Source organism: Orcinus orca, chromosome 2 (genome assembly GCF_937001465.1).
Source record: "Orcinus orca chromosome 2, mOrcOrc1.1, whole genome shotgun sequence".
Lineage (NCBI taxonomy): Eukaryota > Metazoa > Chordata > Mammalia > Artiodactyla > Delphinidae > Orcinus > Orcinus orca.
Window position 1 is genome coordinate 97,314,639 of NC_064560.1, and position 1,153,433 is coordinate 98,468,071.

Sequence of the window (1,153,433 nt, forward strand, 5' to 3'; positions counted from 1 at the left end):
TTTCAGAGTAGACCATATGTTAGGCCACAAAACTAGCCTCAACAAATTTTGAAATGTTGAAATCATGCAAAGCTATATCCTCAGATCACAATGGAATGAAATTATAAATCAATTTAAAATGGAAATTTGGGGCTTCCTTGGTGGCGCAGTGGTTGGGAGTCCACCTGCCAATGTAGGGGACACGGGTTCATGCCCCAGTCCAGGAGGATCCCACATGCCGCAGAGCGGCTGGGCCTGTGAGCCATGGCCGCTGAGCCTGCGCGTCCTGAGCCTGTGCTCCACAATGGGAGAAGCCACAACAGTGAGAGGCCTGCGTACTGCAAAAAAACAAAATTAAAAAAAAAATAAAAACATAAAATGGAAATTTGGAGTCTTCAAAAATATGTGGAAATTAAACAACAGAGTTCTAAATAACCAATGGGTTAGAGAGAAGAAACTACAAGAAAAATTAGAAAATTCTTTGAGATAAATCAAAACAGAAACAGAGCATTTCAAAGCAGTGCTCAGTCAGAAATTTATAATGTAATGCCTACATTAAAATAAGAGAAATCTCAACTCAATAACCTGACTTTCCACATTAAGGAACTAGAAAAGAACAGCAAACTAAACCCAAAGCAAAAAAAAGCAATGAAATAATAGATATTAGAGTGGAGATAAACAAAATAGAGAATAGAAAAACAATTCAGGAAATCCGTAAGCCAAAAGTTGGTTCTTTGAAAAGATCAACAAAATTGGCAAACCTTTAGATAGGCTGAACAAGAAAGAAAGAAATTACTAAAATCAGAAATGAAAGAGGGGCTCTTACTACTGAATTTAAAGAAATAAAAGGATTCAAAAAATTACTATGAATAATTGTATGGCAACAAATTATATGGCAACAAAGTAGATAAATGAAATGGACAAATTCCTAGAAATACACAAACTGCCAAAACTCATTCAAGCAGAAATAGAAAACCTGAAAAGGCCAATAACAAGTAAAAGGATTGACTTAGTAATCAAAAAATTTCCAACATAGAAAAGTTATGACCAGATGATTTCACTGGTGAATTCAACCAAACATTTAAAGAAGAACTAATAGCAAGCCTTGTCAAACTCTTCTAAAAAATAGAATAGAAGAGAATACTTCCTAACTTATTCTGTGACGCCAGTACTATCCTAATACCAAAGGCAGACAAACAAAACATATAAAAGGAAAACTAAAGACCATTATCCCCTGTGAATATAGATGGAAAAATTCTCAACAAAATACCAGCAAACTGAATTCAGCAGCATATTAAAAGGATTATACACCATGACTATGTGGGATTTATCTCAGGAATGCAAGGTTGGTTCAACATACAAAATTGAATCAATGTAATACGTATTAAGAAATTAAAGAAAAAAACTGATCATCTCAATAGATTCAGAAAAAGTATTTGGGAAAATGCAACTCCCTTTCAAGATAAAAACACTAACAAACTTGGAATAGAAGGGAACTTCCTCAACCTAATGAAAGATATCTATGAAAAACCCACAGCTAACATCATATTTAGTAATGAAAGACTTAAAGATTTCCCTCTAATACCATAAACTAGTCAAGAATGTCAGCTCTTAACACTTCCATTCAAAATTATACCGGAAGTTCTAACCAAGGAAATTAGGCAAGAAAAGTATAGAAAAGGCATACCTGTTAGAAGGGAAGAAGTAAAAACAATCCCTGTTTGCAGATGGCATGGTCTTATATATAGAAAATGACAACAAATCCAGAAAAAATATATTAACACTAATAAGTTAAGCAAAGTTACAGGATACAAGATCAATGTAGAAAATCAGTTGTGTTTCTATATACTAGCAGTAAACAATTAAAAAATGAAGTCGAGGAAACAATTCAATTTATAATGCCATCAAAAAGAATAACCTACTTAGGAATAAGTTTAACCCCTACACTGAAGACTATAAAATATTACTGAAAGAAGTTATAGAAGGCCTAAATAAAAGGAACAATATCCTGTATTCATGAGTGGAAGGCATAATATTTTTAAGATGGAAATACTCCTCAAATTGACCTACAAATTCAATGCAAACCCTATCAAAATTCCAACTGCATTTTTTGCATAAATGGACGTGCCGATTTTAAAATTCATATGGAATGTAAGGAACCCCAAATAGACAAAATTATCTTGAAAAAGAGTAGCAGACTCATTGGAGGATTCACACTTCCTGATTTAAAAATTTACTTTAAAGATACAGTAATAAAGACAGTGTACTGGGACTTCCCTGGTGGCGCAGTGGTTAAGAATCCATCTGCCAACTCAGGGGACATAGGTTCAATCCCTGATCCAGGAAGATCCCATGTGCCGCGGAGCAACTAAGCCTGTGTGCCACAACTACCAAGCCTGCGCTCTAGAGCCCACAAGCCACAACTACTGAGCCTACACACTGCAACTACTGAAGCATGCCCACTCTAGGGCCTGCGTGCCGCAACTACTGAACCCATATGCCACAACTAATGAAGCCCGCGCACCTAGAGCCTGTGCTCCCTAACAAGAGAAGCCACCGGAATGAGAAGCCCACGCACCACAACAAAGAGTAGCCCCCACTGACTGCAACCAGAGAAAGACTGTGAGCAGCAACAAAAAACCCAATGCAGCCAAAAAAAAAAAAAAAAAGACAGTGTACTATTAGAAGGATAGATGTATAGACCACAGGAATAGAAGTGAGAGTCCAAAAATAAACCCAGACATCTATGGCCAATTGATTTTTGACAAGGTTGGCAAGATCATACAGTGGAAGAAAATACATACTTTTCAACAAATGGTGTTCAGGCAACTGAATATCCACGTACAAAGGATGAATTTGGATCCCAACCTCACACAATATGTAAAAATTATCTCAAAATATCAACAACCAAAACTACAAAACGCTCAAAATAAAACATGGATGTATCTCTTCATAATATTAAATTAGGCAATGATTTCTTAGGTGTGATACTAACAGCACAAACAACAAAAATAAAAATGGATAAGTTGGACTTCATCAAAATTTAAAACTTTGTGCATCAAAGGTCACTATCAAGAAAAAAAAGGCAACCTACAGGATAGGAGAAAATATTTGCAAATCATGTATCTGTTAAGGGTCTAATATCCAGAATATAAAAAGAATACTTACAACTCAACAATAAAAAGACAAACACAGTGAAAAAATGGTCTAAGAATTTGAATAAACATTTCTTCAAAGGAGGTATACAAATGGCCAATAGGTACATGAAAATATTCTCAACATCATTAGCCATTATGGAAATGCATATCAAAGCTATAATGAGATACCACTTCATGCCCACTAGAATGGCTGTAATCATAGTAATGTTTTTAATGGAAAAATAAGAAGTATCAGCAAGAATTTGTTGAAACTGGAACTTTCATACACTGCTGTTGGAAGTAGAAAATAGTATAGCCACTGGGAGAACTATTTGGTAGTTTCTCAGAGAGTTAAACTTCAAGTTTCCATATGAGGCAAGAGTTCCTCTCCTTAGTTATATATGCAAGAGAATTGAAAATATATGTTCATATTAAAACAAATGTTTATAGCACTATTATTCATAATGGCCAAACAATAGGAAAAAAACCAAATGTCTATCACTGGATGAAAGGATTAATGAAATGTGGTATATCTGTATAGTGGAATATTATCAGCCGTAAAAAAGGAATGAGGTACTAATATGAACCTGGAGAATATTATACTAATTGTACAATGTGGATGAACCTGGAGGATATTACACTAATTGAAAGAAGCCAGACACTATAAAGTCCACGTATCATAGGATTACATTTATGAAATATGCAGAATAGGGAACTCCATAGAGACAGAAACTAGATTAGTGGTTTTCAGGGAATAAGGGAGAAGGGAACAAGGAGTGACTGCTAACAGGTACAGGTTTTGTTTTGGAACGATGGAAATGCTCTGGAATTAGGTAATGGTGATTGTTGCACAACATTGCAAATCTACTTTAAAAACCCACACAATTTAAAATTGTATACTTTAAAATAATGAATTTTATGTCATGAATTTTATCTCAATACAAAAACATGTTTTGAAAAAAAAAATCAGTTGATGACATAAGTGTGGGTCTATTTCTGGGCTTTCTAATCTGTTCCATTGATCTATTTGTTCCTTATACCAACACCACCCTATCTTGATTATTGTAGCTTTATTGTAAGCTTCCAAGTCAGAGTAAGTTTTCTAACTTTACTCTTCTTTTTCAAGATGGCATTGGATAGGTTAAGCTTTTAAAAACTCAGGTGCGTGCCTTTCCCTTTCACAGCAAGCATACATCAGCGTAGGAGAACATTCTTGTATCTACTGCCCATTTCTTTGCACAGCAAATTGAAAAAAAAATGTGCTTGGTGGCTCTGATTTGCTTATATTCACAGAGGTCAATATTTCCTTCAGTATTTAATCAAGATCAAAAGGAGCATTGTTCACTCCCAATTGCCTGTTTTGAATAAATCGGTCTGTGGACTGGTGTTCATGTAAAACATCTTTGTGTGTCTGTGGAAATACATCCTGTTGCATACATGCCTGGTGTTCCATCAGTATTTTTTACAATGTACCTTTTCCAGTTTAATCTTAGTTCAGAAAATGCCATTACCTAAACGCCTGTACATGAATTTTTTAATGATTCACAAACAAAAGCTTATCAAGCACTTCTTCCTCATATGTATACCATAATATGTCAGGACCTGATTTGTATGCTACATATTGCTGTTTCTTTTCCAATTGTGCGAGAATAATTGTTCTTTTACATTGTATGCCACTGTTGTTTTGCCATGTCCATCTTTATCCTTTGATAAAGGAATTTTACCAATAGCTTGTTCTTTCTAAGTATATTTGTTATATTGGGGATTACTTTATAAGCTTTTCTTTCAAGAGTGACACTTGCTCCTTGTTATGCTATAGAGAATGTGACTTTGAAGGATGCTTCTGTAATTTTGGATTCTTCTTTGCCTTTAGCAACAGTGTACATCAGTTCTGTGTTTATTTTGTGTTTATTTTGGAAGGATTATTTTGTGTTTACTATGGAAAATCTAAATGTATTTACTAGAGAAGTCAGTGTGTTTAGAGGGATTTTTTTTATGTGGCAGTTTCATACCACTATTTGACAATTTCGTATCAGAAAAAACATTCAGAATTGAAAGTGAGTGGCTGGCTGGCTCAATAAAATCTAATTTTCAGATTCATCATAATTCTTTCTATTATCTTCTTCCTTTTTTGAATGTGTGTGAAAAATCATCACACTTGTAACTACATGTTGTCCCAGCACACAGATGCACAGCTTCTGTTTGCACTGGGGCTGTTCACTCTTCACGTTTCAGACATTATTCTGAATTGTGTTTGTTATTTTATCACCACTCGTGTGCTTCAGTCAGTGACTTCTGAATTAGTGATCATTTCAAGTTATTGGAACTATAATAATAGAGTAACAGTAATAAATGCATATTTCACAAAAATGATAACATACAAGAGACATTAAAAAAATGTTTTAGCCTGGGCTTCCCTGGTGGTGCAGTGGTTGAGAGTCTGCCTGCTGATGCAGGGGACACGGGTTCATGCCCCGGTCCAGGAAGATCCCACGTGCCGTGGAGCGGCTGGGCCCGTGAGCCATGGCCGCTGAGCCTGCGCGTCCGGAGCCTGTGCTCTGCAACGGGAGAGGCCACAACAGTGAGAGGCCCGCGTACCGCAAAAAAAAAAAAAAAAAAAAAAAAAGTTTTAGCCAATATTAACTATACAAATTACCTGAAATTAGCCAAGACAGAATAACTAATATAATTCTAGTAGTGCATAACCAACATTTAAGAATATAGTGATTCAGAGTATAACTCAATTTCTAGAAAATCTTAATTAAGCCCATATTTCAAATGTATATAAACAGAATTTTTAAAAACCTTTTCCTCTGAAACCACAAAAGACCTGGAGAACATTTGCTAGATTACCAGAGACCACCAAGATGCCCAAGACCCACCTGAAAAATACTGGTTTATAGACTTACTTCTCTATTGAGACACATCACCAGAATGTTTAAACGTGGCCACCTACCAAGCCTGTCTTCTTGAACTGCTTCACTAAGTTGTTACCCAACTTTGCTAACAGTCTGTTCCCCTTGCTTGTTGAACAAGCTAGAGTTCTTAAACACCTCCCAGGCCTCTGAGCTTCATACATTGCCAAATTCCCATCCAGAAAGCGCCTATCAACTTATATTTCCCACCAGCTGTGTGTGAGAAAGTCTGTCTCCCCAACTCTTCACCAACTCTGGGTAAAGAGAAGTTGCATTTCATATGATGCTTGTATACTTTTTTTTTTTTGCGGTATGCGGGCCTCTCACTGTTGTGGCCTCTCCCGTTGCGGAGCACAGGCTCTGGACGCTTAGGCTCAGCGGCCATGGCTCACGGGCCCAGCCACTCCGCGGCATGTGGGATCTTCCCAGACCAGGACACGAACCCGTGTCCCCTGCATCGGCAGGCAGACTCTGAACCACTGCGCCACCAGGGAAGCCCCTGATGCTTGTATTCTTAAGATAGCACTTAATACAGAAAATCAGATACAGTCCAAATGACTCTTGAAGATCCCTTACGTTGTCCATGAAGTATAGAGAGATAGGGCCAACATCTCTTGTCTCAAGTGCAATCTGGTTCATTGAGTGGAATGTGAGCCAAATAACCCCAATAGTTTTCATTGTGATTTTTCTCTCCCTTTATATCTTTTTATTTGTTTTTGACTGTATTATAATTGTTTTGTGCATTGCCTTTGTCATGTTTTAATTTGGAGCATTCATCTTTTTCTTATGTTAAGGATGTTATTATGTTTTATTATGTGTATAGTTTAAATGTTTCCTAATATGCCATCTCTGTGCATGGTATGGCATGTGTGTGTTTGTATGTATGTGTGTGTATGTTCTGTTTATGGCCTTCCCCACTACTAAATTAAGTATGTAACATCCTAAATTTAATTGTAGAATACTTCCATTTTTCATATTTGAATTTTTAATCTTTATGAAATTCCTTTTTATATCTACAGCATGAGGTAAGCATCAAAGTTTGTTTTTCCTCAAGAGCTTAAACTATTATTTCCTGGAGGGACACCCTTAAAAGTTCTCTGATATTTTTATATTTTCCTGTTGTTTTTTATATAAGACTTAATAATCTGAAAGATAGGAAAAAATCAAGACATATTTTTCCTGTAACATACTTGTGCCCAGGGCTTTTCCTTCCTCTCGGAGGAGAATGGTGCTACTTCGATGCTTTGGTTATAAATAAGACAGTGGAGAAAAGAGAGAAAGCAAGCTCTTTAATCCTGTGGCAAAAGCTGTTATTTATCCCTCAAAATCAGTTCTTGCCTTCCTTCTTAGTAACAGAACTCCCAGTTCTTAGCTAAGTACATGACCAGCCAACATGACTATATAATTACTAACTTCCTGAAAGCTGGGAAGTATCTGATTTTTATGAAATGTCTTTAAAGGTAGGGGGCATGACCTTTCTTACCTCTGTATGACCTTTCTTACCTCTGCTTCTTTATTGCTGGCTAGCATGTGGCATGATGGCCAGAGCTAAAGCAAAAATGTTGACTCTGTGGAATCATGTTAAAGAGCCCAGAGCAGTGAGACAGAAGTAGCCTGGGTCCCTGAATTTGTTGAGCTGGCATTTTAATCCTGGACTGCCTGCTCCTTCTCTTTTTGTACCCAAGAAACAAAATTAACTCCTAACTAGGGTAAAACATTGTTGTTTTGGATTAGATTTCTGTTATATGTAGCTGAACTTAATCCTGAATGATATAGAAACACAGAGAGGGCTTATGTGCTATTCAGCATTATAGTCACAGGACTTGACACTGGACCTAGAAGATAGTAAATGCTCAACAAATGTTTGTAGGAGGCACATATTTCCATTTATAGGCAAGATAGTAGTGATTCTGAGAATTTCAGGAAGGTTGATATATATACATTTCACATCTCATCTTTCATATTTGGGCCTATGACTTTGAAACTTTAAAGAAAACATTATATCCTCTCAGCCATATTTTCATAATTGTCATCTTTCACAGGCAACTCTTTAGGAGATCCTCTTTTGTTTGACTTTTGTTTCTTTTTTTATAAATTTATTTATTTATTTTTGGCTGCCTTGGGTCTTTGTTGCTGCGTGCGGGCTTTTGTTTAGTTGCGGCGAGCGGGGCTGGGGGGGGCTACTCTTCGTTGCGGTGTGCAGGCTTCTTGTTGGGTCGTTTCTCTTGTTGCAGAGCAAGGGCTCTAGGCGCGCGGGCTTCAGTAGTTGTGGCTCGCGGGCTTAGTCGCTCCGCGGCACGTGGGATCCTCCCCGAGCAGGGCTCAAACCCCTGTCCCCTGCATTGGCAGGCAGATTCCTAACCACTGCGTCACCAAAGACCTAACTTCTATTTCTTAAGAATGGGCAAATCCAGGAGTGCTAGCCACCATTTTGATACATTTTCCCTTGGAGCGTACTACGAATGGGGGATGGTGAGTTATCTAGAATAGAGCCCAACTAAGCCCTGGCACCGTGGTGACAGCTCTCTGCAAGGTTTATGCGCCTATTTAATTGCAGTTACATCCTTCTGCATTCCCTGGGGGCCCATCTTTATGGAGAAATAGGCAGTTGTCCAAGGATGTTGGAAGTGAACATTCCTTGCTAATTATTTAATTTTCGTCTGGCACAAACTAAAGCTCTCAAGTTTAGTGGGACCTGTAAGTCAATTACCTTCCTTTGCTACCTAAGTGGCTACCACTTAGAACTAAAAACAAACACAGAGCTCTATTCTTGCTCCTGTCCTCCACCTCAGCCAATGAAACTGCTGTTTTTCACCTGCTGTTCATGGAATAATGAGAGCGAGCATCTCCAGCTTTCTGCTGTAGATTTGAGGCATCAGTAAAAACGGAGGGTAGACAAAAATACTGGCATCTCACACTCCATTTTCTTGCACGTGCTCAGATCTTCCTTTATTTAATCTACAATTTATCAAGTACCGGCTTGGGATGTAACACCCAGAACAGCCCAGGGAGAAAGATGTCAGGAAAGTGGGGCTTAGAGGGGTGAAGCTACTCACCCAGGGCCACACAGCTAACAAGTGGCAAAGCAAGGGTTTGTGTCCAGCTCTGCCCTGGTTCTGATTTAGGCCCCAGACCATGGTTATGTTACCTTTACTGTTAAGAAAGTTTTTACCTTCCTTCTTTTCTTAACGAACTCCTTTTCACCTTTCAAAACACAGCACAGGTGTTGCTTTCTCAGGATGTGATCCCTAATGCCAGGACTGAGGCTCTCTCTGTGCTCCTGCAATGATCTGCATCTTTATTCCAATAAAATGTTTATTTTGAGCACTGCATTTACTATGTGTCATAAATGTTTTGCATGGATTACCTACTTCAGTTCTCACAAGCCTTCTTGGGGAGGTTACTATGATTGTTGACAATCGCTGAAGATGAAACTTGAATAAATAGAACCAGGGGTGCAAATTCAGGTCTTTTTGATTCTGGAGCCTGTGCACTTAGCCATTATGGTGTACTGTACTACAATGAATTAATTTATTCATTTGAAGATGTCCCTCATGGACTCTACGTTTCTTAAGACGAGGGACATTTTGTATTCACTCTGTACTCTCAGTAGGTAGTACAGGATGACACAGAACAAGCACTAGCTCATCTGATTTAAATCTCCCTCTCTGTCAGCCCTTGAATGGATTACCACTGTAGGAAGTAGGAATGTTAATTTGTGGGAATGGACATAGTTCCCCCAAAAGTGCACGTCCCATCCAAAATAGAGAACTGTGGTTTCATCTTCCTGTGGCATACACATACTTACAACTTGGCTGAACTTTTCTCCAGGTACTTCCAGATAACGTGAAGAAAAGTATCTTTCAAGGAAGTTCCCACACGGGAATGTCCCCTATGGTCTGGTCATCATTAGCTGATTCACCAAATATTTCCCAGGCTCCCTTCTGGGAACGTGTTGGGATTTCCCTTCCCTGCCGCCTTGAGTAAGGCGAGCCTGTGTGACTTGCTTTGGACCATGTAGTCTGGACAGGGTGCCAAGTGTTACCTCCAGGCGAAAGCTTGAAGAGCCCTTATGTGATTTCCCACTGGTCCATTGACCAGCAGTATTTGAAATAGGACTACAAAGAGCAGATCCCCACCTCTGACCTGCAGTGAACATTAGGGTGAGCAAGACACAATCGTTGGTCGTTATAAGCTATTAAGACTGGGCGGTTGATTGCATCCACCATATAACAGTCTATCCTGACTGTGGCACTCTTGAAAGTCTCCAGTGGAGTGATTCTTGGCATTTTTATTTTGCATTGAGGAATTAGAAGGAGAATCATTAAGCTGAGGCTTAACCCCAAAAGCTTTAGACCTACTGGAAGTTTAATGACAGTCATCAAGCTGCAGAAAGTTCTGATTCAGAGTGTGCTGCCGATGGAGTGTCCATCTCCACAGGAGGCTGGGAAGGTTGAAATGAGCCCCAGCTGAAGGGGTTTGAGTTAGATGAACAGAAATATTCTGAAGGTCAATGGGTGGAATAATGTTCTGGAATCTCCTTCCTGATTCTTTTGAAATCAACAAAGATGTCAACCTTGCCTGAGACTGGGTGGTGAGAGTGTGCCAGGAGGGTGGGTGAAACCGCTGTTCTTGAGGAGTGCCTTCTGGCTTTATGATTTCATATCTTCTATCTTGGCTGGTTAGAAGATTCACTTATATGGTTAACCAGATTTTTCCCAGGGTGTAAATTCCCCCCAGAGATAAATTAAACACTTTTAGGGATATAGTCAGTCTGTGAGGCCACTAGGATACCATTCAGTGCTTTGCAGCAGCAATTTACCACACGGTACCCTGGTGACTTGGTGAGTGAGTGCACATCTATAACAGGGCTTCCTTCGCATCCAGAGATGCACTCTCAGAATTCTCCCTGCAATGCATGGACAGCCTAGGGTGGAAAATGGGAAGAGCAAGGCCCCCTAGCTGCTCTTCTATTCCCATCACACTCTCACGCTGGGCTGCTGTATCAGTGGAAGATAAGCCAAGGTGAATTAGTGAAGGAGGGGACTCAGCTCCTGAGTATGTGTCATTTCCCTTCGGTTAGAGACACCTCCTCCCTGGGGCTCATCCCTCCCTGAGGGGCCTGCTGTGTTGCCCAGGATCCCAAATGTCAAGGGTTTTTCCTGGACCACAGTCCCAGGAAGATGTCCATGCTTTTGTCCTACCTTCTCTCTCTTGCCTCATAAACATATAACCCTGTTATTTTTCCTTCTTTGAGGATATTGAATTCATATATACATTCATTCAACAAACAATTACCAACTACTTAGTATATTCAGGACAAAGTCTTAGGTAATCGCACAGTTTCTGATTTAGGTGGATATGGGTTTAAATTTAGACTCCACTATGTACTGGCCTCCTGCCTCTATGCCTCACTTTACCCATCTGTAAATTAGGGTAATAAAAGTGCCTCCTTCATGGTGTTACAGTAAGGATTAAATGAATCAATGTTTCTGAAAGGTTTAATAGTGCTGAGCACAGAATAAATATTACTTATTATACTTACCATCTACTGTATGTGCCAGGCACTGAAGTACTAGAGATATAAATATAACAAGAACCTGTTTCTTACACTCAAGACGCTCATAGTGTAGAGCTACGATTCTTGAAGTGTGGTCCGGGACCAACATCAGCAGCATCACCTGGGAACTTGTTGAATAGATGAATTCTCAGACCCCACCCAGACTTACTGAATCAGAAACTCTAGAGCCCAGCAGTCTTTTTGTTTTCTTTCTTTCTTTGTTAATTTTTAAAATTTATTTTATTAACGTATAGTTGATTTAGAAAGTTGTGTTAATTTCTGCTGTACAGCAAAGTGACTCAATTACACACACATACACAGATCCAGCAGTCTTTTTAACAAGCCCTCCAGGGGACTCTGACCCTCACTCAGTTTGAGAGCCTCTGCTTTATATTAGAGGGATACTAGTATCTTATATCTGCAGAGTGCTTAAACTATAGAAAATGTTGCTACATGCTTTTAATACTGGTAACAGTTCTGGTTCTGCAAAGGAGCAATGGTTACTTTTCCTATTTCCAACTGAGGAATGGAAGGTTCTGTAGCAGAAATGGCTGGCTCACTAACAGGACTGCATTTGTGCTTGGGTATCCATCCCTCAGGGAAGGTGACCTTTCAACAATTTAGAATGAATCTCAGTTAGCCTGAGCCAATTCTGGTACTCCCAATCCCTTTTCCAGTGGTTGGCTTAGGAGTGGAGTTGTGACTCAGTCTAGCCAACAGGCATGAATGAAGATATATTGAGGAGCTCCTGGGGCCTGTTTTCTCTCTTTAAAAAAAGTACAAGGATGAGATAGCCCTCTTCTCCTGCTGGACATGATACCTGGTGCAGCAGCAGTCATACTGTCATCAAGAGGGAGGTAGCATGAGGCCCAAGCCGACATTCAGAGAATGCAAAGTTGGGAGATGGAAAAGCCCTTGTCAATATCACTGAAGGCAGAATTAGCCAACCCCAGGATCCATCCTATCATAGGACCTCTTGTATTCTGACACATTTTTATTCTTAAGACATTTTGAGTGGGTTTTCCACAACCCAGTAAAGTCCCACATGGAGAAAGACTGGCCAAGGGTAACAGAGCTAGGCATCTGGACTCATGTTCAGAGGTCTTAAACCTCTGCTCTCTCCATAACATAACTTGCTGAAGGATGGATCCTGATGGATGATGATTCCGATAGATGGCGCAAAATTAATACAGTAATTCACACACGTACCTCATACTGCATTCCATACCACTCCCACCACCCACCCCATTAGCTAGTTTCTTGAGCTGAAATTCTAGACTATCATATCTTTATCTCCAGTACCTAGCAAAATGCCAGGCCCACAATAAATGGTAACTAATATTACTTTCACAATGCCCTAAAAAATGTTTGTCAATGGAGGGAATGACCAAATAAACGCATGAGTGACTATTGAGGGGTGGATGGCATATATATATATATATATATATATATATATATATATATATATATATATATGTACATTTAAGGTACTTCCGCTCTATAAAAGTCAGTTTAATGGTAGTCTTACATGTTTAAACCCAGACAAGCTCTCACTGTAAAACATGTCAGAGTTCAGTGGAGGAAGTACTGGAGAGGAGGGAAGCTTATTCTTTTGATAGAATCACTGTCCATAAGAGCAAAAGGGGAATTTTATGGTTACGGAGACCATCATTTTAGAAATAAGGAAACTGAGGTCCAGGAGAAGCAGTGACTCACCTGAGGAAACAGAGCTGGTTGGAGCCAAACCCAAACTGAAGCCTGTTTTCTCTGTCTCCAGAACACAGGGCTTGAACTTCTGGCTCTCAAATGCCTCTCAGCGCCTTCAAAAACCAGGGCCCTTTGCTTTGAGAGGATTCTGCTGACCAAAGTGTGGAGGACTTCTCTGGGGGAAGGACCAGTGGGAGGGAGGCTGCCACCACTCTCCTGCTCTATCCTCTTCCCCTTCCTGCTCTCCCTTCTTCTCCTTCTTCTTTTCCCCCTCCTTTCCCTTCTTACTCTTGTTTCTCTGTAATCATGTGGTTTTTTTTAAGTCTTCCTGTCTTACATAGAATCAGCAGATGTTAGATTTGGAAAGGACCCTACAACTCATCTAGTCTAGCCTCCTTGTTTGATTGATGAGGAAGCAGATGTCTGGGGAGAGGAGAGGAAAGTGATTTGTCCAGGAAATCTGAACAGTTCTAGAGCCTGCATTGGGCAGTGATGGGCAGGTCTGGTGTCGTCTGAAGTTGAGAAGGGGGGCAGGGTTGTCACCCTCAGATCTGCCATCCATGAGTTGTATGATCTTGGTCGTGTTACTTCTCTCTGTGCTTCAGTTTCCTGAAATATATATAACAGGGGAACGATCGCTTTAGCTGTTTATTGTGTCACTGTCTGGGAAATATGTGTAAAGTGCAGGAAATATGTTTAAAGAACTTGAAGGCTGAGTGCTCAGTAGCTGTTAGTTGTATAATAATATCTAATATGTGCTGATGAGGAGGATGAGACAATGATCAAGACTTGGAATTTGGACCCAGCTTTCTTTTTTTTTTGCGGTACGCGGGCCTCTCACTGTTGCGGCCTCTCCCGTTGCGGAGCACAGGCTCCGGATGCGCAGGCTCAGCGGCCATGGCTCACGGGCCCAGCCGCTCCGCGGCACGTGGGATCCTCCCAGACCGGGGCACGAACCCGTGTCCCCTGAATCGGCAGGAGGACTCCCAACCACTGCGCCACCAGGGAAGCCCTGGTCCCAGGTTTCTTAATTCTTGTTTCTTTCCACTGATCCATCCATCTGCCCCCTTTTCTTCTTCATTTCCCTAGTTTGAGATTTAAACTTTAGTTTTGTTTTTCATTTTATTATTGTTTGCATTAGAAAGAAAATGTTGTCATAGAAAGAACAGGGGCACTGCAATTAAACAGACCTAGATTGAGAGCCTATATTCACTGAATATTAACTATGGAGCTCTGGTCAAACTCCCTAAGAATCTGGGCTAAGTTTCTTTGTAAAGCAGGGATTCCATCACGCAGTTCCTAGCACTGTGATAACGTAAGTAACACTCCTTGTATCATTCAAAACATGTTGACTTTTCCCTGAAGCCACAACTCAGTAAGCATGCAGGTAAGGATTCCAAGTCATAACTATATCCTCTCTGGGGCACCCCTAAAATTGAAGAGTGGAACTATTTGCCCAAATGGGCCAAGCCCAAATTAACTCGAATCCAGCCTGATCGTTTGGTTAAGGCTGAGGCCAACTGGTGACCTTGTAGAGTCATATGGTTAAGGTGTGGCTGACAATGAACGTAAACTATTGACCCCATTTGGGGTCATGTTCATGGGGATCATGTTGTCTCCTATCATAAAGGCTCTGTCTGTCCTCAAAGATCCCACTGCTCCAGTAAAACAAATGGTGCTCTCAAGTGACCTTTCTGTCAGCCAAATGAGGACAGCTGCCAGTAAAGTTTGGTTTGCTAAACTTGGGCCCATGAAGCAGCCTGGGACAGAGGGGGGAGGGGTGGTAAATGGGGAGATGGGGGTCCTGGGTCCTCCTTTCACTCGGCCACCAGCTCTGTGAGTGACTTTGGCCAAGTCCGCACTGACCTCTCTAGTTTCCTTGCTGACACTTAAGAACCCTTCCTGTTCTCTGGGTCCACAGTGTTATTTCTCCATTTGATGAACTTCCTCAGCACCAGAACATTCCATCCGTAACATCTTCCATATTGAACATCTGCTTTATTCCATCTCTTGTAACACAGCTCCCTCCAACACTGTGTCTTTTGTAGTGCCAAGAATTCTTTTGGCAATTAAATGGAATTGCAGAGGGGCCTTGGAAATCATCTGGTTCCATCAGATGAGAAAACTGAAACTCAGAGATGTTGAGCAACTTCTCCAAAGCCACACAGCCTTTTGGCAGCTGTTCTGTGACTCCTGCCTTCAGCCTCCTGCAGTGACACAGTGGTTGGTGCATGATGATGTATCCTTTTTGGTCATATCATCATGGAATAAGTACGAAGGGTAACAGCTGTGTAGACCCAAGGCTTTATTTTCTTTGTTTTGACAACATGTCCCCAGGAAGAAAATATTTGCGGATCTAACTTTTGGATGTGAAGCAAGTGTCAAACTGAAATGTTATTGACTCTTTAGTGCTTCCTACTCTGATAAATGTATCCAATATGTTCCCAGTGACTCATCTGCAGGGTGGATGTATCTTTTTTTTCTTCTCCTTTGACACTGACGTTTTTGTAGTTCTACACAGGGCTCCCCCTCCCCAAATCTGCATATGCATCCACAATTAGCCACAGCACTATGGAATTTCATCCAAAAATTAATAATTTGATTGGTTATTCAAAATCTCAAGCATCTTGACAGCCAGCAATCAATTGAGGGGGAAAATAATATGTAAACTGATGATTTATCTTCTTCTTTTTCCAACAAATGAGCCTGTCTATGAGCCAGTCTATGAGCCAGACAACATTTTGGGAAGTTATGGGAGGATGATTTGCTTGATCACTATATCTAGATGATCCCTGAAAAATATGAAGGGTTTTCTAAAACTCAAGTTGGTCCTTGAAATATTAGCTTTCTTACTGTAAAAAAAAAAAAAAAATCAGAAAGGGGAGTACAATGTAATATTTTTATTTTCACTGTGTCATAAAGAGGTTCAGAAAGATCCCAAACTGAAAACTGTGAAATAAAATTAGTGATGAAATAAATGACATGAGAGCCTTAAGACTAAATATACACTGAGACCCTTAAGTGGCAAAAACTCTGCTGGGAAGAAGCGTGGTTTACAGAAGACTAAAGCTGCTGATTTTAATTAGCCCCAGGTATCCCTTTTCCAAAATGTATGGCAGAAAACAACTCCCTTAGAACAGATCTTTATAAGATCAGTTATAAGGTCTTTTATAACTTCCACGTATTTACAGAATTTTGAATGCCAGAAGGCACAAAAAGGAAGAAAGTGAGAAAAGAAAAAAAAAAATCTTAGTGTACATACATACTGAAAATATGAAAAGATATGAAAAACAAAATAAATACATACATTATCTACACAAGCAGTCTATGCCTTGAGACTATAGATCCTAACTGCTAATAAGAGCAGGATTCTATACTCTTATACACAGGTTCTCCAGAAATATAGACATTTAGCAATTAGCACTCACACCAGTGTTTTCACTTTAACGATAGCTAAGTAACAGACTCACCAGCAATTCATTAAAATTCAACCCTAAGAAAATCTCTGATGCTACCTTTTTATGAATTTGACCTGAGGCTGCTCACTAGAGGGAACAGAAATTGCATCTGACACAATAATGTGCTCTAACTGTAAAAGGTCCTAAAAGATAGGGAGTTCCCAAAATGAATAGGAAAGGGACCTCCCCAAAGCAGTGGTCAAAGTTTTTTGGTTTCTTTTATTGATGGCATTTGGTTTAACATCAGTGGTTCTCAGATTCGGCTGAGCAGACTCGGCTGTTCATTAGTCACCCATGGAGCTTTGACCGCTTCCAGCCTGGGCTGCACCCCAAACCAATTAAACCAGAATCTCTGAAGGTGGGACCCAGGCATCAGTAGGTTTTAAAACTTTCAGGTGACTACAACGTGCAACCAAGCTTGAGAACCTCTGGTCTACAGATAAGCCATCTCTGATGATTGGATTATTGGCCGCAATTGTTCACTCCCCTGGCCTCTTGGTGGGCTGAGGGTGTTTCCCCACCCCTTGACTTTGGATTTGGCATGTGACTTGTTTTGGCCAATGGGCTGTTAGCTCATGTGATGAATGCGAAGGCTTGACCTGTGCTTGGTTGATGGGCTTGCTCTCTTGTACACTTGCCTTTGGCCATGAACAAAGCAGGCCTCAGTCAACCACTGTCCCAAGAACAATGAGAGATGCACAGAGCAGACCTAGATCCAGTCAGCCACTAGGAGCCAAGCCCAGCTGAATCCTAGCTTGCCTACAGACATAAGAATGAGAAAGAAGAGCTTATTTTTGTAAGCCACTGAGTTTGGGGATGCTTTGTTAGGCAGCATTGGTGTGTAAAGTAACTGACATATGTAAAATTTTAAAAAATTATTTAGTGAAATGGCCAACTACATTTTGGGGTCAACTACATTTCTTTGGGCATGAAAGAGAGGAGCAACTTAGAACTATTTCTAAAGGAAAGTTTGACCCATAATATCTACTATGATGTAGCTTTTTGGAACAGTGCTACTGTCTTTGTCACCCTTCTGATCTGTTAAGCAGAAAATATTTCCTGCTGATTTCTTACTCAGTTTCACACAGGCCCTCCATCTAAACATTTATCTTCACCAGGGCAGAACTGGCATTCTGAATCATCAGTGCCCCAGGCTAGTTTAACAGGTTTTTTTCTTTTGCCTTCTTTTTCTTTTTTTTAATTTTAAAATTTAAGCTCTATCCAAGTTTTTGTGGAAAAACAGGGGAAAAAAAAAAAAACGGGAAAAAACTACCACCAAAATACTGAGCCCAGTATAGACTTAGTTATGGTAAAAGTTTCCTTACAGGGACCAGGTGGGGGGGTCAGTGGTTGTGCTGCAGATGTTAAGTCCACAGAGGCATGGATCTTTTCTCTCATATAAGAGCCCTCCTTAGGATTCACAGTTGTTCATATATGTGCATTTATAATTTAGGTAGTCTTGGATTTAGGACAGTGGTCTTCAAACCTGAGTGTGCATTGGAATCACAAGGATGGCTTTTTACAACACAGATTGCTGGACCCCACCCCCAGAGTTTCTAACTCAGTAAGTCTGATGTGAGACCAGAAAAATCTGTATTTTTTTAAAATTTTATATTGGAGTGTAGTTGATTTACAATGCTGTGTTAGTTTCAGGTGTACAGCAAAGTGATTCAGTTATACATATACATGTATCTATTCTTTTTCAGATTCTTTTCCCATTTAGGTTATTACAGAATATTGAGTAGAGTCCCCTGTGCTATACAATAGGTCCTTGTCGATTATCTATTTTTTATACATAGTAGTGTGTATATGTTAATCCCAAACTGCTAATTTATCCCTCCCCCCAACCTTTCCCCTTTGGTAACCATAGTTTGTTTTCTAAGTCTGTGAGTCTGTTTCTGTTTTGTAAATAAGTTCATTTGTATCATTTTTTTAGATTCCACATATAAATGATATCATATGATATTTGTCTTTCTCTGTCTGACTTATCACTTAGTATGATAATCTCTAGGTCCATCCATACTGCTGCAAATGGCATTATTTCATTCTTTTTTATGGCTGAGTAATATTCCATTGTATATATGTACCACATCTTCTTTATCCATTCATCTGTTGATGGACATTTAGGTTGCTTCCACGTCTTGACTATTGTAAATGGTGCAGCACTGAACACTGAGATGCATGTATCTTTTCAAATTATGGTTTTCTCCAGATACATGCCCAGGAGTGGGATTGCTGGATCATAAGGTAGCTCTATTTTTAGTTTTTTAAGGGACCTCCATACTGTTCTCCTTAGTGGCTGTACCAATTTACATTCCCACCAACAGTGTAGGAGGGTTCTTTTTTCTCCACGCCCTCTCCAGCATTTATTGTTTGTAGACTTTTTGATGATGGCCATTCTGACGGTGTGAGGTGATACTTCATTGTAGTTTTGATTTGCATTTCTCTAATAATTAGTGATGTTGAACATCTTTTCATGTGCTTTTTGGCCATCTCAATGTCCTCGTTGGAGAAATGTCTATTTAGATCTTCTGCCCATTTTTTGATTGGGTTGTTTGTTTTTTTGATATTGAGCTGCATGAGCTGTTTGTATATTTTGGAGATTAATCCCTTGTCGGTCAGATCGTTTGCAAGTATTTTCTCCCATTTTGTGGGTTGTCTTTTTGTTTTGTTTATGGTTTCCTTTGCTGTGCAAAAGCTTTTAAGTTTAGAAAATTTGTATTTCTAACAAGTTCCCAGGTGACTCTGATGTTGCTGGTCTTTGGACCACCCTTTGAGAACCACTGACTGGAGTACAAAGTATGTATATTTGAGATGTATTCTCTTTGGGACATTGCCTTGCACAAGGAAGATTCTTACATATTTCCTCAGTGGAAAAATGCCTGTATATAACATTAAGAGTTGGTCCACCTGGAGAACAGAAATGGAGTCAGCAGCCTCAAATCTCTTTGCAAAAAGCTCACCTATTCCCACGACCACTTCCTAAATGTATATCTTTAGTCCTGACTCCAGGAAAAACAACTCATGAAAAGCTCTCTTTTCAAGGACGCCTTCCTTGATTTCTCCAACAGCGAACACTGGCTTTTTCTTTACAATCCTAGTACTTTATCTGAACCTCTCCCATGGCATTTAATACTACATAGCTTAGAGTACAGGTGCTGACGGACTTGACTTACCCCCTCACAGAATATGTAAATCTACCTGATTCATATCAGAATCCCTTATAGCATGTTTCCATAGCAGGTGCAAAATAAAAATGTATAGAATCTAAAACCTATTAGTGAATATCTATGTGAAGGTGGCGCAGAAGTTCAAAAGATTAAAACTTGAAATAAAAAGCCTGCACCATCCATTACAATGACCACTAGCTACATGTGGCTATTTAAGTTAATTGACGTTAAATAAAATTAAAAATCCACTTTCAAGCTAGAGTAATCAGGACAGTGTGGTATTGGTGAAAGAACAGACAAACAGACCAATGGTACATAATAGAGAGCCCAGAAATAGACCCACATAAATACAGTCAACTGATCTTTAACAAAGGAGCAAAGACAATACAATGGAGAAAATGTAGTCTTTTTAATAAATGGTGCTGAAACAATTGGACATTTACATGCAAAAAATGAACCTAGACACAGACCTTACAACTTTTCATAAATATTAACTCAAAATGAATCATATTCCTAAATGCATAACACAGAACTATAAAACTCTTAGAAGGTAACATAGGAGAAAATCTAGATGACCTTGGACACAGTGATGACTTTTTAGATACAACGTCACAGGCATGATCCATGAAAGAAAGAATTGATAAGCTGGATTTCATTAAAATTAATCATTTCTGCTCTGTGAAAGACAGTGTCAGGAGAGTGAGAAGACAAGCCATAGACCAGGAGAAAATATTTCCAAAAGACATATCTGATAAAAGAATGGTATCTAAACTAAACAAATAGCTTAAAAATCAATAATAAGACAACAAACAGCCCACTTAAAAATGGGTAAAAGATCAGAAAAGATACCTCACCAAAGAAGGTACACAGATGGCAAATAAGCATATGAAAAGATGCTCCACATCATATGTCATTAGGGAAATGTAAATTAAAACAACGAGATACCACTACAAGCCTCTTAGAATGGCCAAACTTCAGAACAACAAGAACACCAAATGCTGCAGAGGATGTAGAGAAACAGGAACTCCCATTCATTGCTGGTGGGAATGCCAAATGATAACAGAACTTTGGGACACAGTCTGGTAGTTTCTTACAAAATTCAACATACTCTTACCATATGACCCAGCAACTGGGCTCCTCGGTATTTACCCAAAGGAATTGAAAACTTATGTCCAAACGAAAACCTGCACATGGATGTTTATAGCAGCTTTATAATTTCCATAACTTGGAAGCAACCAAGATGTCCTTCAGTTGGTGAATCGAAAAATAAACTGTGGTATACCCAGGCATGGAATATTATTCGGTGCTAAAAACAAATCAGCTATTAAACCATGAAATGACATGGAGGAAACTTAGATGCATATTACTAAGTGAAAGCAGCCCATCTGAAAAGGCTACATACTGCGTGACATTCTTGAAAAGGCAAAACTATGGAGACAGTAAAAAGATCAGTGATGGCTAGGGGTTGGGAGGAGAGAGGGATGCATAGGTGGAGCACCGAGGATTTTTAGGGCAGTGGAACTACTCTGTGTGATACTATAATGGTGGATACCTATCATTATACATTTGTCAAAACCCATAGAATGTACAACACCAAGAGTGAACCCTAATGTAAACTATGGACTTTGGGTGATAATTAACGGTTCAGTGTAGGTTCATTGACTGTAACAAATGTACCACTCTGGTGGGGGATATTATTATGGGGGAGGCAGTGAGCATGTGGAGGCAGGAGGCATATGGAAATCTGTGCACTTCTTGCTTAATTTTGCTGAAACTAAAACTGCTCTAAAAAAATAGAGTCTATTTAAAAGGAAAAAATTCAGTCACATCAACCTTATCTCAAGTGCTTAATAGCCACATATGGCTAGTGGCCATCATACTGGATAACACAAATATGGTTCTATTGGAGAGACTCCTCTAAGAATTCCCAAGTCACTTTCATCTATATTATGAGACCCTCACCAACTCTGCTGTAAGTGGTTGAAAAAAAAGGTGATCAAACCCATTTTATAAATGGAAACATGGATCTTTAGAGAAGTTAAGTGAATTGCTTCATGGCAAAGTGGAGGAGCCTAATCTATAGAATAACTATGAGACATGAGAGAGTATCTAGAATCTAATAGGTATTCAATAAATTGCACTCCTTTATTTGTTGATGTATTCACAGCTTCCTTTATTTTTGTGGTGGTCTCTAGGGCAGCTGAAGCCTCATCACTGAATGGCACTTAGTTTTGGTGAACACATCTTACTTTCTCTGTAAAACACAGTAGTTTTGCTTCTCATTTCCTTAGCACCCAGCTTAATGCCCTGCAAAAAGTAGGCACGCGATTAAGATTTTGTAAAATGACAAGGTGGATGTTAACTCTTGACTCAGTGGTGCCCCCCAGCTGAAACCTAGCAATTACTCTAGTTAAATCATTAGAATACCTACTATGTACCAGACACATTCCATACCAGCCCTGACCGATAGATGTATAATGTAAAGTACACAGTAATATTATATTTTCAGTAGCCAGATTTTTGAAAGTTAAAATAGATGAAATTATTTAAATAATATATTTTATTTAACCCAATATATCCAACCTATTGTCATTTCGACATGCACTCAATATAAAATTATTAATGAGACGCTCTACATTTTTTTGTACTGTCTTCAAAATCTAATGTGGACTTTTAACATTTATCACGTATTTCAGTTTGGATCAGCCACATTTCAAGTAGTCAATAGCCACATGCAGCTAGTGGTTACTGCCTTGGACAGTACAGTTTTATACAGGATTTTATTAAAGATGCATAACAATAATAGCAAAATTTTGAGTGGCAAGCATTTTGGAAGGCTCATCTTATCTAACCCTCCTAATTACCATCATCTATAGATGAGGAAACACAGGCGTAGAAATGGTTAGTGACTCATCCTTGACCACACTGCTAGTACGTGGCAGAGTTGGATCTTGAATTCCGGTAATAGGAAGATTCCACACCCGGCCATGGATTAATTGGGTGTCTTGAGCAAGTCACTGTAGTTTCCTCTTCTACAAAATAGGAAGAGGGGTGGAGTGGATCATCCAGAGTGGACATTGCATGCCTTCATCTTCCTTTTTATTCTGAAGCATCTGGCAAGCCTGGATCTCCTGTTCCACCCATGAGGACTTCGGATTTACACCGGTCCTCCTCTGATTTGAACAAAGTGCTGTTCTTAACCTGAACTTTTCTGGTTGGGGCTGCTCTGACCATAAACCTATAAACTTTACAGCAGAATGGAGAGCCCCTCCCATGCCCAAGAGTGGTGCTGCATGTTCGTTTCAGTTTCTTCTATTTTCATCATATTGTCCAGCTGCAGTTTCTTTTCTTTTCTTTTTTTTTTTTTTTTGCGGTACGCGGGCCTCTCACTGTTGTGGCCTCTCCCGTTGCGGAGCACAGGCTCCGGACGCGCAGGCTCAGCGGCCATGGCTCACGGGCCCAGCCGTTCCGCGGCATGTGGGATCTTCCCGGACCGGGGCACGTACCCGCGTCCCCTGCATCGGCAGGCGGACTCTCAACCGCTGCGCCACCAGGGAAGCCCAGCTGCAGTTTCTTGATGCTTTTTTGAAAGAAAAGAAACTTCTTGCTTGGGCACTTGGTTTTAATTTTCTGTCTTCTTTGTTCTTAGGTATGTTGTAGAAAGCTCCCCTCTCCCAAGGAAATTCTACTATATAGTTCCATAATTTTCCTTCTCTCCCTCTCCCAGAAATGCAAAGAAAATAACTGTCAACATTTTTTTGCATACATAAATTTTAACAGCCCGTACATGTCAACTAATCTTTTATCCAGGAAGGAAAAGCTTATTTCAAGTGATTGAAAGTTGAAACACTTTGGTTTTCATTCTTGTTGTGTAATGGAATCACTGTGTGGACATGCTACTTTATGATTAGATCATCAATTCCATTCCTCAAACCCACTAACTCTAATAAGTTCCTACTGTGTGCAAGGGCAAAGCCCCTGTTTTCTAGGAATGGATCTTCCACCAGGAAGGGTAAGGCAAATGTTCAACCAACCACAAGGCAGACCAGACGCCTTAAGAGGGGTGCACAGTACTAAGACAGTTCAAATATTTGGTTTGGGGTAAACCGGGGTGGTTGTACAGAGGAGTTGCCTTTTAGAATGGACCTCTAAAGAAAGGTAGGGATTCAATTAACAGAGAAGGCAGAAAAGAAAAGGCATTTCTGAAGAGGCAGAGGCAACTGTGCCTGTATCCTGCACTACAAGCAGGAAGAGTAGAGAGCAGCACGTGGCCTGGTCTGAGGATTACACATGGATTGCAGGAATTATGTAAGGATGTCAGGCCGTTTAGCAAACTCCTGGCGCCAGTGTCCCGCTCCCAACCCTCCACCCATGGGAGACAGCATTCATCAATCACAGCCCACACCTTTCCAGACAGCCTCAGGAGTTCCTTCATGAGATGAGATCAATTTGCCATCCCTGGTGCAGGAGTGCAGGGATAAGTGAGGTAGAGCCTTGAATACCTTGTTGACTAGTTAGTAGTTAATTGGATAGGCGATAGGGAGCCATTAAAGTCTTGTAAGCAGGGAAGTGACATGGTGGGAAATGAGAACTATAGTTCAGGATAATGGACTCGGCAATGCTTTCTGGGATGGATTAGCATGGTTATAAGACCAAAGGCCAGTTATTTGGAAGGTTATGGTTTAGACGAGCAATAATGTCTGGAATTGGAGTGTTAGCTGCAGAAAGGAGGGGCAGATGTCACAGGTAGAATTGAAAGCAACTGGCGAGTCTGGCTGGCTGTGGAGAGCGAGGTGCAGGAGTGAGAGAGGGGAGTCAAAGCCAACTCTGAGCTTCCCAGTAATGACCTTGGAATAAGAAAAAAACTGGAGTCACCATCAAGAGGGGAGCCTGTGATTGAAGAGGAGGTAGGGGGGCAAGAGGAGTCTACAGAAAATGGTTTTTAGGCTTCTGTCTTCTACAAAGCATAGGTTTTTCTAAGCCATTGTCTGTCTCAGAACTCAGTACTGCAAAGTAAAATAACCATTTTTAAGCAAACACTATTGCCTTTCACAATGAACAGAGTCTAAGGAAGGCTCCCATCTTTCCAAATATTTGGAAAATTGGAAAGCCTTGTAATTAGTAATCAGGGAAGGGACATAAGGGAAGGAAAGAAATATAACCTTAATCACTGTGCTTCTCAGGTTTCAAACACTTCCCCAATCGAGGTAATTTACACTTTAGTAATAATGATTGACAGTCAAGGAATGGATCTAACTCACTTTTATTTTTCCCTTAGGGAAAGCACTTGAGTTCCCAATTGTTTTAAATTGCAGAAGCAGTAATTGTTTTAGGAAGGCAAGAGAAATGGCTTTTTGGTACCCTGACGGGAATATGGAGTCTTTCTTAACTAAGGTCACTGGGGCCATACTCAGGATGGTCTTTCCTGGATAAACAAATACCAGTTTAGTCGAAGGAAAACAGCAAAAGAACCCATAAAGGCCCAGGGGAATACATTTCACCCAAAATATTAATAAGTTGCTATTGGTACCTAAAATGAGCCAGAGATCTTTTTTGAGCTGCTTGCATCCCAAATAGAATCATTGGTGAAATTTAATATGAAAAGTTTCTTTTCTCCCAAATATTCTAAAATAAATATGGAGCAGTGGATGTATTTTGACATACTTGCTGTCCCAGAGGAACTTATTTATTAAACCATGCACTTTGATATATTTGTTTACTTAGAAAAGTCAAGTGTGACAAGCTAGGTCAATTGCATCAAGAACGTTATTAACAGGCTGACCCATTGTAAATGGCGTGAAGGCTGCTCTGGAAATCTGTGCTTTGATGTATGGGGAAACCGACACATCTGATTTGGGAGGGAGGAGACAATCATGGCATTGTTTGTAGGCGCCAACAGACAGGCAAAAGCCAGGGATCCTTGCAGAGACTGGATTAAGGTATCAGAACTGTTCACATCTCATTTGCATCACTCCGAAGAGTGGACCAGTGGATCAGTTTTGCTGATTAACACACAGACCATGGCAAATAGCATTGTGTATTTGAAATCAGACCAAGATCAGTAACAGTAACACAAACCATGTGTGAAATTTGGCATATGGAGGTTCCTCTTAAGCTATTATCTAACTAGGTTTTTTTCCTCTTATTTTTCAAAAGCATTTTTCCAAACCAGGAAGTTAGCAAAAGCAAAATGTTCCCCAATTCCCTCCCCACCCCCTAAATACTCATATTTATGCCACCTTCTGGTATATAACAATATTTTTTGTTGTCAAAATTTGCAAGGCTTCTGAAAGGAAGGTGGGTGTGTGTTAAAAATGTACTGATTTCATCAGTGTCTCGGCAGGCAAGAGGAAATGGTGGATTGAGTATTGAGGCAGGGAAATCAGGCTACTACCACCTGAATATTTTCCACTCATCCAATTTGTATTTTTCCTTCATAGTGGAGTTCCAGATCAAAGTAACACTGATGCAATTCTTCACTACCCTTGGGTTTCATTAAGCACCCGATGGGCGTGTTTCAGTGGAAGGGGGGACTGTGGAGTGATGCCTACAATGATGTAACTTATTAAAAGCTGTTAATTACCTGAATTTTATCATTCAGATGTTATTAACGCCTTTCCAGTATATCTTTTATGGATGAGACTGTACATTTTATAGCAATAGTACCAGTGGGAATTGACAATTAGCAGCCATGCATTAACTAGATGCAGTGTGGCATATTTCATCCAGTTTAGATAGTCCTCGACCAATCAAGCCAAAGTTTTCTTTAGTAGAAATTGCCCTGCCAAGTGGTTTCTGGATCCTTCTCGGAGGAAACAGCAAAGGAGCTGACAGCGACCGCTTTCAACCATACCAAAAATTGGCTATCCATGGCAATTCTAGACTCACAAATTGTGTTTTAGACACATATATCAAACCAATACTGGAAACCCACTGGACGTCCCATGGCAAAGTAAGAAGTGCCACGTCCTCCGTCCTCCCATCCTCTGCCTTCCTTGGGGTGTCAGCCCAGGTCTAATTCCTTTTTAGTTTCTCCTCAGTCCTGGTCTGGGCTGGCAGGGAGCTACCTGCGATTCCCCAACGTGGATAACCGGATTTGTCTCTTCCCAGGCTGGCTGCGGATGGGGACAAGTTCTGCTCCCGAGAGAGTCTCAGAAGTAGGTACAGAATCATTGTCGCCAATCTTAATTTCTGTCCCTGGGCTAGGGGGGCACGTGAGGCTCTCCCCTCCTCCTCCACTCTTTTCCCCACCTCCCAAAATTGGCAGCCAGTCCGTGGCTCTCGGTCTGGGGTCTGGAGGGTGGGGAATGTGGGTGTGGGGACCGGCTGGAGAAGCTCTCGCTAGCGCTGCCTGTGGCCAGACCCGCCTCCCATCCCTTCTCCGGCGCACACACACGTCCACCCAGACACACTTCGCGCGCTCCCTTGCGCTCTCGCTCGCCCGCCCGCCGCCGCCTGCTCTCTCCTTCCCCGGTCTCCTTCTCCCTTTTTTTTTTTTTTTTTTTGGTACCATAGAGTTGCTCCGAAAACAGAAGATAGAGGGAGTCTCGGAGCTCGCCATCTCCAGCGATCTCTACATTGGGAAAAAACATGGAGTCAGCTCCGGCAGCCCCCGACCCCGCCGCCAGCGAGCCGGGCAGCAGCGGCGCGGACGCGGCCGCCGGCTCCAGGGAGACCCCGCTGAACCAGGAATCCGCCCGCAAGACCGAGCCGCCCGCCCCGGTGCGCAGACAGAGCTATTCCAGCACCAGCAGAGGTAGGAGGCTGCGAGAGGGGCTGAGGAGGGGGCGGCGGGAGCCCCGGCGCGGAGCTGGGGGCGGCCGGGAGCGGGCGCCCGGGTCGCGGGGTCGGGGGCCGCGCGCGAGCCTGCGCCGGCGCCCAGAGCTCGGAGCACCCCCTTCCCCTCCCCCCTCCGCCCCCCAGAAATGTTGCAAACTTTTGCAGCCCGTTCTCGGGTTGCGGGAGGAGAGGGGGGCGGGGGACGCGGCAGGAGGGTTGACAGCCGGCGGGTTCACCCCCTGGCTTTGATTTTTCTGCAAAGAGAGGAGGGAAGCCGCGTTGCCGATATTAAATACGCTCCCCAAAATACGGAGAACCGGAGAGTGGGGGCCCGGGAAAGAAACTTTTAAAGCGGCAGTGTCCTTTAAAAAGGAAAGGAAGGGGAAAAAAAATTCTGTTTATGACCACCCTCTTCCCCCTTTACCTTTTCTCCTTTGACAGTCTCGGCCCCGGCAGCCCGAGACGGGGTGGGTTTTCGGCTCCCCGCAGAGCTGAGGGGGGCGTTAGGATTGAGTGACCAGGGCAGCCCCGGGGGTGGAGAGGGGGCGCTCCTGGACTTGGGGGGCGACGTGGGCACCTTCTCTGGAGCACGGCGGTGGGCTTGGGATTTGGAGATTGTGCTGGAGGAAGCAGGGTGCGGGCGCGCGAGGTGCTCGCCAAGTTGTCTGGCGGGCGCGGCGAGGGGAGATGCTCAAGTTTGCAGACCCGGGGCTCGCAGCCGGACGCCCAGCCTGGCGGGGGGCGTGTGCGCGTCAACTCGCCCGGGGCGGCGGTCCTGTGGGGCGCTCCACGCGCATTCGGAGTGAGCGTCTGCAAAAGCAAACAAGCAGAAAAAGAAAGATCGCCAAGGCACCCAAACTTATTTCTGACCTGGGAAATCCTTCCCTCTCCAAGCGTTTCTGCAAGAACCTGGGAATGGTCAGTGCGAGTTGAATGCTGGTTGGATAGTGCGATCGATGTTCCCCCCTCCCCGGGCGATATTTACACACTTCATTTTGTAGAATGTGTGTGCGTGTGTATGTGTTTGTTTGCGGGGGGCTCCATTGCCTCCTCCTTGCTTTTTTTTCTAGTTAAAGTGGAGTGTTGGGGAAAGCTCACCCTCTTCCTTCTTTCTTAAAGGTATCGGCACCTGATGTGGGGTTTTTCTTGGGGATGGGGGATTATTTATTTGAATGCGCCTGGAGTTTGCAAACAACAGGAGGAAGCTACGGCTTTAATTACTGTTGTTAATAATGTATAAATCATCCCTGTCACTCTAGAGGAAGCAGGCTCGCGCGAGCCGCCCAGGGCTGGGGGGCAGAGAGGATCTCCAGCCCTGGCTTGGGCACTGGCCCAGCGGGCCCCCTCCTCTTGCCACTCGGCTTCTGGCGGCGATTGAGGAGGGCGGGAGAGGCGAGTGTGGGCCCCCGGGAGCCGCTCCCTTCTTCTCGATGTTAGAGTTGGAGGTAGGAATATGGCTGATCATGTGCTAGCTGTTTTACAGTATTCCCCCCCTACACACACACCTTAGCCACACCCCCTGTCCAGGCGCTTTCCCATTCACGGAATTCGAGTACAGTAAAAGCCATCAGGATGACACACGCGAAAAACATTTAATTAAAGGCGATTTCGAAAGAGTGAACACATTGAACTGCGGTTTGAGCGGGAGGGAGGGGGCAGCGAGGGTCGGGAGTACAGGGAGGGGGATCGGGGCTGGGGGCCGGGACCTGCAGCTAGCTCGGGGAGTTTGTGTGTGGCGAGCTTTTGGCTGCACAGAGTATATTTAGACCTGAGACGGTGGATTTGGAATGCGAGCGGGTTATGTAACAGGGTTAATCAGAAACACTGGAGAAAATCCCCTTCATGTGTTTCTGAGGCTTTTTTTTTGGGAAGGGTGGGGGACATAGTATGTAGGAAGCCACAGTAATTTCTGGTTTGTGCTGCCACCCCCCTCCGTCTCAGGCATCCCCCTCCCGTGTGTTATTAGCATCTTCAGGTGTCATTCTTGCCAGAAGGTGTTCTTGCAAGAGATCGGGGTGGCAGGCTGCAGAACCGACTAGCAAATCCGTAACTGGCTGTTCTTGCAAATTATATAACGATGGGGCTTTCAGTACCACCAGCCCTCTAGGCTCAGCAACAAGGGGAGAGGGACAGCGTAGGGGTAGGATGCATCTTGCACAGCTGACCTGCTGACCCACATCCCCTTGCCCCCTAGAGGGCCACCCCCCACTCTCTCTTCTTTGAACCAACCTCTTGTCCATCCCTCCAGAGATTTAATGGGGGGAGGGAGAGGAGGTAAGGCCCAAACACTCAACTCACATCCTGCACGCAGGCACTAGGTTATATAACAGTCTGAATGGAAAAAGGAAGGTCAGAGATGGAGGCATCCTTTAGCTAACACAGCAGTAGTAATAGCTTCCAGAAATTATGTGCATTTGCAGACTTGAACCTCAGATGTACTGTCTGCTCCTCAGGGGTACCAACCTTTGAGAGTGAGAGCTAGGGAGAAAAAGAGAGAATGTGTAAGTATGCTTGGTAGATGAGAGTGATTTGAAAATGGGAAATGTTTGGGTTTTCAGATGATGTAATGGAGTTGGCAGAATATGCGAGTCGGCTCCCAGAGTGTAAGCAGCAAGAAAATTGGAGCTGGCATCCAGTATTAATGTTGCATAAATTACAATATCGGAAAGAAATTAACCTACACACTAGGTGATTATGGCTTTTTAATACTTAAAACATAAAGGCACACAACTCAAAAGGAAAAGCAAACATCATCACCTTAAAATTAGCATTTTCAACCTCAAGGAGGGTTGAGTGGAGTCCTTGGCATTGGGTGAAGTGCGATGCTTTCTGATTCGGAAGATGCTTTCCAGAGAGGTAGGTGGGTTAGCTTCCAGGCAGCCAGTGTTTGCAGTCCACAGAGATTGTGGTCAGGATTCTCGTGACATTGAGGTGACCTCATGAGACATTACCTAGGTAGACTTGAAGCTGTTGCTGGATTCTGAACACCTGGGAATCTACTGGTGAATGGGCCATGCACCATGAGTGCCTGAGCTTCCAAAGTCAGATGTGTGACTTCATAATCTGAAAGACGGCCTCCACTTCTTCTGAAAACTGGGCAGGGAATGTTAGCAGTTTTAGTGGAACTGTTCCGTTTTCTGGGTGCTATTAATGATGCCTGGTGTCGTTCAGTTCCATCTTTTCAGCCCAATGAAAGGGAAGAAAGAAGGGCAAGAGGCAACATGGCAAGTAAGAATGAAGCGGAAAAACTACAGCGAAGCTTTAATTTAACAAGGCTTTCAGGGACGTCAGGGAGCCATGAGCATTGTGACATAACTGTTGTTAAAAACCCTCTTTCAAGTAAGTCAGAAAGAGAAAAACAAATATCGTATATTAATGCGTATACGTGGACTCTAGAAAAATGGTACAGACGAACCAGTTTGCAAGGCGGAAATAGAGACACAGATGTAGAGAACAAACGTATGGACACCAAGGGGGAAAAGGAGGGGGTGGTGGGAGGAACTGGGAGATTGGGATTGACATGTATACACTAATAAGTATAAAATAGATAACTAATAAGAACCTGCTGTATAGAAAATAAATAAAATTTAAAAATTCAACCCCCCCCCCCAAAAAAAAACCCTCTTTCAGAATCTCCTTATTATGCGCATGCCAGAGCTTACGTATTCTACCTCCCTAAAGTTTACCTCACGGAGCTGTGTGTCACGCAGTCGGTCTGGAACACCAGTGCTGAAGGTGGAAGGCTTTTAGGGCAGGCTGACCTAAGGGAAAAATCGAAGCCAAAAGATGGGATTAACACTGAAAAGCTCAGTTGGGTTGAGATCGAACCCCCTGGAAGCTCGCTTAGATTGACTTAAAATCAGTTAAGAAGGCCTGTAGTTTATATGGAGCCCTGAGGACTTCTAGACCCACAGAAGTCTTTGCCTTTCAAAGTGCTGTGCCACCATTCCCCTCCTCAGTCTTGACTGATTCACTTTCTGGTCTGCTTTCTTGCCTGGCAATTTCGAGCACTTTCTAGAGATTGATTCTTGAATCAGCTTTTCTTATGTGGACCTGGCTCTCCCCAGGGAACAAATGATGCCCCATAGTTTGAAGGAGCTACTGGCTGGGATAAAATTCTTTGCCAGAGGGATGGAATAATTATTTTTTAAACTAAGGGGCTTTCATTTTCCAGTAAATTGCTCATAAAAACATTTATAATTGTACCCTTTAAAAATGTAATAGAATAATTTTAGAAAATGCATTTGATGATGATTATGAGAACCTTTTCTGTTGCTTCCTTCTTCTTTCTTAAAAAGAATTGAATTATATTAATCCAGAAGTCAAATCCTGAGTGGCTAAAAACATTTACAACAGACTCTTTTTTTATGTTAGTCACCTGCTGGAATTTTCCAAAACCTACCGGTGTTAAGAGGAGCCCTTGGCTTTAGAAAACGTCTCTGTTTCCGAAACTGAAATATGGAGCCTGCATGGACCAGACCCCTCACCAGGAGACCTTAAGCTTGTGTTTTCCAGGTAGCAGAGGTTGGGGCGGGGGGTACAAGCGCGAACTGCTGGTTCCACATCAGACTCCTAAGTGGGATGTAGGGAGGTGTAGGAATGTTAATCGCAATAGCTGTTGCCTCCGGATGCAAATGTTCTGGGGTTTTTGGTGACAGCTGAATCACTTTTGAAAGCAAACTGATCCCTGTCCAAAGCTAACCTTTGGAATGTGAGTGAGACAAGCCCAGGGGTTCTTCTCCTTGGGCCATACTCTTGTCAGTTCTGAGTTAAGATTCACGTTTTTCTCCCGATTCTCCCATTCCTGCCTTTAGGAAGTTGTGATGTGATGTTGGAAGGACAGACTGAGTTGGGTGTCACTTCGAATTCCGTTGGTGTGGTGTGGTCCCTAACAGCACGTGCCACTTTTTCTGAGGGTGTCCCCCGCCCCCCCTGCCCATCTTCCTGGTCTCCTTGATGAATGGTGCTTCTCTGCTTATCTATGTATTTCTGTGTCTGTGGAAGCAAAATACTTAACTACATTTCAGGTGTCTGGGGAAAGAGTTGTAATGTGATTGCCCCACGCACAAAATTTTTTACAGAGAATGCCGCTCTCCTCAAATGACGTATCCTGCTGCTTGCTCTCTTTGTCTTTCACGAGCCAGAGTGCTGGGACTCTGAGGTAGACATCATCCTTCCCCTCCTCAAGGAGATTCCTGACCCATTCATCCCAGACTAGTAATAGGTTCTTCCAGAGCAATAAGAGTCTGCTTTGAAAGGCCTTGAGGTGCCAGAGTGAACACCAACCTAGAATGTGCAATACCTTTCTGAAAATGAAGACTGTCTTCCTTGCTGAGAATTTAAGAACAGCCTCCTCTTTATTTCTCTCTCTGCCTCTCTGAGGTGTTCTCTCTTCCATCATTTAAAACAAAATGCTTTTTTACAAGGGTGGTTTTTTTTTTGGTATCTCATTCGGAATGGAAAGTGTTGGTTTGAAATGAGCTGTTAAAATGTTCATCCATCTTATTAAGCTGTACATTAAGAAAAATACAGTTGAATATTGTGTACTAACACCTCCCCAAAACTCTACAGGTAGACAGTGTTGGAGCATTGATTAATATACAATGAACCATGATTTTTCTATAAGAGTACCAAGGTGTCACTGATGAATTAGTTTTTCTGGCTAACAGGAGATTGAGCAGAAATATTTTTTGTCTTTTCCTTACTGAATGTGTTTTTAAAGTGTGCTGATCCCCTTTGCTGCCCTGGAAAGAACATTGAGGATGTAACTGAATCTTTCTTGGAGGTTTGAGGATCTTAGGGTACCACAGTGTCACTGTCCTGAGGATGAATTATGATTGTACATTATACAACTGTAAATGGAGACAGTATCAGAAATTGGGCTAATCTGTCCTGATCCCTGCTTGGAAATTGTTTTCTTTTTTTGGTTAAATCTTCAATATTAGTATGTTTTGTTACTTGCCTCCTTTGTTCTCTGAGTTGCAAGTTGCAGAATAGAAATTCACATCAGTTAGTTGATTCTGATTAGTTGATATTTTTACTTCAGAGGAAAATTTCAACCTGAGTCTAGACCTTAATTCTTTCTCTAGCAGTGTAGAGGATGTAAAATCATCCTTAAGAATTTAGGAAGGCTATTTTATTTACAGAAAAGTTACGTGCTGTATTACCGTAGCATTATGTAACTTCTCCCCTGTGTAGTGGTAGATAGAAATGTCAGCTATTTTTGCCTCTCCTTTAGATGAGTTGAAGGGGTTTCATCAATCCTGAAAGTTAGGAAATTCTAGGGTTAGAAGGAAGACTTTCAAGAATGTCGATAAAGAACAATTAGATTTCTCCAGAGGAGACTCTCTCTCTCCAAGCTTAGGCCCTTGTTCACTGGACCAGTGTGGAAAGCATCCCAGGTACTACAGTCAGAGACTGACTTTCTCAAGACCGTCCCACCTGATTTAATGGTAGTCTGTGGTTATCTTATATCTTTTTTTTTTTAACATCTTTATTCGAGCGTTATTGCTTTACAATGGTGTGTTAGTTTCTGCTTTATAACAAAGTGAATCAGCTATACGTATACATATATCCCCATATCTCCTCCCTCTTGCATCTCCCTCCCACCCTCCCTATCCCACCCCTCTAGGTGGTCACAAAGCACCGAGCTGATCTCCCTGTGCTATGTGGCTGCTTCCCACTAGCTATCTGTTTTACATTTGGTAGTGTACATATGTCCATGCCACTCTCTCCCTTCGTCCCAGCTTACCCTTCCCCCTCCCCATGTCCTCAAGTCTATTCTCTACGTCTGCATCTTTATTTCTGTCCTGCCCCTAGGTTCTTCAGAACCATTTTTTTTTAGACTCCATATATATGTGTTAGCATACGGTTATGTGTTTTTCTCTTTCTGACTTACTTCACTCTGTATGACAGACTCTAGGTCCATGTACCTCACTACAAATAACTGAGTTATCTTATGATATCTTTGATATCCTAGTGTTGGAAATTCAGCTTGGGAGTCTTGGTGTTCTTTTGTGACAGCCTTATTATTATTATTATCATTATTTTACTTTCGGAGTAAAGACATAAAGGAGATTGTCTAAAGAAATCCTTAGAAAAGTGGAGTAGGGCATGATGACGAATAAAGGTACCATAGCCGTGGGTTAGGCAGGCTCCATTTCGTCTCTGGCTTTTACATGCTAATGTGAAAAGGAATTACAGGTAACAATTCCCTTGTGTTGGTGGAAGAACAATCTTTTTTTTCCTAACAGATGTTTATGGTCTCCACTGACACATCATTATTAAAACTGTCTTATCCCATTACGTGCTGTGGCACGTTGACAATGGCACGGCCCTGTGGTTTTCCAGTGAGTATCTTGTCCACAGAAGGTGCCCTTCGTGGCCCTGTCTGCGGGACCCACCACAGTGGAAAGGACAGGTTTTCCCACACCCTGGAAGGTGCTGGAGGCCTCCAGGCTGTCCCAGGTAGTTTCTACACTCTTGTTGCTTTCCCTGGAGCTCAATCAGAGGCTGGAAACGGATAGGAATAATCAAGGTGTAGAGGATTTATAGTCATCCAGCCTCCAATGATCTCTAACAGCGTGGTTGGGCATTTGAGTTTTGATCATGAACTACCGTAAAGTTTTTTGAAACAATTAGGAAGTTCCTACATCTGTGAACAGACCATACTAGATAAAACTCTTCCTGGGTACCAGGAAGGGTACCACTTGGTACAGGATTCTCACGCCTGTGAAGGAGGCAGTGCACTGTTAAAAATACCTAGCTTACTTCGGGGGAGGATTTGGCTGAATACTGATGAAGTTTATGAAATATGAATGTTGTGAAGTTGCTGTACGTAAGTGGTAGGCGTGTGTGAAAGAAGTAAAAAGCAATAAAATGGTGTATAAATGACACTGAAACTTGATGGACTTGTATACGTGACAAGAATGGTGATGTCCGGGTCTGTGCCTAATGGGGGAGAATCAAGTGGCTTAAAATCTATATGTCAGACTCTGAATGTGGGACTAAAAATTACAGCGTATAGAGTCATTTGACTTATGTTATAAGGGAAGAATGCTACCAAGGATAAACAGGCAGGTTGCAAAGAAGAGAGGTGAAACAGAATGGGGGGAAAACAGGAGAGACCAACACTTGAATTTATAATGAGGTATGGTAATCACTGTTTAAAATAATCCAGACTATTAACAGCTGTGCTGCTAGATAGAGAATTCGTTATAGCCAAACAAAAGGCATCACTATGAATTTTAGGTTGGGTGGGAGAAATCCTCTTGGTCCCCAAAGCATAAAGGCATGGACTGAGAAGCAGCGCTGCACACGTAATTTTTTCTGTCTTATCCTGATTAATTGACAGCCGACTGTATGCCTGTTTCCTGAAGGTGACTTTACAATCTCCAGACACAGACATTTCTCTCAGAACTGGAGTGAAGGAAGGAGAGCCACATGCTAAAGTGTGTTTTACTGGGTGAAGTACTGGGGGGGAAGATAAGAGTGGTGGAATAGGGGAAGGGGGTCATGCATACAGAGATTAAGGATGCTGCCTGTGGGGGGCTGGGGAGCGGGGGCTGTGCGTGAAGGAAGGGAATCTCTGGAGGGAAGGAGATTCCCATGCAAAAGAGGATGAAATTAGCAGTGACTCTGAAATGGCTGGGAATGTGCCTAAGTTTAAATTATCTTTAATGAGGACGACGAACAGAGGAAAAGTTGGCACTTTGAGAAGTTATGATGAACTTGTTGAGAATGCCAACTGACAAAGGCAGGTAAGGGAATATTTGGAGAAACAGAGCAAGAACAGGTGTTAAGGGAAATGGCTGGCGTGTTTATTGACTCATCCAGTTAGTTTTAAAGAAACCCGAAGAAATGGACAAAGATGGAGAAAAGACAACCTGATATGATTCTGCCCTTCCAGAAGCAAAGAGGCCTATATAATCCCATATGATCAACGCCAGTCATGGGGAGGAGTGACTGCTTAGAAGTTAATGGATTTTCAACAGACAAATGGTGGAAGAAACGGGTACATGTTGCAATTCTCTTCAATAAACTGCATTGCTTTTCATTTTCACTGTACACTTATAAAGCCAGTGGATGGTAAAAAGGCCACGGTAACAATACAGCATGTACTCCCAGGAACGTTTGTGTGATAGGGATATTATATCTGGAAGTACAGAGCACCTGGGAGGGTGAACTGCCCATAACTCTCAATTGTGCAGGTAATGAAGCAGGGGGAAAGCAAAGGCAAATGAAATCCTTTAATAATCAAAGACGATGCTTCTTCTAGTGAGAGATTAGTTGACTGATGATGAGAAGGATGAAATTGCTGGAGCTGTATTTTACCATTTCTGGCACCGTGACCCACTTTGGATGAGCATGTTTCTACAGAAAGTGCATGAAGAGTGGTGAGCTGCTAAACTTTCTCGAGGCTCCCCAAAAGAATCAGTAGGAGAACTGAATGTACCCCTGAAAGGGCTCTAGAAAATTCAAAAGGTCGCTTTCTAATCTTGAGCTTGGGGGTGTACATTAGATATGTAGGGCTCACTCATGAGGCTGCCATGGGTCATGTTTTATTAGACTAAAGCCTGTTAGAGCCAGAAGAGGCCTTAAGAACCATCTAGCCTACACCCCACCCCCCATTTAAACTGGTACCCACAGAGATCAGAATGTGCCTGAGGTCCCATTCCTAGCAGGTAGCAAGGCTGCGACCAGAACACAGGTCTTCTCCCTCCCTAACCATGTTCTTTCCACTTGAGTGCTATGTCAGGATGCTCAGAAGTTCCAGCAAGTTCTTGTCCACCGGAAGACACCCCCACGCCCCGCCCCGAGGCTATTACGTTATGTACGCAGGTCAGCCCAGCCTTAGGTGGTAGATATGTATGAAAGTAACTTTGTTTTGGCTGTGCGTCAACAGTAGAACATTATCAGTATTATTATATTTTAATCCCACTGGGCATTTTTATTATTCATTAAAAATTAGCCAGTGAGCTTGCGGCTCTGCCAGTAAAGCCATTCGAAAGAATAGTGAAAATTGTGCCTGTGTCTCCTGCTCTGACTTGGTAGAAAGTAAAATACAGGACATAGAGTGGGGCATCCAGTACTTGGAGCCCTTATGTTTGCTGGAGCTAGAGGCAGCCAGCTCTAGCTGTGCAGTGGGGGAGGGTTACCTCTCAGCAGCTGTCCTCTTTCATCGAGGCAGAGGGTTTAAGGCTATGTCTTTTATAGGGATGCTCCTGAGCAAGTCTGTGAATGGAATAGTATGTAGCCAGTAAAAATCATGTTGTAGTGGAAGCTGCTTGGGATCTACCACTTAGTGAAAAATCATGGCTTTCATAGTAGTGTGCAGGGAATGGGATCATTTTAATAAAAACTATAGTGTGTGTGTGCACGCGTGTGTGTGTGTGTGTATATGTATGTATATATTAACATGGGCCCACGTGTACCTAAATGATGAAGTGATAAAGTGGCCAACTCTGGATGGTGGGATTATCTTTGAGTTTCTCTTTCTCTGTGCCTTTCTGTATTTTCTGAGTTTCCTGCATTATGCATGTATTATTTTTATAACTGGAAAAAATAAATCTTATTTTTTTTTCAAAAGAGATTGTGTGTTGTGAAACTGAGAGGCCACTTTGAAGGAACTGATCTGAACTTAGTATGTTACACAGAATTTCTTGATGTTTCAGGATGGGCCAAGTTTACTGGCCCGAAGAGCAGTACCTTTGACAGTCATATTTAGCCAGGAAAACAAGGGTCATTCAGCTTGGATATGAAAACAAGTGTCCTAATATTGGAATTTTTCCCTCTAGTGCAGTGTCTTTATTATGAGAAAAACATAATATATTGTAAGCCAGTGTACACACACACAGTAAACTTTTCACATAGAATATCCATTACCTGCAATGCACTGTTATTTTTGCTCTATTATTTAAAGACAAAATACAAGTCATGAGCCACCAAATTGGTTTCATGATCTATTTATGGGCCGCTCCTCGAAGTTGAAAACCACTGTCCAGGGCATGAGGTAGAAGCAGCCTTTCTGTGGGCTGTGGCCTGGAGGTGGGAGGAGAGGAGGGAGGGAGGGTTTCCACAGTAACTGAGGTCGCACTCCAGGTGTTACTCATTATAGTTTCAAGGAAGAGTTGGGGGAGGGAAAATAAGGTAAATGCTTATTATTTGTAATCATTTGCTATCTTTGTGCCACTTTTAGCACATGCTCATTAATAGCGTGTTCCGTTTAGACAGACGTGCATCTGCCTAGTTTGGCTTAGCATGTAAATTCTGGGATCCCCTTTGCTTGGAGCTGTCATCACTGTGTACAGGCACGAGGGTGGCATTGTTTCAGTCAACAAATATTTACTGAGCACCTTCTCTGTGCTGGGCACTGTGCTAGGCTCTGGGGATAAAGCAGCGGACAAGAGAAGTCAGATCCCTGCCTTCCTGGATCCTACATTCTCGTGGTGGCATCTCAGTGTAGCCCGTTGTCTGGGTCGCCTTTGACCAGACACTTTTGAGGGTTCTCCTCCACATGTTTCTTGAACTTAGCCTCTTTTTACCTCTATTCCTTGTATGGGCCCTACCCCTCCCCCTTCTCTTCTTCCCCATCCCATCTCCCATCTTATGTCCAATCTCTTTGCTTCTTGAGATCCTACAATCGTTTCAGCTTCAGATAAGACTCACCCCATCCTTCCTGCAGTTCTCAAGCCCCGTGTCTTTTACAGTGGTCAGGCACATGGGCCTTACTCATTCAATCAGCATGTGGCCTCTTCCTTCGCCAGGTTCCCTTACACTGTCTTCTAGTGTTATTTCCTGGGCAGGAGTCTAGTCCCCGCAAGAAGACGAGCTCCATGGTTTATTCTTTCACCCCTGCACAGTGCCTTGCAAAAAGTTGGTGCTTATTAACTGTGCAGATCGTCTCTCCCACGTTGCCCTGCAGAGCTGTTTGCTGCCTCAAAAGATTCAGCTCTGCACCTCCTAACTCTGCAAGTGCAGCTTCTACTTGCTTCTACTTCCAACTGGGCCTTGGGTTTGGACCCAGCCACCCTTGTTTGTCCCACTTCTGTCTCTCGTGGATCCACCAATCCTCCCCTCCGTAGCAGGTTCAGGCCTGCTCCAGTCTTGAGCAACTCAGACCAAGGCTAGACGTGTTGGGAAACAGCATATGTGGCTGGTACAAGCCTGCTGGGAGTGAGGCCCAGGTGTGCTGTGTGCTAGCTGTGTGACCTTAGGTAAGTTCATTCACCACTCAGTCTGCTTCTTATGTCACCTGAAAACCGGGGATGTGTATGATGCCGGCTTCCCACGGTACTTGAGAAGCTCACCTGTGAGGATGCCTGTGCAGCAGCTGGCGGGATGCCCAGCACACATTCAGTGTCGCTCCAGTGTTGGTGGTGATGGTAGAGCACACCCAGGAGCAGGGGACCCTCTGGCCATATCTCCTCTCTCTCTTCTTCAGGTCTGCAGCTCCCTTTGCTTCCAGCATTCCTCCTTGGTTCTGATTGGTTGCTCTGTGAAATAAGCAAGAGTCCCAGGGCATCTGAGTCTTTCCGTTTAACTACCAGTTCTCTTTCCTGAACTGGATCCTATCCCAGTCCCTCAGCTCCGCTGCCACAGGCTAGATCCTGCCAAGTGCAGGCGAATCACTTAAGTTCAACCCCATCAGCCCCTTGTTGGGCTTCCCTGAGGTTACACCCCACACCTTCAGCTGAGCCAGAAGAGGGCCTCATGTCTGCCTGCTCCCTTCCCCCGCCCTCACTATTCCTGTAGTACCGCTGGCTGCCCCCTCCAGCCATCTAGGCTGAGGGAGTGCCCTCCTTCCCACTCTGCTGGGTGCTCTCTCATGCCTCATTGCTCAGCAACCCATCTTTGCTTGCCCTCCCTCCCCCCTTAGTCACTTTCTCCTCCCTGCCAAAAAAAATCACAGTGGAGAAGCTTGTCTTCGAGGGTTCCATTCAACTTGCTCTACATTAATGCTCCACTATGGTGACCCACCGCTGAGTCTTTCACTTGTAATGTAATCTAATAATTTACATGCACTTTGCAAGCAATACTCTCAGAGACTCACAACCTGCTTGAAATCACTCTGCTGTTACAGTATTTGAGCTGATGAGAGAGCAGCACGAGAAAGAGTAGTTATTGGTACTACAATGGTATTGGGTAAATCTGGGAAAATAATGTTAGCCCAAGGTGAGGGTGTGCCGATGGATTATAATAGCCTTCCTTAGAGAATCATTTAAGCTTGCTAAGGGTCTTTGATTTTTGGCTTGTAATTGGACTAGGCTAGGTCAAAGTATTGTAGGGATAGAAGCATAGGAAGCTAGAGGAAGTGAGCTAGGCGTGGAATCCCATCTTCCTGGGATGCTGTGAAAATGTTTTCGTTTTGATATACTGTATGACTTTTACAGAATTAACTGGCACTGTGATTAGGTTGTTTTATTTCTTCACTCAAACATGTTGGAAGCCGATCCTAATATGCAGTAGTAATGAAAATAGAGTAATGCTGTAATAATAGTGCCATTGTAAAGTGAATTACACCATTAAGCATCTATTTTGTCTAACTTGTATTGTGATGGTGTGAGTGATACACACACGTGCAGACTTAGAGTAGCTGGTCTTTAAGAAACAGACTCTAGCTGAGAAGCCCCAATCCTACATAATATTGAACAGTCAGTGAATGAAAATAAACCATTGTTCAGTGAAAAAGTGAATTTTTATGTATTTAAATATAAATGTATATATGGATACACACATATATACAAGCACAAACACATAAACACACACAGGCACAAATATTGTACCAGTCAGGCAGATCAAGAAGAAGATATATGACTGGCATTAAAATGCTTGCCTGTGTTGCCTTTTTAACAAATTGGTTGGCCTGCCTGGGGACAGGTATCAGTTATGGCAGGCCAAGTCAATAATAGTATCAAGGGTAGGGTTTGAAAACAAGGCTTCGTGTATTTGTTTCAACCTTTTCATCCTTATTATGTCTGGGAGCCTCTATTAATTGACATGTTTCAAGTTGGGAAAGAAGCATTAATGGCCCAGGAACTCTGGTCATTTTATTTTGTCATTTGTCTCCCAAGGAAGGACATTGGCCAAACAACTTCTACCACAGCAGCAGGAGAGAGGCATATTTTTACGCCTTAAGTCATAAGCTAACCCTAGAGCAGAAACAGGATCTGAGAAGGCGGCATCAGATGTGGCTGCTCCCAGTGGGGCATGTGAATTAAAAAGTCCCAGGATGAATTACACTTTGCTTTGGTTCCAGTGACTTTATCCCTGAACCTTCAGGAGAATTGGCATCAGTGGGGTAGTTTGGCAGTAAATGTGCATGGGTTTCCAGCCATTTCCAGGGAGGTCCTGAAGACTTACCTGGTTAATCTGCAGGCTGGATTGCTGCCTCCAAGACCTCCTCTCCATGTTTTCGTGCAGAGGCCATCTGGAAGGGATTTTGTTGGTCATCTCCATCTCTCACCTGCCCTCACTCCAGGATCTTGCTTCTGCAGCATTGTCAGTCAGTACCACCACCTGGTAATCTGAAACCCCAGAAAGACCTCATCCAAAGAGTTGAGATTTTATGTACTTTAGAATATATCTAACTTTCATATATATATAATGCTGGCTCTGATGACCAGAATATCAAAAGCAAATTTTCTTCATAAACAACTGTGTGCTTTCTGTATCTCAGGTCAACAATGTTGATTTTTTAAACTCCGTGAGCATTTGAGGAAAGAGTACACAGCATCCATGCCTGGCATCTGGATTAAGAATATATTTAGTGGAGAAATTTTATTGCAAACCTCGATGAAAAAATATCAATATCACATTGTGCCCAATAAAACATTATAATGAAAATTACCATGGTGTTTGACAACATCCTGGTATTAATTGGTCTTGTCCATTGTTATTTCTTAGTAGCAAACACGCTCTGGTTTTATTGCTCATTAGTTACAGTCTTTATTGAAGTCACGTTTTGCTGCTTCAGCTCTGTTTATCTTCTTATTGGTCTCAGTTCCTAGAGGACAGCGTTGTAGATTGTCTTGAGTTTTCTGTCCCACATCTCTGCCTCTTACTTTGTCGTTCAGTGAATGCCCTCAGGATGCCAGTGACGGTACAGGTTAGAATCAATATGTGAAAGATGAGCCAGCTGAGGGAAAACTGGGATGAGGCAAGAAAATCTAATATTCTTCGAAAGCTTCAGTGTTTAAAGGTGATGCAATATATTGCCTTCTTTCATTGATACATCACGTATTAATTGAGCACTTACTATGTGCCACATCCCCTGTTGGTCAGTGGAGGTACAGAGTTAAATTAAGGGAAGAATCGATAGGCAGGAAAGACACATTAACAAGTAATTTCAAAAAAATATGGAGCGTGCTATAATAGAGATATTTACAAAATGTATAGTGCACAGAAGAGGGAGGAAACATTTCATGAGGAGTCAGGGAAAACTCACTGAATGGGCATCTCTGCCTAATTTTTGGAAAAATGGGGAGTGATTTGCTTAGAGGGCAGAAAGTGAGAGGGCATTCTGGGCCAGGGTTCATGAAGTGCAAGTTCATGGCACATTCAGGTAGGGTGAATGAGGTGGAGCCTGGCCTAAGCATAGACTATGTGGGCAGGACTAGGAGATGAAGCTGGAGAAAGAAGACAGGGGCCAGGCAAAGCATTTTGGACCTTTTCCTAGGACAAAATTTTGAGCAAGTGAAAAATATCTGATTTCTTTTTGGTAAAGTACTTAAGCGTAAGTATGTTGAGGTTGGGGTGGAGGATTGACGGTAATAAGGAGCCAAGTTAGGAGATCACTGTGGTGCTTCTGGAGAGACATACTGCAGGCTGGGACTGGAATGCGGTGAGGAGGTGGGCTCTGAGGGAGCATTTCCCGGGGGGTGCAATTGGAGGTGCATGGTAGACGTTCCGACAGGAGTCAGCCCCAGAGTTGGGTGGAATTATTGACTGGGACAGTTTGGGGTGTGACGTGAAGAGGGGAGACGGCAGGGTTTCCATTTTGGATGGGCTGAGTTGGAGGTGCCGGGGAAGTATCTGGAAATGTAGGTCTGGCAGGGAGCATGTGACAGTATGGCACCTTTGGGATTAGGAAAACCAGTCTTTTAGCCAGGGCCTGGAGCTCAGGCGGGACTGCCGGGCTGGAGATATTACGAAGCAGCAGTTATGACAGGGGACTGGCAGGTGAAATTTTTACACAGGACATGTTCCTGGATTTTAAAGTGAAATCAGGAGAAAATAAGCCTAAGGTCCAGGTGGGTCTGGCTAAGAAAGTTAAGAGGATGGATTGGTGCAGTGACAGAGAAAAGCATCTCGGAAAACTGGCCTTGGACCTGGATATCTTATATTTACTAGAGGCACACACACACAGAACAAACCAAGAATGTCTTTAAATTCAGAGTGAGGTTTTAATACGCTTTGCTGCTTCGGGTTGCATTTGAGTTTTATCTGCTTGGATGGTGGTCTTGTTCCCAACAAGTCTAATTGATGATTGTAGAGTTGTTGCCCTTTTTTTTTAAACTTTCTACACAGTCCAGCATTGATTTATCCTGTCTCTAAAGGGAATCTGCCTCACACTTGACAGAACCTCAGGGTTGGGAGAAGTGGAATGCATAGTAACTGTGGAGAGCCACATTGCCCTGGGAGAAAGCCTTTGTGGGAGAGAAGGTTGAAAGAGGGTCTTGAGAAAGGGTGTGAGATCTTCAAAGGATGGGTCTAGCCATGGGAAACTAAAGGGAAAAAACTTTTTTTTTAATTGACCAGGAAGAGCCAAAGAAATGCACAAGTGTTCGTTGGTGGGCTGGTGGTGATAATGTTGATAATGATTCTAGTGGGGTCGCTATTCTGCATGTTTGCAGCCCTTACTGTTTGCAAGGAGCTTTCCAGTATTCAGTAGCCTCTGGAGGTCCTGGGAAGAAGTTGATACTGTTGCAGGCCACAGAGTGACTAAAGAATAAAGAAGTGTCGTGTAATTAGGGAGACCTGTTGACTTGAAACAACTCCAGTGAGTGTGACAGGAGGGGCTTAGCCTGTTGGAAGGGCCCTCTCTTTGCCTTCTGACGTGGTGGCCGAGCTCCTATTGTTTTCAGTGAGCCCTGACGAAACACTTTCCCCGCAGCTACGCTGCTAATATGTCACATGAATTATTTGTGTTATCTCCGTACTGTGAAATTAGAGGTCTCTCCCCACAGTGCGATACGCAGATTAACACGAAAGCCTGTTTTGTGTGCTATGGGGGAAACCAGGCACATATCAGGGAACTGTTTTGTGTGTGTTTGATCTGACAGTGGAGAGGCCTTGGGACGCCAGTGTCTTCTAAGACTCGAAAGCTGAGCTCCGGCTGGAGTTTTCTCCAGAGAGGTTTAAATTTTATCCGTTGGCACTTCTGAGGAGGAGAAGGAAGGTTTGGAGTGGGTGATTCTGTGATGATTCTTTTCTTGCTGCTGTTTTCTTCTCGGTCTTTTTAACTTTGCAGAAAGCCCTTCCAGTTCTACGGTCAGACCCTGTTCAGGACGTTGGTGGCCAAACAGTCCCCTTTTGTTCAGTGAGCGTCCTATTTTTGTTGCTCTTGAAAGGTGCCCTTTGGGACAGCGGAGCCTTTCTTTGGGCTGTTTAGAATCAAGGCCTGAAGAAATCTAAACAGAAATCATTCTCAGCCCGGGCCAAGTGTCTCCTTTGCTTAGCGAGGCTAAGCTAACCCACACAAGATGAAATCTAACCAGCTGGTTACCTGAGAACCACCTTGGGGAGTTCTCCAGCCTGACTTCTTGCTTTGGCCACCATCCCAAGAGCCAGGGAAAGCTGAGGGTCATGGCCTTTCTGTGCAGAGATGCAGGAAGAGAGTTCCGGCTCCTAGTGAAGAAGCATAGGTTGGGTTATGTTTTAAAGGGTCCAGTGTCGGCTTGCAGACAGTTGAGGCTCTATAAGGATCCTGAGAGGAAATAGCTCAGAGTAGATATTTATGATCATTAGCTTAGTTGTCTTAGAGTGGAGCAGTTTTTTCCCTTTATTGCTCAAGCTTTCAGTGAGTTCATTTTATTCCATTTACTTACTTTTTTTTTCCAAACAAAAAAGTATCCATAGCTTTAGCCCACCTCACATATTTCTGTTATTTGCAGTTCTGCCTTTTTCTTTCACAAACTAAGTAAACTGAGTCATTTGAGAAAATTAGGGCATATATAGGATTTGATAGTTTAGAGGTTGTGCAGTTTGAGGTTATTTTATTTGCTTCTGTTACAACAGGTATGAGGTTAGGCTCTGTGATTTGAAACAGAATCTTTATTCCTGCCCCAAAGATCCTCTGGTTTAGGCTCACAGACCTCATTGCACAAGTACTGCCTTCAGTTTTGGAATTTTTCTTTCCACTTTAGGTATCGCATGGGTCAATCAGGTGGAATAGGGGAAGAGTTTTGGGCTTTGTTAGAGAAAGACTGGCTAGACAAGTTTGATCCCTCGGGGCAGTTTGGAACCTTCTTGAGCATGAGGTCATTGGTATATTTAAATTCTGAGCTTCCACTCGTACTGGTCAGTGAAGCTCTGTCCCTCCTCATTAACTGTATATTTTCCTCTGTGTTTCCAGAGGAGGAGACACCTGCCTGTCTGGGGAACCCCAGCATCCTGGAAGTGTCCATCCAGCTGGCCCCTGTGTATACAGACAACTGAAAAGTGAAGCGGTTTGGAGATGGGCATTGTTTTAAAGCTAAAGTCATATATTTCAGAAAGTTAAGGACTGGTTCTGTGACAGGGAAGTTGAGCTAAATATGCAGTTCTATTTTAATTTTCACTTTATGCCAAGGCGAAAGCATTGGTAGATAGGCTATAAATGTATAAGTAAGTCACTGCAAGAATAGCCCCTTGCAAAATGCAGATTTAGGAAGGCTAAATATTTTCTCACGTACTTTAATGCACATGTATAACTAACCTCTGATTGAGTTCCTGAGAAAGGGATGTTGTATAACCACTTAACCTTGATCACTGTATTGAATTGTACAGCGGTCTGCAAAACTGTAATGGAAGTATTTGGTTGTCTCAGCTTAGGCTGCAGTGACAAAATACCATAGACTGGGTGGCTTAAACCGCATTTATTTTCTCATGGTTCTGGAGCCTGGGAAGTTCAGACCCAGGTGCTGGCAGATTTGGTTCTTAACGAGGGCCCTCTTCCTGGCTTACCGATGGGCATCCTTTTACTGTATCCTCATGATGGAGAGAAGTTCTGGTGTCTCTTCCTCTTCTTATAAGGGCACTAATCCCAATGGGGACCCCACCCTCATGACCTCATCTAAACCTGTTTACCTCCCAAAGATCTCACCTCCTAATATCATTACAAGGGGCAGCGGTTATGGCTTCAACATACGAATTTGGGAGGGGGCAGGGACACATACATATAGTCTGTAATGTTGGTTGACACTTAACGCTTTCTAATAATTTTCAGAGTGGTCGATTTGTCTCCAAAAAGTTGTTTAAAATTCTTAACTTGCTCATTTGTTTGTTTAAACAGAATCCGATTTTTCTGTGTGTGTTTTATCGTAGGCATGGCTGTGTCTCATCATATTCCTGTACTGTTTGAAAGCTACAGTAGTAAAGCCCAAGGTAATTAAGGCTGTGGTATCATTGTTTTAAATTAGTGTGGGTGATTTTTTTAATGTAATTCAACGACAAATTCCTTCCTATTCTGCATAATTGGATCACATGTTAATTTTGTGGCAAATAAAGATCTATTTTACATTTCTATTAGAAAGACAAGCCCCTGTGGCTAGGTCTGAATTTGGATGTTTGCTGTTGGTGGTACTGAAGCAGTGAGCCTTTTAGAGTCGATTCAGCTTCTAAAAAAAACGCATCTGTGACTCTTTTGGGTAAGGAAAGCGTTTTCAATCTAAAGGTCATAAACAGGCATAGGTTTCACATAAAAACAAATACTGAGAGGACAAGAAAATGAAATATACAAGCACTAATGCAAGCAGAGAATAACTAATTCATAGGTTATCCAGTATGTTCTCTGTTCCCCAAAACATTGACCTTTGACTCAAGCACATCTGTTTGTGAATGGTTATCTGTATGATTAATGCCTTGGGAGTTTGCATGAAGCAAAATAATAAAGATAAGTTGTGAGTAGTGCACTAGACCAGTAATCAAGAGACCTGGGTTCTCATCCCAGCTTGACCATTAATCATGGAAGTGGCTTTGAGCAACTGGCTTTCACCACCACCACCTCCTCCCACCCTCCCCCAGCCCCCCAGCCCCACCTTCTTCAGGTGAGTCCCAGGTGTAGCTTATGGAGGCACTGAGCTACAAGTTCTGCCAGCTCTGACGTTCTATGACCTCGTGACTAAGACCCAAATTTTAAGTGCAACAATGAATATACATTCCTTATTTTTTCTCCCTTCTTTAAAAAAAAGAGGCATAATTTACATGTCATAAAATTCACCCTTCTGAAGTATACAGGTCAATGATTTTTAGTAAATTTATACAGTTGTATAACCACCACCACGATCCAGTTGTGGAACACCTTCTGTCATCCCCAAAAGATCCCTCATGCCCATTTGTTGTCACTACACCCTCCTATGGCCCAGTCTGAGAGTCATTCATCTACTTTCTGTCCCTGGAGATTTGCCTTTTCTGGATGTTTACTTAAATGTAATCATATAATATGTGGTCTTTTGTGTCTAACCTATTTTACTTAGTATCATGGTTTTGGAGTTCATCAATGTTGTAGCAGGTATTGTTATCTGGGTCCTTTTTATTGCTGAATCCTATTCCATTGTATGGACATACCACATTTGCTTTATCCATTCATTAGTTGATAGTTTCCTTTTTCTTCCTTTTTTGTCCTGTGGGGCACTTACTCTCACTGTAGCCTACTCCATATGGGGAAAGAACAGATCTCTCTTAGAGAAATGCTAATTCTTTATCTCATATCTTCTTTAGTAGAAGAGGCCAGAATTTTGTGTTTTAAACCGCTTAAAATCTTCCAAGTTAGTGGACTGAGCTGTCTGGGTCATTGAAAATGTGATCAAACAACCATGTAGTAACTATCAGTAAATGGGAAAACACTAGCTGTGGACCCTTCTCCATGATATACGGTTAATGTTAATGTGAGGTTTCCCCATAAATGAACTTGAGTCGAAAGCTTTCCCAGTGACAGCCTGCTTGTTGTTTTACACATTGGGTGATGAAATACTTGGAAGCAAGTGTTAAGGATACTGGCCATGACTCTGACATAATAATGTTACTTTTCAGCATTTTCCTCTGAAAGTCATCAGAATTATTATGAGCAACAACAAATCCAGAGAGGGAAATACTTGTAGAGAAATTCATGCTTCACTTTTCAGCTATGAATCACAGAGACCACTGAATATAACTGTGAAGAAAAGGTGGATAAAATGAGAGAAGCTTGAGTTAAGTATTCGGGCTGTTGATTTCTTGAAAGAGATGCCATAGGCTAGACTCTAGGAATTTTATTTGGTGTTCTTTTGTGTTGTGAGTGAAAATGAGATGTGTAGGCCATTTGGTAGGCTCTTAGCTAACGGAGGGTAGCAATTCAGTACTCTGGATGCTTCTCAAATGGTTCTCCAGTTTGGAGTTTACCTTTTTTTTTTTTTTTTTTTTGCGGTACGCGGGCCTCTCACTGTTGCGGCCTCTCCCGTTGCGGAGCACAGGCTCCGGACGCGCAGGCTCGGTGGTCATGTCTCACGGGCCCAGCCACTCCACGTCATGTGGGATCTTCCCGAACCGGGGCACGAACCCGCGTCCTCTGCATCAGCAGGCAGACTCTCAACCAGTGTGCCACCAGGGAAGCCCTGGAGTTTACCTTTTGAAATGTGGCTAATCTGCAATATGTTTCTATCTTCATCTATTCCCAGGTCCATTCAATTTTCTTGGCTAGTGTGTCATGGAGGATGAAAGAGAAAGGCTACTCCCTTTGTCTTTCTCACCTCCATGGGTTCATTACGTTTTGTAGCCATGCTCTAGTCTAAATCTCAGAAATTGGACCCATAAGTAGTGTGTGTGTATGTGTGTGCGTGCACATGCATGTGTGTGTATGTATGCATATATGTATATGTACACACATAGATTCACACACATGTATATTCTTCCAACTGCATACTATGTCTAGGCCTCTGTAAGCCAGCAGCTTGACTCCGTTTTATTTAGCATCCTAATTATACACAGCATCAGTAATATCTTTTGGAATTTAGATATTTACTAAATTAGTAAACAGATACTGTTTACTATTCCCAGTGGTGGAAGTGATGTTTAGAGCATCACACCCTGCCTCTTGGATCCTGGGAAAGCTTTGCCTTGGTTGAATCCATATGGTAGGTTACTGTAGAGAAAGATAAACCAGGACATTCTTTAGTAAACCTCAGACCCCCCTTTGTGCCGGGCCTGAGCTATGGTAGCTGTGGGCAGAGAAGCCTGCCCAGGGCTGGGTGCTTCCAGGCCTTCCTAAGGATGAGCAGGCTGCATCCAGGCATGATCACATTCTTGCCCTTCTCTCCCACGGCTTTAAAGAGGGAAACAATTTCCTCCTCTCACGCAGGAAGGAACCAGTTAGGAGAAAAGTGTCATGTCACTTTGTGGGTGGGGTGAGGGAGGGAAGGCCGGTGGCCTGTCTTATTTGGACCCATGTTACAGTATTATCACAGTTGATCACTACTAAAAGTATTTATATATGAGTCTCTGCCTAAATCGTGAGATCCTTGAGGATAGGGATGCAGTAGAGTTACCTCTGTGTTTTCCAGTGATCCCAACACAGGGCTTTGCATACAGCAGGCACTCAGCTATCGTTTTGTGAATAAGTAGATGATGAGTAGATACTTTCCATACAACAAACGGTATCTGTGACAATGTTAGCATTCACTGTAGGGCCTGCTACTGTTGCTGGGAGCCAAAGATAGAGAAATAAAGGACCCAGTCCCCGGCTTTCTCCCTCTCCACCTCCCTCCCTCCTCCTCTCTCCTTCCTTCCACAACCATGTATTCAGTTCTTATGCTTACCAGGCCCTGTACTAGGCATGTAGGTTATAGATATGAAATAAAATATTACCCTGTACTAGGCATTTAGGTTACAGATATGAAATAAAATATTATCTGTATCTTTAGTGAGTTTGCAAAAACAGTTACCTTGATATGTGATTTGATAAGAGTTCCTAATAGTTACGAGCTCCTACTTATTGGTCACTTACTCTGCTCCAGGCCCTGAGCACACTGAGCTCAGCTCTTAAAATTCTCTCTACCTCCCTATGAGGCAAGTATTATGATCCCCATCTTGCAGATGAGAAGACTGAGGCCTCTTGCGAGTGGCTTAGTCAGAGCCCAGGACACGGACCTCTCCTACCACAGCTCACATCCTCTTCCCCTGACTGTGATAACGGTGTCTAGACAGCAGCCCTGGGGCCCCGGGGGCCTTTTTGTCTCTGTTTATGCTCCTTTCCATCTGCAGAGGTGGGAGGTTGCAGTCTCAGCGGATGGAGCTCCCTGGAGTTGTGCAGGGTCCAGCCAAGTCAGCTGACCACAGCCTCCCCTAGAGATGGTTCTTTACTCTCTCTTGCCCTCTGGCTGTTCCTGTGGCAGCTTCTTCATCGTTCCGGTTGCAGGTTTTCCTTTCATTCCTTAGGTATCCTGTTGCCCTTCCCGGGCTGGAGGTGGTCCTGCCAGAGAACTCCTTGAGATTTAACTCTTCCTCACTGCCCTGGCCGACTTCCGGCTGAGTAGACAAAGCAAAACCCCGATCTTGCTGGAGGAATTCCTGCATGCAGTCCTTACAAGTAACTTTAACCGACTGCTCAGAGCAACCTGTGATTGCGGCTTGGCAGCTGCACGTGCCATAGACTGTGACTATTAAAGGTGCCGAGTTTACCACGTGCCAGGGCCTGGGAACATATCCTCAGAACCTCCCCCAGCTCCTTCAGCGCTTTGCAGCCCTAACAGGAGCTGCCAACAGAGAAGCTGCTGAACTTGGCATTGGCTGGGGCATGGTTTTATTCAGCCAGACTCTTGTGGGCTTGCCGCCCCTGGTATGGAAGCTGTCCATACAAGGAAAGTCATAATTATTACCATGGACCCTTCTCTGGTTCACTGCTTTTGCAAGAAGTGGGGAAACCCAGACTTCATAAAGTTAGTGAGACTTGCCTGGGCCCACATGTGACACGTTGGTATTTCGAGGCAGGGTTTGGCCCGGTGCAGGGCAAACAACATGAGAACAGCAACGGTGCCGACCAGCACACTGAAGTTTTTAGATTGAAAAGCCTGAACAGAATGTTCAGCTGGAGCTGGGGACATATTCCTTTCCTATTTTATCTCTGCCATAAGCCTCGGGGCTGATTGGAAAACACACCCGCCGCAGGATGTGGATAGCCAGGATTTTATGTTTATTTCTTAGACCTGCTCATGCACGGTCTCTCGGTCTCTCTCCTTCCCTCCCTCCCCCACCCCGCTGCCCCTCTCCCCCTGTTTCCCTCTTCTCTTTCTCTCCCTCCCTCCCATCTTCTCTCTCAAGCTCTTTTGGGTGAAATCTGAAAGCTGCTCCTCATGTTACTGGTGAGGAAGTATTCTTTCTCCTTATAGAACAGTGCTAACTTCCCTGACATTGACACTAGGACCCAAGTGATTTTTGCAAATGCAAATCTAATATACCTCTCCCTTGCTTAAAACCCTTCATTGAATTCCTATTGCTCTTAAAATAAAATCCACACCCTTTAACATAGCCTAAATTGGTCCCTATCTAGCTTTCAAGCCTCATCCTGCACCTGTCTCCTCATCACCCCATCTTCCCTGCACTCACATACATACTCTGTTCTCTAGCTGTACTGAACTTTGGTGCTCAAACATGCAATACTTTTTCGCCTTCACCTGCTTTCCCTTATACCTGTGTTCTAGCCACTCCACTGATTTGCCCGTCACTCATTCATTCAGTAAGCAATTACAGAGCACCTCCCCGGTGCCAGGTACTGTTCTGAATCCTAGAGATGCAGCAGTGCAGACAGTCTTCCCTTGCTCTCGTAGATTGAAATCTTCCCTTGCTAATCCTGTTCATCTGATGGACCTCAGCTTGGATTTGCTTGTTCCTGGAAGCTTTCCCTGACCTCTCTCCTCTGGGTTAGATATATTTCCTTGACCTTTTAGATCACCTGTATTTCTACTGTCAAAGTATCGGAATCCAGAGTTTTGAGCTCTTTGAGAGCGAGGAAGTTCCTTGACCAGGGTGGCACATAGTAGGTGCTCAGTAAAAACCTGTTGAAGAAGTGAATGAAGGATGCATTTAACATGGAAGGCTCTTAGTGAGAAAAATGTTCTCCCTGCAGTCATTTCAAGCAAAATGCATTCTCCACGTTGTCAACAAGTTGGCAGTGGCCTTTGACCTATAGGAGGAACCAATTGTGTAGATGATGTTTTGGCTGTCAGTCAAATTGTTGCTTCTTTATAGGTAATTTGTCTTCCTGGTAATTTGTCTTCCTGGTAATTTGTCTTCCTGGTTGCTCTTAACTTTTTCTCTGTCTTTGGTGTTCTGCAGGGTCGCTATGATATGTTTATTTGTGGATTTATGTGTTCATTCTGCTCAGGATTCGGTGAGCTTATTCATTCTGATGCTTTCCTTCTGGAAAATTCTCAGACCTTGTCTCTTTTCTCTCTCTTTCTGAAACTCCTTTTAGATGTATGTGAGATCTCATTTCATCTTCTGTTTCTCTTCTCTTTCATACCTTTTATCTCTGTTTCTCTCTGTTCAACATTCTGGGCAATCTCCTTGCTTTTTTCTTTGAGTTCACTAACCTTCTATGTCTAATTTGCATCTAAACTGCCCATTGAATTTTTTACATGGTTATTTAATATGCATACAAGGAAATAATCGTGGCATTACCTGTGAATACTCTTCTGTACTCGTCACCCAGATCAAGATAGAGGACATTGCCTGTTCCCAAAGCTAAATGTTCTTTCGACTTCCATTGTCGTAGATTAGTTTTGCTTGTATTGAGTTTTGTATGAGTGGAAACATACCAAACATATTCTTTGAGTGTCATGTTCTTTGAGTTTTTAATTTTAAATGACTAACATTTGTCCTTTCTAGAAATTTTTTTCAAACTTGTCTATTTTTTGCCTTAGTGTTCTGTCACTTCATTGTTTATCCTCTTTTTTTTTTAACCTCTTTAATAATTTCGGAGTAGCTTATTCTATAGAACCTACCATAATATTCTATTATGTCAAGTTCTTATGGTGCTAATTTTTTAATTTGTATCTGATGTATAACGGATCTTTTCCTTATGTAGTTTTTGATTGCAGATTCATCTTCGATCAGAATTTTTCATCAGGGAGTCCTGTATATATGGAGCTGTAGAAGTGTTCCTATCTTACAGCACAAGGGTAGTATAAATTCAGAACCTGGATACAGTTGCATATTACATTGGTTTAGGATTTCAACTTCTTATAGGAGATTTTTTTTTTATTACCTACCTGGAATTCTCAGTAGGTGGCGAGTTTCTTTTTCACTTCCTTTGGTCAGAGGTAGAGTTTTTGTAGTGTTTCTTTCATGAAGGGGGAAATTTTTCATGGATCTCTGTTTTAGTAGTGATCTCACTTCTAGCTTTTGGCCTAGCAAGGGTACAAGGTCACGTCTCCCATTGCTGTGAGGGTGTTAGGACCCCGGCCCCTATGAGCCCTCCCCAGGGTGTGTACATATAGGGATGTGTCCCCCCTGCCCCCAACCCAGGCCATCACTGCATCATGACGTCATTACTTTTCTGGCTCTAACATTTTTGCTTTGTTTCTGGCCTCTGTGTTTCATCCTAAGTTTTGCTTCCGGTAAGCTTGTATAACAGAATACATTATGGAGGCCCACCCAGATCGCCTGAATCCAGATCTTTAGAAGGAGGACGTAAAAACCCTGTGTGTTTAGGAAATGCCCCAGGTGGCTATTAAAATCAGGCAAGTGTGAGACATGTTACATGTGGTAATCTCTTAGGTTCTGTTTAGTCTGTGATGTTACGAGGACCTCATGTTTCTTTCTCTGTTTCTGTCCATCCTCCTTTATTTTACCTCTCACATCACAACCCTACAAAAGTGGGCATTGAAATGTCTAATCTGGATATTCAGGCAAAAATGAGTTGGTCTCATTCTATTTTGAGTTATATTAATCTTCCCTGGCCCATGGCTGGAGGAGGCCCTGTGAGACAGTGGTTCACTATTTTCTGTCTCTGTCTCATCAGAAATGTCATGATAACCCAGTGGTGTGCAAACTTCTGAAGAACAATAGAATTACTAAATACTTTAGTTAATTCAGAAATATTTCCTGGAAAAATTTGAGTTAATATGCAGGGTTTGAAGATACTTGTGCAGTTAAGTACCCACAGGACTGAATCTGACTAGAGGCAAATCACCCAATTACTGGCAGGGAATGAAATCATGTTTACAGAGAAACCTTCAGAATCCCACCTGCCCCTGTTTCATCTCTTAACCATTTTTTTAGGGTCACAGCATGATTGCATTGGTTTGGGGGCCTGATTCCAGATTTATTTCTTAGTGGGTTATTCTACCCGCCTCTCTTACCAGCCACCACGGCTACTGTGCGATATAAGAAACAGCCTGTAATTCTTTCCCTTTATTTTGAAGAAGCAGCAGGTTCATGGGTGTGGCAACAAATTCATAGAGACTTTGACATCCACAACATTTAATAAGGTTGGTCAACCTGGTCTGACCTTGCTTGGTACCTGGGTCTGAAAACAATAGCTACCCATCCTTTGGGTTTGTGCGTGGTACCTCCAAGAAATGCCTCAACTTCCAAAACAAAAACCCAAATGTAAATTACGAGGGTGGCATGGAAGATAATAATTGTTATGAAGATTGATTTAGAAAAATCGTTTATGGTGCTGCTCTATCGCTGTGAAAAAATATGTAGCTTCTTGCATTTGTTAAAACCAGCCGGCTTCTGCTTTCTGGTCTCAAAACACGCTTTGCATTTTTTTTTTGTTTCCCCTGGGACCGTCAATTTAATTCAGGAATGATCTAATTATGAGGAAGTAAATCCAGTCCTCTGGATCATACGTGTTGACTACCGTGGGAGAAGCCCTGGCAGATGGTTAGTTCAGAGTGAATTTACCTTGGGATCGGGGCTTTAGACTGACAGCTTTTTTCACTCAATTATGTGCAACAACTGCCAAAAGGACAGCATTGAGCTTGATGCAGATCACGACTGTTGCAGGCATTGATAAAGTTTAAGCCCGTGCCCTGAGTCAGCCACACTTGTTAGGGTGTTTCAAGGCACCACGTTGTGAATGGAAAACAAAGCCCAGTGATGCACAGAGGAATATGAGGCCCCTCCTTTAAAATGCAGGTATTTATTTCCGTTTTCAGGTCAGTTGCTTTATTTAGGGCCTCTGTTTTGGTGTCCTGTCTGTCAGTGATTCATTAGGTATCTCCTGCAGTTGGCTTTTGCTCTGGGCCCCGCGGCTCCTGCAGTGACTCTGTGTTCCCCCAAATTAATTTATTACTATTTTATTTGGGATGCACAGTGACCCCACTCTCCATGCCTTGCCTACCCTGGATGGCTCTCTAAACACCTGAGAGGCAGGGTCTCAAAAGGAGAGAGACCTTCCCAGCAGGTGGGGTGCTTTCTTACGTCGTCAAAAAGGCCCACATAGCTTTCTAGGCCATTCCTCAGCAAGTCAGCTTCGGCCAGAAACCGTGCAGAGTGATTCTTCTCCCTGACTTCTGCTGGGTGGCGCTCGGCAGTCTCCAGTCCTCACCGCGATGGACAACTTTGACTTCTTTCTGTCTCTTTCCGCTCCCCAAAGAGTCCCTTGACTTAGTGCTGTGTTTCTGTGGTGTCCAAGGTCAGGACCCGTTAAGATGTTTTTTGAGCAGGGCAACGAGAGAAATTGCTTCCTGCAAACCACGGTCTTGGAGGTGGGCCTATCAGAGGGGCTCCTTTGCCCATCCCCACCCCCAGTGCCAGGCCTTCCTCACCCTCCATCCTTCACCCCAGAGGTGCCCAGGTGCCCAGCAGTGCTGCACAGCTGGTTCAGTGTCGTTATTTCCGTTTTACAAGCCTGGGGAATCTGAGCTTGAAATTCCTCAGTCAGGTATATGCCGTTGTCAGCCCATTATCAGTTTCCTGATTTACTGTGTAAGCAGTTTTGATCATCCCTGTCATACGTGATTACATCCCCCCCCCCTTCCCATAACATCTCGGTGTAATTGGTTTGATAAACTCAACCTCAGTCCAGTAGTTTGCTTGGAATATACTTTCACCTTCTATCTGTGTGACTAAGATGGTTTTGAATCGCTCTGCTCAGGGAAAATCAGGCTTCGAGCACCAGGCCCTTAGCTGCGGAAGCAAATCACCTGGGGCAGGCGGCACAGGCCTGGGATAGCTGGGGGCTTCGGTTAAGCTTCAGGACTCGAAATGGAATTTTTCTTTCCTCCCCTGCTCGGGCCAACAGTGGTGTGTGTTTCTGTGTGTGTGTTCTTCAGCATCCAGAGAATATTCATGTTGTATCTGTATCTGGGACCACTGGACAGACCTCTTTTCCATACTTCCTCTTTCTTAGAAGTTGGATGTGTTTGGTTTTATTTTTTGTTCCAGGAGGAACAATGAGGAAAAGGAGCTTTATTTTTTCCATTTTTCTCTTTTTCTTTTCTCCCTTCCCCCGCAGTGGTGCTGCTTCTGAGAGCAAAGAAGGAGGAATCAGTATGCTTTGACAGTGGGGCATTTTTCGTCAGTTAAGTGTTTTGGTTAATTTTGGGTTAAACTGAAATACAGAAGCTACTTGGAAATCTTTCTTACTAACGTTAATTTGTCCTACAATTTAGCACCCAGAAGAGCTCTAAGGCTTCATGGAGAAGGTAGTTGTAGAATTGAGATTGGAAGAATGAATAAGATTTAGAGAAGGACTGGTGGTTGGGCAGGTGAGAGAAGGGTGTTTCTGCTTCTAGGGGGCCACACCCTCAGCAAAGGCAGGAAAGCTGGAAAGCCAGGGTGGGGAAAGGGACAGGCCTCCTGGTATGTGGGTGGAGGAAGGGGGAATAAAGGCGAGTCATAGGAATTAGCGTAGAGAGTAAGGTTCTTGATTACTTTGGGCTTTGGAGTTTGAATTTAAGTCTGTGGGCACTTGGGAGCCATGGAAGGTTTTTGAGCTAGGGGTGGCATCATCAGAATTATGTTTCCAGCAAAGTAAACATAACAGCTGCATACAGAGTTGTCTTTTCCTTTTAGAGGAAAATATAATGCAGGCCAAAGCTTTATTGATGCTTGAATAGTAATTATTTTAAAGAACTGTCATTCTAGAATAAACCTTTTTTGGAGAATATTTCCTTCCAGGACACAAACTTTCCTGGGAGTCATCCTTGAGAATTTCTGCACAGTCTGGTCTTAGCAAACAGAAGCCGGATCCCACTCATTGGCATATCCCACCAGCGTGATTCTGCAGAATAGTACTCATTCCCAAATATCCATGATCAGAATGTTTAGCAAATGCAGATGTGGATGTGACAAGGATGAAAATGTGGATCAGTCATCAGCGGTAATTTCCCCTGGTTATTTTCTTAGATCTAAATTTAAAGCGGGATGGGAAGACGTTATGATCGTTTATTTCACACAAACTAGACTTACTCTTTTAGAAGAATCTGGCTGTCTGGTCATTACTGGACTGCTCCGCTTTCTGTTCAAGATTCTGTTATTTTGTTCATCATGATTTTTTTTCATGAATGTTAACTTTTAAAGTGTTGTATTAAAATATTATTTATCTTGATCACTGAGTTTTTTGGCCCCCTTTAAATGTTGTGCCTGAGGTATCTCGCTTGCTTGCTTAGTCTGGCCCTGTTGAGTTTACAAAACAGAGTGGAAAATCTTCTCCATGCTGTGAATTTTTTTCAGCATCTCTTCCAGTCTGCTCCGTCCTTGTTAAAATATGCCCCTCACACCACACGAAACAAACAACAAATAAACCAACACAGCTCTCCAGCCTCCATGAGCTCCCTGGGGGTCTCTAGTGGTGATGGCTTCTTTCCTGGCCACCCCCACCTCCCCATCAGGTTTTGAGATATGCAGGGGAAGAACATCTTTTCAGTGGACACCTCTTTGTCGAGATTGAGTTCACCAAGGCTCTTTGGATGGGGTCCAGGACAAACCCACTTCATAATGAGTTCTGCTAGGGAGTGAAGAGGATGGGCAACATGGTCCAGTGGATTTATCTCTTTTGACATCTTGACAGTGAATGTCCTTCTCTTGGCCTCACCTGACATAACCCAGTTTAGAATGAGAGGTTCCCTGTAGAGTTATTCCTTGTCTGAAATGAACAAAGATCTGCCAATAAAACCAGAGGGAGAAATGATAAGACTTGGAAGGGCCTCCTGGAGAGTTAACCCTCGTCCTTATTTTGCAGTTGACAAACCTGAGGCACAGGGAGGTGATGGGGCTCCTCCTTAGCCCTGCGGCTGGCAGTGCAGGGCCAGGCCTAGAACCCAGGCCACAGTTCCTCCCCGGCTAGCCTTCGCCATGCTGTGGCCATGGTGGAGCCCTCGCCTGGGGATGGGGACCCACTTTGTTCTCTCTGGAAAGCAACTGGTTATTAAAGCCTCGCCCTGATTCTAGGTTTCAGTGCCTTTCCTTCTGGACTGCGTTAGGCCCCCTAAGTGCCTTTATTGCCATGTGGGGAGAGAGAAAATGCAGACAGCTTGGCAGTTGAACAACCATGCTCTTGTCAGCCCTCGGTGTCGTCCAAGCAGCTATTACAGGGGGCTAGTGCCCTAGCATGGCACAGACTGGCCGGGCTGGCCTTCTCCAGCAGCTCCTGAACCAGTGCCTGTGGTCCACGGGACAGTGTGGCTTTAAATTTTCGTTGTTTCCTAAGTTCTGCTCTGGCAAGCCAGCTCTGCCTTAAACCTGCAGAGTTAAATTTACCCCGACTGACAACTGTATATGCAGGGTTTAGTTACATAACAGCAGTTGCTGCCTTTCACATCGTGCTAATCCAAACATGGGGCTCAAAGAGACCATGAAAACGCAACCTTCCGTTTGGTGCGCTCCATGGGTGCATGGCTTGTACGTCTTTGAATTTTTTTAAACACTGTAACAATTATCCCATTATCCTGACTTGGGTGCCATTAGGTGACTTTTTAAAATATCTTAATTATTAGGTTAGCAGATGCTGTGTGCACATGTGCAATTTGTTAATTTATGCTGTTTGAAATGAAATCCAGTTGTTTGCAGCATCTTTCATAATATTATGGCTAACTGAATAGGAGTGCTGCTGGAATTGTAAAGCTCCTCGCAGGGAAAATGTGCGTGTGAGCCCCCGTGTACTCTTTGATCGTAGCCTTGTGTGCTGTTGTGTTACTTCTCTGTGGCTCTCACCTCCCCAGTTTTCCTCTGAGAAGATCATTAGATCCCTTGCAAGCTGTAGTGGACCGGTGGGCCAGACATAGTGTCTTAAGAGCTGCTGCAGCCAGAAAAGGAGGCTTTTCCATCTTGAAGCAGCCTTGGCTTGTCGGGGGACTGCTGAGCTGCTTGAGTTGTCACACAGAGACTCAGGGGGTCTGAGGACCGGTGACACATGTTACTGGTTGGTTGATGGTCTAATCTCGCCAGGTATTCAGCACAAGCTGCTCCTTAGCTATTCAAGCAAGCCCTAAATATTTATTGAGGAGGTACTGCTCGCGATGCTAAATAGACATGATCTAATGGGGCAAAAATACATGGCTTTCGGGGTCAAATCTGGCTTTGAATTCTGGCTTTTGGCTTACCTACGGTGTGGCCTTGGACAAATAATTTTATGTCCTTAAGGCTCAGTTTCTACAAAGGCAATAGAAATATCCACCTAATAGCATACCGATCAAGATTATAAAATGGCCGGCAATGTGCTTGGCGCATATGAGATGCTCACTAAATGGTCAGACCTTCCTTTTATTGCTCTTGGACACTCATGTGGAATAGAAAGACATCTGTGGCCTCAGGAGATTATGGTCTCATTGGCGAGGCAAAGCATCAATGTGTACTGAGTTAAATCAAGGTACAAAATAATCCTTTGAGATCCGTCACAAATAGTCTGGGACTCATTGGCTAGGGATTGGTATAGACCTAAAGTTCACCTAAAGGAGGGGCTAGATCACTAGGAAGTTGAAGTGCAGGTGTACCTTGATGAGTCTTTGAGGGACGAAAAGAATTTAGGTAGATGGAAAGCTCACTGGGGATTGTGTGTGTGTGTGTGTGTGTGTGTGTGTGTGTGTGTGTGTAGGGGGTTTCAGTTGCTTATCAGCGGGGGCAAATAGTGTGTGAAAATGCACAGAGATGAAGAGACCCAAGGTCGATATGGGAAACAGTAGAATATGCTTTGTCTGGGAGTGATGGTTTATATATGGTAAATAGTGGAGTAGGAGATAAGAAATGTAGACCTGAACCCCACTGTGGAGAGCTCTGAATACCAAGGAAATCATTGCATTATCTAACATGGTTTGGCTTGTTTAACCATGGAACTCAGGATAGACCAGCAGACCTCTGGGAAGCCCAACAGGGCAGTGAACCAGGGGATGGCGAGTAGACCTCTAGTGGCTGAGAGAGTTATTGCAAAGTCTAAAGAGGCGAATCTTGCTTCACGTGTAATTTTCACAAGCTTGGCTATATTGTAAATTGGAAGCAGAATGTAAATAATATCCAGGCTGACAGCAGTAATGGCTCACAGTCTGAAATCTCACAGTGTCAAAAGAACTACAGAAAGCAGAGAAAAAAATTATAAAACAGCCTGGGGTCATTTAGGGATGGCACAAACCCACCTGTATACCACTGTTGATCCTAAAGAAACCACTGCTTTACAAAAAAATAATAATTGATGACATAAAGTAACAACCTTAACAATGTTACTTATAATGACAAAAAAAGGGCTAAGTTTTTTTTTACTGGCACAGTGCTAAGCATTTTACTTACTTAATTCTCAAGGCACTTAAACGAGAATGGTCCTGTGTTACAGATGTGGAAAATGGAGCTTAGAGAGGTTAATTAACTTGCCCAAGGTCACAACAGTTGGAAAATTGTATAACAAGGATACAAACCCAGGCAGTGTGGCTCTACCTGTGCTTTTAACAAAGACTCTCTACTTCCTAATAACCTCCAAACCTTTAGTCATTTAAAAAAAAATATTCAGGAAACTCTTTTAATAGCACACTGAAATGTCCAGTGTTTCATTCAAAAATACGAACAGTGACAAACTAAACTGAGTTTCTGTTATCTATGAAATCAGTTCTGTTGCTTTCTCCAACAATATGGTCTGAGAGAGTATCACACATTTTAAGTCAAGGTAAGAACTATGTGTTGCTTTGTGCCTATTCCCCCTGCCCCCACCATGTGCATTTTCTTTTCTTCTCTGGGAACTTGGAAGGGCACAGGGTCGTACATCTCTGAAAGGCATTCAACTTACCTTCTGCTCTAGAACTTGAAGCAATTTCATTAGTGCTCTTATTGATTCATGTTGGACTTCAGTGTACTTCTCACTGGCCATTCATTATGAGTCTGGCCTGGCTGCAAGGGTGAGTGAAGGGCAGCAGGAGGTGAGCTTTGTAACAGTGCCCTCCTCGGGGCTGTAGAGAATTGCTATGGAGCCCCTTTCAACTAAGGCAGTTCTTGAAAATGGGGCCTTAGAAGACCAGTAACCCTTCCTATGCCTCAGAGCCATCCACTTAGGTTAGTGCCTCCGGTGGCTTATGGTGGTAATGGAGCATTAAGCTGGGAGTCTTGGCCTTTGATTCTGGCACTACTGTGTGATCTTGGGAAAATTATCAGACCTCTCTGGTTCTCAGCAGATCTACCACTGTAAAAGTGGAGAATTTAAAAGATATCATACATGTAAAGCAATTCACGTAATGTTTTTCACATTCAAATGGAGCTACTATTGATACTGGTAGTGGTCACAATTTTTCTGAGTTCAAATGAGAAAAATCAAACTCAGACTAGCCAAAAGAGGAAATTAATGGGCTCACGTAGCTAGAAAGTTTAAGGGGAAGGTCAGGACAGCCAAAGAGCTTCTGAGTTGGCCTTTCTCTGTTCTCAGGCATTTCTTCTCCAGTAAGAGATCCAAGGGAAAATGTACAATTGTCTTCTCCCCCTGGGGCTGTGTGAATCCTTAAAAACATACTCATTGGCTCAGGCTGGGTCATGTGACCCCACCCTGCACCCTTAACCACCTCTGGTGGGGTCTGTATGACCCTCCACGGCCATCCTGAATCTTGTGCCTGGCCTTGTGGAGAGCACAGTGGATTCTACAAATATATTATTGTTTGATGAGAGGATAGAATTTAGCTAGGCTAAGCTGAGAGAAAGACAGGAGTATTTCAGGATGATACCAACAAAAGTAAAAGGGATGGGAACTGACATCATCTGTTGCAGGATTAATCAAAAGACGTTATGTTTGGAATGGATGTTTATCCTGGAAGGGAGGGAGATGTAAGGTGGGAGAGGGAATATGGGCTGCAGTGGGTCTTGACTGCTGGGGTTTTTGTTATTCTCTTGGTGAAAGAGAGTTGCTGAAGGTTTCAACACTAAGGAGTTATAATAGTAGTAGCAACAGCTAATATTTGCAGACACTTCTTCTGCATTTACCAGTCACTGCCGTAGATACCTTGTCTGTTGGACCTCACAGCAGCCCTGGGAGGCTGTGTCTCTTTTACAGATGAGAAAGTAAGTACTCTGAGATATTAAGGGACTTGCTAGAGCTCTCTGAGAGCCAGAGGCTCGGAGCTGGGAGGTGCTCTGCTCACCAAATCACATATGCCGGGTGAGGGACACAGTGCGTTTGGATGTAAACTGGGAGCCGCATGTGCCAATCATTCATTCATTCCCTGACTCACTGTTGAGTGTGCTAAGCAAGGAAAAGCAATAGACTGACTCACTGCCCAACTGGCTTTGAGTCTTAGCGAAGTGAAGAGCCACCTTGGGTCCTGCAGGCACCTGTATTTGGGATGCTACCAGGTAGCTGAGACTGGGCCCAGCACAGAGCTGCAGATGACGCCCGGTTACTGAGCACGGTTCCCCATATTTTGTAGCACGTCTGCCTTTGCTGGTGAATGGAGTATCTGTAGGCCCCTGGCAGGAATGGTAGATCTGTCATCCTTTCCCTCCCATTTAGATTTTCTCTTGGACCGTGGGTCGAGTGGGCTGGAACCCTTGTACCCTGGTTGGGAAACCGGCAATCCAGAGTAATTTGCTTTGAAGCACAAGCCAGTACAACATGTCACTTTTGAAATAAAACACATTAATTTACAGGATGACTATTTTATGGTGAAGCGCAGCCTGCCTAAATGAGGGAAATTAAGGGCCAACGGTCAAGTCCTCTGCATTATTCACACCATCCTCCTCAATAAATCACAATGGCCGAAACCACAGGTTAGCACTTAACTTAAATAGCCATGTGTTGGTTAGGGACGACTGGTGTCGACATGACCTCTGTTTGCACACAACATGCTTTATGGAGAGCTTCCCCCCAAAAGCTGTGCATCTCCCTTGGCTGTCCACTTAAGTACCTTGTGCACCATTAAACAAGGTTGAGATTGAGCCTGGCCTGCAGTTGTCATCTTCATTCCGGGGAGCCTTTTCTGTGAGAAGTGAAGCTTGAATGGCAATAGTCGTTGGCATTCAGACCTTATAGCACTCTGCAGACCTGATTTTAAAATATTCCTGTTGCCACCAGGTTTTCAGAACAGAAGCCAGACTACAGAATGCGGGGAAGCAGAATTCACGAATGAGCCCATTAGCAGCTTGGGTCTTGCTGAAGGTGCCTTGATGGACAGAACTGTACTTGGGGTTATGAGGGTGTGTCCTTGGGTTAGTGCGTGGGTTGTGGTTGCCTGAGTGCCACTTTATTGTGTTTATTCTTTAGAGAGAGAGAGCCTAGATCAGCAGTCACTCTCTCCATTCCACTGGAAGGAAGGGTAGAAGGGGAAGATGAATATTTTAAAGCTTGACAGTGTGTTCATCTGCGAAGCTCTGGTTTTGACTAAAGTGGTTTGGACACAGCCTGAGAAACCCAGTAGCCAGCATTTTAGTGTCCTAGTGCACATCAGCATGAACTTGAACGGGGCTGGGTGGTGGTATCAATTTCCCATTTCACTTTTTACTCTCACCTGTTAGGTGTGCCCTGATCAGAGTGGATTTCCCTTTTTTTTTTCTGATGATGATATCACGAATAGCAATTTGTTAAATAATAATGTAGGTAACAGTGACAGAGTGCATACTCTCGGCCGGGAGTGGTACCAGAGGCTTCGTTTGTAGTGTTTCCATCCTGCATGATGATTGTGCAGGGGAAGGGCTGCTGTTCCTATTTTTAGATGAGGAAACAGAGGTTCAGAGCTTTGCCCAAAGCCACAGCAGTGAGGCCAGCCTTTCATCAAAGGTCTCTTCGACTCTAAAGATTATGTTCCTTCTACTACACAACACTGCTTCCCCAGTGAAAACCCAAATATACAAAATATCTCCCTGATGCATTTAGTCTTTGTTTATAGACCATTAATTTCTCAGCTGATAGGCTAGGAATCTCAAAACTATGCTGTTATGAGCTGTTGAAGATCAATTGGGTGTTTGTATTTTTAAAGGAAGCCAGTAGGAAAATAGAATTCTTATAAATAAACAAAAGTATTTATGCTTTATGTGAAAAATATATGAAATTATACGTGTATATATACACACATATACATATATGCAAGCATTCTTTAATGTATCCATTGGGTGATATATAGGTTCTTCCTTGAATTATTTATATAACGTATTTTTCATGGCTTTATTTTTTAGCAAAAGCATCTTCTGATATTTAAAGGTAGGCTTTACCTTATGTAGAAGATGTCTTTGTAAAGTTTAGTCAGTTTAATTTTCACGAGACATCATGCTTTCCATGCACCCTGTAAAATACTCAATTTTAGGGAATCTATTAGAGTCCCTTTTGTTAGTGGCCACCCTTTGTAAACTGAGGAGTTACAGCATTTTTGTGTGTGTTTCCTCATTTTAGGTCTGAGCACACTGATGTTCTTAATGCAGGACACACTGATTTTTTTTTCTGGCCAATGTACTAACTGATGGAGAAAATAACTTATTTATATACATGAGAATTTGCTTCAACAGGCTTTTGGAGTGAGGAACAGATAAACTTCAAAATGTATCATGGACTTCAAGTCAATGTATATAAATCTAATTTATTCCTTTTATTAAGAATTGCAACATTTCCCATAGTGTAGACACGTGTTAATTTATTCATCCCTGTTGATGAATATGTATATTGTTTGCAGTGGGGTTTTTTTGTTTTGGTTTTTTGGTTTTTTTTTGTTTCTCACAATGCTGGAATAAGCACAGATATTAGTTCTATCTTTAGCATCTGGGGCCCCTTTTAGGCTGTAGCTCTCCTTCTTGCTGGGACATTGATATTGTGCTGGCCTCATATGGCTCCTTCTTCTACCATTCTTTAAATCATCTACTCTGGATCTACTAGGAGCTGGGAAGCTAGGTAAGAAGGCTAGTGGATCTTTACTAAGACAAGAGGCCAAGGATGCTGAGTAGGAACCTGCAAACACAGTGCCTACATATAGATGCTGTGTATTATTTATGTCTTCATCCTTTTATGTTCTCTTTTATTAGACCATTAACCCTGGGAGGCCAAAGGGCATCTCATATTCAATTCTGAATCTTTTATAACATCAAGCATGGATGTAAAAATTCATTCATTCAAGAAACATTTACGTACTGTGTTAACACTGAAGAGTCAAAGATGAAGACTTGGTTTTTATCCTCAGTGAGTTGCTACTTATCACCCAGCCAAGTCGTCAAGAGAAGCAGGGTCTCTTTACTCTTGTTTTCTTTCCCCAGAGCTGTGTATTTTTTCATTTTCCATTGAGTTCTAGAAAATCTGGGCCTGGATTTGTAGTGCCTTTGGTTCTGACAGGCTTGTAAAATGTTTCCTTTCTCAGTGAGTCCTCCAGATATTCCTTCTTAATATTGATAATGGTGGTAAGGCTTTTTCACACTGACTTATGTTATTCATGTGTTAGGAGACTATGTCCTCCTTCATTAAAAGTGTTTTGAGCTACTTGAGGGAATCTCCTAGAGAAACATGTGGCCTTAGATGCTTTTGAGATGCCCCGTTTGTGTATAAGCAGTAGGACCACTTTATTACTTGCCCTCTTCCAATCATGGACCTCATGCTTTGAAAGATTTTGATCACCTAACTATTTAATGGTTATTTCCCAATTTTCGTTAGTCAGACAATGGGAGGCATGTATTGTCAAAGTAAGTAGCTAATACAGTTCCAGCCGGGAGATCTGGGTTAGTCTGTGCTAGTATTGCAAACGCAAATACACCTTTTCTGTCAGAATTTTGGAACTATTCCATCCAGTTTTGCATAACTCATTAGCACCTGGATCCCTGGATCGGGCACTGCTGCTCTAGAGTAAGAGCCAGACAACTTACAATCCACAGATCAAACCCGGCCCACGTACTGCTCAATTGTGCAATAAAGTTTTATTGGCACACAGCCATACCCATTTATATATGTATCATCTACATGTGCTTTCAGACTACAAGGGCAAAGTTGAGTAGTTGCCACAGATACTGTAGGGCCTGCGAAGACTGAAATATTGAAGGGGGGGAGGGATAAATTAGGAGCTTGGGATTAACATGCCCACAGTACTATATATAAGATAGATAACCAACAAGGACCTACTGTATTACACAGGGAACTCTACTCAGTATTCTGCAATAATCTATACGGGAAAAGAATCTGAAAAAGAACGAATATATGTATAACTTAATCACTTTGCTGTACACCTGAAACTAACACAACGTTGTAAATCAACTATACTCCAATAAAATTTTAAAAAGTATATCTTCCTTAAATTAAAAAAAAAAAAAGACTAAAATATTTACTATCTGGCCCTTGACAGAAAAAGTTCTCACATCTCTGGCCTGGTCTAGAGGAAGGCTACTGAGGTAGGTGGTATGTGAAACCTCTTCAAACCATAGGCAGCTCGAGGCTGGGTTAGAGGGTAGTTGGGGGGACCACAGGGAATGTACAAGATGTTAAAAGAAAAGGTGTGGCGGAGAAGGGCACCGCCTAGAGCCTGTCAGGACCCTCCCTCTCATGGGGCAAAGGAGGAAGGTCTGGAAGGCCCGAGGCAAAGAGCTCAGGGCTGTATTAAGTGAGCATCAATCACGGGAGAGGATGTTAGGGGACTGCCTTTAAATTCCTGCCTTAGGACCAGCGCAGAGGGAAGTAGAAACACTGACAAAGCGAGACACTGGGCAGTTCCGTCTTTTCCCTCACAGAGTGTTCTCCAGAGCCCCCCAGGGGGCTTCTGGGGAAGCGACCAGATAAACAGCCGCTCTTGCCAACAGTGCAGGCTTGTAAACTCTTTCTCCTTCCTTTCTATGCCTGTGGTGATAAACATATGCTTTGAAGCATGAGATTTGATTATCCTGTCTTAGCGCTTATAAATACAAATGTGATTAATGGTCATAAAAAACAGGTTGACAGTGTAAGTCTAATTCTCCACAAAGTCTCCCCGCACTGTTCTCTGGAAGTGCTCATTTCTTATAGGGGCACATTGAGCAGTGTGGATGACGCAGGCCCCCAGCCCGTCCCCACCCCATCCTCGTGTTCCTGGTTTTCCCCTCAGATGCCCCGTCCTCTCCTAGGAGGCTCTTCCTCCTTGATCGTTCAAAGTGGTGGATTTTCCCCGAGAGAGCTACCTGAGGTAAGCATCTGAGCCTCTTTGTCATGCCATTAATAGTCCGGAACTCTGCAGAAAGGCATTTGGCTGCATCCTCCATTCCCCACTTGGGCCTGGCTGGCCGCCTATACATGTTGGGGAACAACACAACCTAAATCCGGACAATTTGTATTTTAGTAGCAACGGGGATCTTCGTGCTCTCCCTCTGTCATTTTGCATTAAAGACCTGCCACTAATAAAACTAATTAATAACTGCTGGCTCAGTGTGGAAGAGTTGGACTTCTTAAACCTGGCAGGCTGCCACCGCTGCTTTTGAAAGAAGCACTTCATCTCTGTCATGGACAGGATGAATATTTCTCCACACTTCTAATTGGACAAAGTGCCTTTCAAACTCGCTGGCATTTCAGAAAGAGCAGAGAAGTAGTTTGTGTGCTCTCTAGATACAGTCACCTCTCGGCTGCCTCCGAGATGGGGAGCCAGTTCCTGAGGGAAGCTGGCACGGAGGGCCCCGAACTTTTCTCTCCTTTAGTGACTCCTTCTGACTTCACCTCTGACCTCGGACCCCAGAGGGAGGGAGTTTGAAGGGCAAGCGGGTGAGCTGAGCTCATCAAACCCACACTGTGAAAGAGTGAGTGGTTCTCATGTTTGGGGATCAGCACAGTCAACTAGCAGGGGTGGAGGACCTAGTGGAAAATACCGATTTCTAGAACCCTCCCCAGTCCTCTGAGTCAGAATCTGCAGAGGCTGTGCTAAAGCATTTGCATTTTTGACAAGCTTCCCGGCTGCTTCTGATGCACGCAGGGGCTGAGGACCACAGGTATAACCCCAGATTCTTTCATCTCCTGGTACAGGATGGTTTTTCAGTCACTCACCACCCCAACACATCTTTTTAAATGACCCACATAGGCTGAGTGCTGTGCTGGGACATATGAGGGAGGGAGGAGCTCACCGTCTAGTCAGAGACACAACACATATGCACATGAAAACATCAGTGACAAAGAGTTAAGGGATTAAATGCAACAGACAAATTGTATTCCGTAGACAATTCATAGATGTGCCATTCTGCACAGTGTGGTGGGTCCGGCCACAGAGAGAGCTGTAGTATGGAGTACTGAGTAATTCAATGTGTTTGTGTCTTCCCTGGGGCGAAGGTTAACCAGAGCACTTTAGAGCTGGGCAGCGAAGGATGTATAGGAGCTTTTTACTTAGAGAAAGAGAGTGGAGCATCCCAGGAAAGGCGAGTGGTAGCAGAGCAGGTCTCAGGCTCTGGGTGTTTCATGGAGCTTGTGTGGTAAGAGACCAGAGGGAGAAGGTGACTGCAGACCATCTTCTGGTGAGGCCACCAGAGCCATGGGAGGAGCTGAGATCTTTGTTGTGCCTAAGGTCACGGTGGTCTGTAGGGAAGCCAGTGAGGCCCTTGTACCAGACTAAGCAAGAGATGACGGAGGCTGGGATTTGACCCCTGCCTCAGGATGGAGGAGAGACTTTTTTTAACTTTTGAAATAATGTTAGATATGCAGAACTGTTGCAAAGACAGTACAAAGAACTCCTGCCCGCTTCTCAACCAGCCTACCCAAAGTTAGCGTCCTCCACAGCATCCCCATGCTGCAGTTACCAAAACTAAGAAATGAGCCTTAGCAAGATGCCACCATCTAAATTACAGACCTTGTTTGGATTTCACACTGGCTTTCCACCAGTGTCCTTTTTCTGTTCCAAAATCGAATCCAGGATCCCACATCGCAGAGTTGTCTTGTCTCCTTAGTCTCCCGCAACAAGGACAGTTCCTTGGTTTTTCCTTGTTTTTCACAATCTTGAGCCTTGTGAAGAGCTTTAGTCAGGTACCTTCTAGAATGTCCCCCAGATTGGGTGATCTGGTGTTTCCTGATGGCTAAGTGGAGGCCAAGGCTGCAGGGGAAGCCCTCAGTGGTGCAGTGCCCTTCCCAGCACATCATGTCAGGGGAAAAGGACCCCACTCTTTCCCATTTGGGGGGATGTAGACCTCCATCCATTAGTGAAGGTGGTGTGTAATAGGCTTCTCCACTGTAAAGTCACTCTTTTTCCCTTTGAAATCAACGAACACTTCAGGGAGACACTTTGAGGCTAGGCAAACAGCCCATCTTCTTAAACATACAGAAGTGTGGGCCGCTCTTCAAGCCTGGGCCTCAGCTCCCTCTCGCTGCCTCCTTGTAGGATCAGCTCTGCTGCTTCATGGTGATAGTCTGTCTTCCATCATCCCTCAGTCAGCTTGAGGTAATAAACACATGCTGTGTGTGTTCCCGGGGCAGTGGTGGCAGGTGGAAAGCATTGCTTATATTTATGTAGGGAGGAAGTGGTGCTCAGGGCTAGCGATTTGTCCAAACACACATTTCCAAACGAGTATCTGTACTTCTTTGCTTTGGTGTGATGGAAACAGCACTGTACTGCAGGAAAGGAAACTTGAGGCCCTGTCTGCTTCTGACAGTCCTTAGCTGTCTGACCCCAGGTAAGGGATTTGAGTTCTCTGGGCCTCAGTTTTCCTAAAGTGGACAGGGTTAGATTAGTCACTTCCTGGGGTGACTTTCACCTCTAACACTCTGTGGTTCTGCAATGAGATTTTCCCCTGGGCTAAGACTCTAGCTCTAACGAGGAAAACTGAGTTATAATGGAGTAAAGAAAAGAGATACGGAGCGTGTCTGGGTGTTACTTGACCTTGGAGTCTCTGATAATTGAGACATCCAGTAAGGGTGGTTTGAAATCAGACTAATGAATGAGAAATAAATTTCTATTTTCAAAGTCTTAACAAAAGGATACACATCCAATTATACAGGGTCGTTGTGAGGATGGACAAGCTCTTTTATGCTTCAAGACCTTTACTCGCTAGAGCTTTTCATAAGATTAGATGGCCTTTAGTTACCCTATCTCAAATTTCCACTTGAGTGCTACTGGTATTGCTCTCACCTTTTGGAGGCATGTGGACATCTCTTCCATATTAGATTCTGGGCAGCATCTTCATTCTTACCATATGGCCGCATTCTTAAAGGTAAACATGGAAACGACCTACTTTACCCATTTCTTTGCCAACACTAACCCTAGGCATACAAATTCTTCCTTTGCTATACTAATGAAAATGTGTGTTCTTTGCTGATGGGCATGTCACTTGAAAGGTGGCAACAAAGCCTGATTGATCTTAGAGCATGACTTTCCAGCCTTCTTTGATGTCATATAAGCATTCAGATAGTTAGATTTCCCCTCTTCTCCAGTCCTTTTCTGCTAATTGACTGTTTGTCACTTCACTACATTTTTTTGCCTTGTGAAGTTTTTACCTTGGTTTCATTTATCATTTGTAATACTTGCCTCTACCATTTGCAATTTGTATCCTTTCAGAAGGATGCAAAGCTAAAGCTTCTTCCAAGGAGATGTGTTTTTAGGAGACGGCTCTCTTTTAAGTGGGCTGCTCTTCATTCTCAAACATGGCAAGACTAACTCATCATCACTAAGACACATGTGCTAGATTTCTGGCTGGCTGGAAACAAGTAGAATTTCAAGTAGTAACTTCCTTATTATTCTTCTGCATTGTACTTAATTCTGGTAGTTGTCTTATGCGTCTGTAAGGTGACTGACTAGAGTTTGTGAGGGTTTTTAAAATGTCTACAGTGTTTTGGTGCTGATAGGTACTGGAACACAAAGGTAGGCAGTGCATGGGCCCTGCCCGCAAGTGGCTCAGGGTCTACTAAGGAGATAGTGGAAATGAAGAATTTCAATAGCATGTGCTACAATGCTGCCCCAGACATATGTACAAGGTACAGAGGTAAGTCAGAAGAAGGAATTTTTAAATTTTTTCTGGGAAAGAAGGCAAGGAAAGCGTTTTGGAGGAGGTATTGTCCAAAATGGATTTTACAAGATAAAGAAGACATTTCCAGGAAGAAAGATTGGAAGAAGCACATGAACACCATGGAACCCAAGAAAGTTAACTAATTGGTCCACACAGATGACCCCATGACTTCGTGGTCTTCTTAAGCACTTGAATCATTCAGGATGTTACATAGTTTAATTAGCCTGTGTATAAAGTCCTCATAAACCCCTTTGGAAGGACATGCTCTCTGAATTCAGAGAACATACTGTTTCTCTGAAATGAGAAATAAGTGGTGATAGGATGGATGAAGGAAATCCACTGATAATCAGAACCCATTGCCACCAGTACCTACACCCCTTTATTTGCCTTTACCTGTCTTTAGCCTGTACTTACCAGGCATCTTCTGTCTTTGTTTTGGCTCTGCACTTTTGTGTTCTTACCATCTTTTAAAAAAATCATGTGAGCAGGTACAGAGGCCTGAACACGGTCATCCCAGGGTCTTTACTGGCCATATCCATATATTGAACTCTGGAGTCTCTTGTACATTTAAAAATAATTAATGCCCTTTAATCAGTCAATTTGCCACACATTTATGTATTGAGCATTTACTGTAAGTCAAGAACTGTGCTAATAACTGGTTGTCAAACTGTTTGGTTTCAGTATCCATTTACTCTCTTAAAAATTATTGAGGACCTTCAAGAGCTTTTGTTTATGTGAATGACATTTGCCATATTAGAACTGAAAATAGAGAAAGTTTAAAAAATATATTTATTTAAAAATAGTAACAAACCCATTGCATCCTACCATAAATAACATATTATAATAAAAATAACTATTTTCCAAAACGAAAACAGAAGAATGGCATTCTTTTGTATTCTTGTAAATAATCTCTTTTATGTCTGGCTTAGCAGAAGATAGCTGGATTCTCACCTCTGCTTCTGCATTCAATCTGTTGCCATACACATCATGTAGCCTCTGGAAAACTCTACTTCTTGTGATAAGTATTATTGTGAAAACAGTTTTGACCTCATCGGTTTCCTTGAAACAGTCTTGGGGACCTACAGGGGTCCAAGGACCACATCTGTGGGAACTGCTCTGCTAAATGATGCCCTTACTCTCCCTAGAGTGGAGATGCTGAAACACTGGAGGTGGCTTGAAAGGAACCAGAGGAAGCCGACTGCAGACTGGTGGCCTTCAGCCTACACTACACATCAAAAGAGGAGTCCACGGATATTTCATGAGACTGTGTTTCTCTGGGTTTAAGTCCACAAAAGAAAGGAGACCTCCTGTATTTAGGTTTTCTTTGTGCCAAAGTATACGGATGAGGGAGGGTCATGGAAAAACATTAAATAATGGGCCAGATATACGAAAATGTTTCCATCCCATCAAAAGATATTTCAGAAGTTGCATGTATTCTATGCAGTTAGCTATTCAAGACTGTACCATTGGTGTGATGTTTCTGTTTATCAGATGTCTCTTGGCAGTTTTCTGTTTGTCAGTTATATGTGGGGTTCTTTTCCGTTTAAACTAATTCATAAAGCATTTTCTCCTGTCTGGTGGTGTGTGCGTATTGGTAAAGGGGGTATCATCATTGGTAGTTTCTTCTTAGAGAGTATCTTATATCTTTAAGGAACATTTTGGGGTGATGGTTTATTTTAGACTTAAATTAATCAAAATATCAAAAAGCTCTCCAATGCTACTGTAAAAGCATTTAAAATTTTTTTAAATTTAATTTTATTTATTTTTTTATACAACAGGTTCTTATTAGTTATACATTTTATACATATTAGTGTATACATGTCAATCCCAATCTCCCAATTCATCACACCACCACCACCCCCGCTGCCGCCACTTTCCCCCCTTGGTGTCCATATGTTTGTTCTCTACGTCTGTGTCTCTATTTCTGCCCTGCAAACCAGTTTATCTGTACCATTTTTCTAAGTTCCACATATATGCATTAATATACAATATTGTTTTTCTCTTTCTGACTTACTTCACTCTGTATGACAGACTCTAGATCCGTCCACATCTCTACAAGTGACCCAATTTCATTCCTTTTTATGGCTGAGTAATATTCCATTGTATATATGTACCACATCTTCTTTATCCATTCATCTGTCCATGGGCAGTTAGGTTGCTTCACCGTCCTGGCTATTGTAAATAGTGCTGCAGTGAATATTGGGGCGCATGTGTCTTTTTGAATTATGGTTTTCTCTGGGTATGCCCAGTAGTGGGATTGCTGGGTCATATGGTAATTCTATTTTTAGCTTTTTAAGGAACCTCCATACTGTTCTCCATAGTGGCTATATCAATTTACATTCCCACCAACAGTGCAAGAGGGTTCCCTTTTCTCCACACCCTCTCCAGCATTTGTTGTTTGTAGATTTTCTGATGATGCCCATTCTAACTGGTGTGAGGTGATATACCTCATTGTAGTTTTGATTTGTCTTTCTCTAATAATTAGTGATGTTGAGCAGCTTTTCATATGCTTCTTGGCCATCTGTATGTCTTCTTTGGAGAAATGTCTACTTAGGTCTTCTGCCTATTTTTTGATTGGGTTGTTTGTTTTTTTAATATTGAGCTGCATGAGCTGTTTATATATTTTGGAGATTAATCCTTTGTCCGTTGATTCATTTGCAAATATTTTCTCCCATTCTGAGGGTTGTCTTTTCTTCTTGTTTATGGTTTCCTTTGCTGTGCAAAAGCTTTTAAGTTTCATTAGGTGCCATTTGTTTGTTTTTATTTCCATTACTCTAGGTGGTGGATCAAAAAAGATCTTGCTGTTATTTATGTCGAAGAGTGTTCTTCCTATGTTTTCCTCTAAGAGTTTTATAGTGTCTGGTCTTACATTTAGGTCTCTAATCCATTTTGAGTTTATTTTTGTGAATAGTGTTAGGGAGTGTTCTAATTTCATTCTTTTATATGTAGCTGTCCAGTTTTCCCAGCACCACTTATTGAAGAGACTGTCTTTTCTCTATTGTGTATCCTTTCCTCCTTTGTCATAGATTAGTTGACCATAGGTGCGTGGGTTTATCTCTGGGCTTTCTATCCTGTTCCATTGACCTATATTTCTGTTTTTGTGCCAGTACCATATTGTCTTGATTACTGTAGCTTTGTAGTATAGTCTGAAGTCAGGGAGTCTGATTCCTTCAGCTCTGTTTTTATCCCTCAAGACTGCTTTGGCTATTCGGGGTCTTTTGTGTCTCCATACAAATTTTAAGATTTTTTTCTTCTAGTTCAGTAAAGAATGCCATTGGTGATTTGATAGGGATTGCATTGAATCTGTAGATTGCCTTGGGTAGTATAGTCATTTTCACAATATTGATTCTTCCAATCCAAGAACATGGTATATCTCTCCATCTGTTTGTATCATCTTTAATTTCTTTCATCAGTGTCTTATAGTTTTCTGCATAAGGTCTTTTGTCTCCCTAGGTAGGTTTATTCCTAGGTATTTGATTCTTTTTGTTGCAGTGGTAAATGGGAGTGTTTCCTTAATTTCTCTTTCAGATTTTTCATCATTAGTGTAAAGGAATGCCAGAGATTTCTGTGCATTAATTCTGTATCCTGCAACTTTACCAAATTCATTGATTAGCTCTAGTCGTTTTCTGGTGGCATCTTTAAGGAACATTTTGGGGTGATGGTTTATTTTAGAGTTAAATTAATCAAAATATCAAAAAGCTTTCCAATGCGACTGTAAAAGCATTTTTAATAGACACAGTACTTATTTTTTAGTACCTTGAAAGAAATGGGTATGCATATTCTAGGTAAAATTGATATATTTATCTGTGCTCTTCAACTCACATATGGAATTTGATCACTTTTGTATTATATTTTGAAATATTTAGGGCAGGGTATTTAAAATGTTTTAAAAGTTAACTAGGGAGAAAAGATGAAAGACTTTTTAATTTCCTTGGATATGAATAATTCAAGTTGAAAGCTTCTGTATTCAATTTTCCTTGACTTCTGTTGGTTGGTTTGGGATTTTTCTTGGCCTGGGATTGAATATTTTGTGTCACTTTAGGAAAGTCAGGATGTATCTAGCTTTTGAAGTAATAACCCAGATTTATAGTTGAATGGATTTAGAATCAAAGGATTTTGAAAAACACACATTAGGTCCATTGCTATTTTTTTTTTAATACCATTAATAGAGAATCGGAGTATTCCAACACACTGTCCGGTAGAGCTCTTGGAAGTTTTCCTTAAGGCTAAGAATAAAGAAATGGAAGGAAGACTTTTTTCCCTCCCTTGCTCTTTCCTTCCTCTTCATTTTTTTGTTTTTGTTTTTGTTGGGTTTTTTTGCGGTACGCGGGCCTCTCACTGCTGTGGCCTCTCCCGTTGCGGAGCACAGGCTCCGGACGTGCAGGCTCAGCGGCCATGGCTCACGGGCCCAGCCACTGTGCGGCATGTGGCATCTTCCCGGACCGGGGCACAAACCCGCGTCCCCTGCATTGGCAGGCGGACTCTGAACCACTGCGCCACCGGGGAAGCCCCCTCTTCATTTTTTTCTTCACTTTCTTCTTTCTTCCTCATTTTTGCTTTAAAAACATTTCTTTATTCTTTCTCCCTCAGATTTGCAACATTCAGAGGCCCATTAAATTGTAAAAAACAGTGATGTGATGGAAACTGGGCCCTGGTGCTGACAGCAGTATTTTTCACGTGGCTGTGAACATGTGTGCAACCACAAATTAGTCTTTGGTTCAATTATTTGTAGTAATAATGCAGTGATTTATAAATTTCCCCTTTCAAAACGAAATCTGGAGTGTGCAGACCACACAAATTACAAACATATTCAAAGATGTAAAATGTCCAGAGTGAAAAACCCAAGCCTATTAGTATTTTTAAAAACAGATTTCTGGAAACACAAGTCCCCACTCATCCCCTCAATCCCCATGCTCACTTGGATTCTCTAACCTTAACCCAAAGCAGCGAATCCTCTTCCTTTCTGCTAGAGGTAGCGTTATTTGTGGGTGCTGAAATGTTCTAGACTTAAACATGAGAGTTGCTTCTGTCATTTCATGGCAGGCCTGTTATACACACTGAATGGCTGTGTGGGGATTATTGGATTATCTCTTCAGTGTCTTTGAAATCTTCAACCACCAACATCCATCTGAGGCCAACCCACCCTCCTCCCTTCTTTTTCACCATCCGCTTCCCCCCACCTATGGGAACAGGCATTCCACAAACACGCGATAACATGTTAATAAGAGGTCAAGACATAGAAAGCATGAACATTCATATCATAACCTTTGTCCCTCTTTTGATCATGTGTGAATGCCTGCCTGAAGTTCAATAACAACCATAAGAGCGGTAACCATTTTTGTTAAATGCTTATTGTATGCCAGGCATCGTGTTGGACACGTTATATGTATTATCTCATTTGATTTTGAATTGCACAACTTCTTTAAGGTAAGTACTATTATTTTCCCATTTTGCAGATGGAGAAACATCGGCTCATCCAAGTTCATGCCACTTAGGAAGTAAGTTTTAAAGCAGTCAGTAAAAATATTTTATTTTCATAGACTGGTTTACTGGAAGGGCTGGCCATCAGATGTGCCAGGAAACGGAACCTCTCTGAAAACTAAGTATTCCCCTAGTCACTCCATTTAGGCAAGATTGGCCATAGCCTCCATTTAGGAGACCAGGTTTTCATTTTGATCCACATGCAACTAAATGAGTTAGAACCACCCCCCAACCCCCAACCCCATACTGGCAGGATTCATTACTTAAACAGCAGTAGGATGACCTGCAGAAGGTGCACCCCGTGATTGGACTGTCCACAAGTAAGAGGCTGTTTGAATGCACTGTACACCCTCCTCGCTGTGGAGTGATGTGCAGCACTGAGTAAGAAGGAACTAGATCTAGTTGACCTGGGAATATAGTCAACATATGTTAAGTGCTAAAGGTTCAGAAATGAATAAATGTGTGTGTGTTATATTTTTGTTAGTGTGTGAGTCTAGGAAATAGTATGACAGTGTATGACTTGTACATATCAAGCCATTGATCTCTGGAAGGTAGGAGCCTGGGGTTAGAGTGAGACAGGGGACACTTTTTTCTTCATGTCAGCTCTTCCTGTTCTGCTGCTACAGTGATCCTATTTACTTTGTGATTTAAAAAAAAAATTATGAAGGAAAATAAGGCAAGTCTGACTCACAGCAAGAAACATGGGTTAGGGCCTCAGCTTAGGGGCTTATTAGCTCTGTGACCTTGGCAAACACCTAGCTTCCCTGGGCTTCAATTTCCCATCTTCAAAATGAGAAGATGAGACTGGGGATGTCCGGAGTCTCCCTGGCCCTTCCGTTTGTGAAACTTTGTGAGACGCAGTGCTGGCGAAGCGCCAGGTCCCCTTGAGCCCAGGGTTCTCAGGACTGAAGGGCACAGCCCTTGTGGCATCTTTAGTTAGAGGTGCCCCTGGGCAGGCTCGAACCTTTGCCAGATGAGCTCTGTGCCCCTGGCCAGTGAGCTCCCGTGATGAAGCTGTGTCCTTGGCAGAGTGTTTTCCAGCCTCGATCTAGAGCCTTTTCTTCTTCCGTTGATATTTTGATGTCACTGCTTATACTCTGGAAAATCACAAGGATGTTCTTATTTAAAAATTAGCGGAGTAGTTAAGAACATGGGCTTTTCAGTCAGGCAGACTGGAGTTCAACTTCCAGCATTGCTAACTGTGCAGCTGTGGGCAAGTTATTCAACCTCCTGAGTTCAGTTTTCTCATCTAGAAAATGGTGATCCTAGTATCCCAGAGGGCTCTGGTGAGGATTAGATATCATGCATATAAATAGAGGCTTCAGTTCCTGGAACACAGTAGGTGCCCAATAAACATTGGCTGGTAATCAGTAAATTCTGTTCCCCCAGGGAACAGATGCCAAGTGAAAATGTGGAGTTGGATGGCTGAGGCTTCCTGGGGTCTGGGAAGGCGCAGTCAGGCTCAGGAGACTTTTGCTCTATTTTGGGTGTGAATGAGGTGGTTGATAGTGATGACAAATGCAAACATTAAAACTTTATGTCAATAAAATCCACCAGTTAGGTAACCTACTGAGTATGTCTACTAAAATGAAGATTTTACTTAGCTTGAGGTAGATGGTCTTTTGTATTTAGAAATAATTTGAAGCTAGAATTGTGGCACAACATGTTTTAAGATACGGCATAGTGTAATCCCCTAAGGATTTTTTCTTTCTGTTTGATCTGTTCATTAAAAACTTATACAAAAGAATAGGTAACTAAGCAATATACCACTCTATCTTTCAAATTGTATACTTATTTGGCTTCTTACAAAATCTGTCATCTATGATAAAATAGAGTTACACCCTCCTACTGAGCTAGAGCTATGATTTCTTATAGAGTATAATGAACTATTTTTTCACCTGTTATTATTATTTTAAAATAATCTATCATTTTCAAAAGTTTAGGTTTGTTTGTAAATTGTAATTAATTTGCATACCTTTTAAAATCAATAAAAACACTTCATTTCAAAACTCAAAAAAAAAAAAAACTTTATGTCAGAGTTTATTACAGGAAGTTTTGATCACAGTGAAATACTAGGTCCTGAGAACCATTTGTGCATTATTAATCCTGGATCACATTCTTAAGGGAAAAAATGAACCATCATTTTTCTTCTCTTTGTTTAATTGCTGTATGAGCCCCTCTCCCTTCCCTTCCCTTTCCCTCTCCCTCCTGTTTCTAGTACAGTAGCTACTCATGGTTTCCGGTGACAAATTAGATGTGCTAATCCTTATTAAGAACCTTCTTTGGCCGGTGCCTGTGCTAAGAGCGGGGGTGTGGGTGGTGGGTGGGTGGGGAAAGGTTAGTGAGAACCAGTCCTGTGCTTAAAGAGCTAACTGTCTACTGGGTCAGACTAGGGACAGCTCTCCATGATAGAAGGCAGAATGTAAGCAGGGTGCTATGGGGGCGGGTGGGACCTGACAACTGCTAACAGGAGACAGCAGGCAAGGTTCCCAGAGGAGGCCTGGGAGCTGGGCCTGGGAGGAGAGGGTGGGACAGGCTGGGGAATGGTCCAGAGCAAAGCACAAAGCTGAGAGAGTAGGCAGTGTGCCTATTACGTGGTGAGTTGCCCTGGGAGATTAGTTACCATGTCTGTGAAGAGTCATGGTCAGGATGGAAATGTTGCCCAATCTTACCTACCTACAAAGGTCTCCTGGGGAGGTTGCTATGGATTCTCAGTCCTCTCACCTCTTGTTCCAGACTCTGTGCATAACACAGTTCTGAAAGGTGGATTTGAAGAGATATCTGTGAGGGCCAAGTGAAGAAGAGCCTTGAATGTCATTCAGAGTTTGGACTTGATTTGACCTTAGATCCCAGGGCATCAGACAGTATTTTTAACTAGCTCTTTTTGTGCAGACCTAGAAGATGCTCATTGCAAATGATACTCCTGTAGTTCTAGGTTAGGGGTTCCTCATGGGAGATCTGGGAGAGCTAGGGCTCCACAGAGACTTCACTGGGGATCTTCAAGCTATGTTAATTGTTTCGAAAAATCTAATGCGAGTTATGTGTTCATCCTTCCTAAGTTTGTAACTAGTTTAACTAGTCCTTTCTTTGGTCTGGAAATGTATTAACATGGTGTGGCAACTTGTAAGGTAAGGCAGCACTGTATAGTGGTTAAAAGCATGGATTTTGGAGACAGGTCTGAGTTTCAGACAAGTTCCACCACCTTCCAGCAGGATCTCAAGCAAGTTACTTCACCTGTGTGACTGTAACTCCTGTATGTAAAACGGGGATAACAGTAGTACTCAGCTCAGAGAGTTGTGGAGAGGATTCCGTGAGAGAATACATGTGCAGGGCCTGACATACAGAAACGCTCAAAACCCGTTATTCATATTAACCTGTCTCATGGAAAAATAATCATGCATGACTATGTGTAATTTGTCTGGTAGCAAAACTCCAAGGAAATAAAAATAACAAAGGAGCCTTGAAGGTGAAGAGCCTGGAAAGCTTCTTAAAGGGCTTGTTTGGACACAGCCTCTAGAGCAGAGAGCAAAGACATGGCTTTTCTTAGCTCCCCGGTCTAGGATGGATGCTCCTTACAGGACCTTCACACTTAAGCTCTGCCTCTGGAATGTGATCTATCCTGGAAATGGTTCTAACGGAAAATAATAGAAAATTACTTGCCAGGAGAAGAATCAAGGGAGAGTGTGTATTTACTTTGGGCGATTTTCCCATTGCACTGGGTTAGCCTGCCAGGAAGTTAAAAATAGTGGTGATAAGCAGTCTGTGAATTGGTCCCTCTTGGGGTGGCAAGGGTCAACTGAAAGCAGAATTGTTCCTCTGGGCCCCTGAGAGCTCCACTCTATCTCCCTCTAAGTCTGTTTCAAGAACCCCTCTTGCAGCTTCTGTTGGCTGATCTCCTGCCATCTGCATACCCTGCCTGTCCTATCAATTCCTCAGACTTGTTCTCAGCAGCCTATGTTAAACTAACCCGTTTTGGATGGCCTCATGCTTTAAATACTCTATTTATAACCAGTAATTTATGTTTTCATGATACTTCATGTAGCAGCTGGTCTTTATGCCACTGTAATAAGGGAATAATGAAATACATGGTATTTATATGGATGCCTGTAGTGTTTGTCATTTTGTATATGGATTGCTGTTGTAGGAAGCATGTCAAATTGCAAAGGGTCTTTTTTTTTCTCTTAAAGATAAGCCCCAGCGTATTAAATATTCATCTGTCATGTAAGAACATTACACCATCTTTTTGTTTCCTTCATCCTTATTTTCTCATGGAAATATATTCAGATGTCTATAATATATATTGCTCTCATAAAAAGCTCCTCCTTGCAACTGGTCCCCTGAGCAAAGTGTAAAAAAAATCTTCATCAACAGTTATTCCAAAATAGGCTGATGTGCATGACCTTCAGGCTGGAGGGTCACATCTAAATACCACCACATATTTTCAAAGCAGAAATAGAGACACAGACGTAGAGAACGGGACGTATGAATACTGAGGGTGGAGGGAGTGGGATGAATTGGGAGATTGGGATTGCACATATATACACCACTATGTATAAAATAGATAACTAATGAGAACTACTGTATAGCACAGGAAACTCTACTCAGTGCTCTGTGGTGACCTAAATGGGAAGGAAATCCAAAAACGAGGGGATATATGTAGATGTATGGCTGATTCACTTTGCTGTACAGCAGAAACTAACACAACATTGTAAAGCAACTATATTCCAATAAACATTAATAAAAAATTTTAAAAATAAAATAAAAAAATACCACCACGGAGCACACAGGAAAACTTGGCTCCCGAATTCCTTGAACCCTGACTAGCTCATGACCTTGAGCTGTGGATGAGGTGTTGAGGATCCCTGGCCCCAAGAACCTTTGCCCTTTTAAAGGCATCGCGCAGCTGCCCTGCTGCCTCATTCCCAAAGGGGATGTTTGGTGTCTTACGTTGTATTTCATTGTTTGGCCCAGCTGCAGAGACTGGGAGGACCTGTGACCCAGGCCTCCTTCTGAAGATGATACAAAGCTAAGGCTTCCAATAAGGGCCACCTGGAGGAGTCGGGGTGGGGAGGCGGGGGGTGGAGTGAACAGTGTGCTGTAGGTCCCATCCCGTCTGCTGGATATATTAGTCAGGTGGCCCTAGCAGCTCTGTGGAAATCAAAAAGTGGAAAGAGTGGGTGGAGACTAGGGAGCATGGGTCCCACAGACCTGAGCCATTTATTCTCCTCTAATGAATTTATCCCCAGATCACTCCAGAACAGTGTTTCTCAAAGCGTCAGCCTGCACCACCAGCAGCATCACTTGGGTGTTTGTTTGAAATGCAAATTCAGGCCTATGGAAGTCTGGGGGTGGGGCCTATGATCTGTTTTCTCAGGCCCTGCAGGTGATTGTGATGCCTGCTCCCAGTTGAGAGTCATTTATCCATCTCATCGGAATCTGCTGCTCCTCAAAACATAACCAGGGTGTCATGGCCCACATCCCTGTGTGTCCATCGATGGGTGGAGGGCTGAGAGGACACGAGAGAAGCACAGACCTGCCTTCTGCCCTGAAGGAGTGTGCTGGCTGCCGTTCTGATGACCAGAGTGCCTGTGAGCCAGTCCTGGTGCTTGGAAAGAGAATGGGCTCTTGAGTCGAACAAAAGAGGGTTCAAATCCTGTCCTTGCCAGTCACTAGCTGAATAACCTAAACTGTGTAGCCTAAGTCTTACTATGAGTGGGAAGTAGTGGTATCTAGGGGGTGGCCAATAAACTTTTTTTTTTTTTTTTTAAATGAAGGGTGAGGCTATGAAACTAAAGGGATGTCTCTGGGCCACAATAGTACTTCCTGCGGCTCGCATTAAAATTTGACCACGTGGCCCCACTTTACCTAAGGAAGCACCAGCAACCACTTCCCTCACTCCTGTGATGCTTGTATTGCTTTATTGCTGTAACCGTGGCTGACATCCTGGGAGTCCTTTCAGGGGGCCAGGCAGTGTGCAGGGGACTAGACATGTATTTTCTTCTCACATTTAAATAATGATCCTGTAGGGAAGGGTGGGAGGCACAATGATGACCCCCTAAGGATGTTCACATCCCAGTTCCTGGAACCTGTGAGTACATTACTTCAGAGATGTGGTCAGTTAAGGACTTTGATGGGGGAATTCTCCTAGATGATGTGGGTGGGTCCAGTGTGATCACGGGGATCTTATAAGAGAGAGGCGGGAAGTCAGAGGGAGAGAAGGAGGTTGATGTTGGAAGCAGAGGGGTGGGGTGGGGTGGGGTGGGGAGAGAGAGAGAGAGCGCGCATGCTGGTACACAGGAGAGGGAGGGAGGGAGAGAAGTTGGAAGATGCTATGCTGTTGGCTTGGAAGATGGAAGGGGGGTCATGAGCCACACGCTGCAGGTGGCCTCTTAGAAGCTGGAAAGGGGAAGATAAACGAATTCTCCCCAGTGCTTCCAGAAGGAACACAGCCTGTCAACACCTTGCTTTGAGGACTTCTGATCTCCAGAACTGTAAGTAATACATTTCTGTTATTTAAGCCACTGAGTTTGTGGTAGTTTGTTCCAGCAGCCATAAGAAAATAATATAGGAAGTCTTACAACTGTCCCGATTTGACAGATGAGGAAACTGGGGATCAGAAAGACAAGGCAGTTCCCCCTGGGTCACTCAGCCGGGAAGTGGTACAACAGGGAATCATGCCCAAATCCAGCTCCAGAGCCACACTTGGAACTCTCATGATACACACTGCCTCTGCAGGAGAAGATGTCTGGCATAGTATGACTGAGTTTTAGGCCCTCTTTTCTATTTTACTTGCCTAGCAGAGTCGGCAGGAAGGTCCACAGCAGACTCAGCTCTGGGGTGAAATGAGATGAGTTTTTCTTCCCAAGGGTTTTGTACCATTAATGTGAGCCGTCTCTCTTTTCTAAGGCATTTTGTAAGGAAGGCAGTTTCTGGGGGTGGTGATGAGAGGAAAACAGGAAGTGGCTTTAGCATCCAGTGCAGCTCCGTCAGCTGATTCAAAACAGAGCCCCCCAAAGTGCTTTTTCATGAAAACGGGGGAGAACAATTCAGCAACTAAGAAACACCGAGGTGAAAGGTGTAAGGCTTGTAAGGCTGGAGAAAGTCTGCGTGGCCCAGCTCCCAGTGAAGTGTGTTGTTCATTTCCCGTGTGGAGGAGGCTTGGAGGTGAGAGGCTGCATTTCCACTCATTTAGGAAGTTTATCCTCTGGGATCAAGGAGTCTAGGATCCTGGAGACGAGGCAGCAAAACTGCCCACCTGGAGAGAACTCCAGGGGGGGAGGATGCCAAGCACAGTGACATCATCAGGACCCCCCAAGAGCCAAGCTCCAGACTGAATATTTTTAATATCAAAGTCAAGCCAGGGTCCGAAAGAAGCTCAGACTTGGTTTGAAGCTGTGTGCAGGGATGCAAGAGGGAAAGGGCCAGAATGTCCCTGGTTAACACAAAAGGAGGCCCAATGCAGTGAACACCTGGGGGCCAGCACTGTGCTGGCAGCTACAGGGGCTGGTCGGAGAAGTCAGGCCAGCTCTACCTCCAAGGGTCTTCTTAAGCCCTGGTAGGAAGAAGACAGCATTTGCACAAATTGCTCTAAGGTAAGAAACAAGAGGATAGAGCCACAGGGAAGCACAGAGAATAGTGGGTGTTGGGAGGAGAAGGAAATCAGTGCCTGAGGTAGAAAGGAGAGAAAGGACTAGTTACGGACAGTCGCTCTGAGGCAGGTTCCATGCTAGACATATTCACCTGAATCCTCTCATTTAGGCAGTCAGAGATGCTGAGGTGAACGTTACACTGTTTTGTAGAGTGAGGCTCAGAGAGGTTAAATGACTTGCCCAAACACAGCGAGTCCAGGCCAGAACCAGGAGTGAAACTTGGTTTTGGTTTCAAGCCCAGTGTATTTTCCACCACACTGTGTTGACTCCTGGGGGGAATCATAAAATGCCTCATGAGTTATTTAATAACGGGAAAGATGTTCAAGAAATACAGCTAAGTGGATAAAGCAGGTTATGTGATCCAGCTCTTATTAACACACATTTATCCTAAAAGATCAAGATGCATATATAATACACCCTAATGCCCTAATGAAATCAAGTGGTTAACTCAGAGTGTTGAAGTTGGGGGTGATTGGTTAAAATTCTTCTAGTCTATATTTTACAGATTTTCTACAGGGAACAACACTTAATATATTGATAAATACTAACAGAACTCTGGGCTTCTAAACCTATTGGGAAGAGTTTGGTCTGAGCAGAGATTTCCGAGTATTTTAGAGTTGCCTGAAAGAGTGGGTGCCGTTGGGGGATTTCTGAACATATCAGAAGAGCAAGAGCAAATGTATAGGAGCAGGAAATGTTATGACTATTTTTGCGTCACTGTGAATGTGCAGGAAACAAGGATTCAATACAAGGATTGTGTAGGACAGTAGAGGGGGTGAGTATGGGTTGTGGAGTTGTTGCCACCTTGGAGGGCCTTGAATGCCAGGTTAAGATGTGGTGCAGAGTTCAACATTTTATGAGGGACCTAATCCAGAGGTGGTGGTTGAAATGCTTTGCTAAAAGTAGCACTTAAAATGTGGCAGGGAATTGGTTGAAATGCTTTGCTAAAAGTAGCATTTAAAATGTGGCGGGGAATTAAGTGGGGGCTTTGTTTCTGAGGTTGCTTTTTTGATAGAGAAAACCCGGGGAAGGTCCCCTGATCCCAGCACTGCTGGTTTGGGTTGTGGCACACGATCACCAACTAGTGTTACACAGCCGAATTGTAGGGCTAGTGGTCTTACAGTCCTGGGTTGTAGAAAAACTGCATCAAAGACAAAAATCCTGGTCAAGGTATCTACATCTCCAAAGACTTCCAAAGGTTTATAAATATCTGTATAAGGAATGGAATATTTTAGTGTTAACCTGGGCATCTTTGGTGTGGACACTTCTTCAAGTAACTCAAAATTGTTCAAACCCAGCAGATAGAAAAAGAACATTTATATCCTCAGGAATATATGAGTATCTGGGTTCAGCTAGAAGTTGAGAGCACTCAATAGTTTTGAGACTTGTAATGAAGAAGGAAAAACTTTTAATTCCTACCAGGTTGGCATTTAAGAGACTTAACTGAGTACCAAACGAGCAGTGATTTTTATGGAAGCCCTCATTTCAGCTGATTCCACTGCCTGATTAGATGTCATTACAACAAGGACTGGATTTTGAACGGAAGAAGAGTTGAGGATGTAGCCGATTCTGTGATTTTTTTTTTTTTTTTTTTTTATCACTGCAACTGATTTGAGCCATCTTCTGGCAACCAGGACTTTTTCATTCTCTGTTGTAATTGTAAGGAGGGCTGGGCTGAAGAAGTGAGCACAGCTGGGCTCAGATAATGGTTCCTTGGTAAGGATGTTGGAAGGTGATTGGGGAGGAATAACTATGATCAAGGAGATGTAGTGAGGAGAAGTCCTTTTTTTTTTTTTATTAAACTGTGTTAGCTTTTAGCAGGCAGAGTAGCTATGGATAAACACATACAGGATCTGTCTGCTTCCCATGGAGCCCTGTGTGTGTTGGGATGAGCACTTTGCAAAGAGTCTGGAGGTCTGGGTGCTAGACCTGCCTCCACCCCTAATTTGCTCTATGACTTTGGGTAAGATGACCTGAAGCCACATGTTCCTTAGCTGTAAAGCTTGGTTTTTTATCTGCCCTTCCTACAATACAGTGGTGCTGTGAGATTCAGTCAAACAACTCTGAGTAAATATAAGGTGATATGATAGTTAATCAGTGGATGTGCAGTTTCTATGAAAAGCCCAAATGCTGTGTAAAGTTTACCTCTAATTCCCTCCCCATTCCTCCTCCTTTGTACTGTTCCTGCTCCCATCTGTGTCTGTTCTTATTCCTATCTCTGGCCATTTTCTCTAGTCAGATTCAGAAGGTGGACAGGGGAAAATTATTCTGGCATTCCAGGTTGGCTTCTCCGTCTGTCACCTGCCAGTGCTTGACCACGTGGTGGGTATCCAGTCAAAACTGGCCAGTTTAACAGGTCCTGAATACCGCCAGTATCAATCTTGTCTCTTTCCATTAGGTTCCTCAGTAACTTCTTAAGGAAACAGTTCTTTAAAAAGGTTGGTGGGCGGCAGGCCCCACTCAGCTCTAATCAGGCGGCCTGCCTTCCGTCTTTCTTACATACTGGAATGGGATTTCTTTGGGGTAAAGTTTCTTTGGAAAAAAGAGTTTGAAAATGCCTACGTTGGCCTTGGTCTAGGATAAAGACATTGGATCAAAAGAAAGAGTTAGATAAAGGAGAAGACTCCGAAGAGGTGGAACAGCTATAAAATGACAGAAATGCTTAGGGAATAAAGAGTAGACCTAGATAGATGTAGCTGCTTTTGAACTGTTGAAGATGGGGCTATCGTTCCAGTAAGAAATAACCCCAAAGGATGACAGCTGGAGTTGCACGTGCAATCAGGTTTTCAATTGATGGCCTTTTCCTAAAGCTGGCGAAGAACTGACTTCTGTCACTGGGTGCTTGGTGTGGTATTGACCTGGGGATGCTCCTCCCCAGGTTGGAGCAGCAGGAGGGTGAAAAGAATGAAACTTTGGGCACTTCCCTGGTGGCGCAGTGGTTAAGACGCCACACTCCCAATGCAGAGGGCCCTAGTTTGATCCCTGGCCAGGGAAGTAGATCTCACATGCCTGCCGCAATTAAGACCCGGCTCAACCAAATAAATAAAAATAAATTAAAAAAAAAAGAATGAAACTGCGTTCTTCCTACAAGATACAGATGCTGTGTTCACAATGATAGCAGTTGATTCTTTGGGTTTGAGAGGAGGGCCTGGGAAGAGAAACAGGATGCGTACCTCTAAGTAGGAGCTTCCAGTGGAGTAGGTAGTACTGGGTGCAGGATGACTGGGGGCAGGGCTCCTAGTCTGGCTTGGGAAAGATTGCTGTTGTAAAATACCGCTGTATTCTTTAGTATACACGGGCACTCCGAATTGAGTGGGGCTTCCTTGAAAAGCACTCTGATTACTTGCAACAGTCTTATTTTTCTGTTATGCCTCCATACCTTTTAATAATTTAAAAAATCAAATTTGCAGCTTCCAGATCTCTTGAGCCCTTACAACAGGAACCCTCTTTATAATCTGCAGATCTAGTACAGAAAAATAAGTGTTCATTTAGGCTTGATGGATTCAGAATTTGTGATCGCTGTGTCAGAGGTAGAGTAAAAGTGGGCCTAGCTCTGCTCAGGAGGAAAGGGCTGTCCAGAGCAAGTTCATGGGAACAAGGTGCTGGTAGGTATTTAAGAGAGTGCCACGTGATGTCTTAGTTACAAATCCTCCTTGCCTTTTCATTAGAGCAGACCTCTCAAAGTAAGGTTGTGTTACCTAGGCTTCTGTTGCTCTTCTTGATAAAAAGAGTGACACCTGATTGTTCAGGAAAAAGCAAACTTTTTTCCTTTAATTCTCATGATCCTCCATCCCCCCTTCTCCCTAATTAGTCTGAAAGAGAGCGGCTTTACCACATAGGAAAATTATCAGCCTGCCAGCAAGTGCTGGCCATTTTTGGGTTTGGGGACTGCATAAAGACAACAAATATGGAAAGTACATTTAAAGTGCTGATGAAACGTTATCCTCAAAGTCAGAAAAAAGCACACATTAATACATAATTAAGAATGCACTCCCCACGTTTTTTTAATTTAATTTTATTTTTTTTATTTTTATTTTTTGCGGTACGCGGGCCTCTCACTGCTGTGGCCTCTCCCGTTGCAGAGCACAGGCTCCGGACGCGCAGGCCCAGCGGCCATGGCTCATGGGCCCAGCCGCTCCGCGGCACGTGGGATCCTCCCGGACCGGGGCACGAACGAGTGTCCCCTGCATCGGCAGGTGGACCCTCAACCACTGCGCCACCAGGGGAGCCCCCCACATGTTTTTGATCTGAGAGGTCACTGAGCCACCTGGCTAACACATGCTGTTCCAGTGATAGGCGCACTCCCGCAAGAGATGAAGTCTCCAATTGTAAGAGCTGGTCTGGGTTTTCCATTGTTGTTTATTTTTCGCATACAGGTGATTAAATTATCTAGAAGTCTTTTGAGCCCAGCCTCAGTAATCTGACTAATTTAGATCAAATTAGTCTGTGTTACCTTGGGCAAGTCACGTGATTTCAGCCAAGCCTTAGCTTCTGCATGTGAATTATGGAGATAATAGCCTCTTTTTGGAAAGAAACAATGTGTAAAGAGCTCAGTGCCATCCTTTGCCTGTAAAAGGTTCTCTGGAGAATGATAGGTATGATGGTAGACAGGCTGTGCATTGATTTGAGATGAGAAGATGACACCAGATTTCCTGGGAGAACTCTGTGTAAGTCATCTTTGCTCCAGAGAAAACCCACAGTTGCGATTTCTTTTCTCCCTAACCAACTACCACTGACTTTATGGCTCACCTGTGCACCCAGATCTCCACACATCTGGTCTCAATTTTCTCACTTCCCTCCCCATCCCCCCTCCTCCAGGAGGAAGTACTGAGCATGAATTGTTCTTACTTGAAGGTTAGGCTCATGTCTGAGTGTTGGTTGCTGGTGCTTTCTTGCCTTGTCTAATCTGTCAGTTTCTAGAACCTTCTCCATGCCCTGCCCTCTGAGGTCTTTCTGGTTTTTGGAATGATAACTTGCCCATGAACAGGTAGTCATAGATGCCCTGTCCCATTATGGCACTGGTCTGTGGACTTTGACTTACCTGGGTGTGAACTGGAACACGAATGCCCTTGGTTTCTCCTCCAGGACCTAGGACCCTTGTCTGCTTAATTCCCATTTAACCTTCTGTGCTTTGGTAAACTGCCACTGAAGTAACGGATGTGTACAAACATAGACACACAAATAAATGGAGAAATAGATAACTGGAGAACAGTAAATAGAATTTGATAAACCCCCCTGGAATAGATGGGAAGAAGTCATCATGTGTAACTACGTTGGATGTGATTCCTGGGCTACCCGCAGCCATTGACATTGATTTGCTGATGCATTGACCTACCCGGCCTATATCAGGTCTGTGCACCTTATGAGCTATTCTGCTGGGTGCAGTGAGGGACACACAGATTGGGAGACCTGTTCCAACCCTATTAAATTGAGCATAAGACAATTCTACGTTCTGCCAAATTCCCCAGTGATCATGGGCTTTTGTCTGGTTTTACGTTGAAGAATTGTGATGAGCGTTGAGTAGCTGGAACCTGTCACAGAAAGCCCAGAAACCTGCTTCACAAAGTAGCTTGTATACAGCTCAAGGAGGACTGGACTGTATGTCTGGAGACCTTGTTTGTGGTCTCGGCTCTTGACTAACTGCGACTGTGGATAAAACACTTAACCTTCGTCTTGGACTTTGGCTTCTTTAGCTCTACGATGAGGCAGCTGATCTAGGTGAGCCAGCTCTTGAATTCTATTAATTTATAAAAATTAATTTGAAATGTCAGGGCTAAAAGAGCCCTGGATTGCTCTCACCTTGTCCCTTAACATTACTCAGAGTTGGTAGATTCCCTCCCCAAGACCATTGCATGTGAGCCTGGTGTGGAAGCAGAAATGCCTCCTTGGGCAGCATCTGCTTCATGAACAGTTCACAGCATGTGGCTGGTCTCCTGGGTGTGGCCTGACAGGCCTTTTGCCAAGACTGGTTTCTATAAAAATACACACTTACAAACATGTTTCTTTTTGCTTTACCGTTTTTTCACTTTATGTGATATGAAGAGCAGAATTAGCTGTTAGAAGTTATCACCATTGTAATGTGACCTAGAATCAAAGACTCCACCAGGTGGTCACTAAACACATCTTTCTCTGGGGCTGCTGATGACTCAGGGCATGTTGACATGTGTACATATGACACGGGAAAGCTACATGTATGTTTCAGAGCAAGTTCATTCAAGTTACAGAAGCCTGTTATTAAACTGGAATATTTTTGAAAGCCATCCTTAATTTCTTTCTGATTATAGGCAAAATATTTGCTTATTTTGGAATAGAAAACAATAAAATATCCCAGAAATGACCACTTTTTAGCATATTTGTGTATATATAGATACATTTCTATTTTGTATGTGTTCAGCCTCTTGTGTCAAATATTAGAGCTTATCCATTTCCTATGTGATTAAAAATAGTTCAGAAACATAATTTTCAGTGGCTGCATATAGTCCATAATGGCTGTACCATAATTCATTTAATCTTTGCCACAATGTATCAGTACTTTTTTATTTAGACCTGGTGAGGTTTTTGTTAGTTTTGAAGTGGGCTTTGTAGGGAGGAAGACAAATAGGTCTTCAGACTAACAGATTTGAAGTTTATGTTGATTGGGAGAAGAAACAACATGTAATTAACATCTTAAAATTTCTAGCCACAATGTAAGATGCTTAATGTTTAAAAATTCAAATAATACATAAGGACTTCTTCTGGAGATTCTATTTTTATACTTAGGTGTGACTAAACCCTACAGTAGAGATAAAAACAGTCAAAACAATAAAACATGAAAAAAAGATAGGAAGGGATGAAGAGTGACATTTATGGAACACAGGCCATGTGGATGCACATATATTATCTCATTATGTTCTCACGACCAGGCAGTGAGATAAATGGTACCTTATTTCCAAGAAGACAAAACTGAGCTCAGAGAGGTTTTGCACTGGCCCAGGTTTATCCCGCTGGAAAATGGCAGAACCAGCGTTTGAACCCAGGTCTGTCCAATCCAGAATCGCAAATCCTCCTATATTATACCAATCTGCCTAAATACAATTAAAGCCTGGCTTAAGGTAGTTGCTACCTGCTTCCCTGCCCCACATCACTATACATCTGTTGGAGAACCTCGGAAAGACAGCCACTGCTCTCGAGTATTCTTGGCAACTGCTCGGGCCTGGGAGGGTGGGGTTCACGCGGATCCAAGTAGATTCTCAGTTTCCAGCATCTACCCTCCTTTAACTTCAACCAGAGCAACCTAGCTTCTCCTAGTATTACAGACTGGGCTTCTGCGTGAGATGTTTCCCTCCAGTTTTGCAGCCTGCCCCTCCCCAGAGTAGCAAAATTCCTGCCCGAGTGTTGGACCGGAATGCGATTGGCTTTTCATGGGAACTTGGCTTGAAGCAGGTCTTTGCTCCCCTCAGTGCAGAGTGGGCATGTTAGAGTGGTCCATCCCCCTGAAACGTCCTCCCCAGATCTCTAATGGAACTCTTCCTTCATTGAACAGATTACTGGTTGAGACTCAGTGAAAAATTTTTTTTCTTTGTACTGACTCTGCATTTGTGACTTTTATGTCTTCATTTTTAAAGACAGTTCTCTTCATAACCCCCTAAGAGTTCCCACTCAGAGAATTGTCTGTCTTTGCTATGATCAATTATGATAGCTCTAAAATAGCATGCAGTTCTGAAATTCTTCACTGGCCACTGTTTCTTATCAGCTCTGCAGTGTATTCACTCATCCATTTATTCATCAAGCAGATACTAAAGACCAGCTGAGGACCAGGCCCGGAGCCTTACTGCCTCCTCACCACTGTCCCTTTCTTACCATTTGTAGAACGCAGTTTTTCAAGGTTTTTCTACCTTTATTGGAAGTACTAATAAGCATAAACTTACTTACTTATTAGTACTTATTTAATATAGTGACTATTAAAGCTCAATAATAAGATGCTATAGTGTGAAATGTGTTTCAACATTAAAATAACAATGCTGTGAAAATAAATTTAATGTAACATGAACTTGTAAATTACGAAAAAAAAAATTATCTTTCTCACCTCAGTTACTTTACATATGTTACCTTAGGCTAAAGACCTAGCAAATTAATGCCTATAAACAGGGAATGGTTTTTTACTAGCATCAGTAATTGGAGGCAGGTTCACGCTACTGTGCTATTGTTTGTTTGAACTTCGTCTTGTCAATTCTTGGATTAGTGATCCCTGTCAGTAACGTGAGAGCTTATGTGGTATCGTGCTTTAAGTTTGTATAACACTCTCCCATTTAAAAAATTCTTCACAACAGTCTGTGATGTATGTACATATCAGTGTTCCCACTTTATAGACAAGGAAACTGAGGTCACCTAGCTGGTGATCACAGAGAAGGGAATGGAACGAATCATTTTCCCAGATTCCACTACATCATATTTTTCAGAATTGGGTAGGAATGGTATTTTTTATCGTTTGGGTGTACTCATCCCCAGAGCCTCACAAATGAAAATGTCAGTAAACAAATACTCCTACTTAAATGAACAAATTTTTCATTCACAGTAGAAAACTGAACTTCAAGAAATGAATTTGGCAATAGCTGGTGCTTTTTATGGACAGCTGCCCAAACTAGTGAAACATACATAATATACACCTCGTTATGGTTGCCCATTCAAAATGCAGTGTGATTGATGTGAAGGTGCATTATTACCCTCAGTCAGTATGTTGCCTGAATGTATGAATGCAACATGGAGGGAGTATTTTGGAAAACGATGGGAGGTTTCCTGATTGGAAATGTTCTTGAACTAAAATATCCTCAGTGAAAAGCTTTTTTGTGGTTACAAAAAAAGAGATCAGCATCTCGCAGGTTACCCGATTTGCTAATTACTTAGAATTCAGATCAGGTATTTGTGGTGAAATTAGCATGCAAAAACCATCAGTTTTTTTACCAAATGTAAAATAGCTAGTGGGAAGCAGCCACATAGCACAGGGAGATCAGCTCGGTGCTTTGTGTCCACCTAGAGGGGTGGGATAGGGAGGGTGGGAGAGAGATATAAGAGGGAAGAGATATGGGGATATATGTTTATGTATAGCTGATTCACTTTGTTATACAGCAGAAACAAACACACCATTGTAAAGCAATTATACTCCAATAAAGATGTTAAAAAACAAACAAAAACAACAACAAAACCATCCGTTTTTGACAAGGACTTCTGATGGAAGAAAGGGATAGCTGTAGGTGATAACATGCTAAGAGAAAAATGGGGAGTAGATCTTCAGAGTGAAATTTTGTCGCCTAGGTTAGATGATGGCGTAGTGTTTTAATGATGTTTTGCCAGAGTAGATGGATACATAGGAAAGGCAAAGCCATTTCTTAATGAGAAGTGTCTCAAAGGGTGTGGCTTTTCCTTCAAAAAGGCTATTAACTGAAACTCTTTTATGTGGGCTGTTACCCCCTCGCATTCCATGTAGGAGAACTTGCCAGAGCTGGTTATTTTCTAATTAGCAAAGGGTAGGAGGTTGTTCTTAATATATTTACTCAGAGGCCCTGATTTATTTATATCTATTTATATATATATATCTCCTGTCTGTATATTTATATGCGAGTTACTCTATGCTTGCCTTTTACTGAAGTCTAGTCCTCAAATGACTGAGGCTGACTCCGAGGGAAAAGCCTACAGACATTTGGGTCATGTGTTTCCCTTTGTAGCCTCTGTCCTTGGCTACAGGTGCTGATAAAAATGTGAGTGCAATATTAACGATGTACTTTTTTCTTGTGGTCCTCCCCACTCCATCCCTGCCTCCATCCTTTAAATGCAAGAGACTTTGCTTCAGAATGACTCACCCCTAAAAAGGAATGGCGCTCTTTTATTCTCAAGTCTTTCATCAAATATTGTTTTACCCGACATGACAGCTCTTGCAACCACCCAGATGATGAGCTGTTTCTTAGCTTCTTGGGGCCTCAGTTACTACATCTGCAAACCGGGGGGAGGGGGGGGAATAATGGTACCTACCTCAAAGGACTGGATGAGAAGTGAATAAGTGGATATTTGTAAAGCACTAGAAAGGTGGTTAGTACATAGCAAGGGCTCAAAGAGTGTTGATTCAATAAAGGTAAAGACTGACTGCTACCTGGAAAGTAACGAGCTTCCTACCCTATTTAGATGTAGAGTAGGTCAAAATAATGTGCCTGTGAGCAATATTAGCTACCCTGGGGGAGGAATGGAAGGTTAATGTCGAATTCATGTTCCAGATTGCCCATCCCCCACCAGTTCTAGAAAGTTGAGAATGCAGGACTTAGAAAAACATCCTGGCTGATTTCAAGTAGAGGTGACCCCTCCAGGGAGGAGACTGTCAGACCTTCCTTTAAGCCAAGGCACATCAGCACGTATTTCCCTGTTGTCTGGAGGAATGGAAAACTCCACGCTGTCACTGCAGGCACTCTGGAGATCACATCTGTCAGGATGGAATTGCTCATCCCACACTCTGTGGATAAGGGCTTGGTCTCCAAGTCTGACATGTGATCAGCGCTCTGTTTGGGACAGTGGTCCTGCAAACTCTCTTGGAAGGAACTTTGGTGAGTTTTCCTATGCATCAGTGTGCAGCTGGGGTTGGGCTTTGGCATGTTTTCCCATGGTTTGAACTGTGGCTCTCATGCCCTCCAGGGTGTGGGATTTGGCTGCAACCAAGGAACATACACATGCCTCCGAGGCCTGATGTTGTTGCTCTTTGCAGCTCCGTGGATTATGGAATTTTACTGATGTGGGTCTGAGGCATGCGGCGGTTGCCCGGTGCTGCTTTCATTTTCATCCATTCATTCTTCCACGTGCGTGTTTATCCATCCATTTATTCAGCAGTCATGTAATAATGGCCTAGTGTGTGGCGGTCCCTAGTCTAGGGCTAGTCACTATAAACACTAGGGGGACAGATCTACGTAAAATCAATCACAAGGATTTTTATTTCATCTGCGCAGGCCAAATACTTTACATAGCGCCTGGCTCGCGGTGGTGCATGTGTCCCTTAAATCTTGGCTATTCGAGAACAGTAGGACAGGTGTTATAATGAAGCTGAATGCAAGGTGCTCTGAGAACCAAATAAATGTTATTTGTGTAGCACAAATACCTGATTTTGTCCAGTATTTAACTTTACAATTTGGTTTCATATTCACTATATCCCTTGCTTTACATAAATAACTCTTGAAAATTAAAAGGTGTTTTTCTTTCTTTGGTAGATGAAACACAGAGGAGCTAATTTAGCTCCCCAACATCGGACAGTGTTGGTTTCTGTGCCCAGCATGAACTGTGTCTGTTTGGTTTTTTTTTTTCTTTTTTTGCGGTACGCGGGCCTCTCACTGCTGTGGCCTCTCCCGTTGCGGAGCACAGGCTCCGGACGCGCAGGCTCAGTGGCCATGGCTCACGGTCCCAGCTGCTCCACGGCATGTGGGATCCTCCCGGACCGGGGCACGAACCACTGTCCCCTGCATCAGCAGGCGGACTCTCAACCACTGCGCCACCAGGAAAGCCCTGTGTCTGGTTTGAAGCCCCTTTTTGCATTCATGGCATCGCTTGTGTCATGCTAAGGGGCTATTCCCACCCCTTATCCAGAGGTGGTAAAACCTAATGCTTCCAGTGATATCATCTGCTCTCGTTTGGCCAAAGTACTTGGTTTTGGTCATCTATTAATCCCACAAACATACTGAGTACCTACCACGGGCCAGGAGCTAACTTAAGTGTTGTGTTTAAGATTTACTCCATGAACCATGTGGGGTTTTTCAGTTTTCTGAAGGTGGGACAAGAATCAATTATATTCTACCTTGAAAAAAATTTTAATTGACTTTACTGAAGTATAGTTGATTTACAATGTTGTGTTAATTTCTACTGTATTAATGTATTAATCATATTATTGCTTGGGTGATTGAGAAGGGTCTTGGGGCTCTAACAGTCCCCAGGTTCTTCAATAAGAACATCCTTCTTCCCATTCGTTATAGATGATAGATGGTGTTGAGCTGAATCTGCACAGGCTGTCGTTTACATTCTGGAAGATCCTTTTAAAAAGCAGGGCTTCCCTGGTGGCGCAGTGGTTGAGGGTCCGCCTGGCGATGCAGGGGACACGGGTTCGTGCCCCAGTCCGGGAAGATCCCACATGCCGCGGAGCGGCTGGGCCCGTGAGCCATGGCGGCTGAGCCTGCGCGTCTGGAGCCTGTGCTCCGCAACGGGAGAGGCCACAACAGTGAGAGGCCCGCATACCGCAAAAAAAAAAAAAAAAAAAATCACACTTCTATGACTTAGTAGTAGCCCCTAACGATTTTATTTTTTTGTTTGTTTGTTTTGCGGTACGCGGGCCTACTCACTGTTGTGGTCTCTCCCGTTGCGGAGCACAGGCTCCGGACGCGCAGGCTCAGCCGCCATGGCTCACGGGCCCAGCCGCTCCGCGGCATGTGGGATCTTCCCGGACCGGGGCACGAACCCGGGTCCCCTGCATCGGCAGGCGGACTCTAAACCACTGCGCCACCAGGGAAGCCCCAGAAGTGTGATCTTGAACAAGTTTTTTGACCTCTTCTCAGCTTTCACATGATCTGTAAAATGGAGGGGTCTGGAGGAGTCTCCAGTTCCAAGCGTCTGTGTAGTTCCAAGGCTTGGCTGTATTTCATGGCCCTAACCTAGAGGATGGCTTTTAGAATGCCATAGTTACCAACATTTTTCTCCTTCCCAAACTGCCTCTACCTCCTAGGGTCTCAGGCTTCCTGTTTGCTTTTCACTCCCACAGATTCCTGCTGGGCTGTTCTCTGGCGCCATCTCTTCCTGTATTTGGGGAAGATAATAGAGAGGAGCTGAGAAGACTCCTTGGGGGAGCCTCTTCCATGAGCTAATTTGTGATTCATGTGCTGTAGGGGGTGCTGGCTTGTGTGGGGAGAAGGGAAACTTCCCTTTGTTTTTTCCTTTTGCTTAAAAGAAGCAACTCAAGGAACCTCCTATCTCAGGCAGACTCCTCTTCCACGCAAGGTATTGGACCAATTATCCTAAACATGGTAACAGGAACAGCTATTTAAATATCTTTATTTAAATATTTTAATACCTCCCTTGTGACCCACTCTTTTTTTTTTAAAATCCTCTGCTTTATACTCAAAAAAAAAAAAAGGGACAAGCAACTGGCTTGTCACCCAGTAAAGAGTAGGAACAGCTCTTTGGCTTTGAGCAGCTCATGAGACTTTTTGTCTGTGAAAGTTTTAGGGAATTTCTTCCAGAAAAGTCATGTGTGAGATGGGTAAATGGTTGCAGCTGGATTAACACCCTGGCTGTTGGGTTCCGAGGCATCAGTGGCATCTTTCTCTCTATGATTGATCCCATTTTCCAAAATACAAAGCCTGGAAGGCACACTTGCCCATTCCTGCGTTGACTTGTTGAAAATGTTGGAGTCACCCTTCACCTTGAGTGTGGGGAGGAGAAAGTCACTCTTGTGGGGTGTCAGAATCTCCGGACCTGTGTCCAGTGATTCACTATACTCTGTATCTAAACACATTACCAGCCGTTGTCAGGTTTCTGCTGTGGTTGGATAATTAATGTTATTGGAGGAAACAATGAATTTTTTCCCCTCACAGCTGAAGACAGAATTTGTCAAGCATCACACACAAGTGTATTTTGCTTAATCTTTCCCATTTGAATGATGTCTGTTGCCCAATAGCCCGACGACTCCTCCAAAGTTCTTCCCATGCCTGAAGCCACCACTCCCTAAACAGCCAGGATCCATTTAAAGAGGAAAACCAAGCAACTCTTGTAGCTTTGCTCTTTAACTTCTCTTTTTTTTTGTTAGTATGGAAACACTTTTGCTGCCTTTTCTTAAGTTGAATTTGGCTGTGTTTAAGGTTTACATGCCTAAAGAAGTGGCGGTTCCAACATCTTGAACCAGGGAAGTGATAGTATCTGCATCATTGATTAGCCCAAAGATCTTGCCCAGGTTGACACCCCCTCCATAATGGAGAAAGCAGAACCATCATTTCTCACATGTTTCAGTTCACTCTTTAATGTTGAGCCAGTGAGTATTTTCTGCCATAATACATGGCAGACATAATCAATGACATAACCAATGACATTTCCATGCAGGACACCCACCCACATGGAGGCACAGATACAGTGGGAATCTTAGCTCTAACACCACTGTTTTCTTTCTCATTTGAGGAAACATACTGGAATGTAGGGCTGCAAGAGGAGCTTTATTATGTGATAACATTCAGTCCCTTTAATTTATGTAGGAAAGCTTAATTGTTTGAAAACTTGAGAAGGTGTCCTATCCTTAGCACTGACTTTTCTACCATGGCCTTTCCTGGTTTATCATTCTCTACCAGGAGATTTGGTGGTGGTGGGGCAGCAGGGAGGTAGAGTTGTTTTTGGTTTATGTATAGAGGAGAGAAGCTGTTGAGTTGCAGAAAGTGTTTGAAATAGCCCTGGAATTTTTCCCAAGCTACTATGACTGACAGCTTGATGGAGAAAGATGAACAGCTATTTTAACCAACTCTAAAGCAAACTGGGCCTTCTTTATGACAGGAATACGGCAAGTGCAAGACAACCCACCCGATAGTAGTGGACACACAAACTGGAGAGCAGCATCCTGTTTTGTTTGTTGGTTTTTGCCTTGCACCAATCATAGCACTTTGCTTACAGTAGGGTAGGAATAAACAGGTGCTGCCTTTAAAGGAAATTCTGACGAGTTTCATCATCAAAAAGGGTGTTAGAGGTCAGGTCTTTGAAACTTTCCATTTAAAAATGAACAAGATGTTACCCAGGGAAGGAGATATTCAGTTCAAGGTGTCACAGATCTATAGTGGCAAAATCAGGACTGGTATGCAGTACTTACCCTGTGGAATTTAACTTGTGGGATATTTGGATTGGCAGTCATGAGATGTATAGTAATGGGGTGCTCAGTGTTTTTGAATCCAGGAGTGGGTTGCAGTACTTTTCATTTGTCTACTAAGCTTCATTTGGTGCCCAAATATTATGACTTGTTAATGATTAGGAGCACTGTTCCATACATGTCTTCCGCAAAGAAAAGGGGAAGGAATTAAAGAACACAAGGGAGATGCTGGTGTATACACTCATCCCATTTAGTGATGGCTTATTAAGTCTACAACAGTGCCCTTGGTGTCTAGTGAAAGAGCACTGGATAAGTAGTGTAGAGTTCGGGGTGTAGTCCTGACTCAGGCTTAACTACTATGCATCTTAACTTGGAGTTTGGGGTCTTCATGTTAACATCAGACTTGTCGACATCAAGGAATGCGGAAAGCTTTCACCTCATGTGTTGTTAATTGGTATTAACTGCCTATAGTGCTGGGTTGAAAAATCTGAGGCCACATTTGGGTGTAGAGTAAATGAATGCTCTCCACGATTGGCTGGTGATATCTGCTATGGACAGTGGATAGGAAGTTACATCGTGTGTGCAACTTAATGGCTATCCTGGATCAGGTAATCTGTGAAGTTCTAACGCCTCTGCACTATTGCTCCATAAGGTTGAGTCATTGCCTTCCAAGAACTAAAATCCTCTGCAGATATGCATAGTTGTTTAGTTTAATTGAAAATGAAAGCACCAAAGGGCAACTGAAGCAATGTAATGATTACAAATCCCTATTTAAAAGTGGAGAAACGGCGGTTGTTGTTGTTGTTTTTTTTTACAAGCACATTTTTTTTTTCTTCAGACCATTGGCCTTAAACAGAACAAAAGAAAGGCATAGTTTACCCTGGCCAATCCCATTTCCATGTGTTTTGATGAAGAGTATTGAAACTATAATCCAAATGCACCAGTAGAATTCTTCCTGAGTTACTATTTATCCTAAATGAAAATTTAGTCATCTGTGCGTCATTTCAGTGAAAACCTTGAATCTTTAAATAAGTCACATGAAGTTTAAAAATATAAGCAAGAACCTTTTGTATATTTTGGTCTAGGAGACAGATTTAACTCTAATTTGAAGTTGTGTTTCATTAGGGATGTATTCTTTTGACTATGGGTTTAAATTAAGGTTGTTATACATAATAGTGTTAGCATAGGGAGGGCTGAACAAGGTCATTAAATATGGACCAAATTTGAAATGATCTGCTTGTATGTATGTACAATCTGTGTATGTTCATCTCGGCAAAGGCTCCGAAAGAATTATTTTTACATTGTACATCCCATTTAAAAGAATGGCAGTTGATGTAGATAAGCTTCAAAAGCCCAAGCAGAATCAATCAAACGAGGGTGGTAAGTGTTTCACAAGTCTTTTTCTAATAGTGTATTTCTTTTACTTCTAAGAAATACGGTAGAATGTCCCCCATCGGGTGTGGCTTATTGCTACACAGAACCATAAAGTGTGATAGGATTTCTCCAAAAACTAAACTTCAGAGTTAATTTAGGAGGAGGATTTAGTCCTGTTTTCCCATGTGTGATACTTGTAAACTCTTCAAAACCAATGACACTCATCTTAAAAAGCATGTAACGTTGGAATCGGAAGTGCCGTACTTGGTTCTTGTTTCTTGTTTTACTGGAAATGTGAGGCTGTTTGCCTAAGGACCCCTGGCTGGTTATGGCAGAGCTATAGGCATCACACGAAGGACTTGTGACTCCTAGTCCAGTGTCTGTTCTTAAATACTTAAGAAAATAAAGACAGTATAAAACAGGATGAAGTCATGTGGATGTTATAGCAGAAGAAATGGGAGTACTTAGCCAATGACTTGACCTTCCCCAGTCACTGCTTTGAAAGCTGCTCTGAAGCTTTATCCTCTGGGGTATTAGTGTGTTTTTGATCATTTCTGATGCTAAGAAATAAGCACTGTTAGGGAACAGCTGCCTTCACTTTTGTTGTGGCTCCTTGGACACCCCTGGTTAACGTTCGTGTTGAATCTCAACAATTACTGATCCTTATAAGGTTAGTATATTGAGTTCTTCCTTCTTTGGAACTGATTTTCTTTATGGCGTATCTGCCCTTTGCTGTAAGTTGCTTCAAATCCTCTCTGGGAGGAAATGAAAAACTAAAAAAGAAATAATTTAGAGAGAATGGTATCTTCTTAGCAGCTTGAATAACTTTTAGGTGTTGGTGATGGGGTTCTTTCAATGAGAAACTTGTCTGATACGCTCTCTGTAGGAGAGAAGGAAGCCTTTGGGGTACCAGGTTTAAAACGAAAGATAAGGTGCCTCTGTAGATGAAGAGGGACGAGAGGGACCATAGATGGGTAAGCACAGGGAGATGTGGAAGGGACTGTCCAGTGGGGACTCTTCCTTATGGCCCCACAGATCTTGAGTAACATGAAGCATCACGGTAGGCTGGGAATGGTTGAACTTCTCATGGAAGCTGGTAAAGGGGCTAACTTTGCTGTCGGTGATGACACACAGTCACCTGACTAGATGAAGTCCTTAAACCTGAGTTATATTTGCTTCTATAGACCTCAGCATTTGGAATCCCCAGATGTAGCTTCTGGCCATTTGTTAGAAGCATCATCAAGGGGAACAGGGCAAGTTGCCTGATGCAAAGCCCCAACAGAGCCAGCAAGGGACTCCCATCTGACAAGCAGGAGGGAAGGGATCTGAAATGGGTGCGTCTAGATTACAGTGCTTTGTATGCAGGGTTTGTGAACTTCCTTTGTTTAATCAGCTTTCAAAAAGGGTCACCTGGGAGATTTTGGGGCCCACACAGAAGATCACCCAGGCCTCCTTTCCTCTTGGACTGGTCAGACCTCATGATTCCATTATGATCTGATTTTAAAGTAACTGCTGAGGAGGTTTCTAAGGACCATGTAACAATATGGAGCATTTGATCAGGGTGTTATCTGCTCTACTTTCTGACCTGAATGAATTGGCTATGAAATTGCAAGAATGCTATAAACATATTAGGCAATTCCTCCCACTCTGCTTTTGTTCTCCTTTCTTTTGGGGGGTGGAGGGGGGTGGTTTGAATGAATTTGATCTTTTAATAATACTTCATAGCAGTAGATCAGTTGTGTTTCATGCCTTGGCTATGTTTCCGCAGGTGGGGGAGAGCTTTTTGATAGTGAGCTAGGTGACGTGGTGACCCTGGTAGCAGGTCATCTTCTCCCTGCCTTTGTAGTGCAGCGGAATGTGTAATATCTGCAGAAATGAAACTGCAGGCCGGAAGTCCAGCGCTGGCTTCTGAAACCTCCATCTGGATGTACCTTAGGCATCTGAAACTGAACAAGCGCAAAGCAGAGCTTGCCATTCCCCTCCTCCACTTCCCCCTACACCTTCCACCCCTCTTCCTCTTTCCCTCCAACCCTTAGAGACCAGCGTTACCTTCTACCTCCCTATCCTGGCCTGATGCTCTGAGCCATGATGCCTCCTCTCTAAGCCTGCACTGCTGCCCACTTCACTCTCCCCCATGGCCGCGCCCTTGCTCTACACCTGTAGTCCCCTTCTCCCTGGACTGATGAGGCAGCCTCCTGGCCGATCGCTGTATCGCCTTCACACCACTTGCCACCTTGTTGCCAGAGGGATGGCTCCAGGAAACAAATCAGACCCTGTCACTCTTGGTTTGAAATCCCCCTGGTGGCTCTCCATAACCTTCCCGATAACGTGCATATTTCTTAAGGTGTTTCTGAATGAACTGTCCTTGTTTCTGGTTCTGTTCTATTTCTCACCATTTTCTCCACGTGATACCCAGGCTGTACGCAACTTGGGTTTATACAGTGAAGCAGGGAGGTCAAAACCCTAAAATCTGGGGACACATACATACACACACTCTTGCCTACTGACTGACGGCTCCTGTGTTAGAACGGAGATCAGAGTGCCTCCACTCCGGTTACCTGGACTTAGAAACATGAAAGAAGTGTCACCTGGTTAAGAGAACCCCCCTGCTTACTCTTCTTACCCTCCTTTCTGGAAGAATAAGAAGTTACTGGTGGAAGGCTCCTTTTTCTCCTCAATTTCATCAGTTTTTCTTTGGTCTCCAACTATTCTGTCTTCTGGGAGGGCTGGAATCAGGACTTCTGAGCCAGAATCAGCTAGCATCTAGCAAGGGCTGGAAGCTTCCAAGCTTCTTCTTCAGTGTCCCGTGGCACCTGTCAGATGACCCACCTCTCGCTTCCCTGAGGGCTCAGGAGGGTGGCTGGGACTTTCTGTGCCCTAGTAACTTGACTTCATCAGGGGATGGAAGAGCGAAGCACCAGAGAAGACCAAAGTCACGGCTCCCCGGCCTGCAGCTTCCTTCAGTGCCTCTCCCCATCCTCACGGTCCCCTCAGATGGTGGAAATGTCTGTGGCTCAGGCCGTGGCTCTGTGAGTGACTCATATGAAAGTTCCGGGGGGAAAAAATAAGACAGCCTGAAAAGGGCCAGAATGCATGAGGAATCTGCCAAAGTTGGACCTGTTGTGATGCTTGGCCTACTCATTGCTCTCCAGGCACTCAGGTGTGGCAGAGGAGGTGGAATCCGTATAGTCCCCCCGTGACTGCCCCCCACCACGAATAGCCCGGAGAGGGTTTTCTTGGGAAAACATCTGCTTCAGCCTTCTGTTGCTAGCCTGTGTTTTATTGTCTCCCCCTTCTCTGGTGCTGTTTTACTGCCTCTACCCTGACAAAGCACCAGGTTTATTCTCCTGCGCCGTGTATTTGCCCACTTGGATGTCTAACCAATGTGTCAGCCTCAGCTAATACATTAGAATTGGAATAAATGTATAACAGCAGGTAGCAAGTGAGTGGTGACAGGGTGACATATTGACTTAATATCTTGTGTAGTGTGATATGAAGGATGTGCCTTTTGGTGTGTATTTTCATTTTAATTATTTTTTGTTGCTTTTCTTAGGCAGACACTTGTAGGCAGTTTTGCGTAATTGTCTGAAATCATTAACATGTTTATTAAATAAGGAAGCAGAGTGCATTATCTAGCGAATCAATTATGTAAATGCACGAAAAGCATAAGAAATTAGTCTTTAACTGTTGCTGAACTACATCCATTTTCTAAATTATAGATGAAAGTTGCTGGGTGTACGTGTGCGTGTGTTGGGAAGAGGGGGAGTATTTAAATTCACACACACACACACACACACACACACACACACACACCCCGCTGCCGCTTTCTCAGTTTGAAAACAGCGACAATTAATTTACAGTTTTCTTCGGGAGGGGGCATTTCTGAGGTACAGAAACTAGTAGGGGTTTCTGTAGATCCTTCGTGTAGATGACAACAGATGGTTGGCAGTGAGAAACACAGCAATCTCTATTGAAGGGTCTGGGCGAAATGGTAAACAGTGTCAGTGAAGCAGAAGCAATAGTATCCCTCCTCGGGATAACAATACTATCTAGGTTCAAAATCCTCAATATGTCTATTTAAACCAACCCATCATTCACTCTGATTGCTTATGATTAAAATCTTTAAAAGGTTCCTGCCATTGGTTCAAGTCTAATTTTTGGTAGCATTGGCTGTTTTCATTTGGGAAGCAGTTGTCTCAAATATTCAGGAACTCAGAGTACCCAGCATCCCCTAACTCATTAACTGATCTTACATGTAAGAGAAGCATCCTTCACTTTGTCCCCTTCTTGGTTTTTTGTCTCAGAATTTTGTAGGTCTCCTTTCTCCCCACAGATTGAAATAGTTCACCCAAATAGACATAGGTTTCCCTTGTTCAGTCTTGAGTTCAGTGACTAACAGGAAAACAATGGTGTTGGACTCCTGCCCTTTCTCTTGGCAGAACATACTTCCCTAACGCTTGGTCTGACGGCAGTCCGAACAGGAAGACGGGCAGAGATCCACCTACTGTGAATTCTCTTCTAGGGAAAGGTTTATGGGCAGGTGAAAGTGTACTTAGAGGAGACAGTAGGAAGATGAAGACTTGCATTCTAGGATGGGAAATTTTAGCACTCTCAGCTAGAGAGAGATACTTGCCTGTTACTGTTTCCCGATTTTCTTCAAAATGGAAATCATACCAACCATTTAGAATACCAATGGTTGCTTACAAAATATTTTGGGAGGCAAAAGTAAAATTCTGTGGGACACAGGAGGATGTTGTAGAAAGAGGTAAATGGCTAGATGTGAACTGGACTTGGCCACTTAGAGTTATCATTTAAACTTGTGTGCTCTGTAAATTGGTAAAGTGGGCATGATAAGACATAACTCACAGGGTTATAAGGATTAATTAGAATATATATTAGTGTCTATTAGCATAAGTTGCACATAATATTTCAGTAGCTCACTTTTGCTTTCCAAAAGTGTTAAGAAATACTAGGATTTGAGTTAAATTTACGGTATAGTTTCCTATGAGAAAGTAAATAAACCTACAGACTTTATATAGATTCCCTGCATATAAGAGTAAGTTGATGATAGTAAGTGAATCCAGGAGATAGTATTGCTGTAGTAGTAGGGAAACAAAAAGAGGGTTCTTATATTATTATTATTTTTTTTTGCGGTACGTGGGCCTCTCACTGCTGTGGCCTCTCCCGTTGTGGAGCACAGGCTCCAGACGCGCAGGCTCAGCGGCCATGGCTCACGGGCCCAGCCGCTCCGTGGCATGTGGGATCCTCCCGGACCGGGGCACGAACCCGTGTCCCCTGCATCGGCAGGCAGACTCCCAGCCACCGCGCCACCAGGGAAGCCCAAAAAAAGGGTTCTTTTAAATGGAGAAAATATCTTAATACATAGACCATAAAGATATCTCTATAGGTAGGTATTTCATTTTCATGTTCAGATTTTCTTTTTGACCATTACTTTAAAAGTAATACATATATACAGGGTGGGAAAAAAAATCAGCATAGTATCAAAAGGTGTACAATTAAACACATCTCCTATCTTTTTATTTCTGGATTGACTCCCCAGAAGTAACTAGGGTTAATAGGGTTTTTTTGCATATTTGGGATATACGTATGAATCTCTCTGTAGGAGCAATTCCTAGAAGTGGAGATGCTGGGTCAAAGAATGTGTGCATTTTGAATTTAGAAAGAAAGGCCAGGTTGTCCTCCAAAGAGGTCTTAGGGGTTCACATTCCTCTCACCAGTGTTGTAAGAGTATCAGTCCTGACCACTCTGCGTTGGCTGCCATCTTCTCTTTGCCTCTCTAATAGGACAAATGGTACTCGTTGTTTTAACCTGTGTTTTGTTAGCTGTGAATGAAGTTGCGTATCTTCTAGTATGTTTATTAGCCATGTCCTTTGCTTTTTCTATGTGCTGGCTGGTTAATAGGCACAGTGCTGTGCTGCTCAGGACAAAGCTCCTGTTCCCTCAGCTGCTGTTCCCCCAGGCTTTAGCAAAAGGAACTGCCAGCCCCCCTTTGGGGACTGCTGCAGCTGAAGAGATCCTGCTAACCCCAGATCTCTCTCCCCTGCCCTAGAATACCCATATCCAGCTCTTAGTCAGTATGGGACTGTAAAGGCCCAACCCCTTTTGCTGCCAATTTGGCATTTCCAGCCCCTGAGCTGCTCCTGGAGCCAGTGGAGTTCTTTGTTGGGATTTCATCACTGCCCAACTTCTTTTGCGTAGTCGCAGTTCCTTCCCTTCCCCAGTGGGTATTGGTCCTCAGAACACTCCCCAGTGACCCTCCTAAACCCTATTCTCCATCTCTAAATCTGCTTCCCAGAGAGCCCAACATTCAACACTAACCTTACCATTTTTATGCTGGAGACTTGGTCCTTATCTAAATGATTTGAAGACACTCTGTTTAGGAGAAATGAGCCATTTGTCTCACTTAAGAGTTATAAATATTTTTCTTCTTTGTCATTTGCTTTTCAGTTTCTTGTTGGTGCTCTTTGCCTTTCGAACGTTTCAAATGCTGATGCAAACTTACCAATTTTCTTTCCTTTTATTTTTAAACTTATGGCATTTGGTTTTTTGTCCCTTGCCTAGTAGAGCCTTCTTAGGCTAAGAATAATTTTTTTTAATGTTCTCTTTTTTTGTTCTAACAACTTTATTTTTTACATTTAAATTTTTGAGCCATCTGGGATTTATTTTGATGTAAGACGTGAGAATGGAACCAGCAAAGGTTTTCCCCCTAGTAACTGGCCACTTGTACCCAACATATTTATTGGGTAATCCATCATTTCCCACATCTGAAATGCCAACTTTATTATATAATTTCTATGTGTATTGTCTATTTCTGAACTGTTTCTGTCCCATTTTTCTGACTTTTTTTTGCTAGTAATAAATTGTTTTAATTACCTTAGCTTCATAGTATGTTTTAATATCCAGTGGGGTTAATAACTGTATATTTCCTGACAGTTCTCACAGGTTAATTTTCCATGTGCATTTTAGAATTAACTTGGCAAATTTCAAAAATAGTCTTACTGGCATTTTTACTGGGATCACATTAAATTTATAAAGTAATTTAGGGGGAAATAATACCTTCACAATCAGTTTTACATCTGTGAACACTTTGTCTTTCTATTAATTTGTCATCTTACGTCTTGCTGTAGGATTTTGATGTTTTTTTCTTATGAATTCTGTACACTTTGAAATTTCTTAATTCTATGTTCTTTTGCTCTTGTACCTAGTATCTTTATATTTAATTGACTTGTTTTTATAAGAAAAGCTATTAATTGTAATCTAGTTTAGTAATCATCTAGCTTGTCTTTTAATGTTTTTATTCATTTTCAGTTGATTCTCGTTGGTTTTCTAGATTCAGGAATGTATCATCTGCAAAAATAATAATTTTGCCTCTACCTTTCCAACTTTAAGTGTTCATGACTGTATTACTGCTTGGGCTGCCATACAAAATACCATGGACGAGGGACTTAAAAAACAAATCTGTTTCTCACAGTATTTGAGACTGGGACGTCCAAGGTGAGAAGCAAAGAGGAGCAAAAGCATGAGCTCCCAAGTACCTCTTTGTGTAAGGACTAACCCTATAGGATCAGAGCCCCACCAACAGGACCTCATTGTACCTTACTCCAAATACAGCCACCCTGGGGGGTTAGGGCTTCATATGATTTTGCAGGGTGGGGGGGCACAATCCTTCTGTCCACAACAGTGACTTTCACCTACTTGCATTGGCTGGCGCTAATTGGGAAGTATAAGATTACAGAGTATTGATAGTGGCCATTCTTGTCTTAATGAGGATGCTGTTTATGTGTCACCATTAAGCCTGGTTCTGGCTTTTAAAATATCTTTATTTCTTTTTCATATTAAGAAGTATTTATAGGGGTGGGAGGGAAAAATTAGGAGTTTGGGATTAATAGATACTCCTATATATAAAATAGATAAACAACAAGGACCTAGTGTATAGCACAGGAAAGTGTATTCAATATCTTGTAATAACCTATATTGGAAAAGAATATGAAAAAGAATAGATATATGAACATGTATAACTGAATCACTTTGCTGTACACCTGAAAGTAACACAACATTGTAAATCAACTATACTTCAATTTAAAGAAATTAAAAAAATTAAAAAGTATTTATAGATTCCTAGTTTATTAGCACATTAGTGATTGTGATTTTATCACATGCTTTTTTAGCATGTATGGAGATGATCACATAGTTTTTCTCCTTTAACTTATTAATACTGTGAATTATAGAAGTATAATTCCTGTTCTTGAAAGATCTCGGAATCCTTATAATTAGTCCTATTGGTCATGGTATGTTTGTTCTTTCATTGTGCTGGTGGATTCTATTTGCTAATATTTGAGTTAATATTTTTACATAATTATAAGTTAGATCTGAATTTTCTTTTTTGGGATATTTTGTCAGGTTTGAAATCAGTGTTTTGAAAAAGCTGTTTTGAAAAGATAAATTGGAGGTTTTCTTTCCTGAATACACATTTGAGTATTTTAAATGTAAATCAGCATGAAACAGCTTATTGTTAGTGTCTTTTTCAGTACATCCCTAAATATGTTTTTTAGAGGAAAGTATTTGACGAGTTATAGTTAATAATTTTCAAGGCTGAACCTGTCCTATTCAAGCTGAAGAAGAAAGACGGTGGGCAGACATATATTCCTCAGTTAAGGAGAGATGCCAGAGGAGCTGAGAAATGCATATGTAAGTTCTGTGAGAAGGTGGGGAGCTGTGGAAATCAACTGGAACACTCTGGAAATCCATAGAAAAATCTTGGAGATATTTAAGGTAACAACAACCAAAAACAGCCTTTGTAAATTGGTCTTTTTGGATTGGTCTGCACACTGTATTGTGTGCAGTCTGCAATCATAACTCTTTATTCACACAGTTATCCTGTAGCAAAATGTGAGAAGGGTAAGTGGTGTCAGAGTTCCTTTGTCCTCCCTTCTTTATACTCTACTTGGTAGACCCTCCGCATACCTTAGCCTCCTGCCTCTTCTTCCCCATGTAGCCCAGGACCCACCTGGCAGTACTTACTGGCCAGACACCGGGACTGTCCTTTCTCCTTCCCACCAAAGCTTACCCTTTGTGTGTAAGGAGCTGTTAGGCCAATCCAAACTCAAGTGCAAATTGGTCATGGTTTCGTTCTGTGTCTCCCAAAGGTGACCTGTGTGTATTTTGCAGGGTGCTCATAATATTTAAACCCAAGGAGCAGGCAGTGTCCTACCAGTTGGGCTTGCTGGGCCTTTTTGTGTGTATGATGGAGCTGTGTTCCCCACACCTAAGTGGCTGTTATGGGTCAATCTTGTACCTAGGAAGTCAGTTCATGGTACCATCTGATTCAGCCTCAGCAGTCTTTGCTCTGCTCCAATAGATTTCTAAAATTAAAAAACAACATTTTTTTCTGTTTCTGTTTTCCCCTCTTTCTCATGCAGGACAGTGGGATTAAACTGGATCATTTTGCTGCTTTTTTAGGTTTTTCTTTTGCTCTCTGGGTCTCTCTTTGCTAGTTCTGAGAAATTGCGTTAGACTTTATAACAGGGCAGAAGATTACTTAGTAACGTGTATTGGCTTGTGTGACCTCTTCCGGTCACACATGGTTCTGATAAATTCATTCCACATTCTACGTTAATTCCAAACTTAACTGATCATAAAAATTTACTTCTAATAGCATAAATTGAAGAACATCGTATTATAAGAGAAATCTATGAATGTGGCTTAACACCAGAAGTCAATATGTACTCCTTTCTAAAAGATATATCTGTATCCATATATCTGAAATGCAGCCTCTTGAAATGTGGACAGAACTCCTTGATCAGTTTTTGGCTTTAAAAATGAGGAGGATTTTTTTTTTAGGGTCCAATTCACACTTTTCTGTTGTAATACAGATAAGGGTACTGCAAATAGAATGGGAGTTTAGGATTTAGGGTTCTGAAAGGTTTCTTGTGTGAAAAACAGCTTTTCTTGACAAGCTGCTTGTCATCGTTTGCAGCAGCCTCTCTTTTCATTTATTTATTTGGTTTGAGGGAGTTAAGAAGGTGTTTGGTGTATTTTGTGCTGGCAGCTCACACGTCAAAAACACGAGACTAAAAATATTCCCCAAATATGAATATACAGTGGTTTCTTATTCTTCCTTTTTCTCTTCCCCCAGTGTTAAAACCCCTGACCCAGCCTGTTGAAATGCCCCTGAGATGAGCCCCTGTGCGTCTGCTCTTGATTTCCTGGGACCCCACACCTGGCCCTACATTGTTATTTTTTACAAAGATTTTGGGGTTCTCTATCTGACCAGCTCCTCCACCATGGTTTGAACAATTCCTCATCTCTTCGTCTACCATTGCAACTTAGCTTTCCTGGTTCGATTGCTTTCTGTTAAAAGATAAACTGAGGCCTATTAAATTTGAGTCCATTTGAGCAAACATTGATTTGAATCTGGTAGTGCCAAACCGGAAGTGGTTAGGAGGACGGCCTGCCTGCAGGAGCCAGGGGAAGGGGGGTGCAGAAGCCCAAAAGGGAAATGACGTGACTGGCCAGAGCGTCAAGCCTAGTGGGCTGGCTGTGATTGACTGTCCTTAGCATTTTGATTTTGTAACCTTGAGACATTTACAGGCTCAGGTTTTGGTTTGCTTATGTAGACTGCCAGGAAGTTAGAGCCACCTCAGTCTGAAGGCCTCCTTGTTTAATTAATTTAACACTATGTAAGTCAGACAAAGACAAGTATCATATGATATCGCTTATATGTGGAATCTGAAAAAGTGATAGAAATGAACTTATTTACAAGACAGAAATAGACTCACAGACATAGAAAACAAACTTACGGTTACCAAAGGGGAAAGAGGTGGAGAGGGATAAACTAGGAGTTTGGGATTAAAATACATACACTACTATGTATAAAAATAGATAACCAGCAAGGATCTACTGTATAGCACGGGGAACTATACTCAATATCTTGTAATAATCTATAATGGAAAAGAATCTAAAAAAGAAAAATATATATAAATACACATATATAACTGAATCACTTTGCTGTACATCAGAAACTAACACTACATTGTAAATCAACTCTATTTCAATAACAATTTTTTAAAAACAACACTATCAGGACTTCTCTGGTGGCACAGTGGTTAAGAATCTGCCTGCTGATGCAGGGGACATGTGTTCAATCCCTGATCTGGGAAGATCCCACGTGCCACGGAGCAACTAAGCCCATGTGCCACAACTACTGAGCCTGCTCTCTAGAGCCTGTGGGCCACAACCACTGAAGCCCGCGCGCCTAGAGCCCGTGCTCCGCAACAAGAGAAGCCACCGCAGTGAGAAGCCCGCGCACCGCAACAAAGAGTAGCCCCCGCCCGCCACAACTAGAGAAAGCCTGTGTGCAGCAACGAAGACCCAACACAGCCAAAAATAAATAAATAAAATTTATTCAAAACAAAACAAAAAAACACATCAAGGCATTGTCTGGAAGTTCTGGCAGAGGACCATTAAAGAGTGAGGGAGAGCTCGCGCCTGGGTGGGAGCATGGTAGAATGTTTGTTGAAGGACATGACATTTAACCTGGATCTTTATCATGAGTAGGATTTTGACAGCGGGTTATCAGTGAAGCACACCTGTTCGTGCTGGTCTGTTAAGTACCCCTACCAGGCAGCATAATTCCTAACTTAGTTGAAAAGCACCTAGAATGCAGAGGGCTTGAAGGAGTCACAGAAAAGCTGACAAAATTTTAGCGACTGTGCTAGGCCTTCTGCCAAAGCGAGTGAACTCAGAACCAAGTTTTCTTTGCATTTCTTTCTTCCTCTTTCTTTGCATGTTTGGAAGTGAGCAGATCCTGGTAAAATGAGGCAACTAACATGTTGAGGAGCAATTTTCTCTCTTGAAAAATAAGTTCGACATTGTGCATTCAGTGTACTGTGAATGTATATGCATACTGGTGGTTACATTTATAGCAGTACAACTGAGAATGTGCAAATGAAGTCTGGGAGGTGCCGAATGGTGGCCTCCAGCATCAAGCAGAACTCTCCTGGGATGAGAGGAACTTCCAGTCAGGTAACATTTCCTTTCATACCAATTTTTAAAGCTGTATTTTTAAAGAGAACCTGGAAGAAGGCTAGAATTTTGGGAAAACAGAAAAGCTTTTGGAGAGCAGCTTTTTTTCTTGTGTGTGTGTGTTTTATTTTTTAAGGTTCTTTCCTCCCATCAGGTCTTAAGCTCCCCCTGTCTCACCAGTCCCTGGTACCAGCCACCAAGGCAGAGCAGCACGTCAGTGCTGGCCTGTGGTCAAGTTGCTGGGTTTCATCAAACCATAGGTGAGCCAGGGGTTTACCTGAAGATCTCCCTGCAGAATCGAGCTCATAGGCTTAAGGGACCTGCTTCCCTGGGCAAGATTATAGTCCCTTAAAGCTACAGGGTTACCATCAGGCTGCTAGCTCAGGTGGTCCCTGCGTTGCCTCCATCACATTTTCTTACCTGCAAATCAAAAACCTTTCTATTAATTTATTCATAAGTTGACCTGTTAAGATCCTCTTCCTTTTTTCCCAGTCTGACTCCATGAATTGGAATACTTTGTGTTCCTTTATTTCTTTGTTGGTATGTTTTTATTTTCTAAAAAAGTAAATAAGACTTTGGGTTTTTTTCAGGCAAACTGACTAATTCTTCTCATCTATTAAGTTAAACGAGTGTTACCCAAACTGGGTTCCATGGAACACTGGTGATTGGTGAGGGTGTTAGAGTTTTTCTGTGGAAAGTATTTCCGGGGTCAGTTTAGTTTGGGGGATCGCTACCTGCCTTGTCTTGCCTTGGTTGCTTCTCATTGCACATTAGCATATTAAAGACTGAGAGGTTTGCAGGTAAAAGAAACAATTTGTAAAATTTGTTGAGTCCAGCATTTGCAGAATTTTTTTTTCCTCATAGTACCTCTTAACATCCGGGGGACACAAGGTGTTCACAGACTAGTCTGAACTGTGGGAAGTAAGATCTTCCCCACATCTTGTGAGGGCTTCTCTGTGTGGATCACCGAGTGTTTTGCTGGTATAGTAGTTTGATTTTAAGGCGTGAAGGGACTTGGATTCCTTGCAATAGAAAAGCTCACACATTTTGCGAAAGATTTCCAAAGATCTGTGCTTAAAACAGGCAGCCGCTAAAATTTGAACATTTTCAGAGTGGTCTTCTTTGCCCTAGGGAAGGAGTGACAGCCAACCCGAAGCAGTCAGTTTTCATACTGTGTAAGGTCTGCTTGCTCTCTGAATATTTTTATTCAGACATTATTCAGCATACACGGAACCATCTAGCTCCATCCCACATCTCCGTGTGAGTCACTTTTTTTTAAGTACTTCTTTTTTAAAAAGTGTCTTATGCACATAGATAGGAAAAAAAAAAAAAAAGAAAGTAAAAATAAATCATGTTGTTTAATTTAAAAACCCAAATGAAAGTTAAGCACCAAATACATATGTTTCTCACTTTCTTGGATTACCAAGAATTATCACCTGTGTTCTGGTCCTAATCCAAGCAGGTGAGTTAGCATTTTTTAACCATAAAAATGAATGCTACAGAAACAGCATGTCAAAATAGAGATGATACCGTGTTAAATTCTCCCAAGTGACTCAATATAAACCAAACATGGAAAAGTCCTTTATAACCATATGCTCAGGTTAACAGCTCCTTCTGCTTCTCTTTCCAGGGTAATTATGTTGTCCTAATGGACAATAACTTTGCAATTTATTTGTTGCTCTTTCAGTATCGTTGCCCAGGAAATGGGATGTTGAAAGTTACTCATGATTGTTGAGTGGATTTACTCATTGTGTGATATTTATGTCAGAATTGTAACCTGTTACTACTTATTATTTCATCATTAAATTCAGCGCATGAAAAGTGTAATTTTATAGCTATTACTGTGTTAATTTAACATAATGCAAATTGATCAGCAGGAGTGGCACTCATTGCAGGCACACTTTAAATTTTAAAAAATGGTAAATGTATTTGAGCTCTGTTCTGAGCCTGGAGAGGAAGTGCATTTTGTGGCGCTGGAGAAAATCTGCATTTGGAAAGGCCTAGAACACTGACACAAGCACAGTTGTTCAGTGCTGCAGGGTGATGCCTTTCATCACCGTGCAGCTCAGTCTGGCTACAGACACATACTGCCAGGAAAGGGGGCATTTAAAAAAAGAGAACAAGTATGTGTGTGATATGAATTCTGCAGGAAAGATCTTAAGGCCTGTTCCTTTAAGCAAGTTAATACGGTATTCACAAACACAAAAGGCAGTTGAACCTCATTCTCCAGGTTTGGGCTGCCTTCCTTTCTTGAGAGAAAACATCTTTGAAAGTTAGACCAGCAGCTACTATTGCTTCCGCATTGTATGTGCTGTGGACCAAATGAGTGATCAAGAGCCTGCAGTGAAATACAACTGGTCAGAGTTGGTAGTATTCAGAAGACAGTTTTAATGTAAATAGATCCAGATTTTGTTCAAATCTTATTTTTCATTCATACTGAGAAATGTTGGTCACGTTTATTTGGGTCTGAAGAGATACCTGCTCCTCCTTTTCTGACTCTTACTCACCTTGGTCTCCGGTCATCGGATATTGGACCATGCCTACTTGGCATGGGTAGATGCCTAGATGACAAATCCTAAGAAATATCTATATGTGAAACTGAGACCATCTTGACTTTGGACCTAAAATAAATGTGATATTTATGAATCTTATTTTAAGAGCATCAACTTGAGGAAGAGATGATATCCTGTACGGGAAAGCACTGCGAATGAAGTTTCAAGGGCTTCCCAAGGGCATTGTGTTTAATAGCCATTATTGTGATGATCTTCATATTCAATGCCAGTCTCGTGTTGGCTGATCCGTACTGGTGTCTCTGAACTGGTTTAATTGAGCCCTTTAATGTGAAGAACTGACCCGTTTCCCCCGCCAACACCACCAAAATGAATGAATCATCCTGTTTTTCTAGTTTTACTGAGATATGACTGACATACAGCACTGTTTAAGATGTACAGCATAATGACTTGACTTTCATATATTGTGAAATGATTACGACGATAAGTTAACATCCATCATCTCATAGGTTTAAAAATATTTTTCCTTGTAATATGAACTCAAGATTTACATGCTTAAAAAAAAAAAGATTTACATGCTTAGAAACTATCAACACTGCCATATGGTATATTTAATCATCATGTTGTACATTATATCCCTAGGACTTATTTATCTTATAACAGGAAGTTTATACCTTTTGACTGCCTTCATCGTATTCCCCCTCTCCACACCACCCTCCCCACCTCTGGTAACCTTAAATCTCTTTTTCTATGAGTTAAGTTTGTTGTTCATTTTTTGAGTCCACAGATAAATCAGATAAGAGTATTTGTCTGTCTGACATTTCACTTAGCATAATGCCCTCGAGGTCCATGTTGTTGAAAATAGCAGGATTTCCTCCTCCTTTTTGGCTGGATAATATTTCATTATGTATACATATATGTACCACATGTATGTACCACAACTTCTTTATCCATTCATCTGCTGAAGGACAGTTAGGTGGTTTCCATGTCTTGGCTTTTGTAAATAGTGCTGGTGTGAACATGGGACATCTTTTCAACATAGTGTTTTAATTTTCTTCAGATATATTCCCAGAACTGGAATTGATGGATCATATGATAGTTCTATTTTAAATTTTGGGGGGAACTTCCATGATGTTTTCCGTAGCAGCTGTACCGATTTACAGTTTGACCAAGGATGCACAAGGGTTTCCTTTTGTCTACATCCTCACCAGCACTTATCGTTTGTCTTTTTGGTGAGAGCCATTCTAACGGGTGTAAGGTAAGGTCTCATTGTGGTTTTGATTTGCATTTTCCTTATGATTCGTGATGTCGATTACCTTTTCAGGTACTTATTGGCCACTTGTATAGCTTCTTTGGAGAAATGTCTGTTCAGGACCTTTGCCCATTTTTAAGTTGGATTGTTGTGGGTTTTTTGCTACTGAATTGAGTTCTTTATATATTTTGGGTGTTAACCCCTTAGCAGATATGATTTACAAATATTTTTTCTCATTCTGTAGGTTGTTTTTCATTATGTTGATTCTTTTGCTGTGCAGAAGCTGCTTAGCTTCATGTAGTCCCACTTGCTTGCTTTTGATTTTCCTGCTTTAGGTGTCATATCCAAAAAATCATTGCAAAGATCCATGATGAGGAGCTTTCTTCTAGGATTTTTATTATTTCAGGTCTTATGTTTGAGGGTTTAATCCATTTAGGCTTAATTTTTGTGAGTGGTATAAGAAAGGGAGCCAACTTCCTTCTTTTATATGTGAATATTCAATTTTTCCAGCACCATTTATTGAAGAGACTGTCTTTTCTACATTGAGTATTCTTGGCTCCCTCATCAAATGCTAGTTGACCGTATAAGGATGGGTTTATTTCTAGGCTCTTGATTCTGTTCCATTGGTCTATGTGTCTGTTTTTATGTAAGTACTATACTATTTTGATTATTATAGATTTGTAATATAGCTTGAAATCAGAAAGTATGAAGCCTCCTCCTGATTTGTTCTTTCTCAGGATTGCTTTGGGTATTTGGAGTCTTTGTGACTTCATATAAATTTTAGGATTTTTTTTTTTTCTACTTCCATAGAAGATGCCCTCAGATCCTTGAAGGGATTGATTGAGTCTATAGATGGCTTTGGGTAGTAAGGCTATTTTAATAATATCAATTCTTCCAACCTGTAAACATGGAATACCTTTCCATTTATTTGTCTTCAATTTTTTTTCATCGGTATCTTAGTTTTCAGCGTAGAGATCTTTTACCCCCTCGATTAAATTTACTCCTAAATGTTATATTGTTTTTGATGCTACTATAAATGGAAGTGTTTTTTTCTTTTTCAGATAATTCATTCTAGGAGAACTGCCGATAAATGACTGTAGGTTCATTTATTGTTTGTTTACAAGAAATAGGAACCTCTTTTCTTCCCCAACTCTGTTTTGTGGTAACAAGGTACCCATTCTCTTTTGTCTCATTGTAGTCTATTCATGCCTTTTCTATCCTTTAATTAAAAGAACTAGTAACCAGACTTTTAAAAAATACTTAAATGATTTTGCTTGGTTTGTTAACAACAGTAGATTGAACCTCAAACATTCGATAATGGCTACAAATTTGCTCCACTTTGAGCTTCATGACCACTAAAATGGAACCATCTCTAGGGTCAAGAGTAACAGCTGGTTAACAATGCCCATCTGGTACCACATGACCATTTATACAGGAGGTATACAGGAGGATGACAGGGAGAGTATAATTTCTGAGAATGGGTTTTTTTGGGGGGTGGGGGCTGCATTGGGTCTTTGTTGCTGCGCACGGGCTTTCTCTAGTTGCTGCGAGCAACGGCTACTCTTTGTTGAGGTGCGCGGGCTTCTCACTGCAGTGGCTACTTCTGTTGCGGAGCACGGGCTCTAGGGGTGCAGGCTTCAGTAGTTCTGGCGCGTGGGCTTAGTAGTTGGAGCACATGGGCTTAGTTGCTCTGCGGCATGTGGGATCTCCCCGGAGCAGGGATGGAATCTGTGTCCCCTTCATTGGTAGGTGGATTCTTAACCACTACGCCACCAGGGAGGTCCCTCTGAGAATGTTTTAGTTGATAAATATTTCCGGGGGTGGGGGAGGGTCAGATTTTATGTCGGTGGGGGGACAATAACAAGAGCCATGGATTCTGAGCTTGTATGGTGAGGAAATCTTTCAAGAATAGCGGAGAATAAATTCTGGAAGTGGCATGCTAGATTTAAATCAGGGTCAGTCCCTACAAAGGAAGATAGGTGATAAAGATGCTTACAACATGTACCACATAGACCTTTTAGTAGCCCCTTTTCTTGAATTTTTGAAGATCCAGATGCTTTTTGTACTCCACCCCACAGCTTCAAGTTTTTTACTTCTTTACCCAACCTGTATACATAACCATGGGTCAGTTTTACTGATGTTTCAGAGGTGGCAGAGAGATGGCCGGCTAGGTCAGCCTCTCAGTGGTGCATACTTGATTGTCCTTCTTGTTCAGTCTAAGAAGGTCTTGTTGCCAGTGTTGCTTGGTGTCCCTCAGATTTTCTAATCAGCTGGCTTGTCACTTTCAGCTGTCTCTGAGTTCACCACCCATGGTTCTAATAGCCCTGCTCTCCACTTACCTGGTGCCAGGCAAAGCGCTTGTGCATAAGGATGTATTGGTGTTTTGTAGCTACATGGTTTTAGGATTTGGTGCTAGGTTTTATTTTATTTTATTTTTTGAAATGTAGAAATAAAAGTCTGACATTACAAATGTGAGAATAACATCGAAGTGCGAGAAAAGCTCTCACGCTTCGATATTATTCTCACACTTTGGGGAACAAAATAAGGCTTTATTGGTACGTTGTGTCTGCACCGCTATAAGTGGAACATATATTATTCCTCCAAAATTATGATATAAACAGATAACAAAAAAGTTTTGTTAAAGCAAACATTTAACTAGTATACATCCTGGAAACAAAACAATATAAAGAAGAAGGGGAACTGGTTACTGTTAGAAAACAAAAGGAAGGGAGGCTACAAAAGGAAGGGAGGCTACTTTCTGTGATTCTGCAAGGACTCTTGATCTTATCTGCAAGAATGGTTCTACCCTCAAGAAACTACAGCCAAACTGAGTTCTTCTACTACTTAAGTGATGGAAGCCCATATCAGATGCTGACTGAACTAAAATCATGGTGCCCCTGACCTACTTCATTCCAGATTAAAAACGAAGGAAGATAACTGAGGGCTTCCCTGGTGGCGCAGTGGTTGAGAGTCCGCCTGCCGATGCAGGGGACACGGGTTTGTGCTCTGGTCCGGGAAGATCCCACATGCCGCAGAGCGGCTGGGCCCGTGAGCCATGGCCGCTGGGCCTGTGCGTCCAGAGCCTGTACTCCGCAATGGGAGAGGCCACATCAGTGAGAGGCCCGCGTACCACAAAAAAAAAAAAAAAAGAAGGAAGATAGTAATTTTTTAAATTATTATTTTTAACTGATGGGTATTAAGTTTGAACAAAAAGACTTTAGGGCTTCCCTGGTGGCGCAGTGGTTGAGAGTCCACCTGCTGGTGCAGGGGACACGGGTTCGTGCCCCGGTCCGGGAGGATCCCACATGCCGCGGAGCGGCTGGGCCCGTGAGCCATGGCCGCTGAGCCTGCGCGTCTGGAGCCTGTGCTCCGCAACGGGAGAGGCCACAGCAGTGAGAGGCCCGCGTAGAGCAAAAAAAAAAAAAAAAAAGACTTTAAACTGGTTTCACAAACAGATGCATTCTACCTCTATTTGGGAATTAATGTAAATAAACCACCTATCTCCTCATCCATTTACGGTATCTTGTCTGAGTACCAGCTCTGATGTCCTTTGGTTTGATTTCTGTTCCTATAAAGGGTTCCCATCTTTAAAAGGAAGCTAATTATTGACTAAGATTGTTGACTTTCATTCATACCTTCCAAAACCAAGGAAAGAATGGAATAATTATCCAGATACCAAAGAATAAAAACACATTCCCCTTGATTAAACAGTAATTAAGGCCAAAAGAAGAATTCTTCTTATGTGCTTTTCTTGACAGACCAAATAATTATTTAAATTTTCAACTCTGTCACCCTAGGGAAAAATAATCTTACATGGTGAGTTCTCTTGAAATCTCTCAGGATGTGGGATGTTGGAAAGGGCCATGTTTCTGGAGGTGATAATCAGTAAAGGATGGGAGCTGTTGGAGTGATATACTGATGAAGGAAAATGCCTGCTCTCCTGAAGGCCCATCAAAACGTAAAGACGGAAAGTCTCCAGGTGTGATCACATCTGTCAGACCCTTGGTTATGTTATGTTTCTTGGGCCAAGGACAACCAGAAAAGGTCTGAGTTAGGTTTGAAAATTGTGTATTTGGTAATCTAAAAATGAGTTGCACGTTTCCCTTTTCTTTTTATAAATCAAGCTTGAGTCATTGCATAGTTGTGTATTATTCCTACCCAAGGGATTAAGAACAGGAATTCTTGCTCAATTCCTTATGGATTCACTATCAAGGCTAATAATTACTGAGTGCCTACTCTGTTCCTGGTACTCTTCTAAGTGATTTACATGTGTTCTTTTGACGGTGCCTTACGGAATAGGTGAGGTACGGTTACTGTCTTGTGGCCTGTCAGTGAAGAACTGGAGCACAAAGTTACCAGGGACCTGGTATTCAAGCACTAGTGGTAGCTGCAGGGTCCGTGCTCTTTGCTAATCCTAGACTAGCTGTTCTTAGGTGGGAGAGGAAATCTTTTGTAGGCCACACTGATCAAGAAACTTTTATATTAACACTGTTAATCGTCAGTAAGCTCTGAAAGTCTAGCAGACCATTCAGCACTTTGAGACTGGCCTGGCCAAGCCAGTTCTCAGACTTTGGAAGATTTCTTAGGGAGGGATGTAAGGTTTCAATGAGCCGTAAATGGCTGAATGAGGGTGCTAAAAGTGGGTGCCCACTGAGAGTTCCGAAAGCCCAGGGCAGCTCACTTAGTCAACTGTGGTTCCAGAAATACGTGATCTCCCTGCCTGAGCCTGCAAGGCGTCAGGCCTATCATAAAAGAAACCAGCCAGTGCTTTCAACAAACTGGGCTTCCCCTTTCAGTTGGGTTTTGGTAAGATGTTCACAAGAATTTGTCTTCGTAGTGGGGAATCTCAGTGTACTGTGCTGCTGTTAGAATCATTTTCATCGAAGCTAATGACATGGTAGGAAGAAGGGTAGGTGTTAGAAAAGGTAGGGACAGGAGCTGGTGGCATCAAGGCAAATGTTCCTAGATTCTTGGAACTTGCAAGGAACCTAAAATAGGATTCTGGAGAAACCAGTCCATTTCAACAAATGACTGATTTCAAGTTAGAGGAGAGCAGAGAAGGTAGGCTCATGGAGTAGATGTAGTCATGGCCTGAGAGTCTCTCCCTTGGAACCGATGGACCTTGCGTCTGTCTGGGCTTCCTCTGGCCACTCTGACTTCCAACTCAGCCCCATCCCTGGCTTGCGTAATGTCACGGTGCCCACTGAACTTCTACCTCTCCCAGCAGTCAGTGGCCACTTCCGGGTTTTCTTGCTCCTTATATATGTTTCTCCAGATTGTTCTTGCTTTGGGTTATTTTTGTTTTAGTTTATTTTGTTTTCACAGTAAGATGGTTATGTAAACCTGCTGAAAGGATAAATTTAACTTGTTTTACTGTTAATACAATCGTTACCAAAGTCTTGTGAGAATTAGGCAATGCCAATTTGTGTTGCTATCCCATAGTTAAAAGGTTCAGGAAGGTGTTCAGAATTGCTTTGTCTTTACACTCCCAGAGGGCGTTAGCAGTTACCGTGCACAACCTGATGTATTATCTGATTGACATTATTTTATATACATACTAATAATTAAGGGGCTTCCCTGGTGGCGCAGTGGTTGGGAGTCCGCCTGCCGATGCAGGGGACACGGGTTCGTGCCCTGGTCCGGGAAGATCCCACATGCTGCAGAGCGGCTGGGCCCGTGAGCCATGGCCGCTGAGCCTGCGCGTCTGGAGCCTGTGCTCCACAACGAGAGGCCGCACAGTGAGAGGCCCGCGTACCGCAAAGAAAAAAAATAATAATTAGGAAAGTACTTAAAAAAAAAAGGCAACTTGGGTTTGGGGGTAAGAAACAAAGCTGTTTCTTTTATACATTTTCTAGTATTTACAGTTGTAAAGAGTTTGCTTTTTGAAGCATGCTTAGTTACTATTAAACTATTGTGTTCTTATGGTTGGAAAAATCTAGTGGAAAGTAGGCTATTTTAGTTAACTGCCAGATTTCACAACAGTGGACTGTTCCATTTTGATCCAAAGAGAGATATAGCAGGATTTATTCAGCGAATTCTTGATATTTATAAAAGTGTCACCAGTGAAAACAGCACACATTTATACAGGTCAGTCATATAACTGTACCCGGCAAAGAGTACCAAACGTATGGGCTGTGTTTCCCCCGCTAGCAGTGCAATTTGACCTTATTTATAGAACAGTAAGTAAAGTCGATGTTTGTTCTTCCAGCTGTTTGCATTTCTGAGTGCAGTACTGTTACAGCAGAATGTATCCAAAAGCCAGAGGAAATTCAGTTTATGTTGATAATCACTAAAGAACAAGCCCTTAATTATTGCACTTCATTTTTAAGAATCGTAGTTATAGCACATTGAAATTTATTTTTTTATTATTCGTCTTTCGACATATTACAGTATCATGAGATTATTAAATACAATATTGGAAGGAAGGAAAAATCTGAACTGGAATGTTCAATGCCTATAAAACAGGAACAAGGATGATTATACTTTATTACGGGAAAAAATTTTTTTAAACAGCAATAACAATCTAACATAGGAGACACTTGGCTGAATCGTCTTTGTTTTGCCATGATGAAGGTCATGGTTTATTGATCATTCAAACATCCATTAAGATATAAAAAATTAATAATTTTCTTGTTGACATGTATATGTGCTAGCATTTAATGTGGTTATACTTGGGGGAAATTAAGATGAATTGAATTTATTTTTCCGGAATGCCATGGTTTCTATAAACCACTCTGAATTACGCATTTCACTGAATTTCTACTTCCATTTTATTCAGAGAATAGGCAGATTAGTGAGCAAAGTCCCTCTTTTTTAAAGACTTGAATGCAAATCTGATTTCTCTTTTATAAAGAGAAGAGGGAGGGCAGGAAGGGGAGAGTAAGAGGGAAGCGATTGGGAATGCCCAGAGGGACGTGAAGTCTGCCCATATGTTCCAAATCCTCTGGTAATCAGGTTCTCAGCATCCAGCCCCCAGTTCCAGTTCAGTGCTGTTTTTCCATATGCAAATTTCTCCCTTTGCCAATGATGAAATTTTACGCTTAGAACCTTTGATTCTAAGGCAGGATTCAGGAGTCAGGTCTGCTTTCTCTCAATCCCGTGCTCCTGCCCTTTGATTCCCCTGCCGGCCTTGGAACTTCTGCTCAGTGTGTTTGTCCACTGCACCAAAGCAGGGCTTGGATTTCGGAATGTTGACTTTCATTTCATATTTAATGTATTAATATATGAAAAGTGCTTAGGACACCATCTAACAGATAGTAAACAGTATAGCAACGTTGGCTAGTAATAATATTATTATTTTTGTAGCATTAGTAACGTGACCCCAGTTTCCTGAACTTTCCGATGAATGATCAAAGCCGCCCCCTAGAGCCTCCTGCCCTCGCCCAGCAAGCCCCCAGCCGGCCCAGCCCCCAACACAAGAATGGCTTCCAAAGAGACTGCAGCTGTGTTCCCTCCAGAGAGGCTGGAGCACCCTGCCCAGCAAGCGCTGCTTCAATCTGCTAGAAGTCTCTTTGACAAAGAATCTAGATTGATTTTTTTCCACACGTGAATCAAAAACTTTCAAAACAACTATTTTTAACAGAAATACATAAATAACAGAAACATTTTGCTGAGACATGAGCCAGATCTGGCCCTCTGGAGAGTTATGGAAGTAGTCCCTGGTAAAAACAAAGGCAGGAGTGTTTGAGACTGTCAGGTTCACACCTAATGTTCAAAAGTGGTCTGACTTTGCTGGCCGAGCAGAGCAGGCTTGTCCTTCCCATAAAACACACTGGTGAACTAGCTCTGGGGTGCTTTGTGTTTTGCGTCACTGGATACTATAGCGGGTTTGGGTAGTGGGTGTATCCTGGGAACTACGTATGTGTGCTAAGATTATTTATAAATGTGTGGAGTGTTGGGAAAACTTTTATATTGGGGTCAAGAGACCTGCAATTCATCCACTACTCCTGAGCTGGATCTTACTGATACCAAAACTACATTGTGAACGTAGATGTCAACCTTCTCTTCTTTGCTGCTGCTTTTTTTAAAATTCATTTTCTGACATTTTATTATGTTGAAACATACATAAAAGTTGAAAGAAATGTATAGGGAGAATCGATCCTAGAGTGGATTTCAGCAGTTGTCATGCCACCAATTACAATGTACCGAGGACTTACATTCCAAGTCCTGTGCTAACCCTTGACCTATATTTTCCTCATTTAATCCTCTTGGTGACATTAGAGATAGATAAACTTAGCTCTGTTTTATAGATGAGGAAATCGGGCTGAAAGAGATGAAATTACTAACTCAGAGTACTTTTAGCTATTAAGTGGCAAAACACAATTGGAACCCAAGTCTATTAACTCTAAATTCTGTGTTTAACTGCCACCCTACTGCCAAAACATCTCATGCTGCAAGTGAGAAAGCTTTCACTTTGTTCTTTGATTTTCATAGAATCAAAATCTTCAAAGCCTACCATAAAACATTGTCTTTTTCAGGTCTTCAGGTGTCTTATTTGACCTTCCTGGGTCTCTTTTCCCATCTGTGAGATGAGGAGGGCATAGAGGATTTTGACCTCTTCCAGCTCCAAGATCGTGTAGAGCCAGTTACCATTACCAGTCATCAGATAGGTACATGTACGTCATCCCTTCCCAAACACATCTGAGTTACCTCCGTTGTATGGATGAAGAAACAAGTAAAATATGCCAACATTACTGTAACTAATATTATTATGCCTCTTCTTCAGAGCAATGGAAAAATATTAATTATGCTCTCAGGGTTCAAGAGAAGGTTTCTATGGGTACTGTCATCTCCCCCTACTCTTTATCCTCTTTCTGCTTCCTTCCCTCCCTTCCTGGTTTTCTCCTCCCTTCTTGATAGGGAGATGTGATCAGGGTGTAAGAGTCCAGAGCATTTTGCAGTTGATGAGCAGTCATCTTCAATGTCCTATTGTTTGCAAACGTTCTTAAGAAATTGAAAACATCTGAAACTTTGTTAGCTGACTGTGGGTTGGTCCCCTGCTTAGTTGGACTCTCTGAGGACTTTTTGACGAAGAAGGGAGGGCGAGGTGGTGGTCTGTGTCCTTCTTACTCTCTTCTCAATCTTGAACCTCTTTGAGCTGCAGGCAGATGTCAGGATGAGGAGGTGGAAGCAGGCAAGCAGGTAGTTGGAGGTGTTTCCTTCTCTCGTGCTTCACGAAGCCCTGGCAGAATGAGCAAGTGCCCAGAGTTTCTGATCCTTTGATTCATCTGCCATTCATTAGAACCCAGATTTTGAACTTTGCCATTTAAAACTTTGTCACATTTTTTTTATTGTGATAAAACACACATAACATAAAACTGACCATTTTAGCCGCTTAAAACTATGCAATGCAGTGGCCTTAAGTACATTCACAGTGTTGTGCAACCATCAGCACTGTCTAGTTCCAGAACCTTTTCATCCACCCAAACAGAAACCCTGTCCTCATGAGCACACACTCCCCACACTCCCATAATCCCCTCCCCCAGCCTCTGGCAACCACTAACCTACTTTCTCTATGTATTTGCTTATTCTGGGCATGTCATATGAATGGAATTATATAATATATGGCCTTGTGTGTCTGGCTTCTTTCACTTAACATGTTTTAAGAAAATAATGACATCTCTAATCGCCAGGTAGTTTTACTTTTTTCTTAATTTGCCCTCAGATCACACATGGTACCTGATTTTCTAAGCCTCTTCAGATACTTTCTGTAATACCCAGAATGGGAAAATATCTAGAAGTGAAGATGATATCTAGAAATAGGAGACCAAATAAAGAGTAGACATATTTCCATAATGACTTGTAGAACTGCTAAATGCAGATTTTGATTTTCTGCCCAGCTGGAAAGTCATCGAGTGTTAACAAGACATGTGAATTCTTAAATTATTTTTTTTTAATTATTTTCATCTATTTTAATTCATGACACTAAATTGCTATTGTCCAAAGGGTCGGGGGCATTCAAAGAAGGGAATGGGATATAGGCACATGCCTGTGGTGGCCCGTCTTTCTTCGTGGGTGGCATGTAAGTTAATGTGTAGGACTAGATGGGTGAGTCTCTTTCCCGGGCCATGGTCTGCTCACGACCTTGGACTTCACTTATCACTTGACGTCCTATCTGTCGGGATGCTTTCCCAAAGTCGGCTTGTGCCCTGAGAGAATATATCCCTTGTGATCTGCTTTCACTCCCTTGGAGGAAATTCAGAAGGCATTCTCCTCTCCCCTTTTCTGACAGTTATCACAGCATTCATATGTGTTCCTGGCAGTTGGGAACCAGAGAGAGAACACTGTAACCCTTCCATAAAGCTGGAAAGACCAAGGGAGTATACGTGACAAAATTCATTGCACACCCCAGGTTTTCTCTCTGCCGGCATCCCTGAGTTACCTAACGTAATCCACAGCCTCAGAGGTCTGTGCTCATGGTATCTGTAATTAAATTCATTTGTATGGGTGCCCAGGGAATTCGAGTGACGAGCCCTCTGAGTGGTTAACTCCAAACAGGAGCCTACTGGAATTACAGCGTCCTTTGGGGTCTTGCACATTTCACTGAGCTGATCTGGAGTTTGGGTACTCTTTGGTTTTATTTGCAGTTGAAAAAATAAAGCCAAGCCAATCATTCTCAGGTCAGTTTATCATTTTTTTTCCTTGGTACTTTTTCAGTGCACCCCTGGAGGAGGAAAAAAAAAAAGCCACACAGCAATCATGATATAGGGGAAATACAAGAATCAATCCAACTTAAGTAGAAATGGCAAGGAAGCTGACTCCTGAGATCGTTTCAGTGTGAAACCAAAAGCATTTTCCCTCCCTTTCCGCTTGCTTCTTTTTTCCTTCAGATTTAGAACGCTATGGGTAAGCCTCTTCCACTGACTACATAATTAGGTAGACTAATTAGCACCTGTCCTGTAGCTCTAAGAAGTTGGTGCATACAGCGTGGACTCGGAGTCTATGCCAGACAACTTAAAAAGGAACAGTGTGGGGTTCAACTTCGGCCCTTAGACATTTTCATAAATTAGAAATATTGAGAGCCAGCCTTAGTGCTGTGTCCTCGCTAGAGAGCCGGATGGTTGAATGGAGTTGTGTGCTGGGTGATTTGTCTGGATGGCCCATGGTAACGATGACAAATGAACTTGAAGACAACTGTTGAAAAATACTGGAAGCCCGAGTTCTGTAGTTGAAATGTTCTGTCAAATTAAAGAAAATCAGCTTAAACGCCAGCAGTGCAAATCTTCTAGAAGGCCACCAGAAGGAAATTTCTGCAACTCCAGATAGGTTGCGTATTTGTTGTTGCCATTAATTGGGTCTGTAAATCATGTGGTGAGAGAAGAAAATCTTGGGTGGTGGGGAAATGACTGCCTATTTCTTTCTTTCTTTCTTTCTTTCTTTCTTTCTTTTTTTTAAAGGGCTTCAAATGCTTGGCTTTTTTTTATCTATCTATTTATTTATTTTATTTTATTTTTGGCTATGTTGGGTCTTTGTTTCTGTGCGAGGGCTTTCTCTAGTTGTGGCAAGCGGGGGCCACTCTTCATCGCAGTGCGTGGGCCTCTCACTATCGTGGCCTCTCTTGTTGCGGAGCACAGGCTCCAGACGCGCAGGCTCAGTAGTTGTGGCTCATGGGCCTAGTTGCTCCGCGGCATGTGGGATCTTCCCAGACTAGGGCTCGAACCCGTTTCCCCTGCATTAGCAGGCAGATTCTCAACCACTGTGCCACCAGGGAAACCCCTGCCTATTTCTTGGTATAAGTATTTACTAAACGTTTCAAGTCAGTGAAATGACAAGTTGTTGAAACAAAGGGACTAAAGGGTGTAAAGTCACACGGGGACCTTTTTTTGTGACCCTGATTTTCCTGACCGTGCACAAATTCTATCTCTTTATTCCCAGCAGTTGAAATGCTGTATTTAAATTGTTTAATAATATGCCTGAGGAAGACTTAATATTCCTCACGTGTCATCCTCCGAAGTAAATTGGTAATGGTGTTATCAGAGTTTACTCCATCATGAGAAATAAACCAAGTCCTTTTGCTGTTGGAGAAGGGCTGCCAGGCATTGTTTACCACACACTTAAGGGCAGAGGGCAGAGTCAGAAGTACACTTGGAAGCAGTTTGAAGACTGTGACCTACTGCCTTTCAGAGAAGGTCCCTGCTGGATCATTCCTGGGTAGGTGTCTAATATTGTCATATAATATAATTGGGTTTTAATTGCAATCTGATTTTAGTGTGTGTGTTTCCATTTGCTGCTGCAGAAGGACACTGCTGCAGATGAAATTATACAGTACCTCTCCCAGGGCAATTTGTTCTCCACCAAAAATATATACTGGGAGAATAAAATGCACGCTGTGTTGTTTGCCTTAGTTTATAGACCTAACAACCTAAGTCACTTTATTCTTGGGTGTTTTATCTTCTTTTGTGGTTCACCCCAGCAGTACAGCCTGGTGGAGAGAGCGTGGGCTGCATTGCGGGCTATGGAGTTCCAAGAGTGACTCTGCTTCTTCCCAGCCTTGAGTGCCTGGGCAAGTTACTTAGCCTCTTAAAGTTTCAGTCTTTTTACCTGTAAATTGAGGATGCGCAGTTTATATCAGGTGTGTGTATGTGGGTGAGGGGCGGTTATGATGATTAAATGGAATAAGTCATGAAAAGTATGTATCTGGCATCTGGAATAGAAAGTGACTTTCTGGATAATGGTAGTTTTCGCATTTAGTATTCTTCACTATCCCCATGTAGTAATTATTGAAAAAAATTTTGAGAGCCTTTGTTGATTTGAAGATAGTGAAAATCAACCTCTGGCTGTTGACTGGAGGAGTGGTGAACGATAGCCAAGATTAATTCCTCATAGCGTCAGAAGAGGGACTATCTAAAGAAAAGTGACCAGAAATCTTCCCAGCTCTCATTACTCAGCTGCAAAACTATAACTTAATGTCATTTCTTGAGGTCTCGTATTACATTAATACTGTTGTCAACTGGTATTACAGTATGGCTTCCCAATGTGAAATTTTGCTTTTTTGGTTTTTGTGCTACAGTTCTGTGGCTATTATAGTATTGCTCACAGTAAATGTGCCAATTTTTCACTACCTTTCAGCTAATTGATTTTCTAAAATGTGCTAATGGCACTGTTTTTATTCAAATCAGAAGCATTTGATATGGGACTTCCCTGGTGGCACAGTGGTTAAGAATCCGCCTGCCAATGCAGGGGACACGGGTTTGAGCCCTAGTCTGGGAAGATCCCACATGCCGTGGAGCAACTAAGCCCGTGTGCCACAACTGCTGAGCCTGCACTCTAGAGTCCACGAGCCACAACTACTGAGCCCTGGTGCCACAACTACTGAAGCCCGTGCGCCTAGAGCCCGTGCTTGGCAACAAGAGAAGCCACCGCAATGAGAAGCCCGTGCACTGCAAGGAAGAGTAACCCCTGCTCACCACAACTAGAGAAAGCCCGCGCACAGCAACCAAGACCTGACGCAGCCAAAAATAAAATTAAAAAAAAAAAAAAAGCATTTGATAGCTGGGCTTGATGGAAAACAGAAATTTTAGGTTCATCCGTGTTGGCAGTTGTGATTCAACTAGGAGGAGAAATGGGGAAGGACAGAAAAAGAAGCAAAATTTTAACAGTATTTGCTAAAGAAATCAGAAGCATTGTCAAATAAAAAACTGTTCATAGGGCTTCCCTGGTGGCGCAGTGGTTGAGAGTCCGCCTGCCGATGCAGGGGACACGGGTTCGTGCCCCGGTCCGGGAAGATCCCACATGCCGCGGAGCGGCTGGGCCTGTGAGCCATGGCCGCTGAGCCTGTGCGTCCGGAGCCTGTGCTCCGCCACGGGAGAGGCCACAACAGTGAGAGGCCCACATACCGCAAGAAAAAAAATAAACTGTCCATAGAAAAAAATAATTGAAATAGTATAATAAAGCTATTTTATTCTAATCTAATTTTTACAAAAGGGAATATTTGGGATAAAATAAAAACACATCATATCGATTGTAATCTAATAAATGGAATGATTTGCTATATAACTGAAATAAGCATGAATTCTAACAAAACTAATAGAGTTTCTGTGCCCAATTGTTTGAACGCCATTCCGAATAGAATATAAATATCTTGTAATCTAAACTGCTCTGCAGATAAACAATACCAACAGTCCTGAATTTTGAAAGTTGATAATACCTCTCTACTTGTAATATCAAGAATATTACCAAAACTCCATTAGTTTACATATTTATAGGGTATTTAGTAACTCGTTTTGGCGTTTCCTCATCCTTTTTGCTCTCAAAAGATGTGCTTTTTGAAAAAATGTGATAATTGGCTTTTGCTACGAATACTAACATTAATAGATGTAAAATATGACATTTAGTGAGGAAAAAGCAGTTTTATATTCTATAGCCAATTAATTTTCATACCCCCAATGCTGCAATAATAGGAAGAGTTGATAAAGATTTTTTAAAATTTGAATTATTTTGATTCTCTCTCTCCCACCAATCCAAACACACCTTTTTAGGGGATGGGTTGTACAAGGAAAGGTAACAGTGTTAATTCCTGCTGTGGATTAGATGCTGGAAAAAAGACAAAGATGATAAATAAAAGGAATAAAAAGGTATTACAGTCTTAGAGTCCTGAGTTCGGCATGGAAAATCAGCAGTCACCTAGTGCAGTGTGATCTGCTTATCAGATGGGGAAACTGAGGCCCAGAAAAGCATTCCTTGTTCTTCAGAGTTCTGAGGCTCATTAACTGCAGCACCTGGGTTAGGATTGAGTTTTTATTGCTCCCAGGCCAGATTTGAAAAGTAATTAGGGAAAAGTGATGTTAAGGGGGGAACAAAAAGAAAAAGTTAAAAAAAAAATGGTTGAATAAATGCAGACAAGGGGTTGCTTGTAGTCACCAATGTTTAGAACTCCAGGGTTTTTCTTCTTTTGTGATTCTCTGTCCAGAAAGCCATGTTCAAGTTCAGCCGCCTTCTGTTGTTGGTCTTGCTGAGCTTGTTCTATGAGAAGCCAGACGTGTGTGGCCTCTCCACCCTCCCCTCTTAAGTGGGCAGAGAGGGTGCTGAATCGGCATCCAAGGCAGGCAGGAGCCTCCCCGCGCGTGCATTTTGTTCCTGCCTGGAGGTAGACTGCAGTCAGGATCCACATATATGGGAAACAAAACCTACCGGCATGAATTATTATAAGCTGCCCCCACTAGAATATAAAAACAGTATTTTCCCAGTGTTGGCATTATCTCTGAGCCCTGATAAGGGAACGGCCTTAAGAAAAAGGAGCTGATACCTTAATGGTAGAGGTTGCCAAGCTGCATAATTGGCCAAGAGGTGGGAGGCTGGCCTTGGGGAGCAGGGAGGGAAATGCGCTTTGAAGGGGATCGGCAGAGCCCGCATGGCACTGGATGCTTAGGGATAAGGAACCTTGCACTGGCCTCCAAGGGCTGTTCACTTGTACTTAAGGAAGTCTGAGGCCTGATAAGCATTTTATTTAGTAGAATAAGAAACTTCAAGGACTTGGAAGCAGTCAGAAGTGAGTTGATCCTGTCTTCTCACCAGCATCCTACCTGGAGATGGCAAGTGCCTGGAAAGGTTGGCCCCAGGGTGGAGGGCGTGGACAGCCTTCCCTCTTCCCCAGGCAGAGGTGGACATGGGGGGCGGGAAGACATTTGAGGTCAAAGGCATGCTGCGAAGTCTCACCTAGGCCAGAGCAGTGCTTCTCAAACTTGCCTGCGTATTACAGTCACCCCGGGAGGAGGGGGAAGGGGCGGTTAAAAATCCCAATGCCTAAGCTGCACACCAGACCAGTAAGGATCTCTGGAGGAACTAGGGGAGCTGAATGAAACGCCAGCATTCTTTAAAGACTACCTAGGTACTTTCAATATGGATCTAAGTTTTAAGAGCTGGGGGACTAGAACATTCGCAATCTGTAGATAGTTTTATCTGAGGAGTTTTTGAGGGGGAATCGGTTGTCTTGGGCCACAGGAAACTCTTCAGAGGCTCTGCACCCTAAAGTGGATTAGACACACTGGTTTAGCCCTGGGGAAGGAAGAGGAAGAAGGCGACACAGACAAGACGGCATCTACCTTCATTATTTGGGGTAGTGCCCTAGCTACTCTGTTTTGATGTACACTGGTCTGTGAGTCAGTGAAAGCTCTGTTCCCCCTGCCCCGTGTGTTCGTGCACGCGCGCGCACACACACACACACACACACACACACACACACACACAGAGGTAGTTAACTGAGCCTTTGATGTATTAAGAAAGATTCTCACTACCTATATAAGGTGCACCTTGCCCCCCAACCCCCCATTATAGAGCACAGCCACAACAGAGGGAGTGGAGCCTCAGGAAAGAAGTCTCATCATGAGTCGATTAAAACCCCAGCCTCCTGACCTGCAATCATAAGTTCCTGGCCCAGGGAAATAGCTCTCTAATGGGCTTTAGGCAGTAAAGCAACAAGGTTGAAATTGAGGTTACATTAAAGCCTAATTTTCTTATGAGGAAAAATGTGCAAATGAATATGAAAGTGATGCACCTTTGTAATACAGCTTCTTGCCTGTGCCCAAACATCCTTAGCCTTTTGTCTCAATTTTCTCAGTACAGCATGTGCCTGAAGCTACCCGAATACATTTTACCCAGTAATGCGGTCTCTCTTAGCTGGGGCGTGGACAGAGAGGGATGTGATGTCTGCCTGGCCACCACACACCTAACACAAGCCCTTTTCTGGATACCAGAGGACGATTCCAGACACATGGCTTTAAGATCTGCCCCTGACTAGCTGGGTAGGCTTAGGAAAAATGTCACACTATCTTAGCCTCAGTTTTTCCACCTGAAAGAAAGGGATACCCTCAGTAGGGTATTTATGAGATATCTGGGAAAGGGCTTTAAGCATTAGAGCCACAAATAAAATGTAACTTATGGCTTTATTAGATCCAGTTCTGGCCAGGAAGCCAGCTTTGTAACCTCAGGCAAATCATCTCACTGTGCTGAGCCTGGTTTCCTTAGTTTTAAAGTCAGGAGTTTGGAATGGACACCTTTTAATACGTTCTAGCTCTATATATAGTTCTTGTGTCTGTATTCTAAGGAGATGGTGGGTGTGCAGGTTTCCAAAAGTGTCCTTTTTCAAGTGCATCTTAGTTCTCAATGCCTCTCTTCCCCTTTCTGTTATCCATTGTGAAATTGTAGAAATAGAATGGGCAGTGAAGGAATAACATGGAATAAAGGCAGCCGGAACTTTTCAGCTCAAACAGCAGTTAGGCTTGAGAAAGAAGGAAGTTGTGTGAGTGCAGGGAACTGCTGAGATGCCTTTTGGAAACACTGTTTACTCTCCTGCAAGCACTGAGAAAAGTGATCCAGAAATACCAAGTGAATATTTTTCCTCTTACATGTGCTGCTTATTTCCCTGGTGTTTCTAGGCTGTGTTAGCCTTTATGCTTAAGCAACCCATCTTACATTGTCCAGGATTTCATACGCAGTGGATGACATTATGCTATTACCACTTTTAATGCTGCAATAATGTTCATAACCTGCAGTATGTCTATGGATCCTTATTGTAACTTCTACTTGGGCCTTTTTTTTTTTTTTTATAAGAAGTCTTTTTTTTTTCTTTTGGCAGCTACATTGCTAGGGGCTTTGAGGATTTCCTTAATGCCATTACTCAATGGGTGTACATTCTGAGTTATCATTTTCTGCTTTTGTGCAGTTTCTCCTGTTCCTGTGAGCTTCGTTAGCTGCTCATGCAGAATATGACTCTTTGGAAATCTAGATTGCAGGCAGCCCCAGTGATGCCCAGAGCTTGTTAGGAGGGCATTTCTTCTTGCCCTTGGTGTGACAGATTGGAGATTCTGGTGCAGACTGAAGCTGAAATGAATTGCAGAGATGAGACCCCAAAGACAAAGAGACATGCAAGTGGCTATGGGCTTCAAGGAGCAATTTAATCATTGCTGACTTCAGGTTTACTAGTTTGCAGAAATAATAATTCCTGTAGCAGCAAAAAGCTCCTGCTTTAAGAAGTTGTTAGAGCTTGAGTCAGAGTGGTGGGCTCCCAAAGTCACCTGATGGTATTTAGTAAATTCTCTTCGGAAAGGGTGCATGGATCCTTCAGAAAAAAATACACATCCCTGCACCACACACAGCCTCCTAGTTCTGCTTCTTAAAGGTTGTGTGCCCTTTGAGAAGAGAGTAACTTCTCTGAGCCTGTTTCCTCATCTGTAAAATGGAACTCTAACCTGTTTATTTTACAAGATGGCGTGAAAGGATTGAAGCTAATGCTTGTTTAAAAAAATCACTAAAAGGACTCTCAATGCATTTTATTTCTTCCTAGCAGATAGTGGAATGTAAGGCTTTGATTCCTCTTTAAAAGATTTGTGCTCTTTAAACAAGGGGATTTAAAAACATTTTTTTCCCCTAGGACAAGGGTCTTCAGCTGTACTTTTGCATATTCCATTGTGACTTAATTGGTCTGGAATGGGGCCTGGGGCTTTTAATTGTTTTGAGGTGTGATTTAAGACAGTATAGTAGGGACTTCCCTGGTGTCTCTGTGGTTAAGAATCTGCCTGCCAATGCAGGGCACATGGGTTCAAGCCCTAGTCCAGGAAGATCCCACATGCTGCGGAGCAACTAAGCCCGTGTGCCACAACTACTGAGCCCATGCGCCACAACTACTGAAGCCCGCACACCTAGAGCCCATGCTCTGCAACGAAGAATAGCCCCGCACTCACTGCAGCTAGAGAAAGCCCGCATGCAGCCACGAAGATCCAATGCAGCCAAAAATAAATAAATTAACTAATAATTTTAAAAAGTATAGTACACAAATCTTTAGTGTATGGTTCAGATTTTTACGTAGGAACACAGCCACGTGCTACCACCCATAACAACATGTCGGACATTGGACATCTGTATTTGTTTTCTCCAGATGATTCTAATGGACAGTTAGGGCTGAGAACCACAGCCCAAACAGATGGCCACCCACACTGGGTCTGACACTAGCTTTTCTTCCCTCCTCAAAATGTGCTGTGTGTTTTCCCACGCTGGTGCCCACGCTCTTCCCTATGATCATGTTTCACAAAGCTCTAGTCCCTCTCCCCATCCGTGTGCCCCCAGCGTCTATACCCTCCTCCTTTGTTGCCCCCTGCACTTAGTGCTACAAAGCGTGGGGGTAGAGCTTGGAGCTAGGAGCTTCTCCAGCACAAAGACTGGATTTCTCTGGCTCTTCATATCCCCAAGGCGAGCGCACCAAGCATGCGTGGAATAAATGAGTCGACCCTGGTACAATCCTGTCATCCTGGCCATTTGCTTCTCACCACAAGAATTAACTGTGAGGGGAGGGGCTTCAGGGAACAGGTGCAGTTAAGTCTCATTTTTTATTGTGGCCCTTGTGGCCGACCTGGGAGTGGCAGTGGGGCACGCCCTGGTCACATGCAACTTCTGAGGACGTCTCTGGGAGTTGTCCTGTCTTTGGACAAGGCCATTGCTGGTTCCTGCGCTCTGGTTCATTCAGTGGCTGCTCTCCCTCCTCTGTTCACTGACTCTTCCCAGACTTCACCCCCAGTTTGTGCCGATATCCTGGGTTTACAGCGTCTTCCAAACACCCCAACCCCCCTAGATTTCCTTTATTCTTTCCTATTTCCTCTTGTATTTCAGGTCCATATCATAGTCGCTTATGACAAGCTTGTCAGGGCCACCTTCATCTCAAGTGAAAGATGAACTGAGTCTTAATACCTGCTCTGTTCTGTCTGCCTTGGAAATAAGTGGAGAAAAGTGTTTCAAAGATATGTGGGGAGTTTAAAATGTGGATTTTGTTTGCTTACTTTCTGATGTGTTTTTATGAAAAACAACCACAAAAAAAAAAAAAGAGAAAATGACTCCTCCCATTTTTGGCAGGAGGAGTGTCATCCTTGAGAAGAGTGGGATGAAAGAAAAATGCCACCCCCCACCATCACCACCACCGGGGCCTGAGCTGCTCTCGGACCTTTCTTCCTTTGCATTCTTCCCCAACTCTCTGGGCCCTGTGTCGAAATTTCCTCATCTGTGAAATGGAGATGTATAGTCCTTTCATTTTAAGTCCTCTCTAAAAACAGATAAGATTGAGAAAATCGGCTGAAACTGGACTTTTAAAAACCCTCTTGCAGATCATGTTTGGATGTTTTCCTTAATAGCCAGAGACGCCAGAGAACTCATTCATTATGCTGCACTTGCTCTTTCTCACCATGGAAAATAATCCCAGTCCCCCTTTTTTGTGCTTTAGTTCACAAGGCCCTTTTCCAGGCTTTATCTTACAAGAGCCTCCCAACTGGCCTGTGAAGCCGAGACAGGGCAGGTATTAAGGCTCAGTGGAGGTATTCCCTTCTTTAAGAAATCTTGAAGCCCTGACATTCCCCCCTCATCACCACCCACTTTTCTTCCTCACACTCCCTGCCTATCTTTATCAACATACCCACCACATTGTAGGATCATCCGTTTGTATGTCTCTCTCTCCCCTGGACTGTGGGCTCTTTGAAAGCAGAGACCATCTTCTGTCATGTCGTTATAACCAATGCCAGTGTCTTGCTATCAAGTTCAGTGTGTCTTGTTAGTTGAATGAATGAAAGAATGAATGAATAAGGTTGCATAGTTCCACTTGGTATCCTGAGACCAAGCAATTTGAGGACATTTCATCTATTTCTTCCATATGATTTTTGTGGCTGTTTTATTGTGGAATTTTGAAACCTTTTTTGTTACGATTTTTTTATTGTTGTCTTTTGTAGAATCAGGCATTTAGAAGACCTTCATTCTTATTTTGACGGTTTATGTGGTGCTTCCAAATACAAAGTTCGGAATTTCAGAAGCCTCAGTACAGTAGGTAAACTGCAGTTGACTCTTTTGGCAGGAAATGACTTGGAAAGATTCAAGTGATTTCAAAATCCAGCTTCTCAGTGTCTGAGAGAACATTCCTCAAACAATTCTATAGGGTATAAAAGATGAAGTCATAGCATTTCTATTTCAAATTAAAGTTTGCTAATTCTATAAACGAGAAAAGGTTGAATAATGGATGGCAAAATATTTTTAGCAGGAAAAAATTTACTTTGGGAGGCACTTAGGCATATTGTATTTTACTAATGTACAACATATTAGGCAGTTGATAGGAATAGAAGGAACCTGGATTATGATAAAGAACTCTTTATTAACATTTACACACTGAAGTGGAGAAAGGTGTGTGAATGTGAACTTAACGAACTCATGATAGATAAACAGGAGAGCAGCATCCTTGAATGGTTTTATTTTGGATTTAGTTACTGCCATTAACAGAATATTTGTGCCTGCAACCTAGTGGGGTTTGATTTTGTTTTAATCCGATTTGTTGGCTGAGGCAGTTACCTTGTTTAAAAAAAAAAAAAATGTAACTTTTAACATCCAGCTGCTTTTCTGAGAATTAGCCATCTATGCAGGAAAAAAAGTGGCACCATTAACATTTATGAGAAACAGACTTAACATTATCACAAATTATACAGTAAACTATCTTGGCCTTGGATTGAAAGGTGTGTGTTTGTCTTTGAAGCTGATGTATTTTGACAGCTCACCAGGAGGCAGCTCACTCTGAATAATGGGCAAGATGAGAGCCTCAGAGGGAAGAAATCACTCCCTTAAGTGACCGTAAACCAGATAGGGGGTAAATGAACTTCCCCACCTGGACACATCGCAATTTTAGAAGGACTGATCACACGAGAAGTTAGTGCTCGCAGGGACCTAGGAGCCATTTAGTTATATCTTTTCTGTTTACAAATACAGAATCTTGAAGCTAGAAAGATAATTCTTTCGGCTTTATCTGGTGTGACAGTGGCAGAGCCAGGAACAAGGCTCACCCAGCGCCACAAGTCCAGCTCTCAGAGCTCAGGGAAACTGCATCCTCAGCGTCCCTCACAGGATGAGCACTTTGTTTGAGCTTCACATCCACTCCAACCGGAAAGTCCACATTGCAGTGATATTTGTAATCATCTGGGTCATTTCTCTATTTTACTACCTCGTCATTGCAGTTTGCCTCAAAGGAATGGCCGCTTGGTGTGGGAAGTCTAGGAATGGGGGTGTCTCGGGATGGGTGCTGGTGCTACGAGGGCTTCAGGAGAAGAGGCAAAGTGGGGATCCTTTCACGGCCACTCTCCTTTCTGCTGTTACCCTAGAATTTTCTTTTCTTTAGGCCAGTGGTGCACATGGCCAACCCCTATCCTGTAGTGTCTACACCTAAAATGCTAAAATCGGAACCACAGTTTGGCAGTAAGTCTGATGACTTGCTCAGCGGAGAGGTCATCTCTCAGGGGTGCCCTATTAATTGACATTTCCATATCCGCCATCTTCATCCAAAGCCATCTTACATCACATTTGAGTGATGACCGAAGACTTATCCCTAGTCATCTTGCCTTTCCAATTCGTCTTGCCCATTATTGCTAAAATGGTTCCTTCTCCATCAAGACAGTGCTTTCGAGAAAGTGTTGAAGGACCAGCAGAGGGTTCCTATGGGCTGCCTACAGAGGTGTTCTGCCAGTGATAGGTCTGTCTTTGACACTGAGCCCCCCAACCAATTTACCTTGTGTTCCCTACACGTGGCTCACTCTTCTCCACCCTACCCATGTAGCTTTCCTCTCTGTCAGCACAGAACTGAGCTCATGACTCCCCCTTCAAGGAAGCCCCTTCATTGATAACTTCTTGGCTTTTTGGCCCGTGGGTGGTCCTTGCGGAATAATCACTGCATCATTCAGTTCTGGAGTCCACGTTCCTCTTGTGGTGCTGAAATTGCTTCTTCCTTCCCAAGGTTCTTGGGGGCCAGCTTGTCTCCCAGACCACATGGCACGTGAACCAAGTAGCTTTTCTCTTCCTGTCACACTTCTTTCGGGAGGCTGACTCTCTGAGACTGGTACCCTGTGAGGGAAAACAAGCCCATGTAGTAATGCCATCTCTCTCTAATAAAGAGAAACCTCACTTCACTCTGTAGCCACAAAAATGTGCTCTTGGCTTTGTTGGAGGATGTCTGTTTTGGAAATTCCATGGTCAGAACCAGCAGAGCCGTGGCAGGAGGCCGTGTGGTGTGGCATGTCCAGGATCAAGTGTCCTGTCTTTTGAGTCAGCCAGGCTCCCTTTAAAAGCCAGTGGTTTGCTGAGAGATCTTGTGTGGGTTTTTAGTTTAAATGGCGCCCTTGAATGTGGCTCGTAATGTGCATTTCGTTGGAATATCCATTACAAAGTCTTCATAGTGGAGCACCTCCCAGTAAGAGAGACAAAATTAAAAGACTTGAAAGGCAACTCCTTCCTGCACTCCGAGATATGAAAGGGAGCAGTGTCTTCACTGAGCCAGACCCAAGATTCCAAACCTGTGGGCGCTGGATCCCTAGGGACCTCAGAGTCTTCACTAGGGATGTAGGAATCCGTACACCTCTCACCACCAGACAGTACCTACCTACTCATTGCACGCACATCTTCTGTGCTATTCTTTTGGAAATAAATGTAGATGGTCTTGGGATTTATAAATACTTAAAGCGCTGCTAAATAATTTATGAGAGTTTTCAATTAATGGGCTAAAATGATAATGATGTGGGAGTTTACATAACATTTTGATGTCATAAAGGAGTCCTCGCCCCCTCTGGGAAAAGAGCCAATGTACAGAGACCCTGGGGGTTGTCTGTGTCCATGTCCCTATGGACAAACATTGGCCAAGACTGGTAAGTCAGAAGGGGTAAGTAAGCCTGCTTGGGCTGCCTGCTGTGGGAAGAGCAAGGTGTAGGGCTAGCTGTCCTCACAGAAAAGCCATTTATTTACATAACCAACTTCATCCCCGGAGGGCTCACAGACCAGCAGCTTGTTCAGCCCTTTTTCAGGTGTAGCCTTCTACAGAATGTTCCCTGGAGGAATCACTGGTAAGTTCTTTCAGGCAACAGAGGTACGTGTTCAGGCCCAATTTTTTTACTCACAGCAAGAACCATTTTAGTAAATATGGATGTAGTGAAGAAATTGGAGAACCAGCCCTAACAGCAGGACATTTTTTTTTTGCTGAAGATCATATTAATAGAATTGCCCCCCTCCTTATGGAACAGATGCTGATGGGAGTAAATTATCTAGTCTTTTTCCCCACCGTGTTTCTTAAAGCTGAAACTTACCTGAGCACTAAATGAGTTTGGAAATACGTGCCAGCCATGCAATAAAGCTGAAATTTCAGTCCTTTCTCCAGAGTTCACTTGGGTTTTGGGGAGAGGGGAGTGGTGACATTGAAGAGACAGCACAGTGACATCAGTCTCCAGGCGTTTCAAAAAATAAAGGTCTCTCGTCGCCTCAGCGGTGAGCCCAATTTTCAGTCTCCACAGTTAAGTTTAAACCTAGAGCTGTGTTGGCCGCAATAAGAACTTTGTGGAGTGACATTGCTGTTTTAAGGGCTTCTGTGGAGACCGTATTGCTGGCGTAGGAATTTAGCTTCGTGGGGCAGGAAACGGTTTCAGGCCCTGGTGAGTAATGTTTCCCTATTTCAGATGGAAAAACATTGAAAATCATGATTTTGGCCCTTCCAGAACAGCTATTCGTGGCTACGATGGTTAACTCTGTCTCTAGTTTTGCTTTGGCAACGATGGCCAATGTACCACAATAACAGGGACTTTGATTTTATGGCGCTTGACGTTTTAAAAGTGGCCTAAGTGCCTCACAAGCAGACCAGACCGAACACACCTTCTTCTGTGCAGGGTCTCAAGAAGAGGTGGAGGTGTTATATGTGTGTGTGTATGTGTATAGATATGTGTGTATATTTTAATATTATAAATTATGTATTATAAATATTATGTTTAGTATTTTAATATTATATAACATATTTTAAAGCAGGCTCAAGAATTCCCTAGGTAGACATTTTAAGGCCCTGTCTGCAAAATGTGGACTTGGGAATGTCTACGGGCATCATAGGTACCTGGTTTAGGAAGAACTGACTGTGTTGGTTCAGCCCAGTTTTTCCACCCCCCCCCACCCCCCCGCCCCGAGAGGACTGTGACCTAGGGCCCCATGAGTAACTGTGACCTAGGGCCACAGGAGTAACTTGGTCGTTTTCACAGTATTGTTTTGTTGTGCTCAAAGAATGGGCTTTGTGGAAGCAAAGAGCCGCCCATAGGATTTTTATGCTCCTCTAAATTTCACCCTCAAATCTACCTGAGGGGTTATACAGGCTTACTCTCCATTTCTGTACTTTTCCTGCCCCAGACAGGGAATGACCTTTTTGAGGACACGTGTGCTCCCTCGTGCGCACACGCTCTGAAAAGTGCACAGTGACGTCATCTGTGTCTCTACGGGTACCGTTACTCAGCTAAATGTTGAATCCAGAGGCCTCAACCTCCCACACCTGGCAGAAGCCGTACATAGAGGGCGCTTGATAAATTAGTTGAGTTGAATGAATGAGTAAATGAAGGCACAAAATATTAGTTGAATGAATGAATTGATTGTGCAGAGCATATTTAAAACTCATAATCCTCAGGAAGAGTTTGCTTAATGTCATGCCAAAGGGATTATAATTTTTTTTATCTTTGCCTTTTATAAAATTCACTCATTTGCATTGCATATTAAGACTCATTCTTTTTCCTTAGTTTTTAAAATTTTCCATCTCTGATAGCTAAATGAAGATAAGGTTTATGCTTTCACCAGAATATGGACATACTTGATAAAATCCTGAGAAACAAGACATAGATGAGAATCTTAGTAGAACACTTACCTTGTGCCTTAGTGACAGAATTTCTGAGTTTAATGAGTGCTAATTAGAGAGCAGAAGGAAGAGATTTTATATATATGTGTGTGTATGTGTGTGTGTGCGTGTGTGTATAACAAACTTGACATGAATAGTCACAACTCGAGAACCATAATTGAATTAACAGGGTAAAAGTTTATTTTGTGGTATTGCCTTCAATCACCAAGTCAATGTTGAATAGAAAGAAAATCTCCCTCCTGAGGTTTTCTTCCTCCTTGAGGAATGCACTCTGGTAATTTTCAGAGATGTGCAAAGGAGCCAGTGTACCAGCTAGCAGGGCTGCTCTCCAGAAATCTCTGCTTCCGTCTCAAAAGAAGAGAGACCCAACTCAATCTCTTCTATTAACTACTTAAAGGAAATTCTGAGGTTGAGGATGAGCTTATATACATTCTTCTCAAGAAATTACATACTGCTACTGTTTCTTACCTTAAAAAAAAAAAAAAAAAAAAGACCGGCAAATCATTCAGCTTTCTTCATTTCTTCATTTCTAGCCACCTCTAGTCTCACCTCGCCACAGACTCTTCAAGCCCACAGTGCTCTCTCCTTCCTTCAGGGTCCACGCTGCACAGTCATTCAGTCCAGTAACATTTATGGAGGTTTTCTGTGTGTGAAGGCAAGACACACAGAAGCAAATAACTACACACATGTGGTTGACAGTCTGTGCAACAAGTAATTTCAGGAATGATGCCTCTGTAGACAGGAGGTACAGGGTGCAAAGAGGATGGAGATCATAGGGCCGACACTGGCCCACTTGGAGGATGGGCTGGTCAGGGAAGGGTGCCCCAGAGAAATGACATTGAACCTCAGACATGTAGGGTGGGTGGAAATTAACCAAGGTAAGTATTAGGGAATGAGCATTCCAGGACTTAGGATTCTGTTCTCTAACCATCAGCCCTACCAACACATGGGATTATAAAATTATAAAAGATAAGGTACTACTCACTAATCACCTCAGTTGCAGGTTTCTTATTTTCCCATAGGAAATAAATATCAAAGAATGAAGTAAATATAGTAAGCCACTCACATTAATATGTGTATATTAATACTTAACTATGTGACAGGCACTGTAACTGTGCAACAACCCTCTTAGGTACTATAATCGTTCCCATTTATAGATGGAGAAACTGAGGCCTGGGCAGTTCGATAACATGCCCAAGGTCCCATAGCAAATGAGTGATGGAGTCAGGATGTGAAAGCTGGGCAGTCTTTTTCAGAGTTCTTGCTTTTAACAGCTGCACCGTTCTGTGTGTGCTGTAGGCAAAAAAACATCTCGTGTTTCTTTTTAGGTTTGTAGTTTCTAATGCAGTGCTAAGTAAATCAACCCCCAACAAACGCTTACCATTTAATCAGGTTAGATTTAGTTATCCCATTGCCAAGGGGTCTTTATTTAATTGAAAACAAGACAGGCTGGAGAAGCGCTTGCTGATTGAAGCACATATTAGCACAGGCAGTGAGGTATCGAGAGATTGAAACCTCCTGGTTTCACATCACCACTTGGCCACTTCACCTAATACTAGAACAAACTTTGTGGCATTTTTGTGAGAACTTTCTTTCATTCCTCAAATATTCGTTGGGTAACTGCAATATGCTACCCACTGTTCTAAAGTACTGAGAATTCAACAGTAAACCAACCCTGCCCTTGTGGACCATCCATACTGATCACCTAATGACGTGTCATGTGGGCGGTGCCTCTGACTGGTTATCTGTTACTGGTGATCTGTTTTATTATTTGGTGCTTCTGTTTAGTGCTTTTTACAGGCAGTAGTGGTACATTCCTAGTTTTTTGATAAGACACGTCAAATGAGAGGGCAAAACTGGGTTTATAGATGCTGATGGTAAATTGGATCACACAAGATGATGATGGTGGTTCTTTGGAGGTGTTCATCATGATCACTGTTGAATTCATCATACAACAGTTGGTCTCAGTTTTTAAGACAGCCGAAGTGTTCTCTTGGGGCGTTAGACTAGCATTCTGATACTATGCATTTTAGTAGTAACATTTTGGTAGTAACAGAGGTCTACCTGCTTTTTCTGTAGATGGCCAGATAGTGAACATTTTATGGTTTGTGGGCAGTGGGGTCTTTGTTACAACTCTGTCCATCGCTGTAGCAAGAAAACAGTCATAATATGTGAACGAATGAGCATAGCAGTGTTCCAAGAAAGCTTATTTATAAAAGAAGTTATTCGGCCCATACATCATAGTTTGACAACCTCTGTTCCAGAAGGAAGTAAATATTGTTAGTGATAGCATCGTGGATGGCATTAGTTTTTTAAAAGAAAAGAAAATGTGAACTGACATACAAAATAACATTGACTTACGTCAAATTCACAAGATACTCCTTAGATACTTTTAAGTTTGGATTCGACTCTTGATGGTTTATTTCTTACTTTGCCTGACCTTTCTTGATTGGTTTAAGACCAAGACCAGTATAAGGAAGATGTTTCAAGAACGCGGAAAGGACATCTTTCCTGGAATAGAGCCAGAGTTAAACTGTCCCAGGGGATTTATGTTGCGTATAAGGAAGAATTTTCATCAGGGAGGACTTTGCAATAGATTGAAATAGATTACTGAGGTGGGTTATGGCTGAAAAGGCTTTTCCTTCTCTAGACATTTAAAATTCTAGATAGGGCCCACTCTGGCAGCTAGTAAACACAATTATTAATCACTCAGTGATGAAAAATATGACTTTCTCCTTATCTTACCTGAGATGGTTAGTTCCTGATCTGGCCAGAAGGCTGATGGTGGATGAACTTATGGATTGTATGTTCTCCCTGGGCTTGGGTAATGAACTTTATAACATTAGCAAACTAAGATGAAGTCTCACTAAAGGATAGTAAGGGAGAGGAAGCCACTCTGAAATAGAGTAAAGGAAGCATTTTCTAATGACTTTCATGAAATGAAATTTTATTCAAGAGGCCGAAAGTGCCACAGGGTAATGGGACCATGACCAGCAAACACCTATGTTAGATAAAAGCAAACTTAATTAACATATCAATAGTTTGTAGATCTTAGGTGCTTCCAAAGTGCTGGAGGGTGTTTGACAACTTTTTTCTTCCCTATAGCTCTTTTGCTTTCTGTTTGAAGAACTATTTTAAACAAAGGGAACCCCTGTTCCAATCTATTTTGGTCTCAAGGATGTCTGATTTAATATAATTTTCTCACGTTCCTACCAACTTGCCCAAGGTGAGGAATAATTTATTTTGTTAGAGCAAAAGAACAAAGAACTTTTGGGGAAATGGAGAATAGTGGACTTCTTTAAAAAAAAAAAAAAACTGTAGTTCTGAACATATTGGCGCAACTGCCACTTACCATTTTTAAACCTCTATATTCTTATGGTCTTACTTGCATTTGGAGGCCTTTGTGAATTTTTTCAAATAGGCAGTCATGCAGAAATAGCTCGTGCTCTATCACCGGGTCTCCTGTGTGTTTAGATTTGGTTGATGGGTGTATTAGGAACAAGCAGAGCAGAGGTGATTCCAGCCCATTGGATACGGCAAGTAATTACTTCAGCGACTTTGGAAGCAGTGAAATACACGCCCACTTGAGAAATAAATGTAGCCAGGGCCAAGGTGGGCAGATGCTGGCTGTCAGTGACCATGCTTAGAAGATGTGTGTAGGAGGGGAGCAAGGCTTCCAGGAAGACTCAGTACCTTCTTCTGGGATTATTAAGACTTAAATGAGTCTGAGGAAGGGACCCGGCACATAGCTCCTTTTCCGTAAAGGTGATTTTCCATCCTTACCCCATCTTTCTGCTTTTAGTTGCTCTTAGGAAGACTTAACTTTGATTCAAACAAAGAACACATTTGTTTTAAATCCACTGCAGAAGAATCAAGGTCCCGTGGCCTCCTAGAGTTCATCACCAGATGGGAAAAATATATACTGAAAAATAGTGAAATGAGAGTTATGGAATAAAAGATGACTGTGTTTGATAGCACAGGCCCTGACGATATTAAGTGAGTAGTAAAATTGATATTCAAAATACAAAAAATTTTTAAAAGTGGGGCATAGGGGAGGGTGGAACTGGTCCAGAATGGTTAAGGAAGGCTTCATGGGGGAAGTGTGATTTGACCAAAGCCTTGCTGGGTAAGCAGGATTTGGATGAATGGGGAGGAAGCGGGTCACAGTTGGTAAGAGTTGAGCTGTGGAAAAGCAGACATATATCGTTCTTTTTAAACTATTGACTGGGGACTTCCCTGGTTGCGCAGTGGTTAAGAATCTGCCTGCCAATGCAGGGGACACGGGTTTGAGCCCTGGTCTGGGAAGATCCCACATGCCATGGAGCAACTAAGCCCATGCGCCACAACTACTGAGCCTGCATGCCACAACTGCTGAAGCCCATGAGCCTAGAGCCCATGCTCCGCAACAAGAGAAGCCACCGCAGTGAGAAGCCCGCACACCACAATGAAGAGTAGCCCCCGCTCGCCGCAACTAGAGAAAGCCCGCACGCAGCAATGAAGACCCAAAGCAGCCAAACATACGTATATACATACATACATACATACATAAGTAGAAGCAGTGGGATAATATAGTATAAAAAAAATTATTGACTGGTGTTTAATAGGACTTAACAGACGCTTATGAAATGAATAAATTATCCTTTTGATTTCTTTTCTCCTTTGGGCGTAGCCTATACCACCCCACTTAGACCTGATTTCCATACTGTCTCACATGATCAAGGCAATTGTCTGTCTGGCTACACTGTTGGTGCCTTGTGGGAAAGGCCCATGTTGAGTATTTCTGCCTCTGCTAGAGTTGAGCATGGAGCAGATGCTGCCTGAACACTACTCAATGAACAAGATGGCCAAAAACAAAGTGCGCTGAGCCTTGATAGAAGCTAGGATTTTGCTGGGCACTTTGGGAAAGAAATCTTTGTGACATGAATTGCTTTGCTACCACGTACAGCACACCTACCTCTAGGATCTGCATGACCCCCGTGGAAATGAGCCCATATACCTATGATGAGGGTCTCCGTGCCAGCTAGGGAAAGTAACCCTTGATTGTCTTGGAAACAGATTTTGTGTATGAACTTGACCCATGCTGCTTCTACAGTATGTCTACTTTTAGGCATATGGACTTTGGTTTATGATGGTCTAACCTAAAGAATGAAAGGGTTTTCTTCACATGGTATAAGGGGGCTGATAGTTACCTAGTATTTACTATGTGCCAGGAAATGTGCTGAGTGCTTGAAAAATGTCATTTATCTCTCACAGTGGCCTGTGGATATGGCATGTCCTGTTTTATAAGAGAGAAGTTCAGGGCATTGAAGTGGCATGGCCAAGGTCACACAAAAAGTAAGTAGCGAAGGCTGAATTTCAATCGAGGATTCTGGTACAGAGGGACGCTCTTCCCACTGTGTTAAACTGCCTCCTATGTAACTGTTTTTATGTAATACATTTTTATGGGTTGACTGGGTTTGAATAGGCGGGGGTGGGGGTGGGGGGAAGAGACTGATTCAGATGAGGTGTAATGAACTTGGTAGGAGAAGAAAGTACATTCAAGGGATTGATAAGAAATCATCTTGAATTCCTGCAAGTTGGTGAGATTACAAAGGGTTCCGAAAAACTTCAGACTTCATGAAATGTCATGGGAGCTACTGGAAAATTTTTAACTAGACGAATGACATGACAAAATAATGAATTAAACACTTGTTGAGAGGGGAGGGTGGGATGAATTGGGAGATGAGGTTTGACATAAATACACTATCATGTGTAAAATAGAAAGCTAGTGGGAACCTGCAGTATCGCACAGGGAGCTCAGCTCGGTGCTCTGTGATGACCTGGATGGGTGGGATGGCGTGGGGAGGGAGGTCCAAGAGGGAGGGGATATAGGGATATATACAGCGGATTCACTTCGTTGTACAGCAGAAACTAACACGACACCGTAAAGCAATTATATTCCAATAAAAAAAGAAAACTTATTGAACACATACTATGTGCCAAGTTCTGTGTTAGAGCAAATTGTACATTGTTCCTGCTCTTGTGGAACTTTTATTCTGGTGGGGAAGATAGAGTTTATTTAAATAATCTTATAAATACCATGTATAGTTTCCAGCTGTGGAACATGCTTTAAAATAAATGTATAAGAGCTATGAGAGGGTAAATGTGAGGCCTTCCCTGGTCTGAGGAAGTGACTTTTGAGTTAAGACCCAAAGCGATGAGAATGGGTTAAGTAAGTGAGAAGAGGGCCCCATGCAGAGGACTAGGCTATGCAAAGGCCCTGGGGCAGATGGAACTTGACCTATTTGAAGAATTGAGGAGGCAGCCTTCTGTGGGGGCCGAGTATGATGAAAAGGAGAGTGGGGTAAGATATGGATGGAGTGGTAAATAAGACCTAAGTTTTGTCAGAACCCTACAGACAATTGGAAGGCGTCAGTCTCTATGCAGTAAGGTGGTTATATGCTCCCAAGGTGGCAGTGGGTGATGAGCAAGGAGATGGAGGATGAAGATAAAGGTGAAAGCTGCTAGTGACTGGGCCCCGATACTTCCTGTTTCCAAAGAGAAGGCTGAACGCTGAGGCGCCATCCTCCTGTTGTGTTTGCAAGCTGTTGACACAACCTGGAAAGGTTAAGAGTTTTCAACAGACTTGTCAGAGTTTGTGTTCTATGGAAGCTGACAGAGCCTACAGGCTGAGGGGCTAATTTTAATAGAAATAACTGAGATGGGTTTGTTAATTTTCTGCATTCCCTCGATGACCTGTCTGCCTAGCGTGAAGGTGCTTTGATGTGACTAGAACAGAAGGATATTTTGTGCATAGCCAACTGTGAGAGGAATGCCGGTTTTGCAGTGGAGAAGTGCAGGAAGGTGACAGGTAACTGGTGAGAAAGAGTGCGGGGGTGGGGGGAATGAGAACAGGTGTGGCTTTTCCCACCTTCCCAAATGCAGCCTTGTTCATCTGAGATGCATCTTCCTTCCAGCACAGAATTCACTTTTATGAACTCTGGGTGTTCAGAGTTTTAAGGAAATTAAACAACTTGGTGAATTATGTTGTAACTGGCGTAGTGTGAACAACATGGGAGGGGAAGAAATTCTCTTTTCTTTCCTCTGATTCAATGAAGTTGTTATTGTTCCCCTTTGGTTCCATAAAACTTGTGGTGCTTGCAGAGGGCTTTTTTAGGTCCAAGTCTGAGGGCACATTCTGCCTGTGTAAATGGCTGGGATGGGGGATGGCCTCTCCCCAGCATGCAAATGATCTTGGTGTTGCCTTTGTCCAGTTCTTTGCTGGCCACAGTGTCTGGGATCTGTTCTGGGGGGGGTGAGTTGCCAGGACAGTGTGAATGCCGTGGGAATTAGAATCGATCCCTGAGCTGTCTGTGCCCACTGCCTTGGGGTCTGTGAGCTCTCCCTGCAGTGGCACACAGTCTCTTTAGGGGGGACAGAGCCGGACACCCAGGAAGGTATGGGTTAGTGCCTTGGTGGTCCTTTTTGTAGTCCTGGTATCTGTGGTGGTGTTTGTGTTGCAGAGTCAGCTGGATATGGGGGAGGACTCTGTTTCTGAGTGTCCCAGCTGCCCTGTGAGGGCTTGGAGAAAGCCCTCAACCTATGGTTGACATAATGTGAGGGGAAGTCATTACTCTCTCAGCCTTCAATTTACTAGGGTGGGGGTGGGGTGGGCACAAAGGGCCCTTCCCCTCCCCCACGGCCAAGTTCACATCCAGTTAACTCTCAGTGATCAGGCAGCTGATGACCCATGCAGTCATGATTCTGGCTCCCCACTCAATGCCCCCTGATGCTCAGTGCCAGTCCTCCCTGCCCAGTGACTCGGCCCTGCCCCCAAGGGGACTGAAGCGCACGTTCCGCTGTGCCTTCCCTTGGTTATAGCCAGCACACTTCTTAATCCTCCTCGCCCTCCCACTCTAGACCTGTCTCCAGTTATCCACCTAAAATCAGCACAAGAAGTTAGGGGCGAGGAGGATGTGAGGGTGTTTGAATAAAAACATCTCTTATATAGATATCTTTCTGCCAAGCATATAGTAGGCACTCAATAATTTTTGTCTACCTTGAACCCCACTGGACGTTCAAAATTAAGAGACATTACAAGTCAGAGATCACATTGATTCTGAGATTGAGAAATTGGGGGCGGGGGTCGTCTCGCTGGGGCTTTGAGAAGTATCTGGTGGTCCCTCTTAGGAAAGCACCCAGTTTTTTAACTGGAGGAATCTGATTTTGTAAAATACCGTCACGGAGGGAAAAGAGTAGTCAAGCAAGGAAATGTTGAGAGAGGACTGTTTGATATTCACAGAAGAAAAGGTGGGGGCATCTTTCAGAGTAGGAGGTGGTGCTGGAGAAGAGCAGCTTGGGGGATTGTAAGGATGAAGCAGTGGGGCATGGGGATGCAGGGGCACAACCAGGAAGTGGTGGGTGCACAGCAGAAGAATTTGGACCCGTCCCCCAGCAAGAAAACAAAACCGTGCTCTTGACGGTAGGGGCCATGTAAAAGGGAAACTGGATATCAAAGGATGTTTTAAGAAGAGGCTTGGATGTCAGGGGAATGGAGCAGAAGGAATACAGAGCAGCCACTAAAAGCTTGGGAGGCCAGAGGTCCTCCGCTGTGGCCCTGACCGTGTGGGCAGCCAAGGCCAGAGCTCACAGTGGGAAGCAGGGCTTTTATTTTATTTTAAAGGAAGGATGTTTACAGGCCACTCAAGGAAGAGGAGAGATTAGGTTTCACTGTCCCTGTGACATTGTGTAGTCAGTCATGGGCAGCCCTGAGCATGTCAAGTTGGTAGGGCTGAGGAAGGGGCTCCTTTCGTGGAAACCCCAAGGCAACTGTTGGCAAGGATGAGCCCAACCACTTTCTTCTGTGGGACCAGGACCTGGACCAGGGTGTGGGACCTTGTGATGAGGGCTGGGAGAAATGTATGTGGAGCTTGTGCAGAACTAGGATCCAGGGGGACAACCTGGGGCTTTGCTACCGTGCATTCCAACAAACGTATCCCAGGCGTGCGCTTGGAGGATGGTTTGGGGCTTGGGCCTACTGCCGTTGGCCCTGGAGGTCTAGGTTAGCTTTGAGAATGAATAAACCCACAGACACACCCTGTCTACTTCACCCCCGTATCGAATCCATCCCCCAGGACCTTGAAAGTTACTTCCAACATTCATACCAAACTCACCTACCATCCCCGCTCTGCTCTTCCAGGGCCCTCAGGCCAGTCTCCCACTTGTTGGAGACTCCCCACCTTTCCCTCCACCAAGACAGAGCAGGGAGAGTGTTCTTTTTGAAATGCAGGTCTGGTTCTGTTCCTCTCCTGCTTGGAAGGCTTTCTTTTAACCTGAGGACAAAATTTAAAACCCTTCAAGAGGTTTACAAAAGCCTTGCATGGATTTTGTTTTGTAATTTCAAAGGAAGGATATTTACTCAGGAAAAAGGAGGGGGGGGAATAGATTTTCACAGTCACTCCTGCTTCACCTTTCTCTTGCTAAATTCTAGTCACATTGACCTATCAGTTTCTTGAATGCGTCAAGCTTTTTCCACCTCAGGGCCTTTGCACGTGTTGTTCCCAATGCTTAGAAAGCTTAATCTTTCTCCATTCTCCCTCCTCTCTCCCCCTGCTGCAAACCTACTCACCTTCCAGTCTCAGAATAAATACTGTCCTTTCCTCAGTGTCTCATAGTTTCTTCCTACCCCTATATGCCCTTATTTTTCCTTCATGTGTTTTGTCACAGTTTGCAATTGGGTATCATTTGTGTGATCGTTTGTTCAGTGTCTTTCTTCTCCATTAACTGTCAGCATCCTAAGAGCAGGGGCCATACCTGTTTCATTCATCTCAATGTCTCCTGTGCACTTTCAATATTGATTACATGAAAGAATGAATGATTGAATACACTGTAGCAGGTTGCTCTGTCCCTCTTGGTGCTTCAATGTAGATAAATTTAAGCAGCTATTACCTGTTTGTTCGTTCTACAAACATTTAATGAGTGGTGAGTATGTACAAGCCAAGAAGAAGGCATATTTCCTTTTTCAAGGGGATTCTGATGGAAGTGACAGTCTTACAGTAAGCTAATATTCCACACAGTAGAAGTGTTCTAGTAAAGTTACAGACAAGGTGGCCTGAGTGCAGTCTCTTGTGCTGGTCTTCCAGGTAGGTTATTAAGTATAATTTCTGAAATTAAAGCTGGTAAGAATCAATGTACCAGGAAAGTGATTAACCATTCCCAAATCTCAACAGACAGATACTAACCTAAACTGCAAGGAGTGTAAGATAAGCTGTGATCTATCTAATTGTAACATGAGGGCACGTGTTGGTGAGAGATAATGTGGTGGCTGATAAGGAATAATTGAGAACCAGAGCGGGAGAGAGCAGTCGCGTGCCAGAGTGGAGACTCTCACCCCAAGCAAACATCCGCTCTCGATACTGGTGGCCCTGCCACGGAGAAGGGCAAGCCATTCTGCTGCTTTCACGTGGAACCCCAGTTCCACCAGCTTTTCAAAATGCTATTTCCTATTGCGAGACGTGTAAAAATTGACCACTCATAACTAGGTGTGGTGGGGAGAGGAAAGGGGTGACTTCTGGCTCTTTTGAATTATGCCTGTGATTTAGGGTGATTGAACACATTATATTATTGGATTGAGTATATTAAACATATTTCCTCCTTTATAAATTATGTATGACAAGAAATAATAATACTGACTCCAAGTCGACCATTTCTAGAACTCTCTTCACTAACTCTAGAAAATGACCTTTAGGTAGTTACTCCGAGAGTATCCCACAAATGGGTTCCCTTCACCTAAGGGTAGAAGGGTTTGAATTTCTTTTCCTGACTTGATGAGTCTTTCAGGATAAACCAGTTCTGGCCCATTAACTTCATTTCTCAAAACACAGGTTTTAAGAGTGTTTCCTAAAGGAGTTGCCACTAAAAATGGAATGAATTGAACTTGCTGGAAATAAAAAGAGATCTGAACACGGTATACAAACTTGATGAAAATAAGTTTTTTGGATTTTTTTTTCTTTTGGCAGGGTGTGTGTGTGTTTTAGTTTTGAAGTAGTAACATTTTAATAAATAGCAACCAACATGTGTCTGATTAGCAACAGCCTCATATCCGAGAATTATTAAGAATATGCCTGTGAAGTATGAGCCCACGTCCCTCATTCTCCTTGAATCTTCCCTAATCTATCTAGAAAATTAAACAAGGGAGGTAATGTTCCAAGAAAGCCGTCCCCTCTCCTGCGGGGGAGGAAGACAAGATAGACTGTCCTTTTGGAGATAATTGAATGAATACACTATAGCAGGTTGCTCTTCCCTGTAGATAAATTTAAGCAGTTATTACCTATTAAATTTGTTCATTCTGCAAACATTTAATGAGCGGTGAGTATGTGCAAGCCAAGAAGAAGGCATATTTCCTGTATATGTAGATACATTGATGCAAAATGAATTTGCCCAAATCTGCCTGTGCCGGCAAGTTGGGAACCAGAAGCACATCATGGAATTCCATATCCTTAAGGTGTGTCAAGGAATGTCTGCCTACTCCAATCTGAGTAACTAGGCAGAGGAGCTCCAGTGGTGCGGGTCAGTTAGTGTGAGGTACTTATATGAGTAAATAGGCAGGTAGGAATTGTCAGTGGGGTGCACCATAATTAGGTGTGTTCTTGAGATTTTTAGAATGATTCTTTCATACCTTTTTAAAATCGACAATGTATGAAAGATAAATTTTACCCACAGATGTTTCATCTAATTGCCCCTTCTAGGTAAAGAATGGCCCCATTTCTTGATCCGTCTGATGATGACTTTTCATTTTCTGCTATAAACTAACCTAATTTGCAAATGACAGATTTCACTGACGCATACATAGCCTGCAAGGGAATTATAGCGCTGCACCTTTGGAAGGGTTCGTTCGGTAGAACACGTGATTGCATTTTAAACAAAAGAATTATCATCTTAATTCACAGTTAAAATAACAGTTGCTCCTAAGTGATACTTTTATTATTTTAAAAAGTTTAGACATTCCAGGAACAGTAATCAAGAGGAGTTATGTTTACTTTAAAGCAACGCAAATGAGGAGCAATTTTCAAAACTTGCTTAGTATTTCCTGACTGTACTGGGAGGGAGGTTTTCCTCCAATTTTACCACATTCGCTTGTTGATACATTTCGCTGATGGTCTTTCTAGATAATCAGAGACTAGAGGCCCTCACGGGCTTGGTATCAAGCATAGGAGTAGTAATTCTCTTCCAAGCCCAACATATCATCTGGGGTTTAGTAGAAGCAAATAGGATTTAAACCAGGCACAGGACTCGGGTTTGAAGCTTAATTCCTACAGTGACTGACTCTGATAGCTCAGAAGGTTGTTTGCCTTGAGTATCAGTTTTCTAAATTGTGAAGTAAGAATTAAAATGCAGGGGCAAACTGAGATGATCCTGTATTCAAGAGCTACAACAGTACCCTGTGAATGAAAGCTAATAGTGTATCAGGCTTAATATTTGTTACAATTCCTTGTGGTTTAGGGCAGGTGAAGTGATTTATAGCCCAGATAGAGCTGTTTAAAATGAAACAATATATACATCCAGGTGAGCTATATAAGGAAAGCTTCTACGTTTGTCAGTCCTTTTCTACTCTAGTTTAGAACTTCATTTTTATCCATTCATTCCGGAGATGCTTCTTGAGCCCCTACTGTGTGCTAGGCACTGAGGATAAAATTGTCAACAAGACAGAGGCCCTGCTCTGATGGTATTTATCCTCCAGGCAGAGGGGAAGCAGCAGTGGAAAGTCCTGGAGGCTGGATGAGCTTGGGGAGCAGGGTGGCTGCACTCAGGGCGGGGAAGAGGGGGAAGCTGGAACTGAGGTCAGAGAAGGAAGCAAGCTGGGGACACGTGGGCCTGGTAATTTGGGGGAGAGGGTGTGGATTATATTTCAGGTATGTGGCAACGCCTTGCATTTAATTTGCATGCAGAAAGTCTTTTAAAGTAGGGATATTGAGCTGGAAGTCCGAAGTTCCAGGACTGCAAGGCAGCAGGACAAGGCAGACACCTCTCTAATTTACCCGTCTCTTGCTGGTCAGTCTGACCTGTCTTTCTGGACCCTGATCCTATCTCGCTCTTTCCCAGGATCTTCCAGCGTCTTCCTGTTAGAACCATTCCCCCTCCTGTTCGCTTTCTCCTTGGTGTAGTTCTCATATTCTGCCTTGTTTGAAAGGCCTGGTGTTGGTCTCTCCTGGTAGAGGAGGAGGCTTAAGACGCTGGGCCCTGTATCGCTCACTTTTTCTTTTGCACCCCTTGCCGTGCACATGTGCCTTCTACATGGGAAGTGCCCAGCAAATATCTGTTGAGTTGAATAAATCTGCATATCAGGCTAGCAGGGGCTAGTTTTCCAAAGCATTGTTTGTGCCAGAGAGAAGCTGAGCTGAGAGCACTGTGGAAAATGTCCTGAGCGCCCACAACATGGTTTCATTATTTTATTTGTCTTTACGTTTTAAGGAACTTGATGGGTCCATAATAAAGTGTTTCATTTATGCGATGGACTTAATTGCAAGGATTGTTAACCTGGATACTTCTATTAAATTCCACTTACAGAATGGATAAACAACAAGGTCTTACTGTATAGCCCAGGGAACTATACTCAGTATCCTGTAATGAAGCATAATGGAAAAGAATATGGAAAAGAATATATATAAGTGAACCACTTTGTTGTACACTAGAAACTAACACAAATTATACATCAACTATATTTCAATTTAAAAAATCAACTTAAATTTTGAAATTCTTTTTAAAATTTTTCAAAAATTATCCATTTAAAAAATTCCAAACATAACGCATCTTTATAAAAATTCAAACATTTAAGAAAATGCGTAAGGTGAAAAAATGAAAATCAACCTCTGATTTCCCCACTATCACCCCTTGGTAATTACAGCTAAGAATTCCTTGTTTATTTTTTCCATTATTTTTCACCTGCTATTCCATTTCCCTTCGGCCATGTGAGTACATACAGACCTGCCTCTATCAGTAGACTCTTTATCAGTGATTGCAGAGTCTTCCCTAATGTGGGCATATTATTTACACTTTATCCTATTGAGGGCTGTTTAGATTGTTGCCAGTTTCTTGCTATTACAGTGAACTCTTCACACATCCAACTGTGCCATTCAAATGGTTTATTTTGCTGAGTCAAACTATGAGTGCATTCTCCATTTTTTTTTTTTCAACGTACGTTTTTCGACTACGTGCTGTGTGTCTGGCTGTTTACTTCCATAGTTTCCAGACCATGCAAAGATAAATTATACATTGCCTGTGCTGTCAAGAAACTCACTGCCTGGTGGAGAGAGCTGGCTCTCCATAAGTAATTGTCCATGGTGAATGGGAGCTCAACTAGAGGGACACGTGAGGTGTGTGGTTCCCTAGAGGGAAAACAGACCTGCTAGTGTGTGTCAGGAAAGGCTTTGCCAAAGAGGAGCTGGGCTTTCAAATCAGGTGAGGGGGTGGTGGTCTGGAGAAGGGCATTTTAGGACAAAGGAAAGCACCAGGAAGGGTGCAGCTGGGATGGAGGATGTTGGGGGAAGGGGGAAGAGGAGAAGGTGGGGTTGAAGGGGTGGGCCAGGACCAAATTGCAGCGGCCAATACTCTTACGTTAAGGGGTTTGGAAGAAACCTCTGAGCCAGAAAAAGTTTGGAGTTTTTCATGAGCTTCTTTCTCACTCCACTGCATTCAATGCAAGTATGCAAGAGGTTGCTGCATATTCAAATCCATATCTTTTAGAAAATAGTTCCCTGCTATTTCAAAGAAGCCTTGCCAATAAGCCAGTTCAGGAGTAGAGTTGCTCTTACAGTGGGCAGTGCTTTTCAGCAGGAGAGCCCCTGGGTTCTGGTAACCCTGCCATCTTCCTTGCTATCTCCCCACTCCCGCCCTCCTCTCCATTTGCGTGGAGTCTGTGTGCGGAGGGGACGAGCATCTTCTCTGGATCCTGCACATAAATGGATGGGACTGGTCCCTAAGGATGTCAGCCTGGCAATCTTTAGAGTGTGAAATCCATTTAGAAAAGGATTGGGAGAAGAAAATCAGAAAGAATGGGGAAAGACTGTTTAGATGGGGTGGTTTATACAGTTAGCGGCTTTAATTTTTATTTCCTGGAAAGGGTTTGCGAGAAAGACATGAAAGGTAAATTCTCCTGTGAAGTGCTTATAGAATTGCCACTCCATCAGTAGGGAAACCGCAGACCAGGGCAGAAGTACTGTGAATTTAAAGCAACCTTGGATTAAATTCCTCAGGTAAGCCTGCTAGTCATGTCTCCCCAGTGCATATTTATCCAGATGTCCTTTTGGGATGGGACAGGACTGATTTTTAATGACTCTGAACCGCCTTCCCTGGGCACCCAGAGGCTGCATTTTGCTGACTCTGGAAGCTCTTTGTGTGAGCTGCACACACAAAGGAAGATGCGGCTCTGGAAGCCTGCCCTTGTCAGTTTCTCCATCTCTGAAATGGGGATTATAAACTCTCTCATAGGGCCTCCGTTGTAACAGGTAACGTGGTGGGGCTCTTTTGTTAAGAAAAATAAAGACTTATGTTATTAAAATATGCATGTCTAAAATAGCTTTCAGTGCTATTTGGCTGTCTTTGCCCGAATTTCACTATGTCTGTAAGTGAGATTCAGCATTTTCTGGTGGACTGTGAATTGCTGCTACTAAACAAGCTTGTCAGTCTCTGCTGAAGAACAAAATGTCCTTGGATTTTCCCCACACTGCATTGCATTGCGTGCATTTACCGGAGTGGCTAGATATGGGATGTACCCAATTGCACTTTTTCCCTTGAAAGCTGCAGCTCCATAAGGGACACGGGCGTACACCGCCATTGTGCCCCAGAGTCACATAGAAACCTCGGGAGCCTTCAGATGTGGCTCTGCCGCTGTCTTCCCCCACGTGGGTGTGTGCCTGGGCAAGGTGCTACCCGCCGGGCCTTCAGTTTCTCATCTGCAAAAATCCCAGCTCCGGGACTCATCAAGAGGAACCAGCCTTGTGCTACTCTCACTTTTCCCACGTGTGGATGAATTTGGGGCGTTTTTCTTTGTGGCCCATGATTCATAATTTCCAAACCCACTGGTGGTTCTACAGTAAGCAGCAGGAAGTCCAATCCGGATGCCTTTGGGGTACATCTTGTCATTCTGAGGACGCGGGTCTCCGGTGGGAAAGCTGGGCCAGTTGGGAAGTCTCCCTGACTTGGGGAGAGTACTTCGTGTCCCAGGAGACTCTGGGGTGGGTTCATTCAGGGCCTTTGTGGGCTGCCTCCAGGGGTGAGGAGGGGACAGAAAATAATGCACCCTGGGGTCCCCCAGCCCCTACTAGGCCACCTCGAACAAGCATTCTTATTTTATATCTGATGCTCGTTATTACCTATGATTTTAAGGAAAGGCTTCTGCTGCTTTAAAAAAAAAGTGTTTAAAACCTCTAGCGTATGTACTCTGTGATTTCGTATCCTTGCACAACCTTGGAGCTGTCTTATCTCATTCTCCCTGAAATTGGAAAATGTATTTGTCACTGGGGCCCAGCCCCCAGACTGAGTTGATATTTACAAAGTTGCCAGGATTCCTCAAATGGGTAGCCACTGACCTTGTTTAGTTGTATCAAAGTCTTTTGGTTTTATATGTGGCTTATTTTAAAATCATTAGTACATGTTATTAAAAGCTCTTTATTTCTAGAAAATAAGCCTTTTAAGAGGCATTGCCTTTAAAAAAACCTGCTTTTAAAAGTGTCTTTTTGGTAAACAAATCCCTATTATTAGTGTCTAAAAAGTTTCTGGAAACTGCTTCCTATGATGATCTCTGCACATCCCAGGCTTCCCTGCCCTTCAGGCCATGTACAGCATTCTCCTACATGGCCATTCTAGCTTCTCCCTGGTGGGGCCAGCTCACTCCCACTCTCTAGACCACTGGAAACATTTTTCAGAAACAAGGATCTGACAGTGACTCCTCTGATTATAGTTTTACACCCAAAGGGTATTCTGTCCATCCATGTCCTGAATTCTCTGACTCGTTCGGTAACCTTGATTGAGTGAGTGCCCATGATGTTTGAGGCACTGCTGGACCCTCAAGAATCAAGGTTGCTGACCAAAAAAAAAAAAAAAAAAAAAAAAAAGAGCCCTTAAGGAGATATAGTGCCTGCTCCCTGGAATTCTCTTTTCTGCTTGATGAAATGTGGGCTCACCTTTCAATAGCCAGCTCAGATAACACCTCTAGCGAATTCATCTTCACTTTTACAAAGGATCTCCTCTTTCTCGTCCCTTAGACACTTTGCACACATATCCATTCTTGGGCTTCTACATCAGGGCTATTGTAGTGAGTTGTCTGTTGGGTGCATTACACCCCTGAAAGGGCAGCAAGTGAGTTATATTTTTCAGGGTATCCCCAGCATATCCAGTCCATCCCTGGATACCCACTAGTTGTTCAAAGGATATCCCCATTTCTTCCCGATCTTTCCTATCTAAGCTGGAAATAACTTATCGCTCCCCTTTATGACATGTATCTTTTTCCACTTTTTAAGGTTATTTATATAGCTGTTTTCTATTTCCTACTAAAATGTAAGCTCCCAGAGGGCTGGTCTCTCGTCTGATGCATCATTGTCTTCCTAATAGAGCCACAAGAATAAGATGTGCTTGGTGCATTTGTGGACCTTATCACATCTTGTTGGAGAGACCTGGTGCCGTTGCTGAGGAGCTCCCTGTTTGAGAATGTGAGCTGCGTTCCTGGTTTGCCCTCTAGCCAGTGGATCGTCACTTAAGATGGGGCCGAGGAAAGTCTGGGCTCTGTACCACCATCTATTTAAATAGGCCAGACAACGAAGCATCTGCTACATGGGTTCTGCTTGTTTATACCTTGTGGACATTTGATTAATTAGAGTGACCTCAGTCTGAGGTCAATTTGATGGTCTAGATCTTCCTTCCTGTGACTGGACCGTGAGTCTCTGCCGCCTAAATCTATAGGTTTTTCTAGGGGCAAGAATTCTCAGTACTCTGAGATCTCCTGGGAAGCCATGGAAATCTCAGCATTTTTGTTCACTCACCTAAAGGAGGAGTCACCCCTTCTCAAGAGGAATGGATGCCTCTTCATCCTCTGTCCTTAGGAGAAAAAGCTGGGTCTTTCCAATGAGTATTGCACCTTGACCTGCCAAGTTCGTCAGCATGAGGGTCTCTCCTGGGCCCAAGTCCTACAGGTGAGGCATAGCCCTGGGCCATGTTGAGCCTTGGTGAAGATCTCAGGGCATCATGTGCCTCATAGGACTTGGCAATGGAAACAGGGACATTGGTAGTTCTCCCTCGAAGTAATCTCTGTTCTCTGTGGGTCCATAGGTGTGGTGGATGTTGTTTCACTTTCATTCAGCACTTTCCCTGCTCAGATCCCGTTTCATGGAGCTCTGGACTTCTGTTGACTGTGAGTGATGGATGATGGCACAGACTGCTTCTAGAACTCGTGGAGCAAGAGAGTGTCTATGCCTTGCTCCTTTCTCCCCTTCTCAGTTTGTTAGCTTCAGACATGGCTGTCAAGTTACTGGTCATGCTGAGGACAGCTTTGTGACAGCCACCACCTCCCAGGGTTTGATGTGAAACATGCTTTTCCTCAAGAAGAGCTGCAACCCCCCACATCCAGGTGACCATTCCTGCTTGCTGTTTCCCCACCTGCAGTCACCACCCTAGCAAGGAATGTATCATGAATGGGTCACTCTCAAATGGTTTTCTGCGTCTCCTCACTGTCCAAGGGGACCTCTGAGTACGAGGATGAAAAAACCAACAGCTCAGCCATTGGTGGTGGAGAGAGAATTGTATTGTTTGCCTGCATCTCCTGGCTTAGGGGATAATGCCCAGGTAACCTGCCATGGGACTTTGGGCCCACGTCATTTGTTTGACTCATGCCCTTGACAGACCCATACCTGATGGCCACCTAGTACTAGACCTTGTGCTGTGTCTCGGGGAAACTGACTCCAGGATGGTCTCTAATGGCACCTAATGCATTCATATTAAAAAGAACCAAGTCACAGGAAAGGAAGATTCTCTTTCTAGTTAAGATTTCGGAAACGATTAGAGATGGAAGAATATTGTCTTTTTTGGTTCACTTACCTCTTTGTGGGATAACTGAGTAAATATTGTAACCTCAGTCACATGAGAGAGCTATCAGCTCTCAGTCTAACCAGAGAGTTTAAGAAGACAAAAGTAGTATTACTTCAGAAAACAAGTCTAGGAGAATTCAGCAGCAGTATTCACAATGAGTAAAGGAGGCGCTCGGAGGGCGGGTCTGGAGGTGGGGAGTGTCTAAACGGCAAGAGGGCTGGGGGTCAGTGTTATAGTAGGTCTGCACCTAAGTCATCATTCCCCTACACAGTCGCCTAGCTCCCTCTGACCTTTATGTGGAGAGAGGAGCTGGGGAGAAGCCCCTAAATCTCCAGTTTGAATTCCCTTAGCACATTGCTTGGAACTCTCAGATGCTGTCTGTTCACTGGAGGGGAAAGAGGCACTCCTCACCATTTGACTGTGGTTAGTACTCCCCATTCTTTGCACAATGCCAGCACCACCCAGGGCAGTTCAGAACATTTTCATTTCCTCCTAAAATGTGATTTTTGTTTCATTTTGCAATGTGTAAACCCATCAGATTGTAGAGATTTAAGTCAGTGGAGAATGTTATTTAAGTGGAATCTCATGGAAGACACACCCAGCGATCATTCTCATTCATACGCTTCCATTTCTTTTGGCAGCAATGATGCAGCATTTCTAGTTTTCATTATGTAGTGTTCTGGTGCATATTCTTTGTGGGTTTAGATTCCAGAGTAGTATATCTGATTTATACTTGATAAAGCAGTATTTGCCAAGTAAATTTGCTGAAAAGCAGCCACTTGGGCAGAAAGGGAAGAGCTTACTATAAAAAGAACAGCATGTTATGGAGCTGCAGTCAAGTTCATTGGGACCAAGAGACCTTGGCTACCAAGAAGTCTGGAGACTGAAAGTTTGTTTGATTATACTTAAATTTCTATTTTATTTCACATTTTTTGGCCAGTGTGCCAGCCTTTAAGTAAACTGAGTTCCATATTTGCTTATCACCAGGACCCTTAATCACTTCTTCCCTGTAGGACTGGTCACACCAAGCTAAACAATATAGGTGACTATACATCTGTTGTAACTATGGAAACAATTGTCAGTGATTTATTAAACATTCTTTCTCCTGACCCCAAATGATACATTGTGTTGGCACAAGTTCCCTGGAGGGTTGGCTTTCCCCTTATCATAGAGACCAACGGTAGCCTTCCTTCTGTCTTGGTTTGTTCAGTTGTTTGACTATGGTGTTGGCTTCTTGAAACATAAAAGCCCATCTTGGTAACACCAGTAAGTGTTTAAAGTGTTTCTAAAAAGTGTTTCAAAGATCATTTTAGCATGTCCCATTGTATTACAAGTCGCGAAAAACTGAAGCTTACGTGATCCTTTTTCTTCTATGGGATATGGTTCCATAGAAACAGTACTTGTGTTTCTAATAGTGGATGGATCAACAGTACTTAGCTAGACACTCAGCGAAGGTGTGTTGACTCTGCTTTCCTTGAAGTCGTCCTCTTTGTGAGAAGTTGCTTGGGGGTCAGTAGAGAACATCATGTGAACACTGCCTCGAGTTGATCTATTAGGACCATCAAACCACGGGGGCTGGGTGAGGTCACTGACTCGGTCCCAGGACTCTCATCCCAGAGGACTTTGCTGTGTCCTTTGTCTGGGCACCATCGCTGAGGCCTGCCCCTGGGACGTAGGAGTCTGTGCCAAGCCCCAGAGCGCCCTGGGCTTCCTTCGTTACACAAGCCCTTGAATCACGCTCAGGCAGTGGCAGTTGTAGTAACGCTGACGGACGCCCATTTTGATGGCAGTTTGGCAGGGAGTCAAACTTCGGCCCTAAAGCAGAGGTGGTGCAATTAGACAGCTGAGATGCATTCTCTAAACACACACTTTTAATTGATTTCAGCTTGTTCAGTTCACAAAGATAGAGCTCTGACACACAGCAGCCTTCTTAGAGGGGCTTATTTTTACTTTTCCTTTATTCAGCAGCGTAATTCAACAGCAACAGAAGCAACAATAATACAGAGCTCTAAAGAGCGCATATTTGGCATGGCTCGGATACAAAAAGTATTATTAAGAACTAATGAGTGAGATAGTTAGATGTTAACCGGAAAAGCATTAATGAGCAGAAGAGAATTCTGGCATAAACATCTGTTTCTGAAGCAGATGTTACCTTGTCAATCTGCTGAAGAAAAGCCTATGGAAATGGAACAGTGGGCCATTTTAGGTATTAGGAGGGACAGCACGATATTGGAAGGCTTTCAGACACTGTTTCTGGCTGTTCTGAAACTCATAAATGCTGGTGGTGTGCGTCAAGGCAGTGAATTTTGGGGGGCCGTTTTGGGGGTGACAAAAGGTATCAAACAGAGACACGTTATATGTAGCGGCAGATGACAGTGAGCTGGAGGCCACTGCTGCCTGCTTCACACGGAGAGGTTGGGGATTCACGTTAATTAAATACCTTGTCTTGTGTCCCATCTTGTCTAGTGTACCACAGTCATTTTAGTATGCATACGTGAACTGTGGTTGCCGTCATCTTCCTGGGCTACGGATTTAAGACCTATTCTGTGCTCCCGTCCCACCCCCGCCAAAAAAAAAAATTACCTAACCTTTGGCTGACTTACTGGATAGCTTACTTCCTGTAAATGACTCAATGGCTGATAATGGTCATATTCTGAGATGACGTAATGAGCACATTTCAGCAGCTTTCAATCTTTCATCCAAGAGTCACTAGGTGGCAAGATTTTCAGGGATCCCCAGTGGAGGCTTGGGGTTTTTTTTCCGGAGCCTTTAAGTGACACTGGGTTGGCAACTGCCTCATTCATATCCACAGAGGGACAACTTGATTTGGGTTACTTTCACTTAGTATCATGGAAGGAACTTAGGGCTGGCAGGAAGCTTTAGGATCATCTAGTTGGTCCAAACGCCTCAGGTGAACAGACTAAAAATATACGAGGTTCTGAAGGTGATTTATTATACTTAGCATTGCCCAGCAGTTGGTGAAAGCGTTAGTCCCCAGAACCCAGGCTCAGGTCTGGAGCTCTCCCCACTGCACCCCATTCTAGGGCAAAACTCCTTCATCCTTTTCTTGCCTACTGGAGGTCAAGAATGGGGAGTCTTCTCTAGGGGAAAAAGTCCCTTGGGAGAAGATGCCGGTCTTGCCCTATCTGGTTCTTTGAACTGGGAAGCAGGGACTAGGGCTAGCTTGAATTCTGGCCCCCAGGCCTATAAGTAGAGGTTGCCCTTGCGTGGCTCATTTGTTTATTTAGATCCGCCCTCAGAATGGTCAGAAGCCTGGTAATTGGGAATTTTTCTTAACCACTCATCTTTGGAAAGCTGTGTTTACCAACAGTGTGACGAGGCGTGGCTCCCCCAGAGGTATAGCAGGAGCCTACTGCTTGTCATTGCTGGTGGGCTGCAGAGGAACCCAGCACATCAGTCCTGATTCTAGGGACCCAGAGCCTGCAGTGATAGTTTTTGCTGCAGCTGGATGGGCCTTCTCTCCCTTACAAAAAAAGGGTTGCTCTGAAACCTCTGAAGGAGAATTTCTTGATTAGGGGCATCTTCCCCATTTGTGGCTATTCCAAGACTTTCTTCCTGGTCCCCAGGGGCTTCTGCCTGGAGACGTTTTAGAAGAAGTCCCCAAGGACGGCCTGTGTATTTAGACATCTCTTCCACCTTGCACGATGTTTGTAAGAGATAGGGGTCTCGACCCTGCAGACAGGATGATTCATTTCCTTTTCTCTGTGTGTGTGTATGTGTCTGTGCATGCGTGTTGTTCATGCAAGAAAGATCATGAACAAAGCCATAGCTGCAGGAAACAGGATGAATTCCCAAGTTAGCAAGGGCTATATTCTTCTGCAGAATCCCCTCTCACACAGAATTAAGGAAGACCTTGGTGAAGAGTAGCCACTCATCTTTAACTTTTCCCCAGAGCACAGGCATTTACTCATAATCATTAAGGGCTTTTTATTCTCCCTGAGAGAAACTGGCAAAGCTCATATTAACAGAAAGGTCTAAATTAATTCCTTTCTCTTTTTTTAATGTTTGAGGTGCCAATTCGTTTGCCTTGAAAGAACCTTTGCAGCTGTCACGTAGCTCCTGGTGTGTCAGAAGTGGGTTTTGCGTTATGTCGAGGGGAGGTCTGTATCATATGTCGACGGTACTGGGCACGTGATGGACGCACATGGAGCTTGTATTGGCTTAGGCTGTGGGGAGGTGCCTGTGGGGCTGCCGTTTTGGACAGTGTCACTTGTGTTCATGATTCATCGTCTCCCTGACGGCCTTTCTTTCACCTGCATGACGATGACAGGAAAATTGGAGATTCGAGCAATCTTGCCGTGCCTTTGGGCTTCCTTCCTTTCTTTCTTTTTTTTTAAATGAAATTTTATTTATTTATTTTTTTTGGCCACGCCGTGCAGCATGTGGGATCCTAGTTCCCCAACCAGGGATCGAACCCATGCGCCACACAGTAGAAGCACAGAGGCTCAACCGCTGGGCCGCTAGGGAAGTCCCTGGGTTTCCTCTCTTAAATGATTCCTTCCATCATTATTCAGTGTTGATGGAAGAAGCTATGGATAGAATTCTTAAAAAAAAAAAAAAAAAAAGCCCCTTTCTTGCTTTACAGAGGAGGCGTGTGTCCTCCCTGGTGTCTTTGTTGTCCGTTTACCAGTTTACTAGCCATTTTGCTCTCAGGACCCAGCCATCACCTCCCTTGACCCTCATACCGACCCTTGGAGGTGTATATTACTAACCGGGCTCTGAAGATTATGGAAATTCTAGAAGTTACTCAAGGGCACACTATTAGTGGGTGATAAAGCTGGAGCTTGAACTGAGATCTTTTTTACTCCCAAGCCCATATTCTTTCCACATGACACAGCTGTGTCCTCCCAACCCCTGCCACTTCATGCTACACCAGCCCTGAACTCCATGGACGCTCTGGAGCACATCATCATGGTTGTTGCACCTGTGGCTTTGTTCCACCTTTTTCTTTCATGAATAACACTTGCATGTGTGCGCGCACACTGAGCTTTCTTTCCTTATGGTCCTGGTGCTGACCTTTCAAGTCTTGGTTCAAACATGACCTGTAAGCAAACTTCCACAGCTCTCACCTTGGCCCCTGCTCTTGTCCGTGCAGAGCCCCCATGACACTCTGCCTAGCTCTGTGATAGTTATAGCACTTTCCATACCATACTGTGTGCATGACCTGTATGTACCCTGGCCAGTGTGTGAGTGCCTTGAGGTCAGGAGCCTCGTCTCGGGGCCTAGCCTAGAACCTGGCACATACAGGCCTTGATAACTTTCTGCATATCTGAACTGAAGCAAGTCGATAGTGGGAGATTGCAAACCAGTGTGGCATTGATAATTCAGATGGCCTGAACTTCAGGAGCTGGCGTAGGCTGCATCCTTGAGCGGGTCTGGAAATGGCCCGCTAACAGAAGACATCTGTGTCTCTCTACTTTTCAATCACTGACAATCTCCACAAGCAAAAGGTTTGAAGAACTATACCATTTATGGCTCCCTGGCCATAAATTCACTGCAGAGCGCATAAAAAAATGCCATTCCCACAGGGTTATGGCAGAGATTCAGTATAGCAAACATCTGCATCTGAGCAGTAAACCTAACCTCTGGTGTGCAGCTCTCAACCTTAATCGACATATATTAACATTAGTGACAATCAAATGTGATTATCTGAGATGGCATTTTATCTGCCAAGTGCCGACTTATGGCTTCTAAAAACCCAGTTTGCCCTCTTTCTCATATGTTGTTTTTATATGACTCAAATCACACTCAGAAGTTCATGTTGAGTGTGGCTCTGCTTTTGTTTTTTGGGGGACCTGGCATATGAATAAATTTTCAGTCCTTAGATTGATTTTAGCACTCTGGATAGAATAGCCTCTCAAAAGTTTGTTAAACAGTTGAGTGAATTTCGAAGCATTGTTACTTTACATTTGAAGACATTACTGAGAGTCAGGAAAAAGGAGTAGATTCTCATAATGGCTGATAGAGTTTTTGATCAAACAGGTTTGTAATTAATTTACAAGGTAATTGGTTGGAGTATATGTTATATATCACATCTTAAGGTTGAAACTGCTGTCATTATTTTCTTTCTATTACTTAAACCAGGGTTTGGCAGAATTTTTGTTTAAAGGGCTAGATAGTTAATATTTTAGGCTCTGTAAGTCATATATTCTCCGTAGATTCAACTCTGCCCTTATAGAGTGACAGTAGGCAATACATAAACAGATAAGAGGCGTTGTGTTCCAGTAAAACTGTATTTACAAAAATAGGCAGCAGGCTATAGTTAACTTCCTGATTCAAACAAATACAGATTTTTCCAAAAAAATTTGGGTAATTGTGGAAAAAACCTTTTCAGACCTGTTGGGAATGGACCTCTTATCTGGCTCCCATTCTAGTTGGCAATTTCTGAAGTGGCCAAATCAAATTGTAAGCTACAGTATAAAATGGTAAATCAAAATTTTATTCCTTGTGCCAGTACCATGATTCTTTTTTTTTTTTTGGCCACGATTCCTAATATTTATTTGATTGTAGTTCATCAAAAGCATATGATGCATTCCTAATAACAGCAGCTCACTACAGCGAAAAATTGCAGAGAGGAAAGGAGAAACACTGATCTGGTGGCATTACCCTGACTTATTTTCTCTAATTTCTCTTTTAAAACTCTTGTCGTAGCATGAGCTCTTGCATTTGAATAAGTAGAGTTTCAGATGAGCAGAAATGTTTAGGCATCTGAATGCAGGAGCTTAGAATCAGAATTCCTCTTAGACATAATCCCAGCATCACCACGCGGCGCTTTCTCCATTTCACACCAGGCCACGTAATTGTAAATATGGACCTACGCATGCAGGACGTTACAGATATCTCATGGGTGATTGTCAGGTTGCCGTATGGCAGAAAGGTTTCACAGTACGAAAAGGATTATAGAGCTAGGAACAAGGTAAATATCTGAGAGTGTACCAGGTAATACTTCTATTTATATTGCTTTGGAGGTTTTTTTTATGCTTCTCCAAATAGTGTGTTAGACCACCACATTTACACTGCAGTGTTTCAGGGGACTTATGCAGTTGGCAAAAAATATGACCCAGGATAACAACTTGGCAGGTGGAGCCTATGTAACATATTCTTATTCCTCGTCCTTTGCTATTTCAAGTTTTTTCCATCTTGTAATTTCAAATGGTGTTCAAGATGCCCTCACAAGTGTAGCAACTGCTGACAGCTGAAAGTTAAACCAGTAGCACTCCTCACCCATGTCTTTGCTGCTTGTCTTTGCAAATAAGTGAGCAAATGTTGGGAGCAAGAGAAAAAGTGTAAGTGCGGGAGAGGCCTGTGACTTTTGTCAGGCAACCAAATATTCTGACTTCTCAAGTGCCAGTGAGTATGGGGATAGAACAGTGGAATATTTGGAAGATAGCTTGGGCCAGCTGTTCTCAAAATGTGGTCCTCAGACCTGCCGTATTAGCATCACTAGGAAGCACGTTAGAAATGCAAATTCTCAGCCCCTATGGCCAAACTACTAAATTAGAACCTTTGTAGGTGGGCTGAGGAATCTGTCTTAATAAAGGCCTCCAGGTGATTATTAGGCGTGGTAAAGTGTTAGAGGTTCTGCTTGATTCACCAGTCAGCTCTGTATAGTCCATTTTTATGCTTATGGAAATTGAAGGCAGGAAACTTGCCTAACATAAAACAGCTAGATGGAGGTGGGGATCTGGTGGTCTGATTCCTAGTCCAGTGGTCTGTTCAGTGACAGTGCCGATCCAGATGGACTGTGGGGAGGCCAAGAGCCCTGGAAAGAGTGATGTCTTGGGACCGCCATTTATGCCATGGTGGAGGGATGCTGGGTGCGAGGAGAAATGGAAGGCTTTGTGACTGCGAGCTCTCTTCCTACCCTAGGCAGCCTCAGTCCATTTTAAAGCCTGGTTGACCCTGCTGTCGAACTTCATCTTGTAAATAAACAGCTCCCTAGAGCATCCTCGCTGAGCTTAGCGACAAAGGGGGAGGGAGTGGGGAGGGGTGGGAGGAGAATGGGCTCCCCCATTACCATCATGTCAGTGCAATCACTGGGAATTACTGTTGAGGATTAAGAGTCACTTGGGGATAATTCAGTCGGGCTGGAGAGGGAAACACACACAGGAGCTCACACATACACGCAGGCACGTACATGCACATACACAAAACATAAACAGATTGCTAAAACTCATGGCAGAAAACAAACAGCATAGGGAAAAAAATGAGCGGAACTAAAAGGGCCTGAATTTTGAATAGGTGGTATAGGCTCCAGAATGATCTGTTTCCTAAACACTTTTGGTGAAGTTGTATACACAGTGACTAGAGCAGAGCAGCTGCTTCCCCAACTCTGTGCATTGCTCTGTTTCAGAACTCCTAGCATCCTTCTCCTCCAGGCATCTGTTACTGAGAACACTTGAAGGTTCTGCCAAGAGAACTCAGACTGGCAATAGACTACTTGAAATTTAGAAAATGAGACACACACACACACACACACACACTTCTAAAATGATACAGCAAGTCACAAAGAAAAATGTGGGATATTTCCCAATATCTAGGCACCTCTAAGAAAGGTCAAATGCATTATCCATCTCCTGTGATCATCCTTGACCTTGAAGAAGAGACCTCAGCGAGTCAGCATTGTGCTTTTCCCAGAGAGGCTTTGCAGTTGGCTCTCACTTTTCGTCTTTGGGTCCGTACAGTCAGTGCCTAGAACGTCTTTTCTTGCCATGTGGGGTAAAAGCAGCCTGATGGGCTTCTCACAAGCATGGTTAATAGAGTCTAGAAGAATGTTGTGCTTTTCCAATTAACCCTGAAAAGAGCTAAATAGACCAGAGCATTCTAAAGTAGAGAAAGGAAGTAATTTGTTCGCCTTCACCTAGAGACTTAGCGGAAAATGCGAGTGAGGGGAGTGGCCTAGACAGTCCCTCCTGGGCCCCATCGGGGTGAGAGAGCTCCCTTGAACCCTTGGGTATCTGTCACTTCAGGTGGCCGCAGGCAATCATCTCCGTGGTGGAAAGCCTCTTGCCTGCTTCCATCCAGCTGAGTCCTGTCCTTGAACAATAGTTAAACCAGGAAGGGATGGAAACAGCCCCAGGTTTTCCGTGCAGGGGTGGCTTGGGGTGTTTATGCTCTTAATATCACTCTGATTGGATTTGATCATCAAGAGAGGTCTATGTACTCCAATCTTCTACACGTCCTGTGTAATGAGACTGATGTGTTTTATTTCCTGGGGGTGAGCCATCCCCAGGAGAAAATGCTTGGGAGAGGTGGAGGGACTTGCAGGCCAAGGTGTTTTTCCTTTTCTCTGCTAATTTTCCCCTTTAGTGTTAGAGCACTGCAGATTCCTTTTCCACATGAACAAACACTGCGACAGATGTGCCAGCACCAGTGTATTCTGGGGTTATTTGGGTCTGTTCAGATTGGGCTTTTCTTGCACCAGAGGATTTTGTGAAATGCATAGCGTTTTTGGACAGAGGTTTCCAGCCTCAGATTTAGAGAGGCTAAGAAATGAACTACCCCATTCCAAAAGGTCCGTGAGTGTGCACAGCTGTGTTTTGGGGAACAGCTTCAGGCCCAAGTAAGATAAGGAACAGAACTCCTTTTTTCTCTGACACCTCCTGGAACTAGACATTGCATAATCTAGATCTTTTCCTTTGGATTCTGCCTGGGATTTTAATAATATGCTTGCTATCGTTGAAGCTGATATGACCCATTGAGGTGCTGGAGTGGTGGGGAGGGAAGCCAGGTCCAGCCTCAAGAGGGGGTGTGAGTCCCTTCCGCCTATTGTGGACGTACAGAGAAAGCATCCCGCCGTGAGCTCTCGGATGCCACCCACCACTCCCGGACTCGGCTTTCACAGTTTGCACAGCTTTTGGAGAGGGATGCTTTTGTGGTCTCAGATGCTGCCTTCATGTGGAAAGCTGAAAAGGAAGGTTTTGTTTAGCGTGGAGCACTGCAGGTGGGGAACACTGCAGGAGTCAGGGGCCCTCCCATCTAAACCCAGTTCCGTGATTCTCTGTGTCCTCTTGGGGAATTTATTCAGCCTCTCTCTGCCTCCCTTTCTGCATTGGTCAAGTGATGAAAAGGTTGGATTAGAACTAGTTGCTTTCTAAGCTTCTTCTAATGACAGCACTTTCTGACTCTTTGACTCAATATTCAACTGATCAAGTAAATGATTTGTATTATACCTTTTCTCTTAGGATTCTAGAATGTCCTAGCCAAAAGAAACCTAAAGAAATCATTGATGGGGGTTTATTATAAACACACCTTAACATTTTAAAAAAAAAATATGTTGGTGTAACTCTCTCTGAAAGAGCAACGCCATTGGCATTTGCCCTTCCATCATGAGGAACTAGAAAGATCTCGGTTACTACTGAGACATACAGCACTTTACAAAATTCTTTTACGTATGATCATCACAACAGATCTGTGAATGGACTGTGTGTTATCTTTGTGTTTTGGAAATGATTAGTAAGTGGTAAAGCTGAAATCTAGATATGGGTCTTCTGGCTCCCCGTTTTCTCAGATTTTAGTTATTATTCTCAGGGCTAATCCTAACTAATTATGGATTGTAAGTTCTGGTTACTATTAATCAAGTAGGTTTTTAGCACCTGCTATGGGCTCCACTCAGTTTTCTTTGAAAAGTAAAATATAACCAAGAAAGGTTTATACACTGAGAAATAATGAAACAGATCAGTTCATATTCAGTAGCTGAAAATATGTATGTATGTTTCCATCCTGAACTTGTAAATCATTTGAAAAATGACTCACCCTCCTGCCCTTTTTTTATAAGCTGTATCTAGTTCATTTCCTTTTTCCAAATATAAATTCCTAAAGGTTAAGAGTATTCTTATTTTTAAGGCACTACGGAACAGACAAAGTTAGCCTTTTCAGGTATTTTCATGTAGTCAGGGAAGCTCACCAAGGGAGTGAGGATAAGATGGCCCAGTGCCCTTGGGCCTTTAGAAAACATCTCATGGGGGTACATGCTTTGATTCCCAGCAGTGCAGGAGGTAACAGATGTGAGGCTCTCCATGGTGCTTGCCAGAAATATGTATGTTCTGTGGGACAGAACAAGGTACTTTGAAGATTGGAGAATTCATCGGCCCTGTGTTCACTTTATTGCTTTCTTCCCGTGCAAAATGTCTCTGGACCCAGAGGGAGAGACACAGACAGTGAGGCAAATGACAAGTTGACAAAATGGTTGTAATTCTAGAAGCTGCAGTCCCATCCCAGTCTCTTTATGTAGAGGTGGGGATGAAACCAAAATCTGAAGCAGCTCCCAGAAGAGCAAGAAGATACTGTTACTAATGGTTGGACTGACCCGAATTCCTTCCACGTTTATTTATGCCCGAAGCTGGCATAAACATCTGAATTGCATCCACGTGAACACCCGTATCGACCAACGGCGAGCTAAGAGAAAGTCAGCCAAACCTCATAACGTATGCCGTACCCACCGGGTGCAGGACAAGCAGCTGATGTCATGTTAGAAAGGCCTCAGAGTGACACCACAATCGTCTCTACTTATCCAGAGGTGTAATGACACCAGGCACAAGACAGGACAGCAGAATTCGATGCCACATTTGAGCCATGTGCTTTTTATTAAGGGCATATTTGTGCAGGTTTAGACATGGTATCTATTTGCATTCATTCATGTATCTTCTAAACAAATGGTTATTCAACACCTGCTACTGTCCATTATTAAAGTTGGAGTTGAGAGAGCCCCGCGTGTGGTCCTGCCTTCCAGTTTCATACACTCTAGTAGGGGGTGTAGGCAAGCACGTAGGGACTCTCAAGGTGAGTGACAGCTCCTGAGTTACGGGTAAGTTTAGGTGCTTTGAGAGCATCTGGGGTGTTTAAGAGCATCACACCTCTTGTGATGGAGTGGGAGTTTCAGGGAAAAATGGGAAAGGAGGTTTAGGCTGAGGCGAAGCATGAATAGAGGTTAACCCTGTGAAGTTTGCACGGGGTTCAGAGGTAGGGAAGTGGGAATTGGAAGCAAGCCAAGGAGTTCCAAGCCCTGGAGACGTAAGAGAGGGGAGCTCTCAGGAACTAGTGGCTTCCTGAGCTGCCTGCGATGGGGCAGAATCAGCCAGCTCCCTTCTAGTGAACCGCATGCTCCATTGACTTTAATCGTCCTGGCTACATGCTGGTCACGTGCTGGCCCCTTGCTACAAGACTGGCTTCCTGTTATAAATACTGTTGTCTCCATTTACAAATACGGAAACTGAGTCTGCAAGAGGTCGAGTAACTTGCTCACAGAAGCACAGTAAAGAAAGCACCAGAGCCAGGTTTCAGACCGAGTGTGATTCAGAACATGAGCTCTTCAGCACCTCCATCCAGAAGTGCCCCAGCCAGAAAGAGGGAAGCTCGTGGAACCCAATAATCCATATGGTGTTTTCTGAGCGTCTCTGTGCCCCAGCTTCCCACCAGCCCTTTGAAGATGAGGAACAGGGTGATTCTTCAGGTAGGCCTCCCGTGCCTAGAATGGAGCAGGCACATTATACCTTCGCAATCAACACTTACTAACTGAGATGCTTCTCTACGTCTAACTACCTTTTCTATCCTTCTTGTAAAAGTTTGGAAGGAATTCAAGAATGACATTTTGACTTGAGCATTCTGTTTTTTATTTATTTTTATTTTTGGCCGTGTTGGGTCTTCATTGCTGCGTGCGGGCTTTCTCTAGTGGTGAGCGGGGGCTACTCTTCGTTGCGGTGCACGGGCTTCTCATTGCACTGGCTTCTCTTGTTGCGGAGCACGGGCTCTACGTGTGCAGACTTCAGTAGTTGTGGCATCTGGGCTCAGTAGTTGCGGCTCGTGGGCTGTAGAGCGCAGGCTCAGTAGTTGTGGCGCACGGGCTTAGTTGCTCCGCGGCACGTGGGATCTTCCCGGACCAGGGCTCAAACCCGTGTCCCCTGCATTGGCAGGCGGATTCTTAACCACTGTGCCACCAGGGAAGTCCCTTATTTGAGAATTTGAAGACACTGTCTAAATGAATTGGTGGCATCATTTCTGATGCTTAGAATTCATAAGATCTTCAAGGTTATTACCTTAGAATAGTCCTGGATTAGAGTTAGTATTTTTTTGTGCTAGTCAGGAGGATGATGGTAATAAATCTGCAATTTGTTAATAAGGGAATCTTGGACAACTGGAACCAAGAATTCAGAGTGGGAGGCACGTGGGCTTTCTAATTTCATGTCCTGTACCCACCGCCCCGGGGAAACGTTAGGCAAGTTACTCGGTCACATGGACTCAGCGTTTTCTTGTTTGTTAAATGAGGATAAAACAGCTCACCTTTTAGAGTTGCTGTAAAGTGTCCAAGTATTGTATGAAGGGCATCCAGCTCATTGCCCAACGCGTAGTAAACATTTAAGCATTTGACTCTATGAGGCAGATGAGAACACATACCCTCCTTCAAATTGTCCCAGTGTAGGACATGCCCCGTTTCTGGTGTGGCTTCTGGTCATACAGTATAAAAGCTTGGACACTGAACTCAAGGAGATGTGGATTCACATCACGAGCTTACTGCTATGACTATGACTTCCATAATTTATTTATTCTGCACATCAGTTTTCTTCTCTGTAAAGTGGAGATCATGGTCGTATCTACTAGGAGAGTTATTGTTGGGACTGAATGAGAGAATCTGTTTAAAGCCCTTAATATGGACTCCATGCATAGTAAGTACTCAGTAGATACCAATTATTATCTATTATCCAGGCATCGTTTTACTAGGGAGTGAGTATCGCTTGCTTTCTCTCTCCATTTACTTTGTAAACAAGGTTGCAGTTCAGTGTTATTGAGGATGTGACATAGCCACTCTGTGGAGGACAGGAGTGGGGGCCCTCCCTCTGTCCTCCCCCGGTGCAGGGGATGTAGTTCAGGTGAGAGGACGGGTCCACATGGGAGGGTAGAGAAATGGAAGAGCTACCCAGCAGGTTGGTTCAAATGGCCCTTAAGGAAAGAAGAGCTGCCTCTGGATGGAGTGGGATGGGAGGCTTCAGAGAAGTGCTGGGCATTCATTTTTGTTTCAGGGACCTAACAGCACAGAGAAGTCAGAAAGCACATTTTTGAAAAGGAGATTTCCTTGGAAGGTCTACATCCTTCCTAGATGAACATGGAGGCACGTAGTTGGCAGTAGGCTTCTCAGTTGCCGACATCCCTTTCCTAGTCCCTGTAGCCAGTGCTGTGCATACAGAGGTGGCCATGACTTTGAGTGGAATGGCTGGAGAACTGGGCAGTATGGGCAGACAGTTGCTGCCTCTCCAAGTCCATAACCCTTTCTAGGTAGGTGCATTCCAGATGGGAGGAAGTCATTCAGACTCCTCAAGATGTAATAGTGTACCTGGGCATGGATGTAGAAAGATGGTAAAGAGCAAAGGACTGAATTCAGAATTCCCCAATTTCCTGAAGCGGTGTCATCTTCTTTAGGAATCTGAAGCTGCTAGGTCGTCCATAATGGGATATTCTTCTAACATGACTTCTATTCCCTTTCCCCCCCATCTTTCTCCCTCTCACCCCCTCCCCAGTTAAAAAATATGTCCTCCTTGATCACATTGGTATGATTTACAATTAAAGATGACTTCAACTGCTGACCACGTACTAAGCTGTTCTCATTCTACTTAGCAGTGTCCTGTGCCTGCCAATCCCACTGCAGCATTTTCTCCATTTAAGACGTTGCCTCAACAAAGTCCATTTTAGGGTTTTCCTTGCTTCTCTGTGCTGAATTACAGCCACAGTCAACAGCCCACTCGTGTGTAGTTCAAGAAGCAATTAAGGCTCTTTTCTTCGAACAAGCGAGGGAGAGGGTAGAGAAAAATGATCATTATTCTGATGATTCCTCTGTGTAGCTCAACAGTTCACAGATCTTTGATGTCATGACTCTTGGCATTTAAACCCATTTCTGTCACTGCCTTCTGCAGCCACTTCTGCCTGTCAGAGCTACTCCGTGGAGGTCAAGGACTCAAATGTCAATAGGTCAGAGCCTGTCAATCTGACGTCAGGATTGTGATTAAACACAGTTGTAACAGCTGCTTAGTGATCCTCAGAATCATGATAGTATCACTGAAAATTAGAAAGCACAATCTTTGGAGACCTCCCCAGGAAACTTGCAGTCTCCATTGTAAGCCTTCTGTTTTATTCTGGAGGATTCATTATAATCAGAATATAGTAGTAGTATCTTTCTATGCCTGTCCACATGGATTGTGTCTATCTTTAGCTTATATGTTTCTAAAGGGCAGAGACCTTTATCTAACTTACATCACACTGGGTCTAAAACAAAGCTGAAGACAGAAGCTGCTTAAATGATTTTGGTAAGATGATCAGTGAACGCCCTCCTTGATGTTTCTCAATAAGTATCTGCTATGTGTGGACCAGTAAGCCAGGCCCTGAGAAGAAACAAGTCACTACATGTCAGTGGTTCTCAGAGTGGTCCCTCAACTAGCAGCCTCAGCCTCACTTGGGAACATGTTAGATGCACATTCTTCGGCCCTACTCTCAGAAACTCTGAGAGGCGAGGCTCAGCAATCTGTGCATTAACAAGCCTTCCAGGTAATTCTGATGCATGTTTATGTATGAGAAGCACAGGTCTACACCCCTCTGGCCCTCTTACACCTCTGCAGACTTTCTGCTGTGGAAAGGAGACTTGGGGTACTAGCAAGACTAGAAGGGTGAGGACTGAGCTTCCTGGAGATGAGGACAAGCTTTTTTTTCTTTTTTTAAATGTTGAGCCTTCTTTTAATTTATTTATTTGTATTTTTGGCTGTGTTGGGTCTTCGTTTCTGTGCGAGGGCTTTCTCTAGTTGTGGCAAGCAGAGGCCACTCTTCATCGCGGTGTGCGGGCCTCTCTCACTGTCGTGGCCTCTCTTGTTGTGGAGCACAGGCTCCAGACGCACAGGCTCAGCAGTTGTGGCTCACGGGCCTAGTTGCTCCGCGGCATGTGGGATCTTCCCGGACCGGGGCACGAACCCGTGTCCCCTGCATCGGCAGGCAGACTCTCAACCACTGCGCCACCAGGGAAGCCCGAGGACAAGCTTTGACACAGCCTCTCAGCTACCTCCACAGGGTAACAGCATGATGACTTCTGCCTTTGGATGTTTTAGGGCTGCATGGCGGCTCAAGGAGCCCAGTGGTTCCATACAACCATATGGGTGAGACTGGATCTTTCTTGCCTTGAAGAGAATGTCTTCTTGCTTCTCCAGTGAGTATGCATGTTGAGGCAGAGAAAGGCACTGATTCTTGCTCACAGTCGAAGCAGCAGTGGTGTGAAGAGGGATGGAGGTTTAGACGTGGAAGACTCGGGTCAAGACACAGCGCTGCTCCAGGAGCTTTGGGGACTCTGGGAAAATCCATTGACCTCACTAAAGCCAGGTGGACCTGAGTTTACCCATCTCAAAACCAGAGCTAATTATATCTGCCCTATCTGTTTCATAGGACATTCTGCTCAGTTGAGATACAGGTTGGATGGGATTTTGCCCAAACTTACTCACTCTCTTCACTCAGACTGATTCCCGGGTGAAGCTGCCCTACCAACAAGAATCATAGCTCAATGGGGACAGAGCACTTGGCTAATTTATTGAATGGACACATTTACATACACACACACACTGTAGGGCTTCTCTGGTAAGGGGTGATAAAGCACAAGGCTGAATCATGTTAATCTAAATGGGTCCTCCCATCTCCATTTTGTGGTCGGACTCCCTGTCCTGGTACCTCCCCACCTAGCCCAGGCATGAGAAGCTGGAACCCCAAGCCTGTGACTAGCGTCAGGGTGTGAAGACTACACAGAGGCAGGAACCTGAGTCGAGCCTGCCTAGCAGATGCCAGGATAAGAGAAGGAGGTGAGCCTAGAAGGCTGTGTGAGAGGACAGCAATTCTGCTGTCGTGATCGTGCCCAGTGATGGCCGTGCTCCAACCCAGCGCATCAGGCACGCCCCAGTTACAGAACCAAACTTGGGTCTGCTTGCCCAATGTGCAGCAAAGCCAATCTACTGACACCACATTGCTGAAGGAAAGTACAGTGTTAATTGCAGGGCACTGAGCAAGGAGAACGGGCAGCTCATGCTCAAAAGACCCAGACTCCCCCATGGCTCTCAGGGAAGAGTTTTTAAAGACATTTTGAAGGAGAGGGTCAGAGGGTGTGCGATCAGCTCATGTGCAATTTTCTGACTGGTGATAGTGAGGAGGATGTTTTGGAAATCTTAATCATCAGACTTTTGATTCCAGCCAGTCTGGGGTCTAGGTGGTGATTGTAAGCAGTTACATATTTCCAGCTGGTGGGGGGTTTCAGTCTCTGCAAAACAACTCAAGGACGTGGCTCAGGATATTATCTATAGCCCTTGAGGAGGAAATAAAGGTCCTTGACTTTGTTTTATGGCTGAGCTATTGTTATTTTGTCTTACGTGACTATTTTCCTTTGTTTCTGTACTTTCCTACTTCTCTCATCAGATTTGCTCTTTGGAACTCGGGGAAGGCCTAGGAGGCTAAAGCTTTTCTGCAAACAGGAGGCAGGGATACTTGGGGCAGGGGGTCTGTCCCTGGGAAGGCCTGCAGGGTACTGTTTGGTTTCACCCCTCTCACGGGAGGAGCTAGCAAGGAGCAGAGGATAGAGATGCAGGTCTGAACAATTCCTATGGAACTCTTCTCAAATGTGAGAATGCTCAAACTCTCTACTCTTCAGGGTAGGAACTCTCCTTCTCTAAAGTACAAATACTATGAGAGGATGGAAGTTCCTTCCTTATTAGGTAAGCAATCCCTCTGAAAATGGTAACAATTATATCAATACCATTTATAAAATGGTGTGATCTTGTCTTTAGTATTTCCTTTCTTCATTCTCCAAATGCCATGACTAGGACCCTCGTTGGCAGGCTTGGCTCTTTCCTGCCTACTCGCCAGGGATGGGTAGCAAATTAGCTCAACTGGTTGGGCCGGTGGTGCTGAGGCAGTTCCAAGGGAGTGGGCAGAACAGAAGATAGTGTGGGAAGGCTGAGGTCAGGAGGAAACACAAATAAGAGTCATCAGATAGGAAGAGGCACACAGAGAAACGAGGTGGGAGGGGGCTTATGGATGGATGCCTCTAAGAGTGGCTGGTGTTGGGGACTTATTTCATGAGATAGCTGGGGCCTGTTGAATGGGTGGATTTGCTAGGGTTAAAACGCTAAGAATCTAGCACATTTTGGCCTAACCTGCTAGCACACGAGAAGCCCTCCCCCCACCACTAGGTGGGACTTGATGTGTGCCTTGATGCTGCCCTGCCCTCCTGCCATCCCCAGCCTACAAAAGGTAGCCACCCAAGGCACTAATGTGCCTGATCAACACGACTGCCTTTCTGCTTAAGCTGTGATGCTCTGCCCCCTGCCCGGGGGGGGCGGGGGGGGGGTCTCCTCCACCACAGCAGACCTGAGTGAGATCCTGAGAGACCTTTCCTATGGTAGCCAAACTCTGGTCCTCTTCTCTCATTACTGCCTGAATTTCCATTCCTACTTGCCTGGAGGCCCAGTGCTGACACTCATTTAATGATAAACATGACCCTTGGCTGGAGACACCCATCACTATGTTTTATCTGTCAGGTGAGACTCTGGGATTGCAGAGGAAGGTGGCTGCATAAGATTGTGCACGTTGTATAGTATACAACTTGAGAGGATGCCTTCCACGTGGTAATCTAAGTCTGTATTGTGTAAACACATATGGCAGCCCTGAGTGCCTTGGATAAAACCTGAGTTTGTCATACTTCTTTGCATGTGGTAGCTTAGATAGACAGACAACTTTGCATAGCTACATGGCTCCTTGCAAAGATTTGCTCTTGGGGTAAAAAGGAGAAAAAAAATAGGTTCAAACAGATAGCATTTTTAAAGTCAACAACTAAGTGTGGTTGGAGATGCTGATAATGACGACCACCCTCCATCCCCCACCACAACTAACATTTATTGGGCACATAGTACATGCCAGGCACAAACATGTTTGAAGGACATCCCAAGACTACCTTTAACTGAAATTTATTAGCACCATCTCTTCTTCCTAAATCGGAACTGACATGTTACAGTGACGAACTGTATTAAGTCTCCCTTGGAAGCTCCTTTCAAGATGACCTTGAAGGATAGAGACACTCTTAAGCCTGCTGCCTGAGGACATTGAGATCTGATGGAGACAGTCTCCTCCCAACCCCACATTCCTTAGGTTCCCACACTTTCTCAGCTCATGGTGCCTTTCCGTCTAGTAACTTTTTCACTCCCTAGACCAAGAGAAATACCAACAATTCAATTTATTAATAGTTAGTTTCAATGAATTTAATAGTAGCAGTTTCTGCTCCTGACATGTCGCTGTGCTACTCTGGAAAATTGAAAATATCCCACGACTTTCCTGTGAGTTTGTTGCAGCCCACAGCTTGGGAACCACAGCCTTTACTTCATCTGAGGCAAAGAAGATGGAGCTTCAACACTGAGAAACATTCCCAGGAGTCTACCACCTTCATGACATTTTCCCCTGGAACAGTCCAGTAAGATAATGAGAATTTCTACTTATTCTTATGGGAAGGAAGGTAGTTTGGTGGAAAGAAGGTGATTTTGATAAATTGTGAGGAATTGGTAGACATGATCTGTTTCTTTAAAGGCATTTCAATACCAGAACCATTTCCAGGCCAAGAATCTCTTTGGACCCACTTGTAGATGTGCTGCCTGAGTTTAGTTTAGAAGCAATGGTTTCTTCCTGGAGTAACAGAATGATTGCCTGTATCCCACGTCTATTCCCATGTCTGTATCACTCAGTGGACCTTTGGCTACTTCAGGGCAGGGTTGGTACACAGTAGGTGCTCAGTGTATGTTTTTGAATTACATAACTCCTTTATGAATAGCTTGTGGTTAGTTTTAATTCCCCAAGTAGTTTCCCCCATGGACATCACTGCTATCATTCTTTGGTCTCACTTTTTAGGCCTGCAGGCAAAGGGTAGCATGGATATATTAAGCACCGCAGCTAAGGCTGCGTTTAAAGATGCAGGCTCATCCTTTCAAGAGTTCTCAAGGAGCGAGATCAAAGTGTCTTGGCGTGAATGTGGAGGGCCTGGTGGAGCTTTCTTTGCTTCTCAAGATAACAGCAAGCACACGCTTTGCAGTTTGTCCCTAGGCTCCATTCTGTAGGTGTCTATGTTCTAGAGCAGGAAGGTATTGGAGCCTTACTGCCATCCATGTTTAGTAGTAAAGCTTAGTTATGAGTGGTATGGCAAAGCTTTGGTGATAAGAAAGTAAAAAGCTATATCTTATGTTCATCAAAATGGACTGCTTGATAGTCTGGGAAATGAGAGTCCAATACCACTGATATTTAGCAATGAACTCAGCAATGGCTGGCATTCGTGGTGGGAAAACATGCAGAAATTGAGTAACTCCAGAAGAATCCCAACCGTTTTTTTCTCTTAAAGGAGGTCTGACGTGTATGGCCTGTCTCTGATCCAAAGAAGGGCGAAGTCTAGTTGTATGGACATAGGAAGTAGCTTGAGAAATCAACATGTCCAGTTCCTACTTAGTATTTGCTTTAAGTCAGATACCCGACAAACTGATATGAGAACTTTTCTCCGGGTTCTCCACATGTCCATTTCCCTTTATCCCCTAGGCCAGTATCACTGAAACTCCCTTGGGTTGAGGCAAGTCACGGCCCTACCATATAAGCAGTGGTGCCATTGCTAGGCAGTCTGTGCCTTTTGAGAAATCTGAAGCCCTGAGCAGTGCCTGACAGTGCTGCAAGGCAGTGGACCTAGACAGCATTTAGTATCCATTCCAACCCTGAGAGAATCCATGCTTTTGAGATGTGACCTGTTCATAATCCCACGGGGTCATCGAGTGTCTTGGTTTTAAATAAAACAGAAGCAGTGAGGAAGCTTGTTGTGACAACTAGTACACCTGCTCACTGCCCTCTACCTTGCCTCACAGTCAAACTAGCCTCTTAGCATATGAATCTCTACAAGCTGCTCAGAGGGGCCATTTACAGCTCAGAAGCAATAGAGAAGAGACCATTTCCAGGCCTCTGCCAGTTGTAGTTCTGAGCACATATGAACTGCCTACTCTAGTTCAACTTCTTTTCTGCAATGAGTTAAGAAAAGATGCTTTTGATGGTGGAGAGAAGCGGATAGGAAGCCATACCTTTATAATAGTCTTTCCTTCATTTGCTGCAGAACCACTTTGGCTCTGCCCAGACATAGATTCCTGGAACTCACTTTTCCTGGAACTCCAATGGAATGGAAACACTGAACATGGACCATTATTCCAACACTTTTACTGTGGTCCATACCCTGTTCTGAGCGCTTTACGTGTATTAACTCATTTAATCCTCAAAATCTTATTAGAACCAATAAGAAAGATACTGTTTCTGTGATCCTTCAGTCCTCTTTAGGGTCATATGGTAGCCTGAGGTAGATACCTATCTTGACCCTATGTTAGTTCACAAAAATACTGGTTCTAGGAGTAGGGATCGCTTTATAAAATAGATATTGTTGCTAAGAAAATAAAAACAATGTAACTTACAGTAACTTTTTGTTAATCTAAATTACAGAGAAAAGACCCCACCTTATATAAAACTTCATTTGGGTTCTTTTAAGATTCAGTTCCTTTTGTTAAATGGTCAACCTTTTAGGATAGATTTATTTGTAGGTCATAGATGTATGTAGTTCTTGGGACAGATGATCTCTCTGTCAAGTACTTAAAGTTACAGTCTTTCTATTCTAATGATTCTTAGAGTAGTTTGAAATATTGAAACATGAGTGATTTTGCTCCCATCACTGTGGGTATTATCCTATGTTCTAAAATCCTATCATAAAACTATAAACTTACGACTGTATTTTTTGTAGCCTTATCAATGCCCATTGCTCAGTGTCCGTTGAGGGGACTGAGAGAAGGGAGCATGATCCAGATAATATTTTTTTCATGAAAAGAAAGAAATGGAAATGTTTTGGCTTTCTTTCAGTAACATGTAATTTGTAAGGTTCTTTCCCTCATTTATAATCCTATCCGTGTATAAACAGTAATTTGCTCTTGTAAACATGTACTGTAGTAAGAGTTCTGTTGGGAGCATTTGTGTTCGTTATCTGTGACATCATGAGCATTTAAAAAACAATAATTATAAATACCCTCTAGAGTGAAAAAAAAATAGTAGAAAGAATTGGAGAGTCTGTCTAGAGACTAATTGTTTCTTATTGCTCTGTCTCTGAGTACCCTGACTCCACCCCAATCTCTTTGAGTTTGGACTCCCTTAAATACTACAAAACTCAGTGGAGGTGTGACCTACTGCAGAGCTCTGAAAATGTTACCGTTTGGAGAATAGTATTTAGGAACACAACTTCTTTACAACTGAAGTAATTTGTTGCTGTTGTTAATGCTGACCTTCCAGTTCTGAAATTTGAAGAATATGCCTAGGTTCCTTTGCCTGACACAGTGAATTGTGGGTTGTGGTTGGTTGGTTGGTTTGCTTTCCCTTTCTTTGCTTTTTCAAATCCAAGGATATACCAGTGGAATGAAAGTGTGTATTTCTCTGAAAGGTTTGAGTTACAGAGTCACAACTGGTTCTAGTGATAGGGGGTTAGTCTATGAGACACAAGCATAAGTATTTGGATGAAAAGGACCACTGTATCAAAGACATATTTCAGTTTCATAAAATTTACGGAGTGGCATTTTGACAGAGGAGACCATTAGATTACTCATGGGATGCTTAGAAAGGAAAGGAGAAAAATTAGCATGGAATCTGAATATATAAATTGCTATGTTCTTAAAGTCCAATTTGTACCCAGTTTTTTGTAACTTGGAATGTATTCCCCTGTAGGCACTATATTTTGCATGGTTTTGGGCTCCCTAGCTAGCTTATGAAAATCTATGTCAAGCATAATGTAGTAACATGTTTTTTGGAAAGAGAACCGAATTAGATATCAGACGGCCTTGGGTTTGAGTCCAAACTGTAGCACTAACTCTTTGTATGGCCCTAGGCAGGTCACTAAACTTTCCATACTTTTGCTCATATATAAAATGCACATGCTGAAACCCAGTATTTGATACAGACATTCAATAAATGTTTGCTGAATGAATGAACAAATGAATAAGCATATATTTTATTCCTGTGGGGAAAAATCCATCCAAAGGTTGAGAGACTTTTACAACTTCTGCGGTATCGCTGTGGAGATTTCAGGCCAGGTACAGAAATGGAGACTTCTTAAGGAGCCTTTCTTGGCCATTTATATACTGTTGAGGTCACCTCTGCAGTGCCTGGTGGCTGGATGTCTATCTGCAGTAGCTTCAGAGGCAAGGCCAAGGCTGCGTGAAAACCTTTACAGGCTCCCATGCAAGTAGTGGACACATGGCAGGGGTGTGGTGGCCATTTGTATGTTTGACTCCTGCACAAGTTACATGTTTGCAATGAAGGACTTTGTATATACATTTCCCTCTGTGAAATGTAACAAAAAGTCTTAAAAATGTCCTGACTAGAAAATATATTAAATATAACTACATTTTGATGGGCCCAAAGGAGATAGGTTAGTACATTTAAAATAATGAGAAGGAAAAAAAAAAACACTTAAAAAAATGAAACGTATAGTGTTATTCCCAAAAAGGAGCAAAAAGACACAAGGTATTCTAGACTTGGAGGCAGCATGTTCTGATTTTGGGAATGGACGTTCAGTTTATTTTAACGAAACCCCTGCTTTTCTAATTATAGTCATTTGTTCTCAAACAGGCATGGGTAGGAACAGTTTTAAATGTCTTCCATTTCAGTAGGCATACCTTCTGAAAAATCCCTAAAATTTCAAGAGGAGCTTTTTTTTTTTTTTCTTTTTTTTGTTTTTTCTTAAGCAGTTGCTGTTTTTTGAGCTCCAAGGGCTGACAGCTGTTCTAGTTTTGCTTGGGGACTTTTTCACAATGTGGATTAATCAATGTTATGAACTGGGTCCGTGGGGTTTTGGGAATGTAATTGGTTTCAGATGACACTTTGCTAGTCAATCTGTGAAACAGCCGAATGTTGACACAGCTGAACAATTCCAGCTGTTTCCACTCGCCCCTTCCTCTTTCCTTGGACGCTACATCCTTTGCCTTTATTTTTGTCTGCCCTCTCTCACTGTGACTTTGCTAAACTAATTTGTTATCCTTTCTGAAATTTCTTTTTGCTTTTCTCTCCTTTGGGATATCAGGGCTCTGCCTTTATTATATCCTCCACCCAATTTTATTTTGCAAAACTTTTTTCTTGGCTTGCATAGTTATTTAAGGAAATAATAATTTTACCACTTAACTTCGCTTTTATTTGTGGCGATCACATAGTTTGTTTATTTAAGGGTGCACAGCACAAATTTAGGCTTTACACAAGTGCTTGATTTCTGTGAATATTTGGTTTCGCAACTGCTTGATTAACCTTTTTTTTGTTTGTTTTAATTACCAGAGGCATTCCACTGAATAAACAATACAAACCATCAGCTTTATTCAGTGCATAGCTGTGTTTGCTACTGTATATCCTTTTGAAACTACGAGAAAAAGATTCAGGTGTCAGTATTGCTGCTAGAAAGATGTATGCTTAGCAGGGAGGAATCCAAAAAGGACCGACCCTGAATTATGTACAATATATTAATAGTTTATATACTGTCAGGGGAATGGTTTGTAAATTGCTTTCAGTGGTTTTTCATTATCAGACTAATTTCTTTTTGTTTTTTCAAGAGTACTTATTTCTGCATCTTACCCAATAGGGGAAAGGCTTTAACTGCTTATGTGCCCAATAAAATTTTTTTTATTGGGTGATGGGCTGCAGAACCAGAGCTAAATGAGCTAAACCGAAGAATAGGACTGCACAGATACGTACATGCTTGAGTGTGGTCATTCCCAATAGCTAAGACTCGATGTGGGTGAAGTAATCTCATTCTTCCCAGAAAGGTCTGTATTAACTGAATGGATGGCTCGGGTTTACAGGACAGTTGGGCAGCAGCTACTCTGCCTTGCTTGCGTAGACTTAGATGCACAGCACAATTAAATATTCCTAAGTCGGAATCAAGTCTAAGATGTCAGAGAACGTGGAACAGTTGAGCAATTGTCATGAGAATTTGGTGAATAAATGCAATTGACATAGAAAATTTTTCCAGATATGTCCTCCTCCTACAATTGCTAATGAACATGATATCAGAGGAAGCAGTCTCAAGGGTGGAGATTATCTTAGAGACAGGAAACAATGGGTAGATAATGTCATTTCTTTGCATGGATACTATAAACAGTCCAGGCCTCTAGACATTGGTTAAGGCTGGTCCATTTTAACACCTTTATATAATCTTGCATGTGGTGAAACTTCTGGGTCTTTCTAAGAGTGAAATACTGAGCTGCCGTGGGCCAGGTGTGCTGAAAAGAGGCAAAAGAGCATCTGTATAAAAAAAGCATGAGGCAAAACTAACTCAAATTGCACTCAGGGATGAGCATCCAGAATTACAGGTGATAACCCAGTAAATGGGTGTACAGGTTATTGTAGACAGTTCTCTGAAGACCAGCCAAATTGTGGTTGTGGTCAAAAGGGCAGACTGGATGTAATCATAGAGGGTGCTGGAATCAAAGTCAAAAGCCTGTCTCTGGCCATTCATAATATACTCTACAGCTGGACCGATACACCTTAAGAACAACCTAACAAAGCTAAGAAAGGTTCTGGAAGGGATAAAGTAGCTAAGGGATTTAAGATATACCACAAGAGCAAACGGATGTATCTAGTACCCTTCATCTAGGAAGTTGAGATTGGGTGGCATGAAGTTGTCTAAGATGACAGAGGCTGGGGCAGTGTGAACCCAGACATAATCCCCAGACGTGGCAGAGGTATGTATTTTGAGACTGGCACCCACAGTGTGCTGGGTAATGACACCAGTGTTCAAATCTGTGTTCTACCATTTATTTGTCTGACCATAGGCATTTTACCTAATCATTCTGATTCTTGATTTTCTTAATTGAAAATGGAGGCAGTAGTCTTACAGTAGTTTTATCATTTTATTAGATGAGATGTGTATGTAGAGCGCTTGCCATAATTTTTTAAATTTAGTGAAATATGTTAAAGAAACAGCTACCATTACCCTCATTGTCATCAACAAGATTATCAGTATTTTATTTTTATCATAATTAATTATAATAAAGTTTAACAGAGGCACAGAAGTCAGATTGTACAGGTTAAAAACTAGAGTTTACAAGTCTAAACTGATGTATACGTGTCAATAATGGTTAACTAGGGAGAGCTAGAGCATGTGGGCTAAATCTTTGGCCTTTTGACAGTGAAATCAGGATATGTACCCGTTACCTTTCACAACTGTACCTTAATGCCACTGCCAGAATGACAGTAGACTAAGACTTATCCACCAGTTTTTTTTTCTTTATCTTATTAACTCTTTACTTTCACAGTATGTAGATCTAGAAAAAGGAAGATTTGGGCATTTTGGACTTGAGAAACCACATTTTTACATACTTGGTTTTGAGAGACTTGGAACTTCTTGAAAGGATGTTCTGCAATCCTGAATATGCCTTCTCTTCTCAATACTATACAGGTCCTAGGCTGCCCAGTTCTTTATTGTCTGCCAAGAACAAACAAACGAATAAAACCCCCAAAACCAGTTTATCCTGGAGAAACTTTAATTGTAGTAAATACTTATTATTCTCAAGCTTTTGTTCTGAGATGCTGTTAGGGCTGTTGAGCATGCTGTACAGTCATGTCCATTTCTGGTTCCACCATGCCTGTCTGTCACCGTAGAATCCTTAACCTCTGTTAAAAGCTGACAAATGACGGGTAAAAATGTGCGGTTCATGTTGGGTTGGAGTGTAGGTGAGAGCCAGTGAACTCCTGCAAAATGAGTCCTTACAACCGAAAAAACACTAAGTAAATTTCTCAGACAGGTGAGCACAAGTGAAAGGCCCAAACCCTATTCAAAAGTAGATCATTGATTCAGTCATTGGCTTTCTACTAGGGTACTTCATCCAAGCTGCAACCAACCTTGAATGGAATACCAGCCATGGTAGAAAGAGAAATTCCCTGCTTTTTGTGTAGAGCAGAGAAGTCATAGGAGAATATGAAATAAAGTCAGACTAAAGAATTAAGACCAGAGTCTTGCTTAAAGGAAATGGATTATGCAATAAAAACAAAGTCTTCATGTGTCATTCAGAGAGGCCCTTTCTCTCCCAGTTTTGCAGTCACACTAATACTAGCATGGGGAAACTGAATTCCTTGAGTGTAAGAGCAGGAAGCAGTGAAGACCAAACAGCCTGTCGGGCGTAGAACTATCCCTACGGCATATTCTCTGACCAACCTCTCCAAGACTGACATAATTGACCTTTGAATCCATTCATTTGTTCAAGAGATATCTTGGGGGTACTTTCTTTGTTAATTCCCTTTGTTGCCTTCATGGAGCTGGTAGAGGACTGAGACACTGATCAATCAGTTACTAAAACACGGAATATGGCAGCTGCATTAAGTGTTGAAGAGGAGAGGAAGATGGTGTGCCGAGAGCATCTATGGTGTGAAGAGGTTTGACTTGGGTCAGGGAAGGCTTCTTGGGGAAGTGGCAGTTGAGCCCAGGTCATTAGGAAGTGAACCAGGCTAGGCAGAGGGGAGCTGATGTAGAGTTGATAGAGATATGTCACCTACCTGCAAGGAGCTCAATCTAAAACAGTTACGGTGCATTATGATACCTGCTACCTGTGGCAAAAGTTTTGTTATCACCTAGGAGGGAAGTCCAAAACAGATTATGGGAGGAGGGGCTGTCTTCAAGGAGGACTTCCTGGAAGAAGTGACATTTGAGCTGAGCTTTGAATGATACTACTACTGTTAATTTGTGAAATGTTCTGGAGCCTTAAATACATTGTTTATAAAATTGCTTTTGACTCTGATTCTCCATGCTTGACAAACTGGGACCACTGGGTGATTCTTTTTTTTTTTTTTTTTGCATTACGCGGGCCTCTTACTGTTGTGGCCTCTCCTGTTGCGGAGCACAGGCTCGGGACGCGCAGGCTCAGCGGCCATGGCTCACGGGCCCAGCCTCCCCGCGGCATGCGGGACCCTCCTGGACCGGGGCACGAACCCCCGTCCCCCACATCAGCAGGCGGACTCCCAACCACTGCACCACCAGGGAAGCCCTGGGTGATTCTTTTTTAGTCTGGGAAGGGGAACCCTGGAGGAGACGGGAGAGAGTGAGTAGCTCAGGGCAAGCCATGAGGCAGCATTAGGTATAAGGGCCAAGGGCTAGCATGGCAAACTTGAGGAAGGCTTATGACTCCCAAGTTGGCTTAAATCTTAGAAATTCTGCAGTTCCACTTCTGTGCTAGGAAAGAGGATGGACAGACTGTGCATCAGTTTTTCTTGCTACCTGATGATGAGGGGAAGCGCAGAAGCTTCAGTTCAGATAGCGGTTGCTCAGCCATTCACATGGTCTCCCCAGAGCTAATCATGATGAGTCTCAGAGTGCTTTTCACAGTGTGGACCACTGACATCAGAGGAATTTGGGGAGACTGTGAGAATGGCACATAGCTGGGCTCCGCGATAGACCTGAAGAAACAGTGTGGAGGGGAGAGGGCCTGCATTTTTAACAAGCTCCCTAGGTGACTCTTATGTACTCAAAAGTTTGAAAATCCTGAAGCTGGGCACTAGGATTTTAGGCTAAGGGGGAGGTACCAGGTTACAGCACAGGTATAACGGGATGTAGCTCCCCAGTTTAATATAAAGCCAATAAGAACGGCCCATGTAAATGTGCCCTTTGTATTGTAAGGTATTACAAAAATAAAGAGCTATTCAAATATTTGGTGCTAAGAAGGTGCAGACTGAAATTACCTGGACAGCATTCTTAGGTGGAAACTGTGGCTCAAAAGAATGAGAGTTGTTTTTCTCCGTGATTCAATGTGCCTTAGTGCCTTTCCTTTCAGAATGTGATTGCATAATTGTACACAGGCACTCCCTCCCTTGAGGCAGAGGGCTAATTACATAACACAGCCAAAAGGCCCCATCACACTCTCCTCTAATTACAGTTTATGAAATGTACTGGGTTGACCTTTGCCATCACAGCTGCCCTAGAGGTTGACTCCAGAATGTTATGGCTGAAAGGGGCTTGAGATATTATCCAGCAGTAATTCTACCAAAGCTTATTCTGAAGCTAGTGGGAGGCCCAGCAAAGTGAAGGGCAGTGCCCAAGACTTCACAGAAAGGTAGTTCAGGCCCAGGACTAGAACTTGGCTTTCCCGGTGTTTTCCATAGTTAACACCTAGGCCAAACATGCTCTTACTTTGTTTTGCAACACTGGCTCATTTTTCACTGTTCTCATAGGAGGCTCGGTTTGGAATCATCTAGGATTCTTAAGTTGAAAAGCTGTCATTTAACGTTCCTACTATTTTATACTCACAATGGTTAATATTTATTGATCACATGCCATGTGCCTGACAGTGCGTTAAACACTCGATAACACATTAACCATCTAATCCTCTCAGGAGGCCTATGGGGATGAATATTCCCATTTTAAACATGAGGAGAATGAGGCTTTTGACATTTTCAAGACCTTTGCAAGGACATATAACTAGCAAATAGGCGACCAAAGTTTCAATCAGGCCAATCTGATCCCAGGGTATTATTTTATATTTTACTAAACTATTAGTTGATCATGTTGATGGATAAAAATTCCTTTTGTACAGATACAAAGTCAGGCAACCTTGTCTGAATTACTTGTTACATTTAGATAACGCAAGATAAAGTGTGTTCAGCATTGACACCAGGTTCTGGATAATACAACTTTTGCTTTATCAGGTTACATTGATAGAGTGTAAATACTCCAGCTAGTCTCACAGGGCTGTGGCTGTCTTCTGTCTGCCTCCTTCCACCCCCATCTTTCTTACAAGCTCCCTTTTTATGCAGTAAGATAACCCAGGATGCAAGGAATCTTTTTTTCTTGTGGAGCCTTAATTTCTATTTAAGGACAACAGCAACTCCACAGTGTGAAGGCATCGGATACTGTTTAGCCTCTAAGGGGAGCTTTGTTGTTGGCAGTGCCATTGAATGATGTGTCGTGATTGGTGGGCTTGGCATGGCCAGCCTGGAGCACACAGCTGTGTCCTGAGGGTCAGCAAGCACACTGGTGAACGTGTCTGATCTTAGTGCCCACTCGACCTTTTTACATTACGATCCATTTGTGTTGTGGATCTTCATCTCTGGTAATATACTCAAACTGTGTAAATTCTGTTGTATTCAGAGGATTGGAATAAATTAGAAAAATCCAGTACGGAAAAAGAGCTCACTTGAAGTGGAATGCCTTGTTCTACTACATACTTTATCACAGGCTTTTCGAAGGGAGCATGTCCCCGGACCTCGGTAGTCAGCATGAAAATACTACCACTCAAGGATGGAGACTGCGTTTCCCTGTAGACACAGAGCCCCTACCGCCACCCTATGTATGAGGGAGAGGAAAGGGTGTGCCACTGTCATCACTCCAGATACGAATGCCGTGGGGACACTGAATGCATAAACTACTACGTGCGTGAAATGCACCTACTGCCTAGGAGTGCCTGGAGGCTGCTCATCGAAGAAAGAGTGGTCACAAACATGCCAAGCCTTTATCCGGGCTGTTCCGTCTGCCTGAAGCGCCCTCTCTGATCTTCTGTACTGGGCTTTACTGCTTCTCTTTTCAACACTCTGCCCCAGGTCCTCTCCTCCGAGACCTCTTCCCTGCCTCTTCACTGCCCCTCCTCACTGCTCTGTGCTGACCTTGGTCAGCTTCCACCACGTGCTGGTTTACAGTTGTTTATCTTCTTGGCCAGATCTGATTTTCAGGTCTCCCAGAGGCCTCTTCAGGGAAACACCAGTCCAGAGAAATGCCCCTTCCCAACCAAGGGAGCAGAAGTGATGACTTTCCCTTCCCTTGGCATCTGGGCCACTCGCTTCGGTGCAGGGACTGGAATCATCAACATTACTGGCCACTGCATGGCCCTCCTGGGGCTTATAACCCAAACCTTACAACCTTTTCTCAGAAGGTAAAAGGGGCTGCTTCCAACTGTGTTGAGAAGCAGGAGGTCGCTGAGAACAGGAGGCCTTGGGGAGAAGGACCAGAGCTGGATCTTGAAGAAAGGGCTAAGAAAGACACAAGAAGTGGGGAGCGTGGCCCAAGGCCATCTCCTCAGTTCTGTGGTTTGGCCAAACACAACGGGCAAAAGCCCTGTGTGGGCACATGCCTTTGTCCCTGTTGAAGGCGTGGCATTAACCTGGGGCCCTGTCAGGATTTAGGAGCTGAGAAGACCTAGTGAAGAGGGGGCAGTGCCCCTTGGGGTGGGGTGCTGGCTTCACCTCTAATATTTCTATTCAACTCATTAACATTTATTGAGCACCTACGATATGCAAGGTGCTGATACGATGATGCGTAATACCCTACTCTTTGCAGGCCATTTCTGCCTAGCAGCTAAAGCAGTAGTTTAAATTTCCTTTTAAGTCTTGACATTAGAGAGACGCTATGTAAATCTGAATTATTTTCAGTATACTTGGGGTGAATAAATCATAAAGGGCTTGTGCATATGAAGAAGATTTAGCCTGGGAATTACACCTTAGAGTGAGAGATGAGGCGAGAAGGTTGTGTACCAGGTGGCTCCCACACCCACTAACATCATCCATGCCCTATATCAGCACACGGCAGATGTGCCAGCTACCTGCACCAGCGTTACCTCGATATCAGAACTTCCTGCCATGCCCTTCAATGTCAGATTCCATGGGGGCAGGGTGAGGGGTGGAGAATAGCACCTCCTCCCCTCATAAAGACTTTGGGGATACCTGCCTTTAGATTCAGGCTAGATATTTATTTATTTTTATTTTAAATTTTATTATTTATTTTTGGCTGCATTGGGTCTTCGCTGCTGCATGTGGGCTTCCTCTAGTGGCAGTGAACATGAGGCTACTCTTTGTTGCGGAGCACGGGCTCAGGTGCGCGGGCTTCAGTAGTTGTGGTGCGTGGGCTCAGTAGTTGTGGCTCGCGGGCTCTAGAGCGCAGGCTCAGTAGTTGTGGCGTACGGACTCAGTAGTTGTGGTTCACGGGCTCTAGAATGCAGGCTCAGTAGTTGTGGCTTACGGACTCAGTAGTTGTGGTTCACGGGCTCTAGAATGCAGGCTCAGTAGTTGTGGCGCACGGGCTTAGTTGCTCCACGGCATGTGGGATCTTCCTGGACCAGGGGACAAACCCGTGTCCCCTGCATTGGCAGGCGGATTCTTAACCACTGTGCCACCAGGGAAGCCTGGGCTGGATATTTAAATTGTCTAAGATGCTGGATTCTTGCCATTTTGCTTGTTTTAATAAAAAGAATTAGGTGATGTGACCACTGATGCATCCCAAACTACTTTTCCCACATGTTGTTGGGATGAGAAAGCGGAAACTCCAGTGACAGAGTCCCCGCTTTCACTGAGCAGTTGAGCGGTCTCTGGCCAAGGGAGGTGTTAGCAACTGTGGATGGGATCTCCTCACTTCCTCTCCTTTTGTGGGTCTCAGGGTCTCTGCACTCCCTCCTGCCCTGAGGTGTAGGGGAAGGCCCTTGTCAAGGGCCTGCTGTTAGGGTGGGTTGTCATGGCAACTACCCTGGACCCAGCCAGGGAGCAGGGGCTCCTACAGTGCATCGACTTAGCCAGAGCATGATGGGGAGGGGAAGGTGAGTCAGGAGGACAATGAAACAGGGGTCAGGATGCCAGAGGACCAGGGAACATGATTATCACGTGCTCACTTTTGCACAGCGTAATGCCAGGTATCGTGGGGGGGAGCCTGGGAAATGTGAAATCTGTCTCTCCCTGTAAGGAATTAGTTCACAGTCACTTCACTCACCAAGTATTAATGGAGTACCTCTCTGGAGCTACGCTCTGCACTAGGTGGTTAGGATTAACCAGATCATAGAGACATCTGCCTCCTCCTGCCTCCATGGAACTAATCATTGGGTGGCACTTATCAGAAAGGCATTGTTTTTTTTTTCAAATGCAGACCTAGGTTTTGATCCATCATTTATATTTTGTGGATTATTTTATTGAACATAAGTAAATCCTTTTTTTTTTGATTAGTGCTATTGGCTGCTAAAACTGGAGCTTTGAGTCTACTTTTTCTCTTTGATACCATCTGTCCTTGTCCCTGCTTTTAGACTGATCCCTGTTTAGGGACAGGTAAAGAAAATTGAGATGAAGAATCTTTTATTATATCCCATAAATAGCAGGAAATCCTGAGCTCTAATTTCCCTGTGAAGGAAAGGTTTCTGTTGATAGAAATCAGCATAGCATATCTCAAGGCAGATTTTGAATGGAGTAAGGAAGATTCCTGCAAACCTCTGTTCCTCCAGACACATGTGTAATTGCTCATACAGTGGTCTTGAGGTAAACAGGCACATCTGAATAACTCTTTGGTAGGCAGGGAACCATAAAGTGAACCTATACTTCAGAAAGTGAGAAATAATATTTACAGCAGAGCAAACATCACTCTGAGGTATGCAGTGAACATCTTCCAAGGTCATCTTCTGATGACTCAGGTGGCCTGCATTTTATGTGTTTCCTTCCACAGGCCTGGATCTTGGTTCTTCTGATTCCATTAAAACCACTAGAAAATCTTTCTCTCCCTGCTACCAAGAGGGAGGCACCCTTGAGGTTCAGTTACTGGCTTTCTCATCTTCTCTCTGCTCTCTCTCCAGGAGAGGGATGCGTCCTGATAGCCGTAACATTCATCTGCCCATTGTAAAGAAAGGATGCAACCGATAGACATTAGGAGGGAAGATGCAGGAGTAACTGGATGTTATTGGTGGGGGGTGGGGAGGTCTGGTAGTTATGAAAGAAATGAGAGATGACCTCTCTTCCAAATTTCAACATCAGTCACATCTATGGAAATATTTCATTACCATAAATTCACCTGATTTTTGACAACCTCATCATCCTCCAAAGTGGAGCTTCCCTGTACTTGTTAGTCTTTTTTGGACACCTCTTTTGTGTCAGGTGTTGTGCTTCCAAAGCTTGGAACATATGAAGGCAAGTGAGACTCAGCCTTTGTCCTTGTCCAGTTTATAGTCTAATGGACAACACTGACTAATGAGATAATACAAGGTGTTTCATCTGGTTAAAATACAAAGTGTTAGATCCTGGAAGCCTGGGCCCAGTGCCCCTAATTCCCTCTGTGTCAATGCTGTCCCCATTCTTCTGGTCTCTCCAGTGTAAAGACCTGGTTATCCGTAATTTTATCCTCTCTTCCCCATCTTACCCTCTGATACTCCATTAATCTGTAACCTTCCTGACATTCCTCAAATTACCCACCTTGCTTTCTTCTGCCACCCACCTGAACCCAGGGCCTTTCTACCTCTTACCTGTACCAGTTTCCTTGCTTCCTGAGCTCATTTCTTTGCCTATGAACTGACTCCCTTCAAATCCATCCCAGACCTTGTAGCAAGAGTAATGTTCCTTCAGACATGTTCGTTCCTCCCGAGTTTTCATCTCCTGCATGTTTACCCATTCAGCAAACAGTTAAGAGGTGCCTAGAATCCCTGGAAGCTCCCCCTGGCTTTGGGGATGAACTCCAAACCTTAGCCTGAACTCCTGTCCTCCCGCACCCTGCCTTTCTGACGTATATCTCCCCTCTCTAAATGTGACCCTCCAGGCAACACTGTTTCCTCCCCGTCTCACATCATACCTTGTATGTTCTTATCTCCTCCTTTGCTCTTGCTCTGTTCTCTACCAGGGCACCAGATGCCCCTCCCATGCCCCCCTCCCATGCCCCCCCCCATGGTCTAATTGAAGTCCTTCCTCCTTTGTGAGGCCTCCCTGACTGCTCTAGCCATAAGGGGGCAGAACTGAAAAACAGAAAACACACTGTCCAGTCAGGAACAAACCACATTCATGTAAGAAGCACTCACGGAACCCCTAGTACCTGAATCTGTGATTTAATCTTTTCTTAAATTTTGTTCAGAACTAAACAAGCACACTTCAAGATTCCCTATCCGTAGTGGTCTGTTTTAACTAGTGTTTTGGTTCGATCCACGAATGAAGAGAGAAAATTTCAGAACCATCGAGTCCCAGATGTCTATTATTAGCTTAATCACTGCTCTTGAGTAAATCAGGGTGGACTCAGGTGTTAGTGATGGATCCTGAAGGTGACCTTGTAAAAAGACCAACATCTTTTGTGTGGTTTCACCTCCCGAGTTCCTTGTTTTAAGGAAAGTGGAAGCGGCAAACTTGAGGTTTCTACAAATGTCTGTGACTCGCTGTGGCCCTTAGACACTAAGTATGGGGACGCAAGAACATGGGTGCCGTAGGGATGAGCGTAATTATTTGTTGTTACTTTCGTTATTAGATGACAGTGTTACAAGCCGATTCCAGATTTCATGTGCTTTCAGTCTTAAAATGCTTCTTGACATCTGAAGAAATGCTGAAGGCGCTTGCCTTCCCAACAGAAAATACTAAACACCATCATTCTGAAAACTGCCGGCAGAAAGATCAAGGTGGAGTGTGTAGGGGCTTGAAGTCACATGTTCATGTATTTCTGCATTTGGGGGCTTGGCAGTCAGAAATAATATTCTTTGTCTTTTATCCTGTCTTTCCCCTTTCTATCTACAAATTTAAAAAGCCAGGCATAAAGAAGTGCATAAGACTGAAGTAGAAGTGAGTCGAAATACCTTCCTTTTGTGTGGAGGATCCAGTGAGCTTCCTCATGCCTCCTTCCTCTCTCCTTCTCGCCTGTCAAGTCTAAGGAGACCTGGCAGCCAGAGATACCCTTGGATGTTCGGGGAGATCATTGGAGGCAGGCGCCTTTGATGTGCTCACCTACCAAAAATGTCACATCACCACCATTTCTGTTGTTTCACATTGAATGTGAAAGATTCACTAAAAGCTTAATTTCAAGTCCTGTCAAGTGTAGATCATTAAAGGCATTTTTGCCTTTTCATGGCACACCTAGAAAAGGCAGTGGGCATGAGGGAAGGCAGATGCAAAGGTGGAACAGGCCAAGTGCTGTCAGAAGCCCTTCGGATGCCCACATCAGGGGATTCTTATCTCCACACAGCAGAAGTATGATTGCTGACTGTTTGCAGGAGGAAACTGGATGGGTGTTTGCCTTTCTTCATGGTAACATAGGCTTAGTCTCCTTTAGGGCTGGTTTTAGTAACTATTTGTCATTCTTTGCCTTTATTCTAGGGTAGAGATTGCCCATATTTTTAAAAAATGGTTTTTATGTTTCTATTTGTTTTGATTTCTAGGACCATGTTTAAATGACAAAAACACCAGATTGAAAGACGGTCCATCTGGTATCTTTGGCTTTCGGAAAAGCCAGTTTGAATCACACCATAGTTGATCCAATGGCTGGAAAACACATATTTACTCAAAATATGGTTAATTCGATGTCTCTGAATAATCCTAGATTTTGTCATCTTGGATGGGTCAGGCTTTAATTTCTCCCCTTCTTCTTTTCTTCAATTTGAAAGGCATTGTGAATGGTGGAAGGAACATGGTATTCAGAGAGACCCAGACAGGAGTTCTGGTTTTTCCATTTGAGAGCTTTTGCCCTTGGGTTAGACACTTAACCTCTCTGAACCTCAGTTTTTTCATCTGCTATAAGACCGTTAATACCTACCATAGGATTTAGGCTAAATCAGAAAACCCATATAAGAGTATCTAATGTAGGAGCCAGCAAGTTAATAATACACAATCCAAAACTGGCATGCAGTATGGATATTTTTTCCTAGTTTATTTTCTTTTGTTTAAGTTTTATTTATTTATTTATCTTTGGCTGTGTTGGGTCTTTGTTGCTGCACACGGGCTTTCTCTAGTTGAGGAGAGCGGGGCTACTCTTCATTGCGGTGCATGGGCTTCCCGTTGCGGTGGCTTCTCTTGTTGTGGAGCACGGGCTCTAGGCACGCAGGCTTCAGTAGTTGTGGCACGTGGGCTCAGTAGTTGTAGCTCGCAGGCTCTAGAGCGCAGGCTCAGTAGTCGTGGCACACGGGGCTTAGTTGCTCCACGTGGCATGTGGGATCTTCCCGGACCAGGGCCCAAACCTGCATCGCCCGCATTGGCAGGCGGACTCTCAACCACTGTGCTACCAGGGAAGTCCCCTAGTTTATTTTCTTGATTACTTCTTTCATTTTTATACTTCTTTTTTTTTTTTTTTTTTTTTTTGCGGTACGCAGGCCTCTCACTGTCGTGGCCTCTCCTGTTGCAGAGCACAGGCTCCGGACATGCAGGCTCAGTGGCCATGGCTCACGGGCCTAGCCGCTCTGCGGCATGTGGGATCTTCCCGGACCGGGGCACGAACCGGTGTCCCCTGCATCGGCAGGTGGACTCTCAACCACTGCACCACCAGGGAAGCCCCATTTTTATACTTCTTAATATTTTTCTTTTCCTTCGCTTTTTTTCAAAAATAGTGGTAGTATAGGAATATTTTTATGCATTTGAGTTGGTAGCACTGAGTATTTAAGACTTGTTTATTACTTATAAACAACATGGTTTTCTGAGACCTTGTCTTTAAAGTGTGCTTTTGAATAACAGTGCAGTTACCTTGAACAGTCTGAAGTTAGGGCCTCACATAAAGGAATACTACCTGCCTAGAGGCCTTTGCTCTACTAGGTACAGAAGGGAGGAAGAGTGCCCTGATGTTAACTATTTAAAGCATTTTCTGAAAACATTTCCCAAACCCTAATGATTCTGTTTGTTGCCTATAGACAATTAGCAATGCTATTCCACGCTTCCATTGAGGTGCTTCTAAAAATATAGAAAGGACATTTTGATGTGTGATAATATTTCAGGATGATCAAACTTTTCTGCCTGTGTACTTTATTTTTTTTATATTTTTAATTTTATTTATTTATTTTTGGCTGTGTTGGGTCTTTGTTGCTGCCCATGGGCTTTCTCAAGTTGTGGCGAGCAGGGACTGCTCTTCATTGTGGTGCACAGGCTTCTCATTGCGGTGGCTTCTCTTGTTGCGGAGCATGGGCTCTAGGCACGTGGGCTTCAGTAGTTGTGGCACGTGGACTCAGTAGTTGTGGCGCACGGGCTTAGTTGCTCCGCTGCATGTGGGATCTTTCCGGACCAGGGCTCGAACATGTCTCCTGCATTGGCAGGCGGATTCTTAACCACTGTGCCACCAGGGAAGCCCTGTGTACTTTCTTTAAATACTGCTTTTAAACACCAGCTGGAATCTTTGAAGCAGACTTTTTCTTTCACAATTTATTTTGTATGGTGGGTCTGATAATGGCCTACCAGATGACCTGAACATCTGAAACACCTTAAGAAGCTGAAACACCTGCACAGGGTAAGGGATAGGCAAAAGTGTTTTCTTCAGGAAACGAAGTGACTTTCTGTTGAATAGCGAAGCTACAAAATAAATATTACTCCTCACTGTGGCCCTGGTCACTCAGGGAAGCCATGCTTGCTTCAGGAACTGCTCTGATGAAAGGTGAGGAAAAATCTGAACGAAAACCAACCCATAAAATATATTAAAACACACACTATTAAACTTTGCTACAGAAAGGGTAAATTCAGAATTCCAATGCTTTACGGAGAGAACTGAGAAGGAGCAGAGGAAGCTTAGGATGATTACGGTGGCATAGTTGACTGCCCTGTGGGATAGCTCAGAGAATTGCAAGACCATGTCTTTTTTTTTCTTTTTTGGATTTTTTTTTTTAATTGAAGTATAGTTGATTTACATTGTTTCAGGTGTATTGTAGAGTGATTCAGTTATACATATATATGCATAAGAATCTGAAAATATATATATTCTTTTTCAGATTCTTTTCCATTATAGGTTACTACAAGATATTGAATACAGTTCCCTTGCCAAGGATCATGTCTTATATGCAAGAAAGTTAAAGGGAGAGTCAACCATTACTTCAACTGTACAGCCCAGAGACTTTGGCCTTTTTCATAAATAGTACATTGTTTGATGGTGTCATTTCCCCATGCTATTCATGTGCCTCAAGCTTCTCCAAAATAGAGGATTTAAAATAAAATAGTTAATGATAAGAAATATGCAAATTCTCAGTGAAGGGACTTAATTGGGACACTGAGTATTGATTGGAGCCTCATTCACAAGGGCAACTGTTTCTTAAGCCTCGGTGGGTTGAGACAGACAAGGTCTGGGGATTCTCATCCCGATGCCGTGCCCCCAGCCTTGTCTACATTACCCCTGATTTCCCTGTCTGTGAGAAGACACTAGCTATCATTTGAGACATTGCAGAAATAGAGAATGGCTGTGCCAGGTAATGAAGATGAACTCTTTTGCATCTGAGGGAGAAGATTTGTTTGGAAAACAAAAATTCTTTTCAAGTGTTTTGAGGGGCTACAAGGAGACAGCGTAGCTGATGGTTATTTTTGCTTCCTGCCTTACTCTTTCTGTTCCTCACATGACAATACATGTCTTCTTGTCTTCAGGAGAAACTACATACATGTGAAAGCAACAACAGGAAGTATGAAGATGTTAAATCCATCCTTAAACCTTGCCATTTGTTCATCACCATCCCTTTTGCTTTTCTTCCTTCGTGCTCAACTCTAGTGGGTTTGCTTGAAACAAACTGCAGATTTCCAAGTCACACCTACCACCCAGCAGCTTTGGGATAAAAATGTCACGTAGTCTATTTTACTTTGAAAGGATTCCTTTTAAAGAAATAGCTTTGCAGGAAACAAAATAACTCAAGTAAGCTCTGCCCAACTCTCCCTTTTCTATAAGTTTTGAACTTTTTTTCAGAAGGAAATCTTCCCCCAAGAATGCAGTAGGTATATTATGGCTTGGGAATGTTCAAGGAACAAATGGAATGTGAGCATGCTTCACTATTGTGCAGACTGAGGAGTGCCTTCAAGGAGCACATTTGCCTGAACACTGGCCCGACTCTTATTCTACTTGTTTTGTGGCTACAAAAATAACCATCAGCTGTGTTGTCTCCCTGTAGCCCTTCAAAAAGGGAGAAGCAAGAATTTTGTTTCTGAGAGGCATTCTCAAAGGCTTTGCATCCAGCTTTGCTGGTGGGGCTCTGCCTCTCTCTCTGGGTCTCCACTCTTCCCCAGACACTAGCATCAGAGCCGGCAGTGATGGGGGCATCAGGAGAGCCATCCTGAAGTCTGTCCATTTGTAACTGCTCAGAGCCTGCATGGTGGCCGTCGTGAAGCTGTGTTCCCAACAGTGACCCCTCTCACTGAGCTTTCTCTGAAGCAGAGGGAGGGGTCACCTGTGCAAAAGGAATCTGTCCCCTTTTGTCAGCATGAGTCGGTAGGCCACTGTCGAGTCTCGGGGGAAAGGGGGCAAAAGCCAGATTTTTGTGTCCAAAAAAGAATGTTTTCACAGCTGACAGCTGTATGCAAAGAGTAACAGTCCATTGCGATGAGCATTTTTAAATAAGAGGAGTTGAGATTATTGGCTTTGGGTGAAAACCAAGTGATCCAGGACCAAGTAGTTGAGTAGTTCCAATCACATGTCTCTTCCTGACAACACAGGTATTGATCATTCCAAGGACAAAAGCAGGGGTGATATACCTGGTTAAATCTTCAGTAACATAAAGTAAATTAATGAGCATGAATATGAGATTTATTTTTCTTTAAGATGCTTTTTTATACCACGAGACTGTTTATCCCCCCAAAAGCACTTTCAGTGAATTAGAAGAACATGTATGTCCCTTCTGTAATACCTATACCAGGTACACAGCTAGGTAAGTAGGATACAGACTGGATATTTTTGTGCAGGGCACAGCATAACCAACCGTACATGACACACTGCCTGGAGTCTTCATCTCTCTTCTCCGTTGAGCTTTTTGTATACCTTTTGTGCTTTCGTCTTGATGGACTGTATAGAGACAGTCAAGAGTGTCCCAGAGTAGAAACAATCAGCAAGAGAATCAACTACCCAGTCTCAAAACATGCACTCAGAATGTCTGGAAAGGTTCCCACAGAATTGATGATGATGTGTAGAAATGGGCTGTCTTTGATCTAGTGAAGCAAATCCATTTTCAGAATCTACAATCTGATAAATGTCACTCATTCTCCATTTCTCTCCTGGACTGATGCTTTCCTTCCTTATGGAAAACACACAGTCATAGCTTATTATCTCAGCATCGTATGATACTAGAACCACTGTTTGAAAGCAGTGTTAGTGCTACTGCTGCAGTTTGCTGTATTTGCAAGATGAAAAGCATTACGCATGAGGCTTGGCCATCCAGACTTCGAGAATTCTAGCGGTGCAGTAGACTCCTTGCAGGGAATCTGAAATGTAGGGGGAAAAAGTGTGATTTGGCCGTAGAATTTCTCCTAAACCTTAATAAGGCTCAGAATATTTTCCCCTCTGCCACTGTGTCTGGCAGAAGAGCGGTTCCATTTTAGGAAAACACTGATATTTCTCTGTGTGCGTGAGCTACACCCGCATAGAACTAATAGCTAGCACCTCTAGCTCCTGCCATTCTGAAATGGTGGACGGAGCCTCACCACCCATCCTGCGTCTTTTCTGTTTCTGACTGCAGACGGTAGCATTTTTGTGTAGTTTAGAAAGCAGATGCTGTATGCATAAGACTTTAAGGCTGTACAATCAGGAAAACATGTTATTGCAGCCAAATTGAGATACAGGAGAAGATGCATCTTCCATCTCCGTTGAAAGGCAGGATGCGAGTGTGTGTGTGCGTGTCTGCCGTTTATTCCTTGGTAATTTGTGCCACAGAGTTGGGCTGTTCCCTCTTAGCAAGAAGTCACTCATATCTTCTGAGCCTTGCGGGGAATGGCTAATGCAACCGCAAGGAATGTTTCAAAGCCAAGATGAGGCTTCGGACTCTTGCGTGTGGAAGTGTTGGCCAGAAATAGCAAATGCCAGGTCTCCCTGAAGCCTCTCCAGTTCTCTTTGGGAAGAACAGTACATGCAAGCATCACTAGGTGGCGTAGCTGCCCTGGTGTATTATTCTTGTGGAGCCAAGCTGGTAACTGCGGTGGGAAGCTTTGATGATATACCTGGTAGGATTCTTGTCCAGAGGCACCAGTACAATTCATTCTGGTCAAACTGAAGATTCCATTAGCAGTGGATCACTGGATAGACTCCAAGACAAAGAGAAGCTACAGATTAGGATCCCTCAGAGTAAACATGTGCACACTGCCATTCATCCTGTTCAGGCTGCTGCTGAGACAAAGCTGCTGAGAGAGCTCAGGCTTTCAAGTTCATGGCTCAATATGCCCCACAAGGTTTCTATGTCTCTGCTTCATCCTCACCAGCCCATACCTGCTCCCCCAAATAGATATAGATATAGATATAGATATAGATATACACATATATAGGATTGGCCAAAAATTTCGTTCGGACTTTTCCATAACATCTTACAGAAAAACCCAAACTTTTTAATGTGTGTGTGTGTGTATATATATGTATATATATATACACACACAGATACATACATATGTACATACATATATCCTCCACTTGGAAGTGATCAGGAAGGTCTTAGGAAAAACTACATATATACATACATACATGTGTATATATACATGCACGTCTCCATATGGTAATAAGCATTGTGACATTAAAAGACTCAAATCAGTATATAACAAACCCATTTGATTTGACCACTAAACCATTTCCCTAAACCACACTTTTTACCGTCTTTATAGTTGGGGTCAGAAAACCACCACCCATGGGTCAAATCTGGCCACTGTCTGTTAAGTTGTACTGGAACAGTGCCAGCCTCATTTGTTTGTTCATTGTCGATGGAGAGCTGAATACTGAGACACTGCATGACTCATAAAGCCTAAATTATTCACTCTCTGGCCCTTGACAGAAAAATATGGCCAACTCCTGCCCTCTAGATAACCGTTTGGGAAACCCACTTCATTCCCAGGATCCGTATTTCTAACACATTTCTTAAGTCAACGTGGAGACACTTCCCGTGGTCAATAGAGTTTGTTTAATAACTATGGTAAATAAATTTCTCATTGACAATTAAAGTACTTAGGCAATAACATGGCAAGGCACTGGGCTGTTGTGTATGGTCTCTGTCTCCAAGGAGCTCACACGCTAGTTTGGAGGGCATATATGTGAGAAAGAGCACATGGTCAGTGGGTGCCAGTGGGTGTTCTGACTAATAAGAGGAGGCAACATGGCATAGTGGAAAGAATGCAAGAATGTGGGAAAGTGAAGTGATCACAGAACTTAAGCCAAATGGTTGGGGTTTAGTCTTGGCTGTAACACGTTATCCTGTGATCACAACAAAACCTACTTTTCATTGAGCACTTACTATGTGCCAGGCACTCTCCCAATTGTTTGACATGAAGAATTTCTTTTGATCCTTATGTTTAGTACCTACAGTGAAGTAGGTACTATTGCTATCCCAGTTCGTCGAGGAAACAAAGTTTTAGGTTAACTAATTTATGAAAACAAAGGCTTTACCTAGGAAGTGGTGAACAAGAACCAACAGGAATGTGTGACAGGTGACGACCCTGTTACAGTGGCTCCTCCTGAGGGATATTCCCAGAGGTGACCGGATGTCCGAACACACCTTGCTCACAGACATAGTGCAGACAGTAATATTCTCATTGCTCTGACACTCTGCTTAGTTCACTGACTGAGCACCCACACAGCAGGCATCATGGCACCTTATGTGGTAGGAAGTTTACTTGGCAGTTAACAGAGATGGGCTGCATCTGAGCTGGGTATTGAAGGGTGAAAGGATGGAGGGAAGAACAATGCATTTAGGGTGGATAGAAAGTGATAATTCCACATCGTCAACTTTGAAGGAATTAGGAAGGTTTGGGGAAAAAACACGTTAGAAATAATAAGTTACATACATACAGTGTATACATATATGCTGATTCGAGTCTTTGAACTTCACAACACCTAATACCATATTGAAAGCTCTGAGAAGTCCTGCAGTTACAGAGTTTTCACTTTAACCTACAGCTTCCTTGCTTCTGTAAGCATGGAATGTGTTATTCATAGCATATCAGCTAATTTACGTCTTACACACCAGTATTCCTCACATGACCAGTTAGAAATGCTGGACTTTTTGATGTTCATTCACTACAGTCAAACGTACTGTATCTTTTATTGGTTGAGTTTTTGCCTTTATGAAAGGATTACTTTCATTGGAGACCAAGGACTTGCATGATGACCGATTTCTGCAATTTCTGTGTTTGTCCACTGAAAGAAGTTAGCATCTCATCAGAAGCGGGCCAGATGCACTAAATCCAAATGGGAGGATGCTGGAGAAGGGGGTGTTGCTGCACACTCTCTGTGTTGAGCTCCAGTGTTAAGTGGGAGTTCTTAGAAGCTGTGTAGTTTAATGCATCTGCCTCCTTGGCTGCTGTGCCAGCTTTTCATGACAGTGTTCTTCATCATCTGATGAACATGTAATTGCTTTTGACGACAACAAGAGAATTGTGGCACAAGAACTCTCCACAGTTTCCGAAAACACTGAGCTGCCAACGTTTCAGGTCCAGTCAACGTCAGCAGATGTGGTGTTGGGATGGGAGGGTTTTCAGACCCAAAGGAGGATGCAAGGGGGCTGCCTTGGAGTGGCAGCCTTGATGGGCATTTTTTTCAAAGTAAGGATTCATAGTTGGAGGTTGGTCCACAATACAAAGACGTGATGGAAACCAGAAGGGGAAGTTGACGTGGAGGAAGAGGTTCAAAGGTGATTCTGTGTTTGCAGCGGATGACCCGTGGCTCATCTGATGCCAGAAGTGGGTCTTGTCTCCCATCAAGCTCCAGGAGACGGTGTGTGCTCTGAGTCTTAAGTAGAAGAGACTGTAAATAGTAAGGCCAGAACTCACTCTCCACACCAGCCACTATTTAAAACCTCTGTTAGGCTTCCCACACAGACGGCAGTTGTTCGAGGACACTGTATGGATTCTGCTGGAGTTGACATCAGAGTCTCCTTGTGTCCTGAGCTGATGAAATTTCTAAAACCGCACATGCCAGCAGATCGTCTCTATCGAGCAGATAATGAGAAACACGCTGCTCGGCCCTGATGCTCGCTGAAGGCCACTGCGAGGTCTGGAGTGTGGGGCAACGGGGGAATAGTTCCCCCTTCACAGAGGGCCGAGACCCTGTGTCAGGAGACGTCTGTGCCTTCCTCACTTCCTGGGTCTGTCTGAGCTACTGACCTCTCGGGAGGCCTGGCTGATGGGAAAGAGGAGACCAGGATTCAGTCTTCAGCTCTCATTTCCTGGTGGAAAGTGGGCGCTCCGGTATGTGAAACTGGGTAACTTAGGAGCAAGTTCTCAAAGGCATAGGGATGAGAACCCGCAGAGCAGACCTGCATATAATGTAACCAGTGATACTGGCATAATCTGACTTCAAAGTGCTCTTAATGCTATTTAATTTTAAATACAGTTTACAGGGAAGACGTCATGAGGGATGCTGATTTAAAATGCCCATGCGTCAGATGAACCTCAGCTCAGTTTTGAACACATGGATCACACAGTTTATTTGGATGCTGGTAGCCCCTTTTACGCCAGCGCTGTCTTTTCCACGTCTAAATCTGTGGCTATATAAACACATGAATCACTTCTGTCTCTTGGGGAATTTTAAAGTCACTCAGTTTGTCACCATGGGAATAAGCATCTTGGTTAAGTTGGTCTAACCTGGAAAATGGGTTTGCAAGAAAGGCTGAATTAATGACTTTATTCTCTTTTTATAGCTGGGGAAACTATGGCAAAAAAGGTTGTGGCCAGAGGACAACACTTCCTCTGCTTTTCTTTCCGAGTCTATTCAGGGTCTGAATAATTACGGGGCCACAAAGGAGTGGGATGTATTTTGTGTACCATTAGACATGCAAAAAAGAAAGAATGTAAAACTCATTTTTTACAAGGAGCAGTGCAGCACAAGGAGAGTGACGCCTTTGATTTTTCACTGAATTTTTCCTTGGCCACTTTGAACACCCTCATTCTGATTTATTTCTCGAGGACAAGGTGAGAGACACTCCAAGGAGAAGTTCCAGTTGCCCTTTGGGGAAGGTAGAGAATGCATTGGAGGCTGCTAGTACTGGGCTCTCCAGAGGCACTTCTGGGATCTTAATGCGTTTTATTCCTTCCTACTTGGAGAAACCCAAGCCCTGCTGGTTTCCTCTTCAGAAAGAATATGGATATAGAGTGAGAAAAGTGGTCTTCCTTTCAAAATCCTTCAGAAGTCAGGGGACAGAGGTCTCTCCCCTGGTCACCCTGCCTTATTTCCTAGTCCTGTGGGGGGGAGGGATTGTACAGGGGGCACCCAGGCCATAGCCACAGGCCAGCTGGCGGGAAGAGAGGGGTTCAGATCCTGGGCATGAGGACAGACAGAACCCATTCACTCCTGGCATCAAAGAAGACCCTCTGTGCTGCTAGGACAAAGGCATGTGGTGCCACTTTGCAGCAGGCTAGAGACCCCCCACCCCTTCTAGAATCAAAAGAGAAAAACCTGACAGGTCTATACCACAAGTGGCTACAGTATGGCTGGCTGCCCCATTCAACGTAAGAAATTAAGGACTGTGCATGTTCTGGGTGGAGCTGCCTGAAATGAGCTGCCCCAGCACTCTCATCAAACCCAGATGCCATCTGAAGCACAAGATGCTCTCAAAGAGGGAAGGGCCTCGAGCATGGAAATACCAACTCCACCTTGACAAGACATGCCGTCTGGCAGGAGGCTGGCTCCGAGTACCTCAGGGGGTCTTTATGTTTCATCAGAGCAGCCTCGAAGTCAGAAGAACCAGGAAGTGTTCACACCTGGCAAGGCTGTTCCTTCCCTCTCTGGTCAAGGAGAGTCCATGGACCCTCTTGGAGTTCGTGCTGGAAGCAATTCTGGCTCCTTTCCTCCGCTGCGATACTGGGGCCTGCTGCACAAGGTTGCACGCAGTCCAGCTGGAGTTGGTTGGTTAACTGGCAAAGGAGTCCTGCTGGTTGGGGTAGGGGCGTGGGGAGCACCGTCCTCTCACCGTGAATACGTTCGCGGTGACATCTCAGGCTTACCCCTGGCTCTGGCAGGCGGAACTCCACACTGCCCTGTGTAGCGGCAGGCAGGTTGGCTGTGTTGTACGTTCTGTGTGCCCAAGTCCACCTTTCCTGTCACAAGAGGCTTCTCGCTAACAGAAACCGGCAGGCTGTATCCCACAACCGCTCCTGGGGGAGCCTGTCCCCTAGGATGATTGTCAGAGCTAAGAAACAGCCCATGATGTTTTGCCAGAAAGGGATGGAGGAGAGGTGAACTTGTAGGAGAGCCATCCATGTTTTGTGACGCCCTCTGGGCACACAGGGACTCCTCTTCTTCCTCTTGCTCATTAAAAGGGAGATTTTTTTTTTAAAGACACACCTTCATATCCCCCTCCCCTGCGTCCCTCTCTTTGTCTCTCCCCACCATGCGCTTGCAGTTTCTGATGGCATTTCCAGGACCTCATTCCTTCCTCTCAATTTCTCCCTTTTTCCTCATCTTCTCGCCTTGTTCCCCAGTTTCTTAGTCTCTGCTGTCTTTTCTCTCTACCCCCCTCCCGCACTGGCCCTGTAGCCCTCTGTTTTTTTGGTCTGAGGGTGGCTGTGCGGGGAGCAAGCACCAGGAGACAGAGACAATAGTTGTGACTTTTGTTTTCTGCATGCCACGACGTCCCTTTCCCTGAGCATTTGCTTCTGATTAAAAAAAAATCAGCTTTATGAGTGTCTGTTTTTATAGCTAACGTGATCAGACATTCCAGTTGTGTCAAGGATTTTAGGTCTAGAAAGGAATGAAATGCAGAGTTGGGATGCAGAGTAATCCTTTGTCGGATCTCTGCCTTGCCAGATACTGTCATGTGTCATGTACTGTGGGACGCAGCCTTGCCCTGTCCTCTTTCTCTGCTCCATCCTCTCTGTCTAAGGCATTCTCCTCCTCTGTATCTGGTGCTCCCCCTTGGGTGCTCTGGGTCCCTTGAGATGCCAGCAGAAGCAATCTTGCCCTGCTTGGATTCCTTTAAGTCCTCCCACTCTGGTCTCAGCCTTCTTGCTTCTGTGAAGTGATTGAGAGCTCTCCCTTACACCCCAGCTTCTCAGTAATGTGCTTACCATTCACCTGGGGGGCTATTTATAATCCTGATGCCAAATCAGAGAGCCTGGTGAGAGATCCAGGATCCTGAATTTCTGACCAGCTCCTGGGACTCAGGGCTGTACAAACAACACTTTTTCTCAAGGCCTGCATTTTCTCAAGGCCCGATTCTTTGGGCCAGCTAAAATGAAAGGTGGTTAATCTGATGAGGACATCAATACTAATGAACTAAAGAGAAAGCCAGGAAAGGGCCTTACTCTTTTTCTCAAGTGTTCTGTGTGCAGCTACTTCCTAAACATAACTCATTTCTTCATTTAACAAATGTTTCTCAGGTGCCTCCTGAGTTCCAAACAATGTTCTAGGCCCTAGAGCAGTGCTTCTCAAACTTTAATGTGCATGCAGATTACCTGGGGATCTTGTTAAAATGCAGATTCTGATTCAGTAGGTCAGAGGTGGGACCCAAGATTCTTCGTTTCTAACAAGCTCCAGGTTGATGGTTATGTTGCTGGTCCGTGGAGCACATCACAGCTGGCAAGGGTCTAGACCAGTGCTGTTCAAAGGAAATATGGCCTGAGCTACAAATGATTAGCCACATAGGCAATTTTAAATGTTTTCATGGCCATGTTAAAAAAAAAAAAAGTTCAGAAACAGGTGAAATTAATTTTGAAGGAATGTGTTATTTAACCCAACATGTTCAAAATACTATTATTTCAGCATGTAATCAATGTAAACATTGTTGAGAGATGCACATTAAGTCTTCAAGAGCAGGTGTGGGTTTTGCACTTAGAGCACATTTCAGGTGCGAGTAGCCACCTTCCAAAGTACTCGAGTCCACATGTGGCAGTTGGCTCTTGTGTGATACAGGGCAGGTCCAGGTGCTGCCCTCATCGCTGGGGAGCTCAGCACAGTGACTGAGAAAAGCACAAGATCCCACCGCGGGGCCTGGGACCCCAGTTACAGGGCTATGTGGTCTCCTTACCTGAGGAGCAGCCTCAGTGATGTGAATCCTAGACCAGCTCTCTTCCCACCCCCATATGAATAAATGAAATGGAAATCTCAGCGCTCAAGCCCAGTTTCCTCCTACCAGAGGATGCTCACTGTTCTTGGGTGGGTGGGATTTCCTTCCATGCCACCTGGTATGCCCATCCTGCTTCATTAAAACGGACTCTCCTCCAACTCTGCTGCTGGGTTAGGAGAGTGGGAGGCGCCGGGGCCCCCTTCTGGTTCTGTCCATGTTTGGGTCTGATGTCCAGTTTTTTGAATACAGCTTTACTTTGGGAACCAAATTCCAACTTGTGCATCACTGCGGGTTCTCCTGACACTCTAGCCTGAGCGTAAAAACGAGAGATAGGTGCACGGTGCTTGTGAGTCACCACTCCACCTGCCAGACCAGCCAGTCAGAGCAAAAGGACCAGGTTAGAGGACTGGGGGACATTTAAATAAAATATTTGCCTTTCTCACCTCCTGCCCTCTTCTATGTGCCCCCTCCCCTGTACTCTGGCTATTATAGTGTTTTTAAGTGACTTTATCCTTGTTGGCAGTGCCCTGGGATGTGGCCAGTGTGGCTGCCCTGGGAGACACCTGTGTGACAGGTGTGAACCTAGGACACGATGCATGTCCATGGTTAGGTCGAATTTGCCCAGGCCCTGTGCCTGGTGTCCCAGTATTAAATGGCTCTATTAGATTAAAATAAATTCTGAAATCAGGTTTAAGGGCTGGTGCAGTGATAGAAATTAGCATTTATATAGCACTTCTTGGTTCATGCAGCTTTTTGACCTTCTCTCATTTTTACAAAGTTCTTGACAGGTAAGTATTTTCTGGAGGAGGAGAAAGGACTGAGCTGGAGTTCTCATCTGCAGGGTGAGGAGGTGGGAGGCGTGGGTCTCTCCAGTCCTGCTTGTCTCTGACATTGTGTTATCTGGGGTTAGTTTGTGCATTTGAATGTCTAGGCCCTGTGGATGAGAGGGTGGGCTCTGGGGCCAAATTGCCTAGGTGAGATTTGGGGCAGAATTTTTACTTTCTGTAAGTCTCAGTTTTTCCATTTCTAAAATGGGAATGATAATTGCACCTGCCATATAGAATTGAGAGAGCATTAAATGAAATAATCCTGTAAAGCACCTTCTAAATTCTTGGTGGTATTTCTATCAGCATCATCTCTGTCACCCTCAACGTGGTCTCTGTGTGTGACTGTAGTTGTAAACAATGTGAAGGAGATGAAGGGTCCAGGTAACCTTGTTCTTGCTCAGTCCTGTGTTTTCCTGCACTCCAATAGCCTGGTTCTTTTTTGCACTGTTTTAGAAGGGGAGAATTTTGGGTGTCTTTGCTAGTATTTTCATTTCGAAAAAAAAAAAAGGCCCAGGAGAAAATTGAAAACTACAAGTCAGAATTCATTCAGGCAGGCAAAAATGAGGTAAATAAAGGGCTTGGCTGGTAATTCCCACAGAAGCAGACTTGGGAGGGATGGTGTTAAGAGCAGGTAGGAAGGCTTGTATAGAGCAGCCTCTGGTCCGTGCATTGGCACCGTCCGCTATTGAGTTATCACGGCGTCTGCTCAGCCAGCTAAGTACAAATTAATCTCTCGTGGCTGACCAATTACGCACAGCCTTTTGTGAGCAAACAAGTTAAAAGAAATGCGTTAGGTAAAGCAAGGGCTAGCAGCTCTTGGGGTGAGATCAGGGATGGGTCTGCAGAGTGTCAGAAGGCATTTGATTTCACAGCTGTTAATTATCCAGGTAAGCTTATCAGAAGGTCTGAAACTGACTATATCATTGCGTGTGTGGACACATTCATTACTAGGGTAAACAGGCACCCTTGTGCACCTGGTATGGTTCCAGGTTACAACTGTAGTCCTTGGGTAATTATGAATAGCACAGCCTTTCACTCTCAGATGTCTTGGTTTGGACAATGAAGTATATGGTTCCTTTAATTACAACCATGTAGGATGTCGGTACATATAATAAAAACATGATTTACAATGCTGGAAGAGTCTAATAGGGCTCTCGTTGAGGTGTGCCTTTTTTGTTTTCTCTAGAAATGTAAATCAAAGTTGTATCCTGGAAAGAACCTGGCCTTTGGAAAAAGCCAACCCAGACCCTATTACAGAGAGTGATTGGGTATGTTAGTTAAGAGACTAGGGTCCAAAGCTGACCATCTGGGTTCCAGTCCCAGCTCTGCAACTCACTAGCTGTAACTCTTTGGGCAAGTTACTTAACCTCTCTGTGTTTGTCCTCTGACCTCTAAAAAGGGTATAGAGGTACCTACCTTGTAAGGTTGAGATGAGGATGAGAGGAGTTAATAGTTAATGCACATGAAACAATGACTAATGTTGATTAAACCATCAGTAAATATTTGCTATTACTTTAGTCTCACCTTTACTGTTCTTCAGCAGTTTGGCCTTGGAGATGGAGCTCTCTGAGCCACAATTCCCTGTAAAGTGAACATGCTAATTTCTACCTCCTGAAAACGTAGTAAGCATCAAATGCGATCATGTATGTGGATAGTTCAGCGTAGCACCCAGTTGTCAATGGATTCTCAAATGTTAATTTCTCCTCCCTCTCCCCTTTTCCCTAATGGGATGGGAAGAATCTCTGATGGCTCACGGAGCTCACCTTTCCTCTAGTTTGCTTGTTTCTTGAAAAATTTAAAGTTGTTTTCCATGATGTCAGGCTGTGAAGCCCACCAGTGAGATAAGTAAACTTCCCAAGGGTTGCCTCCGTCATCTGAATGATGCACAGAGAGAGTGATCCTGGGAATGATTGTAGTGAAGACAGCAAAGAGAGTGTTTAAAGATGCCTGAAATGTTATAGGCTTCTAGATCACCAGCTGCTAAATACCCTGGTGAGTTTTTTTTTTTTAACCTTTCCATCCCCCTTCCCAATTCCTCCTCCACTCCCCCCACCACTCCTCAAGTATCTACAAGTTATTTCAGCTTCCAATAAGGTTTCTTTTTTTATTATTAATTAATCTAGTTATTTTTGGCTGCGTTGGGTCTTCGTTGCTGTGCATAGGCTCTCTCTAGTTGCGGTGAGCGGGGGCTACTCTTCGTTGCGGTGCGCGGGCTTCTCATTGCAGTGGCTTCTCTTGTTGTGGAGCACCGGCTCTAGGTGCACAGGCCTCAGTAGTTGTGGCACGCGGGCTCAGTAGTTGTGGCTCACGGGCTCTAGAGCGCAGGCTCAGTAGTTGTGGTGCACGGGCTTAGTTGCTCCGCAGCATGTGGGATCTTCCTGGACCAGGGCTCGAACCTGTTGTCCCCTGCATTGGCAGGTGGATTCTTAACCACTGTGCCACCAGGGAAGTCCCTCCAATAATGTTTCTATTTAAGTCATAACAAAAATGAAATGAGCTGAAGACTGCAAAGGAAAATCTATATGATGGCTGGTATTACAAAGGAGGGCATGTTTAAAATACCATATTTCCTTTGGACTTCTGTGGGGTAAACACCACCTAACTAAGAGTTTAATCAATAAGACAGCCCTTGAGAAAATGAGTATTCATTGGTTAACATTATAAGCTCAATCTTTCAAACTAGCTTTATTCACTCAGTATCCAGACAAGTGAGTTTTTACTTATTGTCTGTCGTCCAACCATCCTTTCATTGATTTATTTATTCAACAAAGACTTATTGAGTGCTTACTCTGTGCCAGGCAGTCTGCTGTTCAGGGGTTGCAACTGTGAAGAAAAACTGTGTCTGTCCTCATAGAGTGTACCATCTACGCGTATATACAATATGTTTGTCATTTACACACGCTCCTGAAACATGAAATGTCTTGAAACACACAAGTGAAAGACAAAAACTGAGCTAAAAAGGAAATGCAGGGAAAGGATCAGTATTACTGATCTAGAAATAAACAAACAGAAGCCTTATGGCAGTGTTTTGCAGGAAGATAAAGCAGGTATTCTGAGCCCAGGTCAGGCAGACAGACTAGACTAGAGAAATGGAGCAGCCGTTTCATGTTAAAGCTGCCACATGGCTCCTGCTCTAGTTAGTGGTCTCATATCAAGGCTGAACCCATATCTGCTTTCCTTTTCCACCTCATTTCCCTTAGACAAATTTTGATGGGATGAATTAGTGTCTCGTACACCATCTACCTGTTTAAGATAATGCCTACTTACAACGGATAGAAAATGGTTATATATGTATAAAAGCTTGTGCTCAGACCCATTAAAACTGTGTTCTCGTGATACAAGTGATACCCACAAGTCATGAAGTTGAAAGTGTCTGGGAAGAAATGGGTGTGAAAAACCATCGTCAAAAAGTCACCCAAATCCTTTGCCAAATATCATTAGTTACCGACATTTTTCAGGATGGTTGACAGACAAAGTGCGTCAGGATCACCCGGGCCGCTTGATAAAAAGGCAGGTTCCTGGGCCCAACCCCACAGGCTAAATGAAGATTTCTAGAGGAAGGGTCTGGGGATCTGCAATTTTAACAACTTTGGTAGGTTCTCATGCACACTGAAGCATGAGAACCATCAAGTTAATCCGTTTTACCGAGAAAGAATGTAAGCATCAACCTCAGAAACTGTCTCTTTGAGAAATGGGCATAGCAATAATGCAGTAGGAAATAAAAAAGAAAAGTAATAAAGCATCTCTTCGAAAAAATACAGAGGACTCTTGGAATATTTGAGATTTGTCACGATGAAATCTATATTTACAAAGCATCATTGAACCAAATGCCTTGCAGGTTTTTGAGAAGTCCAAGATGACTTTCCTAATGTTTGAGGTTGACAGGAGTCCAAGTATGTTTGCCAGGAGCAGACTACCCCCTCAAATTTAACCTCCCCTCCCATGCATTTTTAGGGAAATGCAATCCATGTGTTCATGACAGTCCTGCCCGAAATTCATCAAAATGTCATTTTGTAACAATGATTTAGTAGCCCTGTAGTATTTCAGCGTCTTTTGTTCCCCCTTAGAAACCGGAAGTTGCCTTTGGCCAAGGACTAACTAACCCCAAACAGAGAGGTTTGAGATGACTCCAAAACACAAGCCCCACAAGTATCCTGTGAGCCTCCTGCAGGCTCTGGGCACTCTGCTTAGAGCTGGAAACTAACCTTCAAACATCTCTCTTGCCTCACAAGAGAAGGCATTTAATAACAGCAGACAGACATCCTGAAAAGAGCCCTGGGCTGGGGGAAAGTTCATGTTTTAGTCTCAGGTTTTCTACCAATTAGCTGTGTGGCTTTGGGCAGATATTTTAACCTCTCTGATCCTCTCTTTTTTTCATGTTTAAATGAGAGGATTAAACTATATGACCTTTGGGTCTAAAGTACTTTTCTGTCTTAAGTATTATAACAGTTATCAAAACTGCTGCCTACAAGCTTCCACGACCACAGTGTATTTTGGTGGCGCTATCTATTTATTGCCTTTGCAAACACAATGCATGGCTCTGTCTTTGGCTTCTTGCCAGGAAAGATGAGCCAGTTTGATCGTGTTGCTTCTGGATGTCAAAACATTCTCGCCTGACCATGCCACAGAAGAAGTTTGTTGAAAGTGTGACTGACTCACATGATGACTGACTGGCTGATAACGGTGGCTGACAGTGATTGATTGAGTGTAAAATTATCTGCTCTCATTACTTCTGAAATTGAATTCAGATTGGTTCTATTGGAGGGTTTCCATGGAGACCATAACCTGCTGTGGCAGGTGTTTGTGGATGCGGTGGCTTATTGTGATCAATACCTGTTTCCTGTTCTGGTCTGAAGAAATTATTAGTGATCGTAGTCTGGTAGAAAGAAGCAGCCATCTATAAGGAAACTAACTCTTGGATTTTATTGCTACAAAAAATGCAGGCTTTCTTCAGGGTTCTGCTTTGGCTGACTAGTAGGTGATACCTTCACTAATTAGCCCCTCTTGTATTGTTATCAACTTAGAGGATTTGCTTTTGAAAAAGAAAAGTATTCTAGGATTTTTTTTCTCTTTGAAGAAGACAGAATAGTAGATAAATGTTCATACTCGTTTTTTTTAAAATGTGATATGTTGTAGTAACAACAAACATTTAATCAAATCTTAAGCACACTCATGTGAATGCAGACAGGACTGGTCCCTCAGGCTTTTCCTGGGTTGTTTCTGTGAATGAAAATGTCATTAAACTATTTCATAGGCTTGCCTTATTGATCTCTTAGAATGGCACGCTATGTCTGCTCTTTAGGGAAGCCTTTCCTAACTGCCCCCATCAGAGTTAATTACTGCTTCCTCTGTGCTCACATGGCATTCTTCCATCTTGTGTTACAGCGTTCATCTCAGGCCTTAAAATGACTTACATCTCTTTCACACTCCAGATTGTGACCTACTTGAGGACAGGTTCGTTTTCTTTTTTCTCTTTATATCATCCTCAGCATCTAGTGGAGTGTCTGATACATCACAGGGGTTCAATACATGCTTGTTGAATTGAATTAACTGGGTTTGCATTGCCAGCTCATCTCTTTTGAGACCAGTGTTTAATGGGATTCCACCTGGCGGTTTGGTTACTTTGTTTCCTGTCCCCTGGCTGTGTCTGTGCCAGGGAGGGTTATTAGGAAATCTTGTGTTACAAGAGGTTCATGTTATATAGAAAGTCTTCCGTATATATGAATAGTTTAATGACTAACTACAGCTTCTTGAACAGCACTGACCATACTGAGATGACGGTGGGAGGATACCTAAAAAGGATCAAATTTTATGCGTAGCCACATTCATTTATTGGTTCTGTTGGACTCTGCTTTGGCTTACCCTCTCCCCCTCCAAATTTGGCTCATTAGTTGAAAGCACTTTTGGATGAATCCACTATTAAGAGCAACTAACATTTTGGAATATCTACCACATGTCTGGTGTTACACTAAGGCCTTAACATCTTTTCCAGTTCTTTCACGTTGCTACCATTATCCCATTTTGAAGATAAGGGAACTGAAACACAGAACGGTTAAGTACTTTTTCTAAGGTCACACAGCTAGGAAGTAGTAAAGCCTAGAGTCTGGCTCCAGACTCCACTCTTGAACTACTTACCACGTTGGGTCTTGGCAAAAGGGTTTTAATGTTTAGTTCCTGACCACCTGCATCAAAAGATGCAGAATCACATAGAGTGATTCTATCAAAAATCAAAATCACCTGGCAGATTTGTTAAAAATACAGATACCACCAGGTCTGCAGATTCGGATTCTTGTGACTGAGGCCAGTGACTCTGCCCCAGGGTGTTCTATTCTGTTCTGAGCTTCAGGAGCTTTGATGCTGGTTTGTGTCCTCGTTTTGTGAGGAGGAGGGACAAGGGATCTCGATACTACAACTTCATAAATCTCTGCTCTAAGGTAGACACACTCCTTGAGACGTGTAAATGAAAGTCAAGGCTCTGGGGTTTGTTTCTTTGTACTGCTTAACTTTAGAAATGGTAACATGAAATGGTAACATGAAAACATTTTTTAAAGAGAATTACCAGGCCTTTCTGATAGAATGAGTGTTTAATGGAACAGTCCAGAGAACTCATCCAAGACGTTCATTAAAAGCCACAGACCTGTTCCAGTTAAGGGCCCAGCCAATGGTGTTAGCGCTGAAGGGACTGTTCTAGGGGCATATTCCACAGGGATCCCACCACTGTAGGCAGTGTGCCCGTGGCTTGCCAGTGAACTTGATGGCCTTCCCCTTAATCTTCCTGAAGTACATGTCTTGCTTCATACAGTATTTTCTGCACCGTAGTCAATGCAAACCAATGGCGATCTGACATAATCCAAAGGCAGCCATTGTTGCTTTTTGCTTCATCTTTGCTGATGCTCTCCTATGTCCCGTCCAAATCAAGTCATCTTTCCTGTCTTTCTAGCGGAGTTTTACCTGCTCTGATCCGAAAGCCTCCTTGCAGGAATTCTCCCTGCCAAGTGCTGACTCTAAGCAGAATCTCCCCACCTGGAAGTTTTAAGAAGCTTATGCCTCTGGGGTTAATTCAGTCCTCGCTTTCTGTTGCTAGTTACCTTTCTGTGCTTGGTTTTCTAAACTACTCTGAAGGGCAGAGACTGTTCCTATTCTTACCCTTTCCCTCACTCTGGGGAAAAAAACACTGCCATCTGCACATGCCAAGGCTGCCATCACCTCTTAGTAGTTCTTTCTTCCCTCCCTGTCTCTGGTTTTATTGAGATATAATTGACATATAACATTGTGTAAGTTTAAGGTGTACAACATAATGACTTGACAGATGTATATGTTGTAGAATGATCACCACAGTAAGTTTAGTTGACATCCATTACCTCACATACTTAAAGCATTTACTTCTGTTTCTTGGTTTTTGTTTTGTTTGTTTTGTTTTGTTTTTGCAGGGGGCAGTGGGAAGGGCCGTTATTTTCTGCCTTCTACTATAAGAATATTTAGAAAACAAATGAATGCTTATGGGTTAATGGATTTTCTCCATCTCTCCTTCCCCCAACTTTTCCTCTCTCTCCCCAGTCTCTTAGAAATGCTTCTGTTCTTGTATGTGTAGCCATCTTCTGTGGGTAGAGTCTTGATGCTATCAGTATTGGAATTCTGTATGTGGTGTAAACTTTTTTTAATGATATTTGTTAGTGATTCGGGCACCTGTCATTCAGCTTACCTGCCGTTGCCTTTCAAGGTGAGCAGGAGCCCTCTGTTTTGTTCTGGAGGCTAGGCATAGTTGAAAAGTCTCCAGGTGGTTTGCCACAGGGGTCCAGCGACCTCCCTGCAGTCCAGGAAGGCTTCTTGTGACCTTAGCTGTGTGGTTCAGGCCAGATTCTTAGGACTCTTAAGTGAAATGGTCAGAAAATGGCTTGACGTTATTTTGCCACATGAGGTGCATTTAACTGCCACTTAGCTCTTAATACTCTTTGGCTTAAGAACTCGCCTACCATTGTGTGGGTAAGTAAATTCTTTTAATTTTATTCTGTTTCAAAAAAAGAAGAAGAAAGGAGAGAAAAACGTCTAGGCATTGTCAAAATATTTGCTTAATCTTGCAGATTTGGGAAGTTGTGTAGCTGCTTGCTCTGACAGACCAGAACAATGGTCATTAAATGAAAAGCAGATGCAGTAAAGTGCGTAGTAAAAGCCTTCTATTACGGGCTGTAAGGGGGAAAAAAATGAGTTGTTAACACAACACAGTAAGCGTTACGGAATAAATCAGAACAAAACCATTCCCAATTACTGTACAAAGATAATTAAAGTCTGCAATGCTAATTAAGGTCTATTTACATCTATTTCTGTTTGTGTACAAACATATGCACATAGTTAAATATTTTCTATTGTTTTTTATGCGATGCTAACTTCAGAGTTGAATCTCTCTGCATTTAACTTTTGTTTTTATATCACCAGGAAGTACAACCTCCAGAAATTGAAACTCTAGCTTTCCCTCCTTGATTTTATTTTCCTTGGCTAACTTCATGAAATTCTTCAAGTATGTGACCCTACTTCCTTGAGTACATTTTTTGGGTCTTCTGTGTTTTTAGTGGGATCAACTAGGTTCCCCCCTCCACCACCACCATTTTACAAAGAAAAAGGATTTTTCTTTGAACTTGACCCATATGCCAAATTATATTCGCACATTAGCATTACATAGGATTACAAAATGTCCTTTGGATATGCATCTCAAGAAAACTCAAACTTGAAGAATGAGAAGTTGATAAATAATCCTCCCTACTGGCAGTTCCCCAGGGTTTTCTTCACAGGCTATAAATATCACATAAATATTCCCTGAACTGTAAGCTGTAATTTTTTGGATGGATGTCAATGCTTTTTAAGAGGGAGCAACAGTGAGCTGTAATTATTGTTCAGGAGTGATCAGCTAAACAATTGGAAAGGCAATAGCTTTCATCTGAGGTCCTGGAATAGCCTCTGTATATACTGTACTTGACTCAACCTTGGGAAGTAGGAAGAAACTTAATTCTAACTTGATGTTGATATTCTTTTGAAAATCACTTGATGTCAACAAACAGATCACCAATCATGTTTTTGAAAGAAAATGGTTGTTTCTCCCCTTTTTCTTTCCCTTTCTTTCACTCCTTTCAAACCCACCTACTTTCTCTTTTTCTCCCTTAGTTGCAGTCCACCCAGGATTTAATATAGTTGCAATTTTAAGACTTTTAAGACTGAACAGAACAAAATGGACTTGTTTTTGTTTCAGAACTGTAGCAGTCTTTAAACAGCATCAGCAAGCCTTCATTCTGGGCCAGCACTGTCCAACAGGACTATAATGCAAGTGGCGTATATAACTTTACATTTAGTAGTAGCCATATTTTAAGAAATTAATTTTGATAATGTATTTTGTTTAACAGGATACTTTACATTCTTTTTTTCATACTAAGTCTTTGAAGTCCAGTGTGTGTTTTACACTTGGAGCACATCTCAGTTTGGACTAGCCTCATGTCACATGCTTACTAGCTTTATGGGTTAGTGGTGACCAAACTGGACAGCACAACTGTAAATGATGCCTGGAGAGGACCCAGTATCAAATTCACAGACTCTGGTAGCTTGAGTGTCTTGTTTAAATGGAGCTACTTCTCTGGGTCAGTTTGGAGATAACAGAAGAATCAACCCCTGTTTCTCACTTGGCTGGTGATGGATTTGGAGAAAGGATATGGCAGGAGGTCCTACAAATTTGGAGGGCCGAACTGATAGCATAACATTTTTTTTTTTTAACATAAAGCTATGAATTTGGGGCTCTTGAGTTCTACTTGTATGAGAATTCTCTCTTGTTGGGCTTCGTGTTCTTATGAGGAGCAAGCTAGGACTGAACTAGAAGGATTGTGTTGGGAAGAATTAGTTCTCTCTGAACAATGTCAGAACAGAAGGAACATGGGAATTACAGGAAAGATCGGCACTCCTCTCTCCTGCTTCCCTGAGGCAACTCTTGCCACATCAAAGTCTCAGGCTGCCTCTTCTGTCTTGTCTTGTACCCATAGACTGGAGCCTAAATTTATTCCCAGCTTAGTGATAAAACACACAGAGTCCTGGCGGTGGAGCCAAGAGAGCATGGACTTGGAGAATCAGATAGTCCTCTGTTTGAACAGCTGGGTGACTTGAAGCAAATTGCAGATCTGAATCTGTTTCCAGCTCTGTAAAATTGCAAAGATAATGCCTACCTTGCAGAGCTGTTTGAGGAGTAGATGCGATAAAGTATATAAAGCACCTGGCCAAGTTCCCGACACATAGTAGGCAGTCGATAAATGATGGCTCTCATCACACTGTATTACATAACTGTGCAATATTTGTGTGGACATCAATAATAATCAGTAGTACCATATTGAAGTACTGTCCCAAACTGCTGCTGTGATCCTGTGCAGGAAGATTCCTTGTATTGCTCTACGGTCCATGAATGAAAAGTATGTACTCTAGTTTATGATCTGTCTGAAGATCCTTTTTGGTGAAGCTAGGGCAGGAATCTGTAGATGTCTGGGCTATGTTAGGAAACGTCTAAGTGTTAAACTAAACTCCTGCCTCTCCATTTTTTCAGAATGATTTAAACTGCGAGTGTAAAATGTCTCTAACATCTGTGCTTGGTCCAACCTTGGTGAATTACTGTGTGATTAAACTCCTTTGTGGCCGTCATCGGAAAAGGTGGGGCAGGCATGCTTGGGTCTACTCTGTTTACCAAATATAGATGAAATTCTGGGTTTTTAATTTTTAGGGGCTTGTGGTTTTCTTGGAAACCAACTTTTTATTATTTGTGTTCTCTAAAGGTTACGACTTTAGCAAAATCTCACATGGACTCCTTCTCTTGGCCGGAAAGGCACTGTTTGCAAGAATTCTTTTTCATTTGGTGGGGGAGGGAGATGAGGGTCTTTGTTATTCCATTCAGAACTCTTTGCTTTAGATGATGTTTCGGCTACGTTTCATAGCTTCTTTTATGATCCATAAAAGTGGCCACTGCAATTGGTTAAATGTGATGTGAGCCACTTGGAAGGCTTTTCTTTGTAATTCTACTAGTTTCAAGCACCCTGCATGTAATTTTGCGAACCAGTCAATTAACTGAAGTGTTTTTCGTTGGTAGAGCATGTGCTGAATTTGATGTACACAGCTTACATAAAATACAATCCCTTTCACAGTGTACTTCTCCTGTGACACAAAAAGACACTGTTTTCAAAGGCAGGCCTTTTTTGGTGATTGGTGATAAAATGACCATTCTTGGCAGGACGAGTGGTAGGGACAAATATCCTCCAACTCTTCAGAAGGGAGGTCACTAATATGGAGAACAAAATTATGAACATCTTGATCTATTATACAGAAACATCTGTACATGATACTTTACACGAGAGGTTCTCTAACTCATGCCCTCGCCCCCGCAGATCATGATAGAACAGTAATAACAGATTGTTGTCTACACCTCTTTCTCCTTGCTGATACACATGTACATATGCATGGATATATACTTATGGGGGTGTCTCTGGGGGTTTTTTGGTATGGAAATAAAATCGTACCAACACATATTCTTATTTTTTCCATTTCATATTGCGTCACGTACACACCTAAAGCTCAGTAGATACAGTTCTAATTCTATCCTTCCCACTGTAATTTGCTAAGATCTTTCAACAGCCTTCTACATGGAAGTTTAAAACACACAACTACATTATATCCCCTATCGTTACTGACAGTAGTCCAGGAAGTTGGTTGCTTGCTAAGCCGAGGTCACGCGTTAGTTCAAAAACGCATCGAAGCTAAAACCAAAAGAGTATTTCCATTTGGTGTAGACCACGAAAGAAATAACTGAAATAAATAAGCGGGAGGCATTGTGTTTTATGAACATTATAGATCCTAGATGAAGATGTGTCAAAGTAAATGTCCTCTTCACCTGGAGACTGGTGAGGGTCTGGATAAGGAAGAATATAAATTACACTTTTGTAACTGTCTCATTTCGGCGGGTTTGATATACAGAGAGAATTTTTTTGTATCATAATTGAGTTTCAGCCAGCCAGTAACAACTTGGGATTTCATACTTTTATGCGGCGATTTCTCGTGCCCATTCTCTCCCATTGCCCAAGTACAGTCAAGAGGTTAATAATTGGTAAATGAATTTGGTTTGGTTTAGAAACTAAACCAGGTTGGTTTTGAAGTAAGTGTTTGGATGATATTGTAAACAGCCTGGGGAATTATTTGTTAAGATGAAATACGTGTGTGTGTACATGTAAACGTACATACATAGATACATACACATACTGAATTTTACTGCTTTGTGAGTTTTAAACTATGTATATATTTTTCTAATGTCTTTCACAATTGTTAGTTTGAGTTTCCCTCAACATTGAGGAAGAGATAACTTAAAATATATTTTCTCTATTATTAGAAATAAATGTTTACCAAGTTGCATATACATATCACTTAAGGAATCAGTTTAAAATGATTTATTTTTAAAGTCCTTGAATGTGGTTCAAAGCCATGTGGCTTTGTCCATAATCACCATTTTGATATGAGCCCCAAACCTGCCTGGCAGTCTCATTCTGCTTCTCTGATCAACTCATTCACCTGTTTATCAAGTCTTTTCAAACTTCCTTCTCAGGACTGATGCACCATGGATTATTCTCTTCTGTCATCTTCTTTTCCCTCAAATGCATCATGCCCACTGGCTCACAAAACAGTAGCAAGACTAGTACAAAGAACTTTATTTTCCTCTGAATCATTTGATAATAAGTTGCCAACCTCCTGCCCTATTACCCTGGAATTCTTTAGTATATAATCCCTGTATGCAAGGGTACCTTACTGCGTGTCGGTGATATTAACCATCAAAACCAGGAAATTACCATTGATACATTACAACCTTCAAATCCATCGACCCCATTCCAGTTTCACCAGTTGTCCCTGTTCTTTAAATATATATGTATATGTAAATAAAATATAAAGAGTATAATAAATTGTCTCTTTATAGCAAAACGTTTCACTACAGAATCATGTATTACATTTAGTTGCCATGTGTCTCTGGTTTCCTTTCAAGTGGAACTGTTTCTCAATCTGTCTTGACTTTTGTGACCTTGACACAGTTGAAGATTATAGGCCAGTTATTTCACAGAGTGACCCTCAGCTTGGGTTTGTCTTACAGTTAGATTCCAGTTATGCAGGTGGTATCAGGCTGTTAAATGTTGGAATTCCTCAGAGCTCAGCTTCAGGCCTTCTTGTCTTCTCCCTGAGCCAAGGTCATGCACACCCATTGTTCCACTTATCTCTCTCTTAGGTTGCTCACAAATTCACATCTCAAGGTTCTCCAGGGAGCTGTGGAATCTTAGAACCACTGTCTCCCTCGTTTCTTCTGTTGGTTGCTATCAATAAATACCATTCTACCGCCTTGTCCTGTTGATTGACCTTCTTAAACATCTTGCTAATGTGTTCACCCCTGTCCTTCAGTGCCAGCTCCACCCTTGCTCTGGACTCTAACAGCCTCTTAACTGGTTTATATGTATGCTGTCCGGCCCCCTGCAGTCTAGTTTCCTTACTTGAGCCAGAATGATCTTTTCAGAATGTAAATTTGATTGTGTCATACCCCCTTGCCTGTTTAAAACCTTCCAGTGGTATCCCAGTGTACTTAGGATAGACAAACGTGAACTTGGTTGATGGGCCCTGTGTGGACTAGCCCCTTGCTCCCACCTCAGACTGATCTCATGCCTGACCCTCCCTGCTCTGGCCACACTGGCCTTCCTTCTGTCTTTCCGAGTGTACTTTCCATGCTTCCACCAACCGCAGACCCTTTGCTCTTCAGCTCATCATCTTCCCAGCCTTCCAATATTTTGAAATAGCTTTATTGAGATAAAATTCACATACCATACAGTGCACCCACTGAAAGTGTAACAATGTTTTTTTAAGTATATTCACAGAGTTCTGCAACCATCACCACTATCTAATTTCAGAATATTTTCATCACCGCCCCCCAAAGTAAATCTCATACCTGTTGGTAGGCACTCCTCCTTCACACCCACTCACAGCCACTCCACCCTGCCCACCTCCACCTGCCAACTGATCTACTTTTTGTCTCTTTAGATTGTTCCATTCTGGACATTTGAAATAAATGGAATCATACAGTACGTGATGTTTTATGACTGGCTTCTTTCACTTAGCATAGTGTTTTCAAAGTTCATCCATGTTGTAGCATGAAACACTTCTTTATTCCTTCATATGGCTGAATAATATTCCACTCTGTAGATATAGCATATTTTAATCACCAGTTGATGGACTCTGGGGCCAGCCTTCAAATCTTGAATCAAGCGTCCCTTTATCAGAGGATTTCCCTGACCTGCGTAGGCAGGCTGATCGTGCTACACTGTGGTTTCACTGCAGTGTTTCTCTCTCCTTGCTAGCATTTCTCATAGCTCCAGTTTTACATTTGTTTGCACGCTTCTTGGCCTAATGTTATGCTGGTCTTTTCCACCACACTGTAAACTAGAAGAGGCAGGGACCATATCTGTTTGGACTCACCATGGTTTCCCAACCCCTAACACTGTGCACACAGTAGGAGCTCATTAGGTATTTGTTAAATGAATAAATCCTCATTCTGCTCATTGAAACAAGATTGTATCTGGCAGCGTGGATATTTGAACCGTTTGTATGAATTTCCTTGGCATGGCCTCTATCATGCCTTAGATTAGGGCCCTCCATAAACCATTCAGTTCTCCTTTCCTCCAGCAGGCATTTACTCAGTTGTGTCTCTTAATAGAATTCAGCATGTATTGTATGTATTTATTTGAATTAAGTTGCAAAAATATAGAAGTAACCGTGACAGGCAGAAGCAGAGAAGCGTGCTGAAGTTAATGCATTGCTAGGCACTCGCAGAGCTGGAGCAGCCTGGGTAACTAACAGATGGGAAGAGAAAAGAGATTTTGGGGGCAGGCTTCTGTGTGTATCTGGGGGAAATTTTTTTTTTTAGTGAGCTTCCAATTTGTCACTAGAGTGTGGGAAATGGTTTACGGTCAACATTTTTGCTTGAACAAGGGGTTAGCTGGAATGACAGTAGCTACCTTTCCTGAATTGCTTCCTGAATTCCTAGATTAGGTGCTGTGCTGTGAGCTTCAGGTGTGGACGTTCATTTCATTGTCCCAGCCACCTTGTGAGACAGGCATTACTGTGAGCATTTTACAGATGAGCAGACTGAGGCTTTGAGAGAAAAAGTAACTTGGCCTTTATCCCATAGTACTTCTAATTCCAAATCTCATGTTAACTCCCACAGTTTTAGATACTGCCTGTCCATTATGGCAGATCTGGGGTCTCCTTTTAACTAGAAGTTTTAAAGTAGAGAATTAAATTTGAATATTAAAAGTTATTAATGATTATGCCTGAATTTAAAAAATCTTTGTTGTAACAGACCGTAGGAAATAGCTTAGGCTCTGGAGCTACATGGACCTGGATTCAACTTCCACTCCTACCCTTTATTAGTTGAGCATGATATTTATTTTCCCTGAACCCCAGTTTCCTAATTTTAAAAGTGAGAATAATTATATCAATCTCAATAGGATAGTTAGGGATTAAACAAAACAAACAAAACCCCAAGCCAATACCTGACATAAAGTAGGTGCTTAAAAAGAAAAGAAAAAAGACACCTTTTATTTCTTCTACTACTTCTATATTAACATGCAAACGAATGGCTTCAGCATAAAGTTTTGGCTAGCTCTTCCAGTTAATATTTTTTCAGGCCAAGACTACAAAGATATTAGCTGCTGAACAGTTAATATGTTTATTAGAAATAGAAACTCGCATTCTCATCTTACATATTCTTCTCATTCATTTCAGTGAATATCAATTCAACTAATGCTATTCGAGCATAGAAGTGCATATGATAGTAACAGTCCTTTGCCCACGCTGGGCTCCTATTCCAGCAGAGGACACACGCACAAAAAAAGCTCTTACAGTTTAACCAAATACAGCTCACTTACTATGACAAATGCCGTTGAAGCTGCCTGGGGACATTTGACAACAGTTTTTGCAGGCCAAAAGGCTTTCTAAGCCTTCTTCTGATGCAGTTAAAACCTAAAGGCTTCTGGGAGCCAGTGAAAATCCTCACCTCTTTTAAATGTATTTTCAAGGGAGAGGAAATTCAATGTATCTTGTGAGGCCAAGTCTCTATTAGATACTCAAGGACAGCGTTGCTCAGATGTGCCCCCTAGTAATGCCTACAGGAGCAACACAAGGTATAGGTACTACCTGTGTCTGCTTTTTAAGAGTTGAAAACCGAAATAGATTAAGGACACATTTGGAGGCCAACTGGAAAAGTTTAATTCTGTTGATAAACCTTTCTCACTGCTTTGTTGTGAAATAGAAATTGTGAGACTGGCAAGTGGCTTATTTCACTATTCATGAGGCAAGCATATTAAATATGACAGAGACCAACTGGAGTCCTGGATGGTATTTCATGGAATGGTGTCAAATTTTGAGGGCAAGAAAGACAGGGAGAGGAAGTATACTTGATTTTCTTAGAAGTCACTTTGCCCTTAAACACCCACATACCCAAAGTGTAAACACATTTTCGTGATTCCTTTGTATAAAAAGCGAACAGAATGGCTACCATTGTAATTGTGCTGCTTCTAGCAATTCGCCAGCAGAATACATCCCGAAATAGCACATATACAATGCAGCATATGCTTTGGTGAATCTCCTAATCTCATGAACTCCTTCGCTGCTGGGTTGGTAATCGACATAGCTTTCATGGTGAACTTGATAAAATTTGGAGCCTCGTGAATCAGAAGGGAAAAAACAAAAGTGGACACTTTGAACAATGATGGATGAGTTGCTAGGGAGTGAAATTAAATGGTTGATAATAATTGTGGTAGCTCACAAAGACTGATGTTATTTACAAAAGCTCCATTTTGCATGTAATCAGATGTCTATTCCCATGAGCTGGGTCATAATTCATATTCCACTTTCATGTTCATGGAAAATGTGCTTTTCTCTGTGTATGTATTATTTTTAGGATGTTATGTTTCCTTGGTGCATACACAATGAGCCTGAAATCCTTTAGGAATGTGTTTAATTTGAAAGTTTTATCCTCTGGGTCTGGTTAATTCAAATACACAGTGAGGAGCATTACCGTGGGACCTAAAAGAATGTGGACATGGCAAATTCCGTGTACAAAGGCAGCCCCATCCAGCGTTGCCAACACTCATTTGGTAAAAGGTAGCATGGAGAGTTTTTTCCCCCACTTTTTTCTCCATCTATTCGTTTAATTTTTCTGCACTAACTCTTTATCTTAATAATCTTGATATATACTGGACCAGATTTCCCTGCTTTTAAACTCAGAACCATCTCTGGTGGCTCTTTAGAATTTAAACGTTCAGCCCAGGGACTTCTCATAAACATGTGTCTTCCGCTCCATAGCTGCAGGGTGTCTTGTGGTCTCTGTTATATGCTGTCCCATCCTTAATCACAAAGATGGTCTGAGCTGCATTTTCATCTCTAGAAGTTGGGAAGAGTGCTAAGAGTATGACTCAAGGACCGTAGCTCTCAGAAATGAGCGGGGCTTGCCCCGCTGCCTCAAAGGCGATGTGCCTGCATTATGTCATCACAGAACTGCCGGGGCCTGGGAATTTGGCCTGGTTGCCCTTCAAGGGGATGAGTGGCTCTCTGGGAGCTGAAGGTTTCCGCAGGGCTCAGTGATACCCAGTCTGACATATGGACAGAGAAGTGTCTTACGATTTGAGAAGTCTGAGGAGAAACCAGATCCTGTGCCTGTGTGCGGTGCCATGCGGAGGAAATGGTTAGAAAGTTCTGGAGTACCCACAGCCTGACGTGGGCTCGCCATCTTGTACACGATGGGGCTGTGGCATCACAGAGACTCGAGTCTGAGTTCTGGCTTCTCAAATCATGAGATGTGTGACCTGGGCCTGGACCGGGACTTGGAAGATCTTAAACACCAAAAAGGCACTAATTTGAAAACACGGAATGCAAAAAAACCCAAATACCAGAAAACAAAACCAAAAAGTTAAACCGGAAAGTATCAGGAGATTGAGCAAATTTCTGCCTTTTCCCAAGATGATTGCCACTTGAATAATTTTTTCAGAATATAAAGTTATTTCCCCCCAAATTGTGCTGGTGCCCCTGCTAGGCTGGTGTCCTCAGTTGGGAATCCCAACACATGGGATTACTGCTTCCCTCTGTAGGGGTTGTACATATTAAATGATAAGGAGGATGTTATGAACCTTGTGCAGTGCCACGCATGCACACAGTCAATTTTCTTTCTCATTCCTCATCTGTTTTTCCCCATAAACTCTTTAGAGACTAATTTAATGGGCCCCCAGTGCAGTGTAACTGGGCCTTGAACTGAACGTGGGTAGGAGAGCACCGTGACGTTATACATCAGTGTATTCACATTGGCTACTTTTGTTTTCTTCTTGAGCCACTGGGTGTTATGTGCTGATGAAGATGACAAGTGTGGTAAGATCTCCCCTCCCATGTACAGTCTTGAATGGGAAGGAGTTGGGTGTGTGATCATGATAAAGTTGCATGTTTTATAAATTGTTTGTTTTACTGTTTGCTGATTCCAAGCAAGATTTTTTAGATTTAAAAAAAAAAAAAAAAAAAAGCCCTTAACTGAAACAGTGTAGAACCACCAACAGCAGGTTTGCCATCTCAAAGGTTCACAGCGATCACGAGGTCGCCCCATTTCTTCCTAGCCCTGCAGAAGTTGAGCACCAGGTTCGGTCATTGGTTACCACCAGGAGTGCTTCTGCCCTCCTGCATCTCTTCCCTGAGGAAGCAAAGACAATCTGCAAACTTGGGCTTATGTTCAGCCCACCGTTTTCTCCTACCCTTGTCTAGACAGCCAAACCACAAATATTACTTAGGATGGAATTAACCAGTTAATTTTCAGTTAACCATTTTGCTTCAACCTGAATGATCTTGGCCATGGTGTGTCTTAGGTTCATAGTTATGACCCAGCTCCGAAATAAGAAATCACAAAATTACAGAAAGCTGTTTTACTTATCAAGGCAGGGCTCTGAACATGACTCCATACACCAGGTTTTAGTGCTGCACCCGTCAATTTCATTGTGGCTTTCATTCAGTTCATTTTTAAGGCCTTGTGAAATAGAGCACCTTAAGTGTATTGTGTGTTTATGTTTTGCTGAGTCTATAGCAGATGTCACATCAACACGATGTGTCTGTGTGGGCACCATACTGGCATGAAAACAAAGATGGCGCTCTGAAATTTGAGCTCTTCAAAGCATTAGGAAAATGGTATTGCCCTTCAGGTCAAGCCCAGTGGCCACATATCCCATCCAAAGTTATCTTCTTCTTGCAATATCTTAGCACATGACGCAATTGCCACTCACATTTCTACTGAAATACATTTGTTCACACAGATTAATTAATGTGTGTGTTAATTAATGGTTGCCAAAATTTTGTGTTTTCGTGTCAGGCGTTTTACATGCATTAGCTCACGCAGCTGTTCCAACCACCCTATAGGGTAAGTGCCTTTGTTATCATGATTTTACAGAAAGGGAAACTGAGGCAACAGACTGGTGAAGTAAGTTGTCCCAAGTCTTAGATCCCGCAAGTGATTGGCATGGTATTTGAATACAGGCGATCTGATTATAGAGCTTGTATCTCACCCACTCCTCGCAGCTGCCAGCCTATATGGTCCTTTGTCTAAACAAATCCTGCCTGTGTTCCAAGGTTCCCTCAAGTCAGCTCATGGTTAATCGACCAAGGCACTTACTCTGAGAAGAGCATCACATGAAGCGTACCAGGGGGATGCACCCACCATTCACACCTAGTCCCTGCCCGCACAACCTCACTGTGCAAGTAAGATGTGCAGAGCAGGTTCACAGGCACCCTGCTGGAGGTTAAAACCCCAGGGGAGATGTTTGCATATCCTGGTTTGCCCAGAACAGTATGACTTCCTGGTGTAATTGCTACTTGTGCTTCCATTCACTCTCAAACATGCCCTGCTTTGGATGATAGCATTGCCTTAGCCATAGGAGAAGTACATTTGAGGGTTTAAGGAGCGAAAGAGTGCCTCCAGTCAGGGGGATTGCATGCAAGATACTCTTGATGGAGAAGGTTGTCCTTAAGCTGTTCCTTGCAAGGCAGCTAGGAGTGTAGGATCTGGAGTCAGCGTGCCTGCATTAGATGCCTCTCTGCTTCAGAATCCTCACCTGTGAGCTCGGTATAATAATAGTCTTATCTTAAGGTTACTGTGAAAATTAAGAGCTAATACCTTTAAAGCCTTTGAAGCACTGGCTAGCCTAGAGCAAGGGCTTACCAAATATTCGCTATAAATATTTTTTAAAATATTTATTTATTTGGTTGCACCGGGTCTTGGTTGTAGCACATGGACTCCTTAGTTGTGGCAGGCGGGCTCCTGAGTTGTGGCATGTGAACTCTTAGTTGCGGCACGTATATGGAATCTAGTTCCCTGGCCAGGGATCAAACCCAGCTCCCCTGTATTGGGAGCTCGGAGTCTTAACCACTGCGCCACCAGGGAAGTCCCTCGCTATAGCTATTTAAGTAGACAGGTTCAAGAAGGATGTTGTTTTGAGTTAAGGCAGTGACATCTAGAGTGCATTTAGGGAACTCTAATGATTGGCTACTCAAAGCCATTCACAAAGCTCCTTCTCCCTTGCCAGTCCCCTGCAATCGAGGCTATACAATAGCAGTCACCTTAGCAGCCTCTTTTGCAACCGTGTGACTCAGTTATGGCCAATGAGGCAAGAGAGGGGGGCCCTTGAGGAGTCTGCCTGTGCAGGCCTTTCCTGCTTCCTGCTTTGGACCATGAGTGTGGACTTGATGCTTGAAGCTGCGACTGTCATCTCTTTTCCTTGAGGGGATTACCACCTATGGCCTGGAGCCCTGACCTTGTGTACCCTCTGACACAAAGTACAAAGCCTTCTGCCTCTAGACTTCATCATGTGAAGAAAAATAAATCCTTATTTGTTTAGGCCGCTGTCAATTGGGTTTCTATACTTAGAACTAAGCTCATCGTGACAGATAGGGAACAAGAAATAACCTAATTTGGCACAAGGATCAGTTACCATTGGTGAGGTAGGGAAGATGGGGGGGCAGTGCAAAAATGTCCTCAGAAAATTATAGAGAACCCTTGAAGGTTTCTTAGCTTGAGAATAATATGACTTGAGTTATGCTTTAGAAAGGTAATTCTGGCTCCACAGTCTATGATGGATTAGAACAGAGTCTCCAAAATCTGATTGTGCACGAAGACGCCCTGAGAAACTTTTCAAAATGAAGATTTGAGGGGACTGTTGTTGACATTGTGAATCAGAAGCTCTAAGGGTGAAGGTTTAGGGAATATCCAGTTTGGAGGAGGGAGACCTTGGTGGTGGTAACAGCAGCCAGGCATCGTTATTTTCAGTAAACCAAAAGAAAGGAGGCTCGTTCATATTTTAGAGATGGGAAAATTGAGCCTGAAAGAATTGAGACAGTGTTCGAAGCCAGTTCACGGAGAGGCAGCGAATTGGAATGAGGACCCTGGCTCATCTTTGTGCAGGGCATGTGTACTTCCCACTGGTACAATGCTCACTGCTGAGACAAAGGGCTTTTTCACCGTGGCCTCAGGTGGGAAGGTTTGAATGTGAATGGTGGGAGACAGGATGGAATGTAAGTGACCCATGAGAGGAGATCCACGGAGGAGATACTTGCAAGCTGACCTAATATGGGAGCCGAAAGAGGAGAGAACCAAAAAGACTTTATGAGGCATTTCACACTTGCACATCTCGGGGAGTGGTAGCCCCAAAGGGATTTGGAAGGAAGGGGCAGCGTTCAGAGCTGGTTTCACGGATACTTTACAGAGGGACATTCTGTGGTGGTGTCCAGCTGATGCTTGGAAATGTGGATCTGGAGCTCCTGAGAGAAGTTAGCCATTCCTCTGATGGTTAAAGCCATCAGAGAGGTGGTGAAGGACCTAGGGGAAGGAGGGGAGGTCAGAGGTCAGGAAGTTGGCTATGGGGGTGTACTGGGAGCCGAGCAGGAATCCAGCAGGAGATGTTTGAGAAGTGAGAGGGGAACCTGGAGGGTGCTGTGCTATGGAGGTGTGAGGAGGGGCTGAAGGCATGGGATAATTGACAGACTACTGGAGAGGATGCCATTGGGAACCTCATGGAGAGGGTAGACCATCATCAATGGAGTGGAGAAGCGGTGAAGCAAGATGCACGGAGTTAGGAGGGGATTGTGAGGGATTGAAGTAGCAAGAATGGTTTGTTCTTTTGAGACTAGCTCCGGAAAAGATGTGAGTGGGGCCGGACGGTTGCAATTGCTCGGTTTCCAGCTCTTGCCACCACTCATCCCAGAACAGGCTCTGTGTCTTCTGCACGTAGATAGCGGTTATCATTTGAACCAAACTATTCCACACTAAGACTGAATCTTCCACTGGCCTCTTATCTTGTCTCTTGAACTCTCACAGATTGTTAGGACAGTAGTGTTTACTACATACTTGATAATTGACTGACAAACAGCAACCAGGAACAATTGCTCCACAAAATGGAGGAGGAACCCAGGGGAAGACATCTTTCCTCTTTAAAGAAAGAGCACGATGAAGGACGGACATGGGGAAAATTCTGTTCCTTTAAAACGTGAAAAGAACAGGCTGAGAACAAATGGGGTTATCGTGACAGTGTTAGAAATTTGGGGCGAGTGATGCTGGCAGTATCCATTTCAGAAGAGCCCTGCTGGAGCCGTGTGTTATGTGTTATGTATTCCGCTGGGCACGTTCCGTGGAGCAGTGAAGCCCGTGCAATTCTTATGCCTCGAAGCAACTGGGTCCTTTTGTATTAGAGAGCTTTGGAGATGTTAAGAGCATTTGGGGATCTTAGCAGAAGTAAAAAAGATCTTTCCTTTCAGAGGGTGTATTAGATAAGATGGAAGAAAACTCAGAGGGGAATAGAGCTGGATAAGCTCTGCTTGCTTTAAGCCCTTCTGCCTGGGCACAGAGGTCTAGATTTAGTCCTGGGCCATTTCAGGTCCCTCTGTTGCCAAGGGCACAGGTTAAAGAGCTCAGTTACATGCACATGTAATGTGTGAATTGGCACATATAGGCATATATATGTACTAGTGAGCATACATATATATATAATGAGTAAATCTCTATCAGTATGTCATATACATATATGCTCATATGCGTTATCAATGTGTCTTTACTTTGACGTCGGTATATTCATATATACATCTGTACTTACCCATAGGTATGTATAGGTATGCACATGTGTACCTATACATATACAATATGAGCCCAGTATACATATGCATGAACATGAGTAAACACGAATGCGAATGCGTATATGTGTATACAAGTGATGTATATGTTTTCTTCACTACACACACACACACATGCTCACGATTTGAAGACCTGTGACATCTTACATTTATGAAGTACTTTCAGTACTTTTTTTCAAACTCTTTTAGCATCTCTTTTCCCCTCTTTTGATTCCTAAAGCAATCCTGGAATGTTAATGGGAAGAGAAAAGCCCTTTAAAATAAAAGAGAGAATAAGCCCCCCGATGCTTGTAGCCTCTGAGCCATCGGACTGTTTAGAACAAGTTACAGTCAGAATGAAACAGAGGCCCCAGGAACCTGTGACTTTAAGCCCACTGCACCTGGCTGAGGAATCAGAAGATGGGGCCCCTCCAAGTTAGTGAGCAGCCTGGATTAGAGACAATTATAAAGGCATTGAATTTTATCACTTTTCTACTATGCATAGTGAATTATAATCGGCTAACAAAGTTATTATATAGGAGAGGTTTTTTTGGGGGGGGAATCTATTATAATAAATAGAAAAGGAAGTTGAATAGTTTTACAGTTTTCTGTAACAACAATGTTTCTAAAAGGCTTGAGAAGGGCTTATTCCCTGACATAGTTGAGTGTGTGAGCTTCAGTACTTGTCAGGATGTCTCTTTGCTTTACCAACCCTCTCACCCCATAGGTAAAAGGTCAGCTTCTGCCCCACCCCTGTGGGAATGCTCAACATGGAGAATGAGTGGAGCTGAAATTCATAAGGTTTTACTATACCAGCAATTAGGAAGGAATGCACATGTGTTTGTCTCTGGGAAGGTTAGAAATGGAAATAAATGCAAAAATATGCTTTTCTGGCAAGTCATTTTTAATACGGAGATGGAAAGCGCAAGTCATTTTTAATACGGAGATGGAAAGCACAAGACAGCTTTGTTTTGCCTTTTTTTGGGGGGGGGGTGCCGTTGATTTTCTGCCTCCTGGTTTTTGCTAGAAAGAAACTCATTTCCCACCCACTCCACACCCCCTCTCGCAAGCTGAAATCTCTCTAAGATCATACTTTTAAGTGCTCAGTCTTAGAAAAGGGAGAAGAAAAAGAACTGTGGTTTAAAATATATATGTACATCTTTTTTTTAAGCTTGCAAACTGGGATTTCTGGACTCAATTTGTGTTCTTGAGACATTGGAGTCAAGTTTATGTATAGTTTTTGATGTAGGACCTAATTAGGCTCTCAGCATATCTTAATACTTTCTGCTACATCTGCATTAAAGATAACATTGCATACATTTGCATTTCATTTACATAAAAAAGTTAGCCATGCTGTATGTAACAATCACTTTAACCAAGTACCATTGACAGAAAATATTTTGAATAAGCATGTGAAAATCCATGTCTACACAAAGCCTGTCCTGGATTCTGTCACATCTCTCTCCTTTGGAACTTGTTTGTGTGTAACACATTCCAACGGAGCCCTTGAGGTTAGGCCAACAAATAAAGCCACAGGAGTCAAAAGGATCCCATGTATGTGATCTACTCAACTAGGGAAAGAAAGGCTCCACTGATACACTTTTTGATGCTGTTTATAATTTTATCAGTAGTAATAATCAATGGTAATAGTAATGGTGTGATTTTTTTAATATGCTTTAAAAGAGAGGGGATAATCTTGAAATAAAAGTGTTCATTCATTTCTGTATTCATTCATATGTATGTGGATGAGTCTATATGGGGCAACCTTATTTTCAGGTCTCATTTAATGAATCTCAGGTTTATCTGGGCCATTTTACTTTAAAAAAGATCTTTTACCTGGGGACTGCTTCGCCAGTTTCCTTGGAATGAGCTACTTCTTAACTTACGTCCTGGGCCACCAGGCACATTCCCTGTGTTTCATCCTGCCCCCAAATTTGTCACACTGGGCTCTTCTTTCCCTCTTATGGGTCCCAAAACCTCTGGGCAGACTCCCGGGAGTGTGGTTTCTCGACATCAGATGATGATAGGCATACCTTCTGATGTGTAGGCTCTTCTGTAGTCATGGGACCCCGAGCTTGCTCTGCAGAACACACTCTTTCTAGGGAATGTTCTTTAAAAATGGTTCTAACCAAACATGTCTGAGAATTGTTACATCCTTTAACCTCTTCTTGGAGAGCCACAATGCCTAGAGTAAAAACCTTGCTTCTTAATATTCTTTAAGTTGACATTTCCCACATCTTTGGTACTATGGACGCCTTTGCTGGCATGCTACCTATTCACCCTGGGAACCCAGTTTCCTGCAGTGATTTTGGCGATTACATATATATTACTCATATAATCTCATCTGATTCTCTCAAGAACCCTCTGAGTTTAAGTGCCGTATTCGTGCCATCTTAGAGACGAGAAGGCTAAGATCTAGAGAGCTTGAACAACTCATTCCACATTGTGCTGCTAGTAAGAGAGAAAGGTGAGACTTGAAACCAGGTCAGTGCTCTTACTTATTACACTGCCTATGACCTCTCGCTAAGCCTGGTCCTCTTCTTCGTCCAGGCGACCACTGCTGGTTCCTGTAGTTATTTCTCAGGTGTCACGACTCAAGTCTCCTCACCATCTCTGCCCCTCTCCCCCGGGTTTATCCATATCCCGTGTAACTGTGTTCATGCTATTGAACACAGACACCCAGATGGATGCTGAGGTCTTAGGAGTCAGGCAAAACATCATCTCCTTTGTCCTGGACCCTTTAATTCAAATAATGCAGCCTAAGACTGCAATGGCTCTGTTACAAGCGTATAATTATTTTGTGTCATTCGGAGCATATTCTCAGAATTGTTCAGTATCTTTCCCATGTATGTGGCTGATTTTAAAAAGCTGAGATTTGTGATGTGTGGCAAGTTTTTTAACCTCTATAAGCCTCAGTTTTCTGGTCAGTAAAATGGGGATAATAATAGCACGGGCCTCCTAGAGTTTGGGGGGGGGCAACAGGGGAGCAGGTGAAGTCCTCACTATCGTGTCTTATACCTAATAGCTATTCAATAACCACTAACTAGTGTAATCATTATTGTTGGTATTAGAAAATCTGGAATTGCCGTTGAGCAAAAAGCCTTTCTTCCAAACATTTTTCTGTGCATTTCAACATACTTAATTTTTCTTTACTTAAAAAATTTTGCATTAATGTCAATTTATAAGAGCGGCTCTGTCAACACATTTAAAATGATTCCCACAATGCTGATTTAGGCATTTTACATTTTCATAGGCGTTTTTAGCTGGTTTTCAAACTCGCAAGACTCCAAGGAAAAAAACCTAATCCTTAGTTGGCAGGCAAGTCCCCTCCTCAAATCCTCGGATTAAAATAGGATCTGCCGCCAGGGCTTTCCTTGCCTTCTGTGATTGAGATCTGTCTCAGGCGGGAAGGCATCCAGTACCTGGGCATGGCTAATACATTCTTTAGAGACGGAATTTGCAACTTTAATATTTATCGATAGGCACACTAATTCTCTTGATGATGGTAATTAATGAGGTGCTTATATCTTATTTTGCGGTAGTTTAACAAGCTCCAGGCTAGTGGGGGAGATCTGGTGCTTGCTGTAAGTGCTGAGAATCGAAGATGCTAGAGGAAAATGCAGAAAATGGAGCATAAAAAATGAAGCTTTTAGTAGATAAAATGTCTCAGATTAAAACAATCCCAAAACAAACCTTGGAAAGGCAGCAGTATTTAAAAACTGGTGAGACCTTTCTGGGGAGAAAAGTCACATGTTTCACATTCATTCCCGCCCCCTCCACTGCCCCCAATCATGCTGTTCATTTTGACCACCCATTTGTCTTTCTACCCCTTTGGTCTGGTCTGTGTTAGTGTGAAGTGAAAAATTGAGAGGAAAACATATTTCGCTTCTTAAGCCTTAGATAGTTACAGCCAGACTATTTTGTTGTTTTGGGTTTTGAATAATTGGACCAAATCTACACTTAATTTTGCCTTAGACAGCTAGCCTTATAACCCTAGTTAACCTGTGTTTTCTCTTGTTCTTTCATCCTTTGGAAATATGGTCCACAGAATACAAATGCAGAAAGGCATAAATTCTAACTCCTCAGAAGACAGGAAAAGAAGTCAAAGTGACCTCAATAAATCAAAAGCAAGTTGAAGTTCAGTAGGGACAAATGTAAGGCAGGATTCTGATGTCCAATAAATGGACTCACAAGTTTAAAATTGTCTGAGCACTTTTGTGGCAGAGAGGTCAGGGATGTGAGAAGGGCATTCATAGCCTGTCCTGGAACCTACTATGCGCCAGGCATTCTGTATAAGTCAGTTCATTTACAAATACATTGTTATAATCGCTACAGTAACTCTCTAAGCTCCATATAATTTCTCCTCTCATTTTCTAGATGTGGAAGATAAGGTTGAGAGAGGTTAAATCATCTGCTCAAGTGTTCACAGTTTGTAAATGACTTACCTGGTTTTAAACTGTGCTCTTTCTAACTTGACCAAGAGTGCTTCATTACAGAGCTGTTATTTAAAAAGCCAACCCAGTTCTTGGCTGTATTAACTTGGATTTCACTTGAGAACCAGATAATAACCTTTCCAGTATGCTATACATTAATTAAAATTTAAAAGAAAAATGAACAGGAGAAACTGGAGCAAGTCCAAAAATACCCCACCCAGCAACAAAGGCAGTGAAAGAAATTTAAACCTGACCTAATAGGAAAAAGACTCGAGGTGGTTGGGATTGCTTAGCTTGGAAGAATGCAGCCATGGGGTGAGTGGCACAGTAATTGCCTATAAATTTTGAAAAGGCAGTAATACAGATTTACATTTTACATAAATATCGCAGTTTACAAAGCACTTCCAGATCAGTCATTTTATTGGTTTCTCACAGCAGTCTTCCAGAGAAGGAGTTGGCACACTTTTTCTGTAAAAGAGTCAGGTGGTTAAACATGTTCGGCTTTGCAGACTGTGTGATCTCTGTCACAACTACTCAGGTCTGCTGTAATAGCACAGGAAAGCAGCCCTAGGCAGTTCCTAAACAAATGGGCATGACTGTGAGCCAATAAAACTTTATTTATAAAAAGAGGTGGCAGGGCGGATTTGGCTCTCAGGCTGTGTAGTACTGTGAGTACATATTATTGTTCCCATGATACAGATGAGAAAATTGAGGCTTGCAGAAGTAAAGTGACTTGTCCAACACAACTCAGTGAGTAAACAGTGGCCCTGGAAAGAGAATGTAGTTTCCTTGATTCATAGTTTGGTGCCCAGTGCTCTAAACTGAAGACATGTCCCCAGAAAGATTTCAGAGAAGTTTGTCATCCCAAGCTACTACTGGCCCGTGATGGTGATTAAAATTTGGAGCCAACTAATCAGGATGCTAGGCGACTACCCGGTGTAGTGAAATAGTTTTTGCCGGGTACTTGAGAAGTGGTATCTCGTCAAAAAACATTTTCTGGCTTACCTGAAATTTCCATTAAAGCAGTTACTTAAGGATCTTCCTGAGACATGAAAATTTCATTTGAATTACAGCATTCCTTTACCTGGGAGAGAAAATACGTTAGGTGGCTTCCAAATTCCTTTGTCTGGTTATCACATTGGCGCTGAATCTTAGCTAGTTAAGGGTAGGATTGAAAGGGAATACGGCAGCCGGACAAGTTAGTATTTTAGTATTGGGATTCAGAGTGGGGAGGAAGGTTGTCAGCAGAAATCCTTATACCAGTGTGGGTGTCCTGTAGGAATAAATGGAGAAAGCATCTGCTGAATGCATGGGGTAATTAATACCATCATCTAGCACATGTTCTAAGTGCTGCGCTTGAATGAATTCATTAAATCCTCCAAACGATCCTCTGAGATAAATGCTGTTATTATGTCCATTTCAGAGGTAGGGAAAGTGAGGCACAGAGGCTCACAATACGTATGGTGGAGGTGGCACATCACAGTCATGTTTTCTGTAATTGTCGACTGGGGATCAGAAGCTCTACACCACTGAGAAGCTTGGACTGCATACCCGTGCTTTCCATACAGTTGGCTGGACCAGGTGATCTAGCTTTTCTGTTGGCTTTGATAGAGATGTAAATTGAGGTAAGCTGTGGAGAAAACAGAGGGCACATTCTCTGGAAGTTAATGCATCATTCCTGGGAAGGCATGAACTCTAGCTGAAGAATGTTTCCTCTTGTTTGCTGAAAGAATCCTTAAGTGGGCACTTGCAGCAAGCTTGGTTAAAGCTACCCTGCTCTGGGTTAAACTCTCATAAATCAGAATAGCTCAAGTGACCTTAGTAAATGCCAGGTACCCAGCAATGGCTGGAGTAATTCAATCTACTTTATGTGTCAAATAGCTAATACATTTTTAAAACCTTTTTTTTTGGGTGTGTATGGGAAAGATTTTGCAGATACACTTTCAATAAGAGTATTTTCCCAATATCTCCCTTGAGAAAATAGACCGGAATGTCACTTCTGTTTCTTCTTTAGTTTATAGTTTCTATTTGAAACCACTAGTCTAACATACTTAAAGTCGAAAAGATTTATACATTTAAAAACAAATAACAAATGCAAAATGTTTTATTATTTTATTCGTCTTGACACCATTAGTTTTGGGATATCGTTATTATTAGAATTTCTTTTCAAATTTCCATCTTTCCCTTAGAATTCTGGAACTTTAATACCTGTACAAAGGGAGAGAAACAGATTGAGTAATGAGATAATGGGTGCTTAAAAAGAATAAGAATGTGTCGGGACTTCCCTGGAGGTCCAGTGGTTAAGACTTCACCTTCCAGTGCAGGGGCTAAAGGTTCAATCCCTGGTCAGGGAGCTAAGATCCCACATGCCTTGCAGCCAAAAAACAAAAGTATAAAACACAAGCAATATTGTAACAAATTCAATAAACACTTAAAAAATAGTCCACATAAAAAAACTCTTTAAAAAAAAAAGAATAAGAATGTGAAAGATCTAGATAGTGGGAAGTGAAGGAAAGAAATAGGAAATGGAGATAGGAAGGAATGGATAAGAAGCCAGATGTGTGTGCAGTGGAATGAGGAAGAGGAAGAAATGCTGGATTTGGAAATCAGAAGATATGCATTCAGTCCCCAGCTCTGCCCCTTCCTTGCCTGCATGACCTTTGACTTGTCGCTTGACCTTCATCAGACTTGTGGGAATCATCATACAAGCCTTAAAGAGTGTTGAAGTGACATGATGGGGTGGAGGTGCATGACTTAATCAAGAAGATGAATGGAATCTAAGTCAGGGTCTTGGAATAACAGCAAAACAGAACTGAGGGACCAGGCTCATGATGTAAGCACAATGGGAAGGAAGCATCTCAAGGAATCAATTCATTTGGGTGCTCCCAGCCAACAGTCCTCATTTCCCAGCTCTGAAAAGTCATGGACCGTTCTTTTTGTTTACAGCACCCACTTGCAACTAGGTCCTGATACTACCAGGTCACTAATTTTCACCAGAACCTTATAAGCCAGGAATATGGTCTAGGGTGTGTACCATTCTTACAGATGGGCACTTAAAGGGATAATTTCAGTACTTCAAGGACCTTTTCAATGGGGCTCAAGATGACTCTACTTGAAACAGAACCTCTCCATGATACTATTAGATTCAGGTTCTATTGTGCCTTGAAAAATTCTCAACAGAAATTGTCCCAAATGCTTTCAAGCATAGGCTCTTCCTTCCCAAAGCTAGGGATTTTCATAAGCTAGATTTAAATTTAATTCTTCTCTCCCAGCGTCTTTTCATTTTAACTCACCATCTGACAGGGAATAGTTAGGATATAACCCAAAGCATATGTGGTAAGCTTGTTCCTCTCTGCCTAAATATGAGTTTAATAAAAAAAAAAAAGCAGTTAAACATATGTTAAAAATGAAGCAGTGCAGTTGGGGGCAAAGACTAAAAGGCGACACAACTATTTATTAGTTGTGTTCTTCATTTTCATGTTCAGAGAATTTTAAACCCTGATTTTTTTTTTTTTCCAAGCTGCAGCCAGATCTGCACAGTTACGTGCTCTATTTTGGTTTTTATTTCCTACCAATAAACACTAGACTGTCAGTGTTGAAGTCCATGTTCAAAGCAATGAATGTCAATTACCAAATTAACGAATTAGGATCATTTTATGTGCCAATTGTCCGAGTTAATAATGTCAGGACTTATAATGTTTTTACCTCAAGAGAGAGCGTTGGCATTATGTATGGAAATCAGTTAAAGAAAGTGTTAAGTGATCTTGGCTCCTGGATTGCAGTTGAAGATTGGTGAGATCGAAACAGGACAAATCGGATGTTTCCGTTTCTCATTGTTGTTAACAGCTTTATTAAGACAATCCATCTGACTTGAAATCAGTGATTAGTCTTGACCTTGTAAGTGGAAATTAATTTGCCAGTTTTTCTTTTCTGTGTCATAAAGATGAATCAAGGTAGAGACATCTTTTTTTTTTTAACATCTTTATTGGGGTATAATTGCTTTACAATGGTGTGTTAGTTTCTGTTTTATAACAAAGTGAATCAGTTATACATATACATATGTTCCCATATCTCTTCCCTCTTGCGTCTCCCTCCCTCCCACCCTCCCTATCCCACCCCTCCAGGCGGTCACAAGTGGGACCTAATGAAAGTTCAAAGGTAGAGACATCTTTTATCTTGGTGTACCCATCTACACAAACCATGCTTAAGAAGAGGACTGTGCCCGTAGGCATGGCTATTTCTTTCATTGTAGTGAAACGAGGGCTGCAAGCCTTAGCTTTTCATTGCAGTGTGAATTTTCCCTATAGTAAATTTTTTGTCTATGTTTATGACGTCAGTGACAACTCTCTGTATCCACCTTCCATCCAAATGGACTGCTTTATTGAGAATGAGGTGACAGCAGGACAGAGAATGGAATGGAGAACACTGAGTTAAGGTTCTTCTTCCAAAGATGTTGGCATAGAAAGGCATTTAAGACTCAAAATGATGAATCAGTCATGGTGTATACTGTTCATTTGGATTCGTCTTTAAATTTGCTACTCAGAGAAGTTACGCGACGTAGTAGACAAGGTGTGCTTTTGAACTCCAGTTTATAGATAGGGAAACCAAGGCTCTGAATGGCTAAGATGGTGAGTGATAGGACCTGGTTCTCACACCCCCTGTCTCTCTCTCTAGCTGCGTTGAGTGGGTAACTTCCTACTTCTGAAGTTGCCCCTGGTCTGAGTTGGCAGAGAGGAGGAAAGGCAGTGTGTGCATCCCGCTAATTCTTCTATGTCATTTATTGCCACGTCTTTTATATTGTGTGATTGTACATGAATGCATGCAACTTTCTAAGTAACATAGTGTACTTAGCTGTGGAATTTTGGCCTAACGAAGTCAAGGATAAAGCATTAAAAGGTGGTAAATAGTCAGATATGAGCAAAAGAGAATTCCATCTGCATGCTAATTTTTTTCCATAGGATTTCTTCTATTCCCACAAATGATAAATATAAATTACTTGACTATTGCTTTAAGTCACAGATGGGAAACTTAGTTTTTCTTTCCTTCTATGAGTCAGATCTATTCCACCATCAAGGAGCTACCCAATGTCAGACATCACCCTTGGTCTCAGAGCTGCCCTATGCTTCTTCCTGTTTATATGCTCTGAGCACCTGCTTCACGGGAGAGCCAATCAACACCTGGCCTGCGGCAGCAGGTGGGGTGACGCCAGATCTCCTGAGAGGACTAAATCAAGTATTTTCTTTAGCCCCCTTAAACCCAATAAAATAAACGTCATTCTCTTGGGTCTCATAGAGGAAAAAGGATAGCCATGAAATGTAGACTGAATTTCACTTGTTTTTCAGTTGTTTATCCCCTAAAAAAGAATTTTGAGATTTTTATGTGCCTTTCTAAAATTGACCATTAAAATTTTTTCATCATAAGTGTAAATAGTTGAAGAGGATATAATTGCTGGCAAATTATAAATATTGGTGTTTTTTCAATAAAACTGTTTGATCGCCTTCGAAAATGCATTCAGTGAAATCCAAATTTTTTTTTTTTTTTTTTTTTTTTTGCGGACGCGGGCCTCTGACTGTTGTGGCCTCTCCCGCTGCGGAGCACAGGCTCCGGATGCGCAGGCCCAGCGGCCATGGCTCACGGGCCCAGCCGCTGTGTGTCATGTGGGATCTTTCCGGACCAGGGCACGAACCCGTGTCCCCTGCATCGGCAGGTGGACTCCCAACCACTGCGCCACCAGGGAAGCCCAATCCAAATGTTTGGAGTGAATATTCACCATCATTCATTTTTTAAAATACATGAATAAGCTGTTCTTTAACAGTCAAAAATGTTACATCTTCTTTAAAACTTGTATTTGTATTATATTTCCCCTGTGAAATTTTATCCTGTTACATATTTTTATGTTTAAAAGTCTTTTATTGATACTGCTATCATAATCTTTTGCAATAAAAATGTGTAAAAATAAATTTTAGAAGTTCCGTGATCAAAAACTCTAAGTAATAGTCTTCTAAATTGATTATTATAATAATTTTTAGTACCAAGTTGATTAAAGCAACATAAGTGTATTAAACGTTTTGATAGCTATTAAACACAAGGAGTAAAGATTTTTTGGAAATGGGTTTCTTAATGAGATGGATGAGGCCTTACTTGCAATTAATTTAACCCGTGGATGAATCTTATTTATTGCTTAAAGGTTCAACATCAGTTCTATTCCTAGTTTTAGTTTTTATGATGTAAGTGATGAGAAACATTGTCTACATATTACGTGATGGGACAGATGGAGTTCTGTTAGAACAGTATCATTTCTGTCTTTAAGTCCTGAATTAGCCCAAAACAAACCACCACCAGCAGCGATATTTAGTCATCTCTCAGTTGGATAGGTCTTGTTTGATTTTGCAAAAAGCAAAGAATTAGTGGGCATCTGACTTCCAAAAGCATTTGTTAACCATTCAGCTTTCTCAGTGTATACCAAAAAATGTGTATCAGAAAGGCTATATTACCAAGACATGAGATGGGTAAAAATTATATTCCTTAAATAATTACTCTTTCACTTAGTGACATGCTGCTTAACTTGATCTACTTAGAAAGTGTTGGTAATTTAGAAATGTTGCTAATTTTAATAAACCTTGGCCTGCCAAACAATATTTTTATATCATTATGGTAAAAAATGCTTTTATCACATTCTATAAATACATATTCCTCAAACCTTGGATCTGCAGATTTAGTTCATTCAGTGCATAGATAATATGCCCTAATTATCTGTCCTCATTATTCAATCAGCCAGCCAAGGCAGATTTATTTTGTGTCAGAAAAAGTACGACTTCATTTTTCAATGAACATGTTTTTCGATATGTTAATATGCATCCCTGTGACAACCATATCACTTCTGAATTCAGATTGAATTTGACTAAAATGTAGCTCTGTGAGGACAGGGTTTTCTTGATTTTTTAAAAACTAATTTTTATTGGAGTATAGTTGATTTACAATGTGTGTTACTTTCTGCTCTACAGCAAAGTGATTCAGTTATGCATATACATACACCCACTCTTTTTCAGATTCTTTTCCCCATGAAGGTTATCACAGAGTATTGAGTAGAGTTCCCTGGGCTATATAGTAGGTCCTTACTTTGACTTTTTCTTTTTAAGGGAGTAATTGTTCAATAAATATTTGTCAGAGAAAGAGAGTGATTGAGAGAGAGAGAGATTTGAGAGAGACTGAGACTGAGGATTGGAGCTGGGGAACCCTGAGCTTGTGGCCTGGCTGTGAGAAGGCTATACAGCCATCAGTAGTCCTCACTGACTTTCTTGGCTGTAATGGGCTGTCTGCCTCTTTACAAAAGACCCAAAGCCCTACCCACCTTGGCCTTATTAGTCACCTTGATGACAGGAGGCTTACTTTTAACCCATATATCAAGTTGGTCCTTTCTGGAGCCCTCCGGTGCTGTTCATGGCTCTGGGCAGGGTGGCCCAGTAGATTTGTGATGGGTGAGAGTGATGTCTTTCTGCTGCAAAGTAGGAGAAGGAGGTGTAGAAGGAGTAAGGGGGCAGGTGAGTGTGCTGGAATGAACTCCTCAACACAGGTGCATGCAGACAAATTGAGGACAGAATCTTAGAGAAAGGAAGATTCTGGAAGTTAATTCCCTTAAAACTATGTGTCCATGTCCTTCTTGGAAGGCTTTTTGTGACACTTCAGTTGTATACCTTTCCTAGTTTGAAGACCACTGTAATAGAGAAAGGAATAACCTTTAAAAGACTGAGGACTGTAATTCAAAGAAGGCTGGAATTTGGGAGGGGAAGGACAGGCCAGTCGAATCTAATGGACGTTGATAATCAGGCATTCTTCAGGCAGAATATATAATATTTCCCTTTGATTTTGAGTCCGTGGTCTTCCCTAAGACAGTGAAAACTATGTATTAGGCATAGCTTGGAGAATGCCACTTCTGGGATTGGTGTGTTCCAGAAGACTGGCTAGGGAAAGGGGAAACAGCATTTATTGAGCAAGTATTATACGCGGGGTGCCTTTGCACATTTACTTCTTGCTTTGCATTAGGGGGCTAAGTGACGCTTCCCAGGGCACACGGTCAGTAAGTGGCTGCCTGACTCCAGAGTTCATTTGGGAAGTAGTCTGTCAGCTACTTCCTGCCTCTTCGTGAATCCTCCTGAATCCCAAGGAGTCAGATAATCACAGAGTATTATCTTGAAAGAAGAGCTCATTTTATGTTTTTCTTAGTTGCAAAGGAAATACACGCTCATTGTGGAGACCATGAAAGCCACAGAGAAGCACAAAACAGTAACCAAAAATCATCTGGAGCCTACCCCTCAGAGATGACTATGGACATTTTAGAGTGGATGTATTCCCAAGGAAGGACACATGTACCCAGACTTATACACAGTCATTTTCATGTCAGAGAGAAAGTTTGTGTGGTTGAGACCAGCCCCCACCTGAGTTTAAATTTCCACTCCCCGTTTACCAGTTTCTTTATCTGTGAAAAGGCAATAATAGTACATACTTCATGGGGTTGTTGGGAGTGTTTCAGTAGCATACAGTAAGCAGGATGGATGGATAGATAGGTAAGTAGGTAGGTAGGTAGATTAGATAGACAGATAGATAGGGAGAAAGACAGACGGACAGCTAGTTAGATAGCTCTCTTTTAGACTTTTCCCCCCTTTGGTTAGCAACATTTCCTGAACATTTTTTTCCCATTTCATTCATCACTACTGCCCTAGGTATGACTCTTAATCACGTCCATTGTATGCAACACAGTTGACGTGACCGGTTGTCACTCGGTGGGCTCTCAGATTGTTTCCAACCGTTTTCTATTCTAAACAATGCTGGGATGAACATCCTACTGAATATGACTGATACAGTTAACTTCTAAAAGTGTGATTGCTGCACTGGAATCTACACATTTAAGGCATTTTCAACATGTTACCTAATTTAACTTCAGAAAATTCTACTAATTTATATTCCCACTCTAAATAGACATGAGAGTGTCTGTTTGCACAAACCCTCACCAACATTGGTATTATCTTTCTTTTTCATCTTTGCTAATTGGATAAGTTTAAAAAAGTGTAACACATTTTGGTTTGCATTTCTTTGATTATAAGTGAGGTTTGACATTCTGTTTTATTTCTTTGGACTTAAAAAAAAAAATCTGACACTGAGAATGCGTGCGGGTATCTTTTCTTCTTATGATGCTTACTGTTACTTACTCCCAAGTTCGTATCATCTCTTTTCTGTAGGAGGCATAGAATTAAAGTGCAGCTTTCCTGGAGTAGGTGTGTATGCATTAGAGGTTTAATCAGTAACTGACAGAGGAAGTGGGGTTCAGAGTGCCCCCCGCCCAGGTCTCTGTGGATTCTTTCTCTTGATTCTGGCCGCTGCTTCTCTGACAGGTGTACTTCTTAGCTCCGGGGACCTGGACCAGACAGCCCTCAGCTCTCACCCTGCCCAGTGTGCCTGGGGACTCTGGTTGCTGCAGAAATACATATGGTCTGGAGAATGCAAAAGGTCACAGGCTTATTTTTAGATGGGGAAAAATAAGACTCCATTTTAAGCATAAAGAATCCTTTAATAGGACGTGCCCCCTTGCTGTGTGGTTTGGATTCTGGTATTAGTCTCTGTCTGTCTCCCTCCCCAACCTACCTGCCCTTCCCTCCCTCTCTCTGTCTCTCTCTGCCTTTCTCTCTGGCAAATTACACTTTCCCATAACAAGAAGCGCTGTCAATAAAGAAAGCAAATGCATAACAAGGAATTTAAATAATAGAAAAAAAATGCCCTAAACCTAGAAGACCTTCTTGTTTGTAAACTGACAGGGTGAGAAGGATTTTTCTCGCTTTACAGAATTGAAACCTCAGCTCATCTGAGTTCTCTTTACTTTGGGCTCTGAAACCTGTGAGAGAATTCCCTGTTGCTTCAGATCCTCCATGTTGGGATTTTGGTCCCCACCGCCACCCGAAAAATTTTTTTGTTTTTGACCTCGAGAAAAGATTTCTCATCTTTGGAGAGATTGAAAGAGGCTTAGAGTGAGTCTATGTGAGAGAGAGGCAGAGACAGAGAGAGATGGGGAAGCGGCAGCCAGGGCAACGCCTGCGCCTTTCTCCCATCAGCTCCCCTGTTTCATTTCCTTCCCACCAGGGACATAGGCCAGGCCTTGTTAGCCTCTGCTGGAGTGAATTGGAACTATTATCCGTACCTTTTCTCACATTTCAGCCAATTTCTTTCTTCTTCTAAAAGCAATCTGGGATAAGGATAAAGTCTTCCTCAAAGCTGGCTCTCTTCTCCTCCACTCCCATGGTGACCTTGTTTTGCATTTTGCAGTTGAAAGGACATGAAATAAACTTTAAAACGGGCCTGATTCAATAAATATTCACGGGCCTCACAGATACACACAAGCCCACATGGTCAATAGGACCACACTCAGCATATGAAGGCATCAAAGATAAATCTAGTTTGTCTTTGAATTTGAAAAGTTTGCATCTCCCAGCTGGAACCCTCCAGTGGGCCTGCCTTCATATATATTCAATACCAGCACCAATGGGATCCTAATTAATGAGTTTGTTAATTCTCCTTGCCAGCTGGGGACAAAAACTATTGTTAGGTCTCTAGCCATTGTGTGTGTGTGTGTGTGTGTGTGTGTGTGTGTGTGTGTGTGTGAATTTGGAATCTCCAGATTTCAAATCACTAGATCAGCAGATTATATAGTCTTTTTCATCCCTCAAGATTTTTTTTTAAAGGGTAGACATTGTTTCTTATAATGGCTAATCATCAGAAACAACTTTCTTTTAAGGCTGCATGCTATATAATTTTTCATAATGGACACACAATGATAAATGTTAGATAGTTATGTCCTTGTATTTTCAAGTGACTTACAGAAAACCCGTTTTGTGACATTGGTAAGCACAAGATATTTATATTCCCTTGCTGGGTGCCTCCAATAACTCCATTTCAAATTAGAACATCAGCTCCAAGGATAAAAGGATCACTTCTCAGAGTTTAAATCCTAAAGAGGCATCATTCATGAGAACGATCTGCTTGCAGAGATTATCTCTCTGACTAGATGATGTTTTGGATAAAGTAAGAAGTGGGCTGACTAGTTCCTAAATTACAGGTAGGCTGCGCTCCGAAACTCTAAGGTATTTTTTCAATATGATACAAGACCTTTAATTTCTCTGCATGGCATTGTTTTAGCGCCAAGCAAGTCTCCTCAAAGCCCAAGATTAAATTAGGAGAAATCCCCCCTGCTGCTTCTATTGAATTGAGTTAATATAATGAGTTTATTGTTAAATTAAACAAAATGAAACTTGCCATGTGGAAGAAATACGGCTGAGATCGCAGTGGGATGTTGTTTTTCCCTTCCTACCTTGCTTCTATGTTACTTAGAGGTGGCTTATGGGCTCAAAGGCTACAACTCCAACATGCTGACGCACCTTTCCCTGGGAGATGAAAGCCAAGAGTTAAAGTTGGCACACGAAGCAGCATGCAACTTCAAGCTTTGAGGATGGTAAAATGTGGTACCCAGCCTTCCTACGACGAACTCCTCCTTCGTAGGTGCAGCTGCCCGTGCAGCATGGATGTGGCTTCTGTGTCCCTCCCCTTGCTTCTATTACAAGGGTGAAACCAGCTGACCTACCTCAACAGCCCAGCAGAGAGAGGACCTTATTAGTCAGCAGCCAGCTTCCCAGCTGCCCCTCCTGTCCATTGGCTGCCTCGCCCAGCTACATTCTGTTTGATATTTGCTGTCTCCATCATATAACTGGTACCCTTTTCTCTTGTTCACTTGATCTGACTCTTGCCCAGACCTTTGCATGGCTGGGTCCTTTTTCTCATTCTGTTCTTGGTTAAATGTCACTTCTTCAAAGAGCTGTTTTTCCCTTTGCTACGTAGAAGAAGCCCCTCAGTCACACCCCATCATATTCCGTCGTTTTATTTATGTCATATTACTTGCTACAGAATATATCTTCATCATTGGCTGGTGTGTTCACAGCTGCTCACCCCTCTCCCCAGTAGAGTGAAAACTCTTATCAAGGCACGGGCCATGGTGGCATCGCCCACTGTATCCCACAGTGTCTAGAATGCAGGAGGCACTCAGTAGATACTTGAGGAAAGGGCGACTTCTCAGTCTGCCTACGTGACCTGGAGCAGGCTTCTTGACGTCTCTGAACTTTAGATCCCTCACTTAGGACAAGGAGATAAAAAATGTGTTTTCTCTGCCTCTTGGAGCCCATATCATACTCAGCCAGCAAGTATATTATTAACTGTTTGCTGTTCCCAAATGGGAAGCTGAGCTCTAAGTTGAGTTATTAATGACTTTTCTATAGCACACTCTTCCCTTCCCACAAGGATTTGTAATTCACTTTTCAGAAGCATCATTTCCTCCAGCAGACCATGGATTGGAAAGTATCATTTCTATCCCAGCAGTGACTGATATAGTGATGAGCTTGCAAGTGGGTGAAAAGGCAGGCCAGAACCAGAATGTTGGGAGGACCTTCAAGAAACTATTGGATCAAACATTTGTTCTTTAATAAGGAAATTTAAAATGAAGAGTCCTCCGCAACCTACTTGATACTCTTTATTAACCTACTCATTTGAGAGAAGGTTTTTTTTATTTTTATTTTTTAGGTTATTTTTAATTAAACAATTATCTTGAATCTGAATCTGAAAAATAATATAAAAATATATATGTATAACTGAATCACTTGCTGTACACTTGAAACTAACACAACATTGTAAAGTATACTTCAATTTTAAAAAACTCATCAAACTGTACACTGTGAATATATGCTATTATACCAATTAACCCTCAAAGCTGTAGGAAAACTTTTTTTTTTTTTTTTTTGCGGTACGCGGGCCTCTCACAGCTGTGGCCTCTCCCGTTGCGGAGCACAGGCTCCGGACGCGCAGGCTCAGCGGCCATGGCTCATGGGCCCAGCCGCTCCGTGGCATGTGGGATCTTCCCGGACCGGGGCACGAACCCGCGTCCCCTGTATCGGCAGGCGAACAGTAGGAAAATATTTTTTAAAAACTAACTATTACAAGTTTTAAAAAAAAAAATTTTAAAGATTCTCTTGAGCTGGGAAGAATCTTAGAAATCATTTGCTGCAGACTTCACACCTTACAGATGAGGAAACTGAGGCCTGCAGAGGGTTAGATATTTATCCACAGAGTCCTCACTTGCTTGTGACCAGAGGGTCTACCCAGGCCTCCTTATTCTCTGGCTTATCCCTTCCCTCTTGGCTGGCTTCCCTTCTCAAATGCCCACCTAAATTTCTCCTGCTTTCACTTGATTTTCCAAAAGCCTCTTATAAAAAGTCACTCATGTACATGATGATAGTCATCAGGGTGCCCTTTTTCTTTTCTTCTGAAGTCACAACCACCCTAATTCCACTAATCTGTCCTCACTCGATCTGTTTTCCATCTAGTTAGTGATCTGTTTTCCATCTAGTTAGCGGCTTTGTTCCTCCAGAGTAAATCCTGTCTTTTCCCTCTGCCCCTCCCGTTGCCGAAATTTGGCCTCTGTGCACTAGTGCTGAATAGAAATGCGGAGACAGAGTTTTGAGTGAAGTAGAAAAGAATAGCTTTGTTGCTTTGCCGGGCAGAGGGGGCCACAGCGGGCTAATGCCCTCAACACTGTGTGTCCCACCCTGGAGCCCATAGTGAGGAGTCTTACGGTGTTCAAGGAGTAGGGCGTGGTCAGCTCATGGACATTCTTCTGATTGGTTGGTGGTGTGGTAATTGGGAGTCAGCATCATCAACCTTCTGGTTCCAACCGGTCTGGGGTCTACGTGCTTCTGGGCAGTAGACAGTTAACTTCTTCCACCTGGTGGGGGGTTTCTGGTCTCTGCAATACAGCTCAAAGGACGTGGCTCAGGATATTATCTCTAGCCCTTGAGGAGGAACTAAAGGTCCTTGACTTTGTTTAATGGCTAAACTATTATTATTTTGGCTTGCTTGACTGTTTTCCAATCTTTCTGCAGTTTCTCACTTCCCTGATTAAATTTATTCTTTTACTAAAGTTTTTCTGCAGACAAGAGGCAGGTGGAGGACATGGGTGGAGGTCTATTCTGGGAAGTCCTCATAGGGTCTTGCTAGTTACACTCCTTAGAGGGCAGTGGCCAGACATCACCTCACCCTGCTGCTCTCCTGAGCATTCTCCTCTGAGCCTGTGATCCCTTGACTCTGGACTTCTCTCACCAGCCTTATTGTCAGTTTCAGCTATGGAATGTTCACTTTGCATCTGACAGTGTGCCTCGATGCCTCTCATCTTTTGTATTAGTTGGCTGGTCAGTAGGACAGTCTGTTCCCAGCCTTAAAATTTGTGTATTTACTGCCTAAAAATGTCCAGTTAATCTTAGGTAAACCTGTATAAACCACATGTTAAGCTGATTAAAGTATGATTTAGTATAATGAACATTTTTATTTAGTGTAACGAACATTTAAAAAATTCTTGCCATCGTCATCAAGAAGGACTAAACATCAAATGTATTTTCCAAAAAGATCTTCTTTAGCTAATAATAAAAAAAAACCCTAACTGCTAAGTATATCCTATAATTTTAATCTGTTAAGTGATCCGAACTGTGAAACGTTCTTGCTAAAAAACAGTTTGCCTTTCCAGCTGTTGATCTGCTCTAAACATTGAACGTTACTGAACAGGAAGTCTTCCTTGTAGCCTCAAAGTAGTTCTCACTGTTAGGGTGCTTTTTGAGGAGGCGTGAGGAGCAGACTAATTTTTTTGTCTGCAGTTCAGCTGTTTTCATTTTCTTTTAACATAAAAAGTCTGTTTAGAATTTGCCCCCAGAATCTGATGTAATTCTAAATGGCCACAAGCTGGTTTTCATTGTCCTCTATTGGGAAAGGGTGGAGTCTGCTTTGAAGCTAGCAGAAAAAAACAAGAACCCAGCAGCAAAATCCCTTCCTTCCCTTCTTGTCCACGTGCACAGTCAAAGGCTCCATGGATCCTTTTGAAGGCTGAGCCCCAAGCTACACATGTACATGAAGCCATGATAGGACTGGGAACAGGGAGAGGTGGGGAGCAGAGGTAGTTTAAGCTTGAACACTTGTGTTGTGAGGACAGGTGTGTACACAGCCTGCCATATAGTGAACAGCATGTCTAAAATACAACATACCTGCTCCTTTCAAATATATGAAGATTTCTCCATGTGATATGGGGATATTTTTAATTTGGCTTCAAAGATAAACGAATATCCGTGAATTATGAGCTACCCGGACAAAGATTTCAGCTCTGTGTTGGGAAGAAATCCTCTAAGAGTCTGAGCTGCCAGTAGTGGGGTGGACCTTAGCGGTAGAAGCTCCCCGTCACTAAGAAGAACCTCCACGTTCAAAGTGCTCCAGGAAACCTCCCACAGCAGTGTTTTAAGGCCCCACAAACAAGGGGATGAATCTTTCCATCACACAGTGAGGATTTTTAATTACTCCACAAACAACCATTACTCAATTTTGTTTTCTATGCCAGAGGTCCAAACAAGACTTAATTTCAAAAGAAATTCTGCTTCAAAAAAAAAACAGACCAAAAACCTGCTCAGAAACCACGAACGCCTTATGATTATTCAGCTCCCTTCTAGCTCTGGGGTGCTGTCACTGTAGTAGAATCCAGGATAGCTGGACATTGGGTTCTGGGTCCCCAAAACAACCACTGTCTCTCAAGTGGGTTCAGTTCTGTGTATGGGCAGTAAGTCACCCATGTTCAGTGTGGCTAGTGGAGATCTGAACGTCCTGTTAGCATCTGTTCATTGTGACTCTCTCGAACACTATGTTGGAGACATGAGCAAGAGCATTGGTTTTGTTTTGTTTTATTAAACGTAAGAATTGGTTTCCATGGGATTGTGGTTCTTTTACCTTATCATTGGCAGTTCTTAGAGCTACAGAGAGATGGATGACTTGCCAATCAGTGAAGCGCAGTTAAAAGAAGCACTGACATCCAAATCGGAGAAAATGTGGGTTTGTGGTGATAAAATTGCCTTTGAGAATATTTATTCTAGGAATGGGATATCAGCAAACATGAATTAGAGTTTTTAAAAGCCTAACTATTATAGAGAAGATATACATGAATACCTTCTAAGGAGATAAATGTGTGTAGTTAAGCATAACACTAGACTATCTTGATTTTAAAAAACATACTTTATTTGAGAAGGAAACTTTCTCAGGGAAAAAATATTTTTCTGAAGATATTTTAAAACACTAAATATTACTTTGTAGAAAGTTGATTATAGATATAAATAACATATTTGTTTAAAAATATTAGTAGAGGGCTTCCCTGGTGGCGCAGTGGTTGAGAGTCTGCCTGCCGATGCAGGGGACGCGGGTTCGTACCCCGGTCCGGGAAGATAACACATGCCGCGGAGCCTGCGCGTCCTGAGCCTGTGCTCCGCAACGGGAGAGGCCACAACAGTGAGAGGCCCGCGTACCGCAAAAAATATATATATATATATTAGTAGAGGACAGCATTTAAAACACGAATAATGAAAAACTGAAAGGAGAAACAGACTTGAGAGCCAGATGATCCATGTTTGGCAGAAATGGCTACGTATTCTTTGGAAAATTGCTTTCCTTCTCTGAGCTTGAATTTTTTTTTTTACACATCTTTATTGGAGTATCATTGCTTTACAGTGGTGTGTTAGTTTCTGCTTTATAACAAAGTGAATCAGCTCTGCATATACATATATCCCCATATCTCCTCCCTCTTGCGTCTCCCTCCCACCCTCCCTATCCCACCCCTCTAGGTGGTCACAAAGCACTGAGCTGATCTCCCTGTACTATGTGGCTGCTTCCTACTAGCTAGCTATTTTACATTTGGTAGTGTATATATGTCCATGCCACTGTGTCGTCCCAGCTTACCCTTCACCCTCCCCGTGTCCTCAAGTCCATTCTCTACATCTTGAGCCTCAATTTTTATGTTGATTTAATAAGGGAATTAGACCAGATAATCCAATGCCTTTTCACCTCTTAACTTCTTTCATTCTCTTCCTGAATTGAGCAAGTGTTCTTATTCCATCTGCAAATCAGTAACAGTTCAAACAAACCAGCCACACTACCAGCCAGTACTCCCCACATCAAGGCTTTTGAGACTAAGTCAAGCACCTAATATACTTTACTTTCAGATTATAAGAATAGTAGTAACTGGTCAGCTCACGCGTGACATACAACATTATTATCTCTCCCTCCAAAAAAAAAAAAATCTTTCTGAGCTACTCTGGATTATTACAAGCTCCTAAAATGTATCTGAGGATCATATAGGAAATAGTTTCAGTTCTTTTGAAAGTATTCCATTATGTAAAGGATAACTGATGAAGTGATGTAATGTATGTTTTTTCTGTGCATTTTTACAGTGGCAGCCGCTTCAGTAGGCTGGTATATATGTAGACACAGTACTGGAATGTGAGCCCTTACATTGTAAATTTTTATGCAGATATAATTAAAACAAAATGCACAGATCTTATGATTCAGTTCAGTGAGTTTTGACAGTTGTATATGCTCATGTAATCACCACTCAAAATAAGATCTAGAACATTTCCATCCCTATAGAAACTTCCCTTATGTGAGCACTTGTTTTAGTATCTTAGTTCCTAATTTTTGTCCTTTTTATTCAGTTATCAAATAATCCATGAACAAGAATCACAGAAAAAGTGGACAGTTCAATAAGAAACTTGGATTGCTCCTTACAGGAACACTCTCTTTGCTTTGAGCTTGATTCAAAGTATTAATTGCTTTCCTTGAACTGAATGTCCAGTTGCACGCTCCTTTTGTCATGTTCGTATTCTGTGTGTGGACAGAATGAGTAAATATGTGTGGCATACTGTTTTGTCTTAGGGACCATTCACAGAGCAGCCTTCACTGTCTTGAGGGGAAACATCAGGGTATTCTGCCAGGGTGTCCACAGACTCCAGTTTGATGCGGTGATCTGAAAAGGACTATGCAACAGGCATTTTCTGGTGGCCTTGAGTTGGGCCATTACATGTGCACTCAGATACTTGGGGACAAGAGTCCTTGTGTTGCAGGCTTTTCACTGAGTGAGCTAGATGAAACCCCACCAGGCTGAAAGAAGAGCTTGTCAATTAGGGGAGGATGTTGGGGAGTGGGGGATAGAGGAAGATTCTTCTCCCAATGTCACCTTTATCAGAACCTGGAGCCCAGAGGTGGAGGGGAGTGCTGGTGAGTTCCTGAAGGCCTGGAGACCACACACTGGCCAAGAATCTCTCAGCAACAGCTCCGGAAGATCTGCCACACCTGAGGCAGCCCCTCATTTATCTGAGCCTCTGTGCCCGGACTGCTAACAACCAGCTCAAATTGGCTGATTTTTCCACATTTGTCAGGGAGCCAGCTGCACTGGTTCAGCTGAGCATCTGCAGAAAGGGAAGCAGAGAACTAGGAGGGGAAAAAAAAAAAAGCTTTTAAGTCATTATTCTTATTCATTTCCCTATTCTCTGCCCCACCCCCTTGCAGTCTCCACTGCCATGCCTCCTCTTCTTCTTCTTTTTTTAAAAATCGCTTTATAACAATCTTTTCCTTTATGTGGTGAGAGCCCTTGGCATCCTTCCAGTGACCTGTCTGTAGAGAGATACTCCTCCCTTATAATTAGGCCTTTGTTACACCACTCCCTGATTTTCTTCTCTTTCTGTCCTTTTTAAAGCTTCTGGCCCTTGACACCCCAGTGCCCCAGTGGAATAACCACACTTGTTAAAACGAAGGGTCTTCAAAAGGGTGATAAAGTTGGCTTCCTCAAGGAGGCCTGTGGGTTCATTCAGGCCTGTGGTTACAATGGACGAGGGCATGGAAGGACCCAAAGTAAGACGTGTTGAGATGTCTTCATTCTCGTCGCCACCTCACCTACAGAGCTCGCCTAGCATCCCAGTCCCTATTCTTGGGCCTATTCATTTCTGGATCACAATTTCTATGTTTCATCATTCCTGGGTTATAATCATACAGGTTTCTGGTCAGGAGGATGGGATTTCTCGTTGTCAAATACTTCTGAAAAGACAGGAGCTAAACCCCAAAGAGGCAGGGGGAGCCAGGGATGGAGGTGAATGCAGCTAGACCCCATTCTCCTGGGGCTCATACAGTGATGGTCAGAGGAGAAGGGACACACTTTGGTTAAGCTCAAGAAGGGAGATACAGATCGGATTATTTACCCAAATACTTGGTTGCATTCTATTCAATCCTCTTAAAGAAAATTGGTACCAGGGTATATGTAGTAACAGCTACTACATTTGAGGGGACTTAGAGTGAAAGCCTGGAAATCTCACAGTCTCTGAAGTCTTCAGAATATAAAGAAGGAAGTTATGAGAGGTTTTAGTTTTTCTGCATCAGGATTGGTGATGTCCCATTCTGCTCCCTTTGTTTTGAAATCTGTGGTTCAAAAACAAATAAATGCCAGACAGGCTAGGTAGCCGCTCTTTATGATCTCTCTTACTTGAAGGTGGCTTTTAGAAACGAAAAGCTTGCCCAGTCCAAACTTGGACATGATATCGGATTTTTGTTTGTCCTCAGATTGATTTCCTTATTAACCCAAAGTGTTACCAAGTAACACTTAGTGGGCTTAAATCAGATGAGAGATAAAACTAAGGTTTTGGGCTTCCCTGGTGGCGCAGTGGTTGAGACTCCGCCTGCCGATGCGGGGGACACAGGTTCGTGCCCCGGTCCGGGAAGATCCCACATGCCGCGGAGCAGCTGGGCCCGTGAGCCATGGCCGCTGAGCCTGCGCGTCCGCAGCCCGTGCTCCGCAACGGGAGAGGCCACAACAGTGAGAGGCCCGCGTACCGCAAAAAAAAAAACAAAAAAATAACCTCAGGTTTTGTTCCCACTTTTATGGATTTTAGGGGTTTGGGATATAGATTGTATTTCATTCCCCTTTGAACATTATGTGTCTGTGGAGTATTATAAGGAAAAAGTGAGGGGGGTTGGTGGGGCGGGGGTAAACAGATCCACCCCCAAGTTGTCTTTATAACCAGCCTCCTAGTAGAACTGTTTATAGGTGTGTAGTTAAAGAATACCAAATGCTCTTCCTCATGGTTTAAGAGATTGAAGTTAGGTCCCTTGGGACAAGTTTGGATTGGGTGAATGAAAATTAAATGGGGTATTGATTGTAAAGGCATGTCTAAAACATTGAAGCTAGATCCCAGGTTTGTAACTTGCTTTGTAAGTTACTTAGCCAGTCTTTGAAAGAGGATCGTTACTACCTTCGTCACAATAATTTGGTGAAGATTAATGAGATCTTGTGTATGAAGTGCCTGGTAGGATGCTAGAATAATGCACAGACTAGCCATTTTTCAAAGGCCTGCAGTGTGCTTTTTCAACTTAGAAAAGTTACCCCTATCCAAGTAAGAGCTGAGTTTAACAGTGAGAAACTGTAGGTAACCAACTGCTATCTATGTTGTTAGATATCCCATGCCAAGGACAGGTAAGTGTAGAAGAGTGTGACCATGCCTTCCATTTCAAAATAGTCTGGTGACTAGAGGGGAGGGTGTAGGTGGGTGAGACACCTCCAGTCTATGGATCACTTGTTTTCTGCTGAAGCACTTGGAGCTTTTGAATCCAAGAAAGCCTTTTCCTATAAGCACAGTGAAACAGTGTTTAAAGTATCAGCTAGGCACCCAAAGTAAACTGTTTTTTTAAAGCACAGACTGACTTGCTTAGCATCTATAGTTTTTTTTTCTGTGAAACAGTGCGTTCTGATGTCTAGGTAGAAATCACGCACCTACATCTCCACAACTTATGTGAGTGGTTCTCTGACAAGTTCTGTGGTGTCACAGGCTCTGACTGTGGGATAAGGGCTGCCAACAGATGGGTAGATGCTCATGGAGATAAACTTGAACCTTCGCAACAATTGAGGCTGCCGGAGAGGGAAGCCGTCCCACTGTAGTTCCTCAGTTAGATTTAGACCGGATCCTCAACTCTAACTGGGGGACAAAGGGTTCCTGACTATCTTTGTTCCTATTCTTATATATGAGTTATCTATAAATTGAAAGTATGTTGTGTCAGGTAGGACCTACCTTCTGTGAGTTGTAATGACAGATTTGTAGTGCACAGGTTATGTAGGTCTGTAATCCTCCGGAAAATGTAGGAAATACAAATACCAAGATTCCCCCTCCGTGAATGCCAATGCTTCTTAAAATTTGATCCCTGGAACATCAGCATCTCCTGGGAACTTGTTAGAAATGCAAATTCTAGAGCTTCACCCCAGACCCCCTAAATCAGAAACTGGTGATAGGACCCAGACTGCTAAGGGTGTCTAGTGGACACTAGAGTTTGAGGGTTACTGGTGTCTAAGTATAGGATTCTTGTCTATACTGCAGTCTTTGGGGCAAAGGATGCCTATGGAAAGTGGGCTGAAGAGAGTTCTGTGGACAAGATGAGGGGCTCAGTAAACTTTTATGGCTTTTATTGGGAATTTATTTCTGAATGTGGGGATGCCAGATAAAATCCAGGAAGCCCAGTTAAATTTGAATTTTAAATAAAAAAGTAATTTTTTAGTGTAAGTGTGTCCCATTTGATGTCCTGTGTTTTTATTTGCTAAATCTGGTAACTCTGTCTGGAAGTAAAGTTGGGTTGTGTAGAAACTTGGCAAACGCCATCTTAAACAAGGGATCAAGGTTAACATCACCAGTGATAAAGCATGTTAATATTATGTGTTCCCTGATAAAACGTGATCAGAAAGGCACTTCACCTCTTGAGCTGTTTTTCTTCAAAGTCCATAACCTTAATTTAATCATTAGAAAACATCAGGCAAACCCCAACTGAGAGAGTCTTCAAAAGTGTCAAGGTCGTGAAAAACAAAGATTGAGCTGTCAGTGATTGAAGTAAAAAAAGGAGACATGGATGACTAAATGTAATGTGGAATTCTGGACTGGATCCTGGAAAGAAAAAAAGACGTTAATGGGAAAACTGGCAAAAGTTGATTGAAGCCTAAGGTTCAGTTACTAGTAATGTGCTAATGTTAATTTCTTTCTTTTAAGAAATGTACTGTGGTTATATGTGACGTTAACGTTAGGGCAAGCTGGGTAAAGCCTATATGGAAACTCTCTGTACCGTGGGTCCTCCTTATCCAAGGGTTCGGAATCCACGGATTCATCTCCATATCTGTGGATGTGGAACCCGTGGATACAGAGGACCACCTCTACTACACCATTTTATATAAGGGACTTGAGTAGTCGGGAATTTTGATATCTGCAAGGTGTTCTGGAACAAATCCCCCATGGATACCAAGGGACAACTATGCTATTTTTGCAGTTCTTCCATAGATCTAAAATTATTTCAAACTGAAAAAAATTTTTTAAGTTGGATTGGGTACACATTAAGAGCTTTGTGAGTACCACCTTCCTTTGTTTTCTTATGGAAACAAATATTTTACTTAAATGCTGAACTGTGTGAGAACATTTAGATGAATTACAAACACATGGGACACGGATCATCCAACGCTATAGGGGCCAGAAATGCTGCAGTAGTTTTAAATCTGCCGGAGCAAATGTAATCTTCTCCATGAGGGTATAATGTGTTTTGCCTGGACACTCATGGGAATCCGTATTTACTGTTATGGCTTATTCACCCCGAGTTGACTGAGATGGATGGCTGGGAAGGAGGAGAGTAGAGCAGTGGGATGGCTGTGTAAGAGGACATTGCAAAAGGATGGCTACTCAGGTATCTTGGTTGTTCTGGAAAATTCTGTTAAATTGCCCCAGTTTAGAGTTTTATCTGCGAAGTTTGGTCTGTATAAGCCCATGAGGCTGTGGATGAGACAGTGGATTTTTCAGCCAAAGAGATTTTCACAGTGCCAGCTTGCAAACGGTTGACCAATTTTTTCTGGATTTCATGGTTTCAGATAAAAACCTTCTGGTAGTGCCTCTGCTTGTAGGCATTTGTATCAGGCTGTGAGTTTAGTTTATTCCCCATCCCCTCCCACCCCACCCCCTTCAGTCGTTCCTGTATTTCCTTGCATGGGGAGGTGTATGAAATGATAAGTCCCCAGACCACAAGGACTGTGGTGTCATCTTCCTAGAAACTGAGATGGTCAGCGCCCTCCCCACAACAAAAGGCCTAATGATTGCAGTTAGCACCTCTGTGGAGGTTTAGGTTAACTTCATCCCTAGCTCAGTTCTTAAAAATGAGTGTGGCCTAAATCCTACCATTACTTGGAACTCTGTGTCTCAGACAAGTCTCATTCTCAAACTGTTCTCACTATCATTCCAAACCCATGGGCCTTTTCCTCCAGCAGGGATCCATTTTTCTTCCCTGTTTGAAACTCTTGTGCTTATTAATAAAATATTTAAAAGCATATATTATAGTACTTAGAATTTTTTATACTGATTTTTTTCACTTAACACTGGTTCATATCTGCTTCTCCAAAGACTTGATTTTATTTATTCACTTATCATAATTCTCTTATTTCATATTGTTAGATAATAATTTGTTACTATTAATATTAAATGTTTAAGATTTATCAGTAATTTATGTTGATATTTCTTATTGTTTGGTTGTTTCTGACTTTTTACCATTTTAAATAACAGTGGGATTTATATTTTTAAAACATGACTACTTTTAACTTTTTCATCTTTTGAATCATTAGGAAAAACTCTTAGGTATAGTATTATTGGACACAGAAACTCTTAAAATTTTTAGGACTTTTGATATATATTGCCTGTCAATTTAATTCTTGCATGTCTAACATGACCCCAAATGTCCTCTGTTATCCTCACTAATCCACGCCCATCACCTCTGTGACCACCCACAATGAGACTCCCCTCACCCAGTGTGTAGTTTCCAAATAAGTTCTACCTACTTCTTGATTTCGTCTCTAGCGTTTCTTTCTTTCTTTCATTTATTTATTCATTCAACAAGCAGTCCCACTTGCTTTAATGGTATTATAGTTTTGCTCTTTAGTTTTTGGCTAGAAGTCAACTTCATACTGGAGGTTCTGCTCTCTTCCCACTTGCTTCTGGGAAGAAGAATGAGATGGTTATTTTCTCCTAGGTATAATCGATGTCTTCCCGACAGGGTTTCCGTTTGTTTTTAAAATTTTTATATTTGCAGTACGCATCCCATAGTTATTGAATAAGACTCATTCTCGCTAATTTGAAAAACAGTTATAAATATACAGATAAGGATGACCTGGGATTTGGTGACACAGCACTTTTACTTAGTAACCCACTTTAGCTACGTAGATCTAAGGTTTATAATTTGACTTCTACTTGCGTGGTATTTTGAGATTCCATTTATTTTAACTCCTTTGTAACATCTAGTGCTTGGTACCGTCAGGTGTTGAATTGGTGGTGCGTGTTAAAATAATGGTGCAAGTATTTTTGCTTTGTTGGAAGCCTGGGAAACTTGCTCGTGCAGTTGGTGGATGTTCAGGTGTAGGTGGCTCTATGTTCACACACTGGAGGTTATAACTTTGTAATTGCATACATATATATTACCATATTTTAAACTGTTTGTTACCCCATTCAGAGAACCCCAAACCTTCCAGAGCTCACTGTCTCACAAGTTAACTTTTCTCATGAATGGTCAGGATAAATGTGTTTACTGTTTGATCAGCCATTTCTTATCCAGGAATAATAGGCTTTGAAGGAATTACACCATTTCTTAACAGTGTATAGGACTCGCCATTATATTTTACTTTTTATTGTTTCCACAATTTACTTCAAACAACACAGGAGTGGAAATTTACTGATTTTCTACCTCTTAATGACTGAGTTACTGCCCAGTCATAATGTGAGACAAGTATAATTACACCTTAAAACAATGGCTAATAAAAAAAAAAAAATCACATGGAAGCCTTCCTAATTCCAAGCTATCCTAACACTTTTATAGTATTAATTGTCAAATTAAAATTTCATTTATTATCTCATTAAGCCCTCTGAGTATATAAAGTCTGCATTAGGGTGTAATTGGAGCTTTTAAAAATAAAAGTTATATTTGATCTAACAGGATAAAGTCTGTTGCTACTGATTTGCCTGGGAAACAGAAAGCTCAGATCTCAGCAGGAGCCAAATGAAACTACTGGTTCCACAAGTTCAAATTAGTGTTATTAATCACATGACCTCAGGGTGTTTGAGTTGAGGTTAAAAGTTAGCAATATTCTACAAAATAATTATTCAGTGAATTTTTAGCCCAAGAAACCCTAGGTTTAGTGGACGGACTATAGAGTTGGCAACCAGGTAGACCTGGGTCCCAATCCTAGGTCCACCAATAAAAAGCTGAATGACCCTGGGCAGGGTACCTACTTTCTCTCAGCCTCAGTTTCTCCATCTTATAGCAGTTTACAGCAGCAGTTCTACTGCTAGGTCTATGCCCAAGAGAAACAAAAACAAATGTCCTCCAGGAAGTTTGTATGTGAATGTTTATGACAGCATCATTCATAATAGCCAAAAAATAGAAACAATCTAAGTGTCAATCTATTATCTGGTGAATGTATAACAAATGTGTATATGTATGTAATATTATTCACATAAAAGAATGAAGTACTCATACCTGCTACAACTTGGATGAACCTCAAAAACACTCTGCTAAATGAAAGAAGAAGCCGTACACATAAGTTCACGTTTGATATGATTTCTTTTATATGAATTTCCAGGATAGGCCAATCCATAGAGATTCTATCTAAGCAGATTAGTGATGAGAGAGGAGAATGGCAATGATTACCTAAGAGGTTTGGGGTATTTTTCAGGGGTGGTAAAAATGTTTTGAAACTAGAGAGAGGGATGGTTGCTCAACATTGTGAATGTACTAAATGCCACTGAATTGTACACTGTAGAATGTTTAATTGTATGTCATGTGGATTGCACCTCAATGAAAATAATGCAATATGGATACCTCTCACTCTGAAGTTTATTAGGATTTAATTAAGGTGACATGCACACAGTAAGCACTCAAAAAAAAATACCCTTTTCTTTATTCTGCCTTTATCACTGCCCATCCCTCTGCGCTTTCTGGATGATTCCTTCTTGGGTGGAAAAGAAAAGAGTGAGATAATAGTATTTTCAACTGAAAGTGAGTAGAAATGAAGAGGGAAGGGTGCAAATACCAATGTCTGTGCACCTGGAGTAGATCAGTCGAGGTCAGCCCTTTAAGATGTTGTGTCTGTTAAAGCACATTGTATACCTCGTCTAGAGTGTTTCAGGTGGCCTTTCAACCCCACACTGTAGAGGGATGGGAAAGGATGCAGACAGCTACAGCGTCGAGCACTTCATCGAGAGCAGGCATTTGCCAAAGAAGCAGTGAGTCATAGTTCTAATAGTTTAGCAACAGGATTTGCCATGGTTGATAGGCTGTTTGTCAGCGAGGCGAGTGTTCTGCCCTTGGCTATGACTTTTATATATTCTTTTCAACAGCGGCAGAACAGCAGAACAACAAAAATCCCCAAACAATGCACTCACTTGTCGAAAAATAGGCATTTCCTGAGCCGAATGAAGGTAATTGCCTTTTGACCCAGGAGGTTATCGGTTCATTTTCAGAAGCATCAAATGTGACTCCCCTGCCATTAGTATACTGTGACTGATCATGGGGATGTTTGCTCCTGGTTTTTCCGCCCCAAGGGGAATTAATATTTCTACCTGATTCTAGAAATAGGTTAAGCTATCACTTAACTACCAGTATCTGCTCTCTCCGAACCGCCCTTTCGACCCTATCAGACCTGCTGGGGGGTTCTGCCTGCACCCTTGATCTTATTCTTCCCACTTAGTTGCCCCGTGAAATGTGGTTTGCTAACTGCCTGGGGTCCTTGGAATTGTACAGAATTGTGCCGATGCTCCATACAGTGGCAGGCGTGGAAACAGAGCTGGAGTGGGTAAGCACTTCTCAACAGCAAGGAGGACAGCAGGTAAAGATGCCGTGAAGAGAAGGATGCAATTGGACTAGGGGTGTGAGTGCAGTACAGCTAATCAGTCAGTCAGTATTTGCACTTGAGCATCTTCTGTATGGAGAACGCTTGCTATGATTAAAGACGACTTGAGTTCAAGGCCAGACAGGCTCGTTACTAGCTGTGTGGCCTCCAAGAGGTATCAGTGACTCTGGGCCTCAGTTTCCTAATCTGTAAACAGGGAGTAAAAATCTCTCCTTTTCAAGGCTATTTTGAGAATTAAATGAAAGCAGCCCAGTACCATCACAAAGCAAGCATTCCCTAAGTGAACACTCAGCAAAATAGAGTCTCTGCTTCAGAGATATGGGATGCCCTCACAGCCCTTAAGAATTTGGGGGGAGCTAAGGCCAAAACTCCTGAACTATTGCACGATCGTACAAGTGCTAAAGGATGTGTTTCTGGTATTAATGAGAAAAGAGCATTAGCCAAATAGATGATTGGAATAATAAAAGTTATAATACCCACCATATCTTGCACCTCTAATCCTCACAATGATCCAGAATTTTATAGTGATGAATCTATCTCAGATTAAATAATTTGTCCCCTTCGGGTCTGGCCAACCTCAAAGACCATGGTTTTCTTGCCACCCAGTAGTGTTTTGGAAAGAAGCCTTTGTAGAAGAGGTAGAGTATGAGTTGAACCTGGAAGAATGAACAGAATTGGATAGACCTTGAGTGTATCTTAGGTAACCATGATGGGAAAGACCATCCTCAGGAAAAGAGGAACACCTGGGACAAAGGCCTGGAGAGGAGAATGACATCACCCAACAATAAAGACACAATCCTTGTGGAGTGGGAGGAAAGAATGAGACCTCACAACCCCAAGTCTTCAGTCTTAAAATCTGTTCTGAGCATTAATTTCCCCAGCTGACCACAGCATGTGGCCAGCATCATCCTTTCCGTTTTATGTGATTATAGTCTTTCCATAGAGAGCCTAGTTTAGCCTCCACTAAAGGAACATTTGGCATTTCTGAAGATCAGAAGTAGCCTAATCCAAAGTGCTTCAATCACCCAGTCTGAGGATTGTGCTAAATGAAAGTCTCAATGACTTTAGGTACTTCTGTGTCCCCCTAAACTGAGACAGAGGCGATATTTCAGGAAAGGCTGGAAATTGGTGTGGCCCTATGTAACCCTTCTGGCTCAACCAGACCCCTGTGCAACCAACTTGGAAAAAGTTGTCCTGCATTTAGAGACAAATATACATCAATAACAACTGCAGAGTGTGATGTGATTTATGATCTAAGCACTTTTAGTGCCTTTCGAAGACGCAAGGTTTGTGTCTTGCTGGGCCAAGTGAGCTGGAACAGAGGCCTTCACCCTGCCTCTAAGAGCCTTGTATTGCTACCTGGTGAGCCCATGTCTGAAGTTCCAATGGCCAGCGACAATTGCCAGCTTCTTGTCCAGCCAGCCTTCTTCTCTGCCCTGACTTGCTGTGATCACCCAGGACTTTGGCTAGTTGATGAGGCGGCCTCAAATTGTTTAGGAATGTGAAAAGCAAGAACCTAGAGACTGATGGTTTGCAATGTCTAATTCTAGGAAGAGAAAACCACACAAGTCAGTGTCATGGGTTAGAAATTAGGGGATCTCGGGCTTCCCTGGTGGCGCAGTGGTTGAGAGTTTGCCTGCCGATGCAGGGGACACGGGTTCGTGCCCCGGTCCGGGAAGATCCCACATGCCACGGAGCGGCTGGGCCCATGAGCCATGGCCGCTGAGCCTGCGCATCCGGAACCTGTGCTCTGCAACGGGAGAGGCCACAACAGTGAGAGGCCCAAGTACCGCAAAAAAAAAAAAAAGAAAGAAAGAAAGAAACTAGGGGATCTCATTGCCTTTACTCCCAATCCAGGGTCCTGTGTCCTTGTTCTACCTACCCATGTCTTACACAAGGCCCCCTGGGAAGTCTTAGTTTCTCATGACTGGAACTCTTCATCTCTAAGTTTAAGTGACTTGATTTGGTTTAGCCGTGGTGCTCTCCAGTTCCCACAGGCTTCAAACGCTATAGAGGTTTTAATTTAAAGCTTTATGTAAATTCTTGATTTTGAAGAACTCCTTGATTTAATGTATCGGACTGAACTCCTTGCCTAGCTTCAGCACAAGATTAATTTTTCATACATGAGCCCAAACATTGTCTTCACCCATTTCCAAATAGAAGTATGGCTTTTGAAAATAGAGGTACTGAAGTTTAATAAGGGTTTAGTTTTTCTTAATTTGATCAAATATTCTGATTACTTTCAGTGCCAAACATTTTAATTTAGTTTTTCTTTCTCTTAGGCAGGAGCAAGCTCTTCTATTTAACTTTGAAATGAGAAGACATTTAATTTATGTTTTCTCCTTCACTCAAAGAGTCTACCAGTCACACTATTTAAATTCTAAATCCCTTCTTTAAGGAACTTCAAAGCCAAGGAGGAAATGAAAAGATTTTAATCCACTTCCTGATCTTACCCCTCATAATGGAAAGGGTGCCTATATTCGGATAAGAGAGATGCAAAACCTTAGAAGAATTTACAATGCCTTTTGTTTCCCAATTTTAGGCAACTCAATCCTAGGATTTTCTCCCATTCTTCACCTATAATTTGTTACAATTTAAAGTGCCTCTTGTTCCATAAACCCTGCTCAAACCACTGTAGTCTATAGTGATCACTCTGTTCCTCCAAATTCAAATAGTAAATGTTGCCCAAACCTTTCATTTCCCAAACCAAGTAGTACAGATTGTCTAAACTAGCATTTCTCAAACTTTCTGTAGTGAAGGACTTGTTTCTCCCTTCCTCTAATTTATTGCAGACTAATAATTTTGTTTAAAAAGAAACCCCCCCCAAAAAAACCCAATAAAAATGAATTACCAGAAAAATGAAATAAGAAAAGAAACATGTAAAATACAAGCCTAGATTTTTATCACTAAATTCCATAGTCAACACTTTTCATTTTGGAAGGGATATACCACATTCTCAAAGTGTTGTAAGTTTCTAAACACTACTCTCAATTTATGTATTTATCTTGTCTCAAACTGGTAACAACAAGCTTATAGATCAGTTCTGAACCATGAACTGTGCTTTGAGTAAGTAGCACTGGTTATTACATGCAGTGCCTCATTATTTTTGCATGTGTTACCTTCTATGTTATGTAAATTACTTGTGGACAGACGTTACACAGTACATATTTCTGTATCCACATCCCCCTACTCTTTCTAGTAAGACTCATAAATAGATAATTGTTATTAGTAATTATAATAATGATGATGGTGATGATAACGCTAACTCTTAAAAATAATTAAAATAATTAACACTATCAGTAATATCATTGAATTGCTATTATTATCATTCCTTGTTCTTTTTAAAAACAAATATTTTTAAAACTCGCTGTTTTCAACCTCTCTTTTTTAATATTATACTCCAAATATTCAATTGTTTAAACCTAGATTTTAGGGAAAGTGTAATGTTTTAAAAATCTAAAGTAATATAACCATCTTGTTAATTATTATTACTCAATCAGAATGCTGTATATTCTTTAAAAGTAGATCAGGAAATAATTGCATGTGAGAAACTCCATATGTGAGCATGTTTTCCACATCTTGGTTCTTGTACTGCTAACATATGCTCAAAAAGTTTCTATTGTTATCCTCAGTGTGTTTAAGATCCAGGAGTACTTGGGATAAAATACAGCAGTTACAATTTTGGTATGTAATATACAAAACAAACAGACAAAAATACTGCTTTGCAGAAACCCCCAAGCCCCACTCTTCGGTCTTCTCCAAGGACTATAAAGGTAGCCGGCTTTCTGTGAGACCTGGAAGAAGTAGACACTCTCACATTAATAAGAGGAGAAAAAAACAAAGCAGGAGACATCAGAGAAAATGGTAAAGCAAGGAATTTTATATGTCCATCTCTCCATAAAAGCAAGAAAAAAAATGCGGCAAAAAGTATCAAAATCAACCTTTTCAAAACTCTGGAATCTAACCAAAGGCTTGCAGTAATCTGGGGAGTGTTTATTTTTTAAAAAACAAACAGCTGGTTCTTAATAAAAAGAGCAAACTTGGTGGTGTCTTAATTTAACTTACTTTAAGTTAAGGATGGGTTCCCCACTCTCTAACTCAGTAGTAGCCTTGAAAATAGCAGTCCACACTCTCAGTGCAGGTGCCTGAGTGGGCAGAATGGACCTCATTCACAAAGAATTTTTATTTGGTCTGTCTGGTGGCTCTCTGGAAGGCCCATTCAAAAGGAATATCTTTATCTCTCCTGACTAGGAGCTTGCCTAGAACTAAGCCACTCTCCAAAGGGCATGGTCTAAAACATTTAGAGACAACCAAATAGAAATTCTGGAGTTGAAAATTCAGTAACTGTGAAAGAAAAATGTATTAGAGAGGCTCAACAATAGATTTGATCAGACCAAAGAAAGATCAGTGAACTTGAAATAGGTCAATTGAGATCTTCTAGCCAGAGGAACAAGGAGAAAGAAGAATGAAGAAAATGAACAGAGCCTAGGAGGCCAAAGGCCATGAAGCATATCAATATACCCGTAAGGGGAGTACTAGAAGAAGAGGAGAGAAAAGAGCAGAAAGATGTTTTGAAGAAATAATGTTGAAACTCCCCCATTTTTATTTAAAAAAAAATCTGTCGACACATACAAGAAGCTCAGTAAACTCCAAGTGAGATAAACTCAAAGAGATCCACAACTGAGACACATCCTAAGCAAACCATCGAAAACCAAAGACAAATGGAGAATCTTGAAAGCAGCAAGAGAGAAGCAGTGTTCTCTTCTATATAAGGTATTCTCAATAAGATTAACAGCTGATTTCTTGTCACAACCCATGGAGGCCAAAGCGTTGGGATCATATTCAAAGTGGTAAATGAAAACTACTGTCAACCAAGAATCTTGTACCTGACAAAACTATTTTTCAAAACTGAAGGAGAAATTAAAACATTCCCAGATGAAAATTGAGACAGTTTGTCAGTAGGACACCTGACCTACATTGAAAAAAGGAAAAAAGAAATCAGTAACCTAACCCCCACCTTAAGTAACTAGAAAAAGAGGAGCAAACTAATCCCACAGCAAGCAGAAGGAAGGGAAAACAAAGATTAAACTGCAGAGAAATGAAACAGAGAATAGAAAACAATAGAAAAAACAAAACCAAAAGTTTGTTATTTGAGAAGATCAACAAAATTGAGAAACCTTTAACAAAGGTTGACCAAGAAAAAACAGAGTTGACTAAAATCAGGAATGAATGCGGAGACATTAATACCAGTTTTATAGAAATAAAAAGGATTGTAAGAGAATACAGTGAGCAATTGTTTGTCAACAAACTGGAATAGATGAAATGGACAAATGTCTAGAAACACAAGCTACAAAAACTGACTCAAGAAAAATAGAAACTATGAACAGACTTAAAATAAATGGATAGAGTTAGTAATCAAAAAGCTTTCAATGAAGCAAAAGCCCAGGACCAGATAAATTCATCGATGAAATCTACCAAACATTTAATTCAAATAAGAATTAACATCTTTCCTTCTCAAAATCTTTCAAAAAATTGAAGAGGAAAGAGCACTTCATAACTCATTCTATGAGGCCAGTATTACCGTGATACCACAGCCAAAGACACCACAAGAAAACGGTAGCCCAATGCCTTTTATGAATATGTATGTAAAAATTCTCAACAGAATACTAGCAAGGTGAATCCTGCAGCATGTTAGAAGTGTTGAGCACCATGACTAAGTCTAATTTATCCCAAGAATGCAAGGTTGGTTGAATATACCAAGTTAAACAATATAATACACAATATTATAGAATAAAGGAAAAGAATCTACACAATAATTTGAGTAGATGAAGAAGAGACATTTGACCAAATCCAACATCTTTTCAAGCTAAAAATATTCAACAAACTATATAGAAAGAGAAGAAAACTTCCTCAACATGATAGAAGATATCTGTGAAATGCCCACACTTAATATCATACTGACTGAAAGCTTTCCTTGTAAGATCAGAAACAAGACATGGATGTCTGCTCTCACCACTTTTATTCCACATTGTACTGGAAATTTTAGCCAGGAAAAATAGGCCAAAAAAATTTTTTTATTAAAAAGCATCTAGGTTAGAAGGAGGAAATTAAAACTATCTATATTAACAGATGGCATAACCTTACATATAAAACCATGAAGAACACACACACACACACACACACACACACACACACACAGTTAGAGCTAATAGTTGAGCTTGGCAATGTTGCAGGATACAAAATCAGTGTACAGAAATCAGTTGTTTTTCTATACACTTGCACTGAATAATCCAAACATGAAATGTAAAAACGATTACACTTAAAATAGCATCAAAGGTAAGAAATACTTAGAAATAAATTTAACCAAGGAAGTTGAAAGTCTTGTATACTGAGAACTACAGAAGAGTTTTAAAATAAAGATTTCCTGTGTTCATGGAGTAGAAGGCTCAGTACTGTTAAGGTAGCAGTACTCCCCAAAGTCATTTACAGATTCAGTGCAATCCCTATCAAATTCCAACTTTTTAGTTCTTTTTTTCAGAAATAGACAAGCTGATCCTAAAATTCATACGGTAATACAAAGGACACTGCACCGCCAAAACATTCTTGACAAAGAAAGACAAAGTTGGAAGAGTCACACGTCCCAATTTCAAAACTTATTGCAAAGCTACAGTAATAAAAACAGGTTAATACTGGCATAAGGATAGACATACAGACCAATGGAATAGAATTGAGGGTCCAAAAATAAATTCATACATGTACATATGACCTGTTGATTTTAACAACTGGTTAAATTGTTAATAGTCTGAACAAATGTTGCTGGGATAACTGGATAGCCACATGCAAAAGAATGAAACTGGACCCTTACCTCACACTATGTCCAAAAAAAATACATCAAGACTTATATGTAAGATGGGACTTCCCTGGTGGTCCAGTGGATGAGACTTCGCCTTCCAATGCAGGGGGTGTGGGTTTGATCCCTGGTCGGGGGAGCTAAGATCCCACATGTCTCAGGGCCAAAAAACCAAAGCATAAAACAGAAACAATATTGTAACAAATTCAATAAAGACTTTAAAAATGGTTCACATCAAAAAAAAAAAAAAAAAGACTTACATGTACGAGAGAAAACTATAAAACTCTCAGAAAGGAAACATACATATAAATCTCATGACTTTGGATGAGGCAGTGTTTTCTTAACTATGACTCCAAAAGTACAGACAACAAAAGAAAAAATAACTAATAAGACTTCATCAAAATTAAAACCTTTTGTGCATCAAAAAATACTATCAAGAAAGTGAAAAACAACTCACAGAATAGGAGAAATTATTTCCAAATCATATATCTCAAAAGGATCTGCTATCCAAAATATGTAAGAACTAATGTAACTCAACAATAAATGATAAACAAGCAAATCAAAAAAATAAAATGAGCAAAGGATATGACTACCATTTCTCCAAAGGAGATACTACAAATGGCCACAGAGGATATGGAGTAAGTGGAACCCTCATGCATTGCTGGTGTGAATGTAAAATGAATGGCCCAACCTCTGTAGAAAACAGCTTGGCAATACCTCAAAAAATTAAACATAGAATTACCGTTTGACCCAATAATTGTACTGCTGGTATATACCCAAGAGAAATGGAAACATATTAAGACAAAAATTGATACATGAATCTTCATAGCAGCATTACTCATAATAGCAAAGGAAGAAAAACAAACCCAGTGTCCATCAATTGATGAATGGATAAACAAAAAGTGGTGTATCCTTACAGTGGAATATTATGCAGCTATAAAAAGGAAGTACAGCTACATGGTACAACTTGGATGAACCCGGAACACATTATGCTCAGAGGAAAAAGAAAAAACAGACTTGACATGGCACATATTATATGGTTCTGTTTATATGAAATGTCCAGAATAGGCAAAACCATAGAGACAGAAAGTCAGTTAGTGGTTGCCAGGGGATGGAGGGAGAGGGAAATTGAGACTGTCTGCTAACAGCTATAGGTCTTTTTGGGGTCATGGATATGGTCTAGAGTTAGTTTGGTAGTTGTATAAAACTTTAAAATACTAAAAACTACAGAATTGTTTACTTTGAAATGGTTTAAATGGTGAATTTTACGTTATATGAATCCTCTCATTAAAAAACAAGAAAACTTTCTTTTCATAGAAAAATATTTTAAATGAGTATGGATACACATTTGGTTTTAACGCAATATTGTTAAATACAGGGTGCTTTGTTAAGCTGACAACTGACATTTGTTTTTTTAAAAGGCTACACAATACCATTCTTGCTTATAATCTTATAACACTAAATTATGTTTAATATCTCCTCCCCATCTCTTCCTTGAACTAAATATATAATAACTTCTATGGGCAAAAACTTCCAGTCTTCCTGGTCTGGGAAAAGTATTCTTAGAATTTAATCATTGATGCTTCTGTAGCCTCATTTCCTTCCCTCTAACAAATTTTGAAAACCACTTGGTAGAACCTGTAACCACCTTATTTATTGTCCCTATGGGACTCTTTGGGCATGAAAGTGGGCACTAACCATATGGGATGCTCGTACAACAGGCATAAACCTGACTGTCGTGGGCAACCCAGGATGTATGGCCACGTAAGCAGAGGGGACATTTATTTCCAGGCACAGGCTGGATACTCGGAAAATACTTGGAGTGGGAGGGAGGATTGCTTCCGAGGTAATAGCTGTGCTGCTGCGCTTGTAGCAGGTGGTGGTGCTGGCTTCCTCCCTCCTCAGCAGGAAGCAATGGCTTCAGTGCAGCCCCCTGTAATCCCAGCTCACTGGGGCCAGAATTTCCGTGGAGGCAGGAAGGGTGAAGGTCTTCTAATGGCTGAAATGTGCCTGTCGAGGGTCTCCTCCTGAGATTGTCGGCCCTTCTCCTGTTCTGGATCTAAATCAGGGCTTTGGGCTTAGCCTGGGCTGCTTAGCTAACATTTCTCTCTCCATCATCAGCTGGTGTATGTGAGAGCATCCACGTGGTCAGATCAAATTGGCCAATTTGAACTGTGCCTGCAGATGTTGGCGGGCCTGGGCTGTTCAGACACAAGCAGAATGGGTGGATGTGAAAGAATCCATCTTCATTTAGCTCTGTTCTGATCTGCATTTGTCTGGAGACACTTTGGGATTATTTCATCTGCCTCCCTCATTTTATAAATGAGGGACCTGAGGCTCAGAAATGGTCAAGTTGTTTCCATTTAATAGCCCTTCTACTGGAGTAGGAATTGATCCCCTATCTACTCAGCTTGTGTTTTCCTGGGGGTGGGGAGTTGGATTCATAAAAGGAAAGACATTTGCAGAAGTGTTGGGTGAAAATCCAGAGGGTCCAAGGTACTGAGTCCTGAAGGGGTTTTTGCTGTCCAGGGGGCTCAGGTAACCGAGGATGCTAATTCCGCCCCCGCCGCCTGGCCCCATGCCACAGCAAAGCTCCCACCTGGCCCATCCCATGCCTAGAGCCACAGCTCAGCAACCTCGTTAGTGGAATGACGATCCCGCTCTCTACCTCCCTGGGCTGGGTTGTGGATTAACTGCTCAGTGATCAGAAAGTACCTTAAAGAAGGAGGGATTACCTGACTCCTTCCAACTGATCCCATCACCCAGGCCAGCTGCACTGTGGGAGTCAAAGCTCTCTGAAAAGGCCCCACCCCAGAAAACCTCACAGACTGCTGGTCCTAACTGTTGGCTGAAAGTGGAAAGTGAGTTAGGGGTGTGTGTGTGTGTGTGTGTGTTGATCAGTGGTGGTGGCAGCTTTAAGAGGGGACACATGCCAGCCGTGTAAGCATCAGGGAACTATGATAGAGGCCACATTTTCAGCACCCGCCTGGCACTGTCTTAGTTACTTTTCATCCGTTCACTCTTTTAATCCTCCGAGTTCTTAGACATAGGCATTCTCCTCCCTACTTCCTAGATGAGAGTGAGTTTGCCCCCGAATACAGCTTAGCCTGGCTGTGGAGGGGTTTCATTACAGGTGGCCCAGATTCTATACAGTCCTCATGTCCAGAATGTGGTCCCACAGGTTTATTTCAGCGGTTTTCATCGTGAGCTGTGGGGTCGGCTTTCCTTACCGTCATTTGAGTAGTGCAAACTGGAAATGGCCTCCATCTGGAAGGTCTGTGAGAACCTGTTTGACAAACCCAGGAAGATGCCATGACAGTGGTAGGACTTAGCCTGGAAGGGACTTGACAGGCCAGGTGAGGTAGGAACAGGAATCCACCGCTTGGTTTGCTCACTTTCTCTTTTCAGACCTGACTTGATGTCTGCCTGCCTTCACGCTATATGCCACGATAGGTTGCATTGTTGAGGCCTCCTTGCTCCTTGCCCAGATCAGGGCAGTAGCTTCCAAGGGGCACCTGCAGGCAGCATCCGTGCTCACCCTGCCCTGCCCCCTTCCTCCGTCCCCTCTCTCTGCAGAGTGATACTCCCCTTGTTGAAATCCCACTGCCCCTGCCCCTCCCCTCACTCCCCGCCCCGCACTCAGATTCAGGGCTGCCTGCAGGCTGGCCCTGGCCCATCTCTCTGGCCTGCAGTCTCCAGGCCCACAGTCATTCACCCAGCCCAGCCATGAAACACCAGCTGCACCTTGTCCAGACAGGCCTACCTTTCCCATCCTCTTCCTAATGCCTAGGACAACCACCTCCCACTCTTCACTGGCTGAATCCAGGCAGATCTCAAATTACCTTCGACGTTCCCGTCCTCCAGAAGAATGTGCCTGGTCCCTTGGTCCCCTCGGCCCCGGGCTAGGAGGGGAGGTTGTCCTATGATGAGACATGGCATTTAAGTCACACAATGCTGCCGCTGATCCGTAGGCTCCTTGGGGGCCTGGTTTGCGATTTCTCTCTACCCGTGTCCTTGCACAGAACCTGGGACAAAGAACAGGCTCAGTTCACATGGAATGAATGAGGCCTTTAGAGGGCTATATTTCTCACATATTTTGACTCTCAATGGTCCTGATAACTCAGGAGCCACAAAGATAAAGCACAGAGTGAATAACTTCCCTGCTACCCAAGCGGGTAGGAACACTTTCCTTAGCAGGACATAGTTCTCTGTCCACAATCTCCTGGTGGCTGTGTAAAGGGGAGAGGTGGGCGAGGCAGACATTTTTCCCAGTTTATAGATAAGGAACTCGAGGAGTAGAGCAACTTGATCCACAAGAGCTGGCAGAGGGGAGCTGGTCGAGAGAGCTGCTCTGGGGTTCAGTTATGGTACCATTGCCATGCTTCCTACCACACCCACCTTGAAGCCTGGAAGGACGTGAAATAACCCAAGCTCATTAGAGGCTTCGGGTGAGTCATGGGGAACTGATGCTCCCTTCTGTGGGGGGCTCCACGGGAGTCAGGCTGTGGGCATCCTCCTCCCAGGTTGTCCACAGACTTTCTCCATAGGGGTCTTCATCTGGGTCACTTAGCCCTGGGGCTCAAGGAGCAGCACGTTAGCTAAAGGAAATCAGTGAAAAGTCGTGTGAAATGCAGTGTCCTGCGGGTAGGGATGGCTAGAATAAGTCCCCTTTAAAATGGCCCCTATTGCTGATTGCTGATGGTGATTCCACACAGAAGGGTCTCTCTCTGGACAGGCCAGAGGCAACGTCTCATATCTGCAACACACAGTTACAAGATGGAGAGGATACAGGAAGCTGGACTGAGTGGTCGGTGGTTTCCAGACCTTCAGAGCCAAGGTGACTTTGCTCTTTGTTCTTCCTGAGGCCCGGCCCTGACAGGGTCACCCCCTCCCCGGCCCTGGCTACAAGGGTCTTAAGGGCAACTTCTGTTGTAAGCAGAAGAATGTTAACAGCTGGGACGTGCCAGTCTGTCAGAGGTCACTGCTGTTACAAGTTTCAGAGTGAACGTTTTTAGTAGAAGGTGAGACAGGAGAACTGCAGGCTGCGCTTTGAGGCCGCACACTTGAAAAATCAGAGCATTTTCAGAGCAGCAGGCCAAGGCTGCCCAGCTTTCCCTGCTCATCCCTCACAGGCCCTGGCAGTTCACACAGACCCTGCTCTGAGTGAAACTGGGCAGGTGGCAGGAAAAACTCAGTGGCCCCTGAAACAGGAGGCAGAAGCTTTTATCCTGCTGTTTCACCAGTGAGCTGTGTTGCCTTAGGCAAGTAATCTAACCTCTCTGGGTCACACTGTGTGTGGGCTGGAAGGAGGGTTCTCACAGTTCTTATTCTGACATTCAGTGAACCTGTGATTCTAGAATTCTCTCATGTTTCGGTATCTTCCACATTCCTTTCCAGAACCTTCCTGATGGCTCTTTCATGTCTCCACCCACTGAGACAAGGCGGGTAGGGCTTTAATTTGTGTCCTCCCCATGCCCAGCTGCCCAAACTGCCTCTACTTTTGGGTTCTAATCCCAGATTTCCTATGATTTCCTATGAGTCATGGGATGATTTAGCAAAGCTGCCTCAGTTTTTGATGCTTTTTAATCAGTGAAAGCAGGACACCATCTATTATCTGAAGAGAGATGAGGATTCTTGAGAAAGCTGGTCAGGTATGATGGAGAATCCTCAGGTCAGAGGAGAATGATGACAATAATAATAACAATAATGGCAAGAGCAACAAATATTAAGAGAACTTACCCTGTGCCTGGCCCTAGGCTGAGGGATTAACATGTTTTACCACATTTAAACCTCCACCAAAAAAAACACAAAACCCTATAGAGTAAGTAATTTTATTATTTCCACTTTACGGATGAGGAAACTGGGTTTAGAGAGGTTAAAGGATTTTTCTGAAGTCACACAACCTGTAACTTTTGGAGCAGCATTTGAACCCAGGCTAAACACTCTGAGGCGTTGTTTCCCCAAAGACTAACTAGAAAAATTCTGGACTTTGATTTTAAAGCAGTGAGACTAAACATACACACACACACACTTATAGGGTCGATTTACGTACTTGTTCCAACAGTGTCATAAACGCTTGCTTGGGGTTCCCAGGTTCTCCCGGGAACACTTCATGAGCCACACACATGTACAGTGTTTTTATATTATGGCCACAGTCTGCTTTTCTATTCCTTGTGCTCACATATCTTTTCACCAGCCTTGGCTCCAGGTGGCCTTTGGCTGTTTCCAATACGCAGATTCCATCTACCCTTAAAGGAAAGATGTGTCACCATTCAACCAATCTGTCTGGCTGTATGCTTACCCACTCTAACAATGGCTCGCAAAATATTTTAGCAGCAGAACCATTTTTATTTCCACTGGAATCTTTTAAAGAAGCCCAATTTGTGAGGCAGATAAAAGCGGAGTGTCTGTGTTTGAAGCATGAATGGGAGGCATGACCACTGTCCACTCTTCTCTCCTGCCCTTCCTGTTCTCCTCCTTGGCCTAGAGGCTACCACCAAGGAAGCTTCAGGTTCCAGGGAACCCAGTTTGAAAACCACTGCCCTGGCACAGGCTGCCCAGTGGTGGGAGGGGCAGTGCCAGGAGCTCCATGCCCTCTTGCTGGCCCAACGTGAGCAAGTCCTGTCTATGAACTGAAGGACCATACTTGTCTCTCCTGAAAGTTCTTACTGGCTACAAGAAAGGAGAACGTAACTCCTTGGTGAAAGCCTCCTCAGGGTCTTTAATCCACCATCCATATTTGTAGAAGAGCTTTAAGGGGTTTGCAGAAATGTTTTAAGGAAGGAAGAAGAGGGAGCTCGGTGGCTATAAATAGAAAGGCTAGTTCTGAGGTCAAGGATGATAAAAGAGGAGAGAAAAATTGAAGGACTGAAATGGAACGAGGAAAAGAACCACGAAGATATTAAGAAAAAGCTGGAGAGTGGGGATTTCCAGCAGAAAGTAGGAAGCCCAGGGTGTCCCAATCCCAGGCTGAATGGTGGACGTCTGCTCCCCCCGCTGATGTGTCCACCCTCCCACTGCAGTTAGGGGAGCACAAAGTTGGGAGGGGGAAGTGCAGACCAGCAAGGATCCCTTTCTTAAGGACATCACTGTCCAGTAGGGCTTACACTCAAAAACTCTCAATTCCAGGAGGAAATCAGGAAAAAGCAGTAAGGGAGATACACATGGAGTGTGAGAGGAGATCAGAGGAGGGGCCTTCTGTGAAAATACCTGAGCCAAAGCTGGGCTCGTCTAATGCATGACTTCCTTTCAATGCTTAAATGTGAACTTTGGGTGAATTTTGGACTCTAAAGATTTATCCCATCAAACTTATTTTGAGTCCTTCATCCTAATTTAGTTCTCAAAAAAAAAAAAAATTAAAAAATTAGTTACTCCTCTGTTTATACCCCCAGAGGAGGTATAAAGTTATAATCATGGTTTTTCCAACATGAGTCACTTGGACCCTTGCTTTAAGTCATGTTTGCTTGTGGCTCAGGAATTTTTCTGTCCTCCCATCTGAATTTCAGTGGAGCACAGCAAGGCCTTTCCACTTTTGCTTAGTTAGTTTAAAGTTGCTTTCTCTTCAGAGTGTCGTTATCTAGTACCTCAGACCAACACGGAGGGGAAAGAAATCTCTTTGACAGGCAAGGGGGAAAAAAAAAGACCTCTGTTAGTTTGCAGGCATTGAGCCAGTTACTGGTAAGCTGGGGGAAAACTCTGTTACCATATGAATATAAGGAAACCAAGGGAGACTATGGAGGATTGTCTCATCTATGACTCACTCATTTTCTCAGCAGCCCAAGGCCTGAAGACAGGTTCCAAACCAAGTTCGTATTTCCTCTGGTGAATCAGTCCCTTTACTACAGATGGAATTTGAAACAACTCCTAACCTAGGGCAACAGTGGGCAGCCTTTCACTCTTGGCTTCGGACCTGAGGCAGTGCCTTGTTGTATTCTGTGTCCCCAGGCCTAGTATAGTGCTGGCACACAGCAGGGACCTGCTCAGACAGTTTGTCGGACTGACCTGATCATGAACAAAGGCAGGGAATTGGGAATGTGCCGGGTGTGGTTGAGGATGAGTCAAGTAATAGAAGTACTCAGAGCCAGTGCCATGCTAAGTACTTGATGTTTTCTTCCCAGCTAAACCTCATCAGACCTCCAGGAGGTAGGACCATTAGTATCTGTTTTTCAGGTGGGAAACAGACTTAGGGTCAGATAAGTTTGCTAGAGCTACCATAACAAAACACCACAGACTGGGTGACTTAACAGGAATTTTGTTTCTCACTGTTCTGGAGGCTCAGCGTCCAAGATCAAGGTGCCATCAGGGTAGATTTCATTCTGAGGCTTTTTTTTTGGTTCACAGATGGCAGTCATCTTGCTGAGTGCTCCCATGTCCTCCTTTTTGTGTGGGAGCATGGTTGGGGGGGTCAGGTGGGAGACAGAGAGCTTTGGTGTCTCTTCTTATAATGACACTGTCTCCTAGGATCAGGGCCCCACCCTCGGGGCTACATTTGACTTTACTTCCTTAGGGGCCCCATGTCTAAATACTGCTACCCTGGAGGTGAGGGCTTCAACGTATGGATTTCAGTCCATAGTAAGTAATGAGCTTAAGGTTGCACAGCTAGGAAGTGTCAGAGCAGGAACTCAAAGCCCCTTGCCCTGAAGTCCATGCTCTGAACTGCGAGGTAGCACTTCCATGATGTGTGGGGTTACAGCCTCGAGTACTCGGAGGGGTAGGACCTCATTGTTGGAGATGATGATGATGGGGTAGTCTGGGCCCGAATGAACCCTAAACACTGAATCTCTTGCCACCCCCATCTCCATCCCGCCCGCCAGCCATACTGAAACCTTGCGTTTTCCTGAAGCAGCGCTCATTGTCTTCTGTCCTCTGAATAGGATGCTTTGCTCTACCTACAGAAGTGGTTCTCAACCTTGGCCTCACTTAGAATTGCCTGGCAAGCTTTAGAAAAACCAGGAATCAGAGCCAGGTTGAAGGGCTCCCACTGGCTGCAAACAAATAATGATAGTAACAGAGTATAACCTACTGAACAAAATAAGAAACCATGAGTTCATTCTGGTGTAAATTACCTTAACGAGTAAATCGAAAGTTTGATGATAAACAGGATATTTACATAATTTCAGAGCACCTCCCCACAAAGGACTGATTAATTACAAAAGGAAAATGAGTAAACGTACAGTGGAGAAGCCTGGCAGTCACCCCCTTAAGCACGAGACCAAAGTGAACATTATCAGTATTGGGACAAAGAGAAACCAGGTGCCACCTTGTAGGTTACAATAAGAAGGCACCATGTCAGGCTTCCCTGGTGGCGCAGTGGCTAAGAATCTGCCTGCCAATGCAGTGGACACGGGTTTGAGCCCTGATCTGGGAAGATCCCACATGCCACGGAGCAGCTAAGCCCATGCACCGCAACTAGTGAGCCTGTGCTCTAGAGCGTGTGAGCCATAGAACCCACGTGCCACAACTACTGAAGCCTGTGCGCCTAGAGCCTGTGCTCTGCAACAAAAGTAGCCACTGCAGTGAGAAGCTTGTGCACCTCAATGAAGAGTAGCCCCTGCTCGCCACAACTAGAGAAAACCCGCGCACAGCAACGAAGACCCAACACAGCCAAAGATAAATTAATTAAATAAAGTTAAAAAAAAAAGAAGGCACCATGTCACAACTGTAATCACCCCGCGACGATGCATAACCTGGGTCCCATCGTGAGGAAACATCAGACAACCCAAAATTGAGCAACATTTCTACAAAATAACCGGCTCATAATCTTCAAAATTGTCAAAGGTATAAAAGTTCACGAAAGACTGAGGAACTTGTCCAGAATGAAGGCAACTAAACAGGGACATGACAACTAAAGGCAACATGTAATCTGAACTAGGTCCTTTTGCAAAAAAAAAAAAAAAAACCAACTTTTTTTTTGAACATTTGGCAAAACTTGAATGATCATAATGCATCAGTGTGGATTTTTTGATTTTGAATATTGCATTTTAGCTAGGAGAATATTCTTGTTTGGAAGAAAATGCACACTACAAAGAAGGGAGCAGTGGGACAGTGTCAACAATTCCTTCCAAATGGTTAAGTAAAAAAAAAAAAAAAAAAGCTATTTGTACAGTAATTGTAACTTTTCTGTAAGTTTTGAAATTCTTAAAATACAAATGCTCAAAAGCCCTGATATCCACTTTGCACACCAAACCAATTAAGACAGTCTCTAGGGAGAAGACCCAGCATTCAGGAGCTGTTGAAATTCCCAGTGACTCCAGTGTGAGCCCGGGCTGAAAACCGCTGGCCTTTTCTCAAAATACGGTCCTTGAACTGGCAGAATTGGAATCAGTGGGAAGCTTGTTAGAAACACAGATTCTTTGGCCCTACTCCAGACCTCCTGAATCAGAAAATCCGAGGGTAGGGCCCAGCAATCCGTACTTGAACAAGCCCTCCAAGTGCTTTTGGTTCATGGTTAAGTTTAAGAACCATTGGTCAAGAACCTTCCTCACTCTTCTGTACATACTTGCTCCCAATTATCCACACAGAGTCAGGTCAGACCCTCATCGGGTCCCACCCCTGGGACTACCTCACTGTCTTAGGGTACACTTCAGGGTTTAGAAATCATCTTATGACACATTTGTCACCCCCACCAGAGCTGGTCCAAGTCTCATTTACACAGTCCCTGGCACAGAGTAGGCACCAATGCATGCTTAATTAATCGATGCTTATCAAATGAATGGAGGAGCCGTGGTGTTTCGTGGTGTTCCCTTAGGCCACATTTACTTCCGTTTGCATGCCCTTTAGAGGCATGCAGTGACACGTGTCTCAAGTTGTTCCGTGATGGGAATTTGGTAAGGGGCTCTGTGGAGGCAGGGAACACAGCAAGCGTTTGAAACCACATTCAGAATCACCTCTGCCTTTAAGGGAGAGCTGCTGCGCTCTCTAATTAAACCAGATGGACTGGATGATAGCTGGTCAGATTCCTGACTTACCGATTCCTCTTCCTATTTACTCGCATAAATATGTTGATGAGCCAGAAACGATCTCATTCAGGAAAAGCACCTCACTGAATATTTTCATTCAGGAAAAGCACCTCACTGAATATTTTTAGAAAATTAAACTTTTATGGATGATCCAGTCTGTGAGCAGCTAAAATGCCAAAGTCTGTTTCCTGTGGCACTCGGATGGTTGAACTTTCAGCAGGGGAACCGTGAGTGAGTTTGTTTCTGCAAATGTGTGCCAGAATAACAGCAACAACAAATTACAGGCCCACATCATATTGGATGGAGCTGGGAGTATGTCATAGTGATTGACGTAACCGGGAACTTGGGTTCTTTGCTGTACCTGCTGCTGCCTCTTCTAGCTCCATTTGTTGGTGACACATTTTGTGGATGTGGATTCTCAATTCCTTTGCCTCTCTTGATGGGAAATATTGGGGTGGGGGTGATGAAGGTAGATAGTGCAAAGAACACATAAAACATTAAAACATGTATTTACAAACATGTGCATATAAATATAGCTAAATCTGCCCGTGCAGAAATACATACGCATATTTATATCAATAATTATACATTATACTCTTTTTTAAAAAAATCTACTGAAGATGTAGTTACTCAAGTAGTAAGGACCTTAAGTAATGATGGGGTTGAGAGATTCTTTTTTTTTTTTTGCGGTACGCGGGCCTCTCACTGTTGTGGCCTCTCCCGTTGCGGAGCACAGGCTCCAGACGCGCAGGCTCAGTGGCCATGGCTCACGGGCCCAGCCGCTCCACGGCATGTGGGATCCTCCCAGACCGGGGCACGAACCCGTGTCCCCTGCGTTGGCAGGCAGACTCTCAACCACTGCGCCACCAGGGAAGCCCGAGAGATTCTTCACTTGAGTTCCTGCTACTGATTGGAATCCATAGGCATGTGCTATAGAAGATGTGTAGGTGGCTCAGATTGGACCCATGGAAGGTCATTCTGTGTAATTCATTGCGTCAGAGTATTTCCAAGATAATTCTGCTCAGATGACAGAAGAATGAGTGGAATATTCTAAAGGTATGACCTTGGAATGCGTGGGCCTGCAGGAACATCACGGTAGTTGAGAGAACAGACCTCAGTCCTAAGTGCCCAGATTGGCCTTGACCTGGTGAAAACTGCTGAGCTGGACTGACTTCCTTGGTGAACTACATAATCAGAATGTTATTCATTCACACTCAAAGAGTATTTCTGACTGCCTGATGGATTGCTAGCATGTGTTTATTTCCATGGCTGATGCAACATATTTAGAAGTTACCAGGTTTACCAAAAATACAGAAGTATTTCCTTTTACACTGAAAGCCAACATTAAGATTGTTCCCTAAAGGCAAGGTAAGTCTTGGGAAGGTCAGGGGGATGTAATTCCCAGTGTGGAACTTCATGGTCTTTTATTCATTCATCTAGTATTTAATATATTCCTACATGGTGCCAGATACTGTTCTAGGAGTAAACAGTGCTTAATAAGATAGGGCACAATCTCTTCTCTCATAGAGCCTACAAAATTTTTTTCTTTCTCTTAACTTTTATTTTGTATTGGAGTATAGTTGACTTACAGTGTTTTGCCTCAGGTGTATAGGAAAGTGGTTCACTTATACAATACATACCTCTATTCTTTTTCAAATTCTTTTCCCATGTAGTTTATTACGGAGTACTGAGTAGAGTTCCCTGTGCCATACAGTAGGTCCTTGTTGGCTATTTTCTATATAGCAGTGTGTATTATGTTCATCCCAGCCTCCTAATTTATCCCTCCCCCCGACCTTTCCCCTTTAGGAACCGTAAGTTTGTTTTCTAGGTCTGTGAGTCTGTTTCTGTTTTGTAAATAAGTTCATTTGTATCATATTTTTAGATTCCACATATAAGTGATATCATATGATATTTGATACTTACTTCGCTTAGTATAATAATCTCTCTGTCCATCCATGTTGCAGATGGCATTATTTCATTCTTTTTTATGGCTGAGTAATATTCCATTGTATGTATGTACCACATCTTCTTTATCCATTCTTCTGTCAATGGACGCTTAGGTGCTTCCATGTCTTGGCTATTGTAAATAGTGCTGCAGTGAACATTGGGGTGCATGTATCTTTTCGAATTATGGTTTTTGTGGAGCTTACAATTTTTGTGTTAATTCACTGTTAAGTTTTGTGAAAATGGAAATGAATGATGTTGGTGGAACTTGCAAACTAGTTGAGGAGGTAAGAATCATCTTTCAGAAACGTATCAGAAAGCCATCTCTACAGAATATTATTATGGCCTGAACTGTGTACCCCCCCAAATCCATATGTTGAAGTACTAATTCCCAGTACTGCAGAATGAGACATTATTTGGAGATAGGGTCTTTAAAGAGGTAATTAAGTTAAAAAGAGATGATTAGGATGGGCCCTAATCCAGCATGACTGGTGTCCTTATAAGAAGAAATTTGGACACAGATAACATAGAGGGAGATCATGGGGAAACACAAGGAGAAAATGGCCATCTGCAAGCCAAGGAGAGAGGCCTGGAACAGCTCCATACTTCACAACTCTCAGGCAGAGCCAACCCTGCCTGCCGACACCTTGATAGTGGATAGTTCTTCTAGCCTCCAGAACTGTAAGACAATAAATATCTGTTGTTTAACTACCCAGTCTGCAGTACTTTGTTACATTAGCCCTAGTAAATGAATACAAATATATTAACCAGTAAAATGTAGACAGGGAATAGACTGGCCTCTTTGGGCAGAACAAATAGGGTGAACTATTCCTCAGGTTTTGAGTAGGGAGGAAGGATGGCATAATTAGTGTCTCAGGGAGGAAAAAAAAGAGAAACCAGTGCTTGCAAAAAAAAAAAAAAAATTGTTTTTGCAACCAGAGAAATCAAGACACAACTCTCGTTGCATCCTAATGGCATCATCAATGTGAAAGAGGCTTCTGCCCTCTCCAGAGGGCACCTTCACCTTGATACCATGTTTATTGAATTGTCTTGTTTTACAACAAAGGCAAATGGCTTCATGTTGGGCTACCTCCTTCTTTCGCTCAGATATGTTAACTTCTTGCCACGTAAGACTTGCTTTGTCTCTCGTGATTATGCACTTAGTCGTTTCCTTAATGCTGGGACTTAGAGTTTGAGCCCAGTGGGCAGAGACCATCGCTGATTGTGCATTTGGATTTGTGCCTGACCACTCAGGACAACATGAGGATATATACTTGGTGGTGAGAGAAGTGATAGAACTGAGAAGAGGGTGCTATTTTGCTATTCCTTTCCTATTATTGGGATGCTGTATGACAGGGTGTTGGAAATTTAAGCTGGGAAGGAAGGGTGGTGCATAGGCTCAAAGATGTGAAGTCAAACACTGCAAACACTTGTGATTGACGTGGTACTGCGCTGGTGCTCAAAGGGCACAGAAATTGCCGCAGTACAAGAGGTCCCTACGTCAGTCCTGCTGGCCCGGAAAGCTGATTTCATGGAGGTCTTTCAGACATCCGTGTGAAAGGGTCTGATTGCTTTTAGCAGTAGCTGAGGAGTCCACTGTCCCTCACTGAATAATAACATAGCTCATCTCCCTTCATGTCTTGAACCTCCTTCCCCCACTGGTCATCAGAAAGACCCACGCAGAGGTGAGAGGAGTTGTTCTGTTCTGAGAGGGGTGGATGCCAGCATGGTCATCCCATCACCACTCGCTCTCCTGTGTTACAGTTGCTAATTACTTCACTGTCTCCCCCCAGACGGCAAACACTCAGTGACGGGGACCGTCCTATAGTTCTCTGAGTGTCTCTAGAATCCAGTCTGTGCCCGCTTCCTACCTGGTGCTCACATGTTTGCTCCAGGAGAGGAGGAGGGAGAGAAGCTTACTTTCTTTTGGTCTGAGGAACACCCTTGTGGTGTAATTAATATGGTTTAATTCAGTGTAACTTATGGTTCCTGGGAGGCTCCCACAAGACCTCGCCCTACGCCCCACCCTCCTGTAACTGCTTCACCCAGAGGTGACTCAGGTGTGTTTCTGCAGCCAGTCCTCCCGGCTGCCATTCCCAGGCCTCCATTTTCCTGTTCTCCCACACCGGCATCTGTACCGCCCTGTGCTGCTAGGGCTGCAGTGCCTGGAGACAAGAGACCGGCGTTCTCCCCTAGTTTCTCCTGGTTCCTGAGAAGGGCACCTGGCGAACTGCTCAGGCCGCTGCATTCTGCCCCAGCAGGACCCCACACCCCAACTCCTGCTGGTGATACTTGGCCTATTTGCTACAAGGCACTGCCTTCCTTCCACTCCTCAGGCCCCAGCAATTTTTCCTGGCTCTTTTCTTCTAGTTTCAGGGCTCAGGTATGACGCCACAGGGAATGGAGCTGGATGAAAGCTCTGAAGGACTCCCTCCCCTTGGACCCTGGCCCTGGACCTTAACACCGTGGCTGTCAAGGCTCATTCCTTCAGGAAGCTCCCAGAGCCTCCTGCAATCAGACACAGGTTCCCACCCTACCTTCTACCTGCCAAACCTGAGTCCTGGGATCTGTGCCAGTTAGACTCCAGGTGGGATCCCTGCTTCCAGAAGAAAGCAGGCCTGTCCTCCTCAGCCAGAGGCCATACCTCTTCTCACCCAGGAGGGCATATTAATGCCACGGTTGCTGAAAACAATCCATGTACACTCCAGAAAGCCTTCAGCAGGACAGGAAGCCCATTCCAGGTGGGGCTCAGACGGACTTCTCTTTGAAACTAGAGGGGACCACTTACGCGCTGTGCGACCAGGACAAGTTAGTAGGACTTTATGGGCTACGGTTTCCCAGACTGTTAAATGGGATCATTCCTACCCCACGGGGCTGTAAGAGCTTTCTATGAGTGAAAACATGAAACAAGGCTAGGGTGTTGCTGGCAAATAGTAGGTGCTAAATTCACCTTGATTTTCTTGCCTTCTTCCCATTCCCTTAAGTCAGGAGTGAGGACTAACTTGATATAAACCACCCACTGATGAACCTCCCCTTGAAGATCCTAGTGGAAGAGGCCCGTGAAGGGGTGGATCCCCCTCCTGATGGCTGAGATGCGTGAGTGTCTGAGCTTCATAGTGGTAACCAGGGCTGAGGGCCGTACCTGCCGGTCACAGCCTCCCAGAATGTGCTGGCGGAGCTAACTGGGCCATTCTTGCTGAGTTCTGTAGCGTCTGGAAGAACTCTTTCACGTTAAGATACTCAGCAAGGGCTTTGCATGAAGCTGAGGGAAGTACCGTAAGCACAGTGAGCTGCGCAGCGAGCAGAGGGATGGGAGGGGAAGCTCACAAGCAAATGCAATCTCTTCCCCACCAGCTGACCACCGCCCGGAGGCCAGGGGACCAAAAAGCAGAGGATGCCACCAGCCAGAAATGGTTAATTGCTCTACGTCTAAGGGAAATTGATGTAAACCTCTTGAGTTTCCCTCCCAACTTGGCCCTTTCCAACCATTTGCTCCCAGCGTCCACCTCCACTGTGGCTCATCGCTGCTGCCTCCTGGGCCACGCCCCCCACCCACTCTCTGAAGCTCTCCTGCGCCTCCACCACCCACGTCAGACAGGCAGAGTGGAACTTCTAGCTTCCGTGCCTTAGGGCATGAATAGCTCAGACTTTAGAATCGGACTTTATTGGCTCTTCCATTTGGGGGCTGGTCATTTACCCTCTGAAAGCTTCCATTTCTTTGAAATAGGGATAGTCGTATCCACCTTACAAGTTTGGGAGTGAAATGAGATGGTGTATGTAGGTCATCTGAGTGCATGGCATATATAGTACGATGGCTGTTTGTAGCTGCTGTGGTGGTGGAAACCATGGCAGTTGTTAGATGCATTTATTCATACCAGGAATACTCTCTGCTCACCTTTTAAAACCCTATGTCTTTTTCATGACCACAGATGGCATCACCTCCATACCATCTTTCCCATCTTCTGTAACCACATCATTTCTTTTGAATTCATGTTGCACCTACTTTCACCCATTTCTTTGGCCTTTATCTCTTGCTGCCAATTCTTCTGAGCAAGTCTCATGTTTTCCCCATTTGACTGTAAGCGCCTTCAGACAGAGACCATGCCACCAAATCACCTTTCTAGCAAGTGTTAGAGTACAGGGCTCCTGGGGGCTGTGAATATCAGTGAATATCAACATCCATGTTTGGGCAGGTGGACATGTGAAGGCTGCCGAGTGTTCATTTGATGGTGTCCAAGGCAGGGTACTAGCGTGTTGAGGACAGCTCAGAAATGGCTAAGATAGAGTACAAGAGCGGGGAAGCCTCAAATAGAACTGCAAGGGCCATGTCGAGGAACTGCTCTCAGAAAAAGCCGGCTTCTTTGATCTGTGTGTTTCTTTTGGGACCAGGTGATTATAATTTAAGATGGGTCTGGGAATTTCCATGAGGCCAGAGACACTATCTGAGAACCTTCCCAGTACTTGGTTCTGACAGCAAATGCTGAAGCGGAAAAAATATTTCCATCCATCTGCACTAATCTCTTGTTTCTCTAGCAGTTAGAAAGAAAGAGAGGGGGAAAAAATAAATTAAAGGCTGCACCAGAAAAAACGCTGAAAAGCCAGACTTATGCTCAGTTTGCTGCCAGGCCATTTTTTAGTAGGTAAAGGAAATGCCAAACTTTTGCAGCTATTGGGTGGAGGTGCTGGGAATATAATCATTTGAACTGTGATAATTGAAGGCATTAAAGAAGAAAGCCCAACTGAAAAACTTCCAGAAAAGCAAAGGCTCTCAGAATTCAAAGCAAGCCACTCACACCCTCCAGCCTCGTGGCCACAGTCAGAAGAAAGCTTCACTAGGTCATTATCGGGACCCCTTTCCAGGTCCCAAAAGAATCCACGCATCTGTGGCTGGTGCCCTGTGCCAAACAAAATCCAGCTCCGTCACCTTTCCACGTCCTTATGTGCAGACTTTCCACATTTGTGTGTATAGACCCATCCCACGTGGTGCCTGTATCACTTACTGCTTTCAGGCTGGGACCCCAGGGAGCAGAGACCTGCTGAGGGCTTGGCGCTTTCCTTCAGTTATACAATCTGCGTCTTGTTGCGGTGCCCATCAACTTAGCATGTGCTTGTGTTGGCTTGAGCTGGCGGTTCTCAGTGCTCCTGGAGGTGGGCCAGGCTGACAACATCTACCTGCGGATTAAACCATTAAAACCATAATGGCTTCTTCCCCCCCTGCCTCCTCCTTGCCCGTGGCCCATTCATAGCCGGAGATGCGTCTGAAAGGGAAGAGGTTCCTGCCCATTCATATCGTAGTCCAGATCTAAAGTAGCACCTCAGGTGCTTCACAATGACAAAAAAGTGGTTGCTTCATAGGATCGGCACTTGACTTTGAAGTGTCTGTCACGTACATCGTGGGTGATAAACATTCTCTTCTTGTTAGGTTGCATTTCTTTCCTTGTGGATCTTGGCTTCCGGGACCAGGTGTGTCTGTGTTGTGGGAATGGGGAGATTGAGTATGGTCCAGTGCCTGCCTAAGGCCGTCAGAGAACTCATCTGTGAACAGGTTCCTTTTTGAGTATGATGTGCCAGGCACCAAATACTGTGCAGAGCTTTGTAGCAGATGTAGATGTAATACTTTGACTGATTCCTGACTTGAGAAGGCTCGCGGTCAGATCAGAAGCCATTCACACACAAATCGGCATGACACAACAGGAGACAGTGATGGTGAGTGAGAGGTGTAGCAAATCGGGGGAAGGCAGAACAGGGGGGCTAAGAACTCTGAGAGAGGGCTTCATGAAAGAGATGGGATTTGTGCTTGACCTCAATGGAGTCATCAGAGTTGGAGAAAATGACAAGACGAACGTAGCCTCTATAAACTGGTAGTTAAGAGTGATGACTCTAGATACAGATGGCTTGGGCTTAAATTCCCGGTGTACCTCTTCCTAGCTGTGTGACCTTGGGCAAGCTACTTACCCTCTTTGTTTCTCAGTTTCCCCAACTGTAAAATGATAATAATAATAGTATCTGTCTCAAAGGGTGGCTCTGAGGATTACCTGAAATAACACCTGGAAAGCACAGAGCTAAACAGTGGCGATAATGGTGATGAGACAAACTTGTGGGAGAGCAAAGGGCAGAACTGTCCAGAGTGAGGGGAATACATTGTAAGCGGAAGGAATCAAGTGAAGCCAGCCTTTGGGGGGGGCCATAAAAGTCACCCAGAGGAATTAAGACTTTGTGCAATAGGAAAGGGGAAAGTGTTTTTAGATTTTTTGTGTACGTGTGCACACTGCAGGGTGTGACATGGTGGAAATGGATTTTAAGGGAAAACTAGTGTGTCAGCAGTTTATCTTTCCTGGTCATTTAACTCTCCTTTCCCTGCCCCATCATTAGATCATCTGGGCGGGCATCTAATCAGACGTCCCAATGGCCCAAAGCATCAACCAGACAATTTTCGGAGTGGTGTTTTATTTTTAATCAGGTGCACAAATGTGTGACCTAAATCAGTGCATAAAGTGTCACGTCATCTCCAGCCCCTGCTTCCCAAGAGAGTCACCCAGCGTTGAGGCTGGCTTCAGGAGGACAGCGAAAACGACAAGTGTGTTTGCTCCTGGCAGCCATCTTGGCCACGGGGACTTTGTAAGAGCAACATACTTATTAAGTACATCAGCCATAGGTTGATGATTTTATGATAAAGTCAAAATTTTTTCTCTCAGCTCATCTCTATGGAGTCATGTACTTTTGGAGTGGGAAGGGGGTCTCAAAACCAGTCTAGTCTCTGGAGCAATGAGAGGGATGTGAAGCCAGGTGGCTCCACCAATCGGGAAGAAATATCTAAAACCTGGGTCTTAGCTTCACGAAATGTTTTCCTCGTTCCCCAGAAAGTCCTGTTTCCATGTAGTCTGGGGACTTCTGAGGAAAGTTTTACAATCCCTATTGGCTGCAGGAAAGCATAGAGGGCAGCCTCTCCTATGGCGAGCTCCCTACCTCCCATTTCCAAACCAAGCACTGGGTGGTGCTGAGGTCTCAGGTGCCGGATGGGAGAGGAATCGAGAGAGGCGTTCACAGATCACGTGTCTCTACCATAAACCTACATGGCAAAAAGGAAACCTTCTCTAGAGGATCATGGAATCCAGCAGCAGAAGGAACCTCCATGAGCAGTGAATCCAATATTCCTGAAAGTGTGTTGTACCAGTTTCCCAGGATGTTTAAAGGTGTCACATGTCATGGTCCACTAAATTTGGAAATGGTGGCTTGAAGAACAATAACAGGTCTGTTTGCATCAGGAATCTCAGAATCTTTAATAAGCTACCAGTAGCACTGTGACACTCCAAGAAAGGGATGTAAACATTAGCCCTATTTATGGGGTTTTGTTGTTGTGTTTTTGTTTTTTATTTTTGTGAAGAACCCTTTTATGTTAAGGCTCCCAGAAACCTCTCCCAGCACTTGTGTTCTGTGGAGCTTCAGGACACTCTGATTTTGTCTAATACCTTTGTTTATAGATGAGGAAATTGAAACAAAGTCATTATCAAGTTCATGGTTGAAGTAGGATTCAAGCCCATGGCTTTTGAGCCTCTCCTTCAGAGTTCCAGAATTCAAATTAGGCAGGCTAAGCTGCCCACTTTAACTGCCATTATCTGAATGTTTCGGGGAAACAGTGTTTTTAAAAAATATATTCTTTGACCTCTTTGGGTCCGTATTTCTATTCGTCACTCTATCTGTCACGCAGAGACAAACAGCCACAGAATATCTAATAGAGCCCCCTGTCCAATAGACATAAAGGGAAAGAAAGGGACACTTAATTTCTATTCCTTCTGCACAAAAATGCCCAATAGGAATGGCTGTACTGCACAGGCTAGTAATCCTGGGTTTTGAAGTTTCCAAAATCCTGCACATAATTAACCTTGGAACGCGCCCATAGGATCTGTTAGCAGGTACAGGTGTAGTGGGTGTGCCAATATGTAGACTTTGGCAGTGTCTGAAGAGTTGTGATACTTTGGTTTGTTGGGGGAGAATCTGGCCCACGTGACCCAGAGGGGTGAGGGCCGCTGCCTGTCTTAGGTCTTGCCAGCCTCCCAAGAGTGTGCCGGAGCCAAGGTGCTATGCACACCTGCTGAGCGGACATCAAACATTGCGTCATATCCTGGCCAACAATCAGGAATCTTCTTCCCACATGGTACATTTTCCAAGTGATACATTCTGTGGACATGAGATCTGTTAGATTTTCTTAATGACGACAGTGGCCACCATTATTGCTTAGCTATTTGTCACCATACTAAGCATTTAACGTATGTTTTATCTCATTTATTCTCACAGCAATCGTCACTAAGTCCTAGTTACCTGACCTTGAATAACATGTTTATTCCCTCTGTGGTTCAGTTTTCTCTGGGGGGAGGAGGGGAGGGTTTAGGAAGTTTAAGTACTATAAGGTATCATTGAATGAGCATCAACCTCACACCTGGCATGTACTAGGCAATTAATAAATAGTTGTGTATTGGGCAGAAGTTACACTATATAGGTTATTATAAAATTCCACTTCCCTCTTGCCCCACCTCTAGCCAAGGCAATTAGGCCAGAGTAATATTTTCGACAGTCATATGTTTTGGTAAAGAGGCCGTGGACCACATTAGCCTGCTAAATCCAGAATGACTCTCCAGGGCAGCTTCTTATCAGGATGAAATGGAATTTGATTCTCCGTACACGTGAAGACTCAGGTAATTTGAGTCTGATGTTTAATCCAGTATGAACATCCTTTGTATGAAATCTCTGCCATCACCACTTCAGGAAAATTAATATTTATATCAAACATCTTCTGTAATGAGAGAGGAAGGAACCTCTGACCACCAATATTCTAGCTCAGATTTTAGATTCGCATGCTCTCATAGTCAGGTTTCTGAATAATTTATTTGTCCAATTGGAGAAATAAAGTAGATGAACTGTTGCAAAGGAGACGTTGAATCAAAGCAGATCACTCATTCTTCCCTCTTGGTTGAGGGAAATAAAAGAAGATGATTCTGAAATCAAACACACCTCACAGATAATTTTGAATATTACTTGTGTTTGCAAAGCTCCTTATAAGACAAACCATGAAAAGTAGGTGACATAATGTGATTGTATTTTGAGACCAGGTATTTAGATTTGAGAGGAAAGGTAGCAGTTCACTGGGATAAGTGGTTTTCTCTTGCAGAATAGTTTCTACCTTTAGTTTGTGTTCTTCCCTTTTCTGTCCTACCACTCTCCCCACCATTTTCTTTCCATCTAACTAACTTTTACCCTTTAAGACCAAGATCAGATTGTCACCTCTTCTAGGAAGCCTTCTCTGACCTCCAGTTGGGCCAAGGGGCCTTGCACCATTTTGATACTGAGCCCTTTGCTTACCTGTATCTCATCCATGAGCACCTAATTCTGGAATAATTAATATGTGAGTGTGCCTGCCCCACTGAACTGCAGTCCCCTCGGGGTCTGAGCAAAGTGTCCTTTCTATCTCTGTTTAGCAGACACAAAGGCTGGCACGTAGTAAGTCTTCAGTAAGTGTCTACTTGAACTACAGCACATCCTGGGACACTGGGTCTCACCACTGCCCTGCTGGGAGAAAGAGCCGAGGAGTCACGGGATGTCATAGGCCTGATGGAACTGAAGCTACAGAGGCCCCCTGCATCCTAGTGCTTCCTCCTAGAAGAAAGGTGGCAGGCACAATGAAGTCCTCACCTGCCTTTCTTGGCAAAGTTCCTAAATGTGGGCATTGAGAGGATGTTAGTCTTTTCTCTCCAACAGGATTGTAGGCGGCATTCACATTTTTAAAGCACCCTTGGAGCCCCCAGGGTATCTATTTCAGTCATCGGCACATTGTAATAATACCTTATGTGAGTTCATATCCTAGTGTAGTCATTTATGATTTTACATGTCTGTCTCCTCTGCCATCCTGAGCATTTTTAAATCACCACTGTTCAGCACGGTACTTGGCACTCAGCAGGCATGCTGCCAACAGGCTGTGAATGAATGAATGGATGGATGAATGAATGAATGAATTTGCATCACACCTGGTACACTGTGTAGTGTGTTCCCTTCAAATCTCACTTGACTTCGTACAGCAACACTGTGAGGCTGACAGGACTAGAGTTACTGTCCCGTTTCACAGCAGACATCGGCCGTCCCAAAGATGGGAGAATGTCTCATGATCTTGTAACTGATAAAGGGCAGAACCAGGACTTGCACCCAGGCCTTCAGATGCTTGAGCCATAGACTCATGTCTCTAACTCATAGCTCCCTCCACTGTTTAAAGCAGACTAGATGTGTAATATTTCATAATTGAAGGGATGATGGGACCTGCTAAAATACTTTTCCCAGGACGGAAAGAGTAATCATAGTAACAATTACAACTACTATTTATGGAGTCCTTAAGATGTGCACTCAGCTACCCCAAGGTAGCTACTGTTGGTATTTTCATTTCTCACAAGAGGAAACTGAGGCACAGAATGTGTTATGTTTCTTGAGTGTGGGCACAGAGCTAGTTCATAGCAGGGGCACGATTTAAACCAAGGCAGTTAGAGTTTAAAGCCCAAACTCTTAACCACTCTGCCATACTGCCTCCCCTGCAAGACCAGTTTTCTTCTAAATTGTCATTGTGTCCTGTAACAAGTCAACGCCTTGTGAGCAGTTTTGACCTTGGGCAAATGATCTAACTTACCTGGGCCTCTGCTGCCTGATTTGTAAAATGAAGAAATTAATATCTACCTTTTGGAATTGTGGTGAGAATAAAATGGTAATATATGAAGAATGTGCTTTGTAAGCTGGAAAGCATTATACAAATGAAAGTTATTATTGCCCAGTGGAAAAAAGCAACAAGCTATTGTAATAATAATTCGATTGAACAAGCATTTATCGAGTTCATACTGTGGGCAAAGCATGATCAGAATAAGAGAAATACTTCTACTCATCCCTGAACATAATGCTATTAAATTTCTAGGGAGAGACTCTATACTTTCCCTGCTTCCTTTTATTACAAACCTGCTGGTGAAATTATCTATTATCTGGTGAAGAAAGAAAACAAAACTAGGTAAAGAAATATGGTTTAAAATTGTGCCAGCGATTACAGTGTTGTTTATGATTGTCTGTTTTCAGTAATACACTATCCCACTTAAAAGCTTTGCCTACAATTACTGCAACTTCAGATATCATGTGGCCCCTTTGGAGAGCGTACATATGTAAACTGTCCTTTACTCAGTGGAGTAAACAAATGGGATAAACTGAAAACATGTTAGAATGTTTCAGAGAAGAAACAGAGAGGCACTGGGACGTCAGGATTGGAAGTCAGACAGCTTGGCTAGGTCTGATTCCTCCTTTGGTTCCATCCTGGCTCTGTGGCCTTGAGTGACACACTTAACACTGGCTGAGCTTCCATTTCTTCACCAGCAAAACGCAGCAGCTGAAACTTTATAAAAACAGTTCATAAAAGTTTTTGCACTGTGTAGATCTGAGTTCTCGTTTCATGTTGAATTTCCGAGAATATTTAGCCTCTTTGAAAATATTTGCATGACAGTTGGGACCAGACATTTTAAAGGCACAGAGTCAATGTCCAGTTAAATTTATATATGGTAACAGTACAACAGCTAACAACTAACACATATTAAGCACCTACTGTGTAACTGACATATGCTGAAGGTTTTACCTGTACCGTTAATATAACGTTCGTAGTTCTTAATCTGAAATTTCAGCCATCGGAAATAATACATGTAAATTAAATCGTCTTTAGAAAAATGGAAAACCCACATAAATGATAAGTCAACACAAGAGATAACTAGAGAAAAATACCCAGTTTTCCTCCATAATTACCTTGAATTAAAATCTGCCAGTTATTGGATGGCTGGCAAGAGAAATGAAATCCCCGTTCTCAAGGAGCTCACCATTCAGCTCAGAATGTGATGAGAGCTGATTAACACCCATAAAGTGTTTGAGGGGCTCCGGAGAAATAATTAGTTCTGCCCGGGGATCATAGAAAGTATTCACAAGAAGGTGGTGTTTCTCCTGCCACTTGGAGGTTGAATAGGATTTCTCCTTGAAGTTTGTGGCTGCAGGCTGTTTTCACGTTTGTTAAATCCAGCAGAAACCCCATATAAGCCCGTAGGTGTTGGATACCAGATCCATTGAGGACCAAATCAGAACCTTCCTCCCAAAACATACTTCAGCAGAACAAAAACATTCACCATTCACGTATAAGGAGGATGGGGGTCCTGCCTTTACGTTTATGGCACGTTTTCCCCTTTGAGTATATCCAGAGACTCTTTAAATTAAGACTTAGCCTCTAGCCTGCAGAGCTTGAAACTATTCTGAAAGCTTCCATAGCCTTAAACAATTCTTTTCATCCCTTTTGCAAAATCAGTGTTTGTGACACGTAACAGATGGTATGAAACTGAAGCTTGACCAGTTGATTTCCCTTATAAACCAAGTGCAGAGAAGGGGCTAGGGAGCTGCAGAGTGGAAAATGTAATGCCGGTGACTTGCAGGAGGGGGTCTGTGGTAAGACCCCCGGTGCCAAGGAGGGAGTTACGAAGCATCCCCTTCATCCGTTCCCTGCATCCTGCAGTGGAGCGTCCAGCTCCAGAGCTCAGAGGAGGCCGCGATGACGAGAACAGAAGTGGAGAGGTGCTTGCATTGATGTTTTGTGTTCCCTCTCAGAGCAGCTGCTCCGGTGGTCGGGTCCGGAGCTGCATGGCATGCTCCCGAGTATAGTGACACCAGGTGCCGAATGAAGCGGCGAGCGAACTCTGTTCGGGCAGTTTATTTTTACAGGCTGAACTTTTCACCCTTAGCTCTATACTGAGAGGTTTGATCTCTGTGAGCAGTGCTGGTAAGTAGCCTGACTTGAGAAGCCAAGCAGGTTCTGGACCGGGAACTGGCCACGTTTTCATAGCACATAGGAGGAGAAAATTTGGCTGGCCTGCGAATCACGTGGGGTTCAGCCACCTCCCCACAGTAAGCTGTGGGCTTTTTGAGGGAGAGACCATGGCTTAGGTGGATGTATGCTCCTGGACATAGCACATGCTAGGTGCTTTTAGAGATGTTTGTGAAGGAGAGAATGAGTGGCTGGCCATCATCGTTATGTTGTATTCAGTCACTCTGGTTCATCTTAGAAAGACTATTCCTATTTTTTCTCCTCATTCACTGCTTAGAATATACTTAGGTTCACCCCTGCCTGTTTTCTATTTGCCTTTTCAAATCTTTGTATCTCCCAAGTCTCTGGAACAACTCTCTGACAACTTTCAGTGATATCTTCCTGTCTGAGTTCTATCTCTCTCTTCGGCATCCATCCTTTGGAACCAGGACAGAATGTAACCAGGTTCCAGTTTTTCATTGTTTCCTGGGTTTGGGTCTCATGGCTCCTTGAAAGTAGGGAGTAGGGCCATATATATATTTTTTTTTTTTTTTGGACTCTACATGGGGGATACTTGATGGGGAGAGGGCAAATGGCAAAAGTCTGGAGCTAGAATTGGAAGATCCAAGTATGTGACCTGGTTCTGTCCCTTGACGTTTGTATGATCTCGGCCAAGCCACTTAACTTCTCTAAGTCTCAGTTTTCCCAGCTTTAAAATAGGAATAAACAGTGCTTGTCACAGTGGGGTCTCGAGGATTAAATGAGGTTGCATAGGTTAAAATGTCTGGCATGAATTAAGTTTTGTTTTTGCTGTTGTTGTTATTTATCCCCAAAAGAGGTTAGCACTAGCTGGAAACTTCATCTCTTTTTACCTACTCTTTGTTGAGTGACTGAGGAAATGAACCGTGGAGAGCGTTTTGCCTTCCAGGAGGGAGCCCTATAACTCATTTATAAATGCTGGCATTTTGGAGTAGAGAGAAAAAAAAAAATGGATTTCGTTTCTTTGAAGAGGATGGTGCCTTGCATTTGCATCACAAGAAGCAGCAGAGAACACTTTCCATTCAGTTTTCTTTTTCTTCTTTAACTCCTGTAACTTGTATTTCTTGGGTCATATTTGCCTGGGAATATAAAATAGGTTCACCAAATAGTTTTTGTGCCCATCGGTTCTGGAAAGAACTTTACTCCCTCCTCTTCCCAAATATCTTTTAAGTAATTTGGGAGTCTCGGGGCATATCTCTGACCCAGTCATCTTGGCTGCCTTCATGTTCCTTGTGGCTCTAAGTGGTGACATTCTGAATCTGCTGATGCTAAAAACAGCAGCTTAGTTGATATCCAAGGAAAGCATCATCCACTGCCAGAGATGCCCATGGGTGACCAAGGGGATGGGGTTGCTGCTTCCTCTTGATAGCATTGATGTTACTTCTCACGCCCACAGAGAGCTGCCTCAAAGGCCCTGAGACCCTGTGTCCTGCCCGTTCAAGATGCCATCAGTGGTGCAGCTCCCGCCAGTACCTTCACTTAGGTGCCAGCTCCCTCTGCTGAGGTGCAGGCAGCCAGGATGCCCTCGTGCCCACAAGGTGCCACCCATCTTTTTTGGGAAATAGCTCTTTTGTGTTTCATTTTGTTTTTACTCACCCATGCAGTTGCGGCTGTTCTCCCACAAGGCACAGGACAGTTGGGGCGAGGGATGCTGTGTTCCACTCAGAGCCACCCCTCCCTCTGATCCTGGCCCATTCTCTTTGATTCAGAAAGATGCACTTTGATTCACTCTCTCCTTAGAATGCACCTTCTTCCTGGAGGCTCCTTGGTCCCACTGGCCCACATCCCACACTGAATATCACGTCTCCTTCAGGCTTGCCTAAAGCTTAGCGTGAGCCTAGTGGCTGGAGGTGGGGACCCTGCCACAGCCCTGACCTTCAAAGTGTCCAGCTGCCCGGAGAACTCATGACCACCGTCACCTGGGCCAAAAGGGCAGGAAGCAGACCCAGTTCGTCTCATGGATTGAAAGTTGGGTAGATAGCCTGGTTTGCTTCTGGCTTTTCAGGCCAGTTGCGTGACTTTCCCAGAAGCATGGATGACCTCATGATTTCAGGTGTCACCATTTGTTCTGGTGTATATTGGCATATACACCAATGTGAGCTGTCTTGGGTTTGCCAAGGAGATGCCCCTTGCCTGAACCAGTTATTTCCCCTTCTCCAACATATAGTTGTGACTCTTTTCCTTTATTTCTAATACCACTTTGTGATGGAACGTCTTTTTTTGCATGTTGGTGGGGGGGGGGTGGTAAATGGAAGGAGTTTGAAGAAAGAACCCTTTTTCTCCCCTACCAGCAAGAAGCCGTATTTCTTCTAACAAGCTCTGTTCTTGACAGTTGTAGAGTTGTAGCCTGGAGAGCCTCATCCTTCCCCTCACTCCTTGTCTGCAGCAGCCGCAATATAACAGCAGCGTTTCCCCCCGACAGGAGCTCAGGCAAGCACTGTCTCCTGGATGCGAGCCAGCCTCCTGTGCTGGCCAGTTGGCACTGCCCACCTGCTTGCAAGAAGCTGGCGTTCTGCTCTGTCCCCGGAGATGTCAGCCTGGCAATGCCTAGCTCCTTCCACCAGGAACCTCGGAATACAGATATTTCCCTTACAGAGGAGACCTGAGAGTTCCTGTTTCCCCTCCATGATGTCAGTGGTTGATAGGATCATGAGTTTGGATTTTCAGAGAGACTGGGGAGGGAAATGATATTTTATAGGTTGTCTCTCCATTCCAGCCCCAAATTGCTGGGAATATTCAGCCATAGCCTTCCTCCGCCCTCTGCTCTTAAGCCAGGCAGCTCCTGACTTGTTCCGTTCTAAAACCAAAGTGAGCTGTTTGCTTTTGTTGCCGTCGTTACATCCTCTTGATTTTGCTCATCTCCAGCACCTGTTACATCTTCTCGCTTTGGACCGTGTGGACACTCCGACGTGACTGTACCCTCTGCCTGTTGCTAAGCCCAGGTCACTGTGGGAACTTAGACCCCGCCGGGCGTGTAACGTCCTCCTCGCCCGTGGGTCTGGCATGCAGTTTAAAGTGTTCCTCTTGTTGCTGACATATTTGTAGTTTTCTGCAGGGACAGTCACGGGAAAGGGTTTCATGCCCTCTGGGACTACAGGAAGTATCATTCAGGAATCTGGGGCCATGCTGCATACCATGCACACATTGGGGATTTTTCTCCCTGCAACTGTGTCCATTAAGCAGTTTGTGCCATGTCCCTAGTGCCGGGTTCATTTGAGCTGGCCGGGTTTGGAGCAGGGGCTCTAGATCTAGATGTACATGAGAATCTCCTGGGGGCTTTGAAATAATACTGATGCCTAAGCCCCACAGCAGACCAGTTAAATCAGACTCCCGGGGACTGGGAGTGAGGTAGGCTGGGCTTCAGGAATTTTTAAAGCTCCCCAGGTGCTTCTCATGTTCAGCCCATGTTGCAGTTCTTCCGTTTATAGGGTTTCTCTGACAGCTGGCTGACCTTGTGTGAGTGTGTATGTGGTTTTCCCTTCACAGTGATGGTCAGCTGACCGACCGTGGCAAAGGCCTCGGTTTTATTTTGTTTAGCTAGAAGCGATATATTTAACCTCATGTTTACAGACCCTCTTGCCCGGCTCCCTAGATTTCCAGCTGTGGTGAAAGATGTCCTACTTGGACAACAGGAGTCATGCAGTTCCTCGTTGGGCTGAGACCCTCAGTCTTACCCTGTTGAATCCAGTCCTCTAAAATAGTGAGTGGCTGAACCTTCATACTGAAAACATTATCATCCCGGAACTCCAATCAAGAAATAACATCCCTTTTTAAGTGTGACCTTGATTACAGCAAAGAAACAAGAGCATCTCGGAAGAGTGACTGCCAAAGCCAGAACAAGATGGAATGGGATCACAAATGATGTTCTTAAGCTAATTGAACATGTGAAAAATAGAAGAACTGTGAAAAATGAAACTCTCAGCCTGGCAGCCCGCTTTTAAAGTGTCCTGCAGAGCTTGGCAGTCTGGGTTTCCCCACAGCATCGTAGCAAAGTCGCCCTTCTGAACCACTAGCAAGTCTCAAAATAAGACACTGCTGTGCATAGCTACTTGGACATAGATTCAAACTCGATGCCAACAAAGATGGGTACAGGTACCCTGTCTCAGTTTTCTTGGTTTAGGTGAAGGAATTGCAGAAGAGAGTGCACACTAAAAATAGGAGGCTGTTATTCAACCATTCTACAAGGGTAGAAAAGAGAATCTAATAAATTTGACCTTCAGTGAGCTGCTGTTTTAACTCTAACAAGGCTTTGTGGGCTCGATAATATCATTAGCCTTGTTTGTTCCATAATATGTAAGAGCAGAAAGGGCCAGCCTTGAAGTTGTGAGTTTTTACATCTTTTTCTCTCTCATGATGCCCAGTGGCCTGTGTCCTCCCCACCCCCATCCCAGTATCTGTCTCTCATCACTTTTGCACATAAACTTAAAGATGAAAGATAGTGTTTCGAGGGAAGATAGGGAGGTCTGGGTTAAAGAGGAAACAAAATGTCGGTAGGTATATGCACATAATAGGCACATGGTGTTCTAGGAACCGAGCTCCAAACATCATCGGTAACAGGAAATTTCTTTTAAGCAGTCATCTTATGAACTGATTACAGGTCACTCATGAATGGCTGCTCACAGGAACGTATGCCTGAGGCGACATTGCTAATGTGAAGTAAAGTGCAAGACGTGAAAAACCTACACACACCTAATTATCCATGGACAAATAATTGCAGAATATTTTGCTTAACACACACAATGAGCCTTGTGAATAGAAATGTAAACAGAAGCCCGTTCTCAAATTTGAAAATGAGCAGAGGGAAGAGCATTGAATTTGGATTTGGTCCGACATGGGTGTATATCCCAGCTGGACTGCTTACAAGCTGGGTTGCCTTGGACCTGGGACATGAACTCACTAGGACTCAGTGTCCACATTCAGTTGTATGGTTTGAAAGATCTACTGTATTCAGAGTACCTGACCATTATTAGGGGCTCCGTAATTAGTTTTACGATTAGCTATGGCTTTTGCTGATGTGTTGGTTTTCAGCCAGATCTATTAAGTAAAAAAAAAAATCAACGCTTTCAGAAAGTTAAGAAGAATCTTCCCAAGACATTTTGGGTTAAGTTTTCAGTCAGCTTTATAGAAAGGAGGGCTTGCTTGAAGACTTAGCAGGTTTTATGACAGAGGAGATTTGCCTGCTCCCTGAACTGGTAGACAATGCAAAGATCAACAATGAACTCTGTAAAAGCTCTGCTTTTGAAAACCATTTTCTTGCTAATAACTGCAATGCTAGTCACCAGTATCAGGTTCTCATGTCTTTTCTATTCAAGGGCAAATATTAAAGCCCTTCCTTACCTGCAGGATCTTGGAAGAGATAAAAGAGTGATAAGAGGGGGGTCTTGGGTTACAGATGCTAATGTATAATAATTGCATAAAAAAGTGAGATAAAAAAATTCCTTGTCTTGACACCTAAAAGTTTTCTTGGACTACAAAGTAAGCACTCACCAAGGAACTAAAAATAAAGCAGATGAGTCACTGGAGATCTTCCAAGAACCCCTCTTGGTAAGAACATAATAGAATCTGGCCACTGTGTCCATGTAGGGAAGTCAGCCTCGGGGTGTCAGCCTCTCATCATTAGGGTCCACTGTAGACTAAGGCACTGGTAATCTCCCCTCCAAGTGCTGTAGGCCCTCTACCCCATTCTACAAAATGCCCACACTGAGACCAGCCAGATTTAGTTGAGGGGGAGGGAGGGGGGATTACAAGAGCTAAATGGCACAACTGTACCATTTTTAAGTTTTAACAGCCATTATGTCCAAATCCTTCATTTCTAGAGGCAAGGAGGTCCAGGAAGATGAAACCAGCGGTGTGGTTATTAATCACTCCATCATTTTAGTGCCTTTTAGACCCCGCTTGAATTAACCGGAAGTTGAACTGAAACTGACAGGACTTTTCTGTCGCAGTGGTGGTCTATGTAGCTTACCATCATACCACAGAGATTATGAAGTGCTTGTTCTCTACAAGTTCAGGCCCACAAGATTGGCTTATTCACTTTTACCTAATGAGTATAACTCACTTTCCTATACAATACCAATGCTTGCTTGCTTGCTTTTTGAAGTAGAGTTGATTTACAATATTAGTTTCAGGTGTACAACATAGTGATTCAGTATTTTTATAGATTATACACCATTTAAAGTTATTATAAAATATTGGCTATATTCCCTTTCTGTCCTTGTTGATTATTTTATACATACTAGTTAGTACTTCTTAATCCCCTCCCCTACCTGGCCCCTCCTTGCTTCCCTCTCCCCACTAGTAACCATTGGTTTGTCCTCTATATCTATGAGTCTCTTTCTGTTTTGTTAAATTCATTTGCTTTATTTTTTAGATTCCACATATAAGTGATAACATACAGTATTTGTCTTTCTCTGTCTGACATTTAACTTAGCATAATACCCTCTAGGTCCATTCATGTTGTTGCAAACTGCAAATTTCAGTCTTTTTTCTGGCTGAGTAGTATTCCATTGTATACATACACCACATCTTCTTCGTTCATTCACCTGTTGATGGACGCTTAGGTTGTGTCCATGTCTTGGCTATTGTAAATAATGCTGCTGTGAACACTGGGGTGCATTTTTGGCATTAGTGATTTTGTTTTCTTCAGATGTATACCCAGGAGTGGAATTGCTGGGTCATATGGCAACTCTATTTTTAGTTTTTTGAGGAACCTCCATACTGTTTTTCTCAGTGGTTGCACCAATTTACATTCCCACAAACAGTGTACTAGGGTTCCCTTTTTTCCACACTCTCATCATTTGTTATTTGTGGTCTTTCTGACGACGGCCATTCTGATAGGCGTGGGGTGATGTCTCACTGTGGTTTTAATTTGCATTTCCCTGATGATTAGTGATGTTGATCATCTTTTCATGTATCTGTTGGCCATCTGTATATCTTTGGAAAAAATATCTCTTCAGGTCTTCTGCCCATTTCTTAATTGAGTTGGGTTTTTTTTTGATATTGAGTTGTATGAGCTGTTTATTTTGGATATTAATCCCTTATCAAATACCATTTCTCTCTTGTAGGCCTTCTGTCACATAGGAGGAGAAGTTAGTGCAATTTCTCTTATTCAGTAATCTTTGCTTGTGGGTTTTGTTTTGTTTTGCTGTGTTTCCATTTATTAAGGTACTATTTATATACAATAAAATTCACCAACTTGAAGTGTACAGTTTGATGAATTTCTGTAATTGTGTGTACTTATATAACCTCCACCAGAATCAATATGTAGCACAGTTTGCGTACCCTAAAAAAGCTCCCTTGGGCCCATTTGCTCTCAAGTCCCTCTCCCCACCCCTGGCCTCTGGCAACCACAGATCTGCTTTCTGTCACTGTGGTTTTGCTTTTTTCTAGAATTTCATATAAATTAAGTCATATATATATAGTCTTTGTGTTCAACTTCTTTCTCTTAGCATAATGTTTCTGAGATTCATCCATGTCATGGTGTGTATTAATATTTCATTGCTTTTCATTGCTGGAATGGCATTCTGTATTGTATAGGATATAGGATATACAGTTTGTTTATCTGTTCACAAATTGATGGCTATTTGGGTTGCTTCCAGTTGGGGGCTATGAGGAATAATCTCTGCTGACAGTTTTATTCTTGATTTCTCCTAGTCACCTAATACCTTGACCCAGTTTTCATTTTTATGATCTTAGACAATTTGCCATTACTATCACAGTGAAACATTTTCAAAAAATGTTGATAGGGTGGCGGTGGCGGCCCCTGATCCTCCCATCTGTGGCTTTGGAAGTGATCTTCTACTCATCTGGAAGTAGCAGTGCCAAGGCCCAAAGTTGACATGATGGCCTATTTAGTGTGCTATAATGTAATTTACCATCATGACAGGCCTTCGGGGACATGACCGAGTGCAACAAAATGCAGTATCCAATATTTATAGTAGATAGAGTTGAGTGGTTTTTTATCTTGCCTGGTAGAAAAGTGCACCCACTCTGTTTTTCACCCATCCTAAGCACCCAGGGAGGGAGAAGGGAGAAGACCAGTGGGCGATACCATCCCAGGCTAGTGCAGCCGACTTGGAACAACCTGGAATGAGTTAGCGCTTAGACCTAACAGGAGAGACTCTTCTGAAAAAGATGCTGTCCCCCTGTTATAATTCACACTAACGAGCAGGGAACAAAAGGTTGTGGAGGAGAGTGGTGACTGATGGCCGATACGGCCGCCCCGCGCTGCAGCTGGCGCGGCTCCCGCTGGCGAAAAGCATAATATATTATTGCTCTAGGTCGCAGAGTGGTAAATGAACACTTACGTCCGCTATGGCAACTGGATTGATTATCGCAGCTACCTCAGGACCAGCCTGGCCCTGGCGTTACAAGTGAGCACGTGCGTCCCTGCCGGGCTTCAGTCAGAAGAGCGCCTCAAAGGCAGTTTGTACAAACTGAAATCTCTGATGACTGCAAATCCCTCCTTTCCAGCCCCCGTGTCCAGCGGGGAATTGGGGTCAAGCTGGCCCAGATGGTTGGGCCCCTCAGACTAGAGAGGCAGGGCTGCCCTGTCCAAAGAGCGGCTGGTTCATTGTGAGGGTAGGGTCGCTGTTTGTTGGATACAATCAAATAAATGAAATGAATGAATCCAAGAAAAGAATGCCAAGTCAAGGGCAAGGTGGGAAGGGAGGAGGATGGGGAGGCCAAGGATGGGTATCAGTGGCTGGGATGCCTAGGCAGGAAGTCCAGGAGAAGGAAAGAAGGAAAGCAGGATATAGCAAGTGGGAACAGACACATTTGATTTCGCCTTTGCCAGTGACTGGACTTTTACATGTTGCTGGGAGCATGTCACATGAATAAGCTTGGTTTGTTTAATAATCAGGGAATGGGCCACTTCCTTTTCTTTTTTTTTTTTTTTTTTGCGGTACACGGGCCTCTCACTGTTGTGGCCTCTCCCGTTGCGGAGCACAGGCTCCGGACGCGCAGGCTCAGCGGCCATGGCTCACGGGCCCAGCCGCTGCGAGGCATGTGGGATCTTCCCGGACCGGGGCACAAACCCGTGTCCCCTGCATCGACAGGCAGACTCCCAACCACTGCGCCACCAGGGAAGCCCAGTTCCTTTTCTTTTAATCTACAGATACTGTTTGGAATTTACACATAAATCTCCAATTTTTCCAACAGTAAAGGAAAGGGAGCAATGCATGCCCCCACTGGGAGGTCTAGTTAGAGTTGTAATAATGTTCTAGATTATTTTTCCCAATATTTTATTTAAACTGTTAAAATGAATTATTCTCTCTTCTGGTTTGTGTAAATTGATCTAAATAGGTACCATTGAGGAAGGAGGGTGGGTAGCATTAGGGATGCATTAACTTTCTGTTTTGAATGGCAGAAGATTTACCCTTTGGAATTTAAATATGAAGGTATTTTAATTCTTTGCACATGACCTCTAAGCTAGGCCATCCACAATGGCAAATAAAGTGGCAACCACCTTCTCTAGGACCATGTTTGAACCCAGCATCTGATCTTCCATTGTAGGAGGCTAATGGCATGGTAATAATAATCTTTATTAATTATAGGAAATGACATGATGTAGGGAAGTTTGACAAGTATTTCTCAAATTTTTCTTCATTATTGCCTCCCAAGGAGTCTTTTTAGAGGTTGTTTTTCCTAATTGCCTTCCTCATGGAATTTTAATACCACGGATACACAGCATCTTTCTTTATGTGTTGTATGTATATCTGTGTTGAATACATTGAAAAGTTAGAATATCTTTGCCCCCAAGAACCAATTTTCAACTCTTCTGAAAATGCATGAGTTAGAACAACCCGGGTTCACATTCCACTTCTACCAGTTCTGTTTCTCTAAGCCTCATCTTCTTCCTCACCAGCAGTGGAGATATTAGTGTCCACTTAATTGGGGTTCTTGGCACATAAGCAGTCAAGAAATGTTAGTTATCGTCACTGTTATTGTTATTTATGCTCATATACGTTTTCACATATAGTATCTTCATTGACCCTGATTGTAAACTTCTGAGGAGTGTGGGTTGATGTCACTTAAGTACAGATATCATCTCTACTTTACTGATAATAAATAACACAGACTGTCAGAGCAGTTTGGTGATTAGCTCAAGGTCATGCAGAGAGCACTGTTGGTCGGGGCTGAGACTTGAGCCTAGATGTCGTAGTTCAAAGCTCTCTGGTTCAGGAATCTCTCTGCTGTCTGTGGTGCTACCAGAATCGATTGTGTTATGAAGACCCAAGTTGGAGTTCGGGGACTTGGAGGAATCACCCACGAGAATAGGCTCTAACGACTAATGTTATATTTTTCTGCCCCTATTGTGTAAAAAGTGGAATTATCAAGGCTTTGAACCAACCGGTCACACCCAGTTTCAGGAAATCTGTGATAAGCTTTTCCTGTGCTGCTTGGTAACTCGTGGGTTTAATGAGGCAGGATTTCCTCAAGCTTGGAAGAACTTGGCACTCCAACTGGATGAGCGTGAGTCCTTTCTCCCCAAGATAAAAGCTTTATGAAATGCACAGCAAGAATCGCTCAGAGAGGAAATAGTCTTGAGCATCTCCTGTGTTCAAGCTTGGTGCTGACCATCTAGAAGTATTCGGAGAATGCCTGCGCTGGGCCTGGTGCTTTTCTGAGCTCAGCGAAAGGCTTTGTAGCAGAAGGGGTCAGTCAGTCGTGGTTTCAGATCTCGGGTTCTCCTCCCAGCTTGGCCACTAGCCAGTGGTGTGCCTCAGTTTCCATATCCGTAATCCAACATAAAGCACTCCATACAGTGCCTGGCACACTGTAGTAGGTAAATGCTTACAATTATAGTCAGATTAAAAATGAACGACATACACCCCTCCCATCACAGAATGTGAGCTCTACCGTTCCTTTTATCTCATAATCATGCCCTATCTCAACCCAGTGCTTTCTATTTGTTTTTTGTTTTTTGTTTTTTTAATTTATTTATTTATTTGGCTGTATCGGGCCTTAGTTGCAGCATGCAGGATCTTTCACTGTGATACACGGGCTTCTCTAGTTGTGGCGCGTGGGCTCAGTAGTTGCAGCATGCAGGCTTAGTTGCCCCACGGCACGTGGGATCTTAGTTCCCCGACCAGGGATCGAACCTGTGTCCCCTGCGTTGGAAGGCTGATTCTTAACCACTGGACCACCAGGGAAGTCCCTCTATTTGTTGAAGTGGTGCTACTTGAGTGGTTTCAGAAACAGAGTCCTTGGCATCTGGAGATTTCTAACATCTTCTCCTGCCCCATCAAAATCCCTGTCTTCCATGTGTATGCATATGGCTGATTCGCTTTGTCATGCAACAGAAACTAACACGGTATTGTGAAGCAATTATACTCCAATAAAGATCTACTTAAAAAAAAATCCCTGTCTTCTACATTTCACCAGTATCAACTGCTCATTTTTATACCTAGCTAAGGAGAGATTTAATTCCCTGCACTAGAAAAAGAGGATGTAATGAAGACAAGGGCTGGTTGCTTGACCGCTGCTACCACCTGGTCGAGGGCAGAGCGGTCTGTATTGGTTCCTCCACACAGTTGCTTTCAGGGCTGGATAGAGCAACTGTGATCTGCATTTGAGTTGCTAGATGGTATTGAGGGCGATGGGGAGGATGCTGAGGCAAACGTTCTCACTTCTGAAGCTGCAGAGGCTGAAGGCCTAAAAGGTGTGTAAGGATGCCTTCTGCCTCTCCATCCAGGCTGTTTCTGGAAACATACCTCTGTGCTGCTCATCACAGCAGATCTCTCCAGACAAGCCATTCCACAGGTTGCCTAGCACCAGGTGACACTGAGAACGGGGTGAGAGTAACCTAGTTTGTTCCAGCCAAGAGAGGGCTGTTGAGAGCAGCCAGAAGGAAAACTGTAAGGAACAAGGCAAGTGGTGTTGGTCCCCGAGATGGGCTTCCTCCAGGGCCGTAGATCCCACAGGGACATCTGTTAGGCTTGAATCTGGCATAGGTGTCTTTCTGCTGGAACTTTGCATAGAGACTCTGATGACTTCTCTCATGTATGGACTTCCTGCTGGTTGTGTTAATCCTGGTGCACCCTGAGGCCGGGTCACTGCAGGGCAGGCCAGTGGGGAAAGCCCTGGAGATGATCCAGAAACTTCAGCTGGTGATGAACTCAACATCAAGCTCAGTTTACCCAAAGAGATTTGGGTTCAGACTCACTTTGCAACCATCATGTTCCATTCACAGCAAACAAGTATGTTCTCCGGAAGGTCAAAGTGGAATATCCTTGGGGAAGAAGACATACCTTAGGAATGAGCCGCCTGGTCTCATAGGCTGGCATTTTGCTGGTCATTTGTATAGCATCCAGCTGGTGAAGGTCACCTCCTCCAAGGCAGTGAGGGATTAAGCTACCAGTCTGAGTCTGGCGTTTTATTTATCTGTACTGGTAGCTTTACGTATGCTGTGTTTTCTCTGTTTGGGCCTGAAGGCTGGTTGAGCAAAAGGCGGGAAACATAAATAAGTAACAGACAGAGAGGGCTGTCCATTTATAGATTTTCAAAGATGACCTGGTTTTCTGTTCCAATGCAGGCATTAGCGTTGCATTAGAGTAATATGCGTCCGTAGATGTTTTTGCCGGTGCATTTGGTGGTGATGATCAGGAGAGACATATGCATGTTCTGTTTTTACAATAAAAATTAAGAAACCTCAGGCCACACCAGAGGCCCTTGTTGGCAGGCTGGGCACCAGGAGCCTGAATAGTCCATTTTCCTCGGATTGTGTGGGATCGCTGTGTTCCTTTCTGCTCCTCTCCAGTTTCTGGTTATTATTAAACAACCCTTTGTGAGGGAGTATCTCTGGCTTTCCTCCCAGCGAGGAGATGTCTACACAAAGCCAGAATATCCAGCCAATGGCAGGCAAACGGGTTATTTGGTGGAGTGCAGGAACAAATAACTGGTTGACAAGCCAGTTCTTCACTTTCTGCTGGCTTTCCTTGGCATGGAAACAGCCTTCTGTAGTCCATGGTGTCAATGATTATGCGGGTTCCTCTATCCATTCATTCAGAAAATATTTCCTGAGGGCTCACTGTGGGACTCATTATTTCTAAAATGAGGATAATAATAGTACCTACTGCATAGAATTATGGGGATAAAATGAGTTAATATGGAAAAAGGGTTTAGAACAGTGCCTGGCACACAGTTAGAACTTAGTCAATAGGAGCTTGGCTGGGAAGTTGGAGTCTATTTTATAGGCAAGGAAGAGGCAGTGAAGCCAGTGGTCTAGGCAGGTGTGGACTTCCAGAAGGTGGTTTCTGTGGCAAGGGTGGGGGACCATCTTCATGGGGCAGAGCCTGGAGGCAGAGAGACAGTCACATAACTTGTTCAATTTCTGATAACTTTCACTTGCCTTTCTGGGGGTGGCCTAGAGCCGTGGTTCTCAAAGTTTGGTCCCTGCACCTTGAGCGTCAGCGTCACCTAGGAACTGGTTAGACATGCAGAGTCCCAGGCCCTGTTCCACAGCTACTGAATCAGAGGCTCTAGAGTTTTGGCCCAGCAGCCTGTTTCAGCAACCCCTCCAGGTGACTCTGACCCTTGCTAAAGTTTGAAAACACTGGTCTTTCGAGGGCAAGTGGAAAAGAGAGCTTTAGAAAGTCTTCCTTCCCTCACTTGCCCCTCCCCACACATACACGTTTCGATGCCACTGGGCCAGCACGAAGCAGGTGCACCAGCTTTCGGGAGGCTCTCTGCATGCCAGGCAGGCCAGTCTCCTTCTTAGCTGGTCACACAGAACCGAGCCTTGTTAACACAGATCAAGGCCACCCAGGAGCACAGCAAAACCAAACCTCCAGTCTCCAGCTGGCTCGCTGCCAGGAGGGCACTGTGACCCACCCCTGTTGATGCATGGTGTGTGGAGCTGCAGTGGGACTCTGCTAAGTGGGTATTTCTTTACCAGGAAGACTGTCAGCTCCAAGATTCCAGTGTGCTTCTCATCATGTTGAGAAATGAGGGAGCCCAGGTGCTCTGGGCCCTTTCAAAGCGGATGCTGCCTCTGGCTCCTGGAAGTCTGTGTACACGCACCCAAAGACATCGCGTGGCCAACAGAGTGGATCACGCCGAGGCTTCTGCTGCTTCCCATGTGAGAAGCTTGTGGCCAGGCTGCTTTTATTACTGGTGTGCAGCTACCTGTGGGACAAAGTAGCACAGTGTAGTTAATTTTAGAACACTTATCTAGAGCTTCTGAATTCATTCATTTATTCATTAGTACAAATTTGTATACGCAAGCATAATGGGAAATAGGAATAAGATATGCTCCCACCTCACTCCCATCATTTTCTAAGGAGCATACGCCATCCAGGAGGAGATGTAAGTCATTCATACAAAGACCGGCAGTTCAGAACAGGGTGCTGTGTGCCAATAGGAAGGTAGCAACACTGTATGGTGTGAGATCAAAGGGGCTGCACAAAAGATGACCTGGGGAAGGTGTGGGGGGAGGAGGTGGCGTTTGATCTGGGCCTTGAAGGGTGGGCAGAATTTCACAAGGCAAAGAGAAGGCATCTCAAGTAAAGGGACCTGCAAAGCACAGGACTAGAAAGGGCACTAGCTCGAGAGAAGAGTGAGTGTTCCTCACTCAGTTTGCCCAGAACATAGACTACAGGTAGACTAGTGGAGGAAGAGGAGGCTTGAAGGATAGATTGGAAGTTAAATAGCAGGCCCAGGAGTTTGGACCTGACTCCATACGCAGGGGAGCCTGCGGAGAGTTTAGGTTAGGAGATTGATGTGATCATCACGGCGCTGGAGGACGATTGAGCTGATGATGAAATTTGGATGGGCAGGACTCGAGGCCTCCGGTGAGTGGCTTGCTCAGGGTCCTAACCCAAGGAAGCTAGAACTAGGTATTCTGTGTCCACAAGTTCATGACCCTGGGAGACAACCTGGAAGCTCCTGAAGGAAGAGTGAGCTTTTAAAGTAAAGGTTACCTGATGTTGAAAGCCATCAAAACTCTCCAGGGCTTGGGAGGCACGAGAGAAGGGCCACTGAGTGATGTCAGCTGCGCTTCTGGTCAGTTGTCAGAGAGAGAGTTCATCCCTCTATAGAGGAGCACCAGAGGTCCTCAGTATCTCATATCAGCCAAGCCCAGAGCATCTCAACAATGGCAGGGAGGCTTGGCACGGGGGCCATGGGCTTGGTCCTGACTCAGAAGAGTCGGAACCACCTACTGAGTCACTTGCAGGAGCTGTGCTTTCCTGGGAGCCTTCCCAATCAGGTACCCACCCCGCCAGATGGCTGATCGCCTGCGAGATCTGAAGCCGCACGTTTGCCATGCCATGGCTTCAGGCAAGCACGAGTTGCATCTCTTGAGCGGTTGCATGGAAATTGTTTCCTTGCTCTGCATAGAGAAACTTGGCACTTGGCAGTGACAGATAAACAGATGAAACTTTTTTACTTACTTATTCGCCTGTTCGTTATTTGTTCTCAAGGTGGTCTCAGTTTCCCCAGCTATGCATGAACAACCCCTTATGAACAGTTGTGACTTCGGAAAGAACTGATGGTTCCTAATGCTTTTCTCTTTAGGAAGGTCCAGAGTGTCCCACGTTTTACAAAGGTCTGCCTTCCCCTGCATGCCACTTGCCTAAGGCTCCTGGCGGGAATGGAATTGGGCCCAAGTCTGCTCACGGCACCTCCGTTTCTTACATCTTTATTTACTGCCTCTCAAGCAACTCTGCCTTCTCAGGTTTCTCCGGTTACCCCTTAGTTAGTAACCTTGGAAATTTCAAATACCATGGAATCTTTCCACTCAGAGGGCCACCATGGTTTGTTTTTCAGGGTGGATTCAAAGATACTGGTACTGCTGTCTTATTCCAAATACAAGTTGCCCCTCCACCGTTGGATCTTTGTTTTTTGGGAAACATCTCTTGGTTCAGTATTATTCCACACATTGCTTTTAGGATTCAGGATTAGAATGGGTCCCATGGGTAGATTCCAGACCCTAATTGCCAGCAGGTATTAAGCTGGAGTGCCAAGCCAGTACAGTGGCTTAACATTGCGCTGACGTTGATCAGATGAATATTTAGCTGGAGATCTCAGCCAGCTGTCCGAGGTCTAAGCTGTTGCCATCATAAGGCAGAAGGGCTTGGGGAGACGGCTGAGAGTTTTCCCTTCTTTTCCGGCCCTTCCATTTGGTGTCCTGGGACCCCTAGGGAGTTCTCCTGTAGGACTCTCTCTCTCTCTCTGCCCCTGCAGGGAGAGGCAGGCAGTTTTGGCCCAGTGCAAGATCCTCGGGAGCCTGAAATCTTGGCATCAGGAGTGCAACTCTTGCTACCAGTGCCTGTTTTCTGGAGTCAAAGTAAGGCCACTTGATGCAAAGAAAGGAGAACTGAATGTCGGAGACTTGAAAGACTCCAGGAGCCTGGGAGGTTGGCAGAGCGAGACCTCAGCCAGCTGGATCCAGACATCTCCTCTCCCCAGCACTTGCCCCTGCAGCTGTGAGCCGGGATTCTGCCCGCCCAGGGAGCAGAGGCGTGAGTTAGGAAAAGCGCTTGAGCAGAGAGGGGGTGACTTGGGGTTGTCCCCTCCCTTCTGGAAGGAGGGCTCTCTGCCTCTGGATAGTGGGCAACCCACCTCCCAAGGCCTCCTCCCTGGTTGGGCCTGGCTGGCCCCCCTCGCAGGCCTGAACCCTTTCTGCAGCTGCGGTCAGATACACCCTGCACTCTCCAGGTGGAGTTTTCTCAGGGGAGTTCCTTCTCAGACACTCTCCAGGTGGAGTTTTCTCCAGGGGAGTTCCTTCTCAGACCCTCGACCTGTCTCCCTGGCATGTGGATTTTATCCCCCCGTCCTTTAAAATGTATGTGTATGGGGTGCGTCCCTCTCACATCACTATAAAGGGAGAACACCTGTGTTCTTTCACCGTCAAGAAACAGACCACTTTCTGCTTTTCAGGGGCCAATTGCCCATGTGACTGGCAGCCTTAAGGAAGACGCTGGGAGACTCGCTTCGGTCAGTGTGAGGCCATTTCATTTTAGTGTTTACATCTGGTTGTGCTGCACCAGTGTCAGCCGCTGGGCTAGACCCTGGGACCCAGAGGGGAGTGCGTCCCCCTCTCTCCTCACAGGTTACCCAGTCTTTGCAGGCTCGCGGGGGAACAGGTGAGGACAGTCACCCAGGCTAAGTGTAGGGTCCATCTCAATATGGCAGAGACGGGAAGCAATCTACCTTGGACGCTTCAAGGAAGGAATTTAATCTGAGTTCTCTCCGTGAATTGGGCACCATTGACTACCAGGTATCTCGTTCATGCCACAGTGGGGAAGGTGAGGCTCCTGTCCAGAAGGGCTTACAGCACGAGCTGGGGGCTCGACGCCGGCCCCTTGCTTCTGTAAGTGTCTTCTGTTACAACCCCAGGGCTTGCTCAGAGCGTTGATGACACTGTGCCGGCTCACTTGTGTATTGATCTTCTCTCCTGTATTGGGAAGGGAAGGACCTGGTGCTAAAGGACCAAGACCATGTCTCATCTGAAGGGCTTCCCCACAGCCCCACATAGCAGGTGCTTAAGAGATGAGATCGCTCTGACTCCCCACGTGTAGAGACCCTGGGAGTGGAGGACGGAGGGTGTGCTCCTTCGTCCTGCTGTTCTGAAGTGACTGGATAGGGCACCCCCAGGGCCTTGCAGTATTTTATTAGCTGGCAAATAAGGAGAAGCAGGAGGACACTGGTATAGTGGGTTTCGCGTGCCCGTTGAGTTTTTCAGTTTGTACGTGCTCTTCAGAATTCAAATATGCAGAGTGATGGGCTGGAACCGTTCCGTCCAATATGGTAGCCACTGACCACATGTGACCTCTTAAATTTCAAGTTATTAAAATGAAATCAAATGAAGAAATTCTCCTCTCACACTCGCCGCATTTCAAGTGCTCGGGAGCCACAAGTTGACTCTTGGCTACAGTATCAGGCAGACACAGACTTGGGACGTTTCTGTCTTTACAGAACTTTCAAATGGACGGCGCTACAGACGCCAAGCTACATTTCTTGATCCAAGGTGTGCATCGCACATCATATGCATCCGAGTTATTTGAGGGCAAAAGGGAAGAAGAGCTTATCGAAATACAGATTGCTGGGTTCTTCCCTAGTCTTCCTGAATCAGAATCTCTAGGGGGTGGGGGAACTGGGGATCTGTATTTTAATAAGCACACCCAGATGGCTGTTACGCAAACTCAGATTTCCACGCTCCAAGGGAAGCCAGAAGTTGAATGGCGAGGCTGGGCAACCTGCTGGTACAGCGGTTCTGAGCACCTGAGGTGTCTCACGGCACTTTGCACTCCAGCGTAAGATTTCCCAGCCCGACATTTCCCAGAGTATGTGACTGGAGCTTCCTGGTTGGCAGCTAAGGGTGCCATCTCAGTAAAATCCTGGCTCCGCCTCCACCAAGCAGTAAATAATGAAGAAGGAGGCTGTCCTAGCATTATCTCCCTCTCTCCTCTTGCACAACCAGGAGGCTGGAAATAACCTCGCTGTTCCCCTTGAGCATGTTTGAATCACAAGTAGTGCCTCCTCTCTCAAATAAATTTATTTCCTACCGCCTTCATCCCAACAAAGACCAGCCGGTGATGAATACCAGACTTCATAGCTTATTTGTCAAAGCCGCACACCTGTGAGGATTCCTGTGGAAGATAAATTTTGGTTTGGGGGAGGGGGGCCTGGAGGAGGAGGGACCTGGCCAGGAATAAATCTTAACATGTTGCCCCAGACGGTGAATGAGCGTTTGCCTCGCCAGGCTTGCCCTCCTGACAAGGTATGATAAATTACCCTCATTGTTGACACCTTCATTGGGTTATTTATGGCTCATTAATTGAACCGAAAAGGGGCCTTGCAGACCCAGCATGGGCACCTTACAATACTCCTCCAGTGGACCCAGCTCAAAGAGGAGAACAAAGGAGAAACGAGTGGGAGGGACACACTCATGTTTCTGCTCCTTGGCTGGAGACGCTCTTCACCAAAGAATTCAAGATTTGTTTAAAAAAACAAAAAACTTTGGGAGCTCAGGTGGACCTCTCTGGGATAGTTAGCTGGGTGCCTCATACCCAGCCTGTGCTGCTGTATGGTACCTTCTAGAGAAGGGGAAGCCTGCGCTGAGAGCCCTGTGTGTAATGGCCTGCCTTGCTCGAGGCTTGCCTAGGAAGACAGCACAGCACAGCGGAGGCCGTCACAGGAGCCAGACACAGGCCTCACTTGTTCATGAATTTGCTGTGCTACTTTGGGGAGGTCACTCAATCTCTCTGAGCTTCAGATTCCTCTCTTGTGAAGTGAGGGTGTCAGACGGGATGATCTGAGTCTTTCTTCAGTTCTCAAGGGTCTAAGAAAACAGAATAGTTTGCTCTTCACTGACCACTGCATTGGGTCACCCCCCCCCCCATTTCTGGTTGTTAATTAGTTTACTCATTTGGCAAATAGTATCTACTGGGGTTCTGCCCCGTATTCAGTTCTGAGGGGGATCCAGGCATACTGGGTATGCGTGGTTTTGTTGTCGGCCTCCTTCCATTTTCAGTATAGAATGTTGTTTGTGTTTTCAAGAGCTGATTAGCACATAAAAATTAGTTTAATCCTTAAGTAAAGTACTTACAAGATAGTGCCTTGTCATAAACTCTCCTTTACGTGACAATAAGGGAGCCTGCAGTCTCTCCAGCTGCTTCTCCAGGGTGCCACTATGGTTCATAAGTAAGTTGTAAAAGGCTCTCTTTTAAAGTGCCAGGTGTTTTCCCTATTGCCCTTGCCTTCTAGAAGACTCCATCCTGTGGAAATAACTTGTCAATGAAAGGAATGACAGCATTGTTTCATTCATTTCTATATCCATTCGTCCATTTAGTCATTCTTTTATCCCACAAAACTTTATTGAATAGTCACTCTCATCTTTGTGTCAAGATCTGTGTTCACAAGATGAATGAATGAGATAAAACTCAAGAATTCAAGGAAATTACACTCTGGTGGGAAGGTAAATGCACTCCACAATTATTGAGTGCGATCATAGAATCATTCCCAGGAATCTGTGGGAGCATGTGGGAGGGAGCTTGACTGTGTCTGGGGGCTTCGGGATATTTAAGTAGGGTTTTGAAGGAAGACTAGGAGTTTTCTGGGCAAACAAGTTGTAGAAGACTATTCTAGATTGGGCAAAGAGTGTTTGTAAAAGCACAAATATGTACCTTAGCTGCTTGAGAAATTATAAATAGTGTAGTCTGGTTGGAGTATAGTATGAATTTAGGAGATAGAAGGTGAAGCTGGCACAGGTCCAGATCTTGAAGAGGTTCCTGTGAAATGCTGAGGAGCCTGCCCTTTGTCCTGAAGGCCATGAGGACTGTTTGAAGAGATTTATTCAGTGGAGAAACATGGTCAACTTAGTATTTTAGGGAGATCCTCTGGTGCCAGGGTATGGGAGATTAGGGGCGGAAAAACCTGCTAGATGACTATTTTTTCTTTTTTTTAACATCTTTATTGGAGTATAATTGCTTGACAGCGGTGTGTTAGTTTCTGCTATATAACAAAGTGAATCAGCTATATGTATACATATATCCCCATATCCCCTCCCTCTTGCGTCTCCCTCCCACCCTCCCTGTCCCACCCCTCTAGGTGGTCACAAAGCACCAAGCAGATCACCCAGTGCTATGCAGCTGCTTCCCACTAGTTGCAATAGTCCAAGCAAGAGGAAATACAAGGACCTGAGTGTGCGGGAGGTAGAGAGAGCACAGGAGCTGGAAGACCTGAGTTCTAGTCCAGGCTCTGTCAACATCTACCTCGAATTATTTATTTTCTCCAGAATGTACGTCCTGCTCTGTAAAATGAGGACATTGGACTGGATGGTTTTTCATCTGACTCTGACATTTGGTAAGGACTGGGTTTTCTGTTAGAAGTGGGGAGAGGAAGGAAGGTGCAGGGTCAGTATTTGCAATTGATAGAAGTGTTTTTAATAATAATGGTTGGAATGTTCATCAGCTGTGTCCTGCTGAGGATATAGATGGACCACAGTAAATGCACATTCCAGCAGATAGTAGGGCAGGTTCTTGGCCTCCATGCCAAAACTCACAAGAGAGGGCTTCCTTAGGAGTCGTACAAAAATGGGGGTTTGTAGCACCCTCATTCTGCTTCAGGAATGGATTACCTGGCAGCTAGAAGGGAAAGGCCTTGACAGAAGTGGTCCACACATGCTGTGTACTTTCTATCTAGTCAGGTGAGGAGAATGATCATGACTCGTGCCTACAGCCTTAGAAATTCATGTCAGCTGTTTGGAGAGAGATCTCCACTCTTTCTTTTTCCTTTCCAAGGTTGCCAGTGAAATTCTTTTTTACTCCAAAATGAAAATGATTATTTTTCTGGTGTTAAAAAAGAACGTGCTTACAGTGAAGAGTTCTAGCTGGAAGGGGAGGAAGGAAGGAAGGAAGGAAGGAAGGGGAAGTGAAGGGAGGGAGGCAGGAAGGAGGGAAGGAAGGAAGGACGGACGGACAGACGGAGGGGGGGAAGGGAAGGGAGGAAGGAAAAAGAAGTACAGAGTAAAATTTATTCCAAATCTCACGATCCAGGTTATAAATTAACGTTTCTGAGAGAATACTTTTAGTCATCTCTCTATGTATAATAATCTGGATATCTTTACATGTATGGGCTGTATCACATAAAGTGTTTCATTCAGTCATCATACCTTGTGCACCGTTTTTGTGATGTATTTGTGCATCATCATTTTAGGATGCATTGTGTTTTATCAGTAAACCATAACATACTCAACTGATATATCAGTATTAATGGACACTTAGGTGGTTTTCAATGTTTCTTTTATAAACAAGACTAAGGAGCATCCGTGTACATTTGTGCACTTGTAAAATTATGTCCTACAAATGAAACTACAAGGCAAAGTGTATGCATGTTTTTAACTTTTGCTGCATGTTGCCAAACATGCTCTCTGGAAAGATTTCCAAATGCACTTTAAATGTAATTTAATATTTTGTGTGACTGGAGAAGCAGTGTGCCAAGGGTTGGGTTTGGGCAGTATGAAGTCAGGGAGAAGTCTGTGGTTTGCCCAGTGACTCTATTTTCTGAGCACTGCCCAATCCATAGGCCCGATGGGGGTCTGAGACTTTGCCAAGGGCTCATGGAAGGTTCCAGAGAGTCAGGGTGCCAGCTGATGCCACATCAGGTAGAGTGCTTTCCAGGTTCTTCTCCAAGATGGCTAACGCTGGATCTTGGGATCTGTGGCCTTTGAATAGCGATGTGTCACTACACACACAAGCTGTAAGAAATGCAGATGTAGAGAGGCCTCCAACAGCAAAATCTGTACCTGTCTGAAACACTACCTTTTCTGGGCCCCTGTGCAATGTTTCCTGGTCCCTGATTGGGCAGCCTCCTGTCCTGGGTGCTCAAGAGCAGTTCCAGTTCAATATATTCCATCCTGCTGCCTTCAGGGTGCCCCCATGTAGGTCACATGCAGACTGTATATGGCTTCAGCATGTCTGGTCATCACTTGACACCATGTGATGGGTTAGAGCAGAATTCCACAATCATTGTGTTTCCATTGGTGACAAGCACGAAGTTTCCATCTGTTTATTCATTGCTCGTTCATTCAACAGATATTAGTAAGAACTTATTATTGCAGGCACTTTGCTGGGCACTGAGCAGAACACAAAAATGAACAAGAATTTACAGGTTCCTGGCATTTGGAGCGAGAAGGAATCCTATCAGGCCCAACCCCCTCATATTCCTGTTGAGGAAACTGAGGCCCAGAGAAGTAAAGTGCTTCACCTCCGATGGTCCATCTGCTGGTCACTGCCCTAGTCGGTGTGGAGTGCTGTGCAAAACTCCACGTGGGCCCCTCTGGGGAGGGGATGGCCTAACTCACCTGTGAGGATAACCAGTCCTGCAGGGCCAGAGTCTTTACGACTGAGCCCTACAGACATGGTGGGGTTGTACTGTGGGATCTGGGAGGTGCAGGGGAAACAGAGCCGAGCTTTGTGGCCCCCCGACAATGCGAGTAACTCGGCATCTTTCGGCTGGCCTTGCTGGACCAGCCATCTTCTGTAGGCTTGAGTGTGGGAGCTCCTTTGGAACTTGATCCTGTTTAGAGAGGCTAGATAGTCTGAAGGTAACCAAATTTGAGCTGGGAGATGTTCCATCATTGAGAAAATGACAAATTTCAAAAAAAAAAATACTACTGAGAGAGCATTCTATAATTGTGGCTGCAGCTAGGATCTCCCTGCCAAGATGTGATACAGAGGCATTTTCTCAATGGTTAGATTACCTTTGAATCCTTGAAAATAGTAACACATCTTATCAATAATCACTCTTCATATCTCTATGATCATTAGAGTTTACAAAGTATCTTCCCCCCATTAGCTGGTTCCTTCTTTACACCACCCTATGTATTAGCAGTTCACTAATTAATTTTATTATGTGTTCGTGCTTTTAGGACTCTGAATGAATCAATGAGTGAGTTGTCCAAGAGCTAGCAAGAGATAGAGTTGGATTTGAAACCAGGTTTTCTTTCTTCCAGTTCCTTTCTTTACCCAGACCTGCCCTTGTTGGTTTCTGGGTTTGTACACTGACCAGTCAGGTGAATGGCTAGCTGAGAGGGTCAGCAGGGAAAGAGGCCTCTCTGCCTGGAGATCTGAAGGTGGGCTAGGAAAGACGCTTTGCCTTCACAAACTGTCCTTACCATGAAAGAATCATTCCTTTGTATCTTAGATGCTTTCTATTATTAAGAATTCCCTTTCAAAATGTAACTCTCCACTTCAGTAAATTAAAAATGCAACCATATAATAGAACTGCATGTATTCTATTCTATTGGAGTGAGAATGGAACAGAATAGAATAGAATTTATGTTCCATTAGAAATAAAATAAAATTCAGTAGAACACTGTGGGTAAAATGTGATTATGGACATGTAAAGAAATATACTCACTTAAAAATACATTAAAAAAATAGAGGCTCTGTAATTTCAAAGGCCTCTAGTATGTGGATCATAAATGACAGCTGCAGTGTTCTTCTTTATGCCAATCTGCATTTTTATATTTTTATAGCATGAGCTTATATTAGTAGTAGCGACATAATAGATAGTTCTTAAGAATTAAGACACTACTTCTTCCAGTTGTCTGTTTAATTTTCAACAAATGAAAAAGGGTGGAATAAAGATAACTGCATACCTCCCTTTCATTCTCCCAGCACCCACACAGGTCATACCGTAAGCCTCAGAGAAGTCATCAGCTAACACTTTCAAGAAATGATCTGTCAACCAGCTAAGAGCCAGAGTTATCTTGTGGAATGGGAGAGTACATAGAGGGTCTGGGATAGATGACAGGGAAGGAAAGTTAGTACCTAGGTGGGTTTCATCCACTTGGTAATATTTCAGTCAGCTGACCCTTCCTGTGCTCACCTCCACCTGTGCTCACCACCTGAAATGCAGTGCCCTGTGCCCTCTCTTACTAATGGCCAATCCTCACAGCTCTGTTGACAGCAGAACCAGACATAGACTAAGGGGGAAAGAGGAGGCTTCTTAGTCCCCGCTTACCCCTCTCCAGAGCAACTTAATTGAAGCACGTCCAGCGCATGGCGTGCCATGGGGTGACTTAGGCGGGCGGGTTTCTCCAACTCCCAGTGTGGTGCTTCTCCCACGGGCTCTGCTCACTCTTGTTCACTAATTTATCTCACACGCATTTGTTTGGGGGCCTACAATGTGCCAGACACTGTGCCGGGGGTAGGGAATCCACAGATGAATAAAATGAGGGCCCTTTCCTCAGGGCACTCATGATGTAGCTGGAGGAGACAGAAACATGAGCTGGTTATTTCATAAAATACAGTTAGATGCCTCCTTGAAAGGAAGGACCTTCAGATGCATGCAGTCCAGGAGACAATCTATTTTTCTAAGGAATCAACAGAGGATAAAACCCTGGTTGGATCTTTGACCCTGCCTTTGCTTGGACCTCAGAGGATAGCATCCAGGGTGAGAGAGAACCCAACAAGGATGAAAACGAAAGAGCAAAGGGAAGAGATACAGCATGCAGCTTTCACCATAATTTGGGCAATATGTTTATTTGAGGAGCTCGAGACATTTATTTTATCTGAATAGTTGAGACCAGATGCCACACTTCTCTGTCTTCCAGGGAATGTCCTGTACAGAGTTTCTTCTGTATACTGTGTGACAGTAGGAGCTGCTCTCCCATTCGTACTCACAGTCTTGTGCTAGAGGGTCTTTCCTATATTGTGTTAGATCTGGTTCTGACAGTGACAGCAGCCATCCATTGTTCTAAAGAATTCAGAAGAGTGATGTAGACAGAAAGGAGGGGTGTTTTTAGGAGGCTTCATGACAGCATGCTTTTTTTTTTCCTCCACAAAGGCTTCTGTGATTGGTGGGCAAATGTCAGAGACAGACTCTCTGCCCATTGCCCTTGTGATTTGTTAAGAGATTAAATGAAATGAAGAATGAAAGAATATATATATACATCACTATACCTTGTATGGGTTGATTTGAGCGAACCAGTTATATAAAAAGACATTTTTGAAGCAATCAGGGTAACTTGGTTAGCTGCTGCAGTTACAGAAGTACTTAATGATAATGATATCATGATTATGTGTTTTAAAAGTTATTTTTTAGAGATGCAAAATGATGTGTATATAGATAAGAATATATATCTTTAAAATATACTTTTATTTTTTAGTGGTTGGTGAGTCAGATTTAGGTAGAACAAGATTGGCCGTAAGTTGATAAGTATTCAAGCTGGATGATGGGACCGTGAGGGTTTGTTATACTATTCTCTTTAGTTTTGTGTGTATTCGATAATTTTCTATTCAAAACATTTAGATAGTGAATATTATTGAGCAGCTACCATTTGTCAGGTTCAGGGCTGGCTGTTTTTTATGCAGCCTCTTATTATATTCTCACAACATCTCTGTAAGTGGGTTGCGTTACACTGATTTCTCAGATGAAAAAGCTGTAACATAAAGGGAAAGTGAATTCCACATGTCACACAGCACATGGCAGAGCTGGGGATTGAACCCTGACCTTTTCCTTTAACTTTTATTTGAAGTATAACACATATAGAGAAATGTGCACAAATCATATTTGTACATCTCAGTGACTTTTTCTGTGACCACATCCAATAACCTAGACCAACATGAAAAGAATGGAATAGTAGCAGCGTCCCTGAAGCCACTTCATGACCTTGGAAGTCACAGTCCCTCCTCAGAGGTAACCACTGTCTTGACTCATAGCACCCTGGATGAGTTTCGCATATATTTTGGACTTTATGTAAGTGGAATCATATTCTTTTATGTGTGGCTTCTTTTTCTTAACATTATGTGTGTAAAATTAATCCATGGTGATGCCTCAAACAGATCTTTCCCTTTCATTGCTGTATATTTCATGGTAGAAATACGTCAGAATTTCTCTGTTCCATTACTGATGGAAGTATTTCTGCTTTGGGGTTATTATGAGTAATGGATTGTGAACGTTGTGGTACATGTCCTGAGTGGACAGGAAGATGGATTTCTGTTGTACTTATTCCTAAGGTGGAATGACAGGCGCACAGGGTAGCATACGTGAACCAGAAGCTCCAGTTTTCTTTCTATCACCCATTTCTCTCTAAAGAGATGAAAAAATGTAGTTAGTTCCTAACGTAGTTAGTTCCATACGAATGGGGATTAACATAGAGTCCTGAAAGGCTCTGAGGTGCAAACGGGATTGAGATTTCAGCCTGAAATGTTCTGGTCCAGCACTGATGAACCCCAAGTCCCAGTTCAGGCCTTCAGTGTTTTGTGAATCTTCCTTGAAATAAGTTTAATGCAAGAGAAGCACTGCTCTGAAGTGTCCTGCATCTGTGATTTAACATAATAGCCTGTCATTCTAGGATACCAAAAATCAGGTAACAGAAAGAAGTATGACTACTCTTGTCTAAGCCATCAGCAAAAGAAAAAATTTTTCGTAAGATAAACATTTTAATAAAATCCATCTTGATATTCGGCATACTTGAAGATTTGCCAATATTCTAACAGTGGTGTCATTACTATTTCATTTTGAAGGATGAAAAATAGCTATTGTAATAGCCCATGGTTAACTATGAACCCCAGGGAATGGGCTTCTCCCCTTGTTTAGCTGGGTCATCCTCATCCTTCACACCTGTAGCCCCCAAGCTTTTCTTCCTGGGAGTCCAGTTTGGGTGCTGGGAAAGCTTGGTGACCTTAGGCCTGAGAGAGACTTAAAATGGGTGGCCTACTTTGACAACTTCAGGTGACAGTGATTGTCTGAGGATGTGAGGGATACTGTAGAAGAAAATGTGAGCATCAGGTACAAATGGGGATGGGTTCAAACCCCATGTCTCCTTATTATTTGACCTTGAAAATATGAATTCCGCACCTCTGCTTCCTTATCTGTAAGAGTAAGAATGTTGATGATGCCAGTTCTAGAGAAAAATTAGAAAGTGGTTAACTAGAAAGGTGATCGAGGCAGTTCTCTCCTCAAATTGCACGAGTCCAAGATGTCCAGGAGCCTTTTATTCTGCTTCTGACTGTTCTAGATAGAATGGTTAGTGGGGCAACACGGTGTTTCCGGTTGATAAAGGGAACCAGCCTCTTCTGTCTACTGTTTCTTTTCACAAAAACTGAGCTTTCCCTTTCCTCCTCTTGCATGTTGTGTGTGGATAGCGCTGGAGTGGGCAGGATCCTTCCCAGCCTGGCTGTAAATTCTGTGAGATTTAGTTCCTTAAACCTTGAACTCCAAGGTTTAAGAGTATTATTGGTTTATTTATATTTATGACTGGTTAATAGCCCCACCTCCATCTGGAAACTTTATAATGAAAGCACAGGTACAAGAAGATCAAAACAGTTTACCTAATGTAGAAGCAAGTATCAAGCAAAAGAGAGGAAAAGAAAATGATAATCAAAACTCCCTGAGGAAAATTTGAGCAAATGAGCCCAAAAGGTTGCCCTCAACCCCCTAGCAGCCAGGAGAAAAAGGGGAGTCATTGTGGGCTCCAGAGTTCCCATTATCTCGTGGTGGGAGGCATTCCGGGTGAGGAGAAACAAATGTCTGTCTGCTCTTGGCCACTGAAAGGATTTGATACAGGAATCTTTGTGTAAGGTTATTTAAAAAGGCAAGAAAAAAAAATGATCCCAGACAGGTTTTAAGATGGATGTAGAGGCACTCCCCATCCGGGTATTATTGGTGTGAGTCTAGTCTCAATATGACAACATCAACAACTCCTCCCTCACCGTGGAGCTGCATTATGGAAAATCACTTGGAGGTGACAGATTCCAGGCCTGGCTCTGCTGTTTATCTGCTGTGTGACTTGGGCCCACACGTTTACCCCTTCTGGGCTCTAGATTTCTCCTCTGTTAAATGAACTCCCCCTTGCAGTTCTAAGAGCCCATGCTTGTCTTAGTTTACATGTGCGGAGCAGAGAGCCATCCAGAGGTCTGAGAACCGTCACGTTATGTGGGTTTCTCCTCCCCGTGCCCCCATCTTACAAACAATAAGAGCAGCCTCAGAACTGCCATCTCAGGGGAACAGAGGAAGGAACAAGGAGGACACTGTTGCCAAGAAAACCAACCCTGGGATCGTTTTTGTTTTCTGCGGGAGAGGAGAGGGGTGTCACATGCCCAGTCTATGTTGTATGAGCTGCATGCCTTTTCATAGCATCCCTCGTATGTGGAATCCACCATCTCCTCTCCTTCTGGAATCCTTTCTCCGACGTATATTCTCCTGGTCCCACACAGCAGACGACCAGGCAGTCATTCAGCCCCAGGACTCCCGTGCCCCTTAGCCCAAGCGTAGGTTCTCTGAGCTCCTTCACTTGCTCCTTTACCGGTCAATATTTCCCTCCCATGCCCTGGCTCAGTAGATGTGGAGACGAGCCTGGTACAGCTCAGCGCTTGCACCCTGCACTAAAGCTCAGACATCTCTTTCTGCCCCCTCCCTGTCACCAGAGCACCCCCGACATGCCCACAAACAGGCTAAACCTGCAAGACAGCATCCTGGCCTGCCAGCAGAAGAAGAAAAAGATATTCCTGGTATCTCCGAGGTTCCTGCTTTTTCTGTCAATTGGGAATGCAAACGTAGAGTCCCTTACAATGAACGACCTGTCTTCCAAGGCCTCAACTACTCATGTCATTAATGGGTAATTCCAAGGTAGGCAGTTGGTAGTAAACACACACCTCCAAAGTGCCTAGTTTCTCCCTGGCAATTCCAATCATAATTACCACGAAGTTATACAACTGCAGATTATCCCGCCATATGAGTGGTATAAATATGTATGCTCCTGCTCCGTGATAATAAATTTGAATGACATGGCTAGTTAATTAGTAGCCATTGGAAATTCACTGATGGGCTACTGAAGCAATAAATTTCTCCTAAAGGGGGAAGAAGATGGTTGGAGTTTGTTCCATTTGCTTTAATGAAGGCCTTAGTGCAGGCCTTGATAGTCCCTGTCCTTTCTTTTCTCCTGGTCCCTGTCTTTGAACCAGGAAAGTGAACCTCTGTTGAGTTGGCAGTGAGCACTCCCTAGAATGAAAGCAGGACTTGGAGTCCAAAGATGATGAGTCCAGGCTCAGCCATTGACTTGTGTGATTTGGGGACAGTGCTTAATCCCTCTGAGCCTCAATGTCCTCCTCTGTAAAATGAGAGTGAGGCTAGGTGCTGGGGACACACACCTCCTGGGGTGGTTGTGAGGATTAGATGGGTTACACACGTGGAGGGTGAGGTAACCCCTCAACCCTCGCCAGGGTTAGCTGTTATCATTGACCAAAGCTGGGAGGAAAGCCCCACTTCACAGGCCATGTGACTTCTGTCCTCAGAGGGCTGGGTCTGATTCAGCCGAGTGTGAAGCACCGTCAAAGCAGAGACATGGTCACGCTTTGTCACTTGAGGGTGGCAGGTTGAAGCCAGCTCTGAACTTCTGCCATTTTCTAAAGGGAGAGTATAACTCCATATCCATCAGGAAAAAAGAGGCGATGCCTCCGATGCATGAGAGGAAGGGATTACACCCAGAGAAATTTAACTCCCGAGAGATTATGTTCTCAGCCCTTAGCTGAGAAATAAATCAGCCAAGAGTAAACAGTCTAGTAACACCTCCAGCTGTGCAACAGGAGGGCTGTGGCCTGGCAGCCAGAGCTGCCCCATCGCCAACTTTTCTGACCTTCTGCCGGCTAGCTCTTCTTATGGGTGCCTCACTCAGGCAGGAAAATCCCCTGAGGGAGAAAGTGGGACAGCGCCCAGCAATTACCAAGGAGTGTGTCTACACCGGGCTCAGAGGACTTTCAAATGCAATTTGGCCAAAGAAAGGCCACTTTCCTTAAGACAGAAAACGAATGCCACTGCTCAGCTTGCTTTTCCATGCGCGTCTAAGGGCTGCACCTTGACAGATAGGAGGCTGCTTTCGGGAGATGATAGATTTATATCCCGAAGTACTGCCTAACTTGTAACCATAGTAACAAACAAAGCTATTACATAAAATGGCTTCACCATGTGAAAGCAATAATTATATTAACCAGATGGGAGGAAAAAGGAGAAGGAAGTCTGATCAATGTGCAAGGCACCAGTAAATTGGATTGAAAATGCATGACATTTTCCGAAATTATATCTCTTTGGGGGAGGGGGCGGGAGCCCAAGAATGAAGAGCAGTGACCAAGTTGGGAGCAGCCCCACCAGGTGGCAGCAGGCAAAAGTGGTTGAAGTAACTCTTCTCTTGATGGTTTTTGGGCTCCGGAAGCGGACTTAATACTTCTGCAAGGCTTGATTTTAAAGCACCAACCCCTCACATCACCCATTCAGTGGGGAATTTCCCTGTCAACGCTAACAGTGTGGAAATGGCCCAAATTTGACTTTATTAAAGAGCATGTTGGTTGAGAAATATCCCCGTTGCAGTAAGCAACTTGAGCTAAATAGAACATCAGCGTTATCTGATGCGGCCTGGAGCGTATGATATAGATCAGAGCTCCCCGTGGACGTAACTCCTGAGTTTCTGCCCAGATCACTCCCTCTGAACGCTTGGTGCTCAAATGTAGCTGCACATTAGAATCATCTGGGACAGTTTCAAAAGTACCGATGCCTGGGTCCCACCCTCACCATTTCTGATTTAATCGTATGTGGTAGAGCCTGGACGTTGGGATTTTTAAGACTCCTCCAAATGATTTAAAGGAGGTTTGCAAGGGTCAGATGGACAGGAAGCTATTTACTAAGATGGAGGTAATGCGAATTACTCACAGTTGGCAACTTTGGGAGCAAAGGGAATAGGAGACTGACTTTCTTATTACTTGCTTTTGCTTTAGACTAGTGGGTAGGTCTCTGGTTAATTATTCTAGCGAGAAAATACCAGCTAAATAGCACAGAAAGTGTCATCCTGATGTTTCAGACTGTTTGTGCGTTTGTCATAGAATGTCAAGGACCCTTCCCTTGTTTCTCATGAACTAAAAATCTCAGTGAAGATGCCTCCTGTAAAATCCCTGGCTAGCCAGTTCTGTTCGTTTACAAGACCGGGAAGATTACACAACACAGACACGTCTGAGGGAATCTGAATATCTACCTAGATCTTGTGTCGTTTGACCCAGTCCGTCAAACAACATATACAGGGACAGCCCTGGGAAAAATGTGAAGTAGGCAAAACTGCTTTTCCTTCCCTGGCTCATCCCTCCCCTCCCCTCCTTAAGGGGCCCACCCAGTGGATTTAAACCTTTCTCTCCTTCCACTCAATTTTCCAGGTGACGTCTTGGTGAATGAAACAATGGATTAATCAGAGAAAGAAACTCCCCCGCCCCTTCTCGTGCAGAGCCCTCATCCTGTGATAGACAGTACACTCAGAGCTTTATCTCATTCAGTTTTCACAGCACATTTATATGGGAGCCATTAGTGTCTCCATTTTATAAGAGAAGAAAGAAACCGAGGCTTAAAGAGGTTAAATATCTTGGGTTTGGCCCCATAGCTAGCAAGTGGCAGGATGGGATTTGAACCCACATCACGTGTGAGCTGGAACACTTAATCCTACCTTAAGCTGCGTCCTTCTCTGCTTCTCAGAAGCTTCTCAGAGCTTGCTTCTCTGTCCAATAGGGAGCCACTAGCCACGTGTGGCTATTTAAATCTAAATTAGTTAAAATTATATGATATTAAAATGTCAGTCCCTGAATCACACCATTTCAAGTACTTAGTGTGTGTGTGTGTGTGTGTGTGTGTGTGTGTGTGTGTGTGTACATAGATAGATTGATACAGATAGCTAGTGACTACCATATTGGGAAGTACAGAAAGTAGAATATTTGCATCATCATAGAAAGTTCTACAATGCTTAGGAAATATCTGTCAAGTCTTTTCAATGGACAGCCGAGGAACTAAGGGCCAGGGAGGAAAAGTGATTTGCCTCAGAACCAGCCCTCCCTTGCTATACCCCTCCTCGCACCGGTGGTAAAGCAGAGGCTGGAACCTGGGCTTCCTGATGCTGACCCCTTGCGACCTTCACACTAGACCAAACCTGCCACTCAAAACCATTCTCGAACGTTGAATAAAGGAAGTCAGCACAAACCTGGGGGGCTCTGCATTCTCTGCAGAGAAACCCATGCTCCATCAGTGAAATTAGTGCTGCCTGAGCACTTCCTCCAGGGCCAATGCTGTGTCCTCCCTCGGGGTGGCTGGGCTATAGTCAGATTACTTCTCAGTCAAGAAGTGTCAATGCTTGTGATCTGGGATGCAGCTCAGGAAACACGTGTTAGGGCTTCTCCTGGTCCAAACCAAGGAGAGCAGGCTCCAGAGATGAGTAAGACGTGTGCGTGCCCTGTGGGACTCCAAATCCAGAGGAATGCTAGGGAACAGACACATGGTAGACTGGAGCGAGTGTCAGCTTTAGAGTTAGGTAGATCTGTGTTCCACTTCTCATGTGGCCACGTTCTAGCTGGGCAACCTTAGGTAGGCTATGTAGTCTCTTTGATCCTTCTGTCAATGATACAGTCACGATGGCCATAACCATCTGGCAGGTTCTGTTATCAGAACTGAATTGAGAAATGGGAGCATGTGGCCAGATACCTGGCTCAGAGTAGGTGCCAAAGAACCCTTAGTTCCCTTCCCTCCCCTTCATTCCTGCTTCTTCCTGGATGTCCCACCAGCCCCCAGAGTCCTCTGACATTTCTTCTTTCAAAAGGTGGATACGCACTTTAGGATGGCTGAGATTTTGAGTCTTCTCTGCATTTCTTTTCTAAATGGTGGAACTCCCAGGCCTTGGTACGCGTGGATCTGCTTATTTCCCATTTGTTAACGTGTTCGTGGATTGACTCCTAGACGAGAGAGATGGTCAATGGAAAATTCATTCCAGGACACTTGTGTTTTTAGAGCACAAAGGAACCAAATAGAAACATTTTGTGGGGAAAGAAGCCAGCCAGAATATGAAATATTCATTCACATCTCGAGTATCTCCTAAGTGCTTTCTGTGTTCTGGGTACTGGGGATGCAACAGTGGACATGAGAGACAAAATTAAAATCGTGAAGGCAATTTCATAAGCCACAAATGGAAAGCACACCTTCATATTGCTTGTTGTGGATATAGCTCTGACTATAGACATTTGTGAGGAGGATTGGTTGCCTTATTCTTCCAAAGCACAGCTGGGGCGTTATAAATGTCTTCTCTTCCGCTAGAAGGCTGCACTCCCTTGGCCTTCCCAGTGGACAGGTACTTTGGGAAAGCTCCTTCCCCAAAGCCTGCAGCCCTTTCTCTTGTAATTCCAGCATTGCCATTTACATTTGGTGTTTCCTGAGTCCAAAACAATTTCTTAATTCACAAAAGTATCATACATTGTTCCCTGGTCATGTAAAGTCTGGCAAATTAGCACAGCTGCCTGCAGAAGGAAATACTTGCTTGGCATGTGCGCCCCTATTTGTTTTCATGGTCCTTTCTTAGTCAGTTGAGTGCAGATCATCTTTTGAGGGTCTTTTATATACCAGATACAGTGTTAGACACCAGGGTTGAATAAGACATGGTCCCCTTCCTGTAAGACTTACAGGGTAGAAGTATGACAGACACCAAACAGAAACACTTGATCCATCAGCCTAAGTTCCACAGGAAGGGGTGACATGGGGAAAAGGCATGGTCATTTGTTTGTGTTTGGAGAACGGTGAGCTGGAAGGACAGACAGGAGAAGGAAAGAGGATTCTCCAGAGAGAGAATAGCATGTGTAAAGGCACACATACCTTTTGTTCAGACTGTCTTTAACAGAATCCCACTCCACAACTGTTACTTTGAACCTAAACAGTCAATCTACAGTGTTTAAGTGGGTTTTGTACTTAAGCAAATATTTGCTCATACTCATTCTTTACCCATGTCTACTGCTAACAGATGGCAGCCACAGCAGTGTCTTTGTTCTAGCGTTTTGCCTTAAACTAGGGCTGCCTTTCTGTCTTGCACTTGACTGCAGTGAAAGAGAAAAACCTGGAATGAGGTAAGTCATTGCTTTGGTCCCCTGAGATAAAGGACAGCATAGCCTGTCACATGGTGGGCAGGGGGTGGAGGTGGGGGAGTTGTGCTGACAGTCTCTAAGAAGTGCAAACACAATAAGCGGACTTGGCAACCAGACAGGAATGCCATGATGTTGGCCAATTTCCTTCAGGCTTTCCCAGGAGGCGGTGGGTGTAGGAAGCTGGGGTGGAGGGGCTGATCACATGCTTGTTCTCCTGGTTCTGGAGACTGGAGGTATGACCAAGAGCTCTGTATAACTTTCCAAGTAGTGGGTGTGGAGGCTGTGGAAGTGATGGTGGACCAGGGGCCCCACCTTGAGTCTGAGTACTGGGTGGTTGGGCTCCGAGTTCACCCCATATCCCAGCATGCGGAAGCCAGGAAAAGAAGGCAGATCTGTTCAAAGCATGGCTGCCTTGATCCAGTGTTACAGGGGGGCCTCACTGAGGCAGATGATCATAAGAATAAATCCTTGAGTCCAAAGGACAAAAGGAAGTACTCCTTGTGATGGGAAAGGAGTACTACCTTTTCAAAATATTATTTCTTCAAATTGAACTTGTTTCTAAAACTAGATTCTGGTGATAGTTATACTACTTGATAAATTTACTAAATATCATTGAATCGTACACTTGGCGGTATATGGATTTTATGGTATGTAGCTTTATCTCAATAAAGCTGCTTAAAAATATTTTTTAAAATCCAACCTGTTAACAGATCCTCAAACCACTTCTCTAGTGCCTAGAATATTCAATAGGCATTGCCTTAAGCCAAATAATGCAGTCAGTGTACTGTCTTGAGGGTTCCTAGTACACTTGTTCTGCGCTGTTCCCACCTCTGCGGCCTCTCCCCACATCAGCTGCCTGAGACCCTCCTCTTTAGTCTCGGCCCCTCTTTCTCCCCAAAAGAATTGCTTAGTATTTTACTTATTCATTAGTGAATGAGCCCATTGCCCTGAATTGATTCTTTAATATATTTGCACTTTAAACCTGTGTCTCATTGTAGAATTATTATTTTTAAATCCCCATTCAAGGGTTAAAACCTTAGGGGAAGGGATAGAAGAGAATTGAAGAGGTGCTTTCTCCTAAGAACCTGGAAACCACAACAGGAAGGCAGCCTTGTATTTCATCTACAAGTAAAATCAACAGACCAAGTATGATGAAAGATTGCGCTGGTCCGATGTTCTTGGACCTGGCCATGTAAATGGCCTCGGGAGCAGAGGGTATGCTACAGGACTGGTCCAGCTGTTTCATCCATCCATCAATGAACCAGACACAGCCAGGTGCTGCCAGAGCTAGCTGTAGTCATACAAGGATGATTTATGTCTCTGGAGAGGAGCGTGGACTGCTAAATAGTGATTGTGACTGACAGGATGGGGCTGACTTTAATTAGTTATTAGTGTCACTCTTTTTAACCTTTAAAAGCATTGTGTGTGTACCAAGATAGAAGCGTTGTGATTCCATGCAGAGAGAATTGGTTGTGGAACCAGCCAATCTAGGTTTGTCCCTTCTTCGTTGTTCTCTAGCTGTGTGACTTAGATGAGCCACCCAACCCCTCTGAGCCTCAGCACTCTCATCTCTAAAATGGGACTGTTACCTCCAACTACACAGGGTTGTTTTGAGGCAGGTGATATTCACCTGTTTACAGATATTACAGGGAATAATTGAGGTTGAGTAAAGGGGTTTTTACAAGTTAGAATGCTCTACAAATAGAAAGTATTATTATTTACTCAAGCTTCCCAATCAATTTCAGAAAAAAGATAATGCAGATGGTTATTACCTATCTATTTGATGGCAAAGCAGGGCGCCCATAGCTAAGTGACTTCCCTGCCCAGGATTAATATTCACAACTCCTGATAGAAACGTGAGGCTTTCTGGATGGCAACATAATTTTAAGATTCAGGGTTAGTTTCCACTGTGATTCAGGGAAGCTAGACTGGGGACGTCAACACTGACATTTCAGAACCCTTCCAATTAGTCTCAGGAGTTCAAATAGCTCTCTGTTCAGTACAACCAGGAGTGTAATCGTTTGTTGGTAATAACCTAGCCCTTGTTTAGCTTCATAGACCTGACTTTGAACCTGGACATCCCATGGACAAAAACATCACTTGCTTTTTATTGGCATGTTGGGTGGAATGGCTCCACACAGCTAGGAAACAATTTTATTTTTCCCCTTTGCAACTCAATTGTAAGGCTGAAGGGCATATATAGATTTTTCTGCAGGAAGCAAAGGGCTTTCAGGCTTACTTTATTGGTAGATTTCTGCATCACCTGGTGGAGGGTTAGCTGCTTTTGAGAGGCACAAATGCCCGGACTGAAACAAAGAAGGGAAAAATAGTAATATGTTCCAGCTCACCTTGTAAAAAAAAAAAAAAAAGAGGGAGGTGTTCTAAATCTTGGCCTTTCACTCCTGTCCCACCTGAGGCCCCTTTCTTTCTGGAGGCTCCATGAATCAAACCAGAAACCACAACAAGGGCCCTGGATGGTGGTAAGAACTCTGAATTAGGAGCCAGAAGCCCCGGCCGGAGCGCCATCCCCAGCTCCAACACGTGCCGTGCGGGCCTGTTCAGAACCTTCAGGCTCTGTTCTCAGTTTGTCTATGAAATGAAGGAAGTGGAGCGGCTGCTTTATAAGTGCCCCTCTGTGACTCTGTTCTCTGCAGATTTTCTCAGAGTACACATCTTCCTCCACTTATTTATGTGCGTGATTAAATATTGTGATAAAGTTTGCGAGAAGATGCACAAGCGGGAATAAACATTGGCCCTGGGATTACTGCTCGCTTGGCCTTTGCCTGCTAGCCCACCTTAGGTGCTGGGCCCCTAAGGAGCCCAGGTGTGCAAAGCATTGACACCTGAGACTTGGGGCTTGGCGAGGTATGCTTGCTCTCTTTCTGTTTTTCTGTTCAACTCCCAGAAATGCCCAGATGTCTCAGAACAGCTCAGCTGGGAGTCCGTGGCTGAGGCTGGCAGACGTGTCCAGCGTGGCACCAGGAACAGAACCCAAAGCGGGTGGAATGTTGGGAGCCAGTGTCCTTGCAGTGTGAATACTTGGAATCCGTCTCCTAGCCCAGTAGAGCTGTCGATGGCTGGCATGACCCTTCAGGACATGTTTCGACCTGCCCTGAGATCGGTGGTGTGAACAGACCCCTCCTCCACCCCTTCCCCGAGCTCACGATGGCAGGAGAGAGCAAAACAAACTGGAAAGGGCATCTGAGTCCGAGGGGGACATGCTTTCTCTCCAGCACTGGCTTGTCTGTGTAACCTTAGAACTCTCCGTTAAGACATAAAATTAAAATAAAGGAGAACAGTTCTCATCCCCAGTACAGCAAGCAGCAGGCGGGGCATAGTGGCCCCAGTGACATGGCATCTGGCACAAGATTCATTTGGCAGAAACACACTGCCTTGTATGGGTAATAAGCTCGCTATCCAGCCTGCATTACTGGGGCAATGGTGACGGGAGGGTTGGGAGGGGGACAGAATGGGAGAGAGACCACTATGGAAATGAATATTGAATCCAGAGTATTATTGTTGGACTCTCTGGAGGAAATGGCTTCCGAACATACAGGATTTTCAGTACAGTTTAAAAAAGGAATGACTTCTGGTTTTTCCATTTATTGTAGCTTCCCCAAGCTTATTTTTAGTAGCACTAATAGTGCCGCCTACCCCTGTACTCATTTTCTACAGATTTTAAAATTTGGTATTATCCTGTCTCTCTGGAGGTGCCTTCTATTTCTAAAACAGTAGTACCATGGAGGGGGGGAAAATAGGGCATTTCTGAGAAAAAGGAGCTTTGGATATTTGCATTCCATTTTGATTAGTATTTTTGCTTCTCTCAGTTCATTCTGAATCGAGGGAAAAACATATTTAAATGGAAATAAATTGATGCCAAGGATCTCTGGACACCAAAGGTTCCCTTTGCCCCTGACACACAAACAACACAGTTAACTCAGGCACGAGTGTCCCCTCGGAGCTGGGCTGATGGTGGCCCTGACACAGGGGCTTCACCAGGTTGGAACGACTATAACCCAACTGCAGGAGGCAACCCGTACCCAGGGTGAGCTTTGGGCTGGAAAGAAACCACATGAGTATGTGACCTGTGTGTTTCTGGGTGGATGTGGGGACTTCTGTGCTGTCAGGCAGACTCCAGGCACAGGCTCAGAGGCCAGCACTAGGCATCTATGAATGCAAGAAGTCAAGAAACTGCTATTATAGCAGGACCCTCTGTGTTTATTGTGCACCTGGGAGCAGGATTCTGACAATAGAGCCTGCAGCTGAAGGATTACAAGACTTCCAACTGAAGTTGCAGACCTCAGTGACTTTGCAAAGACCTCTTCACAAACTGGGCAGCTTTGCCCATTGACACATAGGAACTGAAGGGAGTGAAGCGTATGCTGTCTCTCCCTATTGGCTCCCGGAGTGGCTAATTATTCCTGAAAGTAAGCTAACCGTGGGCATCCTCAGCCCATCACTCCTCATTTTATAAAGCAATGGCTTTGTGACAACATAGTTATCTGGGTTCTAAGAGAGAGATTACAGGTCAAGTTTTAAGAAAATAATGCTATGTTAGATTTCTATGTATGGCCTCTCCTAGCTCAAAGAATTCACAATTAACCTAAAATGGTAGATCTGGAAGGGACCAAGAGAGCTTTTATCTAACTCCCTGTTTTGGAGTTGAAGTCACCGAGCCTAGAGAGGGGGCATCTGTGGCTGAAAATCTTGTACAGTTTGATAGGCTATGTCTCCGGACTCTTCTGTTACTCCTTCTGTTACCAAATTAAGTCATAGGGACCCTGCTCAGCCCCTAGCCCAGCAAGGCTCTCTGCCTTGGTGTGGGAGGGTTCTTTTCCTGTTAGGGTTGGAGTAGGCGAATAACGAAACTAAAGCTGAGATCAATACAGCGCAAGCTTTTGTCAGTGGCCAAAGAATGAAGTAGCGGGAACTAAGTTCACAGATCGACTTCTCGCCCACCTGGTAAGAGAGATTTAATTTTAAAGAGTGAAGACAAAGGGGGGAGGGGTGCAGCTTATGATGGGGAGGCATATGCCTTAGACTACTGGGAAGGGGCAGGGCTTTTTCCGAGGGAGTGGGGTGCCACCCCCTTTTATCCTTCTTTGGTCCTTAATGTCTCATCATGGCTGCTGGTAGGTGTGTCGTATTTAACATGCTAATGTAGTAAAAACACCATATAATGAGCCTGAGGGTTTGTGGGAGGTCAGATTCCTTACCATCTTGGTCCCAGCTGGTTCCATCTGGGTTTTTTGTTGCTGTTCGTAGCTTCCTTTCTTACCTCTGGACCCTTTAACTTAAAGATTTATGTTTACTCCTGTTAAAAGTGAGGGGCGGGGAGTTGGCAGGTTCTGAGCAAGGACACTCCTGCTAAAACAGGCGGCCGGTGGGGGGCAGGGGTGGTTGATGGATTTTGAGCAAAGACCTGGAGCAGCTCTGGCAACACGTCCATTGGTTGTTGAACAAGACAGACAGGAAGGCTAGTGTGCTGTACGTTTAGAGAGTCAGAGATTCCACTAACCCCTATGACTGGCTCTTGCCTCTCCTTCGAAACTCTTCCATGCTGAGTGTCCCTGAGTAAGTTGCTTTACCTCTCTGTGCTTCGTTTACCACGTGTGTAAAATGCTGATTTGCTGATGGTGGTGGTGAAGATGATCCCTCCCTCCCGAAGTGGTTAACGGGTCCAGAATGAGCGTTAGAGTCAGAAAATTGTGTTCACATTCTGGTGCTTCCTTATTCTAGCTGCTTGGAGCATTTGGAGTCCGGCTCTCTGAGCCTCAGCTTCCTTGATTTTAAAAACAGGGGTAATAATTCCTAACTCAAAGTTGTTGTGAGAATTCAATGATAAAATGTGTATGTAAAGCTCTTAATCCAAGTGCTCAGTAAATGGCCACTGCTATTATTATAATCACCAATGACAATAATAAATTAGAAAGATGTAGGTAAAAGTCCTTAAAAAGTCCTAACGTGTAGTAAAAATATTAGTTATTATTAACCAAAATGACCACGGCATCCATTCCAAGCTGCTGTCAAGTAAGATTCCTGCATATCTGGCAGCTAGATCAGCCCAAAGCTGGGTACTAGATTTGCTTGTTAGGACAGCTTAAATCACTTGTTTGCCTCTGACACAGTCTGGCTATTTCTGACATGGCCAAAGAGGCCACAGAGGGCATTAAGCTGCAGAAGAGAAACTACAAACAAGATTTCAGAGAGGAAGAGATTTCGTGTAATGGTCGGGACCACCTACCTGCCAGCTGGATTTCCTGTGCAGATGAGTATGTTGAAAAGATTGACTTGGGCAGGACCTGCAGACCTTGTTTGGAAATTACCACGAACAAATGGTACTCTAATGGTACATGTGGCAGTTGGGGGCTCGTGTTAATTACATTTGAATAGCGAGATGGTGATAACTCACTAGCTCAGCCCCTGGTAGTTAATTTTGTTACATCCAGGGGAAAATTCTGTTGGGGTCTATGAGTAGCTGTGGTGCAATTAGGCGGCCAGAAGTTTTTTGTCGGCACAGTTGCTATTGATTAGTATTTACTTTTAAAAGAGTAAAAGCTATTCCCTCAGCTCCAGAGCTGCCTAATCTGTCAGGGAGGAGGCTACACATCTCAGGCTTGCATTGCAGCCTTTTTCATATATTATGACCCCTCCCCCCAAAAGAGAGTCCAGTATAAAAATCTCCCCAACTGGTTTTAATGATACTCAAATAAAAGGCATATACCACAGCCAAGATCTCATTAAAAGAGGGAAGTCTTTTTGTAGATTTCCTTATTTATTTATGAAACGCCTCTGAAATATTTATAAATGCTTCCCTGATATTTGTCTGAAAATACATTTTAGGGCTTCTTTGGTGGAGGGCAAGGGGAGGGGGAGAGTGGAGGAGAGGATGTGGGTAGAAGAAAAAGAAGTGAATTCGGCCCAATTCCTTTCTGTTGTGATGGAGTGGATGCGCCAGTGTACACAAATGTGTCACTAGGGGGTGCCTCAGGAACCAGACTAACCTGCTCAGCACAGGTGACCCACTCGCTTGGATCTCTTAAACAGAGACAATGGCAATCACAAGTACTCTGTTTAATTTTCCTGACAGAACCGGGGCAGATACGGACGCTCTTGAGGGCTTTATCACTTCCTTCACTTTTAGAGCTATTTATTAATTGAAATAATAGTTATGCTACCCCTTGCCTCAGACCTACTTTCATCTGTTTAGCAATTGGTTTCTACAAAATACAAAAGAGCTCAGCGATGACACCAGTGTCTTAATTAACCACTGAATATAGAGCAGCTGTCACAAGTCTTTTCACTTGAAAGAAAGCACAGTGGTCCCTGTTTTAAAAAAAAAACACAACACATAGGAAAAAAAAAAGTTTATCTAATGAGTTGTCTTTGACGTGCCTGAAGAATTATATTTTTTTATTGTCGGGCTTTGCACTCACAGAGCAATGCAAATGAGAGAATCGCAGGCCACTCTGGAGGAAACCTATGAATCTACTTTTCTCCCCACCTTGCAGAAAAGAAGAACTTGGTTGCACAGTGGCTCAGGGAAGTGGTCCAAGATCAGAGATGATAGCAGGGCTAAGACTGCATGTCAGTTAAAAAAGAGGAGGGACTGATGTAAACTTATGTAACCGTAATGTTTCCAAGCCTTTCCAGCCCCGGGGTATGAATGCCTCTCATTAACATTAAGATCAGAGCCTCAAGCCCTCACCTGTTAGTTCAGGTAATACAATCCCTTACAAAGCTCATCCCAACCTCAACATTTCTCTGAGTTCCCAAAGTGGTGTCTTATGTGCCTTGAGGAGTTCGTCTGGGCTTCCACTCATCACTAGACTCTACCTGCTAGTCCAGGTTCCACTAGTGCCATCAACATGGGCTTTGCCCACCCCAAACCACACCACTCTTATTTTTCTTGACTGTTACTTATGGGCTTCTACTCCTTCTCATGGTTGACTGCTGGCCCCTGCTACCAACCCGTTCAGATCTTTCGTTACTGTGACAATTGAATAGCAGTCTATGTTGAAGTGAGGAAGAAGGTTTCTGTCTCCTGGCTCATATAGGAGCACATCGCCTTAGGAAATTAATTTGAGCCCCAAGTGCTCTGGAATTTGATGAGAGAGTTCTTTTCTCCCCAGAGTATACACAGCCCCTGGAAAATAGGACTGGATGGGTTTAAACACCATCATGGAAGGGAACATCCAACCCATCTGAACATCTTCCCATCTGACTCTCAGACTTGTGGCCAGATTCTCCCATGGTGACCCTTGCTTTTCATCCTCATCTCCTGACTTTTGTCCCCGCACCGTTCCTCAGGCCATCATATTTGTCTATACATATCTGAATCCCCAGTGTCACTAGAGTTCAAGTCTGCCTCCCCTCACGAGGAAGTTCCTTAGCCACCATGCAAATCAATGCTTAGGGGAAAGGCTTGTCTGACTCCATATATCCTGTATCTGAAGCTCCACCCTGTCCCAAAGAGGACCTCCAAATCACAAAAGTAAACCTCATGAGAGAGGAGGCCTTTAAGAAAACCCAGAGTAAATCTTGGGGGCATAAATGTGCAAATGGCATAATAATTGGCTTGTTTCTAATACATTACTACGGTTACATTTGCACCGTTACAAAGGACATTGACACCAAGTAACTGGTCTGCAAACTCCTCAAGAGCAAAACAAATGTTGTTCCCAACACTGAGCTTAAAGTCCAGAATTAGTGGGCGCTCAATATGAGAACGGCAGGGAAATCATGGCAACCCAAGGATTGTTATTATTGGCCTCTTGTTTTTCAAAGCAAACAAGATAGTTGATATAACACTGTGTATGAAAGCAAAATGCACCCCTGCAGGCTTATCAAATCAATGGAACAGCAAAGCCTTTTATATCAGGACTTTGCCATGGAAATTTTAACGTGTTAGAAGGTAGTGTACTCATTGCTACCTTATTTAAATCACTGTTAGGTGAACTTTGGCCTTCTATTTTGCATAATTCCAAATTCAGGGTCTCTGGGAAGGTAACCACCCCTGTAATAACAATTGTGTTTCTGTTTAGTTCTTTCTGTGTGCCCTCATCTGTGAATTCGCATTGGGATAGCATAGTGCATTCTGAATGGCATGTCTCTGAATTTGCCACCTTAAGTTGCACAGCACTTGGGGAAGGAGTTGGTGGAATATAATAGTTTTGCCAGTTAAATTTCAAAATAAAGCAGAGCTTTGACAATGGGTACCAGATCCTATGCTTGAGAAGGATAGCAACTGAGAAGGCCTGGTGCAAAGTGGACAGAGCTAGGACCCTGAAGCCCGTGACTCACACTGGACAGAATGATTCTGGAAGTCATAATTATATAAAGCTTCTTGCCAAATAGGCCAGTAGGGGCCCATAAATGTGTCCATCCGTAGGGACAGTGGGTCCTCCTGGTCTCTGCCAATAGAAGACAGTGTCGCTTGATTTACTTTAAAGTTGCTGTGAGAAGAGTCTGGAGCTGGGTTTCTCTCACTTCTCATATAATAAACCTCCGCTCCCAGTGACTTTTTCCACTCCTCAGGACAGAGTCTACACTGTCTTCTCCTGGGACCCTCCAAAACAACTAATAGCAATACTGGGCCTCTGATTGGTGCCTCATAAACACCGGTCCACTTGATTTCCCTGGGCTGCAGGGCTCAGCTGGCAAGGTCAGGATAGTTCCTCACACACAGAGGGGAGGGCCAGGATTCATCCCCTCTGTAAAATGCTTCGGATTAGCCTACTTGCTCTCCACAGCGCACTTTTTTTTTTTTCTTCGATTTGATTTATTGTGTCTGGGAGAAGTCCTCAATTAGGAGCTAATAAACTTGAACATTTGCATATCTTCCTTTCAGCCAAGAGCACGTCCCTCAATTCAGAGCATTCTGCAGGCAGCCACAGAAGGGAAGGAAATGCTTCTGCCTGCTGGTGTGCTGCTTCTCCCCGCCCTGAGCTCAGGGAGCTTCCTCCTCCTGGCTGGGGGCTTGTGTAACAGAGAAATCACAACGCTGCAAAGCAGGGCTTTTCCTCTTAGCCTTTGTCGAGCACGTGTGGCATATACGTTCTGTGCCACCTCACCTCTCCTTACCACTCCCTTCCTGCGCAAGGTTTAAGCCACCTTTCAGCTCTGTAGACACGCCTATAACGCAACATGGAGTAGAGACTGAACAGGAGCAGGGCCAGCCCTGGTGCTTCCCTAGGCCTGGATTCTAGATGCTGAACAGCATACGTGCCAGTGGAGTTCTTAGGTATTGAGCCGTTTTCACATGTGAAAGGAGAGTCCCTTCCTTCATCTCGAATGACCCTACATGGAGCTGATGCACAACAGCTCACAAGTTACTACTAATGAGAAGGATCCTCTGGTAAACTTGGCATTACTGTATGGGTTTTTTTTTTTTTTGATGTTGGGGGTAGGAGTTTATTAATTAATTAATTTATTTTTGCTGTGTTGGATCTTTGTTTCTGTGCAAGGGCTTTCTCTAGTTGTGGCAAGTAGGGGCCACTCTTCATCGCGGTGCGCGGGCTTCTCACTGTCGCGGCCTCTCTTGTCGCAGAGCACAGGCTCCAGATGCACAGGCTCAGTAGTTGTGGCTCACAGGCCTAGCTGCTCCGCGGCATGTGGGATCCTCCCAGACCAGGGCTCAAAGCCGTCTCCCCTGCATTGGCAGGCAGATTCTCAACCACTGCACCACCAGGGAAGCCCCTACTGTATGGTTTTTGAAGTAAGTAAACATTTGAGATCAAGATAAGTAGACGTTTGTCTGTTCGAAGCCCCGGAACCTTCACTGCAGAATCGATCTGGTGACCAGAGGACACTAGTCAGACATCTTTGAATGGGTGAAATATTAAAGTCTGAAAGGCGTAATAGAAATACAGAGCTCCATTATAACAAGTCTTGTTATTATTTAGGTTTATTTATAATGTTGTCCCAATTCATATTTCTGTGATACAGTAGCAGAGAAGAAGAATCTGATTTGATGTAATTGATTAGCCTTTTGGTTCCCAGACAATGATCTAAGGCACCCTGGGCGTTGCAGCAAACTCAGAAGAGTGCTGGGAAATGCTTTAAATATTTGAGGAAAATACATCAATTCTTGACATCTGTCAGACAGCGTGTGAACTACTAGCTCAAGGTAGTTCGTAGTTTCACTACTGGAATGCACAACATTTTTTTCAGTGATGTCATACCTTTGCAAAGCTAGGGTTTTAGCAGTTGCTATCATGCAAAGCAGTGCCACGTGGTACAGTGTGGAGCAGGAAATAGGGGGTGGAGGTTTCCAATCTAATGCCAAGGTTTGAGACATTGTGAAGTGCCCACCAGACACAGGCATCTCTTTAGTAAATACTTGTGATTATTTCACAATGAAATGAAAATATTATTTTCTTTACATTTATTGGATATTTTTTCAAAAAACTACTAAATTGTTAGGACATAAACACTTCTTAAGTTATTTGGGTCTAATTAATTAACAAACTGAACTGTTAGGTATTTCTTTTTAACCTAGGGGTGCTGTAAAACAATTACCAATACGTTAATCATGAAACAAGAATGTCTGGGAACTTCTGGGTCAGGCAGTACAAAAGGTAAATAATCAATGTTTGTTATTGAATAAGTGACAAGAAGTATTTATTGTGTGCCTATTACATGTAGGCATGACTTCAAAGCTAAATGCATACACACACGAGATCTCTCTGCCCAAAATGTTTGTGGGGACAGGAATAATCCTAAGGTTGTAGTGTGTGCCAGGGCCAGATACTATACATGTAATCTTATTGTATCTGTATAAAAACCTATGAGGAAGGTCATATGGTCGGCATTTTATAGCTTCTGAGATAGTTTCAGAAGTAAGATTCTTGCCCCAAATCACACATTGGTAATGAGTGTGTAGGCTAGTATCTGACTCAGCTCTATTTGATTCTGAAGCCTATCCAGCCTTGTTGTACAAGTGTCCTGGACTATATGATGGCAACATTGAAGTAGCAGTCCGTGTGTTTCCACATAGATCAAAAAGATGTCATTTAAAAAAATATATTTTATATTTTTATAATATAAAATCAAGCATAGCTGATTAACAATATTGTGTTAGTTTTAGGTGTACAGCAAAGTGATTCAGATATACATGTCCATTTTAAGACTTCCGTGACAATCCATGTAACTGTGTACTCTTGGGCTACTGCTGTTTATATTTTCCTGTGTTGATCATTTTATGAGCATACATTTTAATTCTTTCTTCTTCCCCTAATGGTGTGACTGAACCATTTCACTTTGAAACATTCCATTTGGCAGACAATAAATGACCCTTGTAATCTTGGACTTTGTAGGTTGTACCCAGTTAAAAGTTAAAAAGCACCAGATGATCCCAGCTGTATTGTGGCTGTGAAGTTGTGTGATGTTCAAGCTTAACCCACATCAATTAAAGCAGCTCAGAGAAGGAGAATTCCATTCAGACTAATGGGAAAAGGCAACTTGCTCTTTCCGGGAAGTAACTAAAATAACTGCAGAAAATTTGCTTTCCTGCTCTTTGCATAAGGAAAATCAGGCTGGAGGGTGGAAGCTAGCAGACCCTGGGCCTCCCCTGCTCTCCTATGTTGGATAGATTAAGGAGTCCTTAATAGCATCTCAAAAAAGGAGTTTGACTTTGTGGTCTGACATTTGTATAATGGACATTCTGTACACATATTCCCCAGACTTTGTTGATTCAGAGATTACTCAAACTCCATCCTGATGAAGCTGTATTTAATCTGGGTTTACTTAGTTGTTTGTTTAGTTTGACGTGTGGAGAGTTGTTTTGGACTTGCACTGAAAAGGCTTTTTTGCTGATGTCCCTACCTGGTGAAATGGCAAGAGGTGGTTTCAGTAGATGTTCAAGCACTGGGTGAGTGCAGATATCTATCAACCTAAATTGAAAAGAGTGCCATGAAAGAAGTGTGGCTAAAAGCTGCTGGGTTATGCTTGCTCAGGAAACTCCCTGTCTGGGTTACTTACCTTTTATTACTAACTTTTTTACCCAGCCATTCTACTGGATTTCCCCTTTTTCCCCCTCAGAAAATTAGTCATCATGTCATTTCTAATCCACTTTTGTGCATTTCAATCAGATAAGAGCTGTGAAGGTACCATGTGCATATTCACGCTTTGACTTACTGCATGACGATCTGCTTTCCACCTGTCCAGGTGGCTGAATGCAGAGTTGTATGTTCTCTATGTTGAGGACTTTTGAATATGAGGTGTTCATATTCACGTCTCGGAGATCCTGCCTAGGAGAGCCTAAAGCTCGATAGATGAAAATGAGGTGGGAAAATGGCATTTGTAAAACGTGTTTGCATACTGGCTGCCCGGTCAAGCTCAGGCAGGGTTTCTCTTGCACTGTGGACAACCCTTGGTAGTCTGGAGATGAAACTCTGCTTACTGTTCTCCTAAGTAGGATGTGGACAACCTCGACCCCCATGCTGGTTAACAATGGCATGAGGGTCAGTTGCTGCCCATGCGACCCTTTGCTAAATGTTTCTAGGGAGTATCTACCATGGTCTCATCCATCAGTAAGCCTAAGATCATAGCTTGGCCTCCACCCCATCCCCTATACCCTCCTATCAGATCCCTGAAAACTGTATGCTAGAGAGAATGTCTTCACATTAGGTTTGAATAGTTGTTCTTGGAGCACTTCCCCATCCAACCCCATGTGATATTTCTCAAAAAAGTATTGCCTTGTTTTCTGAAGAGTTCTGCCCTGCCTGCCTCCATTTTAACCCCAGAGGACCTGAGACATACAGACATTCACCAGTTCTGTCTACTTCTAGTCCTTGAGCCCATGCCTCCAGTAAACAGAAGACCTCCAAAACTGAAAGACCATCCTGACCCCATCCCACATGTGCTTTGGAGTCACCAGAACTCAGTTTGAATGAGTTCTGTCACTTACTAATATGAACAAGAAGTAGAGCTTCCTTTTCTAATCTTCCAGTTTCTTGACTCCTACTTAAGGTCCATCTTCAACATTGTTCATCCAGAATAAGAAGGATGTGGGCGGCGGGGGGAGGGAAACATCAAATCCTTTCTCTGAATCACTGTGGACCTTGTCTATCCTTTTCACAAGGTCTTCCTCTCTTTCTCATGGGCAGTTTTGCTTTCCCAACTGCATGACTTTGTGCTTAAGAGGAGGCTCAAGAAGATTGACGTGAATGAATTAAGATGTGAGACGAACAGTTGCCACGAGTAAGCATTATCTGTGTACGCATTATCTATAGACAGACACTGTAATATTTCCGGGTTCATCTCTTTCATTTAAGCATCATCTTTTCAATAAAACTGCTATTTTATAAGAAACATCCACATAAATAAAATTCACCAATCATTTGGAAAACAAGTGCCTTAATTCTGGGCTCAAAAATATGTCTTTAGCTATAGTGGATCTACCCAGTGGGTGTGGATCACAAAAACAGATTCTTCCCTGAACAATGGTAAATCAGACTGTTGGAAACTCTCATCCTCACCCCCCAAAACAGGCATTCGTGGTCTCTGGACAAGTCATCAAGATAATTGGTTCACGCTTTCCTGTACATATCTATCTAGTGTTCATACCCCCTCCAAACAAGAAAAAGATTTGAGGCAACTCTTTAATTTGATCTTTAGTGAAGTGGAGATTGATGTGTACATCCTGATGACTCATTAATCCCACAGGCAAAGATCTCAAGATGTCATTTTTGAGATAATGCGTACGAGACCCTTATATGTAATCAAGTTAGGGCAGAACTGGAGTGAAACTCATAAAACTGTGGGTAGTGCTGGCAATCAGCTGACGAATGGGGTAGGCAAAAGGCTGTCCTCTCTCCTTTTTGTGGCTGTTTCCTCAGCTCTGCAGTCTGCTCTCCCAAGTGACTAATATTCTTCTTGTTTCCACTGCTGTCGGTTAAACAGCACGCGCGTGCGTGCACACACATGCACGCGCACACACACACACACACACACACACACACACACACCCCTGGTGGCCCCCTCCTGGAGCTGCCTTTCCAGGATATACCCCGTTTCTGTTATCTCTTGTTAACCTTAGGAGGATAATCTACCCTGACCTCGCTCTCCCTGCCCAGGTGGCCCCTGAGAAACGGAATTCACATTAGTGAGCACTGTCCAGGGGGCAGACCCCATGTCGGGTGCTCTTCCTGTTTCTTTATTTACTCCTTGCAGGTAGGTCTTATTGTTGCCCTTCTATAAATGATAAAGCTGAGCCTCTTAGAGGTGAAGTGACTTGGCCAAGTTCCCAGGGCTAGAAAACCATGGCTCTTGGATTCCAGCTCAGGTCTGTATAAGCCCAAGCCTAAATCCTCTTGGCTCTGCAACCAAAATAAAGGACTTGCTCAATTCTTTATAGTCTTACTGATTAGATAGATTAAATAGGTTGCCTCTTGGAATAATTTAATACAAAAAGGATATTCCTGAGCATAAAATATCTTAAAAGATTTTTCAGTGGCAAAATTTTAGGCATAAGATAGGTTGGGAAGGGAACAATTTTGGGGTTGGACTTTTTGGTCACCCCCTCATATATACTATGCTAAGGGATGGCCGAGTATATTAATGCCTAAAACCAGGTTTGTAACTAAGACTTGCTGTATGGGTGTCAGGAGAAATGTTTTTATCCATCTGGCAGATGGATGCTTTGAAGGGGTATAATGATGGAAATGGGAAATTTGAAACGTAGTCTGTATCCAAGGGGGTAGAATCAATCCTAATTCACATGGGGAGCGTTTTGCAAGTGTGTTAGCTTTCCATCGATTGGCACCAGTCACATCCAGGATGCGTTAGCTCTGAGAGCTGATATGAGAACAAAGATTTGGGCAGAAAAAGTGGAGTGTAACCGTCTAAGAGGCAGATAGGAAAATGGCCTTGCCTGGTCCCCCTCTCTTGGGGATAAATGCCAGTGTCTCTAAGTGCTTATGGTATGAGTGGGTCTTTTCTACACACAAGCTTAAGACCTCCACACACAGACAGACCTCCATAATCTAGTGATAGGAGCTCCAGAGAAGACTGTTCAGAAGTAGAACACAAGTCCTGAGGATGGTTTTGAGAGAGGACATCAGATGACCCTTTACTGATAGAATTAAATGTGTACTCTTCAAAGGCTGCCAGTGGAAAAAGTTGAGTATTATCAGGGTTTGCCTTTTTCTAATTAAAAAAAGTAATCAGCTACCCACGTTCAAGGATGAAATTTAAATTTAAGCTCTTGCCCTTCCCAGAAGAACAAAGTGAGCAGTTAAACCTTAAGGAAAGAGTCCAAAATGAAAAAAGGTAAAAAGCTGAAGTAAGAGTATTAGCTTCTAACAGCCCTATGTTAATTTTTCTCAGGGGAACTGCCAAGAAAAGAAAGGACCGTACTTGAACATGTGTGTTGCACGGGCAAGCCTCTGAAATACGGTGCCTGTAACGATTTCTTTCCAGCCACTGACTCTGCTGTGAATGACAGAGTTTATTTTAGTTTATTTTTAAAGAAGAAGCCTCAGCCTAAGGAAATACTGTGCTTCCACAAGATGCCAAGCTATTGAAAGAGCCGTTCTGAGAGGAGGGTGGGGGGCAGGGGAAGTATATTTTCTAAGATTTTCCGATACTAAAACCCATTTACGACTGTTGAGAAAAATCTCTCTGACGGAGGATTTAGCTCTCACTAATCCCTAAGTGACTTGTTTTGACAGAGCCTTTATAGGAGATTTTCTCAGTAACTTTGGTTTGCTCTAAAGGAGCAATTACTGATTTGTCCTCCAGAACCATCTTTCTTTTTTTTTTTTTTTTTTAACTTTTTCCTGTTTAATGTATGCCAGTTAATGAACTTCATATATGTTCCAAAATAGCAAGAGAATCCAATCAGAACTGTTTACTGTAGAAATTCAGGAACGTTTGGATTTTCTTGGATCTTCTGTTCCCTTTCTTGCCTCCGGGTATCAAGGACCTGGATTTCATTTCGTGTGTCATGTGGCCTTCTCAGCAGATTCTTTGACTCGGGCTGGTGGAAATCGAGCCCTACTTTCTATTTACACTGCACTTTCTCTACATAAAGATATTTTCTCCAGCTTGAAGAACAAGCACGGGGACCCCGGGTTTTTAAGCCTTCCGGTGTTTGCTTTTGCTCAGATAGGCATTATCTTTTTAGAGGTGACTCAAGGAGCTGGAGTACACCGCTCACATCCTGTAAAAGGGACCGCTCGATGCTGATGCTATGACAACGGGGCCTTTCCCACCCTTACCTGCCGCATCTGTGAAGGGATTTTTAAAATCCACCTAGCATCCTCTCTTCCACCTTGTAATTCAGTCCCACCCCACTGGAGGCCTGAGGGGGTCTTTCCAGCCCAGAGGTTCTCAGCGTGTGGTCCTCAGACCAGCAGCATCAGCACATCCTAGGAACTTGTTAGAAAGGCAGATTCTCAGGTCCCACCCCAGACCTGCTGAATCAGAAAGTCAAGGATGGCGGCGGGGGGGCGGGGTAGTGGGTTGGGATGGGGGGCGGCTGGCAATCTGAGTTTTAACACACTCTCTTGGTGATTCTGATGCAGGCTGACTTTGAGAGGTACTATTTCCTCGTCCAATTCCCATCTTATTTGCAGGGAAAAACTGCTAAGGAACCGTGCTCCAAAAGAACTGCCACCTTCTGCCTCAGAAATCCCCAGATTTGTGATCCCACACTCCATTTTGGCTTGTGTCTCGCAAAGCTTCCTCAGCACAATTAGGTGTCTGGTCCTAATTTATGGCTGGGTTCACTCTATTTTTTTTTTTTTTCCCCTAATTTCAATAAACCATGCCAGTGATGGGATCGCTGATAGGGTATGGCAGGAGAGATTTATGAGTTTTCACGAAAGTGTACAAAACTCTAGACAGGCATTAAAATATTGCGTTTTAAATTTTTCTTGAGAGTTTTTGAAAGCCGCCTGCTTTAATCCTCTTGTCAGGGAGCTACTGTGCTAAAAAAAAAAAAAAAAAAAAAAAAAGATCACCGAAGCGGCTTTGCCAGCTTCACAGAAAAAAATCAGCTGTGAGAGCTCTTCGCAGGGAAAGCTGTCTCTGGGCCCACGTGGCTGATGGAGATAATTTTTAGAGAAAGTGGGCAGCCGTGACATTGTTTTTTGAGGAGAGGAGCATTGTGGGTGGCCTCTTGGGGTTGGATGTGGGGTCCTCCTATAGGACCTTGGAGTTCCCATGGCCGTTTGCGAGGGGACTATGGGGAAGGTCCTGGATCTGGGTCCTGGTTCTCTCTTCACAAGTTTTGTAACCTTGGGCAGATCCCTCAGCATGTCTGACTTTTAGTTTCCTCATTTATAAAATAGAGGAGGTTATACCGGGTGACCTCTGAGGTCCGTTCATCCTTAAAATTTGTGATTCTGGGATCCTGTCTCCCATCTGCCTCCCGGCGCTGTCCTTCCACCGAGGCGGGAACAGTCGAATATATTGATCCCTCAGAGGCTCTGTCATCCATTCTTCTTCCTCCAAGTCCCCCTACCCTTCGGAGACTCTTTCTTTCAGAGCTTGAAAAAACATAAAGACAGATACAACAGCATCTTCTCTCTTCAGCCACTTGGAAATTTCACTACAAATTGGCCGCTTTGATCTCTTGTGCAGAAGTGAGGTGGGCACCCAAAGATGATAGTGCCTGGGTCAGGGTAGGGGTTTGGTTGTCCAGAAACCCTTCAGAGAAACTCGAAATGAGAATGTGTAATACCCTCTTCCCTCTGAAAATTAGGGCTCCCAGCTTAATCCCATTCCCTCTTGCCCTGTCCTCTGAAGAAACCAAGCTGCTAAAAACACAGCAGACTTGAGACAAAGGACACAGTTGCTAATCGCTGGAGAGCATCCCAGGATAGGGGGTTGAGGGGGATGTCCTATCATCATCTCTCATTTGCTTCCAGTTCTGGGAATTCTCCCATCTTTGGTCAGAGCCGTGTCCTTAGGTAACCTGGCGAAGCAGGTCATTTGATGTCAGAGCGCTTCGCAGGGGGACATCCTGGTGATTCTTTTCAGCCCAGTTCACGGAACTGAAGTTGAAAGGTTAGATGATCCTTTGCCAAGTCGAGCCACGCTGGGGGACTTCATCTCTAATCGCAGACTCTCACGGAAGCACGGGCTGTGGGAGAGGGGATGGGCAGGCAAGCGATTCGTGTTTCTCACCATTTAACGTCTCAGGAAAGTGCATTATGGGATCTGACAAGCCGTTCCGGCTAAATTTAAGTACAGTGGTAATGTGACAACCCCTTGTCAGACTGAGAGTGTGCCGGCTTTCCTTCCCTTATACCTTGTAACCTCCTGAAACTGGAACCCTCTGGAAAATTCCTTTCACAGTAAGACAGGGAAAGAGTTCATTGAATGAAACCGTTCCAAGTATATTTCTTTTCTCAGGAAAGTTTCAGGTTCCAGAGAGAGGAGTGAAAGATGAAGCTGAAAAGGTGGCTTCAACTTCCTCCACTTCCTTGCCTGACCCCAGGGACTGTGCATCTTCTTGATGGTGTATTTGTGATATCAGAAGAGTCAGCTCGGAAGTCTTCATTTTAACTTGGGTAATAGGCACTGGCAGTACCAACAGCGCTGACTAGAGAAGAGCATGAATGCAGGGACTTGCGGAGGATTAGGCTGGAGAAAACATCATAAGACACGGCGGGGGTTCAGGTGAGGGGTGTCCAAGCAAAATCACCAAACCTCTAAGCTTTTCCTCACGGCACCTTCACTGCATAATTATCTTCCCCCTCTGGGAAGGGCTAAGAATCCTTTAACAGTTTCAATATTCCAGGTTTAGCATTAGGGGTAATCTTATCACTTAAAAGGAGCACTTGGTAAGGAATCACAAGACCTGGAATTCCTTTCCTGATTTGGCTGTTAACTAGCCTTTGAAAGCTAAGCAGGTATTTCCCGTCTTTCAGCCTCAGATGCCTCATCTGGCATCTGAGATACTGCTGTAGAGCAAGAATGGCAAATTGCGGCCCGTGCCGCTAAGTGGCAGGTATCCTTAAGTAACTGCAGTATTTTTTCCAAATGGCTCCAGATGAGGCCTCAGAATCCTTCTCAACACAGTACTCTAGGCAGCCATGACCCTTGCAGAGTTCACAGCTGACCCTTTATTTGAAACATCTTTGCCATCTTCCTTAGGTGGAAGCTTGGAAATTGGTGGGATGTCATCAGAGCATGTAGGTGTGGTACTTCACCCAGCCTAAAGTTTGGGGGAACAAGGAAGGCTGCCAGGAGGAGGTGACTCTAAAGCTAAATCTTGGAAGATGAGAGACATTATTAGGAGAAAGGAGAAAAGGTTGTCTAGGTACAGAGAACAGAAAGAACACAGGCAAGAATGGAGACCAGCACAGAGTCTGCTGCGTGTTTAATGTGGTGGCATATAAGATGTCACATGGGGGACAGCAGGAGATGAGGCTGGAAAGACAGGCAGAGAACACATCATGGAGGATCTTGGAGGCCAGGCTTTGGAGGTGTGCTTTCATTGACCTGTTCCTCTAGTCCTTCACGTTCCTGCCTTACTCCCCACTTGGTGGCTATTAGTTTCTGAGTCTGTACCTCTCTGCTTCTGTCTCTTGTTGCCTTCATTTGTCCCTGGCTCTGAGTCTCTGCAGCTAACTTTTTTCCTCTTACAACCTCCATCCATGTGTCCCAACTAGGTGCTAACCTCTTGACCCAAGGCACACCCCGGATGCTTGTCTGTTCTTCCACTTTGGGGGCAGTTCCCCATCCAGCTTCTCTACTTTGTATGTACATCTTATTCTTTGCTGCCCCCTCACACTCTCCACTGTGCACACATATGCACACGTGTGCGCGCACACACACACACACACACCCCAGATCTGAAGCTTCCATCAAGGGTGCTTGGGAAATATTACATAATGACAGCTTCCTTCAGATACAGTTTAGGCTGGTTAGAGAAAGAAAAATGGGCTCATTTGCAGGATCATATCAGCTCGCTCATGGAAGAGGGTCTTTTGAGGCTCTAATGGGCAGGCGGCTGATTCTGACAGCAGAATTCTGGGTCCTTGATCTTCCCAAGACATCGCCCCCCCGTTTTGAACATCAGCGGTGGTGTGGGTCCTTCCCACGGAGAACTGTGAATCCTATTCAGCTGCCTCCTTGTGATTTGGACACGAACGGGGAGCTTTCTCTGTCTACTTAATTCCCTTTGAAAGCTTTCTCGTTCCCCTATTGGGCACTTCAGAGAGAGCACTGCATTAATATCGTCTGCTCTGGTTTCAACTTGGTATGGTTTTGTGATCTTAAAATAGACGGAATTACCACGGCAAGCATTGTTCTGCCTTGAACTTAAAGTCTCAAGAGCAAGTCCTTCTAAAAAAGTTAATCCTTTTCTTATTTGCAAGGATTCTGGACTGCAGTTTACAAAGAAATATGCTAAATTATTTATAATCCAGGATTATTGCAATACCAAAGATTTCCTTGCATAACATCACAGCTCCACTAAACTGGCACAAAGAGAGCAGCCCTCAGCCCCACCTTATGACAGCTGCTGTCTGCAGTCCCTGTGACGGGGCCCTGTAGCATACGAGGGTGGCCTCAGGAACACATGTTCTTTGAAGCATCACCTTCCACGGCTCACATGCTGATGATTCTACTGCTGGGACCTCTGGGGCAAAGAGAAAAGCTGAGATGGTGTGGACAAGCGGTATTCCTCTTAATGGCTAATGTGTAATTTCTTTCTTATTTAAGATCTGTACCCTGTATCCTTGTGAGAGGAGCTAGGATCGTCAGTAGTTAAAGAGTGGCATTAGATTAGACATTTTAGAAACATGCAGTGTTCTAGGCCCACCTCTAGTAAAACTTTGAGAAAACTCATTGAGCTCCCAGTTTTCCCAAATATAAACTAAAGGGGTTAAAATAAATCATCACAAAAGGGCCTTCAGCTCTAACATCGGATGACTTAAAACAAGTACTGATACCATGCAGGGAGGCTTACATGTATGGCGCAGGCAATTGGAAAATAAGACAATGACCTCTGAGTTTCTTATTATAGAAAGATGGAGGGCTTCCCTGGTGGCGCAGTGGTTAAGAATCCGCCTGCCAATGCAGGGGACACGGATTCAAGCCCTGGTGCGGGAAGATCCCACATGCCACGGAGCAACTAAGCCCGTGCGCCACAACTACTGAGGCTGTGCTCTAGAGCCCACAAACCACAACTACTGAAGCCTGTGCTTCACAACAAGAGAAGCCACCGCAATGAGAAGCCTGTGCACCGCAATGAAGAGTAGCCCCCGCTTACCAGAACTAGAGAAAGCCCGTGCGCAGCAACAAAGACCCAACACAGCCAAAAAGAAATTAATAGTTAATTAAAATATAAAAAAAAATTAAAATGGAGCCTGAGAATTATAATAGGGCCTGCTTTGAGTAGTGAGCCTTCTGGCATACATGCACATGTGTATAATACATTTCCCTCTCTTTTCAGAATTGGGAAATTACTTAATGCTCTTTTAGAATCTCTTACTCTTTCTAAGTTGTCCCCAGTTTTCAGAAGTAATCTTATATTTTGAAGATATTCTTATATCTGTTGCTATCCACAAGGGTTGTCGTGTTTCCTGTTTCCAGCAGCGGTGCATTTTGGTTTCTACGTATGAGTTCCACCTAGTATAAAAATTTAACTCTGCCAACGGGCAAAGGTGAGGGGGGCAAGGTAGAAACCTGCATTTCTCGGTTTGGGTCTGTTGCCCTTTAACATTTTAACTTCAGGGATTCTGCATCTTTGCCCACGAGGCAGTCCAAATTTAAATTCCAGGGAGGACTTGGTTCCTCTCAAACTTTATCCCCTACACAGCCCTGCTCTCATTCCAGTTCGCCGTGAGGCTTGTGACACTGGTCTCTCCCGTGGTCACTGTCCCCAACTATTCAGCCTTTCATTTTCATGCAACCTTGCATTTTGTTCTCTCCCAAGTAAATGTGTGTCCAAGCACCCACAAGCAAGTCTGCAGAGCAGGGAGACCTAATTCACTGGGGTTCTGAGAGGAGCTGAACTATTGAATGTCAGATGTTCTCTGTCCTGTGGGTTTTCCAGAAAGGTTGGATTCTTTCCCTCCCTGCTTCCTTCCCTTTCTCTCTCTCGAAGCACCAGCTTCCTCCTCTGCAGAAGGATGCTTTACAAAACAATCAGTCATTTTTTTTTTTTTTTTTTTAACCATCAGTCTTTCAACAAACTCTTTGGGAGCTCGTCTCTCTGTTGGAACCGTGCAGGGTGCTGGAAGCACAGCCCCGGAGGACCTAGCTCCTGCCATCAGGAGTTGCTAGTCTGGTGGGAAGTAGCCAGCTACGGGCCAGGATGATGGCGGGGGAAACACTGCATGCTTGAGGGGCCCTGGGAGCAGACCTATCTCCAAGTCAAGGGCCAGGGGCATGGTAACGAAGACTCAGAAGGGTGCCTCCGAGGCGGCCTCCTCGATCTTAGACGTCCTTCACGGTGCCATCATCTTCTAGGCTCCAGGGCTTCTCCATGCGTTGAAGACACATTGCCTTTCTTTCTACAGTGAAGGCCTGATCTCTGCCCCCACCCTCCTGCCTCTCAGAGCAGAAGGAACATGAGGGTCCAGTCTGGTCTCTCTGCCCATCCCCTCAGGGCAAGAAACTCGCTGCCAAGTCAGGAAGGACTTGCAGAGTGGCGCACTCACATCACGGAGGGCGAGGACAGCTTTTGTCTCTCTGCTCACTGGAACTGATAGGCACCAGCCTGGAATCTTAAAGGGAAAGAGAGTCTGGGGAGAGCCAGAAACAGCAGCACTGGAAGGAGCTGCAGGGCAAAGTATGCCACCGGCTACACTGTGCCCAGAAATACCATGCCTAGGTGGGGCCCACAGCTGCTGTTACCTGGCGGGTCGGTCTAGTGTTATTCAGCAGAGGAAAAAATGGCCATGAGCTGCTGAGCCCTGGAAGATCATCCGTGTGTGTGCATGTGTGTGCATGCATGCGCACGTGTACGCGTGTGTGCACGCCTTCCTCTGCCTGCCTGCCCTGGCTCCCACACCGTGTAACTTTTTTATTTTTTGCGGTACGCGGGCCTCTCACTGTTGTGGCCTCTCCCGTTGAGGAGCACAGGCTCCGGACACGCAGGCTCAGCGGCCATGGCTCACGGGCCCAGCCGCTCCGCGGCATGTGGGATCTTCCTGGACCGGGGCACGAACCCGTGTCCCCTGCATCGGCAGGCGGACTCTCAACCACTGCGCCACCAGGGAAGCCTGCTGTGTAACTCTTAATGTCACTCACATGTTCTCTTCTCCACACTGAAGGAATTGTTAGTAAACCTACTCCAGAGATCAGTGCCACCCGGGACCAGAGGCACTGCCCTGCTGCCCTGGCATCAGCTCAGTCCAGTGCCCCTGGAGGGCATCCCTGACAGGCATGCCAGCCACCGTCCGACTGGGGCTGAAATGCCCACCTTGAGCGGATGGAGCAAGGGGGCACGTGAAACAGCAACAGCAAAACCAGACACACGTGCTCAGATGAAGGGCTGCAAAATCAAGGCAGTGAAGCAACCGTGCGGCAGGGTGTGTGTGAGGCTGGGAAAGGAAACAGCAGGGCTGGAGAGAGGCGACCCTGGGTTTCCTCCCATCCGCAGGCCGGGCCATCTCAGGATACCTTTGTTGGCTGAATAGGGCTGATTTTTAGTTTATCTTTGTTTTGGTTCTCACTCGCCTTCTTTTTTTAGATGCCCGTGATTAGACTACATAAAGTACTAGACTATGTGAAGGAAGATGTCAGGAATCTGGTTGGTTTTGAGTGAAATAAAACATCATCGCTGGGACCCAGAGGGCATCTCTTACTCATCACTGCAGCCAGGCGGAGGTGATGGTATGGTACTTACATGAGGACAACCCAACATTCTGTACTAGTAGTTTGGAACAACCGACCTTTCATGCTAGTACTGTGTCTTTGTGCCAGAGACAGTGGGCTATTTTTTAAAACCCCTTTGCTACCCAAATGCCAAATAACCACGGACGTATAACCACGAAGAAAGAAATAGATGTCCCCAGAGTTACATCAACGGTGCATAAAGGGAGACTTCTTTTCCTACCGGTTTTGTACTTCTGCTTCTTGGCCTTTTCATTCTCTTTCTTCCTGCTCCTCTGCTCTTGTCTCTAATATGTAGAACACTTTGGTTTGCCGAACTCAGGTCTAATCCTGGTAAGGGTCTCCAGTAATACTGAGACTCCTGAAATTCCTGTAAAAACCCAGTTTGGCTTCCTTTTATCATGAACCAGGCATGCACCCTAGTGACAGCATGACAGAGTAGGAACAAGCGAATGTCTTCACAACTGACCAAATAACTAGATCCCTTCAGGCCAGGAAGGGTTGCAAATCTGATATGCTTTACATCTCTCTTAAAAGATCACAGACGTCAGAGAGGTACTTGAAACCTTTTTTCTAATTCCAGCAATCGGTAGGTCTCTCTCTCTCTCTCTCTCTCTCTCTCACTCTGGCAAAGGAAAGTATCTTGCTGACAAAGAAGCCAGCCCTCTTCTGACCTGTCTTGGTTTTCATTTGTGATAACCTGATGAAAAGAAAATCACTTCCAGAAGCAATAAAAACTATCGAGGAAGGCAGTCTTGTGGTCCAGGAGCAAAAGAGAGAGTCACCGATGATGCTATTTTAGTGGGCTTTTAGATTTAAATGTGGTGACCACGAATCTTGTCTGGTCTTTACAATGGCAGGGATTTTAATGTTTTTAGTTGTCTTCCAAGTCTGTGCCACAAACAGTAGGTATGCCAGACCATTTCAGAAATAGACCTAGGTTGTCTAGGAAGAAGTTGTAGCTGTAAAATATATTCGTTGCTCAACCTGGATGAGGACATAGTAATTTCAGTAACATCTTAAGTTGTCTTTTAATACTTTTCATCCTTTCATCATACTTATAATTGTTTATGCAGGCAGAGTTGCTTTTTTTATTACCGTCGACCCACCTCAGATGGAGATCAAAGCTGTGCAGATTGATTAAGCCAATGGGTTGACATTTTTTGCAGGAGGAATTGAAATCCATGGTTGTAACTGGGTGGCCCTTGGCAGGCAGACTCTATAAGGAGTTTAACATAAGCAACTGTAAGGAATGTTTCACAGGAACCACCCAAGCATGGAGGTGGGGCCTTTCATTTGGGATATCTCTGCACTTGGTCGTAGGCAAAAGACATTACAGTGTAAAGCCTTTGAGACCTAGTTATGCCTTAACCTTCGTGCGCTGTGGAATGAGATAAAGTAACAGATACAGAGGGGTCCTGAGTTGCTCATCTTTCTCTAGTCTCTTAACTAAAATCCCCTATTATAGGACCTTCTAGTTCTCTTTCTTACCAGCTCATTCTCAGGGCTCCTCTACATGTTTTTGTGGTTTTCTGATGCCTCTACATCTATTTTGGTTTTCAGATGCTCTGCCTTCTATCAGATCATGTTGTCTGATTTTGTTGGAGAAACGCTACCTCCCTGTATAACCAGGTCTTGCCTCTTTCACTTTAAGGACCTTCCACATACCACATGGGGTTCTTTTTAAGACACCCTCTATTTGCTAACATTCTAACAGTGAGTCAGGTTGAGATATAAACAAGACAAAGAGTGAGGCAGTCATTCACCAAGAAAAGTCAGAGTGTCCAGGAAATAAAGTGGCAGAAAAACTAGCTGAGATTTGGAAAACGGAGGCAAGGAAAGGCAAGATGGTGCAGGGATCATGGACTGTGGAAGCCTCTGCCTGTGAGCCAGCTGCCGTGCTGCGTGCCTTACATTTGCTTACATATAACAGCACAACAAGTAGGTGTTGTTATTCCTGTTTTACAGATGAGGAAGTTGAGGATTAAAGTGGTTAATGATTTGCCTGAGTCATACTACCAGGCAAGTGAGACTGCTGAGACTTAAGCCAAGACAGACACTATTTGCATTGCATTGCATTCAATAAAGAGCACAGACTATATTTTATCTCATATTTCAGATAGATAGATAGATAGGTAGATAGATAGGAAGAAAGAAAATAGATAGATACTTTGATTTATGTTTGAGGCAAAGCCAATATTGAAAATGGAAAAAACATGGTCACCGTCTTCTCTGGACCACACTATCATTGTATAACATGCTACCCCAAAACTTTGGATCTTATAAACACAACCATTTTATAAAGAAGATATATATATATATCTCTCTCAACATATGCATATATATGTGTGTGTATATACATATGTATATATATAACAGAATATTACTCAGCCATTAAAAAGAATGCCATTTGCAGCAACATGGCTGGACCTAGAGATTATCATATTAAACGAAGGTAGTTAGACAAAGAAAAACAAATATCACATGATATCACTTATATGTGGAATCTAAAATATGACAGAAATGAACTTATCTATGAAAAGAAACAGACTAACAGACATAAAGAATAGATTTGTGATGGGGAGGGGGAAGGGTAAGCTGTGACAAAGTGAGAGAGTGGCATGGACATATATACACTGCCAAATGTAAGGTAGATAGCTAGTGGGAAGCAGCTGCATAGCACAGGGAGATCAGCTCGGTGCTTTGTGACCACCTAGAGGGGTGGGATAGGGAGGGTGGGAGGGAGACGCAAGAGGGAAGAGATATGGGAACATATGTATATGTATAACTGATTCACTTTGTTATAAAGCAGAAACTAACACACCATTGTAAAGCAATTATACTCCAGTAAAGATGTAAAAAAAAAGAGTAGGTTTGTGGTTGCCGAGGGGGAGGGATGGATTGAGAGTTTGGGATTAGCAGATGCAAACTATTATATATGTGTAAACAATAAGGTCCTACTGTATAGCACAGGGAAGTATATTCAATATCCTGTGATAAACCATAATGGAAAAGAATATATATATATATAATATATATATATGTGTATATAACTGAGCCACTTTGCTATACAGCAGAAATTAACACAGCATTGTAAATCAACTATACTTTGATAACATTTTTTTAAAAAACACAACCATTTTATTCCGTCTCGCAATTTTTTGTGGGTTAGGAATTCAGGCAAGACTAGGCTGTGTTTTTCTTCTGTTCCACGTGACATCAATTGGAGTCACTTGTTGGTTTTCATCTGCAGCCAGGCTGGTCTGAAGGGTCTAAGGTAGTTATACTCATGTGTCCAGTAACTTGGAAGGGACAGCTGGAAGCCTGGGGCCTAGCTGTACCCACCCCCCAACACTTTTCATGTGTTCTTAAGTCATCTCCACATGGTCCTACCACAGAGTACTAGGAGCTTCTTACATGGCAGTTCAGGGCTCCAAGACAGCATGGTGGAGGCTACCGTCCCCTTATAGGCTGAGCCCCAAACAGGCATAGATAGCGTCACTTCTGCTGTACTCTGTTGGTCAGATCCTCATAGGCCAGCCCACATTCAAGGTGAGATGAAATTGAGCCCACTTGTGACTGGAGGGAGTGCCAAAGACGTACTGCCATCTTTAATCTAGGGAGGCAAACGTGGCTCCTTTCCGTGGAGTCAAGTGAAAAGCCTCCTTTTTAAGACAGTGTTTGCTGTGGGCCAAACTATGAAGAAAACTGCACTCATTTGTGTGGCCATTTATCCTTGCCATGACTCCCAGCTTTCTCTCACCTTTTTCCCTATGTCCCTAAAACCTGCACTTAAGAAAGATGAGATACCCACGACCCACATGCCCTTTTGGGGGCCATTTTCATCTTGAGCTGTATCTCTAATTAGAGAATGAAAGGGTTTTTCTCTTTTTGAAGAAATGTGTTGCTTCTCAAAGTCTTGGGGAGAGAAAGAAGGCAAGACAGAACAAGTTTGGGCAGAGGGTCCTTGACAGATCCAGTAACCTGCAGACCACTCCAGTAACTGCTAATTCTACCCCGAGACAGTGATGGCTGGGTCCACTCAGTTTTATAAGCTTTCCTATCCCTGTCTCTCTCTTTTTCTCTGTATCCCTCTGTTTTTTTCCTTCACTCTCACTCTTTTATTCTGTCACCATACATACATGTGGATTTATTTATATATTTTTAAAATATAGTTTATATACATATATAATTTTTATATGTATAAAAATTTTATATATTTTTTTAGATTTGTTTATTTTCTTCAATCACCCCACCAGCATAACCACAAGTAGTCAAACAGATAAAATCACCATTTTTTTTTTTTTTTCTGCCTAGGTGACATAAGGATCCAGCCATTCCAGGAAGGGGGCAGATGACATTTTTCAGGGTTGCAGTCCCAATGAGGCATTTGTGAAAAGGGAAAAAAAAAGTTCTACAAAAGATGTGAGAATTATATTCATGGGTCTGGCTTAACATTGGTCTTTTTAGGTTGTTCCAGAAGCTAGCCTCTCATGTCTGTGTCATTTTCTTCTTCTTCCCTCTCTCTCTCTTTGGGATACTTTTTTCTGTTCTATTTTGAGCTCCGCAGCACAGCTCTTTTATTCCATTTGTCAGCCGCAGACGCACATCCAGTTGAAAAGCATCCCCAGCCTCCATCGCCACAATGCCTCTGATCTTGTGGCCACTGGAGCCTCTGACCACACGAGTCTGTTGATCTGTGGCTGCTCTGTTGTTTTAGTTCTTGGTGTTACCAGTGGGAGAAATGCTCAAATGAGGGAAGAATGCTGGAAGAGTAAACCAGTTATGACCAAGGGCTGCTGCCCGTCCAGGGGGGTGTATAATCCCCATATTCTGAATCCATGGTAGCTGTATCATGGCATCCCTCAGGTACGTCATGGAGTGGGCTGTCCAAGTGCCAAACGCTGTTTCCAATGACCCTTCCTACTGCCTTCTTTCTTTTTCCCCCTTTCGTCCTTAAGTTCTACTATGTTCTTTTACTTCTTGCATCAACAAAACAATCTGTATATTTTTTTCTGTTTTTAAAAGTAACACATGCTCATTGGAGAATCTTTGAAAAATAGAAAAAATATTAAAAGATGCTGATTATCTTTAATATCGTCACTGACTGGTAACCATATTCATTGATGCGTTGCATTCATTCAACAATAACGATCACTTACCTACTGTGTGAACTGCCTTTGGATACCAAGAATGCAGAAGGAATTGAAAAGGCAGGATCCCTGCACTCATAGACTTTAGTTTAACGGAGAGACCAATACTGAAATAATAAAGAACGTGATTTTTAGCAGCTGCATGACATTCCATAATTTTCATATATTTGGGGTTGGGTTAACACTTTTTTTTTTTTAGTAATTTATATATTTTGTTAAGCCAAACTAGAATTTATTAATCACCTGTATTAGATATTTGGATTATTCCCAGTGTTTTGTGATTATAAATAAAACTTCACTTCACATTCTTATACATAAATATTTGAAACTCTTTCCTTGGCATAAATTTCTTAAGGGATGCTTACTAGGTGAAAGACTGACATGTTTTAAGACTCTGAACACATGTTATCAATTTGTTTTCTAGAAGAGTCCACTACCAGTCCCCACCCTACCACCTTGTAATGCTGGTCTTGCCATACTCTTGCCAGCAATAAATATTAAGCAATGGAGTGAAATCTTACTGCATTTCATAGAGTTTTTCAAAATGAAAACAGTTTCTCATTTTTTCGGCTTATAAAAGCAGTCAATGCTTATTGTAAAAGCAAAACAAAAAGAACAAACCAAATAAATCCAAGATGGACATACCAGAAAAAAAGAGTAACCTGTGCAATCCTATTCAGACGTAATCCCAGATTACCTTTCGGTGTGTATCCTTCCAGACTTTCTTTTTTGTGAGGTGAAGGGCCATTTTAAGAGTAAGTCCTTTTAGAATAAACATACTATAGGGAAAGCACAGAACCAGCTAACCTGGGTGCCATGCTCAGCTGTGCTACTAGCTGGCTGAGTTCCTGGCAGATCATAGCCTCCCTCCCCCTCCCCGGGCTTTAGTATCTTCATCTGTGAAATGAGAGGTTGGCCTAACAGATTTTTATTACTGTGTTTCTTTTAGGCCAGAGATTCTCAACCTCAGTGATGTTGACATTTCGGGCAGGATTATTCTTTGTTCTGGGGGCCACCCTGTGCATTGTGGGATGTTTAGCAGCATCCCTGGCCTCTCCTCACTAGATGTCAGTAGCTACTACCACCCCCAGTCATATCAATCAAATATGTCTGTAGACAATGCCAAGTGTACCTGGGGGGCAAAATTGCCCCCGACTGAGAAGCTAAAAAATACTATAATTCCACGTCTAGTGAATTTTAATGGTTACTCCAAAGCAAAACTTCGGCTGATAGCCAGCATGCTTTGTGTTGGGAGAGGGAAGAGATAGTAGATACAAGAACAGCAGGGCTGATGCAGAAGGAAGCACCACCTCGGTGCTGGCCTGGACAGCGGGTTGGGGACAGTTCTGGAACACATACACATGAGGACAATTTCTGAGCCACATTTAAAGTTTCAGGTGCCCATTCATGGTCAGCGGGAAGGAAAACAAATTTCTTTTGGAGTACTTATATTGTACGCCAGCAAGGTGATGAATTATTGAATGGGTCCTTTTTCTGTAAACATATTTATCATCTTTCTTTTTCATCCGTCCTGTGGTGAACAAGGGGAGGCAGAAATGGGGAAGCATTTTACAAAGAGCTTCGAACGTTACCTCCCTTTGTGAATAGCTCCCTGGTTTGAGGTGTTATTTCCTTCCCAAGGGGTCTCTCTGCCTCAGGGACAACTTTTAATGCCACTATTGTTCAGAAAAAGAGTCACCCTGTTTTCTAACACTTTCTCTTTCACTCGCTGTCTGTTTCACTTTGGTGGTAAAAGGAAGCCCAGGGGGTCATTAAAAGATGGGATGACAGTGGCCATTTTGTGTGCTTTGAAATATGCTTTGAGCCTCAGCTGTAACGGCCAGCCTAGCAATGAAGCAGCATCCTGATTTTTGAAGTAATGGCATTGAGCTTTACTGAATATTAAAATGGTGTTTCATCCAGTGGGTGGAATGGGGACTTGAGGAGAGTGGGATGTATTGAGCACATGTTTCTGGAGCAGTGATGGGGCAGCACTGGGTCCTGCTGGGACTAGTTAGACTGTGTCTGTTTGGACCTCCAGGCCAGGTGAGGGACCTCTCTCCAGCAGAGACAGCCATGGTGGGAGTGCCCAGGAGGCGTGCAGTGCAAGAGGCCACAGAGGGTTTAGGATCTCACGGGGAAGAGAGGCAAGTGCAGCCAAAGAAGCAGAGGCCATGCTGACAGTGATAAAGATGCAGCAAGAGTCTAAAGGTCATGATGAAGTTAGGAGTCTGTAAGACTCACTGAGGGAAAGGCAGAGTGCAGGGAGGGCATTGTTCCCGACTCTCTTGTAATTAATTTTATCTGTTACAATTATTTGTTTAGATCACTGCTGTTCAGATGGTGCTTTGAGGAGACCTCAGGGTGGTCAACGGAACAGGCCTCAAGGTTAAAATGGGTTGGGAGATGGTGGCTCAGGTGTTGAATGGGCAGGGGAATGGCAATATGTTTTGTATGTTAGTACTTGCCTCAATTTTCATTTAAAGAGAGAAATCCTACAATTAAGGGGGAAAAAAGTTAAACCCATTGGCAGATTTTTGTATTTCTGGTTTTCTCAGAGTAGACACGTATTAAGTTTAACCAATTTGTTCCATAATTTTTTTAACATCTTTATTGGAGTATAATTGCTTTACAATGGTGTGTTAGTTTCTGCTTTACAACAAAATGAATCAGTTATATATATACATATGTTCCCACATCTCTTCCCTCTTGCGTCTCCCTCCCTCCCACCCTCCCTGTCCCACCCCTCTAGGTGGTCACAAAGCACGGAGCTGATCTCCCTGTGCTATGCGGCTGCTTTGCACTAGCTACCTATTTTACGTTTGGTAGTGTATATATGTCCATGCCACTTTCTCGCTTTGTCACAGCTTACCCTTCCCCCTCCTGATATCCTCAAGTCCATTCTCTAGTAGATCTGTGTCTTTATTCCCGTCTTACCCCTAGGTTCTTCATGACATTTTTTTTTTTCTTAAATTCCATATATATGTGTTAGCATACGGTATTTGTCTCTCTCTTTCTGACTTACTTCACTCTATATGACAGACTCTAGGTCTATCCACCTCATTACAAATAGCTCAATTTCGTTTCTTTTTATGGCTGAGTAATATTCCATTGTATATATGTGCCACATCTTCTTTATCCATTCATCCGATGATGGACATTTAGGTTGTTTCCATCTCCGGGCTATTGTAAATAGAGCTGCAATGAACATTTTGGTACATGACTCTTTTTGAATTATGGTTTTCTCAGGGTATATGCCCAGTAGTGGGATTGCTGGGTCATATGGTAGTTCTATTTGTAGTTTTTTAAGGAACCTCCATACTGTTCTCCACAGTGGCTGTATCAATTTACATTCCCACCAACAGTGCAAGAGGGTTCCCTTTTCTCCACACCCTCTTCAGCATTTATTGTTTCTAGATTTATTGATGATGGCCATTCTGACTGGTGTGAGATGCTATCTCATTGTAGTTTTGATTTGCATTTCTCTAATGATTAGTGATGTTGAGCATTCTTTCATGTGTTTGTTGGCAGTCTGTATATCTTCTTTGGAGAAATGTCTCTTTAGGTCTTCTGCCCATTTTTGGATTGGGTTGTTTGTTTTTTTGTTATTAAGCTGCATGGGCTGCTTATAAATTTTGGAGATTAATCCTTTGTCAGTTGCTTCATTTGCAAATATTTTCTCCCATTCTGAGGGTTGTCTTTTCATCTTGTTATGGTTTCCTTTGCTGTGCAAAAGCTTTGAAGTTTCATTAGGTCCCATTTGTTTATTTTTGTTTTTATTTCCATTTCTCTAGGAGGTGGGTCAAAAAGGATCTTGCTGTGATTTATGTCATAGAGTGTCCTGCCTATGTTTTCCTCTAAGAGTTTGATAGTTTCTGGCCTTACATTTAGGTCTTTAATCCATTTTGAGCTTATTTTTGTGTGTGGTGTTAGAGAGTGATCTAACCTCATACTTTTACATGTACCTGTCCAGTTTTCCCAGAACCACTTATTGAAGAGGCTGTCCTTTCTCCACTGTACATTCCTGCCTCCTTTATCAAAGATAAGGTGACCATATGTGCGTGGGTTTATCTCTGGGCTTTCTATCCTGTTCCATTGATCTATCTTTCTGTTTTTGTGCCAGTACCATACTGTCTTGATTACTGTAGCTTTGTAGTATAGTCAGAAGTCAGGAAGCCTGATTCCTCCAGCTCCGTTTTTCGTTCTCAAGATTGCTTTGGCTATTCGGGGTCTTTTGTGTTTCCATACAAATTGTGAAATTTTTTGTTCTAGTTCTGTGGAAAATGCCAGTGATAGTTCGATAGGGATTGCATTGAATCTGTAGATTGCTTTGGGTAGTAGAGTCATTTTCACAGTGTTGAGTCTTCCAATCCAAGAACATGGTAGATCTCTCCATCTATTTGTATCATCTTTAATTTCTTTCATCAGTGTCTTATAATTTTCTGTATACAGGTCTTTTGTCTCCTTAGGTAGGTTTATTCCTAGATGTGTTATTCTTTTTGTTGCAATGGTAAATGGGAGTGTTTTCTTGATTTCACTTTCAGATTTTTCATCATTAGTGTATAGGAATGCCAGAGATTTCTGTGCATTAATTTTGTCTCCTGCTACTTTACCAAATTCATTGGCTCTAGTAGTTTTCTGGTAGCATCTTTAGGATTCTCTATGTATAGTATCATGTCATCTGCAAACAGTGACAGCTTTACTTCTTTTTCCAATTTGGATTCCTTTTATTTCCTTTTCTTCTCTGATTGCTGTGGCTAAAACTTCCAAAACTATAATGAATAAGAGTGGTGAGAGTGGGCAACCTTGTCTTGTTCCTGATCTTAGTGGAAATGCTTTCAGTTTTTCACCATTGAGGACAATGCTGGCTGTGGGTTTGTCATATATGGCCTTTATTATGTTGATGAAAGTTGTCCTCTATGCCTACTTTCTGCAGGGATTTTATCATAAATGGGTGTTGAATTTTGTCGAAAGCTTTCTCTGCATCTATTGAGATGATCATATGGTTTTTCTCCTTCAATTTGTTAATATGGTGTATCACGTTGATTGTTTGCGTATATTGAAGAATCCTTGCATTCCTGGAATAAACCCCCCTTGATCATGGTGTATGATCCCTTTAACGTGCTGTTGGATTCTGTTTGCTAGTATTTTGTTGAGGATTTTTGCATCTATGTTCATCAGTGATATTGGCCTGTAGTTTTCTTTCTTTGTGACATCCTTGTCTGGTTTTGGTATCAGGGTGATGGTGGCCTCATAGAATGAGTTGGGGAGTGTTCCTCCCTCTGCTATATTTTGGAAGAGTTTGAGAAGGATAGGTGTTAGCTCTTCTGTAAATATTTGATAGAATTCGCCTGTGAAGCCATCTGGTCCTGGGCTTTTCTTTGTTGGAAGATTTTTAATCACAGTTTCAATTTCAGTGCTTGTGATTGGTCTGTTCATATTTTCTATTTCTTCCTAATTCAGTCTTGGCAGGTTGTGCATTTCTAAGAATTTGTCCATTTCTTCCAGGTTGTCCGTTTTATTGGCATAGAGTTGCTTGTAGTAATCTCTCATGATCTTTTGTATTTCTGCAGTGTCAGTTGTTACTTCTCCTTTTTCATTTCTAATTCTATTGATTTGAGTCTTCTCCCTTTTTTTCTTGATGAGTCTGGCTAATGGTTTATCGATTTTGTTTATCTTCTCAAAGAACGAGCTTTTAGCTTTATTGATCTTTGCTATCGTTTCCTTCATTTCTTTTTCATTTATTTCTGATCTGATTTTTATGATTTCTTTCCTTCTGCTAACTTTGGGTTTTTTTGTTCTTCTTTCTCTAATTGCTTTAGGTGCAAGGTTAGGTTGTTTATTCAAGATGTTTCCTGTTTCTTAAGGCAGGATTGTATTGCTATAAACTTCCCTCTTAGAACTGCTTTTGCTGCATCCCATAGATTTTGGGTCATCATGTCTCCATTGTCGTTTGTTTCTAGGTATTTTTTGATTTCCTCTTTGATTTCTTCAGTGATCACTTCGTTATTAAGTAGTGTATTGTTTAGCCTCCATGTGTTTGTATTTTTTACAGATCTTTTCCTGTAATTGATATCTAGTCTCATAGCGTTGTGGTCGGGAAAGATACTTGATACAATTTCAGTTTTCTTAAATTTACCAAGGCTTGATTTGTGACCCAAGATATGATCTATCCTGCAGAATGTTCCATGAGCACCAGAGAAAAATGTGTATTCTGTTGTTTTTGGATGGAATGTCCTATAAATATCAATTAAGTCCATCTTGTTTAATGTATCATTTAAAGCTTGTGTTTCCTTATTTATTTTCATTTTGGAAGTTCTGTCTATTGGTGCGAGTGGGATGTTGAAGTCCCCTACTATGAATGTGTTACTGTCGATTTCCCCTTTTATGGCTGTTAGTATTTGCCTTATGTATTGAGGTGCTCCTACGTTGGGTGCATAAATATTTACAATTGTTACATCTTCTTCGTGGATCGATACCTTGATCATTATGTAGTGTCCTTCTTTGTCACTTCTAATAGTCTTTATTTTAAAGCCTATTTTGTCTGATATGAGAATTGCTACTCCAGCTTTCTTTTGGTTTCCATTTGCATGTAATATCTTTTTCCATACCCTTACTTTCAGTCTGTATGTGTCTCTAGGTCTGAAGTGGGTCTCTTGTAGACAGCATATATATGGGTCTTGTTTTTGTATCCATTCAGCCTACCTGTGTCTTTTGGTGGGAGCATTTAGTCCATTTACATTTAAGGTAATTATCGATATGTATGTTCCTATTCCCATTTTCTTAATTGTTTTGGGTTCGTTAGTGTAGGTCCTTTCCTTCTCTTGTGTTTCTTGCCTAGAGAAGTTCCTTTAGCATTTGTTGTAAAGCTGGTTTGGTGGTGCTGAACTCTCTCAGCTTTTGCTTCTCTGTAAAGTTTTTAATTTCTCCATCAAATCTGAATGAGATCCTTGCTGGGTAGAGTAATCTTGGTTGCAGGTTTTTCTCCTTCATCACTTTAAATATGTCCTGCCAGTCCCTTCTGGCTTGCAGAGTTTCTGCTGAAGGATCAGCTGTTAACCTTATGGGGATTCCCTTGTGTGTTATTTGTTGTTTTTCCCTTGCTGCTTTTAATATGTTTTCTTTGTATTTAATTTTTGACAGTTTGATTAGTATGTGTCTTGGTGTGTTTCTCCTTGGATTTATCCTGTATGGGACTCTCTGTGCTTCTTGGACTTGATTAACTATTTCGTTTCCCATTTTAGGGAAGTTTTCAACTATAATCTCTTCAAATATTTTCTCAGTCCCTTTCTTTTTCTCTTCTTCTTCTGGAAACCCTATAATTCGAATGTTGGTGCATTTAATGTTGTCCCAGAGGTCTCTGATATTGTCCTCAGTTCTTTTCATTCTTTTTTCTTTATTCTGCTCTGCAGTAGTTATTTCCACTATTTTATCTTCCAGGTCACTTATCCGTTCTTCTGCCTCAGTTATTCTGCTATTGATCCCTTCTAGAGTATTTTTCATTTCACTTATTGTGTTGTTCATTGTTGTTTGTTTCATCTTTAGTTCTTCTAGGTCCTTGTTAAATGTTTCTTGCATTTTGTCTATTCTAGTTCCAAGATTTTGGATCATCTTTGCTATCATTATTCTGAATTCTTTTTCAGGTAGACTGCCTATTTCCTCTTCATTTGTTAGGTCTGGTGGGTTTTTATCTTGCTCCTTCATCTGCTGTGTGTTTTTCTGTGTTCTCATTTTGCTTATCTTACTGTGTTTGGGGTCTCCTTTTTGCAGGCTGCAGGTTCGTAGTTCCCGTTGTTTTTGGTGTCTGTCCCCAGTGGCTAAGGTTGGTTCAGTGGGTTTTGTAGGCTTCCTGGTGGAGGGGACTAGTGCCTGTGTTCTGGTGGATGAGGCTGGATCTTGTCTTTCTGGTGGGCAGGTCCACATCTGGTGGTGTGTTTTGGGGTGTCTGTGGACTTATGATTTTAGGCAGCCTCTCTGCTAATGGGTGGGGTTGTGTTCTTGTCTTGCTAGTTGTTTGCCATAGGATGTTCAGCACTGTAGCTTGCTGGTCGTTGAGTGAAGCTGGGTGCTGGTGTCGAGATGGAGATCTCTGGGAGATTTTTGCCGTTTGATATAATGTGGAGCTGGGAGGTCTCTTGTGGACCAGTGTCCTGACGTTGGCTCTCCCACCTCAGAGGCACAGCACTGACTCCTGGCTGCAGCACCAAGAGCCTTTCATCCACTCGGCTCAGAATAAAAGGGAGAAGAAGTAGAAAGAAAGAAAGAAAGAAAGAGAGAGAGAGAGAGAGAGAGAGAGAGAGAGGGCGGGCGGGCGGGAGGGAGGGAGGGAGGAAGGAAGGAAGGAAGAAGGGAGGGAGGGAGGGAGGGAGGAGGGAAGGAAGGAAAAAAGAAAGAAAGATAAAGTAAAATAAAATAAAGATAAAATATAATAAATTTATTAAAATAAAAAAATAATTATTAAGAGAAAACAAAAACACACACACAAAAACGGACGGATAGAACCCTAGGACAAACGGTGGAAGCAAAGCTATACAGACAAAATCTCACATAGAAGCATACACATACACACTCACAAAAAGAGGAAAAGGGGAAAAAATCATAAATCTTGCTCTCAAAGTCCACCTCCTCAATTTGTGATGATTTGTTGTCTAAAGGAGGGAAGGAAGCAAAGAAAGAACTTAGATAAAGTAAAAAAAAAAAAGTTATTAAAAAGTAATTATTAAGAAAAAAATTTAAAAAAAAACGGACGGATAGAACCCTCGGACAAATGGTGGAAGCAAAGCTATACAGACAAAATCTCACACAGAAGCATACACATACACACTCACAAAAAAAGGAAAAGGGGAAAAAATCATAAAGTTTGCTCTCAAAGTCCACCTCCTTAATTTGGGATGATTCGTTGTCTCTTCATGTATTCCACAGATGCAGGGTACATCAAATTGATTGTGGAGCTTTAATCCGCTGCTTCTGAGGCTGCTGGGAGAGATTTCCCTTTTTCTTCTTTGTTCTCACAGCTCCCAGGGTCTCAGCTTTGGATTTGGCCCCGCCTCTGCCTGTAGGTCGCGGGAGGGCGTCTGTTCTTCGCTCAGACAGGACGGGGTTAAAGGAGCCGCTGGTTCGGGCGCTCTGGCTCACTCAGGCCGAGGGGAGGGAGGGGCACGGAGTGCGGGGCGGGCCTGCGGCGGCAGAGGCCGGCGTGACGTTGCACCAGCGTGAAGCGTGCCGTGCGTTCTCTCGCGGGAGTTGTCCGTGGATCCCGGAACCCTGGCAATGGCGGGCTGCACAGGCTCCCCGGACGCGGCCTGTGGATAGTGACCTGTGCTCGCACACAGGCTTCTTGGTGGCGGCAGCAGCAGCTTTAGCGTCTCATGGCTGTTTCTGCGGTCTGCGCTTTTAGCCGCGGCTCGCGCCCGTCTCTGGAGCTCCTTTAAGCAGCGTTCTTAATCCCCTCTTCTCGCGCACCAGGTACGTGGGGGGTTTCTTGCCTTTTGGGAGGTCTGAGGTCTTCTGCCAGCGTTCAGTAGGTGTTCTGTAGGAGTCGTTCCACGTGTAGATGTATTTCTGGTGTATCTGTGGGGAGGAAGGTGATCTCCGCGTCTTACTCTTCCGCCATTTTCCCGGAAGCCCCTGTTCCATAATTTTAACGTCTTTAAAAATCAAACCATTCATTTATACCTTATCACCTTTTACAGAGGCTTTGATTGGCCTACAACATTACTATGAAGTAAAAGTGGCAAAAGTATGCTCAGTCAAATGAAGTTGTTAAAATTCAATGACTTTTGACCTACAAAAGTGGTGATAGCTTTAACCTAATAGAAATAATCGTTTAGAGATGGGGGCCAAGGAAACGTGAAGAGAAGGATGCCGAACCGATGCCAAGGACAGGATGGGGTGGGAGATAGAAATGCACAGACTTATGGATCTGCAGGGTTGCTAGCCATTGAGCCTTAAATGTTCCTGGAAACCAAGGAGTAAAGTGAGATGTGGTTGGTTAGGTGAAAGTATTTCAGTCTCTGAGGGAGGCAGACCTGCTCCTTACACTTTTATCTAAAAGAAATTCTGTGTGTAGGCCCTCTTAGGGGACTCATGGGTGATAGATTATTTCTTCAAAGCATGCTAACGGGAAATACAGCTGCACATTTCATAAATTTCCTTCTTCTAATGACTCAGATGACAATACCACATTCATGATGCTGGCTTGCATATTTGTTTTTTTAAAGGAAATAGAATTCTAGAATGGCACATAGAGGTGGAAGGTTTATGTTTGTGTCTTTGACAAATGGTGAAAAAGGAAATTTTTTGCTTCTGTTAAATAACATTTAAAAGCATTTCCTCTTAGTGTATGAGGAATTTCCAGAACCCTGACCCTAAACCCCAATTGTATCAGTCTGTTAGAGACAGACTTTATTGATGTCCTCTTATATCTGGTATCCACTGATGTCGCCTCATGTTGTCTTAAAGTGAGTCCTTATAATTTGTTTCTGTAATCCAGATAATTGATCGTGGAAACTAAATGTTGTTTTTGGGAAAGATGTTTCAAGTCATATTAATAGTGCATTTCTATGATGATCAGATTGTATCTAAGTAGATGCTTGGTGTGTCATTTTATTGACTCTGGATAGTTGTTTGCTTTTTCTTCTCCAGTTAACACTAATGTCTAATATTTCTGAGCATTTACTGTGTGCCAGGCTCTGTTATAAGGGCTTTACATACATCATTTCATGTACTCTACCCAACATTCCCATGAAGTAGGTACTATAATTATTCCCGTGTTATTGATAAACAAACTGAAGTTCAGAAAGGCTTAGAAATAAAAAGCAGACGAAGACCTTCCCAAGGCTACTGAGCAACTAGCAAAGCCAGGATTCACACTCAGCACTGGGCCACACAACCCTTGTTCCTCATTATGGTACACTCCAAGGCGTAGATGACTGTTCTTTGCTGCTGCTTTAGTAGAGGTGAAGCATGTGTTTCTCACACACAGAAACAGCTTGACCTTGTCACACAGGAACTTGGGCAGTAGATGTACTGAGAAGCCGAGAGGACCAAGGGCAACTGGATCCCAAAGAGCATGACCCCAAGAGCCAGCAGGGTCATTGGAGGTATTTGGGTCCTGTTCCGACCCCGATGGGTGGCTGAGATGGGGCTTGAAGAGCAGGTAGGTCCATAGTCAAGGTCTGGAGGTCTGGAATCCCAGGAGCTCAAATGGAGAAAAGGAAGGCTAAAGATGGTAGGACAAGGCACAGTTCTGGATACCTAGAGGAGCGACTACATAATGGGAATTTTCCTTCAACCAACCCACTGCAGTAACTTGGGGAAAAGGACCTTACTTCTGGCACAAGTTAACTTCATCTGGAAAAACAAGCCGAGTAGGTCACTACAGGGACGTTGCTTCAGATAGCTGCTGCTTCTGTGAGGCCAGGCTTTCAGGCGGAGGAACTCGGAAGTTAGCCACAAAGCTAAACAGACAAAGTACTCATGGAGGAACAGAGCTTCCCTCCAAGCAGGGCTTTCAGGAGCCAGGCCTGGCCTCAGAGGGTGGCCAGGACTCAGCTGCTGTCGGCCAAGCAGGCAGACCCACGAAGGAACAAGGCAGTTTCAGCACATTTTGAGTTTCTGAGCTCTGAATTTGCTCCCTTCTCACAAGCCACCAGCAGGGCCATGCCGAATCCGCAGCTCTAGCTGCATTCTGAGAGGGTGAGCGCTGGTGGGGGGAACGTCACTCTGTCCTCCTGAACGTGGGAAAATTCTCTTAGCTTAATTTAGGCTCCACGCTAGATTCTTCACCAGCCCAAACTCATTTCAACGGATTCTGTTTTGAAAGTTTGTGTACTATGGTGAGCTGTTAGAAGTAGGGCATTTTACACGTTTAGTTTGCCTTGAATAGAAATGAATCCAAATCAGGTCTCAGAGCACGACTACTGTGTGATTTAGGCAGTTTTACCATTATCTGCAAAGAGAAGAAATCGTGGGTACACTCAGGTGTAATTCTGTAGCATAGAAGTGAAATCTCCCTTTTACTACTTTGACTGCTGCATTTTATTTATTTATCTTACTTGCCCTTCTGAAGTGTAAGCATCAGGAACCAGGGAGTAGGACCTCAAATTCTTAATGAATTTTTAGACCTTGGAATGGCTGAATGATTTTAAGGGTGAATTTTGTTGTTTTTATTTAAAAATTCTTGGTTATTTCTTGAATTCAGAAGAGACACTGGCCTTTTGATAATAGTCAAAAAATATTTACTGAATTCCACTCTGGGCCCAGGCCTGGGCAAGGCACTGGGGAAAGATAACCACAGAGATAGAAGATATAGGCTGCTCTGAAACAAAATCCCCATGGGCTCAAGTTTCAAAAGAGAAATCCAATCTGTAGTTGTTTTGTAAAGACTTCCACTAGCATGAAGTCACTGCTCAGTGACATTTGATACAGTAATGGTAACAGTGATGGTAATTATGAAGGAGATAACATCTCCCATGGTTTTTTAAAAATGGCAGCTCTATTGAGATATAATTCATATACCATAAAATTCACCCTAATAAGTTTTACAATTCAGTGGGATAGTCAGAATGCAACCATCCTATTGTGATTTCAAAATATTTCCATCACCCCAAAAAGAAGCTCTAGTATCCACCAGCAGTCATTTCCCATGCTCCCTCCCTTTAGCTCCTAGCAACCACTCATCTACTTTGTGTCTCAATGGATTTGCCTATTCTAGGCATTGTATATGAATGGAATGATAGGATATGTGGCCTTTTATGACTCTGTTCTTTCATTAGCCTATTTATGAGGTTCATCCGTGTTGTTACATGTGTCAGTACTTCATTTTTATTGCCTAATAATATTCCATTGGACGGATATGCCACATTTTGTTTATCCATTCATCAGTTGATGGACATTTGGGTGTTATTTCCATTTTTTGACTATTATGAATAATGTTGCTATGAATATTCACATACAACTTTTTGTACAGACATGTGTTTTCAATTCTCTTGGTTTAACACCTAGGAGTAGAATTGCTGGGTCACATGGTAACTCTTTGTTCAACATTTGGAGCAGCTGCCAGACTGTTTTCCAAAGTGACCACACTATTTTATAATCTCCCCAGAAATGTATGAGAGTTCCAGTTTTTCCATATCCCCTCCGACAGTTATTACTGTCTGTCATTTGGATTTGAGTCTATTCTGGTGGATGTGAAATGGTATCTCATTGTAGTTTTGATTTGCATAATCATTAATGACACTGAGTGTATTTTATGTGCTTATTGGCCTTTTGCTTATCTTCTTTGGAGAAATGTATGTTTAAATCCTTTGCTCCTTTTTTAAAATTTAAATTTTTTTAAAGTTAATTTTGTTTATTTTTTGGCTGTGCTGGGTCTTCGTTGCTGCATGCAGGCATTCTCTAGTTGCGGCAAGCGGGGGCTACTCTTCGTTGTGGTGCGCGGGCTTCTCGTTGCCGTGGCTTCTTTTGTTGCGGAGCTATGGGCACACGGGCTTCAGTAGTTGTGGCGCGTGGGCTTAGTTGCTCTGCGGCATGTGGGATCTTCCCAGACCAGGGCTCGAACCTGCGTCCCCTTCTTTGGCAGGCGGATTCTTAACCACTGCGCCACCAGGGAAGTCCCTTTCAGCATTTTTTTTTTTTTTTTTGGTCATTTTTAAATTGACTTGTCTTTTTTCTATAGAGTTACCAGAATTCTTCATATATTGCGGATATAAATCCCTTTCTGATATGTGACTTGCCAAAATTTTCTCCCATTCTGTGAGTTGTCTTTTCACTTTTTTTTTAAAGTTTTTTTGATGTGGACCATTTTAAAAATCTTTATTGAATTTGTTACAATATTGCTTGTGTTTTATGTTTTGGTTTTTTGGCTGCAAGGCATGTGGGATCTTAGCTCCCAGGGACCAGGGATCAAACCCACACCCCCTGCATTGGAAGGCAAAGTCTTAACCACTGGACCACCAGGGAAGTCCCTTTTCACTCTCTTGACTGTGTCCTTTGAAGCACATATATTTTTAGTTTTGACAGAGTCCAATTTTTCTGTTGTTTTCCTTTGTCACTTGTGCTTATCTTATCCAAACTAAGGGACCATAGCCTAATCCAAAGTCACAAAGATTTACTCCCATGTTTTCTTCTAAGAGTTTTATAGCTTTAGCTCTTATAGTTAGGTCTGTGATTCATTTTGAGTTAATTTTTATGTACAGTGTGAGGTAGGGGTCTAGCTTAATTCTTTTGTATGTAGATACCGGGATGTTTTAGAACTGTTGTTGAAAAGACAATTCTTTGTTGAATTGGCTTGGAATCCTTGTCTAAACCTTGATTGTTTTTTACTCATCAACTAGATATCTTAGGATCACATCAAAATAGTCCCATTCCCTATCTTCAGAGAACTTATCTCCAAGGGAGAAATGCTTGCAAAAAAAGTCAAAACATTCACTCATTCATTCCACATCATTACTGTATTATTACAAAATAACAGGTACCACGCTAGACCCTGGGGAGACTGGGATATATAAAAAGGATAAGAGTGTACCACGCTGAAGCAGGTGAAGAAAACACAAGCTTTAAATTTATAATAAGACCACCTTAGGTCCCAAGAAGTTCTAGAATCTGTATTAGTGTTTGTACATGCTCAGCCTGGCAGGTGCTTGCCTGTTTACTTGCCTTGGGGAACTATTTCTCACCCTCAGATTTGGATGTCATTTCTTCTAAAAGGTTTTCACCAATATCCCCATAGTTGTACATACCTCTCTAATAGCACTTAGCACATAGAATTTGCACCTAGGTGTCTCTCAGTCTCATTCATCTTTGAGGAAAGAACCATGTTTTTATGACATCGTTTACCTGATAATTCTCAAGAAGGTGTCTCATACCTATATATTAAACAAATGAATAGTTGAATCATGAATGCTAGACAGAGGTACTCTTTGAAAACTTCCTGGAAGTAAGAATTTGCAGATCTTCCAAGTGATCTCAGAAAAGAAAGTAACAAAATTCTCAACAAGTGTAATATATTGTGTTACGAGTGGACTGAAGTCATGTGACTCTCTCACATTGTCTTGATTTGATAACGAAGGTTTTAAATCTGGGTAAGGAGTTGATGCGTAGGGGCACCAGTGTGGTGATGTATAGAAATTCCAAAGAGAACGTTGTCTTTGGCTTGGCAAGAAAGGCTTTAAAATCAAATTCAAACCCAATATGACCCAGATGTCTCAAGTCAGCAAAATCATTTGTCAAAAGGATAACTCTACCAACTCTAAAAGTGCCGTGGTCTTCTAGCCCTTCTACTTCCTGTCAGAACCTACAAATGATAGATCCCAGAAAGCAGCAACCTCAAGAAAAAACTTTTTTTTTTTTTTTTTTTGCACCAGCCTCAGGAAGTTAATTCTCTGCTGTCTGTCACATTCACAATTAATTAGCTTAAACTTCCTTGAGAGAATATTTATGTTGTTGTGGCTGATCTGTTTGAAATAGTAGAAATATGTGGGCCTTCAGAAGGGTGTAGTGGTAACCCTCAGCTCTCACAGCTCTAGTTTTTTTTTTTCTTTCCCTGAGCATAATTTTCATTCAATACACTGAACAACTGTGGTCTTCAAAGGAGTTTTTGGAGAACCTGATCCCTAACTGAAATAAGTGAAAGGTTAAAAATAATTACCATGAAAAGTAATATTTTGAAGGGCTTGTTGGGTGGTCACAACAGCCCACAGGCCAAATCAGGCCCCCTGCCTGTTTGTATTAATAAAGTTTTATTGGAACACATCCACACTCATTCTTTTACATATTGCCTATAGCTGCTTGTGTACTACAATGGCAAGTATTTGAGTATTGCAAAAGACAGTCTGGCTGTGAAGCCAAAATATTTACTCTCCTGAACCTTTACAGAAGAAATTGGCTGACCCCTATGCTAGAATGTAAGTCTATAAAGCTGGGAACTTTATTCTGTTTACAGCTATATTCCCAGCACCTAGAACAATGCTTGGTACATAGTAGGCACTTGATAAATAGTTTCGGGGAAAAATGAATGAGATAAAATCTTTTGTTTGTAACTTCTTCAACCTTGCCCTAGCAGACACAGCTTCAGTCTGCAAATAAGCAGAATTTTAGTACAAGCTATCCCCCCAAAGCTTAAAACCTATAAAATTTAATGTTCAAATATATAAATTTTATGAGCAGTGAACTCATAAAATGAGACTTTTATCAATTTTCTTGAGTACTTACCAAAGGCTGGGAAATGCTAGATGTAAAATAAGCAGTTAGGTTAGGTTTTTCTATCCCCCCCGCCCCTGCTTCAGGACCTGATCCTTGGCTTGCTAAAATTAATATTGACATTGAAAGCTAGTTTGTTTTAGGTGGAGTCCCTGTAAAGCTAATCAGCAAATATGTCTAGGATAGATAGACTGCTTTGCATTCTGTATTTACCCCTTCTTTTATGAATTACTCTGCAAAAGATAAATTCCCTGGTATTTTACACCTGTCAATTACCTGCAAATTTTGTTTTTTGCTCCAGAATGTATTATTTGGGGATGTTTCAAACAGCAGCTGGGTATCTCTAGCTGTAGGTTGAATAGAGCTAATACAGCTAATTGGAGGTGGGAGTTGCTCAGTGGAAGGTATTTTATATTCCAGAACAAACTTAGAAACATAATAGCTATGGTGGCTTTTTTCCCCCCAAGTTCTTACAGTCATTTATCTTAGCAGTGAATTAATTTATTATCTGGTACTTAGTCATAAAATGTTGTCATTCTCATTATGTCATTCTGCAGAATGCTCTGTACATAATGTTAGAACTGTATGAGCTCACTGCTGTCGCTTGAGTGCATTTGGAAATTAATCCAGTAGAAATAACATGTAACATTTAATACCAAGTTTTTCTGGCCTTAGAAGTACATACATACTTCTAAAATAGATCTGAGTGGCTTGACCATTTTATTCACTGATTTATTTATTCCTGTAACCTACTTTGTGCTGAATACTTGGCTAAATGATTAGGATACTAGAAGCACACACACACATCCTTTACCCATAGAAGATTGCAATCTGTTGTGAAAGGTGCTTGTAACACAGCAAGAATATTGGATGAACAGTTTAATCAGGGATTAAGGGGAGGCACCAGCTGAAGTTGGGGGAGGGAAGGATCAGGGAAGAAACTTACAGGACTTGACACTTGATGTGAAACCTGAAAACCAAGAAAGAAAAATGGGAAAGCCCGGGAGACCATGAAGAAAGGATTATGAAAAATGGAAAACAAAGAAAAGAGGAGTCGGGATTATTCTGGTGAGAAAGTAGGGAAGGGCATTCTAGGGAAGAGGACAAGCAGGTGAAGGGCACATAGCCTTAAACCATATGTGTACTTGAGAAACAGCAAATGGGAGATAACAGCTGGATGTAAGGAGGAGGGAACAGGAGATGAGTAAAGGTGAAGGACCTTTGGGCCATGCTAAGCAGTTGAATTTGACAGTCTGGGTGCTGGGGAGCTCTGGAAGAATGACCAGATGTTCTGCCAGAGGGAGAGGACTAACTTGTTGGAATGACAGTTCAACAAGCAGTGCTGCTAGCATTTGGGGCAGCAAGAGTCCCTCTGCCTGTGAAGGAACCACCTCTTCAATCACTAGATGTTGGGGTGATTTCACTCCGGAGTTCCAGAGCTTCCAGGAGATGGTAAAGAAAACCTTTGCTTCTGTCACTGCCCAGTTTTGCGCTTGGTCGCTGAATCCCCTCTGTGTGCCTCAAAGCCGCCCTGGTGTCTTCTCTCAGGCACCATTTGAAAACTTCCTCTTGTGCAGCTTCCAGAGTTGAGATCAAACAATTCCTGCCTATACGTTTGCCCATAGATCGTGTCTCTAAAAGTTATCAAGATACTCAGTGGCTTGTTAAACTTTTAGGACTTAACACTTGATGTGAAACCTGAAAACCAAGAAAGAAAAATGGAAAAGCCTGGGAGACCATGAATAAAGGATTATGAAAAATGGAAAAGAAGGTGTTAAGACCACCTTTCCAGTTTGTTGTGTTTTTAAGTTTTCAGTGAATTCTCTAAAGCATCTTTGCATTTGGTCCTCATAACGCTTCTGTGAGAGATGCAGACCCTCTCACAGATGCATGCTACAGGAGCTTACATGGCTGATCCAAGGTCATGGCTTTAATTATAGGTAGACCTGGGTCTTTGACACAGATCTCCTACCTCCTACACTGGTGCTTCTCTGCTCTGTCACACTTCCTTTCTGGTATAGAGATTCCCTCAGAACCAGTGACTTATCTGCCAAAGTATAAGTTCATCCATAAAGTTTGTAATAAACTGTTTATTTTAGAACAATTTTAGATTTACACAGAGCTGCAAAGATAATGCAGAGTTCGTATATACCCTTCACCCAGTTTCCCCTGTTGTTCATGTCATAACTATGATTCATTTGTTAAAATTCAGAAATGAACACTGGCACATTACTATTAACCAAAGTCCAGACTTGATTTGGATTTCTTTAGTTTTTATATCAATGTCCTTTTTCTATTCCAGGGTTCAGTCGAAGGCATCTCATGGCATTTATACATTTGTTTACTTCATTGCATCCTTAAGATTTTTAATGATATGCGATTGTGGTTTATGGAAACTGACTATTCTGCATAAGAGGCTTTAAACCTGGCAAGACTGCAGAGAGACATTTCTGTAGAAGGAAAAGGTTTTCCTTTATAAGTGGAAAAACCAGCCACCCTTTGGGATGTAGATGTAACATTCCCTTCATAGACTCTCCTAGGCTGAATGGTTTTAACAAGGCAGACAAGAATTGGATGAGTCAAAATCTGACATGGTGATATGGGGGTGTTATGGGTCTGGCTGGCCATGACCTCTTGAAACAAATGGTGCTCATAAAAATACTTCAAACCTCAGGTAGATGTAGTCCTCTGGTCCCATAAGCAGTGCTTTGTTTGCTAGGTCACTTAGTACACCTTGGGCTTGTAAGCTGAACTCCAAATTTAACAGGAAAGTTACCAAATACCTCTTAAGTGCCTTGAAGAGCTTGGCCTCCAAACGTGTGCTTTGGTGTGGTTGGGAAAAAAAAAAAAACAACTTTGATCTGCAGCAGGAATGTAATTTGGGAAGGTATACACGATATCTGTTGCCTGAATCTCTCCAGCCTGTCTTTTTCCCTAGACCTGAGCTGTTGTGCACTGGAGCCCATTCGAATTACCACTTGCCATGCTGCTTCTGATGTGCCATTTCCCAAAGTCCTCACTTTGGAGAAAAGAGGATCTGGCTGTGTTTCCACAGCCGAGCAGAGCCCCTCCAGCTTTAATTTTCTGACAAAGCAGCCAGGTGTGCCTTCTGACAGGACTAGCGGAGTAACTGAAAGGGTTCAGAAGTTGTTTAAAGAATACTTCTTGACAGAAAGATCACATTGATTGCCTTGGAAAAGAATGATATGATGAGGAGGTGTCTCCCATGAGGGTCAGAGTCAGGCGTGTTCTACTGTCACAGGGACAGATAATCTGCGCTCTCAATGATGCATCTCTGACTGGTGGGGGTGAGGACTGAGCTAGCGCAAAATGCAGGTGACCACGGAGAACCAGCATGCTCAGTGATGAGAAAACTCAGGCCACTGCCCAGGTCTTATGCTTTGGTGACAATAGACGGGTTTCTAAGCAAATGCATTTGAGCGTTACCTGCACACACAATCATCAGCTGACTGCCTCATGCAGCCGTAAAGTGTCTTTCTGCCTTCACGACCCAGACGTTTCCTGGCAGAAGATCCCTCTGCCCCATCATGGCTGACCCTGCACCTCCACCACCACCACCTTCCCATGTCCAGGTTCTTTTGATGCATTAAGGGCCAGCATCTGAGCTCCCTCTTCCATGGAAGCTGGGGGATGTCTGTAGGAACAAGTTATCATTGCCTCCTCTAATGTCCTCCAAATCTCTGCCCATGGCTCTTAGACGCACTTCTTACTCTCCAGTTATGGAAGTAGGTATCTCATTCCTCCTCATTTTAGTACAGTTAATTTGGGCACAGGATTTATGTTTAGCTCACCTTTGTATTCATTCCCCCACCGTGCTTAGCATGCTGCTGGGCACATACCAGCCATTCAATAAGTATCTCACTAAATAGCACCTGGTCTCTGTAGCCAGTTCCGCTGAAAACAGAGTAACCCTAGCCTTGCTCATCACCTTCCGAGCTAAATCATGAATAATAAGACTTACTGGCCAGATGTCTGATTGAATTCTAATGCCGTTGTTGCTCAGATCACTTCATGGAGATCTTTTCTTTAGCCTAAAATCAACCATGATGAGCTTCCAGCAGCAGGTGAGAAAAGATAAGCAGGCAACAGAAGAAGACAGAGCATCCCAAAGTCACTTTTTATTGCCATGGCTGGGAATTCAGAGTCCAACACTCTGTCATAGCCGAGCTGCCTCCAGTCTCTGGGATATGGGGAGGGGAGCATGGAAGGAGGGGGAGTGAAGGCAACACACTCAAAAGCCAGAGGGGACCAGAGGAGGATGACACGGGTGTCGGGCCAGTGTTCTCCGTGGGCCAGCATCACTTACTCGATTTCTTATCTATTTTCTGGTTTTCCAAGGAGAGAGGGAGCTGTAGTCTCCTGCTTGCCCTTTAAGGTTTCCTCCCACCCCCTCTTACCCCCATCTGAAGACTGGAGAATCTCCTATATAAGAGCTTTCAGAAAGCCCTAACCTGGATTAGGTGGGGCAGTTTGAGACTTCTAACAAATATTTATAGCACCTATCATGTGGCTGGACACTGCTTGTCACCAGTCCTGCCCACTCACATTTCAAGAGGCTCTACCAACAAGAAATTGCCAGTCCTGTTTCCAACCAAAGAATTGACTGACCCAGGAGTATTAAGTTGAAACCTGTCCTTCATGACCGATGCTGCCATTTCTTCTCCACTTAGACACAGGTTACGCCGGGACCATCTACATTGTGGACTACCTGGGGTGACACCTGTAGTCCCAATCTCTATAATAGATGCCCCTCCTGGGATTTCCATGGAAAAGAAAAATCTATCTTTAAAATCATGAAATCAGTGTCTGGCCTCTGTATCTCTGGAGAATTTCCCACCAATTCATTCTGCCCCATTCAGGTACCTGACAACTCCTTAGACAAAGGTCACTGGAAAATGGTTTCCGTGGTTGTGTTGGGAACCTGCAATTTTATGGTCATTCCAGCCAAAATGCTGAGAGTTGATGGGTTCCTTTTCCTAGACGTGGCACATTTTCTGAAGGACGCCACCATCAAAATCCAGGTATCCTCTGCTTTTCAAAAGTTCAGCTTATGCCAGTTAACTTTTACAAAAGACCTATATTAGTACGTGTTTTCACTAACCAAAAGAAACCTGAAGAGGATTTTCTCTTTTAGGGAGAAGGGTGAAAAGTGAAAATAGGGCTCAGTGTTTGTTTTGTGGTGAGACATTATAGAGGCAGCGTGTACCCCTGAGCACGGAGGGTAGCCCGCCAAGCTCCTTCCCCAGGAACCACACTCAGAATCTTAGTGTCAAGCCGCCATAGCTTCGAACTGTCTGTGAGCATCTGTGCTTTCCTGCGGCTTCTTTTGCCTACCCGTTAGCAAGATGTGTCCTAAGGCAACTGCTTCTTCACTTTACGCCATCTCGGTTTTCGAAAGATTTCATAGGAATGCTCTACTTTCGGATAGCGGGGGAAACCTTGACTGTAAAATCGCAGGGATGCATAATGGAGCAATTCAGTGTGAGGGTGACAGTAATGAAACTGGAACGCCCATCACGTTCGGCATGCGTTCTGGAAAGTTTCATTGTTGGAAGTGTGCTGTCTGTGCCTTCCCGGAAATAATCAGGTTGCCAGCCTGTGCGTGGCAGGCCATGGGGAAAGCAGCTCTTTCCTTACAGTTAGATAGCAAGGCATGAAGTGCTGTCCAACATTTCCTCCACTCCTCTCTTCCTGGGTATTTTTCCCTGGAAAATGCTTTAATATCCAATTGATAAGGTCCCAAATGAAATTTACACATGAAAGAACAAAGAACTTCTCATAAAATGACACTAGAATCTTTTTTTCCCCCCAACACCCTTATGATACCTCTGAATGAACAGATTTGAAACGTGAGTATCGTGAATTTGGGGTTGGAAAGACGCCTAAAAGTTACCTCATCCAGCCCCTCCTCTGCTGTGGAAATCCCCCTCACAGTGGCCACACAAGCAGAGTGGGTCCATGGCTCCACCTTTGAGATTCTTCTCCTGACTGTGGGCTTGCTCACCCAACAGAACAGTCAGGTTTGGAAGTGAACTTAAGCTAATAAAACAGCTTTCAGTGCCTGAGTCCTCTTTAGTGATAACCGCTGCTTGTTTTTCAAGTGCTCACTCTATGTGTCAGACACCGTGCTAAGAGCTAAAGTGCTTGACATGCACTAACTCATAACACTATTCACAACAACCTCAAAGGGAGATACTATTACTCCCACTTTATAGATAAAGATACTGAAGCTCAGTAAGGTGGCTGAAGTGCTTATCCAGTTTTTTCACAGACACCTCCAGTGACAGTGACAGGAACCACGCATCTCTTCTCTAAGCAGCTCCGACTCTCAGAAAGTGCTTTTTTATAAGGTGAGATGTGTCTCCCTGTAAATCAATCAGTATGTATTTACTGAGTATTTGCTGAATTTCAGGCATGATGCCCCCATTTCAGATTCAAAGAAATAGCGGGTTTTATTTATGTATTTATATTTACCTCATTTGAAGGAATATTGGGGGCAAATTAAAAGGAAACTTCTAATATACAACAATGGCAAAATACAAGAGGGACCAGAGAAAGTATAAGTAAAACTGAAAACTATCATGACCAAATTAAAGAATATACTATACAGAGTATATGGAACAAAAAAGATGATACCGATTCATTTCGTGTTTGACCTGGCCTTCCTGGCAGCCAAAACAAAAGAGGAGACACTCTGTCAATTCACAGTTCTTAATATCAAAATGATCATCAAAATGGGATAGCTGTATTCCTGAAATTAAATAGTGAAAGAAATCTCATAGGGAACATTGAGATGCTGACTTAGCTATAGTCTCAGCAGAATTCCTAAAAGATATGGATTAATCTGCTTAGTGTGGTAGTTTTTGCAGCATCTTTTGTTACAACCCAAGAGCAGAGCATTAAAATAAATGTGTCAAACAGGGCAATACAGGTCACATATGTAGCCTGTGGCCTTCAGTCCATATTCCCACCCCACGTCCCAAAGCATAAAACATTGCCTCTGGCACAAAGGATCTTCATTATAGATCTCAGATATTGAAACATATAGACATGTCTGAGTCCCGGACTATAAATGTTGAGTAATAGAGAGCAGGAACTCTCCTGAGGTTCAGAGAGACAACCCATCACTGCGGGCTGAGCCTTAAAGGGGCCATTTCTAGCATGGGTTGGCATTTGGACTGAGCTGGACTGAACAAGCATTGGGAAGGAGATGGATGAAAGATGAGTCAGGCTGAATGTGGCTGATTTGATTTATTCCTTTTACTTAAACTGTATTGTGCCTCACTTTCATGTTTCTGTGGAGGATACTCACCCTTGGCTCCAACTGGAAAGTGAAACTGCAGGGCGTTCGTGGGCTGTGGCCGAGGAACCATCAGCAATCCCGTTACCAGTGCTTAGAGTGAGTCTCCTAAGGCAGATTTGGCTCCAAGCAGCAACCACAGCTCTGTTTTCATAAAGTAATTTCACTTATTTGCCCCAGTTAGTATTAATAAGCCCAGGGCTACATGCTTCTACTTATCAGAGCACAAAGATAATAGAATAATGGAATGTTCAAGCTGAAATAGACCTTGGAAATCATCTAGTTCAACCTCCTCACTTGACCAATGAGGAAACAGTGGTGCAAGGAAGTGGAGGGCCAGGTTTCAGATTTACAGACTGGCTGGAACCCAGTTTCTCTGACCACTAGCCCTGTACATGGTTCATCAGGTCTGTCTGACATCTTCCTACCTCATCTCTGAGAACTAGAGTGTGGTGGAAAGAGCACTGGACCAGGCAGTGGGAAAACTACGATTGAAACATACCTTCATTCATTGTATCTTGAGTTTCTCTAGCCTCTTAATTTCTCCCCACAACAGCAAGCTCATTGTGAAAGTGGATGCCTGATACCGTTCCCAAAGGAAGAGATGCAATAAGGCCAAGTGTCCACGGTACTGGTAGCATAGCATCATGGCCCTTCTTTTTTACATTTATTTTATTGAAGTATAGTTGATTTACAATGTTGTGTTAATTTCTGCTGTAGAGCAAAGGGATTCAATTATACATATATATATTTTTTTCTTTTTCATATTATTTTCTGTTATGGTTTATCATGGGATACTGAATATAGTTTTCCATGCTGTACAGTAGGACCTTGTTGTTTATCCATTTTATATACAATGGTTTGCATTGCTAATCCCAAACTACCACTCCTTCCCTCCCCCCACTCCTCCCCCACCCCCACCCGCCCTAGACAACCACAAGTCAGTTCTCTATGTCTGTGAGTCTGTTTCTGTTTCGTAAATAAGTTCATTTGTGTTATACTTTAGATTCTGCTTATAAGTTATATCATATGGTATTTGTTGTTCTCTTTCTAACTTACTTCACTTAGTACCATGGTCCTTTTGAATCAGCCCAAACTTGGGGCAAACCCAGTGCTGGCGGTACTTAGTGGTCTGTGACTTTGAACACATATTCTAGCCTTGGTCACCCTAAGCTTCACTGGACTGTTCCGATTACTGAGTGAGTAAATATATACAAAGCACAAGTACAGGGCCTAGCACTGAGATGCTCTTATCGTGCTCCTGCTTCCTTCCTTCCTGACAGATCACATGTAGGTCTATGTGTATCTCTGAGGCACATGAATCATCCAGAACTCCATAGTCAGAATGTAGAGTGATCTGATGTTCCTAAGTTACTTACCTCTTTCCACTAAGTCAGCCTGCGAGTCTCATTTCCATTTCTCTTCAACTATCCAAACATCCATTTTCACCTACACAGAACCTTCTACTGGCCCAGGGACAAATAAATCACATTTTGAGTGGTCCCAGGACAATTCAGCTTTACAGAAAAAGAAAGGATGGCAATATGAAGGACATTCGCTGTGTTGGGCTGTCACCAGGTCTCCATCGGAACCATGAAAAATTATGGCCAGTAAAATAACATTTTTCAAAATGTGACACTACCCTTCAATTTATCTGGGGCAATAAATGGATTTTGAAGAGACTGTTTGAGGCAAATTCATTCTTCAGGCACTCAACAACATATCAAAAACGAGTTGCATTATTAATTTATAGTAGCATCATTTGTTTTCTCTCAATAGTCACCTTTACAAACTCTGGTGTAAATTTTCTCTTCCTTTTAAAACATCTCAAAATATTTGCACATGCACTGCCCCCAGCATGCCACCCAATCGTCTTCAGCTCCTCCTACAAATATAAAAATGATTCCGATTGGTTGGCATGCAGAATCTTCTAACCATCCTTTTGCGATAATAAGAACAAAAGCAGGTCATGTTGATTGAGAATGACTGTCTGCCAGATAGCCTTGTAAACAAGTTTAACTATAATATTTAATCTTCCCAACAATCCTGTGACGTAGGTGCCATTCTTTTTTTAAAATAAATTTATTTATTTATTTTATTTTTGGCTGTGTTGGGTCTTTGTTGCTGTGCGCGGCTTTCTCTAGTTGCGGCGAGCGGGGGCTACTCTTCCTTGCGGTGCACGGGCTTCTTGTTGCAGTGGGTTCTCTCGTTGCGGAGCACGGGCTCTAGGTTCGCGGGCTTCAGTAGCTGTGGCTCGCGGGCTCTAGAGTGCAAGTTCAGTCAGTAGTTGTGGTGCACGGGCTTAGTTGCTCCGCGGCATGTAGGATCTTCCCAGACCAGGGCTCAAACCCGTGTTTCCTGCATTGGCAGGCGGATTCTTAACCATTGCGCCACCAGGGAAGCCCTTGTAGGTGCCATTCTTATGTCACTTTTACGTATTAGGAAACTAAGGCAGAGGATCCTTTCCTAAAGCAAAAAAATAAACAGACATCATCCCCATCTATGAGGTCTCATGATACAGGTTTCCTAGACCAGATTTGCTTAAATCAGAATATGTTTGAGTGCTATTTCTTTTATTTAACTCAAAATGTAATTATCATCTTTAACTGTTTCCAAGTCTAAATAGTGAAGAGCAGAGAAAAATTAAGTAAAGTACCTATTGAGTTAAGACCAACACAACAATGTCTTTGGAAGGGAATTCTCTCTCTTTTTTTAAAAATGAATTATACCATTGGGTTATTTGCCTATGTTTTAGTATTAAGATGACCTTACTGTGACATATACAAGTGTTTTGATTGTTTTGCTCCTGGAGAGTCAGGACTCCTGGGTGCCAGCCCTGGTTCTGTCACTGTCTGTGCCATATCAGGTAGGTCACTTCATCTTTCAGAAAACTGAATCTCAGTTTTCTCAATTGTGAAAGATTAACCCTACGATCCCAACATTCCCAGAGGTTTATAATGACCACAGGGTAGATCCAAGCAGCAGTTTACAAACTCATCATGAAGATGATGAGGAGAAAACTACCCATCTTTAATGCACAGTCATCAACCTTCAAAACTCAGCGTTGCATTTCGACCTGTCTGAAGGGAGAAGAGTATAATTGGACTGCAGAGAGGAAAAAGCCTGTATGAAAGCTTAATAATAACAATAACCAAAAAAAAAAAAGGCAGTCTTGAGGCATCACGACACTAAAAGCTCATTAAGATCTCTGTCCCAGCTATTACACTCCTAATTGAACAGTTACCCAAATAGATGTACAATCCAATCATGACTCAAATTAAGGCTTCAACCTCAGAATCTAGTAAAAACTCGTACAGTTCCTGCTCCCCCTTTAAAAAGCTGTTCTGGGCAAGCTTTGGGAAGAGAAACTGTCCTATTGTGACTTCGCTAAAGTAACATGAAAACTCATACAAGTCGCTCTTTTTGTTTCTTTTCCTACTGCAAAACACACCTCTCACTGTCTACTTCATTCCTTTCAGTGCCTTTTGTTTCTTTGGTGGAAGAGGATGCAGTTTGCCAACTCCAGTGGTGCCTGCCATTATCGCGTTCAGCATTTTTCTACAGTGCCCTCTTCCAGCAGTGCCTTGGTCTGCAAGACTGTGGGTCTGAGAGAGTCCTGTCTTGCCCTCTGAAGCAAAGCTCTCTCCCTATTGGATAATTGGTTTCTTGCCTATCTGTTGGTTTTGCTTTCTCTTGCGGGGTTGTCCTTGCCAATATACACATCTCAGCTAAGAATTTTAACAGGTAAACAGTTTTGAGTTTCTCTCTACTTTTCCCTCTTCCCTCTTGTCCTGACCTTTACAGGGAAGAGGGATGCCAGGACCCATAGGAGGGAACCTTGGGAGGAGTAAAAATCAAGGGATGCCTTTGAATAAGGGAGAGTCTACAGGCTTAGAAAATCCTCAAAGAGGTTTAAGATTTGTACATAGAAGATATTCACAAAATGCTCATTTCCTGTCTCTCTGGGCTGGTCACCTTCCATGTTAATGGAAGTTGGAGTAGTCATCAGCTGGACCCAAGATGAAATCTAGAGTGACAATAATTTAGTTGACCACCTCCATGAATTGTTTCCCTTCCTTCCTAAAACTAAGGGATGGTTTTGAGGTCGGCTTAGTATACCTGTTGAGGAGAGCCCAGAGACCTAGAATTCCTTTAGATCCTTCTGTCCTCTTCAGTCTGAGCAGTGTGGCCTTCTGCAGGGCCACTTAGATCAAGGAAAGTCTAATACACCAGGATACTTACTGTCAAATTATGTAAAGAGGAAGGCAGTTTAGAGAGATGCTTCATTCCTTGGAATTTCAGAAAAAGGATTTCTAACACTTTTAAAGTGAGGAATAGCTGCCTTTTGCTTGCCTCCCAACTCCCAGCCCGGAATAAGACAGTTCACATGTCAACCCTGCACATACTAGCCATGTCACATTATAGCAAGCCACCAACTACCCAGGGTGACTCTGAGGGCCCGATGAGTAAACACTTAGGAAAGTGCTCTTAACTAGAAAGGTGGCTTACCAGTGTAAGTGGTTGAGTCTACAAACATACCCAGCTCCTCCCAGCTCCTGGGAATTGATTTACAGAAATTAAGAGGGAAGCACATTTTTCTGAGCTGTGTGATTGGCATTATTAAACTACCTCTGTTATAGATGGTTGACCTCTTTATCAACTCTGATATGCATGTGATTTCCTCACGAGTTTTCGGTTCCAGTAAGGACATAGCAGTGGAATGGTGTCTTTGGGATCTGGTTTTATTGTTGGCATCCTCAGTTGCAACCAACAGGTCTTTTTCAGGGACTCAAGCTGGAGCGTAATTGTTAAGGATATCGCTGAGGACCATGTGTTCATCATGTGCCCAGTAAATATACATTGAATTAATAGCTTTGATATCTGCACCAGATATTTTAGAATTTTGTACTTCGATAATACTTAGTAGCACGTCACAGTTTGGGGAATTGAGGAGATAAAGCTGAAGACTCTGGCTTTACTTTTTGGATTTCAACAATATCTCCACATCTCGTAGGGCCATAGCTGTGGGTTGCTGTGTCTTGAACCGTAGATGGGCTGTCGTCTTCTGGGGCAGAAGGCACTGCTTAGGTTGTTGCTTCCTTAACATTCTGGCAAACACTTCCACTATTTTTAAGGCACAGTATAGTTCATGCCTATTTGTGCTGGACTTCGGGTCGAATGGCCTCTATTTACCTCTGGATGGTTTGACTGAAAGCCTTTATTATTGAAACTTTGAGGTTTGGCACATTCTCAAAGGTGTCAAGTTTCTCTTGCGACTTTTGACCTTTGATGCTACAATTAGATTTTCCATTGATGAGCAAATGATGCGTCTGCTGTTAGAGAAATGACTATACTCTCTTGGATTGGGTTATATGGCAAACTCTAACCGGTGATCAGCACATTTAGAATGGTTTGAGAACACAGATTTGGTTTCAGTCCCCAGCTAAAGGTTTGGATGATAATCTGAATTGGACTCGTCAGATCTCGATCTGGACCATTGAATTTGCAACACAAAGCTCAAAACCTCGAGAGGGAAGACTCTTGACATTTCTGTTCATGCCAGCTTCCCATCAGGAAGTTCAGCGAAATGTCCTCAGGCCTTTTGGCACATCTGGTTCTGTTCCAGGTCCAGGTTGTGGTTTCTTTGAAAGTAGTAGGTGTAGGTGGTAGGTACCTGGTACATGGAAACTGGCCACCAAATTGCAGAGTTAATGTTTCGGAACCACTGCAGGCCTAGGAGAGAGGACTAAAGGATTTGCATTCCCTTAACCCTTTGTTGTGTCCTCTTGGAAGAGAGAGAACTTCATCAGGAATGATTGGTTGCTTCAGGTGAATTACAGAAACACTGATCAAATGTTCCCCACCCCATCTCGTACAGTGTCTTAAACTTGAACGTGGCTGCGTATTACCTGGGTATCTTGTGAAATGGAAGATTCAGATTTAGTAGGTCTGGACGGAGCCTGAGATGACACGTCTCACAAGCTCCAGGTAATGTTGATTCTGCTGGACCATAAACTGTGAATATTTTTGAGAAGCAAAGCCCCATTTTCAAAGCACTGTGCCAAGTTTAGGAAATACAAATGTGAATAGAAGCGGAAGAGAAGGCTGTTACCTTTAGGCAACCACCTGGTGGCCGGGAGACAGCCAGGTAAACGGTATTCGTTCCACAAGTACTCACGGCAGAGACTGAGCTGAATGGAGCCCAGGTGGGCTCTGAACTGGGCCTTAGAGGTGAATAGGAGGAGACCAGGTAGGGAAGCCAGAAAAGAATATCTTAGGCAGAAATAAGAACCTGGGCAAGAAGAGAAATCAAATACAAGCTTGTCGTCTTTCTGCAGAGGAGACCTCTAAAATAGTGCCCAGCTCATTCCCAGGCCTGGGCGGGGGGTGGGAGGGGGGATGAAGCCTATGAAAGCACAGAACCTTCCTGTGGCAAGTAGGCAATCGCTCACATCCAAGGGCACCAGGCCGTCCTTCTGCTGCGCAATATAATTAGAGCATTTGAGGCATGCAGTTGAGAGAAGCACCAAGCGGAGGGGATTGTGAGCCAGCCGAAGCTGTGAAAAAGTCCAGCAATCCCATTCTCAGCACTGTTTGCAACCTTGCTGTTATTTCTTGTGGATTGACCAAACGGATGTTTTGCTTTATGCTTTTTTTTTTTTTGATGTATTTTCTTCCTCCTTTCCTCCCTCCTCCCACCCCCGCTTCCTCCCCTCCCCCCACCCCGCCCGCTTCCTCCCTTTCTCCCTCCCTCCTCCCTTCCTTATCTGAAAACTCAGAGTGAAACTCAGGCAGAGTGCACCATTTCCCCAGGGTTTTTCCTCTCCGTCCTGCTGCCCACCTCTGCTTCACTCCAATCCCACCATCCCCTGGAATTCCACCCAGAAATGAGAACAGTTTACATTGCACATACTTGCAGGTCTCTTCTCACATTTGAGCTCCACACCGTCCCATCAAACTCTGATCTGACAGGGGGAGTCCAAGCATTGCAATCCAACAGGTACTCAAAAAAATCTCACCTGGTCTTTCTCTTTTACTGCGTATATCTGGCCTTGCCTGCCCACTAACCAGTAGGGTGGCCCAGAACATACCTTGCCATACTGTAGCAGCAACAATTTGCTTAGAAACTTACACAGCTCTCATTTTGAAGCCTTGCACTGGCAGGTAATTAGGGCAGGAACCAGCATTCTTATCCACATTTAACAGGTGGAAAAACTGAGGCCCAGGAAGCCACAGCTCCTAAGTGGTGGTCCAAGGATATGAATACAGTGTTCTGACCTTCTGTCATACATGATCCGGCCCTGCAGTAATCTTTAGTCCACCCTCACAACAATCCAGGTTTCAAAGAGGCTGAGAGAGGCTAAAGAACTTCCTGAGGTCAGTGAATTCCAAACTTAGGATGCAAACCCCACACTTTCTGATCTCAGAGTCCCCACTCTTACCCTGAGGCCATAGAGCTTCTTATATCATTCTGCAGTCCATTGCAGTCCATTCCGCCTTCACTTCACTTCTCTCTGTGAAATGGAGATGCTGTCTGTGATCTGTGAGACCTCTTCCCAGCTGTAAAAGGCTGTGATCATGTCATTTCGGCTTGGAAACCAGAGTTCTTCGCTGCCAGCTTCTATTCAGTGCTAATCATGTTGCTTAATTATGTTTAACTCGGAGTGTGTTTCACCGCAGCTGTCAACACACTTCAGTTTGTCGCGCTGATGAAGTCGATAGCTGCGTGATAGCACCTGTGTACCATTTTGCAGGGTGTATTCAGCAGCCAGGCAGACCTTCTCCTTGGCTACATGCTACCATGTTCTGTCTTGATGCCACCTTAGTTCCTTTGTTTACACTGGACAGAAACAGGCATACCTTCAGCTACAAATACCCGGAAAGCAACATCGGTAACTTTTGGCCGAGTGAAAACCACTGGTTGTATTCCAGAGTCTGGCAGGTTGTGTCGATGGGGTGCTCAAGGTGAAGAGAGCAAAGACTCATATATGACACATTACTTCCATGTTGAGGGCACAAGCAAAGAGAATTTCAGTCTCGGGCTTCTCCATGGTAAGTCCAACTCCTGGGTTGCTCCCCCTGTGATTGAAATCTCTGCCCATTGTTTCCCTTCAAGCTTCAGGGGGTGCCACCTTATCTAGAAAGCTCTCCCCCAACACGTTCTGTCTGTGCTCACACTTCGCCTGTATGTCCCTGAATTTCCATGAATCATAGCCCTTGCCCCACTGTAATGAAAATGTCTTTCATTATTTTTCTGGCTGAGGGCAGCAGCCATATGTCGTTTACCCCTGGATGTATTCCCACTAAATGTTTGTTGAATGAAGAGTGAATGAATGAATGAATGAAGCCATCACTTTCTCAGTGTTCAGATTAGGAATAAGAGTTTCCTTTGTCTTTCTGATGTTCTTCCATTATTCCTCCTCTTTCCTCTTCTGGCAGATTTGCTCAAAGTTTATCCAATCATTTGATCTCTGCTCTGAGCCTTCTTCCAAGCTCCTCTACAGACAGAATAGCATCCCTTTTCCCTCTTGTTTTCTTACCCCGTACACTCCTCTGATGGGCCAGGCTCTCTGTCCTCCACCTCTGAAATGATACCTCAGACTTTGCCAATTCGCTGTGTTCTGTGGCCAGAAAAGGGACAGCACTTTCTCTGTTACCCTATTTGAAATAAACATGCAATTTCCAGGACTAGTCTGTCTTCACACTTTACAGGATACTCTGTTCTTTCCCCTCGATCCAGACACAATGTAAAATTCTATACATATGTATTTTCCAAGTTGTAAAATTACCAATTCATTTGCATCACTGAGTTTTGCAAAATCTGTCTTTTTCAATTAATATTTAGGTATTATCTAGGGACCTTTCTGGTTCTAAAACAAAAATTTTAAAGTCAGTAACTCTGCAGATCAGGGATGGCTCTCCATTCAGGGGATCTGCTACCAGACCTTCTACCTTAATAGGTGACTTGTTGGTCGAAGGGAGACTTGGTCAGTGTGAATACATAGGGTGTTATTGCCAGGGAGAGAGTTGGGAGGGAAATAAGATATTGAGTAGTGAGAGGCCTCTGGGGGGGAGGGGTCTTCCTCCTTAATATACAAAACCTACCATGTCACTTAATTGTGGCCTCAAGGGTGCCAGGAAGGGAGTCTTACCCGAGCTTTTCTCATCATCTCCCATAATTTACTTCTCCACCTGACAGGTTTCCTAGGTTGGTGGTGATGACCTTCAGACCTTTTAAGGGCTGTGGTTGGTGAGGAGGAATCATGCAGCCATATTTACCTTCAGTGGGTTTAAGGATCTCTTGATATTGCTAAAAGTTTAAGATTCCCAGGCCCTTCATCAGGATTCCTGATTCAATATGCATGGAATCAGCCCAGAAATCTGCATTTTAGTTATTTGCAGTTCAGATTTAATACAGGAAGAAGTTTTTTTAATAACCAAACAGTGGAGAAGAATGAGCGATAAAATGTAAGACACCACACGTTTGTCCTCCAAAACTGGAATTACAGTCTACCTGCATGACGGGAGAACCATGGCAGCGTAAACTCAAACGTAACTCTGAAATTCAAAAAAAAAAAAAAAACCAAACATAACTCTGCATCAATTTCTGCTGGTGCCCTCCTTCATAATTATATCACTAAATCTGACCAGTTCCACCAGGTGGAATTCTACCGCACTGATTCTTAACTTTTAGGGGACAGGTTAGAGCAGAGTGGCAAAGACCCGTTGGAAAATCTGGTGAAGGCACAAACATCTTATGCCCTAAGTATGGATTCCTTTGGCAAGGGGGATGGGAAAGATAAGGAATCCATATATGTCAAGTGAAAAACTCTTGCCCCTAACGAGCATTGCTTCTCTCCTCAGTACGGTTCCCTGTAGCTATAGACAGAAGAAGCGCCGAGGAATGAATCAGAAGTTATGCAGGCGCGTAGACAGTCTGTCACGTGGTTTCCACGTTACCATAAAAGTCGATTCTAAATTTTCGCAGCCCTGCTAGGCTGTGTTTCTCTCACTCTCGTTTGCACCATGAAAGGCTGGGAGACATCTCATTCCTTTGATAGCCAGTACTCCAGGAAACTTGAAAGAACAGATTTCTCCCATGTCTTACCTATGAGTTACATGCAGGCTAATAAAGCAGCCAGTGCCAGCAGCGTCGTCAGTGTGGTCAGTCACACAGACGAATGTGATCTTAAGCTCTGCCCCAGATCCTGAGCCCGAGTCAGCTACTTTTGGATTACTATGCTATGCTCAAAACTTCTACAAGCGTCTTTTCCAGATGTATTTACCGGGGTCAAGTTCAGAACTTTAGAAAGAAAATCCTGGTTGCTATGTTGGGTGATTCTCTATGTTTGGGAGTGTCACTGATACTACAGTTGATTTCCTTCAGGTAAGAAAGGGGACAAATACTTTAAACTACCAAACTATCGTTCCTGCTTTATTCTCTATACTTTGCAGGTTTAAACATCAGATTCTTCATTACTGGATGAGTTGCAAAATGCCAAATACCTTTAGATAGACCACACTTGGAGGGACCAGTTTTACTGTGTTTGTTATTTGTGTGTTTCTGTTGCTAGGAAGCTTAGCCGAAGGGCTGCAGGTTGCTAATTTTGTTTCTGATACCCACCCACCGAAGGCCACATTCAGCCATACATCATATATGTGCTATGTGCCTTGGTTTACTTTTCTTCTTGTGTTTTATGTATCATCCCATCTAAATAGTTGTGTGTGTAGCATTTCCTAGATAGCATTTAGTCATCAACAGCAGAAAATCCTCTCTCCTAGGAGTGTCTAATATAGAAAAGCAGCCTTACCTCAGTGTGTACAGAGATTACCTCAGAGTGGGCATTATCACTAGCTAATAATAATAATTATTATGATTTGTATTTGTATTGTACCTGATCATTTATAAAGTACGCTTCCATCACTTAATCTTCACTAGGACCTTAAGCTGTAGATATTCAGCCCATTACAACTTTCCAGATAAACACTGTATTCACAGTACAGGAATGATAAAAGATGATATAAATTGCCCATCACATGTGGACTGTAACTGAGGTTTGAATGTTGGTCTATCTGACTCCAGGTCCAGTGTCCTTCCAGTTCATCTACATTTAAATTCCTGAAATTTTTGCAGTGACATAGGGGTACTGTTGCCCGTGCTGGGCCACAGTGATTGCACTCTTCCTAGAACCACGTGGTAAACGCCCTGCATTATTGTATCAAGACCTGTCCAGCTATACAGTGAGCCCGTTTCCACAACAAGGTGGTGTCACAAGATGTTTTAATCGCTGCTTTCTCCTTCTTCTTCGGTGTCTTCTTGTTGACAATAGTATAGCCATTTGCTGCACTACCCACTTAAGTCCGAAGCCTTGTAGTCTTTTGTAGAATGTGGAAGCTTCTCGTTTTATGCCTTGTGACGCTGCTTCATGGAGCCGACAAGAGAGATGGTGGAAAAGGTTACAGTCACTCCATTTCTCTATTATCGTCTTCTCCTCAGAGCTTATCACTAATTTTGGTGTCAGAGCCATAGTCATTCTGAGTCCTCATGAAAGCCAACATACTCCCCAGAAATGCAGACAGCCCCCCTGACCTTTGCGGCTGGAGATAATGGCCAAGGCAGAGGCGCAGTGACCTTTAGGCCACGTGTGGGTGGCAGCACTTTCTTTTCTGTGACATTCGTGTTGCTTTTTCCTCTGTCTGTGTTTTTAATTGGAAGCATGTACAGTATGAATCTTCCTGGTTCCCTCCACACACACCCTGAACTCTGAGAGATTGAGTGTATCTGATTCCCTTCATAAAGCAATGCTCTTGATGCTAAGCTGGGGGCATTACTAATTGCCACCGTTAGAGACACAAAAGATATTATGGGTGACCTTTCAGGGGGAAATGCTGTTTGCAGAACAGGACCTTTGTGCCACCTGGCCCAGCCCATGTTTCTTTCTCATGTTCATTTTACCCTCATGATCCCATGAGATAAATCTGGCACTTGGAGTTTTTTTTTCCAATCGGCGTATTTCGTTGCCCCAGAACTCTTATTATTCAAGAGGAACCACAGTCACTTAAGCCTCTTCCTCAAGTTCCATCTCAGGTGTTTTGTTTGTTTGTTTTTAACATCTTTATTGGAGTGTAATTGCTTTACAATGGTGTGTTAGTTTCTGCTTTATAACAAAGTGAATCAGTTATACATATACATATGTTCCCATATCTCTTCCCTCTTGCGTCTCTCTCCCTCCCACCCTCCCTATCCCACCCCTCTAGGTGGTCACAGAGCACCGAGCTGATCTCCCTGTGCTATGCAGCTGCTTCCCACTAGCTAGCTATTTTACATTTGGTAGTGTATGTATGTCCATGCCACTCTCTCACTTTGTCCCAGCTTACCCTTCCCCCTCCCTGTGTCCCCAGGTCCATTCTCTACATCTGCATCTTTATTCCTGTCCTGCCCCTAGGCTCTTCAGAACCATCTTTTTTTTTTTTTTTTTTTAGATTCCATATATATGTGTTAGCATACGGTATTTGTTTTTCTCTTTCTGACATACTTCACTCTGTATGACAGACTCTCTGTCCATCCACCTCACTACAAATAACTCAATTTCATTGTGGTTTTTTTTTTTTGAATTTTTGAATTTTATTTTATTTATTTTTTTAAACAGCAGGTTCTTATTAGTCATCCATTTTATACACATCAGTATATACGTGTCAATCCCAACCTCCCAATTCATCACACCACCACCCCACCCCCTGCTGCTTTCCCCCCTTGGTGTCCATACGTTTGTTCTCTACATCTGTGTCTTAATTTCTGCCCTGGAAACCAGTTCATCTGTACCATTTTTCTAGGTTCCACATATATGCATTAATATACGATATTTGTTTTTCTCTTTCTGACTTACTTCACTCCATATGACAGTCTCTAGATCCATCCACGTCTCTACAAATGACCCAATTTCGTTCCTTTTTATAGCTGAGTAATATTCCATTTTATATATGTGCCACATCTTATTTATCCATTTGTCTGTTGATGGGCATTTAGGTTGGTTCCATGACCTGGCTATTGTAAATAGTGCTGCCCTGAACATTGGGGTGCATGTGTCTTTTTGAATTAAGGTTTTCTCAGGGTATATGCCCAGTAGTGGGATTGCTGGGTCATATGGTAATTCTATTTTTAGTTTTTTAAGGAACCTCGGTACGGTTCTCTCTAGTGGTTGTATCAATTTACATTCCCACCAACAGTGCAAGAGGGTTCCCTTTTCTCAGGTTTGTGTCCTCCTAGAAGCTGTTTGCTACAGGCTCATCCAGCACCTTCATTCCCCCTCCGGGCTACAGACAGCTTAGCCCACACCAAAGAGCTTGTCATCTATTTCATTCTTTATTATTTACTGACTCTGTCCTGTTCCCAAATGACTTTCTGCATGTTCATCTTGTTTTCTGAGATAGATTTTTTTTACTACTTGTCAAAGAAAAGTTGGCCATCAGAATTTCCTAAGCACCTACTGTGGGCTGGCCCTGTGTCAGGTGCTTTATACATGGTTTCTTCAAATCCTCACAACACACCTGGGAGTTGGGTGTTGCTGTCTGCATTTTATAAATGAGCGACTGGAACTTATGCACAGTATACACGTTATAAACCTGTCAGGGGTCGCAGACAGCTAGTAAGCAGGGGAGCCATGCTGCCGGGCTGCTCCATGCATCAAACCCTGGACCCCAGGTGGGGATGGGCCGGGGAGGCTCAAAGCTTTACAGTGATAGGCTCCTGGAGGCCCCCAAACATGGGTTACGTTGCCTGTATATCACGCACTCCCCAGTGCTGGGCCCATGGTGGGTGTTCTGTAAGAACATCTAGGATGGGGTTCTTAAAGGTGACACTGTTATGGCTGAATCACGTAGGGACAGGCTCCCCACTGAGGTTCAAGTAGCTGGGGCAGGGGTCCATAGAGACTGAAATCAGAAAAATGCCACAATGATGTGAACTACTCAGCAAATACAGTGTTGGCACATGCTGGACCCTGGGGAGACCTCATGGGAAATGTGGTAGAGCCCTGGCCCTCAGGGGGAGGAGACATTATCAGGAACCACTTCCCCCTTCTTCAGAACCGTCCAGTGATGCAGAAGAAAAGTTCTCGAACTTCTATCTGGTTGGCACAGTGATCTTGTTGACAAAGGTTGGAGAGAGGAAAACTGTTGTGAGGAAGAAAAATCGCACACACAGAGCCTTCAGCCAAAGTCACTGAATTGTCCTCAATAAAGGAAAGCTTGCAGAATACCAAGATTTACTTCCTCCCCCTATTTGACATTGCTTTTTATCTTCAGAAAACTCTGAGTATGTGTGATTTGGACAGCCGAGACCTAGAACACCCCAATAAATACCCAAGTACCTCAAAACTACCACCCCCCCCCACCGAGCCCGGCTCCAGGCACGAGGCTGCCAACCCTCCCAGCCACTCACATGCATGCCCAGGGCCCCGGGTGCATCAGGAATCGAGCAATCCTGCCTTCTTCCTCGGGGGCAAGAGGAACGCTGTTTCCCAGGTGGCAGGATTGACGCTTAAAATTGTCAAAGGGGATGACAAGGTGCCAACGTCTTAGAAGAACACTGCGCTTTTATGTTCTGCCGACTTTTGAAATCCAGCTCCCGCTCGTAAATCATCATGTAACCATGTCAGGGATTATGTATGGTTTTTATATTTATATAAAAATGCGTGCACTGTTCTTGCTGATGATTCAAGCAGTGTGACTGGCGGGCAGGCTTGGTCCACCTCGCAGAGCACAGAACAAGAGACCTGACAACAGCAATATGTTACTTCTTTTGTTTGTACCACGTCTTCACACCACTCACTGGGCAACAGCCTGAATGAAGTGTGCTCCCGTGCTTTGTGTGAGGGAGAAAGAGTGAAAATAATGGCCATTCAGGCAAAAGAAAGCTTTTTAGTGCTTTTCAGAAAGCAGTCTTGTTTTCATTGTTGCCCCTGTGTTCACATAATGGCCTCATCCTTGTCCTTCATTGAAACACACCCAAAGCAAGGAAAACATCTCCCCAGTACACAGCAAATGCGTGCTCTTAAAGTGATCAACAAGGAAGGCGTGGGCCTGTGAGGGCTGTCAGACTTGGTGTGTCGAGGGGTGTGAGGAGAGGGCTTCCTTCTCAGAGCAAAGGCAGTGGACGGGTGGCTCTGGATGGCAGGACCTGGAGAAACAGAAATACATGATTTTTACCATTATCACCATCATTGTGCATACTGACCGGCCACTTACTATGCCCCAGGCATGGTGCTGCGTGTATTTTTATGCATCTTGTAATCCTCACGTAACTGTCTGAGAAAGATATTATTATTCCCATTTTCCATATGAGGACCCTAAAGCCTAGAGAGATCAAGACACCTCCCTACTGTCACTTATTTGGGAAGTGGCAAAGTCAGGATTTGAATCCAGGTACCATCTGACCCTATACACCAACCTCTTAAATACCCCCCTGGGATCCTCAGAACCAAATCTCCCAGCCTTACAGATTGCAGGGGATGATGCCTGGATGAGGATGGAGATTTTAGGAAGGGTTACTTTGAGAACCTTGGGTGGATTGTCCCAAGTTCACTTGACAGCTCATGTTTAGGCTAGGACTGCGGAAAGCTGCATGCATGTTGTATTGATATCAATCGAACAAATGTACAAGAGGCAGAATGAGTGAGGGCATCAGCCCTGTTCGGGTCTGGGTGTCCTATACCCAGGTCAGCGAACACAGACAGTTCACTGCTCGTCCCTCACCGTTGGTTGCCTGAGATCTTAGCTCTACCCTATCTCATTAAATTAGTGCTGGGCTGGAGTATCATCCCAGTCCTCCTGGCAATAAGATTCTCTGCTCCGGCATCTCTCCAGGCAACCCTCTTCTGGGAGAGTTCTGTTAGTTGCTTTTTTCTGTTTGTCTCAAGGACAGGAAACCCACTGGAACCACAAGGACCATTGACCCCACTTTGCCAGCCCTGAAGAGATTCTTGCCTTTGTGTGCAGCAGGCCTCCTGTCCCCTCCTGAGGCCAGCCCCAGCCCACCAACACTTTTACATCCAGTTGAAATCCCACCTCTCAACAAGACCCTGCTTGTGTACAGCTCTTCCCAGTGCCACGTTCAGAAACATTATAATGGTAGCTTGAAATCAGTCATTGTAGGGGTATTTACACCACAGAAATTGGCAAGCGCTACAGATCAGGCCTCTGTTGTTGTCATTATTGTTGTTTTGAGAGCTGGTTTGCCAGCACACCACTTTTTATACCTAATGCCCCACCAGTCATTTGATCCCATCCATTCAGCACACCTGCCAGTCATTGTTTTATCATGTGCATGTCTCTCTACAGAGACTGTAGGAGGAATAGGATTAGTGGATTCTTTGTATCTCTGCAGCACCATCATGGTACCCTGTCAGTAGTAAGCACGCTCCAGTTATCTGTCAGTGTTCTTCATTTCATCTACTTGGGTGTAATTTTTCTCTAAAAATGTTCAGATGTTATTCATTTGGTTGAAAGTAAATCTTTTTTAAAATTTGTTTATTTATTTATTGGTAGCGTCGGGTCTTAGTTGCAGCACACAGGATCTTTCATTGCGGCACGTGGGCTCTTCGTTGCGGCACGCGGGCTTCTCTCTAGTTGTGGTGCACAGGCTCCAGAGCACGTGGGGTCATAAGCTGCGGCACCCCAGCTCTCTAGTTGTGGCACACAGGCTCCAGAATGCGCAGGCTCTCTAGTTGTGGCGCGAGGGCTCTCTAGTTGCAGCACGTGGGCTTAGTTGCCCCTCAGCATGTGGGATCTTAGTTCCCCGACCAGGAGTCAAACCGGGGTCCCCTGCATTGCAAGACGGATTCTTAACCACCGGACCACCAGGGAAGTCCCAAAAGTAAATCATTCCCATAGCCAGTTGTCTGTCATTCTTTTATTCATTCATTCATCAACCATTTATTCATGCCAAGGAGCATCGACTATGTGTCAGGCACTAGTTCAAAGGGCAGAGTCTGATAGCAGTAAATGATATGGAAAAAATAACCTAGAAGAATGAAATAGAGGAGCTGGGGGCTGGGTGCTACATCGTCTCAGATGAGGATGTGTATTAGTTTCCTATTGCTACTGTAACAAATTACCACAATTATTTTGGCTTAAGGCAATAGAAATTTATTGTCTTATAATTTTGGAGGTCAGAAGTCTAAAATGGGTTGGCAGGTCTGTGTTCCTTTTGGAGGTTCTAGGGAGGAATCCAATTCTGACCTTTTCCATCTTCTGGAGGTTGCCTGCATTCCTTGGCACTAGGCCCTGCATCTTTCTGACCTCTGCTTGTGTCATCACATCGCCTTCTCTGACTCTGACTCTCTTGGCTCCTTTTTTTCCTCATAAGAACCCCTCTGATGACTTTGGGTCTGCTCAGATAATCCAGGATAATATTCTCATCTCAAAATCCTTAACTTCATCATATCTGGAAATTCTCTTTTGTCTTGTAAGATAAAAACAGATTCCAGGGAGTAGGACGTGGACCTCTTTGTAGGGAAGGGAAGGCCTCTCTGAGGAGGTGACATTTGAGATGAGACTCAGATGATGAAAACATATGGGGAAAAAGTATCTCAGATAGTGAGAACAGCCTGCAAAGCCCTTGAGCCTGGTGCAAACCCGGAGATTCTGAGAAAGATGCCAGCATGACTGAAGTGAGCAACCGGAGGGAGGCTGGAGAGGTAAGCAGAGCCCAGGTAGCTCAGCATCGTCTACCTCTCTACCTCACAGGTAGGAGCATGGATTTCATTCTCAGTGTGATGAGGAGCTGAGAGTTGTGATTGATATGTACTTGAATGGAAACAACTTCTCTGATAATTGTCTAGAGTGGTGCCCTCCAATAGAAATATAATGCGAGCCACATTTGTAATTTTCAATGTTCTCATAGCCGTATTTTGAAAAGTGAAAAGAAACAGGAAATTAATCTTAATAAAACATTTAACCCAGTGCATCCAAAATATTATCATTTCCACATGTAATCAATATAAAAAATATTGACATAGTTTACATTCTTTTTTTGTTTTGGTACTGTGTTGTCAACATGTGATGTTTTTTATTTACAGCACTTCTCAGTTTGGACTAGCCACATTTTAACTGCTCCGTAGCCATCTGTCGTGACTGTTTTGGGCAATGCATATCCAGACAGGGTCCTCAGGGTCCTGTGCAAAGTTTACACAGGAAGTGTTTGAAAAAGTGGTGAACAGTGACGTGTCACAGAAAATGTGGGCCATGTGTCACGCCCATTAACGATCCCCGACTTCAGAGGCCCTGAGTAGGCCATGGGAAGTGAGGGATGGATTTGCAGATTCTAGAAAGGAGTATGTCCCCTGGTGGGGATGGTGGGGCAGGCAGGGCTCAGTCCCAGACCCAGAGTGGACTCCTGTGTCCTGGAGCCCCCAAGGAACACCTGTCTCTATTCATGTGATTGGTCTTAAGGTTCCCCTCACTGTCTACCCCTCATATCTTTAATCCCCTGAAGGAGTTTTGGCCAAAGCCAGAATTTTCCCCTTTCTTTATAGACTGGGCCATTTATTCATCTCCTTAGACCAATATTACTGAAAACAAGGGCAGAGGTCAAGAACAGGAAAAATTCAATGAAGCAACGAGAGGGCGTCAGTTGCTAGGGCAAGAACTATATCCCAGGCACTTCCCATACTCTCTTGTGCTCTTGTGGTGACCCCAATATTAACTGTAAAAGTCTAGCCTGGAAAGTTTAGTATCAGCAGAACATCAGGTACGTTCATTTGGATTTTTACAGTGATGTTAGATTAAAAGGGTTTATGAAACAGAAAATAAAGATCTGAATTAAACATGTAGGCCATGGTGGTTTACCTAAAGGCTAACTTATGAGAAACATATTCAGCACTGCACAAGACAATAAAAATCACAGCAGCATTTATTAAAATATATAGAGCCAGTGATCTGCCCAACACACTCGGCTTTCAGAAGGGATGGTGCCACGTTCCCTTCTGATGATGGATTTGGTGGACTGTCATCTGGACCCTCACATCTGGTCTATGGGAACCAGCAGCCCCATCAAAAGGCAGCTTGGCCATTTTGACATGTAGTGACAAAATATCTACTCTGCAGGGACAAAGGTGTCTTCAGTGAGTGCTTTGGGGCTTTAGAGCATCAGTCAAATTACCAGTGTCTCTAATTATTGTGTCTGCAATCTGGAGCAATCTATAGCTTCCTTCCAAAACAGGGTGGAATGTTTCCCTCTGACGGCACATTAGCGCGAGTCCCCCTTGGATGAGTTTTCCAAAATTATAAGGACGTGGTAGCATGGGGAAGAAGCAACTATGACATAGAAACCTGTTGCCTTGAAAATCAGCTGTGATCTTTGCAAACTATCAGCCGATTAACAGATATTTATCTAGTAACTATGAAGTGCTACACTCTGGAGGAACTTCAGAAGCACAAGGTCCCTACTTTTCATGGACTTAAGACGCGGTTGGGAAAAAATGACTATGCAATGAGAAATTTAACAGTATGTGGTGCCAATGTGGTGCATGTGTTCAGGCTCTGGCCTGCGAATCAGTAGATCTGAGTTCTGCCCCTAACTCAGCCACTTGCTATATTACTGCTTTCAATCTAGTCATTGTCTAGCAGGGCCGGTAACTACTGGATCACTCAAGATTAATTTCCTGGGGATAAATCACCTTACTTTCCTCAGGATCCTCTTCTAGACATCAGAAGGGTTTGAATGGATTATAATGATGGTGATAATAATAATAGCTCCATTTAGTAAGGTCTAACTTTGTACTCATGATTGTGCTGCGTACTTTATTTTTTTATATATTTTAAATATTTATTTATTTATTTATTTGGCTGCGCCGGGTCTTAGTTGCACCATGTGGCATCTTTTTTCTTTTTTTTTTTTTTTTTTGCGGTATGCGGGCCTCTCACTGTTGTGGCCTCTCCCGTTGTGGAGCACAGGCTCCGGACGCGCAGGCTCAGTGGCCATGGCTCACGGCCCCAGCCGCTCCGCGGCATGTGGGATCTTCCCAGACCGCGGCACGAACCCGTGTCCCCTGCATCGGCAGGCGGACTCTCAACCACTGTGCCACCAGGGAAGCCCCATGTAGCATCTTTAGTTGCGGCATGTGGGATCTAGTTCCCTGACCAAGGAGCAAACCCCGACCCCCTGCATTGGGAGCATGGAGTCTTAACCACCAGACTACCAGGGAAGTCCCTGTGCTATGTACTTTACAGGAATTAACTCATATTTTCTAAAGGAGACTTAACTAGGAGATGGGTTCTGTTATAGCCATTTTATAGATGAGAAAGCTGAGACGTAGGCTAATAACTTAGCCCAAATCAAAGAGCTTTGACTAACGCAGAGCTGGGATTCAGTAGCAAGTCTTTGAGCCTGTAAAGTTTGGGGTCTAAATGCCCTGAAGCCCATCCCTGCTGTCACATTCTTCAGCTGTGGGAACCTTCCCAATCATGGGAGGGTTACTTGGAGGACTGAAAAGAGTGAAGACTGATAAAGGAAACCATGTTGCTGTAAAACATGGACCAGGTGTGAGCAGAGCTTCAAAGAGGAGCAAGACTGTCATCTGTGGCTTGGAGAACTCAGACCTGCCTACATCAGAACGCCAGGATGCTGAAGTTCAGCACCCTGATCAGTCATTGCTGGCTTCTCAGTTTGCATGCACAGGGCACTGGTCATTCAGCAAGCGAGTCACACACCAGAAAGGGACTTCAGGGCTGCTGAATGACAAGTCTCACCTTTTCAAACTTTTCATTTTACACCCATCTCAGCCACAGATGAGGGGCTGTTAATTTCACTTGAGCCATCACGTTTAGTGAGGACACACACGCACACGGATTGGCACCCACAGAGTCTTCACTTTGAGACAAGGGTGGGTTCGGTTGCCTCTGCTTACACAACCAGTGCTGCCGAAGGACACTTGGGTTTAGATGGCGCTTTGGCCGCAAGCTGTTTGGTTATGTGTTACCCGGTCCCCTTGGCTTCCTGCACATTCTCTTGAGCAGATAGTTCATCTCCTTATCTCAGAGAATTGTTTCCCCAAGTGTAGCCCCAGAGTCAATAGCTTTGATACCATCGAGGCAAAAAGGTATTAAACCACCTTTTCTGTAATTGTTTTAGTCGTATTTTTTCATGTCTGCTTCATGAAAAGATGATGTGGTTAGATATGAGCTGGGCCTTGCCGAAGGTATCGTGTGTGCCTGGGGTTACCCACATCATCACGTGGCTTACCTTCCTTTGCAGCGTGGAGATCTTATCTTCTTTGCTGCACTTTGCCATCGAGCACCAGCTTCTCCCATCTTCTGTGTGTGTGTGTACACCCATGTGCATTCAGGTGTGCATGGACGTATGCTCATGGCAGCAACTTGTAAAATGATACTTTACCGTTCATTTATAATGAGGCCTTTCCTGTACTCTTAGGAAAAAAAGAAAAACACCTTCATTGGCTTTTCCACTTAAGAATTTGGAGCAAAATTTTCCTTAAGCAGACACATTTTTATTTAATTTAAGCTGGTAGTTCTGCTGTTCCTTCTATGTGCCAGGAATTGACTCGCTACTCAGGGTACAAACATAAATATGACTGAGGTCCTTGAGAGATTGTCTGTGTAGCCATGGAAAGAGAATGTGTTAGCAAACAGCTAGAATTAGACCCAGCAGGGGCCAGGGAGGTGCCATGAACAGAGCTGTGAGGGAAAACAGTTGAGGGGTCTAGGAGGGAAGGACCAGGGGATGCTATGAAACGGAGCAGGAGGTTAAACTCCATATTCAAAGTCAAGTACAAGTCTTGCAGTTAAAGAGGGAAAAAATATTCCTGGCAGAGGAAACAGCAGAAGAAATAATGAAGATGTGAAGGTGTGAACCGTGTTTAGTGTGGCTCGAGCAGAGCAGGTGAATGAGGGTGAGGCTGGAGAAAGGTGGGCTCGTCCAGCCAGGGAAGGACATCGTGTGCCATCCTGATGGATGCTTTAAGATTCGAAGCCAGTGAATGTACCAGAGACCCCAGGAAAATCAAGAGTAAACCTCAGAAACCTCGCCAAGCTGAAGAGGTTTGCTTTCCCAGCCAGACAGGGCCATGCCTGCAGGTCTGTCCCTTGTTCTGACCCAGCCCAGGGTTCTCCTTTCACAGGTGACTTAACCCTCCAAGGACCTGGCCTGCCATGGTCAGAATGTGAATCTTCAAAGCGTCTTCGACTCCTACTGACCACTTAAGAGACACATGGGAAGAACTGTTTTTATGTCTCATCTGGCCCTTGGGAAGCCAGTGGACACTCAGCTCTGACCACTGCCCCCCCCCCCCAGTAGGAGCAGCTGTTGGCTTGTGTGACCACAGCCGCAAGGTTGCAGGACGAGGGAAAGAGCTCGATGCCTGGGAGAGACCGGCACCCACAGTCCTGTCTGGCCTCTGCCACTCTCACGCTTAATGACCTTGGACACATAATTTCTCTCCAGGCTCCAGTGAGCTCATCTGTAAAATGAGTGGCTGGACTCTACGCCTTCTAAGGGGCCTCTCCTGACTCGTCTGAGTCTTTCTTATCTCTTTAATTTTTAGGAAGTCCGAGTGGGAAGTGTTTCATCTTAACAAGGCGGTTCTGGGGGTTTTGTGCCCTGAGCGGGTTGCCAGGGTGGGGGAGAGTTGGAATCATCCAGTGGCCCAGTGAGGATGCTCCTCCCTCCATCTCCCTGGGGGGCAAAACAGCAGGGGATGGAAAGTCAGCACCCCACTTCCTGCCTGAGTAGTCCTTGGGTTTGGAAGTTTGGAGAGCTCGCCCTGGGGATGGAACTTCTTCAGGGAAACAGGAGGTGACAAAAGAGGCACCCCCCGCCACCCTAGGCAGCCCCCGCCTCCCATGGGGCCCTGGTTCAGGCAGAAGGGGCAGTGGCCAGAGGTGGTCACGAGCGTGGGTTTTGATATCATAAGATCCGGGTTCAAATGCTGGGCCCACCACTGACTTGAGGAACAGCTTTCCGTGCATGGTTCCTTCACCGCTGCCGGCCTCATTTTCTCATCTGTGAAGTAGGACTCTCCTACTTCCTCTCATCTCATCGTAGGACTCTCCCGAGAGCAAACTCAGATAAAGCGCTTAACGCTGTTCCTGGCTTGTAGAAGTATCCCATAAACGGTAGCTTTAAAAAACTCTCTTATTTTTAAGGTCTAGGAAAGTAAGTTAGGGCCAGAATGTAGAGGCTCCTGTCTGCCACGGCAAGGCATTTGGACACTTGTCCTGTAGCCCATGGGCAGCCAGTGAAGATCTCCAGCAGAGAATGGCTTTAAAAGAAGCTGGTGTTTGGGGAAGGCTCCGCTTGTCATCAGTTTGGGGTGGATGGGAAGAAAGAAGTAATGTTGGCGAGGAGTCTCTGTCAATGTCCAAGCACAGTGAATGGGGGCCCGGGGAGGTGGCAGAGAGGCTGTAATGGCACAAGCAGAAACAAGCACTTTAAAAGGGAAGGTGGCTGAGCAGTCAGGGATGGGCGCTCAGCTTGCAGACAGCGGAGGAGGATGAAGGAGGAATCCAAGTTTGTTCTGAGGATGTACCCTTGTGGCATCCACCCAAACGGAGGTCTGAGCAGAAGGATGGCGCTGTTCTCTGTTCTGGGGTGCTGCTGCCATCTGGGGGGACTGGACCCTGGTCCTGAAACCCCGAAGGCATCTTCGGCACATTGATTGGTCTGTACGTTGGTGCCCTGCTTTGTCTCAAACCCTAAAAGCGTTTGAGATGGTTTTATACCTGAGGGAGTAGGTGGTTTATACTTTCCTCATAAGTGAAAATGAACTGCAACAGTAATCACTAAAGGAAAGAGGAGAGAGAAAATAGATGAGGGGTGGAGAATGAGGTTAAAAATGACTGACAAGGGAGGGAGTGGTGTTGAGTCCCCAAATGTCGACTCTTGGCCTTAAAATTAAGATTGTACCATTTCTAATCTTCCTTTCTGAAGGAAGAATCCCTCCCAAAGGGACAGAAAAACCAGGTCCTTTGACCGCTTTTCTAACTTCCAGAATAACAGTGGGATACTTCTCAATGGTATTTTTAATCTTGCTTTTCTTTGCAATGCAGAAAGCAACAGCAGTTGCTTCTTCTCCAGAGCCAGTACAGCTCCCAGGAAGGAATGAGAGGGAGGGAGAGGAGAAGAAGCCAGAAAGAACAGCAAAAAGGGAGAAAGAGGGAGGGACCCATCGCCAGGAGGCACTGCCAGGTGAACCGCTGGTTGGCTGGAAGTGGAGGTGGCTGCCACAGTTACCCAGCTTGTGGCTTTGCTTCTTTCTCTCTCTCTCTAGTAGCACAGAATCACTCAACCCTTGATTCCTCAGGGTTTCACGACCTAAGAGGTCTGGGAGGGCACCTTGTGGTGCCTGAGGCCCCAAGAGGGTTCACAGCGGCCGCAAAATGCTTAGAGTCTGTGGGCAAGTGGCCTTTCTGCAGACGGGGCCAGCTGCTGGAGGCCCGGGAGAAAACAAAAACAAGTTGTGTTCTGCAGGTCTCTGCTGCAGTTGCTAACAGAGAGTCACTCAACGTTTGGTACGTGCAGTGAATGTTTTTACTTTCGGTGCCCAAATTTCTCTGGCTTCCGGGAGCTACTGTTATCGAGGAAGGAGGTGGTGTGATCGCCCCCTCCCACCCCGCGTGGTGTGACAGTGCAGAGATGGTTATCTCCACACTCAACTCAGCGTTGCTTTTTTTGGGTAACAGCTTTTGAAAAACCATCCACTAGGCTCTAGCCGGTCAGGTTTCCAGGGCAGTTGCCACAGTGTGAAAAGGCGGGTGGCTTTGTCAGGCAGGCTGCGGACCACCGATGCAGGCTTTGGGAGATAACGAATGCATCCTCTCCTGTCACGGACTAGAATCCAGACCCACCCATTCCTGGGACATGGAGAGAGAAGGGCTGGGTGAGGAGTTGTGCTGGTCAACCCAGACCTCCTTCCCGTCTCTGCTCTGCCAGTCTGGTGATGGCTAGACTTGAGCATGGTCCCTTTCTGGAGAGGGTCGCAGCTTAGCAAACACCTAGCTCTTGTGATCCTCTTCCTAATGGGATCCCTGAGGCCCAGAGTAGTGAACTCGCTTTCCCAAGGTCAAGCCATTGATGCCCAGAGCTGGAACAGGATTTCAGGGGCCATGACTCTGAATCCAGTGTTCAAAGACTTCTTGGTTAAGAGCAAAGAGCCTGGCTTTGCAGCCAGAAGGACTTGGACCAAATCTAGCCTAAGGACCTGGGAGATTTTGTCTTCACCCAGTGCCACGCTGAGCACTCAGTCCTCCCCACCCCCACCAAGAGACCAAGAGATGCCCAGGACACCTGGAATGGAGGACAAGGCATCTGGTGCCAGTGAGTCATTAGAAAGGGGACTCCCTCTTCCCCTCCCCCCATGAGCAAGCCCTACTAGGCTCAAATGGACCACCGAGAACAGGGCAGCCTAAAGAAACCAAGGCGGACCCCATGTTAAGGTAACAGTTGGCAGCATCAATGCCCAGCAAGTAGGGTTCACCCCAGAAGTAGTTCTCATTGCTGCTGCAGACCCAGGCCTCCCTCTGCCCACTGGGAGCCGTCTCAGGGCGGCTCTGAGGCTGAGCCCCCTACCTATCTTCACGGCTCCCATCTCTTAGATGATCCTTCCGTGAGGAGGCCTCTCTTGCCTGCCCCTGCCCCAGCCTGCTAACCACAGAAGAATATGACTCTTAGCTCTTCTTCCAGTGTGGGCATCCTCCTTCTCCATTTTACCTTTTTAAATGTATTCATTTAATTAAGCAAGCAGCAAACATGTTTGAGCACCTCCTGATTGCCAGCCTCCATACTAGAGACGATTGGTGATACAAAGACTTACATAGCCATCCCTATACAGGATTTTTTCTCCAGCACTGCTAAAGCCTCTAAGTGAGCCAGGATAGATCCACTTTGTCTCACAGCTTGGGGTGAAGGGAGGACGTCATTTTCCTTGTATCCTGTAGAGCACTTGACTCCTGCAGGTGCCAGTCTCATGGAATACCATGCATGGTGCTCCCTAGAGTTGTGAAATCATCATACCGACCCAGGGTCCTCACTGCCACGTGTGCTGTGCAGCTGTGTGATGATAATGCAGTGGCTGAGTGTATGGTCTCCAGACTCAAGAAGATCTAGATTTTCCACTGTCTATAAGCTGTGTGGCTTTGGGTCAGTTACTTAATCTGAGCTTCCAAGGAGATAATAATTGTATATGTATTTTAGGGTGGTTTGATAAATTCAAGGAAAAATACAAGTAAAGAGATTTATTATTCAGGGAGGCACATAAAGGGTCAATACCTATTAGCAACTATTATTATTATCAACATCATTAATGTAATTACTGCTTAGTCTTATTGTCATCATGTCCTTTAAAGGTAGGATATACTATGCTGACAATGCCCAACACATAAGCACTTAATAAATATGTGCAGAATGGATGTTTTTCAAGGATGATCAGGTGGAAATCCAAATGCTCTCTTGCATGAAAAAGAAAATTGTTCAGGGGAGCTGAGTTAGAAGCAGAAGATACTAAGCTTTTTAATGTGGTTTTGGTTAAACTGTGTTCCCTGGGAACTGAAAGCAGAGAGGAAAATCTTGACCTGACCACGCTTGGGGTACCTACAAGTATGAGCCAATTTTATCTGGTTGGGTGAGATTAGTTGTGAAGACTGCTGGCATTCCCCCGACCCCATCCCACCCCCCTCCATGCTTCTTTTCTAAAGGAAACTTCCAGAATGAGAGGCTTTAGGTCTGTAGTCTTCAGGGCGGATTTCGTCCTGCACAGAGATGAGGTGGCAGCCCTGAACCTCAGCGGTCTGACTCCACAGCCAACATGGGGTACCAGTCAGCCAAGCCCTGGACCTCTGCCCTTCTGCTTGAACAGTACATCCTGATTGGTGAGATAGTTGCCAGGATATTCCCTATTCCCCATGCCAGACATCTGGATGTCTAGGAACAGCTGGTTAGCTTTCTTTTTTTTTTTTTTTTTTTTTCATTATGTTCCAGACAGTCACAGACAGGGTAAGATCCTACACCCAGGTACTGCCTTGGCCAACCTGTGTTTGGGGGTGAAATCAGGATAAGAATCCAGGACTCTTACAGGCCAGGCCAGGCTTAAATCAGCAGGTAGGAATCAGGTCTGAGCTGCGGGGGGAGGACAGTGCACCTGGTTCCTAGGGTTGTTGCTAGATGAAGCAGACTGTGGGTGTGGTTCCAGAGGAGCTGTGTGCTGGGGAGAGGGATGGTTTCAGGGGAGTCTGTGGGATAGGAGACCGAAATCATCCTGTAGCCTTTGAAGGCTCGAGGATCTCAAAGATCAACACAGGCAAGAACAGAACCTCTATTCAGAGAGGAGCTGGGATGCCAAACCTTGAAAGATCTGGAGGGCCAGCAATGCTCCACCTCACAGCATATGGCTTAGCTTATTTGTTTATAAGGTCCCTTCCTAAGCATTCATGGGCATTTCCTCTGCCAACCTTTACTCCAGGGAACAGGGACACAAAGATGAGGCAGATAGCCCCATCCTTCAAGATGCACCTTCACAAAGCCAAGTGTCCGCATGCAAATTGAACAGGTAGCTGCCTCCAGAAGCTTGCAGATGTCCAGGCTTTGGGCACCATGAGAAGAAACAATCAGATGCTAAATTGTTTGGTGGAGCCCTTTGTGACTTCAAAGCAAATGGGGACAATGAAGACTTTGCCCCCACTTAGCTTTTTAGAGGAGTAGATGGTGCACTATCTCCAACTTTGTGGTCCACATGGAAACCAAAGGCAAGACTCCACACCAACATGAGACATGACTTGGAGTAGGTACATCTCTGCACTCCAGATGGCTCCCCATGGAAGGAGGTGACTGTTTCCTTTTTGTTTTTCACATGTTCAGCTTGTAGTACCTGCTACCAAGCCTGTGATGACATGAGCGGGGAGGGGTTGGCAGTATGTAGTGCCCATTGATTGATATACATGCATCCTCTTTGCTGCATAATTATCAGAGCCCCACCTTTGGATGAGCTTGTATTAGCCAAGCTCCCTCCCATATCTAGAATCTCCTCAATCAAATAGCCTTCATTTTTTAATCCTGCTCACTTTCTTTTCCTATTACAATGCATTGACCAAAAAATAGAAAATATGGGATAGAGAACAAACAAGAAAGAAATGGGTTATGTGATAAGAATTTAAGATGGGAAGATAAGTTTTCTGGGCTCTAGCCCAAGATCTACCTCTAACCTGCCACGTACCTTCATTGCCTTGGTCCGAATTCAAGGAGCCTGGGGAGGGGGGGAAAGACAAGGTTGTAAAGGACATTAAAGTCAAGATAAGGATTTCATGCTTGATCATGAGTATAGGGAGTTGTTGAAGGATTTTTCAGTAGAGAGGGTCCTGCTCATATTTACCTTCTAGAAGCCTCCCTGGCTGTAGTATTCACAGGGGTTTGGATTGTGGACTATATGGGAGACATGATGGGCCTGACCTAGAACAAGGTGGATGGGGAGACCGAGGAGAGGACTGACAGGGGAATCTAGGAGATAAAAAACCCTCAGGGACTTAGTGACTGATGAATATGAGCTATGATGTTGGAAAGAGTCTTAACTTTCCTTCTGAGGTTGAATGGAATGTTTCCAGCCAAGATGGAGAACACAGGAGGCAGTAGGTTAGGCAAGAAGGCCATGAATTTGATTCTGAAAATGGTACGTTTGGAGTCCCCACTGGACCTGGGGGTGGAAATGTTCAGGGAACCAAAGGAGAGTGAGTCTAAGATTGGGGAGGAGGCTCTGGTTCAGAGATTGACACTGAGGATTCACTGGTTGTCCAGGGAGAGTGTGGAGCATGGAATGCCAGCCTGTTGATGAAGGAAACCTGTGGGACTGCAATCAGGCACAGGTGGACGAGGGCAGACCTGTGTGGAGATGAAGAAAGAATGGTCAGAGAGGTTCAAGGACAACTAGTGTAACCTTTCAAGTCTCTTCTCATCCTGTCATTATCAGTATGTGAAAAATCAAGAGCAAGAATGAAGTTTCTCCATACAAAATTTGTATGGAAGCACAAAAGACCCTGAATAGCCAAAACAATCTTCAGAAAGAAAAACAGAACTGGAAGAATCAGGCTCCCTGGCTTCAGACTATACTACAAAGCTAGAGTCATCAAAACAGTATAGCACCAGCACAAAATAGACATACAGATCAATGGAACAGGATAGAAAGACCAGAAATAAACCCACGCACTATGGTCAATTAATCTATGACAAAGGAGGCAAGAACACAGTGGAGAAAAGACACTCTCTTCAATAAGTGGTGCTGGGAAAACTGGACAGCTACATGTAAAAGAATGAAAGTAGAACATTCTCTAACACCATATACTAAAGTAAACTCAAAATGGGTTAAAGACCTAAATGTAAGACTGGATACTAGAAAATTCCTAGAGGAAAATATAGGCAGAACACTCTTTGACATAAATTGCAGCCATATTTTTTTGGATCTGTCTCCTAGAATAATGGAAATAAAAGCAAAAATAAACAAATGGGACCTAATTAAACTTAAAAGCTTTTGCACAGCAAAGGAAACCATAAACAAAATGAAAAGACAGCCTTTGTACTGGGAGAAAATATTTGCAAATATGCTACTGACAAGGAATTAATTTCCAAAATATACAAACAGCTCATACAGCTTAATATCAAAAAAACAACCCAATCCAAAAATGGGCAGAAGACCTAAACAGACATTTCTCCAAAGATGACACAGATGGCCAACAGGCACATGAAAAGATGCTCAATATCGCTAATTGTTAGAGAAATGCATATCAAAACTACAATGAGGTATCACCTCACACCAGTCAGAATGGCCATTATTACAAAGTCTACAAATAATAAATGCTGGAGCGGGTGTGGAGAAAAGGGAACCCCCCTACCCTGTTGGTGGGAATGTAAATTGGTGCAGCCACCATGGAGAACAGTATGGAGGTTCCTTATAAAACTAAAATTAGAGTTACCATATGATCCTACAATCCCATTCCTGGGCATATATCCGGAGAAAACCATCTCAAAGATACATGCACCCCAGTGTTCATAGCAGTGCTATTTACAATAGCCAAGAAATGGAAGCAACTAAATGTCCATTGACAGATGAATGGATAAAGAAGATGTGGTATATATATATACAATGGAATATTATTCAGCCATAAAAAAGAATGGAATAATGCCCTTTGCAGCAATAGATGGACCTAGAGATTGTCATACTGACTGCAGTAAGTCAGAGAAGGACAAGTATCATATGATATCACTTATATGTGGAATCTAAAAAGAAAAATGCAGATGAACTAATTTACAAAGCAGAAACAGACTCACAGACATAGAAAACAAACTTATGGTTACCAAAGCAGATAGCGGTGGTGGGGGCCAGGGGGGGATAAAACAGGAGTTTAGGATTAACATATACACACTACTATATATATAATAGATAAACAACAAGAACCTATAATGGAAAATAATCTGAAAAAGAATATATATGTATAACTGAATCACTTTGCGGTACACCTGAAACTAACACAACATTATAAATTAACTATATACTTCAATTTTAAAAAATGGCTAAAAAATAAAGTACAAAAGGAAGAAAAAGAAATATACCCATTGATGGACACATTAAAAGGGACCAGTGTAGTGGAGTTAATAAGTGTTTGGACAACACTCTGGGTATTGAATACCACAGAACTTGACAGTCCTTTAGACAAAGACAGATAAGCATCAGGGAGGCTGTTTGCTTTTAAATTGGTAGCAAGTTTTTATCTCAATGCTAATTTTTGGAGGTAAAATAGGTTTAATAATCTTTCCTACCTTTGAAGTTGAATCAAATGACGCAGAGCAGTCATCTTCTAGGTTGCATCTGAGGATACTAAACTGAAACAGAGCATTGTAGTGATTAAACAGACAGTTCAAGTTTAAAATACAAATAAGCCACTGAGGAATTAGTGGAAGGAGGAGGGAGTCAGAAGACCTGGGATCAGGTTCCCCCACTACCACCTCTCTTGACCCTCAAGCTCCTCATCTGTAAAATAGGGATGATAATAAAATAAAATCACAGTTTGTCATGACAGTTAACTGTGTATGAAAATGCTTTGCTATGTGAAGTGCGTTGGACGCAGGCTGCTTTTATTGGTAACTGATCTTGGGAGAAAGACCACTTCCAGGTATGTTTCAGGCCCCTAAGAGGGCCAATCAGAGAGCTGATGGTCTTTCTGCAGGTTACGTTTTTGAAACCTTCTTTGGTCCACAGGGTTTTTGCTTACCCTCTCCACTTTACGAACGTCAGGAAGATTATATGATTGGCTGATAGAACACCAGGAACCCGGAGAGATACTGCATCACAGCCCAGGGCTATACTTTCCATTTTTATTAAAATTCTTATTAACTCATAGCCCAAGAGCTTTTAAGCCAAGCCTGATCTCCTTTAGGGCCCCTTGATTTGATCAGAGCAATTTGTGTGCAGTGTTCTGGCCCCACTTTGTGGAAAGGCAGTGCAGACATCAGCCGTGTGATGTTATTCTGGAGATGCTGGGGTCTTCTCTGCATCCAAAATCACCTTCCCTTACAGCACCACTCCCGCCCTCACCACATAGACACACTTGAGTGCCACGGTGACAAATCTGCTCCGTGACTTTAAGACCTCCTATCCCTTTGAAATTCTAAATACTTCTAGGAAAAAGAACTATCAGTCATTTGTAACAGTGATGCTGAGTTTGTTGACACCTGCTTTGAGTGCCAAGAGAGCTCAGTGGAGGGGGGGATCCTGAAAAGATAGGGTCCTGAGGGAAAATATACCATCACAAGGTACAAGGGGAAAAGGGGATCAAGAAGGGACCTGGCAGCACTGGGCCAGCTCGTAGCCGCATCGAGCGGGAGCTATATCTGGGATACTCTTGTCATTCTTTGGGGCCAACAAGTGGCTTTCTCTCAACAAATGAGCAGAAGCTCTGCACGCGTCTGTGATGGGATCAGGCCCATCATCTGAGCTGTTGCGTGAAACAGCTTCTCTCTTCTTCCCCCTCGGGCTTCGTGGTGATTTTTATCCTTCAACTGCTATTTGTTGAAGAGGCCACCCTGAATTACTCACATTTATCTTTCCATTAATAGATAGTCTTAAACTTAATGTCATCACCTTGGTAATCTGCTAAACTATAGAGCATCTGAAAATAGCAGCTCTTTTTAGCAGCTTGCTGAGTAGAAGCCATTTCTTTCCTGACATAAAATATATCTGGACCCCTTTTGATTTTTCCTCATGTCGTGTTGAAGTAAAGGACACACAGAATTGAGGCTGAGGAGGGAGGTGCCACTGTTCATGGAAACTAATCTCGTATCACTAAATTGTGCATTTAGACTGTATTGCTGTGAATTAATTAGTAATGTGGTGTTTTAGAACCTCTCACAGTTGCAGATTTGTGTCTGAGGTCTCGGTTTGATATATGCCCAATATTTTGTGCCTTCTCTGCATTTGAAGGAGTAGATGTCCAGGAAAAGCCTAATTTTGTAATATTTAAGGAATGATTATATTTACCATTTTCCCCCTCCTTTATTGATTCTATTCAGATTCGTGGAGTTGTCATGTACTCTGTCCCTGGCACTATGATAAGCCTATTAGGGATATCTGGTGACTATTAGAGAACCAGTTCTCAAGAACAGTTAACATGGTTATGGTGCTTGATGGTTGATGAACTATTCTCATAGTATTTAATCTCAAAACAACATAGTATAACAGGCAGAGGCGGTATTATAATCACTGCCACATTACAGATGAGGAAACTGTCACTCAGGATCCCCCATGTAGCAAGTGCTGGAACTTGAACCCAGATCTTTTAAACCCTAAGCCATGTTCTCTCAACCACATTGTGTCCCTGGATATTAGAATCTTTCCAGGAGACAGAGCTTAAACATGTAAATAAGATAAATGACTATACAAAGAAGTCTGTGATTAATTATCAAAGGTGTGGTAAAGACAGGTGTTGCCAGAATCCAAAAAAAGGACAAAATCATCATGGTAGCCAAAAATGGTAAAAGAGACGGGGCTTAGTGGGTTAGATTAGCTGGAGAGAAAGTAGTAGAGACCTTTAACGAGAGAGAAGCTGATTTGTCTTTCACATAAAAGCCTGAGCTGGTGTGGCAGCTGTGCTGCATGAAATTGGTACTGACCCAGCTCCTTCTGCCATTCTCAGCATTTCCCTTCTTCTCCATGTCCAAGATGGCTCACCACCTTGTCCGTATTCCAGGAAATAGGCTGAAGAAAGGGGTAGTGGGGAGATAATGGCCAAATATTCCACTTATGCCCGCAACTGGAATATTTTCCAGGATTTTCAATGCCAAAACCAGGAAAGTCCCTGGAAAACGAGGGGAGTTGTCAAGCTAGTTCTAGGACTCTACCAGAAAGTCGCATGCCTCACCCTTGGTCACATCCCACTGGCTAGAACTTAGTCACATGGTCACACCTAGCGGCATGTGAGGCTGGGAAATAAAATCTTTATTCTGGGTGACCCTGTGCCTAGCTGAAGTCTTCATACCTACGGAAGAAGTGGGTAGGGGTAGATGATATTTGAGCCATAACTAGCTATATGTGCAGTAACACAGAAATATTTTTGTTGGCTGAAGAGAATAGTGTTAACAAAGGTTAACAAGCATTTGTGTGAGCGCCGGTGCTGTATCAGTAATGGTAGATCTGTAAATACTGTCCCCGGAGTCAGGCTGTGAGCTTTGTGTACATCCTACCATATTAGCTGCAACTTCCCCCTTTTCCCAATCCAGGAGACATATCTGAGAGTGATGTTTCATAGGGATAACATTGGACTCTACTAGCTTATAAAAAGAAAAAGTATTAATAGGTCACAAATGTTTCTTGTAACATCCTCACAATTGATTGCAACACACCAATGTGGCCAGATACGGAACCTCAGATGCACTCTGACAGGTCCTCAGTCTGGTTTTGAGTTCAGTAGTCATGAAATGACGTGATGCGAAAGTACTGGAGAAAGAGTCGTCTGGAGGGGCGGTGTGTGTCTCTACTTAATCCCAAAATAGCTAAATGAGGTGGGGACAAATGCATGGATCTAGAGTTTTGTATTTAAGTGTTATCAGAGTTATGTAACTGTGTGCTTCTAGAAGACTCCACTGTAAGAAATTGAGGACTTGCCTCAACCCTGCCCTCTGGAGAGGACTGTCCATTTAACTAGCTAGTTAGCCCCCCAGAGCAGCTTTCAGAAAAAGGTCTGCTGGGTGCCCTACGCTATTAGGTGATATCAACCCTGAAGCTGATGTGTCGGAGTTGGGGTGGGTACTGTTGTACACAGGTGTGACCACTAAATGGGGAGGGCAGTCACTTCCGCCCTGCCAGACATGCCATCCAGCCTTGTTCCGCTGGCTATACCGGGGTGAGCGTGTGAGTTTTCCATGCAAAACCCTCCTAATCAGAGTCTCAAATTCACCTTACCAAACACTCCTGCTACAAGGCAGAGAAGACTGGATCGGGGTAGGATGGGACCCAAGGAGTGAAAGAGCCTATGGCAACATTGGGAAGCCAGTCATTCAATGGAAGAGAACCCAGGACTCAACTTATTCGGGGCTTCGCAGTCTGATCAAGACCCTTCATTATCTCCTCTGTCCTCATAGCCTTACCCGTGTTCCCTGTCTCACACCGATGACACAAACCTGTGACTGACCATGGGTCGACTTGAAATTATTTTTTCTCTTCCTGATGGCTTAAGATAATGTTTTTTAGCAAAATCACTTTGTGGTAGAGAACCAAAATATTTCTGTTCCTGAAACGAGGTGTGGTCCCTCCTGCCCAAGTAAGTCTCAAGTGTTTTGTGAACCAACTAGACTCTTGCCATGTGTTTCTCATCATGCTCTGTGCCTGTTTTCTTGTGTACCCTGGAGCCTCCAACTTGAAGAGAATAAACATTCCAAAGGCATTAGCCTGCTGGTATGAATTAGTAACTTTGAGGAGGGAAAAGCCAAAGATGAGATCCAGCCATACTTGCAACAGCTTTACTTGCCTTGAAGTATGTATTTGTCATTTTGTAAAGGTTTTCAGTCCGCATCAGCCGCTAAGATGGTTACAGAAGCCTGGGAACAATTTTGATTGTGCAGTGATTCAGGGAGTTATTAAGGACAATAAATCTGCATTAGTTAAAAATTGAAGAGCTGTAATGTAATATTATGCAGCCATTAAGTGTAACATTTTCAAAGAATATTTAATGGGTGGTAAAATGCTCATGATAGAATGTTCAGTGGAAAAATCAAGATCTAAAACTGCATATACGGCATGATTCCAACTTCATCCATTTGTACATGTAGAAAAAAACTAGAAGGAAATTCTTCACGATGTTAACCGTATTGGTGAGATGATGGACAACTGGTTTTGTCCTTAAAACGATCGATATTTTCCACGTTAAGTAAACAACTATCCCTTCTATTTTAGTGCAAACACATGCCACACTTACAACTATAGAAAGCTATTTACTTTAAAAGAATAAAGAAGTGTCGTTTTATGAATATGTGAAGAGATTGGTGAAAGTAGATAAGTTTCTGCAAAAATCCAAGGCAAATGTTTTGACTCCTCGCCTTTGAATGAGTTCTAACACACAAGTCATGTGCTCAGTGGGATATCTTTAAATTTGTTTATTCATTAATTCGTTTATAAACTATTTATTATGCTCCCACTGTATGCCAGGCACAGTGCTAAACTGGCCAGGCTTTGGTCCCACCCTTGAGAAGCCAGCTATGCGGTCGGGACGTGTTAACTACTGCTAAGATATCATGTTCGTTGGCTTATAGTGTTGTGAATGAGGTACGTGTTTAGTGAAGGAATGAATCAATGGATCAGTTAATGAACAGAACAAGAGTTTGTCCCCCATGTTGTCCTCCTCTTCAGGAGATTTCTGGTGCTCTGTGAGATTTCTCCCATCTCCTTGTAGAATCTCAAGTATCTGGGCCCTACCCTTTCAGTTAATTGCTTCATAAAATGACAAAGGCTCATGGAAGAACTGACCAGCTCCTCCCATGTGCTGTCCTGGAGAGCTTGTACTGATTAAAGAATGGATGATTTTGGAAGGAGTCAGAGTTGGAGGCCTCCAGATGTGCAGAGTTTCTCCCCAGTTGTTGCAGGGTTCGTGGAACGAGAAGTCAAGCCGGAGCCATGAACGGACCACTACTTTTTGGCAGAATTGGGCCCAGCAGGAGATAGAAGTCAGTATCTCTACGGTGTGATGGCAAAGCTCCTGAAAAAGCCCTTCTGTCACCCCCACTGTCTCCTGATCACTGATGCAATAACTGAGGACAGCATCTTCCACTCCAGTTAAGGGATAGAGTTTAACAGGTCAGTGCCCCAGGGAGCAGCGACCCACTGAATTCCATCAGCCCTAAGGTATAAATGAATGCCAAGGGAGACTAACACTTCCTGCTTTGAAACTCCCTGGGGCAAATCCTGTCTCCAGACTGGCAATAATCCAAGTAAGCAAAGGTGAGGCCTGAACCAGGTTGAGCCAGAGGAAAGACATCCCCTACCTGGTAGATTCTCACCAAATGCTCTGCCTGACTGGCTCTCTCGCTCTCTGGGACACCCCACCTCCCCCCAGAGGGGCTTTCAATTCTTTGGAAAGTCTTGTGGGGCAGGGAGATTCCTAATACCTTCTTTGAAGGACTCCTGGAAATCCTTAAATGATCTAAGTAAATGAGTAACTCTTTGGATATTGCAAGATGAAAGTAAATGAGTTGCCCAGGGACCGTAATGAATGCAAATGAATTCTGCACCTTTGCACAGGTTTGAGAGAGACTAGAGGAGCTTCCGGTGGCAAGACGTTGTCTGAAGATGAGAGAGAATCAAAATCAATGGGAATCAGGAAGAAGACAGGGAAGGAGAGTGTAAAGTAGTAGTCCTTGGAGAAGCTATTAACCAAGGCTTGGCTTTTATTGCTTTATTCCTAAGGTTATAAAAAATATCCTGGGTGATTTCTGCCAAGTGCCTCCCAAGAGCTTTCTCTTCAAAGGTCCCACGTCTCCTGTGGGTCTGGACCAGGGCAGAGGGTGCCTCCATTTGCTGAGAAGGAAGATGCAGGTGCCTGGAGGTGCAGAAAGTGAATAGAGACACACATAAACACACCCCGGCCCCGCCCACTGTGGCTGAGTCCAGATTTGACCGTCACTAAAGAGTCTCTCCACCTCCCCTTTCATTGTCCTCCTGTTAGACTCTCTTTCCTTCTGGGAGCCTCGTGATGCCCTCTGGGGCCCCAACCCAAGCCTTCCTTACCAGGAACAGACCACCGCATTGGCAGGACTGACTTCCTGTCCTACCTGCCTCTTCCCCTTCACTCCAGGCGGAGGTGTGGAGTCAAGGCTGAAAGGGTAGGGAAGTGAATGTCTCCCCAGCTGTGCTCCCTACTCCTCACCCGGACCACCACTCCCCCTGGCTGTCTGCTCTGTTCTCAGCTCCCGCCCCATGTCCTCCTTCATACCTTCTTCAGGAAGCTTCTTCAGCCAGTTCCTTCCCCCGCCACTCCTGACATCCGTCACCTGTGCTTCACCCTCATGACCCCCTACAATGAAATGCCCCACATAGTTGGTGCCGGTTTGTCTCTGAAATGTGCACAAACCTTTCTTACATCATCCGGTTCTTGCTGAGCACCTAACACCTGCCATCCACTGTACCAGGGGAACCAAACCTGAACGAGAGGTTGCGTCTGGCTGCTTAGAACACAGTGGCTACAATACAGTTTTCCGACTGCTATAATAGTACTGACTGCTCTAAAGGAGGCTTTAAGAATCCTGACCGGAAGCAGAGGTAATAAGGGACAGTCAGTAACCCCTGGGGTCCTGGGGAGCAGACACCCACAGATGAACCTGGCCTGTTCTCAGGGACCAACATAGGCATCTCCTTCCCCCTCCTGGATTCCTTCAAGAGCCCCTCTCTCCCAGGAGGCAGCTCTGCGTCCCCCACGTAACTGCACCATGAAGATGGAGTACTGGCCCCCATGCTGGTCCCTGAACACACTTCGCTGTGGAAGCCTCGCCATGAAGGGTGGTTTGGGGATACTTTCAGGATTGTACTTCAAGTACAGTGTGGTTGAAACATACTTTTTTAGACTGCCCTTTGGGAACATAACCACCCTTCACAATTTTGCATTTCTGGGAAAAAGCTTTCAAATAACAAATGAACAAATGAGTTCATTTGGGATTTTATATACACCAGACGTTTTCGTACTAGCTCTAGATCCTTCAAAACTCTCATTCTCTCAAGGCTCCACTTCTACAACCTAACTCATCTTTCGAAGTCATTTATGTCAAGGTATTATTGGGTTAAAATGTTCCTTTCTTAAGTAAGAAGCATTTTAGCAGAGGCTTCTGATGGACTAATGCCTTAACTCTAGAAAAGATTTCTTCACTCTAGTAATTCTCTCCATAGCTGTAACAGAGGGGATCTCAGATAAGACAGTAAGGCAAGTCAGTAATAGAAACATTTGGGAAGAGGGGATTTAGGGCACTCTGAAATCATATACTTTGAGTCTGGTGCCTAGTATATGTAAGCACAACATTAATACTGTTTTCCAGTTAGGCTTGCTGTTACACTTTACGAGATACTTGACATTATATCTGTATCACAGGTATGGGAGGGGAAGGGTTGGTCTACCCAGGTAGATGCCTCCAATTCGGAAATGGAATTGAAGGTTGTGAAGTTTCTGAACTGAGGTTGCACACCTTTTCCTTTCTGTGGTTGGTTAGGGCTTGGGAACTAAAGCTAAACACAATAAATAATCTTAAGTTTGAAATTTGATGGGAAGAAAAAAAAAAGAGTATGTCTTTAAAAAAAAGAGAGCAGGTAGAATAATGTCCCCAGGCCAGGAAAGTACCAGTCATTTTCAGATAAATTATACCCTCCTCCTCCTCCATGGGAAAAAAAAAAAAATCATACTCAGACTTAACTGTCCCTTTGGCACTTTTGTCAAATGAGTTTTAGTAGCAGGAGCTGCTAAAAATACAAGCCAATTTCTTTCTTCATTTAAATCAAGCTGCTTAAAAAAAAGTGTAGCGCCTAGAACTGGTGCAGGGCTCAGCATAGCAGCCTCTGGTCTGCCAGAGTCCCTGAATACTCCGCAGTGACAGGCCAGCACCCTCTCAGAGCTAAGGGGAGGCAGCAGAGAGCCTGGAAATTGCCTTTCCAGAGTGGGGCTGTTTTTAGCACCTGGGTCCTAAGTTGAAAAGGTGCCCTTGGTTACATACTGACCAGGTCAGATGCGGGAGGTACTCTCAAGAATACTTTCTTGTTTGGACATTCATTAGTCCTTCCTTCCCTCCTTCCCTCCTTCCCTCCTTCCCTCCTTCCCTCCTTCCCTCCTTCCCTCCTTCCTTCCTTCCCTCCCTCCCTCCCTTCCTCCCTCCTTCCTTCCTCCCTTCCTTCCCTCCTCTCCTTCCTTCCCTCCTTCCTTCACTCCTTGCTTCCTTCCCTCCTTCCTTCCTTCCTTCCCTCCTTCCTTCCTCCCTTCCTTCCCTCTTTCCTTCCTTCCCTCCTTCTCTCCTTCCTTCCCTCCTTCTCTCCTTCCTTCCTCCCTTCCTTCCCTCTTTCCTTCCTTCCCTCCTTCCCTCCTCCCTTCCTTCCCTCCTTCCTTCCTCCCTTCCTTCCCTCCTTCCCTCCTTCCTTCCTCCCTTCCTTCCCTCCTCCCTTCCTTCCCTCCCTCCCTCCTTCTTCCTTCCTTCGTTCTTTCCTTCCTTTTTCCCTTCCTCTTTCCTTCTTTCCTTCCATTCTTCCTTCTTTTCTTCCTTCTAAAAAAGCAAAAACATTTTAAAATATCAAGCATGTGCCCTAACAGGACTTAGGGTTATGAATGCAACCAACTCCGCACTCTCAGGTAGAATGGGACCCACCCCATCCCCATCCAGCGTTCTGTTCCCATAGGGCTTTTCTCTTAGTCATGTTTGGAGAGGCATCTGACCAATTGGCCCTGCCTATAGGTGAAAACTAGTCAAGGCTTAAATTACTTTCAGAGTTACTTGCCTTTTTTTTTTTTTTTTTTTTGCGGTACACGGGCCTCTCACTGTTGTGGCCTCTCCTGTTGCGGAGTACAGGCTACAGACGCGCAGGCCCAGTGGCCATGGCTCACGGGCCCAGCCGCTCCACGGCACGCGGGATCCTCCCAGACCGGGGCACGAACCCGTGTCCCCTGCATCGGCAGGCGGACCCTCAACCACCGCACCACCAAGGAAGCCCAGAGTTACTTGCCTTTTAAGAGAAGACTCTTAAGAATGTACAAAGCCTTTGGAAGACCAAGTAATATATTCATCATGATAAAATGTCAGGAACTGTGATAGGGAGAGGGGGAGATGTGTTTTCAGTGGAGAGACTCTTCATGTTATCGTTTGTGGCAGCTGTTGTGCCCAAGAATCATATAAATTAGATCTAAATTATGCATATCAAAGATCCCCTTAGATTCACATTTCGGAAGTGGAAGGGTCTTAGAAATTACCTAATCCAACTGCATATTTTTACAGATAAGCAAATTCTGGAAGGGTCAGTATCCCAGTACGCAGTCTGCTGTTGTCTCTTCCCTGCTGTGCTTTCTGCCAAGGGGAAGGGCAGCACCCCGCTTGGAGGATGGAGATGTAAGGTGGGGAAGCAGGCCTACTCTGAGCTGACTGTGGATTCTGCTAGGAATTCACTGGCCTTGGGACGTTTAAATGAGGCCACCTTGAATCAAACCCCTTACGGAGCTCCAGTGATTCAAACAAACCTCCTGAATGAGGCTCTGAGATAGCTTTGCCATAGTTCAAATTCTGGTCTCTAATGAATAGTGAACATAGTTATTAATGTCACAGTGACTTCCATGGAAAAGCTTCATTTTTACCACTCTTATCCAACCTGACTTTCCTATACGATAATTGCATTAACACCTTCCGTGTGTACGGAGGGTGCAGATTTAGAAGTACCTACATGTGTGCTAGAAGCAGTGCTGGATTGTGGTGAGCCATCCCCACTATGCTTTCTTCCAGTTCTACTTGGTGACAGTGGCACAGAAATTTAGAAAGCTACCCAGATAACCCTGTTACCACAGCACAGGAGGAAGTCAGCTGATTCCAATTAGGATTAACTCTGTAACCCTTTGTTCCTTACAACCATGCTCTAATCACCTGAGCTAATACTCAGGCATCAGCGTGAAACAACTCCAGAAGTTCTGGGCTGCCCTGTCCTACTTTAACCTCTTTGGACCCTCTTTATTTGTGATGTTTTATATTCAGGTTATTTTGTCCTTGATGAGCTGTTATCCTGTCCCTTAGCTGAGTTGCAGTTCATTGTGGGTGGTCTTTTGGATAAGCAGATAGATCTAAACAACAGATTGCATGGGTTTGAGATTGAGTTTGGTTTCTAAATAGTGATTTCTAACACTTCTGTAGTATTTCTTATGTGTCAGGCACCATTCTGAAATTTTATATAACTTACCTCAGTGCATCTTCACAGTAACAGTGGTACAAGCAAGGTGCTGTTATTAGCTCCATTTTACAGATGAGGACACTGAGATAAAGGGAGGTTATGTAATTTTTCCAAGGTCATACAGCTATTAAATGGCAGAGCTGAAATCTGAATCCGGCCAGTCTGCTTTAATCACTACAGTATCCGGCCACTAGCTCACTAAGATTTGAAACATTGATTTTATTATTGAATGTAACACCCCAGTTGCTGGCACTTTAGGATCCCTTTTACAAGGGAAGATGTCTCTGAAAAGAGCCAGTTGGCCTCTGTCAGCGAAACGGTATTTGAAGTTCACAGAGACAATTGTTTCTCCTCATTTGAACCCCCAAATCCCATCCAAGAACAAAGTTTATCTTGACTTCATAGATGAGGCCTGTTCTCCACGCAATGCTAGGGAGAATTGTTGACTAGGTTAACTTCCAAAACCCGGCGGGGTCAAGATGTTTCCACATCCCAGACCTCTTCCTCCTCCACAAAGGCCCCCCTGATTATGCCAACATGTCCTGTGCCCTTTCTCTGTGGATCTCTTCCTTGGGTCTCCCCTGAACCTGAATCAGGACAGCTGATCTGACCAGCTCTCATAGTTATAAGCGTTCAACAGATCTGCAAATTGGAAATCACACTTCACTACTCACTAACTTATGTTAACCTCTTTATAATTCCACATCAATAAGCTCTGTTTTCACAACAGTTTAAAGGCCATGAACCATGTCTTTAAACGTCACTATTTTTCACAAAGGACTTATTAATATTCTGGCTGCCCCAAAGCTACATTTAATAAATAGTTAGGGACCTGACCTAAAACAGCAGTAGTGTCTTAGGCAAGCCAGTCTTTTAGCCAGAGTTTTTACATTTTTTTTCTCGTCAGTATCAATTCTTTACTTTTTTTTTTTTTGTCTTTTCCTTTTCTTGGTAGTTGTCTAAAAATTCCTAGTTGCTTGCTACCTTGAGTTAAACTTCCTTGCTTATTTCTGAGGGAGGTAAACATCTTATTACATATGCTTGTGTTCTACCCAATAAGGCCACAGCAGTGAATTCTGAAAAATGGAAAATGCAATAACACATCTGTCTTGCCTGTACATACCTAACATTCATTCACTCATTAAATTTGTATTTGTTGTGTCTCCCCGCTGTGTGCCAGGCACTCTGAGTAACACACTAGGCATGGTTAGAACCTCCATTCATGAAAGCTACTGTCTCAAGTAGAGGGGGGTAGGCAAGGACAGTAAATAAAGGTATAATTTCACATCCTGCTGAATGGCGTGAAAACTAACGATAGAGTATGATGAGAGGAAATGATAGACAGCACCTAATGTAGAATCTAGATGTTTTAATACAAAGCCGAGTGACGCTGCTGATTTGGGGACCACCCTCTGAGAACCACTACCCTAGTATACTGTGGGTAGAGGACATTTCACTTGCCTTACGGATTATCTCAGGACTTACTAGAATCACCTGGAGGCCTTTAAAAAATAATGATGCCTGGCCCCATCCCAAGAGATTCTGTTATCGTTTGTCTGGGCTGGGGTCTGGGTATCTACATTTCCAAAGGCACCTAATGCACATGGCGGATAAAGAACCACTGATGCTAGATGGCCCCAGGGAGGGTGAGTGGTGCTTGCTGGCAGAGTGCTGGCTAGAGTATATATCCTTGGGTAGTTTGCAACATAAATGCTGACTCACTCTCTCACCGGTCAGCCTGCTGGTGGGGAGTTCTGCCTTTTTCCAGTGCAGATCTCACAAATCCCCAGCTGCAATGTGATTCTGTAATTCTACCCACCTGTCATATGAAAGAACCGGATCTTGATGGACTTGCTTCTGTGAATTTGAGCTCCAGCATGGAGTGTTTCTACTAAACCTGAGTCGTGGACAGTTGGACTCGCTGTTCCTGAGCTGAGAAGCCTGGGACCAGTGGGTGGTTCTGTGGGCGTGCAGCTGAAGTCAGGAGACCCAGGTTTACTTCCAACTCTGCTTTGACGAGGTGGAGACTTGGCAAGTTGTCTGACTCCTTGGGCTTCTTCATTCGCAAAATGAGGGCATGGAACGAGGAGGTCCCCAGGCTTTTTAAAAAATAATCAAATCCTAGCGTTTCTAGTTGTGAAAGTAAACATAGAACTCAAGCCCCATTTCCTCGTCGATAAAATCGGAGTTGGACTTAATGACTTCCAAGGCTGTTGTCAGCCCCGAGTGCTGTGATTCTACTAATAATGACAACAGCTAACATTGAAAGAGTGTGTTGCTATATACCAGACACTGTTCTGAGAAATTTGCGTTTTCTCATTTAATCCTCACAACACCACAATGAGATAAATTCTGGTATTATCATCCCCATTTCATAGATGAAGAAACTGAGGAACAAGGAGGCTAAGTAACTTGCCGGTCACACAGAGAGTAGATGACAGAGTTGTATTCTGACTCAGGCCATCTCGTCCACAGCTGGGGGCCCCTCATCACCACAGTGTTTTACCTTGGACACCTTGTTTCACTGCTCTGACCCTCAGTTTCTCCAGCAATAAAATCAGGGTTTAGACTAAATGGTCTCAAAGTTCCTCTTAGCTCCAAAATGCAGTGCTTCTGCAGCTGCTTCCTCTTGCTCCTTTGTTCCTATTTCCTTTATTTACTTAGCAAACTTTGAATGAGCTCTTACTGTGGAAGTCAAGAGTCAGACTGCTGGGATTCCAATCCTAACCTGACTGCTTACTGGCTGTATGACTTGGGTCAAGTTACCTAAACTCTTTGGCCTCACTGGCTCATTTATTCACATGGGATTAATGAAAGTGTCGCTCTTGGAGGGTTGTCGTGAGGGTAAGGTGGCACAGTGCCTGAAAGCACCTAGCACAGGGCCTGCCCAGTAGTAAGTGCTCAATAAATGTTTCTATCAGTATCATGAGGCCCCACCTTAGTTGCCAGGGATGCAAAGATGAGTGAGTCACAGTCTTGGGCATCGTAGATCTCACAGCCTAGACAGGGAGGACAGATGGATACAAATAATTAGAGCATGATGTGAAATGATAGATGTGTGTCCTGAGCCTTTGGGGAATGCAGTGGAGGGAGTGATTATTTCAGGTACAGGGGTAAACATGGTGAGTTGCCAGTCACATGGAAGCCTTCAGGACACTTTGGTGATGAGAGAAAGACTAGAAGGCTATCCTTTTCATGGGAGCCTCACCTTCTGGAGGGCCGAAGGCTTTGGGGACCCCTAGCACTAGGATCTGGGCAGCTCAAGGAGTGAAGCACAGAGGCTAGGAGCCCCTGATGCAAACAGCCAAGGAGGCACAGACCACATTGCTGATCAGAGGAGCAAGTCAAGGGCCAACCTGAAGGAGGTGGGCAGAGTGCCAGGGGCAGGGAGGGAGGAGGAAGCTGCAGCACGGTAGGGAGTTGCCTAGGAGTGGAGCACACACCACCTCCAGTGATCAGAAAGCCTGGAGGCAGTGAAGGCGTCTTCAGTGGAGGATAGATCCCTTACACAGCCAACTCACCCTGCTTCTGGGCTCTTCTTTGGGGCTGGTGGCAGGAGCCAATCTTGGCCAAGGCTGGAGGGCCTGCAGGGGAGACTAGGTAATCGGTGACACCTGGCAGAGGTGAGGTGTACTCTGGCAGTAGGGTAGCTGCAGTTCTAGTGGTGCTTGTTTCCAGAAAGTCTAGACTCTTAGGGCAACAGAGCTGGGGTGGGTTGGGATGGGGGGGGTGGGGATTAGAAATCTGCTGCCCCCTTTACAGATCCCTGGACCATACCCAGCATCCTTTGGGGCGGGGCCTGGGAACATGCATTTTCACAAGCTTCCATCGTCGTTCTCATGTCTGTAAACTGCAACTTCGGTTTGAAACACACGTGGTCGAGGGAAGCTCAGAAATGAAAAACCGAGACGAGGCTGACTGATAGTGAAGTAGGGACCTCCACACATGCAGTTTTCACAGCTTAGGGGAAACCTGTGTTGTTTTCCTCTACGTTTCCTTTAAGACCTATACACCTGCCCCCACCCCCTGTGCTCATTCTCACTGTGAAAGCTACAGGCCAGAAGAATCACATTTGGCTTAAAGATCATTTAAAAAAAAATTTACAGGTAAGAGAATTCACCTTTTTGACCTCAAATCTGAAACCCCTTTCAAGCAACGCAGGCCTCATTCTCACCAGCTCTTTCCCAAGCGTGAAATGTTTAATAAAGGGTTCACTTTCTGTGAGACCTCCGGCACACTCAGGGCTGGCGGGGAGGCTCTGTCTTTTCCCCACTTTTGTCAACCCCTTGCAGGCCAGCTCCTGATACTGTCTAGTCTCTTATAACTTAAGGGAACTGGCATATAGTTTTGATGGGCAATGTTTATCTATCTCTGGGAAGGAAAAAAAAAAGCTTACTTTCAGAACACATGCTGGAACCTGCGTGAGCAAAGAGAAACCCTATAAATTCCCCGAGCTACCCTCAAGTCGCTGGAAGGCAGAGGGCAGCGTCCTGACTTGTAGCATCACTCGTCAACTTGTCCCAAACAACGAGTTTCCCAATCGCAAGATAGCAGGATGGCTTCAGACTTCGGTGGCCCAGGGGAGGACAGAGCTGTGTGAAATGCACACGCACACACACACACACACACACACACACACACACACACACACACACACTTTTCCTTTAGGTTGTCAGGGAGGGGAGGGATTGTGTGAGAGAGGTTTCCTCCCAGGTTGCCCTGGAGCATTCACAGGGGTGGAGTCACCATACCAGAAGCAGGCAGGATGCTTCTAGCATCCCTTCTCCCCAAGGAACCTCCCTCCTGCCTCATTTGGGGTGCCGGGTCCTCACTCTGAGACAGGATAGAGAGGCAGGCCGTGAGTTCCACCCACGAAAAGATGACCTTTTGCTCTGTCTGGTGTGGCCTCAGTCCCCCGATGATAGTATTCCCACAGCTCTCAGAAGTCCCTTACTGGAATTCAAGTGTCCAGCCAGCCAATGGTCCCAGGGAAGAAGGAGGGGGCTCGCACTGCCTGCGTTTCACTCCACAGACAAGCCACAGCCTCCGAAGGGCACCGGCAGCAGCCTAGACGCTGTGGAAATTTCTCTAGGGAAATCTCACAAGCCTGTCAGAAACTTGACCTCATTTGCATTTTCTGATTGAATCACAGATAGGTTTTGGTTCTCTCTCTTCCCTTTACAGAGCCAGGCCCAGGAATGAAGAAAGACGAAGTAACCTAGTATTTTTCAGGAGGAATGTGTTATTATTGATGATAAACTTGGTTATCTTACACATGGTATTTCTAAGCCTTGACTCATTCCACAGTAGATGTGTGCCTGTATCATGTTACTTAAAAATCTTCCTTTCTTATACATCATTGTTTCATGAAAAGTTCAGCAGCATCAGAGCACGCTCCTGAAGGATTTGTTTATTAACTGCATCTTCGTCCTCATGATGGTAGTGATGGAATTTCTTTCAAGGACCACAGTTCCTGTAACAGCATAAATCAAAGACAAGACAGTTGCTTGCTCTGTGTGGGACTTTTGTTTTTAATCTTGTTTTCCAAAGGGAGGGGAAATTTAGACCTCGGAAAGCAGAGAGTACGACCAAGTTATTTAGATGTCAGTAAGCATCTGGACTTCTGGCATCTATTAATTGGTGTCACAGAGCCTTTTGAAAGGCAAACGATGGTGGAGGGCGTCTGCTGCTGGGCTTCGTTGTGCTGGTTTTGCAAAAGTGCATAAGCACAGTTGTGTCTGCCAGGCCCAAACCGTGGCAGGAAGTGTTGCTGTGACAGGGAATTAACAGCTTGCTTGTTGGGCCTACTTATGCAAAGGGACTCAGAGACATGTACCTAATAATAGGAAAGACAAACCGAGAGCCAAGGAAAATCAGTTCAGTTCATTTTCCTTCTGATGAAAAAAAATAGGAATTTTATTTTTCATGCAAATGTAAGAAACCACTCTTCGAAGTGCAGCATTTAACACCATAGCTGGATGCTAAGGGTTTTTTTTTTTCTTTTTAGTTATGTTACCCCCTTTCTCTTCTGCATCTCAAAGAGAAGGGACACTTGAGGGCCTCAGAATCCCAGAGGAAGGATGCTCCATCAGTGGAGCCGGCATCCTGCTCTCCTAAATGGATGGGATTCGGACACATTCAGGTTTCATGTTGGGTTTTGCCACTTATTAAGCTGTGTGACCTGGAGCAGGACACTCTAACTCTCTGAGCTTTTCTGCTTTCCTCTGTTACCTGTTGCAAAAATTACTAATACGGTGAGTGGAATAATAAAGGAGATAATGTATGTAAAGAATCCTAACAGTTTCCCCCTGCCCTCCCCATTCTCTTATGCGAAGAATTCCTGAAAAAGAAAATTTAAGGATGGTTTTCATCTAATCTTAACATATTAGAATCCACATACCTGTCCCCTACTTTCATTTTAGATCTTCCCCTCCCAGATATTCCTCTTCCTTTCTCACTTCGCCTTGTTCCTCATCCCTCCCACCTGCAGTATTTCTCTCCTTTCAGGAATCTACTCCTTCTTTTCTTTTCTCCCATTTTTTACCCATTTTCCTTGCCCATGATTGGTATAGGGGAGGAGTAGAAAAGGATAAGGATGAGAGTCAGGGCATTGAATATAAGTGAATGGAATAGAAGAGAAAAAAGAGTGAAACGCTATTCTTTCATGCATTCAACAAATATTGATGAAGCACCTACTGTGCGCAGACTTAGGGCACAAGAGCGGCACACTTCGTGCTCCCACACGGTTTCATGCGCAAACCCGGAATTCAACAGGAGAGTGCGATTCTCTCTGCCAAGTCTTTGACCCAGGATACAAAGGATGTGGTGGGACACCGGGGAGGGCTGGAGAAGGAGGAGCCATCTACCTGAGAGCTAGAGGTAAGAACAGGAAAGACGGGGTTTGGAGAGGCTGCAGAATAGCTTGTTAAGGACCGAGGAGAGAGAGACCCTGGCGTGTTTGGAGAAATAAAACATCAGGATGGAGACACAGAGCACACAAGGGAGGGTGTCTAGAGATGAAGTGGAGGGGCAGTCAGGGTACCACTCGAAAGGTTTGCATGACTTGGGGAGGCATTTAGACTTGACTCTGAGAACCAGGGGAAATCGGTGGCAAAAGTAGGGGGGCAGCAGCGATCAGATTTGTGATACGGGCGCCTTGCTCTGGCTGCAGCAGGGAGGCTGGGCCTGCTTATCTTGGCTCTGCGCCTATCTTTTCAGGGCTACGTTGGGCCCTCAGAGTTGTCAAGTCCTTGCTTTGAAAGCCAGCCGCCTTGCAAAAGTCTAGTGCTTTCAGTGGTCCAACGAACTGTGATCAAAAGAGGTCCCCCTTGGCCAGGCGCTCTTTTAAGGACTCTGCTGAGGGTTTGAACTGACTAGTTTTGAAATGTAAGACAAACTGTAATCACTGGGCAATGCTCCCTTGTTTTGCTAGGGAGAGACATTTATAGGTATTAAACTAGATTCAGAAGGCCTCTAGTACAGTTCCTTCAATGCAATAATAACACACAATTATTAGGGAGAACTATTATTATTATTCCAAGTAATAACATAATTTTGTGCCCATGCCGAGCATCCAAAGTGCTGAAAGAAATGAGCATCGGGTAATGAAGCCTCGCCACTCCTCCACGAGTTGGGCGAAGTATCATTAGATTCCTTTATAGAGGAGTCAACCGAAACGCTGTTGGCTTAGTTGACTTCCTTGAGGTCAAACCGTGGGAAGAGAAACTGGGGATTTTTATGTTTTATCAACCCCTTTTGCTTCATGTGTCCCAGTTATGAACACAGATTCAGATTTTCCCAGTGCCTAAGCAAAGAATACTCCTTAAGGATTGGGAGAGACCTTTGGGGAGAAGCACCCAGAACCTGTCCTGCTAACTGCACCCCCTGCTCTTCCACACTCGAGGGTTCTCTGCACACAGAGAAGCTGATTCACCGCCATGCCAAAGGCGGCCCTTTGGAGAAGAATCACAGCACCAGTCAAGTCAGAAATGGTGAACAAAGCCCAACAGCACAGGGAGGGGGGTGAAAGAATAGAGAGGTCGCTGTTGGGGGGCTTCGTGTTCAGGTAACAGGAGTACAGACCCCAGACATTTGTATGCATCTGCTGGTGCAGCCCCTTTCTTCTCTTCCACCCATTTTCTTTAGCTCTGGTCTCCTGCCTCCAAAATTCTAAAATTCAAGCTTAGGAAAGACACCTAATGGAACTATACTGGGCATCTTTGGAAGCTCTGTGCTCTCTTCCAGATCATTTGTTTTTTTCATTGCATGAACCTTTAACTCATGTCAGGAACCACATTGGGCCCCGGAGATGCAGAGCAGGAAAAGGCTTGATTCCCACCTTCAGGAAATCAAAGACTTACCTGAAGGAGAAAAAGATACCATACATCCCCTCCATCCTGTCCATCTCCACCCAAAATCAACAGCCTGAACACACATGTGATTTGTGCTCAGTGCAGAAGAGGCAGGTGCAGGGCGCCTTGGAGAGGGCAGACTGGAGAGCTTGGGGAAGACCTTGGGGGAAGGGAGTAGCATTTGAACCAGCAGTAGGCAGATGAGATTACTGGGCTAAGATCTAAGAGAAAGTCCAAGGAACAGCCTGGGCAACGACATGGAGACATGAGGCTGTACGAGGTTTGGGAGCCATTTAAATACTCCATCTTTGTTGAGCAAAACTGTCCTTTTGGACCGGAAGAACTAAATTAATCCCTAATTATATATTCTCTCCTAATTTTTGTAGATTGTTTCATGAAATGTGGTAGGCCTCTTTATCAGGATGGATTCTAAATTACTTAAGTTCAAAGACTTTGTTTGCCCCATAGTACAGAACAGAGCAATAATGCGTGTCCAACAACTACCTAAGACACACAAAGGAAAAGTCCAAGTTAGACACAAGTGAGAAGACCCGGTCTCCAGGGTCACTTCCAGCAACGGCTCACTGAGTGATTTTTGTTTGTTTGTTTTGTTTTTGACTGCATTGGGTCTTCGTTGCTGTGTGCGGGCTTTCTCTAGTTACGGCGAGTGGGGGCTACTCTTCATTGCGGTGTGCAGGCTTCTCATTGCGGTGGCTTCTCTTGTTGTGTAGCATGGGCTCTAGGTGGGCGGGCTTCAGTAGTTGCACCATGCAGACTCTGTAGTTGCGGCACATGGGATCAATAGTTGTGACACACAGGCTTAGTTGCTCCATGGCATGTGGGATCTTCCCAGACCAGGGATGGAACCTGTGTCCCCTGCATTGGCAGGCGGGTTCTTAACCACTGTGCCACCAGGGAAGTCCCCACTGAGGGATTCTGAATGTGATGCTTCCATTCTCTGAGCCTTCATTTTCTTGTATGTAAAATTATGATAATTCTGCTACTTCTCAAATGATTTTGATGATAAAATAAGGCAACAGAGATAAAACTACTTTGTATAAACTATGATATACGAAATATTGTTGTTCTTAGGTCTGACCTAATAAATAATTATAATAAAGATATAATATTCTAGAGTAATTTCTTTTCTTTCTATTCCTTCAGCTGTCACCCATTAGAATCTCTAAGTTCAGCCGCAAGGCAGAACTCATGGAATGATGGGCAAGGGATACATTTGAATAGGGCTCATTTTGAAGACCAGGTTTTAGTCAACAGATTCCAGACCCCACACACCACTAGAGGTGGAGCTCCAACCATATTGTCTGCCTAGATTCTCACTGCCTTGCGTACTAGGATGGCTAAGCACATAGGTTTCAGGGCTTGGCCACCTATGGGTTCTATGGGACTTGAGCAAAGAGACTGGCAGCCCACCATGCACAACCATGGGTACTCAGATAGAAATAGATAGAAAAGTGTTCCCTGGTGAAAGCAGCTGGCTGTCCAGACAGATCTCCACAAAGGGAGTGTCCTGCATGAGGCTCTGTACTCACCACCCTGTCTGCTCTTCCTGGGCACACAGGATATGACATTTCCCTGTCGCCTCACAGTGAGGTTGGGGCCAAAAGACTGAGTTCTGGAAAATAGAACGTTAGCAGATGCAGTACGAGTTCTAGTGCAAGGCACTGGAGAATTGATGTGCCTTTTCTCTCACCCTTCTCCCTTCTCTTGGAGACCTTGGAGACCGTATGTTCCAGATGGTAGAGAAACAAGATGCAGAAGGACTATTGATCCACATCAGACTTGGTGGAATCAAGAAATAAAGCTTCTTCTGTTAAGCTACTGAGATAAGGATTGCTTTGTTACCACAGAGCCTAGCCTTTTCTGGTTCGTGCAGTGGAAATGCCTTGGCTATTGTCACCATAGTTCAGACTCTGGCAGTATCCTTTTTAAATATAATAGCAGGACATGCTTCTGGATGATGTTCATCCATCCAATGTGTACATTCCATCAGTCATATCCCACTAGGGCTCTCTGACCTGAGACCTCTTTCTACCAGACTGTGTGTTTCTTCTCGAATCCACCAGGTGCTGAATTTTTAATTTAACCGTCGCATGACACTATTATTTCTCTTATATCACTGAGGACTAAAGGAATGTCTCATTATCAAGCCAAGTTACAGTTAATGCATATCTATTAATTTTATTCCTAAGGCCTTAAAAATATGGGATAATAATGATAGAATTAACTAACATCTATTGAGTTTTTTATGTGTCGTCACTAGGAAAAGTGCTTTATCTCTATTTCCATTTCATTTTCCCGATAAACTTACAGGGTAGATGCTATTGTTGCTCTTTTACAGATGGGGAAACCAAAGCACAGAGAGGTTAACCAGTTTTTTCAAGGTCGCATAGAGGGAAACAGAGATTCAAATGTAGGCAGTATGATACCAGAGGCCATGCTTGTCAACACACTGTGCTTTTCCACAATTTGCACAATTCTTCAAAATTAAAGAATTCTACCACTTGATTCAACTTTGGGGTTTGGGGTTTTTAAGCAGGTAGGGAATAGCCATTTCATAATTAAAATAATGAACATGCAAATGACTCAACTTTTGTAAATAACCTGAGGTGGAAAATTGTTCCTTGCCCAAGAGACAGTAAATGAAATTGACATCATTTGGTCTTGGCTGGCTTTGCACATTGCTGACCACAGATTAATGGTCAAATAGATATTTAAAAGACTCCGATTACAAATCCACTGGAGAGGACCAGGCCTACAGATATGTACTAGGCAGAAATGAGAATTGAGATATGGGCAATAATAAATGACATAAAGAAATTGTCAGTTTTCCAGTGGATTAAGATTTCTTTTCAGACAATGTTACTATATTGTTGGTCCAAAGTATATTTGACTATTTTACTATGTTAAAGACAGAATGAAGGAGCTTAGACAAAATGGTTAGTAACAGATAGCAGATTAAACACACATATTTAATTCTGTTCTCAAAATCCACTAGAATCCTTTGTAAAGAGTCTTTTTAAAGGATAACCCATAAGGCCACACATGAGAATACATCAGCAACTATTTTGGAAGCTAGAAAGCCCATGGAATACAGGTCTGTGCCTTACCAGATAAGAAAGCTGAATCCTGGGACTTCCCTGGTGGTGCAGTGGTTGAGAATCTGCCTGCCGACACAGGGGGCACGGGTTCAATCGCTGGTCCGGGAAGATCCCACATGCCGCGAAGCAGCTAAGCCCACGAGCCACAACTACTGAGCCTGTGCTCTAGATGCCATGAGCCACAACTACTGAAGCCTGTGCGCCTAGAGCCCATGCTCCACGACAAGAGAAGCCACCACAATGAGAAGACCACGCACCGCAACGAAGAGTAGCCCCCACTCGCCGCAACTAGAGAAAGCCCACATGCAGCAATGAAGACCCGACATAGTCAAAAATTTAAAAAGAAAAGAAAGCTGAATCTCAGTCCAGTAATGGGGAAAATCTAGAACATCACAGAACTCACTGCCAAGAATTGATGGCAAGAATTATCTCTGAAAGTGGGGTAGGATGTGGGCTGACAATAGAATATTGTTTAAAAATCTGTTTAAGTAGCAATTTGATCCTAAATTCCCTCTGAGAAACTGCCCCAGCCCTTCTCTGAGTAGAGTTATTCTTTGGGTATATGAACTGGTGGTCCCTCGACTTGGGACACCATGCACAAGCAGTGGAGTTAAGGGTACATTTATGTGTTTCACTGAAGACTCCCTGCTTTCTCCCTCCAACCCGGCTCCCACAATGAACCCCTGTCATGAACCACAAAGTCATACTCAGCTTTTTAATACTCCACTCTTAAATGTAAGCAAATAACCAAGAACCAGGCATTTGAGGAAAGCATCTAATATGAAAGACAGAGTTTTTAACAAACACAGAAAGATAAATGGAGATATGACATCATAAAAGAATAATAGAATGTTCTAAAAGAAAAAAGGAACGCTCAAAAATAAAAGAGAGCTGTAACAAATTAAAAATCTTCACCACCAAATGTAAAACCGATAGCTAGTGGGAAGCAGCTGCATAGCACAGGGAGATCAGCTGGGTGCTTAGTGACCACCTAGAGGGGTGGCATAGGGAGGGTGGGAGGGAGGGATACGCAAGAGGGAAGAGATATGGGTACATATGTATATCTATAGCTGATTCACTTGGTTATAAAGCAGAAACTAACAAACCCATTGTAAAGCAATTATACTCCAATAAAGATGTTAAAAAAAAAAATCTAAGAGTAGAAATGAAAACCAACACAGAGAAAAGGAATGGGGGAATGGAAAGGATAAAATAATTCAAGAGATAATTCAGAAAATTTTGAAAGTGATGGACATGAGTTTTCCATTGAATCTATTGAATACCTATTATAATGGATGAAATTAAATCGATACTAAGGCAGGATCATTATGAAATTTCAGAACACCAAAGACAAGGAAAAGATGCTTGGTTTCCAAAGAGAAAACAACAGATTTCCCATAAAAGATCGAGAATTAGACTGGTATTAGGCTTCTGAACGACAATTTTGGAAACTAAAAGATGATGGAGAAAGGTTTTTAAAATTCTAAGGGAAAATGATTTCCAGTGTAGAATTCTGTATCCCACCAAACTATCAATTACACATGAGGTTAGATTAAAACATTTTCAGATACATGAGACCTCCAAAGTTTTACCTCACATACATCCTCTCTCAGGAGACTACGGAAGGAAGCTCCGTCAAAATGAGAACATAAACCAAGAGAGACACAGACTCTAAGAACAAGGCAGTCAACAAAATAGAGAGTGAAGAGAGTTCCAGGATCAGGGGAAAGAGAAATCACAAGACATACAGCTGTGCAACAGCCCAGAGAAGAACTAATCCAGATTTGAGTTGGTCAGAGTCTCCTGGGGAAACCACTTCGAGAAGGTGAAATGGGTAAAATGCCTGATGTGTTTGAATGTATTGAGACTTATGCAACCCGGGGAGAGTTTGGGGTTGAATAAAGTAATCAGTAGATAGAAAATTAAGCAAACCAGTTCATGATTAACTCCAGAGAAACATAATAGTGTACAGGAAAGGAAGATTACTCATTGGATACAACAGGACCTAGCAGTGCATAGCATTTTCACTGTCATGAAACCAGAAGCACAGAATATTGATCCAACCAAATTGTGACAGAACTACAGCATTGGCAGCATGGGGGGCAGGAAATGTGCATGTGTGTGGTAGGGGTGGGAGTTCTTAAAAGAAAGCACAAACCTCATCTTCTATAGTGGAAGTTCATTAGATAAAGCCTAAAACTGAAAAGTCAAGAAGAAGTTACATAAAATTGGTACAGCCACTATGGAGAACAGTATGGAGGTTCCTTAAAAAACTACAAATAGCACTACCATATGACCCAGCAATCCCACTACTGGGCATATACCCTGAGAAAACCATAATTCAAAAAGAGTCATGTACCACAATGTTCACTGCAGCTCTATTTATAATAGCCAGGACATGGAAGCAACCTAAGTGTCCATCGACAGATGAATGGATAAAGAAGATGTGGCACATATATACAATGGGATATTAGCCATAAAAAGAAACGAAACTGAGTTATTTGTAGTGAGGTGGATGGACCTAGAGTCTTGTCATACAGAGTGAAGTAAGTCAGAAAGAGAAAAACAAATACCGTATGCTAACACATATGTATGGAATCTAAAAAGAAAAAAGATGGTTCTGAAGAACCTAGGGGCAGGACAGGAGTAAAGACGCAGATGTAGAGAATGAACTTGAGGACACAGGGAGGGGGAAGGGTAAGCTGGGACGAAGTAAGAGAGTGGCATGGACTTATATATACACTACCAAATGTAAAATAGATAGTGGGAAGCGGCTGCGTTGCACGGGGAGATCAACTCAGTGCTTTGTGACCACCTAGAGGGGTGGGATAGGGAGGGTGGGAGGGAGACGCAAGAGGGAGGAGATATGGGGATATATGTATACATATAGCTGATTCACTTTGTTATAAAGCAGAAACTAACACACCATTGTAAAGCAATTATACTCCAATAAACATGTTTAAAAAAGTTTTTTTAAAAAGTTACGTAAACATGTTATTTAGCGATATGGAGGGAAATATCAAGAGTCAGCTAAGGGAGTTGAAAGTGGTTGCCCTTGGGGTATGAGAAATGGAGTGAGGGGACTGCTGGTTTTTCTATGAAGCTTTCTAGGATTGTCTTTTTCAATAATATGCAGGTATAACTCTTCACCATGAATTTTTTCAAAGACAGAATTGGAATTCACTGTGAACATTTCCACTGATGGTTGCAGTTCAGGCTGCTGTTACCATACAATTTACCAATCCAAGCCTGATGTCAGCATGGTCATTCCAAGAAGACAGGGAATTAGTTCTAGAATTTAGAGCTGAAGGACACTGTTTTATAAACGCGAACCTTTCTCCAAAGAAGGCAAATAACTTGCCCCAGGTCCCCCAGGTCAGAGCAGAATCATAACTGGAAACCAGAGCCCCTCACAGTTGGCCCAGTATTCTTTCCTTGACACTCTCAAGACTCCACTTTTCTCCTTTTTGTGTGTCAGAGGGTGCTTGCTTGGTGGCAGGGACCCGTGGTGATAGTGGAGGAGGTCACCTCTGACTCCAGTCCCAGCTCTGCTCCTGACCTGCACATCTTTAACCTCACTCAACGTGTTGTTGTGTTTTCATCTGTGAAATGGGGATAATAATGCCTGCATTGCCCACTTGGTAGTGTTGTGGGGATCAAAGGAGAGCATAGAGGTAATAAAAGCACTTTATGAAATTATAAAGCCTTTTCAGGTACTGGGGGTGCTGTTATTCTCATTGCCACTGCACCTCCCTGGGAGAGGCGGCAGTGCAGGCCATCTGAAAGTTCCCATTAGGGGTATTGATGAGCGTGTTGTATAGAACTAGAAGGATGACATTCCAAAAGGTGTGGCAAGGGACGTTTGAACCATTCCGTTCTGCTCTGGCCCAGAATTAGTCTGGTGCTACGGCTCTGCGTGGTGGGTGGATACACCTTCCCGCAGAGGTAAGCTTGTAATCAGAGTGTGTGTGCATTGAATGCTTTTTGGTCCAGCCATCCACTAGAATATGGACTTTCCTCTTCCCCTGAAGGTTTTGTTTTTGTGTTTTAAACCCCTTGCCTTTTTTTCCCTCTTGGGTTCCTACCAAGAAATCAGAAGCAGAGGAGTTAAACTCCTCTGACAGTTCTGACTTTCCTACTGAAGGGAAAAATTTCAAAGCAGCATTAGAGATGCTGCTGTGGCCTTGACTGGAGCATTCTAGAAGGTATCAAAGACAATTCCCAAGCACCGAATCCTGCCCCGCCCACCTTGACACTCCTGGGGGAGGGGCAAGTACGGAGGGAAAGGTCTCGGGGCTTCAAAGGAAAGGGTTCCCGGACGCCTAAAATGTGCACCTTCGCCACTCGTGTTGACACTCTGGTATTGAACAGTAGGTAGAGGAAACGATGCTGTATTAGACAATCACACTTGTATTTGGCAGAAACGGAAACTGACACCAAAGTAATGTGACTGTCTCAAGTCCCTCATCTGGCCAGAGGCAAAACCAGGACTGAAATCCAGGCTTCTTTCACGTCCTCCTTAATGGTGCAGCCAGCAGTTCGCCAGAGAGGGGCACACTGGGCTCTGGAATGTTCACTAATGGACAGGGAAGGCAGACTTGCCATAAAATCTTAATTTAATAATACAATATAAATCAGCTAACTCAAATTGAGGGCTGCGTGCTTTGTGTTCTGTATAAATACTCAGTATCTTACAGACACCATGAGTTGGCTCCTGTTGTTATTCCGACCTACAAATAGGAAAACGGGATGAGAGAGGATAAATAAGTTTCCCAAGGTTGCATCCCCAGTCAGCAGTACTGCTGGGCTCAAACCCAATGCTTTCTGACCCTTATGCTTCTCTCCAGCTGCGTTGTCTGTGTTTTCTAATTGTTTGTGGCAATAGCGTGCTCGCTCTCTCTCTCTCTCTCTCTGTCTCTCTCCCCCTCTCTCTCTCTCTCCCTCTCCCTCTCTCTCTCTCTCTCTCTCTCTCTCTCTCTCTCTCTGTCTCTCTCTCTATCCCCCCCTCCCTCTCTCCCTCTCTCCCTTCCCCCACTTTTTCTGTAACTCTGTCTGAGTTCCCCAGCCCTGTTGCATTGTTGTTCCTGGTTTAAATGACACGGTTTTATTTGGGCAGTTGTCAGAGTGATTGGTCTGGTGAAGTCACCCTCTGGCAGGTGTTCCTTGCCTGTCAGTGGAGAGTGGCGTCATGGTGAGAAGGGATGGCCACATAAGGGGGGTAGGGGTGAGCAGAGAGGAGCCTGGGATGACTTGGGCTGCCTACTGGGGAAGTGACTGGTGGAAGCAGTGATTCATCACCCTGGATGTACTCAGGACTGGATCCATGGGATTCTCACAATTTTCACGCCCGCAACAAAACTGGCACATTTAAAAACTATGGCTGGGAAGTCATTTTCCCTTGATTTACTTGGGCCATGAGGAAATCATTTTTTAAACTACACATATAAGGAGGCTATTAAAAAAGAACAATGAATAAATTTGGATTTTAGGTTTCTTCTGTCGAAAGGGAGAGACGATTTTAATGTAAAAGCTGTGATCACAGGCTTATTAAGAGGAATAAACTGAGCCAGGATCCCTGAATTTACAATTCAAATACATAAACCCTGGCCAAAATACAAGGAGACTAGTTTTTGTGTGTGGCTCTTGCAGTCAGTCGTTTAATCTCATGCACATGTAATTTTATCATCACACCTCTTTCACTTGTGGAAATTCAAAAATATTTGTAATCCCCCTTAACTACAGGTGATCGTAATCACCAGTGCAGCTTAAGCGATCGAACTTACTAAACCACATTTTAAAGGACCCTGATACATGAACTCGCTACCTTCAACACTATGGAAATAGCACTTGTTTGGAAGTCCGATGGCCCTGGGATCAGATTCAGATTCTGCCATTCCCTGTGTGATCTTGGGCAAGTCGCGTCTCTGTGTCTCAGTTTCCTCCTCTGTCAAATGGAAAGGATTAACTTGGGCCTCGCTAGGCTATTTGGAGCATTAAATGAGATTGTTTTATTCAAAAATTATGATGTAATGCACCTAACATGGAGCAAACCCATCTTGAATGTTTGTTAGTATTAATGCCAGCTCTTGCTAGTGTTTTGTCTATTCCTGAGATATGTGGAAAAAAGAGATAGTGAAACATGGAGAGCAGGGGAAAAAAGAGAGAGAAAAAAAGTGTAGATAGAAAAGGAGAAGACCAAATACAGATTTCCCCACCCAGATGTATTAAAACCAATTCTCCATATCACGGGTCAGAAATGTATAGTCATCCCCACCCCATCTATTTTGGGGTAGCTGGAGAAAATAATTCTATTGTAGGGGTTATAGGTAGTAATAAATAATTGGTTGTAGTAATAAACAACTACTTCCTCTTGAATTAGAGCCATGGAATGTCAGTGAAGGAAGACCTTGGACGTCTTTTATTTTCCTGCTATAGGGATGCTGAAGCCCCGAAAGATGACGTGAACTGATCAACATGACGTACAAGTAGCAGCAAAACTAGGACCCTCAAATCCCAACATCTACTCTGGCATCCTTTCCAATCTGAGATGCCGCCTTATGGGCTCCACATCCCTCCATCTCACTCCTTTCCAGTTCCTTGTCTTTTCTTAGAGCAAAAATTTAAAAGCTGACACACATGTCGTCTGCTCTTCGGGGTGGAATTCTTGAACGTTTCAGAATAGGTACCTTCCTTGGACGAAGAACGTGAGGAGGCCAAATAAGTCAACTAGAGAGGACCGTTAGGCCCCAGCTTTCTTTCAGCTGGCTTCTAACTCCCCATCTGAGAATAAAGAGGTACCGAGCTTCCTCTCTCCCCTGAGCAGAGCACAGTTGGTCCTGAGGGGCTGCTGCTCAGGTGCAGATGAGAGGGGAGATTTCAGCCAACCGGAGTTCTAATTTGAGGCATAAATTAATGCACACCTGAACAGGTGACATTATCCAAATGATAAATTGCTACAGGCACAGGCCATTGTGTTCATAAGGGTGATTTATGGCCCAGGTTTGGAAGTAAACAGAGAGGGAAGTATTTAAATGTAGCCCATTTAAAAACCAAGCTGTGAGGTTGAGGGCTGTCGTTTAAAAATTGAGGTGTCTTTCCTCTGTCAGAGTTGTCCGTATTAATCAAAATCGAGTGCAGTGGCTTTGTACATTTTTTTAAACAGCAAAAAAAAAAAAAAAAAGCATTTATGTTTTAAATAGAGCACGTAAGGCTCTTTGTTCTTGTTTTATTTTATTTTTTTCTAGAACATAGAACCCAGAATGAAACCTCCAGGAATCAGTGCACGTTTTCTTTACTTAGGCCTTCTCTCATCGCCTTGTCTTCTGAGGCTGAGCAGAAAATGAAAACCTTAATTGATTTCCTGCCTTATTGAATCTGGGCAAAGATTTTCATCTCTGTAGACACAGAAATATCTGAAAAAGGCAAAGATGGTTTGTCAACTACAAGTGACTATCGTTTCGAAAGTTAAGAGGAGTGGAAGAGGGAGGCTGCCAGGCTTACCGCACCCCGCCCAGCACACACCCACCCACCCACCCACACCCACACCCACACCCACACCCACACGCACGCACACACGCACACATACACACACACAGAGTATGCCTAGACAGGCATGGTTTTTCCTTCTGAACATGGAAGCCAGACACTTCAGCTATTTGTCTCTAGCTCAGCCCCTAAAGGGGCAAAAGAGAGATGAGCCTTATGAAACATTTAGGATTCCCACCGGGCAGCGTCACAAAGAACAAATGAAATTAGCCCCTTTCCAGGGCCAAGAGTCCTCGGTAAAGCTAGAAATAATGATCGATTTTTTTAATCCCTACCATCTATTTTTTCTTCCCACCTCTGCCCCCCCTACATGGTCCTCACAACAACCTTTGAGTTGGGAACTCTTATTCATATTTTTAGGTGGGGAGACTGTGGCCAGAGGGATACGAGTTGGCCGATGATCAGGAGGCCTGTCCTTGGGAGGCGCTGGTGTAGATTCAGGTCAGCCTGACTCCAGCCCTTGCATTCTGTCAAATCCTCTCTACTTACAGTGGTGCCTTTTCTTATCCATCTCCCCGACCCCACCCCACTACTACCAGCCATCATAAGAGAGCTCTGGGGTCTGTCATAAGATCATCCGTTGCCCAAGAATTACACCTGGAGCCAGCCAAGGCACCTCTCTCAGCCTTCCTTTTCCACATCCATAACATCAGTGATTCATCCCCTACCTAATGAACATAGTTGCTGTGTCTAATAAAAGGGGAGAAATGTACGTGAAAACAGCTTTTCACACTGTGATACACCGCCACCATCATGATCATTTTCTTCTGTTAAGACAGTTAAGGAATTAACCCACACCAGCAGTCTTGTATTTTATGAGGAAACGCCTAGGAACTAAAAAGCCCACAAACAACGATGCAACTCATCTGAGATAGTGAGTCTGGTTTGCAAGGGTCTGCTCACAAATTCCACACTGTGGCGAGTGCCTCTCCCGGGCTTTGGGCAGCTGCATCAGGGCATTTGAGGCCAGAGAGCTTCACGTCTTTATAACATTATGCATTAAAGTCATCTGTAAAATGAAGAGACATTCCAAATAGCCCTTATGTTTTTCATTTTTTCATTTTGGCACAGGGACACAGAGCAATTTTCCAGAATGTTTTAAATAGGAAAAAACGGTCATTCTCAAGACAGCCATTCTGTATTCCTGAGCCTCTGGGTCATATCCACATTCTGAAATATCTGAGCCACTAAAGTCTGTGTTCCTTTAAATGGGCTGTTTCTTTTATTAAAACAAATGAAGGCAGCATTCATTCCTTATATAATATTCTTACCTCTGAGCCCTGTGGGCAGGGAGGGTTTGGAATCCTGGAATAAAGCTGTTGGAACACATTGGGAGGAGGAAGAGGCCACTATTGAGAAGAATGCTTCTGTAGTTCGTAATTGCTGCTTGCCACCCAAGTCCTCCAGGTGTTCATGAATTTTATCTGGCTGCTATGGGATTAAATGTTTTCACAGGGTCTGGGCAGACAAGCGCTGTTCCTAGGGTTGGCAGTAATGTGCCACGCTTTTGTGTGCTCTGTCCTTGATAGTAACGCTTTACATTTTATATATTATGTGCACAGTTTTTTTTGTTTGCTTTTTTGTTTTGTTTTGTTTTGTTTTGTTTGCGGTACACGGGCCTCTCACTGTTGTGGCCTCTCCCGTTGCGGAGCACAGGCTCCGGACGCGCAGGTTCAGCAGCCATGGCTCACGGGCCCAGCTGCTCCGCGGCATGTGGTATCCTCCCGGACCGGGGCATGAACCCGCGTCCCCTGCATCGGCAGGCGGACTCTCAACCACTGCGCCACCAGGGAAGCCCATGTGCACAGTTTTAAAGCCCCTTCACGTCTAGTTTTTCAGTGGTTTACTTCAGTAAGCATGCAGTGATCAACTACTGTGTGCCAGGCACCGTGGAAAGTACTGGCAGTGTGGCCCCCTGCCCTTGAGGAGGTCACAGAGTGACAGAAGTTGTGGGGACCAAATCTATAAGCAACTATATGCAGCCCAGCATAGTTAATGCTGGAATCGAGACAGGAGTGTTGTGAAGCAGCCATACACCAAAGAGCAAGCCCTCTTCTTCTGAAGCAGCAGAAGGAGCAGAGGCATGAGAACTGGGTTCTGGAGGGTGAATAGGAGCTCATCAGGGGATAACCCTGTAAGTTAGGCAGAGGAAGTATTGTTTACTAGTTGATAGCAAGGAAACCTGCACTCAGAGAAAGTCACTTGCTGCCTGAGATCACAAAGAGGAGGTACATGACGGCTCTGTGTGAGCCGGGCATCCTTCCTCTCACAGCCCTGTCCCAGCACTTAAAACGATTCTCTTTTTAACATCAAAAGAAATGAGAAACGATGTGAAATCTTCACCTCTTCCTTGTGGGTTTATAAGGTTGATACTTTCCGCCAGAGCTGAGTCAGAGACACTGTTACCAAAGAGAAATTTTGTTTTAAGTTAGTCTTCCTGGCACTTCTTTCTCTGCTTCATAACTAAATCCTAAGGTTTGTCATCCTGTTGTTGAGAACTTACAGAGGGTATGCTGTGAGTAGGGCCAAGAGAGGTGCTAGAAATGGCTGAATTAAATGGGACAACATGTCATTCTTCCTTTTTTTATTTAACAGATATTTATGGAAGACCTACTGTCAATAGGTTGGTGATAAATGTTTAATAATTGGCTCTCCAGAAAGAAAAAAAAAAGTACTGATTTTCAATGTCTGTCAATTTCTATGGTGTAAGCACTCCCATTATAATCAGTTTCAGGCAGCTAGTGTAAATATCCCTGCATGCAAGGTTGACAGGACTTAGGCAGAACTGGTACAGGCCCTGGGCTAGGTGTTCGAGATAGACTAGTGCACAAAACAGACATGATTCCTATCCCCATAAGAAATCATAACCCCCATCACTGGGGAGATGAGATATGGACAGTATTTTCCACTTGATCCTAGCAATATTTCTGTTATTGTTTTAAAGAGAAAGCCAGAGATAGAGACAAAAAAAGATTGAGATATTCCTTATACACGTCTTGATAAATTCTAAAGTGCTTCAGCCATCTGTCTCTTCCTGTGCCCCTCCATCCTTATCTGCCTCTCTGCGATGGCAGTCTCCAGCACATGGGTGTTTAACAGAACATCAGATGGCAGAGGAAAATGAGAAAAGGACAAAGAAAAGTGTGTTACTTCTCAGTGCATTTTAACGTGAAAGCATCATGATAAACTTAGTATTTTGGTGGTGGGATCTTCTTAGCATAAGACCTTGTTTCCCCTAGTGACTCAGCACCCCTCTCCACAATATTTTTGGACCAATGTGGATTAGAAATAAAGTAACTGTGAACCAGTCAGAAGGGGAGCTGTAATGTTTTGAACGGATACCCATCTTGTTGTCAATCTGACAAGGCACACAGTTACCTTCGGCATCCAGGGCTTGGGCCTTATCACTGCCCCAACCTCCTTATGATAATGTATCAGCCGTCCAGCAGAAACTGGTTACAGGTGTGACTGAGAAGACTCACCTTTGCTGAAATGTCACCAGTGGAGATGTATTCCTTTGGTTGATGGCAGTGCCCCTTACTTACTGATACCCACGAAACCTCTGCTTTGCTAGCATCAACCAGTGACACCTTAGGATAAACTAGTTTAATCAGATAATTTCTAGAAAAATAATTAGCTGAAAGTAGGTTTTAAAGAGAGAGGGAGAGAGTCTGAGCAGGGCTCCAGAGATAGATATAAAGGGGTGAAGGCCTGAGGTACCAGGGTCCTGGGGGAGGAAGGGGGTAAAGAGCTTGTTGGAGGGAAGGTCCCTGCCCTCTCCCTGACAACATGCAGACTACATGTTAGCCTCCTCCCTGATGACTCAGGATTCTCACCTCGAACATGAATAACCAGACCACACCACGATACCCTGATGTCCTCTGGTCTTTAAAAAAAAAAAAAAAAAGTCTTTATTGAGCAATAACCAGATGACTTTGTTAACTCATTATACAAATTATCTCATTTTCACAATAACCATGGTAGGTCGATATGCCTGTCCCCACTCTAAAATGGGGATATATTGTTCGTTAAGAGAAGGAAACTGGCCGTCAGAGAGGGCAAGTAACTTACCCAAGATTCTGCAGCAAATAAGTGGCAAAGTCTGGCCTTCAAACTTGCGCCTGTGTGGTTCGTAAGCCTGCGCTCTGCCGTGCGGCCTGCTAGGGTGGGTAAGATTTGCTGGCTCCGGGCTGTTCGATTTCTGATTACTTCTGCTTGCTCTAAGTCCTTCTAGATCTTCCTCTTTTGGTGGTCAGGAATCACGTACTGCTGCAGTCAGGGCGTCTGGCCTGTGGGGCTTCTTCTCCCCCTGCTCAGGAGCCAGAGTTTGGTTTTAGGAACTAGATAACCAAGCTCGTTGTTTCTCTCTATAAAATAAGAGTCTGTGCCTTCTGAGTAGTGTCCTAAGGACTTCTCCAGATTTAAGTACTTGATCTTTGAGACATACCTTGAGTAGGCTTTTTTTTTTTTAACTTGTTTTCTGTTTCCTTATTTTCTAAATAAATGAAATTATAAAGTATTACATCTTATTGGTAAAATATTCCATATATATTTAGATGTATCTTTTGGAGGTATGCTATAGGTGAAGTGTGTGTGTGTGTGTGTGTGTGTGTGTGTTTGTCTGTGTGTACAGGAGGAAGAGAAGGAAGAAACAGAACTCGGGAGCTTAGCAACTTGTTTGGGGCTCATGCATCAAATAAAGGTTGTTGTTTTCCAGATGCAATCATTGGTTTAGTGACTGTTGCCAGTTAAAAACTTCTGTAATCTGTGTCTCCTTCATGCCAGAATTCAAGCCCCGTTGATCAAAGTAGTCATCCTCCTCGTTGAGCCAGGACTGGTCTGTGACACAGTTCTAGAACAGTGATGACTGTATTAATATTTTTGATACCTGGCTGACTTCAAAGGCTTCAGTATACAGCACCCAAGTGTCAACCTAGCTCCTGGAAAAAGACTGGAACTTTTAGTAGAACTGATTTCCGTGGGTGAGTCCCTTCACCCGTCTGGGTGCCTCTACGGTCTCACGTAGAGAAGGCGGACGTGGCTAGACCTGGCGATGGCTTAATGGGCCCATCCACATGTACAGCCAGATGACTGCCTCTGCCCCTCAACCACGTACTGGTCTTGGCGGAAGCCAAAGCGTGCTGCTATTTTATAAGTGACACCCATGTCCTTGCCTCTGCCAGTAAGGAGTTAACATCTCGTACGCAGAGTGCAAGGAGTCTTACGTAACTCATTGAGTCTCATCTCATGGGTGTTTTTCTGTAAACTCTGCCAGAACTAATTTCACGGTTTTAAAACAACTCATGGTACTGAAAGAATGTGTAATGAGCTGCCAGGAGATATGATCGTTTCCTGTTTGTAAGGAAAAGACCTGTAGCTCCTTGGGACTTATTAGAAAGAATTTCTCAATTAAGTCAACAACACAGGCCCTTGGAAGAGCACACATGGTGCAGCAGAGCTGGTTTTTGAAGGTTCTCCCTCTACTGGGGCTCTAGAACCTTCCCTTCCTCCTACCTCATCCCCACCTTTGTCTAGCTTGCTTGCTTTCTTTCTTCTTCTTAATTTATTGTGGTACATTACATACAAGATTTACCATGTCAGCCATTCCATTTTTTTAAAATTCCTACTAGGATTTCAATTAACATTTCATTGGTTTTTATAATTTTTCCTCATATCTTAAGAGTTATTTATGTATTAGGGATATAGACTTTTATTATAGCATATATTACTAATTAATTCTTTTTTTTAACTTTTTATTTTACATTGGAGTATAGCTGATTAACAATGTTGTGATAGTGTCAGGTGCACAGCAAAGTGACTCAGCCATGAATATACATGTAGCCATTCTCCCCCAGACTCCCCTTCCATCCAGGCCATGTTAGCCATTTTAAACTGCACAATTCAGTGGCATGTAGCACAGTCACAAATTGTGCAGCCATCACCGCTATCTCGTCCATAATGTTTTCATCACCCCAGAAGGAACCCCCTTCCCATTAAAAAGTCATTCCCAGTTCCCAGCCCTTGGCAGCTCCTAGTCTGCTTTCAGTGTCTATATATTTACCTGTTTGGGGTCTTCATGGAAATAGAATCATCTGTTATGTGGCCTTTTGTGTCTGGCCTCTTTCACTTAGCATAATATTTTCAAGGTCCATCCATGTGGTAGCTTGTATTGGTCCTTCATTCCTTTTTTTGTGGCTGAATAATATTCTATTGTGTGCATATACCAAACTTAGTTTATTCATTCATTAGTTGATAGACAGTTAAGGTCGTTTCCACCTTTTGCCAAGTGCGAATTGGGCTGCTACGAAGATTTATAGACAGCTGTTTGTTTGAACACCTGCTTTCAGTTCTTCGGGATATATACCTAGGATCAGACCCGCTGGGTTATATGATAATTCTATTTTTAACCTTTTGAAGAACTGCCGAACTGTTTTCCAAAGTGGCTGCACCATTTTACATTCCCACCAGCAATGCGTGAGGGTTTCCATTTTTGCCAACACTCTTTATTTTCTCTTTTTTCTGTTTAATTGCCATCCTAGTGGGTATGAAATGGTATCTGGCTTTCTTTTGGAGGGATTTATTTCTCAAAACAGTTTAATTTTTTTCAGTGGTGGAAAGCTTGTCCAGGCCAAATCACTGCCATAGCCCAGCCCACTGAGTCCATATCATGTCTCTAAGTTTAGAATCCAGCTCCTGCATTTAGGGAAGTCTGTAGGGTCACCTCTAGGATTGCAGTGCGCATCAGAACTGCCAAGAGCCGCCTAGCTTCACGTCCTTGTGCCATCTCGTGGAGTCCCTTCCAGCTTAAATAGTCTGTGCATCCCACCAGAGCTAGGCTATCACGCTCTCCGTGATACAGAGAGCAGGGCAGCCATGTTCCAGCACACAGAAGGAGATGGCAACAGAACCACAGCCAGACCCTGGCTCACTCCTCCTCCAGGCTTCTTTCCACTCTGTCGTGAACCACAGATTCATTTCACACTTCCTGTTTGGAGGATGCAGAGGTTAGAAAAATATTGCAGTGATGCTGACAATATTTACATAGGTTTTAAACATTTTGATACTCACAGTAATCCTGGGATGTAGGCCAGACATCAGGTAGTACTATCCCCATTTTAAAGCTGAAGAAACCAAGGCACAGGGCCATTTAGGTAATTGCCCAGAGCTATTTCCACTGTAATAAGTTGCTGTAAATAATGTTTCATGGTGGTCCAGCCTACAGGGTACCTTTACCTTGAGTGGGGCTGGAGGAAAAGGAAGGATGGGGGTCTAGGTTAGAGGAATTGGCATACTTAGGGGGTGTCATAAAGAAGGTCTCCTCTGAGAGTGTGAGGTTGGCAAGTAAACCTTTTGTTTCTGGTTGGCTCATCGTGGAGGGAGGGAAAGGAGGAAACTGTTTAAAGTTGTAAACTTAAGAGTTCAGTGGCTGCTACTCATCATCACACCATAGGATTAGATGCCCATGCACCCCCATGGTGTCATGCTGTGCCCCGCAGAAATGAGGTCAAGTACTGAGCCGCCTTCCCTCCAGGAGCTTCCAGTCTAAACCATTATCAAGCTTTTAACCCCCAGAAAATAGTCTCCTGAGGTCTGGCAACCTTTTCTGAGACATGTCATAGGAAGAACAATGTGGAAGCAAATTATGTATCACAAGCAGCGCATCTAGGGGCTGAGGTTTTATTGCTGCCACTACTGTTGTTTTGTGGTGCGTATAGCAGTAAAGTGACAATTGCTACCAGCCTGCACAGGGTGAATAGCCCACGTTGAGCGCTGGCTTGGAGGCACCATGTTGAATTCTCTCTATACCTGTCCCCACTACTAGCCTCATCATCCAGGTTAGTTCTCTAGAGATAAGGATTCTTTGTCCTGATTCCTGAGCTGGAAGACACCAAGGGGGTGGGGATTGTGGATAGCTGCTGTCACCCAAGAATACCCATGCCAAAATGGTCATAGCTTATAAATTCTGATGCTCTAGGACTGTTTTCTTGAGGGTTTTATGTGGTTGGCAAGTGATAGAAGGTGGTATCACATTTTAGAAACTAAGGTCCAGGATTTGGTTTTAGACAAATGCATGCGAGATCAGTCCCACCACCTCGCATTTCCCACCTGTGCTTGGTTGAAGGTCTGGAAGTGGAAAGGCAGAACTCCAGGCCTAATCTGCATTGAGCAGTGAATTCAAGGATACAGGCAGATGGGCCAAAACACCCGTCTAAACAGAAAACAGGAAAGGAAGTCCGTTGTTTTTTGCTCAAGGTCTAATGCATTGACGACTCTGCACTGTCAGAAGTGAAACACTGTTATTCGACAGCCAGTGGCCCATGGCTTAGAAGGTTCTGGTTGTCATTTTGAAAATATATTGGATTTTACTGTTAGAAGCCCACAGGCAGCTCACAACAACGACAGTGACTCAGTTGCCTCTGACGTCACTGGAGATTTGGATATCGGAAAGCAGGCTTTGGCTCACTGGTTATGTACCCAGAATTTTCCCCTAAGGCTTTCTCGTTGTCTTTCCCCCAAAGGACAGCATAAAAGCAGGTATAATGGTCTTATGGGGACAACGTTCAAATCTGTCGAAGAGCCATTCAAAAACACAAATGATGTGTATACCTCATTATGGGCTACAAGTTGGGAAGTTGGAACAAATTTAAAAAGGAAAATTTAACCTGGGATGCGTGTGTAGGAGGGAAAAAGGGCTTATCAAGAATGCTGCGAAATAAGCAGAAAATTATTCAGCATTTCTCTGCTCTGTTCATTAAAGCAATGGTGTTAGGCTTCTAAATTTTCTGTTTTAGTCAGACCTTTATTTCATTTATGCCAGTATTTATAAATAATTATATTAACGTGACATTTTAAGTAGACCTGTTTCCAAACAGTGTGTTATTCACAGTGACTGTTTTCTGAGGGAGAGAAGAAACCACTGAACACACTGTGCTCAGCAGAATTACAAAGCTACTGCGGATAAAGGGATGGAGTTATTCTACCTTTCCTCTGCCACCTCAGAGGGGCAGCTGGGACCCGGGTCCTCAAAGAGCCCGTTCTAGAGTATACTCAGTCGAGAACCTTCCAGGGCTTGCTGAATCCAGCAGAGTGTCAGAGGCACTGAGGCAGGAGGGAATGGCCCCCTCGCTCAAAGGTCACAGAGCATTGTAACTATGGAAGGTCACCGCAGAGGCAACCCCCCAGAATGTGGTGGCCAGTAAGCCTTGGAGTCTAGCCTGGCTTCAGACCATCTCTGTGGCAAATCACCAGGAAGCTCTCTGAATTTCCACAGATTCTCCCCCCAGTGAAACATGGACACACTGAATATTTAATTAACTGTTCCTAGTCCTTGGGGCCTTACTACTCTCTGCTTCACACACAGGCTGGACTTGTGCCGTGAACTTTTGCGCTTGGCTAAGCACATGCCGACGTGGTTTAATGTAGTTCCTCAGTGTTCAAGATGACTAAGAAACTGGCATCCAGCATCGATATATCACAAATGAGAAAGGGAATCTGACAACTGGGATCATCAAACTATCTTACCTTTATCTGTTCCAGGCTTTACAGTTTGCAAAGCATATGTACTGTGACTTACCTCGTTTGATTACTTGAACAACGGGAGCATGTTTTGGGTTATTTTTGAACTGCGAGGCACAGAAGGGTTTGGTGTGTCTAAGGAGCTTCTGAGGTTCATTAGTTCTTGGGTAAATTTTATGAGTTCATCTGATTATAAAGAATAAGACTCAGTTGGGACTTCCCTAGTGGTCCAGTGGTTAAGACTTTGCCTTCCAGTGCAGGGGTTATGGGTTCAATCCCTGGTCAGGGAGCTAAGATCCCACATGCCTCGTGGCCAAAAAACCAAAAACATGAAACAGAAGCAGTATTGTAACAAAATTCAATAACGACTTAAAAAAAAAAGAATAAGACACAGTTACCTTAACTGTAATAATGGAAATATAAATAATAATAGTAAAACTTAAATGGAGAATATTATTAATATACTGCCCCAATTTAGTATAGAATCCATGTATGTTCAAGCCAAAAGGAACTTTTGAGATTATTTAGTCCATCTTTTTATTTTATAAACAGAGAAATAAATGCACAGATACATTCACTTTTTGCCTAAGATCACAGAGCTAGATAATAAAACCAAGTTTTCTTTACTCTTTTTTAGGGGGGAAGGGGTTTGTTGGGGGACAGGAAAAAACAGAATTTATAGGATTTATGGGTTCTGTTTAGAGGCCATGTGTCATTTAGCATAGGGTAAGCTATGATTATATGGGATAAATTTGCTTAACCCTGAAAAAATTAATAACTGGGTACATTAATTTTTTTTTTCAGTGATCCTCATTCCTTCTTGTAGATCTAGTTATCAACTGGTGTCATTTCCTGTCAAACAGAGGAACTTCTTTAACCTTTCTTTCAGTGTTGGTCTTCTGGTGGTGAATCTCTGAGTTTCAGGTTATCTTGAAATGACTTTATTTTGCCTTTATTCCTGAATATAGAATTCTGAATTTTTCTTTCTGTATTTTAAAGATGTCATTCCATCATCATTTGGACCTTGTTGTTTATTGAGAGAAGCTGGCTGTCATTCATATTGTTTCTTTTGAATATAATGTCTCTTTTTTTTCTGGCTGCTTTCAAGATTTTTCACTTTATCTTTGGATTTCAAAAAATTAACTATGGTGTGACAAGGTATGGGGTTCTTTGTGTTTATCCTGCTTGGGATGTGTTGAGCTTTTTGAATCTATAAGTTGATATCTTTCACCACATTTGGGAAGTTTTCAGCCATTCTTTCCAATATATTTTCTACCCATTCTCTCTCTCCTGTCCTTCCAGGGCTTCAATTTCATGTATGTTAGACTGTTTGCTGGTCTCTGAAACTCTGTTCACTTTTCTCCAATTTTTTCCTCTCTGTTCTTCAGATTGCATACTTTCTATTGATCCATGTTCAAGTCCACTGACTCTCTCCTGCCATCTCCAGTCTGCTGTTAAGCTCACACAATAATTTTTTTTTCATTGTAGTCATTTTTCTTTTCCACTGTAGGATTTCTGTCTGATTCACTTTTGTAGTTTCTATTTGTCACTGAGGTTCCACATGTGTTCATGCATTATGTACATATATTTTTTCAGTTCCTTGAACATACCCGCTCTAAGGTCCTTACCTGCTAAATGCATTATCTGAGTATTCTTGGGGTTGGTTTCTATTGACTCCTTTTCTTGAATATGGGTTAAAGTTTACTCTTTCTTTGCATGTCTAGTGGCCTTGATTAAATAATATGTAATACAAATGTTGCAGAGACTCTAGATTCTGTTATGTTCCTCTGAAGAGAGTTTTGTTTGTTTTTAAAGCAGCCAGTTAACTTGGCCAACTTCAGCTTTGTCTTCCCTGTGGTCAGCAACAGCTAAAGTGCCTTTTCTATTCTTTAATCTTCCAGCTGCTGCTTTTGTATTGAGCCCCCCGCATTCTCCTTCATGCATGTATAGTTTAGAAGTCAGTGAAGAATTTGGGCAGATTTTACACACTGGTGTTGTGACTTGTCCTTCTGCAGTTCCCACCCTTCCAGAATTGGTCCCCTACCTTTCTAGTTCCTCTCAAACCCTGATCTTATCTCTGACAGCTCAAGCTCTACAGATCCAAAAACTAACTAGGGTGTGTTTTCAGGCAAAAATCCTCAAATTCACAAATTTTACCAAGTGGAGGCCGTATCTTTCAGGGTGAAGGCTCTCTTCCAGTTTCTGTTTGCTTTTGGTTATACTCCATTGTCTTTAAATCATTTTTAAAAATTATTTTGTGTCGATGTTTTGTTGTCTGTGGGAGGGTTAGTAGACCATTACCAAAAGCCAATATTCCTTATACTTACATTTAGATTTTTCAAAGCACATTGGCTCAATATCACAGCTCTGTGATGCAGAACTCACTAAGTCCATACTACAAATGAGGAAACAGACTCAAGGAGGTTAAGTGCCTTGTCCAAGTTCATACAGCTGAATAATGGCTGAGCCAGGACTGAGACCCAGTCCACTGTCCATGTTAGGCACATTTGAGTCTAAATGAGGCCGACTTTTCTTTAAAAGCTCCTATTGAATTCTCATCCCACTGAACAAATGCCAATCCTGACTTTTTGAAACCTTTTGGTCCAAAGGAAGGATCTGGGGCCTCTGTGGGTTAGATATCTCTGAGAAGAGAGACTGTGTCATGCTGGTGTTGGAAGCAAAATACCTGTGCAATCCTAGAACCAACTAATACCTACAAGCCCTGGCATGTATGATCGTGAAACTGAAGCCAGCCCAGAAGTTTCTTTGGGGGGAGCCGTGTACAACCATGGCAGGAATGTTGTGTGTTGCACACCCAGGACTATCTATTGAAATTCTTAGTGTTGCAAAGCTGAAAACTCAAGCTGTGTTGGCCCCCGTGGTTCGGGAAGGTATTCTGCTCCTCTCCCTCATGGGAACTTGGTGCAAAGTGTCTGCAGGTTGAAACTCACAGGAAGACAAGGATTGGTCTAGAACTGGGATTTATGTAGGTATTTCCTAGTAAATCTACAGCCTTCTCTACCCTCCAGGTTCTAGATGCATGTTTTCCACACCCTCTGTCAGTCCTGGGTCTTCCTCAGGCCATGATGCCACATCGTGTTCAAGTCCAATTCCAGCTTCCTGAGGGAAGTCTAGTTCTCCGCCAGCCCTCCCAACCATCTTCCACCCGGTTCCCCCAACCCACTCCCTTCCAACATCAACATCTGTATTTAGTCAAGGTTCTCAAAGCATGGTCTTAGAAAATCTGGAGCAGGATCATGGGATTTTGGTATGGTGTGTGACTGTAGTTAACAATACTCTATTGCATACTTGAAAGTTGCTATGAGAGTAGGGCTTTAATGTCCTCACCGTGACGACAGCAACAAAATGGTAATTATGTGAGGTGAAGGATACAATAACTAACTTTATTTTAGTAAAAAGTAGCTAGGGGCTTCCCTGGTGGTGCAGTGGTTAAGAATTCACCTGCCAATGCAGGGGACACGGGTTCGAGCCCTCGTCCGGGAAGATCCCACACACCGCAGAGCAGCTAAGCCCGTGCGCCACAACTACTGAGCCTGCGCTCTAGAGCCTGTGAGCCACAACTACTGAGCCCACGTGCCACAACTACTGAAGCCCACATGCCTAGAACCTGTGCTCCGCAACAAGAGAAGCCACTGCAATGAGAAGCCTGCACACCGCAACAAAGAGCAGCTCCCGCTCGCCGCAACTAGAGAAAGCCTGAGTGCAGCAACGAAGACCCAACGCAGCCAAAAATAAAACAAATAAATAAATTAATTTATTTTTTTTAATGTAGCAATAGGTATGTGTATCAGATTATCACGTTGTATACCTTAAACTTCCACAATGTTATGTGTCAGTTATATCTCATTTAAACTGGGGGGTGGATGGAGAAAGATCATGGGTGGGCATGCATGTTTGAAATGCAGGTTCTCAGGCCCCACTCAAGTTAGAAGAAATTAGAATCTCTGACTCTCAGATTCACACCAGGGAATCTGCTATGTAGCCAGTGATCCAGGTGATTTAGGTGCTCACAAAAGTGGAAGGACCGCTGATCTGGGTGAAAGGTTGAATGCTCAGAGCAATCGCAAGTCTGAAGACTGAGCTGTATGAACCACATGTCTTCACTTGGGGAAATCTCTTCATTTTCTTTGGTCACAGGTTCTCAGATGGAGAAATAGGATTCTTGGAAATCAATTCTGGCTCCAACCCCTATCAGCTGTATCCTCTGGGCTGCTGTGATGTTAGAGGAGACTGTCCTTGCCCCAGTTCTTTCACTGAGCCTATCTTAGACCATTCGATCAAAAGTAGTTCCTTTTCTTTTAGTCATTCAGTTCATGCTACCTACATTTATCAGATGCTTGTTATGAGCAAGGAACATTGCTCAAGAAGGAGACTTACCCGAAAGCTAATAAAGCTTAATCTTCTGAACCCCTCATTTGCACAGGTCTCTTCCAAGGCCATGGGAGGGATCTTCATCATGTGTTCTCAAGGTTATACTTCTTCGGTAGTATTTGCATAAGTTAGATAGTTTTTATTGTTTTTTCTTAAAGAAAGTCCCCCAGCTTGAATAAGCTTCAGCCGCCACCCCAAACCTAGATCTGTTCCTGCAAAGAGCTTACAACCAGTGGGAGAAAGAGACGTACATATGGATTATTAAAATACACTGTGGTAAGTGCAATGTGGACTGTCTTCTAGGCATTCTGGGAATATACTTGTGAGGAAGGAGGATGATCAGGGAAGACTTCCTGGAGGAGGTGTTGCCTGAGCTTGAACATGAAGTAGGGGAAAGAACATTCTTTTAGAGAAATAGCTTGAGCAGAGTTACAGAAGTAAGATATATCATGGGGGGGGGGTGTGTGAGAGAGAAAGAGAGAGAGAGAGGGAGGGAGAGAGAGAGAGGGAAGGAGAGAGGGAGATATTAAAGCATTTTGCTATTTAAAGGCATTGCCTTTAGGTTGGGGGAGCCTCCGGTAGTACGATGGTGAACAGATTCCCCATTTCCAGGGAGCTGTATGGGCTGTGGGGCTGTATCCCCAGAGCACACCCGATCCTCCAGATCCTGGAGCCCAGCTGACCCCTCTACTTGACCTTTAGGAGACCTCTTGGTTGACTCCATCAATAACTGTTCTTCAAGGAAAAATAGCCCTTTTACCCCTCACTTCTTTTCCCACTTCCCTCCAACCCTTCTTTATTGTCAGCCTTGCAAATCAATATTTCATTTTGAAGAGCCTTGTTTGATGCCAGTTCTGCTTATTTGCTTCACAGCCACTGTGGGTAATGCTTTGTAGGTCTGTCAGTATGTAAATGAAACCAAGCATAGATAGCTTTGTGTTGCTTAATGTTCAGCTGATAAAAATTAATGTGGTGTGAAATGAGCATTTTATCTGACTGCAGATACAGTGACGGAGTTAATTAGACAGGCAGAGGGAAAATGTTATTAAGCAGGATGGGGAATTTCTCCTGGAAAAGGGCCTCGACCCTCAGACAGGAGGTTTGGATGGGCTGCGGCTATGGCCGGGGTGCCTGGGCTGGGGCAGGCTGGGTGCAGCGAGGCAGAGAGGGTGCCCCTCTTTGAGCGGTCAGCCCCACGGTGCTGATGACTCTGTGTGGATCCCGCCTGGGGAGGAAGGGAGGGAGGCATAGGCCAAGCCAGGCAGGCCACTTCCAACTCACTGCAAAGTTCATGCATCAGCACTTACTGAGGTGGCATCTTCTCCGTGCAACAGCACTGCCATTGGAGAAAGGAGTTTCGTCCTTAAACAAGGAAGAGCAAGATGAAGGGCCAGGCAGCGCCCCACACAGCAGTCACCCAGGGGAGCGAGGAACCCCCAACCTCAGTCTAAGGTGTCTTGAGCTCTGCTCTCCTGGCCTTTGCACATGCTGTGCCCTCGGGTGGGAAAGTGTTTCCCCGGCCCAGCCAAGCATGTAGCACATCCTGTTATGATTATCTCCTCCCCCACTAGCCTCATTGAAGTCAGAGGTGTCTTGCTCATTGTGGTGACCACGGTACTGAGCACTGCGCCGATACACATAAATACTTCATAAACGTTAAGGGAATGAATGAATGCACAGGAGGCTCCCTCTGCTGCATCTCTCTTACTGCCTGCACTTCCAGCCCCTCGGCCTCCTACACCCCTGAGCATCCGTCCCACCTCAGCTCAATGTCACGTCCTCTCCAGAATTTCTCCCGTCTCCCAGACAAGATCAGCTACCCAGGTAGACTCTCTTGAGATACCTTGTACTTTCCCTTCAGAGGACTTTCCAAATTTATGGTTAACCGTTTGTGTGTTTCCCCACCCCCACTAGACCATGAGCTCCATGAGGGTAGGGACAGGGCTGTTTTGTCACCACTGTATCCTTAGCACCTGGCGGGGTGCCCAGCACATTGAATGTCAACCAATGAATGACTAAATGGTTGGTCTTTCCGATGCCTGGTAAATTTCTAGTCTTTCGTCAATACGTTGTTTCGGGGAGGTTTCCTAGGCTCTCCTGGCAGAGTTTCTCCTTCCTCTGAGTTCCCACAGCACCTTGCATATAACAGCAATAGGCGCGCAAGGGGGCAGCTGTAGATTGTGGTTTCTGTGCCCTTCTAACCAATTAGGATATAGCTCCTTGGGAGCAGTCATGGTGCCATATTCAGCTTTGCATTCTGAGTGCTTAGCACCGGCTGGCCTTTGTAAGTGCTCCATACGGGCGGCAGGATTAATCAAAACAATTGTACATATCCCTTGGTTAGATAAGCAATACTTCTGTTAGATGAACAGATTTTTAGCCACTAATATAGCTCTCCCCACACCATGCCTTGCAAGGGGACACCCAGAAAGGACAACTGGCTGTGGCCATCCGTCCATCCCTCCTCAGCCTTGGCCACAGTTGGGGTGCATTGTTGTGCAGAAATGCCACATTTAGTGGATCCGTCCTGATTCCATGCTATCGTGTGAAGAGGGTGTAACCTTTCCAAATGAGAAAGGGACTAGCTCAATGTTTAAAGTTAAGATGTGACGGCCACATCTGTCTCTCAGCTGGGCCAGGGTCCCTGTGCTCCCAAATGTTGCAGTAACAGCGCCTTCCGTTCTGATAGTCCCGTGTGGTGATCCAGCACTTCTCTCACGTGTCCTATTAGGTCTCATGGGATGAACCTACACCTACCTTCACAGCATTCAGCGACTCACAGTAGACCCGCCGATTTACCTCTCTGCTCCTCCTTTGTAAAATGGGATGACATTTGCCTTTGAAGAGCTGTTGCCTGGAAGTCTTGATATGTTCAGAAAACACTGATGAAGTTCCACTCACACCCCACCCAGTGGTTCCCGAGTCACTTTATGCTGAAAAAGGCCATGGTTCTCGCTCTGTGGTCACGTGGGACTTTGCATACCTCTGCCCCTAAGATTGCTAAATAGTTATCACACCTGAGCCTCCAATAGGGAGCTGCCCCCGAGTGAGGGCTGGATCCAGTCTGGTGAGCATCAGGTAGGGGGGAGGCTTCCTGTTTGTTTGCCAAACCCAGGTGAAATAGGGCCCAAGAACCATTAGAGAAGCAAAGGAGCGCAGGGCAGATGGGTAATTTGCTGTTGAGAAGAATGTGCCACCTTGCTCATGTCCTCTGGTCCTCTGCCACCCTGAGGCTGCTCAGTGTTCCTGCTGCAGGGTGGTCATCCAACCACCATCCTCCCCGGGTGGCCCTGGTAGCAGGAGGGCAAGCTCACCCAGCTCCCTACAGGGTCCTCCCCTCTGTCTGTTCATCTGCCGCTGAACTGTGCCCCCACACTAGGCCCAACACCCTCCTGCTGCATAAGCTACATCTCACCCAAGAGGGTTGCTTCCATCATATTTTTCTGGTAAGGCTCAAGACTCTTTAGAGTGGCAGCCAAGGAGGTGGTGACTTGTAAGTAAAAAGTAAAATCGACATTTACCTTTTCAAAGCATTTGTGTTTCTGTTGTCTGACCATTTTGTCTGTCTGTTTCTGTTTATTCTCTGGCCATTCAACAAAGGGCATACTGATCTTGTCATCATTTGACACTTGGGGAATAGAAGGGCAAAAAGGTCCAAGCAGAAAGGTACCATGTGGAAGACACCTGGATTCACTGATGCCACATTCTGCCCAACCCTCAACCACAGTGATCTTGTTTTATGTGTGAAAATCTCTCCAGCTGCTGAAACCCCCATAGGCCTGGAACCAGGACTGTTACGTTGTTCCACAGGGTGCTGTGCGAAGGCAGGTCATTAAAAGAGGATTTTGGTGAGGTTGTCAGGGATGCATTTATTCCATTCATTTATTACTTAAATAGTTACTGGCACCTGCCATGCAGATAAGACGAGAGCAAAGACTGGCAGTCTCTGTTCTGCAGAGCTTACAGTCAGTCTCCTGGGGGGAAAGGAGTTCATCAAATTGTAACCAAATAAATGTAAAGTAACAACAGCAAGGAGTACTACAGAGGATACACCCTGGAAGAATGCATAACAGGGGTTTTGATTCCTCACCTCCCCATTGTGAAGGGGAGGAATGCTTCCCTGAGGAAAGGATGATCGGAAACACGAATAGGACTGAACCAGGCAAAAGAAGTGTCATGTGCCAAGGCCCTGTGGCGAGGTGAAGCACGTGTGTTTGAGGAGCAGGGTGAAGTCTACTGAGGCTAGAGGCCAGGAATGCGGGAGAGAGCAGCATGAGATGCAGCTGGTGAGGTGGTTGAGGGGTCAGCTTCCGTGGCACAGCGGGCCCAACATCTACCTTTTCTTTGGGCTACATGTGACATAATTTGCCAGTGAATTTGTTCAAGATAATACATGGCAGTTACAACACTCTCTTTGTCCCTTCATGCCTAACTTATCCACAGTTAAAATTCAGATCCCTTCTCCATTTATTTAAAATATTTATCACTGGAAAGGGGAGGCTAAAAGTTCTTCTTCCTTGTTTGCATGAGTGACTTCAGGAAGAAAGCACACGAGTTTCAAGCCCACACAAGCCCCCCAGCTGGAGTCTCCAGTAGACCCTCTGAGGGTATGGATCAAGCCTGTTAGAAAGGTGCTCACCGATGTTTAAGTTTCAAGTGCGTGAAACCAGACACTGAAACTGTTCATTAAAAATTCCTATGTTCAAGGGAACAAAGAAGAATCATTTCAGAAGCTCTGTAATGAATGTGCAAGCGAGTGCAGGTTATCTTGTCAAACACAATAATCATGAGTCAGTGTGAGCGGATGCTACTTGTATTTGATTTTGTCTTTCACTGGAGCTCGCTGACGGTTGCCTGTGACCCTCCACCTCCCCTGGTGGGTAGGAGGACCCGCCTTTTGCTTTGGGGTCCGCTTTGGCCAGGGCTGAGGTAGGGATGACATGGAAATGTGAGAAGCATCCAGTCAGGGCATAAGATGGCGAGAGTGAAATGAAATTAACCCCTGGGCAGGACTTTTTCATGACCTGTACACAGTGACGGCTGGGATGCCGGTGGAAGGTGTGGAAGTGTTTCTACACTGTTGGAGCTGGAGAGGACCAATAGCTACTCAATCCCACAGCCGTTAAGTGGCAGAACCAGGGTTCTAATCGGGTCTGCTGAACTCACGTTGAAAGTTTTCTTCTTGATTCCACAGATGGTCTTCAGATTTCACCCACGTTGTCTGTCCAGCTACAGAGTATAGTTTAACAGCAGTATACCTGAAGCTGTGTTAGTCACCAGAAACACAAGGCAGAGGTTTCTTCACAACCTGGAAGGACAGACAGACACATGCAGTGATGGAAGCAAAACTCTGTTAACAGTCATACAGCACATTTTGAAGAGTCAACAGTAGGACCAGAACTTTTTACCAAAATGTTTGGTGTGGCCCCATGAGAATGTCCAGAATCTCCATATCCCTATTGAATGGGGATCCAAGGTCAATGTATGTAATGGAATAGTTTGATTTCACTCACATTTGGGAGCCAATATAAAATTCCTGTATTTTACTGCAAAGAAATAGGACAAACACACGAAAAACTACCCATCAATAGTCACCATCTGTTCTCAAAAGGATGGAGTTTTAACACCAAAAAACTGGAAAGGGCATTTATCTTAGAGTAAGAAATAATTTTTTACTTTGTATTTAGCTCCATGAAAACTTATTTTCCCCAATTGGACACAGGCCAATGAAAACTAAAGCACAGACCTGCCCACACCGTTTACTGGCAGGCATGAGAAGCTGCTAATGTATAGCAAAGGCATGGCTGCACTTGCTTTGACCAGAAATCATTGAGTTAAGCCAACTGTGGGACTGGTTTATTATCATACACAGAGATTTGCTTCTTTGCCTGTCTGTGATCAGTCGCATAGACCTGAGTTTCCTTAATTTCAGGATGGATAAGAAACAGCTTTGTCCATCTGGAGGTTCTGAAACCCTGGCATTGAGAGTTTTCTCAGGCTCCCTCCAAGGGTGCTTCCAGGACTTGAATGGATGTGAGCTAATATGGCTGGTGTGAGGAGAGTGGGCCCCATTTTAGCACCTTTCAAAGTCATCTTATTTGGAATAAGTGGAAGAGGTCCTCTGCAAAGGTGAGACTCCAAGGCCAAAGACCTGACTTAGACTAGAGAGTAAAGGATACAATGTGTTAAGCCTTCCCCCAGCATCCAGCCTTATGGTGGTGAACCTCTATATTTCATTATTTTCGTTCAGGAGATCCTTAATAAAAGACCCTTTGTACCAGAAGATAATTGTCCTAGGGGCCTCCTACTACATTCTCTATAATGCTCTTCATTTCTTTTATATATTAAAAAATGACGAAGAAAAACATTCAGGTAAATCCTATCACCCTTGTGATATTAAATCTTAAATTTTCTCCTCGTGCCTTTTGGAGTTTAATGTTGCATAATATTCCATCATCAGTATCCCATAATTTGTTAAACCATCCTCAGTTACCGAACATTAGGCTCCTTCTGGAATTTTGTGTGTATGTGTGTGATTAGATTTGATCATTAGAGACAGCATTACAGTTTGTGTAGCTTTTTGCTTCTGTCAGATTATTTCTTTAGTATACATTCCGAGGAGAAGGATTACTGGGCCAGAGGAAGCATATCTTGATGATTCTTGTTATACATTGCCTTAGTTCTTTCGAGAAGAATTATGCTGATTTAACTCAGTGCCTATAGCATTTGAGTCTGTCAGCTTCATTGCAGCCTGACCAGAGTTAGGGTATTATTTAGTAAGACTAAAATGCTACCTTTTCAAAGTTGCTTTAATTTGCAATTTTTATTACTAGCAGGGATGAACATCTTCCCACACACTCACTTATCAAGTACCATTCATTAAAAATGTTTTAGGGCCACATGTGGGTGCAGGAGGTGGGGTATGGGTGGGAAACTTTACTTCTCATAGCTGCAGGGCAGATGACAGCTGTGGATGAGTCTATATTAATAAAACTTGAGTTCTGTGATATAGAGTGACTGCATGTCATATGACCGCCTTTCCCATTTAAAAAAAAAAAAAAGGTGGTTTTAACTTTTGTGTAACCCAAAAATAAGTAGCCAAAATGGGACTTGTTTGTTTCTTCTGTTGTCCTTATTGAAAGGTTTCAAGGACCTTCTGGAAGGCCCTTCATCCTCTGATCTTTCCGTCTTTCCAGTTGTCCACTTTAAGACTTCAGAAGCAAAAGAACAGATGTAAAACTCACGACAGAGTACGCTTCCCTTAACTGCAATCGTGCATTAATTTTCACATGTTCTTCATCATGGGGTTCGGTCTACTGAAAACAGTTGTACAACAGGGCACGTTTTAAGGCCAAATAAACTCACTGCCTGAAAGCGTCTGAGCCCTTTCACTCTGCCGGCCTCCCTGCCTGCAGCTGTCCAGGCTCAAATGCGTAGGATTCAAAGATGATAGAATTAAATGGGAAACAAACTGTATGGGAAACCACGGTTCCAAACTCTCAATTCTCGAGAAAGGTTTCGAAGTCTGTTTTCTGAACATTACGCTAACAAATGCCTTTCCTGCTCACCCGCCCAGTCTCCCCCTCCAGGGAGGCACTCAGCCCAGTGGTTATATAACTGTGACTTGACACCACGGCCAAGGTACAGGAGCCCGGGAGCTCGGCTCACTGAACCATAGCAAGGCGTGCGTTGGTCTCCCCTGCACTTGCCAGGGAGCAGTGCAGTTAGAGGATAAATAGATGACTTTGAGTTACAGATCAGCTGCACCTAACTCTGTGGCCTGGCCAGGCACTCTGAGCTCTGAAACATGGGAAAGCAAGCCAGGCAGAGTCCTGCCCTGGGGAACTGAAATAAATGGCTCTCAGGTACCACACTGAGCCCAGCATGAGGACTCCGGGCTCGTTCTGGTTTTTCCCCACCAAGAGAGAGTAGCCGCAAAGGCATAGCTGACCGTAAAACTGCTGGGTTTGCTTGGATGGGCAAGATGAAGGGGAGGGAGATTCCTTAACACCAATCTTGAAAGCTGCAGGCACCCAAGATGCTGAGTTTGCTCTGATGTGAAGCAGCACTAATGTAACAAGAGAAAAGGATGTGCTCAGCTCTCCCCACCCCACCCCGACACAGCCAGCCCAACTGAGCACCCCACGTACCGGAGCCCCCCATACCGTCTATCTACTTCTGAAGCAGAATAATATGGGGATATAAACTTGGCTTGCTGAGTCAGAAAGACCCAGATCTCCTCCTTACAGATTTTGTGACCTTCAAGAAGTTAGTTAAGCCCTCTAAGTCTCAGGTTCCTCATCTGTAGAATGGGTACAATAGTAGAACCCACCTAATAAGGTTGTCATGAGGATGAAATGAGATGTGGAACTTGAAAGATTACGTGACCCATGGAGGAGGCAAATAAAAATCAGCTTTTATCACAGCACTTATCTTATCCCCTCCCTTACTAGGCTGGGTGACCCTAGCATGTAGGGACTATATCTGCTTCATCCTGGTACTGCTAGGATCAAGCACATTCCCCAGCACACAGTGGACCCTCTGTAAGCTTGGTGCATGCATGGCTGTGTGGATGCAAGCTGTCTGAGGAAAGCTGCCCCATGGATCACAGATGCAGCAGTGTGGGTTTTGTTTCATTTTGTTCTCTTAAATACTTTTTCATTTTAAGTTATTTTGGGGTCAGTAATGTAATTCCTAATTCTGCTCATCTCTAAAGCGAATTGTTTCTTTTTGAGTCCATTTAAATGAAAGTGAGAATGAAGGATTTCTTGTTTTAAAATAGTTTCTCCTGTGAAGCATCAAATAAAGCTAAATTACTAATTGCACAATGACGCAAGTTAGAGGCAACTGCCCGAGGAGCCGCTGCCCAATTCTTTTTTGTTAGTGTTACTGTTATTTTTTCTTTTTGATTGAAGTATAGCTGATTTACAATATTGTTTTAGTTTCAGGTGTACATCATAGTGATTCACTTAGTTTTTCCCGATTATATTCATTATAGGTTATTATAAGATATTGAGTGTAATTCCCTGTGCTGTACAGTAAATCCTTGTCATTTATCTATTTTATGTATAGTGGTTTGTATTTGTTAATCCTAAACTCCTACTTTGTCCCTCCCCCTCCTCTTTCCCCTTTGGTAACCATGAGTTTGTTTTGCATGTCTGTGAGTCTGTTTCTGTTTTGTATATAGATTCATTTATATTACTTTTTAGATCCCACACAGAAGTGGCTGTCCGATTCTTTTTAAAGGAATATCTCTCTTGTGTGTTCCCTGACAGGTGATGTAACTCACATGTAGGCGTTCACTGTCTACACTGTGCTCCCTAGACCAGCCCAGTGGTTCCTGGACTTGTCTGCACAGCAGAATTACAAATGCAGCTTTTAAAAAATACCTCTGTCTAGTCCTACTCCTGGAGAAGCATATTCAGTAGGACTGAAATAGACATGAGAGTGTACAAAAGTTCTCCAGATGGTTGTGATAAGCAGCCAGGGTTGAGATCCACCAGGCTAAACTTTTCCACTCCCAGCATGGCAGCAAAGAAATGTCTCTCTCTGTTTTTCCTTAAATTCCCATATTCATTATGGCTCACCTAAAGCTCTTCCTCCTACCATCTCCCCACGGAACAGACCCATTTCATGTGTGTTCTGTGAAGGATGACTGTTGTTGCTTCTGAAGGTACTTTCGAGAGATGTATAAAGATTTGCTGGAAACCCCCAAGTGCTTTGGAAAATGTGTATCCACATGTTTTTGATGAGGGAAAGCTGAAATCTTAGTGTCACCACCCTCTGAGAGGCAAAACTACTTGGTGCATATGAACTAGAAAGATAATTCCTCCCATGTCTCAGCTAACCATTTCACAATGAAAACAGAAAGGCTATCGGTGCACATCAGTTTAAGGCAATTCATGGGGAAAATGTAGAACTATGTGAAGGTCATCAGAAGCTCAGATATCTGGGACTGTCTTGAGAAAAACCTTGTCCAGTTTCCCACAAAGTGACCATCAGCTTGGTCTTTGTAAAAGATGTGTGGATTACCAAGATTAGCCAAAACGTTCACAACACAAAATGTGTTGGTCTGTTTATCTGTATTCTTCCTACCTATCTATCTATCTACCTACCTATCTATCTCCTTGTGCCAAATGGCATTCCCCGTATACAATCCAGCTACGGTCTTATATCTCCAGAGGCTGCAGGTCCAAGGTGCTGTGTGCGGGCTGGGTTGAACACGACTTCCATAGCCGAGCGAGGCTAGTAAAACTCAGGGAGTCTTACTGGAGGAAGATGTTGGACAGGCTTTGGCATTTAAATGACCCATTGGTGAGCCTTTGATCTGAGTTTCTTTGAGTTGTGTTGGAGAAAAGCAATCCCTTCTGGCCAGAAAACTGAGGGCGGAAATCGGTAGTAGCCGTGCTGAGCTGAGAGATGCTGGTCTGACCAATGCAGAGAATCAGCTGAGCTAGGCTTGGATTCCTGAGCCTGGGACAGGGTTTTCATCAATTTCTGTGAATGAGAAAAGTCACATGAGCCCTCACTACACACCGGAATCCAAGTTGCTCATCCCTTCACGGACTAAAGTCCATCTGGGCTTGGAACAAGTCATTCATCCTCTCCACCTAAACGTTCTCATCTATAAAATGGGGCTAATTCATACCTCACACGGTGTTGGCAGGGGGAGTTGATTAATGAATGTTCAACTTCTGCTTTGAACTTGAAAAGGATTCCCTCGAAGTTGTTATTAAGCCTATACCATTTTTACTTTGAGTTCTGGGGTGTGTCTAAACTGAAACTCAAAGCAAACTGCACAGTTTGCTGCACCCCCAGGGAGAGATAGAATGTAATGAAATTAATGCAAATTCCCTGAACATTGTGTTCTTTTTAAGGCTCTAAATTAGGGATCCTGAAGTAAAAGGAAAAGAAGAGTAGCCACCTTCCTTGCGAAGAAGCAGGCAGCAGTTCTTTGAACTGGGAAATTGGAAACTGGGGGGAGGATTTTATTCTTTCGTAAAGGCAGCTGGTTCTCACAAAATTCCATTTTTGACCCCTCTGCCATCAAGTCCCCGAGGAAGCCAAACAGAGAGTCTGACAGGCAGAGGGTTTACATGTAAGGCATAAAAGCATACTCAGTATAATTTAATTTCTAGTTCTTCTAATTTATCTTGTTGTCACTCAGCAGCCCAACAGCGAAATACAACCAGGTAATTGGCTGTGCTATGGGGTTAGATTTGACGCCAAAGTAATGCGTGACACAGAGCACATTCATGGGCAGTAGCTGTTCGGAGCTGGGGGTGTTTAACCCTTCTGATGGAACAGGGGGAGAAAGACGGATCCTTGTGTGTGGGAAAAAAAATCATGATAACCGAATCCCTCTAGAGAACCTTCATAAACAGTAAAGATAACAAGCCTGTGCTCAGCTCTTCAGTAAGAGAGATCAAAAAATTATTAGCCACATCGATCCCTGAGCACTGACCATTCCCACCAAATGCAGTTTGGGATAACTGTTTCTTACAGCTACCTGTGATATGTATCAATACCAGGCCTGCGCAGTTGCATTATACTTTTCTTGCCGAAGGCTATGGCTTGAGTTTTAAGTCAATTGAGTCTATACAACAGAAGCTCGTATTGGCTATTGGATTAAACAGCAAGTCGATTTATTTTTCTGGGTTCAATATTCAAGGGTGCAAGTGAGCACGGAGATCCTCCAGATGTGCTTTTGTGAGGCAGTGGTAACCCCACTCACATTGTTGTGATGCTTTGTAAGCCATTTGAAAGAGCATCTGTACACCCCTTGCTCAGCAGTTCCGTAAGCACCTAGTCTCTCTGTATTGTACTCATTCCCTGTGCTGGTGAGATTGCTGTTGGATTCTTGGTTCTTTAAAGTGGCTATTAGAGGTGTGCGCCTAGACTCGGCTGCACCAGGGGCTCTCAGCACCTGGCCTCTCTGAGTAAATGCCTGCTCTGCTGAGTAAGGATATCTACATGAAGGTGCAATCCACCTGGGGGCTGCAGCCCACAGCAATGAGGGGAGGGGATGCAGCTTTAATTTCTCACCCATGAATGATCACATTTAGATAGTAGGCTATTTTAGCTTCTTAATATTGAGTGGGACTAGGAAGGGTTATGCCATCTTAGGTCTATGCCGTCTTAGGGCTAGAAGTGATGAAGTGGGCACTCACTAAAAATCCACATTGAATCAAGCTAAACTTGGATGGAGAAATTGAGGCCCAGAGAGGAAAGGTGACTTGTCTAAGGTCACACAGCTTGTCTGTGCCAAGCTGGGTCTTCAACCAAGGTCTCCCTATATCTAGGCTAGTGAATTTTCTATGATATCATGAGGCTTCTCCTGGTGAAAGAGGAGGTATTTCTGTGTTTAGCTCAGACATATGTGTTTCCTCCTGAGCTAATGTTCTGGGTTTGTGTATTTGTTTGTTTGTTTGCTGTTTCAGCTTTTCACTTATGTAATTGGAGTATACTTTTTTAGAGAGGACTAAACTGTGCCAATGCTTAATACTTTGTTTTTGTGTTGTTTGGTTTTGTTTTTGCTACTGCCTTAAAGGGTCTCCAGTGTTTCAGAGTGTGAGAACTGTGTTTAAGAACTGACAATATTCATTCATTCATTTACATAGTAAATATTTACTCACCACATACTGTGAGCCAGGCACAATTCTAGGTACTAGGACTATATCAACAAACATAAACAAATATCCATGCCTTTGAGTTGCTTCTATTCCTGCAGGAAGAAGACAATTAGCAATAAATATAAGAAATAAGTAAATCATACAGTGTGTTAGAAAGTGTTAAGAGCTAAGGGAAGGAGGAAACTGTAGAACAGGTACGGGGGAGACAGGTTGCCGGTTTAAGTAGGGTGGTCAGAATAGGTTGGCATCAATCCAGAGACAGTGATTGCACTGCTCTTGATACAGTCTCTGGACAGTGGTTGGTGCAGATAATGATTCAGAGGCTTTTTACAATACCTCTACTTCCCCCAACCAGATCCAGACCCCAAGCTTTGAGAACCGCAGACCTTGTCTCTCTGCCTTTTGCATCCATGGCTTGATTGCAAACCTTTAGGTTGGGGATCTAGGCTCTGCTATCTCAGTTTGGTTTGCTTAATTTAAAAGGAGCAGAGAAAGCAGATGTATTTCAGGAAAGCAGGGTTGTGAAGTGTTTGATGCTCCCTCTTTTCTTTCTTCCCTGCACTCATCTCTTGGCTGGTGCTCCTAGCTTCTCAGCCCGTCACTCTCCACCTGGCAATCTTTGGCATCTACGAAGGCCAGGACAGAGTTGCCCTGCTCTATTTCCCTCCTCCAGAAGACCTTATTAGAACATTACCTAGCCATCGGGCAGACTCCTTTGAGATGAAGGGGACGTGGGTAATACACTGTAACATATCCCTCCTGAGTTATATTTGCATTTGAACAATAATAACAATAGCAGACACATACATCCCTTTTGATGTAGGCCAGGTAGTGTTCTCAGCGTTATAGAATACTAAATCGTTTAATACTCAAACCATATAAGAAAGAGACTCTAATTATCCTCATTTTACACTTTGAGATTTAAACCCCTGAAGTTTAGGCTTATTCATTGCCTTAACCTAGGAAGGTAAATATCAATAGAATTCAGCTCCCATGTCAACTCCAGTGGATTCGTGGTGACTGCTTGAAGTATGGGAAATGGGAAAGTTCTGTGATTGATTAGCAATGTCTGGCATGGGTTCAGGATGGGGGAATGCATGGTGTCAATGGTGAGGATTCCTTAACTCAGAGGAGTACCAGAGAGTCAGGCCTAGGGCGTGGCCAATGAGGGAGGTGCTTAGGGGCCGGTCCCTAGTAAATCATATTGCAACGTCAATTGTCTAATTTATCAGCTGAATTTGATTCTGTTCTCTTCTTCTGGACTTTTTTTTTTTTCCCATGAGAGCGGGAAGTGTGAGGTTGGAAATGCAGAGGACACCGTCTGAAGCGCATCCAAGGAAAGCGTCAGGGGATGGAGAGGAGAGCAGGGGTCTGGGGGGTGTGGAGAGGCTTGCTCCTGAAAGTCGGCTGTGAGTCCCTTCACCTCAAGCCGGTGGATGATCACAATATCCTGGGCGCTGTCTGAACTCACATCTCCCTGAGCCAGCAAAATACCTTCCCCTTCAACAAAGTTTCAGGTTCCCATCGAATTACCGGTAAGGGCTAAGCCACAGAATTTGAGGTTGAACTAGTTCACACACAGGCACTGCTGACATCTACAGGTCTGACGCCTCCCCCGGCACTTAGGGATGGAAGACATGGAGTGAAAGGGTCGAAGGAGTAGAAGCCCAAAACAGGGGACATTTTCCCTGCCACGTTGTACTCTGTAATGCCCCAGCCGGCAAAGGAGGCGGGTGCTGCGCGAGATCATTCTTCTATGTCAGTAATTTTAAACCTAGAGGTTTGATGTCCCATAAGCATATTCATCTTTCCATGTTTATTCAATTAAGCCCTCCATGAATCTGCAACAACATACTGTTCATTAATAGGAAAAGAGACCGTTGTTTCCCCCCAGGGAATATGTTGGCTCAGATCTGTTCCAGCGTAGGCACAAACGAAGTGTGTGTCTATGTGTGTGTGTTTGTGTACACGCGTGCCTTGAATAGGGGCAATAAGGGAGGGATGAAGAACAGAGCAGGAAAGTAGGAAAAGAGGTCTTCGAGCTTAGAACAGAAATATCCAAGAGGAGTTTTTAATCAGAACTAAATCTAAGTACTCCTGGTGGAGTGCCTCGCAAGATATTAGTTTTTATAGGGAGAAAAACAAACATGTAATTGTAGTGTCTCCACAGGAAGAAAACTGCAGATCTGTTCAGGAGAACCCCCCATGCAAATTTGAAAACAGCTTACGTATAGGAAAATCAGTTTTTTTCCTTCTAGCAACATTAACATAGTCAAACAACTGAAGAGAGAATTCTATTAACGAAGTCAGTGCCATCAAGTTAAAGCCCATTAATACTGCCATCGGGGCTCAGTAGGGAATCTAATCATTTGCAGCTTGGACCAGAATAACGTGGATATCCCATTCGTTTAGAGTCATGTTACTACAGATGCCGAAGGCAGATCCAGTGAGGACAACTGAAGGAAGCTTAAGAGAGAAGGATTGAAGCAAGAAAGAAGAGAGTAAAGATATTTTGGCAGCCATGTGATTCATAGGTGAGAAACCTTAGAGGTGTGGGGGTGTCTCAGACCCCCCTGTTTCAGGACAACACACTTTATTCAGAGAATGTTACAGTAATAGACTCAAAATATCAGTCACAAAGGAAGTTGAGGAAATGTGTTGAGTAATCATGAATTGATACTACAATTACCCTAAATTTTCCAGTTTCCAGTTAAAGCCAGTGGTTGTTTTGTAATAAAATCTAAGGAACATGGCTATCATGTGGGTTTAACAAAGAGAGAGCTTCAGTCCTCAATTCTTATGCTCTGCTTCAGGATGAAAAAAAGATTGCCATGAGAGGGGCCAGACTAGAACACTTAGAGACTGTAAATGACTTCTGACAACTCAGAAATACTAGCGACAGTTGCGGTGTGTCTCAGGACTTCAGTGTAAAGAAAGACGAAGGCGGTGAGATATTTGAGTGACCTAGATATGGGTATATCCATTGGAATTCTCAAGTGCAGCTAAGACTGGTAATTACTCAGAGCAGCAAGCTAAGTAGGGAAACCAGAGAGGGGCTTTCTCTCTTCTAGGAGTAAACTACTAGTAGAAGCAGGAATACCAACCACTTCTACTAGTAGAAGCAGGAGTCTTTAGAAAGGCATGTCTGGGGATTTCCCTAGCCTTCTAGTGGTTAAGACTCCGCACTTCCAATGCAGGAGACACGGGTTCAATCCCTGCTCAGGGAACTAAGATCCCACGTGCTGTGCAGCATGGCCAAAAAATAAAACAAAATGATCCATTCTTTAAAACAAAAAAAAGGCGTGTCTGGAGCTGGTGGAGGATCCAAGAAGGAGATTGGCCTCCTGTGATCCTTATGAGATCTTTGATGATGGCCTTTCAGAATTAAGCAGTTTCCAGTAATGGCTCCTAGATGAAGACATTCTCAGATGAAGGCATCCCGAAATGGGACAGCACATCTGAGGGTGAATGTTAAGGCTGACCTTGACATTGATAAGCACTGTACAGACTCACCTGACCCATGTACTCTGATAAAAGCTAATTCATCCAGAGCAGTAACAGGATTAAGTTCCCTGGGGTGTAAAGCAGGGAACTGCCCTATTAGGAATCTCCAGAAGCCATGGCTATGGGCATCAGCCAGCCCCTCAGTCTGAGTCAGGCCAGAGGTACACACCATCATGAAAGGGCCTTTCAGCTGTGTGGCCGTGCCATTGCTGCTGAATGCTCCTGATTTATGCCTCCCCAGATAGCCACACAATATTTCATAAGCAATTAGTATCTTAAACCCAAGAGAAAAGATGTGAAATAGGTGCAGCTGTCATCAAGTCTTTATTACATACCACATAAAGCCCTGAGCACACCCCTTAAAAAAAAAAAAAGACCTCTTGGCCTCTGCACTGGGGAAGCCTCCCTATCTAGACAGGGTAGCGTCAAGTCTGGTGGGGCAGTTGCTCTGAATGTTTGCAGAGTAGAGACTGACTTGGCCTTCCTTGACTCTTTATGCTCTTATCAATTCAATGGCCAGAAGTTGGCCTCGTTGCCCTTTTATTTAACTACATTTGCTCCTTCATGACCAGTTTTGAAACGCTTGTTAGCAGTGGTGTTTTTTCTTCAAAAGACAGAGGCAATGGGTGGGAGAAAACTGCAGCCTCTGTGCCCTCCCCTGCCCTCCACCACCCACCCCTGAGGTGCGCCCGTGACCCTGGGGCCCTGCAGTGCACTGTCTGAGAAGCTCTAGCAGGACAGAAAAGCTGACTGCCTGAGCTCCTGAGCTTGTCTTGACTCTGCTGCCGCTGTGAAATGAGTTCTTTCTCATTTCTCTTTCTTCAAAATAAAGAGTTCTCTTACTCTTTCCTGAAAATATTATTTCTTCCCCTACATTTCCACCTTTCTTTTGGAACCAGATCTCAATAGATATCCAGGGTATTATTTACTGAAGCAGATTTCAAAATACATTGATAGAGTAAATAGTTAATTGTAGCCATGTAATTTATTTTATTTATTTATTTTTTTGGCTGCATTGGGCCTTCATTGTTGCGTGCGGGCTTTCTCTAGTTACAGCGAGTGGGGGCTACTCTTCGTTATGGTGCGCGCGGGCTTCTCATTGCGCTGGCTCCTCTTGTTGTGGAGCACGGGCTCTAGGTGCACAGGCTTCAGTAGTTGTGGCTCATCAGCTCTAGAGTGCAGGCTCCGTAGTTGTGGCACAGGCTTAGCTGCTCTGAGGCATGTGGGATCTTCCTGGACCAGGGCTCGAACCCACGTCCCCTGCATTGGCAGGCAGATTCTTAACCATTGTGCCACCAGGGAAGTCCTGTAGCCATGTAATTTATGAAGTTGATGACTGTGGTTATGTCATCATATAAGAGAATATTCCTCTTCTTAGGAAACACACTGAAGTATTTAGGGCTCAAGGACCATGTTGTATATACCTTATCCTCAGACAGTTCATAGAACAAATTATGTATTTAGAGAGAGAAATTTAGAGAAATAGAGGGAGAGAGAAAAAAAATATTTTAAGTAAATCACTGTGAATAATAAAGCCAAACAAAACTCAGTGTATCAAGAATATCATTCTTCAGGTCAAAATTCACCATAGATATTTAATGCCAAGAGCCCACCTGAAAGCTCGTGGCTTTCTGTGCTGCAGCTTTCATAGACTTGTCACAATGGATCAAGGCTTCATTCCCCCTGAAACTTCAGATGCAAATGTGCTGTCAGGGAGCAATGAAGAGCCTCTTCCTCAGAAGCCGGGAGAGTCTGGATCTCCCATTTTAGTCCAGGGAAACTAAATGGCACTGCCAACCCCAAATATGTAATGATTCACCCCATGGTAATAAAGCAGCCTTGGAAAACTCCCTAGAGGGACTAATCTTAATCGGCAATTAAGATAAAGTCAGGGCACATGCTAATCCAGGGCTTAATCGAAGACATTTTAATGTGCTGCTGTGATGTGGCTGTAAGACTGGGTTTCCACTCACTGAGCCTGGAATGTGGATGTGAGGAGGAGGGATGCAGCGACGGACAGCCTGCCCATCCAACAGCTTCAGGAGGTTTTGCAAGAGCACTGGACAGTCATGGCTTGGCTGCCCCATGGATGGCTCACGCTGCTGTTACGGCTCCCAGGTAAACGAAAGCCCCGCTGTCTTTATGGCAATGCAACCAGAGCAAAAAGGGAAAGTAAGTTACTAACAAGATGTATGGATCACTTCTTGCCTGGCTACCCTGTTCTGACAGCCCTGGTTCTTGAGATGATCAACAGCTCCCACGAGGTGTGGAGACCTATATGAATACAAGGAAAAGCAAAATCGAAAAATGAAAACAATGTAAAACAGTTTTCAGAGAAAGTTAAAGCCGGTGTTATTGTCCTTCCTAGAATTTCCTTTTCTGCGTATTTCTAAATCCAGATCATCATGCGATATAGTTTCTAAGTGTAAATTCCCAGGGACCATGGCATAGGCCCCTAGCTTAGCCAGAGAATTTTGACACATGCTCTCCAGCTGGTTTTCTCTCCCCTTGTGTCATCTTAAGTCCCGTCTTGTCAATCGTGATTTGAAGATTTGATGCTGACATTAGGCCGGAAATCCTCATGAGAAACCCAAAAATCCAGTTTAAACAGTATACACTTTGGAGAAGTTTTTCCTGTGTTCTTATCCCCATCAGTAAATGCACTCCAGACACCATGCTACCCATCTTTTTCCAAGATCACATGTATCCTCAGGACCCTAGGAGGGAGGTTGGGTACTAGGCTCTTCTCCCAGGTAAGGTACCTGACATTGAAAGAGCTCAAGTGCCTTGTCCACAGAAGAAAGGGTTTTGCATTATTTACTCATGTGACCAGGAGAAATGGATCTGGCCATGAAACTTTTAATCAGGTCTGTGGCTGAATGCATGTTTGAAGGCTTCCCGTGTGCCCACTGGCTCACATTGTGGAGGGGGCACTGTGCCTTCCCTCCATGCAAGAAGCCAAGTAAGGGAAAGTGGAAGCTGCAGGAGAGAGGGGCTCAGTGACAACCAGCAGTCACCGTTGAAACCAGTAGGTATCTGGTGAGCACTGATCACGTGAAAGGCCTAGGGCTGCACCCTACGAGGCGCAGAAAAAGGTTGTAAAGGTAGGGCCACTTCCACGCAGGAGCTTGTGCCTTCGTGGAGAGTATAATATACAGGGGAGATGACCACCCACGCTCCTTGGCAGTGTGTGAGAGGTCCAGAGGGAAAGAGCTGGATGCTCTAAATGGGGCAAGAGGTTACTTTTGGCTGGGTGTTCCAGGAAGGCTTCTCGGAGGAGGAGCATTTGAGTAATCCAGGGAGAGGGAAGGAAAGGAAGCTTTCCGGAGCCGAAAATAACCCAAACTCAGAGGCCGGTAAATGGCGCACAGGATCGGAGGAGGGAGGAGAGGTCAGATATAGGAGGAAAGAAGGCAGAGAGAAGAGGGTCAGAGTCAGCATATGGAGGAAGGACCCAGACGTCCTGGTTTAAGAGTTGAGGCCTGTCCTCTTAACACACTGCAGATGGGGTTGCCAGGTTTAGAAAAACACACAGAACAAAACAGAGCATCTAGTTAGCTTTGAACCTTAGGTGAACAAAGAATAATTTTTATGTCTCAAATATTGCAGCATGGGACATACTTATAGAAAAATTATCCATTATTTATCTAAAATTCAGATATAACTGGTGTCCTGTATCTTATCGGATCACCCTAACTGTTGTGGAATAGAAGAGCCCCAGGAAGAGAAACCTCTTCCAAAAAGAAGGCTGAAAATCAAATATAAAGACCTGAGGTAGTATGAAACCTTACTCACCATATCTCATGCCTTATCTAAGGGGCTCCCTGTAGGTGAAATGCATGAATTACCTGGTTATTAGACATGAGCTTAACACTTACCATGAATTCAACAATGTCACCAATGAAGTGTTTGTCCCTAGGAAGGCTGATTAGTGTCGAGCTGGATTGGGCTTTGAAACCATCATTTCTTAGAAACCCCTGACTTCTAGGCTTTCTCCACCGGGCTGTGTGTGCTGGACAGTTGAGAAAAAAGGAGATCAGATATAATAGGCATGACATAAAAAGCATGATAGGAAAATAATATTGGACCACAACAATTTTCATTGAAATCTTTTTTCTCCAAGAACGTAAGTAATGTATTTTTGGAACGTTTGTAGTTTTTAGGATATTAATGGGCAGCATTCAGAAACAAAAAGCCCCTTAACGGAGGTGTAAATTGTGCCTTTTAAAATGACTTTTCTTTCCTACCCTGGTACCCACAGTAATGAACACTCCTACCCAATCAAAATATGAAAACAAAATTGGAGCTGTGTCAGCATCTTGGCTGCAAATAAAACTCAAAACAGGTTATAGCACATGCTAGGAATACAAAATAAGGTTAGAAATAATGCTTCAGCTGTGAGTTCTCCAGGCTGTGGAAATAATAGAGCATAATTTAGTAGAGGGGAACTAGGGAGTCAGCATACACAGGAAAAATGAAAGAAGCAAGGAAAATGCAGGGGGTAGGAAACAGTTGGAAGAAATTTGAAGAGTACACTGGGTGGCTTATCATTAGAGGAGAAGAAGAAGAAAGGCCCAGCCTCATCAGAGAAGGCCCAGGAGGATAGAGGCCAGACTGGTTGAGTTTTATATAAACTGCTCTTAGAGAGTTTTCGAGGTGATTCTAAAGGACCTCAGACTTCAGAGTCAAACCAGTAGCGTTAGGGTTTATACTATCAGTATACGAGTCCTGACAAGACCAGAAAGAAAGAATCCACTTTTTCTGACCTGGTGACTAGAACATTCGAGAACAGCTCTTACACGAATAGAGCTATTAATTCTATTCATCTAAGATTATCCCCTAAACCCTAACCAAATTTGTAGAGCCACTCTGTAATTATCTTGGTTTATAGACTCAGATATCAGTTCACCATGTGCAACGGAATGGATTTTTTTCTTTTCTTTTTGCAACTTCACCAAGATATTACTGGTCCAGATTCCCCCCTCCCTCCTCCCACCCCTGCCAAGAGCGCCTGACCCTGGTGAATAGAGAAGAAACAAAATAGTTAACAGGTTTTCTGCTTCATATTGTACTTGCAAAGAGCTTATCAAGACAGTTATCTTAAATAGCAGTTTGCACATTTACTTTCATTCTAACTCAATTAAAGAGTATTTTTCTTAACAAATATTGATCATGGAAGTTAATTTCCCTTTGTACTTTACTTCCTGGCACTAACAGTTAAGAATCTGTTACTAAGGGAAAGTGGTGGACTTTCTTTACCCTCCCTTAACACCAGGAAAAATAATTTTAAAAAATGTGATCTCTGCCATACACCAGTCCATCATACATCCACTGACACAGAGGGTATCAGTGGCCTGGTGATGATGATGACCATAGTTTCTCAGGCTACGTTCACTGTTCACATTTTAGAAATAACCACACCTGCAGTGCATATTCAGTGAAGCTTTGCTCAGGATGGGGAACAAAAACATGCTGATTAAAACTCCCCTCAAGGTACTACCGCCTCTCCTCCGTATCCTATCTTGAAATAATCATTTTGTGAGAAGACGTGTTTCTCACCTTTAATAATTCATTGCCAGAGTCAACACTTCTGTCCTGCGTGGTCATTCCTTTCTCATTGTCTGCATGTGATGAGTTCATTAGGAAGAATAAAACTCCATTTTATCAGGCCAGCCTTCCTTCTTTGTGCACCTGCTCTTAATTTTACCACTTATTTATGAGTCGGGCGGGAGATGGAGTTTAAGCTTTGGCCTCTGGTTTGGTTTATTCCACACTTATGCTACTCCATATTATTTAATGAGGCCTTTAGTGGTTACCTGTCGAGACAATTATTTTACATATTCAAAAATAGTATGGGAGTAGAGAATAAAATTGGGAAGGTCAGTTGAGGCCAATGATTTGGAGGGAAATCAGTGTATATCCAGAGTTTCCCATACGCCACGTGAGTAAGAGATGTTCAGCCAGCCCTCGGTTCACATCTGGGCACACCTGCCATCCTTTCAGGTATTTTCACAGGCTCTTGGTAGCACTGGTCATTTCCTGATTGAGTTTACAGCTGTGTCATGATCCTGCAGGGCACATATGCCAGTTCCTTATTACCCGTATGGTACCCAGCAAGTTTCTAATATGTTTCCGTTTTGAAGCTGTTCGATGAACTTATCTGGGTATTCAAGGCAGTGAGTGTGTTCAGCCATCTGGCACCAGGGGAGTGAGTGGCAGTCTTGTTAAGCGTTGAATATGGAGGATAAGTACGGATGCAGTAATGGGGCAGGAGAAAACAAACTAAAACATACATGGAATGTACTGTTGACCCTTCTTAGTTAATTTCACTTCCCCAAGGAGACCTTGACAGGTGTATGGTTCAGATCCTTCATTCCATAGACCACCCTGAGTTGAATACGTACTGTCTGTCAGGCACCTGTGCTCAGCATGTGGGATGCAGTGATGAGTGAGATACGGTCCTTCCCTTAAGGACCTGACGGTCATCTGTGAGGAGACTTTGACCTTCTACCATGGGACACTTAAGTAAGAAGGGAGGCTACAAGAGCTCCAAGGTCAGAATGACTGATTCAGGTGTTCATGAAAACCTTCACAAAGGAACTGACAGTTAAACTGGGTTTTGCAGGATGGGGAGGCATTTCCAGGTCCAGAAGGAAAGGTAAGGAGACAGCATTCAAGGCAGAGGGAAAAGCCTATGCAAAGGCAAGAAGTGACAAAATGATCTAGACTATCTGGGGTACAGTGAGAAGTTCAGCGTGTCTGAACCAGAGCATCACTGAGTGAGAGTGGGAGAGGAGAGGGTGGGTCCAGGAGCTCTTGGTACACCCTTCCCAGGAACTTTCTTGCATTGCTAATTGGAAAGAAGGATGCTTCAAAGCTAATAGCTCTAGTTCCAACACCCAACTCTTCACTCAGCAGCTGCGTGAAATACTGCAAGTTACTTAAGAGCAGAGAGCCTCAGTGTTTCCTCGTGTAAAATAATGGGTGTTAGAATCCTAGCCTTGTAGATGTGTTGGGACAATCAAATGAGATGACATCTCTTAAGCGCCTGCTTGTGTCCCCCAAATATGCCAGTTGTCATTATCTGCCTTTGTATGTGTCCTTATCATGGGTCACAAACTCAAAAGGCCAGTGGCCCAGCAGGTAAGGTAAAGATAACAAGAGATCCACATCTAAGGTGCTTAATGTCATCTGTCACTCACCTGAGTTGAGAGAGAACATCTGAAACAGGCCACATGCAGGGAGAAAGCCCTGTGCAATCACATCTTCCAATTTTCCAGGAGAATATGGAAGTACAGATATCTAACTAAAATTTCCCAACTTTTCTATGTTAGCTGCTAATCCAAATTTAAAACACAGTGCAAGCAAAACAGTTCTGTGGGCCATACATGACCTGTGGGCCGCCAGTTTATGGTCTTTGATGTCTGTCTCCTCTCTCCCACCACATTACAGGCTCCTACAGGGCAAGGGCTGTGGTTGTTAATGATTTGTATCAGGGTTGGCTCATGGCGGCTGCTCCGTGGTCGGAGAGCTCAGACTGGAGCCACGTACAGACATCGGCACCGGGGCGAGGAAAAGCCAGCCAACAAGTGAGGTGTTCAAAAGTGCAGAATTCAAAGGGTGACCCAGTGCCATAGCACAAGGCCAGGAATGAAAAACTTTTAAAACTCGGCCCCAGCAAGAAGCTCCTGGGACAGGAGCCGATTCTTGGGAAAAAAAAAAAAAAAAAAATGCGCAGTCTGTGAAGGGCAAAGTTTGACCATCTATTAAACAGCAAGTTACAATAGGCAAGTGTGGAGATCACAGAAGCTGGGATTAATGTACACACATCTATACAGGGAACTTTGATGCTTTCAAATGCCTGCTCGCCATCTGAAAATCAGGCAGCAGCCATCGCCTACATATCTCACAGCAGTCTACCTGTCTGGGTGTTTGGGCTTGACAGCAGGAAAAGCTCTTTGAAATGAGGCTGAGGCATTTCAAACACTTCTGCTTGAATATCCAGTTTGTATATTCTGCTGATGGCTTTTAAAATTTTTTTTTATTTCATTTTATTTTATTTTATTTTTTACTAATTTTGGACTTGCTTATGAAGTCAGAAGTCTGCAAAAGAACAAATTACAAAGCTAAGATGCCTTTGACGATCTCACATCAGTCATCAGATACAGACTCCCATGCTCACACACAATCCCAGGTAACGAGGAAGGAAAGAAGTTTTATTCACAGATGAGAACTATTTTCAACAACAGCCCAGTAAAACGTGCCAAATGTTTGAACCACTTGACTCCTGCCCAGATAATTTCATTATGGTTTAGGCAGGGATGTTTATGACTTTCCATGAGTAATAAATAATTTAGAAGTCATTCATTAAAACCTTCTAAATTACAGACACTGCAGGCAAATCCCTTCTTTTAAGAAGGAAAGGATGACCTGAAAATTGGTCCCCTGTCTCTTGTTTTCTTGCATTTGATTGTTTTTTTCCCCTTATTTTCTTACTAGTGAAGAAAAACACCAACATTAGAAGGTTTACAATCCCATGGTATAGGTGAAAGTGAAGCTGGGACACATTGGCCTGGTGAGATGCTGGGGGGAAATCTGAAGATTTTAATTTTTATTCTCAGGTGCACACATTTCTTGTTCATCCTTCTCTTCTCGTGTTTAAAAGGAGGGGCTGATGTCCTGACTGAGGTGGAGAATGTGAAGATTTGCATTAGGGAGGTTTTGTGACTCGGGTATTCAAAGCTGCCACACAGGAGACAAAAAATAGGATCTTCGTCCGCATCGTGATGGAGGTGTGGTGGCTTGCCTCTCTCTTCTGCCACCTTGCAAGGCCTTGATTGTGGGGTGTGGGAATCTTACACAAGACCTAACCAAGCCAGAGAGGATTAGTTTTAATTTCATTCAAAAACTGTAAGTAGGAGAAAAGGTTGTCAGTACCCTAGGACAATACTTAGGAACCAGTAGAAGTAGGTATGAGAGTTTGGAGAATGACAGGAAGACCCTGATTCTAAGTGAATCTCAAGCGCTCCCAGGCCAAACTCGGTAGGTACACATGAAATTAATTTTCACTGGGTTTGGTGAGGGATCTCAGGAGCAGGGAGTACTTAGTTCAGCCCATAGATACTAAAGGTAAGAGACCAAACTGTTGACTTGGTTCTCCCATTTCGCAAATAGCCAGTATCAGCAAGAGAGCGAGGAATTAGAAATGTGCTGTAGATTCTAGGGTCTTCCCATCTCTGTCCCTAATGTAAGCATTTCTGATTTACACTATTTTGTCACCCATGTTGAAATATAACAGCAACATTCCCATTCAGATGGAATCAAGGCAACACGGGATGCTGTCTTTTGCGGTAACGGTCTCTAGGCTGCCCTCCTTTCACTGAGGCGAGCCACCGAGAGGGCACGCTTCTGGTTCCAGGCACAGAAGCCCTCTCAGCTACATGATGAACACATTTTTTAAGATGTCCTTTTTATGGTTTCTTAAATGACAAGGGATTTTTAAGCACAGCATGATCAAGGGGCACAATCATAAAGTAACGTGCTTGGGAAGGAAGGTATTTTATGTGAGGAGTGTCAAAGCGGAGCTTTATCAATGAGTGGAATTTCCTGTATGTTAAAAGATAAATGAATTAGTAACTCAGGGTAATTTTTAAAAATACATATCCAGATGAAAGCTTGGATAAGTTTGATCCCTTTTAGCCAATGAAGTATGATCTCTAATTAGGTTTCCATGCAGACGGTGCAGGCTTGGAGTACATTTCTGAATCTACTTGACCTTTTCAGCTGGAGAAGCCAAATCATTTCCATTCCATGCTCTTTAATTCTGGAGGAATTTCTAATTTGTTGCCAGAGATAAAAAACTGACTCCAAACAGGAAAATGTTTTAAATAATCCAGAGTCCCATTTATTGAATATTAAAATCTGAGAGCTGGGAGAACCCTAAGAGATGGCTTTATTCACTCCCCTTATTTTACTGATAATAAAACTGAGGACCAGAGAAAATCAAAGACTGGGCCAAGGTCACTCAGGGACATAGGACCCAGGACTAGAACCCAGCTCTCCTGCTTCTCACCCCAGACTCCCTGAGCAGCTGCTTTCTCATCTGCCTGCCAGCCTTTCTGGAGTAATCCATATCGCTGCTGAATCAAAGGTCCCTCACTGAACTCCAGCATCAGGCCTGTTTTGGGAAACTTCCATGGGCCAGCACCTACCCTCTTGCCTTTCTTAATTTCTTTTGGAAATTCTCTATTCTCTCACCTTATTAATGTTAAAACAAAACGGGTTCTTTTATTGCCACAGGCGGCAGGAAAGTGAACTTCTTGATGGAGGGAAGTGTCTTCCCTAGTGAGAGCAAGTAAATTAGTTCTGAGGTCCTCTCACTCACTGTAACTGTAATGAGAGAGACACCAGCCCTTCTTCATTAATGAGATGCCAATCACAAAGGGAGCAGCCTCGGAAAGCCTTTGGGGAGGGGGGTGGCTGAGGGAGAGTGGTGATTGGCACTGGAGCGAGAAGGTAGGGAGCAGAAAAGAAAAGCCTTCCGAGGTGGGAAACACATGTGGATGATCTAGAATTGGAGGGGCAGGTCCAGTGGGAGCTGGTGGTGGTCCTGAATGGGCCCATCTGTGTAGTTTATGGGAAACATCTCCGAAACGGAGCAGGAGAACCGGGGAGCTACCATCTGGCCTGTGTCCCCGCCCCACCCCCACACATGCTTCCCGAGGGAAGGTTGTGATCACGCTAAGTATGTCCCGCATGGGGACCCGTAGGCTTGGTGCCGTTTGGGGCTGGTTAACGATGGGCTGTCTTGGAAGGTTGGTAGCAGCGCGTCTTGTCTCTCCTCTGTCTCGGAAATTGTCAAGAGTTTAACATACTGTGGAACCTCCTAAACTTTGAAAAAGAAACTTTCTTTAAAAAAAAGCTAAGGACTTTGTTGCTGAGGGAGTCTCTTCCTTGCACAAAATAATTTCCCTGGTAGGAGACCCTGGACTTAAATTTACCCGAGGACCAGTTAACCCAGGGCAGGGGAAGCATCTAAGTCTGATTTGTTCAGTTCTCACCATCAAAAAATGGTTTGGGAGTAAGTCCTGCCCCTGGCAAGACGATGCTGTCTTTCCCCCTTAGCTGCCCAGAACAGCGTTCACCACACTGTCGAGACAGTTTGCGGAAAATATCTGTGTGAAGTCTCCTAACTCAGTTTTCAACATCCGTAGCCTGCTTTTGCTTCGGTAGGTTGGTAAAATTCTGTGCATTTCGGAAATGAATAGAACTTGCATTTGGAATTAAATGTCCTTTTTTTCTCCAGTTGTTTTTTTCCCTCAAAACGTTTATTTTTTATGAATATGGGTCTCTCTGAAGGTTAAGAGACTTTCAGCGCTCAAAACAACTTAATAAAATGGCTGAGCACACAATTAGGCATGCTTATGTCCTTCAAGAATCAGGTAGCGGAAGTTCTAATTGGCAAAGCAGCATTTTGAATGTCATTTTCTAAACCCTTTAGACCATGTATAACAGAGAGAGGAGAAGCAGCAGCACTTTACAAAATACCAGTAGTGTCTCTTTTGGAGACACAATTTTAGGGTAGCAGTTAGCTGGTATTGAATTTGTAGATGTTACGAAAAACATAGCTACAAAGCCACAATCGCTTCAAGCAAAAAGACATTCATTTAGATCGTATGAACGCTCACCTATTCATAGTAATGGGAGTAACTGTATGCAAGCAAGCTGGAAACACTTCTTCATGGTGTGTGTGTGTGTGTGTGTGTGTGTGTGTGTGTGTGTGTGTGTGTGTGTGTGTGTGTGTGTGTGTGTGTGTGTGTGTGTGTGTGTGTGTGTGTGTGTGTGTGTGTGTGTGTGTGTGTGTCGCGTGCATGCCCCTCATTTCGTTTAGCCCTTTGGAAAATCTGACGAGGCTCACCTAGGAATTCCATTCCTTGTTGAAGGCCAACAGGAGAAATCTGTGGAAAATAAAGATGCATAAAGCCAACTACATTTTGTTTTTGAAGTTTTGTTTCTGCTAGAAACCTGTTTTTCAAAAACTTGCTTTCCAAAGCCTCATGTATGTATTTTTGTCTTCTTAAGTTTTAGACACTTGGGTTTTTAAAGATAAAATCCTTGAAGATATGTTTTGGCTTAATTTGTTTTCAAAAGTGCCCATGAACTTGATTTCCAGGGACTAGATGTTTTCTCTTCATTAGCAACCACTGTGGTTTTCAAGGAGGGAGAAGCTCAACTTGTGATTGACTTGAGTGCAGCAGAGTCACGTCCTCTGGGTTTTAGGAACATTTGAAACTAAGCAAAGCACAAGTGTGTCACCTGACTCTGAATATTTAAAAAAATAATTTGTCAGCTTTGTCAAACCAAATTTCTCATATAGTGATTTGACTGTAATTAGAGGCACCAGTAGATGGTTATGGGAAAAGGGTAGAAGCCTGCCCCAAAAGTGGCTCATAGGAAAATGAGGGAATTTCAGTTTGACCTACTCAGGCATACTGTGGAATGGATATTTCTCCAAGCTGATAAATGAACCATTTTTGCAGAGATTAGTAGTAGTAGTCCTGGCAAGAGCTTGAAAGCAGAGAAGGCCTGGGATAGAACATTATTTCTTTTAATATTGTAAGAGAATATTGCCCAGCACTTTCTTAACTAGTACCCCTAGTGAACTGGCTCTTCCACACATTTACCAGAAAATAATTGATGTTTGTAATGCTCACCCTTAGGCACTACAGGATCCCAAAGTGCCTTTCGAATCATCAAAGAATGATTCATTGCGTTCTGGGTGGTCTTTTTGTTGATTGTATTTTATTGTATACTAATCCCTTTGAAAATTGGTAACACATTTATGACAGGTACCAGAGGTGTGCAATCAAGAGCACGCAGCCATAGCTGGCGAGTGGGAAGTGTCTGGTATACAGGCTGAGTGCTTCCCGCCACATCCTCCATCCCACTGCCTCAGAGGAGGTGATACTGCCCAGGGAAGCTGCACATTGGTCTCTGTGAAGGTTTCCATTCATCTCCCCATCCCTCCTCCTTTTCCTGCATAGCTTGCTAGCTGGAGCCCACATGCAAACAGAATTCCATATTCCCACCCCTCCCTGTGCCCAAAAGGAGAAGGGCCAGAAACTTGGGGCAGCGTGAATTAGGTTGAACAGTGTGAAAATGCTGATATTTGACCACTTTCTGTCTACAAAAGCAGTGACTTCAAATGGCCAATTTCAGTGATTATAAATATCAGGTGCCTGTTTGTAGTTGTGTCTGTGTGTGTAGACATGCATATATCATTCATTTACTCAGAAGACGCAATTAACAAGAGCACCAAAGTTCAACCAGACAACACAATTTGCTGCCCCCTGCTTTGTTAAGCAAATGATTTTTCCTTCTGTGCTGTTCTGTAGGCATTCCAGCAGTGGAACCCCAGCGTATCTCGGCACTGCTATGTATTAGGTGAAAATGGCCTTCCTATTTCTTGGTATGCTCTGTTTATATTTTAATGCTGTTTACCAATGGAATACTCTATAAATATTCATATAGTGGCTGTACAAAGGAAAGGCTCTGAAGAGCTCTTTATTAACAAGCTCCCTTAAGTCAGGGTAACTGTGGGAGAGAGGGCTTTAATCCATCCTCGTGAAGTCCTTGCACAAAAATGGCTCTACCCTCTTTGCACATAATGTTGGGGTGACCTGGGAGTTACCAGCTAAATTCACAGCTGAAAGTGGCAGCTAATGAATTATTCCAAGTAAATTAACAGACCTAGGGAATCCTTTTTCAATCCCATACCAATGCTCCTTCATTAGCGAATACTCCGAATGTAGGAGACATTATCAGCTGGGGGCCCAGAGAATGTGTAGCCCACATTCAGACCCTCCACCATTCCCACGCCCAGCAAAGTTTGAATTTTATTTTAGCATCAATCATCAATTGACATTTGTTAGAAGAACATTTTATTCTTCCAAAGGGCAGTTTGGAACATATTTAAGAAAACAACAACAAAAAAAAACTCAGAACTCGTAATGAAGCAAACTGAAACCATTTTTTTTTAAAAAAACACAATTTTGGATGCTTCAAATTTAAAACTATGAAAAAAATAGTCCAAGTTTGTACATTAAAAATTTTTAAATACTGAGCTATTGAGTGATTGACTAGTAAGTCTCAAATACTGTCAGACTGATCTTTGTACCAAAGAAATTAAAACAAAAATGACAAACCATTTGGTATCTCCTTGATGGGAGGGAAATAAGATCTCAAATGGTAATACCTTACCGTTGTATCAGAGACGGTAAACTATTCCTTACTTTCAGCCAGACAGGCTTAACTGGCAAGATAATATTGGGGGCAAGTCTAGGTAGAAGAAAGAATGAAGCCCCCCTGGGGTCCACAGGGCAGTATTTGGCAGGCACTTCTTCAAGGCCTACCCAGAAGAGGCTAATCAGAGAGTAGGGACGATGTCAGATTACATTAGAGGCAGATTTCTCTGTGTTTATGGGCAAATCTGAGACGGCCAGTCTTTCAGGTCTGGAGCTGCGGTTGCACACAGAATGTGATCCTCAAAATGAAATGCCAGTATTTAATCCTTCCAGCTACTCAGCTTCCTCATTATCCCCTTGTGGGAATTGTGGTTGCTACTGACTCAAAGCTGTCCCCCCGCCCCTCTGCTTGGTGATGTATTAATTGCTAAAGGTGGCCCCAAGGTTCATCTCAGCCTGGACTCCAGTGGAGGGTCCTATCATGAGAATTCAATTAGTCTCAAGATAAAATCTAGCAGAAAGAACTTTTAAGCCTGGAAGCGCACAATGCTGTGTATATATTTATGTGTGATGTGATGTTCACCCTCAAACACAGTCTGGACTGGCTTCTGTGGGTCAGGGCTCTCAGTGTGTTCCCTCGGGCCCTCCTTAAGGAATATTTCTTAGCAGAGCACATATTTGTTACATGAGGCCATAGCTACATGTGGCCACTGAATCAACCATTTTAACGTCAGTTAGTTCTTTCCAGTTGTCCTAATGACTGTTCATTGAGCATTTGATTGAATTAGAATAGGGTGATACAGTTCAACTAAATCAAGGTGTAGGAAGGAGAAAAAAACAAAAAAACAAAACCCACTACATTGTAAATCTAGAGAATTATTCCAACCTCAGCTCAGCAACTGACTGACTTACTATGTGACGGTCAAATCTCTTGACCTCTCTGAATCTCATTTTTGGTTTTGTGGGTTTTTTTTTTTTTTTTTTTTTTGGTCTGTAAAATGATAATCTAGCCTATTTTATCAATCTTTCAGGGTTTTTATGAAGATTAAATGAGCTGGTGGATGTGAAAGCTCTTTAATCCATTTGAGTGATCAGCCTGAACTTTACAGAGTTAATTGGCATAGTGCTACAGGAGAGAATTTGAGGATGGTTTTGCAGGGAATTTCTGTGCCCATCGAAAAACAATCTTTTAATATGTACCAGCGGCAGTAAGGAAATGAGAGTCAGTTGGATCATTTGGACCCACTTGATCACCACCACTTTAAAGATAAGCAAAAAATAGTTGAGAGAGTCATGGTAAAGTTTTTGCATTAGCTGTTAACTAAAGTAATGCAAAAGAGAATTCCCACTCCCCAACTGTGTGTGAAAACAGAAGAGTCTAAAGCATTCGAACAAGCCATGGTGAGTGGATGGGATGTCCTGGAATGACACTCTAGGTGTGAATAAATCACTGGAACTAATGGCATCCACCCAAGAGTTTTGAAGGAACTCAAGGGTGAAATTGTGGAACTGTTGGCCAAAATGTGTAGCTTGTTACAAATGGGTACTGTGCTCCAGACCTGGCAAATTGCCACTGAAACTCTGAAAGCAGAGAAGGACAAATACGTGAGTCTCACTTTCATACCTGGCAAGCTGGTAGGGACTGTCTGAGTAGATAGTGTCACTGAATACGTGCTTATCATGGCCCAAAGCATTTATTGAGCATTCACCATGCCCCAGGTATGGTGCTGGATGATGGTGGTGAACAAATGAAGGTGTCTAGGAGGCAGTATGAAAGGGGGTCAGAATACTCCAGTGCTGTAGATATAGATTTGGGGAGTCATTGGCATATAGATCAGAGAAGTAGCTTTCATCTAGAGAACCAACACCTCTCAGTTGGCAGAGCCTGCCTGGAGGACCGTGCACACTAGGACTAGACTGTTTTGAAAAGAGAGCTGAAATCTGCTAGTAATGTCTGCCCTGGGCAGCACCATGCTCCATATTTGCCATCTCCATATAGACGGGTGTTGGAATTGTGAGGGTGGCCATGGTAACCCAAGGGAAGTGGAAAGTGTGAAAAGGGAGAAGAGAAGAGGTTGGAAGGCAGACTCCTACACAGAGCAAGGAGTGCTTTAAGGAGTGAGTGAAGGAATAAAGAAGAAAGCAAAGGAGGCTGAAACAGATCATCATTTGCTCATCTGTTCATTTATTCAACAAATAACTATCGAGCACTTTCTGTGTACTAGGCACTATTTTTCACACTGGAGTCACATCCAGGGAGCAGGCAATGTTCTCTCTTTGGAATTGTTCCAAAATAAATCAATGTCAGACAGTAATAAATACTCAGAAGAGGATGATGTGGTGGAGTTGGGATTGGATGGGCACTTTAGCAAGGTTGGTCAGCTTTTGGAGGAGCTGAGAGCTGAACTACAGGACTCAGCCAGCTACATGAAGGACCAGGTGAAGAGCATTCCAGGTGGCAGAAACAGCTAGTGTAAAGGGCCTGAGGCAGAGGAGATGGCAGAAAAAATTCTTCCCTGAAGTTTGTCTGTGTCAGTTAGCAGCTTGATGGGAAGACGGGCCTAAGGAGGAAGTTTCCTGATGCCTCTTACAGCTGGTTGGCTGTTGGCTACGTAGAATAGGGAGACTTGATAATGTTTGTAGATTGAGGAAAAGAAGAAAGTAGAAAGGGAAAAATTGACTATACAGGAAAGAGAAAGGATGATAGGTGGTGCTGAGAAGGACATTCATCTTGAGAAGGAGCATAGATAATAAAAGCAAGTCAGATATAAAGAGTTTAGAACAGTATTCCCCAACCATTTTTAAACTTGTGAAATCATTTCTTAAGAAAATATGTTATTTGGAGAAATTTTTAATCATCTGATCATTTCTCATGCAATGCAAAATTAAGTGATTTAATGTTTTAAAGTATGTGTGTTATTTTAGATCAGTATATATTAAAGATTTTATTACAGAATTAATTGAATACAATAGTTACTGATATTCATGGATTATAATAAATTCTGAATGAGTGCCATCTAACAAGTGGTGCACACAGTTCAATTTACTTTTATTATGTAAGAAATGACCATTTATAAGACATACCTTAAAATGACATCTATTAGTGTGCTTAGTTTGGAAACCAAATAAATATTAAACTGTGGCTTGAAATTTAACTCACTATCATAGCATAGCATCAAATATTGACAGAAACAGACAAAATCTGCTTTCCTAAGTAATGTTCAGAAACTTTTCATTTTGGGTAAAAAAACTTCTGGTGTAATTTTATTCTTTGTTTCTTTTATTTCTAAATAGTGAAATAGAGATTTTTGGTCATTATTTACAAGCACTTATATACAAACAATTGAAAACTGAATTGGATATAAGAAATAGCAAATTTTGTATTATTAACATATTTTTTTAAATGATAGATCTCAGTGGGTTATGTGAGAGGTCAGTCGATGTAATTCTGAAATCTGGTGAAGAACAGCCTAAAGTATATTTGCAGAGTTACTATCCTCTGTAAGCTCTTCATAAACTTTTCACATTTTTTCTTCAGAATTCTTCTGCTGTTTGCCTTTACCTAAAGGCCGATTATGGGTAGAAATTAGACAAGTTAATCAAGTAAACAACTAACAAAGGAAAAAAAAACATTTGAAATTGCATGGCAGTCAGATTGCCACAGTGGCTGGTGGTATTCAGCTCAGCAGCCGGTAGTGGAAACCAAGTCATGAGCACACGTACGTGATCCCAAACTCTTCTGAGTGGAAAACATATTTAAGTAAACAATGTGGTTATTCAGTTATTTAAGTAGAAATTAAAATACCTACCATTATCACCTGCAATGAGTGAACACTCCTGGAACATCTTTGTGCAACTCTGGGCTTCCCGCACATTGGGGACTGTCACTTAGGAGGAGAAGGTGGAGACATTGAGGGCTGATGAGCTCAACGAGGGCGAAGACTTTGTTTTGTTCGCTGCTGCATCTCCAACACCTGGGACGGTGCCTGGCACAGAATAGGCGCTTAACAGATATTTGCTACTAAGTGAATGAGCAGAGTAATGAATGTGTGGTGAAGAAGGTCAAGCCCTCTGTGGAAGTGGGGAATGAGGTGGAGGGGGGCTTGAGGAACAGGGAGGCTTGAATGAGAGAGGGAACCAGCAGGGGTAGGGTAGCAGACAGTTTCTATAACGAATGTAGCATCCGTAGACAGTCATTTATCCCAAACTATGCCTTGAACAACTACTGTATGTTTGGGCTTGTGAAAGATGCTGTAGGATTCAGTGATGAAAAAGACTCAGCCTTTGCCTTCCAGAAGCTCACCAAGTTTATGGGGGTAATGAGACAGATATCCATTCTAGACTGTGTACACACTATATAGTTCCACAGACATCAGGGGAGAGGCAGAGAGGGGTCTGACACAAGCAATGCGAACCTCAAGAATCAGGGAGTGGGGTACTTGTTACAGCTTCAGCATCAACCAGAGAGTCATTTGACCTCTCTGACTCCAGTCTCCTCATCCATATAAGAAGGAATTAGGACTGGGTCTCCACTAAGGTGCCTGCCAAATAAACTCTGGCAGTCTCTGGGTTTTGCAATTTCAGAGTAGGTGGATGTCACTGTTGGCAGAGGTATTGTGGAACTGTGTCTTCAAGGACATGGGAGTGAGTTGGCCTTGAAGAAAGGGGGGATGTTGTAGAAGTTAGGTGGCAAGGATTTCAGACAGAAGGACTAGCAATGAACTCAGCCGTGAGGGTAAAATGGTACAAAAATTTTTCCAACAACCATTTTATGAATTAGGAGAAGAGAGGTATGAACAAGCAGGGTCAAGTGATATGATAGATTCCATGGTAAAGTTGGAATTAGCATAAGTCTCTTTGTTGTAATGTTTTGTTGCTTACATACAAGAAACAAAAGATTAGAATGACCTAATTGGAGTAGTACTAACTTTGGAACCCCCATATATTGATGTAAAGAGCAGCCTTACACAAGAGCTAAGTGAAAGAATGTACGATGGAATCTCCGTGTTCATGAATGATGATGATATTAATAAAAGGTGATGGGAAATGCTACAAATTTTTACAAGGTGGAAAAGCAGCAATTGATATTCAAAGTGGGGAAGTATAAAAATACCCCAGGTTGTATTCGAATGCGGATTTCTACCTAAACACAGGATGCCATGGAAACCCAAAAGACTGACATATATAGGCAGCATCCAGAAATCTATTGAAGCCAAAACTGAAAACATCAGCCTCCACTTGTACATTCCCATTGAAAGGAGGTTGGTGATGGGGGGGTGGGGGTGGGGAGTGGCGGGGGAATAGCCCCTGACCAGTGTTCCTGTCCTAGGACAGTTCTAAGTCCAGTTTTGGCATATTGCTTAACCTTGGTCTCCTCAACTGTGAAATGGGAACAATCACACTGTTACAAGGATTAAATGAGACAATAGGAATGATGTGCTTTAAAACAAATGAGCTGGATTTGCTGGAATGAGGGAACCAAAATTTGTGCATTTGTGGTGTCTGTCTAGTGTGTGAACATCTTGCGTAAACACAATTAAAATAATTCTTTGTACCTGCAGAATGCTTTAGAGTTTATCAGGTTCCAAAAAAGTATAAAGGGACCTAGCAGAGCTTTAAATTCAGAAAACCTAGATTTGAATTCCAATCTAATCACGTGCAAATATGACTTGGCATGGAGTTACTTAAAGTGTGTAGGCTCCAGTTCCTCATTTGTAGAGATAGTGATACCTACCCTGATAGGGTGGTTGTGAGATTTAAACACTATCATGGATGAAGGGTGGTGAGGTGGGTGCCTACCCACACTGGCCCTCGGTGCACAGTGGCTGTCTTTATTGTCACACTTCACTGGGACACGAGCTCCTAGAGCTGAGACAATGTCAGCTGGTATTCCCAGTGGCCAGCACAGTTCCTGACTTGGAATTGGTGTTCAATCAGTATTTGTTGAATGAATGGGTGAACGGCATGAACAGATGGGTGAACACCAACTTTGTAATAGAGATGCTTTCCTGGGTAAGACAACCAAGGCTCAGAGACTTTAAATGACTGCCCAACTGTCAGTGTCAGAACTGAAAACTGCAAGCCCGCATGCGTCGTGAGACCCTTTTCAAGGCATCCACATGCTACCCTTTGCTGTAAACCTCCAGCCTTGGGTGAGATCACGGGCTACAGCACTCTGAGCAGTTATTGCCTATCTTTTAGAAAAGCGGAGGCGATACTATTTGCCTCTGCTTTTTTTCCTCTCTCTCTCTCTTTTGTTGTTTTGATCTAAGCTCATGGGGTAAAAAATTCAAGTCAACTTAATTTTTTTTTTCTTGAAAAGGGGCCAAAAGAAAAAAGAAAAAACATGAGCACAATCTCATATATCTTTGGTTTTGACAGTCCTTGGTTGGCAGGACGCAGCCCGAGAAAATAATCTTCACTGAAACGTACAGTTTGTTTCTTTCCCCTGCAGACGGAAATGTGTGTTTGGGAGGCTGATTCTTTCGATGGCCCTGGTGCCAGGCCTGGGACCAGCACTTTTCATTATTAGCTCTGTTCCTCTTTTCGTTTACAAGGTCAGCGTCGATGTTTTGGTTGTTTTCCCAACAGTGCTCTACTGACCGACTTCGCTCTAATCCCTTGATGTCACTTAAATAAACTCGAGGCGGCTGCAGGTTGGGGGAGCGATTTGAGAACTCCAATGATTTCCGGCCACTGTTGTTCTCGGCGGCAAATTAATTTGATGCTGTTATGTAAGTGTAATCATCCTCTCTAATCACATCACAGGATTGGGAACTGCCAGAAATAACAGAAGGGAACATTCGAGGTATCAAAGGGGAGCCACTAAAATAGACTGTTTATTTAGGTACCAAATTGAAACACTATTATTGGAGATGGAAAACAACTCTTGCCACACTTCCTTTTCACACATCCCTACATTTCACATACTGTATTTATCAGTGTGCATCATCCAGAAGAAAAAGGAGATATGAAATCAGAGCTTCCAATTGTGCCACGGGGGAAGGAAAGGCATGGAGTCGGAAGTGCCTGAGCGTCAGTGGGGTTTTGTTGATGCCTGAAATTTTGGTTGTGTTTATGCTGTTCTAAGAGGCTTCTCTCTTCGCCTGATGTTCTTTCTTTATGTCTGCCTCACTCTCTTTCTTATTTTCCCCCAACCTGTCCCACTGCCTTCTGTCTCCCCAGTTTTTTTTAGCAAGTCAGAGAACCTCTACCTAACTCCAATGACCCTCTCCAACTCCTTGGCGATACCCACTCACTCAGCCGAGGGGTCACAGGAGATGCGCTACATATTTACAGCTTGCCTGTCTTCTGACACACTTTGTCCATTCTTTCTTCCCAAACTCTCGCCCAGGTCCTACCTGGACATAGAGTCCTAGATGCAAGAGAGGGAGTCCCATCCTTATTTCAGGACGGGTTTCTCAGATTGGTCTAGGTAACAGCAGAAGAGCGGCTTGGAGTCTTGTTTTTGAACCTCATCTCTGCCCTTCTCCCGGGACAGATCATCACTTCTGAGCCTCAGTTTCCTCATCTGTAAGAGGGGATAGCAACACCCAGCTCTGCCTGTGTGAATTCAGGGAGGTGACACTTATGAAAGCCCGGCACATAGCAGTCAAGAATGCCGGCTCTGGAGTCGAAATCTCTATAGCCAGACTTTGGAATTTGGGTCCCAGCACTGCCTCTCACCCATTCAGTGACTTTGGTCAAGGTGCTGAGCTCTTTGTGGCCCAGTGTCCCCATCTGTGAAGTCGGATAATGATAACACTGATCAGAATAGCAGAGGGTTGAACAGGATTGCATATTTTAAATGCTTGGCGTAGTGCCTGGCTTTCTCAGTGTTGGTTTATCTGCATTATTATCATTCTTATTATTGTTATTTATTGTTCTAATAGCAAAACCTAATTAAATAAAAACAATAATCATAATGATGATCCATTTCCTGCTCTCCCCACTTCTTATTCCCACCACTTATCTTCATACAACTGCAAATCACTCCCGATGTTATTTGCCATAAGTCATCGAGACACGACAGCCGGGCTGAAGGGGATGAGCAGTTGAACCCATGGACAGGTTGTGGGGAGGGATGCCCGCCATGGGGAGGGAAAAGACATTCAGCTGGATGAGCTTAGGAGACATTCTCCTTGGAGCCTCTGATGGTGGCCTCTCCCTGCTCTCCTGGTCTCCACAGTCCTCTGCCTTGTTCCATGTTTAGTCCCCCGGCTGCCTTTCTTCTCTGCTTGGATCGCCACCTGCTTTGAAATGCCCTCCACCAACAAAGTCCTCACATCAGAATGAAGTACTTCCTTTATCCTGGTGTAATGGAGGGGCACCAACCTGGGGACTGGGAGACTCAAATCCTTCCCTGCCCTTCACCCTTTGGGTAACTTTGTCTGTGGGCCTTGGTGGCTTTGACTGTGAACATAGCCCATGTAACCCAGAGTGCCAGCTGATTCCCTGTTTCTGAAGCAACTACTAGGACATTGAATGTTATTTTTCCTTGCCTTGCTTGAATTTTTTTAAGTAAAAATTCACTTCTAAAACGATTCTCTACAAGCCCGTCACAGAAGGGAAGAGATTACTATTCATGGTCATCTTTCACTCTTTTTCCTCTAATCTCAGGTCTCTCCTCTAAAGATTTTCTACACAGGTGATCTAATGATAAGGCTGCCCCAAGCATCTGTTAGACCTGGGTAGGATGAGAACCGAGGTTCGAGCACCAGATCTAGACAAAGCTGAGCTCTGGGGCACTCAGACCAAAATAGGTTTGCAAAACTATATTGAAACTGAAATGAAGATGAGGTTTCTTTCTTTTTCCTAAAGAAAAATATCTGGATAATTATTTTCTGGGCACCACTTCAATCTACGTGAACTTTTCAAACGGCAAGTTTTAGTTGCAAGATTTACGCTTAAAATAAAGGAAACACTGTTTGAGGAGACTGGTCACATGCAGTGGGGAGAGTAAGTTTTTCCTCAGGTATAGACACAGCTGTGATGTCTTGGGCTTTGGAGTCAGATTCTAGCTGTGTGACATTTGACCAGTTACTTAACCTCTCTGAACTTCATTTTCTTCATCTGTAAATATCATTAGGGATGTTGTGAAGACAGTATGAAATAATGAATGTAAAGTACTTGACACATAGAAAGGGTTTGATTAATATTAGCTGTTAATGTTATTGTTGCTATTTAGATTTAGCTCTTCACGTGCCTAAAATCATGGGGCAGATTTTCTCTCTGTCATACTCCTGGTAAAGGAGATAGTGTCGAAATTTTCTTAACAGTCACCCTGAAACATTTATCTGGGCAGGTCTAGATCATATCCATTTGGCCCGTAAGTGTTACTTAGATGACCGTCAGCTGTATTCTCCCTCTTAGCTAGTGTAAAAATAGCCTTGAAATTAATTTCCTAAAATAGCTAAAACAGCTCGGTATTTGAATGTATATATCATAACTCACACCACCATAGAATATTAGTTAGCAACATGTAACAAGCATTTACAGAAATCTCATTAATTTGCATTTCATCCATTCTTAGAGCGATTTGCAGTAATTCAGTCTGGATCAGGCTATGTTAACTTTTAAATCTATGTTTTATAGAAGTAATTTACTTGAAGAATTAATGGTACAAATGAGATTATAGGGGACATACTAAACTTTTTAAAGACAGCAAATATTTTTCTAACAATAATGGTCTGTATGAAAATAAAACTTCTGATTGATACATGGATGTTGTTTACTGAATACATAGAGCAATGTTTCTCAAAATTCTCTCTCAAAAAAGAGAGAGAATCATGGGGAGAAAAAGTCCAAAAGTCCTGAATTATACCCCAAAACTTCTGAATTAGAATCCTGGGCCGGGAGGGATGGGGGGCCTAGGGATGTGCATTTTAACAAACTCCTTGAGTGACTCGTAGGTTTGCTAAAGTTTAATAACAGCTGTTACTCGGAATATTGACAAATCACATGTACCTTAACTGAAGTATCCCAGGAAACTTTTCTTAGTAGTTGAATAGAGCTCCTCCTTTCCTTACTGGAAAATACCAGGACCTCTTCTCTTTAAAATATTTCAGAATTCAGAGTGTTCTGCTAGTGCAGACTCATCTTCCCCCATAACGGGGAGGTGTTACTGAAACAGACCCAACTTCCCACAATCAGTGCCAAGCTTCCTGCGTTATAACCCTCTGACAGTCAGAAAATCTAAAAATTATGATGGTAAGATTGGGATTCAGGCAAGGAGAGCAACCAGGCTGGGACCCTGGGAGGCCTGGAAAGAAAACCAGGGTAGAACCTGACAAAGACTCGGAGAGACTTGCTCATAAGGGTTAGGTCAGAAGCCCAGTTACGGGAATGAAGGTTGGCAAAGAGCCTGCCTTGCTTTCCAGCCACTGCACAATCCACCCTTGAGTTGACATACAAACCAAAGTGGTGTGACCCTTAGAATATCTAAGAATGACATGAGGAGGAATATTCTTACTCTATTTCCATATGACTATTTTTTAAAGCAAATGGCTTATTCAATAATTTAGACCCATTCCTTTGTTAATAAAATAATTCCTATGTCTGTAAAAAGCGAATTTATGGTTATCAAAGGGGAGGTGAGGGGAAGGGACAAGTTAGGAGTATGGGATTAACAGATACAAACTACTATACATAAAACAGATAAGCAACAAGGATTTACTGTATAGCCCAGGGATTTATATGCAGTATCTTGTAACAACCTATAATGAAATATAAAAAGAAAAGATAACTGAATCACTATGCTGTACACCTGAAACTAACACAATATTATAAATCAACTATACTTCAATTGAAAAAACAATCCCTAATGTCTGAAGGTGTTGGTTTATATCTCCTTAGATCATTATTAACTCACTGCACCAATATTGGGTTAGGACTATTTTTTTCACCCATTTCTGGGTGAAATGGGTGAAAAAAATAGTATACAGTATATCATGTAGATGTGCACATGTGTAAACACACGCATTTCAGTCCAAACTGGATCTTTATATCTTTTTTTTTATAAATTTATTTTATTTACTTACTTTTGGCTGCACTGGGTCTTTGTTGCTGTGCGTGGGCTTTCTCTAGTTGCAGCAAGCGGGGGCTACTCTTCCTTGCAGTGCGCGGGCTTCTCATTGCGGTGGCTTCTCTTGTTGTGGAGCATGGGCTCTTGGCACGCGGGCTTCAGTAGTTATGGCACGTGGGCTCAGTAGCTGTGGCTCACGGGCTCTAGAGCGCAGGCTCAGTAGTTGTGGCGCACAGGGTTAGTTGCTCTGCGGCATGTGGGATCTTCTCGGACCAGGGCTCAAACCCGTGTACCCCTGCGTTGGCAGGCAGGTTCTTAACCACTGAGCCACCAGGGAAGCCCCGTATCTTTTTTATAATGGCAAAGAATGTACAACAAATACAAAATTCACCTAGCAGTCAATTTTATGCCACTGTTTGCCAGAGATTAAGACCATGGGGTGAGCAAGTTTGCTTGTAACTAAAGCACAGACTCTTGGCTATTTGCAGCATTTTAAACTTTAACAAGTGGGCAATGCAATATAAATGATGCTTTAAACATTTATGCATTGGGTGGGAATCTATATTAATTATAAAACAAAGGGCGAAGTCCTAGAAACAAAGAAGCATTAGTTTTTTTCTTCTTGAGTTGCTTTACTAAGAATTAGATCCCTAAAGGAAAGGCACAGAAACAAGAAAGGTTCTGCCTACTTACTAATACTTGATTTGTGGCTTACCTGGGAACCCAGGACAACTCATCCAAGAATTTCCCGTGGTCTGTTTATGTATTCTATTCTGTGCCTTGCTTGTGCCCTCCAGCCATCACACACTGTGTATCTGAGAACTCCTCTCTTTCTGCACAGCACTCCTTCTCGTGGTCCACGTGAGAAAGCCTCACCTATTCTCTTTCTTAAACATTTTTTAATTGAAGTATAGTTAATTTATAATGTGTTAGTCTCAGGTGTACAGCAAAGTGATTCAGTTATACATACATATATATTCTTTTTCAGATTCTTTTCCATTATAGGTTATTACAAGATATTGATTACAGTTCCCTGTGCTATATAGTAGGTCCTTGTTGTTTATCTATTTTATATATAACAGTGTGTATATGTTAATCCCAAACTCCTAATTTATCTCTCACCAACCCTGCTGTCCCCTTTGGTGACCACAAGTTTGTTTTCTTGTCTGTGAGTCCATTTCTGTTTTGTAAATTAGTTCATTTGTATCTTTTTCTTAGCGTCCACATATAAGTGCTATCATATGATATTTGTCTTTCTCTGTCTGACTTATTTCACTTAGTATGATAATCTCTCGGTCCATCCATCTTGCTGCAAATGGCATTATTGTATTCTGTTTTTATGGCTGAGTAATATTCCATTGTATATATGTATCACATCTTCTTTATCCATTCATCTGTCGATGGACACTTAGGTTGCTTCCATGTCATGGCTATTGTAAATAGTGCTGCGGTGAACACTGGGGCGCATGTGTCTTTTAGAGTTAGAGTTTTCTCTGGATATATGCCCGGGAGTGGGATTGCTGGATCATATGGTAACAAGCTTCACTTACTTTGAAGTCCTGAGATGGTAGAGGCAGCCTGAACTACAGGAAGTTTATAAAGTGTGCCTGCAAAGTGACTGGGGCATGTTAGCATTTTTCTCTCTGTATAAAATAGTTGTTAGTATTTTGCTGTCTAACAGGCCAAGGTTGAATAAAGAGATGTTGGTTATTTCCAGCCTGTTCCTTTATGTTTCCTCCACTTCCCATCACTTAAACTCTGTACCCCAGAGGAAAGCAGGCTCCTCCTTACGCTTCTATCTCTTGGGAATGAAGACTGGTTGAATGTTTCCATCTCCCAATTTACAGTCTCTCTCTCATCAGCTCTCCTTTGTTCCCAGGAGTCTGACTTTTTTTAGACTCTCCCTTGGTGGTTAAAACATGGCTGTTCTCTGGGAGGTGAACCCTACTCAGCTGTTCTCACCTCAACGGAAATTACTTTGCTAGAGAAGAAAACTCCTAAGTAAGTTTTAAGTTGAGCAAGGGACTTCTCCCAACCTGGGATGCCGCCAAGCTTGAAGGGAGGGTCCCGAGTTGGGAGACAAGGGAAGCACAAGGGGAGGGCGAGGGCTGTGAAAACACATAGTCACCAGTTCACAGTTCAGCCTGAGGCTGACACTAACTAGAGTCGATTAGTGAGTTTGTGCTCACTAGTTTATTCAGAGTCATTTGATATGGAATTCGACCCCTCCTCACTGGAAATGAAGGCCTTAATTCCACAGGTTTAACTAAAGTAGGCGGCCTACAGTACGAAGTTAAGACAATAATCTGAATTTATTTTTTCAAAGCCACCAAGGGAGAGAGATTTTTATGACTACGTATTTGAGATGGTCTGTGCAGGTTTAAGTGTCCAGCTGATTGTACCTCCCTCCGTTTCATCTCGTCTGTCCACGTATAGACTTAGTGGGCAATAGTCACGCACAGTGAACCCAAGCCTGGAATCTTTACCTCTTCCGGAAAGTCAGTAGAAGCTTCTGTCTCCTTGAGTTTCTGTTTCAAAAGGTTTCAGTTTTCTCTTGGGAAAGGCCAGCAGGAGTCTGGATCGTTGATCACAGGTAGTTTAAGGTCAGAATGTTTTCTCTTCTCCCTTTCTAACTTTTAACCATGTTTATACAGAGAGTTCTAAAGACTAGAATTTATGAATCTCAAGGCTCATAAACCACTCTCCACCCACCGTATAGTTGTAAGCTGTGCCTCTACACATCTGCGAGGCATACCTGCCATGTACAGCATCTGCAAAGCTACAACTGGGCGGCGAGCTGGAAAATCAAACCTCCATTCATTAAAAAAATTATAAAATAAAATAAATGCACGTGGCCTGCCACCCCCCGACAGCTGGCAGCCTCTATTTTTCCAGCTGGGTTTTAGCTTAACACCTTTTGGGATGTTGTCCTCCAAGAGGATGTCTTTGGCCTTTTCACATCTGACTTTTGGATTTAAAAAGAAATGGAGCCCAGAGACTGTGTTGGACACATTCTTATAAATCCATGAAGGCTTAGCCTACAGAAGCCACAGGAAATACTATGATATTTTGGAAAAGGTCGAGTTTCATAGATTCTGTAAGGCACTCAGCAGGTTGTAATTATTTTCTTTTATTTAAAAGCCCTCCAGATATTTTTTTCCAGAGGGTCTCTGCAATTGAGGGCAGCAGACATTTTTTTCATACTGTACATTCTTTTTGGCCGAGTGCTGGAAATACACAGGAAATGAAGTGGTTTTGGAAGATACCAGCAGCGTCCAGGCCAAGGCATGAAGTCACCGAAACAAAATGGGAAATCTCCAAATCAGCAGCATCAGACTTTGGCTGCTTTGTCCCCCTCCTGGTGCAGGAGGGAAAAAATGAAACAGGTGAAGACACTGATCTGTTGTGCTCTAACAGAAACCAAATGTCCCTGTGTCCGCAGGCCCAGCTCAGCAGCTGGAATCATTCAAGGGCTTTAGACGCAGGCCGACAAGACAGATCCATTGAGGCGGCCAGGAAAGTGGAATGAGTTGCCTGTGTCTTAATTCAAGGTCTTGGTGCTGCTTTGAGCCCTGAGTCCTGCTGGCCTGGCTCAGGGCAAGGGCAGAACTGGCCAGGCCGAGGCCAAGGAAAGCAGGCCAGCTCCTTGTCACACCAGCCTCTGGGCTACCTCTCAGGAAAATCCATTGCAAGGACTCTTGCCTCAGACCAAGGAGGGAATGGGCCAGGCCTTTGGTCTCAGCTACTGAAAACAGAAAAAGGCAGGATCAGATTCTGAGGCAGCAGGTAGACATGTGTCTGGCTTCCTTTCCATAGGGAGGTTCAGCTCCTGGGAGGGATGGGAACATATGGGGAGAGACCTCCACGGGAGGCGGGCCCTTGACTCCCGCCAAGCCATTGCCTCCGTGGTTGGACAGGATTCTCTTGGAATCCTGGAAAGCAAAGAAAGCTCCCCTGGAAACATACTTGGATTGTGCAAGGTCCTCCCTCGCTGCTGTCTCATTCAGATTCTTTGTGGCTGCTTTGGGCTGAGTAGGGTTAATTTTGAGTGGAAAGGGCAAGAGCTTCAGCCAGCATGAATGAAGTGCTCCCAGGACAAGTCACAAAATGGCCTTTCAGAGAGAGCCGTCCATTGAGATGGGAGCCAGTGGGTGAAGTCACGATCAGCCCAGGGCGCGGTGGCCAGTCATAGGCTGGATTCAGCAGAATCCTGGCCCGGGCCCATTACACCCTCCAGCATTTCCATTTAATCAGTGGTGGAGGCCCTGGGTGAAATGAGGTAGGGAAGTTGTGAAGTTCCCAGTAGATTTCCTAGGACTGAGTTTATTCCTCCCTGGCTCCCAAGACAGAGGAGATACCAGGAAGGGATAGAGAGGACTCGCTAATAGCCCTGGGCAGAATCAGTCCTGGAACCATTCCAGCCACCATTGTTATGGTGAGTTACAGTAAGTGGCTGAATGTCATGTTGTCCAGGATGTCATACCATGTGATGATTTGGGTAGCTCTTTACAGTTCACAGAACATGCTCATATATACTTATCTGATCCTCACAGAACCCCAAGGTGCAGGCAGATGTCACCATACTTGCCCACAGTATACTTGTGAGGACAGTGAACTCAGGGAGTGACGTATCCTGAGCCGCACAGCTAGTAAAAAGGTGAGCCAGGACTCAAATTCTCCTTCCTCCTTCAGAGCTTGTAGAACGATGACAAGATGCCTCCTGGGATATATCCAGATCATCTGCATGGATGTGGATCCCTGCCCTCTAGAAACTGAGAGCTCAAAGCGAACCACACAGGTTTTTATACGTAACCCGCATAAGACTGAGCTGCCTTGTATCTCCAGTATCAGTGCCGTGTCACTGCCAAAGAAACACACACTGACTTCCAAAAAGAATTTTGAAGCAATCTATATTACAGTTTTTCAGAAAATGCTAAAAGAAGGATTCCACCTATAGCTTGCAGCAGATTTTCTGAAAATTCTCTTTATCTCCCCAAAACGCCACCCATCACAATATGACAGCTGCCTGAATCACTCCCTCTCCTCAAAACAAAACAAACAAAAAGAAGGTCTTCAAACTTTTTCTCAAACCCAGTGCCTTCTGATTCTTAACTTTTCCTCACCTACCTCTTACCTTCCAAATCTGTTATTTCCTCTTCCATGAGTCTGGTTTCTCCACTGTGAACCAGTCAAAAAAATCTCAGTTCCTTTTAGTCTCCTACATCCCTAATCCATTACTCTGATTGAACCAACAAGGCCCAGGATCAAATTGGACCAAGGCTGTCTTCTCCCTGGATGGCAGGAGGGAGACAGAAGCTGTGATTCTTCTATTTTCCTGGTCACACGTGCATATGACATAGAGACGGTGGCATCAGACCTTCAAGCCAAGGCAAGCGGTGTATCACCTGTGCCTGGCCGAGCCTCACACTAGATTTGGGTTTAGAATCAGGCTCATGCTCTGTGATACTGGGCAGAAAGATTGGCACATTTGCTCACCAGGCCTGCTTACACTTCTTTTGTCAACCTCAGTCACCCTTTACCCAAACCAATGTTTCCCACTTTTGCCAGACTCATCAGTGTCTATAGCAAAGTGATAACGGGATTGAACTTCACTCCTCTTCCACTTCACAGAAGATATTACTTGTGTTCACTGTTTTCTTTTCTCTTTTTTTCGTGTTTTAAAAAAAAGCTTTATTGTGGTGTAATTCACATGCCACACAAATCTCTATAGATTTGCTTATTATGGACATTTCATATAAATGAAATCATAGAAATGTTGTTTTTGGCGTTCACTGTTTTCTTAATGACAGTCCTAGTCAAGCTGAAAGTCTCCGCTTAAGCATAGAAATGATCTTTTCATGATAGGCATGTAAACAGAACCAATTAATGAGTAGCTACTTACTCTTTGCTATGTTAATTAGCCCCATTTTTGTCTGTGTCCTAGAGGCAATATCTGTCAAGAGTAAATGCAGTTATGGAAAGAAGTGTATCCTGTAAAAATTTACCTCTGTATAGTGGGCTTTATGTGATTTTTTTTTTTTTTTACATTCTTCAGGTAAGTTTCTACATCTATGAATCAAACTTTAGTATGAGTATCTGACATGTTTATACTGAGTAAAACATTAAAGTTACTTTCACTTTTTAAAAGAATAACAGCATTCACTGGGGGTGGCAGAGAAGGAACACCTAGGGACTTGGCGGTTGTTAGAGACAACTACTCCTAGAAATAAATATGTATATATTTAGTTAGGGCCGTGGGAATCATTTGCATTTCTCCCTAATCAATCTCGAGTGGCTTCCTGGAGGAGGTCGGATTTCAGGAGTTACATAAATTTTGTGAGGGAAACTTTTGTTCAGCTGAGAGGGAAGGTAAGGGTTCTGAGGAAGCTTGGCAAGGGGTGGCATGTTGGTTCCCAAGGAGATCTGTGCAGTTGGTCTGAGGCATGTGGGGGGGGGGTCAGCTGTGGCCGTGCAGGAAGTGGGGAAAGAAGACAAGGAAAAGCAAGGTTGCCGAGGCCTCCCACGTGAATAAGGAAGAGGTGACGGGAGTAAGACGGGCCCTGAGGCTCTAAAGATGAGATTGGAGGGAGAGGGCTAGACCCCCATAGCTAAGTCCGTGGAGCCCATTAGGTCAGTGAAGCTTGGCCGCCAGGTCTGTGCACAGAGCTGAAGTTCCAGCACCTGCCCTAGTGAATTATGGGGCATTGGCTCAATGCCCTGGGTGTAAACCTCCACGTTTCCACGACCAGACAGGAAAGGAGCAGCCGCCATCTCTGACCTGGAACATGGCCCTGTGAGCAGCGTTGATGAGAATTTTCACAGTCTGTCTGACCCTACCCTCTGCCTTATTCCATTCTTTGGAAACTCTCACCCCAAGGAGGCATTTTCCCATCTCACTTTGCCCTGATCCTGGTTATTATAGCCCACAGAAAGAAAGCATGAAGCTGGTGGCCTCTTGAAAGCCATATTATCAGAGATCGTGTGGACAGAGAATAAACTGTCTTATTCCTTTTCTGAGAGGGAGAAGCATGGGAGTGCAGGCAGCTCCTCCAAGGTCAAGAAAATCTCAATGTCATATGACGCAGAATCCACCGTTCCTCAGGACACTGTCCTCTGAAGTCCGTACTGTGTGGCATGAAGTTTCTGGCTGGGAATGGAATTTGAGTCGTTTGTCCACTGAACTTTCTCTTCCTGTCCCACCTGATTTGCTCGCAGTCATTGTTGTATAGGATTAGTCAGCTGAGGCATTTGGAGAGGACCTTGGGACACCTCCAGCAGTTCATCATATACTGACCCAGAGCTGAGACCGCCCATTCCTTCTTAACCACACCTCTTCCACTGCCCAAGCAGGATGCCTAGGGCTTATATTTTGTAGTTGCTGAATACCATGCAGGAAATAGAGATGCTCTACGTGTACAGCCTTAAAAAAGACCACAGCTTCTTTCTCACCGGGGTTTTGTTCAACCTTTGGGCTGAGTCTGGTAGGTCAACCAACTTGAGGATCTTTTTTGAGGAGAAAGGAGAACTAGCTTCTTCCACAAGTCAGTGGGTCGTTTGTATGTACATAACAATATCACTTTTTTTTTTTTTTAAGTTAACCAAGACCTAACAGATTTATGGCTTGGAGTCACCACTACCATTATTTTATTATAATTTGTGCAGAAAGAAAAAGCCTTCCTAGGGTGGTTTCAGGTACTCCTCCTCGGAAACATGAAATGCTTCGTGTTGGGCACACGCACCCTCAAAGCCATTACTGTTATTTACTGCTCTAAGAGAACCTTCTCTCGGGGACAGCCTGGCTTTTGACACAGCCTAACTGGCATTGTCCTGGGTGCCTGTAATGACGACTTAGGCTCCAGTTCACATCCTGGGCTGTGAATGGTGTTGCCAGACCCAATTGTGTGTCTGCGAATGAGCTGGAGCTTTTGCAATTTAAATGGACAGGCCAAGTTCATGGACTGTTCAGTTCTCACTCTGTGGGCCCCCGCCCCCCGCCTCAGGCTGTGCTGCTTTATTTGGCTGTTTTTGTGTGAGGTGATTTTTGTGTGGGAGGGGAAGGTTCAAGGAGGACAGCCAGCACTTTGTTTGGGTCTCTAGAATCCTTTGGGAATGAAACCATTGAACCACAGACTGAGAAAGAATTTGGAGGCTTTTGTTGCAATGGGCTGATAGTAACTTTAAAAATGGAAGCCACAAAGGGAGTACTCATTTCAGGTATCCTTCCCAATCTCCCTCAGTCTTTTTCTCTCTTTTTTAATAGAGGAGAGGGGAAAAAGAGGTAGCGTCTGGGGGCGATGGACACATCCCTCTCTTTAGCTGGATCCTCCGTTAGGACCGAGGGGCAAGTTGAAGTTTTCTTGCAGGAGAAGAAAAAAGGTTAACATGGGGGAAAAAAGCATGAGATGTACATTGCCTCCGTAAAAATCAGATTAAAAAAAAAAAAAATGAAATTGTGTCCTTCCTCAGTTCCTAGGAGGGCTCAGCTCCAAGAGACAAGGACAAACATGCAGGATGGAGATGTCCAAGTGGAGGAAGGTTGGCTCCTGATCTGGAGTCGAGACAGGTTAGGGCTCACCTGGGCTTATTGGAAGTGGGGCATTGAGAGAAGTTAACCTCCTCCAGGGTGAGTTGATCCACAGAAAATCTCCCTTGAAGTGTTTTTGAATCCTGAAATATTTCCTTTAAAAATAGGATCAAACTGTTTGATAAGTTTTGGCATATGTATGTGTAAAACCCTTTAAATTTATGCAGTTTGTTGTATGTCAGTTACACAATAAAGCTGTTGAAATATTTTTCTAAAAAGAGGGTAAAACTAAATGTAAAATGTCTCCCTCTTTCACCCCTGGGCCCTTATCTCATTTCTGATGCTTTGGAAACCCCAGACCTGCATCTCCCCTTCGGCATCCTAGAGGAGGCTTTGCACGGACAATTTCTCCATTAGACACAGAGCACAGGCCCCGTGTTGCGTTGAATTGTATCCCCTTGAAATCCTTAATCCCCAGCACCTGAGATTGTGACCCTATTTGGAAATAGGGTAGCATTCAGAGTAATTAGTAAAGATGAGGTCATACTGGAGTAGGGTGGGTCCCTAATCGGACATGATTGGTGTCCTTATATAAAGGGGAAATTTGGAGACAGACATGCACACAGGGAGAACAGCAAGTGAGAATTAGAGTTCTGCTCTCACAAGGCAAGGAAGCACGAGAAGCTAAGAGAGAGACCTGGAACAGTTCCTTCCCTAACACCTTCAAAGGGAGCACGGCCCTGCTGACGACTTGATCTTGGACTTCTAGCTTCCAGATCTGTAAGACAGTACATTTCTGATGTTTAAGTCACCTAGTTTACAGAACTTTGTTACAGCAGCCCTAGGAAGCTACTAACAGACCTGCAAAACGTAAATACTAACGTGTTTTTTAGTGACTATAATAACAATAAATATATAATCATGAAGCCCAGCCTGGATTATATTTGTCTTTATACCTATGCAGCCGTAAAATATAATTAAAAAATTTTTTTTGGTTGAGGAAAGGGCTTTTGAAGACAAAAGCTCCCAGGGCCCACAAAAGGTGTGATGTGGCCCTGAGACCCAGCATTGATTTGGAAAAGGAGTTGAATCGAGAGGCCTCTCCGTTGCTGAAGAGAAGCCCTGAATTTGTGGTTGGGGAGGACGTTAGCCCAGGTACTAAAAAAAGAGACAAAATGTCCAATAGCTTGTGTAAGTGTGTTGCAAAATATTCCTGAAGCTTTGCTGCTCTGTCCCTCCTCCTTACCTCTGGCGTATTGAGCTGTTTTCACTTTTGATTTCTGTGGAAGGAGGAGAGACTCGGGAATGTCTACGTTTGGTAGATTGTCTATGTTCCGATACCTTGTGCGGAAGCACAAAGTGAAACACAATCCACCACGGTCTCGGCTGGTCCCCTGTGGACAGCTTGCTTCAGGAAAATGAGAAGGTAGGGCTTAAAATTAAGTCTGGCCTCCCTCATTCAGCTCCCAATAGGTCTTTCTTTTCAACCGTCTCTTCCCATTCACTTTCAAAGCTATATGACTTATTTATGATCCAATCCAGTGGAAATAGTATGCACTTAACTTGCACTTGTAACTGTTATCCTATTAATTACTCAGTGAAAATCCATAAAAGTGGATAGCTGTCACCAACGTCTCTGCTAAAATCCTCACAAAGGGGAGTAGCTCTTGACAAATTCATTTATTAGGATGTGGTATGTCGTTCTTCAGAGTCAAGTAGCCTGAGCTTCCGGGAGCCCAGTGGCCTGTGAAGATTGTATCCCATCCTCTCCAAGTTGACAGTTCACACAAACTATGGAATTAAAGTATCTCTTCTGACAAGAGGTCACTTAGGTCAAACAAACCTAAGTTTGTGATTCTACATTGACAAGTGATGTGTACACCTGATCTTCCTGGACCCCAGTCTGTACACCAGTGGTTCTCAAACTGTAGTGAGTATCACAGTCACCTGGAGGGTGTGTTAAAAGCACCAATGGGGCTTCCCTGGTGGCGCAGTGGTTGAGAGTCTGCCTGCCGATGCAGGGGACGCGGGTTCGTGCCCCGGTCGGGGAAGATCCCGCATGCCACGGAGCGGCTGGGCCCGTGAGCCATGGCCGCTGAGCCTGCGCGTCCGGAGCCTGTGCTCCGCAACAGGAGAGCCCACAACAGTGAGAGGCCCACGTACTGCAAAAAAAAAAAAAAAAAAAACACAAAACAAAAAAGATTTAGCAAGACCCTGTGTTCTGCACGGTGGAGAAGTGGAAAGAACCTGAGTTCTCTCCTCTGTGTATTCATTGAGCACTTTTGCTGGGCACGTTTCTGCGCTGGGCAGCTGGAGACTGCCCAGGTGATTCATCCAGGGGAGCTGATGTTCTAGTGGGGGAGACTGAGTCAGGCCCACAAATCACACGTGGTAGACAGTGCCACAAAAGCAGACTCACAGCTCCTCAAAGTCGCTCTGGAAATCATCATACCACAAACATAATTACGTTTCAGGAGGGAAAAAAAGAATATCAGATCAGAGTGTGTCTAAATCAGAGAATATCAAATTAGAGTTCATGAACTGAGAAACTGAAGCCAAAAGTCTTCAACTGAACGCTGGCATATGCAAAGGTCTTCCTCTGGGAGCAGAAGTCCTTTCTCTAATATTACTAAGTGCCGACGGGCCCCTCTTCTCATTGCCCTTCGGAAGAGGGAGACAGAAGGGGTTGTGCTTTGAGATTTTTTCCTTGATAAATCTGACCTCCTGTCATGCTGCTAGCACCTGTCATCTGCCTTAGGTCCCTGTAACCAGCTGACATTGCCAAGATGAAAGCTCTTAGCCCAACCAGGAAGTACTATTCCAGGATACTTTGGGACCGGGGGAAAAGCAGAAAATTGAATCTGGGCCCTACACTTAGCAGCGAGCTGACATCCCTATTCACTCTGACTCCCACAACCTGCACAGCTTCTCCACCAGACTCAGTCCCTTCTTCTGGTAGCATCTCTTTGATCCCTAGATGACTTCTTAGAGGTGAGAGGGAGCAAAATAATTAGGAGCGGTGACAGCTGAAATGTGCTAGATGATGCCCTGGTGTGAAGGGCATGGATACATCTCATCTACTTTGTGTTTAGAATTGGGAATGGAGGATTCAGTTGGGCTTGGCCAGTCAAGTCAATACATCTTTCTCTGATGGTGAATAATCAGGCTTCCTGTTGGTGGCTTTGCTGCTTCCAGATATTTCATCCCAAATGGAAGTGAGGAATTGCATTTTATCTTAAAAAACACCGAATCTTGTCTCTGTGTTCTGCTTTGCTTATATTTCCTGCCAAACTTCCTTGTGAAATTTTACCTACTGAGCAAAGCTCATCTCTTCCATGGAAGTTTCTCCTGCCACATTCTAATTCACATGGAACTTCTCTAAACACAAACATTTCAGTACTGAACTTCTGTGTACCTTGTCTCTTCTGGAAGCCAAAGTGGTCCCTGCCTTTCTTTTTTTCCTGAGGGTGCTTAGCACAGTTCTACAGATGGTGGGCACTCAGTAGTGTAAGTGTTTTGCTTTGTTTTTTATTAAATAATGTTAGTCTGTATCCCTAAATATATAGCAAATTAAGCAGGTAGGTATAGGTGTGATATACTTTCTCAGACACAGATTAGAATGATGTCTGCCACAGATTCAATAACACTAACTGGTCTTTCTCGTCTTCAAAGAACTACAGAAATAGTGTTTGGCAATATTATATTAAAAAAACAACCTTTTATAAAGCAAGCTATGTTTAGTTAGGGGTCAGATGATGCTTTGTTCAGTGAAAGACATTTCACAGATGTCTTTTATCGTAAGCAACAAATCTTTCTGTGTTGGTGAACATCTCTGAAGCTGATGTCCTGTGACCCAGGGTGGAGGTTCATCCTTTGTTCTGTGATATATTTGCCTTCTCTTGAATTGCAAGCTCAGTGACTCAGCTTCTTTCTCTCCTCTACAGAGATGTCAGTGACTGTTGTTTTGCTCTCTGATGCTTTATACCTCACAGGGATTTGCTTTTGTAAACTGCGTGGCTAAGGTGCACACCTTAAATAACACCATTAAATAACTCTCTTTTATACCCAACTGTGCTGCCCACAGTTGTCTACAAGTCAAGTCTGAGTGCACATAACAAAGAACATGAAACAGTAAAAGCAGTATAGAAACACACACGAGAGTGATATATTGGATTGCAAGAAAACAGTTTAGTTAGCCATTGCCAAAAGTTTCACAGAAATTTGTCACCTGAAAGTGGCCACATGATTACCATGACATTATACATAGAGCTGAATGGCCGTTTTGGAAGAGTGCACTAGACCTTTCTAAAGCATGGTACCAAGGTGTGGGTCTCTCTCAAATCACAGAAACCTATTTTTCTGTGTCTGAAAATGGAGGAGAACCTCCCCCCAGCATATGGAGAAGTCAAATGTCCAGAAGCCTAGTAGTGGGTCATTACCTTGGTGACTCTCTCCTCTTGGCAAGGACCAGCTTTCAGCTCCCCCAAGCTCAAAGACTTGTCTTTGCAATATTCAGAGATGTGAGGACAGACTCAAATCCTGCAGGCTCCCAAACTGATGTATAAAACCAGAATGTTCTTGTGTTTATGTAAATGAGAGATTTCTCCAGCTCTTTCTTCAGTGGAGCTCCAGATGCAGTAGTTGATTTGTGTTTAGGGCAGTGGTTCTCAAACTTTATCGTGCGTTGGAATCACCGAGAGAGCCTGTTAAAACACAAACTGCTTGGCCCTACCCACAGACTTTCTGATTTAGTAGGACTGGGTGGGACCCAAGTTTTCATGTCTAACAAATTCCCAGGGGATGCTGATGCTGCTGGTCGAAGGATCTCACTTGGAAACAGTGGTTAGGGGTCATACTGAATGAGCAATAGCTATATTTAAGCACTGAAAATCATGAAGCACAGAGAGATGCTAATAGGCTCAAGTACTGGGGCTGATTGAAGAACCAACAGAGTCACATCCCCTGTATTCACCTCACGCTCCCTTTCTCTCTCCTCCTCCGCTTTCCTCTCTCCTTCTCTTCCTCTTTCTCCTCTCAGTTTCCCCCTCTCTTCCTCTTCCTCCCTCCTTCTTTCTGTCCCTCCCTCCATCCCTCCTCCCCTCCTTCTCCCTCTGTCTCCTAACTCCAGTACCTCATCGGTGTGCAGGTAGTTGAATACACATAAATCAGGCAACTCAACTTCCTTCCTTGCCACTGGGAACAACGGTTGGGGGCCTTCCGCCTGAAAAATCCCTAGAAGGGCATTGCCCAAGTTGGTTTCCATAACCTTCCTTTCTCTCTGCTTCCATGGTCAGACTTCATGGTCATATCTTCTTTTGATGTATTTCTAAATCAAGCAGGTTGCAAATTTTGTCTTCCAGAAAGACCTCTGTAAGGTAACTGCGTATCTCTACTGTGACTTTTTATGTGGGATAGTATCGTTTAAGTTTCAGGCCATGGTCTTTTTTTCCTCCCTGGGACTTATTCTTGGGGGACACCTCTGTAATCCCCAAATATTGGCAACATTACTATTTGCACTTTAGTTCAAGTATAAAGATCTCCTGTATTGAAACGGTTTTTTTCTTGGGAATCTCACTGTGACATTGATCATTGTTCGGTGAACTTGGCTTGGCCCTCACTTGCCCGTGAGGCCTTAACCATATGCTGATCATACTCAGAGTACCTAGTTTGGCATTTGTTTCCTCACTTGTCCCCTTTCACATCTCAGTATGGGGCCCTGTTTATGGTGCTACAGTTGGCAGTTTTACTAAGTCAAAGAAAGCACCCCATGAAAGCAGAAAAAAAAAAAAAAAGATTGAGAAATGAGTAGGGGAGGAGGTTGAGAAGGACATTGACTAATGTATTTCCTTATTTAGCTCTATTTCCAAATTTAGGGAACTCATAAGAAGCATAATTGAGTCTCCTACTTATAAAAGTTCTGAGCCAGTATTCCTCCAGAGGAACAGGCTAATACCATCTCGGCAATAAAGGGGCCGACGGCAGAGCAGGTGTGCGCTTATTTTCCACACGGTCCCCAGGGCTTGGTGTTGATGAGAGTGTCCCTTTAGAAGAAGGAGATTTCTATCAAAGGAGAGTTGTTGCTGTTGAGAAGGAAAATAATATGATGGGGGTGGGGCAATATCTGAGTCTGCTTCTCTGGGGGCTGAAGATAGGACAGTGTGAGGGAGTAGGTGTGTGAGTAGATGTGCGTGGATGTGTGTGTGTGAGAATATGTGAGTGTGAGCACATGTGTGAGTTTCCGTGTGTACATGTGTGTGAGTGGGTGAGTGAGAGGGAGACAATGAGATTCATTATCCATCTTAGACAGGCTGGATGGGCTTGCTTGACCTCCCTCGGATATGATGAACAAAGCTGGTCAAATCAGGTTAAGGGCTTCTTTTATTTGCTGATTTTTTTTTTTTTTGACTGGGACAGTTTCTGCCCTGAAACTCCGGGAAGGCTTCCTAAAATGTGATGGTAGATTCTTCGGTGTGCCCTGGGTGCAGGAAGCCAGCTGCTTGTTGAAGATTCACCACAGGGAGAAAAGCTTTGGCCTGAATTCTGAGCAGGCAGCCCAGCTTTGCCCCCTCTCCAGGATCTGGAAGTTGCTGGCTCATTCTCACCTACCTTTCCATCTTACATTACCCAAAAAGTAGACACTCACATCCCCTTCCTGTCAGATTCCATTTCTGTTTTCCTTGATGATTGCCGTATTTGAAAACACTGTATCATAGTTTTAGATAAGAGATCCTTTTCCATGTATCTAAGTTGCAGAGGGGGAGGTGCATATGCAGAGGCTGCACCATCCAAACAAGACTTTTTAAGGCAAACTTTCTGTTAATCCTTGAGAGCTCTTAGACCGAGTGTCTGCTGGAGATGTGCTCTATTCCATTGTACAGTTCATTTGGGCGATCACTCAACTCGGTACCTGCCATCCATCGGGTGTTCTCTTGGGCTCTAGGAGAATAAAGCCATTCCTCTTGCAGAGCTTCCAGTCTGGTGGGGGAGGATCCCAGTTCATTAGCTCAGAGACCTCCTGTTTTCCCTGGGATGTGTCCTCTGTAGATACTTGACTGAAAAAGAATCCTAACAGCAGCTTTAAGGTTATGCAATTGCTATCTGCTTGTGAAATTCAAACCCATGGTTGGTCATAATGGAGACAGTGACTCCCATAAATGAACGACAAACTGGATTTCATTTGGGGCACCAACTAGAGTCAATGCGTAGTGGCTGCCTGGAGTGCTGAGTACAGAAGAAATCTGAGGCCGCGTCCTGGTTCAGTGGGAAAGAATGCCACAGTAGATTAGTGATGTCTGCCATAAACAGGAGTGGGGGTGTTGGGATGCTTGCTGTATTTCTCCACCTCTCCTCTGTTCTAGTCAACAAAAGAAAGCTACCTCCTTTATAAAAGTCTCTTTTTATTTGCTTGGTGAAATTATCTTTTGCTTGTAAGCAGTTGGGGCCATCTCTAGACAGGTGACTAATATTCAGCTAATTTAGCAATCTTACTGTTTTTATTTTTTGTTTTCTTCTTTAGGCACATCCCCTCTCTCTTGCATCTCTCCCTCCCCAGTTTTAGAATCCTCTTCCACCAGAAACACTCAGTGTTTTCAGATTGAATCATACTTTTCGGGAAGGAAAGCACCCAAACAACTAAGTGGTTGCTCGTTCCGAAAACATGCATGTTTAAAGAGAATGTTTTAAAAAATTTTTTTAAAAAGAAGTGTTTAGAGTTAGCCATGTTTAGACCAAAGGAATGAATTTCTATTGGTGAAATTCAGGTGTACTATCTGGAGGTTTGAGGTATGGCCCGTTTTCTGACACAATTCAAATGACCATATTCACCATCGCTGCTAGCTGTTTGCCCCATACGGCCCATCAGAGTTCTCAAGTCTCTTGAGGTAAAAATGATTTACTGCTTCGCTCTTTGCTTTACCACTTGCTACTGTTTAGCCCTAATATATGCCAGATTATTGTCAAGAAGCAACATAAATGCTGCTCTTTCTGTAGAAAAAGCATTCCTTTCCTACATAAAGTAGCTAACTTCTGAGACACAACAATTCAGACTATAATACGCCTTTCAATTTATTCTAAATAATACTATACAGCAGTTGGAACGAATGATGCAAGTATAGCTATATCAACTTGGAAACCAATCCATGATATATTATTAAGTAAAACAAAATAATCACAAAACAATGTGCAAAGAAAAATATAAGTGAACACACACATACATATATGTATACATATATATATATTTATTTATTTATTTAAGCCTATATTTAAAGGCTATAAAGTAGCCTAGAAAGTTTTATATTAAAAACTTTTACCTTAGAAGAGACGAGAGGAGTTAGGGAATGTGGGAGGAAGTGAATGGGGTCTTTTGATTTTTTTTTATTCTACATCTGACTGTATTTTTTAGCATTTACAGCCAGCATGTATTACCTCTATGTTTTAAAGAAAGAATGATTGAAATTAATTGGAAGAGAGCAGCAAAGGAACTCGGGCCATAAAAGGTTAAGGCCATTGGACCAAATGCAGTTATTCAGAGTGAGGAGAATGGCATTTCCTATGTCCTTGATAATCTTAAAGTTTCCAGCTGGTAATGATCATCTCCTGGGGTCCTGTACACAGACATGAAATGAGAGAGGAAAGCCATCTTCCTTTATAGTGAAGAGGGCCTTCTAGCGTCTCCTACTTCAGGCCCTCTCCTGTGGTCAGCTGAAGGAAGATAAGATGCTAGGGGCATCGTATGGAACTGCTGACTATTTTTAAATGATATCAAGGTCTGCTCTTTAAAAGTTGCTTCCCACACGCTAGCTTTTTACTCTTGTTTGTGGCTTTATTTTAGTACGACAAGAGATAAGCGTAAAGAGTGACAGGTCACGACAAGGGCCACTTTGATTCAGGACACTTTGATTTACTACCCCAAGAGATGGAACCAGGAAAGAGGGAATCTAGCAATTTTTTAATGTTGAAGCTACATCTTTTGTCAGCAGCTAGCCTTAAAGCAGAGAGATGAAATGTCAGATGGAAAATATTACATTATTAGCCCTACTCCTGACTATATAAAGTGCAGTTTGGATTAAATGCATAATGAGAGGAACAAGTAAACAAGTGACTGCGTCGTTATTACAGTCCAGCTGGGATGGATTCAATGCCATTTGTTGTCACAGTAGGACAAACCTACTCAAGGTACTGTAGACAGGGCTCCTATCAAAAAGATTCCCTGTACGTGACTAAAGTTCTCATTCATGGTTGTCTTAAAATGTGTTCATATACCTCAGGAGAGCTTTGTATTACATATTACGTATAACATGGTGAGTCTGCTACTGTTGAATTTTAACAGTGAAGAAAACAGAGGCTTAGACAAGTAAATGGGTTTGTCCAATGTTACTATAGTGAGTGAGTAATGTAGGACTTGCACCCAAGACTCCTGGCTCTACTCTCTCCATCTTCTCTCATACGGAGTTTTCTTTTGGTTCAGGACTCATCCCCGGAAGACCTTGTTAAAATATATTTTGTTGGAGGTTGGAATAAGGAAAGCTACCGAGAGATTGAGCCTTTCCAGTTAATGTGTTGGCATTAACTAGAATGCTCTTCGTTGGCATTTGTGGGGTTCCTTAGTGATGAAGTTTTGATGAAGCGGCAGACATCCAGCGTATGGGATGGAGTGGAGGATCTGGGAGGGAGGCCAAAGTGGGAAACTGCAACCTAAAGAGAGGGACACCAAAAAAATAGGAGGTAAAGATCAGCACCAGCTTCAGCTCTTCCTATGGGCTTCCAGCTCCTGTTGCTACTACTAATTAAACATAGAATAGATACCCCACCAGAGAAAGTTGTAAATATCCCATCTATGGAAACTAGAGTATCACTTTGTATTCAAACGGGATAATTTAAGAGGAGACCCCTGCCAGATGAGATGAATAATATTTTATGTTTATATAGCAACTTCATCACTTTATAATTTTTTTTTAATCTGCGCCTTTCTTATGGTACTTTTCACACTCTGACTTGCAATTTAATTATATGTAAGTATGGCTTGCTCCCCCTTAATCACTCGCTAAGCTTTTTGAGGGCAGAATCTATGCCTGCCTCATCTTTAGGTATTGAGAAGTGACTAGCACTCAGCATGTACTTGTTGAATTAATGAGCGGAGCAAGGATGTCAGCACAGATCTTTTTAACTCTCTTTAGTGTATGATAGTTGTACGTGCATGTGCACTGTACTTATAAAATACTAAAAAGTGGGAGACTCATCTATTCTTCATTTTTAATCTGCTTGTTCAACTTTATAAGTGAATTGTGTATCTTTATAGGAGTTTTGTATGAGAAGAATGATGATTTATTGAGTAGTGATATTTTAAAATCATACAGACGAACATATGTTAGTCTGTATTAACAAACTATAACTTGCTGCTCAACCAAATATATAATCACATAGGAGCAACATAGTCCCCACACAAGCAGGGACAATATAATCCCTATTCCATATTGCCTAGATCCCAGGGCAGTGAGCATATTGGAGATCATTAATCAGTACTAATGAATGGTAAGAGAACATCTGTCTCTCAGTTATGGATTTGGGTTAAAAAAAAATAGAAAACAGAAACAAAGGAAGCATCTTCATATCATGTTAAGTACTACATAAATAATAATCACCCAGATGGGAAGTAGAAGTAAGATTTTAGTTCCAATAGCACGCAAGAAAAAATGGAAAAATTCCTTTGGCGTGCATTCTCTTGATACAGAGGAAGAACACTGGGCTCAGTGTTCCACAGACCTTGGTTTCCTAATCTCTGGTTAAAGGCAGGAGGCAGCCTGTTGTGAGCAAGCAGACCTTTCAAACCCGTTTACTGTGTATTTGGAGGGAGGAGGGGAAGCCAGGCCCAAGAGAACATTCAAAGAGGGGACAGATACCTTCCGGGTGCTGTGACTGTCAGTAGCCCTGTGAGCCTCTCCTAGGGTTTCACTTGGCAGCCAGGCGCCCCATTGAAACCACTCCCTGGGGATCTCATGGGATCTGAGACCCTGCTCCTTCTCTTACTGGGTGGGATCAGAACACTGGCCGGTTCATCTGAGGACAGGGACAGATTCTTTTCGTTTGCATGCCTTAAAAAAAAAAAAAAAAAAAAGCCCCAAACAACCTATTCCAGGCCTTTTTCCTTCGCAGCGTGGGTCCAAGCTGCCTTTTCCTTTCCATCTTTCTTCCCAAGGATCCCTGCACACCTGAAGCATAGAGCTGTCTGCAGTCTTTCCCTGCTCTGTTTTGCTCCTGAACTATTCTAGTTGACAGCTTGGAGCTTCAGTTCATAAGGGATCAGCTGTCAAGGAAGGGCAAGGAATGTGAGGCTCTTAGTTTGGACGGGTTTTGGGCAGAGTCTGTCTGAATCTTTGCTTTTGTCTGGAAACGTTAAGAATGATTATGGCACTGTGTGCCCAGTAGCCTAGGAGTGGAGGTACATCCAAGCAGGGGTCTGTTAGCTAAGGAAGGTATGCTGGGAATTCAGTGGGTTTGCAACCGTCGGGATTCCAAGCCATAGTAAAGGCTCAAGGAGCACAGGGAAGCAATTACAAGGAAGGGACAGAACGGAGGTGCAAGTATTGTTGCGCTTGGGGCTATTCCTGCCAAAAAAAAAAAAAAAAAAGCAATGGGCTGAGTTCAACTGAGCAAGGGAGTTAGCTGAGGGCAGAAATATTTCTTTCTGGTTGTGGACATGTAATCGTGAGGCTTGCTGGGGAGGAAAAGCGGCCAACCTGCGCGAGCTGCTGTTTGTGAGGCATTCAGTGGAGTTTGCGATCCAAACGATTGTGAATGTGAAAGTTATTACTGCTCAAAAAACACTTTATATCAGGGTTAATTATAAGGAGATTCTGGAGTATAATTAGTGTTCTTTCTATGGAGGATTAAGGGGCTCTCCTAAATGGCCTTTTTGATTGCCTTCTTCCCTTTTTTAATTTCCTCCTTGTCCTTTTTGATTATCTACCCCACGACCCTCAGGGCTCCTCAATGTAATACAATTAAAATAACATTTTTGTGTTAGAGGGTTTTATTTTATGAGCTATTAACCCCCTGCTTGCCTGCAGTCTGGTGGCGCCTGCCGGGTACCCGCCATCCCCAGACACTCGGCGCGTCTGCAGCCCTGCAGGAGGGAGGTGAGGCTGGGGACCAGCTTCGCTGGGTCTTTCAAGACCCCATTGGATGCTGACTTTCAGGCGGGAATGGAAGGCAAAGGGAGCCCTTCTGGCTCATCTGGCCTTAATGCAAGTCTGCAGCTGGGTAATATGACTGTGTCCACAGTCTGTTCCACTCTGCAGTGTGGCAGATTGCCTTGCACACAGTAGGTGCTCTAAACTGGCCGTGGATGACCAGTGTTGAGAACCATTTGCCTTCTTTGTTTTTGCAATGGTACCACAACCAGGGACTTAGACCTTTCAGCTTCTCTTTCCTTTTGGTCCTGAACTCATTCATTTATTGGCCTTGCCAGCTAGGCCTCTTATTAACCTTTCTTTCCCTCATTCTGAGCCTGAAGGAGGATTCTAGCTGGTACATGCATTTCAGATGAAGGTGACTCTGAGAAGCAGTATAAAGAAAAAAAGTATAATTTTGGAATCAGATAAACCTGGAGTCCTACACGAACCCCACCCCTGTGTGACCTTGTCTGAGTTATTTAAATTCTCTGAAACTCATTTTAATCATAGGTAGAAGGAAAGGGACATTATGTCCACATCCGAGGTTGTTGTGATTACTAATCAAGTGCACAAAACATTTAGCCCAGTGCCTAGCTTATGTGGCCATTCAATAAATATTGAACAACTCCCCATCGCCACCCTCACCTTCTGCCTTTCTTACCATTCATATTTGACCAGAACTTCTACAGTTCTGCCTGAAGACTGCTCTATAGAGCCTCCCTCCACTACACTTATAAATACCCAGTAGTGGAGGACATTTCTATTCAGTTTATTTGAGGGACATAACCTTTTATGACATTCCATGGACTTTCCCAAACCACCATGGAACCAATACTTGAGTGACTAAACTCTGTGAAGAGGCACAAGTCACGATGGTCTCTTGTCAAGAAATTTCCACAGGAGACAGTCAGGAATGTGGGGACCATGAGTTAACAATGCAAGCGTTAAATAAGAATCGGGCACAATTGGAGCTTCCCTGGTGGCACAGTGGTTAAAATCCACCTGCCAGGGCTTCCCTGGTGGCGCAGTGGTTGAGAGTCTGCCTGCCAATGCAGGGGACACGGGCTCGAGCCCTGGTCTGGGAAGATCTCACATGCCGCGGAGCAGCTGGGCCCGTGAGCCACAACTACTGAGCCTGCGCGTCTGGAGCCTGTGCTCCGCAACAAGGGAGGCCGCGATAGTGAGAGGCCCACGCACCGCGATGAAGAGTGGCTCCCGCTCGCTGCAACTAGAGATAGCCCTCGCACAGAAATGAAAACCCAACACAGCCAAAAATAAATAAATTAATTAATTAATTTAAAAAAATAAAAGAAGAATCCACCTGCCAATGCAGGGGACACGGGCTCGAGCCCTGGTCCACATGCAGCAGAACAACTAAGCCCGTGTGCCACAACGACTGAGCATGCGCTCTAGAGCCTGCGAGCCACAACTACTGAGCCTGCACACCACAACTACTGAAGCCCACGCACCTAGAGCCTGTGCTTCACAACAAGAGAAGCCACCGCAATGAGAAGCCCGTGCACCGCAAGGAAGAGTAGGCGCCGCTTGCTGCAACTAGAGAAAGCACGCGCGCAGCAACGAAGACCCAACTCAGCCAAAAATAAATTTAAAAATAGATAAACTTATAAGGAAAAAAAGAAGAATTGGGCACAATAGTCTATATCTCGAAGTAAAACATGACTAACTGTCAAGTAAATAGCCCGGGAAATAAAAGCACAGATGATGAAAGAGGGGAAGGACCATGTCAGAGCAGGAGAAGGAAGCCTTTGGTGCTGGTGGTGTTGCTTTAAGATGAATCGTTGCGGGAGGGATACAGGGCGGGGGAGAAAATGTTGAAATGCCTGAACTCATAAGATAATTAAAAATGCCCATTCCAATTTTTAATATAGCACTTTTGAATATACTAAGTTAGACTGAAATCAAGTCCATTTTATAATCACTAATCAAGAAGACCTTTTCTCCCTGCAAAATGTGCTTCTCTGTGTTTGATAAAACCTGGATGCCTATGCTTTACAACTCACAGACTAATAGTTGTTTAACTTCAGAAGCAGCACCTAGACAGGGAGAACTATCCAAATACAAGTAGGTGAAGCTCCCGACAGCTGCCATCATGAAGGGACCAGTGTGGGGAGGAGGGAGACAGGACCTGGATGCTTCTCTCTGGGAGGGCTGTACAGTGTTCATGGGAAAGTGATGGAGCCCTCATGCATTCAGTCAACCCACACCAGCCTTGATTAAACATATGCTGTAGCTCATATATGCTACCAGGCACTGACACCTTGAAAGTGAGGAGGACACATCCCATGATCTTGAGGAACTCACCCTCCAGAGATACAAGTGCTCAGATGTGGGAGCCTCCTACTAACCCAGCCACAAAGTCAGGGAGGGGTCACAAAGAAGAGGAGGCCAGTATTCCAGAGGCCCCCAAGACTAGGTAGGGCGCAACATAAGAGTCCTAGGGTCAAACAATAGAGTGAGCCCAGTAAGCAAAGGGCTTCTCTACCACCTCCTAACACATTACATCAACTCTCTGTGCTTCGTTTTCCTCATCTATGAAATAGGGATAATAATCGTGACAGTCTCATATGATTATCATGAGGAAAAAATGAGAAAATGCTTGTAAAGTGCTTGGAGTGATACCTGACCCACTGGACTCCTCAATGAACATTACCTGTAATAATAAAAATTACCGTCTTTGTTATTGTTAGTACGTGATCTAGCAGGGTAATTGTATTTATTTTTTAAGAATTTAGACCTGTTTATTTCCCAAGACGCTTTGAGGTGGCTTATAATAATAGAGACAGTACACAAGATACAAATTCAGTGAATAAATCAGGGTGGAAAGAAAACACGGGTAAAATAATAAAATGAAGCCAGAGGTAAAGTATACAAATTGCATGTTTTCAGATCTTGTTAAGCTTTGAGAGAATTAACACCTTTACCTAAGTACCTAGTCTCTCTAACACAAGGTCAAGGGCTCCAGAGTTAGTTGGGCTACACAGATAGAAGCACCTGGTCTCTAGTGTGGCTGAGGAGAGCCCTACACATCTGCACACACTGCAAACTGTTTCCTTCCACTCACCCTCCTTGAGGACTGAGAGCTTGCCTTGGCCCTTCTTGTAGCCCCCAGTCCTCAAGCACAGGATCTTGCACATAGTAAGCCCTCGGTAAATACTTCTTGATTTGTTATTGGAATGGATGCATGCATGCCTGCATGCATGCATGCATGGATGCATGGATGGTGTTGAAGATAGTCCTGCCTTGAGACGACACACTGAGCCTGATAACCTCTCAGGAGTTTATACCATGTTTGTTTCGGGTGTGAAAATCTCCAGGAAGAATTATTTGTTTAGAATCTGCCATCTGTTTTATTTAGGGAGATTCAGATCACTTCAAGTCATTTTCCAGATTGTTTCATTGAGAAAGTGCTTAACGAATCCAAACCTGCCTTCTTCTCCTTTGCTTTTCTCTCCTCCTGGCTTTTCCAAGAAAATGCCCATTTGTGTGTGTGTGTATAAATGGTTCGAGAGGGGCATATTTGTCTATATCTATCAGTTTTGAGGTAACAAGTGGTCTTTTTCTCTCCTTTCAGCCAGTCTTTCAACCTTTTTACTCATCTAAACCAATGGTAGCTGCTATTGCTGAAATAGAAGTCCTCATATTAGGCCATTTATAGCTGCATAACTGTTAGGTTTTTAATAAAATCTAGCCTTGGCACTATCTTACTTGGCTTCCTTCCTTCCTTAGATAAGGAGATGTGTATCCTAAGAAAACTTTTATGATTTCTCATTTTATGATTACTGAAAAAAGTGAAAGTCCGTTATCTCCACACCCTTAAGGTTCTCAGCAGCCTGAGGACAGATACCCCAGCGAATCCAGCGTTTCTCTCCAACTCGTCTTGTTCCATCTTTGCAAAGAGTAGGTGAGACAAACTCAATAGTCTGTAAATATGTTCACAAGCAGAATTCCTGTGGCTTCCTGTCTCCCTGGACCCTGATCAGCTCTCTGGGAAATGTTCTCGTTGTTGGTGAGACATGGAGAGAGAAGGGTGAGGAATGGAAAGGAGGACTCTCGGGTCGATGTTGGACATCACTGATGCAGAACAAGAAGGTCTGCATCCTCCGAGGGTGTGGTCCTCCTTTCCTGTATTCTCCTGGGATGACTGCAGGACACGGCTGCCCAGGAATGACCAGAGTCCAGCCTTGCTTGAGGGATCTGGCCTGTAGACAGTCCAGGCCAACAGGGAAATGAGTCCAGGGAAGTCAGCTGAACCACAGAGGAGCAAGTCTAGGTGATACCCTAGGTGGGCAGGGCCCAGAGTCCAGGAGGTCAGACAGGTGACAAGAGCAGTAAAAGTGAGCCACAAACTCTGATTCTTCAGAAGGAAGCTTTCTTCTGGTGTTGTCAGCCTCTTGCATGTGGGTAACCCAGGTCCCTTCAAGGTTAATCAGAGTCAGAAGTTCAGAGAACTGCAGGTAAGTCCTCTATAGCAATAAGGCAGGGCAGAAACACTCATTTTATTTGTGTATATGTAAAGATAAGAGTTCTAAGAAATAATGTAGTGGGTGACAGGAGGAAGCTACCACTTTAGCTGCACCTCAGTTTGGTAGTTATATCTGTGATTTCATTTCCAGTTAGTTTGCTAACTGCAGCATAAGCTCAGTTCTTTAATGACATGTAGATAATGTCATGCACTTATGTTAATGATATACATTATGTTGATAACACGTAGAAATATTCTTGGAATTCAGGACTCAAGAAATTAACCAGTATTTGGCAAACTGAAACGGAAGAGAATGGAGTCAACGGTAAACAGTGATAACATGGGCTATTGTTATTTCTTTGATAGGCTTTCAGTAGAAAAGGTGTTGGTGTAATGTAGCCAGTTGTAATCATGTAGACTTCGGCTGGGCTAAATCCATAACAAAATGATTTGCTAAACAAACGAATATAGGTATATAGTTTGTTTAAACAACTGATGTGTTTCTAAAGAGCTGGTTGTACACATTCTATGGTGAATTCTTCTGTAAAATAAATCACCAGCCTCTAAGGAATGACCCCCAAAGAGTGAAGCTCTGTTGGAGCGTCAGGCGCTTCTCACAGAGATGTCCCTTTGCCGAAATCATCTTTGCTCAAACTGCAAAGGATTTTGTCTTTTGTTTTAATCATGAAGACCTATCCTGATTCATCTGTAATAGATGTGTTTCACATATAAATGTTTCCTGTGTCGGATTTGTTTAAATACCCTTGTATATAGATAGTGTAAATAAGATTTCCAGCAATTATTTTTTCCTACTGGAAGAGCACTTAAGAAATAGCTACTTACCAAGTTCTTCGAAGATACCCTGATCTGCCTTCCCCATGGCACATCTTACTATGAATTGCACATAGTGGTACTCAACAAATCTGGTTTGTATGAGTAAATAAATATTACTTAAATAATGTACGTCAGAATATGTGAATAAGAGTATTATCGCAGCGGAAGCAGCGCCTCGCTCTCCTCTGAGAGGTACTTGGCTATTGTGGTTTCAGTTTCCTCTTATCTGTTTGTGAATCAGAACTTACACCAGGCAAGTTTATTTGTCTCGCTCTTGAGACTGTATATAAAATAGCAAAACAGTATTCTGATCATTCAGAATTTTTGTTCATTTGGACTGTCCACTCCCCGGCGATCAGTCCACTTTTTTTTTTTTAACATCTTCATTGGAGTAAAATTGCTTTACAATGTTGTGTTAGTTTCTGCTGTATAACAAAGTGAATCAGCTCTACATATACATATATCCCCATATCTCCTCCCTCTTGCGTCTCCCTCCCACCCTCCCTATCCCACCCCTCTAGGTCGTCAAAAAGTACCGAGCTGATCTCCCAGTGCTATGCAGCTGCTTCCCACTAGCTGTCTGTTTTACATTTGGTAGTGTATATATGTACATGCCACTATCTCACTTCGTCCAGCTTACCCTTCCCCCTCCCTGTGTCCTCAAGTCCATTCTCTATGTCCAATCAATCCATCTTAATGGGGTTATTTCTCTGTACAGGCTGATCTCTCTGAGACACGGAGTCAAAGAACCCGTGGCCTCTTTTTCTCTTTTCTGCCCCTGACTCATTCCGTGACCTTCAAAACGAATGCAGTGCTACCCCAGGAAAGTTGGTTGTATTGATTGCAGTTGAGAACGGAGGCTTTGAGAACGGAGGCTTCTGCGTTTCTCTGGTTGTTTGATTGATGATGTGGGATGCAGGGAAGGAAAGCAGCGTCGGGGGAGACTCTTGGGGTGGGGGCAGGAGGTAGTGAGTTCTCGAGAACCACAAAGTTCTCCCGGCTGAACTGAGAGCCAGCAGGGGGTTTTGGTTAAATTGTGTTTGAAAGCCTTAGCATCCCCCAGACGAAATATGGCAAATTCAAACGTGAGGAACACTGTCAGAAGTCATACCCACAAACTCTGGGAAATTACAGCCGACAGTTATTAGTCATTCTTACGGGCAATAGAGAGTGTTGTTTAAAACAAAAATTCAAATCTGATGCTGTGAGTAAAGAGATGTTCTTTCCTGGCCCGGATAATAGTATTTCCAGGATCGATTCAAGAAATTAATAGGAGACCTTGCTCTGGGCTGCCAGCAAGCTTCCTTTCTTGTCAAGTTCAGCCGGCACCCAGGTGTTCTTAAGTTCTTGGGGAACCATTAATACATAGAATGCCAAAGCACTCGCTTATTTAGGCAAAAGTGCAGGCACTAAGGGGGACTGTTAAATCTGCTACTGAGAAAGGTGATTGGACCCGTTCGGATATTTTTGACTGGGGAGTCTAGATTTTTCAATTGCTGACTTAGATCCTGTTGGTTATTTTCTGCACCTCTCTGTTCACTTTAAACTTTGCAACCCAAATAGGCCTCTTGTTTGCCATCTAGCTCTAGGGGAGGGGGATTTGGGCCGCCGTTATGGTGGGAAGGACATGGGTGTGAGATGCTGTTCCCGTGTCCCAGAGAGGCACCGAGGCAAGGTCATTGTCTAAGATTCACAGTAGCACACAGCAATAGGGGGATGAATTCTAGGTTCCTGCTTCTTGGTTAGCCCATAGCCCTCCCTTCAAAATGCTGCCTCTGTCCAATTCTTTGAACAGAAACTGGGAGAAGAAAAATAAAGGTGGGTGGGAGGTTTGTAGACCAAATGCCTCTCCAGCAAGGTAGTCTATCCTGCGTTAGATAACAAAGCTATGCCCCATATATTCCGAGCCATCTCTCTGCTCCTTCCTAAGCATATGACACATCTATTTGACCTGTGAACATCCACCCCACCCCCAAATCAATTCTGCCAGTACCCAAGCACCTCCTCCAATCCTTGAAGCAGGAGTCTGCAAGGTGAATTTCCTAACAAGCTGACTTTTCAAAGGTTTTTCAGCTCTCGAAAACATGAAAACGGTGTTTAAAAATTTAAGGGTCTGATATGTACCAGTTCTGTGGCGCAGCAGCAGGACGTAGCTCTTTGCAGTGCCATGATTCCCCAAACCCCAACTCTTTAAATTAAGATGTTTATGACAGCTGCTTGGGCTCAACGGAACACACGTAGGATTGGCCATTAATTATTGCTCTGGGGTTTTGCACTTTTTCCCTGTGTTTTACCGCAAAAGGCGGTATTGTTGTGTAAACTATTTTTAGTGCTTTTTAAAGAAACCCTCTTTATTTGGGGTTAGATTTTTTTTTTTAACCTTTATTGTAAAAATTTCTGAACATACTCAAGAGTTGAAAAACAATGCAGCTCTCCAAAGGACCCATCATGCAACTTCAATAACCATCAACATGGTATCAGAGTTGTTTTATCTACTCTCCCACCCCAGAAGCACACATATACTTTTTAATTTTGCTGGCGTACCTTAATGAAAATCCCAGACATCATGTCATTTCACTAATAAATATTTCAAGGTAGACATTCCTTTTAAGTTGTATATGTCCATAAAGCCATTACCAAAATGAAAGAAAATTAATAATTCCTTTATGTTGTATAATTTTGAGTCCATTTTCAAGTTTACAAAGAGCCAAACAAGGAAGAAAAGCAGTGAATCATAACTGAGTGGTTTGCATGATGTATTTTAGCAGCTTTAATTTTGTTAACCCTTGTCTAAAAGTGCCACATACACATACACACGTGCATACAAACACACACATGTACACATAGGAACGTACACTCACACACAGATGATCATTTTTTTTTAAAGCTCAAGAAGGGTTAGTCCTTCAGCTCTGACCTCCACACTTCACTTTCAGAAGGGATCCAGAGCCTGTACTAAACAGAAACTTTGCCTTGCTAATGACACAGTGTCCTGTATCTATTGTGGAAATTCATCAGCTTTGTGACAGAACTTATTATTTTATTGTGGTAAATATTTGTACAGTTCCTTTTGATGTTCATCAGTGAAAGGCACACAGTCTTGGTGTGCCTTTGAGAGATCCCTTTTCCACATATTAATGACTTCATCTGCTTTCTGCCAAGTTCTGTGCTTTGGGTTAGAAGGAGGTCAGGTCGTGGACGTTTAGATGAATTTCCTGCAACCCGAGCTTTGTGTATTAAGTTCTCACTATTCCACTCGGGCTCTAGTCATCTTTTTAAAATTTATTTACAACATGGTGACAATTTTGACAGGAAAGTCAAACTTAGCAAACCACCACTATTCATCTGAATGTGCTTAAACCTGAGACTTTCATTCATATCCAGCCAGAAAACCCTCTTCTAAAGTGGTTTTTCCTATTCAATTTGTAAATCTAACTTTTTTTCATTGACTGGACTAGATTTTATAAGTGGGGGTCCCCTTTTTCTAGGTGAACGTCTTTACTTCTCTGCTGTCACATTCACCTTCAATTCCACAGCAAGAGAAAGACGTTTAGAAAGTTGGCAGGTAGAGTGGCTGCATCTGAATGTAGCATCAGGGACAAGGTGAGAAACTTGAGCATTCTAGAAAGGTTCTTCCATTGGTGACTGATGGATTACCAGAAGGATAAATATCTTCCCAGTGATGTTCAGACCACCATTTATTTCTGCCTGTATGTCAAACTAATTTTTATTATGCCAACTCTGCCCTGTTGACCTACCTTCACTGATAGGAAGGTCCCAGCTAGAGAACATCAAATACTAGAATGAAAATGCAACATTCTGATCAATTATCCAAAGTTTTCCTACGTGAAATCCAACTAATTGGGAAGCTGGTCACATTTGGAGGCTTCATCTAGATCAGGGGTCCCCAACCCCCAGGAACCGGGCCGCACGGCAAGAGGTAAGTGGCGGGCAAGCACGAGCGAAGCTTCATCTGCGGCTCCCCATCGCTCGCATTACCTCCTGACCCATCACTCCGACTCCCCGGTCCCTGGAAAAAATGTCTTCCACGAAACCGGTCCCTGGTGCCAAAAAGGTTGGGGACCGCTGATCTAGATATTTGATTCAGTGTCTTGCACGTAATAGGAGCTATAATAAAAATATGTTAATTAAGTAATTGATGAGATGCAAAGACACCAATTTAGGAGTGATGACAGAACATAATGCAGGACAAGGGCTTTATAACTTACCTGCCAAGAGAGGAAGATTGTACCTGTATTTCCACCCACCTTGCCTTCCAACTTCCAGTGTCATGGGAAGATCTTAGTAACATGCTTTAGGTGTTACAAACCCCATCCCCTCTTCAAGTCTGTGCTGATCAGGCCACATATGAAGCACTGATTCTGGGCATGACACTTTAAAGGAAGGAGGAAAGGGGCCTGATATTTGCTGAACTCCTGTTTCGTGCAAGGCACTGTGCTGGGGTCTGCACATTCCCTCATTTATTCACAGTGACAAGCGCATGGGTGGGGGTCTTAGCCCCATATTACAGACGTGGCTCAGAGATGAGAATTGTATGGCTAGTAAATGGTGTTGCTGAAATTCAAACCCAAGTTTGCATGCTTTTTTCTTTGTGCCAATACAATAGACTGCATCCTTTAGGTTAGGGGCTGCAGGTACCTTCAGAAGAGTGGGAGGAAGATGGTACTGAGGCAGTATTGCAATGAGGGGAGATTCACAAGGAACATAGTGGTTCATAGAAGCCTGCTCCTCTGTAACTGTCTGTGGCCCATTTCATTCCCTGGTGAGAACAACGTTAAGTGGGCTTCATCTAGAATTGTGCTTCCCAAAGTTTCATCCATGGACTAGAAGTTGTGGTATCACCTACAAACTTGTAAGAAGTATAGAATCTCAGGGCCCAGTGCAGACCTACTGAATCAGAATCAGCATTTTTAACAAGATCTCCAGGCAATTCGTGTGCACATTAAACTTAGAGAAGCACCGGCCTAGAGGCTTGTGGGAAATGATAATTAAATATGCTGACTGAATAGTTCTAGTGTAGCATAAGATCATTTCTGAGTAAAGGCAATTCTCCTGCATTAGGCTGAGAGGGAGAATCATAATTTTTTTATTAAAAAAAAAAAGTATAACAGAATTTCTTCCAACTGTGAATCTCCAGATTGGTGGCTTGAACTAGGAAATGGGTCTTTCCTTTCTCCAGCATTTAGATTGCTTTTGGACTACTAAACCTGGAGGATGTGTGCGCCCACGCACACACACAACTAGAAAAAACTAGCCTATGAATTTATTAGAAACTGTTGTTGGGCAGTGTTTGGAACATTAATGGAAACTCAATTGTGTTTTCATTATATTCCCTTTCTAAAAATATGATTTTGGTTTTGTTGTTTTTCAACATGGAGAATAATCTGCCCAATCTGTGTGAATGCAAACCTTAAGGAATAAGTAAAATTGTGGTTTTTCTAGCTTTGTTCGCTCGGGCTGCCTCCACTCTCCTTAGACAATCTCCAAGTTAGCCCCCTTCAGTCGGTCATGAGACACCATGTGAAGGTCTTTGGAAAAACAGAGTTTACCACCCACCTGTTGCCAGGAAGCTTTTCAAGGAAGTTAGCAAAGGAAAAAGATGTTTTGCAGTTGAACGTGCCACATCACCTTGTTGATAGGAGGTTCTCAGTATTCGGTGTTTACAGGCTTTCATCACAACTGAAATTCTTTTTGCCCCAGATTTGTGCCTTTCCTCCTCACTGTGTCCTTGTACGTTGGATTCCTGCTTCTTGTAGGTCTCCTTGTAGAAATGATTATACACTGGAGGCATAGCTGAGGCATTGCATCACAGAGCCTACTAGAGAAGGGAGGGGTGTGTTGCATAGCTGTTGAAGCTGATCCTCTCTTGCAAGAAAGAGCTAGAATTAGAGTCTTGCAAGGCTAACACTTTCCAACAGCATAGTCCATCAAGCCAGCTGCCAGAGGTGGCCTGTGAAATGAAAAACTCATTTGACGGGAAAGCCACATGACATGCATGCTAGCCCCACCCTTGCCTCTAAGTTGTTAAGAGATTTTGGTCCTATGTCTTCAGCCCTCAAGTGCTGGCTGGCACTTCTGCAAAAAGAGAGCTGGTACAACCTCTTCTGGCCTTGGAATTTAAGGATTCCATTATTCAGTCTACAAAATAAGGAGACCACGTTTTAAGTGCAGCAATAGGCTCATTAGATGATCTCCTTTTCTATCTGGTCACAGGTCCCATCAGTATACTATCAAACTGGGAAAGCAGAAGCCCATTTTGACAGCCCAGGATTCCCCATAAATACAAATTTTCTGTGTGGGAAGAATAATCCTTCTTTAAACAAGAAAGAGAATTAAGAAGGTGCTAATTCAGTTGCTCTTGGGTTTCTGCAGGGTCCAGTTTTGCTAAACAAGGGCACCTCACTCATTCGAGATGGTTGCAGAACTGTATTATTCTATGAAATCTTAGCCTGAGAGGCTCCGGGTCAGTGGTCTACCAGCTGGCAGCTATTACCATATATTGTAAATCCTGTTGTAAGGTGCATGTCTGAGAGATCAGGTGCTTTCTTTAGAAAACTAAAAGGATAACAGCAGCTCCTATATATTGAGCCCTTCCTATGTGACAGGTAATAGAATCAGGGACTGACGTTAACCTCACTTTACTGACGGGGAGACTGTGGCACGGAGATGTTTGTGTACTTACCTAAGTCCACCGGTACCTGAGTGTGGTGATTAGGATGTGAACGCAGACAGGAGGGGAACATGACATCCGCCTCCCTCTTATGGGAATATCCCCAAGGGCCATCTATCACTTGGCTGGGGAGAAGAGAAACTTGAGGAGAGTGGAATATATGGGGAAGTGTATTTTAAAATGTTTTTTTTAAGTTTGGATCTTTTCCTCCTGGTTGCCACTGTTCAGTGTCAGTTTCACAAAACTCTTCAAATATCTGTTCAGTGTTCTCTAATCACTGGGAATGCCGACAGTAGGAACCAAGAATTTTAAGTACAGAATTAAACATTCCCTTTGTCTTTTTGCCAAACTGATAAAAGGCGCCATTGGTTTTCTTAGTGGGTAAAGAGGGGTAGGAAGAAGCGAGAAGCCACTTCCTTGAACCAGATGACCTCTTGAGCCTCATCGCTGTGGCTGGAGGAATGACTTTCCTGCTCCTGGGTGGCCGGGCAGCCTAATAAAAGGTGGAGTTCCTGGGCTTCTCTGGCGTGGATTGCTGGCTTTTTAGCACATTCATTTTCTTATGGAAGATGACTGTATTAATGACTATCATCTTCCTACCTAATTTAGAACAATTTAGTGTGATTGTTTACAATTACAATTTAGTGCCAGTGAAACCCTGGCCACAGTCTGAGAAAAATAAATGAAAACTCTGTTTGCCTTGCTGATTAATGTAACCTTAATTGTTGTTTTTTTCTATCTTAACTGGGGTTCAAAATATCCACCCTGACTGTTGAATAGGGTAGAGGCCCAATATTTTGGAGCAGAGAGACTTGGGGCTTGCTAGTCTGAGAGACAGGATTTCCATCTTCAAGATATATATATATATATATATATATAGAGAGAGAGAGAGAGAGAGAGAGAGAGAGAGAGATAAACTCCACCTTTTCTTGAATAGAGAGATATGTGGGACTTCCCTGGTGGCACATTGGTTAAGAAACCGCCTGCCAATGTAGGGGACCCGGGTTCAAGCCCTCGTCCGGGAAGATCCCACATGCCGCAGAGCAACTAAGCCAGTGTGCCACAACTACTGAGCCCGCGTGCCACAATTACTGAAGCCTGCGTGCCTAGATCCCATGCTCCACAACAGGAGAAGCCACCGCAGTGAGAAGCGTGTGGCAACAAAGACCCAATGCAGCCATAAATAAATAAATAACCTTAAAAAAAAAAGAAATATGGCAACAGAAAGCCTATATTCTATCATTATACAATCACATTATACAATTGATCTGAATGACATACTGTGTATATTCATCTTAAGGGAAACATCTGAATGTTTAAATATTGGACTATAATTCAGTTTTTCACAAGGGCTAAACAGCCATTTGTAATCCAAGTAGAACATGTAGGGAACCACTGGTGCATCACCCCTGGAGTAAACCTTCCTCCCTAAACCAACAGAAGGATATTTTCAATATGTCCTGTTTAGAGTCTGGATTCCATTTGAAAATATCAGCCAATTTTTCTAAGATAACAAACATCACTTCTCATATTCATAGAAGAAAAATATACTGTTGTTGGCATAGATTTCATGTCTAAAAGAGAAAAAAATCCATGTATTATTAGATTACCTATCACAAAATAGGGTTGTTTTTTGGGGAGGTACGCAGGCCTCTCCCTGTTGTGGCCTCTCCCGTTGCGGAGCACAGGCTCTGGACGTGCAGGCTCAGCAGCCATGGCTCACGGGCCCAGCCACTCCGCAGCATGTGGGATCTTCCCTCACCGGGGCACGAACCCGTGTCCCCTGCATCAGCAGGCAGACTCTCAATCAGTGCGCCACCAGGGAAGCCCACAAAATAGTTTTATTTTACTGTTGCAGGAAAAAAGAGAGTTGAAACCACTGTTCCTATCATTTATAGCATCTTGAGAGTGAGCATGTGTTCATGGAAGGCAGGGCACAGTAATGGGGAAGAAGAGTCACCGTATATTACCGCTTCTTGCTGTTGGCTTCTAATTAACCACTGCCTCAAGCTGTCCATCTTCTTGAGTACCATAGGCAACTTTTTGACATTTATTCATTAGACATTCATTTATTTAATAAATATGTATTGATTGCCTGCCCTACGCTGGCAGCTATTTGGGCAAAAAGAAGTTGGCAGTGAAGAGAGAAAGAAACATAGTCCCAGGCCTGCAGGAGTATGCATTTAGAAGTAGGAGTGAGAAATGTACATTCATGACTAATTCCAGGTGAATGAAGAGATACATGTGGCCTTGAGGACATGTGTTGGGAGCTGCACATAGGAAGGGCAGCAGTGACCCATCGTTATGAGGCATTATAGAGGCAATGCCTCTCTGGGATCAATTTGCCTAAATTGGGCTCCAGGGGAGGAAGAGAGGCTGGCACCATGGGGTACTAGGAGCTCTGGGATTCTAGACTCAGCATACCACTCCCTAGCCGTGGGACTAGGTATGCAAGGAGCTTCCTTTCCCATTGCCTCGGTTTCCCACCTCTAAGTGATGGAGCTGGAGGAACCATCCCTGAGGCCCCTTTCTGCTGTAGGGGCTACAGGTCCTGACTGCATATGTGCCCCGGCGTGTGGAGGGGCAGTGGTTGGCTGGGGTTCCTCCTGCTGGGCCTGCCCTCCCTCTTCTCTGGCCTGAGACCAGTGCAATGAGAAGAGCCTTGCTTTCCCAGGCACCACAGAGCCATCCAGAAGGCCCATCGTGCTCTTCAGGGGGAACTTGGGCCACAACGATGAGAATATGAGTAAATATGCCAAGTGAAGGCCATCCGGCCATTAACAGCCAACGCCTTGTGTCTCACGGTTCTTGCCTTGGTAGAGATTTAAATGTCTCTTATGCCACATCCTAGATGGATATCTGTCTACGATCTGCCTGAGCATTTACAGTGGAAGGTTATCTGCTCTATTGTTTGGTATAGATCATTCCTAGGGCAAGGAGGAATCCTTCTCTCCAAGTCCAAGTGCAAGGCAAGACAGGGGCTTTGTCCAAAGTGGCAGAGCCTGGCTTAGAATCTAATCTCCATCTTACTAAGTCTCCAATCCCAAAGTGTTCCTGAGACAGTAAAATCAAGGTTAAAAACTCCAATTAACCCAACACTTGATATTTAATTACTTCTTGCCTCTGCATCAAAACCCTCAGGCTCCACCCTCTAGCTGTGGCCATGGCCTCCTTTGCACCATGCGGAAAGGAGGGTGGTCTAAGGGAAAGCGATGGGTTTTGGAATCAACAGACCTGAGTTTGCATCTCCAGTCTGTTACTTCATAGCTATGAGATTTTAGGAAGTTACTTTGCCTCTGGGTTTCTCAATCAGTAAAACGAGAGTAGTAATAATGATTTCTCAGTGTTGTAGAATTAAATGAGATCTGTATGTAAAATACCTGGTGCATAGTAGAAACCCAGTGAATGGTAGTAGCTGTTAATTACTGCTGCTTAAGAAACTTACAGTTAGTTCAAAGAGGAGTTTACATGCAGTTCATCAAGCGAGGGGAGGAAAGATTAAGTTATATTATGTTGTAGAATCCTACCACTGATCTTTTTGAAATAAGTTTGGGGGTGGGAAGGCCTGGAGGAAGGGCCTACAGCTCAGTGGTTTCTTGACAGGCTCCGGGATTCCCCCCATCCTTGTGGACTTTCAGGAACTGCTCTGAGATACTCATGTCTACCTGCTCACACACCCTTTGCTGGCTGCACTGACACCACATCAAGGCCTTTTCCCTGCATGCCCTTGTGTTGTTCAAGGTCTGCAGTGAAGCCAACTGTACAGCATGGGGTTTTACCTTATCATCAGTACTTGTTTTCAGCCTGACCCCTGGATGCCCTGTTAGGCGACAGATCTCCTGATTCACTTCCTTCTCAGAATTCTACTGCATAAACAAGCCTAAGCTGTAAGATGTAAATAATTCTAACTCTAATACCAAACAGACTTGGCCGCACTGTTGCTGCTATACCCTGGGAACAGGGAGGTCACCGTGAAAGTGTAGGGAACGTAAAGGGCTTGGGAGGGAGGGGAAGATGTCAGAATTTCTATGGAGAGTCTGGGGAGCTGAGTGAAAGAATTTTTGTCCAAATAGTATGGAAAATTCCTTCCTGGCCCTTTATATAATAGAAGCTATTTCTAAGTGTTTCTCCCACCCACCTTGGGACACACACAGGCATAAAATGACAAAGAAGCTCAACGTCTAATGCTAAGCCACAATGGAATGCCACTTGGATGAGAAGTTGGTGACATTTTGATTTTTAAAGGAAGGTAGGTGCCTAGGGAAGTCCCAGTTGGGCAGTAAATACAGATAACACAGAAGGACCCTCTGTGGTCAGAGTGTTGTGGGGAAGTTCACAGGACCCGATACATACTCTCTCTCCCCACCAGAAGCCTAAACTTTAAGCCTCAGTCCAAGGAGTCCAGAGTTTCTTTGCAGGAAGCAGGTTGAACAAACATCAATAATCATGTATGCAAATGGGTGATAAACATCAACTCAAGTATGTGTGCAATTAGTTTTATGTAAATCTTACAGGGCTCCTGAGGTGATCAGGATGAAAGCAGATCTGGGAGAAATTAGAGTGGGATCCCAGTGTCGATAAAGAGGAAGGCGAAATTTGAAGGGATGGAGCGGTATTCTAGACTGGAGAACGGCCAGTGTACAAGCTAACAACGTGGCACAAGGAGGGAACTCAATAAAATGAGAGAAGAATTGCTGGAGAGGAAGGAGCCAAGGAGAATAATAAAAGAGGATTTATGTGGGAGTGAGAAAAAAGGGGAGGTGGTCCTAGGGACCACAAGAGTGACTTCAAGAAATAGAGGATCATGGATGCTTAAAGGGAATTATTCTTGCTTTCTGAGGGGCAGACTAGAGTCAGAGAGTTAATTCAGGGATTGGGGGAGAGGTCTTCCCTTTGCAATAGCCAGCAGTAAGCTAGTTTGCCATTCTGAGTTGCTTCAGCAGATGCCCACCTCTGTACCAGCTAACCAAGACCCACAGACTCCAAGGACCGGTTGAGGGCCATCAATTGACCTATTAAGTTCCAAGGTTGAGCAAAGTGGTATCTTTCCTCAGAACACACCATATACCTCCTCCATTTGCTAAACAAATGACATTATTAGTGTCTTAAAAACAAACAAACAACAACAACACAAAACAAGTAACAGTTTCTCCTGAGCTAGGTAAGTAAGAATCAGAAACTGTTGATTATCTCAGCGTGTCAAGAACTATAGTTCACATCAGAGGCAACTAGTTTATTAATTTGAATTTTCTCTTGGGGGTTTTTCCTTTTCAAAAAGTGATTTTAGCTGAGCCCAATTCCCCAGAGAGCTTGGCACTAAAAGAGTTTGAAGTTGAGGAAGTGCTACCCAGGCTGTTGCTTTCAGGCTGGCTCACTCCTTGCTGAAGCACCCTCTTCAGTTCATCAGTTATTGATCATGATGCTGGTATAGGCTTTAGTTTCCAGAGAGGGTGTGTAACGATGGGAAGCTGAATTCTGCCAGTGGAATGTTTACAGATGAAATGGAGCATTCCTTGAGGCAACAGGGCCAACACATTCTCTCTCAGGACTCCCATGATTAGATCTATCTTCATTCAAGAGATAAGGACTTATGGCATGTTTCCTATCAATTTCATATCAATAGATAGAGAATAGCAAACCATTCAAGCCCCCTGAGCCCTTCTTACCAAGGCACCACACCCCAAAATACCATACACAAACCCACATTGCAGAGGGCCATGGACACCAGTGTGGTCAACCACACCAAACCAAAGGACGATGAGAAGCAAAACTAGAGCCACACGGCTGGTGTGCTATTTGAGAGTACTGTGTCAAGCAGCACATACAAAATTCGAGTTATCCACAGCATCGGTGCTATATCCAAGTTTGCCTTCTGAAGGGACCACCAGGCTAAAAGTCAGGAAATATGGGTTCTTTCATTGGCGGCCCCATTAAAGCTCATGCCTCATGAGCACACTTGGAGGAAGGGCAAAGCATGCGGTCAAACTGTCCTGTCCTGCTGTTCATTCGTCAACAGTATCAAACTTGATTGATTCTTTTTTTTTTCAATGAGTTGATGAGGTGCTTTGAGGTCATGCAGACGTAGGCGTGTACCCTTTTTACCACTCTTTATACAGCTCCATTTCCTCACCTGAGACGTATTGATGATCTTGATGAACCTTCATAAGAATGGCCACCTCCCTTCCACCTGGGGACCCTAGGAGGATTGATTAGAGAGTATCTATAATATGCTTATACTCCTTGGAGAAAGATTCTACATAAAAGCAAAGTAGGGACTTCCCTGGTGGTGCAGTGGTTAAGAATCCTCCTGCCAATGCAGGGGACACGGGCTTGAGCCCTGGTCCGGGAAGATCCCACATGCCGCAGAGCAACTAAGCCCACGCTCCACAACTACTGAGCCTGCGCTCTAGAGCCCGTGAGCCACAACTGTTGAGCGTGCGTGCCACAACTACTGAAGCCCATGCACTTAGAGCTCATGCTCCGAAACAAGATAAGCCACCGCAACGAGAAGCCTGCGCCCTGCAACAAAGAGTAGCCCCCGCTCACCGCAACTGGAGAAAGCCCGCGTGCAGCAACGAAGACCCAATGCAGCCAAAAATAAATAAATAAAATTAATAAATTTTTTAAAGTAAATAAAATTTTTTATAAAGCAAAGTATTATTATTTCTAAGAGGGATGATACTTATTAGCTCCTTATAGGATCATTATGCAAATAGATTATGCTTCCCTTTAGAGAAATTATCTCCCAATTTTCGTAATTCTTACAGTCTCTAGAATGGAATATACACTCAAAAAAAGAAGAAAAAAAGGGCAGGTTGGTTGGTGAAAGAGAATGGGTTGGATTTCTAACCATAACTCGACAAGCTTGTTTTTAAGGGCAAAGTTAACAAAGAAAATAGGCACTGCCATCACCTTGCCTCTGATTTTATAAAATGCCCTTGTCTCCTTTATAATAATTACATGGTAAAGATAGCTCTACATTTCTCTGTTTGTTCATTTTATGGCCTTTTGACTATTCCAGTTGTTGAATCCTTTGATTAAATGGCATTGTAGTTGAGTAGCTGTTCAGAAATCACAGGTCATCATTTCATTCATACTTGTGGTGATATTTTACAAATTGATAATGTGAGTTATGAGTGGAAATTTTTAAATCCAAACTCCAGTCCACAGAAATTTCAGGGAAAACTCAAACCAGTCTTCATTTTATATTCACGTCATTTTCCAGATCGTGTCAAAATGCCTTATTCGGCATTTAATACAAGCCCAGCCTTCACATGAAACCAGTTCGACGTGCCCTGTGTTTTGGATAACTTACTACAATGAGGTGCAAACTGCCTATGTTTCTTCACTACATAGGTAGGGAACTGCTCACTTTTTCTTCTCCTTCTTCTTTTTGTCTGACAGAAAAATTCCACGGTGAGAATGAGAATCTTTCTGGGGGAAAGCAAAACAAAGCACAAAGTAAAAAAAAAAAAGAGACCTTAAAGTAAGTTGTTGAGTGAATTTTAGAGAAGAAAACCCAAAGCAAATGTATGTAGTGCCTCTGTGTGCCCACAAAGAGCATTGCCAGCCCTAGCCATCACAGGTCGAAGCACATGCGAATCAGATCTTAATCCATTAAACTCATTCACAGGAAAATGTAATGTAGGTCACTGTGGAGAGCAACGTGGTGTCATGTGCAAGCTCATTCACCATCCCGAATGACATGAGTCAGGGGCGTTCAGTGTGGAAGATCTGAAGCCAGTATATTGCAGTCCAAATGGTAACCATGGAACAACCTGAATGAGTAGCCAACAAGGCCTGGTGTGAAGTGTCTCTAATACAGCATGCTGTGAACTGGCACCCATCCGACCTAGATTAAGCATTTGAAGCACCCACAATTTCAGTACAATCTTCTCTTTCTTTCCAGTGCATTCATGGCCACCTTTTTCAAGCGTTTATCTTTTCCACTGTGTTTATTTTATTTTATGAGAAGGTTAATGCTTCTCTGAGGGACTTAAGCAAAACTCAGTCAACTTCTGTGGACAGTAAGGGCAGGGAGAAAGGAGACAACAGAAAACTTTGCCCGAGAGAGCTTGGGTGATTCTTTTTATGATTGTTTTTATTTTTGCATCTCAGCCTGCTCAGCCCCACCCTCTAGGAGTATGCCTTCAGCATCTCCAGGGAGCCACCCAGGCAGTCTGACAACAGGGTTTGTGGGTTGTGTTTGCTCTTAGGATGGGTATGGTGAAAGGAGCATGGCCACACCCTTCTTTCTTTGTAACCACAGCCTGATATAGCTCCTCCCACAACTCCTTTCCAACCTGAAACCATGAAAAAGCTCCAGAAAAGAAAGCCAAAATGTAGACACTTTGGAAAAATCCTCAACTTTCCACTTTGCCCATTCAAGTTTGGAGTCACCCATTGTGACTTTGTCACAACTGTGTTGCTTACAGTTAGAGGTAGTGCCTTGAGGGCGCTGAGGGTGTTTAAAGCATATTTTGTCAGAATTGATTTTTTAAGAAATTATAATAAATTATCGAAATCAAATTAATTTTATTGTCCCCACTATAAAAGTAAAACAATACTCATTATTTAAAAATTGGAAAAGATATAAAAGCAGAAAAACACTAGACATGTCACAGTTAAAATTTTCATATATTTCCTTGTAGACCTTCTTTCTTCCTTCTTTTCTTCCTTCTTTCCTTCCTTCTTTCTTTCTGCACAGCAAAGGAAACCATCAGTACAATGAAAAGACAACTTACCAAATGGGAGAAGATATTTGCAAATCACATACCCAATAACGGGTTAATATCCAAAATATATAAAGAACTCACACAACTCAACAAGAAAAAAACAAACAACCCAGTTTAAAAAATAGGCAGAGGATATGAATACACATTTTTCCAAAAAAAGACATACAGATGGCCACAGGCACATGAAAAGATGCTCGACATCGCTAACTTTAGGAAAATGCAAATCAAAACCACAATGAGATGTCACCTCACGCCTTTTAGAATGTCTATCTTCCTTCCTTCTGTAAGTGCTCAGATTTTTCTTAAACCCCAGGTATTATGTTTCCAGGCTCAAATATATGGTATTTGGACATACATTGCTTTAATCAAAACACAGGGGTGAGTAAGGATGCACCTTACATTACCCCATGCCACCTCTCCTCCAGCACCTTCCCCACTCACATTGGCCCAAAAGGGTGTGTGATGTGAGCTGGCATCCTCTCAGTCCCTAAAGCAACTGGAAAAAAATGTTAGTGACATCAACCTAATTGCCCTCAAGCAGATTAAGTCTCCTAGTTCTAGTGGTAAAACCTGCTGGTGACTGTCCTCATCTACCCCCTCCATATCCACTGTTGATTAATTGCAAATATCCATGCTTCAAGACAGGGGTGAACACTTGTGCCTCTCCGGTGTTCTCTGAATGTTCTCTGCTCTTTGAGGAAAGTGGAGCCAAGTGGGAATGTGGCCAGCAATGCAACTGGCTTTCCGATGCATGTTTCTGTAACACGTCTTAGTGCTATACTTGTCAGTGGACTTAGGGCCTCAGAGAACTTTCCAAGGTGAAAACCTAACATTGCTTCCATGGATGTTGAGGGTAAAGCCCTTAACCCTAGGACTTAATGAGAACAAAATTAAGTGCTTCTTTAAGCAGCTCAGATTTATCCTGTCAGTATAAGTGATGGGAGACTTCTTCGTGTGCTTTGGAAAAGAGATTGTGTGTGTGTGTGTGTGTGTGTGTGTGTGTGTGTGTGTGTTAATCTAAAGCATCGTCTCCTTGCTTCATTATGTCACCATACACACTGTTCCTTTATGATAGACAGGGTTCATCTATTCCCCTGCTCTAAACTTAATTACTTTGCAATTAATTCTTTGTTGAAAATAGCAAGGCTCCTAAACTCAGAACATCTCATTGTGAGAAAGGCTGTTTATGGATAGAGGTCAAGAGGATGTATTGGAATATTCCGCAGCGCTGCCACAGATATTTTGAATGAAAACAGCAAGAGAGAAAAGGCCCATTCCAAACGAGTTTGCCATGGAAAGTGAGGCTTCTTCCCAAACTGAGTTCAGAATTTTAAACTTAGGACGATAGAAAAATCTCATTGCAGTCATCTGAACACTTCACATTTTTCTAGGGTTCACCTTGTGGCAACCACGCGCTCATGAAATGTTTTAGTTAATCCTTATAAAAGTCTTCCCAGCTAGGTATTATGAACACTATCTTATAAATGACATAATTTCTTAAGATTATACAGATGGCCCCTAAAGGAATTCATTTCATGTGGTCATTGCTGAATAGTTGGCATACATAAGATCGTTGAATTCATTATGCCAGTTTTACAGATGAGAAAAGTGAGGCTTTGAGAAGTGACTTGCCCAGTGTATTACAGCTGTTAAGTGCTAATCTCAGCCTCAGACTCCGTTGTCTGGCTGTGTTGTCAGCTGTGACCCTAAATTACTTCCCTCCCAAAGTCTTTGTCCTTATCTTCCACCAGCCTGGGAAGACAGTCTTTCAGGGAGGGCCCTTCATGTCACTTGGTCAAATAAGTGTTCCTTGGAAGGAACTCAGAGGAAATTACAGAAGTGTGCCCTTTATGAGAAGATGCTTCTGTCTTATGTATCCTGGGGTCTGTGAGGATCCGAGACTGACTAATCAGTCCCTGTGGTACCCACAGCCCTTTCCAAATGCTACCTCATCAGTCTTGCCACCAGACTTTGGAAGTCAGTGATGAGCACACTAGTGACACCAGTGGAGGAGGCCACCATCTTTCTCTTGTACAAAAATGGGTACATAGGACAAGACTGGGAAAAATCAGAGCCTCGGCAGTCAGGGTCAGGCACTTCCTGTAGCACGTGCTGCAGAGCAGGGTCTGGGCATTGCTGGGGGTTCACACGTAGTAAATAACAGATAAACGTTGCTGAGTGTGCGAATGAATGAATTCTCACAGTTATAAGGGCAGAGAAGAAGCAGTACATTGGTGAGTTCAAAATACTTTGCCCACTTTACCCTAACTTTAGAGAAACTGAATCTCCAATGAGAAGTTTCTCTGTGAGACCCTGTGAGGCAGTGATACCAGCTCACTTCCTCTGTGCAAATTTTTTTTTAATTAATTAATTTATTTATTTTTGGCTGCATTGGGTCTTCGTTGCTGCCCACGGGCTTTCTCTAGTTGCGGCAAGCGGGGGAACATGGGCTCTAGGCGCGTGGGCTTCAGTCGTTGTGGCACGTGGGCTCAGTAGTTGTGGCTCGTGGGCTGTAGAGCACAGGCTCAGTAGTTGTGGCACACAGGCTTAGTTGCTCCGCGGTATGTGGGATCTTCCTGGACCAGGGCTCGAACCCGTGTCCCCTGCATTGGCAGGAGGATTCCTAACCACTGCGCCACGAGGGAAGTCCTGTTAAGTTCACTGACTTAACGAACACTTACGCAGCCAGACACGGTCCTAAAAGCTTTACAAATATGAATCCATTTAATCTTTTTTATTTTTTTAACTTCTACTGACGCCTCTGATCCTCGATGCTTCTTGTCCCAGCCCCTCTTCAGAAACTTAACATATGAAGCATTATTTTGTGTGTTACAGTGCTTACAGGAAGATAAGGTACTCATATAGAACCGTGCATTTCTTGAAGGCATTCCCTTTTTTTAAAACTTTTTACTTATTTATTTTTGGCTGTGTTGGGTCTTTGTTACACACGGGCTTTCTCTAGTTGCGGCGAGCAGGGGCTACTCTTCGTTGCGGTGCACGGGCTTCTCATTGCGGTGGCTTCTCTTGTTGTGGAGCGCGGGCTCTAGGTGCTCAAGCTCAGTAGTTGTGGCTCACGGGCTTAGTGGCTCTGCGGCATGTGGGATCTTCCTGGACCAGGGCTCAAACCCGTGTCCCTTTCATTGGCAGGTGGACGGACTCTTAACCACTGCGCCACCAGGGACGTCCCAAGGCATTCACTTTTTTCCCTTTTTTTTAATTGCGGTGTAATTGACAGAAGGCATTCACCTTTGATTCATTCAGCAAATATCCCAGAGGTATTTTCTAAGGAGCTACCATGTGCCAGGCACAATGGCAGGAGCTTAGGACTCAGAAACAAAAGATAGTGTCCCTGTACTTAACAGGAAGGAGTAGTATTTTCTGACTTTGAGAGGGAGGATGGTGTGTGGTAGAGGATAGGGGCATGTTTAGACAGATAAGAAAATAAAGATCATGGGGCATGACAGCTACGAAAATAGTAAGCACAGAGAAAAAAGGCAACTTTGGGGGAATTTAGAAAAGGCACCCTTTCCTAGAGGTGGATGCAGATGCAGACCCGCACCTGGGCTCATAGATTCGTGAAGGAAATATGTCCCGCCCATCCTTTAACCAGTGCCGGTGAGCTGTGACCAAGCTGCACAACAGAGCAGAGGCCCGATGAAAGGTACGCTGATGGCAAAATGGAGTTTGCCCTGAGTCTTGGAGGTTTTGTGGGAATTAGCCCAGGAGAGAAAAAAGGTATCGCATTCCTGGCAGAAGAAACAGAAGACCAGAAATCTCAGAGCTCTTTAAGAACGTGGAATACTTGGGGAGCTATAAAGGCTGAGAAACCAGGAGCCTTTCTTCAATAAGTAAATTTCTTGATGCCTTGGATACAGCATTATATTAGGAAAATGTTTATTGCTGGTGAAATATATCAGCAAAAAGATTCCTGCCTTTTTTTTCTTGCTTTATCTACTGGGCTGCCCTTTCTCTCTCTCTCTCTCTCTCTCTCTCTCTCTCTCTCTCTCTCTCTCTCTCTCACACACACACACACACACACACACACACACACACAGACAGACACAGACACACACACACACACACACAAAGTAGAGGATGACTGGTTTACACCGGATTCCCACATCCTTAAGGAGTGAGTTGAAAGTATCCCTTGGATTTCTGTTCCCTGTGAGTAGAATGAAGAATTTCCCGTAAGCATCATCACATTGTCTCTGCTTCCTCCAATTTCTGCAAAACTAAAGATGTCAGGTGTTGGGGCTATGGTGAGACAGGACCAAGGTCAAACCCCTGCTCCCCTTCTCTTACTGCAGGCTTTACTTTCCCTTAAGGAAAGTGTGCTGCTGAAGATCGTGTTCTACATGACCTCTTTGCTGGCAATTGACCTGGCGAAAGGGAGTAATAAGGAAGAGTTGTTATATTTTAGACACTTTTGAATAGAATGGGAAATTGTTATTCATATCCCATTCGATGACCAGGGTGCACATTATTTTTCCCATGCTCTAGTTTTTTCATAAAATGTATGCTTTCCCCACCTACCCACCCCCCTCATTTCTCCTAATGAGCACAGTTCCCACATCTGGACAGGATAGGCCTCTCTGCAAGGTCCTTCCTGTCTCTTTGACCTCCCTGGCTTTCCTCCTGGACAAAAAGCAGATCAGCTAGTGGAATTGCATCGGGAGTGTCACATCACGTGCTTTGTGGGAAATCAGTGAATGGAGCCCTCTTAGCTTCTGGAATATAAAATTCTGATCTAAACAAACTTGGGTCAAGAGCACATGGGGCCTAAGTTATAGAATCAGCTCTATTTGGAAAACTATTGGTAACTATTAAAACGTCACCAGTAATTTTCATTGTGGGCCAATACGAAATATACTAAAGATAAAAGGGAAACTTTGTATGGTGCCAGGGATCTGCTATAGAAAATGTTAGAAATTGGTGCTACAGTTCTCTGCTTCTCCCCGTAATCTGCATTTTACACAGAAATCAGGAAACATGCCCAAGTTTACTTGGTAAAAAACAAATTTAAGAAATGAATGCTTCAAATCTTAATGTTGGCCTCATTTTCTACAGGAGGGGTGAACTGACTCAAATTCTATATATAAAGCTTTTGGGCTAGAATTTGGCTCTAAGCCTTTTGATATTTCTGATTCTTTTCCTGATGTGACAGGCACAGTGACATACCTCACTTGGGAGGAGAACAAAGAAAGACATAAGATAGCTGGTGTATTGTTTAGACTTAAATCTCAAGAAGTGGAGTGGAATAATTTATCTACAAGCTAAGCTAAAGAAAGAAAAAAAGAAAAGTATATCTAGATAAATTCCATTTGAATTTTAAAATTAAATATGAAGAATATAATCATAAAAGTAATTTTTTTTAATATATGCAAATATATTTTTGGAATAGACAGAGTCTTTGTAGACATATAAACAAAGGCAGAAACTATAAATAAAAGCCTACTAGATTTGATTCTATCCCCTTAAATAAAATAAAATTTCTTAAATTTGCACATGTAAAAAGAATAACCCAAACAAAATTTAGATAGAAAATAAGCAACATATGATTAACTTTGCAGAATTATTTTAAATTGGTAAGTAAAAGACAAATACTACCGTAATACAAAAATGAGCAGAGATTATGAACAGGCAATTAGCAAAAGAGGAAATACAAAAGTCAACAAAGTTAAACAAAGCAATCTCATAAGTAAACAAAGAAATGTAAATTAAAAGAAGATACCTTTTTAGCCAACTATCAAGATTTATTTTTCATGATGATGTCTGTATACAGTACTCTAGGAATTATAAATCAATAAACACTTTCTACAGGATGCCTTAATATATATTCAATTCTTTTTCAAAGTTAAACTATCAAGAATGTACTTTTTTAGAAAATCACGTGTTAATAAACATCTGTGTAACAAGGATATTCATAGTAGAATTCTTTTCAATAACAAAAGGAAATGGCTGAAAGGGGTATGATTATTAATAAGTGGTAGAGTTAATGGGATTTTAATTCTCTCCTTAAATCTTTAAAAAATTTGTCCAAATATTCTGCAGTAAATATATATTACTTTTTTGTCTTAAGTGATGATGGATCTTAAAGGTATCGGAAGGCTTTCACAGTGCCATATCAGACAGGGGCAGGTGATGGAAGTGGCTGGCCCTGGGGAAGAATATTTTACCACTGACATTGTTTAGAATTGTCAGCCCATGGTAATAATCAAAAGCAAACCAGCTCTTAGCTGGGATTTTTATTGTTTTTAAATTATTGCCTGCATCCTGGGCCATTGCTCCCATGGCATTCTCCCCTCCTTGGTACATAACTGTGGCTGCTGATGCTTCTGAAAAGAAAGAGGAAGGGGTGACACATCAATTTCAGCATCAAGTATGTAAAAATCACTCAAGATTGGTACTTTCTACCAGTTTCTACCATAAAATATGTAATCATTTCATGACTGCAAACACGGGAGCTTTTTTCCAGCTTACCTGGGTGATCCTACTTCAAGAGCAGAGTGGCACCGTTTTCACTTGGTCGGCTTTCATATTCTGCATGTGTGTGGAATCCCAAAGGAGTCTCATTTGTCCTATCAGACAGGAACTTCACAGGTGAGAGTTGTCAGCTGACTGAGAGGTATAGCTCTGCGTTTCCATCCCGGAGGAACCGTGAATGAGATGCCATATAATATGAATGGCTATCCCCCTAGGCACCCTATAAATTTATTATAAAGCACTGGATTTTGCAATAACAAAAATACCTTATGAAATTGGAGGAACGTGTAAAAATGAGACATTTCTGTCTCTTCAGGGTTGCAGTAGACCCCAGATTGTACTGAGTAGCGGGCCTGATTTCATTAACACAAGAGCAGGCCTGGTGTGATCCAGACCTGGCAGAAATTCTGCAGTGCGTTGAGTGGCTCTGAAGTTTCTAGTGTTTGGGAACAGAAAAGTTAGATGTGAGGAAGGAAAGAGCAAATGTGGACAGCTCTGTAGATTGAGAGGATGAGGACAGCTGGTTAGATGATACTTTGTTTGCGTTTAACATTCACTTTGTAAAAGATCGTCAGAAAGGTCCGATTTGGGGTTTTGACTGTTCTTGTGAGATTGGGGTGAGGGGAGGCCTCATTTGGGCAGCTGTGTGGAACAAAGAGCATCTAACTTAGGCTTTTGGTTTTTGAAAAAGTAGTCTGTTGGGGTTTATGTAGCTCTGTAGATGTTTATTATTGCAACTGGCTTGGCATTTAGTTAACCTTTTAAGGAAGTCCTAAGTAGAGGTAAAATTTGTAATATGGACATTACTCAAAATCCTACAAAAAGCAATCCATACCAGCTGGAGTTGTGTTTCGTTTATTGTGGCACAAAAATCTCTTCCCCTCTTTATTGTGTCAGCCAGTCAAGAGCGAGGGCAGAACATAAGGCCTCTTTCAGATGTCGGACCCTCAGTTTTGCTCCCCTGAAAAACCCTTTAGAATCTCAGAAAACAGTTTCCCAGTTTCAGTTGCCCACCGTAAGTGCAGGTATTGTTTATCTATTATATCAGTTTAGCGAGAGGACCATCTCACACTCATTAAGTTGATTTAAAAATGATCAGAAGAATCGCAACTGTGTCCTTCGAGAATATAAATGCCTCCGAGGCCATCTCCATTTTAGGAAAATCAGGTCTTTTACCTTTGCTCTTGCTTCCCCTCAGCATTTTCTCCTACAGCAGAAATAATGCGTTTAGTCATTTTGGAACAGCGGTTTAATACATTAATGATTGCAGGTGCTGTTTCTAGAATTTTGGCTCTGCAAATGTGATCCGGTGAGTGGGTCAGAGGCAGTGAGTGAGGGTCCTGGGAAGTGAGGATTTTATGAAGCCAGGATGCACTGCAATGAAAGCACAAGCGTCCCACGTAATTAAAACACATGAGGCATCCGTGCTCTGTAGCCTGTCAGAGACACATGTGGCCTTATGGTGGGCTGAGAGGAGGGGAGGGGAGAGTGAAGGGGGCATTAAAATGATGCGAAACCAGAGAAATATGGGCCTCCTGTTCCCCAGCTTCTGGAATTAGGGAATTGTTATATAATCCAAGCCAGCAGCATGAGGGGATTTGGCTAATAGTTAACTTAATTTTCTGGAATGTCCTTTTTTTCTGTAAGTCAGCCTAAGTGGAAAGAAAGTGGAACTCTTGTCAATGAATCAAATGGCGGGAGGGGCCGGCTGGGAGAGCTGATTCCCCCTGGATCTTGTACATATTACTCCATTCCTTGGCTGTACTTCCAGTGCAGGTTAAATGAATTGTTCCCATTAGCGAGCAGATAGGACAGCTCCTTTAGATGAAGGAGACTCTGTACTTTGAATGTCACCGTGAGGAAACGGTAGCCCTCATAGAAAAGTTGACAGTGCTACTTGTGGCGGTATTTTACTGTCATTGTTAAAACTATATCAAATGACGACTTACAGTGAGGCTCAGAGTTTCACCATAATATATAATAATAATAATACTTCTGTCAGCTTGGAAGTGATGTCGGATTTCTGCGCAGCTTCGTGCTTTATCGGAGACGTGGTGGTCGTAGAAGCAGTACTTGGTGCCAGACTTGCTGTATGCGGCTGATTCATTCTGCCATGAATGCTCCTGACTGAGTCACATTCACTCTGATTAGTCACTTAGCCTTCATTTGCTGAAACTAAAATCCTGAATTTGCTTCATCTGTGTACTTTTTATAGCCATATTTAAAGTACCCTTCAGTAAGTGACACCAAATATGACTGTTGGGGGAAAACTATTAATAATCAGGAGGATGTTGAGTTGGCTGAAAGGTTCCTGATGTCTAAGTTCAAAGCCATGTGATATCATATTGACATTCCCATATTGGCAACAGGGAGATGGCTTGTTTTATTTGTTCTGTTACTTTGGAAACTGAGCCATAGGCTTTATTTGTATAAATAAAGAGTAACAAGATCAGTTATCTTCATCATACAGCAGTTGTAGGAATTATTTGGAATAATCAGATCATATATAAGAATCTTTTAGACTGCAAATTTAAAAATCAAGATGTTTGTATGGGAAAATATATAAGCAGGGAGAAATCCCTGTCACATACATTCCTTGATGGACATACATTCCTTGATGGACCCGAAAAAAGTCAACAGGCCCTCAAGTGACCAACAATGCAAAGAGAATGTGCTAAGAGTTGGGCTAAATTAACATTTCAGTGCCCCCCGCCCAAACACTTTTTACTCTTGAAGCTCATGGATGTGAAGAGCTATAATTGGGCTTCCCTAGGGAGAAGAAATGACATCTAGGAGCGTGGATGGGGCTGATGTGAAATGGATAGCCAGAATGGAATTTGGGTCACCCATTGAGGCTTGGGCCGATACTCTCGTATTGTAGGCTTTTCCCCCGAAGCACCATGAGTATAGGGACAATTGATATCTTGCTGTATCCCATCACCTAACACAGTGCCTAACAACATGGGCAGGGAGAAAACAATCATCCAGTCAACCAGGTTATATAGATGGCAAGTCTCAGGTTTCATACTTGAGCAAATTCTACTTTGAGCTGAAAGATCAGATTGTCCCTTTGTTGTCCATTTATGAGATGGTCAAATAGTTTCACACTTTCCTTTGGTTCTGGGACCACATGAGTGACGGTTTTGAAAACAGAAGTAACTAAAGCTACCTCCCTGGATAGGGGTTGATTTCCAAATTCATAAAGGCCTTGAGAGCGCTGTTTTAATGTTGCGTGGGTGAAAGGGCAGAGGGCGGGACACATGGCTGTGAGTGGCAGAGTGGATCACCATGCGTTTGCATAATATAATATCACAGGAGTCCAGTCTGTCCCTCTGGCAGCAAGGAGTGTCCCAGAGGCTTGGGCAGGTCTCCTCCTGTGTTGTTCACAGATAGGAGTAGAACAAGGGGCACTCACCTGTGCAGCAGTAAACCATCTAAACTCTGGTTTATCAAATCCCAACTGCACAGAATGAGAAGGGACAGCCAGGGCTTCCCTGGTGGCGCAGTGGTTGAGAGTCCGCCTGCCGATGCAGGGGACACGGGTTCGTGCCCCGGTCCGGGAAGATCCCACATGCCGCGGAGCGGCTGGGCCCGTGAGCCATGGCCGCTGGGCCTGCGCGTCGGAGCCTGTGCTCCGCAACGGGAGAGGCCACAACAGTGAGAGGCCCACGTACCGCAAAAAAAAAAAAAAAAGCTAGGAGAGCCTTTTGGTGAAAATGTTAGTGCTGGTGGGAGGTGATGGGAGAACACAGGCAGCTCTTGGAGCCAGGATTCAGACGTGTGTCTCTGGTACTGTTTGCTGGGTGCCTTTGGTTTTTGATGTGGGCATGGGAGGAGCCCTTAAAGGGTTCAGCCAGGGGAGGAAGTAACTGCAAGGACCACTGAAAACATTGCATGGCTGAGCTCCGGCCCCAACTCTGTCATACAGGGGCCAGTTGACCTTGAGCATGCCCCTCCACTTTTCCAACACCGTTTCCTCACTGTAAAATGGTTTAACAGTATCCTCACTGCTTACTTCACAGAGGGAGATGACAGAATCAGAAGATGGGGTGAAAATATGCTGTCCATTGTACAAGAGTGAATAGGTTGTTACAATGGTGAACTTGCAAGTTTCCCTTGAATAACCTTCAAATGAGCTTTTCAAAGTGTAGGACTCGGGGAAAAAAACCCTCATGGAGATTGCTCCATCTTGTTTAAATGAGGATCAGATTGCTATTCTGGATGATGAATTGAAATTACCTGCAGAGGGACAGAGAGAACAGACTTCTTGTTGCCAAAGAGGAGGGGAGGTGGGGGAGGGATGGATTGGGAGTTGGGGATAGCAGATGCAAACTATTATATATAGAATGGATAAACAACAAGGTCCTACTGTATAGCACAGGGAACTACAGTCAATATCCTGTAATAAACCATAACAAAAAAGAATATGGAAAAGAATATATAAATATATGAAACACTTTGCTGTACAGCAGAAATTAACACAACGGTATAAATCAACTGTACTTCAACAAAATAAATTTAGAAAAAGAAATTACCTGCAGAGGGACTGAACTGCAAGTTGGAGACAGCCATTTGCCTTAAAATAACCATTTAAGAGGGTAGCTGGGATTTCTCACGTTTTTGTTTGGAATCATCAACCAAGAGACTTCTGATTCTGTTTAGGTTTCTGTGTGGTTAAGCTGGCCAACTTTTAAGGGGGGCTGCTATTATATGCCACTTACGGGCCTCCATCCAGCCAACAAAATGTGGGCTGCTCAGAACAAAGGGAATCACGCAAAAGATTGTCCAAGAGGGCAGAGCCATCAAAACTCTAGTAAAAAGATGGTGGAGGGCTGGTGAGGGGCCGGTGGGATTCAAAGTCAGTTCTCCTGATTTATGTTCTTCTGTGTGCTTCCTTCACACGGCTTTAACACATTCCAGTATTCCCTCATCAACCAATGTTCCTGCAGTGTATCATGGTTGAGAAAGTCATGATTGGAAAGACTAAGACCTCACTGGAAATGAGAATTAAAGGGGAGGAATAAAAGCAATGACATATTCCTTTTCATATAAAAAATAAAATGAATGACTAAATAAATAAGTAAATATTCTACGGGTATCTGCTTTACAAAGTATGCAAACCTGCTCTAGTGACTAACACTTTTTTCAGCTGCTGAGGAAATATGACTGCTGCGTATTCACACGCACGGGCAGAGTCACTCCCAAACTCTGTGTGAGGGAGACTGAGCCGCTTTTTAATGTTTTCCAGCCAATAAGGACTATTTTATTATGGAAACTTCAAACATATGTAAACGGAGGCAACAGTGTAATGAACTCAGGTATACCCAACACTCAGATTCAACACAAGATTTTGTCACACTTGCTTTATCTATTCCCTTTTTTCTTTGCTGAAGCATTTTAAAGCAAATCTCAGACATTGTATCATATCACTCCTACATATTTCACGTTCAGTACAGCAACTAAATGCCTGGTGCACTCACATTTCCCCTTGTTTCCTTTTCAAGGCCACTCAGAAAGGTTTTGTGATTGTTTGTTGTGCTTTCTAAACCTGCTGTGTAGCATAAACTGGTTTTCCCTTTCAGTACTACTCCCCCATAGACATGCCCTGGACCATGCGGTCCAGAAGCGTATGAATGAAGAAATGATGATGCATTATTCAATTTAAGAAGAATGACCCCAAACTCACATATCAAATAATAATAATAATAATACAAGGATTTGAACTCTGGGGTATACAAATATAAAACAGAGCTATCTTTAAAAATTAAAAATAAAAAACTAAGTTTGGCAAAGAGACTTTTGCCAAACTGCTATTTCCTCTCGGTCCCAGCATAATTCAGTGGTGGTGGTATCCTGACTTTTATTTTTAAGTCACTTTGAATAGAAGGGAGATTGCTAAACCCAACCTCTAAGCTGTTGTATCTAAGAACTTTGAGTACTGAAGTCAGTGCTTCCAAAATAGCTTTCTCCATCTCAGCAGTGGGAGAGTTAAACTATTCTGAATTGCCATGTGTGAGAAGCCACACAAGCCCTTGCTTCTTGCTATATAACATATGGCTAAGTGGGAATTTTTCTGTAGGTTCTTTATTATCCCAGAGCCAATATGAGATTAGCTTTACAAGTTGGGTTATAACCTTTACAGCTTCTATGTCGGGGATCCGTTAACAAGATCATAAAGATCTTGCTAACAGATGAGGCCGATGTGCCCTGTGTTCAGCTCCGGTAATGACCAAATTGATTTTATCAGAAGTGTTTAAAAGGGCCATTTTAACTTTGCTATTGATTGCCTGACTTCTGCTGTGGGTACTGGGGTCGGTATGTGTTCTCCCTCCTCTCACTTTTTGTGTGGAGCCTTCCACTTTCTCTTCACCTGGGCAAACCTTTCCTTCTGTGCCCCTAAATCGTCTCATTTAGCACTTGGCCCACCACCTATATTCCCCTTGGGCTCTCTGTACATTTCTGGAGGACTAAGCTTTGGGGTCACAATCGGTAAACTAGACGCATAGCTTTGGGGAGCCATCCTCGTTCACTGGACAGATTTTCTCGAGCTTATCCTTTGTGCCAGGTACATTCAAAGCACTAAAAAGTTCAGTGATAAATCAGGAACACGAAGTTCCAGCCGGCAAGAGCTGACATTGTTGGAAAGACATACGTCAACTATTTAATAGAGTGTCAGAAGAGAAATAACTGTGAAAAGTAAAGCAAGGTAGAGAATGAGGCAGGGAACACAGTTCTGGATGAGCTGGTCGGGCAGCATCCTGAGAGGAAGTGGCCCGTGAGCGGAGATAGGAGTGGATGTGAGGGAGGACTCGGAAAATCTGGAGGAAAAATTGAACCAGGCAGAGGGAGTCATAAGCAGAAAGGACTCAGGGCCAGAGCAAGCTCAGAGCTTCAGAGAAAATCCAAGTGTAGAAGAGTGAGCTAGGCCAGGTAGAGAGAGGAGGACACGAGCTGGAGACCCAGGTGGGCTGGGTCGTGGAGGACCTGATGAGCCATGGAAGGAGTTTGAGCAAGGGGCTGACGGGATCTGATTTCGGTCTAGCTTAAGTGATGCTTCCAAATGATGTGGGTGGTCTGTTGAGGTGTCTTCTATGATTGTGGGGAGACTTGAACACAGCCAGGCCTCAGAGCCTGCAGAGCTGAGCGCCATTCTCTGCCCTGCTTCTCACTGGCCGGTTGACTTGGAACAAATCACTAATTGCTCTCAGGCCCTAAAGTTCCTGAGTCCTTATCCAGGGAGAGGTACAATTTCTTAAGACTCTTCCAGATCTAACATTTGGTGCTTCTAAACTGTAAACGAGAGTTCCTTCCTAATCATTTGTATTTGTTAGGGTAAAGGCTAAAAGCTGCTGTAGCAAAGAGACCCAACAACACAGTGGCCTCTATGGGGTAGGGATTTGCTTCTCTCGCCTGTGAGGTTTGAGCCAGTGGAGGCTGCCAGGGAAGCCCGGCTCATGAGCTCCACGGTCCTGCCTCCAAAGATGGCCCTTCCCCCATGGTTGGAACTGGATGGCGGTCTCATGCAAATTCCAGTCCACGGGAAGAGAGAGAGGGGAGATCTGGGCAAGGAGTTTCCTTCATTTCCTTTTAAGTGACATGGAAGTTACACACCCTCCTTCAGATCACAATTCTTGGGGACCACCTAGTGTTGTGGCTGTACCCAGCCCCAAGGGACTCTGAGAAATGCAAACTCTAACTGGCCCTCTCTCTGCCTATGTAAAATGTGCCTGCTGGGACTTCCCTGGTGGTCCAGTGGCTAAGACTCTGCGCTCCCAATGCAGGGGGCGTGGGTTCGATCCCTGGTCGGGGAACTAAGATCCCACATGCCACATGGCAAAGCCAAATTTTTTAAAAAAATAAAATGAAATAAAATAAAATAAAATGTGCCTGCCATGGAAGATGGGAGAATGGATTTGAAGGGGTAGCAGGAAAACTGCCACATCCTGTTTTTGAAAAATTCCAGAGTACTGTCAAGATAAACTCTTAAAGTTTCCTGGACCTTTGTATTAATTTCCTGGGGCTGCTGTAACAACTTGCCACAAACTGGGTGGCTTAAAAGAGCAGAAATGTATTCTGTCACAGTTCTGGATGCTAAAAGTCCAAAATCAGCAGGGCCGTGCTCCCTCTGAAGTCTCTAGGGGAGAATTTCTAGAAGTTTCTCTCCTAGCTTCTGATAGTTGTTGGCAGTCCTTACCATTCTTTGGCCTGTAGCTGCATCCCTCCAGTCTCTGCCTCCATCTTCATGTGACCTTCCCTGTGTCTTGTGTGTCTCTGTATCCAAATATCCCTCTCCTTTCTCTTGTAAAGACAGCGAGCGATCACTGGATTGAAGGCCCACCTTAATCCCATATGACCTCATCTTGACTGCATCTGTGAAGACCCAATCTCCAAATAAGGTCACATTCACAGGTACCATGGCTTAGGACTTGAACATATCTTCTTGGGGAATGTGACTCAAGCCATTACAATCTTCTTAAGACTAAAAGAAGCAGGAAGAGAGAGAGAGAGAGAGGGAGAGAGGGAGGGTGGGCTGTGCTAACTGAAATCAAACAAATTATGACAAGATATATCAGTCTCAAAAAGAACCCATAGTTTGTTCCGAAGCTCAGTGCCACCTTAATGCTGCAGTCCAAGGACATATAGGCCTTTTTTCATTCCCTTCTCCGTGGAGACATTCCAACGCATTGCTGTAAGATACCTTGCTTAGGTAATGGAGTTCAAGAACCATTGACAGCTTTCAGCTTTGCAGTGTGTGTTCCATTTGATGACCATAACAGCCCCACAAAGAAGGTATTCTTACCTCCATCCCACAGAAATTGAAACTGCAGCTCAGGCTAAGTAACTTGCCTAAAGTGAAATGACTTCACTGTTGGTGGTGAAGCCGGGCTTGCAGCCTGGGTCTCCTCTCTCCAAAGATCCTGCTCTTCACATGACATGGCTCTGAGTCCCAGTGAGTTCTCAGGGGGTACTGACAAAAGGGCTCACTCTTGTCTTGAGGGATTTGTGATCAGTATCTGAGACCACACATGCTCTGCAGAGGTCTCCACAAACCCATGGGGGACCTGAATGCTAGAGTGTGCTGACAGCACAATCAGATACCCTTAGTCATCAGGATAAACAAAACCTCTGTTAGGTAGCTAAAGGACACTTGTTTGCCCAGGAGTCAAGGCTTGTCCAACATCAGAGTCCAGGTTTCTCACTGCATTCTAGAACATTATACATTGAACTCAAAAAGGCTTATTTTTCAGACCTTCATCAGCATGTTGATTGGTGGTTCGATTACTACTTTACCAAGTCCAATTGACCCTTGAACAACATGGGTTTGAATTGCACAGGTTCACTTACAGGCGGATATTTTTCAGTAGTAAAAACTACAATACTACACGGTCCAGTGTTGGTTGAACCCATGGATGTGGAGGAACCATGGTTATAGAGGGCCAACTATAAGTTATATGTGGTTTAACCCTGAGTTGTTCAAGAGTCAACTGTATTATGAGATTGCCCATCACCATGGGGCCCTCCTATAGTTGCCAGCTATGCCATCACACATATACTAAAGACTTCAGATAGAGTTCCCTGGAGTGTGTAATGCAATTAGTAGTTGCCATAGGAAACTGGGTCTCCTAATGGTCCCAGAGAGGTGATGATTGTGATAATAACCGATATTAAGTCACATTTCCATTCATTATTTCATTTTAATGTTGACTTTTCTTTCTTATTGTTAAAATCTTATTTGTACAGCTTTATTATAGAAATTTTAAAAAACATAGACAAAGAAGATAAAATACTAATCATTCATAATTCCTCCACTCAGAGATAACCAATGTCATTAATCTTGTGTATATTTTTTAGTCTTTTGATTTTCTTAAGACATCTTTCTTTGCGATTAAGATTTTTTAATTTTTTAAAATTATTTATTTATTTTTGGCTGCGTTGGGTCTTTGTTGTTGCATGCGGGCTTTCTCTAGTTGCGGTGAGTGGAGGCTGCTCTTCGTTGTGGTGCATGGGCTTCTCATTGCAGTGGCTTCTCTTCTTGCGGAGCACAGGCTCTAGGCACGCAGGCTTCAGTAGTTGTGGCACGTGGGCTCAGTAGCTGTAGCTTGCAGGCTCTAGAGTGCAGGCTCAGTAGTTGTGGCACGTGGGCTTAGTTGCTCCGCAGCATGTGGGATCTTCCCGGACCAGGGTTTGAACCTGTGTCCCCTTCATTGGCAGGCAGATTCTTAGCCACTGCACCACCAGGGAAGCCCGCGATTAAGTTTTCATTATTTTAATAATGGTAGGGTATTCCATTATGTCAACATACATCGTTTACTTAACTCTTCCTCTACTGTTGACATGTGAGTGGTTTCCCCCCTCATGTGTTGCTTATAGAAACAATGTTGTGATGAAAGCCTGGTGTTCATCCATAACTACTTCCTAAGCCTACATTTCCAGTGTTTGCATTGCCAGATGAAAGGAGAAAAAAATTTTCCCTTGTTTCAGAGATGAGGAAACTGAGTCTCAGAGAGATGAAGTATTCTGGCCAAACTCACACAGCTGGCAAGTGACAGAGCTAGACCTGGGATCCAGTTTTCCTGACTCTAAATCTCATATGGGAGAAGAGTTTCTGCATCTAATTATCACACTCGATAAATTCTGTGAATGCAAAGTAAATGCCCTGGCAACTACCTTCTTTTCTTGAATTGTCACCCAGCAGTGGTCAATCCAGACAAATTGCCAAAAATTGTCATCAGAGGAGAGTGGAAAGGCTATAGATAGTTGATTTAATTGGACTTTTCGTCTTTCTTCTTCAAGATGATAATAATGTTGACATTTTTAGAAACCTTTACAGACCCTTGGTATCCTGTACATTCCGGAATAACTGAAGCCATCTCTCCACTTCTAAATACTTATTTGATACCCCAGTGGATTCTGGGGCTTTTAGTTCACCCTAGTTCTGAGAGTAGAGCTCATTTCCTCCAAATTTAGAGCCAAATTCCCCTTGTTTCCACTTCAAAAGATTCCCTCTCCTTTCTAGGTGATTCAGCACACGAGTGAACCCATGGAATTGTTTCCTCCTTTGCCATAACTAGTATACCCTTGCTTTATCCATGCTTCTGACATCAGTAGCAGACTTTGGTTTGGGATGGCTGCAGACCAGGTGACGTTTCTTCAGTCATTATTTGCCTTGATCTGGTATGCTGACCAGGATCCATGGTCCATGAGGTATGATTATGTTGAGTATACAAGGACATAACATGTGAGGAGTATCCATATACAAGGACATAATAGATGAGAAGCCTGACTTGCTTTGGGGCCCCAACTCCATAATCTTTGGGTCATCCTTGTCCAACCAGTTCTGGTAGCTTTGATTTGGGGCATTGAAGCTAGAGCCACGTGTTTGACAACATCCAAGCATGTCACCTACAGATCATTCAAGTCCGTCCCTGCCCTGTTAGTAGCAAAGATAGACAATTTCAACAGATTTCAGAGGCATATAAGTAAAGCGTTTCCTGGAAAAGCATGGTAAAATATGTTGATCTTTACCTGAGTTGGATCATTCACTTATAAGATAAAACTACTCAATTCCAGAAGGCTAAGCTGGAAGTGTTAATAGTTGTCAGTTCACATCTCTGCTCAGAGCTCTCCAAGATCAAAGTTAAGTTAACCAAGTAATATCTAATGGGTAACTCCATTTTCAGGATAGAGACTTGATAAAAGGAAATCAATGTGAAAGAACAAAGATTCTTATTATTCTTACTGTCCATTAGTGCTAATCATACATTTGGCACCAGCAAGCCATAAGAGGAGAAATTACCCTCCCTAGGTATGGACTTTTCATAATGCAGTGAATAGTCATCTCTAAAAGAGAAAGTGGATGTTTCCCAAATAAGTTTAGTCTCAAAATTTCTTTCTAGGATAGACTGATGGTCTCTTGATGTTGCCTTTGCTGGGGGACCAGGAATGATGTTTTGTGCTTGGAATTGTTTTGTCAAAGATAAAGGGAGGACTTGAAAGAGTGTATAGCTCTGTCCTGCCTGCCCAAAACTAAAAGGTATTTCTGGGCACATATGTCAGGAAATATGACCTAGAGATGGAGTGCAATCATAAACATTTTTTTTAAATTCAAAAACCAGAAAAAATTTCTCTTATTCATTCCCATAACCACTTTTCAAACTAAAATTAATTTTTGTGTGTGTGTTGTAAAAAGTACCTCGATTGGTAAAGGAGCTGAAGTATTATCATCGAAACAGCTCAACCTAGGCTCAAATCTAACATAAAAGAAACCTCACGTTAAAGTATAATTTATCTTCATAATTAGTATTTCTAAATGACTTTTAAAGGCTTTTTTTTTTTTTTTTTCCTGCAAAAAGCTTTATTGTTTCCATTTGGTCCATGGCTTGGGAGAGGGCTCCAGTGTGGTTAACAAGCTGCCTACTGGCCACAGAGCGGGGCTTCAAGAAGAAGCCCTAACACCAGAGGGGCTCTTCAAAGGCCACTGGGCTCCGGAGGCTCCTAGTCGTGCTTGAGGGTGAGCCTTTCGAAGAGATACTCGCCCAGCCCAGCCTGGGGACCAGCAGCCTGTGGAGGTTGGTCAGGTGGTCACCCATCTTTTTTTTTTTTTTTTTTTTTTTGCGGTACGCGGGCCTCTCACTGTTGCGGCCTCTCCCGTTGCGGAGCACAGGCTCCGCACGCGCAGGCGCAGCGGCCATGGCTCACGGGCCCAGCCGCTCCGCGGCACGTGGGATTTTCCCGGACCAGGGCACGAGCTCGTGTTCCCCTGCATCGGCAGGCGGACTCTCAACCACTGCGCCACCAGGGAAGCCCCACCCATCTTCTTGATGAGTTTCACCTCCTCATCTAGGAAGTGGCTCTCCAGGAAGTCGCAGAGGTGGGGGTCTGCACGGGCACAAGCCAGGGCATGCAGATCGAGAAGGGCCTGGTTCAGGTTCTTCTCCGTGTTAATGGTGGCTTCCATAGCGTCCTGAGTTTTACCCCACTCATCTTGAGATGGCTTCTGCAAGTCCTGGAAGAGGGCGCGGCCGCCGTGTTGGTTTTGCATTTTCAAGAGCGCTCTCGTGCTTCTCTTCGGCCAATTCGCGGAAAAAGTGGCCCACGCCCTGCAGAGCCACATCGTCGCGGTCGAAATAGAAGCCCAGAGAGAGGTAGGTGTAGGAGGCCCACAGATGCATGTTGACCAGGCGGTTGACGGCGGCCTCCACCTCGGTGGAATAATTCTGACGAATCTGGGAGCTCATGGTTGATCGGTAATAAGGAGTTCGGCTCAAAAAATGGTGTTGGCTGGTCCCGGTGACCGAGGATAGCTGAGTTGCTGACTCCGAAGGTTGGGGGGTGGTCGGAAGCTGGAGGAAAGGGCGACCCTGGGTCTGTTCCGTCCAAACACTGTTGAAGCAAGAGACGGATCCGGGGAACCGCTGAGCGCAATCCTTTTAAAGGCTTTTTAATGCAATTAAAAATGTTTGATTGTCGTAATGTTGCTAATGTTTTGATGCCTTCGTAGTGTTGTCCTTGGTCCCTGCAACCCTGGCACATAATTTATTTCTCTTTTAAGTGAACCCTAAGCATTAGTGTCCATTAAGAATTTTTAAAACAAAGTCCAGAGATTACTTGGAGCACTTTCAATAATATGTACTGATTATCATTAATAGCTCTTTTGTCCTAGACAAGGACATTGTTTTGTAACATCATTTTGTTTGGCGAGGCCCTATTCGGGCTGTGTTCCTGATCTGAATCCTGCACTGATTCTCTCCTTGACAGTGTGGAATAGAGCAAGCTCATGGGACAAGTCAGGACTGGGGTGAGCAGGGACACAGGCCAGCACAAAGTGATAGGTTTTCTTTATGAAACAATTGTTAGCCATTCAAAAAAAAAAGCCTACATGCTGGGCCTTGATTCTTATCTCATGTTCTTACGCTGCATATAAATTGCTGTTTTAACTACCAGCTCCTTACAATGAGGAAGTGAAAGAGAAGGACAGGAGGGAACAGGTGGACCCAGACGATCTCAACCTTATCACCGTGTTTGTTGGTTTTATGGCAGGAGGGGGGTCTAATCTTCCAGATTTTAGTCTGAAAGTTCTGCCCTTGCTCTCAAACGTTTATTTACCAGATTATCTGTCTCTGTAACAGCAGGGCTCTAATTAATGGGTATTGCCTGTCTTCACCCAAGGGGTAGCTCTCTGTTTATCCAGTGCAAAGTATCTGCAATTAGAAACATCTTTAAAAGGAAAGAGACATTCTGCTATGTGTCCCACGTGAATGGCCTTATTTAAGTCTTACTATAAACCTAGCACTGAGAATTTTATCCCCATTTTATGGATAAGGAAACAGAGGTTCAAGAGTGGTTAAGCCATTCTCCCAAGACCACGGCTTGAATAATGGGCGTCTTATTTAATGCAGGCGTCTTGTGAGGAGGGAGAATAAATCTTGCAAAGGCCTTCGTATTTGGAGACCTCCTTTTCTAGAAATGAAATGAAGAGTTAGTGTTCTGGGGCTTGTGTACATGCATGTAACAAGCTGGCCCATTACAGAACAGGTTTTGTTAATTATCATTCAGCACCTCTCCTTCTCCCTGCCACACACACTCACTTGAAATAGAGAAACACTGATCTATTTAAAAACAAAAAGAAGAAAAAAACTGCACAGTGTCCTATTTTAGGTATTTTTTTATTGAAGTATAGTTGATTTACAATGTGTTAGTTTCAGTTGTATAGCAAAGTGATTCAAATATATATATATAAAAAACATATATATTAAAAAATATATATAAAACATATATATATAAAACATATATATATATATAAACATACATATATAGATATGTTCTTTTTCAGATTCTTTTCCCCTATAGGTTATTACAAGATATTGAATATAGTTCCCTGTGCTATACAGTAGGTTTTTGTTGTTTATTTCTTTTATAATGGTAGTGTGTATCTGTTATTTCACATATTTTTTGTTGTGTTTGTTTTTCTTTCTGTTTTTTATTCTAACACAGAACTTATACATGTTGCATATATCTCTGTCTCAACAATTGTGAGAGAGGACAAGAGAAGGCACACAGGCTGAATATTAGCAAGGTGGCAAAAGGACATCTTTGTAGCTAGGCACTTGTCCAAAATGCAGGGCCTCTGGAAATGCCATTGTGGTAATTGGTATGTCTGGGGAGGAGGAAAGATGCCATTTCTTACCAAAAAAAAAAAGTTAAAGTAAACTTGGTACCCAGACAATTGCCTAGAAACCAAGAGACAATAAGAAGTCCATCAAGGAAGTTAATTGGTCCAAGATTTGGCACTGATTGGAAAAATCAGATTCTATCCCTCAAGTGCTCTACTCTTGCCATAACTGTAACTCTGAAACTGCTGATACCCTGACAGTGATAAATTTGTGGTATTTTCATGACATTTTCTTTGCTTTACTTTGAAGCATAGTCGGCTAAATAGAGTCAGGGAATCTTGCTGTATTAGAGGTCCTAGTTTGGGGAGGGTCGTTGTGGAGATTTTTTCCTCTTCATTTTAAGGATATTACTTGTCAATTTAAAATTGTTATCATAGTGTTAAGTTGGAAATTACTCTAAAGCATTACCTGGGAATGCTTTTCTCGCTCTCCATATATATATAGATATAGATATATATATAGATATATATATATATATAGATATATATAGATATATATATATATATGATGGGCTGGGTAAGATTATGAGTCTCACAACTTTATCAAAAGGTACCATTTTTCTCTAGCCCAGATAATTTAAAAATACCACCCAAAAGAAGTGTATCTTTTACTTATACAACGTTTTGTGGATACTGCCTTCTTTCTTCTTTGGTTTTTAAAAGCAAAAAGAAAAAAGTTTCAGGGGGTTGCCCTTGATTGTGAGCTACATTAGATTTTTTTCACACTGAGAAGTAGATCTGGCAGCCTGTTGCTTAGAGGAAGTTTGGTTTGTTAGCTTGAAAGCACGGCAAGGAGTCATTGATCAAGGCTCTAGAAGGGAAATCAAGAAAGTGTGTAGTTCAGCTATCTCATTCTACAGATGAGAAAACTAAGGCCCAGAGAAGTTAAGTGACTTTCCCAAAACATCCAGCAAGGTCACTTTTGGTTCACGGTTTGTGAGTGCTTTGCATTTAGAGAGTTGGTTCCACCCATCACTCTTCCACAACTCCACGAAGTCCCAGTCTCTGTGGCGTGCATGCCTCTTGCTCAGTGGTCTGTTTGTGAATCTCTGGGGAAGGATCTTGGTGTCACTTCCCAGGCATTGGGAAGTATATCAAAACCTTCACAACATCTGGACTTGGTTTGACACCCTTTGGTGGTGGTGATCCAAGCCCTTTGCCCACTTAGCTTACCTGCCCATGAGCAAGTATCTTCCCTTGATTTTAGAGAGTAGAGTCCAGGGGAGTTTGGGGTCTAGAACAGAGTACACTTGCTTTTAGAAACTCGGTTCTCTGTCTTATGCTCTCCTCCAGCAGATATGAATTTTGAAGTCAGAGCCCTTGGTCTGAAAATCAGAATCCCGGGCTGTGAGTCAGTGTGAAACCCAGGAAGTCATGAGTAGCTATGGCATAGCTTTCAGTAGAACATTCTAATTCACCTTTGTTAAAGTAAGACTGTGTGCATTGCCCACCTTTTGTGAAAGTTAATAATTAACATTTATATGACACTTCCCACTTTGTAAAGGTCTTTACACATCCTTATTTTGTATGGATTTTCACAACAGTCTTTTGAGTATTATTATGATTGTATACAATTGTAGAGACCTGGAAATTCAGGCCCAGAGAAGTGAAGTAAGTTGCCCAAGGTCTCTCAGCCTTGGGTAGGAAAGTGGATGGACTAAGAATGTAAGTTCAGGTCAGCTTGACTCCAAATCCAGTTATCTTAAAAACTGCCTTTACATGGACATATATACACTACCAAACGTAAGGTAGATAGCTAGTGGGAAGCAGCCACATAGCACAGGGAGATCAGCTCGGTGCTTTGTGACCACCTGGAGGGGTGGGATAGGGAGGGTGGGAGGGAGGGAGACGCAAGAGGGAAGACATTTGGGGACATATGTATATGTATAACTTATTCATTTTGTTATAAAGCAGAAACTAACACACCATTATAAAGCAATTACACTCCAATAAAGATGTGAAAAAAAAAACTGCCTTTAAAAAGTTTATTCTTTTCCACTTCTGGGTAGAATTAGAGCTATTTGCCTCCTAAACACTCATCATAATTTATCTTTAGAAAACCCAGCTCTCCCGGAATGGTCGATTCAGTGTCACTGCTAGTAGCATTAGGTTTGGATAAGTCTTACCCCTTCCACTTGAGGACAAAGATGGACAGCGTAGACTGCTGTGATTTCAGAAAGGATGAGCTCTATGGCAAGAAAGACAGGAATCGTGCAGCCTCTGGGGAAATGAGAAGAAAGAGCAACGGAAGACCCAGCCATCCCATTTAAGGAGGAGGGGGATGAAGAAATGGTTGCTGGTTGCAAACCAGGGCACACAGACCTCTCAAGTATCTCTTTCACCCAAGCCCTGGTGGGGAGTCCTGGCTTAGCTAAGGCTGGGGGACAGGACCCTGTAGGTTTAAATTAGTTATAGAGCTGACTGCTGACTGATATGCTTTGGGGAGTAAATCTTTTTTTTTTTTTTTTTTTAATATTTACTCTTATTAGATGCACTATCTATACCAGGGTTTTTCTGGTTTTTATTGAAGTATAGTTGGTGTATAATATTATGTAAGTTACAGGTGTATAATATAGTGATTGACAATTTTTAAAGGTTATACTCCATTTGTAATTATTATAAAATATTGACTATATTCCCCATGTTGTATAATGTATCCTTGTAGCTTATTTACACGTAATAGTTTGTACCTCTTAATCCCCTCCCCCTCTCGCCCCTCCCCTCCACTGGTAGCCACCAGTTTGTTCTCTATATCTGTGATTCTGTTCCTTTTTTGTTATATTCACTAGTTTTGTTGTATTTTTTAGATCCACATGTAAGTGATATCATACAGTATTTATCTTTCTTTGTCTGACTTATTCCACTGAGCATAATATCCTCCAAGTCCATCCAGGTTGCTGCAAACTGCAAAATTTCATTCTTTTTTATGGCTGAGTAATATTCCATTATATATGTATGTGTGTGTGTGTGTGTGTGTGTGTGTGTGTGTGTGTACCACATCTTTATCCACTCATCTGTTGATGGAAACATAGGTTTCTTCCTTATCTTGGCAATTGTAAATAATGCTGCTATGAACATTGGGGTGCACGTATCTTTTTGAATTAGTGTTTTTGTTTTTTATTCAGATATATTCCCAGGAGTGGAATTTCTGGGTCATTTGGTAGTTCTGTTTTTAGTTTTTTGAGAAACCTCCATACTGTTTTCCCCAGGGGCTACACCAGTCTACATTCCTACCAACAGTGTTCAAGGGCTCCCTTTTCTCTGTATCCTCACCAACAATTGTTATTTGTGTTCTTTTTGATGATAGCCATTCTGACCAGTGTGAGGTGATATCTCATTGTGGTTTTGATGTGCATTTCCCTGATGATTAGTGATGTTGAGCATCTTTTCATGTGCCTGTTGGCCATTTGCATGTCCTCTTTGGAGAAATGCCTATACAGGTCTTCTGCCCATTTTTTAATTGAATTGTTTGCTTTTTTGATGTTGAGTTGTATGAGCTATTTATTTATATTGGATATTAACCCCTTATCAGTCATATCATTTGCAAATGTTTTTTACCATTCAGTAGGTTGTCTTTTCATTTTGTCGAAGGTTTCCTTTGCTATGCAAAAGCTTTTACTTTTAATTAGGTCCCATTTGTTTATTTTTGCTTTTATTTCCTTTGCTTTAGGAGAGAGAGCCAAAACAAATATTGCTACAATTTATGTCAAAGAGTGTCCTGCTTATGTTTTCCTCTAGAAGTTTTATGGTTTCCAGTCTTACATTTAGGCCTTTAATCCATTTTGAGTTTACTTTAGTATATGGTGTTAGAGAATGTTCTAATTTCATTCTTTTACATGTAGCTATCCAGTTTTCCCAGCATTACTTACTGAAGAGGCTATCTTTTCTCCACTGTATATTCTTGCCTCCTTTGTTGTAGAAGAATTGACCATAAATGCATGGGTTTATTTCTGGGCTCTCTCTTCTGTTCCATTGATCTATGTATCAGTTTATGTGCCAGTACCATAATGTTTTGATTACTGTAGCTTTGTAGTATATTCTGAAGTCAGGGTGCGTGGTTCCTCCAGTTCCATTGTTCTTTCCCAAGATTGTTTTGGCTATTTGGGGTCTTTTGTGTTTCCATATAAATTTTAAAATTATTTGTTCTAGTTCTGTGAAAAATGCCATTGGTATATTGTTAGGGAATACATTGAATCTGTAGATTGTCTTGGGTAGTATGATCATTTTAACAATATTAATTGTTCCAATCCAAGAACACCATGTATCTTTCTCTTTTTGTGTCGTCTTTAATTTCTTTCATCAGCGTCTTATAGTTTTTGAGTATAGTTCTTTTACCTCCTTAGATAGCTTTAAATACATACCATGGACTCACTTCCCATCAGATATTAACTTTCTACAGAAAACTTTTTATTGTGATGATTAAATTGTCCTTAGTTGACCCATCTGTGAAATGAGAAGGACATTTCTTTTTTTTTTTTTCCACTTCTGTGGAGTCAGTTAATATGAAGAACTGGAGCTTCTATAGAGAAAGGAGAGACACAAGACATTAGTGTGAGCACAGTTATTTTTCAGGAGAGGAGAAGGAAGGGAATTCAAATAAATTTTCTGATTGTTTCATTAAATTTGTCTTTTGTGTGTTCACATTGTTTCAGTTCGTTTGCTTTTCCTAGAGAAATAGAATTTTGTCTTCATAATGGCTATTAAGTAAAAACATTGAAGAAAAGAAAATATTATGCACAGTTATGTCTCCATAATTAGGAGTTGTAATGCACTTTAAAAAATATTGCTTTTGTGAGAGGGATGTGTTTTTTAAGCCTTTCTCCATAGAAGTGTATCTATTAATTTATTGTTATGTTTTTCCTTGCATGTGATAGATATAATTTACATTTTATTTGTATAGGTTAGGGCTGCCAGATAAAATACAGGATGCTCAGTTACATTTGAATTTCAGATAAACAACAAATTGCTAGTGTCTGAAATTTAAGTGTAACTGGGGATCCTGTATTGTTTCTGCTAAATCTGGCAACTCTTGTGTAGGTATATCTCCCAATTACCTGTACTGATCGCTAATTGGCAGTTAAACAAAACTGAGGGGTCGAGTTTGTGCTTTTACAGAAGTCATGCTGTCTCTTGGAGACAGAAATGAGAAGTTTTAGCTCCATGCTGCTGTGATCTCAAGGATCAGGCAGCTTTCCTGGAAAGATTTTCAAAATCTATTATCATTATAATCGTCATGAAAATATTTGATGAGAATACTGCATCACACTGTATAATAAATTTAAGTAGAAAAGTCAAAGCAGTGGTATTTTCATCAGGCCTTTGGATGTCAGGAGAAAATAGTTCCACACTCAGCGAATATAGATAGGTCTGTTTGGGGCTGTGTTAAATCCAATTGTGTGAAGGTTCTGAATAATCAGGAGTGACAGCATAAGCACTTTCTCTTCAAAGTGATTTTACCAAAAGCATCATTTCCTAAGGAAAGTACACATATAGCTCTCATAATGCTGAAAGAGCACTAAAGTATCCGTTTATTGGTGCTGGTGTCATGAGCTGGAGTTGCAAGTGGTATTCAGATTTGATTCACTGCTCCTGTTGGGGGCAGTTCCCTTCCCATGAAAAAGTTTATTTCAAAAACTCCTCAAACCCTTTGGTTAGTTCCCATGTGAGAGAGCCTTCAAGACTCTTTGCAGAAGCTTCTAACTTCACCATGCGAAGCCAAGTCAAACACGATGAAAAACAATAGTTGTGTTTTTCTCCGTAGAAAGGGGGGGAAAAAGAATTGGAGTTGGGCTATGTAATTTCAGCTTCCCTAAATAAGTCCTGTGGAAATTTGTGGGGGAACAAGTGTGTGATTTTGGTCTTGGTGCACAATTTTGGCACTAGCTTTTTTTTTTTTATGTCTACCATGGATTTTTTTTTTAACATCTTTATTGGAGTATAATTGCTTTACGATCGTGTGTTAGTTTCTGCTTTATAACAGTGAATCAGATATACATATGTCCCCATATCTCTTTCCTCTTGCATCTCCCTCCCTCCCACCCTCCCTATCCCACCCCTCCAGGTGGTCACAAAGCACCGAGCTGTTCTGCCTGTGCTATACCATGGATTTTCATAATGGATTTCTTCCCTGTCCGATACATTCCATAGCTAAGTAATAGGTCTGATCTGAGTGCCAAATTTTTCAACAGTGTTATTTTCCAGAGGAGGGTTAAATAGTTATTTTAATAACTTGAAAGAAAAAAAGATACACAAGGTTTACCACACTTCTTAGTCACAGGCTAAATGTTTTCAAGAGCTCTATGATTTTGAGTCTATTTGGTCTCAAGAGTATCCCCCAAGAATGAAGCATACAGAATTCAAAATGGAGCACTTCTGAAGTGGCGATAGCACTGTTTGCGTTGAAGTGTGCGTGCACGTTATCTTTCTGCGGTCTTATGTGCAGAATCTTGCCCAGTTCCACTCTTCACCCGCTCTCTATAAAGCATCTTAGAAGTATCAAGGGTGCTGACTCATGAGCCCCTTATGTTTTCATATAGTTTTTGTTCATTGTGCTGCCATTTGCCAAGAAGTAGCCGTCATTCCCCTTCTGACTTTAACAAGTATAGACAGAGAGGTACAGTTTGTGGATGTATTTTCCCTCACCATTAAAAGTGATGCTTCATGTGAGTACAAAGAGCCATTTTCATTAAAAAGTAAACACAAAGTCAATGGCCAGAGCACATTAATTGCTCTATGGCTCAGTTCACTCTTGTCTGAGTAAGTTGGCTTCACACTCTTGTGCCTTAAATCTTCCCCACTCTGCCTATAAACATGATCGTCTCCCCTATTTAAAATCAAAAATAAGTCTTCTCCGGCTTCCCTGGTGGCGCAGTGGTTGGGAGTCCGCTTGCTGATGCAGGGGACGCAGGTTCGTGCCCCGGTGCGGGAAGATCCCACATGCTGCGGAGCGGCTGGGCCCGTGAGCCATGGCCGCTGAGCCTGCGTGTCCGGAGCCTGTGCTCCGCAACGGGAGAGGCCGCGGCAGTGAGAGGCCCACGTAATGCAAAAACAATTTTTTTTATTTAAAAAATAAAAAAATAAAAAATAACTCTTCTCTCACTCTGTTTAATTACTGTCCGTGTTGCTACTTTTTTACCACAGAACCTCTTAAGCCAGTAGGCCATGCTTGCTGGCCCCATCGTTAATAGTTTTGTTACACTGGGGTAGATCCAGTGATGCTGTATGTGAGATGAAGATGCATCTTGCCTCTGCATCCCCATCTGAACAAAATGCGTTTCTGAGTACACTGGGGATGATGTACATTCTAAGAAGTGCACACAGGCTCCTTTCTTACCTTTGTCATTGTTTCTTCTCTTCTAGGTATCTCAGTAACAAAGAAGACGCATACATGTAAGTAATGCATTTTTTTTTGTCCAAAGTTTTCTGAAGAGTTGGAATTCGCGTATGTCTGGCTGCTGTGGCCTTTGAAGTATAAACTAATGTTTCAGCTGTGATCCATGGTCAACAGAGGTCATACTTCTCTACCTGTAGTGGTCGGAAGTGGTACATCTCCACCTGTTTGTACTGAGTGTGTGTTAAAGAGAGTCTAGACATAGTGTGATAAATTCTAGCGATTCAAGCCACTCATCTTTAGAAAAACCATAAAATCTAGCCAGGAGGATCAATTAATTACTTACTGATCACCCTTACTCTGGATCCTTCTTAGACGAGTTGGTATGTTTCTAGGAAACATCACCTTGATTTCTTTTAAACTTTGGTCTCCTTTTCCTCACCACTAGTTCACGATTTAGGCCGTTTTGTACTTGTGTCTGTGGAGCAGAGATACTGACGGGGAATCTAGGCGCTGCCGCTCGTGTGGCCTTTGGGTGCCCTGGTAAATGGCATGGGTAGTTTGATGTGGAAATGTGTGCTGGATTTATCCTCTGTATTCATTCCCACCTCTCAGGTTCAACTGCTTTCATCAACTGCCTTCATTTGAACTCCACCATAAGTTTACAAACTCACGTCAGTGTAAAGTGTTGTGATCTGCATTCTGAGCAATGATGTTTGGCTGTGCCTTGATTCTCAGGATGAAACCAATACGTCATTGATGGCAGGCAGTCAACTTTCACTGTACTTGACCAGCATATTATTTAGACTTTCGATTAAGAGTGTCATTAGAATTTGATAACTATTTCAGACCACAGATATGTGCTACCTACGAGATGTGTTTGGGCATCCTTCTAAGGCAAGCAATGGAGATACTTATGGCACAATTCAGGGCCGACAAAGACGTGTCCCCCAATTTTTCCTATTTATGCTTTGAAAATTTTTGATTTCATGTGAACAATTTGGAGGAAAAAAAAAATCTGTGTACCATCAAAGTAGTTTATCTTGTGCCTCAGTTGATTCTTGAAATCTGCTCTTGGGTTTGTCTGTCTGTCTATCTGTATTTGTAGAAAACAAACATAAAAAGCAAAAAAAACAAACAAACAAAAAAACCAAAAGCAACCCCATCCAATTTGATGGTTGCCTGACTTTTAGGGCCCAGTCCTGCTGTCTCTCCACGTGGCTCTCCCGTGGGCTTCAGTGGAATGTTTGAGGAAAGAGGCAAAGCTCAGGCCCGTAATGGACACATGCTCAAGACAGCACCTCGTCTCTCAACACATGGTTCCAGTTGGCTGTCCCTCCACCAGGGTAGTCTGTGGCCCTTAGCGTTTTGGGGGTTGTTTTGTTGTCGTCGTTGTTGTTGTTCTTGCTGTTGTCGGTGCATAATTGAGCTCATGATGACTGAGAGATTGACAGTGCAGGAGACTGAAGTCCTCTGTATATCCGCAGGGCAGGCATGGTACAGAGCGCTTCCTTGCACAGCCTTGCCCATGAGCTCGTCCCTGGCCTGGTGGGACCCACTCTAGAGGTGGTAAGTAATTCAGTCTTTCTGCTAGCTCAGTCCTGGGCCTCTGCTGAACAGGGGCGGATGGTTGTGCCTACTGTTTATGGCGGTTTGGGGTATGGACTCCTGGCCACCTGGCAACATACAGAAAGCCGCTGACTGTTTGCATTATGACTTGGCTCCTGGATAAGTGGACAAAAACCACTAGTTCAACTCCACTGGATACAAAGAATACCCCTCAACGAATAGGACAGAGACCATAGATGTTACTTAATATATAGACCATCCATCCCTAAGGACCTTTAAGGAATTGTCATCCCTAAGGATAATTTCATTCGCCTGTGGCAGAAATAATAACCCGTGGTTGGATTTAAATTCATGGAAGGATGTGAGTGACAGCATGAGAGTGGTAGCTAGTGAAAAAAAGTGGCACTCCGGTAACAGGCAATAGAACAGGTTGGTCTTTCAGCAGAGGCTTAATGAACTCTATCAGCTGTACCTGCTTTAAAACAAAATCAAGATATAGCCAGAGTGGGTAGGTTTTGAGTGCCTTTCTAACTGTGAAAATCAGCAGGAAAATTTTTAGGGATTAAGCATAATGTAAATGTAGAAAGATTTAAAGCTTCCTTTATGTAGTTCAAATATTAAATTGATAGAAAGATTTAGATCAGAAGTCATCTTGGTTTTTTTGGCTAACGTTTACTTTCATGATTTGGGGGAGAGGGCCCAAAATAAAACGGCCCAATGACAAGTTGGAGAGAAAGCTCCTGAAAAGACAGTTGACACAAAACTTTGCCCACGCCAAGGAGAAATTGAATTGTCCAAGTTGCATGTTAGTGAAAGTCTTCTATGCCACGTAAACGTGGAGATTGTTTTTGTCACCCACCTCAGCAGACAGCCCATCATATTTCTGGTCTTAGCATCTCTATAGGCCCCACAACTGGTGAGAAGGAAGAAAACCAATCAGTTCTTTCTCTAATAACTATCACCCAAATGACTTCTTCTTTAGCATCTGTCGGATTTTTCTTGAAAACTGAACTGTCCTAATTTGCTGATAAGTTTTCTTGAGACGTTAAATTTCAGCTCTTCTTAAATCATCTTGACATCTGCTCTTTAAAAAGTTTCACTATCAGGGAAGTGTGCGAATTCATTCTGGGGCTGTCTCAAGACTTCCGATTTTAGCCAGGGTTCAGGAAACCTTGGTCAAGGCTTGACTACATAATCATCAACAGCTGAAGTCAGCTCACATTAGCAGTTTCAATCTGGGTTTCCTAACTGCCTGCACAGAGAGATTGTTCCACTTACAAATGAACATGTACAGTTGCAGAATATATTATCAGACCCGAGTGTCAGCTCACAGGTACACCAGTCAGAGGCGCAAGAACTACAAGATGAACCTGAATAGTTGTGACACTTGATAATATTTTAGGCCACCTTGTTATCTGGAAAGTACAGGTATTGCTTCTTTAAAAAAATGCTTTGGGTGAGTTAAGCAAGAAATTCCCAGGAAAGGAAATCTGATTGTTAGCTTCAGAGAAATCCACAAGCATGGTCTTTGGAGAACACAGATTCTCCTGAGTTCCTGGGATAGGACCGTCAGTGTTTGTCATTAACTTCACTTGGCAGGTGGGGGAGGGCAAAGCTTGGGGCTTCTTGTACGAAGTCATCATGACCAGTTGGTCAAGGAGTTCTTACGTTTGCGATGTTCTTCAGTTGTTGACAGGAAATGTTGCTGCTGGGTTTTGCTGTGTGAACATAAAAGAGAGTTTTTACTTGTGGGATAGGGATATACTCACGAAATTTTACACTGTGGTGTAGAATTTTAATTTTTCTCATTGATTATATAGGACCTGTATTTGATTGGACACTTTCAAGACTGCTTTTGCTTTGTGATTCACAAGTTTGTTCTGGTCTCATTCCTGCTGTAATAGTACTGTGTGGATAAGTATCTTTCTCTTGGAATCAACTGCTGTCTTGGTTTTTATTAGTTGCCACATTTTATTATTTGCCAGATCTGTTCATTTGTTCCTGACTTCTTCATCTAATTCTGCATGGGTAGTTCTGCATTCACTAAAATGTTAGAAGATGACATATATGGAGATGAAAAAGTGAAAAATACAACAGATAGTAATCAGCTATTTCAAGCTACTGGGAAGTTTGGCATCATAGCTCATCACCTTAGGGAATCTATCAGCCGGCCACCAGAGCACAGACCCGAAGGATACCTGGTCGGCCCCTGGATTGCTTCCAGAGTCAACAGACCATTGTCACTTCCTCCTGTTCTCCTTCTTGTTTGTATTTCTTATTCTTTTTTTTAGAGTTTGTTTTTTATTGAATATGGTTGATTTACAATGTCATGTTAGTTTCAGGTGTACAGCACAGTGATTCAGATATAGATATAGATAGATAGATATAGATATCTATATCTATCTGTATATATCTTTTTCAGATTCTTACCCCTTATAGGTTATTATAAAATATCGAGTATAGTTTCCTGTGCTCTAAAGTAGGTTCTTGTTGGTTATCTATTTTATTTAGCATAGTGTGTATATGTTAATCCCAACCACCTAATTTGTAATCCTAAATGATATTCCTTATTCTTGTTTAAGGCTCTTCTGCTTGCTTTCTTCCACACTCGGGAACTTCCAAACACGTAAAAATTACAAGTTACTCCGTAAGCAATCAGGAAAATATGTCAGTTTAATCCAACTGAACATCAGTTTTCCCTAGTAAATGACAAATCAAATATGCTTTGGAAGCTTCTGGAACTTTTAATTTTAACCCAGGTAACCATTAAAAGTGAATTTAGTACATTTGCAAATGTTTGGTTGCAGCAGGCTCATACCTGAGATGTAAAATTAAAGCACTGTATTATTTATAAAGAGATTTTAGTTCTCTAGAGTAAAAATATTTTAGTACAAATCAGAATATTTCTTTGAGAAATAATCCTTTGTATTTTTAAAGAAAAAAAAAGTATTTATTGCAGTCATTTAAAGTGGACTGGGTTAATGTATTCACTTCTTACCCCTAGAGGCTTGGCTTTAAGTTTGACTTAGTGAAAATGAGTTTTGAGGCCTCGACCAACCTCTCCTTGGGTATTTGCTGATATCACAAAACCAACCCAACAATGTGTCACAGTTGTTGCCGTTTACTCAGGAAGCCCAAGAGGTACAGTCACCTTATTTTCTCGTTTTCTTTTCCTTTCCTTGAGGCTATTCCTTTTGGTTGCAGACTCTTAGCAGCCCCAAACTTGGGGCTCACCCACATTATTTTCACAGTCCAGGAAAACTCAAGAACCATTCTTGGCAAAGCTAATGGAAGCTGCTTCGGTTATATAGTTAATAGGTTGCTGTGGCAACCCATGTGACTCATGGTGTGACTCACGGCAATTATAATTTCAGTTGCTAGCTGGATGTTTCACTAGGGCAGACCTGAGAAATTGCCACACTCAGGTTCTTTCAGGAGGCTGTCATCCAGCTCCTGTCCACCCATTGACAAACAGTCACAAACTAGTGCTCACAAAGTTGCCAGCAGATTCATCTCTTAGCTTGCAGACACTGAGCTTGCTGCCGATGGGACATGACCAAAATACAAGTGCTGGCCTCTTCTAGAGCTAATCAGTGGACAGTTGTTTATTGAGGACTTACTATGTACTGACAGGTTCTTTGCCCTCAAGGAGCTTACAGACTGGGTTCAAGGTTGGGACTGCAGGAAAGTGGGGACACATAGTCACAGAAAATAATCTGAAAATACAAATGCTAAGTGTACCCTTTTCAGAAGATTTGGCTCATAAACTGGAAAGCAGACTAAGCCGGAAATGTGGGAGAGGAGAGAAGAATTAGAGAGACCTCCAGGGTTCTGACACTGTGATCCAAGTATACAAGAGCAATGAAGGGGAAGGTAGATATTTAATTCTAGGTGCTGAAAACTACCTTTGCTCCTCCTCTCCCCCTATTCTCACCCAGAGGAACACCTATGTCATTCCTTCAAGATCAGTCAGTCCAAGGAAGTAAAAATGCCCCGTGCTGTCTGGAGACATTTGCCTTGTTTAGACTTGGCCTGTATGTCTAGAGCCAAGCCTCTGAACTTAACAGGATTTCTCTGTCTCATCATATTAGGATATAAATGGATAGCACTTGGCCCTGCCAGTCAGTTCTTCCAAGGTAGAAGATTTGCATAGTCTTAAAATCCACAGTTTATGGTGGGGATCTGTGAATTCCATTTACAAATCTGAATATTTACAGGCTTGGAGTGAGTTTGCTCTGATTCATAAGGTTTTTGAATAGGATTTATGATGTGCATACTCTACTGATGTAACAGCATAGGTATATACTTTATAAGTATATACATATATACATATATATTGGTGTTTTAGAGGCGACTGAGGCTACAGTAGGGTCAGAATAGTCATCTGAATCCCAGCAGATTGTTGAGCGGATTCATATTCACATCCACAGAGAGCCATCTGTAATTTTCCTAATTGTTTGAAAGGCCCTTCCTTGTCAATAGTAGTAGAAAAGTTGGGGGTGGGGGAGGGATAAATTGGAAGATTGGGATTGACATGTACACACTACTATATATAAAATAGATCACTAATAAGGACCTACTGTATAGCACAGTGACCTCTACTCAATACTCTGTAATAGTCTATATGGGAAAATAACCCAAAAAAGAGTGGATATATGTATATGTATAACTGATTCACTTTGCTGTATGCCTGAAATTAACACAACATTGTAAATCAACTATACTCCAATAAAAATTATAAAAAATTAATTGATTAAAAATCTGAATATTTAGCTAAGTGTTTCCATCAGAGAGCATCCAGTTGGTTCAAGTTTGCTGTTCATAGACCTCAGATTTGTGAATTGAATTTGGACAAAAAGTATTTGTGTTCTCATTTCAGAACATAGGTTCAAAAGGTTGTGTTGAGATGGGGAATGGCTCTTTAAAATCCACCATCACCGCTAGAAGATAAAAATGCCTAGCCTACCAAGTACTGGTGTCTACTTGATGGATTTATTGTATATTTAATGAAACTCTTGTACATGATTGAGTTGATCTTTAAAGAAGGGCCGATGTCTTTTCAGGATTTTGTGTTACTTCGAGTTCAATAATAATAATAATAAATAATAGTGTAATAATAATCAAAGTGGCGATAGGAAAGGTCCAGGTACCAGTAGTTGCTGTAGTAGCAGCAAAAGCAGGGGCTACCACCTAATGCGCAGTTCTAATATTCCAGGCATTATGTTGAGCGTTTTACATGCATTATCTCATTTAATCTTCTCATCAGCCCCATGAGCTTTGTCCTACTTGTACCCCCAGTTTAGATGAGAAAACTTATCTGAGGGGGTCAGTAACTTAACTTAGAGAAGTGAGAAAACTTGCAAACTCATCCAGCTGGAAATGGGCAGAGCCAGGACTCAGAGTAGATTGACTCCTTGCATGCACACGAGTGCCACACTGTTATCTACAATATCAGCATTAGGTAATCGTTGTGGAGCACTTACTAAGTGCTAGATGCTTCTCTAAGCACTTTGCACTTTGTACGTGTTAATTTATTTCATCTTTACTACAATCTTGTGAGGGAGATGTTGCTACCATCCCCATTCTACAGGTGAAAACTGAGGCCCAGGGTTGTACAGCTAGCTGGTATGTGGTTGAGCCAGGGTTTAAAGCCAACCCACAGAGCCTACGATAAAGAACTTCATTCCTTAGAGTGGTCCTTCCACTTGCAAATATAAGAAGAAAGCCAAGCGAGCAGTCATTCCTACAATCCACTCAGGTTATCTTTTACCTTAGAACTATTTTACCTATAAAGGCTTCTAAGCTTGGTGAACCAGCTGATTATGAGAACGAGGTATGCTATTCCCACTATATGAAAAAGTTCATTTAAATCAGTTGGCCGAAAATGACCATTACTTATCTTTTTGACAACCTAACCTCATTCATCAAAGAACTGACATCCATTTACCATCACTATTTATTCACCTCAACTGATTCCATAATAAAACAAGAGTTCAAAATGGTTATTTTTGCTTCTAAGATAGTTATGCCCCCCACACTAGTAGTAACATGTATTTCTTACAGCATGAACTTGTTTTCCACTGCAACAAAGCCTTTAACAGACATTAATGACATTTATAAGAAAATTGTACGCTAGCATTCTTTTGTCAGATCAACTTGATAATCCATGTATAACTTTCACTGTCACTAAGAGGTAGTAATTCAGGACACTGTGGTTTCCCTGAAACCTAACCAAAAACAAACAAACACAACCATGAAAGCTAAAAGTTCCTTAGGGAACTGAAATGTATATCAAAAGGATGCATAAGAGAATTAAGCATCTAGGTTTCAAGTATGCTTGAGAGTACCTGAATTTAGGATTGGATTTACAGTTACACCAACTTCTCTCTTTATTGAGATCTGCGTCCAAAGGACTGAAAACTGAGGAGAAGCAGAGATGTCAACGTGTTTGAAATATGAAGAAAGTTATTGGTCTACATTAACTTGCTTTATGAATTATACAAAAAGTTTTACACTAGGTCTATCAACTACACTTCCAGGAAGTTAGTGTATTTGAAGTCACATGGTCCTTTTGATTATAATTGATGTCCATATCTGCACAAACGGTGACTTTTTCATCTCCACACATTCGATTATCCTTTCTCCTGTGACTGCCCGAGATTCCTCACAGTGAAATGTTCTCCACCCACTTCACCTCCACCTCTGGGTAAACATTTTTCTTATGTAGGAGTGATACCTCTTTACCTTGTTCGACTTTGTTGAACTCGTAGGCATGGACTTTAGCTCCTAATGTCTTAAATAGTTAACAGCCAAGCATAATGATCAGAGGGCATATTGAAGAGAAGAGCAAAAAATGCAAGAATGTGCAAGATTCAGGTTTGGATTCAGTGAAAGAGACTTAATCCATACATCTTTTATTAGAATTTTTTTTGTTTTAGAGGAGAGAAGGAGCAGACTATATGGTGGATGGTCCAGATACCTGCTATACTGGAACCTAAGGAAGGAAGGCTGGAAAGCAGACCACAGCCAATCCCTGTACAAAGGGCAGGCGCTGGGAGTCAGAAACATTTTATTAGCTTAATATTTCTAACCCCTTCTCTGTGTCCGGCAGTGTGCTAGGCACAGTGTAAAATAGAAAGTTTAACTCAGTCCTCACACTCCAGTAGTTTACATCTGAGGAGAAAGGATAGACCCACTTGAGGAACTTTTAGTAATGAAAGAGCTGCAGGAGACTGCAGGCCTGTGATTCAGTTGGATTGTCTGTCTGAGTGGAGAGCACCGGTGGGGAGCTGAGCTGGATCTGGAAGGGTAGCGAGGCTTAGGTGTGATCAGGTAGATTGATGGAGGACTTGGGTGGGGGGAGGGGCGTTGTATACACCTCTCTGACTACAGTAGAGTATTAATAAGAAAAAAAGAGGACGTGGACAACAGAGATGAGGTTTTGGCTTTATCTCATAACCAGCGGGGAGCCACAGAATGGGTGTGAAAAATACAGTGACCTGTAAATAGTGTTTTTATTGCTGTCATTTAGTGAGCATCATAGGAATCACATGTTCCATACTTCATTCCCTTCTCTGAACTCAGACAAAATTCTTATCCTCAGATCGAGGTTCTTTTCTGGTCTTCCCTCTGATCACCTGTGTAGAAAGTGCTTCTTGAGCAGGAAAGATCTAGTCCAAAAAGAGAAGCCTGTTCTAATTATTAAAGCAAAAGTGTTTCATTTTTTTCCTCCATCTTCCCAGTTTGAAGGTCTAATTGTAAGACCAGTGCTTGCCATTTCATTAAAATCAGAGGAATGAAGCAAGCAGTGAAACTTGAAAACTACACATGCACTTTGAATTGCGTGGCTAATGGTTCTTTCTGCTTTCTTTCCTTCGTGCTGCTAATTGGCTGGAAACGACTGTAGTATACTGGGACTCAGCCACACCTAGCTTTCTAAACATTTGAACCCCGCATGCCCCATCTTGCTCACGTAAAGTAAAGTAAACTGCATTATTATTTTTTCATAAGCACAAAGAACTATTTCCCTTACACAGCTGGACAGTACAGTTAGAAGATAATGATACTCCCTTTTCTCTTTGTTGGTCTTTCTTCATTTTCCAAGAACAAGTTTCTATTGTTTCACTTAAAGAACACCAAGGTTCAGATGAGGCTTTCTGTTTGGCTGCATTTTCAGAAAAGTCTTCTGTATATAATGAACCGAATCACGTTAATTTATCTGTCTCTCTCCACCATGTCTTTTTGTGTTGACAAAACTGAATATTCACTTTCCCTCACCAAGTTGGGGTGTCAGGATAATTGATTGTTACCAGTCTCTGCTGTTCTTAGACAGGATAACACCAGTGCCTCTAGAGAACAGGTGAAAACTAAACTCTGTCCCCTGAGGCCAATGAAATAGCTGTTTGGTCCCTTGTGTGAAACTTCCTAATAACTTAACTGGGCAGCCTCTGGGTCCCTGGAGGCTTTCTCCACCAGAGTATTCCCTTTCTTTGTTAAGATTGCTTATTAAAAATGATTTTATAATGAAGTTGCCTCAAATAGCAGCTCTTTTCCTGGTTGTCCTTGAAGCTGTGGTGAAGAATCTTAGAGACAACTGTCTAGGGTTTTCCTCCTTGTTAAAAACTTCTCTCTTACTACTGTTACTCTTGATTTTTAAGGAGACAAAGTCTAACTGACACAAGTCCCTCTCCGGTTGATTATGTCGCTTAAAATCCTGTGCAAGGCATTATTGCTAATTTAGCTTGTCATTCGGGCTCAGGAATCGAATTGATCTACATGGATTCAGGACATTTAAGTCTGCGGTGGGAGCAAGGCTGTCGGGCTTCCCCGGGAAAGCAGCAGCCCAGGAACGCGATTGCTAACTCTGCCCCAACTCCATCAAAACAATGATTTCCATTTATTTTATTTCTTTGGTCCTAGGTGTCTCCTATCTGCAAACTAACCACTTTCCTGCCACAAGGGACTGTCGTGAAGGGGAATCAAATAGTAATAAAAAATTAGTGTTGCATTCTTTGCTACCCACGTACTGTATAAATTCAGACTTCTGGTAAGTGTGGGCAGTTAGGAGAAAAATCACTTTTTGGTTGTTCACATCATCAGCTTGGCTTCCTGGCTTGAAAGAGCTTCGATATGCTGGTCTATTTAACATGAAGAATGATAAAGCAGTTGTCAGTAAGGCTCACCATTGGAAACGTGTTCTTCAGACTTGGTCTCCCAGTGGCCAGATGACTCAGGAAACAACAAACTGTATAAAGCTGTTAGTGACAGATTCAGCTTGGAATATTTTTCTAACTTTAAGGCTTGTCAGGCAGTAAATCTGCAGCAGAGTACTCAAGATGCAGCTTGGCACTGTGCTTGCTTTGCTGTGTGAATATAGTAGAACACCAGTAATAAGAAGGACTGTTGTGAATCTTAGTGGAGAGATCAGTCTTGTCTCATGGTGCTAGGGTTGTGTGCTAAGAACATGCCTTGGCTAAATTCTGTTCTCTGAGACCAGGTATATTCGAAACTACTATCTTTACATTCAGCAGTTCCTACTCCCTCCTCCCCCAGATAAAAAGCAAAGAAAAAGAAAAACTATGGCCTGCTTTGGGATTCCACTGTCAGCAGGATCTTCTTATTCTACCTTCTTAATGACCTTCTAGGGCTCTCCATTGCCTGAGGAGTCTAAACTACTTAATATGGCAAACAAGGCCCTTCACAACCTGGTCTTAATCTTTCCATTGCTCTTTCCCTGACTTCTATGCCAGCAGTTTTTGCCACCCTGAATGACTAGTTCCTAGAAGACTCTGTGTGTGGTTATGTCTCAGCGCCTTTGGTTCTACTGTATTACCTTGTTTGTCCAGGAATGTCTTTTGCCAACTTCTGCACCCGTGGAAGTCTTACTGTTCCACCAAAGGCCAACACAAATAGCAACTTCCATGCAAAGCCTTCTCCAACCCTACCTTGTTAAATTAATTGCTGCAGTTCCTTTGCTCCCACAGGACATTGTTAAGGTGACAGTACAGAAAATATATTATAGAATAGTTGTTGTTCTATAACTTTGTCCCACTAGATATGCTTTAATTATCTTGGTATATCTTGGACTTAGCAGAGTGATTGGTATCTACTATGTGCTCAACTAATTTCTGTAGACTTGATGTGTGTGTGTGTGTGCATGTGTGTGTGTACATACACAATTTTATGAACACTCTTCTTGCACATTTGAATATGGAGGAAAATAATCATCTTTTCCTTGTTAAGAGCTATAAGGAAGAACAGATATTTATTATGTGAAACTATATTTTGAGATTTGTACTATATTACTTTGGAAACCAATGCTACAACTCAAAGGGCTTCTTGATGTCTGACAATTTACCGTACGTATTTTGAGTCTCAGTTTTAGGACTGCTTGCTTTTTTTTTTTTTTTTTTAAGTTGATCAGATTGCTCTGTTTCATGATCTTAAATTGTTTTAATTGAAGTAGAGTTGATTTATAGAACTGCTTGCTTTAAAGTTTCTGTTAGCAGTTTATAAGATTTAAATCAGAATCTCATCCAGAAAATTTAAAAATATTTTTATGTCATCTAAAGATGAAGAATGTGTGACCTCTTAGATACCATTTGTTTGCATTAGCCATACAAGATTTTATAAACCAGATCATCAAATCTATAAAGTAAAAAGGAAAGAGACATTTTCAGTTACCATTGGTATCTATGTAAATGCAAAGGAGAAAACCACCTACTAGAGAAGAGAATTGGCTCATCTCTCCAAGAATGGAGGGTATATTCTGTCAAGGGAAATATCTTGTATTTGTCTGGTCTCTAGAGGAAAAGGTGATCCTGATATTTTAAAGAATCTGGGAAATAGATGTTCAGATAATCCTAGATTACTTACTGAATCTTAAAGTAAATTCTGAAAAGAAATGACATTTATTTATTCAAGGTCAGAACATGTGACATTGCTATGTTTGTCTGGTCTGGAATGTAAGTATGTTTCCTTAACTTAGCAGGGACCATTGATTTCAAAACCGTTGTCCACTTCATAAGTAGCTGCACACAACCATGGTTTCCGTCTGCTGTTTCTTAGAACTCTCTGTCTTTTAAGCTTTATGTGCAGCTTCCTCCCCACTTTTGTTTGTAACTTTTACTTGAGTCAAAACATGAGGAGCGAAATTATCCCCTGCAGAATCAATTCCTTGAGTGGAAAGCTTGCTTACAAATGAGAGGATGAGATGTGACCCAATAAAAGAATCTATTTTAATTTTAATTTATTTCCTGATGGCCTTTTATGCCTCCTTAGGCGATAACCTAACCAATTCCAACTTAACACTGATTTTTTTTCTTCCAAGGTCAAAAAGCACTTTAGAATGATTATAATCAGAGAATAAAAGTCCTTTGCCTCTAATGTAAAGTCCATCTCTTCATATGAAATCTAAATCCTGGTTATCTCAGCTTCACAATAATTCTTCTGTCATTATGCATCTATTAACAAGCTCAATGACAACAGGATGAACTTATGAGATCTTTAGGGACTCGGAAGTTGCTTTTTCATAGAAACACCATCTCTGGTATTCTCTTTCATCCCTTTCCTTTCTCAGATGGGAGTTTTTAATAACGCAGGGAGAGGAGCTATCTTCATTTCGTGATGCAGTTTCACACAGCAAAGTGCAATCAAGGTAGAAACGGTCCTAAAAGGCAGCTGAACCTATGGTTTTCCAGGTTGGAAAAGGAAAAGCTGTTATGCCATCACACATACATATACACCAGCATCCCTCCCCTTCCTCCCCCCCCAAAAAAAAGAGTTCTGACTGATATCTCTAAATCAAAGAACTTTCCATGGCCTGATTTGTGGAAGTTACCTAATCCTGTGTATAATTGGGGTGATTTGAGAGATGGGAAAATGTTCTCATTTTCATTATGGGAGCCACTGGGGGACAGTATCATTTAAAGACTATGTTTTTATTGCCCTAAATTGCTTTACCTGAGATTCTATTGATGTGTTTCTCTTAAGTTAGGTTTCTGATGAATAAAATGACCAATATGGATCCCATTCTCACAGATTCTCCTAGTGCTTAAGCTACTCTTTAATGGTCAATCTATCCCAGAGTCTCACTTATAGGGAAGAATTCTAAAGGGTTGGGTTAACTTCTAACCCGAGAGAAGAGCCAACTTCTAACATTCTGCATATGGCCAAAACATCCACATACTGTCCATGATTTGCCTGTATTAATACAATAGTAAAACCTCATCATGAAATTTCCTATATGGTATGATCACCATTAAAGTGAGCTCACCTCGCAATGCCAAACTTAGGAAACTTATGGAACCTACCCTCTTGGCATCAAGGCTAGGCTGGGACTACCTCACACTGCAGAAAGTGAAGTTCTACCATATTCTCATCTGAAAATTCATCATTATTCCCAACTTGTCACTCCATTAAAGTATTCTTAAATGAGTGGATATCTTAGATTGGGTTCCCCAGAAAATAGACTCGGAGATGCTGAGATTTATGTACAGAAAGCTGATTGGGGAGTGCACTTAGGAACAACACCTATAAGGAGTGAAGGAAGCTGGATTGGACAGGAGAAATTGAACTGTCATACAGTTGCGACCACAGTTTGGCAGATGCCACAGAGAGATCAGAAGCACGGATACAGCCTTTGAGAGATGTCCCAGATTGAGGCAAAGGGACTGGGTATTTTACCCTGCATCAAACCAGCCACTGGATGCCAGCTGACCCCAGGGAAGAGCATCATCTTGGGCAAGGCAGCTCCCTTTAGCTAAAGATGCGGCTCAGAAAATGACTCAACTGTAAGCCACTGGCAGTCAACACTTTGGGCCAGAGGGGAAATAAGGGCTTCAATCCTGAAGGGAGGGATCTGGGTGGCACACCATAGCATCACTGCAGGGGAACCAAAATGGACATTAAATTTAACTTTTGTGAAAAACATGTTTTCTTTATTTAAAACGACACACATTTTATTGCTTAGCTAGGAGTTAAACTAATAAAATAAATGCTTGGCCTCAGCATTATGGTATACCAGAATTGCAAATGCTAAAGAAAAAAAAGGTTTTTTTTTCTGTTGAATAAGGTTCTTCGTTAGAATTTCTGGTCCTGGATATGTGCATTATAAATCATGTGTGTGCAATCCCATATAATGTATTATTTTTCCACACATGGACATTCCAGAGAGTTAACACATTTTTCTCAATTATAAAAATAAATAAGACATTTCCATCTCTTTGGGCTCATGTGAAATGTATTCATATAGGAACAAAGAACATGCCTGAAAAGAACTAGTTATACATATTACATGTTACTTTTCAGATTTTAAGAGTCTGCTACTGTTTTATAATTGAGATACAGTATCTGAAATATTTTGCAGGGCTGATTTATGTACATAATGCCTCTCTTTTTAGTGGTTTATGGGACTCCACCCTCATTTTGCCTGTTAGCAGCTACTTGCCAAATAAACTCAGAATTAAGTTGGAGATTAGTGGTGGCTGTCAGATATGACCATCCTGAGCCAATAATCCCAGCCCCCAACTGCTGTCATGGAAGAAAAGCTTCTCAATAGTAATGAGTGATGGAGTACAGAATGAATTTTAGTTTCATTCCTCAAAATCTCAACATAACCTCTGATTTAGCAAATTTTGACTTCAATTTTACTTCTAAGAATGAGAGATCCCATTCTGAGAAAATCCAGACTGTCTTCACGGAGTATTATAAATGGAAGGAAAGACCTAAGTGTTTCCACTCTTTTCACCTTGCTTCAAAATAATCCCAACACGAACCCCAACATTCTAAAGCCCCAGCTTTTTCTTCATGTGTTTCTGAGGTTTCCGCAGTTCAGAATACCCCTATTCCCTCCAGAACCAGAAGCTCAAGACACCTTGCGGATCTGAACAGGAGCTTTCCAGTTTCACAGATGCTGAAGGTATAAATTTCTGAACCTGTCGAGTTCAGATGGAGTCAGGGTTTATCTCAGTGGAATTCAATCTTCATGGATTTCCACGGTTTAGTTTCTGTGCCTCTGCCTTGGAAAAGAGGGCCCCTTTCAGGTTGATAGTGAAGTTAATTCAGATTATTCTTTCCCTTATTCAAAGTGAATTGATAGATTGGAGCAACACTTTACCTTGTCTAAAAGCTTCCATGGTTCCAAAAGCTCCTACCTGGGAAAATCCCCAGCCATTATTTTGGAGATCCCTGTGTCTGAGGCCTTGTGAAAGGAATTCTGAAGCTGCCCGTGAATGTCAATGGCAGCCTGATCAGTCTGCCCCGGGTATTACCATAATAATTACAAGGTCCTCACAGATGGCAGCTTTTCAAGTGGCAAAATCATTGGGAGGATAGTCTCCTACAACTGGCTCTTGGGAGAGGAATCCCATATATATATCAAGTAACCCATCTAAATTTGCCATTTCACAGATTATGTCTGACCCAAACCATTCCATTGCAGGAGCTGTGAATCCACACTACTTCTTTACAGTACATGCTGATGGTTAGTACAAATCACAGTGATTTTTTTAATATAAAGGTAGCTAATGAGCTGACACGTAAAGTAATTGCTGTTTTCAATGGACAGGATGAATCTGCTCCTTAACTTTTTCCTGGAAAAAAAATAGCTCCGTGATTTTTTTTTTTGCCAGAATTTGTGAGTGATTCACATTACTGTCAATTACACGCCCTTATTACATAGTACAGCCACCAGGCAGCTGTCCAGGAAAACACAAGTCTGAAAATGCTTCTGTTTTAAGTAAATTAAATTCATGGTTGCTCCTCGTGTGGGCATGTGCAGCAGGCAGGAAGCTTCCACTTTCTTGCCAAGGAAAGGGATAAGGCCTTGCCTACTTCACCTGGATTAAATAGCCACTCTGACATCTTGAGATATTGATATCAATGCCCCGCTGCAGGGCTTGGTTTTGGTTTCTAAATAGTCTTGTTTGTTTGTTTGTTTGTTTGTTTCACTGTGTGTTATAAAACACAGACTCGTGTTATAAAACAGTGTTTCTGCTTATGAATCACAGCAGCTCCTGTGTATTACCAGAGAGGTCTGAATAGAGAAATTGTTCACCTTCCTCCTTCCCAAAAGTCAGAGTCTATGACAGTTTAGGGCTCCTAGCCCTATTTACAAAGCTGGCCGTCTTTGTTGCTGTGTTCCTTCAGATGTGTCTTTTTCGAAGCTACAGATGAAAATGCTACATTTGCTATTTGGCTGCTTTACAGTTTAGGACATTCAGCTTTTATATGGGTAAAATAAAGGTCACTAGGGTTTGTCAGTTGGGATTCTTCCTGGGAATGTTATAAAGTTTAACAAAATATCTTTAAAGCATGCAGTTAAAGTTGCCCAAATTGTTTACGCGTTTGAGAAAACTATGAGAATTACTTGATATCTTTCCAGTTGTGAGTCTTTAACTACATTTGTATCTGCTTCATAGAATAGGACATTTCAAATAATGAAATATTTAGTAGCAATGAAAGTGGCCTTCACGTTATCTGTGTCCAGATACACTGTGTCTAAGTAATGGTAGCGTCTAAAAGAAATATTTAAAAGACAAAGAATTGTGACCTGGGTGAAATCAGTTTCACCTCTGCCCTTGTTTTGTGGCTGATTCGAGCTAAAACTGAAAAAGAATTTTTTTTAGGTGGTTGATGAAGTTTGAATATGAACTGGTATTTTAGATGATGTTAAGGGATTTTTTACAATAGTGTCAGGCGTAATAATGGCCTGGCAGTTGTTTTTGTTTGTTTGTTTGTTTTTGTTTTAATCTCTATCAGGTAGAGATGAGTACTGAAATCATTAGGGGGTAAAATGACAAGATGTCTGAGATTTACTTCAAAATGCTCCAGAAAAAAAGTAAATTGGGGATAGGTGAAATGAGAGTGAGCAAATGTTTTACCAGGGAGGAGTGGAGGAGTACATAGAGATGTATTATACTATTCAATTTTTTAATAAGCTTGAAATTTTTTTAATAGATTAACTTTTTTTCACCTTCTTGTCTGTGATTTATAAGATGATTACTTTTACATTGGAGGTTTGACCACCTTGGATAATTAGTCTTTCAGGAGAACGAGGTGACACTGATGAGCTTGTCAAATTCAGGAAGCTGATAATAATCTCTTAAAATCCATGCTTTGCTATAAAAATTATGCATGAACTGTTAGCAGGCATGTAAGAAAAATTACCTTTTATATGAAGGTTCCCTCACCTTCACTTCAGGTAGGAAAAAGGTATGAATGTTATTTGCTCTGTTTTTAAATCTTTTCAATGTTATGGTCATAGAGGCCCAGATTTGAGAGTTGAATGGATCAGAGTTCATTTGGTGGCCCCCACCTCCAATATTTGAGATGAGGGCAGTTTCTCAGGGAAGTAGAAAGTGTCATGTTCAAAGTCAGTTGTCTTGTTCAAAGTCAGTTCCGGTTGCTTTTACAGAAGTAGAAGCAAGACTGGAACCCTTGGAAACCAGTACCCTTTTCTACTCTTCTCATGCTACCTCAATCTTGTCCTTTAAAATACTCATTAACAATCTACTCTCTGGGGATCAAAGCAGTTTTCTAAATCCAGACCAGTGACTGTGAGTCAGATGTTCATGCCGGGTAGTGTGGCCCCAAATTATCTTTTCTTTTATTGAATACCATTTCCAAGTAGTGTGATAAGTCCCAGAAGTGCTAATGTTTAATTCTGTTCTTGTTAATGCTCTGCAGCAGGTTTGCAGCCTGTGCTTCCCCCTCTGGCTTTTCATAGACTTTCCGTCAGGGACGGGTCAATATACTCAAATGACAGTCCAGGCTGACAGGAAGATACACTTGGCCTAGTGATTCCACAAGAACCGTCAGCCTCTGCTATTAAAGCCTTTCCCAAGGCCTTTTGTAATGTAAGCTGAAATTCCAAACATCACAATTGAAATAGGGATGTTTTTCTCTAAATGGAAGCATTGATCCTGTTTAACATTTGTGACCAAAATCTTTTAAGCGCAAACTTCCCTGCTAAATTTTCTCTTCTTTGCCTAGTACGTGATAGCAGCTCGTTGGGATAAAGTAGAGGATCAGACTGGCATTTATAAAATAATTTTTACCCAGTCTTTTCAAGAGTTTTACAAAGAGCAACCTCTGATTCCTAAAAACATGGTTATACAAGTAGATAGGAAAATAGAAATAGAGACAGAAGGACTGCCCTGTTGGTGTGGTCTGTGAGGAAACCAGCCACTGGGTTTGTGTGTTCATTCAGGAATTGCCCTGCGCTTACTGACCTCCTAATGTGTAGAAAGCACTGGGGACAGAGAATCTCTATCACTACCACCACCCGCTTTTATTGGAGGAGGCAGGGGTACAGAGACAGAAAAGTACACAAATGCAGAATCTAAGTGCTTTGGAGGCAAGTAATAAGGAAACAGATGACCTAGGACACCCCCCTGCAAACTGGGGGCTCCTGGAAGTCACCTGGGGTGAAGATGTAGCTAAGTAATATTTCAGAGCGTGAAGGAAGGTGAAGGAAGAGCTGAGAGAACATTCCAGGCAGAGGTAGATGGGAGTACGGTGCACAAACGTGGCTCTTTGTCTTGTCCAAGGTATACTTAATCCCGAGGAATTGAAAAATTCATTTCAACTTTTCCTTTTCGTTCTCAAATTATACCTACTAAAAGACATCTACTTAACTTTCTAGAACTCAAGATAACGATCCTGTAGAGGAGTCTATCTTTGGACAAATGAAAACAGGGAAGTGCTTGGTTTCAATAACAGGCTCCCAAGAAGTTTTTGAAGGGTCCCCACTCTGGCTCAGCTTTTCAAGAATTGGTTTTGTTGTCAATACAGGGAGGTTTGTTCCTTTTTCAGGCCTTTGAATGCCGCATAATCGGACAGGGGAATAACTCCCTAGTCCTTGAAGGGCAAAAGAATCAGCTTCCCTTGGTTTTATTCATGGAAATATGGTTTGTACCATTGTCCAAAGCTGCTTGTGGATTCCTAGCTGGTTTTTGTCATGGAGAGGGCCTGTTTCTTCTGTGGGGTTGGCAGAAGCATCATTAGCTACAGTTAGACCCACCGAGATGCCCATATCCAAAATGAAAGGAGAAGGAGGGGAAGATGAAGAGGAGGGGGAGTGAGGGGGGAGAGAAGGAGAAGTAGGAAACACACAGGTAGCATTTGAGCTCATCCAGGGACTTTTTTCATGAGCTGACCTTCGACCAGGCAATCTGTAGACAAGGCCTTTTAACTTTGTTCAGGAAACTCTGGAGATTTGTGGTTTCTAATATTCACGGTGCTGTGTGCCAACCCACATAGCCAGTTCTGCAAGCAACTAGTGCTGCAGACACATGACCCATATTTCTCACAAATCCCACTATTCAATGGTCTTTCGTTTCTTCTAATTATACCCAAAAGAGAGTCTCTAGTGGGTAATAATCTCTCTTTGCTAATACTTTGTAGTTGGGTTCCAAACCAAGAGCTTTCCTCTATCACAGCTTGAGTGTGTTATTTTTATTTTAGAGCCAGCCACGACTAATAGGGAGGAGAGAGTGTCTTGGCCTCCTCAGGTGGTGGTCAGTGGATTTATCCTTTACTCGTCCTTCCTTTTTGACCCAGTGCCTTCTTTGGTTTGGCTTTCCTGGATAGACAGGAGATACCTGCCCAGAAGATCTCATCCAGTGTGCATTGTGTGGTCTGGCTTGGTTGTTTGTTTTTTCAAATCAGATACCCAAATACGGTGTGTTGTAAAATCCTTAACTAAGTTATAGTCTAAATACTTGGTTTCAAGGAATCTTGGAAAAAGGAAGAATTTGACTATTTCACAAGTTTGATTACTATAATAAAAAAAACTGAAAGAAATGTTCAGGGGTCAGTGACTTAAAGATTCTTTTTTAATCTATACCACTTTAGTAGAGCCTATCTCTGTTTACTTTGTGTCATAATTTATATGTATATGTAATAATATACATATGTAATAATTTATATTTATATGTATACGTGTTATCGCCCCTGCTAGACTATAAACGCCTTGAAAGCAAGATTGGTGTCTGTTTTTATGTGCTTCAAACTTGTACTATCATCTGATGATGCAAGGCAGGTGGATATGAATATTGGATTCAAGACTCAGAAGGCCTGGGCCCCATTGCCAGAGAAATGTTGTTATTTCCTAGCCAGTGTGATCTGGGAAATGCCCCCTGAGCCTCAGTTTTCCTTACCTGTGAAGTAAAGAAGCAGGACTAGATGATCCCCAAGGCCTCTTCCTTTCTAAATTATGACCTTAAGAGACAGCCACATCTTAAATTGGGAGAACTAGAGTTATTTTTAGTCATTGTCATTAATTTTTTTCCATTCCTATATTTCAAAAATGAATCATCTAAATCTCTCCAGTTTGGTAGAAGGTATTGATTTTACCTCTATGATAAATCTAAAAGAATCCTGAATGAGAAGTTACTGTAAATCACTAATATGATCGTTAGGTGTTAAGTTCCTTAGGAGGACTATTCTTCAATCAGCCAGAATGGCTTAGTTTATTTTTCTTTAAATTATAAGACTTGGCAGAAATTGAACAAGCGAGAGGGTCTCATAAAAGGTGGGGTATATTACTGTGGTCTGCAGCCCCTGTGGCCAAAATACCTGTGGCTTGTTGGGTGTGTGTGTGTGTGTGTGTGTGTGTGTGTGTGTGTGTGTGTGTCTGAGGTTAGAGGGTGCTCTCCTTTGCTCTTCTTTAGTGTATATGAGTAAAATCTGATGGAAGTGACATCTAGGGAGGCAGAGCAGGCAGAGGTGGGGGGAGATTGACATCTCCTGTAGAAGGCTTTGGGAAGGGGGTTGGGGCAGGGGTGCAAGGTCACGATTATACACTGGCTCTAATGTCATTCATTCTACCATTTTCTTCTCTTTTTTTAAGATTTCTTTTTTTTTGATGTGGACCATTTTTAAAGTCTTTATTGAATTTGATACAATATTGCTTATGTTTTGGTTTTTTGGCCACGAGGCCTGTGGTATCTTAACTCCCAGACCAGGGATCGAACCCACACCCCCTGCATTGGAAGGTGAAGTCTCAACCACTGGATCACCAGGGAAGTACCCTCTACCATTTTCTTCTTGAGTGCCTACTATATACTAGACTTTCTTCAAGGTGCTGGTATTTGGCATTGTACAGTATGGACACTGCCCCTTCTTCCTCCCTGTCTTCCTGGGGCTTTGAGTCCTTGGAAACACAAAATAGTTTTTTGTTTTTTGTTTTCTGGTTTTTTTTGCGGTACGCGGGCCTCTCACTGTTGTGGCCTCTCCCATTGCGGAGCACAGGCTCCGGACACGCAGGTTCAGTGGCCATGGCTCACGGGCCCAGCCGCTCCATGGCATGTGGGATCTTCCCGGACCAGGGCACGAACCCGTGTCCCCTGCATCGGCAGGCGGACTCTCAACCACGGCGCCACCAGGGAAGCCCACAAAATAGTTATTCTTAAAGCAGTCAGCCTCTAAAGGCTGTTTATCATGCTCCATGGCCTCCTGCACCTGCTCCCAGGAAAGAGCTTGCTAGCCCTGAAGAGCTAATGCAAAGCTGCATAAACTCTGGGGTCTTGTCATGGATAACTGAGTAACCGTCCACCCAACTGAGCTTTAAAGAACTGTTCTTCTCATCCTTAGAAATAGGGAATTTTTTAAACCAAAAAATGTTGCCTGAGTTGGGTACATTCCATTCTCATGATTTCCTTCATGTACATTTTCAATTTATTCAGTAAATATTAATTTATGAGTCCATATATGTGCCAAGCACTATGCTAGATATAAGAGGCAATAAATGATAAACGAGTTTATTAGTTTCCTATTGCTTCTATAGCAAATTACCACAAGCATGGGGCGCAAAACAACATACATTCGTTCTCTTAAAGTTCTGGAGTTCAGAAGTCTGAAATCCATTTCACTGGGCTTAAAGTCAGGGTGTCGATAGGGCTAGTTCCTTCTTGAGGCTCTAGGGGAAGTCTACTTCCTGACTTTTCCAGCTTTAGAGCCACCTTTATTCCTGGCCAAATGCCCCCTTTCTCCATCTTCAAGACCAGCAACATAGCATCTTCTGATGTCTTTCTCTCTGTCGCTCTGCTTCCATGGTCACTTCACCTTCTGTGTCTCTGACCCTCTTGCCTACCTGTTAGAAGGACCCTTGTGATTACACTGAGCCCACCAGGATAATCCAGAATAATCTCCCCGTCTCAAGATCCTTAACTTAATCACAGCTGCAAAGTCCCGTTTGTCATCTGAAATAACACAGTCACAGGTTCTGGGGATTAGGACATGGACATCTTTTGGGGAGGCAGGGCCATTTTCAGCCTAGTGCAACAAAGTATACAACATTTCTAACCTCAAAGAGTTAGGTTCGGGGCTTCCCTGGTGGCGCAGTGGTTGAGAGTCCTCCGGCTGATGCAGGGGACACGGGTTCGTGCCCCGGTCTGGGAAGATCCCACGTGCCGCGGAGCGGCTGGGCCCGTGAGCCATGGCCACTGAGCCTGCGCGTCCAGAGCCTGTGCTCTGCAACGGGAGAGGCCACAACAGTGAGAGGCCCGCGTACCGCAAAAAAAAAGCTTAGGTTCTGGTTGCCTAGCAAGGGGGAAATGGAGTAGGTTTTTTGTTTGTTTGCTTACTTGTCTGCTTGTTTGTTTTTGATGCTTTATTCCAGCCATATAGTTTCAGTGGAGTAAATGTGGAAAATAAAATGTGGAGAAAATATGTCTGTTAAATTCAAATTGTGTCAAGTTTAAAAATAAATCTTCCTCTTACAAAACTCTACCTTGAAAACCAAACATTAATGGTACCATCAAGAACTTTAGAGTATAAATCTTAACTGTCACATTATCCATATTTCCGAATGAAAAGATTTGAATCTTGATTTACAGACGGAAGAAATAAGATTCCTCCATCCTTAGCCTATGAGAAACTTCAGTCAATGAGTCTTTATTCCATAGCTTCTTTGATTAAGATGATAGATATTCTAAATCCCAGCTATCCAGAGAGGCAGTGTTCATGGCAAAGGAAGGGAAGCCATTTCTTTTTCTTTTTAAAATTTATTTATTTATTTTTGGCTGTGTTGGGTCTTCGTTGCTGCGTGGGCTTTCTCTGGTTGTGGCAAGCGGGGGCTACTCTTCCTTGCAGTGCGCGGGCTTCTCATTGCGGTGGCTTCTCTCATTGCAGAGTATGGGCTCTAGGCGTGTGGGCTTCAGTAATTGTGGCACACGGGCTCAGTTTTTGTGGCTCGCGGGCTCTAGAGCGCAGGCTCAGTATTTGTGGCGCATGGGCTTAGTTGCTCCGCGGCATGCGGGATCTTCCCGGACCAGGGCTCGAACCCATGTCCCCTGCATTGGCAGATGGATTCTTAACCACTGTGACACCAGGGAAGTCTGAGAAGCCTCTTCTGCATCTTCAGCGTCAGCTGCACAGGTTGGGGTCTCCTGGCAGAATCGATACTCTTGATGGGATTTTAATTATCCCTAAAGTGCTTTGTAGCTTTGAAAGTTTGAACGTGAAAAGATGCCGTTGGGTATCTGAAGCATAAATTATAACATTAGGCAAATAAGAGAAACGGCTTGGAGAGGGAGGAATCTGACCACAAATAGCAGGAAATATAATAATCAGAGACAAACATGAGACAAGGTGGCTAAGGCAGGGCCCAAGAAGCAGATACAGTCAGACTCTGCACCAAAAGCCGGACAGTGTCATGAGGCCCCAAAGGCATCATCGTAGGGCAAACTTCCATCTCTACCACCACCTGGAGTAACGTCGCTGTGGGCAGACTGCGTAACCTTTCTGAGCTTCATCTGTAAAATGGGGATGACGGTAATTAGCTGAATAAATAAGGTCATGCGGGTACAAGCACCTGCTTCCCCAGTGCCTGGCTGATCAATGTGTAATCAGTGTGTAACCATCATTTTGTGATGAGGGTTAGGCTGGCAGCCCTAGTCTTATTAGCCCTCCTCTCATTCCCTATTGCACGATATCCTTCATCTTCTGTGGCCCTCCTTCAGTTTAAGACTGCTCTTGACATTCCCTTTGGCCACTATTTGTAAGGTACACTTATGATTCACTTCCTGTCCTGGGCATGTTCAAATACACACACAAGCACAGGTTCACACTCTCCCAGAGGATGACCCTGTATCTATGACTCATACATGACAGCCAATTTTCCAAGCAAACGCAAGCACTAGACCAAGGGTTGGGCTTTGCACAATCGGGTGGGATTTGTCTGCAGACTCACAGGTCATTTCTGCTAGCAAGCTAAAAAATTCACTTTCAAAGTGGTTCATCACCTGTAGAAATGAAAGCCCATGGTGTAACATCTCATAAAAAATCCAGTGTCACTCAGATTGGGTTCACTGGCTGAACCCAGGTGATTACGGAGTGAACTCTGTTGTTGGAAACCTGCATGAGCGTCCAAGTCTGTCATCACTTTTATTGGCAGGTGCCATGGGCTCCGACGGCATGAGGGCAGAATGGGAGAACACTGCTGGGCTAGTCCAGCAGAGACACGGTGGAGAGAAGGAGAGCAAGAGGCAGCTTACAGAATTTTGACTTTTCTAAAAATGGAACTATTTGTGTAGTGGGAAGTAATTAAAACATATGGCCACGTGCTTTGTGTTAAATGTTGTGTTTCAAAATGGTTAAATGTGTTCTGTGCACTCGGTAGAAATGCGTTTCTCTACCAACTGAGTGGAGGGGAAAAAAACATGGGAGGGATTAGTTTTCTAGAAGGAAAATGAAAAGGAGAAAAAAATAATGTCATTTTACTTTTATTCTCCACTGTGGATTTTGAGAGGATTTATCTTGGCTTTTCTGGAAGGACACATATGTAAATCATAGAATCGTCGAATTTCAAGAGCAGCAGGGAGAATTGCAGTAGCCACTCTCAACTCCCACCTGTGCCCAGAATCCTCCACCCAGCATCCAGGTTAGACACAAAGCCTGCAGTAGCTGGTATTTACTTCTTCATGTCTTTTCACAGCAGTCCATTCTATTTTTGAGCCAACCTCGTTTTTAGAAGGTTCTTTTGTTTGCTGAGCAGGAAATCTATCTCCCTACAACCTCTCCCTGTTGGTCCTAGCTATACCTTTCTTATACTATTAATTATCTTTAATAATTTTACAGTTGGAAAAACTAGAGCTAAGACAGGTTAAGTAACTTGTGCATTATTTCATGGCTACCAATGACAGAACAAGGACTTAAATCCAGCTCTGCCTCACCGCCAATCTCCTGTTCTTTCCATATGTCACCTAGACTTTTCAGTCTAGGTAAGAGAAAGGCAGCCTGCTGTCTGGCACAGGGACAAATCCTAAACACCGAACGAGAACTGAGTTCCGAGGAGGGAGGGATGAACCAGTGAGTGGAACCGTGGAGCCAGCGGTGAAAGGGTACCCGTCTCTGATTGGGGCTACACTTTCTTAAGCCGGCTGACTGTGCTTATCTCCATGTAACTCACTTCCAGCTATTGACAGCTCTCCACCTGGTGACACACTTAATGGCCCATGAAATTCTAGCCCTCAGGGCTCAAGCCTCGTACTTATGGTTCCCCACATAAACCTAAAGTGGATTGTAAATTTATCTCTCTCAGATTTAGGTGACTAAAATGGCTGTTGGAAATTCTGGACTTTATAGACATGTTGTACCAACTTTAAAAAAGATTAGGGTGGGAGGAGGGTACCTCCTGGAGTGGAAGCCTTCTTGTGTACTTGAGGGTATTGATGTCTTGAGAGAACGGAGGCCACGTAGGGAATACACATCGATTTTGTACTGTAGAAGAGATGCATAGTTTGTATTACCAAAATATATTCTTTCATAATGAAAAAAAGGGAAGTTGTTCAGCATAGGTAGGAAGCTTTTTCTAAGCTCCAGAGTAAGCCACCTAATTGTATAGCAAGGTGTGTATATGGTGGGAGATACCTAAAGAAAAACACTCTGCTTGTGGAAGGCTCCTTCTTTATTTTTTACTTTATTTTATTGAAGTATAGTTGATTTACAATGTTATGTTAATTTCTGCTCTACAGCAAAGTGATTCGGTTGTACATATATACGTTCTTTTTCATATTCTTTCCCATTATGGTTTATCACGGGATATTGAATATAGTTCCCTGTGCTATACAGTAGGACCTTTTTCTTTATCCATTGTCTATATAATAGTTTGCATCTGCTAATCCCAAACTCCCAATACACCCTACCCCACCCCACCTCCCCCTTGGCAACCACAAGTCTGTTCTCTATGTCTGTGAGTCTGTTTCTGTTTCATAGATAAGCTCATTTATGTCATATTTTAGATTCCACATGTAAGTGACATCATATGGTATTTGTCTTTGTCTGACTTAACTTCACTCAATATAATAATCTCTAGGTCCATCCATGTTGCTGCAAATGGCATTATTTCATTCTTTTTTATGGCTGAGTAGTATTCCATTGTGTATATGTACTATATCTTCTTTATGTATTCATCTGTCCATGAACATTTAGGTTGTTTCCATGTCTTGGCTATTGTGAATAGCGCTTCTGTAAACATAGGGGTGCATGTATCTCCTCAAATTATAGTTTTGTCTGCATATATGCCCAGGAGTGGGATTGCTAGATCATAGGACAACTCTATTTTTAGTTTTTTGAAGAACACCCATACTGTTTTCCATAGTGGCTGCACCAATTTACATTCCCGCCAACAAGGTAGGAGGGTTCCCTCTTCTCCACACCCTCTCCAGCATTTGTTATTTGTAGATTTTTTAATAATGGTCTGACCGGTGTGAGGTAATACTTCATTGTAATTTTGATTTGCATTTCTCTAATAATTAGCGATCTTCAGCATCTTTTCACGTGCCTGTTGGCCATCTGTATGTCTATGGAGGACTCATGCTTGCTGACGTATGGGTAAACCTTACTGAGACCTTCTCCAGAGGCAAGCAGTGTGGGTATTTATGTGATTTTAGGTGTGTGCGTCCTTCAGACTTGACCCTTCTGGGGACAGCAGCTTTCTCATCTCTTGCTTCTCTGATGTGAATTTGCACCATATGCAGGATGGGACTTAAGTTTTACCACCAAGTTCCAACATGCAGATTTTAAGAAGAAATCTCTGTATATTTCCACGAAAAGATGCAGACACAGTAACAATGACCGAAGTGCCGACATTTTCCTCTGCGTCGTGCCTACTCCCCAGTCAAAACTCTTTCCTATTCTTCTCCAGAAGTTTCTCTCTCTTCCCACTGGTAATAACATGCTTTGTTAGGAAGGATGTAGTAAGGTGCTGATGTGGCATGTTAGAAAGACCTCAGGCATTAGAGGCAGAAAGACCCAGGTGTGAATCTTAGCTTTTCTACGTATTTGTTGTGTAACTTTGGACTTAATCTCTGAGCCTCAATTTTCTAATTCATCAAATGGGGATTAAAAACACCACCCAAAACATTGTTCTGAGCATGAATGACCCTAAGAACTAAAAAGTAATAGGTTGATCAAACAAGAATATTGTTTGCAAGGGGTTGGCATCATTCCTCTTTTATTCTGGAAGACAATTTGCTTGAAAATTCAACTGTCTACCAAATCCTCCTCCCCAGGGACCATCAGAAAATTGCAAGCTCCTTCTGCATGGAAACCTTCACAAGGGTTCCACATATAGCCTCTCTCATCTCCTGGTTTCGTCTCACAAGAAGAGTCATTCTCTTCACAGGCATGTTCACACCACGGGAAAGCTTTCTCACCCTCTCTCTCTCTGTGGAATTTCTCTCTCCAGTTTTTGAGATGTCTTCGCCTCAAGGACAGAGCAGTAGTTTGGAAACAAATTCAAATCTCTGTGCTTCCCCTCCCTCACGCTGGGGTTGGGATGCTCAGACCTTCTTTTCTGAAGATACTTTGTGAGTAACCTGAAGTTGGAATGCCCTCCTGAGGTCGATGTATAAAAGCCAGCAGCATAAATAGGAACTGAGGCTGAAGTGAGCACGAATGTTCTCAAACGACTTCAATAGATAAAGCCTTGTTTGATCCTCTCTAAACTTCCTGAAACCGAGCTGAATATTTGTTTGTTTTGTGGTAGCTCAACTTTTTTTTTCAGGCCTTGTAGTGCATGGCTGTTGGTTTCTCTGTTTAAAAGGAAAGTGCTTTTTCTCAGTAACGATGCTCACATTCTGAACTCGGCGATACCCACTTCTAAAGGCCACTTCATCATAAAGATAAAGTTCTGCTAACTCTCAGGTCCCAACAGATAAAGGATGTGGCCAGTTACCATGACTCGTGCTTACCTCCCGAGTGTGTCATTCGGGGCACACACCTAAAAACGTGTGAACAGAAAGTTTCTAGATTTATTTTCACATTGAAGATTGGATCCCACAAGGGGAAAATATCAACGTAAATGACTATGCAAAAATGACAAAAAAGCATTTTGACCTTTGATTTGCCAGAGAAACAAAGGCCAAGTTGAGGTTAGTTTGCTATTCTCTTGCTTTTTGAGGAACCTACTGGTAATTATAGCACTGTTGTTTATTATTTGAATATTCGTGGAACCTCAGGGCCACAGATGCCCTGTCCAAGTTAGACAGACAGCCCAAGAACAGTACATGGAGAAACAGCCCAGGGGCAAAGCAGGGGGCTCATTTGCAGAAGATAGCGATGGAGGTGAGTCCTTCCTTTTGGCCTCCTTTCTGGTAGATGTGAATCAACACCATAAAACCAGAATATGAGGTCGAGCTGACAACTCCTGAGACAGAATGTTCTGAAGCTGGAAGAGCTCACAGGTGGCATGTCAGGGATAAGGCGCTTGGCAGAGTTTTCAGATACATGTAGAATCTTTTTCTATACCTTGTCTCCAAAATGCTAACATCCCCAGCTTTCTGGATGTCGCAGGGCCCCTCAAAGTGTGGGAGACAGCACTTCAGGCCATGACAGCAATGGTCAGATATCCTGTCTGTGGCCTGTGAACACAGGGGAAATTTGCCAGGTGTCAGATGCAAGAATCTTATACGCCATGGTTTTTTTTTTTCCTGGAAGCAACTGGAAACCAACTGAGTGACACTTAAGTCCTTCACCTGCTGCATTACTGTAGCCAGTGGGTGTGAGCCTAAGCAGTACCAAGAAGGGCCCTCATCTGAACAGCCGCAAGAGTTATGGACTCTGGCTTGGAGCGGAATGTTATACTATGTTCAGAGTCATGACAACTTGAACTTGGCAGCCATATCTGCTTCTGAGATTACGAGTGCCTCCTGCAAGTGCACCTGTGACGAGAGTTGACCTTGGAGTGGGATGTAGGTTGAGAAACCTCCCTTTTGTAGCTAACAATTCATTTGAACTCCTTTAACAGCTAGATGCTTAGGTAGCAGTTTAAGTGTTGGAATTACCTGGCACTGCTTTCCATCCTCAATTTATTGAATGTAAGATATACATGGAATCACTGAAAGCTCCCCTCCTCCCAAAAAAGAGAGGAGGTGGGCTTCCCTGGTGGCGCAGTGGTTGAGAGTCCGCCTGCCGATGCGGGGGACACGGGTTCGTGCCCCAGTCTGGGAAGATCCCACATGCCGCGGAGCGGCTGGGCCCGTGAGCCATGGCCGCTGAGCCTGCGCGTCCGAAGGCTGTGCTCCGCAACGGGAGAGGCCACAACAGTGAGAGGCCCGCGTACCGCAAAAAAAGAAAAAAGAGAGGAGGTGCTCAGAACTAAAATGATGTTTCCAGAGTATTTTTTGTTTCCATCACCCAAGTACATAAAATGAACCTTATTTGAAACTGAGATCCCTCAGTGAAGTATAAGAATAAGTGCTCCTTGCAGAAGGGCTATTTTTCAGAGGATTGTTAAGACTGTATTTCACGGTAGACATGTTTCAACATATTTGCACTTCTCAGAACACACTACATTTCCTTTCATGTGTTGTGATTAGCTGGTTTCTGTGTTTAATCTATAGCATGTGGTATTTTTCTATAACAGTGCTTCAGTAGAAAATTTTACTCTAGGCGTATGGGAGACCAGTTATAATGCTTTGGCTTGAAAAAGATCTAACATTTCCAGTAGTCACATTTTCCTAAGAAAATGATCTATGGTCACTCAAGGTTAAAGTTCCAAAAATTTTTTTTGCATTTCCTTTTTTTAAATTTTTATTTCAGTGTAGTCGATTTACAATGTTATGTTGGTTTCAGGTGTACAGCAAAGTGAATAGTTATACATATATGTACTCTTTTTTAGCTTCTTTTGCCATATAGGCCATTACAGAGTATTGAGTAGAGTTCCCTGTGCTATACAGTAGGTCCTTATTAGTTATCTGTTTTATATTAGTATAGTATATATGTCAATCCCAATCTCCCAATTTATCCCTCCCTCCCGCCTTTCCCCCCTGGTGACCATAAGTTTGTTTTATACATCTTTGACTCTATTTCTGTTCTGTGAATATTTCATTTGTACCATTTTTTTAGATTCTACATATAAGCGATAGCATATGATATTTGTCTTTCTCAGTCTGACTTAGTATGATAATCTCTAGGTCCATCCATGTTGCTGCAAATGGCATTATTTCATTCTTTTTTTTTTTTCATTTTCTTCAAGTCATTTTTAAATACATTTGAGAAATTGTATTAACAATGCATCCAATATTAATGTAATTAGGATATATAGCATATTCGACTGATAGCAACCTTCTTTAATTTCTGTGTATATATTTAAGGTAGCATGTGGTTTACTGCATATCAAAATTCCCATTTATCCCCACCTTCTTCAGGACTGTATTTGGAAGACACCTTCATATTTACTTGCATACAAATGAGACACTGTCATGCTTTCAAAAGTGTCTTCTCTTCCGCTCTCCCCCTCCTCCCTCAGTCGGCCTCATGTTGAGTTAGCCAATCAGAATCAACCGTACATCTTCCCCTTTGGCCTCCTTCTTACATAAGCCTTGGTGGTCCCACGCATTTCCACAGCTACCACCACACCTGGCTGGGCACCTGCAATAGCTGTCCCACTCTTCCACCTCCTCATCTGACCCCTGTGGCTAACCCAACTGCCTCCTGGGGTATGATGCCAGGGATTCTGAAGACAGCAAGGCAGGATGAGGGTACAGAGGAGGCGCTATGGAAATAATGGCCATCTTCTGGCCTGTATTCCTCTCTTGACAACAAACACTGCATGTGAAGTTCGTTTGGGGTATAAAGCTTTAGAATCCCTTTCTCCTTCTGAACAGTTTTGGTCTTTGAATATCCCTAGTACAGCAATGGCCTCTGTGATTACAAAACAAACAAGCAAACAAAATGCAGTAAGGAATAAGAAGGTTTTTCAAAGTAGCAACTCAACCCACTGTTTTGGTTTGTTTTTCTGTCTCTCTCCTACCTTCTCAGTGTTACCTCTGGATCAGTTGTTCTTTTGCTCAATCGTTCAGCAAAATAATTGGCAATGAGGCTGCAGGCTCTGGCAGTGATGGAAACAGTGAATCTGCTGAGGTCTCCCAAGTGCTCAGAAGAGAGATGCGTGTCTACGAAGCCAGGCAGAGTCGGGGGGGTCACTTGTACAAGGCTTCACAAGTCCCTGTGCCTTCTGGCTTGGGGACCAACCCCTATAGGTTCACTCACAAACTTTTGTGAACCTTGTTTCTTTTTGTTTCTTTTTTTTTTTAATTTATTTTTGACTGAGTTGGGTCTTAGTTGCGGCACGTGGGATCTCGTTGCAGCGCTCACGTTTCTCTCTAGTTGTGGTGCGCGGGCTTAATTATCTCGGGCCGTGTGGGATCTTAGTTCTCCGACCAGGGGTCGAACCTGAGTGCCCTGCATTAGAAGGCGGATTCCTAACCACTGGACCACCAGGGAAGTCCCTGAACCTTTTCTGAGTGTGATCTGAGGGTCTGGGGACTGAGATAAAAGTTTCAGGCATCACAATACATCTGAGCATAAAGGAATCATAGAGAAAGTCCTTGGAGTCAGGGAAACTGAGGCCAAGAGGTAGCAGGCTGTCCCCATGAAGTTAGCAGCAAGGGCCACAGAATGTACTGGAATAAAAGAAATAAATATGTGGTCCTTGCCCCAGTCAATACAAGTGAGCCATTTTAGGATGAGAATAGTAATTATACTTTTGCTAGACTCTTCTTCCAGCTTATAAACATTTCCTACCGCAGGCTACTGAGCCCAAAGATAAATATGGGAAGAAAATCCTTTGCGTGTATGAGGCACTTTGTATTTTCTGCCTCCTTCTCAATCCTTAATTAAGCTTTGCAGCCACCCTGTGAAGCCGGTCATTACCACTGGGTGAGGAGTCCCACGGGAGCTATGTGACTTGCCCAAGCATACGAGCCAGACAGGCCGGGCAAGGTGAGACTTCCCAGTTTCTGATGCCCACGCCCCGTGTGCAATCCAGCCTCATCACCCTGGGTCTTGGCTCAGGGAATAAACAAACAAATGACTATTACATTGCTTTTACTTCTGGGGAGCAAGGGGTTCTTATTTCTAAATAGGAGCAAGGGGCAAGACAAATGGCATCCAGTAGCAGAATTATTGGGGGAGAGTGGTACCCAATAATTTAGGGGCCTGGAGTTCTGCTCTTTCTGAAGCTGTGTGCCCACTTGTAAGTTTCCCTTTATTACTCACATCCCCAGGTTTTATTCTGTAAAGGACCCGTGTGTCTTGCTGGGCAGTGGGGACTCGAAAGTGGTACCCCGAGGTCTACTTTGTTGTGTGCAGGTTCAGTCGCATGTGGTATCATGTCATACGTGGTGTCTTAGAGAAAGATATATATGGAGAGATACAGAAGTTCAGAAGAAGAAAATTACCCTCCCTGGGAGTCAGGGAAAACTCCACAGATAGAGTGACATTTAAATACAATCCAGAAAGATGAGTAGGTGTTTGCTAGTTGGAAACAAGGGAAAAGAGCATTTGGGCAACCGTGGTAGAGGTTCGATAAATCATGACTTCAGAAGGCACCCCCGTCTTCAAATCATGTCCCCTGTTACCTACAGTGTAAAACTGAAACAGTAAGCTCTGCTCCCAACTCTGATGTCAAATAAGCTCTCTCTGCTCTTTGAGACATCTCTCAATGCACTTTCCCCAGGCTGCATGGAAAGCCAAGACTGCCGGATTTCTGAGAATTCTGAGGTTTGAGAGCGTAAGGGGGAGGCACCAGGGCTCGGTTTTCGTGGTCACCTCTGGTGCTGAATTTCTGCTTTTCACTGATCCATTTCAGTTTATCCAGGGTCTTTTAGGTACATGTACGTGTACCTATACACACACATATACATATCACGTGCACATATATATATGTATACATATGTGTACATGTATATAAAATTCATCCCTTAATTAAAAAAATCTATTTCACTTAACATTTTACTGGGGTGTAGAGAAGAGGATGGGTACGAAACAATGGATTTCTTTCACAGAAACACACACCACCTCAAATTGATCTTAAGAGACCTTGTTGTTGAAGCCCTCCAGCACCTGCAACACCATAATTCTTATTTTCACTTTAGACACTTTGCCACAGGTCCTTTTGTCTTCCCCCTTTGTCCTTTTTCCCACTCACATCTCTCATCTCTCCCCCTCTCTCTCGCCCTGAGATTCCTAGTTATTTCTTTCCTCCCTCTCCTTCTCCTTTCTCCTCCTTCACTCCACAATCCCACTCAGCTCAGTGAAGTTGTCTCTTGGTTCTTATTGCCCACCTCATCATGGTCATGGCTTATCATGGAATTTTGCTAAGCAAAGACAGCTCCTTTCCTAAGAGAAGCTTTGATATTACAGTGGTTATAATTTCCATTTGTCTGTGACTTACATAGCATGGTCCCTGGCAATAAGTGGGCAGTCAATATAATTTGTTCTATGAATTGATTAGTCAATTAAATAGTACTTTTTAAAGGTTTGTCTTATCCTAGTGTTTGACTCTACTGTAATTCTGCCCTGAATGCTGGATGAAAAGAAGACTTGCCATTTAGCAAGACAGGCCCAGTGACTGCCCACTGCATGGTGATGCCCATCCATCACGGAAGCCTGGCTGCCTGAATACTCCAAAGGCCAAGTTCTTTAAACCAAATGGTTATTTGGTCAGGCCTGCAGAAGGGCCAAGGGTGGAAGGACACACACCAGTTGAACAGGGTTTGCCTCTTGGGAAAGAGGAAGAAAGAAGCATGGGAATAGGAAAGCACAACCATAGCATTTTATTTCTTTTAAGAAGAGCTCAAGTAGCAATTGTGACATCTTGGGAATAGGATATGCATTTACCAAGTCTCCGCATTTTTGCATGTTTTAGATATTTTGTAGTTTAGAAAAGATTACATCATTGTAAAAGGGAAAAAAATCCCATATGCAAGACGCCAGTTGAAAATGAAGTTGCCTTTGCTAATGAAGAGACATTTCAAAATATGATGCTCTTCCAAAAAGAGAGGCCCAAAGCCCCCCAAAACAGGAGATGGCTCTTAGTGAATGTTATCAGCATGAGGCAAAAACCTCAAGTTTCACGAGAAGTCTTTGTTGCTGGCGGTCTTTGTCTCTTACCACTGTAATGTGATTAAATCATTACAGGCCCGTGGTAAAGACTCCCGTACTCGTCCACAGAGGCGTTTGATGGGTGTTCCCAGCTCTTAAAAAACCCTTGGTGAAATGGTCCTGTCTTCCCTCCCTCACCCTCCCTGTACAGGGAACATTGCAAAGGGCTCTAAGGAATTTTCTCAAACTAGTCCCATCCCCAAGTCATTTTCAAAGCAACGTGGAACTAGTTTTTCAAAGTGAATCATTTAAGAAAAAAAAAATCCCAGTGGCTTCCCGTGTTATTCTGGTAACTTCCCGGGAAGGTGAGAGAAATGTACAGACATTCCCACAGCCACTTTTATTACTAATAAGTCTCAGAGAAGCCGCGTCACGAGGTTCTGTCCAAGTGACCACACACTGTCCTGAACCTTCCTGCTCAGTTTATTTATTTATTTTTTTCCCATTCTAGAACAGCCAGCAAATGATTTCACACCTTTTTGTTTAGTTGCTAAAAGCAACACAATAACTCCCCTCAGGGCTGCCTCTGTGGGTTCCAAAAATAAAATGGGCTCATTTTCATGCTAAGCTTGCAAAGGCTCACAGGGATTCTAATGAAAGGCGAAGGAAGGAAAGAAAGAAGGTGAAAAGAGGGCTCAGGCTGGGGGATGGCGCTGAGCAGGGGTTCAGCTTCTGCCCAGAGTTACCAGCCACCCTGCCAGAAGGGAGAGGTAAAGGGTAACAGAGAGTTCTTAGACCACAAATTAAAAGGCGAGCTAATTCAACTCTTAAACTCTCCAGCCTTATCTTCTATCCCTAAACCCAGGGTTATTTTTGGAACACAAACTATTATTCACCAAGAGAAGAAGTAGCCTGCTTCAGCCTTCCAGATAAGAAATCTCTTGGGTAGGAAATAGCCAGTAACTTCCTTCCGGGTCAGAAAGTAAAACCGTGGATCTATGAAATTCTAGCTTAACTTCTGAAATTCAGAATCTCCTGGGCCTGAATCATTAGCAATAAGAGACTCATCATATTCCGCACATTACATACTAGAAATAACGCTGTGTGATGCAAATCACACAACATTAGACCCCACTAGTCAGCCGGGAATTTGTGAAAAGAGCTCCATGAGAACTTGCCCACCTATAATGGGAAGAATTCTTGTAGGACATTGCTGATTAGTGGTCTGCCTGTCTGAAGTTGAAACATCCAGTGACGTGCTTATTGTATTTCCAAGCAGACCTTTGCTTATATATGAGGGCAGACTGACTGCTAGAAATTCCCTTCATTTATGGCACCAAAATCTGCCTCCCAGTAGCTTCTGCTCATCAGCTCTAGATTTGTCCCAGGGCATGTGCGGGACAGCATCTTTTCATGAAAACCTCCAGATATTTGACAGTTATCAGGCTTCAGTTCAGCTAGGCCTGCCTTCAATTAGGCCTTCCCGTTTTCTTCTCCTAACAGGGTTTCCAGTTCCTTCCCTAAGATTGATCCATTTTGTACGGTGTCCCTCTCACAGCCCAGCCCCAGAAGTGGAATGAATGACTCCCTGAGCTGAATAACATGCCATTCACACAGTCTGTGCTCACCTGAGCCATTTCTTTTAGCAGATGTGTTATGCTGTGGAATCACATTCCTTTTCAAGATCTGTGAACTAAGGATGTGCTAAGCCAACTGTAAATAAGATTGTTGGGAAAACCTTAATGCTACTGAAAGGAACAGAATTTTTAAATAGTAGTTTAAAAGGATCCCTTAACGTGCAAATTATAAGTCCTTCTTATTTTTTTTTCATTAAAGCAGATAGACAGTGTTTCAACTGGGTAAACCTAATATGAATTAGTATATGATGAGTATTTGAAAGTTTCCTAACTATATTTCTTTTAAATTATTCTGGGATTCAGTCTTGCTGTTCAAGGTGTCATAGAATCTTTAGAAATGGAAAGACATAGAAAGACTGCCAAATCCAGTCACAAACTTTCAGGAAGTTATCATTACCCCATTTTACATACTTAATCAGAATTCGTTCACCACATGCTGCCCGAGTGTTCTGGGTTTATTCAGGGGTAAAAAGTATAGTCCCCTTCTTTGATAAAGTTTACATCCCCAGCGGGGGAATCAGAGAAGCAAAATTTAAAATAATTTCATGCAGTAATAAGTGCTATGAAAAAAAATGGTATAGGGCTGTATAGGGACTAAGTCAGGGAAGACAAATTGTACGAGAGAACATTGGACCTAACTTGAGAAGGTTTCAACCACAACAGAATATAGAAGGAACTTCTTCCAGGCACATGCAAAGCCCCCGAGGTAGAAATAAACTTGACGTGTTCTGGGGAGTTAAATTAGGCCAGTACAGCTGGAAAATATTAATAGAAGAAGGAAGTGATACAGATGAAGTCAAGGAGTAAAGAGGTAAGCAGGGTCCGGATTGCAAGGAGCCTCGAAGGTTGTGATGAGGTTTGGATATTAGTCTCAGTAAGAAGCCACTGGAGGGTTTCAGGTGGAAGAATGGCATGATTTAATATGCATTTTTTTTAAGTTCTCTCTGCCTGCTATGTAGAGATGGATTGTACAGGGTTTAGAAACAGAAAGAGAGAAAGTAGTGAGAAAGCTGTTGCAGTGGCCTAGGCAAGACATACAGTGGCTTGTACTGGCGTGGTAGCAATGGAGTTGGAGAGAAGGGGACAAATTCTGGATATACTTTGGAGGTAGAACCCAAAGGACTTGATAAGAGAAAAACAAGTAGAGTCCAGGGAAGCTTAAACAGTTTGCCTCAAAGGGGAGAAGTAGATGGGCACCAACAGAAGTTGAGCACTTAGTAGTGCCATGTACGTTAATCCTAATAACACTGTGAGAGATATTATTCTACCTATATTTTATATATTAGGACTCTGAGCCTCAGAGAACTTAAGTAATTAACTCCACATCAAACGTAGGGTCAGATGAAGCCAGGATTCAAACTCAGGACCATCTGACACCATGTCTCATAGTCTCTTCCCACTGTTACTACATTGCTTCCAAAGCGGTAGTAGAGAAGGAACTTGAACACAGACTCCTGGGGGGGGAGCGCCCCTTCTATATCTCTTTTCTAACAAGTTATCCATGCTTAATGAGATTTTAAGCCGATACCATCATTTGCTATATACCCCCCAGTGTGTCATTATATATTTAACCAAAACGTAGACTCCTTTCTCCTGTTTCATTCTACCCTCTTCCCTAGCTCCCCACAACCCCCAGGTCTGGGTCAGATCCTCTCTACGCATTTTACCTACCAGAGCATGAGCCCCAGTGCCTGCTTCTCTTCCTGAGGAGCTGTAGCTGGAAATTGCTTGTGCAACCTGATGACAACTTGTCTATATTTAGCAGAAAAAGTGGTGGCAAGGATCTGTCCAACTCAATTTTTTTTACACTTCCAATCTTCAGAATCTCACAGACAGTCTCCTGAAAGGCACATTGGCCCTGACAGGATCTGAGTGGAAAGAATCTTCCTGTATCTCACTGGGTTATCCACTGCAAGCCTTATTCCAAGAAATTACGTGGACATCCATGGTAGAGCAAAGACTACACATGCCTGACACTACCCCTGCCCCTGAAATGAAGAGCTACTTGTTCTGTGGGTGCTTTGATGGCTTTTAAGTCTTATTCTAAGATAGGAAAACAAGGTTTTCCTTTTCCTTTCCAAGAAAGGTTTAAGGGAGAAATGGACTCTTACCTAATTGTTTACGTGTTGAAGTGATATGTACGGCACTTGGTTTTTATTTCTTTTCAGTGTGGCACGGAAAGGAAATACAGAGTGTGGCTTAGGGTTTAAGAACAAAGATAAACTTGCTTTGGGGCAGGGGGATGTGAAAAAATTATACCAGGTATTCTCAGGTGCTTACAACAACGAAATGATCGCAACCATGGAGGCTGACTGGTGCTTGTACTTAAAGTGACTAATTGGAGGCTGAAGCACCGTTTAACTTTTCTCCAGCCAGACAGAACCAGATATCGTATATTGTCCGTGACTCTGACCCCCATCACCGTTCGCCAACCAGAGAGAATTATCTACTGATGAAAAGCAGAACAATTAAGAACTAAGAAAAGAGGAGAGACCATTAAAGAAAAATGGAAAAATTTAAGACAGTAAAAGAGCACCAATTGTATCACAAAAAGGGAATTTACAAGGAAAAAAAATTGTAGCCAGTGAATACTTACTCACAGTCCTCTACTTTTTAACATGCAAGATGTATCAATCCTTGGTTGTCAAGGAAAAAAAAAAAAAGCTATTGCAAAAGAATTCCTATTAGCTTTAGAAACAGAAATTTTAAGAGGTAGTTTTTCATACCTTCTTCCAGTCCCCAACCTCATTTTGGGTTAAATCTTATTCAGAGGAAAAGCACTTGGTTTAGAAATGTCCTTTCTCATTTTCTCAAAATCTCTTCTAATGAGATGAAATTTAGTGTTGCTGTGTCTATTAAGAAAAGAGGTGAAGAAATAGAAAATCCACTTTTGGTACCGTTGCACTTCTTGGGACTAAGGCTTCCAGTACTGTATTTTCAGAAGTTAACTAACAGAACATTATGAAGAAAACAACTTTTATGCAATTTGGGGGGGAAATGCAAATGTAATGAAATTAAAGAAAGAAAAAAGTCAACTATAACCCCGTCATCCTAAGATACTCACTGTTAACAAGCCTTAAAAACAGAAAATTATTCGGCACTTACCTTATAGAACCCTAGCAGGACCATGAGGCTTCCGTTCATTTTTCATTTTGTGACAGTTTCTGCAAATTTTCTACAGATACATGGGTTGAAATCTTTACTGGTGCCCTAGAAGGTGAGATGATCTTTCAACATTAAACATCTTAATCTCCTCACTGGAAATTTTCTTTTCTTGAGGTGAATAAAAAGATACGTAACTTTTCTTCTTTATATTACTGTTACTATGACTATCAAGAAACTAAGAAAGTCCTTTTCTGATTTTCTGTGTCATAGCAGGAACCCCACCCTTCATAGACACAAGAAAAACTCACCTTAGGTGAAGCCTTAGGTGAACTGTATCTTGTTCACCTAAGACCCAAAACTATAAAGGCAGAGATTCTCTTTCTCCAATAATTTTAAACGATCTTCTTTGTACATAATCTTGGCCACGTTTTAAGTGGAAAGAATGCAATATAAGAGATAAAAGAACGTCTAAAAACAAAAATTAGGGGTGGAGAAACTACTGGTTATAGAATAGGCAAATAAATCAGTAGAAAACCCGGAAACATAATCTTGCATTTTTAAGAATAGTCTTGAATATGTATATACAGAATAGGTATAAAAACTGTGCAGAAAACAGTTGACAAGTGGTGCCAGGATAATTGATAGTTTATTAGGAAAAAATATATTTTTTCTCATACCATGTAACAAATTAAGTTCTGGGTAGATTCAAGAAATATTATTTTTGAAAAACCGATTAAATAACTAGAAGAATGTATTTCTGCATATTTATCTAGTCTAGATGGGTAAAGCTTTTCTATACATTAAAGCAATGGAAGAAATATCAGGGTAAAATGCCAATAACTTGAAATATAGAGAAATATAAAATTTTTATACCTCAAAAATAATCGTAACAAAATCAGAGGACAAAAGCAAATGGGCAAGAAGATGTGTTTTTTTCAAAAACTGGGGCACAAAGAAAGCTAATGACTGTAGTTTATAAAGTGTTACTATAAATCAATGAGGAAATGGACAAAGGTCATGAACTGATCATTCATAGATGAGAAAATACAAATAGCTTCTTATATACGAAACAATTTTTCAGCCTCACCAGTGAATACAAAGTTAAGTAACAGGGACCTGACAGAATAGCAGAGATTTTTAAATGACATCAATCAATGTAGTCAGAGCTTCAGGAAGACATTCATGTACTGTGTTAATGTAAATTGATACAACCTTCCTGGTAATATGTACTAAAGACCTGAAAAATGATGATATCCTTTGATCCCATATTTTTCTGCTTCTAGTAGATTATCCTAAGGAGATAATTTGAAATGCTAAGATTTATTCACATACACAAAGTATTTAAGTATACCCTAGATGTCTAATATTAGGAAAATTATTAATAAATTATGGTATAGTCATATGGAAAATGATACTACCATTAAAATAATATTTAAAGAATTAATAATAGCATGAGAAAATATTTTTGGTTGATTGAACAAAAACATGGTATGTGAAATTCTGTGTAAAGAATGATCTTAATTATGTGAAGAAAAAAAGAGCATAGGAAAAAATACTGGAACCATTCCTAGATGTGGTTGCATGTGACTAATAAGATAAGATTTAGTCATGTTTTTGCATGCTTCTTGTAACTTCTATATAAATTCCAAATTTTCTACCAAGTATATGTCTTATTTTTAGGAAGGAAAAATTAAACTTGAATGGGATTCAGAGTATGCCACCCCAAAATATGCCACTCTGGCATAAGGCTTATTTTGAGCTGAAAACACAATTGAGAAAAAGCAGACACAAGGCAAACTCTATGGCCTCCCCCTCACTACCAGAAAGGGCAGGCCAATTCTTAACCACCGGAGACAGCTCTAGACTCTTAACCAGCCCAGAAACTGCACCAGAGGACTCTACATAATAAACTTTGCTAAAACAATCTGTATTTTCCATTGGTTTTCCCCATATATTTACCACCCTTGGAAGCCTAAAACCCTTCTCCTTTGCATTGTCACTTCTCCATAAATTTATTGTTCTTTGCTAAGATGCCATAGAAGCCCAAGTTGTAAGCATTCCTTTGAGTTACTCATCACTGAGTATTCTATGTGTTGAGTTCATAAACTTGTTTTTCGCTCATTAATCTGCCTTTTATCAGTCTAATTTGCAGGACCCCAGTAACGAATCCAAGATGGGTAGAGGAAAAAGAAATTTTTTCTTCCCCTACAAATTACCACAATAATAAAAAGAACCGATGGTCAGCATCCTTCTTCAGCAATCTTAGATTGCGTTCTGCTTGAGAGTAGAGATAACTGGATACTTTCAAGCCCATAAAGGTACTCCTACCTACTGTGAGTCAGTTTACCGCGAAAGGCAGATTGCTAGGTGATTTGTTGCGGGGGCAGGGGGCTACTTTCCCTTCTGCTTCGTCCAGGTTTAGTTTCCCCTTCTCTTTTACCCACACTTGATCCAAGTAAAAGCCAGGGAATATGAGCACCACACCCCTCCCCCTTTCCAAGAGCGGCGAGATAGGGTTGTTTCCATCTGTCCTTCCCAGCTTGAGAAGAGAAAAATGAAAAGGAGTGGTCTCCGTTAGGACCTGCGCAAGCTTCTCTGCCCTCCTTCTTGTAGACCACTTCCAAATATGCAGCAACATGCTTCCTCGGGGAGTTTAGTTGAGAAACAGGCACAGGGAATGTTTAACCTAAAAAATGTATATTTGGGTGTTTTAAAATGGTGACTCTTAAAGTGATAAACCCGATGATCACTACCGCTCTTAACAGCATTACAACCACAGTGAGAGCCAGATCTGAAAATAAAGAAACTGAAAATGCAGTCAGTCTTACCAGAGTTGACTTGGGTAGAGGAAGGGAGATGAAGAGGCTCAGGATTTTTCTCCAGACAAGTCCAAAGTGAATTGGGTTTATTTTTTTAATAAATTTATTGATTGATTATTTATCTTTGGCTGCATTGGGTCTTCGTTGCTGCGCAGGCTCTCTCTAGTTGTGGCGAGCAGGGTCTACTCTTTGTTGCGGTGCATGGGCTTCTCATTGCGGTGGCTTCTCTTGTTGCGGAGCACGGGCTCTAGGCGCGCAGGCTTCAGTAGTTGTGGCACGCGGGCTCAGCAGTTGTGGCTTGCAGGCTCTAGAGCACAGGCTCAGTAGTTGTGGCGCACGGGTTTGGTTGTTCCTGGACCAGGGCTCGAACCTGTGTCCTCTGCATTGGCAGGCGGATCCTTAACAACTGCGCCACCAGGGAAGCCCAGGGTGTTTTCTTTAGATGAAATTAAAAGCAAAATGCAGATTGTTTCTGTTTCTAAGGAAATGGAGGGCCGAGTCTCTGATTCATTTCTGTGATGCCACGCCACATCCTTGAATGAAAGCATCGCTGTCCAAGAAGCCTTGAACGCTTTTGGAAAGCCTTTGAACCTGTTCTTTTCCCTCTAAATCTTGTCGTTGCGTTCTGATTGCAGAAAGCATATTTTAAATCAGTAGGGGCAAATGTAATTAAAATCTGAGTACACAGATTTGGGGTGTCTGGCCAGAAACACCTTGTTCAATGATCACAACTTCCTACAGTTTGATTATATTATTCATCATGTTTTCTTTATGTCTAGAACCCAGGAGTTAGGAAAACCTAGCTTTTTCATCTAATTTCTTTGGATTCAAAGTTCTCTTTTCTCCCCTCTCTCCAACAACAGCAACACAAATCTGATTTATTCAAGTTGGACTAAAAGACATAATTCAGCAATATGCCACCATCACCCTAAGGTTTAATGTTCTCTCCCCTGAAAATAAGTAAAAATAGCACATTATCCTCACACTTGGTGGTTAGGAAGAGAAAAATATGGGAAGAGTATAACCTAACAGCTACCCTTAAATTGCAATTTGAGGGCCACACTCATTTGCATCCCTCCACCTGCCCTGAGGCAGCATCCCATGTGCAGAGTCCTGGACACGGCAGCTTGGCTGGGATGACAGAAACCATTACACCATTACAGAGAAGCAGAGGGCCAGGCCGTGCTCCATGGGTTTCATTAGCTCACTTGTTGTGTAGGATGCAAATGATGTCTGAAGGGCTCTGGACTTGCTAACCAAAATGTTCATCGCTTAGAAACAGCGAGAAATTAGTTAGTGAGATGTTTATCAAGTACCTGGAACCAGAGCTGACTTTCTGTGAAACATCATTGTGGAATCCAAGCCAAAATCTCTCTCTTCTGAGCCTGAAAGAAAACATCGTGTCAGAATTAGTAAGGCAAAGCAAAGAGAAGGGAATGAAAAGAGCTGATATTGAAAAGGACTGCGGGGAAAATACCTGAGCTACAGTAATTACAGAAGAGCTGAGATTCTGAGAGGTTAAAAAAAAAAAAAATTGGTTGCACTGCTTCTTTCAGAAAGACAAATGTCTCAAATACCGAAGGGGTATTGAGTTTCTCACGTGGGTCAGGGCGAGGACTGTGGTCCATAGGGTGTGATTATGAGGTGATGCTAAATGGTCTCCTTAAAATTCAGGTTGAAGTGAGTTTTAATGGGAGAGTTTGTGTTTTGTATCTTTGTTTTTTACTTATTATGAAAGTAATAAACAATTACAGTTATTTAAAAAATAAAATATATACTTTTATATATTTTATAAATATATAAATAGAATAGAATAGAATAGAATCAAAAGACACCAAATAACCCTATGACTAGAAAAAAATAAAATTATATCAAAAATTTTTAAAAGTTAGGGGTACTTTTCATGTTTTTAAGCATATGCTAACATATATTTCAGTGTGTGTGTGTGTGTGTGTGTGTTGTGTGTTGTGTGTTCAGTGACTACTTCTTTGCCTCTAAGAGCCCCTAAAAGTTTCCAACTCCCTAGCTATGGGGAGAAGGAAAGAATATCTGAAGATCACTGGTAAATAATACTTTGAATCTCTCTGCGGCTTATGAAATTGAATTTTAGTCCTATTTAAAGAAAAGTTCCTGTGGTAAAAAGTTTTTGCGTGTGTTTCTCAGGCAGGAGAAGGACAGAAGAAACTACCCACAAGACTTGGGTTAGGCAATTGATTTTAATCGTGGTTTCTATTAATTACTCAGCAATTTCAGGCAATTCTCCACTTTCACACCATCGTTTTCCCTTGTGTAATGGGAAGGGTGATAGAAACTCTGAACTTGGGGACTCAGTCTCCCAGCACTGCTACAAGCTACACCTGTCTTTTGGCCAGTTCTTCTCAGCTGGGGTCACACGTTCTGCCAGCTCACAGGAGCCAGGAGGCTTCATTACCCGTGGTTTCAAAGATCTCTGAAATCTCTTGGGAAGGGGGCTGTTGAAATTCAATGTCATATTATCCAGTTCCTGAAGCATTCATTTTAGAGAGAGAGAGAGAGAGGAAGAGTACAGAGATTGTGCTGTGCTCCAAAGGAAATTTAGGAAAAGGTTTTCTGTAAGTTTTAAGTTGAAGAAATGCTTCCTGGTTTGAGAAAAGTCACAATAGACCCCCACACAAATAAGATGCTTCTCGGAAATTAAATCCTTAAATTAGCTATTAATTTAAGGTCATCGAAATTCAAACTGACGGTGTTCACCTTCTCTTCCCTTTACTAGAAGTTGCTCTGTGATTATCTCTTACCAGCACAAACCTGTATGATGTGCAGCGTTGCTGCAGGGCTTATGCTGCTATGGCATACCCTGGCTGGGTGTGCTCAGATCCCAGGGCCAGCACCACACTTCGACAGTTTCCACAAAACTGAGAGTGGTACATTGGAAGGCTGCCAACTTTATTTAAGAAGTATTATTCTTTTTTCTAAGACTGTGTCCTTCCTACTTTGGGGATATTCAAATGTTATTTTCTTTTATGAATTAATGATCATTGAAGATGGCAGTTGTGGTATTTTTAACATTCTTATTTGATCGAATTTAAACTTGGCAACCATATATTGATCTTCTCACAATTTCACAATTTCCTTTTCTTTTTACATTTTACTGCTCTGCAAAATCCAAACTCTGGAAAACATCAGTCTGTGGCTAATTCTGTCTATATGGTAATAGGGAGAATGCAGATAATCACCATTTTCAATCCAAAGTATCAAATTCTTCCCCTACTAAAACATGAGCCTCAGCTGATGGTAAGTAGGACACGCAATGTGCTTGAATTGTATTTCTCCCTGCACCCTCTAATAGGGTTCCTAAAATTAAGCCACCAAAAGGTCAAAAAAGAAGGAAGCAGAGGCAAAAATTATCTGAATAATAAATAAACCGGCTGAGTAACGGACCCAGTATTGATTTAAAATGAATAAAAATATGTCCTATGCAATGTTTGGAACATACTTACACTAAAAGTTTATTCACTGTTTATTTTTAATTCAGATCTAACTGAATATTCTGTATATTATCTGGCAGCCCTACACCCAACACTTTCTAACCCTTTAGAAAATACATAGATAGTAAAACATGACTTCGAGTAGCCCGTACATATAAATGGCTATGAAGGAAATACACCTACGTGGCTATTAGTGACATACTCTTTTGGTTATCTTTATGTTGTCTAGTTTTCTCATCTATATATGAAATATTTAGATAATTGGGTTCTCATAAGACATAACAACCTTCAAGTCTTCCCTGGTGGCACAGTGGTTAAGAATCCGCCTGCCAATGCAGGGGACACGGGTTCAAGCCCTGATCCGGGAAGATCCCACATGCAGCGGAGCAACTAAGCCTGTGCGCCACAACTACTGAGCCTGCGCTTTAGAGCCCGCGAGCCACCACTACTGAGCCCATGTGCCACAACTACTGAGGCCCGCGTGCCTAGAGCCCGTGCTCTGCAACAAGAGAAGCCACCACAGTGAGAAGCCTGTGCACCGCAATGAAGAGTAGGCCCCGCTCACCGCAACTAGAGAAAGCCCGCGCGCAGCAACAAAGACCCAACCACAGCCAAAAATTAAAAAAAAACAAAAAAACATAACAACCTTCTGTTAAATCCAGAGAAGAGTAAAACACGTTAACTTGCCATCAAGTGGCTTAACTTGCAAATGAGCTGATAACCAGTGTTTACAGGCAGGTGCTGCTGAGTAATTCCCTTCAACCCATGCGATGTTTCAGTATCTGAAAGTTTGTGTGTGAGAAGTAAGATGGAAAGCCAGGATCCTGTGAGGTGCTCTTCCAAGTACTCAGCATGCAGCCAACACACTTGTTCTTTGTTTTGCCCTCTGATGTTAAAACTAATACAGAGTTAAAAAACTCTGCCTTTTGAAATAATGCCATTTGCAGCAACATGGACAGACCTAGAGATTATCATACTAAGTGCAGTAAATCAGACAAAGAAAGACGAATACCATATGATATCACCTATATGTGGAATCTAAAAAACAAAAACGGATACAAATGAACTTATATACAAAACAGAAATAGACTCACAGATATAGAAAACAAACTTACGGTTAGCAAAGGGGAATGGGAGGGGAGGGATAAATTAGGAATTTGGGATTAACATATACACAATACAATATATAAAATAGATAACCAGCAAAGACCTACTGTATAGCACAGGGAACTATACTCTATATTCTGTAATAACCTATAAGGGAAAAGAATCTGAAAAAGAAATATATATATTTCTTTGCTGTATGCCTGAACCTAACACAATGTTGTAAGTCCACTCTACTTCAATAAAAAAAAAAAATTAAAAAAATTAAACTCTACCTTTTTTCACCAGACTACCTGGCAAATGTAGAGTTCCACACCTTAGCCTGAAACAAAAGTAATAATAAAACTGTCCAGTAGTGCTAGTAACCTGTCTGCTAATATTTGCAGGGAAATTGCTTTCCATCTGCAAAGTTGACTCCTATTTTCTGTTAGGGAAATGAATTGATATGAGCTGGAGCTTGGCACTGAAGTAAGAGTCCAGGTCAGATACCTGGTGTATACATTTCATTTAAACGAGTGTGAATGTGGGTAGTATTTTCTTTTGTTTTTTCCCCGGCCACCTCAAGGTTATTGTGGAAGTAATGTGAGGGAAAGAAAATATATGGTGAACAGTGCTTGGTATATTTGAATATATTCAAATGAATGTAGAGTCAGAGCCAATTTTGTGGTCAGTATCCAGGTGAGTTGCTGAGGATTGGGAAAGGAAAGCTGGGTTGGTTAGAAGGTCCCATCCTGGCTCCAAAGCCAATCTACCCAGGTGACTCTGGGCTTATCACGTTGTCCTCTGGACATTAGTTTCCTCCCTTCTCAAATGAAGGGATCACAGAGGTTAATACCTGCTATCCCTTTTAGGCCTGATCTAAGGAGGTACAGAAGAGAGAAGGAATTCCTGTGTTACAAGTCGGTGAACAGGACTCACCTGCTTACCTTCTGGGGGTTCAAAGGCTGTAGATTTAAAATAGCAAAGACACATGGCTTGATCTCATGTTCTGACCTTCACATTTAGAAGTGCAGCCATTCTTCATGCCTTCCTCTGCCCACCCTTACCTTGTCAGAGGACGATTGGTTGGACCGTGTTCTTGGTCCTCCTGGGGAACCCTGTGAGCTCTGTCACCGACGGTCCCTCTGGACTCCCAGACACACAGGTCATTGTTATCTTTCTTTTTCAGGGCTGTTACTTGGGTTGGAGGAGAAATAGGCAGAGTTCAACCATTGTAATTATTTATATAGATATATACAGATGACACATACCACTTCAGTTTCTAAATCATACTCTGGACTCAGAGTTTCTTTGCCATATGCTTTCCAGGCCTTTTCCCACTGGGCTTGTCCCAGTCAGAATCTATGAAACACTGCCCTTTGGTCAGCATTTTTAAACTGGACTCAGATGGGAATATATATATACTTTTGGAGGTAATCAGCATATACTACAATTCTGTCCTTTGTAACCATGTAGAAAACATGGTGGAAATTATCCAAGATTTCAGTGGGGTCCTTTCCATTCTGAGCCCAGAAGCTCATTTTAGTTCCTGCTTCCAAAGATCGCTGTCCTTTCCTAGTACTAAATCCTAGAGCAAAAATCACATGTCTTCATCTTCCATTTTATATTCCTCACTGAGGAGCATTGACTTGAGTGCCCTTTTTTCTCCTTGGGTTTATGCCAACACCAGAGAAGTTAAACGGGGAACCCCCTTTACTTCCAGGAGCTTTTGTGTTATTCTCATTCATGGGGTACATTCTCAACTTAAAAAGACATTCCTATGGCCCCCAGCCCTCCCTTGACCCCAGTTACTCCTTATCCCCCACTTTTTGACTATGAACCTGTGTTGGCCTTCCCAAGATGGAAAACTACTGGATCGCCTCTACCTCTGTGTAGCCCACACCTAGTACATTGCTGGCGTTTGCCCAAATTATGCCACCCTGTTTGGGATCAGCTGACACCATTGTGATCAGTCTCATGACCTGGCGGCATTCCACTGCCTACCCAGGCCATTGCTCCATCCCAGTGCCTCTTCCAGGGCTCATGGATTTTCTCGCTGTCTCATGTCTTGTCAGGCTCATCCAACATCAACCCTTTTATTTATTCAGCAAGATAACTTGAGTACCATTATGTGTGGGTCATGTGCTCTGCCAGGGTGAATTAAAAACTACAGTCCTTGTCCTCAAGGAGCTGAGACTCTAGTGAGAAAGGCAGACAATAAAGAAATAAACAATCAGTCTAAACATTGACAAAGGCTATGAAGAAAACAAGGTTGCTGAGAGTGACAGGTGGAGCCTATTTTTGATAATGTGGTCTGCAGGGAGAAGCCAGCTGTGAGAAGAGAGGGGTTGGTAAATGCCTTTCAGACCTTGGGCTCAGCAGGTAAGCAGACCCTAAGGCAGGAAGGAGCTGGGTGGGTGAGTTTGAGAACTGAAAAGGGCCTCTCTAAATCCTGCCTGCTTTTCCAGTCCTTTCTTTCGCATAGACGTTTCTGACTTCACCCACTCACGCTAATTAATCCATCTCCTAAGCTGCCACAGGTCATTCTCCTGGCTCCCCTTATTTGACACATGCTGTCGTTTGTTATTTAACAGTGTGGAAGATCTTTACAAGGCTTGGGTTCCATACTTCATCTCTCCAAGAGCATCAATCAGGCAGGGTTCTGCTTATATCGAAGGTGCTAAAGAAACACTTGAATTCTAGTCAGTTCATTAACCATTAAATCAAAAGCCCGGTCTATGCTAGGTGGTACATGCTAGGTATTTTGCTCAGTGCTGGTGTTTAAAAATGAAGAAACCCCAGTCTAACATGATAGAAACCCCAGATTGAACAACATTCTACACATACCTTACCAGTATGCCTCAAAACTGTCAAGGTCATCAAAAACAAGGAAGGTTAAAGGAACTGTCACAGACCAGAGGAGGCTAAGGAGACATAATGACTAAACATAATGTGGTACTTGGATGACACCTACAATAGGGAAGGACATTAGGGAAAAACTAGTGAACTCTGAATAAACTGTGAAAATTAGTTAAGAGTAACAACCTAGTGTTGATTCCTTAGTTATAACAAAATATACCATTGTAAAGCCAGATGTTACAACCAGGCAAGGGGTATAGAACAACTCTCTGTATTATCTTTGTATCTTTTTTATAAATCTAAAACTATTCTAAAATATCTTATTTAAATTCAAAATAAATAAATAATTAAGACATAGAACCTGCCTTCTGTGAGTTTACACTCCCGTCAAGAAAGCACACATCTATATAAACATTTGCAATACAGCATGATAAGAGCAACAGTAAAATTATGTACCAAGTACAGAAGTAGCCCAAATGAGGCCATGATTGTCACTAAGAATTTAAGGAAGGTTTCACTGAGGAGGGAAATGCCTGGAGCTGGGTTTTGAAGGATTATTAGGGGTTTGAAGAATGTGGAAGACAAGCCTGGAAAGGTTTGTTCAGGTCAACTACTTGACGAGGCATGGAATCCTTTCAAGCAGTTTGGCATAGACAGAAGAGAAATAAGGAAGAAAAGAGAAGAGCACCACTTGGGTATTTGCTGACCAGTCTTGGTAAAATGGTTGGTAACCTCATTATTTGTGGCTGGGGCTTGAGCACTGTCCACTAGAATTCTCTCCCATCAGTCTCTGCCCTACTGTGAAGGCCACCTGCTTGGTCACCTTGGACTCTGTAGTACACTGGGCCAAGTTTCTGGAGGGGGCTAGAAAACCAGGAAAAGGCATGAGTGCAGGGAACCACAGGTGCGGCGATGTAGGGACTGAGACAAGAGCTCAGTGGTCAGTCATGGTCATTGTCTCCAAAGTGGACAGGCCAGAATGTCTGCCACCCCCATCATTGCAGGTCAAGGGGGTAGAAGGTGAATCCATGGAGAGCAAGGGCTTTGTGCTCTGTTGGTGCTGCACCCCCAGGGTCCCAGTGCCTGGTTTGAGGTCAGTTCTCAAAAACAAGTTTCTATGAGTGAAGGAGAAGACTTAACCCCAAGAGGCCTGGTAGCCCTCAGCCACAGGGAAATGAAACAGAACGGGAACCTGACCTGGGACAGGCCACCCTCGGGTCTGGAAGTGGCTGGCCACCAGTAAGGATGACCTCTCACGTTCTCTCTCATGGGAATAGACGGGAGGTCTGAAGAGGAGGAGGCCGCTGAAGCCCAGAGGAGAACTTGAGATGGAGGAGGGTCTCCAAGGACCATCCTTGAAGGACTTGAGCAAGCAGAATCAATGAGTGCGCACAGTGGGCAGTGAATAAGCCAGCTGGTATCAGAGAAGCAAACATATAGGGAGAAGCTGCAGCCCTGAGGGATACCATGTTGCCCAGGGGAGTGAGACTGAGGGAGAGGCATGTTTTCCATTTCCAAGGGCCCCATCACTCCGTGGCACCCGGGACCTCTACAGTGTTCTGTAAAATGGGGGTAATAACAGTGACAGCATCATGGGTTGGTGGTGGGATTGAAGTGACATTATCCGAACGAAGCACTTAGCACAATGCTTAGCACCTAAGTGCTCCATGTTGTTATTTTTGAGATTGTTGTTTTATTATTCTTATTAGATTCTCATGAGAAATATTCTTATCACTCCACATATAGCCTTGTGATGAGCATCCCCTAGCTTGGTGAGTCGTTGTTCCTTGCAAGCCCAAAAAGACACAAAACCTAATTCCAAAATTATCACTGGTCAGACTTGCAGCAAATGTTTGGCATAGCCCAGTGGGGGTCCTAATCCCTAGGGATCATTTCCCCTGTCAGTCCTACAGGGAGGGTCCCTGCATCCTCAGGTCTGTGTTTGATGGATCTGGTGCAGACAGGTACTTCCAGGTTTGGGGACTGTTAGCTCAAACAGGTGCCAGGCTGTACCACCCTGAATTGAGTGGGCAACCAGGAAAGTCAGAGACTGGGAAGCCAGGTGTTGAGAGGAACATGGGAGAGCTCTGAAGACACACCTCATCCAGCTCCACCACCCAAAAATGGTAAAAGGTTCACTATTTTACTTTGGCATTTGATCAGTGGTTTCGCACACATTAACATTATTTGTTTAGTTTTTTTTGAAAGGGTCCCATGGGTACATGATACAGCATTCAAAAGGATATAAAGTAGAGGTAAACCCTATCCTTTGGCCAGTTACCAGTTTCTTAATGCAGCCTTCTAGAAATCATCCATTCTATGGGACTTCCCTGGTGGTGCAGTGGTTAAGAATCCGCCTGCCAATACAGGGGACACGGGTTCGAGCCCTGGGCTGGGAAAATCCCACATGCCGCGGAGCAGCTAAGCCCGTGTGCCACAACTACTGAAGCCAGAGAGCCTAGAGCCCGTGCTCTACAACAAGAGAAGCCACCGCAATGAGAAGCCCACGCACCGCAACGAAGAGTAGCCCCTGCTTGCCGCAACTAGAAGAAGCCTGCACACAGCAATGAAGACCCAACACAGCCAAAAATAAAAATAATTAATTATTTAATTTTTTTAAAAAAAGAAATCATCCATTCTATGAATATATGAGCATGATGAATCCAAACACACACATTCAAATATATTTATACATATATACACACACACACTGTTCTGTGTATTGGTCCTTTTCAGTTAACACTATATCTTTAGAGCTAATTTTGTACAGTGCATACAGAGCTGCCTTATTCTTTTTCAACAACTCTGTGATACTCCATTTTATGGATACACTAGCAGTTATGTAATCCCCTACTAATCAACTTTTAAGTTGTTTTCAGACTTGACTGATACAGTGTTGCAGTGAATAGCCTCGAGCATATACCATTTTGTACATATGCAAATAGATGTACAGGATAAATTCCTGGATATGGAATTGTTAAGATAATGGGAAAGATGCATTTGTAATGTCAATGGATACTGCAAAGCGGTCCTCCATAGAGATTTTACCAGTTTACGTGCCCACCAAGAATGTATGTGAGTGCTTGTTGCCCTGTGTACTCACCAACCCAGAATGCATAAGTTTTTTATTTAGAAAAAAAAAAAAGATTTGGTTTTGCAGCAAATATAAACATATGGGCAAAAGCCTTTTGCCCAGTTTTTTCCTGAAGCCCAGTCTATCTCTCTGAATGTCTGTCTCTCTGTTCTCATCTCCTGTGCAGGTATGTGCACTCACACAATACCTTGCCCTCACCCTGCTGCAGTTTGATTTTAAAAGCTTTACTTCTTTCTTTTTCATATTGCAGTGGATTTTCATCTTTGGTGGTTTCCATTTGCAAAAAAAAAAAAAGAGAAAAGTAATTCTTGGGTGAGTGTTTTCACTGAGTCCTACATTCCCCAATGCAGAGGGTCTCTTAATTTTTCCAGAAGCGACTGCTGCTGTTACTATGCCAGGAACCATTTCTTCATTAATTTTTCCAAAGCCCTGATAATACTGAGGAGACAGATACTGGGGCCAATAATGCCCAGTAATTCTCAGTATTTACAGAGCTTCTTTGTCTGAGATCTCAAAGCACTTGACAGCATTAAATCATCATTCCCTTGGCTCTCTCAAAAGCATCTTTGAACCTAAATGGATGATGCACAGAAATGAAAACTCTGCTTTATAGTCAGATTGTCTGAAAGGTGACCAGGAAGAGAATACAAACGAACCAGTATAGTTTCTACCATAGCAGCATGTGATTTTGGTTACTCTAATTTTCTGACCTTTTGTGGATGCTTTTCCAGTGAATCGCCTGTGTATAAGCAGCAAATAGAAAAGTCTGTCTTCCATGCATGTGGTAAAGGGGTTAAATGATATCTGCGGGGTGAGTCCCTGGATGCAAAGCGAGGTGTGCTCAGGCCTTCAAGCCACTCGCATTCCCTCTGGACCGAGTCTCTGCTTGTCTTTTCTATCTGAGAAAATGTGTAAATATGACAGAACACAACTTCCACTGGCCCAGAAAAAGAAAGAAAGAGGAGAGAGACGGAGGGGGGAAAAGAGGAGTCAGGGAAGGTGAGGTGAGGGCCTAATTCAGATACGATGTTTTCATTGAATGTTGGACTGTCCCTTATGAACAGAAAGCCCAGCCCAGCCTCATGCATTACCTCGGATCCCATCAGTGAGTAATCGTCCTCAGAAAGAGATTTGCTGTCACCCCACCGTACCCCTCCCCACCTTTTCCCACCCCCTAGTCTCCACAATCTCCATATCCTACACACATCACACACAGAATATCAGTCATAGAGCAAGTATTTTAGTGGGAAAATGTTAGCAAATATCATCTCATATTTCAGATATAGAAACCAAGGCGCAGAGAAGCTGTAATTTATTTAGTGACAAAGATTCTATGTTAGGCACACAAATCCCAAACTGCATCTACTGAGTTGGGAATTATCCATCGATAGGGTTGACTTTTTAAAAGTTAGTACACAAATAACACTGAACATTGAAATCAAAGTAAACATCACTGCAATCTCACCACCTCCAACCAATCATACTGCTTTCATCCCCCCTCCATGTCCTTTGAAATTCTTAGTCCACATGCACATAAAGTAGTAACCGGAACCTAAGGAGTATAAAATTGTGGGCAAGAGCCCAGGCACTGGAGCCACGCTACTTGTGCTTATATCCAACTCCAGTGTTGAGTCGCTGGGCCTTAGTTCCCCTGTCTGTAAAATAGGAGTTTGTTTTGTTTTGTTTTGCGGTACGCGGGCCCCTCACTGTTGTGGCCTCTCCCGTTGCGGAGCACAGGCTCCGGACGCGCAGGCTCAGCGGCCATGGCTCACGGGCCCAGCCGCTCCGCGGCATGTGGGATCTTCCCAGACCGGGGCACGAACCCGTGTCCCCTGCATCGGCAGGCAAACTCTCAACCACTGCACCACCAGGGAAGCCCTAAAATGGGAATTCTAATAGTACCCACCTCATGGACCTGTTATGGGGAATCTATGAGATGCTCATATTGAGTAGTTAGCAAAGTGCGTAGAATATCGTCTGCACCTGGTAAATCTTACCTGCCGCTGCTGCTTCTGTTATTATTAAATTTTGCTTTCTGCTTTTTAAAATGTATTAAAAACAAGTTAAACAAAATTGTTTGATAGATCACAAACCCTTACTAAGCTGACTGCCCACTCCTGGTGGCACTGCTTCCTCTAGGTTCCTGGGGGTGGGCCCTTCCACTGCAGAGGGACAGGCAGCACCTTTTAGCCCCTTTCCTTTCAGACCCTCTGCAGACCACACCTGCTCTGAGCTTCACTGCTATCCTGACCCTCTCACCCTACAAATCTCGTTTTTAAGAAAAAAGAATAGGGTACGGATATTGTATATCAACTATACATCAATTTAGTGAAGAAGGAACCGCAGAAGACACTGCACTCCTCCATACTGTTCTCCATAGTGGCTGTATCAATTTACATTTCCACCAACAGTGCAAGATGGTTCCCTTTTCTCCACACCCTCTCCAGCATTTGTTGTTTGTAGATTTTCCTTTAAAAATGAAAAATAGAATTACCATATGACCCAGCAATCCCACTACTGGTCATATACCCAGAGAAAACCATAATTCAAAAAGACACATGCACCCCAATGTTCATTGAGGCACTATTTACAATAGCCAGGTCATGGAAGCAACCTAAATGCCCACCGACAGACGAATGGATAAAGAAGATGTGGTACATATATACAATGGAATGTTACTCAGCCATAAAAAGGAACAAAATTGGGTCATTTGTAGAGATGTGGATGGACCTAGAGACTGTCATACAGAGTGAAGTAAGTCAGAAAGAGAAAAACAAATATCGTATACTGACACATATATATGGAATCTAGAAAAGTGGTACAGATGAACCAGTTTGCAAGGCAGAAATAGAGACACAGATGTAGAGAACAAACATAGGGACACCAAGGGAGGAAAATGGGGGGGAGGGAGGAATTGGGAGATTGGGATTGACATATATACACTAATATGTATAAAATAGATAACTGATAAGAACCTGCTGTATAAAAAATAAATTAAATTAAATTAAAAAAAAAAAGACATTGCACTCCTCAGAGTTCCCAAGGCCTAGGTGGGTCGCTGCATCAATCTGACCAAACTGTGTTCTGAATATTGCTTTTCGGAATGATGGTAATAAAAGGCTTTGTCATTCTGGTAGTTCTAAAACTAATTTAGTATTTTTTGTACTTTAATTTTTTTTTTTAATTGGGGGTAGGAGTTTATTAATATTTTTGCTGTGTTGGGTCTTTGTTTCTGTGTGAGGGCTTTCTCCAGTTGTGGCAAGCGGGGGCCACTCTTCATCGCGGTGTGCGGGCCTCTCACTATCGTGGCCTCTCTTGTTGCGGAGCACAGGCTCCAGACGCGCAGGCTCAGTAGTTGTGGCTCACGGGCCTAGTTGCTCCGCGACATGTGGGATCCTCCCAGACCAGGGCTCGAACCTGTGTCCCCTGCATTAGCAGGCAGATTCTCAACCACTGCACCACCAGGGAAGCCCTGTACTTTAAATTTTTTAAAAACATTTTGTGTTGGTGTAATTTCAGAGTTACAGAAACTTGCAAGAATAGCACAAGTGCCCTTTATACAGATTCACCATATGCCCTTTATCCGGCTTCACCAGTTGTTAACGTTTTGTCTTCTTTGCTTTATCATTCTCATTCTCTCTCTCTCTCTCTGCCCCCCCATATACAAGTGTGTGTGTGTATATATATATACAAATATACATATATGCATATATGTGTGTGTATATCTAGAGAGAGAGAGAGAAAGAGAGAGAGGGAGTATTCCTTTTTATGCTTTCTCAGAGTAGATTTCCTAGGAACATGGTCATTCTCTTCCGTGACCACAGTACAGTGATCATAATCAGGGAGTGTAATGTTCATACAATACTGTTCTCCAACCCACAGTCTGTTTTTGTATTTTTAAAACCTCACTTGAAAAAGCAGGTATGGGACAAAGATGGTAAATGTACATCACAGCCTAATTAGGCCACTTGCTCAGCTGGTGACCTTCTCGCTGGAGTCATTCTTCAAAGCCCAGCTCTAACAAGGCTCCCCAGCAAGCCTTTGTGGCTTCTCTCCCACCTGGCAGAAAAAAACTTCTCTGCTGGGGAGCCCTCTGTGCAGCCACAGTGATAGCCCTTCATAACATATAGCTACCATTTATACTGTCTGTCTCCACACCAGACTATGAGCTTCTCAGGGTTCCCAGGGCCCCCTTGTGTAACTGACAGATAATCGATGCTTAGGAAATGTCTGTTTAGGGGATATATGTATACATACAGCTGATTCACTTTGTTGTACAGCAGAAAGTAACACAACATTGTAAAGCAATTATACGCCAATAAAAATAAATAAATATTAAAAATAAAATAAAAAATGAATGAGCAAACAGACAAAAGGGAAGCATCCGGTGAGTTGAACTTGATAAAAGAGTTAGATTATTTCTTTAAATCTATGAGCTGAAGATTCAGCTGTACACGATACAGTGGGTGAGATTATTCATTGATCTTAGGAACATCTTAGGGCAAGCAGAAAAAAAGCATACGTGGGATCTTGGCTCATGCCTTACTGCCACTCCCTCAAACTTTTTTCTCCTCCCTCTGCTCCAAAATATAGTATCTGCTGAAAAGAATACAGTTATGTGCCGGGGACGTGTATAGACTAGACTCTCCGAAGAGCCGTGCCTGTGAGCATAAGAAACGCAGCCCAGGATTTCAGCACTTGGCAGCCCTGGGCTTTCCATCGTTCCTGCCACGTTAGCACGCAGTAACTTTCCGTGCCGGCTCTGGGCCGGGGAGGCGGGGGGCGGGGCTCCGGGCTGTCCCCCTCGCCGCGGGAGCCACCATCAGCGGGCGCCAGGGTGCCCAGCAACCCCTCCTCCTCGGGCTATCCCGAAAAACCACATGTCCCCATCCAGGGAGCGCTCCAGCTGAGTCTGTGGCAAAACCTGGGAACTTCCAGGGCCCTTGAACTGGAGCGTGGAGCTTGCTGTGTTCGCAAGAGCTGCTCCTTCTGGAAGGTGCCCATTGGTCCTGGCAGCTGCTCCATCCCAGGCCCATGCTGGTTCAAGTATCTCAAAACAAAGACCTTGGTTGAGTTCAGCCTTTACTGAGCAGGCACTGTGGTAGGTTTTGGCATTGTGATGGTATTTCATTTTCATGTTAACAAATGCCTCTGTGGCGTTTGCTGCATGCCTGGCACTTGTTTTACAAATATGAACTCATTTAATCCTCATGACGGTCTATGAAGTTGGTACTATTATTGTTTCAATTTGGGGGCACACAGAGAGGCTAAGTAACATAAGAGGATAGGACTGGGTTTCTGCCCTTGTTTAAACTAATACTGTGATGTCTTTTTCTCTTTCACATTTTCTACACTGTCTTCACTTACCTCCTTTTCCATTTGACAATGATCTCATCAACCTTGTTGTTTGAATCAATCTATAAATATGCGTTAATACTTCTCATGCACTCCAGAGAAGTCTGAAGGATATTCCTCACTTTAAATGCAATAGAGTTTGGTTAGGGAGGTGAAACATCTACAGTTTAGCAACAAAGGGAGAGGGTGAGAGATGCTGACCATGGGAGCTTCAAGGAGATGAAAGGAAGGGGAGAGTCCTCCTATAGGCAGGAATGGTTGGGAAGAGGCTTTGAGAAGGTGGATGGAACTCTTTGAAATCAGATCAGCTTTGGATAAATGGAACCGAGAGGATCAGCCTTGTGTGGACAATGGCTTCCTGGGCTTTGAGACCTGAAAATACAGGCAAAGATGCTATGTACCGTCTGCAGAAAGTGTCTCAAGTAATGTCTGTGGTTCTACACCTGAAAATCATAAAGCCCTAAAATCTTGGGTAGTTTGCTTGTTCTGCCAGCTCCCGAGCCCTAGTGAAGTGTTGAAGATGACTGATCCTTGTGCTACAATCCATCGCGATTCATATGATGAGGTGATGATACAGAGAAGTGTGGGTGAGAGCAGACCTCCAGCTTGAATGTAGACAGATTTCAATGCTATGAGACCCATGAAGTAGGAAAGCAGTTAATGTGTTTAAGTTTCCAAGATTGTGACTTTCTCAGTTTCTTTATACGTTATGGTATCCTTATACAGTAAAATTTAAATTTTTTAGTAATTAAAGCAATAACAAATATTTTTGAAACCCGTAACTACAAATGCACCCAAAAGGAATCATCATGATACATCATTTGTGATATGGGGTGGCCATATTTGTAGCCCCAAGATATCTTACACCAGAATTGGTCAAAAGAAGCTGAAATGACGGCTGACAATGCAAAACACTAAATTCGATCCTCTGTAATCAGAGGACTCAGAACTTACCTTTGTCTCCAAAGAAAGATAATCTACTGAAGAAGATGTGTCCATTTTTGTAGTGGTTTTATTACCATAATCATGCTTTAAATCAAAGAAGCCATTACTGTGTATTAAATTCTGGAGAGTGCACTTTTCATTATGAAACGTTACGGTAAGCAGCATATGTCCAACATCATTGCAATTAGAGTTTAGTGAACCACGAGAAGGGACGATCCATGTAGGATACATCCGTGTAAACTCCTTTGCCAGGAACAAGTTTTAGCCTTCGTACAGCTGTTGAGGGAAAGTTTTCCCTGTGAGAATATCTGTCAAGTTTTTATTTGAACAGGGAACACCTAGTTTATGTTTTCAAAGACCACTCCCTTCTTAAGCTGAGCGCCTTTGGGTGTGTCAGCAGGAGGTGTTGGGAAAGAAAAAAAAAATTTGCATGAGCTTCAAACCCAGCAGATTAGCAAGACTTGGGGAAATGGCAAGACAAAAGAATAATCCAAAGATACTGTCCATTCCAATCTCATATATGTAAATTTTGGGGAAGTGATATTTGGAGAGTTATTACAGGGGCAGTGAGGAAGGGATTGTGTTTAAAAAATAAAATTCACAAGAAAGATGACTTTCTGTTCTCTTGAAATGAGAAAGTAAATTATTTTTATTTTTGTCACCAGAGTACAAAGAACATATTACCTATGTATCCTGACTTTCATAAAGCTCCTTTATGGACAATAAATACGTGAAAAAAGTTTTGTCCACATAATTTTATAGTGAATTAAAGCTTGGTAGGGTCAAATATAGCATGAGTGGGTACCCTGCCTCCTAATATTTTAATCCAGTCATTCAACATTTGACATATACTTGGCCCTCCGTATCTGCAGTTTCCACATGTGCAGATTCAACCAACCATGGATTGAAAATATTTGGGGAGGGCTTCCCTGGTGGCGCAGTGGTTGAGAGTCCGCCTGCCGATGCAGGGGACACGGGTTCGTGCCCCGGTCCGGGAGGATCCCACATGCCGCGGAGTGGCTGGGCCCGTGAGCCATGGCCTCTGAGCCTGTGCATCCGGAGCCTGTGTTCCGCAACGGGAGAGGCCACAACAGTGAGAGGCCTGCTTACCAGAAAAAAAAAAAAGAAAAAAAAGATTTGGGGAAAAAAAAGAGTCCAGAAAGTTCCAAAAAGGAAAACTTGAATTTGCCTTGGACCCAGCAACTATTTATATGGCATTTTTATCGTATTAAGTATTATAAGTAACTTAGAGATGATTTAAGGTATATGGGACGATGTGCATACATTATATGCAAATACTATGCCATATCGTATAAGGGACTTGAGCATCCTTGGATTTTGGTATCTTGGGGGTCCTTGAACCAATCCCCCACAGATGCTGAGGAACACCTGTACTTATTGGGCACTGCTGTGTGCCAGGTGCCTGAAGTGCACAAAACACGACATGCTTCGGAATGTGTATTTGTATGTGTGTGTGTGTAAAGGCTCTGTGTCAGCCTGTACTCTGAGTGTTTGTGGGGGGCTGTGTGGGTAGGTGGGGGGCAGCAAAGGGAGGAAGGTAGCAGAGGTCATCTCTTGGCCTTGGTCAGAGTTGGGAGAGGCTTGAGTCCTGCTACCCAGGCATTGCTCCATTGCTATTCCTGAGCATGGCGTTGCCATCACATTCTTGGAGTTCTCATTTACCTCTGCCTCACCTCCAGGAACACAAGAGGGAAAATCCAGCCAAGCTAAGTGTTAATGGCCAAGAAAAGAAAAACATGTGATAATAATTAGAAGGATGTTTAACAACTTATCTGTGGCCTATGATTGTCATATCCCGATCGGATCATTAAAAACTGCCCTCAAATACAAACCCCAGTCACTTCTCTATGACTTAGTAATTTTAAGAAGCAGAGTTTGACATACCATCATCACTCTTAAGAGCACAACACCCTTTCCAGGGATCTCTCATTCCCAACTTTCCTCTTTCCCCTGTGCACACAGGGCCACCCCAGTCCCTTACACGATAGGGCCCTACCTCTGAAACAGCTCCATCCCAAGTTAGGCTTAGCAACTGTTGTCAAGGACCTGAGGAAGCCAGGCTTTGTGCCCTCCATGGGGCCGATCTTCCCATCACCAGGTATGAAGACGGGGCTGTGGAGAAGCTCATCAGTCCTTCTTTACTCATTAACAAAAGGGCTTGTCATCTGGAGAACTGGTTGCCATGTGTTTATTATTAGGAGTTCAGGACAAACAGGTTCAGCAACGCACCAAAGGTTTTTGGCAAACAGGAAACATAAACGGTTTCCATATGAGCTGGACTGGGAGGGAGCAACTTCCCCAGACCCTGGTTCTCGTGCGCTCACATTCTTCCTATGCCCACCAGACACTGCCTGTCATGGGTTTTACTGGGTAAACTCATGTGCCATCATTAGCCTTCTCTTCCCCAGCTGCTGACGGAAGCTCAGGTACAGAGTCACCTGCCAGCTCCCAGTAAGTCCTCAGAGCCCTCATCCCATGAGACTTTAGGGAGAATCTTCCCTCCCTTTCTCATTTTCTACGTGTTGCAAGGTGCAGGTTAGAGATATCGGCTGGGGTGTTATTCTTTTCTATTGCCGGCCTCCCAGATAGGCAAACCTTCAGAACTTAGAAACAGTCTGTGTCGGGGCTCAGTAGAGAACAGAAGTCACCCTCTACCCCTTTATCTGTATCCCCTGACCCCAAGCGTGGGGGATTACAGGATTCAAAATACAGGAATCAGAGCAATCAGCTCAGCAAGTGCTCCAGCCCTAAGACGAAGAAGCACAAAAGAGCATTAGGACTTTTGACTGTGGATAATGGCAGCTAATCCACCACCATGTTCTCGGAAGCAGAGTGGGTGCCTGTGGAGTGGTGCTGCCTCTTTTCACTGGCAGCTCTTAAACCATGGCTTCCTGAGAAAGCTGTCCTGGTCCCTCCTTGTGCATAGAAGCCTGGATAGAGGCACAACCTTAACCTTATTAATTTTCTTATTGTCTCAGGATGGGAGTTCTTATTTTTTTCCTCATCCCTGTAGCATCCCTGTAGCAAGAATAGGTAAGTAATTTGGGAGCTTACTATGTTCCAGGCATTTTATATTTATGTAAGTGTGTGTGTGTGTGTGTGTGTGTGTGTGTGTGTGTGTGTGTAATCTCATGTAAGCCTTATGATAACTATGACTGTTAAGTATAACTATGAATATTAATTGAGGAAGCGAGTTTCAGATGTTAAGCAACTTGCCCAGCCCAAATCCACATAGCTAGTGAGTGGCAGAAGTGATAGCTACTTCTGTCAAGCGCCGAAGCCCTTATCCTTCCTACTGTGCCAGGCTGCCCTACACTTCCCAAGGGTTGTAGGACTAAAGCCAGAGTGTCAGTGAGCTATATTCTTTTTTTTTTTTTTTTTTTGCCCACGCTGCACAGCATGTGGGATCTTAGTTTCCTGACCAGGGATCGAACCCACGCCCCCTGCATTGGAAGCGCAGAGTCTTAACCACTGGACTGCCAGGGAAGTCCCAGTGTGAGCTATATTCTAAACTCTTAAATACTTGGAGCTTTCTCCAGAGGTATTGAGCTCATCAGTGCACTTTATGGATGCCTCTTTTCTTCAAAAATACACACACGCACCCCAAAATAATCAACCCCTTAATGTTCCTCCCCGTATTACTTGCCTTACCTCTATAACTTTCTCATTTCCATTTTCCATCCACTCAGGCTCCTATTTAGAGCCCACTTTCTCTAAGTCTGCTCCCCTCAGCAGGTGGCCATTCTCCAAAATTGTCCTTCCTTCCTCTCCCTCAACTCCATCAACACTCGCATTCACTCCATGCTCTTAGGAGGAAAGTATTCCATGAAGCCAAACTTGATTTAAGTTCCATTTCTGAGATATTTACCTTTTGACCAGATAGCCCACCAACCTAAATGGGTGAATCGCCAATCATAGGATACTCTATTTTTCACCTAAATGTCTAACCTCATTATACAAATGATAAAGCCTATTATAGAGGAGAAAAAATGTACCCATTTTTCTCAATAACCTACGAAAAAAGTTACCAGTTTTCCTTTTTCATGTTTTATCATGCACATACACAATTTTATGTTTTTGTGATTATAGTATAGATTCAAAGTGCTATTATTTTTTTCCTATATAATTTCTCCATATCAGGCATCACCTATTTGAAGGAAAGGCTGACTGAGGTGGCGGCAGCAGATTTTTGTCCCCTGGTGCTGCCTTTTCATGAGTTATTAACATGGGAATTTGAGGGTGCCCCTTTACTAAACAGTAAAGATAAAGGGAGAAAGTCCTTCTCTTTGACACCCCCTTTTCAGGTGAGTTTGGTGACCCTGATCCTACCACAAAAACCAGACATCAGATTTGAAGTGTTATAAGTAATAATCCTCTCTTACATACTAATGATTTTTAGGATTTTCAAAGATCAGAAAGAGACATTCATTGAACACCACGTGCCTGGCACCCTGGTGGGCACGTTACAGTGAGTTGTCACATTTCAGTCGTACAACAGTCCTGGGGGGAAGGTACTATTACTCTCCTTTACAGATAAGGAAACCAAGGTTCAGAAGGATGAAGCTCCCTGCCCCGGTGACAAGTGACAGGACAAGATTCAAAGCCCTTTTCAACTTGCCACCTGACTTTCCTCTTAGAAAAACCTTCACTAAATAAATGTTAGTCCATGTGACATTTCCAAGACATACCAGAGCAAACGTAACAAAGAAGAGGAAATGGATAAGGTTTTACAGTCAGTGACACACACATACATTACAGGCACACAAAGAATATGAAACAAATGTAAATTTATTCAAAAATTATGAGAGAGGCAGCTGTAGTGATACATGTTAACAGGAGACCTATTACTCATAATTGATTTTACTAGTATTTTAGCATCTGACCTGTTTCTCTTAATTGAATTGAAATGTCTTATGCAACACATTTGTTTTACTGACTTTGGAAAGATATAATCACCTTCACCTACACTTTTCATTTTAAAATAGAGGTCTTTAAAAAAAATAATAATTCCTGAACAGTGGCCTTAAAGATAAGTAAAATGCAATTAGAGTTTTCTTCGCTAAGAAATGCCTAGAAAATGGCAGTGACTTTGTTTTAAAGGGAAAAAATAAAGAAATGGCATTTTGCACAAAGATCAGTGAGGTCACCCTGAACGAAAATAAAATACGTCCATTAAACTCTTCCCAAGAATCACAGATCAAGTCACTTGGAGTCACTACTCTGCCCTGTTTAACTTAGTCAAAATTAGTCATTCCGAAGTCCTTAAATTATAAACTAATTTCATGTTTGCAGAAAATACTTTACCACTGGGAACAGGGTAAATCAGAGAGACACAGAGAGGTTCTTACAGGAGCAGAGGCATCTCAGATCTTGGCTTCTCAGGACAGATGACTTGCTCTGCCACACTGCAGAGAATGCCACTCTGCCGGGTTTGCTAATGCCTGGGCTGGCACTATACCAAGGATGAGAATTCAAGAACATACCAGGAGATTGTTCGCGAAAGCAAGTAAAAAATGATGGCTCTCACCTCAGGCTTCAACTGGGCTCACGTCCACCAGTCTCTGCCGTGGGTTAGCTGAGGCTTGGAGAAACATGCCAACACTAGGGGAGGTTCATTTTTGTTTTTCAAGTTGGCAGGTCTTGTCTTGGAAAAGAAACCGAATTGGTATACTAGCTTTAATGGATTATAAGATGATTGAGCATTGGCCGAGAGCAGAGGGGGGATAAAGACAAGCCAAAAAAAAAATTTTTTTTGAGAATTTGCAAGAAAGAGGTCTTGCTGGCCAACAGTGGCCCTAGGTTTACATCTGTTGTATGTTAGTTTCGAATGCGTCTGTTCCTTAGTAAATGATCTCAGAACTTCAGTGATAGCATCCAAGGGAAAATTACAAAATGAGCTTGAGGAAACATTTTTCTGGGTTCCTTCTCCCTGTGCCCAACAGGGAAAGAGCAGAGAGAAGCCCTGCCTAGTCTAACTTGAGGCCACCCATTGGCTGGTAGGACTAGGATGAAACATCAGCACCTTTAATGTGGGGTTGAAAAACGGAATGCCAGGAAGTTAAAAGGACTTAGGGGAAAATGTCCTTTGGCCTTCCGCTGCGTGACAGGATTCTGAAGTGACAGCTAGTGAGCAGAGTAGACTCAGTTAGTCCAGTCAGAGGAAAAAAGCAGCAAAACCAGAGGACCAACATCAGTAATATCTTTGAGTACAGTGATGAAAGAGTGAGGATGGCTCTGCCAGAAAGGCGGGCCTCTTCATCAGGTTTCCCAAAGCAGTTTGTGTCTCTGGGCAGCTATCGGAGGAAATGAGCCCTGCCTATTGGCTGGTATTTATTGAGCACCTACTAGGTGCTCAGACTAGTCTAGACCCATCGTGCAAAGAAGACTTCATCCTTCTTTGTTGTTGCCAAGCTTAAGATTGTTTGAGATGGAGACAAGTGGTGATTTTGTTTCCTACTGGGACAAAGAAAGTAAAATGTAGAATGGAATAACGAAAAAAAGCATGTTCTTGTATTGATAGGAATCTAGTAGTGTACAAACACCAAAATCTTTGAGGAGGGTTAAAGCTATGGTAAACTGAATCCGTTTTTCCCTCCATCTGTGTCCTATTCTCATGCTGATTCAGTGCTGGACGCCTGGTGGGGTATGGGATGAAGAGCCAAAGGTAATAGAGGAAATCAGAACCAGGCTCCAGCCACTCCTGTTCTAGAGACTCGCTTGGGGATTTTTGAGATCTGAGAGATTGAACCCATTCAAGAGTAAAGAATTCTCGGTTCCCTGCTGCCTGTGTACTAATACTCAGCCCGACAGAGTGAAGATAATCAAGTGGGAAGAGATGGTTTATTTCCCTTTGCATGCAAACTCCCTTTGACTTATCCCTACTGAGGAATACCTCCTCCCTCCCTTTTGTCCAAAATTAGGTTAATAGTTAGCACGGGAAAAACCACTGGCCCATAAACTTTTGATGATGCGACCTCTTAGCTTTACTACAAATACATACATCACTTTTGATCATCTGAAGATTTTGTACCTTACATGAACCAATACACTCTCAACCCAGAGGTGTTATAGACAATTATCTGCATGAAAAACAGAATAATTTTTAAGTCTATATATTATATCTTCACAGTGGAATTTATCTGCATTGTATTTGAGTGAAATTGTTAGTTTTTATTTGGATGATTGCCCTGGATTGGACACAGTCTTAAAGAGTCTCTCTGATCCTTTAATTTTCTCTTTCACTCTCTCCCTTTCTCTCTGATCTGGGTGTGCTTGCTCAGTTGTGCTGTTTCTATCATTGCCTACTTAGTAACAGCAATGGGAAATGAGCCATAAAAGTGATAACCCATTGTATTTTTTTTTATTCTGCTGGTCTCATAAAAAACCTACCAGTCACTTATTTTATCTCACTTATGGTTGATCAGTCCCGCATTTTTCACCTCCTTACCGTGATTTTCTTTGTGCTGTGGTTCCCAGCCATGGCCCGCTTCCTGCTGAATTAAACTGCAACCCACACAAAACCAAAGAGCATATCTCTCCCCAAGTTCACTCAGAAGGTCACCCCTGGTGAGATGGACATTGCAGATGTGCTGGAAAGATTAGAGGCTGCTTTGATAAAACCCACGTCTGTTCTCTGCTCCAGGTCCTCAGAGTGGAAGATCGGATGGATTGCCATCGCCTTGCATTATTTAAGAGTTTTGATGAGCAACTCCCATCAAAATTCCCCACAGACTCTGGACCGTGCATGCGTGTGTGTGTGTGTGCATGTGTGTGTTTTAAACAGCACTTTAGAATGATTGAGATGTTCAAAAGGACATTGCCGTGTGAGCTCTTTGCAGGGCTCATGTTACATTAGGTTATCCTTCCTTGAGGTCTCTTGGTGGCCCTTCTGTTCTATTTGATGGCAAATTCTGTTCATTCCAGATTGTATTAAATCCCTTTAGCAGCTTCAAACAGCTCTATGTGCTGCAGTTTTAGCATGTGGGTGCTGATCACTCCAGCCCCTGAACTTTTGTTATTTTCCACACCTTTGATGGTTTTCCTCCGTTCTTCTGTTTTCATTGGTTTCCACTTTCATCTCTACTGTCTGTTCGTGATGGTGTTATCTATTCATCCGAGCAAGTCCAGCCATTCAGCCCTCTGAAGAAAAGGCTATTTTCTCCCCTCTCTGGCCTGGCTGCCCCAGTGGGTAGTCCATGATTTGTGCCTTTCATCACACAACTGTGGAGGCCCCCTCTTTGGGCAACCACTTTGGTGATAGGATAAGGATGAATGTATCATGATTTCATTTTTATCAACCTCTTCTGTGTCTTCCCAGTTTTAGTCGAGATGCAGCGGTTTCTGTTATGGCAGGTATTTTATAAATGGCTTCAGCTCCGATCATTGCAAATGATGAAAGTTAGGCCACCTCATTTCCATCTCTGGACTGTCCACAGATGTGTATTTATTGTCTCTTCCTAGAGTGTGACTGAATGATCAGAACACTGAATAGGAATGAGACCTTGAGGATTTTATTCCTGGGTCTGTCAGTATCTCTACCTGAGACTTTTACCCCTAGAGCTACCACATTTTTGTTCTGTCTAAAATCCTTGCCATAAATATTGCATATTATTTTGCCCAATTAAAATTTTCACATTTTACTTCAAAGGCCCTACTATCAAGTAATATAACTTTGAAAGGTAATATAACCTATTATGGTTCTTTAATAAATTAATTCAGTATTTTATACCAAGCAAAGGCTGGTAAGAACAAAGTTATGGGGGGCAGGATGCCAACTGAGCACCCCTTAAATGTGGAAGAAGTTTTGGAATTAATCATAGGAATCTTTCCCCTTTGCTATTGGAAAACACGTGTGATACAGCTTGCCTGGACCCCCTTCCCCAACCTGAATGGATAAAATATTAAATGGTACCAGAAAAGTTTAAATTAATTAATGAAAAAGAGATCCATAAAAAAGAAGAGACAATTAAAAAAAAAAAAAGAGAGAGAGAGACCTAACTTCAAAGCATACTATTCTTAACTTCTGAGGCCATTGTAGTGATGATCACCGGGGTCTCTTGCAAGCACTCCGTGTATCTCTTTCACTCTGAAAGGACAGAAACTGTGAAACAACCATCATATGACTAGGCTTGGTTTACAACCTACATCATGTGAGCTAGTTTTCTTTGGATTGTTGTGAGATCCAGTAATTAACATTTAATTGGTGATTTATTGGTGGCATATCGTTGAAGAGCCATGTAAATTATCTCTTGTGGCAGGAATGAATAGATTACACAAACATGTATGAACTGAAAGGAAGATATAATTAGTGACAAAAGTCTTCTGAAAAAATATGACAGACTCGGGTTTCATTTTCAGAAATCCTACCGTGGAAAATTTTCCTTATACTTGCCAATCTGAATTTCTCAGACTATAAGTTCTTAAAGAATAGGAAATCAGTTTTCAATATCTATCATGTGGCAACATTTATTGAGCACTGGACTGAAAGTCAGAAGCCCGCACTCAAGTCCCAGCTCTCCCTTTCTCGATGTCCCAGGGTAAGCTGGAAAACCTCTCCAAGCTTCATTTACCCCATCTGCAAGTGGGGATATTGACTCTGCCTGCTGTCTTCCTGGGCATTGATGAGTGCCGAACGGTGGCCTTTAAACTGTGTTCTCACTAACGAGAACAACAATAGTGATGAAGATAATAATACATTTAATAGCAATTTAGAGGTAGCCATGGTGATTTTAATGCAAAAAAAGCATTATTCTGGAGCCTGGACAATAGGTGGAGTGAAAGAGGCAAAAATCCAAAACTACGGTCCAGGCAGTTCCGAGAGGTGGCTTCCCTTTCCTCCATCTAGCTTGGAGCGGAGAGAATTCACCTCGGGACCTTCGGCTCCTGCATCGTAGAATCTGTACAATGTGGATCTCGCTGGCAGGTATAGAGGCAGCAGTTTCCATGACTCCAATAAATTAACTAGTGTTCACGGATGTTTTGCAGCTGCCCTGGAAACAGGCTAGCAGTTTTGAAAAAGGATTATAGCAGCCATGAAGAAGGGTGTTGGTGTCATGAGTGTGCATGTAAAAAGCGTACTTTTAAAAACCTATCACTTCACCTGCCCTGAATGAAAACAATGCCAAGTTGTGCTGATGTTTTCCTTTTTTTTTTTTTTTTCCCCATTGAACTTATTGTACTAACTTTTCCTTCTCCAGAATTCCGGCAGGTTAAACATTATTATATAAATAGCCTTTACTATTATATAAATAGCAAGTATCTTAATATAATGATATATATTTAAACCTCAGCCCTGAACACTCATAATTCAAGTAAACATTTACAAAAACATTGTCGCTTTAAAAATAGAGGGGGTATTTGAACAGTTTTTATTTTATCGATATCTGGCTAATAATGAAATGGAATGAAATACTGGGGTACAAAACAGTTATTCCTACTATGGAAGCCCTTTATTTTTCCAGCTGGCTTCAGAGTATTGCTTACCAAAACTGGAATAACCTAGACCCTGTAAGGTGTGAAGTAATTAGGGTTATTATTTGAAGCATGTATATCAATGCCAGATTCACGAACATTATTAGAAAATGAGATATTCCGTGTAAATTAATTTTCTGGAATGTATCTAAGTGCCTAAACTACTTCACTCTGTTTGGCGGTAGGGGAAGCCTTTCAAAATATATTACGTAAGTCCCTGGCTTCTTAGAGTTCATGGGCTAATCCATTCTTAATGTTTCAAAGTCATATAAACACTAATTATGATGGTGTGTACAGTATGCTGTAATACAGGATATCCTCGGAGACTTAGCAGGTGCGGCTTGTTGTTTGCCCTTATGCTAAGTAGTCCCAAGCTGCTATACTTTTTGAGTTCTTATGTCTAACTTTTTATCTCTTCCTTCAGTATTTATTGTTTTTCCTTGCTCCTGTGAGCAGAACTCTCTATTCCTTTCTGCTGGGCTTTTTTTTTTTTTCTAATATACTCTGTATACTGGAAAATCAGATATCAAGGTTGTCAGAACTGTCTTACATAAGAGTAAATAGTCTCTGAGCGAAAGCCTGAGGGATTTGTTTAAGGTCAGACACGAACGTTAGTTATTGGAATTTTAGTGGTATCTTTGTGGATCTTTCTTTCTGTTTTGTTTTCTTCCATGTTTCATTTCGTAAGGTTTTTGACTCGCAGTGCTCTAATTACGAAAAGTGTGATAGCAATTATTTACACTATTTTGATAACAGTTCTAACTTAGTGTCACTTAGATAAACATTTGCCTCACCTGTGAATATTCTGGAACCTGCACACCTTCTACTATTCTTTTTTTTTTTTTTTTTTTTTTTTGTGGTACGTGGGCCTCTCACTGTTGTGGCCTCTCCCGTTGCAGAGCACAGGCTCCGGACGCACAGGCTCAGCGGCCATGGGTCACGGACCCAGCTGCTCCGCGGCATGTGGGATCTTCCCGGACCGGGGCACGAACCCTTGTCCCCTGCATCGGCAGGCGGATTCTCAACCACTGCGCCACCAGGGAAGCCCTCTACTATTCTTAATGACAATTCTTGGTGCGTCAGCATGGATAGGATGTTTTTAACTTTATTTTTCAAATATCTCACACAGTACCTCGCCCACAGTCTGTTCTCAGAAAATATCTGGTGATTATCTGAGATTTAAAAATAATTACCATGCACAAGCTACATACAAATCAAAGAACTGTACTTGTCTTTCATGTCATGTCCTGGAAAACGCTCTAGTGCTTTTGACACCTTAGTTAAAAAAAAAAAAAAAATCAAGAAAGACCAAGTTGAGCATATCATTGAGAAATGATTAAAAAAAATTGTAAAGGGGCTGAAACTAGAACTCTTCATAGATATGAGTTCTAAGTACATTGCCACTTTCCTATGGGATTATTTTGTTGATGGAAGAATTTGTAGCTTATAATTAGAAACTCATTAATTCATTCATTTGTTCCAACAATAGCATTTATTGAATGCCTTCCGGGCCCACCAGGGACGTACAGACCTATCAGACACAATCTCAGGAAACAGACTTTTTGGCCAGAATTTGAAGGTTGCTGTGAGTCAGAGCCCGGCGGCCATATGTTAGAAGCGTCTCCCCCCAGTTAAAACTGACGCTTAACATGAAACTAGCCTTGATTACATTAGAACGATCCCAAGTATTTCATGTTCTGGGAAGAAATCTGGAGAAGTGGTGTCATAATGTTTTCATGTTCCCTGACAAGTCATTCAGTAGCCCTGTCCAAGATCATTTAAAATAGCATGGAAATAATCGGAAGTGATGTCCCTCTGTGGAAAACACTTGGAGGATGCCTGTCAGCAAATAATGTTTTAAACTCTAGGTTTAATTTAGGCCTGTGGTTAGGTTCCTTATAAGAATTTATGTGTTGAAAAAATGTCATCTCAGGAAAAGTTAATATGAATCTAATTTAGGAAACAATGAAAGTTTCATATAAAATAATGATTATTGATCCTGAGGTTTTATTATCTGTTCTGCTTTGTGATCAAATACACAAAGTTAACATCTCTCCCTCCCTACCATTAGCTTGCTTTGCCAGTGAATCATCATGCTTTGCATCTACTAAAGACCAACAGTCTTAAATAGTGTCATCATATCTGATCATCATAATTTTATAAGGCAATCCTCTGTATAAATTTTGAGTGATGTAACCATTGTATTGTTTATGCAATTTCTTTTCCACAGGACCTGAGCATTTACTTTGTTAGCCTTAGTTACACGCAAAAGGATTGTGATGATTTTATAGAAATTATTGATTTTTATTGCCTTGAAATCTTAAGGGAGGTAACAGATCTTTGCAAGAAAACATTGCAGACAGAATCATGGTATGGTTATTAATTAAATTTAATTCTTTGTTTTTTCGGTAGTGTTTGAAAGAGAAAAAAATCTTGTTTCCAAAGAATACAAACTCTATGTTATTGCAGAGTGACTTTCAAACGTTCAGAAAATATTTTTGAAATGGAGTACATAAATCATCAGTAGCTATGAAGATATATTCATAGTGTATAGTGTACATAACCTTTGATCTTAAAGAGTGTGGCTTGATGGAGTGCAAAAACTTCTAAAGTGAAAAATTATCTTAACTATTGGAGTCCCCTGAGTTCATAAAACCAAATACACGAAGAGTTGGTAGTATGTGGATGGCTAAATAAACTTGCTGTTCATAGTGTTCATCAGTATATTTTATACTGCTCATATAGTTATAAAAGTCTAGTCGTGGTTCAGAAACCATGCCAATCCAGTGACTTGGATATCAACAGATACTAATGTTTTCAGGTTTATTGTCTGACTTTGAAGGCTTAATTTTTTTTTTTTTTGAAATATGGGCATTCTTTTTCCAATTTTACAGGTGAGAAAACTGAGGCTCAAGGAATATAAGTAACTTGTCACCAGTTACACAACCACTAGGTATTAGAACTGGGATGGTAAGACAAATTTTCCAACTCTAATTCTAGTGCTCTTTCCAGCATACATGCTGCTTTCAAAGAAGCATTCGTTTATTCAACAAGTATTTATCCAGCGTGTAGCGTATACCAGGCAATGTGCTCAGCCTTCATGTTACAAGAGGTACAAAAGCGAATCCCTGCCTCTTGGAGTGTAAAGTCCAGTGAAGAAGACGGAAAAGAGAACAAATGATTACAAAAAACAAAACCAAAACAGTGTGAAGAATCAGGCTTACAGAAAGGGAAGAACAGGATGCCAGTGGGAGCCCAAAGCTCATCTGATGGAGGCTGGCAGTTTGGACAAGACATCCTCAAGCCTGTGACATTTAAACTGAAACTGTAGGATGGCAAGATAGATAGATAGATAGATAGATAGATGGTAGAGTTGATTCACATTATTGGCATTGTGTATTTGCATATTTGCCTACTCACCAAAATTTATTTATAACCCCCAAATCAACACTTGCTGCCATTAACATTACTCAGCCATGAAAAGAATGAAATAATGCCATTTGCAGCAACATGAATGGACCTAGAGAATATTATACTTAGTGAAGTAAGTCAGACAAAGACAGATACTTTATGATATCACTTATATGTGGAATCTAAGTAAAACAAATGAAACTATATACAAAACATAAACAGACTCACAGACATAGTAAACAAACTTTCCCAAAGGGGAATGGGAGGGGAATGGGAGTATGGGATTAACAGAAACTACTATACATAAAATAGGTAAGCAACAAGTATTTACTGTATAGCATAGGGAACTATATTCAAGACCTTGTAATAATCTATAATGGAAAAATAATCCGAAATAATATATAACTGAATCACTTTGCTATACACCTGAAACTAACACAATATTGTAAATCAACTATAATGTAAATCGATTGTACTTCAACTATAAAAAAAATTACTGGCTGCCTTTCTCATACTTAGGCAAGCGCAAAGCATCCTGACACACATGTTCCCAGCTGAGGTTGGTTGAGGCAGCGTTCTGCCGCCTTGTTTCAGCTTTCATACTGTAAACAAGTGTCCTTTCCACAGTCTATTTAGTGCCACATTTTTCTAATTTGTGTGCTTTTTGTTGGTAATATTGCTGTTTAAAGTAGCCCCCGAGCATAGCGCTAAAGTGCTGGCTAGTGTTCCTAAGTGTGATGTGCCTTACAGAGAAAATACGTGTTAGATAAGCTTTGTTCATTGCTGTTGGCTGTCGGTTAAGTGTTTGGTCTGTTTGTTTGTTTGTTTTGGCTGCGTTGGGTCTTCGTTCCCATTACTAGATATTTACCCAAGTAAAATAAAAACTTATGTTCTGGGCTTCCCTGGTGGCGCAGTGGTTGAGAGTCCGCCTGCCGATGCAGGGGACATGGGTTCATGCCTCGGTCCGGGAAGATCCCACATGCCGCGGAGCGGCTGGGCCCGTGAGCCATGGCCGCTGAGCCTGCGCGTCCGGAGCCTGTGCTCCGCAACGGGAGAGGCCACAACAGTGAGAGGCCCGCGTACCGCAAAAACAAAACAAAACAAAAAAACAAAACTGATGTTCACACAAAAAACCTGTACATGAATGTTCATAGCCGCTTGGTTTGTGATTGCTGAGGAATGGAAACAACCTAAATGTCCTTCAATCAGGGAATGAGTAAACTGCAGACTGGAATACTACTGAACTACAGAAAGTAACAAATTATTGGTTTGCTCTTGGAGTGTATCTGAAATGCATTGTGCTAAGTAAAGAAACCAGAGTCAAAGGGCTACATTAATATATTTTTCCATTTAAATGATATTCTTTAAAGGCTAAACTATAGGGATAGAAGAGACAAATCTGTGGTTACCAGGGTTTGGAGAAGGCGAATAAGTTGGCTACAGAAGGACACAAAAGAATTTGGGAGGAGAGGGAGATGGAACTCTCATATCTTGATTGTGTTGGTTATTATGAAATTAAAAACCTTTGTCAAAATTCGCAGACCTGTTCACTAAGAAGAGTGAGTTTTGCTGTATGTAAATTATAGTTTGATAAGAAATGAAAAACAACTGAGGTCTGAAGGATGAATCAAAATACAATTCCTCTAGTTTGCCACAGTAACATCAGAAAATACTATTAAAACGTATTTTACTACAGTTCTCGATAAAACACTGTTAGTGTAAAATAAACAGTATGTAGTAATTTATGTTACACCATAATTGAGCAGTGGATACAATGAACATAAAAAACATGTTTTCTTTTCTGCTGTTTTGTAGTGCTTAAATTTATTGTGGTTCTTACTGGTTTACAGGAAGTGTTTTCTTACTGGTTTTTGACAAGTGGTGAAATCTGCAAACTATACTATAACTCTAATATTCAGTATATGCATTACTCATAAGAGAACAAAACTTTCCTTTGACTTGAATTACCCAGTGAAATGGCATATCGTCCCTGGGATAATAGAGAAAATACGAAAAGAGAAAAAATATATCACTTAGCTTGCTTATATATGATTACTTAATGATAGGCAGCTGTCAGACATGGACGGTTTAGCTGCTCACATCCTTGGAAGCAGGAAGACCTACCACATGACCTCTCTGAGTGTCTTGCAATTCTGATATGTCCTTTTAAAAATTTTTCCTTGTTTACCATGGCTCTGCCACATTATCTCTGTTATATTTCAAGGAGCAAATATGTGGTAAAGTAAAAAAAATTACTTTATATTTTACTTAAGGTGTGTTGTCAAAACATCTTGAGGCTACGTATGTACTATGTCTTTGTATAAATAACGAGGCCATGCATGACTATAGTCACTTAAAAAATGTAGACAATGATTTATTCAAAGTGTATTGAAAATTAAGTAGCTCTGCTTATTATACTATGGAACCCATTTATTGGGTGATTAAAATAGGTGAAAGAGATGCTATATTATATGACATGTTGCAAAAACTATTTATGAAAAGAGCAGCCGTGATACAATTTGAAAAAGTAAAAACAGTAACTATCTCTATCTTGTGCTTTTCCTGTAGAAGAGGATGAAGTATAAAATTATTTTTTGTGTTTCTAACAGACTTGTTACTTTGTTTGGAGTCTTTAAGAAACACCAGCTTTGGCTTTTGTAAGTTGTTAGTTTCCTTCTAGTCCTATGTCACATTCTATTGCCAGTATTTAGAGTTGTGTATTCCAAAAGTGCAAAGAATTCCCCTCAAGAGTTAATGTGTACCAAGTGTTTATTAAATGGACAAATGACAACATTGTCTTCAAACAGGATAATTACAACGGTGTACAGTATGTTTCTTCATTAGTAGGTAATTAAATAATTTACTAAATTGTGTAATAATTCATAATGACACATGCTAACCCCGCTGAATTATGAGAGCTAGTGATAAAAGAATTTCTTGCACGCATGCCTAAATTTTACTAGAGTAGTCAACTTCGATTCCTGAAGAAGTCAGCTTGCCTTTTTCAAAATACTGAGTAGTGCACAATTCAAGGAAATTTCAGAAAGTGTTTGAGAGTCAGCACGTAGCTGTTAAGGGTGCATACCCTAGATTCAGTTCACCTGGGTTTTCCTTATGGTTCCTTGTGTTCTTGGACAAGTTAATTTATCTGTGCATCAGTTTCCTCACCTACAAAAGAGAGTTTTGAGTGAATTCAGTGTTAAAAAGTACCTGCCACAGAGTAAGTTCCAAGGAATTGTGAAGCAATAGGTGAGGTAAAAGCAGGAACAGCAGCAGTGTGATGTAAGTATTGGAAAGCCATTTTGATTTCAGAAAATCATCTTTGTGGAACACAGGGTTTAACTGGAGTACTCAAAATCTCATGTGAATTTTGGAGCCTCTGAATGGAATGCCTAATTTAATGAACCTCCATCTTACAAAATGTAGGAATCGTTTTTTTAATTCAAGAGAAAAGTATTGATTTTTAAATGTGAATCTAATATATTTAGAAGAAATTAACATTTTTTATGAAAACAGAAAGACACACCCAAGTCTGTTCTTGTTTCAGTCCTCACAGCATATTTCCTCAGCGCAGGACTGGACATAAATAATAAGTGTACTTCTGAGGGCAGAGAATAGACTTCTGACCCAACATTGTCGGCCCAGTGAATTCCATCCTATGAGCTGGAGCTTAAATGTGAGCCTCAAAACCATTATTGACATGTGGTACAACTGTCTGAAATGTCAATAGTTATAAAATGAGTATCATAATGCATAATAATTGATTACTTTGCTTGACTGAACAGAAGCATATTTTCTCTGTGAAAGCAAAATAATGCCAACATTTTCTCCTGGGATGCTCCTAGCTGCGAGACTCAGATTTCCCAGTGAAGCCCACGTTACGCTGTGGTCCTTGATCATGCGTGACAAAAATAGGGAAAACCATCTGTAACTGCTTATCTTCTTCCCATTATTTGAAAATATATATTTTAAGAGTTCTTAAAAAATAACATATCACCTCTATATGAAACATCTGTATTAATAGAACTGTCTCAGATCATTTTCAGAACTGAAATGGATGAGATACGAAATCAAATAACACTCAATTTACCTAGTTCCTGTTAAAATGCTCTGCTTAGCTTTTCACTCTGATGAAATAACACCCATTTCCAGTTTTATTCTTCCTAGGTGTGCTGTGATGTGGAACTCTTTTGCTCTATGTGTTTTATTAAGTGTAATTTAACTTTATGACTCTCAGACCAACTACTAATCCTTAGAATAAGACTATGAAATAGGCAAGCTGCAAAGAGATTTATTTTCTAAAGCACAGTTCCCTTCTTCTGCCCTCAGTTCTTTTTTCAAAACTCATTCTCTGACTGTGTATACTTTGCAAAGCTCTGTACTAGGCACTTCGAAGGAAAGTGAAAGAAATAGCTACAACCTATATTCTGAGCTTTCTCCCCTCCTTATCTATATGTACTTCATGATACTCTAAACCATCACTACTAGTTGTTTCTTAAGTTAAAAATGCATTTTCTATCTCTGTCCTTTTACCTGTGTTCTGCCCTCCTTCTAAGATGTCCTTTTGCCCTTTATTCCTTTTTCTATCCACTAAAATTTGATTTGTCTTTCAAGGTCTAGTTCAAGTGGTACCTCCTCCGTGAAGTCCTCCTGCTCATAAAGTATAAGATTAACCCTGCACAGAGTAACCTCTCTTACTCTTGGCTCACATAGCACCTTAACTTAGAGTATGTGTCACACATTCTGCCTTACATTATAAGCATTGAATTCATTTTCCTACTAGATTGCAAGCTCCCTGAGGGAAGGTCTGACATCTTACTCTTTTTCCTTTCCTCTCCATGTCCCAGCACAGTGTAATGCACAGATGTTTATCATTGTTCATTGGATGGGAACTTGCATTCTTACAGGAAACAAGACATAAAAAGCCTGCACTCTTATAGAAAATAATACATTTTAAAAAGAGGCCCCTTATACCAAGGGGTAATTTAATATTTATCCATCTTTGTATTCCCAGTACCTAGCAGGTACTTAATAAATGCTTGCTACACACACACGCGCGCGCGCGCGCACACCACACACACATGCACAGATACATGCACACACACACATACACACACACATGCACACACACACGTTTCAAAATTGTAGAAAACTTATCAAAAGTGTGTGCTGATAATCATGTCAACACATCTTTATTAAGGTCAATAATTTTTGCCAGGCACAGTATCTGCGTGTATAACAATGTGGGAATGGTGATGGTATTTCCACTTGTAAGTCTACTAAGAGATAATCGCTGTGTCCTTTCTTTAAGTTGTTTCATTTAATCCTCCCAGTGTGCCTACGAGGTTCTACTGTCCTTCTTTCACATATGAGGAAACAAAGATTTGCTCAAGATCATCCAGCTAGTGAGTAGGATGAAGGTTGGTTTGGAGCCCAGTTTTGTCTAATGGCAGAGCTCACGGTAGCCTACCCTGGGGTTCAGTGAAACAAGGAAGGCTCCTTGGAGAAGGAAGTGGACATGGCGCCCCAAAGAGGAAGGGATGAAGGTGTTTCTGAGAAGGGGCTGGGACATGGTCTTGAAAGTAGTCACGGGATATTTGAGTTGCAGGAACCCTTTGAGGTCTGTTCCCATTTCTTCATTCTACAGGTCAGGGGCCTGACGGACTGAGAGGGGAAATAACTTGCCCAAAGTGACGTAGAACGCTAGTGACAAGTGTGAAATTTGAACCCGGGGCTCCAGGTTCTGAGTTCACTTCTGCTACCCATATTCCTTTAACTTAAAAAAGAAAAGAAAAGGAACATCATTTCCTACGCTCTTTACAACAGCCAAGACACAGAAACAACCTAAATGTCCATCAACAGATGAATGGATAAAAAAGATGTGGTGTACATATATACGATGGACTATTACTCAGCCATAAAAAAGAATGAAATAATGTCATTTGGGGCAACATGGATGGACCTAGAAATTATCATACTAAGTGAAGTAAGTCAGACAGAGAAAGACAACTATACGATATCACTTACATGTGGAATCTAAAATATGAAACAAATGAACTTATCTACAAAATAGAAGCAGACACAGATAGAGAACAGATTTTCAGTTGCCAGGGGGCAAAGGGGTGGAGGAGGGATGGATTGGGAGTTTGGAATTAGCAGATGCAAATTATTATACATAGAATAGATAAACAACAAGGCCCTACTTTATAGCACAGGGAACTATATTCAATATCCTGTAATAAACCATAGTGGAAAAGAATATGAAAAAGAATATATATTGTGTATCTATATATACATATATATATGATAATCACTTTGCTGTACGGCAGAAATTAACACATTGTAAATCAACTATACTTCAATAAAATAAATAAGAATAATTTCCTGAATGCCTGTTCCACTGCCAGCTGTAGGAGTGGGGTGAGGACATCTCATGGGAACACCAGGAATGGTAGCTCCTCTGGCCTCGGAGATGAGTCTCCTTCCTTGCCGCCTTAGCAGGTGTGTGTGTAGTGAGGCACCTCCCACATACCTATTCTATGGGGGTTGCTTGGGTCTGAATGCCTGTGAACTTTACCCTTTCCCTCCTTGTGATGGTTACAAAACATCTGCCAGTTCTTGAATTTCCTAATAGGTGTATGAGATATGTGGTTCCAGAAACTCAGAATCTCTTCACCATTGTCTCAATGCAGCCAAATCTTTCACCTCTGACATCCCATTACACTAACAGCCACACTAATAATTTGCAGCCATCTATCAACTGTGAGGGGTGAAGTGCTGTACAAACATCTTTTCAATGGGTGACTGACCAGACACTGCCTTTCTTTAGGAAAGTTCAGACTCAGGGAACTGACTTCTATATAGTCTTCAGAGCCAAGGTCAGCTGATTAGGGAGCTTCTCAAGATCAGAGCTATTGTCTTGTTCTTGTTTGATTCTCCAGTATAGGGCCAGGAGCATAATAAGTATTCAGTATATGTGCTTGGTAATGTGAAATATGTATGTGTGTCTGTGTGTGTGTGTAAAATTGAAGATGTCTCTTGCTATCAAAATGTCATTCATTTCACTATATTTCATGGACTATGTATGTGCATACATACATGTACATTTAAATCTGGCATCTATATTTGCTTTAAAATCATGAATAAAACAAGTTATATTAATCTGTTCATCCCCTCCCCCTAACACACGTAAATAGGGGGACCCCTCTGTCACCTTGGTCTTACAAGTATTATTCCATTTATAAATGTTTCTTTATGAGACATTGGCTCCTTCCAGACTCAAAACTAAGCAAGGCTGTGATCTACTGTAGGCAAGTTTGTGTCTACTCTGGAGCTTGCCAAGTAGTCTTGATCAGAACTAAGTCTGACCCTGTTTGGTCTGCAGGAGACCCGGTCCCCTGGCTTTATGTCGGCCTGAATGGCCCAGCTCCTACAGATCACAATGCCATGGAGGCTAAGGATTCAGCTGAATCAAGCTGCCTCGGACCACATTAACCTTTCACTGATCCCTTTCTTGTTCAGCTAGGAAGAAGTTAGTTGAATTAGCAAGCTGCCACACACTGGAAAAAGAGAATCAGGGCCCAGGCGAGACAGAACCTCAGAGCCAAAATGCTCCCTCTCAGGTGCATCAGCCAACCTTGAAAACATCTTTGTACTGCGAGCCACTTGCCGATTCTGGAAAAGTTTGTCAACCCATTGTTTTGCCATTCTCCCCAATAGCACTCAGCGTGTGAGTCGGCGTGGTATACCATGAGATCAGATTCCGTTTGGTAGAAAACCAAATGTACTTTCCTAAAGTCAAGGATCATTTCTTTATTTAACCTCTGAAAGTGGGAAGATAGACACCAATTTACTGATTATACTCCAGTCTAGACCCCTGCAGAAATCCAGCAGGCTTTTCTCATAGTCATTTTGGAACAACCTGACATCGGTCATGTCCCTCCAATTCCTTGCTAAGTAACAGATCCAATGTGAAACCCAGTACGTAGGGACACCATGTGGGGCTTTCTCTAGAGAACTCTGAGTTGAATTACATGTGTTTTAAGTATGCAGTGTGTGCCTTCTTTTTCAGAGTTTAGCCAACAGAAATATTTGACTTGAGAATGCATGTATGATATAATCCCATTCACGGTAAAGAGTTCCCATCCTGTTTAATTATCTTCATGTAAGCAATATTCTATTTACGTTTTTTTTTTTTTCCAGAACACTTGGTAAAAATTTTTCAAATGGAAAGAGTATACTGCTTAACACTGTTTTTCCCCCATAGCAGGCACCCCAGGAGTGTGTATTTAATGGAATCCAAATAATTATTCCTGCATTTCAATATTTAGCTGGTAAAATTTTGCACTGAAATGCGCATCTTTTTTGGCTCCAGTTTAGTAGTATTGAAGGGAAATACAGATCCTTTCATTCCTGACTGATTTACTTGGTTGAGGACGTATAACTCTGTAGAAAAGTTGTATTCCAAGAGGCTTTAAAAAAACCTCTTGTTTTTACTTTTGAAGTTTCACGAGAGCTTTGTGTTAATATAAAGAACACTAATATACCCTGGGTTGAAAGCTGTGTTGAAAATAAAAGAATACATTTATTAGAGGCATGTATTACAAATAGCATCTAGCCACACAGGAAGGTTACGACAATATCTGAAATTCTGTTGCTCATTAGTTGTAGGGTGAGAATGAAATACATTTCTAAAGGGCAAGGTCAATATTACATTATCCTGGAAATGTCTTTGTTAAATAAATGTGTAAATATTTCAAATAAGTATTGTGAGAATATATTTCTATTGGGGACATATCTATAGGATGAATGATTCTTCTTGTAATTGCAGGAGCACATGTCATGTTACATGTCATTCCCGATTACCGATTTCATTTGAAATGGCCTGGAAATAAATACCAATTACTAGTAATGTAAGACTATTTACCTTGGAGTCAGATGTCTGACAGGCAGACCAAATGGATTTGGTCATTTTCAAAGCATTATTTTCTAAAGCAGCATGCTGTTTTAAAGTAACACTGAATTTTCAGAGTGGTATATCTGGATTCGTTTGCAGCGAGTATGGACAAACACCCCTATGAGCAGGCACTCTCTGATGTTTTTCCATCCTTTAACAATACAAAGGATAGAAAATCATATCCAGGACCTACCAACAGGACAGCTTGGCATTACCCATCCTTGTTAAAGTCGTTAGGATGAGGGAAATCAAGAACCAAATATGAAGGATAGTGTCAGTGTAACTGAGGGGTGTTGCCTCACTGGAAGATGCAGTTGCATCATGGGAACGTGGTGTGACTTAATTTCATCATTATAAACATCACAGTGGGTATGGTTGATTCATTTGAAACCCTTGTCCACTTCGCTATGGCTGCGCAGCTGAGTTAACATGGGTAGATCTTGACTCCACGTTTTTAGGATTTCTTATTTTTGTGGTTTTATTTGGGGAAAACTCTAAAGAAAAAAACTGTGTTGGGATGACTTTAGTTGAAATCAAACTTTTATAAAGCTGCAGCTTGATTTAATGTACGATGAATTTTTTTTTTTTTGACCTTCTAAATCAGAGCGCTCTGTAAATTTTGCCTTGAAGGGGGATGCGGGGGTGGGAGTGTATGAATCCTAGTTTTTCCAATGCTGATTGTCTGCATGTGTTTTAAATTATGGGCCAACTCAGAGTCAAGGACAACTCGGTTATATGGGAAAAAATGTTAGGACTCTCCTTGTTTAACTACCATGAATGCAACAACTAATAACCATCTAGTATTTGCGTTGTAAATGGAGACACAGGCCATCAGAAAAGAAAGCAGAGTTGAAATTGTGTGAAGGAACTGGAGTAGGTAACAAACTTGGCTTTTGATAATTTTTTCTGCTACACTCAATACTGTTGACAAGCCTGCAGAAATTTTAAATAACACAGACTATGGGTATGTAGCATCTGAAATTCATAGTAAAGAGATTCATCTGACAATAATATCATGATTTAAGTTTCCACAAGACCAGTAAAAAGGATTGTTTGGAAGGAATTAGGTCTTAGCTGCAAGTTAAAATTCACAAAGTTGACCTTTAGAGGTTGTTTGCTTTTTTGTTGCTGTTGTTTTTTTCTTTTTTGTTTTTCCTGTCCAAAGTACCACAACATCTCATTTTTAGGGTATGAAAACTAGAACCTTTTCCACTTGTAGATTGGTTCTCTGGAGAGAATGGTGGATATATGGAAGAGCCTGGGAAATTAGTGGCTCAAATCGGCTGGCGACGAGTTCATTTAGGTGATTCACACAGAGTTTTCTGCTCTCCTTCCAGGTATCAGTGGTCCTGGGGGAAGGGAGAGGTGTAAACCAGGACCTTAGGTGTAGGTGTGATGAGAAATATCATCGTCTGGGTGGGCGGAGTTCCCCCTTCCCAGGCCGAGCCTCCCAGGATCTTACTGAGGAGGCGCTTACTCCACTCCCTGAGCAGTCCGGATGACTGCGTTCTCCACGGCCCCCGGAGGGGGCTTTACCTTCCGAATAAAGCTGGGGTGATCTGGGAAATTGGAAGTGAGGGTGACTACAACACCCCCCGCCCCCGCGCCAGACCGAACAAACCCCTCTTTTCCGCCAACGAGTTGGCACAGTTATCACCCCTGGGAGATCCGGAAAGAGAGCAGGAAAGTAGCGTCTGGTTGCGCCCCTCTAGCCCAAGAGGCGCGGGAGAAAGTAGACGCGCGATCTTCCGGGCGCTGCACGCCGAAAGCGCCCGGGCGGCCACAGGTGCCCAGGGAGGCGAGGAGAAGGCCGGGGGCCCGGGTGCGGGCCGGGGGCGTGGGAGGGCAGCGCCAGCGCGGGTGCGCCCGGGAGCCGCCGCCGCTCACCTGCCCGGGGGGGCGGGGCGGGGCGCGGCGCTAGGGCGCCCCCGCCTCCCGCCGCCCGCCTCCCGCCCGGGGAGGAAGCGGAGGGGCGCGGTGTAAACAGAGCGGCGGCCGTGATGTCAGCCGGTCACATGGAGCCTCTTATGGCTCGGGATGGCTCTCGGCGGACGGGCAGCTGCGGCAGCTGCTGCTGTGGCTCAGGCGGCGGCGGCGGCGGCGCGGCGGCGGCGGCAGAGGGGGCTCCGGGGTCGGACCATCCGCTCTCCCTGCGCTCTCCGCACCGCGGCTTAAATGATGTATTTTGTGATCGCAGCGATGAAAGGTGAGCCCGGGCGCCCCGCCGGGGCCGGGTGGGCTGGCTGCTCCGGGGGGCGGGGAGGCGGGCGCGCAGGGGGAGGGGTGGGCGCGCCTGCCCGAGCGCACGTACTGCCCGGGGCTGGGCGCTGGAGCCCCGCCAGGGCTTTTTGGGCCCCTGCAGGGCGCCCCCTGAGCCCGGTCGCGGGATCTGCCTGCCTCCTGTCGGGGGCAAAGGCGCATGGGCTGGACCCCTCTCTTCTGTCCTCTCCGGCTTCTGTCAGTCGCCCAGGTCCGCCTGGCACCCGGCGGGGCGCCCGGAAGAAAGTTTGCTGGGAGTCGCCGCGCTTCTGGCAGGGAGGGGAGGGTCTGAGGAGCTCGGAGGAAGCCAAGGGGCGCCCGCGACGGGTCCCCAGGGCCCGCACCCCGGACAGCTCCGGCCTACGTAGGGAAGGCGCCGCGCCCGGGCCGGGCCGAGCGTGCGCCGGGGCGCGGTGTCATTCCTGGGGACTGCTCAGCGTCCCGGGCCTTGCACCCTGCTCCCCCCCGCCCCCCTCCGCCGCCCGGCGGCCCCGAGCGCCAGGGCGGCCGCCTGCAGGGGTAGTGCGGCCGGTCCGCGCTGCGTGCCCGCCGCGGCCGCTTCCGAAAGCGCGCAGGCCCGAGCGAGACGGGCTTCTGGAGCGTGCCAAGACTCCCTGGGCGGCAGCCGCAGCGCACCCTCACTTGATACTTTGGGTTGTGGATGGATGTGGGGAGGCAACTTCTCCCCCCGCACAGGATTCGCGGGCAGTGGTGGAGGTTAGACGGCGGCGAAGGCCGGCGGGCGCGGGTTAGTCGCGGCCAGACCTCCTCGTCCGGCCTTCCGCCCTGATCCGAAGTCCTTTGCCGGGCTGGTGGCGGGATGGCAGCGGGGACTGGTTGCAGAGAGGACTGGCTTCAGGTCTTCTCAGGTGAGGAGGAAAGAAACCATGGCAAGTCAGGGAAAATATAATGGGAAAGCCAAAGTTTGGAGGTGCGCAGGAACTCGCCTGCGCCGTCCGGACAAGCCGAGACACGCAAACAGCCCGAGAGAAAACTCAGCCCGCAGCCCTCCGCCGGCTCGTGCGCCAGCAGGTTCTTCGGGGCTGATAATCTGCCCGCAGACCCGGCCGCTGGGAGTGGGGATTTAGAGCCCCATCTGTTTGCGGCGGACAGGGCTCCCCTCATACGCAGCAGTTTTGCAGACCCAGACTGTCCTGCGGGTTCTGCCCATCCGTGCGGGCGCGGAGCGCTCGTTAAACGTTTGCTAAGGTTGAGGTTTTGTTGCAATCCTAGATGAAGGACACCAGTTCGGTATCTGCACTGGGTTTACTTTCGGATCACCGAGCTTTGCCTTTCTTCACTAGAGATTGGGTGGCATCTCTTTTATTAATTATTAACAGGCCGAAACGTACTGGACGCTAAGATGAGCTGCTTGAGATGAAATCTTTCTATACGACGTGCCCAGAGCAAATTTTTGTCTTTTCCCCGGTGGCTTGGGGGAAATTAAATTTAATCAGTTTTAGAATATGCAACAGATAAAGGGTAGGAGACCTCCACGTTCTTAAGCACTTAACTTTTTTTTTCTTCCCAAAATGATTTTAAGATTTTCTTACCGACTTCTTATGCAGACGAAACGTATGCTTCTCCCCTCCCCCTCTAAAAAACTTTTATGCTATTTCCAGCGGTTCATTAATCCTGTAAGAGTAAAACGATTCAGATAGCCTTTGTAGTTAAGACATTTTCTTCCGTTTTTTCTTTAAGGCGTGAAATAGATTTGGGGAGGTGTCAATGTTAATCCTTATCTATTTTATTTAGTATGATTGGTGTCGACTGAGGAAGGGTGAGCAGCTGATACTATTTCCCCTAATGAACACTAACCACCAAACAATAAGAAAAGTGCGTCTGAATGTTTTAACTTAATGTTGATGTTTCTGAGTACATAGGCTTTTGGTTTTGTAGTGCTAGCACAAAATGAAGTTCCATAGTATCCCTTAGTGATATAACCATGGGAATCACACCGCCACTATATCCCCCAAAAGCTCTAGCCCACACATTTGTCTTGGAGTGACCTCTGGCTGCCACACGATAATAGATGCATAGTATTGTGCTTTGCGAAAAGTAGCTCAGATGTACTGGCAATTCAGTTTTTCTATAAGCTCAGCTGCGGGGGGGCGGAGGGGGAAGGTGTAGAAATAAAATGCATTTAGACAATTAGAATATTTCATTCCCAATATCATAATATCCTGTGTCTTAATGGGATTATCTTGCTTTGGAGCTTATTTAAACTGAAGAAAAATAGTTTGTGGAAAATAAGGAATGCTGTAAATGTTTCCGTATCAGATTTAAGGGGAAAAAAAACTGTCCCAGAGTCATATTAAATACTTCCCTACTGCCTCTCAGTTTTAATAGTTAAATTGGTCCCATATGTAAGAGAGTTTGTGTAATTAGGTTTTTTATACAAAACAGAAACACTCTTTACAATATAGTTTTTTGGTATGTGTATGCATGTGGCTGGGGGAGGAGAGAACAAGCCACCATAAAAGAGAAACATTCTCTTTGTTGGCTGATTTACTGATGTTTTTAAAACATCATTAAAGCAGGCCTTTTGAACTCACCAAAGAAGAAAATCCTTCCTCTGCATTAGTTGTCAAATAAGTTTAGGCTTAAAGTGGGCTTGTGCTTAGAAGTAATAAATCTTCATTTGAGCAACTCTAGTCTCATCCTTCAGTTTTGTTTTTGTTTAATTAATAACAGAATTCCAGTACCATTTGGATTGCTTCTTGAGCAAATGGAGAGAGCCAGAGATAACATTTATAATCAGGGGAGCACTTGTTCTACGCATCATAAAAGTGCTTTGGCCAAATGTCAGGCAGCAGCCAGTGCTGAAGGGAAATGCGAGCGCTTCATCAGTTTTAGTAGATTATACCCCCCTTTGCTTCCTAGCAGCAGAGCACTCAGCCTGTGTTCATGTAAATGGAGTTAAGGGAGTGAAGGGAGGCTTAAGGGGAATGTCTGTCCCATCATAGATTCTTCCCTCAGCACAATCCATGTACAAACACAAGGCATGTTACCGCTTTGAAACTACTGTATATGTGGGTGATAAGGGGTATTTCCAACTCTAGTAAATGTGATTTTATAGTTTTAAAGAATTTGGCCTTTCTCTTTCCCAAATGAAATTTGAATTTTATCCCTCGTCTTATTTTAAGTACTGTGTCAGTGGTATCCCTTAGCTGGGATTTTTTTTTCCATTTTCATGACCTTTGATGGGTAGGATTGGAAGAGGGTGATGGCTGGATCTTGGAAAGAGGAAACTCAAATAGCTATTTCAGACCCCAGAGTGCTTAGCAGACAAGGAGAGGTCAGTTCTTTTAAAGACAAAGAGGATCTCTGAGTCCATTTGTCCACTGGGTGAGGAGGGAGCTCGGACCTTCTATGAAGTGGAGAATATTTTAGAAGCACCATTTTCATGAGCAGTCTCTTGATTTTACATATTTCAATCACATCACTTTCAATTTATCATAAGTAAACCACTTTGCCCTCAATTTGAATTGAGTACCATATAATTTCTTTAATGCTGCCCAGTTATAAAATAATACAATTTCTAAACAGACTTAGTCCTTTAAATATATATATGATTTAAATATTAGGGCTTTTTTTTTTTTTTTTTACTATCTAGTAGATATATTAGTAAATATATTAATAGTTCTTACTAGACTCCTTTTTTTCCCAACCTTTCCCTCCCAGCCAAGTGAATCACAATAAAATGGATGAGGTCAGCAAGTAGATAATTGCAAAGCATCAGCAGTAGCACCTAGCTACTTTGTAATTTGCTCTGGGGCACCTAAGAAAATAATATTCACAAATGACCATTTACTGGGAGAAAAAGTTACTGGATGGTTAGATACATAGATAGATAGCTAGATCTGCAGAGGTAGAGTTGAGTTTTCTTAAAATCTTCTCAGCTTATTTTAGTAATCAATAAACCCCTTGTGTTGAACTAATCTATGAATACTTTGTCATAGAAATTTTCTGCATGGATTCTAAGTATTCACAGTGTTTATTAATAAGAAATCAAGCCCGCCTTAACCTATATATTTCATATTTATTAATTTAAAAAAACATAATTAGATGCTCAGAGTTAGCCTTTATGTTTCTGTGCTTTAAAAATAATAATAATTTGGAGGGGTCCACCAGTGACAACACAGATGTGAATTCACATTTGATATTATCTCGAAGACCACATATTGACCCTTTGAGGAATGATTTACTTATTCTCTCTCCCTCCTCTAGCTCCTCCACCGACGATACCTCCCTTCCACACCAGCCCTTGAGTCATGGCCTTAGAGATTTGCAGTCAGAGATTTTTGTATCTGTCAGTATTGTCTGTGACATGATTGATCATGGTTTTTCTGTTCATTGTCAGAGTGCTATATCCGGAAATAAGAGGTCTAAATAGACAGATACTAGCATATATTAGCCAACAGGCAAAACGCAAGAAAGCAGTTGAAATCTTTTGTTTCTGGATTTTCTAAGCTGCATTTGTTAGCCCTCATCATAATATAAGGAAGAATTATGAAGACTTAAAATCTTTGTATAAAAATTAATGTCAAACCTGTTCCCTAGGTTTGCCAGCGATTTCATTTTTTGCCTTTGATTTCATTGCCTCTGAAATTTACTAAGCATTTCATAAACAAATAGCAGTTTGATGTTAATCTATATTTGTTTTCTGCTTTATGGTTTGCAGCCATTCTTGTCTCATTTAATCTTCCCTGGGAAGTCATTGACACTGTCGTGGTTTTTAGTCGAAGAAACTGAGGCTCACAGAGGTTATGTGTTGGTTAGCCAAGCTTGACAAGTGAAGCGAGGGCTAGAGCCCTAATTTCTACTGTCTTCACGCTGCCTCCCCTGGAGGAAGCTGTGAAAATGTCCTGGATATAACTTTGTCTCTAGTTAGTGGAAATTATAACTCTGGCGTTTATAAGGGAAAAAAATAGATTCAATTATGTAATGCTTTGCCGAGCCTAATATCTTTAAATTACTATTTAATAAAATCAATTTGGTACAAATAGGGTTATTCTTATTTGCTTACCATTAGCTCTCTTCATCCACGATTTTCATTAAGTCTGCTTCTTGTAAGAGGATCTGAGTGAAATGTAAGCATTACTTTCCTAAAGAATATGGAATACTATGAAATGCAGCTAACCTGTGTAACCTAACTCCATTATGAGAAAATCGAGCTGGAGACTTATCTATATGGTCCACTTAGCTTTAGGCAAAGGGAGCATTCAAAAACGCATCTTCTAAATTTCATATCCCTTTATGGAGTAGAAAACTCATGAATCCTTGGGCTTGTGAGTGCTGTCCTGGTTGTTTCCATGACAGCTAACGGGCATGATCATGGGCGTATTCTTGAGAAATCTGTTGTCTTTTAGAAAATCAGAGTCAAAGTTTCCAAGTAGATAGATCTGCAAAAGCTCATTTCTCACTTGAGGGGGGTTTATTTCTCTGGCAACTGGATTGAGTGGTCTTTGCCTGAAAGCAAATAAGCATCATTTCATAGAGTCTCAGGGAGAGCAGAAACCTAAAATGTCATTCAGATACACACCCTCTTGGCATTTGGTTCCTCTCCACGGCGTTCCTGGCAAATTGTCTGGTTATGCTTAAACACCTCCTATGATGGGGAGCTCACTATCGTTAGAGGAAGCTTATTCCATCTTGAATAAGAAAATTATTTTTATTTCAAGCATAAGTCTCTCTTTTGTACTTTTAATCCCTCGATTCTGATCCTTTCTTTTGGGGCTGTGTACAATACAATTTAATCCATCTTTCATATGAAAGATTGAAAGATTGTCAGTTATTTGAAGACTAAGTATGAAACACACACACACCCTCCCTCAATCTTTGCTGTGTGTCTCCACTCCATTCTGTTCACAGTCAGCCTTCTAGCAACCTTGGTCATTTTTTTCCTCAAGCACATTTCAGTTTGACTAGAACCTCTTGAATTTTTGTACCACAACCCGAGTCCTAGTTGTGATATGATTGACTCAGCACTTAACCCACCATGTAGTAAAGAGAAAAGAGTTTAAATTTTGTTTCAATTTTTTTAAGATTCATAAGCTAGGTTGTATCTTTTGAATGTCATGACTAGCCTTTGTGCTACCGTTGTAATTTGTGAAAGTGGACCTTTGACCTACTTAGAAATACTTTTGGATGAACTGAAGTTGATACTAAATATCCAAGAAAATCAAAGATATTGAAAAAATAATTAAAGGAACATGAGAAGCATTTCTGAGGTGTTTTTCGCCAAAGTAGTGTGTCAGAGCTGAAATAAGGCTGCCCTCTAGTGGTTACTTTCTCATGGAATGCTAAAAGAGGTAACAGTGCCAGTGCATTTCCCATCAGGCTAGTGGAGAAGGTCAAAGGTTGAAGTTATTTTCTCGATTGCTGTGGGACTTTCTACATCAGATTCAAAAGTGTAATTTATTGTTTTGCATGGTTGTTAGAAATGCGTCTGTGGGAGAGATAATGAATGTTAAAAGTTTGCTTGGAAGGGAATTTTTTTTTAAACTTAAGATAAAGTTGATTTATAAAATTCTGTTTGGCTCCATATTAAAGTTAAATATTTAAGTGAGATTTGGTTTGGGAGTAAACAATTATGACCTTTGTGGTAATCCTTGGTTTTTTTTGTTGTTTGGTTGTTTGTTTTTAGAATTTCAACCTCAATTCTATTCCCCTACCCTCGAATATTTTTTAAAAAGAGATTGTCAGTCATTTTGATCAGAGAAATCCGGCATCTTCCCTTTTTAAATCTAAAGCTTTTTTTTCTTTCAAAAAAGGGAAACATTTAGAAAGAAGTAAACTATTGTTGATCTTTTTGGCAATAAAGCAATTTTTCAATGGATGCAAAACTATTAACCCGCTGGTTTCTGAAGTCTTAGGGTTAGAGCATTTTATTCACTTAAGTATATACAACTTGCCAAAGAAATTGAGTATATGTTACACAGGTTTTTAGAACATTATATCATTTATGCTTTAAAACAGTGCACAAAGTAGAGATAAGCATTCGTTTGTGTAATTTTTAGGATAATAGATAATACAAGTGAAATGTGTGCTTAGATTTCAGTGGTATATTGAGTGTGAAACTATTATGAAACAATCTGGTTTCTGTATTGGAATCAAAGAAATGATTATTGACCTTCCTATTTCCTTAAATATCTTTTGTTACTGATGCTACGGGGAGAGATGAGAATTCAAGTTCACGTGAATTTTGCATTGCTCAAGTAGTCCAGGCTTCTGAGCTGAGCTAGAATAACCAGGGTGATCTTAATGACAGATAATCACCAGGATTTTAAAGGACGACAGTGCTTACTTGTTCCTACCGGAAAGATTAAATTGCATCTTTACATGAAAAAGAAGGAAGGGAATTTTTAAAAAGTCAGGAAAACCTGCTGTTTAAACCTTTTCATCATAGAAATAAGGTAGTGGTTCAGAAGTGAAGACTTGTGGTTAAGTTTCAGATCAGTTACTGAAGCAAACCGTTTTTCAAACTGCGCCACCCAGAAGTGTGATTCTTTCACCACATGAGAAATATTCTCCTTTTCACAGAACGTTATTTTCATTTTGCAGTCGTTGGGTTTTTTTTCCTTCTTTTCTTTATCTCATGTCAAATCTTCGGTAGAACCCTGGGTATAAATAACGAAATAAAGTTGTTTCAGCAAATACTTATTAAGTGCCTATTGTGTGCTACGTTGTTTAGGTGCCACCTGTGTGCTTTTATAATAGAACAAGGACACCTTCCTCCCTATCGTGTATCTTAAGCCATGAATCAGCGTTTAAAGACATGCACTGAGAAATTGCCTGCCACGCTTAACTAGAGAAAGCTGCTTTAAGACTTTTGAGCTTATAGGTTTGTAGTTTCTATGAAGTCCGTGCCATTTAAAACAAAGAGTTTGCAACACGCAATGAAATGTTAGTGTAATTGGATAAAGTTAATCCTTCTATTTATGTGTGAACATGATTCCCTTCCAAATAAGCCATAGGGTAGCTCTAAAATCCTGCCTAAGCAGTGGCTCTGAAACTTTGGAGAGCAACCCATAACCAGAAGAGTTGCAAAGGCAGATTTCCGGGTTCCACCCATGGAGACCCTGATTCTGTCAGCCTGGTCTTCCCAACCCAGGAAGGTATTTAAAAGGTGTCTCAGGTGTTGCCAGTTCAGATGGTCCTCCTCACTCCCTCTGTGAAACCTCGCCCTTGCCTGTCAGAGCTCAGATGGGCAGCAGAATCCTCCAACCCTTCAGTGGTTCCCAAATATCATTGATCTTCACGGTTAGCTGAGAAGCATTTAAAAAAACTAAGTGCCCGGTCTCTATCACCACCTATATGGGTCATGATTCCGATGGTCTGGGGAGCGGCCAAGGAATCTGAATTTGTAAAAGCTCCCCTTGGTGACTGAGGATCTGACAGGTTTGGGAACTACTGCTCGGGTCTAACCCTCTCCTCTTACTAGTGAGGAAAGGATGCTCAGGTCAGTGATATTAAGGTAAGCCTAAACTTTCCTTTGAGGCCACTGAAATCTCCTTTCAGAGTGGGTGAGGTGCACACCATGAGCAGTTTCTGCCATTGTTTGGATGTTATTAACACATTTGAGGTATTCTTCTGATTATTTCTGGCCTTTCTATCAACCAGTGTGTAGGAAAAAAGTGGGCAGGCTCCCAGTCTGTTACCCCAAATGATCCAAACAGAAGAGGCCCCTGTGATGCTTTCCCAACCCTGTATTCCTTTTCTGCATAAACCTTGCCCAGGAGCTCTGGCCTTCTAGCCCTCAGTGAGCCCCGAGGCTGGGTCTTGCCACCATTGTGACCACTCAGTGGGGCAGGCTGGGGATTGTGCCTCAAAAGTCAAGGCCAACTTCAGTGGCAACAGTGATGCCTCTTCTATGTTGCTTTTTTTTCAGCAACAAAGTCCAGGTTTTAGAGCCCTGCAAGTTGTGAATGCTTCCTATTTATAAGGTGGTGTTTCTCAGGCCCTGAGCACCTGGTGTGTATCTGCCCCCCTCCAGGCACTGGAATGGCGAAGTTTGAATGACACAGACACCACACTGCCTTTGTGCAACTTAGATTCTAGTCTGGTGAGACAGAAAAGTGGAACTACTCTGGCTGATGTGGAGGAAGGCCGACCCCCTTCTACACCAACTCCAGCCCCTCCTTCTTTGGAAAATGGCGGTGCCGTAGCCCATCATGTGGCAGATGTGATGTTGCCATGGGGGCAACAGCAAACACAGCAGGCTTCACCTCTGGTCTCTTCGAGTGTATGTTCTCATGGGAAGAGGTAGATAATACCTAAGTAAACATATAAATGAACTAGATAAATACAGATAGTGACAACAGCTCGGCCAGCATAGAAATTGGAATGGCTTAGAATTGCTTATGGCCTCATGGATGAACAGCAGGGAATGAAATCCAAGAATTTTTTCTAACCAGTGATGAATGTTCTGCCGTAGACCCAAGAGGGAGTTTAGAGGTCATCTGGTCTCTTAGTTCTCAGCCTTGTCTGCCCACTAGACTGTCTAGAGAGCTTTTTGAAAAACACCAGCCCAGGCTTCACTCCTGGAAGCTCTGATTTTATTGGTCTGAGGTGGGTCTCAAGTATTGATAATTCGTTAAAGCTGTCCAGATGATTCTGGTCGAGAAACCTCTGAGGTCCAACACCCTTATTTGACATGTGAGTCGTCCGTCCCCAGTGCAGGGCAGTAGTGTTGGATGGTGGAACCCCCCCACCCCCACCCCCATGTAGGGTGGGAGAAGACATGGGTTCTCCTGCCAGGTCAGGCTACCTCAATTGCTCACTTTCCCCATTTGTAAAATTAGGGGAAATTGATAGCCATCAAGAGCTTTTCCAGCTCTCTCATTCTGTGAAAATGTTTGTCTTAAAACAGAAGGAAAGGTCTGGCTTCTCGTCCAAGACTGGGAGGAAGAAAACAAATACACTCTAGTTTCCTTATTCCTTGTCTCAACCCCTAATTGCTAGAGGTCCCTTCATCAGCTGATCGGTTCCTTTGGGGAGTGAAAATTTAAGGTAGAAAGAGGTAATTACTTTCTGCCAATTATTTAAATAAATTTAAGAATAAGCAAGCTTTCATTAATATTTATGCCCTGATTTAGTTCTGGTAAATTAGTCATACCTTATGTATCAAATTCTAGCCCAAAGCGTTTTTTGATGGTTGAGTTAAAACCGAGGAGGTCGGGGTAGGGAGGTTGCTTAAAAATGGAAGCCTTGGAATAGTCTTAACCATCACACACCACAGTAATTTTATTCCTTACCAAATATTCCAGGCCAGAAACCCAAAGACATTGAGTCTCTCCCAATATATTGTTTGCAGTTTTTTAACAAGCAGAAACAGTGTATCTCTCCTGTGTTGCCAGCTTAATAAAAGAAAACTACAAAACTAAGTTCTATCATGAAAAATATTCTGCTTCCTCATCTGTGACCCTGTATCTCTAAGAACTTGGGTTTCGTTGAAACATTTATTCAGAAAGATACCAGTTCATTATAAACCAGCATGGTGTGATGTAAGCACCTTAACTTTATTTCCTTTTTGTGTGGAATCTCCCAGCGGGGTTTGATAATATTCGGCAGTTGCACAAATGAGAAAGGAGTTTGAAAAGTAAATCTGATGGGAGCCAGTAAATGAAATCAGAGCCGTGTATTTTTCAACAGAGATTTTTTGAGGATGAGCACATTGCCTGTTTGGCATGTATATATTTTAGAAATTGACACATGTTGATATACATCCATATGTTCTCCTTAGACAGAAAATTATAGAAAGCCATCTTCCTGTAACTTAAGCTACATCCATAATAGCAAGCACCTTCTGAAAATGATACCGTTTGACAAAATAATTGGCAGAAATCTATTTCAAAAGCAATGTTTCTATCACAAGCATAATCATGTAGAACAGAAGTGTTTTGTTTCCCCCACTGCAGAGAAACAAAGTCATTTAATGTGAGTCAAGACTTCTCAAAGTTTTGGCAGACTTTCTAAGCCTCCTGTTGCTGTTGCATTCAGAATCCCTTTTAAAGTGGCTTGGAAGTTTCTGTATGATTTCAATGGCTGCTTAGGGGAAATATTGGCTAAACTCCTCATTTTGACTGTTAAGATGGCTTGAGTGTTTTCAGAATGTTTTCATTTGCTAGAAATATGTTTTGCGCTCAGGCTTCTCTTGTTGCAGAAGGTTGGTTACCAGCCGTCTGATGACGCCTCAGGGTGTTTACAGAAGATGTGGGTGCTATAGTTATATTTGAGCACAGCCCTCCTCCAATGAAGTGTGTGGTAGTCAGCAGAAATGCGAAAACATGTACTTAAGGATTGATGCTTGTAAGAGATGTGCCGTAAAGAAAAACGGTTGTTCAGATGTACGACATGACTGACAGCTCTCCTTGTAGGCATGCTAGTAACAATAAAGTCTAGAAGTTCAACATCAAAGCGATCACAGCTTACTCCACCAGTGACTTACACATCAAAGAGAGAGCGCAAGACAAAGGAAGTGCACCGAGGTGTGTTTTTCTGCCTCGTAGCCAGATGCTCTGGGGTAGCTCCCAGAGCTCCTTTCTTGAATGCAAAGTGATTTTTTTGCAGATCAGCGTCTTCATTTCATAAATGACCAGGAATATAAAAGGAGGGCAAATGAGCTCTATAATTGCTCCCCGTCGCTCTAAGTTTGGTTAGGAGAGACTCATCGCAGGAGAGATTGGTCTCTGGTTTCCTTAAGAAGCGAATTGTGTACCGGCATGGGCAGCTCTACCTTCACCTAATAGGGTCCAAGGAATTATTCACAAAATAAGAGAGTACAAATTGGATACATTTCCAGTTGGTTGTTTTGAATTATGCTTGACATAAAACTGGACCTAAGTTTCTGGAGTTGTCCCCACCGGCACCCCCCCACACCCTTGCTTTTAAATTTGTTAACATTCGCCTTGTGGGTGGATTTTTTGCTGAATCAGGTGTGCGTTACCTAAAAGGTGTGTGTGATAATGAAATTTAGACCTGTTACACCGGCTCTTAATTAGTCGCCAGATCGGTGCCTCAGTTCTGTCAAGCAAATGGTGTGTACTCCAGAATGCTAACGGTAGAACGGGAAGAAGAGTCTGGATTTGACTCCCCCCCCCACTTCTTGTTATTAAATTGAAAATAAAATTAACCATGCAAGCATTATGGGTGGTTTGAAATAATGTGCTTTTTTTTTTTGCTTGCCTTTGACATTTGAAGTTCTTTTATAGTTCATCTTCAGTAATTTACTCATTTTTAAATGCTATTGAAAAATAGTAGTGCTCTGCGTAGTCATTAATAAATACAAAGCAGCTTTCTCAAGGCTCTAGGGAGACCTAATAAACAACTGTGTTACTAATTGATGCTATACTGAGCTGACAAAAGTAGTGCATCGGTAAACAGAAGTTAGAAAGCAAGAAGTTAAAGAACTATAGGGGATTATGTAGACATCAAGGGTTGGAAATTATAATAAGGCCTCTTTAGGGGAGCATTAATTTGCATGTGGCTGAATTAGGACACCCAATTATTTCTGAGCACACTATGAGGAGCTCATCCAAAATACCCCCGAAGTGAAAAGGTTTGGGAGGGTTGGGAGTTAGACGGGATAGAAGGGGGACTGAGCATGTCATATGTCCTATAACTCACAGTAGTTTTCCCAATAGCTTGTTAGAGTAGCTTTCTTTGTTAGGGAGAAAAATGCTGATGAACTCAAGAGTACTGCAATTTCTTTGTTCTATACACACTATTTATGTTGGATCGCCACAATGGAATTTTTTTTGAGCAGGGAGGGCAGGAATGTGGATACAGAAATAAACCTTTTAAATCTTCTTTCTGTGAACCCCACAAGGACATAAGCATTGAGCAGATTAGAGAGTGGATTTATACTGGTACTATCCACCACAGCAGTGGTCCTCAACGTGTGATCCAGGCACCCCTGGGGGTCCCCAAGACCCTTTCAGGGGTTCCAAGAGATTAAAACTCTTTGCATAATAACACTAAGACATTATTTGCCGTTTTGACTGTACTGGTCATTTGCATTGATAGTGCCAAAGCCCTGGCGGGTAAAACTCCTAATACCTTTGCAGGAATCAAGGCAATAGTCATTTTTGCTATTACTGTGGACTTGCTGGTAACAAAACATTACCAAGTTCATTTGAGACTGTCCTGATGAAGCAGTAAAAATTATTAAGCTTATTAAATTTTGACCCTTGAGTACAAGTCTTTTTGACAAAATGGGAAGTACACATAAAGTACAGAGCGCTTCTGCTCCGTACCGAAGAAGGATGTTGATCTCCAGGGAAAAGTACTTGTGCCATTGTTCGAGTTAAGAGCTGAACTCACTGCTTTTTGAATGGAATGCCATTTTCTTACTAGAACCACTGACGGCAGTTGTTCAGACTTACGTGTATGTCCTACATTTTCTCAAAAATGAACCAAGTAAGCTCATCATTTCAAGAAAAATAGTTGACAGTATTTATTACTAATAGATTCAAGATTTCAGGCAAATATTAGAATTTTGTAACACTTGTACCCAACACCGTGAACCTGACAGCATCCTAATACATAAAAAATTTTCTGATGATGTAGGTGGTGATATCAATAAATGTGATTACTTGATAGAATCCCATTTGGTAATGCAACATGTCAACATCTGGAAGAGCTACATAACTCATTGAACTAATAGCTTCCAAGTGACCAAATGCATGCCATTATAAAAATATGGATGGGTGTAAAAGATTCATTCAAAGTACAAAATATACCAGTGTATTTGAATTTAACAGAATACAGAAAATTACTGGTATGGTTTCAGGTTCCATATTCCAACTAACCTTTAAGAAACTACCACTTGTTGAGTTTTGGTGTAGTGTCAAAGAAGAAAATCCAGAATTATTTGAAAAGCCCAGTAAAATGCTCCTCCCTTTTCTAGCTGCATATCTGTGTGAGGCCAGAATTTCTTCACATACTTCAACCATAAGAACACAACAGATTGAATGCAGAAGCAGATATGAGAATCTACCTGTCTTCTCTTAAGCCAGAGATTAAAGATGCAAAAATAATGGCATTTTTTAACTAACTTTTTTGTTTTGTAAATATATATTTAAACACTTTATGTCAATATGTAATGAATTTATTCCTGTTATTTTCAAATTAATTATAGACAAATATTGTTAAATGTTCTGTTTTAATTCCTTGTGCAGTAATTACTGATATCTAGCCCACATAAACAGAAGCTCTCTTAAGAGCATGAAATGATCCAGACGCCAAAAGTTTGAGAACTGCTCTCTACAATTTACTGTAGGAGACACAGAAGATTTTTTTTGTTTGTTTTTTTTTTTTTTTTTTGCGGTACGCGGGCCTCTCACCGCTGCGGCCTCTGCCATCGCGGAGCACAGGCTCCGGAAGCTCAGGCCCAGCGGCCATGGCTCACGGGCCCAGCCGCTCTGCGACATGTGGGATCCTCCCGGACCGGGGCACGAACCCGTGTCCCCTGCATCAGCAGGCAGACTCTCAACCACTGCACCACCAGAGAAGCCCGACATAGAAGATTTTGTGATAAAGCACAAGGTAACAATAGAAGGGGCTTTAAATTTATACAGATTTAACAGATAAACCCCCAATTATATATTAAACAAAGCACTTTCAAACATGAATTCGAGAACAAATTTTCTAATCCCTGTTTTCTTTATAACGTTATTTCCTCTTTATTGGCCGTGTAAGACCATTGCTGGTGGTTACCTTTTTGTTGTTTCCTTTTTTAATAAAACAGAGGTTTGGCATAAAATTGTGGTTCATGGAGGCTTTATGATTTATCTTTACCAACTAAGAGGCACGCAGGTCTTGGTTCCATGTAGTTACCTACCAGCAGACCATCAGTTGACTGGGAGCAAATGTATTTTGGCACATTGTGCATTGCTAGGGTCTTGCTCCTGACTCCTCTTGCCAAGAGAAGAGTTGGTGCCCCTAGAGCCAGATCAGCGTCAGAGTACTGGGTTACCTCGCTCCCGACATGGTCTTATTAGCCAATTAAAGGTTAGGCTGAAACACACTCACTGTGTAAACAGTGGTTGTGCAATGACCCAGAGTGAGGCTGGCCAGGAGAAAGAGTGCCTCATTTCCTCTTGGATCTGCCCAAAAGCAGGAGGGCTAAAGGAGAGTGAGAGAGTGAAATGGTCTCACGTCAGAACAACACGCAATGATGACGTGAGGGAAGGACGGGAGCGGAGAGGAAGGGAACAAAAGATAGCGTCCTCTCTCCTTAGAAAGGCTGTGGGGAAGGCGAAGCCCTCACCTTTGTCAAAAGGGTTAGAGAGCGAACTGCATGCCTACTTACGGTTACAAAGAAAACAAAACTTCCTCCAAATTTCCGAGATAATTAATTCTCTTTGAAGGAAGATGGCTCTTTTTAGGCATTGTATTTTATTAAATTTCTAATATTTTCCTGCTAACTGAACTTAAAATAATAAGTTTTATACCTTCAGTTTTGCATTAGTCAGTGGTTTTGACCCAGGCACAGAAAGACTAAAAACCAAAAGGCATTTTTTTTTCTTGATCTCAAAGTGTTTACTGTGAAAATTCATCAAGCTTACATTTGTGAGTTGGGCCTATTTCTGTGTATGTTGCACTTCGACAAAAAGCTTACTAAAGGGCTTCCCTGGTGGCGCAGTGGTTGAGAGTCTGCCTGCCGATGCAGGGGACACGGGTCCGTGCCCCGGTCCGGGAGGATCCCACGTGCCGCGGAGCGGCTGGGCCCGTGAGCCATGGCCGCTGAGCCTGCGCGCCGGCGGGAGCCTGTGCTCCGCAACAGAGAGGCCACAACAGTGAGAGGCCCACATACCGCAAAAAAAAAAAGCTTACTAAAGGGTGGGGGCATTCTAGTACCCTTTGTGTAAATAAGACACTCACAGTACTGAAAATATTCTCTGGACTCCAGGCTTTGGAATTTTTCACTGCCATTTAACACACATTGCGTTTATCCTCAATTTCTTCGTACTACCGCTTCACAAACAGAAGACTGAATCTGTGACCCGACGAAAGGGAACTGAAGGCATTTGTATACTTCAAATATGTGTACAAAGCCATAAACTATATCACAATAGCCACCTTTACATTTTTCTTTTCTTTTTTTTTTTTTAATGTTGGCTTTTGAATGATCCAGGAGGAAGGTAGGAGGAGAAAGTGAATCAGAAGACACGGTGATATTGTTATGGGTACAGGAAGTTCTTCTAAGACTTAATGCTTCCTGTGTACCTTTGAGCTCTTTGCTAAGGGTTCTGGTTCTAGGTAAGGATGGCTCAGCACACTGGCTGTGTTTTCAAAGTGCATCATCTCCTATCTCAGCTCTCCCAGTGGTCTCCTGGCTTAGCAGCCCAGGGCTGAGTTGCACCACCCCCCGTCCCCCGCCCGGCTACATAGAGATCAGCGGTGCCTCTTTTCCAGACCGCCCCCTCTTCCCTCTCCCCTCTCCCCAAACTCAGTGTTTCCATCTTGTGTCCCATTCTCTCCCAGCTCTTCCAGGTGACATGAGGGAAATGAATAAGGAAGGAATGTAAGAAATTCGGCACAAGTGTAACAGCATGGATGGATCTGAAAATTTTTCCCAGTAGGTTTAAATCCCATAAATACTGCATATGCCAGCTGAAGGATCTTAGGCAAATCGTGTAACCTCTCTACACCTCAGTTTTATCAGCTGTAAAACTAAAAAATAATAATAACATGGACCTCATATGGGTTTTGGAAAGTAGGAAGTAACACATCCAAGGTGCTTTCTACAGTGTCTCACCAGTAAGAGGTGCTTAGCCCATAGTAGGCAGTGAACAAGCATTATGATGAATACGGTCCTCATCATGTTCACGTGGGGAATGCGACACACGCCATGTACACAGATTTGAAGTTGGGGTAATGACTTCATCCAATCTCACCTCAGCTGATGCACACTGGCATTTTAACCGGGGCCTTTGCCGGTGCCCAAAGACGTGAGTTATGTGATTTGGTCGCAAAGGGGCTGGTGGAACGGGCACCTGGATGATATTTCTCAGCATACAACCTAAGAGGCTTCTAATTCTGCACGATCCAAGCCCTACCACTGTGAACAGTAATACAAGTCCTAAGCCTGTCATTTTTAAAGTGCTTCCCCTGTGTGCCAAGCACTGTGAAGTGGATTCCCACATTTCTTACTCCTGTGAGCCTTTTACTGCCACCCCTCGGAGGCAGGGACCTGCCCAATGGCCACAGAGCTGCCCTTGGAGGCCAAGCCTGTCTGACCCCCAAGCCCATGTTTCGAACCTCCTTGCTGCTCTGACCCAACAGCGCAGCACCACAGTGGGAGTCTCACAAAGATACATTGTTCCAGACTCTGAGCTTGGGTGCAAACTGGGGTGGCAGGCTCCTTCGGAGCACTTTCGTGGAGTGAGAGGTAGGCAAAATACGCACAGGTATTTATTGAGCGTCTGCTGTGTGGCAGGAACTGTACAAAGTGCTAGAAGCAGAGAGAAGGGAAGATGTAGTCCCTGCCTTCAAGGAGCTCACAGGCCAGTGAGGACTCGAGACGGAAATAAAACCATGACACGGTGTCAGTGCCAGCTTGGAGAAATGGGGAGTTTGTTGGGAGCACGGAGAAGCCCAAATCAGACTGAGGGCTTACGAACAGCTTTCTGAGGGAGGCAAAAGCTTAGCTGAGCTTTGAAGCGAAGGAAGGTCTTCCCAACAAGGAGTAGAGCTTGGGAAAATTCTCAAAGGCTAGACAGGGAAGGAGGCGAGTTTGGGGCTGGCAAGTACTTGAGTGTGGCCTGTAGGGACTGCAGGAGATGAGGCAGCTAGAGGAGGCCAGTGGAGTTCAGAGCATGAAAGGCCCCAGCTGTCGCTCTAAGGGTGTTGTTCTTTAGAAAGGTTGACGGTAAGCCCCTGGGGGAGGTCGCCAAACATTTTCAAGGCACATGGAATTCATTAGGAACAATCAGATGTTCTCAGTATCGTCCTTTCCCTTAATCATTTCAGGGAAGGAAAACAAAAAACAAAAAACGCTTTTTGGATGTTGCAAAAGACCTTTCTACGGTATGATTTGGGTTTCTGTGCAGACACTTTGCCTCTCGTGTGCTGTTGAGAGATATATGAAAGGCATCAGCCACGAGACTGCTTCAATGGATTTTTGCACTTTGCTTGTTAGAAATTGATTCCGGGACTTCATTTTGATGTCGCGAAGATGAATGGGGCAGTAGTGTTTTGGCTTGCGCTGCCAGGAGGAGGGAAAACAAGGTTCTGTGGTGCCGCAGTTCAATCACGCTACTTACAGAAGTAGGGCCATGAAAGGATGGAGGAGTGTGTCTTTGATACTGGAAGCCCTGTAGCCCTGTTGGTGCTACAAGTGAATGCTTAAATTAAAGGTTGGAGCCCGCTCTCAAGTACTGACTAGCAAGCAAAAAGCTCAGCCCACACTCATGCACCTACTCAAGCCGGTTAAAATAAAAATCCACTCTCGGCTAGGCTCGTGTCACAGCCAGCGTAATTATGACATGGAAGACTACTGTTTAAATTTGAGAGGCTGGAGCACACGTTTATTTAAAGCTACACTTGGTAATTGAATACGTGTTAGTCAGGACGTAGGCCCAAACTGCGAAGAAGCAAGTATCATTGCCAACTGCTTCTCAGGTTGTTTCTCCTTCATGTATTCAAGATCAACACTTGGCACTGGGCAGATTCATCCAGAAGAGAGGTGGTTTGACTCCCTTACCTTAGGACGGGTTACTTACGTCTCTCAGCTCTCATCCACCCATGGGGATAATCATGGCATCACCTCAGTGGATTGTTTTGAGGACTAAATGAGATAATACATTTAAGGTGCTTGGCAACCATCACTGAGTGCTTCATGGTGTAGTTTTTTTGCTGGTTTTTTAAGGTTGTGACTCTATGTACTGACATATAGTTGATTTACAATGTTGTGTTAATTTCTGTTGTATAGCAAAGTGATTCAGTCATATATACACACACACACATACACACACACACACACATTCTTTTTTTTTATATTCTTTTCCATTATGGTTTAATCTCAGAATATTGAATATAGTTCCCTGTGCTGTACAGTAGGACCTTGTTGTTTATCTATAATGTAGTTTTATTGTCAGTATTACTTATAGATTTTTTTTTTAAACAGTGGGCAGGAGTATGACTTAAATGCCCCTCTTTTTGTCTGGCTACCAAAGATAAAGGCAGAACAATGCAGCTATCAGTAATAGCCATGGCCTTATTAGGCCCGTTGAGTTAGAGTCCCTGCATTTCTGGTGGTTAGATAATATGCTCAAATTATCCAAGTGTTTGGGAAAGCCACGGTATCATGCTCATTTTGAGAGCATGAGGTATCATGCTCATTTTGTGATTGGTTTCTCATGGGTTCTTCCCCTTGCCATAGATATTTCGAAGTCATTCTCCCTCCTTGCCCTGTATGGACCATGTGAAATGCAGGGTAGCATGTTCTCCAACCAGTGAATCCCCTTTATACCCACGTTATACTGAGCTGCTTTCTACATTTAAGGTATTCAACCTTGCTATGTCATTTTAAGATCCCAGAATTCAGATTACAGATACTGAGGAACAGAGGAGGGTGTGCCTAGTATCTTTTCTGCAGAATCTATGGAATCTCATGCATGGAACTTAGAGGTCAGGCCTCTGTCTCCCCATCTCAGAGTACTGGGATTTATGACCTCTGCAGCATGCTCTGGTATCTTTAAGTTAGGGCATTATTCTATTTATATAACTCACACTCTGCACTTTTGTGTGGATTATTACATTTTTTAAAATTTATTTATTTATTTAATTTATTTTTTGTCTGTGTTGGGTCTTCATTGCTGCGCGCCGGCTTTCCCTGGTTGCAGCGAGTGGGGGCCACTCCTCCTTGCAGTGAGCGGGCCTCCCACCTCAGTGGCCCGTCCCACTGTGGAGCCCGGGCTCCAGGCACTCGGGCTTCAGTAGTTGTGGCACGCAGGCTCAGTAGTTGTGGCTCGCGGGCTCTAGAGCTCAGGTTCAGTAGTTGTGGCACACGGGCTTAGTTGCTCTGCGGCATGTGGGATCTTCCTGGACCAGGGCTCGAACCCGTGTCCCCTGCACTGGCAGGCGGACTCCCAACCACTGTGCCACCAGGGAAGTCCCGATTATTACATTTTAATGAGAAAAGTAGTGAGGTCAGTTTAGGAGTTGGCACAGTGTTCTGATGAGTGAATTTTGATAACTCCCCAGCTGGATTTTTTTTTTTTTTTTTTTTTTTTTTTTTTTTTTTTTTTTTTTTTTTTGCGGTACTTGGGCCTCTCACTGTTGTGGCCTCTCCCGTTGCGGAGCACAGGCTCCGGACGCGCAGGCTCAGCAGCCATGGTTCACGGGCCCAGCCGCTCCGCGGCATGTGGGATCTTCCCGGACTGGGGCACGAACCCGTGTCCCCTGCATCAGCAGGCAGACTCTCAACCACTGCGCCACCAGGGAAGCCCAGGGAGCAGGATTTTGACTGTGGAAGATGACATAGCTAAAAACAACAGTCCCTTAGCTAGTCAGGCATTTTATAGGATATTTGACCTATAGCAACTTCAGAAGTCATCTAATCCAATCTGTGTGCTTTACACAGCAAGTACCTGGGAGATGAAATGCCCTGCCCGGGCTACGCTAGTGGCAGGGTAAGGACTGGAATCAGAGTCTCCTTACTCCTCTTCTGGAATTGTTTTCACTGATCATGTTTCATCTGAGAGCTGCAAAGAGTTTACAGTGGAATATTCTTATATCAGAGAGGGCTGTAAGTGATGTGTTAGGTCTGTTTAACTCTTTAGTAACAAAGCCATTCATTTTTATCAAAACGTCTGATTGCATCATTATTTGTGTTTTCATAGAAAATGGACAAAAATTAATTCCAGCTAAGCGTAACAGTGCAGAGAAGACCTGGGCTTTAGTGTAGTCTTTAAAACATGGAAAAGCACAGGAAACCACTTCAAATATACCATCACAATGGGTTCAGACTGTGTCAGAGAAGCCAGCAGAACGCTGTCCCTTCCTGCTGAGTGTTGTGAAAATCTATCCTCGTTGTTTGCTGTGGTCTCCCTGCGAGGGACACATCGAAATTCCTCTCCAAGGGAAAAAAAAATAGCAGGAACAGTAAATAACAACCCTCAGATAATACAGAAGGGTAAACATTTCCAGCATTGATTATATAAAGTACTGTTGACAAGCCATGAGCAGGCAAAATGAGAAGACAGTGGAAAAGAGGACTTTTATCTGCCATTCAGCGCTGGGCTTGTGAGGCAGGAAAGAGAGCAAAAGACGTGATTAACATGGTAATGTACATCATTGCCTGTGTAGGATCACAGAGGGCCCTGAGAGTTATCTGGTCTGGGCCACTCCTGTAACTCCAGAGGAAACAGAAACTCAAAAAGGTTAAGTGGCTGGCCCAGTGTCACACACTTCACAGCAAAGCCAGTTTTGGAACCGTGGTCTCCTGCCTGTCAGTCCAGTGTTCCAACTGCTGTAGCATGACCCCCTAACTGAATCTATGACAGGAGCGGCATCAGGGGTACAAGATGAGGCTCATAGAAACCTCTCTAAATAGATAGATGTTTTAAAGCAATCCCCAAAGGGCAAAAACTTGTTAATTCAATTTTGTATAAAATCGTAAGCTGTCATCAGATACAGAAAAGAAGGGACCCCCTCATGTATATTTAGTTATGCAACAAATATTTACTGAGTGCCTGTGCTGTATTTGTGTGACTCGTGGTCCATGCTCAATTATTCTCTCTTTTCTTGGAGCCTGATACGCAGGGGGATCACTGGATCTGTCCGCTTCACCTCCCTTCTGTCTAAGGATGTCACGCTCACATCGTTCTCTACTTTTTCCTATCCTTTTAATCTAGTCTTTAAATGTCAGTCTCTGTTCTCGTGTCCTTTTCTAGCCAGTGTGGGTTTCTCCTGTTTCTCTTACTCTCCATTCGCTGACGTATTTGCATCACTTTAGCTGCAGTTAATATCTGCTAAATCAAACCATATTGGATTGAATAGCTTCCATTGATTTGTGAACAAAAGGATGCTTCAGCTGCCCAGCCTTGCTCTCTGTCCCTTCTTTGTTACCAGTAGGGTTAACTTACTCAAAACCCTCCTTGTCCTTGTCCCTCTGTTACCCCTGTATTGTTCATCCTCCCCCTGTTCAAGCCGGCTCATCCTTTTGGACTGTCTTTACTATCAACACTATCTCTTGTTTGTGGAGGTGCCTGCTATTTCATTTACTCATTATTTACTGAATGAGAAGACCAGTTGTCATTTTTCTTTGCTGTTGTCCTGTTTTTACTTTTACCCATCACCCCTCCCCCAAATTATCGTGAGGACCGCAGTCCTTATTGTCATGAGCTAAGCCATATTGAGCATCTACTCCCTATTTGCTAAACATCTGAAGACTTGAATTTTGTTAAAACAAAATGGAGCCTTTGGTTTCTTTTGAGAAGGGGTGCACAATGAACAAGCCACTTCCACCGAATAATTTAATTCAACCAATTTTGTCTAAATAGTACCTCTCCCCAGAGGGAAATGATTAGATTCTATATGCCGAAAGAAGGAATTGTGAAAAGCACTAACCACAAAAAATAGGATTTTGTAAGTCGTGTCATCAGCCTATTTTACACTCCAGGAAATGCCGTAATCTTGATATTTCTTTCTTAGTTCAAAACCAGTCCAACCTGAAATCCATATGAAAAATATCAAAACTCTTGCATCAACTTTCGCCTACTTCTTGCCTTTGTCACTCAACAGTTGCCCACTCTTCACCTGCAGAAGAAGCTCATCTTTTTTTACTTATACTAGGAAAGCATACAAAATCACACTGACAGGTTGCTGATAGAGCAATAATGCGTAGATTCGAGAGAAACTTGTATTCCCAGAAAAACGAAGGAAGCTCTCAGATGAGTGAGCTCTGTGTTGCAGGCCTTAGAGTTGGAGGACCGGGAGGCCCTGGACGTGGTCTGATGTGTTCTGAGGTCTGTACCTGGCCTCTCCCAGGTGTTAGCGCAGCAAGCCCTGCTCTCCCCAGTGACACCCAGAGCGGACCTCGCCACTGCCTTGTTGGGGTGCAGAGGCTTTATCTGTCCTCAGAGACATTCTGACGCCACACTTGGCCAGGGTATGTGAATGGGGAGGTTTGGGTCTTGAGTAAATTGTGTAAGTTCCTGTCTTCTTTCCCTCAACTACATCAGTAATTAAGAGCATAGAAAGAGGGGCTCTTGGTACAAATGAACTTATTTACAAAACAGAAATAGAGTCACAGATGTAGAAAACAATCTTATGGTTACCAGGGGGAAAAGGGGGGGAGGGATAAATTGGGAGATTGGGATTGACATATACACACTACTATATATAAAATAAACAACTAATAAGGACCTACTGTATAGCACAGGGAACTCTGCTCAGTACTCTGTAATGACCTTATTGTCCTGGAAACCCTCCTCCCCATAGAGCAGCAGTTCTCAACAGGGAGTGATTCTAACTCCTAGGGTACATTTGTCAGTGTCTGGAGACCCGATTGATTATCACAACTGGAGAGAGCTACAAGCATCCAGTGGGTGGAGGCCAGGGATGCTGCTAAACATTCTACAATGTCCAGGGAAGCTTCCCAAGATAAAGAATTATCCAGCCTTAAATGTCAGTAGTGCTGAGGTTGAGAAATCCTGCTGTGGAGCATGTTCTTTACCCCATGTTCACTGTGGGCCCCTCACACATGACATCTGCCTTTTCAACCCACATACATTGTATTTAAAAGTACTTATCTTCACTTTTAAATAAAGGTATCAATGGAAAACCTCATTGGCAGGAGGGGTCCAAAAAAGGGGTAAAGGGATGTACTGGCCAAAGAAGCCAGAGATCATCAGTATGAATTAACTCATTGAAGTTAATTTATGCTGCTTGCAGTGGTAGAAAGACACGTGCTGTTGAAAGAGGACATCTCTTTAAAAGAGAAGGCACAAACCCAAATATTTAGTGCCCCTGGGCAGGTGGTATGAGTGTGGCAGAAAGAAGAGGCACCTGGGCCACTGGACAGCACATGTACCATCTGGGGCAAGCCACCTCCCTTGGCTCTGACCAACTGTCCCCATTTAGAATAACGGGTCCACCATTGCCAGGCCTATTGATTTTTCTCAAGAAAATCTGGAGATCTGAGCTTTTATTGAAATTCCCTGGTTATTAACTGTTAGAAGCAAATTTTAAAACTCATAAGCTTTGTGTCGTTGAACATGGATCAAAGTCTCTTCTAATACATGGATCTGAATAGGCTGCCCACAAGCTGGCTACCTACTTCCCATCCGTTAGCTCCTCTCCACCCTCCTTTGAACACACCACGCATGCATATGCGGAGACCTCAGCCGGGCTTTTTCCCTCACTGCCATCGCAACTTTCTCTGCCTGTTGAACTGTGATATTCATTCTTCATGGCCCAGATCAAATGACAAAGGATCTTCCTGAATTCCCTCAAAAAAATCTGGTTTGGTGTTTTATGTTATCATGATCTTTACAACTTACCCTGCATTCATCTAGTCATCTCCCCACCTCAAGGAAAATATAAGACTTGGAGGCTGGGAACCCACTTTATTTACTGTTCTCTCCCGCATGTAAACTTAGGTTTCAGTGTATTTCAATCACCTTCTCCTTAACCATCCACCAGTATGCACTGTTATTAATATGGCAGTTCCTGTATGTAACACAAAACTCTCTCTCTTTCATTTCTATGGCCAAATTCTCCCCCCAAATTACAGTAACATTGAAATAAAGTTATTAACGGCAATAAGGGAATTGTGAAATTTTTTGCATCATCTAGGACTTCTTATCAAAAGAAAAAAAGTAAAACTTCAGAGATGAGTAATACTTATTAGACACTTGGAATAGCATTAAAATAACTACTTTTACATAGTTAAATATTTGCGTCTATACTTAGATATATAAATTACTATTCTTTGAACTTGAAGTGGATTTTGAACTGTACTTGCCACAATTATAATAATCATACAGTTTATTTGTTGAGCTATATAGACATTAACCAATTAATTCTTGATCAAATTGCCTAATAAGGAGACTCTCCTTGGGTACCCACTTTTCAGAGTACGCATAGGAGTGTGTGTTAATTATAGGCCTCTGTTTTTAACTTTGCATTACATTACCCAAGTGCTTACTTAATAATTTACCAACATCGAGGGGTAGGTGGACAAGAAGCTTGTATCCGACTTAACTTCTGTTTCAAGCCAGGAGGCAAGTGACATCCATAAATCCATCAAGTACTTGGCCTGAGTTCAAGGACAATTTATTTTCTTTAAGTGTTTGAGTGGGTGTTCAAGGGGATGTGTTGACTTTCGCAATTCAGGTCACATCATAATTAGCTAATTTTTGTTGGAAAAAACAGGGATGATAGATAAATGTGTCTGAGCCAAATTGAGTTTTATTATGATCCTGGTTCTGTGTAGAGGATATAGCTAATAATTAAGTTATCCCCATTCAGTTATGCTTTCAGAAGTTGCTGTCACCTGCTGCCTGTGTCATTTTAAAAACTACCATACTTACTAATTTTAACATGAAACAGATCCATTTGCAGAAAATCCATTATGAAGGAGACAGAGTTGTTTGTTCAGTAACATAGGTTCAGGCTCAAGGCTAAACATAAACGTGGTACAAATGGGAAGATACTGGACAAATGCGATTTATCTCATTATTCAGCAGCGAGGTATTCCAGATGCCTAATGAATGCATAAAAACAGATTGCATATAACATGCACACTGTGAGTCTCATTTGCAGAATTATTTTTGCCACCTCTATCACTGTCTGAAACCAATCCTGTTTGAATAGCAACAGTTCTTGAGCTTCTCAAGATTACAAGAAGCAGCTCCTTTAAAGAGAAAAAAGAAAACTCAGTGTCTTATCTGTGGAATTTACCTTTATGGAAGAATTCTTGGGAATCCATCAGTTTTATCTAAGTCCGATTGTGTTGTCCTCTGTTAAACCTCTATTGTCCCTTGAAATCGGCCCACATGAAAAGAAGACAGTGTTCTTCAAAGCTCTGGTGGACGAATGCAGAGACTGAGGTTTCTGGAACACTCAGTCTCTTTGCTGAGATATTGTTAGAACACAATAGATAATATTCACTGAGCTCACGGCGAGGACACTGCTTGCCCATAGCAGTTTGTAAGCAGTTGGTTGTGGCATTGAATTTAAAAGCCCCAAAGAGTGAAGCAAAAATGTGTAATGATGCTATTATTTGCCCTGGTTACAGGGTTCTAACTCGGGTGTTATTCGGGTACTGAGTGATTTAAATATCACTATATGCTCTCCTATAATTTTCTGAGAATAAGCATTATTTTTTTTAATTAGTTTATTTATTTACTTATTTATTTATCTGGCTGTGTTGGGTCTTGATTGCTGGGCATGGGCTTTCTCTAGTTGCAGCGAGCAGGGGCTACTCTTCGTTGCAGTGCACAGGCTTCTTATTGCGGTGGCTTCTCTTGCTGCGGAGCACGGGCTCTAGGCGCGCAGGCTTCAGTAGTTGTGGCTCGCGGGCTCTAGAGTGCAGGTTCAGGAGTTGTAGCGCATGGGCTTAGTTACTCCGGGGCATGAGGGATCTTCCTGGACCAGGGTTCAAACCTGTGTCCCATGCATTGGCAGGCTGATTCTTAACCACTGCGCCACCAGGGAAGTCCCAGCATTATTTTACTTTGAGAAAATAGTGTTTACTCGAGAATTCTCTCTGATTCCCATTCCCCCAAATATGTTTGAACAATACATCTGTTGAAAGTTCAACAAGTCGAAGATGACTTGCTCTCGTGGGCCCCCATCTTTCGTGGTTAGAGGATTGTCCTAATGAGACCGAAAGATCAGATTTACGACAGCCTAGGAGACTTCAAACACAGGAAAACAATTTTTTGCAGCCCTCCATTGTACTCTTAACCCTAGCCAGCTCCCTCCTAAGTGGAAGTAAAAGTAACCAGATGAGAGAGTGTGGGTAATTCTCTGCAAGTTATCATCCCTGCATGTTAAAAACCAGCTCCTAGTTGGAGGGCCAGATGTGTTACCATGTTAGGATAAAGTCAGCAACAGTAACAACACAAGCTGTCATTTATTGAATCTTTTCTATCTGCCAGGCCCTGGGCTCAGCAGTCAACATGCATGGTCACACTTCACTTGTAACAGCTCCCTAAGTAGGAACCATGGTTACTCTCCTTTTGCAGATGAGGGAAGCTGAGGATGAGGGAGGTCAAAGTGACTTGCACGAAGCCACGTGGTGCTGTCAGCTGGGAGTTGCGTTTAAGTGTCTAACCCCAGGGCCTCTCAACCGTGTCTCCACAGCCATGCTGTGTACCGATTGTAAGTGTGCACATTTCTCAGATGTCAGAGTCATTGTCTGGACATATAGTTCACAGGCTAAAGGAATGAAGTGTGTGGTGACAAGCAGGCTTAAGTTAGAAGGCCTGCGGAAGGCTGTACCTGAGAGGACAAAGTGAAGGCTGGATATACTTCAAGCCCACGGAGTACTGTGAGAGCATTTTACCCAGTCCTGAGGGCCGTGATCACAGTTCAATAAATATATAGGCCATTGTTATCAATGTGTGTACTCGCCGTATTGGAAGAATTTCCCGATGACAACTCAAGAGTGAACCACAGTGAATTAAAACCTATGTCCTCTGATAAACAATGTCTGTGATGTCGCCACACAGGAAAAGCCACGGTTTGAACCTCTGGGAAGCCAGTTTCCTACATTTACTGAGAGTCCTGTATCCCCCAAGCACTGTACTATCTCATTTCGTTTTTAGGACACCATGAGATGAGGTGAGTGGTCAGATCCCCCGTAAATAAAATTTTTAAAAATTAGAAAAAAATGAAGCCTCTTAATTTCTCAAATTTTCTTTTTGCTTTTCCACTGTTTGTACAATTTCCCCTAGGCTATGGGATATGGTAAAGAAGAAAAATATATATGAAAATATCAACTTAAAAAACTCTTCTTATGATGTGCTATTTATATTTACAAAGAATTTTTGTAAAGAAAAATCTTGAATATTGGTATAATTTGCATCTGCATCATTCTTTGAAAAACATGAATTAAGGTGTTTAAAAAAAAAAAAAAGATCCCCATACTACAAGGGAAGAAACCGAAGCTGAAGGAAATTTTCCTAAGATCTATTTATGTAAGTGGCAGAAGAGAAATCCTAAGTGCTCTTTAGCACTACAGTGGCTGAAAATATACACAGGAGCTAAAATCTCATGAAGCTTCCCTAATCAAACTCACAAGGTAGACTTCATTTTGAAGTGAAGTGAGACACCTTCTAAATGAAAGCCTGTTTAATATCTTCTATCCATTAGAATAAATGTACACTTCAGCCACAATACAAGAAGTGGAATCCCACGTGGAAAACCGCAGGCATATCCAGTTAGGCAGAGGAGCACAAAAGGCTGGGCAGTTGTCTGGCACACCTGGTATTTGCATAATCAGGATCTTGCACGTAGTAGGTATTCAGCAAGTATTTGTGGTTTGTTTCAGGAACAGGGATTTTTGTCTGAATATTTGAATACTCGCCTCATTTCGGATTTGCTTCGGTAGGCTGACTCTGTGCTCACTTTGGGAGAATTTCAACTTCTATGGACATAGTTTTGGATTGACATTTACTTTCCTTCTGTTTTTCTTGACCCTTTTTAAAAATGCATTGGTATTTTACGATTTGGAATCTATGGAAGGGGGTCCAAAACCTTGGGAGCCATCTTGTGGTTAAAGCATCTTCCTTAAGTTTTCCTGCATCTACAGCACTGGGTGAAATTCTTGTGTTCATTTCAAAGTTAAAGAGTTTAAATTTTTCTGTATTACTTTTTTATCACAATTGCAATTATGTCTCAATTATTTATAAATATTTGCATTTTCTAATATTAAAAAAGTACAAATTAAAATCCTGTGTATGGGAGCACTTGTATTTTAAAACATTAAATGTTTTAAAACATGTGTGAAGATGTATGTATAAAGACATGTACATATTTAAAACTTTGATTATCTCTAGGAGTGAAGACTGTGAAAACATATTTTTTATACTTTTGTTTATTTTCTAAATTCTGTCCAATAAGCCTGTGTAACTTTTAAACAGAAAGAATATTTAGCCTAAAATTACAGTTAAATATTAGCAGCTGCTGCTAAGGGCAAATCAACAAATTGTCCAAGCAGCCGCATTAGAGGGAGGATAACTACTTGAATCTAGTTATTAAGCACAAATATTAAAAAAATGGAATGGCAGCTCAGTTCCTGTGTTAACAAAATATAAAGGGTGTGGCTGGGGCAAGTTGACCCTGGTTGGGTCACATGATTTTTTATTGTTTCAGAAAGCACTCTTGGAAACAAAAAGAAAAGCAAAAGAAGAGAAAAGAAAAAAAAATTTTAAGCAATCTTGTTACTTGGTGTTTTTTAAGTGACATACATCGTAACATATAGCCAGAGTGCATTTCGTGGCTGTATAATCATTTTCAACCTAAATCTCCTTAAGAAGTGAGTCAAATTCTCTAGAGAGATTTAAAATTAATACAGTCTCATAGGAAACATAATAAAGACTTGCTCTGATAAACTTATTGCTTTGCCAGATATGAATGACACATGATTGGTTGGCGGGGTCCGAAATGAACTCAGACCACACATTCAGGTCATTCACAGACATCTTGTTATAACTTAACCCCTTAAGAAAAATCAACTATAGTAACTTTTGACTATCTGTAACAAAATAAAAAAGACAGTAGCCAGAATTTATCAAGTCTATATATTTGGCTTGGAATATTTGGGGGGGGAATCATAAAATTTGTCTTGCTAAAGTAATAGCGAATCAATTTGCTGTTCCTTAAAACATATCTACTTGAAGGCATTGAGAAGGATCTGAGAAACTTTCTCAAAATTAATGTGCTTTCGATAATTATCAAGCCCTAATGCCAATAACAGAAAGGTGAGTGTCGTACTCTCTGCACACACTTTCTCTGGGTATCTTGAAGAACATGGTCTTACAGTCACTCTGTTTGCCTTCCTATGGTAGCAATACTTCACCTATGATAAATCTGTCCTCTTGCGACCTCTTTTATCAGGAACCATCTGAGGACTTAAGCAGTAAGCAAACAGGCCTTCGGGTTGCCAAAACAGAGTCCCAAATTTCAGGCACAACAGCTCATGTACTTGACTCAGAGGAAATCCCTGTAGACCCGATACATCCTATTTATAATTGGTCTTTATACAGGTCCTCTATATAAAGTTTGGGTGTCTGGCTGGGTTCCAAGCACATAGCGGATTCTAAGATGAAATATTAGTTATAAGTAAGAGGGCCTCATGACATGTAGCATATGGCTACAGATGGAAGGAAAACAACTGGTAAAGGGGAAAAAACTGTAAAAGGGACAAGAGACTAGGGCATTTAGCTTTGGGGCAAAATGTCATATAAACCTTAGAAGGCCCTCAGAGTATTACAGCATATAAAATAATTCTGTGCTGTTTTGATAAGTTTCTATTTCGTACTGTTTTGATAAGTTTCTAATAAGTTTTAAAAATAAGTTTTGAAATACTACTTCATCATCAAGAAAGAGTAAATTATGTTCCAAATACTCTAAGAAGAAGAAAAATATATCATGATTTTAGAAATATTCCATAAAAAAGATTTACGATAACTACCCCCTTTGTTTTGATGTGCTTGCTTGGATAAAACTCCAGCTATGAGAAAATTTAGCTTTACTTAGTAAAGCTCTAATCAGCTGAGATTCATTGCCGTTTGCTCTGGTGATGCTCTAAAACACATAATGTTCACAAAAGTTTTCTGCAGGTAGGAGAATTTACTTCGTTGAATTATTTGAGAGAACTATGTAGAAAATTGCAAGATGTTTCTCTTGTAGCCCAAGGAAATATGCTCCCGATGAATGGTGGGCTTGACAGACTGGAGGATGGAGGACAGAATTTCGTGTGTTTATCCTCCCATCCCAGAGTTTTAACAGTTGACTCTGGTTATTTAAACTCAAGCAAGGCTGAGCTTGTACTTCATTACATAATAGTACAAAGTTAGTTACTTAGCCAAACACAGTCTTCACTACCCTGGCCCTTCCTGTCATGTAACCACGACCTCTGTGATTTTCGCTGCTTCCAAGTGAAGGCCAAACCACATCTTACACATTCTCTTCTAGGGCCAAAAAGCCCCACTCTCTAGTTCCCAGGTGGTTACCATAACGGTTGTGTGTAATTTAGATCTTACTTAATTAAGAAAGTGGGTTAATTTTAGATATGACTATAGAGGAACAATGCAAATTCTTCCATGGCAACTTGAACTTCAGCCTTCCCAGAATCAAAGAGTACTGACCAGAAAGAATACTTTTTTTGGTAGCAAAAAAATTATTCCTGCCAGCAAGGAGAAGGAGGAGGAGGAATTTCTTTAGATAAAAGGAGAAAAAGACATCCAGTGACAGTGGAAGTAAATCAGAGAGTCGTCGGAATTGGCTATTTAAAGGGTATTTATGGGGTACTTATTGCTGTTCAAGCATTTGGGGATGTTCATTTGGAGATGATACAGAAATATATGCTCCGATAAATCTGCTCCTTGTCGTTTATCATTGAATTAGGGTGGACATACAAATGTTCCTGGGGGTAAGGTGGGAAGGCAACACGTTCGCAAAAGTAGGATAAGGAAGTTCACACTGGCTTCATGAATGGTGGTGGGAAACATCTGTTGTAATTTGCAAGGTTTCTTCATTTTACAAGACTTTCAGGAGGAAGTAAGGTTTGAATCAAACATAGCCTATGGTAGAACCCGAAATGATGGGTAGAGAGGGGAACCCATGAACTTCTAGGCGTAGAGGACCTCATTAGTGGCCAGTGGATTTGTGGATGCTGACTTGGCCCACAGCACTTTCTCCTACCCCACCTACTCAGAGTGTGGGGAGTAGTCAATGGCACTGTCTTCACCTACAGAGTAAATGGAACCAAGAAGATAGCCTGGATCCTCAGAGTAGGAAAAACATTTCCCTAAAATATTTAGAGGAGTAATACAGAACTTGTTTTCAGATAACTGCCTTAATTCTCTATTTTTCTTTTTAAATTTATTTTTGGCTGCGTTGGATCTTTGTTGCTGTGCGCAGGCTTTCTCTAGTTGTGGCGAGCGGGGGCTACTCTTTGTTGCGGTGCACGGGCTTCTCATTGCGGTGGCTTCTCTTATTGCGGAGCATGGGCTCTAGGCACGCAGGCTTCAGTAGTTGTGGGACACGGGCTCAGTAGTTGTGGCTCGCGGGCTCTAGAACGCAGGCTCAGTAGTTGTGGCGCACGGGCTTACTTGCTCCGTGGCATGTGGGACCTTCCCGGACCCGGGCTCGAACCTGTGTCTCCTGCATTGGCGGGTGGCTTCTTAACCACTGTGCCAACAGGGAAGCCCCTAGTTCTCTATTTTTACATGATGTGCTCGTGAAATAAGAGGGGCATGGGAAGAGGTGAGGATCAATGGTATAAATTCAGAAGTTGTTACATAGGCCAGATTTTTTTCCTCCCTGTTCCTATTCATGAAACTATCCATAGCACCTTCAGTTTTGAGGATAGATTTCATTTGGAGATGGTGAGGGAACAGAGAGCCTCCCACGCACAATTGGATGCATCTGAAGGAGAGAGAGCATGAAATAAAGATGAGAGACACCCAAGAGGTATCCCATTTTTTTTCCCCTAAACACTCACCTGAGGTGCCAGATGCTCTAAAAGCGTTCATTACAGATAATGCGAAACCCCTCTGTTGTCTGTGCTTCTTGGGCACATAGGTGGACCCCTCTTTCAAGTGGGGGAGATTTGTGTAACAGAAAGAAATAGCAGAAAATAGGTCAACAGAGTCAAGTGACCCACACAGATGGGTGCTTTGAGATGTGTAAGCTGTGGTTCCAGAGTCACTACCCAGATTCACTTAAAGTAAAGGCCGGAAGTGGAAAAATATTCTCTGGGCAGGTGGGAGAGGGGAATATGGAGAAGTGGGTTATCATTCTTCTTTCAAGTAACTACTACTTGAAACATTTTTTTAAAGTTTCCTTCAAGTCATTTTGCTCATCAGACGACAGTATTTCTCAGAAAAGAAGCAGAAGAAAATGTCAAGCAATGTGAGTGTTCTCCCAACCTTCCCTCTCTTCCCACCTGTGAACACAAAACAATTCCTTTGTCCTTTATTGGCCCCGTTCTGCTTAGATATCGCAAAGTCGTGCAATCACATCTTGTTTGAAACAGTAACCTAATACCAAACAATTTAAACACAGCCACTAATCCTTTTGAACAAGGCTGTGTTGGCAATTATGAAACAGGGCAGACGTTGGCAAGCGCTTTTGGAATAATTATAGGGTTCCTTGAGTAGTACAGTATAAATAATTGCGGGTTTAAAAGCGGTATTGTGAGCAGCAATTTTTACTAAAATTCATATTTGCTCCTTGAAACCAATATACGTCAAGAGTGCCTTGCTCCCACCCCCACGTCTCCACCTTGAGATCTCAAGGGCTTTGGAAGCTTTTGATTCCATTGCACTTTTAACTCAGCAAGGCAACTACAGGGCACATCTGGGCTGTAGTGAACAAGGGTAAGAGTGATGCATTTAATAAACGGGCATGAATGAAGTAATGAAACTCTTCCAGCTCTGGCCACCCGGCATGCTCCCAGGGTACTGGCATGCAGAAAGACCATTTTGGTACAGAGAGAAGCTAAGAAGTGCAGTGGTATCACTTTTGCCTGGCAAGTAGGGCACACCGAAGAAGATTATCGCCTCCTCTTTGGCTGATGATGGTGTGACTGCAAGGTACAGAGGACTGAGGCATGTCCACTGCGGAAACTCGTGGAGATAATACAGCTCTAAAATAGCCACAGAGACTTATTAAAATATCTGTTTTCCTCTCTGTGGAAATTCTCATTTTATCCTATGCCACAGGAAAGATGGGTAGGGATGTCAGGAAAGTAGGGGGTGGGGCTGGGATGGGGGTGGGAGAAAGCCAGGGTGACGGAGGGAGCTGGGTTTTTTTTTGCTTTTTTTTTTTTTTTTTACATCTTTATTGGTGTATAATTGCTCTACAATGGTGTGTTAGTTTCTGCTTTATAACAAAGTGAGTCAGTTATACATATACATGTGTCCCCATATCTCTTCCCTCTTGCGTCTCCCTCCCTCCCACCCTCCGTATCCCACCCCTCTAGGTGGTCACAAAGCACCGAGCTGATCTCCCTGTGCTATGCGGCTGCTTCCCACTAGCTATCTACCTTAATGTTTGGTAGTGTATATATGTCCATGCCACTCTCTCGCTTTGTCACAGCTTACCCTTCCCCCTCTCCATATCCTCAAGTCCATTCTCCAGTAGGTCTGTGTCTTTATTCCTGTCTTACCCCTAGGTTCTTCATGACATTTTTTTTTCTTAAATTCCATATATATGTGTTAGCATACGGTATTTGTCTTTCTCTTTCTGACTTACTTTACTCTGTTTTTAAAGGGCTCTGCTCTTGGGGTGAATGCTGAATAGAGGCCTTTCTTTTTCCAAGTAGGTGACTGTACGTGGCATCTTCTTGTCTTTCTCTTGATCCTAGTGGCTTCTCTTACCCAGGCTGAGAACTCCCCTGAGATGTTCACATCCTGAATGTTTCTCACCAAGCTAGCTAGTGTCCTCAGATAATGTGGTTTTTGTTTCAATTGCTGTTCCTGGTTTCTGCTCTCTAAAACCCTTTTAAACCATATTTTCCATGATTGTTCAGTGCTGGCTTTGGTATTTAAATAAGGCTTTCAATGGGTCATTAGCCCTGTAATTAATTCCAGCTATTTTTAAATGGTGCCTTGGTTATTAAAAGAGCTGCCATATTCTCAACAGCCTTGTCTTTCTTGAAGCATCCCTAAGCATTAGCTGATCTTTCCCTTTTTTTAGTGCCAAAAATATGGTAACTTTTTTTTCTCCTTTCAAATATATTCTTCATGGGTAGGAAGAATCAGACTTTTTGAAGGAGGACAGAAAATATTGAGCTGTTACACTTCTGCATGACAGCCTTGGGCTTTTATTTTTCTTTCAGATGATCTCAGCAGATAACCATCAAGGACTTCCTGTAGGCCAGGCCCTGCCTTATGTATTTTTCACTTATGTTTTTAAAATCAAGATTGGTAAATCACAGGATTTGAATAGAAAGTGATTTTATGGAGAAGAAGTGGCTGGAACAAAATCACTTTAGCCAGTTAGTTACAGAGCTAGAGTTAGAACCCAGACCACCTGACCCTTAGCCCCTTCTTTCCGTTTCTTTGTGCTTTGTTATATAATACTAACATAGCTGTTGGTCTCTGTGACACTAGGAGAGGCTTACCAATTCTAATATTAGCACCAGTGAGCGTGGCCCCATACCCTTGGCAGACATCACAGTCAACCACAGCACAGTGCATCACAACCAACATCTCAGGGATCCACTAGAAATCCATCTGACTTGGAAAATGAGCTGAAACCCACTTGCCACCTTGACCTTATAGTAATCCCAGGATAAAGCAGTAATGCCTGGTTCAGAAAAGCAGATGGAGATTAACTTTGATTATTGAGTATTATCTGAGATCAGATAAAAATACCAATAGCTCATACAATAATAGTTAATGGGGCTACCATTGTGTGCCAGGCACTGAGCTAGTTGTTTAGATGTCTTCTTGCATTGAGCCTCCTAACAACCCTGTGAAATCGTTACTATTACCTCCATGGTACAAATTACCATAAAGTTAAATAACTTGCCCGTGATCACTGAGCTAAGAAGTGGCCAGCTCAGCTTTCGGACCCAGGTCTCTCTATCTCTAAAGCTACTCCTTGCCATCTGACAGCCCACACAGGGTATCCATGTGCTGACCACTTGTGGACCAGCCCTCGATGTCAGAAGAATATTCCTACATTTCTCATCCTGAGACTCCCCCTTGCCTCCACCCCCAGCCCCAGCCTTTTTTCTTTCAATCCTGTGAGGTTCTAGTAAATGTAGTTCCGAAAAGAATGCTTGCCCCAAGTGATTAAGTTTGTTTCATCTTTTATGATAAATTAGGGATCCTTTCATTTATTTTGGTTCTCGCCATGGTTTCCATTGCTAGAAGGAAATGCCTAGGACTGTCTAGGATAGCTTTAACAACCCTTTCATCCCCTCTAGGGTACCAGAGAGTACATGCTAGAAGCAGGTGATAGAATCTCTAATTTATTCATTTTTTGGAGCCCCTGCTGTGTGTCAGGCACTGAACTAGGCACTGGGGATATTGGATAAGAAAAAAAGACTCATCCCTGCTCTGTACCCCTTCCGTTCTCAACGTGTGGAGACAGCTAATAATTATGTAGCATTCCAGGGAGTGATAAATGCTATGAAGAATGAATCCAAGTATTGTAATGGTAGATGACTTGGGGGTAGAAGGCTAGGAATGCCTCTGGTTTTTTATTTCCTGTGGACCCTAGCACAAATATTAAGGGAGACTTTAAAAGGCAAGTTAAGCTTCTGTATCTCTAGATGTGTCTGCAGTGCACAGTGGCCAGGACTGAGACTGGGGGAAAATGTCCAGTGGACACAGTTTTATTTCGATATAATCTTCCTCTTTGGTACCACCATCATTTTTTCAATCTGCCGGGACCTTATCTCCCTGATAGCTCTCTCCACCCTCAGCTGCCCGGCATTGTGTCTGTGATGCCAAAGCTCTTTGTGTCTCCCTACCCGCCACCACGGTGAACCATGAACTGTCCTGTGTTTTGTGTCATCAAGGTCAGGCCCCCTGCGGCTGCCAAGCCCTTGACTAGCCACCCTGATAAATTAACCTCTGCTCACTCCTCCCAAGTGAGTGATTTCTGTTGACACTGGTTCTGTTCTTTCATCTGTGAAATGGGGAGGTTGGGGTAAACCTAGTTGGAAAGATGGCAGGAGAGTGAGCACATGTGGGTGGAAATCTCTCTTGGGTTTCCCACCAACTTGGTAATCTCGGTACCTCTCCGAGCCCCAGTTGTCTTGGCTAAAAAGTCAGGCGTGTGATTGGGTGATCTCAGAGGTCTTTACCGCCTGGAATTCTGTAATCTGAAACGTTAGGTTTAGCTCTTTAGAACACACTAAACAAAACAAAAGCTATGATTCACAAGAGGCGAATCATACCTTTATTGTCTAACCCAGAGAAGGAGTTTCAGACAAGGAAGGGGGCCAGCAAGTATCATTGCAAGGGCAGTAGGAGAAATTATTTGAGGTTTTCTAACTTCCCTTCCTGAGAACAGTCAGTGTGGTGGAATCTTATTGAGATTGTTAATGAAATGAGAACCGAGATGACTCTTCATATACCCAAACTATGTTTAATATATTAAACCTTGGAAATAGCAGGTTTTAATTAAGTCTGCCACATCTGCTGACCAAGATGTGGGAACTGAGCAGAGGCCAGAATGAGCCAAAGCATCAAAATCACTTACTTGTGTAAGTGACCAGCTTCTCCTTCCTTGGTGTCTGTCATTGTACTCCACATTGAGATCAGAGTGGTAAAGCCCTTATGCAGTATACGTTTCCTTTTGCCTAAAAGATATGAGATTATCAAGACAACAGGCAAGGACACTGAATCCCTCTTACCAGTAATTTCCAAATGCTGAAGATAAATGCATCGTGGATCTAGTCTACATGGGTATATCAATGTGTTGCGTATGCCTTGTATAGCTATAATTATCACTCAATTGATAGCACTTATGGAATCCTGAGACATCTCCTTGGAGAAATCTGAAAGATGAAAAGATGCAACGTAATTCATAGCTGTCTTGTCTTCTTCTAAAAGTGTTGGTTTAGTGTGTTAAAGAACAAGTGGTCCACACAGAGCATCTTCTGCTCAAACTAAATTAGCAGGAAGAACAGCAAAACCAGTGTGGTTCTGCAGAGTGCTCCTCTTGTTTTCTGTAAGTGTGGTAATGATTTCACACAACTGAAAACTTATTTCTGTAAGCCTGTGTTTGGTGTAATATTGAGGTGTTAATCCAGTCATTCATTGCTTGAACTGTTACTGTTTTAGAATTAAAGCAGCATTATTTAGATTCCTTCTTCATCTCTTTTGAGAGTCACCATTTACCTGATAATATATACCTCCATTTACATCTTTTGCTGACTGTCCTTGAGAAAAACAATGTCAAGAAAAAGATTAATTCTTTTCCAATGAAAGCTTATTATACACTGACAATAACTTTAATCTCCTTAATGTCCAAATGAAGAGGATTGGTAACTGATAACACTTGCATTGATGTTTTCCAGAAATGATTCTATAGCAAAAAAAAAAAAAATTAATGCCTTTTTGGTGAGCACTAAAGGAAGAAACCATTGATACATAATTATAAATTCTTAGCCTTTAAACATTTTTTGAAATGAATATGTTGTGAATTTTGAAACTTTAAAATGCCCATCCAGATTTCAAGCCTTAGATGTTCCTTGCCTATACTTTTTACTAGGTCAAAAGCAGCTCACATATAAACAGTTATGTCCTTTGGTCATTTAGGTTTCAAATATCAGCTATATTTTGTTTTATAAAGTGATCTACGTTGTCCTTGTGAGTTCATTCATGGCTGGAAGAAAATCAGACACTTTGTATAAAGCAAAACTTGCAAAACCCTGGAGTCCTATTTCTGGCTGTTTCATAATACAAGTGATAAAATATAAATTTTTGTTTGGTTTGTAGATTAGAAAGGACATGGGAGAGGATGGAGAGTGACACTGTAGTTTGAATTTATAATTTGAAAGAAAGCATAGAAAATAAGTGATATAAAAAGATTACCATAAAAGTATCACCATTTTGCCACCCACCCTGCCTCCAACACCCAGGCGATCTGTGAGAATTCACCTTGGCTGTTTAAAACTCATTGCAATTAAAAAGTGATATTAAAAATAGTATACTACCACTTTAGCCAGTACAACACATATGTGATATCCCGGGAAATTGCAAAACATCTTCTTATCCAAAGTTTGGTACCTCGCTCTTAGAGTTTTGCAACCAAGGAATATAGCAAATACTGTTTTACATTTCACCTATTCCCTGATGCTTTGCTTGTTTCTTAAATTAATTCATGGGCAATGCATGGCGGGAGGAAAATAAAGAAAGCAAAATACACTGATGATATGGTAGCAAATACCACTTCCTAACACTAGCAACCTAAGACAGTAGCTTTATTTGCTTCTCTCTGGTGCCCAGCTTGATTGCATAGAGCAAAAGAATAGATGGCAGCTGTTTTTTAATGTGCTGTTAATTCCCTCCCAACCCAATATGCTTAATTCCTCATTCTTCATACCTTTGGGATGAAGTATAATGTTTTGTTGCTTGTTTACAGTATAGTCAGGCAACAGACACCGTACATAAAAGGTGCTACATATCATCAAACATATCAGGAATGCCAGAGAGTTCTGCTTTCATCAATAAGGCTTTTCCACTGTTCATATCAAGAAGTTCAAGGGGAGCAGTGTAAAGCTACTCTGCTGTTGTAATATTTTTATCCACTACTTTTTTTTTTTTTTTTTTTTTTTGGCGGTACGCGGGCCTCTCACTGCTGTGGCCTCTCCCGTTGCGGAGCACAGGCTCTGGACGCGCAGGCTTAGCGGCCGCGGCTCATGGGCCCAGCCGCTCCGCGGCATGTGGGATCCCCCTGGACCGGGGCACGAACCCGTGTCCCCTGCATCGGCAGGGGGACTCTCAACCACTGCGCCACCAGGGAAGCCCCACTACATTATTTTTGAACCAACTCTCTGTACCTTTAAATGTAGTATTCATACTTCTTGCCTTTCAAAGTTTGAGGATTTCGTCATTCACTTGCGGTATTCCTCAGAAAGGAACACGTTCTCTTGTGGAAATTATTGGCTAACATTAGCAAATTCAGGCCACCTGTTCATTGAAGAGTGTTGTATTTATTGGAGTACCTAGAATGGATTGCCCAGAGGTTCTCTTTTGGAAAAGTGCCAGCACGGTGCCCGAAATACCAGAGAGTGGGAAAGTCGTGGTCTGGACGGGGAGTGACTGCTGCACTCATGAAAACAGTGTTTGCGCGTGGCTGACATTAATGACAACCCAGGGCTGTGCGCTCACCGAATGTTTTCATTTCAGAAGAGCATCAAAACCACCGAGTCCTTTCAAGTCATCTTCTTTTACTGCGAAACCAGAAACCATGCCGACGGCGACTTCCAGTAATAACCTGGGTCCCAGCTGCAGGCTGTATTGAACTGCGTGTCGTATAATTTTCTAATTTGTGTGTAGGTAGTTGTAGCAAACAACTTAGTTTATTTCAGAGCATGACATCAGAAAGCACATTTTAATGCAGCAGTGATGGGTCATGAAGTCAGAATTTCCACAGAATCTGCTCGAATTGAACAGTAACATAAGGAGGAGGAAACGGGAGACTCAGAGGTTCCTCTCAAAGTCATTTACATTATTAGGTAAGGAGGCTGATTTTAGTTTAACAAATGTACTAGAAGGTATGCTTCCACGGGAACATTGCCCTGTCAAAGCAGTCAACCGGAGAGGCTAAACGTCTGTACCTAAAACACTGTCACGGCCCCAAAACTAATACGTGATTTCTCTTCTGGAACTGCTTTCAACTCCTTTAGCAAAGTTTTAGTGTTCTCCATAGTGACCACTGTTCCTCTGAAAAAGTGAATTTGATTTTTGAAAACAACCAACAGTTACTGCGATGACTAAAGAGAAGAAACCAAGCCAGGCTGTTTTCCTTTAAAAAAAAAAAAATGACTCTAAAGTGACAAAGGTGTCTTTCTCCTCTCATCTCATTGGCACTGAGAGCAGTTGCCAAAGAAGGGACTCAGAGTAGTCCTGTGGCAATGACAACATCACTACTTTGAAGATCAGTGCTTATTCTGGGGTAGAGGCTGGTGCCAGTGATTTTGCTGGAAGAAAATACTGGCCACTAATTTTCTTCCTCCAGAATATTAATATGGTAGATAATGGCCACAACAGAAACAAAGGATGGTCAAAGGCCATCCTCTGCCACAGCACAGGAGCACCTCCACACATCCAGTATGTGTCCAGGATCCAGACGACCTTACCCTGATCGTACATGTTTTCGGTTGTGTCAGAATTACTATTCCCCTGACTAACAAAATTGTACAGCAAGTGTCAAGGGTGGGGAGTCGAATGGAGGAAAAACAAAAGGGAAACTCCTGCCCAGGAGGACCATGGAATGGTGACTTTCATGGTCATAATCTGATGGTGGTCACAGGAGAATTCTGACTGCAGCCACCAGTTGAGAAATCACTAAGATGAAGCAGGGTTTGGTTGTGGGGCAGCTTGATGCTTTTACTGCAGTCAACACAGAGTTCCATGGTTCCGGGCTGGGTGAACCTCACCTACTCGGCAGGGTTCAAGACAAGGGCACCCTGGGGAATTCGATGGAAACGTGAGTTGTGGCATTGAAGTTTTCTCCATGAGAAGTCCTTTGGAACTACCCATGTTTTATCCTGTTTTGCAGTTTGATGTGTTTGGGTGTATAAAAATGGGCTTTCTTAAAGTTTCCTTTCTTTTAATGTCTGTGAAATGCTGCTGGATGATATGCAGAACTGCTACCTATCTTCTTGTCCCTATGCCTTTCTCGCAGGGGTTGTTTTGACTTGTTGCAGATGGAGGAAAACAACCACACGCGAGTGAAGGGAACGGCAGCAGAGTCCTGGAGGAAGCATTCTTACATCTGCCCCTCATGATCTCAAACCCCTTGGCTCACTAGGCCCACTGCTAAAGTCTTTGTGGCTAATCTCCCCCAGTTTAGCAATTACTCTCTCCATAGGCTGACCAAACATTAATTGAAATAACAATTAATATGAATTTAAATTCCTAGATTATTAAAATACGTCATTCGTTTAGGAACTAAAACCGTCGGGGTTTTTAGCTTTCTCCTATATCATCCTTTCTTCCTCCCCGTCTCGCGATTGTAGTTGAATAGAACGTGGGCCTGATAAAGTCAGCAGGGATGGAGAAACCACACAGCTGTTTATGAGGTTAGACGAGGAGTGAAGAAACGTGGTATCCGGTGGGGTGAAGGCTCCCCAGCCCTTTGACCCCTTGACGTACGTTAGACTAAAGGCAGCCTGATCACCACTTTCAAATTTTGGTTTTCTCCATTTTAATCTCTTCCTGAAAGCCCCTTTAAGGAAATCCCCTGGAATGACGCAATATAAAAGTCACACAGACCTTTTTTTTTTTTAAACATCTTTATTGGAGTATAATTGCTTTACAATGGTGTGTTAGTTTCTGCTTTATAACAAAGTGAATCAGTTATACATATACATATGTTCCCATATCTCTTCCCTCTTGCATCTCCCTCCCTCCCACCCTCCCTATCCCACCCCTCTAGGTGGTCACAAAGCACGGAGCTGATCTCCCTGTGCTATGTGGCTGCTTCCCACTAGCTATCTATTTTACGTTTGGTAGTGTATATACCAAAGAGTATATATATAGAGAGAGTCCATGCCACTCTCTCACTTTGTCCCAGCTTACCCTTCCCCCTCCCCATATCCTCAAGTCCATTCTCTAGTAAGTCTGTGTCTTTATTCCCATCTTGCCCTTAGGTTCTTCATGACCTTTTTTTTTTTTTTCAGGTTCCATATATATGTGTTAGCATATGGTATTTGTTTTTCTCTTTCTGACTTACTTCACTCTGTATGACAGACCCTAGGTCCATCCACCTCACTACAAATAACTCAATTTTGTTTCTTTTTATGGCTGAGTAATATTCCACTGTATATATGTGCCACATCTTCTTTATCCATTCATCTGTTGATGGACACTTAGGTTGCTTCCATGTCCTGGCTATTGTAAATAGAGCTGCAATGAACATTTTGGTACATGACTCTTTTTGAATTATGGTTTTCTCAGGGTATATGCCCAGTAGTGGGATTGCTGGGTCATATGGTAGTTCTATTTTTAGTTTTTTAAGGAGCCTCCATACTGTTCTCCATAGTGGCTGTATCAATTTACATTCCCACCAACAGTGAAAGAGGGTTCCCTTTTCACCACACCCTCTCCAGCATTTATTGTTTGTAGATTTTTTGATGATGGCCATTCTGGCAAGTGTGAGAGGATATCTCATTGTAGTTTTGATTTGCATTTCTGTAAAGATTAACGATGTTGAGCATTCTTTCATGTGTTTGTTGGCAATCTGTACATCTTCTTTGGAGAAATGTCTATTTAGGTCTTCTGCCTATTTTTGGATTGGGTTGTTTGTTTTTTTGATATTGAGCTGCATGAGCTGCTTGTAAATTTTGGAGATTAATCCTTTGTCAGTTGCTTCATTTGCAAATATTTTCTCCCATTCTGAGGGTTGTCTTTTCATCTTGTTATGGTTTCCTTTGCTGTGCAAAAGCTTTTAAATTTCATTAGGTCCCATTTGTTTTTGTTTTTATTTCCATTTCTCTAGGTGGGTCGAAAAGGATCTTGCTGTGATTTATGTCATAGACCGTTTTTGCCTATGTTTTCCTCTAAGAGTTTGATAGTGTCTGGCCTTACATTTAGGTCTTTAATCCATTTTGAGTTTATTTTTGTGTATGGTGTTAGGGAGTGTTCTAATTTCATTCTTTTACATGTAGTTGTCTTACATGTAGCACCACTTATTGAGGAGCCTGTCTTTTCTCCACTGTATATTCTTGCCTCCTGTATCAAACATAAGATGACCATATGTGCATGGGTTTATCTCTGGGCTTTCTGTCCTGTTCCATTGATCTATATTTCTGTTTTTGTGCCAGTACCGTACTGTCTTGATTACAGTAGCTTTGTAGTGTAGACACAGACCTTTTTAAATCATTGCACTCTCTATGCCTGAGAACGCCCTACCTTACTGATGCAATTATGTTTTTGCAAAGTGCCCTGAACTTTGGTATAGGTTCTCAAAGAATATTTGTAAAATTATGCCCGAAGAAAACATTCTTCGAAATGAATTAGTAATGTCCAAAAGTCAAGAAATAAAGGAAGGAAGTGAAGAAAGGGAAATAATAAATTCACTTTAAAATGAACTGTACTGTCTAATTGGGCAATGAAGTGTATCTCTTGAGCACCATTTAGCTCGACAGACCAGAAGAGGGGAAGGGATTTCTCTTTCATAGATGAAGTAATTCACTCTCAAGAAACATTTTGAAATGGACTGATATTTCTCTGGTAGAGTTACCTGCTTTGGTAAATTTTATGGTAAATAATCAGTTCATCTTGTCTAACTGACAACTCAAAAAGCTGATTCCAAGAACAGGAGATTGGCTTCAATAGAAATACTATTTGTTTATTTTAGAGGGTGGGGATGGGTAAGGACCCGGTCAAGCTTACTCTCCTGACTTATTTTAAAGGATGTTTTAAATGAATAATAATTCCTCATAAGTCATCCTTCTGATTATTGGTGGGTGTGTTTGAGGTGTGACTGATTTTTTAAACAAACCTACCAAGGTTATGCACCTAAAAAAATCCTGTTCCATTCAGAATTTCAATTTGAAAGTCTGTACACTTATTCAACTTATTTTTTTCTAAGCCTTAATTTTTTTTTGAGCTCCATTTTTTGGAATTGCTTTCATTGACTGGTTTGGTTTTCCTTTAAATAACAGGAAACGCAAGATCAGGGCAGGTCATGGTGAGTAGTTAGGTTGATTTTCCTGGAGCACTGGAATGACTCCACTCACCCCTCTGGGCATTGGTTCCTCAACATCTCACAGGGAAGGCTCTTGTCTGATGAGTACATTTTGGTGTTACCACCAGACCTTGCTTCAGAGTTTACTTCTCTATGTCCTAATGGTCCCTGACATGGCCTTGGACTTGATCCTTGACATTTAATGCCTTAGACAGTTATAGCTGGGAACCATGTAGCTTGAGGGCCCAAAATGCTTCATTGGTGGCGATGGTTTTGTTTTGAAAAACACATATCAATGGGAAATAGATTTGCATTACTGATGCTACCTGCCAAGGGCTTTGCCTCTGTGGATTTAAAGCAAAACGTACCTATTGTGGGCTTCGACAAATAAAAAGCACCAAGCCCCTGCACAACCAAATAAATAAATAAATATGTAAAAAAAAACCCACCTGATTCGGTCCCAGAACCGTCAATTGAAATTGTTTACCTTGAAAGGAAAACCAAATACTTTATTTTCCATTCACACCATGTTAGCATTGTGCTGCCCTGTCTCTTCTGTCAATATATGGCAGGGTGTGGTATTGAAAGGAATTCTCTTTGACAGTAATAAACACTACTTTTTTTTTTTAGTAAGGCCAAAAAAAGGAGGGGACAGGTGTGTAGAAACAGAGTGTTCTAGCTCCAATGGGTATTATGCCGGAGCTTTTACTCTGGACCTTGACGAGAACATTTCAGTGTGTTCCCTTGTCTAAACCAAAATGCAATTAAAATGGACAGAGTGGTTGCCAGATGGGCTTCTCTATCACAGTCTATGACTATTTTTCCTGACTAGTGACCCCTGGTGGGTTTCGCCATTGAAGAGATCCCAACTGTTGGGGAAATGACTGTTCAACTCACTCACAATCATCATATCACCGTGTAACATAGCAGGACCGGATCTGACAGTTTATCTGGTGCAACACTACACCGAGGGGCAGGGAGTAGCTACAGTATTCCCTAAGAGGGAAGCTGAGCCCTGGAGAAAGAAGGTCACAAAGTTTCACACATGTCTGGTAAATTTCACTTGCTAGCAGGTAGTTTTAGAAGCTTCGGAACCCTGCAGCTGAGTCCCTTCCCTACTTCACCACACAGCTTTTAGAAGCCTGGCTCCCACTTCCTCTGCTTACCACCTCTTCAAGTTGCCAGCCTTGCTGTAGGCTTTACTTAGAAAGTGGGGAGCTGCTTAATACCCAGTGGTTTCTTTCCGTCATGCTTTGTACCTGCTTAGTGTTACTTCTCATATTAGGCCTCTGCATTAGAAACAAAGCCGCTGGGACTTCCCTGGTGGTGCACTGGTTAAGAATCCACCTGCCAATGCAGTGGACACAGGTTCAAGCCCTGGTCCGGGAAGATCCCCCATGCCGCGGAGCAACTAAGCCCGTGCGCCAAAACTACTGAGCCTGCACTCTAGAGCCCGCGAGCCACAACTACTGAGCCTTTGTGCCTTGAGCCTGTGCTCCGCAACAAGAGAAGCCACCACAGTGAGAAGCCTGCGCACCGCAACTAAAAGTAGCCCCCGCTGCTAGAGAAAACCCGCGCAATGAAGCCCCAACACAGCCAAAAATAAAATAAATTTTAAAAAATAAACTACTTTTAAAAAATTTAAAAAAGAAAGCCACTGAACTCCATGTCTTTATCTGAAAGGAATATAATGACCTATCCCTCATCAACCTTCTTGCTCATTCCCACAACTCCAGTAGCAGCTCTTGCCAAATACTACTGTCCTTGAAAGATAGGTGGTGTTGGTGATGATACCTAATATTTATTGTCCCCTTACTATGTGCTATGCACTGATTCTATAAGCACTTGGTTACCCTATAATAAGGACATAGGGGTTATTTTAAAGGCTAGGAAAATAAGGCACAGAGATTAAGAAAGCTGTCCAAGTTCACATAGCTAGTAAGTGACAGGGCAGGGATTCAACCGCAGCCTCTAGCGCTTGCAAAGTGAGCCTCTCCACTTTACTTCAAGGTTGTACTTTTCTTTCTTCTTTAAAAAAAGTGTCCACTATCATCCGTAATTCACATACAGTGAAGCTAATATAACAAGATGACGTGGGCCAGTGGGTTCTGTGTACCCTCTTGTCATCCCTGGTGCCTAGTCGTGCAGGTTACCAGCAAGTGGTGGTAGGACTTAACAGCTGGAGAGACCTGTGTGTAAGTGTATGGAACGTGTGTGTGTGTGTGGGGGGGGTGATTTAAGATGGTAGCAGCCATTGGCATTAAGAAGGACCTGCTATTCTGAGCTCTGGCTGTGACAGTAAGATGTGCCTGTAGCAGCTGTTAGCAATCAGAGTGTGTTTCCATCTGATGTGAAATGTGCTGCCATCACTTGTGAAGTGGATTTCAAAACGTCGCCGTCCTGAAGTACCAAAGTGTGTGAATGGTGCACTTTTACTGCAAATTAGAAAGATTCACTTATGCCAGTGATAGTGTCACACTCACTCAAGCTCTCTTTAAGTGACAAAGACGCACATTGCCAAGTGCTGGCTAGCTGATAGGCGTATGTGCAGGACAGTCATAAAATGTCATCTGAAATGTTTGTCTGCAGGCAAAAGGAGCTGCTCGGATTGGAGGAGCAGAAACTGAAAATGGAAGAGGAAGGACAGGGTTGTGAACCTTATTTTGCTATCTTTCCATGGCTGTGGCGTTCTTACCCCACCCCTAGTGCATGACTTACATAAAGATAGATAGTTTCAAGGTAAACCCCCAAGATATACATTTTCTGTTGTAGGGAAGAATGACATTCATTAGGTGTTACCGTCTGGGAATTGATGCTTAGATGTCAGACCTTCTTAAAATAAATCTGACAATCTCGAAGCTTGGTCCAGAGCATCCCCTCTCCTCCTGTCTCACAACTACTTAATATCCTCAAGGCTCTGCTGCCTTTTTCTGTATTTGCCTTTCCAGTGAAGAAATAGCTAGAAGCTCCTGCTTTCCCCCCTTGGGAATAGACATAGAAAACAACTTTACTTCAGCTATCAGCCCATATTGTTATCCATTGTCTAGTTGATGTTATATATTATAACTAAATATGGAAACATTTCTTTAATAAGCAAGTTTAAAGAACACGTGTTTAGATAGTCAGAAAAAACTCCTTCGGGCACTTGTCTGGTCATTCCTGTGTCCAGCTGAACTGGTTGTCTTAGAAAAGCATTATAAAAGAGATTTTTAATTACCATTGACCTGCAGTCCAGAAATACATGACTGATGTTTTCGAAGGCTGAGAACTTGCCATATCTGTTGTTCAGATATCATTGGCTATGTCCTGGAAATTGGAGGTGGAGAACCTAGTAGAATTTGTCTTCTAGGAATTGGTCACTCATTCTTCAAGATCTTAGAATCTTAAAACAATTAGTGTGACAACGTGTACACTTCTGCTTCTGGCAAGTCTAAATAATTTGCTTGTGATTTTTAATAAAAAACAGACCTTTCCCTGGTCTCTTGCCCAGAGTTCCATTCTCCCTATTAATTCTAGGGAGACTTTGTGAAGTGGGAAACAGCACAAAGGTAGAATGGGGATCTGGGCTGTGAGATAATCCTCACCCACTAAAATGATCTGTGGACCAGGAAATTTTTGGTATCACCAGTCTGTGTTCCTGTGGCTATGGATGTGTTGTCATCTTAGTTCTCAATGGCTTAACATAGAGGAAAGCAAATGTATTTTCAAGGTTTAAAGTTACAAGTTATTTCCAGTTTTTTTTTTGCCATGAATCCAAACAGTTTGGTTAGGGAATATTTCTTAAATGACATGGTCTAACATTCAATGAACAGTAATTGATCTTCACAAAAACTACCTAAGCTAATGGAAAGAAACAATAGGTTCCTTTGCCTGGTGAGCTATGATGACTTAACCTGGATTCTTGTTATTTTGACCCACTTCTGCACATCTTCAGCAGGTGATGGCACCGTTAAGGAGTCTAGAAATTGTGCAGTTAGAATTAGCAATCAGTAGCTGACTTTTTAGGCAGGAGACTTTGGCCCTTTAAAGAGAATTCTGAGACAAACAGAATATTTGGATTGATTTATTCAGTGAAGTATGATGCTATGTGCTAAGCATACAATGGACCAGACTCATAGGAAGCCATAGAACAAATAGATTTAAACAGATATCCTACTTGTTTTAAGACCCATTTCTGTGTCAATGGATTTTTCTGTCTTTGGACTTTGTAATTGAATCACCAGGTTTGTTTCTTTTTGTAACATTCTGTGTATCTATTGAAAAAATACAATCTTGTAAATTGAAGTACCAAGATCATACAATACCTATAAGTTGAGGTGTGCATAGGCAGGTGCAAAGTTAAGAGGGCTGTAAAATGGAGTGCTTATCTCTTGGGCTTAGGTGTGAGAATTTGGGGGTAATGGTGTAAAGTAAGGTTATTTCATAAAACGCAGTAAGAGTAATTTTGATGTTTTTGGTAAAGCAGAAACTAGATAAGATCTCCAGATTTGGTTTGGTTTTAAAGATGTTCTTTTCTGTTGTTGTGAAAAACAGACTTTGAATGATGAAAGCAAAGAGCTGACCCCATTGCTCTCAACTGTGAGCAAAGGAAGACGTAACCTAAATGTGGCACAATTGCTCTTGTTAAGGGAAAAAAAGGAATTGGTATCTAGAGTGAGGTTGATCGCTAGAAAAGATTAGCTGCAGTTCTGTGAGTCAGATGACATTTTTTTGGGTCTAGTATTATCCAGAATTATATAAGGGACACATACCTATTGTTGGAAAAGAAGTTTTTAAGAAACTCTCTTGATCATAATCTAACAACTTAGTAAGATAAGATGGATTCTTTTTCCTGCTGATATGAAATGGCTTAACCCACCCTGAGAGATTCAAGAGAAGGATTTTGATTAGACATTTCTGATTTCAAGGTCCAAGAAAATCTGCAAGAACTTCATATTGAAAAAATGTAGTTAATTCTAGAATCTTAGAAGGACCTTGAGAATAATTGAGAATAATTGGCTGAATGGCCAGTTACCTTTGTCTTAGTCCCTGATTTCACATAACCCCAGAAATCCTCAACAACAAGGATGCTCCGTTGTTCACAAAAGTGATAGAGATTAGATTAGGAAAGACCAAAAAAAAAAAAAAAAAGAAAAGTATTTGTATTGCTGATCTTAATGGCATCATCTTTTGTTGGGTGAGAATTTCTTCAGTATTTGACCTACTGGATAAGTAAAGTGGAGTATGAGGAAGCAGCTTCTCTTGCTGTTCAATTATTTTATTCAAGGTCTAATTGGTCACCAGGTAATTATCAAAAGAGATAGAGTATGTTGCCTTAAATTGAGGTCTTCTGTGCATGACTGTGTCGTAGGAGAATTCTAGAGAGAACTGGATCTAAAAATCAAAGCCATCCACTGTTCCTCTATATGAAAAATCTGTTTCTTCTCTGATTTGACAGAATTTCCCCATCTAGGGACAAAAGTACTCATTTGGATTTGGCTTTTAGCAGAGATACATGTGCATCAGGGAGTGCGAGTCAGTTTCTCTGGAAAGCTTAATCCAGTAGAGATTGAAACATATTACAAAGGATTAATATTCAGTTCCCATTGTCAGAACTACCTGCATATTCACAGAAAGCCACATGACAGCACATACTTGTCTTCCTCATTCTTCAGATATTTCCTGCGTACACAGCTCAGCTTTCTCTGAATTCATATGGGCTTTAACTCCTAGGCTCCTAAGTCTTACATGTGTAAAGCCTGAAGGAAATAAAGTTTCAAAAATCTAGTTTTGTCATATTTTAGCTTTAGTGTGCAAATGCTTGATCTCTTGAAGAGTTTGAGGTGTGTTTATGTGTATGTATTCGGCAAGTATATGTAACACTTTTTATTTTAAAAAATGATTTTAAAAAGCTGTTACATTTTCAGCAGAAGCCACAATCCAGTTAAAGCTTTTAAGAAGTGGCTTTAAACAGTATGTAAGGTGTAGGACTTTGGTCGGCGGGAGGCAGAGTAAGGTACAGGACCTGTTTTCGGATGGCTATAATTTGACAGGGTCCTTTGAGTCAGACATGAACTTAATACCAAGGGTCAGAATGTCGGAGGGCAACCTGTGTGTTTATTGTGTATAACAAGTGGGAATCATACCATTTCCAGGATACCTCTGCAAGACAACTGAAGCCCTGGTGAAGGGCTTAAGTTCAGTGACTTTGCTTGTGACGGCTGTTACAGAGAGGTGACTTCTCCATCTATGTGCTTTTTCTCTGAAGCTGAGACAAAGATAGTAACCTCTGGACCCATGAGTCCCTCAGGAAGGCATTTTGGAAACCAACAATTGAAAAAAAAAGTTTGAGTCTAGTTAGCAGATGAAGATTACAGTTCTGTGGATTTTTCTTTATTCTCTTGGTGGCAGAGCCTGTAGTGGGTGGTGAGGGCACAGCGTCCTGGTCCTTGCCAAGAATGATATGCCAAGCTTCCTAAAGCTTCCCATCTATATAGGTCTTTTCGTCTTCAAAGAGCTTTCTGAGCATTCGTTTACCACCACCTGCCTGGGAGATAGGAGTTATTCCCATTTTATAGGTGGAGGGAGTGGAGGTGTAAGTGACTTGCTTGAGGCCACTCAAGGAGTTGAGGGTCAGAGGGAAACGCAGGAGTGCCAACTCCACTTTTTAGCTGGATCAACCTCCAGCTCTTTCTCTCTCATGGCATTTCCCCTTAAGAGCCCCAGATTGATGATAACATAAATCTAAAGTCATCAAATAATCCTGAGCAAAAAGAGACACCAAGTCTGCCTTTTTTTTTTCTTTGGTGGCTGCCTCTACAGTTAAACCCCGGGAAACCTAGACCTAGAGAAGAAGCCATTTAACCCTCCTGAGGTTCACTTTCCACATCAATAGAATGGGGCTAATAAGACCCACCTGCCTACTTCAGAGTTGTGAACACCAAAATCAAAACAAGCTAGTGAGGACAAAAACTTGGAAAACCGTTACAGAGCTCTGTAAATATCAAGCATTACTGTTGTTGCCAGAAATGACCACAAGACTGCTCTACCAAAGGGGTAGGACTTTTCTAATTAGGGGGCTAACTGCTTTGGTGATGTTCCACTAGGATCAAGTACTATCATGAAAAAATTGCAAAATCAGTAGAAGAAAAGACTGTACCGGGGACACATACCAGTATTATATTTAGTATATATTTAGTAGAAAAAATGGCTGAACAAGTTGATTTTTAGTTTGCAGAGTGTGTAGCTGGAACTCAGCCCTCCCCACCCAGGATGCCTATTGAACATGCCTGCACTGTGAAACAAATCCATGTTATACTCCAGGCCTTAGGTCCAGGGACAGAGTGTGCCAAACTGTTTGAAGCCCACAGTCTGTTCTTCCACCATGAAGATGTATTGCAAGCTCTCTGCAAACCCTGATGGTGGCCTGGGGCCTCCAGCAGCAGCGCTGAGAGAGTAGAGAGAGAGAAAAAGGCTCCCTCCCTCCGACCTGTTCCAGCCACTCTGCAGCAGGGCTCACAGGCAGGCGAATTTCAGCCCCTATTTTTGCCCCCTTGGCTGAGCCCCATGGGGCAGAGTCCTTGGAGACCCTGGAACTAGAGGTGGCCAGACCCAGAGGGGCTACAAAACTCTAGAAGTCAGGAGTTGCCGGAGTCCCTCCAGGAAACCAGGTGAAGACTCCCTACCCCCCCCCGCCCCCAGCTGGCCTTGACATACAGGCCAGACTGCCATCCAGGCAGCTGCAGAAGCCTTTAATACCCCAGCAGTTTTAAACAGGGGATAAAATAAAATGACTAATCCATAAAGGACTCAAGCCATTTTGCCGAAAATAAAATCAAATGCCTTAGGGTTTTTCTTTTTAATCTTTATTGGTTTTTCTGCTTACAAAAGTAATACATGCTGGTTGTAAAAAATTCAAACGTTAGAGAAATATGTAACATAGCAGGTGAAAAGTCCTCCATATTCTCAGCCTTCCAGGAAAAACACGGTCAGCAGATTGGTATAAAGATAGGGGTTTTTTTGGTTTTTGTTTGTTTGTTTATAGCAGCAGTTCTTGACAGTTTTTGCAAGACACACAAAATTGCTTGGCATTCATATGTGTGACATAGTGTCATGGGTGTACCCAAAGTTTGGCCGTTTCCTGGCAAGCCAGCAGTAACCCCACCCTGTTCCGTCCAATTTGAGAAAGCATATGGTTGTGCAAGTGAGCTAGAGTGAAAGATCTTATGGGGATGATCTTAGGTCCATGTTAGTTTATTTTTTTATATGAACCAGTAAAAAACTTTATTTTTTTTTACTATTATTAGCAACAAATGCCTTGTGACACATCCCACACTGATTACAACATGCTGCTATGTTGTAGCAGTTAAGTGCCAACGTTGTAAAGGATCGCTGTGGTAGCTGGTATGAACTGCCTGTCATATTAGCTAGAGGCTAAGCCGCTTTTCTCTATCCCCGCTTTGGAAAGAGCTTAAAGTCTGCAGAAAAGAATTTCATTTCGCTATAAGGCAGGATTTCTTATCAACAATAACAATAATAATAACTGTGTTTTGAGTGCCAACTCTTTCTAAGGATTGTGTGTGATGTGCATATATATAGAATACATGTATAAAATAATCATATGTGCTGTGTCATTTATACATTATATCATTGAATCTTGAAATAGAAAACTGAGACTCAGAGAGGTAGGTGAAGTAATTTTCCCAGCCTTAAGAATCGTTAAACATTGGTATTGGTCAGCCTAAGGTCAAAAACTCGGAATTTTATAAAATTGAGAAGAATGGTCTTAGAAGGTTGATGATTATTTCCAGTTATGAACTAGTCAAGTAACTCCCAGAAAGACATCTTGACATCAGTTCTGAGTAGTATTAAGTTTAACCAGATTACTTGTGAGATGTCTTTTGATCCTTGGGTAATGGTTTCCTACCAAGAGCAGTATATTCCCGATGTTTGTATTGGAGTGATTTAGCTCGGCTATTCAGTATGATGAGAAGGGGGGTAGGGTGGAGAGGGAATAAGCTTTTGAGTTAAGAGAAAAAGACCAAAATGTGTCCAAATTCCAACCTTACTTCTTCCAAGCTCTCTGACCTTGGGCAAGTTATTTAGCCTTTCTGAGCTTCAGTTTTCTCATCTAAAACAAATGCAGATAATGATGATAATGATAATACCACCTACCTCATAGAGTTGTTGGAGCAGCAAATTAGATAATGCCTGAGACTTTATAAGCCCAAATACATGTTCAATAGTATTGATTATTATCAATCTATTTAGATTATCATCGAGACATCACTCTTCACTCACAGAATGAAGTGATGGGTACAACTCTTGTGCAATTATATTTTTTAATACTTGGGCAGAATGGGCATTTTTCTCTGGACCACGATAAATCCAGAAATAGGTCCTGAGGAGCAAGTGAGGTGTTAAGAACGCCAGTGTCTTGTTACCTTTTATAATGAAAAGTAAAAAGCAAACTTTTTTACAGAGGTACAACGGTAAATGCCCACCCAGCCTAAGGACCACTTGGCTAATTAGCACACCTGCTTTCCAGGATTTCCTGCTGCCCCGCCGCCACTTGTTGTCAGCTCCTTGAAACTGCAGAAATTTGCCTGTGCAGGTGTGGAGAGCCTGCTTGAATTACTTAGGGTGCATGAAAGAGCAAATTATTTAGGCAATAGAGCTGAAAATGTAGGCAAATTAGAATTTTTCATAGCGAGATTGTTCATTGTTAAGCCAATTCGTGATTATATGTGTGCGTGCATCTTGCTTCAGATATTCCGCTACAGAATAAACCTCTTTGCTGCAATGAATATGGATGTGGACTAATTTAATCAATATACTTGTGACAGTTGTGGTGTCTGACAGATTTCATCCTTTGAAATACTGACTGAGTCAATGTGTGCAGTATATATATGGGCCAAGACTCATAATTTTTGTTACAAGAAGATTATTTTGAAAAGACACAATACTGCCTGTCAGAAAATGGAAAAGCCTGAGGGATAGAAAGCAAAGGGCAAGGGGATTTTTGTCCTGTTCCCTCTTACTGGTCTGAAAACTCAAATTTGTGAAACTAAACTGCTTTCCTTTTGAAAAATTTGTAAGGCATTGACTATTTTTCTTCTCCTTGATACATTTGAATTCTGTAAATTAACTAAAAGGTGAAGGGAGGTGGATTTTGTGCATTGTTGGATGAAATGGAAGATTGAGTAAGTGCCCTGCTCCGATCAGCAAATGTTTACTTTCTGGAAAGATCAACACATGTGATAGATCACTTTCAGAGAATTTGCTTTTTAGAGCAAGTGGATTTTAGTCATTTCCTAAAGAGCACTTGCACCTGAAATTGTCTTCTGAGTTAAGAGAGCCACCCAAGGGGGTAGGCTAGTAGAATAGTTTAATCCAGCCAATCATAATATTGGAACCTGGCTTTGGAGAACCCTCCCATCACCTCACCATGAGATCCCTAGGGAAGCTTGTTCTAACTAATTTGGAATCTTTGACCAGCATTGCCCACTGGAGCCAAGCACAAACACAGTGCGGCAGGGGGCAAAGTTCTAGGCAAATGGCCCCTTGCTTGAAAATACAGGTCAGTCTACAGTGAGTCCATTCATACTAAGCATCTTGGCCTCCATGAAGTCTCATAAAATATGCCTCAGCTTGAGTGCCCTGCAGATCTGAAAGACCCTGAGAGCTGAAGGAAGGCTGAATTGAAGACCAAGAGTTTAGGAGCCTGACTCAGGCCAGTGTTCCTATGCAGTAGTGGCACCAAACTCTGGATTTATACTACAGTGACTTTCCCAACCCTCACTCCCACCCTCTCCCCAGCCAGCTGAGAGCCATTCCAAGGGTGGAAGTGCTGGGCCAGGATGTCAATCCCAGGGGCACCCCCATCATGATCAGACCCCTCCCTGCCAGACCTCCAGATCACTTGCAATGTTACAGGAGCTTTTAGTAGGCATTTTGGTCACTGCCTTAAAGATCATGATGTCACTACTCATGGGTCATCCACTAGGAGCCCAGGCAGAGTGAACAGCAATACACCATTTTCCATTTGATCCAGATACATACAGTTTTACTCAGTGTTCCCTGTCTGGCCTGCCCAGAGCTTTCCTATCTTATAAAGGACTAAACAGATTTGCTTAATCTCTCCATTACTAAGATGGAATGAAAATAACTCTTGAGAGGCCCGAGTTTAGTGTTACTTTTAGTTTTGATGCTGACTTAAACTATAGGGCCTAATGAGGTTTATCTAATTTCTGTGACTACAACTTGAGGTGAGACATAAGCAGAAGCAGCTCAGTGTCTGTCTTCTTTATTTCTTGTATGAGTTTTATTTAATAGGTGGTCCAAGTACTTTGTGTTGTCTAATTCTTCTCTTCCTTAGGGGTTGGGGTTGGGGTTAGGGTTAGGGTTAGGGTTAGAGGTTTCAGCTGATATCACCTTTCAGAATTTCTTTACTACCACTTGGCTTTTATGAGTCTCTGAAAAATGTGGGGCACAACCATCTCTCTGGAGAGCTGCAGACAATCTGTGGCACAAAACTTTGCCTTAACTATGTATTAAAAATATTGGAGGAGGGCTTCCCTGGTGGCACAGTGGTTGAGAGTCTGCCTGAGGATGCAGGAAACATGGGTTCGTGCCCTGGTTCGGGAAGATCCCACATGCCGCAGAGCGCCTGGGCCCGTGAGCCATGGCCACTGAGCCTGCGCGTCCGGAGCCTGTGCTCCGCAATGGGAGAGGCCACAACAGTGAGAGGCCCGCGTACCGCAAAAAAAATATATATTGGAGGAGCCTAAGTGTGAAACATTATTAGAGTTTAGATTTCATAAAGAATTTTCCTTGAAGATATCAAGCTAGTCTCTAAGACGAGGAGGCCGACTTGAAGATGATGGTTTTTGTTAAGCGTGATCTTATATTAAGTTGCATAACTCAGAATAGACATTTAGATAGTGTACAAAGATGCCACTATTGGGGTATTAGAAGGCTTGAGGATTATGGCACATTTATTGGAGGTGAGATTTTGAACAGTTTCTAACTCTGGATAGTGAAACTCAGGATGTCAACACTAAAAGTGACTGGTAGGCAAAGGACTCACTAAAGGCACTGCAGTACTTCTGGTCCCCTTGAAAGGATGTTAGCAGGGACACATGGTTTATAATGAGGTTAAGTCCAGTAATTTAATGTGTCCTCTTTTGAAGTATTGAATACAATATTGTATCAAATCCAGAGTAGGTGGCTGTGGAAATTACCCCAGGATATGAGATCACATTGGAAGAAAGGGTGGGCTCTGTGTATGTGTGTTACTTACATCGTGCGATACGTTCGTTAGACTAGTCATTGCTTTGTGTGAGGCATGGCACTAGGTAGGGGCTTTATGAAAATGAAATATACTTGGGCACTTGCAACTGCCTTTGTGTGTGTGACTTAGTAGGTAATCTGACATGATATCCAGTAGTGATAACCATGGAAAATAAATTTAGTGTAATGGAGCATGCCAGGTAAACGGGTGAAACTTGTCATCCTGTATATGCAGCTCAGTGTTGGTTCTTTATTTCACATATAAATTGTATTTAATAGGTGGTCCAAGTACTTTGTTTTGCCTAATTATTCTGTTCCTTAGGGGTTTTTTTAATCCTTAATTATACTCTTTCCAACTCTGCTCAAGATATAATGTGTTATCTTAGAAACGTGCTTTAACATATTTGAGAACTTCGATGTAATATGTATGAATTATTTGGTTATTCTTCCAGTATGAGGCAACTGTAAATAATCAGTTAGATAGAAACACACGCACGCTGTACCAGGAAATCAATTTCCAATGTAAAGAACTCTGAAGCTACATATTCTATTTGTCCGGATTCATCATTTTTAAATTCAAATAGGATATGAACTTTATGGTTGAAAGGTTTTGATTGTACACAAGTCGACTAATTTTTAACACATGGGAGGTACATTAATTAAAAAGAGATGAGTAAGGAATTCTTCCCATCATATGTAACTTATTAATATTTAGAGTTGAATCATTTTCCTAAGTAGTTTTGGCTTTTTGGAGTCTGTTTTTCTCCACCAGCCGAGCTACAATGCTCAGCCCAGACAGGTTTATGACCTTTTAAAAATAATGATGGAAAATGAGATCGGAGGAAACATTTTAGTATCCGCTTTGCTCTGAGGCCTAAACTGTGAACTCTCCAGTTCTTGAAGGCTTTGAAATGCTGATTCCAGTCTTCTTGTGGGTTCTTAAACACCTCCTCAAATGACCCATTTTAATAACCCGAAAGCTATTATATAACGAGCAGCCATAATTTAGTCCAGGGCTCTAGGGGGACCCTCACAGTTCAGCAATGAATAGTTAATGCAGTATAATGTTTAGCAGGTTATTAGTTTTCACTATACAAATGCTGATCAGGGAACACTTTTATAAGGTGTTTAAAATAAAATGTAATTAACTGGTTGCGTGCTTCTGTTGCAGCTCAAATTGAAATTATTCCATGCAAGATCTGTGGAGACAAATCATCAGGAATCCATTATGGTGTCATTACATGTGAAGGCTGCAAGGTAAGCCTTTTTAATTATTGTTGTTGTTTCTATCAACGTTAGGATGTATCTTTGTGACTTCTATTCTTTACTTCTACTATGCCTAAAAATTCAGCTCCTTGGCATTTTGAGTGACGAGAAACGACAGGACAGAATAAATATTTGGATGTTCATTACAATCAAGGAAGTTATATATATTTTTATGCCTCCCATCACAATAATGAGAGGCTGGAGAATAGTATTCGAGCATGGCTTGTTTGTCACTTCCAATCCCAGAATTGATTGAACTGATGAAAAAATCTCTTGGGTTATCTTTTTTCAAAAAAGAGATGACTCTAGACTTCTGTAAGGTCCCTGTTACAAGCTTTATAAGAAGGCGTTTCCAAGAAGTTTAATGGGAATGTGATTGAAAGTCTTATTGCTGGCTCACAGATGTTGACACGTCTGGCCAAATCATGGCAAGGTTTTTAGAAAGCACTGAGTTCTGGTCCTGGGGCCGCCCTTTGTCCCTATTGTTTTGGGCATGTCTTCATCTTTTAGTGACTCTGTTTCTTCATCTGTAAAGTGGCATTCTTCCTACCTTTTAGAACTATTCCAAGAATAGAAATAATAACTGTGAATAAAAGTCCTTATAAACTGAAAAGTGCTATTTAAATCTAATAGTCTTATTGCTGTTGTTACTATTTTAATTATTGCTGATGCTGATCTCAGGGCAACATGGACAGCACATGCGTAATGTGGGAGTGGAAAATAGAGATGTTTATCCTAATCATTCAAGACCCCCGAACCTAGATTGCCTCCGTTATTCAAATTTCAATTTATTAAGATTTAAATCCTCCTGCTTATCTTGGAAGGGCCTTGAGACAGCTTATAGGATAAAACAGTGCAAAATAAACAGGAGAGAAGCTATTTAGACATGCATGAGGCCTCTGAGACAGTTGTTTGCCGCTGAACCAGGCCTGAATTAGCCCTAAAGCATTTGAAGGCTAAAGCAAAAAGTAAAATCCACAAATTTGGTTAGCTTTCCTTTAGTGAAATTAGAAAAATACAATGTCAGAAAATACAAAACCGCCTTCAGACACAAATAACTCCTGGGAGACTTCAGGGAAATTTGCCTTGTAGTTTCCTTATGTCTTTGTTTTACTGTTAATCATCATAGCACTTGCCACTTTGTACATATACAAATGCTTCATATTGATCCTATCTCGGGGAAGCTTGAGATTTTTTGCACACCACCTACCATACTCCATTATTCAGAAATCCATCTCGGAACAGAAAAAGGACATTATCAGAAAAACTGATGAAATCCAAATAAAGTCGGTGGTTTAGTTAGTAGCACTGCACCGATGTTAATTTCTTAGTTTTAATAAATATAGCATAATTACATAAGGTGTTAACATCAAGGGATGCTGGATGAAGGGTATAATGGAAATGTCTGTGCAATCTTTGCAACTTATTACTAAATTTAAAATTATTTCAAATTAAACAGTTTAACAAAATTAAAAAAAAAAAAATTCACCCACCTTTAGGAATAGAGAGCTTTCTACTCAAAGGGGATTTTGAATTATTCATCTCTATGGTACCCTCAAGACCTCAAGGTTCTGTATTACCAAGGGAAAAAATTATTTCCTCAATTCGTCCTCCCTCCAAATTAATTAATGAATTAAAATTAAACAAAATAAAATCAACGGCCTGGCCTATGTTATCCCAAGATGTAAGCAAGAGAGGTACCTGCCTGTGACAACTGTCCCTCCATTGATTTGGGGGGGTTAATTCGGCTGATGTGGCTGGGCCCGTCGCACTTCACCCTCACCCACTCTGTGTACGCACCTTCTTATCACTGGTAGAGGATGGCATGGTCCTTCTTGCTGAAGGGTGTATAGACAGCAGTGCTCCCCTACCAGGAGTTCCAAGCAGACTTGATTTTTGTGCATTGCCTATCACCTAGGTATTTTCTTAAGTGGTCTGGGTCCCAGGAATTAACCACGTGTGTACCATCATGCTGTTCACGAAACTGATCGCTCTCTCTGTGTCTCTCAGTAATGCCACATGTAGTATTATGTGGCAAATTGAATACGATACCTAGGAATGGTGCGCAGGGCAGGACCAGGGAGAAGATGGGGGCTACTTCATAGGAAGCGCCTCAACAATTCAGAAGATTAATTAACAACACGCTATTCAATAAAATCTGAATTCTCTGAGTACCACTGTGTTTACTGAGGCATAAACAATGTGTGTTTTCTTTTTAACACAATGTTTATTTATGACAGAAATAAAAGCAATAAGAAAACAAAGGGCAGCTATTATTTCACTGTTGTCAGTTTTCTAGATTCCCTTCCAGATCTTGTACAGCCTCGGTGCCAGTGTGTTTTTCGGTCATCTGCAGTTCTGCTTCTCTTTCCTATTGACTTTATACAATGGAAATCACAAAAACAATCAATTAAAACTTCATTTTATTAACAGATTGGGCCTGTACCCAGCCTTGGACCTGTACGGTAGCATGTGTTTATATTCGATGCATACAGTATTTGCCCTGCGTCATAGTTTCTGCTACAACTAACATTTTTTTTTTATTGAAGTATAGTTGATTTACAACGTCATGGTAGTTTCAGGTGTACAGCACAGTGATTCAGAATCTTTTTCAGATTCTTTTCCCTTACAGGTTATTACGAAATAATGGGTAGAGTTCCCTGTGCTATACAGTAGGTCCTTGTTGCTTATCTATTTTATATATAGTAGTGTGTACATTACAACTAACATTTTTATCTCTAGGTGCAGTGAAGTCAAGAGACTTCTTTTGCCACTGATGTTAATGATTTATCATGTTCTAACCAGGTGAAGGTGATTGTATCATGACAAATTATAAATAATTTGTCTCTGTAATAGTATCATTAGACTTAAGGAAAATTTCTGATTAGATATATAAATAGAAATCTAATGAGAGAGAAAAAGTGACTCGGTCATTTTCTGAGCTAATCGCTTTGTGAATCTATTTTAAATTGCATTTTAAAATCAACAACCTGAAACCACAAGAAACCGGAGAACCTATTTAATTGCTGAAATGCTTCTCTTTCACCACATACTTGCTCAAATAAGCATTGCACATGAACAGCAAAAGTGGTGGACGTTTTGGTAGCTCTTTTTCTGGCTCCTGAGTATTCCCAGCTCACCCCCTCCAAGTCCCTTTGGCCACGTGTAGAGAGACGGTATAGTGTCAGGCTTATGCCCTGACTCTGGAGCCAGACTGCCTGGGTTCAAACTCCAGTTCTGCTATTTACCAATTTGAGCAAATACCCAGCCTCTCTGTGCCTCTGTTTCCTCATCTGTAAAATGAGGATAGTAATTGTAGTTACTTCATATGGTTATCACGTGCATATAGGTAAAGCACTTACACGAGTGCCAGGCATGTAACAAGCACACATTGAGTGTTGGCTCTTGTTATTATCATTCCTGGGCAAACTCCTCATGTCTGAGTGATGTGCTGTGTAGAGTCAGACACTATTTCCAGGATATCTGTGGGTCCAGTCTTGATTTTGTGACCATTTGTGATCTGTAATGTAGACTCTGCCACTAAAAACAACGAAAATGTGAGCACCCCCTTGGGTGTTCTCTAAGCACTATTAGGAGTCCAAAGACATAGAAGACCGAATCCTTCCCTCGAGCAGCTTACAGTGTAGTTGTAGAGATGAGGCCTTCATAGCAAATAAAGAACTAAATACTAGAGTAAGGCCGCGGTCCATGATGTGACCCAAGAAGCACGCATCCACTAGGCAGCCAGAGCCTAAAAATGGGGAAGTCTTGGTTGTATAACCCGGTCTGACTGGAGCAGAGAGTCACTTTCTGCAGATAGTGGAAGATAAGGATAGACAGGTGTGCCACTCCCAAATTTTTAAGAGCTCTGTTATGCCAAGGTTTTCATTGTAAAATTATTTTCCTTGTTCTTTGGAGATCATGAAGGAACAGTGTACGAGCACTGGGCCAGCCCTGAATACTGCATTTCAGAAGACCGTTGAATCCAGGCCTGCAAGGGCTTAGTGCTGCCAGTAAAGACGTTCCTGAGCCCTTGGAACAGAATTTAGTCCCAGCCCTGGGTGAGCATTAGCAGGGGGTGTAAGGTAAGCTGGGTAGGCCTGCCAGGGAGGAGGGGCCCGGTCATGGAGCACGGAGACAGCAGAAAAGGCCAGAAATAAAATGAAAGGCGGCAGATGTTAGGGTTAAGGTTCGATCTTCAAAGTGAATACAAATGCTGAAGTGCTTATAGGAAAACGACGACTGGTGGAGGCTTTCTTTCGAGAAATGGTTCTGTTTATCATTCAACTTCATTTCCTAGCTTCAGTATTAGATACAGTGGTTGCTTAGAGGAGGAGGATGAAAAATTTATCTCAAGATTAAAAAAAAAAACACACACAGAATTTTTAATCCATATCTATTTAGACTTTGGGCCTCTACCATAACTTTTTTCCCCAGTTTTGTTGAGAAATAATTGACATACGTTACTGTATATGTTGAAGGCATTCAGCATGACGGTTTGATTTACATATCTTGTGAAATGATTACCACAATAGTTTCAGCTGGCATCCATCTTCTCATGCACAGTTGACCCTTGGACAACATGGGTTTGAACTGCATAGCTCCACTTACTTATACTCACATGGATTTTTTATTGGAAAAAAATCATAAATAAATATGAATTTCTTTTTAACATTATCTTTTCATGTCTAATGTTGGTAATACATATAACATCTCCTTTATCGTATATGACAATATGGATGTAGACACTGACAGACAATTCACCTTGAAAACAAAGGACATAAACTTATGGTATTGATAAATACACTACGGTACTGTCAGTGTATTTTCTCTTCCTTATGATTTTTTTAATAACATTTTCTTTTCTCTAGCTTACTTTATTGTAGTATTTTGGTATATAGCACATACAACATACAAAATTTTTGTTAATCAACTGTTTATGTTACCAGTAAGATTTCCGGTCAACTGTAGACTATTAGTAGTTAAGTTTGGCGGGAGTCAAATTAGGATCTACTCTTGTAGTAGCTTTCCTTTATATCATAAAGCAGTGTTAGCTATGATTATCATTCAACTATAGCTTCTTAAATAATAATGTACAGTTGAGTATTAAAGTTAGTGAATCGATTTCTGATTACATCTAAGACCCTTTGCCTCGTGATAAGTCTAAGAATAGAGTCCATTCATGTGTCAAATATTTATTCATCAATTAATACACTTAAGATGTTGTCTTATGCAAAGCTTCCTCTTCCACCCAGGAAAGGGAGAACTTGGAATAGTTTCGTCACATTAACAAATATGCTCTCTGAAATTAACAATAAAAAGTCTTTTCAAAGATATCCAGAATGTATAATTGGTACTTTTTTTTTCCTGAAAGAGTTAAAGCATTTTCTGGAGCCTTTTATGTATTAGGTTAAAAACCATATCCATAAATGTTCCTTTTGGGCCCAAATGGTTTTTTAAAGGATTCTAATATTTTTATTTCAGTTGTAAAATATCACTAGCCCTGGATCAATTTGTCCACTTTTCAGCATCGGTACATTCATGCTCCACATTTTTACTTTAATATTTTATAACACTTGGCCCCAGTATTAGAGCTAGCCACTTAAAATGAAAATTAGACTTGGCTTTTATTACATCCTGTGACATCAGAGTTTCACTTCTGTTATATACAGGTGATAAGAACAAATTTTTTATTTAGCAAAATCTTCCAGGCCTGTGATGAAATAAACACACAAGTGGTAGGATGTGTTAAACCCCAGTTTGCATCAAGATGATTTGAGGGTTGTTTTTTTTTTTTTTTTTTTGTATTTTCCTGGTTTCTTTGGTTTGGTCTTAATTGTGCCTCAGCTCACAGAAGATGCTGGGCTTCTGGCCTTGTCATAGATAGGGTCTAACATGGTGTCTGGCTCAGAGTAGGGCCTCATGCTTGCTTGGGAATCACTGTTGCTGAATGTGCCCACTGGATTGGATCTGAGGGTGGCACATCACCGTATGGCAAAGCAGACATCTCCACTTACCAGACAGAACACACGAGGTCAGCTTTAATCAGAGATCATTTGCATATACAGTTCTACGGGGAGGCCAGTCACTACTGAACAGGAAAGTAGTTGAGGAGATCCACACTTCCATGACTTATTGCTGCCCGATGCCTGAGTGTGGGACCATACCAGCTTACTTTGGAGAATGAGGTTTCCTGTTTGTTTGTTTTTTTTCTAAAGAACAAATTTCCTTCTTATTTGCTTCCTTGGGGACTGTTATTCCTGTCTCCTCCCCCCATTTTAATTTTATCATTTCTTCTGCCTCTTCCTCTCTCTGATTTTAATCCGTGCATGCCCTCTCTTTCCCCCTCAATAAAATTAAGTTGCCAGTTATCTTCTCTCTTAACTTTAAATCCTTAACTTTCTGCCCACGTTTATCCAAAGATATTTCTTGTTCCTCACCCCCATACTTCCGAACATTCCAACAGAAACTTCCCAAAATAAAAAAAATTGAAACAGAGTTCATGCCTCTCCAACTAGGATTCTCAGCTCATCTCAGCCACAGAAATGGAATGAGAGGGATTCCCACGTCCATAGTCCCCCAAATACCAACATTTCCGTTGGATTGGAAAATACAATAATCCGCTCAGGCATATGAGCATTCACCATAAATCATAGAGTTATGAATAAATCTTGGTTGTCAAAAGCAAATGTGTAGCCGTTCCAACGCGTCTGCCATTAGAATTCAGCAAGGCAGCTGTCAGCTGTTTTCTTGTAATTAAACAGCCAATGAGCAGCTAATTAAGACATATGTGTATACAGAAGTGGAAGTGGGTATGTTAATGAACTGTAGGAATCAATTCATTAAGTGAAAATTGTCAAAAGACCAAACATCAGATCAGCATTTCAGCCTGTGCCTCACTGGGAAGGAGCCCTGAGCCGGAGGGGAGCCCCTCAGAGCTACACCCCATTCCACCCCAGCACCTTTCCAGCCACACCCACAGGTCTCTGTGCAGCCAACGCCCTCTTGGGGGCAAAACGGTTAATAACCCCAATAGGGAATACCATGTCTGTTTCAAAGCTTTTTATCAAGGAGACCTAGCAAAGGAGAGTGTTTTCCTACTTATGTAAGCCTGGTATTCGATACCCTATAAAATGCCATCTCCCTCACCTTGTGTTTGAACCATTACATGGAACTTTGTACAGCTGAAAAGTGGGGCATTTTTACTTGTCTGTTTTGTTGTTTATCTGTTTCTGTTTGGTCTGCCCCACATGTTTGTCTGGATGACTTTTGGATAGTGTATTAAGAAGTCTCTGGCCTTTAGGTTAAGATGCACCCAGGGTTCAGGGATTCAAATCCTGGCTCCTCTCCTTACCTGCTGTGTGACTTTGGATACATGGTTTAACCTCTCTGAAGTGTCGTTTTCTTATCTGTAAACAGATATAAAAACTTTGCAATGTTGTTGTTTGCAACTTTGCAATGTTGTTGTGAACTGCAAATAAATCGTGTTTGCGAAGTGTCCTCCACGGTGCCTGGTATAGAATAGGAGCTAAGCATGTGATTGTCACCACTGTTTTTATCACTGGCATCATTTTTCCTCTGGTCATTCATTTCACAAGTGTTTGTTGACTGCTCCAAGTACTAAGTTAGCTACTGGAAACAAAGAAACAAAGCTGTCAGTGAGGGAGACAAATTAGTAATACAGCAAGTTAAGGGCTATGAGGGGGATAGCTGCAGGGCTCTAGGGGTGTACATGGGAGGGACCCCTCAACCAGCCTTGGGAAGGGCAAGGTCAGAGAAAGTGAATACTCAAGAGAAGAGAACTTCCAGGATGGTTGCGGGGCCGGGGTGGGGGTGTGTGTGGAATCCTTTGAGGAACTGTGGACACAGTGGTTTAGGCTTGGCCAGAGTGTGACTTCGAGAAGAGGAGAGAGCTGCCTGGACAGGTGGTCATAGCCAGGTCATCAGTGAGGAGCCATTGAGGGCTCGTAAGCAGGGAAGGGACTTGATCAGGGTTCTGTTTTTAGAAACAGAACATCTTCGGTGATTGTGTGAGGATGGATTGGAGGGAGGGAGGATGGAAGCAGGGAGCAGTGGGGAGGCTGTGTAATAATAACCCATTCAGGAGATGGTAGATGTGGGAACCTGAGAAAATTGCAGTAAAGATGGAGAAAGGTAGATGGATTGGGGAAACATGAAGGTGACCAGAAACAGCCTAACTTAGTGAGTGCATGGATGTGGGTGGCGAGGAGGCCGGGTAGCCCACCTTTGTGCCTTGAGTATCTGGGTGATGGTGGTGCCCTTGACTGAACAAGAAAACACTGGAGGAGAAGAGGCTGGGAAAATGGTCAGTGGGTCGGGAAATGTTCTGTTCAGAATGAAGATCAAGCCATTCAGTATGTATTGAATGGGTAAACAACAAGGTCTTACTGTATAGCACAGAGAAAAACTCTACAGTATTCTATGATGAACCATAATGGAAAAGAATATTTAAAAAGAAGGCATATATATATATATATTATATATATATATATAATATATATAGCTGAATCACTTTGCTGTACATCAGAAATTAATACAACATTGTAAATCAACTCTACTTCAATTAAAAAGAATAATAAAGCCATTCAGCTGAAGTTTCTGGAGAGTGTGTGTGTATGTGTGTGTTGGTGATGGGGGTGACAAGGCTATAGAAGGCCAGACCACAACTTTGGGTTTGTGCCTGTCCAGAATACAGGGGAGCCACTCAGACAGCCTGGTGAGAAGCGAGGGGTCCAGCAAGGACTGGGCTCAGTCCAGTCACGTGCTGGTCAGTTTTTAGCAGCCAACAGTGTCTATATGTATGTCCATAACTTTAGTGTATATGTCACTGATGTAATTTCATACATTTTATAAATAGTAAAATCGACAATATTATAAACAGAGAATATAGTATATAGTGTGTGTGTGTATATATATATATATATATATATATATATATACACACTATATAGTATATATATAGACGGCCAATTCTCACGGAATGTGCACATTGATTTTTGCTGAACTCTTGCATCCATACCTGTGGTTGCAGCTGACGAAAGACTGTAGCAGCAACGTGATTTTTCGTTTACATTAATGAATAAGAGGAAAGTGAAACAAGGAAAAACATGTTTTGGAACTTCACTCATTCGTCAGTGATGACTTGAACAACTTCTTTGCTGAATCAGATAATGGTTTTTAAAAACTGGAAGAATATTTCTTTACATTCTTTCTTGTGCTCTTCACAATGTGATGGCTACAGACATGACATATTTTTAAATTGAACCCACATCATTATCATTTTCTTCATCACTTTTTAAAAATTTTTATTGAATTATAGTTGATTTACAATGTTGTGTTAGTTTCAGGTGTACAACAAAGTGATTCAGTTATATATACATGTACATATATCTATTCTTTTTCAGATTATTTTCTCATATAGGTTATTACAGTGTATCGAGTAGAGTTCCCTGTGCTATACAGTAGGTCATTGTTGGTTATCTATTTTTATATAGTAGTGTGTATATGTGAATCCCAAACTCCTAATTTATCTTCATCACTTTTTAAATCTAGACGGTAAGCAGAGCCATAAATCAAGCCCTGATCCACAGCACTTGTCAATTTCTGTGGCGTGAATACTCTCAGCACCTGGTCAATTTCAAACCTCCCCACATGACATCTCACTGCAAGCAGGATAAGGAAAAGGCGCACAGTAGCACACCGTTATACAGTGAGCTACCATTCAGATATAATTGATGTAAATAACCTCAAAAACAGGGACAGTAGCAAAATAGTAATAAAATAATAAGTTAGCGTTTAATAATGGTGATGTTTAACAGTTGGTTCACGAAATTCCTGAAATGTTAACATTCAGCTCTTGCAACCTGGTATCAGCCTTCTCCCACACCCATGGCCTCAGTCCCTGTCCTGGGGAGCTCCAATCTAGTGGAATCGATGAAAAATTTCATAGCATACGTCCAAATTGTTTTTTTTTTTTTAATTAGGAAATAAAATTTTCCAGGGCTTCCCTGGTGGCACAGTGGTTAAGGAATCCGCCTGCCAATGCAGGGGACTCGGGTTCGAGCCCTGGTCCGGGAAGATCCCACATGCTGCAGAGCAACTAAGCCTGTGCACCACAACTACTGAGTCTGCACTCTAAAGCCCGCAAGCCACAACTACTGAAGCCTGCGTGCCACAACTACGGAAGCCTGCGCGCCTAGAGCCTATGCTCTGCAACAGGAGAAGCCACCGCAATGAGAAGCCCGCGCACCGCAAGGAAGAGTAGCCCCCACTCGCTGCAACTAGAGAAAGCCCACGCGCAGCAGCAAAGACCCAATGCAGCCAGAAATAAATAAATAAATTTATTTATTTATTTAAAAAAAATTTTTTTTCCAGAGAATAGAGGCAGAAATCAGAAATAAAACTCAAGGAAAGGCACTTTGAAAGACTTGGTGAAATAAGGGGAGATAAACTTGAGAGTTCTCTTTGAGGCAGCAGGAATGGGGGCAGAAGGCTGACGTGTGAGGAAATCAAGACTGTGTGACATCGGTTTTGTTAGCCTAGCACTGCAGGAGAGATGCTTACGTGGGAGGACACTGCACTTAAAATTAGGGCACTGGAGTTTGAGTCCCAGCACTAACATGTAGCCATGGGAGAGTCTTGGACAAGTCACTTACCATTCTGAGCTTCATTTTTGTTATCTGCAAAATCAGAAAAATAGACCTTAACAAGGGAAGGCAGCAGAGTCTTCGGAAAGCTTTGTTAAAATGTTTGCCATACAAAATGACATTTCTTCTTTTTTGACCTATAAAAATGGTGCTTTCACATTGTTCAAACTAGTTTGTATGCCTGCGACTATACTCCCAAAGGTTGTAGTTCAATAGATCTCATGTGTATTTTATAAAAGCTCCATGGGTGATTCTCATACCCCGTCAGTTTGAGAACTACTGAATCTGATAATCTCTCTACTTCATTTCATCTCTAAAGGCCTGTTTGTATTATTCTAATGTATTGCAACAACTGCATGTGAGTATGCTGCCACTAGGTGGTGGTAGTGTGCCGCAGTCACACCAAGTACTGTATCTTACCCTGCAATTCATCATGGTGGCCCTCTCTGCTCAAGCCCACCATGTTTATAATGGCACATCTCCATGTATCTTGACATTCATAAAAAGTGAACTTTTAAGAAAGCCAAAGAAGTCATTCATTAGCTCAGCTTTTAGAAATAAAACTCCAAAATTGTGTACTTAATATCTTTCCCAGCTGACTCACAGCTTCAGCACTTTCTTCTTTATGTATACCTCCTCAGTTCCACCCCAAAACTCCAAGTGCTGCCTTGTGCTGTCACTGCTCTCTGTGTGGCCTCAAGCTTCCCACCCCTAGAACTGGTGTCTCAGCTTACTCATTTCTCAGTGTGACCCTCTCCAGGATTGCTCCCCAGTCAATCAAGATCCTGCTTCTACATTTATGAGCATACTTCTCCCTTGAGGAAGGAAGGTACCTACCATACTTTCTCCCTTTCTTCCTCTTCTTTCTTGCTCTTCTAATCCTTCTCCTCTTAGGTATTCATCAGCTTTAAATACTTTATCAGTTTAACTGCCCAAATCCTCTGAGAAACCCCAAGGAATACTGAAATGAAAAGTTTTTTTGTTTGTTTGTTTTTAAGGGAAGAAAGGGGGCAGGAAAGGAAGACCAGCCTCATTCTGTCTGAAATGCAAAGTTTAGTGTATCTGAGTCACCCAGGCTTACCCTCTTTCTCCCTTCACAGCTCTCACCTTATAACCCCACCTGACCCCTCCCACTTGGTATTTGATAGCTAGCCTTGTGGGCATGACTCTGTCGACTTAATCCAAAAGAAAAGTCTCTTCTCTGGTTCTTAGCACTGCCATTCTCTGAACTTTCCACAGTCATTTGCTCAAATGACTCAGTGAGAAATAAATGATGTTTTAAAGAGTAAGGTGAAGCATCCATGAACAGGAAACTATATTCAATATCCTGTGATAAACCATAATGGAAAAGAATATTTAAATAAAGAATATATATGTAAAACTGAGTCACTTTGCTGTACAGCAGAAATTAACACAACATCGTGAATCCACTGTACATCAATAAAAAACAAACAAAAAACAAAGCTGAGGCATCCGAAGAAGTGTAGTCCTTTTCCAAACGTTGGTCCCAGCCTCAGTGCTGTCGCTCCAAGAGCATGTGGAAAACCTCGTTGATTTGCCTTGCAACTGATGGCATTTTTCAGACGTCTTTAACGATAGTGATTGTGTGTCCTTGAAGTGAGTTTGTTGTTGTTATTGTTTTGTTTGTTTTCTAAACAAGCCAGAGTAAAAGTAACTTGAATAAATGGGGACATAATCCTCCCAGTCAGAAATGAGGGAAAAATCACGAAATCGTGAGACTGGTTTCCTCATGTGAATAACCCACATCAGGAGGTGGCAGTAGAAGAGGAATCTGCAAAATGCCTGGGCATTGGCACCGTGGCCAGCCAAAGGGGCTAACCTGAAGGAAAACGCTAATTTCAGAGCAGATCAGTCTCGCTCTTTTGTCATGCATACCTTGTGTCTTGACACTGCCTCCTTTCAGGATTGCCTTCTATGAGAACCCCCAAGTGGGAATCCTTCTGACACCCAAAGGAAGCAGAAAAATAACAAAAGGGATAAACGTGTGAGTTCTGGAATTAAACCACCTAAATTCAGATCCTGGCTTTACCCCCATGCAGGGGGGTGGGGGGGAAGTGGGTGGGGGGGTTCTGAGCTAGTGCCTCTCTCTCTAAGCCTCAGGTTCTTTGACCTAAAAACCAGGAAAATGATAGCAACTGCCTCGTGTTGCTCTTGTCAAGGTTACGTGATGAAATCCGTGTAAAGCACAAGGTGCCTAGCAAATAATAAGCTCTGTTTTAACGATTCCTGGGATTGGTTTTAATCCAGTAGGTGAGACATATAGACAAAGAATGACTGCTGTGAAGAGGGAAGTTTGTCAGATTCACAGACTTAGAGAGTGAATTTGTGGTTACCAAGGGAGAAGGGTTGGGGGGGATAGATTGGGAGTTTGGGATTGACATGTACACACTGCTATATTTAAAATGGATAACCAACAAGGACCTACTGTATAGCACAAGGAACTCTGCTCAATATTATGTAACAACTTAAATGGGAAAAGAATTGGAAAAAGAATAGATACATGCATATGTATAACTGAATCACTTTGCTGTACACCTGAAACTAATACAACATTGTTAATCAACTATACTCCACTATAAAATAAAAATTTTTAAAAAGAGAAGTTGGTTGTAACATAGGTCCCTTGAAACAGGAGGCACAGCATGCCACACAGAGGACCACAGTGGAAAGCACCAGGGTCAGTCAGGAGGCAGATGGAATGAGGGGGAAACATCGGAGGAGGTGGCTGGATGTTAGGGCTCTGGATCGGTTGGTCTGCATGTAAAAGGTGTGCTCCCAGGCAAGTTGTTTGCTATTTCTAGGAATTAGGTAGTCCTGGGAAGCATAATCTCTCCTGGGTCATTTGCTCCTGGGTTATCAAGACCTCAAGATGTCAAAGCATTAAAAATACAGAATAAAAAGATATGATTAATACAGACACTCGTTAAGATCTCTCTTATCATCATCATTATTATCATTATCGTTATGCCCTCCCAGAATTCTCTTGTAGCCGAGCAAACTAGTGGTTGTATATAGCGTCTGTGCTAACATCCTGGAATTTCATTAGTGGTGGTTTGATGTTAACTTGAGTTTAGTATGTGAAAACTAAAGAGTAGCCTTTTTTTTTTCCTTTGATAATGATCCAAGCATTATTCAAGAGCTGTGTCTAGGGGCTTCCCTGGTGGCGCAGTGGTTGAGAGTCCGCCTGCTGATGCAGGGGACACGGGTTCGTGCCCCGGTCCGGGAAGATCCCACATGCCACGGAGCAGCTGGGCCCGTGAGCCATGGCCGCTGAGCCTGCGCGTCCGGAGCCTGTGCTCTGCAACGGGAGAGGCCACAACAGTGAGAGGCCCGCGTATCGCAAAAAAAAAAAAAAAAAAAAGAGCTGTGTCTAGTCCTGGATTTCAGGTTTTTTAAGAAAGTGGAGAAACTGGAAAGGATCCTAAGAAGAAATACTAAAGGTACAAAAGAACCTAGAAAGAAAGGTGACAGATGCTGTGATTCGGTCTACAGACAAGGTACTGGGAGATAACTTGGCAGCCTGCAAGTACTGGTTCCATTTAAAGAAAAAAGAGAGATTGTGTAGACATTCTCCATATTCGACAATTATAGAACGAAATGGAGCAGGCTCATTCAGCCTCAGTTAAAGGAAAAGAAAAATTCAGCGTCAGCTAAAGGAAAAGCAAATAATTCCTGATCCTAGGCACCTGCAGTGACAGCAAACATGGAGGGTCTGAAGGTGGTGGAGTCTCAAGAAGGTAATAAACACCTTTCAGCCTTGACAGAGATTATGTGTCTCCGACTCAACTGAATACCTAGACAGGTGACCTCTTGCTATCTCTTTCTAAGGATTATCTGCCTCTGTTACCATTTATATTTTCTTGAATTCTCTCCACTAAGCCCCAAAGAAAGCTTTACTTCTCACTTTCTTGTCAACAGAGAAAAAAAAAAAAAAAAACCCACAGCTTTTTAGATATTTTGAGAAGAGAGAGATTGCCTCACAGAAGAGGCCAGACTTGATATCAGGGAGGTTTGAAGTACAATAGAGAGACAGTCTGAGACCCTGGGCCCCCAGCCTTGCCCATGTTGGTCAGTGAGCAGCCTGGCAGAGAGGTGGTAAGAGGTCAGTGCCTGTCCCTCCCATCCTAAGTTGGTTTCCAAAAGGAAAGAACTGGGAACTGAGGTCATATCCATCGTAACCGTGACTTAATCCACCAAGTCCCCAGCCATCACAGAAGAAAGCAGATGTACTGAATAGTTCTTCCTGAGTAGCTCACATACCTTTCTACCCACATACTGTAGAAAAATCAGAAAGCACAGATGAACAGAAAGAAAATTAAGATCACTCATGCCCCCACCAACCAGTGCCAGCTATTCTTTTCACTCGAGGGCATAATTTTCCAAAGTTTCTTCCATGTTCAATATATGGATTTTCCCTACAGAATTGGATTATGTTGTTTAGTTCTTTAGCTGTTTTTTTAATTCAGAAGTATATTTTTAATAACCTTTTTATGTCAATAATTGTATTTCTAAAACACCGTTTTTAAAGGTTGCTGAATGTATAGATATCCAGTATGACTCTTCCAATTCACTACTGTTGGACATTTAGCGTCTTTCTAATTTTTTTTTTCCCTTACCGATAGTGCTGTGATGAACATCCATGTAGGTAAATCTCTGTACCATTCTTAACATTCCTTTAAAATATATTCCTTAAAGGGTAATTACTGGTTCAATGGATAGGCATGTTTTTAAGGAGTTTGATAGAACTGCCAAGTTGGCCTGCAGAAAAATCTTCTGGTGAGAGAGTGCTCTTATCAGTTTACCCAGCACTCTGTCACTCTGTTAGTTCTTCAGGATTTTACCTTACCTTCTCCACTAGTGTCCCCTTGGTTGGGATCATCTGTCTTTGCCATTAAAGATTTGAAGGTGACTCTACTCTTGTGTACCTTCCATGGCTCTGCTTCATAGAAATGACTCTGGTTACCTTCTTTTTTTTTTTCAGAGTACATCCCTAGTTTGGAAAACCACTGAGAGATAAGTAAACAATCAAAAGATAACCAGAAACAAACCCCCCATATGTTTGGAAATTAAGAACTGTGCTTGTATAGATAAACAACAATATCCTACTGTATAGAAGAGGGAACTATGTATATATATATATATAAAAACACACACACACATATACATATATATGTAACTGAATCACTTTGCTGTACACCAGAAACTAATACAACATTGTAAATCAACTATACTTCAACTTTTAAAAATGTGCTTCTCAGGAACATATGGATTAAAGAAGAAAGCTGTTGAAAACTAGAGCATATTTCAGGTTGAATAATCATGAAAATACTACATAGCAGAACTTGTGGGTTGCTACCAAAACGTAACTAAAAGGAACCCTTGCAGCTTTAAGAAAAGAAACAGCAGTGAAAATTAATGAGCTACTAAGAATTCAGCTCAAGAAATTAGCAAAAATGAATGAATCAATGAGTGAATGAATTCGTGAAATCCTTGAGGTCAGTACTCCTTACGCATCTTAGTACAGGTCCTTATTTCCAAAACAGTGCTTAATAAGTGGAACTTGACGAACATCAGATTGGATTTGTTCAATCTTCAAGGCCATGATTCTAAACACATGGTATTTCCAAACTGTCAAGGGTAGAGTATTCCCAGTCTGATTGATCTGCCAAGATAATCCTTCCAAGTGTCACTTAACTTCTTGGGGCAGTAGATTCTGACTTGAGGAATGGAAGACGCCTAAAAGATGGTGGATTTACGTGGTCTGGTTGAGATGAGCACAGTGTACCAGGATTGCAGCCACCTGGGTTATGGTGAGGCTGCATCTTCTTATATCTGGACACCCCAGAAGGGTGTTTTGTGTGTATTCTACTAAAAATGTTTTGGAGATAAAGGTTAAAGGTAAGTGCCTTGGTACCGTTTCATTAAGCACACAGCTTTTGATCATCAGAGACCAAGAAGAGGGCCCAACCCTGTGCCTTCTACACAGGCAGCTGTCTGCTGCAGTTAAAGAGAGCTTTGCATGTGTAAGGGACACAGGATTGGGCTCTGGGGATCAATTTGACTCGAGGAAAACGAAGTGACTTTAATTTCATTAATGGTCTCCAGGATGATTGTGCTACCAGTTTAATTCTCCATTAAATGTGCATGCTGCGTGGCGCTCCGTTTCTTGCCTTTAGTATCATTCAGCTCCAGCTGACACTAACCTGTTTTCTATTTCATAACTGAATCACAGGGCTTTTTCAGGAGAAGTCAGCAAAGCAATGCCACCTACTCGTGTCCTCGTCAGAAGAACTGTCTGATTGATCGAACCAGTAGAAACCGCTGCCAACACTGTCGATTACAGAAATGCCTTGCCGTGGGGATGTCTCGAGATGGTGAGCACCCGCAGCCTGCGTTGTACAGTAGCACGGGGTTGTGAAAGTGCCCTCGGAAGCCTGGACCCAGATCTGCCAGAATATGTCCCCTCCACCCCTCCCTCCTCTGGCGGCTTTGTGGGTGTCACAGCAGTTACTTCTCCTGCATAAACCATTCCAGTCAGTTCACTGGCTGATGGGGGGCTGGGGGGCGGGGGTGGCATGGAGGAGAGTTGTCTGTGTGGTCAGAACACCTTCAGATTTTTGACGTTTAAAACAGGGGTCCCTTGGGCTTCCCTGGTGGCGCAGTGGTTGAGAGTCCGCCTGCCGATGCAGGGGACACGAGTTCGTGCCCCGGTCCGGAAGGATCCCACATGCCGCGGAGCGGCTGGGCCCGTGAGCCATGGCCGCTGAGCCTGCGCGTCTGGAGCCTGTGCTCCGCAACGGGAGAGGCCGCAACAGTGAGAGGCCCGTGTACCGCAAAAAAAAAAAAACGGGTCCCCAACCCCCAGGCCATGGACCATTACCAGTTAGGAACTGGGCCGCACAGCAGGAGGTGAGCGGCAGGCCAGCAAGCTAGTGAAGCTTTATCTGCCGCTCCCTCATCGCTAGTATTCCCACCTGATCTCCCCCCTCCCCCATCCGTGGAAAAATTTTCTTCTATGAAACCAGTCCCTGGTGCCAGAAAGGTTAGGGAACACTACTGGTTTAAAACATTACATGTGGATGAATTGATGGAAGGTAAGTGTAACCTGAGGGTCTTAAAAAGGATACCTTCTAGAAGCATTTTTCCCCACAGAAAACACAAGCCAGAGCTAATTGTTACATGTCTTACACTAGTAAGGTTATTGGCAGTTGGGATGAATTAGCTTTTATGCTAACTGGATCCAAAGTCAAACATTTGTACATACAGTATGTGTGAAAATAGTGCAAAGCATGCCCAAGTGACAAATGTTCTTTTCATTAAGAGAAGCTATTCTAAGAACTAGAGACCATCTACCATTCATTTGCAAAACAGTTCAGGATCTTCCTGGAAGACTGTCTTAAGTGCACGGAATAATCAACACCAGATTTCAAGACTATTCTTATATAAGGAAATTGGGCAGTTAGTGTAGTGGATACATTTTAAGGACTTTTGCAAATATACTGGCTGGCTGGTTCTCTTGAGAGATCTCTTTGAAGGAAACATCTCTTCCAGTGGAGTTTCAGCCTGTGGAAAAATAACTTCAGACTGCTGGGCAGGCATTCTGAAGGTCTCCTTTCCCCATAATCAGACGTTCTTGGGGCCTGTGGACCCACCCAGGCACAAGTTGTACACAGGGTGACCTCTTAGAATTTGTAGGACCAAAGTGAAGTTTTGGGGATTGGAAGATGCAATTCACAGAACTTACACTGTATTCTCAGAAATCCTGTGATATGCAGCTCTGCAGATTTCATCTTCCAATGGCACTAAACTCACAAAATTAGGTATATCTCATGAATCTGTAAGTTAAAAATCACAAGTTGTATGTGTATTTTCTCAAGACCCAATCCAGGGACTTCCCTGGCAGTCCTGTGGTTAGGGCTCTGGGCTTCCACTGCCGGGGGCGTGGGTTCGATCCCTGGTCAGGGAACAAAGATCCCACAAGACGCACAGCACAGCCAAAAACAAAAAAAACCTGATCCATTCATTTCCCTTATGGGATAGTATGATCACTGTTGTTAATATTAAGAAAAGAGTTAAAACGCAATTCAGAGTCATAGCAGAACAAGTTTCCCCTATGGGTATTAATCCCCTTGGGGGTTCCAGAGTATTCTTCTCAAAAAAAAATTAAGTACCTTCAGTATGCCTTGTGGAGATTTCTCGTATAAGTGACAGCACACTTTGTTGTGGACTTGGAGTGAATCTGGGGACTTATACAATTATAGGCCTGAAATTCAGAGCCTACATCAGCCTGACTGCTATCTAACCAGCCCCACCCAAGTTTCTCACCTGAGTTGTGGAAACTGGAAATTGACCAGAATCCAGCTCACTTGTTTCCTCTGTGCAAAATGAAAGCACATCCTCCTTGGCAGGAAAAAGATCCACCAGCTGGCCTGGACAGTGGGCCCTGATTCCCAGCTTCACTTCCATCTTTCCTGCCTCCTGCCCCAGGACTCATAGAATTATGTTGATGGTCAGATGGGTGAATTCATCCACCTGGTCAGATCTCAATTTAACCATAATCAATTAGGAGGTTTTAATCCCTCCAGCAGCGGCTTTATCTACACATACAGAGTCAGGCTGAGAAATAAATGGGTTAGTGGGGGGTTCAGACAAGGAAATCATAGGATTTTTTTTCTCAATTATCTGGGTGTTTTAGGAGAAATCATTTGGGATTCTAAATGAACTGGAAAATTACTCCAGTCACTGTTCCACTTTAAATATAGGGACACATCTCACGGAGAAGGGCTGCACACACAAATTCTCCCGATGGGGATCTTCCACAGAGTCTGCCCTTTCCAAAATTCTGATATTCTTTTTACTTGAGGCTGAATGAGTACAGCAGAAAGTGTCCTTTAAAGATGGGTCCAAGGCATGGAAGCAACCTAAGTGTACATCGACAGATGAATGGATGTGGCACATATATGCAATGGAATATTACTCAGCCATTAAAAGAAACAAAATTGTTATTTGTAGTGAGGTAGATGGACCTAGAGTCTCTCATACAGAGTGAAGTAAGTCAGAAAGAGAAAAACAAATACCGTATGCTAACACATATATATGGAATCTAAAAAAAAAAAAAAAAGGTTCTGAAGAACTAGGGGCAGGACAGGAATAAAGACACAGACATAGAGAATGGACTTGAGGACACGGGGAGGGGGAAGGGTAAGCTGGGACGAAGTGAGAGAGTGGCATGGACATATATACACTACCAAATGTAAAATAGATAGCTAGTGGGAAGCAGCTGCATAGCACAGGGAGATCAGCTCAGTGCTTTGTGACCACCTAGAGGGGTGGGGTAGGGATGGTGGGAGGGAGATGCAAGAGGGAGGAGACATGGGGATATATGTATACATATAGCTGATTTACTTTGTGATACAGTAGAAACTAACACACCATTGTAAAGCAATTATACTCCAATAAAGATGTTAAAAGAATAATAATAATTTTAAAAAGACAGGTCCAAGGGTCTCACAGGGACCTCAAGACCCAGGAGCAACAGAGGGCATAGACTCAAGAGATGTAATTCCTGGAATTGCAAATGCTTCGTCCAGTCTTTTGAGCTTTCTCAAGGAAGCCCCAGATTTGGCTGTTTGATCAGGAAGAAACTCATGTGAGCATACGGATTAGTGAAATGAGTGCAAGTTGAGGTTTGAGCGCTTGTGCCCCAATAACACCTCCGTGAGTCTGTCTGTCCCTGTGCTCTGGTCTGAACACTGGGAAAAGAAACATCTAGACCATCTACCTGGGTAGAGAGGGAACAAGCCCATTAAGTCGCATTTCAGTAGCTCCTACTGAGCCTGGAGTTGTGTGACAGCACAAAAACGTAGGTGGTCATTGCTCTGGGTCTCTTGTACCAGCCCTGGGTCTGTTTCTGAAACGCAGCTCCTCTGGGATGTGTCTTTGCTGTTTGGGATGTGGAACAAGCCTGTGTGAGGTGGGACCATTTATTTTCACCTCAGGATCACATCCTTATTTTGTGGTTGTGTAGTTTTTGATGGAATTGTCTGCAACTTCAAAGGAACTCCTAAAGCATGCTGGAGAGGATCATGGAGAAAAGCGTGTTGTATATGGTGTGCCTTGGCTTTTTTCTTCCAGCTGTAAAATTTGGCCGCATGTCGAAAAAGCAACGAGACAGCTTGTACGCAGAAGTACAGAAACACCGGATGCAGCAGCAGCAGCGAGACCACCAACAGCAGCCTGGAGAGGCCGAGCCGCTGACTCCCACCTACAGCATCTCGGCCAATGGGCTTACGGAGCTTCACGACGACCTCAGCAGCTACATTGACGGGCACACCCCCGAGGGCAGCAAGGCAGACTCTGCTGTCAGCAGCTTCTACCTGGACATACAGCCCTCCCCGGACCAGTCAGGTCTTGATATCAACGGAATCAAACCAGAACCAATATGTGACTACACACCAGCATCAGGCTTCTTTCCCTACTGCTCTTTCACCAATGGAGAGACGTCCCCAACTGTGTCCATGGCAGAACTAGGTAATGGCTTCCGTGTTTCCATTGGGATGGACTACTTGTGCCATTTGAAGGAAATGGGATTTGTCTGACTTTCCTTTAATGAGTTATGTTATTAAAATGATGCATCTAGAAGGGCGAGTCACCTTTACCATTTGGACCACTTCATAATTCCAACCTGCCCCCTTGGTTTTGACTGTCCACTGTTTCCCATCATATATCCAAGAAACTCAGTGACCTCTCAGCATCAGAGCTGAGACAATATGAACGTAAAGCAATCTTTAAATTCCACAGAAAACTGTAAGTTCAGGGAATGGCCCCATTAACTCCACTGATTTAGTTATGTTCTAAGTATTGCTTTATACCAAAAGTTATAAAAATAGCAACCCACAGACTTAACCTGGCACATAGACATGGGTTTTTGACCAGTGCAGAGCTTTACAATTTTTGAATTGGTTGCTAAAATTTTAAACCTGGACAATTCCACCTGAAAGTTCAGATTTTCAGTTTCTTGTGGAAGGAAAAAAAAACATGATCTAGTTACACTGGACCAGCATTTGGGAATGGCAACAACCAACTGGTACCACTTAGGGCCTAACGCCTTGAAATGGGCCCATCCCACTCTCGGCATTTATATCACTGCCCAGTCCCCGTATGCATCTAAGTTTTGCAACTCTGACACATTCTATAATCGTTAAAGGGAAATTGGCTTCTTTATTTGCCAAAATGTTTTGGTGATGGATATTAATGCAAAACTGATGTATGTCATAGAAGACTCACCATGCCAAAAAGAACCCCACAAAAACCTGTCATTTCCTTATTCCTGTGACATTGGTGCTTCTTGGGAGATGTGACCTAGAAATGTTAACACAGACAATGGAAAACTTTTCATTTCAAGGAAGTTGTGTTATAACATCCTCTGTTATATTTAATCGATTTTTAAGTACAGCACTATTATTAGAGAAACTTTGATAAGGACCTTTACTGTTTGAGAATTTGATCTACTCCTCCCCATGGTTCCTCACACAAGGTTATAATCCTTTGGGATATTTCAATTAGTTGCTATGAAGATGACTAAGTTAAGACGAAGAGAGAAGGAAGACTTCACATGGAAAAGAACCAGCAGGTTCTGACTTGAGCACAGACGTCCTTAGTTCACAGAAATAACGGTTGTGTTCTTTAGACGGTTTCTCCACCTCTGTACCCCATAAAACATTTTTAAAGTGAAATTTATATTTCCAGTAAAATCTTTCTCCAAATAGAACAAATTGAATGTTCTTTACGGTTTTTACACAAGCACCTCTTTATGGGTCTAAATTTAAATCCTCAGGAGCAGGGACATTTTAAGCCTGGTCTTTAACCACTGAACAGCATTAAAGGTGTATCACAGCTCTTTTGATTAACAGAGAAACCTCTGAACTAGAAGCCAAGCTGAGCCAGAGCTAGGCTTGATTTTTTTTTTTTTTCTTGAACTAGAACAAAAACCTTCCGTTTTTGTCGTGAGATCTTGGTTGACTGAGCCTTAAGCAGAGCTGTAATGAAAGTAAAATTTTCAGAAATGAATAAGGATTTGATTGAAAACTGACATGATACAGTGAAAAATGACCTAGCTCGCTTTAGGTTTGCTTCTACTTTATCATAAATACTAGTGAATCTATGCCATTTGCTTGTCGAATGTTCAACCCAGAAATAAACTCACACTGCTTGGCCTAAGTGTGTCCCTTGAACATGGCACTTGGGCTTAATGTGCACTGATACCTGAGTGGAGCCAGAAGTCAGCCGATTTCCCCAGCCCCTCCTTCACCCGCAAATCCCTTTCCTCTTCTACAGCTGTCACCTCCCAGTGAGTCTGAGAGCCCTGTTCCCTCATCCATTCTCCATGTTCTCCTAAACTACGGATTTTTCACACGTAATTGTGGCATTTTTTTTCCACGATGAATAAAACTAACTCATCGCTAGGATTTGCCCCAAACCCAAAACTAAACAAGAATTTCGTTGAAAGGGATATAATGGAGCTCTGATTTTCTGTCCCACTTAGAGGTGCAAAATAGTTTGAGGAGCTAAGAGTAGCGTAAAAGCAGCCAGAGACCTTGCTGCTACTTCTTCAAAGCTCTCTGAAGTTCCCTGACATTTCCTTGGGGGCTTAAGTCCGACTCTTTCTTTAACTAACTTGACTTCATTTTAGGCTAAATTTTATCATCAGATTTGAAACAAATGAAACCATTTGTGCAATTGGAAAATAAATTGTAAATTAACATATCCTAAGCTCAGTCCTATCTTTCAACAATAGTACCTACTAATCCATTACTGTTAGTGGAAATACATCTGCATTCCTGGCTATGAAATTTTGCCCTTGATGTACACTTAGTACCTGAATTATACATTCCAGATAAACTACCTAGGTTCCTTTTTTAAAAAAAGCTAACTGGGGAATTCCCTGGTGGTTCAGCGTTAGGACTCAGTGCTTTCACTGCCATGGGCCCAGGTTCCATCCCTGGTCGGGGAACTAAGATCCCGCAAGCCGAGCTGCACAGCCAAAAGGAATAAAAAATAAAAAAGCTAACTGCACTTATGACTATAATTAATAACTAAAGCCTTGTACATAAGAGATAACAGATATGTTGGGCAAAGCATGAGACAAGAAGTCAGCTTCTGTGGGTTGTGGTCCTAGCTTTGCTGTAGGTTGTACAACCTAGTATAAGTCATGTTACCTCTGCAACCTGCAGTCTCCCTACCCATGGACTATAAAGATTCAGAGCATAGACTCTGGAGCCAAATTGTGTATGTTTGAATCACTGCCCACTTGCCAGCTGTGACACCTTGAAAAGTCACTTAACCTCACTGTGGCTTGGTTTTTTCATCTGTAAAATGGAGATAATACTAGTATCTTCCCCCTAGAGTTGTCGTGAAGATTAAGAAAAAATATTTGTATATATACACAGTATATATATATATATATATATATATATATAAATGTATATATATAGATGTAGGTAGGTAGATTATATTAGTCTGTTATATGAGTCTATGTTATATAGAGTTTACATAGTAAACTCTACCCAAGTGTTAACTTTTATCATCATTGTTAATGTTATTATCTACAAAGTGATGAGAGTTTGGCCCAGATGATACCTAAAGTTCCATACCACTGTGAAAATCTGTGACTTTCTCAGAAGACAGGATTTTCCATCTGAAGTATCTAGACCTTGGCTGTCCTGATGAAGCCATCATAGTTGAGGAGGTGAACTGATTTGCCTGTCACAAAGTGAGTTACCCAACTGAGCTCAGACCAGAAACCAGGTCTCCTAACTCCTAGTTCCAAGGTATTTCACTATTCCAGACTGTTTGTCTGAGAGACCACACTAACTTCCTAGCTTTTACTCAGTCTGACCATATTCTCCTTTGCTGAAATGGAGACTTAAAAACAGCACAGTGTCTAAAATCTTACACTTGCCAAATCAAGTATGAATTTTGATCAAAGGCAGCTGGTGAGAATGCAGCCACTGCCCTCTACTGGTCATTGGACATTGCATCATTTGTTGTTGCTTCTAAAAGCTGGACTCAAATAGGTAGGGATGGGTGGGGACAATTTTTAGGACGAAGTGAAACAAGAAGATGCTGACCATATTAACTGGAAACAGAGCATGATCTGGAAGAGAATACTGTGAGCTTCTTCCCTTCCTAGGATTCTCCCAGCTTCCCTGTGAACACTTTGCCTTCATCATTTCTTTCATATTTACAAAAATTGAATTTACTATGTACACACTTATTGTCTTGTTTCTGATTCCCCATTATTTTGTCTTTATTCCCCTCTTCTCTTCACACACATCACTGATTCTAAGACATAGACATAATTTCTTTCTCAGTTTCTGTCTCCTTTAATTTTTTTTCTTTTGTTTATGTTTTATTTTTTATGATATTTACTTATGTTGTTTTCATGTCTGTGTGTTGCCAAGTAGAGCTGTTAAGGTTTATTGTGCTTCAGTGTTTCAGAATCTCTGAGGAGGTTCTAGTCTCGAGCTTTGTTTAGGTGAACCTGACCTGTTTTCACACAAACAAATCTGATTCTGTTTGACGTAAGCAGTAACAAATTTCCAAACAGACACTCTTACTAGTGTTGCTAAGTTTGCCCTCAGCACCACTGTTTTAAATAACTTTCCTATTATATATTCAAGACCCTGGGAGGGGCATCACTTTGGGGTATGGTTTTGTATTCTTGGAGTCTTGTCAGTTCTTCTTTTAAAATACTTCTTGAGTTGTCCTTCCCTTCCATAACAATTATTAGCAACCTATTTCAAGCTCTTAGTCCCTTACATCTAGATTTCAGCAGCCTTCTAATTGATCCTCCTGCCTCCAGTCCACCAATGACAAAACTGCTTGTTCTGTTTCCCCAAATACAGTGTTCAGCATGTCAGCTCCCTCTTGAGACTCCTGCTGACTCCTTTTGTTAATCAAGTCCATACTCTCAGTCTCAACATTCAAGATCCTTCAGGATGTGGACTCTTCTCTACCCATATTTCTGTTTTGACACCATCACTTTATCACATCTTCCTGTCTCCTGTAGATGCCACATCCATTCTTTCATCTACCATCCCTTGAACGTGGAACTGGTCCACTGCCTCACACACTGGCCTCTGCCTACCAAATCCTCCCCTTCCTTCAGGGGCCAATCCAAATGTTCCTCTTCTGTCAAGAAGCATCCCCTAACTCCCCTCATCTCTCTGACAGCACCTATTATGTTTTTATTTTTCTTTCTCTTCTAGTAGAATTCAACTTCATGCTTTATTGTCTAGTGTCTTGAATTGTCCTTTCAGCATGTATGTACATGTTCACCAGGTTATAAGTCCCTAGAGAAACTTATTTGCCATCTATTTCTTTTAATATCTTCAAATTTGGTACACTTCAGGATAATAAGAACAAATGTTTATGTAGCAGATGCTATGTTATCCTCTCTATTCTAAGTGCTCAACTCACTTAATTTTCACAGATGCCCTATGATAAATAGGAAATTAGGTACTATTTTCCTCATTTTACAAATAAAGAAACCGAAGCGCAGAGAGGTTAAGTAACTTACCCAAGATCACACAGCTACTAAGTAGCAGAGCTGAGATTCAAACCCAAGCAGTCTGGGTCCAGAGTCCATCTCATCTCTTAACCACCACACTATATATATATATATATATATATATATATATATATATATATATATATATATATATATATATATGTATATGTATATATAGTGACATAGTAGGCTTCAGTAATGCTTGTTCTGCCATTTTTGCAGGAAAAACAAAAGAAATACGTAGTTGTTGTCCCCCAAAAAATACCATTTTCTAATTTTTCAAGAGTAATCCTCCACCAATGTATATGGCAGATCTGTCTTCATAAAAACACCAAGTACAGGTCGTGTCAGTCATTTTTCACACTTCTCTAGGTCAATATTTTCAACTCCAACATTCACTCCCAGACGCTGGTGTAAAGGCACAGAGAAGGTCAGGTCAGGAGGGTCTTTGAAGATGCCAAGCCTTATTGCTAAATGTTGGCTTTGCCTGTCCTTTATCCTCATGTCCCCAAATATAGAATAGTTCCAAATTGCTTACTTAAATATGTCGAGATCATTAAAACTGGTTCAGCCATGTTGCTTTATACTTGTTACTTTTTAAATCAAATATTAAGTAGGGAAAACCCTGAAGAACTTGGCTTTTCATGTTGTGATCTCCTGTTTTCTCCTTAGAACACCTTGCACAGAATATATCTAAATCACATCTGGAAACTTGCCAATACTTGAGAGAAGAGCTCCAGCAGATAACGTGGCAGACCTTTCTGCAGGAGGAGATTGAGAATTACCAAAACAAGGTAGACTGAAGAATTTTACCTAAGATTGAGGCAATGTTGGGAAGGGTGTTTGTGCAGGAGGTTTGAATACAAACAGACCAAAGAATGAATGTTTTTCATCAGATAGCAGATTTCTATTTAAAAATCTTTTTTCCAGAGCTGATCACGTTCTTGGGGCTTTATCACCTTATTGAGATGTCAGTGTGCGAAATTTCAGAAATAGCACACAGATTCTATTGTTCCTATAACTATACACATATGTCCTATCATTTGTCAACAGGGAGCTAGATTAAGGAGCTTCCAAAAGGCTCAAAGAATTGGGATTTTTCCCGATACCACAATGGAAGATTTCACGGTCCAGAAGTTGATATAAAATAATCTCAGCCTCATGGTTCCGAAGTTAAAAAGGAGTTGTTTAGAGAATATGTGTAAAAAAAAGTTTGGAAGCTATGATTCTAATTCCAGTCTGAATCTAGCAACATGAGGCTGACAAGTAGTACTGCCAGTTACCTTTTTCTATAAAACAGTCTGATCAACAAATTACCTAAATGGGAGGGCAGGGCTGGAGAAGGAGGACTTTTAATTTTCCATTCTGCCTTTAGTAGAAGAAAATGCTGTGATTTTTTCCCAATAATCATAGAAATTCAGGCTTAGGAAGTACCGTAGAGATTATCAAGGTTAATCCTCCCCTTCATTTTACATATGAGGAAACGACCATCCCTTGGCACATGGCTGAGAGTGAAAACATCAGGACTAGACCATGAGTCCTGGTTCCTAATTCAGTGTTTCTTCCATCCTGTTGTATTGGTAGAAACAGTCTTAAACTAAGATTGGGGAAATAAGTGAGCAACAAGATGGATCCAGGTTAGCCTGTAACTAAATTGGAGAGTGGGTATATAAAAGGAATTAAACAGGACAGGTTGGGGGAATAGCAGCGCATCACCTTGTTTACCTTTGAGATAGCAGGTAGCACCAGCCGCCAAAATTACAAAGGGAAGCAAGAAAGCAGTAAACAGCAGCAAGGCGTGTGAAATGGGATTCAGAGTCAGAAATGCTGGGATTTGAATCCCACCTCCAATACCTCTTAGCTGTGAAACCTCTGTGAGCATTTGTGTCCATTTATGGGAAATGGAAAAACATTCTTGTGAAAATGAAATGAGACAAGGATGTCATAAAGCACCCAGCTCATAGCAGGTGCACAGTAAATATAACTGACTCCCCTTTTCTTCCCTTCCCCCAGTAAAGTGGTGTGAAATTCCCCAAGGCAAAATAATTGCTTACAAGGAGATTCTACTTTGCTGCTCTCCATGGCCCAGGGTTAAATCAGTGGCATGAGTTGCTTTCTTGACTCCCGTTTTCATCTTCTGCTGCATGTATGCTCATAACATCTTCCCCCTGTCCCTTTGCCACCAAAATGGTAAGAGAGGAATTGGAGGAGACCAGGAAGAACTTGGAAGCAGTCATTATAACGGGAGTAACTGGCCAAGTGATTATTTTTAAATCCTCTAGCTTTTTTGGATCCATTTCCAAAGAAGGATTTTACACGATAGGAACAGTTAAAACAACTGTGTCAAGGGTATGGGTAATGGGGATGTTAATGTGTTTCCCTCTTCAACAGCAGCGGGAGGTAATGTGGCAGTTGTGTGCCATCAAAATTACAGAAGCTATACAGTATGTGGTGGAGTTTGCCAAACGCATTGATGGATTTATGGAACTGTGTCAAAACGATCAAATTGTGCTTCTCAAAGCAGGTATGTGCTTTGCAAGTGAATTTTGAGATCTCTGACTAACCTGCTTTCACCGGCTTATTAAAGAAATGCTTGGTAAGGAAGGTGTCGAGAACAGTTTTTCTCCAAATGATAATAGCTCAGTTTCTCTTAGCAGAAACTGAGAGGTTTTTTTTTTTTTTTTTAAGGTTTTTGAGCTATTTGTAGGAAACATTCCCTCCATTTTGCTTCTCCTCTGGGTGAAAAGATTAATTTGAAAGACACCTGCATTCCACAGTTTTAACCATCACCCGTGTTTTGTTTCTGTGCCTCAGGTCCTCAGGAGGTTTTGGTAAGCTGTTAGGAAGAAGGCTGTTTGTGGCACTCAGAGAGACATCCCTGGGTTTTTGTTTGTTTTAATAACAGGAGTCCATGTTTTTCTCGCAACTCTGAGATTCTGTATTATTGCAGGACAGAGAAGTGCCCAAGAAGTAATTCTCTTCAGTAATACAGGCCTTAGCTTTGGCACAAGTCTTTAATTACTCTAATGAACTCTGCTCTTTTAAATAGAGAGCTAAGGTGACTGAGAGCCTGCTAGTTAAGCCCAGCCCCATTGACTCAGAAAGGGGTCTCTGTGGTCAAAATCAACTCACCAAGACAATAACCCACCCCGTTTCTGCCTTTGCTCAGGTTCTCTGGAGGTGGTATTTATCAGAATGTGCCGTGCCTTTGACTCTCAGAACAATACCGTGTACTTTGATGGGAAATATGCTAGCCCTGACGTCTTCAAATCCTTAGGTAAGGAAATCTCTGGGTGCTTTGTCTTCAAATCGGGACTAGGGGAAAAGATGGGAGTTGGGTGAAAGCTCTTCTTGAACAAAATGGAGATTGGTTTTTTGGACACAAGAGTTAAAGGATTTTATACCTATGTTACTTTACAGTTAATCACCGTAGAAAATATACACAGCTCAAATGCTTTTCGTCTATGTTACACGTAAGGGTCTAGAGTTTCATTTTATCTAATTGGTAATCGAAGAAATTTATGTTCTATATCCTTCCAGTTCCCTTCCAGATTTTAAGAACCAGGTTTGCAGGGGATATATTATTCAGTAAACTAGAGGATGTGATTTGCTACATAAAATCAAGCAAGGAGCTACAAGTCTGCCCTTCCATACCCGTTAAATAGCAACCGTTAATGAGATATCAAAGAAAGAAAGTATAGCTAAGTGAAACTGTGACATATACTTTAAAAGTAAATTATTTTAGATTTCTGTAATTTAAAGTAACACAAAGTCATTAAGAAGAATGGGACGGTATCCAAGATATGTTGTTAAGTGATTTTAAAAACAATTAAATGACGGAAGTTATGTATACTTGAGAAGAGCCCGTTGACACTTTTATTTATTTATTTATTTTTGGCTGCGTTGGGTCTTCGTTGCTGCGCTCAGGCTTTCTCTAGTTGCGAGGAGCAGGGGCTACTCTTCCTTACGATGCGCGGGCTTCTCATTGCAGTGGCTTCTCTTGTGGCAGAGCACAGGCTCTAGGCGCGCAGGCTTCAGTAGTTGTGGCACGCAGCTCAATAGTTGCGGCACGCGGGCTCAGTAGTTGCGGCATGCAGGCTCGAGGGCGCAGGCTCAGTAGTTGTGATGCATGGGCTTAGTTGCTCCATGGCATGTGGGATCTTCCCAGACTAGGGCTCAAACCCATGTCCCCTGCATTAGGGGGGACCACTTAACCACTGCGCCACCAGGGAAGTCCCTAGCCTGTTGACATTTAACTATATGTACATAATATGGAAATCTGAAAGAACAGACCCCAACTTAACCAGCTTTGTGGGGGTGGGTTTTTATTTTATGGGACTTTCACATTCTGTGTTTTCAGTTCTGTAATAGTTACAATAGGGACTTCCCTGGCGGTCCAGTTGTGAAGACTCTGTGCTTCCAGTGCAGGGGGCATGGGTTCAATCCCTGGTCAGGGAAGTAAGATCCCACATGCCATGTGACACGGCCAAAAACAAAAAAAATTATAATGGTTTTACCACCATAATGTGTCCCTTGTTTTCATTTTTAAGCGTGTTGTACATAGAATAGAGTAGAAAACAAAAAAATGAGTGACGTTAACATTTCAGTTAGATTATAGCTGTTAGACTCTGTTGGTTAAGAGTGTGGGCTCTGAAGTCAGGTAGCTGGCTTTGAATCTCAGGCTGTCACTTCCTACTTGTGGAATCTTCAGCACATTCCTTTCCTTTCCAAGTCCATTTCCTTGCCTTTAAAATGGGGATAGTAACAATAATACCTCCCTCATAAGGCTGTTGTGAAATAGTAGAATCCCCAAAGAATCCTCTCAGAGCAGCACCTATCACAGTAATCACACAACAGAAGTTCACTCTCATTACTGCAGATGATGATGATGGTGGCGATGTTGGTGGTAATGGTGATGGTGGCTAAACTGATTTTTCTTTTAACATTTGAAAGTATTAAACTATAGAAATGTTACTACTATTCCCTCTGATCTTCAATTGCTAGATCCCTCTTCACCTTCTTCCATATTTTTCTCCTAGGGTAATAACCAAACTCCTAACCTGTCTTTAATTTTGGCAGGTTGTGAAGACTTTATTAGCTTTGTATTTGAATTTGGAAAGAGTTTATGTTCTATGCACCTGACTGAAGATGAAATTGCATTGTTTTCTGCATTTGTCCTGATGTCAGCAGGTAAGATAACCAAATACAATGGTTTTTAAATTGTCCAGGTAAAGAATTTCTACAAGTACATAACTTACAATGGCTATAGACTATTCAGAGGGACTGCCACCCTTATTAAGTCTAATTTTAAGTTTTTCAGACAACAGTCCCCTGCTACACACATACATATACATGTACGCTTCTAAGAAGACCTCATGCCATTCTGATAAAATCTTAAGAAATGAGAATTGAATAAAATCCCGTCTACACTTAACCTCCTGCTACCAAGAGAAATGCTGTGGTAGAGTAGGTGTGCCCTTTTCAACACCAATCTCCAAGATAACATGGTTTTTAAAACATTCTGCTTTTTAAAGAAAATCCATTTGGATGTCATCCACAAGCCTATCTGAATTCAATGTATGTTTTCAACCAGTACTGCCTCTTGGTGATAATCACTTTTGCAAATTTGCTATCTTCGTTTTGGAATTCTTAAACATAAAGACTTTATCCTAAATTAACAATCCTAATTCATTTGGCACTCTCTTGACAATTTCAGTTGCCTTGGACTATAAGGCAATTTTCATATTTGCCAGAAAGACTTAGCAGGATTGATATGAGTATGTCATTCAGAAACATAACTATTAGAAAGGCTTAAGGGCCATGGTGGTTTCATTTGCACTCGTCCGAGCATGGCCTTAGATTTAAATGGCTGACTTTTTGGAAAGGGAGGATCCTTCCTTCTTTCAAGTGTCAGTAAAGATGGAAAGGCTTAACACTCTGTTTTGTAACTGTCCTAGATCAGTTTTTCACTCCTTTAGGAGCAAATTTTGAAAGAGGGGTGAAAGTGGCCTGTTAGTCCCTGACTCTGCAGTGTGGTGTAATAATCTGTATCTAGGGGTCAGGAGGAGTTGGGGTGTTCTGACACCATGTTGGAAGAATACTCAGGAGTATGGTTTTTCATATTTAGATCGCTCATGGCTGCAGGAGAAGGTCAAAATTGAAAAGCTGCAACAGAAAATTCAGCTAGCTCTTCAACACGTCCTACAGAAGAATCACCGAGAAGATGGAATACTAACAAAGGTGAGAGCCAAAGGTTTCCAACTGACAAGGCTGAATTATCCCTTGCCCAGATCACGCCAGCCACGTTTATAAGTCATGCCACCAGACCCCAAAAGTATCAGTAAGCAATGGCCTACTGAGAAGAGAGAAGTATCCTCATTTCAAAAAATTATCTTGGGCCAATATTCAGGTTAAATTCTATTTATTATCATTGGTTATAAAGTGTCCTGGACTAATAGAGCAATGATAGAGTTTTTTTAAAGCATTAATTCATTCTGAAAAATCCTCCACCTATCCCATCAAAGATGGGCAGAAGGCAGAGTTAATGTTCTGCCGTGATATAAACTAGAGAATTTAGAATTTAAATCTTTGATTTTAGAAAGACGAAGTTATGAAGGACTAAAACAATAGAATTAATCTATTCTAATATTACTTCTAGTTCCATTAAAGTCATTAGTAATCAACAGTAAATGACTTTTGTATTTTCTTCATCAATTTCTCATTACTACCCTGTATTCAAAGCATAGGGTTTCATTTTTGCTAATTACTGTCTTAATAAAAATATAATTAGGATGTCAATTTAAAATATGATAATGTCCTTCAGTGATAGTGCTAGTAGTATGTATTTGGTCTTAGAAAAATCAGCCCTATTCTTTCTTGGATTATTTTATGTGTTCTATTGTTCCAGAAGATGATTTGAAAGGTTTGGATTTTTCTTCCTGTCCGTTTTCTTTCTTTTCTCCTGATAGCAAGGTTAGGTCAGAAAGGGGAAGCTGGGGGGTTAAATGCGGTTTTGTTTTTGATTTTGCCCCTGTTAAATGAGACACTGAGGCAGGATTGGGAAAGAGAAGGAAAAAGAACTTTTCTCCATCTTCTTGCCCCAGTGCAAGGGTACCATTAGGGTCTTTGATTATAGAGAGCACCTAACACATGGCCAAGATCGATGCTCTGGTGAAAATGTTTCTTAGGATTATTTTGGGTGGAGATAATAAATATTTTGTGCTGTACGGTGCTTTAGAGTTTAAAAAGCATTTTTGCAAGTCATGTTATTATACTCAACAGGTAAATAGTCAATGCTGAGACTTCCACCAGGCCTGCTGACTACTTTTTTTTTTTGTTTTCCAGTCAGGGCCTTTTGCTCAGACCCAGAATTGCTTTGTTCTAGGCAGAGCTCTTTCTCCAGAAGAAACCTGTTGTCACTGGAGTCGACTAGTACTCATTTTGCATAAAATATGTAGGGGATGCCATCATCTCTAGTTGCAGTGACCTCACCTACCGGTGGCTGCCCCCTTGCCCACTTCTCTATTACCACATGTCTTCCTTTTCCCCAGTGCTAGAGGGTGGGGTTCAGGATGGTAGAGCAAAAAGCATGTTTGAATAGGAGGAGGAGGTGAGACACTTGGGTTCTTTTGCTTATGAACATGTTTTGGGGTTATAAATTATTTGTCTTCAAAATCATATTTAATGTATACCTGGTATTCTGTGATATGACTATATCATCATTTATTTTTACCCCTCCTCTATTACTAGACGTTTAAGTTGCTTCAAGTGTGTTTCACCGTTGTAAACAATGTTGAAGATGATCCAGATGCCCTGATTTTTGTTTCTCACGTCTCTTCTCTCCTGACCCTATGTCCTTTCTTCCACTTACAGTTAATATGCAAGGTGTCTACATTAAGAGCCTTATGTGGACGACATACAGAAAAGCTAATGGCGTTTAAAGCAATATACCCAGACATTGTGCGACTTCATTTTCCTCCATTATACAAGGAATTGTTCACTTCAGAATTTGAGCCAGCAATGCAGATTGATGGGTAAATGTATCACCTAAGCACTTCTAGAATGTCTGAAGTCCAAACAATGAAAAACAAACAAACAAACAAATTAACCGAGACACTTTATATGGCCCTGCACAGACCTGGAGCGCCAACACACTGCACATCCTTTGGTGATCGGGGTCAGGCAAAGGAGGGGAAACAATGAAAACAAATAAAAGTTGAACTTGTTTTTCTCATGCATATGATTTCCATTATGCCTACAGATATGGACCCTTTTTCTGTCTCGACTTCTTGATCATTGACCTCTGTTTACAACAGAAGGCGGGTACTAAAGTCAGAGGATGTCCTTTTTTTGTAGCTCACTGCCCACAGACTTTCTACATCTGTCGGTAACAACAGAGAGTCCAGCACTAATCGGTGACTGGTGTGCATAGCGGAGGTTGCGGCATTACTTTGCACAACTTGCTCTTTGTCTCATGAAGGAAGTTTTTATTTTTTCACCGATTATTGCCAGTCAGCAGGATGGCACGAAAAGGGTCCATAGCACTAGCAACAATAGCATTATAATATATTACAGGGTAAATGGGCATGAAGACTATATATAGCTAAAAGAGATATTGTTTATATATTGTTTTAATTAATATAAAATGTAGTTACTGGTGTAGCTTTTCCTGTTGAATTGATAAGGCACTTTCATTTTGCACCTTTTTTCTTTAAATTAAATGCTAGCGTGTTCACTGTCGTGTCGCATGTGCACCAGAAACACAAGTTTAACTGAGAAGGCTTGGAAGGTACGTCGGGAGGTATTTATGCTGCTGTTTACACAATTACTTTTAAAAGACTGGCTGGTCATATCTAGAAATCACGCTGTTGGATTAATTTTTTTTTTTTTTTACACATGAATTTGGAATTAGAAACAGAACTCTCCCTAAATTGTACTTTGCTTTTGGGTCAGTTTAAGGATAGATGTGTTTATGCTTCATACAAAGTTGAGTGATTGATTGATTGGTGCTGTGGACTTACACCCTCGCGCACAGTATTTTTTAAAAGCTTTTGAAAATGCCACCTCATTGAGGCAGGGGAAGGGAGGCTCATTTTGCACAGCTGCGTAGTTATATAGACTCAGCCTCAACTTGGAGTTCTTATGCTTTAAGAACAGATCAGTAACCAGAATATTTATCAGAATCTAGCTTTTATTAGAAGAAGGACCCAAAGATTATATCTGGAGCAAATGCACACTCCCCATGTGAAAACATGAAGCATTTACTTTGTGAATGTTTATGTTCTTGGTATAATCTAGGAACCCTGAGAGTTTATCTCAGAGTGAATGGTTTCTAGACTAACTGCCTCTAGATGGTGTCATTCTAGAACACTGTTCTCCATATTTCATAGTCAATGGATAGGAGGGCAAAGGAGGCGTGCGATGTTGAACCAGTTTCTCTTATTTAAGTATTAAATATTTTAAGCCTTTAAAGTGAAGTCGATGCAAGCTGCAAACATTTACTTTTGTATTTATCTTCACTAGAAAACTGTGGACTGTAATTTATTTTATTAAATCTTTAGAAGATTGTTTGGCTTTTGTGTTCAGGTGAGAAATATTGAGTTGTTTTTGTTTAATTTTGTGGCTTTTTTTTTTAATAATTCCCAGTGGGGGAAGGGAGAAGGAACAGTCTGTTAGACAAGTGTGCATATTTTAAAATAGGTGACCTTTGGGGATGTAGGCATTTAGATGATGATTTTAGTCACACTCGGAGTGGGATTCAAACTTCTGGTCTGCCATCGAAGACCATGTTTGTATAGAAAAGAGAACATTTCCCGTAGTGTAAAGGTGGGAGTTTCCAAGCAGCCCGGTTACAGCGAAGAAAGCATCTCCCCTACCACCAGGGTCCCTCCCAAATCTTCTGCAGGAATTCGGCTCCTGCTGTCGTGCTGGGTCATCAAGCACGAGTTTCCCAGAGCCCTCCACTCTGTTTTTAACTCCACTGGCTTTCTGAATTGTTTCCTGAGGGACTTGGAAACGGGGAAGGAATTATTCACACCGAAGTGTGTATGAAGCCTAAATGACATCTAAAAAATTGTTTTTTCAAAAATATAGTAAGGGTTTCACCATAAACAGAAGACGAGAGTAATATTTACTTAAATTTCTTACAAGCATATAAAACTTTATGGGACTTTATATAGAGAGGTAACTATCAGCATATAGTATTTATATTTGGGCAAGAAGGGTTAAATCAAATTTTTTATTTAAATAAGCATAGTTCCTTGAAAGATCAATAGTATTTATACTCTGAAAAGAGTACCAAGCTTAGTTCGGTTATTTATTTATCCATTTTTTTTTCCTGTTGTTTCTCCTTTGGGGGGAAATGGTGTGTTTTTATTTTGGTTTTGGTTTGTTTTTTCTTTTTTTTTGTCATTCTGATTCACTAAATTTGGGGATGGTTTTATTAAAGTCTATTAACTTCTTTTTAACCAAAGCTTTCTGAATATGACCAGCCTCAGGTGCTAGCGCATTAAAGAGCAACTAAACCTAATTCCAGTGTCCATTTGTGAAATGATGAGAGCTAATTGAACTTCTCTGAGGGTGAGAGAGAACACAATGTTGAACTTAAATTCCTTTTGCCAGAAAGGATTTTGCATGTACCTAATGCAAAAAAAAAAAAAAAAGATGCTCTAATCTCAGTAATAGTCACACCATGGTGACATTGCTTTTAGAGTAAACCAAGATACATTGACATGATGCTGCTACTAGGTCTTTGTGAAAGAAATACAGGGTGTGAGACTTTAAGACTAAGTACATCGACAGTGTAGGAACAGAGTAGAGAGTAATAGAGGCGTGCTAGGTGAAATGAGGGAACAACTATTATTCGGATCGAAGTTGGGATCTGAAGTTAAACAGTAATCTCTTGAAAAAAATATGAGGTACAGAGAAGGATGTGAAAAACTTTGTATTTTTATTTTCTTCCTTATTATAGAAACACCTGTGTGATGACACAAAATACTTGGTGATATAGAAAAATTATTATTAATCGTTCTTATAATTAAAATTTCCTAATCTTAAATGTCCAATAGTCTTTTAAAGATTGGAATCACATCATTGTTATCCCGGCTGCTGTAATGCCTTTTATACGATATTTTAACATAGGGTAAATAAGGCTTTTGCACAGAGCCTGAATACCTTCGGTTACAGTGGTGTCCAAATGATTGCATTATATTGTGAAGAAACTGGCCGTGGTCACAATGAAATCAAAAGTGCAGGTGAAAGTGCTTTTGGGGGCAGTTTGCAAATTGCGGTTAAAGCTACGGATTTTTTTTTTTATTTTTAAGTGTTCAGCATCCCAATTTGCTTTAAAGGTGTGGGGTTTTTTTTTTAAGTCTTCAGCATCCTAATTCACCCTTTCTAACTTAAAGAAAACATGACTTAAGACACTGCTTCTAAGTTTGGTTGTTCTTTATAGTGTGGATATTCAGATCTCTGTGAGTGTATGGGGGTGGGCTGAGGGTCAGATGAGGAGGGAGCGTGTGTGTGTGTGTGTGTGTGTGTGTGTGTGTGTGTGTGTGTTTATGTCTGTGTGTATGGTTTTCGTGTGTATGATGTGTGTGTGTCGAACCGCTTCTAGGCTACTAAGTGTCAATGGAAAAGAAAATGTATTCAAAATACTTAAATCAAAACTAGAAGATGGAAAAAAAAGATTTATTCTCTACAAAGCCTTGTCTGGACCACTTTAGAGAGACTTCTATTTTTTTAACCCTTCTATAAATATTTGATGGCACTTGAAATATTCCTGCAATAAAATGTGATTTGTGTAAAGAAAAAAAAAAAGATTTTGTAATGTGAAACAAAGAAAGAAAGTAATGTAATTTTCTAAAAAAAAAAATACAAACAAACTTTGTATTATTTTCTTGATGGAATTTGTCTATCTGTCTTTGGAAAACTTTTTATTTCATTGAATGTGCCATAGTAGAAGTACGTGTTTTTAGTTTTAGACTTAAGGAATAGCTGTTTGTGTTCCGACATTCCAAACTGCAAAACAACCTAGTAGAATCTTTAATGAAAAGGTTTAAGTAGGATGTAAGCTTCTCTCATTGTTGCTTTTTTGCACATGTTCTTCATTCCTCTCTAGTGCAATATGTACATAGAGCACTTGCGGGTGTACCTTGATCCCTCAGGGAAAAATACATATTTGTACAGTTTTTTTTGGTTTTGTTTCTTGTTTTGTTTTTTGTGGGTTTTTTGCCTTTTGGTTTTGGCTAAGGAATGTCGACTGAATCACTTGTTATTGTTGAGGGGCAGCCAGATAATAATCCTAAAGCCACTGTTTCAAACATTGATTGTTTAAATCATGTGTCCTTCCAGTGCTATTATTTGAAGATAATAATAATAAAAAGTTATTTTCTGACAGTTCTTTGTGCTGATTGGTGAAAGAAAAGGGTAAATAAGCACCTTACAATTGACTTACTGTGAATGACAATCCATCATGATATCAACAATAGAAACCCTATCACTTTGGAGTTGGGGTTAAGAGTCAGAAACAATGTGCTCAGGGATCTTCTAAAACTCTTAAAACAGGGTGGCCAGTACTACTGGGACAAAATTGTGTTTTGTATTGTTAATAATAATGATAATACTATCCCTCCAAGGCACAAGTGAACTGTGTAGAACTGCGCGTGTGTATAAACTTCACTGTTGTTCATTTTGTTTTGTTCAGAATGTATGCGTTCTTCAGTCTTGTATGCTTAAAAACATTGAATAACTTCCAAAGCAGTACAAAGTGATGCCAGTATGTTCAAAAGATAAATTAATAGGTCATATATCAACAAAGAGCATCATTCAGAGTACAGTCCTGCCTACTCCACTTACCATTTCTCTAATAATTAAAATATTCTTGATAAATATATTTATAGCATTATATGTTAAAAACTATTATTCCAAATCCTATATAGCATGGATAAAAAATTTTTAAAGCAGTAATGAGAGCCCTACCTATCAGTGCAGTGAGAGAGGTAAAAGATGAAACATTGTGGGTTTTTTTCCCCAAATACCAGCAAATAACTCCCATTTTCATCATGTTCTCCTCTAGAAATAAACCAAAAAAATCTCTTTATGTAACACGATTCTTCTACTTACCGCATTTGTAATCTGTACGAGAGCTAATGTTTAAAGACAAACAAAACCCACCAGTGTAACAGCAATGTGAGCCAGCTTTTAGTGTTACATTTTACATTTCTGAAACATTTTGAAAGTAATATTTCGATATATTACTTTCCATAAGGTCAATGAACATCACTGTAATTGTTGGCTTTGGTTCTTGCACACCTAGAATATACTTTCAGAAGAAGCTTTACATGTTTTCTTACCACCATGGAAAAGCAAAATTTGGGATAACTTTCCATGTGTTTAGATTAAAAAGAAACCATCACTTTGTTTTGATGATAAAGACTGTGGGAAATGGCAGATCTCTCTCTCTCTCTCTCTCTCTCTCTCTTTCTCTTTCTCTATCTATCTATCTATATATACACACACAGATGTTATTGACGTACATATTATAACATTTGGTTGCCACTTCTTACTTACAAAGATATGACACAGCAGAACCCCATAAAAACAACTTTATACTGTGGATCAAATTATATGCCTATAAATGCAATTGCAACAGTAAATCTTCATCTGTTACTAAAAGTCTGTGATATGGGTCTTAATTGTATTCCCAAAACAGTAGTATTGTTAAAGAGGTTCCACCAGATTGGACAAAAGAGACCTTCCTATTATTGTTTATTCTTAAGAAAAGAGCAGGCTGGCAAGCAATTTCTTTACAAAGCAGTTGGTTTCACTTTTGGGTCTGTTTGCTTGTTTGTGTAATTGTGATCATTTTTGTCAGGCTCTCAGTACAGCTTTTAAAATAATCCAGAAGCCTGGCTTCATACCAAGGAGACATCGTAGATGGGGGGGGAATCTCCATGTTTAACCAGACCTTCAGAACTTAGAGCAATAAATACATTCAGTCATTTATTTATTTATAAATGAATGACAGAATATTCAGTCCAAATAGAAACAATGTTTTTTCAGCAATGCAACATAACATGGAGTCTTATGTTAAGAAGGTGAATATGAGAATATTAAGTAGATGCCTAGAAAATCCATGTTTGCTGTTGACATTTAGTGTGTTTGCCACATTAGTAATATCACACTTCTTTTTCCCTTCTAAGAACTGATGAAAGATCTCTTGCTGTTAGCTTTGACATGCTGCACGTGCCATTATGTTGTTCTCTAAGAGCAACTAAATTCTTTGCAGTATTCGTGTGTGATTCCGTTCTCCCTCGTTATTACTTTAATGTGGATGAATACTATCTCTAGGAACTTGGTTATCATTGAACAGATTGCATATGTAAATGCAGATAATTCGTGAGCAATATAGTGAATCTGATTTCACACACACACACACAAAATCCGTATGTACTGTACACATCTTCCTGAATCCAAAACTCTCTCCTTATCCACAATGGTTTGAAATCTCATATAAAACAGTGGTAAATTTTTAAACATTAGGACATTAGCTGGCTGCTTCTTTAAATGTACCTGTATTGTCTGCCTGCTCCTTTTGTGGAGATGTGTTTTTGTATTGGATGTTTGGGCCAATGGGAGGCTTCAAGCTACAACATATTTTCCCAGTTTAAATATATTTAACATACGACAAACCCCAGACAAGGCTTTTAATATGTATAAAGAACTGCAGTGTTAGGTGGTTTATTTGCAAACCGTTTTCAATGTTGTCCATTTTTATGGCACCTTTAACAATATTCTTGTTTCCAAAGTACAAAAAAAAAAAATAGGTTAAATAATCTAGCCATAACTGAATGTCAAGCAATAAAACAAATGACTTCTGTGCATAGACTTAAAAAAATACAAATTTTAGACATCTGCATGTAAATGCAATCTCTTGTTTACTGCTTTCTTCAACTTGAGCAATTGATTCCTTATTTACTATTAACTTAAGAACTTGTAATGGCCTGTAAACATTTTCTCTCTTACTCTTCTTTCAAATTTACCTTCGTCCCTGCTTTTGAGTCATAATATTTAATGTTGTTCTGCACATCTCTATACAGTTAACTTTTTGGCTTTCATTCTGTATAGATAAGAAAATGTTATATTATAAACAGCCTACTCAGTGCAAATATTTATCTGTTTATCAAATCCACAATATGCTGTATGATACTGGTTTTACTATATAATCTATTTTAGACATAGCTGTTTAGAACTAGAGTGTGCTATTTTTGTGTTTTTCTGATGTGTGGTGCTAGATAAGTTACTTTTGTGAACAAACAAAAAAAAAAACCCTTTTATTCCTAGACAATACCACCTTTGGGTCTTGTTAATTTCACTGAGTATAACTATATATTTGTGTATATATATATATACATATATATATATACATATATATATATATATATATATATATATATATATATATATATATATATATATATATATATATATACCTGTGCCCAACTGGCAGCTGTATCAGAGTGCTGGATTTGGGACATGCTTTTCTCTTTAAATACATAATATCATTATATAAATTATTCTAGAGTGTATTTAATTAGGATAAAATTACTTCCTTAGTATGGATATTTGACATCTATAGGGTGAATTTGTTCGTAAATACAGATATATAAAAACGTATTAGCATTTACTTTATGTTTGCTACTTGGCTTTATACCATATCTCCTAAGCTGAAAAATAATTTGCCAGGCCTTCAAGGTCCTAAAGAAACACTCTAGTTTAATGGAGTAATATTTTTTTTTCTTACTAAGGCACCTTATTATTGGCACCTGGCAGAGTTATGTATTAGCTCCTATTATAGATAATAGGCACTTAGATAAAGTATCCTTGGTGGCTTGATGGCAGAATAAACCTTTCCCCTCCTACCTGAGCCATGAGAAGTATATAGACGTCCGCTATCATGGCAGAACATTGACCATAAAGCAACTTTGACAAGGGGTGTTCCGTGTTAACATGACCTCAACCAGTTCCATGAACTGAGTGAAGGACCTTCATTTTAAAAGTCATTTAATAATGAGCTTAGTTAAACTCTTTCACCTGTTCTTCCAAGACCTATCGGCATTGTTAAAAAATCAAAGTATATCAAATATCTAACTAAGGATGTAGTTAACCTTATTAAATATTGATTAGAATTGTTCTGTAATATTACTGAATTTGTAAGATCTTTAGCAAAGATTTTTGAGCAATTTATAAATATAGAGCAAATGTTTCTGTTTATTGCACTTTTTGTAATTGAAGGTGATAAATCCTCAAGCCATGGTTATTGGCTTCCATGCACTGAATATTTACCCACAATTCTAGACATTTTCCATTTTTATGGAAGAGTTGCTGTTACCTTAATTATAAATGCAATCATGTGGTTAATGAGAGCTAATGCTAATAGTTAACCTTTTAAAGTGAATTGGCTACAGTTTAGGGAGAAATCTCTTTTAATACAAATCACGTCATTCCTTATTGCTTCGCTTAGAAAGGAATTGAAACCTTTTTTTTTTTTTTTAAGCACCATTTAGTATCCTAAGCTTCCTGAGGATAGAGATTGTATCTCTTTGTGTCTGCACAATGGCCAGAACATGTCAGCATTTGATCATTGTTAAATGACAAAAAGTATGCCCCAATTCAGACTTTTTTCCTGGTTTGTTTTGGAAAATTTATAAAGTATGCCAAGCCTTATGGTTAAAACTTTCTTCTACAACTAAGTATTAAAGCCACATTTTAAAAGACCACATGAAATGCTGATTCTAATTGTGTGTAGGTCTTGAGGATTAAGCACACAAATTTCACAAAACTCTGTGAGTAACAAACTCAGCCTTCTGTAAATATACATGCAAGTTTGGAAACAGTAATACTGTACCTATAAATATATGCTGTCTGTTTTGTGTACAGTATGTAAAAACTCTTTTTCTGCCACACTAAAAATGCAAGCCATTTATGGGAATCCTAAAAATAGTATTGTACTAAAACTTTGCTAATGATCTTTATTAGAGGATCATCCAACTTTTCACTTACATTGGGTTTTCTTTTCAATTCACTCTTACAGTAGTCTGCTTATTTCCAGCTGTTTGTTATTTTATTGAGTCCTGAATTAAAAAAAAATATTTTGATTCATTTTGTACATACAAGCTGTAAAAAAAGAGAGATTTAATGTTGTCTTTTAAATACTCCGATTTTCATTCTAATATGAATGTTGTTATATTGTACTTAGAAACTGTACCTTTAATATTACATTACCTTTATTAAAAGTGCATTGAACACATCAATTTTAGATGTGCTTTATGTACTGTTATCCTATAATAAAATTTCAGCTTCTAATGGAACACTTGCCTTGTTTTTCTTCTTTTTTCTTGGTTCTTGAGTTGCATTGTACAGTTTTCTAGCTTACATCTTGTCTGCAGAGAATGGAGTAGTAGAACCTTGCTACTCAAAGTGTGGTCCACAGACCAGTAGCACTGGCATCACCCGCGACCTTGACCTTGTTAGAAATGCAAAATCCTAGGCACCACCCCAGACCTGCTAAATCAGAATGTGCATTTTCACAAGATCCCCAGGTGATTGGTTTACTTATTAAGGTTTGGGAAGCACTGGTCTATAGTGTAGTACTTTAAAAAATGTAATGCATTTCTATTTTGCAGGGGACAAAACACATATACAAGGATCAAACTACCCTTTGATCAGAAAAGGGAAAGAAAGAAACTTCAACTTGTGAGTTAACGTCTATTGATTGATAGTAGCTGCCAGAAATGCAGAATTGAGGATTCTTAAAGGAGGGCCATGACTGATCAGTGATACCTGTCCTGAGTGCAGGAGGGGAGAAATCCTGAATGCACACCACACTTTGTCATTTTTGCTTTAGAAATCGTTAAAATAGAATGTCAGAATAATGCCAAAGACTTTAATGATGCCAAAGACTTTTTAAAAATCTGGCTTTACTGGGCTGTCATTGTACCATCCCAGCCCCACCCCCTTCTCTTGAGTAGATCAGATAAGAGTAAACCAACAGGGTTAACATCAGCTAAATATCACACTATTTTAATGATGCAAAACCTCATCATAAATTATTTCCAAAGTAATCTCAAGGACATTCAAATTATGAAATATTCAGAAGTCAGAACAAAGGCAACTGAGTTGGGCTTTTCCTCCACCCACATTCTATAGTACCTAAGCGTCTCTTGCACTTTATAAAATAAATATTTGAAATGATCCCAAAAGTCATTGCGTATAACAAATGTCATGAATCACATTGATGGATCCCCAGCTTTTGTGAAGGCAAGCCTAGAGTCCCAAGAGTGGCAGAAGCCTCTTGCTAGATTAACAGGCACTCTATCCTTGCCCTGTACCACCAGTTGTGAGCTGGAGAAAAATCCTGTTTTTTGCTAATGTCATTTATCTATGATGTAGGGAGCTAACAAACTAGTGTTTGTGTGTTTACTTTGATTCTGGATTTTTTTCTCTCCTTTGTAGGGGAAATATTGACTCTAGTAAGGTATAGTCATGTCTCAGTAATCCATTTGTTGTTTATCTGCTTGATAGACTTCTCAAACAGTATTTTTAATTCCAGAATGATTTCTTTGTGGGGGGAAGTTGCTTCAACTATGACTTGTTCTGTGCTTAGAGAACAAAAATTAATTTTAGCCTCACAATTAATTATGATAGTCATCTCCTAACAAGTCTCACATCCATCCTCTACCATTCTCTCTTTACCCCTCCCATAAAATGCACACTTTATTGTAAAGACAAATATAAATAATTATTTAGTTATCCTACCTGGAATTATTTCTGCTATCATTACCTTCTCTCTGTGGGATAGTTAGGTGCTACCTGTAAAAGACCAGCATTCATAAAGAGGGTGTGGAGAAAAGGAAACCCTCCTACACTGGTGAGCATGTAAATTGGTGCAGCCACTGTGGAAAACAGTACGGAGGTTTCTTAAAAAACTAAAAATAGAGTTGCCATGTGATTCAGCAGTCCCACTCCTGGGCATATGTCTGGAGGAAACTCTAATTCAAAAAGATACATGCATCCCAACATTCATAGCAGCACTATTTACAATAACCAAGACGTGGAAGCAACCTAAATGTCCACTGACAGATGAATGGATAAAGAAGATGTGGTATGTATCTAATGGAATACTATTCAGCCATAAAAAAGAATTAAATAATGTCGTTTGCAGCAACATGGATGAACCTAGAGATTATCATATTAAGTGAAATAAGTCAGAGAAAGACAAATACCATGTGATGTCACTTATATGTGGAATCTAAAATATGATACAAATGAACTTACTTACAAAACAGAAACAGATTCACAGACGTAGAAGACAAATTTATGGTTACCAAAGAGGAAAGAGGGTGGGGGAGGGATAAATTAGGAGTTTGGGATTAGCAATTGCAAACTACCGTATATAAAATACATAAACAATAAGATTCTACTGAATAGCACAGGAAACTATATTCAATATCTGTAATAAACCACAATGGAAAAGAATATGAAAAAGAATATATATATTTATTTATTTATAACTGAATCACTTTGCTTTACACCAGAAACTAACACAGCATTATAAATCAACTATACTTCTATTTAAAAATTTTTTAAAAGAAGACCAGCATTCAGATGAACAGTTACTTCTGGGTCTTTTTTTAGCCCAGGGACAATCTTATACAGACTACAACAAAATATACTATAGAAATTATCATCTTCTGAGTAGAAAAATTTGAATACTTTAGCCGTTCTGTTCTGACACAGTATATCCCAAACACAGCATAGCCAGTATTTTTCTGGTTTTCAGGAGTAATAATAATTCCTCCCCACTTGGAATACCATTTATTGCTGAAAAGCCTGATTTGAACAAACTACTATTGGCAACAGTATTTCCCCCACTAGTTTCTGAATCAATTACTAGATTGAAACCTCTTTGCTAGAGGGCTATTTCTGGATTCTCACTTTGAAAGGGCCTTATGGATGATTGTAAATTCATGAAGTAATTCCCTGAGTGAAGTAGTTACCAGCCATGAACTCTCCAAGGCCAAGTTCACCCCAGATCAAGCAAAGGAAGCTCGTCAGCTGAGAGGTAGGAAAATAACTTGGTACTGATAAAAAATAGATGATCGTGCACATTTCTCTGTCTTGATTTGGTCTAAAGAAATACACATCTAGAACAACTCTGATAACTTCATTTAGCCAGGTGCTTGCAGTTTTAAGAGTTTTTTTTGAAATTGTGGTCCACTGAAACATAAACTCAAAATAAGTAACTACTGTTATCAGTTCTTTCAAAAAGAGATTGGCTTCTCATTCAACTCCCGAGTTTGTTTATTTCTCAGTTTAGAAGAAATGGAAACCAAATCTTTTTTCTGCTTGAACATCCACAGAATAAAATGGAACAATCACTTTGGAAAACAGTTTGGCAGTGTCTTAAAATGTTGAACACAAATTTACCATACAACCCAACAATTCTATTCCTAGGTATCTGCCCAAGGGAAATGAAAACACAAAGTTCACACAAAGACTTGTATACAAATGTTCATACCAATATTACTCATAATAGCTATATATATATAAAGTGGAAACCATCTAACATCCATCAAGTGTTGAAGGGATAAAATACTTGGGGCATATACATAAATGTCATTCTACTATTCAGCAACAAAACAACTGCTAATGCTTGCTACTACGTGGATGATCCTCAAAAATGGATAATCTACTAGGAGAAAGAATCTGGATGCAAAAGACTATATATTGTATGATTTCATTTACATGAAATGTCCAGAAAAGGCAAGTCTGTAGAATCACAAGCAGTTTAGTGTTTGTCCTGGGGCTGGGGATGGGAAGAGAGATTAACTACAAAGGAGCACACGGGATTTTTCAAGGCAATGGAAATGTTCTAAAACTTGGTAGTGTTGATGGTTGCACAACTGTACATATACTAAAAATTAGTGAATGATAACTAAGTGAGTGAATTTTATGGCACATAGATTACACCTCAATAAAGCTGTTTTACAGACACACACACATACGCGCACGCGCGCGCGCACACACACACACACACACACAGTGGTTTCCCTATCACCCAGAGAATAAAGTCCAAAGTTCCAAATTCTCTAGCATGGCATGAAGACCCTCTCAGGCCTCTCCTCCCCTGTCCAGTCCAATGGCCTCCACTTCCCCCACAAGGCAATACAGTAGCTGTTCCCCTCCCTGCAACACGCAGCACTGTTTCACACTTCTGGGCTCTTCACACCCCCAAAACCACAGCCCCTTCTCAACCCAGTGAACTCCTACTCATCCTTCAAGACCCAATGTAAATTAAATTTTTTCTCTGAAGTAGTCTATAAATTGTCTGTCAGAATGAGTTCCTTCCTCATTGTGTTCCCATAGAATCTATAATTTTGTGTGTGTGTGTGTGTGTGTGTGGTCGACTGAAATAGAAACAACATGAGAGCTGTGAGTTTCAATTTTATTTAGGGACTTACTGAGGAGTATAGCCCAGGACACAGCCTCTCAGATAGCTCTGAGAAACTGCTCCGAAGAGGTAAGGGGAGAGGTCAGTATATGTGTGATTCTGTCGAAGTGGGGTATGTGCAATCAAGCACATGTCTCGGTAGAAGGTTGCTGCCAGTCACAAGGAACAGACAGCTTAGGTAATGGTTTTAGGGATTTTCTAAGTCTGGGAAGATGCAAGAATCCAGGTTCATAAAAAATTTCTCCTGAAAATATCTAACTCTCTAAAGCCTTGCTCTGCCAGTTTTCCCAGAGCACAGAGTGTCTCATTCCTGATCTCTGCCCTGAACTCCTTTCAGGGTGTGTTACAGGTCAACGGCTACAGTGGCTAATTACCTAATCCTTGTAGAGCCAGATGGAGAGCGACATTCTTTAGTTGGCAGCGTATATCATTTCCTGTTTATACTGTATTATAATCATTTTTTAAACAATGCTACCACCACCGTGAGTGGTCAAATGTATTTGCTTGTTTGTCTTTGGCATGAAAGTGTATACTAATAGCTACTACTTGTTGAGCATTTACTCTTTGTAGTGAAATTTTTACATGTTACTTCTAATCCTCACAACAATCCTGTAGGTGAGATATTACCTCACCCATTACCCAGATGAGGAAACTGAGGCCCAAAGAGGCAACACAACATGTCTGGGATCACACTGCCAGTAAGCAGGAAAACTGAGATACAAACCTATATCTGCCGGACTCCAAAAATCCATGTCCTTTTCATTAAACTGCTTCTGGTTTACAAAGTAGCGTGTAAAGAGGGAAGGATGCATAGACTTAACATTTTAATGGCAACGGTTATGAGACCTGATTTGTAGTATCAGCTTTACCACTGATCACGTAAATGTTGGAAAAGTCACTTGACAATGTGGGCCTCAGTCTCCTTATCAGGAAGACAAGAGAGTTGGACTATATAATCTCCAAAGTTCCTTCTTGTAACCACTGGCACTCAGATACACTGGACCAGAGCAAACATGATAATCTGTAATCTCAACACAGGCCATGTCTGGTGACGTTACCATGCCACACTACTATGGGCTGGTGCACCCCAGCAGCATGAGTGCTTCAACAATTCTTGAGCAGTTTTTTTTTTTTAAAGGAAATATTTAATTTTTATTTTATTGATGCATAGCTGATTCACAATGTTGTGTAAATTTCTTCTGTACAGCAAAGTGATTCAGATATATATATATATATATATATATATACACACACACACATTTTTTTTTAATATTCTTTTCCATCATGGTTTATCACAGGACATTGAATATAGTTCCCTGTGCTATACCATAGGACCTTGTTGTTTATCCATTCTCTATATAATAGTTTACATCTGGTAATCCCAACCTCCCACTCCATCCTTCCTCCATGCCCCCTGCCCCTTGGCAACCACAAGTCTGTTCTCTATGTCTGTGAGACTTCTGTTTTGTAGATAGGTTCATTTGAGTCATATTTTAGATTCCACATGTAAGAGATATCATATGGTATTGCTCTTTCACTTGAACAGTTACTGAAGACTAGGACATGACTCCCAACTCCGACTGCATGCTTTGCGAGATAGTACCCAATTCTTAAACTTCTACACTGCCTTGATGTCCATCTCTGTCCTAGCATGTGAGTCAGCATCGCTCACCTAATAAGAAATGCTGCCCCACAGTACTGGACACTGCACCAGTTGATTTGCAAGCATCCACAAGCACTGTCTCCTAACTGGCCTCTTCCCTACAAATCATTCAATACATTGCCAGATGAACATTCCTAAAACACAGAAGCTCTGATTGTGTCATTCCTCTCCTTATAAGCTCCTCTCTCCCCTCAGCATCCCATTTCTTATACAATAAAATCAAAATCCTTACTCTGGCTTGTAAGGTCTTCTGTGTTCTATTCCCAACCTAATTTTCCAAACCCTTTCCTCTACTGCTCTTCAGAGACCTTGTAATGCAGGCAAAGTAAATTACCTAAGGGTCCCTGTATTCAAGGGAGATTTTTCACATACGTGTGATTTTTATGTGAACATAATTTTAAACAATATCACAAATCATTCTAAACTGTAGAACATGCTTTCCTGCTAGCACACAAACTGGACTCTGTTCATGTAGTAGGTTTATGCAGCTCCCTGTGCTGGTCTCTATCTAGAACCATCCTTTTCCATCATCCACATACCTCAAATTCTTCAAATGGGCTGACATGTCAAGTGCCCAAAGTGGTAACTGACATATAAGTGCTCAGTAGATGTCTTTAGCTAGTCAAAGCTGCTTTCTGTTTCTCTCACTAGTGATTTCTCTCCCTCCCTGAACTCACACAATCTTTTCTATAATACCTTTCTTATGTAGCTCATCACTTTGTATTTTATTTTGTAATTATTTAATGTGTATATCTTAGATTCCCAATGATCAAAAGCTCTTGGAAAAACCAGTATTGGCTCCGAGTCCTATGTGTACGCAGCACCAAGCACAAATTATAAGTGCTCAATAAATCTTTCCTGAGTGAGTGAAAATCTTACACTTAGTGAGTGTAAGAGCCAGAGTGACCGCTGGTAGAAAATGACATCTAAAATGGGAGGAGAATGGAGTGGAGATGCTACTGCGTGCCAGGTAACTGTGCTGAGCACAGCTTCATCCCTTATTTCATTTAATCCTTTCAAAAAACCCTACTAAGTAGGTGCTTATGATATCTCCATTTTATTGATGAGTCAGTTAAGACACTTAAGGTCACAACCAAGTCTGGGTCTTTCCAGTACTGTACTGTACTGTCCTCCTTCCAGTTTATGATCTCCTCAAGGTCGAGGACTCTCTAGGACAATACATAGCCCCCCAGCCCTCAAGGTGAACTCCAGCAACCCCTGTCTCACAGTTTCCAGCGGAATCTACCAGGAGTCCGGGGGCGGGGAGGAGGCGGGAAGGGGGCGGGGGAAGGAGGGGGAGGCGGGAAGGGGGCGGGGGAAGGAGGGGGAGGCGGGGGACGGCCCTCTCGAGTCGCACGGGCCCCGCCCGCTGCGTCGCTGATGACGTCACCACGCAAGGCCGAGGCGGCGCGGCCATGTCCTTTGAATAAGGCCTTCCCGAGGCGCGCGACAGAGAGGCGTGGGTTGTACGGGCGTGTGATTGTTTCGCTAGGGTCCAGGTCGCGGTTCGGGGCGGAGACGCCGCGGACCACGAGGTGGGCGGCAAGGCTGCTTTGTTGCAGAGACTCGGCGGGGAGGGCGCGCTTGTGAGGGGCGGGAGGAGGGAACATGGCGGCCCCTAGGCCGGGCCAGGACCCTTCGCACCTGGTGCTGGCGCGGTCCCCTCCCCTGTCTTTGCTCACCGATTTACAGCATTTCTAGAACCTTGTTTTTCCTTTGGTTCCCTTTCCCTCAGCCTTCCTTGTGCCTTCATCGGCTCTCCCGCCCCAGCCGCTCACCGGGCAGAAGCGTGGGAGGTGGATTAAGTGGGAGCAGGTGAGGCCCGCCCGCTACTGAGAGATCGACTCCTACGTTTGACTGTCCGTTGCTCACAAACTCTTTATCCGCACGGGGTGGCAGGAGAAGCACTGAACATGCAGTGTTGACGTTCAGGCCAGATGCAAGCCAGATTTCTAGTGCTGGTGAGTCCTTTTAAGTGATCCCGTGAAATGTCACTTAAGTTATCTGGCCCTCAGTCTCCTCCAAAAGTGAGGTTCTCTTTGAAAGATTCTTGACATCCAGATAGCTTTTGTCCTTCGTTGCTTGCCAGAATCTGCCCCATAATAATGTATGGTTGGGAAAATGGAAGCAAGATTTATTTTGACAATAAGGGAGTCGGGGCAGGGGACTGAGTCAAGACATACAGCCCAATTCTGGGATCTTGTATGTGAGCAATGAGAACACCATTCTGTTTCGGTCTTCTTTCGTGACGTTCCTGGAATAAGTTAAATGGAGAAGGACTGATCCTATGTTAGCTTCGCTGTTCTGCCTCAAAGACCTTGGGAATATTCGTCTGTCTGCCCTTTTCTATTTTACGTGTCTGTGTCGATTGAGGTTGTTAGGAACAGGTTCTTGACTCATCTGAGTTAACAGTATCTGGTCCAGCCAGTCACCTGCTTTTGTTCTTGACCTTTGGTTTTTTCCTCAGTTGAGTGAAAATTCTAGAGACATCCTGCCTCCTTAGGAGCCTACACTGCCAGGCAGCAGAATTGTGAACTAGAGTGAAGCAGAAATCTAGGAATATGAGCTCCATGATGGCCATGGGTGAACCAAGGCTGAACTGGTGAGTCACATCTGTTTGTAATCTCCTAAAGAGGATTGAAGTGGGTCTGGTGGCTGCATTAGGAAAGGAGGGTGTCTGGCCTGGAGAGATCTGGAGGAAACAGAAAGAAGATAAGTACAGTGGCTTAGAGTTTACCCCATTCTCATCTACCCCGTTCTTTTTTTTTAATTATTATTATTTTTTTCGGTACGCGGGCCCTTCACCGCTGTGGCCTCTCCCGCTGCGGAGCACAGGCTCCGAACGCGCCCGCCCAGCGGCCATGGCTCACGGGCCCAGCCGCTCCGCGGCACGCGGGATCTTCCCGAACCAGGGCACGAACCCGTGTCCCCTGCATCGGCAGGCGGACTCCCAACCACTGCGCCACCAGGGAAGCCCTACCGGTTCTTATCTACACCTGCTTGGCACTTTTGAGTTATCTTTGACTGCACTTCCTCTCCTAAAGTGATAACAATTCAGCACTTAGATTGCTTCTAGGTATAACTCCTCATGTATTTATTGTTGATCTTAGTAAAGGAGAGATGCTGGAACTTTCCTGCGTTCAAGAACCTTTTTTTAAGAATAGGCAAGCTTCTTTTTGTTATATTGGAATCTATATCAAGTGATAATGTAAGTGCATAGACTATTTTAGAAGTGTATGAGAACTTTACAAATAGAGAACTTTATTAAGTAATATGGTGGCTATGTAGAAATCTAACGTGTGTGCTGCTTTAGATCAATTTAACACACATTTAGTGAGCATCTACTCTACTAGCGAAGGAGTGTGCTAGCGGAGGAGAATACAAAAGTTACAAGAGATTACAAAGATGACTGAAATAGTACCTGACTCAGAAGATTCAATCACTACATCCTCTAGTATAATGCATATAGACAATGATATTGTCTATAATTATGTAATGTGATAAATATTGATTCAGTGGCAATCATATTACAATATAGAAATGTTATCAAAGTAACATGCTGTACACCTTAAATTTACAAAGTGTAACATGTCAAGTTTATCAAATAAATACAATCAATATGTGTTCAATAAGTATTTGTTTATTGAAAACAGTGTTTCCTCCAAGGAGCTCACAATTCCTGAGGCCCATGACTTTGTTTCTGTATGTTATGCAAAAACTTTAGAATTTAATGAGATGTCACAGATACAGCACAATAGCAAGTACTAAGAAACTACCCCGGTGCATAACAAATAAGACTTTTTAGATTTATCATTAATACCTTAATTATTGTTTTTAGATAAACACCTTTAAAACAGTAAGAAATGAGTATGGAGCAAATATGCGAGAATTTCCCATTTTAGTAATGGGCCAGCCAAAGGTGCCATTTGACTAGATTTTTCTGTTGTAAGTTTTAAGAGGTACGCACATTTATGCTCCTTGCCATAAAAAATGTGTTCAAATGCAGAACAGATGCTCTTCTATATCATTGACATTGTGAAACCAAACGTGGTTTAGAGCCTTTGCACAGTATTACAGTCCTTGGAATGGTCCTTTTCTACAGAATCCTTCTAATTTTTGTTCTCCCTAGATTAATTGTTCTCAGTGTGTTTAATTTTTAAATTCTTTCGTTCAACCAGCATTTATTGGATGCTTACTATACAGAAAGCATTGACTATAGTATGTTAGTCTGTAAATTAATTACAGTATAGAAAATCATATATGACCTTGCAAGTAGTTTTAGTAGAGGCACACCATTTATCACATTTGCCAAGTTAACAAAAAACGTTGGATAATCAGTCTTTGTAGTGTTTTTTGGCTGAGCACAATAGTGAATGAGACAAAAATAGGTTAAGAAGCATTTTCTTTCAGCAATCAAACATCTTAATGTTATGCCACAGAGCCTGAGGTGAGCCTTGCCCCTGACAGACCCTTTATGATACTTCAGTCTGTTCTGTCTTTAACTCTCAAGTATCTCTGGCATTTAGTTGGGTACTAAAGGAAAAAGCAAGGCTGATTGTTGGAATTGGAGAATTTCAGAATGGGCCTAGGTTAAAAACTATCCAAGAAGTAAAACATCTAAACTCACACATGGAATTAAAATTATTGAGGTGATTTTCTGGGAAAGGGGATGTAGGGGACATGTAGTTTTAAATTACAATTGTACCATTATGCTTGTTAATCTAGCATGAAATTTTGAATTGTCAAATTCAAGTAAATTACTTTGTTTTACAGGGATGTTTCCCCCAAAAATGGCCTTAAGACATTTTTCTCTCGAGAAAACTATAAAGATCATTCCATGGCTCCAAGTTTAAAAGAACTGTGTATTTTATCTAGCAGGTAATATGTTTATTTATTTGGTTATTTATTTCCATATTTGATTGTTATTTTCCTGATAGTTGAAGTTTTATATGTATCTATATCCACCATGATAAATTCAAATTATAGAAATGTAGAAATTAAAAAATAGAAGAACTCAGTACCAAAAAGTGACCACTCTTTGGTGTGCATATATATCTTTTCAGACCTTTCTCTCCACTCATGAACAGATACATATTAAAACAAAAATGGGGGGACTTCCCTAGCAGACCTGTGGTTAGGACTCTGTGCTTTCACTGCTGAGGGCCCAGGTTCAATCCCTGGTCAGGGAACTAAGATCCCGCAAGCCGTGTGGCATGGCCGAAAGAAGGGGTGGGGGATCACACCATAAATGCTGTAAAATGCTGTAAACACTATAAAACTGTTTTGCAATTTGCTTTTTTCATTTAAAGAAATAGTTTGGGTATTTTGTGCCCCTACATTAACTCAGTCTTCTTAATGGTTGCATATTATTTTACTATACAGAGATACTTTTAATTATTTTAGCTAGTTTTACATTGCAAAATGTTTGTGTTCCTCTTTCTTTGGGATTTTAAACAGTAACATTTATAAAGTTCTTGTAATTATTTCTGTAAGATAAATTCATAGAAATTGAATTGTTTGGGCAGATTCTATAAACATTTTATATTTTAATAGATACCACCAAATTGCCATAGAGTTTTTTTCTGGTATGAAAATGCCTATTAAGTGATGATTTTCCCTTCTCACTGCTTACTTGCCTGTAACAGCTCTTCTTTCCTTTGTGATTACCTGTTTCAACTCTATTGTGGATGAATCTTAAAACTAATCAAGTTTACTAGAAAGCAGTGAAAATATGCCAAATGAGGAATTGGGGGGCTCCCCTAGGGGAGCTTAATTTTTAACTTTCATCCTTTCTCCACTCCTTGTGCAATGGAGGAATCATACTTGTAGCCTCTGCATGGAATGGGACCCCATCTTTTCCTGCCTTTTCAGTACCCTTTCTGTCAATTAGCATCCCCTCTTAACTCCTGTCTCTCTTTTTTTTAAGCCATGCCGCTCAGCTTGTGGGATCTTAGTTCCCATACCAGGGATCGAACCCATGCCCCCTGCAGTGGAAGCGCAGAGTCCTAACCACTGGACTGCCAGGGAAGTCCCTCTTTGTTCTCTCTTGACCAATATTTAAACATGCTCAAGTTTGTCCCATCTCAGTCCCTGGGTTCCACATTCCCTCCTAGTTGCTTTCTTAGCTCTTCTCTCATTTGTACTTAGACTTCTTTAAATACTTGTATATGCTTGCTGGGAGGAAATGAGGGACAAAAAATCTATAAGACATACCACCAAAAACAATTAACAAAATAACATTGCTGAGTCCCTCCCTCCCAATAATTACTTTAAATGGATTAAACTCTCCAGCCAAAAGACAGATTTGGAGAATCAATTTAAAAAACGGGATGGAGGGGGCTTCCCTGGTGGCGCAGTGGTTGAGAGACTGTCTGCCGATGCAGGGGACACGGGTTCGTGCCCCGGTCCGGGAAGATCCCACGTGCCACGGAGCGACTAGCCCCGTGAGCCATGGCCGCTGAGCCTGTGCATCCGGAGCCTGTGCTCCGCAACGGGAGAGGCCACAACAGTGAGAGGCCCGTGTACCGAAAAAAAAAAAAAAAAAAACAGGATGGAAAAAAAAACCCTTCCCTTTATTGCGTATCCCATTGCACGTGCTTTCACTGAACATTCCACTGTAATCTGCCTTTTGCCCTCACTAGGCTACTAAAACTGCTCCTCTTAAAATCAGCAATGAGCTCTTGACCATAGAGATATCTCACTCTAATTTTCCTCCTAGTTTTCTGGTGACAGTGGTATTTCTTAGTGGAATCAATTAATTGCTACCACTGATACTCATTTAGGTTGTTGCCATTCCTTTACTGTTACAAACAATGAGCATCTTTTTTTTTTTTGGCTGCATTGGGTCTTTGTTGCTGCGCGTGAGCTTTCTCTAGTTGTGGCGGATGGGGGCTACTCTTTGTTGTGGTGCGTGGCCTTCTCATTGCAGTGGCTTCTCTTGTGGAGCACGGGCTCTAGGTACGCGGGCTTCAGTAGTTGTGGCTCTAGGGCACAGGCTCAGTAGTTGTGGCGCACAGGCTTAGTTGCTCCGCGGCATGTGGAATCTTCCTGGACCAGGGATCGAACCCATGTCCCCTGCATTGGCAGGCAGATTCTCAACTACTACCCCACCAGGGATGTCCCTTGCTACTGCTTCTTAATTATTTTATGGTCCTTTTCAAATCCGGTTCTATTCAGCATATCCCAAGCGTGGATTATAGTCTGAAATTTGTAAGGGAGAGGACGTCCTACTGGAAGTTGAGTACACTTAACACCTAAAATCTTTTTTTCTTAGAATATCACTTGTTTTTCTTTAGATTTCTATATAGCACAAAATAATTTGTTAGTATAATACACCTTTTAGCATAGAAGAAATAAAGACACAAGTCATTGATTTCGTATGTTTCTAGTCTTTTTTGCTAACCTTTAGTTTTATTATAGTAAGAATGGATTTTCAGACTATATTAAATTACCACAGTTTTCTTGATGAAAAAACCAGGAAGAAAAAAACAAAAAAAGACTCGGAAGAATGTAAATTTATTAGCCCTAATTTTGTATTTTGTTTTCTATAAAAACATATTTGGGAAAATATTGATACCTCTAATTATGCTACTTTCAACAATATGAGGTTTTTATTCAACCCTTTTCCCTCCACTGAAAGGTAAATATTTGCCTTTTAAAAATTAGTTTCTGGGGACTTCGCTGGTGGCGCAGTGGTTGGGAATCCGCCTGCCAGTGCAAGGAACAGGGGTTCGAACCCTGGTCCGGGAAGATCCCACATGCCGCAGAGCAACTAAGCCTGTGCGCCACAACTACTGAGCTTGTGCTCTAGAGCCCATGAGCCACAACTGCTGAGCCCATGAGCCACAACTGCTGAGCCCGCATGCCACAACTACTGAAGCCCATGTGCCTAGAGCCCATGCTCTGCAACGAAGAGAAGACACCGCAATGAGAAGCCTGCACAGCCCTTGCTCGCTGCAACTAGAGAAAGCCTGTGCGCAGCAACGAAGACCCAGTGCAGCCAAAATTAAAAAAAAAAAAATTGGTTTCTGGTTATTGATATTTATAACTTTTAAGCCAACAAAGGGGAAAGAAGCTTCAAATACACAAAGAAGAAAAAGAAGAAATTTTAACATGTTTAATGTACATAAGTAAATCAAATTCAGGAGGTACAGGTAGACTTTAGATGGAGGCTAGAAGTACCATTTCCAAATGCTACTTAAAGAAGCTACCCAAACCAGGAGACTTAAAGCATAGGAAACGAAAACTTTTGAATTCTGCCTTTTTTTCATAGAGACTTAAAGTAAAAAAGGAGAGTTGACAAAATGAAGGGAGAAAACTTCAAACCATCAACTTAAATAAAATATAATGCTGTAAATGTGGATAGAAAAAACCCATCAGATGCTTTTGGCTTGCACCCTGATGAAGATTTTGACAGCGCTGCACACAGAAATGATCTTGATGTGCTGCCGTTTCATTCTTTGCTGAATGTAGCCAATTTAAACTGCTAGAATTTCTTGACATTCCTACTCTGGCGTATCTGAGTCAGCATCTTGTTGCTGCAGCAGCTTAATTAAATTTGCCAGTTTGTGTCACAAGGACAGACATGTTCTCATATTCAGAGAGACAGCTGTGAAGCAGTATTGTTAAGAATTGCGGACACAATACTGTTAGGTTTGAATAGCTCTCAAGACATTTTCTAGTGAGAAATCAATTTGCTGTAATACATTTCTCCCAAGATCAGCAGTTAATATTCATTTTGTTAACCTAAAATATGCTTATTTTTATGCAGTTATTGGAGAAACTTTAGTAGCTAAGTATGTCTTCTTTCACCTGTATTATTTTCAGAGCCAATCTAAGCATCCTTATTTTAATTTCCAAAATTCTTTTTCCATTTACTAACCTGCTCTCTTGGTTAGTTTTACATCCAGAGTTTAGCTCTAAAAGAGTAATGTTGAATATTTTGCCTTATTTGAGGGCTCTAAGTCTTTTTTTAAAGAATTTTGGAATTTTTATCGTATTTATTCTAATATTTTAACGTTGATCTAAAACAAATTAATGGTAGCTTTGGATGGGGCTTAACTCACGCTTTTTAGTTTGGAACCAGATCATTACTGTGGTGGAAATTGAAGTTGTAGAGGCTAAGGAAATGTAGTTTCGTGTGTGTGTGTTTGTGTACTTTAAGACTTTCTTATGAAAAATGTAGGTTATAACACTGAATAGCAGCAATAGAGACAGATTATTTACAAGATAAGAAATTTGTGTCATATACCTTAATTGGGGTAGTAAGCTGATTTTTTTTTTAAATTTGGGGTAGGCTTTCATAAACAGATAGGGTAACAGGTTCTCTAGCTACTCACCAGTTTTTCCTGTAGTGTATTTCATTATAGATGTGCCAAGATTTCTCTTTTGTATCTATACAAAACATAAAGACATTTCCATAAACTCAGCCATGTGCATGAGTGATAGAGGATTATACAACTTTTCTAAAACCACTGTTACTTCCATAAAATATATCACAGAGTGTTGGGATTTTCTTTTAAATTCTTGAGATAATTAAAGCAGAGGAAACCAGAAAATTTAGAATCTCAGTGAATTTGTGAACTTCAAGTTTGTGACCCCAACATATCCTGCTCTTAGTGGCTTTTGTTCACTGCATTAACTGATATATCTTATTGAAGACTTTAGGTATTAAAAAACAACTTGAATTGTAATAAAATGTAAACACAAAATACCTGCATATATAACTAGCAAGAGTGATTTACCCCTCTTCAATAAAGGGAGGAAGCTTCCAAATTGAATAACTTGTCTAAGGATTTTGCCTCTTCCTCTCCATCAGGTAATTGAAGGTAAACTTGTAATGTGATCCTATCCTGCAGAATACTTAATTTATACTAAATGGCTAAACATCAAAATGCAGGTGGCAGAGTTAGATAATAATCCAGAATTTACTCTGTTAATCACTCTGTATTCTCCCTGGTGATTGAGAATCATGAAGTTTCATGATAGTAATCTTCATGTGAAAAGCACATATTTGTAAATTGTATTTTTTTTCCCCAGACGTATAGGAGAAAATTTGAATGCCTCAGCAAGTTCCGTAGAAACTGAGCCGGCAGTTAGTTCAGCAACTCAAGCAAAGGAAAAAGTGAAAACCACAGTTGGAATGGTTCTTCTTCCAAAACCAAGAGTTCCTTATCCTCGTTTCTCTCGTTTCTCACAGAGAGAGCAGAGGAATTATGTGGATTTGTTGGTTAAATATGCAAAAATCCCTGTGAGTTCCAAAGCTGTTGGAATAAATAAAAATGAATACTTGCAGTACTTGGTATGTATTGTTTTCTTCAGCGTCAGTTAAAAAATATTTAAAAGTTAGGAAATATTTGAAATTTGCTTTTATGTTTTTAGGTGCAATCACATTAATAAAAATGGAAACTATAAGGAGTTTAATTGACAGAACATTGGTGCTTTAATTCTATTGTTTCTATTATAGTCGAGGCATTTTGCTCTAGTTCTGAGTATATTTCACCCCAGTTCATATTAAGTACTAGCAGTAGAACTTTACCTTGCACCTTGAACCACTTAAAAATTTTTGTTAATTATTACTTTAATTAAGTAGTTACCAAATTCTCGATTAGGTAAGTGATGCTGTGCTGAATGTCATTGTTGCAAACTCTTTGTTCATATCTATGATTGTTTCCTTAAGATAAATTCCTAAAAATATAATTACCAGATCAAAAACTATACATGTTTTTAAGGCTTTGATCTGCATTTACACACGAGTAAATTGTTCTGAAAAAAAGTTTAAACCAATTTGTATGTACCAGTACTGTAAGAAGGTTTTTTTCAAAATATCTTCACTAACAATGAACATTATTTTTTTTGCCTCTAATTTGATATGGAAAAAATGGCAATCTCTTGTTTTATATTAACTTACAGTGGTTACTAATGAAAATAAGCATTTTCCATGTGTTTATAAGCCATTTCTAATTCTTCTTTTGTAACTTGCATATTTATATGTTTGCTTATTTTTCCATTTGGGTGTTTGTCCTTTTTATGTTAAGAGCATTTTATAAAATGAGCTTATTAATTCCTAATCATATATTGTAGCATTAGTCATTAGCTTTTCTCTTTTTGTGGAATGAACTTTTTTGTGATTTCTGCTTTGGACATGATACTTTAAGTCCATATTATTAGTGCAGCAATTGAGAAGTGATGGTTTTTAACCAAGCTTCTTATTCTAAGATATGTCTACTTTTTTTTTAAATCAGGATATGAAAAAACATGTGAATGAAGAAGTTACAGAATTCCTAAAATTTTTGCAGAATTCTGCAAAGAAATGTGCACAGGATTATAATATGCTTTCTGATGACGCTCGTCTCTTCACAGAGGTAAAAAAAAAAAATCACATTTACTTAAACTGCCAAGTAATATGCAATAGCAGCATTTTAAAATGTGTGATGATTTTCCAAAAGCACATGTTAATATTGTCAAATTAGAGACCAAATTTCTGTAGGTCTTTTATTCATCATGTATTTAAATAATAGAAATACTGACACCTCAAAATCAGGTACTATAGTATATTCATGTTTTTTTCTTTTAATGATCTACTGTATTTGAGTTATATTTTACTCATATGGATGGTTTGATCTGATGCACTGATTTCCCTTGCGAGAGAATGGGGTTTAAGGAGTTATATTGGTCCTTAAAATTCTGTATGGTCCTTTAGAACCTAGTCATATAAATTTATATTCACTATTTTCATGGTAACCAGCCACCGGATGATAAATTTCATCAAATAATTTTTTGATACTTAAATTATTCATGCAGGTTTATTTTTTAATTTTTTTTGAGGGCAATTATCATTTATTTTTTTAATGCATCTTTATTGGAGTATAATTGCTTCACAATACTGTGTGTGTTTCTGTTGTAGAACACAGTGAATCAGCCATATGCATACATATATCCCCATATCCCCTCCCTCTTGAGCCTCCCTCCCACCCTCCCTATCCCACCCCTCTAGGCTGTCGCAAAGCACGGAGCTGATCTCCCTGTGCTATGCTGCTGCTTCCCACTAACTATCTGTTTTATGCTTCCCACTATCTGTTTTATGCTTCCCACTAACTATCTGTTTCATGCACATTTATTAGCAAAGCATGTAAATCCTCCCATCATGTAGTGGGCGTAGGAAAAATTTAGAGTACACTACTTGAATAGTAACTTAATAGTAGAGTTGTAGTAGAATTCATCTAGAAACACCAACACCAGTCTGAATTTTTTTTTTAAGCCTTTAAAACTAGTCAGGGCTTCCCTGGTGGCCCGTGAGCCATGGCCACTGAGCCCGGAGCCTGTGCAACGGGAGAGGCCGCAACAGTGAGAGGCCCGCGTACCGCAAAAAAAAACCCAAAAAGGTTAAGATAGTAGGTTTTAAGGGTATTTTAGCACAGCTTTTTAAAAAAGTGCTCATTATAAATTGGAGGACAGCAGAGGGTATAAGTTCTACTTTAAAACAAACACTTTTTTTTTTTCTTCGGTACGCAGGCCTCTCACTGTTGTGGCCTCTCCTGTTGCGGAGCACAGGCTCCAGATGCGCAGGCTCAACGGCCATGGCTCACGGGCCCAGCCGCTCCACGGCATGTGGGATCTTCCCGGACCGGGGCACGAACCCGTGTCCCCTGCATCAGCAGGCGGACTCTCAACCACTGTGCCACCAGGGAAGCCCTATCTTAACCATTTTTAAGTGTAGCGTTCAATACTATTAAGTATATCACATTGTCTTGTACAGTGAGTAGTTTTATTTATTTATTTATTTCAAATTTATCAATTTTATCATGTATGGTTTATTTTTTTAATTTTTAAAATTTATTTATTTATTTTTGGCTGTGTTGGGTCTTCATTGCTGTGCACAGGCTTTCTCTAGTTGCTGTGAGCGGGGGCTACTCTTTGTTGTAGTGTGCAGGTTTCTCATTGTGTTGGCTTCTCTTGTTGTGGAGCACGGGCTCTAAGCGCGCAGGCTTCAGTAGTCATGGCTCTCAGGCTCTAGAGCGCAGGCTCAGTACTTGTGGTGCACGGGCTTAGTTGCTCCACGGCATGTGGGATCTTCCCGGGCCAGGGCTCAAACCTGTGTCCCTTGCATTGGCAGGCAGATTCTCAACCACTGTGCCACCAGGGAAGCCCACAATGATGGTTTTAAAACATAAATCACATCCCCTCATTTTGCTGGTTTCAAATGCCTTCTCATCTCACTCAGGAAGAGACAGTCTTTAGAAAGTTCTGCAGTGCCCTACATGATCCTGCCTCCTCACCACCACCACCCCAAGCCTGCTTCATCTCCTGCGTGTTCTTCTCAGTTATTCTGTTCCAGCCTCCTGACCTCTTTGTGTCTCTTGAATACATCAAGCACGGTCCTGCCTTAAGGCCTTTCTTTGGCTGTTCCCATCTTTCTGGCAAGCTGTTCCCCAGATACCTGCATGGATTAGTTCCTTGATTCCTTTAAGTCTCTCTCTGTTCAGTTGCCAGCTATCACTGAGGATACTCCTAATTACCGCATAAAAAGTAGCATCACCCGCAGCATTTCCTTTACCATGTTTTGTTTATTGTCTTTCTCCCTAACACTTGTATGTAAGTACTGTTTGCACACTGGGGTGTTCCCAGTCACTGGAATAATGCCTGGCACACAGTAAGTGCCCAGTATAATTACTTGTTAAGTGAATATAAAACTGTTTATGAACAGAGTACATTATTTGATAGCTAGCAGTCAGCATTAGGTCTTGCTTTTTAGCCAGGTTGACTTGGCAGCACATTGTCTTATTACACTTTACATCTTACCCCAAAGACTCACTGATCTTTTTCTAACCTTTTTATTGTTTTAAAATTTTAATTTTATATTATGAAATGTAATGTACCTATGCAAAAGTATTTAGAACAAATATGTACAGCTTAAACAAATAATTATATAGTGAACACCTATGTAACTCTCTTCCAAGTCAAGAAATAAAACATTACCAGTAACCTAGAAGGCCCCTGTGTATCCCTCCTAGATAATAACATTTTCCCTTGTTGAAGAAATAATCACTGTGCCAAGTTTGGTTTGATCATTTCCATGCCTTTAAGAAAATTTTTTTTTTGATAATTCAAGTTTTCTTTTGCCTGTGTTTGAATTTTATGTGAATTCTTTTGCTCTTTTATGTGAACAGAATTCTTCCTTTACTCAATAGTATGTTTGTGAGATTCATATGTATGTATGTGTGTAGTTGTATTTCATTCATTTTTATTTCTGTACATCTATAAGTAAACTGGTTTATTCTGTTGATCAAAATCTGGGCTGTTTCCAGTTTTGAGCTATTGTAAGCAGTGCCCCTGTGAAAATTCTCATACATGTCTCTTGCTGCACATGTACACACATATCTACTGGGTATATGACTAGGAATGAAATCGTTGGGTTATAGAGTACGCATATCTTCAACTTCAATAGATAATGTTAGACTGTTTTCCAAAGTGGTCATGCCAGTTTACATTGTACCCAGCAGTGTTTGAGAGGTTTTTACTCCATATCCTCAACAATTGATACTTACAGTCATTTTAGTTTTAACCAATCTAGAGGATAGGGTGCTATATTTATAAGACTATACCTTTTCCTATGTTTCTTGGTCATTTCCTGTGAATTGAGTGTTCAAGTTTTGCCCTTTATTCTACTTGATTTTCCATCTTTTTGTTACTGATATGTGGGAGGTTTTGTATATCCTAAATACAAAAGTTTTATGGGTTGTACAGTAGTCCCCCCTTAATCTTGGTTTTGCTTTACTCCGTGTCAGTTACCCACAAATGGAAATTCCAGAAATACTTCATCACACACCATTCTGAGTAGTGTGATGAAGTCTCTCACAGTCCCGCTCTACCCCACCCACAATGTGAATTATCCTTCTGTCTAGTATATCCCACCCATTAATCTCTTAGTAGCCACCTTGGTTATCAGATGGACTTTCAAGGTATCACAGTGCTTGTGTTCAAGTCACCCTTATTTTACTTGATATCGGCTCCAAAGTGCAAGAGTAGCGATGCTGGCAGTTTGGGTATGCCAAAAAGAAGCCGCAAAGTGTTTCAGTGAAAAGGCGAAAGTTCTCAACTTAGTAAGGAAAGAACAAAAATCATATGCTGCAGTTACTAAGATCTGCAGTAAGAACGAATCTTCTATCCATGAAATTATAACAAAGGAAAAAGAAATTCATGTTCTGCTGTCACACCTCAAACTGCAAAAGTTACAGCTGCAGCACATGATAGATGCTTAGTTAAGATTGAAAAGACATTAAATTTGTAAGATATTTTGAGAGAGAGAAAGTTACCACATTCATATAACTTATTACAATATTGCTATAATTGTTCTGTTTTTATTTTATTATTAGTTATTGTTGCTAATCTCTTACTGTGCCTAATTTTTAAATTAAACTTTATCATAGGTATGTATGAATAGGAAATGATATTCAGTCTTATCCACGATTTCAGACATCCACTGAGGGTCTTGGAATATATCCCCCATGGATAAGGGAGACTACATTGGGAGTTTTTTCTTTTATTTGATAAAACAGTTTTTTTAATCTACAAGATCCCCCTCCATATTTTTTTTCTTTAAACTTTATCTTTTCAAAAACCTGGGTCATTTGACCTTTCGAGTTTCCCACAGTCTAGATTTTGATAACTATATATTCATGATGATGTTCAACATGTTCTTTTTTCCTCTTTATTTCTTACAAATTGTGAACTGGATCCAGAAGCTTGATCAGAATTATAGTCTTGCCAAAGGGTTTGAACATATAGATGGTAGTGTTTTCTTTAATCAGGTGGCACATAATGTCTGATTGTTTTTTGTGATGTTAGTAGCTATTGATGCTTAATGCCAGATTTATTCATTCACTGGGGTTTGAAAAATTGTAAAATTCTAATTGCGTCATTTATTTTTATTCATTAGTTGGAATAATTTTATTAAGATATGTTTTTCCTCATCTACTCTTTGGCTTCCCATTTCATGTAGCAGAAAAAGTGCTAGATTCTTTATATACCAGTTTTGAAAAAATTAATTGGTTCCTTCTTATTTTACAATGGTGATCACTTTTTAAAAAAAATATTATTATTGAATCATGAAGTTAAACACATTTGATGGGTTTTAGTCCGCTACAATTATCCTTTTTGAAACTCAGATAATACCAACTTTGACCAGTGATGGGGTCTTCATACTGGCTTTTGAGTCACTCTAGGAGTCTTTGAGGCTTATTTTGTACATTTCCTATCCCAGCCCTGGAAACATTTTCTAGAGTCTTTGTTTCTTTTAGTGCGAAATGGCATTTCAAGACTACAGTCTGGGCACTGGGGATGCTCACTGCACCTGAGTTGATCAGTGTTTATGAGACTTTTTCAGTAGATGGAGCTAGAAAAAGTACATTTAAAGAAAAAATTACCACGTGTCTCATTTGCTTTATCCCACATTATACTCACAACAGCCTCAGAATAATACAATTGCCACCAATCAATAGAATTTCTGAAAATAGTTTGAAAAAATTTTTTCATATGTTCTCACCATGAAAAATTTTTTTCATATGTTCTCACCATTCTCCCGTACTTTTTTTAGTACTGCATTTATATTGTTAGAACGTGTAGCCATTATGTACTAAATAAACTCTGTCTTTTTTTTTAAGTATAGTTGATTTACAATGTTCTGTTAATTAACTGCTGTACAGCAAAGTGATTCAGTTATACATTTTTTACATTCTTTTTTTTAATATATTATTTTCCATTATGGTTTATCATAGGATATTGAATATAGTTCTCTATGCTATACAGTAGGACCTTGTTGTTTATCCATTCTGTATATAAAAGCTTACAGCTGCTAACCTCAACCTCCCACTCCATCCCTCCCCCAACCTCCTCCCCCTTGGCAACCACCACTCTGTTCTCTATGTCTGTGATTCTGTTTCTGTTTCATAGATTGCTTCATTTGTGTCATATTTTAGATTCCATATATAAGTGGTATCATATGGTATTTGTCTTTCTCTTTCTGACTTCACTTAGTATGATAATCTCTAGTTGCATCCATGTTGCTGCAAATGGCATTATTTTGTTCTTTTTTATGGCTGAGTAGTATTCCATTGTATATCTGTACCACATCTTCTTTATCCATTCATCTGTTGGTGGACATTTAGGTTGTTTCCGTGTCTTGGCTACTGTGAATAGTGCTGCTATGAATATAGGGATGCATGTATCTTTTTGAATTATAGTTTTGTCTGGATATGTGCCCAGAAGTGGGATTGCTGGCTGATATGGTAATTCTATTTTTAGTTTTCTGAGAAACCTCTCTACTGTTTTCTTTCTTTCTTTTTTTTTGATATTTCTTTCTTTCTTTATTTATTTTGGCTGCGCTGAGTCTTAGTTGTGGTACGTGGGATCTTCATTGCGGCATGTGGAATCTTTTAGTTGCAGCATGTGGACTCTTAGTTGCGGCATGCGAACTCTTAGCTGCAGCATGCATGCGGGATCTAGTTCCCTGACCAGGGATCGAACCTGGGCCCCCCCACACATTGGGGGCTCAGAGTCTTACCCATTGGATCACCAGGGAAGTCCCTCCCTACTGTTTTCCACAGTGGCTGCATCAACTTATATTCCCACCAGCAGTGTAGGAGGGTTCCCTTTTTTCCACACCCTCTCCAGCATTTGTTGTTTGCGGATTTTTTAAAGATGGCCTTTCTCACCAGTGTGGGTGGTACCTCATTGTAGTTTTGATTTGCATTTCTCTTATAATTAGCAGTGTTGTCCATCTTTTCATGTGCCTATTGGCCATCTATATTTCTTTGGAGAAATGTTTATTTAGGTCTTCTGCCCATTTTTGGATTGGCTTGTTTGTTTTTTTGTTGTTGAGTTGTATGAGCTGTTTGTATATTTTGGAAATTAGGCCCTTGTTGGTCACATTGTTTGCAAATATTTTCTCCCATTCTGTATGTTGTCTTTTCATTATGTTCATGGTTTCCTTTGCTGTGCAAAAGTTTGTAGGTTTGATTAGGTCCCATTTGTTTATATTGTTTTTATTGCTATTGCCTTGGGAGACTGACCTAAGAAAACATTGGTACAATTTATGTCAGAGAATGTTTTGCCTATGTTCTCTTCTAGGAATAAACTCTCCCTTTTTAATCTATATTTAACTTTAAATCAATTTTACTGAGGTAAAATTTACATACAATAAGAATCGATTTTAAGTGCATGTCAGTGAGTCTTCCTGTGTAACCATGACGCCAGCCATGATATGGAGTATTTCTTTCTCTTTTCTTTTTTTATAATATTTTATTTTTTTAATGTATTTTATTACTATTTTTTTTAAATTTTATTTATTTTTGGCTGTGTTGGGTCTTTGTTGCGGCAAGCGGGGGCTTCTCTCATTGCGGAGCACGGGCTCTTGGCACGTGGGCTTCAGTAGTTGCAGCACGCGGGCCCTAGAGCACGTGGGCTTCAGTAGTTATGGCACATGGGCTGTAGGGTGCTTGGGCTTCAGTAGTTGTGGTGCGCGGACTCAGTAGTTGTGGCTCGCGGGCTCTAAAGCACAGGCTCAGTAGTTGTGGCGCATGGGCTTAGTTCCTCCGTATCACATGGGGTATTCCCAGACCGGGGATCAAACCCATACACCCCTGCATTGGCAGGTGGATTCTTAACCACTGTGCCACCAGGGAAGTCCTGATATGGAGTATTTCTATCACACTAAAAAGATCTCTGTGCCTCTTTCCATCCATGGCCCTAGGAAACCACCGATTTGCTTTCTGTCACCATAGATTAGATTTGCCTTTTCTGGAGTTTTATAAAAATTGAATCACACACAGTGTATTCTTTTGTGTCTGACTTCTTTCAGTCAGCATTTTTGAGATTCATCCACATTGATGCAAGTATCCATAATGTATTCCTTTTTATTCCTTTTTGTTTTATTGTATGGTTATACCAAAATTGGTTTACCAGTTCAACTGTTGATGGGCAGTTGTGTTATTTCCAGTTTGGGGCAATTTTGAATAAAGCTATTAAGAACATTCTTGTACAAGATTTTGGGGGGGCATATATTTGCATTTTCTTGGGTATATAACTAGGTATAGTATTTATAGATCATCTGGCAAGTGTACAAAGTTAAATTTTATTAGAAACTGCCAAGCTGTTTTCCATAGTGGATGTACTATTTTATACTCCCGCCAACAGTGAATGTATAAGAGTTCCAGTTGTTCTACACTTTAGCTAAAACTTAACATTGTTGATCTTTTTAAATTTTAGCCAACCTATGGTGTGTAGTAGTGTCTCATTATGGCTTTAGTTTGCATATCCCCAAAGAGCAGTGATGTTTGAACATCTTTTTTGTGTTTTTATTGGCTTTTGTGAAATGTCTGTTAACATCTTTTGCTAATTTTATTGGTTTTTATTTTTATTGATTTTTGAAAGTTCTTTATATATTCTGAATACAAACCTGTTTTATATATATGTGTGCGTGTGTGTGTGTGTGTGTGTGTATATATAGTTTTCTCCCAGTTTGTGACATGCTTTTTAATTTTTTTAATAGTCTCTCAAAAAACAGAATTTTAATTTTAATGAAGTCTAATTTTTGCAAGTGTTTTATGGTTGGTGCTTGTATGTGTTCTAGCATAGAAATATTTGCCAACCCCAAGTGGTTCTTATCCGAGGTCACTTTTACTCCTTTACCCTTGTGCCCACTCCCCACGCAGGGGACTTCAGCAGTGTCTGGAGATACTTTTGATTGTCACAACTGGCAGAGAATTACTCGTATCTAGTGGCTAAAGGCCAGGGATGCTGTTAAACATCCTACAATGTATATAACATCCCCCACAGCAAAGAATTATGGAGCTTCAAATGTCAGTAGTGCTTGTGTTGAGAAACCCTGATCTAGAGGTTTTATAGTTTTAACTTTTATGTGAATGTGTGTATGTTAATTTCAAGTTATTTTTTTGTGTAAGATGTGAGGTTTGGGTCAAAGTTAATTTTCCTTTAATCTGGATATCTCGTTGTTCAAGCATAGTGATTCTCTACTGAGAGTGATTTTGCCTCCTACCAGACATATGGTAATGTCTAGAAATATTTTGGGTTCTTATAACCGAGGAAGGAGTGCTTCTGGCATCTAGTGGGTAGAGCCAAGAATGTTGTTAAATATCCTGCAATGTAAAGGTTGCCCCCCCAACACAAAGAATTATCTGGTCTAAAACGTCAGTAGTGCCAATGTTGAGAAATCGTTTCGCGCTATTGGTTGAAAAAGCTATTTTTTCCCCTCATTAAATTGCCTTTTCACCAATGATGTGTGGGTCAATTTCATGACTCTAATCTATTTCATTAATCTATATCTCTGTCTTTATGCCAATACCACCGTGTCTTGTAGTGGAAGACTACAAGAAACCATCTGGTAGAAATCCTACAACTTTGTGCTTTTTTAAAATTGTTTTGGCTTTTATTGGTTCTTTGCATTTCCATGAAAACTTTGGAATCAGCTTGTCAATTCCTAGAAAAAAACTACTTTGGAATCAAAATTTCTAAAAGAAAACTAAGTGGGACTTTAATTGGGATTGCTTTGAATCTATAGAACTTATATTAAAGTTCTGTAGATTCTATAGAACTATAGAAATAATTTTTAATTATGGAAACAAATACCTCTTAAAATGATGTTTAGCTAGAGTGCCTTTTTAATAAATAAGATCTGACCATCTCTTGCCTATTAATTAAAAAGTTGAGTCATTTACATTCATTGTGATAATTTATGTATATAAACCTGTTTATGATTTCTATTTGTCTTTTTCTAAACTTCTTTCTTTGACTTCTTTTGAGGAGATTGACTTTTTCCCCCTTCTTTTTTCCCTCTCTACTGATTGGAATTTATACATTTTTGATGTTGTTGTTGTTCTTAGTGGTTACTCTTGAATTTTCACAATGAATTTTTTCCTTATTGAATTACCTTGTCACCACTGACCTATGGGTAAATTTCTCAACTCTATTTAGTTCTATTAACCTATACATCTACAGAGACCATAGAGCATTTTGACTTTCATCACATCCCTCCTCACTGATATTATTGTTTTGATGCTGTCTCTTTTTTAAACCTACATAGGTTTAAAAACCTAGGTTTTTAAAGGTAAAAAAACCTAGGTACATTATTATTTTATATGAACAATGTTTGTCTTCTTTTATCTACAAATTTGGATCTTTTTTGCCTTTCCATCTCCTCTTTTCAAATCTACATTCTGAAATCCTCTTCATTTTTCCTGAAATGTTATATGTTCTAGATGTTCCTTTGGTGAAGGTCTCTTGGTAATGAACAATCTTCTTTGTTACCTGGAAATATTTTTATTTTGTTCTCATTCTAATAAGATAGTTTTGCTCCATACATAGTTCTAAGTCGACAGTTTGTTTTATTTCTCAGCGTTTGATAATATAATTCTACTTTTTCTGGCTCACGTATTATTACTAAAAAGTGTATTGTTTGTTTAATTGTCATTTCTTTTAGGGAATCTGCCTTTTCTTTCTGACTGCTCTTAATTTTTGGTGTATTACAGTTTCATTACAATGTACTTTATTAGAATAAAATTCTACTTGTTTCATTGTGTGTCTTGTATCTGTAGATTCAAATCCATCATCAGTTCTTGAAAATTCTCAGCCATTTTCAATTATTGCTTCTTTTTTGTTTTCACAACTCTCTCTCTGGAATTCCCAAACGTCCTAGGTTTCAGTCTGTCTTCCATTTCTCTCTCTTTTTTTTTTTTGCGGTACGCGGGCCTCTCACTGTTGCGGCCTCTCCCGTTGCGGAGCACAGGCTCCGGAGGCGCAGGCTCAGCGGCCATGGCTCACGGGCCTAGTCACTCCGCAGCATGTGGGATCTTCCCGGACCAGGGCATGAACTCATGTCCCCTGCATCGGCAGGCAGACTCTCAACCACTGCGCCACCAGGGAGGCCCCTCTCTTTTTTTGGTGTGGTAAAATATATATATAACATAAAATTTACCATTTTAACCATTTTTAAGGATAGTTCAATGGCATTAAATACTTGCGCACTGTTGTAAGTGGATTTTCATCATCCATTCCCAAACTTTTCCATTGTCCCAAACTGAAACTCTGTATTCATTAAATAATAACTCATCATTCCCTCTTCCCCCCAGTCCCTGACAACCACCATTTTATTTTTTATTTCTATGAATTTAACTTCACTAGGTACTTTATATAAGTGGAGTCATTTCAATATTTGTCCTTTTGTGATTGGCTTATTTTACTTAGCATAATGTCTTCAAGATTCACCCATGTTATAGCATGTGTCAATATCCTTCCTTTTTTTTAAAAACAATTTTTAATTATGGTAATATACACATAACATAAAATTTACTGTCTTAACCATTTTTATTATTTTCTTAATAGATTTTATTTACTTATTTATTATTTATTTATTTATGGCTGCATTGGGTCTTTATTGCTGTGCATGGGCTTCCTCTAGTTGCGGCTAGCGGGGGCTACTCTTTGTTGTGGTGTGCGGGCTTCTCATTGTGATGGCTTCTCTTTTTGCAGACCACGGGTTCTAGGCACGTGGGCTTCAGTAGTTGTGGCTCACAGGCTTTAGAGCACAGGCTCAGTAGTTGTGGTGCACAGGCTTAGTTGTTCCGTGGTGTGAGGAATCTTACTGGACCAGGGATCAAACCTGTGTCCCCTGCATTGGCAGGTGGATTCTTAACCACTGCACCACAAGGGAAGCCCCTTAACCTTTTTTTTTTTTTTTTTTTTTTTGCGGTACGCGGACCTCTCACTGCTGTGGCCTCTCCCGTTGCGGAACACAGGCTCCGGACGCACAGGCTCAGCGGCCATGGCTCACGGGCCCAGCCGCTCCGTGGCATGTGAGATCTTCCCGGACCGGGGCACGAACCTGTGTCCCCTGCATCGGCAGGCGGACTCTCAACCACTGCGCCACCAGGGAAGCCCTTAAGGGGAGTTTTATGGAGATTTCATTTAGTGGGCATGCTTGATTAAATCATTGGCTGCTGGTGATTAGCTATCTATGGGCCTTTTGTCATCTAATTAGCATAAAAAAGACATTCTTATCACTTAGGGGATTCCAAGAAATTTAGGAGCTGTGTGTCAGGAACCAGGGACAAACAGGAAATATTTATTTATTATTGTGCCACTCACCATGCTACTTTCTGTGTCTGAATTTGTCTGTTGTAGGTACCCCCATATAAGTGGAATCATATAGTATTTGTCTCTTTGTGACTCGCTTATTTTACTTAGCATAATGTCTTCAAGATTCATACATGTTCTAGCATGTGGCATAATTTCCTTCCTTTTTAAGGCTGAATATTCCATTGTATGTATATGGACATTTTGTTTATCCATTCTTTCATTGATGGACATTTGATTTGCTTCCACCTTTTGGCTGTTGTGAATAATGCTACTGTGAACATGGTTGTACAGATATCTGTTCAAATCTCTGCTTTTCAAGCCTTAAATGTAGGGCTCTCCTGTTCAGCTCCCTACCTGATCTTAGAACTGGTTGAGGCATTTGCCCTCAAGCCACTTCACCTTTCATGGGTTTTCTTACTGCTCACAGCTCCTGTTTCTCCTCATTATAGATGTTTGGCGTTTATTTATTTATTTATGGTCCTTGGAGATTCTCCTCGCTTTTACCAAGCCCAGCAATGCATGAAAATTGTTAGTTGTAATTTATCCAGCATCTAGTGTGGTTTGGATAGGAGTGTTCTTCAAGGTACCTACTTTACCATATTGCCAGAAGCAGTATCTGTTAAATTTTAAGCTTCAAACATGTATGAAAACATATTATATTTTCTCTTTCTGGAGCATAGTTATTTTCATCTTTCTTTGTAAGTGATAAATGTGTTTTTGGTGTTTTTAACTTTCAAGATACTTTGCATGTTAAATAACATTCGGGAGTGGGTGATGGGGAACAGCCTGAATCTCTTAACCTCCTTTGTTCACTCTTAGCAGTTTTTCAAACATAAGTAAATTACTAATTAAAATTTTTAATTAAATATATTAAATAATGCTCCTTTAGTTACTTAATATCTACCAGTTGTGAAATACCTTTAATACTGTGTAGTGTATCTGAGTATAGGTATAAAACTGTCTTAGATTTTCCCTTGAATTTTTCTCTTGCCATAATTACTGAGTTAAGTGAAACTCTCTTAAAAAGCACTGTAACATCTAGCGTAGTTTTACCAAGAAAGATGTGCTGATAAATATCTAATCAGAGTAGTCTATATGTCACATAGTTCTTATATATTGCTTTCCTTTGCATGTTTAGATTTTTGTAATGACTTCTATAGGATAGGAATATTAGGGGTGAAAGTTGACTAATATTATAAATGAGGAGCAAAGATATTATGCAGATCCGAGTTTGCGGTTTACTAGGGTTTTTAAGAGCAAACAGAACTTCTTCATATTAACCTATATCTGTCTTAATTGCAAGTAATATCCTGATTAAATATCAAGGTCATTATTGAAAAGCGTAGAATTGAGGGGGGAAATGTGAAAGATAATAGAGAGTGAGGATTAAAGAAAGAAGAGGATATGAAACTATAGATAAAAAGATGTACTGGAGTAATGTTATTGATTTGTAGCTTGACACACTTTATAAATATCTGAAGGGAAAGAGGGTGTAAGATATAAAAATATGCTTATTGGGGCTTCCCTGGTGGCGCAGTGGTTGAGAGTCCGCCTGCCAATGCAGGGGTCATGGGTTCGTGCCCCGGTCCAGGAAGATCCCACATGCCGCGGAGCGGCTGGGCCCGTGAGCCATGGCCGCTGAGCCTGCACGTCCAGAGCCTGTGCTCCGCAACAGGAGAGGCCACAACAGCAAGAGGCCCACGTACCAAAAAAAAAAAAAATATATATATATATATATATACACACATATATATATATGTATATATATATATATGCTTATTGCTAAAAGCTTTTGTGATATAAACTATATTCTAAAAGGTTCAGATTAAGGTTCATTGAGAGAAGAAGGGAAAACACATACATTTGACCCTCCGTATCCGTGGGTTCTACATCAGTGGATATGGAGGGCTGATGGTACTATACCATTTCAAATAAGGGATTTGAGCATCCTTGGATTTTGGTATCCATGGGGGATTCCAGAGACGTGAGGGACAACTGTATCTTAGAAGATAATGTAGTATGTATGGTTTTATAACTCCCCTACCCCCTCCAAAACTGCTGTGCTTCTTTGAGTTATTTACATGTTATCACATGCTTGGGTGAAACTGTGAATTTTTCTTCCTCATTACATTTCCTGGTAAGTCATTAATATTTTGAGAATATTTTGGAGAGAAGAAAATACTAAATACTCCATCATTTGAAGTAGTTATAAAATTTCTCATTTATTTTTTAGATTGAAGGTTAGAATGACCTGTAAGATAACTACTTCATTAATTCATTGTGCTTGGGGATCTTTTTAGGGTATTAAACTTACTTATTTCTAATCATTCATGTAACTGCTTTTATTCCCATAAAGTGTGTTAAAATTTTCACGTGGCTTTATTTCTTTGACAGTTTCTTAAATAGCAGAGAAAATATGATGTGTCTTCTCTAACTTTAAATTTTAATACAATTGCTAATTTTAGTATTATTAAACATCAATGTTTTAAGAAATTAGGTTAAAAAGAATTGTTACAAAAATTAAGAGTTTAAATCAAGTAAGGAATATACAGTGTGCCTGGATTGTTAGAAGTTCGGTTAATGAAATGAGGCTCATATTTGAAATGAATAATTATTTAGTCACATGTGACTAAGTTATTTTTGTTGCATTATTAGAGAAGTACAAAAAAATGAATTTCTCATAATTTTTATTTTTTAGCAAATTTTAAAAGCTTGTATTGAACAAGTGAAAAAGTATCCAGAATTCTATACTCTCCATGAAGTCACCAGCTTAATGGGATTCTTCCCATTCAGAATAGAGATGGGATTAAAGTTAGAAAAAACTCTTCTTGCATTGGTAAGGTTTACCATAAGAAAATAAAAGTAAACTTATTTTTGTCTGAAACATCATCTGTATTTCACACAGAAGCATAATTTAGACATATTTCAGTATTTATGTTTAAATTTTGAGCAGTAACAAGATATACTTTTTAAAATACGCAATACAAATGTGTCCCCTTTTAATGTATGACTACCATTACTTGATGTTTTTAAAAATATCACTACTGGGACTTCCCTGGTGGTCCCTGGTGGTTAAGACTCTGCACTCCCAGTGCAGGGGGCCTGGGTTCAATCCCTGGTCAGGGAACCAAACCCCACATGCCGCAACGAAGATCCCACGTGCCACCAGCTAAGACCCAGTGCAGCCAAATAAATAAATAAATATTTAAAGAAAAAATAAAAAGTTAAAAAAAAATATCACTACCAACTTTATTTCTTGATTTTCTTTTCTTAGTTTCCATCTCTTTTATGTTTCTGAATACAAGCAGAAAGCTTTTCTTTTAAGGGGGTTTTACTCAATATCATGTTGGAAGTAGGTGTGTGTAAAGAAGATATTTTAGAGTTTCTCTTATACCCTGCTCTGACTTGTACTTCATAAAATGAGAGGTTAGATTTTAAAATGACAGGATGATTTCATGGCACCCTTATCTTGGACCCTTTTTTTAAAAAAAACCTATATGGGGGACTTCCCTGGTGGTACAGTGGTTAAGAATCCGCTTTCCAATGCAGGGGACTCAGATTTGATCCCTGGTCGGGGAACTAAGATCCCACATGCCGCAGGGCATCTAAGCCCACATGCTGCAACTACAGAGCCCATGCACCCCAACTATAGAGCCCACGCGCTCTTTAGCCCGCGTGCCACAACTAGAGAGCCTGTGCACCACAACGAAAGATCCCACGTGACCTAGCTAAGACCCAATGCAACCAAAAATAAATAAATAAATAAAATCTTTAAAAAGCAACTATATGGTGGTTGTCAAGTAAAAACATTAAGGTCTTGTCTTAAGACGTCTGTAAATTTGATATTTGCATTTAGTACGATGAAGAATTTTAAGTTATAAGTTTCATATGATGAAAAGATACTTCAGGGAAAAAAATACATCAAGATTTCTGCAATAAAACATTCATTTTTTTTTTCTTATTTAGGGCAGTGTAAAGTATGTGAAAACAGTATTTCCCTCAATGCCTGCAAAGTTGCAGCTGTCAAAAGATATACCCACCACTGAAACACCAGAACAAACAGCTGCAGCTATGCATTATGTAAGTAGTAAAGTGGTTTTGGATCTTCCTAAGGAATCTTCTGTACCTCATAAAGTACATGTAACCTGGTTGTTCTAAAGTACCCTTCCTGAATTTCTCCCTTCTTTTCATTATTTAATCAAAGAAGTTTCTAATAAGTGTAATCAAGTAACAAGTTTCATGTTGTTTTTCAGGACATTAGTAAAGACCCAAATGCAGAGAAGCTTGTTGCAAGATATCACCCTCAGATAGCTCTAACTAGTCAAGCATTATTTACCTTATTAAATAATCATGGACCAAGCTACAAGGAACAGTGGGAAATTCCAGTGTGTATTCAAGTAATACCTGTCACAGGTTTGTGATTTGCCATGTCAAGTAACACTCTCAAAAGAGGAGTTGAAACAGTTCTATTTCAGCAGTCTGATTATAGGTGGTCATTTGTCAAATACAAAAAGCTAAGTTTTGATTTAAGGAGGGTGTAAATTTGACAATTACATTCAGTAGAAGAACTTTTTAATATATAGTGCTAAGTATACAATTGACACTCATAAATGAGTTATTAGATTTACAGGACCTGTATGCATGCTGGGTGTGTGAGAAGTAGAGAAAAAATTATAGTTTAGGGTGGCCAAAGATACATGAAATGGTGAGGTTCTTCTGTCTTTCACTGAAATAAAAGGAATGCGATACTTTATTAGACAGCCTCAAATGCGTTAGTTTCCAGGGTTTATTTACTTACCTATTATTGGAATTCAGATTTAAATAAGTCTATACTTATAAGATAGTCTCTCTCTTAACAGTAAAATTAATATTTACACATAAATTCTGTACCAAATATTATTCCCCTTCTATTTTTGTTCATATTTAATAATTTTCTCATATCTTTTAGAATTAATATTCTTGTATGTAATAACATAATTGGAGTAAATGAAGGACTATGTCTAAAAACAAAACTACAAATTAGAGTTAAAGGTAATATATTCTCCGTGGTAAACATTTTATCACTTTTTGAAAGTATAACCCAAGAGGAACCGAGTAATAATGACAGTAAAAGTATAACAATAAAAAACAGAAAATCTTTTTTTAAATTGTTAGAAAAAGAACATGTTTTTCTTGCCAGTAAGAGTCTCTTGCCCTTAGATCTCTAAGGGACTTTAAAAATCTTTTCATTCAAGGCACACGTATGGGACATGTGCTTCCAGTTTCTATCCTGTGTCTCTTTGTTTAGTAATTCTTCTGTTATACATCCTGGTTTGTTTTTTTTTTTTAATATGACTACTAGTAACAAATCACTCCCATTCTTTTTCTGTGTTAAGGTTCAAAACCAGTTAAAGTAATTTATATTAATTCACCACTTCCCCAAAAGAAAATGACAATGAGAGAGAGAAATCAAATCTTCCATGAAGTTCCCTTAAAATGCATGATGTCCAAAAACACAACTGTTCCAGTCTCTGCAGTATTTATGGACAAACCAGAAGATTATATATCTGAAATGGAAGTATGTAATGCTTTCTTTTCTTTTCCTTAAGAGAATGTACTTGTTTATCCTTTTGAAGAATAACATTTTATTGCAAGTCTCTAAATCTGGTAGTTAAAAATACAGACTTTAGATTGAAACTTAAAATTGAACCCCACGTGGATCTAGACTTTAGACAACTAATTTAACCTCCTTCAGCCTCAGTTTTCTTCTTTTATAAAAGAAAGATGATAATACCTACTTCATAAAATTGCTGTCAGGATTAAGTTTGATATTTATACGTAAGATGCTGAGCACAGTCTTTAGTACGTATGTACTAAAAATTCAGTCAGTAATGGTGGTCATAGTGGTGATGGTTTTATTTAATTAGTCTCATTTGTATTCAAGAGTTTTTAAGTATGAAAAGGAACAGATGAGTTTGACTGGGGCAACAAGAATTTGCTGGATTGTTAATCCTTTTTAGAGTATGCTTATTATCTGCGTGACCGTAGGCAAACTACATAATCTCTTTGTGTCTAGTTTGCTCTGTCTGTAAGATGGGTATCATGATAACCTAACTCATAGAATTCTTGGGGATTAAATGAGTTAATACACCTAAAGCATTTAGAACAATGCTTGGTACTCCATAAATACTAGCTTTTATTATTTTGTGTATTTTGAAATATTTTTCCATGATTATTAGAGCAAGGCATTCTGTTTATACAAAACTTTATTCATCCATTCCACAAATATTTACTGAGCAGATACTGTTCCATGCACTGAGGATACAGCAGTAAATAAAAATGAAGTCTCTTTTCTTTCAGAACTTACATTAGTGTCAGAGGGCACAGATAATTAAAACAGTATCAAAAAAGCACACACTGATAAATACTATGCAGAAAAATGGAATAGGTTAAGGGGAAAGAGATGGGAATGGGATTCATGATCAGGAAGGCTTTTCCAAGGACAGGAAATTTGAACAGGGACTTGAATAAAGTGAGAGAGCAAACAAAATTAGAAAATAAAATAGAAAATTTTTTTCTTATTTACATATAAGAGCTCATACTATTTTAAGAATATTGGCCTTTTGTCTTTCATATTTGTTTATTTTTTTTTTGGTTTGCCATTTGCCTTTCAGTATTTTTATGATGTGTATGTCATAAAGCACTTCCAACTTAAGTTTTTTGGAGGTATTTTTGTTTTTTGTTTTGTTTTACATTTTTAAATCTATCTAAAATTTATATTGGTGTGAGGTGAATGTCAGTAAGTAACAAGTGCTATGAAGAAACATGAAGTAGGTTAAGAGGGATGAAGAGTGACGGAGTAACTTCTTTCAGTAATGGCAGACCAAGTAATTTGGGCCTTCCATTACCGATGACAACTAAAAAAAGCTGGACATATTATATAAGTTTATTTCTTAGAATCATCAAAGACCTAACAAGATAGAGGGTACTATCTGAGGACTGAGATACTAAAGAAGACCAGAATCCAGGTTGGTAAGCCTGTCACTTAGGGTAGTTTTTGCCCTGAATGGTATTTCAGTTCTGAAGAGGCAACAGAAAATGTGCTTTTGGCAGCATCACAGGACTAGGAGGACAAAAGTCAGAGTTCAGTTTTCCACCATGAGCTTGGACCCTGCAGGGCTATACCCCAGGAGTAAGAGTGAACAAGAAATAAATCAGCTTTTTTGTAGATTGTATTCTGGGTTTTCAGGCCTTGAACTTGGATTCAGATGCTTTTGGATTGCTAGTGTCTCTAGATACCTAGCAAAAGCAAGTGACAATACTTCTTAGAGGAACAGAATGTCATTTTGAGCCTCAGATTATTTCTACAAACAAGTTTTTAAATATAGCATATGGAAAACATTTAAAGATAACTAGACACTGGAGGAGTAAATAAAAATTAAGTTTCTTTTCATGTAGTGGATACTCTGAGCACCAACCATCACAAACAATGACCAGAGAAATAGACTCACAGAAATGGATCCTAGAATTATCAGTCACAAACTGTGAGCCAACTCTGTTTAATTATACAGCATGCAAGAAAATTAAAGCCATGTTTTAATTGGAAGGAATATGCCTTGCAATGCAGGGGATGCGGGTTAGATCCGTGGTAGGGGAACTAAGATCCCACATGCCGTGGGACAGCTAAGGCCGTGCGCCTCAACCAGAGAGCCCGCGTGCTGCAAACTAGAGCTCACATACTTGGAGCCCGTGCATCACAACTACAGAGCCCACACGCCCTGGATCCTGCACACTACAGCTAGAGGGAGAAAACCCGCATGCCACAACTAGAGAGAAGCCCACACGCCACAACTAGAGAGAAGCCCGTGTGCTACAACGAAGACCCAATGCAGCCAAATAAATAAATAAATATTTATTTATTTTTTTAAAAAAAGTACAGTTAAGAATGCTGTAAAGGGGGTTATTAGCACATTAGATAAAACTGATAAGAGAATTAATAAACTGGAAGATGGGTCTGAAAAGACTATAATGAAACAGGCAACAAAAAGAAAATACGGAGAGTAGGGCAAGAGGTATAGAGAATGTAGTGAGAATGTCTAACATTTGTGTACTTGCACCCAAAAGAGAGGTGTAAAAGAGGTAATGGGACCAAACCATCTTGGAGACAAAGAAAAAACTCTTAAAAGCCACCAGAGAAACAAAAGGCACATTAGCTATAAAGGACTGAGAGTTAGACTGGCAGGTAACTTCTCAACAACAACGATGGAAGCCAGAAGACATTGGGACAATACATTCTCCTGAGAGAAAATAACCCTCTTACTAAAATTCTCTAACCAGTGAAATATCCTTAAGTAATAAAAAATTAAGAAAAGATATTTTCAGATAAAAACTGAGTTTGCTACTAGCAGACCTCCTCTAATGGATGTTCTTCAGGCACAAGGAGAATAATCCCAGATGGCAAAAGGATGGTGAAAGATGCAAGAATGAATAAAGAATAACAAAAGTGAAAATAATATGGATGGGCTCTACTTTGTAGGTGAGTGCAGGGGCACTTGGGAACTTAAGTAGTTCTGAGATGACCTGGGTCCTAAGAACTCTAGAAACTAACCAGCCAAAGTTCCTTCGAAGACAAAAGCCTTGGCTCAGGAAAATTCACCAGTGGTAAAGTTCATATTGAGCAGAACAAGGACATTAAAGGTAAAGGAAAAATAAGTTTTCAGATAATTGTGGGAGAGGGAAATAGAGAAAGCAGATATCAGAATGTACTAAAGATTTTATATGCACACACAAACACATGCAAACCTACATGCATACATACATACATCATGGTAACAGTGAAGCATGAGCTTAGAGCCATGAAGCTAAGAAAGCTATATCCTGGCACACTGTCACACAGGATTGTCCTCCTGCAGAAGCAGGTGTGCCCATCTCAATTAAACATGAGAAACAGAAGAGGATTGTTGATGGAAATTCTTACAGAGTTATTAGAGGAAGAAAAGATAATTGCTATAACATTTTTACAGTCAAATGAAGAGAGATGTACCCACAGAACAGATGAAAACTAATGTGTTCATCCTTTGCCCTAGAAATCTCACTTCTAGAAATGTAGCTCAGAAGTACACTAGGAAAAGAATAAAATATTTGTGCAGGGTATTCACCGCAACTATAGGTATTCATTAGAAACAGTCGTCATGTCCCTTAATAGGGTATTTATTAAATAAACTGTACATCTTCAATAGCATACTATGCAACTATTACAGGCATACCTTGTTTTATCGTACATTGCTTTATTGCACTTCAAAGATGCTGCGTTTTTTACAAATGGAAGGCTTGTGGTAACCCTGCATCAAGCAAGTCCATCATCGTCCTTTTTCCAACAGCATTTGCTCACTTCATGTCACTGTGTCACATTTTGGTAATTCTTGCAGTATTTCAGACTTAATCATATTTGTTAATGGTGATCTGTGATCATTGATTTTTTTTTTTTTTTTTTTTTTTTTTTTTTTTTTGCGGTATGCGGGCCTCTCACTGTTGTGGCCTCTCCCTTTGCGGAGCACAGGCTCCGGACGCGCAGGCTCAGCGGCCGTGGCTCACGGGCCCAGCCGCTCTGCGGCATGCGGGATCCTCCCAGACCGGGGCACGAACCCGTGTCCCCTGCATCGGCAGGCGGACTCTCAACCACTGCGCCACCAGGGAAGCCCAATCATTGATTTTTTGATGTTACTATTACAACTTGCTGAAGGCTCAGATGATGGTTAGTGCTTTTTAGCAGTAAAGTATTTTTCTTAAGACATGGACATTTTTAAAGACATAATGCTATTGCACACTTAATAGACTATAGTGTAAACATATCTTTATATGTACTGGGAAACCAAAAAAATTTGTGTGACTCACTTTTTTGTACTATTTGCTTTATTGTCATGGTTTGGAACCAAACACACAATGTCTCCAAGGTATGCCTATAAAAAGAATAAGAAAGCTCTAGGTATGCAACTGTAGTGTGATAGCCAAGATATACTGTTTAAGTGAAAATGGTCACTCAGAGAATTAAGTGTCTATACATCCTTAAAGATTTATATCCTAAGTTCAAAAAGAATTGCCAAATATTTTAAACTGCATTTAGTAATCATATTATTAGTAATGATATTGCTGTTGTTATTTTGAACACATTAGATAGTACGATAAAGCAAATAAGTACTTATATTTGTATTAGAAACCAAGAATTTTAGCATAAGAAATACAAATGCCAATCAAAGGACTTAAGTAAAAACCTTATAATAATATTGGAATTATATAAAAAAGATGCCAGTGCCAACTTGAAGGGTTTCCGGTTGGCCAGAGTGTGTCAGTTTGACCATGACAAAGAATAACTGCAATGGATGGAAACATATGAAATAGTTAAAATCCATGAATTCATAATAATATCTTTTAAAAAAAGTATTAGTCACCTTTGGAGGGTGCTAGTGTATCAAGTCATTATTCTGAAAACTGATTTTTGAAAATTCAAGTATTTGTCTTACTTTTCCAGTACAAACTGTATTTCAGGTAATGATGAAATACGACTGTTACCATTTTGCAGTTCCTAATGAAATAGTGAATCTAGGCAGTGATCATCATCAATGACTGCTAAAAGCATTAGAAGATTAACAAGGAATTTTAGTGGGTAGATTAGTTTGTCGACCCTTGATGAATCAACAGAACTGTTGTAATATCACAAGAAGAAAGATAAGCAGATGACATTAGCCTCCTGATTGAAGTGGGAAGTACACAGTACCACATATAACATGTTCAGATTTTTTTAAATGTGCCTGAATCTGGTCAAGCTACTAGATCATTTTAATAGGAAATGTAGGGGAAGAGTGTGTTAAATGATATCATGGGGATGCAAAATCCAGAATATGGAAAATTTTATAGGATAACTCATCTAGTTTCTTCTACAAATACCTGGTGGATATGGGAGTTGGCAGAGTATGGGGGAGAGGCATTTGAGAAATAAATTTGAGAGACATCACCCAAATGCAGTGTAGGGATCTTGGTTGGATCCTGATTCCAATAAACAACTGTAAAAAGAAATTGATCAGACTAGGAAATTTTAACAGTGATTAGATATTTCCAGCCATTAAGGAAGTGTTAATTTATTGATACAATTAATATGTTTTACCGAAGAATCTTTTTATAACCACATACTAAAATATTTACAGATAAACTGCTGTTTTTATCCAAATTTGTCAGGGGTTGAGAACATTGTTTTTCAATTCATTAATTTTGGTTTTATATTTATGAAATTCCTTCATTTTATTATTGTGATTATATTATTCTTTTCCTGTTTCTTGAAAAGGCTATGAATGATGCTTCAGATTTTTAATGTCCAGTGTTCTCATTTTTATTGCTTTTTAAGTATTCTGTAATTATCATTTTAATTTCTTCTTTTATCCAATAATTTGGAGAGTTTTTAAATTTCCAAGTTCTTGGGTTTATTATTGTTTGTTTACTTTTTTCTTAATGGTTTCTAATTTTATTTTCTTCTAAACAGAGAGTCAGACCTTAACAGATTCTGCTTTATACTATATTGATGTTTTCTTTGTATATTAATTTATAGTCCATCTTTGGAAATGCCCCTTCGATCCTTGGGAGGGAAAAGGTATATCTTTGCAGTCTATATGTATGTTTTCAGTCATTCATGTATCTTTGTTTCAGTCATTAAATATTATTCATACTTTCTACATCCTTATATTTACTAAGAGACAGTGTATCAATGACCAAGTACAGTTGTGTTTCTGTCAAATTTTCCTTTTATTTTTCAGTTTTGACAATTTTGATGTTGTTATTTGACATGTCACAGTTCATTATCTATTCATCATGGATTGCATCTTTTTCAACATAGGATTCCTTTTTCTATCTAATGCTTTTTGCATTGACTTCTCTCTAACACTTAATATTGCTAGTCCTTCTTTCTTTATTTCTTGGTGTCATGTCCCATTGTTTTGTTTTGAACCTTTTTGTGTAAGAATGCCTCATGTAAACAGAGTATAGTTTAATTTTATTTTTTGACTAAATATGGTAGTCTTTTTATTTTAGCAAGTGCTACCATTTGCTGAGAAACTGCTTAATATGTACAAAGATTATGTGAAGAAACTTTCTATATATAATTTCTCATTTAATCCTTAGAATAAACCCAAGAGGATAACCCTATTATCCCTATTTCAGAGATGAGGAAATTGAGTTTCAGAGAGGTAAAGTAATTTACCCAGGTAGATCTTTCTTACTCACTACCTGAGGCTGTCAGAATATTTTTTCTCTCAAATCCTAAACTGTAATCCAATTCCATGGTATTTATCTAAAGTGCTCTGCCATACTGAGGAGAGATGTTGCTACCTAGGGAGAAGATAATTTATTCCTGAATAAATTAGAACTGTCTGTAGTTCTTCTGTTACCCAAACAATACATGAAAAACTATAACCTCAGTGGCTTCATGTCCCAGAAAACAATAAAACCACTTCCTATCCATTTCTCCTCTTATTACTGACAGTTGTTTTCCCTGAGTAGATGTATAAAGAAAGTCACTGATTGATGTGAGAGGCTGTTGACACTTCCCCAGTTGCATTAGAGAGCAGCTTCCTTACCATGGCGAAGACGCTTTCCTCCTGGTCAGCTAAGTCTCTGCAAGAGTGTATAAACTGGGTATGAATGAAGATCTTTTGCCTTCCTATTTGGCCTAACATTTCTTGTTTGTGGTCCTGTCTGGTTTTTTTTTTGCGGTACGCAGGCCTCTCACTGTTGTGGCCTCTCCCGTTGCGGAGCACAGGCTCCGGACGCGCAGGCTCAGCGGCCATGGCTCACGGGCCCAGCCACTCCGCAGCATATGGAATCTTCCCGGACTGGGGCACAAACCCGTGTCCCCTGCATCGACAGGCGGACTCTCACCCACTGCGCCACCAGGGAAGCCCCTGTCTGTTTTTGATTAGTGGAAATACCTCTTGAGATGTGGTAGTTCACAAGTATTCCCCATTTCCTGTGGTATTGCAACTTGGCAAATTTTTCTGTGTTTCATCAACATTTCAATGGGAAGGTAAGGTTAAATAAATTAGGTGCTAGTAGTTTGTCAAAGCAAGAACCTTTCAAAGCCATTACACTTTTCTTTCTACTTTTAAAGAGTATGAACTATGTTTGTGATGGGACATTGATGGGTGAGGGGCGGCCTGGAATTTTTGCTAATAGTTTGCCAATATATTTTCTTAAGATGTCTTATGAAGTTAATGAGTGCCGAAAAATTGAGACCCATGAAAACTTGGATCTGGATTTTGATGATGACGTCACAGAACTTGAAACTTTTGGAGTAACCACCACCAAACCATCAAAGTCACCGAGTCCAGCAAGTACTTCCATAGTACCCAATGTGACAGAAATGCCCACAGCCCCCAGCATAGCAATCACATCTGAGGCACCAATTGCACCAGACATTACTGCTCATTCTAGAAGTATATCTCAGATTCTGATGGAACAGCTGCAGAAGGAGAAACAGCTGGTGACTGGTATGGACAATGGCCCTGAAGAGTGCAAAAACAAAGATGATCAGGGATTGATCCCCTGTGGTGAAAATGTATCAAATTCTGAGAAGTCTTTGGTACAAGATAGTGACTTGAAAACATCTGATGCCTTACACTTAGAAAGTTCTTCAGAAATTGAAACCTCTAATAAAAATGATATGACTTCTGATATGGAGTGTGTTGAAAGAGTGAATGTTCCAGAGAACACAGACAATAATTCAAAGGAAAAGCCTGTTACATCAGAAGCAGCTAAAACTGAAGATGTAATTCTTTGCCATAGTGATACAGATGAAGACTGTTTAATCATTGATACAGAGTGTCAAAATAATAGTAATGGAAAGACTGCTGATACGGGTTCTAATTTAAGTTCTAAACCAGCTAGCCTAAATTCTTCCTCAGGACAGGCTTCTGTAGGAAACCAGACTAATACTACTTGTAGTCCTGAAGAGTCATGTGTTTTAAAAAAACCTATCAAACGAGTGTATAAAAAATTTGATCCAGTTGGAGAAATTTTAAAAATGCAGGATGAACTCTTAAAACCAATTTCCAGAAAAATACCTGAAATGCCGTTGATGAATTCAGAAAATTCTAAACAACCTCCTAGTTCTGAGCAGCCCTCTGCTACTTCAGATGCCTCTAGTTGGCCAAAATCTATATGGCCTTCTGTGTTTCAGAAGCCAAAAGGACGTACGTAAATATTTACAAAGAATTTTATATTAACTGTTTTGCTTGTTCCTTATCCTTAGGTTTTTTCCCACCCTCTTTCCCCTACTTTCTCTTTGTTATAATATGTGTATGATCTTTATATAGTCATTGAGAGTTCATTTTCCAGTCTACTGATCAGTATTTCAGCTTTCAAAACCTTCACTCTAGCGATGTACCCACAGTTGTATGGATTTTTGTAACCTGTGTTTATCCAACATTTACGATGGCTGCTAAGCTATAGATAATGTGGTTTGCTGAACTGATGAAGGGAAAATCCAGCAAAAATAATGATAAATACTTATTAGTCTAAATTTACTTATTCTTGGTGTTTAGACTGTAGTTTTGTACTTTTTCATTTTGTGAAATAGATGTAAGGCTGTACCTCAACTCTGCCTCGATTATGAATAACACTACTTTTTTAAACTTTTTTTTCCTTCATATGTTGTCTCACAGATTTATACTTTGCCTAGGGTTAGTGAAGGTAGTAGGTAAAAGGAAGAGAACCCTAAAGCTTTGATTTCAGCTCTTGCTGGAGTTCCAGTAAAAGTAAACAGAAATGGTAATAGTGTAATAGTTAACTCAGAGGAGACAGAAGGTTGATAGTTGAATTGTTTTATCTTGGATTATGATGGATAAAGAGCTAATGTATTTTAAAATAAAAATGACAAATATAATTATTTTTAAAGGATTGCCATATGAACTTCAGGACTATGTTGAAGATACATCAGAATATGTAGCTCCTCAGGAAGGAAATTTTGTTTACAAGCTTTTTAGCCTACAAGACCTGTTGTTACTTGTGCGATGCAGTGTCCAGAGGATAGAGACCAGACCACGCTCTAAAAAACGGAAGAAAATCAGAAGAGTAAGTTGTTACCTGGGGAGTTAGGGTGTGGTAGCATAAGTAGATGATAAGCAAATATTTAACATGCCATTCTTATGAAGTTTAATTTTAAATTGTTGATCACTCTTAGAGTAGTTTTTTCAGGTTGAGTTTTTTTAGTAAAATACGGAAAACACTTTTAATAAAGTGTTTAGTTCAATGTAATAGTCATGAGTGCCAATAACATTCTTGCATGGAATATATAAACTTTGTGAAAAACGGCACCATTGTAGATATTGGCACCATTATAGATATGACCTAGACTGGCACGTATGTTCCAGCTTTCTCTGTGAATTTGGATTTCCTTTATGACATATTAGCCTCTTTATTTCTTACTTTGGGAATCTTTTTGAGTCATTTTAGAAGTTCACATTTTGAGAAGTGGGCTTTCATACACATTTGAAATGTCTTCCCAGGACTGTTAGAAAACCAAATGTCTTCCTTTCTTTTTCCCCTATTGTTTCTTTTGGGATTTGATATAAATATTTCCCTCAGTTAAAAAAGTTTTTGCTACAATTTGAGTAATTTGTTCTTTCGGCAGATTGCTATATTTGATATTTTAAGGTCTCTTTCAGATTAATTTGATTTTTGTGTGTGTAACCACTGAATTCAGGTAAATAAAGAGGAGCTTTTATGGTGTAATTGATTACGTAAGAAATAGTGAAGTCTCTTTAATTTTTTCTTAAGAGATTTTTCAGTTGTATCCATTATATCATAGTTCACTTTTCCTTCCTTCCTCCCTCTTTCCTTTCTTCCTTCCCTCCTTTCTTCCTCCCTCCCTTTCTTCCTTTTTTTTTTAATTTAAAAAAATTTAATTTATTTATTTATTGGCCACACCGTGTGGCATGTGGGTTCTTAGTTCCCTGACCAGGGATCGAACCCACGCCCCCTGTATTGGAAGTGTGGAGTGTTAACCACTGGACCACCAAGGAAGTACGTTCCTTCCTTTTTTTAAATTTTTTTTTCCCGGTACGCGGGCCTCTCACTGCTGTGGCCCTCCTGTTGCGGAGCACAGGCTCTGGACGCGCAGGCCCAGCGGCCATGGCTCACGGGCCCAGCTGCTCCGCGGCATGTGGGATCTTCCCGGACCGGGGCACAAACCCGTGCCTCCTGCATCGGCAGGCGGACTCTCAACCACTGCGCCACCAGGGAAGCCCCGTTCCTTCCTTTTCTGATGTCTCTGTTTCTTGCTATTTAACCTACCACCCAATAAGAATCCTCAGTGACCACTTTAGAATGTCAGTATTTTCGATTAGGGAACAGGTGACTCAGGAACAGTGATGTTCCAGCATTGACCCTTATGGATCAAGTCCCTGACTACTGCTTTACCATATTAAGGTATAACTGGAAAAAAATTTTTAAAAGAAGAAGAAGAAAAGAAGAAGTGCCAACCTTTCTGAGCTGCTAATAGCAATAGTGTGAGGGTCTATCATGAAAAACCTCTAAGGCTAACCCATCAGGATCAAGGATGTATACGTTGTCCACCAAAATCCAATGGACCTAGTGGATCTTTTGCTTGATGATACTTTTGTTCTTAGAAGGAAGACTGTGAATAAAATTTTAAATTTCTAATTCTCGTAATTTGGTATTTCATCACTGGTTCAGACTTGAAATTATAGAAACCAACTGGTTTTGAATTAAATATATGGGGGAGTGTTTTTTATAAGAGAATGTCAGGAATGATGAAATGCTATAGGTCTGATTTTAGTCTCCTCCTAGATAAATACAAATATTCCCTGTATTAAAAGATTTTACTTTATTTGCTGATTTTTTCCTGTCTCATCTGTATTTAATGGCCATAGCATGCATATCTTGAATACATATAGTGTCAGTGCTATGGACTGTATTTTCAAGGTTTTATTTCATTAATTCATATTTGCTATCTGATTTATTTGGGGACTAACCTCATTTCTTTCATTTTCTACTCTGTGAGCCCATACCACTCTGTATTGATCTGCCAGCTTACAGCACTTAGAAATTATTGATGGCCAGGATGTCTTAAGTAAGAATAGCCTAGGGATATTTTTGGACACTGGTTTAATTGTTGAAAGAGACAACCTGTTAAGGACATTGTCATTCACTTGACTAAAGTGAAATTTGTAAATATTAAGATAAAACCTTACAGGAGAGAATTCACTCTTCATCAAAATATATCAAAAAAGTCAAGCCCCAAAGATTAGCTAAATAGGAGCCTTCTATTTCTGACATGTCAAACCTGGAGTAAAATTTTAAAATTTTCAGTGAATGCTTATCATATTATACCTATCATTATATGTAATAGTTTAGTACACGTGGTTTAAATTCCTTTGTAGAATTTATTCCCTTTGGAATCATCTCCTCTTCATCTCTGTTTCTTTCAAATGTTTTATTTCGTAGATACTCAATAAATAGGTATTGAATAAATGAGAAAAACTGAGGCGAGAGGAGGGTGTTGTTAAAGAAGGGAAGTTGAGGCACTAGCTGAGAAATTTTGAAGGTAGTGTTTAAACTCTAGTTAGGTAAGAATGCATCGTCATTAACATTTCCTTCTTAAAAACCAACTTGTTTAGGTAAAGCTTTAAAATACTTGGAAGTCTCTTCAACCTCTGCTCTGCAAGAACCTCATCTCTTATTTTTTCCTTTGGTTCTTCAATTCTGTGTTATTGTAGCTGAGATTTTACTTTCCAATATCATTTATCCCTTCTCATCAAAATTCTGCTTAATAAGAGCTACATGACAGAGGAGAACTTAAGGCAGCAGCCAGTCTCAAATGATGGCATGAAATAAAGAGGGCTAATTTGGAACACAAGATGAAGCTGGAACTTACTGAGTTCTACATATAATTATGACATCCAGACCACGTACCTTTGAATGATTTAATATTATGTTATCCTCTGTCTCTGTTAACCAAATTTCTTAAGAGTTATATTCTAAAGTGACTCAAAAATTTAGATCCAGTTATATTAAAGTTTATATTGGCATTCTTGGGCCAGAAAAAAAGGATCCTGAAGGTGCTTGAATATTAGGAAAGAACAGAATGTACCTATTGGGATTACTGACAGGATACTAGCTTTGAAATATTTATTTAGGAATGTATGTAAACGTTTGGAAGGTTTATGTAAGAAATTGGAAGACAGAGAACCAAAAGAAGCTTTCATTTAGAATAGGAGTGACCAATAAGGGATAAAGGAAATAGTAAATTTAATTTTTATAATTTGAAAACTTTGTACTTAAAGTTTCACTTTAATTTTGGAATACTGAGATCAAATATTCAGACTTTTCTTTCCCTTGGTTTCCTGGAGATGGCAGTAGAATACATATGGAAATTAATACCAGGTTCAGGATTTAGTTTTATAGATATGACAGTATTATCAAAGAAAATCCCCCAGAGTGCTTTCTTCAGAAAGAGTAATATTTTTTAATTTCAAAAGAAATCTTGAATTAGTTCTGTTACCTGTTCATGATCCAAAAGGGGATCTTCTTTATCAATTAGTCTTTTTCTGACTCTGCTGTAAACTGGTTCTCTCTCCTTGAGCAAATATCTTAGCCCTCTGGGCCTTCATTTCTTTATCTCTGGCTTCTATTGGCAACTATAAGCAGCCATAAGTGCAGATTACCAGTTGCTGAAAAATTATTATACAATTAAGTGCTTTTAGCAATGAAATTACCCTATTCATAATTTTTTTTTTTTTTTAAATTAAGAAGACACTGTAGGGACCTTACTACTCAAAGTTTGGCCCCTGGAACAACAACTTATTAAACATGTAAAGCCTTGTTTTTCACCTCAGATTCTGCATTTATTTAAAAATGGTTATTCACACACACTGAAATTTAAGAAGCACTGCTGTAGAGTTTTACTACATTCAAAGGTAATAATGAACCAAAGTTAATTGTTAACAGAAATTTTAGTGGATTTCAATTGTTCTTACCACCATTGTGCTAATAAGCCCACTAAATTTGCTACTTTATGAAAATCAGTAATTCTGAAACATATATGAAATATTTTCAGGTGTAAAAGTGAAACACAGCTTAGTATAATTTCAAAAGTACTAACCAGTTATATCACTTTAAGTTCCTTAAATCATGTGTTTCTCCTTCTGCAGCTGGAAGTGAAGAGACTGCTATTAAGATTAGAATTTTCTTTGACTGAAATGAGATAATATAAGCACAGTGAACATGACTAGCACTATGTTATTTTACAAGCATGTATTTCCTTACATATCCTCCTTAAGGCTAGTAGAGGGTATAGTCATTTTGCTTAATCTATTTAGTGTCCTGACCAATAAACGCTAAATGGCTAATTTGCCAGGTACTTAGTGTCTGGAATAAAGCCTTTTGTATTAATGAAGATAGCAACATTCACAGATATTAATGTAGGTGTTAGTGCTCATACATTCATAGAATGAAAACACAGTATTTAAGCCTGAGACAATGTGACTAATGCTTTAAAGGGGCAAAAAAATTCCTACTTTTTTTACCCTCTTGAGAATTATTAGTATGTATTACAGTCATGGCTTTCCAGCTTCTAGCTTTGAACCTTGGGCCATTATGTATCCGAGGCTTTGTTCCAAGGATTCTGTCAGTCATGTTCTGTGACAGAAATAAAATATGTGCATGTGTGGAGAGGTATGTTGATTTTGGTTGTGGCGGGGGGGGGGGCAGCCTCTGGTTCACGATCTCTTATTTATCCACCATTTGCCCACATCTACTAAGGGTTCTATCCATCTTTCTGTCTGAATCCTACTGTATTTGAAAGGATGAAATAAGATTACCTGAAAGTGTTTTGAAAGTGGCAAAATTATATAGGCAAATGTATTTACTGTTAATAGTAAATTAATGGAGCTTTATAAGAGTATAACCTTGGATTGCAGCAATTTCCAGTTTACGTACTACCAAAAGTGGAGTATCAAGCTTGTTATGGAGTTGAAGCTCTGACTGAAAGTGAACTTTGTCGCTTATGGACTGAAAGTCTATTGCATTCCAACTGCTCATTTTATGTTGGTAAGTTATGCAAGAGGCTTTGCTCTCCTTTTTAATTCCCTTGTAAATATATACAGTTCAATTCATTCGTAGATACTTCCATTCTGTACTTTTAATTTTCAGTTTTCTGATATATTAATATTTCTTTCTATTAAAACACCATTCCTACTCAAGAGTTAAATGGCAGGGTGGGAGTAGTGATTATCAAATGTTTTCTCTCTTACTCCCTTATTGTACATGAATGCCAATGTAATCATTGTATTTTTAAAATACTTATTTTATTTAGGAGTGTAACTAAAAATGTAGACATGTTTTGTAACAAGCGTTTTTTAAAAGTACTATTTAATTGGCTTTAAAATAAATAAATAAATAAATATATATATATATATATATATATTTCTTTTTTTTTTTTTTTTTTTTGCGGTACGCGGGCCTCTCACTGTTGTGGCCTCTCCCGCTGCGGAGCACAGGCTCCGGACGCACAGGCCCAGTGCCTCCGCGGCATGCGGGATCTTCCCAGACTGGGGCATGAACCCGCGTCCCCTGCATCGGCAGGCGGACTCCCAACCACTGCGCCGCCAGGGAAGCCCTAAAATATATATTTTGAAATTTTCTTAAAATTATAATGACATTTTTTTTAAACCTCAAATATTACCTTGATGAAATAGTTTTTCACTTTGTTTCTGGTTTTGTTTTTTGTTGGGGGGGTAGTTAGGCAGGTTCTTAATTTGTGTTGGCTGTGTTCATGTACAGTTAACATACTTCACATGAAGGATTACTTGCTAATCATTGTTGATACTGTTCTGTTTCCTTTGAATGCCTAATCCTATGCTTCTCTATTCATCCCATACATCTCATGCCAGCTATCTCAAGCTGCCCCTCCATGACGTAATTTCCTTCCTTTGGGCTCTCAATGCACTCTTTTTTTTTTTTTTTACCACTTTTATGATTTGTTGCTTTCTACTTAATTGTTGGGTTTTTTTTTTTCTTTTTTTGCGGTACACGGGCCTCCCACCGCTGCAGCCTCCCCCGCCGCGGAGCACAGGCTCTGGACGTGCAGGCCCAGCGGTCACAGCTCACGGGCCCAGCCGATCTGTGGCACGTGGGATCCCCCCAGACCGGGGCACGAACCCCCGTCCCCTGCATCGGCAGGCAGACTCTCAACCACCGCGCCAATTAGGGAAGCCCTAATTGTTTTTTAAGCCTATCCTATCTTCCCCGTAGACAATAAGTAGTTTAAGGTCAGAGTCTGATGAAACTTTATGTTCTTATAGTGCTTAGCATAATTCCTGGTATGTCATATGTGTTATAAGTGTGCTTTTCTTGCTTAATCAAAAAAAGTTTACTCACTTGAAAACCTTTTTCATATTTTGGTTAATCAGTATTTTGTCTTCATATTTTGTGAGAGTGTTAATAAGATCATTGATTCACTCTCTTTATATAATCCAAAAAGGAAGTGGCTAATGTACTACTTGGTGGGCCTAGCCTCTTCGTCCCCCTTCATACACGCTGCCAGAAGTTTATTGTAGTAGTTTTCAGCCAATAACCACAATTTCAATGTTCCTCCAAAAGACCTGTTGCCATGACACATACCAACAGTCCTCGTGTAAACTACTTGAAAGCAATCGCCAACCACATCCATTTTAGGAAAGCCCCAAACAAAAACTTATCATTGAAATCCTCTTTAAAGTACTGACAGAAAAGACATTCCTGACTAAAACATTTAAGGTTTTTTTTTTAATGTACAGTTTAACAGATAAAACTACCATCATCTATATCTACATGGCTTACTTCATCGAAACTATAGTAGTCTCGCCTTAATTGCAGTTTCACTCTCTGTGGTTTCAGTTACCTTCAACCAGTCAACTATGGTCTGAAATATTAAATGGAAGATTCCAGAAATAAGCAATTTATATGTTTTAAATCTCACACCATTCTGTGTAGTGCCTGGGATGTGAATCATCCCTTTGTCCAGCTTATCCCACCCATTAGTCACTTAGTGGCATCTCAGTTATCAGTGCTTATATTCAAGTAACCCTTTTTACTTAATAACAGTCCCAAAGTGCTGCAATTTAGATATGCTGAAGAGAAACTGCAAACTGCTTCCTTTAAGTGAAAAGGTGAAAGTTCTCAACTTAATAAGGAAAGAAAAAAAGTTGTATGCTGAGGTTGCTAAGATCTGTGGTCAGAACGAATCCTCTATCCATGAAATTGTGAAGGAAAAAGAAATTCGTGCTTGTTTTGCTGTCAAACTGCAAAACAAACCTCAAACTGCAAAAGTTATGGCCACGGTGCAGATAAGTACTTAGTTAAAATGGAAAAGATGCTAACTGTGTTAAGATATTTTGAGAGAGAGTGAGGGAGAGAGACACCACATTCAGAAAACTTTTGTTGTAGTATGGTTAAAATTGTTCTGTTTTATTATTAGTTATTATTTATCTCTTACTGTGCCTAATTTATACATTAAACTTTATTGTAGGTATGTATATGCAGGAAAAAACAGTATATGTCAAGTTCGGTACTATAGTTTCAGGCAGTATATGTCAAGTTTCTACTAGGGGGGGTCTTGGAACGTATCACCTGTGGATAAGGGGGGACTGCTGTATTCTTTAAAGTCATAAGTAGTCATTGCCTTATGTGCTATTTCTCTTCGGTAAATCCTATCCACTGATAAGCATTCATTTTAATGTAATGGAGTGGTGTATTTGGTATCTTTGACAACGGAAACAGTGATGTCTGTGTCTCACTGTTTGGTGAGAAACATGTTGCATTGTTATATGGTTGTGTTTGCTTTGTTTGGGTTTTTTGTTTTTTATGCGGGGGTGAATGTTTTGAAGTGCTATTTTAAAAGCATCTGTGAGTTTTGAGGGTTTTTATTTATTTATTTTATAAATTTATTTATTTATTTATTTTTGGCTGTGTTGGGTCTTCGTTGCTGCGCATGGGCTTTCTCTGGTTGCGGCGAGCGGGGGCTGCCCTTCATTGCGGCGCGCGGGCTTCTCATTGCGGTGGCTTCTCTTGTTGCGGAGCACAGGCTCTAGGCATGCGGGCTTCAGTAGTTGTAGCGCCTGGGCTCAGTAGCTGTGGCTCGCGGGGCTTTTTTGTCTGTATGTAATGGACATAATAATAATTTGTTCAGGGAATTCCGTGGTGGTCCAGTGGTTAGGACTGAGCACTTTCACTGCTGTGGCCCTGGGTTCAATCCCTGGTCAGGGAACTAAGATCCCACACGCCACGCGGCACAGCCAAAAAAAAAAAATGATAATAATGTTTTGTTCGATCTACCTCAGGGACTATATGCACAAATCCTTTTTCTTCCAATGATTACATAATATAATGCCCTAAAAGTACACTCCTCCTTGATGAAAATAGATACCACAAGATAATGAAGTGATACTTCGTGTATTTCTGTACTGAGAAAGAACTAGCTATTAATCTAAAATTTAGATGAAAATATGGACAATCATCTTTATGATACAAGAGTAAAAAAGGATTTCTTAACCAAAGATTAAAAGTGGACTAACACAAAACAACTGGTAACTTCTCTATATTTACACATAATTTTAAAAATGTCTACATAGTACTCCTGTTATAAAATATTGTCAGTTGTAAAATACATCTTTGATTTGATAATGTTTTCTTTTCCATATGCAACTTTTTAAGTATAATATACATTCAGAAAAGTGAAAAAAGTAAATGTACAGCTCAAGGAATTATAACAAAGCCAGCACTTCTATAATTTGCACCCAGACCAAGAACTTGAAAACTGCCAGTGCCCGGGAAGACCCCACCTTGTGCCACTTCCCAACATAGCTGTCTTCTCTTCTCCAGGGGTAACCACTGTCCTGCCTTCTAATGTAATCATTTGGTTTTTGCCAGCTCTATACAAATGGAATTATAAAGTTCTTTTGTTTATACCTTCTTTTACTTAACACAGTTTTTGAAATTTATGTGCGTATAACAGTAGTTTTATTGTTTTTGACATATTCCTTTGTAAGAATATACCACCATTTATTTATCCATTTAACTTTGGGAGCCTGTTTAGGTTGTTTCTATGTTAATGCAACTATGAACATATTGTAAGTGTCTGTTAGTGCAATGGGTACATATTGCTGTTGGGCCCATACCTAGGAATGGAACTGTTTGGTCATAGAATTATTGGGTCATAGTTTAAGCTTACATTTATCTTCAGTAGATAATTCCAAAAAGTTTTCCAAAGTGATTGTACCAATTTACACTTATATTAGCACTGTGAGGGTTACATTTTCTCCTCATCCTTGCCCACACTTGGCCTTATAAGTTTAATTTTAGCCATGCTGGTGGGTAGGTATTATTAATATCTCATTATTGTTTTAATTTGCCTTTCCTTGGTTATTTATGAAGTTGGACACTTTCATGTTAATAATCATTTGGATGATCAGTTTTGTGAATTGCCTATTCAAACCTCTTTTTGTGTTGTCAAGTTTTTGTTTGTTTGGTAGTTCTTTGTTGGTTTTAAATGTTACAAATATTTTTCTCGTACTCTGTGACTTGCCTTTTCAGTCTCTTAAAAGTGTCTTTTGAACTTAATATAGACCAATATTTAGCCATTTCCTTTATGTTTAGTGCTTTCTTTGCCCGGTTTAACAAATCTTCCTTACAGCAGCATCATGAATATAATATCTTCTAGAAGGCTTTTTAAAAGTATTTTTAAATTTCTAGATACACAGTTTATGTGGTGTTTATTTTTGCATGGAATATCAAGATTTCTTTTTTTCAGTTTTCAGCACCGTTTATTGTAAAGACCACCCTTTCTCTGCTGCTCTCCAGTGTTACTTGTGTTGTAAATCATATATGTGAATCTAATCCGGACTCCCTATTTCTCTATCCTTGAGGCAGTACATGTCTTAATTACTCTAGTTAGAGTAATTACTCTAGCTAGACCTGTCTTAATTACTCTAGCTTTATAAAATCTTTTACTGTTTGGTAAAGTAAATCTTGTCAACTTTTTTTGAAATTAATTTTTACTGGAGTATAGTTGATTTACAATGTTGTTAGTTTCTGCTGTACAGCAAAGTGAATCAGTTATACATATACATGTATCTGCTTTTTTTTAGATTATTTTTCCATACAGAGTATTGAGTAGAGTTCCATGTCAACTTGTTTTTCTAAAAGAATTTTTTGGCTATTCTTGGCCCTTTTGCATTTACAGATTTTGGAGTCAACTTGTTAATTTCTCCCAACAGCAACAGGAAGATTGGGATTTTTGTTAGGAAGTGCATTGACTCAATGTGGAACAAATTGACAGCTTTACAATAACAAATCCTTCAATCTGTGAACTTTAGATATTCTTCTATTTATTTATATCTTTAATTTCTATTAATATCTTTATGATTTTCTTTGTAGAGATCTTGCACATCTTTTATTAAATGTATTTGTTGATAATTGATTCTTTTATGTTATAAATGGTATTTCTGAAATTTTATTTTCTTACGGCTTGTTACTAATAATATAGGATTTATTTGCATATTGATTTTGTATATTGATATTGTATCTTAGTAACTTTGCTAAGCTCATTCTTTCTAGTAATTTATATTTTCTAATTAAATAATTATGTTCTCTGCAAATAATGACCATTTTATTTCTTCTTTACAATCATTATACTTTTCTTTTTCCTTGCTTTCTTTGCCTAGAATTCAAATAGAAGGTGAATAATGGGCATCCTTGCCTGTGTCTAATCTTAAAGGGGAAGATTAGACATTTTGTTTAGTATTTTGTATGGGTTTTTGTAGATAGCATTTATTAGAAGAAAGCGGTTCCTTTCTATGCCTAGTTTAAGAATTTTAATCATGAATGGGTAAAAAAAAAATTATCAGATATTTTCTCTGCATTTATTGAGATTATATGATGGTATAACTTTTGTCTTTTATCCTACTAAGGTTATGAATCATGTTAATCAATTTTAAAATGTTAATCCAATCTTGTATTCCTGCCGTAAGTCCATCTTGCTCATGATATATTACTCTTTTTATTTATTGGTAGACTTAGCTTGTTAATATTTATTTTGCCATTTGTGTTTATGAGTGAGATTGGCCTGTAATTTTCCTTGTGAGGTATTAGTATTAAGATTAAGTTGATGCCATAAAATGAGTTGAGATTTATTTCCTCTTTTTCTGTTATCTGGTAGAATTTCTATAAAATTGGTATTATTTCTTACTTAAATGTTTGGTAAAATTGACCTGTGAAGCCTAGAGTTTTCTTTTTGAAAGTTTCTAATTATCAATTCAATGTTTGCTCTTTTTTTTAATTGAAGTATAGTTGATTTACAGTGTGTGTTAATTTCTGCTGTACAGCAAAATGATTCAGTTATACATATATACATATACATTCTTTTTTATATTCTTTTCCATTATGGTTTAATCATAGGGTATTAAATATAGTTCCGTGTGTTATACAGTAGGACCTTGTTGTCTATCCATTCTGTGTATAATAGTTTGCATCTACGAACCCCAAACTCCTAATCCATCCCTCCCCCACCCCATGTTTCCTGGCTTCTTTTGTTTCTGTTGAAAAGTCAGCTGTTCATCTGATTTATGCTCTTTTGCAAGTAATATGTCTCTTTTCTTTGGTAGACTTTAAATTTTATCTCTCTCCCTTTCAACAATTTTTGTACATTGTGCCTGTGTTAGGTTTTCTTTGTAAATATTCCTTTTTACATGTTCATTTTATAACATTGCTCCTTAATATGTGATTTGATGACCTTTATCAGTTTGGGAAAATTCTTGTCATTACCTCACCAAACATCACTTCTTCCCCATTCGCTCTCTCTCTCTTCTGGGATTTCAGTTGTATTATGTTACATCTTACTGTATCCTTAGTGTCCCTTACATGCTCTTCCGTATTTACCTTCCTTTTGACTCTTTATGCATGATTCTCAATATTTTCTTCTACTTTACTAATTTTCTCTTCAGCTATCCCTAATATACTATTTCACCCATCACCTGAGTTCTCAGTTTCATTTATTGTATTTTTTGGTTCTAGATTTTTCATTTGATTCTTTTTTATACATTATAGTTTTCTATAGAAATTCTCAATCGTGTCTTAAGCATATTAGGCAAAATTACTTTAAAGTCTTTCTCTAATACCTCTGTTATCTAGATTCTTTGTGAGTCTTTTCTATTTTTTTTTTTGGTGTTAGTTTCCTAGCGCTGCCATAACAAAGTACCAAAAACTGGGTGGCTTAAAATAATAGAAACTTCTTGTTTCACAGTTTTGGAGGCTGGAAGTTTAAAATGAAGGTGTCACAAGGCCATGCTCCTGAAACCTGTAAGAGAGAATCCTTTGTTGCCTCTTTTTCCTTCTGGTGTTTGCCAGCAATCCTTGGCATCCTTGGCTTGTAGATGCATCGCTTTCATCTCTGCCTCTGTCATCATATGAGATCTTCTTCCTGTGTGTCTCTATCCTCTTCCTATAAGTACACCATTCATATTGAATTAAGGGTCCACCCATCATAACTAATTACATCTACAACCATTCTACTTACAAAGGAAGTTACGTTCTGAGGTAGTGGGGGTTAGAGCTTCAACATATCTTTTTACCGGGACACTTCATTCCGTGGCATGTTGTTTTCCTGTCTTCTTTTTTATTCCATGTTTTTTCATTGTATGCCAGAATATTCTTTATCAAGGGCCAGATATTGTATATGAAAAATTCTAGAGCAAATACAAGGGCTAAAATGTTATCTTCCTCTAGATAGGATTACTTTTGACCACACTAGCAATCCAGATTCACTGTAATCCAGTTACAGGGATTTAGGTGATTTGAAGCTTGACTTTGGACCCTAGATAGGCCAGTCTGTTTCCCCCTTATTGCTAGGATGTTGCCATTCATGGTCTGACATTGCCAGTCTTTGGAAAAGCTTACTTGCAAGTCTGGCCCCTGGCTGGTATCTGGGAACTTAGCTAGTAAACAGTTTTCTACACTGACGTAAAACTTCCTTTAGCTGATAAGGAGAGTTCATTGTGCCTACACTGTTTGTATAAACAATATGGCTTATTCTGAACATCTGCTTTCCTTCTGAGAGTCTGGAATTTTGGTATGTGTTAGTCAGAGGGTGCCTACATGATGAGCTCCCAATAAAAACCTTGAGCGCTGAGTCTCTAATAAGCTTCTCTGGTATAAAAAGAAAATGTTGCTGGAGGAATTAAGTGAATATTGTGTGACTCCAATGGGAAAGACCTCTTTTTTTTTAAAATGTGGTAAAATATATGTAATATAAAGTGTACCATTTTAACCATTTTATGGTACAATTTACTGTACATTTTTTAGCGTATGATTTAGTGGTATTAAATACATTCACAGTGTTGTTCAACCATCATCACTGTCCATTTCCAGAGCTTTATCATCATCCCAAATAGAAACTCAAGAGAGAACTTTTGAAAATTGCATCTCATTTCCTCTGAACTTCACCCACACTTCTTTTCCTTTTGGTGTTTCTCCTTTTGCTTGTATCCTTTTGCTATAACAAATCTTATACATGACTAGAACTGTATGCTGAGGCTATGAGTCCTTTTAGAGAATCACCAAGCCAGGATCCCAGCTCAGAGCTTGTGTTTATCTAATTCACAGACCCTGAACTCCAGTTTTTGTTCGTCTAATCCTGAGAGACTATTGAAAGCTCTGGTTCATTTCTTAGCTTCTCAGTTGCTTTTTCCACATTAACAGGTACTCCTAAGAGAGAAGCACCCCTAAGTGCCAGGCTTACATCTCTGGGTTTCTTTCTTCCTCTGGTTTGTTGGCTCCAAATATATCCTCAATCCCTTTTTCTGGTAGCCACTAACAAATTATGTAATTTAATTAGTCATGATATTTATTGCCTGTCTTTGTCTCTTTTTTTTTTTAACATCTTTATTGGGGTATAATTGCTTTACAATGGTGTGTTAGTTTCTGCTTTATAACAAAGTGAATCAGTTATACATATACATATGTTCCCATATCTCTTCCCTCTTGCGTCTCCCTCCCTCCCGCCCTCCCTATCCCACCCCTCCAGGTGGTCACAAAGCACCGAGCTGATCTCCCTGTGCTATGCAGCTGCTTCCCACTAGGTATCTACCTTACGTTTGGTAGTGTATATATGTCCATGCCTCTCTCTCGCTTTGTCACAGCTCACCCTTCCCCCTCCCCATATCTTCAAGTCCGTTCTCTAGTAGGTTTGTGTCTTTATTCCTGTCTTACCCCTAGGTTCTTCATGACATTTTTTTTTCTTAAATTCCAGGTATATGTGTTAGCATATGGTATTTGTCTTTCTCTTTCTGACTTACTTCACTCTGTATGACAGACTCTAGGTCTATCCACCTCATTACAAGTAGCTCAGTTTTGTTTCTTTTTACGGCTGAGTAATATTCCACTGTATATATGTGCCACATCTTCTTTATCCATTCATCCAGTGATGGACACTTAGGTTGCTTCCATGTCCTGGCTATTGTAAATAGAGCTGCAATGAACATTTTGGTACATGACTCTTTTTGAATTATGGTTTTCTCAGGGTATATGCCCAGTAGTGGGATTGCTGGGTCGTATGGTAGTTCTATTTGTAGTTTTTTAAGGAACCTCCTCTTTGTCTCTTTTGTTTATTGATATATCCCAAGCACCTAGAACAGTATCTGGCACACAGAGGTGCTCAATAAGTATTTTTAGAATAAGTGAAGTTGGCTTGGATAATTGATTGAAGGAACAGTAAAAGTCAAGGAGAAGGGAAATGGTAGAAAACAAGCCATAGAATTTATATACTTTATTCTTTTTACTGTCCCTAGATGTATGTAAGACAAACCATTGGGATGCAGGAAGAATATATTATAACTCATTTTTTGTATGAAAAATTAAAAATTTAACATTACTCATATTAAGTATGTGGATTGACAGGTGGTCCTCTCCTTAAAAACAATCAGTGTCATGCTTTAGTAAGCCAAGCAGTGAGGCACTTGTTCCATTTGGATCTATGTATCATTGTGGGTATCTTTTTTTAGCAATGGCAGCTGTTAAAACCTATATAGCAAAATGAATTGAACTTTACAGCCGTCCCTCAAATAGTTGTTATTGCACAGAATTAAGCCAAGATTTTTCAAAACAACAAAGCATAGTTAATTATATATTATATTGCATATTATTTTATTCTTTTCAAAAATTTTCATCTGTTTCAATTTCTATTAATAGTTTTTAATGTGTGTTGACTGCTGCTCTAAATAAAAGAGAAAAATAAAGCTCAGAATGATTAACTTACATATAGATACAGACTCCATCAGCGGCAGGATCAGAATTTAGTCACAGTCTTTTAAGTGTTTATAACTTTGCTGTAAACCTAAAAAGGGCTAGGGAAAAATTGGTGGGGGGGGGCGGGGAGGTCAGATATAACAAAAATGAAGCACTGTGTGTGTAACAATGTTAATCAATGTGACTTAAGGCAGATGATTCATTGTGTCTTAGAAACTGGGACCTTAAAATCCTGACCAGAAGATCTCCACGTGCTCATATTCTCTTTCCCATGCAGTCATGCACCATAGTCCTTTCTCAGTTGTGGCCTGTGTTTCCCTCACTCAACCGTTGCTAGCCGCTCCTCCATTTAACTTAAGCATTTCATTGTCAGTTTTCCCTGCCCAGCCCTATGATCTCAGAATTTCAAAGAAACTTAAGACAATCTCTTCTCAGAAATCAAAGTTGGAGACCAGTGCATTAGATCTTTTGGAGAGGACAGTAAAGGTAGAGTTTACATGCATGGTTCAGAGATTCAGATAGAGCATATCTTACGAGACACAAGTGACATAGCATCTCATTTATTTAACTGAAGAGCATATTGGTTTATAGGACTCTAGTTCAGCAATTTTGAACTAGAGTCCTATAGTCTCTTTTTCAGGTAGAATAAACATACTTGTTTTTTGTTTGTCTGCTTTGCTATGAACGTGTTCTGCTGTTCCTTTAGATTGCAGTATTCTTTTTATCCTCTTGCCGCATAAAAACATTAAGATGTATTCCTTAAGGAAAATTCCCAAAGTCATCTTATCACAAGTTCTGTATCTACTTTCCAGTTCTCTAATATATATCAATTTTGTATAGTTGACATACAGGCAGTCCTTCCTTTGCACAATTCTGATACACACAAATTTCAGTTACGAAGGTATTTAACTGTGAGTAATTGCGTAAAGTACAGACGTTACTGCTGACTCTTCAGTCCACAAATCACTACATAAGTAACAAATGCACGTCATGACCAGTGACCAATCATGTCACTTCTTTCAAAGTCTGTCATTGATTGTTCACTGCGCACCTGTTACTGAGTTGATGCACAGGAAGCAAAATGTGTAGTTGTGTTCCCTCCTTGTCTCCCAGTGATAAACTCGTGTGATGTTTTACAAAAGTGGATAATCAGAAGAGGGAATTGGCCAACAAAGATTAAAGCACAGCAAAGAAACAAAAGGTCATACTGCTGGAAGTGGAATTTGAATTGAGCATAAATGGAGTTACAGAAGAAATAGCTGACAGTAGAAATGTTGACACTGGTGCAGTTCAGGAGACCAGATATGCCAAAAGAGGAACTTAATGAAGGTGAACTCATAAATGAGGAAAGTGCTTGTGGCATAAAGGATGAAGAAGTGACACTGGCATAATATTTTACATTAAAAGAACTCTTTGAGATATATCATGATATTAAAAGCGCAAAGGCTATCATGTTGGAAGCTGATTCGAGGAGTGTGACCATTCACCACAGCATAGAAAAGGTGCTTGCTCCCTATCTTAAGTTGTACAAGCAGAAGGCGACAAGCACTATTCAGACTGCTCTTAATGAGTTTTTTATAATGAAATAACACTTTAAATCTCAATGTTTTTAATTTACAGTATACTAAATAAAGATTACTTTTTACTGTTTTTTCATTTCTCTATACGTTTATAACTGATGGGGAATTTATAATGTTTTGACCAAAAAAATCTTAAAGGTAATGGAACAGTTTTAATTTTTCCCATTGATTTTTAAAATTGCTTCCATAGTTCTGGCTTATGTGTGGTTATTTTTCTCATCCCATACTGCATGCAGAGTAGGAACTGCCTATGTATATGTGTGTGTGCACGTAAATATGTATGAATGTGTGCATGTATATAAAGCCTTGATTTGTATTATATAACCTTCCCAAACTTGACACACATAAAAAATATTTGGATAACGCACTGTGATATACAAAAGAGATTGCTGTGGCTGAGGGATAATGTCCAGGAAGCTCTTGCCATCCCACACCTTGCTCAGCTGCCCCAAGGACTGAGGAGATAAATATCTCAAAGACACATGTATACTCATTTAAGCCCCACAGGTTAAAACGCTCCGATGTTGAGAGAATTGTAGACTCCTTGAGGAGGTGGGCCCTCATAGCACTTAGTATGGTATTCTCTGTATATTTTTTGACCTAACTGTATTTGACATATACTATATAATATATACTTTTCATTGAGATTGCTTTAAAAAGGTAAGAACTGTTAGTGATTTTCCTCAAAGGCACATTTAGTAAATGTCTAAAAATGTTTTATTGTACATGATATTCCCTTTCTACAGTTATTAAACCATTGAAATGTGTCCTTTTTATTAGAAACGTCAGTGTATAATGAGTGTTAGGAATGCAGAGGTGAAACTGAAACTTGGCACAGGAAATGATAAGTAGGCGTGGGAAAAACAGATTTGTTGTAGAAGAAAGGTATCTGGTAAAAATGTTTCTAATTCTTTTTATGAGCACAAAGCAAATGAAAGGGGACTAGATAAGAAAATGCAATATTAAATTATATGCATTTTTTTGTTGCACAATGATTGATTCCAGGTCATGTATTTTGATAACCAAATATTGGAAGCTGAAAAAAATTAAAATCAAAATGTTATTATTTTCAGCATTGTTGAGTATTATACTCTTACGCTATTGATGTATTTAACTGCTGTAATAACATGATTTTTGTCTTGACATGGTTATATAACATTTAACTAAGAGCTGTCTTTTATATCATTTCCTTGGAACATTTCAGGACTTCAGTGTTGTGTCCTAACCTGTTTTGTTGTAGAACATACGCATTACTTTTTAAAATGGAAGTGTAATCTTGAGAGTTTTCTATTTTGTTTTTTGGAATTCTAGAATTAGGTCACGTTTGTAAGAAAGTAAGTCTTTGAGCAGACTTTTGATTTTTTTTTTTAAACCATAGGAAATGTTATGGTGTGCTTTAATTTAAAAATAAGCCAGATTTTTTTAAGGTTTATTGAGATATAGTTAACTAATAAAATTTTAAGATATTTAAAGTATACATCATGATGATTTGATATATGTATACATTGTAAAAGGATTCCTCCCATCTAGTTAAATTAACACATCCATCACCTCACATATTTATATTTTTTCTTTTTTGTTTTTTGATGAAAACATTTAAGTTCTACTCTCTTACTAAATTTCAGTTATATAGTATGGTACTATCAACTGTGGTCACCGTGTTATACATTAGATCCTCAAGACTTTATTCATCTTATAGCTGAAAGTTTGTACCCTTTTAGCCCCCAACCCCTGTGAACCACTTTCCTACTTGTTCCTGTGAGTTTGACTTTTTTTCCCAGATTCCTCGTGTAAGTGATACATGCAGTATTTCTCTCTCTCTTTCTGACTTATTTTACTTAGCATAGTGTCCCAAGGTCCATTATGTTGTTGCAAATAGCAGAATTTCCTTTCTTCTTATGGGTGAATAATATTTCATCGTGTGTGTGTGTGTGTGTGTGTGTGTATCACATCTTTATCCATTCATCCATTGATGGACACTTAGGTTATACATGTCTTGGCTGTTGTGAATGAGTAAGCCACATTTTTGTAATCTAAATTTTACCTTAACCCAGACTGTCTTAGAAATTTGTAGAGCATGCCCAAACTATAAATTTGACTTTATCTGCTTGCTTTCATAATAGGTACATATTTCTCTAAAAATTTAATTTCCATAAAAATGCAACTTTAATAAAAATTAGAAACACCACTATTTTAACAGTTGTTATTCTTAAATTGTGGGCTTAGAGATGATTTTTTTTGCTATGGACATGTGTAAACTTTTCTATGTTAAGCAAATATTTTAGAATTAATACATATTTCTTTTATAATCTGACTTGTAATTCATTTTATTTTATTTTTTCTATAAATTTATTTATTTATTTTTGGCTGCTTTGGGTCTTCGTTGCTGTGCGCAGGCTTTCTCTAGTTGCAGTGAGTGGGGGGTACTCTTCCGTTGTGGTGCACGGGCTTCTCATTGTGGTGGCCTCTCTTTGTTGTGGAGCACAGCCTCTAGGCACGCGGGCTTCAGTATTTGTGGTTCGTGGGCTCAGTAGTTGTAGCTCAGGCTCTAGAGCACAGGCTCAGTAGTTGTGGCACATGGGCTTAGTTGCTCTGCCGCATGTGAGATCTTCCTGGACCAGGGATCGAACCCACATCCCCCTGCGTTGGCAGGCGGATTCTTAACTGCTGTGCCACCAGGAACGTCCCTAATGTCATTTTAAAATACATCTTCAGTTAATAAACTTAATAAAATGTCTATTTCTCCTACTTTTAGAATATAAAGTTACTTTACAATTATTACAGTTTTGTAAAAACATCTTTAAAGAGACTGGATAACTTGGCTTTTTTGTTTTTTAAATACTGCAATTGTTCTCTTTAAGTTTGATCTTTTATTTTAGGACATATTGATACATTTACTTCAAAGCTTTTCCTGCTAGAAGAAATCACCTCAGAAGAATTAAAAGAAAGACTTTCAGCCCTCAAGTAAGAAGCTTTACTTTGTGTTGGGAATTTAAAAACTTAATATGATCACTAATTTTCCTTTATCTGTAAATATTGGTTAAGTTTAAATTATTTATTTTCAAGACTTTTAGTCCTTTTTTACATTGAGGTTCCGCCCTGACCCAGTTTGTGATCCATTTCACATTAATCATTTCCATTTCCAAATTAAATGTACTAGTGATACTAGTATTTCTACTTAAGACAAAGGAGGCTAGAACAACAGAGGAGTCTTCCGTCTTGGTAGTGTATGGAAGCATAAGACTCTTAGCTCTCAGGGATGTATACACTCATTTGGACACCCTAACTTCTAAAAGTTTGTTCTTTTACCAACTGTTACTGTACATCAGATTGAAATGAATTTAATTTGCATCTCACAACTTTCCGGGAAGGACTGGTGGTAGTTTTATCTCCATTTTATATATGAGGAAACTGGAACTTGGAGTGACTTTCCCCAGAGCATACAGCTGAACTAGGGTGACAACCTTGGTAGTTAATATGTTTGATTCACCTTCAAGGATGGGAAATTGTCCTGACTTTTATTACTTCCATAGTTCCAGTTTTGGGGCTTGTCATAGTTTTTGAAGCCTCCAGATTCAAACTTGAATTCTCTGCTTATACTTAAAAACATCTACTTCTATTATAAGGATTGCTTCTTTTGAGGAGTAACTTTTTGTTTACATATGTGAATAGAAAAGCTTTTCTGTACATTACTCACTGCCTGCTCTACTTCTTCCAATGAAAACCATTTTTAAATAAATAATAAAGGGAATGAATTTAGGTCTAGAAGAGATACTAAATCAATATATTTCATTTCCCTTTATTCATTTAAAGTACCTCTCAATTTCTCTGGTTACCACCACCATCTCTAAAAGGCAAACTCTTCTGCAGATTAGTTCTACTAAAGGCTTTTTAAACTTTTAATCTTTAAAAAAATTTTAAACTTATAAACTTCTTAAAAAGTTTATAGTTTCAGTGTAAAATATTGATCTCTTTACAGCTGCTCTGACTCACACAAGCCAAATACTTTATGATTTTGAAGAGAGATCAGAAAATGGCAAAAAATATTATAAGTGAATCAAATTAGAAATAAATTTTGGTGTTTTACATTATTTCATCTGTTGTTTTTTTCTGCTATTGAGGATATTTCTCTTCCTGAGGAGCTAAAATTGTTAAGAGTAAGTTTTCTTGTCGCTTAATTTTATATAGATTTCTTCTGTTTAATAGGATATCAAGTTTATTTAACATCCTTCAACACATTCTAAGAAAATTAAGTAGGTAAGTACTTTGGAGGTATTTTGCATTGATATGTCTAATTTTCTTGGGTGAAAATTCATAGAAACTTTGAATATATGTTGTTAGGAATAGATAGAAAATAACCTAGAAATACAGAATTTATTCTACTGTGTCAAAGTTGAAATTGTGAAAGTATAAATAAGTAGGTAATATAATAGTCTCTGGCTTCAATGAGCTTGCAATTACATTTTTCTGTAAGGCTATTGTAATGGTTTCCTATTGCCACTATAACAAATTACCACAAACTTAGTGGCTTTAAATAACACAAATTTATTCTATTATAGTTCTGGAGGTCAAAAACCTGAAATCATTTTCAGTGGACTAAACTTGTATCAACAGGGCTGGCTCCTTGCGGTGGCTCTGAGGAGACAGTTGTTTCCTCACCTTGATTTTCAGCTTCTAGTGGCTACCTGTATTTCTTTTCTTTTTTAATTGAAATATAGTTGGTGTACAGCATTCTGTTAGTTTCAAGTTTACTACATAAACTTGCAAGTGATATGATATTTGCAAACATTGTGAAATGATCACAATAAGTCTAATAACCATCTGTCCCCATACAAAATTATTACAATAATATTGATCATATTCTTTATGCTATGTGTTACATCCCTGTGGCTTATTAGTTTTATAACTGGAGGGTTGTACCTCTTAAATCCTGTTCGCCTATTTCTCCCTACACACACCACCCGCAACCGGCTACCACCCTTTTGTTTCTGTATCTGTAAGTCTATCTTCATTTTGTTTTGTTTGTTTCTTTTGTTTTTCAGATTCCACATATAAGTAAGTCATGTGGTATTTGTCTTTCTCTGACTTATTTCATGTGGCATAATACCCTCTAGATCCATCCTTGTTGCAAATGCAAGATTTCATTTTTTATGACTGAGTAATATTCCATTGTATATATATCACATCTTCCTTATCCGTTTATCAATGAACACTTAATTTGCTTCCGTATCTTGGCTATTGTAAATAATACTGCAGTGAACATTGGTGTGCATATATCTTTTCGAATTAATTTTTTTGCATTCTTGTGGTAGATACCCAAGAGTGGAATTGCTGGATCATATGGTAGTTCTATGTTTAATTTTTTGAGGAACCTCCATACTGTTTCCCAAGTGGCTGCACCAATTTATAATTCCTCCAACAGTGTACAATGGTTCCTTTTTCTCCACATCCTTGCCAACACTTGTCTTTTTGATGATAGCCATTCTGACAGGCGTGAGGTGGTATCTCATTGTGGTTTTGATTTGAATTTCCCTGATGATTTAGTGATGTTGGGCATCTGTATGTCTTCTTTGGAGAAATACCTATATATCTTAACTTGTAGCCCCTTACTCCATCTTCAAAGTACATCACTCAAATTTTTGCTTTTATTGTCACATTGCATCCTTAATTTCATTTGCAAAGCCATTGATGGGTAACATTCACAAGTTCTGGAGAGAGGATGTAAACATTCTGGGGGAATATTAGTCAGCCTTCCATAGCTATATTGTGTACATTTTCAAGGTAAGGAAGCAACATAGAGGCTAGTCACTCGGTCCATAGCAAATCTTAGAATATAGATTCTCTACGTGATCATTTGTCAAACCGTTTCATTATACAAACCTTTGCACTCCTTGTCTTACGCCCTTACCAAAAGATAAACTAAAAACAATTCAAGAATTTGAACAAAAGGTCAAAAACCTCAAAGTTCTAACTCTCCTACTTTTTATGCAACTAGATAGATGTCAGTTTCCTTATTTATAAAATGATGGTGTTGAGTTCGGTGATTTTCTAAGTACTCCTCAGTTCTGAGATTCTGTGGCAAGATTTTTACTTTATATATTCCATTCTTCATGTGAAGTACAATGCTTAAACACAAAATTTGCCAAGTGCTTTTTGAAACTTGAATATCAATATCTTAGCTTATGTATTAGTTTTCAACTGCAGCTGTGACAAATTGCCACAAAATTAGTGTTGACAACAGGAATGTATTATCTTGCAGTTCTGTGAGTCAGGAGGCTAACAGGTCTTCTCAGGCTGAAATCAAGGTGTCATTTTTCTGCCTTCTTTTCTGTAGGCTCTGGGTATGGTCTGTTTCTTTGACTTTTGTATATTCTAGAGGCTACCTGCATTCTTTGGCTTCTGGTGCTCTTCCTTTCCTCCCTTTTCAGACTTTGAAAGGCGAGTTGAGTCCTCCTCATATCACATCACTCTCACCTCTTTCAAAGCCGTTATCTCCCTCTGAGTCTCTTCTGCCTCCCTCTTCTACATTTTAAGGACTCATCGTTACAGTGAGCCCAGGAAAATAATCTAGGAAAACCTTACATTTTAAAATCAGCTGATTAGGAACCTTGATTTCACTTTAATTCCATCTTAATTCCCCTTTACCATGTAATGTAGCATATTCACAGGCTCTAGGGTTTGGGATGTATGTTTTGGGGGGAGGCCGTTACTGAACCTACTGATATTTGTAGCCATCCGTGTACATTGCTGCCCCCATGCAGCACTTTTAAGATATTCTTTCTTGAACTGTCTCATTCTCCATGAATTCTCTCTGTAAACCAAAGCATTCTTCTTTTTTAGTGAAGGAGGTTAAGATATAAAGTTTCACTGATAAAAGCTCAGTGTTTGAAATGTTACTTATTCCCACTGTCACATCAATTATTATTCATTTCTTTATATGGGAATAGAAAATGATTGGGGAAAAAATGCTCTGAGAATAATAGTTCTCTGAACCACTTTTGTCGATACCTATTACTTTTCTGTTTAAAAACAGTAATGAATTAATGAAAAACTTATCAGGTTTGTAGGAAGATCCTTGTAAGTATGACTAGTCCTTATTTTTAATGATAGATTGTGGGAAAGAACTGATATCTTCCATTGTACCTTTGAGCTAGAATGTAAAATCCCCAAAAAAACACAGTATATTAATTGTATCCCTTTAGCTCTTTATGTTGTTACACTGAATTCCTTAAAGCTTTCTAAAGAGAAAGGGAAAATGTAGATTTGACAGAACTTATTATTGTGACAACAGAGGATCATAATTAAGGGTATGGCTTTTGGTGTTCGACTGTCTGGGTTTATATCCAGGTCCTGCACTCAGAACTTTGGGCAAATTACTTAGCATGTCTGATTTTTTGTTTATCTCAAATATGAGGTTAATAATTAATATTATTCCTTAAAGTTTTGTTTTGGAGAATTTAATGATGAAATGGATATAAACAGTATAGTCGTCGTTAGCTCATGATAAACATTCAGTACCTATTAACTGCTTTGGTTGCTATTATTCTCATGGCCCCTCGTATTGTGATTATTGCACTGACTGTTTCTGCCACTTTATTTTAAACTTCTCAGTGTAGTGAATTTGTCACATTCACTTTTCTATCTCTGTTCACCTATTAGTAGACAGAAAGTAGGTACAGTGTTTAATTAATTTAAATGTTGTGTATAGGAATGGTATGTATATGTACTTATGTACTCATATGTATATGTACTTTTCCATATGTGTTGTCCATGAATTAGAGAATTAGGCAGACTGTCTGTTTCCCATTAAATTTTTGAAATTTTACAATTTAACTGATGTAACAGTGAAAAGAAAATAATTATATATCCTGAACTTGGAATAAGAACTAAAATGAGTTGCTGAAAAGGCATGAAAATAGTTTAAAAGATTCTTAAATCTTACTTGGTCATAAAAGTGTTTTTAGAGTTGGTATCCCATTCCCCTAATTGTTTTCAATTTTATTAATATATTATGATTAAGAAAGTGCTATTGAATTTGACACAGTGAACCAATGAGTTGAGTTTCCTTGTATGGATTTAGCTTGCAGGAGGGTTCCTACTTGTTGTCTCATGCAGCAGAAGATTCTTCACTCCTGATCTACAAGACTTCTGATGGAAAAGTTACTAGGACAGCGTACAATTTGCATAAAACACATTACAGCCTTCCTGGTGTGCCTTCCAGTCTCTCAGTTCCCTGGGTCCCGTTAGACCCCAGTCTCTTATTACCATATCATATCCATCATGGAAGAATACCTTGTACTTTTCCACCTAAATCACAAGGTCCCACAACACAACAACAAAAGGTAAGATCTTTTTGAAATTAAATGTTTGATTAGGTTGTTTATTATTAATCTGTTTCACTGACTATAAAATATTTCAACCTGATGTCCACATTTGCCATGTTAATCACAACACCATTCTAAAAATAATATCTATAGGAAGCATAGATAAAGTTGTACGCTCTACTGAACCCAGTCATCATGTCAATGGAACTTTTTATTTCTGTAAGGTTTATGAGTCAACTAAAGAAAATTCTATTAGACTCCCCAGTGAGGGCATGGGTAAGGCAACCACATAGTTAAATCCCTATGTGCCTATGAAAAGCAAAGTTATAATTTTTTTGCAAGTTTTATTTATGTATACTGTTTCATTTCATTAAATATTTGAGGCAATTTGCAGAATACATGCAATAAAATTATGATGATACAATTAAAAATTAATAAGTAGGATATGGGAAAATATAAAAGCAAGTGTTAGTAATTAGTGACTGCAGTGCCTTATTAAAAGTACAATAGGGACTTCCCTGGTAGCACAGTTGTTAAGAATCCACCTGCCAATGCAGGGGACAGGGGTTCGAGCCCTGGTCCGGGAAGATCCCACATGCTGCAGAGCAGCTAAGCCCGTGCGCCACAACTACTGAGCCTGCACTCTAGAGCCTGCGCGCCACAACTGCTGAAGCCCGTGCGCCTAGAGCCCGTGCTCCACAACAAGAGAAGCCACCACAGTGAGAAGCCCGCACACCACAACGAAGAATCATCCCCGGTCGCCGCAACAAAGACCCAATGCAGCCAAAATTAATTAAATAAATAAATAAAATTTTTTAAAGTATAATAAAATGTTAAGATGTAAATTGTGTTTTAACGCTAAGTATTTTATCACTCAATATTTTAGTTATAATTAATGTTATGCTCTTTATAGAATCCTTCCCCAGAAATACCATTTGAATGATATTTCTCTATCTGAAACTTTTGTAAAACCATGGTTTAGAGATACTCTTTACCATGTCACTCATTCTTTATATCATGTAAGAAGTTCCAGTTTGAGTTTAGTTGAAGGAAAAGTTTTATTCTCTACAAGTGAATCTGACTGTTCAGTTAGCAATAACACAGTACATTTTCCTTTCCTGCTGCCAAAAATCTTTGAACCAAAATTATTGTCTGAGTTCTCTACTCTTCTCAATATGTTTACCACAGAACATCTATCACGTGTATGTTTTTCACTTCTCCATTCTAATGTTATTACTGAGAGGATCCTTTTAGAAATGACAACTTCTTATACATTCTTAGTTGACTTTGGCCAAGAAAATATATAAATGTGGTTAACTAGTTGGGACAAGTGAAAGAATGGAGAAAGTGAGTTATTAGTATTTTAAGCCATTTTAGCTACAGTTTTTGTTGGCTATTTCCAGTTTAAATTTAATATAAGTAGTGATTTTTATAACCTCCTGAGACAACATTTTCTTAACTTAAAAATAATAATTGAAAACTTTTTTTGAAGAGTTTATGTTATTTCTAAGACAATGATTTTGTTTTAACTTAGAAAAATCTGATGATAGTTTCACCTGTAACATTTAACTGTGTGAGTGGCTTATTCCTCTTTAGTGAAAATGAACAGTTTAATGTCTTGACACAATTCCATGTTTTCAGGATTTGACCACATAAATATAAACAGCTTAATTATGTATATGCTGAGCATTTGTTGATTTGTGTTTTTTTGAAGATATTTCATGCATTCAGTCCAAGGACAAATCGTTAGTGAGATTGTCTAGGACCAGGTTGTTGTACAGCCAAACATTAGGTACAGTAGTCAATTAGCTAACTAGTGCTTGGTTTGATGTTTTTTTAAGCCCATGGAAAGTTTTTGGTGATCTCTTACACATCTCCCTACAATCTGGTCCTACATATGTAGGAATTGCCCCCATCTTTCTCCCTTACTTCCTGCTAGCGAGGCCATGGGAATGAGACTTTCTAATCCTACCAAGCTAATAAGCACAGACAGGGATTCCAGCTTTAGCAGCAAAGGAAAAGACAAGAGCTTCAGGAAACCCTGGGACGTAAGATCTTATATGGAACAGAAATGATCTACTTATTTCATGATGTAAAAACTCATATGACAGATATCTCTGCCTCTAATACGATTCCTTAGTCCCTAGTCCACTTGAACTCAGATGTCACCTTTGTGTAGTAGTACCTTAAGCACTAATCCTGAGAGATACCCCAGTAAAGCCTGTGTCTGCCTCTTTTTGCATCAAGCAGAGCTTAATAGGAGGATCCCATTTGCTTCCTTTCCTACTCCAGACTTCTGATTCTAGTCTTTTTATAATGGCCTTGTGCCTATCCCTTTTCTCCTTCCACAACTTCTGCTATAAATATGGATCTCTCACACACACACACACACACACACACACACACACACTCATGCTCATACACACATACACATATAGGGTCAAAATGCTTGCAATGTGGTAGATATAATTAGTGTGGTCAGTATACTTTTATAGTAAATACCAGTTGAGTGGGGAGTGGTATACATAATCTAAAAATCACAGCAATTTTTTAATCTGTATGTTAAAAAAGTTCTTCAGATTCAGACAGACAGACTGGCAGACTCAAACCCTAACTCAAATTTGTCTTTTCTAACCATCTAATTGTAAACCAAAAAATGCCCCTAAAGAGACAAGATATTAGGTGAGGGTAGCTGGAGTTTGATTCATTCTTAGTGAGCCAGTAGCCTCTTGGGGCAATGCTAGTAATATTTCTGTTGTATAAGGAATATGAGAGAGTGTGATTGGAATTACAGTCATTTCCAGGTCTGAAACACACTGGAGAAGATGTGAAGAAATAGAAGGGGGTGCAAGGTCACTAAAGAAAATAGAGGTAGATATGGACAAGTTCTGGGAAAATGGTTTCAGGCTGTACAGCTTTTGTCCTTCTCTGTAATGCCTGGCTTTCTCCATTACCCCATTTAAAAATTTTATACTCTTCCAGTGGCCAAGGGGATGACAGTATTTCCAGACCTCATCTTCAGTGGGACTGCAATTAGCAAGGGATTGCATCCTAAAAATACACTCTCTCTTCCCTAGACTGTGTGAGCTAGAAAGTGGGATTGAGTAGCACCTTGTGCTGAGGAAGAGTAGATATTAAGGTAGAACCAGCACCCCAACAAAGCTTCTTCCCCCTGCTTCCCTTCTTCCTCTTTTCCCATCCTCTGTAATTGCCTTCCAATTTTTCCTTTCCCTTTTTCTTTCTTTCTTTCTTGCTCTTCCAGCCTCTCAACTCAAATTGGGGTCTTTTTTCTTTTCCCTTCGTTTCCCTTTTATTCTTTTTATCCTCCTTTTTTGGACTCTTCTGTTTTTCTTACTCTGTCTCTCTTTCTCCATTTCATAATTTCTTCTCTCTCTTTACCACCTCTGACCTTCTTGTATTTCCTTTCCCTCCCTTCCTATTTTTCATTTCTCCTGCCCTTCAGTTTCATTATTGTAAGCACATTTCTCTAAAGGCCTGTCATTCCTGCATTTTCTCATTTAGCTTTCAAACTTTCCCAAATTTAGCACAAAGTGTGGTTTTCCTCTTCACTTCTCTCCGTTTACCCTGATGTATCTCCTTCCCTGATTGTTATTTGAAAGTTTCGTACTTTAAAACTCTGTCAGGTTAAAGCTTGCTTAGAAGCAGTTAAGTGGCTAGGGATTAAAAATATATAAAGGACCATTTGCAAGGAAATTAGTCCATTTGTAAATAATAGAGTTGACTGTGTTTAAGAACGCTGTAAACATGTTAAGCCATCCTGTTCTTTGCTTCATCTCTTAGGTTGGTGGAACAAGAATGCCTACCCGCAGCCGCAGGAATTCAGTTTCCATGGAAACCAAAAGTCTGCCTGCTCAGCAAGTTGAAAATGAAGGAGTGGCTCCAAGTAAAAGAAAAATAACTTAAGGACTGTACCATCGAAAATGAAGAAAAACCAGTTATCACAACAACCAATTTAGAAAAGTTTGAGGGGAAATATACCTGAAAGATCTGTAGGCAAGAGGAATGTTTTTCTTTTACTGTTCTTGAGAGTTTTTATAGTGCCTTGAAAATACACATTGACTATGTGAAGCAGTGATCCAACTAAAATGGAATGTTGTGCTCTTAACACCTGATGTTTGAGGAGACTCCAGATATGGTTTAACATTATTGTGGCAGGGAAATAAAGAGAGAAGAAAATATTTTTATAGTAGACCTTTTGCAAAAAATTTTAAGTAGGAAAACAATTTGCTTTTGCGAGAGCAATATTTATCATTATGTATTATGTTAATAATTTGAGTTGTATTGCCGGTCTGTTGAGGTTGGCTCAAAAGGTTAAATCTTGCCACTGTCAGAGATAATTTTGAACTACATAAACCTTATTTCTGACCCATTTGACAGTTTTTATATACTACTTTAAAATGATGATTGATGCAGGTTAAAGAAGTTAATATCTTGAAAAACTTGGTGAAATTCCATTCCAGAAGCCAAAAAGGAAAATAAAAAATAAAAAACCCTCTGCCTCTGAAAATTCACAAGTAAGTTAACAGTTTTTTATTGGGCAGTCATCAGTTTAAAAAGAAAAAACTCTTGTGGTGTAACAGGTTCGGTGACGAATGCCTCTATCTCTTGGCACAAATCCTGGCTAAGTGTTGAAATAGGCTACTAAAAGCAAAGAGATGAGTATAGTTTCCAGAAAAATCTCATATTTCAACCAACAAGGCTAATGTGTGGTAAAACGGAAGGTATTTTTCTTCATCTACACTGATTCATTTAAATTTTTCAAGACCGTGGAGATGAATTTGGAAAAAGGCATGATCAATTGATGTTATTATAGTCAATACTAAGAAGGGATGGACTTAAGAAGGGATGGACTTATTTAACTTTTGTATTCCTCTTCTTTAATGTGCACTAAATATGTGCATCTTTTGTAAAATACAAGCTTTGTAATATAGGGCAATATTTGCTGTGTTTTTGGAATTTTTTATGCATTTTATATTAATATAAGAAACTAGTCCTAGAAACCTTCTCAACTGTTATAAATAGCAGTTAAGTACTTTATTTACTACCAAGTTTTGATTTTTTTGGTTGGTTATAAATTTTTTTTAAATTAATGAGCAATTACTAGTAAAATTGTTTTATGCATTTTAATATATAGTTTCCTCATCCTGCCATTCCCATTTTAAAATATTGAGCTTGGTTTTCAGTGGTCTTGATCTTTTTTTAACTTTGTCACATACCCATATTTCCCAGAAATATTCCAGCTGTGAGTTATTTGGCAGTGAACCAAGGGAGAGGCAGGGATTCCCTTGGAATTTGCTCTTTTAAAAAAACTAAACAATGATTGCTTCAGACTTCTGAATACCAGAAAGAGTTGGCTTTCATTTTTTTAGTATACTTTTTACTTAGTAAAATGTGTGATCTTACAGGTGGTTATTTTGAAATTATCTTAGCCAGCTATGTGAGTAACCGTGATAATATAAAGCTAGACTTTGTTTTCCACTTGTGCTTTATCAAGCCTCTTTTTTCTAATGTATATTTGATCTTGTCTTGTGTTCTTTTTCTTGATTTTTAGTACTGAGAATGTATAAGCAAGAAAGTGACATTGACAGTATGAGCAAAGATTAAAAAAAAAACAGACTCAATGTTGGCAAGGATGTGATGAGCCTGACCCACTTATATCTCTGAGGTGAAGGTATAAACATTTCATTCAGTAAATGTATGAGTGCATCTGTACTGTATGCCACACAACCTAAAGTAGGTCCTTATGTTTACCCTCTGATAAAATTCTTTTTTCATATATCACAGTATTTGTTTATTTAACTTACTGTCTTTCTTCTTGAATAGAATACAAGCTATGCCAGGGTAGGGCATATTTGTTTTGTTCACTAGTGTGTAACAAACACCTAATACAGTGTCTATTGTAGTTGCTCAGTAGATATAAGTTGAATGTAGGAATAAATGAATGTCTAGGTATCGAGGATAGATTTTTTTTTTCCTCAGGAGCTAACATTCTAGTGGAAGACACATGCTGATCTATGTGATAAGTGCCCTGATAAAGTACTATAAGAAAGTCATCTAATCTGGACCTGATAATTAAGGAAGGTTCTGAGATAAACCTTGAGCTGAGGCTTTTAAAAAAGAGTAAGAATTATAAGGAAAGAATGAAAGATCTTCCACACAGAAAGAAAGCAGCATATGCAAAGGCGAAAGATGGCCAGATTGTAGGCTGTGAACGTGGAGATGAGAGAAAAAGCTATAGGACACGACAGACATGCCATGCTATGACATTTGAATTTTGTCCTGTGCAATGTGGGAACCAGTAGTGATTTTTTAATAAAAATAAATAACATGATCAGATATATTCTTCAAAAAGTTCTTATTGGCATTAATCTAGAGAATGGAATGGAGCTGGGAAAGACTATAGGGAAGGAGAAAAGTTGCAAAGGTATCTTACCAAAATTGAAAAATGGTAAAGGCCCTGAACTAAAGCAATAAGAGTAGGGATGGGGAACTTCCCTGGCAGTCCAGTGGTTAAGACTTGGTGCTTCCACTGCAGGGGGCGCAGGTTCAATCCCTGGTCGGGGAACTAAGATCCCACATGCCGTGTGGTGCGGCAAAAACAAAAAAAAAGTAGGGATGGGCTCAAGTGATGGAAGAAAAAAAATGATAACTTGGTGATATAGTTGGTAGGGAGAGTCAAATATGACTTCCAGGTTCCTCATATGGATACTGGGTAAATAACTGTTACTTACTGAGAAAGTACGAGGAGGAGTGTGATTAGAGTGGGGAGAGAGCTCACTTAAAATGGTCGTTTCCATTCACCACTTGTATTCCTTGGATTCTGGGTCTTGGTGTGCCATTATTGCCTCATAACAAGTTACCCCAAAACTTACTAGTTAAAACTACAAATAATTATTATCTCAGAGTTTCTGTGGGTCAGGAGTCCAGGTGCAGCTTAGCTGGGTGCCTCTGGCTCAAGGCCTCATAAAGTTGCAGTCAAACTGTTGGCTAGGGCTGCAGTCGTCCGAAGGCTTGCGTGGGCCTGGAGCATCTGCTTCCAAGGAAGCTGTCTCGTGGTAGCAGTGGAAGTTCTCAATCTCTTGTTGGCTGTTAGCAGGAAGCTTCATGCTCACCACATGTACCTCTCTATAGGTCTGCTTGAGTGTCCTCTTGACGTAGCAGCTGCTTACCCCAGAGAGAGCAATCCAAGACAGAGCAAGGAGGAAGACACAGTGTCTTTTAAGGCCTAGGCCTGGAAGTCAAATACTGTCACTTGTGCCATAGTCTCCTTGTTAGAAATAAGTCACTAAGTCCACACTCAGGCTTCACCTCGTGAAGGGAGGAGTATAAAAAGATTTAGTGAACATATTTTTAAACCTTCACAAATGCCATGAACATTTTAGGCATACAGAAGAAATAGGTTTAAGGTGGAGAGAAAAAGAGAGGACACTTTTAAAAAATTCCTTATTACCAGCATGTTAAATCTGACATAGAGATAGTTGGTGTCAAAGATAGTTGCTCATTTGAGTTTTGAACTCAAGAGAGAGAAGCCTGATCTCTTTAGTACAGATTTGGGGATTGTTGGTGTATGTGTGGTGATTGAAATCAGAGAAAAGGATGACATTGCAGTAATGAGTGAAATGAAGAAAGGACCATGAATAGAGCCCCAGGAAGAACCATAGAACTTCAGTAAAAGGAGAAGTTTCGTTAAAGTGGCTACAATGGAAGTCAGATTTATGAATGTTAAGGAATGAGAAAGTGAGGTGGAAACAATGAAAATCTTTATTGCAAAACTTGGAAATAGCTCTGTTTGGATCTTCTTTTGCAACTGCAAAGGAAGTTAACCTATTCCTTTCCATTTCTACTTGGATTTTGTATTTGGACACCATGAACGTTTTAGAGATAATAGAAGGAGGCACAGGTTTAAGGTAGAGAGGGGAGAGAACACTTTTTAATATTTTATTACCAACATACTAAATATGAAGTTCTTGATGGACATGCTGGTAGAGATATTAAGATGTTTTTCATGTTTTATAGGCATATGGTGGGTACTTTTTTTTTAACATCTTTATTGGAGTATAATTGCTTTACAATGGTGTGTTAGTTTCTGCTTTATAACAAAGTGAATCAGCTATACATATACATATATCCCCGTATCTCCTCCCTCGTGGTCTCCCTCCCACCCTCCCTATCCCACCCCTCTAGGTGGTCACAAAGCACTGAGCTGATCTCCCTGTGCTATGCGGCTGCTTCCCACTAGCTATCTATTTTACATTTGGTAGTATAAAATAAAGTCCATGCCACTCTCTCACTTTGTCCCAGCTTACCCTTCCCCCTCCCTGTGTCCTCAGGTCCATTATCTACATCTGCGTCTTTATTCCTGTCCTGCCCCTAGGTTCTTCAGAACCATTGTTTGTTTGTTTTTTTTAAGATTCCATATGTATGTGTTAGCATACGTTATTTGGTATTTGTTTCTCTCTTTCTGACTTACTTCACTCTGCATGACAGACTCTAGGTCCATCCACCTCACTACAAATAACTCAGTTTCGTTTCTTTTTATGGCTGAGTATGGTAGGTACTTTTTAATCAAACCTTAAGAGTATTTGATGTCAGGATTTATCGAGTTTCTCACTGAGATGTGGAAATAAAGGGTATGCATTTCTTTGATCCTTCCACTCTTGCTGTCTTCCCGCGGCTAGCGTCCAGACTTTTTATCAAAGTACATAAGGGCAGACACGCAAGCATCTATCTGGGGATTGGGTCCGATCTGCTGAGCAAAGCTTACTGAAAGAGTCGAGGCCCAGACATATATTTCTAGGATTGGTCTCCAGGTTGCTTCAACAAATAGGAAGATTCAGTTACTTTGGCGTATATGTTTGCTTTCAGTATATGAGCTACTGTTAGAAAGTGATCAAGCAAGGACCTACCATGGGTTAGTTTTTAATTGTTGTACGTGCATGGTATAACCCGGTTAATTCTCTAAGGAACTGGGGTTGGGGGGAAGCCTGGATGTAAATTAATTGCTGTTTTGAAAGTGAAGAAACCTAAAGAATCTGTGGTTAGTGGCTTGAATTACTCCTTCCCTTTTGCATGTTAGTCTTAAAAGGCACACTCCAGTAAGGCAGTGCCACACCATTGCCATGGGTCTCAGGTCTCTCCCAAGCCCTGCATTAATGCAACATCTGCTCCAGTCAGGCTTTACCAACACAAAAAGTAGCCATTCTTGTCCCTACCTGCATGCTTTTACAGTAAAGCTACATCTGCTTGCATTTATTCATGCCTCTCAAAACTTTGCCTGTCCTCTTTTGAATTGATAATGTGTATTTGAGCATCTATTGTAATACATTATACCAGTCTCTTGAGATTTAAAGATAAATAAGATTGGTTTCTGCCTTAAGGGTATTACCTAATCTAGTTGGGGAGATAGGTATGCACAATTAGCTATAATACAGAGCAGAATATTCAAGTGACGTAATAGTGAAGGGAGTAAGAAAAAGGGATACATGGAAGTAAAGAGAAACTCATGGTAGAAATGACTTTTAAGCTGTGTTTGAAAGACAAGTAAAATATCAATGTGGATTAAAAGGAAGCAAAGCATTAGGGCATGAGGGAAATTCTTATGAAAAGAGCTAGTTTTAGGAAATAACGAATATGCTTATTTAATAAGCATGGAGGTAAAGGATGATAAATGGAAGATGAAGTTGAAGAGGTAAGTTAAAGCTTGATAGCGGAAGGTATTGACTGTTATTTCCAGATAGTTTGATTTGATTCTAAAAACAATGAAGAGGGCTTCCCTGGTGGTGCAGTGGTTAAGAATCCGCCTGCCAATGCAGGGGACACGAGTTCGAGCCCTGGTCCGGGAAGATCCTACATGCTGTGGAGCAACTAAGCCTGTGTGCCACAACTACTGAGCTTGCACTCTAGAGCCTGCGAGCCACAACTACTGAGCCCGTGTGCCACAACTACTGAAGCCCTCACGCCTAGAGCCCGTGCTCTACAAGAGAAGCCACGGCAACGAGAAGCCCATGCACCACAACGAAGAGTAGACCCGGCTCACCGCAACTAGAGAAGTCCCGCACGTGGCAAAAAAGACCCAACCAGCCAAAAATAAATAAATTTATTAAATCAATCAATCAATCAATAAAAGCAATGAAGATTTATTGAAGGCTTTTTGAGCAAGATGACATGATCAGTTTTAGGAATTACAATATAAAGGTTTATTTAGAAAGGAAAAAGTCTTCATACTATTTTACAGTATGAAAATATCGGAGAACATGGATGGGGTGAACAGACAACTAGTTATGTTTTCAACCAAATGTTGGCAGTACAATTAAGGTGATATCCTACAGAACCTATAGACTGAAAATGTGGGTCTGCAACTTAGAAAGAAACAGGAAGGTGGGGACCCACCTTTGGGCTGACATACCAAAAAATTGGGGCATTTCTGCAACCAAGATGGCTTTTTTTTTTAACTCTTTTTCTTCCACTTCCGCTTTATTTGGGTCAAGGGGCTAGGAGTTTGGTTACATACCAGATTAATTGAACAAATAAATACATTGAGAATAATGGGAAAGAGGAAGGCAAGAATAAACCCTGTAGTATTGGTTTGGAATTGGAAATGAAATCATGGTACTTAATATATAGAGAGATGGAGACATAGATGTGTGTGTGTACATATGCATACATATTTCCTAATTCTGCTGATAGGGTCTAGAAGCAATGGCACTCTAGTAGTAATGAGCACACCTAGCACCAGCACCCAGATCTTGGTTTCCAAGTCCCATTCTTCACTTAAAGAAACTGGGGCTCCTTGGAGAAATTACTAATTCCAAGAATGGGGAAGGGAAGCTGTAAGATGAACCTGGAAGTGTGAAAATGCTCAACGAATGATGAGTGCATGTCAAAAGAACACAGGAGCTAGCTTAAAGGAGTTCCCAGGTCGGTTGTAGTTTGAGCATGAAATAATGAGAGTAACAGATTGAAATCCTTTGAGTAAAATAGTAGTCCACAAGCTCATACAGATATGAGTGAATTTAAAAATGGGGCAAAAGAGAATATTATGTGGTAGAATGCCAATCAATTAATCTAGAGAGAATGATGGAATTAGAGAAGTCACAATTTGCAACCATTATAATAATAATAAAGGTAAAAATCATCAAAGGATAAATGCAGTGGGTGAAAATTTGATGGCAAATAGGAATACTTCATAGTCTTAAAGAACCTCACTGCCAGATAGTTATTATTATTAATAAGTATAACATGCTTATTAGTTAATGCTGAAGAAACCTGGCAGAAACTATTTTAACCAAGTAACTAAAGTTGATATCACCAGTAATGAGACAAATTAACAATGTGTGTTTCTAGGTATGCATGAAGAAGAACACATGTGGTATGTTCCTGCCAAATATGCGTAAGTTATAAGGAAATACCAGAGAAACGCAAAGGCATAGTCTGTAAAGTAATTGGTCAGCAATCTTCAAAACTGACAGGATCATGAAAGACAGAGAAACACTGGAGGACTGTTTTACTTAAAGACTAAATTAATGGGACTCATAATCCTGGTTTGTATGTATAGTCCAGTAAAGGACATTATTGGAACAACCAGCAAAACTTGGAGTTTGTAGATTACATGGTCGTAATGTATCTATGTTAATTTCCTTTGCTGTGGTTATGTTAGAGCATGCCTTGTACTTAGGAAATAAACACTGAAGTAAAAATTGGTAATGGGACATCACGTCTACAACTTAGTCTCAAATTGGAGGACTTGGGCAGAGAAATGTTAACAGGGTGGCTTGGTGAAAGGTATATAGGAGCTATATGTACTATTTCTACAACTTCTTTATAAATTTGAGATTATTTCAGAATAGAAAGTTTGTGAAGGGACTACCCTGGTAGTACAGTGGTTAAGAATCCGCCTGCCAATGCAGGGGACACGGGTTCAAGCCCTGGTCCGGGAAGATCCCACATGCTGCGGAGCAACTAAGCCTGGGCACCACAACTACTGAGCCTGTGCTCTAGAGCTCGTGGGCCACAACTACTGAAGCCTGCACGCCACAACTACTGAGCCCGTGTGCCATAACTACTGAAGTCCATGCACCTACAGCCCATGCTCTGCAACAAGAGAAGCCACCGCAATGAGAAGCCTGTGCACTGCAACAAAGAGTAGCCCCTGCTAACCGCAACTAGAGAAAGCCCACATGAAGGAACAAAGACCCAACACAGCCAGAAATAAATAGAAAATTAATTAATTAAAAACAAAGAAAAGTTTGTGAAAAATGTGTTGTTCAGTGTCAGGTATTATAGGAAGGTCAAGGAGGATGAAGACTGAAGAGAAAAGTCTATTAGATTGAATAATCAATCAGGCAGAAAGACAGAAGAATCTAAATGAAGTGGTGGGGGAATCAGGCACTCCTGTTTTTAGGGTCCCGGGCATGAAATTTTCCTTACAGTTCAAAACCCTAAAAACAAAACTTTTCTGCTTTAAATTCCTATTGTACTTATTATAATACCACAAATTTTGAATGTCAGCTGTTACCTATATTATTCTCTTTCAAGTATTTTGCAAAAGTCCCTAAACAGACCGTAAGCTCCTCACAGGCAACAATTATGTTTTTATACAGCTGTGTGTCTAACCCAAGACCAAGCACAGGGCGAGGCAGCCTCCAGATGCTGCATCAACACCTAAATTGTGCTGATACCTCGCCATATACCAGCATGCGGCTAAGTTGTCTCTAGCTCAGTCTTAGATCCCTTACTCATAAGGGCAAGTCTATGGGCAGCTATGAGCCCTGCACAAGAAAAGAAATTTAAAAACTTGTATTTAGGGAAACCCTTGGTGGTCCAGTGGTTAGGACTGCACACTTTCACTGCTGAGGGCCCAGGTTCGATCCCTGGTCGGGGAACTAAGATCCCACAAGCAAGCAAGCAAGCAATAAATAAATAATAAAAATTAAAACTTGTGCTTATTAAAGGCCATGCCAGTCACCTATCCAGAAAGACTGAAGTTCCATGTTTTGGATACATTTTTACAATACTGTCTAGCTCACAATGTTACTATATGTCATTTAAGAGCAACAAGGTAAGTATAAATTCAGGTTAGATTTAACAATTTGGAAGACACTGTATTTAAAACCTCTTAAAAACATTCTATCTAGCACCCAAAACTTGTTTGGACATGAATATGTAATCTGTGATTCTTTCTGCAGCAGAAAAACAAAAAACAACAAACTTCCCTTGTCAAAGAGTGAGACCCATGTCCAGTCACCAGCATGCTGAAAAGAAGCCTGCTCCACAGCTCTGGGGTTGTGTGAATGCCAAGTAAACTCAGCTCCTCCCCAGTCTGCAAACTGCTCTTTCAACAAAATTCTGCCCAACTTAGACTGCAGAAACTAAACTGTAAGGAAGGTATTTTGATTTTAGCCTGTTAGATAGGACTGCAAATAAATAGGATGTTGTGTCCAGGAACAGTCTTACTGACTGCATCATCCTCCATGAGACAATATTTAAATTTACTCCTGAAAGTTTTCAACTGAAAGTGAGAAATGAGTCCGAAATAGGTAATAAAGTGATTACAATCTCTTTGTTTAATTGAATGAGAAAGTTAACATTTCTATAAAACTAAGAAATAGAATGTATTTTATGGAGTTTGTGTTTTATGTTCCGCTAGCTTTGGGTCCCAACAATATGCAAACAGCAGTTTTACTAATGTGAAAAATAAATAATTGAATACATTTCACAAGTATATTATCTGCCCTCTGCCCCACTAAAAGTGATGCAAATTATAGTTTCCCAAGTGCCGCAGTGGGCAGCTGGAAATAGTCTCTGTCCAATTATACAATGAGTTCTTTTGAGTTCGGGAAGAGGGTGAGGGAAACTGAAATCACAGTGCATCAGGCTTGAATGTCTTTGTATATGTGTGTATGTTGGGAAGCTAATGAAGTGGTAGGTCAGTCCCTAATTCAGTTTGGCTTTTTTTAATGCTACACTCTAGTGCCTGAAAACTTTTACTCTTAAGGAGCAAGGACTGTGTACCTTACTAAGTGCCTAAGGCCAAAGTGTCATTTTGCATATGAGGGAGTGCTGAGTTTGCTGTCAGCCAAGCCTTCTGCCTCCCAGGAGCCCCTGCTAGAGTTAATTCACGTCCAGCAGTTGGGGAAATCTTCAGAATGTTAAAGACTGTCAGCTGCAACTTGGAGAGGTAAGAGAGGCTGAGTCTTAGAAGTAGCCAGTTCAGAGTTTGTTGGAAGAGGCAAGCGATGAGGGGGTAGCAGAGAGCACTGAGTTAGTCTCAACTCCACCATTTGCTAAGGCTGTCTCTCTCCCCTCTTTGAGCCTGGGTCTTTTCAACTGTAAAATCCAGAATTTGATGCCTTCCCAGCATATTCTACAGGCTCTAGTGGCCTTCCAATAAATAATGGATATAAAAGTTCTTTTTAAACTGCAAGTCACTGTATAAATGTGAAGAATTGTCAGATCACATCAATTGGAGATGTCACTTGAGTTAAAACTTGAAAGGAGTTTGTCAGACTGGAAGGGAAATTTCAAGCTCAGGGACAAAGTATGATCTATGCTGCAGAGATAGAAACATGCACAGCATGTTGTAATGGCAGGATATCCAGGGTGCCTAAGGCCCGCCCAGGGTAACTACGGTGAAGAGACCAAAAGGAACCTAAGAAAGTGTACTTGGGAGAACTTAGAGTGTCTTCTCAGAAACAGAGGGTATTGTCTTGAGATGGGGAGTAATCAAAAGCTTTTTAATGAGGGTGGCAGTCGATGTGGGCAACATGATTAAACTTCTATAATGGAAAGTATGGCAGTAATATGTCAGATAGATTGGGAGGCAGAATGGACAGTAGGGAAGCCTGAGGGTGGGGGAATCAAGGGAATCAAAGGTTTAGGCCTCAGTCTAAACCTGAGGTTATGGTGATCAACGTTAATCGGCAGTCTGTTCACTTTTGTTTCTGCAGTACCAAATATGCCTGCCAGATTTGTGAGAATGTGGCCGAGCCAATGAGATAGAAGGTGCAGATTTTAAATCTACTGGAGTTGGACATGTCAGAAATGGATAATAAGTACTACAGATCCTCACACAAGGTAAGTCAGATGCCTCTCCTTCCTCTAGGGCTCAAAGCTAAATGGGATAAGGGTTCCTTTACAAAAGTTGTTCTTTGGGGAATCAAATTCCAGTTGTATCACTTGGAAGTGGATTCTAAATCTGCAAAAAAAAAAAAAAGGTAGTATCCTCCCAAGAAGGTCGCTTAATAAAGGATGGTTAACTCTTTAAATGTTACTTTTACCTAGCTGGACTCTCCTAACCTTTTAAAGCTTGGAGTCTGGAGTCTAGGAAAGAAAAAGAAAGTGAGGCAAGCAGCAGTGCCCAAATTGAAGCCCAAGTTGCCCTCCCTCAGGGACTTGAGAATCTGTGTAAATCACAGCATGACCTCCTCCCCAGAACGTTTCAATGTTTACGTGATATTTATGTTAATGTTTAAACGTTTAAAATGGATACTACAGCCTTGAGAGAGAAAATTGACCTTAACCCGTTAAAACTTAATAATAATATGGAGACCAACACTGCTAACCCATGTGGGTCTCAGGACATGCCCCCGCCCCCCATTCCTTTTCAGTTTGATATCAAGTGTGTTCATGCTTCATGTATTTTTTTTTTAACAATACAAGGTGGATGATTCTTCTTTTTATGTTCCTAACTTATAAATAGACCAACTTGTTAAAAGACTAGCAAAAGCAATATTAACAATTCTGAGAAATGATTTCTGTTTATGAAGGAAGAATAACTGCAGCTCCAGGAGAGTAGTTAACCTTTGTGAGAACTGGCTGGTAGAGGTCTCTGGGGCAGCTCTGTATCCACCAACTCTGTGCCTTTTCCTTTTCCTCTGGGGTTCTGTCTAGGTTTGTTCCAGCTCTCCAGAATGCCCACATGCATACCACTGGCTCTGGAAGGGGAAAGGGACTGATGGTATTAACTGAATTCATTTTGCTGGAGACTTACAGGAGGCTGATGTCATTCACTGGAAACTGCAGCAAACTTGGCTATTCCCTTGCCCATGGGAGTATTGGGTTTTTGAGAATCTTTTTTTTTTTTTTTTTCTTTTTTTTTTTTTCTTTTGTGGTACGCGGGCCTCTCACTGCTGTGGCCTCTCCCGTTGCGGAGCACAGGCTCCGGACGCGCAGGCCCAGCGGCCATGGCTCACGGGCCCAGCCGCTCCGCGGCATGTGGGATCCTCCCGGACCGGGGCACGAACCCGCGTCCCCTGCATCGGCAGGCGGGCTCCCAACCACTGCGCCACCAGGGAAGCCCGAGAATCTTTTTTGTTATATAAGTACCTCATCCATAGATGTGTCATTATTGAAGATTCCACCTCAATCCAGTATATTTTTGGACATTTTTCACCAAAAACATTACTTTTAAATAGTATTACATAATTTTGAATATTTAGCATCTCAGGAACTCTGAAAACTTTATTGGGCTGATAGATATCCACTTCAGACCTCATATCAGAACAATCAAATTTCCTTAAAACTAGAAAAAAAGTACTACTGAGTCCATTGAACCATGTAATCAAACGAGGACCCGATCACGCCTTCATGTGTTTTTAATCCTAGTTGGAGGTATTCTCTCCTCCTGCTATTTTTTGCTCTCTTAGTCATGGACCTTGTCTCAGAGTGTCCTTTAGCTGTTCCTCAAAACTCCTCCCAAGTGACCAGGATTTGCCTTAGGCTCTGAGGGAAATACTTAAGTGGAGAATTTCCCAAAATATTTCCACAGTTTAGACAATGGTGCCATTAAATAAATATACACCTTCTCCAGTGACTAATCCTCTTTACCAGTTTTTATAATTGAATGAAATTTTTTTTCTTTTTTTTTAAATTAATTAATTTTATTTATTTATTTTTGGCTGCATTGGGTCTTCGTTGCTGTGCACGGGCTTTGTCTAGTTGCGGTGAATGGGGGCTACTCTGTTGCAGTGTGTGGGCTTCTCATTGTGGTGGCTTCTCTTGTTGTAGAGCATGGGCTCTAGGTGCGCGGGCTTCAGTAGTTGTGGCACGTGGGCTCAGTAGTTGTGGCTTGCGGGCTCTAGAGCACAGGCTCAGTAGTTGTGGCGCTCGGGCTTAGTTGCTGCACGGCATGTGGGATCTTCCTGGACCAGGGTTCGAACCCGTGTCGCCTGCATTGGCAGGCGGATTCTTAACCACTGCGCCACCAGGGAAGTCCCTGGAATGAAATTTTTAAAAACTAACAGCCACATCTCTCTACATTGACGCCTCCCATGGATATGGAATACTTTGGTATATGGTACATTTCCTGTTTTATGATTGCACAATGACTTCAAATAGCTATGAGTAACTGTGAATGCATTGACCAAGAGGGACTGTCTTACTTCCTTCCTCTAAGGGTTAACTGCTGCTGGGCTCCCCTAGCATTTTGATTTCATTTCTGATACATTTGTTAAATTACAATTACTCATTTACCTCCACCAGATCTTGAAGTTAGAGTTAATGTGTTTTCTCCTATTACACATCTGCTATGCAGTCTTACCCTAGTACCTGGTGTATAGTGGATGCTCAATGTTGGTTAAATTAAATGAATTTACCCTGATTTCTATAGTCAGATAGATACTGGTAGCTTTCTCAGGGACATGAGTGATCAAAATCAAGTAGGCTTCTATCTATACTAGATTAAGCATTTTACTAATTTCATAGAAAAATATGTGTAAAACAATAAACAAAACATTCATGTAATTGATAATTAAAGAGAAAAGATGGGGGCACCGGATATAGGGAAACCTCCTGGGAAAGATTAACAAGTTAGGAGTATTGTGAGTCATATTTTTTTTTCATTGTTTTACAATCTTAACAGCTTTTCTTAGATTCCTTCCTTTTGAGCTGTGGCATAACCTGAATATTAGGGTTGTTTTTTTTAACCCCACCCTGGTTGCTGTAGTTGATGAGTCATAGAAACCAGAGAAGGGAAAGACCAGTGAAATCATCTGGTTTATCTCCAAATTAGGGAGTGGAGCGTTGGGATTTGGGGAAGACTAACCTCTCATTTGAAAAGACAAAAGGAAAAAACTGCAACTAGAGCTGATTAGAGCAGCTCACCCATCTGTTTGCCTTTTGCTTCTAACACAGTCCTGAGATCCACCCTGTTAGAAAGCAATCAGGAATTCTTATCAAGGGCCCCAGGAAAACCAGATGCCAAAGTGTTGAGGCGTTGAACCAAAATTCTACTGCCTGAATAATAAAGTCGGATTATGAATCTTTCAGTGATTGTTTTAATGGAGTCTTACAGAATTTGAAACTCTGTTTTTAGCAAGGTCTTATAAATTTAAGAGCTGGCAAAAGCCTCACAGAAGATCTGGGCTAAAATGCCTAGTTCCCAGATGCAGAGACTAAGGTGGAGATGATAAGAGATGATAGGTATGCCTAGGTCAGGAGTACAGACTGTCAATCCCTTTCTCTCTGTGTCACAGTCGCACAGTATCCTCCCTCACAATGCTCTCTTCCACGGTCATCGTCCTCCTCTTCTCCTCCTTCTTGTTCTCCTTTTTTGCATTGTTGGCTGAAGCAATGGCAGAGACAGTTCAGCATCCGTGTCTGCTCTTCATGTTAACCAAGACTGACCCCCAGGTATCACATGAGCTTGGGCCACAGAGGCAAGTGGATGCCACTTCAGCCTCACCTGCAGCCTGTCTACCACGCTTCTTGCTCTCCTCCTACTTCTTCTGTGTCGTTCCAGCTGCAGAACCTTGGCCTTATCTCCTGTTCAGACTTTGCCCTTGTCCTTTGAAATTTTTAACAAATCATAGTGTCCTCACCTTCCCCCTTGATACCTAGCTTAGCTCTCCCCCAACTTTTGATGACCCATAGCATCCCTGCTCCAACTTTGGCCTCTTGGGTTGCAGAACCGGCTTCATACTGCTTGCTCTTTGCCAATGTCCCCTTACAAAATGGGGAGGACTCTTTGAGCCTTATCAATGCTGATAGCATCTGTATATCCCCAATGTAAATCCCCATATCTAGTTATCTGAGTATGTTATCACAGGTTCACATTATTAGAAATCTAAATTCCTTTGCAACATTAGAGATATTCAACAGTTGCCTGTTATTTTATTTTGATAATATTCTAACAGACTTATTTTACTTTAAAGTGATTTTTTCAGTCACAGCTATACATTTGAATAACTTAGGGACTAAAAACATGTTAGGGTCTCATGACCCAAAGACTCTGAATGAAAACAACAACTTTATATGGATATATTCAGTTATGCAAGGGGTATTCTTCCCAACTACAAAAATGGAATGCAGAGAAAGAAGTTGGCCAGTTGTATTTAATAAAAATAATCTATTGATCTCCTTGCAAAGAGATATAATTTTGTTATTCAACGTATTTCCATTTAGAAGTCCTGTTGGGTCTGTTTGTTTGTTTGTTTGTTTGTCTTTTGCAGTACTCGAGGGGCACAGGCTCCGGACGCCGCGCAGGTTCAGCGGCCATGGCTCATGGGCCCAGCCGCTCCGCGGCATGTGGGACCTTCCCGGACAGGGGCACGAACCCGTGTCCCCTGCATCGGCAGGCGGACTCCTAACCACTGCGCCACCAGGGAAGCCCTGTTGGGTCTGTTTTAATGAGTAGATAAGACCTGTTTACGTTTAGTAACATCCATGTGCCTATAGACATTAATGTGCCTAAATCAGTTACATTTGAATATTAAGGATTGAGTTTTAGAGCTAAAAGAGAATTTGAAGATTTTCTAGTCAAAGCCCCTCATTTTCCAGATAAGAAACAGAATCATAGATCCTGGGTAATTTGTCCAAGTAAACTCAATTAGGATAGGAGCTCAGACCAAAACCTCTGCTTCCTGGGGTTGATGATGACTAGCACAGGACTCAGCGATAGAGTACAGTCCAGCAAAGTCAGGTCTTTAAAGATGCAGAGCCTGTCATGGGCCCACACTGGGCGAGGTGCTGGAGTTGCAAAGACGAACAGGGAGCTCCCTGTCTAATGGTACAGCCTGGTACGTAAACAGCCATAGTGCCATGGGATAAAGAAGTACTGCAAATAAGACAAAGGTTACGTGAATAAAGAAGTCTATTCTACCCTTCCCATAAACCTCATGCCACGAGGTATCTTATTTATTATATTATCTTGCTTAGCAAACCTTTTTATTTTTTCTATATAGTATATGAACTGTGTAAGCTTTGGCCCTACCTAAGTTATATTATCATAAATTATGATTCGAGGAATCAAAATCAAATGAGGGACTTCCCTGGAGGTCCAGTGGTTAAGACTCTGCACTTCCACTGTGGGGGGCACAGGTTCGATCCTGGTCAGGGAACTAAGATCTGATGTGCCATGCGGCGTGGCCAGAAAAAAAAAAAAGAAATGTTGATTTAAAAAAAATCAAATGAAATTTTATTGTATTGAGTGTTTTCTGCAGAGGGTGCTGTGATATCCAACTTTTACTCTATAGTTTTTTAATTGTATTTTCTTGAATATATTTGAAAAAATACCATTAAGAAGATTGAAGTTTTCCCCAGAGCCTGCCACAAGCTGTTATAATCTTAGTGTGTAAGATGGAAGCCCTCTTTTCACTATTTCTTTTTTCATCTATGTTTAAAATTATAGAAGTAATATGTATTCATTGTTAACAAAAATCAAATAATATAAAGAAGTGTGTAAAAGATGAGCATTCTCCTTTACACATACACACCAATTTTCTTTCCCAAGAGCTAATCAATATCAGCTTGGTCTATATCCTTCCATATATTTGCATGTGTGTGTATATACACTTTTATACACCTACACACATATATAAATATGTAAATGTACATACATAGCTATTAACTTAAAACTAGAGTCAAATTAGTATTATTAGTCTAATTGACTTTTTTTAACTCAGGAGTTGTAAGGTCTTTAAAGTATAAAAATATTGAAACACTCAAAATGTATCTAGTAGACATTTAATAAAGATGAAAACATTTGAAGTATAGTTATCTTTATGTGTGTTTTCATACTCACTAAACATTTTATTTTATGAAAAATACTGTCCTATTTTAAGCAAACTCTTATGGCTAAGAGATATATTTTTTATTACAGAATTAGGATTTTTCCAGACACTTAGCACCTAAGTAATATTTGTATATATGTTGTGGAAAATGCTGCTTGAAGGAATGATAGAGGCTGAGAGAGTTTGAAATATTTATCCTCTGACTTGCCAAACCATAAAAATGCAACAAAATGTACTGAGGTAAGACCTAAGATGCTACTCTGATGGCTCAGGAAGCATCCCAATATCTCAGCAATTTAATATAAGAGTGATCATGATAAGGTGGATATGTGTAGCCAGATCTGTTTTCATAATGTTTTATATATCAGTATTGTAATAACTTAGCATGCCAACAGACACAGGTTTACACTCACATTCTGCTTTCTCTTCTGTTTTACTCTATATTTTTGAAAACTGTCCATACTGATCTAGCTTCAGTCGGTAATAGCCTCACTGATGGGCACTTAGGGCATATCAACCTTATAACGCTACAATAAAAATCCTATACACATATGTTGTGGTCATGTATGACACCCTTTTCAGGATAGCTTTCTTGAAGCAAAATCACTGAATCGAAGGGTATGAACATTTTAAATATTGATAGATACCGCTAAATTGCCTTCTCACCGATAACATATAAGCATTTCCATTTCAGCCATTTCCAACCACACTGGATACTATCAGCCTTTTAGTTTTTGCCAGGTAAGTTTAAGTATGAATAAGGACAAGGTAATGTTTTATGGAGAGAAATCCAGTAGTAAGAGGTACTGGGTAAGAGTGTGGGCACAACCAGTAACAACCAAATGCCTGTCCTCCAGGGGCTCCTGCCTAGTTGCAGAGACCAACAAATAAAAGAATAACGATGCAAGGTGATAACTGAGAGAGGAGAAGGACATTAAAAACGTCAAGAGAAACAGATTAGCACCAAATCTGCCTGCAGGGCTTGGGGAAGGTTTTCCTTCATGAGAAAATAATATTTGCTCTGATGATTGAAAGACGAGGAGAAACTCACTATTAAGGAAGGTGGGAAAGGGCATTCCAGGCAGGGAAGCAGCGTGGAGAAAGGCATATGGAGGCGTGAGTATGATTGGCAGTGGTGCAAGGTGGGAGTGAAGGGAAAGATGTGGGCAATTGGCTGTCAGGTTAGTCAGACCCTACCTACCAAGAAGGGTTTCCAGAGAGGGGTCATGTAATCAGAACTATTTCATAGAAAGATATTCTGGATGCCTTGTAGAGAATGAATTGAGACCAAAAGTATATGTTACAGCTGGGAAAGAGAGGTTGAAGTCACTGCAGACATTTCCCTGAAAATATCTGAAAACAAAACAAATTGTGGTTTGACCACACAGTGTACTCTGTGTGGTTTGGGTCATGATACCTTTATTCAACAAGTGTGTATTGAAACCGTACCATGAGTTCAGCAGAGCTAGATGCTGAAAGAACTCAAAAAGCCAATGAAATAGCCACTGTTTTTTCAACACCTACAATACACCAGGCACTTTTTATACTTTGTCTAATCTTTACATTTGTCCTGCAGTATCACAAATGAGAAAACTGCGGTTGTTAAAGAAGCAGAGGGACTTCCCTGGTGGCGCAGTGGTTAAGAATCCACCTGCCAGTGCAGGGGACACCAGTTCGAGCCCTGGTCTGGGAAGATCCCACATGCCGCAGAGCAACTAAGCCCGTGAGCCACAACTACTGAGCCTGCACTCTAGAGCCCATGCACCACGACTACAGAAGCCCGCATGTCACAACTACTGAAGCCCGCACGCCTAGAGCTTGTGTTCCGCAACAAGAGAAGCCACCACAATGAGAAGCCCGCACACCGCAACGAAGAGTAGCCCCCACTCACCGCAACTAGAGAAAGCCCGCACGCAGCAACAAAGACCCAACGCAGCCAAAAATAAATAAATAAATTTATTTAAAAAAAAAACAGAAACAGAACAAGATGCCAGAACTGGTTCACTCCAAGCCCCACTCTCGTTCATGGACTCAGTCTCTCTGATTCTCCTCTACCTTCTTCCCTCCCTCTCTTCCTTCCTTCCTTCCCTCCTTCCCTTCCTTCCTTTCTTCCTCTCTACCTCCCTCCCTTCCATCTTCCCTCCTCTTTTAATATTTATCTTCAGCTAAGTTATATAGGTGAATAGTTCTAAAAGTCACATATTTACACAAGAATTCTATATCAATTCTATATAAATCAGAGTTAAGCTTATTTGTTAGTAACAGAGACTGGATGTAAGTACTTTAAATAAGGTAGAAATTTATTTTTTCTTTCATGTACAAGAAATCTGGAGGAAAGCAGTCCAGGATTGAATTGATGGTTTCACATTCGTCAGGAAAACAGCTCCTCCTGACTTTTTGCCCTGTGCTTTTGTCTTCATCCTCAAGTTTTTTGATCTCCATCCTTTGTGTGCCTAGTTTCCATCTTCCAGTTTTCCTCAAGGTCCACAGTAACCGAGGGAGCTCCAGACATCACATCAAGTATTAGGCAAAGGAAGTAGGAGAAAAAAGGGTGTTCAGAGCAAAAAAACCCAAACCAAACCAAACCAAACCAATAAACTAAAACAGACGTTTCCTTCTCATGGCAACTGTTTCAGCTATATATTGCTGCATAAGTAACCAGCTCCAAATTTAGTTTCTGAAAACAATAATTTGTTTTGCTCACTAGTTTGCAGTTTGGACAGAGCTTGGTGGGAAAGGCTTGTCTCCACTCATATTTAGCTGGCATGGTCCACCTTCAAGAGAACTCACACAGATGTCAGGTTGGCACTGGCTGTCAGGTATAGACTTTGGAACGTCTCCATAGGCTGCTTGGGCTTCCTCATGGCATGGTGGCTGGATTCCAAGGCAAATGTCTCAAGGAAACAAGGTAGAAATACAATCAGGATCTAGCCTCAGAAGTCACACAGCATTCTGTTGGTCAAATAAGTCACAGCAGGTCATGAGATTCAAGGGGACTGGGCATACCCTCCTCCTCTTGATGGTCAAGTGGCAAAATTCTAGAAGAGCATCTGGGATGGGAAATATTACTGTGGTCATCTTTGGAGAATATAATGTTGCGTCTCAGTCCATTTGGGCTGCTATAACAAACTGCCATAGATTGCGTGGCTTATGTGCAACAGAAATTTATTTCACACGGTTCTGGAGATAGGTAAGTCCAAGATCAAGGTCTGGTGAGGACCCACGAGGCTTGTGGGATCTTAGTTCCCCAACCAGGGGTTGAACCTGGGCCCTTGACCCCCAGGGAATTCCCTGGGCCTCTTTTTTTTAACATCTTTATTGAAGTATAATTGCTTTACAGTGTTGTGTTAGTTTCTGCTGTATAACAGAGTGAATCAGCTATATGCATATGTGTTTCCCCATATCCCCTCCCTCTTGGGTCTCCCTCCCACCCTCCTTATCCCACCCCTCTAGGTGGTCACAAAGCACCAAGCTGATCTCCCTGTGCTGTGCAGCTGCTTCCCACTAGCTGTCTATTTTACATTTGGTAGTGTATATATGTCCATGCCACTCTCTCACTTTGTCCCAGTTTACCCTTCCCCCTCCCCGTGTCCTGAAGTCCATTCTCTACTCCTGGCCTCTTTTATAAAAGTACTAATCCCATGTGAGCGTTCTGCTCTCATGGCCTAATCACTTCCCCAAAGCCCCATCTCTAAATACCCTCACATGGAGGGTTAGGTTTCAAGATACGAATGTGGGGAGGATATAAACATTCAGTTTATAGCATGCTGCAATATTTTTTTGTTTTCCTGGAGTTTTTCATTTGATATCAATAGTTTTTCTTATCACGCTCACAAATTCGTTCCTAAGCCACCCAGTGAAGCTGTTAATGTCTTCTCAGTATGTTCAAACACCTGGGGTAATTTCTTCCTCCTACTCTTTCTGAGGCATTTGTGCTAGAGCCTTTGGTCCTCTTCTCCAAGCTAGACTGGTTGCTCTTTTTTTTTTTTTTTTTTCTTTTTTTGGCCGTGCTGCACGGCTTGTGGGATCTTAGTTCCCCAACTAGGGATCAAACCCGGGCCTTCGGCAGTGAAAGCACGGAGTCCTAACCACTGGACCGCCAGGGAATTCCTTAGACTGGTTGCTCTGTATGCCTGCTGCACAGCTATTGTTCCAAGTTCTCCCCCATCATTCTGGGAATTCTGTTCACTTATTTGTGCATTGAATCCCTGGTTTTCTGGATCCAATGCTCCAGTTTTTGCTCTATTCTCTTGTTTTGGTGAAGTACACCATTCAGAAGTCTCCTGAGACGGGGTGTATAGTGGGATGAATGGTGGCCCCCCAAAGCTTATGTCTCCATCCTAAGCCTCAGAATCTGTGACTATTTCCTAATTTGGAAAAAGGGTCTTTGCAGATGTAATTAAGTTACAGATCTCAAGATGAGATTATCCTCGATTATCTAGGTTGTTCCTAAATCCAATGAGAAGTGTTCTTCTGAAAGAAGAGGAGGAGATGCAGAAACAGAGAAGAGGGCCTTGTGAAGATGGAGGAAGAGATTGGAGTGATACAGTCGCAGAGAATGACTGGGGCTGCCAGAAGCTGGAAGAGACAAGGAAGCATTCAGCTTTAGAGCCTCCAGAGGGAGTATAGCCCTGCTGATACCTCACTTTCACACTTCTGGCTTCCAGAACTGCAAGAGAATACATTTGTGTTTTTTTAAGCCACCAGGTTTGTGGTAACTTGTTACGGCAGCCTTGGGAAACTTAACACAGGGCACATAGGCATAAACAACATTTTTGAAAACTGTTAATTATGCATGCATTCTTGATTTATTGTTTGGCTGGGTATGGAATTCTAGTTGCAAAATAATGATTTTTTATATTTATATTTATCTTTCCTGATACATTTATAAGTTAGCATTCTTCTCTAATTAAGAGCTTTTTCTGTCCCCTCTTTGTGTATTTTCTGTTTTACTATCAGACTATTCAATGTGTATCATCAATTCCTATCATTATTCAATGTGTATCATCAGTTCCTATCATTATTCAATATGATGCTCACATTGCCCCCAATTTTAACCAGTGAGAACCCCTTCAAGTTGGCTTTTGTGTCTTTTTGATATGTTCCCATAAGTCATTTAGCTCAAAGCCCATCATGTATTTTCTCTCTGTCCCACCTCTGGAACCAGCCATTTCTCTAAGAACTGGACCATTTACTGGGGAATAGTATTTGGAAACTAAGATCTGAGTCTTATCATGACATTCTCCTTTCTTACCTTTCATATATGACTTATTTTTTTAATCTCTCTGGAATCTTTTAGGAATTTCTCCCTGGCCCCATCCAGTGTTCTGAAATTTCATGTTAATGTGCCTTGGGTTTGTTTTTCCATTTCTTGTAGCTTTTTCAATCTAAAGACTCAGCCTTCAGTTCTAGAAAATGGTCTTCAGTTATTTCTTCGTGATTTTCTCCCCTCCATTTTGTCTATTTTTCTTTCTGGAACTCCTATTATTTGGATGTTGGGTTTTCCAGATAAATCTTTTTCCTCTTCTGGCCACGTCTTCAAATATAATACATTATCATATACTGATTGCATATAACAAGGCTCAAGGTAATAACAGCTTTATGGTTGGTGAGACTCTAAGCCATATAATGTAGGGGACTTGGAGACAGCCTGTGTCTCCCTGAAGCAATGGTGGTATGTGAGAGAGATGGTGTAATGGAAAAAACAGTGGATTGAAAGGCAGACAAATGTATTCTACCCTCAGTTCTGCCACTTACTAGTTTAAGGATTGTGATAGATTGTCTACAGATGTGGTTGCCAACAACTCCTTCCACTCATGTAAACATAATGTCTCTCCCTTTATGAAGAGGTGGAATCTATTTCCCCTTCCCTTGAATCTGGGTTATATGACTTCCCTTAATCAATGGGATGCAGCGGAAGTGGCACTGTTCCACTTCTGGGCCCGTCAGCTTCCACTTTCACTCTTGAAGATCAGTAACTACCCTGCTGGAGGGAGGCCCTTGTGGATCTTCCAGCCTCATTTGAGTCTCCCTAGACAACGCTAAATAGATAGACCAGATATGCGCTGACTCCATGAACTCTGCCCTGTGTGGAATCATGAACAAATACGTCAGTGGTGGTTTTAAGTTTCTAAGATTTGGAGGTGGTTTATTTCCTAGTAATAGGTCACTGAAACAGAAGTTAGTATGTGGATGTGGAGTGTTGCTATAACAAAAACCTAAAATATATGACATTGACTTTACTTGCAGACAGTAACCAGAGAGAAGACTGTTAGTGGAGGTTGGAAAAGTGGTAAGGAAATTGCTACAGAAGGCTGGAGAAAAGGCAACCCAGGTTATGTATTGGCAGAATGTTTAACATTACTGTTGCCTGTGGTAACATGAGTGATAAGAAAATGTGCCTAATGAACTTGTGGATCTAGTCAAGGAGATTTCCAGGCAGAATGCTGAAGATGCCAGTGGTCTTTTTTAGCCACTTATGATAAAGTACAACAAGAAAAAAAATGCACTAAATAAAGATCTGTTTGGTTTTCAAGCAGAATTCTAGCCAATGAAAGGTTTGCAAAGTAAGAAACGGCCTCAGAATAAAGATCGAATCACATGTGGCTGCAAAACTTTTTTTTATTTTTAAAATTCCAGAAACATTTAATGTGGTACTTTGAAGACCATCTCAGGGCTTCTAAGAATCTTAAGTGCATTGTTCCCGCCTGACAAGCTCAAAGTAAAGAGAGAGATCTATTATTAGAAAGAATAATCAATGTGAATTTTGGAGCATGGAGTTAAGCCTCATTAAGATTTACAGAAATTCCACAATGTTTTTGAGAAAATTGCATTGGATATGAATTTTGGAGCATGGAATGAATCTCAGTAAGATTTATAGAAAATCCACAGAATTTTAAAGATAATTGTGTTAATGAAAGGACTGCCAGGTTGGACACAGAAACAGTTGAAAAGAAGTCTCTGGGCCTTCAAGTTTCTACTAGCATGAAGCAGGTTGAGAGAGCTACTCAACTACAAATATGGACCATTCTTAAGGGAAAGGAAAGACATCTCAGAGAGTGGAATCAAGAGGCCAGAAGGCAAAGCCAAAAACCGATCAGATGATGGATTAAAGCAAAGATTGGCAAACTACAGCCCATAAAGTCAACCCAGCCTATTTTTGGATAGCCCACAAGCTAAGAGGCCTGGCAGCTTCAGCTTTTGCTTCTTGAGAGCCAGCTTCCGTTATTATCCTGGTGTAGAGAGGAGGACCTGGCAGATGAGAGTCCAAGGGACGGAGAGAACCAGCCTGCTCTCAGCCATCCTAGCAACCCTAGCTGAGGCACCAAATGAGTGAAGTTCCTTTCCATCCTACAACCCTAGTTGAGCTGCCCCATCCAACACCATGGAAAAGAGACAAGCTGTTGCCCCTGAGTCCTGTCCATATTGCAAAATCATGAGCAAATAAATGGTTTTATTTATGTTTGAACCACTAAGTTTGGGTGGTAATTTGTTAAACTGCAATAAGTAACTTGAGTGCATTTTTAAATCTCTGGACTGGGCAGGAGACTTTATTTGGGCTCCAGTTTCTTCATCTATAAAAATCAAGAATTGGAAATGTTAGTCTTAAGGACCCTCTCTGCTCTAACATTCTGTTATTGGGTGAATAATTCTATTATTCTGTACCTTTTAGTGAGTGCCTATCACTGCTAGCTAGGCACAATTAGCAGTGTTGAGGTGCAGCAGAGAAAGTGTGAACAAAATAAAGTCAAGGCTTTAGAGAACAGAACGCACAGCAGCAGACACAATCTGAGATCTGTTGTTGTAAACATTCTTCCAGCCATGGAGGAGAAAGAAAGAAAGAAAAAAGGATCTTTGCACTCAGAGATTCAAAAGCTCATTTAAACTGGCAGAATTGGCCCCCCCATTCCTCAGAAAGAGCAAACCATGACGTCTGATAGCTTCATTTTTATGAAAATACCAGTGTGAAGTTCTGTAGCAAGAAGCAGACCCTGGTTATTGGACAGATCTGTATGTTTGGCTTTGCTGGATGCCCTAGACAAGCAAAAGCATTCTTCCGGCTACTTGGCTTTTAGGTATTCCACATGATTCGAATTAAATCTTATCTTCTGTAGAGGGCCTATCACAGCACAGCTGGGCGTCAAGAGGCCCAGAGAAGAGAAGGGAAGCAGAATCCCGTTCACCATTACGGTCAGCCTATGTTCTCCTTCTGTTCCAAAATGTTTAGGCTGTAAAGCTTTCAGCCTAAATTGAAGGGCTATAAATGTAAATCAGAAATTGTATCAACAGAATTGCTTTATTTTCTATTTGTCCTTCTGACAGTGCCTATCATGTTTCATTCTGAGTGAAAGAAATGGGTAACAGTGCTCTGGGCTGAGTGTCCAGGGACCCCATTTGTGGTATGGACTTGACTGTGAGCTTGGCAACGATGTCTTGGCCTTGCTGTTTCCTGATTCCCAGGAGTGAAGTGACGCTTAACTGGAAAGTAAAAACGGACGTTAAGATAGACGGGGGATTAAAACAGAAGCATCAGTAGAAAGCTAAGTGAGGTCTGTGAAAGGGAGGAATTCAAAGGTGCAGAGAGATCTTTGGGATTCTTAGCAAAACTCTCCTGCTAGTTTGAGGTGAGTACAGTATTTGCGCAATCAACCACAAAACCATGTTTGCCTGCGTGTTGCCACTGCGGTTCGTGGAAGCAGAGAGTGGAAGAAAAGCGAGAAACAGCAAAACCAAGCCATGGAGCTAAGAGTCTGAGGAAAAAAAAAAAAAAAAAACCAAAAAACAACGGCAGTTAGGACAGAAGTAAGGGAGGAAACTTATTTGTTGGAACTCGAGGTTCAGAGCCACCGGCCCCACCCAGCCCGGGACGGCCTGCCACGAGGACGTGTGGGAGTCCCGGAGGGTCGCGGGAGGCGTGGAGGGAAGCCAAGCAGAGAGCGCTCGGGAAAAGGGCGCCTCCCCGGGCGGGCGGGGTGGGACCTTGGCTCCTGGCTTCGGCCTCCTACCCCCCCACCCAACTCCCACCATGACTCCGCGTCTCCCAGCGCGCTCCGAGGCCGGGGCGGGGCCAGTCCTTTGCCCGCCAGAACCCGGCGGATCTCTCTCCCCGCGATCCTCCCGGCAATAGCCGGTCAGAGGTTAAGCTGGTATGTTTGCAGACGGTAATGGGGAGCTGGATGCCAACGGCCCAGCTCAGGGGAATCACGATTTATGTTTCTTGGAACAATTCTTCCTTCCATTGCATTGACGCCTTAAACAAACAAAAAAGCGACTTAAGGTCAGAGTCTACGAAAGTCTTGAAAACGTATTAACCTGAGGCAGGGCTGCGCGCTCGACGTGGCGCTCGAGAAGTAAAAGAGGAAGAGAGGAGAAAACTAGGCCGGTACTAGGCCTCGAGGAAGCCTCGGTGGCGCTTCATCGGACGGCAGAGCCGTGGGCGTGGGGCCGCTCCCACTGGCGCGGCCCGGGGAACGTTCCAGGGCGAGGCGTCTCCCGGGGGCGAGCGGGCGGACCCGGGACTGTGAGTCACCCTGACTCGAGTGCTAGCGGCCGGAGCAGGAGAAGGCGGGGCGGGAGGCGGCGGGGCGGGCATCCCGTGCACCGCGAGGATGTGGCGGATATAAAAGCCCCACCCAGGCCAGCTGGCTCCGCTTTGCATCTGGCGACGCTCGCAGCGCACTGCGCTTGGCCCAGGTAAGCGGGGCGCCCCGCCCGCCCGCCCGCTATGGCCCCGGGGCCGCCGCGCTGGCGGGGTGTGGAGAGCGAGGGAAGGAGACGGCCTTGCAAAGAGCAGCTCTGGAGACGGGGACTCGGGAGGCCGTCCGGGGAGGGGGCTGAAGGGACGGTCCGCACTAGGAGCTTTGCGAGGAGGGCGCCCAGTGGCGAGGGGGGTCTGGACAGGAGTGAGGGGGGCCGCGTGTGCCCCGGCCTGGGGCGTGCAGGGCAGAAGGAGGGAGTCGGGCATCCCCCGCGAAGTGCTCGCGGGAAGCCCGACGAGGTGGCGCCGGGGAGGGGGGCGGAGGGAGGCTTCGCTTTCCAGACGCGCCGGGCGCCGCTGGGGGGCTGGGTGTGGCCTCCCTGCGAGCCCCTGGTCCGGTGGAGAGCAGACATGCGGCACCCTCCACGTTTAACACTAGCGCTACGGCTATCTAGAAAGTAATCCCCATCTGTTCCAAGTTAACTTTACTTGAAACAAACGAGCATTTGTGGAACTTGTGCCGACGAGCAGGAGGGAAGCAGTCGGGGGAGGATGAGGGGTGGGAGTTTTTAGCAGCAACCTCCTGCCCCAGTAAAACAAAACAACGGAAGAACCTCCCCTCATTCTCCTTTGTTTAGCTTATCTTGTAGGAGAGCAACTTTTGATTTCCGTGTATCTGGAGAGTTTCTTATTTGGTTGACTACTTTTGCATCAGGAAAGGAAGTGTTCTCCCGTGGTTCTGTGGGGAGAATCGTCACTGACTTACTGGCGCTGATGCGACATTGAGTCAGGGACAGAGGGTACAGAAAAGGGCGTAGGCCCCCGGGCTGCTCCTTGTAGCTCTGTGAGATGGGTCCCAGCGCCTGGTGTTGTAGGCCTGGATTCCATCAACTCTCAGTTAAAAAAAAGGTGTGGACATCAATTTCCTTATCTATGAAAGTGGTTTAAGAATGCACATTCTTACTTTCCCCACATAGGGTTATTATCGAAGATTCCAAAAACCATATTCATTCAAAAATAAATTTGTAAAGCACACTGGAAACATTAAGTGCCATACCAAAACCGAGTGTCATTCTTTTTGTGTTAAGATTTGCCATTTTAAAGCTATTAGAGGTAAAAGAACAGTAACTTCATGGGGCACACTGGGTCTTTACCAGGAGCCCTAAGGTCCTGGAGTCCAGGGGTCGGGACCCCTGAGCTCATACTGACGGTACTGATGGGTTCTGTCCAAAAGTGTGCCCTACTGTGCCTGTCCGGAACTTGGTCATTTCGAATGCAGAATGTGCTGTAGCACTGAAACAATGTTACAGAAGGTGCTTAGGTTCTCAGGCTAGCCCAGAAAACCCCTAACTTAACCTGCACTATATCGAAGTACTGATAGTACAATGCCTAATTTGCGGGATGGGAGTGATGGTGGGTGGGGAGGGAGGGTGGGAGGAGGGTAAGGTATAATATGTAAGAGTAAATCATTGAAGTATTTTACTGGAAGTTTTCTAAGTTTTAAGGTTGGCCCTGATTAAATTATTTTAATTGGAAAATTATGTCCTCATCACCCTCTCTACTTTTCTCTCTTCCTCCTGCTTCCTTGGAGACCCCCCCCACCCCCACATATTACAAAAGCCTGTCCATTCTTCTCCAGTTCTGCTGCATTCCCCCCTCCCTCCCACTTCAGTGTTCTCATACCCAGCTAGAGACAAGCAGATTGAGTCAATATTCATTAATATTCAACATTAGGAATGGTTGGTGGTCCTGAAATCCTCAGCAACCCAGGGGAGATGTGTTATTTAAAAGATAACAAGAGCATTTTTAAACCTAAACATCTGTAATTTATAGAATTTGAGGCTATGGAAGGAGCCACATAATATAATATTCAAGCATTGTGAAGGAGGATCTCATATGAGGCCAGGTTCAGTGTGCTTAGTGATCAGTGGTGTTAAGACCATCCCATACAGCACTTCTGACTCCACCTATTATCTCAAATCTTCAGTCAAGGCTTTCTCCAGAGGTATGGATTGCATCTGCAGTGCAAGGGTGTGACCATCAATGTAAATTTTTTAGTTGGAGGTTTATGATTAGGGGACCGCCTAGATTTTGTGATTTCTTGCAGTGCTAAATGCCTTGCCTGTTGCAAATGCCCAGGAAATATTGCTGACTCACTGGCTTTGAGCAAGAGCTTGGTCTTGGACTGGGGTCACAATAACATCCTCTGTCTTTGAGCTATTAAAAATGCTGTATCGATTGACATGCCTGCAGTCATGGCCATTGGTTTCCTGACTAATTTCTAATTTAAGTAGTTTTCCTGGCAAGGTAGTTATCCTTCTATAATTGTTATTGATTTTGAGGGTTGTAGGCTCTTCTTGCACCATCGGGCCTGGAATTTGGCCTTTGTTCTTGGTCTTCCCTTGTGTGGGGCTGTGCGCCCGCTGAGGCATTTCTTAACAAACTGAGCGTGGGTGTGTCACAAATAGAAGTCCCAGGCGCTCTCTCTTTTTTTTTTTTTTTGTGGTACGCGGGCCTCTCACTGCTGTGGCCTCTCCCGTTGCGGAGCACAGGCTCCGGACGCGCAGGCTCAGCGGCCATGGCTCACGGGCCCAGCCGCTCTGCGGCATGTGGGATCTTCCCGGACCAGGGCACGAACCCGTTCCCAGGCTCTCTTGGGCTGCCTTAAACATCTGTTCATTCCACAATATTTATTAAGCACCTACTATGTTCTACTTACAGTATAAGCACTGAGGATATAGCGCTGAACAAAACAGACCAAAACAAAAACAAAACTCTGCTCTTTAGGCTTTAAATCTAGTGGGGAAAAAAATAAAAGAGACAAAATCGAGTGAATTTGTATAGACAGTCATTGGATTTTGAGCTTTACGTTCTCCCAAATTAATATTTGTTTCCAAACTTGGTTGGGGCTCATTTCCCCTTTAATCCAGCTCTTCCACAGACCTGAGCGTCATAGTTTACTTGCTTTAGGGAAAGTGTTGTTTAAAGTTATCATTGACTTAACCTGCCTTCTGGATTTGGCTGTGAGAATAGAAACGGAGGGCTTCCCTGGTGGTGCAGTGGTTAAGGATCTGCCTGCCAATGCAGGGGACACGGGTTCTAGCCCTGGTCCGGGAAGATCCCACATGCCACGGAGCAGCTAAGCCTGTGCGCCACAGATACTAAGCCTGTGCTCTAGAGCCCGCAAGCCACAACTACTGAAGCCTGTGCGCCTAGAGCCCGTGCTCCGCAACGAGAGAAGCCACCGCAATGAGAAGGTTGCGCACCGCAATGAAGAGTAGCCCCCGCTCGCGCAACTAGAGAAAGCCCGCGCACGGGTAGCAACGAGGACCCAACACAGCCAAAAGTAAATTAAAAAAAAAAACAAAGAATAGAAATGGAATGTTCTTTTTGCATGCATATGGGAACCCACCTCCCTCTTTTTCCCTGGTGCCACACCCTATTCTAGTTGTAGGCTACATCAGGAGGAAATTCCAGTCTTAAAAAAAATTTTTCTGCTCTTTCACTGTCAGGTCTGTTTTTCCTCCTCCAGTTGCCAGAGGCGGTCCCCGTCTCTTTTGTTGGGGAGCAGGTCAGCTGTAGGGGTCAGGAGATGCCCAGCCTTGTTCTTCACAGTGGCTCCAGTGAGATTACCTCCAAGTCTCCCCTAGGGTACACCTGAAGCTGTGAAACCGTCTGAGCTCAGTCTTGTCAGAGAGAAGTCAGTAGCATCTAAGTAAGTGGTCTTAGTTACACTCCCAGGCTTGGTGAGGGAAGTTCTGACTCAAGGGAGTGGCTGTCACATGGAATCCTTGCCCTTTGTCTCTCTGCCACACCCGGTCCCCACACTCCCAGCTCAGAGGAAGTCAGAGTCCCAAGGCCACTTGCAAATCTTTCCTCCTTGTTGCCTCCTTCCCTGCCTTTCTTGCCACAAGGAGTTGTAGGTTACGTTTCCACGTTGTCCCGTGGACAGAGCTAGGAGCCAAGGGGCCCTGACGGTATTAAAGGTGGAGGTTGAGCTGTGGGAGAAGGTGCAGAGCTGCATATCGTATGAGAAAGAGGCAGTCTCCTGAATTGCTCTACCAGGCTTTGCAAAGGTGTGAACAGAGGCTGGGAATTGAAGCCTCCAGCTCTGAATGTATGGAACTGGAGCTGCATTTGAGATACGCAGTCCGAGGAAGAGAAAGGAAATTGAGGAAGGAGAATGTAGTAGAAAAGAAGGAAAAAAAGATATAATGTGGAAAGACCCAGTGTGTGTAAACCATCCAAAAATGTGAGTGAATGCCTCCAGTGTGTTAGGCACTGTGCTCAGACCTATGGGGAAATGGGGATGCATAAGACAGAAACCCTGGGGGCAGATAGAATGGAAGACCACCTTACAGAATGGAAGACCGCCTTTGTACCCTCAGCTCTGATATTTCACAGATACACCAAGAGAGACAGGAGCACAGAGCAGGGAGAGGTACAGGAGAAAGGTAACGGTATTTTTTGTGTCCTGAAGTCTCCCGAGGATGTCAGCTGATCCAGATAGAGCATTCCCACTAGAGGGAACTTGGAAAACCCAGGCCTAGAGGTAGTTGGACAGTGCTGAATGTGTTTGGAGAATTACAATCCAGTCTGACTTCGGTGCTGGGTGTGTGTGTGTGTGTGTGTGTGTGTGTGTGTTTGCATGTGCTTTATTTATGGAAAAGTAGGTAGAGTCCAGGGTGTGGAAGATCTTGAATGCTGTGTAGACTTTTTTGTGTAAGCAGCAGGGCCCCATTGGAAATATAATATTTGGGCCATAAAACACTGAAATTGAGTTGTAGATGTGAAGACCTTGATCTCTCAACCGTGAGAGTACTTTGTGCCAAGTGACATCATTCTTCTGCACGTCTCTTTCTGCCCACTCCAACCCCACTTCGGGAGATTGAACGAGAGGCTCTGAGAGCTTGAGGCCACAGTGTGTCTGGAGTTAGTAAACAAATATTGATTCAGATCAGGCAGCAAAAGGGACAGGCCAGAGCAAGGGCAGCACCGTGTCCATCCTGCTCAGTTTGATCAAGGCCCCTGGGCAGAATTCCAGGATTTCTGGGGAATGACTTGGTCCTGTGACTCAGGCATTAATCAAGACCATAAAAACCAAGGAGAAAACCGTGTGCTTTCAGGAAGGTTCTGTTAAATAAAAATGCTCTGGGAGGGAGGGGTGGAGAGTGAATAAAGTGGGAACTCTACCCCTACCCCCCACTCATGCATTTTTTTTTTACCCCCTCTTGGTTTAAAATGTCAGTCTGGTCCTGTAGACCCAGGACTGCACAGTAAGGGCTTGGCGGGGAATCCCAACCCTCCATCCCCACACCCGCCCCCATTTTTTTGGTTTTAAAAAAATCCTCCTTTGTATCATCCAGTCCCTGATTGATTCATCATGGTTGCTAGGGATGTGTTTTGCAGTAACACATCAACACTCCACATTTTAAAAGTGGGTGTGACCACGAAACTGCTGGGTTATACTCAGATTCTGCTGGGCAGAGGAGCCCTGACACAATGTGTTTTTGTTTGTTTGTGAGAATTAATATTTGGGCTTTCTGGAGCTGGTTCTTCATTCATTTCAGTAGAACTTGTTTTTATTATTTGAAGCACTAACTTTTAGGTTTTCTTTTTTTTGTTTGTTTCAACCTTTTTGCAAACTTTCTTTTACTTTTTTTGGGAGGGGCAGGGAGACGTTAAAGCTGTTTTACTTGTACTATTTTTGTTGCAACTGTGTGTTGGAAGTGAAACAGTGAAATGCAGTGTAATCTATTGGGTTTAAAAAAAAAAAAAGGACAAACTCTTATCTTTAAGATCGTGCTTATGTTAGATGTAAGTTGCTTCATTTCCAGCAGCTGCACGGATTTCTTTAATGTCTAGCTTTGCGCTATAAGAGCTTTTCCAGTCAGGCAGTTAACAGTCTCATTTATTAATATTTTCAAGGCCAGAGGAAACTGTTCTGTTCCCTTCGTTAGGGTGGAGTGTCTGTGTTCCCTTCCCAGTGGTGCGTTATTTCAAGCCAGTCTGAAGTGGGTATGGCTCTCAGTGAGTCTCCTTGTACTTCTCTAGTTATTTTCTTAAACAAAAAAACTTTCCCTGAAGAAGGCGATTGGAACAATCTTGTTTAAATCACCCAGCCCTTTCCTGCGAATAAGAGGTACTGGTATGTGGAGGTACTCATCAAAAGATTGAATTTGCTGATTTTTTTCTTTTTCTTTTTTGCAAGTTGAAACCAGTTGGAGATCTTTGTGAGGCTGTAGTGTTGGAAGGAGTGATGCCATTTTCGTGTCTGTGGAGAGGTCTGCCAGACACGGAGCGGTTGTTCTGATTTTAATGCGCTTATGAATTTTTCAGTGTGCTAAGTGGTCACTGGGGGTGGAATTGTCTCCTATGGTATGGAGACTTAAAAACAACAGGTACACTAAAAAGGCAGAGCTATTGTTTCAGCAAGAAAATTCAGCCTCCAGAGCAAATACGGTGAATGGATACTTAGTATTGGCATCAAATCCCTTTCCATAGCCAAGCTTAAATCTGCACCGTTCAGAAACTTACATCTCAGGCCCCCCACGTGCCACCACATTAGACATGGCTGGTTTTAAACCTGGCCGCTTGTCCCCGCCCCCCCACACTCTCCCTCCCACATCCCATCTCCTCAGGCTTTCCCTTGTTTCTCTGGCTGGAACCTTCCAGGGTGAGTGAGTGTCCTTCTCAAACTAGTCAGTACCTCACCTCTCAGACCCTTCGCCAGTCTCACTCATGCTGCTTTTATCTTTCTCTCTCTCCATGTCTTAATCTCTTGGAATGAAGAGCCACTGTGGTGAAGTTGAAAGGGCAAGGGCCCAAGAGTCAGGGGACCTGGAACCTGGCCCTGACTCCCTTACTCATTAGCTGGGTGACCTGGGCTAGTCTTCCTGGGGCGAGAAGGGAAGGGAGCTGCAAGGTCCTGCAGGAGTGGAGTCTGTGTTTCATAGTTTTGTGTGTGTCTCTCCCAGCCTTTAATGTGGGGCAGGCCCGGTGTGTGTGTGTGTTAGGGGCTTGTTGATTGATTACCTGGGTGTCACCAGTGATTGTAACCTACAGTAGCCCTGCCAAGACTTTCTCTTTCTGCTTCCAAGGATAGCAGCACTCTGACATCTTCTCATTAATCATATGTGCTATATTAAGCTAATGTTTTAACAAACATAAGTGGTACAGCCGACTCTTTCTTCTGGAGATTAATTAGTCGTCTGCAAGATGACTTTGCATTCCCAGGGGATTGGATGTAGTGAAGAGGCCAGGATGTAGTGAAGAAACCAGTGGATTGGGTGTAGTGAAGAAATGAGGGCCATGGTTTTTTTAAAAAATTTATTATTAAATACTATTTTTAATATTTATTATTTATTTTTAATATTTATATTTAATATTTATTTATTTGGGCTGCGCCAGGTCTTAGTTGCAGCACGCAGGATCTTTTAGCTATGGCACGTATGCAGGATCTAGTTCCCTGACCGGGGATCGAACCTGGGCCCCCTGCATTGAGAGCGCAGAGTCTTAACCACTGGACCCCCAGGGAAGTCCTGAGGGCCATGTTTTACTTCTAAGGTGAAAATGTGTTTGCCCTTAAGCTTGCATGGAGTAGGCAATATTTATATGGATACAGAAGACACTTGCATGGAGTAATCCCGAGCTTCATGGATATTGTTTTTTTGGTTATTGTGACATTCTTTTCCTACAGAATGAGTATCAACAATATAAATATAGATGTTCATTATGCAAAATAGCATCTCATTTCTGACCGTTTATTTAGCACCTAGAGTGTGCAGAGGCCCTCTTCAATCTGTGGGGGAACTGGGACTCTGGGGCCTATGAGACCCCCGTTTGGTTGAATTGTACTCTGTATTTGCCATCTGAATGTGTGGCGCACGCGTGGCAGGAACTCAGGACACTCTTGCTCAGTGGTGAGTAAGTCTAGTGGCATCAGAAAGTGTTCCTGGCATTGAAAGGTGGGAGAGGCAGTGCCGGGGAATGTGGGCCGCAGCCACCCCATTGGAGCAGGTGCCAGAGGTGTGGTGACTTGAGGAATGGGCAGCATCTGTAACCAGAAGAAGAGACAAGGGTAAGGAGATGAGGCAGGAGACACGAATCAAGGTGCTGTGGATTAAAGCTGTTACGGTGTGTTTGGGGAGAAGCAAGGAACAGTTTGGTTGAGGTCCACTTTTGCTGGGGAGTACATAGAGGGCTGGACGGAGCTGGAGTAAGAGAACATCACGGAAGGATGGATTTTGAACTATTTATTGTGACAAGATAAAATAGAGGAATTTAGTTGGTAGTGGCACGTAGGACTGACGTGAGGTGAAAGAGCGGTACCACTGTCGACCGTTAAACAGCAAGGAAGACTTGTGAGCCTTTTTAAAATCCCCATTTTCTGTCTCTGTATTGTGCCTGTGGGAGAAGGATTACATGAATCCGATGGTCTTTGGTTTGTACCATACCGAGGGGTCCGTGTGGGACATGGTTAGGCAGCTGTCTCCCAAGCCGGTGCTCGGAGCTGGAAAGGCAACTTGAAAGAACTCCCTGGCAGAAACTTACCCGCCTCTGCGAGTTGCGATTTCCTAAACCTCAGAACCCATGTGAAGTAACTGATCTGATAAATAAGTGGAATTTAATCCACCCGGAAACAACTCTGACTTGTTGGTCTTCTTTTTGCTTTGACATTTTTCTTTCTTAGCTGTTTACAGTGGGGACTAGAATTCTGCGAGGCAGATGACAACCGTTGACCCCTCACTGCAAACCTAGCCCAGTTCTGACTGAGCCCCAGGGGCGGGAGTCCAGGCCAGGGCTTAGGTGGTCCGTGTCCTGGGGAGCTCATGTCCTGTTTGGTGATTCTCAGCAGCCTCCTGATGAGACGCTATAGAATGTTTCTTGGCCCAAGTTGAAGTTGGAGATTATTCTTCGATTTTACATTCTTATACTAATTCTTCCACATCTGGTGTGTACTTGACACTTACAGCACATCTCAGTGTGATCTGGACACCTTTCAGTGCTTGACAGCCCCATGTGGCTGGTGGCTAGTGTATTGGACAGTCCAGCTACAGAGCAAGACTCTTAAAGAAAATAGACTTTATTTTTCAGGGCAGTTTTCGGTTCATAGAACAATTGACTACGAAGTCAGAGTTCCCATATATTCCCAGCACCCCCTCTATATACACACAACCTCTCCAATTATCAAAATCCCCCACCAGAGAAGTACATTTGTTATAATTGCTGGACCTACATTGACACATCTTTATCACTCAAAACACATAGTTTACATTAGGGTTCATTCTTGGTGTTGTAAATTCTGTGGATTTGGGCAAACGTGTCATAACATGTATCCACCATTACTGTATCACAGCCCTAAAAATCTTCTGCGCTCTGCCAGTTCGTCCCTCCCTCCTTCCCCTCTAAGCCGTAGCAGCCACTGATCCTTTTACTGTCTCCATGGTTGTGCCTTTTCCAGAATGGCATATAATTGGAATCATACAGTATGTAGCCTTTCAAACTGCTTTTTTCACTTAGTAACATACATTTAAGTTTGCTTCGTGTCTGTTCATGGCTTGATAGCTCATTTCTTTTTAGTGCTGAATAATATTACATTGTCTGGATGTACCACAGTTTATTTATAGAGGATGACTTTACAAACTAGGATCGTATCCCAGTGCTGTGATGCATTGCAGGGGTTGGGGGTGTGTGTGATAGTGTCTGAGAGTTGTGGGAATGGGGGAGTTGGAATAGCTGTGATTTTCTTTTTTGCCATGTGCTTAAAAAGCTTCTATAAGCATCTGGGCTTCCCTGGTGGCGCAGTGGTTGAGAGTCTGCCTGCCGATGCAGGGGACACGGGTTCGTGCCCCGGTCCGGGAAGATCCCACGTGCTGCGGAGCGGCTGGGCCCGTGAGCCATGGCCACTGAGCCTGTGCATCCGGAGCCTGTGCTCCGCAACGGGAGAGGCCACAACAGTGAGAGGACCATGTACTGCAAAAAAAAAAAAAAAAAAGCTTCTGTAAGCATCAAGAAGAGAGAGGATGTCGTGTAGGAGAGAGTTCATGGTGAAAATCTTGTAGAAATACTTCCATAACCACAAATAAAGGCGAATCTTTTTCTCTTAATTCCTCTAACTCACCCCACACAGAGCCTGGAATCTGCCTAGTCCAAAGCCTTCTGATAAATTAACAAATGTCTATGTCCAAATAGTCCTTCAAAGCCAGCTGTCTGAAAACACGTAGACTAAGCAAACTGTTGGAAGAGAAAAGAAAGCTGAATTGCATGGGCACCATTTCCTTGATCAAAGAATATTAAGCAAAAAGAGACCAAAACAGGAGTTTCTGCAATTCAGACGTCATTCCCACTGTTTGAGGATGCAGCTCTGCTCTGTTTTCTTTATTTTTGGGAGGCTGTTGGCTGAATGACCTGTCTTGTCTCAGTGGAGGTAAATTTCCTGCCAGTTGAGCACTTTTTATTGGCAGGGGTTGGTATATCAATTCCGAGAACTGTGTGATTGCAAAGCTGGAAAGCCAGTTCATTACGTTGTCGTATCACTGTCCAATTAAGTGTATTAACTGAAAGATGACTTAACTTCAGCCATTTTGAATCTTAAATACAAGGATCAGTCTTCTATGGGATGAGTTAATGTCTAAATCTGTCCATTGTGTTTCTCATCAACAGTTTAATATCTTCTTTTTTTTTTAACACCTTTATTGGGGTATAATTGCTTTACAATGGTGTGCTAGTTTCCGCTTTATAACAAAGTGAATTAGTCATACATATACATATGTTCCCATATCTCTTCCCTCTTGCGTCTCCTTCCCACCCCCCCCATCCCACCCCTCTAGGTGGTCACAAAGCACTGAGCTGATCTCCCTGTGCTATGCGGCTGCTTCCCACTAGCTATCTACCTTACGTTTGGTAGTGTATATATGTCCATGCAGTTTAATATCTTCTAAGCATTGGTGAGGTAAGAGAATAATTATGGATAGTAATAAAGGGCTCCATTTAGGAATCAGCCAGCATGAAAATGCTACTGATTTCAGTTCATATCCATAGTTTTCAGACTATGGATATATATTATATATGATATATTAAATTATTGGTGAAAAATACAGCAGTACTGGCTGGTTTGACAATACTCACTTTTTAGGAGAACTGGAAGATTCAGTCTTATCCTGTTTGGACTGGTCTTGGGAAGAAACGTTTTGGTTTTGTATTTACAAGTCAGTCTCCCCAGGTTCTCTTCAAACTGGGCAAGAGCAAGACTAGCTAGTTCTGTCGTCCATCCCAAACCTAAGGCAAACCATCTCTCAGCTTTAATTTTCCCAATCACAAGATAGGAATTGCATCTATTTGCACAAATTACTCTAATATTGTCAGATGAAATGGCCCAAGAAGGAGAGATGAGTATAATGAATCATTGCGCTTCGGGGGAAAGGAAAGCCTCTTCATAATAAAGAATTGTACTTTTTTTTTTTCCAGCTTCTTTCAAAATGTCTACCGTTCATGAAATTCTCTGCAAGCTCAGCTTGGAGGGTGATGTAAGTATATCATTTTCACTTTGTGTAATTTTTGCAAATTGGTCATCTCTCTGGGTAGCTGTGCCTCTTCCTTTCCTTGTACATCTAAGGAAAATGAGGACAAAATTCGGACAGTCATTCCCGGAATCCCCTTGCTTCCCTGTCTTCCCCAGTAATTTAGCTGTTCCTAGTAGTTCAATTTGAAAGAAATGGTATGGCTCCAGAAACTGTTTTGGCATCACATTAAAACTGGACAGACACTAGTGACACTGAGATGCTTGGAATTTTATCCTGCTATATACTTAACATGCCAGTGGTAGTAATTATTGTGATGATACAGGACTTTTTTTTTTGCGTTAGCGGGCCTCTCACTGTTGTGGCCTCTCCCGTTGTGGAGCACAGGCTCCAGACGCGCAGGCTCAGCGGCCATGGCTCACGGGCCCAGCCGCTCCGCGGCATGTGGGATCTTCCCGGACCGGGGCACGAACCCGTGTCCCCTGCATCGGCAGGCAGACTCTCAACCACTGCGCCACCAGGGAAGCCCGAGGACTTTTTTTTCTTTTTCTTTAATTGGAGTATAGTTGCTTTACACTGCTGTGTCAGTCAGTTTCTGATATACAGCAAAGTGAATCAGCCATACGGATACATATATCCCCTCTTTTTTGGATTTCATTTCCATTTAGGTCACAACAGAGCACTGAGTAGAGTTCCCTGTGCTCTACAGAAGGTACTCATTGATACAGGATTTTTAATGTCATGCCCTCAGATTTTATTAATGGTTGGCATAAGCTACAGCCATATTGAAAATGATCCTGCATGTTTTGGACTTCTTATAGTGTCCAGAGAGTTATTCCAGACAAGGACTTTTTAAAATTTAGTACCTGGGAAAGCTTTTCTTCAAAATAGCTAGAATTTTTTTTTTTTAACTAAATAATAGAAGTATTATAATTCATCTTGTTGCCTTTTTTGCTTTGGCTATCAGGTAGCTCAGACTTATACTTAATTGTCTTTCACAGGAACTTGGAAATTCTGATACATTTGCTTTTTTGTTTTACAGTCAAAAATTTTAAAAGCTATATGCAAAATTATAAGTCATTACAAATGCTTTTAGAATAAAGTAGAGTATAAATTATGGATATGTAAACTATCTAATAGTACCATACATCTTTCAGGTTATCTTGGCAGAACTGGCTTTTACAGAAACTCAGCAGTGACACTGGTTTGTAGGCATATCTTCCAGATATTTCAAAATACGCTCTCACTGAAATTAAAATACAAAGAAGCACTCAAGTGGGTTGACAGCAGCTTGGGTCATGTGGTACAGAACCCTCTGTCTCTGGTGCTTGCCAATAAAACATTCAGATGGATGATGTTGGTGCGAGCACAGGTTGTATGGAGTGTAAAGCCTGCCTCGTTTTCATCTTTCTTCTTGGACCTTGTGCACACTGTTGTTGGCAACCATACAAGCAGCATGTTGAGGTCCAGACAAGTCCAAGAGCTAAATAATTTTTTTCTTAATGGATCAGATCATTAGATCATTTTTAGTATCGGGTTTCATCAGAGGGCTTTTCATGTGGCCTTTGAAGTTACTCTAGTATGATGTGCTTCTCTGTGGAGAGATGGGACTGCAATAGAAAATGTCATGTATTCCCCAATACTTTGAGTGAAGAGAAACATCACTTGGACCTCCATAACTTGATTTTCAGATAAATGAATTTTACAGGTAGTAAGTTCAATTATCCATTTAATTTTATTTCCGGAGATACTATAAAATTATGTAAAACTTTTCCCTACTCACTGTTGTTTTGGGGATGAGATGACACAGCACCTGATATATGAAGCCATATTTGATATGGCTCGATGGCCAGACTGCCTGCCTTTGTAAATAACTGATGGCACTGTTAATAAATAGGAAAATGTGTTCCCTTAGATTTCTGTCCTCATTTTGTAGCCACCATAGCATATATAGTAAGTATTTCAGAATAACACTTTGTCATTACCTTTTCCTGAATGTGTACTCTATTCCCATTGAGTTAATCTTACTGGGAAGTTTAAGTAGTGAAATTATATGGAAAACACCTTGATAATCCACTGTGTTTCAGTTATATGTATTAACTGGATTTACTATTTGGCCAAGATGGTCACAAGTACATTTTGAAACATTTTGTCCAGCCCTGAACTTAGATTTGCGGCTTTGTGCTAGGAGACATTTGGGAGGATGGCGTCTTAGTTGTTTACCTGCACAGCCTCACTGCTAATAAATGCTGGGGTGCCTTGTAACGTGATGCGTGTGGGTGGAAAGGTAAGTCAGGGCAACTCAGTCTCCGACTATTCCCAGAAACTGGGCCTAGACGGAGTCATGATGTGATGGGAGGTGTGCAGTGTGGGGAGGCAGGGATGGGGAGCCTTGACATTGAAGGCAGTGTAGTGGTGGATGGGTCCACTGGCCATCAGCCAACCTAAAGAACATTGTCAGTCCTGTTTTGTCTGTCCTTTGCTTTGGGACTGGATAGCAGGGAGGAGGAGGGCTGTAAGTGCATTTCAAAGGAGAGAAGTTAACACTCTGGAGAGGAGAACTGACGTAGAATCATGCTGTTGTCCTTACCTCAGTCTGGGGTGGGGAGAGCTGGGGAGGGTCCATCAGATCTGGAAGGGTGATGGGCTTTGAAAAGCACCAGAAAGGAAGAACCTATGGTTTAAAGGGCAGTGAGAAAAAAAATACTAGGAAGAGTAGTAGGCAGAGGGGATCGTGTTAAAGACAGCAGAGTGGAGGGTAGAGAGAGTAGAGAAGGCAGGCGGAACCTGGCCGATATGAAGAGGATGTGAGCCATGTGGCCTGACCACCTTGGTTCCACGGCGGTGGCCAGAGGGGGGGGGATGCAGGAAGAAGATGCTTCCCTCACTTACCTCATAGTCCGAGACAGGCAGGCAGGCATTCTACATTTGCTTTTTAAAGAATTGTGAGCTCAATGATACAGGCTCAGTGGAAATTCATGTGCCTGTAGCAAAAACTTGGCTAAACACACTTGTCATTCAGGCATTTCCACATTTCCAGCTTGTTTCAAATTTTGGCCAGCCCAGTTTCATGCTCTTCAAAGCCTTCCGCAAAGAAACGGGTGGTTTCAAGTGCCCAGCTTTGCGTTTTCCGCCTTTGAGCTTGTATGAAAAGTAAGATGAAATGTAGAAATAGATTTATCATATTCTAAACTAGTTGAGCCTTTGAAGAAGAATTATCATTAGAAATAAGGAAGTTTCGTATCCTATGTGGGATGGCATGTTCATATACTTACTGAGTTACCTAGCCTAAGAATGATGCGAATTATTAAAAGAAACAATAGGAAAAAAATTTTAGGAATTGACATTTCAACCAGAGGATTTTAAATATGTGGGATTGAAGTGTGTTTGTCTTTTAACCTCAGCACTCCACACCTCCAAGTGCGTACGGGTCAGTCAAAGCGTACACCAACTTTGATGCTGAGCGGGATGCTCTGAACATTGAGACAGCCATCAAGACTAAAGGTAGGCCGTCCATTTGTCAAACACTGACCAAAGGGTTTTTAGTCTCTTTTCTTGAATCTTCATATATTGGTCATTTGAAATCGTCATCAAGCTTTAACGGAGCGATCAAAACCTACCCCACCCCATCCTTCTCTCCTTCGTTCCCCCTCTTTCTCCCTCCCTCCCTCCTCTCTTTGGAGAGAAGAAGATTTAAAACATGAGAAACTAAATCACCGAATAGCATAGTGACATGGAAATAGGCTTTAGCTGAGGGCCAGGAGGGCTGATCCCCTGGGTGTGTGCTTTGGGCTGAGTTCTTCACTTTGAGGCCTCACTGCCCCTTCTATAAGGAAGAATTTGGTCATGGTGATCCCTAAGGGTCTCTTTTTGGTCCTAAATCCCCTTGAATTTTATTACATTTCTTGGAAAAATGCTGGGAACATTTTACTGCTTTGATCTCAGATTGATCTAATGAGCGAAAAATTCAGACTTCTTTTTTTTTTATTAGCTCCACAAGTTATTACGCCCCTCCTTAGGCCTGGAGCTTGGGTTTGAAGAGCTGTTGGGATGATTGTATTTCCTAGAGTTCCAGGATGAGTAAGAGAGGACAAGGAGGCATAAAAGCCTCTGTTCTGAAATAAAGCAGATAAAGCATTTAATTGGGTAAGAGTTGAGCGAGGGCCTGTTGAGCAAGGGCCTGTTCAGGTCATCGTGCTGTTTTCTGTATCCACAAAAGCCAGCGTTCAGACTTCTTTGGCTTACGTTAACGAAGCATGTACCTCTGGGGTTGCCCCATCCCTGGATCCTTGGAAACGCTGTGATTATTGTGGTGATGCTTGTGATTCACCACACTCTTTTCCCCTTTTGGACAAAGTGCTTCTTTTCATATGAGGCTAGATTGAGACACGTATGTGATCCAGCAGCCAGAGTGGGTGCTTGTTCATCCCCTGCTGACGAGTTGTGGGACATTAGGACGATGGAGTGTTTTTACTTATTGACACATGCATACAATTCACATACGGGTCACTGACAGACTGGGGACCTCAGTCAGGGTGACCTGGGGCCCTAAAATTGGCGTGGACGTGTGTCCCCGTTATGCCGGCATATATACTGATTGTGCCCCCTTTCGCTCTCCGAATTGTCTTGGTTTGCAGGATAAATTGCATAGTCACTTTTCCTAGAACCCTTGGAAAAACTGGTGACTGTGTTTCCAGGGATAGGAAGGAGTGCAGAAAGATCCTTTACGTCCTGTGGTTCTAATAGGACATAGGTTTGCATCACTGGCCTCAAAGCAGCCTTCGTTTCCATGGGGACGTTGTGGGCACCTCCCACTACGGGCGGCCTGGACAACTAACTACCTTCAAAAAGCCATCTTTTTTGGTGCTTTTAAATGACCATACTTGTCAAAGGCCAGGCTGGGAAGTCAGGAAGTCACTAATCAGAAAATGAAACTAAAGTCTGCAGGGCTTACCTCCCTGCAGTCAGTTCTACTTGGTGGAGCCTAGTGGATGAGAGCATATGTGTTCGTGGGTTCAAATCTTAGCTCTACCACTAATTTACTAGCTGTCTGACTCTGGGAAAACATTTAACTTTCTTAAGCCTCAGCTTCCTTACTGTAGAAGGAGGGCTAATGAAAGTTCCCACCTCACAGGGTTGTTGTGAAGTAGGAAGCTCTTAGCATGGTGCCTGGCATATAGATAATACTCAAAATATGTCACCTTAACACACACACACACACACACACACACACACACACACGCAATCCGCTCTCCTAAAAACTCACCTTCTCACTATTTGAATGTGCTTGCATTCCTGGGGTTTCCCAACTAGCCATTGTAGAGATACAACCGAAGTTTAACAGTTAACTCATCTGACAAAGATGGTGCCTTTTACAAGCTTGAGACAAAGGCTGCTTTTATCCCTGCATGAGAAAGCTTTTAGCACACTGGAATGTAAAGATTGCGCAAATGAACTCTGGTAACAGCTGAAACTCCCAGGGTAATAAAAATACCTTCATGCGCTTTCTGAGTTAGAAAAATACTGTAGTTTCTAAGCAGAAACATCTGGAGGGCTAAGATCTGGATTCCTGCATTCCAGTTTGGTCAAGTGCAGATGACATCACCATTATTAGGGTTGCAGCTGCTTATTGAGTGCTGCTGATTATGGGCTGGCGTGGCACCAGGCACTTCAGGAACATTCTTCCTAGGTGAACTTCAGATTAATCCTCTCGTGTAGGGTGCTATCGTCCCCAGTTTGTGGCGGACATAATTTAGGATTAACATGCTCCAGTTCTCTTGGCTGTGGTTCAGATAGGGGTTTTAACACGACTCTTTCCAGCCCCAGGGCTGTGCTCTCAAGCACCCCAGTGTTATGCTACCCACCTGCCAGGGTTGGACTTTTTACTTTGCTGTGAGTTGTTTTCAGGCATGAGAACATTTTCTAGCTGTGATTCTATGGGTATCAGATACATGTTATATTTGTGGGTCCAGCTTTTGGTCTCCTGTCTTCTTCTCTCCCAAACTTAATGCCCAGTGGGTCCCACTTAAGACTGCTTTTTATTATTTGTTTTTGGTGCCTAGTGATTTTAAAGAGTAACTGATTTTTCTTGAGTTAAGTCTGTTGGTCCTTTAAAATAGTTTCTAGATTGTTGGTATATTTAGAACCTTAAATCCTTCTAGGAAACTCGAGAGGAAAGAATATGATAGCTATCCAGAGCTCAGAGTTGTAACAAAGATTTTATTATCAGCATTGGTTATTACTTTTTTTTAACATCTTTATTAGAGTATAATTGCTTTACAATGGTGTGTCAGTTTCTGCTTTATAACAAAGTGAATCAGTTATACATAAACATATGTCCCCATATCTCTTCCCTCTTGCATCTCGGTCCCTCCCACCCTCCCTATCCCACCCCTCTAGGTGGTCACAAAGCACTGAGCTGATCTCCCTGTGCTGTATCAGCGTTGGTTATGATGGTGACAAACCTAGATCCATCTTCTAGTTGGAGAGTGACTTAGTACATTATGGTAACTGCCTTTATATTGCATAGAATGTCTGTAGAATGTCACCAAGACATGAAAAGTAAAGTTTGTAAACAATTTTTTTACATTGTTATTGAGATATAATTCACATCTCATACAATGCACCTATATAAAATGTACAATTCAGTTTTTTTTAGTATATTCACTGAATTGTACGACCATCACCACAGTCAATTTTGGAACGCTCATATTTCACCTTAAATTTGTCAGTTGCGTAGGAAATGGACATAAAATAGTGTATACAGTATGATCATACCACCACAATTTTTTTTTATGTCAGAAAGCAAAAGATAAAAGGCATTATTAACTGATATATAGAATTATGGGTAATGGATTCTTTTCCTGTGTTTTCGGTATATTCTGTTTTTTCCAGTTTTTCTGTGGTGACATGTATTACCTTCATAACAGAAAGCAGTAAACTAAATTAAAAACAAAAATGAAGTCATCGTAGTTGAACAACATGGGTTTGAGCTCCACTTACACGTGGAGGTTTTTCAACGCTAAGGACTACGGTGCTACGCGGTCAGAGGTTGGTTGAATCCACAGATATGGAACTGAGGATAAGGAGGGCCGACTATAAATTATATGTGGATTTTCAGCTGTTGGGGGTGTCGGCACCCCAAACCCTCCAGTTGTTCGAGGGTCAGCTGTAGTTGGGAAACTCACATCCCTTTTGGTTTTTTCTCCTTCCCCTTGATCTTTTTCGATACTAACACTAGTTTAAAAAAAATGAGCTAATTAAGATCTTACCTTCCCTTTTAGAATGCCTTTCACTTTAAGTGTAATTAGGAAGCTCATGCCCCACCTTAACTGGCTCTGTCTCAAACCCTTTTCTAGGAGAATACAATGCAAATTAATTGGTGTTTCCCTGACATCCAAGGAAACAGGGTAAACCTCAAATGCTGATACAAACAAAGCCAAAGGACCGTGGAAAGATGACCCTCTGGGCCTCCCCTCTCAGGGTAGCCCAGGTGTGTGTGCACACGTGTGTGTGCGTGTGCCGAGTGTAGAGCATGCTGGGCATTACCTGTGCTGCCTGATGTACGTCCGCTTCCCTATCCGAGTACTCGCAGGCAGAAGGGCTGTGAGCAAGTCAGCTGTGGCCTAGGGTTACTCACTGCTCTTAAACCCAAGGATTGTAAACCGAGGCAGGCCTGCAGTGGGGAGAGTTAGGAGGGGCAGACCTGGGTGAGATATATAGGCTGATGCTGCCTAGACTGGTCAGAAGGCCCCAAAACAGCTCTTATCCCTCCCTTCTCCTCTGCCCTTATCTCTCACCTGGGCTGCTAGGGCATTTGTCCTTATTTATTTATAAAATATTTATTTATTTGGTTGTGCCGGGTCTTAGTTGCTGCAGGTGGGCTCCTTAGTTGTGGCACGTGAACTCTTAGTTGTGGCATGCATGTGAGATCTAGTTCCCTGACCCGGGCCCCCTGCATTGGGAGTGCGGAGTCTTACCCACTGCGCCACCAGGGAAGTCCCCGTCCTTATTTTTACGGGCCTCCTTGCCTCATCCATTGCAGATTCTCTGTCTAGCTTCATCTCCAGGCTATTCGGTGCCACAAACAGAGCCTTTGCTCTCTCAGGAGTGTGCAGCCCGCTTCTAGTGGGAGTGTTGGCGCACTTCTGACGTCCAGGCAGTTCCCACTCATCTTGGCCTGAGCTGATGCACCGCCTCTTCTCCGAGCTTTCTCTGAGTGGGAGGCAGAATCATTTATTCCTTGATCTGTGTCTCATTTATAGCTCTTGCCACATTGTGTTATAGTTATTTATCTATGGGTTTGTCTCTCCCACCAGAAAGTGAGCTTCTTGAGGGCAACGACTTTATTTCATTAAACTTTTCTAATGCCCAGGCCCCTGGGATCATGTGAAAAAGTACATATTTAACCTGAATAGTAGTGAAAATGTACACAGATACCAGCATACAGGTGAGTGCAGAGTCAGGATACGTGGCTGGCAAGAGAAGGCAGCAGAAGGCAGTTCCAGAATCCGGACCATATCCCCGAAGGATTAACAGTCCCCTAGTAAGCTTTGATCTTTTTTTCCAAAAGGAATTTAGCTCACACTTGTAAGTTTGCTTTGTTTTTGGTTTGAAGGGATCTCAGTGTTCCCCGAGCATGTCACCTAAACCAAATGGAGGATTGCTTTGTGTATGCTCTGGCTTGAGGTAGACTCTGCAATTACTTACCTTAATTAATGTCTAGTTAGAAACTGAATAAAGCCATGCAAAAGTAGTAATATTGCTTAATTAACAAGAGGTTTCTGAGACTTAGATCTGTAGGAGTCTCTTGGTCTAGATTGGCCTTGGGTTAAATATATACTGCAGAGTGTACAACACAGCTGCGAATGGTTTACCATATGGGTCCAAATAACTAGAAAGGAAAGTCAGCTAAATGAGAAAAGGATGAATCTAGACTACATAAAATAGATTGTAATTAGAAGCAGCACAACCCCGGAGTTAGTGTAAGTGCCAATAAACTGCTACAGCTTCGGTCTCTCTCTGGAAGGGGAGGGTAATGAATTGCCCTATTATTATTACCAGTTTTGATTTTAGCAGTATTTGTGTTCTCCGGAAGGGTTGCAGAAGCGGGTGATTTTTCCCTCCCTTATAAGCACAAGTATAGAAGCATAACGGCAGCAAGTTTCTGCGCTTATTTTTTTCTTATACTTTGGAAATGGAGCTGCTTAAGATTTCCAGCGTGGCCGAAAGACTTAACATCCCATGGCAGTGGGAAGCAAGCCAGGATGTGTATTTTTGGTTTCACCTGCACACCTGGAGGTATATTCATTGAGCTGAGACAGCAATGAGGAATGTATTCTCTTTTTTTTTTTTTTTTTTTTTGCGGTATGCGGGCCTCTCACCATTGTGGCCTCTCCCGTTGCGGAGCACAGGCTCCGGACGCGCAGGCCCGGCGGCCATGGCTCACGGGCCCAGCCGCTCCACGGCATGTGGGATCTTCCCGGACCGGGGCACCAACCCATGTCCCCTGCGTCGGCAGGCGGACTCTCAACCACTGAGCCACCAGGGAAGACCAGGAATGTATTCTCTTGAAGATGCCAGGAGGCAGATTGGCTCTGAAAAGTAGCTTCTCTCCCACGGGAGCGGCATCGGAGGTGTGGGCCCAAACTAAGAACCCCCACGCCTGAGTGTGAGCACGCTTGTGGGAAAGGCCTTTCTGCCCCACGTAGCCCAGGGCCTTCTCACTCTAACCATCCTGGAAGTGAACAGGAGGGAACAAAACCTTCCCGTTGATGAGGACTTTCCTTTTGTGTTCAAGCTCACTTTAGACTGAATTCTCATCTTACAGCACTGCTGGGAACAAAGAGGGACCAGTGCTGAGTCACGGCCACCTTTACTCAGGGCACAGATTTTCTGATGTTTTTCAAGATGATCATTGTCTACTCGGGTAGGTAGATGCCAGACTCATGCCAAGGAGCCTGTGAAACATGGGTGAAGGAGTCCCTGGTGCCTTTCTCATTGTAGGCATCGGCTGTGTTGCCTGCCTGTCAGCTTTTTGTTTTCTGTAAAAAATGGTTACCTCTTTTCCATGAGGAAATCCCAATACCAGTGACACCCAGGGACGATGGAAGTCACCACGTTCAGGTGTCGGCAGTGCTGAGACAATAACTAGTAACTTCTCTGTCAGCTGAGTTCAGGGCGGGTATCAGTTTCTTTTACATCTGTTCAGATTTTTTTACTTCTGACTCAGGAAGCTGGTAGAGCAACAGGGCACAAATTGGTGCTTTCATTTTATGCATAACCCTTCATTTGCAATTTTATTTGATTTCGATCTTGAGTAGTGGCCTTTGTGTTTTCCTGCTGGTCCTGTAGAGTATCTCAGAAATGTAATTATGCGCAGAAGGCAGACAGGGTTCCAGATTATTAAAATACCCCAGTGGGATTACCAAGGAGACTATACTTAAATCCTTTCTAAGGGACTCAGCTGAGGTGAGACCAGAGCAGAATGGAAATAGAAGAAATTTGATTTCTGGGCCCAATCCTCTTCTTAGGCACTTAGCTAAACCACGCTTTGCTTGAGGCGGGCCAGGCAGCACCGTGGCAGGTGGTGGGAAGGGTACTTTGGGCAACAGTGTGTGTGTGAGTGTCTGTGTGCGTGCATGTGTTTCTCTGTCTCTAAAATCACTCTTACTGGCATTTTAGGCTCCCACTGAGTTATGAATGGCTATTTCCAGAAGAGAGTCTTCTAGCTCTTTCTCTTGAAAAAAACCTCAGTTGGGTTAGCTCAGTGGCCACGCATTGTTACTGGGTGGCAAATCATTATCTACAGATTACTCAACGGGTATACATTTGTATGGTCTAAATAGTAAGTCCAGTTCTGTAGACAAATAGACACGTTACTGTCTCCAGTCCTTTTTAGCAACAAGATGGAGGAGTGTGGTATAAAGAAGTACCAAATTATAATTCAAAAAGGTACAAACATGACTCATAGAGATATAGGATAAACACGTGGCAAACATTTATTTAATTCATTGAGATAGGGCTGGTTAAAAGGGAAATTTGAGAGACTAGGTGTTTATAGACACTGAGGAAAGAATGTTGGAAGAAGATTGCTAGGCTGGATACAAGACCGTTAATGTCCTTCAGGGCACTGAAGCCATAATCTTGGGGGCTATCCTTTCTACTGGACCAAAATCTACAAGTTAACACATAACCCCATAGAGCCTGTGCCGTAATCAGTAGTGAGTAGCAAGTTGAGTGAGAGCGTGCCCTGGAGAAACAGTCTTGGATGGGCCTTTTAGCCACACTGGGAAGACATGTTCCCTTCCTTTTGCCTTATTTTCAAGTTTTGGATTATTTTCTGTAATAGGAGGCAGAATAGCCCAACGTAGATATCTAATCCTGGTTTGAATCCCAGCTCTGCAGACTTGCTTGTGTGACCTTGGGTGAGTCCTCGTCTTTTCCTCATTGGTACAATGGGGATGACACTAACACCCATCGCACATGGACACCATGACAATTGCAAGAGAGCTTTGTACAAAGCACCTTGTAAAATGCCTGGCATGTAGGTACTCAGTGAATGGTTGATACTATCAATATTATAATAATATAAAACCCATGGGTCTGTGCCTTCTGCTCTCTCTGTGGCCTGCCTGTGACCTTGTTGTAAAGATGATTTCTGAGGTTTGATACTGATATGCCCAGTAACCTAAGCCAAGTCCCGGTCTTACCTATGATCTAGATAAGGAGCGGATCTGGGCAGTTTTCCTTTATCTTCTAACTAGTCAGTCAGCCCTGCCTGGAGGGCCTCCTGAGTCCTTTATCAAACACAATGAAATCTGTTTTCTCTGTGCAGTCAGTGTGCCTTGGCAGATGTGAGTCAGATCCTGTGCAGAATGGCCTCTTGGTTCCTGGCCATGAACAGTAAAGATGCACATTTTCCATGCAGTGCCAGATGTGGAGCTGACTTGGGGCTTCCACCCGCAGAGAGGAGGAGACTCCAGGAGGCCCATTTTGTGGGTTTGGATTCAGCCGTTATTTTAGACTGCAAGTGTTCTTTGTTTTAAAAATACGGCTGATGTTTTCAGGAACCCACGACCCCAGAGTTTTCTATGTGAGCCCTGCTGTCAGCGGTGCCTTCCCATGGCATCACTTGCCGGAGCTGTGGCTTCAGGTGACTAGCACTTAGAACAGGGACTGATTTTTTTTCAGATGCCCTGGAGTGTGGGAAGCATTTTTGTAGTTAGCTGATAAGATTAGTTGGCCATTTTCATTCAAGGAAAAAATGCTTAAAAACTTTCGTGCTGCTTTCCATCAGGAGCCAGATAAATTTGTGTCTTAGTTCCTCACCAGTCTTGAAAATCTTAACTTCTGTTAGTGTTGAAAAGACATTTAATGTCCATCAATAGAGGATTGGATAAAGAAGATGTGGTACATACATACAATGGAATATTAGCCATAAAAAAGAATGAGATAATGCCATTTGCAGCAACATGGGTGGACCTAGAGATTATCATACTAAGTGAAGTAAGTCAGACAGAGAAAGACAAGTATCCTATGATATCACTTATATGTAGAATCTAAAAAGATGATACAAGTGAACTTATTTACAAAACAGAAACAGACTCACAAGCCTTCGAAAATAAACTTACAGTTACCAAAGGGGAAAGGTTGGGGGGAGGGATAAATTAGGAGGTTGGGATTAACATATACACACTACTATGTATGAAATAGATAATCAGCAAGGACCTACTGTATGGCACAGGGAACTCTATTAAGTATTCTATAATAACCTATATGGGAAAAGAATCTGAAAAAGAATGGATATATGTATATAAATATGTATAACTGAATCACTTTGCTGTACACCTGAAACACAACATTGTAAATTAACTATACTCCAGTGTAAAATAAAAATTAAATTTAAGAAAGGCATTAAAAAAAAATCTGCCTGAATCACAGAATTTACTGTGTTCTCCCCCACATTCTGTGGGATCCTGCACCCATGTCATTGTTTCCCAATGTGAGGCTTTGCTTGGATTACTTTGTGACCTTCTGTATCAAATACAAGAGGAATGGGATGGGAAAATAGGCATTATTCACATTTATTGTTTTCTTCATGCGTTTGCTTCATCCACTCAGTTTCTTTTTGACCCTGGGCTCCTTCCCTCAGCAGACACTTCCCTTCGCACTGGCACAGGAGCGATCGGAAAGTGCAAATCCAGAGAGGCAGAGCCTCATCTGCCGTCGTCTGCACCTACGTTAACCTTGTTTAAATGTAAAGCTTTCCTGGTGTACTGGCACTTGCTGTGCATTTTTGACGGTGATTGTGCTGACATAGGTAGCTGAACGTTCAGCCCTCATCCTTCAGCTGCATCCTGGGCAGGAGTGGTGAGTCACCAGATGACCCTTGCAGCTTCAACCTGGACTGGACTGTTTTCCACAGGAATAAACCGTCTCACCAGTTATGATGCCAGGTCGAGAGGAAGCAGCACTGTTCTGAAGATAAGATGGTGAAATCCCACTGGCAGATGTGTGCATTCTGGGGTTCCAACACAGGATGTGCCTTCCGTGGCTTTGAGTAGGCCATCGATCCTGGGCACTATGATTTATTTTCCTCTTTCTAGTTCAATTTGAAACTTGCGCACAGTGGTATGGGAGGAGCAGCTGATGCAGGTGAGGCCCTCGGAAGGAGGAGGGGGCTTCCACTGGCAGAAATAGCCCCCATTTACTTTCTTTGTAGTTGCTGGCATTAGCATTGATCGTATCAATACATTGATTGTATCAATGTATCAATGTATCAGATCTTTCGTTGGTGAGGGGTCCCAGCATGCTCGATGCTGCATCACAGCAGTCTGTTTGTTTGGTAAGTAATTTAGGTAAAATACACTGAGACACCTTCAGGCTCTAGTTGTTGCTGAGTCCTAGGTGAGATTCAGGTTAACCACCCAGGCTCTTTACGGGGATTTCCAGTAACTGGATTGTATTCTGACTCTGTTGGCTGAATGCTAAGCTGCTAGGAACAGAAACGTTCATTGTTTGGTTGCTAAGAGAGGTTTGTTTCAATGACTAAGAACACAGGACTGCACTGAAGTTTGTGGAGTGAGCTCTTTTCAGGTGTTATTTCTTACCAGGGTTGTTTGAACAAAGGTAAGCATTTCTTTCCCTAAGATTGTAGTTGACCCTGCACCTCACAGAAGCAGTTGGTAGAAGCGATTTAATAGTCTTATACACAGGCAGATTTCCAACGACCTTTCCACTTGCCACCCATGCTTTTCCATCTCTGTTGGCGATTCTCTAATAAAGAATCACCAGGGAGCTGGTTGAAATGCTGCTTCCCAGGTCCAAAGTCCACAAGAGTCTTTAATCATATCTCAGAGGGCAGGGAGGCCCAGGGAGCTGTGGGTTTTTTTTTAATTTTCTTTAATTTTTAAAATTGAAGTACAGTTGATTTACAATATTATATTAGTTTCAGGTATATAGCATAGTGATTTGGTATTTTTGCAAATTATACTCCATTATAGGTTATTACAAGATAATGGCTATAATTCCCTGTGCTGTACGGTATATCCTTGTTGCTTATCTATTTTATACATATATATTTTTTTTTTGGCCGTATGTGGGCCTCTCACTGCTGTGGCCTCTCCCACTGCGGAGCACAGGCTCCGGACACACAGGCTCAGCGGCCATGGCTCACGGGTCCAGCTGCTCTGCAGCATGTGGGATCTTCCCAGACTGGGGCACGAACCCATGTCCCCTGCATCGGCAGGCGGACTCTCAACCACTGCGCCACCAGGGAAGCCCTATACCGTCATTTTAAATGTCTGTATATTATCCCACTATAAGGACAAAAACATTTATTTAATCAATCTACTATTAGACATTTTCCCCCTTTATTTTTTGCCAAAATAAGCATCTTTGAAACGATCTCATATTCAGCAGTTGGGTTTCTACGTTGACACCGGCTACTCTGAAAATCAGAGCTGAAGGTATAAATGCTGCAGTTAAGGTAACTAACGTATTGGTATGAATTCACTTAAAAATGAGTATGTAAATACAAAAATGTTACTTATTTTTATACCCAGAAATTCTAACTTTCTGCTTTTTGATCTTTCTAACACACTTGAGAGTTTAGAATACCTTCTTTGTAAGTCTGCTCATTGCCTCTGTCTCAGAGTATTATTGTTCTGACCTTTCTGTTGCTTTGGAACTCCTGATTTCCTGTAGGCTGGGCTGTTCACTGTTCACGTGTGACCCTGGAGGCTTAACCACTCTGCTCTTTCTCACTCAGGAATTACCTATCCAGTTATGGCAAAGACTTCTTTTTATTAAACAAAGTTCATAATCAGTCAGGAGAGAGACCTTTCACTTTCTGAATTCTTAAAATAGTGCTTCCTTAAGTTAAATGGCATGTTAAGAGTATTTCTGATATAAAATTGGAAACTTTCAGGTACCAGAAGGCATTGCTTATCTTTGTAAATACACATGTTCCAATTAAAATAGGTACTAAAATATTTCGGTGGTACTTCAAAACTCCCAGTTTAGATTTAGATTAAAACATTATTCTTTTTAATAAAGTTACAAAATTGATTATTAAAATTGCCTATTGAATATTAAAAGCAGTGGAACATTTATTTTCCTTACAAAACAATTTAGTCTTCAGTAAGTAGGATTATATTAATCAATTATGCTATTAAAATACAGCTGCCATATTAAATCTGACTCATTTGTCATGACATTTTATATAATTATAGAAATTGTACCTAGCTGCTTATATAGCCATAATCCTGCAATAAATATAAATAATTGTCTCTATTAATTCAGGTCGCGGTTACTGTCTATTAAAACCTCAGTTAAATAGTAATTCGGGGACCTTCATTTAAAATCTTTCTAAATCTTTGTTGTTCCATGTGACTGCCAAAGCCCCACAAATGCACCTCGTACTGTTGAGTCCAGAAACCCAATTTATGAATGAAATAGTTTTTTTTTGTTGTTATTTTTGGTTTTTTAATACAGATACTTAAAAAGGTCCATTTAGACTTGAGGTTTGAGGCTGTTAGGAAAAACAGAAAAGAGGGTATACCTGTTGGGTGGAGGGTGCTGACAAAAAGAAAGAAAACATCTTAATGTCTTGGCATTTCACTTTAGGGACTAATATATACATTTCAGGTTGAAAAAATGCTTAAAACCTTCTATGTAAGCCCAGAGAACTAGAGCATATGGCTGAGTAACTACTCCCTACTTGTGTCTTCATAGGTGTGGATGAGGTCACCATCGTCAACATTTTGACCAACCGCAGCAATGCACAGAGACAGGATATTGCTTTCGCCTACCAGAGAAGGACCAAAAAGGTACAGCAGGTTCAGGGATGGAGGGCATTCCATGTTGAATTTCAGTTCCTCAGCCATTGCTTTTTCTTTTTGTGAATTCTGGCTCTTCCCAGCAAGCGCCTCCTGGAACCCTAGGAGATCCAAGGTTTTCCCCTTACATCCTGTAAGAGTCACAACTCACATATACGTGTCCCCTGCGGTGCTTGGAGCTTATGCATAAAGACCACACCCTCTTCCACCCCAGAGGGTGTAAAGGGAGCAGTTCCGGAAATAGAAAGGATCAGGGAAAACAACAGGTATCATTTATTGAGTGCTAACCTTTGTGCCAGGTATGCCGTTCTCTACACGTGGCCACTCATTTCATCTTTATGACTTCTGCTGGTTCTTGATAAAATGTTTTAAATTTAATCTTGGGACACTAGCCTCCATTTGAGTATTGATCCTGACACACTCCTCTCATTCTTAAAAAAATACAGTTGAATTCCTAAGATCTTTGCAACCGCCAGGTTTAGTTTAGTAGCTCGTTTGGTCTCTAGGCTGTCTTCACCTTGCCATGCTCTCACTATTTAAAGGGTCTTGTGTGCCTTTTTCCCTTGCTCGTCCACGAGTGGTTAAGGAACAGCCCAGCACTTGTTCATCCTTTATTTTGTCGCAGTGTTAGGAAATTTATTTTTACAGACAGGCTGCTTTATTTTTAACTTCTTGCTATTAAAAGCTTTCGATTTATTCTTGGACGGTGCAGTAAGCATGGCTTCCTGCAGCTCCCGCTTGACTTATGGCTTTCACTCGTAGTCACAGTGGAGGTGAGCTGGAAGGAGTCTAGAAAAGACATTTCTGCACTTGGAGTTGACATGACCACCAGGGTCCAGGAAGTTGCAGGTCACACCCTGCTATATCTCCCTCTCCCACCTCTCAAAACAGTTGGAAAGGACATAAATAGGAAAGCATGCAGCTTGTTTCCTCTCATATGTATTAACATTTTTCTTCCAGCTAGACTGACATTAATCTACTACAGTGAGGCATGGAAGGGAGTGTTTATTTCTCCACTTTCCCAAAAGGATCTGTGAGCTGGTAGAGCTGAGTTCCAGTTGGAGCAGAAGGCCCACCTCTTGGGACAATATGCCTGTAATTGCTCCTTCAGCTGTCACTTACAGAGTGTGGTCTTGGAACACGCTTGGGTGTGGACACATAAGTGTACATAGAAATATAAAAGCCTGGATTTCGATTTCAGATGAGATGTATGGAGGACAAAGCTCTCACATACCCTGTTGGAGGGATGATGTTACAGAATCATGATGGGTTTGGTGACCTCACAGGCTTCATGGTGGGCTGGGGACAACTCACTATCCTATGATTCTTGATACCTCTTAACCCTGGGCTAAGGAGAATTATCACATTTTAAGAAAGATACGTAAAATAATGGAGATACTTTCTGAAGGAAATCCTGAAAACAGAACCTTATTGTTTGCATAATAAAGGAGAAGGCCCTGTATTGTACTTTAACAATAGGGACCGAGGCTGCCTAGGTGAGGGGCTTGAACAGCATGGGTACAGCTAGTAGAAGTGGACAGGAACTGGGACAGAGGATCAATGTTATATTTCTTTCATGTTCAAGCAGATGCCAGGTTTCTCCGTAGAAGGAATGGTCATATTTTATTTGTCAAACATATCTGGACAAATATTCTTTGCTAAGTGCAAAGAAAGCCCTGTGCTTGACATTATGAGAAGCAGGAAGTTGGCTGCCCATAAGGAGTTTATTATAGAAGTGGAAGAAGTCAGTAGGTGCCCAAATGCTATTTGAAGTCTGAACAGAGAATGGGTAGAGGGGAGTGTCAGGGTAGGCTAAGTTTGGAATTACCTAACCTCAGAGTTCCACACCGGAAAATTGGTGCTATAATTGGAAGGTGTAGCTTTCTAAAGTTCTCTGCTAAGTGCTATGTGTTACTAGGACTTCAGGAAGCAGGAGAAAGTAGGTGATGAAAGGGTTGGGCCAGATGATTTCTAAGACCCATCTCAGTCCTCGACATCTGTGAATGATTTGAGAAGATTCTCTCTGAAGCAGGCTGCCCATCACCTCTTAGAGCCTGCACACGCCTCTAGGGGCTAAACATCGTAGATGCCATGGGTGCTGCTGGAAAGCAGGAGAGGAAGAGGGAAGAGGGGGGAAAACGTGAAAAGAAAGAAAAAAAATAATTATAACAGGAGAGTTCAGCCATCACTCAGTGCCCATGATTTGTAGGAAACCTAATCCCCGAGGAAGCATCTGTCAAAGCCACATCGAATTGGGATATCTGTCTGCCTATGTGGGTGCTGACTCAGGCCTCTGACTTGAAATCTGTCAGTGGATTTTAATGGTAACAGTGGGAACCTTTAAAAAACAATACATAGCAGGGAAGCCCCGCGGTGAATGGGGAGGGCGTTAGTCCCCACCATCTTGATAATACCGTTCCAGTTTGGTATGGAAAATAGAGGTTCTCTCAGTCTTAGGTGAAGTGTCTTGCATAGGAAAGCTTCATGAGATCACTTCTAGCCAAGTGGGGGCCTCTGGTTCCACCTGGAGACTTTCTGGAGCCACCTCTGCACAGCTGCACAAAACCTTTCACAGGAGGATAGCAGCAGGCCACAAGGGTTCTGCTTCCTTGGAGGCTCCCCACTTTGATCACCTCCTCCTTAGCAGGGGCCTTGACCCTAGAAAGTGCCCTGTCTTAAATAGGCTGTTACCACGTGCGAGTGTAAGCGTATTGTAAACTGCATTCACGCATAGCTTTCTGAGGCATTGCATGCTGCTCTGGTTTCCTTTTACTGACTGGACCAGAGGGCAAAATCAGCTTGGATTTTAGGGGATTTTACCGGCGGAAAGTCTGATCTTTCCATTTCTGACCTTTGGGTCTGCCAAAGGGAATGCGGTTGAAGGATACTTTGACCGAACACCCCAGAGTTGTCAAAAGAATCACAACCTGCTTTACAAACACATGCCTCTATTTTTTTTTTTTTTTTTGCGGTACGCGGGCCACTGTTGTGGCCTCTCCCGTTGCGGAGCACAGGCTCCGGATGCGCAGGCTCAGCGGCCATGGCTCACGGGCCCAGCCGCTCCGCGGCATGTGGGATCTTCCCGGACCGGGGCATGAACCCGTGTCCCCAGCATCGGCAGGCGGACTCTCAACCACTGCGCCAGCAGGGAAGCCCCCACATGCCTCTATTTTTGTCTTACTAGTTTTAAAGGGAATATTGGTTACCAACCAAGTTTTCCATGTTGTTGCCTGTGTTTCTGAAGGAACTTGCATCAGCACTGAAGTCAGCCTTGTTCGGCCACCTGGAGACAGTGATTTTGGGCCTATTGAAAACACCTGCTCAGTATGACGCTTCCGAGCTGAAAGCCTCCATGAAGGTAAACACGTGTGAGATGCAATCTCTGTCAAATCCGCCATTAATATTTGTGAATTACAGCTTCCTGAGTGTAATTAGGTGATTTTCAGTTATGTTGAATTCTCATTTGGAATCATTTTTGGGGAATGAACTGAAGCTATAAGGCTCAGGATTTGTACCAAAAATATTTCAATTACTTTTTTTAAGACTGTAAAGAAATTTCATGATGCAGAGAAGTCAGTTACCAGCTGCTACTGCTTGGCACCTGGGCAATTGGAATACCATTTGGAAAAACTACTTCCTTGATTACACTTCCTCTTTAAAAAAGATTTGTTATGATATTAAGGCAAAAGTAAAACTCATAGCTTTTGTTAAGTGAAGCTTAACAAAAATCTGCGTATGCCGTTTTGGTTGTCTCTTCTGACCTCCTTGCTGGTCCCATTGTTTGATTCAAATTTTGGGCAAAATCAGAGCATCACAGTGCACATAAAGGGTGATTTCAGCTCGTGAATGGTTCCTGTGTTTTGTTCAAAGTATCAAGGCACATGCTACTGTCTTTTGTTTGTATTTTGCAAAGTTATTTTGAACATGGATTTTTTAGGATAGTAAAAATTCCAGGTTGTAAGTTCCCCTGAATTTTGTGTGTACCTAAAACATCGAGTATTATATAAATGGAATAGATATATAAACATAAATAAATGTTTAATGGCAAAGCACAGAACCCTTTTCGTAAGTGTGCCTGCAATACTTTGAATAATCTGACACTGCCCTCTGCTGGTAAAACTGGGTAAAGCCTCAGAGTGGAGGGAAAGCTGGTAGTTCTGATTTTTTATTCTAAGTCCGAGTGCATTTTCTGTGATGCCACCATTTCTGAATTATGGAGAGACGGAGCTGTAAGTCAGTCACCAGCTAATGTCACAGTTCAGTTGTCATCCCTTCCCCCACAGAGCACCTCGAGAGGGAGGCAGCTTACCACTGGGTATTTCCAGGGCCCAGAAGTTGATAGCTCAGGGCTGCTGAAAGATTTGCTCTGAAATCAGTTTTCCAGCTTGGCCCAAGCTGTGCTCAGTTTATTTGAGCAGACTTGCTCTGAGTTTTCTAAGTAGACTATATTGGACAGAATGATAAAATGTCAACAACACTTAATGATCCTGTTTAATAAAAAGAACACTGAAAACACTCAGTCTTGGGACCTTTGGAACCATGGATGAGCTGGCCTCTCCTAGGTTTCTTCTGACCATCATCACTTCAGATCAGTTTATCTTATGTTTGCCAAGAATTCATTTAGTTGTGATTTGTGCAATTTTATAAGTATCTGTTACTAGGTATTAGTGACTTGAAACAGACCTGCTTGAGCTGTCAATCACCATTGTAATCTATGTAATTGGGCCCAATGAAAGGTGCTTTGACTGCTAGATCTTTGACCTTGTGCCAGCTCTTCCATTAGCTATCACAGCTGAGTACCCTTCTGAAATCCATAAAGCTTGGAGTGACATGAACTGAACTATGCTTTAAAAAAAAATCTGTTTTGACTTCTGGCAATACCAGTGGCAATATCTGCCGTATGTTACAGTAGACGTTGCCCTTGTGATGGGAACTGTGGACAGTCTGTGGAGAGCCTGGGCCAAGTTTGAAATCGCCAAGGTCACCTTTAAATATAGAGGAAAAAATGCTATTAGAGTTCTCTGATATTAACATGGATATATCAGTGATGAAAGAAAACAAATCTTCTATTGCTATACCTGTTCTACGTTTCAACAGTGTCAGGATAATAGCATTTCTTCCAATGCATGAGTTATTTTTAGACTCTATTACATATCCTTGAGATTGAAAAACTGCCCTCTAAAATATTTGAAGATACTTGGTAATCTCTTTATAATATCTGTATAGAATGTTGTGTAGACCTTTGGCTAAGAAGGGAAGAAATTTTGGCTTTGCCAGCACCTCTACAAATCATGATTAAAAACTCTGGGAGGAAGAGGCCTTGGCTCAGATTAGATGAGGAATAAAATTCAAAATTAACTATTCACCTGAGGCTTAGCTTCTATAAACCACTGTTTTAGGGGCATATAAACTCTAATAAGTTTAATTAATCGCTGACACACTTTTCATGTGGATAAGTAAGTTTCTTATTGTATTAACACCTCATAATTGATTTACATTTTAAACAGTTGTCATTCTACTTAGTTCAAAGTGATATTTCCATACTCGGAAAGACAGGTATTAGAGAATCCTGATTATTAAATCTTGACTTTGATCATGAAGCCAGCTTTGAAATACAAGTTTCACTGGGTCCTTTCAAGCCCTCTGGCATGGCAGCTCGGAAGTGTATGTATTAAATTTGAATAGATCACCCATCAAATTCTTCCTCCTTCCTAAAGTGTTGGTGTCTGGGTTTACCTGGCGCTTCATTATTTCCTTTTGCTTCTCTAAAATGCCCGAAGAGTGCATCGCACTCGAGCAAAAATGGAAGTACAAGAATGAAATTTTTAACACTAACCCAATTTTACATTTCAAAGAGGTAAAGCTAAAAAATTTATCTTACCTATACCTTTCCCTCGTAAAAGACTTACTCCCATCTAATGATGCTGGCTGCACATGACAGCATAAAATCTCTGTGTTCCTTTGTTTTAAATTTCTGAGCAGAATTGTACAATAAAGAAAATTATTTCTCATCTATTAAAGTAATGGCCGATTATTAGAGAAGTTGAAAAATAAAGAAACATAGGGAGACGATAAAGTTATTCAGTTTATAAACCCATCGCCAAAAGGCAACCACTTTTAACATTTTGGTGTATTCCATTGCTGTCTCTTCCCATTTCACTATATATTTATATATAGTGGGAAAAAATTTTTTTCAATGTAGTTGAGCTAAAAAAAACATGTCAGTTAAACCATCTTTTATTTTGATGAAACTTTTTTTTTTTTTTTTTTTTTTTTTCGGTACGCGGGCCTCTCACTGTTGTGGCCTCTCCCGTTGCGGAGCACAGGCTCCGGACGCACAGGCTCAGCAGCCATGGCTCACGGGCCCAGCATGCGGGATCCTCCCAGACCGGGGCACGAATCTGCGCCCCCTGCATCGGCAGGCGGACTCTCAACCACTGCGCCACCAGGGAAGCGCATTGATGAAGCAGTATTTTAAAGGAATAGAATATACCTTGTGCTGAGGAATGCAGTACAGATCCCTCAGGAGGAACGCAGGAAGGGGCGTGCTACACACCCAGTCTGTGTGTGTAGTTTACCTGACTGAGATCAGGGAAGTGGGCTAATGGCCTGGAGGGCTTTCCCTGCTGATGTCTGCAATGCCTGGTTCGCAGGGGCTGGGGACCGATGAGGACTCCCTCATTGAGATCATCTGCTCGAGGACCAACCAGGAGCTGCAGGAAATCAACAGAGTCTACAAGGAAAGTGAGTAGCCCCAGGTCTGTGGTGCACCCTCTCAGCCCTGTGTCTGTGACCCCCATCCTGGCCTGCGGGGCTGGTGTTCAGGATAGGGTGCCTGGATTACTTGTGGAGAAATGCTTGCCACCTGGACCGTCCAGGGGTCTGCTCTGTTCCAGGTCCCTCTCCTCCATCTCCTGATGGCCTGGGTTTTGATGATGACGTTCCCCTAGAACTAATACAAAAGGATATACAGGAGCGAAAGCAGAGAAAACAAACAAAAAAGAAAAAAGAGATCTCGTGGGGAGAAGTAGAAAGTATTTTACGTGGATTTCTTGGAATGGGTGCTGTCCAGTTTCTGCTGAGGAGGTTCCCAGCTCTTGACTGTGTGGATCAGTGTTGCAAGAGGCGCATGGACCTTTGTGCGCCAAGCAGTGTAGGAGACCCGGGTGGAGTAAATGATGCAGCTTACAGCTTACATGTGTATGTGGTACCACTACATTTAAACAGAGATGCTCTTTTGAATAATAAAGTACAAAGTCATTGAAAAGTACTCTTTAATTCTTACTAGTTTTTGCCGTTGTGCATTTTCTCGATCAGTAAGATAATAAACCGCGCGGGTGTGTGTGTGTGTGTGTGTGTGTGTGTGTGTGTGTGTGTGTGTGTGTGTGTGTGTGTGTGTGTGTGTGTGTGTGTGTGTGTGTGTGTGTGTGTGTAGTCCTCCACATTTTTTAATGATCCAAATAAGTATAGTCAAGAAGTTTGGGAACCAGTATTTCAGCTACCCAGGAAGTCACCGATCAAAGGTGAGCTTGAAGATCCCTGGTCTGATCCTGCTCTGCGTGTCCCTTGTCACTGATAACAGCACTGGTTCTGATTTTATGAGGGTAAAAATCATTCCAGAGAGTCCACCTCCTTTGGGTGGGTACCTCCATGCTGCCACCGCTGTTTCTGCTTTTTAGAGGCTTAGTGGGCAGGGGATAAGTGGGACGGGTGGCTGGCTGGCTGCACAGGCAGGAAGCATCAAACCAGATATGTTGTTTTGTTTTCCAAGTGTACAAGACCGATCTGGAGAAGGATATCGTTTCTGACACATCTGGTGACTTCCGCAAGCTGATGGTCGCCCTCTCGAAGGTTGGTTTCCAGTTTATATCTTTGTCCTTGCTTCCTCCCAAGGCAAGTTGCGCGCCTCATTTTATACCTGGGAACGAATTAACTCAGTCCTCTGTGCCTGCATCAGAAATTCCAGCTGCATTTTCGACAGTGGGTTTGCACTGTCACTGCAGAGTTGTCATTTTTGTATAATAGGATTTCTTATCCTGCAAAACCGTATGGTCAGGTGGACTTCGGGGCCAGAGGAGGAAGAAGCGGCTCTCAGCTCCTGGCCTGGATTTACGTGCCAGCCCTCACTGTGACTCGGGGAAGGTCATTTTGCCCCTATCTGTGGTCACATAGGACCCAGTGGCAAGTGACCCTCTGGTTTCTTTCACTTGCTTTCATTTCTTAAGAGACGGTTTGCCCAGGTAGTGGTTTCCCTGGAGAGGTCTTTGCTTGTTTGCTAATGTTAACACATTAATGTGGATGAAAGGCATTTCCTTCCTTAGTCTGAGTTCTGACCCGAGTGCAGTTTAATGTGTATTAGCTGGGCGAGGGAAGAGGAAGTTTCCCCTGGGAACCCTGATGACAAATGGTCGATGGGCATGCTGTGTCCTGCCCACGCACCTCTCCATCACCATAACAGCTCCGTACTCCCCTCCCCAGCTCTCTTCTCTACCACATGCCCTGCATACCGCCACCCATCCATCTTTTTTTTTTTTTTTGCGGTACGCGGACCTCTCACTGTTGTGGCCTCTCCCGTTGCGGAACAACAGGCTCCAGATGCGCAGGCTCAGCGGCCATGGCTCACGGGCCCAGCCGCTCCGCGGCATGTGAGATCTTCCTAGACCGGGGCACGAACCCGTGTCCCCTGCATCGGCAGGCAGACTCTCAACCACTGTGCCACCAGGGAAGCCCCCACCCATCTTTTTGAAATCCACTTGCACCAAGTTCCTGATCAACAGACATTTCTGCTGCATCAAATCCAAACTCTCAACTGCCTTTAAGTGTCTTCTGTCCGCTGGCCCTCCCTAACTTAGTCCTCCTCGCTAGGCTTCCCTCCCGCTCACCTTCTCCTCGGCTGGGCGCACATCACTCCCCTGTGCCACTTCTCCTGTGCGGAATGGCTTCTCCTGCTTCCCACTGCCAGCCTCATCTGATGGAGCCTTTGCGCTTTGCCTCAGCTGTACCCCATTGTCCACAGACTTTGCTGACGATTCTGCCTGACAGATTTCTGCCTTCTTTTGCATTTCACGTCTACTTAGAGCCACAGATACTGTGTTGTTTTACCATTTATTCCATGCGTATTTCTCCATCTGGGCTGTGAGCTCTCTGAAGGAAGGAAGGAGCTAAATATCATTACCTTTTTTAGGGGGAGGAGGGTAGATTCTGTAAGGTGCTTAGCCCAGAACTGGGTAACAAGAGGGTATAGCCCCCACTTCACTGCCTCAATTATTGTAACAATCCTTGGTCTTACCTAGACTTTTTGTTTTTAACCTAGACTTTTTTTTTTTTTTTTTTTTGGCGGTACGCGGGCCTCTCACTGTTGTGGCCTCTCCTGTTGTGGAGCATAGCCTCCAGACACGCAGGCTCAGCAGCCATGGCCCATGGGCCCAGCCGCTCCGCGGCATGTGGGATCTTCCCGGACCGGGGCACGAACCCATGTCCCCTGCATCGGCAGGCGGACTCCCAACCACTGAGCCACCAGGGAACCCCTAACCTAGACTTTTAAGTGAAGAAAAATTTCAGGAGGGTGTTTATTCAGTAAATAGTGGCTTACATGAGTTGGGGAGAAAATAACATTTTCAGTTTTAAAATGTACCAAGAAATACATTTGATGTTCTTAATTTTTTTTTTTTTTCCTGTAGGGTCGAAGAGCGGAGGATGGTTCCGTCATTGATTATGAACTGATTGACCAAGATGCCCGGGTCAGTGCCAAGCTTCTTGGTGTTTGGGGTTTTGTTTCCTAGTCTCTGGATAGTGGGTATAGTTATCCATCCTGCATAACAAATGACCTCAAACTCAGTGGCTTAGAACAACAAGCATTTATTATCTCAGTTTCTGTGGGTCAGGAACTGGGAAGTGGCTCAGGACTTCTCCTGAGGTTGGAGACCAAGGGTGGACCAGGGCTGCGTCATCTGAGGGCCTGACAGCTTCAGGAGGATGTAGTAGTCCCCCACCCATGTGACTGTTGGCAGGAGGCCTTACGTTTTTTCCGCGTGGGCCTCTCGAAGGGGTTGCTTGAGTGTCCTCACAGATGGCAGCTGGCTCTCCCCAGAGTGAGTGATCCAAGAGACACAGCCAGGAGGAAGCCAGGTGCCTTTTATGGTGTAATCTCAAGAGTGACACACACTGTCACTTCTGTCGCGCTCTGTTCATTAGAGGCGAGTCACTAGGTCTAGCTTCCAGTCAATGGGAGGGGAAGTAGGCTCCACGTTTGGAAGGGAGGAAGGTCAAAGAATTTGTGGGCTTCGTTTTCACTTTCTGGAAGCTGTGGTTATAACGGGATATACCCTTATAATGCTGGTGTCAGTTACAGGTCAATTTCTGACTCACATTTGCTCATTTAGGCTTTGCTTGTTTCTGCAGGGTGTGATGCTGGTGTTCACACTGGTGGGCATTTGCTACAAACACACACTAATAGAATTCACAGCACAGAACAGTGGGAGGAGATGGTAGAGGCACAGGCGGGGATAGGTAGGCTTACTGCCCTTGGTGGTGGGGGAAGAGGTGAGAGAGGCAGAGGCCCTTCCTTCTTTTCTGGCTGAATAGAACTGCTGGTTCTTATTCCATAATCACCCAGAACTATTTGTGAAGCTGATTCAGATCACTGTGAACTACATGCCTTTCCCAGACGGTCGACAGCTGTCTCGAAGTATTTCATAAGAGCTGAAGAACAAAATCAATTTTAATCCGTTTTAGTTTTAAAATTCAGTATATTTCACATAGCCCACTTAGCAGGAGGTAGAAAAGGGTTTTTTTAATTTATTTTTTATTAAATTTATTTGTTTATTTATTTTTGGCTGCGTTGGGTCTTCTTTACTGCGCGGGCTTTCTCTAGTTGTGGTGAGCAGGGCCTTCTGTTGTTGCGGAACATGGTCTCTAGGCGCGCGGGCTTCAGTACTTGTGGCTCCCGGGCTCTAGAGCGCAGGCTCAGTAGTTGTGGCGCACGGGCTTAGTTGCTCCACAGCATGTGGGATCTTCCCGGACTAGGGCTCGAACCCATGTCCCCTGCATTGGCAGGCGGATTCTTAACCGCTGCGCCATCAGGGAAGTCCCTAGAAAAGGGTTTTGCAGCTCCCAGATAGTGGATGGTCACTGAATAAGTATCGGCTCTTGCATAAGCCTTTCTCCCTCCTTCCCTGCCATTCTTAGTGTCACTTATAGCCCCTAAATTTTCCAGAAACTGAAAATGTGATTGGACCAGCTGTTTTTTTGTTTTCAGCTCCGTCATTTCCGGAGTCTCTAGGAATTCTGGGGGTGGGTATGTGACTTGTAGCTGTCTTCAGTAGATGACCAGTAGTTGATGTGCTATTGAACGTGCCGAATGGAGGAGAGCTGGGTGTGCCAATGAGCATTGGCTTGTCCTTCCGTATATGAGTAGAGGTTCTTGGTCATCCCTTCGGTGTTCAGGGAAGGAGATTTCTACAGCATCACCCTCACGAACAACCTCCTGTCATGCTGTATGTCTGTGCTTCAGGAAGACTGCTCTTAAGACTTTTGACCTAAACAGCACATTTTTCCTGTGTCTGCAGTGCAATCGTCCTTTCTCATTTTGGCGTTCTGAATGTATAGGTTTTGGGGTTTTGTGCGTGACGGGTTTTTAATGACCTTGCTCTGGACTGTGGAATTAACTTTCGTGGTCGGTTGTGCTCGTAGGAACTCTACGACGCTGGCGTGAAGAGGAAAGGAACTGATGTTCCCAAGTGGATCAGCATCATGACCGAGCGGAGTGTGTGCCACCTCCAGAAAGGTGAGTGCTGTGCTGGGGAGGTCTTAGAGCACCAGGGCCAAACCGGAGGGCCCTCTCCAGTGGGCCAGCTGGGTGTCTGTGTTGGGGCTCGGGTCTGCCAGAACAGAGTACACTCCCCGCTTTGTACCCTCTCATCTCACCCATTTTTCCTCACCAAGTCCATTCATCCTTCTTTCCCATTTTGGATCGTTTTTTTCCCCTAAATCCTTCTGTTTGGTGCTTTCTTGTGCTGCCTCTTCTCGTCTGGATCCTTTTATCTTGCTGTATCTGTTGAAGCAATGGACTTAGTTGGGTGCTATGTACTGTTTCTCGTGGCCCAGAGAAAGTGGGTTCCACGCCGGAGAGATGAAGATGGTCAAAACATGTGGCTGGGGCAGTGTCATTCAGGACAGGTGCACGGTACGGCTGTCCCGGGGCACCTGGTACAGTGTCAGCTCTGGTCTGCATGGCAGTCCCTAACCCTCTAGGACGCTATGATTATCATCATCTGTGTGTGTGTGTGTGTGTGTGTGTGTGAGATGCATAACCGTGTGGGTAACCATTGATAGCTTTGACTAGTAGCTCTGTTATAATACTTATCTGTTGCTTTTCTTTAGTATTTGAAAGGTACAAGAGCTACAGCCCTTATGACATGCTGGAGAGCATCAAGATGGAGGTTAAAGGAGACCTGGAAAACGCTTTCCTGAACCTGGGTAAGCAGGTGTGGCCCCCCCATCCCTAGTGGACATCAGCTTTCGGTCAGCTAGCTGTGCTGAAGCAGAAGTAACAAATGGCCATCCTGTTAATTCAAGTGGCTTTGGGAGACATGAGACATGGCTTCTTTACATGATTTGGGTAGTTTCATAATCTTCACCGTATGAATTTAAGACACGGAACTGAAAAAGGGCTTACGTTGGTAGAATGGAGCGTTGCCCAGGAGGAATAAGATAACCAGAGAGGGCTTCCCTGGTGGCGCAGTGGTTGAGAGTCCGCCTGCCGATGCAGGGGACCACAGGTTCGTGCCCCGGTCCGGGAAAATCCCACATGCCGCGGAGCGGCTGGGCCCGTGAGCCATGGCCGCTGAGCCTGCACGTCCGGAGCCTGTGCTCCGCAACGGGAGAGGCCACAACAGTGAGAGGCCCCTGTACCACAAAAAAAAAAAAAAAAAAGATAACCAGAGAAAGGGCTCTCTCCATTGGGGGAACTCACACATCCATTTGGGTTTCTGCATTGCTCAGAGTCCCCTGGTTTAAGAGCACAGTTGGGGGACTTCCCTGGTGGCACAGTGGCTAAGAATCCGTCTGCCAATGCAGGGGACATGGGTTCGAGCCCTGGTACGGGAAGATCCCATGTGCCACGGAGCAACTAAGCCCGTGCGCCACCACTACTGAAGCCCGTGGGCCTAAAGCCCGTGCTCCCCAACAAGAGAAGCCACCGCAATGAGAAGCCCGCGCACCACAATGAAGAGTGCCCCTGCTCGCCGCAACTAGAGGAAGCCCGCCTGCAGCAATAAAGACCCAGCGCAGCCAAAAATAAATAATATATAAATTTATTTTTTAAAATAAAGCACAGCTGGCTGATTCAGAGGATTCCTGGTTTTCCCTGAGCGTTTCCCATTTTGCAGAGCCCATTCCTGTTACGTCTGGTCATCTGGTGGTGCCCCAGGTCAGGGCTTCGCCCCCTACTGGTGGAGGAGAGAGGAGTTACTGACCCTTTTCTTCTCTCCACAGTGCAGTGCATTCAGAACAAGCCCCTGTATTTTGCTGACAGACTGTACGACTCCATGAAGGTAAGGGCGACTGGCCGAGAGGTCCATGTTTCCACACTAGGCTTTTTCTTCCTTTGTGCCCCAGACGAAAGCTCCTGACTAGTGGATGGAGGAAGGGACCCCACTGTCTAGGTGCAGGAACACACTAGTCAGCTCTGCTTTTATGTGACATGTGAGAAAACCACCAATCTGTCTTCTGTTTCTCCCAACTACTTGAACACGTGTTTGTGTACAGGTAGAAAGCAAAGTGCCACGGGAGAGAGAAAAGGCTGGATGGTGATCATGTCAGATTCCTGTTCAGATTTCTCAGTGATTCCCTCCTGGTACCCCAGAGTAAGGACAGACAAGGAAAAGAGGTTCTTAAGCAACCACTAGGCAGTAGACATTGTGCGACTTACTTTATCTTAAATCATTACCAAAACACCTGTGAGGCTTGTGTGACTCTTTTCTTTCTAGATGAGGAGAATGGAGCTTGGAAAGCTTCAGCTTGCTTGAGGTTACATAGCCAAACTTGAACTTGGGTCTGTCTGACTCCAAAGCCAGCCCTGCACTTTTCCCTTAAATGGACTGTCTCTTCCCACAGTCGCATCCCCTTTTCCACGCCTTAGATGTGCCTTGTGCCTCATGGCTTCCAGGCCCTTGCTGCCTCTTCCTGGGTCACCCCCTTGTCCACACTGCCTCTCTCCCGTCTCCCCTCAGGTTCCATGTCAAGTATGGCCCGTTCTCTGCTCTGAGGTTCTGGATGTAAACTTTAGTGGTCCTTATTGCTTGTACCATTCAAAATGGCATAGAGCCACGGTGAGCGTGGTAGCATGTGCTCTCTAAGCCCCCGAGAGCCAGGAGCTTTGTGTTACGTACGTAAACTCGCGCACTTCCTGACCTGAGCCTTGCAGTGGTTAGCGCTCAGTTCACGTTTACTGAATGTACAGCATGGGGGCTTTGTGCCGATTTCATGCTGGTGTGTTTGGAATTCCAAGGCGCTCATTGTTCTTAAGGGAGCAGTTTTGCGGTTATCTTTGCAGTCTCTTAGAGGGCGGCATCAGGAACCCAAATGAGTTCCATGCGCAGGAGAACTCACTAGACTCTTTTTTAATGATTAACATTGTCAGCGAATTATAACTCGGAGTGTAAATTTGACTTTCAGGGCAAGGGCACTCGCGATAAGGTCCTGATTAGAATCATGATCTCCCGCAGTGAAGTGGACATGTTGAAAATCAGATGTGAATTCAAGAAAAAGTACGGCAAGTCCCTGTACTATTACATTCAGGTAAGGCCCCACCTGACCATCAGAGGGCTGGGAGTCCTGGGCACGTGCCTGTCAGAACAATGGCAGAGGGCTTCCCTGGTGGCGCAGGGGTTGAGAGTCCGCCTGCCGATGCAGGGGACACGGGTTCGTGCCCCGGTCCGGGAGGATCCCACATGCCGCGGAGCGGCTGGGCCCGTGAGCCATGGCCGCTGAGCCTGCGCGTCCGGAGACTGTGCTCTGCAACGGGAGAGGCCACAGCAGTGAGAGGCCCGCGTACCAAAAAAAAAAAAAAAAAAAAAAAAAAGAACAATGGCAGAATGGCGGTTTTCTGTTTTCTAACTCCCCGGGGAAGAGATGTTAGTCATCAAATATCAGGGATTTATTTTGAAACTGCTATTAGGATTTGTCCTGGCATCTTACAGAATCAGGCAGATATTTCATATTTCCCACACATATTCTGCAGTGACAGTTGGTGCTCATGACAGTGATCCTGCAGGACTTGCTGACGTCCTGAAAAGACTTAGATCAATTTAATCTACGTTTTATTATATTTCCATTTCTTGAAACTCCTCTGTGATAAGCCTGGCAACATTTCCTCACTCAGAACTCCCATCTCTCCCCTCCCCATTTAGCCTGTCCCTGTTTTGGAGGGATAGAGTGTTCGTATATAAGAAGCAGTTGCCTTCACCGTGGTCCCTCCCACTGTGTTTAATTCAGACAGATGTTGCAAACCCCTCTTTCTGAAAGATCCTGAAAATTTCAACGTCGTGTCAGTGGTTACCAAGGATGAATTTAGAGCTGGGTTTGCTATAACTAGGTTTACTAGGGCATATGTTTAAAATTCAGGGGGATTTAGACTCAGTAATTATTTCCTTAACTCATCAGCTTATTCCCATGTGACCTTAAGAGTCCACGAAACAACACAGTCAGGCAGGAAGGTGCCTCGCGTGTCTTCTCTGGAAGGATGTGGGCCAGGGAGAAAACAGGTGCTGTTTGCAGGACCTCAGTGCAGGAGGAGCAGACTGGGTTCTGTCCTCTGGCCACTTACCATGTTAATCCCCAGGACCCTGTGTTCTCTCTACCCTTGTGGCAATAATCTCCCCTGGGCCGCGATCCCTGAGGGTCCTCTGATGGTTTGGGTGTGTCTGGGCAGGTCCCACAGAGGCTCCATGTGCCGTGGGGCCTGCTTGTGTGTTTCTGCAGAGTGTGGGTCTTTCTCCTGACCCTGAATTTCTTTTTTCTCCTTGGCCACTTATAGCAAGACACCAAGGGTGACTACCAGAAAGCGCTGCTGTACCTGTGCGGTGGGGATGACTGAAGCCCTCAATGGCCTGAGGGTCCAGGATGGCTGCTCTGCGCTCCCAGCTAACAGTTCTACACAATCAGCTTGTGGCTAACAACCCCCTTGTGCCCATCCCTGGGAGGATGACGTTAGTGCTGCCCACCTCACCTGCTCCATCCTTAGTTTAGTTGCCTAAGCATTGCCTGCCTTTCCGGTCTAGTCTCTCTTTACAGTAAAAGAAATGAACATTCCGAGGAATTGGAAGTGAAATCTATGATGTGAAACACTTTGCCTTTTGAGTACTATGTCGTAAACAGATGAATAAACTGAATTTTTACTTTAGGAACAAGTACTTTGTTGACCTTGCTCTCAATTTAATTGTTTCAAAATCAAACGTGCTTAAGGGTTGTATTGTTGGGCCGGTAAGGCTGTCCCCTTGAGGAAGAAAGCTCTAGAAAGGAGCTGTCCGATATAGTAGCTACTATTTACATTTAAATTTATTTAAACGAAATAATTAAAAGGTCAATTCCTCAGTCAGTCTGTCCACATTTCAGATACTCAGTATCCACGTGTGGTTAGCACCTAGCGTACTGGACAGCACAGGCAGCGTACATTTTCATTATAATAGAAGGTTCTATTGCACAGGGGATGATAGTACCTATGGGGGGAAAAAATCCCAGAATGACCCCTTCATCTGCTCATCTTTATACAGGTAAGTTAGGTGAAAACAAGCTGCAGGGGCCTCAAACTGGGAAAAGGGTAGGATGGTGTGGTAGACTCCATTTAGCAAATATTCCAAGTATTCCCATAAGAATTACAGAAATCAGTAACATCCTGCCCCAGCCTCGAGGGCTCACCTGTCAGAGTCAGGCTACAGCATCCTCGTACAAGCGGTGTAACGAAAGTAGACGGGCACACAGAGAAGAAAGCGATTGGCTTTGCCTGGGAGGATTGAGAAAGATGACCCAGAGAAGAAAATGTCTGAGCCATGCCCTGATATCTAAGGGGAAGTGTTACAGCTGGGAGGAAGCTCTCCACGAGCATTCTTATGGTTCTGATTAAAGGTAATTCATACACCTGGTTCACATTTCAAATGTCACACAGTCTGTGCAGTGAAAATTACATCTCCCTCCCACTCTCTTCCCAGCCAGCCAGGGGGCCTTCCTAGAGTCACGTGGTTTCTGGTCCTTCCTTCCATGGATAGACTGTGTACTAAGCAGGCGTGTGTGTTGACGTACCTGTCTCCGCTCGCAAGGTGAAGGTGCTGTTCATTGGCTTCTAGCCCAGGACCCTGCAGATGGCTTGCTCATACAGGTACCTCCCCTAAGCTGGGGGTAGGGCTGGGGCAGTGTTGATGACTATCCCCAAATTCTTACACTACATTTCCTCCTCGTAAAGGGTGCTGTGTCAGTCACTAATTCTTGACACCTGGCTGATGTTGGACGCGCTTAGTGGTCTGCAGGGACTAGGCAGGTAGTGGAAATGCAGGTGTGAAATGGGCTGGTTGGACAGAAGTGGGGAGCCTGGAGAATGGAGAACACCTGCCCCACTTTCAGCCTTCAGATCCAATGAAAACAGCACCACGATAACCAAAAGATATACATCTGTGGACCGATTGATTTGCTATTTTGACCTTTGGCAGACTTGCTGTGGAAACTCAGATGGAACAGGGCTCTTCAGTCACTAGGCCCACAAAGTGCCCGTAAGGCCACTGAGATACTCTTTAAAATGCAAGTTAGGCAAAAAATAGTGTGTCTTCTCAAATGTCTCTTCCTATGCATATTAGATGTGATGCCTCCGATCCCAGAAGATACTTTTCCGCGTGCTTGGGGCAGAGTTCAAGGAACTGCATAAGAAGCGGGGAATTTCTGTCTCCCCGCACATGCTGGTGTTGCCCTCAGAAGTGGTCGGGCTCTGCGACTTCCCTGGCAGTCCAGTGGTTGAGACTCCGTGCTCCCAATGCAGGGGGCACAGGTTCGACCCCTGGTTGGGGAGCTAAGATCCTGCACACCGCGTGGCGCGGCCATGAAAACAACAAAACTGATTGGGCTGGGCAGAGGCTGTCGGGAGCGGTGTTTCAGATCACAAAGCATTCGGGCTGTTTCTTCCCACCACACAATGCGTTTCATGCAGCAGAGGGAAAGGTGGTGGAAAGAGAAGGCAGGGCTGGGCAGCCAGGGTGTGGGCAGGCTCCTGCTCTCGCCCTGCCCAGGGTGGCCTGGCAGCTCTGGACCCTCCAGCAGGCGTGAGGGAACGCCCAAAAGGCAGCTTGGCGAAAGGAAGGCCCCCGGAGAACCGTTCCAAATGCTGCCTGCTGTCTCCTCTGAATGGAACAATGGCTGTCTAGTGTTTTCCAAAACTGACAGAAAGGGCACTTAGAATTTGGCCTCATCTTCTGGATTCCAGCTTGTCCTCCACAGTTAAGCTGTCCAAACCATTTCTTTTTTTTTTTAATTAAATTATTTATTTGGTTGCGCCGGGTCTTAGTTGCAGCAGGCAGGCTCCTTAGTTGCAGCACGCTTGTGGGATCTAGTTCCCTGACCTGGGATCGAACCCGGGCCCCCTGCATTGGAGACGCAGTGGAGTCCTAACCACTGCATTACCAGGGAAGTCCCCAATCCGTTTCTGGAAGTAAAGAACCATCTGGAGATTTGACTATTCTCCCAATTTTACTTTGTCAAGAGAAGGAAAAGGGAATGCGGCAGGCTTTAACAATGGCAGCCGATAAGAAGAACTTTGTATTCTTGGAGGAGTTAAAGGTAAATGCATGCAGTTTAGTCATGGAAACTTATTAAACTATGATTGTGAACAAGAAGATACGATTTTTTTTCTCCCTGACCTGTGTGGTGGAGCAGGACAGGACTGTCACATTGCACAGCTCCAGACTGCACCCTTCACATTGTAGCCTATGTGAATGGTATGTCCCCTGGACTTATGCAGTGCACAACCTGAGCGGCCATACATGACAGCCCTATATGGTTGACCGTAGGTGTGTGTGAGATGATCTACTAAGCCTTTTTGTCACATTGTTGGCTTCCAGATTAGAGTTGGAAGACAAATCTTACTTAGAAACAGGTGGCTAAACCTTGTCTTTTCCACAGACTCTTGATCTTTGGACCCATCTTACTGGGCTATGCATCAATGACCACGCATATGAATCTTCCCAGTATGTGAAGTTCCTGTGGCGTAAATTATTAGTAAAGATAGCTAGAGCAGGGGAAACCAGGCTCACAAAGTGGCTGCATTTAGCAAGAAAAATGATTTGAGGACAGAAATCTTTTAAATCAATTTTTAGTCTTTAAATGACTCCAGTCTCCAGGCCTCTCCCCACATTTTGACAAACGGCTTTGCCTTCCCATCCACATTAGTTTATCTGACCTCCTTTTTCCATCAACTACCAAAATGAAAACTCCGCTGCAAGAGAGAGGGAGCGATTTTAAACATCCCTTAGCAATGAGGCAGAACATGCTATAGCCATCAAGTTCTAGTTGTTCATTCTATTTATTGAAAAAAGCCTGTAGCCTGATTTCTTTTATGCGAGTACATTTGAGCAAGCAAAGTTTATAGAGATGAGTTATCTCATTACATTAGAAGAGTGATTTGCTATCTCAGCATCTATAAGCAATTTTAACAGACATTTCTGGATGAAGAAAAGCTTTTGTAAATATATGCGAAAGACACGATTTCATCAAGCATTAAATTGGAGGTGCCCTGGAAAAATATTACATTTGTGCATTCAATTAGCTTGATTGTGGCTGAATTTTGTCCACTGAAGGAAGCATTTCTACAGAAAAACAGGAGCATTCCCTATGTCAGCAGGTTTCTTAAAACAGAAAACACGCTTTCCCCTTTGCAAGTCCTCTTTTGCATTTGTGCTGTTCCCAGCGATGCGTCCCTAATCAGCCATCTCAGTCTCGTTCTCCACAGTAGAGGGTAAGGGGAGAGCGAACCAGGAGCCACATTGTTTAGGCCTTAGAGAAATCCCAACCCAACGATTCCAACATTAATAGCCTGCATCTAGTCTGAAAGCTAGGCAAGCTTGGGCAAAACTGGGACGGGTCAAGGATGGACTTAAGTTCTCCAAACTTGCCTTCCTGGTCTCTGCAGGGCCTCTCCTTTCAGGGTCTGTGGGATGCTGTTTAAATCTTGGTAGGGCTGTTAGCCCATGTCTCTTTCCTGGAAGTAAGTGTATAGGGTCAGCTTTATCTTGGAATGAAGGCTTTGTTCCCATATTACGGGAATGAAAGGAGTTAGTGAAGGAATGGGAGAATGGTTGGGATTCAAGAGGGCTTTCTTGGACCGCTGAAATCACAGTAAAGAAGTGAGCTAAGTATTTAGGATGATCACTAGCCCTTCCCTGCAACCCTTGCTGTTCTGTAGTTGAACCATCAGCTTTATATTAATAAGAAACAAACCAGAAAGGACATAATATGTCAGTGGAACCTGGTGTGGAGGTGGCTTGTTAAACAGTAGGTGAGGACAAATTACAACTTTCCCAGCTGTAATCCATTAGAGCCCAAGGCTATCGTACTTCAAGTACATTTCTAAAGATTAATACAAGGATTAGCAAGGAGTTTGGATCAGGAATACAGAAATATTTCAAACAAGTTTTAGGTTTCTATATCAGTGAGGTTGCCAGATCTCTTGGATTCTTGAGTTTTGGAAAACCATCTTGGTCTTAAAGGATCACCTTTGTCCTAATAGATATGAACTCATCTATGACTAGGAAAAATTTTAAAGTCCAGAGTGGGTCCGGTAATACAGGATCTCTCAGTCATTTATTGACTTATTAATGTATTCAGTAGACAAGCCTACTATATGCTGGTGACTGAACTAATCACCGAGGATTGGAAGAACACGGCAACGCTGACCATGCAGAATAATAAGGGCTGTGATGGAGGTACAGGTGAGACTCTTGGGTGGGGGGGGGGGGGGGGCGGGTCCAGAGTAAACGATTCTCACCTAGGATAAAGCATCTGGAAAGGTTTGGGGAGAGGCGATCCTTAAAGCAGGAATTTTTTTTTTTTGGTATTTTTTTCCTGACATACAGGAGGAATACAGAATCACTGTAGAAAGTTAAAAAATACAGAAAAGTATAAAGGAGAAAATCTGAATCACCTGGAACTCCAACTAGAACAAATCACTGTTAACATTTTGGCAGGATGACTTGAGACTGAGCTCTTGTTTCCTTGGCAGTAAGCTCAAGAGGAAGGAATGAGAGGCAGGTTTTCCTTCCCACCCTGAAGAGGGAGGGCTGAGTTCCAGGCAGTAGAAGTCAGGCTTCCCTTGCCTCATGGAAGAGTTAAGTGGATTTTGAGTTTTCCAAGTCCAGTTCAAGAATATGTAGGCCTGGATTGTCTAAAGGGAAGGGTTCTGGAGGAAAGGAAGAAGTGAGTAGCCTAACCCTGGCTCAGCTGGGTTCAGAGACTGAGCATGGCAGTGCCCAGGGGATGGGGACAGTACCCAGCCTCCATGCAGTGCCTGGAGTGTCCTGACCTCTGGGAAGCCTGGGTGTTTGCAGGGAATTAAAACCTTGCCCGCCGCAGTGCTGGCTCCCTCAGGGAAGGTCTTAGTGATGGTATGGTGAATGGGGAATGAGGCTCTGCCCAGTGTTAAAATCTATTTCCAGTCTTGCTCTGACTCTATACCATTTCCTCCCCAGTCACCGGGACAGCACACATCCCACGACCAACTGCTAGAAGGGAACCTCTGTACGTTTACCTTCTGACTTTTCTCCTTGTCACATTTTATGATTTACAGTATCTATTCCAGATAAATCCTAAGTATTCCAGACAGTTCAGATCTCCATAATTTAGACCTAACTTTGTGCTTTGAAGACCCTAAGTTAGTAGGGAAAACAGGTTCCTATTAGAGTCTTCAAGCAAGAGAAGGAAGATGAAGGATGCACTCCAGATAGCGTATTCCAAGTTGCTAGGAAAACAAAGAAACCATAGAAAATGATTTCAGAGCATAGACGAAGGAAGAGGTGGAATCAAAACTTTTCAGCTCTTCAGTGGGATAACTGCCAGTTCTGTTTTTAATATGAGGTTTCAGCATCGTTCACATGTAGCTTCTAATACAAACAGATCCAGAGTAAGGGAATGCATGTCAGCCTTATTCCTAGCCTCTGTATCCTTTGTTTCTCCCCTTGGTTGAAGTCTCCAAATCTGCACATAGAAATTCAGGCCTGTCCTGTGCCTGGTTTCAGGCCTTTGCTGGCCAGAGCATGGAGTATTTAACCAGCTTTGTCTCCCGCTTGGCATGACCCTGCTCAGTCCCGGGAAGCCCAGCTGTCCCAGGAACAGGCTACTTGCTTCTTCCTTTCACCCCAGAGCCCTCCCCTTGGAGAGAATCTGCCTCCACTGGGCTCAAGGGGTTCCAACCAGCTTATATATTCATGTCCCTACAAACCCTGCAGGTTACTCTCCTGACTAGATGGTGATCGGTTTATGCCCTAAAGCAACAAAGACAGATACTGAGACAGCCAAAGTTAAAAAGATAAGGTGGAAATCGTGCTTCCTTCAAAATCAGTTGGCCTTGTAATTGCCTTTTCTCCTGGTCTAGCAACTGCCTTCTCCCACGTGGATGCCGGTGTTTATTGCCTTATGCTTGAAATGAAAAGGCAAATTTTGACATCCAAGGACTGGTTAGTCCTGAGAGGGCAGGGGATCTGGAAGAACAGTAGTTAGTCAGCACAGGCTGTGCTCTTGAAGCGGCTTGGCTTTCCTTCCCTCTGAGAACCTATCTTCAAGGTCAGTCTGAAGTTTGCAAGCCTGGTGGCCACTCTACCCCACTGGGGCAGCCTGACAGAGGGAGCAATTCAGTACCGCACAGCCATAAAATGTCCACGAGTTTAAAAAACAAAACCACAGTTGTTCTTGGGGCTGGGCTGGTTCCCCCATCCCAGTTTTAGCAGGATGTGCATGTAGCCATGAAACTCTTGGTGAGCTCTGAGGCCGTCCAGCGGGTGGTAGGGAACGTGCACTGCACGTCAGGGCTCAGTGTCTGCAAATGGGCTTTACATGACGAGCGGGATGCACCCTGCGGGCAGAAGGGATCCCGGGGCAGGGAGTGCGAGGCAGGATCTCAGGAAGCCAAAGCTGGGCAAGGTCACTCTCCTCCTCCTCTGGATGTGATCAGTGGTCTCCTTCAGGCGGAACTGACATGAGCTATGCCGATGGCAGGCGAACGGGAGATCCCAGCTTCACAGTGGACCAGGACCTTGCCTTCCTTTTCCCGGACCCAGTCAGTGAAGCCTATTGCTCCTTGGAAGCAGGAGCGAATGTCAGCCGCGTGGCTGTCTAGCACAGGGATCCATTTGTAGTGCAGGTGGGCCGTGCAGGCCTGCGAGGTCCGCCGCCAGACACTCTGCAGGGCCGTGATCACGTGCAGGGTGGCGAGGAACCGGCACTTGGATGCTTGGTGGGTACTTTCAAGGTGGAGGAACAGAGGGATTGCACCTGGGCCGCCGTGGTCCTAAGGCGGCCGGTAGCTGATGTTGAGCACTGGTTTCCCACACTGGCTGATGAGCGCGCTCTCGTTTCAGTCTCCTCTGGTGAAATGGGTTTTACAGCCACGCAGCACTCGGGAATATTCCGAGTGGAAAGCCTCCTACCCTCGCCTGTAAGAAGCACACCTGCCGGCGAGCAGGCAGGGAGGGGAGCAGCGAGGCTGGCGGGACGCGCACCATGGTCTCCTCGGCACCCCCGCCGCGCGCGCGCCCTCTGTCGGGCAGCACGAGCGCGCCGCCGAGGGGAGATCTGCGTGAAGCGAGCCGCGCACGCTCGAGGGGGCAAGGCGTGGGGTGGGGGTGGGCGTGCGCGTGGTCCCGCCCCCACCCACGCCGCACGCAGGTGCCCAGGCCCCGTGCACGCAGGCGAGGCTCCAGGCGAGCGGGGCGTGGCTGCGCGGGCCGGCAGCTCCACTCGCGTTTCCCGTCTCGGACGCTCGGCGTTCCGCCGGCTACTCGCCGACCCCTGGAGTCGGGCCGAGGAGTTTTCAACGGAGTCTGAGGAAACTCAATGTGCAGCGTTACAGGAAACTAAATATAAGACGTTTAACTGGAAGAGCCAGGTAAGGTGGGTCATTTGACCCTTGAACCACGCGGGGGTTAGGGGCACTGACCTCCCGTGGAGTCGAAAATCCTCTCATGCTCAGTCTCTGCCTCAAAAACAGGAATTGGTAAACGACTCACCCAAGGGCTGGAAGCTCAAACAGTTTGGTTAGGATGAGGATTCAAGCTCTAGTTCTTTTGATTCCGCATAATGTGATCTCTAATTGAACGCAGGCTTTTCCCCACACTTACTTAACGTAAAGGTCTGTATAATGAAAATACAGGTGCTGTATTTGTTGGAAAAAAACTCCGTGTAAGTGGACCCGCACAGTTCAAACTGCAGTTCAAACCCATGTTACTCAAGGGTCAACTGTATTTTAGGATGGAACTCTGGCTTAGATATCAGAAGTTGTTGAGGGCTCCCTCTCAGAGGTGAGTTAAATCATCAATCAGTCATTTTCTATCCCCACCCTCAATAAAGAATACAGGTTTGGAGTGTCTAGATCCGGGTCTGCTGCTGTAAGTCAGATGACTGCAATTAAGTGATAATAGTAAAAACTATACGGAATATCAGGCTGCCTAGATTCAGGGGAGTTTTGCTCCCACAAGATCAGAAAACATGCAAAAGGCCAGGAAGCCCGCAGTCTGGGGTGTCTATTTTCTATGGATGTGTTAAACCAGTGTGGTGAGTCTTAGGTCTGGGCAGTGCTTCTCACATTTGCTCCTGTGGCCAAGTCCCTGTGAGTCACTTCTGGGGACATCACAAAATAATGACCCATTTTCCATATATAAACCAGGAGTAGCTTTATGGATGGAAAATTTTATAATCACATATGTAGCATTTTCATGCCTCAAAAGATGTATGTAAAATATTTCTAGGAAATGACATGTACAGTGGTGGCCCTTCTTGCCCTATTCTCTCCTCCTGTCCTGCAGGCTGCCCTTGCTGAGGCCAGGGAAGAGAAGGAGGCCTTTTACAATGAAACTCCCCTCTGAGCTTCATAACATATAAGGAGGTTTGCTAGTGGGTGTGAACCCTTTGCTGGGCGTATCTTTTTTTTTTTTGGCTGCATCGGGTCTTGGGTGCTGTGTGAGGGCTTTCTCTAGTTGCGGTGAGCGGGGGCTACTCTTCATTGTGGTGCGCGGGCTTCTCGTTGCAGTGGCTTTTGTTGCGGAACTCGGGCTCTAGGTGCGCGGGCTTCAGTAGTTGTGGCTCGTGGGCTCTGGAGCACAGGCTCAGTGTTTGTTGCCCACGGGCTTAGTTGCTCCGCGGCACGTGGGATCTTCCTGGACCAGGACTCGAACCCATGTCCCCTGCATTAGCAGGCGGATTCTTAACCACTGCGCCACCAGGCAAGTCCCTAGAGTTTGATTGTCTTTTAACTGTCTTCTCCATTCTCACGACTTGACCATGGAGCAGAACTGAATCTCAAAGGACAGGCATGGAGGGGTTTTAGCATGAAGGAGCAAAAGGAAAGGCAGAGCAAAAGGAAAGGCAGAGCAAAAGGCGGCACAGGGGCAGGGTGGAGAGAAGGGAGAGGGAGCAGATTTTTCAGGCTGCAGCCACAGGGCCAGGGACTAAAGACCCATTTGTATGGGCTGAGTCCTGGAGTCAGACTGAGCAGATTAGAGAAGAAATCTCCAAATCTCTCCCACCAGAAAGGCTTTCTGTGAGTTAGAGTGTATCACTTGAACCGGGAGTAGATACCTGTTTGAATGTGTTTTGGGAACTGATATTGATGCTTGATGGGTTAAGAGTAAGACTTTGTCATTCTCTCCTCCACAATAAAGGACTCAGCATAGAGATTTTATACATTCTGAGTTTTTCTGTTGAAATCTATTTACTACCAGGACATTTGGCAGTCAGTCTACACTGGCTAGCTCATTAAAGCAACAGTCTCTTGAGCTTACTCTATGTCAAGCCCTGTGTTATGTGTTTGACGTAGATTATGATGTTTAATTCCTCCAGTGTGCCTGGAAGTGGGTATCATGAGCTCATTTGACTGATGAGAAAGCTGAGGCTTGGCGATGGTGACTTTCCCAAAATCACGTGGCCAGTAAGAAGCGGAACCCAAATCTCTTACTCTCTTTCTCCAGCGTGGTCAGTAGCTAGCTCGCCCACTGCTTCTGCAGCAGAATTTTAATAAAAACGGAAGAAAAATCTATTCTTTGATTTTTGTGTGTGTATGTGTGTGTGTGTGAATTGGGAAAAGACTATCAACATTTTTAAAGTAAACTTTTAATTTTAGAATATTTTGAGATTTGCAGAATTACTGTGAAGATAGTAAGTGTACCTGTATTCCCACACCCAGCGTTCCCTTTTGAAAACATCTTATGATAGTATATGTTTGTTACGATGAATAAACCAACTTTGATACATTATTATTAACTAAAGTCCAGGGTTTATTCAGATTTCCTCAGTTTTCCCCTTATGTCCTTTTTCTGTTCCATGATCCTGTCTAGGATATCATGTTATATGTAGTAGTCATGTCTCCTCAGGCTCTCAGCTGTGGTAGTTCCTCAGACTTTGCTTGCTTTTGGTGACTTTGACAGTTTTGAGTTCCTCAGTTGGAATTTGTCTAATGTTCTCATCATTAGATTGGGGTAGTATATCTTTGGAGGAAGACGACAGAAGTAAAATGCCATTTTCATCATCTTATTATCAAAGGTCATCCTGTCAACGTGACATCACTTAAATGCTAATGTTGATCACCTGGCTCAGGTAGTGTTTGTCAGGTTCTTGCCCTGTCAAGTTACTCCTTCCCCCATTTCCATGCTTTCCTCTGTGGGAGGAAGTGACTTAAGAAGTGGGAAGTTACCAGCTCCTTGAGGCTGGAGTATCTGTATGTTATTTGGAATTCTGCACAGTGGATTGGTCTCTTTTCCCTATTTCTTTATTTAATCATTACTTTATATCAGTATAGCCTCATGGATATTTATTTCATGCTTTGGGTTATAATCCAATGCTACTTAATTTTCGTGCTCTAATTGTTCCAGCTTTGGCCACTGGGAGCTCTTTCAGTTGGCTCCTGTGTCCCTATGACACATCAACTTTATTTATTTATTTATTTTTTGAGCACTCCCTTATTTTCTGGAGCTACAAGATGCTCCAAACTCATCTTGCATATTTCCTACTCCAGTCCTCGAATCTGCCATTTCTCTAAGCAGCCCTGTTTCCTTTCATTGGAGAATGGTGTTAGAAACCAAGATCTGGGCATTAGGTGTGCTCATTCCTATGGGGATGGCATTGCTTCTAGGTCCTCTCAGCTGAAAGAGCAAGGAAATATTTGTGTATATACTAATCTGTGTATATACACATATCTATAAATTTTTCTATATGTAACCATCTATATCTATGTTAAGCTGAACATGAGTTCATACTGATATCTCCAACTCCAATCTACTACTGCATGGCTTGTTCTAGCCTTCTCCCCTTCTTTATTTGTAAATTCCCACTCCAACAGTGAGGAACCTGCTTCCTGCCATCTGCCATCCATTTACTTAATTGTTCAGTTCCGGTATATATGTACAGCCATATCAGAACTCTTAACCCATATCCCCAAGGAAAACAACTTTATCAGCTAGAGTACAGTGCTGTGTGCAGTTACTTTCTTCTTTGGTGTTTCAGATTCTCCTCATTTCCAGAGTTACTTAGGCTAGCACTATTCTCCCCCCTCTCCCCATCCCCTTTAATAAGGTTGTTTCACACATTTGTAATACAGTTGTGTTGTTTGTCATATTTTTTATTCCATTATGGGATCTCCGAAATCTTTTTTTTCTAGTTTGCGTGTACTTTACAGTATCACACAGAATCACCACCCCCCAAAATCCTCTGCACTTCACCTACTCAACCTCACCCCCTGCAAGTACTGGCAACCAGTGATCTGTTTACCACCTTTATAATTTTGCCTTTCCAGAATGTCATATAATTGGAACCATACAGTAGGCAGCTTTCCCAGACTGACTTCTTTCATTTAGCAATATGCATTTAAGATTCATCCATATTTTTTAGTGACTTGATAGCTTGTTTCTTTTTATCAAATGGGCAATGCTTCATTGTCTGGAGGTAGCACAGTTTGTTTATCCATCCACCTATTGCAGGACATGTTGGTTACTTCCAGGTTTTGGCAGTTAGGAATATAGCTGTGCAGACTTCTGTGGGGACATAAGTTTCAGCTCATTTGGGTAAATACTTAGGAATACAATTACTGAGTCAGGTGGTAAGACTATGTTTCGTTTTGTAAGAAACTGCCACACTGTCTTTCAGAGCGGCTGTACCATTTTGTGTTCCCATCAGTACCGAGTGAGTCTTCCTGTGCTCTGCAGTCAACGTTTGGTATTGTCGGTTTTTTTGGATGTTGTCATTCTGATAGTCTTTTTTAAATTTTTATTTTTTTAAACATCTTTATTGGAGTGTAATTGCTTTACAGTGGTGTGTTAGTTTCTGCTTAATAACAAAGCGAATCAGCTCTACATATACATATATCCCCATATCTCTTCCCTCTTGCGTCTCCCTCCCTCCCACCCTCCCTATCCCACCCCTCTAGGTGGTCACAAAGCACCCAGCTGATCTCCCTGTGCAATGCGGCCTTGTAGTGGTATCTTGTTCTTTTCACTTGCAAATCCCTAATGACACGTGGTGTTGAGCACCTTTTCATCTGCTTCTTTGCCATCTGTATCTTTTGTGAGGTGTCTGCTCAGATCTTTTGACCTCTTTTAGTTCTTTTTTAAAAAATTGTGGACTTTAAGAGTTCTTTCATATTTTGGATATAAGCCCTTTACCAGGTATGTATTCTGCAAATATTTTCTTCCAATCCGTGGCTTAGCTTTTCATTTTCTTAACAGTATCTTTCACAGAGCAGAAGTTTTAATTTTAATGAAGTCCAACCTATTTTTTTGTTTCATAGATTGAGCTGTTAGTACTGTACATAAAAACTCATAGCCAAACCCAAGGTCACGTAGATTTTCTCCTGTGTTTTCTTTTCAAAATGTTTATTTATTTGGCTGCGCTGGGTCTTACTTGTGGCACGGGGGATCTTTATTTATTTATTTCAAGTCTTTATTGAATTTGTTACAGTGTTGCTTCTGCTTTATATTTTGTATTTTTGGCCGGGAGGGATGTGGGATCTTACTCCCCAACCAGGGATCAAACCCACACCCCCTGCATTAGAAGGCGAAGTCTTAACCACTGGACCGCCAGGGAAGTCCCACACGGGATCCTTAATTGCTGCATGCATGCAGGATCTAATTCCCTGAGCAGGGATTGAACCCAGGCCCCCTGCACCACCAGGGAAGTCCCCTCCCATGTTTTCTTTACGAAGTTTTTATAGCTTTTCATTTTATATTGAGGCCTACAATCCATTCTGAGTTTATTTTTGTGTGAGGTGTAAGCTCTGTGTCTGGGTTCATCTTTTTAAATTTAGACATTCAGCACCCTTTGTTAAAAAGCCAGCGTTAATTTTTTTTGGTTTGTATATCTTTATTGAACTATAGTTGATTTACAATATTAGTTTCAGATACACAGCATAGTGATTCAATATTTTTACAGATTATGCTCTGTTTAAAGTTATTACAAAATAATGGATATATTTCATTGTACGATATATCCTTGTGCTGTACGATATATCCTTGTTTCTTATTTATTTTAAAAATAGTTTATTGCCGATGCAGGGGACGCGGGTTCGTGCCCCGGTCCGGGAGGATCCCACATGTCGCGGAGCGGCTGGGCCCGTGAGCCATGGCCGCTGAGCCTGCGCGTCTGGAGCCTGTGCTCCACAGCGGGAGAGGCCACAGCAGTGAGAGGTCCGCGTACTGCAAAAAAAAAAAAGAGTTTATAAATATGTAACAGTTTGTATCTCTTTATCCCCTACCCCTATCCTGCCCTTTCCCCTTCTCTCTCCCCACTGGTGACTACTAGTTCTCTAAATCTGTCTTTTTCTGTTTTGTTATATATATTCGTTTTATTTTTTAGATTCCACATATAAGTGATAACATAGAGTATGTCTTTCTCTGTCTGACTTATTTCACTAAGCATAAGACCCTCTAGGTCTATCCACACTGTTGCAAATGGCAGAATTTCATTGTTTTTATGGCCGAATAATATTCCATTGTATATATATGCCACATCTTCTTTATCCATTCATTTGTTGGTGGACACTTGGGTTGCTTCCATATCTTGGTTATTGAATGCTGCTATGAGCATGGGGTACATGTATCTTTTTGAGTTAGTGTTTTCACTTTTTTCAAATGTATACCCAGGAGTGGATTTGCTGGAGAATATGGTAGTTCTATTTTTAGTTTTTTGAGTAACCTCTCTACTGTTTTCTGTAGTGGCTGCACCAAGTTACATTCCCACCAGCAGTGTTCAAGAGTTCCCTTTTCTCCACATCCTCTCCAACATTTATTATTTGTAGACATTTTGATGTTAGCCATTCTGACAGGTGTGAGGTGATACCTCATTGTGGTTTTGATTTGCATTTCTCTAATAATTAGTGATGTTGAGCATCTTCTCATGTGCCTGTTAGCCATCTGTATGTCTTCTTTGAAAAAAGTCTCTTCAGGTTTTCTGCCCATTTTAAAATCGGATTTTTTTGGTTACTGAGTTGTATGTGCTGTTTATACTGGGTTGGCCAAAAGGTTCATTCGGGTTTTTCCGGATTGGGTTGGCCAAAAAGTTGGTTCGGGATTTTCCGTGAGATCTTACTGAAAAACCCAAACGAACTTTTTGGCCAACTCAGTATTTTGGATATTCACCCATTATGGGTCCTATGATTTGCTAATACCTTCTCCCATTCAGTAGGTTGTCTTTTCATTTCGTTGATGGTTTCCTTTGCTGTGCAAAAGCTGAGTGAAGTAACTTTTGTATTACTGACATCTGTTAATTCAGCAGATAAACTTTAATCTCATAATAAGTACTTCCTTTTCAGACAGAAAAGATCATTCTAAATGGGTTTTCCTTGTTTGGTATCTATTAAATGTTGATTTAACATTCTTAATTGCAATTATGCATTGGTTTGCTTGGTATCTTTTTAAAGTTCTTTGGTTAAGGGTCAGTACAGCATGGTCTTTCACATACCAAGGCCACTGAGTCCTATTAGAAGGGTAAATTGTATTGTGAAATGTTTCACTGTGTGCAAATCTCAGCTGTGTTTTAGTTAAGTAAAAGCACATTGGCTTTGATCACCACTCGATCAATTACTTGTAACGGAAAAGGGATGGCTAAACAATGGGTGCATACTTAGAATTCCAAATGTAGCTCTGGGAGTAAAAGGAAAGAAGAAAATTGTTCCTTGATAATCAGAAATAATAATGTTGCCTTTAAAATATTCTAAAATGGTTTCGTCATAGAGATGTTAATGGTTCACTAAGTCCTGGCCACGCAAAGTGTGGTCTTCAGACCGGAGCACCAGAATCATCTGGGAGCTTGTTAGGAATGCAGAATCAGGTCCTGCCCCAAACCTATTGAATCAGAATCTGCAGTTGAGCAGGATCCCCAAGATGATTTGTATGCACATTAAAGCTTGCAAAACTTTTTATTGGCAGAACGTTTCTGTCTGGTTCGTGGAACTAGATCTCTGTGGAAGTGAGCTTTGAGAGTTCTGGCCCAGGCATTGAGGTCTTATAACCTCCATGTATCATTTTCCTTTTGCCCATCATTCCTGCCAAATCAGATGTTATCTGCCGCCTACTAAAGAGAACTACAAAGACTTTGTTATTTCAGCAGCACAGGAGATGGAGTGCTGCGTGTGTATGTGTCAAAGATAGTAAAGTCCCTTCAGAAGGGAATTTGTGGAGCAAGGCACTGTAGTTGGAGAGCCTTTATTTTGGCCTTGAAGATAGAAAATTGTTAAGATGGGAGAGAGTCTTTAACATACTTTTGAAACAGAACTCACCTTTAAGAAAAAATATAGAATCATGTGGTACGTGCGCGCGCGCACACACCACCACCACCACCACCACCACCACCACCACCACCACCCCACCCCCCCAAGGCCTGGCATTCCCTCAGAGCATCAACACCTGTTTTCAGGCCTTTCTGTCCTCCATCATCACATTCCTCAGGCAAGGGGTGGGGGGCAGATTTTCACAACTGTGATGCCTGTTACAACATTAAACGTGACATTGTATGGAGTTAGCTACATATCCCATTTATTCTTAGACTGTGTGGAGAATCCATTTTTTTTTTTTTTTTTTTGCTTACCATGAATTAAAAATAAAGAAGAGTGCCATCTTGTGGGCATCTCTGTTACTACCACAACCGCATCAGATCTTGGTGGAAGTCCATCAACCCCAGAGAGAACCGTTCTGCTATGTACACATCTATATGTAATGTATCATCAGCCGGGGGCAACTGATCAAGGAGCTCTCTTCAGTTCTTTTACTTACAATGAATCATTCTATGGGCTTTTATTTTCATAAATGACTAATAACCTATAAAGTGAATCATGGAGGAGTACTAATGTTGGCATTTATGACAAAAATGGCACATTATCAGTTCCCTTACATGCTCTAATTCCATTTTGTATAAGAAGTTTGACGGATAAGCCCCACAGTACATGAGCCCACATGGAATGGGAATTCAGGAAACTTCTGGGGAGGATGTTTGTATTCAGTGTTGTATTGAATTTGGTCGTGGTTTTCAATGGCTGCTAGTCTTGTTTTAAAGAATTTGGTTGTCATTTATTTCTCATTGGGAGGAGAGAATGAGGACAGACCACTCAGTAGCAGGAAAGAAGTTTTAGCAGCAGTTCAGGGATCACTGAGCTGGAAGATTGTGGATCACAGGCCTCCACAGGCAATTGGATGCCAGGATGCTCTTCGGCAAGACGGGGCCAAGGAGGATGGGTCATGCTAGTTAGTATAGCTGGGAGACTCCCTTCTAATCCTGGGTTTGCTGCTTTTTACCAGGAGACTTCGGGCAAGTCCCTACACCTCATTGGGCTTTGTTTTTTTTAATCTGTCAAGTGACAAATTTGCAATTTATGATCTCCAGGCTCCCCTCAAGACCTAAAATTTGATGTATGAAAGAGAGGGTCTCATTTCTCAATCCTTCTTAACACAGGTTTCCTGGTCAAAGGCAGGATTTATTATAAAGATCCTTATTTTCAGTGAAACTTCTAGGTAGAACATTCTGAAGCCATAGAAATGGTTTATATTTTACATAGTTAACGAATTATGGAAATACTTGAATGTAATTACTCCCTTCGCTATTTTTTCCCTCATTTTGAATTCCTGCAGCTCTACTGGAGTGGGTATCACAAAAAAGCTACACTTACTTCCACTCAAAGAATGAGGCAGCTGGGCCCCTGGTCCACTAGGGATATATATTTTCCTTGTAGATGGGTGCAGTCAACATCACAGCATTTTAAGACATCTCAGGCCGTGTTGGGTGACATTATCCACCCAGCCTGGAGCTGCTATGTCCACCTCATGCTGTATCTGCCAGGGGTGCTGATGCTAGGGTCTATGGTCAGCTGAAGGACATTTGGGGATGGGTGCCATTTCATGTAGAAGAGCTTCTCTGTTCCCAAATCACTAGGAACATTGTGTTTAATTGGTGCATGTGTATGTTAAGAGATCTTGTACATTTAAGAATTCTCATACTTTCCTGTTCACTCGAGTGAGTGCATTGTAAGTTGTTTTTGGGGAAGAGGAAAAGATCCAAAACCCAACAGAATATTAGAAGGTTCACTCCCAACTTGCAGCTTATTTTTGTCAGAATTATGCTGCTGTGGGTTGTTGAACTTGTTCTTTAAAAACATGCGGAACAGAAATTGTGTAGATGACGTTTGACCACAAGAGGGCGGTCTAACAAAACACCGCAGCTCAAAAATCGACATCTGCTTCCTCCAACGTTTACCTGCTACAATTTCTGCCTGGTCTTATGACATAAAGCTCAGTGTCACCAATATTGTTTCAAACTTCATAAAAAGAGCTTTTTTTTTTAAAGACTGTTGGGAACCTGGGAAGTGAATCCTAAGCAGAAGTTCAACTGCTTGTTTAGTTGGAGGTGCTTTATAATTCCTCCATCAATTTCCGAAAAAAGGCGGAGTTGAAAAACCTTTGCTTTCTTTAACAGACCAAACAGTACAAACTCACAACACTTTAGGAACATTTGCATTTCCAAAGTAGAGCTTTTATGGATTATCTTCCTAAGAATTCTAACTCTAGATATATGATTCAAAACCAAAACAAACAACTCATTCTCTAAGCTAAATACAACTGTTAGAGAAAAATGTTGTGTTATCTCTTCCAGGATACAGATACTTGAAAAAGAAAGTGGGGGAAAGGCTATGTGATAATCTCTGAAGTAAATTAAAGCACCTGGACTGTGTTTCCCTAGAAGGATGATTATTCAGATAATACTTGAGGGGGTAATTGCCAAAAATGAATATCCTTTAAACAATCTTTACTGATAGTAAAATAATTAGAAAAATTTATGTGCATCTCTGCTATTATTAATGTGGCTTTGCTTAAAGGAGATTCAGTTGGTTATGCATGGATATTACAAGAATCTCCCTCCCCCGCTTCTCAGATGACATGTTTATACTCAGGCAGCACTTCTAAATGTTTAATAGAGACGAAGAGATTCCATTTAATTAGGCAGAATGACTTGTTTATGTGCAGGTTATATATTTACGAGTTCTAATGAAGAACGGAAAATATCTATTGAACGGCCTTTGAAGTTTCACTGGTTTAAGGATAATTGTAAACCCAGCTCAGTGGAAATAGCATCTCAGTCAATCAGATGATTGGAGAGTCAAGCATAGAGTTAAATCTAGGTAAAATAACTGCACAAATCGAGTGTCGATCAGTGTTCAAAGGATTTTTTTTCCTCTCCCAAATCAAAGCTCTTCCATCTTGCACTTGACTGGAATCTTGAAACTGGGTTATAGGAAAAGATGGTGAAGAAGTAACAAGATTTTTTTTCTTTCTTAAAAAATACCCCTACCATTTATATAAAACCTTTTGCCTTTTTCAGTTTTTACTTCCTGTATTCTGTGTGGCCTATTTTAACTTGCGAACTAGGTAAGATAAACATGTTACTGTCAAAAGCATTTTTTTCACATTCATAAATCCTTTCCGAAAATGAGAAGTTATTTTTTTCTTAATCTCTGACCTAAGGTAAAAATCCCAAATATTTGCGTGCCTCAGATGTGCCGCAAAAAGGCCACCTGAATTAATGAGGTTTCGTGAATTGGTGTATAGAAATGAATTACAAAGCTTAAGAAGTCGAAGAGATTTCTCATGATGTTTAAAGCAGTATTAATGATCGCATGGAATGAGATATCAAGCTTTGTGTTATTACTATAGGATTAGCTTTTAGTTCCTGAAAGCTCGTCTATTTATGGGTATATAGGATGGAATTAAACTTTGAAAAGGTTAATTTTTTTAAAAAAAAGTGTTCTGTAGAAGGTTTATTTCCTATCACCTTTTATTAAGTTTCTCTTTGAATTGTAGTTGCAATCTGCATTTGGAATGGGTCCAGGAAGCTTGCATAATAATCTAATCCCTGGTGGAGCCTCTCTTAGGGGAGGGAGTGGGATAAATGAACTGCTACTTACAGGTTCCTGACAATATATTCATCTTGATATGATTGCAGCCGATGGCTTGTAGCAAGGCGACTCCTAGGACTTGCGTTTGCTGTCTTTAGGGTATGTTATAATTTCAGTGTGGAAAACAAAACCCCAACGTACAAGAGAAAGAAAAACATCCCTAATCGAAAAATAGTACCTGAAATACATATATATATATATATATACACACACACACACACACACACACACACACACACACTGAGCATTTACTCCATCCCAAGTACTTTACTAAGATTTTTTTTAATATTGGAGTATATTTGATTTACAGTGTTATGTTAGTTTCAGGTGTACAGCAGAGTGATTTAGTTATACGTATACATACATTTATTCTTTTCTGGATTCTTGAAAAATATTTGTTGAGAGCAAAACATTTGTCTTGTTGCAGGGAGATTGGAGAGTAGAGAATAAAAGACTAAAGAAGATGGGAAAAGAAACCATTGCCCTTTGCTTTTAGCTCACGACCATAGTGAAGGCTCTCAAACATTTTAGCAGTGAATTGCACGTCCGTTTTCTTTCTTCTGTGTACTTGTCTAATTTATTTTCGTAAGAAAACTCTGCTCCTCTTGTCTGGAGCCAGCATTATGTAGCTGAAATCTTCGATGCTGTGGGTTTAAGATCAAACAGGACCTAATCAGGTGGGATTTGTTTTCTTATTGATCTTTTTATTGCTTGGGTCCTGCTGACAAGCTGCGAAATGTTGGGGAGGAATTAGGGCTGCAGCTCTTCGGAGAAAGGTGTCCTGGCTGGAGCTCCACCTGAACATGGGAGAGCAAAAGATGGCAGACAGCTCCGAAGGAGGGGCTTAGGGCTTGCAGAGGGGAAGTGGGTTATGCCGGCAGCATAAACGTTAAAAGTGGAAGATGCTAGCTGATGTATTTGTGTTTATTGTCTATTCGGTTCTGGTAGGTTGGCTGATGCCCTTTAGAGTTGACCATCATACCTAATTCAGGCCTAACTTAAGCAACAAAAGTCTCCCGACTTTGTGGGAGACGCTGGGAAGGACAGAATACCATCCCCATAAGAGAAAAGCAAAGGACGTGGGTACTTTTTAAGAAAAGTTCATGGGCTTCCCTGGTGGCGCAGTGGTTGAGAGTCCGCCTGCCGATGCAGGGGACATGGGTTTGTGCCCTGGTCCGGGAAGATCCCACATGCCGCGGAGCAGCTGGGCCCGTGAGCCACGGCCGCTGAGCCTGTGCGTCCGGAGCCTGTGCTCCGCAACGGGAGAGGCCACAACAGTGAGGCCCGCATACCAAAAAAAAAAAGAAAAGTTCACTTAGGAGTCAAATACTTAGGAGTTGTTTAAAGGAAATGAAAGTGAGAAAAAGAATTTCGTGAACATGTTAAACTCCCTGCCAGTAAATGCGAAGAGGCAGGGGGAAAGTGTACTATGACTAAAAAGAAATCTTTCTGGTTCACTCTTTCCAAAAACAGAGAATTGAAGGAGACAACGGTTCATGGTCATATTCGATAACTTGATTGAACTGGGGAGCATGACTGTCTCTCTCCTCCGAGGGTGGAGAATACATGTTTCATGTCCCTACAGAACAAGAACGACAGCATTTTCATATTATTGGCAAAGAAGAAAATATGTCTATAGATCCGGCATCATTTTAGACAACTGTTCCCGCCAGCACGGGCGCTGAGGATCACATTCTGCCTCTGCCCACCTTTTAGTGTTGCAGAAAAGCAAGAGGGAAAACAGAACAGAAGGGAGTAGCCATTACAAGTGAAATATTATGGAGATGCTGGACTCCCTTTGCCCAGAGCTGACTTCTGAGGCTCTTTGGCAAGATATTTATTTACAGATGCAATATCTCTCTCAGTCTCCTCCCTCATTCCACTCTTTGTTCCTTTAATGGGCGAATTAGCCATAGGTTCTTGTTAAATCTGTTCCTTTTGGGAAGAGAAAATGATGTATATCCTTATGACTGGGAACTCCCAGGAGAGAGGTAGTTGGAGGAGAGTGTCCCCTTTCAGGGATGCTTTTTCCTTGGGCTGCGGCTGTCACCAGCTGCTGCAATGTCACCCACTCTATTGCCCTCATTCCGAGTGTGGTCCTGTGGGGTGAAGGGAAGAAGATATTCAAAAGAGTCCTAGGATGCACCTAGTGATATTTGCGCAGGGAGACCTCCCTTCACTATTGGAGATGGGAAGGAACTTAGCGGCCAGGTACTCCACGCTTTTCATTTCACAGATGGGTAAACTGAAGCCCTTCGAAGCTTAGTGAATTGTTTAAGACAATGCAAGGAGTGAGCAGTAGAATAATTTCAGGCCTATTTCAGGTAGAATAATTTCAGTGGTAGAATAATTTCAGGGCACTTTTGAGGAGGAAGCTGCTGGGGAGATGGGGTTGTCTTTTAGGGACCTGGAGGGGCCTTGAGATAAGAGAATGTGCTCTTCGTTCCTCAAAGAGTAGTTAATAGACCAGCAGCATGGCATCACCTGGAGCTTGTTAGACCTCAGTCTCTACCCCAGACCTACTGACTTGGAATCTGCCCTGCAACAAGATCCCCAGGTGACTTCTATGCATAGTGGAGTTCCAGAAGCACTGAGGCCCCAAACCCAAACTTGGATGGCCGGCAGCTTGTGGCCGCCTAATTTCAGCAAATGTCATAACTATTGATACCTCTGAAAAAGATGCTCTTGTAAGCAACATTTTTAGCTAAGGTGGGTACATTAAAACTTAAAAATATGGAATGCAGAGAGTAGGAAGAGTGATGCTATCAAATGAGGGTGAAGACATGGGGAAATGGTGGCTTTTAATGGTCAGCTTTTCTGGAGGGCAATTTGGTAATAGGTGTCAACGTCTTAAAAATATGCTTAGCTTTTTAAAATTTTTATTTTTTATTGAAGTAGAGTTGATTTACAATGTTGTGTTAATTTCTGCTGTACAGCAAAGTGACTCAGTTATACATATATACATTGTTTTTCGTATTCTTTTCCATTATGGTTTTATCACAATATTGAATATAGTTCCCTATGCTATACAGTAGGACCTTATTGTCCATCCATTCTATATATAATAGTTTGCATCTGCTAAGCCCAAACTCCCGCTCCATCCCTCCCCCAGTCCCCTTCCCCCTTGGCAACCACGAGTCTGTTCTCTATGTCTGCGAGTCTGTTTTTGCTTCGTAGATAGGTTCATTTGTGTCATATTTAAAAATATGCTTCCCCTTTGATCCAACAATTCAAATCCCTAGGAAGTTATTCTGGAGAAATAATTGGGCTAGTTTGAAAGGATGTGTGAACAAGAATGTTGTAATGTTTATTGTAGCCAAAAAAAAAAAAAAAATTGGAAGTGGTCTATCCTCTACTATCAGGCAGTAGAGCATAGTAAAAAAAAGTATGGAACCTATCATGGAATTCTATATAATCACTTAAAATGATAAGTTAGAGGAGCATTTCTACTCCAGAAATATGATAATAGATGTTTGTTGAAAAGTGAACAACCCAGGTTACCATACTCTGTATAAAATGATTTTGTATCTTGTTCAGATACATATTTTAAAACCCAAAAGGCCATCCATCTAAATGTTAACAGTAGTTATTCCAGACAGTAAGATTATAGTTTATATTTTTCTTTTTGCTTATCTTTATTTCATGGTTCTTTTTTTTTTTTTTTTTGCGGTACGCGGGCCTCTCCCGTTGCAGAGCACAGGCTCCGGACGCGCAGGCTCAGCGGCCGTGGCTCACGGGCCCAGCCGCTCCGCGGCATGTGGGATCTTCCCGGACCGGGGCACGAACCCGTGTCCCCTGCATCGGCAGGCGGACTCTCAACCGCTGCGCCACCAGGGAAGCCCTATTTCATGGTTCTTTTACAGTTGATGTGTATTAATTAGCTAACCAAAGGTGGTAATGTAGCCATTTTGGAAGAGCATTTTTAAAAATTCACATCTTAAATATTTTGCTTCCCAGGCCAAATTCCTAACGGGAAAAACATTTTGACATCTTTGTGTGACTTTTTCCACTATACTGACATTATATTAAAATTATCTATCACACATCTTCCTCCTCCAAGACTGTGAAGGCCTTGGTGACAAGGACTAAGTCGTTGGCATTTGTATATCTAGGGCCTAGCACGGAGTGTGGCGCATGGCATGTGTGTTTTAAATGGATGGATGAAAGGGTCTTGGATGACAGTCTAAAGACTTTTCCTTCTTGGGTGCCTTACTAAAGACTAAAGTACTTAGCACGCAGGAATTGATTGCTGTGTATATAGATAATGTGCGAGATGAGGTAACTGTGGAGGGCTAAGTTCTGTTTGACCTATTGGTTTAGCTGCAGTCTCTACTTTGGTTAATAAACTGCCAAAGATGATGAGATGTGGACCAGGGTTGAACGTGTCAGGAGGTCAAGCCATAGAGGTCTCTAAAGACTCAGAGGAAGTGTGCTTCCTGGGACCTACCCGCCATCTCCCATGGGGTGACAGCTCCCCTGGTGGCCCTAGGGGGATCCTAGGTGAGGACGGGTAGGTTCAAGTGCGAGTTCATGGGCAGTAGAAAGTGCACCTGCGGGTCCCAGTTTGTATTTTATTTTAGTTGTGACTTTGGATCTGGTCTCGTTAAGAGACAGTTTGGAGAGGCTTGAACGGTAGCTAACGAGAACTCAGTTGGTTTCAGCATTATGCTAAGAAGGGTTTGCATATTCCCCCACCTGATCCCACTGCTTCCTTATGATGTGGGCACCCATTTGATAGAGCAGGAGACTGAAACTGAGAAAGGTTAAGCTACTTGCTCCAAATTAAAACATGAAGAGGTGGAGCTGGAATCCAGACAGAAGGGCCTGGACCCAGAGCCCAGGCCCTCCTGCCAAGCTATAAAGAAGTTAGGGGGAAGCTCTCAGGCTTCCCCCCGAGCTCTAGCACGTTTCCCTGGGTCTGGTCCAGTAGAGAAGTCCCTGGGCCTTCCTGAATTTCCCCAGTTCTTGTGAAACAGATCCTATTTAAGAATGGGCCTCTATGTTCTGTGGTCACGTATTTTTTGATTGCTCTTGCCTCTAAGTGAAGTCACCAGAAAATGCATTTTATAGTTAAAGAAAAGAAGTTAATGGAATAAAAATTATTTTAAATCAAGTAATTTCTATTATTTAGAAATAGTCATAAGGTTCAAGAAAGTGGTTTGCATACTTAAAGGTGAACCTTAACTTTAACTATGAATTAATTTTAATTGATAAAGTTCTGAGAAAATTCATGGAAGATTCACTGACTGTATCTGAACATAGGCTTGTTTCTTGGGATATCCCAGTTTCTGTATTTGGAAATGTTAACAGTATTTTAAAAAAAATAAGTTCTGATCTACACAATTGGGGCAATGTTACTGATGTTGAATAGTATAGTCATGAAATATGAATATTTGTTTACAAATCTTTTTGGCTGGTTTACATTTGGAATTTGCATAGTAATACAAAAGGATTTGACAACATCTGGGGAAGGGTTGTGATTTGGTCTAAAGTATATATCCAAGAGGTTTCAAAATCATAAAATGATAAAACTACTCTGGGCTTTTCTTAGTTCCCATCCCCCATGGGTTATATCTTAATTGTACAGTTTTTGACTTACGTTTACTTGTGTGAGTATTTTTTTGGTGTCTGTCTCTGCTGCTAGCCCGTGAGCTTCATGAGAGCCACATCTGTTTTGCTTTTCATTGTATATACTTAGCACATAGTAGCACATCATGTAACAGTTACAGCAGCAGCAACAATGAATAAGAAGGAGAACTAATACTTGTTGAGCCCTTGCTACGTGCCAGGTCTTGTTCTAAGTGCTTGGTACTACCTCATGTAATGGAACTTCGGACAAACAGTGGTTAAGTGATTTTTATATAAACGAAAAGTAAATTTTGAATTTAGTGTTGGGGAGGTTTTGGAGACTTTATTACAGTGAGAACTGGAAGATATTGGACTCAGAGTGATTCAGAGGGACTTCCCTGGTGGCGCAGTGGTTGAGAACCCTCCTGCCAATGCAGGGGACACGGGTTTGAGCCCTGGTCCAGGAAGATCCCTCATGCCGTGCGTAACAACTAAGCCCGTGCGCCACAACTACTGAGCCTGCGCTCTAGAGCCCGCGAGCCACAACTACTGAAGCCTGTGCGCCTAGAGCCCGTGCTCCGCAACAAGAGAAGTCACCGCGATGAGAAGCCCGCGCACCGCAACGAATAGTCCCCGCTCGCCGCAACTTGAGAAAGCCTGCATGCAGCAGTGAAGACCCAACACAGCCAAAAAAAAAAAAAAATTGATTCAGAAAAGTGTAGATTTTCTTTCTTATATCTGACAAATATTTAAGTTTTCATGTTTTCACATTCTTTTTTATTTGTTGGCCTCCAGAGCAGATTTTTAAGAAACAAGAGTAAAGGCTAGACACTAATTAAAGAAATAGGGTGGCAGTACCATTGACATTTAATTTTAACGGCTACGTCTTTGACTGGCAGCTCTGAACTCCGATGGTGGGAGGAGAAGATTGTCGTTCCAGAAAGTTTCGGGCTGATGTCTTTGTTGCTGCTGCAGTAGCCTCCACTTAATTTATTGTCTTTAGGGCAAAAATTGATGAGAACATAACCTTTGTAAGGTTTTTATGTTTTGTTGGCTGTAAAAGATAAAATATGGAGTAAAAGGAAGTAAAATAGTATTTTGTTAGGTTGGAGGATGGATTTATGCTTTAACTAACTGATAGAATAATCAGAGGGTCATGAAGATCAGAGTCTCTGCCTCCTATCTCTTCTCTTTTCATGTGTGCATTCAACAAGCTTCTCTTTGTGGCTGTCAGGCCCATAGGCGCTCACCCAAACACCAGGCCCCTTTGTCCCAGGGCATTAACTCAGCTGTTTAGATCAAGAGTATCACGGAGGCTTCTGTTGCAGACATTAAGCACTTGGGATAAGTCTAAATGAATCAGGTACTTGACATGTGCAGATGGGATGTTTGTTCACTAGGGACTCCGGGCTGCATTGTGTCTTGAATGAACAGACAAAAACAAAGTGTGTGAGTTAAATTGAAATTTGTGGGAAACACACAGAGAGATCTGGATCTTCAGGAATTGCTGGTGATTGTTTGTGGTGTGTGGGAGGAAGATGCTGGGAAGGCCCGACCCCCCCACCAATTCCCCCAACACACCTTCCCCAGCCAAAAAAAAAAAAGATTGGAAAGATAATAAACATATTTCCAAGTGATAAAGTGATTAAATTTGATCATCTAGGCCAGTGGTTCTGAAACTTTAGCCCATGCATCAGAATCACCTGCAGGACTTGTTAAAACCCAGATTGCTGGGCCCACACCCAGAGCTTGATTCAGTAGGTCTGGGGTGGGGCCTGAGAATTTGCATCTCTAATAAGCTCCCAGGTGATGCTGATACTGCTGGGCTGGGAACCACGCTTTAAGAACCCCTGCTTCAAGCACTTAGCTGTCCGTGGCGTGGCCAGATGGACGTGCCTCAGGGAGCTGTAAGTGTCCAGGAAGACAACTCGCCTCAGAAGGGTATGGCTGGGTGAGTCTACAGGGGTGTGTGTGTTTCATGTACAAGCAAGCCGGGACCTGTCCTGAGGATAAGTAACCACTTTAATATTTAGAGCTTTCAGTCTGTCGTTGGGCTAAGGAATAGAACAGGCATGAATATCTTTCCTGAGTGTCCTGTTTTTTATGTAGGATTTGCTTCCCAAGTAATGTACTTGCTTGGAGCCCCCCGAGGGTGCTGGTCTGTTTTATTGCCGTGTCCTGGACGCTAAGCACAGTGTCGGGTACCAGGCCTGCCACATGATTTGCGGGACTTAGTGCAAAATGAACATGCAGGGCTCCTTGTTCAAAAATGAAGAAATTGGGACTTCCCTGGTGGTCCAGTGATTAACACTCTGTGTTCCCAATGCAGGGGGCCTGGGTTTGATGCCAGTCAGGGAACTAGATCCCACATGCCACAGCTAAAAGATCCTGCATGCCGCAATGAAGACCCGGCACAGCCAAATAAAAAATAAATATTTTTTTTAAAAATGAAGAAATTGAAGACGGTGACATCAGAGCCTTAGCCCCCATGTGAACGCTTCTAAGTGCAGGGCCCTGTGTGGCTGCTTGGGTCCCTCCATCCCCACCCTTCCCCCATGAAACTGGGGCTGTTTATCACCTGGTAGGCACTCGACACGAGCAGGTGGTTTATTAGCTCTTTTTCTCCAAAGGATCATCGACTAAACGTTGATCAAGAAGGGACTTTGAAGGACCTCCTGGTTTGACTCCCTCTTTTTTCTGGGGGGGGGAGGGGTGGTGGAGGCGTAGCCTTTGCCCCGTTACCCACCTCTGCCAGCAGCTCTGTGACATAGGCATTATAAGCTCATTTGCATAAGGCTCAGCTGTGACTTGGCCATAGTAATTTGGACCAGTTTTCTGAAGTCTAGTGCTTTTTTAAAAAATTTTATTTTCCATTACCATATTTGCCTCTCAGAGAGGTTTAGCTATTTGCTTGAAGACACACAGCTAGTGAGGGTTGAACAAGAATTTGAACCCAATCTTTTAAATCCTAGTTGGACGTTCCTTTTACTCCCCACGACTGAAGAAAGCAAGTTTTGGGAAGTCCCTTGATTCTATTGATCAATACTTTTGAGCTCTGAAACTTTCGTAGTGGGCTGAGAAATCTCGACTCCTGGTCTGTTTCTGTCCCTGTGTGCTGTTTAGTTTTGAGAACAGATGGCTTTCAGGAGAGTCCTGCCCCTTAAGTTTTACTGCTGCTGGCTTGGAAGACCTCCTCTGAGTTAATCCCCCACTGCCATGTCAGTGTTCTTTAGCGATGCTACCCAATGTTTTTTTTTGTTTGTTTTATTTTTTTAAACAGCAGGTTCTTATTAGTCATCCACTTTATACACATCAGTGTATATACGTCAATCCCAATCTCCCAGTTCATCACACCACCACCCACCCCCTGCCGCTTTCCCGCCTTGGTGTCCATACATTTGTTCTCTACATCTGTGTCTCTATTTCTGCCCTGCAGAGCGGTTCGTCTGTACCGTTTTTCTGGATTCCACATATATGCGTTAATATACGATATTTGTTTTTCTCTTTCTGACTTACTTCACTGTGTATGACAGTCTCTAGGTCTATCCATGTCTCTGCAGATGGCACAATTTCGTTCCTTTTTATGGCCAATGCTCCATTGTATAGATGTACCACATCTTCTTTATCCATTCTGTTGATGGACATTTAGGTTGCTTCCAGCAGTGGATATATTTTAAAGCAGGCTTTTTTGCGGGCGGTGTGGAGTGGATAATGCTGTGGTTTGTTTGTTTGTTTGTTTTGTAAAGAAGATAGAATTTATTAAAGGGAAGGGTTGCTGACTTTCTGATAGGGAGAGTTGACCCCGAGCATGGGTTACTGGTCTGTTTTTATAGCCAGGGGACGAAGGAACTTGCGAGTCATCTGCTGATTGGGTAGGGTATGCATACTTCCAGTGTGCAGAGTTGGGGAAGAACAGGATGAATACCCTTCCTTGTATGGGACGGGAAAGGAGCAGGGCCGGCTACTTGGGAGGGTTCAAAGATGTAATGGTTGCTGCGTGACAGAGTGATGAGTCCGGTAACTCTCTGTTCTGGCGATGTTGGCCCTTCGTGTTTATGTTGTTCTTTTCCCTTGGAGCACCACATTTCTCCCTCTCTTTAAATAAGCAAAGAAAACAGCAATCCTCCTTTAACACTGCACAGGTCCCGCCTTGGTTAGCTGTTAGGAAGTCTAAAGCTTTCCTAGTCCGTAAAACCACTCCTGCTAAAGAATTTACTTGTTCTTGTAGAGTGTTAATTGGAGCTGCTAGGTTGACAGTCTGTTGCGTGAGTTCAAGAGAGAGCTGTTGGGCAGTGAAAACAGAGTTTAAAAGTCGGGCTGAGCCTGTTCCTATCCCAATGATAATCCTTTGGCCTTATTGGATACCCTGCTCACGTCTGTCTGTCTGCCTAGCTCCCTCTCAGGCGTTCGGGAGCCCTTTTCGTAAGGAGAAGGGACGACGATCTTTCTCTGGCTGCTCGCTGCTGGGCGGGGGCATCGTAGGGCCCTGGGTTCCCGTTGCCTGCTCTCTGTCAGGGTATACCTGGTGGGGGGGGGCGGTGCTCCATGGACCGTGATGACGGCTTGTTTAAGGGTTGTGCAGGTGTTGACTGGCCGCTACTCTTGTTGCATTACCATTTGGAGGTTTATTTGTTGTATTCTGGAAGAGACAGACTTAACAAGGAGGTTAAAAATACATGGCCCGAAGATCAGTAGAAGTGGGAAGGCTGCTCTGGGACCTGGAAAAGGGGTTAGGCAAGAGAACCAGGACCAGATATTAGTCTTGAAATCCCACCAGTTGAATCCCCCTGAGGCTCCCTTCATATACAACCTGTTAGCTCTTTCAATAATATTCCAAAGGGTAGTTTGAATTTTATTTTATTTTTTTATTATTTTTATTTTTGCGGTACGCGGGCCTCTCACTGCTGTGGCCTCTCCCATTGCAGAGCACAGGCTGCAGACACACGGGCTCAGCGGCCATGGCTCACGGGCCCAGCCGCTCCGCAGCATGTGGGATCTTCCCGGACCGGGGCACGAACCCACGTCCCCTGCATCGGCAGGCAGACTCTCAACCACTGCGCCACCAGGGAAGCCCCCTAGGCTGTTTTAGTATACTCTGTCTGGATAACTATTCTCAGCTCAAGGGTCACCTCTTCCTCCCTGACTGAAGTCCTCCCTGACTGCTCAGGCAGACTTGACTCCTCCCTCCTTTTGACTTCATATAAAAACATCAAAGCACTGGTGGCACTACATTATACCTAATTTTTAACAGGTGCTATGAGACAAGGAGCTCATCATGCCATTAGGATTATTACAGTATTTTTAAACTTTCATCATAGCATATTTTAAACATGTTTTCATGAACTGTAGCATTCAAGGAGTATTGTAAATGTATATCTGCAGTGTAAAGAACATCTACCACATAATCAGACACCCACGTGGCTATCACCCAGGCCTTACACATAGGACTTGGACAGTCTCCAGAAACCCCCTGTGCATCCCTCTCTGTTCAAAATCTGCCTCTGCCACTCCCAGTAAGTAACTAGTACCCTGAATTTTTTTTTTTAATTCTTCTTTTTTTTTGGCTGTGTTGGGTCTTCATTGCTGTGCATGGGCTTTCTCTAGTTGAGGCAAGCAGTGGCTACTCTTCATGCGGTGCACAGGCTTCTCTCTGTCGTGGCCTCTCTTGTTGCAGAGCACGGGCTCTAGAGCACAGGCTCAGTAGTTGCGGCACACGGGCTCAGCCACTCCGCGGCATGTGGGATCTTCCTGGGCCAGGGATTGAACCCGTGTCTCCTGCACTGGCAGGCGGATTCTTAACCACTGCGCCACCAGGGAAGCCCCTAGTATCCTGAATTTGATGTTAATTAATAACTTGCTTTTCTTTGTAGTTAAAAAAAAAAAAACAAAAAACGCCACCTAAGCATGTATTCCTAGGCAATATATTGTTTAATTGGCTCTCTTTTGGAACTTTATATAAATGGAATTGTTCAGTTTGTATCCATTTGTGACTTGCTTCTTTGATTATTATGCTTATGAGATCTATTCTGTTGATAAGTGTTGTCATGGTTCATTCATTTCGTCACGGTTGCATAAGTTCCATTTTATGAATACATTATATTTTATTTACTGAATCTATTATTGATGACTTGTTCATAATTTCAAAACCCAGAAGGAAGGCTCCTATGAACTTTCTTGCCCCTTGCAGCTTTGGCAATAGGATATATGCAGCTGGCAGCAGGACATCTGGGTGGAATATACATGCAGTTGAACCTTTACTAGGTATTTCCAAACATTTGCCAAAGTAAGTGTACTAGGGACTGTATCTTTTTAATCTTGGTATCCCTGGTACCTAAGACAGTGAATGGCCAAATACAGTTGCTCAATGTACCATTGATTGAAAGTAGAGCAGTAAAGTAGTTGTTCCGTCACAGCCCTTGTCTATGAATAGCTCTGAGAAATAAAGTCAAAGCAAGCACCTTTTCCACCCCGCCCTCAGCCTACAATGTGCGCCTGTTGGCTTGGTATAGAATGGTGTATTTTAATAATAATAGAGATAGGAGTGATATAATTGTAATGTCTTACACAACTTTAAAGACGATTCTTTAAAGGCCCATTTGAAATTACGGCTGTGCTGAACCTTCAGAGCAAAATTGGTCTCAACTACCCTTTTAAAATAATTTTATTCCATATTGCTGAGGGGCTAGATCTTGGGAGCTAACCTGCCTTAAAATGTGGGTTTTTCTTCAGTGCTTCTTCTGCAGCTTAGAGTATAAAGATCCTTGACAGAGGAGAGACTAATGCTTCTAGAATGGGTGTGAAAGACCACAAATTTACAGTGCTACACAGAGAAAGACATAGATGGGCTTTCTGTGTAACAAAACACTGCTTAGCCCTGTTAAAATGCAGGTCATAAATTTGGATAAAGCATGAATTTAATTGTGTTCCTTGAAATAAATACCTCTCTATAAAACAATATTTTAGGGACCCTTTCTCTTATTCAAGCCTTCTATAAAAATTGGTTATTTTTTTTTTTAAAAACCTTTTAATTTAAAAATAATTTTGGATTTACAGAAGAGTCACAAAGACAGTGCAGGGCATACCTGTACACCTTTACTCAGCTTCTGCTGATGTTATCATCTTATATAACCATGGTACGCTTACCAAAACTAAGAAATTAACATTGGTGCAATACGGTACTACTGGCTAAATTACAGACTTTATTCTTTTTTTTAATTAATTTTTATTGGAGTATAGTTGCTTTACAATGTTGTGTTAGTTTCTACTGTACAGCAAAATGAATCAGCTGTATATATACATATATCTCCTCTTTTTTTGGATTTCCTTCTCATTTAGGTCACCACAGAGAATTGAGTAGAGTTCCCTGTGCTATACAGTAGGTTCTCATTAGTTATCTATTTTATACATAGTATCAATAGTATATATATGTCAATCCCAATCTCCCAATTCCCCCCTCCCTGCTTTCCCCCCCACTTGGTATCCATACGTTTGTTCTCTATGTCTGTGTCTCTCTTTTCTTCTTTGCAAATAAAATCATCTATACCATTTTTCTAGATTCCACAGATATGTGTTAATATACAATATTTGTTTTTCTCTTTCTGAGTTACTTCACTTTGTATGACAGTCTCTAGGTCCATCGACATCTCTACAAATGACCCAGTTTTGTTCCTTTTTATGGCTGAGTCATATTCCATTGTATCTATGTACCACATCTTCTTTATCCACTCCTCTGTTGATGGACATTTAGGTTGCTTCCATGTCCTGGCTATTGTAAATAGCACTGCAGTGAACATTGGGGTGCATGTGTCTTTTTGAATTATGGTTTTCTCTGGGTATATGTCCAGGAGTGGGAGTGCTGGGTCACATGGTAGCTCTATTTTTAGTTTTTTTAAGGACCCTCCACACTGTTCTCCATAGTGGCTGCATCTAGACTTTATTCTGATGTCACCACTTTTTCCACCAATGTCCTCTTTCTGTCCAGGATCCCATCTGGGACACTGTGTCCGTACAGTTGTCACGTCTTCTCCAATCTGACATTTTGTCAGTCCTTCCTTGTTTTTTATGACCTTGGCCCTTTTGAAGAGTTCTGTGTAGGCATTTTGTAGAATTTCCCTCAATTTGGGTTTGATGTTTTCTCATGATGAGACTGGATTATGGATTTTTGGGAAGAATGCCACAGAAGTGGAAGTGTGCTTATCGCATCATGTGAGGGTGGGCAGTCCTGTCAACAGGACCTGTCACCGGCCATGTTAACCTTGATCAGTGTATCAGGTTGTGTCCACCAGGTTCCTCCACTGCGGAGTTACAGGTTTTCCCTTTCTGTACTCTAGTCATTAGACACGAGTCACCAAGTCCGGCCCACACTGAGGAGAAGGGTGAGGAATATCAGAGAGTGTGTGAATGTGTATTAACACCAGACAGTAATGACTATTTCAAAAGATACCTTGAGGCTATGCAAATACCCTTTATTTTCAAACTGGTTCTTTTATATTGGGTAGAAATGGAACATCAGAACCCCAAGAACAGAGATCAGTCAAAAGGAAATTTTGACAATAAAAGTTCTGGAAGTTTTTACTCAAGATAATAAGTCATACTGTTCATTATTAACCAACTGTTTTTTTTCAGGCCTCGGCTGTAAAGGGTTCTCTTGGCCTAAAGGTTGAGCAGTTGCAACCCATGTCACAGGGGGATGAGCCAAAGTAAGCCTCATCCATAACCAGGCTCTGTGGCTAACCCCTCATGACTGTTTCCTTCTCTTGTTTAAAAAAAAAATTGGCATTGGTGACATCCATTCACAACTTTATTTTTCTATTTTGGGACATTAAGAGTTGGGCTTTGTTAATGGAAATACTATTAAGTAGTAAGCATGCATAATTTGTCTAGACAGAGCACAAGAGGTGAACAGTCCATTTTTCTGTATTTGTCTCTTGTTGCGACTTGTATAAATTATCACTTGGGATAAGATTCTCCAGGCCTTGTGGTGCTATTGGCGATGTTTTATCAAGCCTATGTATTTTTTCTAAGTGAAGAAAATGACTAAGGGTACCCCTGACCTACAATGCCAACTCTTCCAAGGGTTTTCTGGCACAAAGAGGAGCTCTGTATTATTAGTTTGTGAGACTATACCAATTAAGCATTAAGGCCGAGGAAAAGTTCCACTAAAATAATCTCTTAGGATTCTTGCCTACATTTCCTGGAAAATCATTTTATATGAGTTTTAGAAAATTCTTCTTCTTTTTAAAATATGTTGGGTTGTCTATTTCTTATACTCTTCTCTGTCTAAACTAGAGGTTCCTAACATGGGGGGTCTGAATTCTTTACAGTCTGGGTTCTTATTTGCTAGTGACAGAAACTCACTCTGCTTCTTTTAAACCAAAAGGATCTATTAAAAGGATATTGGATGGGAACTGAGAATAGATTTGGAGCTGGCTATGCAGCCAGACACTGTCCTTCTACTGAGGCTGCAGAACGGATCCATTGAAAGCACAGTGCTGCTGACACTCCAGCCACATGGATCCTGGGCCGTCCCTCGTTCTCTGGGTCATTAGCTTCCGATCCTGGGTCTTGGTTGTGAGTATCTTATTAGCAAAGCTTTTACTATTCGTGCACCATAGCTGTGTGGGAAGCTGGGAAAGTGACTGTCTCCTTCTGTGGTGGAGTGAGCTTTGACTAACCAGGTGTGAAACTCCCCAAGCAGAGTAAGGAGGTTCAGATACTGGCAGGCAAAATTAACGACACATATTCACTACAGACCCTCATCTGTAAATTTCATCTGATTCTCCAATAAGTCAGTCATTTGTTTAAAAAGAAACACTGCTTTAAATGCTCTATGATAAACATGTATTACATCATAGTAATGTAAGAAAACTATTAAAAACTTATTTTCCTAAACCATGAGTTGACTTTATTCATAGGACTACTGTCAGTCTTTTCTTCTTTTGAGTATAGCGTGAATATCTTTGTGGCTTCTCTGGTATTTGTTTCAGTTTTTTCTTTTTACAAAAACTATATCTTTTCCTTTAAAAAGTTGGTATCCTAAATTTATTTTTCCTTCCTTTTCATTTAGAGATGCACTTAGGGTTAAAAATGGTGGTTGAATATAAACATTTACCCTTGCTCCCTCCTGACACCCCTCTGAAATGGCAATAAGACATAGACTCAGAATAACAGAGAGAGTGGGAGTGGAGAGGTTAACAATAACATTTTGGAAACTAGAAAGCAGGAGGATGAGTAGTTAATTGACTTAGCAGATCTGGCAACTCTGAAGCCTAAGTCAACACTGGGGAAAACATTTACTCAACATTCCACAAACATTTATGGAGCATCTGCTGTAGGCTAGGCCCTCTTCCTGGTCCTTTGGACCAAGGTCCCTGTTCCTGTGGAGTTACCATCCTGACAGGAAAAGCCAAAAAGGCAACCAGATTTGTACCTCAGAACTTCCAGTGGGCTCAGGAGTTGGGGATACCAGATATCTCTGGAAGTGGCAGCTAACGTAGGGCTGAAACATGAGAATTGATCAAAAGTCTATTTGAGAAGCAATAAGAGCAATGCTGTCCAGTAGAACTCTCTGCAGTGATGGACATATTCTCCATCACTGTCCGGTACAATAGCCCCCAGTCACATGTAGTTATTGAGCACTTGAAATGTGGCTCATGCAAGTGAGGAACTGAACTTTAAATTTTATTTGATTTACATTAGTTTAAATTTACATAGCTTCTGTGGCTAGTAGCTGCTGTATTGGACAGCCTAGAGTTAAATCATCTGTTCCCTCCCCAACCTGGAACAGCTGGATGATTGCCCCTCTCCCAATGCAACAGAAAGTTTTGAAGTTCATTCTTTGAACTAAGGGACATAAAGCATTTAAGAGGGTGGGGATACCATATTGAAAAGAGGAGGGTGACCTGAGTTTGAGGACTTGGTTTTCTTCTCCTACTTGACTCCTGATAAGCTGGCAGCCAGCTTCTGCTTCCAGGCATGAGATTAGGAATTTAGTATCTGAACAATCTGAGTAGTCTACAAGAAAAGATCTAAAAATCATGTTTTAGTGCTGTAATCTTAAATGTGAGCAGACAGTAAGGGATCACCAGGCATCTCTCTGAGGATGGCTTCTCTCTAAAATGAAAGGCACTTAAGCCAAAAAACAAATTTGAGGAGATTTCAGGAAGAAGTAGAAGGAAGAATCAGTTAAGAGATGATTTTGCATTAATAAGGCAAGAATAGAATGCTATAATAAATGAAAAATCAGAAGGATAGAAGCTAAAAAGGTCTTGGAAAAAATTATGATACAAATCAGAAGCTGAGTATAAGATTTGGAAAATAAGATTGTGGAAATCTTCTAGGAACCAGAATAAGAAGGCAAGGAAATGTAAAATAGTAGAAAAAGAGGTAAGAAAATTAGATCAGATGAGGAACTTTAACATCTGAATAACAGAAATTCCTGAATTTGAGTGAATGAAAATGAGGAAATTATCAGATAAATAATTCCAGAACTGGAGATTGCAGCATGAAAAGAACCATCAAGTGTCCAGCAAAATGGATGAAAATAGATTCCTACTAAGGTACATCCTGACAATATTTCTGAACACTGGGGTCAAAATGGTCCTAAAACCTTCCAAAGAGCAGGGGGAGGATTATAGACAAAGAATCGGAAATCCAAATCACTTTAGACTTTGCATGTGCTCTCCAACCTAGAATTCTTTACCCAGCTAAAATATCAATGAAGTGTACCAGTTGAATAAATATATTTTTTAGACATGCGAGGCCACAAATATTTTACCTTCCCTGCAGCTTTTTCTCATAAAGCAACTGGAAGAAGTGGTTTGTCAAAACAAAGAAGTAAACAAATGATGAAGATATAGATTGTGAGAAGAAGGAATTTAACACAGGTGAGAAGTGACGAAAATTTTCAGGATGGTGGTGGAGGGAGATTCCTGGATGAACCTGTGCAACACAGCAAGAGAGCAACCAGAAGATTGGAGCAGGTCAGAAGGTCCAAGAAGAGAGAATGCCAAAAATAGAATTGGTAGTGTTTGAATGTATTGAAAGGAAAGTTGGGTAATCAGAGGAGAGTCTGAAGATAAAGTAGTGAGAATTCCTAAAAAACTAAGCAAACCAGGGCTTCCCTGGATGTAGTGGTTAAGAATCCGCCTGCCACATATATACAATGGAATATTACTCAGCCATAAAAAGAAACGAAATTGAGCTGTTTGTAATGAGGTGGATAGACCTAGAGTCTGTCATATAGAGTGAAGTAAGTCAGAAAGAGAAAGACAAATGCCGTATGCTAACACATATATATGGAATTTAAGGGAAAAAAATGTCATGAAGAACCTAGGGGTAAGACAGGAATAAAGACACAGACCTACTAGAGAATGGACTTGAGGATATGGGGAGGGGGAAGAGTAAGCTGTGACAAAGTGAGAGAGAGGCATGGACATATATACACTACCAAATGTAAGGTAGATAGCTAGTGGGAAGCAACCGCATAGCACAGGGAGATCAGCTCGGTGCTTTGTGACCATCTAGAGGGGTGGGATAGGGAGGGTGGGAGGGGGGGAGACGCAAGAGGAAAGAGATATGGGAACATATATATATGTATAACTGATTCACTTTGTTATAAAGCAGAAACTAACACACCATTGTAAAGCAATTATACTCCAATAAAGATGTAAAGAAAAAAAAAAAGAATCCACCTGCCAACGCAGGGGACATGGGTTTGAGCCCTGGTCCAGGAAGATCCCACATGCCGCGGAGCAACTACTGAGCCTGTGCTCTAGAGCCCGTGAGGCACAACTACTGAGCCCACACACCACAACTGCTGAAGCCCACATGCCTAGAGCTCGTGCTCTGCAACAAGAGAAGCCACCGCAATGAGAAGCCTGTGCACCGCAACGAAGAGTAGCCCCTGCTTGCTGTAACTAGAGAAGGCCCGCACGCAGCAATGTAGACCCAATGCAGCCAAAAATAAAATTTAAAATATATATATATATATATGTATGTATGTGTGTATATATATATATATACACACATATATATATTTAAACTAAGCAAACCAGAAAGCTAAGCAAAACAAACAACCTAAGATAAGTATTAATTCTAGGGAAAATAAAAAGTTGTACAAGGAAGAAGGAAAATTCTAATAGATTTCATGTTTCAGTCGTAGAATAGCATTCACATAATCATCATAATGTAAAAGTGAATAATGAGCAGACTAAAAATATGATAAACATAGGTTGAGGGCATAGAGAATTGGGAAGTACACCCATGTGGGGGTGGGTGTATGTGTGTGTGTGTGTTGGGGAGTTGGGGCAGAGAGAAAGTGAAATACCTTTTTTTTTTTGGCCGTGCCACGCAGCTTGTGGGATCTTAGTTCCCTTACTAGGGGTTGAACCCACGCCCTCGGCAGGGAAAGCACAGAGTCCTAACCACTGGACTGCCAGGGAATTCCTTGAAATACCTATTTTCAATAGGGGAAATCGATAGGTAATGCTTAAAACTAAAAACGCTAAAGGAAAGAGCTTACACTTGCTATCAGAAATATGGAGGTAAATGCCCAAATAAACAGTAAAGGTGCTGTACTGGGGTGGAGGGAAGGTTGAAGGAGAACAATTATTTTCCGTGATAACTACCCCTTGTAGAACTATGTGCCTTTTAAAACTCTTTGCACATAAAAACTCTTTCAATTAAGATAAAAAGAAACAACAACAACCAAACATTAGAAATGAGGTGTCATTAGGTGGGATGGCAAACTTTGTCAATTCCTCACAAGTTGTTTGGGGAAAGATTAAAAATACTATCAGGAGTCAGATTCTTGTCTTTACTTTCCAAGGTTGTAGAAGTAAACTTATTTGCAGCAACAAACATCTGACATAAAATAATAGCAACATGGTCTTGCATAACTCTTTTTTTCTCCCTAGAGTAACATAGATATGTTGAGTTGGCCCAGCCCTTTTCCTACCTTCTCCTGGTAACAGCACTCCTTATCTTTGGGAAGTGGCTGTATTTCCACTGCAGCCAGTACCGGTGGGTGCCTGCTGGTCCTCTCTCCTGGGCCACAGAGGTGGGCATGTGAGAGAGTTAGAGCTGAGCTCATTTACTCTCCCTCTGGTCACGTGACTGGCCTAGGCATGGCATTATGACTCACTTTAGGCCAGCCAGGATCCTTCCCTTTTCTAACTGGAACTGATGGAGAAGAACAACACTTTTTTTTTCAGTCTTGTCCATGTGACTAGAGGAATATAAGCCTGGGTTGCCTGTGGCCATACTGTCTCCAATGTGTAGGGTCAATTGTGCAGAGAAATTGAAGCAAGTATGCAGGCAGACACAGAGATGGGGGGCAGAGGGAAGAGGAAAGGAGGGAAGGGAGACTCTGTGTCCCTGTATCCAGCTGACCCTGAGTCTAGCTCCATCCGTGCCCTTTTTATAGTTTGAACTCAAAAGCCAACAAATCTGTACCCCCTTGTTAAGAATAGAGTTGGAATTTTGTCACTTGTATCCAGAGGATCTGGACTAGACTAGCAGCTAGCGTGTTTTATATCCTTAGGCAATGAGTTTTCCACATTAAAGAAGAGAGTATACAGACATGTCCATTACTCTCTGTTTAATTTTTTTTTTAATTGGGATTATATCACTGAAGGGAAAAGCCTCTCAGATGGGATGGAAAAGGAATCAACACACAGGGCTGGCCTGTGCCAACCGCAGCAACAAGAGTCTTTCACTTTTGCAATTTCTACAGAGATAGATTCGATTCAATTCAAAATGAAAAGTTAAACATTTTTTTAGAAAATTTCTTTATTTAATTAATTTATTTTTGGCTGCATTGGGTCTTCGTTGCTGCGCGCGGGCTTTCTCTAGTTGCGGTGAGCGGGGACTACTCTTCATTGCGGTGTGCGGGCGTCTCATCGCGGTGGCTTCTCGTTGCGGAGCACAGGCTCTAGGTGCGTGGGCTTCAGTAGTTGTGCCTCGCGGGCTCAGTAGTTGTGGCTCACGAGCTCTAGAGTGCAGGCTCAGTAGTTGTGGCACACGGGCTTAGTTGCTCCCTGGCGTGTGGGATCTTCCCAGACCAGGGCTCGAGCCTGTGTCCCCTGCATTGGCAGGTGGATTCTTAACCACTGTGCCACCAGGGAAGCCCCCAGTGAAACATTTTATATTCAGTCAAGACATTTACTAAGGAGTTTAAAACTGTGTTTAAGGGTCTAACAGTGATCTTCTGGACACTGTTAGGTTTGGTACTTTGGATAAATCAGAATAACTATAAAGCATGGTCCATGCCCTCATGTCGCTTAAAATCAGTTTGCAAAAGATGATGTAGACGTGTGAAATATTTACATACAATATTATAGCATAAGGTCTATAGGCACTCACCCAAAGGAAGGAACCATTCTCTTTTTTTTGTTTTAACTGAACATAATTAAACATTTATTTGATAATGCAGAATCATCATCAAAAACAGTCTGACTGCTGTGCTAAGCTCTTAAACAGAGATGTTCTCGGGGATTACCAAGTTTGGCACACTTGTATCTCCCTATTCAAATAGCCCAAGACTATTACCATGTCTAAATGGAAGCTTGCATCTTTCTATAATTTTATTTTTATTTATTATTATTTTTTTAACATCTTCATTGGAGTATAATTGCTTTATAATGGTGTGTTAGTTTCTGCTGTATAACAAAGTGAATCAGCTATACATATACATATATCCCCATACCTCCTCCCTCTTGCGTCTCCCTCCCACCCTCCCTATCCCACCCTTCTAGGTGGTCACAAAGCATCGAGCTGATCTCCCTATTCTATGCGGCTGCTTCCCACTAGCTATCTATTTTACATTTGGTAGTATATGTAAGTCCATGCTACTCTCTCACTTCATCCCAGCTTACCTTTCCCCCTCTCTGTGTCCTCAGGTCCATTCTCTAGGTCTGTGTCTTTATTCCTGTCCGGCCCCTAGGTTCTTTAGAACCTTTTTTTTTTTTTTTTTTAGATTCCATATATATGTGTTAGCATACGGCATTTGTTTTTCTCTTTCTGACTTACTTCTCTCTGTATGACAGACTCCAGGTCCATCCACCTCACTACAAATAACTCAATTTCATTTCTTTTTATGGCTGAGTAATATTCCATTGTATATATGTGCCACATCTTCTTTATTCATTCATCTGTCGATCGACACTTAGGTTGCTTCCATGTCCTGGCTGTTGTAAATAGAGCTGCAGTGAACATTGCAGTACATGACTCTTTTTGAATTATGGTTTTCTCAGGGTATATGCCCAGTAGTGGGATTACTGGGTCATATGGTAGTTCTATTTTTAGTTTTTTCAGGAACCTCCATACTGTTCTCCATAGTGGCTGTATCAATTTACATTCCCACCAACAGTGCAAGAGGGTTCCCTTTTCTCCACATCCTCTCCAGCATTTATTGTTTGTAGTTTTTTTGATGATGGCCATTCTGACTGGTGTGAGGTGATACCTCACTGTAGTTTTGATTTGCATTTCTCTAATGATTAATGATGTTGAGCATTCTTTCATGTGTTTGTTGGCTATCTGTATATCTTCTTTGGAGAAATGTCTATTTAGGTCTTCTGCCCATTTTTGGATTGGGTTGTTTGTTTTTTTGATATTGAGCTGCATGAGCTGCTTGTAAATTTTGGAGATTAATCCTTTGTCAGTTGCTTCATTTTCAAATATTTTCTCCCATTCTGAGGGTTGTCTTTTAGTCTTGTTTATGGTTTCCTTTGCTGTGCAAAAGCTTTTAAGTTTCATTAGGTCCCATTTATTTATTTTTGTTTTTATTTCCATTTCTCTAGGAGGTGGGTCAAAAAGCATCTTGCTCTGATTTATGTCATAGAGTGTTCTGCCTATGTTTTCCTCTAAGAGTTTGATAGTGTCTGGCCTTACATTTAGGTCTTTAATCCATTTTGAGTTTATTTTTGTGTATGGTGTTAGGGAGTGCTCTAATTTCATTCTTCTACATGTAGCGTTCCAGTTTTCCCAGCACCACTTATTGAAGAGGCTGTCTTTTCTCCATTGTATGTTCTTGCCTCCTTTATCAAAGATAAGGTGACCATATGTGCATGGGTTTGCCTCTGGGCTTTCTATCCTGTCCCATTGATCTATATTTCTGTTTTTGTGCCAGTACCATACCGTCTTGATTACTGTAGCTTTGTAGTATAGTCTAAAGTCCAGGAGCCTCATTCCTCCAGCTCTGTTTTTCTTTCTCAATATTGCTTTGGCTATTCGGCATCTTTTGTGTTTCCATACAAATTGTGAAATTTTTTGTTCTAGTTCTGTGAAAAATGCCATTGGTAGTTTGATAGGAATTGTAGATTGCTTTGGGTAGTATAGTCATTTTCACAGTGTTGATTCTTCCGATCCAAGAACATGGTATATCTCTCCATCTGTTTGTATCATCTTTAATTTCTTTGGTCAGTGTCGTATAGTTTTCTGCATACAAGGCTTTTGTCTCCTTAGGTAGGTTTATTCCTAGGTATTTTATTCTTTTTGTTGCAGTGGTAAATGGGAGTGTTTCCTTAATTTCTCTTTCAGATTTTCATCATTAGTGTATAGGCATGCAAGAGATTTCTGTGCATTAATTTTGTATCCTGCTACCCTACCAAATTCATTGATTAGCTCTAGTAGTTTTCTGGTAGCATCTTTAGGATTCTCTGTGTATGGTATCATGTCATCTGCAAACAGTGACAGCTTTACTTCTTCTCCTCCGATTTGGATTCCTTGTATTTCTTTTTTCTGATCGCTGAGGAGCCGTTCTCTTGATGCACCTTATGGCCAGTGGAGCCTAGAACTTGCTTGTAAGTGCCTCCCCTTTGTAGATGGATGTTTTTTCTCTCTCTTTCCTTGAACCCAGGCCTGGGGCAAAGGACCTTGGCTCACGAAAGAGAAGAGAGCAGCAAGGCTGCTTTTCTGGGTTGGGTTGTAAATAAACACCCCCGGTACAAACGTGGAGGCCGAAGAACTCCAGTGCTTTGTTAGGAAGGAACTGAAAAGCTCAGCTGTTCTGTGGGCCAGAAATGCTGAGCCTGCAGGATCCTCAGCAGAAGAAAAGAAACTGCTTTGCAATGGCTCGATGCCTGCAGGGTTGCCCTGCTCTCATCAGATGCTTTCCCTGTTCCTACAGGCAGCCATCGCCCAGAGGAGGAGGGGATGGCAAGGTGCCAGCCGCAAATAATGAATAGCACCCTCATTTACATTCTTGTTTAGTGGAGCCTGTTTGCACACAGCATTGCAGGGACCTGGAGCCCGAGGAAATAGGACTTGAAGCCTGCTTGGGTGACCTCCCTCCAGTGTGCCTAGCTCAGGAAAAGGCAGGCTCTTCCTGTCAGACCATCTGGCTCTCTTGAATGTGCTTATTAGTAACAGTGGAGGTGGGTCTGTTAGCTTAGGACGGCATCTCAGAGACAGATGCTGAGTTTATGTGTAAAATATGGCTTCCAGCCAAAGCCCTAATCATGATCGCCTCTGAAGTGGTTCCAATCGTCTGGATGAGGCGCTCCGGCTCTTATGTTGTTTGTACAAGCTGGTAGTTAGAGGTGTTGTGTACAAGATATTTGTAGTCATAATTTCTCCAAACAGGTTAAGGCAAACATTATGAGAATCAGCATATTAATGTGCTGTGTTTCAAATTAGAATTATAAACACACTTTCCTCATTGGAGGCCTAATCTGCTAGGAAGAATCCAGATGTTTAATGATGAAACCATTATTTAGGAGGACCTATCAAAGGAAAACAAATTGTTGTTTAAGTGGAGGGAAAAGGCTGCTTTGTGCAGGGGAATTAGGAAAAACTGCTTTGAGAGAGGCCTTGCTTGTGTTGAATTTCCATGTACCTCTTGTTGCTGCTCGAGAGCAAGGGTTTCTTCTAGAAACATCATTTAGCAAATGGGAGTATTGCCGTCCTAGGACAAAACTACAGGCCAGGACAGTGCCTTTCTCAGTGAAGAGGTGGTAGCTAGTATACTGAAGCAGTATTTGGGGAAAAATTGGGTCTCAGCAGCTTTTTCATGTTAACTTTTTATTTTTATTTTTTTTGCAGTACGCGGGCCTCTCCCGCTGTGGAGCACAGGCTCCGGACGCGCAGGCTCAGCGGCCATGGCTCACGGGCCCAGCCGCTCCGCGGCATGTGGGATCCTCCCGGACCGGGGCATGAACCCGCACCCCGTGCACCGGCAGGAGGACTCTCAACCACTGAGCCACCAGGGAAGCCCTCAAGTTAACTTTTGTTATCAACTCCCCTTCCTCTCTCTGTTTCTGAGGTGAGAGGCAGGAAGCAGTGTTTGATGGCCGTTGACATCTGTTTCCTCCACTTGTCTCCTGAGCTGCTTCGTGTAGAGCTGGCTCCCCCATTCCTCTCCTTCAGGTGTAGTCGTTCCGTGAGCCCCTTACTATTTTTAAGGGGGTGCAGCCCCACTCTTTGCATCTGTCTGTGAATATATCTTTCTTTCCTCTTCTCTTTTCTTCCTACTTACCCTCCATACTGCTCTCCGCTTTCTCATTTTCCCTTCCTTCCCTTCTCTCTCCCTTCCTTGTAGGAAGCACATCTTAGAGAATAGATCCAATTGCTCCTAATTTAGGCAAAGAGCACATGAAAGCAGGAAAAAGCACGAAGATGGGCACTGGAGGTGGTTTTCTAAAATTGAATGCCATCACATGTCTTGTCCTAAATATCTAAAATACTCCTGCTACTATTTTGAAGAGTTCCAATTTATTCACTTTCCCATAGTTTTCTTTGCTGCTGGCAGGTTTTTGGACTGTCCAAGTCCTTCCAGAGTACACAAGGCTGTTTCCTAGCAAATTAACAGAAGTCCTTTTGGCAGGCACACAATTTTAGTCAATAAAACCATGAGAGGAATAGCAGCTTGAAGTGGTTAGAAACCACAGGGGTGTTTGGAGGCTTCTTTTCTGCTGGATTCTAGAAACTGGCAGCTGCCAAGTCCTGAAAGGATCCAGAGACGCAGCATGTCACCTGAAGTTTCTCCACAGAACTGGGAGGGTGCACGTGGCCCCAAGGACTCATTCACCCCATCGCCTTTGCCACTGCAGGAGACCAGAAACAGATCATCCCGTAGAGATGAGACTTTGTTCTGTCACTGAAGACGTCTTGATTTACATTAATGCCACCTCATTTTCCTTGAAATAAATTTCGATTTCTCCTTCTAGTCTGTTTCCTGTTCCTCTGTTTCATTCGTTCAAAAGCATCTATTAGGCCTTCCTTGTTTATATCTTTATTTTAGCAAGTCCTAAAAGGGACTTGTAGGACCTAACTCAGCTTCCCATCTGCTACTTGAATTCTCTCAACAGCACCCACTCACGTAGAGTTTTTCCAGCACATAATTGATCATACGCAGTGACAGGATGGACACCTGATGTCTTTCAGTGCAGCCTATTTCACCTCTGGCAACTCTAATTATTAGGATATTATTCTGTGCGTTGGTTTTAAATCTGTTTCTTGGTAACTGCCACTCATTAATATCAAGATTGTTGCGACAATTAAATGAGCTAATGAATATAATGTACCTAGTATAGTATCTGACACAGAGAAAGAACACAATAAAAGGTAACTGCTTTTTTTTTTTTTTGGCTGCGTTGGGTCTTCATTGCTGTGCACGGGCTTTCTGTAGTTGCGGCGAGCATGGGTTACTCTTCGTTGCGGTGCGCGGGCTTCTCATTGCGGTGGCTTCTCTTGTTGTGGAGCATGGGCTCCAGGCATGCGGGTTCAGTAGTTGTGGCTCACAGGCTCTAGAGCACAGGTTCAGTAGTTGCGGTGCATGGGCTTAGTTACTCCGCGGCATGTGGGATCTGCTGGAACCCATGTCCCCTGCATTGGCAGGTGGATTCTTAACCACTGCGCCACCAGGGAAGTCGCCAAAAGAGAACTGCTTTTATCATTGCTATTACTGGTTCTTGTTCTGCTCCTTGGAGTTGTATAACGTGAACCAACACAAACTAGTTCTCCACATGGGAGCCCTTTGCATTATTGAAAACAACTAATGTCTCTCCTTGATCCCTAGTCTTCCTTTCAATATTTTAAGCTAAATATTCCCATTAACTTGGACCATTCCTCCCATGACAGGGCTTGGATTTCTTCACTATTGTGGTCGCTTGCCTTGAACAAATTATAGCTTGTTCTAGGCATAGCTTCTAGAAGTGAAAGTAATATTCATGTCAGGGGTGGGTGAGGGGTGGGTTCTGATTTAGGTATAGTAGCTGTTAACGAGGCCCAAGTCACATTATCTTCTCTGGAAGTTATATGAAGTTGGTGATTCATACTGGATTTATTGTTGACCAAGTCTCTTTAAGTTTTTCTTTTTTAATAGGATAAACCTATTCGCCTACAATTTTTTTCAACCAAAGACACTTATATTTATCATAGATGACTACTGTCTTGTTAAGTACCTGCAGCTTATTATTCTAGCTCTCAAAGACCTCTTTTGGCTCCATCTACATTACATTTTGCTGTTGGACCCACATAAATAGCTTTCTTTGTTTTCTTGGTTTCTTTGTTTATTGATTTGTTTGTTTTTTTGAGGAAATTCTGGGTTTCTGCAAAATGATGTCTTAGTCAGTTTGGGCTGCTGCTCTAACAAAAAAATACCATAGATGAGGTGGCTTATAAACTACAGAAATGTATTCCTCACAGTTCCGGAGGCTGGAGGAACAGGGTGCCAGCATGATTGGTTTCTGCTGAGGCCCTCTTCCGGGTTGCAGGCTGCTGATTTGTCACTGGGTCCTTACATGGCAGAGAGCAGAGAAGGGAAGCAAGCTCTTCTAACGCTTAAAAGGGCACTAATCCCATTCTTGAGGGCTTCACCCTCATGACCTCATCTAATCCTGATTACCTCCCAGAGGCCCCATCTCCTAATACCATCACATGGGAAGGCGGAGTTACAACTTAGGAATTTTGGGAGGACTCATACATTCAGTCCATAATAGATGAGGAGACGGATGGGGGGTTCATTGGAAAGGAGAACAAAGAGTGTGGGTGAGCACAGTAGTTCAAAATAGCAGAGTTACTCTGAATTCAGTTAGAGTGAACAGGAACAGAGAAATAGGTAAACACAATAGAACGAGTGACCAGAGGCACGGATTTGGAGACATCATGAAAAATTGAAAATAACCTAGCTGTTCTGGTGGAATGCAGTCACTAGCACTGAATTCAATTGACCAGGCGTTTGAGCAGCTATGAAAAAACTCGACACTCTCCCTGGAGGGGCTGTTATTAGGATCAAATGAGATCATTATGAAAGAGGTTAGCATGAGGCTAGAAACCTAGTAGAGAATCAATAAAAATGTGTCTAGTAGACATTCATCCTCCCTGGGTACTTCTAAATCTTGACTTTGCCCTTCATCTTTTTCTGTTTAGTGATTTTTCTCTTAGGTGGTTGTATCCAATACATTATCTCTCTTCACTTCTTACATTTTCCATCTCCAGCCTTTCATTTTGTGAACAAACCCGAGTTTATGGTCTCCTTACTCTTCATGATTTTATAGCCTTTGATCATTCCCCCTTTCATTCTCCATCTTCCCAGGCTAAAGGGCCCTTAGATTTTTTTTTTTTAAGTAAATTTATTTATTTATTTTTGGTTATGTTGGGTCTTCATTGCTGCACATGGGCTTTCTCTAGTTGCGGCGAGCTGGGGCTACTCTTCCTTGCAGCACGCAGGCATCTCATTGCGGTGGCTTCTTGTTGTGGAGCACAGGCTCTAGGTGTTTGGGCTTCAGTAGTTGTGGCTTGCAGGCTCTAGAGCTCAGGCTCAGTAGTTGTGGCGCACAGGCTTAGATGCTCCGCAGCATGTGGGATCTTCCTGGACCAGGGCTCGGACCCATGTCCCCTGCATGGGCGAGCAGATTCTTAACCACTGCGCCACCAGGGAAGTCCCAGAGCCCTTAGATTTTTAGCTTACCAAATTCTCTGTCTCCTCACCCCAGGTGCCCCTCTCAGGACTTTCCTAGTTCTCAGCCTCACTTGCAGAAGGCCTTCTTCTTGGGCTTGTCTTCCAAATCCCCTTGCTCATTTTCCCTGGCCTCCCTGTAATCTGTTTAGTTTCTCCACCTGTAAAGTGGGGCATGAAGCCAGTACTACCACAAGAGGAAGTGATGGGATGTAAGTGAGTGGGCGAATATAAATCGCATAAAGCAGAGGGTGGCATGCAGGGTCACTCAGAGATGTCATGGTAAAACCGTCATGTTCTTAATTAAATCTCCTTTTGTAATTTGACTTGGAAGCCATCAGTGTGAAATATGCAGGCCTCCCTTAAAAAGCCACACTGTAGATTTCTGAACGAGGAACACAAGTTTTCTAACCGGTAACAACTCATTTTAGCCTCATGGTAACGTGCTTTTGTCACTTGTGTGGAGAATTGTGACAAAAGCCCTGATGAAGTCATTCACTCGGTCCTACTCCCACCTAAACCATACCCTAGGTGCTTGATAGCTCTTAGAATCTGGACCTAGGGATTCCATGAGCCTGATAGGAGCACACCTCTGAAAAATGTTGACCTCTGTGTCACCTGTGAACTTCTCTACCATTAACAAGAGTGATGATGATGTTGATGATACTATTTTTGAGCTACCTACTGTGTGCCAGGTACCGTGCTAGGTCCTGGGGTCAAAAGGATAAACAAGATGGTCATAGATGAGTGACCATCTACATAGTGCTCCTACCCCAGTGCCTGGCACATGGTAGGGACAAAAAAAATGATGCTCAGAGTTTTGAAGTGATCTCCAAGGAGGTCTTTCAGATTCTTGAAAAAATAATAACTTCACATGAGGCTCAAAATACATCTGCTCCATCAAATTCAGCTCCTTGGCGAGTGATGTGACTCTGAGATTAAGTTGCATTTGGGGCCCCTTCAGTTCTCACAGGCTTATTACATGAGCCCGACTTTGGGTTACTTCCTCTTTAGTTCCTTCAGACTTGTCCTTGGTGCCCTACACTGTTACATGGAGCACATCTTTAGACCAGAGCTGGCAGAGTGTGTTACAGAAAAGAGTTGGCTGGGGCAGGAGGGCATTCATTTCCTCTGGATGACTTTTCTAGGTGTAAGTGTCAGCCAGAACTTAGGAAGACAGTGCTTTTCTCCCTCACCTTCTCCCTTTTCTCCCTCACCTTCTCCCTTTTGTTTCCCTCAGTTACTGACAGCAAATGGTTCTTAATGGTTAAACAAGTAAGCTGTTCTTGAATTGCTTTGAAAATAGGGATGACATCGACAAACCAAGCTAGAGCTCTCTGTGGTTGGTTGGAACACGGCAGTACTATTGCTGTAGCCAGGCTCTGTGTGCGTGTGTGTGTTGTGTGTGAAGTACAGTATGTTTGTTAAATGCTCTTGATTAGCTTAACTCATGCTTGCCTAGGTCTTTGTGGCTTTAATTTCAGTTTTAAATGACATTCGGTGGTGGATACATAAGGTACTTCGCTCCTTCTGCCTCTTAGGGTCCAATTGTTAAATGACCCATCTCACTACACCTGATAGCCTCTGGGTCCTGAGGAAGTTAATGCTCCCGTTGAAAGTGAGCAACTTTATTCCTGAGCTTTGCACATTAGAAGGATCATCATCAAATGTTTTTGAATTACTTACGGAGGTGAAAAATATCTTTATTTTCTATTTGATGACACTTCTGGGTAATGTGAGGAATTATAGTATAATACCTTAGCTTGGAAAGGATTTTACTCCAAAATACAATCAAGTCAGATTCTCAGCTGTTGCCCGTTAAGGGCCAGTTTGACATTCGAAATGATATGAATTTAGTGATTTGGAGAACCCCACAATCAGCAGCTATAACTTCCATCCACTTGAAACCCATTTGGCCATGGCTGAGGAAGGGGCTCATTGTGTTTGGGAGGATTGAATTGGAGCAATTGGGAATGAAAGCATAAGACCTAATGATGGAGTATCTTCTGTGCAACTTCAAGGTCCAGATCTATGTTCACTTTAAACACTCTTACTGTTGTGCCTTTTTTCTTGGGAAACTTAGGGTGGAATAAAAATAAACTAACATTGAGAACTGTACAAGTAAGACTTCTAAATATTCTTTTGGTTTTAGGAGGCCACATTGTGTTCTGGCCAACCATAGCGCACTGGAGTTAAGTCGTAACTCTGCCCTCTATGGCAGTGTGACCTTGGGCAAGTTGCTCAACCTTTCTTGGCCTTGGTCTCCTCAGTTTTGCAGCCAAGCTAGAAATAATGTGTTTCTCAGAAGGCTGGGATGACAATTAAGAGGACTTCTCTCTATAATGGGTTTAACCTGTAGAAAGCACTGGTAGGGCTCACTCTTAGGAATACCTAGTTGAGAGGTGGTTTACCATGAAGCTTATGAAATTTAATTTTCAGGACTCCTCACTTGCACATAGCCATTTTTTTGTTTTGTTTTTCCTGCGGTACGCGGGCCTCTCACTGCTGTGGCCTCTCCCGTTGCGGAGCACAGGCTCCGGATGCGCAGGCTCAGCGGCCATGGCTCACGGGCCCAGCTGCTCCGCGGCATGTGGGATCTTCCCGGACCGGGGCACGAACCCGTGTCCCCTGCATCGGCAGGCAGACTCTCAACCACTGCGCCACCAGGGAAGCCCTAGCCATTTTAAATAAACATTTTCTTTTGTACCTAATTTTGTATTCATTATTGTCGTGTTATCTTAAACAGAACTTCCCAAATTACATGTTTCCGTAAAGCCTTGATTCTCCTTTGTCAAGCCCTCTTCATAAGTTGGTTCCATTATTCCTCTTACTTGGACGCAGACTTCAGAATTCATCAATTTAAAAAATGCTTTTAATGACTGCTAAAGATAAGACACTGTTTTTAAAGCATCTGCATGATATATGTTATGATAGAGCTCTCTCTAACGAATTATCTAGAGGGAGAAGGATTAATTTGTCTCCACACATATATTAAACAGTGGATTTATTTCTGCCGAGGAAAGCAAGAGTGTAGAAGCTTCCTTGATGAGATTCAATAATTTGTAGACTGATCCACTGATGAATGTCACCTGGTGTTAGAACAATAAACTCACTGCAATAAGATACATAGTCTTTCTGGATGCCTCTGATCTGAACCTCAGTTCCATGAACACTTTATTGTATTTGGTTAAGTTGGTGAGTTTATTTTTTGCAGTCTTGGTTGTCTGTTTTATTGGACCTAGAAAAAACTGTGTCTTCTTTAAGGAAAAGAGAGGTATGGGCCCTTCTAACTGAGACCAGGAGGGAAAAACGTTCAGAAAGAGGTGTCCAGAGGTCATGGGTAGAACTATGAGGTACATGACCTACAGGCAGAGTATGACAGTTTCTTCCCAAAGTATGCAGACTTTTTCTTAAAGGGAGGAAAGAGTTCAGTTAATGGGGCATTGACCGAGAGAAGCTTTTCATTGTAAGTTACAGCTCATGCCAAAGGGGGCATTCTGATTAAGGAGACACACACACACACACTCACACTCACACCTCACAGGCTGAGAGAGGTCGAGTGAGTGGAGGCTGAGGGAGATAGGCACCAAGAAAGGCTGACCAGTTTGAATGGAGATGAGAACAAAGAGTGCTTCCTCTCAGATGAAAGCAACCAAAGCTGAGGCTCATTTTGAAAGCAAAGGAAAAGAAAACAAAGATTTCAGTCAAAGATTTCAGAGGCTAATTTTGCTAAGCTGGAAAGCAGTTAAAAGTGTAGTTCCTGGGCTTCCCTGGTGGCGCAGTGGTTGAGAGTCTGCCTGCTGATGCAGGGGACACGGGTTCGTCTTCCGGTCCGGGAGGATCCCACATGCTGCGGAGCGGCTGGGCCCGTGAGCCGTGGCCGCTGAGCCTACGCTCCGCAATGGGAGAGGCCACAACAGTGAGAGGCCCGTGTACCGCAAAAAAAAAAACCGTGTAGTTCCTGGGGACTTCCCTGGCAGTCCAGTAGTTAAGACTCCGCGCTTCCAATGCAGGGGGCAGGGGCTCAATCCCTGGCCGGGGAACTAAGTTTCCGCAGGCCACACGGCATGGCCAAAAACAAGAAAAAGAAAGTGTAGTTCTGCTTCATCAGAAATGGTTAGGGAGAGGCCAGGGGGACAGAACCACCAGGGCGACCTGCCCCTGTTGGTGGCCCAGGTGGCTGAGGCAGCTTGCCCTGGCAGGGGCCTAGCGTGGGCTGGACAAAGCTTGAGAGAGAGTTGATGTGGAGCAGTCAAGGCCAACAGAGCCATGAGCCTGTGTAGAAGGAAGCCTTCTTCCCAAGAGCTGGTTACAGTGACTGAGAATTCGCTGAGTGTTCTAACGCTTTGTGGTTTCTTCTCTTGAGTGACCCGTATTCATTTCATTTATTAGTTACCTAGTGTAACTGGTTTATTAACCCATAGTGTACATTTTATTGGTAACAGTAAATACCATGACACATTTTTTTTTTTAGTGGTGCATACAGTTCACATGTATCCTGTAGTGACAAGGTTTCCTGCTAAAGTTACATGTAGAATTCCTTGGTAATAGTGACATCTGAGCAATGAAGAGGTCAAACTCTTGGCTGGGAGAAAAACCTGATTATTTTACTGAGAGTGCAGGTGATGATGAATGCATGGTCCTACTCGTAACAGCCATGTACCTGGCTCTTCGCTGGCCATGGTATAAAATCATTTAAGGTTTGAGCCATTTTCAGTTCTGTAGTTATTTACTGAGTGCATCCAGTCCTGGGCTGGGGCAGCTTTTACAGCCCCCAAGAACTGATGACGTGCTGCATCTCTTCCCAACACAGCTTTCAGTGACATCATCTTGGTTGCTTGAAGTTCGCCCTGATGGGGGTATTTACATCATGGAAACTGGCCGTCGCTCCACATCAGTTTTCTCCATCCCTGGAGAGCTGGCCAGCAGACACATATTCCATGTGCAGGACATTGTGCTAGGCACTGTGGGGGAATGAAAATGTGAAAATGTGAGATTACATCCCCGTCGCTAAGGATCTTATTATTTGGTAGAAGGAATTAATGATGATGATGTTGATAATAAGTGATCACTTAATATATATACTCTTCTAGAGCTTCACAGATATTAGTCCATTTAATATTACAGAAAGGGGGGGAGGTTTGAGGAAATTAATTAATTGCATCGATTTACTGTGGAAAGCAGTGTTTTATCCTAAATGCCTCTGTTTGCAATGTCAAAATTGCCCCTCTTTTCAGGTCCCCACCCCTTCCCCAGTTCTATTCTAGCATTTTGTGAACAAGCTCTTGTTTACGGTTTCTCGGTTCCTAACGACCATAAAGCCTTTGGTCCTTCTCCCTTTCATTCTCCGTCTTCTCAGACTGAAGGGCCTTAAGGCCTTGAGCTCACCAGGCTCCCTGTCTTCTTCCTCGCCCCATTCACCTGTCTCAGGACTCTCCCTGTCTCTCTGCTTCTGCTGGGAGTGGTAGGTGACACTGTATCCTCCTGCTCGTTTTGAGGTGCAAACACAACATCCATATCTTTGTTTATTCCTAAAGCATCTTAAATGTGTCCCTTGAAAAGGAAGGACAGGAGATATTAATGATCATCACATCTTTGGAGCAAAGGATTTCAGAAGAAGCCTTTCTAAACACTTCACAGTTTTGTAGTGTCTAAGTCGTATAGCAGCACAGAGGGCTTGGGGAAATGATTTTCACTGAGGCTGTTTAGTTGAGAAAGGTCGATATAGCCAGTGCTTGTCGAGGGTTGTGGTTTGAACGGTGGCTGAGCAGACCACCAGGAGGAGTTCTCGGCATGTGTAAATCTGCATTCTTCCTCGACTGTCTGCTGTAGGTTCAGACAAAACCAGGATTGGAGTTGGGATTCCTGCTTCAAGCCTTCTTTATTATTTGCTAGACCACGACATTTACAAGTAGGATATTCTTATTCATCTGAGGTGGAAATGTACTATAGCTTCCGGGAATGGATCAAGATTCTAGCTAAGGAAACTTATTTTAAAACCTGAACTTGATCTGCCAACTTTCTTGGCCAAAAGGGAAACCAGCAAGCGGGTGTTTGGTTTAAAATGGGAAAGGAAGAGCCAGCCTTTGCTTTGGAGTATGTAGTGATAGCTAATTCTTTTCTTTCTTCAAGCTTCCTCCTTCAATTAATGTAAATACGTTAATGTGATATGATTTCCCTAATAGACAACACTGATAGGAACAGGGGTGGGACCGAACCTTAATGGTTTCTGTAGCATGTTTAATTTCTGATGTTGCTGTTAAATGTTCAGGAAAATTAGTCACATTTAGAACCATCTGTTTCCAAAAGTGGTTAAAGTGTGAATAGCCTTCTAACTAACCATTTTATTGCTTATGATAATAGTTATGGCATGAAATTATTCTTTTGATTCCCTTTGTTTTCTGCTATGAATACTCACACATTTTGCTTCTAGGGAACTGGGATTAAAAATGTAAAAGGACACCCTTCAAGTGTCTTGGCCATCACAGATGTAAAAGGGAATCTAAATTCTTACTTTCCTTTCAATTCCAATATACCTTATCTTTGATTTAGATACAGTTATGGATTGGAAGCCATAGTTAAGAAGTATATGAAATCTTCAGTAGTAACAAGCACTGCGTGATCAATGGATGCTTGAAGAAATGATTTTGGAGGATGCTAATATGTGGTGCCTTACACATTTTATTTCTTGTGTTGTTTCTGTTGAGGGAATGGGAAGAGGTAGGGTATGGTGGACAGAGTCCCTTAAATGTATGCATGCCTTTCACAAGAAGGAAAAACCAACTTTAAAGCTGGCAACCAAAGCATTTGGCCAGTGTAACCTTCAATTTTTTTTTTTCCTTCTGAATGGTTGTTTCCATAGAATGGGCATGAAACTTATATATGACAGTCCAAACCTTTTACTGGGCAAGTCAAAGTTCTGGCAAGCCTAACTGGAATATTTGTTAGGGTATTTAAAATATTCACATAATGGGTTTCTTTAGGAAAGAAAAAGTCTCCCATTCTGGGTTGTGGGTGGTGCTTTATTTTTGAGTGGTCATTAGAATGGCCACAGTTGCCTAACTTTGGATTACTCCTTGACCTCTTGTTATGTAAAAATTAAATCCAAATTCTTTTTCTGTCCTGAATGGGTATGGATGTTCAAATCTGCTCTGATGGTGAAGCACATATCTCTGTGCTGTAGCACTCACACAGGGGAGGAAGATTGACCTGCCTTACCTGCTGCCTGTCTGCTTGGGAACACTGTTTCTACTTGACAACATAAGAAAAGTTTTTCTTTGGGCCGCACCCCGCGGCATGCGGGATCTTAGTTCCCTGACCAGGGATCAAACCCTTGCCCCCTGCAGTGGAAGCACGGAGTCCTAACCACTGGACTGCCAGGGAATTCCCAGAAAAGTTAAAAACAAAAAACCCTTTTTTGGGAGAAAGAAGTTTAACAGAAGAAAAAGGAGGGAGAGTTTTTGAAATCCCAAATCTATTTTTTATTACAGCTACATTGAAAGTTTTGTTTTTCTACAAATTAAGAATGAACATCACCCAATCGTGAAGTGAATTTTTTTAAAAAAAACGTGTTACACGGTGATCATAACTTCCAGATGCATAAAGGAAGAAAATGTTAAACTGTAAAATAGCCCTCGCTTTATGTCACCAGGAGTGGCAGCAGCTGGGATTACTCACTTGAGGCTGGACGTTACCTGGAGCTTTGGATGCTCCATTAGTGGCCTAATCCTTCCGAGGGCGAACAGTGCCTCCCTCACTGTCTGTGGCTCTTGGTACGGGAGAGACTGGCTATTTTCTGAAATACTTCTTGTGTCTTCTGAATAGGGGTGGGAATAGCTAAAATTGAGGCCTTTTAAAATTAAGAATTTGAGCTAACTGGTGGTGAAGTTCTCCCTTCCAGTATCTAGCTAGGCAAGCACCTAGGTTGGTCCCTACCAGATGATTTGTGAGGTGGGTTGCTGACAGCTTGTTCAATAATCCTCCATGACAGTCATTTGTAAATGGCATTTTGCTCCTCTTAGGGCAGTGGAATCGATGGCTTGCTTGCAAAATTTTTAAATGTTAGCTTGTTATGGTATGTTTTACAGAACAAATAGGGACTGGAACACCTTAATTAGGCCACTATAAAAATGAAATGGCAGTACTTACACCAGGCGGAATCCTCCATGAAAGTTCCGCAGAGAGAATTTTTGATGGCTCTAGCTGAGTGTAGAGCAGAGCCACATCACCAGCTGCATGTGGAATCTGTAATACAAAGGGCAAGAGCTGTTCAAAGAGAATTGATGCGATTAGCTTCACCTGCATTCTGTTGGCATTCTCTCAGTTACCTCCTGACCCTCTCTCTTTCCACCTTTCTCCTTTTCATAGCCAAATCAGCCCTTGTATACAAATAGTCCTTTACTCATGCCTTATGCAGGGGCTTTTGCTTGGATTTTTTTTTTTTTGCTTGGAATTTTTAACAATTTTTTGTTTCTAGCTAAAAAGTGAATATGGTTATGAGAAAAGGAGGAGGAGATCAGGGACTGAATGTCTTTCTTCCCTGGAATATCTACTTTATACAAGGAGAACTTAGAGTGTAGGAGAGCAGGGGACAGTATTATATATTCTTTGCTACTTTTCTCTCCCAGGCAAGTCCTCTGCTGCCGGTGACTAGCGGTTTATAGATAATTTGACTAGAAATAGCTGACAGTACGGACACGAGTGATAATGATGAACAATTAGTAAAAAAGCAGTTAAAAGAATTTATCTTCCCATGGTGAAACAGTTGCACAAAAAAGAACTTTGACATTATCTTGTGTTATTAAAACAGGTTATCAATCTTGTATTAGTTCCTGGTATACAGCAAAGTGATTCATATATATATATATATATATATATTCTTTTTCAGATTCTTTTCCATTATAGGTTATTACAAGATATTGAGTAGAGTTCCCTGTGCTATACAGTAGGTCCTTGTTAGTTATCTATTTTGTATATAGTAGTGTGTATATGTTAATCCCAAACTCCTAATTTATCCCTTCCCTACCCCGTTTCCCATTTGGTAATTATAAGTTTTAAAAATTTTTTAATTTTATATTGGACTATAGTTGATTTACAATGTTATATTAGTTTCAGATGTACAGTAAAGTGATTCAGTTTTATATATTTATATATATATATATATATATATATATATATTCTTTTTCAAATTCTTTTCCCATTTAGGTTAGTACATAATACTGAGTAGAGTTCCCTGTGCTAAGCAGTAGGTCCTTGTTGGTTATCTATTTTAAATATAGTATATGTCAGTCCCAAACTCCCAACTTATCCCTCTGCCCACCTTTTCCCTTTGGTAACCATAAGTTTGTTGTCTGTGTCTGTGAGTTTGTTTCTGTTTTGTAAACAAGTTCATTTGTATCTTTTTTTTTTTAGATTCTGCATATAAGTGATATGATTGTCTTTCTCTGTCTGACTTCGCTTAATATGATAATCTCTAGGTCCATCCATGTTGCTGCAAATGGCATTATTTCATTCTTTTTTATGGCTGAGTAATATTCCATTGTATATGTGCCACATCTTCTTTATCCATTCATCTGTCGATGGACATTTAGGTTGCTTCCATGTCTTGGCTATTATAAATAGTGCTACTATGAACATTGGGGTGCATGTATCTTTTCAAATAAGTTTTCTCTGGATATATGCCCAGGAGTGGGATTGCTGGGTCATATGGCAACTCTATTTTTAGTTTTTTGAGGAACCTCCATACCGTTCTCCATAGTGGCTGCGCCAATTTACATTCCCACCAACAGTGTAGGAGGGTCAGGTTAGGAATCTTGCTGGGTGTCTGCCATTTATTATTTTCATTCATTTATTCACTCCTTCTGTATATGTTTACTCTGTACCTACTATGGGCCATCTCTGCATGAGGCACTGGAGATGGACTAATGAATCAGTCAGATGTGGAGCTTACAAACATTGAAAATGACATAACGAACTACAATGGTGATGGAAGTTTGAGGGAGAGGTACAGTGGGCTGTGTGAACATTAGTCAAGGGGTGACTTGCGGATAAGGATGGTCAGATTACAGTCTGGAAGCTGCCTTAAGTCTTGGTTAGTACTTATAAAAATACATAGATGAACAGGTAACTATGAAATAGCATTTCTAGGAAGATATTTGTAGAAAAATGTAGCTGTGTGTCCAGAGAATCCAGGGTGAGTGAACGGGAGTACTTGTAGAATAGAACAGGTAACTAAGAGAGAAAATAATTGGCCACCCATTTTATTTAAAGTGGGAGCCATCGCCCTGGAAAATGGATTCAGGTTTGTTTTGCTGATTGATCCCTGGGAAATGGTGGTCCTTGTGCTCTGGATAACATTTTCCAGGGTGCTTTATAAGTATTCTGGATAGCAAACACCTTTAGCAGAATTTCCCCATGAGTTTACTTTTGCAATTCATTTATTTGAACAAGTTTATTTGACAGGCTTTCCATATTTCCCCATTATATTTTATCTTGTTGATTTTAGCGTATTTAGTTTTCTCTGAATTCTCATCCTGACATCCACGAACTTGTCTCTTCTGTCTTGATGTCATCTGGAAATGGGTTGAAGACGCCTTGTCTTCCTTCATCTTGTCTGATAAAACTGCTAAACATGACAGGGCCAGACGCGAAGCTGGGTGCTCGCGCCAGAGGTCTCCCTTCAGGCTCACATCGCTCCGTTAGTAAGGTGTTCAACCAGATTTGAATTCCCAGCACCGTGCCGCCAGCAGCGCTGTATGATGTGGGGGACAGTTCACTGGCAGGAGTCTGGGAGCACCGGCTGGGGATACCAGGGTTCTCAACTGTCGTGGAGTGGCAGACCAGCCCCCTGAAATGAGGAGCAGAAATGTGTGTTGGAGCTGAAAAGCATTTTCTCCATCCCAGAAACTGCAAACTGAAGGAGTAACAGACTGTGGAAGCCAGAACTTTCCCGAGCTTCACATGTGTCCAATACCGTATTTACCGGCCATCTCTAACAGGTGTCCTATAGGGACCTCAAAGCAAACAAGTCACAAATTGAACTCATCCTTCCGCATCCCCCAGAACTGTCAACCTCTGCCTTTGTTTCTTATTGATAGTTTTCTCTCCCACCTGATCCATCTTCCACACTGCGTTCAGAGTGATCTTTCTAAAAAACCTCACATTGTCCCTTCCTTGGTTCAAAATTTGTTCCTGGCTATCTCTGTATATGCAGGATAAAATCTGAATGCCTTCCTGTGAATGACTGTCCATGATCTGACCTCACCCAAGCTACCAGCTTCGTCTTTGGCTCACTGCTTTATTAATTGACATCACACAGAATGTCTTTGTCTTCCTGTACATGTTATGTTTCCCATTCTCTTACCTTTGCATATGCTATTCCCTCTGGTCAGAGCCCCATCTCCCTGAGAGCCTCCTTCTTGCAAACTGCAAGCCTCAATTCCAGGATCACATTCTCTGTGAAACCTGGAGAGACTTTATAGAGAATTCTTCCGAGACTGTCTGGCTGGTTCATGGGTCCACCCCAGTGCTCAGCTAAAACCATTGATACTACCATTTTCATGCTGATCATGGGTGTCGTAATTGTGTTCTTCTCTTGAAGGCAGGGTCCATGTCACTCTGTCTTTGAACCTCCAGCACCTCATAGAATGTGTAGCTCTTGGAAGGTGCTTATGGAACGAAGCACAGCTAAGACTAGAGCTAGGCACCTCTGGAAGTGAAAGCTGAGCAGGGACTGTTTGTGGGGTTGGATCCCGAGATAAAGACAGAAGGACTGGTTTCCCCTTTGTAAGTGTTCCTGCGACACCTCAGTCCTGGCTCCGCCTAATCCGTCCTGTGGCAGAGGCTGCTGGTGGTGCAGCTGTATCCATCTTTTCTTCTTCCTTTAATAACAGAACTGTAGAGTTTAGCTAGGTGTGTGGTTTCCCAGACAGAGAGCACATTTGTCACATTCCCTTACAAGATGTGGTCATGCAGTAAAGTTCTCACCAGTAAGATAAGAGAAGGAGAAATGTGTGGTAAGTTCACGTTATGCCGTTAAAAAGAATGAAGTATAGTCTCCTTGACGCTTTCTCACTCTCCCATTGGCTCTTCTGTAGATGTGGTGGAGGCTGTCAGAGCATCCATCTATCTTGTTATGGAAACCCTGGGTTGCAGATGGCTGAACTGTGCCGCTAGTCCTAGATGACTGGCTCCTAGACTGTGATCGCAGAAGAGAAACTTCTGTCTTGTCTAATCCATCGTAGTTTTGGATCTCTGTAGAGATCCTGTAGAGACTGGGCCAAAATATTAAGTACCTTTTAAATAAATTGTGTTCATGAATGACTCTCAGTTATTTAGCAGAACATGCCTTGACATGTACATTTATATGTTCATTTAGTCACATTGGTTTAAAAATTTTGAAAAATTTCAAATGTACACAGGTGTAATAATCTTTTAGTGATATATGCTTCATATTTTTCTTTTCTGTTTTTTAAAGTAATAAGAAGTTATATTTAGAGTTAATACTCACCTCTGATCCCAATGCTCTTTTTTCCTTCAGAAGCCACCTCTATTCTCATTATATATTTATAATTCTCATGCATACTACTGTACTTTCAACTACATTTTATGTACCTTTAAACATATGTAGCATTTTTATATGTTAAAAAAAAGCATACTTTTTTCTGATTAGGTTTTCGTGATTTGTGTATGTTGATTTATATATGGTTGGTTCATATCTTAACTACTATGTAATATTTCACTGAACGAATATAATTCACTTTAGTGATCCTCTTATTGACGAATTTGGAGGTTTTCTCTAATTTTTAACTATTGTGAACATTTGCTGCAAGAACACCCAGTGTATGTCTTTTGTGGTCACGTGCAGCAGAAATAATGGGGCAGAACCAATATTTGAAGAGCTACTAAGGGTTTCCAAAAATGAGAAAAGGTATTAAATCAGCTAAAATTCAAGACGCTTATGAGCCCCAGAGTTGATGGACTAGTCCATCATTTTGAACATTTGCAGGTATCATGACAATGGGAAGAGAGCTCTGGAAGGTTTTGCACTGACAATTAAAGCTCTGGGTCTAAAAGTGATACATGGTACTTCCTCTCACAGCTGTTGGTCAGAACTAGTTACATGACACCACCCAATCACAAGGGTCCAGGAAGTATAATCCTAGTCTAGGGTGTGCCCAGAAGGAGAGACCAGTTAGGATATTTGACAGTCAACATGACATTACCCTAAACTTAAACCATACTTCTATTAAAATCACTAAATCCAAAAGTAAACAGTTTAATTTCTACTTGACAATCTTTTTTTTTTTTTTTTTTTTTTTGTGGTACGCGGGCCTCTCACTGTTGTGGCCTCTCCCGTTGCGGAGCACAGGCTCCGGACGCACAGGCTCAGCGGCCATGGCTCACGGGCCCAGCCGCTCCGCGGCACGTGGGGTCTTCCTGGACCGGGGCACGAACCCGTGTCCCCTGCATCGGCAGGCGGACCCTCAACCACTGCGCCACCAGGGAAGCCCTTGTCTGGATTGATAATAACAGCAAATAAGTGGCATTTCTTAAGGGCCCACTATAATCCCAGCTCTGGGCTTTATTTTCCTTATTTAATTAAATATTCTCAGTAGCTTTATGAAGAAGTGGTATTATTATTCCCATCTTACAAATGAGGAAACTGAGGAAGGATGAATAATTAGGTCATAGAGCTAGGGGGCTGGAGAGCCTGGGTGTAGACTCCAGAGCCGGCCTGGGACTCTTCCCCCTACACAGACCACCTACGTGAGTCCTCCAAGCCTCTGGTCTCAGGCCTCCTTGTCTAAGAGAACCAGAGGTGAAGGCCTCTCTCTGCCTGTCCTTAGAGTTTAAAGCCACTAGTGTTCTCCGGAACAGAGTTTAGCAACCTTATGCTCTCACAGTAAGTGTTCAAAGCACCTCAGCATTCTAGTCTGGAGATAAAACAGCTGTTTCCTCCAAATGGCTTATACTGAAATGTAAATGAACAAGGACGTTATTAAAAAAAAAAAAAAAAAAGGGGCAGAAAAAGAGGAAAATAGATTTAAGCTCCTGCCTTTTAAAATTTTTATCATTTCCCATCCAAGCTTACTGTTTTTGTTTAATCTTGCCATTCCTTTTCTTCTTCCTTGTGTGCTCTTTTTCTTAGGGATATGCAAACTTTATTAGTCAGCTCCTCTTTCAAGCTCTGTATGCTTTTGTGTTTGAGAATTGGGAATCAGGTGCTTTTACTGTTAGCCTCCGGGTGGATCTGAGCACGAGGACGCTTTATGAATAATCGAGGTTGACATCTGCAGCGTCGTTCCTTCATTATAAATATTGTTAAAGGAGCTGTGACCACCATGGGCTCCCACTGAACAAGTGTGCACGGGGAAGGCAGACACAGCCTTTGATTTCAGCTCTTTTCTGGTTATCACTTCACTGATGACCCTGGCGATGACAGGTCTCTTAGATTTGGCTGCCTTTTTTTCTTTTCCCAGAAAGTTTCTTGTCAATTAGCATAAGTGTTTGGTCTGCAGGAAGCTGGGTTCATCTTGCCAACTCCAAAGGCTAAGAACCACAGTTAATATTAGTGCTTGAGCGTTGCCTTTGCCTGAATCCCTAATGAATGCTGAGCTGCTTTGTGACTTTAATCATTTTAAGTTCCATTTGGATTAGGTATAGCATGATGATCTTTTTCAGGGAGAAAACAGATTACAGTGCTCAAGGTCTTCGGCCCTTCTTCCCACCTCCTGAGAAAGCTCAGGCACCACAAATGTCTGAAAAGACACCAGTATTCCATTCATATCTCTACCAAATGCCTCCTCCCACGTGTATCCCACTAATCCCTGGTCACATTATTAGCAAACATCCTTTAGATTATTCTTGTTATCTTGACACTGTTTCCATTTTCAAAATGGAGGAGATAGCAAACTTGAATTTACATCATGTGAGTAAAACTGCAAATTTCCTGTCTACCCCCCTCCCCTGCTTCATTGCCTTCTATCCCCCCCCACCTCCCAGTAGATGCCCCGAAGTATTACAGAACCTGCTATTACCTGCTAAGAAATGTTATGGACTTCATCTCATTTAATTGTCTCAATAGCCTTGTGAGGAAGGTGATATTGCTGTTCCAGTTTCCTTGAAACATACAGAAACCCAGGCTTAGGGAGTGAGAGGACTTGCCAAGGTCACACAGTGAGTCACAGAATCTGAGATAAGATGCTGGGCCTATAATTTAAATTGTGGACTCTCCAGCCTTGTCCAGGTTTATTAGCAATATTGGCCATGCATTCATTCTGCCAACATCATTGAGCATTTGTTTATGTCAAGCACTGGGATTACAAACATAACTAAAACAGTAGCTCAGATCCTGGTGAGGAAGGAAGCCCTGTTAACTGGTGGTGATGGTACTGAGTCACTAACATAGTAAGATACTCAACAGTGCAGTGGTTGAAATGGGGAACTTTGGGGGTCAAGAGGAGAGCTGTGTACTGTGCTCTCAGGGGCTCAGGGAAGGCTTCTTGGAGGAAGTGTTGTGTGGGGATGAGTGTTAATATAAAAAGGTAGGGCTTCCCTGGTGGCATAGCGGTGGAGAGTCCGCCTGCCGATGCAGGGGACACGGGTTCGTGCCCCGGTCCGGGGAGATCCCACATGCCGCGGAGCGGCTGGGCCCGTGAGCCATGGCCGCTGAGCCTACACGTCCGGAGCCTGTGCTCTGCAACGGGAGAGGCCACGACAGTGAGAGGCCCGCGCACCGCAAAAAAAAAAAAAAAAAAAAAAGATAAAAGGGTAAGTCTCATTGAAAAGGAGCTGAGAGTCTGCTTTCAGGCAGAGGAAGGGGAAAGAGATTCCTTCCTTTTCTAGGCCCTTTTAAAAACGGTTCAAATACTTTGGAGTAATCCTGCCAAAATTTTGATGTGTGTATATACACGTGTGTGCTTGCGGTTCAAAAAGTCACATTCCCAAATGTAGAAATGCATTTTTGATTTGCCAGATCTGGGCATAGGGAAGACAGGAGTAGTTGCAGGCTTTGGAAGGAAGTTTGGACGGAAATATGGGTATTTGGTTTTGGGTATGTTGAATTTGAGTTGTTTGTAGGACGTTCAAGTGAAGATACCCAGGCATGTGGCTGAGGAGTGGCGATATGGAATTTAAGAGAGAAACCAGGGCTGGAGATGTAAATTTGGAATCGTAAACTGATCCAGGAAGGCGGTGAAATCGGCATGCAAGCAGACAGATGAGAAGAAAGCCAGATATTGAGTCCTGAAAAATATCCATGTTGAGAGGACAAGTAGAGAGAAGATGCCCTCAAAGGAGATTAAGGAGGTGGGAGGAAAATAAGGGGAGTGTTGTGAAACCCTAGGGCACAGAACATTGGGAGAGAGAGCACAATACAGTCTAATGTTGCTGTCAAGCACATAATTGTCAACGACACATGGCCGTCGGATTTGGCATCCGGGAAGCACTGTCAGCCTTGTTGAGAGCAACTTCAGTGGGGTGTGGGTCAGTCTTTAGGCTGCAGGAGCAGAGAAGTGAACAGAGGATTGGAGTAGAGATTACCTTTTATGAGGTGGCCTTTGATTTTTCTGTCAGTTTCTCTGAAGAACAAGAGAGATGTAGGGAAGTATTTGTAGAGGGACACAGTATTGATGGAGGAGATTTTAAGGTGGAAGGGGGCATTGGGATGCTCATTGGATGTGTCTAACAGACAGAGAGGGGGCAACCAGCTGAGCACCTCTCCAAGGGGGGGTAGGGGTGGTGAAGTCCCAGGCCAAGATGGAAGGGATGGAAGGGTTAGCCTAAGCAAGAGGAGGAATCTTCTTCCCTGTTGACAGGGAGGTCTGAAGAACGGCTCAGGATTAGGGTGGCTAGTAGGAGTCAAGACCCCAGGATAATCTGCTGCGTGCTGTGTGTCAGGCACTGTGCCATTCACATATGTAAATAAACTGGTGTAATCCCAATATTACAGATGGGGAAAGGGAGGCTTAAGAAGTCCAGTAAGTTTCCCAAGGCCACAGCTGGTGGTGCAGAGCTGGGATTGGAACCCAGGCAGCATCACTGCAGAGCATGTTCCCCGACCACACGCCCAGTTGCATCAGGCTGATTCTTAGGCAAGAATCAGGAAGCTCCAGGAAACGATGGCGAGAGGTCTGTCTCGGGTCTCCTTTGTTGCCCTGGTTAGTCCTCTCCCTAAGCTGGCTGTCTCTTTCTACTTCATGAATATTAATTCCCTTTGGTCCTTGGAGGTCAAGTAATTGTGTGTATTTTGAGGATGTGAATATCTGACACCTCTTTATCCAATATCTGCGTCGATTCATGGCCTCTGATTTATCCTGTGTAATTGTCAAGTGTTTTTCAAACTATTAAGTTTTCAAATGATTTTTAGGGGAGCTGTGCCTTTTCTATAAGAATTTAAACCGTTTTGTTTATCTTTGTTAGAAACTCTTAGTAGAACTATACTTTGTGTCGCTGGGATGATCACCTTATACTTAGTCCTTGCCCCACAATTCCCATTCCCATGTCACATTTGTATTATAATTGTATTGGCCCCAAGAACCCAACTATGATGATTGATATAGGGCTAGTGAGAAAAGATCAGAGGCTTAAGATAAAAATAATATATCTATACTAAGTGAAGGGTAAATAACCTCAGTGAACAAATATTTAGTGCTAGGTACTATGAAAGAAAACAAAAGATACAGGGAGAATCTAGAAATCAACTGCACTTTCAGGGAGATGATATTCTCTTTGACAAAATTAGACTAACATAAAACAATTGGTAAGTTTTTAGGGTTTAAGTGGATGGGATTTCACTAGGGTTCTCTGATAAAAGAAAGAAAAATGTGGCTTGCGCTTAAGGTCAAATGATACATCCTATTCCATTCAAAACCCCCTACCTACCTTATCACTAAATTGAGCATTGAAACCAGTATGTTCCATTGAACCTGTGGGAGTAGAGTGGAAGGTGATTGGGTCTGTAGTCCTAGCTATACTCCTTTCTCAGAGGAGGTAAAGAGACGAGGGCCATACCTGAGAGCTAGGTGAGTGGGGGAAGGGAGTAAAGAGAATGTCTTTATTCCTGTCCTTGAGGACACGGGGAGGGGGGAAGGGTAAGCTGGGACAAAGTGAGAGAGTGGCATGGACATATATACACTACCAAATGTAAAACAGATAGCTAGTGGGAAGCAGCCGCATAGCACGGGGAGATCAGCTCCGTGTTTTGTGACCACCTAGAGGGGTGGGATAGGGAGGGTGGGAGGGAGACGCAAGAGGGAGGAGGTATGGGGATATATGTATATGTATAGCTGATTCACTTTGTTATACAGCAGAAACTAACACACCATTGTAAAGCAATTATACTCCAATAAAGATGTTAAGAAAAAAAGAATGTCAGTTGGGCTGCTAAGGACAGCCACCCTGTCTTGTCCTGTCAGTGGCCTGACAAATGTCTGAATCTGACCAAAGCAGTAACTCCTCCTCCCTTGGAGGGAGCAGGGCTGGTAAATAAGGCAGAGGAGGGTCTGGTGGGGGGAAGAGGGGTTGCAGGGTACACACCTCCTGCATGACTGATGAGGCACCAACATGTAGGTATTGTCGTTATAGGATCCAGGGCATTTAGAGTCACTGCCAGTGTGGGAGTCTTAATAGCACAGATTGTATCGCTCAGCTTTTCAAGAACAGAACTCAGTTCATTTTCCCAGAGGGGATTAGGCTGAGGAATCAATTCACATGCACAAAGCCCCCAGGAGACCGATGTGCAAACTGGAGTGATGATGTATTAATTGGCAGTGGGAGAGTGTGGCTGGCATCAGCTCCCCACACCAGGCACACTCGCCTTTCTGTGTATATGCTTGGGCTGTTACATTACAGGTGAGAAGGTTACTCATTGAGTCCCAGGTTTGAGGAGAGCAACTGAACATTCTTGAGTGATAACTTGATGAATTGCCCATCTCCAATCCAAGGATGTCTGTCATAGAAGTCAACATTATCTACAATTAGAGTAGCAGTCTCATGGACAATAATGTTACTGTAAACTGGAGGCTTTTGTTATTATATTTCTTCAAGACAGTGCTTGTGGTGAGTTTGGATCATCTGATGATAGTTACTATTTGGACTGATGTATTGCAGAGAACGTTTTGGGATGGCACCTTCATCTTTTGTCACAAGTCATCTTTAACTGTGGGTAATATGCAAGGATAATTCCCACAGATGGCCATTGCAATAATGTTATGTTGACTCTTATTTCAAGAAACTGAAAATTTCAGTTTCTTAGAGCAATCTCTTCTTTTCTGGGCCCATAATTCTGGATGTACCCTGTATTTGGAGCTTAGCAGTTCCATGTTCTCAGCAAGGTTTAGAGCGGACTAGAGGAAAGACAGTGAATTAACATTATCTAGTATGTGTTAAGAAATTGAGAGCTGCCTGGTGAGGTAGAAGAACCCCCATGTTAAGCCTTAGGAAGTTGAGCTCAGGAGGGGTCAAGAACTCTGTCCAAGGACACATGATGGCTGGAAGTAGAGGACCTTGGAGCCTAGGTTAGTCCTGCACCCAAAGGAAGCACTTTGGGAATTCAAAAAAATTTTTTTTTTTTACTTTAAATTTATTTTATTTTATTTTTTTAACATCTTTATTGGAGTACAGTTGCTTTACAATGGTGTGTTAGGTTCTACTTTATAACAAAGTGAGTCAGCTATACATATACATATATCCCCATATCTCCTCCCTCTTGAATCTCCCTCCCACCCTCCCTATCCCACTCCTCTAGGTGGTTACAGAGCATCAAGCTGATCTCCCTGTGCTATGTGGCTGTTTCCCACTAGCTATTTTACATTTGGTAGTGTATATATGTCCATGCCACTCTCTCACTTCGTCCCAGCTTACCCTTCCGCCTCCCTGTGTCCTCAAGTCCATTCTTTACGTCTGCGTCTGTATTCCTATCCTGCCCCTAGGTTCTTCAGAACCATTTTTTCTTTTTAGATTCCATATATATATATATGTGTTAGCATACGGTATTTGTTTTTCTCTTTCTGACTTACTTCACTCTGTATGACAGACTCTAGGTCCACCCACCTCACTACAAATAACTCAGTTTCGTTTATTTTTATGGCTGAGTAATAGGGAATTCAAAATTTATCTCTGCCAGTTGAAGGGTTTCATATAAGAGGTAAGACTTTAGCTGAGTCCTGAAGGGCAAGTAGCAGTAGGAAGAGGAGAAAATTTTCACTTAGTGAACAAGTCTGTATTGTCCTAGCTAACCCACCTCTTGGTTTTTCATTCAGTTCTGGCTGCTACACTTTTCAAAGACTAGATAAACTGGAGTTATTTAAAGCTATGGTTCTGATCCTTTAATCCACCATGGATCATGTGGTTTATCAGATTCATGGGAGGAAAATACTCACCTGGGTATTTTTAGTTTCTTCCAAGTCTGTGGCACAAAATAACGTATAAAGTAAGTTATCCTTAATTCTGAGTGTAGTTGCTATAGCAATTTACCTTTTCTTTTCTCCCTCCCTCCCTCCCCCTCCCCCTCCCCCTCCCCCTCCCTCCCTCCCTCCCCCTCCCCCTCCCCCTCCCTCCCCTCCCTCCCCTCCCCTCCCTCCCCTCCCCTCCCCCTCCCCTCCCTCCCCTCCCCTCCCCCTCCCCTCCCCTCCCCCTCCCCCTCCCCTCCCCTCCCCTCCCCCTCCCTCCCCTCCCCCTCCCCTCCCCTCCCCTCCCCCTCCCCTCCCCTCCCCTCCCCTCCCCCCTCCCCTCCCCTCCCCTCCCCCCTCCCCTCCCCTCCCCTCCCCCCTCCCCTCCCCTCCCCTCCCCCCTCCCCTCCCCTCCCCTCCCCCCTCCCCTCCCCTCCCCTCCCCCTCCTCCCTCCCCCCTCCCCCTCCCCCTCCCCTCCCCCCTCCCCCTCCCCTCCCCCCTCCCCTCCCCTCCCCCCTCCCCTCCCCCCTCCCCTCCCCTCCCCTCCCCTCCCCTCCCCTCCCCTCCCCTCCCCCTCCCCCTCCCCCTCCCCTCCCCCTCCCCCTCCCCCCTCCCCCTCCCCCTCCCTCCTCCCCCTCCCCTCCCCTCCCCTCCCCCTCCCCCCTCCCATCCCTTCCTCTCCCCTTTTCTTTCCTTTTCTCTTCTGTAATTTTACATCTGGTATCTTGTCTATCTATCTAGCCGCACCGGGTCTTAGTTGTGGCATGTGGGATCTTTAGCTGTGCGTGTGGCGTGCAGGATCTTTTAGTTGCAGCATGCAGACTCTTAGTTGTGGCATGTGGGATCTAGTTCCCTGATGAGGGATCGAACCTGGGCCCCCTGCATTGGGAGTGTGAAGTCTTAACCACTGGACCACCAGGGAAGTACCAGCAATTTACCCTTTCTTTTCTTAGTGATCACAAGAATGATTGTGTTACAAAATCCTGGTTGAAATCCACTGATAACAGAGATTAGAAACCAGGGTGGTGATAGAACCAAAATCATGTTCTATGAAGAATGATTCAGGGAAGCAAGCATCTTTGGAAGAGAGTGTTGAAGACATGGTAGGGGATTTCACATATTTGGAGGACTGTCAAACGAAGTGATTAGGTTTGTCCAATGAGACTTAAAGGGCTATAACTAGGATCAAGGATTAAAGCTACAGGACAGAAGAGTTGACTCAGAATAAGGAAAACATTTTTAAGGTGGTATAAGAAGACAGAATGCTCTCTGTCCCAAGGTAGGGAGCTCCCCATTGCTGGGGCTTTTGGGGCAGGGTTTGGACAACGCCTTGTTACAGATGTTGCTAAAGAGATCCAAGCTCTGGGTGGGGCGGGACCAGATATGCTTTAAAACTCATTTCAACTCTGGAATTCTAAAACCAATACTTTTTTTTTTTTTTTGCCTATAACAATGCATTTTATGTTTTTAATTTTATGTAGAGTAATACAATATGTATTTTTTTTAATCTTGTTTCTTTCACCAGCATAATTATCTTGAGATCCATCCATGTCATTGCATGTGTCCATAGTTCACTCCTTTGTATTACTGAGTAACATTCTGTTACTAAAACTAATAATTTTAAAAGCTATATTTTGGCTTCTTATTATCTATCAAACACCAGAGTACTATTAGTAACCTGATTAATAACCAACAAATTGAAAAATTTAAATCTTTGTCCTGTAGGAATCCAGCCGTGCATTTTATCTTCAAAACTCCAAACTGGAAAGGTCCTGGTTTCCAAACAGCTTACAAAGTTGATTGTAGATTATTGATTGTGTTTGAAAAAAGTATCCTTGAAAAGGGAGGTTTGTTCAGGAGCCATCACATTAGAATAAAGGAGTCCTTGAGAATAAAGGGGCTTTAAGAATAGATGCGTCCTTGGGATGTGTCAAGAGTTTATTCCCCATCCCCAAACCAAGCTTATCATAAATTATTATTAGAGTAAGTTAGTCATCTATTTGGTCTCTAAGGATTTAGTACGTAAAAGCCATGGTAATGTATAAAATTACTTCCAGAAAGAACGTAGGGAAAGCAAGGGCCAGGTGGTCTGAAGTTGTCTCTCTCTGTGTGGTATTTCCTGTTTATCGTAACTTGGAGCATTTGTATTGGACCTGCTTGTGTTTGTTTTAAGTGATCTTTGGCTTTCAAGTGTTTGTAGAACACAAAGTATTCTTAACCTGGGATATTATAATGGGTGTCATAGTAATAAATTTTTATCATATGGATTTTTCTATCAGTGTTTCAATAAATATCAAATTTCTATCAATAGAAAGCAGTAATCTTATTCTAGTTACTCTTCAGAGTCAAAGAGATATATAGGTATTGAGGTTTTGCCACAGCAAAGCAATTTTTGGTTAAATATTAGGGTTTTCTAAACTATAAGAAATATTTGAAAAGGAGCAGCGGGGAGGGTCCCTGGGTGCTGATGGCTACCGAGCAAATTGCTTATTAGCAGGGTAGTAACATAATGTTAGAAGAGAAAGAGTGTGAAGAATAGATTTCCTTCCTAACACTATTTCAGTCTTCTGTCTCTCTATATTGCCAACAGTAAGCAGAGGACCTAGAGCGTGGGAGGCATTCACCAAATGTTTTGGGATGGCTGAATTTAAGGAAAAGGAAAACTAAACTTCAGTTATTTCTTTTACTGAGACCATGTCTGTGTGACTGAATGAAAAGTGAAAATTCCAGTCATCACTGGGTTGTTAAATACTTAGGCTGCGGAACCATTTATTTGATTGATGTTGATACTTTTGGAATTGACTGACTGCTTTGGCTCTAGCTAGGCACAGCATGAGTCATATGCTGCAGCTCTTGTCAGTCAGGGGCTGCGTTTCCATGTATAACCAGTTGACTTATGTTGGTCACATCAGGCACAAACATAAAGCATGACAGTCTAATAATTGGTGCTTGGGTCTTTTCTGGCTGGAATGATTTCTTGGCCATTCTGGTTTTAATGACACTGACTGCACTCAATCATTGAATAGCATAGGCCAGTTTTCTACCCCGAAAAGATCTTAAAATACAAAGTAAAATAGAACTGTCCAGTGAATGTGGGTTCATCTCAATAAGTGCAATTCTAGAACATGATGGAGAAGGACTCACCACTGAGAGAAGGTGGGCAAAGTTGGGATAAAGTAGGACACGAATAATATATTTTTGAGATTTCTCATTGCAAGGGACAGACTTGAAGGTGGTCCCCATAATCTCTATGTCCTGGTGTTTATGCCTTTATATAATCCCTACTCCTTGTGTATAGGCAATAGAATATGGCAAAGGTGATGCGCTGGCACGCCTGGGATTACATTATGTTATATAAGGCTCTGTCTTGCTAGCACAATTGCTGTTGGGTCTTGCTCTCCTTGATGGCTTTGAAGAAGCAAGATGCCATGAGTCCTGTGACCACAGGCACATGAATTCTGCCAACAACCTGAGTGAGCCTGGAAGCAGATCCTTTCCCAGCCAAGCTTGCAGAGGAGAACCCAGGCCTTGATCATAGCCTCTCAGAGGCCCTGCTAATCTGTGTCTGAACATTGTCTGTGAGATGATAAACATGAGTTTTAAGCTGTTGGTGGTAGTTTGTTATGCTACATACAAAATGTATACACTACTCATTGTTCTTATGTAAAATGTTGACTGTGGTGTTGGTGTTCAAGATACATACCGAAGAAGCAACTAGAAAATGTCCTAACATGCTAACTCCTGTGGATTAGCACACAGAAATACTGAATACTGACTTGTGCTGGGCAGCAAGAAGAATAAAGAATAGAAATGGAGTCTATATTCCTATTGTCAAGTCTAATCATTTGTCTATTTGAATTATTATTAAATAGGACATTTGTGTTTTAAGAAAATAGAAGTATGGTTGAATTCCCACACACGGTTACACTTAGGATTTGAATTTACGGTCAGTGTGGTAAATACTGTTTGCCCACCATGGTTCCTCCCTCTCCGTCCTTGTCTGGCTTCGCTGTGGGTGGAGTATATTTCCCTGACCTGTTGATGTTGAGCTCAGCCATTAGACTTGCTTTGGCTAATGGGACACAGTAAAAGCGATAGTGTACCAGTTCTGAACTAAGGCTTAGGAGGTTTGGCAAATGTCTGATAGCAATTTTGTGCTCCTGTTCTATCCCACGAGAAAAGCACACCCTTAGTAGCCACCGCTTTTTAGCCTGGGTTCCTGAATTAGAAACACCTGGGACACACCTGCATTTGACCTACTGCTTGAAGTCAAATGGTCCCAGACCGTCCAGAGATGCATCAACGAGAAGTGAATGATGGTTGTTATGTGTGTCTGAGATTTGGAGATTGTTTGCTCTGCAGGCTTATTGCAACAATATCCGAATAATCCAGAATCCAAAAACTCATTCATATTAGATTGTAAATGAAACTAGCACAGTTTTTGCCCCTCGCTTTTAAGTGTAAGTAGATAAATTTGTTAATCGTTCTTTCCTACTACAGTAGTGTATTGGGTCTTCATAGGGCAGGACCTTTTAGAGCAGTGTTTCCAAACTCATGTCCTGTTGAACACCAGTGTTATTTACGATGTTTACTGGAGTTTTGTGAAACAAGGATTCTATATGCGTGGAAGTTAAAAGACTGATAACGTTTATTAGAGCTAAGAAATTCTGTCTTGATAAAAGGACTCCTACTAAATGTAATTTAACCCAGTATTGTCCAATCTCATTTGACCATGGAAATTTCCCTAAATATTTAACAACCGGATGATGACTGGAATTTTCACTTTTCATTCAGTCACACAGACATGGTCTCAGTAAAAGAAATAACTGAAGCGTAGGGTAGTTTTCCTTTTCCTAAAAGTCAGCCATCCCAAAACATTTGGTGAATGACTCCTGTGCTCTAGGTCCTCTGCTTACTGTTGGCAGTATAGAGACAGAAGACTGAAATAGTGTTAGGAAGGAAATCTATTCTTCACACTCTTTCACTTCTAACATTATGTTACCTACCCTGCTAATAAGCAATTTGCTCGGTAGCCATCAGCACCCAGGACCCTCCCCACTGCTCCTTTTCAAATATTTCTTATAGTTTAGAAAACCCTAATATTTAACCAAAAATTGCTTTGCTGTGGCAAAACCTCAATACCTATATATGTCTTTGACTCTGAAGAGTAACTAGAATGAGATTACCACTTTCTATTGATAGAAATTTGGTATTTATTAAAATGCTGATTGATAGAAAAGTCCATATGATAACAATTTATAATACTATGATACCATTATAATATCCTAGGTTAGGAATACATTGCGTTCCTACCATATACAAAATAAACAACAAGGATTTGCTGTACATCATAGCAAGATATTCAGTATCTTGTAATAACCTTTAATGGAACAGAATCTGAAAAGCAGAATATAATATATACATATTTATGTATAACCAAATCACTTTGCTGTGTACCTGAAACTAACACAGTATTGTAAATCAACTGTACTTCAATAAAAATAAAAAAGAAAGAATATTTTGTGTTCTACAAACATTTGAAAGCCAAAGATGACATAAACGCAGGCAGATCCAATACAAGTGCTCCAAGTTATGAGAAACAGGAAATGCCACGCGGAGAGGGACAACCTCGGGCCATTTGGCCCTTTCTTTCCCTATATTCTTTCTGGAAGTAATTTTATACATTCCCATGGCTTTTATGTACTAAATCCTTAGAGAGAAAATAGATAACTTACTTTAATAATCATGTATCATGAGCTTGGTATGGGGGTAGGGAATAAACTCTTGACAAATACCAAGGGGGAATCAGTCTTACTTGCTCGAGTTGTAAGGTGGTTATTTGCATCCTATGAATGATCGATTCCAATCTAATACAGAATGACTTGATATTTGGCCCACATTGATCTCAAACTGCTGAGTTGGAGGTCTGACATATTTGTAAGTCCAGAGGATCACTTGGTAGAAGTCCATATAATGTGCTGTTCAGATGTATGGAGTTAAAGGTGTTATCTGCTGTGACTGAATTTGCTGTAGGATGAATGTTCTTTCTAATTTATGGCTTGAAGGAGGGATCTTTACTGCTTATAAGCAGCATTAAAAATGAACAAATACAGTACAACATGAAAAAACTTTTAAAACATTCCTCAGATACATCAAACCCCACATTAGGGATGGGAAGTGATTTCTTGCACTTCATCAGGCTATTTCTTCAAACTATGGTTGACAATTCCCGACAGTCTAATATAGTATCTGCCTCTTGAAGATACTCAGTTGTCAAAAAGAAATTAAAGTGGAGGCCACAGTTTGAATATACCCCTAGCCCAAACACTCATAGTCGCGTAACCAAAATATAAAACTGCCCCGATTTCCCTGAAATGCTGTCTCTGGCCTTAACAAAAATTAAGCATTCTTCATGCCAGTGGGACCTTGCAGCTTTCTAGCTAATCAGCTACAAACAAGTAAGCTTATGTAATGAAAAGGAATGTAAGTGTCTGATAACAAATTATAATAGAAAACAGTGTACTTACTCATTCATGCTTTATCATCTGAGCTCTTAGTACTGAGTGCCAAGAACTAACAGTTTGTTTCTTGTTCGGTGAAATAGTCTAATCAAGTAAGGCTCGCTGAATTTCTTTTGACACAGTTTCCTTTAATGAGAGTTCTGATTCCTTCATTTCCAGCATTTGGGAGCTGGGTCTGTGCTTTGAGAAAGGAATGGCAAGGCCGTTCTAGGGCAGGTGGCAGTGACTGGAGAAGCCAAGGGGATAACTGCCTTAAAAATGGTTGTGATGGAGGAATGAGATTAGCATATTAATTAGGGTCTTCATATCCAGTAATGATCTCATTTGCTTATACAAACAGATGACAACAATATTTGGAGAAATATCTTAATCCCTTTTCTGTTTGTTTATGAGTGAATTTTGGTAAAACGCCGGGATGTTTATTCCAGAGCTCTGGAAACTAAAGCCAGACATTCTGTTTCCAGTCGCTGTGCCTGGTTTTATGTGCTGGTCCCTTCTTGTTTGCTTGCTTTTTCTCATCTATGAAACAGGCAACTGTGACCGGGGGACTGGTTATAATGTGTCTTGATAAACCTTCGTAAAGCAGTGTGCTGTTGCGAGTAATGGGTTCCATTCATTATTAGCCCAGTTGATTTTCATTTACACTTGGCTCTAACAATTAGCTTGAGCAGGTGTGAAGGTGATGGAGGGGCTGGGACACCCAGAGGTCAGCCTCGGCTGGATGTGATAAATTAACCATTATTATCAGCAGTGAAAGTGGTTCTTTATGCTTGTCAGCAGCAAACAAAGGGACAACATATCTCACATAAACTCACTGTTCAGAGCTGGGTTTGCTGGAGGATCAGAGTTTCCTTCCAGGCCCTACAGGTAGATGGGAGGGAGGCAAAGAACCCACAAAAGTAGAGGTGCGGGTACCTTGAAGGGATGACTTTGTTGATGGAGAGGCATATGGGTATCCCTACCTGGGTTGTTTTGCAATGCTCACCCATTCTAATGGGAAGCTGGCATCAGCCTCTGTTGATGATGGAGGATCTCCCTGTGCTGAAGGATTATTAGGGGGTGAAGAGTTTGTACATCAACAGAACAGACACAGGTTTTACACAGGGTATGGATAGATGCCTATTTCCATATACCAATTAATAGATATTTTTGAACAATGCCTTATAATTAGCACACTTATATTCACTGAAAAGAGAAAGTTAATCAGCGTTCTTCAGCTCTCCATCTCTACCAGTTTTACAAGACTTCAACAGACTTAAAACTCAGAAAAGAGGCATAGTAGTGTCCACAGAAGGTAACATCAGATGCATCTACTCTAGACCCAATGGAACTGAATATACTGTTTCTAAAACAGAAAGTAGTGGAGACTTACTGAGCACACCCAGAGGAGAAACAGTCAAATAATAAGGGAAGAGGCGATGGTTGGTAATATACTGAAACCCCATAGGTAAAGTTAGTTTGGTTTGACAGTGTTTGGGGAACTATTCTGAACTAAATGTTTATGTGTCTCCCCTCCCACCCCCATTCATATGTTGAATCCCTAACTCTCAAGGTCACTATATTTGGAGATGGGGCCAAAAAAAAGAAAGTAATGAAGATTAAATGAGGTCATAAGGGTGGGGCCCTGACCCAGCAGGTTTAGTGTCCTGAAAACTGTGATACCAGAGAGCTCACTCTTGCTCTGACTCCATGCACATTGTGCTAAGGAAAGGCCATATGAGCACAGAGCAAGGTGGTGGCTGTCTAAAAGCCAGGAAGAGCCTGCACCAGAAACCAAATTTTCTAGCACCTTGATCATGGAGTGCTATCTTCCAGAAGTGTGAGAAAATAGGCTTTAAAAAGTCGGTTGTTTAAGCTGCTCAGTCTATGGTATTTTGTTATGGCAGCCTGAGCAGACTAAGACAGGGACTAAAGATCGGTTTGGAATGTTGTCCAAACCGTGGGTGGACAAACATGGGTGGATTTGGAGACCATGAACTTTGTTTTCGAATGATTAGGTTGAGCTTTTAGTGAGGAACCCCTGATGTCCGTATGTACATGTCTTTGCTCTTGGGCTGACAAAACTGCATAGAATTTTCCAGGCTCTGCTTGGGGCTGATTGCCTGGCTGCCAGGGTCCTCTAAGCTAAGCCAGGTAAGGCTGGGAGGATTGTCTGTTCCATGTGTTCCCCCTGTTTCATAAATGATGTATCCACCAGCAATTGTACCTAGTAGATTTAAGTCCAAATACCCTTTGCTTTAACCTCATCAGATAAAAAATTTTCAATCCTCTATTATTATCAATAATAAGTAATAAGAAAGGAACTAAAACAATGTCTGTAAAGAAGAACTATAAGAAAAAAAAGAAGAAAAGGTGCAGCAAAATGTATTAGCAGATGATCAACACTCACCAGAGAGATATTGTCATGAAGCAGATAAATATTGTGAACGAACACTTTGACATCAAAAGAAAAACAATAACAACAACTCAGTGAAGCAATCACTTCTACTAACAAGTCCCACCAGGTAGAAGTGCAATATTTGAAAGAAAAGGTAGGAGGAGAAGAAATATAAACTTGTGGGACTCAGGAAAGAAGTAGAGGGAAGAAATAAACCAACACAAAAATAAAGACAAACTTGCAAGAGGTAACAAACAATATGGAAAATACTGCTAGGGACATAAAAGATAAAAGTAAGAAGAGGGAACACAGTAAAGTAGAAATCAAAGAATTAAAAAAATTATGAGGATAGAAGATGTACAGGGGAGATCCAGTAAGCACTTAAATAGAATATCCAAAGAAGAAAACAAAAAAATGGTTCATAACAAATATTCTAAAATACAGTTCAAGAAAGAAAAACACTTGAATCTCCGTATTTAAAAGTCTTACTGTGTGCCAGGGAAAAGTGACCCAGAATGATCACTAAGACAGGTCCTAGAAAAGTTGTTAGACTTTAAAGAATCATTGCGAAAACTAAAACAAAAATAAAGACCACTTAGATGAAAAAAAAAAAATCGGCTGGGATCAGACTTTTCCACAGCATCTTTTAACTCCAGAAGATTACAGAACACTAACTACCTGGAAATTCCTCAAGGAAAGAAAAAGTGAGCCAGTCAAGCTGTTCTTCAAATAAAAAGCATGAACCTACAGAGCGCAAGGAATATTTAGTGCTTTGGGCACCAAGTTTAAGAGGATGTCAGAAAGTTCAGTAATCGAGAATAATATTTAATGCAATATTAAACTAAATAAAAATGAATGGAAAAAAATCCATGATAAATAAAGTATTGAAATTGTAATGGGAAAACAGGATCATTATTACTGATTTTTTCTTTTGGCCCAGGCTCCAGTATGGCTTGCCACTATCAGGGGCCCTTCCTGAGGAAATGGCTAGAACACAAATTTTAGCTAACCAAGCTATGGCTAGGTTAATAGTAGTGAAAGGATTGGAGGTAAGTGCTGAATATATTTACCAGTATAATTAAGACTAATGTGGGGATTAGAATGACAGAAAAAAATTATTATGTATCCTCTTATAATTCTCTAATAAGCAATAATTGAGTGAAAGAGAAAATATAAACTCAAATTCCGAGATAGCTAGAAAATGATTTCTAAATAGTACCTATCAGAAACTATGGGATATAACTAAAGCAATTCTTGGAAAACATATATGTGTGTGTGTGTGTGTTTGTAGGTGTGCATGTATACACACACTATAAAAATAGAAATACATGATATAGCATCCAGTCTAAAAGTTAGCAAGGAAAAATAAATTGAAAGAATGAAGGAAGGAATATAAACAGAAACTAATGAGTTTAGTAGAACTAATAAATCCAGAAGCTTTGGCGAGATAAACGATTTGCTTATTTATTCAGTAAACAAGGAGATAGGGTACAGATACAAAAATAGGCAACAATAATGGGAAATTATAGAAAAGGTAAACACTAGAATAATTATAAGAAACTACTCTGCTAAATTTAATGCAGATTAATAGTTTCTCAACTAGACTCCAAAGTATATTGGGAATCTAAACAGCTATGTCATAGAAACAGAGGAAATTGTCTAAGAACCAGCCCCCAAATACTAAGACCAGATGGTTTCACAGAGAAATTCCAGGATGCTGTTAAAGGTCAGGTCATTTTAATGATAATTCAGTTTTTCCAGCACGTCGATAAAGGAAGAAAGTCTCCAACATCTCTTTAAGGAGTGTAAAGCTGATACCAAAACCTAAAAGAAATAAGACAAAAAAGAAAATTACAGGCTAATGTCACTTATGAATATAGACCTTACAATTCTAAATAAAATATTCACAAACATAATCCAGAAACATATTGAAAGTACAAATCATGTGGGGTTTTATTTCAGAAATACACATTCAAATATTAGAAAATCTTTGATCATAATTCATAATGTTGGTAAATCCAAGAAAGATATCATATGAATTATGTCCACAAATGCTAAAAATGCTTTTGAAAAAATTCAACATTTATCCTTGATAGAAAACCCATAGTAAAATAGGGCATTTCTTTGACGTAAAATATTTTTGTCTCAGCCCCAAAAGAAGCATTATTTTAATTTTATTTTTTTAACATGTTTATTGGAGTATAATTGCTTTACAATGGTGTGCTAGTTTCTGCTTTATAACAAAGTGAATCAGCTATACATATACATATATCCCCATATCTCCTCCCTCTTGCATCTCCCTCCCACCCTCCCTAACCCACCCTTCTAGGTGGTCACAAAGCACCCAGTTGATCTCCCTGTGCTATGTGGCTGCTTCCCACTAGCTATCTATTTTACATTTGGTGGTGTATATATGTCCATGCCACTCTCTCACTTCGTCCCAGCTTACCCTTCCCCCTCCCCATATTCTCAAGTCCATTTTCTATGTCTGTGTCTTTATTCCTGTCCTGCCCCAAGGTTCTTAAGCATTATTTTTAATGGGGAAACCGTAGACTTATTCCTGATTTATTACCTATTAAAGTTAGGAATAACGCAAACATGTAGTTCAGTTACCATTGTGTTGGAGGCTGGAGATACTCCTCAACATCTTAAAATAAGAAATAAATTAAAATTACAGAGGAGCTTTATTTCTATTGGCAGATGATGTTGTATACTTAAAAATCCTGTGAGAAAAAACTAAAAATCTAAAAGCAAGTAGAGCATTTAGTAAAATAGTAGGGTGTAAAATGAACAAACAGAAATTAAGAGTTTTCATATACACGAAGAACAATCAGAAGATAAACGAAAGAAAACACCCATCTGCAATACCAACCCCAAAGAACATACTTAGGAATAAATTTAGCAATAAAGGTAAAAGTCTTATGTGAAAAAAACTTTAAATCATTCCTGAAAGACTTAAAATAATTGAAAAAAGTGGGAAAAGGCGTATCCTGTTCTTTTATTTATTTATTGGCTGCGTTGGGTCTTCGTTGCAGTACATGGGATCTTCATTGTGGTGCACAGGCTCAGTAGTTGGAGTACGTGAGCTGCTGCCCCGTGGCATGTGGGATCTTAGTTCCCCGACCAGGGATCATATCCACATCCCCTGCATTGGAAGGAGGATTCTTAACCACTGGACTACCAGGGAAGTCCCCACGTATCCTCTTCTTGGCTAGACAGACTCAGTGTTATAGACATGTCAGTTAATTTATACAGTTAACACAATGCCTCAAAGATACAAAAGAGATTTTCTTTTTCTTCAGAATCAGGCAAAGTTATGGCTACATGTAAGATTTTTTTCCCCTAAAAACAGCTAGAAAACCTTTGTAAAGTAGCAAAAATTAGTGGGACTAGATATTCCAGATATCAATGTGTGTTACAAAGCCTTAGTTTTAAATTAGTGTGTTGTTAGTGCGTGTAGTAGGACAATGGAATAGAATAGAAAATCCAGGGATAGGTCTCAAAATATATACAATTTTTTAAAAGAATTTTAAACAATATTTATTGGTGTGTAGCACAGAACTGCAATAGTAGCACTAATGTTTATTTATTCAATAAAGAAGTGATCTGAAAGTTGCAGAAAATTTGGGGGAAGAAATTTTTAAAAATTCAACAAAAATCGCTGAAAGCATTTTCTCAGTCAAACATGAAATAAGAAAGGTGAATAAAAGTGGATATTTGAACTTTACCAATTTAAAATATATACAGTTTTAATATGTGAAAGGTGTGATGCAAATCAGTGGGAAAAATGAACTATTCAAAAACTGTTGATGAGACAGTGTGTAACCTTTAGAAAAAATAAAGTTGGATCCACAGTTCACTATATACCAAGAAAAATCCAAATGCATAGAAATTTTAATATCAATAAATGAACCCATTAAATTAAAGAAGAAAGCACAAAAAATTACTTTATATATCAGAATAAGGAAAGTTTTATAAACTGTAACAAAATCTAGAAGCCTTAAAAGAAAAGATCAGTACATTTATATGTGTATTAATGTGCATATCTGTATGTTTATTATACATGGCAAAACTCATGATAAGCAAAATCAAAAGATGACAAGGACCTCCCTGATGACACAGTGGTTAAGAATCCTCTTGCCGATGCAGGGGACAAGGGTTTGATCCCTGGTCTGGGAAGATCCCACATGCTGTGGAGCAACTAAGCCTGTGAGCCACAACTGCTGAGCCCATGCGCTGCAACTACTGAAGCCCACACACTCTAGGTCCCATGTGCCGCAACTGCTGAGCCCGCATGCTGCAACTACTGAAGCCTGTGCACCTAGAGCCTGTGCTCCACAACAAGAGAAGCCACCGCAATGAGAAGCCCACGCGCCGCAACTGGAGAAAGCCCACGCGCAGCAAAGAAGACCCAATGCAGCCAATAAATAAATAAAGATGACAAATCAGGAAAATTATTTTAAGCTCATATTGCAAATGTCTAATTTCCTTAATGTTTGAAGAGTTCCTACAATTTCAGTAAGAAAACAATTATTGGAGAGTTCACCAAAAGGGAAATAAACAATCCCTAAATACATGAAAAGATGCTCAACCTCACACATGATAAGAGAGAAAGTTCTATCAAAAATACAGTGAGATATTTTTAACCAGTTTGGCAAAAGCTAAAAGTTAGATAATGTATTATGTTGGCAAGGATGTGGGGAAACAAGTACTTTCATACATTGCTGGTGGGAGTGTAAATTGGTACAAGTCCTTTGGAGGGCAATTTGGCAATGGTGTGACAGTTAAAAATGTATATACTCTTTGACCTGGCAATTCACCATCCAAGAGTTTACTTTACAGTAATAATTCAGGCACATAAGACAATTTATTGCAGCATTATCAAAAAATTGGAAGCAACCTAGAGGTCTATCAATAGGGGACTGTTTAATAAATTATGGCACATTCATACAAAAAACACTTTGCAAGTGTGAAAAAGAATGTGGATGTTCTTTATATCCTGATTTGGAAAGATCTCTAAGGTGCATTGTTAAGTAATAAAAAGAAGGTGAATAGCAGCATAATATTTTGGATAAAATAAGATGCATACAGTTATATACTGTGCTTGCATATGCGTTTACAAAGTCTCTGGAAGGATAAACCAGGAACTAATAATGATGGTTGTCTGTTGGAGGAGGGTGGGAACTGTGTAGATGGATACATGGATGGGAGGGAAGCTTCCGAGTATGTTATTCTGTACTTTTTGATGTTTAAGCCACCTGAAGATTTTACCTATTCAAATCAGTAAATGAATCTATATTTTAAAATATCTAGAAGTAGAGGTATAAGTACTTAAATAGAATAAATACTTATATCTAGAGGTATAAGTACTTAAATAGAACTTGAACATTTGAAATGGCCAAAAAAAAAAAAGTCATTACACTAAAACAGAATTGCAACACAAATCCCAAAGAGCTATGCTCTTTGGAATTTGTGTTGCATTTAACTTTTGAGACAAACACCATGTAAACAAGAAATGTAAACCAGGAATTTAGTTACTAAACGTCATTCCAAACTGATGGCTGAACCAGTGGATATTAAACCCTTACACCAACATTCATGGTTCTCTGGTTATGATTAGTGATGTTTTTCTTCATAAGCTCTAGTTCCTATGAGATGCTTAAATAAGACGGAAAGATGTCTTTGTGTTCACTTGTCTCAAATTTATATCAAGTTCTTTATCAGCTTCACATTGTGATAACTGAATGAAAGTGAAAACTTAAGTCTTAACTGCTTTGGATATCACATATATCAAAGTTCGTTGGCTGATGGATTTCACTGAATATAATTAGATCATTGGGTTTTTGTTGACTAGTAGGCAGGATATGGACTAAAATACTTAAACCATCCCAAAGTTCTTTTGCTTACTTTTCAGTTAACTAGAAAATATAATTAAACAGATTAATCACTTTCCTATCATATTTTCTAACATTAAAATAATGAACATATATTGCATAAAATTTAGAAAATTGAGATAAAGAAAAAGGAGAAAAAACCCTATCATGTAAAATAAACTTTGCTAGCCTTTTGATGTCTTTTTCTAGTCTCTATATGTTTTTAAGAAAACACACAAAGAAATTGATCCTACTTTATGACCTTTTCATATATGAAGATTTTGCATACACTTCCAATGTCAGTTAAAATTCTGGAACATGATTTTTAGTGACTCCTGTGTCTTATTGTGTGGATATACTGTCATTGATTTAACTAATCCTGTAGTCCTAGACATCTAAGGACAACTTATTTACAAAGCACTTTGTCTAATTGAAATTTTGCTTACGGTGAATTTAGTTTGCTTATTTCAAAAATGCTTTGTAGAATTTTTCACACTGGTTGCCTGAGAAGGATGTGATGCTTGGTCTTGTCTTGTAGTCCCAAAGGCCAGACTTTAAATGTGCTTGCCTAATTTTCCACTGGAGGGACGAGACTGGTCATCTTGAATGGACCGTGTCTCTCAGAGCCTCTGGAAACAATGGTTTTGCTGGCTGATCTTGTTTAGATTAGACTGTTGATAAGATGTTTTAAGATACTATAGCAGCACATTTTAAAAACTGAGGGTGTGGTGTTCTAGGGAATGTATCTTTTCTTTTTAAGTGTGGGGTAAGGCCATCACTTTTGGAAAGCTAGGCGGGAGTTTGGCAGGGTTAGAATTTCCTGGCCCAAGCATTCTGAGTCAGGAGCTTTGTCTTAAGTTCTACAAAATTACATGGTTTTAGAAAATCACTCCTTTCATTATTTTTCAGCATTCTTTATTAAACAATATGTTGTATACATTTCCACTTGGACATCAGTTTACGTTCGATTTGCAATGTGAAGGATTTCATTAATTTTGCTTTAGTCATTTGTCATGTGATTGAAACTAGACAAGTTATGGCCTAGACAAGTTACGGCCTATCTGTAGTTTCCTTTGAAGTGAATAAACTTTACTTCTATGATAATAAATATAAAGATTGCAAGTGAGGGACTTCCCTGGTGGCGCAGTGGTTGAGAGTCTGCCTGCCGATGCAGGGGGAATGGGTTCGTGCCCTGGTCCGGGAGGATCCCACATACCGCGGAGCGGCTGGGCCCGTGAGCCATGGCCGCTGAGCCTGTGCATCCGGAGCCTGTGCTCCGCAACGGGAGAGGCCACAACAGTGAGAGGCCCGCGAACTGCAAAAAGAAAAAAAAAAAAAAAAAAAAGATTGCAAGTGAATGTTAAGCTCAATATATACTATATGAGTGAGTGAAACAGTTTTTAAGTATTCCCAAGCACATTAGGTAAATAATTATTTTCTATTTCTTACATTGTCTTCTAAGGCTTATTGGATGATATAATTAGCTTCCTGTGAGTTATTATATATATTGTGAGAAAAATGATAAAAGTGGGATTTCTTTTTCAATACTCTTTAGTGAAGTTAACCACAAATCAATGAGATTCTATTTTATATTAGTCTGTCCTTGCGTATTTCCGAATCCTCATACCTAAGATTTTTTAGTGAGGAAGGAGGGGTTCAAGGGCAAATACTAGAAATTGTACCTTAGAATGTGTGCTGAGGCCAAGTAAGGGCAAGCTTGAACATCAAAAGTGGAAATAACTATAGTCAGAATATGAAACCAGAAGAGTGATTGCTGAAGCCAGAGCATTTGCACATATGTTATGTGACTGAATCTAACATTGAAGCCGAAGGGATTCTTCCAACTTCCTTTCTCCCATCTTGAAGACTCTGGGATGAGGTCACCTCACAGGCCTTCCTTCATTAACCTGGGGTGCAACCCCATGAAATAAACTCGGGCATATGGCATGACAAGAAGTGGCTAGCGACTTGGCCTGAGAGGCTTACCCTAAAAGCGCAAGGTACCTTTGTCTCTGGGTCTGCAGAGCAGATAGCCAGTCTTGGGACCATGACAGAGAGTACTGGCCAAGCCAAGAGAATGGACCATAGCTACACTAGCTGCACATTCCAGCCTTGAGGCTGGTTGGACACCCAACAGCTGGACATTGTCCTGGAGACCCACAAGTGCCAGCCAGCACATGCCCAAGGATCCCTTTCTCTCTAGTTCACCAGCACGTGTAGACGTCATCCTCTCCAGAAACTCAGAATGTTCTCTTGAGAGAGAAATAGTAAGAAGGAAATGATACTATCTGACAGGCTGAACATTTTCTAAAAGGACTGAAGAAATAATCAGATCAGACTTAGCTTTGAATTCAAATATTTAGCTCTTTCTTTCTCACTAAATAGTAGATAAGAACTTGTGAAGGAAAACATCAACTATAGATGAAATAAAGACGTTACATTTCCCTCCACTTATAAATCATTATAAGTTAAATTTGTGGTTGTAATATAAAGCAAAAAAATGGACTCCTTTCATTCTTGGGTCATTTTGGTTCTTGGATATTAGTTCTGTTTGCTAACTCTGTTAGGCTATTTCTCTGTAAGAGAAATAAATTGAAAGTATTATTTGAGCTGATATTCAATGCTAGTAGAGGCAAGTAAATCCACAAAAGCCATGGTGGCTAGCGTTTAAATTCTGATGTATACATTTTAAAGACAAGGAAGGTCATTGTGGTAGGGATATGTGGCATAGTTATAAAACCAGTTTACACGTAAGAAATACCATATAAAATGAAGGCAGAACAAATTCTATCAGGTGCTTATTTTATTTAGTTGAAAATTAAGTTGAGAAAATTTAAAAAATGGAACAACTTTCAGAAGGAAATCAGGAAAAATATCAGATTTAAAATATACCACTGCAGGGCTTCCCTGGTGGCGCAGTGGTTGAGAGTCCGCCTGCCGATGCAGGGGACACGGGTTCGTGCCCCGGTCCGGGAGAGTCCCACATGCCACGGAGCGGCTGGGCCTGTGAGCCATGGCCGCTGAGCCTGCGCGTCCAGAGCCTGTGCTCCACAATGGGAGAGGCCACAACAGTGAGAGGCCCGCGTACCGCAAAAAAAAAAAAATATATATATATATATATATACACAGACAGACACACACACACACACACACACACACACACCCCACTGCAGGGCTTCCCTGGTGGCACAGTGGTTAAGAATCTGCCTGCCAATGCAGGGGACAAAGGTTCGAGCCCTGGTCCGGGAAGATCCCACATGACGCGGAGCAACTAAGCCTGTGCGCCACAACTTCTGAGCCTGTGAGCCACAAGTACTGAGCCTGTGCTCTAGAGCCCGCGAGCCACAACTGTTGAGACCACGTGCAGCAACTTCTGAAGCTCATGCACCTAGAGCCCGTGGTCCGCAACAAGAGAAGCCACCGCAATGAGAAGCCCGTGCACCACAACAAAGAGTAGCCCCCCACTCGCCGCAACTAGAGAAAGCCCGCGCACAGCAATGAAAACCCACCACAGCCAAAAATAAATTTTAAAAATATATAAATAGTTAAAAAAACAAATAAAATATACCACTGCAGCATATCTCCTCTAGAGTAAAAAAATTAAAAATATCTATTGGCAGTGACTAGCTTTAGTTCTTCAAGTACCTCAAGGCACTTGGGAAGTAGTCCTTTGCGTAGGGCACCAAAAGTTGATTTGTTTGCTAGAAAGTGAGATTTGAGTATGAGGAATAATGAAGTCAGACAATGTGTGCTAGTTAGAAGTTGAATGAACAAGGCAATGGAGATGATTTCTTTTGGTTAATTTTCATGGCAAATAGCTGTTATGTAGATAATTACTCAGGACTAAGGGAAGCGTTGTTCTTGAGCTGCTTTTATTCTGTTCTAGGGGCTTCTATCTCAAAAGCTCTCTGTATCAGCAGGTAAAAGTTGTCTGCAAATTTACACACCAAATCTGCCATGGTGAAGGTTGGGGAAGGTGAACTCGCAGCAGCTCATTTACTACTCGTTGGGGAGATGGGTCCTCTCAGCTTTCAGTGGGTGATCATAGTGTTAAAGGAGAAAAGCTTGTGGGTTCACTGCCAAAAGAGTTTCTCAGCTTTGCAAGGGAACAAGTGATCTGGAGTCCATGCCACCTACCATCTCTTCAGACCTCTTGAAATCAAATTCATTAATGGGTAGAGGGAGGAGGAGAGGTTCAACAAGGCAGGGAGGAGAGTGGGTGACAACTTCTGGAAAAGCAACTCACATTACATTGATTACTGGAGCTTCAAATGAGAAAATGTTTACAGTCGATGATTCGTGAACCCTACCGTTGCAATGTTAAAGGGCTTTAATTCTGCTAACAGTACTCTAAAAATTTGCTTCGCTTAGAGCCTTTTCCATACAGTATTGAAATAACACAGGTCTTTGTGATGATGCCATTCTGAAAAATCCCAGAGTAACAGAAGGCAAGACTGCAGATGGAAAAATGTAAAGGAAAAAAAAATCCAATTGTGATACTGTCATGATAGCAATGCTTAAATTACATTGATCTAGGGCTTCCCTGGTGGCTCTGTGGTTAAGAATCCGCCTGCCAATGCAGGGGACACAGGTTCGAGTCCTGGCCTGGGAGGATCCCACATGCCGCGGAGCAGCTGGGCGCATGCGTTGCAGCTGCTGAGGCTGCACTCTGCAACAAGAGAAGCCATGACAATGAGAAGCCCGTGAACCGCAAGGAAGAGTAGCCCCTGCTCACCGCAACTAGAGAAAGCCCGTGCAGAGCAACGAAGACCCAACACAGCCAAAAATATAAATAAATAAATATATTTTTAAAAATTACATTGATCTATCAAAACTTTCACTGTTAGATCTCATGTGTAAATATTAGAGGTAAGTGAAATTCAAGCAATAATCCACCGTGGAATTTGCACATCCAGAAATGATTTTGGGGAGCCTGTTTTTTTTTTTTTTTTTTTTTTTTGCGGTACGCGGGCCTCTCACTGTTGTGGCCTCTCCCGTTGCGGAGCACAGGCTCCGGACGCGCAGGCTCAGCGGCCATGGCTCACTGGCCTAGCCACTCCGCGGCATGTGGGATCTTCCTGGACTGGGGCACGAAACCATGTCCCCTGCATTAGCAGGCAGACTCTCAACCACTGCGCCACCAGGGAAGCCCTGGGGAGCCTGTTTTAAATGACTTCTTTTGAAAGCACTAATTTCTCTTGTTCCTGTGAATCCACTTGAGACATATTACCTAACAGCATGTTGGTGTCAGAAGCCTTCAGAGGACTACTTAACATCTGGTTCAAAATAACTGTTTTAGGTGTGGACAGTTCAATCAGTTGCATGGTTTCACCATCAGGTAGCATATTTCAATCCTGCTGGATCTTAAAGCTATCTGTGATTTGGCTTCTATAGAATTTAATTATACTTATACCCTACAATCTTCAGCTTCGTTTTACAGTGTCTGATATGTGCTAATTGCTTCAGGTGTGTTCACCCGCTTCTACAAAGATTGTTTTTCCAGCATCTTGGGGGCAGAAGACAAATCTTAAACTTTTGTGTGCCTCGCATCTCCTAGTAAAAGTAGTCTCCTAGTTTGATCTTCAAGGTTCCCCAGGGAACAAAAGAGACTATAAATATCTATATTTACCTATCTATATTTATGTATCTATATCTATAAATACATTTCCACTGTGACAATTGTTTTTTTTCCTTTAAAGAACACCTATATAATGCAGGTGTTTTTCAGAAAGTATGCCTAATTTTTTTTTTTAACCCAGCCACTACTATCATCCTCTCACTCCAGTAGGAATATTTCACACCTTCCTGGCAGAAAGTTATTCAACTCTTTCAGACTTCTTCTACTGAGAAGTAGGTTTATCCCTTAAGATTCACTCAGGTGCAAATAATAGAATATCTAGCTAGTCAACGTTTAGGTTCTGTTGACAAAAAAGGGGGTTTTCTTGGGTCGGTCACCCCACAGTATCAGTGCGTTTGCTTTAGAATCACAGTTATTCCTGTTAAAGAACTCTGATTCTTAGCATATGTACTGAATACTTCTACATATTGGCTAAAATTCTAACTCCCTAGAATTACTGTCTATGAAATTTCGTTTTGACTATTTGAAGAATATGGAATGATTTTATTTTCCTTTCCACTATACAACTCTGTAAATATTTCTTAATAGCTTTATTGAGGTATAATTTATATCTATAAAACTCACCTCTTATAAGTGTACAATTTAATGGCTTTGATTTAAAGAGTTGTATGATCATTACTACAATTCCAGTTTAGAGTATTTCATTTACCCCCATAGAGTTCCTTGTGCCCCTTTGCAGTCAGTCCCCACTTCCACCTCTCTCACCTCCAGCCCTAGGCAACCACGTATCTGCTTTCCTGCTCTGATTCTTCTTTTTCTGGAATTTAAAAATAAATGGAATCATATATTATGTAGTCCTTTGTGTCTGACACGTTCCACTTAGGATAATGTTTTTGATGTTCATGCATACCATAGCATATAGCACTGGTTCATTCCTTTTTATGGATCCATTGTATGGATATACCACATTTTTTGGCTCTTATGAATAATGCTGCTATGAATATTCATGAATAAGTCATTGTGTAGACTTATGCTTTAATTTCTTTTAGGTAGATTTCTAGGAGTGGAATTGTTGGGTTTTATGGTAAGTCTAGGTTTACCCTTAAACTTCCAAAATGTTTTCCAAGTGGCTATACCATTAATGTTACTGTTCCCAGCAGTATTAAGGTTCTAATTTCTCTACATCCTCACCAACACCTGGTAATGTCTGTTTTTTTTTTGGATAGTAGCCCTTCCTGTGTGTGTGTGTGTGTGTGTGTGTGTGTATATGTAAGGATATTTCAATGTTTTTAAAAAATAGACTTTTAAATTACAATTTTAGGTTTACAAAATAGATAGTACATAGCATTCCATATATACCCCTCCAACCTGCCCAGTTTTCTGTACTATTAACATCTTGCATTAGTGGGGTATATTTGTGACAATTAATGAACCAATATTTATACATTGTTATTAACTATAGTCCATGCTTTACCTTAAGGTTCACTCTTTATGTAGTACATTGTATGAGTTTTGACACATAGATGTATCCACCACTACAGTTTCCCATGAAGTTTTACTGCCCTAAAAATGCCCTGGGCTTTACCTATTCATCCTTCCTCCCCTTCTCCCAAACCCCTGACAACCACTGATTTTTATTTCATTTCATCTTATCTCATCTTACTAAGATTTTAATCTTTTAAAACAGTTTTAGGTTCACAGCAAAATTAAGAGGAAGTTACAGAGATTCCCCACATCCCCACTATCCCCTCACATGCATAGTCTCCCCCATTATGAGCATCCCCCACCAGTGTGGTACATTTGTTACTATTGATGAACCTACATTGACACATATAGTCACCCAAAGTCCATAGTTTATATTAAGGTTCACTCTTAGTGTTGTACATTCTAAGGGTTTGGACAAATATGTACTGACATGTATCCATTATTACAGTATCATATAGTGCATTTTCACTGCCCTAAAAGTCCTCTGTGCTCCTATTCATCCACTCTTCTCCCCAACCCCTTGCAACCACTGATCTTTTTACTGCCTCTATAGTTTTGCCTTTCCCAGAATGTCATATAATTGGAATCATACAGTATTTAGATTGGCTTCTTTCACTTAGTAATTTACATTTAAGTTTCCTCTATGTCTTTACATGGCTTAATAGCTTATTTCTTTTTATCTCTGAATAATGTTCATTTTATGGATATAGCACAGGTTATCCATTCACCTTCTGAAAGGCATATTAATTGCTTCCAAGTTTTGGCAATTATGAATAAAGCTGCTATGAACATCAATGTGTAGATTTTTTTGTGTGGAAAAAAGTTTTCAACTCTTTGGGGTAAATACTGAAGAGTGCAATTGCTGGATCATATGGTTAGAGTATGTTTAGTTTTTTTTTTTTTTTTTTTTTTGCGGTACGTGGGCCTCTCACTGCTGTGGCCTCTCCCGTTGCGGAGCACAGGCTCCGGACGCGCAGGCTCAGCGGCCATGGCTCACAGGCCCAGCTGCTCCGCGGCATGTGGGATCCTCCTGGACCAGGGCACGAACCCGCATCGGCAGGCGGACTCTCAACCACTGTGCCACCAGGGAAGCCCTATGTTTAGTTTTGTAAGAAACCACCAGACTGTCTTCTGAAGTGGCTGCACCATTTTGCATCCCCACCAGCAATGAATGAGAATTCTTGTTGCCTCATGTCCTCACCCGTATTTGATGGTGTTATTGTTCTGGATTTTGGCCATTCTAATAGGTATGTAGTGGTATCTCATTGTTCTAATTTGCATTTCCCTGATGACATATGATGTGGAGTATCTTTTCATATGCTTATTTGGTGAGGTGTGAAGATTTTTGGCCTATTTTAAAAACTGGGTTGTTTTGTTTCCTTACGAGTGAGTTTTAAGAGTTCTTTGTATGCTTTGGATAGCAGTCCTTTATCAGATATGTCTTTTGGAAATATTTCTCCCCATTTGTGGCTTGTTTTCTCTTGGCATTGTCTTTCATAGAACTGAAGGTTTTTAAATTTTATTTTAATGAAGTCCAGCTTATCAATTATTCCTTTCATGGATGGTGCTTTTGGTGTTGTATGTAAAAAGTCATCACCATACCCAGGGTCATCTAGGTTTTCTCATATTATCTTCTAGAAGTTTTAATAGTTTTGCATTTCACATTTAGGTCTGTGATCCACTTTGAGTTAATTTTTGTGAAAGGTACATATTCTGTGTCTCTACCCACATTCACTTTTTTTGCACATGGATATTCAGTTGTTCCAGCACCATTTGTTGAAGAGACCATCTTTGTTCCATGGTTTTGCTTTTGTTCCTTTGTCAAAGATCAGTTGACTGACTATATGATAGGGATTTATTTCTGGGCCCTCTATTCTGTTCTATTGACCTATATGTCTGTTCTTTTGCCACTACCACACTGTCTTGACTACTGTAGCCTTATAGTAAGTCTTGAAGTTGTCGTGTCACTCCTCCAACTTTGTTCTTCTCCTTCAATATTGTGTTGGCTGTTTTGGGTCTTTTGACTCTCCATGTAAACTGTAGAATGAGTTTGTTGAAATCCATAGAATAACTTGCTGGGATTTTGATTTTGTTTGCTTTGAATCTGTGGATCAATTTGGGAAAAACTGACATCTCGACAATGTAGAGTTTTCCTATTCATGAACATGAAATCTCTCTCCATTTATTAAGTTCTTTGATTTCATTCATCAGAGATTTATAGTTTTCCTCAGATCTTGTTTTGTTAGATTTGTAAGTAATTCATTATTTACATGCTAATGTAAATGGTATTGTATTTTTTTTTATAAATTTATTTATTTGTTTTATTTTTGGCTGTGTTGGGTCTTTGTTGCTGCATGCGTGCTTTCTCTAGTTGCAGTGCGTGGAGGCTACTCTTTGTTGCAGCGCACGGGCTTCTCATTGCGGTGGCTTCTCTTGTTGCAGAGCATGGGCTCCAGGCACACAGGCTTCAGTAGTTGTGGCTTATGGGTTTAGTTGCTCTGTGGCATGTGGGATTCTCCTGGGCCAGGGATCGAACCCGTGTCCCCTGCATTGGTAGGTGGATTCCTAATCACTGTGCCACCAGGGAAGCCCCAGGTATTGTGTTTTTAATTTCAAATTCTACCTGAAATTTTTACCAAAATAAATGTAATTTATATCCAGTTTACACATTTTTTTCTTGTGATGGAAACTTTCAAGATTTACTTTATTAGCAACTTTCAATAATACTATAGTATTATTAACTATAGTCACCGTGCTATACATTACATTCCCAGGGCTTATTTATTTTATAGCTGGGAGTTTGTACTTCTTAACCTCCTCCTTCCATTTCACCAACTCCTCACCCCTGCCCCTGGTAACTGCTCATTTGTTCTCTGTATCCGTGAACGCATGGTTTTGTTTTGTTTTGTTTTTTAACTTATTTGTTGTTTAGATTCTACATATAAGTGAGATTATACAGCATTTGTCTTTCTCTGTCTGGCTTATTTCACTTAGCATGATGCCCTCAAGGTCCATTCATGTTGTTGCAAATGGCAAGATTTCCTTCTTTTTTATGGCTGAATGATATTCCATTATATATCACATTTGTGAACACTTAGGTTGTTTCAGTTTCTTGGCTGTTGGAAGTAATGATGCAGTGAACATGGGGTGCATATATCTTTTCATGTTAATATTTTTATTTTCTTTGGGTAAATACCCAGAAATGGAATTGCGAAATCCTATGGTAGTTCTCTTTTTAGAGGGGACATTCTTGGCTTGTACCTGATCTTAGTGGCAAAGCTTTGAGTTTCTCACTAGGAAGTATAATATTAGCTGCAGGTTTTTTGTAGATATTCTTTATCAAGTTGAGAAAGTTACCCTCTATTCCTAGTTTACTGAGAGTTTTTGTTCTGAATGGATGTTAGCTTTTGTCAGTGCTTTTTCTGCATCTATTGATATAATCATGTGATTTTTCTTTTTTAGTCTGTTGATGTGATGGATTACATTAATTGATTTTTGAATGTTGAACCAGTCTTGCATACCTGGAATAAATCCCACTTGATCATGGTGTACAGTTCTTTTTATGTATTATTGGGCTTGATTTGCTAATATTTTGTTGAGGATTTTTGCATCTATGTTCATGACAGATACCGGTCATTTTTTTTTTTTTCCTTGTAATGTTTTTGTCTGGTTTTGGTATTAGGGTAATACTGGCCTCATAGAATGAGTTAGGAAGTATTCCCTCTGCTTCTGTCCTCTGGAAGAGACTGTAGAGAATTGGTGTAATTTCTCCCTTAAATGTTTTACAGTATTCATGAGTGAACCTACCTGGGCCTGATGCTTTCTGCTTTGGAAGATTATTAATTATTGATTCAAATTTTGAAATAGACTTATTCAGGTTATCTATTTCTTCTTATGTGAGTTTTGGCAGATTATGTCTTTCAAGGAATGGGCCCATTTCATCTAGGTTATCGAATTTGTAGGCATAGAGTTGTTAATAATGTTCCTTTACTGTGCTTTTGATGTTCATGGGATCAGTAGTGATGGCCCATCTTTCATTTCTAGTAGGTATAATTTTGTCTTCTCTCTTATTTTCATGGTTAGCCTTGCTGGAGGTTTATTGATTTTGTTGATCTTTTCAAAGAAACTGCTTTTGGTTTTGTTAATTTTCTGTATTGATTTCCTATGTTCAGTTTCATTGTTTTCTACTGTAGTTTTAACTGTATCTTTTCTTTGGCTTGCTTTAGGCTGATGGTGCTTTTCTGTTTCTAGTTGCCTAAGATGGAAGCCTGGATTGTTGATTGTAGAGCTTTCTTCTTTTCTAGTAGATGCATTTGTCACTATCAGTTTCCCTCTAAACTCTGCTTACTCTGTATCTCACAAATTTCAGTAAGTCGTATCTTCCTTTTCATTTAGTTCAAAATACTGAAAAAAAATTTTGAGACTTCTTCTTTGACCCATGTGTTATTTAGAAGTGGGTTGTATAATATCCAAATACTTTGCCTTTTCCAGTTATCTTTCTGTTACTGATTTTTCAGTTTAATTCCATTGTGGTCTAAGAGCATATTTTATGATTTCTATTCTTTTAAATTCATTCATTGTATTTTATTAACCAAAATGGGATCTATTTTGTATGTTCCAGGTTAGATTGAGAATACATATTCTGCCAGTTTGGGGTGAAGTATTCTATGAATGTCAGTTTATATTGATGGGTGCTGTTCAGTTCAGCTATATCCTTACTACTTTTCTACCTGCAGGATCATCTGTCAATTAATGAGACAGGGGTGATGAAGTCTCCAATTAAAATAATGGATTTGCCTGTTTCTCCTAGAGTTTTTTCAGTTTTTACCTCACCTATTTTGGCACTTTGTTGTTAGATGTATACATGGTAAGGATTGTTATTCTTCTTGGACAGTTGAGTCTTTTATCGTTAGGTAATGCCCCTCTTCATTCCTGCTATTTTTTTGCTCTGAAGTCTGCTTTGTCTGAAATTAGCATAGATACTACAGCTTTCTTTTGATTAGTGTTAGTATGGTGTAACTTTCTCCATTCCTTTACTTTTAGTTTATCTGTCATTTATATTTCAAGTGGATTTCTTATAGTTAACATATAGTTGGGTCTTTTTTTTAATCCATACTGATAGTCTCTGTCTTTTAATTGGTTAGACCATTCACGTTTACAGTCGTTATTGATATACTTGGATTAATGTCTGCCGTTTAAAAAATTGTTTTATATTTGTCACACTCATTCTTTGTCTCTTTTTTTCATCTTCTCTTTTTCTGCCTTCTCTAGTTTTAATTGAGCACTTTATATGTTTCCATTTTCTCTACTCCGTTAGCTTATCAATTATCCTTCTTCTTAACCTTTTTTTGTTTTAGTTGTGGTCCCAGAGTTTGCAGTATACATTTACAATAATCTAAGTTTACTTTAAATAACACTGTACCACTTCATGAGTAGTGCAGGTAACTTATACCAGAATGTTTCTAATTCTTCTCTCCCATCCCTTATTCTGTTGCCATCATTCATTTTACTTATCCATAAGCTATATGTATCCAGCACATTATTGCAGTTAATTATTTGAGCAAACAGTTATCTATCAGATCAGTTAAGAAAAACAAAAGATTTTATTTTACCTTCATTTATTCCTTTACTAACTCTGTTTTTCCGTTATGTAGTATCGAGTTTCTGATCTATATTACTTCCTTCTCTCTGAAGAACCTCTTTTAACATTTCTTGCAAACATTTCTCGCAGGTCTACAGGCAACAAATCCTCCCCCCCACCTTTTTTTCCTGAGAAAATCATTGTATCTCCTTTACCATGAAGGATAATTTAGCTAGGTACAGAACTCTAGATTGGTAGATTTTTTTTCCTTCAACAGTTTATATATTTCACTCTAATCTTTTCTCACTTGCCTGGCTTCTGAAGAGAAGTCCAGTGTAATTCTTATCCTTGTTCCTCTACAGGTACATCTCTGTGGTGATTTCTCTCTTTGGCCTCTTTCACGATTTCATGTTTGATTATGGTTTTCTGCAATTTGCATATGATATTCCCAGATGTAGTTTTTTGGTATTTAATGTGCTTGGTGTTCTCTGAGCTTTCTGGATATGTGGATTGATGTTTGTCATTAATTTTGGAATATTCTCAGCCATTATTATTTTAGATATTTTTTCTGCCCTTTTCTCTCTTTTCCCCCTGCATTTTTATTATACATATGTTAACACCTTTTGCAGTTGTCCCACAGTTACTGGATAGTCTGTTCTTTTCTTTTCAGTTTGGGATGTTTCTATAGATGTACCTTCAAGATCACGTTTTCCTTAGCCATGCTCAGTCTATTGATGAAGCTATCAGAAGCATTCTTAATGTCTGTTACAGTGTTCTTGATCTCTAGCACTTCCTTTTGATTCTTTCTTGGAGTTCCCACCTCTTTGCTTATATTTCTCATCTGTTCTTGCATGTTGTCCATTTTTTCCATTCAATCCCTTAGCTTATTTCCAGTATCAGTGTGAAAGCTTAAAATGGTTCTGATTTTGCTTTGTCTCTTCAGACTGTGTTCTTTCTAGCCTTTTAACATGACTTGTAATTTTTTTGTTGAAAGCTGGACATGATGCATTGGTATATAGGAACTGAGGTAAAACAACTTTAAGGGTGAGGTTTTATGTTTATCTAGTTAGGAGTTAAGCTGTGTTTAATGTTACTCTAGATGTATGTGTTAGAGGATTCAGTTTCCTCTTGTGTCCTTGTTGCTGTTTCCCCTGTTTCTTTGGGTTTCCCTAGAAACTCCTCCTTAAGCAGACTTGGTATCCTGCATCTCTCTCAATTGTCATCCACTGTCATTATACTGTAGCCTTGTTGATGTGGTGTTAAGTATTGGAAAGTGTAAGCAATCTATAATTTTATGATTAAATTTTAGGGTTTTTTTTTTTTTTTTTTTTTTTTTTGGTGGGCCTGAGTCCCTTCAGAATTATCTTTTAGCTTTTTCTTTTCCTTCCCTGATGTGAGACAGAAAGGCTCCAGGGGCTCAAGTTGTCTAATTGTCATTCTTGTAGGTCAGATAAGGGTCTGGTAAGGGGTCTGGGCAGATAAGGGTCTTGAGGGCAGTGCTCTGTTATGGAGAACAGAATGCAGTGATCGTATTTCATATTTCATGGTAGTTACTTCCTCCCTCTCCCTGCTGGAAACAAGAGGAGATTTTTCTCCCATCTTCATTGTGAGAACATGGTAAGACTACTGGAGGTAAAACTCATGAAAATGGAGGAGACCCTTAATGACTGAGTCCCCGAAACTTTTAACCCTCAAGCTAGTCCATGCTCAGTTTCCAGCTACTAATCACCATTAATTAAGTTAATATTTAATTACCATTAAATGTTCTGGTACTAACTGATAGGTTACCATCTCCATTGTTTTTGCTCCTGCTTAAGTATGGTTTGCTGTATTGATCTGTCTCTCCAGTCTTTAGGATGGTGGTTTGCTCTGTTTGTTCAATTATCTGATGGGTCTAAGAACAGCCATTGATTTTCTGTGTGTTCAGGATGCGAGTGATGACTTCTGAGCTCTTTACATGTTGAAGTGGAAACTAAAAATCCTTGTTTTTTTTTTTTAAAGTAACTTTCCTGGACTTAAAATCTGTGGAATCTCTGTCTGCTGTGATGTTCTGCCACTGATGATATCTGTGCTCTCAGATCTGTGCTCATTTTTCAGTTCTTTTTATTTTTCAACCTGGCCTCCTAGAGGTTGCCCATGGGTCTTTGTACGTTATTGGTTAACCCATAATTGGTCAGGAACTTGGCACAAACACTAGGCTTCCACTTTCTGCCAGTTGATCTCTGTGTCATTTGGGGAGCACATTCACTGTTAATGCTGTTTTCAAATTGACCTCCGTTTTTACCTTTTCTCGGGCCTTGTTTGGTCTTCCCTGTGCATGAACATAGCCAACCAGTCAGCCAGGGTTGTGTGGGAAACTAATCAAGTATCTTCCCACTAAATTTCTGGCTCTGCCTGTGATTCTGCATTCCCCTCCTAGGACCATAACCTCAGACTAGGAGAAATGCAGGCATTCCCCATTCACTCCTTTGAGTGGATTTTCCATTTTCCTTTTCAAATCCATTCACCCCTTGAACCTCACCTGCCAACAGCAATCTGCTGGTTTTCTTGAGCAGTTATGTCCTGGTAAGACTACAGTACTGATTGAACTGTGGGGTGGAGGGGTTAAGGATCACCCCAGGTAAGAACACCACACACTCCCATTGTTTCAGAACCTTTTCATGAATAAACTCTTTTCAATTTGTTGCTTTGATTTGGTCAATTTGTAGAGCCCTGGCATGGTTACTCTTTTGAAAGTTTTGTCCAGTTTTATCATTGTTTTCTGAGGAAAGGGTTTGTGAACCTCTTCACTACTTTATAACGAGATAATATCTACCTCCAAATATATCTTTGTTTAGTTTTTTTCTTATGGTAAATATTTCTTACTCTTAAAATTATTCCTCATGTAAACTCTTTGTTACCAGATTCTTCACTGTTCTTTCATGTTTCTCTGTATACACTAATTTGCCAGTATTCCTTTGAAAATGTGGTGGTTATAAATGGTGAAGAACCTCTAGGTGTGGCCTGACAACAGCAGAGATGAATAGGGTTACTAGTTTCTTTGACCTGTACACTAATTCCTATCACTTTGGCCTGAAGTGGCATTAGCCACACCATACTATTGGCGCCCATCAAGCCCATGGTCAGCCAGAGCTCTGAGTTTTTGTTCACAGAAAATACCACTCATCTTGATTCTTCATCTTTTCTTTTAGTTGTGCCATTGAAATTTTTGGACATGAGTGGAAGTTTTGCAGCAAAATTTTTTATTAAATGTCACCTTTGATTTTAGTACATAGTTCTACCCTATCAAGATCCCTTTGGATTTTATTATGTGAAATATGAAATGTGTACTTTCTGTTTCTTCAAATTGTTGATAGAAATATGTGATTTTGACATTCTTTGTTCTGGGAGAACCCTTGCTGATTCTTAATAATCACATAACTTTTAAAATAAGTGTTTACAAGTCATCTGTTTAATAGTCTAGATAGGGCCAAGGAGAAGGCATTTTTCTGTGTTATGATAAACCTGTCTTTATATTAACACTGGTTTTTAAATCTGTACTTTAAGCATTTTCCAAATTATAATGTACTGTATACCTCTTTGAGATGATCTCATTTTGTCCCATGGCTTCAAAGTCATCTTCAGATTCTGATAGTATAAATTAATTTTATGACTTGAGACACCTCCCCTCACTAGAACGTAAGCTCCATGAGGGCAGTGACTTTATCTGACAGTTCCTGGCCTATAGTAAACACTTAAATATTTGTTGATTGAATGGAGGGATAGTTTTTCAGTCTTTTTAAAAAATTCACCTTTTTTTTTTTGCCTCGTTTGAAACTTACAGAAAAATTACTGAGATAGTACAGAGAATTTCTATATACCTATACCTCGTTTCCTCTGTTACTAACATCTTACATTAGGATGGCACATTTGTTCCAATTAATGAACCACTATTGATAGTATGAGTGAATGCTATGGATATTTGCTAACCATGTCCGTACTTTATTCAGATTTCCTTAGTTTTCTCCTAATGTCTTTTTCTGTGTCAAGATCCCATCCAGGATATCATACTACATTTAGTATACTTAAGCTCTTTCTGGCTATGACGGTTTTTTTGGCTCTCCTTGTTTTTTATTACTTTGACAGTTTTGAAGAGTACTGGTCAGAAATTTTGTAAATGTCTCACTATTGATGTTTGTTTGGTGATTTTTCTTGATGAGGCTGGGGTTGTGGGTTTTGGGGAGGAAGACCACAGAGGTAAAGTGCCATTCTTATTATATCAGATGAAGGCTACTGCTAGCAACATGACTTACCACTGTTGGGACTGGCCCTGTTCACTTAGCTGAGGTAGCGTTTGTCATGCTTCTCCACTGTAAAGTTGACACTCAGCCCTCAGCCCCTTTCCATGCTATCCCCTTGGGAAGGAGGTTACTGGGCATAGCTCACACTTAAAGAATGGAGAGTTATATGCTCCACTTCCTGAGGCCATGGTATCTATCTACATAAATTATTTGGAATTCTTCTGCAGGGGAGATTTGTTTGTTTTCCCAAGTATACTTATTTATTCAGTCATTTGTTTATATCAGTATGGACTCAAGGATATTTTATTTTATACTTCGGTGTGATAACCCACTGCTGATTTATTTGTTTTGTTCCTCAGATTGTTCCCGCTTTGACCACTGGGAGCTCTTTAAGTTGATTTTCTTTGGGTATTTTTTTTGGCACTCCCTTTTCACACTTAAATTTAGTTTAAAACCCTCTCAATAAAGTCACATAATCTGGTACCAATTTCAGACTTCTGTGAGCATGTTCTGTCATTTTGCAGGAGCTAATGGCTCTTTGACAAGAGCTATTAGGTAAAACAAAACAAAACAAAACATACCAAAGCAGAAGTGCACTATGATACATGGTTGCAGCTCAGCACAAGTCTTTGTATACAGATTAGATAAAATTCAAGTCATTTATTTCCTGACAGTTTCACAGTCAAGAGTTCCAACTGTTAACCCTTCTTTTCCAGAGGTAAGCATGAATAGGTTGTCTGAGTTCGTTGAACCAAAAGAAACTAAATAGAATCTGTGTTTATGCATGTAGAATGTAGGTGCTTGATTGGATATTAGGATACTTCCAACTTTTAGTCTAGGTCAGTTCTATACATCTCATTTTCAAAGATTTCTTATGCCATTAGTTTCATTTTTTTCTCTCTTTTTTTTTTTTTTTTTGGCCGTGCGACATGGCTATTCCCCGACCAGGGATCGGACCCAGGCTCTTGGCAGTGAAAGCGTGGAGTCCTAACCACTGGACAGCCAGGGAATTCCCCATTAGTTTCAGAAAGAAGTAGGAAATTGTCTCCACAAAGAACCATGAGGCATCTTGGATATACACATACCTCCTTTTAAATTGTGTATTCTATGAATTCTTAGCTTCTTAGCAATATTCTTTTGCATTTTATAGCATGTTACAGTTTACAAAGAACTTTCGCTCAACTCATAACATTTCATGCTTACAACAACGCTAAGGCTGATTGGGTGGCATTGCCCCTGTTTTATGGATGAATGAGGCACAGGAAATCTGTAATGCCAGAGGTCACGTAGCTAGCAGGGGCATCTAGGCCTGGAACTTCAGCTGGGAGCCGTAGCTCTTAGCACAGTGCTCTTTCCAGCATTAGCGTGTCATGTTGCTAAATTTGGGAAGATTTATGGGATACTCTAGATCAGTAGTGAAAAATGGAGCAACTTTAAACACAATCTTTTCCCCAGTATTTGGTGGCAGATTTGGTCCTGGGAGAACAGGAAGTGAGCAGCATTCACTGTTAAAACTCTGAGCCTTTTAGTCCTTTGCTCTTCTGCTCCAGGAACTCTGGGCTTCTCTTATACCCTCCTACCCTCCACTCCTCTTTCAAAACCTTCTCTTAGAGCCCAAGCAATGAGAGTTGACAATAGGACCATTTAACCATTGGATCCATAAACACAGAGCTGGGGGCTTTGGAATTTGCAAGAGCTTAATAAAATGTTGGAAATCTGGAAGGGAATTACTGAATGAAAAATATGAAACTGTGAAATTGACATTAATTAATGTTTAAGTTTTTACAAAATGAAACACGTTTACCCATCAACTACAACTCCTTAAAACTCATATAGTTTTACGCACATTTCCTTAAATGTGGGATGCAGAGTATTTGGTATAATGTGAGAGAGGTATGGCTTGCAAAAAAAGCAAGAGTGCATGGGGTCCTTAGAGGCCTTCAAGCAGCCCTTGTTGGTAGCTAGCAGTTTCCCTTTAGCTTTCCTAGCAGTCCTATGCCACACAGCCTCCTCTCCTTGCAAACAGTGGTGGCCCCCCAGTCTTCCCCATCTCTGTGAACCAGCCTATGTTATGACCAAGTCTGAGGGCAAAAGATGTTTAGTCCCAAGGTGAAAACTACTCAAAAGAACAGCATTTTCAAGGAAGGAAGTCGGTGCTCCTCCATAGAGGCAATGGCTGGTTTGAGAGAAGAGAAAAAATATATGCTTAGTCCTTTGATCTGTCAAATGAAAGGCACGTTCTCAAGTGAATAGATGCAGTACACAGGGGTGTAATTACTGAGCTGGGTTGGGGGGAGGTATAAATCACACAAATAATATGTTCATTCTGTGTGAGAGTATATAATATATGTGGGACATAATCACAGAAATTTGAAGTGGATAATGTGTAAGGTTATCCTGGCCGGTCCCTGGAGCCAGCGTGGGGTTGATATCACTCTGTCTTATCTAATTGGCAGCATGGATAAGGGTTCTTTTGACATGCTTCTTTTAAAATCAGAGATTCTCCATGGAGGCGTGGGGTGTCATTTAAAGCCTTTTGGGGTGTGTGCATTGTCTTCTGTCTTCTCCTTAAATAGAAGGTCCATTTAGCCCCTGGAGACCCAAGTACTTTAGGGATGAAGTAGAGAGCATAACTCTATCTCTTTCCTGTGAAAAACCCACTTGTCCAAATTCTTAGACCTGCTAGACTGATGGAAGGGGTGGAGAGAGGGCTGATTACTCCAGCTCCAAGCATCTCAGGCTGATTGCAGAATGGCTGTTGCTGTGATTACAAGCTCTTACAGTTGTACAGGGCTTCCAAAGGTTACTAAATGCTTTGTCATCCACTCGCACCCATGCAGTTCATGACAGCGCTAGGAGGACCCCTCTGTTCCCCTAGACAAGGATACAGAGTCAGAGAGGGTAAGTGGCTGATCCAAGGTCATATAGCTGGTGGGTGGTGAGAGCAGAACTGAAACCCAACCTCTTGGCCCCATATCCAGTGATTCCCTCCACGTAACTGGGAGCAGGTTTTTTGTTGTTGTTCATGACAGCGCTAGGAGGACCCCTCTGTTCCCCTAGACAAGGATACAGAGTCAGAGAGGGTAAGTGGCTGATCCAAGGTCATATAGCTGGTGGGTGGTGAGAGCAGAACTGAAACCCAACCTCTTGGCCCCATATCCAGTGATTCCCTCCACGTAACTGGGAGCAGGTTTTTTGTTGTTGTTATTTTGTTTTTTAACATCTTTATCGGAGTATAATTGCTTTACAATGGTGTGTTAGTTTCTGCTGTATAACAAAGTAAATCAGCTGTATGTATACATATATCCCCATATCAACTCCCTCTTGCATATCCCTCCCACCCTCCCTATCCCACCCCTCTAGGTGGTCACAAAGCACGGAGCTGATCTCCCTGTGCAATGCAGCTGCTTCCTGCTAGCTATCTGTTTTACATTTGGTAGTGTATGTATGTCCATGCCACTCTCTCACTTCGTCCCAGCTTACCCTTCCCCCTCCCCGTGTCCTCAAGTCCATTCTCTACGTCTGCGTCTTTATTCCTGTCCTGCCCCCAGGTTCTTCAGAACTATTTTTTTTTTAGATTCCATATATATGTGTTAGCATATGGCATTTGTTTTTCTCTTTCTGACTTACTTCACTCTGTATGACAGACTCTAGGTCTGTCCACCTCACTACAAATGACTCAGTTTTGTTCCTTTCTATGGCTGAGTAATATTCCATTGTATATATGTGCCACATCTTCTTTATCCATTCATCTGTTGGTGGGCACTTAGGATGCTTCCGTGTCCTGGCTATTGTAAATAGAGCTGCAATGAACATTGTGGTACATGACTCTTTTTGAATTATGGTTTTCTCCGGGTATATGTCCAGTAGTGGGATTGCTGGGTTGTATGGTAGTTCTATTTTTAGTTTTTTAAGGAACCTCCATACTGTTCTCTATAGTGGCTGTATCAATTTACATTCCCACCAACAATTCAGGAGGGTTGGGAGCAGGTTTTTGTCCTACTTTTCTTCCTTTGGAATGGTGAGTAGCTGGAGCCCTGGCCATGAGGGGAATGCTGGCGTGGTGTGTGTGCCTCTGTGGCAGTGCAGTCATCCTTCAGTATCCATGGTGGATTGGTTCCAGGAACCCTCCCTGGATACCAGAAGCTGCAGAGGCTTAAGTCTCTCGTGTAAAATGGCATAGTACAGTGGACCTCTGGAACCATGGGTTTTGCATCTGCAGATTCAATCCACAGTTGGTTGAATCAGAAAATGAGGAACTATGGTTACGAGGGCTGACTCTCTAAGAGAAAGCCCGGAAGGCTATTTCAGTATGGGCCCTCCAGGATAGTGGGCTACAGCTGGGGAGGGTCACTAACTAACAGGGTTTGGTCCCTAATTATTTCCATTTAGGACCTTCTTGACTTTTAGGGATACTGAGGAAAAGCCCTGGATGTGGAATGAGGTGAGCTGGGTTCAAGCCTGCTCTGTACTATGTGGGCTATTCTAAGGAGGTTATTCAATGTATAGTCCTTAAATCCTGGTTCCTGAAAGGATTCAATAATTTTCAAAAGTGATTATTATGGTGCAAGGTAAAACACTAAAAAATAAGGTTAAAAATTAGTGAAGGGACCAAATGTAAAGTAGATAGCTAGTGGGAAGCAGCCACATAGCACAGGGAGATCAGCTGGGTGCTTTGTGACCACCTAGAGGGGTGGAATACGGAGGGTGGGAGGGAGACGCAAGAGGAGGGGGATATGGGGATATATGTATACGTATAGCTGATTCACTTTGTTATACAGCAGAAACTAACACAACATTGTAAAGCAATTTTAGTCCAATAAAGATGTAAAAAAAAAATTAGTGAAGGGGAACATTAGGCAGGACATTTTGAAGCTCCCTTAAGAATGAATCATGGGACGTGATTAAGGCCCAAGGATGCATTGATTAAGGGACAAGGCAGGGGTGTCTGTTGCACATATTACTTGGTGATAAAGGAGTATGATGAGTTTAATGCTGTGTTTTAGGGTTACCAGTGGTGGTACTAATTTCTTCAGCATCGAAAGTCACATCAAATACTTCCTTTGAGAGCGAAACGGGAATCAGAGTGAGATTCCCAAAAGACATTGCATGAAGTCTTATTCTGTTGCTAGAGAAGGGCTGCAGATTGGGCTCTTAAGTGTCCAGGCTTCCAAAGCAGGAGAGAACCACAGTTTGATTGGGCCAGCAAACTTTTTCTTTAATGGGTCAGATAGTAGGTATTTCAGGCTTTGTGGGCCACGTACATCTCTGTTGCATTTTCTTGTTTGTTTGTTTTGTGTAGTTTTTCACAGCCCTTTAAAATCCTTAGCTTGTAGACCATCCGAAAACTAGCTGTGGATCAGATATGGCTGTAGTTTGCTGACCTTTGTTCGATAGACGGTTGGTAAGGTCAAAACAAGTTGCTGTGGGGAGATGCTGAAATCGTAGGGAAGTGTGTTTGGGGACTCCTCATTGAGTGGACACTGCACAGCAGCAGTCACATGTGTTAAGGGTCATGTAGGGGAAGGATTAATACCCCCTTTTGAAAACTGCCAAGCCAGGCAGGGTTGCCCCTGATTCCAAAAGTGTATCAGCCCCACTCAAGGTGAGAGGCAAGTCCTTCAACCTACCTGAGCCTGTGTTTTCTCCTCTTTTATCTAAGATGGGGATAATAATAAAAGTCCTGCTTGACTTCTAGGGTAACTGCACGGATCAAGTGAATTTCTGTACGTGAAATTGCCTTGTACATGATTCTCACAACCCTTAAAGTTAGTTACTGTTTATCAGCTTGGCATCGTCAGTGCCAGGGAGCCAGCCTGTGCCACCCATATTCATGAGAAGTCATACAGAATCCCTGTTCTGGAGAAGATTCCAATCAAGTGAGAGAAGAGAGGCAGGAGAGGGGAGGACTTCAGTTCAACCCACCTGCACATGGTGGGTGAGACCAAAGAAGCCACAGTGACAAAACTAAATATGATGTGCGGCAGTCACCCACAGAGAGTCACCCAGCAGCTTGGCTGTGGAGACATATTTGCTGCTGTAATAATGTACTAACCCCTTCCTTTAGCTGAGCACTTATTTTTCTTTTGTTGTTATTTGTCAGATGTTGTGCTAGGCCCTTTATACAAATTATCTCCCCCGAATCTCACGAACATCCTAGGAAGTAGGTCTTAGGATCCCCATCTTTTCGAGGAGGAAATGGAGGCTTGAGTCTTCAGGCAGATATCACATGGCTGGTCAGTGTAAGGGTTGGGATGCTAGGAACAGTTGGGAATAGGAGAGGCGAGCCTGGTAGGCTTCCTGGATGAAGCAAGTGTGAAGCACAGTTTTAGAGAAAGAGAAAGATAGGGGCAAGTGAGGAGGTTTGGGCAAGCGACATGAGTTCAGCTTCCTCTTGTTATTCACATGCTCAGATGCCCCAGGTGCTTCCTGCCTCCTGACTTGGCTTCCCTCACTCCTTCAGAAGGTTAGCATAGGAAGGCAATGAGCTTGAAGGGGCCAAATTTGTTGCTGTCTTTTCTTTTATCTTCTTTATTTTTTTTTCTTTCTTTCTTTCTTTCTTTTTTTTTTTTTTTTTTGCCTGCGCTGTGCAGCTTGTGGGATCTTAGCTCCCCAACCAGGGATTGAACCCGGGCCCTCTTGGCAGTGAGATCACTGAGTCCTAACCACTGGACCGCCAGGGAGTCCCCTGTTGCTGTCTTTGTGCCTTGTACTTCATAGAAACCGCTAGAGGCTTGGATTCTTGATTCCACCTCTGCCCCCATGTTATTGTGGGACCTTGGGAGGTGCCCACCCTGCCCTAAGCTCACTTGTTTCCTCTGCAGTTGAGAGTACTGATCTCCCAAGGCCCTTGCACTTGTGAAATATCGTAGACTGTAAGACCCTCAGACGCAGCAGCTGCATGCGGTGGTGAGGAAATAGTTTTCTCAGGAATGTCAGAACGCCAAGCATTGGCTCCTGGGCCCAGTGGAAAATGAGGTGTCCTGTAAACGAGTTTTCCAAATACCCGAGGCTGGCCTTTTTAAACCCTCAAACTTTGTTTTGTATACCTAACTGAGGACAGAAGTGTTTCCTGAGACGTGTGGTGCTTTTTATTTCTTATTAAACAGAGCATATCAAACATCACTGATCTTTTCATTTCTAGTCCAGACGATTTTTGGTACTGTAAAATTTTCAGATGTATTTATGGAGTTGTATAAAGATTCTTTCCTTTGCACTAAATGGTGGTTATTTTCAAGAGATCTTATATCTGATTTTCTGGGGCATTTTTAGTCTCTATCGTATTATAAATTACCTCTTGCCATTGTCTTTGTGCTATTACTATTAACTTCTCATACATATGAGTTTCTGGCTTCAAATATCCACTGAGCTAGGAAACCGGTTCACCTCCCTTGCTTGGGTGGAAGAATAAATAGGAGTAGAATGTGAGTGTCATTCTTTTCATCTTTTTTATGTTCTGTGTTCTTTTTCTCAGACCCCTCATGATGTTACAGTTGCTCCTTGAATTTCTGCCCTCAGCATCTCTCAGGTGCTGGGTTTTGCAGGAATTAATCGTTTTACTCTGTGGACAAATGTCCGCAGAGAAAGGAAGAGTGTCCCCCTTTGAGACAGTGCCTGTGACTCGAAGTGCCAGAGTCCTTGGGTTTGGCTTTTTCTTGCCATGTTAATTGCTAACTGATTTCCTCGTCCTCAGTTTCTGTAACCTCTGGGTCATTGTCAAGCCCAAGAACACAGCATATGTCTCATTTCCAAACTCAGTTCTTCCCTGAATAACACGGGGGAGAGGGGACTCTGTAAACAGGTTGAGTTGTGAGTATCATTTATATTCATTAGCGCTAATTATTATGTACATGCAGCCAGAGGCTGAAACACATCTTTTATAAATGGAAGGAGTGCATAAATAAACGGCTACTTCTGCATATTATGTTGACTATGGTTTCTCTTTTTATTTCCTAGTCTATGATTTCCATGTGCCGCCCTCCCCCCATGAGGGAACTTGTCCCATGTTTCCACTGTCTGATTTCTTTTTGATAGGAAGGGTAGGATATGATCACTGACTTTTCTGGTGTCTGGTCTATTAGTCTTTTCTCCCTTTCTTTTGGTCTATTATTTTATGCTACTAGTACTTTCCTTGTCATCAGAAATATGTTGGGAGACTTCCCTGGTGGTGCAGTGGTTAAGAATTTGCCTCCCAGTGCAGGGACATGGGTTCGATCCCTGGTCTGGGAAGATCCTGCATGCCGCAGAGCAACTAAGCCTGTGCACCACAGCTACTGAGCCTGCACTCTAGAGCCCGCAAGCCACAACAACTGAAGCCTGTGTGCCCTAGAGCCCGTGTGCCACAAGTACTGAGCCCACGTGCCGCAAGTACTGAGCCCATGTGCCACAACTACCGAAGCCCGGGCGCCTAGAGCCCATGCTCCGCAACAAGAGAAGCCACCGCAGTGAGAAGCCCGTGCACCACAATGAAGAGTAGCCCCCGCTCGCTGCAACTAGAGAAAGCTCGCGTGCAGCAATGAAGACCCAACGCAGCCCAAAAAAAAAAAAAAAAAAAAAAAATTAAATTAAAAAAAAAAAGAAAGAAATATGTTGGAAGCTGATGTGATGGATTCTACTCTCTCCATCACGTGCCTCCGTGTTGGTGCGAGGGAGCCTGGCGGTCACTGCCCGAGGTGGCACTAAAGCCAAGCTCTTCAACATTCCCACGGATGGCTGGGCCACCAGTAGCCACAAGGGTCAGCAGCCCTATCCACCCGACCATTGGCAGGTGGCAGTTCAACCTTTTCTACTTTGCAAAGATATGGTCAGCACAGGAGGAGCATGCCTGAAGGAAAGGGGTCAACTCTTCAGCAAACCCCTTTTAAAAGGTTGCTGACCTCTAATCTAATCCAATGGTTTATTTACTGCTCCTGTCACCTTTCTAAAGTGCTGTGAACTCAAAGGTTTTTGTGCGCATCTCAGGGGGCTGGCCTTCATCTTGGAGTTGGTCTCTTATTTCTGCTTGCATTTCTGCTCAACTTGTGATCTTTGAGAAAAAAGTCTAATGTGCTGCTTTCAGTATGCAGATATCAGTATGCAGAAATGTTGTGGAAAAAATTGTTAAAGATATGAAGCTCCTCCCATTCTTTGAACACAAAAATCATTGACTAGTAAGAGCATCACATTCTTATTTATGGGTCTGTTTTCAGTTTCCTGGTCCAATTACAGTATCAAAAGTAAAAGTTCCATTTTCTCCCACAGTAGAACCAGTTATTAGAACTTCGTATCTTAAACTATGCAAGCACTAAGTTGGGTGGTATCTACATTAGAGGCAGTTCTGGCATGCAAAACTGAGACCCAAACAGAAAATGGGAGATTCTCAGCTAATTCCTCAGAGTAAGTTAAAAGATACATCTGTATTTAAAACGGTAAAATCAATAGAACAAAAAGACATCGAAAGGTCATGTAAAGCAATGGTGAGTTTTCAAAAAGCTATTAAAAAGTACTTAGTCGTGTCTTTTTAGGTTTATCTATATTTATAAAGAGCGATTTTTCAATTAACATACATTGGTGTAACTCATTGAACCTGTCGGTAGAGGTTAGGGATGATTTATCCTCTTCCTTTCTTTCAATGCATATCTTTGCACATGCAAGCATTAGTGTAAGAAGTTTATGATTTGGAGAAGATAGATAAGTCCGCCTGGGCCGAGTGCCAAGCACGGGCTACATGGAATGTGCGGGGAGCCAGAGCCTGGATAAGGGATGGCAGCAGAGCAGGGGTGACCCGAACTCCTGGCCAGCAGTTAAGAGATGTGGGTAGACAGCTGGGGGTTTTAGAGCAGGTCATGACCATGAGGGATCTAAAAACCCGGAGCCGGTTCTGGCTTTGTCACTGACAAACTGTGGGATCTTCAGCTTAGATACGAGCTTCTCCAGGCTTAAGTTTTTCATTTACACCATGAGAGTAACAAAGTCTGTCCTGTGGTGATTGTGAAAAGGCATTGAGACCCAGTAATAGAATTCCTGTTGGAATCCACAGTGCCTCTTGATCAGGCAGTGCACCATATTGACTTGGACTTCTTGGCAAACCAGCTTCCCTAGTTATTTTTTAGATGTTGAAATGTGAAATAACAAACTAAGACTCTGGGTAACACTATGTTATACTAATATTCAAATTTAAGTCTCATAATGATAAGGGTAAATAACATGGCGAGAGCGCAGATTGGGTTCGTTGGGGTCTCAGGGATAAAAATTCATTGTCGAATATATACCTGTCATGGAAGCAGAACAAGCTGACAGATTTCCCCAAACTTTTCTTTTCACTGCTTGCCAATTTTCTCTATTTTCCTCACTGTCAAAAAACAGAGTCATGAAAATCAACAGTGCCCACTAACTCCAGGTCAAGTTTATATTTGTTCAAATACCATAGGTTGCACCTTGAGTTTTAAACTATTTACCAGAGAATAGAAGAGTTTTGCAAAGTGCATTGAGGTGGAAAGAAAATTGCATTGTACCTTCCATTTTTGTGGTTGCCAAGTCCTCACTGGTGCCACTAGAGGCTTTTGAGACCTTCATGCTTCCTTTCCCTGGCAACCATTTTTATCTTCCTTCCTTTGGTCTAATTCCATGGAAAATCTAGCAAACGTTCCAAATAAATACTTCACTGGGAGTAGAAGCACTTGATGCGGCTGTATTAAAGTGACCGTTTCAAGTTGGCTAGCACAAGCACTGAATAAACACATATTGATATTATAGAACAAAATAATATATTAGCACATTGCTCATTTGTGCTCCAGTGGTCACCCTGATACTATCCGTCATGTGGGGAGTGACAAACACAATTACACCCGAGTGCTAATAGAGTGGAAGGGCAAAACTGCCTGACCTCGGCATCCCGGGTCGATTTAAATGTTTGATGTCTCATTGAATTAGTATCACAGTGTGAAAGACAAAGCTCAAACTAATGGAAATGAGCCTGGACATGCAATACTGCTGATTGGGCTGACATAATTAGAATAATATTCCGCGCAGAGCTAATAACAAGCTGAAGAAATAAATAACCGAGAGATAACCTAATTGCTGCAGGCTAAAACGTTCTTTTGAATATGCTAAGGTTAGCATTTTCTATTTACTTATAAAGCGCACGGATGGGCTTAAAAGGAAAACGTAGTGAGTGTGGCAGCGAGCTGGCCACCAACACACACTGCCCTCTGCAGGGCCCAACCCCTCCATTGCTCCTGGTGCCTGTTCACCAATAAATATTGTTGTGGGCCTACTCTGTGTCAAGGCGAGTGTCTGGGAGAGGGAGATTGTGAACCAGACAGGCGTGTTGCCTTCCGGGAGCTTCCTGCCTCATGGGAGCGATACAGCAGAGCAGGGGAGAAGACAGCATGAGGAGACAGATTCGGAACAGTGTTAAGGAAATTCTGCTGAGGGAGGCTTCACTCTGAAGAGATTTGCAAATTTGTGCCCTGGAGATTTGAATAGAAAGTTCGAATGATAATTTACTTGGTTTGTTATCCAGCTACCTGAGGAAGATTCCAATGTATTGTAGATTCCAGCATCCCAAGGAAGGAGAGACAATATTGGGATTGGTTTGCCAGATCTTTGCTTAAGCTTGAGGAGTACTAATAAAATCCCTTATATTCGTGTTGAATTTTACAGTTTTCACAGTACAGTTGACCCTTGAACAAGGCGGGGGTTAGGGGTACTGATCCTCTGGGTAGTCAAAAATCCATATGTAAGTTACAGTCCGTGCTCTGGTCCTCCATATACGAGGTTCCTCCGTACCTGCCCATTCAGCACCCATGGAGTCAACCCACCATGGATCGTGTAGTGCTGTAGTATTCACGATTGAAAAATGTCCACATATAAGTGGACCCACACAGTTCAAACTCACATTCAAGACTCAATTGTAGTTTCATCAAGTTTTAAGGCAAAGAGGCACACTCTATTTACCTGAAAAGTAAAGGTCCTTATTATAGCATCCAAATGGGAGTGTTGAGGAGGTGCAGGAAAACTCTCAAAAGTGGAATTCTGAAGCCTTGTGGAAATGAGAACTCATTTATTTTGGTTCACTGCTGTATCCCCAGTGCCGGGAATGCCTCCTGGCACGGGCGCTGGATAAATACTTGTTGAGTGAATGCTTATGTGCTTTACCTCGATTATCTCATTGCAACTTGGCAGTAATCTGGAGATGGGAACTGTTAATACCTCCATTTTACACTGAAGGAAAGCAAGGCATGGAGAGGTTAAGTGACTTGTCCCAGGTCACACAGCTAAGAATTGGCGGGGCCGCTTATGACCCAGAGCACGTGGTGGCTGTGAGTGTAGATTCTTTCAAGGAATTTTGTTATGAAAGGAAAGAGGGAAAAGCCGGCTGTAAGTTGAGGTAGAGACAGGACTTGGAGACACGGAGGCACAGATTTCTGAGCGGAGGGGAAGCAACTGTGGGGGTGGAAGGGTCCAGCCTCGTGGACAGTGAAAAGCGGGGCTAGCGAATTTACTGCCATGAACAAACAGGAGAGTTGAGATTCAAAAAAAAATTAAGTGGCCACCCAGCTAAGCAGCAAACTAGGACTAAACGTTAGGATTTCTGAGGCTTCTTTACCATCATTTGAACATCCTTGGCTTGTATACCATCACGTTTCTAGTTATCTTTTCTTAATATTTTCACACAAAATGAGCAGGCAGCATGGAATCGTGAAAAGAATACAGGTCTAGGAATTAATCAGTCTGCTACCGATCGGCTGCGTGACCTTAGGTAAACCCCTTCACCTTTCTGGGCCAGTGTCTTCCAGCTCTAAAATCCCAGTGATCTATGGAATATTTCTGAGCTACGTACTATTTCAAGTGACCCCCCAGTCTTGCTCTTTGTTGCTATGAAGCTAATCAGGAATCATTTCTGTGAAGTCTCTTAAGTCCCTTAGCAGTGATTCTCAAACTCTTTTGGTCAGTGATCACCGTTTACAGAGTCCCTTAAACCACTGCTTCTACAGTAAGGCATCCGATGAGAGACCTTTCCAAGGGAAAGAGGTGAAATGGCATAGACTTTTGTGAGAACGTGATGGGATAATATGTAGATTTGTGAAATATTAAATGAAAATTGTTGACGCCCAGTGATAGGTTTCACTCATGGACTTCATTATTTTCTTTCAATAAACCTTTTGAGCATCTAGTGGGAGCCAGGTGTGGTGTCACTTATCTGCACAGATGTTGTAAGAAGTCAGCCAGCCTGTGGCTTCCTGGTAGTTATGGACATTATTTTAAGAGCCATGGCCCAAAGTGAGACATGATATAGAGAGATATAGGGGATGTACTTTAAATTTCTATGGTACAAGTTGCTTCATGTAAAAGAGGATGATTAGACAGACATGAGCTCTTATATTTTGATTAATTAAATAATATTAATAATTTTATTAATTAAATATTAATATTTAATTAATATTTTGATGAATTAAATCTTTGTTATGCAATGACGATAGCTAAGCCATTGAGTTCTAGTATAATAAAACTTGAAATGGTGAGCTCATTTTGATTTCATGATATGATGCTACACCTATGAGTTCCATGGAGGAAGAGCTGGCTACAGTCGAGTCCTCTAAAGGACAGGAATTTTGGGGATCCCACGTCTGTACAGGTTTTTTGTTTTTTTGGTTGCGCTGGGTCTTAGTTGCAGCTCACGGGGCACTTCTTAGTTGCAGCAGTCGGGCTCCTTAGTTGTGGCATGCGAACGCTCAGTTGCGGCATGAGTGTGGGATCTAGTTCCCTGACCAGGGATCAAACCTGGGCCCCCTGCATTGGGAGTGTGGAGTCTCAGCCACTGCGCCACCAGGGAAGTTCCATTTATACAGGTATTTTTAATTAAAGCAATATCAAAATGTTCAAGACTGAGAATTTTCTTATGTTTATAATAATTGACATGGTATTAATTCAGACTCTTATCATTTCTTACCTGAATTGTGCTCACAGCTTCTTAACTAGTTTCCCTTTCTTGTCTAGTGTGATTGCCACAGGGCTACCAAGGGCTTGTTCTGAAAAGGAAGCCCATGTGTGATAGCCCCTCAGCTTCACATCCTTTGGAGCGTGCTGTTCTCAGGGTACAGTCTAACTTTAGGTGAGCCATCAGGGCCTGCGTTCAGTGCTCTTTACTTTTATCTTGTCATCCTTCCCCTCTTCATCCTTTGCTCTAACTTGACAGAAATTGCCTGGAGCCCCCTGAGGAAGCCTTCCCCCCGGGTCTGTGTGTGCACCATTCCACCCGTCAGGAACACTTTGCCTTTTCTTTTCTCCCTGACTTATCCTCCTAGTCCTTCAAGACTCAACTGTATAGTCACCTTCTCCCAGACGGTGGACTGGGTCTCAGAAACCCCTTCTGAGTCCCTCTCTAAAGGAACCTGGAAATACGATTGCTTGTTCTAGGTCTGCCTCTCCCCTGGGATCAGAGGGCACACGTAGACAGCAGGCTCGAGAGCCAGGCAGCCTGTGTTTGAAGTTCAGCCCTTCCACTTACTAGCGTGTTAACCACTCTGTGCCGTTTCCTCACCTAGGAAGCCGGGATGATAAGGGTACCTATCTCCTAGGGGTGTTGTGAGGATTGCATATGTGGAATTCATGAAATGGTGCCTGACAATATGTGCTGAACAAGTATTAGCGATTACTCTTAGTAGTAGTGATGACAGTAACAGATGTAAAATAATCTAGAAAAGAGCCTGGCACATAGTAACTCTTAATATAATTGCTAGTGATGATGATGATGATGATGATGATGATGATGATGATGATGATGATGATGATGATGGGGGTGGGGGAGAGGAGGAGCTCTGCAGGGCAAGGTGGGCTCAGGAGCCTTGCAGTGAACTCAGAATACACAGGTGTGAGGTGTCATTGAGACATGGCACTAGGAGGTTCAGTGGTGACGCCTCAAGTGACGTAAGGCAGTGATTCCTTGTAATTCTGGCTTGGATACCTAGAATCTCAGCTCGGGATCGTTAGTGCAGCTTTGCTTTTGCCATAGAGATGCTGCTTGGTAAGCAGCAGAGTTCGAGATCTGTTTCAGATGTGGCAGCAACAAATGGGGTTCACAGCTGACTGGTTGGCCTTGGCAGTGACTGAGAGAGTCAATATTTAAAAAGCAATTTTTTCCCCCTCTGGCAAGAAGTGCTGTCAGCGTTGGAAGGCGGAAGGCCCCATAGGCCAGGTGAAACCTTCTCTTTGTGATATGGAAGAGGTCCTCGATGTACAGTCACTAAAAGAATTAAACCCCAGGACTCTGCCATTTCCCGTTTTGCTCTGGAGCTCACCAAGCTGTTCTGGAACTTGGGATGTCTGAGTACATGACCTTCAAAAGGGGAAAGACCCAGCCTTGCCAGGGGTTATTTACAGAACTCTTTACAGGTGAAGTTGTTTTTTGTTTTCTTGTCATAGCTTCCATTATCTCTTTAAAAGGATGATGATAAATGTTACTTCTACGTGTGAGGCTCTTTGCACCTTCCTTGGAAGGGCATATACTGGAGAGCACGTGGCTTCATTTCATTAAGGTTGAAGGCTTGGGAACTCCCTGGTGGTCCAGTGGTTAGGACTTGGCGCTTTCACTGCTGGGACCCAGGTTCAACCCAGGTTTAATCTCTGGTTGGGGAGCTAAGATCTGTTTGTTACTAGTTAATCCCGAGAGAGCAATGCTGGGCCCTCAGTGTCCACTTGTGTTTTAAAGAAGAGTATTTTTTTTGCATTTGGTGTGCTGATGAGTTGGTGAGTTACTTAAATAGATGTATTCAAAAGAGGGAGCAGAAAGCCAAGGGTGGGGAGTGCAAAAGCCAGTTGCCACTTAGGGTAGATTCTAACCAGCGATGGAGAAAAGAGCAGCTGTACTATTACCCATACTTAGTCCTTCCACAGACTGGCCATGCGTGTGACATGCTTGTCAGTAGGCATTGCTCTGGTAACCTGGGTACAGGAGCACACCCCAAAGGGGCCCCAAGGATTCTTCTCAAGAGTTGCCACCTACGGATTTTCAAAACTCAAAGCATGCCCACACATTTTGAAATAAACCAAATACTAATACAGCTCCCTAACTGCTTCTGGCTAAGATCATCAGACTACACAAAACAAGGAATTTATTAGACTCCTGGTACAACATGTGTGTTTAAAAACTTGATGGGGGGACTTCCCTGGCGGTCCAGTGGTGAAGACTCTGTGCTTCCAATGCAGTGGGTGCGGGTTCGATCCCTGGTCAGGGAACTAAGGTCCCACATGCCACATGGTGAGACCAAAAAACAAAACAAAACAACAAACTTGAGGATGGAGGCTGGAAATATATCCAGGAAGGAATCATTTGACCTTTGAGTCCCTGAGGTATTGAAAAGATGCTGAAGGAACAGCAGGGAGTTCAAAAAAAAAAGATGGTAAGAAACATTTCTTGGTAATATTCTGACCTAGCGTTCGTCCATACAGGACTTCCAGCAGCCACAAAGGAAGCTCAGCCTCTGTTTTCCTCAATATGGAATTATAATTTTAGTTGTCTGCTTTTGCTCTAGAGTCCACAATTTTCATCATTTGACCGCTTCTCTGGAGAGCTTCTTGTGTGCAGAACACTAGCTACTGTGAATGTGAGAGAAGAGTGTGTGCACGGCATGTGTGCAGCGTGTAATGTGACCCCTTTATTGTCTGGCCCAATGTTTCTCTTTTTTTCATATTGTTTCATAATTGGGGCAGACTTGGGAGGGGCAACAGAACCCTTGTTACATTTTAATCCAGTTGTGAAATGTTAGAAAAATACATCAAAAGGTTTATGTGGAAGCATGAAACCTGTGAAATCTTTCGGTAAAACCCACTTCTGTGGACTGCTCTTAAGATGGAGTGGATAGGCTGACAACGTCGAATCTGAGGGTCGGGGATGTACGTTGGGAATGGACCACCCAAAATAGCATCCTCACCCCAAACTAAACAAAACTAATATATTCTGTGTGTCTGAGTTTGGTTTCCCATCTTCCTCAAAGGTTTCTAGCTGACCAAAATCAGAGCTGATGAACAACTGAGTCATGTTAAAATAGTCGTCAACTGACGCTGAAAATCTGAACTGTGATCGTGTCTTCTCAGATGATGGTGAACTCAGTTATATCGAATGATCAGGGAATGAGGTTCTTCTTATTTTGACACCAAAATGTGTTGCCAACTAGCAAACAATGAAATTGCAACAAGAGACACTAGCAAATTCTGTTCATGATCAGGTACATTAGAATTTTCTAGGTCATAAGGCTATCATTGTGGACTTTGATTCTAGTAAATCTGGAAATGGTGTCGGCTAGAGATTCCTACTGTTAGAATATGAGATAAACTAGCTTTTACTGTTATGAATGAAAATTCTCCTATTGACCATGTGCATAGATGGCATGAAAAAAACACTAAGAGGGACAACCCCAGGAATTTTCTGGCAGTCCAGTGGTTTGGACTCTGCGCTTTCACTGCCGAGGGCCCGGCTTCGATCCCTGGTTGGGGAACTAAGATCCCACAAGCCGTGCGCTGCAGCAAAATAAATAAATAAGGCAGCCGCAACATTGTTGCCATTTGTGTTTTACATGAAGCCAAAGCACACATCATTGTGTGCTGGCCCCGCTGCCTTGAATTATCACTCAGGCTCTTAATAACAGTGCTTTACATGGTTGGACACTTCCTGTGTGTCAGGCACTATATTAGGAATTTTACATACATTATCTCACTGAATCTTCTTAATAGCCTTAAGAGGCAGATACCATTATCATCTCCATGTTACTGAGGAGAACCTTGACACAAGGTCAAGTCAGACAGCTGATTTTAAACCCAGGTCCATCTGAGTCCAAAGTGACCGTTTTTGGTTTGAACACAGAACACATATGCCAGGAGCCCTAATGCAAGTCCCTAGATGTACTAATATTCCCACGGAATTTCATGGTCAGTCTGAGTATACACATTATGGACCAATGGCTCTTCTCTCAGATTAGATATTTACCCTCAAAGCCTGGGAAGAGTCAGGATCTGCTTGGTGCCCTGACGCCATATCTCTTCTCTCCCCGTGTGTGGGTGGAATCCTTTGTCTTCTCCGGCTCCAGCCTCAGAGAGGAGGTGAGCGTGGACTTGGCATCAGCTGGTACTGGGTTAGTCTGTCCCGACCTGGTGCCTGGACCAATCTCACTGTCAGGCCTCACCTTGTCCAGTGGTTTGGTAAATGGGTACCTGCTCAGGGACTTTTCGTAAGCGTCACTGGCACACATTGTTGTGTTCTGCCTGCCCGTCTGGGCACCCTCTTTTTCTCCTTTCTGTTGCTAATGCTTACCTGGACTCCCCTCCATTTCCTATGACTATCCTTCCCTTCTAGTTTCTGCCTTTTTGATGGCATCCATTCCCATGGCATGTTTTGTACTCCCTAGTACCTGCCTGGCTTGGGCATAGCCAGCTTCTGGCCTCAGCTCTTTGAATGTCCACTTTCTGTCGTGTACCCTCTGTACCCAGCCATGCCGTTACACAAGAAGAGGTACGGGTACCACGTAAATGGTAATAATGATTTACCACCATGTTATTTCCATCACCAGGCCCAGCGTCCGGCATTTAGTAGGCGCTTATTAAATAGTTACTGAATGTCTAAGACACAGCATCCATTGTTTGCTTGGCACTCGCTAGTTTTATATATATGTGTGTCTCATTTTATCTCTTTCTTAGTTGAAGTGTCATTTAGGTACATTAAAATGCACACATCTTAAGTGCACAAATGGATGAATTTTGACACCTGTGTAACCAATACTCTAATTAAGATATAGAAAAACTTCTATCACCCCCCAAAAGTTCTCTTATGTACTTCCCAGTTAATGCCTGAATTCAGCCCAGAAGCAGCCACAGTTCTGATTCCTTGAGGTATGGTCTGGTTTTGCCTATTATTGAACTACGTGTGGTGGAACCATAGAGAATACTTACTCTCTTTTGTGGCCAGCTTCTCTCATTAAACAAAATGTTTTAAAAATCTTCCCTTTAATGTCCATTCTTCAAACGGTCTTTGTGAGGTATATATTGTAGTGCCCATTTTACGGATGGGAAACTGTCTCAGGATATTGAGGAACTTGCCCAAGGCTGCAACCAGTAGGTACCCCAACCAAGATTTGAATCCATCTGTCTCTGACTCCAAAGCTGAGGCGCTGCCACTTGAAACATACAGAGCACAACTGCACACAGTTCTGAGGAAGCCCTTGCATAGGCCCCAGATTCAGCATACAACCAAAATCCCATGTTCAAAAGGATCTGAAAGCTTTTTTCTCCCTTTTTATGCAAGCACGCCAAAACCAACAGAGTTTTCCTGATGGTTGTTTTTCCTGTAAGGTTGTACTCCCCAGTAAGGGCCGTTGTCAGCCACACGAAGATGATCTGGAGTTCATGTGGAAATGATGGGACGTAGCAGCCGGGTGTTCTGTCTTTAAAATGAGGAAGAGCCCTTGGCATACAGAAATCGTCCCTCTTGGCACTAATCCTGTGCCCGCATTTGCTCCATTGACAGCCTTTACTAAATGCTTTCTGATTGGATTTGAGCTCCAGAGAGAGGGAAGGGAAATAAAAGACACGATCATGGTCCTTGAGGAAATATGGGGAGGGTGGATGACAAAAGAGAGGGATGTACAGAAATGCAAGTAACAGAAACATGGGCACATGTATACATGCCAATAGTAGGTATGTACTTGAAGGGATTCCTGATGTGACTGAGTTGAGCAGTTTGTGCGTGTGTGTGTGTATCTGTGTGTGTGTGTGTGTCCTGAGTCTGTGGGGCAGGGGAGTGGGGTGGGAGTGAGGCTGCTAGTCAATGACATTTTCATAGAGGGAGGAAAAGGGTTCTATAATCATTCAAGACCCCTTGGAGTGCTGTTTCCACAGTGAGGCTGCTTAGGTTAAAATCCCAGCCTGGCTACTATCTGGCTGTGTAATTTGGGGAAGTTACAGGATCTCCCTAAGCCTCAATTTTCTCATCTTAAAAAACAGAGATTCTGGGAGTGACCTCATAGTACTAGGAACTCTTTGTTATCACATTTAGAACTTTCGCCAACTCTTGCATGCTCAATCAGTGTTATCATACCCATTTTTCACTGGTTTTTTTTTTTTTAATTTATTTTTGGCTGCGTTAGGTCTTCGTTGCTGCGCGGGGTTTCTCTAGTTGCGGTGAGCACGGGCTACTCTTTGTTGTGGTGTGTGGGCTTCTCATTGCAGTGACTTCTCTTGTTGTGGAGCATGGGCTCTAGGCATGCAGGCTTCAGTAGTTGTGGCTCACGGGCTCAGTAGTTGTGGCTCACAGGCTTAGTTGCTCTGCGGCATGTGGGATCTTCCCGGACCAGGGATCGAACCTGTGTCCCCTGCACTGGCAGGCAGATTCTTAACCACTGTGCCACCAGGGAAGTCCCCCCATTTTTCACTATTGTTAAAGCTGAGGGTTAGAGAGGTAAGTGATTTGTCCAACATCACAAGGTAACAAATGGCATACTCAGCAATCCAGTTAGGTCTGTGAAATTCTAAGCGCAATCTTATCCTCCTTTATCTCCTAGAAAGCCTCGTAAGCTGTGCATCACATCTTGTAAGGAGTTGTGAGGCATGAATGACAGAAAGGAATGACAGTAACAATAGCAATTGCTCTCAACTGAGCTTGCTGGATGATGGCAGTTGTGCCAGGCCCTTCCCACGCAGCCTCTCTGATCCTACAAGGCGGACGTCATACATCCCCTTTTTGCAGAACAGGAAACGGACTCAGGGAAGGTAAGTAAGTCTCCTAGCATTACCCAGATGATAGGGGGCAGAGCCAGGAATTTTGTGCGTGAAGAAACGGGGATTGCTCTTAGGACATATTTGGATGGACACGAGACGTAAGAAACTCAGCTAAAGACCCATCCCACGGTTCAGGAGATGTGATTGGGGTGCATAATTGTGAGGATGCACACGATGAAATGAGACAACTTGGCCACTAATTCCAAAGCTGCTCTGCTTCCTCCCATTTTAACTGATCTGTCATAATAGTCAGCAGGCACCAATTCCAGTTCTGAAACGTATTGGCTGCGCAGCCTTGCACAAATTACATTACTTCTGAGAGTTCCCTTACTGATTAGGACATGTGGACAAAATATGCCTATCCCACAGAATTGTCAGGGAAATTAATTACCGTATGTAACATATGTCATCGTGCATAACACCCGACAGACCCTCCATAGGTGATGGCCATGACTATCACACACAGCGTCCTCACTTCACGAGCACAGCAGAGAGAAAAGAGTTGGGATGGATCACAGCTTATCAGCAGGGGAGCTGTAACTACCATTGGTGTCGGGGGAGCGTTGGAGAGGAGGAATGTTTGAAGAGGGTTCACATTGGGCAGGGATGGGAAGATCATGGGTGTCATTCTGGATACAGAAGAAGAAGGTTAGAACTAACAGTTGGCAGTAGAGATTGGGGGAATTTATTTGCATACGTGTAGCAATCAAAACCATGGATGGGTTATTTGCAGGAATAAGTTAAAGTAAGATAGGATGCTCAGGGCAAGTAGCATCTGGCCGGTAGTAAGTAGTGGAGAATGTGTATTTGTGTGTAGGCGTGTGCGCATGCATGTGCATATGCACACACGTGCCTGCTTGCTTATGTGGGTAAGAGGGGTTATGTTTCTTATAATAAATGCTGTAGAACAAGCACTGGCACTTCAGATCAAGGACATTTTCCTCTTTCTAATAGCTCTAAATAATTGCTACAGAACAGACGAATAAAGTAAGATAAATTTTGCATTTAGCATATGTGGAAATATTATGAATAGTGGCAGACTCAATTCGCTTTGATGCCCTTTGACGATCTGATAATTTTTGCAAAGATGTACTTAAAATGCTGTTTCATGCAAAGTTCAGATTTTTTCCCCTTGTTTAAAAAAATACACGACATCATTAATTTGCAGGCCTGTATATTAATTTTGCTGAGAGCACCATTTATTTCTCCTTCCTTCCACTTTGTTTAAAGTCAGTTGTTGACAACTCTCCCGTGTGTCAGACTCTCACCGCCAATAATTGCTTAAGGACTCCTAACTTCTACAAATGTTGGTTCCAGCTCCAAACCCCATGCTAGCCCTAGAAGAAAAGAAAAGAGAGAAGGGGGAAGAAAGAACTTCTTCTGATGAATTTTTGATTTTCCTTCTTAACAAAGAAATGTCTGAGATTCAAAGCAATAGCTTAAAGTGATATTATAAAATAGAATATGGAGTGCACTGTTCTGAATGACTCTTTGCTTTTAATGTGGGGCTGAAAAATTGTCAGCGCCTTTTTTGATTAGATGGGGTTCTTTTTTTTTGTTCTTGATCTAAGAATCGAGGAGAAAAACATGCTACTTGCATTTGAATATGGCATGAGCCGAGCTGTAATGTATTGGAGATAAAGTAATAGCAGCAACGCCTTAAGGCAGCACCTGTATCTCCGGGTCAGTGCCATATCTCTTCAGATCGCAACGGCGCCACTCTTTCTGCGGCTGCTTTATTAGGCCTAATTAGGCGGGCTGTCACTTTTATTGGTGATGGGAAAGGAAGATAAGTAGATCTCTTGTGTCATCTATCTCTATCCGGACGTGTCTAAAAAGTCTAAAGTGATTGCTGTAGGCCACAAATAGATACCACAGAGGGAGAGGGAATGGGAACAAAAAAAATAATAATAATAACAGCCAGAACGGTAATAAAAAAAGAAAAGGAAAAAACCTCTAGAAATGCCTTACCTTTGGCACTGCTGTGTATAATTTCAAACCCACAGAGAAGAGTCCGTGAAACATCCTGGAAGCCCTTTTGTTCTGAGGGAGAAGGTTATCTCATGGATTTTCCGATAGCTGAATGGGGGGGGGGGGGGTAGGGGGAAATGCTTCCAGCTTAGGAGTGTAGGAGTAGGTTCTCCAGAAGCTGGTCCAAGTTGTAACAAGAGCCTCACATAGTGTGCAGGAGAGCAGTAAAGGGTCCCATTAATGTAGGAGAATCCCATAGCTGCGTGTGTGCGTGTGTCTAGTGATTGTGATAGTGGCAGGGAGGGGATTTCTGAAAGTTTTAATAGTGGGATTCTATATGGGAATAAATATTTCCTTTCATTTGCCTGTCAAAATGGTGCCAATAAAGATAAGTAGCCCGGAGGACGTGGGTAATGTTCTCTTCAGCCATGGTCAGCTGCCTGAGGGTGTCAGAAAATGGATTCTTCTCTTCTCAGAAGGATTCCCTCCCCAAGTGGGTATTTCTGATAATGACTGGCAAATCCAGTTCTTTCCAAATATTAGCTCCATGCCGACTCACCACTCTGGTTGTGGGGTGAACCCTCGCTGTTGGCCCTTGATTATACCCTGTTGATTATGGCTCTCGAGTGGAATCCCTTTGCCTAGTCACATCTCCAATGTGAGATCATAAATTATACATTGGAGCCCTATTTTGTACTTTTCGTCTATCCATGTCATGTCTAGAACCAGGCTAAGTATGTATTACGGGCTTGAAAAATAGTGATTTCATTAGTGTCTTAACTCCTGTGACTGAGTGCATTTTCCAGTGTGAAATGAGAACTTTAATTTGCTGTGTTATACAGAAAACGATGAGTCCCGCATAAAATGATTTAAAAATATTTAATGGTGTTTACACAACACCAGGATGTTTGAACCAGCTCGGTCTGAATTTCTGCTCCTCACTTGGACGTTTATTATATATATTATCAAATATATGGATAGACCAGATGGAATTTAATTCTAGAAGTCTTTAGTTTATTCTATTCTGGGGAGACAGAAAATATCATAATCAGGAAGCTGCATTGGGGAGGCAAGTTCATGTCAGTTGATGCTAGTCAATGTGTTGGTAAATTTCATCATGTTTTCATGTTGCTTTAAATCGTCCACATAGTAACTCCAGTTCATAGCACTCACTGTGTGCCAGGAACTTTGCTAAGTGCTTTACATACATATGTTCATTTTAGATTGATCAAACCCTCTGGAGTAAATAGTAGCCATTTTGCAGGTGAGTAAACTGAGGCTGTGAGCCATGAAAAACTTTCCCAAGTCCACATGGTGTGTAAACGAAAGAGCTGGAATTTTGTTTGATTTTAAAGCCTGCACTCTTTACCGCTGTTAGCCTCAGTTTCCTACTTCTGTATATTGCTTAAGAGAATGTTTTGCTTCTTTGAGAAAAAAAATTGTCAACTCATAGCCTCAAAATTTTTGGAACAACTTTTACCACTGATTTTTGCTGAGTTGATTGAAATACCTTTATACCCTCTGCATAACGAAGTCTAAACTCCCTAGCCTGGCACGTGTGGCTTTCACTTTCCACCCCTCCATCTGCTCTGTACTCCCTTGCTCTGCTCATCACTCTCTCAGTCCCCAGGCTCTTTTGTGATACTGAGTCTTTCCCCAGGCTTTGTGCGCTTAGCAACCTCAGAGTCCCCCTCTTGGGACCCAAATCAATCTTGCTTGGTGGGGCCTCCAGAAGGGTATGGTAAACAGAAACATTTCTGCAGATGCCTTGGGATGGGCTGCCCACCCATGTCCCTGTGTCTGGTAGTGGCATTCTCTGCAACTAGGGAGTGAGCTTCAGGGGACAAAAAGCCTCCAGGATGGAGGCAGGTGGTGGCCTTCAGTTGCAGACACTCACAGGCGGGCAGTGTGATTTCCCCAAGTAAAGATGCCCGAATCTCAGAAGAGTCCATAGGGCCTGAGAATAAGAAGAAAGCTGACTCCATGGGAGGGAGCTAGTTGTGTATATTTAAAATTTGGGGTAAATCCCTGTCTGGCCTTTTCAATGAGAAGCATCATCCTTGTGCACGCCTGACACATGCACAGGATCCTGCTCGTTGTGGCTGCCCAGGTACCTCAGCAAACGCTCGAGTGTTTCTCCCTCTCCTTCTCTCCTCCTTTCCCCCTACTTCTTTATCCTCCCATTTCCCCTGTAATTAGTAATAATTATAATGACATTTGAAAATTTACAAAGCACTTTCACGTACATCGTTCCATCTGCCTAACAAGCATGTGAGGTGTATCAGTATTTTATCTCAGTTTTAGAGGTGAGTAAATTGTGGTCCAGAGAAGTTTCCAATCACAAGGTTGGTAGGTTATGGAGTTGGGATTTGAACTAAGAGTCTTCACCTCTGAACCCTAGGAGCTTATTGTTTGTTTTTATAAAATATTGTGATGTCGGTGTTTAATTTGAGGCTATGTTTCAGTTTGTAGCATCGTTCTGGGAAGTTAAAGATTTTGCTTCACAAACTCTCTTAGAGCATCTTGGTTGGCTGCTGCTGACAAAATGCCATGTCATATGCCTATATGATATCATAACTTGCCGGTATCATTTTACTCCCCCTTTGCTTTATAATCCTCTCCTCGTGTTGGTCTCCCAAGGCCTGTGAGTAACCTTCGGGCAGAGTTTATCACACATCACGCCTGGTTTGTTACGTATCATCAGGCCCAAGCACACAGGCCTGGAGCAGAATAACTGTCTGATCAAAGTTTGTTAAATGAGTGAATAATTAATCATGAAAACTAACATTTGATGAATGCTTACTATCACTAGCCATTTTGCTTGACTCTTGATACACAGTTACTCATTCATTTCAGTTAATGACCACAAAAACCCTATGAGGCTTGCACTCTTATGATTCCCATTTTACAGCTGAGAAAACAGGCTTGGAGAGGTCGAGTAACTTGCCAAGGGTTATGTAGCAACCAGGAAATGGTGGAGCTAGGGTGTGAGGCCAGGTCAGAGGCTGCCCACCTACACCGAGATTCTGCTGCCCGTCTAGTGAATGAGTAACACCTGCACCAAGGGATGTGATACGAGGGAGGCATCAGAAGATGTGAGTCTCGCCTCTGCAAGGCTCGAGTGCAGCACTTAGCTTCTCAGTTTCTTCATCTGTAAACCAGGTGATAATCTGTATTCACAGGTTGGTTGTGAGGCTCCAGCTCTGTGATGGCTGGGAGGCTTTGTAATTCTAGTGAATTCTCTAGATATTTGTCAGCTGTGTTACTGCTGTGGTTGTCACAAGGCTGACAGCAGTCCCTGCGGTGAGCCACAGGTCTCCTGTGTCCTGCTCAGGGTTGGCCCTCCAAGAGGCTCCCCAGGCCTGGACTGAGTCCAGCAGGGAGCCAGTGCCCCCTGGGTTCCTCAGGTAGCTGACAAGGGCTGTTTCTAATTGTCCTTTAGCCTCCGGGCGAGTCAGCGCATTTCATCTTTATCGTTTCACAAGGAAAAAAAAAACCCTCTGTTGAACTTTGGGTGAATTAGTCTGAATTCTTGGCATTTTTTGCCTTTTGCAGGAAAAGTAGCTTAGTCACACCCTTCTCCAGTTCCTCACCTCCGTTCTTTATTTCTTTTTCTTTTTTGCTGCTCATGGACAGAGATGAGAAGCTCATGTAACAATTTGAGAATTAGGTCTTTGGTGCATGAACTACTGCTTCAGTCTCCTTGTGGACAGAAGGATTTTTCAGGCTTCTTGTACAATATAGTGTGAAGGTTAAGCTTGTGAGCTCTGGGGTCAGATTTGCTTGGGTTCAAATCCCAGCTCTGCAACTTAACTATTGTGTAGGGCTCACTAAGCTACTTTAGCTCCTTCCTCTGAGCCTCAGTTTCCCCATCTATAAAAAGGGGGTAATAGGGCTTCCCTGGTGGCGCAGTGGTTGAGAGTCCGCCTGCCGATGCGGGGGACACGGGTTCGTGCCCTGGTCTGGGAAGATCCCACATGCCGCAGAGCGGCTGGGCCCGTGAGCCATGGACGCTGAACCTGCACGTCCGGAGCCTGTGCTCCGCAACGGGAGAGGCCACAACAGTGAGAGGCCCGCGTACTGCAAAAAAATAAAAAATAAAAAAATTTAAAAAGGGGGTAATAACACTAGTTATCTCGTGGGGTTCTTGTGAAACCTACATGAATTAATGCATGTGGAAAACTCAGAACTGTGCCTGGTACCTCATGAATACTCAAAAAAGTTCTTCATTTAAAAAATACACCATTGTTTTATTATACCGCATAGATAGATCTAAGCTTTGAGTACTTTGCAAAATTTTTGAAGGAGCAGTAAAATTTCATCAAGCTAATTTTTATATGATGCCCAAACCTCTGGCTGAATAGAGAGAAATTGACCACTGTTTGCTTTTATATGTAAAATCCTGAGCATTTGGAGACTTCAAAATGGTCACATCATTTCATAAAAGTGTTCACCTTTTTTCAGTGTTAGCCAACATGTAGAATCAGCTCTGGGTCTTTGGTCTGGCTGTGGGTGTCTCTTCAGCCCAGGGTCACCACACCTGGATGTGTTGTGGTCATTGGTGAGGTGTGACCCAAAGAATTGATCATTATTGATAAGGTACTCAAAGTTGTGAATGTTTTTTAAATGTATTATTTCGACAACTTAGAGTAGATTCAGTAATATTTCTAACACTCCTCTGTGAGGTTTCTTGAGTGGGTGAGGTGGGCCAAGTTAACATTAGCTCCCTGAGACCTGCTTAAACGCTTCAACACTTGCCTGGGAATTTTGTGGTGCTTTACTTGCCAACAGCATTATGGGGGGAATATTTGAATCTGGGTATGCACACGAGTTCAAGTTTTATATGTTAATTATCATTCCCCAGTATTTCCCAGTATAGGACATTTGAAAACTACTGGCTCAGTATGATCTCCCACGTAATTTAGGAATTTTTTTTACAGCAGTGGTTTTTAAACTGTGATCCTTGGAGCACTGTGGGGCTGCCTGAAGACCCTTGAGGGTTAAAACTGAATGGAGTTCTACGTCCTCTGCTTCAACCACAGCAGTGCTATTTCACTTGTATTATATTTTGGGATTTCACATGAGATTTTGAAAAAAATACACTAATGTTTTTCTGAAAACACTGTTAGTAGCCTCCACGGTAGACCGTCATTCAGCCTCTCTTTGAGGGTCCCTACCTTGTAAGCTACCCTATTCATTGCATGCCTGCACAGTTCTGCTCAGAAGTTCTCATGAGGGCCCTGAACCTGCTTCGTTATATTTTTACCCCCTTGTCCTTGGTTTGTCTCCTGACACAACACAGAGCAGGTTGGCAGCACATGACCCTAAATAGTTTCAGAATTAATACAACTGGAAAGTGGCCCGCAGGGTCATAGAGTTGTCATTTTAGAGACACGAGATGGGGTCTCACACTATTGGAGAATGGTGATGAGAGCCGATCTCTGCTGGGAAGTCAGCCACCCATCATCAACATCTTCATCATTTCCCCTCTTCGTTATATGTGCAACAATTCTCCTGAAATGATTAAGAAAAAAATTACCTTGTTTCCTCATAAAGAGTGGTCCTGAAAAACACAATAATTCCTACTTCTGTTGATGAAAGAGAAGAAGAGACAATCACGTCTTGCGAAGTGACGGTCACTCCAGAGTTTCCAGACTGTATGCTTTGTGTGATCCCGGGAATATTTGTGTTTACGTGGAATTACAGTTACAGCCCAACAACTTCTGCTAATGCTCAGTAAGAGCAAGGAGAACTCATTATGTTAGCTTTTCCATTATTCAGAAAATGATCTAATTGTATTAATGATTTTTTTGAATTTCCATATAATCATATTCACATTAGTTTTTACTCCTTGGATTAAAGGGGGAAAAAACCACTGCTAAAATGCTCAAATATTGTTCTGAATTAACGGCTCCTCCGTCCAATTAGTGAGCATTATTGTTGCGATACATTCATACTCACACAGCACACCAGAGACGGCATGAAAACACTCCCGTGGACAAGCAAACACGAAAAAAATGAAAACAACAGAGTTCCAGAACAGTTTCATTTTTTTACATTAAAATAAACCCCAAGGCTGATTTCCTAATTTCCACTTGCTTGGTGGTTCTCGGTAGTAACAACACTGCAAAGAGAAGGGCTGTTGATGGGCTTCCCCTTCCTTTTAAAAACTCTGTTGCAAAGCAGGGCTGTGTTGTAGCCGCTGTTTGAGTATCAAGCAGGCTAGCTTTGCTTGCTCCTTGCCAGCGCTCTTCAGGCAAGAGAACAGGCCACCACCTCGCAGAGGACGGTACTCACTGCCCACTGCAGGTGTTGGAACCTATTTGTGAAGCACATTTTAAAGAGAGATTCTGTATTTTAATGGTCAGTTAGTAGCTGGCTACCAACCGTCTGCGCTCTCTGCCTGGGGACAGAAATGCCAGGCTTATTAAATATTCAGAAGTTGTTCATTACTGTGGGGATCTGTGACAACAGCCTATCTGCATATTGAGAAAACAGCAAGTTTACATTCTTCAGAATAGCTGTTCCAGTTCTGGGGAGGACTAATGTTTGCCTGGCTAAAGATGCATAAAAATGCAAGCTCTGTCTTGGAGATCTGCTTTGTTGCTTTTTTTTTTTTTTCTTTGAACTTGAAAATTTGAAAAACCAAACTTGCTTATGGAGAGAAAATTCAAAACAAACAGACCTTTTGAAAAAATCCAGTTGTCTCATACTGGCTGTTTTGGAGGACGTGTCAAATGTTTGAAATACTTACATGTTGGTAGACTATAAGAAAAAGCATTTAATTAAAATACTTCAGATTCCAAGTAACTGAGAAATTTCCTGGGATGTAGCTAAGTTGTAGGGAATAAAGTGATGAGATATTAGCTCTTTCCTTGAAATCATCTTAATAATTGGAACACTGTAATCATCCAGGGCTTAGTCAATGCCAGCTGCAAACTAGGAACCCAGGAACATAGAATCCATTTTACCTTCAAAGAGAGACTTTGTATACATCGATGTAGTTGCTAATTACCAATTAAATACCAAATCTAATGAAGAATATTACATAGGGTTAGACCAGTGGTCCATCCAGCCCCTTATTCAGTTTCTAACCATAATATGAATCATGATTGCCCAATAAGAAGCCCCTGAAAATATCTGGGATGTAACCCAGGTGTGCACAACTTTCCTTCATGATCAAGTATGGCTACATCACGAAAGAGTTTCTGTAAAGACTTGCCGAGTCTGCTTATATTTTAAAAGAGTGATTTAGTATGAGAGAGGATCAGTGCCATGTTTCTCTTGACTGTCATTAGTTTGCATTCTAACCAGACACATCAACTTCACTGTTTAGCCCGGCTTTCCGTGTACATAGGTATGAGGTATGAGGTGTGGTGAGACTGACGATCACAGCGATACTTCTTGGTACATCGTGAACCTTGCTCTTGTGTTCCCTCCTTCCTCCCCACTCCTGAGTCCTCTCTTCGTTTGGCTATTGCATATCTGAGTCTTTCTCTTTTAGATGTGTTAAATCAGATCAGTGGTCCTTCTGAGAGTTCGTTGATGGAAACTTGGACTCTACGACATCATCCTTAGAGATTAGAGATGTCCTCTAAACATCCCTAACCTCTGCTTGTTAGAACAGTCATAGGAAACAAAACTCTTTTTGAATTTGCATCTCCTGTTTCTCAGTGGATATGTGGTATGTTTCACATGCTTTCGCATCTATGACATTGGCCTTATCCTCTAGCTGATAACTCTTTTACCCCATTTTGGCTGCACTTGAAGAACATAGTGAATAAAAGTTTGGACTCTGATGTTTGACCATCGCAATGTACATCTTTTCTCCATAGCTTAGTGGTTCTGGAACCCTGGGCAAGCAAGTCACTTATCTGTGTCTCAGGATTCCAGTTATGCTATGAGGACAATAATAATATTAGTCTTATGGGATTGTTATGTGGAATAAATAAATAACATCAGATACTTGGTGTCAATGCTTAGCTATAGTAAATGTTTAAATATGTTAGCCATGATTACTACCATTAAGGATTCAACAACATCAATGCTAATTGAACACCTTTTCTGGATAGGCACTGAGGATAAAGAGATAGTAAAACACAGACATTATCTTGGAATAAACGCAGTCTAGTGGCGGAAATATGAGAGCAATTGCAATGCAGTGTGATGAAGTACTTTTGTAATGGCATGTTCATTAATTCTTGTTTGGTTCTTAAAACAGTGCTGTGAGATATTAACCCCATTTTCAGATGAGGAATCCGGGGCCCAGGGAAGTGAAATGAAAAGCCTACAGTCATGGGTTAGAGACACGTTCCTCTTTTTTTTTTTTTTTTTTTTTTGCGGTACGCGGGCCTCTCACCGTTGTGGCCTCTCCCGTTGCGGAGCACAGGCTCCGGACGCGCAGGCTCAGCGGCCATGGCTCACGGGCCCAGCCGCTCCGCGGCACGTGGGATCTTCCCGGACCGGGGCATAAACCCGTGTCCCCTGCATCGGCAGGCGGACTCTCAACCGCTGCGCCCCCAGGGAAGCCCCCACGTTCCTCTTTTAAGCCTCTTGCCTCCGATTTCACCTCTTACATTTTGCACCAGGCCAACCTGCCTCATGGGCACATATTCCTGTATTGTTGTTGGTAATTTTGCATGAACCCTCTTGCCTCTTCCTGCATCTCGTGACTTTCCATGCACTGTAGTCTCTGTTGATTCCGTTAGGGACCGTGGTCCTGGAAAAGAGCACTGGCAAGGAGTCAAGGTTACTATAGGCGTATTCCAGGTCTGTTAGGTTGCATATGTACTTACCTTGTGTCCTCACCTCTCTGGACCCTAGTTCCTCCAACTGCTTGACAAGGGTTTTGAGGAGCACAATGGTTTTCAGAAGGCAGGTTCTGGGGTGATGCCTCAGCTGCCACCTTGGGGAGTGAGACTCACCTTCTCTGTTAGAGGGCTCTGCTTTTACTTCTGTCAACATACTGGTGTTTCATGAAAGATTATGTTGGAAGAAAGGATTCTGCTTGCTTTACCGTTTAAAAGCCTGTGGACAAAATGACCTCTCAGATCTTAGTCTACAACTCTGTGATTCTAGTTGCTGGAAAAACAATGAGAAATCCTAGAAGGAGGAATGGTTGTGTAATATATACTCACACCCATTCAGTACCTTTGAAGAACTGCTTGAAAGCAAACTACAAATGATTTTTAATAGCTAAATGGGTGGTTAATTAGGTTTCTTAAGATTATCTCTTATGTAAACAGAAGCTTAATAGCTCTGTAAAATCAGTGTGGCCTGTAGTAGGGTGATTTTAGAGTTAAAGGACATGGGTTCAAGTTCTGGCTCCAGCATGTGTGGACATGACCTTCCCCAAGTCACTTTACTGCTCTCATCTTTGGTTTCCTTTGCTCAGCCAGCCTCAAGGGACTGTTAAGGTGGAGATAACTAGAGTGAAAATGTTTACAGACCATTGCAGCTGTGAAAATGTTAATTTTCCTTTTATAATTGGTTTTAACATATTGATAAAGTTCCAATTACTATTGGTAAGGTTTTCAAATCCTGAATTTCACAGTTTCAGACATTTCTCTCCAGCATGCTCCCATGGCAGGGATGTCTCTGGAGTTTGTTCTGACAGGCTGGTCTTTAGTTAACAAAGAGAAGAGGGGCGTGCGTGTGTGCATGTGTGTGTGTGTGTGTGTGTGTGTGTGTGGTTATTGTCATTGCTGTCCAGGCTGACAAATGGGTTTAGGTCCAGACTTCCCCCTACATTATTAATGAAAAATTTCCTGTCACCTGAGGCTAACCTAGTTCCTTTTACAAGTCTTTGGCGACTAACTATCTTGCTGCCATCGGAAGAGTAGTCTGCCAAGCAGAGAATCTCCTCCCTGCTCTTTCCCTTAAGAAACACTTGAGCATGTTGAGCACATGAGGGCCTCAAATTAGGTTTGAATAAAACACTGTGATAAATAAGTCAGTGTCTCCTCTACGCAGATTGCCACTTGTTTAGGGATTAAAGTATCGATTTTTGAATGTTGCTGAGATTCAGACATGGGTTAATTAAACATTTACATATATGTGCTGAACAGTATATTGCATGGTACCATAATGTGCTCTTTAATCAGAAACCATGGGTGTTTGTGTTTGCTTTTTCCATGTTAATTGGCACCATGCTGGCTCAAGCTTAGGTATTTGGCTAGATGTAAGAAGAGAGACATGGTGTTTTAAATATTTTAATTAGGACCAGCAGTTCTGAGCTCCCTCATTTCTCATTGGATTGTTTTTCATGCATGAATAAATTAGCTAGCATGGAAGTACTCTAGAAAGTGGTTGCCCTCTGGCCATAAAAAGAGTCCTATTCATTAATACTTTAATGAAATTAGCTGTGAGCAAAATATTATTCCTTTTAACTGTGTTCTAATTTCTTAATTTTAATTAGGCACATAATTGTAGGGTGCTGAAATGATCTTCATGTTTAGCAACGAAAGTTCCATCATCAGGAGCCTGTGGCTGAAATACCACACGCTCCCAACACGTTCCAGCAGGAAATTCTCCGTCCAGCTCTCTTCTCCCCACTGGCTTCACCAAAGATCCCCTTCACCCCTCCATTGGTGACCATGATAGGAGATGTCAAAATAAAGCTGTTGGACGGTTGGATCAGTTTAGGAGTGAGGCAGGGTGAGGTCTACCAAGAATCTGGCCTGGTGATTTTCTTTTTCTTTCCAGTTTTTGTCTTCTCAGGCTCCCACTTAAATATCTGTGTCCCTCCACCCCATTTTATTTTAGAGTTCTCTGGGTTTCTCTTGACTACTTATTATTTTATTGGCTGGTTGTGTGAGCTCTGTGAGGACAGGGAATATCTTTCTCTTTTATGTGCCACCCCAGTTTGTGGCACATAATTCCTACTTCATACAAATATAGTTGTTGGATGCATGATACTTAATGGAACTATGGGGTCCATAATGCTGCAATACTCTGATATAAGTTGTGGCATTTCATAATGCCTTAGGTAAGCAAGAGAGTCCACAGATAAACACCAAAATGGAGCTTCTGAATTTGATAGAACATTCTGAATTTGCTGAGTTTTGATTTTAGAAGAAATAGTGTGGAATTTGGATTAAAAATTTAAGTGAGAAGCCAAAAAACCTATATACATTACTTCATATTATTACCTAGAATTTAAACTGAGATGTATCGTGACATGTATTGAGTACAGATGATACAATAATTACTGAGAAAATGAAAATTCACTCAGTAATTGTTTGCAGCATTCCTGCCTGCCACCCTTAACATGACATCATATACTTGGACTGATGGGTTTTGAGTGAAATGAGTGAGACAACTAACTCATTTATTTAAATATTTTATAGGTATTAAATAAATATAGTTAATATTCCATAGTTCCATCAAAAAGTTACATATTTAAAAAAAAAGTTACATATTTGATCTGATAAGTAAAATGGGAATAATAATAGTACTTCCCTCATAGACTCATTGGGAATATTAAATGAGATGAATGCATATCAGACACATAGAAGAGTACCTGACATAAGGTGAGTACTCAATAAATGTGGGATAATATTATTGACATTATTAATACTTGTGTATAGATTGTCATTATGCAACCTGTATAACATTTGACAGTATTTTATAATGTGCAGAGCCCTCTTACCTATGATCTCACTTAATTTCACTGCATCTATTTAATAAGAATAGAGATAAGACATCCCATATTACAGAATGAGGCAAATCTTATCCCACCTGATTTCTTAAAAGATAATTTCATCAGTGGAACCATATTTCAGATTTAGCTTGATGCTTACATTAGAGTTTAGCACTTCCAGTTAGTGAGTATTTAAAATGCTGTGAACACAGAGGAAGCACCATGCCCATCACCCAGCCCCCTCTTCCTATTCTTATGGTAAACAAGATCCCACAGTTGCTTCATATTCTTCCCACATGTGTTTTCAGCTTTTATTATACATAAATCACAAATCAATAATATACAGTGGTCAGGGCAGACCTCAATTTTCCACACCAGAAATTTATAAAATTTTAGTAGCTTTAAAAAATAAATATTTAGGAATTCCCTGGTCCAGTGGTTAGAACTTGGCGCTCTCACTGCCAGGGGCCCTCGTTCAGTCCCTGGTCGGGGAACTAAGATCCTGCAAGCCTCGCAGTGCAGCCAAAAAAAAATTGTAATGAGAAAAGAAATGATAAATTATAAGTTTCAAAAACTCATGAATATCACAAAATCTAGAAAAATAATATTTTTGTTGATTAACTATTTGACATACCTCTGTTATATTTTTTCTGTAATTTTGTTGGCTGCATACTTTTTATTTCATATGAAATGATCTAATATATTATCTAATTTTGTAAATTAGCTTTTTCTAAGTAGATATTTTTTCCTGAACTTTTAGAGAAATTCTATTACCTAAATGGTAATCGGAATACAAAGACAATTTTTCCTTTAGCATGGTTAATCAATTTTTTAAAAATTCTTGATAGTTGAAATTTATACAGCCTGAAACTTTACAGACAAAAATAGTCATTTTTGGTGCTACTGCTATGTGTTTTTGCCTTAGAAACATTAGAATCAGTATAAGTTCTCTTTTGTAAGATTTTTCTCCCAAAGAAAACAAAACAGTGTGTTTATAATTGTATAGCCTGCGTCGTAAGTTTATTCCTGACAGCAGAGAACTTTGTTTTGATTAGGCATCAATGAAAAGCAAATGTCCCATTTAGAATTTTACGTATCTGACTGGAAGAATTTTCCAATGACCAGTTTCTGCTTCCATACGGTCTAAACTTGTTTTTTTCTCTTCCCCCCCAACTCTCAGCATACTTCCAGGACCTGGTGCTGTAGGGAGTGTTTACATCTTGATCTGACCTTGGGCCATGTACCTTTGGGTCATGATGCCACACCTGAGGGTCCACATGAGCAACAGGAGTATCTCTGGGAGCACTTCCTACATTGGATGTAGTGAAGCTGATGAACACGCCTCACAAAACCTAACCTAAATGTGTCCCCCAACTTAATTTCTCCTAAAACAGATCCCCCAAATGCCCGTGGTTACTGCAGTGCTACCTGATATGAAGGGAAGGGAGACATGGTAAAGTTGGCGTAGGAAGAGACAGTTGTCTTAACCAAGCATGGTTCAAATATTTACTTACACTTTTTACAAAACATATGACCATGTGAGCACATTGCCAGAGCCCCTCCCAGGGCTTTAAAAGAGGCCCAGAAAAGTAAAGGGCCCTAAAACATAAGTTTCATTAGCATTGGAGTAATTCTGCTTCTGATAGGATAGTTAGGTATAATAACAAGTTCTAGATCAATGTTATGATACTGTACTATCTTTTGGTAACTTTTTCATCACTAAACATTAAGGTTTTCAGATTTATCCTTATCTAGTTTATTTAGTTTAACTTCTATGCAGTATTCCATTTACTGAAGATACCACCTTTTTTCATTTTTGTCTTGATGGCATTTAGGTGTTTTCAGTTTTTTACCACTAGAGCTTCTTTTTTATGTATCTTCTTTTTCATCTTTTAATAGGATATAATTTTACCTATAAAATTCTTGCACGTGATTTTTTGTATTTTCCATCTTTAATTTTTAAAAAAATTTAAATTTTATTATTTTTTATTGAAGCATAGTTGACTTACAATGTTGTGTTAGTATCTGGTGTACAGCAGAGGATTCAGTTATATATATGCACATATATATGTATATATTTTTCATATTCTTTTCCATTACGGTTTGTTATAGAATAGTGAATATAGTTCCCTGTGCTATACAGTAGTAGGATCTTGTTTATCTACTTTATATATGGTAGTTTGTATCCGCTAATCTTAAACTCCTAATTTATCCCTCTCTTACCCGTCTGTGAGTCTGTTTTCATTTGTATCATATTTTAGATTCCACATATAAGTGATATCATATTTGTCTTTCTCTTTCTGACTTACTTCACTTAGTATGATAATCTTTAGGTCCATCCTTTAGGTCCATGTTGCTACAAATGGCATTTCATTCTTTTTTTATGGCTGAGTAGTATTCTATTGTATATATATACCACATCTTCTTTATCCATTTGTCTGTCATCCACCTTTAATTTTTAGTGTGTTCTTTAGTCTGGCTTTTTTCGTTCTCTCTCTCTTTTTTTTCCTTTTGGGGAACAATTTTCCAGTTCCCAGTTCTCCCTTTTCACTATGTCTAATCTGCTGTTAAACCAATTCATTGTATTTTTAATTTTAGTTATTTTTGGTTTTGTCATTTCTATTTGATTCTTTTAAACAATACTTTTCAGTTCTCTGCTGAAATTCTCTGTCATACCATCTACATTTTTAAACATGTCAGTCTTTTTAAAGTCCTTCTCTGATAATACCAGTATCTGAATGTCTAGTGAGTCTGAAACTAATTTTTTTCCTGTTAATTCGTGAGGTTATTTTTATCTTTATGCATATTTGGTTATGTTTTTATTTATTAAATGTCAGAAAATATTTATAAAAAATTTAGAGCTAATTTGAAACTGGATAACTTTATAGTCTTTGAGAGATGATTGCTTTTTGCTCTGTAAGGCATTAAGATATAGGCTATGTTAATTGTCTATTGCAAAGTAACAAATTACCCCGGCACTCAGTGGCTTTAGACAGAAACATTTATTCTTTTAGTGTTTCTGTGTATCAGGAATCGAGGTGTGGCTTAGTTGGGTGCCTCTGTCTATAAGTCCCTCACACATTTGAAATTCAGGTAGTAGCAGGGGCTATGGTCTCATCTGAAGGGTCCCCTTGGGGAGGACATGCTTCTAATAAGCTAACTCCTATGACTGTTGGCTGACCTCAGGTTTCACTGACTATATGCTGGAGATATTAATTCCTTGCCACGCAGACCTCCTCTGTAGGTCAGCTCACAACATGATATCTGGCTATCCTGAGCAAGTGAGAGAAGCAGAGAGGCAGGGGAAGACAAAAGGAGAGTCTCTCTGTAACCTAATCTCAGAAGTAATAACCCATCACATTTTGCCAGTTCTGTTTGTTAGAGTGCACTCACTAAGTCCAGCCAGGTAATCAAGTCCAGGAGGTAGGTATCCCTGGGGGCCATCTCAGAGACTGTCTACCGCAGGGACAGATCACCTTGACCCAGTCAGGGGTTACGTTGATTGAGAAGTGAACTTCAGTCACTGTGAGGGCCTATCTAGCTCCAGTTCACTCTTTTTTTTTTTTTTTTTTTTTAAGATCTTTATTGAAGTATAATTGCTTTACAGTGTTGTGTTAGATTCTGCTGTATAACAAAGTAAATCAGCTTTATGTATACATATATCCCTATATCCCCTCCTCTTGCGTCTCCCTCCCACCCTCCCTATCCCACCCCTCTAGGTGGTCACAAAACATCGAGCTGATCTCCCTGTGCTATGCGGCTGCTTCCCACTAGCTATCTGTTTTACATTTGGTAGTATATATAAGTCCACGCCACTCTCTCACTTCGTCCCAGCTTACCCTTCCCTCTCCCCGTGTCCTCAAGTCCATTCTGTTTTTTTTTTTTTTTTTGTGGTACGCGGGCCTCTCACTGTTGTGGCCCCTCCTGTTGCAGAGCACAGGCTCCGGACGAGCAGGCTCAGCAGCCATGGCACACAGACCCAGCCACTCCGCGGCATGTGGGATCCTACCGGACCGGGGCAGGAACCCGTGTCCCCTGCATCGGCAGGCGGATTCTCAACCACTGCGCCACCAGGGAAGCCCTCAAGTCCATTCTTTACATCTGCGTCTTTATTCCTGTCCTGCTCCTAGGTCCTTCAGAACCTTTTTTTTTTTTTTTTTAAGATTACATATATATGTGTTAGCATATGGTATTTGTTCTTCTCTTTTTGACTAACTTCACTCTGTATGACAGACTCTAGGTTCATCCACCTCACTACAAATAACTCAATTTTGTTTCTTTTTATGGCTGAGTAATATTCCATTGTATATATGTGCCACATCTTCTTTATCCATTCATCTGTCGATGGACACTTAGGTTGCTTCCATGTCCTGGCTATTGTAAATAGAGCTTCAGTGAACATTGTGGTACATAACTCTTTTTTTTTTTTTTTTTTTTTTTTTTGCGGTACACAGGCCTCCCACTGCTGTGGCCTCTCCCATTGCGGAGCACAGGCTCAGCGGCCATGGATCACGGGCCCAGCCGCTCCGCGGTATGTGGGATCTTCCCGGACCGGGGCACGAACCTGTGTCCCCTGCATCGGCAGGCGGACTCTCAGCCACTGCGCCACCAGGGGAGCCCCCATGACTCTTTTTGAATTATGGTTTTCTCAGACTATATGCCCAGTAGTGGGATGGCTGGGTCGTATGGTAGTTCTATTTTTAGATTTCTAAGGAACCTCCATACTGTTCTCCATAGTGGCTGTATCAATTTACATTCCCACCAACAGTGCGAGAGGGTTCCCTTTTCTCCACACCCTCTCCAACATTTATTGTTTGTAGATTTTTTGATGATGGCCATTCTGACTGGTGTGAGATGATATCTCATTGTAGTTTTGATTTGCATTTCTCTATTGATGAATGATGTTGAGCATTCTTTCATGTGTTTGTTGGCAATCTGTACATCTTCTTTGGAGAAATGTCTATTTAGGTCTTCTGCCCATTTTTGGAATGGGTTGTTTGTTTTTTTGATAATGAGCTGCATGAGCTGCTTGTAAAGTTTGGAGATTAATCCTTTGTCCATTGATTCATTTGCAAATACTTTCTCCCATTCTGAGGGTTGTCTTTTCATCTTGTTTATGGTTTCCTTTGCTGTGCAAAAGCTTTGAAGTTTCATTAGGTCCCATTTGTTTATTTTTGCTTTAATTTCCATTTCTCCAGGAGGTGGGTCACAAAGGATCTTGCTGTGATTTATGTCATAGAGTGTTCTGCCTATGTTTTCCTCTAAGAGTTTGATAGTGTCTGGCCTTACATTTAGGTCTTTAATCCATTTTGAGTTTATTTTTGTGTATGGTGTTAGGGAGTGTTCTAATTTCATTCTTTTACATGTAGCGTTCCAGTTTTCCCAGCACCACTTATTGAGAGGCTGTCTTTTCTCCATTATTTATTCTTGCCTCCTTTATCAAGGATAAGGTGACCATATGTGCGTGGGTTTATCTCTGGGCTTTCTATCCTGTCCCATTGATCTATATTTCTGTTTTTGTGCCAGTACCATACTGTCTTGATTACTGTAGCTTTGTAGTATAGTCTGAAGTCAGGGAGCCTGATTCCTCCAGCTCCGTTTTTTTTTTTTTCTCAATATTGCTTTGGCTATTCAGGGTCTTTTGTATTTCCATACAAATTGTGAAATTTTTTGTTCTAGTTCTCTGAAAAATGCCACTGGTAGTTTGATAGGGATTGCACTGAATCTATAGATTGCTTTGGGTACTATAGTCATTTTCACAGTGTTGATTCTTCCAATCCAAGAACATGGTATATCTCTCTATCTGTTTGTATTGTCTTTGATTTCCTTCATCAGTGTCTTACAGTTTTCTGCACACAGGTCTTTTGTCTCCTTAGGTAGGTGTATTCCTAGGTATTTTATTCTTTTTGTTGCAGTGGTAAATGTGAGTGTTTCCTTAATTTCTCTTTCAGATTTTTCATCATTAGTGTATAGGAATGCAAGAGATTTCTGTGCATTAATGTTGTATTCTGCTGCTTTACCATGTTAGTTGATTAGCTCTAGTAGTTTTCTGGTAGCATCTTTAGGATTCTCTGTGTACAGTATCATGTCATCTGCAAACAGTGACAGCTTTACTTCTTCTTTTCCTATTTGGATCCCTTTTATTTCGTTTTCTTCTCTGATTTCTGTGGCTAAAACTTTGGAAACTATGTTGAATAAAAGTGGTGAGAGTGGGCAGCCTTGTCTTGTTCCTGATTTTAGAGGAAATGCTTTCAGTTTTTCACCATTGAGAATGATGTTGGGTGTGGTTTTTTCATATATGGCCTTTATTATGTTGAGGTAAGTTCTCTCTATGCCTACTTTCTGGAGGGTTTTTATCATAAATTGGTGTTGAATTTTGTCAAAAGCTTTTTCTGTATCTATTGAGATTATTATATGGTTTTTATCCTTCAGTTTGTTAGTATGGTGTATCACATTGATTGGTCTGCATATATTGAAGAATCCCTGCATTCCTGGGATAAACCCCACTTGATCATGGTGTATGATCCTTTTAATGTGCTGTTGGATTCTGTTTGCTAGTACTTTGTTGAGGATTTTTGCATCTATGTTCATCTGTGATATTGGTATGTAGTTTTCTTTTCTGGGGACATCTTTGTGTGGTTTTGGTATCAGGGTGATGGTGGCCTCGTAGAATGAGTTTGGGAGTGTTCCTCCCTCTGATATATTTTGGAAGAATTTGAGAAGGTTAGGTGTTAGCTCTTCTCTAAATGTTTGATAGAAATCTCCTGTGAAGCCATCTGGTCCTGAGCTTTTATTTGTTGGAAGATTTTTAATCACAGTTTCAATTTCAGTGCTTGTGATTGCTCTGTTTATATTTTCTATTTCTTCCTGATTTAGTCTCAGAAGGTTGTGCTTTTCTAAGAATTTGTCCATTTCTTCCAGGTTGTCCATTTTATTGGCATATAGTTGCTTGTAGTAATCTCTCATGATCCTTTGTATTTCTGCAGTGTCAGTTGTTACTTCTCCTTTTTCGTTTCTAATTCTGTTGATTTAAGTCTTGTCCCTTTTTTTCTTGATGAGTCTGGCTAGTGGTTTATAAATTTTGTTTCTCTTCTCAAAGAACCAGCTTTTAGTTTTATTGATCTTTGCTATTGTTTCCTTCATTTCTTTTTCATTTATTTCTGATCTGATCTTTATGATTTGTTTCCTTCTGCTAACTTTAGGTTTTTTTTGTTCTTCTTTTCTAATTGCTTTAGGTGTAAGGTTAGGTTGTATATTTGAGATGTTTCTTGTTTCTTGAGGTAGGATCATATAGCTCTAAACTTACCTCTCAGAACTGCTTTTGCTGCATCCCATAGGTTTTGGGTCATCGTGTTTTCATTGTCATTTGTTTCTAGGTATTTTTTGAGTTCCTCTTTGATTTCTTCAGTTATCTCTTGGTTATTTAGTAGCATATTGTTTGGCGTCCATATGTTTGTGCTTTTTATAGTTTTTTTTTCCTGTAATTGATATCTAGTCTCATAGCGTTGTGGTCAGAAAAGGTACTTGATACAATTTCAATTTTCTTAAGTTTACCAAGGCTTGATTTGTGACCCAAGATATGCTCTATCCTGGAAAATGTTCCATGAGCACTTGAGAAAAATGTGTATTCTGTTGTTTTGGGATGGAATGTCCTATTAATATCAGTTAAGTCCGTCTTGTTTAATGTGTCATTTAAAGCTTGTGTTTCCTTATTTATTTTCATTTTGGATGATCTGTCCATTGGTGAAAGTAGGGTGTTAAAGTCCCCTACTATGAATGTGTTACTGTCGATTTCCCATTTTATGGGTGGTAGCATTTGCCTTATGTATTGAAGTGCTCCTATGTTGGGAGCATAAATATTTACAAGTGTTATATCTTCTTCTTGGATTGATCCCTTGATCATTATGTAGTGTCCTTTTTTGTCTCTTGTAGTAGTCTTTATTTTAAGGTCTGTTTTGTCTGATATGAGAATTGCTACTCCAGCTTTCTTTTGATTTCCATTTGCATGGAATATCTTTTTCCATCCCCTCACTTTCACTCTATGTGTGTCCCTAGGTCTGAAGTGGGTCTCTTGTAGGCAGCATATATACGGGTCTTGTTTTTGTTTTTGTTTTTGTTTTGTGGTACGCGGGCCTCTCACTGTTTTCGCCTCTCCCATTGCGGCGCACAGGCTCCGGACTCGCAGGCTCAGCGGCCATGGCTCACGGGCCCAGCCGCTCTGCGGCATGTGGGATCTTCCCGGCCCGGGGCACGAACCCGTGTCGCCTGCATCGGCAGGCGGACTCTCAACCAGTGCGCCTCCAGGGAAGCCCCAGGTCTTGTTTTTGTATCCATTCAGCGAGCCTGTGTCTTCTGGTTGGAGCATTTAGTCCATTTACATTTAAGGTAATTATCGCTATGTATGTTCCTATTACTATTTTCTTAATTGTTTTGGGTTTGTTATTGTAGGTCTTTTCCTTCTCTTGTGTTTCCTACCTAGAGAAGTTCCTTTAGCATTTGTTGTAAAGCTGGTTTGGTGGTGCTGAATTCTCTTAGCTTTTTCTTGTCTGTAAAGGTTTTAATTTCTCCATCATATCTGAATGAGATCCTTGCTGGTAGAGTAATCTTGGTTGTAGGCTTTTCCGTTTCATCACTTTAAGTATGTCCTGCCACACGCTTCTGGCTTGCAGAGTTTCTGCTGAAAGATCAGCTGTTAAACTTATGGGGATTCCCTTGTATGTTATTTGTTGCTTTTCCCTTGCTGCTTTTAATATTTTTTCTTTGTGTTTAATTTTTAATAGTTTGATTAATATGTGTCTTGGCATGTTTCTCCTTGGACTTATCCTGTATGGGACTCTCTGTGCTTCCCGGACTTGATTGACTATTTCCTTTCCCATATTAGGGAAGTTTTCAACTGTAGTCTCTTCAAATATTTTCTCAGTCCCTTTCTTTTTCTCTCCTTCTTCTGGGACCCCTATATTTCAAATGTTCATGTGTTTAATGTTGTCCCAGAGGTCTCTGAGACTCTCAGTTTTTTCATTCTTTATTCTTCTCTGCAGTAGTTATTTCCACTGTTTTATCTTCAGGTCACTTATCCTTTCTTCTGCCTCAGTTATTCTGCTATTGATTCCTTCTAGAGAATTTTTAATTTCATTTATTGTGTTGTTCATCATTGTTTGTTTGCTGTTTAGTTCTTCCAGGTCCTTGTTACGTGTTTCTTGTATTTTCTCCATTCTATATCCAAGATTTTGGCTCGTCTTTACAATCATTACTCTGAATTCTTTTTCAAGTAGACTGCCTATTTCCTCTTCATTTGTTTGGTCTGGTGGTTTTTACCTTGCTCTTTCATCTCCTGTGTGTTTCTCTGTCTTCTCATTTTGCTTAACTTACTGTGTTTGGGGTCTCCTTTTCACAGGCTGCAGGTTCGTAGTTCACGTTGTTTTTGGTGTCTGCCCCTAGTGGGTGAGGCTGGTTCAGTGGCTTGTGTAGGCTTCTTGGTGAAGGGGAGTGGTGCTTGTGTTCTGGTGGGTGGGGCTGGATCTTGTCTTTCTGGTGGGCAGGGGCTGCATCTGGTTGTGTGTTTTGGGGTGTCTGTGAACTTAGTATGATTTTAGGCAGCCTCTCTGCAAATGGGTGGGGTTGTATGCTTGTCTTGCTAGTTGTTTGGCATAGGGTGTCCAGCACTGTAGCTTGCTAGCCATTGGGTGGAGCTGGGTCTTAGCGTTGAGACAGAGATCTCTGGGAGAGCTCTCGCCGATAGATATTATGTGGGGCCGGGAGGTCTCTGGTGGACCAATGTCCTGAACTCGGCTCTCCCACCTCAGAGGCTCAGGCCTGACAGCAGGCCGGAGTACCAAGACCCTGTCAGCCACGCGGCTGCTGGTCTTGGAGAGTCTCCTAGGGGAGGGGGGCACTGCTGCAGCTCACCCTGGAGACATAGACACTGGCAGAGGCCATTCCTAGGAGCTGATCCCAGTTCACTCTTAAAGTAGGGTATACACTCTTGAAGATTCCCAACTGAAACCCTGAGATACTTAGCATAGCTACTGTTCTCTGGTGGGTCCTAAATTCCAGTTCTGCTTCCTACAATCCTCTGAAGCTCCTGAACATTCTGCTTGTTTTCTAAGCTCCTCAGCCATTGCTTTAGGATCAGCAGATGCCTAAAAGGCATAAGTGTGTGGTTCAACTCTGTGAGCCTTCTTTCTCTCTGGGATCCTATTTCCCCAAGTTTTGATGCCTTTTAGTGTTCTTCTGCCCTCAAACAGATTTTTTTCTTTATTATTCATCTTTTCTAGATGTTTTCAATGGGAGGGTTGTTCTGAACCAAGCTTATCTACTATATCCATAAGAGGAAGAACCAAATCTGGTTGGAACCAACTTGAGTCCAGTGCTTATTCCTGGTTCATTTATTTGTGATCAGATGGGTCAGGTTTTGTAGCCTAAGCTTAACTTTTGGGGCTGTGTTATGTTTTCTCTCTCTCAATATCTCGCTCTCTGTCTCTCACTCTCACTGTCTCTCTCTTTCTCTCTCTCTCTCTCTCTCTCTCTCTCTCTCTCTCACACACACACACACACACACACACACACACACACACACAAGGAGAGGGTGAGCCAGGCAGACACTCTTGAAAGTATGTATTACATAGATACCATCAACTTTTATCATTCATTGTCAGGAAGAACAGATATTAGGCTAATCAGAAAGAAGATAAAATTGAAAAATAGACCCATGTATTTATATATTAAAATTCAAGGACACATTAAAATTTTTTAATAATCAAAGTATATTTTTTAAAAATTAGGATATTGCACTCATTAGGGTTTTTGGGGTATCTACTGACCTGGGAGATTCATGAGGATGGGTTATGCCTCCTTATTTTGGAGTCCCTAGTGCCTAGAATAGTGTATGGAATAAGTTACATGGTCAGTAAAAGTTTTCAAGTTGGCCAAGTTATAGTCCAATAAAATCACCTCTTCTAAACATATCATGACTAATTAGGGGTAGGGAATTAGAAGATGATTTGGTGGTAATTATAGGATGTAAAAATTTCTCCATGTTACCAATTTTTTTTACTGAATAATTTAAAAAAACTGTATTCATCTCAACAGTAAACCCTCAAAGTGTTGAACTTTTATAAATAAATATAGGAAGGGAGAAAGGGAAGAAGAGAGGAGGAAGAATTGAGATGGGAAAGCCCTAGAAGTGAGCCCTTTGTCCTTCTAGTTAATATAGTTAAGACATGTTGGAAACTCTTCGGTATACTCTTCTGGTTTGGGGTTGGGGAATGGCATAGTGGCCACAAATTTCTATGGATTTCTATTCAGAATGGCCACATTGATGTGTCCATATTGCAGCCATGTGGACTAAGTATGCTCTTAGATATTTGTATTTTTAAACAGATTCAAGTGGTATCAGAGGAGGAGTCGGGCAGGATTAAGTATCTGTTCAAGAGCCTTTTGGTCATGGGCTTTTACTGCATGAGTTCCAGGTGACACCTGTGCTAGGTGGTGGTGTTGCCGCAGCCTGCCTAAGGCAGGTAGGTAGTACAGATGCTTGTACTACCTTGGTAGTACAAGTTCTTGGTTATGCTTTCCTCTGGGAATGAAACTCAGGTTGGTTTGCAATTAAAAACAAAACAAAACAAGTCTTGGTATAACTTGAGAGCAATTTTCTGCTTTTTCATAGATTGCTGCCAGGAACAAGAAAGCTAAGAGATTTGTCATTTACACTGGCAATCTAGTTCTGCTGTATAAACAATTTAAAATATAATGTGCCGTATCGTCTGGGAGCATGTGACATGACCATTGGGAGTGTTTACTTTTTACCTGTGGTCAATCTTCCATCAACCTGAATACTCTTAGGACTCAAGATGGAAAGACAGGAATCACATAACCTCTAAGTCATCATTCATCACTTGCCCAAACAATTGCTTCTGATTGAACAAGCAGGAGTATTATTATTGATAGAAGTAGTTGGAATGAAACAATTTTGACTTTGTCAAAGAAGCAGCCTAGGATTTAAATCATCTATTACTCAAAATTCAGGGGGAAATGTCTGTTTCCCTTTCTTTCTTTCTTTCTTTCTTTCTTTCTTTCTTTCTTTCTTTCTTTCTTTCTTTCTTTCCTTCCTTCCTTCCTTCCTTCCTTCCTTCCTTCCTTCCTTCCTTCTTTCTTTCTTTCTTTTTCTTTCCTTCTTTCTTTCTTTCTTTCTTTCTTTTTCTTTCCTTTCTTTCTTTTCTTTTCTTTTCTTTTCTTTCTTTCTTTCTTTGTATCTTTTTATGTATTTCTCTAATTGTTCCATTTCTCTAATTGTTAAGAGACTTATACAAACACAACCCCAAACGTGTGCACATGTGCGTGCACACACACACACTCTTTTCTGTGGGAAAGATTGGAAGATGATAGGTATATAGATAGGCATAGAAATAAGATTGGAAGACTATACCCCAAAATGTTAACTAATATTATTTCTACCTGGTGGGATAATAGATTATTTTTATTTTCTTCTTGAGCTTTTCTACATTCTCTCCTGGCACAGAGCTCCTAAAACCCTTATAATTTCCTGTCTGGTAGGGGTGATAGGGCCATCTTTTGTTATAATATTTGGTTTTAGCCCACGGTTCCTGACACAAAAGTATCTAAGACGCTTGGAATCCCTCGAGTATTAAGAGTGTATTTCATGTGTGCTAGTGAGATGACTGATGGCTGGGGACTCATGGGTAGCTTCAGGGTGGAGACTGGTGACCAGAAAGACCAAGCATGAGAAGCTTGGAACTTTGAGACCCCCTCTCTACCATCCTCTAGACTCACCCTTCATCCTCTGGGGTGGGGAGTGGGACTGGAGATTGAGTTGATAATCATGCCTGCATGATGAGGCAGCCATAAAAATCCCTAAACTACAGCGTTCTGAGAGCTTCTGGGTTGGTGAACACATCCATGTGCTGGGAGCGTGGCATGACCCAACTCCACTGGGACAGAAGCTCCTGTGCTTGGGACCCTACTGGAGTTCATCCTCTGTACCTCTTCATTTGGCTGTTCATTTGTATCCTTTATAGTATCTTTTATAATAAACCAGTAAATGTAAGTCAAGTGTTTCACCAAGTTCTGTGAGCCGTTATAGCAAATTGTTGTACCCTAGGAGGGGATTGTGGGAAACTCTCATTTGTAGCCATGAAAGACAGAAGTGTGGATATCCTGGGTACCTAATACTTGTGACTGGAGTCTGAAGTGGGGCAGTCTTCTGGGCCTGAGCCCTTAACCTGTGGGGTCTGCACTAACTCGGGGTAGTTAGTGTCAGCAGTGAATTAAGTTGTAAAACACTCAGTTGGTGTCTGCAGGGAATTGGAGAATTCCTTGGTGTGGAAAACCCACTCATTTGGTGACAGAAGTGCTGTAAGTAGAGAAACAGTTTTCCCCTTTATATATTTTAAATAACAAAGTAAGTGTTAACTAATAAATAGCCAGTTAAAAAATGATTTCCTACGGAATCTTGCTAAATGGTAAATAGCAGTGTGTTAAAAATTACATATAACTGCTAGATAAAACAAAAAAATTTTGAAGAAGAAAATAAGAATAGGAAAAGCAAACTGAAAGAAAGACTGAGTTTAGCCACAAAGAGGCAGGCAGGGAAGAGTGGTGTGCTTGGTGAATGTAGGCCTGATGTTTGTTGAGTTTTTCTGCACCAGCACAACAAAGGCACCACAACTGGTAGTTGTCTCATGTGCCTGGGGCTAAAATAAGTCAGTAGCTCAGGAGGGGCAAGAGGGTTTTTGGCCCTGAAGCTGAAGACTACTGTCTCTTAGAGGAGTCTTCCTGAAGAGGAGTTTCTCTCCGTGCGTGTAGACATCTTGGAGGGCAGCCCTGTCAGGATCCACACAGTGCCATGCAAGGGGAGAGTGGGAGTGAGCCAACTCATGTGTCACCATGGCCGTTTTCCAGGCATGCTGCCTCCGTCTTGGCCCACACCATCAGCATCTCTCACCTGGGTGGCTGCCCCGCCAATGTACTCATCTCCCGAGTGTACTCTGGCTACCCTCCAACTCATTCTCCACTTGGTAGCCAGTGATCTAAAAATTACATATCAAATCATGTTGTCACTGGTCTTCCTACTTCTCTTCTTTGACCCCCTTTTTTACATTTCACCACGACAGCCAGAGTGATCTGAAAACTTCATTAGACCATGAATGTCCCTATTAATAACGTTTTGATGGCTTCAAATTCCTCTTCAGACAAAGACCAGAATAGTTACACATCCTACAAGGCCCTTGGTGATCAGGCCCTGGCCCACCTTTCAGCTTCCTTTCTACCTCTGCCCCCTTGAACCGCCTTGACACAGCAGCAGATGTGCCACCTTGCATACCTTCCTGCTTCAGACCCTTCGCACTTGCCATTACCTGTGGCAGCGAGAAGCCCCACCCATCCCTTTACACCTGTTCATCTTCTTTTTTTTTTTGAATTTTATTTTATTTTTTATACAGCAGGTTCTTATTAGTTATCTATTTTATACATATTAGTGTATATATGTCAATCCCAATCTCCTACCTATTCATCTTTCTTTTATTTATAATTCAGCTTAAAAATCCAGACAAAGCCTGCTCCTTCCTTTGTAATTTCCTATAGGAGCTTATACTTTTCCTTCCAAGCACTAACCATAGTTTGGAGAGTTATATTCATTTGTGTAATTGTTTCACTTATGTTGGTCTTCCATCCCGAGAAAGGTTTCATGAAGGTGGGGAATCTTGTTCACCAACGTGTGCTTGTGACCACAGCACTCAAGCATTTACAGATCAATGAGCACTTGTTGAATGAATAAATGAACCAATGAGTGCCTTAAAGGTTTCACTGGAGGATCCTTCCTTCACCTCTCCCCGCCGTCTACCTTTAATCACTAGTTTGGTAGCAAGATCAAGAAGGAAATTGGAAGTCTGGTCCTTCCTTGGTCTGGAGTGTCTCTCTGATCAGTAGGGATTGTGGGTTTCTGGGCAACAGAAGAAAAGTCCTAGAAGCACACAGCTAGCAACATCCTCCAGTCAAAATTTTGGATTGTGGGTTCATCATTCTGTTTTCTCTTTGTAGCTCTGGCTTTGGAGATAGGAACAACGTGTGTCTACTCTATCTCCTCCTCAGTGCAGTTCCATTTCGCAATCTTGAGAACGTCTCAGTTTTGAAGGAGAGGGGCATGAGCTCCAGAATCGCATTGAAGTCATATTCAGGGTTCTTGCAGGAAAAGGAAACGTGCAGTAGGTGGGTGGAATTGTGTGAGGGTGAACAGTGAAGGCTGAAAATGTATACGAAAACATCTGTTAGTTTTTGAAAAAAACAGAGTTCTTCAGGGTACCAACTGACTTCATTTTAAGCACGGGATTTTAATTTGGTGATGCTCCACCTTTTGCCACTGCTGCTGCTTTCTATTTTAGACTATGACTAGAGAACTTTTATATCCAGGGTCAAAATCCAATTTCAAACCTCCATATGTTTCTCTGAATATTGGATAAGATGGTGTATCGTGTTTGTATGCACTTCCTATGGGAATGTGACTGTTCTGTTGTAGTTAATGACCCTTGCAATTCTGTTCAGAATCTTTTTTTTTTTTTTTTGCCTAATGGTTGCTTCATGGACTGATGTTGTCTTCAGGCTTATAGTTGAGAATTCTTGGCTCATTCCATTTTTGCAGAAGAGCTGTTTGGCTTATTTGTTTGACCATTTTTTGCTTATTAAAATCATCTTGAACCCATGGCGATATTCTTACGGTATCTCTAAAAGAGACCCTTCTGAAATGTGAAGCGAATCTTTCATTGCATATATACTATGTGATAATGACAATCTACTTTGCAATACTTAGTAGAGATAGGCTAGAATATATGTCATCAACATAAGATATAGGACTTCTTTTATTACCAGCCCTTGGCTCATTTCTCTAAATGGGGGGAAAGAAGCAAATGTGTGGGTGAAGGAAATGGAGGGGGAGAGTGGGGAGGAGATAGATGTAAGTTACTAGAGAAAAAGAGGGATGGATTCGGGCAGTTCCACAATTCTGGGAAAGGGAACTTTAAATTCTGAGGTCTGAAACAGGAATCTCCACCCATTTGTTCAGTAAATAATTATTGGTTATATAAGAGATAGGCACTATGCTGGTAAATTTAAAAGTGGAAAAAAAAACCGACCAAGGTCTCTGTCTTCATGAAGCTTGCAGTCTAATAAGAGAAATAGGCATTCAACAAATACTAATGCAAATAAATATACACTTGCAAATTATGCTTTAAGAACCCAAGAGGTTCAATAAGATTGTATAAGGAGACCTGATTTAGATGTGAGGAGAGGCCAGGGAAAGTTTTTCTATTAAGGAACTCTTAAGCAGAGACCTAAAAGATGACTCAGAGCTGGATAACTACAGGGGAGAAGGAACACGTCAGGTGAGAGAAACGTGCAGTGAGTGTGGTGCCTTTAGGAAATTGAAGGAAGGTCAGTGTGGCTAGTGCAGCGGACAAGGGGAGAGGTGAGAGGTCCTTGTTGGCCGTGTCAGGTAAGGGGCTTGGAGTTTCTTCTTAATATGATGAGAAGGTACCCAAGAGTTTAAAGTTAGGAGTGGCACGATCGGATTTGGTTTTAAAGATCGCTCTGGCTAAAGTGTGAGGAATGGGTAAAGGAGGACGAGAGATGATGGGAACATTTCAAAAATAATAACTGTGTACCTACTGAAAGGCCCCTTGCCTAAACCTTCCATACCTGCCTGTCACTGATGTCTAAAACTTAGTTCCCTTGGTTTGAGATATTAAAGACCTCCTAATGTGTTATGGGATGGGGGTGACAAACTATTATCATGTGCTGTAGTAGGAAAAAATAGGTCTTCTTTCAAGATGCTGATGGGAGAGCATATGGGTACAACCACTTGAAAAAGCTCTCTTGTGCCTTTAGCTCTATTAGCTCAATCAGTAATGAGTTCTTAAAAAAAAAAAAGAATCTGAAGCAAATATGGCAAAATAATAACATTTGTTAAACGTGCATTGTGGTATATGGGGAACCATTATATTATTTTATGTAAGTTGGAGGTATGGAAGTAAGTATGAAAATATTTTCTAATTAAAAAAATAAAATCCTTTTTTTAGGAGAAAGGGAATAGAGCCAGGGAAGGAGAGGGAAAAAGAAAAGGAGGGGACCACTTCATGGGCAGTTTTACCTAGTGTCTCCCTGCTTTTAAAAGCTAAATTCTGGTTTTATCAAGCATTGGCCTTCTGTGTTGGAATGTAAGTTCATTTTAGGGAAGTCTAGGTGTTTAAAGTACTGTGTATCTCCCTCCTCTAATGGAGATGATCTAGCGATAGAAAGAAAATGAAGGAAACTTTAAATAAAGTACAATCCCAGCATCGAGAATGCTGCCAGGAACAACTCCAGGGGCCAGTGTGAGTTACTCAACACAGCTGCCCTGTCCACAGTGATGATCAGTGGCTTTTGGCGGGGGGAGGGGGGCAGTGCAATGAATTAGACTGAAATACTTGAGGGACCTCAACTGTATCTGTCATGTTGTATTTCCTTAAGAAAAAAAGATCTGAAGCAAATATGGCAAAATGATAATGTGCCAAAGTAAATGGTAAGTTACATTTGTGATTCTTCAATGATTTTCTGTCCTCATTTCCATTAAATATTTCATACTAAAAATAACCTTTGATAATTCTTAGAAGGAAACGTAATAAGGAATCCTCATTTTATACGAAGGCAGCTATAAGGAGGTGCAAATAGGAATGTCTGCAGGGGCCATGGAAGGCCCCCACTTTTAAAATTTTGGTTTTAATATTAAGTTTTTGAGTCTCTTTTTATTTCTTATGTGTGTTACCTTCAACCTGGGTGAAGTATAATATATTATTGTTGGGAGGTGGTAATATAGGTGAGCTAGAAGGTACAGTCGACCCAGTTGCCTGTAAAAAAAAATCAGCAACTTACTTCCATGTTTCCCTTTCCCTAGATTGGAGAAAGAGAGTCTGAGTCCCTTTGTCTTTCACTGTTAATCTGCTTTAGTTGCTTTTAGCTTCAGTAATTATTATCATCTACCTCTTAAACAAATATGATTAAAGTACCCTTAAAAAACTAAGTATTGTTTCAGATTAGCATATTTTCATAATCCTCATACCAAAGAGACTTTAAATACTTGATAGGACAACTTTACGCCATGTGGTCTTGAAGATCAGCAGATGACATGCGAGGTTTACTCAAATTGCCCAAACTTGATGTTTACCTTAATATTAGTGGCACAAGAAATAGAAGTGCCAAGCACAGAAGCTTCCAGAAGAGCTTCGAAAGAGCTTCTCCGACAGCAGCCAGTTAACTCAGTCTCTCATTTTTGGTTCTACTGTAAAAGTCCAAGTCTGAGCTTTGTAAATAATGATATGGAACTGCCTGAAGCTCGCAGCTCTTGTGGTCAGGGGAGATTTTGGCATTAAAGCAAACATCAATTTTTTTAAAAATGGAAATGAGTCACAGGTGAGAACTGGAAGGGCTCATGTGTACTAAGCTTCAGTCTTTCTGAAACTAGGGATATTTTAAATGAAAATCAGTTCAAAAAGAAAGTTCTCTTGGGGGCAGGAAGGCTTGACTATCTGGAAACATGCTCCCCTTTCCTGACCTTCACCCCAGATACCCTATTGCTATGAAGACAGGTCAACCTCACCAGTGACATGATGAGCAGTGACTTGTTAAAGGGAATCCAAGGTTCTCAGATAAGAGTTGCGTTTATCTGTTTAAACTGAAACCCACATTTACTTCTGTTGGGATTCAGGACATGGTACTCCAAAATATGGCAGCTTTACATATTGAATATTTTAAGCTGAAGGAGTTTGAGAAAACAGCAGAAGTGGAATGGTCATTCTGACCTTTTCTTTGCCCTTTTCCTCTGAAACAGGTTGTAAACCCTCATGTGAGAGGTGCCCTCTCTGTACCCAGAGGAAAGGAGCATCCTTATCTCTGGAGACAAAGAGACGCTGAGAAGAATCTGAACAAACAGGCCTTGCTGAGTTTCCCCCAGTTTACTGAAGTTCCCTCATACTCTGTGTCCCATTGTATCTCTCCATGACTGCCCACTTTTCATCAAACCCAGCAAAAAATACTAGGTCTAACTGTTCCTTTGGATCTTCATTTTCTTATGAAGTCTCCAGCGTCACATAAAACTTAAATAAATGCATATGCTTTTCTTCTGTTAATCTGTCTCTGTCAGTTTAATTTTCAGACCCAGCCAGGCACCCTAAAGATTAACGAAAACTTTTTCCTTCCCTACACTTCTCTTTTACTATGAGAAACTTTAGAATTTTTTTTTTGGCTGTACCACATGGCTTGCGGGACCTTAGTTCCCTGACCAGGGGTCGAACCCGGGTCCCCGGCAGTGAAAGCGCCGGGTGCTAACCACAGGACCGCCAGGGAAGTCCCTAGAATTTTAAAACTTTGATTCATGGTAAATTGAACACTTATAATAAAGTATCTCCCTCCCATTTTCCTTTCCTCAGCAATATTTAAATGAGAGTTCTGAGCAAAAATAAATAACCATAGTTTTTCTTAAATTTTCATTTGACAGTTTGACAGAATCCCTATTTGACAATTTTACTTTTGTTTTTTTAAAGAAACCATAATGCCTGTATTGTATATTGTATATAGTTGCGAAAAGTAACTTTGGTGTTTTCTTTTGTTGTTAGAATTATTAATTATTCGTGGGTTAAGAACTTATTGCCCTTGACATATTGAGTCACTTTCCCTGTGTTGCTTCAAACGTGTCAATATACTAAGCTAACTGGTTTTCTATCTAAATACAATTTTGTGGTAGATAATTTTCTAACAGAAATAAAGTACTCATTTAAAAAGAAAGATCTAGATGTGTGTAACAAGTCCTCAGAAGCAGGCAAGACTGTATTTTGATGCCGTTAATTACTTTTGATTATCAGACTGCTGTATTCATGCTAATTACCAAATCCACAGGATCTCACTAAGATGAAATACAGCCAAGAATAGACAATAAAATGCCAAGTCAGCGGAGGTGGTGATTTTAACGTCTTGAAGATCACATTTAAAGGTGCGTTACAGTCATGATGCTGAGCTGGTAGAGGCAGAAACCATTCATTACTGAATAACTGATCTGGCAGGGGGCATGTAGCCTGCCTGATGGAGAAAGTGAACTTGTGTGGTTTTTTTCCCCTCTTGAGGTCCCTTCCAACCCCTGGACATCCCAGATTCCACTTCTAGATCTCCTTGGGAAAATTAAGCTGAAGACTGAGTAATTAAGATTGAAAAATTTACTTTCTTTCAATTCACTTACATGATGGAGGCAAAACCATTTGTCTTCTCTCAACCCCCAGGCTTCTCAGCCTGGCCTGATGAAAAAAGACATTATGAGAGAAGAAGACAGAGAGAAAGAGAGAGAGAGTGTCAAACAGAAGGCAGAGAGAGAGAGAGAGTTGTGAGAAAGTAAGAGACAGCTTAAGAGGGGCGATGAGCAAGAGAGAGAAACTTGAGAATGGCAATGACCATTTTCCAAGTAGAAACATTCTATATTTGAGAACCATCCAAATCTCAACCTATGCTATTAAATAGGTGCTAGAACAGGCAAAGGTCTTTTAAGCCCATGTTTGCTGTAAAAGATAACAGCAGAAGGTGAGCTGGGGAGTTTGCATGCAACAGGCCAAATCTCCCTGCTGGGCTGGAGCGAAACTTGGCTGAAATTTGTGACCAATAAATGAACAGAATAAATTCCTTGAAATCACCTGTAAAGGCACCAGACAGAAATCCTGGAGCTGCTTCCTTTAGGACGCAGCCATCATAAGAACCTTTCCAAAGCGGCATCCTTTTAAAAAGCACATTAATGGACTTGGGCATGATTAAAAGGAAGTGAGTCTCTTGTTTGGTTTTATTAAAATGAGTCTATCTCTTGAAATGGATCCATTTCCCATTTCTCACCCTCTTATCAGAGGATGCCATTGCAGTGGGAACCAAGTGCTCCCTTTCCAATTTAATGGGAAATCAAAAGTGCAGAGCTACCTGCACAGACAAAACCCAGCAACTCTGAAGGATGACCTTTCAGTGGAAATGCATTATGGGGCAGGCCATGTGTTTTCCTGGAACTCACATTTTAACCCCAGCAAGGTTCCTATACTTTACCTTAGTAAGATCCCAGCTTATCTTATACCTTACACCGTGTCAGCGGTGGGCAAACAGTAATTACCAGAGCTCAGGTTTCTCTAAGACCTCATGTTCTCAAAGTGGATATTATAGGTGTAAAGACCAGTGAAGTTGATAATGAAACAGCAAGTATTCCTTTAGGATTTTGATGTCAGAGAAAGGAACTCATCGTCTCTGTTGCCAAGAAGCTGTCAAATATGCCTTAATTATGATTAATAACATACACATACCTGAGAAGATTTTTTTTCTCTCTCTCTTGCTGACTTTCTTAAAAAGCCTGTTTGCTAAATATTATCTCAGGGGCCGATGCAGTTATAGCTTTAGGGACAAACTAGGATGGTGGTGTCTCTGTATGGGGTGGTATTTATAAGACGTTCATGCTTGGCTAAAGAAATCAGGTTCCAACATCTCTCCAGGTATATTTCTTTTCTTTGCAGGTGCTAGTTTTACAGCGCAAAAAGAGTGTTTTGAATAGACAGTTTAAAATTTTTCATAGGTCAACTGATTTTAAAGCAAATCCATATTTTCTATCATTTACTCTTGAAGAGGATGGCAGTCATTATGCTTCTGAAGTGAGCAGTTTTATTGTTCACAGAGGAGGGAAAATGGGGAGTTGTTATGATGTTAATGTAGGAGTTGAGAAAGAGGCACATACTAATGGTGAATTGTGGCTAAATGAGTGTAGTGGAGCACTATTGATGGTTGTCATATGGTTAACAACACTGGTCAATGAGAATCGCAAAACAGAAATAAATATGGAAACCATTTATGGTAGAGCCCTATGTAATGATGTTTATTTAGCTTTCTGTTATTTAAACAAAAAATGAATTCAGAAGTACATAAGTTTACTCTTCCCCCTCCCCAGGTAAGCTGGGACAAAGTGAGAGAGTGGCATGGACTTATATACGCTACCAAATGTAAAATAGGTAGTGGGAAGCAGCCGCATAGCACAGGGAGATCAGCTCGGTGCTTTGTGACCACCTAGAGGGGTGGGATAGGGAGGGTGGGAGGGAGGGAGATGCAAGAGGGAAGAGATACGGGGATATATGTATATGTATAGCTGATTCACTTTGTTATACAGCAGAAACTAACACACCACTGTAAAGCAATTATACTCCAATAATGATGTTTAAAAAAAAAAAAAGAAGTGCATATGTTGAAAGAGCCTGTTAGAAATAGTTGTGTATGAATTTGGTAAAACAGGTTTTGACTTTTTTAGTCCACACATATCTTTTGCTTATCCTTGGTCATCTTTCTGGAGTGTTTTACATTTGCAAAATGTTTTCTTCTGGTTTTGCTAGTTATTCTTGTTGCCGATACACACCTGAAATCATTCTGTTGTTTAGGTGAAGTTAACAGGCCTCAGAATTCAGTGAGTTGATGGCTCCCTCTCCGGCTCAATTAGACAGTTTAAGCTCTAATTGGCTGGTATTAAGTCAATCAGTCAGTGAGAGCGCTGCACATTGACTCACTGGGAATTGTGGGAGCAATTGATCTAGCTGTTGCCAGACGCTTCAGGAGCCACTGCTTACTCAGAGCGGAAGTACACGTTGCATAGAGCCCTGGTGGCGAGCGTCCGTCAGCGCCTGGTCATGTGCCGCGTGCATCCCACCCTTCTCCGTGTGCAGAGTTTGAGGAAAAGCAGATTGTCCTTGCTCCCGTGCTAGAGAGGGAAATGTGTTAGAATTAAATGTTTGCTCAGCAAGATGGAGACAGAGGTGACTGTCAACTATAGCAAAAGCTGCCTTGGCGAGGGAAGCAAAGGTAAATTGGAGTTCCTAGATACCGTGATGGGACTGCCGTGTGATCAAGCAGACTGGAATGTAGGCACCAGACCCCTCCATTTCTCATCTTTTGGGTTGTGAGTTCCTTGAGGAAAGGACTGTGACTCATGCACAGTCATGGTACCTTTTTCTGGGCCTTATGTGCGGAACTCACTGAATAATTATTGAACGAACACATGAAAACACTCCAGTAGTGGATAAACCACTGCTCAAAATATGTATTTATTCAATATTTTCAAAGCCAGTTTTACCGAGTCACAGAAAATAAGCTGTTTCCTTTTTAAAAATTATTTGTTTTCAATATGGAAACTCAATATATACTATTTAATGTGGTCATCTACCTTATTCTGCCTTATTCTTTGGCCTTGGTTCTAAGCCATGTCCCCAAGTCAGCCCTCCCCTGTAGAGAATATATGTAAGAGTTTGCTGCATCACGTGATATGTGGATGGACTCACAGGGCATCCACCTTGAAGGAACGGTGGATATTTGGTTGTATAAATTCATGTGGACAGACATGAAAAAGCCAGCTGTGACACAATGCTCGTAAATTTTGAAGATTGATAATGGCTTCATGCAACTTCACTATGCATTCTCTCCACTTCTGTGCATGTTTTAAAAATTTCCTGTTACAAAGTTACATAAAAGGATCAGCCATATAACTCCTATTCTCACTTTGTTTTGATGCATAGACTTGTAGGGCTGCCGGATACCCTAAGGGCCATTTAGTCCCTGCCCTTTTACTTTGCTGAAGAGGTAACTGAGGATGTGATGGTACAGGACTTCCAAAGGTCATTTGTAACAGATGCAAAAAGCCAGTTACCATAAGGGACTTACTTTTCATTGCTGTGGCTATTTCGAAGGTGATACTTTGGGTGGGTTTTTTTTAATTTTTATTTTTTTGAATGTGTGAGTAATAGGTAGTTGGGAAAGCATTGCAGCCCCGTGGTTGCACCACACAGACTGAGGCAGGTATCATGTTGATAAATAAATCCACAAGTTCACATTAGCCTAAATATTCAGACCATGGAGGAAAGTTTTTTTTTAACATCGTCTTGAATTTTCTTCTAGTTCATTTTGGGATGTTAGATCGATTTGGTTTATAACACCAGAAAGTCCCTACATGACCTGGCCCCTGCCCACCCCTCCGAGCTCTTTCCCTGATACTTTCCTCCTTGTTTACCACAGTGCAGCTTTCCTGGCTTTTCTGACCCTCCAATATGCCACACTTGTTCCCATCTCCAAGCCTTTGAACTTGCTATTTCCTCTACCTGGAGCTGTCTTTCTTCCATGTCTTCACAAGTCTGAGTCCTTCTCATTATTATTATTATTTTAAATATATTTTATTTTGGGGAGCGGTTTTAAGGTTCACAGCAAAACTGAGCAGAAGGTACAGAGACTTCCATATACCTCCTGCTCTACAAGCACAGCAGCTCCATTATCAACATCCCCACCAGAGCGGTACGTTTGCTACAACTGATGAACTTACACTGATACATCGTTATCGCCCAAAGTTCATAGCTTACATTAGGGTTCCTCTAGGTGGTGTACATTCTGTGGGTTTCGACAAATGTATAATGACATGTACCCAGCATTATAATATACAAAGTAGTTTACTTACCTAAAAATCTCTCTGCCTGTTCATCCTTCCCTTTCCAGTAACTCCTGCTCATTATTATTTTATTTTTTATTTATTTATTTTTTAAGATTTTGTTTGTTTTTTTTTTTTTTTTGATGTGGACCATTTTTAAAGTCTTCATTGAACTTGTTACAATATTGCTTCTGTTTTCTATGTTGGTTTTTTGGCCACGAGGCATGTGGGATCTTAGCTCCCTGACCAGGGATCGAACCTGCACTCCCTGCATTGGAAGGTGAAGTCTTAGCCACTGGACCGCCAGGGAAGTCCCTGCTCATTATTATTTTAAATCTCTGTTCATAGATTACTTTTTCAGGGAAGCCTTTCCTCAGCAGCCTCGCCAAAATAGCAACCTCTCTTCACCCTAGTCTTTTTCCACTCCTTACTCTCTTTTGTTTTCTTGATAGCATTTACTAACACCTGAAATTATCATATCACTTTGGCTAATGGCTTTTACCTACTTCTTTTACTTCTACTTCCATTAGAAGATCCCTAAGTAGAATATATTGTTCACTGCTCTATCCCCCAGCTCCCAGAATAGGGTCTGGCTTATGGTGGGTCCTCAGTAAATATTTGAGGAATATATAGATCTACTGAGTTTCTTTACTGTTGTCAGGGACTATAGTGGTGATCCAAACATGAGTCGGACACAAACCCTTTTCTAAAGGAGCTTACAACTTAGAAGGGAAGATAGTCACATTTATCACATGATCTGATGAGTGCCATGATTAAGCGTCATGCTATAAGAATCAGATGAAGGACCATCTAACTCAGACTGGAGGAATCAAAGAAGCTTTCCCAGAGAAAATAATACTTAGACTAAGACTTAAAGAATAAGGAGGACTTGACCTGGGGAATAGAGGATGTCAATGTTCTACCCACACCTCCTTAACGTTCACCAGCAGGGTGTTCCATGACCCCACTACTCCTGACTTGTCGGAGAGCAGGCTCAGCCAATGCAGGCGGCAGGCCGGAAGTGCTGGGGAGTTAAGTCCTGCCAGGAGCAGCCCACAGTCAGTGACTACTTGCTTCCTTGCCCTTTGGGTAGGTGGGCAACCCTGATGCATTCTACACTGTTAGAGATCCCCAGGAAGGTTGAGCCTTGGTTACTCACAATTTGCACTCGCTGTTGAATTCCCTCTCTTCTCTGTCTCACATCCTCACTCCTCTACTTGCTGCCTGGGGTCACCTCCCAAATAAAGTTCTTTCACTCAAATGCTTGTTTTAGGTTCTGATCCTGGGAGAATCCAACTTAGAATATTTGGCAAAGAAAATAAGAGCAAGGGTATTCTAGACAAAGACAGCAGCTTTTATGAAAGCTCAGACTTGGAAAAGGGCCTGACATATCTAGAGAATAATGAGAAATTAATTATGGATTAATTGTGAGGTAAGTGGCAGGGAGTAGCAGAAGATGAGGCTGGAAAAATATTGGACGGGCTCATTTGCCTCTTGGCATGGATTTTTCTAAGAATAGTGGTAGCAGATTTTCGCTAGTCGACCTATAGTTCTCCCTATGTGAACAGGAAAAAATACATATATATACACATTTATATACATATATATATATACCAAATTATATGTATATATACATACACACATATATATTTAACATATAAGTTTATAAGTGCTGAAATCTACACTTTTGAAATACAGCAGAAGTACTTGGCTTATGCTGCGAATGACACCCATAATCTTGTTTTCCTTCAGACTCATCAAATTGTACTAATTAGACACAGAGCAGTAGTAACACAGGTGAATCTCAGTTTTGTACGTGAAGACAAAATGAGGACAAAAACTGGTCAATATGAAATCATTTGTAACTTGATCTTGAGTTTTCAAATGAAGATCTGAACAGTCTGTCAGGAATAACACAGCTTGTGTCTGGGCCTTCCCCTGCTGCCCAGCAGATCTGATGGGAAGAAAGTATCTGCGGCTTCCAGAGTGTTTTTGGTCCTCACGTCCCTGACCTCGTGCATTTTTCGAAGGGGAATCTTCAGAGAAACCCATGCTGCATTTAACTTTGGACTCTCTCTTGTGGGCTTGTGTCTAACCAGACACAGCCGATCTGAATACTTCCTGCATGCTAAGCAGACCATTGTCAGCTGCTTCCTCTAGGCTAGATTGTTATAAATGCTGTTTATGATCCTGCTATGACAACTGTGAAGGACATGGCAAAGAATTTATCACAGGATTATTCATCCACCAGCAGAATACCTAATAAGATTCTAAATGACCCAAGATGATAATAAGATCTAGCTTGTAGCAATAAGGTATTAATAAACTGCTTTTTTCAATAAGGGAGAGTCCTGGCATCATTACCCTGACATATTTGTTTTGCTTATATTTTGCGAACAAAGTAAGGCTGCTGGATTGAATAGTAAATTTATAAGAAACCCCTGATGTATGAAAAATACAACCCACGTGAAGTAGAACCCATAGGTTAAAGTCAAGAGCATGGTATTTGCCTATGACATCCGAGAGCCAGACTCCCAGGCCATCCATTCTAATTGTTCCGTGCCATTTGCCTTTGTATTTAAAAATTATATAAGAATAATATATCGCCCGCTGTTGACCACAAGGCCATAATTCAAATGAAGAAATTTAGTAAAATCATAAACCAGGAAAGTGCAGTGTGGATGAATAATGGATGAAACGGGTACACTGAATTCAAATGAAATCTGGGATTCTGCTGCATGTTCCTGTTTTGAAAATAAAACTATTTAGTATTAAGTTAGTATGAAAAAATGGATCCTGTTTGTTGAACTGAACTCAGCTGTTCCTAGGGAAGAAAGTGGCAGAGATTCAAGAACCTGTCATTAGTGAATTTTTTGAATATTAGAAGCTGAACAAGTTGAAATGTAACTCCGCGCTGCCCTGGTTTTACTTTTCTGCCTTAGGGCTTCTCTCTCTGACAACACTGTGCAAGGCCCCAAAATGCAAAAAATAACTTGTACTTCACTTCCAGGAAAGTAGCCTTGTGCCTTGGAAGGTGTTCTCTAGTGGATTAAATTCATCAGATCAAACATCAGCATTGAAATCAGCAATGGTTGTTTTTTTTTTTAATGAGCCATAATGTGTATACAATAAAATGCACAATTCTGAAGTGTGTACAATTTGAAGACTTTTGACAATTGAATTTCTGTGTAATTACCACTCAGAACAAGTTACGGAACATTTTCATGTCCCCTAGAAAGTTCTCTTGTGCTCTGTTTCACTCAGCATCCTCTGATTCTTAAACCCAGGCAACCATTGTTCTGGCTTCTGTCCCTTGGATTAGATTTGCTTGTTGTTGAACTTCATATAAATAGAAACATAAAGTACACCTTTTTGTGTCTCCCTTTTTTTTACTCAACATATGTTTTTGAGATTAACTTAGGTTGTTATGTATATCAGTTGCTCATTCCTTTTTATTGCTGTATGGATATATATACCACACTGTGTTTTTCCATTCTCTTGTTGAGAGACACGTCGTAGTTCCCAGTTTTGGGCCATTATAAATAAAACTGCTATGAATATTTATGTACACGTCTTTTTTGTTAACTGAAGATGGATCATGACCTAGATGTGAAAGCTAAAACTATGAAGCTTCTAGAAGAACATAAATAAAATCTTCACAACCCTAGGGATAGGCAAAAATTTCCTAGATAAGATACCAACCACATGAATTATAAAATAAACAACCAATAAATTGGATTTTGTCAAAATTTAAAACTTCTGCTCTTTGTGTACAGATCTTTTTGAGGACCTACATTTTCACTTATCTTAAGTAAATACCTAGGAGTGAGCATACTAAGTCACAGGGTAGATGTAGGTTTTATTATGTAAGAAGCTACCAAATGGTTCTCCCCATTGTTCCGTTTTATAGTCCCCCCAAACAGTGTGGAATGGAGTTCCAGATGCTCCATGCCCTTGGCAACATTCAGTGTTGTACATTTCATTTTAGCCGTTCTGGTGGGTCTGAAATGGCAGCCAATTGTGGTTTTCACGATCAGCAGTCTTTTTAAACTTAAAAATGACCAAATAGGCAGGTTGACAACTGGGTGGATTTGTGTTTAGCTTGGAATCACAATTTGCCACGTTCGTTTTTGTGTGACGTGCACACATTAAACGTTTAAAGCAGGATACTTGACCATTGCCTTTTAGACTGCCAGGTCATCTTCAAATTGCCTTTGATTACATTCCTTCCATGTTTGTTTCCAACTCTAGCTGCTCTGCCCACTGCTTAGTATTAATTCATGAAAATATTTAATATTTTTAGTTAAGCATTCCACCTGACTAGTCTAAAACACAACTAAAATGACCTAGAGCCTAGTGGAAATTACTCAAGTCACGAAGAGTACTGTTTCATGTGTAGGGCAAGATATGCAGGGATTCTAACGCTGCTTTTCTGTTAAAGCACAACCGATTTTGCAAAGCCTGCACTGAGGCATTGGGCTTAGATGAAGCTTAATGGAAACCACATGCTAGACGTTCTCAACAAATTCGAGTGTGGATCCTTACTAAAGTAAGAAATGATAAAATTGCTGCCCGCTACCTAGAGGTTATGGCATTTACTATAAGAGAATCTCTTGGTAAATAGGGGCTTTAACTCCTTTTTTTTTTTTTTGCGGTACGCGGGCCTCTCACTGTTGGGGCCTCTCCCGTTGCGAAACACAGGCTCCGGACGCGCAGGCTCAGCGGCCATGGCTCACGGGCCCAGCCGCTCCGCGGCATGTGGGATCTTCCCGGACCAGGGCACGAACCCACGTCCCCTGCATCGGCAGTCGGACTCTCAACCACTGCGCCCCCAGGGAAGCCCTAACTCCTTTTTAAAATGAATTTACACACTTCACGTGGGGCATGCATACATATGGGATAGGGCCTATTGAGTTATAACCGAAATGTCAGCCTCCATTTTAGTTTAGGGCTGTATGAAAATGGCATTCTATTCCATGATGAACACCCTTAGTGTTCTTTAGGATAGAACTTCGAAGAGCTGCTTTTGCACGATATACTACAAAGGCCAGGCAGTCTCCAAGTGTATGATAGTTATACTGCCACCTTCTGAGAAAAGTGGCCAAAAGCTGTTCCCTGAATATGAATTGCCCTCTCTCTGTGGTGTGACCCTGCAGCCCTGGGTACAGCTGATGGCCCGGAAATTGCTGGCTGTCACAAAGGCACTTAGCTATAGGCTGAGCGTGATGAAAATGATGATGATAATGTTGACAATAACAACAGACATTAATCGAACACTTATCACTATCAACTCTATGGTCTGTAGCTTAGTTTTTTTGTTAGGAAAATGACCCATAAGATAGAAAACGCTTTGGGTTGCCACGCTCTGCCACTAGGGGGTAGCATAATTGCTATTGTCTTGTGCCCTTTAAATGCGAATTCTGTTTACAGTTCTTTAATCTTTCCAGGTTTAATTTTTTTCCCCATTTAGAAGGAATATAAGTGATCCTCTGGTTAATACAGTAATTTTATAATTTGATCTGAACCTGGTGTCTCATAAATACTGAAAAAGAAGTACAGTGAGATAATACATTTTTTTCTCTTTTCAATCCATTGTTTTAAATCTTCACTAATTATTCTACTATTAATTCGTTTTGCTGGTTAAAAAAGTGTCTACTATCATTAATAACTTATTAGTATGCACTTTTTTGTGCTTTGCACTTGCTTATAGCACTTAGCCTTCCATCCATTATATGAGAAGGGGTTATGTACGGTTACTTTGAGGGGCAGGGAAGTGCCTTTCATATGCTGTGGAACATGGCAGAAGAGACTCACCCTACTTCAAGGATTTTAGGGTTTAGTTGTAACATGAAATGTACGCACATCAACTAGACTTATCAGACTTAAAACAGGAGTGTTTAAGAAATCTCCCAGCATGATGGAGAATTGATCAATTTCTTGTGATTTGGTTAATTTCTTTCTTTATGTAGTTTGAGACCATGTTTGGTTTATTCAATCTCATGATTGTTATATTTTCTTGAAGAATTAATTGGTCCTTTTATTTCTCATAAACTAATGACAATTTTAACTCCGAGTAAGTTTTTTCCCCTCTTGAATGCTCTCTGATCTTAGTATTTTTAAACTTTCTTTGGGTTAGTATTTGTATACTAACTTTCAACTTTGTATCATTGTGTTTCATGCATGTCTCTTTCAAACAGCATATAACTGAATTATTAAAAATTAAAGAATATCTCTCTTTAATTGGCCAACTTAATCCATTTAAATTTCATTATTTAAATCATGATTTCTTTGGGCTTTTCCCCATAATCTTGTTTATTATTTCAGTATACCTGCCTTCTCTTGGCTTCGTCTTTTCCCTTTACTGGCTTCTCTTGGTTAGTCTGAATTTTCTTTATCCCTTTTCCCCTTTCCACTGGTTTGAAATTTATATATTCTATTTCTTATCTTTTAGTTATCATTAAAATTTTTTTATATCTTTATTGGAGTATAATTGCTTTACAATGTTGTGTTAGTTTCTGCTGTATAACTCCTTTTTTTTTTTTTTTTTGGTCTTTTTTTATTTTATTTTATTTTTTTTAACATCTTTAAACTTTTAACTTGTATTCTTCAAGCCAAAATTTATCCCAAATTATACAGGGACCTTTGTACCCAAAGCTCCCTCTCATCATCCATGATATTTTTTTCCCCTCAGGATTTTAATTCTTCCTTGTTTAAAAACGAGTCTTCTTTACCCTTGGTTTTTCAGTGCGTGTGACTTAGATTTACCTTACATGTTTATCAATTTCTTCCCTCACTATTGCTCCTTGCAATGTTATTCCTTCATTACGGGTTCAGTTTTCTTCCTACTGCAATACATCCTTTAGAGGTTCTTTCAACATGGGTGGTGAATAGCAAAGTCTCACAGTCTTCATTGGATTGAAAAATGTCTTTATTTTGTCATGCTACTTGAATGATCATTTTGCTGACTTTTTCTCCTCAGTGCTTTGAAGATACTATTCCTTTGTCTTCTGGTCTCTCTTTTTAAAATATTTTGTTGAAATACAATATACATATAGGAAAGCACATATAGCATTATTATACAGCCCAAGGAGCCCACGTAATCAAAACCTAGAAATCAAAATCAAGAAACAGAACCTGGCCGACACCCCAGGAGCCCACCCTTCATGCCCCCTGCCAGCCACTACCCACCGTCACCCACCAACAGTTAAACCTTATCCAGACTTCTACCAGCATAGATTAGTTTTGGTTTGGTTTCTATTTTTGCTAATGAGAAGTCTGCCATCAATCTAATCTTTATTTATTTATAGTTAATCTTTTTTCCTCATTTCTTTTAAGATTTTATTTTTGATCTATAGTTTCATTATAAGATGTATATACACATATATGTGTGTGTGTGTGTGTGTGTGTGTGTGTGTGTGTGTATATGGCTGTGTATTTATTTCTCTTTGACCTACTTTTCTCTTGGCATGTTTCCTAAATCTAAACACTTATTTTTCATAAATTCTGGAAAAAATCGCATTATCTCAGTGAATATTGCTTCTCTTTCATGCCTTTTTTCTTCATCTTTCTGAAACTCCTAAGAGATATAGGTTGAATCTTATTTTGTCCTATATAACTTTGAACTTCTCTTTTATATTTTCTATCTCTTAATTTTTTGATATTGCATTCTGGTTAATTTTCTGATTTATTCTTTCATTCACTGATGAAATTTTTTTCATTGATTCTCTTTTATTGTATCTGACTAATGTTAAACCCATTTGTTATGAGTTGAATTGTGTCCTCCAAAAAAGATACATTGAAGTCCTAACCACCAATACTTTAGAATATGACCTTATTTGGAAATAGGGTCTTTATGGAGGTAATCAAGTTCAAATGAAGTCGTTAGAGTTGACCCTCATCCAGTCTGACTGGTGTCCATAAAAAGAGGGGTGGATTTGGACACAGAGACATGCCCAGAGGGAGGACTGTGTGAAGAGACATGAGGAAAGCACTGTGTGAGATTGGAGTTATGCTGTCACAAGCTAAGGGACATTTGGGACTACCAAAAGCTGGAAGAGGCAAGGGAGGATCCATCTTTCCTTTACAGGTTTCAGTAGGAACGTGGCCTGCCAACAGCTTGATTTCAGACTTGTAGCCCCTAGAACTGTGAGACTATACGTTTCTATTGTTCCAGGCCACCCAGTTTGTGCTACTTTGTTATGGAAGCCCTAGAAAACTGATATACCATTTATTTAGTTTTAAATTTCAATAATTCTGTTTTTCGTTTTTTTCCAGAAGTATAACATGACTTAGTCAAAGCTATTTCTTTTTGTTGTATGGCGTCTTGTTCTTACATCATGGCTTCCAATCTTTCTTTTATGTCTTTGTTTTGAATATGTTTATTTTTATTGCCTGCTTCAGATTGTTCTATTATCTTAAATTCTTAGAGTATTAATCTCCCCTTTTGCTCTGCCTGTCTGCTTACTCTCTCTTTTGAAGGATTATTTCCTCTTGTGATTTGTAATTTTTTTCTTTGAGTTGGCACACTTACTTTTAGCAAAGGGTTTTCCCCATTTGGGGGAGGCCCTGTGCTCTTGGGTTGTGAAAATACTTCTGCAGAGTAGTTTTGCATTTTCTTATGATAGGCATCTCAGTGGTTTTATTGGTCTGCAGCCAGTTGTTATTTTAATTGCTACACTGAAGTTTCCTGCTGGGTGGATAACATGAGTTCAGACTCTGTACCCTGCATGCCCAAATATGCCTTATAGGATCCTGACTTCATATGGGCTTGTCATTCCTAGTTCCCCATCTTGCACAAGCTTTATTCTACCTTTCCTGTTACTAAGTGGGCAACTGAACCCCAGCCTCTTGCCATTTGGGCCAATATGTAGACCCAATATCCAGCTGGGCCCCCGGAGCATCGGTTTACAAATGCCAAGATGGCGACTCTGCCTATGCGTTCTTCATTTCTATTACCTGGGGATTTCTTCTCTCTCTTTCTCATTCTTTCTTTCATGTTTGGTTCTCTTTCAGAAAAGTGCTACATTTCCCCCAGCATTTCTATGCATGTTTAGAGGAAGGAGACCGGGGACTGTGTTAGTGCACTCTGCTGTTTCACTGGAACAAGAAGGTGGGACCAATGTCTGACACTGAATGACAGGGAAGAATTAGTAGTACATGCTGATAGGGGTTTTAAAGAAGGAGAAATTGACTCAAGAGTGGGAACAGCCGAGCACTGAAAAATGCTAGGTGGAGTTCAGATAAGGGAGGGTTTAAATACTTAAAAAAATTATTTTACACGTCAGATTCAGAGCTACATGAGACGACAGAGATGTCCATCTAACGTCCAGCATGATCATACTCACACAGTGTTGTTATTTTCTACAGATTGACACCGTTCCTCTTCTTCCTGCTCTTCCCTTTGCCTTTTCCTTTGTAGAAACAAAAAACTGCTCTGTGAACCGCAGGAAGCCAGGTTTCTTCAGGAAACCCCACATGGCTTCAAAACCTCACCATGCTGATTTAGTCCTCAAGGCAGAGGACGGTTGGGAAGAAAGGAATTAGATGTGTTTCCAGGGCGTTTCAACCTGTAGTTAATGGAGGAAGGAGACTCAAGTCAGAATTTTTGCTTTTAATTTTTAATTTCATCAACTGTGACTTCGTTGTCTGAAAAAGAGAGTGAAAAGCAAATCTCCTGCTCCGCTCTGGAAATGCTTTCAACACCCACTCAAGTGGGGATAGCTATCTAATCTAGCTACTAGAAGGGGTTGCAAAAATTAAATGAGAAAACAGAAGTGAACATGCCTTAAAATAAAAATGGGTTGCATAAGAGAGACACAGTGACCTAGTGGTTCAGCGCATGGACTCCAGAGCCACACTGAGTTTGAAGCCCTAACTCTGCCACCAACTGGCTGTTTGGGAATGTTGCTTAAATTATCTGTGCCTCAGTTTCCTCGTCTCTAAAATGGGGATAATAACAGATGTACGTCTTAGGGTTGTTGTAGGGGTTAAATGAGATGTTATAGTACCTGTGCTTAATAGAGTAAGTTCTCAATGAGTGTTACTTTTTTATTTCATCCCTTGATATCATAATCTATACAAGACCTAGTGTTAGGTCCAGGGACCCCAAGCAGTTCTAGAAATAAGATCAGAGTGCTGGGGAAGTCTCCAGAATTGTACCCCCAAATATTCTGTGTGTGTGTGTGTGTGTGTGTGTGTGTGTGTGTGTGTCTTTGTGTTTGTGCATGCGTTTGTAAGGGGGTGGGACATTTTTCTTTGGAGCCAGTTCATATTTTTTCATCAGATTCTTAAAAACATATGAAACCCAAAGAGGGTTCAGAAATACTTCTGTTTGAATCTAAGGACCGTAGAGGTAAAATAGTCTTTGCATTCCCCAAAGGCTTTATGGCTCTGGTTTAGCTCAGTAAACATAGGTTGGGAGCGGGGCACTGGTCTATGGCAGTCATTCAGCCTTGCCAGAGGAACATTCTCACCCGGGTAACTCTGTACCTAGGAAGGACCCAGACGGGAACCCAGGAGATCACTCAGATGATTTCTGCTGAAGGCGATCAATGTCATGACTTCTGTTATGGGCAATGGCAGTGCAAGGTGAGTCAAACTTATTACTAACATGGTCTGTGGAAGGACTGAAGATTCACTTAATCTTTCCTTGAGAGTAATGTAGGACTTCATCCCTTCTCGTGAAGTGCTATGAGAGCCGTCTGGTCATTTCCAGTGAAAACCAAAGGTCGTGAGATTGGGAGACCTTGGTGAAGTATCCTAAGATTCATAATGGGGAATGCGCCAAACGTGATAAATTGTAAGACTCATGACACTCTTTTCCCCTATCCTTTGAACCCTTTCTTGCTTTGATTCAGCCCAGGCATTTAAACACTTGACAGGGCTTCTAAAGGTGTAAATGTCTAACTTTAGTTCTTTTTAATGATGTGTGTCATCTAAGTAGCGATGCCATCAATAGGGGATGTGTTTCTGTTATTTTTTTCTCTTCTGCTCTCAGATGCCTTTTAACATATGTAAAAATATTTATATAGTGTTTCAAATCTGCAGCATTCAGCACAGACATGCTCTTTCTGAGCTCTCCCTTTTGGTAATATATTTAACTCAAAAGAAGTCATAGGCATATTGGGGGCAGGTAGTAGGTACAACTCTGACAAGAAGCTAATGAGCTCTCCTGTGATTATCACAGAGGATGGTGACTCATTAAATCTCACTTCCTGGGCAAGTCCACATAGGGAGAAGAAATGATCTCAAGTAAAAGCCTGAGAACCTAATGCAGTCAGATTCATGGGCATCTGTGTAAGCAGCCACGTGATAATCAGTGCAAAGAGTGAAATGTTGTAATGAGGTACTCTGACATATTTCATTGGTTACTTTATTAAATTTTTTAACGAATTTGTTGTTTTCTGTTAGGAATTAGCCCCATAGCAGGGAGGGTGCTGAAAGCAAGTGGGGTTGTCTTTTGGTTGGAGTCAATCCAGGCTCTTGTTCCCTACCTGGTACCTCTTTATGTGTATTAACATTATCATCGATATTCAAGGCTATGCTGAAAAGAGGGTCAGGATGATTAGAATCCATAAAGGCTTCCCCTTTTGGTTCCCAAGCATATGAGTATCTGCTTAGAATTAATCCTCCTCCAGCTTCCTTAGAGTGAACCATTTTTTTTCCTAGGGGTTTTGCACTGCTAAAAAGAAATTTTTCCAAAAAAGGGCAAGCCATAAGTAAGATGAAAAAGAGACTGCAGTTTGTTTTTGACACCTTAACTTCCTTTTAAATATCCATCTTCACCTTCCCGGCGTTTCCTTTGTATCAATATCTTGCTTCTCATCATTAGGTCCTGGTAGCTTTCTAATCTCGAGTTAGTTAAATAGCTTAAGATACTGTTCTTCTCAGGGACTCATAGATGCAAATAAATGAATTTCTAGTGGTAGAATTTTAGATGTCATAATAGGTTGTGTGGGGTCATGATATTTAGTATGTCTGGAATCACACCCATTCATCAGGCCAGCTTTATTCCTTCATCATCCCGTGTACATGGGCACTGGACTGTTTGTGAGAGGAATTGTTGGTTGACTGGTGAGGGGAGACGGAGCAGGGCTGTGTGGTACCTGTTGCCATATGACCAGTTACTACCTCATCTCATAACCTCGTTTGAGAACGTTGTCCTGAAACAGGAAAAATCCCTCTCGGCTTCATATTCTGTAACCTTTGCATTTCTAGATTCTATCTACGTCGTCAACTTCTAGACTTGCCACTAAGTCTCGTGGTTTCTGCCACCACAACCATGAAGAGAAGGATTACCCACAGATACGATTTATTTTTAAAGGGCCACGGGCAGGATTCCTAATGGAGAAGTCATTCCAGACAGGCTTTTCATAGCAGAAATGGGTTTGCCAGTGTGAAACATCAGGATGATTGAGATTAATTCAGGTCCCAACTCACGTTCACGTTAAACATCCAGTATTTGAGACTATTCATCTTTTAGGGTCGCAGATATCTAAGATAACGTATTGGGGTAGACCCTGACAAAAAAAGAGGGTTGGGGTATGAGATCGCAGTTCAGGTTAGGAAAGGTGAGGGTGTGAAAGCATCATATTTTCTGCATTCAAAAATGCACATGAAGAAAAAATTTTGTCTTATAGTTCATAAAATCATCTTATAGTTCATAAATATGCTTAATATAGTATTTTGTTCTTTTCTCCCCAAATATCTGTGACTAAATCTTATAAGCAACATTTTCCTAGAATTTAGGAAATACTCTTCACTCTCTCTAGGCTGGAAGGTCTTATTCACAACTTGTTTGCATTTTGGCTTATGAAATCACCATAACCAACTCTCTTCTACTGCTGATGAGAGGAAGGCCAGGCAACTCTCTAAAAACAAATAAAAGGCATTCAAGTTGCAGGAAACACAGCTTAAATATGATCAATGGCTGAACTGACTGAGAACTGAGGCAAGCTGTCAGGGCCAAGTTAGGGGTATTGTGGGAAAACGTAACCCAAAGGTCCCATGGCAGACCTGACGTGAAGGCCGTATCCCATGTTGGAGCCCAGGACATAAAAGAGAATGGGCAAGTTCAGAGCAGCGCAGGTTTCAGAGTCTGGGAGCACAGACCTACAGAAAGATATGCTGGTATGTGTGCTAAGAAAAAAGTTTTGGAAGGATACATCCCTAAATGTTCATAGTGTTGGGGAATGGGGTGCTAGGAGAAGGAGACTTAAACGTTCTTACTTTTACGTCATACTCTTCCTGTTGCTAAAATATTAGATAATGAGCATGTAATTTTTTTTTTAATTTAAGGAGCTATAAATATTACTAAAGAGAAAAAATGAATGCCAGAGGTGAAAACCATTTGCAGCTTCTCAGCTGCAGGCCCGGTGAATCTTGAATAATTTATTTAGACGACGGCTGGCACCTGCTCTCCTTCACTGTGCTCAGCACACAACCCTCTGTCTCTCGGGCCTGCCCCTGCCAATATGGGGCCCCAGACGGTCTCCCATCCAGACAGCGGAACCAAGACCCCTTCTCGAGTGATTTCCCGGGCAGTTAGAAGGAGATAGCCTAGTTATAGGCCGTCGAGGTTACTGGCTCAAGAGCTCCCCAGGAGGGGCTGCTGGCCGGGGTTCCCCTTCTCTGAGCCTGGAAGGGTGTATGGCTTGTTGCACGCTGGTGGCAGAGGGAAGGATCCGATGCCCTGTTTTATGAAAGTAGACATTCAATTAGCTTCCCACGCCCTAGGTCCTTCGATCCGTATCCACTTAGAAAGGAGCTTTGTTTTCCCCCGAATGCCAGGATCTGGAAAAGCTGGGCATCACCGTTGCTCCTGTTTTCGGGTACCACGTCAAGGCAAAGTAAAGCAGAAAAGAAAAATCTTTCCTTTGCTTTCTCTCTAATGTACATGGAACAAGAAAAGGAAGGTATGGGGTGGCCCATCTGTGACTGTGAGTGGAAAGCATCTCCTATAACCCTTCATTCGTAATTTGAGTAAAAGCGGGGAGGGGAGGCCATGAAAATGACCAACACCGTTTCTTTCTTTTCTGAGATGTTAGCCCACAGGCTGTCCCTTCAATTTATTTGAATTCTTGGTTTTCCAGAGTCACCTTCATCCGTGTTACGTTTTCATTCTTCTGTTGTCGGCTTCTGGCCTGTTCCTAAGCATCATTTTTACTTGAGACACTTCTGCAACTTTGAAAACTAAGTCCTGGAAACCAGTGTGGCTGTCTGGGTGTGTGTACGGTTTTTAAAGTGGGTGCTGTTTCTGAGTTGAAACAGAATCTGCAAAGAATTCATTAACCTTAACTAGGGCGAGTAATCTTGCCTGGACCTCCGTGGTAAAAGTTCTTAAACTTACATTATCCTTGTAAAAAGAATAGCCGGGAATGGCTTGCTGGTGGCCTGGTCCACCTCCCTGCCTTACTGGGGAATTGTAGCCAAATGGGCCTGGGGTGGATGGTGAACCCGAATGAAACATTCCAAGTCTCAGGCAGCGACGAGCAGAACCGCAGAGTTGCTGTGCTGGCCGCTGCTTCTCACCTTCGTGCCTGTCTCTTCCCTTCAGACTTCAGTGGTTTTTTCCAGTGTCCCCCTTTGAAAAAGATTGATGTCGCTGGCAATGGCGAGGGGATTAACATGAATAACAAATTATTCTTACACGTTTGAAGTTATAGGCCTATTATAGTTGCCCTTTAGGGAAACACTGGGCTTTACTGAGCTATTGTGATTCTCAACAAATTTCAGTAATTATTAGTGCTAGGAGTTGCGTTGCTTGGTTTCAGCTCAGCTTGTACAAAGTATCTGTGCCTTTTGGGAGGCTCCTCTGACTACCTGATTCACAGTGAAGGAGGCTGCCTGGGGTAGGACAGTATTTCCATACCGGAAAATTTGCAACTAAGTTTTAAACTGTCCAAATAGTTTTCATCTCGGACCTCAGGGGTGACAGAGACAAAGGGTAGTAGGTAAAGGGAATCTGGGGAAACTGCATTTGTTCAGGATGGGTTGGAGGAGAGGGTGTGGGCCCCAGGTAGGAATGGCTTGTCCTGACAACCCAGAGTGGTGGTTGGAAAATAGAAAAGAATTAGAAAGAGCAGATTCGAATCTCTGATCTAGGCCAAATATGTTGTGTGACTGTGGCAACTACCTAACCTCTTAAAGCCACTGTTTGCTCATCTGTAAAATGGGTCTGATAAAATACTAGTTTCAGGCAATTTACAGAAATAAATACAATAATAACAAGTTTTGGGCTTCCCTGGTGGCGCAGTGGTTGAGAGTCCGCCTGCCGCTGCAGGGGACACGGGTTCGTGCCCCGGTCCGGGAAGATCCCACATGCCGCGGAGCGGCTGGGCCCGTGAGCCATGGCCGCTGAGCCTGCGCGTCCGGAGCCTGTGCTCTGCAACGGGAGAGGCCACAACAGTGAGAGGCCCGCGTACCGGAAAACAAACAAACAACAACAACAAAAAAAAACAAGTTTTAACTGTGTACATGCTCTTTACAACTATTGTTTCTAGTGCTGCTAGTACTAGCTTGCCTGTCTCTTGTATCTGAAGTTCTGGTGATAGTCTTGAAAAAGAGGGCCCTCCCATGAGCTGTGTAAAGCATTTGCATGGAAGAATAGGGGTCATATCAATATAATAAATTGCATTAAACATCTGTGCATCCATATTCAAATCTCAGCATTGCCAATGACTAGCCGTGCCATCCCCAGAAAGTTACTCGCCATTTCTTTGTCGCCATTTCTCTACCTGTAAACCAACAGTACTTACTTCACAAGGTTGTCATGAGAATTAGGTAAGGCAAAGCACTGTAATGCACTTAGATGAGTGCTCTGAAGTTGATATAACAGGTCCCCAAACCTCCTGGGCCGCTCTATACCTTCCATGATGATAGGATGAGAACACATGTGACTCATCACTTCTTAGGAGGTGCTGCTGTCCTGCTCCCCAGGGGCAGTTCCATCTCCCCCTCAGGGGTACCATATTGGCACTTTCGGAATGGTTGTGTTGGGCCATTTCTGGGTAGATGTTTGTGTGGCATTGATCCCTATGAGCAGTGTCTCTACCCCAGACTGCCCTTTTCCCTTCAGGACAGTGACTATCTGCTGCTTGAGTTACAACAACATTCCAGATTTTGCTATTAACAAGAAATTCTAAATCCCCAAATCCCAGGCAGCCATGTCTCCATCTGTGGGAAAAGAGCAAGATTTGCTTCCGCACGTCACCAAGTGAAACCATCCTATCTGGGTGAAATTTCTGATGCAAGGGAAGTAGATGCATGAAAACATGGTGGACTTAAGATCAGCTGTTAAGATGATTCAGGCAGGGGACTGAATGAAATAACACATGTAAAAATCCTTTCTTTAGGCACTTGAAATAATTCCTTTCAATATAAAGATGATGACCGCCACACAACATCCTGACTGAAGGTGACATGGGAGGCAGCAAGTGATCTAAGACAGTTACCATAATTCAACACCAAGAAATAAAGGTGCATCTTGTTTTATACAAACCTTGGTGTGAACGGCTGGATTTCCAAAGAGAATACCTCTGTTAAAAAAAACAAAAACAAAAACAGAAACAAAAAAGTGGGGCATATTGGGATTGAGTTTATTTGCACAAAAATCAATTTGAATCAGGCAGTATTCAATCTAGCAGATAGAAAGGAGCTCCAAGGAGCTATACGAAATCAAAGACTCTTAGAGCCAGAGGGAATCGGAACAAGGAAGTTATACTAGACAAAAAACTGCATTGGTTATTGAAAAGTCACTTTGCTTTAGGGAATGGCAGGGATCTATCAGTCAGATTACCTAACTAGTGCTGATCAGGCGATTCCTGATTGACTGGTTTAAGATTCCATTTCTGGGAGAGCTGAAACCGTGATTAAGTCTTGGTTTGGTGACGTAGGGCTTGGCGTAAATGACTCCATTTTAGGCCTGTTATCTGGTTTTGAATAATTCCCCCCTTTTGATCAGATTCTCAGTGTAACTGAGAGATGTGAATGAAATTTAAGGCATTAGCACTACTCCCAGACACTGCTCTGAGGTTCTCACCGTTTCTTCTGATCCTCTGTGCGGTATTCACAGGTCACCATGTTGGTTTCTCGTTCTTTAAATCATTCTCTTCGTTCCTTTTCTTACATGCTAATCTTAGGGAGTCTAGTCATTTGCTTGGTGGTTAGAAGTTGAGAATAAGCATTTAAAGCTTTTGAGAGAATACAGCACGCCAGGGAGACTACTATGATTATTATAAGCAGGATAATTCCCAACATCTGGAGTGTACTTTGGAGCCATGGTCCCCATGACCCAAATCAATCAGAATCAAATAAGTCAAAGAAAGGCCTCCATTAAAGGAGTCACTTTAAGCCAACTGGCTTGTTCAGTGATCTTATGTAGCTGAGTCTCAACTTCCCTAGAAGTGTCAATCCAGGTACAACAAGTGGTGTGGGCCACAGCACAAACACCTCCTTGCTCAGCTTAAAGATAATCTAAGGCTATTCTATTATCAGGAACAACTTTGGCCAGAGAATATATGGATCATTTTTGGGTGGGTATAGCTTTAGCAGCAGGTTCTACAATATCTTCCAGAGTTAAGGAGAGATTCCTGATCATAGCTTCATTTGCACTTACTCTTAGCCAGGGCAGTAGGGATCTGCCACAGGAAACTAATTTTGAATCATGAATACCTCCTGGTAATTTCCATTTGAGTCTGTGGCCCAGGACTGGAAAGGTGACAGCCATGGAGGTCAGTAAAATTGAAGGTTCTGTACAATGCACAGGTGGTTTTATTCTAGTCACCCTTGCCTGTGCACCTTTTTTGTACAGAGCCTGGGTGCAAGTTTCCGTGAGTTTCTGGTTGTCAATCAGAGGCAGGGAAATGGACTCCCCTGGTTAAGGAGTCTGACACAATAGAGAAGGAGCTGAGTTTGTTCCAGAGAAACCGAGGCATTGGAAATCAGGGAGAAATTTGTGATGGGCCGAAGTACAGTATCACTAGCATTGTGGCAAATCCAGCAGTTATTTGGAGGTTGGATTACTCCCCCTTGCAATGGCCTGAGGTATGTAAACAATGCCATTATCTTTCCAAGCCAGAGCAAGACAAAAGAAGAATCATAAAGACCTTCATGCTGTAAGAATTAGGAAGAGTACGGCCAGAAAAGGAGGGAGGAATGGAAAACAATGTTCTTGATCTACTGTCTTGGGAGGAAGCAGTTTACCTTGATGTTGGCTGTTTCTTCCTCAATTTTGAGTTCTCCAGTGTTCACATAGGACCAGATGTCATGTGGGGCCTTCTTCAGTTTTGAAATACACACCCAAGTTTTAACAGCTTGAAATTCAGCAGTGATGTCAATGGTTAAGAGTACTTGATAGGGTCCTTTCTGTGAATCTCACTTTTGCAAAAGCATCAGAATAAAACAGTAACTGTCTGTAAACTACAAAAGACTTAAAAATGCCCATGGTTAAAGATCTGATGAGAGTTCATTATAATGGAACTGATAAGGAAATTTGGTTATTTCTGTGACATACAGCATTTAAAAGTAATAACTGGAATTATGACTGATAACATACCAGGACGTACTAGATTTTGAGGAATTTCCTACAATTTCTAGAACACTTATTAATAACATGCATCCGTACAAATATAACTTAAGAAGGCTTATCATCACTTATTTGACAATGCTTCCCATGTAATTGAATATACTGAATATGCCTAATTGGTTTAACAGCTCTCTTTTACAAGGTGAGAGACAAATCCTTTGAGATTTCCAGGGATTCTTTAGGAAATCTCAAAGTTACTTTGAGGTCAAAAAGACTCCTTTTAGAATTTGGTTTTGGGAATTTGTCAAAAGGTCAAAAGGTTTGAACATTTGACTAGATAGGATCATGGATTATTATGAAATAATACCTAATTATCTATTTAACCAAAGTGACAATAGAAAATTTTAAAGGCAGATACTGAAAGTTATACAGTTCTGAACAAAACTTAGCTCTTTTAAAGCTAAGAAGACTGGGTTTTCTTGAGTAATTAAAGACCAGATAAAGAGAATGTGAAGCATAATAAATTATTTTGGTAAGACAAAATCTTTGCTTTCTAGGTAGATTGTCCAAAAGGTAAACAAACAAACGAACCAACAAAAACCAACTTCTATAATCTCTTATCAAGAGCAGACCAATAGTCCAATAAAACTTTGTTGTGTTAACAGAGAGAAAACAAAATTATAACTTTGTACCAGGGACTTCCCTGGTGGCTCAGTGGTTAAGAATCTGCCTGCCAGTGCAGGGGACACGGGTTTGATCCCTGGTCTGGGAAGATCCCACATGCCACAGAGCAACTAAGCCCGGGTGCCACAACTACTGAGCCTGCATTCTAGAGCCTGTGCTCTGCAACAAGAGAAGCAACCTCAATGAGAAGCATGCTCGCCGCAACTAGAGAAAGCCCGCACAGTGCAACAGAGACCCAACACAGCCAAAAAAAAAAAAAAAAACCAGTGTACATTTGATATTAAAATTCATTATTTAAAAACAAATACATCCATTCCAATCTTAGCTTGACCACACATAAAATTCCTTTCCCAAAATTCCTTTTCCACAAACCTTTCACAACTCTTTTGTATCCATTCAGATTTCACCTTATTTTTTTTCTCCTTTCTCATTCTGGAACAAACAATCCTATTACTTTCCTTACCTACTTTTCATATACAGTTGTTTCCTTTCACCCTTATTATTTCTAATAAGTTTTTTTTTTTTTTTTTTTTTTTTTTGCGGTATGCGGGCCTCTCACTGTTGTGGCCTCTCCCGTTGCGGAGCACAGGCTCCGGACACGCATGCTCAGCGGCCATGGCTCACGGGCCCAGCCGCTCCGCGGCATGTGGGATCTTCCCAGACCAGGGCACGAACCCGTGTCCCCTGCATCGGCAGGCGGACTCTCAACCACTGCGCCACCAGGGAAGCCCTTCTAATAAGGTTTAATTACATACATTGATTAGAATTCTTAACCCTTAGAATTCTTTATTCCTAGTGAAAAGTACGAAGCAATTGTGGACTGTCTGTTAAGCTAGCATTCTGTGGATTGGCAAATTTATAAATACATTTCATAATTTCTAGGAGCATATTCTTCCTAGTAGTAAATTTTCCATTGTGGACCAAAGCATGTTTACTGATAGACCCAAATATCATTGGTTCCTCTGTAAAAGGAAACCAAAAGTGGATAAACCTGTGTTCAGTAATTGATATTTCAGTATTTTATCTTATTTGAAAATGATCTAGGTATTGAGTGAATATCCATCATTTAACTTATCTCAGTATAACTTTAAAGTTTCAAGTTCTCAAAAAGGTTTTAGAAACTATTTTTAAAAAGACATACTGTGAAACATAATTATTGTTGAAAAGTCCATTTATAAATTTTTGTCTTACATCTATTTAATTCACTTGTTCTTAATAATTAAATTTAGATTAGTCATGAAAATTTCACAAGATTTTAAACAGCTAACCATCATCTTAAGTTGTTTTTCTTATTGACAGATTCTGTAACAGAGATAACATCAGCTGTTTTGACCTTTAGTAAGCTTAGGTAGATTAAAAGTATTGGATTTAGGGCTTCCCTGGTGGCACAGTGGTTGGGAGTCCGCCTGCCGATGCAGGGGACACGGGTTCATGCCCCGGTCCGGGAGGATCCCACATGCCACGGAGCGGCTGGGCCCGTGAGCCACGGCCGCTGGGCCTGCACGTCCGGAGCCTGTGCTCCGCAGCGGGAGAGGCCACAGCAGTGAGAGGCCCGCATACCGCAAAAAAAAAAAAAAAGTATTGGATTTAATGCTGGTAACTCTATGCCATGCCTATTTTAATTAAACCAACAAACGTAACCTAGCTTTTATTTACTAGTGATTATCCTAGATCATGTGAACTTGAAAAACATTTGCGTTAGTTTCTATATTTCTGAAAGTGTATTTGATTTATATAAAAACTTATTTATCTTTAAGGCAATTAAACAGAGCTCTTTACAAGTTAACTTTGGCAATGCCACTGGAGGTGAAAAAAAATCACACGTTTATAACATACATACATAGAAATACATAAACACACAAGCAGGGGTAAACAGAGATCTTACAGCTTTTGTTCTAAAATTTTAGCCACAAAACAGGTATGATAATGCAAACTCACTAGGTTATAAAAGAACAGTTGCATTCAAATTGTGTTTCTGGCAGGTGATATAAGTTAAGGTCATCTGCTTGGATGGCTTAAACTTTTTACTAATATTTGTAGAAGAGATTTTAAGGTTTTTCATAGGCCAGGTTTTCAGGATAGCCTTTTTTTTCTCCTTCTGATAAGAATTACCTTGGTTCATGGAGAAGACCAGGGAGAACACTTGTACCTTAAAATACACAGAGGAAGAATGCAAGTTCCACCAAGAAGGACTTTTGTTCCCTAAGCCCAGGTCTTTTACAATATCCGCAAGCCTTTTGAGATGATAGGGGAGGATATGGGATTGGTAAAAAGGATAGGTGGGCTTTGAATTGTTTCTAGAGCCGCATTTCTGTTCTTGTAAAGACTTGATTTGTAAGACAGTATAGTTGTGTTTAATTCCTCAAAAAAATTGGTTTGCAACTTGAATGATATCAAGGTGCCGACCCACTCATCCAACTACATCACCTTTGGTTTACTTCTTTATATCAGAGAGAACATCTTCCTTTGGAATGTTTTTAGTAAATCCTCCCACAAAAACCTTCAGAATGTTTTTATTTCCCTCTGGGTACATAGTTTCATTTTAGGTTAGGGGAGAAAGTCTAAAAAAAAGTTCCCTTCAGGCTCTGAATATCAGCTTCCAATTTGGCCAACTTCTGACCATAGAGCTACTTAAAAAAATCCTTTTGAATATCTTTTTCAGGTTTGAGCCAGGACAAATAGTAAGTACCCCTGGCGGTACTTAACAACTTCATGAACATGAGAGGTATCCTCAAATAGGGTGCAAAAAATACTACCTTCTCAAGATGGAGAGCCATTCCCAAAGATAACAGAAGGAAGGAAGGGAGGGAGGGAGGAAGGGAGATTTAGATAATTCCTCTGAGAGCTGGCAACAGTTGGTAGGACCCTAGCTGAAAATAGAATGCAGGGCTTCCCTGGTGGTGCAGTGGTTGAGAGTCCGCCTGCCGATGCAGGGGACACGGGTTCGTGCCCCGGTCCGGGAAGATCCTGCATGCCGCGGAGCGGCTGGGCCCGTGAGCCATGGCCGCTCAGCCTGCATGTCCGGAGCCTGTGCTCTGCAACGGGGGAGGCCACAACAGTGAGAGGCCCGCGTACCACAAAAAAAAAACAACAAAAAAAGAACCCCAAACAAACAAAAAAAATAGAATGCAACTCACCTTTGTGTCTGGCCATATTTTTAGGGCGCCCAGGGTGATGGTTGCCAACCTAAGTTCTCAGGACACAAAATGAGACAAACAAGGGCAAAAGCTGTCCCTAGGAGAGAACAGGGCAGCAACCAGTGGGTACCCAAAAGCACAGTCATGAGTCATAATTCAAAGATCTAATTCTTATATTTTTTGCCTGCCAATCTGAATTTGGAAAGAAAGGGACAACGTAAAACTTTACCATCCTCTCTCCATCAGGCACTACAGTTAGAGATCTGGGAGAACTGACTGACTTTGGTTCGAATTCTCACCCTTTGCCGGCTTCTGCCGGTTTTCCCAGGATCCCATCGACAGGTCTGGAGAGAGTGGGTGTCCCAGCGGGTTTCATCCTGGTCACCAGATACTGTAGGGGAGGAAAGATAATTTTTCCTGTACTCTTCATGGTGAGTGCTTAGCTGAGACCCTCTAGGGCACCTCCTAAATGGATAAGCTTATCTAGGTTAAAAGTTCTCTACTGTGGCCACTGTAATTCAAGATTATCTTTGGTAAGGTTAACCTACCTGTTCAGCCTTAAAACAAAATTGTATTCACCCGAGGCCTCACACTGGACCTAGTCCAGCTTATAGTCAGACCTAGTCTGACCCTGGACCCCATCTGGTTTCTAAGTCAGCCCAGTCTGACCCCAGATCCTGTCTTGTTTAAGTCAGACTCAGTCTGAGACCAGCAGATTTCTGGATCCAGTCTGGAAAAAGAGATGCTTGCATAAAATCTGAAAGCTCATAATGCAGAAACTTCGGAACTAGGTTCTAAAAGGGACTTACCCACACCTCCAGAGACAGCGAGAAAGGAGCGAGCTCGAGCAGCTCACAGGTGCCTACTACGCCTGTTTGTTTGCTGCTTCTGGGGGCCTTAGAGGTCTCCTCAGTTTCCTCTTTGACACCAGAGCTATCAGAGCTCTTGAATTTAATTTGTTAAAAATCGGGCTTGCCTTTTCTGTGTTTTGTTTTGTATTTCATTTTTCTAACCATTTGTATTGCTTTTTTACAAAAGTATTGACCCATGACTGATTGGAAGGGGGAGAAAATGGACTCTTCATCCCAGATAATTCAATAATTTGGGGTGTGTCCACAGAAAGCTTAAATGTGTGGGCTCTGGAGTTATAGGTCCTGGATAGGTGACCTGGTTGTCTGGATGACTGTGTGAGCGTATTATCTGCATGACTTTGGGGAGCTTATCCTCTTCTGCCTTGATTTCTTTATCTGTATAATGGAGGTGGTAGTGATTGTACCTACATCATTGGATTGCGAGGAATAAAGAAGTTAGTAGTTTCAAGGCTCTTAAAAAAGTGCCTTGTGCAGGGTAAGGGGTCAGAGTGTTCTAGGTATTGTCACTTGCCCTTCCAGACCTTATTGCTCACCTGTGTCGTTGTGTAAGCCAGGGCTGATGACTTACGCATTGTGACTTTTGAAGGCCCTAGGTATTTTTGCCTTTATGGGCTTCTTGTTCCATTAAAAATAATTAAGCATTATATTTTATGACCTTGTTGATAAAAAGCTGAGTAGAATCCAGGCTAGATTCATTATTATATATTCATTATCATTGTATTCATTTTTTGCTTTTGCTTCTAACATATTTTTGACCGGAGTCATATTAAGGCCACAGGCGTTAGTTTCTGCAAAAAATCCCCCGGCCAATAATGTGTTAAAATAAATGAGAACAAAACCATGTCTGAAGTCCCCTAAAAGCAGGTTGGGTCCTGGGCACTGTACTTACTGTGGAGGGTTCAGACAAGCTGGAGCTATAGGCCGAGCTGTCCTCGGTGCAAGCTCTTCCTTCCCTTGCTGGAATGCTCTTCTTTCGAGCATCTTCTCTTGAGCATCATTTCTTCTCCTCTTGAGCAGCTCCTCTTCTTCATTTGAGATTCCACCCAAGCTTCCTTCTCGGTCCATCCTACGTGTACTGCAGTTTTACAATGGCGCATTTACCCATCTGTCGCCCAGGCTAGACTCTAAGTTCTTCAAGCTCAAGGAACACCTCTGTCTCCCCAGGACTAAGCACGCTGTAGTCACACCAGTTCATCACTTAATGTGGTTGGATACAATGTGTCCTTGTGGAGGGAACAGCATGGATTTGGGCCTCAGAGAGTCTTCAAAGGAGGTTTATTTAGAAACCGGGGGACTTCCCTGGTGGTCCAGTGGTTAAGACTCCGTGCTCCCAAGGCAGGGGACCCGGCTTCAATCCCTGGTCAGGGAACTAGATCCCGCGTGTCACAACTAAGAGCCTGAACGTTGCAACTAAAAGATTCCACAAGCCGCAACTAAAGATCCCACGTGCTGCAACTGAAGATCCCACATGCTGCAACGAAGGTCCCTCTTGCCGCAGCTAAGACCCGGTGCAGCCAAGGAAAGAAAGAAAAGAATGAAAACAGTAGAAGGTTAAAGACAATCTTTTTATTCTCATTTTGGGCTAGTGCCTGAACACTGAAAGAAAGAAGACAGAAAGAACATAGAAGAACACAGAAGACAGAAAGGATTTGAGCATCAAGTAGCCAGAGCTAATACAGTTGTCTGAGCAGAGGATACTCCCCGTTGATTAACATTAATGGGAGCTCCATCCATACATCACTTGGAGAAGAGACCCCTAAAAGCGATCTGCTGCCTCATTAGAAGCCAATCAGATGCTTTCAGTGTTGAGTAATGGGTTTGACTGAGCTGACTCCAGAAACAGAACAGCTCCGAGGTTCTCTGCTAATTTCAGATGTGGTGGCGAGGCTGGTACAGAGTGGAGCCCTGGCACACGGATGTGGTGGCTGAGCCACAGGATAAAAATCTCTACGGGGAGATGGTCCAATTCGCTGAGGTCGCCTGCTACAGCATATTCCTCACAAGGCAGGCACATGCTTTATTTCTCAGCATTGCCCAGTCTCACCATCCACTGACTCTTGCAGGGGTGCTCCGCTTCAGGTGCCGACTGAGCACCCAAGAATCTTGTCAAACACGCAGACCCTGGGACACCCCCAGAGCTTGTGAGTCAGCGATTCTAGGAGGGAGCCTAAAACTCACAGGTTTAACAAGCAGCTCGGGTAAATGACGTTGCGGATAAATTAAGAACATGGACACTGCTGACTAGGTTATCTTTGAACAAGGGAGAATCCTTCCTTCTATGTTCTGGCTCCAGTGGTCTGTATCCATAGCTCTTGGTGCTCATGTCTTGGATGCCTGGAAACTAGCATAGTCCTTAAGCATGAGAGGAAACAAGGAATACTCCCTCTCAGCCCCCAAACATCTCCCCTGCAGATCCCGAAGCCCCCGTTTTTCTTGCTCTTCTGGTTTTAGGGACTGGCATGTGGGCATCTGCAAGATAGGGTCATCTCGCTTTTTTTCCCCCTCTCAGAACTAAGTCTTGTGCTGTGAAACCAGCTCTCTGGAACTCTGCACTGGCGTTTCATTTACTATTAAGGGCTCTAATGAGGAGGGACAGGCAATTATTATTATTTATTCCACTAATTAGCCAGATAATCATTCATTTTGAAACGATTCAGGGTTGGAAATCTGTTCATTTTGTGCCCTTTGTGTAATGTGGATTCATTTGGTTTTTTTCTTTTTCTTTTCCTTTACAAAAACGGCTGCTTTGTTTAAATGAGGGGCAAAGGTAGGGAGTGAGAAGAGGGGAATTAAAAAAGAGAGAGATAATTTCTGAGCTGTGAAGATAATGCAACAAGGAGCCAGAGTCCATAAAAACGTCACTTTTCAGTCTCTGAAGGCATAATGCTTGATGATAACCATAAAACACGTTAGTGCAAAATGAATTGCTGTTCGTTCAAATCCTTAAACGTACTACTGTGGATGTCACTGGAGATATGCAACTCTTTTCTCCGATGCCGAGGTATATTTTATCATAATTTGTGGGGTGGGTGACAGCCTTGTACACATGATTGCCTTTTCCTGCTCAGTTAGCTTGTCAAGGTCAGAGTCCTTTGGCCTTTTACGAATGTAGGACTATTAAGAAATGAGCAGGATAACTGAACAGCATGGAGAGGAAACTTTATTTTTCTTTACTAATCAGTACCTTATGTTTTCATGGTGTTTGCTTATAGTGAGCTACCATTCCACTCTCCAGGTTATTTTGGAGGTGGGAGGGGATGCTGTTGTTGTTTCGATGCTCTGCATCTTATTTTTGTTGTGAGATGCAAAGAACTTCTGGGAGGCTGGGATTCATCTTCAAAAATAAACTGTTCACGGGCTTCCCTGGTGGCGCAGTGGTTGAGAGTCCGCCTGCTGATGCAGGGGACACGGGTTCGTGCCCCGGTCCGGGAAGATCCCACATGCCGCGGAGCGGCTGGGCCCGTGAGCCATGGCCGCTGAGCCTGCGCGTCCGGAGCCTGTGCTCCGCAACGGGAGAGGCCACAACAGTGAGAGGCCTGCGTACCACCAAAAAATAAATAAATAAATAAAATTAAAAAAACTGTTCAGGAACACTTGTAATTTCAGGTAGCATTTTTTTTAGATGGATATTTTAATTAATTTATTTATTTTTGGCCTCACGGCATGCGGGATCTTAGTTCCCTGACCAGGGATCGAACCTGTGTCCCCTGCAGTGGAGGCACAGAGTCTTAACCACTGGACTGCCAGGGAAGTCCCTCAGGCAGCATTGTTTTACGGTAGATCATTACCGTGGAAGTTGTGCTTCTGTAGGGTACAGGTGCAGTGTGGCACGCTCTTTGTTAAGTCAGGTCTCCTAGATATAATGAGCCTGGTAGATTAGGCTGAGAGTCTGTGTGTTTGTTTGTTTGATTTTTGGTTTTGTTTGTTTGTTTCCTGTGACTTCCATTTTGAGAATTAAAGCCAGATCTGAGGACGATAGAAGCTGTAGCCCAGGATCTCAATCCAAGGAAATGTGAGATGGTGGCCATTTCTCATAGAAATGGAAACCCTTGGTAAGCATTGGGGTCGGAGAAAGGATCCTAGCAAAAGGTAGAGGAGGTTTCACCTCCCTGAAGGATGTCTTAGCTAGCTCCCATAACTTAACAATACACTTTTCACCTTGGAATACTCGATAGGTTAAAGGATTCGGTGTAGGAACTTCTGGTCTAAATGACTCTTTTCCTTTATGGGCTCCTGTGTTGTCACTAACACTGCAAATTGCTCAGAAGTCTTGATGAAAGCAGTCACTAATGCATAAATAAGTCTTTGTGCAGAAAGTTCAAGGAACCATTGTTCTCAGATCTTCATCTGCTTCTACTAAACTTTCAGAAGTTCTATCAGAGGGACACTTTTATACCCCAAAGTGGGGGAGGTACCAGGGTTAATTCTGATAGGAGCAACAGCAGGAAAAATGTCCTAGTATCTGTTCTACTCACCACCACAGTGATAAAATGTTTACTGAAAAGGATAAAAGGAACTTTAAAAATAAGAAGCCCTTCACAGCATTGAATGTTTAGATCCTAACAGGTTAATTTACTGGATTTGATCTTTATACTTTATATAGAAGAAAATAATGTAAATGAAAGAAATGTTTACACTGCTTAAGAGTGAGATACAGCTACTGAATCCAAGAACCACTTTAATATAGTGCTGGCATATTAAAAATGAATTTGATTATTTTAAATAATTCTGCTCTATTCTTGAAAGCACTTTCAAGAGCTCTAGGGGAAGAAAAATGTGAAGGTACTAAAAAACTAGTCAAGCTGCATTTTTAAAAGATTTTAAATAACCTAGACTTCTCCTGAAGGTCATCTTACTAAGTCACCCGCACTGCATGATGACAAAGAAATGGAGATAATGGACAAATGCCGGAGGTCAGGGTTGGATACGAGACACTTGCAGGGCCAAAATTTCTTAATAATCGTTTAACATGGCTAAAGGATAGAAATGAGAAGTTGAGAAAGAAAATGGCTGAAATAGAAAGCAAAAGTGGAGCTGGACAAGGGCAGCTGGAAGTTGTCTTCCTGTTGTAAGATCCTATGTTTAGCACAACATTTGGGTGGCTATGGGAGCATCACCTTTTAGTGTCGATGGGGCTGGATAAAGGCCATGGCAGCAGCTGGGGGAATGTTTGCTCGCCTTACGAACAAGCCCCCAAAGTGGCAGTTTCTCAGACCTTGAGACACATACACAGGGTCGTCGTCAAAGTAAGCTTTGGGGTCATTAAAGTAAGCTTTGTAGGCAGTGGTTCCAACTGGGCTGAAATTGAGAACCTGAGGTCTATGTGAGACCAGCATTTCCAGGTAAACCTGCTTGTGGAAACCAAACTAGGTTTTCCTGATCAGTCTCATCAATAACGGGTTCCCTTCGACCTGTCAACGCTCGCCTGCATCAGGGTATTTGCCCTTGCTGTTCTCTCTTCCTAGAATGTTCTTCTCCCAGAGATCTGTGTGGTTTGCTCCCTAACTTCATGAAGGATTCTGCTCAAATACCACTCGTCAGTGCTGCCTTCCTCCCCAGCCACCCTATTGAGAACAGCTTGCTATCACTCTCTAACCCCACTCTTTTTTTGGCTGCGCAGCGTGTGAGATCTTAGTTCCCCGACCAGGGATCGAACCCTCGCCCCCTGCGCTGGAAGCGCAGAGTCTTAACCACTGGACCACCAGGGGAGTCCCTAACCCCACTGTTTTTTTTTTCCTTCCGTAGCATTTATCATCACTGGGCATAACATTTTTGTTTGTTTGTCTGTCTCCCCTGTTAGAAATTAAGCTCTGTGAGGATGGGGTCTGTGCCATATGGAAGCTCCCAGCAAGTTGAGAATTACTCACTGCTCTATTCCCAGTGCCTCACCAGTGCCTGCCATAGCGCAGGAACTCAGTGAATGTTTGTTGAATGAGTGAGTAAATAAAAACAATAATAGCATCCCTTTTTTGTGCACTCTCCCTGTGCCAGTGTCCACACTGAGTTCCCCACACACTGCAGTGCCCTATAATAGGTGACCGCTATTTTATACCCCATTTTACAGACAAGAACGCCCTCCTAGTGATCTGACATGCGCAGGCCCTGCTGTAAGGAGTACAAAGCTGACCTGAGGATAGTAGCACTCTACACCTTCTTCCTAATAAGAAATTTGCTGTCACACGCAAAGTTAAAAATAAAATGAAATTAAGAAAGCATCCACATTACAAAAAAAAGTTAATAGGAAAGGAGAACTTGATTCAGAAGGATTTCACTTTCAGCAGGCTTCTTGGAAGGGACCTTTTGCTTAGGGTTGCCATTTTGGGAAAAATGGAGATGCCTAGTTAAATTTGAATTTCAGATAGGTAATGAGTGATTTTTTTTTTTTCAGTATTGAGCATGTTCCATATATTGTGTGGGACATGCTTATGCTAAAAAAATTATACATTATTTATCTGAAATTCAAATTTAACTGGGCATCCTGTACTTTATCTGGTGACTTTACCTTTTCTGGTTTCCATTTCTTTGTTTTTCTTTTTTTTATTTTATTGAAGTATAGTTGATTTACAATGTTGTGTTCATGTCTGCTGTACAGTAGAGTGAGTCAGTTATATATATATTCCTTTTCATATTCTTTTTCATTATGGTTCATCACAGAATATTGAATATATTGATAGTTCCCTGTGCTCTACAGTAGAACCTTGTTGTTTATCCATTCTATGTATACTAGTTTGCGGCCGCTAATCCCTAACTCCCACTCCTTCCCTGCCCCCCCCACCTTGGCAACCACAAGTCTGTTCTCTATGTCTGTGAGTCTGTTACTGTTTTGTAGATATGATCATTTGTGTCATATTTTAGATTCCACATATAAGTGATATCATATGGTAATTTTTTAAAATTTGCTGGTTTCCATTTCTAATGAGACAGAAAAAATAATAATAATAATGAAAATAATAGTAATGCAAACCATTACAGTTACCACTTCTGTTCCCCAGGAACTATGTGCTGCCCTTTGCGTATATCATTTCTAGTCCTCACAAGAACCCTGCATGGTAGGTAGTGTCTTCCGTTCTTCAGATAAGGAAATTGAAGCTCAGAGAGGATAAGTAATTTGCCTAAAGCCACACAGCCAAAAAGCCAGTTTTTCTTCTGTAACACTTATCATCATCTAACATAAAATATTCTGTTTGTCTCCTCCACTAGAAAGTAAGCTCAGTGAGGGTAGGGTCTTTGTCCCAAAGAACATGTTACCAGGTCTCTCTCTTTGCCCACTGTTTCCTCTCTATGACCCCCCTCTGTTCTCGGACGTACTAGGTTAGAGCCAATGCACGAGCAGAGAGGAGCCGTTCCTAGCTGGACCCCAGAAGGAGCTGCCCGGGATCTGAATGCCCATCTCTGCCTCCTTGGTCCTCACACCCTGAGCAACTTTTGTGCCAAGTCTGGCCAGTTCCCTGTGGGATCACTGAGACATGGGACTTCCTTGTTATTACTCTTTTTCTGTTTTGTTTTTTGGTTCACTGGGAAATAACTAAGGATAAATAGAAAACAGCAACAACTTGTGCTATCTCAGTTCCAGAGTCACATGCACTTTATTCTAAATGACAATATTTAACAACAAAATTGCTTCATTTCAACCTCATTGCGTTCCTTGAAGTGGGAGTACTGTAATTTAAAAATAATAAATTCAACAGAGTGAATATAGTGCTTTCATTAATCCCCAATACTGCTTATTTTCAGCACTTTTTAATTATTTGGGTGTGCTCAACAGATTTAGCTGAAGTGGAAAAAGAATCATTCAAATTTCAGACCATTTGCAATTATCAATTTATCTGCTGTTTTCCAGCCAAGTAACTGAACTTCAAAGTAGCATGTGGTTTGAATGATTTCCTCCCCACCCCCTGCCTGGTATGAAACAGTGAATTAGTCAAGTAAAAATGTCTGTGGAATTGAAGGTGCTATAAACAAGGGCATCATATCCTCTGAATTATCAGCCAGCACAGGTGATGTTGATTGCATGTCATGGTGTCCCAAGGACATCCAGAGTGACAGTGGAAACTTTCTGCCTCTATGCCTAAAGTAAAGTATTAAGGTAGTAATCTAAGCATTTCACTTCTAACCTGCACTTTGCTTGATTCCCAAGTATTTATTTAAAGGATGATATGCAATTGTAAGGTCTTTAAATACCAGAACTTAAGCCAGATACAATACAGAATGCCCCCATTGAATTTGAATTTCAGGTAAACACTGAATAAATTTTTAGTACAAGGGTGCCCCAACTATTGTGTCCTATATTTTAATTTGCTACATCTGGCAACCCTTTTGAGGACCAAGACGCTGTATCTTATTAACATGGAATCTTTTTTAAGCATGGCATGGTTGTGAGTAATTATAGTGGCTGGAATTATTTTATTATTATTATTTTTTAATATTTTGCTGTTTTATTTTATTTATTTATTTATTTATTTTTGGCAGTATGCGGGCCTCTCACTGTTGTGGCCTCTCCCGTTGCGGAGCACAGACTCCGAACACGCAGGCCCAGTGGCCATGGCTCACGGGCCCAGCCACTCCGCCGCATGTGGGATCTTCCCGGACCAGGGCATGAACCCGTGTCCCCTGCATCGGCAGGCGGACTCTCAACCACTGCGCCACCAGGGACGCCCTGTTTTATTTTATTTTATGTTTATTTAATTTATTTATTTATTGGCCTCACAGCATGTGGGATCTTAGTTCCCTGACCAGGGTTTGAACCCATGCCTTCTGCATTGGAAGCATGGCATCTTAACCACTGGACCGCCAGGGAAGTCCCAGTGGCTAGAATTTATTGAATGATTACTATGTGCTCAGCGTTCTCCTACATGCTTTACATTTATGATCATCCAGGCTTCACAATAATCCTGCCATTTAGGTGTAGTGTTATTCCATTTTATAAATACAGGAAAATGAGGCTTGGAGAGGCTAAGGTACTCGCCTAAGATCTCAGCAAACAGGCGGTGGTGGTGGCTGGTGGCTGAGATTCTTTACAAAGACCTTTCTGTTTTCACTACACTATGCATTCTAATTAAATGAAAACAAATGACCGGCTGCAGATGAGATCTTGTGTCTCACTAACTTTTCTTTAAGGATACAAATACAGTCTTAAATTCATATGGACAGACTCAAGGTTGAGCTTTGCAGTGTATATGTTAAGGCGTACATGCAGAACTCATCTGATGGGCGAATGGACTGGCCCATTCCCTTATTATTAAAAGGAATTTCTTAACTATGGCAAAAATATAGATTCAGAGTGTGAAATGGGATGGCAGTAATTGGACAAAGGAGTGAAAGCGGCTCCCAAACAATTAGTTGTTTTGAACTCAGTAAAGTGACAGTTCTTTCATTTAATTTTAATCTCATTATGAGTGGCCGGGAGGTGTTTACATTTAATTTGGGGGTTTTTGAATTGTGGGTTTGCTTAAACATAGGCTCCATCTTCTAATGGGATAATGAGCAAGTTCATTTGCAAATGGGCCCAGTTCCATGCTGAGCGTCTCATCCTGACATTTCTTCTTAAATATCTACTGTGCGTGATTATTGAAAAGATGATGAAACAGCATGGTGAAAAAATTCAAAAGAAGAGAACAGCGCCCACGACACAGCACAATTATTTTCATTTTGGCACATTCCTTTCCTGTTACTAATTTCTGAAGTGTCCAGAACTGACAGAGATTCCACGGTGCTCGTTAGAAATGAACTCATGGTTTCTGTCAAGAAGAAACTGCCTACATGGAAGAAAAGGCAGATGAGGGAAGAAAACTCATCTTGTAATCTGAAGCAATTCTATTTTTTGTTCTTTTTTAAAATTCCATAAACAGGGCATGCAATGAAATTTTAAGTGTTTTTGTTTTTTTTTTTTCCTCTTTCACCGTAATTATTCTCTTTATTTTGGAGGCACCGAGGTCCTAAGACTTGCTTTCTGGATTCTGAGATCGGGAGGTTCAAGCACCTGCCATTGAGTTAGAAAGGGACTGACATTCAGGTGGGACTTCTTGGTCCCTCCAGCACTGATTTATTGAGCACCCACAAGGCCCTTGGCGCTGGGCACTAGGTTAAGTACTAGGAATGAACAAGCACATACTGAACTTGAACTTGCCGCACCGTGACAGAAGTCTGAATTATTGTGGACAGGTAGCAGCATTGTGCTGATGGACTAAAATGACTGATATGACGGGAAGCAAGATCAGAGGGTTGTGATTCTTCCGAGGGAAGCTGCCCCCACCTAGGACCAGCGTTCACTCATGCCAGGAAGGACTGGGGGTCATTTGGTCACAGTTTGTGCCCTTGATCAGTTGACAGTAAAACATTTAAAGAGAACAGTGATTTGCCAGGAAACGAAGGGAATTCAACTGCAGCCCCCATAGAGCGGCCACATGATGTAATACAAATTGTTCCACCACAGGATCAATGCAGGGACCTTGCAGGAGCTGCCACACTAGCAAAAATGAAATGATTTACATTTGGAAGCCACAGCTGGTGTGAAAATAAACATCGGATCAGTTCCTTCCTTTAAGTCCATGTTCCATTAGAATAACTACGGTAGGGGACATTTTTCACATTTTAATTGGTGTTTTGCTGATTTTATCAGAATTTCTGCTGATCAAAGCAAATTGGCTATTTATTTATTTTGCGATGAAGCTAACTGTTCAGTGTAAGTTTAATGTACTGTAAAGAATTTTAAATATCCTCCTAGTCAGATTACAAAGTGTTTGAATCAAGATGGCCTTGTTATATACTTAAATTATTAATTACTCAAATGGACAAAAGGCAACTTTCAGATATAATGTCACATTTTAAATGGATCTGAACTGGATGAAAATGTTGGGCCTGCATTAAAAGATGTCAGAGAAACAATGTTTCCCCCTGTAGTCTGCTTAACCCCCTCATTCCTGCTTGGTTTTAGATGTATGATAAATACTTTCATTATTAGTTTATTTTCAGTAGCTTACAGAACAATAAGTTTTTATGTTATTTACACTCCAGTGACTTTGGTTTAATTGGCTCCTTTTATGTTATTTATATAAATATAAGTCATACTGGGTTTTAAAGTATTAATGATGCATTTTATGTTATAATGCAGTTTTTATCCAGACTAGCACTCCAAGAATTCATACCATCCATGGGTAACAGCTAAGGATCTTTACAAAATCTACTTCAAAAGTTGAAGCAAATGCACTCTGAACCTCGGCAGAATTCAGGCTTAGGATGAAAAGATCCACTGAATTGCACTTCATTTGCATTTGAGTTAGCAAATTAATTTATTCAGATATTTCTGGAGGGCAATTCTCAGGTCTGTATACTTGGGAAACTACATAGATTTGTTTTTCAAGGCACTGTAACAAAGCAAAGCAAAAAAACCCATTTAAATAAAACTGAGTTTTAAGTATTTGCTTCCACCAGTTGAGGGATCATGGGTTAATCTCTGGAAACCCTCAGAGACGGCATCTGTCAAGTAAAGAGGCTGGTTGAGACACCTTTTGGCTTTATTTAAGTATTTGCAATTGTAGGTTTTTATAAACACTCATTTGGTGATCGTTGGGCATTTTTTGCTCGCATCCTAAGATGATGTTATGAGTAAAGAGAATTTTCTCAGGTAGCTCACATTTCTAAATACACTTTAAGATTTTGTTGATACTTAGGTTTTTTCCAAGTGACTCTCTGTATACTGGCCTCTTTCAATGATGAAAGCCATGTGAAAAATAAATAAAAGAGTCAGTAAAAGATGTTTTTGAATGGACAAGTGATGTTATTTCAATTGTTGGTCAAAAGCATATGCCCTAGGGATGGGGGTGGGGAACAGATAAATCAATGTGATTAAGTTTAAACAAACAAACAAAACCCCCCAGTAGGGGCTTCCCTGGTGGTGCAGTGGTTGAGAGTCTGCCTGCCGATGCAGGGGACATGGGTTCGTGCCCTGGTCCAGGAAGATCCCACATGCCGTGGAACAGCTGGGCCCGTGAGCCATGGCCGCTGAGCCTGCGCGTCTGGAGCCTGTGCTCCGCAACGGGAGAGGCCACAGCAGTGAGAGGCCTGCGTACCGCAAAAAAAAAAAAAAGAAAAAAAAAATCAAAAAAACCCCCAGTAATTGTGTAACATGATGAGAGTGGTAATTTAATTTTGGTTTATTTAGGTAAAGTTAGGTGCCCACCTGAAACTCAACCTTGATCTTTGGTTGAGGTGAAAAAGTAGTGAGTAGAGAAGGATGAAATGCTTCTTGAATTCCTAAAATGTCACTAGAAGTCTACCCAAACACAGGTTTTCTTATTGAGAGGCATGTGATATGAGCTGATTCATTTGTCTTTGTCCTTGTCTTAGCATGTTTAGTTTTCAAAGTGCCCAAAGAGTTCCAGGAGAAGATGGTTTTATTATACAGGGTGGGCCATTGAAAGAACTCTAGGAATCAAAGAGATCTTCCTAGCTGGAAAGCTTTGGTCAAGTTAATTACCCTTATATAAACCCTTATATAACCCAAGTTAATTACCCTCATTTATAAAACAGGGATAGTTGTAGTGCTTGCTCCATGTGGATGTTTTGAGGAATGAATGAAATGAGGTATGTGGAGCCTTAGCACACAGTACCTTGTTCCTAATAGTTGCTCAATAAATGGTTATTATGTGTCTTCAGTATAATTACTCTATACAAGTTCAACAGGATATCAACAAGTGAGTCATGCTGCTAACTATGGCATATTTTTAACTCACGCGGAAACCACTGGGGGAATAACAAATATTTATTTAGTGAGAATGATGTCACCAAAGAGGAGAGAGAATGTCTAGTATCTAAGCAAGTACTGCAGAAGACACTGGAAAAATAGCTTGTAGACTGTGGCAGCTGCTCTCATTGTGAATTCAGTGCTCAGTGTGAATTGACAGTTCATTGGATTTATACTGCAGTGATGGCGGGGAAATCACAATCATGCTGGTGAATGTGGCACATGTTTACTACTCTGCCTTATGTATCTCTTTCGGTTTACAAAGAACTTACACCAGCCCAGTGATGCAAGTGGTTCAGATGTAATAGTCCCATTTACAGATGAAATCACTGTGTCTTAGGGAGGTAAAGGGGTTTGCCCAAGACAGAACTTGAGCCAGATCTTCCTTCCTTAGGAGAATATTCCTCAATAAGTAGTTTAACTCTATAATAGTAGCTAACAGTTATTCAAACAGTTCATTTAATCCCTACAACCAACCATTGGAAAGGTATACTACTATTAACCCCATTTTACAGATAAGAAAACTGAGGCACAGAAAGGGGAAGCAGTTTGTGCCATAGCATATGGTGAGCCGGAGAACTGGAATTTGAAGTCGGAAAGTCTGGCTCCAAAATCCACACTCTTCACACTATTCCACCTCCGATGAACCAAAACTGAGAATAATCTATGGTTCTCAAACTTTAGCAAGCATCAGACTCTCCTGGAGGATTGGTTAAAACACAGAATCCTGATCCTCACGGCCGGATCATTAGGTCTGGAGTGAAGCTCGAGAATTTTCATTTTTAACAAGTTCCCAGATGATGCTGATGCTGGTGGCCTGGAGACCACGCTTAGAACCCTTGGTCCAGAGACACAAAACCCTGAAGGCCTAGACGCCCTATACACCTCAGCATTCTTTGGCCTATGAAAGAGTGTTGTTCGCTGGGGGAGGGGATTGCACCTGGGGCTCCCCCGTAGGCTCACACCTCCTGGTTTCTCTAGCATCCACAGCGTGCCAAGGTGAAGCCGCTTGTTTGGATGCTCATAAAGGATTCCCCTAAAAAAGTTAGTTTGTATAGTTACGGCCATTCTCAGGGATAGCGGATCGGGGTGGGAAGAAAGGAAAATCACATGGATCCCCTTCCGGTTACTATTATATGTGCAGTCAATTAAAGTGATTATCACAGAAAGTCTGGAAATGGACAAGAATGGAGCAGATGGAAGGGAAAATAGGAACATCATCCCTTTGTCAGGGAGAGTTATAGGAGGATGTATGCGTTCAGATCCCTAGAACTATGGCTGCTTTTCTAGAATTTTTAGCAATATTATTATTTTAATGACCAAGGTGGCAGTTTGGTTACATCTGCTTAAAAATGCCCAAAGGGTAGTGAATGTGTTTATTCATTTGCTGATGTGTTTTAATGAAAATAATATAGCAATAAAATATACAGTAAAGACATTGTGCTCTTAGGCTCTGCTGTTTAGTATTTAATGTAGTTGCCCAAACTTCTCCCTTGTTTTATGCATTTAGTAAACCTAATACAAAAAGACAGTAACAGTTATCATTGGTTAAATTGTCCACTTGAAAGAGAAATTAAGTCTAAAATGGTAGTGATCTGCATGGAAATTTGGTGCCTTGCCCCCTACCTACCTGGAGTCCAGGCAGTCTCTGCCCACAAGGACCCTCAGCACTGCTTTTATTCAGGCGTTTGTCTTTGTCAGGTTCCACAACCCTCTGAGGAGAGCAGATGTTCTATGCCAGCTTGGCTGAACTTAACAGAAGAAACAAGTACTTGGCAGTGAATAAAACTTTGAACCCGGGGCTGTCTGTTGCTCATCCAACATGGTACTCTCCATCACTGGGGTGGCCAGACCACCAAAGGCCAGACCACCTTTGGACTACCAGAGGTATCCAGTTGGCATCATTTTGACAACCTCTCCACCTCATGGAGTTATTTACAGTGAATTGCATGTCTTTCTGTCATTTACATTGACTTTCATCGAACAGTGTTGAAAAGAAAGGGCTGAAAGACCTTGCACTTACTGTGTTTACTTTACGGTTGTTGAAATACATTGCTCGTTACATTCCCCATGTAAAGTTCAAATCCTTTTCTTTATATTTATGCAATATCTCAAACATACAGAAAGTAATAGACCTCAAAGTGTCATGAAAAGTTTACTTTTTCCTTTATCTGTCTCATTTTTGAAAAAGAAATAGAATGTTATAAAGACGGTTTAATATTCCCCCCCCACCCCATCCATTCCCCTTTCTCACTCCTTAGAGGGAACCATTGTCCCAGAGTTAGTATGTATCTTTCCTGTCCACATTTTGTGTGCTTGTTAGTGCGTATCCAAGTGTCTGCAAACAACATGTAATACTGTTTTTTTTGTTGATTTTTTTTTGTGGTATGCGGGCCTCTCACTGCTGTGGCCTCTCCCATTGCGGAGCACAGGCTCCGGACGCGCAGGCTCAGCGGCCATGGCTCACGGGCCTAGCCGCTCCGCGGCATGTGGGATCTTCCCGGACTGGGACACGAACCCGTGTCCCCTGAATCCGCAGGCGGACTCTCAACCACTGCGCCACCAGGGAAGGCCTGTAATATTGTTTTAAAGGTTTTCAGAAGTTTTCGTAAACGACACAGCGCATCTCTGTTTGCATGCGGTAGACTCTTCACGAAGACATATGTGAGAGACTTTTATCACCTACCAGGCTGAGGATCGGTTTTTCTCATGGACACCACGGAACATAAAAATGGTGTTCCCTTCTGTGCGGTGATGATTGGGAATCTGAATTCTAATTTCTCATCCACTTTCCTTTTGCCTACTTAGCTTCATCTGAATAGTTCCTTACCTTATTTTCTCTCTGCCTACATTTCTTCATTAATTTCTTAAAACTTGTTACATTTACATTCTTGTAACAAGATCCTTTTTAAAAATTATTTTGAGCCCCACCTCTCCCTCTCCCATTCCATGACTCCTCCAGTTACATACTAGTTACCAGCAGGCATCTTTTGCCACCCTACCCACCTCAAGCATTGAACTCAAGACAATTAGCAAGGTTTACTATATGCTAAGCATGACATTGTGTTTAGCAAACTAAATTGGTTAATTCTGAAATCCAGATGTGTTACCTGTCCATATCCAAGAAATCAGATACAAAATGTGCAATGGATGGTCTTGTTAAAATACTTCCTCCCCAGAAGTGGACCCCTGTCGTTTATTCCCCAGTGCCCAAGTTGTTTTCAGTAGGACAAAGAGCCTTAAGATTGCAGGCTGATGAGCACACATTGCAATATTTTCATAATTTGGAGCCAAAATGACTGCACAGGAAAGGAGCAGAAGCCTGGGGAAACTATTAACAATTTAAGAATTTACCATTTCCAGTTACTGTAAGAATGTTAATTCCATTTCTAAAGAGAAGCATAGAAATGGTGTGTGTTATGACTCTTAGAGATGTATTTTGTACCGTAGAGTATTAAAATGTCAGATTTTGGTGTTTTACCCTTTGAGTCTTTGCTAATTTTCCCTCCAGCTTATGGTTAAGCATGACTCTGGGATTTTTCCTAAAGGCAGTCATTCTAAATGTATCTAGATTCATCTTTTTGGAATTATAATGGCCATCTTGAATGGTTGTGTTAGCATCAAAGGTAACCAAGTGATTCTCCAACTCTAGGCAGGAAACAAGAGTAGTTATATATTAATTTTAGCATAAAAGAGCATTTTCAAATAGCAGAGAAATATTTGATAGAATACGGGAACTTTTTCTACAAGGCATACAGGGGAATGAGTATCTACAATTTGTTGTTTAAAATAATACAAATTTTAATATCTTATTGATAGTCATCCATGTATTCATTTAAGTCTCTCTATTTTCAAGCTATGTCATAGCTACAATATCTGCACAAATTGTTGTGTTGATTAATATAGCTTTGTTAATACAATAGTTGTGATAAGCTGTACATTACCTCATTCATCCATCTATATGTGTATACACTTACATACAAAAAAATTTACTAAACTCTTATTGTTGACACTCTTGGGTACTAGAAATACAAAGATGAGTAAGATCTGTACCACCCTTTCAAGAAACTTACAATTTCATGTTAGTGATAGAGTTATAAACAAACTAGTAAAATGTGATAACTGATATGGTTGATGAATATAAAGAGTGTTATGGAAACATTGAAACACTGTAAATTAATCCTACTTGAAACTATTGAGGAAAGGAAGAAATAGAGGTTATATGTGAATAAAAGTAGCTTAAGAAAGCATTTCCTGTCTCCCTAGGGCAGATTTAATCTTCCTTCATCTCTCTCCCAAGAATAATATATACTTATCTCCATTGTGTATTATCATATTTCATTAGAGTTAGTGGTTCTCATATCCTTCTATTTTACTAGATAAAACTTGTTGAAGACAGAAAAAATGTTTTATTCTACTTTGTATCCTTAGTATCTAGCACAGGATAAGAAGCTCAATAAAATGTTTGTTGAATGAATAAACACATGAATCAAGAAATATCAAGAGAAATTTTAAATTTTTTGAGCTAAATGAAAATAAAAACAAAATTTGTGGGATGCAGCAAAAGCAATAAATTAGAGGAAAATTTATAGCATTGAATGCATATATTAGAAAATAAGAAAGATCTGAAATCGATCATCTAAGCTTTCACCTTCAACAATTAGAAAAAGAAGAGCAAATTAAATCCAAAGTAATCAGAAGAAAAGAAATAATAAGAATTACAGCATAAACCAATGAAGTTGAAAACAGGAAATCGATAGAATTAATGAACTCAAAAGATGGTTCTTTGAAAAGATGGATAAAATCAATAAACCTCTGGCCAGGCTAACTAAGAAAAAAAGAACAATGGCACAGATGACTAATATCAGAAGTGAAAGATTGGGCATCACTACAGATCCTATGCACAGTAAATGGATAGTCAAGGAATACTATGAAAACTATGCCCACAGATTTGATAACCTAGATGAAATAAACCAATTCCTTGAAAGATACAATTTGCCAAAACTCACACAAGAAGAAATAGACAATCTAAAAAAGCCCATATCTATGAAAGAAATTGAATCAATAATTGATAACCTTCCAAAACAGAAGGCACCAGGCCCAGAATTAATAAATGATTGTAGGAAGTTTGCAAGATACAAGATTAACATACAAAAGTCAATCACTTTGCTGTATACCAGCAATGAACATGTGGAATTTGAAATTAGAAACCCAGTACCACTTACATCACCATCCTCTACCCAAAAGAAATACTTAGGTGCAAATCTAACAAAATATGTACAATGTCTATATAAGGAAAACTACAAAACTCTGATGAATGAAATCAAAGACAAACTCAATAAATGGAGAGATATTCCATGTTCATGGATAGGAGGGTTGAATATGGTCAAGCTGTCAGTTTTTCCCAACTTGATCAATAGATTCATTGAAATCCCAGTCAAAATATTAGCAACTTATTTTGTGGATATTGACAGACTGATTCTAAAGTTTATATAGAGCAGCAAAAGACCCAGAACAGTAAACACAGTGTTGGAGGAGAACAGCAAAGTTAGAGGACTGACACACCCAACTTCAAGACTTACTGTAAAGCTACAGTAATCGAGACAGTGTGGTTCTGATGAAAGAACACGCAAGTAGATCAATGGAACAGAACAGAGAGCCCAGAAATAGACCCCATAAATATAGTCAACTGATATTTGACAGAGGAACAAAGGCCCTACAATGGAGCAAAGTTAGTTTCTTCAACAAAAGGTGCTGAAACAACTAGATATCACATGGAAAAAAAAAAAAAAAAAGAATCTAGACCAGACCTTACACCCTTTGCAAAAATTAACTCAAAGTGGATTGTAGGCCTAAATGTGAGACACGAAACTTTAAAAGTCTCAGAAGATAATGTAAGAGAAAGCCTAGATGACCTTGGGTATGGCAATGACTTTTAGATACAACACCAAAAACACCATCCGTTAAAGAAATAATTGATGAGCTAGACGTCATTAAAATTAAATTTTTCTACTCTGTTAAAGACAACGTCAAGAGAATTAAAAGACAGGCCTCAGACTGGGAGAAAATATTTTCAAAAGATACATCTTATAAAGGACTGTTATTCAAAATTACAATAAGAAAACATAGAACCGGATTAAAAAATGAACCAAAGACCTTAATAGACACCTCACCAAAGAAGATATACAGATGGCAAATAAGCATATGAAAAGATGCTCCACATCATATGTTGTTAAGGAAACAATAGGGTGATGTACTTAAGTATGTTAATGTTGTCGGGAATCCAGATTTTTAGTACAAGAGGAAAGAAAGAATTATAAAACATCAAAAAACTTACATAAAATTCTTTTTCCAGTTTTACTGAGATATAATAGATATATAATGTTGTATTAGTTTAAGGTGTACAATATCATTTTATATGTATATATTTGTTTATATAGTGAAACGTGTACCACAGTAAGTTTAGCTAGCATCTGTCACATCGTGTAGTTACAAAGATTTTTCTTGTGATGAGAACTTTCAAAAGTTCTCTGTTAGCAACTTTCAGATTTACAATACAGTATTATTTACTATAGTCATATGCTGTTCATTACATGCCCCAAACTTATTTATCTTATAACTGGAAGTTTGTACCTATTGACCTATTTTCTCCATCCCTTACCCTCTACCTCTGGCAACCACCAATCTGTTCATTTCTATGAGTTTGGTTTTTTTAGATTTCACATCAAGATAGTGTTTGTCTTTGCCTGACTTACTTCATTTGGCATAAGGTCCTCAAGGTCCATCCATGTTGGAAAATGGCAGGATTTCTTTCTTATTTATGGCTGAATAATATTCCATTGTTTACATACCATATTTTCTTTATCCATTCATCTGTCAATGGGCAGTTAGGTTATTTTCATGTCTTGGACTGTGAATAATGCTGCAATGAACATGAGGGTACAGGTATCTCTTCAAGATAGTGATTTCATTTCCTTTATATGTAATACCCAGAAGTGGAATTGTTGGATCATATGACAGTTCTCTTTTTAATTTTTTGAGGAACCTTCATACTGTTTTCCATAGTGGCAGCACCAATTTACATTTCCACCAGCAATGCCCAAGGGTTCCCTTTTCTCCACATCCTTGCTAAGACTTGTTATCTCTTGCCTTTTTGATGATACCCATACATAAAAATCTTGTAATATTACATTTGAATAGGCAATACCAGTATAAGATGATTATTTTTTTTCTTTTTTTAGGTACACATTTTCCTAGCTTTTTTTTTTTTTTACAGAAAATGTATGAAAAAGCTAAGAAGCCCAATGACAACAAACATCTCACTGTCAATGTGGTTTCTTAATACCAAAAGGAATCAGAACTCTTTGGGGGAATGATTGAATGCACATCTGGGATAAGAAATTTACAAGATGTCTCTGGAACATCTTGTGCCTGAAAGCAAGGGTGCTGTCAAAGACTAATGGTTCATGTCAGAGGGATATGGGAGTCAACATGAAGGAGCTTCTCTGTATAAGGATGGGAAAATTTTAGCACCAGAAACACCGGTGCATTGTATTGAATGAAAAACATTGGCTATATAGATTCCATAATGGTCTTCAACGGCAAAAGAAGAAAAGGAGAACGCCAACAAACAAAAACACCTCAGTAGGTACACATTGTTGAAAGTAATTAGGACAATAGTTTCTTACTCTAAAAGGTGTCAATTATAAAGAAAGATTAAGTATTTATCTTGTCTTTCGTGTACGAACATTACATTGGGGTAATCAAATAGCGCTAGGTGATGAGTGAAAGCTTTCCTTTACAGAAAAATTTCACATTTAAAAAAAGTAGAAGTAATAGAAAGTCAGCATTTTTAACCTCTAATGAACAATGGATTGGGGCAATAATCATCAATAAAACCATTAGATGAAATTTTGTTGGAAACTCTACAATGGAGGAAACAGACTATCGTCTCCCAAACCCACTGATCCATCTTTGCATCAGACAGTGCATGCCTCCTGATATGATGCAGTTATGATTTACAGATTGTGACCTATAAAATATTATTTTTTTACATAAATTTATTTATATATATATTTATTTTCGGCTGCGTTGGGTCTTCGTTGCTGCATGCGGGCTTTCTTTTTAGTTGCAGTGAGAGGGGGCTATTCTTCATTGCGGTGTGCAGGCCTGTCATTAAGGTGTCTTCTCTTGTGGAGCACGGGCTCTAGGTGAGTGGGCTTCCGTAGTTGTGGCACATGGGCTCAGCTCTTGTGGCTCGCGGGCTCTAAGTGAAGGCTCAGTAGTTGTGGCACATGCGCTTAGTTGCTGTTGCTCCACGGCATGTGGGATCTTCCTGGACCCATGTCCCCTACATTGGCAGGCAGATTCTTAACCACTGCGCCACTGGGGAAGCCCTGTGACCTGTAAGATATTCTTGCCAAAGAGTTGGACCTGAATCTGATCCAACCTTTAATGCCAACTTCCATTTGGAGGAAATACAAGGGATGAACGAACAATCAATTGACACTACAAGGAAGTAAACAGACAAACCCCAAATGTTAGATCTTCTAGAGAACAATACATTCGTTCCTTCACAAGTCAATTACCTGAAAAAAAGGAAAAAATAAAGGGGAGGGAGGAGAGACAATTTTAGATTGAGAGACTTTAGATAATTAAATATAATGTGTGGATCTTGTTTGGATCCCATAAAACCAAATGTAAAAACATTTTAAACAGAGAAATCTGAATATGCATAAGTCTTGGATGATCTCAAGGAAATTTTTACATTTATCTATGTGTGTAAAAATGGTAACATGGTGGGGCTTCCCTGGTGGCGCAGTGGTTGAGAGTCCGCCTGCCGCTGCAGGGGACGCGGGTTTGTGCCCCGGTCCAGGAAGATCCCACATGCCGCGGAGCGGCTGGGCCCATGCGCCATGGCTGCTGAGCCTGCGCATCCGGAGCCTGTGCTCCGCAACGGGAGAGGCCACAACAGTGAGAGGCCCACGTACCGCAAAAAAAAAAAAAAAAAAAAAAAAGGTAATATGGTTATGTAAGAGAACGCTATATTTTCTAGAGATGCATATATGCAAGTATATAGAACTGAAATAATACGGTGTCTGAGATTTGCTTCAAAATAATTCACCCAAAAAATGAGAGAGAGAGAGAGGGAAACGAAGGAGGAGGGAGAAATGGAGGGGGAGAGGCAGGGGAGGAGGGAGAGGAGGGGGGCCGTTAACAAGAGAGATGATGAAGACAGAGAGAGTGAGAAAAAAAGGAATTAATCATAGCTACAATAAAATAAAATTTTCCTAAGCTGAAGAAAGACCCAAGTGTTCACATCCCTCAGGAAACAACATACCAAGTTGACCCAAAAAATCTGTACTTGTTTGGGTGACGTTAGCTACTGAGTATGAATACGTATGTGTTATTTTTTAGCCAACAAATAGAGAACCTATGTTCCATTCAGATAACTTGTAAACTTTCTGTAATTGACAGTTGGTCACAAAGAATATGTAAACTTTATTGGCTGATTTTTTAGTGGTCATTCTCTGGAATTTAGATTAGCAAATTTATCTTAAATTGGATTTTGACTGTTTCTCTCTCTCTCTCTCTCTCTCTCTCTCTTGCTTGATAGCTTGCTTGCTGAGGCCTCCAGTCCATAAATGTGCTTATTCTGCTGGCTCTGGGCTCTGATGTCATGGTGATATTAGAGATAAGGCACATTTACTCACCAAAATTGAGGGAATCTTAGCTGTGTCTTCTTTCTCCTCCCCAAATTTACTTGGCTATTCCTCACACTTAATGTTCTAGAATAACTTTACACACAATTTGTCAAGTTGTATAAAGTATCCCACTGCTATTTGTTTGGGATTGCATTGATTTTTATAAAGATAACTGAGATAATTGATATGTTTACAATATTATATCTGGGAACAAGGTATATGTCTCTACCATTCTAGTCTTCCTGTATATCTGTCAATATATTTTACAGAATTTTTAATATTTAAATCTTACACATTTCTTCTATTACTGTGAATGGGCTTTTAAAAGGTTACATTTTGTGATTAGTTATTGGTGGTATGTGGAAAGCTTGATTTTTATATGTTGCTCTCATATCTGGCTGTCTGAGAAAATTTATAATTATTTAAAAATTGATTGGAGATAATCTAAATCTTCATCAACAGAAGAATGATTAAAGTCATCAGGATAGATCTAGTCTATGGAATATTATGCAGCTCTTTTGAAATTATATATATAATATATAGTGAGGAAAAGAACCATCTCCAAGATAAAATGAAAAAAACAATTAACCAAAAAAAGTTTCAACGTAATAATATAATATGGTTCAGATGTGTAAAACTACTACATGTGGCTATATGCACATACAATATCAATGCATAGAATAAAGTCTAGAAAAATGCAGCCTAATGGTAACAGTAATTAGCTTTGAGTAGAGGAAGAAAGGAGATTTTTCGGGTTTTTACTGTATATATTTTTGTATTCAAATATTTTGTAAAACGTGAATTTATATAATGCTTTTGTAATTAGAAATTTAAAGAAAAGTGTGAAAATAAGATGTTGGGAAGTAGACAAGTTGATAAAGATTGACATGGAGGAAGCCCTAGGGAGAGTGCATGTAAGTCCATAGAAAACCCTCACGGGTCATTAATTTCCACAATATCTCTAAAGTCACTTCCATTTGGCTTTGGAAAATCTTTGGCCCTACACACCCTGTCAAGAAGTATTACCGGCATCTATTAGAGCAGAAAATGAAGATAAAATGTCGCACAACTGACCAATGAAGTCAGTGGAGACGTCCTCTCCCTGACGTTTACCTCTTGTGATTTCTTCTATGCAAGGGCCATGGACTAGTGAAAGACCCAAATAAATGGGCTGGCTAAATGAATTGGATAATTCTCTTTCTAGCCCTCTCTCATTGCCAGCTGGAAACCAGATGAGACCAGCCTTTATTTCCTAGGTCTTCCTAATGTCTGGAGTTTCTGTATGGGAAACTCTTCCAACCTGAATTTAGAAATGGAAGCCCTGTTGGTTTATGTGTATCAGGTGGGTCGAGGCACACTTGTTTGCTTTGAGGTGAGCCCTTCCTTGGCTTGGTATGTGAGGTCTTTATGAAAGGCCCCTGAGTACCTCATATCATCGTAAGTGCCTGTGCCATGTCCCTTGCAGTGAGTTAGTTGTGACGAAAGCACGTGTGACCTAGACTTCTATTTTTATAACACGGTAAATGGAGACCAATGGTAAACACCTAACACAGTGTCCAGCAGTGCTTCTCAAACTTTAATGTGGGAATCACCTCAGAATGTTGATTCAGTAGGTCTAGTTAAACCCTTGAGCTTGTATTTCTCAGAAGCTCCCAGGTTATGTCAGTGTGGCTGGTCCAGGAAACACACTTAAAGTAGCAAGAGTGTAGAGCACAGGCTTGGCACTTAATAAGTATTTGTTGAATGAGTCGTCTTCTGTCTTAACCCCTGGCAGTGTGAGTCCTCCTACAGAGGACACACCCTTCCTCTTTCTTCTCCGTGTAAGACTGTGGGGCATTTTTACTTTCTGGAAAGCTAATTCTATCAGGCTATTATGTTTTACATACTTAAACCCACATCCCAATATTCTACCCACGTGGAGACAGGACCCAGGGCTGTTTTCCCGTATAGCCAGCATTGCTGTGCACACCTGATTGAGTCACCCTTTCCCAGCCCAGTGTAACATAATGAGCAGTCTCTGCCCTGTAGAGATGCCCCACTGGGGCTGCAGGCCAGCATCACAGGCACAGTCAAGCCTTTTGGGGTCGTTTACCTTAGGGTTGGATCAAAAGCCAAGTGAGAAAATGATGGAAATATGTATGTTGGAATATTCTTTTGGAGTAAACTAGGCATGTTTTGGACAGATAAACATACTAGTTTTATTGTGTGAAATCATGTTGAGTATTTTAAGAAATGTCTTGTTCAAGATCACTGGATTGTGTAGACAGAAAAATTCTGTTGTCTTACGATCAGTTTAACAGTTATCCTCGCTTATTGGCTACTTAGCTGGGGACTCGGTGGCGGGGGATACAGTGTTAGTGGAATTCACCTGGGGATTCTCGCATGTGCACATTAGCAGAATAGATTGGGCTGTGATTTGCAGCTCCAGCATGATTTTACAGGGGGCATTTTGCACCCACCCACGGCTTCGTGGTGACGTTGAAATCTGTCTAGTTGGTGGAGGATCAGTAGCTTAAGGAGCTAATGAATATTCATTTCTTTTCCCTGGGTACAAAGTAAAATAACCAGTAATTAGTATAATATTTAATACTTCTATTCAAAATAAATAAATCTTTTGTGAAAAAAACCCTAATTATTATAATGTAGCGAATTCCACATATGTAACTGGAATGGGATGTGGTGTTTTGAAAATGCTTCTAAGCCCTCATTTACATGTTTTGAGATTAGTTAATTATTCCCCTTGTATGCATAAAACAGAACTCTGAATTTTTACCTGCAATTTATTATTCATTTTCCTCTCTCCCAAGTTTAACTGATTCTAAAGTTTACTTTTTTTTGGATACTGAAGATATTTGTATGTTGAAGTAATGTTTTGAATATGGGTTTGTTCTTGTCCTCTTCTTCTCTTGCCCCACAGACAGAGGATGCAGGTGGCTTACAGAGATTCCCAGGTGGTGTTTCTTATCTGATCCTAGGTTCATGTGACAAGGTTTAGTTGTTCCAGTTTTTAAAAATACATGTTTTTGAGCACAGAATACATGGTAGGCACTGTGCAGGGTGCTTTCACATATGTCATCATGTTTTTATTCTACGACAATCCTGTGGGGTTTGTTTTTCTACCATCAGTCTATAGACAAGGCAGTGAAGCTCGAAGCAGTTAATTCTGCTCGTGCAAAGTATAGAATCCTAACTCATCCGTCTGTCTGAGTCCAAATCCAGTTTATACCGCAACTGTGAGATTCTCAAGCTTATTCTACCCAGTTGCTGAGGGAGAAAGGTTTGGAGGAGGTGCTGATATGCTTGTTTGCAAATAAATGTTCCCCAGGGTGTCATCATGGGGTTGGGTGCTTGTGGGTGCTAACCTCTGCTGGGGAGAGGGGACAGCGCCCAGGATTGGTGGCCTCACTATAGACAAGTACTTTCTGAGCCTGTGATAAGCAGGGAAACTTCTCATCCACTGCCTGGAGGTTTCTCAGTAATGCTGGTTAGTACCTGCCAGACAGAATTCACATTCTTGCCCAGATGCAAATGGATCGATCTTTGGCAGAGACAGTGGTGATTCCTGAAGACCTGGGTAATTCATAGTACTGCTGTTACTCATTTCTATGGAAAAATGCAAATACTGCCATGCGGGGGGTTTTGTATGACTCATCCGAGGTGGGGATGAGGCAAGAGCTTCTATTTCAGATTCTTTTAAGAGATTCCCAGGACGACTAGAATAAAATTCAGACTTCGGACTATGGCCTTTCAGGCCCCAGGTGGCCCAGCTACTGCCTGCCTCTCCCAGTCCTCATGTGGTCCCTTCTCCCCTCCGTGCTCTGCATCCTCCTTTCTGTCCCTCTGACTCTCAAGTTTGTTCCTGCCTCACAGCCTTTGCATTTATTGTTCTCTCTGCTTGGGGAACTCTTCCCTCTGTCTCCACATGGCTGATTCTTCCTCATCTTCAGGCCTTTGTTCAGGCACCCCCTCCACACAGAGCCTTCCCTGACCACCACCCCCTGCCCCGTCTAAAGGAGCCTCTACCCATGACCTCCACAGCCCCACAAAAACTCATCATCTTATTGGGCGATTGGGATTGACATGTATACACTGATGTGTATAAAATTGATGACTAATAAGAACCTGCTGTAAAAAAAATAAGGAAAATTTAAAACAAAACAAAACATCATCCTGTGACCCTGTTCACTTAACTTCACAGTTTTGCTTTCTGAAATGATCTTTATTTTCTTTTTTATTAACTGTTTTCTCTATCATTTTGTCACCCAGAGAAGCTTTGACACATTGCAAGTACTCAGTAAATATATGGTAAATAAATGGATGAATGACTTGATGAACGAATGAAAGTTAGATGTATAGAATTACAAATGCTAGAGTTTGAGGGTGCCTGCTAGCTAATCTGTCCCAACTTTACATCCACTATCTTTATTTGATTATTTCTAGTGAGAGAAAGCTCATGACTTGATAAAACAAGTGTCTCCAATTTTTGTCTTGCGAGGCAGTGTGGGACTGTGGAAATCAAGTCAAACTCCCCTCGATTTAAATCCAAATCTGTTACAAACTAGCTGTGGACCTTGGTTAGGTCAGTTAACCTTGCCGTATCCTGTTTCCTGATCTGCAAAGGGGGTGACAGTACCTACTTGGCAAGCTATTGGGAGGAAGAAATGAAGCCGGGTCTGCAGCGTGTCGTGCATATTTGAATACACATGGTATAGGAAAGGTTAGCACGTCAAAGGGGACACGTAAATGTTAATTTGCTTTTTATTGTTGTTCTCTGTGCCAGTTAGTCCTGGATGATGCATCTCACACGTATTCACATTGAGTCTTACCCACGAGGGAGGTGAAATCTGCATCCATCCGCCTCTCTTACAGATGAGGAAACTAAGTGACCTGCCTGAAGTTTCCCTTCTAAGGAATGGTCCAGCCCCTATGTCCACAGGTTCTCTTTCTATCCCACCAAAGCTCCTTCTTCCTCTGCCCCCAACACCAAACAGCCTACGGGTTGCTGAAATGGAAGGAAACAAGTCTCCTGGCCAGTGTAACTCTCAGAATGGCAGAGGGCATCTGCTTCACCGCCAGGGGCAGCGCAGCCTGAGGACTTGAGGGCCTGTGCTGAGGAGATGAACAAACCTGGGCAAAGGAGGAGGTGCTAACCTCTTATGTCCACCCCCTCCCAGGCCTTTAGAGCACGGCAGCCTCTCTGTCAGTTAATTGAGGCTTTGGCTGTGAAATGAATCAAGTGACAGGCGAGTTATTAGTGCTGCTTGTCGCTGTTCTTGCATGTCAAGGAACTCTAGCATATTGCTCTTGGGCCCTGTGATGCTCCAGCTGTAGCTGTTGGGTATCACGTGACCTAATTAGGAAGTGGTCATTTCGGAGGGCAGCAGAGCAATGAAGGGCAGGGGTTTAGCATCAGACGTGAGCTCAAACACTTGTTTCATCGTGTATCAACTATGTGACTTTGGGCCAGTTCTTTTCTGGATTTTCTATTTGCTCCTTCTGTATAATAGGAATAATTCCATCTCCCTCATCAGGTTTATTTGGAGAATTAAGTATGTCTCATGCATGTCAACTTATGATAGATGGTAGCTACTACAACCATCCCTTTCCTGCAGATAGCATTATTCTCCAGGCAGAAAGGTGACGGAGGTGGTTGGAAGTAATTAAGGGCTCTTACCGTGACCCCATTGTAACAGGGCCAAAGTGTGGAGGCCCTTCTTGTTTCCTCCTTGTGTTTTGTCTTCTGAGTGTGATACATGAATTCTAGGAGCATTAGTTTACTTCTGAATACTTAGATAGAGCAGAAGTAATGTGAGTGAAAATGATCCTCTCTTCCCCAAGATCTCCCTGGTCATTATTCCCTAACCTAATTAGAATGCCAGGTGCAGATCCTTCCATTTTCCTCAAAAAGGAGTGGCAAACTGGGGCAAATGCTTCCTGCAAACGAAGGATGGATTTTCCGGGGAGCGGTAGAGACTCAGAAACTTGAACTGACTTCCCAAATCAGATGTGTGGGCTTTGTTGTGCTTTCTTCTCAAATATGCATGTCTTGGTACTTGCCCTTTTTTTTTTTTTTTAAACACGCACTTACTTTCTTTTTTTTCTTTTTTTAAATTAATTAATTTATTTTTTGGCTGCGTTGGGTCTTCGTTTCTGTGTGAGGGCTTTCTCTAGTTGCGGCCAGCGGGGGCCACTCTTCATCGCGGTGCGCGGGCCTCTCACTGTTGTGGCCTCTCCCGTTGCGGAGCACAGGCTCCAGACACGCAGGCTCAGTAGCTGTGGCTCACGGGCTTAGTTGCTCCGCGGCATGTGGGATCTTCCCAGACCAGGGCTCGAACCCGTGTCCCCTGCATTGGCAGGCGGACTCTCAACCACTGCACCACCAGGGAAGCCCTTGCCCTTTTTTAAAAATAGCCAGTCAAGTGTCTATGTTAGAAATTTTGCTAAGGTTTCTCGAGTATATTTTTGCTTATGTGGTTTTCCTCCCTTCAGTGTGACAGGAAAACATCTATACTTCCTTGGTCTCCCTCTCACCACATCGCTCAAACTTTCTAGAGCTTAGAATCTAGTCTGTCAGGCACATTTGTAGTCATTCATGACATCTTTGGCTTTTGGGACACTTGTGTGGCTCACACATCCAGATGATGTAGCAGTCAAACTGTCTACCAAATGGACCTAGATATTGCCAGGAGAAAATCCATACTGATAGAGAAAGTTCTATCTCTGTTGAACCTCCAAAGGTAAGTCAGTAAAACCCAATAGTCTATATGCTTCTCTCTATGGGGACTGTAGTCAGGTGGTTTAATTTGAGGACCCAGCTCAAAATCTTTCTCTCCTAGCCCTAATATATTCATCAAAATTCCTGTATTTGAATATCCCTCCTTCCCTCCCTCCCTCCCTCCTCTGTTCCTTCATGAGAATAGCTGTAGCTTGGTGAGGGTAGGGGTCCTAGCTATCTTGCTCACTATTGTTTCTCTAACACTTAGGACATAGGCTCAACTAATTTTTGCTGGATAAAAGGATGAGTGGATGTTTACTGAGTACCTACAGTGTTCCTAGTTCTTCAATCCTTAGACTTAAAATTATGTTTTCCAAACTCAGCTATTTATGTACTGCCTTCCCAGTATTTGCCAGATCTATGAACTATTTTTCTTCTATTTATTTGACACTTTCCTTTGAATTGACTTTTCTTTATACTTAGCATCATCCAAAGCAATAATATCCATGAAATTATGGATTTGGTGTCTATTTACAATCTTTTTGTAACTCACATTACATTTGTAACTATTAAAATAAAAATGCTTATATCACTTAAAATCATCCGAAGGGCCTCTATAAAATACAAATCTGGAATCACTTTACATTATTGATCACATCCACTAGCTCTGAACCTCTAAAGTATAGGGGGCCCAGGAACAGAGATGTTTTGCAGAGGAAGGACTGCGGGTGGGGGCCGGTGCTCAAGGGAGCGGGTAACCTGAGCATCCCAGAGGGTCAGTGGGTGTGTGAGGGGCATCTGCACTGGTGCTTCTAGCTCCTTGTGACTTTGGCTCAATCGTTTGCTGAGCCTCTTGTCCTTCAAATCTACTGTGAAAGCAACGACCACAGCCATACCACCTTAGGGCTTGGAAAGCTCTGAAAACGTGTGAAGAACCATTTATATCCAGTAATCACTGTATAGCAGATACACAATAAATATTTTAAAATTTGTATTATCATGAGGTTGGTAGCAATTAATCTGAAGTTGAATGTCACCAAACAAAATAAGGTAAGGAAACTGGCTGGAATGAATTTCATTCATTCATTCACTCATTTCGTTCAGTTGTTCAATAAATACTTAACTGTGTTCTAGCCCCAGAACTAGGGGCTGAGAATATTGCAGCAAAAAGACATAGTCCTTCCTTTGGGACTTCCCTGGTGGTCCAGTGGGTAAGACTCCCCACTCCCAATGCAGGGGGCCTGGGTTTGATCCCTGTTTGGGGAACTAGATCCCGCATGCATGCCGCAACTAAGAGTCCATGTGCCGCGACTAAAAGATCACACGTGCCTCAACGAAGATCCCGAGTGCTGCAACTAAGACCCAGCGCAGGCAAAATAAATAAATAAATTAAAATACATCTTAAAAAATAAAAAAAGACAGTCCTTCCTCTCCTAGTTTAGTGGGAGAGACAGTTATACAAACAGTTACATATGTAATTGTTTGATTATAGCAGTGATAGATGCCACAGTGAGAAATACAAAGTACAATAATAGTGTATAGCAAGGGAGCAAATAATCTGAGGAATAAGAGCATTTTTGTAGAAGTGACATGTAAGCCTAGAACATCAGTAGAAGTGAAGCAAATATATATAGGAGTGCTGAAAACCCACTTTACAAATTTCCATGAGATGAGGTTCCTCCTCCTTATTGCTTAATCTGCTTGTTACCAACCAACTAGAGCCGACATTCTGGTGGGTGTATCTTCTCATTCCCTTGACAGTTGGTGGAGCACATTGGGTGCCACTGTCTTACCAAAGAATCTGGAAGTGTCACTTGAGAAAAGATCATAGAACCCAGAGGATTTCACACTGCAAAGTACTAATGAGACTGTGTCTCCATTCCCAATGTTAAGGAATTAACTGTTAAAAATGCACCGTTTCTACTTCTTGTGGCAATTCCCTTTGCCAAAGAAAAGAACAAATTTGGTAGGCACAAAAGAGCAAATACGGTAGATTCAGAGTTTGGAAATGGGAAAGGTCAGAGTGTGAAATCTATACTATGGCAGACATGTTTATTGTAACCTATAAATATCATGACCAAGACATCAAGCCCCTGAGTCCTAAGGAGGTGTTCCCTGACAGGCCAGCTAAGAGATGGGCCCATTGAAAATGGGTCAATGAAAACAAGAGTTGTTCTGCTATTGTAGGCAGCCTCCCTGCTGCTTACAATCCCCAGAATGCTTTGATTTGTTTATTTTTCTTGAGTTGATTTTTTTCTCTTTCTCTCTCTTTTTTTTTAAACAAGGAATCCATTTATTGTAGACAGAAATAGCAAATACAGATTGGTAAAAGTGAAATAAAAATTAGCCGCTATCTCACTATCCAGGAAATATTAACAGCTGTAAACGTTTTGTGCTATGTTATATGTATATATACCAATTTTATATATATATACACACATATTCAATTTGAGGTCATATTGATATCACCCTGTTAGTTATGTCTTTTACAATTGTTTCCCTTTTTTAAACTTTCAATGAGTTGCTTTTAGAATAAACCTTACGCCTTCTATGAAACCAAGTCTCCTAAAACAATCATTTGAGAAGATTACTCATCCTAATAATCCGCAATTCACACTTGCTCTCAGGAGAATTTGTTAACCTTTGGGATTAACAGTAGGGCCCGCATCACAACGCCACACAAATAGCCGCTTATGTGGTAGCTTGGGGACTGCTGGAGCTGGGAAGCAGTTTTGGACATTTGCACAGGAAGGTGTCACTTGGGCTTTTCTCCTTTGTCTCTTTTTTTACGATTCAGAATCACACATGTAGCATACCCTCAAGCAGAAAAGCGACTTCCCCTGTAGTTGTTAGTAGCTCAGTATTTTGGAGGATGGCAAGAAAAAATTAATTCTGTATGAATTTGTAGATTAATGAACATGAATTCAAACTCTTAGTATGCCAGGGTTAAAGCATGGGGCTCACCTCTGTGAGCTGCAGTTGGCTTGTTTCTCCTGTTGCAAGTTTCCAAGGCGGGTCACAATGCTACCACACTGTCAGTGTGCTCAAATTAGGTGACTCTGCTTTCCTCTTCCACCACCAAATGCTTCCAAACTCATCTACATCCCCCCTAGTCCCTGCATCCCTCAAATATCTGGAACGAGTATGCCCTTGAACTTCCAAGCATGGACACATCAGGGGGGAGAGCTGGCTGTAGAAGGGACTGTGGGCAGATTGGAAGGACTCATGCTAGTGAAGGCTGAGTTTGTTATGGAAATGATGTAATTAGTATACCTATTGGGGAAGGAAATGATTGCTTCCTTATTCTGGAAGTGCCTACTGTGATTAAAGCAAAAAAGGAATGCCGCGTTGGTAAGTACATCCAGTGTGACACACTACGGGGAGAACAGACTAACAGCCCTGCCAAGGTGCCTAACTAGAGCTGAACTTGGTTTGAGGTCCCATTAAGATTAAAAAAAAAAAAAAAAAAAGATTTAGGGTAGGAAATTTCCTGCTTTCATTATAACCTTTGTCCAAAATTTCTGTTGGAATTTGGATACCTAAACGACATGTGAAAGGGAATTACGATTATCTGGTCTCTCCAAGACAAAACCAACTAAAAGCAGTTCAAGCACATAATGCATTTGTTTGCCTAGCTATAATTATGCTAACTAATGTCTTTTTGGTACTTAACTGTGTCCGGGCATTATCTTGTTTATCATCTCATTTCATTTGAAATGAAATAGGTGTGAAATAGGTGCTGTCGTTTGCTCGGTATTTCAGAAGAGGAAAATGAGTCAAGGAAAAGGTTCCCCCGGGTCTGGTTTGACTCCGAAGTGCGTGTTCTTAACCCAGGACTCTACCGCTCACCCCAAATTCCTTTGTTTTGCACTTGTGACATTCCTGCGAGAGCCTGTGCTCTCTTGCAACATGAGAGAGATGAACTTGGTGCTCTGAGTTGCTCCTTAGCCAACTAGAGAAGCTTTGCAGAGCATACTGCTAATGGACCTACTCTGGGTGCCTTATTTCTTCTGGGCTCCTAATGCCGGGACAGAAGGAGAGATTTCACTTAGACCAGCAACTTGGAGTGGAAACAACGCATCTAAAGTCACGGTGCTCAGAGATGATACAAAACATGATTTAGTAAAAGCTGCAGTTTCGCTTTCACTTGAGGGTGAGGCATCTTAAAGGAGAGGAAAAAACACTTGGGCTCGGCCTGTTCCGGCCCGGCGGTCTGGCTTGTTTCAAGCTCTGAACATCCCTGAGGCTTCATTTCTTCCTATCTTAAGTAACACGGTTGAGCCAGATAATCCCCAGTGTGTCTCAGCTCCGAGTATGAGATGGGTCTGTCTCTGCTGCGGCGGGGAAGTTATAGAAAGAGAGCAGCCTCCACTTGCCTTCCTTTTCCCCCTTCTCCCCCAACTCCACGTATTAGGGAACAACAGCCCTTTGGAAAGTCAGGGTACAGACCAACTTGTTCTTTAGAGAGACGCGTCACAAACTCAATAGCTGTAGATGTCGGAGAGGGTATATGCTTAAAAAGCCCCCAGATCGAAACAGAAGGTAGGGCCCGAGGTAGGCTCAGTACCATTTTCCTGAAAACATCTCCTGCCCTTCATCCTCTCTCTGATTTTCCCGCTTTTGATAAAGACAGTGGCGTGGAGAAATATTTCCCGATTAGAAAAACACCTGGGCAGGGTGCCCTGTGCCACCTACACGGAGCACGACCCGTGAGCTGGACTGGCCACGTTTGCTTTCTCTGCTCTGGGGGTTGCACATCCTAGTGTTGACAGAACATCCGTTTTTAAATCTTGAGAGAATTATTGTATTGTTTTCCTGCTGATCCTTTCTGTTCACCCAGAAGTTTCCTTATGGTTGAGCTACAGTTATTCTCACTTACTTGTGCAAAAGGAGGGGAAGGGGGAAGTGGAGCCTGGCAAAGATAATTCAGGAGTAATCTCCACGGTGTTTGAAGTCTGTCCTTTTCTGGAAGCAGACATGTTTTTCTAGTGTAGTGCCTGGCAAATACTGGGCACTAAAAAACACTTGTGGCCTCAGGGAATCGATAGATTGATAGATGTCTAATACATGAGAAAAGGCTGAGTCCTGTGTTGACGACAGGTAGCCAGGTGAAGGCAAAACCAGGACTAAAACCCAGGTCTGCCCATTCCAAACACTGTGCTCCTTCCATAATCTTCTGTTTTCTCTCATGTTCAGTTTAGCTCCTTAAACTCATGCAGTGATGAGTCCGAGGTTTCCTAGATATTTTCTCATGTTCACATTTGTAGCCTTTTCTCACAAATTAGGGTGTCCTGGCTCTCAGCAGGTGGGGTGTGATCGCTACAGCCACACAGAGAGACGCTTCCCCTTCTGTGGGTAAACCTGGAGACGTATGTGCTCAGGTTAGAATAGGTAGGAAGGAAAGCAGAGCTCTCTTCTCCATCCCCTCTTCCCAAATTGCTGAACAGCTGAATTCTTGGAGGTCAGCAAAATGGTAAGCAGAAGCCAGTTGCTGGCCCTCTCTGCGGCACCCTCTTAGAATTACTATTCACATGTGATGCAGAGTACTTTAACTGAGGGCCGCATGCTTCTCCTGATGTTAGCATCAGCAGAAAGCTGAAGTCTGCTGTAGCCTGGGGTTTACTAAACTCAGCTGTCCTTGGCATCCTCCCCCTTTGGTTTTTGTTGATGGAACATCACGAGGAAAAATATTTCCAGCACAGTGTTTGAGAAACGCATCTTAAATATTTTTGGACACTTCAGTGGCTTCTCAACTATTTATTCAAGACGTCATGCTGTGCAAATGCATGTGATTTGATGGTGTTCAAGAATACGGTTATTTCTACTACCAGGAATTAAGTCAATGTTAACTTTAAGGTTCTTAAAAAGTAGCTGTTTGAGAACTTTTTCTTTCATATCATTCATATCCTAATTAGGTAAAATTGAGGGACATTGAGAAATGAAAGAATTCCAGACTTTTGCTGGTTGGCTCTCTACCTATCTCTCTGTCTAATCCATCTGTCTATCTATCAACGAATCATCTTTCTATCTTATTATGAACATTTTCAAATAAATGAAAGAATAGACTAATAAATACCCATGTACAAGCGGTCCAGTGGTTAGGACTCTGCACTCTCACTGCTGAGGGCCTGGGTTTGATCCCTGGTCAGGGAACTAAGATCCCACAAGTGACACGGCCAAAAAAAAAAAAAAAAAAAACACCAAAAAACAAAAACCATGTACCCGTTTCCTAGATTTAATAGTTAAAGTTATTAACATGTCACCACTAATGCTCCACCAAGTTCTTTGTGCCAGAGTATTTTAAAGAAAATTACCAGTGTCATGACTTTTACCCCTAAAAATTTTGCTATGCATCTCTAGAAGATAGGGACAGACCACTTCCTGTGTAACCACAATAGTGTTACCTCACCTGATGCAATTGTCAGAGATGCCTCTATGTCATCTATTAGCCAGTCCCTGTTCAATTTCTCAGTTGTCTTCAAAATGTGTTTTGTAGTTGGTTTATCCAAACTAGGATCCAACCGGGAACCACACATTACATTTGGTTGCTGTGTCCCTTAAGGTTTTCAAAATGTAGGGCTAAATTATACATGAAAAAGCAAAAATAGAGGATTATAGAAGAAGGTTAGGAATGGATAGATCAAGTTTTAGAACAAGCTCTGCCACTCACCAGCTGCCTGTCCTTGAGCACAGCACTTAGCCCTTGGAGCCTCTTTGATCTCATCTATAGAATCCATTGACTTACTTATTCATTCTTTCATGTAACAGATATGTATTGAGTGCCCAATATGGCCTGTTTCTTGCAATGGGCACTGTTCTAGAAAGTAAGTTGGCTTCCGGAAAATGATAGAATTCCGTAATTCTGATCCTTGTGGATTATCCGTGCTAGGATTCATCTCTTTGTCTCCTCTCCATTTTCATGACATTGATTTATTGAGGATACAAGACCAGTTGTCCTGAGGAATGTATCCTAATTCTTGAATCGTCTGAATTTTTTTCCTCTTGTGGTGACATTTATCTTGTTATTCTACTTCCTATATTTCCTATATTTAAAGGCAGTGACCAGGGACTTCCCTGGTGGCACAGTGGATAGGATTCTGCGCTCCCAATGCAGCAGGCCCGGGTTCGATCCCTGATCAGGGAAATAGATGCCACATGCATGCTGCAACTAAGGAGCCCACCTGCTGCAACTAAGACCCGTGCAACCAAATAAATTAATTAATTAAAAATAAATAAATAAATAAAGGCAGTGACCAGATTTGGGTGAAATATTTCTGATGAGAATGTTTTATAGGTGGTGCTGTGTACTTTATATTGCAAGAGGTCCATAATGTCTGGCTGTCGTACTTTTGTAGTGCTAACTATCATGGGTTTATGTCGAACACCCGGGTGCCCCATTCGTTTTCCCCTTGTGACTGGTGAGGAATCTGGTGTGTGTGTGTGGGGGGGTAGTACTTTGACACTATGTGAATCTAATTCCCTATCAACCTTTCCCCTATTGTCCATAGATGATTCTTGGTGGAATCTGTTATTTCTTCAGGGGTTGCAAAATGTTGATTTTTCTAATTTTATCATGTCTTCTACATTTACTAACCAGTATTCACCCATAAAGACGACCTTACCTCATCAACTGGGGTTTAATGGTTACCCTAAATAGAGTTATTTACAATTTTCTTAGTAAGGAGCTGGTGTAATAGCCTACTCCAATGATAACAAATGAGGATTTGTTTTCTTGCTTTCTCTTTTTTGAGTGTTATTATAGACTCTTGGATTTTTAGATATTAACTGTGTTTCAATCCATTACAGTCCGCTATTCATTTTGATGCTTAAATTTCCCAGCTCTGTGGGTGTCCCTTCAAGTTGGGTCAATATTTGAAGATGAAAAATGATGGAAAGACATCCTCAGCAGAAAACACAACTAAAAACTTGGCTGTGTCTCATATTGGACTAGATGCTGGGCAAAGACATTCACAGACTCGGATTTTTCCAGTAACACTTACTAGATAAGTCCTGAAAGTCTTAGTGAATAATCAAGAGCAAACTGTGGAGTGAGCAGGTTTGCCTTTGAATGTGCCCTCCTTCACCAGGCACATGGAGCAAAGTGAGTCAGCCCTGGCCCCTCTCACCCGAGGATGCAGTCAGGTAGCAAATTCAGCAGGTGGTAGCCAATGACTCAAATCTACAAAAAGGTAAATCAGACCCGAGATGTGCGGTGGGTTTCAGTTTTTCTGTGTTTGTTTTGTTTCAGCTGTTCTCCTAACTGCAGTTACCAAAGCCAAATCAAAATGATCTCAACGTCTGAGGCATAAGAGTTGGGTTAGGGTGGGGTGGGGTGGAGGTGAAGGGGAGTTGAGAAAAAAAACAGGTGTTGGGGAAAGGATGCTGTGCTCTTCCCTCCGTCCTTCCTGGCTGTGCGGTTGAGGGTAGGCAGCTAGCTTTCTTCGCTGGGCAGGGCACCAGTTCCCTGTCCACAACATGGGCCTGAGACCTACTCTGCCTGGGCTTATGGCGATGACCAATGGCTACATAGCAGATGTAGAAGCATTAGACTAACTGGAAGACTCATTGCTGGATAACAATCAAGAGGAAGATACTGGCCACTTGTCCTGTAGAATATATCACAATTCTGGAACTGTCTGATGTTTTCCCCTTGTAGTATCGTTTATCTTGTCCTTCTACCCCTTGTATGTTCTAAAGCCTGCAGGTAGAAGCAAAAGCTTGGTTAAATTCTGGTGAAATATTTTTGACAAGAATATTTTGGAGGCCTAATTACCTCTCAACTTAAAATGATAATAGTAGGTATCATTTATTCAGCGCTTAACTCATGTAACCCTTTCATCTAACCTCTTTGATATAGATGCTGTTGTTATTCCCATTTTACAGGTGAGGAAACTGAGACACAGAAAAGTTAAGTAACTTGCCCAAGATCACACAGCTAATAAATGACAGACACAGGATTTGAACCTGAGTTTTCAGGCTTCAACATCAGTACTTATAACTACTGTGCTGTGAATGAATCCTTTCTGGAGAAATCGGTAATAAATGTCTACATCATTTGATTTCCATAGCACACATTTGAATTTTTTATTTAGGCTTTTAGGGAGCAGAAGGATGTCGGAGTTTGTACTTCAGCCAACAAGATGTCTAAAACAAAATTTCCATCCAAGATAGAGGCTGTTCATATCTTTTTTTGTCCTATAGTTCCCTTCTCCAGTGGGTACCTAGAGGGACTTGACTTCCTGCCTAGAAAAGCAAAGTGGATGCTTTCTGTCATTTGCTATACAGTTATTTGAAAGACCCAAATATGTACTTCAAACGGCTCGGTCTACCCATTATAGATAAGAGCATCTCATTTGGGGCAATATATCCCAGTGGTCACATGCACAGGCTCTGCACAGAAGGTTCGGGGTTGAATGGGGCTCTGCGGCTTTACTTGTATGTTAGGAGAGCTTGTCTAGGGTAGTGTTAAGTGTGTGAACTTGAGAACAAGGCTGCCTGCTTTTGCAAACGACATACACAAAGCTTGGTGCATGGTAATCACTCAATAAAGGCCAGCTATTGTTACTGGGATGAATGGCTTTCTTAGCTCAAAAGTGGGTTATGAAGAGAATCTTTGGGCTCTTCTCTGGAGATTAAGACCAAGAAACATTAGGCCAGAGATTCTCAAGGAGGGTTCTAATACCACCTGCTGGGTGCAACCTAGTGCAGGCAGGATGCGGGGTATTCATAACAATGATGAGGAATTCCCCTCCCTCAGCCCCGCACACGTGTTACACCTGTGTCCCGGCACAAGCTGGTGTTAATCCCCGCTCCCCCTGCCAAACAGCCAGTGTCTTTGAAGCACCACTTCCTGTAGATCCTTCCTGCTGTGCTACTCAGTGACTTGAAAAGAACTATTGAGTCCCAGTGACCGGGCTGGAATCCCAGTCTCCCTACAGAGTCGCTGTGTGACTTTGGGCAACTTACCCAGCTTTTCTGAGCTTCATCTTCCCATCTGTGAAAGAGAGACAATACTCATCTCACTGGTCACTGTGAGCCCTTAGAACTAATCAAGTATGAAACATAGTGCCTGGATCACAGAGGCTCCCTCCTTCGACTGTAATTATCTGCCAAGACCACTGGGGCATCTGAGAAGTACCTGGGAACAAAGAAGTTATTTTTAATGCTATTCTTAGCAGGCAGAATGGACATCTTAAAATGTAATAGTTAATTGATCTACTTCTTTTTTGCAATCTGCTAAGCGTTTATCCCCGCCCAACATCTTAAACAGAAATAAGATAATGTGAGAATTGCCAATTACTGAACCAGATGATTCCAGTAAAGACATAGTTCATTCTTAAAGAGTAAAATGTTTATCTTTTTAATCTTAAAACGTGTAAATTGGGTTTTTTTTTTTTTTTTTAACGCTCTGTCTAGAGTAGTCAGATTCAGAGAGCCAGAAAATAGAAAGGTGGCTGTCAGGGGTTGCTGGGGCTGGATGGGGAGTTAGAGTTTAATGGGTGCAGAGTTTCAGTTTTGCAAGATGAAAAGAGTTCTATGGATGGATATTGGTGATGGTCACACATCGATGTGAGTGTACTTAAGGCCCCTAACTGGACACTTAAGAACAGTTAAAAGAGTACATTTTCTGTTATATGTATTCTGCTACAATGTCAATAAATAAAAACAGAAGATTCATGTTCAGAACACGAGGGAGCACAATCTTCGTTTCCTTAAGCCTCCGAACCCTGACAAGGAGGCTACAGGGAGGCACATCTGGCCCCGTGTTCTAGATCCTAAAAGCGAGAGAGTTGCAGCCCCTTTTCAGAAGCAGTGTCCCCGTGTGTGGTCCTCAGCCGCCGGCTGTGGCCAGTCTTGGGCTGTTCCTGGGATCTGGCCACTTTTGTTTCATTTCTAAACCTGAGCTCCCTGAAAAGAAGGAACCTCTTTTGTTGAAGGCTGTGATAAAATCAGGTCGGGGGACATTTTCAGTGAAATAGCTCCATAAATTGTGTGTAGATACAAAACTAACAGGCACGTGAAAGATTTGTATTTTGAAAACAAAACGCCAGTGGGATTCCCTCAGCAGAAAACAGAAAGGTCTTCTTAACATTCAGTTGAACTCTTAGAGCTGTTTTTGCTGTGGCAAAAGCACTAACGCAGGTACAGCCACTGCCATGGCCCCAGATCGAGGCGCTGCAAATTAGCACGGTTTTAACTTGCCTGCAAATACCAAGCTGGCTGCTCGTCATTATGCAAAAAGGGCCGGGGGTGGGAGGGGGAACGGCACCTAGCGGCAAAGCACATTATAATTGTTTAAGCAGGCCCCACAAGTCATGCATTTCAATTATTTGTTCAAAGCAGCCTGCAATTAGGAGTTGCAAACAAGGCTTTTGAATGCAAAGTCAGACAATTAAAATGTTTCATGAGTGCATTAGAGAAAGAAGTTCTGAATTAGCACTTTGAATACACAAGACCTCTTTTTTCCCTAATCTCTAGTCCCTTTCACTGTTTGAGGAAGAAAAAAAAAAAAAAAGAGAGGAGTGAAAGGGGAAAGAGATGTTTTGGACTGTGGTGGAGGTGATTTTGATGTTTACTTATTTATATCAAATGCCTGACTAATCCAGGGAAGATGGGACCATCCTAATGGGCCCCTCGTACATTTCAGTGTCTCTTGTTACTAGCCAGATCCTTGTCCCAGCATAATGGCCCAGGTGCCAAAACCCCTCTCCTAGGGGAGTCGTAAATCACTCTAAGCATCTCTCCTCCCTCTTCCCTCACCACTCCCCACTCTGTCCTTTGAAGAATCGAGTCTATTTGAACCAGTGATTTGTGACTTTCCAGTATTTAGGGCACAACCCTGAGCTGGTTGCACGGACACACAGGATGCGAGGAACGAGGGCACTGGACAGTGTGAGGGTCAGAGGGGAGAGTCTGTGTGTTTTGGGGTTGCTGGTGAGCAGAAGCCGCGGCTCTGGGGAAGCATGAAAAATACACTAACCTGCCTTATGGCTTTGAAGGAAGACCAGCTGCTAAACCCTTTCCCCTCCCCCATGCCACTCCTATGCACACAGTCCCTTCCCTCACCCTTAAATACCATACTGATATTTAAATTTTAGTTTATGATTTATTGTACTTTAGGGCATCTTTAACTTTTTTTTTTAAATCAGAGAGCACACTTTTAGGGGAGGAGGAGGGTAGAGCAGACATAGGGAAAATGTGAATGTTCCTCCTTCAACCTTTTTTCCCTAAATAGTAAGATTTCCTAAAAAGCATTATTTGTGCAAGGAATCAACCATTAATATAAAGTCAGCGATTGTACCCGGAAACACTTTATATTATTATTCAAAGTGTAAGATTAACCAAGAACATCCAGACACTTAAAGGTGAAGGTTGCCAATATATCAGTTAAATGCGTGTGTGTGCGTGCCTAATTTGAGAGTCTGGTGGGTAGGAGCCTTAATTTATCATTTCCGGACTGCAGCTGATTATGAAACATCATTTAAATAATCCTGTGTATCCTCCTCTATAAAGAAAAAACTTCTTTAAGAAGTTATGTAGTTCAGGTAGGGGAAAGTTATTAAAAAATAAAAAGCCTCTACATGGATATTTTGAATATTCCTTACGCAGTTCTTTTAAAGTTACTTTGTCTCCAAGCAGTCTCTGAGGATTCAGGGCACTGTTAAAATGCCAGGTATCTGCTAGGCTTGATGAGCCTTTATATGAACACTGCATTCTGTTAGTTGGAAATTTTTATGTTTTTCTATGGAAAATATTTCTGTTTTATCAGATATAAACATAACATTTTTTTCAATTAGGTCATGCACAACTAAGGATGCTGACACGATAAGGATTACAACTCATGGCATTTTAATGCTTGAGATCTGTAGGTACAACGAAGTATTGCTTTCTCTTTTTAGTTGGCACAGTTTTGAATCTCTGGCTTTTTTTTCTTTTTTTAACAGTTCTGACATTTTAAATTATCTTTTTAAATGCCCAGAGTAATCACCTGAAGCATTTTGGATTGAATGGATTTTTGCCAATTTGGTTTTGAAAATAGTGCCATTAAAAAAAAAAAAGGACTTTTAAAGTAATAATAACTCCAGATTCTTTACCACAGGCTTGTCTCAGGTAATTTACAATAGAAAGAGGTGGGGGACCCGGCAGCTGTGGGGAAGCCCTGCATAAAATCACACTTTGTTGCAGCGTGATTCTCCTCCCAAAGTGCCCTGAACAACATCTGCCTGACAGGAAACTTGAATCTGAAGATGAAACCCCCTAAATCAACAGTAACAAGGTCATATGATAAACTATTAGAAAATAACAAGTAATAAATTATATCTGATTTGATGGTTTCTGTATTGTTTCAGAACAACTTTTGGGCCTGTTCATTTATTTACTCATTAGTTTTATGAGCGTTAGTTCTATAACTGGCTCTTTTTCCCTAAAGAGGTAGTTCAGTCAGAGAGTGTGCCTATAAATTGTACCAACACAGCTGGAGTTAAACTCTGCACAACCTGAAAACCAGCTTTCAGGCCTCCTTAATTTGACTCAGGGAGGGAAAACAGAAAAGAAATACCCCCCAAAATGTTTCCCTCTTAGGCTACTGGCTCAAAGAGATATTCCCCCTGAGGGTGAGTAAAAGAGAAAAAGCAGTTGCTACTATAAATAAGAAAGAGAGAAAAAAGACCTTCCAAGCCCCACTTTTCTAGATCTTGGTTGAACCTTGGATCTGACAAGCTGAAAGATTCAGTTGAAGCCAAGGGGAAGCAACTCCACTATCCTTGTCTTACTCCCATTTACATCGAACATTTCATTCCAATCCATTTCACGATCAAGAAGTAGTGGGAATTTTGCCATTAAAATGCCACCATCTCTGGAACCCAGGGCTGGAAGCCAACCAAACCCTTTGGATATCTCAGTAGGAGGCAGAGAGAAGTTTCTGCTGAAGGACACCAGTACAAATGCCTTTTATGCAAGGAGAGAGACATGGGAATACTTCAAATTATCTACCTTCAAAAGCCAAGTGTTTGAATTGGTACCCGAGAATGGATTCCTGGGTCTGTGAAATGGAAAAACAAAGGTGTTCAGGGCTGGGTAACAGGACGAAGGCTTTTCCCAGCTGTAGAATTCAAGGATGATGAAAGGGAGACACAACAGAATATAAAACCAATTGTGCACTGGAGGGTGGAAAATACAGATTTGAAAGTTAAGTGTCTGGAACAAGAGAGATATGAGTCACTGGAATTTACACATTACTATAGGAAACAAAGATAAAGAGATCATGAGAGGAGGAGAAACACTGGTAGCAAAATGGCATTTGTTAACTGCAAAACTAGATTATGGCACAAACTGTTCATCAGCTCAGGAAAGGGGTAGTAATTATGGAAGACAACAGCAGATAATAACATTTACGGAGTGACCTACAGGGACAAAATTGGGTGTTCGGCAATTATGTCAAATGGTAGCACAGATTTTTCTTCCCCTTCAGAATGGTAAATCAGAGAAAATTAGGTCTGGAGGGTGTTCAGTTTCTAGAAGGGGAGACAGTGAAGCTTGGTTTGCTAGAGGGCAGTGGTGTTCCAGCCTCAGGGAAACTGCTTTTCTCTGTACCGTATAGCATGTTTCTCTTATGTTAAGGTAGAAAACGCATGGGGCTTTTGGAACTTTTGTGTGTGGATGTAAAACGTAATGCCTGTGAAGAAAAGTGCATTAAACCCCTGTGTAACCACTACAGTTGTATCCTTCCCGACCGCAAATTCCTCCTTCCCCCAGAGGTATTGTCCCAACTTTCACTGGAACAATTCTCCTGCCTTTCTTTATACTTTTATTACCTATGTATAGTCCCTAAACTATACAGTTCAGTTTTGTCTATTTTGAACTGTATATATTTATATAGATAGAAATGAAACCACATTCTAAGTATCTTTTAGGTCTGGATTCTTTTGTTCAGCATTGTTTTTGTTGGATTCATTCACGTTGCTGTGTGTAGGTGTAGTTAGTGCATTTCCATTGCCAGATCACGTCCCATTGTATGAATGGTTTGTGGCAGAGGTTAATAGTGAATCACCACCCTTGTTTTCTCTTGGGTACCTCTTCTTCACTGAGAATATCCAGACTACATTTCCCAGCCTCCCTTCCAGTCGGGTATGGACATGGGTTCTGGCCTGGCTCATAGGAAGCGCCCACGTATGATCCTGCATGATCCTTCCTATCTGTCTAGACCAGAGATGACCTGTGGGTGACCTTGGAAGCCATGTGTGGAAGACGGTAGAGTCACAAGGTGGAGAAACCCTGGGTTCCTAGATCACCATTAGGATGAAAGCTGCCAGAGAAAGCCCCTGACTAGGATCACCCACGTTGGGCTATTATGTGAGGAAGAGAGAAACTTTCAGTGTACCAAGCCCCTGAGATTTCACTGGCTATTATGAACAGCAACCACCTTAACTAATATAGAATTATTTCTGTCTTTGGCAATTATGCACAATGCTGCTGTGAGCAGTCTTTTTTTTTTTTTTTTTTTTTTGCGGTACGCAGGCCTCTCACTGTTGTGGCCTCTCCCATTGCGGAGCACAGGCTCTGGACGCGCAGGCCCAGCGGCCATGGCTCACGGGCCCAGCCGCTCCGCTGCATGTGGGATCTTCCCAGACTGGGGCATGAACCCGCGTCCCCCGCATCGGCAGGCAGACTCCCAACCACTGCGCCACCAGGGAAGCCCCGTGAGCAGTCTTGAATGCGTATCTTGCTGTACGTAGTCTGCATTTCAACAGGGTATACACTTGGGAGTAGAGCCACTGGGTCAAAGACTATGCATATCTCCAACTTTATGAGGTAATGCCAGACTACTTCCAAAATGTACGTTCTCAACAGCAGTGTATCAGAGTTCCTGTGCTCCACATCCTTGGTATGATCAGAATTTTTACCTTCTGCCAAACTGAACGGAGTATAGTAGTTTCTTACCATGGTATAAAATTTGCATTTCCTTAATAACTGAGATGGCCCATATTTTCATGTGTTTCTTGACCACTTGAATTTCCTCTTATATGAGGTTTCTGTCCAATATTTTGCCAAATTTTCTCTGAGAGTGTCTTTTTCCTGTGACGTGTAGGATTTCTTTATATATTCTGGGTCTTCATTGATTTTATAAGTTGCCAATTATCTTCACCCATTCTATGGCAAAACCTGTCTTTTCAGGGCTTTTTAATGCTGTCTTTAGTAAATATCCTTTTAATGTAGTAGAATTTATGACATTTTCCTTTATGGTTAGTATTTTTTAAGTGTCTTGATTAAGAAATCCTTCTCTACCTTGAGGTCCTAAATACATTCTCCTGTATTATCTCATAAAATCTTTATAGCTTTGTCTTTTACATTTAGTTTTTTAATCCATTCATAATTATTATCTGCATATTGGATGAGATAGGAGTCCAGTTAAAATTTTTCCTGTGTGGATATCCAGTTGTTCCAGTATCATTAATTGAAAAACATGTCCTTTTTCTACTGCTCTGCTTTGCTACCTCTATCATAATATCTCACGTCTATGCATGTAAGGGTCCATTTTGGTGCTTTCTAATTTGTTCCAGTGGTCTATTTGTTTATCTCTGCACCAATTCCACAATATCTTGATTATTATAGCTTTATAGTGTCTTAGTGCCTGATATAGCAAGACATCCCAAGAATTCTTTTTCAAAAGTGTCTTGGATTTTTGAAGCCCTCATATGAATTTTACGATTTTCTTAACTTATTCCAAAATAACCTGTAGAGATTTGAACTGGGATTTATCATTAAGCCTGTAAGTAAATTTAGAGAGAATTGACAATATTATAAAGGACCAACCCATGAATACGGCATATCCCTTTACATATTTAGATTTTCATTAATGTCTCTAAATTTATTTTTGTATAGTGATTTTGTATCTAGAAACTTCCCATATTTATGTTAATTCTAATAATTTATTAGAATAATTTATTTCTGTAGATTAACATTTTTTTTTCTATTTAAACAATTGTATCATTCGTAAACAATGAGCTTCATTTCTTCCTTTCCAATCCTTTTAACTTTTTTTTCTTGCTGTATTATCTAGGGCCTCCAGTACAAGATTTAATAGAAGTGGTCATAGCAAGCACCCTCAACTATTTCTCAATCTCAAAGGGAAAGCTTTTAATATTTCACCATTAAATATGATATTTGCTTTAGGATTTTTATAGACATCACTTATCAGATTAAGGACTTTCCCTCCTAATTCTGGTTTGCTAAGCATTACTTTGATTATCAAATACTGAGTTTGCAGACTGGTATAAGGCCAACTTGATCATAATGCATCATTATCCTCTTCAAACACTGTTGGATTTTTTTTTTTTAATAAATAATTTCTTAAGAATTTTTGCATCAGTGTTTTTATGAGTGAGATTGGCCACGATTTACCTTTCTTATCTCTGGTCCTTGTGAAATATTAGAATCAAAGTTATATTAGTTTCATATAAGCTGGGGATGTGTCCATTTAATATGTCATCAAATATATAAGCAGAAAATAGCTCATACTATCCTCATTCTCTGTTAATTATCTGAAGAATATAAAGTGATGTCCCCTTTTTCATCCCTCGTATTACTAATTTGTACCTTTTCTTGATCGATCTCATTTGTGACTTGTCAATTTTATTAGCCTTTTCAAATGACCAACTCTCGTTGTTGATCTTCTCTATTGTATATTTCTTTTCTATTTCATAAATTGCCCCTTATCTTTATTCACTCCTTCCTGTTGCTTTCTTTGATTTTTTTTATTGCTATTCCCTTACATTTGTTTTTATGGATGTTATTTAATTTAATCTTACTTGGTAAAAGGAAATAATAGTGACATCATCTACTATCTCATGGGGTTGAGGAGAGATGAAATCTTGCCTAGCATGAACTCTCATTAGAAGTTGTACAAATGGAAGAATCATGAGCTCCAGCATTGGAGATGCTCATTCAGATATCATTTATTTTAAGAATAAATGAGAATATATTCAGATGTCATTTATTATGAGGCTTAGAATGGAATACAGAAGTCTCTCTACAGCTTAGGGGTTTGAATCCTGATAATTGCTATTGGAAGAAAATTTGAAATTAAGTAATATGGGACTTAAGGGGAAAAATATTATTGGAGAGCCAAGTGAGGAAGCAAACCTATAAAAGCCCACCAAATAGTGATGTATTTACAAAGCTAAAACAGCAGAGACAGCACCTTCAATAAAGGTAATCTCAATGATGTTTTATATACTTCAACTAGTAATAATGAAATTGCATCATTGGTTTTCAGTGACCGTCTCTTGTTCTATAAAAACTTTTTTTGGGCAGTTTCAGCAGAAGACATGTAAATTCGTTTTGTATATGCGTGCATGTCTGTGTTCGTGTATTTATAGATATGTATACTAAGCAGACTTCTTTTTTGATGGGGAATTGCATTAACTTTTTTTTTAACATCTTTATTGGAGTATAATTGCTTTACAATGGTGTGTTAGTTTCTGCTTTATAACAAAGTGAATCAGCTATACATATACATATATCCCCATATCTCCTCCCTCTTGCATCTCCCTCCCTCCCATCCTCCCTATCCCACCCCCCTAGGTGGTCACAAAGCACCCGGCTGATCTCCCTGTGCTATGCAGCTGCTTCCCACTAGCTAGCTATTTTACATTTGGTAGTGTATATATGTCCATGCCACTCTCTCACTTTGTCCCAGCTTACACTTCCCCCTCCCCATGTCCTCAAGTCCATTCTCTGTATCTGCGTCTTTATTCCTGTCCTGCCCCTAGGTTCTTCAGAACTCTTTTTTTTTTTAGATTCCATATGTATGCATTAGCATACAGTATTTGTTTTTTTTCTTTCTGACTTGCTTCACTCTGTATGACAGACTCTAGGTCCATCCACCTCACTACAAATAACTCAATTTCGTTGATTTTTATGGCTGAGTAATATTCCATTGTATATATGTGCCACATCTTCTTCACCCGTTCATCTGTTGATTGACACTGAGGTTGTTTCCATATCCTGACTGTTGTAAATAGTGCTTAAGCAGACTTTTTGCTTGGGTCTTATGCTTCTCTTAATATCTGATGCCTTTATGAATTTATTGTTCAGGCGAACTGAGTTCACCTCCAACAATTGTTCTTAAATTTACCATGCCACAGTTACTGGAGCGCATTTACAAGCCCTTAGTTAGTGCTTTCATTCGTTCCTTCCTGCCTCCCACAAACCTATTGAATGCCTACTGTGTACTGTCTAGGCACTGTTCAAGGGACTGAGGCTCTAACAATGTACAAGACAGAGAAAAATTCCAGCTCTTTTATAGCTTGCAAACGTAGTGGGAGTAGGCAGACAACACCCAGATAAATAAATGCCATGTAAACATCAGATGCTGGTGAGTGTCATGGAGAAACACAAATCAGGTAAAGGGAGCGGGGATGGGGGTACCAGGGAGTGGAAAATAGGGCTGAGGGAAGTTGGCAGGTTAGATGGTGCAGCTGGGAAGACATCACCGGGAAGGTGATGTACAAGCAAAGACTTATGGAGAATGAGGGAAGAGCATGTGGATGTGGAGAGTATGAGCAGAGAACATTCCAGATGGAGGGCAAAACTGCAAATGCCAGGTGATGGTCCTGGTAGACCATGATAAGACTTTTAGTCTGAGGAAAATGTGAAACTACGGGAAGGTTATATAAGCAGACAAGTGAGATGATATGACACGTTCTCAAAGTATTACTCTGGCTATTGTGCTAAGAGCAGGCCATAGGAGGGCCAGGGTGGAAGCAGGGAGACCAGCGAGGGGGCTGTTGGGCTCATGAGATTCTAGATATATGTTCTGAAGACAGACAGGACAGGACTTGTTGATGGATCAGATGAGGAATGTGAAACAAAATACGGGGTCAGAGAGTACGCCACAATTTGGGGGCTTGAGCAGTTAGAAGAATAAAGTTGTTAGTAATAGAGATGGGAGCAGCTGCAGAAAGAGTAGGTTTGGAAGAGTGGATCAGAACCTCAGTCTTGGATATGCTAAATAAGTGTGTAAGGCAACCAAGTGAGGAAACTGGATATTCGAATCCAAATTGAGATGCAAGGTAGGACGTCAAATTCGGGAATTCTAAGCGTGTAGATATTTTTTACAGCTTTGTTATAAAAATATCTTCTTTCTCCATCCCTGACTCCATCTCACAACTTTTTCCTCCAGATCCCTACCTTCTCTCTTTTTCTAATTATTCCAAAGAAGAACAACTTTGTTCTCCTGGAAGTCAAAGTCTCCCAGTGTGGCTAATAGTTAAGAAAGAGTTCAGATGTTCACACTGAAGTATGCATTCCCCATAAAACATATATGCATTCTCCATCAAAAAAGAAATATAAGTTTAAAAAGTAAAACATAGCATGACAAATATGTAAATCCTAATAGTCTGTAAATCCATTCCAAACTTAAGTCCATCACATATGGAGCAAGAATTTAGAACTCTAAATCCTTGGGCTCCTTTGGTGGCATCTCTCTGATTTCAACTTAGTATCAGTTCCTGCTCACCTAAATGTTGGTTTTCCATTTTGCTTCAAGAAGAGCCTTCATCTTCTTTCATCCGTGTTGCTCGTGGTTTTTGCACCGGTTTTCCTTTCGACGGCACCTAGTGGCTGAGGCTACCTGATTCAGCTGTGGAGCCAAAAAAGTCTTTGGTTCTTCTTCCCACTAGTTACACTGTAAAAAGTGTTTCTCACACGGAATTCTTACTCTTACCTCTCACTGAATAAACACATTCAGATAAAGCATCTCCTTGCCACTCTCTAACTCTCTTTCCTGATACTGGCCAAATTAGAAAGTCAGGGGAAAGGTCAGAATACTTTCCTTTCCCCTCATCTGCCTAATGATGCAGCACGGATAGTATTGCAGTCAGGAGACGTGTTTGAAATATTTCAAATATTTGTGTAATATCTTTCTATCTTTCTTCTCTTTCTAGGTACCCAGTTTGCTTTTCCATCCATCTCTCTAGCCTTTTTATCCATCCATCATGTACCCATCTACCTACCCAGCCACACAACAACCCAAGGTTCTTTATAGTTTCCAAGCTGCTTTTATTGTGGTCTTCTCACAGGAATGAAGGAAGAAAAAAACTCTATTTATGCAGCCTAAGCCCAATAAATGTGAGAGCAAAACTGTGTTTTTTACTCATCTTCCCTCTAATTTACTCCTTCTTTTTCTTTCAAATGCCCACAATCCATGGGCTATCTGATCCTGTTCTTTTTTCCATATTGCCTGGTATATGCTCTAGCCTTCTAGCCATGGCCACCGGCAGCTGCTTAGAATTGACTACTCTATCTTTTTGTCCAAAGTTACTCCCAAACGTTCCCCAAAACCCAGTTTTAGGGGTTTGAAATGTTGCACTTACTAAAGTCTCTCATGCAGTCTTCAGTGAAGAAGTTGAGGAAAACTGGATCTTACGTTAATACCGGAGATTCCAGTTCCCTCTGATCGCAAAGCCTTTCCATGGTCATTCTCTCCTGTCCCCCTTTTGTCTCATCTATTAGTGACAGGTGTCCTTTACCCTGCCAAAGCTAAGCCCTCCACTTTGCCCTTGAGCCCACCCTCACCCACTCTGCTGGGAGCAGACCTCTTGCATCTTCTGAGACTCTCTCTTAGCATAACTGCATCTAGAATCTCTACTTCTCTGCTATCTATTTTCCTCAGGTCTACAACACGTTTAGGTGTCTGCAGTTCTAGCAGATACTTTCTCTGTTAGTTCCTGCTAATATCGCCATTGCTGCCACACACGTTACCTGCTGCTTTAATTTGCCCACCCACCATCTCTCTCCGTAGCCCCTTGCAGTCTGGCTCATATCCTCCCTGCTCTCCTGACTTCCTTTCCACTTCGTCAGGGACCCAGTGCAATGTCCTTTTCTTAAGACTTGCCCTCAACTCTTATCTGTAGCATTTAACACCAGGTGAAGTTCGACAGAAGGAACTCTTGACAACTGAAGCAGGGATTTGGTAGGGAAAGGCTGCTTGCTAGTTGGCAAAGACTTGGTTTACTTATGCTGATCTGGTCCTCAGTCTTATACAAGAAACTGGACTTTTTCTGTGTACCCAGAGATGCAGATAGGTTGACACTCACTCTCAAGTGGTATGGAGGACCAAATCATTAACATCGTGGTAAGGAGAACATCTTTCTTTCCTGGTATTCAACATCCAGCAAAGCTGGGTTATTTGCCACAACGTACCTTGCAAGTGTTAGCTGTGATGTGCTGTCGCGGAATGGAAGGCAAGTGAAATTAAATAGACCTGGGCTTAAATCTGGCTTCATCTCCTTGGCTAGTTATTTAATTTGGGAGACTCGTTTTGCTTCTCTCTGGTCCTCAGTTTCCATAAACTGTATCTGTAAATATATGTGTATTACTGATTGTGGAGTATTGTAAAGTTTATCAGTAATTTATCAACATGTCGCAGTAATATCACATACAAGGTGCCTAATGTCATCACCATTATCACCAACAGACATTTGAACACTCAGGCGTGCCAGACATAGTAGCTGACCACATTACAAACTGTGACTAGTTCACTGATCCTGTGCTCAAGAAGCCCTCAGTGTAGTACACGCAGCAGAGATAACCAGTCCAGTGCACCATAGGAACTTGCATGGACATATGTCTGAGGCATTATGCATGCACAGAAGTACAGTAGTACTGCTTATCTGCTTGGGGTTTCCCTCTCGTCTTTGCTAGACTAACTCATGCCACTCTCCACGTCTCAGGTTAAATGTCATACTTTTCCTAATGCAATTTGCTGCCTTGTGCTCCTGTGCTTACTGTTTTGTACTTGTCATCTTGCGGGTAATTACTGGTTTAAGGTCTCTTTCACCCATTTAGCTGCGTGAGGCAAGAGCTGTCTGTCTTGTTTGTTGCTATATCTCTGCAACTAAGGCAGTGCCTGGCACATAGTAGGAGCTCAAGAAACATTTTTTAAAAACTGAATTGAGAACTGTAAGGGGTTTTGTGGGGTTGTATGAAGGAATGATTGGAGATAAGGGGAGAGATTGTAGAGAAGATAATGAAGAGCCTTTGATTCTTTTGCTATAAGGAATTTGGGCCTTAGGTAGCAGAGTATGAAAGCCATTGAAAATTTTAAGCAAGCGATATGATTAGATCAGAGTTTAGAAAGTTACTAGTATATTGTGTTATGGGGTGTATGGGTACGTGGGTCAGGGGGAAACAGCATCCAAGAGTTCATTTAGGAAAGTCTTGCTAAAGACCAGGTAAGGAGTAATGAAGACCTAAACCAGGATAATAGCAGTGGGGTTGGAGCAAGATGTTTGAGAGACAGAGTTGATGACAAGAAGTGAACAAGTAGGTGTGAAAAGGAAGGAAGAAGAGTCTGTGCTGACTTCCAAGTTTCTATGTTGTATCGTGAATGGTGGGAGAGGGGAGGTTCATTGTAATCAAAAGATGAGCTTTCAGACAGATAGGATGTGACATCAGGCGACAGTAGCCTTAGTTTCCCCATCTGTAAAACAAAAATTTTAATATCTACCTTTTGGGGTTGGTGTGCTATGAAATGGCTGGCACCCAACTGAGACAACACTTAAGTTAGTCCATTTATTCCCACCCCCCTATAACCAGGCTCTGGCTAAAAGAATACAAGTAGATTCAGTGAGGGGAAGACAGAGAATACAGTTTCGCAAACTTTAAGTTTTAGACATCTTTGCGATAGTTACCTTTTGAATACACGATAAGAGGTCTTAAAACTGAAACTAGGTCCTACAACGTTATATGCTTCTCTAGCTCTTGGTTTAAAAGATTCTTCTTAGAGAAGTCATGCATTTTTTTTTCTCCCTTGATAGGCTTTTGGAACCTGTTTTGAACAGAACTAGTTGACACAGGTCTGCCCTGTGGAATATTAGAACGAGCAGAGACTTTGGGATCAGACCCGATAGAGGGCGAACGTCTAACTCTTGACTCCGATCCCTCCCTGAAGAATGGATGGAACTGAGGCTTGTTATCACTCAGGTTGTGCAAGCATGAAATACCTCGAGATAGGATACCCAGCAGCTCGCTCAGGTCATACAGTCACTCGATAAATGTTGGTTTCTCTCCTTCCTTTACAGTCCGAAGTCACACCATACTTTTTTTTTAAATGTTAAGAACCACTTAAACTCCCACTGGCTGACCTGCAGTCAGTGCACACATTCTTTCAGCTGAATTTCTACTTCGTACAACTACACTACTCACCAAAGATTGTTTATACTGTTGGGTTAACAATGAAAATGTAAGAGATGGAATTCAAGGCCAACTCACGAACACTGGGGGGAAATTAGAATACTAAAATAAAAATTCGGGTTAGAATTCAAGTTCAATATGAAGAGTTAAAATGGAAGGTGTAATTCAGTTATCTGTCGATTACCCAGAAAACAGCTTGTCACAGTGCCTCAGCGACCCCCAAGCACTCTGCGCAGTTGAGATGCCAGGGCTCTCTGTATTAGTTTGCTTTGCTGCTAGTTTTGTGTGGTGACATCATCCCTAAAGTCATCCTCATCACAAGGGTGCATCACTTTGCAGAAGGCACACTTTTCCCACAGGAAGAGAAGAATGTCTTTTTATTTAATTGAAGCATAGTTGATTTACAATATTGTGGTAGTTTCTGCTGTACAGCAAAGTGATTCCGTTATACATATATACATTCTTTTTTCATATTCATTTCCCTTATGGTTTATCACAGGATATTAAATATAGTTCCCTGTGCTATACAGTAGGACCTTGTTGTTTATCCATCCTATATATACTAGTTTGCAAGAATGTCTTTTTTAAGCCTCAGATCTTTTTTGGGGTTTTTTTTGTTTTTTTTTTTTTTGCGGTACGCAGGCCTCTCACTGTTGTGGCCTCTCACTGTTGTGGCCTCTCCTGTTGCGGAGCACAGGTTCCGGACACGCAGGCTCAGCGGCCATGGCTCACGGGCCCAGCCACTCCGCGGCATGTGGGATCTTCCCGGACTGGGGCACGAACCCGTGTCCCTTGCATCGGCAGGCGGACTCTCAACCACTGCGCCACCAGGGAAGCCCTCAGATCTTTTAATTCATACAGTTATGAACTGTTACCAGTTATCACTCTTCAGTCAGCAGTTCCTGTTTTAATCCACAGTAACAAAGGGGTTGGCTGTTTATCTACAAACTTTTTCAACGCTTAAATACCTCTCATAAAAGTCAACTTAAACAATAGATGCTGTTCAGTGAAGCCATTATTTATTTTTTAAAGAAGCGAAGATAAAGGCTATTGGATACCAAGAACTCTAGCATTTTCACTGGAATCTCATAGAAGCCAACATTTTGGAGCTTATCGCCAATAATTCAGGCTGTGGTGAGAATTAAAGTGCTCTTCCTTTAGAGGAGGAATTCCAGGCAGAATTAGGCATTCCCTCTATCAAATTAGTCTGATTCCAGAGTCTGTGCTCTTTCTAATACATCACATGTTAAATCAGTTTAAGTATGTTCTCTTTAAAAACGGTTTCACAAGTCTGCACCTGTGTGTGTGCACGCATGTGGGTGTGTGTGAGATGACATATCAGGCCAAGGTATCAAAACAGTCCTTTTTATGAAGAGATTAAATGCAGTAACTTTGAGGAAAATGAATAGTGTTTTTCAAAAGATTAAGTTAAAAACACCCTAAGACTGTGATTTCTATGAAAAGACATTCTTGGTTTGAAATGGGGTAAACGGCCTAATTTTCTCACTCTTGTAGTAACATAATATTGCAGTTGCCATTTCATGAACTGACAAGGTCCTGACTGAGGAGAAGAGATGTCTAAGATGACAGCTGGTAGTTTTATTACAGCAATTTTAGGAGAGGTATCAGAAATGGCTGATATAATTTGACTTTATTTGTGATGGTAAGGAGCTGAGTAACTTTGGTAGCAAAACAGAAAGTCAACATATGTTGTTACACCAACATGATCTCACTTCTTATATATCATTATCATTTACTTTCTTTATAACTAGGGTGACCTACTGCCTGGTTGGCCTGGGCATTTCCTGGGTTTAGCACTGAAAGTTTCCCTCAGTCCCAGGCAAATAAGGATGATTAGTTACTCTATTTATAACCATAGATATAAAGTAGTCAACATCTCTTAAGCAGCATTTTAGAATATTATCCACATTTTCTTTTCTGCCAAGGATAGGATGATGTGCAATATTTGTTGGTGTTGAGGGGGCAGAGTTACTAAAGTGTTTGTCATTTGAATTTGGCAGGTGATATCAAAATAGATGACATATTTTCTTTTCTAATCTAAATATTTCTGAATTTGAATCGGGGTGGGGGGGAATCCCTATAGTGATGCCCCTACAACTCTCCCTCCTGCCCCCATTGTTTTTATGATCTTGTTTTCTCAGGAAGCATAGCCCAGGGTGTACCTTAACAAAGCAACTGAGACGGACAGATTCTTGAACTGCTTTGTTCCTGGAATGAGAAAACCAGCATCTTAGGCAGTTAGTCCTGAATTCTCTGCAAAACTCGGGACACCTTATCAAACCCGAGACCCTTGAAAGCATCAAGCGTAAACTGGGCACTAAAGAGACCTCCTCCTTTGGCAACAAAGTCGTCACGTCACCTTTGCTGGTGACTTCCAGTTCCTCAAATTAAGACTCACGTCGCTGTCTGTGTTTGCTCTGAGTCCCAGCCGCAGTTCTCTCCCCGATTCCCAGTCACTTTGCTACAGAGTGCGCGAGTCCCTGGTAGGCAGTCTGTTCAAAGCTGCCTCGGGCTGGGAGTCACAGAGGTTTATGGTCCAGCATTGCTGGCTGGCCCCGTTCTTCCCAGCTGTTGAAGCAGCGCTCCGGGCAAAAGGTGACTAGGTCACTTCTACTCCACCTGCTTCTGTTGTTGTTTCTTTTAAATCCTCTTAAATGGACTTTTAAGTGTGAACTTTGCAACCACGTCCTGGCCAAAGAACAACCTCAGAGGCAGCTGCAGCCTGTTCAAAGAGATGGGCTGGGTGGGAACCCAGACTCCCTGATTTCTGTTGACAAGCTCTCACTAATGTGACAACCCGGCGGTGAGTGCCAGTGTTAACTGTGTGGACTTGCAAGTGTGTTCCTTTGCCCAAACACTGAAGTCTGCATTTCTCCCATCCAGGGATAAACTGGGAATTCAGAATTTTCTACTTAAAGTGCTAAAGCGGGGATGGATTTCAGAAATCAGCTAGCCAGAATCACAGCAACTACCTTTAAGACTGACAGGTTGCCATAGTGGTCTCTTGCTGTGTCACAAATTACCCCTTTTACAGCGGAAACTGAGGTGGTGTGGTGCCTGCAAGCAAGGACAGTGGAGCTAGTCTGCCTGGGTTCAATTCCTGGCTCCCCCACTTATTAGCTGTGTGACCTTGTACTTAACTTCTCTCTGTGCCTCAGTTTTTCCACCTGTAAAATGGGGACAATAATAGTACCTACCTCAGAGGGTTATTTTTGTTTGTTTGGTTTTTGGCCGTGCCACGTGGCCTGTGGGAACTTAGTTCCTCAACCAAGGATCAAACCCGTGCCCCCTGCAGTGGAGGCACAGTCTTAACCACTGGACCACCAGGGAATTCCCCAGAGGGTAATTTTTGAAGACCAAAGTGAATATCTGTGAAGCACTTAGAATAGTGCCTGACATAAAGTAAGAGCTACATACTCCTTAGCTGATATCAGTATTATTAGTTTCAAACCTAGCAGCTCATCAAATAACCTGATAGGGGCCTCAGTTCTTAGGATAACATTCGTTAGGTTTGCCATTATTGATTATTTTTGCTGCAATGGACTGAATGTTTGTGGCTCCCCAAAATTCATATGTTGGAATCCTACCCCACCCCCAACGGTGATGGTATTAGGAGATGGGGCCTTTGGAAGATGATTAGGTCACAAGGGTGGAAGCTTTGTGAATGGGATTAGTGCCCCTCTAAAAGGAACTCCAGAGCGGTCTTTCACTGTCTTTGCCCTGTGAGGATACAGTAAGGGGTCAGCAGGCTCTCACTGTGCCGGCACCCTGATCTTGGATTTCCCGCCTCCAGAACTGTGAGTAATACATTCCTGTTCTTTATAAGCCGCCAAGTCTTTGGGACTTTGTCACAGAAGCCCAAACAGCCTAAGACAGTTGCCAGTATTTTCGGTCTGCTTACTCTGGGTCCAGTTCTAAATAAACATTTAACATATGTTAGCTAATTGAAACTTTATAAAACCCAATGAAATCGGTGCTCTATTATTTTCATTCTACATAGGAGCAAACTGAGCCTCAGTTAAATATGATGCTCAAGTTCACCAGCTAGTAAATGACAGAGCTGAGACTCACACCCAGGTGTGATCTTGGGTATGAGTCGATGCTCTGAGGGGTTGAGACTTTAGAGGATATTAAGAAAGGGGTGAATTTAATTTGCGCGAGGGATGAATGTGAATCTTTGAGAATTGACTGCGATTGAATAATAGTCCCTTGAAGATATCAGGTCCTAATCCCTGCAAACTGTAAATAAAGCCTTATGTGGTTAAAAAAAGGCCGTTGCAGGTCTGATTAAATTAAGGCTCTTGCAATCAGGAGATCATCTTGAATTAGCCAAATGGGCCCTAAATGCGATCCCATGTATTTTTATAAGAAGGAGGTGCAGAGGGAGATTTGCCCACAGAAAAAGAGAAGGCAGTGTGATCAGAAGGAAGCCCTGAATGCCGGCAGCCGGAAGCTGGAAGGGGCAAGGAGTGGATTCTCCTCCTGAGCCTCTCAAGAGAGTGTGACCCTGCCATCACCTTGACTTCCACCCAGCGATACTGATTTCAGACTTCTGGCCTCCAGAAGTGTGAGAGAAGGAATTTCTGTGGGTTTTTTTGTTTTTTGTTTTTTCTTGCAGTACGCGGGCCTCTCACTGTTGTGGCCTCTCCCGCTGCGGAGCACAGGCTCCGGAAGCGCAGGTTCAGCGGCCGTGGCTCATGGGCCCAGCCGCTCCGCGGCATGTGGGATCCTCCGGACCGGGGCACGAACCCGTGTCCCCTGCATCGGCAGGCGGACTCTCAACCACTGCGCCACCACCACTGCGCCACCAGGGAAGCCCCGGGTGAAATAGTTTTTAACATTGTCAAGAGGACCCACTTTTGGGGTCAGATTTTGCAAGAGTAGCCAAATGCTGCCGCAGTGGCTGTCAGCTTTGTCCTCTTCATGGCCTGCCTGAAAGAGATCATTAAAAACTCACTTATCTGTTGATCTGGCTCTCAGCTGCAGGACTGCCTTCTGCTACTGAGCCTCATAATGGCAGCTTTGAAGTCCAGCGCAAGTGTGAATTTATTGTTTTGTAAAGACCAGATTCCTGAACAGGTCATAAATTACCTTGTTAGACAAAGGCTTCTGGGGAAACATAATGTGTTGAAGTCCTTCAGTGGGCGATTATCCTCACACATTGCTGGCAGAGCAAGTAACTGGCACACAGGCACCAAAACCCAGCAACTGCCAAACTCCAGAGAAGCTGCAGCTAGGCCAGGCTTTGAAATCCTAGTTAGCCTTTCTCCTAGGTGAGAAAGAGAGGGGAAAATGCGAGAATAGCAATCTTAAAAAGCTGGCTTCTCGTTCCTGACCTCGTTTGGGAAAAGTCTTGTTTTGGCAACCCAGTGAACTAGAGCTAATTACCATTAAATGGACTTTGTGGCATTATTCTCCTGGATCACAAGAAGATTCCCTTTCTTTGTTGGTTCATTCTTTCCTGTGCTCACCCCTTGCCTATCTGTCTGGGTGACCTTCCCAGGGTCATAAGTGGTACAGTTAGCTCTTTGACACTAGTCACTGATAGCTCGTTATCTGATGATACTCACGGCCGACTCCCTTCTCTCCAGACCTGGGTATGAAATATCAGCCTCTGTTAGGAACCTTCTCATCCTCTCTTCTCTCCTACAGTAGAGTTTTTGCTACTTCTAGCTGGGTGACAGGCCTTGAATAGAAGCAAACTGCAAACTGAAAATAAAATCAGGTCAAAATCTGGATTGTAATCTTTCTTTTAGAGTAGTAGTTTTTTAAATGTGATTAGGAAAGTAATATGTGCTCACTGTAGTGACTTTAGATAACACAGTACACGAAAGGAAAATAAAAACCATCCCACAGCCCACCAAGCAGAAAGAGCCCCTATTTACATTTTGGCTTAAAAACGGGCTTACGCTGGACATAATTGCTTTGTAACCTGCTATTCGATGCAGCTAGATAACAGATACTTGCTCACATCGTTGAAAATTCATTGGCAACATCTTTTCCAACGACTACAAAGTGGACATGCTCCTAAATTTGTTGGTTAGAAGAAAATGCTAGTATTTCTCAAGTACTTACTTGGTTAAGGGATGTGGACAGTAATTGCCTTCCTCTCTGTGGGTCAAGGGCATCGTTCATTTGTTCAACGAACATTTATTGAGCATCTATTATGTAACAGTTGCTATTCAAGAGGCTAGAGGGGGGCTTCCCTGGTGGCGCAGTGGTTGAGAGTCCGCCTGCCGAAGCAGGGTACACGGGTTCGTGCCCCGGTCTGGGAAGATCCCACATGCCGCGGAGCGGTTGGGCCCGTGAGCCATGGCCGCTGAGCCTGCGCGTCCAGAGCCTGTGCTCCGCAACGGGAGAGGCCACAACAGTGAGAGGCCCGCGTACTGCAAAAAAAAAAAAAAAAAAAGAGGCTAGAGATCCAGCCTGAATAGGATAGACAAAAATCTCTGCCCTTATAGAGCTCCATGGGAGTGTAAGAGGGCACACTTTTAAAAAATTGGTGAACTGCCTTCTAAAACTGAGGATATTGGTTGTGGACACCAAACTCCCATCAAATAAAGGCCACTGATGTTACATGACATCCTCAGGAATTAATGTTAGTTACATACAATACTATGTTTTTTGTTGATACTGCATCAGCACAGTTTGGGTACAGAGTAAATACTCAATAAATATCGGGTGAATGAAAAATTTATGAGTCGGTGTGTCAAACATAATTGAAGTTGGTTTGCTTGTCAATAGTTAGGACTCCTTCCTGGAATTCAGGAAGGGAAATAAAAGCTACATGCCATGGTAGCTCTTTGCTCAGACATTTGTCCATGTTGAAGAGGACAAATCTAATCAGATAGACCTGTCAGGAGTCCTCTCCAAGGCCGAGTTTTCTTCTTGTGGGCAGAGAGTGCGACACTCAACCTCAAGAGACATTCATATTATGGCGCTCACTGTAAATGCCCCCCGGAAAGGAAGGGGCTGGGATAGCCCTGCACTGTTCAGACATTCTCGGGTGAGGAAGGAGAATTGACTTGTTAATCTTAGCAGCAAAGGAAGCAGTTCTTTGCAGAGAATTGTGTGATTTGGGGAATGCATTAAGGTATGTGCTGTCGCAGAGCAAGACAGAGGCGTGATGTATGTGGTATTCAGAAACTTAGAAACTAGAAAAGGCAGAGATTAGATCAAGTTCTTTTCACCTATTTGATTTGTGTCTGATCCCTACATTTTGACAGATAATTAGCAGGTCACATAGAGTATCTGGAAGGCACCAAAATATTACAGTTTATGAGTACCTGCCTCCCGGTGGCAGACCGTACGTTAAGAGTCAAGAGTCACCCTGAAGTTGGATTGCCAGATCTTTGACACTTGCAAGAAATGATCATAGAAAATGTTAGAATTTGCTTTAAGGCAGAACCTAATAAACACGTGGGCATTATGGGAACTGAAGCAGTAAATCTATTATTTTTGCTAAGGACTAGCAGACTCTTTGAGAGCAGAATGGGATGAATTACAGAGGGTGGGATAAAATATGAAAATGTCACTGAAAGTAATGGTGATGAATCGGAGCTGGATTTGGGCCTCTGGAAGGGACTATTAGAGCTGGCTAGTGGTTTGATGGTCAAGGTTTCCTTAATAGAAGAGGGAGACCCAGTGAGGGTTCCTTCCAGGTCTATTCCAAGTCAGATTTCCCCTGACTTTGGTGCATTCTTGGGCAATAATAATCAACTTCTGTGTAGAAATGGCGAGGAGAGAGGGGCTTACAGTGAGTGAGTGTCAGAACTGGAACTCAGGCTTGGGGCTTGTGCTCCACACCCTTTACTCTGTACCCAGCCATTAGGGGCCAGACCCTGGCCTCACGGTCCCAGTTTAACCCTGGGGCTCTGCCACTTAATTGTACTGATACTTGGGCAAGTGACTCACCTCTCAGTTCGATAAGGAAAGGGAAATGTTCTCTTCTGAGTAGAAGCATACAGATAGTGGTTAGGCAAGCAGGCTTTCTTCAGATCAAATGAGTTTTAGAAATTCTACTTCTGTGTTTAAACTTGCGGGAATGCGTATTGACTCTAGGCCTCCTTGTACCTCTCCACGTGGCTGTTTCAGACATCTCACATGCGCCGTGTTGAAAACACTCCCTGCGAATATCGTAAATCCAGCCGTCCCCACATCCCACTGGACTGCAGGCGCCAGGATAGACATTGTGTCGACTTTCTTCACTGCCATGCCCTCAGTGCATGGCAGAGCGCCAGGCACATTGCATTCATGAACAAAGGATTGTCTTGTCCCTCTAGCTCTAGTTTCTCTTTTTTTCCAAGACCTCCACACGCTGTCACCAGCACTGAAATCCCAATCCCACGTATAACCTGCTTAAATACCTTAAATGGCTCCCCTTGTCATTTAATGGGAGGACATATAGGGAGAGCCTCCTGAGGTGAACTCAGCCGACCTTTCTGACCTCATCTTCTGCTGCTCCCCTAAGCCCTTCTCTGGCTCCAGCTCAATAGAAAAGCCCAGTCTTTCCAGGCACAGCATGCCTTTACCCTTCTGTGCTCTCCTGTGCCCCTCCTTCAGGCTGGAGGCCAATCCGGGAGCAAAAAGAAGATGCCTTCCACAGCGCTCCAGAAAACCCCCGAGAGTTTTTCAGTGCTGGTCAGCATCAGACTCATCTTGCCCTATATATTTTTCAGAGGAGATGGTCATGCAGGTCAGCTGTATTGTATTTCCACATAAACAGGTTGTTGGGAAGTGCGTTTATTAAGAGGGAAATACTAACTTATTTGAGTAGGCCTGTCAAGGTCACCTTTAAAGATAAATGACATTTTTACTCTTGGGGAAAAGAAAAAAAAACCCTTCATGCAACTGACCGGCGAGAATCACTATGCTGCAAGATCCATACTTGGAGGAAGGTCGCATTCTGCTGCCTTTTGTCAGCTCTTACGTGGGCACAGAAACAGGTTTGGAACCAGATGGAGTTGTGTCTCTTAAGGAAGGACATATGTTGAGGTGACTTGGGGATAGAACTACTATGGTTAACAGGGTGGCTGGGAGAGATTCTCCAGGAAGCTTCTGGAAGAGAGGTGGAGCAGACCAGGAAGATAAGAGGCCCAAGCTCTAACTCACATCTTAGTCTTTTGCCCTGTGGTCCGCGTCAAGACTCGAGCTCAAGTCCATGGACATTCTTCAGGAACGCCCAGGGCTGCAGAACTTCTGTTGCCCGTGGTGCCAGAAAACCTACCTTCCAATTTCTGGTCAGTCCTCTCCCCCAAGAAGAAGGAAAAGACCAGAACAAAACTTCTGCTCCCCACCCCAGCCTGCTTTCCTCCTTCTCTCCTGCTCCACTAAGAACTTACTTCTAATTCGCCACACCCATTAGTTGAGCCTCAGCAGAGCTGCATCCCTTTTCTCAGGCAAACAGTGTGTCTTTGGTCTCCCTTTTGTACCCACTGCCTTGCCAATACAGTGAGAAACTCATTTTGTTCCTGTCTCAACGTAGGGATCCTTCCCCTAAATTCTAAGAAGAGGAATTTTGTCAGTCTATAGGGGGAAAACCTGAGCTCCCCAAAGAGGTTAGGTTATTAATCACTGGAGTCACTGGCCAAATTCTGGGGGAATTTTGGACTCCATCATCACAGAGAGCGTATTTTTCTCAGGTTCCAAGTGACCTCGTCCTGTCTGTATGTTCTTACATTGGGAAGTTATTTTTGCCTTTGCTAGTTTCTCAGTATGGTTCATAACCCTTCCTGTGACTGGCCCTTTATCTCTCTTGCTCTCCCTTGGGCCACTGGATGACAGTGAGAAAAGTCTAACAATGACTTCTCTTTTGATGATGCAAGCCCCCGTGGGTATCCAGCAGGTAAAGAGGAGGTCATGGCCGCAGCAGCCTCGCTGTCTCGGCAATATTTCCTTTTGAAGGTGTGGAAGTCCCGGCTCACCAGCCTGCCTTTGCTTGACAAATGATGGAGATAATGAAGGTGAAGGTGCCACGCGGAATGGCCAGGATAGTCTGGGCACGTCTCTCCTCGCCACCTGTTTGGTGAGCTTGTGTTGATTCTCCACCTTTGAAGCGCTGGCAGGCTGTCTGAACTGGGCCCGGGCTGCGAACACCCGAATCCTGAGCATAGCAAGGCTGGAAGACAGATGAAGGGAATGCTTTCAAACAATATTGCTTTCTCTAATTAGTGCAGCCGGAGCACCCCCCGAGGAGCTCCAGGTGACCTCAGCCAAGCAAGGCTCAGGTATTTCTCAGAACCGACAGGGGCTGGAAACCTTTTCACTTTGCTCAGACTGGTCTGGGAATCTTGAAAGAATCCGTTTTCTTTCAACCCATGATGCTTCTGGGTGTGCGTGAGGGGGGCGGGGGGGGAGGGGTGGAAGAGTCTCTGAGCCATTCGTCCTCATTGTTCTTTTGGTTCTGACATATTCCATGCACCGAAAAGTCCGCATTCCTAGGCCCTTCTGTTTAAGACTCTACTGGGACGCCCAGGCTGACCTGTGCATGACCTCTTCTGATCTTGCCCTTAAATATATGCTTTTCCACCTTTACCTTTGCATCACGTGGAGGAGACATCGTAATCATGCTTACTGGGGGCCAAGGCCTTTGTCATGCCCAGGGCTTTGGGAGGCAGGAATTGTCATCACCATAATACAGAAGAGGAAGCAGAGGTTCAGAGGCTGGAAACACTCCAAGGCTTCACAGCAGGTTTCTCAGAGTCAGGATTTGCACCCAGGCCTGTCTGGCTTTAAGCCCTCACGCCATCCTGCCTCCCTTGGGAAAGCGATGATTGATACGGCGTGTTGGTACCAATCAGCCTCCTGAAATCAACTTTGCCTTAAAAGACAGAAGCAACAGGGGCCAAAACAGTGCACATTTCACAGTGGCCCTTTGAAACCTCAGGACTGGCAGATTGGCAGGGGTGTACTGGATCAGAAGTCAGATGCGTCAGATCCTCATTGGACTGTACTCTTCCTGACCACAGGAGCTTGAGAAAATCACCTCAACTTGCCGAGAAGATTTCCTCCTCTGGGAATGGAGCAAATAATACCTGCCCTTTCCACTTTATGAACTGGTTTCGAAGGAGCTTTGCGGACTGAAAAGTACTTTAGGAACATAGGGCCTTCTGGAGGAGACGTTTTCAAGAAAGAGCTGTGATTACAGGAGTACTTTAGGCAGCTTTTATTTTCTCATGATAGGTCAGTGATGTGCTTTTAGAGATGACAAAACCTTCAGAGTCTCACCTTCAAAGACACAGTCCAGTAAGATCCTAGGCTTCTTTATGCCTGAGTTGTAAGAAATAAATGAACACCAGTCCTCTGTACTTGTTAGGAAATATAACTTCTTCAAAAGTCTTCTCATGCTGGGTCTCCTGGCTCAAATGCTTCCCAGTCTGGTTAGATAAAAAAATTTAGTATGACCTTCTTTTGTGTTGTTTATTGGCCAATATGTTTCATGCCTCATTTGCCCTCAAATTCACATTTTTATTCATCAGAGTATTTGCTATGCTTGTGTGAGTGTGTGTGTGTGTGTGTGTGTGTGTGTGTGTGTGTATGCTTCCTACCCAGTTGTGGAAAACCTTTGCACTTTAAACAGGAGCCAGGTGATAGGATATTTATTTTATATTTTGCCAAGCTACATGATTTCTACAGATGGTTTTAAGACTAAAAGAGCAAAGGAAAAACAATTAAGAATTTTGCTTCAAATGAGCGGCCTCTGACATGCCTACGATGGCAAGGGTCAGTTTTGACTCCGTGCAGGCCTTTTAATTGCATGCAGCCTGAATCGGGGGTGGCCATCGGTGACCTGGAGCCTCAGACCCCTCATCCGGCGCTCTGATGGGTGCCGTCCGCCGGTGCCCATCCTTCACGTGAGTCTGTAATTCTGTCCTGCCCTCCCAGCAGGCAAGGGGGCTGGAGCCAGGCTGGTTTCCTTGTAATTAAAGAACAGCAAGAGCACATCATTATGAAATTTCTAGGGAGGACTCCCCCTTTCGCAAGTGGAGAGTTCTTCTTCTCCCCCTCCTCTCACCAATTCTCGTACCTTCAGTCACATCTCATGAGTTTGGGAATTTTATCATTTTTATTGGGAATCTTTTTCATAGACTTTATTCTTAAACTGCCATAAATATTTTAAAAATTTAACCTCAGGAATAGATCATTCAGTTAATCACACTTCTCTTGTTTGATTTATGCCTTTATTCCCCACTCTGATTCCCCTGCATGCTTTCATAGGTAACCATGTCGGTGTGTTTATACCGTGTGTGTGTGAGAGTGTGAGAGAGAGACAGAGAGACAGAGAGACAGAGAGATCATGTTCTTGTAAATGGCCATGAACTTTTGTCATCGATTTTCCTCTCTAGTGACTCTCTTGGGAGCTTTCAGTTCACCTTGGACGTGTTTTTGTTCTGTGGCAAGTGAGTCACATGTGTATACACACAAGTTTTCCATTTTCACCTGGAAATGTGGCCAGAGGTTTTAGAAATTGTGTCTCAGTGAGTCTTTGATGCATATCTCCTGAGAACTCACCCACCGGAAGCGCTTTGAAAGGCCCTTCCTATAACTACCCCTTCACTGAGGAAGACAGGACTGATGCCAAGGTGTGATGGAACGGAGATGTGAAGGTAGATGAGACATCTGGGTCTGACACGAGGTCAGTCACTAAGCATGAGCCTTGAGCAATTTATATAAACCACTCAATGCCTCAGATTTTTAACCTGTAGAATGGGCTTCGTACATGCATTATAGGGTTGAGTTGCAGTTAATTGAAATAATGTATTGACAAGTACAAAGCTCAATGCCTGGCATATACAAGGTGTCCAGTAGGTGTTTGGTTGAATCAGAACATCTTTCTTTGGAGTGATTGGAAGTTCCTTGCTGAATTCAGGTACTAAAGAAGAGCCGCGTAGCTGGGAGGACACTAAAACTCTATAAGTATGAATTACTGCAAGAGGTTCATTTGATTTGCCTCAGAAGAAAGGCAGAAGAGCAGGGGACAGCCATGGGCCTTTCCAGAGCTAGTTAACAGAGGTGGGTTATGCAGAAGAAAGCAGAAGCAATGTTAAGATATCTATATTTACCTATTTATTTAGGTAGACTGCTTCTCTTTTGCTGAACTGTGGACACAGTGACCATCTCCGAACTGGGAGTTGGGAGCTTTAATTCCAAGGCCCAACCATGGGTCTCGGTTTCCTCACTAGTCATTAAGAGTGGGGCGAGGGGGGGGCTCCGCATTTCTCAGTGGCGCAGTGCAGTTCTTCACCGCATGCGACAGACCCAGGACTGCAGGACTGCGGCACCCCCAGTTAATGCTCCACTGGCCTCTCTCCCCTTCCGCCTGCTCCTTGGTGGAAGGGCCCAGATCTTTGAGGTGGCTTCTGGTGCTGGCTTTCAGTGAGTCTGTGGTACTCCCCCAGAGTAAGAAAGCATTTTCATATTGGTAGGAATAAATGGTCATTTCATTTATTTACTTCCAAAATCCTTTCCTGCGAGAGGGAAGGTTGAGGAAAGAAGATATGGACTGGTAGAACAGTGACCAGAGCTGACCACGTTCTCCCTGAGCCCAGCTTCATCCTCTGCATTTGAGAGGAGACCACCTTCTGCACACCATTCCTGGGGGACTGAACTGTGGTGACCTTCATGAAGGCAAAAACACTGTGCCTGGCTCTTGCTATGTGTTCAATATATATATATATTTAAAGGATGATTGTTTGAGCCCAACATCACGACCTTTTTGGAGAATAGCCAGCACATATATCTACGTGCATCCTAGAGGATGTGGGCAAAATGCTCTCAGTCTCACTCCCTGCCTTTGACTGTGGCCTTGCACGCCTCCGTGCTGAAGGTCCTCCAGGCTTGATGACAGCCCCACACTTCCAGGCTGCCCGAGAAGCTGCTTGTGTGTACTCGGAAATAAGAAAAGGGAATGGAATGAGGTTGGGGGAGCTATTTAGAGCGTTGGTTTACCAGCTCCCAGAAACCTTTCTGTATATCTTTGCTAGATCAAATGCAAAATAAAGTTGTTCAGTGGAACAGGGAAAGGTCCTTGTTGCTTTTGTGCTGATGTCCGTGATATTTACTTTCAGATTTTGATAAACACAAGGCCATCTCCTCAGCTGCTAATTGGGGTAGTGCTGGAGGGACGGCAAGCAGCAGCCTTTGACATTTACAGAACTAGACCAGATGCTTTTAGCACGTTAAGAGCAGACTTTGGATTTATTTTTATGTACGTAAATGTCCCTTTTCCCCTCTAATTTTGTCCTTTGTATTGATACAGCTGCACTGTGCTCCGAACACGATCGCTCTGATTAGCAATGTTTATTTAAAATTAGGAAATATCGGTTTTGTTGTGAATTCATTTCCCCTCTATTTTCGGACGCAGTAAAGTCACATACCCTAATGATAAAGAAGGCCCAGGAAGGGGATTCAACCCCGTAGCTCTTATTCATTTGAGTAAGACTGTGCTTTCTGTTCCTACCTCGAAAGGGAAAGTTCCCACTGGCCAGGGTTTGTATCTCCAGGTACAACTTTCACCTAGGACAAGGACAGCCATCACGAAAACTGAAAAAATCCTCAGAAACCCATCGTGGGAGGGGTGGATCCTCTTCTTCTAGTTCATCCATTCTGATAAATAATGTTAAGGAAGGTCTTTTCCCAACGGTCGGAACATCTTGGCTTCCTGCTGCCTTCCTTCAGGTCAGATAACACGTGAGCGTCACACCTTAGGTCTTAGCATTCTCCAAGGGTGACAGGTTGCGGTGAAATAGTCACTAGGTGGCTTTTGGGTGGCATTCTGATTGCTTCCGGCTCAACACTTTGGAAAATTGAAAACTAAAAAGTGTCTTTTCGGGATGAACGTTTCCATCCTTGCCGAATGATCAT

The 1,153,433-nt window shown here is 42.1% G+C and overlaps 3 protein-coding genes and 2 pseudogenes across 14 annotated transcripts; 3 read left to right on the forward strand and 2 right to left on the reverse strand.

Annotated features, from left to right (window-relative positions):
• The first annotated feature begins 27,036 nt into the window (after nucleotides 1-27,036).
• Nucleotides 27,037-759,134, forward strand: RORA (RAR related orphan receptor A). Of its 3 annotated transcripts, XM_004274696.3 has the most exons (12): nucleotides 27,037-27,083; nucleotides 27,442-27,682; nucleotides 573,046-573,075; nucleotides 715,412-715,497; nucleotides 732,427-732,568; nucleotides 736,329-736,724; nucleotides 742,438-742,559; nucleotides 744,157-744,289; nucleotides 744,935-745,042; nucleotides 746,845-746,955; nucleotides 747,893-748,005; nucleotides 749,638-759,134. In XM_004274696.3, the coding sequence occupies exons 2-12, from the start codon at nucleotides 27,517-27,519 to the stop codon at nucleotides 749,800-749,802; spliced, it is 1,572 nt and encodes a 523-aa protein (XP_004274744.1). In that variant the 5' UTR covers nucleotides 27,037-27,083; nucleotides 27,442-27,516; the 3' UTR covers nucleotides 749,803-759,134. The 3 variants fall into 3 exon arrangements, with proteins under 3 accessions (XP_004274744.1, XP_004274745.1, XP_033293061.1); XM_004274697.3 differs by lacking the exons at nucleotides 27,037-27,083; nucleotides 27,442-27,682; nucleotides 573,046-573,075 and adding an exon at nucleotides 657,163-657,346; XM_033437170.2 differs by lacking the exons at nucleotides 27,037-27,083; nucleotides 27,442-27,682; nucleotides 573,046-573,075 and adding an exon at nucleotides 657,377-658,268.
• Nucleotides 562,847-563,871, reverse strand: LOC101281004 (ferritin light chain-like; annotated as a pseudogene).
• A 7,203-nt stretch (nucleotides 759,135-766,337) lies between the features above and the next one.
• Nucleotides 766,338-856,803, forward strand: ICE2 (interactor of little elongation complex ELL subunit 2). Of its 9 annotated transcripts, XM_049705978.1 has the most exons (22): nucleotides 766,338-766,474; nucleotides 766,675-766,900; nucleotides 767,407-767,541; nucleotides 769,713-769,817; nucleotides 774,978-775,239; nucleotides 776,183-776,302; nucleotides 790,786-790,923; nucleotides 792,054-792,167; nucleotides 792,341-792,500; nucleotides 793,463-793,644; nucleotides 799,666-799,707; nucleotides 801,307-802,300; nucleotides 803,005-803,180; nucleotides 808,049-808,178; nucleotides 822,865-822,949; nucleotides 824,174-824,242; nucleotides 828,066-828,327; nucleotides 832,111-832,844; nucleotides 833,882-834,001; nucleotides 842,300-842,506; nucleotides 843,276-843,402; nucleotides 847,776-856,803. In XM_049705978.1, the coding sequence occupies exons 3-18, from the start codon at nucleotides 767,501-767,503 to the stop codon at nucleotides 832,231-832,233; spliced, it is 3,003 nt and encodes a 1,000-aa protein (XP_049561935.1). In that variant the 5' UTR covers nucleotides 766,338-766,474; nucleotides 766,675-766,900; nucleotides 767,407-767,500; the 3' UTR covers nucleotides 832,234-832,844; nucleotides 833,882-834,001; nucleotides 842,300-842,506; nucleotides 843,276-843,402; nucleotides 847,776-856,803. The 9 variants fall into 9 exon arrangements, with proteins under 9 accessions (XP_049561935.1, XP_049561933.1, XP_049561936.1 ...); XM_049705976.1 differs by having other exon boundaries at nucleotides 832,111-834,001; XM_049705979.1 differs by lacking the exon at nucleotides 842,300-842,506.
• A 2,129-nt stretch (nucleotides 856,804-858,932) lies between these two features.
• On the forward strand, nucleotides 858,933-903,303 carry ANXA2 (annexin A2). Of its 2 annotated transcripts, XM_049706023.1 has the most exons (13): nucleotides 858,933-859,028; nucleotides 870,502-870,560; nucleotides 873,959-874,058; nucleotides 886,791-886,885; nucleotides 890,139-890,252; nucleotides 893,548-893,638; nucleotides 894,666-894,745; nucleotides 896,575-896,634; nucleotides 898,586-898,679; nucleotides 899,276-899,371; nucleotides 900,389-900,447; nucleotides 901,571-901,693; nucleotides 902,931-903,303. In XM_049706023.1, exons 2-13 carry the CDS (start codon nucleotides 870,513-870,515, stop codon nucleotides 902,988-902,990), a joined length of 1,020 nt encoding a protein of 339 aa, XP_049561980.1. In that variant the 5' UTR covers nucleotides 858,933-859,028; nucleotides 870,502-870,512; the 3' UTR covers nucleotides 902,991-903,303. The 2 variants fall into 2 exon arrangements, with proteins under 2 accessions (XP_049561980.1, XP_049561981.1); XM_049706024.1 differs by lacking the exon at nucleotides 858,933-859,028 and having other exon boundaries at nucleotides 870,498-870,560.
• Nucleotides 903,304-909,633: 6,330 nt separating this feature from the next.
• On the reverse strand, nucleotides 909,634-911,026 carry LOC125963513 (dual specificity protein phosphatase 5-like; annotated as a pseudogene).
• Between the last annotated feature and the right edge of the window lie 242,407 nt (nucleotides 911,027-1,153,433).

Bases quoted from the DNA above. Each gene is read 5' to 3' on its own strand.
- RORA (XM_004274696.3), top strand. From the start codon at position 27,517: ATGGAGTCAGCTCCGGCAGCCCCCGACCCCGCCGCCAGCGAGCCGGGC. The intron at 27,683-573,045 runs GTAGGAGGCTGC...CTTCTCTTCTAG, and splicing joins CTATTCCAGCACCAGCAGAG to GTATCTCAGTAACAAAGAAG. The intron at 715,498-732,426 runs GTAAGCCTTTTT...ACTGAATCACAG, and splicing joins TTACATGTGAAGGCTGCAAG to GGCTTTTTCAGGAGAAGTCA.
- ICE2 (XM_049705976.1), top strand. From the start codon at position 767,501: ATGAGCTCCATGATGGCCATGGGTGAACCAAGGCTGAACTG. The intron at 792,168-792,340 runs GTAAGTAGTAAA...GTTGTTTTTCAG, and splicing joins CAGCTGCAGCTATGCATTAT to GACATTAGTAAAGACCCAAA. The intron at 822,950-824,173 runs GTAAGAAGCTTT...AATTTTATATAG, and splicing joins GAAAGACTTTCAGCCCTCAA to ATTTCTTCTGTTTAATAGGA.
- ANXA2 (XM_049706023.1), top strand. From the start codon at position 870,513: ATGTCTACCGTTCATGAAATTCTCTGCAAGCTCAGCTTGGAGGGTGAT. The intron at 870,561-873,958 runs GTAAGTATATCA...TTTTAACCTCAG, and splicing joins AGCTCAGCTTGGAGGGTGAT to CACTCCACACCTCCAAGTGC. The intron at 886,886-890,138 runs GTACAGCAGGTT...GTGTTTCTGAAG, and splicing joins ACCAGAGAAGGACCAAAAAG to GAACTTGCATCAGCACTGAA.